We start from the raw sequence: 995,657 nt of genomic DNA on the forward strand, positions 1-995,657 counted from the left end.
GCCAAAGGCTCTTAAGCATAGTAAGCTGTCATGGGCTAAGACGAAAGGTCCTCTCATGGATTGGTAACTGGTTAAAAGATAGGAAACAAAGGGTAGGAATAAATGGTCAGTTTTCAGAATGGAGAGAGGTAAATAGTGGTGTCCCCTGGGGTCTGTACTGGGCCCAGTTCTATTCAACATATTCATAAATAATCTGGAAAAAGGGGTAAACAGTGAGGTGGCAAAATTTGCAGATGATACAAAACTACTCAAGATAGTTAAGTCCAAAGCAGAAGAGCTACAAAAGGATCTATCAAAATTAGGTCCCTAGGCAACAAAATGGCAGATGAAATTCAATGTTGATAAATGCAAATTGAAAAACATAACCCAAATATACATATAAAATGATGAGGTCTAAATTAGCTGTTACCACTCAAGAAAGAGATCTTTGAGTCACTGCGGATAGTTCTCTGAAAACATCCACTCAATGTGCAGCAGCAGTCAAAAAAGCAAACAGAATGTTGGGCATCATTAAGAAAGGGATAGATAATAAGACAGAAAATATTATATTGCCTCTATATAAATCCATGGTATGCTCACATCTTGAATACTGAGAGTGCGGATGTGGTCACCTCATCTCAAAAAAGATATACTGGAATTGGAAAAGAGTCAGAAAAGGGCAACAAAAATGATTAGGGGTATGGAACGGCTTCCATACGAAGAGAGATTAATAAGATTGGGACTTTTCATCTTGGAAAAGAGACGACTAAGGGGGGTTATGATTGAGGTCTATAAAATCATGACTGAGGTGGAGAAAGTAAATAAGGAAGTGTTATTTACTCCTTTTCATAACACAAGAACTAGGGGTCACCAAATGAAATGAATAGACAGCAGGTTTAAAACAAACAAAAGGAAGTATTTCTTCACACAACACAGTCAACCTGTGGAACTCTTTGCCAGAGGATGTTGTGAAGGCCAAGCCTATAACAGGATTAAAAAAGAACTAGATAAATTCATGGAGGATAGATCCATCAATGGCTATTAGCCAGGATGGGCAGGGATGGTGTCCCTAGCCTCTGTTTGCCAGAAGCTGGGAATGAGCGACAGGGAATGGATCACTTGATGATTACCTGTTCTGTTCATTCCCTCTGAAGCATCTGGCATTGGCCACTGTTGGAAGACAGGATACTGGGCTAGATGGATCTTTGGTCTGACCCAGTATGGCCATTTTTATGTTCTTATGTTTCTACATATGTATTTTATAAGTTCTGAGCCATTACAGACCATCAGCTAAATATATACCGGGAAGTAAAGAGTTTTCAAAAGTTCTGTTAAAGGGGCCTTTTATGCTTATGTTAAATACATAAATAAAAACTGAAATCAAAGACTTAAAAAAAAATGCAAGGAAAATTAATATTTCAAGTTAAATGCACCACAGCAAGATATTCAAAGTTAAGTGGCAGATTTTTAACAGCATAATTTTATATGTGCCCAACCATCTTTAGAAATTGCATGCATGGAAATTTGATGTGGATCCATTTTTGCCTTTAGAAATCTATTCCTAAATATTTCTGGCATCATTCATACATTTTTTCAAATAAGAATAATATTAGAAACATGTGAGGATTTCCAGGCTTTTGTAGAAGTCATATCCTCAGTGCTCCTTTACAACGTTTTTTTTTTCCTGCAGCTGAAGTCTGTGTATTGCATGAGGTTCAATTTTGCTATCCTTACTCACCTAGGGTAATACCTTTGTCCACAGATACATAAGGTAGCACTTATAAGAATGGCAGAATTGGGCGCAGCATCAAGAGGCCATACACAGGAAAAACTCACATTGATTTCAATGATAAATCATCCTCAACAAAATCATAATTATTGCAGGATCAGGCACACTGTGTGTGAAAACAGGATGTTATTTTTTCACAGCAGTAGGCATGCTATGTAAGGAATAACACACAAGAGGGTGTGTGGTTACTGGGAAATAACCACACCCATTAAATACAGAGTGAAGCACAAGACCAGAAAGTCTAGTTACTCTAACATCCCGGAAGGATTGTCCAAAACAACTCCTAGAGCCTTAGCTGTGACTGTGGAGCGTGCAGCAGGCAATGCAGTGGGATACACGTAGATATACAAAAGTGATTTTTCAGTCCCCATAATCCTAAAAGCCACTCTAATTTGTGTCAACTGCCAATGGTAGCCAGGGATTGTCAGGATACAGCTTTGCTGTTGGATTTGGGGAGTTTGGTGTATCAGAGAGAACTGTACAGTTAGGAATGACATTTGGGACTGACAGTTGAAATGGGGCAATTAGGAATGGCAGCTAGAACTGGACAGGTGGGAGTAGCCAGCTGGAATTGTCTAGATAGGTGCGAGAGTTGGAATTAGCCAGCTAGAAATGATAGCTGGCATGGGGCAGTTGGAGAAAGGAGACTTATAGAAACACTTTCCATTTGTAGAAGATAAGGAAAGAAGAGTCAATGAGTCAACGTTAATCAGAAGCAGGATAATGCGTGTGAGAAGAGCAGTATGAGGGACGTGAAGGTGAGGTAAAGAAATGAAAACTGATAGAGCATAACAAAAAAATCAAGAGAACCAGGGAAAAAGTGAGAGGAAAGAAAGGAAAGGAGAGGGAGAAATCCACCTGAAAAGAGAAGTGTGTAACTCCTGGTTAATAACGGTGTGTGAAGCTAACGGCTTGTCTACATGGGGACACTCAGCAAAATTAATTTGAATTAACTAATAATGTAAATTTAAAGTGGCTTAGTTAAACCACATTAAAATCACAGTAGACACTCTTATTCAGTATTAAAATAGTCATAATTCAGTTTAGTTTAGTTTAATTCACTTCCTAAACGAATTAAGATTAATGGAATTAAACTCAGTTTAAATAAGGGCTTGGCTATATGGGGACACAGGAAAATTAATCTGAATTAACTAAAGGTGTGAATTGAAAGTGGATTAGTTAAACTATATTAAACCTCTATGTGAGGCTGTCATATAGAATTAAAGTGGCCTTACTTCAGTTTAATTTTAATTTACTCCTTGGGCTGGAAATTCATTTTGAGTGGTCACTGAATTTTAAATTGTTTTAATAATTTTGTATTTGTAATCAACAAGAATGTGAAAATAAAAAATAGGTTTACAAACACAGACAATATGGCTGAGAATTTAACCACACAAAAATGAAAAAAAAATTAAGTTACAATTTCACCAGCAGTTGTTACTCAAACATTGCACATGGATTCATGGAATCAAAACATAAAACTCATCTTGGGCCTTTAAAATTCTGTTCATGGCAAGTGCCACAGGCATCAAGACAACAGGGGCTGGGAAGTGCACTCAAAATGGTGAATTCTTTGTTATGTTGGGAGGCACCAGATTTTTCAAGTAAACTCAAAACTATGTAAGTTTGCTTATTTATTTAGAAATTCTCCATTAGGTCCTCACCCAATGACATCTTTTTACTGACTTCAAAAGGAACTGGATTAGGCTCTTATTCTAAAAATAGCATGTTATGGGATTGTGCTTATCCTGAGTACAACATTATTCTGCAATCCTTATTCTTTGCTTATTACAAAGACATGGAAAAAACCCGTATTTTTCTGTTATGATCTTAATTTGAAAATGGATGAGGGGCCCAAAAATGTTTTAAAGTGATTTGTGTAAGGATGGCCTGGATCTTAGATCTGGTTGTCTAGCAAGAAAATACACCTTCACATTTTTATTTTTTGTTAACCACAACCAGCCACCTGTGTTCCTCCTGAATTGCAGTAGAGAGTGCAATTACTTGAGTGGAGCCAGAAGAGAAATTTACCAGAGTCCGTGGGCAGACAGGTAAATAATCATTTCGCTTTGCCAATTAGTAACATTTACAGAGAAATTTAGGTGGCAATTGTCATTTTCATCCTTAAATCAAATTAGGGCTTGAATAGGAAAAGTAAAAAAGGATGGTACTCTCTGAAGCTCTGCCCAAAAGCCAAGCTCCACCTTCATGAGATGCCAAAATGGGATACCAATGACAACAGAGTGTGCAGATGTTGAAAATATGATCACATGGGCTCTCTTGGACTTCTCAGGCTTGGTTTTTTGTCAGTGAGAGTCAGCTGCACTCTAGGGAGAGCCAGATTAAGGCATAGGCTCTAGGGCGCTAGCTCCCACGGTCACATGATAACATCAGAATCTAAGGTTCTATTTAGGAAAAATGTTTCTAGTCCTCCTGATTGCAAAAGCTGGAGGGTGAGAAACATAAATAATCGGGTTTAAACAGAAATAAGAATGTCCACACAGCATTTTGCTCCAGTTTAACTAAATCAATGCATGTAGACATACACACTAAAGCCATGTCTACACTAAAAGTGCTTTACCAGTATAGGTACTATACCGGAAAAGGGCTCCTAGTGTGAACGCAGCTTATATTGGCAAAACTGGACTTCTACTGGTATAGTTTTTACCTTGGAAGCAAAACCAGCTGTACCAATAAAAGCACAGTTTTGTGAGTATAACTGCATCTACACTAAGGGCTTTTGCTAGCACAGATATGTCAGTGTTCACACACCTGACCTACAAAGCTATGATGGCAGAAATTTGAGATGTAGATATAGCCTAAATCAGTGGGACTACTCAGATAGTCTGAATCTGTAAAAAGCAACAGAGGGTCCTGTGGCACCTTTAAGACTAACAGAAGTACTTCTGTTTGGGTACGTCTGTACCCAGCCGCTAGTTTGGCGGCTGGCAATCGAACTTCTGGGTTCGACTTATCGCGTCTTGTCTGGACGCGATAAGTCGAACCCGGAAGTGCTCGCCGTCGACTGTGGTACTCCAGCTAGACAAGAGGAGTACCGCGGAGTCGACGGGGGAGCCTGCCTGCCGCGTGTGGACCGAGGTAAGATCGAACTAAGGTACTTCGAACTTCAGCTACGTTATTCACGTAGCTGAAGTTGCGTACCTTAGTTCGATTTGGGGGGTTAGTGTAGACCAAGCCTTAGTCTTAAAGGTGCCACAGGACCCTCTGTTGCTTTTTACAGATTCAGACTAACATGGCTACCCCTCTGATACTTTACTTCTGTAAATTGGTGCAAGATTGGGCCCAAGTAATTAAAAGTCACTTGTCTCAAAGGGGTTTTGGTTGTACCAGGCTGAATGGAATAACCCTTCCATAGTGGTATTATTTGTAGTATGTCAATGATGCTAATGAGCAATAAAAGATCATTACATTGTAATGTGAGATCACATTAACTACATTCAGGATTGTATGTCCTGCAAGCTGCAGCCATTGCAGAATGTGGGGCAGACTTTTGACTAGCCTGAAAAATTGAGGATGGATGACAACCCTAGCAGGTTTCATACAAGACCAAGTCAGACTTTATAGTTTAAAATACAAGCGGCTTGGTAACTATGAAATTTACAAATTAACCCCCCCACTCTCCCAAAAAACCCTAGTAACAACCTAATTTTCTTTCTAAAAATAAACATGTTGAAGACAATATATGTTTTGTTAAGTGATGAGAAACTTTAACAGTAATTATCTCATAACACTGCTACCTACCTCCGTTTTTTTGGCTTTGTTTTTCTTCAAAATTAGAGAGAGGCATCTATGTTTATTTACACAGATAATATGAAGGCCTACCTGACAGAGCATTGGCCTGGGACTCAGAAAGGCTGGGTTCTAGTCCCAGCTCTGCCACGGGCCTGGAGCAAGGGGTAACCTTAGATAAGTCACTTTGCCTCAGGCCAGGTCTACATCTAAAATTTAGGCATAACTACAGCCCTCAGGGGGGTGAAAATTTTTTCACTCGGTGCAGAGTAGTTCGGTTGACTTAACCCCTAGTGTAGACACAGCTAGCTACTCCCTCTTGAAGAGGTGGATTATATCTATATCAGCGGAAAAACCCTTTCCACTGATGTAGGGAGCACCTATGCTACAGCAGCACAGGTGCAGCAGTGCCTGTGCGTTTGACTGAGGGGAGGCAAAGCTTCCAATCACAGACAAGTCACCAGCTTCAAGGGGTTGATCAAACCAATTCTCACCATCCCCCCTCCTTTAAACAGAGACCAATGGGGGAATTAGGGAGACCCCCCGCCGCCAAGAGGTGGGCAGGCTGGCCGCTCCCCGTCTGCTCAGAACGACCTCAGCACTCAGGCTGGGGAGGCTTCATTCCACACGCGGGCCAAGCCCGGGGAAGGGGAAGCGGCCCCGCTGGGTACCAGGCTCGGTCGCCCACCCAGCCGCTCCCTCCCTGCATCGCCTGTCGGCCTGACCCAGGCTCAGCCCCACTGTCCGCTCTGCTCGCTCCCAAACCCCCCCTGGGGCCAGCCCCACTCTTGGTCTGGAAGGAGCCAATGAGAGAGGCAAATCCGCCTGAGTGGCAAGCGAGGGCAGCCAATGAGCAGGCGCCTTGTTGCCGGGTGGCTCGAGCGCTCGCTCTCGCGCTATAAAGGCGGCCGCGCGCGGAAGGCTGCGGTGCGGGCTGGAGAGTGCGTGTCTCTCGCGGGGGAGGGGTGACGGCGGGGCCAGTCGAAGAGCAGCCGAGCGCCGCGCGAAGGGATCCCAGATCGAGCTCACGCGGGGATTTTAATCCGATTCCGGCCGGCCCGGATTTTATCGAGAGCGGGTTTTAAGGTGAGTCTCGCCGGGCGGGCCTGGACCGAGCCGCGGGGCGGGCGGCAGGACCGCGGCCTTTCTGACCGTGCGCTACGCTTGTGTCGCAGGCGGTTCTGTCTCCAGCCTCGGGAGACGGGCAGGATGTCCGAAGTGGAGCAGCAGGTGGCGGATCCCGCCGACGCCACCCAGAACGGGCACGAAGCGGCCGAAGGCGCCGGGGAGCAGCAGGCCGAGAGCGGCGGAGCGGCGGCGCCGGTGGCCGCCAGCCAGAACGGAGCCGAAGGCGACCAGATCAATGCCAGCAAGAACGAGGAGGATGCGGGGTAGGTGTCGCCCCTCGCCGCGGGCCCCGCTCTCCGCCGCCATGTGCCGCGCGGTCGCGGATCAGTAGGCCGCGCGCGCGGCTGCCTTTCGCGGTAACGGAAATGGCGGGGGAGGGTAGGAGGCCCGGCCGCTCAGACCGTCTCGGCCGCTCGGGGTAGGGCCGCGGAACGGCCCCGCCGTGGAGGGCCGGCTCGGCCCCGCCCGGCGGCCAATGAGCAGGCCGGGCGCTGCAGCAGCCGAGGCCTTTCCTTTGTTCGGGAGCTGCCTTTTGTTGGCGCCATGTGGAGGCTGGGGGAGGGGCGGGGATGCAGCCGGCTGGCTCCTCGCGCTCTGAAATGGCAGAGTTCGCCTCGCGCCCCTCTGGCTGCGGCGCCCGGGTTTTCAGAGCGGGGAAGCGTGGCAGGGCCTCGCTTTCCCCGCTGTACGGGCTGGAGAACTTCCTCTCTGCGGCATGGGGGCCGGGCCCCTCCACTAGTCATTCCAATCCCGCTACTGGCCGGGTTTGAATAACGTATCGGAAGAGCCCGTCTCCCTGAAAATGGTTGGTGGGAGTCTAGGAAAGTATCTGGGGGAGAGATGGCATCCTAGAGTAGAAAGGGAACGCGTACGTTACATGCCCAACACTACTTACTACAGTATATTCCTAGGTGCATTGTCCGCTAACTGGGCTTGGCTTCATTTGAAATGCTTCAATGGCATAGTTGCAGCTGCACTACTGTGGCACTTCAGCTTAGATGCAACTACCTATGTTGCTGGTAGGAGGTTTTGCCTGTTGGCATAAGTAAAGCCACCAGCCCAGGAGGTGGAAATTTTTTTTTGTCAATCTAGCACTGCCATGCTGGGGGCTAGGTTGGCTTAATTATGCAGTTGAGGTGTGAATTTTTCACCCCCTTGAGCGATGCAGTTAAGATGACTTAATTTTCTAGTGTACACAAGGCCTTACTCTCTCGTGACTTTGGGAGAGAGGGTGTAGTTTTTCCAGTGTTGGCTCTCATCCAACTGTCTCTTGAGACTTGCTACTATTACCACCCCCATATTGGTGCCTACTAGTGCACAATTATGCCTGATTTGAAAAATACACATGCGCTGTATTTTGGAGAGTTGTGGATTATGCCCTCTTTTCTATTCAAACTTAACTTCTGTCCTTAGTTTGAAGCCTTGTGATTAAGGTCCAAATACACTCACATGAGCCTCCAATCTTTGGATGCTTCACAATGGCGTGGTTCTGCTCCTTATGACAGTTTGCTTGTCCAGCAGGCCTGAGGAGTGTGGGAGCTAGACCACTGGATAACTTACTGTGCAAATCAAAAATTCTGCCCTACACATTGAATTCTCTGAAGTGCAGTGCCAACCTATGGTTGCAGCAGAGTAGGAGATGTGATTGTGCTACTGTACCTGCTTCCTCATGGGGGTTGATCTTTTTTCGGTGCCGGGACTAGAATTTGCCCCAAAATCTAGGGATGAAACTGTCAGATCCTTGTATTATAAATGATTTGAAAGCATTACAGGATATTGTAATAAACTGCCAGAATTCACCATACAATGCAATCTCTAAAGTGTAACTACAGAATTGCCTTGCCATTAAAGCAAAAGTGCCACTGTAGATTACTCAAGCCTATTTGTCAGTCAGTGCAGATTAAAGAAGCCTTGCAAAAATTCAGATTTACATGATTTTCACACCTCATGGTAAAGGGTGTATGCCTAGTTTGGTAAATGTAACCATTTTGCAAGGGTGGGGTTAGAGTGGCTGTCAGGATGAACTGTTCAAAAACACATTCTTACTTTCCAGTTGGACTAATGACACGTATACTCTTTAAAGCAGGTGCAAACTAGAATCTCTCCATCAGGAAATGGTCCACTTGCCTGATAATTACAGCTCTTTTTAGATAAAAAGATGGAGTAACATACATTTTTTAAGGCTTTTTCCTTGCTGGGAACACTTAAATTATCAACTAGATTGAATTGGAAGCCAAAAAGTAACATCAAATAACTTCAGTTCACTTTGCTGGAGTTCCTGTTGGATCTTGAATTGTTTTCTGAGCTCTAATCTGAATAGATGAGCTGGGGGAGCTGAATATCCTTTAAGTTCTAAATTTCTTGATTTAAATCTCTTCCCCATTGGTGGCTGTTTTCACTTCCTACCCTTGATGTCAATTTCACGAATACTCAAATTTTCTAAACTAGATAGTCTTAAATTTACTATGCAAGAGAGTAGGGAAACCCCTTTCTGGCTGCTTTTTCATAAACCTTTTTTAACAAAGAGCTTTCAGGGTTCTAGCTATAGAATTATAAGTTGGTTGTTCCCTGCCTCTGATACCATTTTGTAACCATTTGTCATGTAGATGTGACATTAACCATGTTGAGGAACTGGGCCAAAATCCTTGAATACAAAAGCACATGTTTCAGCTTTATGGATGTTAACTCTTATCCCAAAAACTAAATTGAGAATATTAAGTACTCCACATTTATTTTTTATAAGCTAGAAAGTTATAAGTGGCAGTCAGTAAAGTACTGTTAACAGAATATTGAGGCTTAAAGACTACAAACCTTTGTTTCTAACAGTAACTGAGTAATGTCTCTGTGCTCATCTTCTTGCACCAAGAACTCTTAGGAAACACTGCATAAATCCTTTTAATTTGGATAAAGGTCTTTAAAATGAAATACAAAAGATTGCCAAGTCCTTTAATAGAATACCTTTGAAATGGCATATATTAACAGGCCATTGAATCCACTTCTTGCCTTTGGCCTTGTTCCTCACAATGCACAGGAGGCATATAGATATTCATGTACATCATACTGTCTACTGCTATAACAATTCTTAATTTAATAACTTTACCCCTATGAAATTTCAGGAAAATGTTTGTTGGTGGCCTCAGCTGGGATACAAGCAAAAAAGACTTGAAAGACTACTTCACTAAATTTGGTGAAGTGGCTGACTGTACAATAAAGATGGACCCGAACACAGGAAGATCAAGAGGTTTTGGATTTATTTTGTTCAAAGAAGCTGGAAGTGTTGACAAGGTGAGTTTAAGATTATACCTCTGATCTTTCTAAATTCTAGTGAAAATCTCCTTTTACACGAATTAATCTTGCCATACCAAATTATTTGCAGGTATTGGAACAGAAAGAACACAGGTTAGATGGGCGACTTATTGACCCCAAGAAGGCCATGGCAATGAAAAAAGATCCAGTGAAGAAAATTTTTGTTGGTGGACTTAACCCTGAAGCCACAGAAGAGAAAATCCGGGAATACTTTGGAGAGTTTGGAGAGGTATGTAACTTTAATCCCGGTACGGGCTGAAATACAGCAGAATATGCTGTAATTATATTTTGTAAACTGAACATAGACTGGATCTTCAAGTTTACATAAGTTCTGTTCCAAAATACCTTGAACTATTCAAAACGCTAAGCATTTGTTATAATAGTAACTTAAAATTATAAGGGTTTGACTTTCAAAAAGTCATGCACGTAAAGAGATGACCATCACTACAGCTCAAGGCAGAAATTGCCAGATGTGCACTTGACATTTTTGTGGTCTAATCGAGTACTTGTTCTGTAATTTGGGAACATTTATCCCCATATTTAAATCCTATTTTGGAAGGCTGGAGCTCTAAACTTGTATGAATTGGCTTAAAGAAAGTTTATGCTATTCTGTTACATAAATACCATGATAATGCTAACATGTTCGGGCATGAAATACAGAACGTAACAATACAGTGAAAAGTAATGGTCCTGAAATTGTAATATTTAATGTTTTTCAGATTGAAGCAATTGAACTTCCAATGGATCCAAAGACCAACAAAAGGAGAGGCTTTGTGTTCATCACTTTCAAGGAAGAAGATCCAGTCAAGAAGATCTTGGAAAAAAAATTCCATAATGTTAGCGGAAGCAAGGTAGGAAATGATTCAACTTGAAGCAATTATTTCCCCAATTTCAGAGGTTGGTATCTAGTTTAAACTGAATCTCATGCTTTCTGAAATAATTGTTGTAGTGACTCATTTCTGGTCTTCAGGTACACTGATGCAGTAAGGACAACTTGTATTTCATTAATTAAGTTGGACTATTACTTGAAGGGCTCTGGCAGGCATGCATGCATACATACTCTTCTGGGATTTCTCAAAGAATAGACTTTCTGCTGATACTGCAGCAAGTTTTGTAAAGGATAGTGTTAACCTCAGAAAATGAGTTCAGCTGCTACACTTGTGCAAGTCCCCTTGTGGTTTTAAAATAACTTTAATATTTTAGGGTAGGTAACTTACTGTGAGACCTACACCAATAAATTAGCTGAAGTGCTGTTAAATGCACAAAATTTAAACTTAGATTTAATAGCTGTTGAAGTGATTTTAACATGATCATTTTGACTTCAGTCTGACTGTGCCCCTTTAATAGCACTCCCTGGTGACCTTGCAGCAGTAAACAGGAGCGGAATATCCACAAGCACTGTTGATTTAAAATCTCAAATCTGCAAAAGACTACCAATTTAAACTTCTGGGATCTCTTTATTTGGATCCTCTTGACCAGTGGCTCTCAAGGAGGAAGTAAGCAATTTTTCAGAAATAGTGTTTGTTTTTGTTTTTTGTAAGGTGAAACTTGAGGTACACAAGACAAATCAGACTACTGAAAGGGGTACAGTAGTCTGGAAAGGTTGAGAGCCACTGTAGACTACCAGTAAAATCACAGCTCTCCTACTTTACATTTTCAGTTACAAAGGCAGTGTTGTACTTAAGCACACTGCTCTCCTTGCTTTTTTTCAGTGTGAGATCAAGGTAGCGCAGCCAAAGGAAGTATACCAGCAGCAACAATTCAGTAGTGGTGGAGGAAGAGGCAGCTATGGAGGAAGAGGCAGAGGTGGAAGAGGTGGTAAGTGTTGCACACGCTACTTAAGTATGGACGCATTCAGAACTAAGATGCTTGTACTAAAATGGGATTTTGTGGATGGTTTTCCCTTCTGTAGCTCAAAGTCAAATTTGGAATCCAGGTTATGGCAATTACTGGACCCAGGGTTATGGGAATCAAGGATACGGCTATCAGCAAGGTTATGGTGGCTATGGAGGCTATGATTATTCAGGATGTGGGTATTATGAATATGGACCAGGCTATGATTACAGTAAGTAAAGAGAAATGTATTGGGTATGAGCACCATAAGTAATAGCAGCTTAATGCATTTGATCTCTTGTTTATAGGTCAAGGCAGTGCAAATTATGGGAAAAGTCCAAGACGTGGTGGTCATCAGAATAATTACAAGCCATATTGATCAAATTTATTCAGGTATGCAGTGGCATGGTCTCTTTTAGAAAATGACTGCATAGGTTTTGTACTCAATGCTGTAGATGGATATTACAATTATGTACCAAATTTAACTTTACAATAAATTTCTATGGCCTGTTAAATGTGCATCTTACTCAAGAGCTCCCTGGAAATGTCTTACATGTTTAATATTTACAGATAACTAGTTGTCTAGACAGTGTGGTGTGTAAACTTCAGTCTTGCTGAAGATATTAATTAATGATTTTATTAATAGGTTAAACTGAAACTGATTTTGAGGGTCTGCTTAAAGCTGCAGCTCTGCAACTAGGGACTGCCTCTTGGAGTTTACTATGGACTCTGCATTACTCCAGTTGTACAGAATGAGATGTATCTTAGGGAACCAGTGTCACTTTCCACCTTTTTATTTTGTATTGTTTTTGTGTCATACATTTCCTGTAATGGAAGTGTTAATTTTACTGTACTTTTTGGTACCTTTTTGGAATCTAATGTATTGTAAGGTATTTTACATGTGTTCTGATTCACCATGACATGGATATTGAAGCTATCCTAGCTTTTGAAATAAAAAAGGTGTAATCTAGTGTCTTGTGCTATTCTTCAGCTGTATCAGTACAACTCGGGTGTACTGCTTCCAGAACTGAAGTAAAATTAGTTGTTCATAGCAATCTCATCACAGTTAAAGGTTGGACTTTAAAACCAGACTGTGTTGGTCAGTGGTGTGCTCGCACTTGAAAATGAGCATCTGCTCCAACTCAATTGTGAGTTTACAGAACAGAAAACTCAGTAGAAATCCCTCACTGAAATTGAGCTGTCCAGGAGTGGTGGTGGCTTTTGAATATCTTGTCTTCCAGACAACTGTAATGATCAGTTACGCTTAACTGTGTACTAGTAGCTGACTTTGCCTTGGCTTTCTAGAAAGAAGCCAAACCCTGGGGGAGGAGGGTTCTCAACCTATTTACCATTGTTTTATGTGGGGTGCATCCAATACTACCTGTATGGCACTAAGGATGTCACATGGGCTGCAGCTCTGTGCTGATTGGGCTGCAGGTTGAGAACCACTGATCTAGGCAGAGACTGAGAATGGATGTTTGCAGGTAGCTTCATTGAAGGATCAGAACTGTGGAGGGGAGACTAAGGGGAAGAATCCCTCTTTTCTCCTGCTTCTAACCAGCATTGTTAAACGGTGTCTTAAATAGTGACTAAATTTCCTCCTCATTTGTGTGCAGGTCTCATGTCCTTGAACTTGTGACTTAATCTCTTTTACCCTCCCATTTTCCAGCCTTCCAGGAAAAGTGGGATAGACAGAACTTGAATTTCTAATATAAAGACAAACAACTTTTCTGGCTTTATATAAATTAAAGCAAACAAAACCTGCAGCGATGAAACTGGCATATTTAAAATGCCAGTCCAAAATTGTGCAGGCTACACTGTTTCTCCAGGGGTAGGAAAATCAATGCCTTAAGAACTTTTGTCCTGCATTGTACCTACTCACTGCAGTATCTCTTATTCTAGGTTTACTGACTACTCCAAATACCAGCTCAGAGTACTCTATTTAATGGCACCCACTGTTTGGGCTTTCTTGATGGAAACTGGAAGAACCATTTCAAAGTGACATTGCCACATATCTAGCATAGCTTTGATATTTCAATGTAGCAGAGACACCTAAATTTTAAGCAGTATGGCTGAAATTTTAGTTCTTAAAAGGATTAACCTAACAGAGCAACTGTGAAAACCAAGACTACAAGCTGACCGTACACAAGTAACTGACTCTCTTTAATGGTTCATTCTCTGTATGGTTAACTTCTGCTGCATTTCCTTTCCCACCTTACAATAACTGCATTCCCTAGTACAGAAGGTAAACTAAACTCCATTTGGAGTAAGTGTACCTAAAAGGGCAATAGTATTAATGGAGTAATGCCAGTGGGCTTGGTGGAAACCATCTACTGTAGAAGCATTTGTTAAATTGTCAGGACTAGCAGCAGATGTAGTTCTAGCACTCATCTACTACCTAAAGGTTTACAAATTAGGGCTTAATTTAACTTTTTTTTAAGGGTTTTTTCTTTTTGGTAGAATGGATTTAGAGATGTTAGTTTAAAGGACACGGAGCTTGACTTAATGAAAAATAACTTTAGCTCCTAAAGTTGTTCCCTGTCTCGGGCTTTACAGCTGCATTTTTTCCAAATGGCTTAATAGAGAGAACAACCCATCTAGGTGTTCTATTCTTCCCCCCCCCCCCCCTTTGCAATTTCCAGAGGCAGTCTAAAGCTGTAGCAGGGCATGTGCACCTCCAGACAACTCCCCCTCCACTGCTGCCTAGTCTCCTGCTTCTGCAGCAGCAGTCAAGCACCACTTTGCTCCCACCTGTTCCTTGGCAACTTAATTTTCTTCTTCCTCTGCATAATCAGCAGTGGGATAGCTTCAGCCACCTTGAACCAACAATCCACTACTTATTTCCAGACTCTGCCAGCTCCCCTCAGCCATGGCAAAATGCTGTTCTAGATTAATTCTGCAGTACTAGCTCATACAAAAGATATAGTAATCATACTGAATCTCTCTCCTAAACAACCACCTGCTAGAGAGAGAAAAGGGACTCAAGGTTTCAGTGGCCACCCTCAGACTATCCTGCCCTTTGGAAGAGCCACAGTAGCCTAGTTATAAAGGATAGGCCATCCCAGCAGCCTTGGTAGCAGATCACACTTGCTGCAATGAGATTTTGGGCAAGGGCCATAGCTTCCACCAGTCTACCCATCCCTGGACAAATTCCTCAAGACCCAGAACTTTATTGATGTTGGTAAAGTGCATAAGAAACCATAGTTAAATATTGACACAGATGCTGATCTTCTTGGTTTCATGCACAGAAATAAACCCATGGACAAGGTCACCTATACATTATCTCCAGTACTTCCTAATAAAAGCATAGATCCATTCACAAGAATGCATGCATCAGGTGCTGGTTCTGAGCCATGTGTTGAATACTCAGCTAATGCATTATCCCACACAAGAGTCTCCCTTATGCATTCCAGACTCTTGGATACTTGTGCCTAGATGGAATGGGAAGAACAGCTGGGGCACAGGACAGGGCCAGGCACCTGGAACCCTTGGGGAAGAAGCATCAACCTGTGGAGCTCAAATGTGTAAACTAGTGCAATGGAGACTTCAGAACTAAGAGGGCTTCTGATCCAGTCAGACAAGACTCCCATTCTGGTGTATATTAACCTATGAGGAATGTGGAGTAACGACTTGCAAAAGAGGGAGAGGAACAGGCAAAGAGGATTCTCCCTGCTAGAGGAGCAATAAATGTAAAAGGAGAGCTGAACCAAGACAGACTTGGCTCAGAACAGTGCCTGACTCAGGAAGTCCATTCTGATTTTGCACAAGTTCAGCTTTCTGGTGGTCAACCTATTCACCAATCACAAGAACAACAAACATTTGAAATAATCTACCAGAGGAAGCCCTGGGGATGGATGCTCTTTTGCACAGATGGCACTATAGCTTGTATATGCATTTCTGCCCTTTCTACTTCTAGAAAAGATGATACAGAGAGAAGCAGCAAAGCTGATACTAGGTCTTCAGTGGCCAAGGAGAGCATGGTTCTCCAATGAGATAGAACTGAACTTGGAGCCACTGTTGCAGCTACCTGTGCGATGAGACATCCTTTACCAAGGCATATTCCTCCATCCACACCCAATAGCCTGGCTCTTGAGATGGGAAGTATTAGGTGTGCTAGAGCTATCCTCCACTGGGAGTGGAATTGTCCTCTTTACTAGGTGAGCTTCAATACTAAAGGTCTACTTCTCCCTGTGGACTAGGTTTAGCTCATGGTGTCAAGAACAGTACAACAAATATCAACAATCCTGGACTTTATTCAGGAAGATGTAGACAAGAGACTTTAGCCCAGCACCATAACATGCCAGGTGTCTGCTTATAAGAAACATCCTATTTGCAGGATTCTCTGGTTCCTTGACAGAACCCTCAGCTATTCAGATTTCTCAGAGCAGTTCAAATGGTTCAGCCAATATTTGTGGAAGCCTACCAGTGGCATTAAAAGCCCATACCACACAACCAGTGGGGCCACTGACCTGTATCTCCATTCTGCCTATCTACGAAAACTGTCTTTTAGATACCATTATGTCTGCTAGGTGAGTTTCTGAAGTGGCACTTCTATACCATATAAGAACTCTATTGTAACATGACAACATGCTGCTAAGAATCCCATAATCATCATTCCATACCTCACAAGGAAATTATACTCCCTTCATTCTGTCCAAAGCCACACCACCCAACAGAAAAAAATGGTTAAAGAGCACTAAAGATTTATATCAGGTGTACTGAACTGACAAGAAGATTGGGCTTTATTGCCTGCCAAGGTGTCAGTGCTTCTGTTCCCGATGGCAGCCAGGGTCACTCCACAAGATCTATGATGACTTTGTGGGTGGAAAGAGCTTATGCTTCCACAATACAGATATATGCAAGGCAGCAACATAATAATCTGTTTAACACCTTTATTAGACTCTGTGGAAAGTAGGTTTTCTGTTCCCTGTAGCAGCTTCCATGGTCTAGTAGAGCAGCATTGCCATTTTGTGCAATTAACTCTCTCTCTTTCCCTTCCCTATTTCAGTTCACTGCTCACTACTTCTCATAAGCAATGGAAGTGTGGGAGATTTTGCCCCAGATCCCTAAGTGGCCCCCTCAAGGATTGAACTCTCAACCCTGGGTTTAGCAGGCCAATGCTCAAACCACTGAGCTAGCCCCCTCCCCCCTTTTAACAAGGTATAGATTGGACCTCCTCTTTCCTCACTAAACATGTCCTCAGAAGGCAATTCATAGGGAACTTTTGTACAGTTTGGGACCGAGAACCATCTGTTTGAAACCTATGGCTGAAAACCAGTCTAGCTCTTTAGACCTTATATTGGCACAAAATAAATCAGGTGGTGTACCTGGTGAGACACTGAAGTATGGCAAAATAAGGACAGATACACGTGATCGTTGGGTTCTATGGGATGGCAGAATGTTTGGCCAAGCTCAGATGGTTATAGTCACTGGAATAGCTCAAACCAGAAAAATGAAATGCTGCAAAGTGTGGGACATAAGAGCTAGAATAGGAAAATAACTCCTGGGTAGTCATTGTTTTCTGAAACTGGCTGCTAATTAAGTGAATCCCATACCACCTTTCCTACAGCTGAAGCAAACTATATCATAATGCCTATGTATTTTCTCTAAAGCTTTTCACCGCTACAGAAGCGTTACTAAACGTTGCAGATTCAAATGTAATTGTTTAGCCTAAATGTGCACTAGTTATGGGGATTTAATGATCCTTTGTAGTAGATTTTGTCAAATTAGTGTCTGGAACCTATAGATGAAAGATAAAACATTGGAGAGTATGTATCAGGTTTCATATTTTTCTTTACATAAAGGAAATTAACCAGGTCAATGCCTCTCCTCCTACGTTGTATTTAAAGCAAAGTTGCAGACTCTGCCATGTACTGTAGCAACTCTTCCTTCTATAATGATATAGGAAATAAGCAACTAAAAAGGAGAACTACCTTCATAAAGTTTTTGTGATCAGTTACATTGCATACACCTGAAAGCTGACATCCAGCCCCTACAGCAGTCAGCATCTCTAATCTTAATGACAATTAAATCAGGCCTTAAGATTTCTCTACCCGCTGTTTAATTTCACATATCTAGACTAAATACTAGTTAAGGTATGCTGCTTATATGTTAATTCAGAAGCAACTTTTTCATGCTTGAATAAAACAGGTAATGTGGGCATAACCTGCTGTAGCTGATAATACAGCCTTTGCTTGAACTAAAGTTAACTTCCAGTGCAATGCAGAAGCATCTTAGTGTTTCTCCTTAGTTCACCACATTGTGTTTTTGCTTCTGGTCTTATTGCCACTCCCTTTACTGGCAAAATTCCAAATGACATCAACAGAAATAGGGTAGGGTCTATGCCTTAGAGGAAGCTCAGAGTATTTGGTTTTTCTTCTTTGATTACTCCAGGAGAATAGAGTAGATTCCAGAATGGACCAAGTTGCGCTTGCCTTACTCAAGGGTTCAGTAGAGCAGTCACATAAGCAGCAACCAACACAATGAAATACATTGAAAATCAATTACCCTCTCTATCACCATAAACAGACAGCACAATGGGTGATATTCTTTTCATAGCAGCAGGTTCTGAAGGATCCAGCTGCTATTGGAGTAGTCAAATTTTGAAGTGCTTTAAGGATAAAGATTTAATTATATCAAAAAACAGGCATTTCACTTGAGGGAGAATAGATGGTTGTGGGGCCTGAGAAGCTGAAGTGATCCTACATAAATCAAAATAGTGATTAAAATATCAGAAGGGGTCATCTATTTTGAAAAAAATGTGACAAACATTTGATTGCTTAGATCTTTACACCAAATGCATTGTTATTACTAGTTTAGTGATTCTAATGAAACAAACTGCAAAAGATAAAATGCTTACCTGGCCAGATAGAGCTGAGGCCTGAAGTTAATGGTGATTTCCTACTAGCTCACATGTCTTTTCTCTTTCCATGTCTGAAATGCAAGCAAATTCATAACAATGTTCAGACATAAGACATTAATGACCCCACTGAGCTAACTGCAAACGTAAAAAAAGTTAATAGTTTAGAGATGCAAAGTATTGAACTCATTCTCAACATGTGCCTGGTCAGCAGATAAATATAATGAACCTGTGCAAGAGACCACCTTTACTAGGTATCCCTCTGTTCTAAGAGAGCCCCACACAGTTATCCCCCATTAAGTACAATTGTGTTCACCTCTTAAAGAGCTTCACTGGACAGGTTAAGGCCAAAATTTCTAAAATGGCCTTCAATTTTAGGTGCTTTACTATAGGTAATGATGGCCTAGCTTTCACAGGTGCAAAGCAGTTTTGAGAATTGGGCCCAACTGCCTCAAATTCATCACCTAAAGTTAGAAACCATCTTGAAAAAGTTGCCCTAAATGGCTTCCCCTTGGTCACACTACAATAGTGACAGAGCCAAGATTAGAACAGGAGAGTTCTTGCTCACCCTGCTAACCAAAACTGCTGAAAATTAATCTGACAGTCTTACCTGTTAATATTTCATCCATTTTGTCCACAACTAATTTGGCATTGTCCATAGTAAAGCACAGTGGAGGCTTGAACTTAAGCACATTTCTTCCTGGACCATCTGTACTTAACAGAATATATTCTCTCTTTAATCTAGAGAGGGAAGAAGATTTGTCTAAAAATCTAAACACTTTTTAGGTCAAATTATTAAATGTAATCTGTTTATTTTTCTTAATATTTAAAATATTAATTACTGCAGTGGCAGCATAATAGAGACTCCAGAAAAATTCTCTGTCCTCCAAGTGTTGTGGTCCAATCACCACAAATTGTCAAGTTGTAGATAATATTCAGGATATTTAAGTAGCTTAGATGAGAGGGGATTACTTCATGTTTTAACAGAAATTCACATTAAGAACTGCATGCAAGATACAATCCAAATTACATTCTCTGATGTATACACTGACATTTTATATACCAAGTGTCAGCACAGTGTAATTTGAAACTGTTGAAATCCTCAATGCTTCTTTTTATAGGTTAAAGAAACACCAGCCCACTGGCATACACTAAAGCCAAAATTTCAAAAAACAGGTGTTATTGGAGCCTCAGTACTTTTTGAAGAATTAGGTGTCTTTATTTAAAAGTTTGGTTACTACATAAGTCTTATTCTATCTATGAACTTTACGCAAACTTCCCAATGACATCAGTGAGTCTTCAAGGATAAGACATCACTTTGAGCCGTATTTGGAGATTGACAAGTTCAGTGTTAATACCCATTTTATCATCTTGGTGTCTGCATAATATTTTAGTCCCCGGTGGCTATGCACATAGTTATATATATGCTGTATAAGTGTTGAATGATTAGTACTTGCCTCTCACAACATTGTTTCATTAAGTGCTACAACATTTTGTTAAATCACATGGATTAATGTATAATCACATATGTATGTACTTAAAAAAAATACCTTGTTATTAAATACTCAGCTTCTTTAGTAGCTGGGGTCCTTTTCTCTTGATCTTTTATCAAATCCACTCCAATAAATAATCCAACACCCCTTTAAAAGAAAAAAACAGGTATTCAGTCTAAAATCAGCTAGAAGGAATTAGGAATAATTTACAAAGAAGTGGATCAGCACCAAACAAAAAGTGAGAACTCTGTTATTCTCTGACAAGCGACTGTCCTATGAGCATATACTGTTGTAATATTTTCATATTTCACTAATTCTATTCCTAATGTGATTAGTTTGTTAAAGGGATAGAAAAAGGGTACTACTAGTTGTCTTAACATAGACGAGGCGCTGTCATTAATGTAATTAATACAGCAAGACAAGATTTTAATTTTTTCCCCCTGCACACTCTAATTCCCCGATTGAGTTCAAGTTCTGTTTGTGAATTTAGTGATGGCAGAATCAATGCAAGTTTCCATATCTGTGTTTTAACTTGGATCTGGCAGTGCCATCATAAGGCACTAGGCCAATTCAAGTCTAGACATTTTAGTCAAGTGAAAGTCAGTCAATCTTTGTAGTAGCTTGTATGGGGGTGGGGGAGGGAAAGAGATACGCAAAAAGTATTTGTGATGCTGAATTGGTGAAGAATGCAGACCCACTATAGTTCCATATTAGAATGTTAGTTGATGCATTGCCTGTTAACACAAGATTTAAAAAGCTTGCCACAACCTTTGTTGCTCCGATTTGATAAATGCTGACCTAAATCAAACTATCTGAAAATGTGAATTGGTTGTTGATACCTGACATCACCAATGATAGGATGCTTGACCTTCTGCTGATTCAGTAATTCCATCAAGAAGTTGCCTACTTGTGTGGCATGTGCTCGAAGATGTTCCTTCTCAATCACATCTAAAACTGCTAAACCTATTGCACATGAAACAGGATTTCCTCCAAACTAAGCTCAAAGGGAAAAAAAGACAGTGTCAGGCTCATAGGGAGAAAAAAAAATTAAAGCACAGTTTTTACGTATCAATAAATATCAACGTTAACAGCCGAAAACTTTCCTCCATTGTTTGTGGACTATAACTGCTCAATGTTGCTTTCAGTTAACGTGTTACCTGTATCCTACAGGACTGTGACACTTAAATAGTGATGTCCTCTTTTACATTTAGTTGGTCATGTAATCAGAAAACAATGATTTGGTTAACTTTTCACTTACTGTATTAAAATACTCCACTCCAGTGTCTGCAAATGCTTCTGCAATTTCTTTAGTTGTTGCTACACAGGCGATGGGGTGCCCATTTCCCATTGGTTTGCCCATAGTGACAATATCAGGTACGAAATCCTCTCCCTGAAGCTGGAATGCCCAAAAACATTTGCCAACCCTGCCAAAGCCGACCTGAATTTCATCAGCAACAAAAACTCCTCCTGCCTTGTGTACGTGTCTGTAACATAATAGGGACATTTTAGACTTTTGACACTCAACTTCCATCTCTAAAATTTGTAGCATAAAATTGTGATACTTCAATTGATACATTAATTATACTGCACATTTATACAGAAAATATTTTAACCAGTTAAGAAATAAAAACCCAATATGCTTGTTCTACATTACATAAAAATAGTAATAATATTGCTGCCCTGAAGAGCTTACAATTCAATAGGACAAAAGCATACTAAATCTAAGCTATTTGCATGTTGTGATAAAGATGGTGGTGTTTAATCTCAGTTTAGATAAATAAGAACACAAAACATGTATAAAGGGTTCTGAAGGGATCTACTTACTCTGCTACCATCTGGAAATAACCTTCTGGTGGAATGATCTGACCACCAACACTTGGCAAAGATTCAATGAAAAATGCAGCAATCTGGAAGAGTAACGTGCAACATTTGAACTAAATAGTAAAGGTTACTGCAGTAACATAGGCAAGTTGCAAACTCTACATAGCTGGATGAATAGTTTTTAAACTATTACTTTGTTATATATATAGTCAAATCTTCAGAAATTATATCTGATGGATGTAATACGAAAGTATAATTGTCGTTTATGCAATCTACATGCTTCTTAATTCCCTGACATGGATGGTCCTGAAATGTCTATTGCTGCTGATAAACTCTACTACTCATTCCCACTGCTAAAGTCAGCAAATAGATTAGGAAAGATCTTTTCACCTTTCTGCCCTTTTTTTGTGCTTGCTCAATTATTTTTTTCACTTCGTTGGCATAGGCTAGGACTGAATCTTTATGGTCTTCTCTGTATATTCCACGGTATGTGTCTGGGAGAGGAGCCTGAACAAAGGAACAATGCCTTATGATTAGTATGCCACAGATGAGGTGGATAATAAATTAACTGAAATAGTCAAGGTATATAGGCTGCAATATGTACATACCACGTGGACCCATTCCTTTTGTCCTTCTAGATTTCTGAATTTATATGGACTTATGTCAATCAAGGATGTCAGATGTCCATGGTAAGCACTTAAAACAAAAACAATGTAGCAGCAGAGCTAAACAGTAATTTCCATATTATCACAGTTTTCTAGAATTCCAGCTGACCAAGATATAGTCACATAGCACAAAATAGCTGCACAGGAATTTATCAGCCAGGTCGACTGTATTTGGGATTTTGGCTCCTACTTTCCACCCCTGTTTACTTGGTAGAAGAAACTGACATCAATCCCCCACTTCTTTGGCTTTTCAATGGCTTGTTTCTACTATCACAGCAGTGTGTATCAGGATGATTATTACCTGCTGGTGGTGATCAGGAATCAAATCAGAATTAAGCTCCAAAACTCCAGATGCAGAATATTTGCTGTTTCTTATGTCTGCTTTGCTAGCTACTGTGTTTTAAAAGGCCTATTTGTTGTTATACATCTTTACCTCGATATAACACTGTCCTCGGGAGCCAAAAAAATCTTACTGCGTCATAGGTGAAACCGCGTTATATCGAACTTGCTTTGATCCGCCGTAGCACGCAGCAGCCGCCCCCCCCCCCCGAGCGCTGCTTTACCGTGTTATATCCAAATTCATGTTATATTGGGTCATGTTATATTGGGGTAGAGGTGTAGTCACTACTTCCATTCGGACCTCTACAGGGCAAAATTATGTCAAAGAAATTTGCAGATGGGGTAGTTTGAATAAAACTGTGCCCTTTCTTTAGAAATGGCAATTAAAATTACTAAACAAAAATAAAATACCATAGATATTATTAAACGTTGTTTGATATACTTACTGGTCCAGAACAATAACATCCTCATGTTTTGTATATTGTCGTGCCAATCTCAAGGCAAGATCATTGGCTTCTGATCTGCAATTGAAAATTCAAAAGCTATTTCACTGCACATACATGGACAGGATTTGAAACCTTGGCCTTCCTTGCTGTGCCATTTTGCATCCAAAATGACATCAGTTGTATAGGCAAATAATCACAGGTGCAAAACTGCAGGCCACTGGGCTGGAATAGGACTAGGATTATGATACTACATTGTACTTACTAGCTACAGGCGTGAAAGGATTTGAGTGTTTATGGGTAAATGTTCACTGTACATACACAACCAGATAGAAAAATATTTCCATCTAGGATAATCAAAATAAGAAAAATGCTGCTTGAGAACTTAGAGTTTGAATCAAGGATATGACTTTGTATATTCTGACGTGATATTGACAATTTGTGCTTTAGCATTTTTCTTAATGTTTGTCATTAAATAATTGTCTTCGCCCCCATTTTGCGTAACTGAAAATTTAAATAAATTAAAAGAAAATAAATAAAAATTGAATTCTGCCAAGCCTAGTTCTATAGCACTTTTCAGCAGAAGATCTGAAAGCATTTTACAACAATGGGTAAGTACATGATATAAATTACCAGAGAAGCAGGCCAAAACAATCATAGCCGTGATTAGTTTGAAAGAAAAATTATCATCTCTGAAAACAGAAATGAATACCCTTATACAGAAATCTGACTACCTGAAAAGAACTATATTTTAGGGTAGGAATTACAGAGAGGCCAAGTAAGGATAATAATAGCTAGAATGCTTCTTTGACCATAGGATGCTGTTCCAGGAAGATGATTTGCTGGGAAAAGATGGGGGTCCACCTGAACAAGAAGGGGAGAGCATCTGCATACAGTAACTTACCAACCTAGTGAGGAGAGCTTTAAACTAGGTTCAAAGAGGGCAGGTGACAAAAGTTAGCATAAAAAAAGGCAACTTGATCAGAGGGCTAGGTGTTGGGATGGACATGGAAAATTAAAATGTGGTCATAGGAGCAACAAGAGGGAAATCAGTGGGAGAGTCTGCTCAACAACTTTGATGCCTATACACAAATGCAAGGCATATGAGAATAAATGGGAAAAACTGGAAGTATTAGTACATAAGCTAAAATATGACTTAACTGGCATCAGGGAGATTTGGTAATACAAGTCTCATGACTGGAATATAGGGGTATAACTTATTTAGGAAGGAGAAGCAGGATAAAAAGGGAGGAGGTGTGGCATTATATCACAAGAATATATACACTTGTTCTAAGGTTCAGGAGGAGGTGAAAGACAAACCAGTTGAAGGTCTTTGATATAAGGGGGGTAAATTGGGATGATTCATGGTAGGGGGTCTACTAAAGACCATATCAGGAAGAGGAGGTGGATGACGCATTTTTTAGAACAAACAGAAATCTGAAACACAAGACCTGGTAAGCATGGGGGACTTTAACTACCCAGATATCTGCTGGAAACACAATATGACAAAAGACAAAATTTCCAGAAAGTTCTTGGAATGTATTGGGGACAATTTTTTGTTTCAGAAAATAGAAGTAACCAGGATGATGGCCAGCTTAGACTTGATTCTGACCAACAGTAATTAGGGTGAAAGTGACCATGAAATGATCCTTTTCTTAGAATCATGAAATCTAAGGGGGGGGGGGGGGAGAGAGAGCACAGCAGAATAAGGACAATGGACTTCCAAAAAGCAGGCTTTAACAGACTCAGAGAACTGGTAGGTAAAGTCCCATAAGAAGAAAATCAAGGGGAAAAGGGGTTCATGAGATCTGGCAGTTTCTCAAGGAGACAATATTAAAGGCAGAACTGCAAACTATCCCAGTATGGCTGCATCAAGAGCTCTTCAATAATCTGAAAAATCAAAAAGGAATCCTACAAAAAGTGGAAACATGGACAATTGCCAAGGAACAAGACAAAAGAACAGCACAAGCACATGGGGAAGGAATCAGAAAGGCTAAGGCACAAAATGAGTTACACCTAATGAGACATAAAATGTAGTAAGAAGTTCTTTAAATATATTAGGAGCAAGAGAAAGATGAAGTAAAGTGTAGATCCTCTACTTAGCAGGGAAGGAGAGCTAATAACTGATGACATCAAGAAGGCGGAGGTGTTTAATACCTATTTGGCTTCAGTCTTCACTAAAAAGGATGTAACCAGATACTCACCACAATTAATATTAACAACTGGGGGAAAGGAGTACAAACCAAATAGGGAAAGAACAGATTAAAGAATATTTAGATAAATTAGATATAGTCAGATTGGCAGGGCCTGATGAAGTTAACAATCCTAGGATTCTTAAGGAACTAGCTGAAGCAATCTTGGAACCCTTAGCAATTATCTTTCAGAACTTCTGAAGGACATGTGGAGCCCCAGAGGGCTGGAGAAGGGCAAACGTACCCATCTTTAAAAAGGGGAACAAAGAGGACCCAGGAAATTATAGTCCGGTTAGTCTAACTTCTACGCATGGAAAGATACTAGAATACATCTGTATGCATCCAGAGGATAATAAGGAATAACCAGCATGGATTTGTCAAGAATAAATCGTGCCTAACCAACCTAATTTCCTCCTTTGACCGGGTTACTGGCCTAGTGAATGAGGGGAGCAGTAAAAGTGATATAGCTTGATTTTAGTAATGCTTCTGATACAGTCTCACATGACATTCTCATAAGCTAAACAAGGGAAATGTAGTCTATATGAAATTAATATAAGGTGGGTGCACAACTGGTTGAAAGACCATACTCAAAAGAGTAGTTATCAATGGTTCATTATCATACTGAGAGAATGTATCTAGTGGGTGCCGCAAAGATCAGTCCTGGGTCTGTTACTATTCAATATTTTCATTAATGACTTGAATAATGGAGTTGGAGAGAATGCTTATAAAAATTGGAGATGACACCAAGCTGGAAGGGGGTTACAAGTACTTTTGAGGGCAGGATTAAAATTCAAAGTGGCCTTGACAAATTGGACAACAGGTCTGAATTCAACAAAATGAAATTCAATAAAGACAACTGCAAAGTACTTCACTTAGGAAGGAAAAATCAAATGCACAACTACAAAATGAGGAATAACTGGTTAGGTGGTAGTAGTGTGGAAAAGGATCCGGGGGTTATAGTGGATCACAAATTGATTATGAGTCAACAATGTGATGCAGTTGTAAAAAAGGTGTATTATGGGGTTTATTAATGGGAGTGTTGTATGTAAGATGGGGAGGCAGTTGTCCCACTTTACTCAGCACTGAGGCCTCAGCTGGACTACTGTGTTCAGTTACAAGCACCATACTTTAAAGATGTGGACAAACTGGAGAGAGTCCCAAGGAGAACAACAAACATTATAAAAGATTTAGAAAATCTTAGCGATGAGGAAAGGTTTAAAAAACGGGCCTTTTTGTCTTGAGTAAAGATGACTGAGGGGGAAGATTTTCAAATATGTGAAGGGCTGTTATAAAGAGGATAGGGATCAATTATTCTCTATCCACTTAAGGTAGGACAAGTAGTAATGGGCTTAAGCTGCAGCAAGGAAGATTTTGGTTAGCTATTAGGAAAAACTTCATAACTACCAGGATAGTTAAACTCAAATATGCTTCCAGAGAGGCTGTGGAATCCCCATCACTGGACGTTTTTAAGAACAAGTTGGACAAACACCTGTCAGGCATGGTCTAGGTTTACTTGGTTCTGCCTCAGTACTGGGGGCTGAACTTGATGACCTCTCAAGGTCCTTTCCAGCCCTTCCTTTCTATAATTCTATGATAAATCAGTTTAGACAAGAAGCTATCAAAGCTAATACTATGAAAATTAAATTTACGCTGACTGCTTTTATTGCAGTATAGATAGTACTGCCTTTAAAGATTTACAATTATTTGAAAAAAAAAAATATTGCCTGATAGAGCAGAGCCTTAGAAATAGAATAAAATGCTCTTCAAAACCAGAATACTTTTAATAGTTTTTTGTATCAAAAGTGTATTTTACTTCATATCCTAATGTATAGTATATTTTCTTGGCAAACGTAGTTAGCTGGAATTGTATGTGTTAGTTGATACAAACATTATGGAATTTAGTCTTGTTCTGTAATTCAATCCTGAGATAATATAGTATACATTTCTGTTTAGTGCATGGGGAACATTAATAAAAACATTTAAATGCATCATTAAATGTAATAATACATTTTCAAATTTCAGCATCCAGCGCTTGAATATCCCCATACCTCAAAAATAATTTAAAATAAGATTGGCAAGTCCCACGTAAGCCAGAGCAACCACAGACAGAGCAAGAAAAGGAAAAAACCCTTAGTATGACAGAGTGAGAACACATCTAAATAATATAAACTGTTCGTGTTTTCTTTTATAAGCTGCTTTTTAAAAGCTTTTCAAAACCATTGTGTCTGTGTTTGCCTAATAATTTGGTAATTTAAACCTTTAGAGCAGCAAAAGTTTAAAAAGGATAAAATCCAGCAGCTTTCTCAAAAAGTCTGAAATTATTGTCTCGTCTGCAAAACCAGACAATGCATGATCTACACCCCGACTTACAAGACCCTGCAGCTAGCTACTTACAATGAAGTGTATAGTCACTATACCTATACCTCAGGTATAGCTACGAGTTTATCACTAGTAATACCTCATACTTACCCTGAATTCAAAAAATAGAATTTGCAGAGCTTCTCAGGCAGTGTTTTAGAAAGTCTCTTTGCATAATCCACCAAATTGTCATGGAGATAGCGAGAATTTGTATTTAGCAACTGATTCTGTTCATGTGCTGCTTTTACTACATCCGGATGGCAGTGCCCAACTGAAAAAAAGGGGAGTTTTAATGTTCTCTCCATTCATACAAGTTCTTTCCCTAGGACATTTGTTGTTGACAAATAGATAAATACACACTGTCTTTGCCCACTGACACTACTGTTGATACACTACTGCTGCAATAAAGGGAACACACTGCGGGTATGCTTGGAGAGTCTACATTAGGGTGCATCATCTGGTTCACAAGTTGTTCTGTTTGTATTTGTTAAAAAATGGCTTTAGTTCATATTCTTAATCAGATTTCCGGAATCCTGTGTATCAGCTTGCTAAATCGGGTAGTATCCAGTTTGATCCACTGAACTGTGTGCGCACTCTGCCTTCTAAATCCTTCAAATGCATAGCTCTGCATAGGGCTATAAGCCTTGACCACTTTGATAGATTCCAAATACATGCAAGAGGAAACATGTTTTTCCACTGAAGCAGCAGTCAAGGAGTAAACAAATAAACAGTCTTAGGGGAGAATATACACAAAAACTCCTGCCTTACGGGAAAACATACACAAATGGAACAGACCATATAAAGTAATTCATTACTTACAGCTAAACAGTTGATCTACTTTTGGCTGCCTAAGCAGGAATCTTGTGAATTTCAGTTTACTGCGTTTTTACAAAGATTGGGCAGAAAGCAAATGGGGAAAATTTCATGTATCCACACCAAGAAATCAAATGTATTGCCCAAATTACAGACCCAAGAGATGTTTTCCACCCTTTTCCAATCAAATGACAAAAAAATTGGGCTTCTGCAATGCAACATAGTATTGCCATAAGAAAAACAAATGCTGTTTTTATTCTGTTTGGTTGAGTTCTCCCAGAATATTGTTGCCTTCATTTAGAACAACTTGATAATGAATAATGTTATTTTAAACTTACCATGAGACACATTGTTGATACAGTCAAGGTATTCTCTTCCATGTTCATCATATATATACTGGCCTTTTGCCCTAACAATCTTCACTGGATCTTCAGGAAAAAAGAGCTTGCAGGAAGAGCTGTACCAAACATCAAAACCACAAAACTTCTTGAACTATAAGATCCTGATAAAACATCTAAAAGTCACACACAATTAACTATTGCCAATCTTTTTGTAATTTTAACCAAAGGCAAAATGGAAGCAATATTTTCTCAAAATAAACTAAACATGAACTGCCTGCACTCTACTTCAGTCCCCTCAAACAAACCATGCACTAACAGTCAGCCAACTTAGGTTTTGGTGGACCAGCAGGGAAAACCAACTTCAGATTCACAAGCCCTTCACTGAGGATGTCTGACCACCAAACTCCAGCATTTAAATATAGGGACTTGTATCTAGTGTCTCGTCTGATTTGAAATGCTGTGGTCCCCTCATTACATTATTATTACGTTAAAATTTTATAGAGAGCTATATGTCTCCACTCCCTTTGTCTCCTTCAAGAGGCACATACACTAAATTCTGTTAAGATTTCCTCCCAAATCTGATCTTCTCAACTTTTCGTATTTTTTTCCCCACCTTCCCTGTACTCTCTATATGGTTCTGATCCTGCAAATTGGAACCACATGGAGAGACCTGTGCCCACATACAACCTCGGTGACTTCTGTAAGTCTCTGCATGGTTGCTGCAGTCTGCCCACATAGTTTTCTTTGCAAGATTGGGACCTAACCGATAAGTGTTCTTTTATAATGAGGTGCCCAAACAAGTAAAGCTCCTAAGTGCCTGCCCGAGGGAGCAGGAGAGATCATTCTTACCTGATGAAAATATGTAATTTCAAGTAGTTATTAAAAGAACAACATCAACTTGAAATCTAATCAGTGAAGTAGAATATGTTCTAGGTAAGACTAAGCTTTTGTCATGGTTATTTTTAATAAAAGACATGGACAGGTCATGGGCAATAAACAAAAATTCACAGAAGCCGTGACCTTTTGCTTCTGCAGCTCCATGGTTTCTCCCACCACCGCGGAGGCTGGTAGCTGTGGGGTTCCCCTCCGCTCACGGCGACTGGGAGCTGCAGAGTGACCATTTTTCCCAAAGAGAAAATGGGATACACCATCTTTGTGCCTGAGGCATCCCCCTCCTCCCACGCGAGGCTGTTGCCCATCACTGGAACCCTGAGGAGGGCCTCCTCAGGATTCTGTCGCCTGTCGCTGGAAATCTGCAGGGGGCCCCCTGTCGCCAGAACTTTGCCAGGGCCCCACTGGCTGTCAGCTCCAGAGTCTTGCAGCCCCTGGGGCTGAAGCAGAGAATGTCACAGAGGTCTCTGGAAGTGATGGATTCTGTGACTTCCATGACCTCCGTGACATAAATGTAGCCTTCGTTATAGTACCTGTGCCAGTTTGTGTGGGTTTATAACCATATATCTCTATTGTCAAAATCTATTTTTCTTGCCTCTATTGCTGTGTGAAAGACCTACACAAACCACAGGGGACACTGAAAATGCATGCACACAAAATGCTGTCAAATACACAAATACAATGAAAAATAGAGAAAAAAAGTTTTTCTCTACTGTAACTCAGTGACAGCAATCTTACTGGTAACAACAATATAACAATAGTAGGTAAAAAATACTCTGATTTTTCAGTTTACAGTGTTCCTTTTAGCACTTAGAAGATAGCACTTATTAAGAAATCTGGCTTCCAATGTCGATGACTGTGGACATATCAATTATGAGAAGATTAAATTCTGAAAGATTGTTCCTCATGTTGTGTGTACGACTGAACCCAGAACACATTTCTTCTAACACTTTCCACCCATATCCTTCTTGTCATAAAACCTTTACAGATTAAGCAAAGCCAATTGAGAGAAGTCTGTCCTTAGTCTGGTCTTTAATACACAACTTAATTTCAAAGGTCAACAGTCACGTAATCCGATTCCTTGCTATTGTCTTTGTTGCATTCAACAGCTCTATGGGGTTTTGTGATCTTTTTGAAGTGCAAAGAAATGTCCAATAGTTCATTTTCTTCTGTTGCCAATTAATTGAACTCTGCTGAGAAAATCTAGTACAATAAAGGTACTTCTGTTTTGTAAATGTCTCAACTACACTTCTGGTTTTGGGCTGTAGTATTATAAAATGAAGTGGAATATGTGAAATTAAATATATGAGAGACATTTTGCAATATAAACAAAAGTAGCCTCATAACACATAAGAATGGCCATACTGGGTCAGACCAAAGGTCCATCTAGCCCAGTATCCTGTCTTCCAACAGTGGTCAATGCCAGGTCCCCAAGGGAATGAACAGAACAGATAATCAAGTGATCCATCCCATTGCCCATACCCAGCTTCTGGCAAACACAGACTAGGGACACCATCCCTATCCATCCTGGCTAATAGCCATTGATGGACCTATCCTCCATGAATTTATTTAGTTATTTTTGAACCGTTATAGTCTTGGCCTTCACAACTGTGACGTTACACTTCATATTCTTAGGTTGACTGTACGTTGTGTGGAAAAATACTTCCTTTTGTTTGTTTTAAACCTGCTGCCTAGTAATTTCATTTGGTAACCGCTTGTTCTTATGTTATGAGGAGTAAATAACACTTTCTTATTTACTTTCTCCACACCAGTCATGATTCTACAGACCTCTATCTAAGAGCCTGATCACCATCTCAGCTCCACCAGCATAAATCCATATAAAGCATATCAACAGCACTGGCGTTGCTCCTAAATTATTCTAGCGTTAATCCAAAATAACATTCTGGATTTACAGCGATGTAACTGAGGCTACCTCTTCACTTATGGAAGTGTGTAGACTACAGACACAGCACACCCAGCTAGCCCAGGTATAAACAGCAGTATAGACTGTGAGACCTGGCTTTAGGCAGGGGTTCTGGAACAATTTTTATAGTGAGGGATGCTGATGACGAAAACCATCTATTTGGTGTTTGTTAATGCTATTTCAAGCCAGGTGGTGCAGAAGCAACCCCCGTTCCAGCAGTACTGGGCTTTGGTGAGTAGAGTGCCCTGAACCCACAGGCCATATACGCTACATAGCTCTTTATCTACCCAAGAGGTGCTGCTCCTGTTTAAACTGCTATTTTAGCAATGTCGTATCCCACTGCTTCCTGCTGCCAGAGTCTTTCCCCACTGCTGGAGCCTGTCTCTGCAGCGGTGTAGCTACACACCAGTGACAAGTGTGGATGCAGTCTGCCTTTCACTGCAGCCTGTAGTTACCCATGGAAGGCCTCTACTCTCCCCCCCACCCTGAGTGTGGACATAACCGGAGATCATCATCAAGACAGTGAAAGTGATTAAACGACAGTCCTTTCAAGAACAAGTGGATTCAAAATTATTTTCAACTGTTGAAAAAATTGAAAGAGGGAGGGAATTCTGAAACCCCCCAAATCGTCAGACCCGTGAATTAGGGAAAAAGAAACCTAACGATTTTGGGAGACGGAGCAAAGACCATGGGGGCGGAGGGTTATTATTCCTATTCGGTATAAAGCACCACAGCTGTAGACGTGAAAAAAGAAAGAAGCGATCCCGGAAGAGCGCCGCTTACAGTCCCCGCTCCTAGGAGGCGCAGCGGAGCCAATTTCTGCCGTGAAGTTTCAAACTAACGCAACCGCGGAGGGAGTTGCGTCAGGAAAGGGGCCGCCCGCCCGCCCTGCCCTGCCCTGCCCTGCCCAGGAGCGGGCAATGGGCGCCTCGGTGTGTCCCGAACAGTCTCGCAGCCCGCGGGCTCCGCTGAGAACCCGGCTCCTTCCAGGCCGGGGCAGCCCGAGCCGCGCCCGAAGGGAAGAGGGACCCGCTTATGCTCCGCGCCGTGCCCGAGCCCACCCCGCCGCACCTACCCGATGAGCTGCCGCCGCAGGGCTAGCGTCTCCTGCCGGGAACTCGGCCGGGCCTGCATGGCTCTTCTCTTGGGGAGAGGGGCGGCCCCGCCCCGCCGAGCTGCCTTCTCTCCGGGCGGGCTCGGCTCCAGCCCCGCCCCGCCCGGGAAGCGCCGCGCTCCTGAGGGAACCCGCCAGCGCAGCGGGCCCGGGCCCAGGGCGCTCCCCGCCAAGTCACACCCTCCCCCTTCCGTCTCCACGGGGCCTGCTGCTGCTGAAGGCGAGAGGAGCAAGCGTGGGGCGAGGAGCGCTGGCTGGAGAAGGGGGGGTTAGATTGGCCCCCTCAGGAGCATGTCTGCCCTGTGCCCGCCCTGCTGGCCTTGGCCCCACGGGCTCCCCCTGGACCAGTTCTCTTCCTGCCTCCCTCTCTTGCTGCCCCAAAGAGGGGATGGGCACGCTGGAGCCTCCTCATTCTCAGGCCGGGCCCTGCCCTTGCTTGTGTGTGTGTAATCCAGTGATGGAATCGCCCTCATTGGAGATTGTTAAGAGCAGGTTGGACAAACACCTGTCCGGGATGGTCTAGATAATACTGAGTCCTGCCATGAGTGCAGGGGACTGGACTAGATGACCTCTCGAGGTCCTTTCCAGTCCTATGATGCTGTGATCACTTTCAGACCTCTTGGCTGGACTCTGTGGAGATTTTACCAGTGAAGGAGGTGACTCTGCTTTAGAATTCACATGGCGTTAATAAAATTATTTTATGTCACTGGCCTGGGCCCTTCCAAATCCTCATTATCTGTGTTGTAAGGTTTTCGCTTTTGAATATTTGTATTTTAAGGCAGGTGTTTCTAGATCTAAAAATTAATTGTGGTGTGTGTTTTTGTGGGCTACCTTTCAGAACGTTGTCCAATATCACAAACTTATTGGCAGCACAATATATACCCCATAGTCTTAAGCAAAGAAAAGTTTGTATTCCCATATTCCTGTGTTTGCTCAGTGAAAGAGTAGCAGAGCTGACAATGCTGGAGAAAAATGGCTTATTCTCAAACTGGTAAAGAGGGAACATGAACAACGGGAAATACTATCATTAATTCAGATTGGTCACATTAACTTATTTGCACAGATTTGTTTCCACTGTGGAAGAACTATTGAAAGCCTGAGGGGAATTCTCCCACCCACTGCATAAAAAGTTTGCCCTGTTTTAAGCGTAAATGTTACAAAACAATGCCTGCACCCACTAATGAACTGGAGTAAGCAGTCTGCAGAAATTGCAGGCCTGAGCCCTTTGTGAACTGTTTGAAACAGCTTGATAGATTTTGTTACTGATTAGAAAATAGGGTCATCAATAAATTGCATCTTTAGTTGCAGCTGTGGACAGATTTACTTGATAAATACAAGAGGAATTTAATTTCTGTGTAAATGTGAATGATTTGGAAATGATCTATCATGGACTCCAAACTATGTTGATTTTAAAATCAAATTCATTTGTTTTATATTAGTGACTTGTTGAATAATTAAACATACATTAAAGGGGAAATTAATAAGGTTGTTAATTTTTATTTGAATTCTTGCCTCATTAAACATTTAGTAGTTATTTAAAACAAACATTTAGAATTTGGAAAGTTTATTCTTAGTTACAGATGCTGCAGTTTAATATACATATTGACACCATCATAAAAACAACTTGTAAAGGGAGGCAGTTTTATTTTTTTTAATCCAAATATTAACTTATTACAGATTAAAACACAATGAAGCAATGGTTTTGAGGGTTTCAAAATAATGCACTGTTCATTACAGTTATAAAATAGAAATAAAATGATGCAGTACTAGTTAATACCATTTTAACATAATAAACAATGGATAAACACTATTAATGCCTTTTTTAAAAAACAAACAAACAGTTGTTCCCCAAAATTATGACTAAATATAACACTTCTCTTGGCATGTACATTATAACAGTGTATAAAAGGGGTTAAAAATAAAACTTGCTAAATAGCTTTTTTGTATAAAGGTATCTATTTTTGTTTTAGAAAAGCAATACATTTTACTGAAACTTAGGAAAGCTTTGTATAAGATACTATGTAAATACATTCAAACAGAACTGTTATTCACAAGAAGCCCAATATGCAAACACTTACTCATGTGGGTAGATGAACAGATGCAGCTGAAGTGAATGTGATTACCCACATGAATAAGGAATGCATGCATAGCAGTTTATAGGATCAGGCCCTACTGACATACTGAAACCAGGTGAGCTAATACACTTATTTATATTCTTCTAAATACTGTATAAATAGGTCAGATTTTCATTTAGTACAAAATACTAACAGTTGTAGCTTCTTCAACTGCAGATAATTGCACTTAGATTATTAAATGAGTGCAGTTTAAAAAGACTTGTATATCCACCCAAAATAAAACTGTTTGGGGCAACAGATAGCAGGTGGTTTTGTTTGCACTTTGATTATTTGGATTGTAAACTGTGATTGTAGCCTTAACTTCCTGCTCAGTGGCATTTCCAGCTGTATGTTTTATCATACTGAATATATCTTTTTTTCCTGTGAAATGCAGAAAGTAAAACATCAAAGGTAAATGGAGAAAAAACAAACAGTGCAAGATAAAAATTATTGTATTCTGAGAATTTCTACAATATTGCACTCCACCACATTGAAGTTACCAACCAGAATGCACCCCGTAAGAGACTGATCCAGCTTTCATTTTAGCCAATGGGCCTAATGCTGAAACTCAGTGAGTAATTGGGTGCTAAGCACTTTGCAAAATCAGGTTCTAACTATATTTATGTTTAACTAAAGAAAACAAATCTGAAAATACAAACTCAATTTTACACACTCAAATAAAATAAATTGCAAAACCTAGGTTCTGTACATATCACTTTTTGAAGATGTGTACAAATCAGTGTTTATCATCCGAAAAAGCAGCAGGGCAGGTCTTAGTGAGTTACAGATTATGTATTTTAAATATATGCATGAGATTCCTCCATTTTTACTTCACTCTTTTTAATAAGTCTCTGTTGTATAATGGAGCCTCACAAAAATAGTTAGCTGACTGTTCACATTACATGAAGCTCAGCAACAATGAGGCAGCCTCTACCAACCAGCCTGTAGTACACCTCTACCCCGATATAACGTGACCCGATATAACACAGTAAAGCAGCGCTCCGGGGGGCCGGAGCTGCACGCTTCGGTGGATGAAAGCAAGTTCGAAATAACACGGTTTCACCTATAACACGGTAAGATTTTTTGGCTCCCAAGGACAGCGTTATATCGGGATAGAGGTGTACACAGGAATTCATTGGTTTTACAGCAGATGAAAGGAGAACTGTAAACTGCTGATATACTGTTCCCTACAGTCAGTGGTTTTGATAACTGCTAGTTCTAACATAAGAATGGCCTTACTGGGTCAGACCAAAGGTCCATCCAGCCCATTATGCTGTCTGCCAGGTGCCCCAGAGGGAGTGAACCTAATAAGGTAATCAAATGATCTCTCTCCTGCCAGCCATCTCCACCCTCTGACAAACAGAGGCTAGGGACACCATTCCTTACCCGTCCTGGCTAATAGCCATTAATAGACAACCTCCATTAATTTATCTAGTTCTCTTTTAAACCATGTTATATAGTCCTAGCCTTCGCATTTCTAAGGCATTGAAAGCTGATGCCTCAATATCTTTTTCTGGCTCCCCCTAAATTCTCTAGAATGCTATATAGTCTCTGCAGTATATTCTCATGTGCCTTGACCAGGTCAGTTTAAAATTATTTTCACCACTTACTGTGGGCTCATATTCCACAAAATCATACTAGAACATTTTTGCTCATGATGATTAAATGGAATACAAATTTGTGCAAGAATCACACAGAACTATGTATTAAATCATGAACCAACTATAAGCAAGAGAGACTGAGTGCAAATTAAGAAGAGTAACTGTACTCAGTGATTTACTTCGATGTTCAGTAGACTACCAAAGGAAGTAGATGAAACTACTAGTCACTAAAGTATTTAAAACTGGATTAAATTCATATATGGGATTTACAACAATCTTGGGTACAGCTGCCAAAGACTGGTTGATCCCCTAACAAAATGGAGTGGGGATGGACTAAAGTGATCAGTTGTTCTTCCTTCCTAATTTTCTGCGTTCCTAGCATAGTTATTCTTAGCAGTGAAACAGTTCAGCTCTGCATAAAGGTTGTCTTGTAGGGCTGCCAAGGTCAGTAACACCCAAGGTAATATGCCACATCTGTGCCAGTTGTGCAAATTAAAGTGACTTGGGCAGCTTGAAATCAGTGAAAATATTTCATTAAATAATTTAAAAAAGATTCTTGCTAACAGATAGGAAGCCCAGTTCTATTTATTAAGTGCACCAGCAAATATTTACCTATAAATCTGTTTTTATCATTGTCCGGTAAAAAATGCTTATGAAGTAAAAACAATCACATGCATAAAATGAGGGAAAGCAATCCTGAGGACACAGTGCATCCTAATTGAAACAAGTACCATTAAAAAAAAAAAGCTGGCCAAATTCTACTCTTAGCTACACTAGCGTAAATTCTGTTGAGCAGAATTGGGCCAAGAATATATAGTACTTGTCTAAGGATCATTTTTTTAAGAGCAGCTTTTATTGTTTACATTTTATAGTCAGATTTTTAATTCTCTTTATTTGTACATTTGGCTCATTGTTCAGATAAATCTGTTGACAATATGGAAAATATTTAAGAGTGTTCTCTCCTCTCAAAGAAGGTTGGCGGGTAATCTCAGGCAAATTTTTTTTGTCTATCTAAGAAGCACAGTGAATTAATTACTAGGACAACAATTAAATAAGAACAAATGAGAAGCTTATGGTGTTTCCCATTATGGTGACATGTCAGAAAATGTACAAACTAAAAAAAAATAAAATTTGAAAATATGAAACTGTATTTAAATAAATATTCTGTTGTTTTACAGAGATATCTCAACCATAAAAATACATAAGCGAGAGAGTTATCCATACGTTCCCCCCAAATTAACATGAGAAAAATCAGATTCCCCTTTCCCTGACATAAAGCTACTTATTTCTCTAGAAAACATATCCTCTAGGGGGCAGCATTAAACAACCATTCAGTTGCCATGCAATCTACCAAAAGATGGGTACTACTTTATACCTCTAGTTTTGTTTATTGAATTTTCATGCCAAAAGGATGCATAATTATACATTAGGAAAGGTTATTTATAGCAGAGGCTGGCTGTTTGTCATGGCAATAAATCTGGAAGTGTCATAGCGTAACAATACTTTAAGTTGTTTGCCATAGGAAGTGATGAGAATATTTAAATAAATACTATTTATTTTATTGTGAATTGCCTAACACAATTTAGTAGTGTTTAGCTAATAGTTGAAAACTCAAACTCCACTACATGGTATGTAGAGAACACCAAAGTCCTGATCCTGCAATTGGATCCTTGTGGGTGGAAGAGTCTGCCTGCACAGGTCTGACTGCAGGATTGGGGCCAAAATTTGTAAAAAATCATGAAGGATCCTTGCTCCATTGTGGACTGATGCCAGTTTTACACTATCTAGGAATTTGATCCTGTGACTAAATAAAACAAAAACATAAACAAAACAAACGAACAAAAAAAGCAACCCTAAGAACAGGGTTTCTGTCATGGAAGTCTTGGCCATAACAAACATACAACCTTTTTATAGTAGATAACCATGGTAATATATCTGACAGGCATAAAAAATATGGAATATGCTTAATAGATATTTTTGACATGGGTAGATTCCATCCTTTTCAGTTTTAGCATTAAAAAGAATGACCAGTTCAAAAAGCACATATCAATGATTTGTTTAGTTAAAGACCATCAGACACCAAACATATGAAACTATAAAACTGAAAAGCTGACTAAGAAACATTTTATCCTCTGGTTTTCTAGAAAACACACAAGAAATATTTCAGCTTTAGCATTAGGAGAAAACATTCATAGATAGAGGTTTTAAATATACAGGAGAAATAAGTTCATCATCATTATCTATACAGAAAATGTCAGCAATCTGTGAAAGAAAAAGTATGTGGCAACATCTTGATTTCTTAATCTAACTACCAAAAATAACTATCAAGGCTTGGAAAGAAATATTTTCAGTTTGGAGTCAGTTTGGGTTTTCTCCCAATCTCTTTCCTAACTAGGAGAAACATTCCTTGATTAACCTCTAAGTATGTAATTGCATCAACTGCAAACTACAGTTCCCCCCACAAGGGCAGGCTTAAATCATCAGGTTGTTTAAAATGCTGGCAGTGAGTCTACCTCAGGCTCCCAATGTCTATATGCTGGTGGCACTGAATTGAAGCTTGCAATGATGTGAAATATTTGGAAAATAGTCAAGGCCAGAGGATATCTTCCCACTGGGAATTACAGGAAGATTTCCCACTACTACTATAGGATTGGTGCAATCACACTGTTGCTTGCATCGACTGTGCTACACGTATGCTAGACCAACAACGAAAGATTTCCCTAAAATTCTGCATAGACTAGGCCAGACAGGGCAACTGTACTGGAACTGTTACCAAGAATCGGGCATTTAACATGACTGAAATGACAGGGTGCAGCATACGGCCAGGACTGCCCTGAACAACAGTGAATGAAATAAACCACTCTAGCTTTAGGGCTTGTTTACATTGGCTTGGCAAAATGCACTGGAGGAGTAGTGATTTGTAAAGCACTCCAGTATGCTGAACTCTAAATGCCCCATGTAGATCCTGTTGGCGTGCTCTAAAAGATATCTAAGTTCGTGTTAACATAGTCAAAACAGGACTATGTTAACACGAACTAGGGAACTGAATGTGTACTGCCCTTTGTGCCTTTCAGAATCTCCCTTTAAAGTGATAGCTAACCTCATGAATTAGAAATAATTAAAATGACCTATTTCTTGACCTATTAGTTTATCTGATTTTTAATCAATATAATTATAGAGAAAAGTAAAAAATACAATATACACCTTTATAGTCTTTAAACAAAAAAAGACAAGTAATACAAAATCAGAGTGGCTGACAAATATAAGAAATAAAGTTAACTGCATATTCCTGTGAATCTTTTATGTAGTCCACATCTTCTATCATGATGAGCTGTATGTCCATTTCAAACATTAATCAGTGTACAGGAAATGCTCTCTGTTGTCTAGGAGGCTTTCCTAAATAAATCCAGTAGAAATAATGCACCAAGGCATGGATGATAATTCATAGGCATCATTCTGAAAATTTCTACTATCTGTCTGGAGACATTAATGGAGAGCAGCATACAGTACTGAGCACATTACCCTTGTTCATATTACTAGAGCTGGAATTAACTCTGCACTAGGTTAACTTGTACAAGCAAAGCTCAGCAATTCTTGCCTTTATCCCAGTATCCTCACTTCATCACAAGCCTGCATGTGCCCAGTAGACTCAATGGAATAATGATCTAAACACAAGGCTTGGATCAACACAATAAGCACAACAGGCACAAAATTTTGATGTTTCCTCTCTCATTGTTCTTTAGTTACATTATGCTACTAAAGAAGTGCATTGGGAGGAGCACAGAGGTCAAAGGATTGCAATGCTTTGCCATGCAACTTTTTCCTTTTAGAGCCAACTCTCTTCAGTCAGTTCTAGAGCTCCTTCCAAGATGGGAACGCCATCCCTTCCCCCGTGGGTGGCACGCTGCTACTCCGCTCTATATGGCTAGGCATGCAGTTGCAGCTCCTATCCAAGACCAGTGTACTTGATGACTATGCAATCACTCTAGGTTTCTCCAATCTGCCTGGCTACCTTACTGCTCCTGTTCCCTCACCTACTAGTACATCACCTACAAAATCAGCATGTCCTAAATGCCTGGGACTTGAGCTTTTGGTTAATTAGGCTTTACCTGATGACCTGTTTACCGGTACGTCCAAGTTTTGTCTGTCCACTTTTCAATGTCATTGGCATCTAGTGTTAAGCCCTCTCCCCATCCTACAAAGAGAAGCCATTAGGCTTTCTGGATGTTCATTTCTTCAAGAATGGAATGGAACTGGTCAAGCTAATTTGCAGAATGAGATTTCTGTGTCACTGTCATCTCAGGTCACCCAGTATTTTTGAGTGGGTAAGTGGTCTAGACTGAGCCAGAGTTCAAACTCACTTACAGCAAAGAAAGAGAGAGACAGGGAGAAGGAGGTGGAGGAAAAGTCTGAGTCTGCGGATCAAATTGTATAATGTTCACAAAACAAGCCCCACCAACCAAGGGAATTGAATACCATATTTCATACTGTGACCTCTTCCAAGTTTTGGGATCCCCCCAGTGTAAGTGCTCTCTTGCTTTAGAAAAGATTAGCAGAGTTCTCACTATGCGCCAAGCCTAAGATAGCAATTTTTTTTAAAAGTGTGTTTGGCAGATGAGGTTCTCTGGATTCTGCAGTAACAAAGACGGAATCCCCAGCAAGACTCTTGCAACTCTTCAGCCACACACTCCAGAAGGTTAAAAGTACGTTTCTTCCCGAGATACAAGTTTTGTCATTAATAGTTGAAGCGTGCACAGATGGCCGAGTTCATCATATTGAGCCAAAACTTTACTATTTCCATCAGGGTGGGAGCATGTAGCAGCGAATGGGGTTGGCTTTGTTTTCTGTGCCAGCTGAAAGTCCTTTCACTCAGCCAGATGACAAATTAGTTTCTTTCATTTCTAGGGCTGCATTCTTCTTTTCTTTTTTGCTTTCAGCCATGTTTTTTCACCCTTTTAGTGAGTGTGCAACAGAAATGCAGAGTTGAAAGCCAAATTTAGAAGAGGGATCTTTCTCCTCCATGCTCTAAGGCACACTAGGCAACAAATTGTCTCAGTACTGTTAGTCCACACAGTAGCATTAGCAGCAAATACGATTATTCCCATCCACTGCAGCTTGTTTGTATATAAACTCCCAATAGTTCCATGCATGTCCTATGGGCTTGGGAAACTTTATAACATTTTAAAAGTCCTTAAATGACAGCATCCAGTATAAAAAAGTTCAATATATTACTGTTGATATTTTTTTACAAAAATTAAAAGATCAAAATATGTCACATTATTTACATACTTTATGCTTCATGGTTAGAGATCACTGAAAAAAAGCACACAGACAATGTTTTAATCACAAAGACAGGAATGTTTCTTTACACTCATTCACTGCAAAGTAGTTAATTATTGTTAATGCTGTAAGAATTGACTCCTTTTGACTTTTTAATATTAAACAACTAAATGAATCAACATAGAATTAAATATGTTCCTTTAAGGCCCTGCCCACATTCTGAGTTTGTAACCAGCTAGTGATGTGGTCGACTCTGAACTTGATTTATATCCCCATATCACATGGTTAAAATCTGATTAGTAACTGTCAGCTACCAATGTCCCAGCAGTGCCAGAGTGTTAGTCTGGCATATGCTTCTCTGCCTGTAACTAGTTTACAGTACTGTCCTTTAATGGTACGGAGAAAATGCCATAACCATATGCAGGCAATTGGTTTGGGCAGTCCTCCTTCCTAGTTGTCTGTGCACTAGGTATCCCACAATGCACTGTCCTGTGTGCATGTCATTTAGGTGCTTTATCCCCACTACTGAGGCACTATGGAATAGCTGCCCAGATTTTCCTAGAATGCACTGATACAAACACTTTCAGGCAGTGTGGTAGGTGTGGACACATTATTGTGATGGCAGAAATATTTCTGTATCGGGGTGCTGGAAGTAGAGGTGTTGGGGGTGCAGCAGCACCCCATGGCTTGAAGTTGTAATAATCAAATACATGATTTCTGTTTTCAGCACCAACACGATAAAAATTGTTCCAGCACCCCTATCCTGCATGGAACCGAATGATTTGTAACTTGGTTAAAGAGACCAACACTCTATCTGGTTTCAAAATCATGGCTAAAAGCTAGAGTATGGGCAGGGCTTAACAGAGAACTGTAAAGCTAGAATGGACATTAAGTTAAACCCAGATTTCTGAGCCAACCACCATCACTAATCAGGTGGCAGGGGACATTCAGCACAGGAACGAGCTTCCACCTTTCCCGATTCATTAAAGTTATCCCTGACAGTAATTTCACATGCACTATGGCATCCTTGAAAACCATGGTATCTGGGCTGTCATAAAATGATACACTCTCCAAAATTGCTATATTCTCAAATACTTTGTGGTTCGTTGATGGCATCAAGAAGATTTTACATTGGGAACAAATAATTTTAATATATTTATTTGAAACTTATTGCTGAGGAAGCATTTGGCACAATCCCCATTCTGAACTGCCTGGTTAGAGTGGGGAATATTTATCTCAAAAATCTGGGCTTAACTTAGTTTTCATTTGAGCGCAACAACTTCAACATTTAATTTTTTTTCCCATATCATTACATTTCCTAAATGGACTATATATACATGTTATACACATACCCCTACACTCTCTGGGCAAGATTAGCTGTTTGGCAGGTGCAAATATTTGTCAGTGTAATGTAGGCCACTTGGATGCATAAACATCTAAGGGCTGGTCCACACTAACCCCCCAGTTCGAACTAAGATACACAACTTCAGCTATGTGAATAACGTAGCTGAAGTTGAAGTATCTTAGTTCAAACTACAAGGTACTTACCACGGGTCCACACGCGGCAGGCAGGCTCCCCCGTCAACTCCGCGTACTCCTCTCGCGGAGCAGGAGTACCGGTGTCGATGGCGAGCACTTCCGGGATTGATTTATCGCGTCTAGACAAGATGCGATAAATCGATCCCAGAAGATCGATTGCTTACCGCCGAACCCGGAGGTAAGTATAGACGTACCCTAAGTGTGCCTACAAACCAGATACAAAGAGCTCTAAGTGACCCAGGGCTCAAACTTGCAAATTTTTGTACACTGAGTAGCTTTCTTTACATGAATGATCCCACTCCCCTAAATGTGAGCTACCCATATTAATCAAGTTACTAAACTAACTAACTATGCACATGACTGGGTCCCTAAACTGGAAGTGCAAAAATGGAGCCCTGGTAAAGCCAGGCCTGAAAAAAACTGGCTCTTTATGGACAAGGTTTATGAGTAAGGTATTCAGCAATTGTCAGCTGTGGCGTATCTTGCCCTTCCTCTGTAGCATCTGGTTCTACTATTGTAACAGGCAGGGATACATAAGTTCTGCTCTGATCTGGTAGGGCAATTTCTACGTCAGGTACCTTCTCCATTGCACCGTTTAAGTGAAGCTCAGAAATACAAAGAAAAACTCAAAATGCAACCAAATTCAAACCACTGACAAAGCAGGGAGGTTCACTGTACCTTGTGCCAACATCCCGGTACTGGCAGTCCATCTGGTCCCTGAAAAAATTAATTCACAGGTGTCATTTCTGCTGGAAGTTACCTAAGTGTCATGTTGAAAAAAACTCAGGCCATTCATCATGATGGTGTAAGATTCAGCAGAACAACCAACAAAGACTGACTAATTATCATGCAAAACCATATATTTGTATATAAACAAAAATACATATGCAAGAGAAACAATCAGTGTATCAGGAGTAATAAAAAAAATACTTGGAATCATAGTGAATTCATTTCACAATCTTATTTAAAAGGCTGTGGGGTTTATGCTGTCAGAAGCATGTATGAAGGGAATTCTGCAGGAACACACATCTTTTGGTGGTTTTCTTGTTTTAGTTTTTTTTTAAATGACATCTCAGTTTCTTTTAGTCTGATCCTGCAACACTTAATCCCTTTGAGAAGTCCAGAGTCGTTCCACTGATTTCAATAAGAGTTCACTTAGATTGTAAATGCTCTGGGGCAGGGCCCATCCTTTTGTTCTGTTTTTGTACACCACCCAACACAATGGAGTCCTGGTCCATGACCAGGGCTTCTAGGCATTACAGTAATACAAATAATAATGACTCATGGACTAACAGACTACTCAGTGGGAGCACAGGTGTAAAGATTGGGCCTTTTATGCTTAGTTACTGACACACAGACGTATCAGAGTCCTGTGAAGATCAGAAAGCTGATAAAGTTTGGCTATAGTGAGGGGGGAAAAATTAACCGTGTGCATGTGACACATGAATTAATTAACCTATCCTTAGAAGGGAAAGGGGCTAGACATGAATATGAACCAACTCTCCAGTTCAAAGCCACATTGGAAGAAATAGCACATTAAGACACCAGTTTTTGGTGCTGGATTTTTAAAGAGCATGAGGCCCATCTGTGTGCATTTCTGCACATGTAATTACTGTGTGTGCATGTGAAAATTGGGTGTTCACACATAAGTCGGTAGAAAGGTAACTAATTAGGTATTGTGTGTGAAAATACCAGGTCTGTGTGCAAATATAAGTGAAAAATGCACATGGACCTTGGGCCGATCCTTTTAAAAAAACAGGCCCCTACTGTCCATCATTTCACAGCCTATTACTTATATTTTGCATTAACTTTCATAAGATAAGTTAACCTAACCTACATGAAGCCCAGTGTGACAGATGTGGCAGGGGAATGACACTCTCTCAACATTACTCATGTCATGATACTCAGGTCATGCTATAGTAACACATCGATAGTAACACATTTGAACACTGTATTTGCTAGAGGTAAATTCCTGCCCTCTGCTGCCGGGGTATAGTAGGATGGGAGGAGCTTGGAGGACTGGAGTAGGAATTCAGACACCCATCAGTCAAAGCCAACCCTGAGCTCACTCTGTCTTGTCCTGCACTTTCTGCTGGCAAGATGACTCAGGGTTCAAGTATGACCTATTCTTCTCCTTTGGCTCTTGCTAAGTAGAGTAAAGTCAGCATCTTGCCCCAGACCGAAACTTTTCATTAAAAATACACAACTCATATATTTACTTTGGCAATAATAATAATCACCTGCATTTATATAGTACCTTTCCCTCCAGAGGATCCCAAAGCACTTTAACTTAAAAACTAGTTTGCAAACACTACACAGGGAGCATGCTATCTACTCCCAGACTGAAACCTGTTCAGTAGCACACAGCAACATTATGCAGCAGGTTAGGAAGTGCAGGATGACAACTACTCAAATGCAGGAACTTGAAACAATCAGGTATAGGTTAATCCTCATGCATAGTAATTAGGAAATGAAAATACTGTATCAGCAAGTGTATATACTGTCTACATACAGAAGAAACCAGATTCCATATACAGTGAATGCCATTAAAATCTTGATATTTACCACATCTCGGTATTTACCTGTACTGAAGTATTCCCTGCAATTTGAATGGGAAATACTTTGGTAGATAAAACTACTCTGAGGAGCAAAGGTCAAGAGTTCACTGGCGTCTCCTGCATATATTTGGTTTCCTTGATCCATGTGGGAACAGAATGACTGTGTAATGCCCTTTGGTTGCTTGGAAGAAGAATATAGACCAGCTAAACATGCATATTTTTTTATGTTTCTCACAGCAAGCTCCTTCAGTTGGCCATGCAGAGTCACTTTCCACAGCACAGCCAAGCACACACCTTTTCACATAATCTTTGCACTTTAACCTGTTGACTTGACAGCTAATATGTGCGGGCAACTGGGTTCTGACACAGCAAATGCTCTTTCAATGCATGGCCTGTCAGTGTAGTCCTATGACCACCATTCCATAGAAGTACAAACTGGCTCTGAATCTTAGGGTAGGTCCACACTACCCGCCCGATTCGGCGGGTAGAGATTGATCTTCTGGGATCAATTTATCGCGTCTCATCTGAATGCGATAAATTGATCCCAGAAGCGCTCCCCCGTCGACTGCGGAACTCCTGCTCGCCAAGAGGAGGAAGCGCTGTCGATGGGGGAGCTTGCCTGCGCCGCGTGGACCCGCAGTAAGTAAACTTAGTTCAATCTAGGAAACGTCGACTTCAGCTACGCTATTCTCGTAGCTGAAGTTGCGTTTCCTAGATCGATCCCCCGCCCCAGTGTGGACCAGCTCTTATGTGTGTTTCCTTCTCTCTTTAGGGAAATGCACTCATATATCCATCATGAAAGGGCTTTGCAGCTTCAGAAACAATTAGACACACGAGCCATGCAAGAAAGGAAAAGAGAGGAGATACTATACCAAAGGGCAGGGTATGCTCAACCCATGCAGGCCTGGTAAGCCTGGCTCCCCTTTATCGCCTTTAATATTACGATCTCCCTGTTTAAAAATGAACTGCTTGTTGAGATTGATGAAAGACACAGAAAAGTTACTTAAACAGGCATAATTTCATCAGCAACAGAAAGAAAATGGATTCAAATGACTGTCAATCTAATTTTGATGACAAGAATAGCAAGTTCATCTAGACACCATCAACTCTGTCATCAGACAAACGTCTTATAACTTTATAACAGCAAATTTAAAACCATGGAAGTAAAATAATTTGACACACAAAGAAAGCTGATTCACAGAAGCCAAAATGAGTTACAAATGCTGGTATAGCTTATGCCAGTTTCCTGAACAAAGTAAGATATGCCGACAAAAGCACTTCTTTGCTGGTATAGCTGTGTCTACACCAGAGCTTTTGCCAGCACAGCTCTGTTGGTCAGAGGTAGGGAGAAGGAAGAAAAAAAAATCACATCTCTGACTGACAAGCTATGTTGGCAAAAGTTTTAAGTGTAGACCAGGCCTAACAAAGAATCATCTACTGTACCTTGTTTAAAGCATGTACCTCACAGTAGATCACTATGGCTGGAATAAGTTATAACCACTGATTTTAACAATGTTACTTTAATAAATAAAAAAAGTAACTTTCATCCATAATTCTCAAAGCATTTTACCAAGATGGATAAGCACCAACACACCCATTCTACAGGTATAAGGAAAACAGTAGTTTAGAAAAGGAGGACTACCTTGACCTGGAGAGCTTTGTGTAGCTGAGAGCTTTCTCTTTCACCAGCAGAAGTTGGTCTAAGAAAAGCTATTAACTCACTCACCTGTCTACCTTGACATAAAACAGAATCTAACTGTGCTATCTACAGGGCCGGCTCTGGCTTTTTTGCTGCCCTAGGCAAAAAAGCCACCCGCCACCCCCACTCCCCGTGCGGCAGGGGAGGGCGTCGAGCCCGGCCGCGGGCCCGCAATCCCCGATCGGGCCGAAGCGCCGCCCCCCTCCAGGCGCCGCCCCAAGCACATGCTTGGTGGGCTGGTGCCTGGAGCCGGCCCTGGCTATCTAGGCCAGTGGTGGGCAACCAGCAGCCTGTCAGGGTAATCCGCTGGCGAGCCATGAGACTGTTTGTTTACATTGACCGTCCATAGGCCTGTCCGCCTTCAGCTCCCAGTGGCCGCGCCGCATTCTGCAGCTCCCATTGGCCGGGAAGGGCAAACTGCGGCCACTGGGAGCTGCGGGCATCCATGCCTGCGGACAGTCAATGTAAATGAATTTGACTCAATATCTAATCTTCTTCTCATAATCCTCCAAATCCCCAAGATCTGAACAGAAATGTGCTGGGCTAAAAACACTCACCACTCTTTTAAAAGGGTGAACTATCTACTGCACATCTATCTTTGATTTTTAAATATAATGAGAAGGTCCTTAACACAAGGGCCTTATCTTTATTACTGCAGCCAATTCTTATCTGGCAAGTAAAGGATCATTACATTGAGCTGATATGTCTTGAGCACTGATACCTTAGCAGTGCAGATTAAAAGAAACACTGAAAAAAAAAAAGTCAGAAAACAATAGCTATCTGCTCTGATCTAGTGCAAAATAACTGAGCTGTCAAACAGAGCCCTCCAACTGACAGCAGAGTGCCATGGGTACTCTTGGTGCCATGGAATGTAAGGTAAAGCTTTCCCCTTGTGCAAAATAATCACATACCACTGGACAAGGCTGATCCAACCCAGGCGGTCCTGGTTCTCCTTTTTGCCCCTTGGCGCCTTTTCTGCCAGGTATTCCTCTTTCTCCCTGTTGACGCCATAAAAAGATTAAACCACACTTGACATAGAAGGATGACAGTTCAATTTTAACGTGAGCAAGACTTCCAGTGTTACCATTTTCACGGAATGATTCACAATGGTGTAGATACACCGCGGGAGTTACAGTGATGCAAACCCATAATTAGAACCCGTCGGAAATTTTCCAATGGGATGGGTTTCTGTTGGAAAATGCCGATTCATCAAAATCTAAATGCTGGAATGTTGATTTTGATGAATTTCCATTTGAAATGAGGCAAATTTCTGGTTTTCTGCCAGCTCACTTGCCTTCCCGGCAACCTGCCTGGCGGATTGTCATGGAGCCAGGGCTCCCAGAACTTCCAGGCTCCCCAGCTCCCATGCTGGTTGGTTCCCTGGGCTGCCCAAGTCCCAGGCAGCCCAGGGAGCCATCTGGCTTGGGAGCACTGGTTCCTAAGTTCCAAGGCTCCTGGTTCAGCTGGGGCTCCCCAGGGCTTCCATGCTCCTATCTCCCCATCAGCCCACCTACACTGGCTCCAGAGCTCCACGGGTCCTGGCTCAGCTGGGGCTCCCAGTTCCCTGCCAGACAGAATTTAGTTTTGAAATTATTGAAACAAATTATTTTGATTTTTCAAAACAATTCTTTCCGCCTGGATTTCTGTGTCATGGAAAATTCAAAATTTGGGGGTTTTGCTCCAAATCAGAACAAAACCAAAATTTTAAAAACTTGAAATCCTCCATGAAATGGAATTACCATTCTTCACCCAGCTCTACCTCAATGTAGGTACACTGCTTTGACATAAAGAGGGACTCACACCAGTGTAGGCCTTGCTTAACATTGATGCAGTGCACATTTCTCTATTGTGGACATGGGCCCTGTAGTACTAACATGTTAGAAATGTTTAGTCAATTCCCATTCACCTTAGTCAGTGAAACCTGCAAGATAATATTTATACTTTTAATAACTGTCTTTACCTAGGTTACAAGTACACCTCTACCTCGATATAACACTGTCCTAAGGAGCCAAAAAAAATCTTACTGCGTTATAGGTGAAACCGCGTTATATCGAACTTGCTTTGATCTGCCGGAGTGCGCAGCCCCGCGCCCCCGGAGCACTGCTTTACCGCGTTATATCCAAATTCGTGTTATATCGGGGTAGAGGTGTACCTTGGATCTGTACATTAGAAAGAGCATTAAAGCATCTATGGACAGAACCTGAGACACTGACTCAATTTTCACTGGGTCTTTGCTTGTGCAAGATACCACTGAAGTCAGAACTTTAGGATCTGATCCCTAATTGACGTTTTTCACCACTGATGAGGTTTCATTTTTTTTTTTTTAAACACTTCTGGCAGTTTGGTCAGTAAAATAAAAATTGATTAGACTACGTCCTCTTCATTCTTTGGTTCTCATGCTCTAGGGCACAGGGCTGCAATGTTTGTGTCGCAGCGACTGCAGGAGAAATTATTATTGCGGTGAAAACGTTTCTATTAAATATTTTATATACAATGTACAGGTTTTTTGTGTGTATGTACATATAGATGCACACAAAAAATTTCATGGATAAACTTTGGGCAAACTTCTTCTCCTATTTACATTGTTTTAACCTTGTTGGCTTAAAAGGGTTGCCATGACTGTGTGGACAGAATCTGGCCCTTTGTGACCAGGAAAGACACAAAATATACTGACCTTCTCTCCCCTTTCACTTTTATCTCCTTTCTCACCTCGGAGACCTGGGAAACCCTATCAAGAGAATTTTAAATATGAGAAAGGTATTTGTAAGTTTAGTTCCAAACAACTCCATCGAATGCATGCTAGCTCACAAGGTCAATTAGAAAGAAACCACATATTTTGCACACATCAGTGGCTGATTTCTTTGGGGGAAAGCTAATGGTTAATATACCTTCATGGTACCATATCCCCTGGACAAGGATTTTGATTTTGTTAGTCTGATACATTCTTAATGAAGTTGAAATTCCTCATCCAGCCACTAGGTAGCATTCAATCAAGCTGTGGCACAGTTACATCTGTGGGGCATGAAGTGGAGTGGTCTAATGGCTGTACTGCAATAAGTGTGTTACAGTAAGTCCACTTCTCATCCACCAGATCACTCCTCTGGGCACAGCAGACTTAATTGAAAATGAGAGATAAAGTGTTTGCTATATTTCCTATATGGAAAATAAGTATTTGTAAAATTAAAACACCACCGATTTTAATGTTTGATGTTCGCAGATGCCACAATTAAAATACCGTATGAAATACTTACATCTAATCCTGGTTCCCCTGGCTTGCCCTGGGGTTATAAAAAAAATAAAGAAGAAGAAAAGATGCCATGTTAAGTGTTTCTTATGTTATATGTAAACTTGGAACTATTTGGCAAAATAACTAAGTGAACTCTGTGTCTTGTAGTTTTGTTGGGACTCAATCTAAATGTATATAACTAATGTTTAGGCAAACAACGGCTGGAGAGAGTTAAAGGGAAAGTATTTTTTGCAGCTCTCATATGCAAATGATTTTGTATTGCTGTTGACAATAATTCTCCTTAAGGCAGGTGTGTGGTACCTGGGAACATGGGAAATGTGGACAAGCTAAACTGTATCATTTAGAATCTTCTGTATGAGAAAAGTAGGTCAGAATTGTCCCTGGTGTAACTCTATTGACTTCCAATTGATAGGAAGTGATAGAGAGAGAGAACAGCAGCTAGATAGATCCAGGTAATAAGGGACGGGATCACAGAATGCAGTAGTACATGCATATTAGATTTCTGGAAAGCAAATTTGGGGGAATTAAGAAATCTAGTGAGAAAGGTATAATGGGAGAAAGCATTAATATCTATTCACATGGAAGGTGACTGGAGAATCTTAAAGACACTGTAATTACAGCACAGCTGACTACAGACTACTTTGAAAAAGAAGAAATCCAGTAAACTAACCTCTTTGGATTTATACCAGGGATGAATTTGGTTCAGTAAGTCTATGATTGTCTTTATCTTTTTAAATATATTAATGCCCTGGAGAACATGGCAATCTCAGAAGACTCAGGCCTTGGCTACACTTACCCGCTAGTTCGGCGGCTGGCAATCGAACTTCTGGGTTCGACTTATCGCGTCTAGTCTGGACGCGATAAGTCGAACCCGGAAGTGCTCGCCGTCGACTGCGGTACTCCAGCTCGGCGAGAGGAGTACCGCGGAATCGACGGGGGAGCCTGCCTGCCGAGTGTGGACCAAGGTAAGTTCGAACTAAGGTACTTCGACTTCAGCTACGTTATTCACGTAGCTGAAGTTGCGTACCTTAGTTCGAATTAGGGGGGTAGTGTAGACCAAGCCTTAGATGCTATCATTTGTGTCATACACATCTACGAGGAGAATAAAAAATGTGTGTGCAAAAGGAAAACTGGAGGGAGGTAAAGGGCCTTATGCTGCATTCTGCTGCTCAGAAATACATTTGGTTTTCTTTTCTGTCTTATGGATAAGCTCCGTAGATGCAGCCCTGCTTAGCCTATAAAGCTCTCTCATCAGATACCTATTCGCTAGTGATTTAAGTCCTCTCTGAATATATGTACTATGACATTTATTTAACAGGGCTAACAGGAACCCAGTGATTGCTGAGGACTCTATGGCTGATAGTCTACTTGCCAGCAAAAATGGATTTTTTTTTATAATTAAAATGACAAGATAGGTATATTTGGTTCAGCTTGAGAGTTAGATCTTTAGGAATTCTCTTCACTCCATTAGCTAATTGGCTTAGGAGATGGATGCCAAAGCAGACTGCAGAGTGGATTTCAAATTAATTTTCTATTTTTGCCTCAAAGTAAAAATGTCTCAAAGCAGGTGTATGCCCCTTAAGGACTGAATTCATTTGATTTTGAAGTACTCATAATCCAACAATTCCACGGGTACCTAGGACTTCCTCTGTGTCACCATGCTGTAGGCTGTGGCCACTCTGAACGTCAAAGAAATAGCAGGAATAGAACTCAGATCCTGCTGCTCCCAAAACACAGGCCTCTGCTACTGGAGCTAAAGGAGCACCTGTTAGCGGTTAACAGTATAGTGCCTTTGACCCACAGTTTTGCAATTCTGATTTTACCCAGTAGAGGGAAGGTTTGCATATACACTAGCCAGTTCATTATAATTACAATATATTTTCATCTTCTCTTTCCCTGCTGAATTATTACCTTCTCCCCTTTGGTGCCTGGTAAGCCAATAAGTCCCGGGGGACCAGCAGGACCCTAAAAAGAAAAGTGATCTATCAGAAGGATTTGGAAAATTGCTAGTAAATTTTTTTTGTAGCAAAAATGCAAGCTAGCAGATTTCCCACATACAAACCAAGCTACTCACAGGTGGCCCAGTGTCACCAGTTGCCCCTTTCTCACCATGGTCACCTTTTTCTCCCTTTACACCATCCAAGCCCTGCATGAAAAGATAGTGACAATTACCAAGGGGAGACAGTGTACATAAGAGCATTGGATTGGGTAGGTTATAAATACCCTGGGCTCAATTCTTCTCTCATATACTTTGGTGAAACTGCCATTGAAGGCCAGCGGAATTGTGCCAATGTGACTGAGGACAGGTGAGGACCAATGTAAAAGTGAACTGCATTATCTAGGATCAGAATTACAGTACTTGGAGAAGGAAAAGGCCAGTTAGTACATCAACTCCATTTCATGCAAAAGCAGAAATGTCAATACCTCTGATCTATCTGAAGTTTATCTCCCTGCCTCCCTGTAAACATATAATACTTTGCATTTATATATACAGTTGAACAGTAAGTTTTCTTGAATACATCACATGAGAAATGTTTTGAACTAAAAGTTTAAACTTATGGGTTAGGAAACAGTTTACATCACACGTTCTGTGCAAACAGAATCACAAAGAGGATTCAAGTTCAGAAGTCCATTTGGAGGAAATATTGCTGATACAATATGGGCCTAATTTTCAAAAATGTTGAGCCCCCACAACTACAACTGAAGTCAATGCATGCTTTTGATGCTCAGCAATTCTAAAATCCAGCCCCTATGTTGTGTTCTCTCTCAGTCATGCACCAGCAGCCTGGAAGTATGGTGTGAAGAACACTTAATGTGTTGACTCACCTTGGGACCTGGGATTCCTTGAGGACCCTGCAGGGAAGACAACAGTGTATTTGAAAAAAACAGATTTTTAAGTCAATTAAATACAATCAAATACAATTCCCCAATCATTTTTTGTGTTAGACCCACAGATCTGTCTTTGGCAGTGATGTATTATAATTATTTAATCTCAAACATTTCTTCTCAAGGTGGATGGTAGTTTTTTGTCTCTCCTAGTCCAACTCAATAGGAATGAAAAATCATTTCTTGCATAATGTACAAAATCCTTTGAAATTAACCTTGGATAACGAAGGCTACAGAAGGCTTTCTGAAGAGGGAAAATTATAAAGCATTCTGCTGCTTAACGTGCACCCCAACATTAATATCCTTTTGAATCCAAGTGAATTGGAAAAGACCTTCGGGATCCCTTCTCCTGAAGCTATAGGTGCGATCTTAATTAAACTGTCTATCAGAAGTCCTCCCTTATTCAGTGCCTCAGAATAGTTCCCAAGACATGCTGCCTCTTCCTCCCACCTACAAATGTGCTCAGTACGTTGACTAGTCTGTAATCTTCTGGCATATCTCAAGGCTCTGTTTTATCCTACGTTTGCCACCTCCCAGACATCTTAGAGGTCTCTGTTGCATAAGCTCAGGGGGTGTCAAATTCCCTTGACTTCAGTAGGACCAGAATCCAGCCTAATTTGTACAAGTGTATATGCTGATGGCAGTTCTTGCCATTTCTATTCCTGAAATGCCGGGGCATGCACTGTTATCAACTGCAAATACAGTTACACAAGTGCTCAAACACATTCCTGATTCAGGGCCTGAAACACAGCATTCAGACCTTTCTAGAGAAAACTTTACAGAACACAAGAAATAGTGCTCAAGCTAGTTTGGAAACCACATTATGGCCTGTTAGTCCCTAATTCTTCAGACTGCTCAATGAAGTCTAAGGTGCGTAGGATAGCAGACAATAAAGCACCTCCTTCTTTAATAAATTTAATGTGTTAATGAATTTTCAGACATTCTCTACTGTAAGTGCCATTCGTTATAAACTTACCATAGGGCCTGGCAATCCAGGGGGTCCTGGTTCTGGTATTATCTGAAAATAGGAATTTCATTATGTATTAAAGTGGGTTGGTAGCATGTACTGGATTGTGCCAAATTAACACCTGAATAGTGAGGTCACTGATTATTGTTTAACTAGTTTTAGTTAATAACACCTGGATTCACAAAGGGACTTGTCAAGGAGGAGAAGAATGACACCTGCTGGACCAAGATGACAGCTGAATTATGGGATATTCTGAGATGGGTGCCCCTCAAGCTCTCCTATTGAAGTTGTTCCACGTTAATTAAATATTGATTGGGCCAGAGAAAGTGAGAATGACTCTACGGCCTAGTGGTTAGGGCATTCACTTGCAAGGTGGCATTTCCCTACTCTAACCTCTTCTCCTCAATCAGGCAGGGATGGGAAACTTGAACTGGTGGTCTACCCTATCCACTGGGCTAAAGGAGATAAGGGATGTCCTCCCTCCCTCTCTCATTGTATGTAGAGCTAGGTGGCCTCTGAGCACGCCTACCTGACGGGGCCCAGCAGGCAAGTTAGGTGTAAAGTGCCTATCGTCCCCCTGTTTGGGGATCACGCTGGCGCCTAGAGGGAGGCAGTAGTGCATATGCCCAGAGGGAACTTTTACTGTAAAAGTTTAGGTGCTGAGTGAGTTTAGGTGCTTACAAGGTGAGGCAGCAGCCAAGCTGGATCATAGTGGTGTCTAAAAACAGGACTTGGGCATCTAAGTACCTTTGTGGATCCAGCCCTAAACATCTGAAGAACTTCACAAAATACAAGTGCCTGAATGTGATTTCTCTAATTTTCTTAGGAATCTATCCCCTTTCATGCAGACCTGAGAAGCATGGCTTCCTATTTCATTAAAACAAATAATCTCAGTTCTGGTGTCATTAATAAAAAAGCTTTAATTGAAACCAACTTTAAAAAAGAATTTAAAATGAGCAAACAAAATATATATGTAAATACTGTAAAATCGCAATAAAGTCACAAGGATGTTTTTTCAGAATAGGACATAATTACCACATCGCTGCTCAACACTTCCATGATCAATGTACAATCTAAGGCTAAAAAGGACATTAACTTTGCAGAGTTATCCACAGATGCATCGCAACGCTTCACTCTGCGAGGAAGAATTGTGCATCAGTTCTAGTTGAAAATGCAGTGTTTTGCTCGTCACCATTACTGCTACATGTACCTAAAGGACTAAAAATACAACTGCAGCCTATGTACACGCCAGCTTCTTTTAATATTGATAGCATCAACAACACTGTGCTAATGTCTTACATGATTGTTCTGCAAACACGGGGATCCGGTTTCTCCTTTCTCTCCTTTTGGCCCATCGATTCCCTAAATGGTAAAAACATAATGCTGAGTTTACACATCCAAGGCTTCCAAAAAGGCTATAAGAAGAGAGAAGAATATATTTTTCTCACCTTATCCTGAAGTCTTTATTCAAGCAAAATTCTTATTCGCTTCAGTGGGACCGTTACATGAGGGAAAGGGGTTTTGCCGAAATAAGGTTTTAACATGGGCTCCCTACTGGGACAGCTACTGTTTCCATTGTCTTGCTGAAGCTCAGGGATGGCACAGACTTGTCAGGCTCTGATCCTGCATGTTGTGTTCTGCCTGAGCAGACCCTCCCTGTCATCACTGAGCTGCACTGATTTTCACCCACACGGGGCAGCTTGCACCACTGGCTCCTTAATATTTATGGCTCTGATTCAGCAAAGCAGTTAAGCACATGCTTAACTCTAAGCCCCAAAAAGGGCTGGAAGGGTCTTCAAGAAGTCGTCGAATCCAGGTCCCTCGGCCGAGGCAGGACCAAATAAACTTAGACTATCCCTGACAGGTGTTTGTCTAACCTCTTCTTAAAATCCTCCAATGACGGGGATTTCACAAATTCCCTTGGAAGCTTCCAGAGCTTACCTACCTTTATAGCTAGAAAGTTTTTCCTAATATCTAACCAAAATCTCCCTTGCTGCAGATTAAGTCCATCACTTCTTGTCCTACCTTCAGTGGACACAGAGAACAATTGATCCCCATCTTCTTTATAACAGCCCTCAAAATATTTGAAGACTATCATGTCTCCCCTCAGACTTCTTTTCTCAAGACTAAACAGGCCCAGTTTTTTAAACCTTTTCTCATAGGCCAGGTTTTTTAAACCTTTTATCATTTTTGTTGCTCTCTTCTGGACTCTCTCTTTCCTAAAAAGTGTGGTACCCAGAACTTGACACGTGCCTAAGTCCCATTGACTTCAAATGGCAGTTAAGCACATAATTTTAAGTGCTTTGCCCGGGTCTATGAGAACTATGTTGTTTGGGGACCTGAGAATGTGTTTCTGCAACTTCCACCAAAAACCTCTCTAGACATCACAAATAGTTCCTTAATAAATCAACACAGTTCTGTCCCCTCACGTGAGTTTGCTTCACATTTTCCAAGACCTAGTACATTTTTCAACTTACATTACAGTACTGATGGAAAACAGATTGAAGAACAAGGTACCTTTCGTGACAGCGCTACTCAAGATACAAAACACATAGGTGGAGAAAGCCTAGCATAAGTTTGTACAATAATAATCATATCTTACTGTATGGATTGTGGTATTACTGCTGAAGAAACAACACTGGTGGTGAACATGCAGCTCACTCCTCATGCCCTTTGCTAAAAATGTACCTCTTCTTATTCAGTTAATCACCTTTGTTTTCCATCAGTGAATCATTTCATGTATTCTAAAAATGACTTTAGCTAAGCAATGCCATTTGCAAATATTTCTTCAGCTCCTTGAGAGTTCTGACATATCATACCATTAATATTACTGTTAACAAGGAGAACTAAGCTTATGAGTTAACAGTAATATTGGTTTGATAGGGATATAATTTAAACTAACAAAGCATCTAGATATATAACACACATGTATGGAAACAATATACTGGAGGCAATAAACCCCATGTATATATTGACAGACAGACATACCGGTAGGCCAGACAAGCCCATCTCTCCGATCTCTCCTTTTTGTCCCATTATCCCAGGATTTCCTGGGTCTCCTTTAGATCCCTGCAGGTCACAGAACAGAGCTTTATTAGGAGAAAGGTAGCTCTCTATCTATAGATACAGCTCTATCGATCTATCTAAATATAAAGGAGCAACAGATACCTCCCCCTTTTGCTCCCTCTTCTCCATATTACTTCTTCAGTACACATCAAAACATCCCTTAATATTAAACATTGTAAATACTGATTTTGCAGTGCAGTAGAATTTAATTTAGTGGCTGAAGAGAATGCAGAAATTTAAGATTTACTAAAGAATTTGAGAGAATGTTTCATGAGCTACACAAAACTAATTCAACTTGTGTGGGATCTGAACAGCATCCTGGAAACTGCTAACTGCCCTACCAGAACAGTTATAATGTTATAAAACCATACATCTGGTACCTTTTCTCCATCAACTCCAGGTGTACCAGGCAATCCAAGCTCCCCCTAAAGCAGTACAAACGAATAAAGGTATAACATCAGGTGAAACCAGAAAATAATTTCACAAAAGAACTGGATGTAAAAGTAAATTCTCTTTTTGTACTGAGTCTGACGGCCATCAACTCATGAGCAGCCTGAGGTAGAAAATGGCATCTTTTGATTTCAAGTGAAGTGCCAGGTTTCATTAGTCAAGTAGAATTTGGATTGAACTGGCGGGCAGAGATATACATTATTCTGAACCAATCTAAATATCATTTCCTAGTAAGATACTTTTGTGCATATTTGTTATAAGAAATTATAACTGATTGACTATTATTTATTGCCTATTGATCTTGACCCTGAATGCGGGTGACCATTTCACAAGGAGTGGCTGGTACTGGTGCTGGTACTGTACAATACTAAATATGTGTATGTGAAACACTAAGACACGCTAGGTGTGAGAACATGGCTTCTGATAGGAGAAAACAAGATAAAACCTAGAATTTAGGACTATCAATAGCCAAGCACAGTGCATGCTCACAAGCATTTTCTTTATCAATAGGTGTAATGCAGACTCCACTGAGTTCAGTGGCAAAACTCCCATTGACTTCAGTGGGGCCTGAATTTCACCCCAATGTATACAGGAATGTGTATGGGCTCACTTCCAAGTACAGTATAACACATTCATTCAGACAAGGCCGGCAGAAGAGTGTTGGCCCAGTGATGGAGTGAAAAAAACCAAAAAAACAAATATACTTTTGCATCTAGGTAAAAGGCTTCTGTTGTTCAGAGAGGAGGGGAATTTAGAATGCTCTCTTTCCTGCAGACAGACTCATGAGTTAAAATACCCAGGTTCAGTCCTTTCCTGCCTCCCACCCCTTTGTGATTTGGGAGACATTTCTCCAGTCTTGCTCTAAGATGTCATCACCAGGGGACACATCCCGCCATAGTTCCGCATGGAGAACTCCCATTGATTTCGATAGGAGGTTTGCATGAGGATCGATGTCAGGATGTGGTGAGGGGGTACTGTATACGCTGCATGCCACGAAATACTGTCTGTATAACAGAGGTCAATCCAACCTTTGGTCCTGGAGCTCCTTGAGGGCCTGGTGGCCCTTGGGGACCTGGTGGGCCCTGAAAACACAGCAAAGAAAGATGGCATAAATAGAACTGTCTTGAATATCATTACTAATCCAGCACACATTCACTTCACTCTGGAGATCAGCCATGAGCGCAGCTTCTCATATAGGCTACGTCTACACTTGGAGCCAGGGGTGTGATTCCCAGCTTGAGCTCATCATGCTGGCACGCTAAAAATGGTAGCATACTTGAGGTAGCATGGGCAGCAGCAAACAGTGGCACAGGCTAGCCTCCCTGAGTACGTACCCACAGTATACCCACACAAGCTGGGAATCAGCCCCCCACACACACTCCAAGTGTAGACGTAGCCATAGATTTATAGTAAATATTTTTCTAAATTATCATAGCACAAATGTCCATGACAAGATCAGCTAATATTAAACAGACAAGGCTGTTTCCCACAACACAGGAAATGTTAACTCAAAAAAGACTGTGTCCAATTTGGTGTAGAGGGCCGTGCTAGCACTGAAATACACGTGCTTAAAAGGCACACATTTCTAGATATAAGTAGTTCTGGTCCAAAATCTGCCTTGTTACCTGTGGGATCTTACTTTTTCCATCCCCTCATTACTGGCCAACCTTATGCTGGAAACACATCCAAGAGGAATGGTGCCTACCAATTCAGATGGACAGTAGACTAGATAGGCAAAATTCCCTTATCTATGGCTCAACGTGACCATGATGTTTGAAATCAACCAGCCAATTCAACTCAACTCTACTGGTAGGTGAAACACGAATTCCATTATGCCACATATGACATGATTAAAAAGAAGTAGAAACAGAAAAGTGTACATGAATACTAACAGCAGGAAAACCTGCTAAAAGTTTGCAAGCTCATGCAAACTATTCTTCTTACCAGAGACCCTTGCAAACCAGGAGTTTGAAAACCCTTTGATGGGGATCTATTTTGTCATTTATAAGGGATCCCTAAATGGCACCACATCAGACATCTACCCCTTCAGCTCGAAAACCAACCAGCAACATGTTGCTTTATTCTGAGCTCCTAGTCCCCATGGTTGTACTTCACAAACAAAACAGTTTTTAAGAGGCCTGTTCACTCAGAAGCCATGAGTGGGTAAATAGGAGAAATGGCTGAGATCCCAGCGAATAAGCAGAAGGACGGTAAAGGCCAGGTCAGTGACATTTTAATAATTTACCCCTGAGCATCTCAACATGCAGCACACACAAAACTCAACCGTCTCAGAGACTGTGGGTCATTTTGTTAGTAAACTGAAACTCCAAACGTTTGGTGAAAGCTTTCCAATGATCTCAGTCCACAAATTCCATTCACAATGCCACATGCTGTGCTATTCTGTCCAAGCAACCCATGCAGACATCTGGCATACAGTAATTACCATCAGTTTATGTTTCCCTGCAGCCTGTTATAAAACAATTAAAATGGTTTTCAAATGTGTCTGTAATTAAATATTTATTCTACTCAGCTTCTTTAATCTTTGCTAAATGGCAGCATTAAACATGGTCTCACTCCTTTTCTTGTATAGCAAGTACAGGCTACACAACGGGGGCATAATTTTCCTTTACACGAACTTCAGGAAATTTTCCTTCTGAATACATTGTCTTATTGTTTTCATTTTATAGAACTGACAGAGACAAAGGGGCAAATGGTGCCTTCCTTTACATGTAGATCTTACTATAGTCATGGGTACAGACCAATTTTGGCTCAAGCCACTTATGTGTCATTTACTGAACAAACTACTTCAATCGTCTCTAGCGGGGGGGCTATGCAAAATGTTTGCTGCAAATCCTAAGACTCACCTGATTCAAGGTTTTGTGGTGACTCAAACTTGATTTACATTTGCACATTTTTCAAGGCTTCTGGGTCATGTTTTGTCACTGCACCCAGTCCTTCCACTCCTAGTCAGCACCAGGCTGGGGCCTGCAATCCCTCTGTACTCTCAGCTCCAATATCTTCTGGGGCTGGATGACTACTCCGCCTACAGTCTCTGCTTGGCTGGGGTAAGAACACCTGATTGGGGACTAAGGGAAGCAAACCAAACAGGTCTTCTAGGGACAAACGTGCCCACTTCCCTCTGCATTTCCTCTCCACCCTGCTGCAGTTGAGCAGGAAACCTCTTGTTCCTACTGTTGTGGCTGCTTTAGCCTGGAGCCTTAGCTAATACTTAGTCTAATTGGTCTAGATAATACTTAGTCCTGCCATGAGTGCAAGGGACTGGACTAGATGACCTCTCGAGGTCCCGTCCAGTCCTAGGATTCTATGATACCACAGGCTACGCCTGCATGCTTGACAGGGAACAGAATGGCATCTGACCTCAAACCCGCTCACAGTGACTCAACGTGTTCATGCACCTTAGCCCATATTGTAAACATTAGCAAATCAGGCTGAGGTAGTCTGTGCTGCTTCTGTACATCCATCTAACCAAGCCCTCTCTAGTGCACACATCAGCATGGTGTCTGAACACTGCAAACTCCTAGGAACTCACCTGATGCCCTCTGTCCTCTCACTCAGCCCTCCTGCCAGGCCACCCTTGTTCCTTAACTGTCCTCCTGGGTCAGGAGGAAGCATTGGCCTATCGGCTCCCCATTTCTTCCTAGAGACTGGGTGACCTCTCCATCATTTCCACACATCTCTGGGGGCACTGTGTGGTCATTCCTAAAAAGCTGTGTCTTGGGTGTGGCTATATGGTTAGGGCAACTATGTCCACTGTTTAGGCCCCTGCTCCCCTCTTCTATCTTCTGGAGGGTGTGATGACTCCCCCACTTCCAGTAGAGCAATGAAAACAAGGAAAACACTTCTGCTCCCACTGCCAGCCAGCTCTACTCTGTTGGGATTCTACGAAGCCTCATAATCCTTAGCACAGGTGTTCCCTAGCAATAAACACTAGCAGTTATGGAGCATCTCGGCTTTTCGGTCTCTTTCCCAGCAGCCATGCTAATGATTATGGGGCTTCTCTCAGGCCCAGATCTATGGTGATCAGTGGGGAAGGAGTAGCTTGAGGAAAGAGAGGGTCCTGTGTGGACAATGTGAGGTTCAACCTTCCTAATTATCTTGCAATTCCTGCTCATCAATCTGGAAGCTCCCGATCACTGCATCAACCAAACTCTGCAGGGTGAACTAACTTCCCCAAGCTACTCTAGCATATGTTTCAAGATCAGCTCTCTCACAGATTCACTGGATTTCAATTGGTGCAGTAATCTCAGCTGGTTAATTCAATTCCAGTTAAGAACAGGAGCACACAACAAATTATCATCATCATCTTACCTTGAGTGCATCCAGGATTCTGCCATCATAGTCAATTATTACAGTATCTCCCTGTTCGCCCTTCAGGCCAGGTGGACCCTGGAGACAACGGCAAATTGCAAACTTTGTGATAACAACGGTGGTGTTAGCCCCTGAAAAGTGGGCAGCATGAAAACAACAGCTAGAACAGGGATAAGTACTATTTTGGACCCTAGACACTTTTGTATTTGTCTCCATATAAATATTACACATGCAATCGATACAAGAATGTAGCTATACAGAGCAAATTCTGAAAGGACCTGGAAGTATACATTGAGTGACAGGCAGAATGTAATAACCTAAGCTGGAATTTGACTGGTACAACCTCATTCTTATGAAAAAAAGTCATGGGATCTTTCGGTGACAGCAAGCGGTCAGCACCTCTCTGAGGTCAATAGTAAAACTGGATGCAACTTAACTGACTTCACGGGAGCTATCTGCATTAATTTGGCTCAATATCTATATGGTGATTTATTTTAATATGATCCATCTTCCTTATTATTCTTATACAGTACTGAACCCTTCAACTATACAGCAACAGATGACAGACAGAGTTGGATGGAGGAAACTGACCCATGTTAAGGAGAATACAAGAATCTAAATTAGTGAAGCAAAAACAAACACTCATATACCCTTGGTCCAATGGGTCCATCCCCTCCTCTCTCACCAGGATCACCCTGAAAATGAACATCACATTTATTAGTCAGAAATAATAAGGAAAGTCAGAAGTATTATGAAAAAAGTCATTTACTGCATGACAGTCAAATACTTATTTTAGGTAAAAGTATAGTCTCAATAAGAAACTCCAACTGGTCAAGGACAAATGGATTTTAGATATTTAGACGCATATGCCTTGCTAAAATAACCTTAAAATAATCTAGCTGGCAACAAAAGAACCCAGCCTGATCAGATATAAGACGGCAAAACCATTTATACAGATTTGACCTCCCACTGAATATATTTACAAGTCACAAAGTGATGCCGTTTCAATAGCTAAGCATTTAAACCCTGAAAGTAAAAGTTCCTAATAGAGTGATACCAGCTTGAAGCAGAAGCACCAGCAAGCACAAACCAGCACTGCTCCTATGGATTTAGAAGTAGAATGGCCAAGAGCGGTCTCCCGGTTTTGAATAGTTTCATGCATGACAGGAGCATGACTGCTCTGAGCATAAACATACTTGGATGCAGATTCCATTAAAGCAAAAGCAACTGTAGAGAAACAGCTGATCGTGAAGGGCGGACCTGTTCTGTTGTCACTGCTCAATACAGCTAGGTCATGTTGGTGCATTTCTTTTCAATTGTGAAGAAAAAGTAAAATTGTGAGACACACTAACACTAGCTATGTAGAATGGATATAGTATTAATCAACACACGCGATGTAGAGGACAGAACTTACAGATTTCTTGCAAGATAATGCAGCCAAAAATGTCAGAAAGTGGTGATTTGGGAACTCTATTCTCGGTCTCAACCCACCATGGAAAGGTAAAATGCTAGTGAAAATTTACAGGCTATGTTTTGTTTTTTGCCATTTTAATGCAATTTTTAGAAAAAAATGTTTGAAACTCTTGTCAAACTGAAACCCACTGCCTCAATGCTGTGTGACCATCTTCCAGCTTAATGAACCTGTCTTTTATTTACCTTTGATCCTGGCAATCCATCTAATCCTTTCTCTCCTTTGGGACCTGTGCTTCCTTGCTCTCCCTGAAAATAAGATAATTCACACTGAACCTTACCAGGTATGAACTTTGAAGCCAAAACATCTTAAGTCTAACTTGATAGGACAGAAAGCAATTTTCTTAAGGTTACAGTGCTTTTGCCTTATCTTAAACTTCTACACAGATGCCGGAATTATCAAAGCTTTGCTTTTATTCTAAAATGTCTTCAAGTGCTGCCCGTGCCCAAAAGGGAATTTGAAAACTAAAATGAAGCTTTCGGGCTTTCAAACGCAGGAGTGGAGGACACGTTCACCAGCAAACCTTGTCCCAAAGTGGCAGCCACCATGAACATTTAGGCCCTACAATGGGAGACTTCCATGGAACAGAGTCTGCTATACTTTTGAAGTGAAGTTATTATAAGGACCACACACATCCTGAATTTCCAGGTCCGGGCAATTCCCACTGGCTTTGCCTGATTCAGTTCTGCAAGATCAGGTTCTAAATGACAACTTGCAGCGTATGTCTGCACCACAATCACAAGTGTCATTTAATTAATGTAATAATGTGTGTTCTGACTTGCAGGGCTAGCCAGTGCTGAAGCTTGTGCAGCTGCAGCGTCACTGCTCAGGTACCCACGCTAGCTAGATACGCCCCTCGATGGCCGTGGAGACAAACCCTGTGTTATCATTTAGTTAGTGACTGTCAACACTTTCAAGTCAACAGATAACAAATGACAAGTGAAAATATTTGGTATTGGCATTAATACCCTAGGCGTATAGATTACACGTCTATTGTGCCTCTCTTTGTTCTTTTTAGTTTCAGATCAAAAGTGTCTGTTTATGGCTCTCTGCTTTAGGAGCAATCTGCATTGACTGTGATATCTGGCCAGCAACAGGTACCAGATGGTAAAAATAGCCACCAGGCAGACAGATATAGAGCTGAAATTTACCTTAGGCCCTTGAAGCCCTGGCTGTCCTGGGGTCCCATCATCACCCTGGTAAAATAAAAATATACATAGAGTGTCTATCAAACCGTGAAAATACACAGGGGTCAATAGGCCAGCCAATGTTACCATGGGGTAAGAGCTCAATTATACTTATCACCATAACTCTGATGCGCTCTTGGGATAGGGCCAGATTTACAGGGTTTTTAGGCGCCAATTGGGATTTACATAAGAACCTATGCAGGTTAAGTGCCTAACTCTGATTGGAAGTCAAGAGGCCTTTGCAAATCTGGCCCATAATATACATGAAGATTCTGCCTGCATTTCGGAAATCGAATGCATTATATTCACTAAGAATTCTAACTTGTCAAAAAGGAGATTCACAGGTTTAGCTAGTCACTTGCTTTCATTGTTACATTTAAATTAAAGATTGTTCATGAGAATGACAGAGTTTAACCCTTATATATTGAAGATTCGGAGCCAAATTCTGCCCAGAAACACACAAGCCCTTGATTGCCTTAAGGGAAGTAAGGATGGAATAAGGCATGAGCCTTTTGGAGTTTTGGTTTCAGTTCTCTGGGAGACATTGATATAGAACAGACTTGGGCACCAATATAAAAACTGGATAGGCAGGATTGCTCATGCAAGGCTCCCTGGTCTTCAGTGGGCTACTCAGAGCAACCGTTTGTCCTCCTCGATGAAAGGCCAGTCTCTTGTAGAAGAGCAGATGTGTGTTTGTGAGCTGCTCTCCTTCTTGCCAGAGAGTATACTTTCTCCAAACACAGAGATTATGTCCAGTGGGCTCCGCTCCTCAGAGTACGGTGATGTTTGTTTGGTCAGTCCTACGAGAGATTCAGATTGACCAGTGCTGGCCTGATGGAGAGCAGCAGTCTCAAAAATTCACCCATTTTATTTTCAATTAATTCAGCAAAAGGGCTCACACCTTCAGCCTTGTGTGGCATTTTGGCTGTTTTATTCTTTGTTAGGGTTACCATACGTTTGTATTTTCCCGGACATGTCCGGCTTTTTAGTTCTTAAATCGCCATCTGGGAGGAATTTTTAAATATCTAAAAATGTCCGGGAAAATACGGACATATGGTAACCCTAAGTCCAAAGTCCCGGGGCTAGCGGTGCTTCCTGGGGCAGCTCCCGGCGCCCGCCCGCCAGCGGGAGCCTGCAGTGTGGGCGGCCCCAGGCACAGAGGCGGAGGAGGTCTCTGTGTGCTGCACTGGCTCCTTCCTGCCCAATCAGAGCTGCGGGGGAAGGGCTTGCAGGGGCTGGCAGCGGGCAGAGAGCCCTCCGCTCCTCCCCCACAACCCGACCCAACCCTAGGAGCCAGAGGGACCTGCCGGATGCTTCCCGGGAGCCGCCCCAGGTAAGCATCACAGAGACTCCCAACCTCACCCCCTGGCAGGTCACTCTGGCTCTTAGGGTCAGGACAGGTCAGGTTGGGGGGGGGGGGGGGTGGAGGGCTCTCTGCGGCTCCGGCAGCTCCCATTGGTGCTTTCCCCAGCCAATGGGAGCCATGGAGCTCGCGCTTGTGACGGGCACAGCACATGGAGACCCCTCGGCTGCCCCTGATCCTAGGAGCCAGAGGGACCTGCGGCAGGAGGGGTGAGTAGATGAGCGGAGGGGTGTGTGAAAAGGCCAGTGGTGGGCAGCGGGGGTTGAGGAGATGAGCAGCAAGGGAGCCAGCAGCGGGTGGGTGGGCGGGGGTGAGGAGGCAAGAAGCAGCAAGCCAATGGCAGGCGGGGGTTCTCAGGGCAGGCATGGGGGTTTCTGACAGGGGAGCAAGGAGGTGAGTGGCAGGTGGTAGGTGAACGGTGGGTGGGGGACTGAGGAGGGACGCAGCAAGCCAGCGGTGGGCCAGGGGGTGAGGAGGGGTGTGGTGGCGGGGCAGAGCGGGGAGGGGTGGGGCAGAGTGGGGGCGGAGCATGGGAGGAGCGGGGGTGGACTCTGGGCGGGGCCGACACCCCCGTGGAGTGTCCTCTTTTTTGAATGTTCAAATATGGTAACCCTATTCGTTGTTGACGAGGCTAATGTAATTACTGCTTCTGGGCTGATCACCATAATGAAAAAGATGCTGATGGCACAACAATGTCTATTTCAAGGTCACAGAATTGCTATTGTTTAATTGAACATATGCTAGAAATCCTGAAGAATATAAAGTGTGAATCAGTGCAATCAACCATGACTAGAGCCTTGCTCAACCTTGTTTCTGCAAATGGCTCATTGTGTGTGATGAACATCTTTTTTTTTTTAAAGAAAGAAGAATCAGTATCTTACCTTTCTCCCTGGAAAACCAGGCTCACCCTTCAAAAACAAAACACAAAGGAAGGGAAATAAGAGCGAGATACCATGAAATATAGTAATGAGTCATATTCATTTTTAAAATTATCAGTTGAAGTGGAAATTTTGTTCTACTATTGATCTTCATTATCTTCTCCTGAAATGCCAAAAAATCCAGTGTGCCTACAGTATGCTAAAATTAAAAAAGCAAATTCCCCCTCCTCATTCTAAATTTCATTGTTTTACTTCTTTAACAATTAGCATACTTTCTGTCCAGAAGATGCAATAAAAAAATAACTTTTCGGTTTCCAGATAATGGCCAATTTGATTCCCTGGAATTCTTAGATGCAATTGATGAAGAGGAGATCACATCAAACTGAAAAAATGTGTGCAACCCTGCCCAGGCACATAGAGGCATTCTGAAGATTCTTGCCTTGTTAATATTAGAGGTATAATAAACTATTTACCACCTACCTTTAGTCCTGAAGGTCCCCTTACACCCTGTTAAAAGTAAAATTTATCAGTATATTTATTTGGAAATAAAAGCATAACAGGATTTAAAAATATACAGCTATAAATGTTTACAGCTCTGTAGAAAATGGCGAGGATGCCTCTGTCTGTTTTCGGTTCTGTATGAACATTACTACAGACAAACATTCTCAGTATCAATGCACTTTACCCCACAAATAATAAAGAAAATGCTCTCTAAAGATTTCTATTTTATGTATGAAAAATGTCCCATAAATTGTTTTGGAATCTGACTCAGTACCATAACTCCGGGCTAGACCGTCGCATAAAACAAATAATTGAAATGTTACAGGTGGACTTGTAGAGCTTGGTTATGTGGCTATTTTATATGTTCCATAGTGGGGCTCAAAAATATGCTCAACGGAGGATGTCCACAACATCAATGCTTTCCAAAAATCTGCGGGTGGGGAAGCAGGTGATTGGTTAGTAAAGCAGCATTAGAGTAGTTTGTAAATATAGCTGTTTATGAGATAATATAGACTAGATTCCAGGCGCTGGGGCGAATTCATCCCTGACATAAACAGGCACAACTCCCATGATCTATTTTCACATTGTGAGTCAGCAACACTAGTTATTTAGAGTGGGTTTCAGGATCTTAACAGACAGGTTTCCAAGAGGCTATCCTATGCGAGGAAGAGGAAAACAGTCCAAAGGGTGTTAGAACAACTGTACCTAGCTGGGAAGGAAGTCCCTTCACTCCATGGTTTGAGAAGATGAATTTAGAGCTGTTTGAGTCATTGTAACAGTTGGAAATGAACTACCATCACCACAGAATCATAGAAATGTCGGGCAGAAAAGGACCTCAGGAGGTTATCTAGTCCAGCCCTCTGCTCTGAGGCAGGACCAAGTAAACCTAGACCATCCTTGATGTTTGTCTAACCTGTTCTTAACCCCTCCCCCATGATAGGGATTCCACAACGTCCCTTGGAAGCCTATTCCAAAGATAAATTACTCTTATAGTTAGAAAGCTTTTCTGAATATCTAGACTAAATCTTCTTTGCTACAGATTAAGCCAGTTATTTCTTGTCCTACCTTCAGTGGACATGGAGAACAATTGATCCCCATCCTCTTTATAACAGCCCTTAACATATTTGAAGTGTTATCAGGTCCCCCCTCAGTCTTCTTTTCTCAAGACAAAACACACCCAGTTTAAAAAAAAAGAAGTCTTCAGGTTTTTTTAAACCTTTTATCAATTTTGTTGCTCTCCTCTTGACTATCTCCAATTTGTCCACATCTTTCCCAAAGTGTGGTGCCTAGAATTGGACACAGTGCTCCAACTGAGGTCTCACCAGTGCCAAGTAGAGCAGGACAATTACTTCCCATGTCTTACATACAACACTCCTGTTAACGTACCTCAGAATGATATTAGCCTTTTTCACAACTGCATTCCATTTTTGACTCAATTTGTGATTCACTAAACCCCCCAAGAGCCTTTTCCACAGTACTACCACCTAGCTAGTGTTTCCCCATTTTGTAGTTGCACACGACCTTACCCACTCCACTGTGGGTGATACCTATTCTAAACCAAACGTATCCAAGTAGATTCGGCAAAGATCTTGCAGCACTCTCTAGGATGGTCCTCTGGGGCCATCTTTTCCTGTATCTCCAGGGGGCCCTCTCTCTCTTCCATATCTTCTTTTGTCTGCTGACAATAAATTCTTCACAGTCTTCACTGTGATTTCTCTGCTTTTTCTCCTGCTTCTACTTGGGATACCCAGCATAATTTTTTTCTGTGGTTCTTTGCCCAACTTTCAGATGCTCCACTGCCTTGCTGAGTGATCTTGCTTGTTGTTGCATATGACAAAGTAGGTAATCCATAGATGTAAAATAAAATAAAAAATAAAAAACAAAAAACAAAACCTAATATTTTTTAATGCTACAAAGGTGTAATACTTCATGGCCTTCCACATGGTTCAATACTCAGAACTTTTTCTTCTCTCAACCTTCTTTTCTTGGTTTGAGAAAGGTGTAGGAAAACAAGTGAAAATAATCCACATTTACCAACGGTGTCCCTTAAGAATTAACCCTCCCCCTGAAAAATATAAACTTTGTCCTAGGGGAAGTGGGTGGCACCAATGAATCATCATCTGTCAGCCAGATTCTGTTCCCAAATTTTCACAATTCGATCCTTGTGAAACTCAGCTTGGCATCGTAGCTGCAATGACGCCAGTAAGTAGCATTAAGAACGTTTTCCCCAATTAAAAACAAAAGCTCAGCGGAAATAAAAACTACCCCAAAATTCACAAAAGGCTTCCTTGACTCATTAGAATCCAAATTTTGGAAGTGTGGGACATCACAGAGGAGGCAGGGGTGGGGAAAGTGGGGGCAAAGGAGCTTTATGGAAGAGCTATAAGAAGAGAGACTCACCTCTTTTCTTTATGGTGATGCAGGGTCTTATGGTGCATCTGAGAGGGCTGAAGTATCAAGGCAGTATCTGATTGCTTCAGTTTCCTGTACAACTTTCTAAGCTCAACAATTGTCCATCTCTGGTCATGTGTAGCTTAGCGTAATAGCGCTGTACTTTTTAATTAGCAAGCAATGGCACAAACAAAATAATTTGCTCTATGTGGTTATGGAGGGGAGTAAATAGGACACCCAAGCCAAAAACTACATGCACTTCTGAGCTAAGCAAACAGTCCACACTAGGGAAGCATAATTAATCTGTTAGTGCTGACACTAAACACGGCAGGAAGAATACTACTAACCATCACTCCAGCTTCCCCCGGCTCTCCTTTTAAGCCCTGGGGGAAAGAAGTTAATCAAGTCAGTGAAGTTGATTACAGATATTTGCACCAAAACCCTTCATCCTCCAAAAAGTTAAAAAATAATTACTGAGAGGTTCATTAATTTTACATTCTGATTTTTAAAAAAAATGAATTACCAATGAGTTGGAGATTTGCAATGGGATGGGTGAAGGTTACTCATCAGGGAGGAAATAAACTTTGCTTTTTTATAAATTTTAAAAAATATCCTGACTTCTGATTTTCTGCTCAGAATACTACACAACCTCCTTCTCCCCATACTTCCCATCTTTAGCCCACAACTTTTCCGGGATAATTACCATAATTTCACTGATTGTGAAGCTACCATTTCTCTAACAACCGGACAGTTATAGAGAATTAAAGACATTTGTCAGGTTGCATCCAGAGGAATCATTAGAAGCAGCTCTGAGGCCACCGATGGTGACTATTCTCCTCCAGTTGTGATAGGGAAAGAGAAACTCAAACTTTGTGGGCTAAATCCTGCCCTCTGCTAAAAGCCTAGCGGTGGTGAGCACTGCTAATAACCAGAGCCAGTGTGCTGGCACCATGCAGGATGGGCCCTGTGGGCAAGCAGCCATGCTGCAGGGTAGGGTACACACTTTTGACCTCTTTAACGAGAAACACACATCCCAGCTAGCAAGTGCTGGAGACCCTGGGGCCTGGTCAGACACCCCAGCTGCCAGACCTAGCCTCCTGGCAGCCACAGTTTATTGACCTATGTCATTGCTCCCTTTCCTAATGATCTCAAGTGCTAGGTGAGAATCCTATCCTGATGCAGCATCACAGGGCGGGGAAAGGCTCCTTATATCCCCTTCCCCTACTAGTACCTCCACATGGCCCAGACAGGCACGGCCCTGTGCCAGGTGGCTCCCAGATGAAGTACACTGTGGGCATTCTTAGAGAGCACCCATTCTGTTTTACAATGTGAATACTCTGTATTCTTCATTCCTTACAGGGAGGCCTTGTGGTCCCCTGGGGCCATCTTTTCCTGTATCTCCAGGGGGACCCCTTGCACCCGGTGGTCCTGGGGGACCCGGTGGGCCAGCAGCTCCATCTTGACCTTGATCACCCTGTAGGAAGTTCAGACAAACATTGTGATGTGGAAAAAAACCAACACAAGTGCTGACAGCAAACTAACTACACTGAGTAGGAGAGAAACCAGCAGGGGGCATGCCAGGGGGATAGGTCTTTCTGATAGCACCACCAAAACTGTTTGAATGGCTTGTCCCATAGTGATGGTTAAGATTTGAAGACAGCCAGTTATGGTGCTTGTGCGCACATGTGGGTGAGGAGAGCTCTTCCATGTGGATCATGGATCACAGCTCACCCTAGCTTTAATGCATGGTGACAATAAAGCAAATTTGACTGGATGATTTTTTAAGGTGAATGCCCTGGATACAGCCTTATAGTAAAGGATTACAGCATCCTGGAAGAATGGTCCCAAACACTGCATGGGGACACTGCATGATTTGGGTGAAATTACTGTAGGCTACTGAAAGGTTTTGTTTGGTTAAATAAGAGACAGCAGAGAGAACCTGTGAAAAGACTCAAATTCCTCCAAAGTCCGCAAGAGCACCATGGCATGCAGGGGTGTGTTTAATTAGAAGGCTACAGCTGTAGGTCAAAATTCTCTGTTCAGATCTGCCAAGCAGTTCTCATTTCTGCTATATGCACAAAGCTGATGGTTTCTGCACATATCCCAGAGAAGTTTGCCCCGTAGAGATTTATTGGCATGCAGGGTACCTTCTAGCTTTGCGGCTGACCAACTAAGTTAAATAATTGGGATCATGGCCAAGATTTTCAAAACTGGGTGTCTAATTTAGGCTCCATAGTTAGGCACCTGAATAACCTGATTTTCAGATGTGCCGAGTACTCAGTACTCCCTTTGATCTGACCCATATTTTTCCAAAGACGATCCCAATGGATTTTAACACTGAATGTCCCAATCATGCAGTACCTATTCAGACAAGACTCCCAATGGGCCATTAAGGTCTTTTTTTCCCAATTTTTATTGATCCCTTATTCAGGGTTTTGACCCACACCTTCCAGCAGGAGTTTTGTCTGAGTGAGTTGTGCAGGACTTAGCCTCATAGCAAATATGAACATAGAAAACACTAGTTAAACATTAACGCCTGAATATTAAATCACATACTTGATATCATGCCTACTTCAAGCATGGTTGTACTACCACCATTTAGTAGATAATAAAGGAATCAAAACATATTTAATGACATCCCTCTAGTACGGTGGTTCTCAACCTATTTGCCACTGTGGGCCGCATCCAATACTACCTCTATGGCCCTGAGGATGTCACATGGGCCACAGCTCTTTGCTGATTGGGCCGCAAGTGGCCACAGGTTGAGAACCACTGCTCTAGTACAACTGAAATGTAATGATATTAAAATGCTCCACTTGCACCATACTTTGCCAGTAGATCAAGAAAAGATGAGTCTACGTCTCTACTTGCAATTTTAACACTAAAGAATTTAGTAGTGTACACTTGTTTCAGTTAAACAGCCAGAAAAGCTTGGTCAGAAGGTGGAGCACTCCTGATCTCAGAATGAATTTCACTACTCAGATGACCAGCTACTGATCCCCTGGTGAACTCCAATAGCCCAGCCTTTAGGATGCAAGCTGGTTGTTCTGACATGTGGAGTTAACAGTAAAAATCCCCATGAAAAGACTGAATCATAACTCTTAACAGCATCCGGACAGAATACCAATCTGAACAACACAGGAACAGAATTGTGTTTAATATGGTCCACCCACAAATCAGGGACCAGGGTGGGATTTTCAGAAGTGTCTATGTGAATTGGGAGCACAAAGCCTATTGCCATTCAATGTGATTCATTCTCCTAAATCACTCAGAGACTTGAAAATTCCACTGCAAAGCCGGAAGACTCTACCCAATTTTGTCTCAGCCAGGAAATCTCCCAATGAATTTTGCCTAAGTAAAAATTCAAGTTAGGACTTGCGGATTTGGACTGATCTATTTCATTGTGCGATTACTACTATTATTCATATGGTACAAGTATAGCATATAGAACTATCCTTATCCCCGCCTCCCCCCATGACTCACACAAAGAGCCAGACCCTCAAGGCCTTGGTTTTCACTCCTTCCTTACATAGGCAGAACTCCCACTACGTTCACATGGAATTTTGGTTGAGTTAAAAACTGAGCAGGACTCTCAGGATTTGGTTCATCGTATTTATGACTTACAATGGCAATAAGGTGCTATTAGCTAATAAGGAAACATAATTCAGACAGAAGCACAGCAAGCCAGAAGATGTAGATTCAACACATCTACCTTAAGGATTCGTCGGCTAAAGACATGCTGGTCATTAGAGAGAAATCCATGATTGAGGCGAGGGAAAACCATCTAGCCAGGTGAGTGAAACGTAGAGCGTGAAAGATCAAGAAGTCAAGACAAAGGTTACAGCATGGGAGTGATTTTTAAAAGGTTCAGTTAATATTATCTAACAAAGTAACTTCACCAAGGAATAAAGAAATGACACTGGAGGAAATAACCAGGAAAGAGAAATAGTGAGAGCTTTAAGGTCATTGATTCAAGTGGAGGCTTTGTCAGTAGCAAACACACACATGAGAGCCAAGTCTTTTCATTAGCTTAATGCAGAGGAGGGAATTCAGAGCTGGCAGGGTACAGAAGGTTCCCACATGCCAGAGTTTCACTATACAATAAATACATTATTCCAACAAGACACAATGGAAGATATAGCCCACTGGAAGATATCCCCCCATCTCAAGATAGCAAATATATTATATTTCCTCAGTAGATATAATGAATATTAATTCAGTCATCTGCCCCCAACTCACTTATAAATCTCACAAAATTTAGTGGATGAAAAACAATCCAATCAAGCAAATGTCATCATTCATTGCTGCTTTTTTTAAAGCTGGCATCTGTAGAGAAGTGCGAGAGACATTTAATTTCCGAAGAGACAAGGTGCGTGAGGTAATATCTTTTATTGGACTAACTACTGTTGGTGAAAGAGCCAAGTTTTGATTTCCACAGAAGTTGGTCCAATAAAAGATATTGCCTCACCCACCTTCTCTCTGATATCCTGGGCCAAACACAGCTAAAATAATGCTGCAAACATTTCATTTCTTAAGAGCGCTCTTTTTTTTTTAGATTCATGTGCATGAAACTTTAACAAAATATCGTGAGCTGAACGTAGTTGTATATGACAGATTTGTGTTTTATCTTTCTATCGGCAATTTGAGTTTGGCGAGTACAGATCACCTAGTTTTCCCTTCTTGAGAGAAGAGCAAGGGATACTATTCCAACTTCCGTCTCAACTACAGACTGTGGGAACATTTTTGTCAGCTTAACCATGCAGCCTGTTGCTTGCCAGTGTCTGTTTCTATAATTTCCCAAGGTACCAGAGGGATATAACACACATTATCAATAACATCTTTCTTCAAGGAGCACTGACAATGCTGCGGACAAGTGCTGAACACTTAACTGAAGGTGGAAGTGCTCGGTTATTGGCAGCTGAGTGGTATGAGACGGAGTTGCACAGTTCTTGACACCTTCATGACATGTCCAGATGATAAGTCCTGTCTCCTAAACTGCTAAGCCAATATGATGTCAATTAAGTTATCATCAACTAGGCTGTTATCTCCTGACAGGGAAGCGGCTTAGTAATTTTTGGCAAAGCTTACAACTTTTCCTTTAACTTTCCCTTAACCTGACGTCCTCCGATGACTCCCACTGTAGTATCTTTTGCCCTGCTGCTAGGAAGTCTATTACTTGGGCCAGTCAGTAATGCATACACAAAAAGCATAACGTTTTTTCCTTCCCAAGAACAAAGCATGTCGCTCTGGCCACACAAAACAAATCTCTGCTGGCCTAAACATTCCCAAGTCCATCACTTGCTTAAGTGTAAGTCACTTGTCTACATATGTGTATTGTCAGAAAAAATGAGATCATATGATGTGAGACAATCTATAAATCTAGAGTGTATAAAATGGGGGCTTGAGTAGAGAGAATAACCATACCTTTGGGAAATAGAACTACATATTTAAGTGGTGGATAATAAATTCCCTATGGTAATATCCGGCTGAGGCCAGTTCATCTCTCACAATATAATGCTGGGGTCCAACATGAGATGAATATCTACTGTTCATCTCTCTCAGTAAATAAATGAAAGAAAAGTTCACAGCTAAAGTTATTGATCCTGAAAAGACTTATGCATACGAGTAGCACTACTAAGGATAGTTACTCGCACGTGTAAGTGTTTGCAGAATTGGCCACTCAGTTCTCAAAAATTAGCACATAATACCTGTATAAGGTAACTATGTGAGCAAGAGTTACATCCATTTATGCAATTGTGTGTTTTGGGCACACATTTTACATAGGTGCCAGTTATAGAAAATTAAGCCCTAATAAAGTTTATGACACCCAAGAACAGAAATAGAGTGCATAGCAATGAATTTTAGTAGTTATTCTTTATCTGCGTTGATCTCCTTTTCATTGTTTGTTTTCTCGAGAATATTCATGAGTATTTATTTTTTTCTAGTCTTTCCATACTCAACATAGTGATATTATGTTTGTATTAAGCTTTGCATTAAATAGGTCCTTTCCCCAGCCATGCTATTTTACAGATCAGGCTCTTATTGGATACATTACCAGTTATTTATCCTTTTTGATTATTATTACCAATTATTTATTCTATCTGATTCTTTATTCTTTTTGATTCTCATCACACAGAGCTGTGACACAGCTTCTTCTATCAGCTAGGAAACAACTTTAGGAAATAAAGCTACCACTGAGACAGCAGAGATAATACAGATTGAAAAGCGACAAAGAGTCCTGTGGTACCTTATAGACTAACAGACGTATTGGAGCATAAGCTTTCGTGGGTGAATACTCACTTTGTCAGATGCATGCAGTAGAAATTACTTGCCTCTGGAAATTCCACTACATGCATCTGACGAAGTGGGTATTCACCCACGAAAGCTTATGCTCCAATACGTCTGTTAGTCTATAAGGTACCACAGGACTCTGTCGCTTTTTACAGATCCAGACTAACACAGCTACCCCTCTGATACAATACAGACTAAGTTATGGAAACAGAACTACTCTAGGCCAGATGGTATCAAAGGACAGTATGTTTTAGGGACAGGAACAGAGATGCTGAGCAGTGAGTAAGTGCTTTAGAAACCCAGACACATCTGATTTATTTGTGAACCACAAACTTTTAGCACCAGAATCTGATTGCTTAACTGCTGAGGCCCCAGAGCCAGGGATTCCCCAGGGACACAACACATTGAGAAATTGGGGCACAAACATATTTCATAACATGGACGCTTCTGAATGCACATTGTTTTTACATGTAATTGACAACATCTGTGCATTGTTTTCAGCCTATTTTTCGTTATATAAGACAACTGCTGCACAATCACTCAGGAGGTTTTGTATTTAATCCACCACCGTGACACTCCAGGAAAAAGCAGAGCAACTCATTGTAGAGTCAAACCTCGTCAATCACTAGACTCCTTTGTGTTTTTCTCTTGTCAGACAGGATCTCCTTGTTTGTTTGTTTGTTTGTTTGGCACTTTTTTAATCTAGCAGAAAAAAGCATAATGAGATCCAATGATTGGAGGATGAAGGTAGACAAATTCAGACTAGCCAGAAGGTGCAATTTTTAACACTGCCGGTAACTAACCACTGGAACAAGTTACCCAGGTTTGTGGTGGATTCTTCATCACTTGAAGCCTTTAAGACAAGAGCGGCTATCTTCCTACAACATATACTATAGTGCAAAGAGAAGCTATGGGGTGGATGCCAACGTTACTAGGTAAGGTTCTCCAGCCTGTGTTCTGTAGGAGGTCAGACAATGGTCATAGTAGTCCCTTCTGGCCTTAATAATAATCTCTTCTGTAATTCACATAGGCCCTGATCTTGCATTGTGATCCGTGCAGGCCATTATGGGTCTCTATTTGGACAGACTGGTGTTTCTGTTCAGAGCCACAGAGTTCATAATCTGGAATCAGGGTCAAAGGGTAGAAACCACATCCAGCACAAGGCTCACACCCCATTTAGACCATATTTTGAGGACTTGGGTGGGAATTTAAATGGTGCCTAAGCCTGGTGCTGACCCTCTACACAGGGGTGAACTTCATCCAAAGAGAAAAGGGACAAATCTTGGAATCCAAATCTGCTCTAGGTGTTTTAAAGATGGCGGGTTAAGCATTTCAAAAGGACCGAAGTAACTTAGGAGCCTAAATCTCCATTTAAAAGTCAATGAAACTTCAACTTGGGCACTTAGGAGCCACTTTTGAAAAATGAGACAACCTCCCAACTGATTTAGGAGCCTTTGAAAATTTTACCCTGAATTGTCAGTTTACCTCAGTCACTGTGACACCAGGTAGGGTTATAAAATGACATCCAACCGTAGGAGACTGATTCTGCTGAATGCCGAGTGCCACAGCACCTTGTCAGAAGAAGCCCTAAACATTTTAGCTCTGATTCAGAACTTTCAGTAAACATTTAACAAGCGATTATCTCTGCACCACGTCAAATAAAGCAAAATATTCCTCCTGAGGATGAGAAAAAAACCCAAAGATCATTTCTACATCTCTTTCCTGTCACACATGGCCAGTAAGTGTATTCCTGGTAACCTGGTCTCACCTCTGAGTTATACAGGAGGAGTTTATATAATTTTTAGGGCTGTCAAGAGATTAAAAAAATTAACCGTGATTAATCGCACTGTTAAACAATAGTAGAATACCATTTATTTAAATATCTTTGGGTGTTTTCTACATTTTCAAATATATTGATTTCAATTACAACACAGAATACAAAGTGTACAATGCTCACTTTATATTTATTTTTGATTATAAGTATTTGCACTGTAAAAAAACAAAAGAAATAGTTTTTTTCAATTCACCTAATACAAGTACTGTAGTGCAATCTCTTTATCATGAAAGTTGAACTTACCAATGTAGAATTGTGTACAAGAAACCTGCATTCAAAAATAAAACAATGTAAAATTTGAGAGCCTGCAAGTCCACTCAGTCCTACTTCTCGTTCATCCAATGTTGCACGCTTCCTGTTTACAATGTCACCTGAAAGTGAGAACAGGTGTTCTCATGGCACTGTTGTAGCCGGTGTTGCAAGATATTTACGTGCCAGATGTGCTAAAGATTCATATGTCCCTTCATGATTCAACCACCATTCCAGGGGACATGCATCCATGCTGATGAAGGGTTCTGCTCGATAAGAATCAAAAGCAGTTGCATGTTGATTTTCATTATCTGAGTCAGATGCCACCAGCAGAAGGTTGATTTTCTTTTTTGGTGGTTCGGGTCTGTAGTTTCCGAATTGGAGTGTTGCTCTTTTAAGACATCTGAAAGCATGCGCCACACCTCGTCCCTCTCAGATTTTGGAAGGCACTTCAGATTCTTACACCTTGGGTTGAGTGCTGTAGCTATCTTTAGAAATCTCATATTGGTACCTTCTTTGTGTTTTGTGAAATCTGCAGCGAAAGTGTTCTTAAAATGAACAACATGTGTTGGGTCATCATCCGAGATTCTGTAACATGAAATATATGGCAGAATGCGGGTAAAACAGAGCAGGAGACATATAATTCTCCCCCAAGGAGTTCAGTCACAAATTTAATTAATGCATTATTTTTTTAATGAGCGTCATCAGCATGGAAGCATGTCCTCAGAATGGTGGCCGGAGCATGAAGGGGCATACGAATGTTTAGCATATCCAGCACATAAATACCTTGCAATGTTAGCTACAAAAGTGGCATGCAAATGCCTGTTCTCACTTTCTGGTAACATTGTAAATAAGAAGATGGCAGTATTATCTCCTGTAAATGTAAACAAACTTGTTTGTCTTAGAGATTGGCTGAACAAGAAGTAGGACTGAGCGGACTCCGTAGGCTCTAAAGTTTTACACTGTTTTGGTTTTGAGTGCAATTATGCATTTTCACAACAAAGGGATTGCACTACAGTACTTGTATGAGGTGAATTGAAAAATACTATTTCTTTTGTTTATCATTTTTTCAGGGCAAATATTTGTAATAAGAAATAATATACACTGATTTCAAATAACACAGAGAATTTAATATATTTGAAAATATAGAAAAACATCCAAAATATTTAATAAATTTAAATTGGTATCCGATTGTTTAACAGTGCGATTTAAACTGATTAATCATGATTAATTTTTTTAGTCGCGATTAATTTTGAGTTAATCACATGAGTTAACGGGGATTAATTGACAGCCCTAATAATTTTGTTTGTAAATAAAGAAAAAAGATCATTCTTCACGCCAGAGATGCGGAAAGACCCTATCACAAAATACCACAATCCACAACTGCATGGTGACAAGATCCACCAGAGCTTTAAACCCTCTTTTTAAGGTGCACCCACATTTAATTCTAATAGTCTGCTGGCTCAGTTTAACAGGGGTCTGTTCTCCCCCTCAGACACACCCCAAAACACTTCGCCTGCAGAACACAGTTCATTGCAGCAAGTTCCCAAGAATAAGCTTGTGAGGAAGCAACAGGGAACTCTGCAGATCAACCATCAATTTCCCTGGAAACTGTTGTGCTAGACAGACAATGATAGCGTATCCTCACAATACACTTCCCACAGACAGTGCTGTGCAGTAACAGAGTAATTACCACACAAGTGTTCATTTAATTGAGTAATATAGAAAAGCCACTTGGGGTGGTATAAAGTTCCCTCCCCTTTTCAGGCTGAAGGGGTCCCAAGAGACCCTTCATTTTATCCACTCTTCTCTCCTTCATGTCCCTACATTGTGATTGCTGCTTGTTCCTCTGGGGGATGGGCACCACTCCGTCTGGATGCCTACTCCCGAATCAGCAGAGAGGTGTCGGTACAGACTCTACCCTTCCTGCTGAGCACGCCGATCCTAGCAACTGCTAACCAAAGTTCATGTCTGAATCTCAAGGGCCCACCTACCACATTCTGCTGGGTAGTTGGGCAGCCCTCATTTTGTTGCGATTTTTTTCAAGGCCTACGCATCTTTGATTGTGATCTGACGATCGGCGGGAATTTGTTTCTCTGCTCCCCATGTGCAGACTGTGACCAGCTCACATGCTGCCCAGCCATCAGTAATTAATACTCTTTGTGAAAATGATAATATTAAGTATGTGGTACAATCAGAGTGGCGTGGGATATTCCGAGACAGATGGAGAGTCTGGAGGAAGCCTGGAGTCCTGGATCTTCTTAAAGTGACAGAACCACTAACAACAACCTCTTCCAGCCTCAAAGGAAAGCCGCCAGAATGTAAGAGAGACTCAAGTCTGAACACAGCGGTGCAAAGGAGAATGTTGTATATTTAATAATCAGGAAGGACCCATATGGGTTTTCTTAGCAAAATGCTTACCCTGCATTTAAACACAAAAAGAAGATTCCAAGAAGCCACACATCAAAGCAGCCGCTGAGCCATCTTCCAACAGCCAACTCCTAGGTTACTCTCTCTGTGTCAGCCTCTAGGCTTAGAGAGGTGCACACTAATTTAACAACGTTGAGCGTCCCCAGGCACATCCAGCAGACATAGGAACTCCAGCTCAGCCTGTCTCTATACATTGCAGGCTAATTAAACTTTTACTCACTTGAGTAAAACATAGACTCATAGACTTTAAGGTCAGAAGGGACCATTATGATCATCTAGTCTGACCTCCCGCATGATGCAGGCCACAAAGCCGTCCCTACCCTTTCCCTTGACTCTGCTGTTGAAGTCCCCAAATCCTGTGGTTTAGAGACTTCAATTAGCAGAGAATCCTCCAGCTAGCGATCCCTGCCCCATGCTGTGGAGGAAGGCGAAAAACCTCCAGGGCCTCTGCCAATCTACCCTGGAGGAAAATTCCTTCCCGACCCCAAATATGGCGATCAGTAAAACCCCGAGCACGTAGGCAAGATTCTCCAGCCTGACCCTCATTAGCCATTATACTATTTACCAGCGATGGCACGCTGTTCCTTTGATTAAAATCATGTTATCCCATTAGACCATTCCCTCCATAAACTTATCTAGCTTAATCTTAAAACCAGACAGGTCCTTCGCCCCCACCGTTTCCCTGGGAAGGCTGATCCAATATTTCACCCCCCTGACGGTCAGAAACCTTTGTCTAATTTCAAGCCTAAACTTCCCCACGGCCAGTTTATATCCATTCGTTCTCGTGTCCACATTAGTACTGAGCTGGAATAATTCCTCTCCCTCCCTGGTATTTATCCCTCTGATATATTTAAAGAGAGCAATCATACCCCCCTCCATAGTACTGTGGAAAGCACGTCTGATGGCACCCACACCACATCATGTCTTATTTCTTGACATATTGAGCCTTCACTTACCATACCTGTAACCAGCTGCTCCATTCTAGCTAGAGGATTGATCCCATATATTTGCTGAAGGAACCTACACTGTTGTTCTATTTTAAATGATTTACTTCACAGGTTAGAAAAACAGTGTCAGTCCCACAACAGGTCATTAATTTCCATAAGTTATGGCGGAAACTGTTCTCTCTCCTCACTTGGGTTGGTTACCTTTATCCTCAATCAGAGGCAGCCCAGAGCAATTATATATAATAATATATGGAGATATACCTATCTCCTAGAACTGGAAGGGACCCTGAAAGGTCATTGAGTCCAGCCCCCTGCTTTCACTAGCAGGACCAAGTACTGATTTTGCCCCAGATCCCCGAGTGGCTCCCTCAAGGATTGAACTCACAACCCTGGGTTTAGTAGGCCAATGCTCAAACCACTGAGCTATCCTTCCCCCCTACAAGTAAGTGAGAATAGATCATGGAAAGAATCCACAAGAATGGAAGAGACACCGAGAGGAGAGAAGATGAAACAAACTGATAACACCAATAACCTCACTGGTACCTCACACTCCCACATGTGTCTGTTGTATCTACTTGCTGTCTCTCATCAAATACTTACATTGTAAACTCTGTAGGGCAGGAATAGAGTCTTTTTCACTATACGTATGGGTACAGTGTCTAGCACAGAGGGGGCCCCGATCCCTGACTGATGACTCTATGTATGACCCCAATACAAATATAGAACAATAGTTGTCTCAAGTGAAACATGGAAGCTGACGGTATTTCTTTGTTCTCCTTTCTCAAACCAAAGAAGCTCTAGTAATGGGAAACCAACACAAAAATGACCTGGGCTCATAGGACTGAAGGTTCTTAACTAAAGCTTTCATGTCGCCAGACCATAATTATCTGGGGAAGAAAAACGATGCCCAAGAATCAATACTGAGGGTAGAATACAATGTTTTCTAAACCTTCACCGCATTACAGCTTGCACTGACAAATAGTACACATAGATTTGCTTTCCTTTATCATAGTGGGGTTTGGTTGTGTTTTAGAAAAATAAGTGAGTGCTTTTGGTACTTACCCTTGGGCCGACGTCCCCTTGTTCACCCTACGTCACACAAAACAGCAAGGTACAGCAATTAGAGTTCAAATCTCAGACATGTAAGACAGAGTGGAAGGCATGTAGACTATGGAATGGTACCCCTTGGGAAATGGCAAGAACCCCATAGCTTAACTCATTCAAAACCAGGCCGGACAAGGCCTTGAGACAATGTGACAGGGAACAATTCTGCATTGGCAAGAGATGAGCAGATACTCCAGGTATTTTCCATTTTTAAGGCTCCCACAGCCACTGCCTGTAACCTACATTGAAAAAAGGTGCCTGGGCTAAGATAGTTTTGTAACAGTAGCCACGTTTCAATGGCTTTTCTATCTCTCAGTGGGGGAGCTAGAGCATAACATGGAAAAAGGAGAGCACAACCACTAAGCTATCTGTGCTGCTGGAGACAAGGATGGCATGTGGATGTCTCAAGGTGTGTGGGGATGCTTGTATGCTTGGAAGAGTTAGCATCTGCTAATTCTTTCCCCCTCTAAAGAGAGTGCGACACTATTTCTACCCTGTCATTTCAGAGCATTTCCTGCTGTAGCTTTTTCCCTTCCATGGGTTTGGCCAAGGTAAAGGGAGAATTTAGCCTTATGGCTCCATGCTCCACTATGAAACAATTAGAAGACAAGACTCTACCATATTAGGTATTCTTAACTAAAAAAATCCCAGTGCCCAGGAAACAAGTATTTGTTAATGCAGCGTAGAGGGTTTTTAAAGATGCATTTTGGTGAGTTTAGTCATTACCTTTTCCCCTTTTGGTCCGGGAGGTCCCTGTAAATATAAGTGAGAGCAGAATAAAAAAGCAGCATATATAATCAGCATACACATCTCTGCTCCAGTGTCTTGACTAGAAAGGATAAAATTCTTTATTCATAATTTGATTCCCATTCAGCTCTATTTCTCTTTCTTTTTTATTAAGCTACATGTTGTTTTACATAAAAGATGCATGTCTAATGAAGCACCAATGAGACCACCATTCTGTTTCCCTCTCATCAGCAGGAAGAACAGAAAAAGAACATTTTAATCTGCATCTCAAGCACACATGATATTGAGATGTACTATAAGCAAGACATTGCTTGAGCTATTAAACCATTTCTAGAAGCACATGCTCAGTGTGTCATTACAGGTACGTTATTCCCAATTATCAGGGCCGGCTCCAGGAACCAGCCGAGCAAGCTGGTGCGTGGGGCGGCAGCTTGTAGGAGGCAGCATTCCGCCCAATCCTAGGGCGGCACGGCCACTTTTGTTGTTGTTGTTGTTCTGCTCCGGCTGCCCTGTAGGGGGCAGCGGCGTGGAAGATGGGAGCGCCCTGTAGCAAGCCCAGCAGAGCAGCCCGCATTCTTCCCTCCCAGCCGACCGGAGCAGCGCAGAGCCCTCCCGGGGGGGAAGGGGGCATGGCGGGAGGGGCCGCGTGGCAGCGCCCCGCTGAAGCCCTGGCCGCCCCCCTTCTCTTTCTCCCCCCGCTAGCCGGGGCACATCTGCAGTGCAGGGAGTCCCCCTGCACCCTGGCTCCAGCCGCGCCGCAGGTTTCTTTGTTTTTTTTTTTGCTTTGCTGTTCTGGCCACCGCGGTTGTTTTTTTTTTTTGCTTGGGGCGGCCAGAAAGCCAGAGCCGGCCCTGCCAATTATACAACTGTTTGAAATATATAAGGAGGGCGGGCTGCTTTCTTTGGCCTATTTGCTGTTCCCCCAAAATAGCTCTGTCTGAGATGGGCAGGAAGAGATGGGTTAGAGCCCCAAAAAGCCATGAAAAATGCTCTGATGTGTGTTTCACTCAAGGTTTAAGTCAAAAGAAGAGTTTCATTTCCATTCAGCACAATTAATGGCGTGAGCATTAGCTAAAGCAAGACCTCATGTGCCACAGGCTGGAGAGGAGGCAGTAAGTCAAAAGGGAGGCACAATGGCAGAAGCATTCGCCTACTTGCACAGCAGCCCATTCGCTGCAAGTCTGGCCTTAGGCAATAGTGCTGGCCCCTTACTTTCAAGGGCATCCCATGGACGAGCTCAGGAGCGGCCTGGTCTCAGTACAACCATTTGATGGGCTAGGTTTGCTTTTTCTTTCAGTTTGGTTTTTGCCTCCCCAGAGGAGTCTCTTCCAGCCTTGGGGCTTGCATTTAACTTCTGACCATCAACACACGCACAGAGAGGAGAATGGATCCTGTAGCGCATGTTGTATGTGTTTGTGGTTTCTGTTCCTTCTTTTAATTTATGGGTCTTCTTTTGCCTTAGGGTTTTGCTAATTTAAGGCCAGATCCCATTGGACAGCAGAATGCTCAGCGTGTTGCACAACCCGGGCCCCTAGTTTCTTGGGTTTAGGGGATTTAAAAAACAAACAAACAAACAAACAAAAAAAACACATTTGCCTTTTCTCTATTCCCATGTGTTCTCTGTAGGGATGGGCAATAGCCAGAGGAGGTTGGCTCTGCAAAACTAATTCAAGCTATTCATATCCAGTAACCATTCCCACCCTTCCCACTGCCACCAAAGCGTGAGGTGGGTTCGGAGTATTTAAAATGGCTCCAATGTAAGTCTATTGCTATGTTTTTCTTTCTCCCCCTCCCCCTCTCTTCCTTAAGGACCAAAAAAGTGAGGTTTCTTTCTTTCTTTTAAGATTTTAAACATTTGTTGAAATTAAAAGCATTACTGCTGAAGAAATTAATATCATTTGGAAAGAGAAAAAACCAGATTCACTTGTTCTCCTTTTAGGCCAAGCAAACCCTGTAATTTTATTTTATTTTATTTTTTAAAGAAAGAAAGAACCGTTAAATATTTCTGGTGGGGAAAAAACCTGAGAACAAGAAGTATGGGACATTAGCTCCAATTCTGCAGGAGAGTCCATGCTGATGGATGGAAAGAGCCACATTGCAGGGGATTTAGGGGTCTGCCTCTGGAGCCTGTTGCAAGATCAGGGTTATAGCCTATATTTGCTCTACACATGGACATCCTGCTTACAGACATTCATAGATTTTAAGGCCAGAAGCAGCCATTACGATGCTCTAGCTGGACAGACATCCTGCCTCTCTATATGTCGGTGGATGTTTACTACGTGGACCAAAGGAATTATTGGCCTGTAGAAAAGTAGATCACACTATAAAACACATGGGTTTCATGCCCCTCTCCTCACTCAGAGTCCTATCCTGCAAACATTTGATTCCATGTGTATACTGACAACAGAGGAGCCTAGGGAAAGCTATTCAAACTTCTTGGCTGAAATTTCCAAGGAGCCTAAGGAAATTAGGTATTTAGGGACAGATTTTTAAAAGGTATTGGGGTGCCTAAGTAGGTGCCGACTGTGATGTTCAAAAGCACCTAAATCCCATGGAAATCAATGGAAGTTAGGTGCCCGGATGCTTTTGACAATCCCACAAAGCACCTAGCTACCTTTATAATCTGGCCCTTAGGTCTCTCAGCCCCTTTGAAAAGCCCATCCTGTGTCCTGAAAACGGTGCTGGAAAACACACGAGACCTGGCTCTTTCACGAAACTTCGGCGATTTTTTTCTTTCCAGATAGACCAAAAAATACTGAGAACAGCACAGAAAATTAATTTTGTGTATATAGCTATAAAAACATACACCAACTTTTTCAAACCTCCAAAAAAGTTCAATTCCGGATTGGTTTGAATAATGGGCAAAGATTCTCGTACTGATCTAACTGGTTGGTCCGCCCCCAATTGTTTTCTACTAGTAGTCTTTTTTTTAATATAGCAACAGAAATAGAGCATATTTGCAGCTATAATGAAACATTCCCAAAGTGGCTAACAAAATATCTAGAACGACTTTGCAACTGAATGAATTGGCCTCTACGATCTTTCTCAATACAGTCACAATGATTTGTAGCTTGAAAAGATTTCAAATGCGGCCCTCTAGTGATCATGGAAGGAAATGCAGTTTGAAAACAAAATGCACACAAGTGACAGTTCTTAAATATCCTCTATGAAAAAAATCAGAACTGACCAAAGTTCAGTCAGCGTGTTATCAAAAGGCTCTGATTTTGTAAAGACAATAAGGAGACATGTACCTGGATTTCCAATAGGCTTCCAAGCAAAAGAAAGAAGTCAAGAGAACATTATGTAAAAATGAATTCCAGACTGTGCCCCATCCCACTAATTCACAAAATGCTACTTCAATAATCATGCACACTGAGACCAGTTCCAAACCACTCTGGAGAAATGTACACCCCTACTCAGCAGTGTGTGTATTCAGAGAGACTGGTCACTTTTTCAATTTAAATAATTTATTATGACTTTTTACTCCCATTAGCATCCAGCTAAGAGTGTGCACTTGATTTTGTTCCCTCCAGTGCATCAATGGAGTTGCTTTTTAAGTTCCAATTACAGGGACAATCTGTGCAAACACATGGAAAGCAATGGGGTTCATCAGATGTTACTGAGGGCATAATTTGTTTGATCAGAGATGAAGCTCAAGAAGGAAAGAACCCAGCTTCTCTTCCCAACCAGTCCCAAGTTGAGTTTATAGGGCTGGCACTTAGAAAGGTACATCTTTTTATTTATAAACTCAGCACACTGTATATAAAAATTACTGAGACTCAAAAACCACAGAACTCCAGAATGACAGTGTTATGTTACAGTTACCTTTCAGAGCAAAAGCTCACAGAGGCCCCGATCCTGAAAAGACTTACAAAAGTGCTGAACTTTATACACTGTGATTAGTCCCATTGAAGTCAACAGGGTTTCACCTGAGTGCTGCAATTTACCCAGATGCTACCATTTGCAGGATTAGGGCCTAATCTGGTAAATCCTAAAATCAATCTGTGTTACAAAGCATAGAGTGACCTTGCTGTACTGCACCTTGTAATAATTATAATGCAGAGCTCCATTATTACAATATTTGGGTCTGCATGTATGTGTTTCATGGAGTAACTAGAAATAAATAAATGGTATATTTGACACTTAACGCACTACTTACTGGCTTGCCATCCAAACCAAGGGGCCCCTGAAAAGGGAAGCAAAGATACCAGATTACAAAAGGAGATTAATTTGTGAATGCAGCTATTTCAGTCATGCTCTAAAACAGGCTCTAGATTAGATCTAGTGCATTGTGGATTATATTAATAGATCTTATCACTTTTTCAAGATTCAATAATATTTCTCAAGAGAACAATAAAATAAAGGATGTCAAGTAATATATAATAGAGAGTATGAAAGGGTGTGAAAAGAAACAAAGGCATGGTGGGAAGAATAAGATGATTCCCTTCAGGCACGGTGCTTAGATCGGTCAGGGATTTTTAAAGCACCTATCAGAGCAGCACAGAACCCAGGATGGATCCCACATGTGACTCAACTTCAGAACTGGGCCTTTATTTTTTTAAAACAATAGGGACAAGAACTTATCATTTACCCAGATTCTATGGGCCACCTCTTGCCCTGCATCATTCCCACTGACAGCAACGGGAATCCCGCTGTGCACAGAGGCAGCGTATAGCATGGGACTTTAGTCCCTGATCCCGCAACACATACACAGATGCTCAGCTTCACTCACCAGAGTAGTTGCATAAAGTCAGATGCATGAATAAGTGTTTGCAGGATTGGGGCCTTAGCAATCTTACCTATCCTTTAAATCTACCCTTCTAGGATTCCCAAAGGAAATGCACAGTAAGTACCCCGAGTAACGGTTGATTTATTATTTACAATCACGTCGTCCCTTACATGGCGGTTAAATGTCATTAAACATATGAGGCCAAATTGTGTCTGGCCCTTGAGTGAGTGTACATGAGGAGGGGAGTGTGTAGGTCCTGAGCACCAGGCTACTGCTGCTGTCTAGGAGAACCTGTGCAAAGGCTAGGGGTGGCTCCAGGCACCAGCGCACCAAGCGCGTGCCTGGGGCAGCAAGCCACAGGGGGCAGCCTGCCGGTCGCCGTGAGGGCGGCAGTCAGGCTGCCTTCGGCGGCATGCCTGTGGGAGGTCTGCCGGTCCCGCGGCTTTGGCAGCAATTCGGCGGCGGCTATGCCGAATCCGCGTGACCAGCGGACCTCCCGCAGGTGCACCGCCAAAAGCTGCCTGCCTGCCGTGCTTGGGGCAGCAAAAAACATAGAGCCGCCCCTGGCAAAGGCACTGACTTTAGTCCTGCTACTCCTCAACCAGAGCTGTTGAATAGTTGCAGTAAATCCCTGGAAGGACAGTGCTGTTACCGGCTGGTCTACTTGCCACCCAGATAACTTCATCTCTTCTGTAACTGGATTTATAACCATCTCCTAAACAGATAAGGGACCGAGGCCCCGATTCACTTTGGCACCTGCTTAAGTCTCACAGACGTCAAAGGGGGTTAAATATAGGCCTACCTTTAAGCACATGCTTTAAACACTTTGTGAGGTAGGGATGGACTTAAGCATGTGTGAAATACTTTGCTGAATCGGGGCCTTAATAGGTTAGTTTTAAACAACTGTGCCGTGGAGCATAGCAATTCTCCAGTGGCAAAGTCTAATCCAGTTCAGCAGCGTGGCTTGCCATTCTACAGTAATTTTAGATGCCATTTATGGTTCAACTTCTGTTGGTCCAATAAAAGATTAATATCACTCACCTGGTCTCTCTCATATCCCGGGACCAACACCACTACAACAACTTTATGGTTCAGCCTTTTCCCTATGCTGGTGAGCAGCTGTCACTTTGTCATGTGAAAAACCCAACTACAAGACTCCGACACAAGAACCATGCGACCCATATTCTCATGCAGCTGAATTGCTCATTTGTGTCCCCAAACATGCAATTTTGATCTACAGTATGTTCCTATCACTGAATGTGATGTTGCTTTCATCACTTCATGGTAAGATAAGGGCCATGGTCACTAAGTTATAGCTTGGAATCAATGCTCTTTTATATTTCCACATCACAGCTACACTGTATGACATATGTCTTGCGTCTCTCTCTCTAAGCAACACTGGACATGACAGTGATGTAAATTTGGAGTAAACCTTTTGAAGTAAACAGAGTTTGGATCACTCCTGTACAACAATATATGGTCAGGATTCTCCAGATTTCATAAAGTAAAAAATAGGGTAAAACAATTCAGTTCAGCTCAAAGTCTTGTGATGTTGTAGTTAATTAAAAAAAAAAAAATGGTGTAAGAGAATCCCAAGCAATACATTAAAAAGTCTTTTTCCACCTAACCACTTGTTAACTTCGGAAGTAATCTTGAAAAAGTGTGATTCTGTTTTCCTTTATGTGTACACACTCTACAGATTTTGTATGGTGTTTTAATCTTGTTAGAACAATGTTACCCAGTGAACTTTTTTCTGTTTTTGAACCAAATAAAAGGCAAACAGACATCAGAGAAGAATTCACAGGGCATGCGGAACTGGTTACATTTTGGTAGAGCCTGATATAAAGTAGCTCCGAAACCTGGAGCAAATTCTAGTTTTCAGAAGAAAGTTATAAAAAAAATAATGCAAGTATTTCAAGATGCAAACCATTTCATTTCAAATTCCAATCCAGCTGTTTTTAATTGCTACTTTGTACCAAACACACAAAGCAGTACCCAAAAGGGATCGGAAAGGGTGGTTCTCTTAAGGAAAAACATTGTGTTTGTGGGAAGGTGTTTAATTAGTGTTTGGTACAAAAGGCACCTTAGACCAGATTGCCAAAGGGTCCTCATCCCAGCTCTGACATCTGAGTGCCCCCAAACTGAAATTTGCATATGCATCTAGTCTAAGTCTTGAATTCTCAAAAGCATTCTTTTACTGAAATCACTGGTCCACGCAATTTGAATTTGGGGCTATTTATTCCAGACACAGTAGAGCTATTTTTATTAAGTTTTTAACAATGGCTAGTGTGGGCCAGGATAGCTAGAGTGTGTCTGCCTGTACAAAGTGCTAGTATAAGGCCTATGCAACACTCAAGTCCTTAAAACAGGGCTTACGTTGAATTTAAATGGTGCTTAGGCCCCATGTCATTCTGCGTAGGGATGAATTTCACAGAGGAAAGTATAGTTTTTACTTTTTAGATTAGAAATTAAAGAGTCTTGTGGCACCTTATAGACTAACAGATGTATAGGAGCATGAGCTTCCATGGGTGAATGCCCACTTCTTCGGATGCATGGAATAAATGGAAAGCCTTGAGGCAAATGTCCATTTCTGACTGGTACCAGAGAAACCCCACCCACCAACGCTCTTCATGAGGGCCTCCAGGCACAAGCAGGACATCATCAGAACAAATTCCCATTGGCTGAACATGCTGTGAGGACAGGACGCTTTCCCCTGGTAATTGAACCCCATTCTGTGACTGGTTCAGTACTGAACATTGCCTGTCTTGGGGCTGAGACCAGTGTAACTTTGTGGGAAATAATCCACCTTTGGAGGGAAAGGAAGACATATTTCTCTGTCAGTTTGATTTAAAAAACCCAACATTTGTTTGGAGCCACTCAGAGGTTTCGAACAATAGAAGTGGCCTGGAAGGAGGGACTGGAGATGCAGAGTGCAGGTGGTGGGGTGATAGGTGCATATATTCACCTTGATTCTATGATCTAAATGGTACATATGCACACAGAAAGACTTCTTTTCAGACTAACAATAAAAACCGGGGCCTATCTGTTCTGCCATGGCATGTATGCAATGGTTTGTTTATAGTTTAATTTAAAACGTAGAAAATAGTAAAGTAAGATGCGGGGTTTGGGCTGGGCCATCACCATGTGCTCCATGTCAGCACTTGGCATGCAACGTTTCAACCTCAGAGTAAACCGATTTATTCAGACATGTTTTGAAGCAAATAATTGTGGCTGTTTTATCGTTCAAGCTGGGGAGGGTGAGAGTGGAATGCCGAAACGTCATTTCAGATTTATCTTTTAATTCTCAGCGGGTGAACTTCACGCCTGTGCAGAGAGCCAGCTCAAGGCCTGTGAAACATTCATGCCTTTGGCCTGGTTTACACCTAAGCTATGCTGCTCAAGAGAGACCCAGAGAGAGACACAGTTAAGCCAACCTAAGCCCTGGGGTAGAGACTGCTAGGGTGACAGAAGAATTCTTCCGTCAACCTAGCCACTGCCTCTTTAGGATATGGATATACTACACCAACAGAAAACTCCTTCTGTCGCTGCAGCAAGTCTCTACGCTACAGCGCTGTAGCTGCAGCACTGCAGATGTGCCGCTGTAGCGCTTGTAGTGTAGACATACCCTTCCAAATAGGGCCTACGTGGGACTTGAAAGGTGCCTGAGTCTTCGACCTCTGGACAGGGATAATGTTACCACCGGTGGGTGGGTGGACGGACATGTATGTGTGGTTGCCAGTATAGCTATCCTGGCAAATCTTTTCTAGTGGAGATCTGGCCTAAATGAGCGGGCCTGCCACCTGTGGAGGAAGCAGTGGGAGGAGTCAGCTTAGCGAAATGAGGCTGCTGACGGCTGCTGCATGGAGGATTAGTTTGTGATTGCTGTTGGCAGTTACAGCCTTCTCCTCTGCTCAGTGCTTGCATGTGACTGAAGGGGGCTGGGAATAAGAGATGAATGGCCCTTCTTTTCCCCTCCCCACTTTTGCTTTATTCAATACCATTGACAGTACTGGGGCAGCGCCAACAGGGTTGTAGTTAAAAACTTGTTCTCATCTCGCTCTAGGTTATGTTCAATTGGTATGTGCAGCATAACTGTTAATCGCTTCAGTTCTGTACTTACACTCTGGTGAGAATTCAATAAAACAAAGCACATAAGGGAAAGGGAAAGTTAAATTACTTTGCTCCTTTGAACTTAACAATGGGGGAGAAAAGGGGAAGATCAGGAAATGAAGGGCCAAATTTTAATAACCTAGGCAGCAACACGAGGCCACTGGCACTAACACTGATTAAGCCTTGTAGCCGCAGACACAATTGTGGTCATGTACCCTTTGTAGTATGACTAGCACCTAGCCCTACACCAATACCAATTTACTTGGTACTTCCGCCTCTAACAAAAACAACAAGGAGTCTGGTGGCACCTTAAAGACTAACAGATTTATTTGGGCATAAGCTTTCATGGGTAAAAACCTCACTTCTTCGGTTGCATCCGAAGAAGTGAGGTTTTTACCCACGAAAGCTTATACCCAAATAAATCTGTTAGTCTTTAAGGTGCCACCAGACTCCTTGTTGTTTTTGTAGATACAGACTAACACGGCTACCCCCCGATACTTGACCTCCTCTAACAGTTTATAGTGTAGTTTGGATTGATAGCCATTTTAAAAGCATGTTTCCCTATTAGGTTTAACATCACCACTCTATAGTAATTGTCAGTCATTTTAAATGGTAGCAGAAAGGATTTTCAGACTTTTTCAGAAGTGGGTTTTACTTGCAAAATGAGTAAGATCTGGTCAGAAATTGGAAAAGGCCCTGCCCACACTATGACTCAGACTTTGTTTAAATGTGATTATTGATAGCATGGACTCCCCATCCATTGCAGAAGGATTCCCCTCCTCCGAGAATCCATATTATAAAATCAAGCTGCTGATTGCTAGCGGGTTCATCTGTAGCACGATACTGGGCAAAAACATCCAAATCTTTATTGTTCAGGGAAGCTTGTTAGGAACATGCTAACAGTAGCCATATTTAAGCTTTAAATATGGTTGCAGCTAGTTTGATTTTAACTTCCGTGCAGACCTAATGAGAACGGATTGCTGCAAAGCACAGGACAGTATAGGAAGAACCCTAAGACTTGGCTAATCTACTGTGCTTCCTGATTGTTACCAAACCGTTTTATTAGCCCTGGTAATTATATATAGACACCATGGTTTGGTCCCATCTGCAGAGGGATAGCCAAACTCAGTTGTCAGCACAGCTGGGGTGCTACCTTTTAGAATCCAATCTCCCAACAACAAATCCTGATGTTGGTACAAAAGCAACAGTGTCAGTTGGCAGCTCCAATGCCTGCACACCCCTACCCCCGAGTGCCAGTCCTCATCCTATACTGCCCTGTTCTCACATGGTGCTGTGGCAGGGGTTGGCAGACAGAGGGGTGGCACTTTCTCCCTGAATATAATAAAGACCCTCAGCTGCTCGCTTTAGGACTGTCCAGCAAGTATTGCTGGGCTGGCTGCAATGGATTAGGCAGTTCCTCCAGCAGATGCTGTAAGAGGGAGGTGTTCCAAAGAGTGCTACAATCCAGCTGTTGCAAGAAGCCAGAGACAACTTGGGAGAAGCAGGAAAGCCCTTTTGAGAGCCTCCAACCCTGGCAATACAAAGCCATCCTCCTTGTTTTACATTTAGAGACCCAGTTAAAGGAAGCCTATTGAACTCTTCCGGCCTGAGTCCCGTCCCACTTACGCTAACATAGCTCTGTCTTCATTGTAGTTACTCTCTATTAACAGAAACGTCAGCAGGGCCTGTCCCTTAGTTTACACACTTCACTGTGGGAACGTGATTTGTTTTGTTCTGACCAGGCTTGGTGTTTATTAGTCAGCAAGATTGCAGATCTCGGGGATACTGGTCCTGTACCCACCACCCACGGCTCGCCTGACCCATCATACAGCCCCACTATACTAAGGAGAAAAATCATGGAAGCAGCATATACAGCAGGGGTAGGCAACCTATGGCACGCGTGCCGAAGGTGGCACGCAAGCTGATTTTCAGTGGCACTCACACTGCCTGGGTCCTGGCCACCCATCCGGGTGGCTCTGCATTTAAAATTTAATTTTAAATGAAGCTTCTTAAACATTTTAAAAACCTTATTTACTTTACATACAACAATAGTTTAGTTATATATTATAGACTTATAGAAAGAGACCTGCTAAAAACATTAAAATGTATTACTGGCACGCGAAACCTTAAATTAGAGTGAATAAATGAAGACTCGGCACACCACTTCTGAAAGGTTGCCAACCCCGATATACAGTTATTAGCAGGACTAATGCTGGTTTCAGCCAGGTGAGCCTGTTGCAAACTCCTGGCTTCCCGCGAGGGTAGAGCAAGAATGCTGCAAACATTCTGAGGACTTGTCTTCACTACCCGCCCGGATCTGCGGGTAGAAATCGATCTCTCGGGGATCGATTTATCGCGTCTCATCGGGACGCAATAATCGATCCCCGAATCGACGCGCATACTCCACCAGCCCAGGTAGGAGTAAGCGCCATCGACGGGGGAGCCGCGGTGGTCGATTTGCCGCCATCCTCACAGCAGGGTAAGTTGGATCAGATACGTCGAATTCAGCTACGCTATTCCCGTAGCTGAATTTGCGTATCTGAAATCGATCCCTCCACCATAGTGTAGACATAGCCTGAGATGCCTTTCACACCCATAGGTCAGCAATGGGGAACTAAAGTAAAGTAGCAAGGTGATGTAACTTAAGTTTTCATTTGATCTTGATGCAACTTGTGTGTATGTAAAAGGCTACATTAGTGTCTCCAAACATTATGAATTAAGTCTCTAAAATATTATGCTGCTCTGAAAATGTATAAGCAAGCTCTCCAACTGGAAAGGGATTTACCACATTTTCTCCATCCCCACTCCCCTGCTTTTGTAGAACTTATGATTTACACCCCAAAAGCTAGATCGTTTATTTTTTAATGATTGCATAACTAACAAATACCTTCATTTACAAAAGAACCTGCATGCGTCATGTTTCATGTCAGTGTATTTGCATAAAAATACTTTCACAAAGCAAATTATATTTTAAATGATTGAAATTAACCAGCGTGGCATCCCCAAAAGGAACACTGTTCCCCTTCTTAATATTTTCTGTGTCAATCAATCACATGTTTTCCTTGTTAAAACTACCACAAAGAGCATCATTCCAAAGCCAGTCTTGGCGAATTCCTTATTGCCAGATTTAATAGGCAAAACCATTTGAATTCAATGGGGTGCCTGATATGCATGCGGCTCAAATTTAAATACATCGCAGATGTTCACAGCTAAGCAGAGATAATTTGCAAATATTAATATTTACACAACAAAGATGCCCCACAGGAAACACAACTGCCTTCTGAATGAAACTAAGCCACAGGATTTGCTTTATTCTCATGATTACTGTAATGCCCAGAGTATGAAGGGCACTTTATGGGCTCTGCTCCTAAAGGCCTGATTCCACAACCCAGTCTCGTCCCGCACAGATACCAACTCCTACAATGGAGTCCCACTCAAGCCAATGGGACTTGGCATGTGGACCTTTTTTCCAAGATCAGGCTTAATGCAGAGATGTGCAAGAACCGAGCAGCATAAGGGCTACTCTAACTTGTGGCAATTTGTAATAGCAGCCTAATGAACATTACAGTGTTAAGGATCCCTGGAGCACGGTGCATTCTGGCCCTGCTTCTACCCCCATCCGGCGTCCGAAATACCTGCTATCCCACGGACTGAGGGAGGACTTTGCACCAATTCAGGATCCTCATATAAGGTTTCTTTGTGCCACTCGAGCAATGCAAAATAACCGCAGCATGGGCCAAGGAATTACCCGGCAGGACTTACACAAAACGTAGCAGCACAAAACTTACTTCATCTAAAAAAATGCACCTGTGTATGGCCGTCAGAGAAACAGCAGCGATACCATCAGAGTTATGTGAAGACCTTTGGCTCTTTAAGTAGGCAAGGGAGATATTTAGTTTGAAAAATAACAGCAGGTGTGAGGGAAGAGAGAATTTTATCACAAAATGACAGAGGTTTTGAAGTTGGCTACAGTCCCAACATAACATAAAACAAGACTTGGGTGGACAAATGGCCACCCTCCAGCCAATGTACTGTGAGCATAATTCATTCCTCATTGCATGGACTCTCTCTGTCCTGATAGTAAATTAAGCAGAAAGATTTATGTCCCTAGCATTACTGCACCAGCGCTGAGAGAGAACAACACTTTGCATCTGCTGCACAGCTTTGAAAAGGCATTTACTACTCTCTAACCAACGATTACAGGGAGGGATTAGGCCAAGGTGTTGTGTACACAGTATCAGCTTGGAGGTGTATGGATTTCTCCGTTTGACAGGAAGGCAAGATATCATGGGAAGAAGGGATAAGTAAGAAGTGGTTATTTATTTAAACTGTCATATTATTGGAACGAAAGCTACTTCACGTCTTTGTTCAGAGGTCGCCAGCCCCATCACCATGAAAACAGAAGGAGACAGTAATTACAATGAATAGAGACTGCTCTCTCGCATTTGGAAGTGATGCTTGATTTAAGGGCCCCATGGGAAGTAAATGCATTTCACAGAGCCTGTGGCTTCTTAAGGAATTTGCACAGTATTCCACTTAACTTTATTCTTATGACAGCAACCTCTCTCCACAGCCTAAAACAAGGAAGGGCATTGAAAATGAGACATTTGCCTTCATTATCTATATGATCAGCAAGCCAACTTGTTAGCCTAAATTCTGGGGACATTTCAGTGTTGCTTTTGTTTTGTGATTATACTTCTATTTTGAGCCACCCAGAATAAAGGAAATAGTTACCAGATGATTGTTTGTTCTGACTAGGTGGCACAAATGTTTACTGAGGAGTTGCTTTCCTGACAATCTTTCACCTCAAGCACATGGTGCTCTTACGATCCCTTTTTGGTGCTGTTCTGGACAGAGTCACAGCCAGTCTCTCGCTGTTCAGCTGACATACTGCACATCATTTTAAAGTATAAGGGAATTATGGGTTCCATGAAATCCATCCCCCTGGAACTCATGAAGTCCTGCACACAGTACCATATATGACCCCAAACAACCACTTTAAGAGCTTCATTTTTTGGTTCCAAAGGGATTATTTGAGCAACGTTGCAAAAGGAAGCCCTTAGCCCTCCACACTAACGAGAGAGTTTCTAAAGCATTCCCTGGGGACTGGGCTGCTGCCACCATCTTGCATTTTCCCTGGGAAAGAGTAAAGCCTTGTATGGGTTTTTAAAAAGGCCACCTGTATTCACTCCACTCACAGAAGACACTAAAGATGGCTCTTGCCAGATCTGGTTGGGATCAAGGAAGTCTCCAAATCCCCTGAGCTTGCCTCACAGGATTACCACATTTTCCGGGATGGTGCTGTGTTCCATACCAGAAGTAAGAAGCAACAAACTCTCTCCACAGAGGTATCAGATGACACATAACCAAACAACCTCTGATAAGCCACAGTTCTGCTTTAAATGGAGGTTAAAATTCCTCACTCTGTTTCTAGGAAGATACACACCCAGACTGCAGAGCTCTGGGTATCAGGTCCCTGATGGAAAAAGAGCAGAAAGCAACAATAAGTTGCTAGCACCAATATCCATGATACAAAACAAACAGGAGAATTCTGCAATTAAACTCAGCCGTTGCAGAGGTTGTGTTATTTAATGGAGGGTGTATAGTCAAAGTGTTGTTAGAATCCAGTGTTGCAGCTTTACATACTACTCTGAAGGAAGCTTCACTCTGTTCTACCTAAGGAGCAGACAACTGGCATTGAGCAGTGGTTTTCAAACTGTGGGTCGCGACCCAGTAGTGGGTCGTGGAATGTAAGGCACTGGGTCGCCGCAGCTCTGGTCAGCACCGTTGATCAGGCCGTTAAAAGTCCCGTCGAAGGTGCTGCCCGGCTAAGGCAGGCTAGTGCCTACCTGTTCCGACCTTGCGCTGTGCCCTGAAAGCGGTCACCAGCAGGTCCAGCTCTTAGGTGGTTCCTGGCCAATGGGAGCTGGGGGGGGGGCGGTGCCTCTTGGTGAGTGTCACACAGAGCCGCTTGCGTGCCTCCACCTAGGAGCCAGACCTGCTGCTGGCCGCTTCCGGGGCGCAGTGCGGTCCACGGTGTCAGGAGAGGCAGGAAGCCTGCCTCTGCACCCCAGCTGCACCGCTGACTGGGAGCTGCCCAAGGTAAGCCCACGCCCCAACCCTGCGCCCAAACCCCGTGCCCCAATCCCCTGCCCCAGCCTTGAGCCCCCCCAAACTTGGAGCCCCTTCCTGCACCCCAATTCCCTCATCCCCAGGCCCACCCCAGAGCCTGCACCCCTAGCCTAGAGCCCTGACCCCCTCCTGCACCCTAACCCCTGCCCCAGCCGAGAGCCCCCTCCCACACCTCAAACCCCTCATCTCCAGCTCCGTTGGGTTGCGGGCATCAACAATTTTCTTCAACTGGGTCACCAGAAAAAAAGTTTGAAAGCCACTGTCATAGAGGACCAACAGACTTCACTAAAACACTGAGGACAGGATTCAGATGTTCATTTTACTGAGAACATGACTTTGATGCCCTCAGTGCCTGTCCTCTGACCTATGACAACTCCTACCTGGATGCCCCAAGTCTACTCTCAGATGTCTGTCTTAATGAGATTGTGGAGGACATGATTGAGACATAGGCACAGGACAATGACTTTTTTTTTATTATTATTGCTTGGGTGGGTGTGTTCTCCAAAACGTTAAGGAAAATACCTGGAAGCGTAATGCTAAATAGCAAAAAGGTAGTGATCTGAAAATGCAAAATTCTTGAAGACAGAAGCTAAAAGGGGTTTCTGGGTTTGTGAATGAGACAGTGATCTTGAGTAGTTCCAACAACAGAACAATTTATTTCTTCCACTCTCTCCAATGAAAATGGCAGCGTTTGAGGAGTAATAATAGCTTATGCCTAGCCCATAAACCAAGTCACTGTAAGCTCTGAAAGGAGAGCCCCACCCCCCGCCAAGATCTCCGACGTGCACATCTTCTCCTCAGCTGCTGAGCTTCATTTCAGAAGCCACCACTCGCTCATCTGTGCATCACATTGCACCAATTTTCCTCCAGAACAACAAAGTGCTTTTATGGGGGAACCAGTCCCAAGGCTCCCCTCAAATTTCTGAGACTTGAAATGACTTCCATATGTCCTGCACAGTTTTTTTCCCAGTGTTTAAACCTCGGTTGGTATTTCACCTACTGCCCAAACACAGGAGAGGACACAGATTCTATGCTGTTTTAATGCAGGTAAGCCACTGTTTTGGAGCAGTGTTTCATGTAGGCATTTCATCTCTTGATTCCTTTATATATATATTTTTTTCTCCCCAATCCTTCCTTGTTTTTCAATGCTGCTAGATTCCAGCTGGCTTTCCTCCACATTTACTGCATGGGAGTAAACCTTCAGCTTTCCTTGTGCAACAAGCAGAACCTCCAACACAATTTCCACTCACAAATGCACTGGAAGTAGGAAAGCAGACAACAGTGGAGTAGAACTGGCTGGGTAGCAATATTCCAAACAAATAGGGAATATCCAAGACTGGTGGAATGAGCAGCCTAGGAAAAAGGTACGATACTAGGATGGGGGTAGACACCCAAAGCTTAGCTGTGTATACATTTGTCTTTCGAGTATGTTGGATCCTGATGTAGTCAGTGCACTTTGTACTGGTGTGGAGGAGCAGGTTGGAGACAGGCTGTAAGTATCAGTGACCCCTGGCTGGGGACTGTGGCAGTACTGTGGTCTAAAGAGGTAAAATGAGAGATTTCATAGCAAGCTCAGGTTTGAACACAAAAAAACCTCATTAAGAGTGGGGTTTATTTCAGAAGTTCTGGTTTAAGCAGGAAAACACCCATTTGGCTGAGGACTTTGTATTCCGTCTATGCAGCATTATAGCAAGTAAACTCCAAAGCAAACGCACAAGTCAACAAAGAGAGCAGATCTAATATTTCTTCAGAACTCCCTCCTTTGGTGTCTGGTCTGTAAAACCACTTTATCCTCTTCCCATGGGCTGAAGCTAGCCCCCCACCCTCCCAACACACTTTTAAGATGCTGAGCTGAACCAGGCCCAGCTGCACCTAATTAGCTCCCAAGCTGAGAGCATCTCCTTGAACTGATTCTCTGAACACTTGCTGGAAAGGTTACTCAAAAAGCCCAAGGCCCCATCTGGCTTGACACTGTTTCCTCTGAGGGGCACCATCAAGATGGGGTACAGGAAGGTTGAGGAGTCCCCCTGGAAGGATCACTTAAAGACCTGGGTGTGATGCCACGGGGGAAAGAGAGAACCAAGATTTGGCAGAACACCATCGGCAAGCCTGAAGAGTGCCCAGCCAGACCACGCTTAGCCAGTGTCGTTAGAACTTTGGACACATGGGCACCACATTCAGAAAGAGAATGGCAACTCATTGGGCCAAATTCATCCCTGGTGTAATTAAATGGACTTGAATGGAGTTACTCCTTTGGTCTGATGATATATGAAACATATACACCTTCAGAACCAGAGAAAGCGTTTATGCCTATGTCAAAACCTGCTTCTGTAACCTGTACCGAACAATGCTCATCACCATAGAACACAAGTGGCTACTACAGTCATCGCTGCTAAGACCCTCACTGCCTTGTTATGCCCACTGGAAAAAAACAGGGATCAGAAAGACTAAATGAATGCAACTGCAATGTCCCAACAGGGTGGGATGGGGTGGGGTCGCTTTGTCTTGTATTTAGGGGAAGAACCACTCCTAAATACAAGCATAAACATCCTGCTTCCTCAGAGAGCTGGTCTTACAAAATTAAAGTTGTCCCCACTTGTATTATCGTTAAATGAACACGGCAGAGAAATTCACAGATATGTTCAAGGGTAACTTTCTGCTTAAAAAGAACAGGAGTACTTGTGGCACCTTAGAGACTAACAAATTTATTAGAGCATAAGCTTTCGTGGACTACAGCCCACTTCTTCGGATGCATAAAGAGTTTTTCTAAAGTCACATGTCACTGACCTGGGCACAGAGAAATAAAAGTTGCAGTGAAAGACAATAAAACTAAGAGAATTTTTCACTTGACCACAGCTCAAAGAGCCGGGAAGCGATATAGATTACCTCCATTCCCTTGTATAAATGCATGTTTATGCCACTATGTAGGTCAGGTTCTCATTGAGAGATCCTGAAAGCATGTGCATGTGTGACTTTACATAGGTAACCCCACTGAAGTAAATGGAACTTGTGTGAGTAAAGCTACTCAAATGGGTGTTTACGGGATCAGGCCCTAAATTATAGAGTTATAAACCATGGTGAAGCTACCTAGGAAAATTAAGTGTTTAACACAGTAGCCAAAATCCTCATTTAAAAGATGGACACAGATTACAGCACATAAAACACAAATGATGTCTTAAAATACTGAAGAGTTAAACAGCTGCTCGGTATGCTATTTCGTGCACAGAATGGTCTGTGGCTACGCAGTACCTGCAGCTCCGTTTCAGACATATTCCTGAATATGCATGGCTTAATACTCTAGGGGGGTATCTTGAATTATTAGGACTAAGTGATTATCACACACCTGTTGACAATTCATCAAATTATCAGACTGTCAAGTTGTGAGTAACTTCTAAATTCTCTCTGTAAAAGCAGCTTTTTATGGTGTCACTGCTGGCATTCATGTAGCCTTCTTTTTGAAAAGTCTAGCTACTCATGTGTCTTGGAGTGTGCGCTTTTCTGGTACACTAATAGACTGCCCTTCATTAGGAATGGGGGTTCTCTGAGGTTTTATTCCTTGGCATATGTTATTCATTTCTTGTAGATCAGCCTGTCTACAGTCTTAACACATTTACTGGGTCTTAGATAGGCTTTCCTGTGCTTAGTTATCTACACAAATTGAAATTCCTAATAGCTCAGGGAAAAAAAACAAACTTGATTGGTTACGGCCACGGTCTAAAGCTGCCCTCAATTCCATTATTCTGCTGTTCTACAGAGCTTCTGCATTAGGGAACTTACTAACAGGGATCAAGTTCCTTTTTTGCATTTACTCCTTTCCCTTCCAGACATAAGCTGCCCAACATTAGGCTTTAATTTTTGTCTTTAAAATTAAATTAAAAATGGAGTTTACCTCCCTTGCATATTGTGTTCCAGTTCTACCAGGTCTGTCTCATCGTACGCTGGGGTTACGTTCCGCAGTCAGCGTGTAAAGCGAAAACCGCGTATAGTCAAAATTAAATTGAGTGTAATGGCGGGCGGAATCGCCCGCACTACAGGAACAGTATTTAAATTGTTATTTTTCTCCTTTTTTTTGTTTTTGTTTTTGCCGACCGTGTAAAGCTGAATTCGCACATGTTAAATGCGCGTAAGATGCGACAGACCTGTATTTCTACACACACATAACTGACTTCGGTGAGACAACCAGAGTTACAGGAGTGGCTCTCAAAGAAGATTTTAGCCCACTGTATGTATCTTTAAAACCTATTTCATTTACTTACTTACTTTTAAGAGAGTCTCATCTGTTCAGCTACAGCACGTCATTACTGGGGCTAATCGTAACCTTACAAGTAATGTTCTTCCCAGTGAAGAAGTATTTAGAAAATTCATCTCGAACAACTCATTCTTCATTGGGCAGCTATTCGGAGAATGGAAGAAATGGCCCTATGGCCCTTTGTTCTGTCTCTACAACGCCACCCGTGGCCATGAGTAGGCTCCTAGGTGATTGCTGTTTATTATTTGTACTGCAGTGGCAACTTTCTCTCTCTTTTCTATTTTATTTGATTGAACAGTTTTGGGTAGGGTCAACCATCAACTGATTCTATTAGCACAAGTGTCCATCGTAAGGAAAGGTGGTTGTTAGTACAGAGATTTAGGCTATTGTATTAGGCTAGGTCTACACTACCCGCCTGAATCGGTGGGTAGAAATCGATCTTTTGGGGATCGAATTATCGCCTCTCATCGGGACGCGACAATCGATCCCCGAATCGACGCGCTTACTCCACCAGCAGAGGTAGGAGTAAGTGCCATCGACGGGGAGCCACGGAGGTCGATTTTGCCGCCATCCTCACAGCGGGGTAAGTCGGCTCCGATACATCGAATTCAGCTACGCTATTCACGTAGCTGAATTTGCGTATCTTAAATCGACCCCCCCCGTAGTGAAGACCTGCCCTTAGTTTGGGTAGGATCTCTGAATTTCCTTCATTAGGATTCCTTGAATTTCTTAAAATTCAGCCAAAAGCTGCAAAAGTTCCAACTGACCACAGGTCAGAACTTAATTCTAGTTTTCCTTTTCCTGCTCTGGTCATTCCCCAGGAGCTCTCATCACAGTAAGAAATGAGTTCGGTGCACATGCAGCACTCATGACAACTACGGTTTATAAAACTCTCTCATAATCAAAATTACAAACTAAGGAGCCAAATTAATAATTAACACCACTCGTGTCACTAATGCTGCAAGGAACATTTAGAAAAATAGGAGACAACTCTTTATTACACCACATATGTTCTGTAATTTGCTCCCTCTGTGCTTTCTATTAATAAGGCCATTTGCAAAAAGACAGACTCTTGGTTCCTGAGAGTACTTGATCCTGGTGCTTCTTTCTCAACTCAAAGACATAATCCTCTAATCTGCAACATCTCCATTAGCTGCTGTGAGATTGTGATGATGTTACAGAAGGATCATGACATCAGGTGGTGAATAAGCAGCAGAGGTACATGAAACTCCTGCAGAACAAAGATCCCAGCTTCAAAGATCTTCTGAAATGAGAAAAGGAAGAAAAACCCAGTCCAGAAATATAAGATCTATTGTGTGAAGAGAATCATTCCTTAACAGTAGTGATGGGTCTGAATCAAACCTCCAGACCCAGACTTGACCGTGAGCCTCTCTCTACATGCGGAATGCGAACACACTGTACCTTCCGAAAGTTCACATCCAGATCTCAACTCCCCCTGTTTGGATCCCACGGATTGGTCCTGCTCTTAATAGAGATGGGAAGTTCAGTTCAGAACCAGGATTTTGGATCAAAGCCAAAAGTTATTCAGTAGCAACAGGCTTTGTTGTTGTTGCTGTTGAAGTTTTCCACATGGCATCAGTGAGTCTTTAGTAAAGAAAACATCATCCTGGCTGCTGGTACCACAGTGCAGCCACCCGCCTGGAACTGCCTGAAGCCAGGCCCCCTGCAGGACCGAGCCCTGAAGTTCGGACATGCGGCTAGAATCTCAGAGTGTTTCCAGAATGGTGATCACCGCACCCTGATTGGGCTGAGCGGTGATGGTTCAAAGGCACCTTCTCTAGTAGCTGGGAAGCATATTAACCTCCTCTACTATTGAGGCACCGTAGTGGGACTTCAGGAGCCGTGCTGCATAGCATGATGTGGACAGTTAGCTGAGCTGTACAGAGAGAGCACCCTCAAAGACGAGACCCATTCACGTGGCAGCTTCTGTCTCTGGGAACTTAGTGGGGCGCCACAAGGAAGAAGGCGTCCCTGCGTCTAAACATTCCACGCCCCCAAATGTCTAGCAATGATGCCCCAGAAATTCCACAAGATTCACCTGACAGCTTTCCTGCCCCTCTCGCACGGGATGTGGGTTTCTCAGCAGGAGGGGGCCAAAGTTTGCATATTTTGCCCCAATCTATTCCCAAGTCCCAGAACACAGTGTAGTAAGGCACGAGTGTGAACGGCTAAAGGAATCAGGCTGCCCAGAAACTAGAGTGATGAGCATGCATAAGAAATTATATAAAATAGAATGGTGCTTATTTCTTCCCTACGTGACTTGAATTCATTAATTGGCTCCATAATGAGACGATCTCACTGCATTTAAGTGTTAGCGGGAAAGGTCTATGGTATTCTTCTTGCATCTGGTCTTCATTTTCTCTTTACTCACTGCAGATTCAGCTGTCTACACTGCTAACATAAGCAATGGAAGGCATCCCTGTCTTTGCTTCCTATAAAGTCAAGCTGTATACTGCTGTTTCAGCTTTATGAAGATAAATGCCCACCAACAAGCTAATACTGATGGGCTATCAAATCAACAGTAACTGTTCCAGCCCACATGAGGACCCGTCTAAGCCATTAAATCAAGGGTAAAGAGCTGAGCTGAGAGCTGGAAATGTTCTAGGCCAGATTTTGCCACCCTTCATTCCATGCAGTAATACCTTACTCCATGAATGCTCTCACTGATTTCAATGGACTACTCACAGAGCAAAGTCCTACTCAATGTGAATCCTTACGGAATCCAGCTCTGTGCCAACATTTTACCAAAGCAGCAATCCAGTTTTGTTTTCCTGTGTCCTTTTTGCATTGACTTGGCCCCGAGCCAAAAATGGACTTCGGGACTGAAGCTGAAATCAGTTTTGTGACTCAGTGAAATTTGTTTCGGTGGAAGTGGAAGCTGCAGGCTTCCTAATTTTCCTGCTCCATTTCATCCAAAGGCAGTTGCTGTATCCTTGCAATAAATGGCAAGACAGAATGCCAGAATGTGACCATGAAACCAGGCCCTTGTCTGTCTCCTTCTGGTGGACCCGCTGCTTCCTCAGCTCTCAATCATTGCGTGCATAACGACTACCAGTTGCAGCATCCATATTTACCAGAACAATGCGTTAGGGAGACAGGCTTGTTGGAATATTCCACGGCCCCCTGACTATGAGGATCTATTCACGTCTTCCCCCACTAGGACCGTGCATTGACATATGCACCTCAGTTATTACGTGTCAGAAACTGTGGTGAATGGTGATGGAAAACCAGAGAGCTGTAACCACAGAAAAAATTACTATATTATGTATGAAATGTCATACGTTGCACACTTCCTAACAACACAGTGCCACGGGAACTGTGCTACTCCCCAGATCTCTGGCCAGAAGGCTCCAGTGGGGAAGAGGGGAAGATATGGGGATCTAAACACACTTTTTGAAATAGGACTGTGCATGCACATCCATGGTGCAATCCACAATGATCATTATTTGTACTAGAGTACTGCCTCGGAGGCCCAGTCACAGACCAGGCCACCATTGTGCTACGTGTTGAACAAGTGCACTGGGCGGTTGGAGATGCCATAGCTGGGTGAGGTGTAACATCAAGCTCCTGACCAATCCTGGTTATTAAAATCCCATGGGACTTTTACAAGAATTGGCTCATTATTTCCAACTAGAGGAGAATGGGGCGTTAACTTTTCCCCTGGCCGAATTTGGTATTTTCTTCACTTTCTGACCTGAATGGTTCATTGGATAGCTTTGCTCTCAGCTGCTCCACAACAAAGCTGGTTGCATTCCCATGGTGGACCGAATGACCCCTGAATGTGCAATTGGTAACCGTTTTGTAGAATGTTTTGGGATCTTGGGATAAGGCCCCATTATGCTCGGACTATCAGTTATTAACAGATGTTGCATTTCCACACTGAGCAGCCATCCATTATCCAGATCTAGGCACAGTTAACTCAACAGGCAGCACAAACACTGGATGAAAATATGTAAAGAAAAAATATTTACCACATGTATGCAAAACTGGTCTTTGAATCTGTTTTTCTTTTGAGCTTAAGTCATTGTAGCGTTCTTACCAATGCACGTTTCTCAAATACTGTTCAGCATTTACAGTGAATATATTACAGCTGACAAAAAAAGTGGCAAAAAACCCTTCTGAAGCAATAGAAGCCATGCATGCATTCTGTGCTTTCTTCCCTCTCTAAACAAATCTGTTGTTCCTGTTTGCCTACAGTGCCAGCCCATCCCTCCTTTCCCTTAGGCACTTGCATGTTGGAGCCAGGGAAGACTTAGCAGAACCAGCCACGTAGTGGTCAGCTATGAAGCCCCTTGATAGTTTTCTCAGTTGGCCTGTTGCCAATGACGATCATTTTTTCCAGTTAACTCGATGGTCTTTGTGACTTGTGTCCTCTCCATCTGCATTTCATCTTCTCTGAGGATTAACTGCTTAACACCCATTTGCCAGATCTTGTGCTCTCTGGACACAGACTAGCACTGAGAATTTAGAAGTAGCTTAATGCACAGGGAATTGTTCATAGTGAGCACTAATCTGAGACAAGGAACACAGCAGAAGCAGCTTGCTGTCACTCAGCGGTCTGCGAAGCACAAGAGGGCGCTTTTAAACTTTAAAAAATGCAAACAGCTAAAAGAAAGCAAAGCAAGTCAGTTCTAAGTCTCTTAGCAAGGCAGTTCCGCTTTTCCGTGCACCTAAGTGTCACCCATTCCTGGAAAGCTAATTGTGAAAAATAAAGACTCTACTGATGACAACAGATTTTTTTCATATATAGCTGTCATATTCCTCCAGTAAAGAGCAGAGAGTCATCATCTGCTTAAAAGAAAAACTGCTGTATTTTCCTAGGAACATAGTTTTGTTTCAACCTCTATATTTTCATCTTACTGCCAGAAGGGATTCAGAAGACGACAGTCACATCCATGAGGACTGGTATGACTCTGATCTGTCCCCTTTCCCTGCCTCTTCAACCCCCGGCTCACAGATGAGACTACTTCCCCAGAGGGTACGTGTTGGGTCTCGTGCTGAAGGCAGGCAGGGCTAGATTGCAAGGTGGTTCTGAGGAGTGATGAGAACTCTGAGTAGTGGACTGAAGAAACTGGGAAGTGGAATGGAGATTGGCACTACCGTTTCTTATGTGGAAAAGGTACAATTTACTAATCGGCACGAGAAATTCCTGAACAGCAGGAACACACAGGAAGGACTGTACATTCAATCCAAACAAAACCATTGCTACCCAAAAAGGTTTTTTTAAAAAGCTGAAAAGAAAGCAAAATCAAGTTTAAAATTCAATGCTTTTTGCAGTGATATTAATGCAAAATGTGTCACTTTCTGCCGCAATCTCTCACTTTATCTCCCTTAGTAGGAACATGGCAGTTGTCTTTAATATAAAACTAGAGACAATGGGCGGCTTTTGCCATTGACATCAGTGGGAGCAGGATCAGTCCCCTAACTTATTCTGAAATATATATAAACATTAACTTACTGTAGCTGCAGTTCAGCTCTGCAACTCTCTCTTAAATCCTGGAAGTCCAGGTGGTGCTGAAATACACACTGTGGCAAGAGATACATATGCTTAACCGCTTTGCTGAATCAGGGGGTTTAACTGTAAGCATGTAAGTATTCCATCTCTATTTGCAAAGTACCTAAACACGTACTTAAGCCCCATTGACGCCTATATTGACCCAAAATATGGACTGGTTGACTACAAGCTCTTTGGGGCTCAAGCACTTTTAGTTCTGTGTTTGTGGGTCCTGCTCTGTGATTGGGGCTCTGAGGTGCTACATAGTACAAATAATAATAATATGTACAGTAGCTGATTTTCCAATAGAGGGCCCGATTTTAACACCCTTAGTTAATGTTGAGTAGTCTCTTACCACTTGAATTGTTCAGTTCAAATCAATCGGTCTACTTATGGAGTAAGGATATCAGAATCTGGCCCACAAGGATTTCTTCGTTAAAAATATTTGTTAAAAACTGCAAAGACTGGTTTGCCCCTTTCCTGGTTCACTTAAAGAATTTCTGTTTTTTGAATCAAAAGAAATAGTGTGAGCAACACAGTGCCACAAGGCATAAACTGCTGTATCTCAGCTCTTTCACACGTGGCTATTTCCATACAGTCTGGCTAGCATATTTAATTTTAAACAGCGACCAGAAAGACACCATTTTTATATCAAGTTTCGCCTCAGTGTAATGGCTCAAGGTTTTCCACTTGAAAATTGTAACTGCAGGAGGCTGATCCTGCATTTTCTAGTATATTCAATATTGACACTGAAGCCAATGGGAATTCAGGGACAGGCTCTAGATTGCTAATATTGACCCAACTTGAATTGCATCATATACAGCTCAGAGATTTGACTAGAACTAAGGACAGTCTATGTTAGGTATTCTATGGGCCCCCCCCACCATCATATCTGAGTGCCTCATGATCTTTATCCTCAACACCCTTGTGACATCAAGGAGAATTTTTTACTCCCATTTTACGGGTAAGGCACCGAGAGAATAAATGACTTGCCCAAGGTCACAAAGAAAGTTTGTCAAAGCAGGGAGTTGAACCCAGCTCTCTCAGGTCCCAGAATAGTGACCCAACCACTGGACAATCCTTTTTCTCTTCTAATCCTGCAAACACTCACTACAGAGCACAGTACTTAACACTGGAAACAGTCCCAGTGATGCATAGGTGCTGGAACGAGGGGCACTGAGGGTGCTGTCGCACCTCCTGGCTTGAAGTGGTTTCCATGATATACAGGGTTTACAGTTTGGTTCAATGGCTCTCAGCATCCCCCACTATACAAACTGTTCCAGCCCCCCTCCACTGATGCCAATAGGACCACTCCTTTAAAACCAGAAGGGACTATTATGAGAGTCATAATTCCAGCCAGAGAATGTCACCCAGAGACTCCTGCATTCAGCTAATACACTGTGGTTGAACTAGAGTGCATCTTTTAGAAATGTTCAGTCGTGAGTGTCTGCAGGATCAGGCCTTAAACAGGGACTCTGATGTGGATGTGCAGTCAGTTTATGAGTGGAAAAGAGTATTTTCTTCATTCAGATGAAACCTCTTATTATGGAGACTCCTCTGTGCTGTAGTTTAATTGGGTCAGGGAGGGGTAAGACAAGTTTTCATGGCCTTGCTATTACATTTTCCAGGGAAGACATATGTTTTACAACTTGCTAATTCTGGCTAAAGGGCTCCATGGAAATTACTTAGGATTTAGATAGTTATGGGTTTACTTCCTAGCCAGGGTTTAATCTCAATCTTGCTATATAACTAAAGTGGCTGTTAAGATATGAAACAACATATTAAATGTATACATAGTATATCATTTTCATTAAACAGGCCTCGTCTACACAGTACACAAATATAACTAGGTCCGTTGGAGATACGATTTTATTTTCCTTTCGCTGAAATAGTTACACTTGTACAACCCATAGCGTGGACACAATTATATCAGTATAAAAGGGTCTTACACCAGTATTGATTATTCCCTTTCTTATAAGGGAATATTGTACACACACACACACACACACACACACACACAGTATGTACACACACCATCTGCATACAAACAAGTGACAGACTGTCCAGGTGCAGGAACATAAGAACGGCCACACTGGATCAGACCAAAGGTCCATCTAGCCCAGTATCCTGCCTTCTGACAGTGGCCAATGCCAGGTACCCCAGAGAGAATGAACAGAACAGGTAATCAAGTGATCCATCCTGTCGCCCATTCCCAGCTTCTGGCAAACCGAGGCTAGGGACACCATCCCAGCCCATCCTGGCTTATAGCCATTGATGGACCTATCCTCCATGAACTTATCTAGTTTTTTTTTTAACCCTGTTTCAGTCTAGGCCTTCATAACATCCTCAGGCAAGGAGTTCCACAGGTTGACTGTGTGTTGTGTGAAAAAATAGTTCCTTTTGTTTGTTTTAAACCTGCTGCCTATTAATTTCATTTGGTGACCCCTAATACATGTGTTATGAGAAGGAGTAAATAACACTTCCTTATTTACCTTCTCCACACCAGTCATGATTTTATAGACCTCTATCATATCATTAGTCATCTCTTTTCCAAGGTGGAAAGTCCCTGTTTTATTAATCTCTCCTCATATGGAAGCCGTTCCATATTCCTAATAATTTTTGTTGCCCTTTTCTGAACCTTTTCCAATTCCAATACATCTTTTTTGAGATGAGGCGACCACATCTGCATGCAGTATTTAAGATGTGGGCGTACCATGGATTTATAGAGTCAATATGATATTTTCTGTCTTATTATCTATCCCTTTCTTGATGATTCCCAACATTCTGTTTGCTTTTTTGACTGCCACTGCACATTGAGTGGATGTTTTCAGAGAACTATCCGCAGTGACTCCAAGATCTCTTTCTTGAGTGGCAACAGCTAATTTAGATCCCATCATTTTATATGTATAATTGGAATTATGTTTTCCAATGTGCCTTACTTTGCATTTATCAACACTGAATTTCATCTGCCATCTTGTTTCCCAGTCACCCAGTTTTGTGAGATCCTTTTGTAACGCTTTCCAGTCCACTGGATTGGGCATTGGATTGGAAATCAAGTAATCTGAATTCTATTTCCAGCTGTGCCACTGACCTGCTGTGTGACCATAGGCCAATCACTTCTCTGTCTCGCTTTCCGTTCCCATGTTTTGTCTGTCTTATTTAGTTAGACTGAAAGCCCTGTGGGGCAGGAACTGTCTCCAGTGATGTGTTTGTACGGTGCCTAGCACACTGGGCCCTGATCTCATTTGGAACACGTAGGCACCTTTGTCATACACTGCTTTAGAAAAAGGAGAGAAGCTAGCCAAAATGATCAGAGTTAGTTTTACTGAATGGACTGGAACATTGCACGGCTCACTAGTATCTCGGGAGGATGTTAAACAAAGCCACTAAAGTTTGACATTTTTATATCAGCAGGTCCAGATAATTTGAATCCAAGTATTTTAAAAGAACTGGCTGTGGAGCTCGCTGGACTGCTATTGTTAATTTCCCAACACTGGAGAAGTTCCAGAAGACAGAAAAGAAAGCTAATATCGTGCCAATTTTTCATATGGTAAATGGAATGACCTGAATAACTATAGGCATGTCAGCCTGGCATCGATCTCGGGCAAGATAATGGAGCGGCTGATTGGGGACTCGATTAATAAAGAATTAAAGGAGTGTAATGTAATTAATGCAAATCAACATGGCTTTATGGAAAATAGATCCTGTCAAACTAACTTGATATCGTTTTTTTAATGAGATTCCTAGTTAGGTTGATAAAGGTAATAATGTTGAAGTAATATACTTAGACTTCTATAAGGCATTTGAGTTGGTAGCGCACATTTTGATTAAAAAACTAGAATGATATAAAATTAACATGGCACACATTAAATGGATTAAAAACCGGCTACCTCATAGGTGTCAAAATGTAACTGTAAATGGAGAATCACCATGCAGGTGTGTTTCCAATGGGGTCCCCCCAGGGATCAGTTCTTGGCCCTATGTTATTTAACATTTTTATTAATGACCTGGAAGAAAACAAAATCATCACTGATAAAAGTTTGCAGATGACATAAAAATTGGGGGAGTGGTAAATAATGAAGGGGACAGATCACAGATTCAGAGCAATCTAGATCACTTGGTAGACTGAGTAAAAGGAACCAATATGCATTTTAACATGGCTAATGTAAATACGTACATCTAGGAACAAAGAGTGCAGGCCATGCTTACAGGATGGGAGACTCTATCCTGGGAACCCGAGACTCTGAACAAGATTTGGGATCATCGTAGATAATCAGCTGAACAGGAGCTTCCAGTGTCATGCTATGGTCAAAACAGCTGGGAGGCACAAACAGGGGAATCTCAAGTAGGAGTAGAGAGGTTATTTTACCTCTATATTTGGCACTGGTGTGACCACTATTGGAATCCTGTGTTAATTTCTGATGCCCACAATTCAAGATGGATGATTATAAATTGGAGAGGGTTCAGAGAAGAGCCACGAGAATGATTAACAGATTCAAAAATATGCCTTACAGTGACAAACTCAAGGAGCTCAATATATGTAGCTTAACAAAGAGAAGTTTAAGCAGGGACTTGATTACAGTCTTTAAGTACCTACATGGGGAACAACTATTTAATAATGGACTCTTCAATCTGGCAGAGAAAGGTATAACATGATCCAATGGCTGGAAGTTGAAGCTAGACAAATTCGGAGTGGAATAACAATGAAAATAATTATTATTACATTGGAACAATTTACCAAGGGTCACAGTGGATTCTCCATCATCAACAATTTTTATGTCAAGACTGGATGTTTATCTAAAAGATCTGCTCTAGGACAGACATGATCACATAGTGATCTGGCCTTGGAACCTCTGAATCTACGAATGATGGAGAGAAAGAGAGAGCAAAATACAAATCATTTGTGGAGGGAAGCAATATCTCCGATTTGTCTTGTTTGTCCTGATTCTGGCATTCTCTCTTTAGTCCCAGCAACACTTCTGGGTATTTTAAGAACTATGATAGTCAGACTCGGCTATCAGTGGCCCTGGTAGTCTATACCGGGGTTTCATAACATTTCAGAAAATAAAAGAAACTACAGCTATATTGATAGCAAGAAATCTTACTATGGCCCTGATCTCACAAAATTTACGCATGTGCTTAACTTTACACATCTCAATGGGACCACTTGCTGCACGTCAAGTCTTTGTAGGATCAGGGCCTATAACTGTACTAGTTAAAAATGTCAGATGTTAACATGGTTCCATCCATTGTATGGACAGGGTTAACACTAGATAAAATATAAGAAGTCAAAGTTTTATAGTATTTGAATGAGGAGTTTTTCTAGGCAAAACTTTTTTGTGGACCTGTTCCACGTCTAATCTAATAGACTTTTAGAAACTGGGACTTCACCCTCACCCTCTGGTTTTCAGGCTACGTATGGGAGAAAACAGTAGATTAAAACTCAAATTGTTTTAATTCCCCAAGCAGAGGGGCGAAGTAACAGTACTCCAAGGAAGTCACTAACCGCCTACCCCAATCATTATAATTATAATCAGACTATTGGATTGAGTTAAAGTGCTTCACAATAATAACAGTGCATCTCTAGAGGATTCAGTGACACGAGGCATAATGAAAACACTTTCCTCTTCACCTCCCAGCAGTTATGAGAACGTTAAGAGACAATAACAGTTGATCACTTTGGCAATGGGTAGGATAGTTTAATAATCTGTATAAATAAAATTGTTTCCATAAAAATAGCTACAAAAAGAAAGGCTGTTTTCTGCTGTGTTCTTTGCCAAGAATGTTACAAAGTTTATTCCTTTCCAATTTTGAACCAAATATATAAATGCTAAAGTTAGTCTTCTGGCAATTTACTAACTTTACTATTTTGCCAGATGAAGTCTGCATTTAGAATAGCTCAGAAGCTATAATTAGTGATTACATCGTAGCCTAAAACTACCTAAGAAGTTTTGGGATTTTTTGTTTTTAATTGCAATCTACATAGATGAGCACAATAAAATATTTGTAGTTGTTTTAGAGCTAAAATGAAACATTTTACTCCTTCAGCTCTCCTTAGTCTTAGATTTTGATCCAATGAAGACTGTGCATAAAGCTTCGCATGTGCTTACGTCGTCACAGTATCTGGGCCTTATTTTATACATAGGCTTGGCAGAATGTGCTTTTTATTTTTTATAATTGCAATAGATAATATCAATGTTTATTTTTAAGCATTCTTTTTCAATTTTTATCAATTTAGATTTTCACAGTTGCAAGAAATTACAGGGGATGAGAAGTTATTTAATGACAATAGATGCTGAGATTCAAAGAGTTAAAGCTTTACAAACCATTAAAACAGAAATCATCAACATCATACATCAAAATATACAAATTAAATACCCTTAAACCAACAAATCATACCTGTTTTTATTACTCATTTGCTAGTCCATTTGTAACAAGCTTTACTGGAAAGTCTAAATCACTGGATAGTTACTCTATTAAATTCTTAATTTGCCTATTTATAAATTTCAGTTATCATCAATGGAAATATTTTGTTGTTGGCTTGTGTGTGTGTGTGTGTATGAAATTGACATTTATCGCCGTTTACTAATAAAAATCTAATCCTCCCAAGCCTATTTATAGTGTCTTTAAAACTGGTTTTCAGGATGCTTTAAAGCAGTGGTTTTCAACCTGTGGTCCATGGAATTTAATATAATATTCAGCCATGTGGTAGAATTTAATATAATATTACACCTCTGCTATACAATTTTACAGTATGGTGCAAAAAGCTTCCTGAGAGAAGGTAATTCACTATTAAATTCTATATTTTTTCTTATAACCCTATTACATTTCTATAGAACTCTAATTGGTTTCATTCCTTTCAAATTCTACAACAGTTATTTTATCTTCTTATAGAAATAACTTTATCAACTCAAGATTAAAATAGCCATATATGTAACAAAACACTCCAGTACATCTGCTGGATTCTACTGAGATCCCAGAAATTTAAGTGTCATGTGCATTTATGACACTGGATGAAGAACCATTTGACTTAGACTTGTTATTTCCTAATATGCCAAAGGTTACATGTAGTTATTTCATTGGCTGAGGGATATATAGATGAAAAGGAATTACTTTCAACTTTTTTTAAAAATACACTGTTCTTGGAAATTTAGAAGACGGTAGAAAGAGCATCCCTCTATCTGCTCAGAGGACTACATCCAGTTCTGCCCTATGTTACAGCCATGCAATCCTACTGACGTGTACAGTTGTAACTGAGGGTAGAATATGACCCTAAAATGTAAGCTACATCAATTGTCAAAAAGCCATGTGTGGAATAGACAGCAGACATCCCATCCATGCATCACAACAGATGGAGGACTTTTTATCCTCCTTTAAACTCACGCGACAGAAACAAAGCCAAAATTTCTTTCTTCCACAACAATGCCCGTTATTGAAAATATTAGGGCAGTTTTTGTATTTTATTTTACTGTCAAAACCTCAGGTAGTGTAAATATCCAGCCCCCCCCAAATGTCCTGCAGTGTACAGAGCTACACTTATCGTGAGGGCAAGCAGTTGAACTGACCTCACCGCCAAACGTTTCCCATCTGTATACCATAAATTCACAAAAGGGCATCCTGACACAGTGATGATCACTAAAGGGACTGCACATGAATTCAGGTTTCCATACGCAGTATGAGACAGCTAGAGGACAGAAAGCAAGCCCGCTAGCTAGCTAATCTCTTTTTTATAAACCACAAATGAGTAACAAAGTTAACCGCAGCAGCATGTGGAGCACAGACCACCTTCCAAGCATCTACCTGTTCAGGAGTGACTCAATCATTAGACCAGTTTGATTAAGCAATTGGATGCGATGGAGGCCAGGATGCGATGGAGGCCAGCACGTGCTACTACTGAATGTGAGACACGAATGCCTGCTTTTATTTAATCTAACCCCTTTCCTCTCCAAAAGGCACTGGACTCTTCAGAAAAGAGAAATACTTTTGCCTCCTTCTTAGATAAAGCTACTTATTGTGCTTACAGCTCTGTGGAAGCAGTGGTCTGGGGTTCGGATGAGTTCTGACAAGTCTCACTGGCAGGTTCAGCTCACTCAGTTTTGCAACTATTTTGACCAGGCTCTTAAAGCGAAACTGCATAAGCTACTTGGAGTGCAGGGCCCAGTGGGGTAGGAGGGAAACAGCAGCCACAGTGGGGCAGCTACAGGGCCCTGCCCTCCTGCAGGCAGACAGGCGGGGTGAGGAATAGGTGGAGCTTTGACTCTGTTTCCTTCCCATGCTCTGACCAGCCAAGCTGTGGTAATGGGGGCACCAGGAAGGGGATTGTGACTAGTGTGCTCCCTCAGGGCAGATTGTAAGGTTGCATCCGAGCCCCGTGTAACTGAATTATTTATTTCCTTCCACCATTTCTGGTTTTCAGGAGCCTGTGACTAAAACAGCACTCAGCAGTGCCAAAAATATCATTGGGATAAAAAAAACCACCACCCCAAACCCAACAAAACAATATTTCCCAAGGGCAGCACTAATTTATACATGGTTAGTCAGCATCCTGCTGAAGAAGAAAGTCATTCTAAAAGTGCTATTGAATGGTCCAATTAGAGCAAAACCTTCACGCTTAATCTTTAATAAATTAAATTCTTAACTTCCGATAAGCCACTTAAGCATTTCTATAAACTGCTGTTCGGTGGCGTTTGCTGTTCTTCAGAAGGATTTCTACTGGTGGTTCCCTGGCACGTCGCAGTTTGCAAAGAGTTGTCTGTGTTGCTATGAACATTCATTCTGGGGTTGGCATTTTCTCCCGGTCGTGACAACTGGGTCCTTTTGAGGGGAGAGGGAGGATGTGTAGGTACCTGAGGCCTTGCCAGCAGTGCTACTCTGGGCAGAAAGTGCAAGGAGCTTAAGAGAACTCACCACCCCGTTGCTGGATTGTTCCTAGAAACTTTTTCCACAGCTATGAAGAGGTTAACTCCCAAGCTGCTGCCATCTGCAAAGTGTTACCACGACCTTGGAATCACTGGCAATCAGGATTGGTTCAGGCAGTAACCCTGCCTGCAAACATCCTCTCAAGTCTTTAACCCTGAGTTCACACAGCCCTAGGAAGCTACTCTATAGTGGTGTGTGGGGTAGTCAAGCAACTCAGGAAAAGCCCATGGTGCTATGTGGGGGAGGGAGCAGGGGATGATATGGTCAAAGCAGGAGTTGCAGAGGCAGAACAGGTTTTAAAAGGGAGAGTCACTTAGTTTTATGTATAATTTTGACAAAAAAACACCAAGTGACTTTGGACACTTGTAAGAATCCTCACGCTGGATGTGGTGTAGTGAGTACTCAGTGGTCACCATTAAAAGGCCAAAAAACCCAGGAATTGCTAAACTCTGTCAGATACTATATTAGAAAACACTAACCCTTTAAACAGACACACGCTCCAAATACCACACCCTTGCATTGGCCGTCAGCAGGGGGCACTGAACCTGGGAATCTTAAAGCATGTGCCTCTACTTGCCTGAGCTAACAGACTTATGTCTATTAACCAAAGTTGTAGCAGGCTCATCAACCACTATATGCAACCAGCCACCACTAGAGGGGGACAGGGTACCACTCTGAGTGGGTGTAGGTTACATGAACAGTAGTTGTAATTTCCTCTGGAAATAAGCAGTCCGGTTGACTATAAAGTATTACAAAGAATCTTGCAGGTCTCCTACTGTTCCTTTCAGAACGGGTTTTTATACTGAGTTTAAGTTATTAAAACCAACTGGAAAGGCAACTACATACTTTCCTGCTATTGATGTAATGGAATAAAAGGCTTGTCTTAGAAATTCATTTACTATTACATTGCCCAATCTGGGAGGCCGGCGTCCCTGAAGAAATCTCTGATCTTTTCCCGGGGCGGCTCAAAAACAAGTCCCGGGGAAAATGAAAAGTGGAAAAGCTTTTCTTTTTCCCTGTAGTCGTTTTTACTTCAGCCATTCGTCCATCGCACACTGAAAATTTCTGCTGTTTGCTAGAGTCCAAAGTGGAATTAAGCCAGAGCACAAGGAGGAGGAAAACAAGAAAGTGCATTTTCCCAACAGCTTCTTTTAAAAAGATGTCTGTCATGGCAAGGAGAAGCCTAAATAGTTTTCTGTCTCTTAGAAGGGGAACATCAAGAAACCCTGACAGAGATTCAAGCTACATAGTGTGAATTGTACATTATTCACAAAAGCAGCTGCAAAACTGCGGTGCACTGTAACACCAAGGGATGTACACTGTGATTTCACTGACTGATTGCACACAGCATACGGAGCAATCACTTCGCTCACCACCAAAGTGCAGGCACTTGCTCCATTCTGGGGTGGAGCATGGCAGGTGTTTAAAAATGCACAGTAGCTACACAACAGGGTAGAGGGGCAGATGTAAATCCACAATTTGGGATTTGGCCAGAATCAGGTTAATACTCCTACTCTTCAGTAAGTGTCACAAAGTTGTTACAAAAAAAATAGCCAGGACCTTGGTTTAGTCTCTCCTCAGAAAGAAGACACCCTCTGGCTGAACAGCATCCCTCAGAACCAGTGCAAATGGGAACAGCACCACATACTGAATTACCAGTACTGCTCCATACCACTCCTGAGTCTTCCCCGAGTGAGCTAACTCCCAGCAGGGCTGTCCTTAGGGGTCCGGGGGGCCTGGGGCGGATGTGACAAATCCGTCACTTCCCGGACCGGACTGTCACTTCTGGGATGACTGCACTGGCCAATCGCACTGAACGCGGGGCCTGGAGCGGTCGCCCTGATTTGCCGTACCCGAGGGACGGCTCTGACTCCCAGGGACTGAGGTCAGCATTGCTTAGCTGTGAGATCACAGTTGGAGGTGCTAGGGTGTCACATGCTGTAACACACTTTTGAAGAGAACAGTTGGTATATTTTTAGATATGGATACATCAAGGCTTACTTTCAGGTATCTGTGCATTTCCTTCAGCAAGTCAACACCCAAACTAGGCCCCTCTACTGCTGAGCATTAACATGGGGACCTATCCAAAGGTCCTCACTCAGTTTATACTCTGGAAAGCTCTCAGTGGTTTGCTTGAGTGAGGCCTCCCTACAAATATGCAGGGAGTCAGGATTTAGCCAATAATCATTAGTATAAAATACACAATCTGCTCTAGAGCTGTAGGATTAAATCCCATAACCACTGAAGGGAGAGGAAAGGAAAAAAACCAAACTGAGACAGGCAAAGAAGCGATGGCTGATGGAAAAAGAGCGAAATGCGAGGAGTAGCTTAGAAGAGAGTAAAATACAAACGGCATGGCAGAGTTACCGGGTAGCCATCTCGTCCTGACTGCCCCTGTGCGGAGTGAATAAGCGAGACAAGAAGAAAAAGTCAGTCACAGTTGAACTCTCAGCAGCATGACAACACATTGCAATATGTAAAACTCTGAGCCTGACCCACGCAGAGGGCTTAGTCCCTGCTGCATCCTCGGCAGCCAGTGGGAGGCGCAAGAACTCAGCAACATTTAAGGTGCAGGCTCTTACAAGAGGAACTTTTCCTACTGGAGGGGAAACTGACACACGTGTGACTCAAATACAAATCTCTTCACCTTTCATTTGTTTTTGACTTTTTGTAAACATTTGCTACTTACCAAAGGCTTTGTTCCCACACACCCATCCCCTCCTCTCATGCAATCCTACAGTGGAGTCAGGGACATATTGCCAGGCCCTGCTGCAGGCCACCAGGCAGAGTTCCCCACAGAAGTAATGAGGAACATTACTCCGCTTTAAGCAAACTGATGGTAAGATATGGATGTGCTTTGGCATGGTGCCCCCTCTGGGTTGGGGACCCTTTCTTGAGAAAAGTAATGGGGAGAAGCAGGAGGAACCCTGGCACTGCGTCTCCGTTTGTGTGTATGGCTTTGTGTTTCCCGGTCTGTGAAGACCTCAGGGGAATCTACAGGATTAGGAGCCCAATCTGTGACCTGGGGCATTTCAGCAGTATGTGGGGACAAACCCCAAACTCCGCCCTCACTTGATGGAGGGATTTGGGTGAAGCACTCCTGTGAGGATTTCCCCTCTCCACATCCCCCTTCCATTGTTTTTTCCATGGGAGGGGGAGATTTCCCAACCTCACTCAAGGTTTTGCATCTGATTAGGGTGAAGCTAAAACAGAAGTTGGGCTCTACACAGAAAATATCTTATTTAATCATCCAGATCTGCAACATCAGCAAAGGGACACAAAACACAGCTGGCCAAGGACATTTCTCATTTTCTATTCTCCTTGTTTTTCAAAGTAGTGTTTGCAGCTAGATATAGGATTAAACATGTAGTTAGCTGCCCACTAGGATATACAAAAAAGTGTCCAAGTTATACAGATTCCAAGTACGGAGCTGTTAAATTTCAGGGTAGTATCTAGTACAGCAATGTCATGTGACACTGTATACATGGACTTTATTGGCATGGTGTTATTATACAATGGTAGCTGCATTCATACATTTCTTATTGCATCAACTTTCTATATTTTCTCCTCAAGTTTCCTCTAGTCTAAATACAGTAGCATCCACGTCTACTAAAGAGACACTGCAGTATTTAACACACACTCTACAGAAATGTAGGTTCTTCCAGGAACAAGACATTAATTACAATAACAACTCATTTAACAAATCATAGACTTCAGATAAAATATACAGTAAAATTTTTATGAAGGTTTATGAACACTGAAGCATAAAATATGTAAGTAGGAAACACTGTGTAAATCACAACCCTCATTTATTGGTAAGTTTCCATGGTCTGTACCTTAATGCATAAAGTGTTTGTTAATATCTGTTACAGTAAATGTTAAATTATAGTGTATGGTAAATCTATCCTTCAGATTGTAGAAATTTCCTACTCGGCATGTGATTTTAATATCCTCTGTAACTGAGTCTTTATAGAGTAGTTGACTAGCACACTCCTTATCCTACAGACAGAATGATCCATCATCTAACAGCCCTAAGTACTGTACCACAGATTCTAATACTTCATACATGCAACTAATTTATGACAGCTAAAAATAAAACACCAGAACAACTATTACTAGTGGCCAACATAATTGAGAATGCATTTTAGCATAATATGACGCTATATGTATAGAATGTAATCAGTTCCTTATGGCCAAAAATCAAGAAACATAAGAAAGCAATAGACTTAACTGCAATGCTGCTGACATAAAATAACATTGTGTTTCTGTGGGTTTTAGGACTTTTTTTTTTTTTTAAAGAAAGTCTTTGTCAAGAGTTGTAGTTTAAGCCACAGATTTAGGGCTTATTAAGAAAAGTTTTACAAAAGGTTTAAAAAAAATTTAAATGGGTGTAGGCAGAAAAGAGTCTTGTTTGTGAATAAAATGTTTGTAGTTGTGTAGCTGCAGGAGCTCCCCCTAGTCGACCTTCCTAGCTGCCTGACATGGCTGCGGGTCTCCCCAAGAGGAGGAAGTCTCTGTCTCCAGTGTCCACGGAAGTGGGCTCCAGCCCACCAGTTAATTGTTCCATCAGTCTTAACCCCTTCGGGGGCTACTGGAAGGGCTCAGCCCTGAAACATTTTGATGCAAAAAAGGAAAATCAACTCAGTACTGGACCACCCCCAAGCTTCCCGTGGGGTGTCCCTGCCCTTTCCTTAGGGTTTGGTTCCTAAGCAGTCTCTTAGTAGAGCATTGCTCTCTACTGGGGGCTAACTGCTCCTCCCCAGGGGCTGCTCCAGCTAACCTCTCCACCAGCAAAGCTCCATTTGTGCAAAGAGACAGTGTTCCATCCTTCTTCCTGGCCAGTCAGCCCTGGACTGGGCCAGGTTCTCTCCTTTTATTCCTTCAGGCATGGCAGGCAGGGCTAAACAGCACACGGTAACCAGCAAGTCAAAGTGACTGGAGACTAAAAGAAAATAGTTTCTAAATTATGTTGTTCAAGCTAAATCAGTGAACAGACAGCACATACAGTGACATTTCAGGCCTCGATCCTGAAATTGACAGGATGCAGGCAGACTGCAGACACCTTGTGCTATCAATTACAGGAGTGGAGCCTAAATTGTTAACATAATCGCTTTTAATAATTTAAGGTTCGGTAAGCAACAAATGCAAAGAAATGTGTCTTTTAAAATATATAGGGAGTTGGAAGCAGATCATCTTTTTAATGTTTACCTACAAATAAACTAAAAATAACAACAATAATAAAAAAATATTTTTCTGAATTCCAATCAAATTCAAATCATTTCATACATTGCAGAACACAAATTTAATCCAGAGGTAGGGTGACCATACGTCCCATTTTGGCCAGGACAGTCCCTTTTTTAAGCCCTGTCCCGGCCGTCCCAACTTTTTTGGCAAAAGTGGGCATTTGTCCCATTTGCTCTTGCCAACTTGATCACTTGACAAACGCACATGGGACAAATGCCCAGTTTTGTAAAAAAAGTGGGGCGCAGAGGAACGTGCGGGGAGGCGAGCAGCGATGCCAGCCCTGCACGGGGGGGAGGCGGGGCTCGCACAGGAGGCAGGCATGGCTCTGGCGAACAGCGACCCCAGTCCCATGAGGGGGGCAGGCAGGGCTTGGGTGAGCAGTGACGCCAGCCCAGGCCTTGTGTGGGGGGGCAGGCAGGACTCAGGCGAGCAGGGATGCCAGCCCTGTGTGGGCAGGGGGGAGGACTTGGGCTAGCCCCAAGCAGTGTCCCGTTTTCCCTTTGGGAAAAATGGCCACCCTATCCATAGGGTACTGTAGTCATTCTGGGGAAACTGCCCAAAATATACCATGAAAGCTCTCGGGGGTTAAATTCTGCTGGTGTAAATCCAGAGTAGAATGTCTCAAAGATGAGCCTTATGGCTTAGCGCTAGTAGGTCAGGGTGTATAATGATTTTGCTGAAGAAGCAAAAACATGCTCTGGATTTTGTGCATAACCGGGAAGTTCAGGAGCCAATACCCAGCTCACCTCAGTGCCAAGTAATCTGGAATCACTTGCCTCTAAATTGTCTTTCCCCCAATAAATGTTCCCTCGCTAATATTACAGAGACCCATATACTCATTGTAGTATGTGGATGAACAGACTATGCTGAACTTTTTAATTAGAAAATATTTACAGGAAAATGATTTCACTGACAGACTAAACTCCTAAATACCAGCAAGCTGGGACAAATTCATTTGCCGGGGCTTCTGCAGACAGATACCCACACTGACTGATTGCTAATACCGTGCACAACTTTTATAACAGAATGTGTGCCTGGGTAGAGTTTCAGACAAGCCCCATTTCCCTCCCCTCAGGGGGGTTATCGGTCAAAATCATCGTTAACTGCACATTCTTCTATGGTTCCCACTAAAATCCAAGCCAACGTAGCAGTTTTGCCCACATTTCTCCAAGTTTTCAGATTAAAAAATGAACCTGAAATAAAAATGAAACCTCAAGGGACATAAACGCACATTAACTGAAAGTATAAACACAAAATATTGTTCAAACCCACACGAACTAACACTGCTGAGTTTTACAACCCTAACATTTTACTTGTGTTTCATCATCGGTTCAAGGTTTTAAATGAAATATATAGAACTGGAGATTAACTAGATCAAAAAATGGTTTATCAATGAATTGCAAAGATTACAGGAATAACTCCCTCCCAGTCTCATTGGGCCTTGGCAGGAAGGGAATGGTATTTGAAGAAACAGACACTGACATTACATTGCTTATCAAGAAAAGCACGGCAGGTTTGAAATATAGAGTAGGACTTTCAAAAGCTGTTGAAGGTTTTAGATGCCTTTCATTGACTTTCAGAAATCAATGGAGGGTGGCAGGTGCCTAATTCCCTTAGGTCCATTTGAAAATCCCACCCATGACAGAATTTAACTGATGCCAGTAAGGCTAACTTCTCACCGTAAGAGCACTGGGAGAGTAACAGATTTGGGGATTTCATTGGAGGGGATAAAGACGGATGTGTCTGAAAGTTTTCTTAGGAGGAGGGATTAGCACATATTCAACTGCCATCCCTTCAAACAATGCATTCACCATAAAGGTTCCGGCCATGCAGCGAGAGATGTTTATTACTCACCAAACAGCCCCGAAGAGAGAAGAAAGCTATACATTTTTTTTGGCTGAATCACAGTGGTGTGGGGCTATCAACATCACTAACGACATGCAGTATCAACCAACTGAGACACAATAAATGGGAGAAGCGAGATGGACAGTTTTCAAATGTAAAACATCAAAACATTAAAATATTAATACAGTGTGCACATTTTTTGAGCATGGAGACTGACCAAAGAATTCTTTAAAAAAAAAAAGAGAACTATGTTTTTTACAGAATATTTGCTGGGTTTTAAATTGCCACAGGCTCCTTAGGGCAGCGAGTTAAGCATTTTTAAAGCTTTTTTTTTTTAAACTACTTGTCTACAATCAAGAGGGGGAGGGAGGGGGAAAAAAAGCAGCATCTGGTACCAATTTTCCTTCCATACACACCTCTACCAAAAAAGGCTGTTCTTGTGAAATGATACAGAAAGGGGAAAAAAAATTGCCTTAACTTTGTTGACCCAAGAGTAAAATCCACGGTACTTACTGCAGGTCCTGAAAAACAAAAGCAAAACCCCAAACACTTATTAACCACAAGAAAGCAAAGTATCATTCAATACAACACAGTATGTGGCAGGGAGGGTCAGGATGTCAGAGCAATATTTCTACTTTGCATCAAGTTTGGTGGCATTCCACATGTAGATAAAACACAGCATCTACGACCCGGTTCTGGAGTGAGTGTTACGCAGCTGTACATGAAGATTCAATTTTATCCTAATGTGGGAGTGCTCGTCTCTAGCATGTGGGCCTTGGATAAGGCACGGAGCTGGCAACAGCAAGTGGCAATGCTGTAGAGCTAAAAGTCTGTGGAACGTTCAGCTGCCATTGTGGAGTTCTCTGCTCTCATCTCTGGTGTCTGTAGTAGGAAGCCAGGTCTACACTACAGCCTTCCGCGGGCATAGCTATGTCAACTCACGGGGGTGAAGCGCTGTGTGGACCCCTGTCCGACACAGCTGTGCCGGCAAAAGCCCCTAGCGTAGATGCCGTTATGCTGGCACAGCTGCGCTTCTGATGGTATCGCTTATTTCAGTTGGGGGTAGGACTGCGCTGGTTTTGCTGGGATAAGCTGCGTCCCCACTAGGAGTGCGTTGTCGCTATAGTACATCAGTATACCTATTCCAGCCAAGCGCTCCTAACGTAGACCTGGCCGATGGAAGGGAGCTACTGATGCAACTTACGAGGCACAAATTCCACCACCTCTGACCATTTGTGCAGCATATTTCACCTACTGATCTCCATGCTTCACTGAACATTCTCCTGGCTCCCCCTCCTGCCCCTAACCACTGGGTCATGCTGCTGCTGCTGCTAACTTATGTTGCCATGAGAGGGGAACATGCCGTGAGCCAAGTACAGGGCAAGGTAACTGAAAACAAAAGAAAAAGACTCCTCTAGACTTCAATGGGCTTTAGATCAGACCCACAGAACTCAGGTCTCAAATGGTGATGGTGGCAGCGGGGAACACGGCATCTCCTGCTGCATAACCATCTCCACCATGCAGCTGCCTACTCCAGACCAATTTCTGCAGCATTCCCACACTCCCCTCCCCTCAGCACTGTGCAGCAGAGGTGAACATTTGGGCTGTGGACCAATGGCATCCATGTTCCACTCTTGTTTGAGAGGGTTTTTACACTGTGTGTTTTTGGGCCTCTTCATGCTCCATTTCCTACATGATCAAAACCAGAAATGGATTCAATGCAAAAAAATGTGGGAGAAATTAAAATAGAAAAAAAAAAAAAAAAAGAAGCTTACTGGAAACTCAATTGTAAATGAAAAGCATATTTCTGTTTCTTTTTATGAGTCTTTTCAAGCTCTCAATTTTTTTTAAAACTTACTTTAAAACATCTAAGTGTTTAAAAATGAAACAATAAAAACCAAGTAATTGTGCAGAATTAGGATCCAAACCAACTATTTATTACGGCACGGAGTACGTACTGCCAGGAACTGGCCTGTTAGCATCAATAGGCCAGCTCAATGTATCCAGCAGAAGACCTGGTAGCATCTGGGTCTGAACATGGGGAGTTCATTGTGAGTTGTGAATGCTGTAGGTTATATATTAGAAGGGCATACATCCAAAGTTTCATTTGTTACGGGGGCAACTTGGCCTGTCTCCGGATCACGACCATTGTCTTTACCTTAGGATACGTACATGGCTGTTATTGTACGTTCACAGGTTTAAATTCTTATGACCAGATCCTAAGCTGTTATACATTCGTAGCTACATTGAACTTACTGGACCTAAGCCAATTTACCAGCAGAGAATCCGGCTCTTAACGTAAACCTGATTTATTAACTAATTTCTACCAATTTTCCCATGCAAGGCCCCTTTTCATCTTAATGAACAACAACTTAAGTGACGTGGTCAAGACATTTTAATATGGGATTGCAATGACATACTTAATTTCCTTAGACTTTGTTGTCTTTTTGCCTTAATTCAGATACCGTGTCCCTCAAATATATGCAAACAACTATGACATCTGATGTGCCACATGCTCTTATAAAATGCCTCAACCTTGGTCACGAGGCTCAATCGAATTGAATGGATCGCTGTAGATCATCTTTTGCAACATGCAGCTCAGGGCAGTAGAACTTTGATGTCCTGATTGATATCAGAATTATGTTAAACTTTTACTGATAAAGAACAGAATTTGGCTAGGAATTTTCATTAATACTAAAAGTTATAGGAGTCCCTCAAGCGATCTATGAATAAATCAAATTTGATTTTAAAAAAAATATTGTCCAAGAACTACATCATTTCTGACTTGCTCAATGTTTTTCACAGACCCGGTCATGAGACACTTGTCTGCTACAGATGAAAGTCATTTTTTTTTTTAACAAGGCAATAAGCAAAGAAGTTAGTGATGTGCCAAGGGGCTCTCTATCCTTCCCTTAGATGTGGGCACACTGCATGAGGCATTCTCCCTTTTGAGAAATTTGTCAAAATTATGAATAATAAAGTTGACCAGTGAAAATTATTTTCAATGTTCTACAGACGGACTGAAATCAGTTGTAAATTATTATTATTATTATTATTATTACAAGTAAAAATTGGAAACAGCCTTTGTAAATTTGGGATTCCATAACAAATTACTTTGGAGGCATATTTCATAAAGGGAAATAGGAAGACAAAATAACCTACGGAACAAAATCTGAGCCATGTCTGACAGATACCCCATTAACAAACAGTGTTGACAGGATGGCATTCTTATTTATAACCTGCAGCATTTATTACTTCTAGATTTAAACAACTCCTATAATTACGACTTTACATTTAATAGCCAGAGCTCTAAATGCATATAACAGTATTTGAAAATGCTCACAGGCTCCCAAAGGTGGATGTGTTGGAGGAAAAAGAAGTCAGATTAGTTAGCTAACAATCCAGCTTTAGTTATTTAATATTAATACATATTTAGATTGTGGTAGTGCCCAAAGGCCTACCAGGATGGGGCTCTGTGGTGCCAGGCACGATACAAACATATGGTAAGTGACAGCCCCAGGCCCAAAGAACTTACAATCTTTTGCTTTCATTATTTTTGGAATATAGCTCATTCCAAACATGCTGTGCTTCTCTCGTCGACAGAGTTTCTGCCATTTGCGGAGGTCAGAACAGAGCATCTTCACCAGACGCACTGCAGCACTGTACATAAAGATGTGGCCGTAATCAGTTAGACCTTATCTACACTGGGAAAATGTTTAATGTTTGAAAACATATTAACATGATGTTAACAAGATTTTGCCCTTAGTGTGGAAAAGGACAGTTATATTTAAAAACTATATTAGCTAGCTATAGAGGATAACCATGAACAAGCGAACACATTTTTTAAATATCACTTTTCCTTGTCTATACCAGGGTGCCGAGTTGTGTTAGCTAAAAAATGTCAGCTAACACATTTTCTAACAGGATGCGTTTTCCCTCTGTAGAAATTGCTTTGATGGCAACACCTTGGATGAGTTCTTTAGCTTAGATCCCATTTAACTGGTGCTATCTACACTGGTTTCTTCCCAGTGCAGATGAGAAGCCACTCGTGTTGCAGATGAATCAGCTGAGTCAGCCCTCCTGCAATGCCTTGTATATAGAAAATTATCCTAAAGCCTCCTAGTCCCCAGTGCTGAGCACTGTGGGATAAATGCTTCAGAAAGCACTTGGACAGCCATGGACCTGTAGTACGCTCTACAGAAACATACTGTAGCCGTTCTGTCCAGAACAGTTGTGGCTGCCTGAACACGTCAAACGGTTGCAAAGATAAGCGAGACCCACAAGCCAGTTGATGCACTCAATGTTCATGTAGTGGCTTTCTTGCTTTCTGTAGACACACCTGAAAGGTGAGGGTAGGATGGTGCTTCCCAAGTGAGACTGATTAGTTGTTTAAAGTATCTTGGGTCCCATAGTTGCAACGTTAAGATACACTGATTTTTTTTAAAAAGCAGCCTCTTCCAGAAAGCTGTAACCTGAATGCCCATTACAAAGGTGATTCCTTCTTTGTATATAGCTTTGAGACATATCTGCAATTCATGGCATTGGCTGCTCCTCTGTCAGAGACATGGAAATAATTAAATAAGAGCCAGATGACTGCAGGAGTAAATAAAATGGGTCAGAGAGAGTCAATGACTCAATAAATCTGTGGACTGTTTAACTGTACTGACACTGACAAAAATGCTTTCCAAATCTATGCATTGTTCCTGTTTAAACCTGAAGGTCGGTGAAGACCGTTCGAAGAAATCTGGGCTGTAGCCAGGGGTATAAAGGCAAGAAGGGTTTGGGGGACTCAAGCAACCCCCAAATTCACATTTGCTTTGCATGTTCCATAGACATTTTCACAACACTCAGACCATGTACAAACGTGCCTGTGCATTTACTTTTGAAGTGTACAGTCCTGGCTCCGTCCTAACACACTTATGTCCTGACCAGGCCAAAGGACAAGAGCAGGCACATGCAATGGAACTCACAGGGAGAGAGTTTCAAACTGCCCCAGTGCAAGGAGAGAGTTTCAAACTGCCCCAGTGCAGGGCTTCAGATGGGTTTATGGGGAAGTTTCTTTCCACTAAAGGCTGCCTCTGCACTGAAAATTTACAGCACTTATCCCACTGATAGCCTAACATGGTACAGTACTGGCAGGCAGGCAGGCCTATGTATGTGGGGTGGGGAGGGGGCAGCTCTGGAAGGCTGTATCACTTCCAGAAGTGAGCAGCTGCAGCAAGACCAGGAGCCAGGAATTCCCCTCCTATTCCTCCCTTCATGGGTAGAAACAATTTATCTTTTTGTCCCCAATCAGTAAGAGCAGAGGCGGAGGGGAAGGTGATAATCCCTTTGGAACGTGGTATTTAGCACCTATCTGGTTTGGTAAGAATTGCTGAATTCCAAGCAGATTAGCAGAGTGAACCCATTTACGTTTGGCTGCACTAGCACTTTTACCCAGTGTTGGTCTAGCACTAGGCAATTTCACCATGAGTAGCAATAGTGGAATTGCTAACATGCCCAGAATATCAACAGTTTTACCACCTAACTTTGGTTTGCATTTGGCCCAATGGCGCCACAGTTCAGACATGTCCTTTAAGAACTTTAGTTTTTCTAAAGAAATTTTAAATTAATTTTGAAATAGTATTTTATCCACCCCATAAACAATGCCCATCATCAGTTGTCTTCAGTGTGCTTCAAGAGTGACAAACTCTCTGTAAATTCCTATTCATTTATAGCTGTCTAGTTAATTTTTATACTGTCCAAATCTAAACAGAAAAGAAATGGAATTCAGTTGTGTTTTAAATCAAGAAGTGGGTGTGGTTGGAGGAACCAGGCTGATCTCTCCAACATCACTGTGGAAAAGCTGCTCGATTTTAAAACAAATTTATTGAATGCCTCAGATGTATTAGAAAGCTTTAACATTATAATTTTAACAGCTGCCAGAGAAAGGCCTCCCCCAGGGCAAGCCTGAATCAGTGCTGAGCTTTCTGGCACTAAGACAGTATTTGTCTGGAGGCTGTGAAGTTGTAACCACATAGAGTCTCCAGGGAGGGATGCTATCATGCTAGGCAAACAAAATTTTATTCCCATTTATCAGCTGTGGTGAAAGAACAAGAACCTGGTTTATGTGTGGTAAGATTCTGAAACAAATATATAAATATATGTTCAAGCTATCTATGAAAACAAACTTTTGGCAGCTATGCCAAAACCAATACGCAGAGGGAAGTCTGCTCTTTGCCTTTCTTTATATCTGTAATACAGCATGACAATTCTCAAGGGCTTCATTACATAGGCTGCGTGTAACCACTTTGCTGTATCTAGTGTATTGCGTTGTGTGCTTTTGTTTCGTCTCAGAGTAAGGCATAGTTTAACCATCTACCACAAGTGTGTGCCCTAGGAGCCTCCCTGCCAAAAATAACTACAGTTTCTCCTTGGTTTCTCTCCTCAATTACAGAAAAATCTAAAGAGACATACTTGAGTCTCATTAATTCTTTATAATTCCTCTGCTGGTTGTCCGCTGATCCCAGGGCAGTTTTCTGTTCCTTAAGAGGAAGGATATTCTTGTGGTTAATGCACTGAACTGGAACTCAGGAAACCTCAGTTCAAGTCCCTGCTCTGCCACAGACTTCCTGTATCACCGTGGGCAAGTCACTTAATCTCTCTGTGCCTCTGTTCCCCATCTGTAAATTAGAGATAATAGCACTTCCTTTCTCTCACTCTTGGTGCTGTATATGTAAAATGTAAGCAGCTTTTTGGGGCAAGGTTGGTCTCTTACCGTGCCTGTACAGTGCCTAGCACAATGAGGCCCCGATCTCACATTGGGACCCTAGATGCTATTTTAATACTATTGCTACTAGCATCACAATAATCGTATTTTCAGGCAGTTCACGTGAAATATTAAAATGTAGTTTGAGTATGAATTCTCACAGGTTGTCATCCTGAGCCTCAGTGTTGTCTTTAAAATGTTTGATGACTAAATAGATGGACAATGTCGTAAGAGAAAATTCAATAAACTGATGTATTTAAATACTATTCATTGTTTGAATGTTGCAGTTAGCACTTGGTTGAATCTTATAGTCAACCAATAACTTTATGGAGCAGAGTGCAACATTAAGAAATCAAAACCACATGACAGGATACTCCACCTCAACAGTTGGGGTTAGTCAAGCAGAACAGGATTCACTGTAGCAGATTGGATCGCTGTCCCATGAAGTCCAATATCCTTTTGCTGGTTGCAACAATCCCTGATGTTTACCTGGCCCAATATGTGACGTCCTCTAGCCAACAAGCGAAGGAAATTATTTCCTGACCTCTATGGCAATCAGTTCTATGGCCTGAAGTGCATCATTTACCTCGCTCCACCTCCTCCTAACTGCAAATACTGATGGTCATAAAATTATCCAGCCCGTTCTGAAAATTCAGCTAAAGTATTTGATTATATGTTCTCCTGCCGCACTGAGTTCCACAGGCTGACACCATGCTGCACTTTTACGGATACAAAATTTACCTACCCTTAATTCCATCATGTGTGTTCTAGAAGTTCATAGCTGAGTATTTACATCGGTTTGGGATATGAATAGCTTGGGCTTATAGCAGGGGTGGGCAAACTGTTTTGGGCCGAGGGCCACATCTGGGTGGGGAAATTGTATGCAGGGCAGGGGATTGGGGTGTGGGAGGGAGTGCGGTGTGCAGGAAGGGACTCAGGGCGAGGGAGGGGTTATTGAGGGGGCTCAGGGAAGGGAGTTGGGGTGCAGGAGGGGTGCGGGATGCAGCAGAGGGCTGAGGGCAGGGGATTAGGATTCAGGACGGGTGTGGGGTGTACGAGGGGGCTCAGGGCAGGGGATTAGGGTGCAGGATGGGTGTGGGATGTACGAGGGGGCTCCGGGCAGGGGATTGGGGTGCAGAAGGGGTGCGAGGTGCAGGCAGGGGCCTTAGGGCAGGGAGTTGTGGGGTGGGGTGCAGGAAGGGTTCAGGTTCCGGCCTGGCGCCGCTTACCTAAAGCAGCTCCGGGGTGGCAGCGGTCCGTGCCGGGGCAGGCTCCCTGCATGCCTGCCCTGTCCCTGTCCCCGCACCGCTCCAGGAAGCGCTGTAGCCCCTTGGGGGGCGGAGGGGCCCACAGGGCTCCGCGCGCTACCCTTGCCGCGCCTCCAGGTACCTCCCCCCGAAGCTCCCATTGGCTGTAGTTCCCCGTTCCCGGCCAGTGGGAGCTGCGGAGGGCTGTGCCTGGAGGCAAGGGCAACGTACAAAGCCCTCTGCCCCTCCTCCGGGGGGGCCACAGGGATGTGGAGCTGGCCACTTCCGAGAGTGGCACGGGGCCTATGGTGCCATGGCTGGCGGTGCCACGGGTCGGATCCAAAGCCCTGACGGGCCGGATCTGGCCCGCAGTTTGCCCATCCCTGTCTTATAGCAACAGATGTTGCACCATCTGAGAATATTTTCGGCTTGCCCTTGAAATGAAACACAACAAGTTAGACTTAGAATTCACTCATTCCTGACTCCCAGTCTGTGAACATTTTAATAGACCACACAAGGTGTATAATGTATAAGTAATCCTAAAATAACAAGCCAGTGTATGGTTCCCGAGACACTGTACATGTGCCTTTTATATTTCTCTCTGTATTATTACCTGCTATGACTATTCACATGCCTACCTCCCTTCTCCCTGTCCTATCTTTCTTTGAAAAAGAATGGGGCACACATGGCAAAAGGAAAAAAAGCAGCAGACTAATAAATTACACACAGACACACACGTGTGTAATCAATGTGGCAGTGCCCCTTTAAGTCACTGCGGCTAGGTCAGACTAGAGCTGAAGGGTTTTAACATCAGTAGATAACCTATTGTGCATGGGAGATCATCGGACTTCTTCGTTTCACAGGTCAATTAGATAAAGGTGGCTAGTATCTTTATCAAGCAGTTCAAGTACTGTTCCAGTTATCATTTGGGTGCACCACACTCCACAGGAGGAAACATGAGGCTTACCAGGTTCTCCTCGTCGACCCGGCTTTCCCCGCCTTCCTGGAGGGCCTGTGGAAATGAGAGAAAAGAGCTATTTATTACATGGAAATCACTGTCAGAGGAAATGAACCTCACAGGCAACAGGACCAGGAGAGAATATGCAACAAGCCATTCCTTTTAAAGTCAAAGCTTCCTCACATCTGCGCCATCCTCCCCTATGAATCAACTGAAAAACAGTAGGCCCTAAAGACACATTTTAGTATGTCCAGTATCGCAAAAAACTGTTTTGGAGAAAATGCCTCTCTTTGCTGATCCATTGCTACAGCACATGAAGGGAATGCTCTCCCCTTTACCATTCCATTTGGAGGGGAGTTCTCTGTGACGTTACACCCCATATTCTTCATAAAAATATGGTTATGATATGAACATGGTATAACTAAGATATACTTTATGCAAGATGGGTCTTGTAAGAGGACAGTGCAGCCCTGAAACAATCTGTCCCCCTTACTCACCATTTTGAGGCTCCTGTGGGATGTGCGTGCTCTGTTTCGGACGGGAAAATTATGCTATTGTGTAGACCCTGTGTGTTTTCTACTCCTTAAGTGCGGGGGGAATCATTACTCTGTCTGGTATAAACAATGCTGCCTCTGTTAAATGTTGCATTTTGCCTATACAGCTGCATCAACCTTGAGACCCTCTTATCGCCTGCTCAGAGACTGCAAAGACTCAGGAAGAGACCGCGAAAAAGCAAAGAAGACATGCTGCAAGAAGTGATGCGGCAATCTATTAAAGAGAATGAGAAAGCACAGGACTGGAGGGAGAGAGAAAGCAGGATCCGCCAGGAAAACGCAGCACACCGGCGGCAAAGCACCGCGCACCGGCAGCAAAGCACTGATAGGCTCATAAGCATCCTGGAGCACCAAGTAGACGATATCCAGGAGCTGTAGCCCTCCCCGCCCCCCCTTGTCCCAAAACTCTGTCCGTTGTGCCCCACTGTCACCTCCACCCACTTTCCCCAACTTCCGTGTTCTTCACGCCACCCGCTGCCTCCAACACCAGTATCTTCACCACCCAGCCCTGAAAACCATGACCCTTACCCTCTGCACTCAACCCCCATCACCATGCAGTATAGCTGTCCTGAAGTGCAGCACTCACTGCACAGCACACCAGACAGGACATACGCGAATCTGTGATTGTGCTGTTCCCCACTCCACCCCCTTGTTTCTTTTCAATAATTACTTTTTTTTTCTTTTCAATAAATGGATTCTTTGGCTTTGAAAACATTCTTTATTATTGCATAAAGTAAAAGACTCCTTAGCCCAGGAAATAAACAGGCACTGCAAGTCTGCTTGTCTGCTAAGCAGACACTGATTCCTAAAGATTGGAACTACTGCATTTCACTCCCGTGCAGGGCACCAGATATCACTGCTGGTTTTCAGCCCCAAATTGCTCCCTCAAGGCATCCCTAATCCTTGCAGCCCCGTGCTGGGCCCCTGTAATAGCCCTGCTCTCTGGCTATGCAAATTCAGCCTCCAGGTGTTGAACCTCGGAGGTCCATGCCTGAGTGAAGCTTTCACCCTTCCCTTCACAAATATTATGGAGGGCACAACACGCGGATATAACCGTGAGGATGCTGTTTTCGGCCAAGTCCAGCTTCCCATACAGAGATCGCCAGCGGCCCTTTAAAGGGCCAAAGGCACACTCCACAGTCATTCGGCACCAGCTCAGCCTGTAGTTGAACTGTTCCTTGCTGCTGTCAAGGCTCCCTGTGTAGGGTTTCATGAGCCACGGCATTAACGGGTAAGCGGGATCTCCAAGGATCACAATGGGCATTTCAACTTCCCCTACCGTGATCTTCTGCTCAGGGAAAAAAGTCCCGGCCTGCATCTTCCTTAACAGCCAAGTGTTCCGAAAGATGCGTGCGTCATGCACCTTTCCGGGTCAGCCTGTGTTAATGTGATGAAACACCCACAGTGATCCACAAGCGCCTGGAGAACCATAGAGAAATACCCCTTCCGATTAACGTACTCGGATCCTAGGTGGGGTGGTGCCAGAATAGGAATGTGCGTCCCATCTATCGCCCCTCCACAGTTAGGGAACCCCATTTGTGCAAAGCCATCCACTATTTCCTGCACGTTACCCAGAGTCACGGTTCTTCTGAGTAGGATGCGATTAATGGCCTTGCAAACTTGCATCAACACAATTCCAACGGTCGACTTTCCCACTCCAAACTGGTTTGCGACCGACCGGTATCTGTTTGGAGTTGCCAGCTTCCAGATTGCAATAGCCACCCGCTTCTCCACTGGCAAAGCAGCTCTCAATCTCGTGTCCTTGCGCCGCAGGGTGAGGCGAGCTCCTCACACAGTCCCATGAAAGTGGCTTTTCTCATCCGAAAGTTCTGCAGCCACTGCTCATCATCCCAGACTTCCATGATGATGTGATCCCACCACTCGGTGCTTGTTTCCCGAGCCCAAAAGCGGCGTTCCACGGTGCTGAGCATGTCCGTGAATGCCACAAGCAATTTCGTGTTGTACGCGTTACACGGCTCGATAGCATCGTTGGACTCCTCACCCTCACTGTCACTTTGGATCTTAAGGAATAGTTCAACAGCCAAACATGACGTGCTGGCGAGACTCGTCAGCATACGCCTCAGCAGTTCGGACTCCATTTCCCGCAGACAGATCGTGCTGCACAGAAACCGTTGAAAGATGGCGCCAAAGGTGGACGGAAACAAAGGGATTTCTGGGATGCGAAGCGATGCATCATGGGGCATTGGGACAGGACCCAGAATCCCCCGCACCCACGCCCCCTTCCCACAACCCACGGCGCCAGAATGGGAAAAGGTGCTCTGTGGGATAGCTGCCCATAATGCACCGCTCCCAATAGCACTGCAATTGCCGCAAATGTGGCCACGACAGTGCGCTGGGCAGCTGTCAGTGTGGACAGACTGCAGCGCTTTCCCTACTCAGCTGCACGCAGTCAGGTTTAACTCCCAGCGCTGTACATCTGCAAGTGTAGCCAAGGCCTGTGTCTCCAGCGGGGTGTGGCCCTGCCTGTGTGTGTGCTGCAAGAGGCCAGAGAGCCTAATCCAGCAAAGCAGGGAGAGGGAACCCAGGCTGGTTGGACAGGAGAGGCTCAGTTAAACCCCAGCACATCAGGTGACATCCCGGATGGAGAGGTGGAGTGTCCAACCTGTCGCATTCTCATTATATAATATTTTGCAATCGCCCTGTTGGAATAAAGCAGCCATTTTTCTGAGCTGGCAATTCCCATGATCCTTGAGACATGTGAATTGCATGATGAGGTCAAAAGAAAACACATGTTTGCAGTTGGTTGTCGACCCTTAGCAGGCTGGTTCTGGAGGAGTTCTCACTGTCTGATATGGACAATGAAAAATAAAAATCAAGAAACGGCACTGCTCATTTTCATCAGGAAAACCCCAGTGTTTCCCAACTATGCGGCTATTCTATTTCCAGCCCTGCCTACTGTTGTTTGATGGGGAGAGAGAAAATGGAACAGAGTCATTAAATATTCCTGCCCCTTTTACAAAGAACTCACAATTTGCATGAACGATTCCTTTTCTTAATAAGTAATGGAGTCCCTAGCCAAGCTCTGGAGTTCCCCTTCTCAGTGCTAATACACTTTTAGGCATAGTCTCCAAACATTTTATTTGCAAGCCTCCCATTGACACAAACGTACATTCCAGAGGCAAACTGAAAGGAGGATATTACTCTTCAGTGTTGTTTAGTATCAAGAAATTGAATTCCATTTACAAAGAAAGGATTTTTAATTTCTACCCCTCATTCTTGTGATCTGCAAATCTTTTTGTTTTAGGTTCCAGAGGTTTGCTAGCAAAAAAAAAAAAAAAAATGCATTAGCTAAATGGTCATAGTTTTAATTCACTGCAGTATGTGGTCTCATAGTTTTTACTCCAAAAGATGACAAATTTCAAAATTTTCTAACATATTTTCTAACAAAATTTTACTGAACTTATACCCAAATACCCGCATTTAAAAGGGTGTGGGAAGTACAAGACAGTGGAGAACTTTAGACCTTTTTCTGTACTCTGAAAGAATCTGTCTCTGACATTGATCTAAAAGGAACTTTCCTTAGTAAACAGAAAACATTGCCCAGGTTTTCAGAAACGTTTCACGGCACCTAGTCCAAGTTTGAAGTGAACCTAGGCAGGGTCTTGGCTTAATTTGGAAACCATGGATGGATTATAGGTTCTGCTTGGTTTCAACCCATAGCGGACCTTTAGTTGCGTTTTGCTTTGAGTCTTTGGGTCTGATTGAATCCAAAACCAAGAAGGTTCACACAAAATGTTATGACCCAAAACTGCTCAGTTTTGCAGAGCTGTGGTCTCAAAAACTCTGTTGTATAACTTGAATAGCCAATAGATATCAGCTGAGCAAGCATCACAGATCCCTTCTACCCTGACTTCTGCCCATGAACCATGAACTTTCCCCCAAGGAATGAGAAGGTAAATTGGTCTTTATGCTGAAACAGCTTGCTAAAACTGCACTGCAGTTTTCTTATGCTGATTACCGGACAGTGGACTTATGTTGCAAAATTCTCCTTCCTTCTAAGTGAAGCCATATGAAACAATCCACTTTACTTGGCGTGCTGAACCAATCAGTTGGTTCAGGCTATCCTCTGAGATGACTCACTTTAACTTAAAAAGGACTGACTAATAAAGACAACTTGAAGAATGGCTAGAGACCCTGGGATGGTGGGCGGGAAGGGGGAATAAAAGGATTTAACTAGTTCAAGCTAAAAGAGACGAACAGAAGAGAATGGAAAGTCCTAAATCATCTCTCTAAGTGGAACTGGCATAGTGATATAAAATCCATTTCCAAAGTAGAATACAAACTATGTAATTGCATCTGCAAAGAAACAGGGTCCAAGGCAAGTTCACTAACTATACAATTATGATTATTTATTAAGTGGTAATGTACGCCACCCTTCCCCCCTCCCCCACCATGGTTTTGTGAATCTAGCCACTTGCTTTTGTGTAAAAAAAAAAAAAAATTGTTACAATGGCCTGGGAACTAATGTTTCAGTTTTGGTTTGAACAAAATGTTTTTGTTTGTTTGTTTATTTTAACAATTTTTTCTAGTCACAAAAAATTCTGAAAATTTTCATTTGCAGCATGATCTGACCCAGTTTTATTTTCGTGTTTTAGAAATTCCAGTGAACTGAAAAAAATCAGCTATTTGCCCAACTCTGCTCACAGAGCAATGAATAATGAATGTGCCTCAAGTGCAGGTCAGTACTTGGAATATGATTTTTTGCTTGGAAGACAGACAAAATGAATGCCTCTCCATCTAATTGTGCCCTATTCATTTTGAACCATACAGCAGCAAAAATTAAACTAAAGTTCAAGGGCCCCAGGGCTGAAAGTTCTCCCACAACTAAGACTACCATTCATGTCAAAGGGGAGTTTTGCCTGCATATGACGGCACTATCACACACTTGATCATGTAGTGATACATCCTGTTCACCTTACTTTTGCAGAACTCCAATTTACCTTTTTTTTTTTTTTTTTTACACAAGGATAAGGTGGGCAGAAGTTTACCCATAAAGTATCAGTGACAAATGCCAATTATACCTTATCACAAGAACAGGAATGTGCACAGGAGACAAAGGTCAAGGAACCAGATTTGATTTGATTACGAGGGGGAAAGAGTCAACCACATGTGGCACAATGGGACCTGCTTTCCTGGTATGGAGAGAATTATGGCAGTTCATTGAGCGGGTCTGGCACCGCATTGCCCTATTTGCAACTCCCTTGGGCAGACTAGCTCAACTAGCCATAATTTACTGAACTGCTGGAAAACGTATGGCTTGAAACTTTCCCAATATTTTACAGTTCATTATGAGTTTTAAAACAGTGTTGATTTCCATGTTTCATTTACTAGCCCACTGTTAGACAATATAAATGACCACTACACAATATAACAACTAGTCTGTTCTACACTGCAGTGTGAACTTTTTACCTTGTTACTGAATGGCATTATTTCATTGTGCATATCAGCTATTCCTTGTAATGTTTCCAGACAGCAATATTTTTCATGCTCTTTTCTTGTATTCCAGTTACTAAACTTGCAGTCTTACTAGAAAGCTACTAATGGTTCGTTATTGTCAGTGCTCACGTCTCATGTGCTGGAATAAGACTGTTTAGTTTGAATGTGACAAGATGTTTAGAAATAGACTGCTTTATGCTTTGTATTTATTCTCCTCTCCAAAAATATCTCGCATGAAAATGTAAATAAAGAACTCTCAGCACTGATATGGGATGGCCGATGAGGTTAGAAAAAAAGGCATAGTTATTACCCAAGTGACAGTAAGGCAACATAAATCTTAATTATATTGAACCAGCATCAAACTACATGAGGTTAAACAACAATTTATAATCCTTAACAATTATCTTCAAATGAATTATAAAACCTCAATTTTCTTTGTGTTCTTCTAACAAGGACTGAAGTAGGATAACTAGGAAAACCTTAATTCCACACTACACAGGAGTTGAAATTAAGCCTGGCTTTTTAAGTCTTTTCTACACTAGAGAGATTTTTTTTTTAAATGTTTCTTGCCATTGCTAGCATTCAGCTGAACTGGAGATAACAACATTGGGACACCAGCTGTAGAGACAGCCCTCTATGAGCTAGTGCTTAGGGTAGCACCACATCATTCTAACCTTGCATGCGAGCAAGTCTAATTGAAATGATGCTGACAATCTCAGCAGCAGCCCACAGTCCATATACACCAGATAGCCGATGTTGGCAACATTGGTTCATCTGATCACTTTTATCGACAGCGGGAAGTTTTTCGGAAATGTCTCTAGTTTAGCAAAGAATTAAAAGAAAGATAAGTTATTCCCAACTTCTGTGTATTGTGTGTGTTTTTATAGAGAACAAGGTTGACTACTAAATTTGTAGCTTCGGAGGACCATGGTATATCTTATAGTGAGGTTACTAGCCCGTATTTTATAAATGCTAGTGGGGTCAGGAACTCTGCTGCCTTTGGGTTCGGTCACTTAGCAACCCAATGACTCCGCTGGGCCCAATAAACCCTCACTAAGTCACTGTGCTCCCTGATTGGTCAGAAGAGCCAACTGACCACCATTTAAACCCTGTAGCAATACAATGGGTGCTCAATGTGTTGTTCTACTCCTGCAGCAGCACCAGACCTACTTCCTGCTTTCTGTCTGGCCCTTGCTCCAACCCCTTCTGCTCCACTCCTGCCCTAGTCCCTGCCTACCTCTGTACTTCTGATTCCTGACCCTGGCTTGTCTCCTGACCATGACTGCAACTCTGCCCTTTGGTTCTGTCCTGGCTCTAACTATTGGCTTGTCTCTTGACATATCAGTGGTTCTGCCCTCTGATTCTGCTCTGACCACTAGGCCAGACTCCTGCTCTGACCACTAGGTTGCACTGCTTACACCTCCATGTGTGACTGTGAGGTTTTTTTCCCTTCAGTTTGGCCATACATCAGTAATAATGGGATCATCAATAACTTGAAAATAGTGACTAAAGTTGTCTTGACCCTTTAATCGGTATCAAAACCCCCTCTCCTTTGAGTGCATCATCCATGTGGAAACGAAAGGCAGTACGACTGCTTATGACAAGTGCCAAAGTAAGTATTCAATACTTCAAAAATCTTTGCACCATGTAACCTTAGATAAAACCACTGAATAAAACAAATGAAATGCACATTTTCCTTCATTCAATTTGTTTCATGTCTTCCACAAGAGCACTGTTCTTGCAATTTCATGTGTTACACACATCCTGTAGCATTTGCTGGAGTGTTAACAAAAGAAAAACTGCATTAGCTGAAGACTGACATATTTTAAAAGATGTATCAGTTATTTTAATTGCAGGTTATCAAAATTCTTTCCCCCCCATATTATGGAATCCCTTTCCAATCAAGTAGTATTACACAAACTCTGGCTTTCCTGGTTTCACTCACAGGTCTCTGAGCAGAATTGGGATACATCAGCATAAAAAGCTTCAGTACAGGGAAATAGATTTCCATCTACCTAGTCACAGAACAAGTCACATGGGTTTTCCTGACCAAATTTCTGAAAAAAATTGACTTGAGGATAAATGTGACCAGCACCATAAAAAGAACACATTGCACTTACTACCTTTAGGCCAAGATTTTCTGAAGTGACTCCTGATGTGGGGTTCCCAACTTGAGACACCTGAAGCGGATGTGGTTTGCTGAAATTTTTGAGAACTCACCTTTTGAAAATTAGGCCTCTGTAAAGCATCTCACACTGGGCTCCCAAAAACGTAGACACCCAAGATCACTAATCACTTTTGAAAAACTTGACCTTAGCCTCCAATAGCTGCACTAGCAAACTTAATGAGAAACTTTTCATTTTCTAATTACTACTAGCAAAAGGGCTGAAGCAAGATGACACCACTATGTTAAGCACATCCAACAGGATTCAATCAAAACACACCAAAGGATTAAAGGAATGGGGATGTCTAAAATGAACCTTCCCACACCATTACAGAGCGGTCTGTGCACATCAAAATAGAAGCACATTTAGGAACCACTCTCCTCTCCCTTTACCCAGAGGTCAGAATGTATCAATTAAGAAGGTTTATGTAAACACCAAGGCAGACAATAGATTAGTTTTAATTGCTCAACGTTGTCTGGTCTGGAAAAACCGGTAAATTATAATCCCAATTTCCCATTCAAAACCCATTTATTCTCAGCCCTACAGAATAAGTCTTTACTCCCATATGTTGCACTGCCCAACTACTACTGGTTAAGAGACTGATTTAATCATCCTGGAAATACACATTTGAAATTTATTTTGATTTTTTCCTCCAAACATAACATAATATTGAAGAAAGGAAACAAGAAAATCCTCTCTCATTCACAGTCTCTGTTCCATTGATTTCAATGGGATCGCATGGAGGTCGGGGTGGACAACATGTGTCCCATGATCAGGAGAGATCACACGTTCTATGTTTCAGTAGCTTGTGAACACTGAGTGGCAAGGTGTCCCAGTCTATTCACATAGCCTGAAACTCACTCCTGTGCAGAGGACCAGCACAAAGAGAGGTGCGTATGTGGTGCATAGGCCAGGTGCTATCTCCTTGTCTGGGGAGTGAATTTCACCCTTTAAGGAAAACCAAATAACAGTCAATTGACATCAAATGTTCACTGAGACTGAGGAGAGCGATGCACTTTAACTAAAGACATTACAGCTCATCTAGAAGGCCAGAGGCATCTTTGGGGACATCCCATAATATAACTGATTTTCTTAATTCTGGTTAACTTCCATTCCTCTTACCTTAAGCAAACTCTTTTTGCAATGAACATTTGAAGAGTTAACTGAAGTGGAATCTTAGCATTTTACCACATGTTTAAACTACTGAAAAGCCCAACCCTGCTCCCTTTGGAAGTAATGGAGATTATGCCATTGCTTTTAATGGCAGCAAGTCTGAGCCTAAAACTGCAGAATTTAATGCTGTAATATATATTTTAGGAAACTGGTTCTCTTTTCTACCCTCACCAGGCAGCTTCTTCAGATTGTCAGTGGATTCAGCTCTTTTGTTTATTCATTAGCGTACAAGATAAAAATGAATTTTTATTTAAGATATACGTTAAGAAGTAACTGGAATAAAGCCACAATTGCACTTAGGTTGATTTTTCCCTTTCTTTTGTTATGACTGCTCTCTCTCTTGCTATTTTCAGATAACACCCTGGCATGGCTGCAGCACAAAACACATATGGTAAAGGGCAGGAATGGAATTATGGAATACATTTTTTTTTTTAAGACAAGAGGACGCTTATGTTTTGGCAGCTGTGCATCCTGCCATATGCGGTTGTACCGTTTAAATGATAGATTTCTATTTCTCACATTTGCTTCTAGACAGCTGCTTCAGTGCAAATCCAGGACGAGGCTGATCACTTTGAAAATCTTTGATAAATTAAACACACACACACACAGACCTTCATGTTTCTTTGTCAGCACAATGGCGCTCCCCATTCATCTGACCCACCAGGTAAAAACAGTGTATGCAATGACAGATTAATTTACTGCATTCCTAAAGGAAATCTACTTTCCATTAGTTACAAATGTGATTATTTAATTATTTAGAATTAAATAATAGTAAAGAAGATATCTATACAAAAGCTCTTTGTGTCCTGATGCTTAACTGATGTTTTAATGTCACCATGGCACCCAGCAGCATTAAAAAGCAACCGAACTGAAACAATTAACTCACTTTAACAAGCAAATCGACTACAAGAAACCACCTTTCCAACCCTCATCGTTCTCCAGGAACATACCACTGCTCTCTCCAAAAACCCTGTCCCAAACTAGCTTTTGCTGTGTGTCCTCAAGGTCCAAGGCCCCCAAATTCTACTTTTATCAGACCAAAATAAGAAGCAAGTTTTAGATTCCTAGATCCCTCACAGTTTGTTACTGAATTCATTAATTTAACACTGCTAAATGCAAATGATTGTCAGTAGCTTCCAATGCAACTGATTTGCATGGCAGTAACTTATTTAGAATCCAGGGCCATCTGTTCCTTTATTCAGAAGAAATGCATTAATTAACATTGCACTTGGGCAACTGACAACTCAGGATGATAAACTTAATCCAGCATTTCAGTCAAAGGATGGGAAAGCCTCAAGTTGTTAAAATAAACACTGAAAAGTTTAGATATTCCTGCAAACTATCAGATCCTTGCTAGGTCTGCAAAACTGGCCTGGAAAATTTGACTAGAACAGAGTCCCACTTACCATTGTAGCGGGAAATGAAAAATAGAAACATTCATCTGGGCATTTCAAAGCCTCTAAAAGGATTTGGATCAAAATTAAACGGACTAAAAGCCCTTTGTGGCAGAGGCCATTCTTCTGTTATGTGGATACAGAACCTAGCCCAGTTGGGGGTCCCTGTGTCATGACTAGGCCTCCTAGGTTCTACTGCTATAGGAACAATAAACAATAAGCATAAGGTCTTCTCGTTTTATCCCAAAAGGTCTATTACTATCCATAACTTGCCCAAACACCAAAGTAGAGCTATCTTCACATAAGAGCTCCTTATGATTTCAGATTGGTTCCAGTAGAGAGACAGGTCTGGTCTACACTACCGCAGTAAATTGATCTAACTTGCGCAACTTCAGTTCTGTGAATAACATAACTGAAGTCGACATAGTTAGATCCACTTTCCGCAGTGGCTACACTGCGCTGTGTCGACTGGAGAGTGTCTCCCGTTGACTTCCCTTACACTTCTCGGGGAGGTGGAGTATACAAATCTCCCATCGATTTAGCGTGTCTTCACCAGACCCACTAAATCAGCACTCACTGCATCAATTGCAGCAGTGCCAATCTACCGTTAAGTGTAGACATGCCCATAGTAAACAGATACCACAAAATAAACTTCAGCATGCACTAAGGAATACCATTCTGTACAATAATAGATATATGGTTCTGAGTTACATTTGTTAGGAGCCCATTGTATTGTGGAAGTAGTGGGTTGAAAATGTTTGGAACAAAGGCAAATCACCACAGGACTCAACATGTGCCTGGGAAGGTTCTGCCAATATAAGTCAGTGACCACAACCAGTTGGCAAACTCCTGTTATTTGAGAGCACAATATGAATCTTATGATATTATTCCATTGTCTCATGTGGCACTGTACTATGTCTCAAGGGTGGAGCAAATCAAACATCATAGCAGCAACTTGAGTCTGGAATGAAAGAGACTTGCACTTTCTGCCATACATCAAGGGGAAATGGTTTAACACTCATCAACAATGACAATAGTGAACAACCAGAAATCCTATAATGTACATAAGAAGGAGTTTGTTCTCCTTGCTTTGATAAGAATTAATCAATCATACATACACATCAACACTATGTCACTTGTAGTGCCAAGGGTACTGTGTGGGTGACTGATTCTCACAGTAACTTGAAATACCACCACATGGTCAACTACAACAAGGTCAAATTGATGCATTTGGTCAACACACAGAGATAGCATTTGTGGGTAGAGAATAGAATTTTAGGGGCAAAAACAACACAAGACCACACACTGGAAAGCCATTCTGGTTTGATGGACTTATTTAAGTATACAAAGCAAAGGATTGCTCTAGTTGAGTAAGCAGATTTGCACATACCAACTCTGAGCTTGTTTACAAACAGTCAACAGGCGTACGTGCATGTGGAGAACATTCCATATAGCTAGTGTGTTTCTAGTAAGTGGCAACAATGTAATTCATTTTCCTGATCGCTCCTAGAACTGCAAGACATTTCCATAAACATCTATAAGATGATACAGTTTGTTTATCACTTTACGGTATTAAGTTACTTAAGTCAATTTAGTTATATTTTTAAACTCTAATGGGGCACTTACAACTGACAAAGTTAGAGTCATCTTTGGTAAGAGATGCATTTTCGGACCATTTAAATAATTAAGGAAATTTATACCATGTGCATTAGCCTCATGTAATCTCACACCAAAGGAAATTTTCTTGTTCAATCTCCAGTATTATTCAATGTGACAGCCCATCAATCAGTGAGAAACTGACAACAGATTATGACGACAGATGGACTGTGCAATGGTTCATATATCCCAGGAATGATCCCCATAACGACACAGACAAGTGCGTATATGATAAAGGCTTAAACCAAAAAACATGTCCTTTGTATTTAAAAACATCGTTCCATCTACAGCAGGGGTCGGCAATGTTTGGCACGCGGCTCGCCAGGGTAAGCACCCTGGCGGGCCGGGCCAGTTTATTTACCTGCTGACGCGGCAGGTTCAGCCGATCGCGGCCCCCACTGGCCGCGGTTCGCCGTCCCGGGCTAATGGGGGCAGTGGGAAGCGGCGCGGGCGAGCGATGTGCTGGCCCTGGCTTCTCGCCACCCCCATTGGCCCGGGATGGCGAACCACGGCCAGTGGGGGCCGCGCTCGGCCGAACCTGCCGCGTCAGCAGGTAAACGAACTGGCCCGGCCCGCCAGGGTGCTTACCCTGGCGAGCCGCGTGCCAAACGTTGCCGACCCCTGATCTAGAGTGAACACATTCAAGGACACGATTAATGGGCAGTACGGAATTTTGACAAGATTTTCTATACTCTGTCTCTACGCACTCTAAAAGAGAAACCTGGCAAATGCAAACCATAAAGAGCTTGTGGAAAACAGACAGATTTATCTTAAATATAAGTCCATGATGGTTGCATGGGCAATACTAGCAGGCGCAGCTATCATTCATGTTACAAATGATGTGTAACAAAATTAGTTTTCCTGTTTCAAAATTCATCCAGTCTTGCACTATTTCATAGCACAGTTTCAACATCTTTTAAAAACTCGTTAAAAACATCACATTTCCTTTCTGTTCCAAAATCCCATCATAATGCCTTCAGCATGCAGAATATATTTATTTTGACCTTTAAAGGATTAACATGTTTTGCACGTGTTACCTCACAAAAGCATCATTAGTAAGAACCTGAACTCCTTTCGAATAAAGGGATCGAGAGTAATATAAGTTTCATGCAAAAATGTTTTAGACAGCTTCTGGAAATGCTAATTATGTCTATAAATATACCTTACGGAAGAAAAAAATCCTTCCATGTTCATAACATATGGAATGGAAGCACCATAGTTAGTAAGTTTATTCCGTATGTAGATTTAGCAACACCCACATGATGGTGCCAGGTTATGCTACCGCACGTATAAGTCAAGGGAAATTTGAGAATACTAGTCAGAGAAATTTTGCTCTAAAGTGACATGCTGTGATTTTACTAATACTGCCCTTTGACATTTCCATGCCCTCAATCCACAAGGTCAACGCAAACAGTAGCAATTCATCTTGAAGATTAATAATGTCAGTTTAGATTTCTGTAGGGGACTTGGAACTCTCTCTAATCAAGCCAAGAGATGAGCAGCAAGCTATTTCTGATGAGGCTTATGAAATTTAAGTAGAAGATAAACTTAATCTGTTATGATTTGTATATCAGTTTATTAATGAACACGGAAAGATAATACAAATAAATCTAAGACCTTGCTCTGGTTAAAATATGGGTAATGAAGGCTGTTTCTAAGTATGTTTACCCTATATAAAATATATAGTGAACCGTATAATGAAGTTACAGCACTATCTACTGAAGAATCCAACATCTTTCATCACTTAGTGGAGAACCAGACACAGATGATAGATATTTAGGAGAAAAAACGATAGCTATTTGGGATTAAAGAACACCAGACAAGAGATTCTGATGCGTGAAGCTACATAAGATATATCTAATCTGAAGAGTTTACTAAACAAATGTGCAATATTGGCAGTACTAGTCAAGGGAGATCTCGTAAAACAAATTTCAATTTCACAAAGAAATTATTTAAAAACAAAAATTCCGATATTCATGACATAGCAAGCATCTCATTTATAGAGCGACACCCAGCCTCTGTGACACTGCACCTTGCCAACTGCTTGGCAGCCGCACCAAATTTGCATGCACAAACTTACATACTGTTTTAAAATGAACATGAACACAGACACACTCAATATTTGCTTGTATTTGCATGTGTGGGGTGTGTGTGTGTGTGCGTTTTAAAGAGAATGTGGAATAAGAACTCAATTGTATTTTAAATTACAAAACACACACCAATTTCTGCCCTGCCTTCACATACCAATGTTCACATAAAGTTGCTGATGTTCTGGTACAGGCTTCTGTTCACTAGAGAACCAAGTGAATTCTGGGGAAAGAAAACCATATGTTCCAGAAGCATTATTACCATATTGGCAATGAGAAAGGGGTTCCCCTCAGAGCGTATCACAAATTGGGAGGAATACATCAGACCTATGGCAATCCCAAACCTTTACCTCAAAGCTGGATAGTTGTTGTATCGGTAGATACATTTTCAAACACCATTACTTGATAGTCACTATCTCCAAACTCTGATTTTGTAATTGCTTTCTAGTTCCAGGGATCAACTAACTTTTCTATACAGTGCAGGAAATTCCACAAACTCACTCTCATTCCAACACCCCCTCCCTCCCCAATACAAGGAGAAATTTCTGGGTACAAAAGGGCACTTTGACATAGCAAAGAAAGCCATAAAAACAGATGGCTGGAAGTTGAAACCAGACAAATTCAAATTAGAAATAAGGCATGATTTTTTTCATTGAGAGAGGGTGATTAACCATTGGAATAAGCTACTAAGGAAGTGGTAGATTCTCCATGTCTTGAAGTCTTCAAATCAAAACAGAAGGCCTTTCTGGAAGATCTGCTTTAGTCTACCACAAGTTATTGGGCTCATTACGGGAGTCACGATGAAATTCTGTGGTCTGTGTGATATAGGAGGTCAGATTAGATGATCTAGTGGTCGATTCTGGCCCTAAAAATCGATGAATTTACACTAAAAGTAGTAGACTATTTCATAGATTGTAAAAGCCAGAAAGCACCAGTAGAGCATGACAGTGCAAAAATATGACATGGAAATTGTGCATATTAAGAGAAAGAAAATATAGTGGCAGATGCCCTGTCCAGGAAAGAGGACTCTGACCTTGCTGCTGCATTGTAAAAGGGGGTGTGAGAGCCTGGGAGCCCCTCAATGCCAACTGGCAGAAGGCCCACAGCACTAACTCATATCAGACCTGGCATACTCATTACCCCCAAGACATAGTTGTCATCATATGTATGTAAAAGGTGTCATGTATCGTATGTAAACTGGTGACACACTGGTCCTGAAAAATCACTGAGTGATGTATGTATGGGTTGCGTACAAAGAGTTAGATATATGTGCTGGAAATAGGTTCTTAAAATGTGTTTGGGAGACAGCGCATGAACCCAGCCTGTCCTAGGCAAAGGAACACATATTTACCTGTCTGACTGGCTTCATTATTGGCAGAGAACAATGAAAGCATATTTACACACACAATGAACAAAGCTATCAAGCTGGGGCTTAGTGAGCACATCGGGGGACAGAATCTGCACCTCAGGAATCCTTCCTGGCTTTGGAGGCAGAGACAATAGACTCTGGGTAATATTCAGGGAGCCCAAAGGCATTTTAGTTATCCATCAGTTAGTGAACGTTGGGTCCCTTGGCAACTGGATGCGAGAAAGAAAACTGCTTAGGCACAGATTGTAACTTGCTAAATTTAATTTAGTCACTGGAAATCATGTTTATTTGTAACCATACCTGTCTCCTTTTCTCTTGCTTAGTATCACTGAAATCTCTGTTCTTTGTTAATAAACCTGTTCTTGTTTACTACAAAACCCACTCAGGGCTGTGTATTAAAGTGAAGTGAGAGTCTTCAGCTAACCCAACAGGCTGGCGTGTGCTCTGTCTCTTTGGAAGCAGCAAGAGGGACTGGGCACTGCAGAAAGACGTCTCTGGGGGAACTCGCGTTCACTGACTGTTATCTACAAGGCAAGGTTCAGACTGGCAGATTCCTAAAGAGCAGACAGGCTGGTGTGTCAGGGAGCTGACAGGCACCTTGGCAGCAGCAAAGCTCTCACTTGCTGAGGAAGCAGGGGTGACACAGTGGCTCATGATTCTGGGTGTCTTGAGCAAGATATCACAATCATTTAGTTTGACCTGCTGTTTGACCCCTGATTCCAGTCCAAGAGCAGTGCCTGAACTAGAGCATATATTGTTTTTTAAAATATCCTGTCATGGAAAATCCACCACAAACCTTGGTAAATTGTTCCAGCGGCAAACTACCCTCACTGTTAAAATAATGCATGATTCAATGCAAATTTATATCTGCAATTACAATGGTAACAGAGCTACATGAAGTATTTTTAGCTAGGGTTACCATATTTAACCAATTAAAAAAGAGGACCCTCCACGGGGCCCTGGCCCTGCCCATTTCCCAACCCCCCCAGCCCCGCCCCAAGTCCACCCCTTCCCCACCCCAACCCCACCCTAACTCCGCCCCCTCCTCCCTCCCAGCCACGCGGAAAGGGCTGCCCGAGCGCTACCGGCTTCACGGTTTGCGGGGCAGCCGCCAGACCCTGCGCCCCCGGCCAGCGCTTCCTCAGCGCAGCTGGAGCCCGGGAGGGGAAGCGCCCAGCCGGGGGCGCAGGCTCTGGAGGCTGCCCGGCAAACCGTGAAGCCGGTAGCGCTTGGGCTTCGGGCAGCCCCTATGCCTCCGGACCCTGCGCCCCCGGCCCGGCACTTCCCCTCCCGGGCTCCGGCGGCGCAGGGTCCGGAGGCATGGGGGCTGCCCAAAGCCCGTAGCGCTTGGCTCTTAAACAAAGCCGAAGAGTCGGGGAGGAGCAGAGCCGACGCGGCCGGAGGCTCTGCTCCTCCCCTGACTCTTCGGCTCTGTTTAAGAGCCGAGCTGCCCCAGCGCTACCGGCTTCGGGCAGCCCCCATGCCTCCGGACCCTGCGCCGCCGGAGCCCGGGAGGGGAAGTGCCCGGCCGGCGGCTGGGGTCCGGAGGCAAGGGGGCTGCCTGAAGCCCATAGTGCTCGGGCAGCTCAGCTCTTAAACAGAGCCGAAGAGTCCGGGGAGGAGCAGAGCCGCCGTGGGAGGGGACGTGCCCGGCCGGCATTTTCCCGGACATGTTCGGCTTTTTGGCAATTCCCCCCGGATGGGGGGTTGATTGCCGAAAAGCCGGACATGTCCGGGAAAAACCGGACGTATGGTAACCCTATTTTAGCAAATATTTGGTAATGAAACTGGATTGCTGCAAACTATGCCAGCAGAGCACACCTTCCTTCTGTTAACAATAACTTATTAAACCAAGGTGCAGATTTTGGCCACAATTTAAATTCCCCCCACCTTTTGCTACTTCATTTGTAATAAATCTTGCAGAAACTAAAAATATAGCTGTATTCCAGCGACACATTTCGTCTCAATGTGTATGCAATAATTTATTTTTAGATTCTGTGGAAATCAAAACCTTTTGTGCAAGGCGAGTATCAAACAGTGTATGCTGGAGATACACAGTGTGTGGCTGAGAAGGTTCATGGGGATATGCTGCCAATGGTGTAGCAAGACAGAGAGACTCGCTTCTTGGCAGTGTGACATCACATTCTTAAATGAGCTACCGTAGGTCTAAGTTCATATTCTGAGACAAACTGTTGAGCCAGAATACTTTATTTTTGTAATCTTCAAAAATAATGTTGTAATTGGAATAAAGGAATTCATCTATGTGGAAAAATTAGTCCTATTGCAAGGCCTTCTACCTCAGATATATCAACTCCTGGCTTTCTACTGCATGCAATAATTCTCATCAAAACACCTTTACAAAACCCATTTGCTAACATTAACATGGCTGCGCTGTTCCAAATTAAGCTCTTCCCTGAAGACTGTGGCGTCTCTAGGGACAGGTGGCTTAGCAAGTTAATGTACTAACCAACCTTTCAGCGCAACCTGGTTGCAAATTTGATTTGTGGTCTCATGCAAGTTCCTCATGGAAAAGTCATAAAAATCAGACATAATTTGTTACAATGCAGTGCAATTGGCAGTCTGTGCTCGGAAAACAGGCCCAGTGCTGCAGCCTGAAAGCAACTAAGACTGGCAATGACAAGCTCTCACAGCACCTGCCAGCGTTACATCTGGCTCAGATGCCTAAACCTTGCTTATCAGCGCTAAAATTCACTCACTAAAGGCTAGGAAAGTCAAAGGGCAGCCTGGGGAAAGTCTGAAGAGAGACAGATAAGAGGGAAGAAAACTAAAGAAGAACAAGGATAGAAAAAAGTTGAGAAAAGAGAATAACTAAGTAGAGAGAAAGTGAAAGTCAAGTACATCAATGGCTAAGATGGAATATTTCTTCATAGCATTTTAAAGAGGAAAGATGTGCATATGCAGACAGAATTTTGGGGGTGTGGGAAGGGTCTGCAAAGGTTTTATTTTCCTACTAATCCTCAGGATATTATGTGCATGGGGAAAAAGTCTCCGAACAGTTTTGGGTTCTCCCATTAAAGTTTAAATTACGTGAAAAATCAAACAAAAAGGTTTCACTTCCAGACCCGCAATAACAACGCGCTTTGTTCTAACAAATTGGGACCAGGAGATTGGCACAGAGACTCTGGCACAGAAATCGTTTAGCTTCACATTTGAGATCAGGGCAATAGCATTAGATCACTTCGTCAAACCCAAGTTGTGAGCAGCTGTTTGGCTTTCATTTCACACAAAAGTTTATCCTGTAAAAGAAATTCTGGCCCAAACCCAAATGCTATATTTGTTTGCAAGCAGTGTTCTTATATTTTAGTCCTGATAATGGAATGAAATCAGCGATGAAAAATTTTAACAGGAAAGATGAAAAAAACTGAGGTTTTTCTCTCAGCTTTGATTCTGTTGTGTTGAAATATATTAGTTCTTGAATTTCCAACAAATTAAATAGGATTTTTGTCACATGGACTTTACCTGAAAATATAGTTACAGTGCGCCCCCCACCCTCCTCCCAGGATTATGAATAAACACTAATTTCACTCTGTTTCTAACCAGTTTGACCAGCAGGGAGAGATGCTTTTAATAAAAATAAAAATCTGGAAATGAAGTATAGGTTTTATGGAAAATACAGCATCCATTATATAGAGAGACAAGGTGGGTGAGGTAATATCTTTTGTTGGATCAACTTCAGTTGGTCAGAGAGACAAGTTTTTGACCTTACCAGACATGAAGAAGAGCTCTGCGTAAGCTTGAAAGCTTGTCTGTCTCAGCAACTGAAGTTGGTCCAATAAAAGATAATTACCGCACCCACCCTGTCTCTCTAATATCCTGGGACCTACATGGCTACACCACCACAACATAGCCAATACATAATTATCTACACTTGCAAATAGATGTAGTCCTCTGAAGCATTAAGCAAGTATGAATGATCAGAACAATACAGTAATTATTTCTAATGCAGTGTGTTTGAACTGCATTGTGCAACTTCCATCAGAAACATAAGAGGAGGTCTCAGCTGAAGATGTCAGCTGAAGTGTAGTTCAGCCCTAGGTAGGTAAGAGAAAAATATGGTTGACATGATGGATCAAAAAACAGTGTTTCAGTGTATTAAGTTTTTTTGTTTGTTGGCTAGGAATTCCCGATACAGTACTACGATCAAGTTCAAATTTGAACCAATCATGCAGCAGAGGGATGACAGCTAATGCAGAGGATTTATGAAAAAAAAAAAAAAGCAAAAGGAAGGAAGAAAAGCATAATCATTTGCATTTGGAAGACATGCACCAACTGCACAAGCATCTGTGCATCTTTACAATTAACAAAAGTGATAAGCAGCAAGCAGACCCTCACCAGATTAACCGCAAATACCATAATAATGCAAGGGAATTAAGAGATGCTGCAACCAAGCAGTCATATAGATACAAGGTACCTCCTATCTAAATCTTTAGTTATGCATAGGCTTGAGTAAACAGACAGGCCCTGAAGGTTAACAAATCCCAACGTGATGTTCCAGAATCAAGGACCCAGTTGCAATGGATCTAAATTAATGTAAAATAAAGAAGGCCTGGAGAAATGAAAGGCACCTTAGCATGTATAAAAACATAGCAGAGGCACCAAAGGGTATGCTGAAGGCTTTCTGGCAGGCAGCATGCACAATAGGTGCTTGGCACTAGGTGGCAAACAAGAGAAATGAATGAAGTGCCATGACCCAGTATGTCCAAAAACAGTCACTGAGACCGTAAATGGTACTACATTCAGTGGCTCTCACTTTCTGGGCTCTCTGGTGACACAGAATTCGGAGTTGTGTTACAGTTTTTAATTCTAGTGTGAAAAGGAGATTGTGTGTTGTTTGCGAGCAGGGACGTGGGTAATGATACAACAATTACTGTATTTTAGACAGAAGACTTCTTAGGAGCCATCATACTGCACAAAACGAGAGAATTATATGATCACAATCAAGTACTGGAGCTGCACAGTTCCTCAGGCCTAAGAGATGCTCCATGGATCTTTGCAAGCTTATATTCAACTTGTGAATTAACAAATTACCACCGTGATTTGTTTAACCACGTTTGTTGTGCTTCCTCACTTATTTGATTAACAGTTTGATTTATGTGGCTGCTTTATGTCAACTACTCTCGAAAATAGCTTAGAATGGTATAAGAAAGCTATTATGAAGTGACTAGCATTGCTTGGCTGCTTCTTCCAGATGCATAATTTATTATCTACAACTGAAAACATCTTTCTGTGTGATACACTGGCCATTTCAGCTCCAAAGCTTCAGTCCTCTGTTGAGCAAAGGGGCTATAAATCCTTCTTTTATGGCAACCAAACACTTTCACTCTTAAATATTTCACAAGAAAAGACAGACCAGGATTGATACAACAACAGAGGAGATGTTTTCCTCCACAAAAAAGTAATGTACATCTCAAAGGAAAATTAAACTATTTATGACAATATTTGCAGGTAAAAAAATTGCACCTTCAGTACTTTACCTCACAACATCTGTACAGTTTACAGATCAACAGAATGAATGATAGATTGCTGGTTTGACTTACAATATAACATTCAGGAATGGCTCACAGTTTTAGTTGAGATGAAGTACTGCTGTTCTTTAAATGTTGAGAGCACGATGAAAAGAGAGGCAAGTATTCTGAGTGAAACTATACAAGATGTTACTAAATTTGTACATCACTGTCAGTTTCCACTTGCACTTGAAGTGTCAGAATTGGAGAAAAATGATACAAAATATTGTGGAAACATGAAACACAGCCAGAAAAATAAAGACAGGAAAACATTCACAATAGCCAAACTTTTCCCCTTTAGTGATGGAAACTGAATGGTAGAAGTTCATGGATGGAGGTAGTTTGACTGGGGAGAGAAAGGTCATGTAACACAGACAAGAATTACAAAAGTACAGAATCAACGAAATCAGCACAATTTTGGGATTCATTTCCAATTATACTAATTTGGGGCTGCTATTTGGCTTAATTAACAAGTTTATCACTTTATGGACAGCTTCTGATTTTGGACTGGCAACATATCTTATGAATATGATGTATGTATTGCATGCAAGGTTTTTGCTAAACATCTGTTCTACTGTGATATTATCTTTCAAGAACAACGCCAACGATACGCCTTTCTACAAACTGGGGCAGTGGAGATGGCCTTAATTTTTGTTTTATTGATTATTGTCTGGGACCCATCTCCACCTCTTGCCAATAAAGTCAAATTAGTTTTAAAGGTTAGTTTGCAAGACAATGGAAAGAATTCTGTTTCCAGTTAAATCCACACTGATGACACATGGACTGCAAATGACCCAATTTTAGGCTTGCCTATGGAGGTGAGCTGGTTCAGCCAATAACAAATCCAGTCACAAGATGGTAGACTTCATTACTATAATTAGCTAAGTCCAGACTGTTTGGACACAGTGAACTTCACTTTCTGGTTCTCAGGGCAGATTTATATAGCGTAGTTTATTTCATATGAGGATATCAGAGTGCTTCTCAACATTAATGAACCCTTAAAGCTCTGTGCAATGTTAGGAAGTGCTGTCATTTCACAGTAAGATGGATAAATGGAGGAACAGAGAGGATGAGTTACCTAAAGATATGTAACATTACTGGTGGAAATGGGAATAGAATCTAGGAAGATCCCTGGTTCCAGTTTCCCGCTCTGGACAATGCTTCTTTCCTGAGATGATAATTTGCCAGCATAACATGTTTAATTCCGTTGTCCCAGGTGTGGATACATGCTGCTTGATTATTAACAACTGTCAATTAGCCTTTAAACTTTTATCACATTCAGATTATAATGTACAACACAATCAGTTTGGGTGTTATGAGATAGGATTTATGTTCTTTTAGTGGGTTAAAAGATTATTCTGCAGCAACAGAAACCAAGTCTGAATAAAAAAAAAAGTTTTTCTACTCACAAAAATGTTTTGTGAAACCCTTATATAGAAAAAAGGCCCATAGAGCTGAATAGATATGAAATGAACAGGTTTCTACAGAAATTAAATGAGTTTCTAAAGAAGTTACTCTAAAAACAACGCAATATCATTCTCTATTAAATAGTCCTACAGAACTTAGCAGAGAATTATAACCCGGCATTAAAATTCTATAGGTTAATTAAAAAATTCTGTAGAAAGCTTGTAAGATTTTACCATAAGGGAATACACAATCTCAACTCACCCAAATTACTAGGCAGTCTCCCTTTAATTATATTACCTGTACATAATCTGAGTGGTTACTTTTCAGAGTAGAAGCTGTGTTAGTCTGTATCCACAAAAACAACAGGAGTACTTGTGGCACCTTAGAGACTTAGAGACTAACAAATTTATTTGAGCATAAGCTTTCGTGGGATAAAACCCATTTCATCAGATGCATGCAGTGGAAAATACAGTAGGAAGATATATATATACACACACGGAGAACATGAAACAATGGGTGTTACCATACACACTATAGCGAGAGTGATCAGTTAAGGTGAGCTATTACCAGCAGGAGAGAAAAAAAAAAACTTTTTGTAGCGGTAATCAAAATGGCCTATTTCCAGCAGTTGAGAAGAAGGCGTGAGGAACAGTAGGGGGGAAAAATAAACATGGGGAAATAGTTTTACTTTGTGTAATGACCCATCCACTCCCAGTCTTTATTCAAGCCTAATTTAACGGTGTCCAGTTTGCAAATTAATTCCAATTCAGCAGTCTCTCGTTGGAGTCTGTTTTTGAAGTTTTTTTGTTGTAATATTGCGACTTTTAGGTCTGTAATCGAGTGGCCAGGGAGATGAAGTGTTCTCCAACTAGTTTTTGAATGTTATAATTCTTGATGTCTGATTTGAGTCCATTTATTCTTTTATGTAGAGATCTCTATCAAGTGTTCTTACAACTACAATATCCACCTGCTGAAGTGAAGAAACAGATTGACAGAGCCAGAAGAGTACTCAGAAGTCACCTACTACAGGGCAGGCCCAGCAAAGAAAGTAACAGAACGCCACTAGCCGTCACCTTCAGCCCCCAACTAAAACGTCTCCAGCACATCATCAAGGATCTACAACCTATCCTGAAGGATGATCCATCACTCTCACAGATCTTGGGAAACAGGCCTGTCCTTGCTTACAGACAGCCCATGCTGTAGCAAATACTCACCAGCAACCACACCCCACATAACAAAAACACTAACCCAGGAACCTATCCTTGCAACAAAGCCCGTTGCCAACTCTGTCCACGTATCTATTCAGGGGACACCATCATAGGACCTAATCACATCAGCCACACTATCAGAGGCTCATTCACCTGCACATCTACCACTGTGATATATGCCATCATGTGCCAGCAATGCCCCTCTGCCATGTACATTGGCCAAACCGGACAGTCTCTACATAAAAGAATAAATGGACACAAATCAGACATCAAGAATTATAACATTCAAAAACTAGTTGGAGAACACTTCAATCTCCTTGGCCACTCGATTACAGACCTAAAAGTCGCAATATTACAACAAAAAAACTTCAAAAACAGACTCCAACGAGAGACTGCTGAATTGGAATTAATTTGCAAACTGGACACCATTAAATTAGGCTTGAATAAAGTCTGGGAGTGGATGGGTCATTACACAAAGTACAACTATTTCCCCATGTTTATTTCCCACTCCTGCTGTTCCTCACGCCTTCTTGTCAACTGCTGGAAATGGGCCATCTTGATTACCGCTACAAAAAGTTTTTTTCTCTCTCCTGCTGGTAATAGCTCACCTTAACTGATCACTCTCGTTATAGTGTGTATGGTAACACCCATTGTTTCATGTTCTCTGTGTGTGTATATATCTATATCTATATATATCGTCCTACTGTATTTTTCACTGCATGCATCCGATGAAGTGGGTTTTATCCCACGAAAGCTTATGCTCAAATTTGTTAGTCTAAGGTGCCACAAGTATTCCTCATTCTTTTTGAGTGGTTACTGTTCAACCAAATAAGCATGTATACTGCAATATTAATTTTTGACAGCAGCTTCTATTTTGGATCCAATATAGTATACTACATAATTAATAGCAGGTATTTCATCTGACTCATACATCTCTCTCTGATGTGTGAAACCAAAGCCAAGCCAATTTGACATGGAGTAATCCACTTTACTATATTCGGGAGTGAAAAACAATCTCTCTTTCATAAAGCAAGACTTCAGAATGACTATCTGCTAGATTGCTAGGAATAAAACTGACAAGAAGGATTATCCCATGAGAACCCTGATCCACCAATGATTATCTGCACCTGTGAAAGGAATACATTTAAGTGTCTTTTTACAGGATTATGTGAACAGAACAAATTCCCTTTCACTTTGGTGACAGCTATCACCCTTTTTTGGGATACTTACTGCTGTTCTGTTAGTAGCCAAGTTACCCCCTAAAACTGACTTTGTGCTATGAACACCTGACAATATAATTTTACTCCTGTGCCTCATCTTCATAATTCATTTCATTCTTGGAACGATCATCAGTGATTTCAACTATTCTTTTGAGGCACAGCTGCCTTTCACAACTGTAGTTGCCTGTAAGTACTTGTAATTTATACTCCACAATTGTTGCTCTACTTCCACCTAGCACTCTTTAAAATAGACTGAGGCTTGGTCTACACTACCCCCCTAATTCGAACTAAGGTACGCAACTTCAGCTACGTGAATAACGTAGCTGAAGTCGAAGTACCTTAGTTCGAACTTACCTTGGTCCACACTCGGCAGGCAGGCTCCCCCGTCGACTCCGCGGTACTCCTCTCGCCGAGCTGGAGTACCGCAGTCGACGGCAAGCACTTCCGGGTTCGATTTATCGCGTCCAGACTAGACGCGATAAGTCGAACCCAGAACTTCGATTTCCAGCCGTCGAACTAGCTGGTAAGTGTAGCCAAGGCCTTAGACACATGTTTTCAGCTCCAGGTGCCACGTCTAACAAACAACAGACGTGTACTTGTTGCGCCCACAAACCATTTAATTGCACACCCACACTCGTTAATCATGAGATTCCCCCAATCCAGGTTTGGTTCATTGTTGGTCTTATGAACCTTTTGTTGAACAAGGGATATTTCGAGCCACAAAGACACAGACGCAGTGATGCTCAGTGTCACCACACCTAACTTTTAGGCACCTAGAAAAATCTCTGGGATTCACACAGCCTGGGTTAGGTGCCTAGGCTCCCTGTACAATGAATGGGGAGAGCTAGATGCCTCAGAATGGGTTTCACAAAAGGCAGCATGCAGGAGGCACCTCACATAAGACAGCCAATGGGGGATGCCAAGCCGAGGGTTGTGTGCTAAGCCTCACTCCCTCTCTTGGAGATAGGTGCCTAAGTCTGGGCATCACTGGACCAGAGTGAGCAGGCAGGAGAATGACTCTGTAGTCTGCTGGTTAGAGCACCCCCATTTGTGAGGTGAGAGACCCAGGGTCCAATGCCCCTGCTCCAATGAATTTCTTATTGAGTTATCCACAGTGGAACAGCTTCAACAGGAGAGAGGGAGCCCTACCTCAGAATGCCCATAGCTTAAAGACTAGGGCGCTCACCTGAGAGGTGGCAGATCCCTGTTCAAATCTGTTCTCCCCCTCAGGTGGAAGGGGGGGAACTTGAAGCGGGGCTGAAATTTATAAGGAAGGTTCTCCTCCTCCACCTCCCTCCTCTTCTGGCCATTTTGTGTATAGGGCCCTGATCTGTATTCTGAGTAGGACCACCTACCTTCTGGTTTGGGCATCGCTCTGGGGCTCAGGCATCTGGCAGAGGTAGAAACACAGGTGCCCAGAGAACTTTTATTGCAAAAATTTAGGCGCCTACAGGCAGAAGCTGAGCCAGGGTTTTAGGAGTCCCAGTTGGGCCTGATTCTGGGTGGCAGTTAGGTGAAATCCCTTTTGTGAATCTAGCCCTTCATTATCAAAATGCTGATTGGCTGAGAATATGTCACCCACTGAGTAACACACAGTGCTGTAAGAAATGGAAAGAATATTATTCAGTTTGTACAGAATGTGATTATGAAACTTCTCTCTTGCATCCAGCCAGGAACTCAACCATATCTATTTATTTAACCCTTCTACTTGCATTTGAAGGTAAAATGAGTTCCATTTTAGCAGACAAGGCTGCAAATAGGCTGACAAGGCCACACCACAGGCCCCATTTTAATAGTCAGCACCATGGTGTCTGAGACATTCCAGTATTTCCCTATACTTAGCAGAGGAAATTACCAGGGCATCTTAGATAGCATGATGCGGTAGATGTTGGTCACTCTTTGTTCTATCATGGAATCATAGAAATGTAGGGCTGGAAGGGACCTTGATAGGTCATCTAATCCAGTCCCCTGCACTCATGGCAGGACAAAGCATTATCTAGAGCATCCTTGACAGGTATTTGTTTAACCTGTTCTTAAAAATTACCAATGATGGAGATTCCACCACCTCCCTAGCTAATTTGTTCCAGTGCTTAACCACCCTGACAGTTAGGAAGCTTTTCCTAGTGTCTAACCTAAATCTTTCTCACTGCAATTTAAGCCCATTACTTCTTGTCCTGTCTTCAGTGGTTAAGGAGAATAATTTATCACCATCCTCTTTATAACAACCCTTTATGTACTTGAAGACTTATGTTCCCCCTCAGTCTTCTCTTCTCCAGACTAAACAAACCAATTTTTTCAATCTTTCCTCGTACATCATGTTTTCTAGACCTTTAATCATTTTAGTTGCCCTCTTCTGGACTTTTTCCAATTTGTCCACATCTTTCCCAAAGTGCAGTGCCCAGAACTGGACACGAGATTCCAACTGAGGCCTTATCAGTGCTGAGTAGAGTGGAAGAATTACTTCTCATGTCTTGCTAGCTCCTGCTATTAGGTCCCAGAATGATGTTTGCTGTTTTTGCAACAGTATGACATTGTTCGCTCATATTTAACTTGTAATCCACTATAACTCCCAGATCCTTTTCTGCAGTACTCCTTCCTAGGCAGTCATTTCCCATTTTGTATTTGTGCAATTGGTTATTCCTTCCTCAGTGTGGACACAACCTCCAGACACATTATATAACACTGTTCTGGAGAAGTAATAACCACCACAGAACTTCTGAATCAGTGATGAAGCTGGTAAATAAAGCTGTTATATTAATTTCTCTTTAAAAAGTTCAGATTTCACAAGCTTCAGCTACTTTGTTCACTTGCAGCAGTGAGGCAAATACAGACTGCAGCTCAACGCGCTTGCCTCCTTTCCATGGTTCTCTTTTAAATCTACTAAACATCTTGCTGACAATGCCTGGATTCCATGCTCATTTTTTCCTGGCTATGGTGAGTTACACATGTTTACATTTTGCTGTAACAGTTTAAGGAGAGTAAATCTTACAAACACTTCTGCTGAAGCCATATAATGATAAATCAGAGGCTCAAAAAAAAAAAAAAAAAAAAAAAGAAGGAATCCAGACTTCAGATGGAATAAAGGACAAGATGGGGAGTTTTTAAAAAACACACACTTCAAAAGTTAACTTCTCTCCTTACACCAACTTCTCAGGACCTAGAGGTAAGTTGCCATTTGCCTTGACTGACACCTCTGCAATAAATATTCTATAACAATTGTGATGTTGATGAACAAGTCAGTTTCCTTCAGTTATCAGATTTTGCTTGATAAACCATGTAAAAGGAGATGAACAAATACTATATTCCAGCAGTTCTGTGAAACTCCTGCCAATTCCATTTCCCCCTGGAGAAGCTGATGACCTTATTTATAAGAGTTGGGGAACAAACTGCTGAATTTCCCTTCCATAATAATTTCATCATTGTCCTCACACTGAAAACTGGCTTTTACAAAGGAAGTAGGATCTAGTCACCAGTCTCATTTTCCAGCAAGAGACAAATTAATTTCACCCGCTTAGGAAGCCTATTAGAGTGCAAACCAGAAGGCTGTATCTAACGTCCATTACAATTCCTGTTCTTTATGGTTTAAAATTTGCTCTAGCACTTTTATGTATATTTCTCAGTTGGGGATAACATTTCTTGGAAAGTGTGCTAAAGTGCCATTTTACTGTAAAAAGGGAGTACATAAAAGTGAATTTCCAAATCAGGCCTTCTAAAGAAATGCAGGAATTCAGTGGCTCCCCAGAGTTTGGCATGCTAAGAACAAAGAGAATTGTTTAGGGAGAAGAATATCTTCACATTGAAAAAGGCAAAGGAAAATGAAGTCCCAGCCCACCTATATTCAGTATTGGTCAAATTCTGCAGTATTTATTATTTTTATAACCCCCAAAAGTATTCTAGGCACTTTGCAGAAGAAACAGAGAGACAAGGACACTATCTCAAAGAGATTCCAGTCTAATTTTATACATGACACAAAGTGAGGCTAGCAAGCAATAGAAGGAAGAGGTAAAGAAGGTACAATACCACCACTCCATGATTACTCAATTCCCGCCGGAGTGCCTCCCAATGGTTGCATTATATCTAGATAGAATTTTCTTTTTAATGAGGAAGAATTAACTCACTCTTTGTAGATGACATGGCTTCGCTTTTTCAGTCCTCACACTAGGAAAAACTCCCTTTGAAGTCAAGGGGAGGAGTGAGTTTTGCCTGAGCAAGCGCTGTGGGATGCTTACATGAAGCAATTCTCTTGAGAACCATTATTTGGGAAAATATTGACTGCAACAGGAAATTGCATAAAATGAAAATAAATTGGACACTTGACAGAATATAGAAAATATTTAGGCTAAAATAACTACCACTGCACAAAGCAAACAAATAGTTGCTGGAAACACAAATTAAGTTGCTGGAATCGGAGAAATAAACTGAAGAATAGTAGATGGAATCGGTAACAAAATCCTCAGTGTGCATAGAACTGACATGGTCTGCCTATTGCCGCTGAAAGAGCTGGCTTGGACGAGTCTGCTCTGCTCCTGACTGGACAGTCTCCCTTCCTCTTGAGTGCCAGATGCATTTCATAGAAGACATAACATTGGACATATTTTAAGGTTTGATTTAAAAAAACGACAACCTTAAAGTCTAAAGAAATAATTCATTCCTCCTGCCCTCTGCTCCCACTAATTACCATTGCTGTATTTGAAAGATAAAACTCCCGCATGAGACACTGGACAATTCATTCAATTAAGCAGCATGATTGGATTTATACCTGCCTCAAAATACCAACAGCTGCTGGAATTGAAGCAAATCTACTGTGTGGCTAACACAAGGATTCTTCTTAGCCACTATACCTTCCTTCAGCTTCTGATGAACGGTAATTCTGAAGTTTATCCTGGCACTGTGAGTGGGGTTAGTGTCATTGGATTGAGAGTCTTTACAGCCAAAAAAAGGATCGGGGAACTTTTTCTTCCTGTATAAGAGACTCTTTGGAGACATATTTTGAATTCATGGCTATCCTTCAACCATGCTGCTCAGAGTCCTTCATCCCCCAAACCCCTTCTCTTGTCACCAGGAGTGGGTAGGACACGAGGAACAAACAAGAAATACTTGTGTGACAGTAGGAGTGGGGCAGTCATGCCACCATGCTTCAGCACCCAAAACCACACAAAAATGCTGAAACCTGGAATTATTTGGAATCATGTAAGATTGAAAAACAAACAGGAATTTACTTCAATGGACATTTGATTGGAACCATTATGAGGGCTATATGGCTGAATGGGAAGAAAGCAGTTTTCTACAAGCAGCACTATAGCCGTGGCTGGACCTCAGTCAGGGCCGGTGCAACCCATTAGGCGACCTAGGTGGTCGCGTAGGGCGCTACAATTTGGGGGGCGACGACCGCAGCGGTATTTCAGCGGCGGGACCTTCCGCCGCCTAGGGCGGCAGAAAACCTGGCGGCGCTCCTGTCCTCAGTTAAGGCAGCTAACTACTGTGCATAATATAATTCTGACTAGTTGGCTGCAGTTCTCTTTCTTAATCACTAGCTGACACTGTTACAGATGAGTCCCAAGCTACAGATTAGGATGTGGAGCCAGAATTCTTCAAAATTCAGAGGTGTGTTTGGATCCTGTGTTTTGGTTTGAGCCCATCTCTTGTTAGAAAGTAATCACATGTAATAAGGGTTTGGCCCAATGGGTTTTTATTTCAGACTTCAGGCTGCTCTTTTTCTCCCTGCTCTGACATATTTTATGGCTAAAGCACACATAGAAGAATTCAAATATTCAGCTAAGACCAATTTTGTCTCACCCACTCTACTTTCACAGAACAGCTTTTGGACAACTTAACTTCTAACTCTTGCTACTTTACAAACTGTAGTTCATGTCAGATAAATATTTTTCAGTCACCCACTGTATATTTCTGAGTTATCCAGTGGGAAAATGAAATGTCCTTTCACCAAGCCAGTCAGATACCGCAGTGATGAGTGTAATATAAGAACTTATCTAGGAGAGTTTAGACAAGAACACATTGGGGAACAAGGGATATTACAATTGTTCAGAGGTATTAATCCCTTACCCAAATATCAATCAATTTGGTATTTGCTTACACATACCAGTATGCATGAAAAAGTTCCCTTCCTGAACAAATAATTTTTGACCATTTTCTCTGGTGCTTGAAGGATCTGTAATTCACATCAAATATTAGCTTTAAAATGTTTACCTCAATGGTGGCTGTTGGTTTACTTCTGGTTTTCCAATACAGTCTTTCCGAACAAACTCCATTGTAGATGGATTAAGGACAGGGTTCATGGCTGATTTCAGGATGCAAAAACTAGTAGTTTTCTGAATAGAAATGGGCTACAAAGCCCATTTGTCATTACAGCCAGCTTAAGAGCTCTGTCCATTTGTTTCTCCCTCACATCCATCTCCACCCCAATCCCAGGTGAAAATGTATATCAAATATCTGCTAATTATGCATTTACCTGCTACCCTCCCCTATACACAAATGATAGGATCTCAAAAATACCATATTTGATTATGGGATTTCTAGGGTGCATCGTTTTTTATTTTGATAGCCAGCCTAGTGGTGCTACAGATGACTGTCTCTGCACTTTTTTTATAATCCCCTATTTCAATATCAACATCTGGCTCTGCCAATTACCCCAACCCTGACCCAGAGAGTGGTGAGACTTAATCCTCTCCCTGAAACATTTCCAAGCTGTCCTCTGACTGCCAAAAAAAAAGTCCGCATTCGTCATTTTCTATCACCTTCAGCTGTATTGCTTGTCAGTTTGAATTGTCTAATCATAAATACAAAAATTTTTGAATACATCCCCTGGAGGGAACTTGTATTGCTTTACAGTGGTCCACAGTGATCACAAACTCTACCAAATCGGGCTTGCATATTAATTTCACTGAACCAGAAATCTTCTACATAGGGTTTGCAGTTGTGGTTGGATGTATTTCTGGAGATTTCATCACATGACATAATCTTTAACTAAAAAGATTAATCTTTAATTCCTGGAGACTCCAGGACAATCCTGCAGGATTGACAACCCTACTTCTACATGTGCCTGGCACACAGAGGCTTGACTTTCCTCACCAGTGTATTTAGATAAATAAGAAGAGACTCCAAAATTAGTCCATCCCTTATTTCAAGAATGAACTAAACTTCTGTGGAGGTTCAAAAAGTTTTGGTTAATGTTTGTGTAGGAGTGAAGACATCAGCTACTCTGGTATTTCTGACCTAATCAAACTAGGGAAAGACCAGGAATCTCAAGAGAAAACTCGGTTCTCACAAGATTTCCAGCCCAATTTTGCAAACAAAAGAGGTCTGGACAGTTTAGAAAATCATCCTGAAGTTTGGGTGTTTACCCAAAACTAACCTATTCTATAACATGAAGTTCACCCATTACTCACTATAGACCACACTCCTCTAACCTTATATAACCCACACACCTCCTGGGTGTGGTGTTCTGTCCCATCTAGTGGCACCGAGACCACTTAGAGAGAGTTAAATGAGCCTGCTCTGCAGCCTTAACTAACAGCCAGTTGGCTTTTAGTTCATGCGGTAGAGGCTCATGCACTAAGCTCTAGAGGTCACTGGTTCGATCCCTCCTGCCGACTACCAGGGTCTGGCAGTGTTACACTTGCCCCTTGAATAAGAACATAAGAACGGCCATACTGGGTGAGACCAAAGATCCATCTAGCCCAGTATCCTGTCTACCGACAGTGGCCAATGCCAGGTGCCCCAGAGGGAGTGAACCTAACAGGTAATGATCAAGTGATCTCTCTCCTGCCATCCATCTCCACCCTCTGACAAACAGAGTCTAGGGACACCATTCCTTACCCATCCTGGCTAATAGCCATTAATGGACTTAACCTCCACATCTGTACGCAGTATTCAAGATGTGGGCATACCATCGATTTATGTAAGGGCAATAATATATTCTCCGTCTTATTCTCTATCCCCTTTTTAATGATTCCTAACATCCTGTTTGCTTTTTTGACCGCCTCTGCACACTGTGTGGACGTCTTCAGAGAACTATCCATGATGACTCCAAGATCTTTTTCCTGATTCGTTGAAGCTAAATTAACCCCCATCATATTGTATGTATAGTTGGGGTTATTTTTTCCAATGTGCATTACTTTACATTTATCAACATTAGAATTTGCCATTTTGTTGCCCAATAACTTAGTTTTGTGAGATCTTTTTGAAGTTCTTCACAGTCTGCTTTGGTCTTAACTATCTTGAGCAGTTTAGTATCATCTGCAAACTTTGCCACCTCACTTTTTACCCCTTTCTCCACATCATTTATGAATAAGTTGAATAGGATTGGCCCTAGGACTGACCCTTGGGGAACACCATTAGTTACCCCTCTCCATTCTGAGAATTTACCATTAATTCATACCCTTTGTTCCCTGTCTTTTAACCAGTTCTCAATCCATGAAAGAACCTTCCCTTTTATCCCATGACAACTTAATTTACGTAAGAGCCTTTAGTGAGGGACCTTGTCAAAGGCTTTCTGGAAATCTAAATACACTATGTCTACTGGATCCTCCATGCCCACGTTTGTTGACCCCTTCAAAGAACTCTAATAGATTAGTAAGACATGATTTCCCTTTATAGAAACCATGTTGACTTTTGCCCAACAGTTTGTGTTCTTCTACGTGTCTGACAATTTTATTCTTTACTATTGTTTCGACTAATTTGGCCGGTACCGAAGTTAGACTTACCGGTCTGTAATTGCCGGGATCACCTCTAGAGCCCTTTTTAAATATTGGCATTACATTAGCTATCTTCCAGTTGTTGGGTATAGAAGACGATTTAAAGGACAGGTTACAAACCCTACTTAATAGTTCCGCAATTTCACATTTGAGTTCTTTCAGAACTCTTGGGTGAATGCCATCTGGTCCCGGTGACTTGTTTAATGTTAAGTTTATCAATTAATTCCAAAACCTCCTCTAGTGACACTTCAATCTGTGACAGTTCCTCAGATTTGTCACCTACAAAAGCTGGCTCAGGTTTGGGAATTCCCCTAACATCCGCAGCCATGAAGACTGAAGCAAAGAATTCGTTTAGTTTCTCCGCAATGATTTTATCATCTTTAAGCGCTCCTTTTCTATCTCAATCATCGAGGGGCCCCACTGGTTGTTTAGCAGGCTTCCTGCTTCTGATGTACTTAAACATTTTGTTATTACCTTTTGAGTTTTTGGCTAGCCGTTCTTCAAACTCCTCTTTGGCTTTTCTTATTACATTTTTACACTTAATTTGGCAGTCTTTATGCTCCTTTCTATTTACCTTGCTAGGATTTGACTTCCACTTTTTAAAGGAAATCTTTTTATCTCTCACTGCTTCTTTTACATGGTGGTTGAGCCACAGTAGCTCTTTTTTAGTTCTTTTACTGTGTTTCTTAATTCGGGGTATACATTTAAGTTGGGCCTCTATTTCTGGCGAAAGAGTCTGTTTTGCTGAAGGAAAACCCAAACAAAAACGAACACGCGGGGTTCCCAAGGGAAACTTAGCATATAGCACCTGGGAAACTACTGTAGATTCAGATTTACGTGCCAGCTTAAACACTTTATTGACTTTAACCCAAGAAACAAACATTCTTCTTGTACCCAGTTATTGGGTATGGGTACAGCAACACAACATCCTCTGTAAGTCTAAGAGGTCTATCCTCTCTGTGAGGAGAGCATGAGGGGGGACATACATTTATTTAAAAAAAAAAACCCACAACAAAAGATACTTCAGTCTGTTTCCTGCTTATGAGGAAATAGCTGCTTGCCCCCTGGGCTAAAATAAACTTTGGGCCAACTTGGACTGTCATTAACTATTTTCATAGACGCCTAGAGTTTAAGGGCAGAAGGCCCCATTACGACCATCTAGTCTGACTCTGTGGCCATGGAATTTCCACCAGCCAAATTCCACAGAGGCCATCGAATTTCTACCAGCCAAATTCTGAAAAAACAGGGGCCCCTTTAAGATCTCTGAAGTTGGGCACCGAAAATTTGAGACAACCCTAATCACGAATAGCTTTTTTAAAAAACTGTAGGACTGCAGGTTTATAAACTACTTAGTACAACTGGGCCCCAGGTTGGTTGAAGCCTCATAGCGCTATCCCAGTGTAAATAATAAATGTTTACCAGCCTAGAAAAAGGTTGTTACCAAGTTAACAGAATGTTTTACTTGACTCTCAGATATCCAGCAAGGTTCCTTATGATATAAAGGTACCTCTACAATATAGTTGAAATGTCTGCCCTAGTGTAGAGTCATCAGTTAGAGTTATTGTTTTTCTGGATGAAGTTCTAATTTGCATTTTTAAATTTTTATTTTTAATGGCTATTAACTATGATTACGACAATCATCCTCCAGGCCAAAGAGTTACTGCCACCTAAATGCCCAATTAATTCGCCAGTTCAGAGGGAAGTGATCTGAAAACATTTGGGAAGAATGTTCCGTTTCTATGGCTTTACTCATTTCTTTACTAACGTTACAAAAAGGTCTCGGGTGCACTACCAAGTAATCGATTTTTTTTTTTTGCTGATCTCCGCACATCCGTCAGTGGAGTTATTTTGGGAAGAGTCTTTGTTTTTCAGCGTAGGAGCACAAACATAAAGCTTATAGCAGAAGCCTCCTCACCAGGCTGGGAGTGCTCCTCTCCTGCATGGAAGGAAAGGCCCAACTACTTCCACTGCAACGTCTGCCCACTGCAGACATTGTTGAGTATGCTCGGTGGGATTAGCATCAGTGGAAGGATGGAACTGGAGAGGCTTCATGAGGATCCATGGGGTTAAAACCTGGGTCTGCTGGTCCCTGGACAACTGCCGCATCGATGCCAACACCCAACAGCTCTGGCAGAGCAGCAGTTGACAGGCTGTGAGCCTTGTGGACCCAAATACCACAGGAGACGCTGACCACAAAGGGGCTGATTGGCAATGCTCCCAAGGTCCCCCGATTGGTCCAGGCACACTACTTAAGTTTGGAGAGGACATCAGGAAGTTGTTTGTGCAACCGGGCAGATTCCCCAACAGGCTGCTTCCGGGTCCTGGCCTCCAACTCCAGCTTTGGCTCTGCTTCCTGGCTTCTGACTCTTGGCTCTGGTTACTGACTTCTGACTCTGACCCTTGGCCCCTGATGCCAGCTCCACCCATGTCCCAGCCATGACAGGCTGCAGGAAAAATGGGTAAGCCCAGGGACCCTGCTGGCAAGAGGAAGATTTCCTGGAAAAGTGAACATAGCCTGGGGTTGTGTTATTTTTTCCACTTAGACTCTTCTGTGGTGGGGAACCTTCTTCTACAGAGGTTCCTAGAACAGCTACGGTCAGCAGAGACGCTGGTAATGCACAATCGAAGTTATGCTGGCAAAAGCTGCGGGGGACAAACAGATGATGCAGAACCACAGGCTTCCAAAAGGCCAATGTTGCCTGACGCCAACACTTGGGTGGTGCACCTTCTTTCCTCTCCCCAGCAGAGCGTTGCCTCGTACAAGGCACAATTTAGCCCTTATTCTACAAGATGCATTTCTGAAATACAAGGCCAGGGGTGTAATTTAAATGGAGCTGCTCGTTTAATGACACTCTTCAGAAAAGACAATTAATAGCTGAAAGGCATACCCTGTTCTGGAGCAGCAAAATCTGTACTGCGTTACAAGCCAGCCTGCAGCAACAGGGACAAATGGGTCGCAGCATACAATGAACGCATGCGTGGCCCAGATGACCGCACCCCATGTGCCAGTCATCCAAAGCAGCACTTCATTCTAAAGGCTTGTCTACATAGTAGGTTAGTGCTCATCGGAGTGGTGCAAATTGTAGTGTGCCCCAAATGTGTTATGCACTAACTGGCCCACGTGGACCCCGCTGTCGCACACTACAAATTCCCTAGTGCACACGTTAACATAGTGCATGCTATCAAGTAGTAGGAAACTTTTGGTGTGCACCAGTGGGGTCCACGGAGGCCAGTTAATGCATGACATGCTGGTGCACACTAGAATTTATACCCCAGTTGATGTAAATAGCTAATATAGTTCTTAGCACTTTAGGTAACACTTTTTATTTGAGATTTTCGAAGCACTTTACACTTTTTTGTATCATTATCCACTTTTTATTGATCAAGAACCCGAAGCACAGAATAGTTAAGTGACTTGCTTAAGGTCACTGAAGAAGCCAGGGAGAGTTGGGAACAGAAGCCAACAGAAGGTCTTTTGGGTTCCAGTCCAGCGGGCCAGACTGCTTCTTTGGGTACGTCTTCACTTACCGGAGGGTCCGGCAGCAGGCAATCTATGTTCTGGGATCGATTTATCGCGTCTGGTTAAGACGCGATAAATCGATCCTGGATCGATCTCGGAAGTGCTCGCCGTCAACGCCGGTACTCCAGCTCGCCGAGAGGAGTACGCGGCATCGACGGGGGAGCCTTCCTGTCGCGTCTGGACCCGCGGTAAGTTCGGACTAAGGTACTTCGAATTCAGCTACGTTATTAACATAGCTGAATTTGCGTACCTTAGTCCGAAGTGGGGGCTTAGTGGGGACCAGTCCTTAGTGTCAACCAAACCTTCTGTACTACAACCTTCTGCCTTACTTACAGCCTCTCTTTCTTTAATCAATTGCAAGGACAGTTCAGGTTCTTCCTATGTTGCGGTAACTTTCAGATACCACCACATTCCAAAGACAGCCATTAACTCAAGGTAGTATTTCTGTAACTATGCTCACATGCAGGTTGATGTGTGCTAATTTAAATGCATTGAGTACTATTTGGAGCAGCAGTTTGAAGAAAACGGCTCCACCTTTTACATTTAATTCCACACTGGAATAATGACCACACTCCTCAGAACCAGCCAATAGATATGTCTGCAGGATTCATGCTGGTGAAGCCTCACAAAGTCTACATCAACCAGAAAGGAAGAGAAGAGGTCAAGGTCACACTTCCCAAGCAGCTGAAGGATGAGAACAACAACAACCTCCAAGTTTAAAATACTGAGGTCTAGCCAGCTCACCCGCCCACCCCCCACTGAAATTTTTGAAAAACAAACAAAATTATAATTTTCATTGAAATTTTCAGAAGAATTTTAACTTTTACTCAAAAAACTGAAAACACAAAAACTGAAATCTTTGGGTTTTGGCCAAAATTTTCATTCTCTGACCAAAAAAAATAAAAAATCCTTTTCTTTTTTTTAGGAGAGCACTTCCAATGAAAAAACGTGTCTTGTTGAAAACTAAATTTTCTGCTTTAAAAAAAAAAAAGAAAAAATTATTTTGTCAGCCCTTCTTCTCAAGTCCAATTACCTGGCTGTACATGGCTATCATGGACACAAGAAATGCTAGAGGTACAGTAACAAGGAGATGCACAAGACTAAGGATCATAGATCAACTGTCTATCAACAGAGATGTAGAATCAATATGAGCAGTAATATCCAATGTGCATCACATCAGAGATTACAAACACCTAATTCCAGTAACGCAAGTTCTCTCTCTTCCAGCAACTCTAAATTACTTCATTGAAAGTGGTAGTTTTCCTATCCCCACTCAATGCCTTTAGAAAAGCAGTGTTCCAAGAGAACAGAGAAAGCCTTTGTGTCCCATCTTATATTACTGCTTACTAAGGAATCCTTTTCAAATAAAAATAGGACACTGGCTGTGTAAAACAGTCTAACAAGAAGACCACATTGAAGTAATGTCTAAAGTCAAGGCCTTGGGCTGTTTTGAGAAGGAACATGCTTCTATGTCTTTGACCATAGTAACAAAGAAAGACAGTGACAAGCAGCAAGACTACATTAGGTGCATGTTTAAAAACATTTGGAGTTAATAGAGGCTTGTCTTCATACCAGTGCAGAATGACGCATTGAATTTTGAATATGATTCAGTATTATGAACATTTAAAAGAAATCTTAAAATTGGTTATGGAATTCCGAGCTGCCCCTCCCCCCCTTTCAAATACAAGCTTCAGGCCACAAGTCTCTCTCCCCATCAGCTTATCTGTTGCTTTCAACTTCTGTCAGCTCCTCATTTTACTCAAAGAAGAGAAAATCTTGTATGTTCCAGTTAAGGTCTTTTTTGTACTATAATATAGCTACACAAAGCCTTGCCATTTTCTGGTATCTCAAATGGATAAATTACAGAGTTCATTAGGAGGACAGTTTCTTGGAAATCGAATCATTTGTCACTGTGTCTATAAGAACCTACTCTGTTAATCTTGTAGATGATTCCAGAACCAAGTGCTTTGCCTTCTATACGAAGTCCCAACTCCTGCCATCAGCTCTACAGGTTGTATAATTGGGGAAGGGGAGCAAATCAAGCAACCAAAGGTGTGAAATCAGACTGAGTTCTGTTGTCCTCCAAAGTGGGTGGTTCTTCAATCTCACATTATCCCTGTCTGTTTTCTCAGACACCCCAAAGAGGGTTTTAGTTTGGTTTTTTTTTTTAACCCAAAGTAGGCAGAGTTAGTAAAACATGGACGTTTATAATGTTACCTTCTTTACTAAGTGCATTTGGATTCTATTTCAGAAAATTAAGTTGTAATTGACTTTTTATAGATACACACATTCTGGAGCTGCCTCAGATGTTCAGCCAATAAGCAATTGTCTGTGTTTTTATAGCAACGTGCGTTTTGACCGGTTTTTAACCTTTTCCTCCAAAAACATGCGGGTTTTCAGAACGGATTTTGTTGTGTAACAGTGTCTAGTGTATGGGTCTATCTTAGTATGGTTTTGGAAAGGCTAATGCAAAGCCAACTGTGAAAGAACATTGTATTGATGGTTTACCAAAGACAATGCCAGATGGTAAATTCTTCAGGGCAGGAACTCTCAGTGTGTGTTTGTACAGTACCCAGCAGGGACAGGACAAATAAAATTAGACCATCCCTGACAGATGTTTGTCCAACAGCAGTGAAGATTCCATAACCTCCCTTGGAATCCTGCTTGAATTAAACTACCTTATAGTTAGAAAGTTTTTCCTAATATCTAACCTAATTTTCTCTTGCTGCAGATTAAGCCGCCTTATTCCACCTTCAGTGCACATGGAGAACAATTGATCACTGTCCTCTTTATAACAGCCCTTAACATATTTGAAGACTTATCAGGTTTTCCCTCCACCTTCTTTTCACAAGACTAAACAGGCCCAGTTTTTTTTTAAAACTTTTCCCAATAAGTCAGGTTTTCTAAACCTTTTATCATTTTTGTTGCTCTCCTCTGAACTGTCTTCAATTTGTCCACATCTTTCCTAAAGTGTGGTGCCCAGAATTGGGTATGGTACTTCAGTTCAGGCCTCATTAGGGCTCAATAAAGCAGGATAATTACCCTACCTTGTCTTACATACAACACTCCTGTTAATACAATCCAGAACAATATTAGCTTTTTTTTTTGCAACTGCATCACATAGAATATCAGGGTTGGAAGGGACCTCAGGAGATCATCTAGTCCAACCCCCTAACAGATTTTTGCCCCAGACCCTTAAATGGCCCCCTCCGGGATTGAACTCACAACCCTGAGTTTAGCAGGCCAATGCTCAAACCACTGAGCTATCCCTCCCCCCACATTGTTGACTCATATTCAATTTGTGATCCACTATAGCCCCCAGATCCTTTCCAGCAGTCCCACTGCCTAGACAATTAATCCTCATATAGCAGTTGTGCATTTGATTTTTCCTTCTTAAGTGCAGTATTTTGCACTTGCCTTTATTTAATTTAATTTCATCTTATTGAATTCAGATCAGTTCTCCAATCTATAATGGCTACCCCCACTGCTCTGGACTGGATAAGAGATGAACTGTAGTCATGCCATTGCTTTCACTGTTCCACTGTCACCATACGAAAGAAGAAGTTCTTCAATTTGTCATGATCATTTTGAATTCTGTCTTCCAACCCCACCCTGCTTGGTATGATCTGCAAATTTTAATAGGCATTCAATCCTCTCCATTATCCAAGTCATTAATAAAAGTATTGAATAGTACCAGACCTAGGACTGATCTCTGTAGGACCCCACTAGATATGCCCTCCCAGTTTGACATACCCTTGAGTATGGTCTTTCAACTAGCTGTATCTTTCCAGGTATCAACATTAGGCTGATTGGTCTATAATTCCCCAAGTCCTCTTAGTTTCCCTTTTACAAAGATAGGTGTTACATTTGCCCTTCTCAAGTCCTCTGGGACCTTGCCCATCCTCCAGGAGCTCTCAAAAGAGAATTGCTAACGGTTCTGAGATTGCTTCAACTAGTTCCTTCAGACCTTAGAATTAATTTCGTCAGGCCCTGCTGACTTCAATACAGTAAAATGTCCTTTAACCTGTTCTTTCCCTATTTTGGCTTGCGTTCCTTCCCCTTTTATTATTGTTATTAATAAACAATATTAATGTTATTAATATTAATTGTGTTGAGTGTGTGGTCACCATTAACCTTTTTTAGTGAAGGCTGAAGCAAACTAGGCATTCAGCACCTCAGCCTTCTTGAAGTCATCAGTAATTAGCTCTCCTTCCCTGTCAAGTAGAGGACCTATACTTCCTTCATCTTTCTCTGGCTTCTAATGTATTTAAAGAACCTCTTCTTATTGCCTTTTCTGTCTCTTGTGAGGAGTAACTCACGTTATGCCTTAGCCTTGGCTGCTTATGCTATTGTTTTGTATTTGTGGAAGTTCTGATCTATTAAGCATGATTTGCATAATTCTGTTGACTTTAAGAACCCACTTGAAAATGGACCTGATAGAGAGGAAGGATGGTTCAGTGGTTAGGATACTAGCCTAGGATGTGGGAGATCTTCCCAGCAGAAACTTCCTGTAAAGTGGGGATACAATGGGGTTTAAACAGTCTACCAGTCAGTGAGGATAAATTCATTAAATAGTGTGCAGTGCTCAGGTACTATGGTAATAGCATCATGTAAGTACTCAAGACTGATCGTGTCTTTTATTGTTTGATGTCACAGATGGCCAAATGCTGAACTCCTGATCTTGTCTTCCAAACCTTCTCCACTGCCCACATTCCCTTTCAATGCTGACACCGTCCTTCTTATCACTCAGTTCAATTACCATTGGGTCATCAGACTCCTCTCTCTCCCTGCACGTTTAAATGGAGATGGTTCAGGGTGATGGGGTGATCTTGTTTTATATGACCTGATTCATCCACTCTCAGCCATAAACAAGTGTGAAATGAAATGGATACATTTAGTTTCTACGGACACACTTTAAGAACTGCAAGCATAATTGTATTAATGCCAGAGGTGGGTCTGTGCAGCACAGTTCAGATGTAAATCCAACCTGCCCCAAACTTAGGGAGAGTGTTTGGATCTGGGGTGCTGGCTCAGATCCAGTTCTCATACTGTTAATTACCATTTTAGACACTAAGGCATGCAATCTTTGGAAATAGGAATAAGCAGAACATCTATTATTTGGACAGCACCCACCTATTTTCCTTTTACAGCTATTTATCCTGATCTCGGTCTCTCAGTTATATGGGAGTGGGAGAGAAGACATCACTGCTACAAAAGCACCAGCTATTATTCTGCTTGCTTCAAGTTTCAGTTTTTCCTCAAGTCTGCCTGTGCTAATTCTTGCTTTCATGAGAGGACACAAAACAACCACATGATGGAAAAGCGGAATGGTGAGAGCCAAGCCTGCTCTCACGTCACAGTGCACATTCCTATCCCACTAGGGAACACAACACAACCCAACAACACAAACCTTGCCTTACTGTCAGCAATCAACAACCCTTTTCAGAGACATTAAATGGGGACTCTATTAGTACAGTAAAGAGAAGCAGCAGCAGCAAAACAAGGTCCTTCTACATGTTTGTTCAATGGAACGCGTGCAACATTTGCCAGAAGTGACTTCAAAGAGAAATTCTGGTCCCTGCCTGTGTGCTGTGCTAATCAATCAGCATGTCTGATGAGTCAGAAAACCCACAGGGTGACATATAGAACATTTTAAATTCTGCCAGGGTGCCTTGCCAGTCAACCACATTCTGCACGCTATGGGTCATAAAACCCAATGAGTAACATGAACCAAATTCCAGATTCTGCCCAGTGTGCTATGCCAATCACTCAGAATGTGCATGACAAATCATCACACGTTCACTGGGCGCCATGTGCAAGCATTCTTGGATTCTTCTATGACACCTCCCTCCCGCCAATCGTTACTGCGGGGGGAGGGGAGTTTATTGCTCTCTCCACAAATTGAAATTAATTCTACTCTTGTTTATAATCCTGTGTGATAGGTGCTCTTTATGAAAAGATCTCATAGAGGATTTGTGTGGGCTAACTAGATTACCCACTTTTCCCAACACATTTACAGACCACTACTCTGGTGAGTGGACTGCACAGTTTTCCTACACTTCAGAACCCAATTTTGCAAGGTCTTTCTTACGCAAGTATGACAGAGATGCCAATTTCCTGCACAAACCCTATTGAATTAAATAAAATCCTATTGAATTAAGTTCAAGTATCTTTGGCAAAGTGTATGTAGTATTCTGGGATTGTACATAACTCTCTCAACGGGAGTGTGGCCAATGTAAATCTTGGGAAGTGTTATGAGCATCAACTATTTTAAAAGTGTGCCAGACAAACAAAGTTAAGTGGGTCCTTAGGAAATACCAGGTGGGAGGTAAATGCAAATTAGCACCTCCAGTTATGCAAAGATCTGGCACCTTTTGAAGCTTCACCCTGAGGAGGGGACCATTGTCTGGCCAGTTACCTAGTCACTATCTCTGCAGATCAAAGACCCAAACTGTCTAAAGGAGTGACCCACAGATTCACAGGCGTACTTGTTCTGACCTAATGGCTGTTATCAACTTGTGATAAAAAATGACCCCTTGCTGGAGTTCAGGTGATCTCTGGTAAATCTACTGGAGAGCACATGGGCTATTGTTTTAAATGGGATCACCTGAAGAATAAATGTGATCACTGATATACCTATGGGCAATTATGTGGTTAATAGCTTCTGAGGAGAAGGCAGAGCAGGTTGCTTAGATAATCTGACTTCTGGGGAATTGACAGTATAGGCAGGGAACTAGGTAGCTTTGAAATACACCGGTCCGGAGGGAGAGAGTCCCAGGTCTTTGCCCAGGAGAGGAAACTGCTGGGGAGCCCAGAGCCTACAGTGGGTGCCCTTGGTGGACTACGGGGGGGAATATATGTACAACTTCCCTGAACTGTGACAGCAAATATCCTCAGTGACTTACTCTTGAAAGTAAGGGTTTGATGCGTGAAAGTCACACTGGCCTCTTTCCAGGCTCTTGTCCAAGGGCACTGGCAGTCTAGACTCTGCACTTTTGGCCCTGTAAATTTTGAAATGCAGTCTGAGCACCTGCGTCATTTTTAATCCCATGTTTTAATCATCAATCTACAGGAAGAGAATTCAATATATGCCTTCAAATTGGGCATCACTTTCCTTTGAAACATTATTGAAACAATAAAACATTTCAATAACCATACAGCTGCAGAACAGCAGTGCTAGAAACACATGCTGAGTTAAAGCCCCCAGCAGATTTTTATAACTCAGTTAAAAAAGAAAACAAAAAACCTTCTGTGGTTCAAACCCATAGATGTATACACTGGGCAATCACCAAATAATTGTTCTGTAAAGAGCCAGTTCAAAACACACACACACACACACACACACACACACCACATTGGTGGAAAAAATACCCAGTGCATTATAAATAGCCCAACTGAACATCCTTCCCACTGCAATTTACATAATGCTTTAAAGCACCGCAACTGAGCCCAGGGACAGTTGGAGTGCCAGTGCCCGTCGTTGGTTCAGTCTGAGAAGGTGCTTGGAACTGCAAGGCCTATCAGTCATGGCCAAACACACAAGGCCAAATCCTCATTGCTTACATTGCCTGGGGGAATGAGATGTTCAAAGGGCAGGGGGAAAAGGGTGATGGGGGTTGGAACTGAACTGACCACCACCCTCCTGTGACGCTTTTTTGGGGCATCCAGAACTATACACCACCTTGCTATACCTCTAGCCCGTCACTGGATGCCCACAGAAATATCAAGTCCACTGACTCCAAAGGGACAGAATAAACACCAGCCTGCAGGCTCATCTGAGGTTGCTCACCTCCCTGTAACGTAACAGCACTGAGATGGATTTATACTAAAACAAGAATAAATTTATTAATAAAGACTAGAGATTAACTGCTGCTAAACAGAGATAATAGATACAGAAATGCCTACAAATATAACGGAATTATAACATATGCTTCAAAACACTGAATATAACCGTAGCAGGCTCCTCGTTTGTCTAAGTTCTCTCACTTTCAGCTACTTTTGACAGGTTTCAGAATTGTAGCCATGTTAGTCTGCATCAGCATCAGCAAAAACAACAGGAGTCCTTGTGGCACCTAGAGACTAACATTTATTTGGGCATATGCTTTCGTGGGCTAAGGCCCACTTCATCAGATGCATGGAGTGAAAAATATTATGTATATATATCTTCCTACTGTATTTTCCACTCCATGCATCTGATGAAGTGGGCCTTAGCCCACTTTGGGAAAGCTTATGCCCAAATAAATTTGTTAGTCTCTAAGGTGCTACAAGGACTCCTCATTGTAGTTACTTTTGAGTGTCCCCCACCCCACACAGTTGGGGATCCACCATTCATGGATGCAAAGGTTACTGACCTCTTTGGTCCCTCAGTATCAGATAACAAGATGCCCTTATACTCTCCAAAGTGCATTGTCTTTGTCGCAAGAGTCAGATGATCCCCTTGGGTTCAGACTGCGGGGTGTTCGCTGGTGTGCTGATACCAGGCTGTTTCCTCATCCTCCTGCCACTTGCTGTTTATCTCAGATGCAAATGAACTGTCCCATTGTCTCTGGCATCCCTGTGATTCCAGACACAGGCAAATCAACCTTCCTTTGCCTAGGACAAATGTGTTTACCAAGTCTGCCCCCAAAACATATTTCAGGAACATATTTCCAGCACACATGCATAACTCTTTACACATCATCCATCCATACATCACTCAATGGTATTAATGACCAGCGTGTCACCAGCTTTCATTTGATAACTCACACGATGCTCTTTACATATAAATATGACGACAGCAATGTGTCAGGGGTAGAGAGGACATCGGTCAGGCCTCAGAGGAGTCAAAGAAGAGTGGGAGCCCTCTGCCAGTTGGCACCTTAGGTTACACCTCTGCCCTCATAGCCAAAGACTACGGAGTAGCTCAACCTGCCAACGGGCAAGAGTGGGACAAAAACCCCTGGGGTGGGCAGAGGGAGAGAGAAAAATCATTCATGTCAGAAACTTCAAATGCTCTGGGATGCCTTCCTTTATGACTCTTTCTCTACACCCAATATGGTGTTTTTTATTTCTAAAGGAATTCATTTTCAACACTAAAAGCCACTAGGCATTTGTGTGGCATAGCGGTAACTGGGTAGAAGAGGAGGAGTGCCGTGCCGCAGACTGGGGCGCAATTGTGCAGTGTTGAGCAGTAGCCCCTGCCCCTGGCTAGGACTGCATCAGCTTCTAAAGCGTCTGTGCCTCCCTTATGCAGGGAGAGTTTGGCTAGCGGATCTGAGGAGTTGCAGATTCTAGTTGCATTAATCCCGAAACGTGATCATTCTAAACCGAGGGGGAAAAGGCTGTCTCACCCCACTCCTCAGCAGGAATTAACTGTAGTAGGGAAGTCTCCTATTTCCCAGGCTTTTAAAGTCTAACAACAGGACATTTGCAAGCGTGCTATGAATTGTGATCAGAATAATTAAAACTGAACACTTGGAGGGAGCGCATGCTTGCCAAGTGCTCAGCTTTTGCTCTGTTTGAGGCAGAGAAGCCTCTGCCCAGGGCACAGAAACGTGCACGCTGCTGAGCGAGAGGGAAAAGCTTATGCCTACAATTAAATCAATGCTAGCGAGCAGGGGCTACTCCTGCTGCCACCCTAGAGAGCTGCTTTTCCTACTCGTGCAGAAAGGGTGCCTTTAGGAGAAAGTGTCTCATGACATGTGCTGGGCGCACCAGCCTGCGGCCTTACCCAGTCTGGTTACTTCATCTGACAGAAGTAGCCGCAGGTGTATTTAAAGAGTAATATGATTCTGCTTCTCTCTACATTTGCACAAGTGTCTTCTCACATGCATTGTTTTCATGTTAGAAACACCAGTGCATCTTTTGTATTAATTTTGGGCAGCTGAAACAGAGGAAAGAGGGCTGCAAAGGGGGGGGGTGTGCTGGAAAAAGGAAGGAAATGAAAGGGAACGAGACAATATAAGGTTGGCTTTTATCAAAAATAGTCTTTGTTGCAAAATATTCTTGTCCCTCACATTTTACTCTAATTTCTAGCTCACTATTTGGCACTTTTAGCCTCTCCATCCTCACTCCTGACTCTGGTTTAGAGAGCACGGATAAGAAAAACAAACTATACAACCAACAAACTGGCGGTCTGAAGTTTTCATTCAACTCACTATTCATATAGTAACTGACAAAGAGCTCTGATACCATCTCCTAGGCCTAGATAAAACCAGAATTTCACACAAGCACCAATGAAGTTCTTTAGGAGTTAATGATATAGGCCCCTATTCTGCAAATGCTGACACACATTAGTAGCTGTGTATACGTCTAAGTGAACTTAATGGAACTACTCACATAGCTAAGAGTTTATAGCCACAGGGGCCCACAGCTTACATCTCCAGGGCTGTGTGTGTTCATAACTATGCCCTCTTGGTCAAACTAATTCTTCATCCTCTAAACAACTGTGGGTAACTTATGAGCCCCTGCTACTCCTTTAGCACAAGTAGCAGAGCATGACCGGATGTGATACATGTATGTAGGGATTAGAAAAGGGACAAGACAGAGTCTATTTGAATCTGACCCTCTCAAAATCTGAGGGGGGAGGGGAGAGTGGATTTAAGTTTTCCAGTTTGGGCCCATCTCTAGAATGGACAATGTTATAACCATTTAAACCTTTTCAGAAACGCTCCAGCCATTGCTTCCAGGATGAAACTGAGGTACAACAAAATCACTTCTGACAATTTTTTTGGCAAATAATGGCACTCCTTTACACACAGTTTTATTGAATAGAGCTATTGCATTTAAACACAACAAATGTAAACCAAAAACATTCATGGCTCAGGAAAAAAGGGCCTAATTTCCATGCCTTTATTAGCACCGAAGCTATTTGTCTGCTTTGGCAGCAATATGTATTTATAAAAACACCCAAAGCTTTGCAGCCCCAAGGAACATTAAAGTTAAATCTGTAAGAATTTTGCATACATATCAAAGAGCAAGACAACGCAGTGAAACTTTTCAAATAGCTCATTTTTCTCTTAGCAAAGCAAATTTTCCTACTGTAAAAAGGTGCACACAGAGTCAGATGTACTCTTGCAAAACACAGTGTAAGCTACACGTAAGACTGACCACATGTTCAAAGAACCGATCTATCTCCTCCCATTTGGCAAGTCAGATACTGGAGTCCTAAACACACTGCTTTGAAAGTCTGAAAAAAAGACAGAGAGGCTGGTCATTTTCACCACCTTTCCTCGGTGAGGAGGAGGAGTGAGGGGATTGAATTTTATATTAAAGTAATATGTGCTCTAAAGTGACTCTCTGAAACCGAACACATTCTCTAATTCGATTAAACAAAACAAAACCTTTCCTGTAACTCAACATCTCTGAAACGCTATTGTTTGGAGCAATGGTGGGCAACCTGCGGCCCGTCAGGGTAATCCGCTGGCAGGCTATGAGACAGTTTGTTTACATTGACCGTCCGCAGGCACGGCCGCCCACAGCCCCCAGTGGCTGCGGTTCACCATTCCTGGCCAATGGGAGCTGCGGGAAGCTGCAGGGACGTGGTGGCTGCTGCTTCCCGCAGCTCCCATCGGCCGGGAACGGCGACTGCAGCCACTGGGAGCTGCAGGTGGCCTTCCCTGTGGACGGTCAATATAAACACTGTCTCGTGGCCCGCCAGTGGATTACCCTGACGGGCTGGGTGCAGCCCTCGGGCCGCAGGTTGCCCATCACTGGTTTGGAGTATATTAATCTCTCTACTAAAGAAGTTGCCATATTTCACAACTCCCGGCACTCCTGTTCCCCTTCTCTTCTTTGAAATCTTTCACATTCCCATTCCATTTCTGTAAGATTTCTCCTTATACTAGTGGCCTGGAATTTAGGTACAATTATTTCTTTCTCCAGATTTTTGTCTCAGTAAGCCATTAGCTCATTTTTAGAGCTAGCTCTTTAAAAAGTCATCATTCTCTTCTCCCACTGTGCCCCCAATCTATTTCAATTTCCAATGTCAATCAACTATTTCTAATACTTTTCAGCTGGTATATAAATGTTCCATCCATTTTAGTGTAATGGCTGTAAGAGACTTATATGTAACAAGCACAGTTCTGTTTTATATTAGTTAGCATTATGAAATATATAAACACATATTTGACTCCCCTCTCTTCCACTGATATTTTCTAAATGAATTTATTGCTCATGAAAGGTTCAGTATGACAATCCAACCCACAGGACAGATGAAACATGCACAACAGCAGTGAATGCTCTCTGTGTCCCGGTGTGCCTCAACTGACGCTGGTTGAAAACCATTTTTTGGTGAAATATGCATTCACTTCAACCCGAAACAGTTGGCAAATTTATGCCAATTTTGCTGAATTGTTTTGATGGGGGGGGGGGGGGGGGAGGAAAAACCTAAAAATACTCTGGAAAAAAAAACATTTCCAAGTTGGTGCTGTTTTGTGGCCCCCTGAATGCTGTGGCTCTCCGACATCGGATATCGGTCACTTTCAACCTCTCCCAGCAACCGTCAGGTCTGCCCGCAACCTCACTGAACATTTCTTCCCTTAAAAGCTTGAGACCCCTATGCTGCTCCCAGTGCGTAGGAGAAGACTGTGGATGGAAAAAACCATCTTGGCCATTGTGAAAGACGTAGTGCTCTGAGAACGCCAGAACAATTTGCTGGTTTTGACAGCGCCAAGCAAAGTTTTGACTATTTATTTATTTATTGTACAGCTTTAGTCCCTAAGGGCCTCATCAAGTTAAAGATATTACCAGTTTTTGCAATGCAGAAGACACTAAAAAAAGTCTAATTTCCTATATTATCCTTTATACAGCAGTTTTGGGGAATATAAGAAACAGACCTAGTACATATTGTGACAAAGTTCCTCCTCTATCTTGGTGGGTCCTGCGCTTATTGGCGGATTTTCTTGCCTCAGAGATTCACCATGTGGGTTGGGGAACAACCCAGAGACCTTCCCTTCTGGGAGAACCCACAGTCCAGGTCAATTGGGAGGTCTGGGGGGAACCCGGGCCCACCCTCTACTCCGGGTTCCAGCCCAGGGCCCTGTGGACTGCAGCTGTCTATAGTGCCTCCTGTAACAGCTGCATGACAGCTACAACTCCCTGGGCTACTTCCCCATGGCCTCCTCCAAACACCTTCCTTATTCTCACCACAGGACCTTCCTCCTGGTGTCTGATAATGCTTGTGCTCCTCAGTCCTCCAGCAGCACACCCTCTCCCTCTCCCTCTCAGCTCCTTGTGCCTCTTGCTCCTAGCTCCTCACACTCCCACCACAAACTGAAGTGATCTCCTTTTTAAAACCCAGGTGCCCTGATTAGCCTGCCTTAATTGATTCTAGCAGCTTCTTCTTAATTGGCTCCAGGTGTCCTAATTAGCCTGCCTGCGTTAACTGGTTCTAGCAGGTTCCTGATTACTCTAGTGCAGCCCCTGCTCTGGTCACTCAGGGAACAGAAAACTACTCATCCAGTGACCAGTATATTTGCCCTCTACCAGACTCCTGTACCCCACTGGTCTGGGTCTGTCACAATATATATTATAGCATCTGGAGAACAGAATCTTGGGCAAAATCAATCAACTACAGTAACAAGGCTCACTTTATTATAGCTTTTGAATAGGCTTTTGGGCACTGACTACACATCAGCTACCCAGGAGTAAACTAAACCATATCTGGAATGGATGATCCCTTGCACTTGACTTACCATGAGAGTGATCTAACACGCATCTAGCTTTCCAGCACTCTCCCCAAACGTAGCAGAAAAGCCGTCCCAAGTTCCCAACAGTTTTTTTTTTTTAGAATACAGTTTTGTAACAGACAGTTATAACTACATTGCACAAGTACAATTCCAGCAACCCTGTATAACTATACACTATGTTTCAGCCATTCTGTACAAGCAAAGTTCCAACCGCCCTTTCTCGGAGCGTGTTTTAGTCTCAGCAATGCCATCTGTTGGAGATCATGCTACAGCAGACCTCGTTTCAGACGAGGAAAAGGTTGTTGTTTTTTAAAAACACCATCAATAAGCAAACTGTATCAAGCAACATGGTTTATTACAGAAAAAGCCAGTTCTAGAAGACAACAGGCTTTTGTTTTGAGGTTGTTGGTATTTTTTGCCAAATTCTTTTATTCAAAAAATGATACAGTTTACTTCCTATTGTTCAGTGTTACATGTGCTAAATGGGGAAGTGAACATATGTTCCAAAAAGCAACAGAGGGTCCTGTGGCACCTTTAAGACTAACAGAAGTACTGGGAGCATAAGCTTTCGTGGGTAAGAACCTCACTTCTTCAGATGCAAGTCTGAAGAAGTGAGGTTCTTACCCACGAAAGCTTATGCTCCCAGTACTTCTGTTAGTCTCAAAGGTGCCACAGGACCCTCTGTTGCTTTTTACAGATTCAGACTAACACGGCTACCCCTCTGATATGTTCCAAAAGCAGCACTTACATTGGTGTTTGACAAAGAAATCTCCCAGAGACCTCAAAGTATGAATCTGGTAGGAGAATTTGATCCCTCTGGGGTAGAAGACCCTATCCACCCAGCAGGGCCAGCTCCAGGCACCAGCCCACCAACCATGTGCTTGGGGCGGTGCCTGGAGGGGGGCGGCGCGGCGGGGCACTCCGGCCCGAGAGCGGGGCTGCAACTGGGCTCGCCGCCCTCCCCGCGGCGCTCCGGCCACCGGGGAGAGCGGAGCCGCAGCGGGCTCGCCGCCCTCCCCCTGGCGCTCCGGACGGTCGGGGAGAGCAGGGCCCCGGCCGGGCTCACCGCCCTCCCCCGGCGCTCCGGCCGGTCAGGGAGAGCGGAGAGCCCCAGCCGGGCTCGCTGCCCTCCCCACGACGCTCTGGCCGCCGGGGGCTCTCCGCCCTGCTCCCGGCGCTCTGGCCGCCGCGGGCTCTCTGCTCTCCCCCCTGTGCTCTGGCTGCCGGGGGCTCTCCGCTCTCCCCCCTGGGGGGGGGGGTGGCTTTTTTGCCTAGGGCAGCAAAAAAGCCAGAGCCAGCCCTGCCACCCAGGCCATGCACATTTAGAAAGTATTTATTCTTCAGATAAATCCTTTGAAGAAGGTGCCACGCTCTATCACTGTCCCAACTGCTTCTTCAGTTGCAGCTGGAAAGAGACATAAAGAGAGCTTGGAAGTCACCTTGAGGGGACAAAAACCAATTCATGCTCTCCTGGGAAAAACGAAAGGTTGTCGTGTGAGGCTGTGTCCCTGGCATGTCACATGACTAATACATGAGATTTCTCAGCTCTGTTTCAAAGGATTTTTTTCTTTAGAACATTCCAGCTACACTTGACAGTGGAAGGAGGATACTGTGAGAATTGAGGCTGGATTTTAGCCAATTACATCAACTGTAATCAGAATATACAGTAGTGACTTCAGAAATCAGAAGCATGTTTATTATTTATTTATTTATTATAAAGCACTAACCAGATTGACATTACTTTGGCCTAGCTAAGATAAAATAGTCTTCGAGTCATTTTATGATCCAGATCAGTTACATACTAGGTACAATATGCATAATGAAATGACCACATTTGTTACAGTCTATTTGTAAGCAACACTTGCAAAAAGTTAAATTAACAATAGTCAGCCCTTTCTGTTCCTGAGAATCTCTCTATACCCCAAACAAATCAGTTTTATTAAGAGAAAAAGAAAAAAAAAAGGCTCATTAATCCTAAGCACAGTTTGCTAAGTTTGAATATAAATGCACACTTGTTGAACTCCTCTAAATTAGAATTGAAAGTAGTAAGCTAACAGGCCCTTAACTATACCCAACACCGAAATAATACCAAGCACAGTACTGATTTTTTGGTTTTCAGCCAAAAACTTTGTCAGTTGTTAGTTTTTTCTGATGAAAAATCAAAATTTTCCACAGAAAGCTTTTGGACGCGCCCTTCCCCCCGCCAAAAAACCCCATCTAATTGAAAGCTCAAATTTTCCATCAACTAACAGTTCGGATGAAAAATTTTCAACCAGCTCTAGTTAGTTCCACCTTTTAGCTTACTTGCCAGACCTGCTGCTTAGACAGAGATTCTTCTCTAGGTCTCATCTGTAGTAATGTACATGGTGCACAAATCCTGTCTCTGACACAAGCCTTATGGCTTGTCTGCTCTAGTGTCTGGCTGACAGATGCACTAATAGAAAGGGAAGAAAATGGAAAATATGGATTCTACAAATTCCAGATGAGATTTTTCTTGCACGTTTCTTACCAGCCTGGCCAGAGGAGATTCCCTCTTGGTTCATCTGAAAGAGCTGCCCAGAAGACCACAGGCATCCTAGGCTGAGTTCTGAAAAAGTTAATATTCAGGATATCCACCCAGTGCATCCTAGTTCCTGGTTAGAGAGACAGCCAGATGGTTAAGCCCATTCTAACGTCTGGTCATCCTTCAACAGACCAGGCTGCCATCATTTTAGCAAATTGCTACCATACTGCATCAGCTGCAGATTTTTCTCTTATGAATTTGTCATTATTCTGCCTTATTAAACCTGCCAGTTACATTTTTTTTTAATCACCACTACCACTGGTTTGATAATGAGTTTACAAAGTATCTTACGTATAACATAGGTGGGAGGGATCACATGTCTACCCTGTGATAGGAATTGGGATATGCTAAGGACAGATTTCAGCCCCAATCCTGTTAGAGTGTAAACTCTGACATGCCAGCCAAATTCCAGTTGTGTACTTTCATTTGGTTCAACTAACAATTCCCCCTGCAGTTTTGGCGGGACACACTTTTCACATTAAATTTCCTATGCTATGTTAATGTGGACTGTTAAACAGCTGTTATGTTTGTTCTCCTCAACCCATATTCCAAACTGCATTTCAACAATGGGCGAGTAATCTTTATACTGCATGTATCAAGTTTGTAAAATGCTTTAGGATGAAAGGCAGTATATAAATGTAATATATTATCAGCTCTAGTATTTCCAAGCCTTTCTCAATTCCACCAGCTGTGTCTGACTGATCATCTTCTTATGTCCTAGTTTGGACAGAGATTTAATGACAAGTACTTATGTCACCACTGAATCAGACAATGTTTTAACGTCATGTAGTACATTGTTATGCCAACATTCCCCCCTTCACAACCTCTAGGTGAAAATGAAAATGCACTGAAGAAAATACAGACTTTAAAATCTACATTTGTTACAGGAACTTTTTGTAAGCTCAAAGATTTTCTTCAACATAAGAACTCCTGAATCATCAGGTTATATAAGCAAAAAGAACAGGAGTACTTGTGGCACCTTAGAGACTAACAAATTTATTAGAGCATAAGCTTTCGTGGACTACAGCCCACTTCTTCGGATGCAGGTTATATAAGAAATCTAATAGGCAGAGCTCACACATCTAGCACAGTTTACGATATCTGTTACTGATTTTACATTTACAAGACTTTTGTTTGTTTGATTCCAGATTTAACAAAGCAAGTGGATTTGCAGGTAAAATATAGAACATGTATTTGGCTTCAATCTTTCTACAATTATTTCTATAGTTAATTCAAGAAAATCACGCTTCCTATATTAGTTCAGAAATGCAAACTGATTTAGGATATTACAGATTAAGAAGTTAGATGGATTCATCAATTTCTTTGTTGTTGTTTAGTGAAAAGAGTATAATTCCGTCATTAAGGTGGGGGTTTTCAATGGAGTCTAAGTGAGTTAAGTACCTAAAATCTCACTGAAGTTCTATGGGAACTGGGCACCTATGTCCCTGATGCTTATTTGGAAATCCCACCCTAATATACGAAGTCAAAAAGCAAAGTACACAGTAAATATGGTATACTGATAAATAGCGTTACAATAGTATTATAAGAGGACACTGAAAAAGTAAAGAAAGCAAACAAAATTCTTGGATAAATACTGCAATTCACTATAAAGTAAATGAGATCCTGCCACAATACAAGACCCATGTCAGGCCTAGTCAGATCTTGTGTACCAAACTTAAAGGCATTCAGATGTTAGAAACAGAGCGTAAGTGAACAATAAGGCTAATTTGTGGCACAGAGGGAATGAAATATGTTCAGTCCTGAAAAAAAATTCAAGTAGGGCTGACATATGCGATTGAGCACAAGGTCCTGGCCAGGAATCTGTTACCGCTACATTACTAACCTAGACTTAATAAATAAATCTTTGGCTCCAATGTTAGGCAGGGCTTTTTTTAATCCTGTAGATTAGATACATATGAATAAAAATAGCCAATCCAGATACACTGGCTAGTGTAAAAAAAGACAAATGTTATCAGTCCTCATGCTTCAGGGCATAAACGGATCACCAGCTGGGGGTTAAGCAGCAGTTTCCCTCATACTGAGCAATTGTTCTAGTATCCTATGGAGTGTCCTCCCACCTTCTCCAGAAGCATCAAGTCTATACCGCTGTACAGGCAGGATTCTGGGGCTATGTAAACCATTAGTTTATTCTGACACAGCAACTACTACATTTCTGAAGCACATTTCTTTATATACTTTGTTTTCTTGGTCCATTTCTATGATAACCAAAGTTGATAAATACTTAATGACTAAAGGACACGTCCAAAAACACTCGCTAAACAAACAATAGCCCTCACTGCAAAATAGGAAAACAAAGTTTAGAGATTCCCTCCCTTCAGGCTTATGTTTGTGTATATAAAACCATACTTGTCTTTAATACCTTACAATTTATTTCAGCAGTTTTAAAATAAGTACCTATACACTTAGTGCAAAAGAGACAAGTCATCTTAAACTAAACTTCGTAATCAGAAGATTTGAGTAAAGGATCCGGTTATCTTTGAAGTTGACAATAAAATTCCCACCTTTTTCAATAAGAGTAGGATTGAGGCCACAGGGGGTACAGATTGTCTCATGCTATTGGATTTTTCACAGTTTCATTGACTGTATACTAGACAGTGGAATATTCTTCCCAAAGGAAGCAGCATAAGCCTTATAACTGGGGATATTTAAACCAGACTGAACAAAGCACACACACAAAAAATCTGTCAGAGGCAACAATCGTGGTTCAGGAAATGGGATGGGGAGGGGACTTTTCCATCTCTACCCTTGCAATGTTGTTATTTTGCTCAGGGTGGGTATCTCAGTAAAAATGTGTTCAGTCTCTGCCAGCTACAGCCGTGTCAATGAAGTTAGGAGACTGCATGAAATGTCACTTGGACCTGGCTGCGAAAGCTTTGGGAGCAAAGCAGCATTTGCCCAGCCTGTTGAATTCTGGTCCTTGTGTGTGAAATATGGTTCTCTGGAGAGAAATACAGAGAATTGAGGCTACTTATGTTCAGCTCCCTTCTTTCAGCTTTATATCTTGACCTATGCAGTAGTGATTCCTCTACAAAAGGCTGCAGTGAGAACGCATTTACTAACAAGAAGTGAATAATCTGCTATAAGAAAGGGCGGGAAAGAATAATAATCAGAAGACAAAAATGCATTTAAATGTTTACACAGCTGGTTTCAAGACAGCATTTCTAAGGACGGCTGTTTGCACAGTTCAATAAATAATTTTACCACACAACCAGCAGTTTAGCTGTAGTGACAGAAAATGCACCGTACCCATGCTTCATTTGTCCCATTTCAAATCCAGGTGCATCTTCAGCATGGAATAAAGATATCCTCAATCTAGTAACATTTCTTAAAAGTATATCAGCTTCCTAGGATGACCATGGTGATTAGTAAATTGCTCCAAGTTTTGTTTCTTTTCCCTTTAAAAACAAATAAAGAAAGAAAGAACCCAAATGATTCCAATAAATAACTCTTAAAACCAACCTCTCTCCCTTTTGAAAAAGAATCATAGTTGGATTTGCTAAGGTTGAGGGTGTTTTTTTAAAAATATGTTTAAATGATTCAATTGCTTAACTGCAAGTCAAGGCTGCTTACGAATAACGTCAAAGAATACAACTGCATCTGACTTTACTTTAATTCTCCGTGATTTGATGCCAGCACAATCACTGCTTAGAACTAGGAAATAAAACGACAGCATGAGATTTTCACCAAAGTCTGTGCATCATCTATATACATGCACTCACACTTTGTTTTAAAAGAAAGCTCTTTTGATCCATACCAGAGTTCTGACACTTGCCCACCCCCAGCCCACATCTCTCACATATTTTTTAAATTGCCATCAGGAAATAGAGTAGAACTTTAAATAAATCAGACTCTGAAGAGATCCTTGGTTCACTGTTGCATTCTGAAGATGGCATTTAGTGGAAGTATTTAGTGACAGAATTTCATTGGCTTGGTTTTACATACACTTAAGAAATGGAGCTGGTCATTAAGCCCCTGAGTCGTCAGTTCATTCCTATACCGCAAAGCACTTAAGCATTTGCTTAAGTCTCATTGACTTCAAAGGGACTTAAACATGTGCATAAATGCTTTGATGGATTAAAGTCTGAGAACAGAATCCTGCAAGATGCTGAGTGCCCTCAATTCCCCCAGAAGGCAGCACTTCATTTCCTCACAGGGCATCAGAGCTGGTGGATTCTTTACAGCAATGACCTTTTCTCCCCTGAGTCACTAATTAATATTCATCTGTATTTTCTACATGCTCCAAGGACTCTACATCAGACATTGTGTCTCTTTGCACGGAGAGGTTTTCTTTCCCTTAAGCAAAACTTATGAGGGAGGATAAGTGCTTTGGCTGCATGGTATTCAGCTGAAACGTCACACAAAACCCCAGCATTGGGTTTGAAGTGGGAGGAGGGTGGCGTAAGTATATTGTTCTGTATGGGTTTCTAACACAGGAATAGTAACTCCTCTTTCTAATTGACCCAAGGCTGGTCTTGGTCCTAAGAAACAAATCTGCAGCCACACTCAGAAGAGGCTTAATACTGCACCAAACACAGACAAAGCAGATGGTTCAGGATCAGGACAGTCCACTCATGCCAATATCCCAGACGTTGCCACTTCTGATGTTCTAAAAGCTTTTGCCTTCAAAGCCAAGCGCAGAGGACGGAGCCGCTAAGAGCTGGTGATCAGCAAACCTCAAAATGGATCAGAGGCTGAGTTTAGAGTTTCTTCCCGTGCCCTACCAGCACTACAAGCTGGTCTGTTACATTACAAGCTAGCATACTTAGTTAAAATGCCATGGCGTTTAATGTGGGTGTATTCTAATTCAATTAATCAGGGAGCTACTCACATAAATATCTGTCACAAGAAGGTAACTCCATGGTCAAGAGCAGTTTGCAAGTTACTAGAATGAGCCTTGAAGTTACATTTTAAACAAAGCCCTTTGTTGTTCAAGTGTATTTTGTCTTTTGAAACTTTTGCTGCTTTTTAACTACCTCATCTTTTATACAGGGAAGCACACTGATTAAAACCGGGTTTTTTATTAATGCTATTTAATATTTATACTGAAGTAGCAACCTCAAGATTAGGGCCCCATTACACCAAACACTGTACAAACTTATATGAGAACAAGCAGGTCACTGCCACAAAGATGTCACAGTCTAACCTTTCCCTTCCACTTTCACCCCCACTTATGGAAAAACTTGGTCTTACCAGCAAGGGTTTTAAAATGTCTTGTGGGCAGGATAGACTCACAACAAGCCTCATGAGAAGTCAGAGTAAGAGGAGGCAAACATGTGACACACTCATGAAAGATGCTTTGGCCAAAGACCACCTCTTATAAATGTGTGTCAAGCACACAGACAATCATATTAGTAAATAATATTAATCAATAGCCTATAAATATTAATAAGAAAATAGTTTGATGCACTGTCTGAAGCTTGCAGTGGGATACAATTCCTTCTTAAATGCCTTCTTTATACTTCGAGTCCATTGGTCTTCCGGCCTAGTTTTTCCCCATTTTAAGTGATTTGAAACGTATCCGAACGAAATGTAGTTTTGTAAGTTGAACAAAAAGCTGCCTGCAGATAGTATGTTGGAACACACTCCGTATAATTACTCTCCAATCACCAAGTCTGACTTTCAATAAAAAACCTGAGTCTTCTTGGTAATTATATCTCACTTGTGTGATGGTTGCAACATAGGAACTGGTTGTCTGATCCACACAGACTTGAAATGATTGCTCTCATGAATATTACTTTAAATTTGTAGTTAACACCATCTATTCATTTCTCTTCCAAACATCAATTGCAACAGATTTCTAAAGGTAAATAGAACACATCAATCTGAAACAGTAAACTGGAACAGTACAGGAGACAGTACAGCCAGAAGTTGCTGGGAAAGAGGAAGTAATTACCGTACTTAATATATATTTTCTCATTAGCCAATATGTACTGATCAGTAATTTCTCTATTATATATGAAATTAGCCAGGTTTTTTGCACCGTCAGGCCGAGCACTAATTCGGGGTTTCTTAATACTCAGTGCCCTTTCTGGGATTGTTTCTTGATGACAAAGATGAATACTGACAGTGTCACTTTTTTGTAAAAAGTACATAAAATATCAGAGAGAGGGAGAGAGAGAGAAAGAGCAATCAGTCGCATAGTATTACAGTGGTTTGAAAAGACTGTCTTGAAACCAAACAGTGATCAAAAAAGTATATGAAACATCATACAATAGGATGACAATATTTTTTTACTACTAAAACATACTGTATTACAGATATCACTGTAAAGGGATAATACCATGCTGGAAAAATCACTTGAATAATTCTTATCTGTTTTAATAATAAAATCTAAACATGGTGAAGTTGAAAGAACTTTAATTTATACTATTTCTTTACTTATTGTCGTTTATACTACTTTGGCATTTAAAATGTTCTGTGTTTCTAGTCAGTTTCACACACTTTATACCTTTTCCAATAGACACAGAATTTAGGTTGCAAACATGGCACAAATGTTTTGAAAAACACTTTCTCCGATTTTTAAAAAAATATTAAAATATTAGTTAGTAATGTATTTATTTTTTAAACAGAACCAAAATTTGGAGCCAGACTATCTGGCAGTGACTTTTTAAACAATATAAGGGGGCAGCACAGATGAATGGACATTTTATTATATGCAGATACAGTACATCATTAATGCAAGAGGAATAGATTTTTAATAGAGAGTGTAATGTGATCATTTGTTAGTAGTTTAAACCCTGTTGAAAAGTTTATCAAAGCAGGTATGAAAAGTTCAAGTCCACACAAATGGAAGGAAGAGATTAAGATAACGTATCAGAGCTTTAGTAAGTCTTTCCACTAAAATGCTGATAAAGGCAGATAATTAATTGTTTCACAGTTGAAAATTTTCACTTTTGTATAGAAACTCTGATGCTGCAGCAAGGATAGAATGGAAAGTCTGGAAGAAAGACTAGGTCATTTTATTTGGTCCCTTTGAAGAGATCTAACTTAGCTTCCCCAGAACAAAACTGGAAAACAAACAGACTTCAGTAGCTTTCTAGAACTCCCCAAGTTTAGTTCAAGATCATACTTTTCTTCTGGGGTATGAAGAGGGAGATTTTACTTTTGACTTGAGGTATTTCTTGTGTTTGACTATCCTTCTCTTGCAACCAGATTACGCCCAACATTATCCTATCATGCCACATGGTGTGAGCAGCAAACATTTACACACATGAAAACCTTTACGCATGTGAATAGTCCAAGTGAAGTCATTGAAAATACTTGCATGGGGAAAGTTACTCATGTGTAAGTGTCTGCTGAACTGGATCCATAGTTAGTAATTTGGGAAACAACAGTTTAGGCAGGGGTGTGCAAAGGATATTGATTAAAAGCTTGTGGGAGACCTAAGAAACCAAATACAAACCAAAAGCTTATACCCTGTAGACTAACTGTTAAATGCTTTAACTGTATGGGTACAGTTAACTATACAGTTATGGTTAAAGCAATATAACCCACCACCCTCCATGTGGATGCAATTATACAAGCACAGCTTATATCCAGACCTTTCTATCATATAACTGTGTCCACCATTGCGGGTTGTGCCAGTAAAAAATATACTGTTAAAAATCACTCCAATCAACATAATTTTACCAATATATGAACTGTGTGTAGACCAGGCCTAAGTTTACTAGCTGAAGTCAATGGAGCTATGCTGTTCTAACCCAGCGAAGGATCTGGTTAGTCATGTCAGGTTATCCACAGAGCTATTCTCAGTCTGTAAAATGAAGAGAAGAAAGGAAAATGAACTAGTCTTCTGATCTCATTGAAGCACATGTAGTTGCTGGGAAGGAGGCGCATGATGACACCAGGATGGGAAACACCAAAGATGGGAAGGAGAGTCAAAACAGACCTGCTCCCCAAGCATTGACCAGAACACATATAAATCTAATAATGGCTTCATCCTAATTTTCATTCTTCCAAGGAAATAACCTTATTATTATTTTTCAGGAGTTCAAGCTTGAACTCTTCACACCCATGTCAAAGGAAAATGTTACTCCTCCACTTCTGGCTTCCAGTGCAATTGAACAGTGTGGAACACGAGGAAAGAGCTGTTTCTCTGCATTTGTTTTCTTAAACATGTTTTAGAACACGCAGTATGGTTAATTAGTTGGGCTGCATTCAAGTTTTACAAGCCAAGCAGCATATTGAGAACAGACACCACCATCTAGGGCAAGAGTGACTATGTAAATCATCTCCGAATGACACGGTCATCCGCGGATGAGGGCTGCTTTGATTTGGAATGTGCCAAATGCTGCTTTTTGCCCTGGTCTGCCAGCATCTATGCACCAGCCAGCTATTCCCTGGGGAATCATCATTCTTGCCATGGACAAATGCATAGCAGATGCTAAAATCGTCATAGAGATAGCAAAGCAGCCATTGCTCAGGTCAGGGGCGTAGCTGTAAACAGTCACGAGCCTCTATAATACATCCAGCTACCGACACCCAAAGTTGATCCAAGGAAAATTGGCTGAAGGAAGAAAAAAAAAAAATCAGTAAGTGAACCAAAACCGTAAGCGTTCAAAGCTCAACAGTCCTAGAATTCTAGAGACGTATAAAATAGTTCTAGATTTGAGAGAGCTACACGATCTACTAAATCCTCTCATCCGTTTCCTGGATATTATATTGTACGCTCAGGTGCTTTGCCTACTCTAGGATTAAATGCAGTGGCAGCTCTAAATCAGAAAGTCAGGTGCTTTGTTTCTGTGCGTACTAATTAAGGCCATTTCTGAAAATGCCTCAGCAAGCTGCTGTGGTGCCAAACTGTTCCCTGAAGTTCTCTTATTGCCTGGCAGTCCATGGCAAGGGGGCACACAACAGAGCCTAGGACTTGGAAATGAAGGATCCATGTGGGGTATCATCTGTCAATTTTACCAGCTGTGAGCGGTACACAGAACTGGGCTCATGGCCAACGTATTTCCCTTTGTCTGATGGGGAAAGTGCCCTAGGGTGTGCCAATAGGAGAAGCGTACTGACGGTTGGGATAAAATGATTGAAGGACTTCCAAACAGTGGTGCTTCCACCTTTTTCCTGGACAAACCATCCTTCTACCAGACCTCACCATTAAGAAAGTCATCTTGATATGTAATCTGGGGATATACTCTCTCCTATCATAATGAGAACATGAATCCTTTCCATCAAAGGTCTCATGACCACACTGAGATAAACGCCGCCGCTGCTGCTCTCAGTTACACTAGTGTCAACCCATCAGGGCCGGCTCCAGGGTTTTGGCCGCCCCAAGCAGCCAAACAAACAAACAAAAAAGTCGCGATTGCGATCTGCGGCAGCAATTCGGCGGGAGGTCCTTCGCTCCGAGCAGGAGTGAGGGACCGTCCGCCGAATTGCCGCCGAACAGCTGGACGTGCTGCCCCTCTCCGAAGTGGCCGCCCCAAGCACCTGCTTGGTAAGCTGGTGCCTGGAGCCGGCCCTGCAACCCATAGTGATTCTGCTGAGGTCAGGGGACTTTCATCTGGACTGACCTCAGTGCAACAGGCATAGAATTTGGCCATTCAATGTATGGTGTTGCATAATTTGAAAGACTTTTAGAAATGTTCTCGCTTTTCTCAGACTGCTACACATAGCAGATGACGTGATTAGGAGAGGAAAAGCTATTTGCTTTGACAATGCACCAACTCAGTCATTATAGAAAATTTGTACAACCATTTAAACCAGTCACTCTCTCTCTCTATCAGAAGAGAAACCACACAGCATGTCAAACTGCCTGGAACTACAGTAATTTAAGTTGCTCAATATTTATCAGATTTCAAAAATAAACTTAATTCTGAATTAGCATGGCCTGGGACGGCGGGGGAGAAACAGGAAACTGTTAATATCTCTGTACAAATGCATATTTCATACTAATACCTGTATCTATGCATTGAGAGAGATAGTGAAAGGCTAACATGCCACTCTAATGCATGCTACTGGCTGCCAGTAACTGGGATAATGTGCAGATCTTGAAAATCTGTGACTGACATGGTGGACCACAAACAAAATCCTCCTCACTCCTGGGGACATTAGGGTCCGAAGAAGTGGGCTGTAGTCCACGAAAGCTTATGCTCTAATAAATTTGTTAGTCTCTAAGGTGCCACAAGTACTCCTGTTCTTTTTAGGGTCATGGTAGGCACTCATCTCCTACATACCTTGCACAAGACTGTGACTAACCTCCGTGCATAGGCATGAGTAGGAAATACTTCTTGTGTCCTTCCCCATCCTGGCCTTGTGTGCAGCTAGCCACAATCTAGCCCTGAGCAACATTATGTCGATTATCCTAGCCAACATGGGATCACTGCATGGAAAATATGCTGCTGAAGATGAGCTTACTGAGGAGTGACTTTACCATAACAAAACTAGTCATTATCTTAGGAAAATTTACTCATACTGTGAATCACCAGAATGAACAGCTGGTTTCTAAAAGCTCCTGCAGTGCTGTCAAACTATCCTCTGGGGCTGGTTTTCATAAACTGTCACTCTGTTAGCACGTAACGCATAAATTTCAAGCTTGCCAGGAGGAGCACCGCTGCCAGATTACTGACCAAAGCAGAATGGGTGGTGCATAATGCTACCATTGGGGAACCAGTTTCTCAGATGCTAACTTGAATGGCTGTTCTGTAACAGGGCTGGGGAAGGATGGCGTTTTAGTTAAACAGAAAGAGGCCTCCCCACCCCTGCTACACACTTCTCCTACACAAGCAAACTTAAATAATTAGATGGGAACATCAGAAGTTAAAGATGGTACAAATAACTGTAGGCCTTCTCCTAACGTAGTGTAATGTGAGCTTCTTATCAAAAGTTCCTATAGCTCCTGCCTTCTAAGTATAATGCATATTTCTCATGAGAGATGGCTTGAGACCAAAATGCCCAACCTGCTTGGGGTGTTGTCATAATGCCCCAAGTTAATCTGGCCCTTTGAACGTTGCTAGTTGCATATCCGGTACCCAAAAGAAACCATCTGGGCATAACGGCCTGGGCTTAGACCACCTCCCATCTCATCAGCATGGAAGGCCAACTGGCACAGCATAGAGGCAGTCACCAAAATAGCAACAATAAAGCCACTTGAAGAACTAAAACTAAATTGTGCTTATGAATTTTCTAATAATTTATAATTGTATTCACAATAGATAAAGTAATGAACAAAAATAAGATCAATTCAAAAGCAATAGAGGATCTCAGATATACAAGAAAGTTATGGACAAGTTGATTATGGAAACATGTCCCATGAAGCTAAGTAAGAGATGAATAAAATATATTTCCTTGTGCTTAGAGGCCACTAAGTTAGAGAACAATGTCTACACAGGATTTCAAAGAGGAATGGAGGAAAAAGGATATCTAAGAACTCAGAAGACAAAACATTTTATTGCTTTTTCTTTGGCATTTTTTTTTCCTCAACAAAAAAGTTCAACAAATCATCCAACAATGCTCCATCACAGGCCTGCAATGGCATACAAGTGAGTTAGAACAGAGCTTCCTAACTGTGATGGACTCTTACTCTTTTTTCAACTGACTCTCCTTTCCTCCCCAGGTTAAACTGAAGGAAAACCGCAATTTATGGATTCGATTTTGGAATTGCTCCATCTAATTAAATAGAAGAGTAGATAATTTGTTTCCTTAGCTAAAAAAATAATATTAATTAAAGGAGGAAGTTGCCATTTTACCAGTCTAAGAACCATGTCAACTTCAGTCCACTCTCAACTCCTATTTGCATCAATGGTCCATTCACACAAGAAACGAGAGCAAGATTAAGCCCACAGATTACAATGTACATATGTTGCTAGACATATGAAGGAGTTAGAGAAGCTAGAGCAGTGGTTCTCAACCAGGGTTACCCATAAGTCTTCCAGTGGGTACATCAACTCATCTAGATCAGTGTTTCTCATCCTGGGGGTCGTGATCCCAGGGGCATCACAGGACAGGCTTAGGTTCGCAAGTGCAGAGCTGGTGTTAACGGGTGGCAAGCAAGGCAACTGCCCAGAGTCCCTTGCCACAGGGTCCCCGTGAAGCTAAATTACATGCTTCAGCTCCGGGCAGCGGGGCTCGGGCTTCAGGGGTACCGTCGTCTGAAAAGGTTGAGAACCACTGGGCTAGAGACTTCTCCGGTTGTTTTAAAGTAAGCTACAGTGATCCAAGAACTGACAATGTTGCACTCAGTGCTGCAATGGCACTCTGTGTTGAGCAGCGTGGTGAGTGTGGGCTCACTACACAGAAAACCCGCTGCTGCCAATGAGCTTTCTGACTGAGGAGTTCTTAAGCTTTGCTATTTCATGAGTTACCCAGGCAAGGAACATCTGATGCCACTGGACTTGTGGGGTGTGGGGGTTATGGTAGAGAGGGTTTAAAAATAGGAGTAATACGGCTATCCCAAACTCATGCCCATAGAACCCCTTATACTATCTCATACCATCCTGTGTTTTATTCTGTTGGTCAAACCCTGAAATCTTTTACTCATAAAACAGCACCCAGAGCCTTCAGTATCTCCTTTCCCCTCAGATATTCGGTTTTAGTTAATATTCCTTTAATGATATAAGGCGTTGGAACGAATTACTACAGGTTTCCTTGAAGTAACTGTACCTGGCATGTATTCTGTTCTGCAGCTGGAGTAGTAGTGGCATTCATACAAATGTATTTTTCTGGCATATAGATGAATCAGTTTGTATTTGAAAGCTGGCTACCCAGAAACCGAGCAGGGGGAAAGGTGGTGATTGCGGGTTGGGGTAAGGAAGAAAATCACCCACAGATGTTTCACAGAAAGACCAAAAGAGCATTCCGCTCTCTGAAAAAATGCAGCTGCCAACAAAGCCTCTCTGATCGGCTACATCATCCAAGGTGCAAATGTTTGCAGCAGATGTATAATCTGAGAAGATTCCCCTGTTCCTCCTGAAAGAGTGAGGTGCTTGGTACAGCTGAATGGCAGGGAGAAAACAACATTTGCCGGAGCTGTTCAGAGAATTTAAAACAAAGTAAAGTAACAATCCCATTAACACTAGCAGGTGCAACCTCAAAACCTGTTCGTGTTCGTGTTCTTGTGCTTATTTGGATGGTTATAGTAATTGCTAGCTTGGGTCTTGTCTCACCAACCAACCTGAAGTAGGGCTATGCAGGCAAAATCATTCCCTCCCACTCATTGGGAAAATTTTCCCGGTGAGGCTCTATAGTTGTCATAAAAGATCCTTTCAGTATATTCTGGGCTGAGATTCACTGGAGGACACTCCAGTGTGTGCTTCATTAGTGAGTCACCTTTGGGACCTGTGGTGGGGCAGCTGCCCCACCCCCATGAGAGAGGGGGCTAGAGTAGGCCAGAGCGGCTGCACAGGCCAGTAGACAATTAGGGAAGGGCCTACTGAGAGCCAATCAGGGCCGAGATTAGAGCCAGCCAATCAGGGGTAGGCTAGGCCCTATATAAAGGCGGCCCAGGAAGGGAGCAGGGAGTCCGTCCCAGACTTTCATGGGGGAAGGTCTGTCTGTCTCCAAAGCAGGAGACCAGCACCTCAGACTGGGCAGGCTCGGGCGGAGCATAGTAGGGCTCCGGCCCAATACCTGCCATACTGTGGGCCCAGATAGAAAGGGCCTAGAGGATGCGAGGGGCCAGAGGGGAAGTGGCCCAGGGGCAGTTGGACAAGGGGAGAGAAGGAGGGCAGGGAGGCTGCCACTAGAGGGTCCCTGGGTCCCCCCCCTTCCCCCTTGTACCGCATCTGGTGGTGGAGAAGCAATCAGAGCAGACTGCAACCAGCCCTTGAGCCAGGTGCTAGACTGTGAGGTTGCGGGTGGCCACTGCTATTAACCCCCTCCAGAAGGGGGTGAGGGTGGACTAAGGGGCACTGCTGGAGGGCAGTGTCCTGAAGAGGACGCCGCTGAGCAGGGAGCAACGCGGGGCCGGACACCGACGGAGGACAAGAGATGGATGGGACACCGCCAGCAGAGGACGCTCCAGGACTATTAAGAGCTAATTCCCAGACTGAACAGAAGGAGGCGCTGCGGTGGTGAGTCCCAGCACCATCACATGACCCCATAAATGGCAATCTCAGCTTTCATTTGGGGGAAAGAGCCCTTTTCTCTGTGAAGAGTCTTGAAGACGTAAATTGGTATAAGCATATTATTAGAGCTAAAAGGAACAAGGAGCTCACTTCCTCTTTGGAACATAGGAGTTGCCATGGCTCAGGAGACCAGTGGTCAATCTAACCCAGTATCCAGGCTCTGACAATGGCCAGTATCAGTTGCAGGAGGTTGGGAAAGACCTCAAGATCCATATAGTCTCCTCAGCCCTCACCACATATACATGCTAACCTTTCAAATGAAAATTGGCCCACTGAGTTTCATAGGAAACTTCTCTGCAGCCCTTCTCAAAATCCTTAGGCCTGCCCTGTGCACAGTGGTGGGATCATGGAGGACAAAAATCTGTAGGTTTTCGGGTAGCAAGGGCAGCAAAATATAGTTTCACAGCCCCCGTTTTCTCCCCCCCCCCAGTAATGCTAAGGCATGTTAAAATTTTCAGCCCTTTGAGGTTGGGACTGAGCCCCATTGCTGCTTTCTCAGTCAGGAAGCTCCTATACCACTTTTTTGACATCCGCTAGAATTTAAGCATCCTCATAGCTCAAACATCTCTATTGGTGGCTTTCCAATCTAATATGACCTATATAAGCCCCGTCTATGAACCACATCCTGAAGTCCTTACTCAGCCCCAGGGGAATTAGCCTGGAGGGAGAAACAAGCAAAGATTTACAACACTTGGTCATATTATTAGTAGTGAGCCTACACACTTGCACCCAACAGCTGTGCTTCCAGACTTGATATTTTTACAAGCCAAAATGCAGTGATGCTGTCCTAAATATTGGCACGGCTCTTGCTAGATGCTCAAAGCTCAGTGGGGGTATGAGTCAACTTACAAACCAATAAAAATCTCATTATTGTTGATTTTAATTCTTTTGTTTACACCCCATGTAAAAGGCTAACCAACTGCTTATGTGACTCACCGTAGGAGCCTGATTTACCAGCAATCTGGTAGTGATTTCTACCACACTAATATGATTTAAAAGGGTATCCTTAAGATGAAACAGAACCCACAAAGCATTCCTCCAAATTGTTAGCAAGTAAGGAAAAGACAACTGAATTCAATTTCTTACTCATGTGACTGTCGAAATGGTGCTTGGTCTGCAATGGTACTTGAGTTTTAAAAAAACAAAACAAAACAAAAACCCAAGCCTGGTTAGTGCCCATTAGAGGATATGTTTCATAATCAAATCTTAGAGTCAGACAGAAACAGACAAGTTTCCAATATCTTTTCCTAATTGATTAAAATCAGCTGGAAGGTGTCTATGCAGAGATGGTTTAAAAATAGAAAGAAAAACAACATAGTTATGTACCAATGGAAAGGAAAAGGATTTGGGGAAAATCCTAAAAAAACAGAATATAATTAAGTTCCAGCTTGAAGACAGCAGTAAGTGGCAGGATTTTCTCTCTGAGTACATGGCACTGAACTAACTCTGGCCACACATGGCATCAGTTTTCTGGTCTTCAATAGACCCGTCTAGTACAGCAATTCCTGCTGGAAAAGAGGTCTGATTTAAACACAGTGGGGTGCATTTGACAATGATCGCTCAACACAGGGCTAAATACTTAAAGCTGAAAACAGCCTTTTTGCCTGCTTTTTGACTCTTTAAATCCCTCTTTAAAACACTTCTTTGCCAGGATGCCTATAAAAAAAATTGACAAAGCTTAGGCTGCTAGTGCACTGATACGACTGATACAATCGTGCTAACTAATACTGTCTCATTGTTTCCTTGTATCCCCTGTTCAGTCTGTCTGTAAACTCTCTGGAGCAGGAACCAGTGTTTGCACAATACCTCGCACAATGGAATCCTGGTACTTGACTGGCGCTCCTAGGACCTTTGGTGACAAAAATGAATAATAGCATTGACTATGGCCTATAATCATTAGCAGAACAATTTTAAAGAGTCTTAAAAATCTTCTGATTTGTTTCTTCACCTATTTTTATGCCCCACCCATTGCCGTGGGATTCAGGTGCCATAACCAAATTGAAAACATACAAGCAAAAACAGAAAGTAAAAAAAAAAGTGCCCATAAAAGCCCTAAAGCAAGCCAGGGCATTGGGGTATCATGGCTAAAACATCGGAGACTGAGTCAGGGAATGGTTGAGAATAGGCAAAACAAACATAAAACTGCCATTTTCGTCAGCCATTTTAGTAGTCCATGCTGTTCCACACATGTAGACATCTCCATGCAAAGGAAAGAGTGCAAACGTTGCATAAGCAGCAAGAAGGGGAGCAGTAGGGGATGGGACTTGCCACTGCTTTGGGAGGCACATACTTTTCCCTTCCCCTTAGCTTGTCTTCCATTACTGCCCTTCTCTATGGATGTTCAAGGCTCCAGCCCCTGGAGCACCTCAGAAGAAAAGAGCAACAGGCCAATCGTTCCTTTAACCAGAGTGGCAGCCCTGGAAGCACAGCTCAAGATTTGTGAGCCCAGTTTGTCCCTTCAAGACGGTTTGTTTGCTGAAGGTCCAGGTGCTTCAGGGAGCTCTGGAACCACATGCCTGAAGCTCTGGGAGGCAGAACCACCTGGCAGGCTATTTACGGGCAGGGGCACTCTTCTTGTGCCAGCAACTGGCAGGATCTGTCCCCAAATCATGTCGGCTGGAGGGCCAGTGTAATCTTTGTATCTTAGGGCAGTATAGTAGAGAAAAGAATACCATCCCATTGGGAAGCAAAGTCTAGCTTTGAAGCTGAAAGACACTCCAACTAGAGCCCTAAGAATTGCAGACATGTCACATGTGGCATAACGTATGAGACTGGTTCAAAATGAGACTGCAGAGGGAGTTAATGTGGCTCACCACATAGCTTGTAAAATAAGGAGCATGGTGGTAGGCATATCCAGGGATTCTCAAGGTTAACAAGACCACCCCTTTCCCTAATAATGGTTTATTTCAAGGTGATTTTCAACATGTTTTATAGTAGGTGGAGCACAGATAACAGCAGGGAGATTAGCATGGACACTTCACATATAGATATGGAAGTTGGTATGGAATAAGTTTATACACTTTCAGCATTGCTCATGTAAGCAAGTAATGCCATGGAATCCCAGCTACTGAAATTACAATAACGACAAGCATCTAAGTGGGAGCAGAAAGGACAAAGGCAATTTACCCCCACACAACTGTTAGTCTAAAACAAGGATCCTCAACAAGGGATCCTGTTGTCTGCAGAACCATACCTTAAAGGCTGCACTAATCAACCTCCTGAACAAGTGGCTTAGTTTGGTTACTTGCAGCATGCACTGGTATTCCTAGTAAGAAATGATTCGGTATTATTTGCAGTTAGGTGGGGTACTCAAATAGCCCATTGCTGGTCACTCTACAGTGGATAACAGAGCAATGAAATACATATTCTGTCTGAGCAGTAACTGTGCCCGCAAGAGGGGACAGGTGGGATTGTGCCCAGCCCCAGGTGCTCAAAGCGCAAAGGGTGGAAGATGGTGCTTGAAGACTTCCTTCTCTTGTTCCCTTGTACAGGAGCTGGAGGTAATCTGAACTTTGAATTTCATTGCGAGCAAGGAATCCATGATGCCAGTACACACAGAGGCAGGTAGCCTCCTCAGGGGGGCTGGAAGGGGTCAGCCTGTGACCCCGTCTCAGCAGTCTGTTCATTCTGTTGGATCTCCAGAAAATCAGAACCAACACTGCAAAGGGTGGTGCCGCAATCACTCCCCGCACCACACACACACTTGTGTCTGCCTGGTGCACAAGGTCTCCCATAGCTCTTTCTGGGGCAGTGGATGTGTGCACTTGCCCCTATGTATGGCCTGCCTTAAAAAGCACAATATAGACCCATAATAGATGGGAACATCTTTAACTAAACGTAATGATCTCTCAACGCAGCTTGACAGAGGGACAAGATGGGAAACACTACCTGCTGACCAGCCAAAGATACCACTTGTGTTTAAACACAAGTGGACAACGTAATGAGCTACGAAAAATTAATTCTATAAATTTAAATTTGTAATTTGAGAATAAATATTGTAATGAGGCATGATACTGAAAAAAGAAATACATCCAGCATTATCTCTTCATGTAAGAGCAAGGACCTGCTAGTATTACTGGGGACCAGAGGATATATATATATATATATAGAAACCCTCCAAAACCTCCAAATCAACCTCTCTCTCCCCAACAGATTTCTAAAGTGAAAAATGACACTGTGTGTATTAAAATCCATCAACTAGGTCATTAATCTTTAAATCCTGGATTTCTCTAAACACTTTTCTGGCAAACTAAGTCTCCTACAGGAAGTGACCCAATGGCCTGAACACCCAGTTGTCTGTGCTTTGAAGTTGTGGAGACTTCTTAAAAATGTCTCTATGACACCTACTCTAATGTCCTTCCTCTGAACACCAGATTTTGACCTTTCAGCCTTGTGAAGACTTTTTGACTCTTGCCCTGTCTTACAAAAGAATGCCTTTTCTGTGCATTTATAAAATAGTTCCAATTTCTACAGCTTCAAAAGGCCAATGAAGCACTAATCCATATACATTTTACCAGCCTGATAGTGTTACTACAAGTTGATATCCGGTTGTATTTAAACTGAAAATAGGCCATGCTAGGTCAGACATTACATATCTGGGAGCCCTGGTGGGAATAATTCACAGTGGAAGTCTGTTTTCCTGTGGGGTTTTAACTGCCAGTTTTGCAAATTCTTTTAGCCCAAAAGGAAAATATATTTCGAAAGTTCAAATGACGCCATAAAGACAAACTGCTTTTACAAGATACTTTATTTAACCTGGTAACTAACCCCTGATTGCTGTTTCCCAAAGTAAAGAAACAAAAAGTGTAAGGATTTCAATTGTTTCTACATAAATGCAAGTAAGGAATTTGGTCATTCAGTTACCCTAACATTTTGAAACTGCCTAAATAATCAAGAGATAAAACATTCAGCTTTATCCAAGATAATGTCCATTCTTAAAGGAATAGACTCGTTAGTGATTAGTATTGCTTGCAAACTAGCTGGAAAGTCCTGAGAAAGAGGGCCCACATATAAGAATAAATGGATACAAATCTGACATCAGGAATCAGAACATTCAAAAACCAGTAGAAGAACACTTCAACCTTTCTGGTCAGACTTAAAGGTAGCAATTTTGCAACAGAAAAGCTTCAAAAACAGACTCCAACGAGAAACTGCTGAACTAGAATTAATTTGCAAACTAGATACCAGTAACTTGGGCTTGAATAGAGACTGGGAGTGGCTGGGTCATTACACAAATTGAATCTTTCCCCATGTTAAGTATCCTCACACCTTCTTGTCAACTGGCTGGAATGGGCCATCTTGATCATCACTACAAAAGTTTTTCTTCTCCTGCTGATAATCGCTCATCTTAATTAATTAGCCTCTTAGAGTTGGTATGGCAACTTCCACCTTTTCATGTTCTCTGTATGTGTATATATCTTCTTACTGTATGTTCCATTCTATGCATCCGATGAAGTGGGCTGTAGCCCACGAAAGCTTATGCTCAAATAAATTTAGTTTCTAAGGTGCCACAAGTACTCCTGTCCTTTTTGCACATATAAGCTGTATGTTACTAAATATTAACAGTGTATGTGTGTGTGCTAGGCACCTTGTAGACACATGGAAAAACAGACTCTGCACCCTAGAATTTACAAATCCAATTAGACAATTTGCAGAAGGGGTGGGAGGAAATGGTTATAATATAAGATCTTTAAAATATCTAATTGTTTTATATGTTGCGCCTAATTCACAGTTTTTATCATTACTTGACCCCATACCTAATTTCCCCCGTCGTGATCTGTAATTGATTTTGTTATTAATCTTAGTCTATTGTCCCATATTTGCTTGTTTCTATTTTAGGCCTTAGTGGAATTACACTATTCTACAAAACAAGGCAATCTCAGAGAGTGCTACTCACCAGCAACAATAGCAGGTAAACAGAGCTATGGAACTGCAGCAAGCTCCAACACACTTGTGATAAGTGGTGAATTTAAGAATGAGTTCCCATATGTAATCTAACTCAGGCTTGGCACTTATATAGCTTTTATTATCAGTGGAACCTGAAGCACTTTACAGATGTGGGATTTTACAAGTGAGGTAACTGACGTGCCCAAGGTCACACAGCAAGTCAATAGCAGAGCTGGGACTGGGACCCAGGTCATCTCACTCCCAGGTCAGTGTCTTAACCACTGGACCATGCCACCTCCCTCTAGCTCACTGCACAATCAAGCCCTCAATCCGTCTTAGACAAATATACACCTTCCCAAACCGATTTCCGAAGGAATGAGAGTTTGGCTAATTGCTGCTAAGGGGAAACCTAAGATGTTTGATTACATCAATGGGAGATAAATTGTGCCTGAAATGTCTGTCAAAACTAGTGTGCATGTGCATGAGTGACCTGTATGACTCTTCAAGCCAGACTATAATTGAACCTTTGTCCAAAGCAGAGAGCATTCAGAATCAACAAGTTACCAGAAATGAAGCCCTTATCAGTACATCTAATACAATCACTTCTCCTTCAGAAATTCCTATCGTCTCCCACTCAGGGGTTCAAGAAATGCCGTTTCCAAACCAGACAAAATTGCACAACAAGGGATGGTAAAAGAGTGAGTTTTATAAGGACAATAATTTGGAGGTTGTAACAACAGTTCTTGGTTTACTTTAAAAACGGCATTCAAGTGATAATAAAAGCCAGATAAAAAGTAATATGAAAGGGATAATTCTACTTTCAGTCAACACAACACTTCCACATCTTGATAAACTCCTGCCATGCAGACCGGGAGTTGCTGCAGTCTGACTTTTAGTGACTAATGTTTTGAAACCAATGTGGGATTATACTTCATATTGTCCTTGTAGCCCGAGCTCTTTTAAATACCTCACTTTAATATTTAGCACAGACACACAGAATCATACACTTTGCTTTCCAGAGTCCTGCACAGTACTTCAGCAGAGGATGCCACTTCCGTAGCTTCAACAACACTGAACTGTCCGTAGTTGCGACATGAATCCATAGTTGTCATTTAAAGTATATCTGTCATTTCACAAATCAGTATCTGAATTAAGTTTTTTGTTGAAGTTTCCATATTTTGGCAGTGACCGGAGCTCTGAGGCCATCAGGAAACATTTGCAGAGATACAAGGTTAATCATACTTCTTAGTGAATCAGTATTCCTTCGCTCTCTTTCTCCAACGTTTGGTTCATTTCCCCTTTTCCCAGCACCAGCAGAATTTCTCCATGTTCAAAGTTAAGAGAGATGAAAGCTTCCAAGGGCACAGAACTTAAGGCAGATAAAGCACTGTTCACTCATTGGCTGGATGTCAAACTGGAAGCTCCCAGCAAAAGATATTGGTCCCACTCCATGTTTTTTTAAAAATCTAGCTCATTAGAGAGCTGCTGGTGGTGAAATCACAAAGGATGAGCTTCCTTTCCACAGATCTGGGGATCTCACAAGAGACACAGGGGCAAGTCTGTAATGAGAATTTTACAACGACCATTGACAAACTATATGGTGGATGGTGTGGTGCAAAAGATGATGGTTTAAGTGGTCAGTTTGGTTGAGGAATTTTGACTGGTGAATCAGTCCCATGCAGGAGAGTCCTAAGGTAGAAGATGTGAGAAGTATATTGCAGACACAAAATAAAGCCAAAGAGAAGGAAAACGAAGAGGACCGGTCCAAAGTCAAAGAGAAAAGAAAGGACAACTCTGAAGCAAAAGGAAAGAAAAAGAACAAATCTAAAGTCAGAGGTGAAAGGATTCCAATAGGAAGCCAGCTGAGTAGCTGACAGGTCTTTCTGCCTCCAAGTTCTGGTACACAGTCCTGTCCTCCAGTTAAAGTTAGACGTTAGGCCTCATTGGGCTTTTCATTAGCAATAAGTGTTTCTGAAGTGGAGTGACCGGGGTGTGCTGGAAGAACGTGGGGATTTAAAACTCTAGTCTTACTACACTCAGAATAGTGGCTGATCCAAAGCCCAATGAAGTCAATAAGAGCCTTTCCATTGACTTTAACAAGCTTTCAATCAGGCCCTCTCTCTCTGATCTTGTGGCAGCCATGGGTGCATTTCTGGGCCCCTTACTTCTTCCTGCCCCACTACATGACAAACACCCATCATTGCTGCCTTTTGACAAAATGGAGGAAAAGGTAAACACAACTGAGAGAAAAGAAAAGGGAGTAGTGGAGTAGTGCCCCCTGAATCAAAGCAAGGATAAAAACATTGGAGAGTAGTACAATTGGTCAAACAGACCAAACAAATACATATCATCTCAATTATAAGGAAATGTATTATCTGGGAGATACCATGGGAGAGGTATGCAAAAGCAACTGAAAGTTAGGTGCCCAACTTCCATCAAAAGTTAATGGAAGTTGGGTACCTACCTGCCCTTTTGTGTCTTTGGAAAACTGCCTCCTCCATTTCCTCCAAGTTAAGCTCCTCTTGTGTTTTGGATGCCCATCTTTCAAGGGTTACCATTCCCAGCAAATCAATGTTCTAGTCCTCCATTCTCGGCATATAAGCTGACTTGCACTTTTGAAGGAACAGCCACTCAGCTGAGAGAAATCATGACTTAAATGTTTATTCAGGCTTCTTTTCAAACTCGAAAGGCCCAAAATAAATATTTCTGGTTCTGAGATTTGTCCACATGCTCACATCCCTCCAAAAAGTGATTACTTTAGGACATTTCCAAAGCACATGGATCAACAACCCTATGACTCTTCCAACACCACCATCAGTTCTCTGGGCCTTTGATCCCTGCTTTTAAAATCGAGGAGGGAGTCCAGTGCATCTGAAATAATCTTTGCTGTATCAGGCACAAGTAAGGATCTAGAGAAGATGGCCTCATAGCACATCCCATGCTAATATCATGCCCACAGGGCAGTTTTAATTTGCTCTTTGGCTCACATACCTTGCAATAGGCAGTAGGAAGTGAGATAATGAATAAATATGTTTTGAATATTTGCGTTGTAGAAGATTCACTCAAGCATTGAATCTACAGCTCAGAAAATTTTAGAACAACATGTATATGTATATGCTCCTTTTAAAAAATGCTGGACATTCAACTATGTATGACTGTTTTCTTAAGAGACTGGTTTTTTTTAATATGAATTAGCTACAAACGGCTAATAGTCACATTTTGAAATGAATGCATTATTCTTGCACCTAGAATAATTCAGCAATTTGGCTGGGAAGGGTCACTTTATAAATGATTATCTTTCTACTTAGTATTTAATGTATTTCAAATGCTTTGTCTTTGTCTTTGCATTTATAGCAAACGCTCTCCAAAAAACTAACAACTCCCTCCCTTTCAAAAAGCCTTTGAAGCTTCTAAATGGGTATAGACACACCACAGTGGAGTGCACAAATGTGGAAAAGGCTAAATTACTGACAGCATGACAATGTATGGTGTCAGAACAAAGACCTAAAATATGGAATTTATTAATATGTTTGTTTAGTGAATACAATACCACAGTGTCATCTTCAAAGAAGACTGGTTTTATTACTTGGAAGGAACAGTCATATTAACAACAACAGTGCTTAGATTGTGTTTTAAATCCCTTGTTTTTCTTTTCAGAGTTCAAGCCACAGATGAGGTGAGCTTCTTTGGTTTAAGTGAGTAGAAATTTTAATTCTCCTCTAGTGACAAGTACAGAGGCTTAAAAAGTGTGGTCGAAATTCAACTGCAACACATGCAACCCCTGCTACAAATCTGTTACTTCAGTGGAGCGAATCCATCCAGCCATTCCAGTGCTTTGTTCCTTTATGCTGGAAGTACCTGGCTGAAAGCGGACTGTGTTGGCTGGCTTGCTTGTCGACTATTTAGATTTAGGGAAGAGTTTTTCATTTTTAAAGCTGACATGAGCTAGAGCAGTGTTCCTCAGCCTGCACTCAAAACTTGAACCAAAACCTTTTTGTTGAAGTTTGGAAAAGTCTGGCTTTTCATGTTATTTTTCCATTTTCAGGCACCTCTAACAATTCCTGGTTCTGGCCAGGAATTTAGGACATTTCCATAACACTTGATGCTATGTTCATGTGAAAGGCCATTCCAGCCCAATATTGTAAACCCAGGGAGGGATGGTTTGAATAAAGTTTGCTTAGCGAAACATCACCTCTGAATCTTACAAGGCCCACCCAATGCTCAAAGCTACTGGGGGAAGTATAGGCCCAAAGGTTACTACTGATCCCAGTGTCTGTCCTGTCTCAGGGCTTTATACCTAGGCCATGGCCCACATGCTCCAAACCCAGCCAATTAATTTACAGCATAAACACCAGACAGTTTAACAAACACAAATGAAAGCAGTAAATTAATCAAGAAAAAGGAAAATGTACTAGACTTGTGTCTCCACACCACCCACCAATGTCACATGTCCCTCGCCCACCACTGTGTTCCTCCACCAAATAAACGACTCTGTGTTTGCCTTAGACAAGATTAACTTATTTAGATTCAACGGAGCAGCTGTCATAAATCAAAATGAAAGAAAAATATCTTAAACGTAATCTCTGTTTATCTAACTGTTTCTGGCAGTGTCTCTAATTTCTTATTAACTCCACACTGGAGCCTTCTCATGGTTTCCCAGAGGCTGCCACAACTCTATCTCATTAGACAGTTTGATCGACAGAGGGAATACTACCCACTAGTGGTTTGAGTGAGCGGGCTTTTAATCAGACTCACCTCAGAAGTCCACTGAGTACATTTCAACTGCCTTTTGCTATATGTTAGCACATCATTGACGGGCAACATGAATTCACCCAAAAGAGCTAGACTACACACATCCACACCCTGGTTCTTGTATAAACCTATCACATTTTTAATCAAGAAATCTAACCTAATCCTCATGAAAACATTGGCTGATGAAGTGTATTGGCAACTGCAAGATTTCTGTGGGTTGTTAAGCTGTTTAATTCTGCATAGTTGTCCTTCACATAGCATACAAGCAGTGCCAGCTTTAAGTCTCATTGGTGATTGTGTAGGCAAATAGAACAGTTGTTAGCAAAAGCTCGCATATAACTTTGGACCTCAGAACCATTTTTTTTTTAACCCAGAGGAAAGAATACAGGACCCTGGGGTTATCCGATACATCTTCTGAACATACCATGGAATCTTTAGTTTCTATCTGGACAGCCACCAAATACAGGTTTAAGAGACCTCTCAACATTTCATCTGAATGATGGCAAATCTCACAGTGCAACTTTCTACTAGCATTTGAGTGTGAACATTGTGTACAAGCCCGAGTCCCAGAGTAGGTTATGAACCCATTGCCTTTGCGCTAAGAGTTCACAGAGCTACTAAAAGAGCTACAGGGAAGCATTCATCATATATGCTATGCTTCACACTTTCAAATCTAGTTCACTTGTGAACATTATGCATTCATCTCACTTGATTTTTTTAGGAGGGGTTTTAACATTCTCTGAAGCACAATTTCTGGAGCTTGAAATGATTGTTCTGTGCAAGTTATAGTTTACACCATTCAACTGCTTCTGAATGATGATGTGATGACATTTCTATGTATATCGAATCAGGGAATATTCAGAGGTGTAGCAATTTAGGCTTATTTTCAACCCCTATTACATAAACAGTGGTTTGGCTTTTCAAAAACATATTTCTGAAATCAAACATAGGCTAACATTTGAACATACTCTTTGTTGTAGCGTGGTTATATTTTGCAGCACTGAAGCATTAATTCTGTCACATCAGCAAGGGGGACAGGGGAGGAGAAAACATACAGAATTTTTCCAAGATTTACTTTAAACATCTTCACTTAATACTGCCTAGCAAAGGAAAGGTCTAGTCCTGTAATGCTTTACTGATATGAGTAGCCCTACTGACTACACATGAGTATGGGTTTGCAAGAGCAAGTTCTAAGTTAGTATATGTTTTCACTCTGAAAGCATTGCCCTGCTTGGCAATCTGGCTTATAGTTCTTACTGTGGGCTCCTGGGCTGATTTTAGAACCCCCAGGCAAGGTCAACAAATCACACAGGTTAACTGGCAGGATAACAAAGCCCACTTGCTTGGCCCCTTGTTGGTCCCGGATGAATTCCAATAGCAGAAACAGCAATAGCACCAGCATGGAGGAGAATGCTGTTAGCCCAAAAGGTTTTCCCCCTGAACTCTGAAGAGCCAGTCCAAGGATAGAGGAAGGCCATAAATGAATCCCATCTTTGTAGCATGTGGATGGCCCACAATCATCAATGATTACCCAAACACAACCCTTGTGAGGTAGGGAAGCATGATAGATATATGGGGAACTGAGGCCCAGGGCAGACTAAGGGTATGCAAGCACTGCTGCTGGGACCAACCTGGGTACACAGGCTTGTGCTAGCAGTATGGATGTTGCAGCTCGGGCTCTCAAGCCTAGGGGATCGGGTGGGCTTGAAAGCCCAAACCACATTGTCCATGCTGCTATTTTTAGCAAGCTAGCTTGAGCTCTGCTAGTACGAGTCTGTCTGCCCAGGTTGGAGGCTCACTCCTGGCTGCAGTGTAGACATACCCTAAGTGACTTGCCCAAGATCATATGGGGAATCTGTCGTTGAACTGGAAATTGAACCCAGGTTTCCGGAGTCTCAGGCCAGTGTCCTATTTAACGGGACCCTCCCTCTTCCTGTGGATAAGTGGGCTTCACCATGCAGTCTCGTGTGTTTATATTTAAGGTTGGTGTCAGCATCAGAACATTATCAGAAATAGCTAAATTAAAGGGGTTACTGCAACACAATGAGTGCTGAAAGGAGAATACTAAATATGGCAGTCGGAGGGGGAACATGCAACAGTGAGATCTGGCTACGGAAACAAAGAATCACAATCTTTGGCATCTCCTGTGGAGGCCCCACTGGAAAATGAAAACACAACCTCTAATCTAGGGTGTATTTATTCCATGTTTGTTTGTTTATTTATTTATTTAACATACGCACATCCTTTAGGATTTTCCCAAGAATCTGAGGCAAATAATTGTTTTCAAAGCTTAGGAACCTTTGTTCTCCTGCAAACGGTTCTGCTTTTCTATTTCGTATGTGTGCGCAATAAAAACCAGACCCATCCTGGGTGGTACAGAATCTCCCCAAGTCCTGCACTCTGTACCATGCGACACACTGTTTTATTTGATTCCAAAGAGGAAAGAAAGGGGGTTAGGAGGAGGGAGCGTGTGTAGCACATTCTCTTCTTCCCTTCCTTGCCCTGGTGCAGTCACTTTCCTTAAACCCATCAGTGCAGCAGTTTCCACCCAAAGGGCACTCACATGGCCTCTTGGACACATGTTCTATATCTCAACAAAACATCACCAGAAACAATTTAAAACAAATGCAACAATCTGTTCTCCTGAGGTTACTATCAGGAACTACATCAAATGGGTCAAGAGCAGTTGTTACGGTTCTTATGAAACCATTCCCCAGTACTTTATTTGTTTTTTGTTTTTTGTTTAATCTGTATAAAAATTATGTATAGAACCTAAATGAAACAGCTACATTCATGTTCAGGAACTAAATTATTGAAGCCAATGGGTAGTAAAATGGGCAGTTTTGCTCACTGCATGCTTTCCTTTTACTATAATTTAAGGCCATTGAATTGACATTGAACTCAATGACACATCATTAATGGGGTTTTAGTTCCATTTTCAATCAGATGTTTTTCCTGTTTCAAATCTCTCCTTATAAATCTCAAATTAGGTTTCATTCAAGGCAATTTATCATTTAAAATATATGCATAGCGGATGCCTTCACTGATATACTGTAACAAATCATCAGCCACAGAATGCAGGCACAATGCTTTGTAGCATACACTGTGGTTTTTGTTGGAAAAGGCAATTTTCACACTTTTTCAGAGGGAATGAGATGCTGAAATAATGGTGAATGAGACCTAGTTGGTGAGAGTGGAAAGCAAATGAGACAGGAGTCTGCAATGCAATATGGTTGCCAAGAAGAAAAAAAAAATCCAACACAATTTTAGGCTGCATACACAAAAGGTATTATGTCAGAGAATAGGGAGATAACAGTCTAATAGTCCCACACTCTTCAGCTCTGGCATTAATGCAATATTGCTATTGATTCTATGCACCTAAAAATGTATTGAAAACCTGGAGTTCAGAGAAAAACAAAAGTGATCACGTGGCTGGAGGAAAAATTAACAAGGACTAAACAGCAACTGATTAAGCAGCACTTCAATGAGGTATAAACTGACAGGAGAGGAATTACCTAGTGTGGGTTAGAAATCATCATCAAAAGGGACTAAGTAAAAGGTGCTAAAATTTAGGCTGACAATCAGGAGAAATATCCCATCAACAAGAGCCATTATACTGTGCAATAATTCCCCAAGAGAAGTGGTGGAAGTCCCGTCTCTTGGTACTTTAAATACACGAGAGATGTGCTGGAAGGAACAATCCTGCGTTGGTGGAATGGGGGTGAAGGAGGACTAGAGGATCTAAGAGGTTTATCCTATCTCTAACTTCTGAGAAAGGCTATTGGCACATTTGTTGATGTTCTCAGCAGAGAGTACATTGACTAAATGGACACGGAGGCTGAATTCTCTCTGATCTCTTCCAAACCAAGATTGTGGCATGTTTCCTGGGCAGTACCAGGGGCATTTATACTGAAACAGACTGGTTCCGTGAAGAACAGCTGCTGCAGAGAACTGGTTCAGAGTCCTGGATAAAATCCTTACACATCATTAGGGTTTCAAATCAGAATGTACATTAACATGCAAGGATGACGAGAGAACAGTAAGGGGGAATGAATGGCTCAGGGGACTGGCAATGAGGTATAGTCTTTCACCTCCAGGTGGCCAGTTCAGTTCCAACCCAGACTGGAAATGACTACTAGTTTTTACTACCCAACAGGGGTCTAAAAACCTAGGTTAAATGAGTCTGTGGTCTCACTCCAGTTGCCTGGGAAGAGCTCTCTATCAGTACATCAATAACAGCATTGCCATCTCTCACAATTTTATCTGAAATCTTGTGACACTGGGGGGTTCTCATTAAGTTTCTGGACTCCCATGATTATGTGACAAACTGCTTTGTCTGAAAAGTACATTTCTAGCCCTCCCGATTGCAGAGAAAAGCTTGACAACATGAGCTGAGCATCTCCTAAAGGCTCAAAAGCCAGAAGGCCAAATATTTTTTATAAATATATATATATAAAAATATCTCACGATTTCTATCTAAGCCAATTTCTTCATTTTTGAGGGGTGGGGGGTGACTCGATCTTTCAAAGCTTGGAGTTGGCAACGTCAGAGTGTATATATAATTTATTAAAACCAAATACTCACCAAACCAAAAGTACGCCATTGCACGCACCATTCCCCCCCCCCCCCCCCCCGGGAGAGAACAGGAGAAAAGAATGAACCACAAGTGACCCAAGTTGGTCACATCACTTAATGCATTGCTGCAAGGCGCTCAGATGCTACGGTGATGAGGTTACTACAAAAACCCATTAGAAGAATAACATCAAGTCGAACTGATATTGCAGAGAAGAAAAGGACCGAATAAAATGGAGAATGAACTGGCTTCCCACAGGGAGGTGGACTTTTCAGGATAAGCCTGAGGCATGTTGGTGACGGGTGGGGGTGGGGGAAGCTTCCGTTGCACTGCCTATGCCTTACCTGTTCGGAGGAGATTTCAGTCTGCAGAACTTAATCTACTCTTTAAAGAGCAAAACTAGCTAGGAGAGCAATAGGAAGAAAACCACATTAAAAGCAGCAAGGCACTAACATCCCAGTACAGTAGGTACAGCCGCAAAGTAACTGCCTTTCCTTTCCCTGCTCATTGCATAGACCCACCATCTTTAAAAAAAACAAAAACCCCTTAATTGCAAACAAATGACAAACAAACACTGAGTCTCAAATGACTAATTTTTGCTCTGAATTTACTTCTCTTCTCCCCCCCCCTTTAAAAAAAAATAGCTGCTAAGGTTTAATGAAAGCAACATGTTAATGCAACGAGCCAACTGCAGAGCATTTAGCTGATCTGCATTATGTAAGGTTCGCTGAGATTTACAGCAAGGCTCTGCTTTGGCTGGGGTGGAGGGAGTCAAATAAGCAGCACTGCTTGAACTCAGGCACAAACACAACTGAAAACGCAGAGCATGCAATTTGGCTGGTCCTGCAGGAGAGATACAAGATTAAATTCTATGCAAAAATATAGATGTTTGTGGCTGTGTTTTTCCTTTTTTTAACATCCAAGATTAAACAGCAGCAGGAGGGCTTGTTTTCAGTACAAGATTTTACTCAACAACGTGACTTTAACTGTTCAGCTTCCACTGTTAAAAACCATGGGGCTGATTCTTTTCAGGCTAAGTGGTACTGTTCTCCCAAGTAGTTCCACTGAAATCAACAGAACTGCAAAATAAGACTCCTAGGGTGAAATTCTCCCCTGCACAGAGGCCAGTTCAAGACCAGTGCACCTACTGAAATCCCACTTAAACCCTATTTTGATGTAAATGGTGCATAGTCCTGTGCTGCCCTCCACATAGGGGTGAATTTCATCCCTAATGAGTAAGAGAGTGGCAGAATTGGGCCATGTATCTAGGGGCTAACCTAGCAGTCTAATGGCAGCTCAACACATGTGGGAGATGCAAGTTCAACTTCCTCTACGAGATCCGTCTCTCCTGGAGTAAACAGGGACTTGGGAGGAGCACGCTGAGCTCCAGCACAGGAAGAATGACTGTATTTGACCAACTGAGGAAGAGATGACAGACTCTGCGTTGAACTCTTGCCAATTCTCCTCACCAGAGAGTAAGCCAGTTGATATGTTGCAGGACCTATAGCAGGGGTTCTCAAACTGGGGATCACGACCCCCTGAGGGGGTTGCCAGTGGGTCACATGGGAGACGTGAGCTGTCAGCCCCAAACCTGGCTGTGTGCGGGGGCTGTCAGCCCCAAGCCCCAGTTAAATTAAAATTAAAAAAAAAAATTTTAATTTGTAAGGGCGGGTTGCACTCAGAGGGCTTGCTGTGGGAAAGAGGTCGCCAATACAAAAAGTTTGAGAATCACTGGCCTATAGGGTGGGGAGAGCATAAGAGTTGGGAGAAGGGTATTGTGGGTGGCACCCTTCCAAGAATATGCATTTAGAAAAACAATATAAACAGTTGCATCATAAAAACCAATGGACCTGACCATACTCCCACTGAAGACAATGAGGGTAAATGCAGGACAGAACCATAATGGGCTCTTCTATCTCACAGACATAGGTATAGCGTAACCTAATGGCTGGAAGTTGAAGCTAGACAAAGTCAGACTGGAAATAAGGTACAGACACCCCCCAGGTTACGCAAACCCGACTTACGCAAATCCGCACTTACGGAAAAAGTTTGGTTTTTGTTTGTTTTTTTGGCGTAATGGTCGGGTTTACGTTTCCGACTTACGAAAAATCGAGTTACGCAAGGCGTTCCAGAACGGAACACTTGCGTAAATCGGGGAGCGTCTGTATACCTTTTTTTAACAGTGAGAGTAATTACCCACTGGAACAGTTTACCAAGGGTCATGGTTGGTTCTCCATCACTGACAATTTTTAAATCAAGATTTGGATGTTTTTCCAGAAGTTCTGCTCTAGGGGTTATTTTGGGAAGTTCTCTGACCTGTGCAGTACAAGAGGTCAGACTAGATTATCACAATGGTCCTTTCTGGCCTTGGAATCTCTGAATCTATAGCCTCATTCCCTAACCATCCCCCCTTTGCAGAGCCACATGCCCCAGGAATTAGGGAACGAGCAGCCCCTGTGGTCTCAAGTACAGGGACTGGTACATTGCTTGGCCTTTGCGCACACTGTGCAAGGGATGGGGATTCTTCTAACAATCCTCTTCCTCTCCCACCCTGGGCACCAGGCAGTATCTGGCCCAAAATTACTCATCCAGTTAGTAAAAAAATCTCTATTGCCATTTCAAGTAATTAAGCCACTATATATATTTAATTTCTTATTTTTTATCCTTTCCCTTTATTTCACGTAGTTCCTGAACTTTCTCTCAGCCCCGTGCAGTTATCAAAGCAATTAACTTCCCACTTTAGATTATGGAAAGATGGCAGCTTTTCTCTGCATAAAAAAAAACTGTTAGCCCTTGGGATTATTTCAGACAAGATTAGAAGGCTGGAATCTAGACAAATCTCCTCCCCCCAACGTCCCATTTGAGCTGATGATAGGCAGATGTCTCAGCTGAACAATGACCTCAAACAAAAGCAAAGATGCTATGCACGCTTTGTTGGGCTTTTTTCAGATGCTGACCAAATGACACTGTCTCCAGAGCTGTGATGACATCATCCAAGGAGGCCGATGCACAAAGATGCTTTGGCATGGTTCTCTAGAAGCAGAACGGGCTGTTAAACAAAACCAGGCATGTCAATGTCATCCGCCTTCAAACGACATGGTAATATTTGCCAAATGGGAAAGGGCAAAAATCGGTAGTTCTTCACAGAAGGATCCTATGCCACAGAACCAAAAAGTGGAGTTTTATGTTAGAAAAAGGTGGCTTAACATTGTCCGAGTCTCTAGGCAATACATACTTGCTCCTTTACAGTCAATTAATAGGAAATTTGAATTAAAGCTCACTCTAACTAGAATAAAGAACAGTATTTCTATTTATTTAGTCTTCCTAATTTAGGAATTTTAAACAATATATCAAATATAGACATTCAATTTGGGGGGTTTTATTTTTCAAATTTAACTACAATTGACACACTCCAACCACCATTTAAAATTTCAGTAGGATTCATCTCTATACATTTGCAGAAGATCAAGGTTTTGCCTTACCATTATGTTTTAAAGATTGGAATAAAAAAAACCCATGTAACTTTAGTAATTACTACGAAAGACTAGGAGCTATGAGAGTTTTTTTTTTTTTAAATCTAAAATAAGCCATTGATTCACTGGGTGACCCAGGGCAGGTCACCATAGACTTCCTTTTGCCTTCGTCAACCCAGCTGGAAATTTGGGTAAAAAAGGCAGGACCGTGCTGAAAACCAGATGCTACATCTCAGCTGATTTTCCCTGGGTAAATAAATTAGAAAAAAAACCTCATGCACTTTGGAGTCGATCAGTGGAATTGCAAAATCCAGAACACCCTATGTTCATGAATAAGACTACCACATTATATAGGCAAGACGACTAGTGTAAGAGTCCAAACCAACAATCCCTGCACACACAGAACTCCAATCACCTTTAATGGAACTTGTGAGCAAAGGGACAGAGGGAGCAGGCCCCAAGTGTGCATTGAAATGGATTCTGCTGACAATTTTCCTAGAAGACTATGCTGCATGTCATCTGATTGCTATATTACTTTATGTGGCTAGTAAATCAAATCCTGCTCTCTGATACACCTGCATAATCTGAAGTAACTCCTGACTCTCGGCCATGTAATCAAGAGCAGACTTGGGCCCAGCCTCTCGAGTTACAAATCTTATCATGTATCAGAGGGGTAGCCGTGTTAGTCTGAATCTGTAAAAGCAACAGAGGGTCCTGTGGCACCTTTAAGACTAACAGAAGTATTGGGAGCATAAGCTTTCGTGGCTAAGAACCTTACTTCTTCAGATGCAAGTAATGGAAATTTCTTCTTATAGAGCTAGAGATATTTTCTATGCTTTTTCATTTCAATCTCAGAGTCTATTTGCCAAACCACAGACCAATACAAGCCATTGCCTGGCCATGGTATTTTGTGGCAGGGTATATAACAAGAAAGTTTGGAATGACCTCTTGGTAAACTATGCACATGAACTTATTTCAAAGCCACATAAAATTTCATTATGTCATAAATCAAAATGATTTCAGAGCTTATGCAGCACAACATTCCGTTGGAGAATTTTTAAAAAACTTTTGTCATTAGAGTTGTCTAAAACAGTAACATGGGCCTTGATCAAGCAAGTTGATTCACAAGCATGGACCCTATGCTCAAGAGGAGCATCAGTGGCTGCTGGGGGGCTCTGGATGGGTGCAAAGGTCCATTCACATGAATCAACTTGCAACACTGGAGCTTTGGTTTGTATTCCCCCATGTGCTATTGTTGTCTATCTTTCTCAGTTGTATGAAACCAACTAGCAACATTGTCAGTATAGAGCAGGTGAAGTACATGCCTTCAATTCCAGCAAAGATGGTGATATTTATTATGAAATGTGTATTTTCTTTACATGTCCTTTTTAAAAAAAAATGCTGGAAAATCATTCCCCACTGATTATACAGCCCCTGTTATAATGAAAGCACACTTGAAATCTGTATTCAACTTTTGGTTGAAAAATCAAGATAGTTGCTGAAATTAGCAGTTCATCCGTTAGTCCAATGTGACAGCAAAGGCCATACTATGCCCTCCTCTTTGTGGCAGAGAGGAGATAAAAGGAGAGATATTCATCTCTTATGTCCCACAAAATGACAGTGAGCAGAGGACCTCATCGCTAGCAGACCTTAGAAGATCTTGCGGGTGATCTCTAATTGTGTTGCTGGCTGCAGCTGCTCTACACAGCACCGTCCTCCCCCCCCCCCCACCCCAAGTTCCTATGGGAGTTAATGTTGACAGTCAGCATTAACTTGCACAGCATTCTGCACTATGTAGCCATCAACTGGAAGGCTTAGACATTCAGCGACCCAGAGAATAACATGAAGGTACTAGTCCTCCATGCACATGCCCACAGGTCTTGGGACATCCTTCTGTTGGGTGGCCAAATCCATTGGCCCTTCTGCTTCTTTACTGACTATAAGGGTCACCTCACAGAATTTCCCATGTAGTTTTGTGCCCTGGAGTTTTATTTCAGTGGGAGGATATAGTCTTAGGATGGATGATAGTTGAACACAACTTTGTTAGTCAATATTTTAACCTGACCATTAACATATTCCCCTTTTAAATCAGAATATTTTATCGAAGCTGTTGATAGTGTTACAAAAATCAATTTCTAGCACAGCCAAGGAATCTCAGTGCTACCATGTTTGTTGTTACTACTTCTCTTAGAGGAAGTGCCAAACATTTTCATGGAGTTCTGCCTCCTCAGCCCACACAAGCTGCTATCTTGAACGAACAGGTGCACAGACACAATTATCAAAGTTCAAAACAAAACAGCGAGATTAATGTGCTAAAATGGCCAGGATTTAAGATTGAAAACCATGTCCACATCCAGCCTTGCTGGGTCATTTAAACCCTGACCTTGGCCTGTTGAGACGCCTTAAAAGAAACAGGACCTTCAGAACCAATTCAGAATTATTCATTGGAATTCTGACAGAAACAACAGCATCACCAACTTCCATCTATTGACATAGTTTCTAACATCCCCATAATTCTCAAAACTGCACATTCTCCAAAGATAAAAAGGAAAACAAGTAGTAAACCAACACCCTTTCCTGAAGATGTCCTCCCTGGAAACCTATTGTGTTTGGCATTGAGCCACTCAAATTCATCAGAGACAAGGAACTGTTTATTAGTACACCAACTACATCTTATTGTTTCTGGAAGTAGTGTATGTAAATTGTCAAAGTACAAATTTATTTTTCCACTGGCTTCAGGTTTTTGTGCTCTATGCGGACTATATTCCACAATGCCTGTGTACACGCAATGTATGTTTAAAACCTCAAATTTTAGCATGTTGTTTGTGTCCATTAACACTTCCCTTACAAAAAGTCATGCTGGATTCAGGATATGATGTGTTCTCAGTGACACACACGGCCTCATCTTCAGGTGTGGTGAGCTCACGTACCTCCTACTGGCTTTGACTGGAGTTGTGGGTGTTCAGTGCTTAAAATCAGGCCCCTGATGTGGAAGACAAACTATTACTGGCAATCTGGCTCTACACGCTGGTCAAAAACATTACTTAGCAGTTTCTGCAAATATTTTGTGAACTTTACCACTCCAAAATTTGTAACAACCAGTTGCTACAAAATCAATAGTGTCCGAATGAGAAATCTTTGCTGATACAAAGCAAAATGAAGGAGCCATTCACTGGGGCTATTAAGAAAGCTAGGATTAAAGACACAGGCAGATCTCTCTGCTCCCAAAGTGAGGGGTGAATTCTGTGGCATCTTTAGACAGGGGAGCCACAAACTGGGCTGAAAGGCAGAGGCAGCAACAGAGAAGTGATGCAGAAGAAACCAAATGGATTATTTAGCAGTAGAGATGGTGTGCTGGGAAAACATAAGAAAGGTGGAGTTGAAGGGTATGTCTACACTGAGTCACATCAGGGCTGGGGAATGAGATAGGGGAAAACGTGGGGAATAACAGGATGATTTGGCATGAACAAAACAGGATTAGAGCAGGGCTTGAGACAGATTAAATGCACCATGGTCCTCTGGGTAGGACACTGGCCTGAGTCAGAGACCTTGGGTTCTACTCCTGGCTCTGCCCATTGCTATATTCTTGGGCAAGTTACTTCTCTGTTTCCCCTCCCACACTTTGTCTTGTCTATTGAGGTTATAAGATCTTCAGGCTATGGACCATCTTACTATAGCTTTGTAGTGTCTAATGCATTGGGGTCTAGGCGGTACCGATCTACAACAACCACAACAAGAAGGCAAAGGGATAAGTATGGATGGAGTTAATTGATGGGCTTTTCGAAGTTTATTGTAGCTACACAAATGCTCGGGTTTATACATAATGGAGAAAGCCAAATTTTATGTGCTCCAGTTTCTTTTGCAAGTTTCCATGGATTACTATAAAAACCAGTGAGTAATTATTTAAAAAAATTATAGAAAAGTCTCAGGCTCCTTGATGTGGTTTCTCATGTTCTCACAGTAGGAGAACACTGAAGAGCTTTATGACAATATTGTTGTTTAATATAGAAAGCAGATGAAAACAATAAATGAACTAGAAGTGGTGTTTTGGATTGGCACCTGTTTATCATTTAAAGCCCACATGGCATTTAGCATCCCTGGCCACGAAAGCTAGCACCAACGCTGGACTACTCGTTGGCATTTAAGTTTAGCATGGCCAAGTGTTACAAACCTGTCTGGCGGAGTTTGACCCCATTACTTTGGGCATGGTAGCAGTGTCTCCCTCTCAGAATCCTAATTTTAGTTTTCTTCCTAGTAGGAAAACATTCACTGCAAATAATAATAAACCCAAAGGTAAATGCCAAAAATAATCAAGAACACAAGTGTGTTGTTCTTTGTTTTTTTTTTTTTTAAATATATTATCAAAGAACCTCAAAAGAAGCACTATAGAGCTAACAAACCTCAATTCCCCTTTTTTGGCAATAAATAATAAAAAGAAACCCTCACAAAACTTGACCTTATGGTCTGAAAGGTGATCTTTCCTCTGATGGAATCCAACTTCCCTACTCATTGTGAGTCCTAGATCTCTCTGCAATCTAGTGTGATTGACAGAATAAGTAGGAACTAAACAACTTATGAGCCTGATGGGGACTAAGTAGATTCTTATTTCAGTGCAGGTTTTAGACTTATTTAAAACTGCAATCCATTAGCTAAACACTGCTGCTTTCAGCAGTCATCTATCACTTCACGACCTTACCACGGTTGTCTGCAGCCTTCTCTGACATACTTAGTTGTGTAAAAAAATCTCGGGTGTTTTTAGGCAAAATATTTTCACAGGAAACTATATGTTATCAAAGAACAGACATCCCATTTGACAGGACATTCACAGACAGGCCTAAATTCTGGTAGTGAGATGAACGTTTTAGCCCTTGATGAGCTTATCTGATAAAGACCACTATATGTTTTGGCACAGCTAATATTCTCTAGCCTGGAGAAACCCAGCACTGAGGTAATTTACAGGCTGAAGTGTCCTTTTTGTAACCAGGGTCCTTGAGTTTGAGATTATAAAGTTATGAAGTGTGACTATAGTACAACTCAGCTGATATCTAAACTAAACGAAAGAAAGTACCTCTACTATCTGAGGAAGAGCAAACAACGTTGTTTCCAGGCTCTCTCCATGGCTTGTACCACTGAAAGTATGATGTAATCCATGGATTCGTAGATCCCAAGGCAAGAACGGACCATTGCGATCTGATCATCTAGTCGGACCTCCTGTATAACACTGGCCATACAACTTCCCCAAAATTATTTGTAGGGCATATCTTTTTAGAAAAACATTCAATTGTGGTTTAAAATTTGTCAGTGATGGTGTGCAGACAGATAACTATCATATTTAAAATACAGGATAAACAACTCAGTCCATCCTAAAAAAGTAAATTGACAACAGCTGAGCCAAGGTGAAGATGAATTCTTGGTTCTTTCAGTATGACTGATGCCATTTGTTAAGAAAATTGTTGTAGTGGCAGAATTTCCGGCAAAAATTATAAATTTCCATCTTGTTATGACTCCAGTTCTACATGTACCAGATTTTGTGGTGTTTTCTGGAACTGAAGTGATACATTACGGTTTGGCAGTAGTGCTAATAGTTCCTTCTCATTTTCTGTTGTTCATTAAACTTGTTGGAAATAGGACATTAGTTGTTGATTTCTGTATTGCAGCATAACTTAGAGTAAATGGATATCAGAAGGGAGGGAAGCCAAAAGGAAATAAAAATAAATAAAAATCCCAGACACACAAGAACAAAAATCAAGTCAGAAAAGTTATGAAGAACTAAATCAAGAGACGGGTCAGGTGTACAAAAACAGGAGGCTAGAGTGTTCCTCGTAACACAGTACTCCTCTTAACACTCTTGTAAGCCTGACTGCTTGTCCAAAAGGAGGCAAAGAAGCAGATATGGTGCTAATTCTTGGGGAGTCCTTGGGGAGTCCTTGTCGACACCATCTGTGTTCACGTCAAGCTCTTGGATGATATCAAGATAAATCAAATTCCCTCACAAGAGGCAGTTTGTAAAAGCTAGAAGGCAAAACAAGGAACAGGGCTGAGAATTAGCCTTAGGGTTGCTTTGATTGTCTCAGTTACAAAACAATAACAACCCATTTATTTCATTGAAAGCTCATTCTTGTTGTCTCACAGTGCTGCAACCTGCTAAACACAGCACTCTGGGCTACCAATACTGTAATCTAGTTGTGCCTAAAGAAAAAATAAGACCACGGTGCCATAGAATGAACTTATCTCGTAAGCAACCTTGTACTATTTGCATTCAACTAGATATTCTATATGGAAGTTCCTAGCAATTTCATACCACACTGGTAGCAAATCCATGTCTTGGCTACAAATCACAGGGTGGTGAGGTAATCACAACTCACCACAGATAGGTACAAAAATGGCCACCACATTGCTTCCATGCAATCATATAACTGAGGGGCGGGATGGTCCCATGGTTAGAGAAACGGACTGGGGAGACCCAGGTTCAGTTCCCTGCTCCAACCACAGACTTCCTGTGGCCTTGGGCAAGGCACTTAGTCTCTATCCCATCTGTAAAATGGGAATAACAGCACATCTCTACCTTACAAGAGTGTTATGGAGATAAACAACAAGGAGTCTGGTGGCACCTTAAAGACTAACAGATTTATTTGGGCATAAGCTTTCGTGAGTTAAAACCTCACTTCTTCGGATGCATAGGATGCATGTATTTATGGAGATAAATACATTAAAGATGGTCAGGTGCTCAGATATTACAGTGATTGCCGGACATTGAAGTACCTTACATAGATAAATACAAAAATCAAATGCAGAACCAGCCTTTTGACAGACTTCCTATTTTCTAATGTTAAAGCTGACTTCAGATTACTTGGCATGGGTGAATAGAATTGTGAGAACACAATACATTCAGTTTACATAACTTTCCAACACTTTTTATACATGCATGTGTGTGCGCACACCACACAAAACCATGTGCATGATGCCCATTAGTGTGGTGTATACTATGCCCAACGTACATGTACTGGCTAACATATGAATCAACAGATGTGTGTGTGTGTGGGGGGGGGTTACGTAGCAATTGCTAAATGGGAAATACACTCACCCACCTACTCCAAAGGAAGGAGGAAAATGTCTTTAATGCGAAAGGTCAATTGTGCAATACTGCACCCTGGGGGAAATTTTTCTCTGTCAAAGCAGTAACTAAAATAAATAGATCGTTCTATCCACTGGTCACTTAGAAGTGCAACAGTCCAACATCTGTATATGAGTGAATTTTAAAATAGGGAGTTAGCTTTAGAAAAGGAACTCCAGCTCCTCAATTAATAAGTTATTTCCCATTTATCACAATAGGATAAGGAGAGTTGGACAAAAAGCAAGCACCATTAAGCTAATTAAAGGACTCATAAAATCCCAAAGTAGGAGAAATGTCAACAAACTGCATCACTAAAATAGTGGTTTAACATTTTCTGCTTTAACCTTTTTCCTATTTAAATATGTCAGCCAGCTAGAATATTTCTCTGCTTAGCAACTGTGAGCCATAACCTATTTAGGAGTATAAGGGAAAACTTCCACAGTAAAACAAAATTAGGCCAGAGTGCAGATCCAAGTCGCTTGTTACATTTTATAGCACTGGACAGGGATTCAAATGCTTGAGCCAAATGTTATTCGCTGAATAACAATGAATCTGCTTGAAATTTATGAATATATTTCAATTTATTCATAAGCGAACACATTGCTGAATGTCACTATGAAAAAGTTACATTAGAATAGGTTTGTTATTAATGCAATCTGAGAAGAAATACACTAATGGAATTAATATTTAGCCACACAGAGCTACATTGTTCTTTCCAGAGGCAGCTTTTGGTAGCATGAACACAATCTCCTAATCATCCTGAGCTTTAAATGTAAGTTCACAAGAAGCAGTCATTTTTGCATTTATCTCCAGCATCAAAGCCCTAGTACATTTCTTGTACCTATATTTTGACAGCCATCACGCTCAGCGCTGTCTTGAAGCATCAGAAACCTTGTTCCATTTTAGGGGAGATGGAGGAAAACCCCCACATACATCCTAGGTATAAATGAGCTGTAGCATGATCTCTTCAACCCAGTAATAAGCACCCCACCAATGGATTCCTTTAGCCCACAGGAGAGGAGTTAAGTGGATTCAACCTATACCCTCCTGAGAAGCCGGAAAGTCAGATTTAGCAAATTAGTAGGTAAAAGAAAGCGACAGGAGGAACTCTTTCAACACCATTCACTGAAAGGCACACTGGTTGGTTTTTTTTATTTATCATTAGACCAAGCTGCCAACAAATGTTTTAGCAAAACAAATACTCTTAGAAGCACACCACAGTTCTGAGGCTGAGGGGCCAGGAGTTGCTGAAAAGTGTCTGACATTTTCTGTCACTCTTGTTTCCTGAAGAGGCTTCTAGGAAATGTTTCCCCTTCTGCAGAAATAGAATAGACTATTTCTGTGGATCCTCACTACTTCAACTAAAACCGAAGAAATGTAGCAGAGGACTTACTACTGGCTTTTGTCATTTGCCCTTTTCTGAGAGTCATCCTCTTTTAGAAACCTCAATGTTAGCGGTTTCAATAAATAAAATAAATTAGTGCAATAAATATGACAGTTTAAATTTTTTTCAATAACCATTTATTGAGCTAACACTATAGGGCAGAGTTTTCTAACTCCGCTTCCCTAAAGTTAAGTATATAAAATCCATATTTAAACACCTAAATAAGTGGTCTGATTTTCAGAGGTGACTTCAAATGACAGTTGCAAGTATTCAGACCCTTTGAAAGTCTGAACACCTGAAGCAGACTTTCAGAAAATTAGGCCCTCACTAAATTTAGGTTTGTAAATAAAAAGCTCTAGAGGCAACATTTTCTAAAGTGCCTAAGCGATTTAGGAGCTTAAAATCTCATTTTCAAAAACAATTAAGCACTTAGGAGTCTATTGGGCACTTTTGAAAATCTTGGCTAAAGTTAGGCACAATGGCTAAATACATTTGAAAATTGTGCTCTTATGTGCACTTAAAGACGCATGGGGTGTGCAACTCAGCAAGCAAATTCTATCATGCGAGTTATAACAGAAAATACACATGGATCCATTTGGTTTATTGTGAAGTCAGGTATATGGTTATAGATACATATCTACCCCTACAAGTACTAGCAACTTCTATGACTGCTGTAATCACCCAAATTAGTATTTTCAAAGGAGACAAAGGAAACAGGGCATCCAAATCCCTCAGGGCTCCTTTGTAAATCCCAGGTTAAAAGACTCCCACACAATACCCTGATTGCTTAAAAGGGAAAAACAGTTTAATTTGTTCCTCCTATACACATCAGATCTGCATGTAGTTTATGCCATTTCATTTTAACAAATGAATAATTCTGAACATTTACATGGCATCACCAAGAATCCCCCCGCCCCCTTTTGTCCCTTGAGAATCAGCTTCGATAGCTTCAGAGAACACTTTTTAAAAACAGACTCCTTGTTTGGCATCCAGCGCCCAAAACTGAAAATAGAGCTCAGGACTGCGTGAACAAAACCAAAACCAAGAGAGGGCTTACGTTAGTCCCCTTCCATGTGGACAAAGGAGAATGTCACACAGCTTTGATCTCCTAGCCCTTTCCACTTAATTAACTGATTGAACAAATACGCAGTGTTAAATATGTCAATTCCAGGTTGTTAGAGAAATTCTAAAATTGTGCTTGCCCTGAGTACACACCATTAAAATCAATGGGAGTGCTACCATTGCAGGTCTTTTAAAATTCATCCTGATAGATGGACCTCTGCCTTAAAGCTAGCCATGTATTGTATACTCTCAAATGTGCACTGGGTTAGCTAAAGTTCTGTTTGAAAATTCACTTAGCTACATCAGTGCATGTTTGTGTGTAGACATTCTTATAAGAGTAGCTTTTTTTCTGTTAAGCTTTACAAAATGGATTAAACTCAATAGAAGTCACACTTTTATTCTGGTTCAAGTATCTACACACAAACGTGCACTGATTTGACTAAAATTGTTTAAAACCATACATTTAGTTACATTGGTGCAAATTTGTGTGTAGACAAACCCACACTTTTCCCACAAGTATTACCTGCACCTTGACAGCCTGTCTAAAATTATAGGATACCAAACTTTGATAGATTTCTCTTTGCTCTGTAAACAAAGAAGTACAGTAGCTGTTCATCAAACCTGCCAGTTCCTTATTCAACATCTCCACTTCCTTTTTCCCTTTTTTCTTGTGTCTATCAAGAACAGATTTGAAAAGCCCTTTAGAGACCATTTTTCAAGCCGTACTAATTTCTCTATGCTTCCCTTATTAAACTTTTAACTTACTTCTGGTTATTTTTATAGCTCTCCTGATGCTCCTCTTCTTTGGATTGTTTATATTTTTAGAGTAGAGTAGTCTTGCTTATTGCTTATGCTAATCTTTATAGCCTTGCTTAACCACATTGGCCTCTCTTGCCTTTTATCTTGTTTAGATTAAAAGGAGATAAGTTACAATTACAGCTATTCCAACTATTTTTAAAATATTTTTCACTTGCTCCAGGAGAATTCCCAGACATTAATGAATTCCCATCAGAATTCCTTGGGTATTTCACATCCCTTCAAAGTTGGCTTTTCTATAGTCAAAACCTTCTGCTGCTTCCTCTTACATTTGCCATGAATATTTTAAATGGAAGAATACTGTAACTGTTAGATCCTAGCTCTTCCCCTACTTCAACCTTATTTATCATACTAGGCTCACTTACTAAAATTAGGCCCAAACTACCTCTGACCCTGTAGACTGTTAAATCAATTGTTCAAGTATGCAATTCCAATCAAGAGTGGGCTACAGACAACAGTACCTCTAAAAACAGGTCCTTAGTTTTGCACACTTGTTATCCCACTTAATACCCTAAATTAAAAACTCTACTCAATCAAAATGTGGACCATTTTACACTTCTCAGATCTTAAAAGAAACATCTTAACTGCCTTGGAGGTCTACAGTAACTGCCAAGAATGACCCAGTAGCTATCTTTATTGTCTTTAGCTTCTGTCCAAATGGTCTATTCTGTCAGCCAAAATGCTTAGATCACATCTCTCTGCACACTCAGTGTTGACATCTTCTGGTTTATTTTTGCTTATATCGTCTATAATCTGTGACCCTGAAAAGCCAGTAATTTTTCTTGTTTCACTGTTATTCTAACACCATATTTATTCTTGAAATTTGCAACCTTCTCTCTCCTAGGATTGCCTACTCATTACATCCTACAGTTTAGCCAGATCACATATGACCCACAGGCAGGTGCCCTCCATATTCTTTACTTGCCTCACATTAATATACCACTCCTGTTTCCCTCTCCAAATTAGGGTGACCAGATGTCCTGATTTTATAGGGCAGTACCGATATTCGGGGTTTTTTCTTATATAGGTCCTGATTTTTCACACTTGCTATCTGGTCACCCTGCCCCAAAGAGACCTTAGTAAAATAAGAATCCACTGGAATGTCACACTTCAAGGTCAAAATTAGGCCCAAAGCATCTTATTTTGTTTAAGCACCAACTATATGCTCAGCCCCATTTTGACACAAAAGGAGACAGTCCTGGCCCCAAAGAATTCACCTCACAAAAGAAAAAAATGTACCCAATATACTATCTGATTGAGAGTCAGGTTGCTTCCTGCTCGCAACAGACCTTGTCTTCATTTGGAAGAATTTAAGTGTGTTCTTCTCTCAAGATAGCTAACACACGATAACTATCGGGGGAAAATCCTATCTGAGATTTTACTATGAATTAGGATGTCAAGGTAAACCCTAAGCTCCCACATAATCTTGATCTGCCAACTCCAATTAAAAACTGCAGACTGCCTTGTCCTCACTAGGATTTTTCCTCCTGATAGTTGTCACACATTAGCTAACATGAGATAAGTGAAGATTCCTAGTGAAGATGCATCCACAAAGGCTTTGTCTTCCCTGACACAAACGTAGAGTTTTTTACACCAAGATAATAAACCTGCAACAATTATTTTGCTGTAAAACCCTAAATGGAGACAAGGCACTTGTAATGTTTATTATGAGCTAGCTAGGTGAGGTCAGCATCATAATAATAAACCTGCAATAATTATTTTGCTGTAAAACCCTAAGTGGAGACAAGGCACTTGTAATGTTTATTATGAGCTAGCTAGGTGAGGTCAGCATCATATTCTCTGGCCTATATTTGACCTCATCTAGTTTACCTCACAGTAAAGCTAAAGTGCCTTGTCTCTACTACGTTTCTTCCAGTGGGATAAGCAACATGCATTGGTTATCTCATGGTTAAAACATACCTTTTTTCTATCAGTGAAGACAGCCAAAGACTATCATGAATTTCAACGAGAGGAGTGCTGGCCTATGGCATCCTCAAATCTGGAAAATGGAGGAGCAGCCACCTGGAAAACCCATGATGGAGTAACCAGGCTCACAAAAGGACCATGAGACCGGTCACTGGATCCCAGGAGGCAACGAAGAAAAGGGATGTGAGGGTGGGAGTGACTAGGGAAGGACTTGGGGTAACAGAATGTGTTCCCCCTTCTACAGAGCTCAAACCTCCATGTGAACCAGCGAGAGTTGTCCCAGTGCCAGCCCCTTCAGGATCTGATTCACCTAGCCCACAGTCAACTGAATATCCTGGGATTCATTTCCCACTAGTTCCAAGGCCATTTGGATTAGCATCAAATGGAAAGCAAGGGGAGCAAACTTTGTTGAAAGGACCAGACACTGATGGATTTTGGATGAGAACTCCAAACGCAGACGTGTTAACATACAGAATGAGCAGCAACACAACGGTGCTGGCAGTTGAATAAAGGACTGTGGGTGCCGCAGGATGTGATTCAGAGATTTGCACAACCTGAATTGACATAGCCACTTTTATGCTTTGAAGAGTATTACTGTAAGCGGTCTCTGTTGAAATATGCATCTCTCATCCATAATGAAGCATTTAAAAAGTTTACCACTCAGAGGAACAAGTTCAAAATGGAAGCCACAAGCTAATACAGTGAGATAATACATCTCCCTCAATGCAGGGACTTGTGGGATTGTTACACTTAATGTGGCAGCCCTGTAGCAGGGGTTTTAAAACAGGAGCTGGCCAGGCCCATAAAAGAACAGTATTTTGGGTTTAGATAAATAAATAAATAAATACACACACATTTATATTCCATTGCAGCACAGTTTAATTTCAAAACAATTTACAAACTCTCTCACAACAGCATTGTGGAGGCAGGATCAGAAGTATCACAATGTTGAAATGGGGAAACTGAGGCAGATATGCTGAATTACTGACCCTGGCTAAAACACAATCTTGTGAAACCTTGGCCAAAAGAACCCATGAGTCCTCAATTATGTTTATTATTCTAGGAGTACTATCTAATAAATTCCTCTCTGCAACAAAGCCTGCATGAGCAGAATGTACAAGTTTAGTTAGTATTCTCTCAACTGAGAAATAATACGATTTTTCAAGAAATTTGGATTCCTTGTTTAAATACAATGGCATAAGATAGCAGATGCCGTTCACTGCACTCTGTATAGCCCTGACCCTACAATCTGACTCAGGCAGGCAGATCCCAGTGGGGTTCCATATGGATAGAGGGGATCTGTCCACCCGGGTAAATCAGAATGCAGGACTAGGTTGTATGTTTGCAAAATTGAAGTCCTGATACGTGCAGCAGGAATTGCCTCAAAATTCCTTGGATTCTGTTTTTAAAAATAAACAAAACCCTAGTTCTCAAGTCAGACTCATGTTCCACTAACTACTAGACCTTGCATCTCCCTGCTGGGTACAACTGCTAATCCAGATATAGGGATAGATACACAGAGAGAGTTAACATCTTTATGCCAATCTACAGTTTCCTTATTTTCTAGACAAAGCAGGGTCAGGTTTTTTTGGTTCACAGTCAACAACTGCACGGCAAACAATGATCATTGCTTTCTGAATTAGTAAATTCTCTTGATTGTAAAACTGGCCACCTGCTGGTTTATAGATGGAATTTTAAGTTGTTGGTTTTAACCTATGAAGCCCTCAATGGCTTGGAACCTTGATGCCTGAGGGTACATCAATACTGTGGAAAAAAACATGGCCGTGAGCCTGGTCAACTCACTCAGGCTCATGGGTCTTGCACTCTGGAGCTCAAAATAGCAGTGTAGATGTCCCCACTCGGGCTAGAGCCTGTGCTCAGAGACCATCCCCACTAACTGTGTTTCAGAGCCAGGCTCCAGCCCAAGTGGAAATGTCTACACTGCTACTTTTAGACCCATAGCATGAGCCCAAGTCAGTTGATCCAGGCTATGACCCTCACTGCAGTGAGGGTTTTTTTGGTAATGTAGACTATCTTGAGAGATCACCTCCCTCCCTGTATGATATCGCTATAGCTGTGATCACTGAAGGTGCTTAAGCTAACAGTCCCTTTGGTTCAGAGAGACAATGCTGCAAAAAGGCACTCTTCATGAAGGACCACAGGCTCTGGAATTTCATTTTTCTTCCACACAGAGCCAGAATTTGCTAACCTTCAGAGCTTATTGTATGTCAAACTTATCTAAATTGGTGAAGGAAAGGGCTGATGGGAGGAAGGGGGTACTATTAATTTGTACAGCAATTTGGTGGGAAGAACTTGTGTGCGTTTCTGTTTTAAGTTTTTGTAAACAGCACAGGGAGCCATGGATAATTGCTATTACATTAAATATAAATAGGAATACATATCTAAATCAAACAACTTTAATCCTTTATCTGATTTGAAATACTTTCTAGGTTTTGGTTTTTGCTACTGGAAGAAACAGGATGCTCACAAGCAATTATGCCGGCCTTACTCACGTCAAGAAGTTGGATCCCATTAGCTCTAGATCAAGAGCTTATAACAATCTTCAGCCATTACCATCTACTAGAAAGAAACTTGTTTAAAAATGTACAAAAAGGTTACAAAAATCTGAAAAAGATGTGCTAATCATGGGCTCTATATTCCTCTTAAACGTGGAGACACCATGCATTACTGACCAAGGGAGCAGAATTTGGGACTACTGCTCCACTTCCCCTTTCTCTCATTGACTCGTGTTGGAAATTGTAAGCACTGAAGAAATAAGGCATTTCTTGCTCCTGTGAGTAAGGAAGGCCTCCCGTCACTATCTAGCCACCCATTCAGTTGACACAGTAGCAATTTATGAGTAATAGTTTATGGGCTCCAGAGAGCCACAACCAGATCTCCTCATCTTAAGGGAAAGTGAAACCAATGTGCAGTTGAGGGAAAGGGGAGACAATAGCAGACGCGTAAGGCTCCAAGGCCTAGAAGACAATCCAAGGTGACAAACATGGCAGCAGCTATATCTTGCCTCCTAAAAGAAAAGGGTACTTTATCTTTGGCCAAAGTGGTCTGAAAGCAGCTATTTCTCTAAGCACTGAATGGATGCACCAGGAAAGAGTTGCTGAAGGGCAAACTTCCCCTTCCCTTTCAAAGGCACATGAACTGAGGAGTATATCACTTCTGGGATTCATTCAGCATGCACTGGCTTTGGGCCCAGGAATATAAATTCTGGATTGAGTTTGTTTCAGTCTTTCAATTGGATGCAATCCAAAGTGCTGTCAATCCTTACATCAAGCTCTTTATATACCCGTACCTCTGTCCTTCGCACGGTTCAAACGCAAAGTGTGCTGCAAACCTATTAATGTTGTTTGTGGAAATATACATCTTGCCACAAATGGTTAGTCAATCTTACAAGATGTCTTCAAGAAAGGCCATGTCAGGTTCAGAAGACCCAGAATGCTCCCACATTTGTGGTACCTTTTCATTTGCTGGTAAGAAGGAAAACTCATTAGCACTTCAGACCATCTATCACAGTCAACAGCATGGCTGAAAAAAGATTTCTTGTGGGAATGTAGAGGGCAACCTGGAGGCTGAACTTGTATTTGTGGAGACAAGCTCAACAGATCCCTCCCCCCGCACCCTCCACATCCCTTTTTCCAGCTTTCTTGAGTTTCTTATTATAAGAGAAAATAGAAGCAAGACCCCGGAGGATCAAAAGACAAAGTGTCAATGTCATGATTCATGACCGCCTGGTTCCTCTTCATTTCAAGAGTGACAAAGTAAAATAAATGAAAGCCAGCTGACTAAAACAAGCCAAGCTAATTCATGGATGAACCTGGGAGAATCAAAAGCGTATGACAACATTAGCAAGAAAGGCTGCTTCTGCATGCAAACACCACTCACTGTGTAAATGGCCAATTAATTTATGGGAGCCAGATGTTCTTGTTTACTGGAGTTGTTTACCTTGCTGCTCCACTCTTTGGTGGATTGATAGATGTCACCATTTTTCAGCAGTGGGTGACCAGGAGACCTGGTGCCTCTTAAGCTGAAATTCCCCCACCCTTTCCAAGCTTTACAATGTTCTTCTCCCCATGCTTTGCCCTCTATTTCCAAATTGAAGGGTCGTAGGAAAACAACTTCTCTTAGTAACACAAAGATGTTTCTTCCCCCATTAAACAAATCCTTGCACAGGGCCAGAGCTAGTTCATGTTGCAATAGGCAAAGAGATAGATGAGGTTTCTACAATGCACAGGGTGGAACTACACTGCTGAAAATACACTTTGTATTAAATCAAAGCTGATCAAAATGCAACAACTTAATTTCTTTTAAACAAGACAATAAATATTGTAACAGAAAAGACCATCAGAAATAGCCACCTACAGCAATGAGAGATCAATAGAAAGAGCAACGATTTTTTGAAGACTTCCAAATGGTTTAGCACAATAAAAAGCCAACAATATATATAGACTACACATTAAAAGCAGGATGTCAGGCAAATTTTAAGCAGGTTGGCAATGTTAATTTAGCCATCTCATTGTGCTTGCCTGGAATGGCTACCTCCACAGACAACAAATTAAAGAAAAATATAGGAAAGGATAAAAGCAGTTTATCAATAGAAAACAACAAAATCCAATCAAGGTAAAAAGTAGAATGAACCGATAAATGAATAAAGAAGAATGGCAATATTCACTGGATCCATGTCTAAGCAATTACTAACCCAGCAATTTAATAGAGTATATATTCTATCACTTAACACAGTGTGTGTGAAAAGTTACCACAAATCAGTATTAATCATGCTTGTGATCGATGTATAATTGAGATCAACCCACATTGTGGGTAGAAAATGTGCCATTCATTCTGGGCATCATCTCTACAGGAGAGGTAATGTTGGGCATCAACAAAAAAAGCAATCCTTCAAAGTGAATGGAAAATGCATCATCACCGATTAATCAAAACAGGTTTAACACATGCTGATGTAACACCGAACTACTTCAGCAAGAGGTGCTAAAATGACACTGGTGCTAACAAGCAGGCTTTTTTTACTATTTGAATGACAATTATAACATATACTTATGTGGACAAGAACAATAACTATGCCCAATATCACATTTAATACTCATAGACTCATAGACTTTAAGGTCAGAAGGGACCATTATGATCATCTGGTCTGACCCCCTGCATGCTGCAGGCCACAAAGCCGTCCCTACCCTTTCCTTGATTCTGCTGATGAAGTCCCCAAATCCTGTGTCTTAGTGACTTCAATTGGCAGAGAACCCTCCTGCTAGAGATCCCTGCCCCATGCTGCGGAGGAAGGCGAAAAACCTCCAGGGCCTCAGCCAATCTACCCTGGAGGAAAATTCCTTCCCGACCCCAAATATGGCGATCAGTAAAACCCCGAGCATGTAGGCAAGAGTCTCCAGCCTAACCCTTGTTAGCCATTATACTGTTTGCCTACCATTGCTTGGTATTCCTCAGCTAATATGTTTTACCATTAAACCATTCCCTCCATAAACTTGTCTAACTTAATCTTAAAACCAGACAGGTCCCTCGCCCCCACCGTTTCCCTCGGAAGGCCATTCCAATATTTCACCCCTCTGACGGTCAGAAACCTTTGTCTAATTTCAAGCCTAAACTTCCCCACGGCCAGTTTATATCCATTTGTTCTTGTGTCCACATTAGTACTAAGCTGGAATAATTCCTCTCCCTCCCTTGTATTTATCCCTCTGATATATATTTAAAGAGAGCAATCATATCCCCCCTCAACCTTCGTTTTGTCAGACTAAACAATCCGAGCTCCTCCAGTCTCCTTTCATACGAGCTCGGATACCTTTGCATCTACAACTGTTAATCCACAACATTTTAGTCTAGCTGGTGACTCATTTACAAGGCAAATGATGAGTTTGAATTTAGCCTCTGTGGCCTAATCATGAAGCGAATGTTGGCATTTGAATCATCATCACTGGGCATCACTCTTCCCTGAGATTAACTGGGCAGTTCACACCTCTCAGAGCTATTGTTCCAGGCTCTGCGCTGACTCAGGAAAACATCTCTGCATGGGTTACAATCAGTTCACGTTTCTGAGGTTGTCTTTGCAATCGTAACAGCTAGCAACTTAAAAAGAATAAAATAACGAAAGCAGAGTTTGTGCTGTGATGCTGCATACCAGCGGAATCAGAGACCTGCCTTGTAGCTAAGAAAGAGTCCACAATATTATTGTTTGGAAACAGACTGTTTGAAGCATGCCTACGGCTACCAAGAGTGTCTGGTTTTGAGGTTCTCTCTTGCTTGGCGTACAAAACCTAGATGTCCACTGTCCCTTCTAATTCTTATTCTAGTCCTCAAGTCCCTTGCAATTGTTGGTAATGCTGAAACGGAGATATTGAAGTGGAAGATGAGGAGCAAGAGACAGCCATAACAAACATGTGCCTGTGAACAACGTGCACTGCACTAGGCAGCTCATTTGCCAGGGAAAGCATGTAGGGTATTTAGAACATATGCACATGAACAATAATTTCCTTTAACTTTATCCTTTGTACACCAAACCCCAGCCTTAATCACACAAACTTAAGCAGTACTTATCCCCTATCCCACAGACGGCAGGGCTACATACACACTGTAAACCAAGTCATTACAGAACAATTCATCCAGATGGCATTTTGCTATCGTTTGACAATTTGGATGCAACACTAGAAACTTAAAAAGAACAGGAGTACTTGTGGCACCTTAGGCTAGATCTACACTACCCGCCTGAATCGGCGGGTAGAAATCGACCTCTCGGGGATCGATTTATCGCGTCCCGTTGGGACGCGACAATCGATCCCCGAATCGACGCTCTTACTCCACCAGCGGAGGTGGGAGTAAGCGCCGTCGACAGAAAGCCGCAGAAGTCGATTTTGCCGCCGTCCTCACAGCGGGGTAAGTCGGCTGCGATACGTCGAATTCAGCTACGCTATTCACGTAGCTGAATTTGCGTATCTTAAATCGACTCCCCCCTGTAGTGTAGATGTACCCTAAGAGACTAACAAATCTAAGGTGCCACAAGTACTCCTGTTCTTTTTGCGGATACAGACTAACACGGCTGCTACTCTGAAACTAAAAACTTAATTACAGATCTAGAGCAGTTTGCATATAACCAGCTGGGAAGGTGAACTGGAATACGAGTGAAATTTTGCCTTTATGTAGGGTTCATCCTAATATGGCCTTGAGTGAGTAGCAATTTCTCCAGTCTCCCTAAAAATATCAAATGGTCAGGGAGAATTAAACAAGAACTTGACATTAAGTTCACTCCTGTGCAGACAGCTACAGCAAAGCCTGAGTACTTCTTAAACCCCATTTAAGCCCTATTTTGAGGACTTAGGCACAGGATGGAGAACAATGTTGGAGTAATATAATGTCAATCCCAATTTTACTCAGATAAGTAAATCTAATGGCATGGGGTAAATTAAAACAACCCCAATGAGACTACTTAAAATGACTTATTAAAATGACATTTGTCCCTCTCCTTAATTAACGAGCTTCCTCTGGTGTTTCCCAAGAAGTTCTTCAAAAGCATAAGTAATAGCATCAGACAATGAAGAAATACAGCTTATTCTATCACCACCCACAGCACCATTGCACATGGGAGCATTACAGCTTCCAAATACTGGATATTGTTATTTGTCACATGGCATCACATGTCGGTGGTGGTAAAATTAAATCCTGCCGTGAAACAATGGACGGTGCTCGAGGCAACCATAGTCCATCCACATCCTATTGTATCATTAGTAGTCCGGAAAAAAAACAGCCCAATAGTAATCCAGTATGAAAATATATTAAAATTGTTTGGGCCAGATGTCTTCATATTAGTAACACACATTTCTTTCCTATCTCTACTGTGGAATCATCTTTCCACATGGCTGTGGGTGGAGAGCAAAGCTGGGTTTTTGAATTGGTAATATTGTTATGGCTATTGCTGAAATAAAAAGCCATTAACTATTTCTGGGTAAGTGGCAGTGATTGAATTCTGCTCTTGATGACAGTGTGTATCCGGGGGAATGCTGCTTAGATTAATTTAGATTAACAGTTACTCTAGGTTTACACCAGCATCACAGAGCAGAATTTGGCCCACTGTGTGTATACTGAAGTAATTGCGATAATAATGTGAAGAAAGTTATGGTATACACAGCTAAGTAGTCACAGTCGGAAAATACCTGCTCCATCTTAACTCTGTTCCTTTGTGCTGATGTGCTGTGATACGGGGGAGAGTCTCAGCTGTACTCCGTAAAAACTTAGCGCAGCTGAGAAGAAGGGGTTGCCTGGGAGTCAGTTGTGGCTTCCTGATCCCAAGACCAGTACTACATTGGTCCTACACCTATGGGCTGCTCTAATTTACATTGGTTGGCTATGGCTCCCAAGGGGACATGCAGGGCTTTGCTTTGCTGCCTACGCCCACCATACAACGCCTGTGCCAATGGTTCTAGTCAGATACTGGCATAGAAGCCAAGTGCACAGATTCAGTTGCTGTCCAGCCGCCGTGTGCCAGCTGAGCCGCATTGGGAGCTGGATAGCAAAGAATCTGGTTCAGTGTCTTTAATTATATCAATCACATACAAGTCTCACATTACTAGAAACCGATCTGCCCAGCAAACCTGTATGGTTCCCATCCACTCCACGTCCCTTCCACAAACCTTTGTCCAACTATACAATATTTTAGGAAGAGTAGGAAATTTTATATACAGCTGTCAGCGTTGAAGGGGTTAAATCTTTTTCTGCCAAGACATAAGCATCTAAGAAAACATTAGATTTGGTACAACTATGTACAACTTTAGGGCCTGATCCAAAGCACACTGAAGTCAAGAGGAGCGTCTCAATGTGTAGCAGTTTATCCTTATGGGGGCCATAGAATCCAAAAATATTTTATATGAAATAATTCAATCTAGACAGTGGATATGGTTGAGTTCTTGAGTTAAATTGGAAAGACACCGTTAAACTACTTTATGAGAAGTTAATGTCTAATGGAATAGCTACCACGAAACAATGATCTTCATAATGTTCACTGAGAAGTTTCTGCTATTAAGATTCTGCTATTTACAGCTGCTACCCTGAAGTCCAGCCGCATGCACTGCTGACTTACCACTCGGACTGTTCATAAAGTTTTAGCTATATGCATCTAACTATTCAGCTTGCCACGCAGACTGCAGTACGAAGGTGAACGTTACATTTTTCAGTTATCCGCATTGCTGAACTTTAATTCCAAGCAAATCCTTGTTCTAGAATGTGTGGTCAAATTGTAGTATTTCCAGCCTGCAGCTCTGGTGACAATGCAGGAGAGATTAAATGGGGGATTCTCAATAAGCCCGAGGGTCCCTTTCTTGAGCACAGGCTACTAGCTTTGCTGACCTGTGAAGCAGGCACAAGAAGCCAGATTTACCAGGGTATTTAGGCTACTTACAGAAGTGCCTTGGGTAATTAGGGCTTAACTCCTATTGAAAGTCAGTGAGCACTAGACACCTACGAAGGCCATTTTAAGATCGTGACTCTGAGACCAACCTCTCTGATTCCAGTTTTCCCCACGACAGGACAGGGTTAGCTGTTATGGAGGCTAATGGGAATTTCTCACGACCATAGGATCAGAGTATCAGGCATCTGATCTCCAGAGACGAAAGGTTTCCGGCTGTGCCGCTTGGAGCACAGCAATTCTTAGGGAAGAGAGGACTTTGTCTTTCTTGCTTAACTGTTTACAGTTTTGCACAGAGAGCTGATGACACGGGCAAGGAGGTAAACCACCACATGCCCACAACAGTTGCAATTCCTGATTTATTCAAGAAGCTTAAGACTATAAATTAGAAGATTTTATCATCCTCGATTTAAAAAAACTACATTGTTCTTTAGAACACGTGTTTGGCTTTGACCTGGAAGAAAGCTCTCACTGGTAAGTTTTCAGCAGAGGTTTCCCCCAGGCTCATCCTGCTGTCATGGAAACAAAACGGCACAGCACAGGTTGCCACTCAGAGGACTGCTTTACCCTAGGAAGTCTGGAGTCAGGAAGGAGGTCCTATACTAAGAGCTTGTCTACACTGGCACTTTACAGCGCTGAAATTTTCTCGCTCAGGGGTGTGAAAAAACACCCCCGAGCGCGGCACGTTTCAGCGCTATAAAGTGCCAGTGTAGACAGTGCACCAGCGCTGGGAGCTACGCCCCTCATGGAGGTGGGTTTTTTAGAGTGCTCCCACCGCTATGCCGCGACTACACAGCCACGTTAAAGCGCTACCGCAGCAGCAGTGCTTTAACATTGCCAGTGTAGACTAGCCCTGAGTCTTGGGGTCTGAAGGTGGGGCTCAACTGAATGGCTCTGCCGAGAGCAGAATTGGTTGATCCAGCCTGGTCAGGAAAAGATACTTTAAATACTCCTCCTTGCCCCCCAAAAAAGTGCAAAGAAAAATAGGATTCCCCAGAGGTGCTGTCAGAGCTCCCTGTCCCACAATCAAAGTTACCACCCTGCTGCATATTCATAACACAGACCTTTTATTTTGCTTGTGGAACATTTCACAGTAATAATAAGAATTCATATGTTTCAGACTGGTCAGAAATGAAGAGACAATTATCAAAAAGAAAAAATCTATGCCAGTAGTCCACAAACTTTTCAGTGTCACGGCCCACCTTACCCGTCTGCGCCCCCTCCCCAAGCCGGGGCCATGGCTCAGGGGCGGAGGGTGCGGACGTGGGTAAGGGGGTCGAGGCTGGAGCCACAGCTGGGTGAGGGTCTGGGTCCAGGAGTGGAGCCACGGCCAGGAGCAGAGCTGGGGGCAAAGTGGGTCTGGATGACATTCCCTCCCCACTCCCTGGGGGTGGGGGGGCTGGCCCAGACCCTGCTGTGCACCTCCCAACATTCCTGTGTGCCCCCCTTGGGGGATGCACCCCACAGTTTGGGGACTTCTGATCTATGCACTGTTCTCTCTTCCGTATTCCCTATTCGCTGTTCTCTTCCATGTAAAAACTGTGCTGCAATGTGATCAACTGCATTCACTCTGCCTCACCTGCATGCTGGCTAGAATCCACCTCCAGTGGGATCATTTCTAATCATTACAAATTCTGAGCAGCTTCTGGGTCTCTCTTTTTTCTAACTGCCAGGGGAATGCTTCCATCTTCCCCCCAAAATGTGCAACTTCTCCATACCCTGAAGCATAATTACACTGGCCTGGCCACAGTCAGAGGTTTGAAAGGTCAATATCTTATGATCTATCAGGGCTAAACAGGAGAAATGGGAGATTCCCAGCTTTCCAATGGGGCCCATAGCCCTTGCTTCTACACCTGGAAGTGCTGGAACCAGCACATTTTAAAACCAAGACATTTCTATGCGTCCAAAAAAAAAAAAAAAAACCAAAAAACAAAACAAAACAACCCACCAACAACAACCCACCCAATATCTTAGGTTGTTTTGGGAAGATTTCAAATTATATAGTAGAATTTAGTTACCCCATCTGGATATATGGTACTAAGGGACTCTGGAGAAACTCAGAAAAATATAATCCAAACATAAATTTTGGAAATTCTCTAAAAAACTTTTCTAAAATAGCTTCTAATACACGTGCCACATTCAGAGTAACTAAAAATGATGTGGTCTGAAGGTTTCACTAATTCTCACTAGGGAAACATAACTCATCTGTAGCTTCACCTCTCAACAAAATCAGCATTAGTTTGCAATGGCTGCATTAAAGGGCCCAGTTGTTTTACTCAGGTACTTTCACTGACTTCCGTTATATGTATATACCTTCCATGCGACTAATCTTTAAGGAAGGGTAAACCCAAAATCTTTACGCTACACTATCAAATTCTCTCTTTCTTATACAAAGATGTATAAATGCATTGGTAAATATGTAGTACATATACACAATATATACCAAATCTTACCTGGAAGTAGTAATTTCATTTAAATGAGGGACCAAGAAGAGTCCGGGCAATCGAAGTGGGTAAACAAACATGCAAGGAAAAACGCATTAATAATGCATCCACTTTTTGCATACTAAGACCCTCCCTCAGAGACTACAGCCTGATAAAACTCGGTGTTTACATTGCTCATGAAATACTAGTGGAGAGAGAACAGGACAGTACAAATTTCTATAACATTTTTATTGTGCTCTGTTTGGGACAGCCCAGTTGAGTTAGGAAAACCTTCAGAAACAAGAGGCAATAAAATCTTTACAGCGTCTTGATCACACAGTGTGTTTGTTTTTGTCCTCTTTAAAGCCTCTCTTTGGTTTATCCCCTTTGAAGTGCATTAGGCTGGAAACGTGTTAGCATTTTGCAATGCTATATGTGCCAATGAACTTTTGTTTATAAGTGACAGTAAACTTTGTTGCCCATTTTTTTAAAATAGGCCCATTAAAACAGTGCACCTCACTCAGTGTTAAATCCAAAGAATGACCATTTGACAAGAGCCATCCATTTAATATCTCCCTGGTTTGGGTTTGTTTAAATTGATTGGCATAGCTACGGCAGAGGAATTATGCCATAAGGTAGCTTATTCCAGAAAAGAGGTCCATATAGGGGAGTTATACTGACACAGCTATAGCAGTATAATTATTCCACTATAGCTATACTGATCAATTTTCCCATGTAGACAAGCCCTTACATGATCATCAAAGAAGCCCAACAGCTGACCGTTAAGTTCCAGCCTACACAAACGTACAATGCAAGAGATTTAGAGTCCCAAATCTTATGTGACCACCTGTTTCTCAGACAGACACTTCCTGAGTGGCTGTCATGCCACAGCACTCGCACTGAGATACTGTTACACTGTCGTGCGCATCATGCCATAAATCCTGAGTGCAGCCTTTTAGTTATCTGCATTAATATTAGGTGTTATGTTCACTTCTGTAAACAGTGCCGTGTGTGACATCTCTACCTTCCTGGAGCTCCCGGTGGACAGCGAATTATTAGCAAGGGAAGTAAAGAAGACAGCCAAGTGATGATTCCTCCAAATATGCATCCTTTTTGATCTACCATTTGTATCTAAAGTGATCTTGGGTTGTGAAGCTGTCATGTCAAGATGCTGGAGAATGACAGCTGCAAAGTTGGAACTCTATGTTACTAGCAGTCTCTTTGCTGCATTCTGCCCTTGCGTAGAACCAAAGAGCCCTGGAAGGGAAAATATTTTAAATCTAAATAAAAATATTTTCATATTCAGATCTTAAAAATAATCCTCCCAACTGTTTCCGTCTCTAAATTTGTAATGGGCTCCTCTCTCAATCACAGGCACTCTTGTGTGCTAGCAAAGAGCCCATGCACAGCAAGGACTATATAGAAGGTATTGTACATGGCCTTAAAGCAAAATATTTTCTTCACTTAGTTTTTGAAGACAATATAGGAACTCTGATGTCAACCATAAGGAGGTTAGCTAAATACAAGGATGTTTCATTGTATCTGGACAAGACAAGTAGTGACATGAAAGAAATCTCTTCCCCCCCCGCCCCCCTCACTTCTTAGCTGTGAATTTCAATGCCAGCAGGCAAAGATATCAGCTTTAACAACTGAGGTAATGTTGCAGATCTGCTGCTGATACCATTAAGAAGCAATGACAGAGATTACACAGTTGTGCAAATGATTTTCTCCTTCGACTAAACAGCTGGCCCCATATTCTTTATCAGAAGCAGCAATCTGTACACTCTGCCCCCAACAGAAAATCACGAGGTTGCCATACTGAATTCCTTTAGCAAAGCACAGCCTTTTCAAAGAAGACAAAAACAACTGAGGTGTTTTGGCAAGAGAACATAGGCGAGCAGGCCACTGCTGCTATCGATCAGAACATTTATTCTCAATTTAACAGTTGACTATACACCAAAAAGAAAGAATCGCTAGACACATTTTCAGCACTGTCATTAATTTTGACGAAGCCCACTTGTTTTTCTTCTTATCTGGCAACCAACTGCAGCACGGACATATGCAGAGACCACGTTTGTAACTTTGTCTCTGAAAATGGAGCATGTGTAATTTTTGAAAAATGTGCACTGAAATGAGCCACGTAGGTGCTGACATTCAATTATATTCTAATCTGTGTCTCCTGCCTGGATCGCGAGGCCCATTGAACACAAAGTGATGTCATTGGAAAAAAGACTCCACATGCACAACTCTGGTAAACAAATGAGAAAGAGAGCTGGAAATAATGTAGTTTGGCAAAGAAAGTCACACAATTTAACTAGGAGATCAAAAGATAGGTTCCATAACCGAGTACTTCCTTTCGTCTCCAGATCATACCCAACCCATCATGGTAATGATTGCAAGGGGCCAACATTCCACGGCTATTCATTGGCCTCGTGTGCAAGTGGCATCAAACCAGTTCCCAGTGTACAGAGGGGCTACATAAAACAACCACTATAAAAACAGTGCTAATTGGCTCCATTATTATTACTACTTGTATTACGGTTGGTAATCTCAGCAGAAAGGCTAAGTACTGAAAAGACCACGGAGGCAAAGTTTTACACTCACCCCTAGAAATGGATTTACCATCTCACATCACTGGTTGGGAAACAAAGGGAAGTTTATACTGTCCACGATGGGTCTGTTTTGTGGCTAAACAGAAGACTTCCGTCTCCTGGGAGCTGGCAATTTTTACCCAGGTGGTATAGGATTGATCTTGACTTTGAAGTAACAACTACCTGGGTCTCGTCTTCACTGGGATTTTACATTGAAATAGCTATCTCACTAGAGCTACAAGACAAAAACAAACAACGCCTCTTCTGCAATGAAGACAAAGCAAAAGTGCTGAGCACCATCCGCTGCCCCACTGTCAATGCGCTGACTATTCTTGGTACTGAGGCGTACACAGGGCCGGCTCCAGGCACCAGCCCAGCAAGCAGGTGCTTGGGGCGGCCAACGGGAAGGGGCGGCACATCGGGCTGTTCGGCAGGAATTCGGGGGCGGGTCCCTGTCGGAGGGAAGCACCTGCCGCCGAATTCCCGCCGAAGAAGAAAGAGGCGCGGTGGAACTGCCGCCGGAGTGCTGCCGATCGCAATTGTGATCGCAGCTTTTTTTTTTTTTTTTCCCACACGCCGCTTGGGGCGGCAAAAACCCTGGAGCCGGGTCCTGGGTGTACACAGTTGTAAAAGTAGCATGCTGTGCTATAGCCTTTGATAACCAGGTAAATTGGTTACGTGACTGGTCATTTTATTGCACAGGAACACTTCTGTTATTCGTCTCGTTTTCGCTGCACTCAAAATGCAGATGGGAAATGCAATTCCTTGGGAACTGGAGGGCTTTTTTGCCAATTTTGCTTCCTGCTAGGTGGAGCCAGCGATCTTCCTAAGCGAGGGATTTCCTGTTTCAGGTAGAGGAAGAAACTATGCCGGACAAGATCCAGTACCAAACAAAAGGGGACATGACATAAGATACTAATCTGTGGGAAGTGATCGGAGATAAATATGAAAGGAAAAGAAAGCCACCATGAGACTAACAACTTGTTAGCTTTTCCTATGAGATAAATAACAATCACGTCAGTAGTGTATGTTATTACACAGGCCACTCATTCTCATTCTCCCCAGATCTGTGGCCTACAACAACTGTTCACATTTACTGCCAATCTTAAGACACAGACAAATGCGTACTACAAGGTAACAGGTCAAAGTATTTTTGAGCCATTGTGTTGATAACAAACAAACCCTCCAGATTTGTGGTAGCTAGGTTAAAAAACAAATATCAAAAGGTTCTCAAAAGTCAGCATAGTTTGGTATATTAGGAGAATATTGTCAAAGGCCCAATGCATCTAACTCCCACTAAAAATCCATGGGTATTAGGTGCCTACATGCCATTTGTGCCTTTGAAAATCTTCTCCTTTGGGTATTCTACTCTGCAATTAATAACCAACAGCTGGCCATGCTAGATGACTCAGGCTTGTGGGGCTCCTGCTAACAAGCTGTTTACCTGCAATGTAGATATTTCCCTCCACCCTCACAGGGTCCTAGAGCCTGGGATCCAGACTGAGCTTCAGTGTCTACACTGCAATTAAACAGCCCCTTAGCCCAAGTCGGGCTGGCCCGGACCAGCCCTGGGTTTTGAACTGCAGAGTAGACATACCTTTAGAGGAAAAAAAAGAGTCTTGAGATCTAATGGAATGGCCAAAGTTGTTCCTAGTAATTCTGACACTGATGCTTTACAAATGTGTGCTTAACATTTCAGCACTCTTTCTATTTAGACCAAGGCCATAACCAGGGTGGGGCGAGCGGGGCAGCCGTCAAGGGAGCAAAGCTGTGGGGGTGGAGAAATGATGGGACCCAACAGCAGGGAACACAAGTATGCTTGCTCTCCCCAGGTGCTGAAGAGCCTAGTTACGGCTCCGATTTAGACAAATGCTCTGAGAATCTGCACTGTCTTTTTAAAAACACACGGTATGAAGCAATGAAAGGAAAGGAAGAAAAGAACAAATGTTCTTTTAACAAAAGAGTTTGAGAGATTTCAGGAGAAAAATACATTCATTCAACCGAAGTGATTACTTCAAACCACCACAGAGTAGCAGGCAGCAAACATATGTTCAATTTCTCATGCATGAAGCAGCAAGAGTATCAAAAAGATTTTCCAATAAAAAGCCACAAAAATATTTTCCTCCTGTTAAAACTTCTGGAAAAAGAAGAACTTATTTTAAATAAAAAAAAGTCTCCATGAAGTTGGCTTCAACAGGGGGTTCTTCTCTCCAGGAAGCCATTTTGACAGTGAGTAATAAGACTTTGTACAGCATTTGGGGTCAGGCAAGATAATGAACCATATGGTAATGTAGTTTTATCATCACTTAGAGAAAACACCCTTGCAAAGAGAAAACACTCCAGGAACCCGAGTCTACCAGCTTTACCCGTGATAAATAGAGCTCACCAAGAAAGAAACTGCTCTCCATGGGTCAGAGTGGCAAAAATCAGGCTCTTAGTGATTAGTTACAACTAATCTCCACAGCACTTAAAAAAAAACAAAAAAAACAAAAAAACACAATCCCACTGCAACTCAAGACTAGTGGACACTAGCTATCCTCTGCAAACTGAACCCCAAACAATCAACTAGAGCATGTGAACAAGGCAATCCACATCTGTGTTATGTAGCAAGTCTGTTCTTCCAGGTCCATAATTACAATGAACGTAACTAGCTGTCTGGCATCTGCCTAACACCCAATTATAAGAACTTTTCTTCTGGGAGCTTCATCAAGCATGTTATATGATATGCCTGGATATTTCAGCTGTGATTGCACAGTGATACCAATTCATGCTGACAGTGAAGAGGCAGACAGCAACCCAGGCCACCAGGTTGAGCTGTAAATATCATGCTCCTAATTAGTTTAAGGCTTTTAAAAGCTACAGGCTCTTTCCCCTCCATGGGCACACTTCACATTTTGTACATGATCACCTTATCAATTGTGTTAATTCACAGTAGTTTCACCTGCTCATCCACACCTAGGTACTTGTTAACACATCCACTTCACATTGGGTTAGGGTGGCCAGCAGATAAGACATGATCCCATCCCAAAATATCTTGATGTGCCATTAGACCACAGCCTTACATACCACCTGCACCTAAAAATGATTCACAATGAAATAAAGATGCATGCAAATCTCATCCAGAAACTGGCAGAACAACCTGCGGAGCCGATGCAACAACTCCATGAACCTCTTAATTGGACCTTGTCTACTCTAGTGCACAATACTGCTCACCCATCTGAACACAGCTTCCACACACCGCTTGTCAATTCTCAACTTAACACTGGTATGCAGAATATTATGGGCCTAGAAAAAAAAAATCAATGCTACAACCATGGCTTCCCACACTGGCATATATCCAACCACCCCAAATTCATCGCAACATGAGAATTGTTCAGGAGTCCCATCATATTCGAAGGAACAAGGATCTTCCAAATACAGTAAGACCTAAATACCACGATTCCAACTCAAAATCGAGAAAACTCTTTTGGCTTGCAAACGCAAGAGCTCAAAGATTCAAAGGTTTTCCCTGAAGATCAATAGTGAGCAAAGAGGAAGGACACAACATCCCAAATAAATACCTCATCAAGGATCCAACCAAAGAACCCAGTGGCTTTTCACTCCCCACGGAAAATATAGTCCACTATGAATCGCATCCGCACATCACATAGCACATGAGCCTAACTTCACCATAAATGAGGACTGAGACACAATCCTATTTGTAACTGGGGAAACAGACTTAGAAGTATGGAACACCTCATAAATCAATGCCCCAAATGATCTTATCTTGGTGATATCTCTGCCATCCACTCTGCATCACATGAAGCAATCAACTGAATAACCACAAAGACATCCAACATTGATATTTTTAAGTCCTGTGGAAGAAGACGACAACGCCACATGAAAACACACAGGATGCCATGACATCGTCGTTGGCGGCTCATGCATTTTGCACTAAACATTCCTGCGTTCATGCCCTGCTATCAACCCAAATGGAGTTGTTTACACATGCAGGGAGGGGCTGCATAGACATGCATACTCTAACGCAAGTCTGCAGAAGCTGCCCACAGCAGAGGTGGTAGATTCCGATCTGCAGATCCACCAAGTACGGCCCATTTCAGAGGCAAGGTGAAATAGTGGCAGCTGAGCAGACTTGCTGCTACCCAACAGACTATGATGGAGGTTTCCTACCTCCTGCTCCATGCAGAATCCCGTGGCCAAGCCCAGCTACCTAGACAGGAGAAAGAAGATTTACACTTCATTCACCTAGAAACCAAATAACTTATTATTTGGAGAGTTGATCTTGCCCTGTATGACTCTGCACAACATCTCATTCCAGTCTAGCCTTAATTTAAAATAAGGCTGAAACAGAGAAATGCCTCACAAGATTCAGTGAAAAGCTTCTCTTTAGAGCATTTCCCCATGAATGGTAAATCTTTTGGAGTGTACAAACTCCATCAAGTGCTGCTGTGGATCTAGTTCGTTACCTAACTCCTTCCCCGTATCAGTCCGATACCATAAATTTCCCCGGAATTGTTTCTAGCAGATCAGTGCTACAGATAAGTCAGAACAGGGCTTCTGCCCAGTTTTAGACTCCATTTCTGGTACTTCTCTTGCATTTTTTACCAATGCAAATGGACTGAAAGTTTATGGCACTGACAGGGACACACAGCTATATAAGCAAAAAGAAGAACAGGAGTACTTGTGGCACCTTAGAGACTAACAAATTTATTAGAGCATAAGCTTTCGTGGACTACAGCCCGCATCCGAAGAAGTGGGCTGTAGTCCACGAAAGCTTATGCTCTAATAAATTTGTTAGTCTCTAAGGTGCCACAAGTACTCCTGTTCTTCTTTTTGCGGATACAGACTAACACGGCTGTTACTCTGACAGCTATATAAGTAAACCTTGTGCCCCCCAACTTTGATTATTGGCCATTAAAGTATCTTTTCCTTTCCATCTTGTTCCCCATTGCTACTCTAAATATACACACGTTATTGCACTTTGACCTACGACACAATGAACATTACATGGTATTCTCTCCCAGGAGACCTCCATTTATTTATTTGTTTGGTTTTTAATTTTTGGCCTGGCCAGCAGCAAAACTCTGCATTTGTGGGATAGCCGAGAAGACTGCAGTGTGTTTTTCAGCAGGCTATCCTTAGCGCTCTCCATATGCTCCTGATCTTTCAACCCTGCTTCATTTCCTGCTCTGATCTTGGAGATAGCTGGGGGGGAAAATATTTCCCAAGCAGAGCCTTCTCAGGCAGGGAGGGGAGACGGGCAGGGAACTCCTTGAAATCCCCTAGTGAGCTTACCATGCAGATTTACATTTCTGGGAAGTGCTTGGATGCGACAGTGATGGGTCATACAGGAAACCCTTAAGTTAGGTTAGATCAGATAAAAATACTTTGCATCTACTCACCAAAGTGCAACACTAAGTTATTCAGAAAAGGAGTGGGATAAAGGACAATCCCCCCCTTGAGGGCTTCTGCATTAGAGCTGAACTGGCAAACCCAGCAGGCATTGCAGAGGTGAAATAAGCAATCACTTATGGCAGCAGGTCAATTGACACCCTGGCAACACAAGGAATGGGTCTGGCAACTGGCTCCATTTACAAAGAAGGCAGTTCACTTGTCTGTATCTCTGCAAGAAGAGCACCAGGCAACAGCAGTAATGAGAGACGGTATTGGGGGCGGGGAGGGAAAGAGTTATGCTAACCCTTCCAAAAATCAGCTTGGAACAGATTTGCCAAGGTTGGATTTTTTTTTTTTTAAATACATTATGAGACAGGTCCTTAAATCGCTACCCTCTTCACTAAAATTATACCATTGCAAATGTAAATCCCATCAACAGAATCCCACGTGGACTCTCTCTCTCTATATATATATATATATAGACTCAGACTCACACACACCCCAACTGGCCTCAACAATTCTGATTATTCTCCACAGTGAAGGGCAAGGCACGTTAGTGAGCACTAAGTAAGAGAGAGGTGGGGGGTCTTATCTTGTAGTATCAATAATATTCTATACACCTACGGCCCAGCTAAGGAACCACCCAGCTGCTCAAGAGCACACACACACACCCCGGAATGTAAACCCAAAATGATACTGTCTTGTGCTGCACAGAGATCTGTACAGTGTAAGCTCATGAAATTCAACCCCTCCCTCAATGTGGAGAAAGAATATAAAACAGCTTTTTGCCCCAAGTTACAACTCCCACACACTGGTTTGTGATAAAGCAAAAACAAATTTATTAACTACAAAAGATAGATTTTAAGTGATAAGAGTGTGACAAAGCGGTTCTGGCGGAACCCAACTGAGAGTGCCAACTCAGGACAAATTGCTCAAATAGGGCAGTTACAGCCCAAGGCTGGGGTTTTTTCCACCTCTAAGGCAAACCAAACCAGCCAGACTAGGAGGACTCTGGTCTCACCCCACTGGCTAACCGCAAGTCTCACAAGCAATCTCCTTAGACACTCCAGTTTCCCAATACTACCACCAGTGCCACTCGTTATGGGGACAAATGGTTATGAAAACCAATACCCCAGTAAAAGAAAAAGGTTCTCCTGATCCCAAAGGACCAAGCCCCAGACCCAGGTCAATATACAAATCAGATCTTACCCACGAATCACGCTGTTGCCAATCCTTTAGAATCTAAAATCTAAAGGTTTATTCATAAAAGGAAAAGGACAGAGATGAGAGTTAGAATTGGTTAAATGGAATCAATTACATACAGTAATGGCAAAGTTCTTGGTTCAGGCTTGCAGCAGGGATGGAATAAACTGCAGGTTCAAATCAAGTCTCTGGGATACATCCCCCGCTGGGATGGGTCCTCAGTCCTTTGTTCAAAGCTTCAGCTTGTAGCAAAGTTCCTCCAGAGGTATGAAGCAGGATTGAAGACCCGATGGAGATGAGGCATCAGCCTTATATAGTCTTTTCCAGGTGTAAGAAAACCTCTTTGTTCTTACTGTGGAAGATTACAGCAAAATGGAGTCTGGAGTCACATGGGCCAGTCCCTGCATACTTTGCTGAGTTACAAGGCGTATCTGCCTTCTCTTAATGGGTCCATTGTATAGCTGATGGTCCTTAATGGGCCATCAAGCAGGCTAGGCAGAGCTAACACCAGTTTGTCTGGGATGTCACCCAGAAGCATAGCATAAGTTTGAAATACAGACAGTATAGAGCCAATATTCATAACTTCAACTACAAAAGTGATACACACATATAGACAGCATAATCATAACCAGCCAACCATAACCTTGTTTTAGACACCCCATTTGACCGCCTTTATACAAGAGTTGCGTGCCACTACAGGACCTTGGTTGCAACAATGATCTATATGGTCCCAGATTATATCAATAACGTCACAAAGAGATCGCAAACTGATCAAAGCAGATTACCTAGCAAATACACAAAAATGCAATCTAAGCTTAATATACTAAAGAGATTGGATATGAGTAGCAAATTCTCACCCTAAACGATGATTTAAGCTGTCTGCAGGCTCTTAAGGGCAAGCTGCACTTGCTTGCAGCTTAAAACCCCAGGTATTCCTTTCACAGACTAGAAATCCCTCTAGCCTGGGTCCAGCACTTCCCCCACAGCTTAGTCCTGGTTCCTCAGGTGTTTTCAAGAGTCTCCTTTGGGCAGGGAAGCAGTGAAGAAACACGATGATGTCACTCCCCTGCCTTAAATAGCTTTTGCATATGGTGGGAACCCTTTGTCTCCAAGCTTGGTTCCCACGCCTGGTCAGTGGAAAAATACTGGTAATTCCAAGATGGAGTTCAGTACCAGGTGATCTGGTCACATGCCCATGTAGTGTCATAGCAGCCATGACTCAGAGGCTGTTTGTAGCATCCTCAGGAAGGCTCCCCAGTGGGAGATTAGTTTCTTCTAAGATCTGTTCTCCCTAATGGCCCATTGACTTGAATGGGCCGTTCCCAGCCAGCCATCTAGACTGACAGCCTTTGCCTAGTGGACATTCCCTGGGTGTAAGCCATTTGTAATAGATATATAGAGAATATTCTTAACTTCAGATACCAAAATGATACGTGCATACGAATAGGATAATCATATTCAGTAAATCATAACCTTTCCAATGATATCTCACAGGACCTATTTTGTATAAAATACATCATAGTTATGCAATAATCATATCACCATAATACTACTATGAATAATATTGGGCGTAATGACACGGACATATTCAAATGATAGAACAGAATTCTCCCTATCTTTTGACCCAATACACAACTGAGGTGGAAAACATTTCCCAAGCTCAACCCAAACTGGGCAGAGCAGATGGGAAAGGAAATGAACCTGCCTGAAAAAACTAAATTGTTTAGGTTTCAGATTAATTTGTATATTAACTTACTGAGTTTACAAACCAGAAAAAAAGGCAGAAAGGCAGAAATGTGCTGCGTCAAGGGAAAGATCCAACTTAATCCGAATTTCACTTTCTGAACATTTTTTTTAAACCTGAACTGGAGGCAGGTGGCACGATTCTTATAGCTTACAGTTTACTGAGCACTTTAAAAACACCTGCATTTTTAAATATACTTGTGCGGCACCCAGCCAAGTCATTGGATGCTACAAATGCCTTTGCTGCTGCCTGCTGCAGTGATTAAGGAGTACTGGTTTATCATGGGCTGCGGTATGGCAGCTGCTTTCAGTTTTGTGACACATCACCTACTTTATCATCATGTCTAATCCTTTCCAAATTGGAGTATTTGTTTTACCTTGCAATTGATTTCTTGATTAACCAATTACCAAAACCAGGGTCAACAAAGAACAGTTGACAAATCCAACAGAGTTGATAGCATGCTAAAATCATTACCTTGCATCTGGCAGGACTACAGATTATTTTCCTTGAGCGCCCAGCTGCTTGCCCTGCTGTTTACATCAGTGAAACGTCAACAAGAATGGAAGTGATCAGACCAGAGATGGCAACACTATCTTTTAATTATTCAACTGTAAATACAGGTTCTCTACAGAATCGTCACCTGCTGTGCTTAGTTCAACCCCCTTCTGTGACAAGTTACAACCCACCCTCGGTCTAATTTTAATTCAACATTATATACTTGTAGGAACAGGTTATTTGTAGTTGCAGCATCCTGTATTCTACTTTTGTTTCCTGTAATAAAAAAAACGATTATTTTTCCAGACTACAGCAGAGCAATTCATTTGCAGAGAATAATTTACTTGATCAATGTAGCCTCTTTCTGCTTGTGGAATGTCTGGGAGCAGAGAAAAAACTTCTTTAAAAAAAATGATCCACTGTGGTGATGTTTGTTTTTAACTGAAGTGCCCACTCCTGCAATGAACTCTCCATGGGCAGACCATTTCTACCACTGAGTGCAGCAGTCTGTCCATGCATGGCTTATTGCAAGATCGGGGCCTTTATCACTAACCATCCCTTCAAAATTTGATCTGTGTCACTGAGCTCTGATTGGTCACACAAGTCTCCTGATATTATTTCTGTTCCCTGGTTAGAGAAGCACTATTAGCAGCATTATAAGGATAACTTGAAGAGGCCACTGGGGCTTTGACTCTCTCAGAGCTGGGAAGCAGTTTAAGGAAAGATCACAAATATTCCAGATTAGGGGATTTCAATTTTCATCTTTTCATAGCAAATATGCCAGTGGGTGAATCAAAAAGTAAGCAAAAATGACAAAAGAAATTACTTTTAGACACAATGGACTGTCATCAGATGGAAAGACCAACAAAATCCTAAATATTCTCTTAAGGAGTATGAGGTTTTAATTTTACACAAAAGTAAAGTAACAATAATGAGACCTGAACTCATTCCATATAGTAGAAAGGCAGAGATGTCACTTAAAGGAGTTTCATGGAAACATGAACAACAAAAGAAAACTAAGCCCAAATTTAGCTCATAGCGACTGAAATACTTTGAAAAGAAAAGTCCTTTTGTGAACCACATAACGGAAAAGATTTCTGCTTCACTAAGCCCCTTTCCCTTGCCTTTCACCATTCAGGAAGCACCTCATTAACAGTTAACATCTACATAATGGGTCACATTTTACCACCACATGATTTTAAGTTCACCCAGTCAACCTTGTCAGGAGAAATTGTAACTTAGACCGCAATACTAATTATATAACCTGCCCATCAGTTATCTCCGCTTTGCTTTCATCTTTCAAATCCAATTCAAGACTACTTGCCAGGAGGGAGGACAGTAACAGTCCCACTTAGCACTGGTTAAAGTTTTTCCCAGTCCTTCCCTTACAATTGGATACATTTCCAAGCCCATATAGAAACATATTCTTAATGTTAAAAGCTGCAGATGACTCCTATACATACTTTGATAATAAACGAATCATCATTCTTACCGTCCCCTCCTATTTCTCCCCTGTAGACAAAAAGAAGAACAGGAGTACTTGTGGCACCTTAGAGACTAACAAATTTGTTAGTCTCTAAGGTGCCACAAGTACTCCTGTTCTTCTTTTTGCGGATACAGACTAACACGGCTGCTACTCTGAAACCTGTAGACAAAGTGACAGGCAGTTATGTCACTGCAGTTTCTCACTTTCCCTAAGAGAACTTCAAAAGCAGCTGCTAACTCACTAACTCAGGAGCACATACACTCAATTCAAGTATAAACTACTCCGATTTCTTCCCTATAAATCCCCCATCTCTTGTGCGAGGGAACCAAGTGAAAAAACCACCAAAACCAAAAAAACAAAGCCTGTGTGCCTCTAGCATGTCCAAAGAGAATGGAAATCCACTGATAACAGATCCTATATGGTTTTCACCTACATTTTGTTTATTGCTAAACTTAAGTGTCTAATGTTAGTATAGGGGAGAGAGGAACTAGTTCAAATGAAAGTCACAAAAGCACCCTTGAACTATGGCTTAGAACAGCAGCTCTTCATCTGAACCTTAACATTTTTGAAAGCTTAGGTACATGGGTTCTTTCAATTCCAGTTTCTGTTTAAACACTTTTGGTTCCAGTGCCAAATACAGCAAGAATGGCTGCTACTGTATTATCTGCAGCCATTCATGGCTGCAGAAGTGCAAGGAAAATCATGTCAAAGCCTGTTCCTGTTAGTTTTCCATCCCCGTTTTGCAGACTCAAAAGGTCTGAACAGTTCAGATAAACTTTGAGTACAAATGCAAAACTGTGTGTGCTAATCTGAACCTAAATTTTAAGCCTTTGCCACTTACCCGTAACTATTTAATATAATCAGTGATGGATGAACCTGGAGAGATGTCAGACAGTTACTATCAGAGCCAAGATTAGAACTCAAGAGCTCCTGGCTTCCAGTTCTGTATGAGACCTTGCAAGATTTATTTATCCAGTTGAAACTACAAGAGGAATTTAAGCAGATTAATACTTACTGGCTTCTTGCTCTACAGGTGTCCACTGCAGGCCAGAGTGTGTTTATAGCACTTTTCATCTTCAAGAACCATGCAAATATTAACTAATTAGTCACAATAACCCTTAGCCTTGGGCTCAGTTTTCCTTCAAAAGGTGTCTGGGGGGAAACTGCATGAATCTCTAGACTGCCTTCCATCTTCCATGCCATTTTCTCTGTTGAATTTTATATATACATACATACATACATACATACACACACACAGACACACACACCCCATGTGGGCTAAGCCCAACGTCAGATATCACATTGAAACTAAACAAGCCTGGGAACCAGGAATTCCTAAATTCTAACCCTTTCTCAGAGACAGACTCTTCCTATGGTCCTGGGCAAGCCACTTGCCACACAGTGTCACTCTCCACCATCATTTCTCCACCCATCTCTTAAGGGTGTTTGTCAGAATCAGTTTGCAAGCCACTTTGAAAATGACAAGCCCTCTTTTAGTGGTAGGTATTAATTTATCCCTTTCTCCCTCTCAAACACCAGGGTGTATGTTGCTGACTCAAAATAGCTGCATTTTAGAGGTGAATGAATGATGCCTATGCACAGAGACTGTTAAAAGAGCATGCAAGTGACTGCTAGAATCAGAAGGTTCTAACAGCAGGAGGCTATTTTTGCTTGCCGTGAAGAAGCTGTTTGTTAGTCTTAAGGTTGTACCGCTAGCTCGGTAGAAGCCTCTCCTATCTCGCCATTGTACAGATGGAAAATGAGACAGTTTGTAAAAACCAGGCGATCTTCACAGTTATGATACACTCTGGGATAATCGCCAAGTATTGTGCAGTGTTTTTTCTGCGTTCTCCAGGTATTATTCAAACCAAACAGAGCACTTCCTACCAAAATTGTATGATGCACTGAGATGCATCAGTTTGGATACGTTTACTGTGCCTCACACATGGTCCTGGTAGGGCTCCCCGGTTTGACACCATGCCTTCCTGAATCCTACCTGTCTCCTGCCTGTGTTGAGTTTTTATTATAGTGATTTTTGCCCCTCTGCAGTCAGCCTTGTACCATGATACTGACTGTTCACTTGATTTGCTTATCCTGCGTGACTGTGGGGTTGAGTTGTATCTCAATGTAGTTAGCAAGGCTTCACTGTTATGTTATAGCTGGTTGGTTGAAATTTTCTGATGGAAAACAAACATTTTTTTCCATCAGCAAATGTGTTTTTTTCAAAACCGAAAATGTCAATTTTGACAGTCTTTTGATTTTCTGAAGCAACATCGGAACAGCGATTTGAAACGAAACTTTTAGCTGCAAATTGACATTTTGTCATGTTACGTCAAAATGGGAATTCAATATAAAAGGTTCACTTCAAATCAATGTTACAAGTCAAAATCTTGAAATGGTTCATTTTCAACAGAAATGAAGTTTTTCTGTTCAACAGTTCCAAATCAAACTTTGTTACTTTTCACTCCAGGACAGGTTTCATTATTTGAAACTTTTCCTCCTAACTCAGAACAAAAAAAAGGAAATGCCAGCATTTTCCACAGCATGGATATTCCATTTTCCAATCAGGCCCAGGTACCCCAAGTACCTGATCATCAAATAGATATCACAAGAAACAGAACATCAGCTTCACTGGGATTTACACAAATGATTGAATTTTTTCTGGATAATCACATTTTCTAGTGGGAATGAAATGAAACAAAGCATGAAGTTCATGGTATGTGCAGTGCTGAATAAATATGAAGGGTGCTTTAACATTCTGTCTGACCATTTTTCCACTAAAATTTCCCAAAATTCCCAGTGAACCAAGAAGCAAGGTATAATACCATCAGAAATGTATCCAGTTCTGCCACAAGGCCTCTCTCCTTGGGCCACTAAGAAAACAGCTGCGGTCAGCAGGGGTGCTGATGGCAGATCTCCACAGTGATACAAAAGAGGGGGGTGGCTGGCCAGGTGGTCTCTGAGGGCTCCGAACTTGTTCCTCCCCCTTGATCCAAAATAGCCCAAATTTGGTGACTGTCCAGGCATGCCATGTCAGATATCTGTTTGAGAGTTTTGTAGAGAGCCGAGGGTAATTGAGATCCTTCTTCTTGACAGAATCAATGCATTCATCACATTTGCTCAGTCCTCTAGTTTTGTGGACAGGGTGCTCTAGAGACTGAATTCTGGGCATTGTATTCAGGGACATGGACTGATGAGAACTAGAGAGACATCTGAAGAGACCACCAAACCCAGGATCATTTGATAAAGTAGTTCAACTTCTGTGCTCAGCAAGTGGATAGAGGTATGAAATGAACAGCCTCACTCATTTCGCTCCTCTCTTATTAGCCCAAGTGTCCAAATGACATAAAAACACCCTGACCCGGGGGGCAAGAACAGTTTGTGTAGTGGGGGTGCTCAGAGCCATTGAACTAAACTGTAAATCCAATATATATAATGGAAACCACTTCAAACCAGGGGGTGCGGCAGCACCCCACTCCCCAGTTCCAGCACTTATGCCTGGACCTGAAGAAGAGCCCTGTGTAAACTTGAAAGCTTGTCTCTCTCACCAACAGAAGTTGGTCCGATAAGAGATATTGCCACATCCACCTTGTCTCTCCAATATCCTGTGACTGATAAAGCTACAACACCACTGCAGGCAACAAATTAAAAAACACCCATCAGGGCTCAACAATATTAACAGATATCTTGATTTCTCAAGATCTTGAGAGCCTAGAGCTCCTATTGACTTCAGTGGGAGCGTGTGCTGCTCAATGCCCGGAGCAAGGTGGGGGGAGAGAATGACACCAAGTGACTTTTTTTTTTTTAAATGAGTACCAAACATGGGATTTTCTCCTGAGAGCTGTACGACAATCTCTCTGTTATAAAGGACATAAGCAGTGCACAGCAAGTCTTCTAAAGATGGGCCTTTGATTTATTTCCCACTGATCTACTGAGATTCTCCCTAGTCCCCTTAGAGCAGGGGTGGCCAACCTGTGGCTCTGGAACCACATGCGGCTCTGCGGCTCCTTGAACAGGCACCGACTCCAGGGCTGGAGCTACAGGTGCCAACTTTCCAGTGTGCCAGGGGGTGCTCACTGCTCAACCCCTGGCTCTGCCAAAGGCCCTGCCCCTACTCCACCCCTTCCCGCCCCCTGCCCTCAGCCTGCCATGCCCTCGCTCCTCCCCCTCCGAGCCTCCTGCACGCCATGAAACAGCTGCTGGTGGGTTGGACGTGCTGGAGGGGGGAGCTGATGGAGGGCTGCTGACTTATTACTGTGGCTCTTTGGCAATGTACATTGGTAAATTCTGGCTCCTTCTCAGGCTCAGGTTGGCGACCCTGGCTTAGAGACTAGTAAGAGTGTAGAAACCAGTGGGAGAAGACAGATTTTACATTTTACCGAGTTTAACAACACAGGGGAAATTACCTGCATTTTGACCATGACAGTACGTGCCAACTCCATTTAAAGTTACAATATAATCTTGGCTACATTTAATCACTTCTGAGCACAAGCTCCCAAGGGCTCCGCTAGATTTGAAGGCAAAACACGTGTGCATAAGCAATGTATCTCCGAGTCACTGAGAATTTGCTCAAACAATGCCACCATGGAAGCAGTGTTTTCACAGGCTAGACAGGTCTAAACAGGGTATTACTTTCCCACTTATATTCAACTCTAATTTAACACGTCACGCAAATGGCACAGGAGGGAAAATGAGATGGAAAAATCCCCTCCATACCCCAAAACTAAGAGACCATCTGCCGTTTCAAAAGAAATTCTAGAGAGCACAGACAGCATCTGCACCCAATTAGGATTTAATTTGAAACTTTTGTTATTTGCTATCTCTCTTGTTTTTCTGGGGACAACTGCTTTGATGTATGCCAATTGACAAAATATGTAAGAAATTTGTATTTAAAAAACCCCTGCTGATGGAAGATAGAGGGGTGAACCTCAACTGGCTTACCAACAGGTAACAAGGCTAAACAAACAGAAAACAAGACCCCCAACTTCTCACGTGCCTTCCTTCTAATTTACAGCTATGAGGACAGGACTGGCCAGATGGCTAACTTGTTCTTTATTCAGCACTGTGCTCACTAATCAGAATTCTCTGATCAAAGGGTGCTCATCTCACAGCAGCAGATTCTGGAGAAGAGGATAGGGCCTTGCCAAGTCAGAGCAAGTTATATAGTTTCTCAGTAGCATGCCAGCTCTCGCTCTCTATCTCTATCTCTATCAGTGGTTCTCAAACTCTTGTACTGGTGACCCCTTTCACATAGCAAGCCTCTGAGTGTGACACCCCCCCCCCCCCTTATAAAATAAAAACACTTTTTAAATATATTTAACACCATTATAAATGCTGGAGGTGAACTGGGGTTTGGGGTGGAGGCTGGCAGTTCGTGACCCCCCCATGTAATAACCTCATGACCCCCTGAGGGGTCCCGACCCCCAGTTTGAGAACCCCTGATATATCTATAAATGGCAAACATTCTATGCTTGGAGTATTTACGTATTGCATACTACGCATGCACATTGCTTGCTCAGTCACGTATATTGGTGCAGATCACACATTTCTTCCCAATCTCTAAGTGCCTATCAAAATATGAAATTTTATTATTAAAAAACAGCGTGTATGCAGAATTTGTCAGTCAGAAGACAGCAAAGCAACTAAACAGCATTAATGCATTCTCACAGCATTCCCGGAAGGAAGTCTCATTATGCATTTGTAAAATGCATAAACTGAGGCCCAAGAGGTTAAGCGGCCTTGCTTAAACCAAGGTGGGACAGAGGAGGGATGTGAAGGAATCCTATTCCCATCAGATACACATTTTGAACCTTCATTTTTTGTTCTCCATACAAATGTCAAAGCCAACAAGCGGACTATTACCTCAAATATCACATTACCAGATTATAAACGGTGTATGAAAAGTTAATTAAATCTGTGTAAAGAAATGAATCAAGTCAAACAATTAATTTTGAACTTGGTAAAACAGATGTCCTGCTATTTATGGGTACAACTTTTCATCTCTTTACTCCACAGCAGACCACAAAGGTATCATAAAAACATGTTTGCTTCTAAATAAGCCATGCATCTAAAAGGTGATGTCCCCTCATGTGTTTACTCCTACTACGTGACTCGTTTTACTGTTTTCCTTATAATGAAATTCTTGTCCATTGAAAAAAACGTCTCTACCTACGTAGGTAATACCCATCGGCTGAAAGCTTGTGAGAATGTCAAAGGAGGCTTTGGTTTTTCAACGCAATCAGCTGGTGTCCAAATGGAGATTTTTTTTGAAGGAAGTAATTACTTTGCACAACTTCCTTAGCAAAGCTGGAGATGAAGCAAATGGGAGATTCCCATTTAGTCCATCATCTTCTGATGAAAACAGAAGGAATTTGGTTCTCTTGCAATTGCTAAGAAGTGGAGTAATGCTTCAACCAGCACTAACATGGCTGAGTGTTACAACAAACTAGCCACCTGGGGAGAACTACAATTAAATACATAAAACCTCAACTTGCACTTTTTACTAAATGTATTATCATAGGATGGGCCCTCCAGTAGCACGGTATTTAAAACAAAACAAAACAACCCATAGCTTTCTGCCCTTGTCCTCAATACCAGGGTTGTTCTTTCACATCTCTGTCTGCAACTGTGAAGGGTCATTTCAGACACTGATTTATACCCTTCTAGGTGGTCAGAATATGCTTCATAGAGCATGCTAAAATGTGGCTTGTGGTCCCAGTGTTCAGTGCTCCACTAGACTCTGTGGGCTGCAGCTCCACATTAAAGGTGGTGATGGCAGCTGCGCAGGGCCACCCGGGGGGGGGGGGGCAGGGGCAAGTGGGGAAATTTGCCCCAGGCCCCGGGCTCCGCAGGGGCCCCCAAGAGAATGGTTGAGGCTCCCCTCCCCGGCCCCGCCTCCGCTCCTCTCCTGGAGCCTCAACGCATCCAGGAGCGTCCCTGGCTCCGGCGGGGCCTGAGCTCCTCCCCGCTCAGAGTCATGTGGTAAGGGGGCGGGGCTGTGAGCTCCGGGCTGAACGGCGGGAGCTCAGGCCCCGCTGGAGCTCGCAGCCCCGCCCCCTTACCACGCGGCTCTGAGCGGGGAGGAGCTCAGGCCCCACCGGAGCCACGCTGCAACGCTGTGCAGGGACGCTCCTGGATGCGGCACGCTGAGGCTCTGGGTGAGGGGGGAGCCGGGGGTAAGGGGCCGGGGGGGTTGGATAAGGGGCAGGGAGGGGGCAGAGGTTGGGGGGGCGGTCAGGGGACAGGGAGCAGGGGGGGTTGATGAGGGTGGGGTCCCGGGGGAGCAGTTGGGGGGGGTCTGTGGGGGACAGTGAAGGGACAAGGAGCAGGATGGGTCGGGGATTCTGAGGGGGGCGGGCAGTCAGGGGGCAGGAAGTGGGTGGGGGTCGGATAGGGGGCAGGGCCAGGCTGTTTGGGAGGCACAGCCTTCCCTACCCTAAAGCTCATTCAGCAGTTTGAGGCTTGCAGAAGAGCCAAGCTGTTAGCTTTCCCATTAGGGCTGCCGTCCCTTTCACTTCTCAAATGCCAAATGATAGTCTATATTTAATGTCAGTGCCATAGGGAGATTCATGTCAGGGGAGGGTAGCTTCATTTAAAATTAGCCACTGGGGGAGGGATCACATGAGAAGAGCAATATCCTACACCACCTACCTCCTTCCCAACCCTACCAAGGGAGACACTCCCCCGCCCCCCGCATTCCCTGAGGCTCCAGAGGGGTTAATTCAGTGGTTCTCAAACTTTTGTACTGGTGACCCCTTTCACATAGCAAACCTCTGAGTGAGACCCCCCCTTATAAATTAAAAACACTTTTTTATATATTTAACACTATTATAAATGCTGGAGGCAAAGCGGGGTTTGAGGTGGAGGCTGGCAGCTCGCGACCCCCAGTAATAACCTTGTGACACCCTGAGGGGTCCTGACCCCCAGTTTGAGAACCCCTGGGTTAATTTAGTTTTAGCACCATGTGTCCATTCACATGTATGTGCTATTTTGAACATTTCAGTTTTCACAACATAGGCTCATCCCAGATTCTGGAACAAGCTCAAATGCTCAGTTCGTGGAGTATGTACATAAGCTATACTAAAGACAAACCCACAGTAACCGTCTCCAGTTTGTGAGGGACCCCATGGAGCCAGTCTCTAGGAAACAGATAAATGCATGGAGGTTAAGTCCATTAATGGCTATTAGCCAGGATGGGTAAGAAATGGTGTCCCTAGCCTCTGTCTGTCAGAGGATGGAGATGGATGGCAGGAGAGAGATCACTTGATCATTACCTGTTAGGTTCACTCCCTCTGGGGCACTTGGCATTTGCCATTGTCGGTAGACAGGATAACTGGGCTGGATGGACCTTTGGTCTGACCCAGTATGGCTGTTCTTATGTTCTAACCTAAATGAACCCAAAGTTATGGAGACAGATGTGAGTCAAGGATGCCAGCAGAGTATCAGAAACCTGGAAAAATCTCTGACTGGATGGGCTCAGGCGTTTGGTCACAAGCTGAGGTGGTTCAAAAGTTTTGGATTTTTTTTAAGCAGAATTTTTTTATTGTTTCTTTAAACAATCAAGCAAATATTTGGCCACACACTTCTGAAACCCCAAACCATATTCAGGTTTTGGCAGACTAATTTCAGCTTTTCAATTAAAAAAAACCACAACAAATTTTGAAGGAAAGCAGACATTGTCCGTGATTTTTTCTGCTTTTTAAAAACCCCTAGTTTTTGATCCAAAAAAAGTTTTGATGGAAAAATATTTGTCCAACCCTTTTAATGAGCTTTAGTGCCTTTTAGCACTAGCTGATGCTGAGAACCAGTGATACCTTGTAAAGAAGTTTTCTCAAAACTGGGTTTGTGCTGAGATGCGGAAGGTTTATTTTTCCCAGGGCCGACTGTGGGGGGGGGGCGGGGGGGCAGCAAGTGGGGCAATCTGCCCCGGGCCCCACAGGGGCCCCCACGAGAATATAGTATTGTATAGTATTGCAATTTTTTTTTTATGGAAGGGGTCCCCAAAATTGCTTTGCCCCAGGCCCCCTGAATCCTCTGGGCGGCCCTGCAGCTGCGAGTTAGGAGCAGAACTTTAGATCCCAGTAAGCCACGGTGTAATCCTCAGGTCGGGCAAAGTTTGGGTGAGGGTAGGAGCATGGATGCAAGTGCCTTGCTCTGTGCTAGATGCATAGAGCTCCCCATTAGAATTATTCATGCTCACCTGAAACTACAGAGCCCTATTTTTCCACAGACCAAATTAGTAATATATTAAGGGTAGATCATCTGTGCTCAGAGAAGCGCTGGGACGATTTCTTCTGTGTGAACGCTGCCCCAACAGAGAGAGAGATACCCAAGCCTTTCCCCCATGCCCAAGGTTGCTCAGGAAAAGACCATGGCCTGGGATGCCCCCACTCAGAGCAATGCTGATAAACAGTCTACTCTACTGCCAAGCATGGAGCAACACAAAGGAAGTAACCACAGTTAATCGGTGATTCAAAAAGCGTTCCATGTCCTGTGCACGGCCCTGACTGGCCTGGAACGGTCTCAAAATTAATTCAGAGGAACACTTCTTACTGGAGGAATGGCAGCTTAAAAAAAAAAAAAGGATGGAATTTAGTATGAGCCTGATCCAAAGCCCATCAGATGCAGTGGATTTGTTTAATTGGTTTCCATCACCGGTGGGTCAGGCCCTACGTATACATTATTTGCTAGTATTCTGCTATCATCATGTCACCCTCTTGTAGTACAAGTTGCTGGGAAATAGCAACTTGGTACAAACATGCACAAACTTGAGAAAAAAATCTTGGCTACATCCTATCTTAATCAGAGAGTCAGAAAGTTTCAAGTTGCACATTGTGCTGGTAAACAAGTTTTCCCAAGCCCTGGGTTATAAATATTTACAAGATATGTAGTAACAATTGGTGCAGAAGAATTATAACCTACAACACACCAAGAGGCACACTGAGAACCAGCTACAAATGCTTAGAGTGACAGTATTATTGGATTTTCTGTCCCATAGATTAGATGATACATAGAAACAAAGTGTTTCTGTTGTGCTCATCACCATGGTGTTATATTTTAGACAGAAACAAACATGCATGCACAGAAGTGAAAGTGAAAGACTGTCCGTGTTTGGCGGGGGGTGGGGGGGGAGTGTGAAACTGGAATCTGGCAGCCATTTAGAGATGGGCTTAAAGTAAATTTACAATAACCCTTCTACTCCTTATGTCTATGGGGCATTTCACATGTCTTCCAATCCTACCTTGTCTCTACATACCCCTGACATTCTACAGTCAGCAAGGAGATCTCTAGGGACTGGGTCTACATTAGGGGTTGTAGTTTGATGTAACTAAGTCAGTACAAAACCATATTATAGATATACTGCCAATAATGTAGGCTAGGACTTACACAAATGCAACTTATCCTAGCCTGAAACCGGTGCAATGCAAGTACACTGGAAGTATACACAGGTATAGATACATCAGAAATCACACCAGTGCAAAACTCCAATGTAGACAAGTCCCAGGGCTCCCAACCCACCTGCTACATCCTTGGCTTGCGGAAAAAGTAGATTCAAATGCTTGGGGGGAGCGGAGGGGGGAGAGAAGCCAATTCTATGGTGTAGTCTGGCATCTCCAAATTGTCCTATCTTGAGCTCCTGGAAATTTCCTGTAAAACCTGGGGTTTCAAAGTGGAAATATTTAAAATTTATACAAATAAAGCTGAAATTGACTGGATCCACTTCTGAAATCCCCCTGTAAACTAAAACAACGCAAGAAACATTTCAATAGCAGGAGTTTGTTAAAGCAATGCTCACACACAGACATACTACTAGACCATGGGGAAATGACAGCAGCAGCTGCATAGTAGAAAAATTGGGACTACATCTGCAGATAAAAATTAAATGTGCTAGATTTTTGTTTATTTTACTTAAAAAAAAAAAACCAACAACAAAATAATGAACACCTAATGGTCAGAACAATGATACCAATGGAAAACAAAGTACAACAGAAATTATGTTTATCTGAACACCTATACAGTATGTGTATGTGGTATGGTGTAAAATCCTAACCACTAAGGGCTATATTTTCAAAAATGTTACAGAACAGATACCAAGGGTATATCTACACTGCAGCGGGGAGTGAGCGTCCCAGCCCGGGTAGACAGATTTGCACTAGTGTACTAGAAATTGCAGCGAGGACATTGCGGCTCAGGGCTGCAGCTCAGGATCTCAAAGCTAGGGGGTTGGGTGGCCTTGAAACCCTGAGCTGCAGCCCGAGCCGCAATATCAGAGCTGTTTTTAGCTAACACAAGTCTGTCCACGTGGCTGGAGGGTTGCTCCCAGGTACAGTGTCGGCATAACCTTAGTGACTTTTTTATAGAACAATTACATCAATGGGTACTTTCAAAAATATCCAACTAATCACCAGTCTCTAGGCACCCATATGCCTTAGAAAATATGGGTTTAAGTTCATGGACTAAATTCCTAAAGTCTGAAGAAATACTCATATTTCTTCATGGTATATAAAGCAAAACACGCTCACCTAGTCACCAGTTTCCCCTTCCATGGGTCACCTGTAACATGATTCAACATCTGCAGTGATGGATTCTTACACTGCCCTCATCACTGTAGCATCCAAACACCATCTAGTCGTGCAGTAAGTGATGTGACTAGCATGTGTCACATGTGTCTCTCCCCTCTATCAACAACTTTGTGTGCAGTGAAATGTTTTGATTTGGAATGGTTTTGTCTTTAAAATGCACATGCCACCATGTATTTATGACAGAGAGTGGAAGTTGAAGAAGGGCACCATGCACTTGGAGTGGAAGGTGGTGAGGTTTGCAGTGGTCTTTAGTTCTTATGGGAGTTTATTCCACACTTTCAGACCGGCCTGAGAAAGCCCCATCTCCCGCACAGACATGCTTGACGCTTATAGTAGAGCGTTCCACTGTGCCTGAGGAACAGAGTTGTCAATCGCAGTCTTCATCCTGGAACTTTAGGCAATCTTTTCGATATCCTGGGCCCAGGCCATTGAGCACCTTGAAGATAAGGACCAAGACCTTGAACTTGACTCTATATTCTATAGGGAGCCAATGAAGAGAGCAGAGGAGAGGTGTGATGTGCTCATGGTAGCTAACACTACTAAGGAGACATGTTATAGCATTCTGAAGTTTCCCCAAGGGCTGATAGCTTCTCGCCCAGGTATATTGTACTCCAGACAGGAGGTGATGAAGGCATGTATAATTCAGGCCAGGTCTTAAACTATCAGGCTGGAAAAGAGTCTCCTAGCTAAGCTGTCATGACAGATGCTTGCAGATGCTGCTATGTGAGAGTTTAGGGTCAGCAAGGAGTCCAGGAGCTATGGTCTCAATTGACCAATCATAGGCATGGGCCTTAAACCAAAGGAGACCACACTGTGGCTGCAAACTCTAAAGTGCTTCCCTCTGCCCACCAGCATGATCTCTGTCTTCTCCAGCTAAATTCATCCTCCTTGGCTGTGAGAAACGGAAGTTATTCCCCAGTGCTTTCACAGGGCTCAGTACATAGAGGCGTTCTCTGTTGAAGAGCACTTACAAAAGGTACAACATGTTACTGCTACGCATCTTTTATGAAAGCAATCGCAGTGGAGACTTTTCCAAGAGATGTCTGAATTGTGCCCAATGACACTGCAGGGAGCTGAGAATTCATAGAGAAAAGGACATTTTCTGCCACGCTTTTGGCACTGAATATTGACATATGTTTTATGAAGAACAAGGCCCTTATCTGGGTGCAATCAATGTTAGATAATGAAGAATCTCTTTATGCTCAAGCCCGATCTAAAATTACTATCCCTTCTGGGTGAGTGCACAATCTGAACCCTTCAGGGCCCATTCTGAGGGATTAATAGTGGGCCCCAAGTAGAGGGAATTTCAGGTCCTGGAGTTGCTGTTTTCAGGTACAATTTGGGATGTTCTGGAGAAAGGGGAAATTAGGGATATTATGAAGAGCATCTACTGAGGTTCAAACTCTTGCAGTCCTGAACTGATTTAAATAGAACCTGAACGCATCCTACAAAATGGGAATAATAATATGTATTTCTCTTAGTAGAAAGAAGAACAGGAGTACTTGTGGCACCTTAGAGACTAACAAATTTATTAGAGCATAAGCTTTCGTGGACTACAGCCCACTTCTTCGGATGAAGTGGGCTGAAGAAGTGGGCTGGAAGAAGTGGGCTGTAGTCCACGAAAGCTTATGCTCTAATAAATTTGTTAGTCTCTAAGGTGCCACAAGTACTCCTGTTCTTCTTTTTGCGGATACAGACTAACACGGCTGTTACTCTGAAACCTCTTAGTAGAGAGTCCTTTGAAATCCTTGGATGACAGGTACTATTCACATAAAGGGCAGAACATTATTATTATGTCCTCCGTACCCTGTAGCGTTTGGAACTGAAACACCTTGATGGCTTTCCTGTGTCAGTCGGGCTGTCTCTCACACATTCCCAGCCTGGTGATGGATTCAACATACCATACAGCTCAGGATTTTGAAATTCTACTAACTTAGATGGTTCTAATTATCGGTTTTGAACAGCAACAAAGCAGCTGAATATGATCATATAGTTAACAATATAACAGTCGTGCCTGCACAGAAACGGTGTAGTGTATGTAAACCAAGCTGCTAGCTCGAGTGATTTGTTTCCAAGGTCCTAAAAATATGGACACTATAATGGAAACATTTATGAAACCTTAATTACAGCACTGCAAATGCACCATATCAGTGCAAAGTTTAAAGCAGGAGCTAAACTTTATAGAAGCATATTACATTACGTTCATTGGGTACATTGCATGCCATGGAAATCATTCCACTTTTTATTTCTTGTAAGAGCTACTAACTTAGACTGGCAATTCCCCATTTGTTCTTTTTCCTGAAATAGCCACTCTTTCATATATTCTATTGTCCTAAACCTCAGTCTTTGCGAGAAAGTTGGGAACAGCATGAAGACTGCACTACGGGGGGTGACCAAGTGTTTCATATTTCCCAGATGTGGTCCATCTCCTAGCTGCCTAGATCCCATAATTAGGTCCAAATGCCCCTTTATCTGACTCTGCGTGTCCTCAGGCCTGAAACGTGATGCCAGCAATGGGCAGAGTCTTCCTCTGACCTTTTAAGCAGCGTCTGACTCAATTTTAAGTTTTAAACCACTGCAGTTTACAATAAATATGTGACCACTTGTTCTTTCCTTCTCCTTTTCTCTGAGCACATCTCCCAGCTTCTTGAATCTCTGCACTGCTTCTCATTTTCATCAGTATTTCTTCCATCCTACACCACAACCCATTTCCCCCCCGACCCGCACCCCCCTGCCGCCCCAGCTCTGGGCTCCACCCTATCCCCCCCACCATTGCCCCACACACACACCTCCTGCCATCCTAGCCCTGGGCTCCCCCCCCACCAACCTGCACCTCCTTCCGCCGCAGCCCTGGGTCACTGGTAACTCGCTCCCAGGGCAGGTCATTCAGCAGGAATTTTAGGTGTGCACAGAACACAGACAGGATTGGTTCCCATATGGTTACAGAACTGCAGTAAAGTGGAACAATTTTCAGCTTGTGTGATTGGAGGATATCTGGATGCATATTATTAGACTGTCCTACATAAATGAGGAAAAGTTGAGGTGCCTTTATTATTCTTTTGTTCCTCTCTTTCTTTCTAAATTTGCCAATGCAATATCATGGTCTTCCTTTTAAACAAACAAACAAACAAACAAACAAACAAACAAACAAACAAACAAACAAACAAACAAAGGCAATGGCTGCTGAAAATAGCAATTCCAGTCCTAATAATCACTGGGAAGCATTTCTTGCTCAATTTTATCCTACTTTTTCTACAGCAAGTTACAGTGGATCAGTATATTTGATTTGGGAGAAATGAAGTAACAGCTGCCCAAACTGAGCTTGAGCACTCCTTAATTCTGAGGTGTTCAAATCTGGAAGGCAGGTGCTGGGGGGGTGGGGGGGGCTGTGGCTCCACAGGGGAGCACGGCAGCATGTATGCAGCATGGTCTGAGTGGCAAGGTAAGGGGGCTGGAGAAGGGGTAGGGGGTTCTGGGGAGGCAGTCAAGGGACAGGGAGCACGGGGGGTTGGATGGGGCGGAGGTTCGGGGGGGCAGTCAGGGGCAGGAAGAAGGGGGGGTTAGATGGGTCAGGGTTCGGGGGGGGCAGTCAGGAGACAGGCAGCCGGTGGATAGGCATGGGAGTCCCAGGGGGTTGTCAGGGGACAGGTAGGGAGTGAGGTCCTAGGGGGGGAGTTGGGGGGGGGTCTCAGGAGGGGGCAGTTGGGGACAAGGAGAAGGGAGGCTTAGATAGGGGGTGGGGTCCTGGGGGGCAGTTGGGGCAGGGGTCCCGGTAGGGGGTGATCAGGGGACAGGGAGCAGCAGGGTTGGATGGGTTGGTGTTTCTGTGGGGGGCAGTCAAAGGGAGTGGATGGTGGCAGGGTGGGGCTACCCTCCCTCCCCATGGAGTGTCCTATTTTTTGAATGTTAAAATATGGTATCCCTGCCCTTCCCAGTGCAGCTCTCCATTCACAGCAGGCTGCAACATGAGGTCTCAGCTTCCTCCCTCCCTCCCCCTCTTTCCTGTTGGTAGTGGCCAAGGGAATGCTGGGAAATGTAGTTCTTTCCCTGCTCCAGGGCTGGCTCTATAGGCAGGGAGCTAACCAAGGAACTACAGCCTCTAGGGCCCCCCATTGGTTCTGAGATCCCATGCTGGATCCCTGCCGCCCCTGCAAATGGGCTGCCCCAAGCACGTGCTTGCTTTGCTGGTGCCTAGAGCCGCCCCTGCTCCCTTGGTCTTCTATGCAGACTCCCGCCTCAGTACTTTCTTCTGTATATTCATCTAGCTTCCCAAGCAGCACACACCCAGCTCTACCCATCTGTTCAAAGCTTTTAAGAATCCATCAGCTCAGAGACGCATCTCAACTATTGCCATGTAGCATTTTATTTCCCGCTAGTCGTATTCTATACACTCATTACTTTATATCGTAACTTCAAGACAAGCATTCTATTCTTTATCTTTTATTTTACCTACTATAAAAACCACAGTATTATATAACAACTTCCCCCTCCAAACACACAGTTCCTTCCCTTCAAGTGGCTGTTTGCCACACTTCCTCCTCATCAGCAAGGAAATCCCACTTATCTGTCCTGCATTCCATGATGATAGCTACACATATGCTTAAGCTTTTTCCATCACCAAAAATGCAGTGGTATTAGTGGTTTAATGCTTATTTATTAGCCCTACTCCAAAATGCTCCAATACATTCCTCCACTATCATAACTTGCAGATTTGCATTTTCAGTATGGTTTGCATATTTCATCTGGTGCTTTTACAAGCTAAGTGATTCAGCTACTATGATGTAACACAGATCCACAGCATCGTACAAAAGCACTAACCTCTGAAGTACTATACTGCACACGCCACACAAAATACTGTCAAACGAACATTAAAGTTGCAAAGTGAAGCTTTTAAACATCAGGATATGCAAACTATAAAACTGACCATGGAACCTTAAACTCACATAATACATTATTGATGGAAACTTTAATTAACAATACCACATCCTATTAATTCCACAAGACCCATGTCTTATTCCATATGCATGATTCCTTCTAGGAAATTCCACTCAACTTATGCACATGTGGCATATCAACAAACTCTTTGAAAATCATTTATTTAAAATAAAACATTATTAGTATCACAGTTACAGGGCTCACTGCACCTCTGTCCCCTTCCTGGTCTCTCAGAGTGCACACCCTCAGATGTCAGGGCTCCTGCCTTTACCTATCCTGGAGAGGATTTTTGCAGTTCTCCTACTCTTAGACCAGGCCCTGGCCTACACCATTCTGTTAATCACTATGATTACCCAGAAGGTCTGGTTCAGCACCTGCCGTTCTTTCCTTTGGGAGTCTTTTGCCAGTGGTGAATACAGAGATCAAAAAGCCTTCTACCAAAGTACTGTTTAATTTTAATAGTTGGAGTAAAGCTTTTAGAAGAAAAGGATTTTAGAACACTCTACATGAATGCCAGTCTTACCTGATGGTACTCTAGACCGGCCTGGCTTCTCCAGTCACCCTAGATTGACACAGGCTCCCTGGTTTCCTTCAACAGTTCCCCCCCAACAACTACCTTCCCTCTTGAGACAGAAAGTCCCCTATAATCCAGCTGGAGTTCCTTTGTTCCTGTCAGTTCAGGGTTTTTGCCCTACTTGTCCAAACCAGTTTGGTAGGCTCAGTACAGTGGTTCTCCCATTGTCCTGTAACAACCCCCAAGTGGTTACCCTGACGTGGCTTATCTTGATCCATTGTTTCCTTCCTGATTCTTTTTCTTACAGCATCCAATTATACAAACCAGTATAGGCATACAAGTAAACATCCCGATAACAAGGTCACCACACGGTATTCATGCGTTATTACAGAATAGTTCAAAATCTGTCATCTATTTTTTAAAGAAAAAAATAGCCCTTATAATTTTGCAAAGTCAAAAAGAATGTTCGGTGCACCACAAAAAGCTCCATGCAGTAACAGGCCACACTTGTCAGAGGTGGAAGCCTGAACAAACAGGTATCCTTCAGTCCAGGTATAGCCTCAAAAACATTGACACCAAGAAATGCTACCTCATGATTACCAGGCATAACAGCTAATATTTGTGTCAAACCACACCACTACCACATGCTTATAATTATTTTTTTTTAAAGGAAAAACTGAGGATTGCAACATTAAATTTATTGTAGATTAGTTAAAGCTATTAAAAGTTGGATGGAAAGAATGACAAATACTAAAAATAGAATCAAGTGTTGGGAAATTTGACATTGGCATAAGTAAACTGTCAAGGAATAAAATGGTTTCAAGCTCATTATCTGCACAAGTGGCTGCCATGAACTGCACAGGAGTTTTGAAACCTATACGCTGCTACATTTCATTCCAGTTAAACATTTGCCTCCACTGAAATATTCTCCCAGATTCTGGACAAAAGCAGCAAAACTACCTAGGTTTAGCAATTCTCTAAGTGTCCTGAAACGGATGTTAACTTTAGGAGCCTACAAGACTCCTCCATGGGAGCACTTATCAATGTCTAAATAAATAAATAAAAAAAAATAATATCACCATTACCTAGGTGTTACATAGCTCTTTTCATCAGTAGATCTCAAAGCGGTTTACAAGGGAGGCAAAGCGGTTTACAAGGGAGGCAAGTATCATGATCCCTGTTTTACAGAAAAGGAAACGGAGCCTGAGGCGCTCACAGAAAGAGCTCACTAGCCAGCCAGATCCTTACATACAAATTAAACTGTTCAAGCTTTCATTTCTCTACACACACACACTCACACATACACACACACTTTACTGCATTTGACACTTCCAAAACTATGGGCCTGATTCTGATCTCACATATGCCAGTGTGAAATGAGTTTCGGGTCCCTCTATTGGAAACTTTTATGATCTTCAACACAGAGAGATTTTTGGAAGATCTGTTAACAGTGCCTCTTGCACTCACTTATAAATAAACGTAGGAAAGAGAAAATCTGAATACAGCAGTTTGGTCATCCTCTAGTCCTTTTACATCCACTGAAAGCTATCAATCAGTCTGGTAACTAATGACGGCTAAGAGGTTAACCTAAGATAGAACAGCCTTGCCCTGTTATCCTGTAATTGCGCAGCTCTGTCCTTGAAATCTGCAGAAACTTTTTATTAGAATAAAGCTTGTAGAGATTTTATTTGTTTGCCTGAAATTTTATGGTCAGTTGTCGCAAACATCTAGTAAATATGGGTTTATAAAATATTCCACAACAATCCAAGATAGGAACAAAAGTCTCAATTTAACGTGCTCCTAAATTACTCAGATGCTTTTGATCATATTCTTACCGGGTGAGATTTTCAAATTTTAAATAGTTTATCTGAAATGTAAGAAATTTACTAGTTTCTCCTTATTTTCTGGCTATTGGACTCTGTTCCCTCAGTTATGTTCAAGAGAAAATAAGAAGATGAGGGGTACCACCTATCATGTGTGCTGCCATATCTGGGCACAATGAAGTTAGTTAACATGCATCACTTTCAACCAGGAGTCAAATATACTCCATTTAACTCAGAAGTTGCAATGAGCTAGACATTACAGATTCAGTAATGTCTTAAGATGCCTCTATTTTCAAAATTATTCTAACAAAATACAGGGGCAGAATATTTAAATGCATGTCTTTTGTGATCCAGATGAATGTAATTGCTTGGGCATTGAGTGTGCTTCAATGCTATATAACCGGATGATTGATTTCTTATGGCTGAAACTGTCATGTTCAAGCAACATTAAATTTGAACTCATGGCATTTAATCTGCAATGTGTTACGGGATCTAAATTAAAAAAGACAATTGTATATTCATTTCCAACTTGAGAAGCAAAGAAAATTTAACAAAAACATACTGATTACAGGGAATTAAGAAGCCTTCTCTATTTCCTTCCCTCCACTTGGCTAGGAAATGTCATCAAACAAGTAACTTCATCCCATCTGACTCTCCAAATGGAACAAATGTATAAGTCACTATGGGAATTTATTACATAACAGCAACAAACAAAGAGCAACATTTTCGTCTCAGAGCCACACCGCAGATCTGGATTCTGATATTCGGCTCTCCCTACGTGCTCAGAACTCCCAGGGAGAGCAGACTATCTGAGTCGAGATCAGCCAAGTGGGTCTCCGAAAGCAAATTCTGCCTTCAGTCATTAAAATGAGCTCACCAGCGATCATGCTCCTCCACACACTGGAGGAAGTTCATTTTCACCTCACTTTAGTATATTGAAGTCAGAAGAGTGCTGCCTTATGCTGAATTTCTAGGACAGGTTTTATTCCACCATGTACATGGTATCACAGTATATAGGCTTTCTTTGAGGGGAACTATAAAAAACAACAACTTTTCTTAGGTTATCCTACAGGCTGAAAACCAAAGGGATTAAATTACATGGCCACTGACTCAACAGAAATGCTCCCACTGACTTCAACTAGTATTTGAAAACTAGTTATTCCATTTATTACCTGAGAAGCTAGAGTTCAAAATTCCAAGTCTCCCTTATTTCACAGAATCATAGAAATGTAGGGCAGGAATGAACCTTCAGATGCCATCTAGGCCATCCCCCTGTGCTGAGGCAAGATTAAGTGTACCTAGCCCATCCCTGACAGGTGTTTGTCTAATACATTTGCCTGAATTGTTGAGGCCAACCCAAAACACAAAATACAATGAAAAGGCAAGGAAGCAATATTCCATTGGGTAATCATCTTCCCTTCTCTCTCCCTACCCACATCCCTGTAATCCCTGCTCCACGGCCCACTTCCCCTTTAGCAAATCAGCATAATAGGAAATCTGTTACCTGTCCAATCTGTTCAAACCAGATAGTTTATTACAATGATCATAAACTAATATTTATATTGCAGTAGTTTACAACTAACTTTAAATAAACAGGAAGAGGAGGTCAACAAGCAATCAGATGCCAGGCAACAGTATGTGATGGGGACACATGATCAGAGAAAAACCTAGATGGCTTTCAGACATTTTAGAAGTGGTTTTAGAGTAAGCTGGGCTCTTTTCTTCTGATCTACTGTCACCAGCAATAAAAGTTCTATAGGCCAAGTTAAGCCCTCAGTGACACCTGCAGCAACACAGATTTCAAATGACTGCCTCAGTGACTTCTGTGAAATTCCATTGTCTTCAATGGGTTTGTACAGGTTGGCATAGCTCCGTAGAACTCAGCAAACTGGTCTGTCCCCAGTGCACAAGGCGAAATACAATCCTGCTCTCAGTAGCACTTCAGTGGATAAAATTATATCGTTCTCTCATAGCTGAAGTGAGATGATCTGATTCTTGGTACACACAGAGGGCTGACCTGCTGAGCACAGCACAGTCCCTTAGGGTATGTCTACCGGGGGGGGGAGGGAAGGGGGAGAAAAAAAGGCAAAACTAAACTAAACCAGTGAGTCTCAGAGCCTGGGTCAACTAGCCCGGGCTCTGAAACCTGGCAAGGGGAAGAGGGGGTCTCAGAGCCCGAGGTCCAGCCCGAGCAGGAACCTCTACACTGCTATTTTTAGCCCCATAGCTTGTGAGTCCGAGTCAGTTGACCAGGCTCACTGCTGCGGTGTTTCGAGGTGTTTTGTTTTTGTTTTTTTGTTTTTCCAGTGTAGATGTACCCTTAAGAGACCCTGTTCTGAGTCTAGGCCAGTGGTTCCCAAACAAAATGTTACAGGGGGTTCTTGGGAAAAAAATCCCTAATGGTGGACAGAGCTGTCCCTAAGGACCCCCAGGCAACACGGGACCAGCAGCCCGGAGCCCCTGGACTTCCAAGAGCTAAGCAGATCAAAGCAAGCATATCTATCACACTGAGGAGATTTAAACTTCAAGACTCCTTATAAGACACGGAAAGGGAGGTGGATATTTTTTGCTGTTTTTAAAATTAAATAGGCAGCTAGTATTGTTTTTAAAATGATTATGAAGAACAAGTTTAAGCTTTGTTGTAACGTGCATTGTTTGCCTGGACTACTCAAGACCTGAATGCTTGTGTAGGAGGAACTCTTTGAGTTAGTTTCTTAAATACCTTCATGCTGTTTCACAACTGATACTCCTTGATGAAACATAGGAGCCTTGTCTTCTAACAGGCTTATTCAAAGTGATACAAGCTACGAAAGTGAGATCTTGGAAGAGTGTTGCCATTTTCATAATGTAATAAAAATATTGTAATGATAAATAATAATTAATAATAAATAGTGTGTAATAAGCATGTCATAAAAACAAATGTTATATTTCTAAGATCACTGCTTTTATAATTTATACTCAAGTAAAGGAGAAAATCCCTGGAAATATTCATTCTGAGGAGGGGGTTTGCAAGACTTGACATTTTAGTGAAAGGGGTTCACAGGTTGTTAAAGTTTGGGAACCACTGATCTAGGCTGTAGTAATGACACCTACACAGAGCAAATCCAGCCACTGGATGGGGGATTCAGATCTAGCCCACTAGCTGGCCATGCACTGCAGCCACAACGCTCCCATGTTATTCAGTACAGAGCATTTGCTCTCAGATGTATATCTGTCAGTCATCATTCTGACCAACAAATTACAGACCTAAAGCACAAACAATAATTAGAGACCCAATTAGGGAGGTGATTATTTTAAAACCTGATTCCACTTAAAACAAAACATATACCAGCCTTCTCCTCAGATTTCCAATTTAAAATCATACAAAGCATTTTAATTTCATACTTTGAATTTTGCAAGTGCCAAATAATACAAGAGATTGGGGAAAAGTAATTGTCCACCAGCTTATTTAACTTGTTAACTGAAAATATTTGAGCAGGAGTTTCATGCTGGGATAAGCCACCCAGAACAGCAAGAGGTTATGGTAAAGATATAAGCTATTATATGTGTGCGGGAATATGTTACTGAGAATGTTACTGTTAGGATTGAGATGGTATTTCCAAATTAACTCCCCTTTTTCAGCTGCAAATAATTTTCACAAACAACTTCTTTTAGGGGCTAAAGTTTTCCATCCTTGGTCTCAGCCCAAAGGCGAATCTCTTTGTAAGAGCCTGAGCAAAATAAGTTATGTTTGAGTTATGAGAGCAAGAAAACTAAAACAAGATTATCAAATTGTTTTTTCCCTGTGGGACTTAAAAGTTGAAGAAGTTGGAAACTTCAGACTTATCTTGTTTTAAAGACCTTACTGGTGGAAGGAAAAAAATCAAACAAAAAGAACGGTTTCAGAATTTTTCACATTAAAAAGTCAGGAATTTTTTTTTTAGCACACACATACATATCCTCTTATAACCTGCCCAGCTGCCTTCCCTCAAGCCCCACTTTTTTCCTCCCTATGATTAGGGTGACCAGGTGTCCCATTTTCGACCAGAACACCCGTTAAAAGTCCAGTCAGCAGTGCTAAGGCAGGCTAGTCCTGTGGACATGAGGCGGGCGGCGTATGGAGCCTCCTGGCCCCCCCCCCAGCTTAGGACCCGGACCTGCTGGGGAGATAAGGTAGCCTGCCTTATCCCCCCCTTCCCCCTCCCAACTACGCCGCTGACCAGGAGCCGCCTGAGGTAAACCCACGCCCCAACCCTGAGCTCCAACCCCCTGCCCCAGCCCAAGTCCGGGGCCCCCTCCTGCACCCCAAAACCCTCATCCCAATCCCAGAGCCCCCTCCCACACCCTGAACCCCTCATCCCTGGTCCCAACCCAGAGCCAGCATCTCCAGCCCAGAGTCCTCATCCCCTCCTGCACCCCAACCCCCTGCCTCAACCTGCAGCCCCCTCCCGCACTCCGAATCCCTCAGCCCCAACCCCCATCCTGGAGCCCCCTCCTGCACCTCAAGCCCCTGATTCCCAGCCCCACCCCAGAGTCCGCACCCCCAGACAGAGCCCTCATCCCCTCCTGCATCCCAACTCCCTGCCCCAGCCTGGAGCCCCCTCCCGCACTCTGAACACCCTTCATTTCTCTCCCCACCCCGGAGCCCTCATCCCCAGTTAGAGCCCTCACCCCCTCCTGCACCCCAGCCCCCTGCCCTATGAAAGTGAGTGAGAGTGGGAGAGAGCGAGTCACTGAGGGAGGGGGGATGTAGTGAGCGGGGGGGGCCCTCTGGGAAGGGCGGGCCTCAGGTGTTCAGTTTTGTGCGACTAGAAAGTTGGCAACCCTACCTATGACTGGAGAAGTGTTAACTTGAAAGGTCCCTTGAAATGTGTTAACTACTTGTGCTAAACAATCTGTTCCACCTTGTATTTAGCTGTGGCACTCTGTGTACATTTCCCAGACGCAAAGAAAAGGGCTGTGTAGCTCAAAAGCTTGTTCCTCTCATCGGAAGTTGGTCCAATAAAAGGTATCACCTCACACACTTCGTCTCTCATTTTAGCACACAGGCATTTCGTGAGTATTGACAACTGATGGCAAATATAGGGCCTGCATTAGTAAATAAAGGAAACGCTGAGTCTGGAACAGAAGTTTATCGACTTTATTAGAAGTGGGGGAAGAAAGTCATGGTACAAAACTACTCCTTAAAGCAGATTTGACTGCTATTATTTGTTTCAACTTTACTCCCCATCCCAAATGAAAATAGTTGTCTACACCCCCTGCATTAGAATTTCCCAATCAGGAAATGGGACCCTTCCATGCTAGGCGCTCTGCACACATATTGACAAGATGGTCTCTCCCTTCAAGGGCCTATGATCTAAGGCCTTGATCCTGCAGTTCATTGATTTCAAATGGAGCTCAGCATAGGCACAGCAGTGAATTGCCACGTTGGGGCCTAAATATATTAGATGGATACTTTAAAACGGGAGGGAGGAAGCAAAAGGTAACAGTGAGATAATTATGATCACACAATAAGCAGTGGTCACACTGGGTTTTCTCCTCCTAGAAGATCTCCAAACAGGTTAGAAATAGTAGTCCAAAAGTTAGCTTGAACCCAAATTTTGAATTTCCTTGCTTGTATGAACTTTAAAGCCCAGGCCAAGATGATTTTCTAGAGCAAATAAATAGCACCACATTGGTCACATCAATTAACAGTGCATGAAAAATCATCAACTCTGTGTATAGTTCAGAAATCCTCATCAGAGAAGGCCAAGCCCCAGCAATACAATGTCCCATTGTCTTAGAAAGTTTGTTTCCTTCTACCATTATTACTAGATTAATTTCTCATAAAAATATAATTTTTACTTTAGTAATTGGTGTTTCACATTTGCCTATTGAAAGGAAAAAACAAAATAAAAAACAAAAACACTCTTTTAATGATCTAATGAGAAAATGCTCTGGGAAGAGTTTCTAAGAAAAGCAAACTCAAAGCTTTCACACGCATGTCTCAGTTATTCCTTTGCTCTCAACATTACAATGTAATTTCCTCTCAAAGGTATTCTTTATCACTGGAGATTAAAGACACATTCTGGTGCTGTTTGATTTGGCCTCTGCTCAGATAAACAAGTAAACTGCAGGAACGCAGAAGTCAACAATCAAGAGCGGTTGAATTGACAGCAGCCAGATAAAAATAAGCAGGTCAGAGTCTGCTTTACTTCATTTCCTTACACATCCTGGTGCAGTGCTACAAAGACTTTCAGAAGAACTATTACTCATTTAAACAGAGCTACTTTATTCAAAACTAGTACACCTATTTAAGAGATTTCCCACAGTTAAATACATCATCCAAATATCTTGGTATACTTTACTTTCTTGACTGAGTGGATTTCTCTACCAAAAATAGAACCAATGCCTTTTCTTTCCTCCCAAATTCCCTTAAAAAGACATACCAAAGGATACAATATCTTTTATCCCCTAGAATGTCCAAAACTAGGGATGGAAAAAGATATACGAGGTCATCTAGTCCCAGAGTTGTCCTTAGCGTCTTTGAATGGTCCTGCAGAACAATTACTCACTTCTTCCTCCCAAATGTTACTGACTTCCATCCACCACGAGCACATTACTATCTAGACTGCCAGCCTTAAGATTAGCACAAGGGTCAGCAAAACAATCTTTATGCCACCCCCAAACTTAAGACTCATCTTCCATAATGGGGGTGGCGGATTTGTGGCTCAATACCAGGACCATACTCTTAGAGTATTACGTTTATAAAGGAAAGGAAAAGAAAACCTGACTTACTTGAAAGAGGGGACACTATGAGAGAGTTGCTAGTCAGGGGTCACAAGATTGTTTTATATCCATGTGCCTATTGTTAGTTGCCCCATAGTCAAATTTCAGATTTTACATAGATATGTTTACTACTAACAAGTTTCACACTTTTAAATGTTCACCTCTGCTGAAAAAGACAAGACATTAACATTCTCACCACGAGAAGAACTCAAAACACACAAACAAAATTGATCAGCAAACAGCCTGGACTTCATTTACAACCACCACCACCTTCCCATATACAGTATTTAACTTCCCCATGTTAAGAAAGTTGAAATGCTTAGAGCAGGCTGTACTCCTTCAGATACTGCAGTTTGAAGTCAGTGGCACTCATGCTCTTAAGTCACATAAATGTTTTTAGGCACCTCATCTGAGAGTGGAATTTTTAAAGACGTGTGAAAATGTTGGTCTGTGCGTATAAAACAGTCACAACAACCTTGTTAATGTATTGACAGTCTTGAGTAATTTTTTACTGCTAACACTGCAGCTTTAAGTAACAGATTTCATAACAATAAGCTTTTAATAACACAACTTGAGACCCTGATGCTGCAAACACTTGTACCCACGGCTAACTTTAAACACATGAGCAGTCTTATGGAAGTCAATGAGAATGTCTACTCTGCAAAGAAAAACCCTCGGCACCAAGTCTCAGAGCCAGGGTCAACTGACTTGGGCCCAGGTTGAAGGGCTAAAAATAGCGGTGTAGACATTCCCACCAGGGCTCTTCCCTTCTCCCAGAGTTTAGATCCTGGGCTCCAGCCCAAGCAAGAACATCTACACTGCTATTTTCAGTCCCACAGCATAAATCCCATGAGCCCAAATCGATTGACCTGGACTCAAACTCGCTACCACGGATTTTTCTTTGCAGTGTAGACATACCCACTGGGACTACTGGTGTGACTAAAATTATGTACTTGCAGGATCATGGTCTTAATTCTCGATGTTTTGAAAAATTCAGATATGATACCAGAGTGTTATATAAAGTAAAAAGCATTTATAGTTAGAGTCATTATAAATTGTAATCTAAAGTTGTAATACCACAAGTTTTCAAATTTTGTTGTACAACGCCTTAGCTTGATTTAAAAAAAAAAAACAAACAGGTTATTTAAAATTGCCACCTAGTTTTAAAAAAATTGAAATATTTTATTGTGCTCTGGTAACTTAAAATGGGTTAGATTTCAAACTTGTTATGAACGTCCTCGATATGGAAAGTTGTCAGTGGAGTTCAATGCATTTAAAGACATTTATTTCATAAAAGTTGTAAGTGCTCACAGATTTATTAGTGAGCCCAACTTATGTCAAAGGCAGACTTCTGTACAGAGGAGTGAATCCATGTTCATTTTACATTCATACATCTTCAGTAAGCAGTTTAATCTATGTGCCTGTGTTATAGTGCTGCACCAAATTCTCAGTCCCAGCTACACAAAGTTGTAAGACCGATATAACTTTTAGGTAAGTTGGATCTTTAATTGTAGTAAATAATTGTCTGCCTACTATGCAAAGAGTTGGGATAGCTGGGAACACCAGTGAATGGCACTACATTTTTCTGCATATGATGCATCTCCCTCTCCCAGGCAGCAGTAAGATGAAATGGTGTTCATTTAAACTCAGCTATTTACCATGAAACCTATAATTCTCCAAATGTTTCACGCTGTGCAAAACGTTGTCAGCTGCAGGGGGTTAAACTTTCAGTGACGGCTGAAAACTATTATGGCAGTTTGCCCACTCACTATAGCCATTTACCAAAGGTTTTCCAAGGACATATTTCTTAACAACACGGTTAAGGGTTTCATTTATTTCTTCTTTCTATATCTGAATGATTATTATAATTTTAGGGGGCTGCTGGTGAAGAGGTTCATTCACTGAGAGGAGTATAATGCTGCCAGATCTCAGATGCTCCCTTCGAGGCGAACCGGAGTAAGGTGCCCAGAGAGGATAGTGATGGGTGCTCTTAAGGAAGTTCAGCAGAGATAGATGGCTATACAGTGCTAACTCGTGTCTGGGCCTATCCCTCATTAGGGTCCTGATTCAACCACGCACATAAGCATGTGCTTAAGTGCTTGGCTGAACCAAAATCATTAAAGATCCCAAATGATGTCTCATAACATGGGCAATGCGTTGCACTCTTAGGTCATTCCTATGAAGCACTCTGTTGTGTCTGAAATCAGGTGTCAAACACAACAGCCACTGCAGTTTGTGAGAAGGCAGTGGGGGCTTCTACACTGACAGACGATATTAAACAGCAGTTCCCCAGGTGTAAACACAGACTTACATAAGAGCACAGGATCACAAGAAGGCCCATGGAGCTTTAAGGTCAGTCATGATTTGATGACTGCTCTCTTCACCCAGTACTGACTTTTCTTTCGTACTTCTCATGGGAATTATGCAGAAATCCAAGACCTCTCAGTGTAAGAATGGAAACGTGCTATGTTCTCACCACATCGCTTGAGAAGAAATGTTTGATGTAGCAAGTAAGGAAAATAGTCAGAGGCTCCAGACTTTGCACACTGCAGCGGGTATGTCTGTCAGGCATCCTTTTTCTAACAGTTAGTAGATTTGTATTTTTGTTCGCACAATTACCAAAGTTGCCTGTGTAACGTGACTTTTCAAAATAAAAATCCACCAAAATTTTGTGGCAACGTTTTTTCAGGTCACTAAATACCCATGCACAACGTCAGAATACACCTTTTTGTTTCAAATGTGTGTGGATTTTTTCTGGATTCTTAGGGAATTTACCACAAATCCCTCACTTCTGACATCATATCACAAGCATAAGATTAGGACTTCAAGTCAGGAATAAATAAGTAGAAAGATGACAGGTTTCAGAGTGGTAGCCATGTTAGTCTGTATCAGCAAAAACAACGAGGAGTCCTTGTGGCACCTTAGAGACTAACACATTTATTTATATTTATATTTATTTATTTATATATGTTCCATTCTATATGCATCCGAAGAAGTGGGCTGTAGTCCACGAAAGCTTATGCTCTAATCAATTTGTTAGTCTCTAAGGTGCCACAAGTCCTCCTGTTCTTCTTTTTACATTTATTTAAATTTATTATGCTCAAATAAATGTGTTAGTCTCTAAGGTGCCACAAGGACTCCTCGTTGTTTAAGCAGAAAGAAGAGATTATATTTTAAGGGACAAAGATTCTGTCTCTCATGCAAATGTCCTCTACTAATAAAACAGGCCAATAGAAACAGATGTGTGATACGGAAGCAGATTTCTTTGAGAATAGAATTATTTGATAATGCAGAGTCATCTGGTCTGTGTACACTGTTCGCAAGGTGCTTCTGCTATTGGTTGAATATAAACTTAAATGCTCCCTTTTGATTTGATAAAAATTCAAGTACACTTTAACTAAAGGTTGGGCCATGTTACATTTTAGCTAATTTATTAATTGTCTGCTACTGACAATTAGAGCCCATACACGGTCCGGAGCCCGGGTATGTCCATACGAAATGATCATCCACCATGTGCCACCTGGCTGTAGCATAAATGCTATCTCAATTTCAGCTAATGATAAAAATGAACCCTAGACTTCTGTTTTAGAAGGAATCCAATGGGAAATTCTAAGATACAAACACAAAAAGACCCCCCTTCTCCCCATGATTCTCAGTTCTGCTTTCTTTAATATGTCCATATGTAAAGTTGTTGGACCAGAGTTTTGGATAATAGCAGCTTATCCCTTTAAGAAATTATTTTCCTACATAAATCAGCACATAGTGCGTCAGGACAGGAATGCTTCAGCCACAAGGCTTTAAGGTGCCATAGTGAAGATCACAGCAGCTTTTCAGGTTATTCTCATCACATATTTTGCAAGGAAAGAAGATGGAGAAACATCTCTCATTTCTAGAGCAGCTGCCCCCCTTCTGTGATTCTATTCTCTTCCTCCCCATCACCATGACTTCATGCAGTTGATTGTAACAAATCTTTCCATAGCCTGTGGCACATTTGAAGGAGAAATAAAATAAAGTCTAAAATTTCATCTGTAAACTGCTTCAAAATCTGTGGATGAAAAGTGCTATATAGATCGAAGCATTATAGTCCCAGCTTCCATCACAGAGCTCAATACGTACAAAAATGACGTTTCCGAGCAAGATGACCAGAAACATTCTAGGGAGCCTAACACACACATGAAATATTACAGATTAGCAAAAACAGAACAGGCTACCAGAATATTTGTAATTATTAGCGGGAAAAATATTTTAAAACAAAGTTACTCCATCAGCCACTAAACGGAAAGGGCTATATACCATGTCTTTTAGATCTTGTCATAGGCACGAAAACCCAAATCCCACCGGCCTCACCGCTGTCAGCCTAGGAACATGTGTTAAGAAGATATCCGATACTTCAGGTTAACAGCTTTGTAAGTAGCTCACTGACAGCCACTCTGTAGGAGGCCTATTCTTAACAGACGCTATATTCAATTCGGATTCACTTGATTCTACAATCCATTCACTTCAAGAGTATTTATGACTGATAATGCAATAATGCTCCAAGGTCCCAATTGGGATTCTCATTGTGTTAGGTGACATACAAACGCACAGGAAGAGCTTGCAACCTAATTTTAAACAAAGGCTCGTTCACCTGCACATCTACCAATGTGATATATGCCATCATGTGCCAGCAATGCCCCTCTGCCATGTACATTGGCCAAACTGAACAGTCTCTACGTAAAAGAATAAATGGACACAAATCAGATGTCAAGAATTAGAACATTCAAAAATCAGTCGGAGAACACTTCAATCTCCCTGGCCACTCGATTACAGATCTAAAAGTTGCAATATTACAACAACAAAAACTTCAAAAACAGACTCCAATGAGAGACTGCTGAATTGGAATTAATTTGCAAATTGGACATCATTAAATTAGGCTTGAATAAAGACTGGGAGTGGATGGGCCATTACACAAAGTAAAACTATTTCCCCGTACTTATTTTTCTCCCCATACAGTTCCTCACATCTCCTTGTCAATTGCTGGAAATGGGCCATTTTCATTACTACTACAAACAGTTCTTTTTCTCTCCTGCTGATAATAGCTCACCTTAACTGATCACTCTCCTTATAGTGTGTATGGTAACACCCATTGTTTCATGTTCTCTGTGTGTATGTGTGTATATATATCTATCTATCTTCCTACTATATTTTCCACTACATGCATCAGATGAAATGAGCTGTAGCCCACGAAAGCTTATGCTCAAATAAATTTGTTAGTCTCTAAAGTGCCACAAGTACTCCTGTTCTTTCTGCAAATAAAACAGACTCCCCCTAATGGCCACACCGCCTAGCCACCGTTGGCTGGCTGAATTCCTGTAAACCTCACAGCCTATGCAGATTTAAAGGAGGAGGAAAAGATATCAGATTAATTCAAGGAGGGAATGCCTGGCACATAACATTTGTACAAGCAGGCAGACAGACAGACACGCAGGAGCTGTTGTCACCCTTCTGGGTATGGTGTTCTGTCCCATCTAGTGGCACCGAGACCACTTAGAGAGAGAGAGAGAGAGAAAGCAATTAATGAGTTTGCTCTACAGCCTTAGCTAAGAGCCAGCTGGGTTTACAGCTTGGTTCAATGGCTCTCAGCACCCCCACTGTACAAATTGTTCCAGCACCCCTGGGACATGGTGGTGTTGTCAACAGTGAGGGAAAGTGGGGGGAACAAGGAGAGTTCAGGTTGCAAGTCACTGGCACAAATATGGCTGTTGAAGTTGTGTGACTGGATGAGATCATCCAAGGAAAGGGGTGGGGGGGAACCAAGGACAGAGCCCTGGGAAAAATTTTTCTTCCCTCATCTGACCCTGGAGAGTGAAAAATGGGAGGAGAACCACAGTCTAAAAAAGTTTTCTAAAGGAAAAGACAAGAGGTGGGAGAACCCGGAGAGGACAGCCTCACAGAAGCCATTTGAGAAACAGAACATAATCCACACTGTGAAAACCAGCAGGGGTGCTGGAAGGATGAGGATGGAGCAGAGGGCCTAAGAATTGGCCACCAGGTGAGAGTAGTGTTAGTGGAGCAGAGAGGACAGAAGCAAGACTGGATCGGATCCAGGAGAGAACAGTGTTAATAAGAGTTTGAGGGAAAGGTAGGGAGAGATTAGGGAGGTGCTCATCCAACCTGTTAGCAAGGTTCCAGTTTGTCTGGAAATCAAGGCTGGGGATTACGCTAGGTCAGGTTCTCTTTGGGTATGTCCATCCTGGGGAAAAAAAACGTTTGTTCTTAACTCTGATTACCTAATCTTCATTACAAACTCGGGTTAAAATAGCAGTGAAGACATGGCAGCTCTGATTTTAACTAAGTTTAGCAGCTCCAGTTAAAACTTTTAAGGGAGGCTAGTTAAAGCAGAGTTACCATGTCTTCATTGCTATTTTAACCCAAATTAGCTAATGCGGGTTAGCTAACCCGAGTTAAGAACATACCTTTCTTGCAGCAGACACACAGCCTTTGGAAGACCTTGCCCAGTAGTTGTGTAGCAAACCCAGATCTGCAGGAGTTTATAATTCAGACACAAACATTCACTACATGTGAAAATCTTGGTATGGGCAGTTTTAGCATAAAACCACATTTCATTGCACAAATTAAAAACAAAAATATAACATCCATTATTTTTAGAGCTAGAATACAATAAAGTGAAAAAATGCACAAGCAATTTGAGATGCACATTTCTTTCTTATCGCTCTAAAGGAATGTAGTTTAAGAAGTGAAGTTTGGCAGTTCATCATATCGTCCATTAGCCTTCAATATTTTCAGAGAGGAAACAAAAATGACCAAGATGTTTAACATTGAGAAGTGCCTACCGCATAAACACAGGAACTATAATGCATAAGGATATCTGTTAAACATGCTAAGCTAAACTCATCCCTGGTGCATCTTCCTTGATGGAATTGGAATTTAACCAGCAATCAATTTGGTCCACATGTCAGAGTACCTCTGCCAAAATACATATTTACACCAGCAGATCACAAACTCCAAATGGCCAGTTACAATCTAGACTGAATCGATTGGAAGGTTTTTTAAATTCTAAATATTTATTTACTGCAAATGATAGATAGGGCCATTATAACTGCCTGTCAAATAATACATGCTTAAATAAAAAAAATCACTTCATATATTTACATGAAGACAAGGAGATCTATGGATTAGTCATTGATCTTGATCGGGTAAATACTGTCAAATATTTTTTTCTTAATGGTCTAAACATATTAATTACTATGACACTGAATTGTTTGCATGGATGTTTTTTCAAGTGTGTAGAAAGTCCAGGGTTTTGCAACAGTGAGATGTCAGCAGTCACACTCTTGTCCACACTGCAACATTAATTGTACACATTAATCCCATTATTTGTTTTGAATATACCACTCTTATTATTATTTGTATTATGGTGGTGGTTAGGTAGCCTTATGGAGCAGGACCCCATGGTGCTAGGCACTGTACAGACACAACAAGGTAGCCCCTGTGCCAAGGAGTTTATAATCTAAGTATAAAACAAAAGACATACAGGTATCCATAGACAGACAGGAAAGCACAAGGAAGCAATGAGAAACTATTAGTCAGCATAGATCATGATAGGCAGCGGGCATTGCACTCCGGCTGCCGGGGCATGAGTCCTATTTTGTGAGAGAACAATACTAGCCAAATCCTCCTTCATAGATTGGAAGGCCAGAAGGGACCATCTAGTCTGATGTCCTATAGAACACAGGCCACAGAACTTCCCCGAAATAATTCCTGTTTCAACTAAAGCAGATCTTTTAGAAAAACATCCAACCTTGATTTTAAAATTGCCAGCGATGGAGAATCCACCACGACACTTGGTAAATTGTTCTAACAATTAGTTACCCTCACTGTCAAAAATGGACACATTATTTTCATCCTGGATTAGTCTAGCATCCACTTCCAGCCATCAGCTCTTGTTATACCACTTACTTTACTCACTGAGTAGCCTCTTTCAACCAATGGGATTATTTGCACAAGTAAGGCAATGGGGATTGGGCCCTATTTGTACAACATTTAAATAGACTACCACCTCTCCATAGAAATGTTCTCTACTTCCATCAGCTGCACCCCAGACTGCTTCATTTCTAAAGCCATCACGCAAACTGTCTAGACAACAAAGGCTCTGATTCTGTAACAAAACTGTAATCTCTCAAACAACAGCACATTTTAAAGATAGACCACCATTTTATTAGGCTAACAATTTGTTCTTTTTAACATCAAGAGCCACCTCAAATGCGTTGGGGGTCATTGTGTGGGGGCGATGGTGCTTTAACTCAAATTATCATAGGCCAACTCTTAAGTGCCACCCTGCAGCCATCCTCGACTTCAGGAGAGCTGCAGCTGCCGAGGAAGTCTGGGACCTGGATTCATATTATGACTATAAGGAGCAAAACTGCTAACCGTTCAGAACAAATTTAGCATTGAGTGAGGATGCTTTGTAGGCCCATGCCTCTTCTCCCATCATCAGTGAGCCCAATCCCTGGCTTTAATTAAAAAAAAAAAAAAAGCCAACCTCACCCTCCCCTTTATATGCCGCTGCTCACTGCCAAGTGGATGCAGAAAAGGAATGCCAAATTTCTGCCCTACGCCCCTCCCTCATTGTGAACATGGCCCAATTCACATTATCTGGGATCTCACACTCTAAAATGTAAGCAGCACAGATATTCTTACACTCTGCTCAACTTAAACAATTTCCTATAGTATTTGACAATGTGACTGCAGCCTGCTGGCAGACACAATGGAGTCATAGCCCCTTACTGAACTAGTTTGACCCCTAAGAGACGCTATGGGGATATTCCATTGCTGTGAAAGCTCAACCAAATTTCCTCTGTTTCATAGTGAAATCTAACAGGACAGCTATGGTAAACACTTGTGAAAAAAGAGGATTGAAAAAGGTTCTCGTAAACCCTTTAATCACCAGATGCATGGCATCTCACATTTCAGCTCCCCATGCCACATGATAATGATGAACATAAATTTGAGCCCTCATTCTGCAAGGTACTTAAGCACATGCCTAACTTTAAACATGAGTTCTTTCACTGAAGTCAAAGAACCAGATTTTTAAAGGTACTTAGGGTGCACAGAATGATTTACAGAAGCGTCACTTTTGAAAGACCCAATAGGTGCCTGAAGTACCTTTAAAAATCTGGCCCAAAGAGACTACTCACATGCTGAAACTTAGGTACATGCTTAAGTATCGTGCTGAATCAGGGCCACAGTCCTGAAAGAGTAAGGTGCTCTCACAAGAACTAAAATGTAATAAATAAAATAAAATTGAGGCCAGTGCTATGCTGACAGCAGAGTTTCTCCCACTGACATAGCTAGCACCTCTCAGGGAAGCAGATTACGCCGACAGGAGAAGCTCTCCCATCACCATAGGAGCATCTTCTCTAAAATGCTACAGCATTGTCAGTATAGACCTCACCTAAATGTTTTCTTTGTGCATGTCTGTGGAATTTGTAAATGGATAATTACATTCTAATTCTTCTGGCGCAACATGGCTGTGCTTCCAATTCACGGATCACACCCCACAGACAGATTTCAATCGCAAAACCATCTTCCAATTGGGTGAAAAGTGTTATGCATGATCATCAGTAACACAGCTCGGAAACTGCTAAACCCAACGAAAGAATACTGGGAAACTTCTAGAAAAAAAAATATATAAATAAAAATTTGGTCATAAAAGAAACTCCAGGTTCCAAATTTCTTTTGAGCTTCTTCTGCAACTTGCCAAATATCCCACTCCCAGCCATTTCAGGGACTCCTGCCAGTTAAACTCCCCCATCCCCACCCACTGAGTCCCATGTGCTTCCTATTCACTGCCAATAACCATGCTGTTTTCTTGACATCTGCAGTATTCCCAACCCCAAGCATTCATAAATCGTGAGCGAGGCTCCTAAAATCATGAGATTGGCTTCAAGTTCATGGGATTATTAAATGATAATGCATTCTGAGATCTCTTTGTTTCCCTTTTGACCCTTTAGGGTGTGTGTTTTCAACTTCTACAACTATGAGGGTGAGAAAATTACCTTTTTTTTTTTAAATGAAAGCTGAAAGTCTCACAATCACATGACTCTGGAAGCTGGGTCTTTAAAAATATCACCAAATATCACATGCTTTGTGATAAAAATCACAAAAGTTGGCAGCAGCGCCATCTGTCAGATTAATTTTTAAAAAGTTTAAAAATGAAACAGGGACCTTTTTCACAGTGAACTAATCAATACAGGGAAGGATCAAAAAAGCATCACTGAAAAATCACAGGCCAAATTCCACCCTGACGTAACCTCCCATCCAGCCTGTATAAAGGGACTTGTTAAATGCCTCCTGGAACAATAGGATTTGAGCATACCAGTGCACATGCAGGAACAGGCCCTATGTGATGGTTATATATAGCCCCATTTTTCAAGCATTATGAATGCCCATGGTTTTATAACTCTTTCATAGTTTGCAAAAATGTTTTTCCTCAAGGCATTTATCATTTTTATTTTACATGTCCAGCAATGAATCTCCAGACAAATTATACAGCAGTGAGAGTTGCAGGGTTAAGGCGCACACCTTCTAAAATGGCACAGAGGGCTTGCAGGATGGTATCGCCTTAGAGATGAGAGCTATTTGTACATTTTTTTAAAACACAGCAGCATAGTTGAGTGTTAAACGGCTTTCTAATGTCATCAGAAGTGTTCTAGAAGCATTTAAATAATTGCATTATAATTTGCCTCATTTGTGTTTGTGGTCCCTTGCTTACTGTTCAGCGCGCAAATCAGGCACTTTGTAAAATTCAGTTACAAGTAAACCCAGCAATCTTACCTCATATTAGGTTTCATAAACAACTGCTGTTAGTAGAAACTCTCCACAGTTGGCAAGGGGGCGAAAGCCCTATGTGAAATCTAACCGACAATTATTTATTGGCTTCTTAACTAAGATATAATTAAACAACGTGCAGGAAAATTATGCTAGAAATTAAGGGCCAAATCCTCATATGGTGTAAATAAGCACAGTACCATTTAAGTGAATGGAACTGCACTGACTTTTGGCAGCTGAGGATCTGGCCCCAAGATTAATTTCGGTTTCATCGTGAGAAATATCTGGGTTATTGAATTGCAATCCAAAATGCAAAGCCTGAGCATTTCCACCTGGAGACTCTTGCTCTCAGACAGAAGAGAAATGAAAAGAAAAGACTCCTTAACAGGATCTTTAGGGACTGGAAAGCTACTCCCTAGCAATGTGTCTTACAACTCTCCCCTAAACAGAAAGAAAAATCTCCTGTTTTATGGTAGAACAGTTCCCTTCACCACACAGATAGTGTTTGGTTTAGAGCTACACAATCCTTGAACAAGAAACCCAGATATTACTGTTTCAGATTTACCATAACTAATGGCCAAACATCAGTTTGCAGGGGAAAAAAAATCCCTAGAATTCAACTAACTCCCACGATGGTCCCATTGCAGGTAAGTGTTGTCCAACAATACCACATGGAAAACAGTTCAGCAATATTTCCACACTAGCTGGGAATATTCAATTTTTCACCAAAGTCTGTTTCTATAAGAAACAAACCTGAGATTACAGGTAAAGCGATCAACAAAATTTCTAAATGAGATTTGGTGAAAAGAGGCTTTTTTTTAAAAAATGAAACTTTTTGTGAAAAATTGTCATAGAATCATAGAATATCAGGGTTGGAAGGGACCTCAGGAGGTCATCTAGTCCAACCCCCTGCTCAAAGCAGGACCAATCCCCAACTAAATCATCCCAGCCAGGGCTTTGTCAAGCCGGGCCTTAAAAACCTTTAAGGAAGGTTTGTCATCAAGATTTTTCACATTTCTTGCTAAAATGTTCCATGATATTTACGAAATAGATTTAAAATTCTTACTGAAAGCTGGGTATTTGGAAAACAAAAACTGTCAGTGAAAAAGTTTCAATAAAAATGGAAAGCGTGTCCATTTCAGACCCTGATATATAGAAACAATTTGGAAATGTCAGCTTTTTTTTTTTTCCCCAAAACATTTTCCTGTTTTTCAAATAGCAACAACTATAAAGATGTTGCATCAAATTCGTCTGCCAGTTACACCAGTGTAAATCCACAGTAACTCCAGAGGAGTTACTCTAGATGTGCCCTACTATCAATCAGAGCTGTATCTGGTCTGTTTTAAAACAATAGACATGATGGACCAAATACTCAGGTGGAGATATGCAAGTCACTAGGACTGTCAGAAGTCAATTATAATGTACATGACAGTCACATATGCATAAACACATTTGTGTGGGTTTTCAAAATAAAAGGTGTCACAGTGAAAGGGCTAGCTGCTCTTCGGTCCCCTTCCTGGTCTCAGAAGGTATGTTTGCACTGCATGGTTAGTAGAACCTATTCTGCTAACCACGTTAATAGAACTCAAGTTAGTAGACCCTGAGTTTGTCTACACTCATTTTTAACCCCGGGTCCCAATCTGGGGCTACAGCATCTACACTGCATTATGCAGCATGAGTCCAACCACCCATATCGCAGACTTTCTAGCACTCTCCCAAAATGTGTCTGCTCCAGCCCTTTGGTGGTGCAGTGTGGGAAAACTCGACCATCCACCAAACTTGACCGTCCAGAGGACAAAGAAAATCAGCCCATGGGACTGTGGGATACTTCTGGTGGACTCTCAGAGCACGAGTCCAGTGGGGCTGCGTCTACACTGCAAAGCAATAGGGATTGAACCCTGGGTCCCGGCTTGACTCAGGCTCAGATCCTCCACCCGCCCCTGTGGAGTACTTGGACCCTGGGTCTGAGCCCTGGGGTAGGAATCATAACATTCAAAAACCAGTAGGAGAAAACTTCAATCTCTTTGGTCACTCAATAACAGACTTAAAAGTGGTAATTTTTCAACAACAAAAACTTCAAAAAAGGACTCCAACGTGAAGCTGCAGAATTAATTTGCAAACTAGATACCATCAGATTAGGCCTGAATAAAGACTGGGAGTGGTTGGGTCATTACAAAACCTAAACTTAAATTTCCCCAATACTAATTTCTCCCTACTGTTACTCACACCTTCTTGTCAACTGTCTGTAATGGGCCACTCGCTTACCACTTCAAAAGTTATTTCTCCTCCTTTGGTATCCTGGTGTTAATTGATTTATCTCGTTAGACTGACCTCACACTTGGTAAAGCAACCCCCATCCTTTCATGTATTTATATCTGCTCCTGTATTTTTCATGCATCTGATGAAGTGGGTTCTAGCCCACGAAAGCTTATGCCCAAATAAATTTTTTAGTCTCTAATGTGCCACAAGGACTCCTCATTCTTTTTGCTGATACAGACTAACACAGCTACCACTCTGAAATGATTGTCGATAGTTTCAACACATGATATCCATAGTTAAACCACATCAAACAGTTGTAAATGCTCTTCAGCCTAAACACACTTAAGCAGCAATTCTAGGAACAGAATTCAAATGCCGTGGCTTATCACACGAACATACAGTAGCTCTGAGCATTTAATGGAGCAGCAACAGATTTCTCAATGCGAAAGAAAATACAGATCTCAAGCAATTAGTTGGGATACTTGAGCAGAAGCACCAAGCAAGAGGCACTGTACAAGTTCACCCTTCCTTGTTATTTTTCTCCTGACATTTGAGGCTGTCCAAATGTAGATAATGGATTTTACAACACAGACAGTTGTTAAATGTCATCTCCTCCCTTAGCCAGGCTATGCATTAGAAACCAATATAATGCATGATGCGTGAAGTGGGCACTGGGCCTTGGGGAATCCCGAGTTTTCATTCCTTGCAGGGTGTGTGTTATTCAGCAGGCTGAAGTGTTTCACTTTGGAGAGAACTACAGAAACTCTGAAGCTGGGGCTTTGCTAAGACTTTCAGAAGGGACTAGTGATTTTGCAGCTCTCTGGGCAAGTCTACACTCCACAATTAAGTCGGCCTGAATTACGTAGACGTACAGCCACCACAGTAATTGAATCACTTTTGCACGTCCACACTATGCTCTTTGAGTCGGCAACGCACATCCTGTTGGTGTGGCGGCACTGAGGGCAGCTTCTGAAAGACAGCAACAGTCAATGTAAGCAACACAGTGTCTGCACTGACACTGCATCTACCTAACTACATCAACTTAAGCACTGTGCCTCTCACAGACAGAGTTATTAGGTTATGTAGTTATTAGGTTATGTAGTGGGCGCTACATTTCAGTGTAGACACAGAGTTAAGCACTTACATCGACCTAACTCTGTAGTGTAGATCAGGCCTCTGTTCCTAGGTGCCCAACGTAGCATGTCTTACAGGGTCCGGATTTCCAGAAAGTTCTGAATACCTACTCTGAAAAACTAGGCCCCTTTAAAGAGTGTTTGGGCACTAAAAAAAAAATGGAGGTGTATCATAGAATCATAGAAGATTAGGGACCAACCCCAACTAAATCATCCCAGCCAGGGCTGTGTCAAGCCAGGTTTAAAATAATCACTAAGGATGGAGATTCCACCACTTCCCTAGGTAACCCATTCCAGTGCTTCATCACCTTCCTAGTGAAATAGTTTTTTCTTAGAAGCCAACCTAGACCTCCCCCACTGCAACTTGAGACCATTGCTCATTGTTCTGTCATCTGCCACTGAGAACAGCCTAGCTCCATCCTCTTTGGAACTTCCCTTCAGGTAGTTGAAGGCTGCTATCAAATCCTAAAAACAAAGATGACATTTTCACATAGTAATTTTCACATAGCCCTTTGTTATACTATATGTGGCACACTTACAGCCACGAATGATGCGTTGAGAACTCTAAACTAATATATGATTAGTAGTACAGAGAGAAGGGAATGTATGTTGCATTAAAAAACTTAACATTAAGTATAGTAGCAAGCAACAAGTGAAACTGCAAGTACATCCAACTTTAAACCATTATACCAGGGGTCTCAAAGTCCCATCCCATGGGCCATTCCTCTCTGCAGCCCATGGAGGAGAGATGCAGGCCAGACAGGAGGCCGGCAATGTCTGCTGCAGGCCCCACCCCCCACAGCTCCCATTGGCTGGGGGAGAGGGACAGAGATACCATCATTAGTCACCGGGCAGACTCAGCCATGGAGGCAGCATCATTAGTTTCTGGGCAGAGTCAGCCATGGAGATAGCATCACTTTTTTCCCACAATGAATATAAACAAGTCAAAATACTGAACACAACTCTCCGAAGCACACTTGGCTGCAATCCTGAAGATTTCAACTGCTCAGTCACTGAGGCCAAACATCAAGAAACTGAGATAACTGAAGCGTTGCCAGGTGTCTGGCAAACACTAAAAACTCTCTGGCAGGCGAAGAATTGTATAAAGTTGTATGACAGTTTTATTATTTCTAAGAAATTTGAAATAAAAAAAATACAATATAAGTGTTGGGGGTTTTTTCTGAACACCATCTTCAGTGACATGATTGGCCCCCTGGGAGGATTTGAGGACTGGCCCTCAGGTAAATTGGAGACCCCTGCATTACACTAACGGGGTAACTTTCCTGCTATAGTAAGAGGTGCGTTTGAATGACAGAAATAGCATAATTCCCAGACACGAGCCATATGACTCTGTTCTACTTTTGTTTCAAGCCGTGTTCCGTGTCAGCATGACATTAAGGAAGACTGGCACATGTTGCCAGCTGATCCTGTGGAACAATATCCACTTTGTCAGTGCATCCAGGGGTTCAGACTAAACGATAAGCAAGAACAAAACAGGCATCGATATGGATTCCAATGGGCTTTTATTAAAAATAATTAATAATAAAAATAATTTATTTATATATATAAAAAGCACATGGCAAGAAAACAGATACACTTTGCAAGATTTCACCTGCACAAGGCTTTGAATTAAAACCGTTAGCAGAAGTTCCATGCAAGAAAGGAAGAAAGGAGTGGTAAAAGAATTATCAACTGTGAACGTGGCATTAGCGTAGAAAGAAATATTTGCAAAAGGGAAACCATATTGTTGCCTTTCTGAGCACTGCAGCTGTATGCGCACAACAGTATCCAAGTATCAGAGGGGTAGCTGTGTTAGTCTGAATCTCTAAAAAGCAACAGAGGGTCCTGTGGCACCTTTAAGACTAACAGAAGTATTGGAGCATAAGCTTTCGTGGGTGAATGCCTTGCATCTGATGAAGTGGGCATTCACCCACAAAAGTTTATGCTCCAATACTTCTGTTAGTCTTAAAGGTGCCACAGGACCCTCTGTAACAATATCCAAGAGACAGACCGCTTTTTCTTTGTACTTAGACATTCAATAGTATCCTCACAGACCCAAGACCAGTAGAATTTCTTTACACAATCTAAGTAAATTGATATTGAGTATTACTCTTAAGTGCAGCCAAGATTCTGTTTTCAAGGATACAGGTCTCTTAAGGTTCAAGGACACTCAAGAAAACAGACACCTCAGGAGACCTCCAGGCATAATACTTCAGAATCTACAGGAAGGAAGAAGCAGCAGGCTCACTAATCTGGTTTAATAATTAAAATACATGCATCCAATTTTTTTTTAAACCACCTGGAATTAGAGCAGCCATGGTACAGAATCTCTCTAAGGACCCCAATCCGTCATCAGCTTGTAATGAAAACATCTCAGGAGCAGTACACACAGATTTCTGAAACCTAACATATATTCCAGGTGCCAATCCCCAAACCTCCATACCTACCCAAAAGAGACTGCATGGTGTTGCCACCTCTCCTGATTTTTAAATAAGGAGTCTCAGTTATTTGGCATCTTTAAGTTTCTTGTAGCCCCAACTCATGGAGTCAAGTGATTATACGAGAATCTCAGCTTTCATTCTGAAAACACAGTTGTGGAGAAGAGAAAAAAACGTGACCTGAAAACCAGAAAGACTCAGCAACCAGAAGACAATGAAGAGAACCCTAAATCTCATGATTGCTTTAGTGACTTGAGGATAGCAAGACTGCAATGACCTCCCATAGGTTTGCCATCTGGTTGGTTTTCAACAAGCCTTTAACCAGCCTGGCCAGTCTTTGTATTGCCTTGCTGATTAAGTTTTAGTGTGCCTAGTTTCTCCCCTCTCCTCGCCACTTGGGACAGAGTGTACTAGAATTCACTTCCCCAGAGCCTGGACTGCAGCACTGTGTTAGTATAAGGTAAGAAAAATAACGGTTTTTATTTGTGTACATTGTTCTCCAAAACATTTTTTATAATAATTAGCTATAGTCAGTCCTGGGCCCCTTTTTGTTGGTGGTGGGGAGGGGCAGCCAGTGGCCATCTTTGAGGCGTCTCAGAGATGGCAACCCTAATCTCCCATAACAGTCTAGGCTCTACCAGGGATACTAGCCCATGTCTCATGAATACAGGAAACAGAATTTTCTCTACAGCTGACTCACTGCTGTGGAACTTGTGTCTGGGACAGGGCTTTAGAGCCCTAGTTTTCCCACAGTAAAACAATCCCCACTGTACTGGAGATGGACACAGCTTTGTGTGCTCACTTCGAAATTTGAACGGCACTTGGATACCACAGAGGTGTAAAGGGCATAAACACTGAGATGGTTGCAATGCATGCATCTAGCATTTTGTCCATTGATCAGGCACATGCCCAAGGAGTAACAGTTCAAGCCACAAAGTCTTTGGTTCTAAGTGAATAATCAAATTCTCTCTCCCTTCCAGACAAAGACTATGCCTTCTCTGGTTTCCCTGTGGCTTCAGGAAGAAGGATCAAGAAACTGAAGCTACACAGAGATGCATGTTGTCCTACCACTCCCCTCACGTATTTGATATTAACCCCCAACAACCACTGAGTTTATTACAGATGTCAGGGAGTTGGGTGAACTAGAAACTGCCTTTAACTGATGAATCATGTCACTCACATGGGCAAAGATATCTGAATGGTTGTCAGCCCGCAAATTAAAATAAACCAGAGGAATGCGTGTGAAACGGTCTTATGTCAGTGCCTTCAAAAAGGACATTAGAGTCAAGTGTCAAAATAGTACCTTGCTATTGCACAGTGCTTTTCATCAGCATATTTCCAAGCACTTTACAGAGGAGATCAGTATCATTATCCCCGTTTTACATGTGGGGAAACTGAGGCACAGAGCAGGGAGATGATATGCCCAATGTCATCCCACAGGCCAGTGGCAGAGGTGGGAATAGAACTCAGGTTTCCCGAGTGCCAATATGGTGCTCTTGCCACTAGATCACACTGTTGACTGTATTTGCTTCATAACTGTGTCAGTACAGCTGAGACACTAAAAAAAGAACAACCCTCACACAGGTTGCAATAGTAATCCCCTGGATGCACATTCCTTTAATTAGTCAGTGATCAAGCATTTTCCATTTGACACAGCATCACCAACAGTCCATTTGACAGGGGGTGGGGGTGTAAGAGTAGTTGCTGTGGGTGAGACAGGGATACTAAGGGGAGTGGTATCGAGGTACAGTCTCTCGGGTATAAGTCAGTGATTCAGATTAATGCCTGGTCAGTATTGACTTAACAGTCATGGATGGCTGTCTGGTGACACCTATAAAAAGCAATTTGTAATCTCAGCTAGTTCCTTTATGGGCACCATGGTTAGCACAGAGACCGATAACTGAATAGGCATGGTGATCGAGTCACCTTGCTACCTATGACCTAGGTACTGCCAGAACAGAGCCAAGTCATATTGGGTTGGCGTGAAGGAGAAATGTTTGGAACCCGGCGCTGTCACCACCTTTAGAAGTCAGTGCAGAAAATGTACTGATTGATGAAAGAAGAGATTCCTCCCTGCCAAAAAGGAGGGATGCCCATGGACAATGATTTTACGGGGCCCATATGTTGCCTCTGGTCAAAACACCAGACACCCTAGACATTGCTTTATGTCAATAAATGAATTAAAAATGACAAAGCCAAATGGAAAGTCTGCTGTGCTAGCAGTGATTGTAAAGGAGCAGAAGTTCCTGATGTCTGATCCCTACTTGCCTGCTGTCAAAGTCTGGAAACAATGCTCATGGGCTGTGAAGCCTGCAGTAGTCAAGAAAGAACTGGATGCCACTACAAAGTACTGGGGTTGTGTGATCAGGCACACGCAATAGAAAAGGGGCTGATGTTAGGGGTTCAGCCTTTTGATTACCCAACTAAGCTTTTAAACAAAAGCAGCTGATACATTAACATAAACTGGAATGGAAAGCGAGCACTCTGGTATAATTTACAATAAACATTCATTTATTTCAGCTTAAAAAAAAAGGGGATGTGTAGCTATTTAATTCGTTTCAGTCATTCAACTTTATTATTATTATTTTTTTTTAGGCAGAAGAGTACTCAGGTCTCCATTAAATCATATAAACTGGCAGACATTTACTAGATTTATAAGTATATGTTATGCAAAAATACCCATAACCCTCTTTATGGTTTCAAATGAAAACAGAAATGAAGCATCCACTATAAAACATCTGAGCTTTACAGATGCATTTTTCATTCAATCCCCTCTGAGACACCGCTGTTCCAGACAACCTAAATGTGAGCTTTGTAACTTTGATTTCTGCGTCATAAAGTTGTAATGTATATCTGGAGTCAAAGCAAGTAAAAAAGCAAGGAAACCAAAAGATCATAATCCCTAAAACAGTAGAAATTAATACACAGCTCACATTCATTTGAGAGGACGAGGGAAGAACAGCATATAGCTTCCAAACGAGAGCCAGATGGACTTGTTCTCGTCACTGCTGCTTTACCTAGCCCGAAGAGCAATGGTTGAGGCCAGTTTTTCATCGTAAGTGTGCAATTGGGCGCTGAAATAAAATTATGCTCTAAAGGGTCATTTACCAACTGGGGAAAACCAGAAATGAGACGTTTTGTGTGTCTCCAGTGGAGGAGTTAGTTATTTCCTTGACCAGGGACTCATTATAAATCAAACTTCTCATGTCAAACTACCTGCTATACTGTATTTTCATTATCAGATACTGAAATTAACGGCCAAGATACATTTCCGGTTCAAGTCTTTAGCCTATCTTCACTACCCCCATCCCAACCCTAACAATAATTATTTAGGCTGCAAGCTTCTTGGGACAGGGACCGTCTTTGTTCTACACTCGCACAGTGCTTAGCCCAACAGGGCCTGGTCTATGACTGAGGCTCCAAGATGCTACCCCAATATAAGTTGTAATAATAATATCACGTGCAAAACAGTTCCTAAAAGGGAACACTGATGTATTATACAAATCTCAAGACTGAATTTTACAACATTTTAGTTCAATTGATTTCATGGGTTTACACCAGTGATTAATGTGGCCCATTGCGTTGTTTTTTAATTCAATACAGCAAAGTCTTTTTGTTTATGGGTGTTATTGTTTCTGAAATTCATCTTTATTCATTTACGTGAGCAGCTGATGCCAGTCAAGCAAATATTTTCAGAAATTTCAGAAAAGCTTGTCTTAAAAAGACGTTTTGCCCCATATGAGATTTAAAAATCTGTGTGACAGTGGGATAACACCTTGATCTTTTTTACTTTGTGGAGGAGATGTCTGGTCCCATAAAGTGCTCCCATGTTAACATATTAAACAGCAGAGATAAGGCATCTGGCACTTTTCCCTCAGGTACGGACGCTCTCAGTATATGTGATCCAGTTGTATCCTTTCATCAATACCAGTCTTCATCCTAAACCTGGGTCATTCCTTTTGCTATTTCAGCCTTATTTTATAGTCCATCTGGATATTTTCCTCAAAGGAGGAGAAAATGCAGAATGAGACGCACCTTCTTCAGTCAGAAATTCAGAGTGATTTTTATTGGACAATATATTCCATTATAAGTAGGAGAGCAGAGATCAGTGGCAAGCAACTCCTTTCTGTAATAAAGATTTATTTACCCTAATAGCAAATGTTATTTTAAAGAGCGCACATTGTGGAACAATATTTGAAATTGTATAGCTTGTCAAGGAAACTTGCTGTCACTGTTTTGACACTGAAAACTAATAGAAGGAGGGACCAGCTGGTGCCGAGGAATTATAATGAAACCTGGAGCCTTTCATGCCTAACTCTATCGTTTGAAACAAGCCTATGTGGGGAGCAACCAAGAGTCACTACACTTGGATGGCTGTTCAATGACCTCTGAGAGAGGACTGTCATTATTCATATTGCAGTTGCACCTAGAGGCCCCAGACAAAGATCAGGCTCCTTGGTGGTAGGCACTGTACACAGCTGTAACAGAGATAGTCCACATCCCCAAAAGTTACTGGAGTTGGTTGCTTCGGCCCAGTCCCTAGAACGTAAGCTCTTGTCTTGTCTGTTCTACAAATGCGGTAAAAGCAGAACTCCCTAGTGTAGATGCACTTTATGCCGACAGAAGGAGTTTTTCCTCTCAGTGTAACACCACCACCTCTCCAAACAATGTTAGCTAACAGAAGCACTCTTCTATCGGCAGAGCTTCTCCACTCTGGGGGTTTGCTGGCATAGGTTTGTTGGCTAGGGGATGTGGTTTTTTTCCACAACCCTGACTGACATAGCTATGCCGAGAAAACTTGGTAGTGTAGGCCTGACCTAAGCCACCTGACAACTAGTGAGAATCAGCAGAGAAGCCAAAGACAATTACTCCCCCAGGGTGACTATCCAGATCGAGGCAAGTTTTGCAGGGAAGTTTAGGGAAACTGGCATTGCTGCTGCTCATGCTAGATTTTTGCTTTGGATAAAGAGAGGACCTCATTTTCCAGAACTGTCAAGCTGGCATAATTTTTCAAGAGCACTACATTAAATAAGCTCGAGTCAAACATTTGACAAGGAACTTTTTTTTTTTTTTGATCTAAAGGACTATTTGACCTGTGTATTCATAATCACAGACTGCCACCTGAGCTGCCAAACAAAAGCTATATAAAACCACATATTAATATAAGATCACCTGTCTGAAGCAAAATTGATCCAGAAATAAAGTCTTCACAGGTGAATTTGCTGAATGGCTACTAGTTGGGAAAGTGACCAGTACACAGGATAACTTCTAGTGTATTCTTTCTGTACTCAGCCTAGTGGAAGAGAAGTTGGTTTCATATTGCGTTAGTTCTTAGATGAATATGAAAACCTGTGTTAAAACATGGTGCAAGAGTGCCTGCAATAGACTGCAAGTGTCTGAGATGTAATTACCACATAGATAAATTGTAAGCTGTTTTGGGGCAGAGGCCTGACATCATATTTGCTCTATGAACACAACACAAAACGGCAGCAGTGTAATCGGGTAACAAGAAATTTAAAATGCATTTTGTTTACCTAAAAAGGTACCAAGAAGAAGAGACAACCTAGCATGGAAACACATACTGTATATACACGATTACAAAGATGACTTTGAAACACATCTGTTGCTGATTGGACCTGAAAATCCCTAATTAGATACTATAAACAGTTACGTAAACAATCCTTTTTCCTAGTAAAAATCCTTAGAAAGAGTAGTCAGTTCTCATGCACAAAGTCTATTTCTCAAATATAAAGAAACATTCAACCATGAGGATTTAGGAGAAAAGACAAAAAACCAAGCCAGTGAAACTCCTCAGCGGGTGTTAATGGTCATAGCGCTATTGGTTTCAATAGAGCTATGTCAACATACACCATCTGAGGACGGTCCCTTAGGCACTAGTTAAACGGCATTGTTTGAACCGATGCAAATTTTTGAGCTATACCAAAATCTCTCTTTCTTTCTAACTCACTACATTTGTTTCTTCTCTGGAAATCTTCCTCTCAGGCTGAAACCATATTTGCCAGACTTTGATCTCTGAAATTTTGCAGTCTAATTATAAACCCTTGAAAAGTTAGACATATATTGGAAACACAGAGGCAAACTAACCTGTAACAGATGCAAGGGACAACTTTAGAGTAAGAGTCTCTAAAACACTAGAGTAAGTTAAGATTGGTTGCTTTTAAACATTTTCCTGCATCCTTCTACCCCAGCACGAGACCCACAATTAGTTCTCCACATAGGTCAAGAGCCTTCCATTAGAAGGTTTAAAATCATTCCATTTGTAGCTATAGATAACCTTGATGACACCCACCACCAACCTACTCTGCTAGAGGTTCTTGAGGTTTATGCTTACATCTGGGCTATCATTTGCTGCTTCTGGAAAACCTATCAAGATTCACTTAGCAAGGAAAGTAGTTTAGAAGTTACCTCCCTCACTTTGAGAGTCACCATCTGCTTGGTAAACCCAAGCGGAATCAGAAAGGTACGGTCAAAGACTACACCATCTTCTCTGCTTTGCAGAGAAACAAGTGCAATGCAGTGCTCAATAAAGAAAAGATAACCGGATGAAGCGTGTGACAGAAATGGTGAGTTGTCCCCAGATTCGGTGGGTGATGCTTATCTTCATCAAAACATGAAGGCTGGTTCCTCTTTTACACACTAGGCTAAGTATATTCAGTCTAGAATGCCGAGGCTCAGACTCTTTAACCTAATGGCTCACTAGCAACGTTAGAAATGGTCATTATTTATTATCTATATCGGGGTTGTGTCAAGAGCCTCCAGTCAGGATGGGGGCCCTATTGTGCAAATATGCTGTACAAACACATAGGTAGACATGGTCCCGCTCTAAAGCACTGCCTTTTGAGCCAAGCACTCCAGTGTCCAACCCATGGTAATATTTCATGCGCACAAAAAAGCCAAGCTAGAAAGAAAGCAGTTCAGCCACGCCAAGATGGGGTAGCTCGGGCTTCCCCACGTGCTTGAGCCTGAACAAAAGGTAATGCTAGCACCCTTCTAGTGGAGTAGAAATTGAGAGTCACTTCCATGCAGCTCAGATCTTAGCAAGCACCCCTTCCTTGCCACCACTGGGAGTGCTGTGAGGGGAATTCAAGCCTGTGGATCCCTTGGGTGTGTCAGACTCTTGGAGCCTGAACAAAGTCCAGCCACTCTCCCAATCTTCGGATTCCTTGGTGCACACTCAGGGCACAGACCTTCTGTCTGGCAACCCACTCCGAGTGCTGGGATCTGCTGTCCCACTGCCTAGCCCCTCAGGGGGCACTACTGTCCTTTCAGACTCTAAAAATTCCACCCCGAAGGTGTGAAGCTTCTGGCTTACAGTTTAACCTCTCAGGGACATGCAGTAGTTGTGAAGCATACACACATATGTACACTTTGCTCAGTTCAACATCTTTATGCTTCTTAATCATGTAAAACACCGGAGAGTACAGATCATACAAAGTAATTAAGCATCCGAAACGCGATGTCCCTCACTAGCTCACACTTCCCTTGGGAGATCATCTATGTTCCAGCAAGCAGACAGGCAGGGTCCTCCGCCCCTAGCCTACCCTACCCCTGCAGCAGCCTCCCTCATCTTAATCTGGTATAAAAATTCTCTCTCTCTTCCTCAGCCCCCCTCCCCCGAATCCATTTATATGTGCCTGCTAGGGGCATCTGCTTGGTTTGTTCTACTCCTGGTAACTTTCCATTACACCAACACGCACCCCGTCTCCCCCACAATCCCTTCAGACAAGAAGAGGAAGTGTGCTTCTCACGGCTAGAGCAAAACCCATCATCTCAAGATGTTTTACTTTCAATAGATCACATCTGAATGCTGACCACTCACCATTGTCTCTGGCCTAGCAAAGACATGACATAACCCTGCTAACTCATGGTGGAGCCATATTTTTTATTATATTATTATATTTTATATTATTCCCAGGAGACAGAGAGACAAGGTGGGTGAGGTAATATCTTTTATTGGATCAACGTCCATTGGTGAAAGAGACAAGCTTTCGAGCTACACAGAGCTCTCCTTCAGGTCTGGGAAACGTACTCAGTGTCACAGCTAAATAATTTAATGATAATTTCATAAAATCATCCACAATTCAGAACTGGTACAGACGAGAACCTCAAATTGTCACACATGACATCTCCAAGTATGCCCATGTCACGGTGCTCATGTCAGGGTCCTGCACTGAAGTCTTTAGAAGGCAAAGGTTGAGGATTTGGGCTGAATTTTAGAACTTACTGTAAAAACTGACTTGGCAAAGCCAATACAATTAAGAGGAGTCCTAAATATAGAATGGACAAACTGCTACTTCTTGTTTTTAAGTAATTAGATGACATTATCCTATCCGGAATACCAAAAGAACAATGTCTTCAACCAACTTTTAAAGTGCCTTAAATCTGTCAATGGGAATCAGGCACCAGTTGTTCCAGTAACGAACTGAAAACAGCGACTAGGGACAAGAGAGGAAGGGAATTTCCAGAGAGAGTTCCTCTCAGAGTCATCACTCCAGGAATAGAAATATTCTCATGCTGCGGCCTGTAATAGCTCTACAGAGATCCTCATATAGGGTTAGGCCGAGACTTACACCTGGCAAGTCATAAGGGGCAGTGCATAGCTGCATCACTCCAGGAGAAGCCTAGAGAGGGAACTGAGATGCTGTCATGATTCCTTCCCCGGCTCCCCCTTGCTCCGTGGGGGAAATAAGGCAGTATCTGCCTCCTGCAGGGTGCAGCTTACTTCCCCCTTAAGCCAACTCAATGTGCTGATCGATGTGTTCCGGAGTGAAGATAAGCCTACACTTTATCCCTACCCACCTACATGTGGGAAGGGCGAGTAAATAGCTCTATCAGGTCCGTCTCTCTCTCTCTCTCTGCCATGTTCAGAGACACACCACTACTTTCCTTTTCCTCAAAATACTTTCAGAGGAGGTTTTCCTTCAGAATTAATGGGATTTTAAATTTATGAAAGTTGCTTATTACATCAACTTTGCAATATCTCACTGTGACACTCTGTATCTCGGGGGAACACCCTGCACCCCCATGTTCATCCTTATAATAGGATTGTGTGGTATCCAATGCAAAGTTTCTCATGTTGGGTGTCTTTGGAAGACTCCTGATGCACTGAGCATTATTGTTATAGTGATATTATAGGTTGTAATTTCATGTATATAGTTATGAGGCTGAAAATGTGTCCTCATGGCTTAAAACAAGCCCAGGCAAAACTCTCCAGGAGCAGAGGGGCAGTTCACACCTCATCAGGGCATGTATGGGACAAACCCAGCCCAGCCTCACAGGAACAAAGGACACTGGCCTAGGCAGTTGGACTCTCAAGTGAGTCACCCCCCCATTCCCTCAGTCAGTCAGGGACTACGATGAGGTAATGCTCACCTGACCCTGAAGTGGGGGGGGGGGGCAAAGCCAAGAGGGAAGAAAGAACATGATAAAAGGGAAAGACGTTTGCTCTTCCTTTCTCTTCCACCTCCATCTACAGACACTACACCAAGCGACTGAAGCACTGATCAAAGGGGAGAGCCTGGCTGAAGAGCATCCAGCCAGCCTGCAGTGAGAAGCATCTAAGTTTGTAAGGGCACTGAAAGTGTTAAGATCAGCTTAGAATGCATTTTGCTTTTATTTCAATTGACCAAATTTGACTTGTTGTGCTTTGACTTAAAATCTATCTTTTGTAGTTATTATAAGTGAATAAATTTGTTTGTTTATTCTATCTGAAGCAGTGCGTTTGGTCTGAAGCATGTCAGAGACTCCCCTTGGGATAACAAGCCTGCTACATACGGTATCAATTCTTTGTTAAATTGACAAACTCATATAAGCTTGCAGCGTCCAGCGGGCATAACTGGACGCTGCAAGACAGAGGTTCCTAGGGTTGTGTCTGGGATTGGAGATATTGGCTAGTGTCATTCAGTTGCACAATCCAAGGAGCAGCTTACATGCCAGAGGCTGTGTGTGAACAGCCCAGGAGTGAGGGTTCTCACAGCAGAGCAGGGTAAGGCTGGCTCCCAGAGTCGAGGACTGGAATGACCTAGCACAGGGGTGAGCAAACTACGGCCCGTGGGCCAGATCTAGCCCCTCAGGGCTTTGGATCCGGCCCACAGGATTGCCCCCCGTGGCACTGTGGGCCCCACACTGCTATCAGAAGCAGCCGGCACCACGTCCCTGCGACCCCCGGGTGGGGGGGTAGAGAGCTCCGTGTGTTGCCCTTGCCTCCAGGCACCACCCCCGGCAGCTCCCATTGGCCAGGAATGGGGAACTGTGGTCAATGGGAGCTTTCAGGGAGGTACCTGGAGGCGCGGCAAGGGCAGAGCACATGGAGCCCTCCTCTCCCCCCCCCCGGGGCCTTTAGGTAAGCGGCACCGGGCCAGAGCCCGAACCCCTCCTGCACCCCGCCCCCCAACTCCCTGCCCTGGGCCCCCTCACACAGTCCGCACCCCTCCTGCAGCCCAACCCCCTTCCTTGAGCCCCCTCATACATCCCGTACCCCTCCTCTGTCCCAATCCCCTTCCTGCACACCACACCCCCTCCCACAGCCCAACCCCCTGCCCCGACCCTGCATACAATTTCCCCACCCAGATGTGGCCCTCGGCCCAAAAGGTTTGCCCACCCCTGACCTAGCAGATTACCGGTCCAGATAACACCAGGGGAATGTCACACTCACTTTGATCACTATAAAGTTTACACTGCAGCAAGTATCCTTTTTTAAAGTCCATCGTTTCAAAGGCATTTCCACGGGCCTAAACCTACTCTGAACTGCTAACTACAAAGGGTGCACAATGGAAAAACAAACAAAGGATAGCGTGATTTTAAAGAGAGGACAGTACTAGCTCTTAATTTGTTAGAAGCTACCCAGGTGCATTTATATCAGCTCGCAAAAATACTAGTAAACCCCAAACACAATTTAGAGAAGAGCAGAAAGTCAGGGCTATGTTTTGTACTGAGGAGATTTCAGACTGAGAGGGAATTCATTTGGATATTTGCCCATCACATTTATAAAGGACTGCATTTCCTCTTTAATTCTCTATTCACTTTGAAAGCTGGGAAGGGGTGAATAAGAGATACGTGTTAATATAAACATGCATGTTTTCAGTTTAAAACTATTCAAGCCATTTAGAGCTTTCCAAACAAACATTAAATTTTCTTTCAAGTGCTTTTTCCTCATGGATTAAGCAACACATACGTTGATTAAAATATTCGTCTAACTGATAAGTCAGAACTGGTCAAAGACCTACTGAAACCTGGTGGGAAAAGTAGGAAAACATTCTATTTAGAGAGAGAAAAAAAAAAAGAAGGAGTCCTTGTGGCACCGTAGAGAGTAACAAATTTATTTGGGCATAAGCTTATAAATAAAATTGGTTAGTCTCTAATGCCCAAATAAATTTGTTAGTCTCTAAGGTGCCACAAGGACTCCCCGTTGTTTTTGCTGATACAGACTAACACGGCTACCACTCTGAATTCTATTTAGAGACCATTCTGTTTACCCTATATATTGCTCGCTGCCTGGTTTTATTGGAGTCACTTGCCTGTAAAACCTATCTATTTAAGGCTTAGTCTTCTGTATGACAAAATCATAATGTTATATTCATGAAGTGTTTCAGGAACGTTTCTCAAGAGAATTCGGGACTAAAGCTTTGTGTTTAGCCTCACTGTTCCAACAGATATTGCAAAGTGCATGTAAAACCCCATCTAGTAAACCCTTTGTGTTCACGTTTACAAACCTACAGTCCACTTTGCAAGTAGAGGGTGTGCTGAATCAAGCCCATTATCTATAGCCAAGATCCTGCAGACACTTAAGCATATGCTTAATTTTACTCATATCAGTAGTCCCATCGATTACAATGAGGCTGGTGTGAGTGAAGTTAAGCACATACTTCAGTGTTTGTAGGATCAAGGCCCAAATCTAGACGCACACTGAGATTTGTAAGAGGTGCTATCTAGTTCAATTAACAGTTAACTGGGAAGGAGTCATTATCTAGGTGTTTCACATCAGTATGATAAAAAGAGATCTGCAAGATAAACTCATTATTGAGAGGACAGTGAGGCAACATCCTCGTGTGACCTATACGTGTCACCGCATTAGGAAACATGGTGAGATAGCATCTTACCAGCCAGTCATTTGCGGGATGGTGAAACGGTCCTGCAAGATATAGGGCTGCCCCCCACTTAAGCGGGAATTAAACCCATACAATGCTGGATAGTTGGCAACTATACATCCCCAGCTGTGCCTCTTCACTGCCAAGCGATAGGATGGGAGGGATTGTGGTGAAGGCATTGCACTGGAACGCAGAGGATGTACAATCAGACAACTTTCCATGTGATGCTGGCTAAATCACTTAATCTCGGACACTGGCAAATTGGATATAATAATATTTCCCCTCTCTTGCCCTTTGTCTCGTTTGTTTAGATTGCAAGCTTTACAGATAAGGATCCGACTTGCAATGTGTTTGCACAGCACTTAGCACAATGGAGCTCCAATCTCATTTTGGGACCTCTAAGCACTACTGCAATATGAACATTAATTATAATAATGTGTGTGCCTGGAGGACTGCTGCAGAAGGGATAACAGCCCCTCCCCCAACTTTTTTGGAAATAATATTTGTACAGAACACCATTGGGATATATGGTGCTTTACAAAGAGCAGATGGGACAGCATGTTGTCCCGGAATTTCTCCCATTATTAAATGAACAAAATCTGACTTTAGCAATAATAGAATTTGGTAATGAACATTCTTCCATCAACAACAACAAGAAGTCTATCTCAAAAGGCTCCTGCATTAAATAAATATATAAAATTTTGGACTGCAAATAAACCAGCCACTCTCTGTGTTCAAAAGCCAATGACCTCAGTGTCTCTGCTAAGTAGCTAAAGTAACAGAGAAGGTAATTTACTGCAGAAACACTTATGGTAAATAATACAGGCATCAACGGTGAACGCTATCTGGTACAATTAATTTATGGTTAACTGCTCAATAAACATTTAACTATTTTGTTTTTTAAAAAAGTTTAGGTATGTGAAACCACATGAATACGCCTGTCAGAAGGGTTCTAGGAACAGCCATAAACATTGTGGACACCATAAACAAATCTAAATTAGTTCACTAAACAAACAGGTCATTGATATACCCATTCAGGGAATGTTTAGACTTGCAAATCATCAGGTTTGAGTCATGCATCCTAAATTAACAAACAAAAAGACACTTTCGCATGTAAAGCTACATATTTTCCTCTTTAAAACTAGAACTTTCTGGAATTGCTGTGTAGCTTGTTCCATGTGATTTAGTAAAAACAATGATCTCTTGTCCAAACAATAGTTACGCTGTAGAGAAAGGGGCCTGAAGTCAGAATGGGTTCTGGATGCAAGCTCACTGCTCTGAACCCCATGAGTCAGCCTGGCAGAATTCGATGGTTTGTTTTTTTATACAATATCAACGGACACCATGGATATTTATTTAAGCATTTCTTTTCAGGTTTTTGTCTATTTAAATTTTCATGGTTGCAGGAAAATTTAGACAATTATTTAATGACAGTAGATTTTGAGATTCAAAAAGTGAAAGCTTTAGACCGTTAAAAAACAAACAACATCACATGCCACCATATACTGAGTAAATATCCATAAATCAATTTCTAATAAGTTCTCAGGCAATGCAAGAAAAACGCTACTGATCTGTACATTTCAGTCATCATTGATGGAATGACTTTTTGGTCAGTTTGTCCACATACAATGAAATCAACATTTACCGATAAAAATCTAACCCCTCCAGACCCCTACCCACGAGTTGAATCTGACAATTGCAAATTATCCCAGGGAAGTGTGGGCAAATTCTTATTTTGATTCCCCCTCCTCAATTCAACATGCTTCAGATCTAAGCTCTGGGCTCCATCTGTCCATTACAGGGAAGTAGGGACTGATTCTTCCCTGACTTCTAGATTATTTTTAAAGAAGGTGGAAAAAAATCTCAGTTAAAATACCATGAATATTAAATAATAGTAATATTGATTATTTGTACTATACTAGCACCACAGAGCCCCAGTCATGGACCACGACCCCACTGTGCTAGGCACTGTACGGACAGAACTAAAAGATACTTCCTGACCCAAAATGGCTTACAATCTAAAAATACTTCCTCATCTGTGCAGTATATGTAGCCTACCTAGTATTAGAATGAGGGAAAGGCTGGCACAGCAAGCTCAAAATGCCAGAAATATAATCAGGAAAGAACAACAGTTATAAGACATCATGTTTTGAAGTTTTAAAACTGTCACTGCTACTTTTGCTAGTAGGAGGAGACAGAGCTGTATCAGTTTTCCTTATGGGATTATAAGAATGTTTTTTGGCAATGAACGGGTTGGTATGTTCATGCATGACTGCCCTTTCTCCAGAGCAGCTCAACTGTTTTCCATATGCCCTGTATAGCTAACAGAGAATCTCCTTTAATCAAAGCCATGGAGGAGGGGAGAGCTGTGCTTCCCAAGAGGAACCAGTGTATTCTAGCCCTAGGGCTACTATGAAGTTCTGAATTACAAGAGTACGTGGCACCAGTGATGACTGTAAAATACTAAGAGGCCATGGATTTGATACAGTCTCCCTTGTGAGAAGTGTTTAAGATTCGTTGTTTCTCTCCCCTTCTGACAGATTCTGTCCGGCTAGTCAGCTATTGTAGAAGGCTCATATCTGGGGGAGATCGTAGCCTGATACCTTTCAACACTGAAGTGATGCGCTAAGGGCTGATTGCCAGACCTTACTGTACAAAAAACATCAAGCTTTGCTATTTCGACTTGCCCTCTTCAGCAGCCTAACCCAAGGCACCACTGCCCTAACGGAAGACAAAACAAAATCACCATCAATCATATTTCAACAAAAGAGACACTTGTGTATTAGCAAGAAGGCTTTGATAAACCTGTGCTCCACCCAGTTCCATTGAATTTTCAGTCCTAAAAGTAGAGACTTTGAGGGGGGAAAATGCTGCTGGTGCATTCCATCAAAGTGTCTTCTCTGAAGTCAAATGCTGGAACCACAAAAAGTGTTCGAATTAAACCAAAACCCAGAGACTGAAGCCACACGTCAGTGCCAATATAAAATCTATTTCTTTTGCAAACTCCAGAATGGAGTTTTATTGGGTATAAACTGCCTGTGTGAAATGTAACCACCACTACTTTAGGAAACAGCATTTAATTCTCTTTTCCCATCCAGTGAAATAGTTTGTGTTTTCTTTGGCATTCAGGTCTGTTTCTACTACACCTACTAGAAAAACCACATCTGGGCAGATATGAAAAGATGCACTTCAATGTAGATAGTATTTGGTATATGTAGCAAGTACGAAATTAATTTCAGCAATGCAAATATCCCAGGCACTGTGCCAGCTCTCGAGAAATTAAAAGGCATGTACAGCAACTTGTTTTCCCATTGCTTTCCCCAAGATAATGTAATCCTGCCCCCTCTAAAGGATATTTCTTTAAAATTATACAGGTGTGCAACTTGACTCTATGCTGAAGTGACAAATTATTAATGTAAAACCATTTTTCTGTAACACTGTACACCAGGTCATCTGGTTGAAGCAGAATGAAATCCGAGAGGTAAGGTATGTTGAAAATACTCTTAGCCCACATATTTGTGTAATGGTTTGTAGTGCTTAGCTCTAAGAGCAAGACATCATAGGGTACAAGTGTCTTCTGTTGCTTCATCAAGGAAACTAAATGCAGAACAAAGCAGATCGCTTGCTCTCTAACTACAGAAAATTGTGAACCATGTAATAGCTGACTGGGCAGGATAGAAGTGACAGGTTCAGAACATGGGCTATTCAATCAGTTTGGGCAGGGACTAGGGTTACCTGGCCGGTATTTGACCGGGCTGGCCAGTTTCTTTATGGATTTGCCAGTTGCCAGAAAAATTAATTAAATCTGCTGGGGTTTTTTTAAATGTGGGTTTAAAGATTGGCATTACCACCACAATACGCTGGGATATCCAATGTTAAAAGTTTCTGTGCCCTGCTAAAGATGCTGCAGTGTTCCCACTTTCAGAGTTTAAGTGATAACAGATCAAAACTGTTGCAAATACAGCACGCCTACCAACATGCAAATGCAGCACGCATGTGTGTGAGAGAGGGTTTGAGTCATCGGAGAGTGAGAAGACTGCAGTGTTACCCATCTTATTTATATGTGTTCTCTCTCTAGATACTATGAGTGGCTGTTGAAGAGGGCTGCGGGGAGGGTTGCAGAGTTGCTTTGTGGTTGGGTTTGCAATGAGCTTGCCTTGTGGAGGTGGGTGAGTGGGTTTTTTTGCATGCCAAAGGTGGTAACCCTAGCAGGGATCCAAATCTAAAGTCATCGGAATCAGCCTGTTGACACTAGCTCAAACTCCGCAAGTCCAAGGTGGGCAGACATGAAGTCACAATATTGTGATGACGGACACAAGAGGTAGTTTGTGTCACCTGTCGTCATGCACAGTGCCAGCACAGGAAAGGCTGGGCTCTGGAAGCTCATTCTCTGAGCACAGGTGACGGGACGGCCTGCTGCTTCCCTATGCGCTTGGCACCGCTTTCTCCTGCTCCCACCACAAGCTCCTGAAGCACAGGTATCCCAATGCGATCACCTCCCCGCATCACAGGTTGGGCTCAGGTCCAAACTTTGTGGTTATAACCTGCACCCAACCTCACTGCATGCAAACAGCTGGCGTTAGTGCAACATTGACATTGAGAATCTGAGCTCTCAAAAGCCAGGAAACGCAGCGTTACGGCTGAAAGTTGAACCTGGGTTCTGTTCCCATGTGCCCATGCTTTAAAATAGGGACTCTTCACTTCATTGGGAATGGTTTGTCAATTTTTATATATAACCCACACCTCACACACGCGCACACATGCACAAGACCAAAGTGCCTCTGGGGTAAGTCATTTAAGTTCATTGTCTGCACTGCTACATTAACCTCGTTGCGTAAGGCCGTGGAGAAGCCCAGCTGCCACTCAGCTATCACTTCCCTGGCCTCGCACGGCACATTAAAGGCAATTTCTGAACACTGGACACACACCATGTGGTGTCCAGCTGGGATTTGCTCCTTCTCTCTGGGCCAAACACCCCCCTCCAAAGCTGACCTACTTGGCGCTCCTGCACGCAGGACCCGAGTCCCAGTTATACTAAGAGCTCTTGCCACCACTCCAGCATGTAAAAGTGGCATGGGTGAAAACAGCCCCCTGGTGCAGGGAGCCTTCCCAGCTGGTGAAGGGCTGTACACCAGCCCTGCTCCAAACCACCCGGTGTAGGAGGTGCAGATCTGCAGCAGGTCACGAGCATGGCCAGAGCGCATTGGGCTACAGCTATTCACTGCTGCCTAGGGCCTATAGGAGGCTATGGGAAGCAGAGTGTAAATTAGAACAGCCACACCAGAGGCCAGGCCAGGCCTTGCACAACCCCAAAATACAGGATGTTCAAAGGTGACTTCAAGCTAACTCCCTGCTGCCTCACCACTGTCCTTTTCTCAAGTGCAGGAACACAGGATCTAAGAATCTGGCCCACAGCATCAGTGGCCTGACAGCTGGTCCAGACCCTGCTTGCAAGATGAGTTGCCTTTCCTACATGCCTTCCAAGTCAAGAAAAGAAAATGGCAGTAGATCAAATGCCAGTTTCATTGAGAGGCACCTCACGTGCCATCCAACACTACATCCTCTGCCACATTTTGTACATAGAATTTCTACTCGTGATTGCTAGTGCAAATTCTACCTTTGGACGTGTGCATGTAACTGCCACTTACTTCAAAGCTGCTACGGTGCTGCAAATCCAGGAAACAGAAACCATGCCTCATTTTTCTCAGACTCAAATTAGGTTTCAAATTTTTTATTTTTTCATACTTGAAATTATTCCCCCTGGGAGTCACATCTTTGGCGTTTCCGAAGCACTGGTTCGCAAGAAAAACTGGCCTTGTTTTCCTTTCACAAACATGAAAAGCGTAGCATCTGTCACAGATTAAAGTACTGTATTTATGTCTCCGGCTATGCCTGCACCTACGGCAGCATGCAGAGTACAGGCACTCCATATGTAGCTACACGCTGCAGCGAAAGGCTCCAGCAGGAGGGAGGCAGCGAGACACTATACTACTAAACATAGCAGCGCAGACAAGGGAGGACCTACTTGGGTGCAGAGAGAGTCATGAAGGATATATATCCTAAGGGTTCAAGTGTGTAGGGCACTCTACTCTTCCCACCTAAGCTGTTCCTCCCCATCTACACTCTTACTTGTATCTGTGCTGGCTGGGTGTGTAGTGTTCTCTACACGCTTCCATAAGTGTAAATGTATGTCCTCCAGGAAGGATCACAAATCCCCAGGATGCCCTTGAGTGAAGGATTTTGCATTTGGAGATCTGATTTGACTGAGAGATAAGCTGCCAAACAGCTCGCTCTTGACTACACATCAGAAGAAGATAAAGAATGCATGTTATTCCAGCTAAGGTCCGCATTAATTTACAATCAAATGATTCCCTCTAAGTCTCCGCTTTAGACCATATCATGCAAGGGTGCTCCCCTTTTCTACATCACATATTTCAGTCCACAATGCACCCCCAACAGAAACATGGAACTGAAGCACTCCCCTGTAGGATGCTTATCAGCACACCAACTAATGAATAAATGAATAAGTTAATACAGAACTGGAGATTCAAAGTGAATTTTGCGCTAAGGGTTTCACTATCTATTTCTAAAATCTTCTTCACCACATAAGCTCTAAAACCCTCTGAGAATGTCAGGGAGACATTCCAACCAGAACTAAGGAACATTGCTTCGGTCAATAAAGAAAGAGCATCAAACACACACTCAGAAGAGCTGTGTTCAATTCCCAGCTTTGCCTTAGATTTCCTGTGCGACTCTGGATAAGTCACTTACTCTCTGTGCCCCATCTGTAAAATGGAGATACTACTATTACTACTAACTTCCTCTAGCCCTTTAGTTCTCTTGAGTATTGAGATTGTAAATTCTCTGGGATAGGGATAGTCACTTATCTGCATGGAGGGCCCCTACCACAATGGGCCCCTGCTTATGGTCAGCTCAGTTCATTAAACTGCCAGGCCCAACAAAAAGAATTTTTTTTGATGTTGGGGAATTCTGACTGGCTGATTGTAGAGAATGGAACCAGTGGTACCACAGTCATAGGCAGTGAGTTATATGGGCCCATGGTGCCTGTGCTCCACCAATATTCAGAAATGTGGGCCCAGCTCCACTTACATTTTCATAGCAACTGCCCCGGGCCCCACAGGGTCCCGGGTGGCCTGAGGAGTTAGCAGGGGGCCTGGGCCGGCAGCAACAAGTGACCCAGGCCCAGCCTGCTCTGCTCTGCCCCTTCCCACCCCTGCTCTGCCACACCCCTTTCCCCAAACCTCTGCTCCGCCTCTTCCTGCCCCTGTTCTGCTCCCAGCCCGCCCCTTCCTGCCCCATCTCCCAAGCCCCTGCCCCTTTCCGGCTTCTGCCCACTCCCCTGAGCGGCGCCGGGAGCCAGCAAGGCAGAGCGGAGCAGGGCAGGCTGGGGTCAGGTCACTTGCTGCTGCTGCCGCCATGTCCCCCAGTAATCCCCCAGGATGCCCTGGACCCTGCGTCCCCCTGAAGCGCAGGGCCCACGGCAGTTGCTCCAGTCCGTCTTAAGGACGGGACAGTTCTGCTTGGACCTGTTTTGGCACCACCAAAAATTATACAAACCTGGTGCCCATGGCCACAGAGCAACTTAAGAAATTGCTGTCCCTGTGAAAAAATTAGTAAACTAGTAACCTATTCTCTCTCATACACATGTATTAAAACATACATATTTCACAGCAGAAAGAGAAAGGGCTTCAATGTACTTCTGTTTATAGCCCCTTCTCTAGCGCCTCTGATCCGTGGTTTCTAGGCACTTCACATAAAAGCGTAGGATCTGTCCAGAAAGAAAAAGCAAGTTTCCCTCTTCCTCTTTAGTTTAGATAGTGGCTGCTATTACTCTTGTGTTTGTATGTGTTGGTTTGGCGCATGGAAAGTTTCTGCTTTTAAACCGATTAATTCCTTTAACACAGATTGTATTAATTAGGCTTTGCTGCGAAACAGTTCTCAATATTAGAAAAACACCACTTATTGAATTTTAATCATGATTGTGGCATTGTTGTTTAATAAGCTTTGAAAGTGTCATGTCACAATCTATTTCATCTTAAATCTTACTTTCCAGCTAGGCACACTTCCATCCACTCCAAAGAAAAGCCATCCCCTCTCCTGTGTATGTCATACTGCAGGATCCTACTTACAGTGAAAGTTCTCTGCAAATTACTCTTCAGGAGGACTGAATCTTTCCAGTCATTTTGTGAGGACAGCTCTAAAACACACCACCATTTGCTGAAAGCCATAAATTTTCTTGTAGGCAAGAAACATCTTTCATATGACAGCAGCAATGCCAAGCTAATGGAAATGCAAGATGTTAGCAAAGCTCTGCAGACTCCTCAGGTCAACTGCAGACTTGAAATCAATGCACTGGAGATAGAACTTATTGAATACCCAACAATCCACAAAGAATGGGGGTCATTTTCAAGCATATACTTTTGTCTTGATCAAGATGTAATTAGCACCAATGCAGAAGAAAAGCAGATTTTAGCAGGCACAAAAGCAGAGATATTCAGACTCAACTTCTTTATTAACATAGGAATGAAGCTTGATAAGATGCCCTCATTCCCATTATCCCCCCCAACAAGGGGACATGGCCAGCTCTCAGGTCCTGCCCAAGCATGTCAAAGCCATAGTGGCTGGGGCACTCAATAAGCCAGGTAGATGATACAGCATATAGAGGGCCTAGCTCAGTGGGCTCCTGGTCCATGACTCCCTGTGCTACAGTGATACAAATAAATAGTTACAAATACTATCACTAGAGAGTCACACACTTTGTTGCCCCCCAATTCCTCCCTCCCTCATACTAGGGCTCCCTATTCTCCATCCCCATAACGCCAGGGTCTGCGTGTGCCCTCCTCTTTCCCCTTACAATTATTGTTTCTTTTTCTTAAGCTGGCAGATCAGTTATTTAGGGTTTCAACAATTTAAACTCCATGGTAGCAAAAGGCAGATCTGAGATGAGGGTGTTGTACTAGGAGAAGTTAAAGGTTGCTATCAACTGGTTCTTTGATCTATAGACAATTAATTATCCATGATGAGTCCGCTAACCAGATGCCTTGTGCCTTCCCTCTTTTCCACTTCCGCTGTTCCAATTTTCACCAAAATCAATAGGATTCTGCCAAGTGGTGCCTAGAACATTCCCTGAAATTTTGGAATTGATCAGAGGCAGTATTCAAAGTTATCATGTTACTGACAGAAGGACACCAAATTGAGTGTAGGCCTTGCTTTGCTCGGCCACATAAAAGTGTCCTGACCATATGTCATACTGAGAGATAAGGCTGCCCTATCCCAGGCCAGTCCTTAATGGTCAGCTTAGTTCTAGTTCATGTCATGTCACAAGTGATCCCCTTTCCTCCCAGTTATATAAAGGCCTATTCCAGCTCCCATTCAAGGCAATGGGCAGTTTTCCATTGATTCCAACAGGAGGCAGAGCAGGTCCTAGAATTGGAAACTCTTTCTCACCTAGTCGGACTGATTCTGACCTCTTTCGAGGGCTACCAGCCACAGAGAGTTCCTCTAAAATGGTGTGAGCTGGGCAAATAATGGATTGTTTTTGTTTGCTGGCAATTTTGAAAGGTCAACAAAAAATTATTTTGGCACAAACAAAACATTTTGATTTCAGCTGGAATCAAATGATTTTGTTTCAATTGAGCATTTTTAAACAACATTTTTGAATTTAAAATAAAATTGCAGGAAATGGCTAAACAAAAAGTTGTTTAGAACAGAAAAATATCAAAACGTTTCATTTGAAGGTGTCAAAGCAAAACTTTTCAACTTTTCAGGAGGGGTTTTTGTTCTGCGAAATCGACACAACTTCCCGAAACATTCCAGCATCACCGAGTCTGCATTTTTTGCTGAAGAAAATTTTAGTGGAAGAATTTCACCCTGCTCTACTGTGAGCTCACATGGGTAGAGTAAGGATGAACTGTACTAATTACACACAAAAAAAGCATAGCCGTCCAACTGTGGAGCAGCAGCCATCTGCTACCCATTCAGAAGGGGAAAATGTAATGCTATTAACAACTGAACTCAAAACCTTTAAACACAGGCAGGAGCTTTAAACTCTGGCCTGTTTTATACGAGTCATCAGATCAGATGATCACAATGGCCTTGGAATCTATGAATCAACCAAGTATGGCGCAAGCAAGGGGCTGAGGGCCAGACCCCTGGGCTAGCTCTTATGCCCATTAGGAAGACTGGGCAGCCGTTAGGACATAAAGCTGAAAATAACAGACCCAGCTACTAGATAAGTCAGTACATATTTGGGGAGAGGGGTTTAGAACACTGCTTTTAGCTTTACAGGCCTCTACCGCTTGATTCCCTAGCTAACAGTAGATCCCTCATCCTCTCTGGACCAGCCACTAGAGGGCATCATCACCCACATAAAGTCAGTATATCACAAATGGGGGAAAGACATATTTAGCCCTTCCGCCACCTGTCAGCGATCAGGGAGCGAGCACTTCTTGGGCCCTGCCTCCTTCCCTGCAAGGAACCAGTGGAGCAGCAGCAAGGGAACTGCCCGGAGCCACCGCTCAGTGCGCCTTCGTTCCCATCACACCCCAAATAAACACAAGGTGGCTATAGGGCTAGGCTGACCCAGCTCAGGCAGCTAGTCATTAAGAACAGACACAAGGCTGGTCTACACTGAGAACTTACAACAGCACAGCTATGTCTCTCAGGGGCATGAAAAATCCACACACACCGCAAAGAGACACTGCGATAGTGACCTAACCTCCGGTGTAGACAGTGCTAGGTCGACTGAAGAAGTCTTCCATTGACCTAGCTACAGCCTCTTGGGCAGGTGGATTACCTACAGCGATGGGACCCGGGAGAAGTCCCGTTGGTGTAGGTAGCATCTACTCTGAATCTCTGTAGCAGCACAGCTGTACCATGTTAAGTGTAGCCATACCCAGACTCTGGAAATCTTGAAACAGCTACATAATCTGCATATTCAATAGATTTTATGCATATTTCCTATCTTTTCTGGCAGGAGAATGGCTCCCCAGCTGGAAAAAAAAAATACAATACTGCTTGCTGAATAGGCAGATGGAAAAGCGACTTTTCTACAACATAAGGTACTAATGAATAATATTCAAACCAGCAGTTTTAAAACTATAATACCTATGTCCCTTTCAGTTGTTGGTTACTGGGCTCCAGTGTTTTTTAAAAGGTGCGATAGATTTATAATATTTATTTAGCTTTCACAATGTTGGATAAGTTTTCATCAACTCAAACGTACATCTAAATAGATGCCCCTACAGTATTAGTCCTTGCCACAATAAAGACACAACATTCTGTTTACAGACGGCTATAAAGCCCAGGCTCTTTAAAACAGACTCATGGGGATGCAGGGGGGGTGGTAGAGTTTATTAGTGGCCCACACACAAAACCCAAGTCTTCCCCATTTGAAACAGCATTTTGGGATTTCTGCCAGGGCCTGGTGGAAAGTTTTCACATCTGTGCTTTACCATTAAAATGTCAGAGTCACAGCTCAGACAGTACATTAGAGATGAACCTACAAAGCAACACAGATTTTTTAAAAAGTCATAGTCTTCAGTGAGTTATGCCAAGATCTCCCAATTCAGCGTGAACCAAGATTTCATTTGCTGATTTTCAAAAAAATTGTCACAGGACCCAGCCACTTTTAAACTTGGGGAGGGGAGTTTTTTTTCTTTTTTCCCTTTTCAGAGCATATCAATTCCCCTCCCCCCATTTAGTGAGAACTTAAATCATCATAACACTGCGATTGTGAGCATCCCCCACCATGACAATTACATTGGCACATATACTATGGCTAATTCAACGCGTTTGGTCAATTAGATTAGTGAGCAAGGAATAGGAATAGCTGAAAAATCTAATTTAAAATGGCCATATGTTACGGAACAAAATATTTCTGTGTAGTACAATCATACAGATGTATGGATCCGGAGAATTATGTTTCTATCTGGATAACAAATGCAAACCCTGAGTATCAACATGCAAGAGAAACAAATAAGAGCCCCTCAACACAAAATAAAACAGATTTCAACTAGTATCTATCATTGCACAGATTTCACAAAACAGAGACAGATTTTATTAATATACACAACTAAGGAGCTTGAAAAGTCACCCCCATCCTGATTGTGCCCATAACGAGGGGACATGCCCAACTCTGGGGTCCTGTCCAAGCATGCCAGAGTCACATATTACAGCTATTTTAATGGATACTTGACAGAATTCTACTAAAGTCAATGGTGCCCCAATTTAGAGTTGGAGGGTCTGCACACTGTAGATTCCAGTCAGGGACATTCAAATCAGGATACAAGCTTGATGAGGAATTCAAACAAAAATCCAGCAACTCCCAGGGGGTCTGTTTACACCCTTTGATGGTGCATCCGTTAAGCGTGGATCCAGTTCTGCAGACTCAAGCCCCTCGGTAAGAGACAGGAAGGCAACACAGGGATTCAAGGAGGGAATGTGAGCAGAGCAGTAGAAGAAGGTTCTAGCAGCTGTATATTGGACAAATATGCACCCACGTGTGCATGTTTTGGAGAGGTAAGAGGAAAGTTAAAAATATGGAGGCCAGAAAGGTTACAACAGTCCTGGTGAATATGCAAACACACAAGTAAATCACTTCATTCGTTACCGTAAGGCAAACTCCCCAGGTGGAAAACCAGCAAAGGGTGATTATTTAAACCAGGGGTCGGCAACCTTTGAGAAGTGGTGTGCCAACTCTTCATTTATTTACTGTAATTTAAGGTTTCGCGTGCCAGTAATACATTTTACATTTACAGGGGCCAGCGGACAGAACCCCAGACTGGCAGCAGGCTTAGCAGGGCTGGCGGACAGGACCCCGGCTGGCAGGGGCTGGCGGACGGAACCCCAGACCGGCAGCAGGGGCAGCAGGTGGAACCCCAGACCGGCAGTGGGCTGAGCTGCTCAGCCCGCTGCCGGTCTGGGGTTCCATTTGCCAGCCCTTGCCAGCCGGGGTCCCGGCTTCCGGCCCTTCTCAGCCCGCTGCTGGCCCAGGGTTCCGTCCATCCAGGCCGACAGTGGGCTGAGCGGGGCCGGCGTCCGGGACCCCGGCTGGCAGCAGAGTGCCACTAAAAATCAGCTCACGTGCCGCCTTTGGCACACGTGCCGCTGGTTGCCGACCCCTGATTTAAACCCTTCTCTTACAGTAGTGTCTAGGGGCCAGGACCCCATTGTGCTAGATGCTAAACAAACATATAAAGACAACCTAGTCCCTGTCCCAAGGAGCTTGCAATGTATGTATCTGCTAACATGTGAACAATAGGACAGGAAATTAACAATACTGAATGCAGAACAGATACTACACTTGGACCACAGCTCAAAGAGTACTAAATACAGGGAATTCCCCGACTGGAATCTACACCCTTACTCTTGCAAAGGATGCTGGGAGATCTTCTATGATCACAAGGTGTCAGGACCAAACCTCAGTTTTATCTCACTCCACAAGAGTGCACTAGCAGCAGGGTGCCCCCGAAGGCAATACAAGAAGACTGGATCAATCAGGGTATATGTCTGCAGCGTAAGCCTGGACTCAGACTCTTGTTCGAACCCAAACCCCCATTCTGTCCACACCCAAATCTGTTTGACTCAAGTCAGTAAGCCCTCAGGACCTGCAACTGGAGGGGGGGAGGCAAGCCCAAGTTCCACTGGGACTCTGATTCATACTATCATTTTGCAGCGTGGATGCAGTTTAAATAAAAGAACAGGAGTACTTGTGGCACCTTAGAGATTAACAAATTTATTTATGCTCTAATAAATTTGTTAGTCTCTAAGGTGCCACAAGTACTCCTGTTCTTTTTGCGGATACAGACTAACACGGCTGCTACTCTGAAACCTGCAGTTTAAATGATTCACTGTGTTATCATTAGCTGACTCACCGTCCTGATTGCTGGACTCTGTGTGGACTCACACTCTCGAATGGACGTGCCTTGTTCAGAATGGGAGTTCTTGACTTGATCACAGCTCAGTGGCGTTGCCTGCAGGGCCAGTCCTTTTTAGAGCTGGGTAAGCACTGTGGTACACTAACCTGTCACACTTTTGCTGCCTCTACCCACTGTATCATCGAAAATGCTTCTCAAATTAGTCTTTTCTTAGTTTGCTAGTTTGGCTGCAGCTTTCTGATTATGAATTATAGCAGCATTCTCTAGCTTACAAATGACAAAAAGTGAATAAGATACTATTATAATTATTTCAAACACTTGAGGTAAAAATACTGACTCTCTTTTTTCCTTTATTTTTAGTTACTAGGGTAATTATTCAAAGTATTTTTCTGTGCAATACAGACCATCAAGAAACGTAATGATTCTCTGGGGAAGGTGAGTTGCGCTACAAGGTCTTCTCCAACCACAAATCCCTATGAACAAACCACCCCAGAGTGGTACTGAGCTGTTAAAACTGGTTATTTGTAACTGAGAATTCTCAAGAAAAAAAAAATGACAAGACATTAATGTTACCCGTTTAAATCTTTTAGGAAGCAGTGGTATAACTGAGCTGCGCTAAGTATGTCCTAATTAGATTGAGTCATCTCACTGGGCATTCATCCTCCAAATATATTTTACAGAATGAACTGAAAGTACAAGATTTGGACACAGCTCTCCAACCCAGCACCAACGTTAGGAAAACAGGTTTTGGTTTTTAATCTTTTATACGGTTCAATCTAGCTAGTCAGACTGTGCTGCTACAACACAAGAGGAACCACACTACAAGCAAAGGGAGGAGTTGGAAAAAGTAAACCCAGATTTATTTTTTTGGTGTGTGTGGAGGAGGGGGTGGAGTTTTAGAAGTCCTCTTGTTAAGAGAGTAAAGGATTCCTTGGTCTCCATTCCCTGCATTAATCACATAGGTACTCTAAACAGGGGCCTTTCTTTTCCTCTAAACATGACAGCCCTGATTACGGTTTGGCTGCATAAAGCTGGTAAAGCAAAACAAAAACATTTCATGGTCCACAACATTCCTGGCTCCCCTTCAAGGTATTGGCAGCCCTTCCATTCTAGGGCTGTTTCTTTGAGCTGCTCTGTCTGTTAATCTGGTTTCTCTCAGCTTTTACACTTACACAAGTCAAACTAGTCAAGTACAAATTGCCTTTCATGTTAATTATTTAAAATAACTTCAGGTGATAGTGGCTGGTATCATCTAAAGATCAGGTCAGTTCATCACAACAAACCTGAGTGGGATCCGCCTGATTACATGGCCTAGATCAGAGGGCTTTCTGAACAGTTTTCAGCTGAAAGCCCTCTCTCAGATGGACTCATTCATTAGCTGCTCATTAGTCTTTTGCATTGTACAACTCCTAAATACAAGAGGGGTCCATCATACTAAACAATGTGCACAGTGTGATGTTCGTAGCAGACAGAGATGTTAGATACAAACATAAAATACTACTTCTGCAAGGGTGCGACACAACACTACTTCCTCACTTGTCACTTCAAATCCAGAAGCCTAACCAGAGGCAAATTCTAATTGCACCTAAGGAGAGGGCCCAGACTAGCTCTCCCTCCCCTGGCCTGCACCCAGCCCCACATACTCCCCCCCCCCCCCCTGTTCCCTCACACCCAGCCCTGAGCTCCCCTCCCCTGCTGCTCCCCCATACCCAGCCCTGAGTTGTCTCATGCTGCCCATGCCCAGTCCCTCATTCTTCCCCCACGTTGCCCTCCATCCAGCTCCAAGCTCCGCCTCCTGCACTCAGACCCAACGTCTCAATGCCCCACACCCAGTCCTGTGCTCTTCCCCGCCCCCGACACACATTGCCCTGTACCTGCTTTGAGCTCTGCCCCCCGCACCCAACCCTGTGGTCTGCCCACCCCACACCAGTTTAAGGGTAAGATTCTTAGGCACCTCATATGAGCAGCTCTTTGCAAACGCATTAAAAACAAAAACCACAACATTGGTATTTTCCCTCTGGGTTCCCCCTCTCCTTTTACTTACTTACTTACACACACACACAGTCTGTGGCACAAGTTAATTAATAAGACCTAAACTACTTTATTTGCAAAACAAATATCTTTGAGTTCAGCAACTTACTGCTACAATACCTTTAAGAGGTTTAGACTAAAACAAGTTCATTGATAAAAAATTTAAAGGCGCAAATTTGGACCTTAATAGCCTACAAGTATGGTGGTTTTACACTTCAAAGATATGATCCACACCAATCTATCACACACAATGGAACATATCTCTCCATTATCTTTATAATAGGGATGCGTATGGCTCTTTATCGGTACAGATTAGCACAAGTTTCCTGACCAAAGGAGTTTGTAATCTAATTTGTAAAGATAATTCAAGAAGTCAAGACATAAGTGGAGGGAGGGTTAGTGCGGGTGACAAGGACTGAGGGAGAAGAGGGGCTTGTAGAGGCATGTTAGATTTAATTTTAGCAGTCTTGTGCAGGAAATTTGTGTTGTACTTATCTATCAGGTGCCCCATTCACAGCTCTGACCCTATGTGCAACATGTATTACCCAACACATACAAAATACAAATGTGACCAATGTACATAATTAAAACCCTCCCTAGCTTAACAAAACAGATGCTGTCATCAGCCACTCAGTGCCCCTATCCAGCACAAGTCTGGGAAAATAGATAAGCTTTGTAACTAGACCCCCAACAGGGGCTCTGGGAAACCAAGAGGGGAAGTGACTCCCTGAATTGAGGTCCCTTCACTGAAATTGCCCTGCAGACTATGGGGATGTGTCCTATGTTCTCTGCATGTAGGCTGTTAAATTCTGCACTTTCCAAACCTCCTAACCATTCCTCGTCCAGCAGAGCTCTACCAGAAAGAGGCTCCCATCTGTGATATACACGGATTTGTGAGGGTTCCTAAGACGACGTGTATAGAGTGTGTCCTTCAACCAGATAAAAATCATCTGTTCTTTCCTTCCCTTCCCATCTCAAGAGATTTCTCTCAGCCAAGCAGAACTGCTCATTGGAGGAGCTGCACTCACAGTACAGTAATCTAGTGAGGTGCAGCATCGTGATCCGAGACCTGTCTTGAGGCAAAGAAAATAGAATTAGGAACATCCAAGTATATCAAGAAGCCTCAAAAACTCCTGCTGAGCCACCATCTTTCTAGAGGAGATTGTATAACTGGATTCAGAGAGTCAAATTGACCCTGATCCTGGAACCCTCATTGACCTAAGCCCTCTCACTGAAGCCAATGGGATTAGGATCACGAATAGGGACTCTCACATAAGGATCAGAAGATCAGTCTGACTGGAAGCAGAAAGGGGTCTTGTAAAAAAATATTTTCACGTTTTGTCTCAGAGACCAGTTGTGGTTTCTTGGTTCATGGTGTTAAATTTCTGACGTTACCCAGAACCCAGCTCTGGAATCCCCTTGTAAGCAAACACCCTGGTATTATGAGTGAGATAAGAACAAAAGAGAAATCAGCTTTGTGACTGCTGTTAAAGAGAGACAGGGTTCTTCTCCCTCAAACACATGATAGCTCAATGGGCCAAGTGTCAGCAAGAGAAAGCTGCAGATGACTAACTGCGTCATTTCCAGCAGAATGCATTTCATACAGAGTACTCACATTAGAGAATTTGTAAGAGAAGAAAAATTATATGCAGTATAGATATTAAAATCAGGGGTGAAATGTATTACTTGGAAGCCACAGCTTTAAGGAACCAAATTAAGTCTTAAAGTGAGTCTCACACACGTGTTATTTATCTTTCTGTATTTTACACATGCAAAAACTGTTCATAGAACATTATTTCACTTGCAAAGTTAAGCACTCAAAAGTTCAGAAATGGCAAAATTAAGTTTTCCTGTGCAACCTTAATTCGGCCCCTTTGTGCCCCTGTATTAATTACCAGCGAGCCCCACATCAGCCCTGGGAAGGAGGAGAGGGTGTAACACATTCTTGGAGCTGCCCCACCCCAATCTAGAGCTGCGGGGACGGGGAGAAGAACCCCAGGAGCTGCAAGAAGTGAAGAGGTGGGGCTGGGGACAGAACTGATGTGGAGGTAGGAAGAGCATAATTAATTGCTAGGCTGGGCTGGAAGGTGGAAGTTCTGGACTATCAGACAGCCAGGAGACTGCAATAAATTTGGGATAGTTGGTAACACTAATTGTCCCTCTTCCCCACCAAATACACAGAGTGGGCAGGGACAGTTAAAAGTAAAATAGAAAGACGAAACCAGGAAGGCACAAAAATAATTGGGGGGGAAAAAGTGTCATGATTTTTTGGGTTCTGACTCATGATTTTTGAGCTTTTGGGGTTGCCAAGACTTGTCACTGTTCACTAATGACCAACAGTCTTTAACCACTAGACAATGCTTCCTTCCATACCATGCACCTCTATCAGCGAGCAATGCTCAGCAGATCCAGATATTGCATTGAAGAGTGCCCCTGTGCCCAAATTCAGGTGTATAGCTCTTCTTGTAATTCAAGTCTCCATAGGTTTAAGTTTTTCCTCAATAGACAATTCCCAACCATGCTCAACTGCCCTCATTATTTCATAATAAAAAAATGTTGTGAATTATAAAACTAACCCAAGAAGTCTTGTTTCGCTGGTTTCTCAAACTGTAGACAACTATTTTTCAATTAGTTTGTTTGTCTTAAGTGCACCCAGTTTAAGACCTTAACAACTACTTTTCAGACTAAGGATTAAATTTTTGGCCAAGATCATAAATCCCTAATGAAAATGCTGACAGACCTTTCATTATAAGTGCAACTCACTCACATCAGAGACCAATGACCTGTTGGATGTCAGCACGGTATTTGAAGAGAATGAAATAGTCATGTGTACAAAGTTGCTACACTAGGATGATGTAATAGACTCAAAATGGCCTGGCTTCAAGAGTACGCTATATATAACCAGCTTTACTGTTTCAGCAGTGTTGCCTTAAAGTGACACTGCTGACATCCCTGTAAAAATGAGCCAATTATTAGAACAAGAGGGAGCCCATGATGTGTGAGAGATGGCGGTGTGGGGAAGCTGACTGAATGGATTTTAGTTGCAAAACTGAATGTGCTACATACATAGGTCAGACAATAATGTCAATATTGTGAAGATGAGGTAAAACTATTGTAATATGGCAAAGCATATGGGCAGGTGGTGGAGTGGGGGTAACATATTGCAGGAAGATGTACGACATCCAAAACAGATACTGGGACTTTGCTATATTTATGCATCAAATCAGCTATAATGCAGAGCAGGGAACTGGACAGCTTTGGCTGGAAACACACAACTTGTTTTATTGTTGAACAGCTCGAACCAAGAGAGGAGTTTGGAGTTGTTTAGTTACATGTAATATTATAAAATATCATCCTTATAATATAATTGTTTATATGTTTAAAAGGTGGTTAATGTAACTGTATCCTTCTGGGGGAAAGAACGGAAACTAAAAACAAATGAGCTAAAAAACAAACCAAGAGCCTTGCAATGCACACAGTTATGAGCTGCTGGGCCCACAGTGGTGGCTTCCAGAACACAAAATAGTCCTTCCAAAATCCATTGAGAGAAGATAAAAGGAAACTGTCAACAATAATTGGACTAAATCAAAGCCCAGAATAAGACCCAATAAAAAAAAGCAATGAAAACATGTTCAGCGAGGTAAAGGAATTTGGTTCTCGCTCTCTCTGTAGCTTTGTTTTCATTTCATTTTCCTTCACTCACTTTACTCTAATAAGCCCTAATGAGTGCCTCTGTCCAGAGTTTCTGCATTGCTGTGGAAAGCTTTGAACTTCCCTCACAAGTAGATAGAAGCTGCCCTTAAAATGTGCTCTGTAGTCCTCAATGATGCTATTTGCAAAGCAATGAGCGGACAACAGGCCACTTCAAACCCATTAGACACTTGAGAATCACAGCCCCACAGGGAGATAGAGGTTTAGCTTCAGTTCATGTCCTGCTGGTCTTGACAAAGGGAGCCTCTTACTGACTGTTGTAGCAAGGGCTATTACCAGAGAAAGACAGCTAACTGTTTGCATGGAAGGGCAATAAAAATACTCAAGCTAAATGCAATCCACACTTGATCAAGCAAACCAGATTGGCTCTTCCCCAAGGACAAAACAAAGGAGTGATTTTTAAAAAGCAGTGTATTCAAATCACAGGATTAAATCATCAGGTTATCGCTGTAATAATAATATTGCGCTGAACGGGGAGAAAGTTGCTCATTGAGGCTTAAGTAGGGGCTGAAAGTTCTCAAAAGCTAAAGGTTTTATTAAACAAGAGAGGGCTATTTATGAAAACCCAAAATCAGTCTCATTCCTCAAGTTTAAAAAGAAGTTCCAATTAAACCAGAGAATTTAAGTCCCATTCTGTGGACCTTTAGAAAGCCCTTAGGAAGAAAACCACGATACAGGATGGACATCAGGAATCAAACGCCCTACCTCAAAAGAAACCACAGAATACAAAATCTGTCTGTAATTATCTGTGGTCTGTCCAATATATCACCCACCAGGACTGCATGCACTTTTGCCAGGATACAAGCCCCTACTGGATGTCTGTCCCACATTACACTATTAGGACAGTGCCTCTTGTTTGAGTCTACATAAGAATGTCCCAAATTTGTTAATTACCTGAATAAAGCATAGATATAGCTACTGGATTGGTCTGAATTCCATCACAGCAGCACAGCTGGAAAGGCAGTTTCTCAAACCACACATCTTAGAACGGGGGGGACGGGGAGCGGGGAGTTGATCACCTTCTGTACAGGTACCCTGCACTATTCACCACACCACTCCTTCCAAAAGCACACACTACACCTAGTTCCACCTGATGAGGCAGCTCATCTAATGGCTGTTTTCATACAAGTTGACAGTAACTGCCATTAGCCAACAGGACAGACTTCAGTCTCTTCAGAAGAGATGTTCAACTCCCATTCATTACATTTCCTCATCAAGGCCCAACATGTGCACTCATGCACATGCTAATCTTTAAGAGTATGTTTTGTTCCATTGACTTCCGTGGATCTGGGACTATGCAGGTGCTAAGGTTAAACATGCATGTAACTGTCTGCAGGATAGGGACCCAAGAGTGTCCCTGTGTGCAGCACAAGTACTACACAACCAATTCAAGATGAATGGGATGCAGAGCATATCAAAGTCACCGTACCAATTACTCAGAGAGAGTGTCTGACTCCAAGAGAATCTGTTCAACATCTCCGGGGGCAGCAAACTCACCCAGGCTCTTCAATCATTCTTATCAGCCAAGCCACACAAACCGGCTAGATCCTTCCCTACGCAGCATGTGGGCAATCCATCTCGACTGCCCTGGAGTGCTGCTAGGGAGCGCTTGTAGTCACTGTGCACAAACAGGGCAGTACAGAGAGAAAAAATACACACCCAAATAAAGTTTGTCTGGAAATAACCATTTCCGGACGAATATGCTTTGCTGGTAGACATGTTCTAGTTATTTTTTTAAAGCCTGCCCACAGATATACAGATGGTTGGGAATTCTTTATTATAATTATTACAGTATAATTATTATTCATTTTTTTTAAATGATTGACTCTAAGGTATATTTTAGAAATGAAGTAGCCTGAGAGGGTGGGAAAGGATGCTATTTTATGGCAGTTAGGAGAACTGATGGTATGAACCTGAGAACTCCCCACTTCCAATTATCTGTGGGGCACACCTGGACCTTCATTACATAGCTGAAAACAATACAAACTGGTGATAAAAAACAACAAACAAACAAAAAAACCTCATACAGATCGCAATCCTGAAGGGACTATTTCCAATTGTGCTGTGCCTATAGTTTGAAACAATGGAAAGGTGTCTGTCAGACGGATGCGATCAGATCGAAGTCAGGCTATGCGTAGACTTTAGATTCCCCACTCCGTCCCCACATCACAAAGCACATTTTCCCCTCTCAAGAACTCATGTCTGGGTAGTTATGTGTCAGATGGGCCAGATCCCACATTTGTTGTGCATCCTGAAATCCCAGAGAAGTAAGTGGGAGTTTGGGGTGTGAAAGGAACAAAGTCCCTACAAGCATCTCTACCTGTTGTTTCTTATTAGCATGGAAAATATGTCATTTTGTTTTCAAATACTACTTTACTGAAATGTATCTACCAAGGAATAGCACACAAATTTCACCTACATTTAGCAGAGCTTCTACCTGACAAACATGGGTTGATAAACTTTACTCCCTACAGTTTCACTGACTCAAGAAAGCTACCTATGTGAGTAAGAACTACAGAACTGGGAGCAAAGGAAGAACAATGAAAGGAGTAGCCTATATTATTCAATTTCATCTAGCCAATGATTTGGCTTGTAGGGTTTTGTTTTTTTTTAAAATCCATGTCACTATTTCAGCCTATTTTTGTAATATTTTAACATAAGAGCCAGCTGCTGCTCAGCAAAAGCCAAGCTTTTTTTAGTGTCTTCAGAATAAAATTATTAAAATGTTGTGCACAAAGGGGAAGCACATGAATATTAGCAAAGCATTAAAAAACCCACCACCCACCATCTAGCCAACCCACAAGATTTACCCAAAATTTAGCATGGCCAATGTGCCTTGGGAAGCCTTCAGAAAAAGATTTTATTCCGCCAATTAACCGCTATGTCTACAACTCTGACACTTGTATCAAGAGGAGGATTATTGACTTTTTTAAACAGCAACATACCGCCACTGCTTCTGAGAAACAATCCCACAACTTCAATCCCTCACCTTGCAGAGAGAAAACCACCATCAAACATAAATATCAGAGCAAGAACCAAAAATTTTTGCTACTGTTTCCAGAAACTTTTGGCTTAATATTTAGACCAAAAAAAATTATTGACAGCAAGATATATGAGACTGAGGAACAGGATCCCCCAAAGGATGGGAGGGAGGGAGCAGCAGCAGGTCCATTAATTGAGTCTTCTAATACTACATTGGACAGGACAATACAGCAGTGTAGCATGGGAGATAATCCCTCCACTGCCAGGGAAATGGTCTGAATGATTTACTGCTGTGTGTATTACTTGTGTAAAACCAACAGCGTGCTTGGTGTGCTCTCCTCAGTTCTTTACATCTGGCTTCCAAGGGTTTGATCCAGCAAGATGCTGAGTCCTCTGGCCCTGATCCAGCATAGCACTTAAGCATCCAGGTAGTCCCATTGACTTCAGTGGGACTATACTCAAGTGCTTGAAGTAAAATCCATGCTTTGCTGGAACGGGGCTGGGGCACTTGGCATTTTGCAGGATCTCGCCCTAAGCATCTAGATGGCAATGAATATTGCATGCATCCAACGAATTGGGTATTCACCCACGAAAGCTCAGGCTCCAATACGTCTGTTAGACTATAAGGTGCCACAGGACTCTTTGCTGCTTTTACAGATCCAGACTAACACGGCCACCCCTTTGATAAATGAATATTTGTGATCATCAGGCAAATACGAGCCCACGATCTCCAGGAATTAAGCTTCTAAAGAAAACTTTAGTTCCGTCAACTTCAAACCAAACAAACAGTTGTGCCTGAAAATGTTTTCCCTCTTAATATTTATTATTTGAGGTAGCATCTAGAGGGCCCAATAAGGGATCAAGGTCCCACTGTGCTACACACTAGGCACACAAATAATAAGACAGACCCTTCCCGTAAGGGCTTAAAATCTAATTAGTTGGTACAAGTAACTCCTAAAAGTGATTGCAACGGTAAGTGACCAGGAGAGAATATTTCTTTCCCTCTCTCCCTCTCAGTTTGATTAGTCCATGCATATGTCAGCAGAGTGAGCCAGGTTTTCCAGTGTGCTCTGACCACTTTCCACCATGCCATGATGCAAAGAAGCCCTAATGTTGGCACTGTGGGTCCTGGGAGGATCTCCCAGTACAGAGGAATCCTCCAGTTGTGTAAAGCCACTGTAGTGGCACTTACGGTACCTTCTTCCATGCTGCCAGCATAGGGAGCCTTGCCTGGGTCTCTATACACGTCACTAATCTCTGACTGACCCATTGTTCCCTTACCTGCTGCACGGCTGGCCCAAGATCAAGAGCAAAGGTGGCTGGATGGTACTTTGTCCCCCTTCTCCTGGATTGTGCTGTGCACTCTTTGGCCACAACCCAGGTTGCAAGCCAATACGGTCAGCTTCACCAGTCACTTTCCCTTTTTTTTATGTGGGTTTTCACAAAGGAACAGTGAAGAGGAAAAGATTTAAAGTTAGGAAAATAATACCACATTTGATAGGGCAATTCAGCACCTGAGACCTCCTTCAACTCATTTTTCAAAACTGATGAGACTTCAAAAGTGAGCCTTGAATTTCCAAAAGCCCGTTTAAACAGTCATACGCAGGGACTTCTGGAGCTAAACTCATCTACTGCAGGGATGAAATTAAAGAAGCACATTGTATTTCTGTATGCTGCCAAATGCGAATGCTGAGGGATAGCTTCTATCTCATGCAGGGAAAAGCCTGACTATGACAAACATGTAAGAACAGGTGGACGTTTAATTAGGTCATTGTAACTTGCAAGGAGGTAGTAATGCGAGTTATTGTGCTCGCTGAATTCCTCCAGGCTGGAGTGGATGGCAGATATAAATAGGTTATAGTAACATATATGAGACGTGCCCCTGGTTGAAAGGTTCTGTGATTTTTTTGTAGTCACATTTAGTGGGGGTGGAAGATGACTGCATCTTGCAGGAAAACCATGAGTTTTTAGAAAATAAATTCTGACATGTCCACGTTTCATTTGTCACACTGGGTCTGATCCAATTTTTTTAAAACCCTCCATAGTTAAGATTGATTGATTGATTAATGGAGATATCCCATCTCCTAGAACTGGAAGGGACCTTGAAAGGTCATCGAGTCCAGCCCCCTGCCTTCACTAGCAGGACCAAGTACTGATTTTGCCCCAGATCCCCAAGTGGCCCCCTCAAGGATTGAACTCACAACCCTGGGTTTAGCGGGCCAATGCTCAAACCACTGAGCTATCCCTCCCCCCCAAGCCCTGGAAGAGGTTAGCAAGAAAGGCTCTGGAATTCCCAGACACCTGTCAAGGATGCTCTAGTGTACTTGGCCCTACCTCAGTGCCATGGCTGGGGGAGGCGGGGACTGGACCACATGATCTCTCAAGGCCCCCTCCAGACCTACATTTCTATCATTCTATGATCTTCATGACAGCTTCATAGGTCGGTAGAGGCAGCAGTAGCAACTCACCTACTTTCTGAGCTCGTACATTGTTGCTACATTTTAGCCCCTCTTGAAGAATTAGCAACTGGAGAGTCACCAAAATATTTAGTTAGGACATCAGCAATCAAGGAAGCGAGGGACCCATCCTCTTCTCCTACTTTTCCATGCACTGTATTGCCAGCAGGACCTGTCACTCAAAGAACAGCTTACCTTAACGTACACACATGGAAAGGTCACTTCAATTGTATGCCGTCTCAGGGCACAACATGAGACCCAGCACGCAGCCTACGACAGGCTCCTTTTCCACTGCCAGGTTGAAATACCAGGCTCCTCTGCAGCCATTTCTGGCATCCTGGTGCCAGGCAGAAAGCCTCGGGGGAGGGAGGGTACCAGGGCCGACTCTAGCTTTTTTGCCGCCCCAAGCAAAAAGGAAAAAAAAAAAAAACCCGGTAGCTGCAGGGAACGCGTGGAAGGCGGCTCGCAGGGGGGGTGAAGGGCGGCACCCGCCTGCTACCTCCGCCCGTGTGCAGCCAGGCGCTGCAGCCTGCTCGCAGCCGGGTGAGAGGGGCTCCCCCCTCCAGCCTTGGGGTGTCTCTTCTGGCCGGGCAGGCGGAGCCCCCGGGGGCTGCAGGAGGTGCAGCTCTGCCGCTCCTTTAAAGGCGGCTCGGCTGGGCTGGGCTCAGAGCGGAGCGGGAGGCGGAGGCCAGTGCAGGCGGCGGGGAGTGGCACGTCCCGGGGAGCCCGGCGACACAGTGAGCGTCGGGGATCACTAGTTCCTGCCTCCCAGACCGGGGTCCGTGCCCCTGCAGGGCTGGGCTGGGACTGATGGAGTGCGGGGAGCCGGCCGGGGGCTCCGGAGCTGCGGACCAGGCTGCCAAAGCAAAAAAAAGAACCACAGCAGGGCAGCCGGAATGTGCTGCCCCAAGATTGGCCGGAATGCTGCCCCTTACAATGTGCTGCCCCAGGCACCTGCTTTCTCATCTAGTGCCTGGAACCGGCCCTGGGCGGTACACAATACTGCTGAACTTGCCTCTCTGAACACTTCAGAATCACTTTAACTAACAACCCCTCCAGATAATGCCTCAACACTTTTGAATTAGCTTTCTGATGTTGAAAATATTGTCCTCCCTAGCCAGATTGGCTTCACATGAACTAGTAAGGAAGAATGCTCATGCAAGCCACAAGATGAAAGAGGTGGTGGGGGGAGGGTGCTTATCAGGGGCAAATGCATTCTCTTCCCAAAGGCCTTCTGGCAGAGTTAAGTTGGCAATTGCTTGGTGTATCAGACACAAACAGCCATTTTAGATAATTTCATCACTCCTGAAATGACCACTGCTTGCTTGGGTAAGGGTAGCTTGATGGCTCTATTTATAGACTGTCAGAGAGCACATTTCTGTCTGTTTTAGACTTCAAATTAAACAGTGGGAGGGGTTAAAAAGCCCTGGCCACTGCAGACCCTCAAAGGAGCAGGGTTTCCAGACAGGCTATGAAGATTCTCAGCGTAAACTGAGCAATTATGGCTTCAGCTCAGACCATTCAAGCCTTTGGTAAAGGAGAGTCTTGCATCGTGGCTTTTAGGGATAAGTCCTGACCACCCAGATAAACTTCTCCAACTCCCTGAAGGAATTCAAGTGCCCGCTCTTGTGGATCTTCCACTAGTTTTGCTCATAAAACAAAAATCAGGGCAGTCACAAACAAATGAAAGTTGGCTTACACAATACAGACCCCCCCAGAGCTTGGTCTCCAATGCTCAGGAGATGTTAGGGGCCACACTTCTCACACCAAAAGAATCTGGGGAAAGAATGTTTCAGTGGAAAACTTCCATCAGGAAGTAAGTGGCACAGGAACATTTTTTCTGCTCGTTGCCAAACTGTATAGCTGTAGAGAGAGCATAATGAAGGGAACTAAGCATGGGACCAAAAGCCAGGAACTCCCAGTCTCCATCTCTGCAACAGACTCACTGTATGATTCTGGACAAATCATTGTGCGGCTCCATCTATGCTGAGAATTTAACTACACTAGCTGAGCTGCTTTCAAGTTCTAAGAACGAGTCTGGCAGAACTATCTATGCTTGATTTGGCTGGCCAGCCAGGGGTGGCGAAACACTGTGATAAATCCATATTTGAGCCATTTCATGTTTCTAAAATGGTTTATCACAGCACATCCCTATCCACACTGGTCAGCCAAAGAACACCTAACCCAGACCTGAAGAACAGCGCTGTGTAAGCTCGAAAGCTTCTCCACTCCACCAACAGAAGTTGATCCAATAAGGGATATTACTTCACGCACCTTGTCTCTCGAACAACACTTAAGTCCTTTTAGCTGGAATCATCTTTAACCAGTTACATAACTCAGTTAAAATCCTATTATGGCACAGTTTATTCCCAACAGCGAGTCTTAGACTATGTCGACTCTACCGCGGCAAGTCAACCTACGTTATTCACGTAGCTGGAGTTGACATACCTTATGTCGAGTTACCGCGGGGTAGTACATCGCAGGGGGCCAACGGGAGAAACTCTCCCATTGACTTACCTTACTCTTCTCGTTGGGGGTAGAGTACAGGGGTTGACTGAAGAGCAATCTGCTGTCGATTTGGCTGGTCTTCACTAGACCCGCTAAATCGACCACCGTAGGATCAACCTCAGAGCGTCAATCCCGGCTGTAGTGTAGATGTAGCCTTAGGCTATGTCTACACTACACACCTTACAGTGGCACAGCTCTACTGCTGCAGCTGCGGCACGGTAAGGTCTCCTGTGTAGCTCCTCTATGCCGACGGGAGAAAGCTCTCCTGATGGCATAATTAAACCACCCCCAATAAGTGGCGGTAGCTATGTCGGCAGTAGAGCGTCCGCTGCCAACATAGCACTGTCCACACCAGTGCTTTTGTCAGTGCAACCTATATTGATCAGGGGTGTGTTTTTTACACACCCCTGACTGACAAAAGTTTGACTGACAAAAGTGCTAGTGTAGACAAAGCCACACTGTCAGGATTACTCCGAAAAGTGAAATGGTGATTGTAATGCTTACCTACCTCTCGGGGGGAGGGAGTGTTATGGAGATTAGCAAGTTAGAGGTTTGAAGATGTAAAGTATTAGGTGGTAAGTGTTCATATTCCTAGACCTTAGAAGGATCTTTTCCTTTACCGAAAATGCTCAGTAGCAAGAACCAACTCTGATTCTCTAGCACAAAATTGTTCTGGAAAACAAACCAACAGCAAACCCGGCATCTACCTGGCACCATTGTACCTGTAGCTCTGGCAAGATCCGAGCTTAATTCTCCAGCACAAGGCAAGCCTCTATGTCTTTGATAAGAGCAATGAAGATATTTCTGGATTCTTTAAAACTTAGACTGCTCTAAACCCAGTAACCTTACAGTCCTTACAAGAAAGATATGGCCTTATTATCTTAAAGCAACAGAAACAAACAAACCAACCAATACAAGATGTATTGGTCCGGGTGCAGCAACACAACTGGGCAAGAGATGAGAATTTATTAATGGCCCAGGATTTCTTGCATCCTAAACTGAAGGCAAATTGAACAGTTTAACCCACTGGATTCTAGAAACAATCAATCCTCACTGTGCAACTCCTGCTGCTGAATAATCCATAGGTTGGTAGTGGCAGCAACAGCTTTTCTCACCTATTTTCTGAGCTGGTACCTTTTTGCCGCGCTGGAAAGGAGTTAGTGGCATGAGTCACTGGGGGTCCCCAGAATGTCCGTTAGGAAAACGGCTATCAAAGAAAGCAGATTCCTCCGTCTGACGGGGGTTGGGGGTGCAGAATGTAATTCATATAAATCTAATCACGCTTCAGCTCACATTTGGTTTTGACATGACTCAGGTCACCTCCTCACCCCTTCGTACGGCACAGCAAACACAAGGGGATGATGCTCATTACGCGGTGCAGGTCTAAAACCCAAATAGGTCACTAGCAGCCTGCCGTTTCGTGGTGGCGCAGCGATCGCTGCAGGAATGCTGCCAAGAGTAGTTGACAGGCCAAAATCATTTTCACACAGGGCTTGTGCTAAAACCTGCTTCTCTCAACACTGCATGCATGATCAGATCAATCTAAAGTCCATTTCAACGCAGTCTAATCCCATTATACACACAGGGCTGATCAGAAACGATAGCATGATTGACTCACTGAAATGGCATAAAGATACAGTAGTTGCCAAGCCAGACGTAATCTACTTTCAATAATTCCCACTCATTCAGGGGAGCATTCAGACAGAATTCAAATAAGAGGGGGAAGGACACTGAGGGGAAGCCAGTGGGAAATTCCTAGACAAATCAACACACTCAAAAAAACAACCATCAGTCTAGTGTCATGAGTCTAATCTTTGGAAACCCAGAACCGATGAGGTCTACATCAAGAGTATCTGGGTGTAGTTAACTAATTTCACGCATCAAGACAAAGATAAAGTTACATACAGATTCTTACAGAGGCCATGGGTTTCATTACTCACAAAACAGCTTTGGGAGCCTTAAGAAAAATGTTAGAAGTCTTCTCCCATTGATGTCATTGTTTTTAAAATAGTTCATGTTTGTTAAAGTGCTCTGGAGATGAATAGCACTATGAAAGGGCCCGCTATTACTCTACTGTTCTGGACCTTCGTATTTGGTAAACTCTGGAACTGTGTCCTGCTCCCAATTCACATCAACAGGAGTTTTGCCCTGGGACTTCAACTGGACCAGGTTCAGGCCCATTGTTTTATTTTGGTGTGTTAAAGCGAGCTGGAAACTAAGGCGACATGACTTTCTGATTCTTTCCTTGGTCACGCACCGGTGTCATTGCGGTCAGTACCACTCTGGAACTAGTATTTGTAGCCCGCTCACAGCTGCTGAGCAACCAGAAGAGAGCACCCACCCATAATATATTCAAAGGCCCACAAGAGATTAACATCATTACTAGAAGACAGTGACAGATTTTTTTAGAATCCAGAGGACATGCCTCACTGAACTAACAATTGCAGGAATTTTGGGAAACTCCTATCTGAGAGCAGCCATTTCAGTTCTCAATCAGTCACTATCCCATTCGATGGAAGCTGCATTTCTTTCCTTCTGCCAGCCAAAAATCATCTATCTCCCTCTGCATGCCCCTTTAATGTGGTTCTCTCTCACTCTCCCCACCAGATCCCCCAGAACAGGAGTGAAGCAGCAGTAAAAACGAACAGCAGGCACTGCCAAAGATACCCCTTGGGGTAGAAGAATCACATTAGTGCAGTGAGGGAAACCTCAGCAGGCAGCATTGAGACCCCTGGGGCTGCAGTAATGGTGAGACCACTCTGTGGGGCACAGATCAAGCACATCACTGATACAGAGCAAACATCATTAACTAATTCACTTGCTTCTGTGGGGAAAGCTTCCATGATTAGTGGATTCCTGTTAGCGGCAAGGGTCACAGATGCTACAGTGATGGAGGCCACTTACAAACATTACAGAGAGCAATAGCAGTTGCTCCATAGCAGAGGTTGCAACCGTTTATGGTACCTACCTAACTCAGACAATTTGGCACTGAATGAGTTAACAGCCCAGCCCTCTGTGTATATCTTCAAATGCAACACTAGAGTGACCCTGTTTCATCTGAGGGAGTGGATCATGGCCTTGGAGATTAGAATCTTTTTAAGGAGTTTTAGGGTATCACTAACTACTACAGGTAGGTCATGAGAAAGCCAAGTCAGACATTGCAGTACACATGTGGTGCACAGATACCACTCCAGATGCCCTTTGAGGTCTTTCATCACCACCCAAAGGGAGTTAGGGAGAGCAGTGGGGTCACTGTCTGGACACAGCCATCAGAGGGACACCACTGGCAATACTGTTAGCAGCATTTTTGAGCTGTAAATGTTGCTTTGTTACATGAAGTTGCTAACAGATCTGTGATGGGGTTATATTAACCAGGCCCAAGGTTATCAAATCAAAGATAGATTGCCTGAGAGTAGGCTTCTAAACAGATGGCCTGATTTTTCAAACATGTCACACGCCCAGCAGCTCCTATATACGAGCTTAACGTTAGGCCCCCATTTGTGAAAATCTTGGCCTAAGTGCTACTGTGCAGGAAAAAAACTGATTTAATAAAACCTGCTAGTTAATATGACTATGATTTGCCTAACGCTCCAGTGGGCAAAGGAGGAAAGGGAAGATGAACCTTGCTGAAACGGAGGGTGAGGTACAGGGAGATGCCAAGACACAGATGAAATTGCTGTAGAGAGGAATAATACAAAAAAAGTGGAGTTTTAAAAAACAAGATTTATTGGGGGATAATCTGTGTGGTTTTTTCTAACTGGGGAATTAATAAAAACAAACACTGTGTTTAGTTAGGGATCATTACTCTGCTCTAGAGAAATCAATCTCACAGAATGGAAAAAAAATCTTAGTGTCTTAGACATTCAAGTTTACCAATACTGAAAAAGACAACAAAGGAGCATAGGACCCCATGAATTTTAAGGGTAAATGAAAGATTTTTCTTCCATTTGATGCACCATTCATTATTTTTACTATGTCCATTTAAGTGATCAAAAATGAGGATTTTGAAACCCACAAGGATACATCTTTCATATACACAGCCCAGGAAAGATATTAGAAGCCTGGTGTTGCAGAACATAGATAAACAGAGACCCTGCGAGTTAAAATTCAATTCAATCTGCAAACTCAGCAGTAATCATCTTGCCCCCTGTTGGGTAAAGTCTGTCAGTGGTCAACACTAAAAAATGAGAGGAGCCCCATTACCTTCGAACTCTGCTAATTAGGGAAATTCCATTTCAATATTGACATGGGGAAGACAACCCAGAGGGCTCAGATAGCAAGAGACGTTTGAAGACCCCACTCACAATAAAAATGATGATTTTACTGGCCAGGTATTTCAACGAGCTGGGAGCCATAAGATCTACTGGTACACTTAACTGTTTTACAACCTGAAATATGTTCTGTACAGCCAAATCCTAGCCCTTAAGGGTATATCAACACTGCAGTAGAAGACCCATGGCTGGCCCATGGCAGCAGACTCAGGCTGTGGGGCTATAAAACTGCAATGTAGATGTTCGGGCTCAAGCCTCAATGCCTACACTGCAATTTATAGCCCTGCAGCCCAAGCTCCCTGAGCCCAAGTCTGCTGACATGGGACAGCCGTGGGTCTTCTATTGCACTGTTGACATACCCTAACAGGCTTAGGGATGATAGCTGGGATTTTTGAAGTTGCCTGAGAGAACTGAGCACCCAAATCCCACTGAATTCAGTGAGAGTTAAGTGCCAGGCTTCCTTTGGCTCCTAGAAAAATCCCAGAAATGTTTGAAGGGAAAGTACAGGCTATTAAGTTGCTCTGCAACAGGGAAAAATAGTATGGGGCCACTGAGCCTGCAGAGGTGTATTAAAATTCACCTAATCTCCTTTCCCAGGCACACACGGTTCCATTTCTAGACAATTAAAACCATCTGCTCTCCTGCTGGTACAAAGCACCATTCCGCTATTTTTGTGGCTAAGACATTATTAGGAAATACTTGTCATGTATTAATTTGATGTTCCAATCACTTACACTGAACGTTTTATGCAGTTTGTTATACACACACAAAAATCCAACATTAATTCAAGGTGAAGACTAGAAAATTTTATCATACAGAAATCAGGAAATTCTGAGGTAAGGTTTTTTCTCTCGCCTTAGCTACACTTGCGGATTCGCAAGTGTAGTTGCGCCGCCAGCGCTACGAGAGCCCTCTCGCAGCGCTGCAAGTACTCCACCTCTCCGAGGGGAATAGCGTGCAGCGCTGCAGGCACTAATTACACTGGCGCTTTACAGCGCTGCACTCGCTGCGCTCAGGGGGGGTGTTTTTTCACACCCCTGAGCGCAGCAAGTGCAGCGCTGTGAATTGCCAGCGTAGCCAAGGCCTTTGTATTTCGGCCTGTTTGAATGTAGCGATGACAGAACTGTTGTGTGACTGTGGAACGAACAATAGATAGGCTCTTCTTACACTGCATAGAGGCATGAGTGAATCAAAACAAAGCTGATACATATCAGTCACCAAAACTCATCATTGTTTGATGGCTGTTGGGCATGAGTTGGAGATCTCAATCCAGTGTCTAATGGAGCAGCATCAACACCAAAAGAAACCAGTGAAACAGGCACCTTCGTCTCAGAGGTCAAAGAATGATAGGCTTTGAGGTGGTGGGGACAACTCTCTTACACCTACGGCTGCCCATTCACAACAGCTTGGAGCACGCCAACAGGGAGAAACTTGCACAGAGATTCTGGGTAAGTGTGGGAGAGAAGGTGGTTCAGGGGAAGTGTGCTGAGAGACATAGCAAATGAGGTGGTGTACAAAAGCCACTTCATGGATGGCCCTGACCTTCAATGGATCTCAGAGGATCTGCCAGATTTGGGAGCAGACCTAGTCCATGGAAGGCACCCTCCTCCCCGTCTCCAAGAGAGCAGTCAGAGGGGAATTTGTTGAGGGGGATGCTTGCAGGAATTTCCTCCATCACGGCCCAACTTTCATTTCTTTTACTGACAGTAACCGGAAACAACATATAGATGTCTGCTTTGTACTTCTGCCAGCAAAGCAGCTGTCGTCTTCTACACCTGCTGCACTCAAGGCCCTGTCTAAACTATATACGAGGTGACCATTTGGCGGTTTCTTAAATCCACACATTTAAAAGGAAGTACTCGCTTGCTTCTAAGATGATCTAACATCTCAAGCTCGTAGGGCTCCTTTACCACCGATTGGAAGCCTGCAGAAAAATTTCTCATAAGGCAAATATTACATTTATAAGGGGTCTTTCAGGCAAAATATTTCAAAGCACTGTGGATGAAAATACAATAAAAAGCCTCTTTAATAATAAAAAAAAAAATCAGCGACAGGTTTCACAACTGTTAGTGAGCAAAGCAGAGGATTTTCATTTTGCTTTTATCTGTCTCCAAAGGCCCATCTATTGAAAAGCTATTAGGAGTTCCACCACTTGAGTGCCTTTTAAGCAAGTGTTCTTGCACCTGCTGAAGTTTATCTAATAGAGGCCACATGAGGATCAAGCCAGAAAAAGAAAAACTGGTACAGAGGAGTTAAAGGCCTCTGCAAATTATAACGGGCATGAGTCAGAGAATGCCAGTAAATCTTCAAACTGAGGTGGTGCTTCACAGGGAGTTGACGTAAGGAGGTGGTTGTTACTAGTTCTGGTCTGAATACAAACAGCTGTATCCAAAGCCACAGAGTAGTTGGAGACATTGAAAAATGAAAGGTCATAGTAGCGACACAAAGCCAAGATAGAAAACAAGCACTACCATTACTATTCACACCGCACTGAACTTGGCCAGTGAGGGGTACCGCCCCGAGGGTACCAAACACTGGAACTTGTGCAACCACCTTCTCACACTAAGGTCATGGAGCTGAACAAGTTATGGAGAAACTTCTAGCCCAAACATTTAGGCAATTTTTGTTGTTGTTGTTGTAGAAATGAAAACACAATGTATATTAAGTTGGATTTTCATGAAGTTCTGCAAACACGCAGACCTTGCAGGGAGCTAGGGAATGCACCTGATTTTAGCATCATAGACTTGAGCCAAGGTTTTTCATGAGCTACTTTTCCTTGTCATTCTCATTTTGTTTCTATGGCATTCATGAAATAATATGGGCTCCCTCTGGTGGCCAATGATACCTCTATGGACAATAACAAAAGAGTCTCTCAGTGGATCAACTGTCTACTTTCTATTTCAGAACAGAGTCAACTGAAATCCTGCTGGGGTTCTTCTATTTATTAAGAATTCTATTGACCCCCACCCCGAAAACAATATAATTAGAGTCACTCATTCCTACCATTTTTAAAAGTTTTTTTTAAATCAGTACTGAGAGCTGATCACATAAAACAAGCCAAGTTATTAAAAAAACAAAAGCAATTAAGCCATATGAAAATATCTAGAAAAATATCAGCCATTTGGTCAACAAAGCACAATTAGTGCTTACCTGGTGTCCTATCCCACCATTCAACCCTTATTTGGGGCTCCTGCATGTGACTTTATGATATCTAGGACAAGGGTCAAATTAGCTTGGAGTCTCATTTAACTTGATGGTTTATCATGGTTAACCCCTTTCTTCAGGAGATTGTTTTTCCAGCTCTCACATCTTTATATGTGGCTGAACTGTTCTTTTTCCCTAGCCTGCCCGGTTTCCCTTAGGAAGTGTTTTGAATCAAGCAATCGCGTCCCAGCCTGATAATGAAGGCATGCAGGACAGCAAGAAAAGCTCTCTTTGTATAGAAGATGCAAAGAAGAAGAGAGTTACGTGAAACACAAACGTATACCAAACATAGCAAATAAAGTTACAAAAGCTAGCACAAGTATTGCTTTAAAACCAAATACGGATCCAAATAAAAGGAAGGATCACCTTACGTTAGCTTATGTTCTGGAGAGGGTGAAATTAAGCCTATGAACTTGGATCTCTCCTGTGACTGAGTTCCATTCAGTTCTGGCTTGTTGGCCCCAACGAGAGTTGGAGCAGCTTCCCGCCAACTTTAACTTGCACCACTGACCAAGGGTCCTTAATTGACCCTGTAGAAGTGGAGGATTGCCCTAGTTCAGTCCCCCAACTCCAATCACCTGTGCCAGACCCAGCACACCCGCACCAGCTCCCCTCCTACAGGGGAATCCTCTACTGGCCAGTGGTAGTCAGTTTCTGGCCCCTTTGCACCTCCTGACCGGTGCAGAAAGGCCAGATCTGAGTACAGATTTTGTCCTTAGCTTTCTAACTATGTGACATATCCCTGCAGTTCTAGATGACTTCAATGACAGTTGCAGGTGATCAGCACTGTTGGGATCAGAGTATTTAACTAGGGGTCAGAGGGGAATTCAATGTTCCTCAGCAAAAAATATTGGAGGAAAGGCTGCTACGACAAATAAAAAAACCTGTCAGCTGAATTTTGGAGAAACTGAAACATCTTCAGTTTTATGTAAGGGGAAGCGTGGTCACCCCCACCGACTTAATGAAGCACTCATCTCTCTGGAGGAAGAGTACTACACAGGTACAAATATTATTACTGATTGATGGGAGTCAGGATTGGTAGTATGTTCAAAGTAACTGTGTATCACCAGTCACCTCATAAAAGCTTTTCTTCTTCCTTTGTCCTTACAAATTACTCTACTCTGATTGCAACAAGTATTTCACCAACAAATCCATAGGCCCTTTAAAAGAGTGGTGGCTCACCCATGCAACAAAAGAGACTCTTGGATCTCAGTTGCCTTTTGTACTTAAAATGCTTTTTCAGTGCTTAGCACTTAAATGAGCAGGCATCCGTACCCTCCTGATTGCAAGTACTCTGGTTAACAAATTTTGTGGCTCAAGACCTCGATCCCGTAGTGAGCAGTGTGCACTCAGAGCCCCACTGACTCGGCCAGCTTCGGCCCCAAAGCAATAATTTGCCTTGTCAGGAGTAGGAATGCACAGAACAGAGATGAAGAGCATCAGGTCAGCTATTGTTAGTTGGGAACACCAAGGGAATAAAGTTAATTTTCCCTCCTCTGAGCCAAAATGTGCATGAGAAAAATAAAAGGCCTTTCTTCCAGACCTTCCCTGACCTTCTGATATGGGATGAAATAACCCTGATTTATTTCTCAACTAATCTAGTCTGGTTGCAAGACAATCAGCCCAGACACGGAGCATAAAGGCCATTCACGTTAGCTAACCACTAGCAAATAAATTAAATAAAATTACTACAATTGCATTAATGCATTTAAAAGAGCCATGAGTCAAATATTTTATAGGCTATTATGCATAATTTTAAGGCTTAACATCAAAAGGAAAAAACACCACCATTTTTGTCTCATGAGTAAGGAATAATGCTGGGAGCCAGACTGTGATAGTTTTCATGTCCAGTATGTTGGGAAAATCCCAGAATACATTTTTTATCTATTGTGTTTCCAAATGCTGGAACTTTCAGCTTTTTATACAAAAGTAATTTCATCTTAATCAGTGCTGTTTAGGTAGACTTTGATTTCTGTACAAGATTAAAATACTCTCATATGGAAGCTTTTGACCTCAAATGTTAAAATTAGCCCTCCGTGCACAATGTACAGACAGCTCTGCATACTGTACGCTTTCCATATTGTTCTAAAGAGGTTACAGTCAATTTTGATTATAGTCAATAATGATTGAATAAACGTTTTAAAGAAAATTTAGCACTTCCGTGCATTTTCCATCATCAAACATTGTGCAATCTAGCTCATCTTCACAACAAATCTGTGCAAAAAAAAAAAAAAAAAAAAAAATTATGATTCGCCCTCTGGAGCATTTCTAACTATTTACTATAACAGCTGAATATTTTGAGTGTATTTGTGTAAATGTGATTCCCACGCAGACTAATTGAAGATGTTTATTGTTTCTAAAGAGGGTGCTCTTTCAAAACAAAACAGGAAGATCTTGATTGTCGAGGAAGTTCATTAAACTGTGTGAGGGAATTTAAACAGTCAATGAGAGTTTTCATATGCCGAGCAATAATGGAGAAGCCACTCTAGCATCTTAAAAGGAAGTGGTGATACAGCTTTTAATTATCACACTGATGTTTAAACTGCAGAGGTTTTTATATGTCTTTTTCTGAATGCCTTTCAGTGGACTGTGTAGGGCACACAGGTCAGTAGATATGTTAGAGTAAAACAGTTATTTAATAGAGCATACGGCTTCCCCACTCAAGCCCCAAACACCAAACGCACAAATGCAAGCCAGGGAAAGTTAATCCAGTTGATCAGAAGGGGGCACTTCATCTTTGGAGGTATTTAAACTCGTTAGCATATTCCATTTAATACAAAGGAGCAGCTAAAAGAAAGAGGAGGAATGTAGGTAGTATTAATGCAGTAAGACTGTCAACAATTTACCAACTGTCAAACTTTGGTGGGAATGGTATAAGTAAGATGTCACTGTTCCACATACCTGGTGGGCAGACACATTCAGATGGAGCCTCTCGCACTGTCCGCAGCTTGGCTAATCCTTCGCCCAGTTTCTGTCCAGAGGGAGGGGGAGGGGAAAAAAAAAAGATATTTAGAGAATAAATGTATACTCACTGCATACGTACAAAGGGCCAAATTACAAAACAAATCCTCTTCATGCTATGGACAAATAACTCCACCCCATTTTCGTCAGTCCAGTTTAACAATAGCTTCTTCTAAAATAACACACAAGATGTTTAAAATTGGTCAGTCTGCCACCCTTACTAATGGAGAGTAAAACCTTTCCCCTTAGAAAGCAAAGAAGTTACTTGCCAAATAAGATACTACTCAAGCATGGCAGAATCTGACCCAGAGATATTACAATTACTTTATCTAAGACAGTTTCCCCCTCCCCCCCCCCCCCCGCCCCCAGCAGATCCAATGCAGGGTGATAACAGTGCAGCGAGGTTTAAGTTGTAAAGGTGATGCTCTCAGCCTCCAAAGGGAGCCTTACTGTGCTACTCAATCTCTAGCACCTCTTGTAGGATGACTGGAAGAGTGACTTATTTGCCCCAAGAGGGGCACCTTTGCAAGGCAAGCACAAAACTGCTTCAAGGGATTGGGTTTCATAGGAGTTAAGGGCCAAGAATGCCACACGGAATTATCCCCACATCTTTCCATAGGCTTAAAAAAAAATAAAAGGGTGAACAATATATCATAGAATAATAGAAATGTACGGCTGGAAGCAACCTCAAGAAGTCATCAAGTCCAGCCCCCTGCACTGTGGCAGGACCAAGGAAACCTAGGCCATGCCTTTCAGGCATTTGTCCAACTTGTTTGTAGACGCTACCAATGATGGGAACTCCATGATCTCCCCTGGAAGCTTATTCCAGAGCTTAACTACCCTTATAGTTAGAAAGCTTTTCCTAATATCTAACTTAAATCTCCCTTGCTGCAGAGTAAGCCCATTACTTCTTATCCCACCTTCAGTGGACATGGAAAACAATCGATCACCGTTCTCTTTATACGAGCCCTTTCTGGGGCATGTGCAAGAATTTAAATTTGACCACTTTTGGAGGGACATGTTCCGTGCTCTCACTGCAGCCCCGGGGCCAGAGGAGCTCTGTGCCCGGCTGCAGCCCTGGAGGAGTTATGCCCCCGCCAATCACTGGGGTGGGACCATGCCCCTGCTTGCCCCCGTCCCCTTGTGCACGCCCCTAAGCCCTTAACATATTAGGAGACTGTTATCAAGTCTCCTGAGTCGTCTTCTCACGACTAAACAGGCCCAGTTTTTTCAACCTTTCCATATAGGTCAGGTTTTCTAAACAACAAAAATGATTAAATGCTCTCCCCTGGACTCTTTCCAATTCGTCCACATCCTTCCTAAAATGTGGTGCCCAGAACTGGACACAATACTCCAGCTGGGGCCTCATCAGTGCCATGTAGAGTGGGACAATTACCTCCCGTGTCTTACATACAAGAGTCCTGTTAATATACCCCAGAATCACATTAGCCTTTTTTGCAGCTGCATCACATTGACAAATCATGTTCAGTTTATGGTCCACTATAACCTCCAAAGCCTTTTCAGCAGTACTACCACCTAGCCAGTTATTCCCCATGGTGTAGTTGTGCACTTGATTCTTCCTTCCTAAGTGATGCACTTTGCACTTGTCTTTATTCAATTCCATCTTGTTGAATTGAGACCAATTCTCCAATTTGTCAAGGTCATTTTGAATTTTAAACCTGTCCTCCAAAATGCTTACAACCCCTCCCAGCTTGGTGTTATCTGCAAATTTTATAAGCATACTCTCTACTCCATTATCCAAGCCATGAAGGAAAATATTGACTAATTGTGGACCCAGGAATGAGCCCTGCAGACCACCACTAAACACACCCTCCCAATTTGATAGCAAACCATTCAGAACTACTCTTTGAGTTTGGTCTTTCAACCCGCTGTGCACCCACCTTTTAGTAATTTCATCTGGATGACATTTTCCAAGTTTACTTATAAGCTATATTGCTTTCTACAAATTTATGGGATATAGAAAACATTAGACACTATTTATTCACCCCCTTCAGCAGACATCAGCACAGTACTGATACTTATTTTTTCACTGGAAATATTTGGACCAAAAGTTTTCCTCCAGTTTGTCACAAACCGTGGGAAACAACGTATTGACAGAGATGTAAAAATGTCCCCTAGAAGTCACCATAATAAATCCATGGTGGTAGCACTGATAGTATATTATGTGACTGTATATTTTTAAGCCCATGTTAACTGCATATATATTTTAGAATATACACCTCTACCCCGATATAACGCTGTCCTCGGGAGCCAAAAAATCTTACCACGTTATAGGTGAAACCGTGTTATATCGAATTTGCTTTGATCCACCGGAGTGCGCAGCCCCACCCCCCCAGAGCGCTGCTTTACCGTGTTATATCTGAATTTGTGTTATATCGGGTCGCGTTATATCTACATACACCTCTACCTCGATATTTCTTTTGGTTTCAGGCACACAGTAGAACAAGTCCAACTACAGGAAGGGTTAATGGAAGGGTGAAAACTGCTTGAGTTTTAAAATTGTTTTCTCCAAACACTATATTATATATATATAAAAATAAAAAAGAGAGAGAGAGAGAGGTCATACATTAAAAGCTTTTTTGAGTGGGGGGGTCACAGAGCATGGATGCTGCTGCTTCATTTTCAAATATTCTGTAATACTACAACAGCATTACAACATCCATTAGAGAAAATAAGGGCACACATGCAGTACACCTATCACAACGTAGGTTTGTAAATATTATCCAGTAGGAGCCCAATCCAAAGTCCCTTGAAGTAAATAGAGAGGTTCCCACTGATCTGAATGGGTTTTGAATTAGACCCCCAATGTGGCTATCACTGATTTTGGTGGGGAGCGGGGAGAGAGGAACATATCTATTTAAATGCTTTGTTCAAGTTAAGGAACTAAGGCAAAGGGTTATCTGTCATCTGAAAATGCCCAGAAAACTGTGTTTAAAACTTTCGTCAATCTTGACTGGCTAGGAGAAATCCCGTTGTCCAGAAGTCTCGGATAGCCACATAACTCAGTCCAGACACAGGACACCTAATTATTCACTGCTCTCAAGACAAGCTGCTGACTTGCACTTAAGACTGACAAGCCAGCACTCCTGACCCAAGGCTGAAAGTGTCCCTAGTGTCCTATAGGTGAAAAAGTCTTTTTATTGACACAGTGCAGTGCTTGCAATTGTACATACATTTGTATCGGTTTGGATTACAGAGTTTTATAGCCACATATTATAAAACTGCACAGATCCCTAAAAGAATACAGAGAGTTCAGGCAACTGTTAGTTTTGGGAACAAGAATGGTCTAAACTATCATGCATTTCTCTAACAACCACATACTGCAGTTTGAGCATTACAGGTGAGTCATTTATGCCTTTTACAGTCATCCCGATTATAAAATTGATGAAACTGCCCAGGGCAAGAATGTAAATTATCCCATCTTTAATCCATTCATTAGATTTAGATATTTTGGGGAGTAAGGAAAATATTTGCATCTCTTTCATTCTGAAATGAGTGTTGCGTTCTTCCACTGAATTTTCTTAAGCATTAAATGGATTAATCTGAACACTATATGGCTAATAAGGAACCATAAATCCATTGTGAACTAAACTGTCCTGCTCGGTTTACAACTAAGTATTTCTTTAATCCTCACATTAAAACTTTTATGCATGAGAACTATGCCTTTTGAATTCAAGCTTTTGTTAAGGAGCAAATGGAGATATTACTACACCTGGACCACATGGTGAATTACATATTGTATTAGAGCAGTGGCTCTCAATCTTTCAGATTACTGTACCCTCTTCAGGAGTCTGATTTGTCTTGCGTACCCCCAAGTTTCACCTCACTTGAAAACGACTTGCTTACAAAATCAGACAAAACACAAAAAAGTGTCACAGCAAACGATTACTGAAAAATTGCTGACTTTCTCATTTTTACCATATAATTATAAAATAAATTGATTGGTATATAAATATTATACTTGCATGTCAGTGTATAGTATATAGAGCAGCATAAACAAGTAATTGCCTGTATGAAATAGTTTGTACTGACTTTACTAATGCTTTTTATGTAGCCTGTTGTAAAACTAGGCAAATATGTAGATGAGCTAATGTACCGCCGAAAGACCTCTGTGTACCCCAGAGTTACAGGTACACCTGGTTGAGAACCACTGAGTACACAGTATTGTGAATCTATAGAAGGTTTTCATTAAAGAACAACAGACTCTCAGTGAGGTTCTATGTAAACAAAACTTCACAGAACACCAGTGTAGCTATGTGTATATATAGGGTCAAATTTACAAAAGCATGTATGAAATCCCTGAGGGTTTACTTGGGTCTACAACTAAATGGGAGCATAAACCCCAGTTTGGGCACCAAGATATTTGTTTTGCACATAAACTTCATGAGGTTGAGTTTTTTATTTACCCATTGTTTGAATCTCCTCTCAGAGAAGTGGGGGGGGGGGGGGAGGGGGGGGAAGGAGAGGAAATCCTATCAACAGGCCCCAACTAAGATCAGGGCCTCATTGTGCTAGACCCTGACAAACACATAGTAGGGGACAGCCCTTGCCTCAAAGAAAGTCTTTCCATCTAGATAGACAAGACAGATAAAAGGCAGGAGAAAGCGATACAATACACAAGCAGAAGATAGGGAACTGAAGCACAGAGAGAATAAGCAACTTGTCCAAGCTTAGGCCTTGTCTACACTGGCAAGTTTCTGCGCAGTAAAGCAGCTTTCTGCGTTGTAACTCCCAAGATGTACACACTGCCAAGCCACTTAGTGCGCAGAAACTGTACAGTTGCAGCACTGTAACCAAAACACCCCGATGAGAGGTGTACAGCTTTCTGCGCTGGTACTACAGCGTCGCGGTGCCAGTGTAGACACCCTGATCAATTACAGCGCTGCAATTGGCCTCTGGGAGGTGTCCCACAATGCCTGTTCTCGTCTCTCTGGTGATCGGTTTTAACTCTACTGCCCTGCCCTCAGGTGACCAACCATGAGCCCCACCCCTTAAATTCCTTGAGAATTTTGAAAGTCCCCTTCCTGTTTGCTCGGTGACGCGTGCAGTGGTCTCAGCGCATCTTTCCAGGTGACCATGCCTGCTCCATGCACCAGGCAATCCCCCACTTGGAGCAATGCCGAGCTGCTGGACCTCATCAGCATTTGGGGAGAGGAGGCTGTCCAGTCCCAGCTGCACTCCAGCCATAGGAATTATGATACCTACGGACAGATTTCACGATGCATGACAGAAAGGGGCCATGACCGGGACACACTGAAGTGCAGGGTCAAAGTGAAGGAGCTGCGGAACGCCTAACACAAGGTGTGGGAGGCAAACCGCCACTCCGGTGCAGTGCCCACAAGCTGCCGGTTCTACAAAGAGCTGGACACAATACTCGATTGCAATCCCGCCTCCACTGTGAGGGTCACTGTGGATACTTTGGTGGCTCACATACCAGTCGAGAGTGGACCGAGCCAGGAGGAGGAAATCTTGGACGAGGATGTGGGGGGAGAGGGGGACCCAGAGGCAGAGGACGACTTGGAAGTCAGAGATGCATGCAGCCAGGAGCTCTTCTCTACCCCGGAGGAGGCTAGCCAGTCACAGCTGTCGGAGCTTGGTGAAGTGCAAACAGGAGAGGAGGCCACTGGCAAGTGGGTTTGATTTTGGGAATTGCTGAAGCAAGTTGTTGGGGGCAGGAGGATTACAGAAAGTAGGCTTGTGTCTGTATGATGCACGTACCACCACATGCTTAGTCTGAGCGGTGGAACAGGGTGTTGATTGACTCCCTCACTTCATGGGAATCTGCCTCAGAGATCTCCATAAGGGCCAGGGTGGAAGGTACAGTCTTGGAGAAGACCCTCCCTTGATTCCCTGCTCATCCTCAGGAGCGAGATATCTTCCATAATGAATACAGCCTGTGGAAAATGTGGGGACAGTAATGATTATAAGGCCCCCCCTACAGTGCTGGCTCTCCCCAAGAGCCACGTGCCCAGTGTACAGTACAGTCCTGGAACACTGATTTCCCCTGCCCCTGCAGTTACTCACCATTTTGGGGGTCTTGTGGCTCATGTGTGCTTGCCTGGGGTCAGCCAGTTAGTGATAGGTATGTGAATAGTGGCTGTTTTAAATCACTGAATCAGTGGTCTGTGTGTTGCAAACAATACTGCTTCTGAAAAATGTTGCATTTTGGTTTCACAGAGATGACCTTGAGAGCCCAGCCTCCCTCTGTTATCCACTTGAACAGCTGCACAGAATTAGAAAACGGCCACGAAGAACTAAAGAGGACTTTCTGTGTGATGTCATGATGCACGCCGCAGCCGAAAAACAAGAATTGAAGGAGTGACGGGACAGTGAGAAGAGGGACCGAAAGGAGAATGCGGCGTGCCAGAATGAAGCCACAGAGCGGCTCTTAAACGTTATGGAGCACCAAGCAGACATGCTCCAGGTGCTATCAGCACTGCAAACCGAGCAGCTCCGTGCCCACCCTCCCCTGCAGCCGCTGTCGCAAAACTCTTTCCCATACGCCCCCCCCCCAGACACCACCAACACACTCTTATTAACCTCCTGGCTCCAGTCTGTACCCGCTGCTTTCCACTCCTCCCCCATCACAGTCCAGCACTGTGGACTCCCAGTACCCACTGCACTCAACACCTGTCCTGCTTCAGTTTAGCCCTGCTGAAGTACAGTACTCCACTGCACTGTACTCCAAGGGAGAAGGCTGGATAGGACACCTGGACATACACAAATCTTTAACCATCCCAGGACCCCACCTCCTCCTGGGACCCTACCTTCCCCTATCCACCTCAGTTCTGATGTGTTTTTATTGTTTGTCTCTCTCCTCTGGTTGTTGCTTTTTAATAAAAGAATTGTTTGGGTTTGAAAGCAACCTTTATTCCATTAATTGAAAGCAAACAGAGCCCTGCAAAGCAACAAGCAATTTTCTTAAACCTTCATAGTGCATCGTCTGCAATCACAATCACCTCCTAGCATTACAGGCCCTGCAATCCTGACCATAGCAACAAATATTAGTGGCTTTCAGCTTCAAATTGCTGCCTCAAGGCATCCCTGATCCTTATGGCCCCATGCTAAGCTCTTCTAATAGCCCTGGTCTCTGCCTGTTCAAATTCAGCCTCCAGGCACTGAGCCTCTGCAGTCCAGCCCTGAGTGAAGCTTTCACCCTTCCCTTCACAAATATTATGGAGCATACAGCACGCGGCTATAAGCATAGGAATATTGTCATCGGCCAGGTCCAGCCTCTCATATAGGCAGCGCCAGCGGGCCTTTAAATGGCCAAAAGCACACTCAACAGTCATTCTGCACTTGCATAGCCTGTTGTTGAACCACTCCTTGATGCTGTCAAGGTGCCCCATGTATGGCTTCATAAGCCACAGCATTAAGGGGTAGGCATGGTCTCCAAGGATTACAATGGGCATTTTGACTTCCCCTATGGTGATCTTCTGGTACGAGAAGAAAGTCCCTGTTTGCAGCTTCCTGAACAGGCCAGCATTCCGAAAGGTGTGTGCGTCATGCACCTTTCCAGACCACCCTGAATTAATGTTCGTGAAATGCCCACGGTGATCCACAAGCACCTAGAGAACCATTGAGAAATACCCCTTCCAATTAACGTATTCAGTGGCAAGGTGGTCTGGTGCCAGAATTGGAATATGCATGCCATCTATCGCCCCTTCGCAGTTAGGGAAGCCCATTTGTGCAAAGTCATGCACAACGTCACGCACATTGCCCAGAGTCACGGTCTTTCAGAGCAGGATGCGATTAATACTTTGCCTCGGTCTTTAATGAGGCTAATGAGGAGCTTAGGGATAATGGTAGGATGACAAATGGGAATGAGGATATGGAGGTAGATATTACCACATCCGAGGTAGAAGCCAAATTCGAACATCTTAATGGGACTAAATCGCGGGGCCCAGATAATCTTCATCCAAGAATATTAAAGGAACTGGCACATGAAATTGCAAGCCCATTAGCAAGAATTTTTAATTAATCTGTAAACTCAGGGGTTGTACTGTATGACTGGAGAATTGCCAACATAGTTCCTATTTTTAAGAAAGGGAAAAAGGGGATCCGGGTATAACTATAAGCCTGTTAGTTTGACATCTGTAGCATGCAAGGTCTTGGAAAAAATTTTGAAGGAGAAAGTAGTTAAGGACTTTGAGGTCAATGGTAATTGGGATAAAATACAACATGGTTTTACAAAAGGTAGATCGTGCCAAACCAACCTGATCTTCTTTGAGAAGGTAACAGATTTTTTAGACAAAGGAAACGCAGTGGATCTAATTTACCTCGATTTCAGTAAGGCATTTGATATGGTTCCACATTGGGAATTATTAGCTAAATTGGAAAAGATGGGGATCAATATGAAAATTGAAAAACGGATAAGGAACTGGTTAAAGGGGAGACTACAATGGGTCATACTGAAAGATGAACTGTCAGGCTGGAAGGAGGTTACTTGTGGAGTTCCTCAGGGATCGGTTTTGGGACCAATCTTATTTAATCTTTTTATTACTGACCTTGGCACAAAAAGTAGGAATGTGCTAATAAAGTTTGTGGATGACAAGAAGCTAGGAGGTATTGCCAATACAGAGAGGGACCAGGATATCCTACAGGAAGATCTGGATGACCTTGTAAACTGGAGTAATAGTAATAGGATGAAATTTAATAGTGAAAAGTGCAAGGTCATGCATTTAGGGATTAATAACAAGATTTTTTGTTATAAACTGGGGACACATCACTTGAAAGTAACAGAGGAGAAGGACCTCAGAGTATTGGTTGATCACAGGATGACTATGAGCCGCCAATGTGATATGGCTGTGAAAAAAGCTAATGCGGTCTTGGGATGCATCAGGCGAGATATTTCCAGTAGAGATAAGGAGGTGTTAGTACCGATATACAAGGCACTGGTGAGACCTCATCTGGAATATTGTGTGCAGTTCTGGTCTTCCATGTTTAAGAAGGATGAATTCAAACTGGAACAGGTACAGAGAAGAGCTACTAGGATGATCCGAGGAATGGAAAACCTGTCTTATGAAATGAGACTCAAAGAGCTTTGGCTTGTTTAGCCTAACCAAAAGAAGGCTGAGGGGCGATATGATTGCTCTCTATAAATATATCAGAGGGATAAATACCAGGGAGGGAGAGGAAATATTTAAGCTCAGTACCAATGTGGACACAAGAACAAATGGATATAAACTGGCCATCAGGAAGTTTAGATTTGAAATTAGGCAAAGGTTTCTAACCATCAGAGGAGTGAAGCTCTGGAATAGCCTTCTAAGGGGAGCAGTGGAGGCAAAAGACATATCTGGCTTCAAGACTAAGCTTGATAAGTTTATGGAAGGGATGGTATGATGGGATAGCCTAATTTTGGCAATTGATCTTTGACTATTAGCGGTAAATATGCCCAATGGCTTGTGATGGGACACTAGACAGGGTGGGATCTGAGTTACTACGGAGAATTCTTTCCTGGGTGTCTGGCTGGTGAGTCTTGCCCACATGCTCAGGGTTTAGCTGATCGCCATATTTGGGGTTGGGAAAGAATTTTCCTCCAGGGCAGATTGGCAGAGGCCCTGGGGGGTTTTCTCCTTCCTCTGCAGCATGGGGCATGGGTCACTTGCTGGAGGATTCTCTGCACCCTGAAGTCTTTAAACCACAAGTTGAGGACTTCAATAGCTCAGACATAGGTCAGGGGTTGTTACAGGAGTGGGTGGGTGAGATTCTATGGCCTTCGTTGTGCAAGAAGTCAGACTAGAACATCATAATGGTCCCTTCTGACCTTAAAGTCTATGAGTCTATAATGGCCCTGCACACTTCCTTCAACACGAGTCCAATGATCGACTTTCCCACTCCAAACTGGTTAGCGACCGATTGGTAGCAGTCTGGAGTAACCAACTTCCACAGTGCAATCACCACGCGCTTCTCCGACGACAGAGCAGCTCTCATTCTCGTGTCCTTGCGCTCATCACACAGTCCCATGCATGGGGCTTTCCTCATCCGAAAGTTCTGCAGCCACTGCTCGTCATCCCAGATGTGCATGACGACGTGATCCCACCACTAAGTGCTTGTTTCCTGAGCCCGGAAGCGGTATTCAACTGTGGTCAGCACCTCCGTGAATGCCACAAGCAATCTCATGTCATATCTAGTATGTGTGGCGAGATCAATGTTGCACTCCTCTTGCCTTTGTAGTTTAAGGAATAACTCCTCTGCCACTCATGATGTGGTAATGAGAGTGAGCAGCATATTGGTCAACAGTGCGGGATCCATTCCTGCAGCCCGAAGAGGCAGAGCAGAGCGTGCAGTACACAAACCGTTGAAAGATGGCACCAAATGCGGACAGAAGCACAGGGATTGCTGGGATGTGAAGCAATGCATCATGGGGCATTAGGACAGGACCCAGGATGTCCCGCAACCCCCTCTGCCTTCCCACAACTCTTAGTGGCAGAGGAAGAGATGCTCTGTGGGATAGCTGCCCAGAGCGCACCGCTCCAAATACAGCTACAAGTGTGAACACACTATTGTGCAGGCAGCTGACAGTGTGAACACACAACAGTGGTTTCCCTTCACCGCTCTCTGAGCGGCGCTGTCTCTGTCGCAGAGCCAGGCATTGAAAACTAGTCACCCAAATTCCAATCCAGTGTCTTAACCACAAGACCATCCTTCTTCCCTACTCTGCCGACTTTCTATCCTGTTCTACTTGTCAAACATTTCCCCCTGTATTTTTATGGAACGCATCCCAGCACGGCTGTATTGTATTTATGCCCTTGTACGTGCCTCACCTTAAAGGATATGTCAGCAGAACCCTAGTAGCAGGGTACATTAATGGTCTGCAGTAACAGAGGACACAATATTATATCTAGTTTTAGTTTTGTTTCTTCTGTGATTTTGTGGTAGCATTTGAAGGGGAAAAAAAACTTTAAATATCAATTTATGGTCAGGAAATAGACTGGCAAAACAGTCTTACCTCTGGTGAAATTCTCAAGTGCAAAGGAAAGTTACTTTGCTAGTCATATGTTTTATATAATTAACAAGAAGTTAATCAAAGAGCGTTTTTGTTACTTAAAATGAACATAAATGAACAGATGTAGTTTAGCAGGACTGACACGCCTACCTACTGTACATATTAAAAAGATAGCAGAATGACTAATTAGCATTCATTCCTTGAATCTGTTACTCATTTAAAAATTTGTGCTCTCATTATTGACAGATGTTTGGTCACACTAAATGTTTCAACATATTTATTCTTGCATTAGGAATTCAATTATGTGGTTTCACTTTAGTTTCCCTCTACAATCCCCATCTGAGCATTCACAATACAAAGCAAGCTTTCCACACTTTACTAAATCTCAGTGAGAAACTGCATTGCCTGAGATCAAGTATAATTCCCACCTACAAACATATTTACTGACTGAAATAACAGATAGAGCCAGAACTGCTGTCATGAATGACATGCGAATTCTTAGCCAGAACACAAATTAGTTAGAGTTGTTCAATCAGCTTCCATCAAGAAATGAAATCTAACACATTTGAAAGTGTCTCATTTGCAAGCACCCTCTCTGCACTGATATTCTGGATTATCCCTTAAATCATACCTAGATGACTGATTGATAGATAGATAGGTCAGAAGGCATATGGCCCCCCCACCTGTATTAACACTACCCTCTGTGCCTGGAATAGTCTCCATCTTTCTGAATGCCAAGCAACTATGAGTTCGTTCTTCCTTCACATCTCTCAGCTTTCTATTAGCTTCACATCACAGACATCCATGTGGTTTCACCAATTCCCTTCTTTGACACCTACCCATAATTTAAAATGTAACAAACAAGCAACATATACATTCTGCTTTCCTTGCTAAATCAGTGCTCTCTCAACAGTCCCTTCCCACCGTTTATTGTTGTCTCCTTTCCACCATCAAGTACATGTGTAACTTTACTCCCATGAGTAATCCCATTTAATTCCATGGAACTACTCAAGTAGGTAAAGTTATATGTAAGCTTTCTACAGCTTTCAGATTGCAAACTTCTTGGGGCAGAGAATTGCTTATATGCCAGTCACAATACAACACAATCTCTTATATGCCAATGGTGCAATACAAGAATAAAAATACGTCAAGCTTACATTACCCACTAATATCCGTTGGAATCTTGCTGTAACCTGCTTAAGTTTTATGAACAATTGTTATATTCTAAACTAGCAAATCAGTTCTAGTATCCCAAAACTCTTTACTACTGGACAAAAGCCGCACAAACAAAATCCACCTGAACTAAGTACTACAGTTGGCACCAAAAAGCATAACAATCTCCTGAGTACTGTTAGTTTTTGTATTAGAAGATAGAAACAAATATAGAAACTCAGTCTGGAAGCAGAACAATTCATTCAGCACAAGAAACTATGGGATCATAGCAAAAGACTCAGTAAATACAAGAACAGTAGCTGTTGGTGTTCCTATCATCCATAAATCAACACAGCACCATTGTACTATATGATGCATTATGATACTCTGTAAGATAATGGGGGACCATGTTAAAGCACATGTAACATAAAAATAGTTGTCCATTACAGCCAAAGATAAAAGTTTTTTTTAAAATACAGGGATTCTCTTTTCCCACAGGAATAAAATTTGCTGTATTCACAAAACATGTAACTAGATGTAATATCACCTGGGATTTTTTCCTCCTTATAAATTGCTAATGAAAGGCCAAACTCTTCCATATCTTACTCCACAAGTTAGTCACTTTGAAATCAACAGGGCTACTCACAAAGTAAGGTACTCAGTGTGAATAAAGGTGGCAGAATCTGACCCGCAGTATTTAGATGTTTCCTTTCATTTTTATCAACAGTATTCTTCTCAAAGTCCAGATGTGCTTATACAGTTTAATCGATTACTTTAGCTGCAAGGTAAGTAATCAATAATCCCATCTTTCATGGTCTGCTATTGAAACTTGTACTCAACAACTACTGCACTTTAGGGGGTTTATTGTGCACCCTGGCACCAGGTACCATGTAACCTTAAGCAGTTCATTTAACCTCTCTGTGGCCGGGTTTAATTCTGCACCCTGCCACCCATTAGCAGGTAACACTGACTGCACACATGTAACCTCGGGCAGTCATGGAACCTCTCCTGTCTCCCTTTGGGATAATGATACTGGCCCGCATCAGAGTCACAGCTGGGCCCGATCCTCCCTAGTACTCGTACCTCCCGCTCACTTCACTGGGAACTGAACCCCGGGCATAGTCATTACCCAAGCTGGGGAGGCTTAATGTGAAGGATGGCCAAGCCCGTCCCCTTAGGCTCTATCGGGGTCAGGTATTGATCGGAACGCCAAGGCCACTCTGGCCCCAGCCCCCTGGCACAGGGGGAGCTGGGGCTCGTCCTGGGACCCTCGCACGCCCCTCATTGCCCTATGCCAGGCAGCCTCCAAGCCAGGGCTGTGCCATACACCCCCAAGAGACTTGCAAAGCCCCCAGGCACCGGCCTGCTCGCTGCAGCGCTCCCTCCGCCCCACGCAGGGGCTCGGGACTCAGCCCCATCCCTGGGGGGCCCAGGTGGGGCCGGAGCCCAGCGCCGGCGGCGAGGAGGCAGAACCCCCAGCCCGTGCCCGCCCCCCGCAGCACTCACCTCCTGGAAGAGCTGCTCCATGTGGGGCTGCAGCAGGGCGAGCAGCGGTCCGGGGCTCAGGGGGGCTCCCGCTGCCCAGCCGGGGCTGCCCCGCTCCTCCAGCGCCGCCACCCTGCCCTGCAGCTCGCAGGTCTTGGCGCTCAGCAGCAGGCAGGCGCCCAGCGAGGTGAGCGAGAGCAGCAGGCACAGGGCTGCGGAGCCGCCGCCCCCCGCGCACCGGGCGCCGGCTGGAGGCAGCCCGGTAGCGGCCGCCGCCGCTTGCAGCCTCCTCTCGCCCGGGTTCATGGTCCGGCGGCTCGGCGCGCGGCAGAGGGAGCGGTTCTGCGGCGGCCCCGATCCGCCCTCAGGCTGCAGCGAGCGGGCGCCCGTGCGGCTCCTACCCGGGGCGCGCAGCAGAGGAGGCGGCGGCGCTTGGGAGCCGGCTGCGGGGGAAGTGGGGCGGGAAGCGGCGGAGGAGCTGGTTTTCTCCTTCGGTGTGTCTTAAACTGGGGGGGAGGGGTGCCCATCCCCCGCTATTCTGGGGAGGGGGAGAGCCTCTGTAATCCCCAGTGCGGGGGGGGGGAGATGAACTCAGTAATAATCCCACCCACTCCCTCTCCCAGCGCACGCGGGGGCTATGCAAATAGCCCCGGCCAGAAAAGGAGATGGGCGCCTCCTGCGCTGCCCAGGGGTGGAGCAGGCTGGCGGGACAGACACTCAGCCGCGGGGCTGCGCCCCCCGTCATCCCCACCCCCGGGCTTCGGTGTCCGGGGCCTTGCCGAGCGCCCCTCTGCCTGAGGGAGGAGGACCCCCCCCACCTGGATCACACCCAGCCACGCCCCTTTATGTTCCCCACCTGTGGGGTGGGCTCTGTGGGCCGCGCTCACCCCCAAAGGTTGGGGGTTCCCAGCTAAACTTCCCCTCTCCCCGGTCTGGAGTGGGGATTCCCGGGGGGTCTCGCTGCGCTTGGCCTGGGTCTCCCCTCACCCACCGGGGCTGGGGTCTCTAGTCAGCGGCCGTTGCCCTCCCCGCGCCACCTGATTACACAGGACAGGGGTGCTCGGCGCGGGGGCGGCGGGGCCTGGCTGCGGGACGCACCTCCTGCTGTCAGCATCCCCTGCCTGGAGACTCCAGCCACAGGGCAATTGAATGGACCGGCTATTCAAGGGGCTGACAAAAATCACTTGCCTCAGGGGTGGCCTTCAATGCATCGAGGATACGCTTTGCAGTGGGCTCTAGCCAGCCCGTTGCATATAGGGTGACCGGACAGCAAGTGTGAAAAATCGGGTCGGGGTGGAGGGTAATAGGAGCCTATATAAGGAAAAGACCCAAAAATTGGGACTGTCTCTATAAAATCGGGACATCTGGTCACCCTCATAGTAAGAGTTGGTATCCAATCCTCTCCTCCAAATTCCCCAGGTCCAGGTATTGACATTTGTCCCTGCGCAGGCTAACGCACAGGGGCAAACCGAGCCAACCCCAACCTCTTTACAGGGCGCTGTGCCACATCATGACAGACAAGCAGCAATACAACTTTATCTTGTCTCGCCTGGTTCGCACACATTGCATCCCACAGTCCTCGAGAGGGTTAAATACAGCATGGGAGAGGAGAAAAACTAAAATGCGTAAGGCAAAAGAAAACAGGAGACTGAAATGAGGCAGTCTGTTGTACCGCATCAGAGAAGTGGTGCTGTTGGAGGGGGTACATCTAACCCTTTAGTTCTGTTCAGGAAAGTTTCCTCAACCAAGTTTGCAATAGATTTTAGTTTAAGCTCTTGGATCAGAGCTTTCTGCGTTGAACTGTCGCTGTTTTGCCCGTAGAGTTTAGCGCCCTCCAGCGGCAGAAGACTGGCCAAACCAATAATACTGAATTTCCCTGGTTACTTCAAGGAAAGGAAGATTGAAAATAAACGTCAGAAATTCTTATCATGCGGACTGAGTGACAAGATATCTATAAGAAAAGAATCCTATTATCTCCTTCTAGCTACCTTTCATGCTGACTGATATCTACAAGACAAAATGTCTGGCTAATACAAAAGCTACTGTTTAAAGTTTAGATTGTCAACAACGACTGCCTGCCAAACACCGTGCACTTTTGTGGTGGCACTAAAGTAATAATGATGATGCCATGCACGTGTAATAGTTTAATCAGGTTAAAGTGCCTGATCTTGTTTGGAAACGTTTGTTTGCAGGAAACTGGTATTGGACAAAGTCATTCAATAAACTCATATTATGATTATCAAAAACACTTTCTGCAGTTTGTTTATATGAATAAATCCCTGGTCTCTGTTATAATATACAGAAATCAATTCCTAACACACCATATGCCAACAGATATACATTTAAATAATACTTTCCTCTTCTGTAAACCACCTCATCCCACTTGTTCATTCTGTTGCCATGGAAATTAATATAATTTGCTGATAAGCACCAGAGCAGAGGATTTTTTTGGAATTCTAACAACTGAGAAGAAACATGCTAGGAAGGAAACCCCACGTAAATTGTTTTGAGCAAGCCTGCCCTTTGCTGAACTTTCTTTTAATCTCTAGGGGGTGGGATCCACCAAGGGATTTGAGGATCACAACACTGATATCATGGCACCTAGAATATCAGAGGAACAACACTGTGATCCACAAAGCTGAGTTCCCTATACAATGAATGGGGAAAACTAGATGACTGCAAGTGCAATCCCCCAAAACAGCATGCAAGGTGGGGGTGCTGCCTAAACTAGCCAATGGGAGATGCCCACGGGAGGGGGCTATGTTAGGCCCCGCCCCTTTCTCCTAGTAAGTCGCTTAAGTACAAGCTTCAGGGAGGCATGGGAACCCACTGCCTGCAGTCAGGGGGCTTAGGCACCTAAGCACTTTTTGAGAGAATGAGGTAGGTGCCTCCACAGAAAATGACTGGAGGAGAAGCTCCTTGGTTAGGACACACACCTGTGACCCAGGTTCAATTCCCCCCACTCTCTGCTAGTAGGGGAAAAGGATTTGAACAGGGGTCTCCCACTCTCTGGAGAATGCTGTAAGCCTACAGGCCACTCTGATGTTGAGCTCCCTCAATCTCTCCTGGTGAAGCTGTTGTCCTTTACATAAATAATGAAAGAGTGATTGAAAAGTAGGGGAACTGGACCCAGGCCCTCCCATGTGGGTGCTCCAACCACTGGTCTAAAAGCTATAAGGTGGGCATGGGCTGTAGTGGTTTCTCCTCTGCCAGCCAGATTTTGAAGGGGACCCAATGTGGTAGGCAGCCTCTGAGCATGTCTACCAGATTAGGCCTTGCACATGATTTAGGCAGCTGAACACTACCTATCTTCCTCTGGTTTTTGCATCATTCTGGGGCTTAGGTGAAGGATAGGCAGCAGCATGCTTGCTCAGAGGTAGGAACATAGGCACCGAGGGAATTTACAGCTGATCTACAGTGGGAATATCAGCATAGCTACTGCTCTCAGGGGTGTGAAGAATCTGCACCCTCCCAGAGACATAGCTGTAGCAACCTAACCCCCAGGTGTAGACAGTGCTAGGTCAATGGAAGAATTCCTCTGTTGACCTAACTACCACCTGTCAGAGCGGTGGATTACCTACCCTGACAGGAGAATCCCTCCTGTCCACATTGGAGCACTACAGCGGTGCTGCTGTAGAGTTGCAAGTGTAGGTAGGCCCTCATACTCTGAAAAATGTAGGGGGCTGAGTTTAGGTACCTACAGGGATCATCAGGAGTTTTGTGGATTGCAGTGGAACTGCAATTGAAATTGGCATTTAGGTGCCTAAGTCCTTTTGTGGATCCCTCCTTTGCTCCTGAGTACATGTATTGTAGGAGTGGCCAATCATAGGTTCTGAGAGGATGCACATGCAGGAATTAATCCCACTTTGCCAGAGACTATTCATTTACAAGTAGTCCATTTTACTAGGAACAATACAATACTGCAACATACAGATCCAGTAGAGTGATGGATCCTATAAGCTTAGTTGATGGTGAGAAAAATGGAATTGCAATGTTGGCATAAGCAGCTCCATGCACAGAGGAGCAGTGCAGTAAAGTATCTAGGCTTGTGAGAGTGGTTTATAAATAACTCAATAAGCTGGAGGACTTTGAGAAAATACAGACTAGATCACGCCGGAGAATAACAATAATGTTCTAATGCTGAGGAGGCATCAATGTCTTCTTGCATTTCTGTACCATCACCATTATGGCATGGACTGTTCTTCTTTCCAGGTAAGCCTTTTCTTCCTGGCTTGCTGTGAATCTTCATTCTTTCTCCATGGTTTCAACCTTTTGGGATGGGAGACATGCCTTGCTCCATACCTGTGATGACTATGGGTCTGTCTCTTGCACCTGGTGCCTACAGGTCAACCTTGATGTGGATCCCACCTCTTCCCTTTCCATCAGTTCCTTTCCCTTCTTGTCTTTATTTTTGTTCCTATTTTTCTCTCCATCTCAGTTCCCTCACTTTTCTCCTTTCCTCTGAACTTTCTTCCAGTTCACTCCTAGTTCTCTTCTTCCTATTCTTAATTCCCTTTCCATCTCTCCTCTTATTTTCCCCATCCTCTTTTCCAGTTTGTCCCTCCCTCCCCCCTTAACTGTAGGATTTCCACCTTGTTTCTACCACTATTCACCAGAGGGCTGCATTCTGGAAGGAAGGGAAGCTATTGGTGGCTGTATGCTGCACATGGAAGCAAAACCACACAGGTACATCAGTACTAGGAAAAAAGGTGGGTTTATTGCCACATTAGCCAACATGCAATAAAATTCTAGTGCAGTCAGGGCAGCTCTAGCTTTCATATAGGCTAGCAGGTTGAGATAAACACATAGGGGGAAGTCTACAAACTGCCTTGTCCCCACTCACATTTTAAGATGTGTTAGCGAACAATGGTTAACCCTCCCTCCCTCCCTCCCCCACCCTGATTTTTTCCAAGTGAAGATAATACCACTGTGGGAAGTCAAGGAAGAGAGCAAGACAAGTTGGACAGACATCTTAGAAGAGGATTCTGGAAGTTTTCTGGTCCCCAGCTGCAGCCACAGCTTCATAGTACTTCTATAACATCTGTGGAACCTCTTGCACTCAGCCAGGAAAGGTCTTATTCCACACCTGTATCATCATTTGGGACCCCCAACAGAGCTGCTATATATCTTGATTTTACTTTTTTTAAAGTTGAAAAAAATATTGCATTTCCATCTCCGAGCAAACACGCTAGTGCTTGTGACGGTTTCCTTTTCAAATCTATCTCTATAGGAGCCTATGTAGCATCTTTTAGGAGCTGTGTTATTGAAAGCTACAATACTCACTTTTGAGCTAAGCAGGACAGAGCAGGGACACTGATCTTCTCCCGCTCTAATTTCTGGACTTTCCTGAGCCTGGTACAACTCTGGAGTTTGATGGGATAATTATAACAATGCATTTATTTAGACTAGGTGGTCATTGGAAGGACTGCTACCTAGGCAGAAGCCCACCGTCTCCTTCTGATTTGCATAGCATTGCCAATGTGAGCTTACTTTCTCCCACTTTACCTCAGCGATAGCCGTGGTAAATACATTTGAGAGGAGGACTGAAATTAAGAACAAAGGGAAATTACTCATTTGGGAGAGGCCTGTATTTCACAGCAGTAGGTGTTGCAGATAGGAAAGAGGAATGCATCACCTGTCTCCCCTTCTATAGGGTCAGCTAGGCAAAGTGAAAAAAAGTACTAGAGAGGTGGAGCTTGCAAGGGAGTGGAGGGGGAAGACTATATTAAAGGGGTGAGTGTTATGAAAAATTATCATGCATGGTGAGTTGGTATGTCCACAGAGAAGAATGGGCTGTGAAAGATCTTCCCCAGCACAATTCTACTGTTTCAAAAGAGTGGTTAGAAGATCAGATGAGACAGAACCAGACACACACAGCTTTGCCCCAAGACCTAGTGTCCACCCCTACCCAAAAACAGTCTAATGGAACGTGACCACTAATCTGAATCTTATTCTGATTTATGGATCACTTAAAGAAACAGACTCGGAGCCTGGTGTCTACGCTGCAATCAGCCTTCTGAAAAGCTGAACCATTTTTCTGTTTTTTGGTTTTAAGGAAGGCTGGGTTGAACAACATTTCAGCTGTAAAGAATTCTAAATGGTGCATACGTCACCTCCACACACATGCACCTTTCCTGTTTTAACTTGGCTTTACTACATAGTCTGTAGGACTGCACTGCAGCAAGGTATGAAAATTAAGTAAAGACCTGGATAAATAGCTATATCTTGCACATCGCCAAACCCAGACTCTTATGGGGACCACCAGATAAATGACGTTCCAGAAGCACAGACCCTCCCACCCAACAAGCCAATCATGCTGTGTCAAGTGAGTTAAGTAGCACTGAGTAATACAACAAAATCATGATGCAGGTAGGAGATGGGCTGGCAATCTGCCAATTTTTTCTTGAAAATATGTCTGAAAATGACTTGGTTTCCACACTCAGCAATTATGACTAAGAATCGATCTCTTCCCCCTTTTGCACCAGTTGAAAAGGCCTGCCAATCTTATGTTCATTAACAAGAGTTATGAGTTCCTGAGGCTAAAGCAGAACTATTAGTTCTTAAGTAAATACAGCCCAACTTCATGAGAATATTTGCAACATGAAGACTTAATACTTGGGGAGGAGATCATGCAAGTGTCTGTTCCATTAATGAGCATGATTTTGCTACAACTGGGACAGAAAAGTGTAACATTCAATACACAAATTTCCAATGATGCAGATGGAAATTTGTATCCACCTTTTAGGCCCCTGATCCTACAAAGAGAACTGCATATGTGAACTGATGTGCCCATGTGCAGCACCCATTTCTGTGACTCTGCATGAATACAGGTTTTCCTTGCAGGACCAGGGTTTCAGTGATTAACCTTTGTTCCACTTTTGACAGCCACTGATACTTTGAGATGTCACATTGCAATTCATAGAAAAAAAGCATGACTTTTACAGCCATATTCCTGCTGTATTTATCCACAGCTGGCCAACCTAAAATTATTTAACAGAACTACAAATTTGCAAAGAGAGTCTCTCTTCTGGTAGTCAGAAGTTTAGTGATTCCCTCACCCTGAAATTCATGGGTAGACAATATTTCCTCCACCCTCTTTTTCATTAGGAGTAAAGGGACAGGTTTTTATGTTTGTAAAATATTTGAAATATGTAAAGGATACTAGTTTATAATGTTACATGTCTCCATACAGAAATGTATGGGTACATACCTAATGTTAGGTATATATGCAACGTTTTTTCCAGCATCGTTTAAACTTTAACTAATGATTAAACACATGGACTCTTGTTTCAAACTAAAGAAAAAGGTGATATTTGTTAGACCTATCTGTGAAAGAGTATTAGTATGCCAACAAGTTTAAAAAACTGCAACCTATTTCAAAAAAATGAAAATTACTTTTAATTTTTACATTTTGGTATCCATGATTAAGACCATAACTGACCAACAAGATAAACATGGCAGTGATTCAAAACATGTGGAAATATTTAAACTTAACTGTACAAAATAAATTAAAGTTTACAAAAATCTCACACTAGCTCTGTTGACTGACACAGTCTATGTAGTCTCCTCGGAGAGACACATAAGATCTCTGAATTATTTATTTTTTAACAAGTCAAAGAAAGGATGCTGCAAGGCTTCATCAAGGGTAATTCTTTTGGCTGGATCATACTCCAACATTCTGCGAACAAGGTCAAATAGATTCTGATGATCTGAGTCATGACAATGCATTAATTCCTGAAAGAAAGAAGAAAAATTCATTTACATAGATCCTTCACAAATATGAATCCAGCTGAGAAAGAAATTGATGGCTTTGGGTTTTACCTTTAATGGTTTACAACGTCTCCTAACATATCGACCTGCAGAACTATGTTCATCCCAGTCCAATTGGTCATGCTGAAAATAGCGTTTTCTGCATAGAAAGAGTTTTATTAAATAATATTTTGCAAGTTTGATCCTGGAAATATCTACATCTTTCTAAGTAATTTTGAAACACCATAAAAATGATGTATACTCTATATCCCTCTATACTTGGATTCAAAAAACCTTTATTTTCCAGCTAACATATATACATGAGAAAACCTATCATCTATTGCTATATCAGAATACTGACAAACCAGGTTAATTACTTTGTTTTCCTTGGCATTCAAACCACTAAAAGCAAACATTTAAACTATATTTACACTACTGACAAGTTAGAGAGCCAGAAGCTTCAAAGAAGAGTGACTTGTCTTCAGCTTAGACTGGTACACGTAACGGAGAGGATGTCAGCCTTATTGATTTTTATAACTTTTGTTAGTCTTGTATCATAATTTTGATTTCTTACATTTAATCTTTCTAGTTTTTGAAAAAAGTTGTCAAAATCAAATTCTTAGTACAACTGGATATTATCAAAGTCTTCAGGGACTATATTCCCCAAACACCTAAAAGCTACTGGGTCCAAATAAATGCTTGACAAATGCACTTGTCGACAGCAAGTAGGATGATTCGGGGGGAGAGGGGAGGAGGAGGATGCAGGAGTCTTATCCAGTTTCTGCCAAATGTAAGCATTCATTCCAAAAAATAACTTTTGAAACTTATTTGTAAAAGCAACCAAGCAAGTAAGCAATTAATGTAACTAACAGTGCTATCTTCCTGAATCTGCAGAGAGGCTGTCTAAAGCTTAAATCCTGGCACAACTCATAGCCCAACCATCCAAGCCTGTCTTCTGGAGGTGCTTGTTGTGTTGTGGGGAAGAAATCTTTCCTTCCCAGACCAGACAACTCCAAAGTACTGGTATTACTCCATGTCTGTTTCTTTAGTCTCACAAATGGAGTAACCTTTGTGCTATTTGTAAAAAGCAACAGAGGGTCCTGTGGCACCTTTGAGACTAACAGAAGTATAGGGAGCATAAGCTTTCGTGGGTAAGAACCTCACTTCTTCAGATGCAAGTAATGGAAATCTGGAGACCCACTATTCAGCAGACCCACACCACTTCCACACCTCACCAGTTACAAGAGTGTCCTCAGACCCAGACGACTTGCCCCAATAGACATAAGAACAGATTTCTTTCATCTCAAAGACTTAACTGTGAAGTCTTTTTCACTAAATCCATCCATCTCTATTTATGCTCTCAACGATGCTAGGTGTTGGAAAATTTTGGGATGTTACAGCTATCTCCCTCCCAGTTCTGCTACCCAAATTTTGCATGCACTTTAAATACTGTTGGAAAGTACAATAAATCTTCTGACCAGTGAGTTACTGATGAACTTAAGAATTGGTCTTCTGGATAATCACTTGCACAATTTAGATTTTCAGGGCTGTTTTGGATGGTCCAGAATTCCTCAGCACAAATTAGACAAACATCTCACTGCTTAAGCACAGTTTAGAATTTATAGCACTTCTTTGGCTCTAGGACTTTCACTCTGCTGAATTTCAAAGTACTGCAGCAAGAGAAACATTAGGTTCTCTCTAAAAAGGTCACAAGAATCAAAAGTGTTACACAACCTAAATACAGGAGTTGCTATTAGCTCCCCCAATACCATATTTACCTTGATTTCTTAATCATGTGAGTTGGTAGAGGCCCTAACATTCTCTCCATCATTGCCAAGTGTTCTTTACTATCATGTGTCTGTAGAAAAAAAAAAAGTCATTACAATTTATACACTATTTCTTCCCTTCCACTTAAGTATACTTATTCTACACATCAAATGTCAGCCACTGCTTTATCACAGAATCATTACACATTACCAAAAAATCAGGTATGCAGTGCTGTAAGTAGACACTATACTTTCCAATCAGAGTAAAGTGTTCCCTGAACAAAAGTTTATAATCTAAACAAGATCATACATACACATTTAATTAGTCCTATCTTATCAGCTTTTTTATAGTCTAGACAGTGTTTAGGAAATTAATATGTACCCAATTTAGCAGCAAAATTTGGTTTAAGATACTGTAGACAGAATTTTCTGAGTAGATCTGTATTATAACAATTTAAATTTATAGTGACTTTCATCCTTCATGAACATTAAGCTTAAATACCTGTTTTTATTATAACCATTTTACTGATATATAGTCTGAGAGACAGACAGAATGAGTGATGTGCCTGAGATCACTCAGTAAGTCAGTGACAGAGTTCTGATTAGAATCTAGAGGTACTCACTCCATCCATGCTCTAACCTATTAAGACATGCAACTGCCACGTCAAAGGTTCTTGAAAGCACAGGAAGCCTTTTAATATCATATCTCCTCCTACTCATCTATATAATTGCCCCTATACTCTCCTGATCATATGCAGTATAAGAACACCACAAAGTCTATGGACTTGTGGCATATCTAGCAATTCACCATGTTCATCTGAATTAATTTTTTGAAACTTTAACATCAGCCAAAAGACTACTGGAACCTAGTTCTATCTACTTCATTCCTCCCTGTAAATCACCATATCTCCAATAAATTATGTAAAACTTTTGGTGTTTTGCTTGAGAAAGTTATAAAAGCTAAGGGGATTTAAAAAAAAAAGTATGACTACACCTCTACCCCGATATAACGCTGTCCTCAGGAGCCAAAAAAAAAAAAAAAAAAATCGTACCGTGTTATAGGTAAAACCGCGTTATATCGAACTAGCTTTGAACCGCCAGAGTGCGCAGCTTTGGCCCCCCGGAGCACTGCTTTACCACGTTATATTCAAATTCGTGTTATATCGGGTTGCATTATATTGGGGCAGAGGTGTACTTTATATTTTGTAAGACATTGTATGTAACATCATGTTATCTTTATATAAATGTATCACTATTTACACTTTCTATTATAATACTTAAATTTGCAAACATATTTTATGCCTCTTATATTTACATTCTTTTAAGTAGATGGCATTAGAAAATCAAGTCAAGAGCCCGTAATAAAATGGTACATAACTGTTTAACATACATACCTGAAATACTGTAAGACCAAGGTAATATTCAATTAGAATACAACCTATACTCCAAACATCACAGGGCTGTGACCACCCCAGTGCTACAAAAGACAAACAAAAAATCCAAAGCATGTTTAATTTTTAGCTTAGGCTGAAACTGTATAAGTTACCAATCAACCTCCACCTATTGTTTTCCTAATTCCTAAGCCATTTGTCCTTACAATTTTTCTCTCCCTGAAGTCATTTTGACAGTACAGAAAACAGAATTTGGCTGGAAAAAAATGAGAACTGTCCGTTTTTTTTAACGTGTAGAGTTGTTGTAGCCATGCTGGTCCCAGGAGAGAGAAGTTGGGTGAGGTAATATCTTTTATTGGAACAACTTCTGTTGGCAAGAGAAACAAGCTTTCAAGCCATACAGAGCTCTTCTTCAGGTCTGGAAAATGTACTCAGCAGCTATGTTTACACTGCAACTAAATGCTTGTGGGCTGGCCTACGACAGCTTGCAGCGTTCGGGCCACGGGACTACAAAACTGAGGTGTGGATGTACGGGCAGGGGCATGTACGGGGACCCAGAGCTCAAGCTCCAGCCTGAGCACGAACATCTACACTACAATTTTACAGCATCATAGCCTGAGCCTGCTGACACAGGTCTTTAATTGTAGTGTAGTCATACCCAGAGTGTCACAGCCAAATATAAGGCAGAACAGATGGTTTAGCACAAGTAGTTAACATATATTTCAAGGGGCTGTTCAAGGTGAAATGGCCTGTTAACACCTCTCTGGTCATAGGTGGGGAAAGGAAGAGTTAAGAATAAGAAAGCGGCTTTTTGTTGAGCTATTAATAGGGTAAGCCATCATTACCTACTAGATCAGGGGTCGGCAACCTACGGCGCGTGTGCCAAACATGGCACGTGAGCCGATTTTGAGTGGCACGCTGCCTGCCTGGTGAGAGGAGGAGGAGGAGGGGCCGGAAAGCGCCACACTGGGGGAAGAAGCGGGGATGGGGGGAAGCTTGGCTGCCACAGGACCAAGCTTCTGCCTCCTGCCCCCATAGTGGAGAGCGGTGGGGGGGGTTCCCAGCCCCCCGCCACACTCTGCTCCCCCGCCCACCGCTCTCCCCTCCGGGGGCAGGAGGCAGAAGCTTGGTCTTGCGGCAGCCAAGCTTCCCCTCTCCCCCATCTCTTCCCATAACGTGGTGCATTCTGGCCCCGCCTCCTCCCAGAGGAGCAGAGCCGAGCGCAGCGTGCTCACTGCTCCATAGAGCAGGCAGAGAGAGGTAGGGATGGGCCTTGGGGAAGGGGGTGGAACAGGGCATATCCCTCCCAGCCCCCTGCCGTGAGCACCCAGCCTTGTGCCCTGCACCCCCCCCACCCCACACACCCCTCCCTCTGCCCTGAACCCTCATCCCCCCAGCCTTGTGCCCTGCACCTCCACACACCCCAGCCCTCTGCCCTGACCTCGAGTGCCCCCCAAACCCAGCCCTCTGCCCTGAACCCCCCCACACCCAGCCTTGTGCCCTGCACCTCCACTCCCCCCCCCCCCCAACACCCAGCCCTCTGCCCTGAACCCCCCCCCACACACACCCAGCCTTGTGCCCGGCACCCCAGTCCTCTGCCCTGACCTTGAGTCTTCCCCCCCCCCCCCCCAACACCCAGCCCTCTGCCCTGAAACCCCCCCACACCCAGCGGGCTGAGCAGGCTGGCGGCGTAAGATCAGCATTTTAATTTAATTTTAAATGAAGCTTCTTAAACATTTTGAAAACCTTGTTTACTTTACATTCAACAATAGTTTAGTTATATAATATAGACTTAGAGAGAGACACCTTCTAAAAAAACGTTAAAATGTATTACCAGCATGCAAAACCTTAAATTAAAGTGAATAAATGAAGACTCGGCACACCACTTCTGAAAGGTTGCCTACCCCTGTACTACATGGTAATAGCAGAAAGGACCATATATTAAATAATTAGGACTGTCAACAACTAGTTAAAGCAGTTTATGGAAAATGATGATGCTCTGGAGTGAATAGTAGTTAAGGAACAAGATCCCATACATGAGAAGGCCTGAAAGTCTCTACTAACCTAAAATAACTTCAGGAGCTCTGTAATGTCTTGTAGACACTAAAGTACTGTGATGTTCATTATCAAAAGTTGCGCTTCCAAAATCTACAACTTTGATGTCTGTGTTTTTTAGTGTGCGTTCATCCCGCTTCTGTAACAATCAAAATACAAACGTGTTACATTTTCTTAATAGACATGCTTATTTAAAGTTCTAGGTTCATACACATATAATTTTAAAATACCTACAGGTTTCCAGTTGACCTAATGACATGATAAACTTCCAGCCCAGCCCTATAAACAGCACTTCCTCCCATAATACACAAAGCAAGAGGAACAAGCTTTGCAACTTGTCCTGAAAGTCAGCAAATATGGGCTCTGTTGCACTGAAGTTCAGTGCATGTGCACATATGCACAAATGGAAATTCCAAAATCAACATCCACTGCTGAAAATGCTTTGCCTCCGCTGAACATATCTTAATATTTTATGCTAGAATGTCCCAATACACTCAACCAACCAACAAGACATGAGGCTGAAAATGTCCACGCAGTGTGCAGAGGCGGTCAAAAAAGCAAACAGGAGGTTAGGAATCATTAAAAAGGGGCTAGAGAATAAGACTGAATATATTATTGCCCTTATATAAATCAATGGTTCGCCCTCATCTCGAATACTGCGTACAGATGTGGTCTCCTCATCTCAAAAAAGATATACTGGCACTAGAAAAGGTTCAGAAAAGGGCAACTAAAATGATTAAGGGTTTGGAACGGGTCCCATATGAGGAGAGATTAAAGAGGCTAGGACTCTTCAGCTTGGAAAAGAGGAGACTAAGGGGGGATATGATAGAGGTATATAAAATCATGAGTGATGTGGAGAAAGTGGATAAGGAAAAGTTATTTACTTATTCCCATAATATAAGAACTAGGGGCCACCAAATGAAATTAATCGGCAGCAGGTTTAAAACAAATGCAAGGAAGTTCTTCTTCACGCAGCGCACAGTCAACTTGTGGAACTCCTTGCCTGAGAAGGTTGTGAAGGCTAGGACTATGACAGAGTTTAAGAGAGAACTGGATAAATTCATGGTGGTTAAGTCCATTAGTGGCTATTAGCCAGGACAGGTAAGGAATGGTGTCCCTAGCCTCTGTCTGTCAGAGGATGGAGATGGATGGCAGGGGAGAGATCACTTGATCATTGCCTGTTAGGTTCACTCCCTCTGGGGCACCTGGCATTGACCACTGTCGGTAGACAGGATACTGGGCTAGATGGACCTTTGGTCTGACCCGGTACGGCCTTTCTTATGTTATGTTCTTATGAGGCATAAAGTGGTTTCTAAAGAATGTATGACCCAAACCACAGAGGGTTTTATAGATCAACAACTTGAGATTAACTCTAACTTAACTGGAAGCCAGTGCAATCTTTGAATCACAGATAATATGCTTTCTGGGAGAAGCTCTGCTGACTAAGTGGGCAGCCACATTCTGTATAGTGCATAACAGCAAGTCAATCTGGATATAACACAAGGCATGGATAGCTGTGGCAAAATCTACATCCAAAATAAAATTACAAAACCTTCTTGCTAAAATGCAAGTAAAAAAGCCCTCTTACTCATTACGTTATCTGAACATTCAAATATAGAGGATCCAAAAATTGCAAAATTGCCAGAAATTGCAAACCTTAGTGACAAAATGCAAACTCAATAGAGAAGGCACATATTACTGTACTTCTGCCCTTTCTTCTGTTTGTTATCCTTAATGTTACACCTCTCTTATCCAGGAAGATCCTTATCCATGCCCAAAATCTTTGGTACAAGCTGATAGAGATAGTAACTTAACCCACTGTAGATCTAAAGAAACTGAAACAGAACTGGATCTCATCCACAAACCGAGGGCAGCAAAGCCCAAATTACCTCACTATTTCCACAAGCAGCTTGTGCACATTAAAAAAGGAGGGGCAACATAACAGAACACTGTTATATTACATGGCAAAACTATTAGGCAGACAAGCAGTTACCCTAATGCTACGCTCTGGGTCTCTCTCAGAAAAGAATGGAAAGCAACCCTTTCCATTCCTGGTCAGGGCCCATTGGCATACCACCACGTGACAGATACAGAAAAAACAGCATGGACGCTTGTCCTTGTCAACTGCCAGAATACTGACCGACATCACCAAACTGTTCTCCACATCATAACCAAATTGATAGAGGTCAAGTAAATCTGAGGCATCATCACTAGTGACTCTACAACTTTCTAAAAAGATTCCCTGAAAATGGGAGATTAGATGCAGGGCAAAACTGGCACAATACTCAATATTAAGTTTTCTTGAGCAAGGACCTAACAACTACTTCTTAAAAAGACAGTGAAACCGTATCTCCATGCTGGACTTCTGTTGCCAGGAAAAACATAAGTTCAACTCACAATTCTTAGCTCAAAAGTTCTCTATGAACCCCCAGAACCTCAATAAGCAACACTGCCATGTGTGAACTATCAGAGGATACTGTTCTGCCATTTTAGAGATTGTTTGATTAAAATCTTGTCTGTTAAGAGGAAAGACCGCACATCTCAGTGAGCATATGGAAGCTAGGAAAGACAACCTTATTTATCACTATAACTTTTACACATGGCAAGTTAATTTTTAAAAGACCAAAATAAAAGGTGGTGGTAAGGACAGTCCAATGGGAATTGAAATAAAAGATGTAAATTTACCATTTTAGAGTTGTACTTTACTACATAGTCAGACTCCACAAACAAAATATTTTCAGGCTTCAGATCTGTATGAGTCAACTTATTGTGATGTAAAACTACAAGAGAAGGAGAAAATGGAAATCAATATATATATATATATACACACACAATATATTTCTTAAATTTTTTTAGATATGCATGCAGATATTAATGAAAACACTAAGTTTACTTACAATTTATAGACTGGCAAATCTGATATGCCATCTGTCTAATGTCACCAATATGAAATGGCAAAAAGCTGTTTTCTTTAATAAAGTCATAGGTACTAAGTCCCAGCAGCTCAAACACAATGCAAACATGACCATGATGATCAAACCATTCCAGCATCTGGACACAGCGGCTTTAAAAAAGAAAAGAAAGTAAAGTGAATACTCAACTCATATGTGGCTCATTTTGCAAATCCTTAACTCTTTGGCTTATATTCCATGTTTATACTTACAACGTGCTGCTGGGATCCATGGTGTTTAAATACTCCAATACCTGTATTTCTGAACGGGCTGCTTCACGGTATCTACTAACATTTTTCACAATTTTAACTGCTACATGCATTCCTCTCCTTCGAAAAAAAGATCAACTATATTAGTTCTCAAACAAACATCTAAAATTCAAATACACCCTGACCACCAGGGACACTGGAAGATTGTGGACACCCGAGAATTGCAGATTCGTTTTTGGGCATTTAATTTTAGCACTTGAAGGCAGGACAAGCATTATATGGTTTTTAACAGGAGCTCTGGTTAATCAGCAAGAAGCTAGGTTTTACACTAGCCTCAGTTTCCAGATGGCCTCAAGATCTCCCCTCAAGCAGCACGTGTTACAGTAGTCTAGTCTCACGGTGACAAAAATATTGAACAAGGGTCTTCATTTCCAAAGAGGGGAGAGTACTGCAAAAAAGTTTCTCTGCAATATACACCACATTGTTCTTGCTGTTTTCGAATGTCCCAGCTGGCAGCAGTGAAAATTAACTTTGATAAGGTATAAGAATTAGCTTACTTTTAGATTAAAGGCATGTTTCCCACTATTATAATTTGATAAATCTGCATGTTTTTTGTTTTATAATGTTAACACTAATTAGGGCTGTCAAGCGATGAAAAAAATTAATTGTGATTAATTGCACTATTAAACGATAATTGAATATCATTTATTAAAATATTTTGGATGTTTTCTACCTTTTAAAATATATTGATTTCAAATACAACACAGAACACAGTGTAACATGCTCACTTTATTTTTTATTACAAATATTTGTGCTGTAAAAAACAAAGATAGTATTTTTCAATTCACCTCATACAAGTACTGTAATGCAGTCTCTATCATGAAACTGCAACTTACAAATGTAGATTTTTTTGTTACATAACTGCATTCAAAAATAAAAATGTAAAACTTCAGAGCCTACAAGCCAGTCCTACTTCAGCCAAGCACCCAGACAAACAAGTTTGGTTACATTTGCAGGAGATAATGCTGCCCTCTTGTTGGTTTACATCACCTAAAAGTGAGAACAGACGTTTGCATGGCACCATTGTAGCCGGCGTCGCAAAATATTTATGTGCCAGATGTGCTAAAGATTCATATGTCCCTTCATCTTCAACCGCCATTCCAAAGGACACGTTTCCATGCTGAGAACGGGTTCTGCTCGGTAACAATCCAAAGCAATGCATATCGACGCATGTTCACTTTCACCATCTGAGTCAAATGCCCCCAGCAGAAGGTTGATTTTCTTTTTTGGTGGTTCGGGTTCTGTAGTTTCCGCATCAGAGTGTTGCTCTTTTAAGATTTCTGAAAGCATGCTCCACACCTCATCCCTCTCAGATTTTGGAAGGCACTTCAGATTCTTAAACCTTGGGTTGAGTGCTGTAGCTATCTTTAGAAATCTCATATTGGTACCTTCTTTGCTTTTTGTCAAATCTGCAGTGAAAGTGTTCTTAACATGAACAACATGTGCTGGGTTATCATCCGAGACTGCTATAACATGAAATATATGGCACAACGCAGGTAAAACAGAGCAGAATACATACTATTCTCCCCCAAAAAGTTCAGTCAAAATTTGATTTTTTTTAAAACAAGCGTCATCAGAATGGAAGCATGTACTCTGGAATGGTGGCCAAAGCATGAAGGGGCATACGAATATTTAGCATATCTGGCACATAAATACCTTGCAATGCCGGCTACAAAAATGCTATGCGAATGCCTGTTCTCACTTTCAGATGACGTAAACAACAAACGGACAGCAGTATTTCCTGCAAATGTAACCAAACTTGTTTGTCTGAGTGATTGGCTGAATAAGAAGTAGGACTGAGTGGACTTGTGGGCACTAAAGTTTTACACTGTTTTGTGTTTGAGTGCAACTATGTAACAAAACAAAAAAAAAATCTACATTTTTAAGTTGCACTTTCATGATAAAGAGATTGCATTATGGTACTTGTCTGAGGTGAACTGAAAAATACTATTTCTTTTGTTTATCATTTTTACAGTGCAAATCTTTGTAATAAAAATAAACGAGCACTGCATTTGTATTCTGCGTTGTAATTTAAACCAATATATTTGAAAATGTAGAAAAACATCCAAAAATATTTAATAAATTTCAATTAGTATTCTATTTAACATTGCAATTAAAACTGTGATTGTGATTAATTTTTAAATCACAATTAATCGCGTGAGTTAACTGCAATTAATCGACAGCCCTAATTGTAATGTTGTCTTTCTTAAAACTGACCACGGATCCAAGCAATTCACCCTCTCTCTCTCATTCAGATAATATGGTCTCTCCAATTGATTAGTTGAATGGTAATGATTTAAAAATCATTCAGGATGTGACACCAAGATCCTGAAAAGGACTAGTCAAATGACAGCATGAACTAACCATCAAAAGGAGATGAAGAAATCAACAATAACAATGTTAGTGGAACGGGAGATACGAAACACATGGTTAATTACTTTAATCTGCAGCGTTAAGTACATTGTTGAAATGATCCAATACACACAGAAGGAAGGAGGGGAATGTTTTGATCAAAAAAATATGCCATTTCCTTGATAAACATCATAATATTCTATGAGGAAGAAGGACATTGTCTTATTGTGTGTTCATAAGAGGTTTGATGGATATGTTGAAAAACCACTGTGAGCTAGTGGACTGAATAAATTGCTATGAGCTAGAAACTCCGGTCTCAAACTCTTGAATAGTAACTTCAACAATAATAATGCTGGCTCACTCACTGTGTGGCCTTATCTACAGCAATTTCTCTGAGTTTAATTCTGCATCCCCTTGCATACCCAACACCCCCAAAAGTCAACAAGAGTTGTGGGAGCACAAGAAATGAAGGACTGTGCTACCTATATTTCAGTTTCCCCATCTGTGATGTAGAGATAATAATACTTATCTATGCCTGGCAATTAATGAGGAGTTGCTGTTTAGTTGAGGTTTGTACTGTACTTTTTTAAAAGTAGTGTTAAATATTATAAACTGGCCCCTTTTGAAGGAAACACTCTGCTAGCAGACATTTTCCAAGGGAAATGTGATCACAGAACAAGCTTATGCTGTCTAAGAAACAGAAAAACAAAGATATATTCCATAACCAGGAATATTTTTTCATATATTTTTCAGTTTGCTTACTTTGTGCACCGGCCAGCATTTTGTGTATAACCACAATTTCACTGTTTCCCAAATGTTTTAAGTGCTGTGTGCGTCTTTTGCATAGCAACGGGATAGAGAAAACAGTTAAAAGATAGTAAAATATAATTGAAAAACCACACAAAAATTGACGGGCAAACTCAGCAGCAGGTGCACCAGTATGTGAAACTACATTTATTTTTAAAGTGTGACTAGATTTCAGGTTTGTGATGTCCCTTCAATACTGGTAAGCCCAAAGACTCCTTCTCAGAATATATGACATGTTACATTTTATCTGAATCTATATTTTCTGTCAAAGCAATATAACATTTGGACTATCATTTCTGATCCCAACCAAGGGGTTTTGTTGAGACAGTGCCCTTAAGAAGATGACTAACATACTTACATATTGTGATCAATGCATTCCACTACTTTTCCAAATGCCCCTTCCCCTAATGTGGCAATAATTTCATCTAAAAAGAACACACACAAGTAAGAACAATTACTGACCAACTCAACCAATGATTAATGTTATTAATGTAAGATTTTAAAATGTGCCATTATAAAAGCATAATTAAACTTAAATCTCAGCATTTGAATATGTTACGTTATTGGACAAGTGTCATGGAAACAATTAGCTAAGAACTATCTCTTGTTCTAATCTCAAGCTTCAGATTCTACTTTGGAACTTTTGAATAACAGTATTTAAATTCTACAGAAAAGATATGCAAAAGAACAAAAAAGCACAAAAGAAAAAAACAAAGAACAATGAAGATTTCTTTAGCCCCCCTTCTCTGACATACTATTCTAAACAGAGTTTTTGCTGAAAAGCTTTTTTTTAAAAAAGTGTTGAAAAATGTTCTATACATCTTGCTCTTAGTACGTCTCCACTTTCACAGACCAGGTGACCCTCCTCATCATCCTCTACACTCCTGGATCCTTTCCTTCGGTGACTCTTCTGGAAACGGCACCAAGATCGTCCAGCCAATCAATATATCACAGTGAATTCAGGGCAGAATACGCAATTCATTCAGCAGGGAGATATTCAGGCATTCAGTTACGCACCAGGCCACGAACAGTTGGCAGGAGCAATTTCAAATTCAGTCCCCAGAAATTCACAGGGCACAGTTTGTTACAGAAGAAAAACATGGCAAGGAACAGATTTTCAGATAAATACTTCAAGTGATAAAGCAACAGAAAACAAAAACACAATTGTCTCTCAAACACTGGTTTAAGTGAAGACTAAGATTAAGACTGCAATGTCATTATTTAGTAATAGCTTGCTATTAAACAGGAAAAAATAATCTTTATTGTATTGTATATATACGGACTTTTAACCGGGGGAGAGTTCTTTGACTGACCAGTAAAGGTTTTAAAACATAATGGTTTTAGAAATTAAAAAATTTATCAAGCGATATTACTTTTTTCATATTCCGAGAAACAAAAGAGAAAAATTTACTCAAAAAGCCCTTGAACTGCAGTGTATAATCTAACACATCTTTTTGCTTCTACTAAAGAGTGGGGAAGTATGAATACTTAGAATCATAAAACTTAGAGCTGAAGATATTCAAATGGGCACAGTAAAAAAAAAAAATTCAGATAGCATGCTTATCCAATCTTCAATAAAACATTCAACAGCCATCAGTCAGACATATGAATGATCAAAATTATGCGAGGAGCAAGGTATGGAAGTGAAGTGTCTCTCTTTTAACACGTTACAGGCATCAGTTGCATGTCATGTTTATCAATTAAATTTAAATACAAGGGTACATATTTCAATTCTTTTTAATATTGGAGTTCAGTGGGGTCTCAAATTTGCTGTAAAATAGCTGTTTGACCACACTGTGACAGTTGCATTGGGAAGCAGGAAAGGAGCCTGCATTCATTTCCAGAACAGAATTTAGAGGATGTCAGTAACCTAACTATTGGCCAAAGGATATTTCCAATGGAACCAAGTCTTAGATAAAATAGTACTAATGATAGTACTAGAGGAAAAATTATCTGTTTACTATGTACCAAAATTCTCATCTAATAAGTATATATACACACTTATATTTTATATATAAAGGGTTCATAGCTGAATCTCTTCGCGTGTGTGTGTGTGCGCGCGCACACACACAGAGATTCAGCTATGTACCATTTATATATAAAATATATCTGTCCAAAGTACCTATGGCTTAGGAATTGAAGTTTTAACATTCAGTTAAGAAGTCTATAACTAATCTATTAATAATAAAGTTAAAAATTACTCATACCGAATGTGAATGGTGACTGGAGCAATGATGTCTCTTATGCTTCCTTTTATGACTACTTTTCCTGCTCCGACCAGAGGATTTGCTATAGTGGTGATGGTGACTCTTTTCATCGTCTCTGTGATAATGCCTGTGGTCATATACTTCACAGAAGTCATTTCTGTATTCCTCAACATATCTCCGGTCATGATGATCTCTCTCATTTATGGATCTATCATCCAAATAATAACAGAAAATACATTTAAAGTGAATTTTCTCCACTTTAAAAATACTTGTGTTCTGACAAGAAAAATTACTTGAGTTGCTAATGCTTAACTGAACATTTATGGCATTTTTATTTACAGCAAAATTCTGCTTTACAACATCTCCCCCTCTAGCAAACATCTAGAGATTTTCAGGCTAGTTTATATGAGGGCGCTGGTTAAGTCATCTGTCTAACATATTACCTTACTTTGGAATTGTGTAAGCAGAATAACCTGTACAACAAGAAATCCAGATCCAAATAGGAAATATTTGTCTCAATAGCTGGCATAACTCCACTCCAACAACTCAATCTCTCTTTAAAACATACAAAAATCAAAGATAAAGTGCAAGCCCACCCTTTCTTTGGCATACACCAATGATCCTCTTCCATGTCCTTAAAACATACAAGCATAAAAGACAAAAACTTAAAACCAATTTGCCACCCTGAAAAATCTAAAAGGGAACTACTCCTGTTATTAGTACTCTGCATTAATACACTAAGAACCAGAGAGATTTTTGAGGTTAAGACTCTCCCCTCAGAAAGCAGTGGGCCATGAAAGCTGCAGAGCAAGGAAAAGAGCATCTCACGTTGCTGCACATCCACCCCTACTATTTTAGAAGCAAATTGATGAGCTCTTTAAAATATGGTCTTCCTCTCTCAAAGGAAGGACACAGAACACCTATATCCCCTCTTAAAGGAAAAAAAAAAAAGCGAGAAAAGACACCGGAACAATGAATGAAAGCAATCTAACCCACACTTACCCTCTTATGAAATGTTCTAAGACAGCAAACCTTCACCTCCTTCCCCTATCCTCATATACATGAGGAACATTTTATTTGAAATTGAATACGTATTGTATTTCAATATAATCCTTGCTATGTGGGTATTCACAGAAACAGATTACATGTTAATATTTTGTATCAGAGATTCACAATTAAATAATTTAGATCATTGTATCAGTAAAACAAATTCTCTCTTAAACCTGGCAAATAATGAGCCAAATCCTAAAGGAATTACCAGTCTTGTCTGCTCAAAACATTTTTTGGTTTAAATTAATTTTAGTTACAATTAGAGATATCAGTATTGGTAATCCAAAGAGTCTTTTACCTGTCTGAAACTTCAAGATGATGTGATTTATAGGGTTTGCTTTCTTGTACACTGCTGTGGGACCTCTTTTTGCGTTTATGGGGAGCACTGTGCTTTCCTTGATCCCAGCTCTTTCTATCATCCCACTCAGAGCAATGACTTCGTTTTGAATGTCGCATCTGTCACAAAAATATTTAAAGGGAAAGAAGGGTTATATTTTCGTATACACAGAAATGATACAGTCAACTAATCCAGATTCAACAGGCTAGTTGATACAGAAATCACAGTTTACCGCCGCTCATTGGGGGTGGCTTAATTATACCAGTGGGAGAGCTCTCATCTGCCGGCATTGAGCAGCTATATAGGAAACCTTACAGCAGCGCAGACATAGCCTAAGAGTTGTATATACACCTCTATCCCGATAGAACGCTGTCCTTGGGAGCCAAAAAATCTTACCGCGTTATAGGTGAAATCGCGTTATATCGAACTTGCTTTGATCCACCAGAGTGCGCAGCCCCGCCCCCCTGGAGCGCTGCTTTACCGCGTTATATCTGAATTCGTGTTATATCAGGTCACGTTATATCGGGGTAGCGGTGTAGTTAGGACTCTGTGTTGTCATGACACAAAAATGGTTACAGACTAAGTCCTCAATCCTACACTGAGGGCTTGTCTTCACGTACAGCGCTGCAGCTGTGCTGCTATAGTGTTTTAGTGAAGATGCTACTACGCTGACTGGAAAGCTCTGCTGGCCTAGTTAATCCACTTCAAAAACTCAAGAATGTTTTTCATCACTATACAAATTAAGGAAGGTCTATGGAACACAAACCACTAAGGACTTTTAAAAAGTGTTATTTACAAAATTACAGGTAATATCAAACTGCTAAGGGAACACTGAGTAAGTAAGAGGTGGGCTGTTAGTTGTGACACAAAGAAACACTACATTATATAGCAGGGGGGCCTCGCTTGCAGGATATTTGATTAAGCGTAACAATTTCAAGTTAATTTAGTGTCTAGTCCAGGGATCAGCAAACTTACAGAAGTGGTGTGCTGAGTCTTCATTTATTCACTCTAATTGAAGGTTTCGCGTACCAGTAATACATTTTAACGTTTTTAGAAGGTCTCTTTCTATAAGTCTATAATATATAACTAAACTACTGTTGTATGTAAGGTACATAAGGTTTTAAAAATGTTTAAGCAGCTTCATTTAAAATTAAATTACAATGCAGAGCCCCCCGGACCGGTGTGAGTGCCACTAAAAATCAGCTTGTGTGCTGCCTTTGGCACATGTGCCATAGGTTACCTACCCCTGGTCTAGTCTTTTTTGAAGACAGAGTGTGGATGAATGAAGATTTAAAAACCTATCAGTCACGTCAAAGTAACCCACAAGGACAAGTCTGATATTCCATTGGGGTTTAAACTTCCAAAGAGAAAGTAGTCAGTGACAAAACAGAAAAAAAAAAAAAAATGTGTTTGCCGACAATTCAAGAGGTTGTGATGGGATTTTATTTTGGAGAATTAGAATCTAGAGAGAATAATTCTTGGAAGGCAGCACAAAGTGCAAGTGTTCATTGCTTTTTCAAGACAGACAGAATACTCTCCTGAATGTAAAATGAGGAAAGGTGTGGTAAGGGCTGGAAAAACAGGTTATCCTAAAAAACTCAGGGTTGAGTAAATGTGGAAGAAGTGAGTAAATGTTTCCACAAATAACTTACTTGTTTTATATAAATGCTCTGTGTTTTTTCTTTTTCCTGACTTCTTAAGACTTGGATATGTACAAAAATCTTTTTTCGCCCTAAACTTGTTACATTTAGTTACAAGGAAAAATAAAACAGGGATAAGTTGTCTATCTTCCCTCAGTAGCTTACATTTTATGATTACACTGACATTTGTCTTAAGTGACGACTCAAGTGACTGAAAAAAATAATTTGCTTAATAAAAGCAGTCTTCAAATAAAGATGGAACAAAACTATTCCAATGAGGACATTTTGGGAAAATCTCTTAGAACAAGAACTGCATAAGGGACCAATCTACATGAGAAGGATCAGGGAATTTTTGCTTTGCCAATGAACAGAGGTATGGCTAAAAAATGGATAGCAGCAGCACAAATTATATCTTTTTAGGAACAGATTATGGATTAAATATGCAGATTCTTTTATTAGAGGCCTTGGAGCTGCCGGATTCTCTAGAAGCAGTAATTACATTGCACAGAGTCAGGAAGCTCAATTCATTTTTTCCTCTAATACAGACAATTATCCTGCCTTTGTCACTTCTAAACTTGACTACTATAACAATCTATCCAGAACTATCTTAGAAAGGCCATCCAGAAGCTCCAGCTGCTTCAAAATACAGCTATTATTTACAACAATTTAATTGGGTGTGCCACTAGAAGCAAATTATACCCTTGTTCAAGTCTTTGCAAGTCTTGTTCCAGTCTTCCTGTTCATTTCCAGATGCATATCAAGACACTGATAATCTTTAAAGTCCTGAACCTATGAGACTCAATTACCTTGAAAACTCATTTTCATTTTACATCTTTTCCTCAGTTGAGAATATTGTTAGTTTCTTTAGCTCCCACATCCATAAAAAGAAAAGTATCTATGACACAACCACTCAGATGTCATGCACACCTGTGACATCACCAAGGGCAACATGGCCAATCAAAATGCAGCCTTGAATCATCAGTGTCCTATACAGAATTTCTTCACTGCCCAGATTTATCCCTCATGCCTCCATAAAAGCCAACAGCAGTACACCTCCTCCCTCCTCTCCTCCAGGTTTTTTATGGAATATGGTTTCCTAGTCATTGACCAGTAGGGGTTCATAGGAGCACTCTAGGTGGAGATGCTAGCTTCGGGCCTCACATCCATATCAGTATGCTTTGTGGAGAGGAAGAAAAGAAAACCACCTCCTCACTTGAGAAAATAAAGTGAAAGAATCCATTTTTCATTGTTCCAGGCTCCAATTCACTAATACAAGGAAGGTGAGAGAACCCTTAGGTCAGTCCTTTTGAGGAGAGTGAGGAATAGACAGGAATGAGAATAGACAATGGTATGGTGCAAAGGAAAAGACTGAGATAATGTACATTTTCTTTAAAATATTTATTTACACAGAACTGAAGTTTATACAAGTTATGTTTATTTTCAAACTTTATGCCATAAACTAGTGTATGCTTGTAACTGCTGTTTTTGGTGCTGTATATTAACATGGGTACTCAAAAGTAAACAGTCTTCAAACATTTTTTCCAATAAAATCCACATTATAACAAAGCTTATACAATTAGCTCTTTATACATTATTTTATATGTAACTACTATATAAACCAGTGACTGTATATATATTAATTCAGAACATAAGTTTTAAGATGTTGCACAGATTTATTTCGCCAATCTAATTGTAACACGGAGTCAGATTTTAGAATTATCTATAGAATCACATTCTGAACCCAAAAAGAACAGGAGTACTTGTGGCACCTGAACCCAGTGCCTAGGTAAATATGCAGCACCGCAATACTATAATCCATACCAACCACAGTTCATAAACTCCATTAGCACAGAACTATGCAGGTGTTTTTTAAGTTGGCTGCTCTACCAGAAAGAAGTGCAGGAGCAGATACAGAGTTTCTGCTGTCAAGTGTTCCATGTAGCGACTGTTGAGACAGGCACATGGCACTACTGACAAGCAGAAAAAAATTAGGGAATAGCTATACAATCAGGAAATCAACGTCCATTTGTACATCCAAAGGAGTCTTCAGAATACATATTTTAAAATGTGGAACACACACACACACACACATATATATTTATATATATATAAAGCGTGCTAGTAACTCACACCGTATATTAAGAGATTCTAAAACTGAAGTATAAATCTAGAATCATCATACTTGAATAAGATTGCAATGAGAAGGCAAGTGAACGACCTTTCATTTCAGAAACTGATCATTGACAGTTATATCAGCAATTCTGACTTGTCTCTCTTCACACCTGGAAGCATTTCTTAACTCTGAAGTTTATACAAAGAATATTACTAAGTAACAGCATCAGAATGTTGTTAATTAGATCAATTCGCTTTTTTTGACTTCTGACAATGGTAAAAAATCCTTCCTACCAAATTTTTTTCAAATAGATTTTAAAAAAATCACTTCTATCACCAGTTTTTAACAGAATAGGAAGCACGGTGTTACAAGAGAGGATGAATCAAAAGGTATAAAAAGTACGGACTAAATCCTGCAAACGTGGTTAACTTTACTACTGTGAGTAGTCCCAGTGAATTTAATGAAGTTACTCAGGGTAGTAAAGTTAAGCACATGCATAAGCATTTGCAGAATCAGCGCATAGCTGACTATATTTTCAGGGAGAAGCCATTCCCCCATATATCCCTCCATCCCTCACCTTTTGCCTCCACTCCCTACTCCAAAGTCATTCCTCTTTATATCCACGCCTCATAATCAAGGACTTCAATTTCTCTCTTTTGGGCATGAGGAATTTTCCTCTTCCCTTCATTCAGCTGCAAATTAATGAGGATTCCAGTTTTTATCATCACATCCTAACCAATTCAGTCTTGCAAGAGTGAGGCAGCTGTTAGGCCTGGAGTGCACCAGAAAATTAAGTCAGCTTAATGACTTCACTCAGGGGTGTGAAAAATCCACACCCCGTGAGTTGTCGGGAAACTGAACTAAATCCCCATGTAGACAGCGCTAAATCAACAGAAGAACTCTTCTATCAACCTTGCTACTGCCTCTTAGGGAGGTGGATTACCCACAGCCATCAAAAACCCCTCCCATTAGTTTAGGCAGCATCTACGCTAAAGTACTGCAATGGTTCAGCTGTGCCATCGTAGCATATCAAGTGTACACAAATTAAACGCAAAAAGGGACCCAGTCAGTACTAACCAGTGACCAATCATGCAAGGAAAGGGAAGACCCAACACCCCACTAATTCCAAGGGTCCCACACCATCACTGGGGGAGACCAGGTATTACTACACCCTGAAGAGATGAGTGGGATGAAACTGAAGACCCTTGCTGCTTAGTTTGCTGAACTCACAACCTCTCTGCTGTGGAACGTAGATTCCCAAGTTCCTCCTCCCAAATCATGGAGTAGCCAACTGGAAAAACAGCTGAGCGGGAGCCCATTGTGCAAGGGCTCAGCCAGGCCCTGCCCTACTGTAAAGCACACTGCAGCTGTTCACCACCAGGCTGCACTCCAGGATAAAGTCCTGCGACCTCCACCCTCCGAACTCATCCCCGCTCATCACGTTTGTGCTGCCCAGACACCACAGGGTCACCACGGCAGCATTTCTCCAACGCCCCCCGGCTTCCTAGGGCAATCTCAGCTACTGACACTAATCTAGTCACCCCCTAAACTGCCTGTGCCCCAGGTCCATCATAGGCCATCCTCCTCCCCGGGAGCTACCATGACCGCCAAGGAGACCTGGGACGCTGCTGCTAAGGGCCGCTAGATGGAGAGCGGTGAGGGCCGATGGCCCAGCGTGCGCAGGGAAAGCTCCTCCACGGCCATCTGCTTCCTTGGCCGGCCCCGATCCATAGTCAGGGTACGAGGCGCGTGTCTCCCTGGCAGTTCCGCGCGCGCCGTGGGTATGTCTGGGCTGTTCTACCAGCAGGTGCCTCACAGGGGGGTTACCTGCAACCTGGGCAGGTGCCAGGGCCACCCGCGTGAGGGCCCAGCGAAGCCTGTCCAGAAAGGACTCACCCCCCACGAGCCCTCCTCCTTCACCCCCCATTACTCCCCTCAGAATCATCCCCTCCCTTCTGAAATCCCCCTCCGGCCCCTTCCCGCCACCATGACCCCACCTCGGGCAGCCCCCGGCCCTGGCTGAGGCGATAAGTGACCAGCGTCGAGCTCCGCCGGCTCGAGTCCACCACGACGTCGGCCTCCCCCAGCCCCTGACAAGGGATCGGGATGGGGGGGGAAGGTCACCTTCGTCACTTACGGCAGGCGAGGAGCTGAGCGAAACCCGTCTCCGCCCTCCGCACAGAAACAAAATGGCGGCAGCCCCGAGCACTAGATACCTGCGGGTCGCTTCCCCCCTCCCCCCGGTGCGGGATGACGTCACACGCACTCAGCAAGGGATGGGCTGAGAAAGAAACAACGGGACTCCGCCCCTTAGCGGGAGCGGCGATGGGGAAGCATTGAGGCTCCGAGACTCCGCCCCCTGTTGGGGGGGAAGGGGAGATACAGACTCCGCCCCTGTTGTGGGGAAGGAGGAAGTACAGAGGCTTATCCCCTATTTGTGGGGCACTGTAAAGCGAGGCACAAGGATTCGGGCCTGCTGGAGTTAAAGGGAGACTGTGCATTGGGAGCTGTGGAAAGTACTCAGCTGCCCATAGGCCACTGCGCGCTGTGGGTCAGAACCTCAAAGATATTTTACACACCTAACTCCCATTGAAATCAGTGGGATTTAGGCACCCAAATAACTCTGAGGATCTGGCCTTGGGGGCCGAACCCACCCCACTGCTAGGGTGACCGGATGTCCCGATTTTATAGGGACAGTCCCGATTTTTGGATCTTTTTCTTATATAGGTTCCTATTACCCCCCCCCCCCACGCCCCCTCCCGATTTTTCACATTTGCTGTCTGGTCACCCTACCCACTGCACTCATTCAGTTACTCACCGACCCGCACCACCAGTCCTTCTCCTTGCCCGTTGGCAGCTGGACCCGTGGGGGAGTCCGATTTCTAGTGGGAAACAACCCCACAGGAAGGTTGTGAGAGAATGAATACTGTGATAGCTGCACCCAGGGCAGCTGCTACTAACCACACCGGTGAATAATGTAGTAATATGTCCTTATTGCACCTGACCCTTATTGCACCTGAGCTCCTATGCCCTTGGTTGTGCAGGAGATGAAGGAGATGTTAGTACTTCCACCATCTCCCTCAGCAGATCTACCTGCATAGCACATAGCCCACTCTGTCTAGGCTGCTTTCCTCTGGGGACTCATTTTTGCATTTCCCTCTGGGAGGAAACAGCTTTTGATATTTTGCAGAGAATTGTGCTCAGGCTCCGTACTGAGCTGTCTGTATCTGTGACAGCAGAGCAGGACCCTGCTAGGTCAATGGTAGAACCTGTGCTGGTGCTGCTCTGTGAAGTTCTTGACATGCTGGACTCTATTCCACAACCCATGCTTTGGACTCATGCCCTACCTGTCTGGTGAAGGCTAGTGAGGAAACACTGAGTCCTTTTCTAATGGAGAATGTCATGACCTCCTTTAAGGAAGGTCATCCTGATCTTCCATTTCTGGCTAGGATTGTGGAGCAGGTTACATAGATGCCTCTGAGCTTCTCAATCCTTGTCAGTCTGGCTTCAGAACAGGCTACAGCACCTGAAGCTGCACTGGTCAATGATTTTCTGGCAAGAGTTGAAGATAAGATGTCCATACTGATATTACTTGATCTATCACACATTGATCATGGACTACTGCCAGCTAACTTGGGGACCCGGCTGCCTTGTGATGGCTTCATTCTCTCCATATGAGCGATCCCAGAGAGTAGTTTCAGGTAATTATTTTTCTCTCCTGAGGGTGCCACACAAGGCCTCGTCATATCATCCCTCCTCTCCAGTATATAGGGCCATTGCAGGGTGAGGGAAATAGGGAGGAGACATGGGATGAAATCTCATATTTTCTATATGCTGATAATACTCAGCTCCATCTATCCATTTTGCCTGACCCAGAGAGTGTGGTTTAGTTTCATTCTCAATATATGAGCATGGATGAATGTGAGCTAGCTGAGGTTACATCCTTGAGAAGACTGAGGAGATGATGGTAAGCAAAGGGAAGCAACCAGAAGATAAGGTAAAGATATCAGCCCCACTAACTGAGGTTGTGTGACCCTTAAAGCATCCCAGTGCCAGAGGGCAAGGGCTCACTGGTATCAGGTAATGGGTTTCAGCTGTCCTGACCAACTCACTCTGGTTATAATCTGTATCTAAAAGGTGTCATGTAATATGTCATTGGAAAACTAATAAACTCGCTGATCATTAATGCTCTTGCATGATGTATGTGTGAGTTATGGATATATGCTGGAATGATGACTAAAATGTGTTTAAACCAGGCATGTCAGGGGAAATTGGTAAACAGATCTGCCCTAGATAAAGGAAAGTGTATTTGCTTCTCTGACCAGTCTGGTCATCAGGCAGAGACAGTGAAGGTCCATTTACATATTGGGTGAACAAGGCTATCTTGCTAACAAGTCAGGGTGGAGACAGCTTCCATCAGGAAAGAGAAACTTTATCTGGGCTATAAAGACAAGGGGTTTGAACCTCAAGTGATAAGAAATGGAATCAACTGATTGCATACAATATTACTGTATTATAAAAATTTATCAAATGAAGTGTTTTATAAAAGTTTATGACACACTGGTGATTAATGTCATTGTAAAATGTATGTATTAGCACTATATAAAGAATTTATGGATACTTACTGATATTAGGCTTTACAGTCTATGTCCAAACAAAGGGAGAAACAAGGCGAGGTTGAAGTCTCTAGAAACTGAATATAGGTGAGAAACCTGCTTAGGCAAAGATCTTTTGCCTAGGAAGACAAGGGTGACTAGCTCCTTGTGCTTCTGTGGCAGGTCCTGACTGAGAGAAAATCAGCCATGGCTGGGAAAAAGGAAAATTGGTGAAAGAACTCATCTTGAACGAAGCCTAGCCTGTATCTTGCAAGATTAAATTTTAGACTTTAGATGTATGTTTTCAATTTTATTTGCTTTAACCCTGTCTAACTTTGTTCCTTTTACTTGACATCACTTAACCTATGTCCTATTGTTAATACATTTGTTTTATTGATACTATAAACTAACTCAGTGCTATGTTTGAAGGGAAGGGTGTGTTTACTCCAGTTAAGTGTGTAAGCTGTAGTGTGCTTTTTTCTTTTTATAGGCGCAACAAACCTTATTATTTCTCTGAGTGGCCCAGGAGAGGGCTGGACATTGCAGAGCACATGGTTTAGGGGAAATTCAGGACTGGGAGTATGTTGGGGTCACCTTGCTGCTTGTAACCAAGGCTGGTGGAAGCCAGAGTGAGGCTATAGCCATAGATTAAGGGTTATCTTTAGATTTGGGGAACTAAGAAGAGCTTGCTCAATGGTAGGCGTTAGAATGTTCCCGTACGTGCTACCACAAGGAACATGGAAGTAATAACCGTGAATCTGCTTCAGCAAGGGGTGACAAGTATGATGATGAGCTGAAATGGTAGTTACATCTATTAATATACTAACTTATAAAAGAAGGACACCTCAACATTAGTAGGATGAAGAAATGCAAATGAGGAAAAGGAAAACCCCTACTGAATATGCATTAGATATCAGGGCATCAGCATCACATATTATAAATGTTGCATCCCAGCGTGTGGGCAGTAGGAGAGAGATCCCTTGGGAGGTGCCAGAATAATGCCCACTGGTGATGTTGAAGAAGATGATGAAGAAGCCAACTGGTAACTTTTCAGGTTGTTCTGCAAGGAATGGTTTGAGTAGATGGATGTTCAGATGTACATTGCTGTAGTCTCTCTATCTCCCTTACTGAGTCTGACTGTAACTTTGCTAAAAATATTAATAAACTATTCGTAAATATAGAAGAGTTCCTATAGTGTGAGTGTTGCAACTGTGCACATCGGGGTTCCCAACTACCGGTATATAGTAATTTTAATAATACTGGGCCTGAGCTTGGGACAAGAATCTGTCTACCCTCAAAGTGCTAACTGGGAATTCTTCAGTAATCAATATAATGAATACATTATCTATAGATCAGGCTATATGACACAACTCCTTAGTGATCTGAATCGCACCCCGAAGTATGACAGTGGTGTAGTCAGCATGATTTACACACAGTTTGGTCATTTAATTGAGGTTTATGCTTCAAGCACCAGCGAAATAATACTTCAGGAGCTCTTGAGTGCATCTTCTGATCTCGTATGGCAGTGTTGTACAGGGAAAGAGGAGGCCTCTGAGGTAGGCAGTTCCTAAACCATTCAAAGTATTTTAGCTCAGAATTAACACCTTAAACCAAGGGTCGGCAACCTTTCAGAAGTGGTGTGCCAAGTCTTCATTTATTCACTCTAATTTAAGGTTTCGCGTGCCAGTAATACATTTTAACGTTTTTAGAAGGTCTCTATAAGTCTATATTATATAACTAAACTATTGTTGTATGTAAAGTAAATAAGGTTTTTAAACGTTTAAGAAGCTTCATTTAAAATTAAATTAAAATGTAGAGCCCCCCGGAGTGGTGGCCAGGACCCGGGCTGTGTGAGTGCCACTGAAAATCAGCTCGTGTGCTGCCTTTGGCGCGCATGCCATAGGTTGCCTACCCCTGCCTTAAACTATACCCATAAAGCAACAGGCATCCAGTGCAGATCTCAAAGCACTAGTGCCATGCCGAGAGTGAGATACATGCTTAACAAACAGTATCTCATGCGCTGCATCAGCTCTAGATTCTGAAATGATCCCTTTTTAAAGGCTAAAAGGGACTATATATCTCTACCTCTTTATCCCTCACCTAGCATCAGTAGCCAATTTATTACTGTCTTTGTCAGGTTTTATAATGAATTGTACAGTCTAAAAATTGTTTCTCTCTGTTTATGAATACAGCCTCAATTCCTCATAACAAATTGACCAAACATTACATTCTCTCACTTTGTTCGCTAGGTGATTCATATTCTCTGTGAGAGCCAGAGAAAGTTTTCTCCTGTTTCTAAACTTTTGTGGCAATTTGGTGTCTAGGTTGACTAATTATATTATCATGGACAGACTTAAACAAATGGCTCACAGATTGTCCTCAGGGTTTCTCTCCTACATAATACCAGAAGGCCTTGCACAGGACCAGCTCTAGGCACCAGCAAACCAAGCACAATTCCAAGGGCGGCATTCCGGGAGGTTGTGGTGGTTGTTGTTGCTTCGGCAGCTGCGCTCTCAGAGTTTTTTTTTTTTCCCCCTTGGGAAACCCTAGAGCCAGCCAGTAATATCTAATACAATTGATTTCCTATCTAAGCCAGAAAGCTGCAACCAGTCATCCTCCATGCCATTATTAGCCATTGGAGAATTGATTGGAACCCTAAATAGAGAGAATGAATGCATCACTCAGCAAAAGTGAATCAATGAGACCATCTATTTCTTATTCTTGATGGGGCCCAAAATTGGTAGATCCAGTTGATTGATTTCAGTGGAACTACTTGCAAAATCAGAGAGGAAGAGTGGCAGAGTCTGGTTCCTTAGAACTTGTTATATGGCACTTGATATCTGTGGGAACATGGAATTTTCTATAATAAATAACGTTTGGTATCCTGCTTCAGCACCGATGCTGCAGAGGTAAGCAAACCCTTGGTATAGTGCATCTGACCACATGTACAATTCTGTACACTGGAAAATTTTCTTCCTGATTCCTGTGGCACTCAGCATACACATGGAGCAGTGTGATTTGATGAACCCCAACCAACCCAGTGTTGAGAGAAGCAAGTCCAAATAATAGGAAACTGGACCTGAACTATCATTGAAATACATCAGTACTCAGATTCATTTATTTACAGTAGCCTTTCGGAGGGGAAATTTAAATCTCTGAAGATAAAGTGGATATATTTGGGATTCTCCTTCCTAATGACTCAGCCACAGAGCACTCTGTGGAAATGTCATCCTTGGCATAGCAGGGCTGGCAAGACTCTGGCGCACACTCTGGGATTTGTTTTCCTGGAGCAACGCCTTCCCAAACTAGTACTGAACAGCTAAGGTGTACCATGGCTTTTACTATAACTGACTGTATACCTAAAGTGAAACATGACTTTAGTGTACGTGCACAATTGGTTTTTCACTTTTACTCCTGCTAAGTACTAGCGACTAGTCATGCACGTATTGTGGACAAGCATGGCATTTTAGCTTTGTGTGAACTGTTTCATTAAGATTTCCTTGGAGAAAGAGTTCTTGGAGGTAAGGTTTTAAACACGGATTCCATCAAACTGAAAATCCCATTTCTCCGCTTGTTCTTCAGTATGAAGAGGAACTAAGATCTAGAGGGTTGGAGGATTAATTATTAGCATTTATTACCATTACAACAGCATCTACAATATGCTAAGAGCTTTCCAAACATATGATAATAGTCCCTGTCCCCAGAAGCTCACAAACTCAGAAAACAAGCACTAGAAGAAGGGCAAGGAAGAAGGATAAATCACAATAATGGGTTTTTTCGGTTGCAATTGGCCTGCTATCTAGCCAATGCCAGTGACAATTTCTCATGAACATCTTTTTTAAGTGGGTCTCGAGGAGAGCTTGGGAAGAGGAGAGCGTAGTGGCGTTACAGACTAGTTCACGTGGATGGATGCTGCAGAAGACAATGGACAGGTAGCTGCATTCTCTTCCTGGCTCTGCCAGTGCTTCGTCTGCACTTGTGCTGCCTGGTAAGTGGGTTCCCTTGTGCTGCCTGGTAAGTGGGTTCCCTTGTGCTGCCTGGTAAGTGGGTTTCTATACATGAGTGTTAATAACAAAAATGTAGCCAATCATTTAATTGGCTAGAGCTACATATTTGAGAGCAGCGCTTCAAACCTTGCACCTGTGTGTGGGGTGTGCAGAACAAAATGCTTGCACACAAACTGTTACATTAGTTAAAAAAGGAACATAATATTAACACGAAGGGGAACAAACATTCCATTTGTTTTGATGATTACTATTTAGTTTTCCTTTCTGTTCAGCAGATGGCAGTGGTGGCCCAGCAGCAGTGGGAATCAGGCTGCTGATATTCTAGGAGTGTCCTGTAGATCAGTGGTTCTCAAACTTTTTTTTCCGCGGACCACTTAAAAATTATTGAGGGTCTCGGTGGACCACTTAAATGATATTTCCAAATGTTGTTTGTACCGTTAGCTAACTATTGTAAAGCGCTTTGGATAAAAGTGCTATATAAAAAAACCTGAATAATAATTAATGTTTTTTGTTCTACAAATAAAAGCACACAACTCATATTTTAATATCAGTAGTCTTACCTTTCTAATGCAATGGATGTGCCCTCTCTCCCCTGCCATGGCAGCCCCCAAGCTGGGGCTGGGAAGAAGGGGGGGGGGGGGCTCCCCCGCCACAGCAGCCACTGAGCTGGGCTGGGAAGAAGGGCTGTCTCTCCCTCTCTCCCTTACCACAGTAGCCCCCAAACTGGAGTTGGGAAGGAGGAGGGGTATCTCCCCCGCCACAGAGCTGAGGCTGGGAAGGAGGAACGTCTCTCCCCGGCAGCCGCAGCCCTGGAGCTGGGCAAAGTCTCCTTTCTCTGGCCGTCGCAGCCTGCACATCCCAAATTCCCCCTCTTCTTACCCCACTGCCCCCTCCCACCTGCCCCATATTCCCCTCAAGGCCACCACCTCACCTTCCATGTGCGTCTTCTCCAGGGTCCAGGCAACTATTTAGTGGAGCCACGCCTGCACAGCTTCACTAATTAGGTGGGTGGCCCTTCATTCTCTCATGTGCAGCCGCCCAGGCGCGCACCTTAGAGGGAACTATCTGTGGACCACCTGATTGGAGCTCGTCCGTGGACCATAGTTTGAGAACCTCTGCTATAGAGAATACAATCTGTGAGCATATTTTCACCCAATGTGACAGGTTTACGCAGGCAGAATTATGTATCAAAGGTGGAAATAGCCCATCTATAAATGGCCTTTTTTGAGGGCGTTGTTAGCTAACCATGAGGAAATAAGAGCAGAGGAGTTCTAATCTTGGCAGCTTGGGGAAGGGAACGTGGTTTCACGTGCTGTGGAGTTACTGAGACTGACAGGAGTTTGAGAAGATATTTTTGATACAAACCTACTTGAAAATAATTGAAGTTTTTATTGTGAGTCAGTGTGGTGGGCGCTTTTTGTGTGTGTGTGTGTGTCTCTCTCTCTATAAATATACAGTATCTATAAAATCAGGTGAGACTGTGTTGGCAGTATTTGCTTCACAATACAAATTTCTGAATTTATTCCTTTTATTTAATCTTTGGGGTTAACAATACATAGCCTTCATATAGCACTTGTCATCTTCAGGGTGCTTTAGAACATGAACTGAGCCATCCTCAGGCAGTTATGTGATAGAGCTAAATATGATTTAATCTCCCATTTTACAGCTGGGAAAATGAAAGCTGAGGTTAAGTGCCTTGTCCAAAGCCACAGACAGTGTCAGTTCCTAGCTTCCTGTACTGTGCTCAGGCCACCTGGCCTCTCTTAATTAAGGATTTGTTGATTTCATATTTCTGCTCTCTGGTCAATGCTAGAGGTTGGTTAGTAGTTATGTTTTGCATTAGTTGTCTTTGTAACAGATTTCCAATGTGTGTACTGCAGTTTGGTTTATGTGCTGCTGGCACTAGTGTTGTAGATCCACTGGGTTGGTCAGTACTGGAAGTGAGCTTTGTCTGGATGCTCTAGGACATGGTAATGACAGCAACTCATGTCACATTTAAGAAGAGGGCTGGGGTGGATGGTTTTGGAAAAACACAGGGCGCATTTCTAAGATGTGTAGAGAAAGCCAACATTCACTCCCTGAAGCCTTCTGCGAGGGGGGAATGTCCTAGGTTATCATGGCATGTGTAAATTCAGGGAGATAACAGCAGTGATAAAGAGATAACATAGAACAGTTCAGCAAAGGGCTCAGAAGGATATCATTGATTGTAATGGTCTCATGAATTATACCGATCACATTTCTGAAGGGGTAAAATTGTTTACAGAATTTCCAGCTGTAATACTATGGGACAGACTGTGGAAGGGGGAGAGAGATGGTGGCAGTGTTATCCAGCATCCCCAAAAGGGGCAGGTTGGAGGGGACGGGGTAGTGGGACTGCTACCCCTTTTCTATTCTATATAGGTTCTTATACAGCTCATCAGTGTTCTATCTTCCAGTAGCAACATGACTACACAATTCTCGTGTTATTTGTTCTCTCATCCTGCTCTGCACTCACTAGTTCTTTTGCTACTGTCTATGTCCCAGAGCCTTCAAAACCTTACTCACTAGAGAAGACAGTGGGACTTTTCACGAGTCAGAACTACTCAATAGAAAAAAAAATGGCACTGTTCACACAAGCAAGGGTCACTTGTGTGAATAAAGAACAGGAGTACTTGTGGCACCTTAGAGACTAACAAATTTATTAGGTGCCACAAGTACTCCTGTTCTTTTTGCGGCTACAGACTAACACGGCTGCTACTCTGAAACCTGTCATTGTGTGAATAAGGATTTGCAAGATTTGGAGTCAGTGATATGACTCCAATGGGTAAGGACTACTCACATGAGTAAAAGCAATGCAGGATCAGCCTGCATGTTCAGTAGAAGTAGTACAATTAGAGAGGCAGTGTGATTCAGTGGACAGGACACAGGATGGGACAGGCGACCGGACTTCTATGCCACTCACCTCCTGTGTGACTGGGCATGTCACTTTGCTTCTTCAGGGTTGACTCTTACTATAAATGCTTACCACATAGTAAGCATTTCAATTGGTACTACTGCAATGCAAATAACAATCATAATATAATGAAACATGGTCATATGAGGGAATTGTATATTACATGACTGTGAAATCTTCAACCTTCATAGCACCCGTGAGTCAGAAGATGTTATGAGTCTGGGATTCATGTTTGTAGCAACATTTTCTTAAGCTCTGATAACTAGTAATCAAGACAATCAGTGTTTTGCTTTTATTGTGATGTACTGTGCAGTGCAATGGGGGGAAGGATAGCTCAGTGGTTTGAGCATTAGCCTGCTAAACCCAGGGTTGTGAGTTCAATCCTTGAAGGGCCCACTTGGGGATCTGGGGCAAAATAAGTACTTGGTCCTGCTAGTGAAGGCAGGGGGCTGGACTCAATGACCTTTCACAGTCCCTTCCAGTTCTAGGAGATGGGATATCTCATACCTACACAGGAAAAAAATAAAACAGCAAAGTGGAAACCCCAGAAAAACTGCAGAAATTATGAGGCGTTTCTCAATTTACCTGTTTATTTGAAAACTGCCTGGTGCAATCAGGTTTGTCTGTCTTTTTTTAGAGGGACTTTAGAAGCAGAAAGAATTTGCTGTCTGTTCTGATGATCCAATTATCAAAGTCTCCTCCAAGAATAAAATTCCACATGCATAAAAAAACTGAACCAACACCACCAACATTTCATTGATTTTTTTTATTTGACACTCACATTACAAAATTTAGAAACCAGAGACAGTTCAGGCAAACTGTTAAAACACAGTATAAATTAGGTTTGTAATATATAAATTCTATACATAAGTAAATTAGCTTGAACATGACTGACAAAAGGGGTCCATAACAATCTCACCACAGCTGTATAAAAAGGCATTGGAGTGGGGTGGATACTATAATCATGAATGTAGGTTAAGACATTTTCCACAAACAGCTATAAAGCGTACTGATGACCATGCTATTTTTGCAGTGTTTATGCAGGGTATAGTATGCACATTACCATGAAAATTATGTAAGGTCTATGTACAGTCACAAAATCATAATTCCTATTTAACAAAAGGTGTTGCTGGGATACCTATTTGACCTGAATATGAAGGAACTTGGGTTTAAAACAACAACAACAAACAAAGAAATAAATTGCAGGAAAAAACACAGCTACTCAGTACCCGTGCTCAGGTGATCAGGAGACACTTGCATCTTTAATACCATATTTCTTTCAATGCCCAGTTTGGTTCTTGCTTTATAAAAAAAAAATATCTATCACAACATAGTGCCCAGTTTTCCAAGCACAGTTGTGCAGGGAGTTGTATAGCAGACGGATAAAAACCAGAGTTTTGATAACACCACTGGTAAAATTTGGTAGACATTTGGAATGTACAGTAATGCTTTTGAGTCCATGTAGGAGCCAGCAGTAGCAGATGCTTTCACATTTCATAAAACTTGCTAAAAGTGCAACAACTCTTAAATCGGATGTCTGTCCTATGCAGATTGAATGCTCATACTTTTTAAGATTCATGGCATAGATCCCAGCGTTCTGAACCCTGGACACTGATTTATTTTCCATAATTGTGACACCAGCAGTTTCACTCTTTTTTACAGACTACCTCCTAGGGGAAGTTACTCATTGCACATGTCTGTGTAAGAATCATCTCTTTAAAAGCTTCCTTTAATTTAATAGCACTGAGCTTGTCCCTTTCACTGAATGTGAAGAGTTAATGAGATAAGCAAAGAAATACTGAACTGTAACAAGTCATCCCAGTACAAGATCCAATACATCCTATTGCCAGATACAGGCCGTAGAAATCTGAGAGAAAAGCATACTGTAAACTTTAAGCAGGCTTGGTCTGCTATGAAAACACATAGGAGCCCGTATTCCTCAACTACCCAGGCTACACCCCCAAACTCAGACTTGTCCACGGGTGCGTCAAACTCCAGAGAGCCATTATACGGTTAGTCATTCCAGGAAGACAGGAACATTAAAAGGTGCTCATTATAGGATTGACACAGTATTGGTCAGATACAGCTAGCTGATAGGGTTACAGTAATCTGGAAAGTACCAGTGCTCCAGTACTTTTTGTAGTGAACTGGGTTTAGATGGCAGGCCACGATGCCTTGAAGCGAGGTTGGCTAGGTCAAATATTTGACTTACAGGATGTTTGAGCTTGTGAATCCAGAGTCTTCCCCCCTTCAGCAAGGCCTGGGAGCTTCACAGAAGTAGGAAGGTTTCCTGCTGCTGCAACAGTAGCCTATGCTGGCTGTTTGATATAGCAGGCAATGCTCTGAAGGGAGACCTAACCCTGGTCTTTTGGGCTGAGGGCACTAGGGTATGATTACAGAGCCTGCTTATGCCACAGGAGGATACGAAACGTCTACTGAAGTTTTGGAAGAGCTGCTTGTTAGTCATAAGCCCTCCTCAACAGAGGCAAAGGCATCCAGGAGGAAGTTAGCAGCTTTTCTAGGCTCACCCAGATTTCTTCCATTTGCAGGGCAACAATCTGAGTCTGTCCACAACGGCAGAAGGGGAGCACAGATGGGAGTAAGACTGACTCAAACGGAATTCATGGTTGAGAGGAGCAGCCAGACAACAAGAAAAGTCCCGGCAGTTTTTAATTGGTCTGGCTATTTGCTTAGGGTGACCGTACGTCCCCTTTTGGCCGTGACAGTCCCTTTTTTAAGCCCTGTTCCAGCCGTCCTGACATTTTTTGACAAAAGTGGGCATTTGTCCCGTTTGCTCTTGCCAACTGATCAAGTTGGCAAGAGCAAACAGCCCTGTGCGGGGGGAAGGCAGGGCTCCGGTGGGGAGCAGGCAGGGCTTGAGCGAGCAGCGATGCCAGCCTCAGACTTTTGGGGGGGTAAAAGGGGGCAGGCATGGCTCGGGTGAGCAGCAACGCTAGCCCCAGCCTCGCGGGGAGAGGGGGGGAGGAGAGGGATGGGCAGGCAGGGCTCGGGCAAGCAGTGACCCCAGCCCCGTGCGGGGAGGGGGTCAGTGTTCGGGCGAGCAGCTCGGGCCAGCCCTGTGTAGGGGGAGGGTGGGCTTGGGCTAGCCCCACGCAGTGTTCCGTTTTCCCTTTGGGAAACATGGTCACCCTACTATTGCTTCACATTTAATCGAAAAGGTCCCCTTCCCAAAATATCTGTGTTTTATTGGAGACTAATACTCCTGAGATACTGGTCAGTAAAGTTATTGAGGATTATTGTTAAAGGCCAGATTGCGCAGTGAGTAACACTCAAGTATTTATCTCATACGTGAATACTAATTCTCTCTGCTCCTGGGGAGATGAGATACTTGAAAGTTCTGTTACATTTGTCCTACTTCAGCTGCCTAGAAAATGAAATCTATGAATCTATGTTTCACCAAAGCCTAATGCCATGTGCTCTCTGGTTTGCCCACCTCCAATGGTTCTATAAACTGGTTGTATGATGGCTTTTGGTGTATCCTTTTTTCATCCTCATGTTGGATGAAATCCATCCCGGTGCAGAGGACCACCCCAAGGCTTATGCACCACTTGAATCCCATTCTAGCCCTCGTGCCGAGGATGCCAGGGAGAATTTCACCCACTGTCTGTTGGAAACTTACAAGAAAGTAACTGCTAAGAACCAGAGTGAGAGCCACTCGGCAGACTCACTTCTACTGCAAAATCCACCTTCTTTGCTGTAGCTATTCTTAAATATTAGTTATTTAATTAAATTAACTAAAAAGAAACAACAAAGCAGGAGTAGATTCATAGATTCTAGGACTGGAAGGGACCTCGAGAGGTCATCGAGTCCAGTCCCCTGCCCGCATGGCAGGACCAAATACTGTCTAGACCATCCTGGATAGACATTTATCTAACGTACTCTTAAATATCTCCAGAGATGGAGATTCCACAACCTCCCTAGGCAATTTATTCCAGTGTTTAACCACCCTGACAGTTAGGAACTTTTTCCTAATGTCCAACCTAGACCTCCCTTACTGCAGTTTAAGTCCATTTCTTCTTGTTCTATCCTTAGAGCCTAAGTTGAACAAGTTTTCTCCCTCCTCCTTATGACACCCTTTTAGATACCTGAAAACTGCTCTCATGTCCCCTCTCAATCTTCTCTTTTCCAAACTAAACAAACCCAATTCTTTCAGCCTTCCTTCATAGGTCATGTTCTCAAGACCTTTAATCATTCTTGTTGCTCTTCTCTGGACCCTTTCCAATTTCTCCACATCTTTCTTGAAATGCGGTGCCCAGAACTGGACACAATACTCCAGCTGAGGCCTAACCAGAGCAGAGTAGAGCGGAAGAATGACTTCTCGTGTCTTGCTCACAACACACCTGTTAATACATCCCAGAATCATGTTTTCTTTTTTTGCAACAGCATCACACTGTTGACTCATATATCAGCCCTTTTCAGTACCTGTAGGCCTACAGCCTGTCTCTCTGATGCCTTACACCTTGGGTAGTCATTTTCGCCTCTGCACACAGTGCATGCAAATCATTCCCCATCTGATCTGGTAGCCTCTGACATCCCTGTCACACAAGTGTAAATGACAATACAAGGGGCAATGCAGTGCAGACTCACACTCTTAAGTGTATTCAGTCCGTCGCTAACATTTTGAAATGCACATGAAGATGCTGGAGGAAGACACATTAGAAAAAAAAAAGAATTAGTAGCTGGATGAGTGCTTTGTTTTTCATACAACAGTGAAATAAATAAATGCACAATTGAATATCAGCCTGCAAGAACGTTGCCATAAAAAAGGATAACTTGATTCCTGCTCCTTTCGCTCAGCTCGTGGCTTGGCTCTGTACAACGATGTTAACACCAGTATGGGAAAGAACTAGAAATATTGGGATACCACTTAAGGTGGTATAATTTCATCACAAAATACCCAAGTCTGACACAAAAGGCTTGGTACAGCTTTCACGTTTTGCTGCATACTCGTCTCTCTGTGTGTGCTTAGCTGACACTGACATTAATGGGAGCTGTGTATGCTCAGATTTAAATAACCCCTTAGCGAGGGTTGACATTTCCATTCTGCAGCAACACAATGAAGTATGAAAGTTGGCAACACGACACCATCGAGGCATTTCTCGATTTTTAAAGTAGTTGTTTTGGCTTGCTGTTTAGAAGACATCACGGAAACTTGGATTAAAAATCTGTCTCCTAGACAAGCACAAAATTCTCCTCCATAGATTAAAATCCCCTCTACAACTTCCAAGTTCACAGAGTTTCCTCAGAATTATTCTACTGGGAGAGGAAATGTGATCTGTCTCCATGCAAAACTGCCAGGAGGATCATCCCCTAAACCAGGGTATGTCCCAAGAACCAAATGGATCTCAGGAAACCTAGAGAAACCAGGTTCAGCTACATGGAGACCTATAGGGTCTGCACTGCTTCCTGGTCAGGATCCGGGATCCTGGTTTTTCGTGATAAACTCCTCCAAATTCTCCAATAAAAAACCCATAAAAATCCGTATTTTCCCATTAAAATGAAACGCTGCACTTTAGTTTCCCTAGCGACAATATATATGTATCAGTTGAACACAATGTTTTATTGAAATATAGTAGACCCCTCTTTAGCCGGGCCTCCATTATCTGGCTTTCTGTATTAACCGAACCACCAGCTACCCAGGGCTAACCACTTGAGCCCTGCTGCTGTCAGCCCTGGGTGGTTGGTGGATCAACTAACACAGAGAGCCAGATAATGAAGGTTCAGATAAATGGGATTCTACTGTATGTACATTTAAGATGCATTCAAAAATCAAGCAAAATGAGGGGGAGGCTGCACACACTGAGTAAGTGACAGTGGTACGTTCAGTAAAATGTCATTAGTAGTTAATATACATATTTTCCCCATAAAATGTAAAAACTAATGATTCTCTATAAAAATGCAAATTCGGTGTTTTTCTGGGGCAAACGGATTTCTAGGATCCCTGGTCATGATTCCATGCTTCCTTGCCAGCCATTGCCCTCACCACTGAGGGAGCAGGGAATTCCACTCAGCAGAGAATCCTCACATGGTTAAAGAAGGTTACTGACAAAGAGAGGGGTTGCTCCTGCACACTGGGTTACTTCCAGCCCATCCCTTCCTGACCTTGGAAGCCCAAATCCTCATACACACATGAAGGAACTTGAACAGGTACTATTGCAGGGGAGCAAGTCTGCACTCTTTCCTCACCCTTCTTCCCAGACCCATGATCTGAGGCCCTAGTGCTCACAGAAGGAGGAGGGGATGACTAGACTCCAAGTTATGAAGATCAGTGTGCAGAGTTGTGATTGTAGGGTCACGGTTGCTCATGAGTGTTGGGCTTTAATTGCCTCTTTATAAGAAACAGCTCTCTGAAGCACTTTGCTTTCAAACCCCAAAACACTTAGGACCAAATTCTGCCTTTAGATGCATGTGGGAGGCATCATCTGATGTCAATGGAAGCTGCATGTCCACAACCAAAGGCAGAATTAAAAAAAGCCATAAAAAGCACAAAAACGGGAGGAGCTTTTGGTCCAGTTTTAAACCAATGAGCATCGACCAATTGTCTTTTACCTTTTTCCTTCTTATTTCCTAAACCTGTCATGAGAAAAGATTCAGATCCAAAATCAAAGGGTTTTTGTCTTCCAATTAAAGATACTCCTTAGACAGTATTGATAGCTTCTGCCAGTTTGAATAGAGAAAAAAGTTTGTAAAGCACAAAGGCCAAATTCTGATCTCAGATGTATAAATGAACTCAAGCCAATTTCAGCCCTAGTCTAAGCTGCTGTAACTCCAATGAAGTCAATGAAAGGTCACACGAAGGCCAAATTTTGACCTCTGGTAAGTACAACTGTGTATCCAAGGGCCAGGAGCGCTGCCAGCTTTTTTGCCGCACTAGGCGGCGGAAGGTCCCGCCCCCGAAATGCCACCCCCGACAGAGACGGCGGAAGGTCCCGCCCCCGAAATACCGCCGACGACCGGGACAGCCGAAGATCCGGCCGCCGCGGTCGCAGCCCCCCAAATGTTAGTGCCCTAGGCGACCGCCTAGGTCGCCTAATGGGTTACGCCGGCCCTGCCGAGGGCAGCATCTGGTCCCAAGATAAGGGCCAATAACTACAACCATTCACCATTATAATTTCTTCTCTATCAATGATTTTCAACAGCAAAATGTCAAGTAATTGTAGGTCTGATCTAAAGTCTTTGATATGAATAGGAATTTTTCCATTGGCACGTCATTGTGCTTTGGATCAGGCCCTACGTGAATTTAAAACAAAGTCATTCTAAGGCTAGATTGCATTATCTTTGTACTCCTTTTACAGTGATATGAATAGCAATAATATCACAATCACTGCTGACAAGTAACCTAGATATTCAATAATCTGAGCTCCATTCCAAATGGTTTACAATCATGAGCAAAACAGTGCCCATGTTTTAAAAAAGTATACAATATATTTACAATAAAAACATGATAAAAGGTACCAGGGGATGCGTAAGGGATTGGACTGATTTTAAGTGTGTGATTATCTTATCAGCAGATATTTTCAACTTGATAAACAAAATTTCTGCATTTTAAATTGCTTCTCAATTTGAAGTGCATCTTTAGTGCTGCTCTGAACCAACTGTCCATTTTTAGCTAGGTAACATGATTGAAGCTGGTTTGGAATTTAGGGCATGATTTTGTGACATGCTAAGCGTCTTTTGCAAGATACTAAGCATTCTTATCACACTGACTTTGACACAAGCAAAAGCCTCTCAGTATGCCCTTTTGTTTTTCCTGGGCTCTACATAAGGCCGCAAAGTTGCGGGCCTGAGACCTTAGGAAGTAAAAGTATGACTTCTCCTACCACTATAATTCATAGAATCATAGATTATTAGGGTTGGAAGGGACCTCAGGAGACAGGGCCGGCTCTAGGATTTTTGCCACCCCAAGCAGAAACAATTTTGGCCGCCCCCTTCCCCCCCGCTTTTTTCTTACCCCACCCCTGGCCCCGCCTCAGCTCCGCCCCTTCTCCAAATCCCCAGCCCTGCCTCCTCCCCCCAGGCTCTCAAGCCTAGGAGGGAGGGAGAGAGGGAGGGGGAGAAGCGGCGCGTGCGCCGCGGCCACTCGGAGTCTCACCCCTCCCTCCCAGGCTCTCAAACCTGGGAGGGAGGGGGAGCAGCGGCGCGCGAGCAGCAGCAGCGGAGGTGAGTTAGGGAGGCTGGGGCACATTTTTAGGGGCGGCATGGCCGGCGCCAGAATGCCGCCCCTAAAAATATGCTGCCCCAAGCACCAGCTTGTTTTGTTGGTGCCTAGAGCCGGCCCTGTCAGGAGATCATCCAGTGCAATCCCCTGCTCAAAGCAGGATCAATCCCCAACTAAATCCCCAAATGGTCCCCTCAAGGATTGAACTCACAATCCTGGGTTTAGCAAGTCAATGCTCAAACCACTGAGCTATCCCTCCACCCAGAGAGACCCAGATGAACTATTGTTGTTCGTTTACTTTTTTAGACTACTGCAGTCACAGTAGAGAAGTTATACTAATGTTTAATATTTCCACATTTTACTAGATTGGGAGTTTTCTACACTACAAGTAACGCTACTGAAGTACAGGTCTAGTCTGGCTTTATTCTTCAATGTAGAATCTCGATAAGGAGTTTTCCTAAATGCAAATCCATTGAAAATAATGGAATTAGAATGCCATCAGAGTGACTATAAGTGAATTAGTCTAGAAATCTCTATGCTTTATAACACCTCAATGCCTGGTGCTCACTTTCTTGCAGTTCTGAAGAGTTCTTCACCTGTCAGTAATGGGAAACTATTGGAAATTATTTTTTATTATTTTATTGCTGATATAAAATTATTAGAAAACTTTAGTGAGAGGTCCACCCCCAAACTGTTAATGGAATCTTCTGTTGCTATTGTCCCGTTACTTGTTAAACCGGTGAATGAAGCAAGGCCATAATGCTCTCATCTATTATGGGAATTTATTCCTTGGTTGAGCCATGCATAAATCACAGATGTAATTGACAAATTTAGGGCCTTCCCCTGCTCCGGCTGAATCCTGTGAGAGTTTTGCCATTCATGTCAATGAGGGCAGGGTAGGATTTTTAAAGCCTGCAGGCTGCTGAGTGCCTTCATCTCCCACTGAAGTGACCTTGCAGGAAGCAGTCAGCCTCTCTCAGCCGCCAACCTTGAGGGCCAACTTTTACAAAGTGCTCTGTGCCTCATGTGAAGCACGGCTTGTCCTCAATGTTCACTGAAGTCAATGGGCGCTCTGGACGCTCAGCATCTCTACAAAACAGACCACTTAAACAGGCGCCTGCATATGGATTTAGGGGCCAGATTTTTAAAGGTATTTAGATGCCTAAAGATACAAATAGGCACCTAATGGGATTTTCAAAAGCACCTGGGGACCTAACTCCAATTAATTTAAATGGGATTTAGACAGCTCAGTTCTTTTGAAAATACCACTAGCTGTCCAAATGCATCTTTAGGTGCCTAAATACCTTTGTAGATTTGGCCCTTAGGTGCCTAACTTTAATCACCAGGTTTGAAAGTTTTGACCAAACTATTGATCCCAACAAGGATCTCCTGAGGCTTAATTCAATAGATTTTGGAAAGTTCTTTGAGTTCTTGGAATGTGTCGTGGGAGTGAAAAGTATTATTAATTATTATGATTAGAAAAATAATGGTTTTAGTTCATATCTTTGGAGGGCTAGAATCTCCGCTATCCTAGTATCAGAGGGGTAGCCGTGTTAGTCTGTATCCACACAAAAACCTCCTCGTTGTTTCAGCCTCCTTCTGACTGTTCAAGAACGAATAATAATTTCCACTTTAAAAAGCAGATCCAACGATGCTGCAGTTCCAGACAATAAAAGGAGACCATTAGCACAATGAAGTCATAATATGCCTGTTATGAAGATATATACAGTAAGGAAAATGACCATTCAGAGAGTACACATAAGCCTTAGAATTGTTATTAATATGTATATGACGATTGCCCTGGATTTGGTTGGAATTTAACAGGTTTCTAATGTCATCATTTTTGGAAATGGTTCCATTTCAGTAGCTGTCATTTCTAAATTTTGGTTTGTAAAATACACTTCTCTGACTACTTTTGCACTTGTATACAAAAAACCTATTAACAGCATCAAAACAACACTGGTTCCCAGGCTGAAATAATTCTGCATCCTCCCTGCAGTTAGCCGCTTTGGGCAAAAGCTTGAGTAAACAGAGGAACACTACAGCAAACTCAATCTCTGACAGACAAAAGGAAAGGGAGAACCCTGGTCCCTCCACTGAGAATGCCCTGCCTCTAGCCCATACGTATTCAGATCCAGGAACTATTGGAAAAGTAGCCCAGCCGATGTCAAACCTCATGACAGAGCACAGGGAGAGCGGTGATCTCTCAGGTGGCCATGACCAATACCCTACAGGCCTTTAATAGATCAAAATCAACACCCTGAATTGCACCCCAGAAGCCAGTGTAGCATTATGGGAATAAGCGCAGTATATACCCTACGGATAACAATTGAAACAGACAGTTGCATCCTATACCAGATGAAGCTTCTGAGTGGTTCAAGGGTAGCCCAATGAGGGAGCACCTTGCAACACCACACTCAGGTACAGGTTACTATGGTGAGGACTGCAGTGCGAAGCAATGGCTATAACTCTCCGGCTAAAGCCAGACACAGACGAGTTTCTAATGAGCCTTGTTTTTTGTTTTTTTTAAACCCAGCAGTAGTTCTGATAAGTTATGCACATGATTCTTCGCTCTTTACTGAAGGAATGTTACCATTGACTTCAATGTAGAACCGAGCTCTTTATGTTGGTCAGGAAAAAAAAAAAAAAGACTGGGACAGCTAAAGTGCCAACACTGAGCCTGTAATTAAAGGAGCAGTTCAGTCTAATGTGGCATTTTTTATTTCTGTTATGCTTTAGCATGGGTCTTTTTTCAAACCTGACCCCTGCTCACAAACAGTACCATGGGTCTGCTCATGGGAGTGAAATAGGGACAGTCTTCTAGTTTGCTTTGCTCTAGTTTTAGAGTTCTGTTTTGCACCCGGTATAAGCCCAATTCATTTTTAGTCATTTAATGTTTATATTACTGTAGCACCCTGATTTCTGCAAACACAAAGGTAGATGCGGTCCCCACTCCAAACAGCACATCATCTCCAAGGAAGGAAAGTGGGGAGCACGGTTCAGCACATAAAAAGTCAGAATAAAAATGGGGTGTTGCTAAGTCTTTACTCTAGTGCAGTGGTTCTCAAACTAGGGCCGCCGCTTGTTCAGGGAAAGCCCCTGGCGGGCCGGGCCGGTTTGTTTACCTGCCGCATCCACAGGTTCGACCGATCGCGGCTCCCACTGGCCGCGGTTCGCCGCTCCAGGCCAATGCGGGAAGCAGCGCGGGCCGAGGGATGTGCTGGCCGTCCTTCCTGCAGCTCCCATTGGCCTGGAGCGGCGAACCGCAGCCAGTGAGAGTCGCGATTGGCCGAACCTGCGGACGCAACAGGTAAACAAACTGGCCCGGCCCGCCAGGGGCTTTCCCTGAACAAGCGGCGGCCCTAGTTTGAGAACCACTGCTCTAGTGCATTGGTACATAGAGTGAAAACTCTTCATCTCTCAAATGCACTCTTGAGTCCACAAATCTAGGCTGCTCTTCCTCTCCCGCCCTGCTCCCAATATCGTGTTGCACTGGAACCAAAGCTGAAGTGAGGAGACAAAACAAACCCAATGAGTTTCCTCACACAATCACCTTCTATCACCAGGGCCGGCTCCAGGCACCAGCTTACCAAACAGGTGCTTGGGGCGGCCACTTCGGAGAGGGGCGGCACGTCCAGCTGTTTGGCGGCAATTCGGCGGACGGTCCCTCACTCCCGCTCGGAGCGAAGGACCTCCCGCCGAATTGCCGCCGCAGATCGTGATCGCGGCTTTTTGTTTTGTTTTGTTTGGCTGCTTGGGGCGGCCAAAACCCTGGAGCCGGCCCTGTCTATCACTTGTCAATAAGGTAAGGCGCCTTAAAAACACCTCTCTCAGCATCAACAGAATTAGGGAATAGATTACATACTTTAAACAGCGGTAAGTAGGACTCGGAGCCATTTGCTTCCCACAGCTTTCAGTGAAAGCAGGACATCTGTATTTTGTCTCATCTTCAGCTCACGCCCCAGAGAAGTCTGCCAAGATTCACAGTAAGAAAGGCAAGAACAATTGGAGAAAGAAGAAATAACCAGTGTTCACAGTTCAAATCATTCTATGTAAAAATTCTTGGGAGTTTGCATGACTTTTCATGCCGATGTGGTTTACATGAGTTTTTATCCACGGGCAGCTTATCTCTGCTGAAGTCAGTGCATTGTTCAACAAGGCAGGAGGCTGCTGATGTAAAATAAAATCCTTCTTTCCTTCCTCAGCAATTAACCAGATTGCTGCTGCATTTGACAGAATTTGATTTAACAATACTCAAAGGATTTGGCGAGCTGCTGTTTGAAGCACCTGCTTCTGAAATGTGCACACTGCGTCTTTAGTTTTCCAGTAAAGACCATTCTCTGTTGCAGCACCATGACTCTCCTTGCTCTTGTTTTGTTTCCCTCTGAGACAAGGTTACAGTGATACTGACATAGTTTTGGTATGGCCACAAATAAGCTGTTGTCCTTCCTCTCTTGAGTAATTAGAAAAGCATAATTGTGCATACTGTAAGTCAATTCTGTTAATTTCAATGGATGAATCCAGTTCATCACATTAAGCAGTCCAAAAATAAAAAGGAAGAAAAAGGAAAACTAAATCCCAAATAGGCATCTTTGGAATCAGTAGTGCAAAATATTTTTGCTGATTTTTTTTCTTGTCGTACTGCAATAATCTGAGTCTTCAAGTCTTTCCCAAAATAGTAGACCTGCAAATTTGAAACATTATAATGATGAAGATGGAACAAAGAAGCATGCATAATCAGTGCTTTTGGGTTTTGGCTCATTCAGTATTATTTGTGAGGCTTTATTTTCATTTACACTAAAGCCCGTTTACATTGGTCCGGCAGTATAAAAGAGCCTTAAAGTGGATATAAATGACCCTCTGGCAGTGTTTTACATCTACTCCCAGGCACCTTTACACAGCCAGAGCGGTGTAAATAAAAACTGGGCACTTTTTATTTACAATGTATAATTTATATTAGGACCATTGTTTTATCAGTCCAGTTACAGCTTTGCAGACTAGAGCCTTAAGCTGAGAACACCTTCAGCACAATCAACAAGACAACATTTTTGATGCCAGTTCCATTAAGAAATTTTCAAACTTCAGTCAAGTTTAATTCTTGACTATCAATGTAGTGCATGTATTGTAATTATGGTTTTATAAACTGAACTCTTACCTCAAGGATTTCCATCTCTCTTTTTCAATTTGGTTCTCCGGACTTTCACTTTCATAGGAAGCCAGATACAAACCTAATAAAAATTGTTAGTCAAATATCATTACGAACCCCAAATCCCTTTGCCTCCCCAAACTACAGTCATTCCCTGTGAGTTTTGCTGGTACATGTTATCTTCCTCATCTGTTGTCACTACTGTCCCACACAATAAACAGAATGTTTTTAAAAATCCAAGGACGGTGAAGTGCCTAACTCTCACCAAAAGCCCGGGGTGCCAAAATCCCATTTGTGCCTTTGAAAACCTGCCCCCAATGCGTTATCAAAAAGTAAAAAATCAAGGATTGACAGCTGAAGAGACAAATCTCCAGTCTTCTACATTAAATTAAGTTCACATCATTTAACACTGAATTTAATCCCCCCGCCATCCCCCATTTTCATCTGCAACCTCTTCAAATTCCTTAAGAGACAAGGCATGTTAAACAAATAGCACACTAGGTAAGAATGAAAGTCCAGCAGCCAGAGTGAGAAAACGCCATGCAGAAATGACACCCTCATGACATACATAATCGTATAAACTGATCTAAGTTAATAATGCTTTTTTTGAAGAACCCTGAACTACAGGATGCATTTTATAGTGCAAAAATAAGGGTACGCATTAAAGATTCCATCTGTGTAAGCTGTTAGTGCATTACCATCTAGCTTACTTTATGGACTTTTATAAGTCGGTCATAATTTGTATTCATGGGCATTTTCGCATTATACCCATTAGTTATGCTTTATTCTATAATGCCACAGTCACCTTTGTATTTTATTCTGTGATATAATTCAGTAACGTTTTAATATTCAAGAGTTAGCCCACTATTACTCTGTATTGTGGCACGGAGAGCTTATTTGTTTTATTTGACCGGTCAGCGCTGTCTCTCTTTTACTCATGGCGGGTCTTTCTGCACTGCACTTTACCTTTGGCAGTAGGGGAGGCCAGCTGTAGCCTGCCTTCTACTGAGGGCATCTCATGAAGCCAGCATGAATATGACCCTTTATGTGGGGGAGAGGGTCTGCAAGCAATTAGGGAGTTGAGGTCACCATACAGCCTGAAAACAGCCCTTTTGAGATATCTACAACCCCCACTCCCCTACACATAGTACCCTAAGCACCACCTGAAGCCCCCATTCCCTCTCCTTTCCATACATATTGCTTTAATCACTTTAATTATTCCTTTTTGGCAGTCATTCCTCTTGGGATTGGAGCTTAATTTTCCTAGCTGTATTTTGACTTCTGATGTGGCCTATGAAGTAACAACTGTCTGGTGTGATTAACTTGGATGGCTGTAGAAAACTGCCCATAGAATCAAAAGGAAAAATAAACCCAAATGCAGCCTAGCTTATGGGAATGTAGCTGCTGTCACTTGATATGTCTGACATGATGTAACAGGATGCGACTGAAATAATCCCGTACGAAATGAAACTGTGTGACAAGCTAGACCCCAAATAGGAGGGGGGAAGAGAGGAGATGGGGAACACAGATGGGACAGGGACTAATTTCAGAACAGGAATCGGATCATATTTTAAAGTAATTACTATGGAAGATTTGTCTTAAAATACTTAAAAAAAAATAAAATAAAGTGTTTCCTCATTGGAGTGAGGGACGTGAGTTGGACTCCCATAGCCTGGGGCTTTGGAGAACTTCTGATTGGAGAGCTGAAATTGTTGACTGGTAGGGAAAGGTAGCCCTGACCTCAGTCCCAGAACTGCTTTTGGCTAGAGGGTGACTGACATTCATGATCGTCCCTGTTGTGGTTGCATAGCCTCATTCCTTGGTTAGAGATGCAGTACCATCGCGGCGACTTACTACAGGATGCCTGGCGGAGACGTGGTGGAAAAGTGGCACAACAATGACTTAATGGGCCAGAAGGTCATTTTCACAGTAGCACGCTGGATAGAGTGGTGATGAGCAAGTTAAGAGGCAGGAAGGCTAGAAAGGAGCAGTTTACAGTGGTCAAAGTGAGAGATCACCAGAGCACGAATAAGGGTTTTATCAGTGGTGATGGAGAAACAGTCACATTTATATTATTTTGAATGGTTAAATATTTAGGGATTTCTTACCATCCTCAGTAAAGATGGGGGCTGTATGCAAGTAGTGGATGATGTTATGGTCTTGTTCAAATGGGCATTCCACTTGCTTCCATGTTATAAACTCGCCTACTTGTTTAGCCAGTTCCAGGAATTTCTGCAAATATTATAAAGTCCATTTAGTACAAGAACATCACATCACTGAAAGGATCACATCTGGGCAGAGGCTGCAGATATCCTAATGCAAACTGCACGGATATGCATTTGCAAAGGAACCCCATGAAATTCAGAAGGGAGCATTTTCTCAATAAGACTTCCCCTTGGTTTCCATACTGTGCTGAAAGGGGAAGAAGCAGGGCTGGGGTATCCTACATTCCATCTCCACATGAAATCCTGCTCTACTCAAGTAGAAATAAACAGTTTACCGTTTCCATGCATAGGGTTTGCTCAAGAACGGATGGCATAAAACTCAGTGCCATTCTGGGATGTGTCCCAAGTTTATTACATCTCAGCGTTTAGAATACAGCTTTGTACAAAATGCTTTACAGGAATATATCATATAATATTCATGCAATATATGATAGACATGACAAATGCATTGTATCAAAAGTGGCATGTGTGAGATGATGTAAAGTAGACCTCCCACCCCTTACACCTGTTCCACCAAGCCACAAGGATGCCTACGGTGTTCTGAGTTAAGCTGTGTCTACATTGCAAGCTAGGAGTGTAATCCCCCTGCGTGCATTCACATCCTCACAGACGCTCGAGGAGCCTAGTGTAGCTGCGAAGGCATGGGCAGTGGTCAAGTACAAACACTTCTGAAAACGGTGGGTATGTACTCAGCACAGCTTAGCCACGCTACCATGGCTACGCTACTCTCTATACTTGTGCTAGCCCTCACAAGCTACTGTATGTGTTTGCGAGCAGGGGGGTCACCTCACTACCTTGTAGTGAAGAGAGAGGCCCTCTTACAATCAGGCTCTAACTTACAACACCTTAAGCACCACTCGACACTCACAAGCAACAGGCTTGGCTCACTGTGTGGTGAAAGCCTTCTGCCACAATGCCTCTAAGGAAGGCAGAAACTTAGAGTAGCAAGCAAAAGAGAAAAGATGTTTTCAGATGAGATTCAGAGAGCACTGGAGAGTTGATGGAGCAAATTTTCTTCTTATTTATACAAGGGCAATTGTACAGAAGCTGCTTCATCTCTGCATTTTCACAGAAGTTCATGAATACAGCAGGGGTGATGCATAAGGCAATATTAAAAAGTGGAATGCATGCACATTGCATTCAGCATCCTGTCACATAAGTGCAACACCACCCTCTAGTGTATGGACTCAGAATTACTCAACTATTTATCTGCAGTGTAGTTGTAGCTGTGTTGGTCCCATGATAGAGAGTGAGGTAATATCTTTTACTGGACCAACTTCTGTTGGTGGGAAAGACAAGCTTTCAAGCCAAACAGAGCACTTCAAGTCTGGGAAAGGAACTCTGTGTCATAGCAAAATGGACTGAACAGAGACACTGGATTTATGCCTTACTACAACTAAACCTCTCTTCTTGTTTTATGACTGCAGAGGTGTTATGGGGATATTCTATCTTAAATGGTCTCTTACAATATGTGCTAACTACTTATGCTGAACAATCTGGTCCACCTTGTATTTAGCTGTGATCCTGGGAGTTCCTTATTACCTCACCCACCTTGGCTCTCAAGTTAACTATTTGTGACTATTACCATCTGGTGTCTGGCCTACAGAGAGGACATGTCTTTCTACTGTGTATAATGGTGGTTAATGCAAATTCTCCTGTTGTGTAATCAGTAAAGGCTTCCAAGCAGAAGATCATGAGTTTTACTCCCAGGCCAAATGTGTGTGATTTACCTGATTAACATGGTGACTATAGATGACGCCTTATAGAGTTCAAGCTGTATTCTTACATTTACATAATGTTTTCAAGTGGTTGACAGCATTGTAACAGGGTATGCCACCTCCCAAGCTCCCCTTGTGGCCTGAGGTTGTGGTGCAGGCCCCTGCCTCAGTTTCCCCCTCTTCAAAGGGCTCCTTAAATACACTCCACACAGGCTTTTTGTGGCAAAGCCACTCCTCCTTGGGTCTGGGTTTATTAACATAAAATAACCTCAAAATAAAACTCCAAGTCCCAAGTTAAAGTCTAACAAAAGAGCACACACACGAAAGTTTAATCCTGGGGCGATTCGGCACTGATGCGGGGGCGCAGAATTCATATGGCCTGCAGTTTTCTGTGCCCCCACAGGCAAAAAAAAATCTGCCGGGAGATACGTGCCTCTTCCCCGATAGCCCAGGCAGCACGTCAATTCCAGCATGTCTGGAGCAGCCTCAGAGACGGGGGAGGGGAGTGGGGCTGGGCGTGCGTGCCTGTGTGGTCATCGTTGGGGAGGCGGGGCTGAGTATACGTGTGCGCCAACAAGTGAGAGAGAGAGAGAGAGAGACTCTCTGTCCCCCTGGCTACTGTAGCTCATTGGCTTGTCAGGGTAGGGCTTTTTATTATGCACGAGGCAGGCTAGAGGCACAAATAAAGTTTCTCTTCCGACTCCCAGGCCTTCCTACCAGGGGTAGGGTTGCCGATTTTGGTTGGATGTATTCCTGGAGGTTTCATCACATGATATAATCTTTAATTAAAGATTCATCTTTAATTCCTGGAGACTCCAGGACAATCCTAGAGGGTTGGCAACCTGAACCAGGAGCCTCTCCTGCTTTGGCAGGCCACTCCCGGGCCCTACCTGGCTGGAGTCTTCTCCTTCTTACACCCATGGAGTCTGTTCTCTCTGGCTCTCAGCCTTCTTCAGCCCTCTGGCTCTGACTTCCAAGTCCAAACCCTGCTCCCTGGTCCAGGGTGTCCTGCGGGAGATTCCTGCTCACAGCAGCTCCTGTGCACTCTTGGCCCCAGCTTCCTCGGATTGTCTCTTAAACACCCACTGATCCCTGCCCAGGTGTGCCTACTTCATAACTATGGGCGTCTGGCCCCAGGCCTCTATCCCTTAAGGGGGCAAGCCACCCTGTTAAAACCTGCTTTGGCAAATCTCCCTCTTTTTAACCTATCAAATGAGAAAACGCTACAGTACTTGTACACAAAAGTATCAGGCACTGTACACGGCCTTGCTTATCTATGAATATATGATAAATATACTTCTCCTTTGTCTTTGAAAAATTCCCCTTTCCTTCCAGGCTGTTTGTATAATCAATTATGCTGCTGATACCAGCTAAGCCACAGGACACAAGTTAGGATCTGCCACTCATTTGGCATTAGAAACTCCTTGGTTTTTTGATCTCTGAATGGAATGTTTTTCTCTCTCTATATGAATTCTTTTTAAGGGAATCCTGGGATTGGTTTGACCTTCAAGGAGGGTCACACAAGGTCATCCCTTTTGTAGGATCTAGTCTTTGTCGGACTGCACTGAAACGTGTGCAAATGGTCTCAGATAGTGCTATCAGGATGGAGTAGATAAAGACATTTGCAGATCTTACTTCAAAGTTGACGTGCCCATTCGGAAGGCGATTAGCACATCCTTCATTCAAAAAGTAAATGTCTTTGATCAATAGGCTGAAGAAAGGGATCACAATCTGTGAAGGGAATGACACAACGATTATCTTTGTGGCTCCGTATTTTCACTGCAGGAAAGAAAAGTTCAGTCAGAAGGGGGGGAAAAAAGATTAACTTCCCAATGTACTGTTCTATTATAAAGCAATACAATGATAGAGAAGCACCAGGGAAGGAGGGTACAAAGGTATTTTCAATGATTTGGGGGATGGTTGCACCATTGAAATGAACAATCTGTGGGCACTATGGGCAAAAAATGAAGCATTAATTACAACTAGTCTCCGATTCCTTCTTAATATTTCAGTGGCATCACTTTCCTGAGCAAAGATGAGACTCTTTTGTCTACAGAGTTGTTTTATATGCCAAAGGATTCACGGACAACAATTTAAAGATAGCCAGGAGCCAAAGAATACAATGAGGATGGAGAACTCTTGCTACAGATGCAGTTATGCTAACAATCACACCAAAATAAACAAACATGGAATAATAAAATCTTGTGACTCAGGGTGTGTCTCTGCATGGAGTTATTCTCCTGAATAATTCCAGGTGCGGACACTCTTATTTCAGAGTAAGAGTGCCACGTTCCTGTGTAGATAAGCCCAAAAGGGGCCAAAACTCTAATCTGAAAAGCAGACGTTCTAATGACTCAGACGAAACAGGGTGATTTACACTGAACCTTTGGTAAAATGCTTTGCGACTAATGACACAGGGCCAGGTCTTCAGATGGCCTAGATCAGTATCGCTCCACTGACTTCCAATGGAGTAATGTGGATTTACACTGGCTGAAGATGTGATCCACAACCAGCAAAATTAGGGCCTCCACTTTACTTCTCCTGATTGGAGAAAAGTAGTGTTTAGACCAGTGGTTCTCAACCGGGGGTACGTGTACCCTGGGGCTACACAGAGGTCTTCCAGACGATACATCAACTCATCTAGATATTTGCCTAGTTTTACAACAGGCTACATAAAAAGCATTAGTGAAGTCAGTACAAACTAAATTTTCATACCGACAATGACTTGTTTATACTGCTCTATATACTATACACTGAAATGTAAGTACAATATTTATATTCTGTGGTAAAAATGAGAAAGTCAGCAATTTTTCAGTAATATTGTGCTGTGACACATTTGTATTTTTATGTCAGATTTTGTAAGCAAGTCGTTTTCAAGTGAGGTGAAACTTGGGTGTACACAAGAAAAAAAATCAGACTCCTGCACAGTAGTCTGGAAAGGTTGAGAGCCACTGGTTTAGCCCATAATCTGTCAGCATCACAAAATGTCATGGACTCTGGGTGCAACACTAATTCATCCTAAAGACGCTGGTATGGAAAGCTATAGACTACAAGGCCAAAGGACTGGTCTGGCACCAATTTTATCAAGGCCATGTGGAAAAAGGAGGCAGTGAAGAGAGTTGGAGAAAGAAAGGGGTTTATTTTATTCCTGGTTTGGTGGAAATGAAGATGAAAAGTCAGAGACACTCCTGCGAAGGTTCAGTAAGGGCTATCCTAGGGAATACTGAAATTAAACGCTTGGTACACCAAGAAATGTTGGTAGTAATCAGAGGGGCCTTTGAGCACTCAAAACAAGCACTGGGGATCATCTGGGGCACACTGGAAGACACACTCAAATCCAAAGCCTTCCCTCTAACCAATATGATACACTATCATCTAGCTTTATTTTGTATAGTAGGGGCCTAATTCCATTTTAGTGTAAATCTTCTGAACTCAGTGGAGTTAGGTTACGGAAGAATTTGGCCTTACAAATTCTAAAGTTGGATTTAGGAATAGGGGCCTGAAGCCTTGAGCATCCTGGTATGGTTATAGACTACAGTGGGCCTATCTCAAGGTGGGGTAAGGAGCTCTCATGACACCAGGGCCAAACCCAAATGCTGAGAGCTATGAGGCAGAACAGCCAGTGACGGAGCATCTTTTCAGCAAGGACATCAGTACCAGAGACCAAGATGTGTCTTCACTCTTGTTGTGCGGGTGGACCATACTAGGGAAAGGCCACTCAAAGGGCTTGATCCAGTGAGTCACTACTAACCTTGTGAGCATCTTTGTAGCTGCCACATCTGCAATTTAAGTAGCTGAGTATGGGCTTGATCCCCGTGAATGGACATAAGAACGCGCCATGTGGGTTTCAGTATCCAAGTGGATCTACTGGCCAATTAGTAAATGAGCTGAACTATATCTTAAGTGAAAGTATAATAGCTTTGAGGAAATGCAAGGCTATGGGAATTGATGACAATGAAGCAATCATTTAGCTAAGTATTATTCAGTCTCATGCTGAACAGCAGCTGAAGTGGTATCTGAAGTGGAACTAGGGTAGAATGTCACCAGTGATTTTCCAGTCTACAGCCTTCACAATGTACCAATAGGGAGTGCGAGCACTTGATAGATACTAAAAAGGAAATGTAAGCAAGGACTCCCAAAACCAGAATGCTGCTCTTGTTATAAAAACAGAAACCACTTTCTGGTCCAACTGAGGTATTGCATCGAGTGAGGTGATGAAGGGATGCGTTCCCGCGAGTTTCTTTCTGTGAAGGTTATTGAGGATTTCTTGCATGTAAATGTAGTGCTCCCAAAAGAAGGCCAGATTGGTCTCCCTGGAGACTCCAGTACTATATCGAATCATAGAATGGATACAGTATGGGAAAGGGCACACTGAAAACTCCAACACATTGGACCTGATCCTACGAAGTGCCAATCAATTGCGAGTTGACAGTGCTTTTAGGATTGGTCCCATGGCTGGCTAATGAACCTGAAGCCTTCCCTACAGGGAGCAGTCCTGAGGGAAAGAGAGTTATTCAGTCTAGGGCAAGTCTGCTGAGGCTACCACTTCATGACAGTTGTGACAGTTTTTTTGTGATGTGGAAACGTGTCCACTAGAAATTGAAGTGAGTCACCATCCAGAAGTGACCGAGATCACTAGTTCTCTTCACATAGGATTTTAATGGCTGCTCAAAGACCGAAACCCCCCAATAAATGTCCCCAATAAGAGTATATCACCCTGTGTGTTTTAGTTTCAGAATCTCTGTACTGAAAGCAGATACACTAGAGAGTTATATTTGTAAAGCGGGCTATTATCCAGCCACTTAACTAGCACAGACCTTGGGCTAGAGCCAGAAATTCACATTTCATTCCCTTTTGATTCCCCCCAAACCATCCAATCCACCCACACGCCCACAGACAGAGAGAAAGACAATCGCTTCCTTCAGAAGGAACCAAGTTAATGAAATCAGACAAGCACTTCTCCGTGGTATCAGATAGCAACAACGTACACAGCATTACGCTGTACCGAGTCCAACATTTCAAAGCAATTTAGACAAACATCATTAACGCAAAATGGTGATTCCCTGTGGAATGACTTAACTCTGCGGAGGACACAGGTCAGCTGACTGCATACATGAAAGCGGAGTTAATTTCGCACAAACATGCTCCTTTGAACTCTGCACAGAATACAAACCCGTTATTGTCACGTGATCTGTCCCTCTGCCCTGTGGGGAGCTTATTTCTATTAACTCTGAAATTAGCCACTGTCTCGTGTCACGGCTTGAAGGGCCGCATTAGCATACATTTATTTAAAGCCTACTCATTCCTAAGCAAATACAAAATACTCTAAATAAACCATTTATGCAGGGAGAAGATAGCTGGGTCAATGTAACAAGAGACTCTGGGCTAACTTCCAGGTTGAGCCTCCATGGGTGCGCTGAGAGGATGGAAGCAATAGGGAGCAGGAAGCACCTTTCCCTCACTACACACATACGAGAGCCAGGCAGAATGCTGACACTAGCACGTCCTGAAAGCAAGGTAAGGGGCGATGCCAGCACGCCGGATGGTGCTAGCACCAAAGGGCCCTGGTTAGTTGGGCTGGAGGCTGGGCAGCGTCCATGCCTTCAGCAGTAGAGTACCTCCCCCAACCATGGCCAAGCTGCATTCCATCTCACTCCCACCTCACTCCATTGGGCCCCTAGCGTCACTTCTGTCTAACTACGTGGAGGAGACAAGAGAAGAAAAATACAGCGCTAAAAAAAAGAAAAAGCACGGTACCGATGGAGTCTGGGGAGCCGCACGTTCAGTTTTTGGCCCCGCCACAAGCTTCCGGTGCGACCTTGGGCAAGTCACTTTGCCTTTGTGTGCCTCCATTCCCCACCCATAAAATGAGGATAATAGCATTGCCCCGCCTCCCCGGGGTGTTGTGAGGAGAAATACATTAAAGGCTGTGAGGTGCTCAGATACTCTGGTTCTGGGGGCCAAAGACATACCTAAGACAGACAGAACAGCCAAAGATATACCATACACCTAGGTAAAGTCACAGGGAGACGCTAGAGAGCCATCCCATGCACTGATCGCAAAGCAGAAACAAGTGAAAATGCCAGACAATTGGAAACCACTCCAAACAAGGCAGAATCCATGGTAGCCTATCCCAGCAGGCAGTTGGTCACTATCCCTTTCACAGTGGTTTTATTTATCTTTGGCACCAATGACACGGAGAACACAATGACCTGGAAAAACAGTAAGCACGGCCCAGATCCTGCCTCATCTTGCAAACTTGTGCTTCTGTATTACAAGGGTGCAGGAGGCAGCCACACGCATACCATAGCTGGGCAGTGCTCCTATCTACCATTCCCTAGCAAGCTAGCTGGAGGACTGGCTAACATGGGGTATGGTCTGAATGTGCCCTGGACCTCCTGCTCAGCTGCTATTGCTGTTTCCACAGGGCAGGTTAGCAAGGACAGGATTTTGCCTCACATTTTCAAAGCTGCAACAGAAAAAAATTAGTGGCCAGGCCCGTCAATAGGAGCTGCTGCCCCACGTCATGTTCTTTGCGGCTCATTTCTGCTTTTTGCCAGCGCTCTTTTGGAATACACGGCACATCAAGTATGCACTTGATCGTGAGCAGCCCACGTGGCTGCTCAGACATCCTGAGTATCTGCAAGTCAAATCAGGCATTCAATTAAGGTTCTAAGTTATTCATCTCAAATGCTCAGCTCTGAAAATCTACCCTCTGACTTAGTGTCAACCTTTCATTCATCACTTGACATTCAGCAAAGAATGAGGCTACAAACTAAATCCCAAACTCAACAGATCATGTAACTCAAAGTCCAGATTGTAGAGATTTTATTATTTCTTAAATCATTCCCAGAATTAATGTTTTTTAGACAACTAATCCAATGCAAAGGTGTCTAGGTAGGACCACATCCTGGATAAGGCAATGAGACCATTTGTATAAAGAAGGCAAATAAGATACAGTGGATAATGTAGGAATCGGTGACAATAAAAGGGAGAAAAGAGGATTATTGATGATTGGCTTGTATATGGACTCAGCTCATCCTGTCCAACCCCAGGTGACGTGGTCAGAGCAGACATCGCTCTTCTCTCTGAATACCTCCACTGGCTTCTCCTCCAATGCATCAATCTCTGTTGCTTTGCCTTTAAGACCCTTCCCCAGCGAGCCCCACGTTGTCTATCAAACCTACTAACATATCAAACTGTCAACTCCCCGTCTTCTCTCTCCCAGTGATGCCACTTTCTTGTCCACTTGTCCCTCCGTCTCCTCTGCGCTTTCTCCCATGCCATCTGCTATTCATCGGACAAACTGTCCATCAAAATTCATAAACCTTTCCTTCTTAAACCCTCCTCAAAACCTCTCTGCACCCTGATGCCTGGACCTATTTATCTAGGAACACTTTGGCTATTGACGTTGTTTATCATTTTTTGCCCACTGCTCCTGAACAGAGGTTCTATACACAGCCTAGAGCAGTAAACATACTTATTCTGCAAGTGATTGGGGGAAAAACATTATAAACATAGTCCAATTTGAAAACAAATTGGTTTCTGAGGTTCCAAGAGGTGAGCTTTGCTAAAAGACTGACAGAAAACCCTATAACACTTTCCATGGGCTGCGATCACATTCTGCTGAATTTTATCCAATGACAATACAACAAAATACCTTGACCAGGTACCTCGCTTATAACAAGCAATGAAATTAGGAAGATCTGGGGTCTAAATTTGTGCTGTGACATATCTGGGATTTTAATGTACCCAGCAATGATAAGCCACTGAGCCTTATGCATGAACATTTTCTTAGGCTAATATGTTATGTGCACAAAGAAAATAGAAGGTGGGTTTTTTCCTCAAGTAATATAGATTCCTATCAATCTACTAACCTCGTGGTGCTTGGTCTTAACTAGGCATAGATAGGGATGTGGCGGAGAATTTCCACAGGAATTAAGGTAAAGTAATAAAACAGCAGGCTTGAATATATATGATTGTTACCAGAGGAATAGATTGCATAAGCATCTCAAAATGTCAGGTTCTAGATGAAGCATGTGTGAGCTTGTTCAAGGAATTTCTCTACTCTTCATTAATATCCAATTCATCAGCTCATCCCACAGCAGGGTATTGCTTTTCAGAACAACTCTGCATATTTCCCTTACAACAATGGCAGCCTGTGGACCAGATTCCGACCTCATTTCAGGGTAAACCTTGTGCGACTCCACTGGCTTCAGTGCAGTTACATCAGATTTGCACAGATGTGAGATCGGAATGTAACCCAGCTCCTCTAGCAATGAATATTCAATTTCACATTATGCTTATGAATGCAGCATCTGCTTCGCTGCACCCAGAGAGTTTCTCTCTATTTATAACAATGTGCGATCACAACATTTTTTAAAAACGGTTTTAACAAAATAAAAATTAGAGTGAATGGGGAAAAACAAAGAAAACCAGAAGAAATGCAATGGAGCTCATAACACTCATAACAGATATAATCATAGCTGAAAAGAGGTGATAAGAAGAAAATAATTCTGAAATCACAATGCACTCATATTTAATTATCTTCAAGTTTCATTCACTCACAAACAAGGAATGTGTTATTCAAATGCATCTTCCTCTGGCAAATGCACATTGAGCATTAAAAACTTGGCGGGATTCTCTTTGATTCAGTTTGATTTAAAATTTGGGAAACCTTCCATCCTTTTTTTTTCAGCACAGGAAATCTGGTCTTCGATACCAGGGGGCAGCTCTCACTTAGTGCAGTGGGAGCCACAAGTGCTCCTGTTCTTTTTGAGTTAAATCTGGGTATCTGAGGGTAGAATTAGGCCCCAGGTTTGCTGTAAGTGTCAGACTTGCCAACAGTGCTTTGGGCAAGTCAGGGTCACCTACTGTTAACTAAGTGCCATTCAGTCATCTCGGAGTAGCAGCACCTTTTGCTCACCGTCTCAAGTCAGCCACTACACAAGACGGGCTTGTCTACACAGGGAAACTGACTGGTATAGCTAGAACAGAATAACTATTGCACTGTAGCTGCACAGGTATAACTCCCCCACGTGGACCCTTTATTCTGGAATAGTTAATGCCACTTCAAAGCTGGTCAGTTTCCCTCTGCAGACAAGCCCTAAGTGAATTTTCAAGGGATGTGGAGATGTATGTAATGATCAGGCAGGAGGGGCAGCAAAAGACCTGTGGACCACTGCAGATTCACTTAAGTACTATTTTGAGGTTTGAAGTGGGATTTAAGTGGTACATAAGACTTGTGCTGGTGGTGATGGTGGGGTTCACCCGAAGTGCATACTGCAAATTCCAGTGATTCACCACCAGCTTTAATCATCCCCCATCCATTGAGAAATAAACAAGACCACAAGACGGGGACAGACCTACCTTCTCCCTGTTGCTGTGTGCAGTGAGGGATCGGTGGGCAGCCCCTCGCAACGCAGTTCTGTAGTTATAAAAATTACCAGTAGGGTCCATCTGATGCTAGGTGCAAAATGAGACAATTTCCGTGTATTTGATCAGAAAGGACTTGGATTCTTTTTTCTCATCAGAATTTAAAACCAAGCTGCAGTAATGGAGATCTGAATATGTACGGATGAGGGATGAACAACTCGTCATCATTTTCTTGTCACATTTATCTGGCTTAATGTTTATTTACTAAGGCATCCAGACATGATTTTAGATTAATAGAGATCATCATAATGTGGCAGTGTGGGAGAGCTCAGCTAGCAGTGAATGAACTCCCCAAATCCAGTCAGTCCGTTTGGTAGGGGCTCAGCGTAAAACCTGAGATGGATTCTCTAAGGACAGTCTTTCCTTGGTTGTTCCAAAGTCCTGGGCAGAGGCCACACCTATATCCTCAGGAGATACATAATTCTACCTAATTCCCTATAAGTGCTGGCCATGGAAACAGCTAAAAACCTACATGTATAGATTGTGGTTGTTTGTATCTTTGATTTTTATATTAAAATCAGCACAATTTTATTTGAACAAGGTGGCATATATGTGGTAGATATCACAGCATCATTGTACATATTATATAGCTATCAGGCCAAATTCTTGCTTCCCAATGGAAAAAAAATGATGAATGCCTGAATAGATGGTGCAAAATTATGCACCGTTGATCTTAGGCTAAATCTGGCTGGATCAGGGTGAATCCCCTGCAGTAATGCGCTGGCACGTCTCCATAGAACACTGTAACAGCCCCCCAACAAAAGCTACGTGTCCCTATGGGCCTTGCTTTCGCCACCTCTGAGGTGGAGTGATTCGCTTGGGTGCCGTACACAGAGCACTACGGCACTATCGTGCAGTGGGAGTTTTGCCACTGACTTCACTGAGCGCAAGAGCAGGCTCATGAATGATCCTTTATAGAGGAGTTCATGCCGATTACACCCACTTTTTGGCACATTCCATTCACGTCACCCTACTCTGCCCTGGTGAGTGGAGGCAGAATTCAGATGCTCCAGCTGCTCTCTGCATGATAGTTGTTTTACACCTTCTGTTGGTACATTTCTGCTCGCACGTGCCTCTCCAGAGAGATTTTGAACCCTAGTCTATGAAGATCCTCTCCTTCAGAGGTTCTCAACCTTTTTCTTCCGGAGGCCTCCGCAAACTCCACGGCCCACCTGTGCCACAATAACTGGTTTTCTGCATATAAAAGCCAGGGCCAGCATTAAGGGGTAGCAAGCAGGCCAATTGCCCTGGGCCCCATGCCACAGGGGGCCCTGTGAAGCTAAGTTGCTCATGGACCACGCTTCAGCCTCAGGCAGTGAGGCTCAGGGCTCAGGCTTCAGCCCCATGCAAGTCTAACACTGGTTCTGCTTGGCGGATCCCCTGAAACCTGCTCGCGGCCTCCCAGGGGGCCTCGGACCACTGGTTGAGAACCACTGCTCTACTTAGTATTGTGCACCTGAATACATTTGATTAATACAAATAACGAAGCTTCTTTTTTTACCTCGAGAATAAAAAATTTGGCTGTTTTCACTTTTGACCAGGTCTTCTTTAATCTGGAGACGGGACTCATGTTCATTCCAGCTAGGAGGAAAGAAGAAGAGGGGGAAAACACTTAGAGGTCAGATGTGCTTTTTACAGCCATTATACCAAACAGAAAAATTCTATTTTGAAGCATCTACCATACTTACATATGATTGCCATCAGCGAATTAAAATTCCCTATGTTAAAGCACTCTCGGGCAACATCAATGAAGAACTCTATGACTTGTGCTCGCTGTTTCTTTTTCGCAGGCTGCAGATTAAATAAATAAATAGTCGCGACAAGCACATGCAAAACAGGCTTTGGTGCCCTACCCAGGAAAATCCTAACTTTACAGCTCTATCAGCTGCGTTTTTAAAAAAAAGCCCAGCTATTGCCTAATTTTGTACAGCAGTTTGATTGACTGATTGGGGGGAGGGATAGCTCAGTGGTTTGAGCATTGGCCTGCTAAACCCAGGGTTGTGAGTTCAATCCCCGAGGGGGCCATTTAGAGATCTGGGGCAAATATCTGTCTGGGGATTGGACCTGCTTTGAGCAGGGGGTTGGACTAGATGACCTCCTGAGGTCCCTTCCAACCCTGGTATTCTATGACTAATGACATTTGTGACTGGCAGTCTCCTGAATGGGGCCAAAACCCTTCAACGGCTCATTCAACCATTGACCTGGCAGTGAAGCAGAAAGCCAGCCTCTAGAGACTACTGACTGCAGAGATAAACTGTCCAAATAGCTCTAAAGCTACCAGGTAAAAAAATTAATAGACACCTGGCCCCACTGAAATCTCTGGGAGTTTCGCCATTGACTTCAGTGAGGCCAGGATTTCACCACTAGACAACAACCGCACCTTCATTCTATGGAGGCTTTGTCTCATAATGTATTTAAAAACCCTTTCTCCTGTCCTGAAGGTAAATTTACTGCTGATGAAAAAGTGGGGAGTGATCCACAGATGAAATAGTGCTGACATGAACAGTGCAAGCTACCCCAAAATCTGCCTGCTAATTTCTTTCTGTCTGTTTTCCCTCTCGTCTGTCTCGGTTTCATATCACACTCATCACCACCGTATCTGAGCACTTGCCTCAGCCCTGACTTGGAAGAACTACATCCAAGGAGGAGACAAGAGTCCACAGGTCATTCAGTTTGGCCTTTCTATTGAGACTTTTCATGAGCATGCCCAATCCGAGTTAATTTGGATGGTGGTTGTGGGGTTAGAGACCCATGTCTACTGGTAACTAGATTGAGATCACCATATTCTTTTCAACTAGGTCACCAAACTGTCAACAGATGGTAACAATGTTCAGTCACCAACAACTCAATCTGTCAACCCTGGGGTGAGAGGTTCCGCATTCCCTTCCCCTTCCCTCCACAACGCATCCTCCACATTTTTAAAACAGGTAAAACATTTGTGTCATTTACAGAATCCAAATTAAATAATATTGATAATAAAAATACTTTAAATGGGCATTAAATATAGATTACATGTGCAATCATAGGCAGTGCATGAAAGAACCAAGTGAAAGGCCCAAACAATGACACAATGATAACTTTGAGCCATGGCGCTGATGGTCATTGTCATTCAGTTCCTCTTCAGTTTTGCACTGGGATGAGATTGCCCAGAGACAGGGCACTGAGACGGAAGAGGACAGGTCCTAGGAGAGATTCTGGTGAGATTTTCATGGAGAATGAGGTGGTGAGCCACCTACCAAAAGAGATGCAGCAGGAACAGCCAGAGAGGGAGGAGGGGAACCAAGACAGGATCACAAAAGCCAAGGCAGGCCAAGATTGCAGGAAGGGAAGTCTGATTTACAGATTCAAAGGCAGAAAAGAGGTCAAAGAAGATGCAGATGGAGTAAAAGACATATGAGATCTGTCCAGGAGGAGGACATTGGAGACCATGGTAAGAGCAGATGCAGGAGAGTGGAGAGGGCAGAGTCAGATCAGCAGAGATCCAGGATGCAGCCAGAGGAGAGGACTCAAGGCGACAGATGTAGACAGCATGTTCAAAGAGTGTAGAGATGAAAGGGTGAAGGGAGATGGGGCAGTAGTTTGAGTGACAGGAGTGAGTCAAGGGGGCATTTTTTGAGCCTGGGGGACACCAGGGCATGCTTGGATTGTGCAGGGAATAAGCCAGAAAAGACAGAGGGGTTAAGGTGAAGGGGTCAGAGTGGAGGCGAGAGAGGTCAAGTGACAGGGAGAAGGAGAAAAGGAATTTTGAGGGGGAGAAGACCAGAAGAGGAGCGGGTAATGGAGAAAGAAGGTTACGGCAGTTCTTGTCTCTTCTAGATGAATGGAAGATTGGAGCAGGCTCATTTGGGATTTAGACACATTCAGCATTCAGAAGAGCATTCAGAAGACAGAAGACAAAGATTTTTCTGCTTTTCATTCTCCACTGGAATCTTTTCGAGTAAAAAAAATAGACTCTCATGGCATCATTCAGGTTATTTCTCTTGCAGAGTTCATTATTCTACAACTCCACATCTGCTACACACTCACAGCTTCAACAGAATGGGGTTTTTTTATTCACTGCATCAACAGACTCCCTCCTTTCCCACCTCCCTCTCTCCCGCCCCAGCTCTGTTTTGCTATATGTTTGTAATTTACGCGGGTGCTTCTGTGAGCACGTTATTAAAACGTATGTGAACAACTTAGCTGGGTCATGAAAAATATATCCCTGGGATTGCTTATTAATGTACCATCTCAGACTGGCACATCACGCATGTGATAAAACACTGCCACACATTTTCACTTACCATGCAAATTTCTGTTGCCACAAGATAGCAGAGTCTATTGAACCACTTCACATAGGCCTCAAGGTTACTAGTCTTTTTTTGCTCATTGAAACAAGACTGGGGGAAAAAAGAAAGGCATTGAATGACATAACTGTATTTTACTTAGATTTCTTGTTTGTTAAGATATATGCTACACAAAGGGAATGATTGTTGCCCCTGTTTTGAAACAAATCTCTCTCACACACACATGCACACGTTGGTTTATGCATTAAGGATGGAGTTCAGAAAGTCAGTGGGTGGGTGGGTATTGACAGATGTGTGGGGTTTAGCTGAGATTGTTGCTTTATGCAAATCAAATAAATGTATGAAGAACAGTCCCATTTTGCTTGCAACAAATGCTCCCCAATGCAATTTATGTTGATCCTTGTTCACTGGAATATTAACAGCCACGGTACTGCAGTATTTAAAGAGCAACATCAATATAAATAAGACAAGCACAACATTCCAGAACACATTCAGTTTGTTCCTTTGACTCCATGACTTCCCACAGCTCAGCAAATGCAATTGCCCACAGCATTTTCCTGGACAAGAAGACTCTCTAATTTGTTTAAGAGAAAGAAGGGTGTGCAAAAGAAAAGACAGTTATAGCTCACCTCTTTTTGGAAAAAAATCATTTACTTATTTCTCTTATTCTCTTGTCTGTTTGGAATGTCTTCTCAGCTGACCTGGTTCTGTTTTGTAGGTTGCCTTGAAACAGGCCACTTGGATCCAAGGGAAACAATCAGCAAAAGGTATTACAAGAGGTATAATTCCCTATTTTTCAGAGTACAGTCTCTTTAGGCATGGGGACAGATCCTTAGCTAGAGTAAGCCGTCCTAGCTCCACTGACTTCCATGGATTTGTTGTCTTCAGTGGAACGAAGACAGTTTACACCAGCTGAGGATCTGTCCCTGAGATTTTGAAAATTCAAGTCTTAGAAATCCCAGCCATAATAAATCTGGGAATTTCCTTTCTAGGCCTCACAGCTCTCTATACATCTCTGATTTATCTGTACATCTATTAGCAGCCACTAGAGGGTAGCAGTGGATACTGATTTTTTATTTTATTAAAGAGGATCATTTCCCACCCCAATGCAGTCTTAAGCAAATGAGTAAGAAAGTCAACAGACAGTGCTTATCTATGGGAAGCAAATCTTGATGCATGCAGAGGGATCCGTTGAAGGCACTGGGACTACTCGCAGTATGTGAAGCTAAGCAAATGTCTAAGTTGAGCAATGAGTCTTCACAGGAAGAGGGGCTAATATAATGCCCAAGGAACAGAGGGTCCTGTGGCACCTTTGAGACTAACAGAAGTCTTGCATCTGAAGAAGTGAGGTTCTTACCCACGAAAGCTTATGCTCCCAATACTTCTGTTAGTCTCAAAGGTGCCACAGGACCCTCTGTTGCTTTTTACAGATTCAGACTAACACGGCTACCCCTCTGATAATGCCCAAGGTGATTCAAAAATAGAAAATCCTGGTCTATGATTTTGGCTGTAGAAGAGTTTAGAAATAGAAATCACTTTACTATACTTCAGGGAAATTCTTTGCAGGGCTGACATTTTATTTGTTTTAAAAGTAGAATATAAATACCAACGAATAAAAGAAATGAAACAAACAGAATCTATTAAAGGTGCCCCAAGAGTAAGCAGCTTTTTTGCTTTTACAAAATTGTTTACAGTCATTGCTTTTGTTATTCCTGGGGGCAATTCTTTTCCCATATATTAATAATTCTCTTTAGGTCCTTCTGGAAAATTGGGCCTTTCGTTAAGAAGCCCCGTGAGCACTGTCACTTTGGGGATTACAGGTACGATATCAGGTAGTTTAGGGAGCTAAGTTTTGCACATTTTCACTTACCGTGCAAGTTGAAGTTTTTGTTTAAAGCCCACTTTTGCAAACCTTTACCATTAATAAAAATGTTTTCATTCATTCATTTATTCATTCAATAAAGATGTAAACAAAACCAGTGTTTGGTGTAGATGAAGGCGTCCCCCTTTAGAGATTGCAGCACAAGACAGCTTGGTGCCAGTGCATAAGAACCAGTGGGTAGAAATTTACCAGACACAAAGATTTTAGTAGAAGCTTTTCTTTATCTAAGCTTTTTAAATAATATTTAGCACTTCTAGAACCTCTTCTAGCTGCAGAGATCAAAGCACTTAATAAACATTCATTAATTAAGCCTCACAAAGCCCCTGTGAGATAAGTACATTAAATATTATCCCCAATTGCCAGATAGGAAACAGAGGCAGAGAAAGGTTTTAGGGCTCCAACCAAAGCTCCTTTCAGGGAAGGTCTCCAATCAGGGCCCTATAACCTGCTTTGCTCTCACTCCATGTAGGAGACAGAAAAGGGCAGGACACAATGCACGGGGCACTGCCAGATCCTACGCAGCTAGTGTAACATATAGCAGCCTTTAGGCCAGGGAAGGGCAAACTTTTTGGCCTGAGGGCCACATCGGGTTTCATCAATTATATGGAGGGCTGGTTAGGGGAGGGGGTTGTGGCTCGGCCCCCACCTCCTATCTGCCCCTCTGGGACTCCTGCCCCATCCAACCCCCCCTGTTCCCTGACGGCCCCTCTGGGACCCCTGCCCCATCAACACACCTCCGCTCCCTGTCCCCTGACCGCCCCATCCACCCCCTCCTCTCATTCCTGACGGCCCTGCCGGGACCCCTGCCCCATCCAACCACCCCTTCTCCCTGTCCCCTGACTGCCCCCAGACCCCTGCCCCTGACTGCCCCCTGCCGCCCCATCCAACCCCTCCTCCTTCCTGACTGCCCCCTGGGACCCCTCCCCCATTTAACCCCCTGTTTCCCCCCTGACCACCCCGATTCCTATCCACACATCTGCCCCCTGACCACCACCCTGATCAGGCCGGGCTCTGTAGCTGCGCTGCCCCAGGAGCTCACAGTCCTGCCGCCCAGAGCATTGCATTGTGCCGGCGGCAGAGCGGGCAAGCTGAGGCTGCAGGGGAGGGGGGACAGCAGGGGAGGGGCTGGGGGCAAACCTTCCGGGCCAGGAGCTCGGGAGCCGGGCAGGACGGTCCTGCGGGCTGGATGTGGCCTCTGCTTTAGGCTGTTCTAAATTTCACCTAGGGCCTCAGCTCAACCCAAGCTCAAGAGAGAGAAGCAAAGTGGCTTAGAGCCATCTTTTCCATCCCACCTCCTCTCCTCAGCCAGGCTGAGTGTAAGCTCAGCACTGCTGAGGGCTGAGCCCATAATTTGGTAGTGTCACGTTACATGTGAAAATTTTCAGGCCGTTGTCGCCTTATTCTCTAGAGCTTTATCCAGTGGGTGAAGACATTTCCTTCAACTCAGTCAATACTTCAGTGCAAGGTAAGGCTGTATTCATGCTTTTCTCACTCTGGTATTAAGCACTGCAGCAAAGACTGGGGCTGTTATACAACAATACCTCAATGAGCGGATCAACGTTTAAAGAATATGTATAACCAATAGCTGTTTATTCCCTTTGTATTTATCTTGAAAAAAATCTCTTGAAAATTATCTTGGCCTATTGATACAATTCATTTGGATTCTCCACCAGGCCATTATCTGCACTTTTTTCACACTCTCTGGCCTTCATTCTGTAATCTGTCCCCTGTACCTGATGTTTCTTTGCATTTGCTTCTTATCCTTAATTACTCTTTGCATTTCATTGTTCCTCCACATTGGCTTTTTGTTTTAAACGCCAGCTATATTTAATGCTAGATGACATGCAAAGCCTTTGGGCATACATTAATTTATCGCTGAACCTTTCCTCTTTCCCCTCGGTCTTCTTTCCCTCTGTTGCTTCATCCAATTCAATTTCACTCATCGCCACGTTTCCCCCCCTTCTTCCAAAACTCACTCTGCTGAAATTCAGTGTCCTCATTTCATCCCTTTCTCTTTTTAATTTTACTTAGTAACCTGAATTTTTACTTGCACCTGTCCATTTTCAGTCATGTCCCTCTAGGTCAAGTTCTTATCCGGTAGTTGAAATCTCATCACAATTAGTTTCTTTACATCATAGACCCTTTTTATTTTTTGCCTATCCCACCATATTGAACACAACAGAAATGCCAATCACAGTGCGTTGGTGTGGGGTGGTGCTGAACTTAGGCGGGGATTTTCAATGATGCCTTCAGGAGTTTGGAAAGATTGAGAACCTCTTCCCTGACTACTGTACCTCTTTCAGGAGTCTGGTTTGTCTTGCGTACCCCAAATTTCATCTCACTTAAAAGCTACTTGCTTACAAAATCAGACATAAAAATACAAAAGTGTCACAGCACACTACTACTGAAAAATTGCTGACTTTCTCATTTTTATCATGTAATTATAAAATAAATCAGTTGGAATATAAATATTGTACTTGCATTTCAGTGTATAGTATATAGAGCAGTTTAAACAAGTCGTTGTTTGTATGACATTTTAGTTTGTACTGACTTTGCTAGTGGTTTTTATGTAGCCTGTTGTAAAACTAGGCAAATATCTAGATGTGTTGATTTACCTTCTCGAAGACCTCTGTGTACCCCCTGTGTACACGTACCCCTGGTTGAGAACCTCTGAATTAAGGGTACGTCTACACCATGGAGACTCTACCGACATAGTTACCTCGCCATTGCTATGCCAACAGAACCCCATAATGCAGATGACATTCCACCGATGGTAGGGTTTTCTGTAGGTGCAGGAACACACCTCCGCACACAAGGGTAGCTACATCAATGGAAGCATTCTTCTATTGACATAGCTGCATCTATAGTAGGGGTTAGGTCAGCACAGCTATGTTGGTCTGGGGGTTTTCATGCCCCTGACTGACGTCACTATGTCGACCTAACTTTTAATTGTAGAGCAGGCCTTAGGTGCCTTAATTGCATCGCCTTTCAATGGAACTTGCACCTAACTCCTTTAGCCATCTTTGAAAAACCCCAGCTAAAACTATACCAATAGGAAAAACTTTAGTGAGGGTCAAATACGGCAACTGATCTACTGTCAAAGCTCCCATTGATTCAATGGGAGTACGGCACGCAGAATGGCCACAGGATAGAGTTAGTCAACAGTAGCCACTGGCTCCAAGATTGAAAAGCTCTGCTCTAGCTCCGAGAGCGATACTTGGAGAGATATCAGGCCAAATTCAGTTCTGATCTAAGTGGGAACAACTCTTCCCCCATTCTTCTAAGTATACACTGGTCCCTCCACTCCATAAAGGGATGACAAGGGGCTGCCACAGCTCAGCTGGGTAGGGCAAAGGCCATTGCCACTGGAACAGAAAACACAGAAACAAGCTGCAGTCTTTAAAATAAAAGATCTGGGCTTTAGCCAAGCCCAGTGCTAAGAGCCTGAGCCCCCTCAACTCTCACTGAAGTCAATGGAAGTTGAGGGCCTCGTGAAACCGACTTTGTCATTTTTTTGGTGTTGATATTCTCTTCTTCAGGTTGGGAGATGCATAGGCAGTGGCGGATTAGCCAATGGGCCAACGGGGCCTGTGCCCAGGGGCCCCAGCCAATTGGGGCGGCCCCACGCCCTGACCCGCTCTGCTCGCCCAGCGCTCCAGCCAGGGTGCGGGTTCGGGGTGCAGGGGCTTGTGTTGCTCTGCCCGCCCTACACTCCAGCAAGGGAGCAGGGTCGGGGTATGGGGGATTGCCCCGTTCCACCTGCCTTCCTGGCACTCCTGCCAGTGAGCAGGGCTAGCCTCCATGCCCCCACCTTGTTCTCTGGCAGGAGTGCTGGGCAGAGGGGGCGGGGCAAGCCCCTGCGACCCGACCCCATTTCCCTGGCAGGAGCACCAGGGGGACTGCAGGTGGAAGGGCTGGGGAGGGGCCCCAACTTGCTCTGGCCCAGGGCCCCACAAAACCCTAATCTGCCCTTGTGCATAGGAACACAGGACATAGCACTGGAAGGGACCTCCTGGGTCACTGAGTGCAGACCTCTGCTATTGCAAGCAACCTGCCCTATAACCCCAACTATTACAGGCAATCCCTATAATATAATACCCAGAGTGCGAGAAGACGGACAGGCAGATAGACAGACTCATGGGTGCACACCACATAGGTTTATCCTTTTAAATTTTCTTCTGGCCAGCACGGGACTACAACTATACCCAAGTAAGGGGCAGTTTAGTGTTTAGTGTCAGATCCCATCGATGCTCCAACTTTTCACTGTGTTGTAGTTGCTTTGGGAAAAGCAATGCACTACGCAGGTTCCCTGACTCAGTTCCAGTTGTAGATTAAAATGGGGCTTTAGCATTTTGCTGTCATTATATCCTGGCAGAGACTTGTCGACAGAAGCTGCTAAATATCCTGCATAAAATGTGATAATTTTTAGTCTATCTTCCCTGCATTGGCAAAACTTCCTTGGAGACAGGAGAGTTATGAGAGTTACCAAGGCCAGAAGAGAACTTCCAAATAATTCTGAATCTGGTTTAACTAGCTCAATTTTTGCCTATGCTGGTAACAGATGTCATTTCCCCAGTAATCAAAAGCCCTGCCAGTAATTTTTCCATTAAGAAAGTCTCCTTAAGTCACTTCTAAGTACAATCGGGCACTTTTGTGATCACATATTTTTGCAGAATCTTTTACGTTGATTACTTTTACTGTTCGTGGAGTTCTGACACCAAAGCTCCTTTATGACTATGAAGGATGCTATTCGTTCTTATAGTACCAAGGCAGTAATTTCACCCAGTTCCACTCCCTCTGAAACCAAGGGTAAAATTCCTCTTGACTTCAATGAGAGCAGGATTGGGCCCACTACTACACCTATTACCTGGCCAGCATGGAGATGTTATCTCTCCACTGGAGCTGCATTACAAGTTATTTGAATGCCCATTATCTGGCCAACATTAAAAACAGATTATCTCCTGCTATTTCCAGCAATTAAGGGTGAAATTCTGCCAGTGTGTGTGGGGGGGAGGGGAAAGGGGGGGACAATGAACTCAACAGGAGCCCTCATGGGATGTTGACAGCAGGATTTGGACTTATCTTGACGTGGGGTTTTTTTGGTAGTAGTAGTACGGAAACATTTCAAAACGATCACTCTGTGGCAGTGAAGTCATTTTCCTTATTGATGAAGCATCAGCAGCTCTGTCAATGAACTCACTCTGATCCAAACCCCACCGGAGTTAGTGGGAAGACTCCCATTGACAGCAGTGGACTTTGGATCAGGCCCTAACGTCCCAATACTGCATGCCATTCCCTACTGTCCCTTGGGCTCCAAGCTGTTATGTAACAAGAAGATGATGATGATGATTACACTCACTCATAACAGACCAATTCATTAATATGGTACCTGGACACATTCTACAAGTGTTACAGATATGTTACAGACACGAGAACACACAGCTAGTGGCCTGAACACCACAGGGCTACATATCTAGTGATCTCTAAAGGTGGCCAGTCTGAGGCTCGGACATATTTCCAGCAGGAGGGAATTTCAAAGGCAATGATCCACCAGTGAGAATCTTGACCATGAGCTCCATCCTCACTGCATCATTAGACTAAGGGCTTGTCTACACTACCACTTACATTGATGTAAGTTATGTCCCTCAGGGTGTGAAAAAGCCACCCCCCAAGTGATGTAAGTTACATCGACTTAAAGGGGTGTCTACACCATGCTTGTCGAGGATGTAGTGCAGTAGTGAAGACAAACCCTAAGTGTGTGCATTGCCTGTAGCGTGGCCCTAATCCACATATTCCTCAATCACGGTTAGTTTTACACTCTCACTCAAACCAGTTCATTTAGAACAAACCAAATAATTGCAGGAGAGACACTTTCCATGGTGACCCATCCTACCTTGGTGCTGTCCAAAGAGTCTTTGTGTACAAACGCCTGCACAAATTCTTCAGGCCCAATGTGACTCAACCTTTCCTTTTGGGAGACGGAGAAAAAGAGAGAGAGCAAGAGTAATCCCCAGAATCTCTTATTATTGTCTTTGCAAGACTTCAACTTTACTAGCTAAGTTTTGGCATCAAGTTGAAATGGGGCTTTAATGAAGTGCTATGCGGCCAGCAAGTTCCCCACTTTAACTTTCACAAAAACAATCAATATTATTGCAACAGAAACGGGAGTGATAAACAGGGGAGAATAAAATCATCTCACTACCTCCAGCCAACAGAATATAAATAGCTTGTGGTGGTGATAAACCAAACTGAAGACCTGTCTGTATTGTTCATAAAATGGCGAGCTCATGACCTAGTGGAGAAGGCACTGGGCTGGAAGCCATTAGATCTGGGTTCTGTTCCTGGCTTTGCTGCTGACCTGCTGTGTAACTTTGGGCGAATCACTGCCGCTCTCAGTATCTCCATTTCCCTGCCCATAAAAGGGGGATAACCAATGCTTTGTGATCTCCAGTGACAAGTAAAAGCTAAGTACATATTGCTTTGGCCCTTACTACTACTGCGCTCGCTGAAGGGGACCAAAGGTCTGACTGTATGCAAATGGAGGAAATATGGCAATGAAGATGCATGCACCTAGATCCCCGGAGAGCATCATTCCAGTGTTAAAAATAAAAGTAAATAATGTATCGAACTGACAGTTAAAGGACGAGGGATGTCCAACAGCTATAAAACTCTGGCATAGTTGCGGTCTCCCCCCCGCCATCATGAGTAAGTGGCACTAAAATGGCAAGAGGCATTACAGGTTAAAAAATAAGCTAGTGTTTGCGATCCTGCCTGCACAGGATATCAGTTTAGCTCCCCAAAGAATCAGGCTCCCCGACACAAGCTCAAAGGGAGCATGGAGTAACATCTCCTGAAAGGTTTGCTTGGCATTAGCGCTCCACGTTTGGTTGAAATGAGACGTGTCACAGGGTTTCGGAAAGGAATGATCATCGCAAAAGATGAGTGCGCCTGTCTTACAGCTAACAAAGCTTCTCCTTCTATGCTGGAGAGAGCTACTTCCTACTGCCCCGTAGCTTTGTCTCTGGGCTTGGACGTCTGTCAATACATTTCAAATGGACTGAGAAAACAAAGTAAGAGGTGCTATTTTACAGGGGTTGACATCAGCATCACAATGGATTATACCAAGGCTGACTGCTACTAAGGCCTGGTCCCCACTTAGTCCGGACTTCAGACTAAGGTACGCAAATTCAGCTACGTTAATAACGTAGCTGAATTCGAAGTACCTTAGTCCGGACTTACCGCGGTCCAGACGCGGCAGGAAGTCTCCCCCCGTCGACGCCGCGTACTCCTCTCGGCGAGCTGGAGTACCGGCGCCGACTGTGAGCACTTCCGGGATCGATCCGGGATCGATTTATCGCGTCTTAACCAGACGCGATAAATCGATCCCAGAACATCGATGGCGTGCCGCCAGACCAGCCGGTAAGTGAAGACTAGGCCTAAGTTCTTAATGAACTGAGCCCTACGGGCCAAGTTCGGATCTTGGTTACACTCGTGCTGCTCCCTTTGACTTGCACATGTACCCAAGGTCACACTTCATCCAATATAGGGAAGTAGGATAGAACATTAGTTACATTAGCTACCTCTTGTTATTATCATGCCAATGTGGCCTAGTGGGTAGAGCACCAGACTGGGTCTCCGGAGACCTGGGTTCTAGTCCGAGCTCTTCTGTTAGCCTGTTGGGTGACCTTGGGCAAGTCACTTCCTCTCTCTGTGCCTGTTTCCTCATCTGTAAAATGGAAATAATGATACTGACCTCCTTTGTAAAGCTCATGAGATCTACTGATAAAAAGCTCTACAGAAGAGTGTGGCAGCCAGGCTGGAACAGAACAGCCCTTGCCACGAGCTCAGCGTCTGCCTTTAAATGGTTAAACAATAAACTCAAAATCTGACTGTAGGTGCCTTTAATTATCGAACAAAAATAAATGGTAACTGCTTAGTCACAGTGTGTTATGCAAAGGCCCTGACCTGGCCCCAAGCTTGTGGACTAGTACAGTGATTCTCAACCAGGGGTCCAGGGCTCCCTGGGGAGCTGCGAGCTGGTTTCAGGGGGTCCGCCAAACATGGCTGGAGTTAGACTCCAGGGCAGAAAGCGGAAGCCCCACCATGCAGGACTGCAGCCCAGGGCCCTGAGCTCCAGCACCTGGGGTGAAGCCTTGAGCAACTTAGCTTCGCAGTGCCCCTTGTGGCATGGCCCCCCCCAGGCAATTGCCCTACCCCTTAATGCTGGCTGTAGCATTTATATAGAGAAAAACAATAGTTGTGGTACAGGTGGGCCGTGAAGTTTCTGTAGCATGTTGTGGAGTGGGGGGAGGCTCAGAAAGAAAAAGGTTGAGAACCCCTGGACTAGTACACAGGCACCTCACTCTGTCTCAGCCTCAGCAAGCACTGCCCGTCAGAGAAACCAGGCAAACCTCCTTAACTGGCCTGCTGGCTCCTGATTGGTCGGTGTCTCTCCTGGCCCTTCTAGGCCTCTAGAAGATAAATCTTGTTGGTAGTCTGGCCTGAGCAGGTTTTCCTGAAGCAGGGTGTATCAGGGAGCCGAAACCTCCAGCAGAAGGCAGAGAAGATCTACTAGACCCTGTCATAAAAAGCTAGTTATTAATTGTTATTTTTATTCCATCAGGTTACGATATATTATGTGTGTAATTTTAAATTTTCAACAGGGCATTAATTAGGCACCGAAGAACCACTGACTTTCAATGGGAGTTCAGTTCCTGGAGCCCTCAGGCATTTTTGAAAATCCCACCTGATCTCAGTAACGAATTATTGGTAGGTAACTGAGCACCAAAGTGAACTCACTCAGCTCAATCTTGAGACCCTCACCTCAGGCACCTGCAAAGTCAATGGGCATCTTGCCCGAGTAAAGACTTCAGGGCTGGTCCTATAAGCAAATCCCATGGCATTTCTCTGCTGCTCATAAGGAAATGTAGGTGACAGGGTAGCTCAGATTGCTGAAGAATAATCACCATCCTAACAGACTGCAAAGTAATTACTACACCTGGTGCAAGGACGTAGGAGCAGACACAGTGGACCTCTGTTTATAGTGAAGCAGAACAAAAGCTGCAGATTGTTTCAATGCATCGTTCTTTGTTCACTGCAGTCCCATCACAGGGGATCTCATCTTAGAATCAAGCTGTTCCGTGGGGGAAAAAAAAACAAACCCTGCCTCAAAAGGCTTCCGCAGTCTCTGGTGCTGTTTAGTTAGAGCTACAGAAAGCTAGGAGGGCCAAAGTCACATATGCTGAAAACCAACCTTTTGATTGGTGGATCCTATAGATGGATCCTATAATTCATGGGTTTTCTTCCAAGAGATTCCTCTTTGAGGAATAGAATATGGCCGGCTGTGGGATTAGAAAGCTTTCGAGTTTCATAATATTCCCTCCAACCCTTCATCCCCACATAGTTTCATTTTTTTTTTAAGTTAGTTTCCATTCAGATGAACAGAGAAAAATACGCTTGGGGCTTCAGAAGTGAACAGTGCCCTCCCAGGCACCAGCAATGGGGAATCTTAAGGGTATCAAGAGGTTTGAGGACAGATGCAACAATGTGGAGCAGCAGTGAGATTATGATGCACCATCACATAATCTGATACCCAAATAAATCTGTTAGTCTTTAAGGTGCCACCAGACTCCTCGTTTTTTTCCCCACATAATCTTTGCCTGGGGAGGTAGGAGACCCATGCAGTGGACCTGAAACTGCATGGGAGAGAAGGCTTTGTGTCACCCCACCACCTTGAAGAAACTGCCCCCGCCTCGCCAGAAGAGAGAGCAACAATCATCAAAAGCCTGCTGCGGAGCGGATTGGGTGGGGAGGAGGGGGATGGTAGGACTGGGTGGGCGCATAGGTACCTGAAGTCTCATAAATTCAGGTCTATGAAACTGAGAAAGGAAAAACACCAACAAACGAAGATGCTTGTGTAGCAGAGAACTGGGTTTGAGCAACGTGAAAGCTTGACTATCGAACAAAATTGGGATGATAGAGGTCAGCCATTCCACAGCATCTTCCATTCAAGGGGCTCAAAGCACTTTGCAAATGGAACTGAACTAAATTTACCATGAAGCGGGGGAATATTATCATCCTCATTTCACAGATGAGCAAACTGAGGGAAAGGAAGAGGCTAAGTGACCTGCGCATAGTCACAGGACAAAGCAGCGGCACATATCCTGCTTCTCAGTCCTCTGCTCTAATCCACTAACCATGCTTCCTCCTGCAGTATTAATACTGTGCTAACTATGCTGCAGCAGCAGATGCATTTCACTTGGGTTTTGACGACACAGCTGCTGCTGGGCTTTAAAATGCCACCCTTGAATGCAAAGTTAGGAATTCCACAGGTGCTGCACTTACCAATTCCACGTGTGTTAGCTGCTGAGCCAGAGTGTAGGGGTCACTACAGACGGTCAGGATTTCTCTCTGAATTGACGGCGGTTTACTTTTAAAGGCGACCAGCTTGTCGGAGACAGCAGCATTGATCTTGACGATTCCTTCCTGCCCATGGCTCAGGGTTGCAAGCTTCTGGTTCAGGGCTTGCAAAAGCTGATTCATCCTTTTCCAGTAGGCCTGGAGAGGAAACAAAACACAAACGAAGGAGGAGATAAACATACAAAAGCCACAGGTCTCGACAATGGTGTATTTTAAATTCAATTTTCCTACCCCAAAATATCCATAAACTAGCACTAGGCTACCATCTGACTTTCACCAAGACGATTTCAGAAGGCCAGTCAACTTAATTATAGTTCTGCCCGCCAGCTCTGCACCACAGAATCAGCCTCCAGTCAGGTGTGCAGGCTAGCTGTGCTCCTTCATGACAGCCCAACCCACTGACCAGCGCCACCGCAGACTGGCCAGCAAGGATGATAAAAGGATCAGGAAAGAGAGGTGGAGCCACTAAAGTGAGCTGCTCTGGATTTCGACCAATTGCAACAGACAGCAGAAGCTGGCCCTTAATTTCCATTTAGTAGTTGCCATGCCAAGGACTATACTTCTTAGCGACGGCTTGTCATAATGAACTTGGCTAATGCTATTCATAGTTCTCTCCATCCCTCTGCTTTGCACAGCATCCCAGCACAGCGGGGCTTGCTGCTTGCGACGGATGGCCGTGTCCGGAAGAACGGAGCACTGCATAGCTGTGAGCAATTAATACACAAATGGCTCGTTTCTTTAAGCAAAGCCTATATTACTGTATTCCTATCGCAGCAACACACTCAGGAGGTGGAGTCATTCCTGGGAAGCCTATGCTCATGTCGGATGTGGCGCTACACATCATAGAGGAGCTGGGGGTCACGAAAGAGGGGCTGGAATTCTCTTGGAACGCACCCGTGACTGACAGATGCAAATGCTGTAAAACTGAAACACCTGGGAAATGGTTTGACGGATTCTCTAGATAGAGATTTTCATTTAATAAGGCCAGACCAGAATCAATGGGTGAAACTCCCTGGGAGCCGCTCAGCTTAACTACGTGTGGCAAAGCTCTCGCGTCCCCTGCATCATGAAGTACGGCAGAGCAGGGCAATTCTCCATGGGCTCACCTTGCTGTTGTTTTAAGCATAAGTTATATGTGCACTCACTGTTTGTTGATGGCAGCACATCCCCCCAGCTGGGGTGGGCAGGTCCCTACTCAACTGCACACACCATGGGCACTTGGGGCACGGTTTGCAGGCTGGCTTATTAGCAACTATACCTCACAGCACATTCTAATGTGCTACAGTGAGATACTTAGCTGGTTACTTTTAAGGAGAACTCCCTACTCCTCATCCAAACGGAGAGAATTTAGCCTACATATATTTTATATGTAACTGAGCTAACACAATGCAGCTCTCTTTGTCCCCCTCTCTGGCAAAGCTAGGTATAGCAGTTTGAGTCTGCAATTGCCTCTGAGCTTTGATCCTTTAGTTTAAGCAGTAAAACCGTGAGTTTCTAGATAAAGAGGCCCTGGGTTCAATCCTGCAGCTGATTCATCCAAGGCGGTCATTACATAAACATGAACTGGGATCATGAGCACCGCTTTGCAGGTCACTAGCAACTTCCTTATAGCACTACACTGTAACCACCAGCAAACCTCTCACACACATTGTGAGAACACCTGACATAGCAGTTTCCCCTTGGAAGAGACACAATCCATGTTTTGTACTGCTGGCGCTCAATACCTCAGGGGCCAGGCTCAGTGGGTGTGGTCCATGTGCGCGTTACTTCCAGGAATAAAACAAGGTGCTTACATCCACTCTGCTTTCACTACAGTCAAGGTGAGAGGCTGCAAATCCCTAGTACATCTACAGCGCCTCAACACCCGCCATAAGACTCATCATTTTTCTGGCAGTTAACGGCTTTTCTAATAGAAGGAATGAGATACTGAGTTTGCTCATTCTGCTCATGTGAGTAGCCTGCATCGTTCAATGGACTGCAGCAAGTCAGGTAAACAGGATTTGGCTTTATTATTCCTTAATCAGTAGCTGGGGAACATGGATCAGTGTTCACATCACACTCCCCATCAGTACCCAGCCCAGTCCGGGGAAGCTAATGATCCAACCAGCAGACCAAATTCGGTGATGACTCCTGGTCACGTGCCACCTGAGGGCTCTTGCGCATACGCTAAGAAAAATCAGTAGCTGATGAGCCCAGTATACTGTGAAGACCTTGACAGGTGGGTAGATAACTCTTGGAAATCGCTGGACACACATTCTATTTTGAAATAACCTGCTTAGGTATCACTGGATTTTTTGCCTCTCTCTTCATTCTTTGGCCTTGTTTATGCTACAAAGTTTCATCTGCAAAAGTGATACTGCTTTAGGCTATGTCTATACTGGCAATTGAGCGACAAAACTTTCGTCATTCAGAGGTGCTAGCCTCCCCCGGCCCCTGAAAGACAAAAGTTTTGCTGCAGCAAGCGTCAGTGTGAACACCGTAAACACCGCTCATTGGGGGTGGAAGTATTTTGTCGGCACAAGCAGCGGCTACACTGCCTGACTTTTAGCGACATGGCTGTGTCGAATCAGCTGTGTCGCTAAAAACTGTGTAGCGTAGACATAGCCTTAATTAAAGTGCTTTAATTAAAATCACTGTTGCAAGTCCACACTAGCTCCTTGCGTCAGCAGAGAGCATCCACACTAGCAGCTCTTGCATCGACACAGAGAGCAGAGCACTGTGGTAGCTATCCCACTATGCAACTGGCCGCAGGGTGCTTTGGGAAGGGTTTGCAATGCCTCATGGGGCAGGTACAGCGTCACATGATGCAGGTTTCTCAATCCCATCATTCCTGGGAGCATCCTAGTATATTGTCAGCTGCTTTTTCAACTGAAGTGTGTAGGGGGAGGGAAAGGAGAGTGGTGTGTCTGGGGTGGGGGAGACAGCAGGCTGACTGACCTATCCTGCGGCAGGGAGAGGGGAACACCCCCTCTCCCCCATCTCAGCTCCCAGCTCTGCTTGGTCCATCAGTCTCTCCAGAAGCAGTCCGTTCTGCCTGCCTATGGTTCTGTGATTCCCGGGAGCAGCTCTCTGAGCTCTCCATGCTGACAAATGTCAAAGCAAAAGAGTCAGCCCCTCTGTTCCTAGTGCGGGGCAGAACAGGAGCATTCCACATTAATGATTTGCTCTTTGTTCCCCAAAGGGAGCAACACACTCAACTTTCACATACTTCCTGGAACTTTGAAAGGGGAGGGGTGCATGCCTGCAGGGCAGCAGAGATCAAAACTGAGCAGAGCGGTCACGGCAGGCATTGTGGGATACTGGTGGAAGCCAGTTCTGTCGACAGAACGAACAGCGGTGTCCTCACTGACACGTTGTCGCTTTAACTTTTTGGCAAAAAGCTTTATTTTGTCAGCAAAACAGCAGAGTTTTGCCGCCAATAGTCACTTGGTAGTGTGGACACCACCCCTGTTTTGTCGGCAAAAGCTGCCTTTTGCCGACAAAACTTTGTAGTGTAGACAAGGCCTTTGTTACTAAGGCTACTTCTATGAAAACAAGAACCTTTGTTTCTTCAGATAATTATGAAGATTCTTCCAGTATGCTGCTGCCTGGCTCTGATGCAAGAGAGCTCACCCAAACTTCTTTCTTATATGTCACCAAGTGCCCAGAAGGCAGAGCTTTTGGTTACCGCAGACTGGGCTGACTCTGAAGCAGTGAAGAGTGTCTGAACACTTTCTGTGGTTTATGCTCATATGGGCTTGCACACGTCTCCGCTGGTTTTGAATCTCAGTGAATAGAGATGGTTGAAAAATGGGTTTTTCTCTCCCCGCAGAAAATGTTGATTTTTCAGTAGAAATTCGAATATCAAGACATTTTGGCTGGAAATCAAAATATTTCCATTTTTGACTGAAGTATTTTGGTTTTCAGGCATTTGTTTTTCAGAAAAAAAAAATATATACAGAAAGCAATTTTTGGAATTTTGTTTCACTCAGTTGAAAATCCAATTTTCCATCAAAAAATGTTTTGACACAAAATATTTATGTATCCTACCTCTAGGATAGCAAATTCCTGACTGTTTTTATGCAAAGCAATAAATCAACCCAGCATTGCTTGAACGATTCAGGAACATTAAAAAACCTTTTCACAAACCTTGGTCTACATTTCTAGTTTCCCCTGCTTTTGTAGTGAACATTTCACACAGATCTAGAAATAGGCCACAGAAAACAAAGATTCATATAAATGCCCCAGATAATATATAGAGAAAGAAGAGGGTGACACTGAATATACATAAGCAGGAATATTTCTAAATAAAATGTTTCCAAGAAACTCATTGAAAAAAGAGTTACACTCATTTTGCTCAGTGTAGTCTTCTCCAAGAAGCATTTCCCTATATTTGTAAACAGCCTTATAGCTTTTGCCATCACAGAAGGATTTCCAGCCTTGTTTAAACTGTAATCAGCAACTGAAAATAACGTTTTAAATTAGATTCAACACTATATTTTGGAATACTCCTGCTGGTAAACATCTTGCCACAAAAATAGGTTTCAGAGTAGCAGCCGTGTTAGTCTGTATCCGCAAAAAGAACAGGAGTACTTGTGGCACCGTAGAGACTAACAAATGTATTTGAGCATAAGCTTTCATGGGCTACAGCCCACTTCTTCGGATCCTCCGAAAGCTTATGCTCAAATAAATTTGTTAGTCTCTACGGTGCCACAAGTACTCCTGTTCATCTTGCCACAAAGTGACACTTGATGATATGGGAGCGAAGTGCTTGGGAGCTAAGTGCTAGAGAGCACACCATTCTACTCTGCTTCGCTGCTAGCTTAACAATTAAAAGAAGAGTCCTATTGTTTAATATTTAAACAAAATGTTTAATTCTTAACCAGGAAAGTCCTTCAGAAGATAGCAGAGCCCCGCAGGTGGCTCAGGAGCTCAAAATTGTAATTAAAACTTCTCGCTCTAAATGCAAATCACAACACTTGGCAAGCCGCCATTCTCAGCATGTGTACTTTTATAAACACTGCACAGGCTTTAGAAACCAGCCTGTACAAAGGACAGGGGAATATCCTGTAGGGGAAAATATCCTAAGGGAATGGACTAGATGACCTAATGGCTCCTTTCCATCTCTGATTTCTAAGATTCATAGTACTGGCCGCTTTCTTTCAAACAAGCACAACCAACGGCACCGTGCCTCTTTCATGCTGTTTCTCCAAAAGGAAATTTGCATTTGTAGGGTGGGAGTTCTTCCTTAAGTTAATTACAGCGTTTGTTCAGGCGTAATCTCTTGTAATTACAGCTCATATTAATATTTGAAACAACAATGATTTGGGCCTGATTCGGAGATGCACCGAGCTCCCCCGGGACACTGCCCAACTCCCAGAAAAGGGAACGGGAGCTGCGGGGGCTCAGACCTTACCGGCATACAGCAACTGTTCAGGGCTGGGCCCTTCATTTACGTGGCAAAGAAGCAAAAGCGTATACGCAGAAGGCTAATCTCTCTAGTGTTTTTAGCTCTTTTTCAGCACTGCTGCTTAAAATAAAGTATCAATTTTTAATTAGATGTCTTGCAGCAGAAAACCCGCCTGTTCCTAGCCTCCTTCCTGTTCCTTCCTTTCCAAAGATCGGTGGTTACAAATCCCCTTCTTAGTCAACTGGCAGGAGAGTGGCGTAAACTGTTTAAGTATCTGCATAGAAAGCCCTCCTCTCCCCTTAGTCAGAGAGGAACTACTCCAATGCTCGGAAAGAGGAGCTGCGCAGGTACAACACAGGAATCAAAGTGCTCCCAAGTCACTGTTAGTCCTCAGGGTCTCTTTTCTGCCACATGCGAAATCAGCAAGAGTTGCACAGCTAATATTCCATGTAATTAGGGTGACCAGACAGCATGTGTGAAAAATCAGGCCAGGGGATGGGGGGTAATAGGAACCTATATAAGAAAAAGACCCAAAAATCGGGACTGTCCCTATAAAATCGGGACATCTGGTCACCCTACATGTAATACCTGCAACAATTTAACAGGAAGAGCTGAGAGTCCACCCTAGATCATAATTAAGGCTACGTTTATGTCAGGGAGGTCACGGATCCAGAGACCTACATGACATTCTCTGCTTCAGCCCCAGGGGCTGCAGGTCTCTGGATCTGGCCGCCAGCGGGGCCCTAGCAGGGTTCCAATGACAGGCGACAGCAGCGACAGGGGGCCCCCTGCAAGGTTCCAGTGACAGACTCCTGAGGGGGCCCTGCTCAGGGCTCCAGTGACGGGCAACCGTCTCGCGTGGGTGGACAGGGGAAGCCTCCAGGGCAAAAGGCTGGGGGTGTCCCATTTTCTCTTTGGGAAATATGGTGACCCTGCAGCTCCCAGCCACCATGGGCGGAAAGTCCCTGCAGCTTCCACCTGCTGCAGGCGGAGGGGGAACCCCACAGCTCCCAGCCACCACAGTGGTGGGGGAAACCATTGGAGCCCTAGCAGCAAAAGTCACAGACAGGTCACGGCGTCCTTAAATTTTTGTTTATTGCCCGTGACCTGTCCGTGACTTTTACTAAAAATAACCATGACAAAATCTTAGCCTTAATTGTAATCTAGCATGTTATTTCAGAAAAAGTTGAGCTGTAAATTGGTGGCGTCTCTTGACTACGTAACACAGTTTAGCAGTAGGATTACATTAAAGGGACCCTGCCATACCAAGAACTTTTTGTAAAATATCATTGTTTTTCTCTTCAATGCTTGTCACACCTTCTCAGGGCCTACGTCCAGGGACATGCATAGCTACTCCGTCTCCTGCAGGCTGCTGGTACATTGCCTTTGATGTTCACAGTTTTGTTGTGTCCACCTGTCTTGTAGTTAAGTTGTAAGCTCTTTGGGGAAGGAACTATCTTTTTGTTATATGTTTGTACAACACCTAGCTCAATGGGAGTGGGGCCTGTGGGTGCTATCGAAATACATAACAACAGAAGAGTGGCCATACTAGATCAGACCAATGATCCATATAGTCCAGTCGCCTGTCTTCCAGCAATGGCCATTGCCAGATGCTTCAGAAAGAACAAACAAAACAGGGTAATTATCGAGTGAGCCATCCCCTCATCCAGTCCCAGCTACTGGCAGTCAGAGATTTAGGGACACTGAGCATGGGGTTGCATCCCCAATCATCCTGGCTAATAGCTGTTGATGGACCTATCCTCCATGAACTCACCTAATTCTTTTTTGAACCCTGTTATAGTTTTACCCTTCACAACATCCCCTGGCAACAAATTCCACAGGTTGACTGTGTGAGGTCCTTAGCACCTCGATCATCATCAGGGGCCGCACTGATTGTTTGGCAGGCTTCCTGTTTCTGATGTACTATAAAAAATTGCTGTTAGTTTTTGTCTCTTTTGCCTGTTGCTCTTCTAATTCTTTTTTTGGCCTGCCTAATTATAGTTTTATACTTGAGTTGCCAGACTTTCTGCTCCCTTCTGTTTTCCTCAATAGGATTTGACTTCCATAAATAATAATACAAAGCAACATAGTGTAGCAGTGGCTATTCCACGTGCTTTGCTGCAAAGCTCATGGCCTATTCAACTACTCCTACTGACCTTCAACACAGACCTTTCACTGCTGGTGCCTGTAGAGCAGGGGTCGGCAACGTTCGGCACGCGGCTCGCCAGGGTAAGCACCCTGGCGGGCTGGGCCAGTTTTATTTACCTGCTGACACGGCAGGTTCGGCCGGTCGCGGCCCCCACTGGCCACGGTTCCCCGTCCCAGGCCAATGGGGGCGGCGGGAAGCAGTGCGGGCGAGCGATGTGCTGGCCATGGCTTCTCGCCGCCCCCATTGGCCCGGGACGGTGAACTGCAGCCACTGGGGGCCGCGGTCGTCCAAACCTGCCGTGTCAGCAGGTAAATAAAACTGGCCCGGCCCGCTAGGGTGCTTACCCTGGCGAGCCACGTGCCGAACGTTGCCGACCTCTGCTGCTGTAGAGCAAGAGACGGGGGGGCAGGGAGGGGAGGGAGGTGCACGGTGGAGTGTGGGGGGGTGTCAGGGCCAGAGAGGAAATATGCTGCATGTTGGACTCCAAAACTGGTTGTTATGTAGCAATTTGGGAGTCTACCATTAACTTCACTCCTGGACCAAGCGTCTACCTGGGCCGTGAGGCATGCTCCCAACTGCAGTACAGACATAGCCAATGTGGCCTGCAATGACCAAGCAGTGATAAAATCTGGAAATCCCACTTGAGTGACCAGAGAAGAGGGTGCACTAGAGTAATCAGGAACCTGCTAGAACCAGTTAAGGCAGGCAGGCTAATTAGGACACCTGGAGCCAATTAAGAAGAAGCTGCTAGAATCAATTAAGGCAGGCTAATCAGGGCACCTTGGTTTTAAAAGGAGCTCACTTCAGTTTGTGGTGTGAGGAGCTGGGAGCAAGAGGCGCAAGGAGCTGAGAGTGAGTGCTGCTGGAGCACAAGCGTTATCAGACACCAGGAGGAAGGTCCTGTGGTGAGAATAAGGAAGGTGTTTGGAGGAGGCCATGGGGAAGTAGCCCAGGGAGTTGTAGCTGTCATGCAGCTGTTACAGGAGGCACTATAGACAGCTGCAGTCCACAGGGCCCTGGGCTGGAACCTGGAGTAGAGGGCGGGCCTGGGTTCCCCCCAAACCTCCCAGTTGACCTGGACTGTAGGTTCTTCCAGAGGTGAAGGTCTCTGGGCTGTTCCCCAACCCTCTGAGACAAGAAAATCCGCCAATAAGCACAGGACCCACCAAGATAGAGGAGGAACTTTGTCACACTGCCCAGAACATTCATGAACATCTGACTCTGATTTAAGATGTGACAATTCTCTCCATAACATGGCTCTTCATTTGCCATTCAGAATCAGTCTCTTCCACTGATGTGTTTCAGATGTAGGGTCTGATTCTCCTCTCCCCGATGACTTGCACAGGGATAATTCCAGGATGTAAGTGACAGCGGACTCTGTGCCTCAGAAGGATATGCCCCGGCTCCATTCAGAATAAGCTTATCACTCAGTATTGTAAGTGCAGATTTCAAAATACAGTCACAATTTACTGCTGCCCGAGCTTTAAATGTTATTTTCTTGTAATGATCTGTTCCTAGGACATTTTCCTGCATGCGAGTGCTGAACAAACTGATACCGAAGTACAAGAGTCCAGAACACCTAATGAGCCAGATCCCCAGCTACCGTAAATGGGCATAGCTTCATGCGAGTCAATGAGCCCGTTTGCACTAGGTGAGGATCTGGTGCAGATGGTGTATTTCTGTCTGCATCCCCCAGGTTGCAGGAGATGGTCTCTATTCGCTAAGGAAGAATTTCCAGTAGCTTTAAGGGAAGGAGGGGTCCTTATCCTGTCTGTAGTCTGCAGTCAACAACAACAGACTGACGCCAAGACCTGTCTCCACTCTGCTCCTGACCAGGCACCATTACATGACGTCTCACACCTTCTGATGCAGGTAAGCTGAATGCTATGCAGGTTATTCTGTGGGGATCTTTGTCCTCTCCAATGTCCTCTTCAGTCGCCTGGGTATTAAAGACCCCAAAGCAATTTTTCTAAGAGTCAGGGGGTTTCCCCCAGTGTTCTTGGCCAAAATTTCCCTGCACGCTATGTACCCAGGCTGGGGTACACACTCCACCCCAGAGATGGCTGCATTTCAATAGAGCTGCATAATTTATGAGACACACTGCCAGTTTTGGGCTGTTAACATGTACAGTGCAATTTGTAAGTAGCAGTAAAAAAAGGTCAATCTGGCTAGAGATTTATCTGTGGGAGCAGAGACAAAGGAGGAAGAAATCGGGGTGAGACTCCCCTCCCAAACTGTCATTGGGCTGAGTGAGGTTCCAGCATAACTGGCCACAGGACCAGTCCAGATACCCAGTGCAGCCTAGGGTGTCTCCTCCATGGGGGCGTGGCAGCGGGCCCCAGCCATGCATGGGGAGGCCGTTCTGGGAGCAGTGTGTCCCTGGCACTCTCCTTGTGCTCCCTTGCAGTCAGGCTCCATTCAACAATCATGCAGTCCTCCACCCCCACTCTCTTCTCCTGGCATTTTATTTAGGGTGGCCTCCTGGCCAGCCAAACCAGGGTAGCAATGCCAGCGTACAGCCAGCCAGTGCATTGCCAGTGGCTATGCCAGCCCAGCCCAACAGCAGCTGCTTCCATTTCGCTCCCGTTTCATGTGGATGGGAGGGGCACATTTCCTTTCCCTTCTCTTTCAATCATGACGTCTTGTTTTGTTTTTTTAACTAGGTTGCCCACATCTGTGGCCTAAAAGCCTAGAATGAGCCTGGAGGCAGCCAATGGACACTGAACTTTTCCACATCCCATGGTTAACCGAGCAGTAATTAAAGACTCTCAATGCACTATTAGCCCTTTTCCTTATCATCTGCATGGGCTTTGTGCTATTTTTAATATCACTCGGCTTCTGTATGGATTTGAATGCCAGGCCCCTGAATCTGAATTCAAGTCCCACAGGCATCCCCTCTCTCCACTGCTCTGTTCCACTCTGCTATGGATAGAGTTAATGGGGTTTAAAGGCCAGAGGGGACCACTATGATCATCGAGTCTGGCTTCCAACATAACAGACCACAAGTTGTTGTGTTCAGTTAAGAAGTACCACTTTCTGCCCCACAAAGGGGCTGCATTTCACTAAACAGTTGTAAAGCATCTGGGAGATACTTCAGGTTGTATTACCTGTCACATACCGGCTTTTATATTGCAGGTCACGTAATGCAACACTCAGAAAAGACGTTGTTTGGTTTTAGGCTTTAATTCCTGCCCCAGAAGCATATGCATTTGCAAGTGACTTAGGCTACATCTTCACTACGGGGGGGAGATTTAAGATGTGCAAATTCAGCTACGCGAATAGCGTAGCTGAATTCAACGTATTGCAGCTGACTTACCCCGCTGTAGGGACGGCGGCAAAATCGACCTCTGCGGCTTCCCGTCGACGGCGCTTACTCCCACCTCCGCTGGTGGAGTAAGAGCGTCAATTCTGGGATTGATTGTCGCGTCCTTACGGGACGCGATAAATCGATCCCCGAGAGGTCGATTTCTACCTGCCGATTCAGGCGGGTAGTGTAGACCCAGCCTCAGAAACAGCAGGTTCACTGTTTATTGCAACTAATTCCTGTTACCAGATAATATCCAGAGGTTAATGCTACCTCCGTTTCCAGTCAGCATTTTATGCCACAGGAATCTCTGTATTTCACATCTCAGATTAATATTCAGTCCAATGCAGTCCATTTAGCACATGATCACCATTTGCAGCCAAGCACAAGTGGATTTAGGAGCATGACTCCCATTAATAGCAACAGGCTATATCTACGGCATCATGATGAATATTTATGGTCTTGCAATTAGCATCTTGTCCAGCCAGTGTATCTAGTGTGATGTGGTGCAACTACAATGGCCAGGGTCAAGCTCAGAAGAAGTGGTTTGTAATTACATCCCACACGATTTGTAATTACATCCAAGTACTGTTGTTAATCAGCATAAGGAATAAAGGTTGGTAGGCAAACTAAGGACCTGCTCCTGCAGTTCTTATGCAAAACTCCCATGGAGATCAGTGGGGAAGCTGATGGGAGTAGCGTCTACAGAATCAGATCCCCAATGAAAAGAGATGCCCTTATCCAGACATTTTTTGAAGACGTGTCTATGGGGAGGAAGGTGTGTGCTGATTATCCCAAGTGCGGTATCTGTGGCTTCTTCTTTCCTGAGGAATTAAATTTTAAAGTGTACAGGGCATTTTAATTGCTATAATCCCAGAGTTATCCTCCTATCCCTGGAGTGACAACGCTAATTAGCATTACGGACAGCAGTGGCCGTGCTGGAGTATTTTCCATCCTGGCACACACAGATATGTTGCGTGCCCTTTGTGAAGGTACAACCGGAATTTCTCAAACCACATTTGCATTTTCAGTCCCTTATGCAAGGGGATCTTCAGAGGGGAGCTCCCACTGCCTGTGACAGGCATTCAGATGTTTGGGCTACTCTCTGGGGGGATTTTTAAACAGAAAAATGGTCTCTGATTGTGAGAGGCAGCCTGGGCTAGAGGACTGAGCACAGGATTGGGAGCCAGTTCCGGCTTCCGTTAGGACACTGCCACATTGTCCCTTCCCCCCCCTCACTGTCACTGTAAAGTGACTCACTTGCCAGAGGTGCTGGAAGGATTCCCCGGTCAATCCCTGAAGCATGGCGTGAAGATGCAGAGAACTGTCTGGGCCAGTTTAATTCAGGCTACAGCCAATCAAGGTGCCAGCAAGGCACTTTCCTCTGGGCATCTAGCTTCAGGGGAGGGGAGCTGTTTCCACCACTACCTTCCCTTGGGGCAGCTTCCATCTCCACCAAAGGCCCCCTACAGGGTGTGCTCATCTAACCCATTCGCAAGTTTGGGTTATAGGATCCCATACTGGGCCATTCTGCAAAAGGATACGAGTCTCTTACTGTCTCAGCTCTAGAGAGCTTTGGCTCTTTCACTTATTGGCACATAGAGTTAGAGTTTAAAGCAAGAAGGTACCACCAGGTACCACTAGGCTGAGGTCCTGAATATCACACCACCCACTCACTAAACCCAACCACCAAAATTAGACTGACATATTACAGCCCACAGGAGACTAGACTATTATATGCCACAGGCAGAGACTAGGAGGGACCAAGGTGCACCAGTACCCGAGGTCCCCACAATGGCAGGGGAATGATTAAGTGAGATACACCCAGATAATCTTGGCAAGTGACTCCCGCACATACACACACTGTGGAGGAAGGCAACTCCACCCTCCCCCAAGGTCACCGCCAATCTCACCTGGGGGAAAATTCCATCACAGAATTTTTACAGAAAACCCCCCACAGAATACACCGGGAGAAAAAATTCCTTCCCGATCCCTGCCAATGGCCAGCTGAAATCCTGAAGTATAAGCTGTAGGAACACACAACATAAACCGGAAGTGAGCTGCAGGGCTGTTGAGCCTTGTCCCCTACCATCACAAGCATCCCCGTCATACAATCGCCATCATAAGTTTGTCACTAGGTCATGCCCTCTCCCTGGCCAGCAGTGCTCAGGTTTCAGGTGGCATTGGTCCCTTACCAGCTCACTCCTAGAAAAAGGGAACTGTAGGCTCTGTGCCCCAGTTAGGCTGACCAGATAGCAAGTGTCAAAAATCAGGACAGGTGGTGGTGGTGGTGGTGGGGGTAACAGGTGCTTATGTGAGAAAAATACCCGAAAATTGGGACTCTGTCTATAAAATCGGGACATCTGGTCACCCTAGCCCCAGTTCACACCAGCTTCTGCCAGCATAACGCAGATGTGAATCTGGCCTAGTAAGTGCTAGGTATCATTCAGATTTTGTCACTTTCAGAGGAGACCCTTTCAGCTCATTTTTCAGTGTTTAAAATCTCCCCCAAGCCACTCTATCAAGCCAATAAGAGAGATCCCTAAAGCACTGTCCAATCCTTGATGGTTTTATACTGAGCCTTAATTTTTATGGCCTAAAGTGAACAAGATACAAAATGAGCTAACGTTCTGGCCCATTGACCATTTTGGTCTTTATTGTGAATCCCAGTGACATTGGTCAGGCCATGATCTGAATCTGATGTTCTGTATCTGTTCCATTTCTGGATCCCGGCTCCACAATATTAATCAGCTCAGTGATAAAATCTCTGAACCAAAACCCCTCTGGGTTAGCTAGTGAAAGAAGGTGACAAAAAGGCAAAGTTCGCAGCCTACAGGGGCGGACATGGAGGGGATAGAAGAGAGATGGAAAATGAGGAATATGAATGGGAGAGGGTACAAGGAAATAAGACTGGAGAGGAACAAGGAAAAAAGGGAAGGGGAGACAGAAAGAGAATCAGGAGGCAGAGTTTGACTGTAAATGACTCCAGGTGACTCTATGAAGACTCATCTTCTCTGGGATAATGAGCTTTACTTCAGTGTCCTCAATCACGCAAGGATTTTATTTAGCCATGTAAAATCACTTGAGAAGATCTATCCCACATATGTTGCATTAAACACATCTGCATGTTCCATTAGTCACTGCTTGGGTAGCAAGGACGGTCTAGTTAGGGCAATGGACTTCTCCACTAGCGGCAGACTCAAGAGACCCAGGTTCCCAATCGGCACCTCAGTTCCCAATCTGTAAAATGGGGATAATGCTTCTCTACTTCAAAGAGAAGTGGTCAGGACAAAAGCCATTAGTGACTGTGAGGTGCCTATGCTATGGCTATCTGAGTACCTAGATCGGGGTAGGCAACCTTTCAGAAGTGGTGTGCCGAGTCTTCATTTATTCACTTTAATTTAAGGTTTCGCGGGCCAGTAATACATTTTAACGCTTTTTAGAAGGTCTCTCTCTATAAGTCTATATTATATAACTAAACTACTGTTGTATGTAAAGTAAACAAGGTTTTCAAAATGTTTAAGAAGCTTCATTTAAAATTAAATTAAAATGCTGATCATACGCCGCTAGCCTGCTCAGCCCGCTGCCAGCCTGGGGTTCTGTTCACCTAGACTGGCAGCGGGCTGAGCGGGGCCTGCGGGCGGATGCCAGCTGGCAAGGGGCCGGCAGCAGGGACCCCAGACCTGGGGGGGAGGGTTCAGGGGTCAGGGCAGAGGGCTGGGTGTGTGTGGGGGGATGCAGGGCAGAAGGCTGGGTGTGTGTGGGGGTTCAGGGGTCAGGGCAGAGGGCTGGAGGTGTGTGGGGGTGCAGGGCAGAAGGCTGGGTGTGTGTGGGGGGGGTTCAGAGGTCAGGTCAGAGGGCTAAGGGGTGTGGGGGTGCAGGGCAGAAGGCTGGGGTGTGTGGGGGGGTCAGGGGTCAGGATAGAGGGCAGTGGAGGTCTGGGGGGTTCAGGGGTCAGGGCAGAGGACTGGGGGGCGTGGGGGGTGCAGGGCAGAAGGCTGGGTGTATGGGGGGTTCAGGGGTCAGGGCAGAAGGCTGGGTGTGTGTGGGGGGGCAGGGCAGAGGGCTGGGGTGCTTGGCTCATGGGGGTGCTCCAACACCCTGCCCTGAGCGGCTCATTGCAAGGGGCTGGGAGGGATATGCCCTGTTCCACCCCCTTCCCCAAGCCCCGACCCTACCTCTTCTCTCCCTCCTCTATGGAAAGGGAGCATGCTGCCACTCGTCCCCCTACCCCGCACAAGGGCGATCAGCTGATCGGTGCAGGGAGGGGGAGGAGGAGGGGCAGGAAAGCACCACGCTGGGAGAAGAAGCGGGGGAGGGGGGAAGCTTGGCTGCTGCAGAACCAAGCTTCTGTCTCCTGCCCCCGCAGGGGAGAGCAGTGGGCGGGGGGGCTGAGTGGGGCTGGGAGCCGGGACCTCGGCAGCGTGCCACTCAAAATCGGCTTGCGTGCCGTGTTTGGCATACATGCCATAGGTTGCCGACCCCTGACCTAGATAGACAGACATTGATTTAACTAGATCTACTATGGATTTTTACCAGCAAAACAGAGCAGAATCTGGGTTCCCTTGTAAAAGTCTTCAGCAATAGGAACGGATCAGAATGTGTAAAACAGCAGCAAAAAAATAAAGGGGAAACCGGGCAGAGGGGTGAATTTAGTATCCCCTGGGGATGCAAGTTCCTGAGAGATCTCATCCTCACCTCGTCACACGGGGCTATCCTGTCAATCATGTCTTTCAAATGGCCAATCATCCGCTCTTCCTGAAAATCATAGGGGAACGTTTCTGTCCATTCTGTCAACAACTGTAGGAGTTTAGGCCCAAATTTTCTGATCCGCGCCTGGAACAGAGACAAGAGTAATAGATACTGATTGAAAACACATTCAAAGTAGTTCTTACAAATGCCCGCCGAACTGCGTTTGGGGCCAGATTTTCAAGGAAGGCACTTACGGCTGTACCAGCAAAATCTGCTCACATGCAAACAAGTAAACTGGTGCACAAATGACACATTTCTGCCTGCAAAATAGACAAGTGCCTCTCTGCATGCACAACTGTCTGTTCTACATGCAGATTTATATATTTTGCACATGCAATTGCCTGTTTGTGATTGGATGGACATATTTTGTTGGTGCAACTGATATACCTTATTTTAAAAGATCTGGCCTTTTTAAAAAATCTGAAACATACATTCCTCCCCTTCCTCCCGCTCTCATACTGCAATCACTTGGCTGAAAAAAAATGGTTGCAAAGAGTTTCTTGAGTCAACAAACAGATGATTCTTTTGCTTCTTTGCTTTCTGTTAAGATATACCACGGAGCGGACACTGTTTGGTAGATGTAGCATAGAGGAAGAAGAGATGTACAACACAGCCAATTTGGTAGCTTCACTGCATCTCTGATTATTGGTAATGCTGTCCACTTCTCATGGAATAAGCCATCAGGACGGGGGGTTGGGCAAGACAAAGAGAACACGAACCAGGGCCGGCTCCAGCTTTTTTGCCGCCCCAAGCAGCGAAGCGGGGGGGGGGGGGCAAAAAAAGATAAAGCTGATTGGCAGCACTTCAGCGGAAGCTCAATCGCGCCACTTCATTCTTCTGCAGCAATTCAGCGGTGGGTCCTTCGCTCCCTCTCTTCCTCTTCGGTGGCAGCTCAAAGAGGAAGAGAGGGACTGAGGGACCCGCCGCCAAATTGCCGCCGAATACCCGGACGTGCCGCCCCTTTCCATTGGCCGCCCCAGGCACCTGCTTCCTTCGCTGGTGCCTGGAGCCGACCCTGACACGAACTCATATAATATAGACCTGCAGCCAATTTTGAGCGGGTCTAAATGTATCCGATTATGCAACTGTCAGACAAGTTTGGGGATGTAGGTGGGGGAGCATTATCTAAATATATTTTAATGCATGTTGCTTCCAAAGTTTTATTTTTCCATAATCCAAGACAACAGGCAGAGCAAATTGCTCTAAACCAGTGATTCTCAACCAGGGGTACGCTTACCCTGGGGGTACATCAACTCATCTAGATATCTGCCTAGTTTTACAACAGGCTACGTAAATAGCACTAGCGAAGTCAGTACAAACTAAAATTTCATACAGACAATGTTTATACTGCTCTATATAATATACACTGAAATATGTATATTCCAATTGATTTATTTTATAATTACATGATAAAAATGAGAAAGTCAGCAATTTTTCAGTAATCGTTTGCTGTGGCACTTTTGTATTTTGATGTCTGATGTTGTAAGCAAGTCGTTTTTAACGGAGGTGGAACTTGGGGATATGCAAGACAAATCAGACTCTTGAAGGGGGTAGAGTAGTCTGGAAAGGTGGAGAGCCACTGCTCTAAACAACAATTGCATTTTTATTCACAGAAAACATGGACCAAAACAAACAGCTTGCATATGGAGCATGCCGTGGGGAAACGAACGTGCACCCTGTAATCAGGAAAAATTATACAGTTATGCTCCACAGCCTTCTGCTTTCTGAAGAAGTTGGTTAAAATGCACATTACAGCTTCCCGCCAACGACAGGTTTCAATGTACCACAGCTCTATAAATAGCCACTGCCAGCTAGCATTAGAAGACACATGCTCAAGTACCAGCAAGTGGCTATTACGGAGAAGGCTCTGGTGGAAACGGCAAGGATTTGGGAGTATTTTTTGGTCCAGTTGGGTAAACTGATGCTTACTAAGCTTATGGATTGACGGAGAGACATTTGTGCTGGTCACAGGACATGACTCAAGAGAGTGTTTGCTACTGAGGCTGTGTGGGAAGGATGCTCATAAGCAGGTCTTCCCAAAATTTTAAAGCTTAACCCCACCTTAAGGAAATCAAATCAACCGTGCCTCCCTTTCCCTGCACCAGGCCTACCTGGCAGACTGGGTAGATCTCCATAATAGGATACTTCCTCTCTTTTCTTACAAGCTCCGGTGAGCTGTGGAATACTTAACAATGCTCACACTGAAATGACCGTAAGTGGCACCTGGGTTAGCACCCATGTAAATGAGTAGCGCATTTCACATCTCAGAGCCATTGTTTCAGACTTGGCAAACACAAGCAGATATTTCTATTGCACAAACAAGCAGCAATTTTCATGTGCAAGTCAGGCACTTGGAGAGGTGACTGCTTTTACACATGCAATCAGCTGCCGATGCAAAAGTGGGTGCACAAATGTGGATGGTGGGGATGAATATTGGGGCCAGAACGTAGCAAAGTGTTCTCAGGTTAATGGTTTCATGCAGTTGCATAAAGCTTGAGCTGATGCTGAGATTCCCAGTTTGAAAGCAAGAGACAATGATACTGCCAATAATTTTGATCGTTCTGGTATTTCAGTAACAATAGTATCAAATGACTGATGCACAGTCTTCTCTGCTCCATCATGCCGGACATCAACCAAAGTGCCATCTAGGACAAAAAACACCTTCAGCATACTGGGTAAGTCCTCACTGATACGCTCATGAAAGTTGTGATGGAATCTGGCACTGGATGAGTTAATCTTCTCAATTCCAACCTCCTCATAGGCACTGCCAGAGGACGAGTGTGTATGGTTACATACCATATCAGAATCTGCTACAGTTCTCTGGCACAACAGGATGAGCTAAGACGCAAGAACAGCTTGGATTTTCTCATTCTGTTAGCTTGTCACAATCTTACTATTACTTAAACATGGTTCCTTGTGTGCGAGATATAGCGGAGCTCCCCCAGCCCAGCTGTATGAACGATCTGTCAGAACAGAGACCGGAAGGTTAATGGGTAGTTGCGCGCTATTATGTGGACATCACAGTGACAGGTAAGCCCGAAAGGAATTGTTACGTGCTGTACCAGAAGCAAGAAAGCAAAAGGCCAGACGTATTAAGTAAAAATGGGAAAGACAGTAGTTTGCTGACATGTGCAATTGACAGCGTGCTGTTTAAATCCTACCTCCTTGCAGCCTGCAGGCTGGATCAGAGCCTTAAAGAAGTAAGAAGGGAGATCACCTGGGAAGTCTGAGACAGTGGGGGGCAGGAGAGAAAGGGAGGTTAGAAGAAGATTCGGAGGGACTAGCACCTGGAGCTCTGCTCTTGGTTATTGATGGTATTAGTAGGATGCCACTATGTCAGGTTCTCAGGAACAACAATAACTCATATGGGACCGGTAACATTCAAACAGGGAGGAGAGAGAGAAGGACAGATGCATTAAGGACAAAATCAGCAGCGTTTTCCATCAGCCCTAGAGCTCTCTGCTCTTTGCAAATGCCATGAACCTTCCCATGGTAGAACTGAACTAACCTTATCCAGCACCGGGTCATCCAGTCGCTGCTGCTCAACGCACTTGTGACAAACTCGAGACAAAAGTTCATGAGGTTCAATGAAGAGTCTTGAACTCAGCAGGAATGTAAAGATATAGGCCTTCTGGGGAAATGAAACAGTCAGTTCTACTTTAAGAGGGCGGTACAGTGTGTAACGTTTACCAGAAAATATCTTGAAATCCATATTTAGATTTTCTCCTTGTCACAAGACAGAGTTACAAGTATGCAGTCACTAGAGTCCACTCTCTGCCTTGAATTTACATATATTTGCATACATAAATACATATATAGATACAGGCTTTACTTATGGTTGCCCATGGAACACATGTAGTCTCCCCATTGGCTAAAGTGCAGAAGTTTAAACTGTACTTATTAAACATCTGAACATGCACCTTTCTTTCTAAACAGTTACACTCATGAGGGCAAAATTGTCTTCCGTTACACTGAAGCCAGTGGGATTGCACTGGTGCAAATGAGAAGGGTGTATGTCTAAAAGATGCATGGATTTCTGACCTTGACAACAGAATTTATTACATCTCTCATAGCCCCATTATCATATATCTGAGCACCTCACAATCTTGAGTGCCTTTATCCTCACGTCACCCCTGTGAGGTAGGGCAGTGCAACTATCCCCATTTTACAGATGGGAAACTGAGGGACAGAGATTAAGTGACTAATCCAGGGTCAGATAAGAAGTCTGTAGTAGAGCAGGGAACTGAACTCAGCTCTCCCAAGTCCCACGCTAGCACCATAACCACTGGACTATCCTTCCTCCCTTATGTCGGTCTTTATTCCCTGTGGTTTAAACCCTTCTCCCAACAGCAGCGTCTGCGACCTCCATAACCCTCACTTCCAGCTCTTGCCAGCCCAGACTCATGGCAATGATCTGTCACTCGATTGCAGGGCTCGCCCTGCCAGCATTTGGTAAGATTTACTCTAGCAACTTTCCAGATTTGGTTTTCGAGGCCAAGCTGTAGGAATGTCATCAGCAGCCCTACGAGTCACTGTTGTTGTGGAGGGGCAGGTCTGTGAAATAAACGGTTCCATTATTTACAAATACATTTGTACAGTGAGTTTAAAGCACATGCATGAATCTCAAATGAGAATCCTTGAAATATTGTGCAAAGTTGCTTTGGCGGCTTGGGTTACCATCCGGCAGCACCACCGATGCTCCTGAACAGCTCATGAAATATTTCACTTTGTATTGGGACTGCTAAAAGCCCAACCCCAAAACCCTAGTTTAATTGCTTTTCTCATTTTTCAATTAATCTGTTCATGTTCAGGTGATCAGAAACAGAGCAACTGCTAATGTAAGACACTGTCTGTACTGCACTGAGAACTTTATAACTGCGACACTCTATGATTCTTCATAAGAAGAAGGGAAGGGATAGCTCAGTGGTTTGAGCATTGGCCTGCTAAACCCAGGGTTGTGAGCTCAATCCTTGAGGGGGCCACTTAGGGATCTGGGGAAAAAATCTGTCTGGGGATTGGTCCCCCTTTGAGCAAGGGGTTGGACTAGATGACCTGAGGTCCCTTCCAACCCTGATATTCTATAATACAAGTCATCCCACTGGGACACATTAGCACTGAAAAGTCTTCCAGTCAAATTCTGCCCTCAATTATGCAAATCCACCAAAGTCAATGGGCTGCATTAGTGCAAAAGAGGAGGATTTAGCTTCTTGGATTAGATTCTCAATGCATCAGTGGAGTTACTCTGGATTTACATTGGTGGAACCAAGATCAGGATAGTCAGATGGGCCCTTGGACCCAGAGACTGTAAGAATGTTGTGCACAATACATCCTAGGTGGCTATTATGAGTTGTCACGAACCGGGCTCTATTTTCAATAGGGGACTGCCTCTCACACACAGAAGCCTGGGCAATTTTAGCAACTGCTGAAGTTCTGCAAATTTACTGCCTGTTCAGGCTTAGAGCTATTTTTTACCTCAGTCTAGCACTGAACCTCTCCGGGCTGCTGTTATTTTTGAGGTGCCCCCCGCTCGACAGCTCACTAATTCATCAACACCAGAGCTTTACTTCTTGGTGTCTTATTTAAAGCAACAGATTCCCCCACCTGAAGCTCTCTCATGGAAACTTAATCACAGGGCAGTGCAACGGCATTTAAAGCAAAGCATCAATTTGCCAAGCTTTAATTGTAGGCAGCTTTAAATATGCTCTCTTGATTCAAAACCCATGCATTTACATTTCTGCATAAAGCGCTGCCCCGAGTTATCAACATTAAACTGTTTACTATACTATGAATTGCTTACTTCAGGGTAGTAATCAGTTGTAGGTATAAGATGTTGGATTAAAGCATCAAGAGATGCTGAGGCAAGGTTTCCATCCTGGAAGATCAGTCCCCCTTGATCATCTTCTTTTGCTGAGTGTAGATGAGGACTGAAGCCACAGGGAGTAAACATACTGGCAGAGCTCAGCGTTTGGGGCATGCCTCCCTGAAACAGAGAGAGATTCATATCAGAGACAAGAGCTACCTGATCTGCTCCCGTAAACTCAAACGTCTTCCTGTTTCAAATTAAAACACCCCCAGCAGTTAGTGAGACTAAGGAGGGTTTCTGTTTACACAACCAACATGATTTCGCGGCTGTGTGACGGCCTTATTTACATGCAGCATTGCTTCTTGACCACATCTGCTTTAGGAAAGTTACTGCTTGAGCACAGAAAACTCAGCTCCAGTTTTAGGAATAGAAGAGGACGGCACCTGCCTAGGGGATATGACCGAAGAGTGGTCCCAAACTACCTCGAGCCCACCCCAGCAGACAGTAGTGGAGAACGTTTGCAGGAATTTGGTACACCCTAGGCCCTTTAAGAAGATCCTGTTCCCTGCTTTAGGCCCTGAAGATTCCCATGTAGGAAAGGGGACGCTTGGGCTTGAAACCCAGGACCTCCCAGGAGACAGCTGGAGGCTGGAATTTCCATGCCCCGTGGAGGGGGTGCTGGTCCTTCATGCCCTGTGGAGCTATTGCTAACATGTGGAGCAGGAGAAAGGGGAGAAGTTTCACCTGTGGCTTGCTGGATAAGGGTCTTGGGGGAAAGGCTGACGATTCTGTGGCTCTCAGGAGATGAGTGAGTGGATGCAGGGTGAGAGCGAACAGTGAGGAAGAAGCAGCACGTCAGGTGGAGAGAAGTACGGTAGGGATACTCAGGGGAAGAGGTGAGAAGGGAGATGGAGACAGTGTTGGGAGGGGAGGCAGAGGAACAGAGTGTGGGAACCATAGAAGAAAAGAAGGCAGGAGTACAAAGAAAATAAAAGAAGAAAACAGGGAGATAGAAGGAATAATAGGAACGTGGGAAAGGACCAGAAAAGGCATCAGCATTATTTAGGCCAAGATTTTCCAAACTGGATGCCGGAAATTATGTTCCTAGGTCCACACTTAGCCACCTAAGTGTCTTAATTTCAAGAGGTGCTCAGCACCCACGGACTTTAACAACAGCTGCTGGGTGCTCAGCACATTTGAAAACCAGACAATTTATTTCGGGGTCTCAATGTGGACCTGAGAGCATAACCTCAGGCTCCCATTGTTGAAAATCCTGTTCCATTCCTATTCTCTGTGCCGGCTGGCGCTCCAGGGGCATCTCTCCCATTGAGATTTATGGGCTCATTTGATTGTTTATGCTGTTGACCAACTGTTTAGTTTTTGAGTTGGTGCAAGTGATACGGTAGATTTTTCCACGTAGGCCTCCAACACACCTCCAAGCAGCCCGGATGACACCGCCCAAGGTGTCACTCTAGCCAGAATGGAAGCAGTAGCATCTAATTTTAAAAAGAGTGCAGGTGTCCTTGTTAGTAAGTCTGCAATAGCCCTCCCATAGCAAATAATTGCTACTTTTTGTACACTCTTCAGACACTGTGTATTAAATGGGAAAAGACAACCAAATCCCATCTGTTATTTCTAACACTCTCAATGTTACGTCTTGTTTCTATGGCAATAATCCCAAGAAAGATTACATGTGCGTATAGATCAAGAAATAAATCTCATGGATATGGGCTGTCTGGGCCAGAAATAAAAAAAAAAGTTAAAAAGCTATAAATTTATATGACACATTCTTGCATCAATGCAAAATACAGAATTCAGGGTTATAATTAATGCAAAGCAATTCCTCACTGTCAGCACCATTTTTATTACCGAATAGAAATGTATTTGAACAGGATACTGCCTGAACTGTTGCATCGTTCTAAAGCTAAATAAAAGTGGCATGTACAGTTGTTTTACTTCCTTCTTAAATGTTGGTAAAGAATTAAGCTCCCCTCCCTGTCCTGTTTTGGTGCTCCAATTAATTTTGTGTCTCATTCTGAAACACACTGGCATCCCCCTTTAGGAGCTAGAAGATAACAGCATACCAACTGCTACTGCCTAATGCACTTCCTTTAGCTCAAGCGGCAGAGGTCTGTGTTGCAGTGCTGAAGTCCCAGGGTTCAAATCCTGCTTATGATTCATGGGAGATGTTGCTACAATTGCTGCAGAGTTTGCATGTGATGAAGGATGACTGTACAAAAGACTACCAACTCTAGTGACAAACAAAGTTGTCGCATAAAACTTCCTTATTCATGCTTGAGAAGGTCACTGTCAAGTCAACTTGAGGTTAGGGCACTGACAGAGCTGGTTTCAATGTTTTACAAAACTATACTGCTCTTTCCTTCCTTTTTTAACGTGAGCTTGAAGTATCACTTCGTTCGCAATATGGAAAAATGAGAACTTTCTTTACAATGAATCTCAGGCAGCATGTGTTTGTGCATTCTATCTAGTTTACGAGCGATGCTTTGGGTGACCTATGCTGTCAGTCACAGTAATGAAGGAAACAAAGAGGAAAATGTTGACTGCAGTAAAAAAAAAAAAAACATAAAAGACATTTGTCTCATTCTGCCTGCCATGATTTATATAAAGGGGCACATGTCTTGTCTCGAGGTGTTGCAATATTATCCCCTTCCTGGAACGTGAAAGTGCAGCAAGCGGATATCAATGTGATCAGATTAGGGCTGTCAAACGATTAAAAAAATTAATGGCGATTAATCGCACTGTTAAACAACTATAGAACACCATGTATTTAAATATGTTTTCTACATTTTCAAATATATTGATTTCAATTACAACATGGAATACAGTGTACAGTGCTCACTTTATTTTTATTACAAATAAAAACAAAAAACAAAAACAAAAGAAATCGTATTTTTCAATTCACCTCATACAAGTACTTGTAGACTCTAAAGTCTTACATGGTTTTGTTTTAGAGTGCAGTTATGTAACAAACAAAAAAATCTACATTTGTAAATTGCATTTTCATGATAAAGAGATTGCACTACAGTACTTGTATGAGGTGAACTGAAAAACACTTTCTTTTGTTTATCATTTTTATAGTGAAAATATTTATAATAATAAATAATAATATAAAGTAAGCAGCGTACACTTTGTATTCTGTGTTGTAATAGAAATCAATATATTTGAAAATGTAGAAAAACAACCACAAATATTTAATAAATTTCAATTGGTATTCTATAGTTTAAAAGTGTGATTGATTAAAACTGTGATTAATCACGATTAATTTTTTTTAGTTGATCACGTGAGTTAACTGCGATGAATTGACAGCCCTAGATAAGATCAATGCTTCCTTTTTAATTGAAACAACTGCTAGTATCACAACAACCCAACCAACAATGTCTTTCCACAAAAGTGCACGTTAGTCCACACAGCCCTAGACAGCCAGCCCTCTCCTTGTTTAATTTTATACACTTTACCACTAGGTATCTCAGTAACCCCTTGACACCTGGTAAACAACAGCATAGGCTGTGTTGTGCATGCTTCTTTAGCTTTCTACAATGTTAGGGATAGGATGTATTCCGAGTATGTATTCGAGGCTTCTCCAATAATGAGATACAACAGTTCAGGCAATCTCCTGTTCCAATACACTAATATTAGCGAATAAAATGGAGCTTGCCGGAAGTAAAGAATTACACGGCATATAACGTAACACTGAATCCCGTATTTCCATTGTGGAAAAAATGTGGGACCATTTCTGTCTTATATTAATAAATAAAACATGGATTTTTAAATCACATACCTACTCTTCTCCTCTTTTTCCTGTTTCTCTCTATTCTTTTGACCTTCCTTTCATTAACTTCTTTAGTCTTGTACTGAATATTACATTATAATTCTTCTGTAAATTCATTTCACTGTATTACATATATTTAAAAAAATTAAGCTACCTCAACAGAAATAAGAGAATGATGTCAATATATTGAGTTTTATCTTTCCTCCCCCCCATCCCAATCAAGACCACTCCATATTCCAAATCAGAGATTTTTATCTTGTGATCCTTTAAAAATGGCACCCGATGATATAAAGTTACATATAAAATTTTTGCAATTTTTACATAAAAATGTGTACCAATGAGTTGTGCCTGATTAAGGGTTGAGCATAAGCCAAGAAAGGCTTTAAGGATTTGAACCACTGAGCTAAAAGAACAGGAGTACTTGTGGCACCTTAGAGACTAACAAATTTATTAGAGCATAAGCTTTCGTGGGCTACAGCCCACTTCTTCGGATGAAGCTTATGCTCTGATAAATTTGTTAGTCTCTAAGGTGCCACAAGTACTCCTGTTCTTTTTGCGGATACAGACTAACACGGCTGCTACTCTGAAACCTGAGCTAAAAGAGTAGAACCAAATTCCAACTGGTGCTGTGCAAAGAAGCCTGCTACAAATTCTGCATATGGCAGAAATGGGAACAGGAATTTTCCACTCCAGTCCCAACTTCCCCAAAAGTCCAAGCAGAAGCCATGCAGCAAGCCTTCTGGGAGAGCAGTGGCAGTTTCAGACCAGCAACGTCTCTTGCACAGATTATTCCTGCTCGTCTATGGGCATTTTGTGTGCCAAGCCACTGCAGACTGGAATGGTGGTCCCTATTAACCAGAGGGATCAAACAGCTTGCCCCGGGTAAGTCTTTGGCAGAGCAGACAGTGGAGAACAGACTTTCTTGCTCGTAGGCCTGTGCGTCAACTTGTTACACTACCTAACCTCAGAAACAAGAGAAAGACAGTGGGCCGAATCTGACTTTGTGTCTGTATTTTGTGCTTGCAGTCCAGGTAGCTATCTGGCCTCTATCCCTGCAGGTTCTTAGCACCTCCCCAAAACATTATGGCTGGGAAGTATTTACAGGATTTCCCCCTCTTTACAGGCAGAGCACTAAGACACTGAAAATTCTGATGCTCTCAGCACCGTCACATAACTACCCTCATGCTAATCCCGTAACCAATGCACATACAGACCGTCTGTACTAAACGCAGGTTAACCTTGCCGAGATCATCATTAAAGGCTTTGTGTTAGAGCAGGAGAGTGAGAGGAACTTCACGCGTGCATCTGTTTTCTTACCAACCCTGCTAACAAGGGTACTAATGGTTATGAGCTTTTTGTATTACATGGACGCAAAGGGCCAGATTTTCAACAGACTTTAGGCAGTGTTTAAGCCGGTTAGGCGCCTAACTCCTATTGATTTCAAATCAAACCTGATTGGGTGCCTTTGAAAATCTCGGCACCTCGCGGTGCCTAAACACGTTTAAAAAATCCGGCCCCGAAAGCCCCAACCTAGAGAGCGGAGCAGAGCTCAGATTAACGAAGAGGTTGCCAAACCTTTTCATAGCTTGAGCCACTGTAAACAGCAAAAATGCCTCCCCTGCCATTGCCATTCTACACACAGTCCCAGAGCATTGTTATAAGGGTAGGACACACTACTGTGCGGGCCAGAAACGGCCACTTGATTTCCTGGCATCAGTCAAAGGCCAAATTCCAAAGGCAAATAAATACCCTGCCCATGTCCACTGACTCCAGTAGCTGCTGTTACAGCAGTCCCAGTGGCAATGACAGCTATTGCTTACCTGGGAAGGTAACATGAGGGAAGCAGTTAATGTATTTCCAGCTGGCTTTGACATGTTAAGTGTTTTATCCTTTTATCAACAGTTAATCAGCACCATTAACTTTTGATCTTCATTTCATCTCCCCTTCTCAGCTGTCTCTCTCTCTCTCTCTCTCTCTCTCAGAGAGAAAACTAGGAGAGCCAGCCACATGTGAGCAGCCATCTCTTACCCTGGACTGCACTTTGGGAAGAACTGAGTTAAAGGGTTTGCTCTCTTGTAAGAGCGCCAGGGGCTGAAAGATGGAATCTTCCACGCCAGCTGGCCAGGCTGGCTATGCTGTTGGGCTATGAATAACTACTGAGCCTGAGTGGAGCAGCAAACATAGGCTGCTGCTTCTCTGTACATGGGGTTTAGCCCCGTGGATTCATGAAGCGCATAGATCTGCTACGGAGATCTCTGGGCACTGCAGAGACCCCTGTGTAGGGTCACCATAAATCTTTTTCCCTCTATTTTATTATTATTTGTATTACACTAACACCTAGATCGGGTGCTAGGTGATGTACAGACACACTGTAAGGGACCATACCTGCCCCAAATTGCTCACAGTCGAAACAGACAAGACAAAGAGTGGGATAGGAAACAGGCATGAAGCAACTGTGCCACAGATAGAAAAAGACCCCAAGTCTTCTGATTGCCAGTCCAGGGCTCTATTTATGAGGCCACAGTGTCTCTCTAGGGACCGAGTTACATTTGAGATCAGTGCATGAGTGGCTTGGAGAAGACTCTCTCCATCATTGCTTTTGTCTACATGAGTTGTGGTTTGGCATTCTACATCTGAACCAGGTGGAAACAATTTCGATGCAGAATATGGCATGTCACTTAGGCATATGGTGTCAAAAACTTCCATTACTTTTAACTCTGCAGACAGTTTCAAGGCAAAAACCTGTGCCAGGATTTTTACGCCGTTGGTAAATGTATTCCTTGGCATGAAGATTCCTCCTCACCCCTGGCTGAAGGAGAAACATCTTTAAAAAGCAGCCCAAGCTGGTTTTGATTGGAGGAGAAGCCACGTTGGGGGCCTGTAGGTATCAGATGAATACACTGGTATTTTCATCCTGGATTTATAGTCACTTTCTCTCCAATGCCTCACAACTGTTTGGGATTAGCTTGGTGTTTATTGTGAAGGCCTATCACAAACATTAGAAAAATCTGCTACACTACTAATCTATTTCCCCCCGTTTCACGGAGAAGCAGCAGGGGAGTCCGTGGGGCTGGTATTTGCCTATACAGGAGGGTTGGAATAACGCTGCTTTTGCTTTTCCCACTGATAGCTAAGCTAAAATTTGTTAAAGCTTTATCTCATCTTGACAGCATTCACCCTTCTGTATCTTCCTGTACCTTGTATTTCCTTCTTGCCACTTCTTTCCTTGCTGCCCTCCTTCCATAAAAATACAATGTACTCTTCTCCAGCAGTAGCTTTCTGTCTACCATTGCTTCTCTCCGTAAAACATGCTCTTGTCCAAAGCCCTATATATGAGTTACTGCAGAGTGCAAAACAGCCGCTGTTTACGAGTGTGGTCACTGCCCTGACACCATCAATTTGTTATGTATTTTTGGACTACGAAAAGCCTTGTGTGAAAACCACATGCTAGCTGATCTCTTTTGGACCAATGCGCATTTATTTACCTCTCGTTGAGTCAGGGTATACTTCTGCATTGTCTCGGCAAAGCTAAAATAAAGCACGTCTCGGTGCCACAAAGTCGAAGATGAGCTGTGGGAGTCAAATATTTTTGTTTTTAATAAAGCAATGGTTTTAGAACGTGGTGGTACATTTAGATTTTCTAACACAGTCTTTCCTCGGGTAAATTCTCTATTGGAACAGGGGTTTGTTTGCATAAGGACCGAGTAAAAGCTAAGAAAGGACCTCGGGATTTGGCCAAAGTTACTGCGTCATATCATATAGTTGCATGTAGTAGATATCCATACTAGGAGGGTCTTTCTTATTAAAGAGATGAGAAAAACTGGAAAAATTCTGCTTCAGGTCTTGATGTCAATGACAAAGTCCAGCAAACTCCAGGCCTCAGATGGAAACTATCCAATTCCTCATCCTCAGAGCCTGCTTCTCCAGCGGCCAGAGCTTTGCACTGGTGCCATGCTGTGATCATGTTTGCTTCTCAATGCATACTTCATCATGTCACTTGCAATGCACCTGACATTTTAATATAGCGTGTCTGCCAGATAAGACTTAGGCCTGGTCTATAGCTAAAATTAGATTGACCTAGCTACATCACTCAGTGCTGTAAAAAATTTCACATCCTGTGCAAAGCCCACTAACCCCCACTGTAGCTAGGTTGATGGCAAGGTGAATTAACTACATTGACAGAAAACCCCTTCCATTTATGCTATGGCATACAGCAGCATAGCTGTGCCAATGTAGTGTAGACATACTCTTGGTATCGGGTTGGGCACAGTAGACTAATGGGGCGGTTTCAGGCGGGATCAGGTCTCCGTGTTAACACAGATCCATATAATGGAAGTGGAAGGATGCAGCAGCATGCGTGTTCTGGAGAAATTCATCATCTGGCAAAACACTGAATGTGAAATAAAGGAATCACAGAATCATAGAAGATTAGGGTTGGAAGAGACCTCAGGAGGTCATCTAGTCCAACCCCCTGCTCAAAGCAGGACCAACACCTGTTAAATCATCCCAGCCAGGGCTTTGTCAAGCCAGGCCTTAAAAACCTCTACGGATGGAGATCCCACCACCTCCCTAGGTAACCCATTCCAGTGCTTCAGCACCCTCCTAGTGAAATGTTTCCTAATATCCAACCTAGACCTCCCACACTGCAACTTGAGACCATTGCTCCTTGTTCTGTCATCTGCCACTACTGAGAACAGCCGAGCTCCATCCTCTTTGGAACCCCCCTTCAGGTAATTGAAGGCTGCTATCAAATCCCCCCTCACTCTTCTCTTCTGCAGACTAAACAATCCCAGTTCCCACAGCCTTTCCTCCTAAGTCATGTGCCCCAGACCCCTAATCATTTCCGTTGCCCTCCGCTGGACTCTCTCCAATTTTCCACATCCTTTCTGTAGTGGGGGGCCCAAAACTGGATGCAATACTCCAGATGTGGCCTCACCAGTGCCGAATAGAAGGGAATAATCACTTCCCTCGATCTACCAGCAATGCTCCTACTAATGCAGCCCAATATGCCGTTAGCCTTCTTGGCAACAAGGGCACACTGCTGACTCATATCCAGCTTCTCATCCACTGTAATCCCCAGATCCTTTTCTGCAGAACTGCCGCTTAGGCAGTTGGTCTCCAGCCTGTAGCGGTTCATGGGATTCTTCCATCCTAAGTGCAGGACTCTGCACTTGTTCTTGTTGAACCTCATCAGATTTCTTTTGGCCCAATCCTCTAATTTGTCTAGGTCACTCTGGACCCTATCCCTACCCTCCAGCATATCTACCTTTCCCCCCAGCTTAGTGTCATCCACGAACTTGCTGAGGGTGCAATCAGAGAATTAATAAATTTATTGAACAAAACCAGCCACAGGACTGATCCCTGGAGCACTCCAATTGATACCGGCTGCCAACTAGAGATTGAGCCGTTGATCACTACCCGTTGTGCCTGACAATCTAGCCAGTTTTCTATCCACCTTATAGTCCATTCATCCAATCCATACTTTTTTAATTTGCTAGCAAGAATACTGTGGGAGACCGTATCAAAAGCTGTGCTAAAGTCAAGATATATCACGTCCACCACTTTCCCCATATCCACAGCGCCAGTTATCTCATCATAGAAGGCAATCAGGTTGGTCAGCCATGACTTGCCCTTAGTGAATCCATGTTGACTGTTCCTGACCATCTTCTTCTCCTCCAAGTGCTTCAAATTGGTTTCCTTGAGGTCCTGCTTCATGGATTATTCCAGGGACTGAGGTGAGGCTGACCAGTCTGTAGTTCCCCGAGTTCTCCTTCTTCCCTTTTTAAAAGGTGGGCACTATATTTGCCTTTTTCCAATTGTCCGGGACCTCCCCTGATCCCCACGAGTTTTCAAAGATAATGGCCAATGGCTCTGCAATCACATCAGCCTGTTAAGGAACAGATTAAGAGAGAGGAATGGAAGAATAATGAACTTGAGGTTGACACACTGGGCTGTGATTCCGAAGATTTGGGCTCCACTTCCAAGGTCTCCCACAGATTTCCTTTGTGACCTTGAGCAAGTCACTTAGGGTATGTCTTCACTACCTGCTTGATTGGAAGACAGTGATCGAGCCAGCGGGGATCGATTTATCGTGTTTAGACTAGATGCGATAAATCTACCCCCGAGCGCTCTCCAGTCGACTCCTGTACTCCAGCTCGGCGAGAGGTGCAGGGAGAGTCGATGGGGAAGTGGCAATAGTTGACTCATCGCGGTGAAGACAACACGGTAAGTCGATCTAAGTACGTCAACTTCAGCTACGTTATTCACATAGCTGAAGTTGCGTAACTTAGATCGATTCCCCCCCAGTGCAGACCAGGGCTTAAACGCTCCATGCTTCAGCTCCCCATCTGCAAAGTGAGGATAACAACACTACCTTTCTCCTACTTTCTTTGTCTATTGTAAACTCTTCAGGACAAGGACTGTTTCTCGCTCTGGGTTTCAACACCACCTAGCATAACGGCGCCTGATCTTAGCTGAGGTCGCTAGTCGCTACCATAGTACAAGTAATGAATAACAGCAGTAGATTCACTGGGATCCTTAATAATAATTATAATAATTAATAATTAATGGAGATATCCCATCTCCTAGAACTGGAAGGGACCTTGAAAGGTCATCGAGTCCAGCCCCCTGCCTTCACTAGCAGGACCAAGTACTGATTTTGCCCCAGATCCCCAAGTGGCCCCCTCAAGGATTGAACTCACAACCCTGGGTTTAGTAGGCCAATGCTCAAACCCACTGAGCTATCCCTCCTACGCGAGGCTGGTTTCTTGTACATGCATTTTTCACACTAGTTTCATGCATTCTTAAGCTATTCATTTTAGCAGAGAAAGACCGTTTAGAAAGATAATTCCAATCCCTCTTCTTTTTTGCCAGGAGGGGAGCTGAAGAAGGGGGAAAACGATCAGCAGTGTTTCAGAAAAGTGAAGGAAAAAGAGTCATATCGTACTAACTGTTTCAGCTTGCCTGGGCCGTGGTTATAAATGGCTTCTCAGCAAGTGTGGGTGGTGTTAAGAACATTATTATGTATTTGATGCTGATGTAATTAGGGAACTGGTGGCAGATGTTGCTTCCTTTTCACCTTTTCAATAAGCTATAAAACAATCAATTTACAGACCGTGATGCAGTAAAATGGCACAAAATTCAACCTGTCAATCCCAAGAATGCCGGGAATGATTAAGTGAGCAATATACGGAAACTATACAAATGCACAGGAATCGCAAGGGATGAGTGTGGGGCAAACCACCAACATTCTGGTCTATTTCTCCCTTACTGTGACCTCCTAATTAATAATCATACACCATAAAGGACAGCAGCTGTATATCAGTCTCCCAGCCCAGCTTCAATATAAAGGAGTCAGGGTTTGACCCAAGGTCCACAAACTCCCACAGACTTCATTCTAATAACTTCATTGGGTTGGATCTGGCCCTCTGGACAGTGCTAATGTAAAATACAGAGGGGTTTTGCTCCCTGACATGTGCACATCACTGCATCTGAAGTCAGTCAGTCATATCTTCCAGCAGTATGTGTTCCATCATTGCAGTAAAATGACAATGATCATAGTTGTCACTGTGTTACAGGTTTATGAGAAATATTTTGCCATCAAAATATTACACTGAAAAACCAACGACTCCCACCACTTATCTACAAATCTGCTGATAAGTGTGCTACTGAAAGAGGGCCAATTTATAGATGACGGCGAGGCAGTAAATCAATTACCAGTACATTGCTTACAGGAGCAAGGTCACCTTGCCAGGGGAATGTTCCTGTTTATGCTCATATCTGTAACATTTGTTTGATAGGGAAAAACGAAACACTGATTAGCATGAATTTGGTAGCCAGTCTGAAGCAGAATGTAAATCAGAAATGGGAAGATTTACGGCCTATTAAATTGAACTCCAATCAAAATCCCATCCAGGCAACAGTTCCCCAAGGGCTTCCATTTGTTAACGTCACTTTTTTTTTTTAAAATAACTTTCTTTTTCATGTAACATCAGCAGTAATAAAAGCCCTTCGGTATCAAGCAGCACAGAAAACACATTATTTACCTTAAAATACCATCACTGCTTGGAACTATAATGAACTAGAGTCCTGAAGTACAACACTGAGAAAACTCAGGTATGAATCCATAGATGCAAAACTTCTTCCTTAATCTGTAAAGAAATTCTGTTCTCATTAACCTGGTGTAAGTCTGGAGTATTTCCATTGACTGCAGTGACGTTACTTGAGATCAACACTGGTGTGAGATCAGACTCTAACCCCTGATGTCTATACAGTTTAGTTCCTATGCTACCCATGCCGGCTAGACGTTCTCAACAATAACTTTGTCTGTGTAAGGAATACAGGATAGGACCACTGTATATTTGTAGCCAATTATTATTAGAATGATAGAAATACCAAAAAGGGTGCATAAACTCCAGGTGCTCTTGACATAGCTTTAAAATACATTCTAAGTGCAGCTGTACACTTCAAGATAATCCACCACCGGTAGCGAGCGGGGCAACTAAAAACGTTAATTCACCATTCTTTACCCTTATAATCTCTTTCCCCCACCCATTTTCAAAAGCCTGGCAAATAATTATAGTCAATAAATGAACTGTTCTGGGTGTGTATATGAAACAATGGCATTTTTTTGTTTTAGGACATTGAAAATTAAAGCATAAAAATGGGGGAAATGAGAGAGACCCTTTTAAAAAATGGAAGAATTTTTACTTATGATTTGGCAAGCACTGACCGTGCACTCAGAACTCTACAAAACACAAAAATATGGGCCCTGGTCCAAGGCATTTACAAACTACGCACCTGATCCGAAGCCCACTGCAGTCAGTGGCAGTCATTTGCTTGACTTCAACAGGCTAGAAAAGACTGCACTGAGAAAGGGGATAACTTAGGCCAGATCTACACTATAAACTTACACCCACACCCCTGGGTGATACAGTTATACTAACCTAACCCTCAGTGTAGACATCACTATGTTGACCAGAGAGCTTCTCCCGTCGACATAGCTACCGCCTCTCGCAGAGGTGGATTAATGGGAGAAGCTCTCCTGCCACTGTAGTAGCGTCTTCACTGAAGCGCTAGAGTGACGGAAGTGCAGCTATTTTAAGTGTAGATATGCCTTTAGGTTCCTTTATGTAGGCAGGAGTGATGGTGATGTTATATCAACATAAAGTCATAGAATATCAGGGTTGGAAGGGACCTCAGGAGGTCATCTAGTCCAACCCCCTGCTCAAAGCAGGACCAATCCCCAGACAGATTTTTACCCCAGTTCCCTAAATGGCCCCCTCAAGGACTGAACTCTCAACCCTGGGTTTAGCAGACCAATGTTCAATGGGGAGGCCATTATATGAATCATGGAAGAGAGGGTTTTTAAGAAGGATTTAAAGAGATTTTGTGATGACTTAAAAGCTCTAAATTAAAATTGTATTGGGACTGGTACAACAGTATCTGCTTGGTGTGCAACACTCTCCTAATTGTACTTAAATTAAGAAATCCAACTTTAGAATTTTAATATACTAAATAAATGTATATGATGCACCTACCTTCTGCAGCTTCCTTCCCACATAGGAAGCCACTGAATTAGTTTTTGTGCTTACGTTTCACCATTACATACCCTGCAACCACTATTACATGAGTCAAAAGGAATTACAAAGACATAAGAGGAACTGATTTACTGATTGTTTTAAAGGCAGTGTCTTTTAGCTTTATTATTTTAACATTTGAAGTTTGAGTCTGCATTACTGCACTGTTAATCCACAGTTACATTTTCAATCTTTTGGCTGTCTCCGAATCTTAAGAACACCATCTATTTACAAAGACAGAAATGTTTCAGATCATGTCTGAGGACATATCCCGGACCACAGCTAGAAAAGTGATAATTTAACAACCCATTTTCTCCTTGAAATGGATATTACTTTGATAGTGGGAGCTGTCTCTCCCGGCCCCCCAGTCCCTCCCTTCCATTCAAAGCCTGGTTTCGACCTCTGCAGTAAGTTTCTTCTGTTCTTGTTTGGGTTGCTTTTGACACCTTGGTGTTTGCCTTTGATAACTGGGGCCTGATTCTCTACTGCCTTCCATCTTGCCTGGAGTGTAAAATGGCACCAAATCAGAGTGGCTACCAAATCAGCAATTTGCACAGTGTGAAAATTGCACCTCCAAGCAGTGTACAGTCAGAATGTGTCTACATAATAGCTGCACACAGGGATTTGGGCCTAGCACACGCTTTGGCTTGGGGGTATATGTCCAGCGTGGATCCAGAGTACATACTGGGCTTGGTAGCCTGCACTGAAGCCCACACTTCACTGTGCTAGCTGGATTCAAGCTAACCTGTGCACAGCTTTCGACATACCCCCGATTTACATTGGTGTAACTGAGACTAGGAGCCAGAGGATAACTTTACTGAAATCGATGGAAAGTCACACTGGTATAACAGTGCTGTGGCTGAAATCAGAATCAGGCCCCTTGACGCTACAATGCTGTCCAGGGCCGGCTTTAGGCCAATTCCACCAATTCCCCCGAATCGGGCCCCGCGCTTAAGAGGGCCCCGCGCCCTGTGGCAGGGCTGCCCAGAGTGGGGGGCAAGTGGCAGAGAATCCCTTCCCTGGCTAGAGGCACCTTTTTAATTTTTACTCACCCGGCAGCGCTCCAGGTCTTTGGCAGCAGGTCCTTCACTCGCTCCGGATCTTTGGGGGCACTTTGGCGGCGGGTCCTTCAGTGCCGCCGAAGACCCGGAGTGAGTGAAGGACCCGCCGCCAAAGACTAGGAGCGCGGCCTGGTGAGTACAAGCCCCACGTGGTTTTTTTACGTGGGTTTTTTTTTTTTAGTCATCCCTGTCGGGGCCCCGTCTAAACTGTTCGAATCGGGCCCCGCACTTCCTAAAGCCGGCCCTGATGCTGTCAGCTTTGTAGCCACGCGGATGCCTCTCTTTCCGTCTGAACCAAGGGCAGCTCAACTTGAAGCTTAAAGAATTACAGCTGAAAACCCATAAATTAAACAAAAACGCAGAGCTAGGTCCACTCTCACCTCATCTCAGATAAACAGGCCCCAACAAGTATAAAAGCCTCCTGCACCAAGCAAAGCAATTCCACTATTTATGCAGAGCGGAAAAAAGAAAGCTGTATATCAAACAGATAATTACAAGCACAGCTTTATCTGTCCCTGCTGATTACTTTCAGCTAGGTTTGATGATTCTGTCATCACGCAGCAGGTTGCTCCGAAAGCTGCATGTCACAACACTTCAATCACAGTTCTTTCATTTATTAGCACCTACTGTTACCTGTCTCCTAGTCGAAAATCTTAACATGCATTTGTAAATTGGTCTCTGGAGTCTGTCAGAGAGGTTTAAAAAACAATAAATCATATTTTATATATATATATACACACACACACACAGACACACGGACCCATGCAAAATATATACATAAATAACTGACTGTAAAGATTATTTATTACTAAATTATCCACGGAAGAGAGCCAAATCCTACAGCCCACATACATCAATAATCACTGAACTGCAGCACAAGCACTGCTCGGTACAGTATGTCAATTTTTCACTATTGTTAATTATACCATATTGCAATTCATAATCTGAGCAGTTACCTGATTAGCACAGAAATCCTATCGATTTTGATTTTTTTAAGAATCCCTGGCCTCGATACATCCCTTAGATTTATGGTCCCTGGAAAACAAGCTGTCCCCACTGCCCTTGCATGTGCAGATGCAGATTCTCTATGGTGGATGGAATACTATAAACAATAGCACTTAGCATTCATCATTGATTTTCATCTGTGGCTCTCCAAGAGCTTTACAAAGTATTTTAGAGCTGGAAGAACAGAGCGGCTGAGAGATTTGCTCAAGTTCACATGAGCAAGTCAGTAGAACAGAACCCAAATATGCTGACTCTGGAACCAAGGCCCTAGCTCCAGGAACACACTGGGCATGTCTGTACTGCAACAAAAGACCCGCAGCAGGTCCAGGTCAGCTGACTCGGGCTTGTGGCGGCTCAGGCTGTGGGGCTACAAAGCGGCAGTGTTGACCATCTGGCTCTGGCTGGATCCTGGGCTCTGAGACCTCGTGATGGGGGAGGGTCCCAGAGCCTGGGCTCCAGCTTCAGCCCAAACGTCTACACTGCAATTTCATATACCTGCTGTCTGAACCTCGTGAGCCTGAGTCAGCTGACCCAGGCCGTGCCGTGGGTCTTTAATCACAGTGTAGACGTACCCTACGGGCCAAATTCTGACCTACACCAATGCAAGAGCGACAGTGCAAAGGGGCTGTGCCAGCGTAACCAACACCAGAATTTGGCCTTAAATACAGATTTCTGTTATTGAGGGTAAGAACTTATTTTCTCTTCTCATTCCCCAGAGCATTCCAAATCAGAGAGAAGGTTCCTCTGCTATATGGATGACATGGGCATAGCCTGTAACAAAAGCTAGCACCCGAACGTCTGGTCTTACATATCTTTCCAGAGCACCATCTGCACCTGCTCCCAGTGCAGCCACCTGTTGCTATGGCACGCTTCCATCCAGCAGGGTAGGAATGCAGGCTCTTAATGAGCTAGCTAACCCATTGCTATTCTAAGGGACAGCTAGCAAGAGATGATAAAGCAGCAACGTAGTCAGTAATCAGCCTGGAGTTTAAATGTATTAACTCTGTAATATGCTCAGCCCATGCAAGTTCAATGGTCTTTCGGTCAGCCAAGCAGTCTTCTATTTTCACAGGCTGGATTAAGTATACAGAAAGACTTGTCTGGCATTTAAAATAATGCAGCAAGTTTACAGCTGAATAATAAACCTCCTCTCATTCCCGGAAGTCTCTATTGTAGCCGCAAGCAATGACTCCTTTCTCTACTGCAGCTCCATAATTAAGGATCTGTGACACACTGGAAATGAGCCCAGTGTCAAAGCAACGTAAGCCCGACTTCTTTCAGCATTGGAGATGTTCAGATCTGCATTCGGGGCAGATTTTCCCCATTGGGTGCAGCAGGATGGGGGTGCAGTGAGGAAGTCTGCTATGGCTCCCTGAGTTTTTGCACCAGTGCTGATGCAGGTTAGACCGCTAACTCGTGGTCGGTGCTGGTGATCCCCATGGAGTTCACTTTTAAAAAGTGACAGGTATAGAGTCCCCTAATTGCTCTTTAGTGCAAACAAACTAGATGAGCCACTTTTCTGTGACCATCACGACAAGTCTGTCGTCAAAAGGGACTGTCAATATCAGTTCTTTGCTTATTATCAGACACAATCTACATGAAATTATGATTTTGCTATTAGCAATTTGGGTGTCTTAGGAACATAGGCATTGCCAGACTGGATCAGAACTATGGTCCATCTAGGCCAGAATCTCATCTCTGATAGTGCCAGTACCAGATGCTTCAAAGGAAGATGTAAGAACACCACAGTAGGCAGATGAGAGATGAATCTGCCTCCCACACAGGTCTCTAATAGTTTGAGACTTGCTTATGAAGCATGAGGTTTAATAGCCCTTCCAAAATGCTTATCGTCATCAGGTCTGATAGAAAATTCTGGATATTCTTCACGTCCATATAAAAATCAAAATCTTTGTAATCTGACCAGCACCAGCCCTTCTAGACAGAATCCAGTGAGCCTAGTGAAAAGGAAGTGATAGGAGGAGCCGAGTTCAAAAAGAAGGGGACAAATCCCTCGTTGGCATAACTCCACTGACTTCAGTGGCATTAAAATCTGGGATGAATTTGGCCCAAGATATGCACAGGGTGAACTAAATCTTGAGCTGCAATTGCTGACCTAACTCTTCAGTGGTCAAGATGTGGTTTACAAAGCCAATTTCCGGAGGATCAGGCCGCATGAGAATACTGCAAAGCTTTTCCCCACACAATCCACATGAATTCCATTCTCTTTTGAAGTGCTCTTTAAATGACCCCGTCAAGTCAAGTATGGCCCCAAAATTCTATAGATCATACTAGGAAATGTGATCCAGAAAACACTGTGGTAATTTTTCAACTGACCATTCCAGCAATTGATTTATCTACCTAGATACAGTACTAACATGGTCTCCTTCACCGTAATATCTGAGTAAATGCCAATTATTAATCTCTCACTTTCTCCTTCTTCCTTCCCATTCTATAGGAGAAATGGCTTGATTAGCTCATAGGGATTGTGTGTATATGTGCATGAAGAATGAATTATTAATCTCCAATCTCAGATATCCCAACACATCCAAAAATATAGCACAAGTGCAAAGCTTAGTTTATATACAGGACCTACATGAAATGCTGCATTGTTCATTTGAGTTATTTCTTGCACAACTGATTTAAAAAAAAAAAACCAACAAGCATTACTGCTTGATACTATCTTAGTAGCAAATTTTGCCTGGGGCCTAAAGCAGCTTGATATGAAACTCAAATGAACAGCAAAGTTATTACCTCATAGTTAAAACAACTACACTCAAAATTGTAGAGTATAAACCACAGCCTGTTGATGCTCCAGTCCTGCAGTGCGCACACACACGCTTAATTTTAAGCCTGTGAGTAGTTCCGTTCAATGGACATGCTTGCAAACCTGAAGATGATGCATGTCAGTAAATATTTGTAGTATTTGCAGAACCAGGAATCCAAGCCTGCCCGCAAAATATTGGCACCTACAGCATTTCAAGCACCTGAATTTTCTGATAGTATGTACTGTACTTGCAAAAACTTGGATTTGTGCATCTGCGCATGCAAATCAAGTAATTAGATATGTGGGTCACATGCACAAATTAGCCTGGTACATACATACACACAATCTTACTCTTGTTGAACAGTAACCTTACTCCACAGGCATTTCTGACTGAAATCAATGTGACTATCTGTAGAGTAAGGTGCTACGCAATGCGAGTGAGGATATCAGAATCTGGCCCTCAAATATGTAAGACCGCTTACAAAAATATCTGCAATGGCAAATTAGAAGCTGCTATTGAAAATTTGGTCCAGGGCATCACTAAACTCTTGCAAAAGCACTAATGCCAGAGGCTGAGTCCCCGCCTGCGCAACCCTTGATAGCCTACTGCACGGCCACACAGCTTAGGGGGAACTTGGACCAGAAAGGGTGTAAATTTTAGTCTGTGCTGGTGTGTTTCATACTAACTGGCCCACGTGGAACGTGCTGGCATGCATTAAAAGTTTCCTAGTGCGTGTTAATGTAGTCCGGTTTCAAACACACGACATGAATGCACACTACAGAACTTTTAGTGTGCACCAGCAGGGTCCACACAGACCACTTAATGCATGACACCCTAATGCGGAATAAAATTTATACCCCTCTGGTGCGGACTAAAGCACCGTGTAGAAAAGCCCATAGGAACTTATGAGCCTAAGTCCTATTGAAAGTCAATGGGACTTATGTTTTTAAGTGTCCAAGTCACTTCTAAAACTAGGACAGGCACTTTTGAAAATGTCATCCTTCATCTCTATAAAGTATGCCAACAAAAGACCAGATTCTCAGCTAGTGTAAACTGGCATTGCTCCCTCAGCAATGAATTTTCCTACATTGAAGAGCAATGCCATTATATTTTGGGTTTGGTTCTAGTCTTTGGGAGGGCACTTGAAGATCTGGGATGCTTCTCATACATTCTTTTAAATTCCAAGACTCCTTTTCAAAGTGTCAGCTATATTTTTAAATAGTGATGATGTTTCCTTGATGACACTCAAATATCAAGGGACCCTATTTAAAAGGGAACTAGTGCGCTAACCATCCAGAAACCCCCGGAGAAAAGAATACTTGCTATATCCACGGATGGGAGGGGAGGGGAAGGAAAGAAAAAGAAAGTGAAAGCTAATGACAGGATAATCAACAGCTCTCCAGAGATATCAGCTTATAGGGCATAACCATAGTATATCTATTAGAACTTGTTTGCATATCAAGAGAATTCAGTAGGAGGTCTGACAGCAAAGTGCAGCCTATGAAAATATGGTTCTCTGTAAAGCTGATAATTTGTTCAAATGTAAAAACATAATCTTCCTAACATTTAACTTGGCAACCAACTGCTAAATAACATCAATATGTCTATTTGGGGCAGCTTGTGCAGTGAAATCACTTCCTGTAGCTGCTCTTTTCTATATTCTGCAGTCTCCCGAGACTCAGAGAAACGACCTGTTCTTCTGCTCCTCTAAGGGAGTACACTGATAGGAATCCCCACTCTGAATATCAGAGAATGGTGAATACTCATATTTTCATGCAGCATGGTTGAGTTGGGAAGATTTGAAACGTTTAATGGAAAGAAACTGAAGCTGCCAGGGAGAAATGCTGCCACTGTATGTTATGGGAATAAGAAGGTGGACTGGAATTTGGTTTTAGACATCAAAATCTCATCCACAGCCTTGTTGGATAGGCCTGCAGCCATATCATCTTAAATGGTGATCTCATCAGATCTCGGAACTGTGCAGGGTCAGCCAGTTCCAGTCAGCGCTTGGATGGGAGACCTTGCAGGAAAACTCAGGAAGCCATGTTGTTGTTTCATGGCAACACTCCTTCTCTGGAGTCAGTACTTAACCCGTTTCCGTCCTGGAAGTAATGAGCCCTGTGCTGCTGGAAGTTCTGTCTATCTGAATGAGACATAAACCAAAGGGAAAATCCTGGTCCCAATGAAGCCAGTTGCAAAACTCCCATTGATTTCAACAGAGCCAGGTTGTCACCCAATTTGTGATCATTGAAGAACCCACAGCAATTTTTGAAAGAGCACGGGTGTAGATCCCAGTGCCTTGGCCAGATTCCAGTATTGACCCCCCACCGATTGATTCATTTTGATACAGATTTCTTCTCTTCCTGTCCTAAGCGATTTTACAATGTTGCCATAGATTATTAAACAGCTGCCGTTTCCCACTTCAAAGGGTGGCTGCCATGCAGTCGTCATTCTTGTTTACAAAGAGCTTCAGGATTGACGCTTAAATATAAGATATGACTATTATCATCTGTCCTACTGAAAATGAGAACCACCCACGACACCAGGATTATCTCATACTGTTTTGACAAGCTCCATGGAATCTTTCACCTTCACCATAACAAGAAATGGGTAGGCGATAAGGCATTCAGCTACTGTAAATTATCTAAACCTGGCATCTCTGACAATACTAATGATCAATGTTATGTACTTTTCCCACTGTGGTGGGAAATTTTAGAGTTGCATCGCCGTTAATTATAAAAATGCCATAACTTTCATTTCTGCACATTACAATTTTTTATTTCAATATACTGAATACCCACAAATATACTGCATAATTAATTGGCCGGGGGGGAAAAATCTTTCCCTTCTATACATGGCCCAAGCTACCAATAGTGTGGAGCCCTACACAGCACACTGCGCTTCAGAAGCGGAGTCATTTCTGAGTGGGGATTCATCGACCAAATCCTCCACTTTTTAAATGTTCCTTTTTATGTTAAACTGGCTCTTCATTCCACTCCAGTGATGAATGACAAACCACGAAAGGCTCAAGTCAAAAGGCTCTCCTGGAACTTGCTCAGTCGTTATTCAATGACCACCTTCTACAAAAGCACCGAGGAGCAGGGCTAACGAGAGGGGGGGAAGCTGGTACAAATTACCGGGGCCCAGCGGTCCGGAAGGGGGCCCGGCTTCCCCCCCCCCCCCGTCGGCCCTGTTTAGCCGGTCCGCCCTGGCTGAGGGGCCCCCAAAATTTTTTTCACTGGGGCCTGAACCCGCTCTTGGTGGCCCCGCCAAGGAGCGCTTGGTTACAATACTATACTAGATAATGCAATGGTTGTGATGTATTGCCATATTTCCATATTCTCGGAAATCTGGACTTTTCTCTCTTTCACATCTGAGACTCTTGGATAATTTTCACTGTCTCCAGTTCAAATTGCACTTTTCATTTGCAAGCAAGTTAAGGCAGGAGTCTTCGTGGATGAGTAGTTTCACTATCTGCATTTCACTAACACCTTAGAGTTGGCCTCCTTCCAGCCAGCAAGCTTTTAAGAATGCAAAGGTTTCTTTAGAATTCAAGACCCTGCCTCTTGCCCAACTGTGGATATTATCTGAAGAGTGATGCTATGAAAATGACATACCGGCGTGGCATGCTTGTTCTCCCTCAGTGACTTCTGTGTTTGATTTGTTTAGCTTAGGAGTCAAAACTAAGGTTTTCCTAAGTGTCAGCATCACAAGCCCAGCCTCACAGAGCATAACATGGCATTCAGCTTTTTACTTCAGACATCAAACACATCAGCAACAATAAGGATTAAGCAGCCAAATCTGAGCTGGCGATTTTTTATTTTAAATGATTCATGAGACTAATTAAAATACATCTTGTTCTTCCATAGCTACATTGGCTCTGCACTACTGCAGGAGTATGATCTAGTTTCCTCCTGACAGTAACCTAAATACATATAGGAGGAGACAGATGCAGTAATAAGGAGTCCATTTTACAGACACTTGTCTGATTCTGTAAAAAGCAACAGAGGGTCCTGTGGCACCTTTAAGACTGAGGCTAGGTCTATACTACCCGCCTGAATCGGCGGGTAGAAATCGACCTCTCGGGGATCGATTTATCGCGTCCCAACGGGACGCAACAATCGATCCCCGAATCGGCGCTCTTACTCCACCAGCAGAGGTGGTAGTAAGCGCCGCCGACAGAAAGCCGCAGAAGTCGATTTTGCCGCCGTCCTCACAACGGGGTAAGTCGGCTGCGATACGTCGAATTCAGCTACGCTATTCACGTAGCTGAATTTGCGTATCTTAAATCGACTCCCCCCTGTAGTGTAGATGTACCCTTAGTCTTAAAGGTGCCACAGGACCCTCTGTTGCTTTTTACAGGTTCAGACTAACACGGCTACCCCTCTGATACTTGTCTGATTCTAATGACTCCTTCACTAACTGGGTTTAATGTGATTATTTATTATGACCCAACTGCATGTCCTTACTTAGGCCGGGCAGTTTACTCCATGAGTGATTACAATGAAGTGAATGAGACAACTCCTAGAGTAAAGTATTGTTCAACATGAGAAAATGATGGCAGAATCAGGCCCTATACATTAAAAATTACGTTTAATAGTATGATAGACACACTGGGAGTCACATTACTGTTGAGGTTAACCTGGCTTTTCCAGTCTTACCCCGATGGGAAATGCAGTTTTTCATTATAAACCACAAGATACTGCAATTTATTACATAGCTTGTTTATTTCTAGTGATACATGATTGTCAACGGTGACAAGGAATCTGTTACTCCTAAGAGAATGGTGACATAATAAAGAGAAATCTTCAATCTCTCAGAGGCCAAAAAAATGTTTTAAAACCCCTTTAGGTCTTGGCACCCAGGAGAAGATTGGTGAAGAATCACAGCAGGGATTGTAATTGCATTGACAATCGCCATCAGCCCAGAACAAGAAAAGCAGACAGGGAAATCAAAGTAGTGAAGAGGCGTTGCATAAATCCAAAATGACTGCAACCCTTCCATTGTGAGATTTTGCTACTGTGCGGCTGCAACTTTTTTATTTTTTTTAAGTGCCCACAAGCCACTGGATTATCTATCCGTCATCCAAAGGACAGCACTGGTTCTTCCATATGAAACCTGGTATGTTATACCCCATGAAAACACATCTTTAAATATAAATTTTAAAAGAGATTCCTCAAAATTTACCATGACAAACATGTAGCCCTATTTATTTCTAATCACTTAAGCCCAAATTTTAATGTACCGGGGTGAACTTTATTGTTGTTACTTATTTAATAGTGTATGCTCAGAGGTGGTTTTGCCAAGTCATAGTGAAACACAATTTAATTTTTAAATACCGTTTTGCAAGCCGGTCCTTAGAGTTAATTATCTCCTGATAATTGGGGAAACTGTCTTGAAACGCATGTTTTTGAAAGAGAACTACCGAGAATGAGAAATTACCATTGCACAAACTCCTTTAAAGGTGCCAATTCTCTATTAGTTTAAATGGGTCTTAAGACATCAAAACATTCTCTCCGTGACAAAATTAATGCAAATCCATGGGGATCATTTTGCAATGTTGAATTACAATATCAATACAAGCCTGTAGAGACCACATTATAATGTCAAAATAGTGGCAATGCAAGTCTGTGGAGACCATGTTATAATGTCAGATTAAAATGTCAAAGTAAATATATGTAGACCACAGGACGATATCAAATAATGACTAATCCCCATTACTTCAGTCTTTTAAACCTGGACTGGATTAAACACTAGAAAAAGTAGTACTGGGATTGGGCTCACTAGAGAACATAGTGTAGCTCATCCAATTGAAGCTACTATCCTAGACCTGGCATACCCTGGATTCAGGCCAGGACATGCAACTGAACCCAGTTTAGTGGCACGGATGAATGATCTCCCGCTGTCAGTGGATCCAGGGCAGACATCCACTCTTGTCTTCCTGGACCTCTCTGCAGCATGTGACGCTGTGAACAATAAGATATGGCTGTCTTGCCTGAGAGAAGTGACCAAGTTAGAGTCAGATGAAATTTTTCACCTGAAACATTTGTGGTGAAAAATGCATATTCAGGTTAACCAAAACATTTTGTTAGTTTGTGTCAATTTCAGCAAAATTGTTTCAGTCAAAAAAATCCTAATAAAGTTAAAATGCTTCATTCTGACATTTTCAAAATGAAAAAGTTTGGTTTTTTTCAGGTTGAAACAACATTTAGAAATTTCCTTCCATTTTATTTAAAATGTTTTTTTTTAAAAGTACCCAATATCAAATCAAAACATTTTGTCTGACCTAAAATCAATATTTTTTTTTCTCCACTGCCAGTGAATCAAAAAAAATCCGTCATACACACTGTTCTAGCCCAGGAAAATGCATTACAATGGTGTGACTCAATCCTGAGGGATGTACTCGGTGACTAGTGATGGGAAACTTCACCTTCACTTCTGGACCCTCACCTGTGGAGTCCTACAAGTATCAATTTCCTTGTAGGTCTCCAGTCCTATTCATATCTACATGCAGCCACTTGAGGAACTGGTCAGACGACACAGACTCAAGTATCAGCAATATGCAGATGATACACAGCTCTACCTATCCTTCCCCACATATCACCATACCACTACCAAGTTGGCCCAGTGCTTGGCTGAAGAAGAATCCAAGCAAGACAGAGGTGAAAAGTTTGCAGTCACATTGCAATCTCCTTTGGTTCAAGTTGCACATCCACAATCAGTCAACTCAGTCTGTAGTTCGGGAGTACTCCTGGATGCTGAGCTCTCACATAGCAGCAACTGCAAGGGTAACACTTTCTACAATGTCTAGCTGGCTAAGACTCTGTCCCATCCTGGCAAATGACAACCTAGCCTCAGTTATTCACTCCTTTGTCACCTTTGTGCTGGACTACAGCAACGCAATATACCTGGGCACAAAACATTCACTGCTTCGGAAACTCCAACTGGTACAGAACCCTACAGCATGTCGCCTCAGCAACACTGACTACCATGAGCACATCGGACTTGTCCTCCGCTGTCTACACTGGTTTCCCATAGAATATAGAATCAAATTCAAGGTTTTGGTGCTTCTGTCCAAGTTGCTCAATGATCGGGATTCAGGGTATCTAGAAGATTGCCTAAAGCTCTGAGATGAAAACCATGGTCCACAACTTTGCTCCTCTGGCACACTGGAACTTTCTACTATTAAGGTAAAAGTCCCCTGTGCAGGATACAGAACTTTGGGGACAGGGTAATTAAGGACCATCACAAATTTCACCACCTTCCACTGTAAATGCAAGGTCCATTTCTTTGACCTTGCCTTTTCTACCAAACACACCGAAATGTGTGTGTATAACCACAAAAACACACTCCACTGGGGAGAGCATGAGAGAACAGACACGTGACAGATGTTAGGCATACTGCTGAACACACTACTGGAAGGCACTCAGATACTATGGTGATGAGAATAGTATAACAACCTATTTAGAACCGAAGAGAGTTCATCCTGCATTGGCCAGGGGATGGCACAGAGCAACACACAGCTCTCTTCTATCTCCTTTTCCTGTATTTAAACAGAATATAGACCGTGTTATGATTTCACTTCACAATAGCAACACAATTTCCAAGCAGGTTTGCTGAGATTTTGCTATGACATATGCTAATCATGTGCAATAATATCTAGCTTTAGTTCATCCCTTCTACTAGAAGACAGTTGTAGAATGTATTTGGACAAAAATCACCAGGATACAGTACACTGTCCAATGTGCTGTGATCTTTTAGAAAAGAACCAGGGCTGGCTGTATGCCAGTCCAGTCCCTTGGCATAACTGAAGGCCACAATCACACTATCTGGGCCTAGAAGTCTTTAAAATAGCTCCTCTTCAGATTTTTATGCAAACTGGCTCATGTTTCTGCAACACCCCAGGCCTATTACACCACTATATTTCCACAAGGAGGCAGATTTACCATTAGCTCCTGAAGGAGGTAGTTTTTCAAGGGCAGGAGTAGTCAAATACTTAAGAAATCTATGTTTGAGAGTGAGGGACAGACAGGAACAATACAAGATGGGTTGAGAGGCTGGTTTTGTCATAAGCAGGAGAGGAACATTTCTGTGAAAAGCTGTTGTTAAAAGAATGTTGGGAATTTGAGATCTGCTCATTGGTTTGTAACATTAAAGTAGTCCCTGCAGAGATGGATTAGCAGGCAGAACGCAGGGGAGCTGTGGTTCAAAGGTTCATGATAAATTGATCACAGAGCTTTGCAAGTTATCACAGGGATATTACCATTACCAGATATCTGATACAAACTATATGTTAGGCCATTCTCTATGGGTTCATGGATGCAGGGCCCAAGCAAGAAGACAGCAGCTTTCTCATTTTAAGGCTGATTATGTGTCTTAATCCTAAAGAAGAATAGTTTTAATGTTTTGCTTTTGTCCTGGTTGTCCTCTAGTACTAAGGATTCTCCCTTACAGGGCCTGATCCAAACCCCACTGAAGTCAATGGGAATATTCACTGGGCTTTGGCTCAAGCACTGTCGTCCAGCTCATGCACAAAAGTAATGTTTTCAAAACATGCTGTACCTGTCAATCAAAACTCTGGCCTCTGCCATATGTGGATCACCGAGTGCCGATCCGATAGAGCCATTGTGTTCTGTGTCTGAGCCCACAGATAACGAGAACAAAGACAGTGCAAAGTTCAGGCTTCATTCCTTCCTCCACCTATATTGAGCTCTCTCCTCAAGCACTTCCTGAAAGTGGAGTTCTCTAAAGGTAGGTCTACACTACAATAAAAGATGCCCAGCCCAGCCACGTCAGCTGACTCAAGCTTGCAGGGCTCAGGCTGTGGGGCTATAAAACTGAAGCGTAGGCATTTGGGCTCAGGCTGGACCCACAAGTGGCCGCGGGTCTCAGAGCCTGGGCTCCAGCCCAAGCCCAAACCCCTCTACTGATATTTTTAGCCCCGCAGCCCCAGCCCCACAAGCTCAAGTCAATTGAGCCAGGCTCTGAGACCAGTGTAGATGCTCTCTAAGTTCCTATGCAGAATCATACTATAGCACCCCGTTATTGTGAAGCTATCTATCATAACACCTGATATTTATTGTGTGGTTGTGAACTTACACTTACATTTGACCTAACAGTAATGTTTGTAATGTTACAACTGAACCATTCCAGCCTATTGGGCAATGCCTAGAGACTCTTTGCTAAGCAGAAGGTTTTCATGCCAGACTTCAACGGCTCTGAAGGATCAGATCTCTTCTGTAAACGTGGCTATAACAGTTCTAATACCTGGTTAATTGACATGGTGCCCCTCAGCTATTCTAGAGATCTGTCACAACAGTGTAACAACTATGTATGTAGAGAAAATCACAGGAGGTGTCCATTCTCCTCTTGATGTGCATGCTTAAATCCATTAACGTTAACAGGTATCATGCAGTTTGCTAGGAGAATATCTAAAAATCCTAATTAGAAATAATATTTTCTTCCATTACTTTAAACATTAAGATACTGGATACTCATTCTCTTGTTAGACCGTGACAGTTCATTACACTCCACCTACACCGTACTTTATACACAGGATGCTTTCCTAACAGGAAACGCTGAGCAATATGAACTATGCTTTCCTCCTGCCTGCCTCATATCATCTTTCCATTATGTGCCCCTCAAAAGAAGCAAAAAGGGCGTCCCTCCTAAGCACTTTGCATATGCAGGTGTGAATGACGATGCAAGGGGCAGGGCAGCAGCACCAAATGCCTGAAAGCTTGTTCCTCCATGAAGTCACACCCATCCTTGATCAATCTCTAGACTGAGTATGCTGGGTACACCAGCAATTAGTTTGCCCATTATTTATGTTCATCACTACTGTTTTGCCCCTGCCTTTCATTATTAAAAGTAAAAATATTATTTTATTATTAAAAAGTGAATGTCATATTCAGGACAGGTGCTCAGTTCACAGCCTAGGATACTGAAGCCCTACGTTTAACCACACAAACAGGTGCAACATGGCCGTTGTGACTTCCTCTCTCTGGGAGGTAATATGGAGCAGCGGTCACTGTGCCTCAACCCTGCCCTGGAAGCACCATCTCTCAAGGACAGAGGATTCCAGACTCCGATCCACCAGCCAGTTAGTGAGGGTAGTGGTTGGTTTTGTGAGGCAGATGCTTATTCACTAGGAACTAGAGAGACACCACAAACTAATTGCACAGAGGTGACTGAACGGTTGTCACAAGACACTGGCTCTGGTTTCTGGAAACCCAGGCTGAGGCTGGATTTGACCTCTCAGCTTTGAACTAAAAGTTTCCTAAGTCCATTAATAACAGCTTGAACCACCTCGCCCCATAATCAAGACCAGAGTTAGACATCAAAGCCCTCATTTCTAATAGCAATTGGAATCCACAGACCTGAATTTCTTGTGGTGCCTGCATTTTAGCCAGTTAACATTGTTACTAACATGCTTTATGCTTAAAACCATTACCATGACTTGGGAAGCCTTTCATCAGAACAATATGTTCTGCTGAAGCTCCATTGTTTAACAGGATTATTCATGTCTCTCCCATTGACAAGCTACAAAGCAGGGGAAGGCCAAACTAGCATTAGAGGGGAATATGTGTAACTTCAGTGAAACAAACAGAAAATAAAAATCGTACTTTATGGACTGAGCTTTTCCTCAATTGCCTTGTTATATACACCTGAGGCAGATAATCACCTGTGGATGAATTTGTTTGTTGATAATACTGAAATCAGTAGGCAAAAGTATTTTACTGTGAGACCCCTTGTCATAACTATAAAGGGAAGGGTAATAGCTGTCCTGTGTACAGTACTATAAATCCCTCCTGGCCAGAGACTCCAAAATCCTTTTCCCTGTAAAGGGTTAAGAAGCTCAGGTAACCTGGCTGGCATCTGACCTAAAGGACCAATAAGGGGACAAGATACTTTCAAATCTTGGGGGGGGGAAGGCTTTTGTTTGTGTTCTTTGTTTGGGAGAGTGTTCGTTCTCGGGGACTGAGAGGGACCAGACATCAATCCAGGTTCTCCACATCTTTCTAAGCAAGTCTCTCCTATCTCAAACTTGTAAGTAAATAGCCAGGCAAGGCGTGTTAGTTTTCCTTTGTTTTCTCAACTTGTAAATGTACCTTTTACTAGAGTGTTTCTCTTTGTTTGCTGTACTTTGAACCTGAGACTAGAGGGGAGTCCTCTGAGCTCTTTAAGTTTGATTACCCTGTAAGGTTGATTTCCATACTGATTTTACAGAGATGATTTTTACCTTTTTCTTTAATTAAAAACCTTCTTTTTAAGAACCTGATTGATTTTTTCCTTGTTTTAGATCCAAAGGGGTTTTGGATCTTGATTCACCAGGAGTTGGTGGGAGGAAGGAGGGGAATGGTTAATTTCCCCTTGTTTTAAATCCAAGGGGTTGGATTTGTTTTCACCAGGGATTTGGTGAAGGTTTTTCAAGGTTTCCCAGGGAGGGAATCCATTGAAAATGGTGGCAGCCGAACCAGAGCTAAGCTGGTAATTAAGCTTAGAAGTTTTTATGCAGGCCCCTACATTTGTACCCTAAAGTTCAAAGTGGGGATCTCAGTCCTGACATGGTGAATAGCGGTGGGATCATTTTAAACCCAAAAGCCAGTGAGATTTTTTTTTCCTTCTAGCTGCTTGGAAAGCCGAGCTGGAAGTAGATAGATGCATATCTTATCTCTCCTTGCCTGAAGGCAGAGGTGTTAAGTTTTTTTTTTTACAGGTCCTTTGTTAAGAGAAGGGTTCAATTAGCAAATGACTGGTAAAAGGTATTTACAAGCTGAATTGTTTTTTTTTCTTTTTACATCCTCGGGAGTAGCTAGTTAGAAAGTTACTGTTAACTCTGCAGCAGCCAGAGCTGAGAGCTTCCCAGTTTCAGCCCACTGCAGAGGGGGTTACCCAGCACAAGAAAACAGGAAAATGACTACCAAAGAAGTAGCTAACAAAATAGAACTGGCCAAACTAGAAGCAGAAGAAAATGAAAGAAAACATCAGAGACTGCTTCAATTAGCAAAACTCGAGACAGAGCAGAGAGAAAGAGAAGAAAAAGCCAAAAAGGAGGCCCATGAAAGAGAGATGGAGCTGGAAAAAGCCAAAGAGGAGGCTCACAAGAGAACTATGGAGCTGAAAGAAAAAGAGATGGAGGAGAGAGAAAAAGAAAGGAAGCATGAACTGGAAGTGGCAAAAGCTAAGCAGGATGCACCAGCCAATGCTAACAACCCCCCTCCCGGTACCACTTCCCATCCCAGAAAATTCCCCATCTACAAGGCAGGCGATGATACTGAGGCCTTCTTAGAAAATTTTGAAAGGGCCTGCCTTGGATACAGCATCACTGCAGACCAGTACATGGTAGAGCTGAGGCCGCAGCTCAGTGGACCCTTAGCAGAGGTGGCGGCTGAAATGCCTAAGGAACACATGAACAGTTATGAACTTTTTAAAAACAAGGCCAGACTCCGAATGGGGCTAACACCCGAGCATGCCCGTCGGCGGTTCAGAGCCCTAAAGTGGAAACCGGATGTGTCATTTACCCGTCATGCCTACCACATTGACAAAAATTGTGATGCCTGGGTATCAGGAGCAAATGTTAAATCTCTGGAAGATCTGCTTTGCCTAGTAAAAATGGAGCAGTTTTTAGAGGGTGTTCCTGAGGAAATAGAAAGGTACATCCTAGATAGGAAGCCCAAAACTGTAACTGAGGCGGGGGAGATTGGAGCCCAATGGGTGGAGGTGGCAGAAAAGAAAAAAACTAGTAGCAGTTGGAGCGAATATCAGAAGGGGCAAGCCGAAACAAAACCTTACCACCGGGGACAACCCAAGGCCCCACCCACATCCCAAGGGAAACCCCAGACGCCTTCTCACCCCACCACAGCAGTATCCACCAACCAACATCGTCCCAGTGATACCTTAGCAGGGCGATGTTTTAAATGTAATGAACTGGGACATATAAAGGCTCACTGCCCCAAGAACCCCAACCGATTACAGTTCATTACACCCCAATCACACCAAAGATCCCCAAACCCAGATGCCTCTCTCATACCCTCGGAGCGAAGGGAAACCTTGAGAGTGGGCGGAAAGAAGGTTACCGCTTGGAGGGACACTGGGGCTCAAGTGTCAACTATCCACCAATCCCTAGTGGACCCCAAACTCATCAACCCAGAGGCTACAGTGACAATTCAACCCTTCGTGTCACAATCTGTAACCTTGCCTACAGCCACGTTGCATGTCCAGTACAAGGGCTGGTCAGGAATGTGGACTTTTGCAGTCTATGACAATTATCCCATTCCCATGCTGCTGGGAGAAGACTTGGCCAACCATGTGAAGGTAGCCAAGAGGGTGGGAATAGTCACCCGCAGCCAGGCTAAGCAAGCTTTCACCCCCATCCCTGTTCCTGAGCCGTCCACCAGGGCCCCGTCTGTGTTACCGGAGACCCAGACAAAGGTGGTGGAACTGGATCCCCTGCCAACGACTGCAACAGCCGTAGTGGATCCAATCCCAGAGACCCAGCCAAAGCCAGTCCCAGAACCGGAACTGGCAACGCAACCAGCACCAGAACCATTGCCAGCCCTGAGTCCAGCGCTTGCAAACCCGTCTACAACTCCAACGCCAGAGGGCACCAGCGAGCCTGAATTGGCAGAAGCAGCAGATAACCCTACCCAAGAGGCTCAGCCAGAGCCTGAGTTACCACATAGTGCTCCAGCGGACAGCGGTTCACAGTCAATGGAAACAGCCCCAGCACCTGCATCGCTTCCAGAGGGACCAAGCCCCAGTCCACAGTCCAAGGAGGAACTGATGTCTCCAGCATCAAGGGAACAGTTCCAGGCCGAGCAGGAAGCAGATGACAACCTTCAGAAAGCTTTGGCGGCGGCGCGGAGCACCCCACCGCCTCTCAGCTCTTCTAACCGATCCCGGTTTGTTGTAGAACAAGGACTTTTATACAAGGAGACTCTTTCGGGTGGGCACCAGGAAGACTGGCATCCTCAAAGGCAGTTGGTAGTTCCCACTAAGTATCGGGTAAAGCTCTTGAGCTTAGCCCATGATCATCCCAGTGGCCATTCTGGGGTGAACAGAACCAAAGACCGGTTGGGGAAGTCCTTCCACTGGGAGGGAATGGGCAAGGACGTTGCTAATTATGTCCGGTCTTGTGAGGTGTGCCAACGAGTGGGAAAACCCCAAGACCAGGTTAAAGCCCCTCTCCAGCCACTACCCATAATTGAGGTCCCATTTCAGCGCGTAGCTGTGGATATTCTGGGTCCTTTCCCAAAGAAGACACCCAGAGGAAAGCAGTACGTACTGACTTTCATGGATTTTGCTACCCGATGGCCGGAAGCAGTACCCTTAAGCAACACCAGGGCTAAAAGTGTGTGCCAGGCATTAACAGACATTTTTGCCAGGGTAGGTTGGCCCTCCGACATCCTTACAGATTCGGGAACTAACTTCCTGGCAGGAACCATGGAAAGCCTGTGGGAAGCTCATGGGGTGAATCACTTGGTTGCCACCCCTTACCACCATGAAACCAATGGCCTGGTGGAGAGGTTTAATGGAACTTTGGGGGCCATGATACGTAAATTTGTAAATGAACACTCCAATGATTGGGACCTCGTGTTGCAGCAGTTGCTTTTTGCCTACAGGGCTGTACCACATCCCAGTTTAGGGTTTTCACCATTTGAACTTGTGTATGGCCGTGAGGTTAAGGGGCCATTACAGTTGGTGAAGCAGCAATGGGAGGGGTTTACGCCTTCTCCAGGAACAAACATTCTAGACTTTGTAAGCAACCTACAAAACACCCTCCGACATTCTTTGGCCCTTGCTAAAGAAAACCTAAAGGATGCTCAGGAAGAGCAAAAGGCCTGGTATGATAAACATTCCAGAGAACGGTCCTTCAAGGTAGGAGACCAAGTCATGGTCTTAAAGGCGCTCCAGGCCCATAAAATGGAAGCGTCGTGGGAAGGACCATTCACGGTCCAGGAGCGCCTAGGAGCTGTTAACTATCTCATAGCCTCCCCCACCTCCAACATAAAGCCTAAGGTATACCATGTTAATTCTCTTAAGCCCTTTTATTCCAGAGAATTAAACGTTTGCCAGTTTACAGCCCAGGAAACAGATGATGCGGAGTGGCCTGAAGGTGTCTACTACGAAGGAAAAAAGGATGGTGGCGTGGAAGAGGTGAACCTCTCCACGACCCTTGGACGTCTGCAGCGACAGCAGATCAAGGAGCTGTGCACAAGTTTTGCACCAATTTTCTCAGCCACTCCAGGATGGACCGAACGGGCATACCACTCCATTGACACAGGTAATGCTCACCCTATTAGAACCCCACCCTACCGGGAGTCACCTCATGCCAAAACGGCTATACAAAGGGAGATCCAGGACATGCTACAGATGGGTATAATCCGCCCCTCTAAGAGTGCATGGGCATCTCCAGTGGTTCTAGTTCCCAAACCAGATGGGGAAATACGCTTTTGCGTGGACTACCGTAAGCTAAATGCTGTAACTCGTCCTGACAACTATCCAATGCCACGCACAGATGAGCTATTGGAGAAATTGGGACATGCCCAATTCATCTCTACTTTGGACTTAACCAAGGGGTACTGGCAAGTACCACTAGATGAACCCGCTAAGGAAAGGTCAGCCTTCGTCACCCAGGCAGGGGTGTATGAATTCAATGTACTTCCTTTCGGGTTGCGAAATGCACCCGCCACCTTCCAAAGACTTGTAGATGGTCTCCTAGCGGGATTGGGAGAATCTGCAGTTGCCTACCTCGATGATGTGGCCATTTTTTCTGATTCATGGGCAGAGCACATGGAGCACCTGGAAAAAGTTTTCGAGCGCATCCAGCAGGCAGGACTAACTGTTAAGGCTAAAAAGTGTCAAATAGGCCAAAACAGAGTGACTTACCTGGGGCACCAGGTGGGTCAAGGAACTATAAATCCCCTACAGGCCAAAGTGGATGCTATCCAAAAGTGGCCGGTTCCAAAGTCTAAGAAACAGGTCCAATCCTTCTTAGGGTTGGCTGGATATTATAGGCGATTTGTACCCCACTACAGCCAAATCGCCGCCCCGCTGACAGACCTAACCAGAAAGAAACAGCCAAATGCAGTTCAGTGGACTGATAAGTGTCAAAAGGCCTTTAACCAGCTTAAGGCAACACTCATGTCTGACCCTGTGCTAAGGGCCCCAGACTTTGACAAACCGTTCCTAGTAACCACAGATGCGTCCGAGCGAGGCGTGGGAGCAGTTTTAATGCAGGAAGGACCGGATCAAGAATTCCATCCTGTCGTGTTTCTCAGTAAGAAACTGTCTGAGAGGGAAAGCCATTGGTCAATCAGTGAAAAGGAATGCTACGCCATTGTGTACGCGCTGGAAAAGCTACGCCCATATGTTTGGGGACGGCGTTTCCAACTACAAACAGACCATGCTGCGCTACAGTGGCTTCATACCGCCAAGGGAAATAACAAAAAACTTCTTCGGTGGAGTTTAGCTCTCCAAGATTTTGATTTTGAAATACAACACATTTCGGGAGCTTCTAACAAAGTGGCTGATGCACTTTCCCGGGAAAGTTTCCCAGAGTTAACTGGTTAACAATTGTTCTTGGAATGAAACATATTGTTAGTTTTTATATAATCAGTAGTATGTCTAAAGGTACATGTGTCTTATTAACTCTGTTTTCTCCTAGAACTCCAGGAAGAAATCACAGCCAGTGTGGAACCGAACATCCAACACTATCTGTGATTTGGGGGGCGTGTCATAACTATAAAGGGAAGGGTAATAGCTGTCCTGTGTACAGTACTATAAATCCCTCCTGGCCAGAGACTCCAAAATCCTTTTCCCTGTAAAGGGTTAAGAAGCTCAGGTAACCTGGCTGGCATCTGACCTAAAGGACCAATAAGGGGACAAGATACTTTCAAATCTTGGGGGGGGGAAGGCTTTTGTTTGTGTTCTTTGTTTGGGAGAGTGTTCGTTCTCGGGGACTGAGAGGGACCAGACATCAATCCAGGTTCTCCACATCTTTCTAAGCAAGTCTCTCCTATCTCAAACTTGTAAGTAAATAGCCAGGCAAGGCGTGTTAGTTTTCCTTTGTTTTCTCAACTTGTAAATGTACCTTTTACTAGAGTGTTTCTCTTTGTTTGCTGTACTTTGAACCTGAGACTAGAGGGGAGTCCTCTGAGCTCTTTAAGTTTGATTACCCTGTAAGGTTGATTTCCATACTGATTTTACAGAGATGATTTTTACCTTTTTCTTTAATTAAAAACCTTCTTTTTAAGAACCTGATTGATTTTTTCCTTGTTTTAGATCCAAAGGGGTTTTGGATCTTGATTCACCAGGAGTTGGTGGGAGGAAGGAGGGGAATGGTTAATTTCCCCTTGTTTTAAATCCAAGGGGTTGGATTTGTTTTCACCAGGGATTTGGTGAAGGTTTTTCAAGGTTTCCCAGGGAGGGAATCCATTGAAAATGGTGGCAGCCGAACCAGAGCTAAGCTGGTAATTAAGCTTAGAAGTTTTTATGCAGGCCCCTACATTTGTACCCTAAAGTTCAAAGTGGGGATCTCAGTCCTGACACCCCTCTATGTACCTTCTGGGATTTTATTTCAAAGTTCTTTTTTCTTTATCTTCTTGAAGTTTATCCTATTACGACATTGGAGGGCTTTCCATGCCTCTTAAAGGAAAAATATAGTACTTCAGACAGCTTGATAAACCTTTACTAAATAAGCCTAACTAACCATATATAGTGATATGCATGTATGAATAAAACCGATTTTTCAGAACTGTTTCTAGAAACGCCTTCTCTATCACCATCTCCATAATTATGAACAGGGCTATTGTCTCCAATCACCAAAATACTACTGATGCTTATTACTATTTGCATTTCTCAAAGTGCCTATCAGAATATCTCCAATTTCCAATCGCAGGGTACTGTTATGACCCAGATGGTCAGAATTTGCTTGGTGTTAATCTGAAATAACTCCACTGAATTTACTGGAATTACTTTGTATTGCAAAATACTTAACCCGGAGATGCATCTGACCACCATTGTCACACATGAAAGTCACAGGACGTTTTCAAAGTAGTTGTAAATCGTGCTATAGGTTTTAATTCAACAGTCTGCTCTCTTTTCAATGTGGGACTATCTTCGGGTGTCTCTGGACGAAAACAGAAAGACAGTTGCTCTATTAGGCCTATACATTGCCATTAAGAGTGAGATGTTGGTAGAATTGGTGGAGATCAAGCAAGCTGTCCGGAGATCTCTAGCTTAACACTGAGACTAACACTGGTCAACCGGACAGACAACTAATCAGCCAAGAAGTTATGATGTTGATATCATAAAGTTCAGTAATGAAACAGAAATAAGCCCCACTAAAGCAAAACCACAACTAGACCCAGAAGCCAGGTTCCATAACCCACTCCATGCCACACAAGCCAAGATTGGTTAGATATCGGTCTCATCTTCTCAAGGCGGCTTTCCTTAAGATAGAAGAGTCTGCTGCGTAGCAGCACCACCTACCCAGTCTGCCACCAGAGGTACTGCTGCCTCAGTTTTCCTTCATACATTTTGGTCCTCTGAGTCTTCAGTGCAATCAGGTTGCTGAGGTAACGTGGCTCTATGGCTAAATGACTGAAGTCCAACCCCTCCCAGGTGCCAGCATCCACAAGTACATACAAACAAATCTTTCACTCCGGTCTCACCAGGCAGAGTCCTTCCTACCCGAGGGTCTATGTCACACCCACACATTTCCACTCTTCTCCTAGGCTCCCCTCTAGCCCTTCAGGGCTCTGGTCAGTTCTCACTCCTCCCCTTAATATCAGGGGGCCACACTACTTCACCTCATTAGGTGGGGGTATAGGGGAACCCAAACCCACCCTCTTCTATGGGTGACTGGACCTGTGGCCCCTAAAGAGTTGGGCTGTCTGCTCCCAAAACCTCATTCTCTTTCCCAGGACTTCTTACTACATTACCAACCTTCTGGGCTGGCCTCCTGCTCTTTATGGAGCACCAGCTCCGAGGGCTCCACACCCTGGAATCCCTCTCAGGAGTCTCTCTCGGTATGCTCTTTCCTCTCCCAGCAGTCCCTGCTGCGAGTCACCAAACCCTTTGTCAAATGACATCATTCATTACCTCCACCTGGGGGGGGCAAGCTAGGTCTGTTACAGGTGCAGCTGAGCCCCCTAATGTCGTGAAGGGCCAGCTCATGCTATGACATGGTTACACTACAGTATGCTTCATTTTTCTTAAGGCCTTCCTTCTCACTCCATAAGCAGAGATATTCTGTCAGAGGACAATCCACAGTCCGTTACAGTCATTTGAAAGAGTCCATTGCAATGGACCATGGATCCGGCCCAAGTTCACAATACAGAATGAAAAGCTAGAGGAACTTCCTTATCCTATTGCTATAAACTCTAGCTTTTTCTTACAAGTCCTCTGATGTTTTTGGATTCAGCTTTGCCTCCCTCAAATTCACCTCTGAATTTGGCCTTGGGTCTATGAATGATTAAAAAGTCTATGTTAGCATTGTACCTAGTGTAAAAATATCTGGGAATGTAAAATCTACTGGGACCTGTGGGAATGAAATAGAATAATATGATTTTTATTTGACTTCCAATTAAATGTTAATTGTCTAAGGGAAAATGTCTGTTACCCACGGTGTTTATTTACTTAATTTTAATAAGAAGTCCTCTGGCATTAACCCAAAGCAAGTGGGGCATTAAATTGTGCTGACTTGTGTGGAAAGTACTCAACATTTCTCTGTCTCATTGCCTCAATGCAGCATCATAAATAAGTTTGATAAAGTGTGGCTTACTGGCTCAGGCCAATTTGGAGCCATACCTGAGAGATTTATCTCTAGTATCCTCTGACGCTGCTGGAAAGTACCAACTTATCACTGCCATATTGTTAGTGTTGGGCCCTGGATTGTTTGTAGCATCTATCAGTGGTTTACCCTGCCTATTATATAGTCACTATAAACAGCTGGAAGCTGATTGTTGCCTGCATTCAAGACTTAGCCGTTCTTAGCCTTCCTACACCACATTTTCTATCAAAGGCAATTGGCTGAAGAAGATTTTTCTTTATTGCTCTGAAGAGATAGATTTAGATTTTTCTGTATCCTAGGCCAAGGGTTAGATAAACCGTGTGTGACTAAAGAGAGATTTTTCTCTTAGGATTCTATTCTTGTCAAGATCTCTTTTCTGTGGCTTTGATAATAGCATCAAAATGGCCTTCCCCTGCTTCGGCCCATAGCCTGAACAAGTCATCATCTTGGCTTTGACAGTGCCTCTGGAAAGGACAGAGCAAGAAGTCAGCTAAGTCACCTGTTCCTGGCATTTTCAGGGCAGTTAAAGGGATACAGGTTTTGACTTTGCCAATGTGTGCTCTGCTAAGAGGTATTTGCAAATCCTAGATGATGATAGTCACAGTCTGCTCCATTCATTCACTGTTGAAAGAGAAGAGAGCAAGACAAATACAGTCATGAGATTCTAGGCTTCTACCGCAAACAATACGATTAGGGTTTGTTTGTTTTTTTCAGGCAGATTCAAACTGATACAGATAAATTACTAACGGTTTTCCTTTACTCCCATAAAACATGTCATTTCAGACTGTAATGAACTACTTGAGGTTATGACCCTTTGGCTTGCTGCTCACTTTATCACTTGACCTCTATCATGCTCACTCCTCTGTGATTCAATTAGCTCCCTACAGCCAGTGTGTGCACAGAGTGTTTCAAGAACAAGGTTCCCTTATTATACATGTGTAATGCAGCACTTGACCCTATAGTGCCTGGTGGAGTGCTGCAGCTGGGCAGAGAGAGTTATCCCAACCAGGTTTCCATGTTATTTTGGTTCTCCATGAATGGTTTCAATGGAGCCAGACAGAATCTAGCTAGAATAGGTCAATTCAAATGGTAATAAGTGCATCGCCAACTAGGACTTCATGGTTATCCCATTGCTTTTACTACATGGTTGCAGGAACTTCATGCAAGAGCAGTGATAGAATTCAGAACCTTCTACTCCAAAAGCACAGGCCGGCCCCTACCACTGCATCTGAAGGAGAATCTCCATTGACTATTAGAACTATATAGGCTATGGCACAAAGTTCAACAACTCTGACTCTATCCAGTAGGAAGCACTGGTATAGAACAGAGAGTAAACCACCACCATTATCTCAGTTAATCAATATTCAAATCTTATCCTCTTTCAGGATCAAGCACTATAGCAAATTAGTTTTACTAACTAGTTTAAATAATATATGATTTATATATTTACATTAATCCAAGAAACAGTTCCTTGTCACCTGTGATAGCTCCATATTCATACAAGTAGCTCAGTGATAAATTAAACAATATGTATGAACGATGGCAAGCACAAAATAACTGTGCACAGAAGCTTAGTGTGCCAACCCTAATGATCAGAAACATCACTTGCAAATCAGAGAATGCAAACATGGTCCCTTCAGGTCACAGCAGAAACACAACATTGTCCTTGTGTAGTGGAAGCTTGCTGTAGTATTGCATGTGGTTTACCAGTTGTGTTGTCTGTCTTGCTTTCTGCCAACACCTTTCATGGGCATCCTCCGTTGTGAGCAGCAAACACACTCTTCTGAAAAAGTATGTTAGGATTAATATGAGCAATTAATTAATGGACAGGGAAGCTCCAAGTCCATTAAACCTCTAATTTACCACTCAGTCAGTGGAGGTTCCTCAGGCTTTGTACAACTTATTTTGAATAAGATACAATATGATTTTTACCTAATTGTATACTGGATGAGAGTGCAAGTTTACAGGTCAGTTCTTCCCACCAACTTCCTCACTGGACCAAAGCCTCCACTGCTCTCAAATGCTGTACATGAATTTTCATGTGCTCAGCCCACATTCAGGGATTTACATATGTTTCCACAGTTGATAAGTAGCTACATGGATTCCCAAACCAGGAGCCTTCTATAAAAAGCACCAGAGAGAAAACAGAGACAGAAAAAGGTAATATTCCTAACATTGTTTATTATAATGGTTTAAGGAGTGGTGGCAGTCTTCAGACTAGGAGACACAGGTGGCTGGACTTGATGTTCACTTCTCACTGATGCTGGTTCAAAAAGGAATAAGAGCTGAAAGGCTAGATAGGGGAGCAAAACTATTCCTTTTGTTTTCCCCCAGTTAGTGCACTCTGCTCTAGACAGGTAACCATAATCCCAGGACCCAAAGCCAACACTGCGTGCATTAAAGTACTATACAGAGTTCCTCTTTAGTATGGCTGGGCCATCAGGGAGTCTTCATATTTCTGAGGATAGTAATTTGTTGTCAACGTTTTTTCATGTCTTGTAAGATGAAATGTGAATGAACTCAGCGGTTATGTGCCAAGGAAAAGGGCGGCGTAAGCTTCATTCTCCTAGATGAAACCTTGGGCTGTGCCAACCTGCGCTGCCTTGTGCAAGTCGAACAAAACCCTTTAGCTCCACTTTGCATTAGCATGCTGAAGCCACAACTTTTACTTCCTGCCTCAGAGAGCAGCCCCTGCTTTACATAAATCTTTAATGAAATGCTCTGCCTCCAGCACTAATGCCAGAGCACAAACGACAGGGCTGAAGGAAAACACAGTTTTGCCTCCAAAACCAGAGCAGTTGTACAGATAGTAAATGTGATTTTTATGTGCTATGGATTGGTGGGGTCCCTGGGGCTCCATTAGACAGGCTCTAGCACTAAGGGATGTGAGACGCTGGGAGAAGAATTGTAAGTACTTTCCAGAAAGAAAGAAAAAATAAGAAGGCAGTTTAACTGCAGTGCCTGGTAAAAACACAGCAGGCTCAATCCAGTTGTCTGATATGTGCATTCAGTCTAAGCATGTGCAGAAGACGACATTCTAGGGTGAACAGTCTGTATGGCCAATCTCAAGTGCTCAGAACCCAGGAGTCAGCCCCCTTCCCCCTCCCATCGTGAGATTTTTTTTTTTTAAATCTCATTTTTAAGACAAACAAAATAATCCATTGGGCAGTGCTTAATTTGTAATGAAAGAGATGCCAGGGCTCAAGTAATTTGTTACATTCATAACGGATGCAGCACGCCCAGAGGTGCTGGGGCTATGAACTGCCAAGCCTAGAGGTTCCAGCACTCAGTCCTGGCAAGCCCTGGCACAAATCAAGCGCTGCATTTGGGGCTCTTCGTATTTGCCCTTTGGGGTTTTGGAGCCTTTATGGTTCACATTTCCAAGCTTTTCTCCACAACTACGAGGGCTAAAATGTACTTTAAAAAAAAACGGAAAGCTGAGCGTCTCACATCGTGATCCAACTCCAGCTGTCGGGATTCAAGATAAAATCCCCAAATATAACGAAGCCTGTGCTAAAATTGTGAGAGTTGGCAACAAACGAGCCTGCTATGGTGCGGATTGTAAGGCAGGAGCAAGAGGAGATGTGTCAGAGATCAAGAAAGCTGCAAATGTAGACAGGAATGTATTTAAGACTTCATGCTACCAGACTTGATTCATGTATTCAAAGACGTCTACGGGAATTAAGATACACATTGTCCATTGATCATGCTATTATTATTTTAATCACTACAGCACCTAGGAACCCTAGTCCTAGACCCCATTGTGTAAGGCACTGAACAAAGACAGAACAAAAAGATGACCCCTCTCCACAAATCTAAGTATAAGACAAGAGACCACAGATGGATACAGACAGACAGAGACGGGGGAGTACACAGAAAGAATGAGACAATATTAGTCACCGTGATTGGCAGTGGTATTAGCAAGCCAGTGACCTAATCGTTGTCAATTTTTTCGTAGGAGGATGTTTGTTTAAACCCCTGAGACTGCTTTGAAAAATCTCAACTCTGAAGTCTAAATTGGCTGCCCAACGCCTCATTTAAGATAACTGCTCCTAGGCCCCAATTCCGCAAGTCATGCAAGTACGTGCCTCAGCATGCAACAATCAATGGGGCTACTTATGTCATCAAATTTAAAATCCATGAATGCTCTGCTGAATAGGGATGGGATTATCCACGGATTTAAGGGCCTGCCTGAACAGAGGCCTTAAAGATTTACAGTGATCACCATTAGGAAGTTAACACTTGCCAAGGGCGAACACACAATTACAGCACTTTTAATTATTCTAACTATAGGTAAAAACTGTGGTCTCGGAGATGCACTGTGTGGTAGCTGCTGGCAAATAGCAGCTTATGAATGGGCATTTGGGCTCCCAAATGAGGGATTTGAGAACCCAGGCCAGAGCCTCAAACCTGAAAGTTACTGAAAGTTATTCTCCTTCAACTAGTTCATCATTTAATTATATATATAATATATAATTATATATATATAATCTGTACAGTACGGGTCCTGAACATTTGATATTTAAACAATATATAGCTTCAAAATAATCCCTCTCTGAATTTCTTGTTTTTTTCTACTAGACAGTACAGGGTTGTTGAAACAGAAAAATAAATTCCAGAAAATGGGCAATCGTTTAAAAATATCAACAACAATGAGTAGTGGATACCATTCCCACACACAAAATAGAGATGCAGAACTGAGTTTCATATACCCCAAAGCACAGGGGCTCGAGTCAGCCATTTTTGAAAAAGGACCAACTGCAAAATTTGCATTTAGTCTTGGGTTTCGGTTCCAAGGTCTCCCAGAGTTTGGAAATGTTCAGAACCAGTCCTCTGATTCAGGTCCTCCCTAATTAATGCAGGAACTTGTCAATACACCAATGATTGCAAACGTACAGAGGTTTTTTTCCACAGCTGTTGCTAAATTTTACAACACACAAAATCCATGAATAACACTAAGCTCCTGCTGTCGTAGCAGTTTTAATTCTGCCATCACCTCTGGGGTAGAGAGTGGTAACTTGTATCCGACCCGCGAGCCGCACTTCACCTTTTATATGTATCTGCATCTGCACCAGCACTATCTCACTGCTAGAGCCCTGCGTGGATACAAATATTTGGATCTGCATCCAATCCGTGATCCACAAAGATGGTAAACAGTACAACAGCATCCACATGCCCGGATAGACAGCAGATATCCACGGATTTGCAGGGCTCTAGACATATCTTACTACAACTGTACATGTGGTTGCACTAAATGAGCATGCAAATCAGGTGTGCAATTGCACACGCTTTTCTGTAAAATCTGGCCCCAGTCCACGCCGAGCAGAGAGGAGCTCTGTTTCAAAGATCAAATCCAAAAGATATTCAATACTCAATATATTTCCCTTAGACAGAAGGAAGGACAACTCAAACCGGACAGGATTTGAATGCATCGATTCAGGGAATCTAGGTTGTGGAAGGGCTCATCTTACTGTAACTGGGGCTGTGTACAAAATTCACTGAACAGACCCGAAATCAGGGAGGGTTTGTATCCAGCCAAATCTCTACAAGATCACCCTCTCCAAGGCTGGCAGAACACCCAGCACAGGACTGGTGGTTCAATGGCTCCCTGAAGACGGCAATGGTCCCTGGGCCCTAGAGGGAAGCTGGGAGGAATGGGATTCTGAGACAAGATTAATATCAGTGGTGCACACGCAGTACGATCCAAACCTCCAAGCAAACCAGCAGGCGTTCACCCACTCCCGTCTCCTGTGAACAGACACTCTAGGGTCTGGATTGTGAAAAATCAAATCTCCCATTGACTTCACTGGACAGAGGATTTGGCCCTTAGGGAGCTAATGGGAAGTGCTACAGGAATGTTTGAAACATGTCTAAGCTAGTGACACTCTTACTGGGAAAGACAATCATCTCCAGCTCTCCACGCTAGTATTTCAGCGAACAGAGGTCGGGAAAGCTTCCATATTTACAGCACCCCTGAGCTGTTATGTTCCAGGCAGTATCATCTATCAGCACGCCGCCGCAAGCAAACTTCAATCAGCGTAACAAACTCTCTTCAGGTCTCTCCCTTGCCATGTGTAAGGTGGACGGTGCCTATGACCCTGTGGGCACGACCAGCCTGTTGTTACTACTACTGCCAGTCTACGCACCAGCAAAGACAGATGGGAAGCAGGCTGTGATAGCAAGGGAAGCACATCTGCCTGGACAAGGACTTGTAAAAGCACCTTGACTTGAGTGGAAATAAGAGGTTTAGAGAACTGACATCAGGAAAATTGGTAGCTTTGCGTTTCGCCTATTCAGCACTATGGTCAAATTCTGCTTTTGAATGGGCCACTATGTAACGCGGTCCTAGAGCTGTCTTTGGTATGCACGGTGGTGTTCCTGAGGGTGGTGGTATAATTATGCCAATGTGAAGCAATGCTAAACATGCTGACAAAGAGAAGGGAAGTGACCTGGAAATGACAAACTGAAGCAAGGCAAGGAGTGACGATGGAGCTGCACAGGACAAAGATTCGCACGGTTATATTGATAATGCTCTCTGAGGAAAGATGATTGGTTTTGTCTGATATATTCTGTGCGGCGCAGCCTTTGCTAGGAGTCTCTCTGGTTTGGGCAGCAGCTTTGTAGATTGGCAGCTGGAAGATTAATCTCACATCTCTCCAGAAGTGGTGGGGGCAACGCAGCGAAACCAGCTACTTTAGTTTTTTATCACGTAGGATATTACATCAAACCGACAGAAATGCAGAGGCCGGAGTGCAGCAGAAGCTTCCCAGCAGAACACACAGATCTCCTGCACGTAGCTCTTGACAGCTCGAACTGCAATTCTTAGGGCTGCACACCATTGTTTTATACTGGGAAGAGACAGAAAGTCAACGCAATGGTAAAGGGCTCCTCATATGAGTACACAATGTCAGCAGTCGTATCAAAGAGCAATTCTAAGTCCATGGAGCTATATTTCATTGATGGAAGTTGTTTAATAGTGAAGACAGTAAACAAGTATCTGTTAATTCATGAGGTAAGGTAAATGACTGCACTTCCTGCCCAGTAGCCTAGGTACAAAACCTTTGGCTATACCAGTATGTAGTAATAGAATTAACATGGTAAAAGAAAAAAACCAAAGTACCCAAAAGAAAAATACAGAAGAAGATGGGGCTGTTGGGTTATATAGAGACAGCTCTGGAGCCAACACTCTGAACTGTCTTAGGTGGGTTTAAGACCCTCACATGTGAATGAACAGAGGCTGAGTTGACCTCCTTAGCACCCATGGGAAGAAGGGTGCAGGATGCACTGTGCACAGGCCAGTTTAGAGCAGTGCTGTTAACTCCTGGATAAATGCCTCCAGACTGTCACAGCTTGCATGCTGGGTGGAGATGGGGAAGATAGTAGAATGCATCACCCTTTGGAGGGACAGGTGAGCATGGTAAACCCAAAATAAACAGAACAATAAAAGAAAATAGAAAATGGACCTGTTATAAGACTAGACCAGTTAAAAAGGGCAGATTTGGTTAATGGGAGGAGCTCCTCGTTAAAATCCACAATGCTTCTCCACTGTCCTCCTCCTTCAAACCCCTCCTTAGGGTTCACCTTTGCTGTGATGCCGACAAAACATTTGACAATGGCAAGACAGTTGGTGTGTGGAGATGGCTGCATATTAGACCAGACGTGTTTCACTGTTATCGCCTCTCTCCATTTGTCGGTCTTCTCTGCCTCTTGTCTTTTGTCACAACCTAAGCTGGTAAGCTGTTTAGAGCAGAGACTGTCTTTATATTACGTGTGTGTAATGCCAATACTCCTGAGGGATCATCAGCTGCAGGGATCAAACCCAAGAGCTTCTGGGTCATAATGCATGAGCCTCTACTGCCTGCACTAAAAGATCCAGCTCTCTTAGGACATGCCTACACTTACAGTGCTGCAGCGCATTTGTACAAGTACCACCACCATGAGCGGCAGAAGCTATATCAGCAGGAGGAGCTCTCCCGCCGACAGAGTGCTGTACACACTAGCGCTTATGCTGGCATAATTTATGCCACTTGGGGGGGGTGGCATATTCACACCGCTGAGTGACATACGTTTTGCTCACATAAGTGGCAGAGCAGACATAGCCTAAGTCAAGGTGTAGCATTCTCATCAATTGCTATATGGCTTTACAACCACTAGAGAGGGACAGAGCACCAAACCAAATACACATGTACTCTACCTAATCTCATGGGAGCTTGATCTTTGATTGGGGTTTTTTTGTACTATGGAAATGCAAATATCATCAACTATTACAATTATCATCATCCAAGCGCAGTATGGAACATGCCACTCCACTCAGTATAAAGGCCACAGCCTGCATTCAACGCCATCTCTTACTGTAAAAAGCAACAGAGGGTCCTGTGGCACCTTTAAGACTAACAGAAGTATTGGGAGCATAAGCTTTCGTGGGTAAGAACCTCACTTCTTCAGACTTGCATCTGAAGAAGTGAGGTTCTTACCCACGAAAGCTTATGCTCCCAATACTTCTGTTAGTCTCAAAGGTGCCACAGGACCCTCTGTTGCTTTTTACAGATTCAGACTGACACGGCTACCCCTCTGATCTCTTACTGTGACGCCGCACTCTTATTTTTATTGAGGGAAATCATGCACAAGAGAAATGTGAGCTTTTGCATGTATGATCCTTCCTCATTTTAAGGTTCTGAAATTGCTAGTTTTCTTCTCTCACTCCTTTTGGGTCTTTGTCCCACATCCATCTCCTCACCTTTAGTCATTAGGATGCTGAAAGCTAAGGGATGGAATAATGGACCCATCTTCCTGGAACAAAATGTAATAGTCATCAGAACCTTCATTTCTACAATTTCAGAAAGAAAAGTCAATATTTATCCTTTGGAATATTTTCCTTAGATTTTCCCCCTTACGTATTCCCTGTTGTTACCAGAAGGCCCAAACTTTGCAAATACATTATCCACCGGATAATCAATATATCAGTGCATAAATGAATGACCTTCAATGCATCTTCCTCTTACTGCACCAATTCCCTGACTTTTTTGTAACTGTTTTAACTAAATCCATTCTGTGCTTTAACTGTACTTTTGTATTAGGTATTCTCAGTTCAAGAGCTTTGCATTTCTAATACACATACATAGCTTATTCTAATGGCGTAAAAAGGAGATATTGGAGTTGCTGAAGATTCTCTCTTTCCACAGCTTTCTTCCTTTTGCCTATGATCCCATCTATTCCCAGCCACGCTTAAACATGGCTACAGTCTAACAGTGTTATAACAGCTTTTTTCTGTAGGCAGGAAAAACATGATACAGCTGCATTAAAGAACCATGCTTTAAACTATGATTCTGCCTCTATTAAAATAGGGTTCTCTAAAATGATTATACAGTAGTAACAGGGTTTTTTCTATCTATACAAGCAAGAAAAACTTGACAGAATTTGTTCACAACTGTGTTTAGACATGGCCAAATAAATAATAACAATAATGTAGATGGGGTCCTTAGGCATGCTGATAGAATAATTGTATCTCTCATTGGCTTATTTGACAGGGCCATTATGATGTTACACCACTTTTGTTAGGGTTGCCAACTTTCTAATCACACAAAACCGAACACCGTAGTCCTGCCCCTTCCCTGAGTCCCCAAGCCCCCGCTCACTACATTCATCCACCCCCCTTGGTGGCTCGCTCTCTCCCACCATCACTTACTTTCACTGGGCTGGGGCAGGGGGTTGCGGTGTGTGAGGGGGTGAGGGCTCTGGGGTGGGGCTGGGGATGAGGGATTTTGGATGCAGGAGGGGGCTCCAGGCTGGGGGGTGGGGCCGAAAGATTCGGAGTGCAGGAGGGGGCTGTTGGTTGAGGCAGGAGGTGCTGTTGGGGTGCAGGAGGGGGTACGGGCTCTGGGCTGGAGCTGGGGATGAGGGGTTTGGGGTGAAGGAGGGGGCTCTGGAAATCTCCTACCATCTCTCCTCCAGCTGATGGAGATGTTTGGAAAGACATTCTTTTCAAAGCCTGTCTTTGTTATACAGTGGGGAAAATGAGTGTTTCTACTATCCCTTCAGAAATTAAGACTTTTTTTTTCTGAATATTGTTAAAATAGTATGAAACATCCATGTTTCACAATACACCATTTAAACAAAAACACATTTCTCCAATTGAATAGAAAAAAATAGTGAATCCTTTCTATTTAAACACCATAGTGAATGGACATTTTAAAGACACATACAGAGCGTTTTACGGTGGTTTGTAGGAGACAAGAAATGTAAAATTCAGAGTTACTATTCCTCATGGAAATGAGATGGGGTGTATTTATTTTATACCGTAGCTGACACATCAGAATACATTTTAATCTATACCAATATAAATAAATCAGAAGCTGATTGTCTCTCTGCATTAGAATTACCATTTCTTGCAGAAGTCAGGACGTAGCTGAGAAGTGCATACCCTTTGGAATCCATGCAAAAAATAAAGCTGAATCTAAGGACTGAACCATGCATGAATTCATTACATCAATTCGTTTCATAGCAGGCTGTTGTCATGTAAGAAATACAATGTGGCCGGTCAGAGCAAAGCTCTGACTAAGGTGTTTTTTAAAATCGGAACACAGCTGGGGGGAAAGTAATCACACTGAGTGACGCTATCTGTTGAATGACAAGCAGAGAGCAGTTCTGAGAACACTGTGCGTGTGAATGTGAATAAATGCATTAGCAAGCTGTCCTGTCATCTGCAGCTCCGCCAGTCACAAAGTTGCTCATTTGCAGAGCAGGATATAACTTGCCATCAGACAGGAGGAGTTCAATATCCATTAACAACAAGCCCTCCCCCTCATGCTGCTACCAGCAGCAGTGACCACTGTGCTGCATGGGCTTTGTCGGTTTCACCACCTGCTGCGTATGAGCACTGCATTTGGAGACACCCTGGAATACTTCAGGGCTAGTCCTGAAGAGGAGGGATTTTCATGCCCTAGGGTACCTCCACACTACCCGCCGGATAGGCGGGTAGCAATCGATCTATCTGGGATCGATTTATCGCGTCTCGTCTAGATGCAACAAACCAATCCCTGAACGAGCTCCCCGTTCTGGAACTCCACCAGAGTGAGACCACGTCTATACTTACCTCTGGGTCCGGCGGTAAGCAATCGATCTTCTGGGATCGATTTATCGCGCCTCGTCTAGACACGATAAATCGATCCCAGATCGATCCCGGAAGTGCTCGCCGTCGACACCAGTACTCCTGCTTCGCTAGAGGAGTACGCGGAGTCGACGGGGGAGCCTGCCTGCCGCATGTGGAACCGCGGTAAGTTCGAACTAAGATACTTTGACTTCAGCTACGTTATTCACGTAGCTGAAGTTGCGTATCTTAGTTCGAAGTGGGGGGTTAGTGTGGACCAGCCCCAAGAGGCAGAAGTGGAGTCGATGGGGAGCCGCGGCCGTTGATCCCGTGCCGTGAGGACGGGAGCTAAGTCGATCTAAGATACGTCTATTCTCGTAACTGAAGTTGCGTATCTTAGATCGATCCCCTTCCCCCCAGTGTAGACCAGCTGGGAAACTGAAACAGCTTTTGGGAAATGAAAGTCTAAATTTGGGGTTTGTAGGCCATTGCCAGAAAAATAGAGGTTTCATCTCCTAAACTTACAGGAAGCAATCCCTCCACATTCTCACTCTATGGCGTGTCTTCTTCAAAAAAGAGCTAAGACTGCTAAGTGAAAGGACAGCATTTGGAGAAGCAGGATTCAGACTAGTGAGAATGTACCGTAACGACGAGACTTACTCAAAACCCTCCCGGCCGGGCAATTCTCTGGTGGCCCCTGGGCACGAAACTCTTTTGTTGCCAGGTGCTGAGGCTAATGTGATTGATTTTGCTACAGCAGAATTGCTGGACACAGATTTAAGGAGAAAATACAGTGAGAGGTTTGGGACTAGCTGGAAACACGAAAGGGGAAGCAGATGGGTCGACGCTGTTTACTGCAGTGCTCTTTAATGTCACATGCTCCCCTTTTTATTTTGAACCAGAACAGCATGGCATATCTGGGGGAGAGGATGGCATGGACACCCTTTTCTCTCTTCCCCAGCTACCAAAACCACCTTAGGTCCACTCCCATTAGCCCCAACAAAAATAACCTCTGACATCCCCAGCCATGCAGCCATCACTAGTAACTAGATTCACACGTGTAGGGGGTTAAACTTGAAAGATGTTGACTCTGCTTCCGGCATGCAGTGTGTTGTGGAGGACTTTGGCCCTGTAGACTCTCTATTGGGAGCTCCTGTGTCTGTTCCTGAAGGCTGAGCTCACCTTTCCGCACTCAGGATCAAATCCTGGTACTATTCAAACATCCTGAGCAGCCAAGCCATGCGTAGGAGAAGGGGAGCTGGAGAAAGGATTCTTTCCCTCAAAGGCAAAGCCCTAAGAATTCATTAGCACAAACACCTGCTCCCAGTGCCATGGGGGAAAAAAAACAGCTGGTCTATCTACATAGCTGTCCATAGGGTCAATCTAAGCAGTCAGTCCTAACAGAGGTATAGTAAGCACTGAAACCCAAAACATGGACCTGAAGCTTCTAGTCCAGTGCCAGCAAACACTTGGGAATGTTTATTTGTCTCTAGCGTTTGCCTGATCACATGTGGTATTATTGCTGTTTTCATATCATTCCTATGAAAGTGCCACATTTTTCAGGTGGGGTCATAAAATGTGAGGCAGTCTGAACAGCAAATGTTGAAATATTTCCCCACAGCAATATGCAATACTGGGACATAGGGAATATTTACAGCTTTTCATTATTTTATTTTTATAAGCAGTAAACAATCTTCACACTGAAATGATGTCTTACGCTGACAGTCTCTGTTTTTGCTTTTCAGAAAAGGAATACTGATGAGTGGTCGGAGAACTGGCAAACGTAACTTGTGAGCACCGACTTCTCTGATCTTTCCAAGGAAAAAAGGTGAGATTTGTTTCTTTCTTAATGAATTTCTGTCTATTCCTCTTTTAAATTGATGTTTCTAAACCAGTTCTTTGATACAACATTTAATTTTCTGAATGGTACATATCATACACACATTGATTAGAGAGAGACTCTGAGCCTTGGAATACAACTTTTCTGTAGTTCCGATGACTCGAAAGGTAATTTCTTGCAATACTTTTGCAAGAAATTGCACTAAGTCAGGCACTTCTAAATCAGAAAGCAAATTTTTCTGCTTACTGGTGCAGGCCTAATGTTTGAAGAAGTTTAGCTAGGGTTACCATACGTCCGGATTTTCCCGGACATGTCCGGCTTTTGGGGGCTCAAATCCCCGTCCGGGGGGAAATCCCCAAAAGCCGGGCATGTCCGGGAAAATCGGGAGGGCTCGGCCGGGGCCGGTGCGGGGCCGGGGCCGGGGCCGGGGCCAGGCCGGGGTCGCGGGGCCGGGAGCCAGGGGGTCCGCTGGGCCGGGAGCCAGGGGGGGGGTCCGCTGGGCCGCGGGGCCGGGGGGTCCGCGGGGCCGGGAGCCGGGCCGGGCCCGCGGGGCCGGGGGGTCCGCTGGGCCGGGAGCCGGGCTGGGCCCGCGGGGCCGGGAGCTGGGGGGTGCGCCGGGCCGCCGGGGGCCGGCAGTGCTGGGTGGGCCGGGGGTGGTCGGCCGGGGCCGGCACCCCAGGGCCCGAGCCGACCCAGGCTGGAGCCGCCGGGGGGGCCAGCCTGGGCCGCGCCTCCTCCCCCCCACACTCCCCCTTACCTGCTACAGGCTTCCCGCGAATTAAATATTCGCGGGAAGCAGGGGAGGGGGCGGAGACTTTGGGGAAGGGGCGGAGTTGGGGCGTGGGCGGGGCTGGGGGCGGGGCCGGGGCACGTGGAGTGTCCTCCATTTGGAGGCACAAAATATGGTAACCCTAGTTTAGCAGCCCTGAAAACATCTATACTCAGATGGCAAAGAGCCTTTAGCGGCAGCCTTCTAAGGTAGTGAGATTTCATACCTTAGAGTCACACCTTTCTGATTACCATTTTGCTATTTTTTCTGCATCAGTTTTGTTATGAACCACTACAATTAGAGACTAATGGTACTTAGTGTTAATTTCTAGATGATTAGTTCAGAATGTTCAACACATGATCAAATTCAAGTGGGAAAGAGCAAGTCTACAAATCAGTGTAGGGTGACCTGATGTCCCGATTTTATAGGGACAGTCCCAATTTTGGGGACTTTTTCTTATATAGGCTCCTATTACCCCCCCACCCCCATCCCGATTTTTCACATTTGCTGTCTGGTCACCCTAAATCAGTGTAATGGGATACTAAAAGCACGAAATCTCATGACCTGGAAGGGCAAGAAACCAATACTCCAACATTGGATTCCCAGCAATTCCACTTAAGTATTTCACTTTTTCTAGCCCCAGCAGGTCATAAAATACTGGAACCTCAACATTTTCAATATTCCTTTGATCTAGTCACACACTTTTTATGCTGGTCCATTATCAACAGTTAACATCCTGAGCTTGCTGAGTCAAGGTGAAACGCACAATTCAGCCTTTTCTTTACCCCGTTGCAGATATAGTGTGTCCTTAAATGGTCTCTACTGACAATCACACATGCTTTACCTTTTCTTTATAATAGTTCTGGTTAAGACAGTATGTGTGTTTCTAAATAATATTGAGCTAGTTGATATCTTTGAAAAAATTAAACAGTTCCCTCCCCCCCAAAATACACACAGACAAGAATAAAATAGTCTAATAAAGGAGAAAGAAGATGGGTAATATCCACCAGACTGAGCCCCTTGTTGTAATGGTGGAACAGCTCTTGTTTTCTGGCTCAGGATATAAACAAGTTCCAGAGAGTTCTATCGTTCATTGCTAATATTTAACGTAGGGCTCTTCTACTATATTAACAATTTTTTTTATCTTCAGTATAGCACCTAAGAACCCACTTACAGCTACTCAAAGTCTAGTATGAAACAGTATTGTTAAAAAACTAAATGTCACTTGTAAAAGTGTTGCTTTGATTTTTCTGTGATTAAAGTTACTGGCCAATTCAATACAATGCATAGGTTTCATGGGTGTCAACATGTCTGTATTGTATCCGTGCACAGTTGGATAACTAGTGCACAGTCTCTTTAAAAGAGGCACAAGAAGTGACACTGGTACATGAGTTCTCTGTGAATATATATGTGCTGAGCTGTGCTGCTGAGAGTAGTGTGTGTATTTTAATGAAAGCCTGGTTAGTTTACCCTGTCCAATGTGGATCTCTAGTCCTGTGAGCAGTCTACACCAAGACAGTACAATGTCTTCACTGCAGAGTTAACCTGGGGCTGGGCATCTGGGCTAGCCTAGCCCAGGTGAGAGTATCCACACTGCAAATCCACCCCTGAGCCAGAACAAGTAGTTGTGTCCACACTGATGCTGCACTCATCCATGGAGGGGGGTGCTAAGACTTCTGGGGCACATCCCATGGTTCTTAGTGCTGCACTAAGTGGCACCGTTCTATTCATTGTTTTGCAGCATATTGTCCAAGGCAGGGAGCTGTGACCTTTGGTCGTCTGGTATGTTGCCTTGAGAGCTTTGATTTTCTCCCTGCACCGAGGTCGTGTCTGCCAGCTAACTGAAGACGTCCTCACAGAACTGCAAATTCCTCTAATTTGGGCTCTTACTGACTTCACACCAGAGGTCCACCCGAACCTTGGCGTCAGTATCTGGCCAGCTGGCAGCACTCCAGGAGGATTTTTCCCATCTCTGTTTAAGTGCTGTGGAAGTGCAGCAGAAATGTGGCAGACAAACATGCTGAACCGGTGTGCATAAAGTGATAGGTGACATCGACGGCAGAAGAAGGGAGTAGCCAGAGAGCAAGAAAATATGACCCTGGTGGAGTTTGGGGAAGGCACTGAAGGACTTTCAGCACCTGAGTTAATTCGCCTGCATCCACACTGCAAATTGGTCCTGTTTCCAGCCTGAGTGAAAGTGGAGCCCGGATTCTAGCCTATATCTCTAGCCAGGCCAGCTAACCCAGATTTAAAGCATGGGTCAGAGGTTTGTGTGTATGGACAGTAGCTGGGCAAGGGGCCACACCTGAATAAGAACCTGGGTTAACTCTGCAGTGAAGACCGACCCTCAGAGAATGGGAAGACCTCCTTGGCCTAGTTCAGCAATCCTAAATCCTGCAGCATCAACTGTACCAAAGGTCCATCCCTATCCCCAGTACAGACCCTGTAATTACTCCGAGACCTGATGCCACAAGACCACATGACAAGCTAACAAAGGGACAAATCCTCAGCCTGTTGATGTGTGGAACTGGGAGGTTCAGCAGCCCAGGCGGAGTTATAAACAGGCGACAGCATGGAAATTAAATAAATCCACGCGACAAACCCAAACATGAATCTCTCTGTGTGGATTTACATCAAGCCCATCTTCCCCTCTCTGTCAGGATAACTAGACTGCTCTTGGCTGTTTTAAGAACTTGCTTGGAAAATAGCACATCACCCCCGGAGCCATGGTCACACAGAGGACATTAAACCACAAACCACTGGATGACGTATACCCTAGCCTGGCACAATTCACTTCACATTCATGGAAAGCGAATAAACCGTCTGTGGTTTTGTGATGTGTTAAAGCCAATTGTTCAAACCCATCCCCTGCTGGCCCTGAATTTGGGCCGGCGCTCTAACAAAGTGCTCGTTTCCCCAGTGACACACACAGGCCGGTGCAGTGACAGTTTTCACACCTCCTGCACTATCTGGAGGACTCGTGAAGGGGACAGTTCTAGTCGACTCCCCTCAGCCAGTGTATTAGAATGTTGGGGGCTTCACCCAGAGCACACATGTGATGAGGCTGCCGCCCACCTTTCCCCTGGGAGGCTAAACAGGTCTCACCATTAGACAGTTTTTCCTGCTATGCCATCTACACATTTCCCTTTACTTAATTTCATCCCTTCTTGGCCACAAAGTGCAAATAGGTTTCTATTACTACGGACATCAAGATGCTCAATGGGACTTTCACTATCAAAAATAGTTGGCATACCGCAGCTGTACCGACACTGATGCATTTGTCATCTCAAGTATAACATTTGCTCCTTAGCATGCATATTATTTTACAGGGTGCAGTTGTCATGCATTTCCTCAATCCCAACAATTTAAAATCCTTTACACTTTCCTCCCTCCATGTGCTCATAAAAGTCACTTGCCGCGTGGATTTTTTTTTAAATTGACCCTTTCAAAACATCAAAATCAAAGTTTTTCTAGTGACAGAACCTTAGATTTCTCATTTTAGCCCCTTAAATGCCTATGAATGTGGCAGTATACGATGGGTTGTTTTTCCTTTAACATACAATTAAAAACCATGGGTGTATCTGTACAGTTGAGTGTGAGATGTGATATATGCAAAATGGAATGAACAGAATTGTCGAGCAATCCATGTGCACAATTAGGCCTATAAAAATGAACCCAGGTATCTTATTAACAGATATTAGAAAGTAGGTACAATTACTTGGCCAGTGATGCCGGCAGAACTGTCTCTTTTAAAATACAAACATTCAAAGGGGTATTTACGCTTTGTGGGGGAAACATTCCTACTTTCATTTTCCAAAGCTCAAAAGGCCAGATCAGTTACACCAGTATAAATTCAGAATAACTCCAATGGATAAATAAATCGCTGGACTGATTCTGGATTTACATCAATTTAACTAACACTTTGCAAGAGAAATACTCCTGACGACATGCTCTTCCTCACTATGGCATTTAAACTCCTACTCCAGCCCCTGCTAGACCTGTTGTGTAGATATTTACTGACTTATTGACTCCAAAGCGCTTTAGATCAGGATAGTGCTTGCCTCAATATCTCTGCTGAATTTCACTTTTAATGACCTGATCCCATTAATGTCAATGGAAAGACTCGAGAGATGGATGAAGTTGTAGGTGCTTAGGAGTAAACCTTACCATCTGGCCATGAAAATTAGAAAATCCAAACTGTTTACCCTACCAATTGTATTTTTTCTAGTACAAAAACGCCAGATCTAGGGCTACAACAGAAAGTTTCCAAGATGTATTTGAATTCTAAAACAAAAACAATATACAGGGCTTGATTCTCCTCTCGTTCACGCTGGTGTAATTCAGGAATAACTCTCAATGGAGCTCCCTCAGTGCAAAATGGATGAGAGGGGAAGTTAGGTCTATCCTACACCTCACCTAATTTATGCTTTATTTCTATTTTATAATAATAGCCTGGGTTAGACTGTTAGTTAGATGTGCACACTCCCCTAATGGCGGCTAGATTTGTATTTTATGTTTACAGTTGAATTTTATGACTATACTTTGTCATATCACTGTTGTCATTTGTGGTTCCATTTACAGAATGTACCTTACGACTTATGATAATACACAAAACTGTTAGCTCCTAAGAGAGAGTTCCCACATTTATATCTCAAGAGAAAGTTCCCTCTGACAGATGCAATCAGTGACATTTTGTCAAAACTGTCTCTTTGAAACATGTATCTTTTTTACAATAGATTCTGTACTCCTGAATATTCATGTTGTGTGGTAATGACAGTGTGGTAAACTCTCCAAAGCATATCAATTTGAAATCAATGACCTTTAAATTACCTAACAACAATAGCAGCATCACACAACATCTTCCATGTGAAAAGAATCCAAGTTATTTTCATTAGCAAGGCTCACTCTTGGATGTGTGCTTTCCATGTGATCAATCCACTTTTGGAAGGTACTTATTAAATAGGGCTTTACTATTAAAAACAAATACAAACTATTTAGTAATACACAGTTGTACTGCAGTGTACAAACTAAACATAGTGTAGATGATTACATAGGTTAGTGATTTACTATGCAGTATTGATAAATAATAAGATTAAAAGCAGAAGACGATAACTTCCTAACTGTATACATCTATTATGTAATCATATCTTATAACCAGTTACTTATTCAAGATATGAAAAGTAAGGAACCTACATTGTATTCGATATTATAAAGAATGTATTTAGGATAGTAAAGTTAATGTGATTTATGCACATGCTTAACTTTGCTGAACGGGTGGGACCTGAACAAATGCTTAACGTTAAGCAGGTGCTTAAGTGCTTTGCTGAATCAGGGCTTTAAATCACTCAGTCATCTGGTCACAGAATAGTTTTTCCAACAGATGCATTTCAATCTTCACATATGCCTGATCTTTAGTAACCAGGGGATTCAGTATTTGCAGCTGTCTGTGTAGCTTTGATACATTATTTAATACAATATTAATTTAATATTCCAACCATAAATGATCCATATGACTGAAACTTCGGCCCCCATGCTCCCATCTGTACACATGGATAAGAAGGTTCTACCGAGTTCCTGGTCCACAGATTGGGAGGGAGAGAGTTGAGAGAGCCAGGAGGCATCTGCAGATTCTTCCCCACTTCTCTCAAATCCATGGAGCATAGTAATTTATACTTATTTCCCCTTATCGTGTGAAACTTCCCTAAGAGTGGTCCCAGGGGCAGCTATGGGATAGCAGAGTCCCAGTAGCATGACTCCTGTAGGAAGCCAGCATGCTGTCCAGCGATAGCAGGGAACAAAGAAGGGAAGGGCGCAGTCAACAGTCCACTGAGCAGATGCCATTTGCCTCTGGTGGATCCCTCATCCAATAGAAGAATTAGAGGGAAACTCCATATGTGCATACTCATCATTCCGACAATCTGTATTCGGGTATCTCAACATAAAGAAGCATCAGACCTTCAGTTTATAACAATGTAGAACATTGTATCTTCCTGTATATGTGGATTTCTCTTAAACCTGATTTGATTCATATAAGATAAATTGCTATTAATGTTTAACATGGAACATGCTGTCAATACCACACATGCTGTATGAGGTTTATATGACTGCAGATGCAGCACCTACGAACTGGAGTGAGGCAGGAGAGCAGGAACAGATGGGGGTCTGGGATAAGGAGGACAGGAACCAGGAGCAAGCAGGAATGCAGGGCTCAGGTAAGCAGGAAAGGTCCATAGTGGCTGGCAGGCAGGGATTCCTCTCCTTGCTCAGATAACTTCTTTCCTGTGCCTCTTCCCAGCCAATCAGGATATTTTCCCCAGTCAGGAGCTTAAGGAGAAGAGCCATTTGTGAGCTAGCAAATCACTGGTTTCCTTCTCCGGTTGCTCAGGTGAGCTGTGGGATGGTCATTATGGCCTAAGCATCGCCTGGGGACCCATGGGCCCAAGTTTGAGGTCATATGCCTAACTGCAAACATCTTCTTAAGTTCAGTTGAATTCAGTAGGACTTTAAACACATCCCTGAACAGAGATCCTTTCTTGGATCAGGACCATGGTAAGACTCTCAATTCAGTATTTAGAGTTCCTCCTGGAACGTACTGTACAACACCAGTTAGCTGATAAATACTGTTCTCACTGCTGACATCCTTGAGTTGCTGGGGCAGAACCAAGATTATAAACAGAAAGAAATAGTTACATTTCACGTGCGTTAAGGAGAAACACGATCAATGTTTGCCAAATGGGAAAGGACAAAATCAGCTGGGGAAACTATGGTGAAGCTTTTAAAATCATGATAGAGGTAGAAGGGAAGTCTCTCTTCAGCCAAATAACCTGGCATGTACTTCTAACAGGAGATAAAAGATTAAAGGACTTTTTTCCCCTTGAAGCAACAGATGAAAAATAAGATGAATAATAATTACTAATGTGTCTATTCATAAATGCCAGGTGCAGAACTGCAGTAAAGAGCACAAGAACTAGAAGTGCTATTCACTGATGGAGTTTATGATCTAGGAGGCACCACCGAAAGCCCATTGGGTCATTCATAGAACTGGTGGGTTAATTTAGATGAGAAAATGCTCTAAAAAGGTAGAGGTGTGTCCACAGTATTTATAATACCAGTGAACATCAGAGTGCACTGAGCAAGTCAATCTGAAAGTTCATAACTATAGTATGGGCATAATTAGAGCAGGGTGAAAAACAGAATTTCCATCCTGTGGAAAATTCTGAGATTTCAAAATGTGGTTTTGTACCAAACTGGGATGGAAAAGTAGAAATTTTGGAATTTATCATGAAACTAAGTATTCCTACATACTTCATTTCAGAAAAGTCTAAACGTTTCATGTTGCCTTTGTTTCAACTTTTATGTTATATAAATTTACAACATTATAAATATCTGTATATTATATAATGTTACTATGATAAAGTCAAAATGAAATGTTTCAATGATATCTCATAAAAATGTCAGTGAAATCAGTATATTCCCACAAAACATTTTGACATAATCAAATCCATATTTTCAGCAGAAAATTGTTCAGTCGGAAAATCTTTGACCAGCTCTAGACAAAAATCTTCATATCAAACACAAAAGGAAAAAGGCACTTCTGGGCATCACAGCTTCCTGGGATTCCAGCAGTTGAAGATCCTGAAGTATCTAAGGATTGTGAACCTTATTGACAGAGTGGGTACAACTCTTTGGTGATGGAGGCAGACCACATGCCTGCCATGCACTCTCTCTAAATGTCAGGTATGCGCATTAGAAAGTGTGAGCAAGGCAAAGCAAATTCTTCTGTGTTTAAAGTTCAGCCATTCTCTTGGTATATATTCCTGGAATGTGCTGAAATAAAGCAAAGGAAAACCATGCAGAGAGGCAGCTCAGAGCCACAAGTGACTTTAGTTAAATGTCAGAACTGGAAACAACCATGGTTTGCTTACCAACCTTTAACACACACACGCCTATTATATATATTTATATGTATATACTGTATACACTGGTCCATATTCTCCAGTATGCTAAGGCCACTTTGCAAGCAGTATAAAGTGGCCTTACGCCAGCCTGAGATCCCAGCTGAGAATTTCCCTTGTACAGAGGAAATCTACGCCGGTGCCAGATATCTCCCCCTTCCCTGCGTAAAGGGGGATAAAGGGACATATCGGGGGCTTGGCTAAGCTGAGCTCTGCTATACCTGATCTTCTCCTGACCTTAGGAACTTTACACCTGTGGCTAGGGTGACCAGATGTCCCGATTTTATAGGGACAGTCACAATTTTTGGGTCTTTTTCTTATATAGGCTCCTATTACCCCCACCCCCGTCCCGATTTTTCACATTTGCTGTCTGGTCACCCTACCTGTGGCAGAATACAAAAGCAAAACCCTTCCCTCTCTAAGGTGTCCCAGGACCAGGGAGCCCGGAATCAGAGATCACAACCACTCCTTGCCTACTACACCTGAGCAAGATTCAGCATGGATAGAAGGTGATCATTTGATAGTATTTTAACATGCTTGTTGATTACCGTTGCAGGCAGAGAGTATTTTGGTTTGGGGCCTGATCCAACCAACGCTGAAGTCAATGGGAGCCTTTTCATTGATTCCAATGGCTGATGGGTCAGGCCCTTTGAGAGCATTTCAGAAATATCAAGGAATTTGCTGTTTTAACTGAATGTCACCCCTGATTTCAGGACAGTTGTGGCGTAGTATTCATAGCACAGGTTTGGGGATAACAACGTCCACGCGTCTCATTAGGAGACTAATTAGTGTTCGTTAAGCACTTTGAAGATGAAAAGCACTAAGCATTAATCAGGAGAGATTTCTGGTCCATACTGACATTATTTGAAATATTCATATTAATTACTCTTTTCATTCAAGGCAGAAGGAGATCCGTTCCCAACATTTAGGGAGAGCAGACTCGACACTGCCAAGGTGCTGAGCACTTGGGCCAGGATGCAACAAAGCACTTTAGTGCGACTGCTCACATGCGTGAAGTTAATGACAGGGTTAAGTGCCTTGCTGGATCAAGGCCAGAGTGCTTAGCACTTGGCAGGATCAAGCCCTGAAAGCAAAGAATAGCGTTTCTCTGTTCTGAAACACAAAGGAAGACCAACGTCAGGACATAAACAAATACGGTACCATCCCAACGAAGCATCAAGTTGGCCGATTTCTGCATTCCTAAAGAAGCCCATCTGCATGAGGGATGCACAGGAGTAAGTTTACTTAGACAAAATATTTCCACCATAACCAGCCTACCTATAATTTGTCAAGTACAGGGTCCTTATGCAAGGACAGGAGAAGAGCAGAAAGCAGACTGATCTCACCATGCAAATTTAATTTACCCAGGGAAGACTTAGATACTGTGGAGCTGGGCTAGTTTTAAAAGACCCTCTTGGAACATAGGAATTGCCACACTGGATCAAACTAACACAGGTCACCTACTCCAGGATCCCGGCACCAACAGTGGTGATGGGACATTCCAGATGCCTCAGAGGAGGTGCTGTAGACAGTTATGAGATAATACGCTTGAAAGGAGCTCCTCCTAAACATCCACAAAACGGACACATTATCCTCCTGAAAACTCTCCTTTGCTGTGAAGTCTACAAAAACCTTGCCATTGGCTAGGTTGCTGGTATGCGGAAACCACAGCCTCTCATGCCAACCAATGTGGTCTTATTGTTTTCCTTGTACTCTCCCCCATTGATCTGTCTGTATCCATCTGCTAGTCTTTAAGGTGCCACCAGACTCCTTGTTGTTTTTGGTAGATACAGACTAACACGGCTACCCCCTGATACTTGTATCCATCTGTTGTCTCTTGTCTTAGACTCTTTGGGGCGAGGACCATCTTTACGTTCTGTGTTTGTACAGCAGAGATATTCTAGAGCTCCTAGAGTAATACAATTAAATAATAATAATAACCTGCCCCCCCGAAGGAAAGTCTCCTCTTAACCCACAGGAGTTAGACGCTGGCTTAAACCCTGAAGCAGGAGGTTTATATCCCTTTCAAAACTCTTGTTTATTTTCGTATTTACTATTCTAACCCGGGATATGCCTGTGATCCATATAAATGTCTAGTCCCTTTTGAATCCTGCTAAACTCTTGGCCTCGATGATATATTGTGGCAATATGTTCCATGCACTAATTGCGCATTGCATGAAGAAGTATTTCCTGTTGCATCACACCAGCCTGCTGATTGGTCGATTAGTGTCCTGTGTCCTTTAGTATAAACAAATAGTCGGCCTCCAGGTATAATTTTGAAAACTGTCTGCTAAAGAAGTATATAAAGCAAAAGCCTTAGGCAATTCAAGGACCACTGCAGAGAGCCTGGTTGCGGAAAGATCTGTAAACATTATCCAGATTACACACAACAGTACCACACGCAGCCAGTGATGTGAAAAGCATGAATCACATTCTTACCCAGCTAAACTAACCAAAACTCTAAAGAAGCCTGCTAATTATTTCTAAGGACTTTGAATAGTACTGTCCCTAAATTTGATTAAATACCACTCTAAATCCTTTCAACTGAACATCATTAGAGAAAGCTGGCTTGATGGGGCAATAAAAATGTTTTCTGTTTCCCATCGACTAATGGCTCTTCTTCAGTAAAACATGCTATGTTTTAACATCACATAGCGCTCTTCCTCTGCTAAACTGGGGGAGCTGTGATATAGGGTTCAATAAGCATATGATCCTCCTCTTTGCTGATCAAATTAAGACTATTTAAAACTCTGTGCTTTAGAAGCACAGCAGGTTCCAATGGAGAAGTGTTAAGATCTCCAACTGTTCTAAACTGACAAGCAGGAAGGGGTGGAATTACATCATTTAAAACCACTGCAAAATGGGAAAGACAGGTTAATGCAGCAGCAAAGGAGAACGTTAAATTTCCCCATCTTCTTTGCAAGGAATGTGTCGGTCCCAGGGCAGAGAATTTTTCCAGTATAAAACTAATACCCTCTAGTGCAGAGGTTCTCAAACTGGTCCGTGGACCACCAGAGGTACACGAGCTCCATTCAGGTGGTCCATGGATAGTTCTCTATAAGATGCGCGCCTGGGCGGCCGCACATGAAAGAATGAAGGGCCACCCACCTAATTAGTAGAGTTGCACAGGCGTGGCTCCACTAATTAGGTGCCTGGACCCTGGATAAGACGCACACGTAAGGTGAGATGGTGGCCTTGAGTGGAATAGAGAGTAGGTGGGAGGGGGCAGTGGGGTGAGAAGAGGAGGTAGGGGGGATTTGGGGTGTGCAGGGCTGCAGTGGCCAGAGAAAGAGGCAGCCAGAGACCCCCCCCTCTTTCCCAGCCCCAGCTTGGGGGCTGCTGCGGTGGAGGAGAGAGGGAGAGATCCCCCTCCTTCCCAGCCCCAGCTCAGGGGCTGCCGTGGCGGGGGAGAGAGGGCACATCCATCACATTAAAAAGGTAAGACTACTGATATTAAAATATGAGTTGTGTGCTTTTATTTGTAGAACAAATTAAGGTTCTTTTTATATTTACCCAAAGCGCTTTACAATAGTTAGCTAGCGGTACAAACAACATTAGGAAAGATCATTAAGTGGTCCGCTGAGACCCTCGGCAATTTTCAATTGGTCCGCAAAAAAAAAAAAAGTTTGAGAACCATTGCTCTTGTGCAATTTTATATTGAGTGCTCACTATTTTGAGCTTGATCACTGCCTGCGATGGTAATTCCCTTAGGAGGGGGCTCAGAGAGGAAGTTTCCAAGAGGATACAGTCACGGTATTCCTCCCAATTATGCCACAGGGAAACGGGGTTTGATTCCATGCAATAAGCGGTGTGTAAGGCTCTGTTCCAAACCTGTCTGAGCCCCAGGCATCTCTGCACATCCCAGGGGAGCAGCAGAAGGCCAAGGCAATCTGTATGGAGTCCCCATGTCTTCCCAAGGATAACAGGCCCTTAGCTCCTTCCCACCATGCAGCACATCTCCCTGGCAGTACGGCTCTAATGGACCTGCACTACCAGGCACTCCCCCTGGCATGACTGCTCCCAGCCTTTCCCCAACCCGGCCCTTTGCTGTATTATTTCTTCCAGATAACCTCTGTGAAGTCAGCGGGCAAACAATGTGTGTGTCTACAACACATCCCACCCCACTCTGGCCTGTCCCCATCCCAGACAGCAAATCCAATCCTCACTCCCCCTTCCACGGTCAGATCTCAACCAAAATGAGCTCCTTCCAAGGGGTCTTGGGAAGCGGGAAGAAGGAGGAGGGAGAACAGTACCACGCAGGCTCAAAACACCTCTTCCTGAGCAGGAGAGGGGAGAGCCAGGTGCAGTGAATTTTCTTTGTGTGTGGATCTAGACAGCATGAACTGTCCCACTGTTAGGACCTGGCAGTGCAGGTCCTAGTCAGTGGGAGTTTCGTTTGAGTAAGGATTGCAGGATTGGGCCTTTTGTGTCATGCTGGGGTAGGATGGAGTAAGATTATATGATTTAACATAATCAAAAAATGGATCAAATTTTCCTCTCGCTTACACCAGTGTAAATCCAGAGCAATTCCATTTAAATCAATGACTACAGAGTCACTCTGGATTTCCACCAGTGTAACAGAATTTGGCCCAAAACGTGTATCCCATGAAGCTATTGCAGTGAAGAAAGTTATAAATATACAAACCTCCTGAGCAGCAGTTTTCTTCACTCCAATGTAGATTTTTCTACTTTAGAATCAATTAAAAAACCCCACACACACTGCAGAGAAAATTTAAGTGTTAGTGTTGTCTTTCCTTGACTACAGACAGCTACGCCACAAAACCTGTATTAAATAACATGGAGTGGCTTAAACCAACAAAGACTTAAAAAGGGTTCAGAAAATATAGTCCAGGAACAAATCGTTCCTGTGCATCTCTCTTTCCTCTCATGCCTTGAACTTCACACTATGCCACTACCTCTTTGAAGCACGGCTGCACGGACTGGATCTTTCACACCATGCATCATAACATCACTGGCTATATCGTTTCAATCTCCAGCACGTAGTATTAAACTGATTACTGGCAGGGTCCACTGCAGCTGCTCCTGTGGGGTGTTAATTAGTACTAGGGACGCGTTCATAGCGTAAATGGATCTTTGAGAGCCACAAAGATATTCAACGAAAAGGTAAACCCAGAGACTGAATTAATAGGAATGTGCATATTACAGCTGTTCTAAACCATGGGTTACTGCATGTGCCTAGCTGGTGATTTTCAGAATCTAACTTGTCCATTTTGAGGGTTTGTTTTAAATAACAGGAGCAAGTCCACCACATTCCATATAGATTAATCTCCTGAAAAAATAGCAATGGTAAATATATAAACCGAGCTGTCTTTCAAACAGCTCCTGAAATGACATTTCCCCAGTGTTTTTCTACAACAGCTGCGTCAATTGAAATCAAATTTGGTTTAAAGAAAATTACTCTCCAGTTGAGATTGTATATGTCAAGATTGAGCCTGAAACAAATGTTTAGAGGTAGGATCCTGGTAGCCCAGGATTCTTAATGGAAATAAAGATTAGCATCAGAGCAAGACTACTGGCTGCTCTGCCAAATCCTCAATACAGGACGTGTGTGCACAGGAGCAAAGAGATAACTGTCTATAAATAAAAGAATATTGCACTGTCAAGTTTTTGGAACTGGAGTTAGAGCAGCAGAGATAAATAAAAACTTTGCTGAAATGCCAACTACTTCCTCGTTAGAAGGCAACACGAGCACCTACAAGCTAGAGCCACACATCACTTCGAAACAGGTGTTTGGGACCCACGGAAAGAAGAAACCATTTCTAAACACACACACCTCCAGCCTAATTCAACAACTTCAGTGCTACCGGGACGGATCGCCCCCCACTTTGATTTCACTACATCCAATCAGCCCCTAACCATTGGAGATCCTCCAGTCCCACACAGGTCTCCGGGATGTCTCACAACCGTTCAACTCGGAGGGCAGTTTCATTCCCCTCCAATCTCCCCATCTTTCTCCGGCAACAAATGAACATCCATCGCATCCCTTTGCTAATCAGCTTCGGGCTGCATCATCAATCGATGGAGGAGTGCGCCAGTAAACACAAAAAGTTTACCTTCCCCACAGGAGTAACGCCAGAAAGCTACTGAAAGCAGATCTGCCCACACCATGCTGTGAAATGCCCGGCCCGAATGCACGCCTCCCCTCCTGACGGGTTTGCAATCACACATTTAGAAACATGCCCCCAACCAGGCTAGGAGAACACTACAAGGTGCATTACAACGTATTTTGGTCACGTTCACAGAGGTGCCGTTTTCTAAGCCGACAAGCCATCTTTGCAGCCCTGCCAACGTGCCTTTAAAGCCGAGGACGGGGCAGCTCTCTCCTGCCACGTCTGCAGATGTTTTTGTATTTTTTAAAAAAAACCCAAAGAACCAGTGACCGGCTCCAATGAGCCCTGCACCGGGGAGGGCGCTGAGGTGCCGGTGTCAGGGCGAGCCGCAGATGCTCACCGCGCCTCCAGGCAGCGGGACCATCCAGCGGAGAGAGGCGAACACCGGCGCGCCCGGACGCGGCTTGTACTCACCGGAGCTCCGCCCGCGTTATCCCCCGGCTCCAGCCCATCGGAGAGAGCCCCGCGCTGGCTAAATCCCGGGAGCTCGGCCGGCCGCGCTCCCCAGCCCCCTGCGCAGCTCCCCTCCGCAGCCCCGAGAGCCGACGAGGGACCCGCCCGCCCGGTGCCAAGCCGCTGCCGAGTGGCTGCTGCCGGCTCCGCGCCGCGCCTCCCAGCCCAGCGCGCCTGGGGCGCAGCAGCGAGGGCGGAGAGCGCCGCCTGGCCGCCGCGCTGGGGAACGGGGGCGGAGAGGCCGGCGGCGGAGCGGCTTAGCCCCCTCCTCACGCGGCTTCCAAGGGGGGCGCAGAGCGCCGCTTGCTCAGCCCCCAGGCAGCGGGGGGACCCGCCCCGCCGGCCCCAGCCCTGCCCAGCACCGGGGAGGGGGGCACTAGGCGCTGGGCAGGAGACAGGTGCAAGCCCTGATTGCACCCCTTGAGCCCTAGTTGCCTGTCAGTCAGCCCCTGCCTGGGGGGCACAGGGTGCCTGTCCCACACGGGTGGGAGAAGGGGAGCCCTTGTGCTGGGGGCCTGTGGCTGGGGTAGGAAGCAGCTGCCGGTTTCTTTGGGGAGCAGGGAGTCTCTTCCCTCCCCCCCCCCCCGCAGCCGGGGCCCCCACTCCAGTCCAGAGGATTAAAGAGGCAGGAAGCATCTCGTGTGCCAGGGCAGGGAGCAGCCCGGGAAGAGGCTAGGGCAGTACAGCTGGTCCCTAATAGAATCATCCGCTCTCTCTTTGGTAATTGGGGCTGGCAGTTGAGCTAATCAACATGGGAGTTTGGCTACTGTGCAGAGTTAGTGGCACAGGCCCCGGGGCCTTCTTCACAATGCAGAATCCCTTCTTGGAGGGGAGGTGCAGGTGTAGGGCATGACAGGCAGGGGAGCGAGACACACACTACACTGAAGGTTACAGCTCCTTCTGTGAGCCGCTCCTTGCGGGGATGGGTAATAGAGTTGAAAACCCTGCCCCCTGGCTGGGACTTAGCCCACAAGGCGGTAGAATAATGAGCAGTTGTTGTTTTTTTAAAGTTCACATTCTTTTAAAAATATATGGAGGGACAAGAGCCGCCGCCTTCACTTTCCTAAGCATTTGCAATAGCTTGAACCATTCTGGGTAAGGCTAATTTAGTGCTGGGGAAAAGGTTCAGCCCTGAAACTACCTGTATCTAGAGAACAGAGGGGGCCAGTGCAAGGGGCCCCTATACTCTCCGTCACCTCTGAGCAGGAGGGACTAGCTCAAGGGCTGCACAGATCAGTTCAGTCCCTATTTCCATTCAGGCCTGGATCCCTCTTTAGAGACTGCCAACAAGAGCAGGCCACATATAGGGTGGAAATGTTAGCAAATGGGCCAGGCCCACTAATTAATTTCAGGTAGGCCAAGCAGCCAACGGAGGGTAATGACTTCTGGGCAGTACTGATCTGGAGCAGATTTATTTCACGTGGTGACAGGGTAAAGTGCTCCAGGTTCACATTTTCTGAGCCCTGGAGGACCTGCTAAATAATAAAAATTCTCTAGCCACGGGAGAATTCCCCAGCACAGGGCCTGTGCAAACACCAGCGTGTATGGGACAGGGCAGGAGTTCTCATACTGCACATGACTACTGAGAGTCAGGGTCAATGCAGGTTGCAGAGCTACCATGTGGTAGCCCTGGGAGGTGGGGCTGCCTTAAGCAGGGCAATTCCTGGCTGCACTACTCTGGGATAGTGGCCCCTAAGCTACATCTCCTGGAGAAGCCCAGAACTTGAACTTTTACTTAAAAAGTCAGCACTATGTATTGAAGACAGAAGGGAGCCCAATGTCCTCTAATCTCAACCTCACTTATAGTAAGTCACTCTCCCACGGTGTTTACTGGATTTAATGAGAAGATGTACATTGTGATAATTATTCCACACATACACCAGAGGGACAGAAGAAATAACTGGCCTGGGGAGGGTTTGAGTGATCTACACTAATGTGCAATCCTCTGCTTACAGTTCTTGCTGCAGGAAGGAGATGAAATGCTGCTACTGGCCCTGGTGCTGTGCACCTGCCCCTCCATGGCTGTGGGCTTCAGGCTGTGCTCTGTAGGTGGTGGAGGGAAGAGGACTGTACAAGTGAGGGTCTGCTCTCTCCAGCCCATTCCTCTCTGAATCCCATCATAATGGATGATCCCAGGGAAGCTAACTTTCCACTAGAGCCCGATCCTGTCTTTTTTTTTCTTCCTTCCATTGGAGGATCTTGTCCTTCATTTTTTAATATACCCACTAGAACGAGGTTCCTGGAAGCAGGCAGGGTAGAGACAAGGGACCTATAAGTTCCATAAATAGGTTTCTCTGGTTTCTGTTCTACCTTGGCTGAACATTATACCACACTATCAAAGATGTTCTATTCTAGCTGTCCCTTAATAGGTCCTATCACGTATTGGAAGTGAAAGGCACTATCCCTTGGAAGTGAAAGGCAGGAGAACCTCCCATACAGACACAGTATCAATGATATTGGTCTAGCACCTGATTGTTATTTCCATTTTGCTATGTTTTTAAATTTTGCTTTCTGAAAACACAAAAGCACACAGCCAGTTGATCCTATACTATTTAAAAAAGAACACTAAGTTCCTTTTAGTGCATAATGGAGGGTTTTATGATCATTTGTCAGTTGCAACAAGCATCACACCAGGCTGAAAGGTCCTCAGCTACTTGAACTTTAATTCCTTGTTGCTAGAAGAAAAATGGTAATTTTGACTATTACAGTCATCCAAAAAAGTGATCACGCAGTTCTGAACTCTGAGCAGTTCATAACAGCTATTGTATTTTATGAACTGCTAAAGAAAAACCTGTTAAAAGTCACATCATAAATGTGGCATGCTTCCCGGTAGTGAATTATAGATCTTATGCACTCTCCCTGACATACACACAGTTTATACATACAGGAAACATGTTACATGTCATCCCATTACTTAACTATTTTATGTAATGCCTCTATTTTTCTATTAATTTGTATCTGCTCTTTTGTCTGTTACCTGCAATATTAACTGAATGTAATCTGAATTACAAAAATTACAGTAAAAGTGTAGAGCCTGCCTTAAATTGACAAATACAGGAAAGTAATTAATGGTTGGCAATGCTAAACAGTCGTAGCACAGTGAAATGACAGTTAACACAGACGAGAGGAGAGATGAGTGCCTGAGGGCTAAGCAAATATATGGAGATATACCTAGCTCAGAACTGGAAGAGACTCTGAAAGGTCATTGAGTCCAGGCCCCTGCCTTCACTAGCAGGACCAAGTACTGATTTTGCCCCAGGTTCCTAAGTGGCCCTCTCAAGGATTGAACTCACAACCCTTGGTTTAGCAGGCCAATGCACATCGCTCGCCCGCGCTGCTTCTCGCCGCCCCCATTGGCCCGGGACGGCGAACCGCGGCCAGTGGGGGCCGCAATCGGCTGAACCTGCCGCGTCAGCAGGTAAATAAAACTGGCCCGGCCCGCCAGGGTGCTTACCCTGGCGAGCCGCGTGCCTAATGTTGCCGACCCCAGCTGTATAGAATCAGAATTAAAATGGAGTACATTCTTTTCAGATGACATTCTCCATAAGCAACATTGCTGTAAAAAAGGGAATTGTTACATTGTTTGAAAATGTAGATTTTCTGTTCCACAATTTTTTTATTTTTAAATCTGTTGGGAATGTTAGAAAGTTCTCTCAGCCTCAGATCCCCTTCCTCCCTCCTTCCTTTTCCTCCCCCCCAAAGGCAAAGAGCCTGGGATGAAGCGGCAGCAATGCAGTTCTGCTCCATGGTTGGGTGATGAAGCAAGAGGGTAGGATTGGTGGAACCTACAGAGTTCATAAGTGCTGTCTATAGAACACTACTCTATGTATGCAGCTAAAAGGGGAATGGGGGGTAGGATAAAGGATTCTTGGCAATGTGAATCCACTGTCCATTCTTCTTTGCAGAGTGGAAATGCAATGGCTGCAGGCCTGGATTTAGTTTTCCCCTAGACCTTTCCCAACACACATCCAGGTTACTTGAGCTGTCTGCTGGGAATAGGGTTTAGCCCTCAGTTGTTGAGCTGCTACGAAGAGGTGGAGGGGAAAGAAGAAAGTGGGTACATGCTGGATTTCATGGGAAGGGTACAGCTCTCTCATAGCTATGTTCCTCAGCTTTGTGGCACCCTGTGTGTTCTAAACTGCAATGCAGACATCAAACTGTGAAGCCAAGTCTTAATAGCATGCTTTTCCATCAGGGATTCGACAGCATACCTCCCATTGAGTGAGTTTTGGCATTGTACACCTATGCCTATGTGGAATTACCATTACTTTCATCCTGTCCTATTTGATCATCCGGAAATTCATTTTATGCCCTTCCTAGCAGAGTGTCTTGCACAAAACTACATTGAGGAAGCAGCAAAAAGAATGCAAATCAACAGCTCATAGGAAGTTGCAGTCTTGCTTATGATTACGTTATTTAAACATTGATTTCCTCTTCTGTCAGGAACCTGATTTTTTTAAAAATGCTTGCACTGCCCATTGTCTCTGTGACAGACACCAGAGATGTGTATCAATTACACAATTGTCATCCAGTAAGTACTGCGGAGTAATTTGATTCAACATAATTAGACATTTTAAGTTGCAGCAAAACATTTTTATTCCTTTTTAACAAGACACCTGTGAGACAGAAGGGAAAAAAAATGAACCACAAACTAGATATGAAATAAACCAAGTGATAACATTGAGATGTTCAGCAAAGTTACACCACATACATATATTAACTGGCCAAAAATATACAAAACATTGTAAAAAAAAGTATTTTCAGAAGTAGTCAGAAATATCCTAGAGCCAATATTTTAGTCCCTTCTTAGTTCTGCATTTTAAAAGCAGCACTTGTTGGTATTAGCATTAAAAGGGATAATCCCCTGGCTTCACACAGCTTTGTGACAATGATGTTCTAGCATCCCTCCTCCCCACGAAAGGAAGGAGAGAGAATACATGTGGCAATAGAGCAGGGGTCAGCAACCTTTCAGAAGCAGTGTGCTGAGTCTTCATTTATTCACTCTGATTTAAGGTTTCGCGTGCCAGTAATACATTTTAACGTTTTTAGAAGGTCTCTTTCTATAAGTCTATAGTAGATAACTAAACTATTGTATGTAAAGTAAATAAGGTTTTTAAAATGTTTAAGAAGCTTCATTTAAAATTAAATTAAAATGCAGAGCCCCCTGGACCGGTGGCCAGAACCCGGGCTGTGTGAGTGCCACTGAAAATCAGCTCACGTCCCGCCTTCGGCATGCGTGCCACAGGTTGCCTACCCTTGCAATAGAGTATGTTTCCCTGCCTCCGTTCTGTCTCCGCCTCCCTTCCCCCCCGACCCACCCCCTCAAATGAGCTGCCATGGAGGGAGCTCATGCAGAGACTACCCTTTTGGCTGCCCCGTATCCAGCCCTCCCCCCTTACTCAGCACAGCCACATCTGTTTGGCTGCTCCCAAAACGTGGATTTGTCCCTTTGCCATTATCTAAAAGCTAAACACAGTTCTTTTGATGAAGGAAAGAAAGCAAGCTGGCAAAAGGGGATATTTTCATCCTCAGTCTCCGAATATATTCTGTGACATAGCTGCTACACACACACACACACACACACACACACACACACACACTTACTTACTTACTTACTTCTTGGTTGTAAAGTCAAGTTTGCAGCAGTTAACAGTATTCTCCCTGGGAGAACTCCACCTGCTGGTTTTGGGTTAATATTAAAACCAATGGGCAATTATCCAATCAGATTGACTTTGTGCACATCAGTTTATTTTATTTGCTTTGTAAATTGGGCCCATCACTGAGGGTACGTCTTCACTACCCGCCGTATCGGTGGGTAGCAATCGATTTATCCGGGATTGATATATCGCGTCTCGTTAAGATGCGATATATCGATCCCTGAACGCGCTCACCGTCGACTCCGGAACTCCACCAGAGTGAGCAGCGGTAGCGCAGTTGGCAGGGGAGCCGCGGTCGTCGATCCCGTGCCGTGTGGACCCCAGGTAATTCGATCCAAGATACTTCGACTTCAGCTACGCTATTCGCGTAGCTGAAGTTGCGTATCTTGGATCGATCCCTCCCTCCCCCCAGTGTAGACCAGCCCTAAATCTCTAGCCCTGCGCATAAACATAAACAGAGAAAGACCATATTGACCAGTGCCAATTCAATGCATCCTCCTCCTCAGGCAAAAGCCTGAGGAAGTTGATGAGGTTTACACTGGGCCCTGAAGGCCATAAACTCATGCTTTGTTAGACCAGCAGGAGGAGTGAATTTCAGTCAAGGGCTCTTCCCCAAGAACTCTCAGCCAGCCACTATCAGAGTCCAGGTCCAAGACTTCAACGCAAAAACAGTCCATTTGATTTCCACTGCTGTGATGGTAGAAAGGACGAGAGCAAGCTCTAAGGCAGCCATTAACCGCAAGCCACATAGGGAATCCATAGATCAAAACACAACACCTTGAACTGCACCCAGAGCAAGAACATTGGATGTTGATGAATGAGTGTGACGTATTCTCTGCTAATTATATAGGTAGCTATGGTGATATGCTGCCCAATTTTTAACAAAGGAATCCATCAAAAAATTTTAAGCCATAGTCAGTGAGAGAAGCAATGTTCCCTGGGTAATATACGCTCTGCCTACAGAACATCTGACTCCATACTCATTCCTTCTTCAACAACAACAAACCCCTATTAATTTCATACCCAATTCCATCAGTCCTACAACCCTGACCCCGTCAATATCTCTTGCCCTACTGTGCTTCCCCCTCCTTAGCATCTCATGGAGGATTCCCTCCCTGCTTGGTAGCTATTCCACATAGTGGCAGCAGCAGTGGTGGTAGTCGAGTGGGTTGGTCTGCTGCCTCTGGTGATTTTGGGGTGCATGTAAGGGGGATGACTCACCTGCAGGAGAATGGGATACAAAAGGAGTTTCTCTGTGTAAACGCTTGTCCCCCCCCCCCATATTTGTTTCTCTCAATGCACAGTATCTATATGGCAAACACTGGATAGCTTAACACCACAATATTATAATGCTTGCTGGACTGAGGAAATAGGTCTATGGAGGAAAGGGAGGAGTTGGACTGCTTGACAAGTGAAGGATCTTTAGACCTTTGAATCAGAAAAGAGAGCACTTATTGATCCAAGCAGGACAGCTTCTGAGAAATGTGGCATTAGTGAGATAGACACAGAGCAGGATAAGGCCCTTGCTGTTTGCACAGATTCAGTTCAATGGCAAAATTCCTATTGACCTCCACGGTGCTAGAAAATGCCCTGAATGAGGTGGCAGGGCTATATTTTGGGGGGAGCCGAGAACTAGTGTGTTCATTTGGGACAAGACAGGGACATAGTTTTGTTGTGACCAGTGAGGGTCACAGGCACATTAGTATTTGACCTGGTAGCTTGGAGAAACCACAGCACCGTGACACTCAAGCTACATCTACATTTGGAGCCGTCTGTGTCATTCCCAGCACAAGCAGACATACTTTTGTTAGCTCTCATTGAGCTAGCGTAACGCCGACAGACTCCAGTCATCTTGGGCCGGGATCAAACCTGGGACCTCTGGAGTTTAATACATGAGCCTCCCTACTATAGGAGCTAAAAGACACATCCCTTAGCCAAGGCTGTAGCAGACTCACTCACTAGCTCGTGTAGCTGCCACTAGAGGGAGACAGAGTGCCACACCAAGCAGGCCTGAGTTCCGCTAGCACTAAAAACAGTAGTGTAGCCACAACACCATGGGCAGTGGTGAGCTGCGAGAGGGGCTAGCTTCCCTGAATACAAACCTGTCCAGACCCTGCAGGTACATGCTTGGGGCAACTACCCCATGCTGGTTGTGCTACCACAGCTACTATTTTTAGTGCACTAGCTCCAGGAGAGTTAGTATATGTCTAGTCAAGCTGTAACTCTCACTCCCAGCGCCAAGTGTAGATGTAGCCGAAATGGCTCCTTGCGGCTGACAGTTATTTTGACAAAGCCCCTAGATCGTCTGTAATGGAAGAACTATTTTCATCTCACGCTGGATCTTTTCTTCACAGATCAGATCCTAATGACTCTCCGGGCTCGGACAATGGTGCGGTTGAGAAGGGTAGAAATGACAAGCTTCAGCTCAGACCACCGAACAAAAGCCTTCAGTCAGGGTATTTATTGTAAATACAAGTATCAAGTGAGAGGGCTTCCATTTCCTGACAGTATTACTCTCCAGAGAGTGTTTTCTGTGGAAAGAATCTATTACATCACTGACCACTGGAATTTGTGTTGAGATGGGTTAATCCAAGTTAAAAACCACAATAAATAAGGGGGCTTCAGTTCTTCTCGCTGGACAGAATGTACCGAGTTTGGGAGCTATTGAGAAACTCTACTGACAAACAGAACTAAACATCGGGGCAGTCTCATGTAATAATCGCAGTGGTCACTACTCTCAAGAAATTCATCTCGGTCCAGGATTAAAGCGGTTGGCTGGAGCATTATGGCCCCAATTCAGCAAAGCGCTTAAACCCCTGCTTAAAGTTAAGCACATGCTTAAGTCCTATGGAAGTCATTAAAGATAGGCAAGTGCTGTAATGCCTACAGAAAACTCAGTGATGGTTAGACAGCTAGTTAGTGATGACCAACCTTTTTCCAGTACTGACCATGATTGCTTCATTGTGCTTCCCCTGTTCATTTGTTGTATCCACCTGTTGCCTATGAGCTTACATTGCGAGTTCTCTGGGGCAGGGGCTGTCTCGGTTATTTATTTGTACAGTGCCTACCAGAATGGAGCCCTAGCTTCTAGGAACTATCAAAATACAAATTCATAGCAGCAGTAATGGATTTAAGCAGGTGCTTAACTGTTTTGCTGAATCGAGACCTCTATTCTGAGTCTCAGTTACTGGTGTTTTCTTCTGTGTATGGAATGGGTCATTACTCAGCCTAACCCGATTTCAGACTGTATGTGCCTCTGTTCGTGTTGCCTTACTGGACTTTAATAGGGTTACAGCAGAAGAGAATAGGGTCTTTAAGAGATTTAAAAAATTGCAAAATCTTTAAGATTTCAGCTGATCTATTGAATAGGCAAGTCTCTGCTCTCGCCAGGATTCCAGCGAGGTGACAGTAACAGATCACTGTACAAGTCAAGAGCCAGTGAAAGTGCAGAAAGTTTATACAATAGCCTAATTTGCTGATAAGGCTCAAATTAGCTATTAATCAGAAACATGTTGAAGAGGACATCAGCAATCATTCAATGTTCCATTGGAGCACATCCTGTGTGCAGATCAAATGCTGAACTTAGTGCTTCTATAGTAGAGAATGAGGTTTGGTGAAGTACTGTACCAAGGAAGGTAATTGAGATACATTTGCAAGAGCTTGACCTCAAGGCTGCTCTGTTTCACTGGCCTAATGGCTTTGAAATAACCTGAGTCACAATAGGGTCAGGCTGGCAGTCGTTAGCTCGTTGGGAAGATAAACTTGGTGAAATTTGGAATCTGCTGCTTCACCATGTGAGAGACAATGAACTGGATACACCTTGTATAGTTTTATCAGGTTGTGACGGATTGGATCACAGAAACCCCCTTGGGAGCTGCCACCCGATGTGCAAAGACTACCCCTGCTTCTGTTTTCCCTGCCCACTCAGGACTCCAGCACCCTGTCTTGCTGAGCCAGACACTCCTGTCTGCTCCAACACAGACCCAAGGTCTGAATCACTTGCCCCAAAGCTGCAAGTTTACCTGAAAACAGCTCACAGAAGTGTGCTTGTCTTTAGCACTCAGATACCCAACTCCCAATGGGGTCTAAACCCAAATAAACCCGTTTTACCCTGTATAAAGCTTATACAGGGCAAACTCATAAATTGTTCACCCTCTAACACTGATAGAGAGATATGCACAGTTGTTTGCTCCCCCCAAGTATTAATACATACTGAGTAAATTACTAAATAAAAAGTGATTTTATTAAATTCAGAAAATAGGATTGAAGTGGTTCCAAGTGGTAACAGACAGAAGTAAGTCGCCAAGTAAAATAAAATAAAATGCGCAAATCTATGTCTAATCAAACTAAATACAGATAAGATTCTCACCAGTTCCAGAATGCTCCCTTTTACAGGCTAATCTCCTTTTAGCCTGGGTCCAGCAATCACTCTCACTACCTGTAGTTACTGTCCTTTGTTCCGGTTTCCTTCGAGTATCCTGAGGGGGGTGGGGGTGTGTGTGGAGAGGCTCCTTCTTTAGCCAGCTGAAGACAAAATGGAGGGGTCTCCCACAGATTTAAATAGACTCTCTCTTGTGGGTGGAGACCCCCCCCTCCCTCCTATGCAAAGTCCAGTTCCAAGATGGAGTTTTGGAGTCACCTGGGCAAGTCACATGTCTCTGCATGACTCAGTCTTTACAGGCCGAAGCCATTGTCCACATGGTATCTTGTATGTCTCCAGGAAGACTTCTTACGTGGATTGGAGTATTCCAAGATGCATTGTTCCCCAAGTGCTTCCTGATCAGGTACTTAACCTTGCAAATTCCTTCCTAAAGAAACTGACCAAATGCCTCACAAAGCTTACTTAGAAACCAAGCAAGTATACAGCCCATATTCTTAACCTCAAGTAGAAAATGATATATGTGTACAGATAGGATGAATAGGTATAGTAGACCATAACCTTTACGGAGATATATTACATGGCACAGGCAGCACAAAACATATTCCAGTTATGTCATACATACATTTATAAGCACCCCCCCATAAAGCCTTATGGGGTACACTGTCACGCAGGTAGTAAATTCTAACACTGCATGATAAACATTCCATTACTGAGGGACCTTCCTAGCGGTATTAAGTAAAGGCCTGACCAACCTCCCAGGGGCTTCCATAGGAGTTGGATGAGGGCCTAGGAGAGGAACACCTTTAGATGCAACCTCTGCCTGAAGGGAAGAGAAGAGATATCACTGACTGAGGTCATGTGCTATATTACAACTTTAAAAAAAATTTTGTATCGGTTTGCGGGGAGGGGGTGTATTTTTGCTGGGTTCAAGACAAAAGGGCCACATCCTCGGTTGATGTAAAGCAGTGTAGCTCCCTTGACTTCAATGCTGGTTGTCAGCAGCTAACAAGCTGCTCCAAAAATAGACCATCCATAAAATCAGAAGCATATGCCTGCCTGCTTGCCCAATCACAAAATAAAGCATGAATCATGGCTCAAGGACAAGGTAAGGGAAATCGGAAAGTAAATAGCATAAATAGTGAAAAGTAAATTAACTAATAGATTTAAAATTTTATAACAGGTTTGAAAATATTTTACTTGATTTGTCCCTTTAAACATTCATTGATCACACAAGGAAATGGTGTAAAAATCTTGTTTTTAAGAGGAAAATAAGTATTTGAGTAAGAATCACAGGATACTTTCAATTAGAACCCTTAAAGCAGAAATGTATTGACAATGTAATTATTAATCTGAGCTGAAACAAATCCCATTTGAACCAAAGAGAGGTGAATAATCCATTGCCCTTATAAGATTTTCATTGGCAGGAAAGGTAATAAATATAAAATAATGGTGGGCTGATGAGCCAGTCACGAAAGCTGTGGCTGGTATCACTGGGGGAAAGAGATCACTCAAGAGTATTTGGTAGTAAGAAAGAAGCCAAGTTTGAAAGTGCAAAATCTATTTTATAATCCACAGTTTCAGATGCATATTGAGTTCAAACTGAATGACCAAGATGCCGGTAAGAGGGAATCCCTTGTTAGTTAAGTTTCAGATAAATCAAAACATCAAGTTATTTATTCCTGCAATGCGACAGACCGTGTGCTGTTACATGTACAGTACTATTCTCGATTCCAGCCAAGACTGGAAGGTGACAGTTCACTTTAATTTACTTTAACTAGTTCAGATTATGTAAACATTAATTTCACACTTATGAGTTTAGATAATAGATACTGTCAAAATTATAATTAAAAGAAAAATGCATGCACAAGAAGAGAATGGACTGCTGAGCAGCAGGTCTAAGAAAGAGAAAGCTTTTCTGCAGAGCTTTGCTAGGGATAAAGAGAAGTCTGTGTTGGCAGGGGATCACCTCATATGGCTCCTGCAGGAAGAGGAGCACCGGGATGGCAGTTGTTTGTGTATTCAAGTCCAACTTTGAAAAGAATTTCTTTGCCATGTTCCATCAGAATATGTTCTCTTCCTGTGGGGGTCAATTTTTAAACTCGACTCTCATGCAGTCTCTGAAATCCTGCTTTGAAGAAAAAAGTCCACTAGTTTAAACACAAAATCATGTCGCGCCCCATTCAGGCCCATCTCTGCCTCTTCCTGTCTGGGAGTTTATAGCAAGCTCATTATGGCAATAACTGAATACCTTTCTAAAAGATTTTAGAAAGCCAACACACACAAAACATTTTTGTGCTTAGGGTTAGGAAGGAGGGAGCAGAACAATCTTTTCAGTCCTATTTCTTCCATTATTGCCTCTTTCCTTCCACTCACTCCTGGGGGTTGGTTACTATTGTGGGAAAGAGATGGGTCTTACATTGCATACTGAAGGTGTCAGGATTCGATGCCACTAATCCTCAGTGGTAGGATTTCCCATAGACAAAGTGTGCCTGCCTAGAAAGTTCTGTTCCCTGAGTCCAGGGGCGTCACTCTTCAGGGTGCATCGTGCCTCATGTTCAGAATTGTTGCAGTTGGTCCTGACTGTGGAGAGAAAGTCCCTGAGACATCACCATATGTCATCTTGTTACCATGTACATGTAAGAGTTCCACCCAAATTGGCAATCACTGCAGTTCTCTAGATTCTGATTTTAGTGCCTGGTCTTCACATTAATATAAAATAAAAAATAATATATGGAGATATACCTATCTCATAGAACTGGAAGGGACCAGTTGACAGGTCATCGAGTCCAGTCCCCTGCCTTCACTAACAGGACCAATTTTTTGCCCCAGATACCTAAATGGCCCCCCCTCAAGGATTGAGCTCACAAGCCCTGGGTTTAGCAGGCCAATGCTCAAACCACTGAGCTATCCCTGCCTTCTGATACATACTTCTTCTGTTAACTGCAAGAGTTCTCAGGCTGTCCAGCAGGGAGCTCACTGAAACAGACCAGAGCTGCTGACAAAGAATAAAAAAACCCTTCACTACTGGCCAGAACATTCAACCATTCAGAGCAATAGTTTTCCCTATATAATGTGGCACTTTAACCCATTACAGATGGGCAATTAATCTATAAAGATGGGTCTGAACTGGAACACCAAAAGCAAACCCTCTCAAACTTTCCAAGCTTGAATCTAATTCAGCACTTCATGGCCTAGGTCCAACTCGACAGACAATACAATCTAAGGTCGTTATGAAGGAAGCATCGACACAGTACAAAGACATGCTACAATGGCATCTGGGTAGCATGGTTACTTTCTATACTTCTAAGAAGAAAACAGTGGGTAAAAGATGAAGTTTTTTTCCTGGTTATTACAGTGCATTCATGCTGGGGCCATCCCTATCAAATCCACCCCATTCACAGAGATGGGTAACAGTGAAAGCACTTCAGCAAGCAGATCCTTATTCACTTCAGCTTATGCTGAATGAGGATTTCTATCTAGGTATTTATACTCAGTAAAGTCTATTGGCTTCTTTGTTTCATCTCTCATGGTCCTCTCCCCTAATCATAAGTATGTGGTTAGTTATAACTTTTCCCTTCTTTTAACTATTGTGGAAAACCATAGTGGAAGAGCAGGATTCACTTTTTGACCAGATAGGTACTCTTTTCCAAAGCTAAGAGTCTCAACTAAATCATAAGTTGATGAGAAGAACCTTTTCTCCAGCTCCTACAAGAAAAGCCACCAAGGACCCAGTAGGGAACCAGTTAAGATTTTGGCAGCTCATCACTGACTATACCCACTCCAAAATAGCTACCAAGGGCACAACACCTGGCCCTGTCAGTTTAGTGTGGCCAAGTTCTTAGGTTCACTTCCTGTCTAGGTACTTTGCTAAACAGCCTGGTGGCAGAAATCTTGGTCCTTGTTAATTAGAGCTGGCTGAAATGTTTAAAATTTCAAAATGATTTGTTGCATCCCAATGTTCCTAGGAGGAGAAACCACTTATCAGGAGTAGATAAACGAGGGATATGCGAGTTGTATGGGAAATGAATGGCTGTGTTTTACATGGAGACTCATTCTATCTGAATTAGAGACAATTAACTGCCCACCCCACCCCCAAAACCGAGGAAGATGACTCCAGATCAAGAACTCTAGATCTCTTCCCAGCAGAATACCTGTGCCTTGCCCAGCACTGAAATAGGACATGACACTTTAGCACAATGAATACATTGCTTGAGATGTGATGGCAACTGTTACTTTTACCAGACACTAGCAATCAGTTGTGGGATGATGAAGTCAATACAAATAATCTGTTTACATACAACTAGAGCTTCTGTTTTTCAGGGTCAATTTCTTTTTTTATCCATGGTGTATTCTGAGCAACTAAAGTTTTTTGTAGATGTCAAAAAAATGGGGGTTTGGGGGCTCTGTATACACTAATGAGTAATCTTTGTAATGTTCCCTAGTGCGATTCTGTAGTACTCTTGCAAACAGCACGATGTTAAAGTGCACTGGGGAGTGTACCAGCAAGATCTACATCAGTAGTTCCCAAACTGGGGGGCGGAAGGGGAGGCAGGGAGGGACCATCACCCTGCTCTACCCTGACCCTGGCCCCAGCTCCCACTCTAGGAGAGAGGGGGTACAGACACATTCTATTACTGGTAAGGGGGGGCAGGGAGGAGAAGGAGAGGAAAAGTTTGATTGGGGCCACTGGTCTATATGGACCAATGTGCAACAAGTTAGTGGGCTTTTGAAATCTATACTGAGCAGTGATGTAGACTGTGTGAACAAGCCCTTAGATACAAGCAACCATTTCTAGTTTTATCCAATAAGCACTGACTTTTTTGTTATTGTGGGCGTTTTATAGGTTAAAACCAAAAATCAGAAGCCCTACATATAAACCATGCAGAGGACTTGTAATCTTGACAAACCAATAGACCATCTCAGGGGCAAAATAACAGATATGATTTTAAAAGGGGGCATACAGAACAGGATAGAAATAAATTGGGGGAAGGAAGCATCCCTTGCACCCCACCCTCTGGACATGATCATCTATCTAAAAGATGCATTTGAAGATTTAGGGGCACTTGTATATGGAAAAGCAAGCTCAGCAAGAGAAGGTTATAATGGTTGCATACAAATGCATGAAATGGAGAGGTCTAAAAAGAGCTATTTACAGGAATATGTTATAGGCCAGCTAGGCAAAGAGTAACTGGACTGTGAAATAACAGTCGATAAAAATGGCTACAAAGCAGCCAAATATCTTGGTAATGGAAGATTCTCTCTCTTCAGATGAATGCAAAAACACCATTTGTGAAAATAAGGTTGGGAATATATTTGCAGATTTTGCATAGGATTGCATTTTTAAAATTCAATAAGTGTAACAGACTAGGAACCAATTGATACAATGCTTGATTAATAAATAAAGAGGTTAAAATTGAAGCCATAGACGCAGGGGAGAATCTGGACAAGACTAAGCACAACCTAGTTAGGTTTTAAATGAAAAGGAGCACCAAGGATGGAAGGCAAACTACACTGAACTGCAGCCAAACCTTTATTCTGCAATGAGATGGTAAATCAGAACATCAGATTATTATTTATTCCCAGTAGTGTTCACAGTGTGGTAGATTTTTGCAAACAGGAAAGAAGGCAGAGTGTATGCCCTGTGGAACTCAGTCTAAAGACAAAACAGTAGAGGTAATATATTAGCTGAGCAATCAAAGGAGTGATTGGCCACATCTTGGTAATATATGGTTACACTAAGTTTTATATCCCACCAGGAGGATGTATGCCTATTTAAATTATTCCCAATTACTTCTCAAAACTCATAAGTCAGCTAGTTTCTCCATAGCATCATGGATAAAGTGGCTCCTTAAGAATGACCAGACTACGGAGAGGTTGTAGCCTTGCAGATACCTCTCATCCCTCAGGGTTGTTTCATGCAGATGGGGTGGGGTTGTGCAAGATGCTGACAAACAGGCAGATGAAGATCAACACAGGCATCATTGACAGGGTGGACGTGACACAGAACAAGGGCAGTTAAGGGAGGGGTAGAATTACACAGGGTGCTGATGGTGATGACAGGAATAGGAACTCAGTTGGGGGCAGCAAAGAGTCAGTGGGTGACAGTATTGTCCAGTGGACAGAGCACACAATTAGGAATCCAGAGACCTGGATTCTAGATCCAGTTCTGCCACTTGCCTTCTTTGGCAAGTCACTTTATCTCTCTGCCTCAGTTTCCACTTCTGTAAAATGGGGATAATGATACTGAGCTTTTGTGAGTTGCTTTGAGATCTGATAAAAGCGCCACACAAGAGCTACATATTATTAAATAAGAAGGTGAACTGGTCAGAATGGTGGGCAAGGAAGATTGTTTTAGCGGCAGTGTTTAGTAGAGGCCGGGGGGGGGGGGGGGGAGGAGCATTGCTTTTGGGGAGGGAAGCACGGAGGATGGTGTAGTAGGAATCTAAGTCTGGAGAAGAGGGCCTGAAAGAACATTTAGGGTAGGGATCGAAAGAACAGAATGCAACTTAGGCATGTTATTTAGGATGAAGCAGCGGGATTTGGACAAAGATGAGTGGGGCAAGGGGGAGAAGAGGCAGAGATAATCCCATGGTTATAGGCTTGAGTGATGGGGAGGATGGTGGTGCTGATAGTGTGCTGGAAAGTTTGGAGGATAGATAAGGACATTGGTTTTTGCCATATTAAATTATGATAACGATACCTTGGCAACACTAGCATTTTTCTATAAATTTTCCCACCATCGCACCACCACCAGGGTAGCTGGTAAGAGTGACCAGCACCTGCTGCTGGCATTATAACCACAGTGTCATCTAGATCTACTGTGATGAATATGCAGAAAACCAAGTGGATGGCAAAAAATTATCAAATGTCACACTGGGCACAAACAAGGCCCTGCCATCCCTGTTAATTATACAGAGAGTCAATTGGCTGGCAAAGTTAATTACGCAGAGTCAAATGAGCAGCAAAACAAGTGATTTGGGCAGAATAATAGACCATTAGGCAGTGACAAATGGCAAAAGAAGTTACAGGGGAGGGCGGGGTGGTGGTGCGGCGCTGGGTCACGCGGGACAGACACTGGATTTTCCAGTAGCAGAGGCTGGCAGAATGTTAGCCCACACTTGATGAGGTATATGTCCCATAGCAGCTTCTAATGCCTGTTCTCAGCTGATTGTCGGGGGCAGAAAGATGGCAGCTCTGCACTGGCTTTGGGGAATGCAGACTAGATTCTCAAATTGCTTCGGCCACTTAATTATGGTGTGACCTCACACGAGACACTTATTGCTCTCATTGCACAGAGAGGCTAAGCAAATAGTGAATTCTCTTCAGATGGCTGTTAAACAGATATATTGATTTATGAGGTAAATGTTGATTGAGGTAGAAGTTAAATATATATTTATATTTATCATTACATACATTCAAAATGCCTTTATCAGGCATAACCTGGAAATCAGTCCATCATGCTTACAAATTGTTATTCCTGTGAAATTAAACCCTAAAGTAGTGAGGAAGGTGGAGGATCAGACAAAAATATTTGCTACGGTAGTAAATAGTTTTCACAGAACTCACTACAGTCTGAGTGCACATCCTTATAAGAAAACAGAAATTTACTAATATTTGACAGTTTTAAGCCAGTCAAGACTCCTCCCCCCACCCCAGCCCCACAGTATGCAGGCTTGGAACCATTAGTTTTATTGGAAAAATGTTGGTAAATATTGATTTCAGCATCCACACAGACAAAATATTTCTATTGATCCTAATTGAAATGTACAGATAAGCAAAGTAACAAAAATGCTGCTTGAGAACTTAGAGTTTGATTTAAGGATATTTTATACATTTTGACATGTGATGTTGACAACTTGTGCTTTAACAATTATAACGCTAACTTTGACTCTCAAGGTCTATCATCATTAATAATTATAGTCTGACCCCCTCATGATTTTCCAGAAACTGAATATTTAAATCACTAAATATGCTTAAAAGCCATCATTTTGCACAACTGAAAATTTAGATAATATCAATGTTAAAGCATTTTATTTTTATCAAAATAAACAAATAAGATTAGAATTCTGACAAGTTTAGAAATGAGACACAGAGGGTTTAATGAATAGTTTGTAAAGGACTTAGATATCCTGGGATCAACAGTTATATTACCTTGAAATTATTCACATATTACAAGAACAACAACAGCTATCAAGTGGCCTGAAAAGGAGATGGGGGTGGAAAAAGGAGAAGAGAAGAGAAGAGAAGAGAAGAGAAGAGGAAGAGGGTCTTTTTTTTTTGGGCACAATGAATAAAGAAAGCCAGAAAAATCTGACTGGGGTTTTGTGTTTGTCCCCCGCACCCCTCTTGTTTTTAATAATAAAAAATTAGATCCTGTCAATCCAGTGATAACTGGAGAACTATGAAATGGAATCTCATGACCCAAGGAGAGTGAAATTTGAGCAGTTCAGAGGAGAAGGAATATTTAGTCCCTCTGTCTAAAATTGTTTTTGCTTGTTAATGCACAACTCCAATGGCTAATTAACATGTTGAAAAAAGCAAGCCTTTGTTAAAAATTCATCAACATCTTCAATTAGTGTGTGAGAACTAACAATACGTAACCTGTGAGACACCACCCACAGGTTCTTCAGGAAAAAAAAAACAAACCAATGGAGCCCACAGTTAATATTTCTCATATTTCCATGGCCTTGTCTACACAGGAAAATGTTTGCAGTGTAAACTGCTTTATGTCTACTTACAAATAATCTTTGCTATATTATCCTACAATAAGGTTGCTTCTGAGGCTGAATAATTATTTTGGAATGAGTTTTATCTTAACCTTATAGCAGTAAAAAAAACAAGGGAAAAATGACAGCCCTAAACCACTAAAGGTCTTATACAAATCATAATGGAGCAGCAGCAACCAATCCAACTTTAAAAAAAAAATTGCTTCTAGATCACCTTGGATTCATGTAATGTTCTTCTTGTCAAGCCATCTTACAAGAAACTTCAAAATGATATGTAACAAAGGTTTAGAAAACTAATTAACAGTAACATTTGGCTTATTTCCAAGGCCATTTCCCCCAACATAGGCTAAATATCAAAGTTTTGATCAATGCTACTTTCAGTCCTTTGTAATGGGAAAAATCTAACAAACTGGGAGTAGCTCAGCATAATTAGCAGCTAGTCAAATATATATTTCCCCTTTTATTTACTCAGTGCATACTTTAATCATGAAAAAAAAAACATTAAAACAACCCTAATCAACTGTTTCTACATTCTGGCTGAGAAACTTATTTGTTCTATACTTGGATCAACTCTTAAGAAAACAAATCCTACAAAGTGCACTTAGGTAAGCTTAGTTTTTTGATGACTGCATCTGAAAACCGTTAATAAAACTGTTGAAGGGAAAAAAGGGAGACAAACATTTTGTTTGTCTGGTAGGTGGGATGAAGCCATTTAAAGGTTTGTGTGTTGTTCTGGAGGGGAAGAATGGAGTTTTAACAAGTTCGTAGATTGAGTCAGAATCTGAACTTTCTTTAGGCCCTTTGTACTAGCTTGAGTAATTTAATATTAGCTGGTTTGTCTGGGTTTATGAGATTTTCACCCACATCAATATTTTGTGGATTGCATTCTATCTCTAAGGGCAGGTCTACACTAACCCCCCAATTCGAACTGAGGTACGCAACTTCAGCTACGTGAATAACGTAGCTGAAGTTCGAAGTACCTTAGTTCGAACCTACCTTGGTCCAGATGCAGCAGGCAGGCTCCCCCATCGACTTTGCGGTACTCTTCTTGCCGAGCTGGAGTACCGCAGTCGACGGCGAGCACTTCCGGGTTTGACTTCTCTTGTCCAGACAAGACGCGATAAGTCGAACCCAGAAGTTCGATTTGCTTGCTGCCGAACTACCGGGTAGTGTAGACCTACCCTAAGACATTAGCTCTCTGACCCTAATCTTATCACACTATCATGCCGTTGTTGTTGAACTTTTGTCGTGAAGATGCCCCAGGTTTCAGATGTCCATAGGAGGAAAGCTCTGAAGGCTACTTTTTACTCTCGTATGTCCCTCCTGGCAGGTCATGGTACTACCAGCCAATTGAGTTTTTATTTTGGAAAAAAAAAATCTATTAACATAACTGACTTAACATTTGCTCTAAGGGAGTCTGAGATAACAAGCATGACTCAAAAATAGAACACTGCCTGATTGAGAAAGGAAAGGTTGAGAACAGTGATAAAAATGGTGTTTTCTTGCAAAGGGGATTTCCCTGCATGTTTACCACATCACATTACCTTACAGGAATAAGAGCTGCAGCAGGGAAGTAGTCTCCCCTGTGCAAAAAAAACCCTGTCCATCTTTACCCACAAGAACCCCCCCTTCTCCCCTCAGCTGTAGGGACATCCCATGTTGTAAAGGGACTTAAATGCTAAGGAACTTAAAATGGATGTCTTTGAATTAATGAAGTCATCTTTGAATGTACACAAGCATTGCAAAGCTCTTGGACTTTGATGAGGCTGCTGAAAATATTAGAACTGGTCTGAAATTGGAATTTCCATTCCATGGGAAATTCCAACATTTTGAAATTTCCTTTTGTCTCAAACCCAACCTGAAATTTCAAATTTCAACATTTCCACTGCAACAAAAATTTTGAAGTGCCACAACAACTTTATCAAAATGCTTCATTTTGAAAAGCAAAAAGCCCTTTGTTTCAACTTTATTGTTTTGGCCATGATAGTACAGAATATAAATTGAAATGAAACACCCAACCGGATCTAAATAAAGCACTTCAATTTCTCATCACAAAATTCAACAAAGTGATAAGTTCCCACAAAAATGTTTTGATTTTGTGGAATCAGCATTTTCCAATAGAAAACTGTTTTGCTAGAAAATTTGAGCCGCTCTAATTAACGTGTGTAGTTTGATAAAGTAGATCTAGTTCTACAACCCCTGCTCACAAAAGTGTGGGGATACAGCTAGAACATCATTCACAAAATGAGAGTGCTGAAGTGAGGACCTCAGTATTATAGTCTCTTATTGGCCAAGCAAAAGAAGTCTGTACACTCAATTGATAGCATTTTCCTGTTTGTCTATATGTAACACAACAACTTTGGAATATTGCAGCTGATCACAGCCAAGATTTCAGGAAATTCTAGGCAACAATGAATAGCCCTATTAATTTCAATGAAAATCAGAAAACATAAACAAATCTGATTGTAGAAGTACTCCTGTTCTTTTTGTGGATTGTAGAAGTGTAGACTCACCTCTAGGGGGCACCTGGGGGCTAGGTGTTGCCTAGCCTAGTTGCTCTTGTCCAGAGGTGGGTCACCTCTTCTTGCAACTCAGCCCTCTGGTTCCACACCCCTTTCAGGTACTCTAGTCCCAAGTCCTTGGATGGCTTTTGGCGGGAGCAGTGAGGAAAGGGTAGGGGTGGGGGGCAAGCAGCAGGGACCAGAGGGATCAGGCAGTGGCAATGGGGGAAGCAGATATGAGGGGAGGGGAGACAGGAAGGAAAAAGCAAGGACTGTTTATAATAAATCCTGGGTTTAATCAGCTCATCTGCCACAAATATTGGTTCTGGAAGAAGGGCCCTGAAGATTGAGGGGTAGGGGAACCCCACCATAGCTTGGGGGTGTAAAGGAGGGTTCTGGTGGGGGAGATGTCTGAACTTCTGGGGTCAGGTGGGGAGGAATGGGGGAAGGTAAATGAGTAACTGGAGGGTAAGTGTAAGGGCTGGGGTGAGGGTATCTGTACCCCCCCTCCACGAACTCAATCTCCTCCCCACTCACTGCATGCAGAGGAATCTGTCTGGCACCCTGTGCTGCTGACTACACATCACAGGCAGCTGCTCTCTCTCCCTGGGTGTACAGCTTAGCCTACAGAATCACCGATGGGTGCCACCCTCTAGTTTTTAAGGGTTAATAATTTCTCCACATTCCATCACCCTAGGGCCTGACCGTGGGTCTGATTCTTCCTTGTCTTGAACTTTGAGGACTCCTGAAGCACAAGAATAAACGACTGTGAAGGAGGTCTGAGTGGAGAACTCTGATTGGGTCACCTCTTTCACCCGCTTTGCCGAGGTGTAAATAGCTCCACAAGGCGGTGGAGAATCAGGAATTCAGCACCTTACAGGATCAGGCCCAAGGACAGCTGCTGAAAACTTGTTTTTAAGGATAAAATATTGTCTAGGCCAACATTTTAATTGGCACCTAAACTGCACAGACAATTACCTCCCAGACTGCTGACACCTCTCAGGTGCTGCTGTTTGGAAGTTTAGTCTCATAAATGAATCTATTTTGATCAGCAGTTACACTTCTTTGCTCAGCTATAGCTACGTTTATTATCTGCAGTCCAGCTGTCCTACTGGTATGTTCGGCTCTTTTACAGTTTTGGTTGTGTCTGATTTCACACACACCAGGTTACACTAAGAGCTCTGTAACCGCAAAGGCCATACAGATCCTGAAAAATCAGTTGTGTTGTCTTGTGGTTGGGACAGATTTTTGTTTCTTTTTGTTATTAAAACCAACCCTGGAAACACACAGAGGGTCCACGAGCCAGTGCAAATCAGCACCTCTCCATGGCAGTCAATGAAGTTCTGCCAGTTTACGCAAGCTGAGGATCTGACCCAAAATGTATATTTATGTTCCAGTAGGAATCCAGTAATATTTCCTCCTTATTAGTTGACAGTGATTTCTCTACACAAGGAATTAGGAAAAGGGGATGGGGGGGAGGGATTCAGCCTTTCTTATGGCTTCTAGTTTAATTAAAAGCTTTACAGATCGCTGAATGCTCAGAATTCAACCTTTGGGATTATAGTGAAGAGCAATGAAAGTAGTAAGATAAATGTACCGTTTTCCATGTAAATATGTACTTCTAATTCTCAGACATTTCATTTTCTTTGGCAGGAACTTAACCAACCAGAGGTAGCTCACTGTTTTGTCAGAGTGCTGCAAGAATAGTTTATTAATCCAAAATCAGATTAGACTCATAGAATATCAGGGTTGGAAGGGACCTCAGGAGGTCATCTAGTCCAACCTCTTGCTCAAAGCAGGACCAATCCCCAGACAGATTTTTGCCCCAGATCCCTAAATGGCTCCCTCAAGGATTAAACTCACAACCACCGTGGGTTTAGCAAGGCAATGCTCAAACCACTGAGTTACCGCTACCCCTCCCCCCAAATGAATAACCCTTTGTTAGAGTTAATGACATAAAGAAGGCTAGCCTCCCATTGACCTGCCAAAATGTTGAGTATCTTTATTTTTAATCATTGCACTATTTTAAATTAACTGTTTAGGCAACTTAATTAGAGGCAGGTGGTGCTGTTCCCATAATTATATAGAAGTCCTCATATTTTGACATTATGCCTAATTTGAGCTGTTAATTCAGCGTGAATGGGATGCTTCTTGGATTAGTTTGGATACCACTGCAGTTTTTATGGAAGATGAGCATGTACCTTCAGATGGGAGCTGATGGTGCCGAGCACCTTTTAGAAGACACTCAACACCTCTTTCAGGTTTGGGGACCTTATTGCCTTCGCCAATAGCAAATGGTTGAATTAAATCTAGAGCACAGAAGTAGGAGCTCCCCTTGACTTGAATGGGGTCAGGACTTCAACCCTGGGAGTCTATTGTTAGCTTTGCCACACTGGGTCAGATTCTGATCTCTTACACTCAGTGTAAATTTGGGACAACTACCATTAATATAAAAATGGAACTGCGCCCATGTAACTGAGATCAGAATCTGGTCCATCAAGTTCAAAGGGGTTGGTCCAGCTTCAGATCCATGTAAGAGAGAGCAGAATTTGACTCCAGTTAATTGACTCTCTCGGGGTTCCACACTCTCTCTTTGCTTCTACTACCTCAGCTCTAAAAAGGGAATACCAATGTATTTCACAAGAGAGTAGTGAGGCTTACTTAAGGGTTGTAAAGTGAGTGGGGAACTTTGGATAAAGGTTTACTGCAAGAAGCCTATTTTAAAGAACCTGCAAACCTTCTCCCATGCTGCCACTCATATGAGGAAAACTGTCTGGAAAATTAGTAAAGCTACAACTACCCGTATCCTCCTTCAAATACCTCCCTTCTTCAATGATACCTTCAGAAGCCTGCCAGCTTATAACAGCAACATGTCCATGGATATTGGCAAGCTACTCTGTGCACATAGCTGCCTGTTTTTAATCACCTTCTCCCTCTCTCCCAGCCTCAGCTGATGGTCATCTTGTCACTGACCTAGATTGTAAGCTCTGTGGGACAGGTACAGCCTCTTGCCTACATATTTGTATAGCACCAACCACAATGGGGTCCCGATCTGTAACTGGAGCCCCTAGCTAGTGTAATATAAATACTAATGGCATTAAAAGAACCAAGTCAATTTTTAAAAATCAATACGAGATAGACAAAGAAGATTCTTTAAGTACCATATGTCCACTGAAGGTTCTCATTTTCTCCCAGAGACTGTCACTGGTTGTTGGGAGTTAGTGACAGGATTCAGCATCCAACTTTTTCCGGCTATTTTCTGGCCAGCTTTGGAGCACTTTTTGGGCATTTCTAGCCAGCTAGTTTAACCACACTGGAGCCAGCAGAGTTAGTGCGTATCTAAAGTGTGGAGCAGCAAAGTTTCCTTCTGATAATCTTGAGGAAGAAAGTGAAAAATCCATGATGTTGCATGAATGCTCAGTCATTTGGGAGGGATGTTGAAGTTTAAGGAGACCAATTTTATGCCTCTTTCTATTTTCCTGTGTTTAGAGTGCAGTTCTCCTGCTGTGCATTGATGTGGGTTGGGAAGAAACACTTTCTAAGCAAAGGCAGATTAGGTGCTAAACAGAAGGTATTTTTATTTTTCTACCCTATTATGCTTTTTGAGGGCCAGATTCTGCTCCCACTGAATTCAACGAGAACTTTGATTTCACTGGGAGCAGGATCAGCTTCTGTATATCTTGTCCTAGTTCACGTGGAGACAGGGCAATAACGAACTTTAGTGAGATTTAGTTTCATCACAACTTTGTCATACTTTTAAAGCCAATTTCCAACATATAGTATGTAACAACCCAAAATCATGTGGCCATTACAGCATACAATGCCAGTCCCCTAATGGTGATCTCATTACAGCTGCTGTTGCAACCGAGTACTTAAAATGTCACAAAGCCTCTTAGAGTGCAATCAGCGCACAACATTGCATGTAAAGATATTTCAGATGAGCACATTTTAGGCCATTTTTTCCCATAAAATTACTAATAAATCCCAAAGGGGCATTTCAAAAAAAGCAACGAAAAGTTGATTAAACCATGAAGGATCCTATTTATTGAAGATATTTTCATAAGCAAAAAAGTTCAGTGTGTGCTGGCTTCTTGGGTAAAGCTGTGAAGATTTAAATGAGACATTAGCTCGTAATACTAATGTGTGAGTAATCCTCAAAGGCCTTAAATATTCAGGAAATAGAACACAAGCTCATAGGATGTTTTTCACTTGAAAACAGCAGAGAGGCTTGTGTAATGCCGAGGTTGCAGGAGTCCTGGTCCATGGCTGAGGCTCTAGATCAGTGGTTCCCAAACTTGTTCCGCCGCTTGTTCAGGGAAAGCCCCTGCCGGGCCAGGCCGGTTTGTTTACCTGCGCCGTCCGCAGGTCTGGCCGATCGCGGCTCCCAGCGGCCGCAGTTCGCTGCTCCAGGCCAATGGGAGCTGCGGCGCGGGCCGAGGGACGTACTAGCTGTCGCTTCCAGCAGCTCCCATTGGCCTGGAGCAGCGAACTGTGGCCACTGAGAGCCGCGATCGGCCGAACCTGCGGACGCGGCAGGTAAACAAACTGGCCCAGCCCGCCAGGGGCTTTCCCTGAACAAGCGGCGGAACAAGTTTGGGAACCACTGCTCTAGATGTTACAGTAATACAAATAAATGATTATAAACAGAATCAGATTTCAGATCTGGAGCGAAAATGACCAGGCTGAGCAGTGTTTAGAATTTCAGCCTGGATCCAGATCTGAATTTTGCAGATGGTCTCCATCTCTGCAATAGACCAGATCCAAACTCCAGATCCAAATACCACTAGCATGTTGGGATCCTGGAACTCATTTCCTTCTCTTCAGGCAGGGCTCAACATAGAAAACCTGAACAGTATTTTTTTTAATTATTATTAATGAAATGACTGGGAAGTGTCCCAAGGAAAATCCTTTTAAACTCATTCTTGCACACTGTTTACTGTCATATGTAGCTCAATAGTGCTAAAAACTCAGTCCAAAATATTGCCCAAGTGTCAAACATCAGAGCTAGAAGAAAGACTTTAAGGATCAAATTCTGCTGTTGGTTATGCGGGTGTCATATTTAGCTCAGTTTCATTGCTCTGGGTATAGACTGGTCTAAGAGAAAGCAAATGGTCCTCCAGAAAGGAAGCAAAACACAGTAGTTTTCAGAGTAATAGCTGGGATGGTAAGCCCACTCTGTTCAGTATATCATATCACTGTATTTAACTATACAGTCTCTTTCTATTTAATTCAGGAATAGCTTCAGATAGCAATAGGCCACACCCAGGTGCAATGACACAGATTTCAATAACATAGATTTTAAGGCCTGAAGGGACCATTGCTATCTTCTACTCTGACCTCCTGGCTAGCACAGGCCAAAAAACGTACCCAATAATTTCTGCATCAAGCCCTTTACTGCTGTTTGAGCTGTAGCATATATTTTAGAAAGACATCCAGGCCTTGACTTAAAGACTGTGAACAATGGAGACTCCACCATGTCCAGAGTTAATATTTTATAGCACACCAGTAATCGCACCCTTCTGAATTTCCACATGAGAAACTTCTACACATCATTTGCAAGCAAGGGAAAGTAATGTAGATAAATGCAAGGCAGGCTAATATACCACCCAAAATTTCATTGGCAAGGTTAATGTAATTTATAGTTGGCCGGGACATGAAAGCCCTGTTTTCAATGAGGCTGATGACTGAAATTGACTTTCTTTATAGACGAGTAAGACAGATCCAAAAAGAAGATTTCTCCTAACAGGTAAAGAACCAAAGCTGTAACAAAGGGCTAGATCCTCAAAGATATTTAGGCCCCCAACTCCCATTGATTTCCTTTGAGGATGTGGGCCAAGCTTACTAGTCTGGTCGATAGTTTAAAGGATGGATTAAAGTAATTAATTCTTTTGTAATTTGCCTTGTTAAGTATAGCGACTCCTAAAAGTAGTCTATAAACTAGCTGCTTTTTCAAAATTATTACAATACCTATACTATTTAAGCATGTATGGAAAGCGGTTTTATTGGACAACCACTTAAAGCACAATGACCCTTGTAAGCATTAGTCCTTGCCTGTTTTATGGGACGTGAGTGTAAAAAGCATGTGTCGTCGGCTTTGCAATTTTCATATTTCCTCCCACATCGTTCCACAAAAATCGACCACGGCCATTATCCAAAGAGGACGTGGGTAGCAGGAAAGGATCACTCCACTGCTGGCATGGAAAAGACATCCGACAGCTTACTGTTCTTATCATTAGCATTTACTCTTTGATCCTGGACAATTTCATTTTTATGCCAGTTGAATCATCTGCTATTTAGATAACATAGTAAATGTCTCAGCTCACCCACTTCCTCCGGGGGTGTGTTGTGTGTAATTACATATATAAGTAAGTGTACTCCAGTTGTTCAGGTCTATAAGCCCTCTTGTTATCACTGGAAATAGCGAGGGGGATACTGCCATAGTAGCAGTCCCATCCCCTTGCCTTGCTCATGATGGCACAACTCCATCACTGCCTTCAGGAAATGATGCCAGCCAGAGGAGTCACATGGTGCACTGCTCGAATTGTAAATGAAGGGAGTGGGGTCATGGGACCAGGCTCTCAGCTGTTGCTGAGTAGAGCTTGGCACAAATATAGAGATAGTCCTAGTACTGAGGTTGCTCTGCAGTGGTCCAGCCCACTGACACAAATTAGAGCAGCCCCTGTAGGGTCACTAGGTTAGCTGGGGATTGCTGGGATGCAATGGCCCCTCCTCTTAGCCATTCCGTAATGCCATCAGCTATGAGGGCTCTATGCCACCTGAAAATCCCCCTACTCAACAGGGGATCCATTGGTTTAGGGTTTCATGACTGTGGCAAGAGGTTTTGCATCCCATAAAAGCAGCGTGGACAGGATGCAAGAGTAGAGCTGCAATCAGTGGGTGTGCATGAGTCCCCTGAGGTTCTGCTGAATGTTCTTAAAGTGCCTCTGTGCTAATGATGTTTTTGCTCTGGTAGGTTTTTTTTTTGTTACCAGACTTGGTCCAAACTAACCGGTGAACCAATTCTCCTCAGGTAGATGGAATTTGCAAAGCCAAATGGTTTCTGAATTAATCAGGCCCAAAAGCAGTAGAAAACGTTCTTTACAGTCTGTGAACTTTTCAGAGCTGTCTAATTCTAGCACGGCTTGGATGATTTGCTTCAGACCTTTGAAGACAAAACTTCATCGCTGGTGTAAGGAAAAGCAGGAGACTCATCAAATGTAAATAATATTTTTAAACAAAATTAGGAAAGGGCTCGAATACGGATATTAGAATAGAATGGGTATTTCAAGCATTGTTTTGGAAACATAGCTCAAGGCAGGGGTACCATACTGGATCCAGAGCCATGATGTAATCACTACTCCTTTGAAATGCTGCATGTGTCTTCTCTCTCTCTCTCTCACCCCCATCCCCCAACTTCATTCCCAGTACTGTTTGGTCACTCACCCTAAAACAATCCTAGCATCATGGCCTGCACCTTTGTCCTGTCTTGTCCTGCCTCGAACCAAAGTCAGGATTTTCTCAAACTAAATACAGGCTTCTTCTTCTACACTCCAAGGCCTTTCCTGATAAAAACACTGATGAGAATATACAAGTCTTCCACTAGTATGTACAACCATTGCATATCCTTCTCCAAAATCTATAGTTCACCCTGCTTCCCAGCAGTTCCTACAGTGTCGGCAATGCCTAGGGTTATTGTCCCAATGGCTGCTTCTCCTAGCAGTTTCCAAAGTGTCAAGACTGAGAATGATGCTCGAACTGCACAATCGGAGAAGCAGCCAAGCAAAACCCACGTGTGAATTTAAATTCTATTCATCCACACAAAAGGGACAGCACAGCCAGTGGCCGAGCTGCAAGCCCTGATCTGGAGGGACCAACTCCAACGATGAACGTGTAGTTCGATGTCCGTGTCATTCACTTCCCAACCACTGTGCTGAACAAGGCTGCCAATCAGAACCAGCTGTAATGGTCTCCTTTCGAGCTGTGGACATCTGCCCAGTAGAAAGTGGGTTGGAGATCATTTAAATCACTTCTGACCTGGACTGGAGACATAAGGCCCCGTGTCCCATTACAGCCCCCTGGACCTTCCAGTCTCCACTCCTTTGTCCTTCGATGCTTTAGACTATACTTCAAAGGCTTTGACCCTGCAGTCCTTAAACAAATCTCCCACTGAAGTCAAAAGAAGTTTTACCAGTTAAGGGTTACTATAACATCAGGAATTTATGATGAAATGAGAGAGTCAGGAATGCTCAAAACGTGGCATAGAAATATAGGGTGTAGTTATTTTGACTCCAATTTTTTAATGGGTTTATAGGAAGTAGGTGCCCAAATCCCATTGAAATTCACTGGGTGATTGGCACCTAACTCCTTTAGGCTCCTTTGAAAAACTCAGCCTTATTTGTTAATTGACTGTGCTAAGGTTTAAGTGATATCATTGCCCCTCTGTTTTACAAGGCAATAACCCAATTAGTGTGTGAACAAACTAGGAGGCCAAAGGGAATTAGATTATGTCTGAGGAAGACAGAGAAGCAATTAAAGTGTTGCTATTGTAGGACAAATGTAATCAACACAGAATGTTTTCGTTTGCTCTCACATCTTAAAAACAAGGTGAGGGAGTCCTCGATTTTGTGTCTGGAGATAGTGGGTAGTGGAAACCACTTGTATCATTCAAGCAGTTGAGGTCACATGAGTATTTTTACTGTGGATAAAGTTGCCTTGGGAGCATGGTGAGAAACTTTCAGCACACTTGCTTTGGGAACAAGAAAGACTAAGTATCATGCACCTCTCCATGCCCCCACTGGTTCACTCCTCTTCCCTGCCCCATAGCTCTTGGTCTACACTAGCATCCCAATCCCAGAAGAGGCTGCTCCCTAGACTGAGAAATGGGGCTTTAGTTTTGACTTCAGATGAATTTTTTGGTTGACAAAGAGCAATTCTTACCCACAGAAGATTCATTAAATAAATTAATCCAATAGGGATGATGATTTGCCGTCAAAATTAAAATGATGCATCCCGGCGAACATAATATCCCACGAACTCGCATTTTGTTTTGAACGTGTACGACATTACAATCATGGTAGACTGCATTAAAAAAAACAACCCACATTTGAAAGTGACAGACTAAGCTCTTATTTGCCAGGCTTCCAACATTACTCCGGGACTATAATTCATGCTCACGAGTTTGTTTGGCTCTACTAAGCATAAAAAGCCTCAAATGAAAAATATACACACAATGGTTATTACTAGTTTATGGACTTCTCTCTATGTGCGAGTGACAGGATGTAGTTTATAGTTCATACAATTTGAGATCAATGTGCATGATGATGGAAAATGAATTATTACTCAGGCTAAGAGAACGGCATCTGAAATCATGATGATAATGCTTAATCATGTGCTCTGCAGACTACGGTCCCCAGAGCCGTAAGGATGCAACACAGGATTGGAAAAATGAGAGAGACTTATGACTCTACAGCATTTTCATTAAAACTCTGTATGGTTTGCATTGTCCTTGGGGACTAGGTGAACTCAGGGCTGAGAATATTTAACTAACAGGAGAGTTTTGCAGTTGTGGAGGTTTTAAAAACAGCTTTTTCTTTTTTTTACTCAAAACTTAGAGGGTAGTGACACTATGTACATTTCATTTACATTCTCAAATGCTCTCTTACACCGACTGGCTTTGTTTCAGTGCATGACTGTTACACCAGTAGCTACTAAGCTATACCTCGTCAACACTACAGCGACTATCTATATCAGAAAATGCATGCGCAAACTGGGAAGGCAAATCTTATTTGTTGAGGTGAAAAGAATATGGTGCAGTCAGTTTTCAAACATAGGTGCCTACCTGGGAAATCCAAATCCTGAATTTGGGTGCTCACAATGATATTTAGGCATATGCCAGACTCTTTTATGCACCTAAATGATATTTTTCAGAAGTGCCTAAATGATTTAGGAGCATATGTCCCATCATGCATTTTAAGAGTAAGGTTAATTAACCATTAGAACAATGTCCTTAGTGATGTGGTAGATCCTCTGTCACTTGAAGTCTTTAAACCAAAAGTGGAAGTGTGTCTTTCTAAAAGATGTGCTCTAACTCATCCAGAAGTTGTGGGCTTATTGCAGGAATCAAGCTATCAAATTATATGGCCTGTGTTTATACAAGTCACACTGGAAGAGCCAGATGGACCCTTTTGCACTTAAACATGTGAGTCTATAACTTTCAATGCCAGCTCGAATCCCCAAATGCAGGATTTCAACGTTTAGTTAATTAGATGTTTGAAAATTCAGCCATGATTGTGTGTCTTAAGCAAATGACCAGGGTTTTCTAGATGTTTGTTCAAGTTCCGTATTTCCACCCTTCAGAGCTAATTTCAAAATCATGCAGTGACCCCAAAAAGCCTTTTGACTAACCTTCCGGACACGGAGCTATCTTGATGCTACAGGCTACCATACAGCCGTTTGGGATATTTTAAAAGCCTGGCGTTGGCATTAAGGAGGACTGCAAAGTTCCAATACCCTCTTCATTGTCACTGCTGGACGGTAGATCTGGGGGAGTTGGCTGGAGACCTAAGATATGTGGATGCTTTGTAGAATTATATGGCTGGGCACTTGCAGAATTGACTCTCCTCCCAAACAAGGATTCAGGAACATTTAAACCCCACTACTACCTAATATGAGAATTGTTCCCTAGTGCGCTATCTTGCCTTTCTTTAATACCATGCCCTTTAACAGTGCTTGTGCCATGAGAAAGCTGTTCCTCGGGGGGTTGCTCTTCTCGGGTTAAGCACAATCTAAAACTTTCATTGTTATTGCATTGCTTATCATTCCTCGGACGTATCAGGTTATTAAATGGATGCCAGTATCCTTTGATAGGTCTTGAATTCTCTAGTTGTGCGTCTCTTTCAGAATAACTAAGAATTTTAAACGCTGTAAGTAAATGTCATTGAAGATTTTCTTCGCGATTCCTCAATCAAAGGCGATCCTCTAGGGCAGTGGTTCTCAAATTTTTGTACTGATGACCCCTTTCACATAGCAAACCTCTGAGTGCAACCCCCCTTATAAATTAAAAACACTTTTTAATATATTTAACACCATTATAAATGCTGGATGCAAAGTGGGGTTTGGGGTGGAGACTGGCAGCTCGCAACCCCCCCATGTAATAACCTTGCGACCCCCTGAGGGGTCCCGACCCCAGTTTGAGAACCCCTGCTCCAGGGTTCCCCCCTTTGAGGCTGGATGTCTTGCAGTTAAGGCAGTGGACTGTAACTCAGAAGAACTGGGTTCAATTCCTGGCTCAGCCAGTGACTTTCTGTGTGATCTTGAGCAAGTCATTTCACTCTGTGCCTCTGTTCTCTATCTGTAAAATGGGGATAGCACTCCCCTACTTTACAAGGGTGTTGTGGGGCTAAATCCATTGATGATTTTCAGATGCTCAGATACGATGGTGATGTATATAGGAGATTTTACATCAATTTCAATGGAGAGTAGAATTGGCAAACGTCTACTTAAAAAAAAAAAAAACAACAACAACCCACAAGCCGAAGTAAATCTGAATCAAACTGAAGGCCAAAGACAAGTTTTCCTGTTAAATGCCTTCCTCAGAACACACAGTGTGTTTGTAAACAGATTTGCCCATCCCTCTTCCACAATATAATTTTGGCTTGTTAGAGCCCAAAAGGTGTGCATTTTAATGATTAAGTACATATTTCACAATTATTTTCATCCTAATGTTATCAGACTGTTGTAATAAGCCTGCCTGTCATTACCAATAGTAAATTTAATTGCATTTAATTTCATTTAAAACAATTTATTAACTCCCCCACTCCAGCAGATGTAACATTCAACACCATGTGACATGCAACCCGTCTTTGCTACATGGATGGCCACATTAGCCCAAGGGCTACACCGGGGGCTGGTGTAGGATACCAGTGCTCACGAACTGCCCATTGGACTTCAGTGGGACCTCACACAGAGTAAGGAAATACTTGGGGTGGGTAAAGATAGTCCAGTCTGATTCCCAATTATCAGCAGCAAACCCCTTCCTGTGGGAGGGGGGTGGAGTGGGACAAGTTTTAAAAAAAAGGGATATGCCAGAGAAGAAGGGGTTATGACTAGGGCAGCAGGGGAAGGTCTGACTCAGCACCTCTCTGCATTGGAACACACCGACTGAGTTCCCACCCAGCTGCTCTGGAAATTAAAGCTGCAGGAATCCCAAGGTGAGCCGGTAGCAGAAGCAGTGTGTGCTTTCCCTCCCATGGTGCAAGTCAGCGGCGTCATTTACAGCTCTGTGCCCGTTGCAGTGAATTTGGCCCTGTCATTTCTAAAAGCAAACCCACAAGGCCATACCAATTGCTTGTGCTTGTATCTTGATAGACAAACAGAAATTGCTTGTTGTTTTGAGACGACCAGCAGTGAAAACCTGCAGCTGGTCTTTGTCCTCATGCTGCAGTTAAAATGAAACCCTAGCCACAGGCTACATGCTTATGACTCAAGTGACTGCATTTTGCCCAGGGCCAGGGCCGGCTCCAGGCACCACCGAAGGAAGCAGGTGCCTGGGGCGGCCAATGGAAAGGGGCGGCAGTGCGTCCATTGTCGGGGCGGCAGGTCTGGAGCGGCAGCGGCGGCACTTAGGCGGCAGCTCAATCAGCCCGGTCCACAGCGGCGGCAATTCAGCAGCGGGTCCTTCACTCGCTGTCTTGCTCCTTGGCGGCACTTCGGCAGCAGCTCGATCGTTTTTTTGTTTGTTTGTTTTTCCGCTGCTTGGGGCAGCAAAAAAGCTGGAGCCGGCACTGCCCCGAGCTGTGATGATTGTTCTCTGTTGTATATTTATAAAGGGTCATCCTTCCCCCAAAGCAGGCAAGCAGAAATATGAAAATACAACATTACTGAATGAGATTCTAGGAATAATGTCTGAAGACCATCAGTCTTTTCCTCATACTGCTCCTAGCACTGAGCCAGCAAAGGAAATACCTGCTGCCATCTCCGACCCATTTTCTTGGCCAAAGACCTGTCCTCTCTGTAGGTATATTGTGTATGACTTCATTTTTCAGTAACCTCCTTTTTCATTATTATTATCATTTCCTGATTCAGATGCACAATTGAAAGATGTCAAGTCTGGTTATGTCCACATGTCAGGTTACGCAATGTAATGTGACATACTGATCTGAAGTGTTATGAGGCTTCATCCTAACTCTGAACAAAGCCTGGAAAATTTAAGGGCGTGCGGTTTGCTATGATCCACTTCTAAGTAGATTGACACTACACCCTGGGATCTAGTTTAAATATTTGAAATGTTAATAATAAAAATGTCTTGTAACCTAAACAGAAAGCTGGTTAGGCACTTCCAGGAGGACGTGTTTCCTGGACGGCAGTGGGTATGAAAATACTAGACCAGGTGTAGACCAGTTGATGCAGAAAAGGATAGCTCCCTGTGCTACAGTGGAGGATTTGGCCTACAGCTGATAGTGCTATGAAAAAGATCCATATGTTAAAATCTTCTTGACTTAATTTACTGACTTGTGGACTTCCATAGAATTGGAAAAAGAGATGGCTGGATGCAATCTCCTGATTCATCTAGCCATTCTCACCTCTAGTGCAAGCTTGTCGATTGTACTAAGGCCATAATTTTCTACAGGGCCGGCTCTAACTTTTTTGCCACCCCAAGCAGCAAAAAAAAGCACCACACCGCCGTAACACCCCCTCCCAGTGCTGCCTCGCCCTGCCGAAACACCCCCCCACCTAGTGCTGCGCCACCGAACATCCCCGAGCACTGCGCTGCCGAGTGCCGCGCTGCCGAACACCCCCCCCGCCCCGCTGCGGAGCGCCGCCGAACCCCCCCCCCACGCGAAGCACCGCCAAACACCCCCCACCGAGCGCCGCGCCGCCAAACCCCTCCCCGTGGAGCGCCGCGCCGCCGAACACCCCCCGCCGAGCGCTGTGTCGCCGGAACCCCCCCCAGCCGAGCGCCGCGCCGCGCCACGCTGCCCCCCGCCACCCCAAGATTAGCCACCCCTTACCAGGTGCCGCCCCAAGCACGTGCTTGGTTGGCTGGTGCCTGGAGCCGGCCCTGATTTTCTAGCTAGATTCCTGTGATTACAACTCGACTGGTTCATGTGATTGTAAAGGTGTTAAAACCATGGCTACACTAGCTACTAAGTGGTGTTACTCAGGTTGCCTGACATTTTAAAACCATCTTTTTTTCTATTCAAGACAGTACCTAACCTTTGTCCGTTGCTGGGGATCATCAGCCAACAAAACCAATGCAGTCTTCCTGCCACGGCCAGGATGAAATGGATCAAGGAAATCTCAAGACTCCAAATGACACTAAAATTGCTTTACCACCATCTCCCCAATTGTCTTCCCCAAGCGAGGAAGACATATGTTCACTGGTGATATTGCCAGCGTCAGTGCCTAGTTTCCTAAGCAGTGGATTGCTGGCACCCGAGTGTTCTGGGTCCTTCATTTGAACAAACCACTGTTCACAGATTTTTTTCCTCTATTACCTCATTCTTTCACTGCCTAGGTTCAGCTTCTAACAGTGCACTCAGCTTTCATCCCTTCTGCTCCACACACATAGATGCAGATGATAGCAAGATGCAGCCAAACATGAATTTTCCCAGCCCATTTGATTTCAAAGCATGCAACAAAAAGAACTGAACAGCGGATTTATTTTTTTCACGTCGAAATGCTTTTCATCTGCCTCAGAAAGGAAGTTTCTTCAGATTCCTGCCTCACTTTCTTCTTTGCCTGGCTCCTCAAACGGCAGCCTCTGGTCTCTTAACAAGCTTTCAGCCTCACAACACTTCACTACCTTCAAAAGCTTTTAAACAAGTGCCTAGAGATGGAACAGGAAGAAGAAAAATCATGACTTTCAATCCACTCCCCAGTGAAAGTCTTACATTTTAACTGCACTTGAGTTGAAATTCATTAGCAAATTATAGGTGAGGGACGGAGTAAGAGTCAAAGTAGCGTTAATGGAAAATTATTCCCTGAAGTCTGATTATTGAATAGCGGAGAAGATCAACATCGACAGAAAGCATCTGCCTTTGAGAAGTACTTTTTTGTCCAGTTTTCTAAAGCAGCCAGGTTTAAAATCAAATAAAAAAACAAACCCAACCAATAATTAATACCTTACTCTACTGGTATTGATGTCATTTCACTTCTGACAAGAGCTTTGCTTTGAATCTATAAATAGGCCCGAGCTCAACTGAGACTGTATTGAATCGCATAGGGAATGTCTACACAGCATTTAAACACCCGGGGCTGGCTTGTGCCAGCTAACTCGGGCTAGGGCTGCAAGGCTATAAAATTGCAGTGGAGATGTTCGGGGGACTCTTGCCCATCGTGGGGTCCCACAGCACAGGCTCCAGCCTTGTAATTTTACAGCCCGGTAGCCTGAGCTCCGTGAGCCCAAGTCAGCTGACATGAGCCAGCCGTGGGTGTTTAATTGCTGGTAAACATACCCCTAGAAACAAAGTTAATACACTAGCCTGGGGTTCAGGAAAACCAAGTTCAATTCCAGCCTCTGCCAAAGACTTCCTACAGGACCACTGACGGGGAGCTCCCATTCCTGGCTCTCCTTCAACCCACTTTGCAGGCTCAGGGGAGCCTAGAAGCCCTGGAGGGCTGCCAGGGAGCTGCAGCTCCCACGGCTCCCAGAGCAGCAGCTCCCCAGGCTGCCTGACTCAAGCACCCTAGGGAGCCGGCTGTCCCTGGAGTCAAGGAGCCCTGACTCCAAAGTAGTTTGCATAGTCGGCTGCCCTGGAAGTCCTAGGGTCCTCCACTCTGGAGGAGTCTGCCAGCCTACCCCAGAGCTGCAGACCCTGGAAGCTCTGGGATCCCTAGCCCTAGGGAAGTCTGCCTGATCAGCTGCCCCAGAGCCTTGGACCTGCGAAACCCAGGCAGTGGAGGAGCTGGGCAGGTGAACTGACAGGAAACCAGGCAGGTTTCCAGGGGACCCTTGCCTGGATTCCGTCTCAAGTTTGTCGAAATCTAAACATTTCACAGAAACGTTTCAGTTCTGATGACTCAACAAACTGATGAAAAATGTTTCATTGGGATTTTTCTGACTAGCTTAACGATAAACTCTTCAGGGCAGGGATTGTCTCTTTTTCTGGGTATGCACATGGGGGCCCCTGATTTCAGCTGGGACCTCTAGCTACTAAATAATAGTGTATGCCTCTAATAAGCAATAATGTTCTTTTACTATGAAAGAATGATATTATGAAATTAGAAAGGCCCCTTTGCCAACAGCTGCTTTTTAAATGTCGTTTATACTGTAAGGGCTTCTATTTCCTATAATAAATACTGAAAAAACCCCAAAGACCAAATTCTCCCCTCAGGTGAATGCGCACACAGCTCCTGTCAGAACAAAGAGGAGCCATGCATGTAGTCGGAGGGGAGAATTTGGCCGTTGGCATTTTACAGAGAAATTTGCCAGTGCATGCCCTGTATTTCCTCTCATCCCGCGAGTATCTTTGATGTACGACAAGAGCAAGGCAGGTAAAACATGAGGGGATGCCTGACAAGTTATGGCTTAGCTGGAAAATGCACTTCCAGGCCCAAAGTAAGTGTAATGAAATAATGTTTGTGCTTTTTCCATTAAAGCGCCGACACATATCTTAAACCATAAAATGATCCGAAAAAGGGCATAAAACACAAGATCTAGAAATCTGCGGATGATTAATAAACGTGGCGGGAAGGTGAATCATCACACGGTCCAATGCAACTACCATAGATGCAGAGGTTTAGATTGTTTAGTCGGTTGGACCAGGAGATAGTAAATACAGTTCAGTGCACACAAATAAATCATCCTTATCTAAATCCTCTCCCCCAGAGTAATGGGGCCAAACTCATCCTTGGTGTAATTCCATTGTTATATTTTGTAGACTTCAGACTTCTGTAGACTTCAGCTATGAATATGTCCCCACTTCCACTGACCTTTGCAATAATGAGACTGAATTTAAGCTGTACATATGCTACGAGCTCCATGGATCTTTAGTAATGTTTAGCTTGTTCTCTAATGAAATCAGATGGCCATCTCAGATTTGGGATGGGGGGATTATATACAGGGTGGGGAGTACTAGTTCGGACAACCCAAGGCCTAGCCCAAACTTCCAGCAACATTGCAAAGAAAGCCTGACCTTCTGAGGTTTCCTGTAGTCCAGTGACCTTTGGCTTACTGCCCCCCCGCATTATTGTCACATGCCTCAGCATGTCTTAAGAAATGCAAATACAGCGGTAAAAGGTAGCCCTTTATTAATCTTTAACGTTTGGTTTGAGGAAGAGGTCGAGCTTCCTCTACTGGCAAGGGAAAAGGCAAAGGGAAGGAAAAGGGATTTGACGTTAAGTCCCACAGTGTGAACGCCCAGGCCATGAAATCTTTCAGAGGAAGATGAAATTACCACGTAAATGGCAAGCCAAGGAAATTCTCTTGTTCAGCATTTTCTTTTTAAAATTCTGGTCAGTTTTTAAATAAGGGTTAATCCACTACAGGACAGTTGTCAGTGCAATCCTGTTTGTGAATGCGGCACACATGCTTGAATGGCAGAAATAAGTTACAGTGTAGCAAGTGTAATATCGTTATACACCTGACAGAAAGCCAACAAAATAATAACTTGGCATGATTTGACTGGTTTTGCTTTTGTATGTTGCCTTCAGCAAGCAACGTAAAATATGTCTTCAGCAAGCTTTTGTTCCTCTCTGACTTTACAAGCAAGCAAATGTGAAGGGATTGAAACAAATTCCTTTTAAGGGGAGGACAGAATTTTTATTTCTTAAAATATAGAAGGAATTGTTTAGGCTGCATTAGAAAAAAAAATTTCTTCTAAATAAATCATTCCTCCCCCTCACATTATTTAAGATGTGATTGATTTGCTAGTCAGATTAAATATGATTATTGGATTAACTATCCAGGAGTCAGTGTCTGCCAGCTATGAATCATCAACATTCAGAAGGCAACCAAACATCAGGGTTAACCTTCCTAATCCCATAACGAGATCAGTGAGTCTGATAATTGTGGTGATCAGTGTTAGAACAGGGGAGTGGTTTGTTTTGAAAGTGACATCAGACTGCTGTAATGGTAAAGACGGATAACTGTGTGTCTCTTTGCCTGGAATATTCCACAACAGAGAAAAAATAAATCAATGGGCACGGAAAAGCTCTGTGCAAACTTGAAAGCTCGTGTCTCTCACCAACCAAAGTTGGTCCAATAAATATTACCCCACCCACCTTGTCTCTCTAATGTCCCAATTGGTCCCTTGCAGTAGTGTTAATTTTTAAGATACTGTAGTTTTGATCTCGTGACAACCTCTACATTTGGGCTCCTGGTTCTTTTAAAAAGCTACTATGTGTAACCTTAAATCTCACCAGATTCTTGGCCTTTCAGCATCCCTCAATCCCCCAAGTCTGTTCACTGTTGCAGTTGATGCTGCAGATGAGAAAAAAACATGAATGCTGAAGGTGAGATTATGTTACACATAGACTAGATGGGGAAAGTCTGAACAGTGGCATGATTGTGATGGAGAGAGAGAGATTTCAAATGTTTGAATGAGCTTCAAATGCATAGCTGACCTTCTGGAACTTATTCCAGGATTTTTCTTGCTGCATTTGCCAACTATAAAAAGGTACTGTAATGTCTTTGCTAATTTGTACCATCCGCTGCCTTTTACTGGATGGACCATCAGACCTATTCAAGTGTATTTGACAGTGTCACCCTCTAAAGTGGACATACCCCTATTACTTCTACAGTTAATGGAACTGAGATCAAATGGAGAAGTCAAGTGGGAGGAGCCTAAGATTTAAGTCTTGAGTTTTATCCCTGCTCTTGACCATGAAGTTCCATGGCACCAGAACCATTATATTATAACGTGGCCCACTCTCTCTCAGTCCCTCTTATTTTTTTGTATTTAAATCTGCAATAAGTCCAGTGCTAAAGTGCAGACTTCAGTCATTTTTGTGGAAACAGACTGATGTTCCTTATAAGCAAGATTCGGACTTCACAGCAGGACCAAACAAGAGGAGAAACTAAACTGTGATGAGAACTCTCCAGTTTTAACACACACATACACACTATTCAAGAATAGCACAGAGCTCACAGATAATATAGCAAAGCAAATCATTATTATATTTTTTGGAGAAATTAAGGCCAGTCTCTAGTTACTTCTATTGTGAAAGTCCATCTCTAATGTATATTATTATTATTTTTAAGCTAAAAATGGCAACCGGAAGAGATTTGTTTGGAGGGAAAGGGGACTTTTCCATAATAAAATGTCCATTATACTATATGACCAATCTGCTCGAGTTGCAAGCTAATGCTTTTCCAAGTCATTCATAGCTTCATGATGCGATTCAAAACCCTGCATGTCTCATGCAGGAATTACTGAGTGAAGTTGTTTAATTATATTATGAACCGAACCAGACAAATATTGAGTGATTCATTTCCTTTCATCATTAGGAGCAGTTTATCATGCTTCCAGGTAAAATTAAAGTTCATGCAATTATATCAAAAAAATCAATTTTTAAGAGTGAAAATAGACAGATTACATGTAATAATATGTCTCCTCAGTTCAGCTAGGTGGTTGTAGTTAACTAAGAAATTCAAGGTCTTCAGGGCAGGGATCATCTTTTTGTTGTGTGTTTGTACAGTGCCTAGCACAATAGGGCTACAGTAACACAGAATAATAATTCTCCTTCTATAGGTTCACTCTTTTTGGGTCCAGTCCTGCAAGGTGCTGAGTGCCCTCCATGTTCATTGGACCTTTTGTGGCTTTCAGCAACTAGGAGGTTGGAGTCCAGTGTTTACTCACACAGACAGAGGTCTTATAAGAAAAAAATCTTATTACTTCTCTTCCCTCTTCTTTCCCCCTCATCAGAAGAACGTACTGAGATGGCCAATAATATGACATTCATACACGGTCAAATGAGAGCCATAATCCAGGTGGTTTGGGCAGCTCAGCTATTTTATCTCTCTGGAATTCCCCAAACATCACTCCCGCCTTCTTCTGGCAGAAGAAGTTTGAGAAGTTTGTTTGTAGAGATGGTGACGTTTAGCACTCAGTGTCCTTAACATCATTCCAGCCATTAAAATACATGAAAAGCATCACAAACTGCCAAAACAATGTTTTCTTTTCCCAATTCATCATCTGGGCTTCTCTTTCTGGGCTTCGTTCAGTTCAGCTCGTGTGCTGAACACCCATCATGCGGTCAGGTCACGCCGTGCTGCTAGAGGTACCACCTTTCCAATAAAAAGTGGTCATCAAAGATATCGTAGCACTTTTCATAAGACAAAAGCGATAAAACCCACGCCCCGATCAATGGGTCCTATTATGTCAGAGGTCAGGGGCTCATTTGTAAAGTTCTGAGTCTGCAGAGAGCCCTCCTTTCCCAATTTCCAACTTCCACCTCTGGAAGTAACATGCTTGTCACCTACTCTGAATTCCCCTCAGGGCTATGATACACTTCATTCTCAGTCCTAAGCTGTAGCATACCAGTCAATTTCCATAGAGCTAATCAGACTTAAGGCTGGGATTAGTCCTGTACTCTCTAGTTCTGTGTATGGGAGATATGGTCTAATGCTCCGAGCATAGGACTGGGAAGAAGGGTCTAATTCCAGCCATTTAACCAATTCCTGCTGTGGTGATGGACAAGTCACAATTTATTATTTGTATTAGAGCAGTGTCTAGAGGCTCCAATCTCTAGGAGTAGCACAAACGTAGGTTGGGCAAACTGCTGCACCCACATACTGATAATTACAGGGAGAGACAGTCCCTGCCCCAAAGAACCTACAATCTAAATAGACAAGATAGAAAAAGGAAGTATTATCAGTTCCAATTTACAGGTGAGAAACAAGCACAGACACATTAAGTGATTTCCCCAAGGTCACACAAGAAATCTGTAGAAGAGCCAGGGCATAAACCTAGATCTTCTGCGCCCCGCTCCAGTCCCTCAACCACAAGACCATTCTGCTTCCCTCCTGCATTTTGCCACTTCGGCCAACTGCATCTCCAGCTGCAAAACGGCAATATCATCATAATCTACTTTTTTACAGATGTCGCAAGTATTAATGTTCTTGAATTCTATTGAAATACTAAGTATTACTCATATATAATGGGTGCCCCAATGGAAAGTTTACACTTGCTCTCTTGAACTGGTAAAATCAGACTGATTTGTTTATTCTAATGGATTTGCCATGACAGTAGCATCTTTCATCTAAAAAAGAATCACAATTTTTATCAAAGCCAAGTAAAATGCAAATCATTGAGGCTCTCCTATTTTGGAGAATGATCGTTCGGAGTTGACAAACTATCCGCTCCATATCTGAGAGAGCTTGTCACAACAGACATTACCCCCACACACAGCATGTTAAGATTTTCTTTTCTCCCCCGTACAGCCCATGGAAAATTTTCATCTTTGCAGTGTTTCTTGGGATGTATTGCTGCTCAATCATGCATGCACCTTTGAAACGGCATCACACGTTCTTCCTGGAGTTCTTCACTCCAACGTTGCCTTTGTTCAAAATATACAATAGAAAATAGATGCTAATGAGAAAATAAATGCATGGCACAACCTTTAGAAGTGGGATTGCTAAAGCTATCGCTCTGCCTCAGGCAATAAATTCCAAGCAGAAATAGACCATACTTGAAAAACATATTGCCTTGTGCAGATCACCAAACACTGATTGTGTGTTTTTCTCTGGATTACCTCCAATACCATAAATATGTTTTTTTTATAAAGTTTGTTTTTAAAGTGAATCATTTTCCTTTTAGACAACAGAAACAATCGTCTGAAGTGCAGGAAATAAAGTGTCCATTGTAGTCAAGGTAGCTTCCCATCGAGCAACCCATTTAAGTGGGTTGGGACTGGTTAAGCATGCTGGTCACCAAGGGCCAGAGCTTGCCAACACTTACACACATGCTTAACTTCATGCATAGCAGCAGGTTCACTGAAGTCAGCGGGACAACTCACGTGTGAAGTTAAGCATATGTGTAAGCATTTTGGATCGGGGCCTATCTGGTGGGTATCTACGTATGGTCATAGTCCAGTAACGCTAGCTGTTTTGTCACTTCCTCGTGTGGGCAAAACTGTCATTGATTTAATCAATTGCACTAAGTGCCTAACTTCCTTATGTGCTCCTAGTAACAGTGTGATACAGTGACCCTACTTCTGAGCAATCCAACTTCAGTGGGAGGTTGCCTGTGCAGGGACTGCAGATTAGACCTGCATCACGCAGAGGACGATAGGTAAAGGCGTATCTCAATGGCACAATTCGGCAGTCTTTAATCTGGTACCTGAACGAAAGCAAAGTTCTCTGCAGTCTTTACTCAGGCAGAGGTACCCTTGAAAGAACACAGGAGTGCGATCCATGGAGGAATTTTAGAGATTTGAAAAAAATGTCCAACCCCCCATCTCTCATGTGATCTTCTCTCTCTGGGGTGTGGCAGGTTGTTGTTGTTTTTGTAAATAACCTAATCCAGGTCAAGTTAATGTAGCTCAAGATTATTTTGGATTTTCTCTTCCACTCACTGCAACCAACCCACCCACCCACCCCTTTCAAAAGTAGTAGCTGCTAGATACAACTAATCCGAGATCATTGGTAATCAACTAGGCAACACATGGCAGAACAGAACTCATTAGAGGACTTTGTCTAGGAGTTCAATAAAAAAGAAGCCGCAGGCAGTACGTATAAATGCCTCCGTTCCTGGTGATTGCTATCAACATTAGTGATAAAAGGTCCAGTGAGAAGAGGAGGTGCCTCATTTTCTCAGTGGGGCTCAATGCAGGAGTAAAGGGATGAAATTCTAGGGCCTTTGTTATACAGGAGGTCAGGCTAGATGAACTAATGGTTCCTTCTGGCCTTAAAAATCTATGAATTTGGAATCAATGTGGGAGAAACAGGTGACCAAATTGGTCCCATTCATCTGTGGTGGGATTGGACTCAATGGCGTTTCACTGGGGATGTGTTTGGCCTCTTTACAACTTTTCCAGCACTAGCTCTTAAACAGAGACTCGGGATAGAGAGGTTTGCCCAAGTCCATACAGGAAGTTTGTAAGCAGTCCCGATGTCCTGGCTCCCGTTCCTGTGCTTTAATCAAAAAACCATCCTCATTCCTCCCCCTCCAGGCTAAATAAACGAACCAAAAGAGGCGTCAGTAAATGTTTGGAGGACGTTGTTTGGCCATGTGCAATGCAACATTTCTGACCTTGCTGTAGTACATTTCAGATGCAAAGCTGAAAACCTAACTAGGAACGGTGAGCTGAAACCTTTTAGAAGTGAGTTCTCACCGAGGAACCCTAGGTAAGGAACCCTATATCTTTCCCTACCCCAACATTCTAGGTAACTGTGCGACTTATTTTTGGATTGCCACAGTTCTATTAATGCTAAAATGCTTTATTCCCTGCGTATCATCCTTAAATATGCCCTGAACAATTAACTGTTCTAAAATATCCAGAACCTAGAACAGACAAAATATATATTTGTGGAAGAAGAGCTTTAAGAAATCCAAGGAACATTAGATACACATCATGCACATTTTTAAATTTAAGATTGAGGATAATTGCTTTAATGTGCAACTTTCAATCACTGTTCCCCCTACTGAGTTTTCCCATGGATTTCTGTTTGAGTAATGGAGTAATGACAGCATTACAGCTTGTAGTAGACTGCATCATTACAGAATCATTATCAAGGAATTACTCTTGCAATTAGTAATAAGTCCCACATTTATAGTCAAACAAGTCATGCTTTCCCTATTAATTTAATTTCCCCCTCTATGGGTACAGAAGAAGAGAATACCCTTGTCTCTCTGTTTGAATATACCTCTCTGCCTCTCACTTTAAATAGTTCCTAATTCTCTGCTCTCAAAGAACAAATTGTCTAGTCAGATAATTCACAAGAATTGAACTATATGATCTGTCAGGTTACCAGTCAGGTAAAAAGTGAATATCTCATGTTTGACCTGGTTCTACCATGTATTCTAAATGGAAATCATGTCCTTCAGATGAATTTACAACAGGAGAGGAATGACAACTGAGAACAGTACAGAGATTATTCTGACTAGTATTTTGCCAGTTGTTTGCTATCGGCCCCTTACTCACATTGGTGAGCAAATACTCACTGGAGGATTCCCCTGGACATCAATGGGATTCTCCTACAAATAACTACTGAGCAACATGACTTGATCCAAAGCCCATGTAAGTAGTACGGGGTCATGATTTGGCCCTGTGTATTCGGTGGATGGTTTCTCTTGTTCTTTGGAATACTTTATTCATCATCATGCTCCTGGAGCCAGAGCAGAGATGCTTCCAATACTCTGCAATACATGCATTCTAGGGATGTTCTCCTTTTCTCAAGGTAGTTCCAGGTAATAAGACTTCCTGTCTGCAGCGTGCCTCTATTGCATTTACCATTGTGTCACAAAGGATCTCACTATGGAAGTGATATCAGGGACATTTATTTCCACGGCCACTGGGAGCTGCGAGCGGCGTACCTGCGGATGCTCAGGTAAACAAAACATCTTGTGGCCCATCAGGGGCTTACTCTGAACAAACTGCGAACCAAATTTGGGAAGCCCTGCATTAAATAATTTGTAACTGAATGATTTATATAAACTTAAGGGTTGGAAGACTTTGCCCACCAAGACGAGTGTAAAAATTTAGTATCCAATTAAAAGCCATGCCTCCACCACACTACTTCTCTGTCTTTCTTTGAGCCAAAAAACCGTACCAATCAACTACCTCCCCCAAATGTTCACACACACACACACACACAATTTTCATAAATGCAGTTAGCCCAAAATGAGCTACCTGGCACAGGAAAGAGTGTTTTTAGGTAGACATGAGATCAAATGTTTTGAAAAGCCATTTTTTGCTTCCATTTGTACAGTCTCCCAAAAGAGGCATGACATGAAATTTTTACATTAGTAATTCCAACACGCCAGAAAGAGAAAAATCTTGTTTGAGACCAAGGGATGATTTTCATTGTTTGGTATATAATTTAGTCCCAGTCTTCTTGCTTGCTGTCCTTAATATTATTCATAATTACAGACAAGCCTCTTGCCCTTCCTTTGAGCAAACAAAGTTCTCCAGCCCAAAGGTGTTGATATAACGCAATGGTGAAGGGCATACCCCAAAAACGATTAATGCCACAAGTAGAAATTTTGTCCCTGAATTACATGTACAAATGCATGTGTAGCTTGCTTGCTAGGAACGTCTCATTCTTGGATGATTCTAACTCATTGTGCTTTGTGCAGCCCTGAGGTCGGGTGCGTTTGCGGCTATGAGTTAGGGAAAGCGCTTGGCATCCATCCAGTCATAGTAAAACAAAACACACCCAGAGCCTGCAGTGAAGATTTGTTCTCAGAGAATGTTCCTGCAGATCATAGCAAACCAAGGGTCTGATCCTGAAATCAGACTCCTGCAAAGAGACCCCAGGTCTAGATACTTCTGTGGAGTCTCTGCTCACAGAGATGCGAATGCAGGATTGGGGCCCAAATCAGCAGGGAGATACCACTATTATCTCTCTGAAAGAAAAGCAATATTCATATGGGTTACATACACTCTGCTCAGAGCCCACTGGAGTCAGTGGAAAGACTGGGAGTTGATGTCAGTGTGCTTTGGAGCAGGGTGTCTCTCTCCTTAAAAATCTCTTAAATGATTACTAACGCCCCAGTCCTGCAAAAACTTACATACAGACCTTACACATTGGCTCCAGTAGGACTATTCATAGTGAATACAGTTAAGCATGCATGTAAGTCTTTGCAGGATTGGGGCCTTGGGTTGTAAGCCCCTGGAGGCAGGGAGCATCTCTGTTATATGTTTGTGTGGCACTTAACTCAGCAGGGCTGGGTGGGTTGAGCTCTATTGCAATACAAATAATAAATAAAATCACATTTCACTATTCTTCCCCTAATGTGTGGCATAGCAAGATAACTTGTCAAAGAAAGGTGCATCAGTTTTGACATTTTAATAAGAATACAGAGACTGATCTGCAGCATTCAAGTAGGTCAGGTGTCAGTTAGGATGCAATGTGAAACACCAGTATTCAGGGGGCAGGTAATTCCCCCCTTAGCCCTCTATCTCTAGAATGAGTTCAGAAGTTAATTTTTTCTTGCCCCACTAAATGGACTAAATTATCCCCACAGAGGTGTCCCTAGCCTCTGTTTGCCAGAAGGTGGGAATGGGCGACGGGATAAATCACTTGATGATTACTTGTTCTGTTCATTCCCTCTGGGCAGGGCCGGCTCTAACTTTTTTGCCACCCCAAGCAGCAAAAAAAAGCGCTGCCCCGCCGTAACACCCCCCCCAGCGCCACCCCACCCCGCCGAACCCCCCCCGCCAAGTGCCACGCCACCGAACAGCCCCCGCCTCCCGCCGCGCTGCCGAACACCCCCGCCCCCTGCCGAGCGCCGCGCTGCTGAACCCCCCCACGTGGAGCGCCGCCAAACACCCCCCGCTGAGCGCCGCCAAACAGCCCCTGCCGCGCTGCCAAACAGCCTCCGCCCCTCGCCGAGTGACACGCTGCTGAACCCCCCGCGTGAGCGCCGCCAAACACCCCCCGCGGAGCACCGTGCCGCCGAAACCCCCGCCCCCCGCGGAGTGCCGCGCCGCCAAAACCGCCGCCGAACATCCACCCCCGTGCGGAGTGCTGTCCAAACCCCAACGGAGCGCTGCGCCGCTGAACATCCCCGCCGAGCGCCCCGCCGCTGAACATCCCTGCGGAGCACCGCGCTGCTGACAATCCCCCCGCGTGGAGCGCCGCTGAACCCCTCCTCGCGGAGCGCCGCGCCGCCGAACACCCCCCGCCGAGCGCTGCGCTGCCGGAACCCCCCCGCCCAGCGCCGAGCGCCGCGCCGCACTGCCCCCCGCCACCCCAAGATTGGCCGCCCCTTACCAGGAGCCGCCCCAAGCACGTGCTTGGTTGGCTGGTGCCTGGAGCCGGCCCTGGCTCTGGGGCACCTGGCATTGGCCACTGTTGGAAGACAGGGTACTGGGCTAGATGGACCTTTGGTCTGACCCAGTATCTTCTTATATTAAGAGACTAAGATCAAAGTGTTCTGAAATGAAGCCAATTTGTTAGAAAGTTGAGAGATCCTATAAACTGGAAGTCTGGACTCCTGGAATAACTCGGGGTGGGGTGTCACAGCATAACTAGGTAGTTGTACCCCCAACACTGCACCCTGCATCAACATTGGGAATAAAAATAATCTTACATCTTCTGTCTCTCTTCTGCTGTCAAAGTCTACGCCTGTCCGTTAGCATCGGAGCATTTCAGAGAATCACCTCCGAGTCAAATGTCCAACATTGTCAGCGATTCCCTTCTCTCTCTCACTCGCTCCTGTTTTATCTTCCTGACATTCTCGGAAGTCAAAGGGCCACGTCCTTGGCTTCGTGACAGCTATTCTGCATCATGAAGGCAGCAGACAGGAATCATAATGCCAGCTGGACTGGACAGGGAAGCATCCCCACAGTGAGGGGTTCTTTAAATGGCCTAGAGCCCCCGTAGGGGCTTCTGTTTGCCACCTCCAGCATTTGCGGATGGTCTGGTGGGTAGCACGCTGGACTAGCAACCAGGGTTTGAGTCCCTGCACTGTCAGAGACTTTGTTCAGTAACTTTGGGCAAGTCACTTGACTGCATCTGTAAAACAGGGGACAGCACTTTCTTATTCACAGGGGTACTGGGTGAGGATTAAATCCACAACTGATTGGATCAAGTTACTACGGTGATGAAGACCATACGTAGTTAGGTAGGCCTAGGCATGTGGTCAGGGCATCTGTTGCCAGCAAAAATCAATTAAAACCTATCTTCAGTCAGCATAACTAGAAATTAAATAAATCTGAAAGGCAAATATAGAGGGAGATTTCCTCATTCAGTACATAAAAAAAATATCCTTCTCCAAATGGGTTCCAGTGGACTGAGAGAACTTGACTGTATGTAACTTATTTTCTTGAATCTACCTCATGATAGAAAGATCCTGTGTAGCTGAGGTGTTTGTGAGCAGAAAAACCTTCTTGGCATTTCACTTCACTTATCTGTGCCAGCCTCATGCCCTCAGACATGTCCAGACCGGGGGTAGCCTATAAAAATAATTGGTGTGGATTGATGCACACACAACAGTGCTATTTTAAGTCTTACGTTTTCACTGGAGCTGTGAGGCAAGCTTCAGGACACAAGCGCAGGAACGTCTCGTGTCAAACCTGGAAGACGAAGGCAGCTGCAGAGCATAATTCATGGTGAAGCCGTAGAAAATTCCATGTCTTTTCAGTACTGAAAATGAGACTATGGCTAGAATGTTCACTTCTTGCACCAAAATAAGCATTTTAATGATAGGGGAATTTAAGGATCGAGGAAGGTACGTGCAGCTTCAGTCTTCTTCCACATGCCTAGGGAGGCACCTTTTTAAAGTGTTGTGTTGCCATGGTAGTTTGTGGATAATTTGGCTCTATGGTATATGGGTGAGAGAGCCCTTGGACAAGAGGTTATATGGGACCAAGATACTAAGGTGTTCGTTGTATCCCAAGTAAAGACAGGTTAGCTACCTGCGCAGCAGATCAGATCAGGCAGCACACACACAACGTACATGTAGCTGAGCTACTTAAACAACATTCTTTACTACAGGAGCAATTGCTCTTTACTTTGAGCCAAGTCGTTATAACAACTGCGCATTGTAAATAAAAATAAAGGCCCTGATCCTGTGAGGTGCTGAGTACCGTCCATTCACTTCAGCTGTGGTTTAAGTCCCATTTATCCTAAGAGAGGGCTTAGAACCTTGCAGGATCTCTTCCCAGTTAGCATCTGGAGATTGGTTTAAACCAAGATCTTAAATCTGATAAAGCCACAAACTTTAGGGAAGTTCAGGTCGGGAGCCAGACTTTGTGACTCAGGCCCATTTTCGGTTTTTGGCTTCAAGGAAACGATGACAATTTACACCAGCTGAGGAGAGGGGAGGGATAGCTCAGTGGTTTCAGCATTGGCATACTAAACCCAGGGTTGTGAGTTCAATCCTTGAGGGGGCCACTTAGGGATCTGGGGCAAAAATCAGTACTTGGTCCTGCTAGTCAAGGCAGGGGGCTGGACTCGATGACCTTTCAGGGTCCCTTCCAGTTCTAGGAGATAGGTATATCTCCATATATTTTATTTATTTTATCTGACCCTATGGGCCTAATTCTGATCTCCTACCAGTTGCAGTCAGAGGTACCTCCATTATATCAATGGAATTACATCAGTGCGAGAGACACAAGACTCAGACCCTGTATGAGACCTCCTGCCAAGCTTTTAACAACAGAGTTTGGAAGATTTATTATTTGTATGATGGTAGCACCCAGGGGCCCCAAACGGGATGTGGGCCTGTCACTGGGGTTCCAGTGCCAGGGCACTCCCTAAGCGTGGGCCAGGCCCTGGCAGTCACCCAGGAGTCTGCTCTGCGGTGTCCGGATGTTTCAGGACACCAGTCCAGGCTTAAGAGGCTCGGCCTTCTGGCTGAGCTCTGACTAGTCTGTCCCCGCCAGGAGTGGTCTATAAACAAACACAAGCAAATCATCCCAGAGATGGACCAGGCTTCCAAGGGAGATGTGGAATCTCCATCACTGGAGGGTTTTTGAGACCAGGTTGGACAAACACCTGTCGGCGATGGGCTAGGTTTATTTGGTCCGGCCTCAGCGCAGGGGGCTGGGTTGATGACTCCCCACCCCTATAGTTCTATGAAGTAAAGTTCTCTTCCCTCAGCAGGCTTCTGCAAAGCTGTGAGCCCAGCCAGGCTCACTGGCTAGTGTAAAGGTAGTCCCACCACCAAGGGATCCACAAGCCATCTTCTCTCCCTTCAGGGAGGAGTCGCTGAGCAGTACTCAGCCGAGGCGTTCCCGCCTCTAGCCAGTCCTTTCTCCAGGAGCTGAGGAGTGGAGCGGTCCTCTCCTCGCTGCTCGGAGCTGGACGTCTCCCTTTTAAGCTCCTCTCTCCAATTCTGACCTCTCTCACCTGTGTGGCAGGGCACGTGAGACCATATTAGCTCGTTAACCCTATGTTGCCCAGCGTGGGGGTTGTATACCCCATCAAAAGGCTCCATTGAGCTAGGTTCTGTGTAAAGATATAGCAAGACAAGGTCCCCCTCCCAGACAGCTTGCACGTCAACCCAAGACGTGAAGCAACCAAGGTTTGCACCCTTCAGGTGCAACCAGCTACCCCATGCTGGGAGGTACGATTGCCAGTGCAGGCAGACATGTGTGTGCTAGCCCTGCTCGAGCTAATGCCTGAAAATAGCAGCATGGCTGCGACGGCTACCCACCTATCTACGTACTCAGAGGGGCAGGGTGGATCGTACTCAGGCAGCTAGACCCAGTCACTGCCCGGGCCATGGCGGCCACTCTACTAATCTTAGGAGCTAGTTCTAGCAGAGCTCATGTGTGTATGCCTACCTGAGCTGGGAATCACACCTCACAGTTGCTGCATAGACAAACCCAAAGAGGGGATGCGGGAGGGCAACAGAAACAGGAACATGTTTGCAGGGGTTAGCTACAGAACATGCCTAACCTGATGGCTCTGAAACATTTACAATTGTAAATATATCTACCTAGATAGCAGCAGCAGCAATCTCTTATAAACTATGAACCCTCATAAATGCATCTTAAACAAACCGGTTTGATTTGACCTGTATAAAGTTCAGAAAGCCTTTTACCGGCTCCCATTACAGGTTGTTTTACAGTACAAGTAATGGAGCAGAAAAGTACAGGATAGACGGAGGACTTAACTCAAAGCAGTTATTCAAATACATGTACCGATCAGTTTCACCCGCATTAAGGTGGAAGTTCCTTTTTGGGGGGGGGGGGCATTCACCCCCTTTGAGATTCACACTACCAGTACTTCTGTGGCTTCCGGTTCTCTCTGCTTTTCTGGCCTATCCTTCACAGACCTATAAACCTTCACAAAACAATACCCAGTGAAACCCCTCCCCCTATATGTGCCTGTGTTTGGGGTAGAAGCGGCTACCTGGTTCTATAACGGAACTTAATTGTTTCTTACAATTATCCCCAACTAAATGGCAGTTGTTGCACCCACTGGATTCAGTGAGGTTTAATCACCCCATGACAATATTTTTTCTGATTCAGGTCTTGACAAGCAGTGCCTTTCCTACACAGACAATCCAAAGCAGTAGCAAGGCCTCACAACCCTGCTGACATCTTGATTATTAAAGTGCTTTTGTACATGGCCCAGGGTCAAACTTATTACCCCGACACTAATGCAGTGTTTCCATAGTCTGTTAAAACCAGTCTGCCTATCCCCAGCCTTTTCCTCGATTATTTTTACCTGCATATCCGTTCCCAGCCAGCAGACTCACGGCATCTTGAGCCTTGGCTTGTGCCTCCTTCAGCAAGAAGCCGGGTGGTTCACTTTCAGTTGACAGGCTGGTATTTTGTTGTTGCAAGTAATTGATTGAGGCTTTATAGATAGGCACAGATTTAAGAAACCCAGCTGCCTGGCAATGTGCACCGATACACAGGCATGCTCAGAGAAGCACGGCATGTCCTGTGCCACTTCTTTGCCTTTAACAATACTGCTCCCTTTCAACACCATTTCTAAAGAATGCTTCAAGGTTGAAACCTTGAAACCTCGTTGCTAACTTTGCTTTCTATTGTCACTTTGTATTGATGATACATCTTTGGCTCCATTGTTAGCCTACATGCTGAGGCAGCATCCCACTGTTTGTTTTTTGTTCACAGGCTATGAACTGCATCTCTAAAGCTCACACACACCAACCAATGTCAGTGGAGCATGAATCTACATTTCCCTTCATCCTTGGTGCTGAATTTTATTTTTAAACTCTTTCCCCTCTTCGCACTATTGTGTTTTCAAACGGGTAAGGTCTGCAACCAGACAAAACTCTTTAAACAACCCTTTTCATTGGTTACTGGGACCTGCATTGGAAACTTGGTGTAAATCAATGCAGTAAGGGGAACAATTATTGATTTCTCTCCGAGGTTTATTTGCAGTATGGTTGAAAGGCCTAATATGAAGAGATAACAAACTGAGTAATGTTACAGCTCAGTGCCAATTAGGATCTAGCATTGCCCTGCTGAAGGCAGGTACCACCACATGCACAGCGGCTCTCTCTGCAGTTAGAACCAGCGGGTAAAGACAGTGCTACTGTTCTACCACTAGCGAAGGCGTTGCTGTAATGCCAACTGCGAAGAGGAATGGGCGAGGTTCCGTCTTGTACCTCTTAGGATGTGAAGCACATGGGATGAAGCCTAGACAAAGGGACGACTACAACTTACCGCCTTGCATAACTGCCTACACTTCCATGCACAATGCAACACTGCTTTAATCATCCAACCTTCCCAGTCTGCCGGCAACTCTGCAGGAAGGTGGTGCAGGTCTGTCATGTTGACCTGACACCCCATTTCCCCCAGGCTGGGGGAGTTCACCCAGGGCCCTTCCATGCCCTACTCTAGTCCACTAGTGAGGCACAATAGGGGCTGCAGCATGGGCCAGAATCTGCCCCAGATCTTCAGTAGAAAGGAGGAGGGTTCAGGAAGCTAATAAGGCAGAGCAGAACACTGTATTTAAAATGAAACAAGAGGTATTTTGTAGTTCCACAATATTAAGATTATTTTTTTGGGGGGGGGAGTGAGGGAGGGTGAGAAGAGGCAGCAACATTGCTAATGGTTAGAGCAAGATACAGGGAGCGTGGAGCGCTGGGTTCTGAGCCTGTCTCCTCTATTGACTTGCTACGTGACCTGGGGCAAGTCCCATCACCTCCTCCACACCCAGTTGATCCAACTGTAAAATGGGGCTAATAAAGTAATGCACCATAAAGGAGAGGGGCAGGGAAGGTCTGGGGAAAGCATGCAAAGGAATCAGCCCAGACTGCTATCCTGTTATAGCCCATCCCTTCTCTGAGGTTTACTGTGAAACTGAGGGTGTGACACAGGAGACTGCATGCACACTCTGCAGAGCTGGTCTCCTGCCCATGGTGCTACAACAAAAATACCAGTTGGCCACTCCTTTACCGTAGCAAAGCATTCCCTTCAACAGAGCGGCACTTCCAAGCGTCCCGTCTCTTCTAGCCCGAGAAGCTGGAAGATGCCATTTTGAGTTGAAGGAGTAGGGAAGGGTTTCTCATTTATAGTTTCACACAGCACCCATTAGTGGCAATAATGCAGTACTGCAACCACGCGTTGACGTGAAGGGGAACTTGCTCTTCCAGCCGGTGTTGATTCTCTTTCTCTATGTTTCCTTCCCATATTTTCTGCTTAGTCTTTTTCAGCAGAGGACGTCGATGTCCCCTGCCAGAAGACACTTGAGGGCCACGTTGGGCCTGATTGTACTCTTGTGCTGGTGTGGACCAGGAGTAACGGAATGGAGTACCCGCATGGAAAGCTGCGGGGGGTGAGATCTAAGTCAAGCCCACTGGCTTTAATGGGACTACAGCAATCTTTTAAAAAATGAAAAGTGCAGGAAGGTTTAATTGGCTGAATCCAAAGGGAGGCAGATCCACAGTCTGTTGATTGGGGCTGCTTGGAAGTGGCACAGAGGTGCTCCATGCTAGAAGAGGGGGGTGCCTTTGGAGCCCTTTACGCTGGTGCACAGGGACTGCAGGGCAACACCACCTGGGGCCCTTAGCAGCTGGAGTTGGTTTCCCACCCTGAGAATTCTCTAGCAGAAAATGTTCCTGAGGGGTACTTTTCCCAGGGATCACAGACCCTTGCAAGTATGGCCCCAAACCCGTAACGTCAGCCTTGACGTTTAGCAGCTCAGCCCCATCGGTCACTAATTCATGACCAGCAGACAAGCAAAGGAGATGGGAGGAGATGTGAGAGAACCAAGGTCCCGCAGCAGCTCAGGAGCAGAACCAGGAACAGAATCCGGATCTGCTGGTGCCCAGGCTAGAGCACTAGACACGGGACTGTGCTGCTTCATTTCTAAGCCTTTGCTTTAAAGGAGGTGGGATGCTGACACTGATGGCTCAACCTCAAAGCCGCACAGAGAGTCTGGGGCAAAATCTGAAACTGAGGCCCTGCTCATCCTTCCAAAAAAAATTACCACTGACAATGATGGGGGGAGGGGTTGGCGAGTGAACCCACACCGCACTCCCTAGCAGAGGTGGCTCTATGCCTGTCCCACAGAATTGGGGCTGGACCCCTGCTCCAGGCATTGCAACCTGGCCAGGCCAGATTTCAGTGAGTGGCACTGCAACCTGGCGTGAGGGGTCCCAGTGCCACTCAGGTTTGGCTCATGACGGAGGGGGAAGCTGGGTCGAACAAGGGCTGCCAAGCCAAACTTGAGTAGTACTGGGACCTCTCATGCCAGGTCGCAATGCCACCCAGTTTGGTGGTCTTCTCAAGCCTGAGGCAAACGGCCCCCGCTGTCTCCCCCCTCTCTGGGCAGCCCTGCTCAATCCTGGGGGAGAGGATTAAGGTGAATGTTTTACAGTTAGCTGGGTTGGATTGCCATGCAATTTCAACGAGCTACACAAGTAAAGAACAGTGGCTTTAGGTTCGGTACGGGAGGAACGCGCTTGAGCAATGCACGATTTACGAGTGAAGCGGCACAGAAATACTGACACTGACTGAAATGTATTAAGCCACCTGGGTGGTAGTTTTATTAGTTATTTCAGCAAATTAATTTCCATTAAGTTTTGCAGCTTCCCCTCCTGCGGCATGGGCCCTATCGTCATCCATCAGTGCCATACAGGCAAAATGTGATTTTTAGGAGCCCAATGAGGCATTTAACAAGCTTTCCAGTTAAGCGTAAAACATCATCGTCTGTCACACAGCGGCACTGTAAGCAGATACACCTCTCAGACTAGTTAGGTGCTTATAGAGCTACAACTCTGCGCACTGATGAAATCTCGCCGTTTGTTAGACTAAAGAGAACGTTCGTAGAGGGGACAGCCCCGAAAGAGGAAAAGCGTTAACAAACGGGAAGTGATTTGAAATTCAATCATGCTAAGTTGATGCAAATAAATTGGGAGCAAAATGGAGTGAACCAATATCTGAAGTCCTTATGCAGGCAAATGGCCCACTGAGGATTTTGCCCCAGGTCACTAACTGGTATTTATGATTTACTTCCTCTTACAGTAACATCTAGGAAATCCAGCTGAGATCAGGACTCCACTATGCCAGGTGCTGTGCAAACATAGTAAGAAACAATCCCTGCCTCCAAGATCGTGTTTAAATAGACAAGGCAGACAAAAAGTGTGAAGAGAAACTGAGGCACAGAGAAGGGAAGTGACTTGTCCAAGGTTACACAGCAGGTCAGTGGGGGAGCCAAGTCTCTTGACTCCCAGTCCTCTTCCCTATCCACTAGATTATGCTGCCTCCTTAGTAACTCTGGATGGGATTTCCAAATGAGCCTAAGGGAGTTAGGCACCCAATGAATTTCAATATAGGCATTTTAGAAATATTCAGCCTTTGTGACTTACTCTGAATGGTTCAGATTCCCTTCCAAAATGGGTCTAAAAATAGAGACATCTACCCATAGACATACAGGTCTACTTGAACTTATAGCCAAATCCTGCTATTCAGATGCATTTGTAATTTTAACAAACTGTACATTTGATTAGCCTTTTTTCCAGCAACCCTGCCCCAAACCCCCAAAACTACGTAGCATTTCCCTGCACAGGGAGTAAATATTGTCTGTCACACCCTGCTGATGCATTGTTCAATGCAGAAAACAATGCAGGAGACAGAACTCTCTTGGAGGCTGGTCTGAGACTGTGAAATGAACTCCAACAGGAATGAGGGGCCATCACAAACCACACTACCTTCTGCTCCATATGCCTTCAACCTACTTCCTCTAGCACAGAGCAGCATGTACATTTAAAAACAAAGCCTAAACAAATTTCTGCCAAATCAAGTCCATGCCACTGCACACACAATTCTCCTCCTGGGGAGAGGTTGAGAGACAGAACAAGCATCCGAAGAAGTGGGCTGTAGTCCACGAAAGCTTATGCTCTAATAAATTTGTTAGTCTCTAAGGTGCCACAAGTCCTCCTGTTCTTCTTTTTGCGGATACAGACTAACACGGCTGCTACTCTGAAACCTTTCTGAATGATAAGAATCTCTGGCTAGACAAGGAAAGGGGATGGGTCCTGGGCTTTCAGAATGGAGATCTTCTGTGAGTGACTAGCCAGTTGTGTAGGAAAAAATGTTCAGAAGCATTTCAAGGGGAAAGTATCTGCCTTGACCTAAAACTATGAATCAGTCAGGGTTAGTCCATCGTTTCCCAAATTTCCACTGAATCAATACAATGTTGGATATGCAAGAGATACAGGAGTGGCCCTCAGGTACTGGAGCTTGGAGATGTTATCGGCTATGAGGAATGGGCAAACAACCAGCGACATCAGTTGTGTGAAAAAGGATAAACAATAATTCTCAAAAATGTGCTGGAAGCCGTAGAATGCTGTGTGTTGATTGTATGTTTTGTTTTAATTTTGTGTGTCCCCTCCAGGCTGCACATTCGACATGTTCGATTTTTTTGTTCTGAGGCCCTGAAATGAAAGAAAATTTTAAAATATTCAAAGGGCCAGCTTCTGCTCTCACTTAAACCAGTGTAAGGGCCGCATCGAACTCCCATGAAGTCAATGACAATGCTCCTATTGATTTCAATGAAAGTTGGATCAGGTTCATAAAGAATCCCTATTCAGGACAGAACCTTAGCATATGCTTAAAATTAACCCTGTGTATTAGTGCTGTCCTGAATGGGAATGGACTTCAGCACATGCTTACGTGCTATCTTCAGTTGGGGTCAAAGCCAGCAGTAATGCCCCTGTAATTAACCAGTGTCAGTGAGAGGAGAACCAGGCCTGTTAATTACTGATACAATGGTGTATCTTTTCCAGAGCCAAATTCTGTCTAGATAATTCAGCTTCATTTTTATTTCTATTTTTCACTCCATGGGTGAGGTGTGTCAGAGCCTTGCTTCTCACACACAAAGTGCCACAAAATACAGACGACAGTGTTTGGAATAAAACAAAGCAGTCACTTAGCAAATCACTCGTCTCAGACCAGAATGCCAGGGTAATAACTGGGATTAAAGATGAGGCTGTCAAGATAAAATGAAGATAAATCAATCACTATATTAGGGTATCTGAAGAATCATTTGTATGCACTTAAAAAGTATCATATTAAACCCAGCTTCATCTAGGAGTCCCAAAATCATAAATATTCATCAACTAACCTTTTAGAGAAACTCAGCAGCTGTGATGGCAGTCAGCTACCAAATTCAATCTAATAGAAAACCTGAAGAATAATGAAACTATTGCGTGTCTGTTTCTTCATTAAAATCAGTGTGCAAATTTGCATAGTTTAATTTGTGTCAGATGAATAATTTCTCTTCATTTATATCCAATAGAACGCATGATCAATATTTAGTTTTAATTCCAGTCTGGCATTTGCTCTCCCACGTTGTCAGGTGTCTGCAGTTATTTTAGGTTCAGACTCCTGAGACAATGCAGCGGCAGTCAAAAAAGTGAACAGAATGTTGGGAATGATTAAGAAAGGGATAGATAATAAGACAGAAAATATCATATTCTCTCTATATAAATCCATGGTACGCCCACGTCTTGAATACTGCCTGCAGATGTGGTCGCCCCATCTCAAAAAAGATATATTTGAATTGGAAAAGGTTCAGAAAAGGACAACAAAAATGATTAGGGGTATGGAACGGCTTCCATATGAGGAGAGATTAATAAAACACCGACTTTGCAGCTTGGAAAAGAGACGACTAAGGGGAGATATGATAGAGGTCTATAAAATCATGTCTGGTGTGGAAAAAGTAAATAAGGAAGTGTTATTTACTCCTTCTCATAACACAAGAACTAGGGGTCACCCAATGAAATAGGCAGCAGGATTAAAACAAACAAAAAGGAAGTATTTCTTCACACAACACAGTCAACCTATGGAACTCCTTGCCAGAGGATGTTGTGAAGGCCAAGACTATAACAGGGTTAAAAAAAGAACTAGATAAATTCATGGAGAATAGGTCCATCAATGGCTATTAGCCAGGATGGGCGTGGATGGTGTCCCTAGCCTCTGTTTGCCAGAAGCTGGGAACGGGCAATGGGATGGATCACTTGATGATTACCTGTTCTGTTCATTCCCCCTGGGGCAACTGGCACTGGCTACTGTCGGAAGACAGGATACTGGGCTAGATGGACCTTTGGTCTGACCCAGTGTGGCCATTCTTATAGATACATAAGAAATTGGAATATGCAAAAATTGTAATAAGAATTTTTGCATGAGATTAAAAGAAAAAAAAATCTCAAACCCAGGGGCCAGAAGCCTGATTTACATCAGTAGAGGTGAAATCCCATCCTGCGGTCCGAATCATCAGTTGTACCAAGCAGCTGAAGGGTGGGGTATGTGACTGCACCACCTTCGCACCTCCTGGGGCTGAAATGACCTTACAGCTGATCTAAGTTCTTCTAGCTGCAGTAGACTTTGAGGGACCAGTCTACTAGCCAGAGATTGGGTGAAGCTCAGCACATTCTGGCCCTGCCTTCAGCCATGCCCTGAGCCTACCTTGCTGGGCCCAACATATCCTTTCATGTAGGATACATGTCAGGGAGGGGAGCTGGCTACACCACCTTTATGCCATGATAGGGGGAATTCTCATCTGCTCCTTTCAGACAGCTTTCTGGCCACTTTGTGCAGCCCGAGTTGCCACACCAGAAGCTGAGGCTTTAGCCCTGAGTCTACTGGTCTGTTCTTGTGAAGGTGCATAATAAGCCAGACTCTGAGCTGAGTTGCACTGGTGCAAACCCAGGATCACTCCACAGAAAATCCATACGGAGAGACTGGAATTATGCCAGACAGAACTGCAATCAACCTCATCTCTGACATATCTAATTTTGGCAGCATTATACAAAATTAAACCAAGTGATCCAAATTCTCCACTCAGTTACATCCGTGGTATCCCATCGACTTCCCAGAGGATGCACAGGTGCAGCAGAGGAAAATTTGACCCCAGGGGTGTTTAGAAATAGCAAAAAGATTCCATGGCAAAGGAGTAAAATGTTCTAAGTGCCAGTTCAAGCCCTCCCAAGAGCCCCGACAGCTGGCAGCAAGTAAGTCTCCCAACTTTGGTGATTTTTAAATTAATAAAGGAGAAGGACAGCAAGAGCATTTAAGTTTTCAACCTGCTTTTCTTTAGTTTAACCTGCATTTTTACATTTAGACGATAATTCAGGGCATTTGATGAATCAAACAAAGACCATCTGCTGCAGTTCTGTCTCCTGCTGGTCGGCATTGCCTGCAATCAGGAACAGGCTTCTGGGCTAGTCTCACACTGTCTTTTCCTCTGTTAGCTGATTTAGTGAAAGTCTGTTCACTTTACCCAATGTACAGTAGCTGGCTATTATTTAACTGTGACCACGCATGATAGATGTCCCACTGGAAACCTCTAATCAAAATACAGGGCAGATGTACAATCGTAGGGTTACCATACGTCCGGATTTTCCCGGACATGTCCGGCTTTTGGGGGCTCAAATCCCCATCCGGGGGGAAATCCCCAAAAGCCGGGCATGTCCGGGAAAATCGGGAGGTCAGCCGGGCCCGCGGGGAGCCAGTCAGCCGGGCCGGCGGGGAGCCGGGGGAGCCGGGCCCGCGGGGAGCCGGGTCAGCCGGGCCCGCGGGGAGCCGGGCCCGCGGGGAGCCGGGTCAGCCGGGCCCGCGGGGAGCCGGGCCGGCGGGGAGCCGGTCAGCTGGGCCGGCGGGGAGCCGGGCCCGCGGGGCCGGCGGGGAGCCGGTCAGCCGGGGAGCCGGTCAGCCGGGAGCTGGGCCGGCGGGGAGCCGGGCCGGCGGGGAGCCGGTCAGCCGGGCCGGCGGGGAGCCGGGCCCGCGGGGCCGGGAGCCGGGGGGTGCGCCGGGCCGCCGGGGGCCGGCAGTGCTGGGCGGGCCGGGGGTGGTCGGCCGGGGCCGGCACCCCAGGGCCCGAGCCGACCCAGGCTGGAAACGCCGGGGGGCCAGCCTGGGCCGCGCCTCCTCCCCCCACACCCCCCTTACCTGCTTCAGGCTTCCCGCGAATCAAATATTCGCGGGAAGCAGGGGAGGGGGCGGAGACTTTGGGGAGGGGGCGGGGTTGGGCGGGGGTGTGGGCGGGGCTGGGGGCGGGGCCGGGGGCCGTGGAGTGTCCTCCATTTGGAGGCACAAAATATGGTAACCCTATACAATCGTCAATTACACAACAAGCTATTCGCATAAAAATACCATACGGGGGGTGGGGGGAGAGCTAACTCTTCATTGAGGCAATTTAAATATTTCCAGTTGTGAAAAGCAATTTTAGCTTCTTTACTCATAACTTACACTTGGTAGTGACAATGGGGAAGCTGCAGTTATGTCCTCCTGGAATTGCATTTTAATCTTTACGTTCAGCAATTGCTACAAAAATAAAAGAGGACTCAAGGTGAGGGGGTCAAATTCCCTGGTAGAGTAAATTGGGGCAGCTCCCTTAACTCCCGTTTACACCTGCAGAGCATTTATCCCACAAATAGAACATACAGAGTTAGCTGAGGACAGGGGCTTTCTCGTTTACGCAGTATTAGATGAGTCAAATGGCTTGTGATCACTAAGGCTAAGATTCAGCCTTGTGCAAAGGGCCAGCACAAAGTCCAATGTCATTTAACTCCATCTTGAGTCCTATTTTTAGGTGCTATATAGGCCATTGTGACAAGTCCTCTGCCCCGCCCCTCTTCCTGGGCCCGCTGGCTGTCCCAATAAAGTGCAGAGAGACTTCCAGTTATGCAGCACCCGTGGCTTTATTTACACACACAAAGTTCTCCCACCACCACTGTTGAGCTATATACAAGGCTTGCAGGGTTCGTTCCCTCTTTTCTAAGCAGTCAGCCCGCAGCCAGGAGACTGACCTTTCCCTCGCTGGCTTTTCCGCTGGCTCACAGCCCTTATAACTGCTGGCTTGTCAGGCCCACAGGTGGATCCAATCCGCAGGCCAGGTATCAGGTCTGTTTCACCAGCCCCAATCTATTTCTCTTGATTGGAGCTGGCTGAGCAGGGGTAATTAAGTGCTTTTGCACCAGCACCCTGCTACAGCCATAAATGGGCCCTCTGCAGAGGGGTGAATTTCACCCTACAAAGACTACATGTTGGGTCTGATCTTGGTCCCACTGAAGTTGAGAAGGAGAAGGTCTGACGGCCAGAACTTTCAAGAGCTCAGCTCCCGTGTATGCACCTAAATAAATGGCCAGTTTTTCAGAAGAGCTCAGAGCATTGGAGGTTGACCTCTTTTGAAAAGTTGGGTCTATGTGCCCCAGTGGGAGGTGCTGGATGTTGAGCATTATTGCAAGCCAGAATGTTTTGTCTAAAACACGTTGAAACATTTCATTTCAACAAGTGGGAAACTTTTTTTTCAAAGAACTTTTCAAGTCAAAAAAATTTGTCAAAACTGACCCTTTCTCACAAACAATTTCAGTTTCAAAATTCCTGACCACATCTAATTCTTGCCTTTGCTACTGTTATTGTTCATTCAGAGATGGTCCTCCTGCCCCCCACCTAGTTATGAACACCTGGAAAGAGGGTGTTATAATGGAAACCATTCTGCAACCTCAGCTATAACATTTGCTATCAGTGGAACCTATAATACTAGGATTGTGGAATGGCTCAATAGCTGGTAATTTGGCATATGCCTTATTGTCCATGACAAAAAAGGTATAGTAATAACAAGAACTGCAAACCAACTCTAATAGAGTGAAACAGGAATTACTTTACTATGCTTGGCACTTACTATAGGTTATATGGTTCATTTCTACAGTGCAAGATACAGCTGTGAAATAATTGGAAAGGTAATATGGAAGACTGTGGTTCGGCTAGCTGTAGATAGATAGTCGTCTATGAAAACTAGCTGTCAGAAACAAAGAGCCTGATTCTCCTATTAGTTACTCTGGGGTACAGGGGCGGCTCTATGTATTTTGGCACCCCAAGCACTGCAGTCAGGCAGCCTTCGGCGGCATGCCTGCGGGAGGTCCGCCGGTCCTGCGGCTTCGGCGTAACCGCCGCCGAATTGCCGCCGAAGCCGTGGGACCAGCGGACCTCCCGCAGGCATGCCACCAAAGGCCGCCTGACTGCCGCCCTCACAGCGACCGGCAGGCCGCTCCGCGCGGCTTGCCGCCCCAGGCACTCGCTTGGTGCGCTGGTGCCTGGAGCTGCCCCTACTGGGGTAAATCAGGACTAAGGCCTTAGAAATCAGTGGTCTTACACTGGTATAAGTGAGATCAGAATTGGGCCCTGAATGTTTACAAGTGAAGAGGTTTAAGCCACAATGTGAAGCTAGAGTGAATGCCTCAAAAATGTATCTTTTGGGATTTTCCTGTAACAAAGAACTTTTTGGTCATTGCTGATCTACTAACATTTATAACATTCCAGTATTTAATGAGATCTAAATGGCTGCATAGAGGTAAGACATTTATTATTCATGGTACCGTACCAGTGCTATTATTACTAATGCCAAGTTAATTTGTTACTGAGAGACAGACATGAACAGCTCCAAATAGCAGAATCAGCACTGAACTCTGTGCATTAGCCCCATTCCTACTATCCGAATGTGACGTTTTAAGGGTCCGGGTCGTGGCCTCTAATTTTTCCTTTCACACCATTGCAGTGGAACCAGAATGTTAATTAGATAATTGTTAGTTCTTCAATCCCAGGTTATCATTTTGGGGCAAATGGTTCAAATGCAGAATCCCCAATCTAAAGACCTGCAAAAAAAAAAAAAGGAGGGGGGTGTAGGGGAAATAGATGGTATGTTGGCTTTGGTATCTGGCTAGCAGTTATGTTGCTGCAGCTTCTGAATGCGGAACAGCAAAGAAGAAAAAATCTCTATCCCATTAGCTGTAGAAATCTGCACTAGAGGCTCCGGTTCCCAGTGAGAAACCTTTCAGAAATGTTGCATGTGCCTTGATGTACTATGAAGAGATTAGAATGGCTAAAATGGAGACGGAGCAGACAACCAACTTTCCCACGTCATACTGATCCTCGGTATTTTATTAATAGTGATGAGCTAGGCTGAGCTGCAAGACAGCAGACACATGCAGGAATAAAACACAGCTACTGCAGCAGCCACATCCCTTTTCGTTAGGAGATTTCTTTTTTACCCCAATCATAGTAAGGAAAACGAGACACGAAAAAGTCTCCCTTCAATAACACCTGCCTGATAGTGAATGCAGGATTCCCGGAAATATAAACCAAATCTCTCCATCGGGGATTTCCTGACAGTAGCTACATAATATTAATGACTGAATTTGCACAGTTCCTCCCACCAACAAGCTCAGTGAACTTTACAAATCAGAAGGGTGGAATTTTCAGACGAGCCTACAGGAGTTGGGAGCGTAAGTCCCACCGCAAGTCCTTTATGTTTTTGAAAGATCTCACCCTAAGTTCATTTACCCTCACTGCACCCTTGCAAGGAAAGTGTTGTCCCCATTTTACACACCGCAAAACAGATGCCCACAGTATTTGCCTTACAGCACCCAGGGGCGGCTCTAGGCGCCAGCAAAGCAAGCACATGCTTGGGGCAGCCCATTTGCAGGGGCGGCAGGGATCCAGCAGGGGAGCTGAGAACCAACAGGGGGCCCTGGGAGCTGTAGTTCCTTGGTTAGCTCCCTGCCTATAGAGCCAGCCCTGGAGCAGGGAAAGAACTACATTTCCCAGCATTCCCTTGGTCACTACCAACAGGAAAGAGGGGGAGGGAGGGAGGAAGCTGAGACCTCATGCTGCAGCCTGCTGTGAATGGAGAGCTGCACTGGGAAGGGAAGGGATACCATATTTTAACATTCAAAAAATAGGACACTCCACAGGGAGGGAGGGTGGCCCCACCCTGCCACCAACCACTCCCTCCGACTGCCCCCCACAGAAACTCCAACCCGTCCAACCCCCTATCCCTTCTCCAACCCCCCAGCCCCCTTACCATGCCACTCAGACCATGCTGCATACATGCTGCCGTGTTCCCCTGCGGAGCCACAGTCCCCCCCCCCCCCCCCGCACAGATTTGAACACCTCAAAATTCAGGAGTGCTCAAGCTCAGTTTGGGCAGCTGTTACTTCATTTCTCCCAAATCAAATATGCTGATCCACTGTAACTTGCTGTAGAAAAAGTAGGATAAAATTGAGCAAGAAATGCTTCCCAGTGGTTATTAGGACTGGAATTGCTATTTTCAACCGCCATTGCCCTTTTCTTTTTTTTGGTTTGTTTAAAAGGAAGACAGTGATATGGCATTGGCAAATTTAGAAAGAAAGAGTGGAACAAAAGAATAATAAAGGCACCTCAACTTTTCCTCATTTATGTTGGACAGTCTTATAATATGCATCCAGATATCCTCCAATCACACAAGCTGAAAATTGTTCCACTTTACTGCAGTTCTGTAACCATATGGGAACCAATCCTGTCTGTGTTCTGTGCAAACCTAAAATTCCTGCTGAATGACCTGCCCTGGGAGCGAGTTACCAGTGACCCAGGGCTGCGGCGGAAGGAGGGTGCAGGTGGGGGAGAGCCCCGGGCTAGGGCGGCAGGAGGTGAGTGTGTGGGGCAATGGTGGGGGGGTAGGGAGGAGCCCAGAGATGGGGCGGCACGGGGTGCGGGGGGGGGGGGGGAAAACAGGGCTGAGGCAGCACGGGGGTGTGGGTTGGGGGGAGGGAAGAGCCCAGGGCTGGGGCAGCAGGGGTGTGTGGGTGGTGGGGGAGGGCCCAGGGCTGGGGTGGCAGGGGGTGCGGCGAGGAGCCCAGGGCTGGGACGGGGGGCAGCTAAGTTTTTTTTGCTTGGGGCGGCAAAAAACCTAGAGCTGGCCCTGACAGCACCCACTTCCCTCCTCCCCCGGGGGGCAATTCATCCCTGCACAATGGCTCCTTTGCACCAGTTGCAATGGCACAGACGGGTTGCACCGCAGGCATAAGAGATAGCCCCTGCACAAGACCCCTTCTTTGCACAGGGAATATCTTCACTTCTCTTTTGGGGGGTTATTCATTTCATTTTGGGGCTTTATTTTTAGCAATTTTTGAGTTTTATGTAGATGTCCAAAAACATTTCAGGGCTTTGTATATACTGTAAAGAGTAATGTACATATGACATACATTATGCATGACAGCAGTGTATACACACAACGAACACAGTTACTATATTTGCTGGAGGAATAAATAATGCTTTGCCATTCTTAAAGAAGGGTGCTCCGGTAACTTTCTTAGGCAAATCAGAGAGCTGTGAGCACCGGGCTGTGCCTTGGCAGGCTAATTTATAGATTTTGGCAGAATGCTAGAAAGAAGCCTCAGAATCTATTTTCAGCTCATGTGTAAAAACAGCACACGTGTTATTCTGATCCTAAAACATTTTGTTAATCTGCTTTCATATTTTATATATTAAAATATGGATGTGTTTACATGCAAATTACCAGAAGAAAACTACAGATGATGGGAAAAAACATTGGTACATTGAACCCACTTTCGAATACATATATCATTAACATGTATAAATTAATCAAGGGGAAGAAAATGAATGTCCTGCAAGTTGGTAACCATTTGGATCAATAACAGAATATATCATTATGATAAGTACATTTTCAAGAGTCCTTATCGATTTTTCAAGTCTCTGCCCAATTCATCGCCATTGGTCTGATGCTGAACCCTAGAGAATATGGATCTTTCTTCCTCCAATGCTTGTTGAAGCTGAAAAATAGCTGTTGGTTTATTAGTACCTACGAGAATCCTTCAGCTTCTTGATCACAGGTAAGAAGACCTGAACTAAAGTTGATTGAAGTCAATGGGAGTCTTTTCACTAACTTTAGTGGGCTTTGGATCAGGCCCTCAGAGTTTACAAGCGTGTTTTCACTACTCCCGGATAGCTCTGTGGGGAGGCTGTATAATATGGACCCTTTTCCCCAGGTTCTCTCTCCAAACAGGTGATACCGGCCTGATCCAAGGCCATTTGAAATCAATGGAAAGAGTTCACCTCCATTGTCCTCAATGGGCTTTGTGTAGACCCTATTTGAGGTGGAAGCAGCAATTGTTGTAGGGAGCCCACCTTTGTGCCCTTGGGTCCTTCTAACTGAGTTCGGTTTAAATGAATACAGCATTCTAATAATAGATGATATACAATGAAAGGTGTCCATCCTTCACGGAAGGAGTGAAATGGGCGTGACATAAGAATACACTATCCTGAGACTGCAGGGCTAGGCTCCAACTCAACCTCTCAAAATGCCATCCCCCTTAAAAAAAAATTAAGTTTGGGATTTTCACAGAAGCTTATGTGAGTTAGGTGCACAGTTGTTGAAAATGAATGGGAATTGGATGCCCACATTCCTACATTTGTTGGAAAATCATAGCCTAAAGTATTATAACACACTAATAACTTTTCCTCAATAGTAGGAGCAATATACTAGATTAGGAGGAGCGGCAAAAGAGAGTTGGCCACAAAAAACCCCCCATCCCAACATCAACTAAGCAGCCGTGGAACGGAAGGTGACTACGGAATGCAGTTCCTTCCATTCTGGGAATGAGCTCAGGTCACACACCAGAGGGGAGCAGCTAAACAGGGGATTTGCAGGCCTATACAAAAATGAGTTAATGTCAAATATGCCTCTGATTTCATCCTTGTCCAGATACAGAGATTCTTTAAAAACAGATTATTTCCTTAGATTGTGCGTTCTTTAAGGCAGCATCAGGGTGTGGTCCCCTGAGAGTCCTTTCAGGCCCTGAGTACACATCCACACCACTTCAGGTCTCCTTCACCACCTCCGGGATTTATTTTGTTGCTCTAGCAGGCCTCCGCCTGTAGCGCTATTTAACCAAGCCCCAGCCAGCTCACTTACTTGCTTCTGGGGAAATGCACAGAGCAGTTGGCTTCTTTCAAGACCTCAGCTGCCCCTTTCCAAGACGTTTGTCCTCTCCATTTATATGCTCCCAGCTGCTGGGGTTGTGTCGCCCTCTAATTAGCCTTTAAGCTGTAGCTGTAGTCTGTTGATTTACCTTCCAAGTAGGTCCCAATTAACCTATATTGGTGGGAAGGTGAGTGACAAGACGCTGAGTCAGGATGGACTCAACGCACTCTGTCGCAGGCAGGCACAGTCTTTTTGATCTGTTTTTGTACAGCACCTAGCACTATGGGGTCTTGATCCATCACTGGGGCGTCTAGCCACTACAGCAATAAATAAAACAACATTTTCATTTTCAAATACAGAAATTCACAAAGCATAAATTAAATACCCCTGACATTTCAGTCACCAAAGACAAATGGATCCTCCCAGTCCGAATAACCTTTATTTTAGATGAAAACAACAAAAGAAAGTCTCCATGACAGAGAGAGAGAGCACCACTTCCCCATGACATTCTCTACACAGCGCTGAGAACAAAATGACTGCACCCAGAAGCAGTGCTTAAAAACGTAAAGGCCCAGTACAGAAAATAGAAGGCATCACAGTTTCCTAGATGTACATACCACAGTGCTGCAATCAGCAGTTCTCCCACTCCTGGGGTCTTAAATATAGAAGTTATCATTCCAGAGAACTCTAAAAAGTTGCGGCTGTCACATCTGTATCAGTCTCCTGCCTAAAAACAACATTGTTTGACATATTGGGATAATATTACAAGGTAGCTGCCGCTGGAGTTTCATGCTTGGATGTGTTCAAAAGGAAGCTTCTCTTTATTCCCCAACCACAAATACTTTTTGATGGATTCTTGTCAGCTGCTTGAAGTCCTCAAAACTCTGCTCTCCTCCCTCCACTGGCTTCTATTCGTAGGTTGTGTTCTTCATTAACCCCCATTCCTTCCCAACGGCATTGTTCAGTGACTGAAGAATTTCAGGCATTACTATTTCTTTCTCTACGCATTTGTATGCGTATGGGGGGAGAGAGAGCCACCAGCAGGGCAGGAGAAACCAGAAAAAGCTCTCTCGGGTTCTAATATTTTGCAAAATTAAAGACCAGGAATTATTCTGACTACAAAGTGAATTAATGTCCCAGCCCTCACTAATTAACTGATAGGGTGAGATCCTCCCCTCTGCTCCAGCCCCTTTGCACAAGGTAAAAGGGACAAACGGTCATAAAGGGGCCCTAAAAGCCCCATATGCACTACAGGCGGGGGGGAGTATTCTTCGATTCAGGCATTTCAGGAGACAGCTGCAAGGTTGCTGCTGCCTGAGGATTCCTGAACAAGCCCTGGCCTAGGGAGCACTGGGAGGGACATGTCAGAGACAGGGCTTGTGGAGATTCCAGGTGGCGATGTGGCCAAGAAAGCTGCCATAACTTAGACAGGCCCTCAAGGCTGTCCAAGTTATACCCAGGGCATCTCAGATCTGGATAGTGAGGGTACAAAGGTGGCTCAAATTCACCACAGCCCTTTCTCCCCTTCAGTTACCAGTTCTGTGCTGCACCGCTCCGAGATGCGGCACAGAAACTCACTCTTAATACTTGTGGCATCAACCCCGCAAAGTGAGCTTGAAAGAACTGTGTTTTCTCTCCCTCCTTCCCTCCACAGGCTCTCTCGTCTTCTCCCTCTCTTCCCAGCCAGGACCCAACAGTTCAGTCTCTAAACTCTTACCTTTATTCGTTTTTTAAAACCCCGCTTTCCCCTCTCTCTCTCCCACAAAGTTTCTCTCCTTTGGGGCCCAAAAGCCACTGATATCAGCATTAAAACATCCACTTGGGACCTGGTCAGAGCCCCTGGAAGTCAATGGACGGACTCCCCCTGACTTCAGTGAGCTTCGGATCAGATCCTATATGCATTTTCTGCCAAACATGGACGCTTACCTAAGCTACACTCTCATGCAAACAATACTCTGCCGCCAATGGGGTGGAATTCCTGGCTCACTCACTGTGGACCAATCATGGGTTGGCTTGCATGGCAGCACGAGGGGGCATAAAGAGTTCATGTGTCTGTTGCTCCTTTGCTCTGACTATCCGCATCATAGATAGCAACATGGGAGAAGAAAGAGGCTGCAGAGGCACTATATTCTCACCCTCCCGCCCCGTTCGGGAGTGGGGTATAGCCGTACTGGTGCATTGGGGAGTATATGCTGTGCTGGGTATAGATCCAGTGGCATTTACATCTAGGGTAACCATATGTCCCGATTTTATAGGGACAGTCCCGATATTTGGGGCTTTATCTTATATAGGCGCCTATTACCCCCCACCCCCATCTCGATTTTTCACACTTTGTCTGGTCAACCTATTTACATCCTAGCTGGAACTGTAAAAAGAGACTAGAATTGAGATCGTAGCTTCCCACGTCACAGTCTCCTTTCTGCACTGCCTCTACTTGCTGGCAGATCATGGTCAGAATCTAGCCTCGGGCTCTTAGCATGATCTAACCTTTCAAAAGATCCCATCCTGTCAATAGTGGGTCTTTACATTAAGAGGAACGTGAAGTACTGGAAACAGCGTGGCTTTATGGCAACAGGCCCGACTGCTACTTTTCGGCCTTGGCTGATCCCTGCAAGCACAGCTGGCAATAAAATTCTAATGAACACTACTCTTGTCATACTTTGGTCTCTGCTGTTGCTAACAAACAATAGAAAGTCTTTGCCTCCTCCAGGAACCTCAGATTGGTTATCAGCTGAAGTTTCATACAAACCAGCCATTTTCTGGTAGATATTGGAAGAAGGTTCCTTATCCTTTGGTTTCTCTTCATTTCGATATTTTTCAGAATCAAGGATTTTTTAAATGCTGAGGTTTTAATAAGAACACATTTATTTCTGTGGCAGCCTCCAGAAAAGGCTGAGAAGCATTATTTTTATTTTACATCTCATGCAGGCTAACATAAGTTATTATGTTAGGTACCTGAATACACCTCTACCCCACTATAACGCAACCCGATATAACACAAATTCGGATATAACGCGGTAAAGCAGCGCTCCGGGGGGGGGGGGGGGGGGGCTGCACACTCCAGCGGATCAAAGCAAGTTCAATATACCGCGGTTTCACCTATAACACGGTAAGATTTTTTGGCTCCTGAGGACAGTGACGTAGAGGTGTACCACATTATTGTGGCAAGCAATATACCCAATAATACACACAGGGAGCGAGGAAAGAAAGGTGTTCACAACATCTGCTTACCTCCTGGGGATCTATCTACCCACAAACATCTTGGAGTGTAGAGAGGTATTGCCAAGTCTCTCAATGAATGTGGCAGTAATTTAATAGGAAGTGGACATCACTAGGTATTAGACTCAGACTCATAGACTTTAAGGTCAGAAGGGACCATTATGATCATCTGGTCTGACCTCCCGCATGATGCAGGCCACAAAGCCTTACCCTTACCCTTGACTCTGCTGTTGAATTCCACAAATCCTGTGGTTTAGAGACTTCAATTAGCAGAGAATCCTCCAGCTAGCGATCCCTGCCCCATGCTGCGGAGGAAGGCGAAAAACCTCCAGGGCCTCTGCCAATTTACCCTGGAGGAAAATTCCTTCCCGACCCCAAATATGGCGATCAGTAAAACCCCGAGCATGTAGGCAAGAGTCTCCAGCCTTACCCTTATTAGCCATTATGCCTTACCCTTATTAGCCATTGAATCCTCCATTCACAGCTTTCAACAATTCTTTGAGAATCAACATACGTGTACAATTCAATCATGTTTGGCACTACCTCAGTGCACTGATGATGTATCTGTTTGCCAGGTGAAACATTTTATTAGACCGCCGGTGATGACAGCTTCATTGTAGTTAGTCTGGTGCACATACTATTTTGCGGTTCTGTTCCTTTGCAAATCTTATTTTGCTATAATAGATTTTTCTAAGCAAATGTACTCTGTCCACATTCACGTATGGAGTCTCTTATTCCATTAATTTTGTTTCAGCAATGAGAAAAATATTTGCTTCTGCGTTCTTACACAACAGCTGCTCCACACAGAAGCTGAACTTTGGCCAGCCGAGAGCCATGCTGGTAACTTGCCAGGAGCGTGACAGCTGTCCAAATTTTCATAAAAAGTGGACCAGATTGTAGTAATGACTCGCTTGCCTGTCAAGGTTTAACACACACGGGCTAATGGCCCCAGATCCAATCCTCTATTTTGGTTCAAGAAGATCAAGATGATGCTTTGCATGTTGGGAATTGTAGTCTCCATAGAGATTTGTTTTTGAGAAGAAGACACAAGTAGACTGCATTATAGGATCCCATGGGTCACATTTGACTAGTATTTTGCATAGAGCTGGGCAAACTTTTTGACTACGAATATTTTTAGTAACAAACACAGATTTGGTGACACAGAAACATGTCATGAATTTGTGTTCATGTAGAAACCCTCCACTCCAAAATTAAAGAAAAATCAAAACATTTTGTTTTGACGTTTTTTAAATGAAAATGTTTTGATTTTTCAATTAAAAATGATCTTTTTGTTTGGAAATTTCCTTTAATTTTGGGGTGGGTTTTAAATTAAATTAAAACACATTGAAAATGGTCCAAATCAAAATGATTTTTTTCAACTTTTCCATTTGTCAAACATTTCAAACATTTTTCATTTTGACCTGAAATTATTTTTTTCCCCAATGTTTTGGAATTGCCAGGGAACTGAGAAATCCTTTACTCACCCAGCTCTAATTTGGGATGCCAGCATCTTGTCTCAGAAGATAGGAGTCTAGATGGGCTTGACTGTAGTGCAAATATAAATCTTCCTTACGTGTTTTACTGAAACACATACAAGGTGTGTGATAAACAGGAAGTGCCTCAAAATAAACTTGACTCTTCTGTTTACAGCAGCTCCTGAAATTTCCGAAGAGGAATAATTAAAAATAGAGTGTGTTACTTAATCATAGCAAGATCTGGAAACTTGATTGATTTTTGGATTTAAAGATGTTAATTTTGTTTGGGACGCTGCCCAACAGAGTGCTGGTGAAAGCCAAATAAATGATTCCAATATTTACAGTAGATTATTTGGAGAGGCATAGAAAGCTATTGGGCCTGATTCTCCACTGTCTTCTACCATTTGCCCTGCGCAACATTTTACACCCACTTTGTAGGTGGTGCCTGGTTCTATGCCCAATGGGCAAACAGTTGGGAGAGTTGTTTTCTTTTTTTTAAAATGACTTATTTGCTATGAAAGGTGCAGAGCTCCGAATGCCTAGTTTTTAGGGTGACGAGAGGAGATATGACAGCTGAGGCTTTCCAGTGTTGGAAATGGTCCTTCCAGTCTTCCCGAGACAAGAAAACAAACAATGAAAGACAAACGCTATTGACAGAATAATAGATTGGAGCTTTCTTGGACATGCTTGAAATGAGCTTCTCTTGACATTCTCTACGCTTGTCTCATAATGTCTTTTTTTTTTTTTTAAAGCTCTCAAATATTTGGATAGAACTGAAGCATCAACTGAGACCTTGAAGTCTAGTTCAACTGGTCTTGAAAATTAGTAGGATGGTTGCATAAACCATGCCACTGACTGAAACGAGAGCCAAACATTTCAGACAAAATGCTGCTTGTCATGGCATGAATAGAAACATATTTCACTAGCTGAAACAGTCTTTGAGAACTGGTTAGCAAGGCTGCCTGCTTATTTTCTACATCAGTGGAGGAACATGAGTCCAGAACTTCGTATGCACCCAGTAATACTTGTGTTTGTCCAACCACGGGCATTTGATGCCCTTTGCTGAAGTATTTTAAATGGAGAACTTAGTAGTAGGATAGAAAGTGCCAGTGCTCTGATACTGTAGCTTTGTGACCCGGGTGCTTTTCCACTACTGGAGAAATAGTCTCCCAGGGTACTCTTACTAACATTTCTGGTGGCAGCCTTAGAGGAGAGGGTGGGTCTTGTGTCAAGCAATGACAACTCTTCCAGTTGATTAAGTATTAGCACTGTCAAGCTCTACTCCAGAGAGTCTCTTCAAGTCCTCATCAGCTAGAGAGATGAGGACTGTGACGCTGTATGGAATATGTGGGACACTTTAGGATATTGTTGATACCGGTATTATAAAATTGCAAGGAATCCAACCAGATATGCCGTGTGAGGTGTCTGCGAAAATGTTATAAATTGCCAAGTATGATAATCTTGTTTGTATCTCCTTTGTATTATGAGTTATAGATATGTATGGTATAGCTGTATTTCCAAACTTCTTGTGTTTCTGGATGACCTCCTCAGCACTGCCTAGCTGGTTTGATGGCCCATCAAGGGTCATCAGCTGTACAATGAACCCATTGAAAGGAGCCAGGGGATACACCTTATGACTCAGCAGGCATTGTAGAGGCATGCCTATATGCAGAGAACTGTAAGGTTTTTCCATGCCATGTGCTGTGAAGCTTGTGTTTGGGACACAGGAAGTACAAGCCACATGGAAAAAGGAATATAAAGGGCAACTGCATCATCTCCATTTTGTCTACATTACCGCGTCTTACCTCTGAAGTACCTTTTCTACAAAAGGAAGCTCTGAACAAAGGACTGAATGACCCATCCAAGCTATGGATGTGTTCCAGAGGGACTTTCAAGCCAGCAAACTCACCAATACTGCTAAGAACCTGATATATTGACTTTGAAGGCATGTGATTGCTTTACCATTTAACAACTCTCTTCTTGTTCTTTTTTCTTTATTATAAACCTTTAGTTTTAGACACTAAGGGATTGGCTGGCAGCGTGATATTTTGGGTAAGGTCCAACCTAATATTGACCTGGCAAGGTGGCTGGTCCTTTGGGATCAGAAGAACATTTTGTATAGTGAGAAGAGTTTGTAAATAACTACTCACCTTACTGCACCTAGGTGCTGATTGGGAGCAAGAGAAATGGAATACAATAAAGGGGGCTGTGTGATTTCTTTTTTAGCTTCTTGATAACCAGTGTGGGGAATCAGAAGCCCAGTTTGTGACTGGCTGGGGAGTTTAACTTCAGTGTTACCTACCAGTCCTGGGAGTATCTACTCTCCTTTTTGCAGCCTTGGCATGTCCAGTGAGGTCTGCCCTAGGCACACTGGGTCACAAGGACTTAGGGCCTCAATGGTAGGAACTGAAAAGAGGGGTTTGGATGTTCAAGAAGCTGCCAGTAAACAACAGAACTGAAATATTTTAAAATCATTCATAAAGGCTGACAGATAGCTTTTCGTCACTGGTAAGAATAAAGAAAAAATGACAATTTTGTATTCAATGAGAGAGTCACAGAATCAGCATACTGCTCGCAATATAGATAATATTTAGAATTGCTTGGTTACAGAAAGACACTTGACAATCTGTCGCAGTTTGAAATGTTTGCAGTTTGGGGAGATTGTTACTAACTGGGGACTGAGTTGTACATTCGATGGCAGTGGAAAAGAAGGATTTAATACCCATTGCATTTGCACTATGTTTTCCTGCAACATGATCTTTTCTTCCTCTCCATTGAACGTCCCTGCCTGGCATTAGCCTATGTCATGCTGTTTTGTATTTACACTAACAATGGAACCCAGGAGCTGCCAGCCCTTTATAATGCACAGAATATTCTGTTTTCTTTGGCTGCGTTTGTCTCTTTGTTACATCTCTTTGAGCACATCATTATCCTTCTATGACTTTTAAACAGCCCATATGTTTTCTGAACATGTTCTCTTTACACATTGACCCATCATTTATCTACTTTCGCAAATATACCATAACCGTAATCAGCTGCATGGGCATTTAAATGTCTTCTTTTCTTTAGGCTGCAATTTCCTTCTCAGTTTCTTCTCTTTCCAGTAATGATGTATCCAGTTTTAACAGCCTAACTCTCAGATTCAGATATTGACTTTATGATTATTATTTTAGATGAATATTTTAATTTATTCTAACGGATCTAAAATTCAGCTGAGCTGAGCGCCCAGTCTTTAAAGAAATTCCTTACCCGCTGTGCTCTCTGCAAGTGATAGAGCGTTTAAATTCCCATATCACTATGCAAAGCTTTGCAATAAAACTAGTGTCATTTTTGTACACATTTAGAAAGTTGCGTGGGTAGGAAAAAAAAACCCATCAGAATGACTGCTAAACAAATGATTACACAAATAAAACAGCTCGAGCGTACAATACTTGATAGATGGTTTCCCATTTTTGTTTGCTTATACACCATCTGATTTCCAAAAGTGACAAGTGATTTTGCGTGCCTCAGTTTGAGTGCTCAACTTGACATCTGATTTTCAGAGGATGCCATTTTTTTTTTTAATCCTCCAAACAGGGCCGGTGCAAGGAAGTTTCACGCCCTAGGCGAAACTTCCACCTTGTGACACCTCCCCACCCAGCTAACCCCGCCCCCCCAGTGGCAGCTAACCACGCCCACCTGCCCCCCCACCATAGCAGCTAACCCCGCCCACCACGGCAGCTAACCCAGCCCGCCCCCACCCAGGGAGCCCGCCGCCCCGCAACAGCTACCCCCACTCTGCAACTAACCCAGCCCAGGGAGCCCGCCCCAGCTCACCTCCGCTCCGCCTCCTCTGCTGAGCACGCTGGCCTCGCTCTAATTCTCCTCCCTTCCCAGGCTTGCGGCGCCGATTGGAGGAGAATTAGAGCGGGGGCTGTGTGCTCAGTGGAGGAGGCAAAACGGAGGTGATCTGGGGCGGGGAGCGGTTCCCCTGTGGGCACACCCCGCCCCCGTTACTGCAGGCAGCCCTCCCCGCACCCCCCCGCCCCAGCTCACCTCCACTCCACCTCCTTGCCCGAGTGGGCTTTTAGGCACCCTCAACCACTAGGCGCCCTAGGCGGCCGCCTAGTTTGCCTAGTGGTTGCACCGGCCCTGACTCCAAAGACTTATGCATGTACTTAGCTTTAGGCACGGAGTCGTCTCCTTGGCTTCAAGTGCATCTCTGCAGCATCAAGGCCTAAATATTTTGAGCCAGTCTTATAATTTTTATTATTTGTATTGCCGTAGTGCGTAGGAGTCCTACTCATAGACCTGAACCCTATTGTGCTAGGGGCTGTACAAACAGAACAAAAAGTCCCATAGTGTCCCAAGGGGCTTACAATCTAAGTATAAGACAAGTGACAACCGATAGATATAAACAGACCAGGGAGTACAAGGAAACAATTAGACGATATTGGTCCGTATGACCATTAGGGTTTCTGCACTCTGGCAGCCTAACCATTGTCAAGTTTTTTGTAGGCATCACAGCAGAAGAGTTTGGAGGAGGGATTTGAAGGTTGTTAACGAGGTAGCTTTGCAGATGTGAATGGGGAGCAATTCCCAAGTGTGTGGGGCAGCATAGAGGCAAGCACAAAAGTGTTGGTTTGAAAATTTAACCCGTGGGGAGAGGACGCTGACTAGCTGGTAAAGCAAATGAAACTGAAAATGCTTAAGAAGGAAAAGGTCCACAGTGGATGATATGTCCTTGGAGGTTTGTTTTTCCTTTGCAGCTATGATTGGGAATGCAGACATTCATTAGTCTGAACATGTCAAATCACAACGTCAGTCAACGCAATCCAGTGCTGTTCTCCCGCACCGGATCTTAATCATTTTAATTATTTCTCTGAACTTAAGCAATGCAAATGCAGCATTTCTATCAGCACTGATCACAGTTACAGCAAGCTCTTTTCAACCTTTCATTAAACTATGTTAATCCAGGACAGCATTTACAATAAAAAGGGACAAATTAAGAAAAGGAAAAAATATCTTCGTGACAGTTAAAAACAAACAAACCATCCCTTCCATATTTTCCTTAGAATCCTGCTGTTGTTCTGCTATCAATACACAGGAGGATTTATTTGCTCTTGAAGGAAGGACAGCTGAACTGTTTGAGAGTCATCTTAGCTTTCCCATTCACTAGGGTTTACAGTAGATTTGTAATTCTTTTCTCGGATCAAACACTTGAATCTGGTGATGTAATTTGCAGCAGAAGAGAAGAATGCGGTGGATAAATATGGTGGATTCCTAAATGATCACTCATCTACTCATGATGTTTACATACTGATCACTTCCACTTTTAAGGAACTATTTGAAATGTTAAGTTTATTGCATTGCAAGTATACGTCACCACACAGTGTGATGTGAACTATAGGACAAGGCTTTATCGTTATTGCACTGTCGCCAGGCCAAGGATGGTGGGACAGGTCCAAAATCTGCCAAAGTTTCTAAGGGCTAAATCTGGAATAGTCCCCACTCCAAGGAAACATGCCACAGGTCTGAGAGAGAGAGAGAGAGAGAGAGAGAGAGAGCGCCTCCAGCCCCAACCACCCTTGGAATCCGCACAGCTGAACCATCTCTCTTACTCTTTATGGCAGTGGTTCCCACACGTTAACAATCTGTGAATCCCTTTCACCAAAATGTCAAGTCTCATGAGCCCCCTCCTAAAAATGAATATTTCCAGAGATTTTCTCCTTTACCAGAGTATAAATTATAAAAGCAGTGATCTTGGAAATATAAAATTTGTTTTTATGACATGCTTATTACACATTAATTATTATTTATCATTACAGTATTTTTATTACATTATGAAAATGGCAACACTCTTCCAAGATCTCACTTTCATAGCTTGTATCACTTTGAATAAGCCTGTTATAAGATAAGGCTCCTATGTTTCATCAAGGAGTGTCAGATGTGAAACAGCATGAAGGTATTTAAGAAGCCAACTCAAAGAGTTCCTCCTACACAAGCATTCAGGTCTTGAGCAGTCCAGCAAACAATGTACGTTACAACAAAGCTTAAACTTCTTCTTCATAATAATTTTAAAAACAATACTAGCTGCCTATTTCATTTTAAAAACAGCAAAAAATATCCACCTCCCTTTCCATTTCTTATAAGGAGTCTTGAAGTTTAAATCTCCTCAGTGTGATAGATATGCTTGCTTTGATCTGCTTAGCTCTTGGAAGTCCACGGGCTCCGGGCTGCTGGCCTAGTGCTGCCCGAGGTTCCTAGGGACAGCTCTGTCCGCCATTAGGGAATTTTTTTCCCCCAAGAACATTTTGTAACATTTTGTGAACCCCCAGGGGTTCACAAACCCCAGTTTGGGAACCACTGCTCTATGGGGAGTAACAGTACTATATGGGGAACAGCATCCATCACATATTGTATTCCCTGTCCAGAGCTGGTTTGGCCCAGCGGAACTGCACTATGACTTCACATTCTAACACAGAGGTACCTCCGTTCATTGCTCTGTGTGAACTGTATACTTAACTCCTTACCCACCCCGGTCAGGCAACAGGGACTTAGCAGTTCTGCCATGGTAGGAGCCCAATGTGCCTATGTAGGAGGTTACAGGACTGGTACCTATACTAAGGAATCTGAGAATTATAATGTACTTCCAGTGCACGAGCATACAGGTTGGTCACTTTGCAGTTGAGCCATAGCAATACTTCTATTCGATTCTGTTCTCTGTAGGTTCTTACGCTGCCCTCATCACCACAGCGTCTGAGCGCCTTCCAATAGTGCAGTCATGTCGCTTAGTAACATCTATCCTGCTTGGTTCGTTCTCTCTGGCATCCTCTCTCCGCAGTGAGAATTTTGTTTGCTTTTGTAGTGGTACGGTGTTGGGGTTTTTCTAAATGTCCACACTGCTCTGTGTTAGACAGGTCAGAGTAGCGCACCTGGCGCTTAGAGCGGAGGAGGGTGGTGAGGTCCGTGATAGTCCTTCATTCCTATGGGAGTTCATTCCATAGTCTGGGACTAGCTCCCGAGAAGGTTCTGTCTCCTCCAGAGATACGCATTATCTTGTGGTATAAGGTTCCATTGTGTTTGAGAAGCAGAGCTGTGGACCAGTCTCCATGCTGGAGTTTTAAGTGATCTATTTTATATAATATACCAAGAAAGGGAAGGTTAATGGAATTGAGTGTGCTAATATTTTAAGATTTGCAGACCTGCAGCCTTACCAGTACAACCAAAGCTTGAAAATTGCTTGTATACTGTCTTATTTAAACAGCTATTTATTTCTCGCATACCTTCTCCTATCCAGGGTTTTCAATAATGGCAAATGAAAACTAATAGATAGTAAGTGCATCAGCTAAGCACTGTTGTGCTGGACAGGTTTACATATTGACATACTAAATAATACAGTAAATTACTTTCCATAACATGTTTCCTGAATGTATTATTTATTCAGCCGATGGACTCCATTTATAAAAGCTTGCTGTGCCACAGTGGGTGGCTGTGACTGGAATTGTCTAAATGGGTTAACTGTAAATCACAAATGAAGGCAGCAAAGCATTAATTAAGGAATGAAAGAGTTTGTATTTGGGGCTAAATGCCACAAACATAGCATCATGTACTGTCTTGTACCCAAGCCTACCACCTGCGCTGCTGTCAATCTTTGTACTAAATCTGGCTGAATTAGCGTGTGCTGTAGTGGTTAGAGCACAGGACTTGGCGGCAGGAGACCCAGTTTCTGTTCTCAGCTCTGTCACGGACTAGTTGTGTGACATTACCCAAGTCACTTTGCTGAGCCTCAGTTTTTCCCACATCTGTAAAATGGGGCTAATACTTATCGGTCTCACATGTGTGCTGTGAAAATTAATTAATATTGTAAAGCGTCCTGAGATCTGTACAAGCACAAAGTATTCGCTTTCTGGTCTTCGCCTGACACTGTCTGTAAAATGTTCTGTGTCTATTTACTAACTCAAGTCTGCATCTCCAACAGTACCTATCACCACCCAGCCTTACAACTGAAGTTGTGTGAATAGCAGTGTTGGGGCAGAGACTGGGGGCCGTAGATGACACAGCAGTCAGATTTTAGAAAACAAAAAGTTCAGCTGCCCTGCATTTGATTTCATCATGTTTCTTTTCCAGATTCTCTAAAAAGGAGCCTAGGTCCCAAGTAATGTAGTCAACAGGATTTCGGAGTATGGCTGGAATGTAGGAACAGACCTTTGTTTTCTAGTTCTGTGATTGTAAGGCTGATGATAGCACCATCAAAGCATGGCACTTCGCAGCATCTCACTGTTAATCCGAGTATGCATTTTGAGTACATTTAAACATCATCGGGAGTATTTACAGCAAATGATAAGATATAAAAGTCACTGGAGTTCAGCAGCTGCTCCAACAAATGAAAAGCATTTGTTTTCTTTTATTTATGCAGGAACCCTAAGCTTTGATGCAGTGTCTGGTTTTCCAGTAAGGGACTGCTTTTAAACCAGCTTCAAGCTGGAATGACTGAGGTTCACTGAAATCTAGCGACCTTCCACCAAGGTTCCCCAGGGCCTGCATCCAGAAAAGAACGAAGCATCCTGGTTGGATGTCTTTCACTCTAATTGCTGTATCACTCAGCTTCTGAGGTCATTATTGGAACTTTAATTTGCTGCCCAAAGAGTCTGTTCAAGAGAGTCTCTCGCTCCACGAACTATTTACATGTTAAGTTGTCTAAATTGTAGGTCTTGTAAACCTTCAGTTCATGTTGTGCTTCCATTGTGTAATTATGAGCAACACCAGGAGCCATTTCTTTGCTTAATCAGAAATTGGAAAGGTTTTAAGCCAACAATAATGGGGAAAGACTGAAAGTTCAAGCTGCAACTGAACTTCTCACTTCTGGAAATGCAGGAAGTAGGGTGGGAAACACAATGACCTCTCATATTGCAGTATGCCCATCTGGAAGCAGCTAGAATGGGCTTGTTGCATGACAACATGAGCTGGCTGGGGACTCCGTAAAGCTAGAATAATTATTTTGCAGTAGGGAAAAAAAATTATACAATATTTCAACTTAAATATAATATACATATATGTGGCAAGGCTTTATCTAGTTAGACTGCAGTATAAACTGACCCACAGAGGGCTAGAATTCCATCATCAGAGCTGACCATTGCACTTTCCAGCACATTAAAGTGTTTGGTTCTTGCATGGGGCTCTGTGCGCAGGACGGAATACAATCATATCGTATCACCCAATAGTTATTGGAAAACGAGCCACTCAGATCAAATGAGAACAAAACAGGCACATAGGAGGTACAGCATGCTGCTCTAATTAATTAACATTCTAATTAACAACAACAACTGAAAGCCCTTTAGGGCCAGGACTCTCTCTTACCATGGACTTGTATACTGCCTGGCACAATGTGGTCATAGATTCTCAGAATCATAGATTCCAAGGTCAGAAGGGAACCATTGTAATTATCTTGTTTGATCTTCTTTATAACATGGCCAGAGAACTTCCCCAAAATAATTCCTGGAGCAGATCTTTTAGGAAGACATCCAATCTTGTTTTCAAAAATAGTCAGTGATGGAGAATCCACTCCAACCCTTGGTAAATTGTTCCAATGGTTAATTACCCTCAAGGTCAAAAACTCATGTCTTATTTTCAGTCTGAATTTGTCTAGCTTCACCTTCCAGCCATTGGATCATATTATACCTTTCTCAGCTAGATTGAAAAAGCCCATTATTAAGTATTTGTTTCCCATGTAGACACTTAGTCTATAATCAAGTCACCCCTTAACCTAAGCTAAATAGACTGAGCTCTTTGAGTCTATCACTATAAGGCAGGTTTTCTAATCTCTTAATCATTCTTGTGGCTCTTCTCTAAACCCTCTCCAATTTGTCAACATCCTTCTTGAATTGTAGACACCAACGCTGGATATAGTGTTGCAGCAGCAGTTGCACCAGTGCCAAACACAGAAGTAAAATAACCTCTCTACTCCTACTTGGGATTTTCCTCTTTCTGGCCCCCATAATTGCATTAGCTCTCTGGCCACAGCGTCGCATTGGGGGCCCATGTTCAACTGATCATCCACCACAATCCCCCGCCAAAATTATTCAGAGTCCCCCGTTCTGTAAGTGTGACCTACATTCTTAGTTCCTAAAGGTATCTATTTACATTTAGCCATATTAATATGCATAGTTTTGCTTGCACTCAGTTTACCACGTGATCCAGATTGCTCTGAATCAGTGATGGGTCCTGTTCATTATTTACCACTCCCCCAATTTTTATGTCACCTGCAAATTTTATTAGTGATGATCTTATGTTTTCATCCAGGTCATTGATAAAATGTTAAATAGCATAGGGTCCCTATCCCTACAGGACCCCATTGGATACACACCCGCTTGATGACAATTCCCCATTTACAATTACATTTTGAGACTTATCAGTTAGCCAGTTTTAATCCATTTAATGTGTGCCATGTTAATTTAATATTGTTATAGTTTTTAATCAAAACGTCATGTAGTACCTAGTCAAATGCCTTACAGAAGTCTAGGTGTATTATGCCAACACTATTACCTTTATCAACCAAACTTGTAATCTTATAAAAAAAAAGAATTCAAGTTAGTTTGATAGGCTCGGTTTTCCATAAAACCATGTTGATTTGCATTAATCACATTTTCCTCCTTTAATTCTTTATTGACTCTCATATCAGCCACTCCACTATCTTGCCAGGGATCGGTCAGGTTGACAGGCCTATAATTAGCCTGGTCCTGACCCGGATTGTGGCATCCGGATGTTACTGCAATATAAATAATACAAGAAGTGAAACAAACTACGTGAGACTGGTGCCACCATGAAAAAAAACTTCACCATTTTAGTTACGAATTCTGAATAATAAAACCCGACAGAGCTTCTTACCAGCCTCTTTAAGGTGTCTCTTCCTGCTTTTTTTTAATCCAGTAATATCCTCCAATAGGTATAAATAAATAGTCAATTGTTGCACCAGAACATGCAATGCACAATATCCACTCAAGTGCAGAATGATTCCAGGCTGCCCTTATATACTATCTGTTCAAGGATGCTCAGTAAGTCTGCTTTCTTAAGACCCAACCTCACATTTTCTCTTCCAGTGACAGCAAAGGGTTACCCTCTTACTCTCTTCTCCAGGAATGACTTTTAAAAAGTATTGATTCTACACATGGTTTTGTACATTATCTGGCCAGGGAGGATTGCAATGGACAGGGAAAGCAGTTGTGTAGCAAACTATGATATGGGCTGCACCGGTGATCACGGCCAGTACTGCAAAGGTCTGGGCTCAGAGCCATCTTTCTGGCTTTGTTTTGATGTTCCTATTGATCTTAGGCATAATGAGATGATCACAGGAGACAGTGCTTACATTATTTATCTTTTTTCGGTTCCTTTTTCCCTTCCTTCCTTCCCCTTCAGCTTTCTTCTTTGTTTGTGGTTATTATCGCTACAACTTACTGTTAACTAGGTTTGGAGGCAAGTGACTCTCACCTCCAGTGACATGATATCGATCAGCAAAAGGAGGCTCTGAGATTGGCAGTACTGATAAAGAACACTGCAGTTGTAATATCTTCAAGCTACATGATTGACTCTAGGCCTGTGACTATGCTAAGAACAATAGTGTAAAGTGCTCAAGCTAACTGCTTTGAAGACAGGATAGTGGTGATATTACTAGGCAGAATAAACATGGACTCAAACACTCAGTGCCAATTGCTTTTTATGAGCAGTTCCTTGGAAAAGTATTATTAAAATCCTGTGTGTTAAATTCCATCTGCATGTCAGAAAGGGAGAGGCTCTTTTAAAAAAATTTGAAACAGAACCTCAATGTTAATCAGTGGAGTTCCCCCAGAGGGACAGGAAAATCCATGTGGCACTATTGGGATTTTAAGACATCCGGGGGAAATCCTGACCCTACTGATGTTAAATGGGAGTTTTGCCATTGACGTGAAGGGTGCCAGAATTTCACCCCAGGAATGCAGCTTTCTGTAAGTACAGCCGCCTTTGAAGAAGTCCTTAGGGCTATGTCTCCATTAGGGAATTTTGTGGTAGCACCAGTGGGAATTTTTAATTAATATTTCCTAATACAGATGTGGTCTAAATGATCCAGCGCTAGGACATCTCCACTAACTCTTGCTGTTACCACTTCAGGTGGCTGTCAGCTATGAACCACCATGTCACGGTCAATGCATTCCTACGTGACTGGGTTTTTTCTTTGTGGAGAATTTCACACTCATGAAAGGTGCCAGTCTAATAACCCCAGAGATTGAGATACCAAGCAGAGACCTGTGCAGCAGCACAGCAAGCTTCCACACACAGCCCTGCCAATGAGCCCCTCTCCCACCACGCCCTGATGTCTCCGCAGCTTGGTTTCCATGCTGTTCAACCCCTGCTGAGACTTTCAGCAAAGGAATGATGTCATGCGGATTGTGAGTTGTGATGGGGACACTTATCTAGTAGGAACGGGACCACCAACTAATTTCTCTTAGGCCTTCCAGCTAAGAGATGAGAACTTTTACAACACACTGCACCATCAGTTATCTACCTATCTTCCTAAAATGTAATCCAGCTGGGAGAATTTCAGAGCTGTTTTCATGCTCCTGAGAACTACAGTTCAAGAATTTTTAATGTATTTGGATTCTTCGCCTATAAAAATTAGGCCAGTTCTAATGGTTGGTATTGTTTTTGATCACTACCATTTTCTATTGGGTATTCTGCATAAAAACTCTGTCCGAGAAACATACTACCATGCCCTGTGTTAACATGTTCATTGAATGCTTCAGAAACTATTCACAAAGAATCCACTTCATACCATATGTACGTTATCTCTTTCTGTGTATTACAGTTTGCAATCTCTAAGAGCTTTGTGATCCGACGAGAAGAGCAGTCATTTGAGAGGCTGAGTTGTTGCTGCCTGTTAGATTGTAAGCTCTTTGGGGCACGGGCTGTCTTATTGTCAGGTGTGTACAGTGCCTAATGCAACAGCACCCTGCTCCTCTAGCTGCTCCTGCAATACAACCCACAATACAGAGGGAACACATGTGGTGACTTTACATTAGTTCTTTCTTATTTTAGATTAAAGGAAATAAAACAAGTTAATCAGAACTTTGTGCTTTGTCCATGTAAGAACATAACACATCCCTGCACTCTGGTATAACCTCTCTCACACGTGACACCAAAAAAAAAGTCAAATACATCTGCAGAGACTGTCAGAGCTAGTTATCACGTGAGCCTGAGCTCTTGAGATTGTGAATGGTAATGCTCAGTGATCCATTCAGGAGATGTCAGTCTGTCACCTTGAATGATAGACTAGGATGGCTCTATTTTAGATGCCTGTAATTAATAATGTTCCTTTCTAACTTTGACATGAACATCAAGAAAATCAAGGAGATGGGGAAATATTTCTGAAGCTCTGGCTTTCTTTACTTCTTGCTGCTTTTCTCTTTAGTTCTTTAAATACATTAAACAAATCACCAAAACCGATCCTGAAAGAACATTTCAGATGAGGCTTAAATTCACAGCAGCAAAAATACAATCAAAGCAAAGGTTGAAATCCAGTCTTTAGTCCATCCCATTTCTCATCTTTCCCAATTTATGCATCAATAATCTGTGCATTCCTTTTCTCAGGCACTGTTCTCTACACCTCCATTCCAGAGGTTCTCACTGCCACATGGTTAGTACAACACAACCCCCGAATACACCTACCAAATATCGGGTGATAGGTGCACAAAATCCCATTGCTATTCCTGGACTAGTGTTAGGCAGTTTGCCAGTGACATAAAAGCCTAATTTTGGCGGTCTTAAAACTCACCACGGATTTTTTTTCAAACCCTCTTTGTGATTCTCTCATTCTTAGGCAAACTATTACTACCATTCCAAAATGCAAACACATAATTGCACCTACAGTACAGAGGAAGATTTTGATCTGGTGCCTATAAGGAAGAATTGGGCCCCAAATTTTAATTCTACATTCATGTGCAATAAAATACAAATCCTGTATATATTATTTCAGCAGTGGACTCACATCTTCACGGGGTGCGGTTACGAATAATAAATACCTGCTATGGCATGTGTCATTGCTTAACTATCTGAAGTTCAAAGTCAGTTAAAGAAAGATTCAATCTTTGCTATAAGTAGATAGACAGCAAAATGAGCACTGTCGTCTATCTTTTCCAGACAAAATCATGTACAGTATTTTACTGGGTAGAAATTTAAGGACAGAGACGCAGACTGGGAAAAAAGCAAAGCAGAGACTATTTAAAGCTGATGTTTGAACTGTTTGAGCCCAAATATTTACTGATGACAGCGAAAAGAAATGATCCTAGGCTTTTTCGATGAATAGCTTAAATTGCATGGGAATCAGTAGTGGGAAAATCAAAAGAGAAAACAAACATGTATATTGCAGAGTCCACTTAAAAGCTTTATGTTTATTTACATCTCCATTTCTCTTTAACCTACATTTCCCTAGACAACGGGATTGTGCCGTGTAATAATCCTTTTCATACAGGCCATGTCCACAAGGGAGTATTTGCAATTTATTTAAAATATGGATTTTGGACTTGACTGTAAATCCTTTTTTTGCTGAGATTAAAAAAAAAAAAAACACAGAAGACATAACATGCAGTTTAATCTTTTGGCTCAAAGTCCTCCAAGATTATTTTAACAGTTAATTTAATGCATTTAACTTAGCTTCCAGCCCAAACTGTTCAAAGAAAGCCCTTGCTTATGCTCTACCGTTCCCTAGGAACAGCCTAGCGAGCTGCTGTATCTTTGCAAGCAATATTCAAGTTAAAAAAACACAAACAAAAATGGCTATTATGGTTTTATTGTTGCTTGAGTGCAATTACTCCAAAGAAGCCATCAAGTCGTCTTGCTTTCCTCCTCCCCCTTCTTTCTCTTTCCTCTTCCTCCTTGGGAGGAAGGTGATTGCAGCAATGCTGTTTACATTGGAGCTGGTGACAGCTAAAGGTCTGGCAATGCTGCAAAGTACATTCCAACAATGGGCCCACGGCCATCTACGGCACTGGCAGAGATCACTGATGTAATGGCATCTCTGCACTCTTGCTTTATGGCCAAACTCTTTCTCCTTATGGAAAACCCAAATAAACGAGTTTTCCACACATCACCTGTTAATATTAATTATGTTTATTAGGATAGTGGCTGGAGACCAACTAAAACCCATGTCCCTACTGTGCTAGGCACCGCTCAAACACAGCAGTGGACAGTCCCGGCCTCAAAGAGCTTACAATCTAAACAGACAACAGAGTAGGGGAAAGGAGGATAATGCAGCTCGGTAGCACCTGCAGCCCTGTCCTCAAAATAACTCTGTGCACTGGACAGAGGCCCACATCCTCAAGGTATTATCTAAATCATTGATTTAGATAATGGCATATAGAGTATTTTCAGCTCTCTCGGACTCCCCTTAACACATCATTCCTTTCCTGCTGCCACCCCTGGGCTTGTCACCTGGGCAGCCTCCTATGCTTGCCTTACCCTTCCATGGTCTCGAAAGATGTCTGGGCATTAACCTTCCTTTTGTGCTACTGCTCTGACTGACCATCACACAAAGAGATTTAACCATTGCCCAGGTGTGGTCACTGACTCTGTGAAGAGTTTCATACTGGGTGCTTATACATCCGTGATTCAGAACACGCACAATGTTAGCACCTTTCACCATGACAGCTGCCTTTCAGGTCTTTCATACCTGAGGCCTACACTACACGTGTGATAAATGAAGTGGGGGGAGGTGTAGCTCCCTTTTATGGACACCCAGCCAGCCAGTTAGCTATAAAATCCCTCTTGCTAGCTGTTCTCTACTTGCTTTACCTGTAAAGGTTTAAAAAGTCTGACTGCATGCATAGGTAAAAAGGAAGTGAGTGGACACCTGGCCAAAAGAGCCAATGGGAAGGCTAGAACTTTTTAAAATTGAAACAAGACTCCCCTTCTGTTTGTGTGTTTCTGTTCTCCCAGAGAGCAGGGGCAGGACTGAACTATGCTGTAAGAGCTTGCGCCAGGTCTGAAAAATCATTATACTATATCTAGAAACTACTCATTTGAAACCCCAGATATGTAAGTAGATCAGGAAGTGTCTAGGAAGATGCGATTAGGTTTATTTCTTTATGGCTTGTGGACTTCTCTGTGCTAACCCCAGGTGCTTTGGTTTTGCTTGTAACCATTAAGCTGGACTTCGAGAAAACCATTCTTGATGCTTAATTATTATATTGGCTCTTTTTACATCTAGTAATAGCCTAAGTTCCAGATGTATTTTCTTTACCCTTTTTAAGAATAGGATTGGGTTTGTGTGTCCTAAGAGGTTTGTGCATATGTTGTTTAATTAGCTGGTGGCAACAGCTGATTTCCTTTGTTTTTCTTTCTCAGCTCTTCCCAGGAAGGGGGTGAAAGGGCTTGAGGGTATCCCACAGGAAGGAATTCCCAAGTGCACCTTTCTGGGTTCTCAAAAGGGAGTTTTTGCACTTGGATGGTGGCAGCATCTACCCTCCAAGGTCAAAGAAAAGTTGTAACCTTGGGAGTTTAATACAAGCTTGGAGTGGCCAGTATTAACTTTTAGAATTATTGCGGGTCCCTACTTGCTGCACTCGAAGTGCCAGAGTGGGGAATCAGCCTTGACAACACTAGAAAAGGAAGAGTGCTGTTTCCAGTATAGATTATGCCAGTTTGGCAAGCAAAATAAACTCTACCGGCAAAAGCACTGTTATGCTGGTATAACTGCATCTATATTAGAGCTTTTGCCAGAATAAAAAAGGTCATAAAAAAAATCACCCCAACTGACATTTCTATACAGGCAAGTGTCTAGTATGGACCAGACCTACCAGAGATGTGCATTGCATCAGGGCAGCAGGATTTGGGCCATAATGAATACCCTAATCTCCCAAGGTGCAGACATTTTTGCAGTTTGTCATAGTTTGCTGGGCATAAGCAGTGAAGCTATTTTGCCTCTTATCCCCTCAAAGGAGGAGTCTGGGATCCAGGCCATGCTCCTTCTGACCACCAATGCAACTGGTGCATGAAAGTTCCCATGGCCTGCTGCACCAATGTATGATTAAAGCATTTCTTCCGCAAGCCCGAGCTCTGAGAAAGGCATTGCCGGTGAGACCACGGCTGTGGAACTGGGAGCATTTTTTTAAGAGGTGAAGTTCAGGCTGGTGAAAAGAGCCAGGTTGACTGCATTGGATTCTAGAGTCCACTAGAGCTTCTAGTTATTAAAATGCTTTAAAAGTAGTTTTCCTATGTCAGAATCCATGGTGGGTTTTCATGTTATAAACAGTCAAAAGTAGGTCAGCGCCCACAAATGCAAACTGACAAGAGAGAAGAAATCAGCTGTTTGAAGCAATGGCCTCGGTAGCAGCTCCCTAATGAGGGACCAAAAGCCTTTTCAAGACTGCAGCAGAGAAAAGCTTCTTGGTGTGACTAGCTGAGTCTCTGCCTGGGTTATTCTCTTCTGGACGTTTCCATCTATTGTAACCAAAACAACTTCCTCGCATGCAGAGGCTGCCGTTGAGTGGCAAGCGTCCTGGGACACTGGCATGAAAGCCTCTGTTAAAAATAAACTGCCCTGGCCTTTGCGAATTGAGGTCAGCCCCTTCACTTGGTTTTAGCCAAGATAGACAGTTGATGCAGCTTGACACGGTGAGTTTGAGGCCGTGCCATTATAGTCTATTAGACACGCCTGCCAAAGGGAAATGGGAGGCGTTGCTGGAAGTACACAACTCGGCACGTGACTCATTAACATTTTTTAAATGGAGCTGATGAGGTTTAGTGCTGCCCTCACTCACTCGGTCTCAGATTTGAGGTCAAGAGGGAACTAACTGCCATCTGATTGGATGTGTGTCAGGGCTGGGTGGTGCCTTTATGGGACGCAATGGCACCACCCTAGGAAAAGCCTTGTGACGCCAAGTCACAATTCCCCCCCGCCCCTTATCTTGCTTCACAGGGGAGTCGCGAGTAGTCGTCTGCTATAGGCCTTTCCCAGCCGCAGGTTTCCTACTCCCTCTGTGCTGGCTCCACTCAGCTGTCCAATGTGTTAGAACAGAACCAAGGATCCAGCTGCCCCATCCTGCCCACCCTGCTCAGGGAGAATGCCCAGGTTTGCTCTCCCCCGCTACTCAAACCCCAGGCCTAAGGAAGCTGCAGAAGGTGTATGCATGTCTTCTGTTCTTAGCGCCAGCCTCGTTCTGGCCCATAGTATTTTTAACTGCACGGTGTTGTCCTCGCTCATGTGAAATTGTTAGTACAAACCACATGGATACATAAAGCCCAGCTGATGCAAAGTAGAGGCCTGGTCCTGTGAAACCTTCAGCAGAACTCGTAGCCGCAGTAGGAATTATGTTTGTACGGATCAGCAGGACCGGATCCTAAATCCAAACAGTTTTTAATACACCCCAGTGAAATAATAATGACACCTAGCTCTTCACGTCCATAGATCTCAAAGAAATTTACAAGATGGTCAGCACCAGCATCCCCATTTTACATACAAAGAAACTGAGGCGACGAGGGGAAGTGACTTGCCCCGGGTCTCCCAGAAGACCAGTGGCAGAGTTGGGAATAGAACCCAGCTCTCCTAAGGCCCCGTCCAGTGCTCTGTTCACTAGACTGCGCTGCCTAGGTCACGGTTGCTTAGTTTCGCTGCTGTTCACTTTTGGCCAGCAGCCGGCCTTTCAGAAAGCCTGACCTAGAGCCACTAAGCCAAGAATTTCCTAGGCAAAATTAAAGTTGTAGCACAGTTTAATTAAGCTGTTAATTAAAGTATGCTCTGGTGTTCGACAGCCTCTTGGAGACTTAAGAGCTGATAAATACTTGTCTGCAGCCTTATTTTATATTCCTACCCTATATTCTAAATTACCATCCCTTATTCCGTTTGCAGCTGAACTCTCATATAGCTTCAGTCCTGTTTACAAATGCTCTTCTGTGCTGTATAGCAATGTTAGGGCTGGTCCACACTAACCCCCCACTTCGAACTAAGATACGCAACTTCAGCTACGTTATTCACGTAGCTGAATTCGAAGTACCTTAGTTCGAACTTACCGCGGGTCCACGCGCAGCAGGCAGGCTCCCCCGTCGACTCCGCGTACTCCTCTCGCGGAGCAGGAGTACCGGCGTCAACGGCAAGCACTTCCGGGATCAATTTATCGCATCTAGACAAGACGCGATAAATCGATCCCAGAAGATTGATTGCTTACCGCCGGACCCGGAGGTAAGTATAGACGTACCCTTATTCTTGTTTGCCCTACAGATGATACCAGTCATTGCCTAGGATGCAGACCCAAACTAAGAATTTTCTGTGACGCAAATAATATGGACCCCAAACAGTTTGCAAGACAGCCTCCTGAGGCAGTCAGTTCATGAGAGGAGTACATTCAGGAATGGGCCAGACCCTCAGCTGCTCTAAAATGGCATAGCTGCATTAGGCTATGAGACTTACAGGAGCTGAGGACCTAGGGTGTTTAATCCACCATTTCACACCACTGAGTTTCATCTGCAGTGTGACTATTCACCCTACCACTCTGAATGTGTGTATAACATACATTGTAGCTAGCGTTGTGATAGCCATGTCGGTCCCAGGATATTAAAGGGACAAGGTGAATGAGGCAATTTCTTTGGACCAACTTCTGTTGGTGAGAGAGACAAGTCAGAAGTTGGTCCAATCAAAGATATCATTTCATCCACCTTGTCTCTCTTCCCCCTATGAAGTGCTGTGAACACCTGGGGAAATAGGGCTAGACTAGTCTCTGTGCTCCCTTAAGTGCAAGGGCTGCCAATCTGCCTTGCCCTTGTAAGTGGGGTGTGTGTGTTTTCCCTTGTGCTCTCCCCCACAACCATGTGCTTCTGTGATGGTCAAACAGAATCTATGTAACCTTAAGGAGATAAGGAACCAGACTTTCTAGCTCAGAGCTGTGACAGACTCACATGTTCTGCAGATCGAGCACAGACCGGAACCAGTGGGTTACACTACGATTTAGTGGCCTGATGGAATCCACTTTGGAAATTTGGCCACAGGGGCCTGATTCTGAACTCAGCTCATTTCAGTGGAGTGACATCAGATTTACAGTGATGTGAGGGAGATCAGAATCAGGCCTCATGCACCAGATTCACTGGTACTGCTAATCACTTTAGGATGCTCCAGAGATGTAAAGCAGTTGTAAAGCAGTTGTAAAGCTGATTTAATTTACCTACTGATCCAGTTTTGTCTGCTTTGCATCAGAATGGAGCACAATGACGAATCTGGACCATTTTTAGATAATTTTTAATCTAACACATGCTGCTTCCCGATACTCATCTGTGATTTTAGTGATAGGAAATTGCATTAAAGGACAGTTGGTTTGTTACCACGGGCTGATATTGAGCCCCCATCTAAAGAGCTTTGAAATCAATGGGCGTCGTTCTATTGTCTTCCATGTATTTTGGATCAGGATCATTTAGTTCTAGCCACTCTTGGAGCTAGGATTTGTCTCCCAAAATGCATTATACTGAATCTGCGCATCCTGGGCCAGATTCCTGCCTGGTGTCATTCCATTCACTGCGTTAGAGCAACAGTAGGCACGAATTGGGCCTGTTACAATTGAATCATCATTTTTTTGTATGCTTATGGTCTTTGATATATTTAATCCCAGAAGTAACAAGGGGAAAAGCAGTAAAAATAGTCACATGACCCCATACAGTCAGATAGAAACGCTGCAGAAATGAAGCAAAATAAGTACTAAGGGAAGACAACAGACAGCTGAGCAACATTTCACCTACATTTCCCATCCCTGGGTGAGATTTGCCACCTATTGAAATAACTGCATCCGATGAAGTGGGTTTTAGCCCACAAAAGCTTATGCTCAAATAAATTCGTTAGTCTCTAAGGTGCCACAAGTCCTCCTGTTCTTTTTGCACTTACATTAAAGCCCAAACGTCTGTACTGACCAATCCTGCTCCCGTTGAATCAGAGGTGAAACACCCATTGACTTCAGTGGAACCAGATGCCGGCTCATTCTGAGTTTTACTCAGCTAGGCAGGGAGGAATACCCCACCTGTCAGATGGTGGCTGCAGCTGCAGGTTGGGGGGAGCGCGGGGGATACTCCCTCACCAGTGAGCATGTGGAGGAGGCAGGGAGTGGAAGGACCCCTGGCTCCCTACTCCACAGCCATGGTAGCTGGCTATACACACAGTGGAAGTTAGCAGCTCCATGACCTGGGTGAAGTAATTTACTCCTACTAAAGCAACTGGAGTGCAGGGGAGGGAATGTGACTCATTCATCATTCGTTCCTCCATCTGCCCGGATGGTGATGCAGCTATGCACAGCCCCTCACGCAGGGCCGTTTGCAAAGTTACCATCCAGCTCTAAGCGTGCACAGCGCAGGCAGCCATTGACTTCAGTGGGAAGTCAGGAACGAGCGTTTCGATGTGGCTCCCTGAGATTTGAACACGGTCCCTAATACTGCAAACAGTACTCAGGCAAGTAGCTCTACTCACCTGAGTAATGGCTACTTGGACAAGCACAGGTTTGCAGCCCTGGCACAGACAACATAACCTTCTTATTTACTTGAATTTTAGACCCCCAAATACTCTTTTCAGGCTAAAATGCCATTTAACAATAAATGTGCTTTTTAGCGCTGCTGACGGCTGAGAACACCAGCTCATAGCTGGTATGTGCCCAAAGATCTCGCTCTCCAATATCAAAAGCTATTCTATGACCAACAGTTAAGCCGCCACATTTGCTGCAAAGAGGACAAGCTAAATAGGAGAAAAAATTAATGCTTTCCTTACCTGCCTGTGGTTAATTTCTCATTCACAATTGCCTTCCTCTCTTCAGTCAGGAGTTCAGGTAGAGGCATTAAAAATTCCCTCTGCCCTCCACTTTGCCTCGTTAAAATTGATAACGCTCATTTTGAATGCCAAACATAATTACCTCATCCCCCACCCCAACTAGATAGCGTCGACTCTTTATTGATAATTTATGAGCATCAGCTAAGATGAACAACAAAGCCCCAGCTCTGGAAAAACCTCTCATTTCGGTCCTTTGAAGTTTCAAACGTGTGAACAGAAGATGAACCTTGTCTGAGGATATGAAGAGTGGCCCTGCTTTAAAGGCGCGCTGCCTTGCATCTCAACGGAGAGGATGACATGCACACGCCTTACATTTTTATACCTTCTTTAAGCTCAAGCATGTTTTTTAAAAAGGATTTTCTGAAGCATTGGGCCAGATCCTCCTTGGCAGCTGCTTTGCGTTGCCTTAGCAGCACACAACAGCAGCAGAAAAACTGCTGTAGGAGATAGCCAAGCGTTCACCTTGAGAAAGGGAACCCCTCTGCAGTCACCTGCTTCACTTCCCACCAGGTAGCAGGGCTGGGTGGGAGAGGATAGCTGTAGTGTAGGAATCAGGTAGTATCCCTTTAAATTGTTTGTGAGCCCTCTAGTGGCCTCCCGGTCTTCTAGTGCAGAAGCCACCGGAACCTAACCGAGCATCAGTGTATTAGGTAATGAGGATTTAGATAAAGTTAGTAGCCATGATTATTTGGTGGTTTCCTCATTATTCTTTACACACATTCATGTGTGTAAAGACCACAAACATAACACTAGCCAAGGCTGCCCAGTGCTCCATCTCACTTTGCTTAGCACAGCTCCCCACTGCTGCATGTGGAACTTAGAGCAGCCTTTATGCCAGCTGTTGTTTTGGCCCCCAAACCTTCCAGTAGCACAGCGCAGACTCACCCATGTGGTGCCTCCTGCTGGTCGTCCTCGGGAATTAGCTCTTCAACCCAGGAGTGCCCTCTGCAGGCTGGTGATCCACTTGCTGTTGGCCCCCGTGTTCCTCCCAGGACCCCGGTGCCCTTATCTCAGGGTTCTGCCTCCTGCAGTACCCCACAGTCTTACTGGGTTTCCCCACATCGCCTCAGTTGCGGCTACTGCCAGTCTCTGTTTAGCCCCCGCGCCCTGGGGCGGACTGCAGTCTATCAGCCAATCATCACAGGCAACAAGGGGTTTGGACTGGCTGCCTTTACCCACCCTCCGGCTGCCCCTCTGCAAGCCCAATCCCTAGGAGTTCTAGAACTAGGCCCTGCAGCCTGGGGAGTTACTGGCCTAGGGCTTCCCAGCTCCTAAGGCCTTTCGCCAGCCCTGCCTCCCTCTAGGTCCCCTAGGTGAGTTCCCCAGCAGCCAGGCCTGTCTCCCTCTCAGGTCAGAGTGAGACTGCTCACTCTGGCTTCCCTGGCCTTCTTATAAGGCCCAGTTGCTTAGTTTGGGGCGTGGCCCCAGCTGCAGCCACTTCCCCCAATCAGCTGGGGTTTTACTCCCTTGCCCAGCCCCAGCCCTCTGCAGGGCTTTTCCAACCCCTTTCGGGCTGGAGCGGGTGTTCACCCGGCTGCACTTCCCTTTGCTCTCTTCAGCTGTGTCGAATGTAAAATGGTTATAGCTCAGGATCTGTCCCATTACCTTGAGGAAAAATAATTCCACCCTTTAAGCGCCACATTCTGTCCCTCCCTGAAATTGGATGGTAGTTCACTCTCTAACAATCTTGTAGAATATGTTAAAAAGCTACACGAGTAGACCCTCCGCTGGTGTAAACTGTCATACGCTATTGAGGTTAACAGAGCTACACTGATTTACAACACCTGAGGATCTGGCCCATCTTGTAGAAAACTATAATGCAGAGTGTGAAAGTCCTGTAGGTAACCTATTGTATAGGGAAGTAATATGAGCACGCAAGTCATTGCTGCTATATCATGTGCAGTAAACAGAAGGTAGCAGAGGTGATCATCTCTGGATTCGATATGACAACAGTCTATAAATGCACTGGACACTAGAGGCAGACAGACAGTTTAAAGACGGGAGAAGTAGAGTGAGCTCTTAGAAGGCCTCAAAACAGACACATTAAAACAAATTATTCTTTAGAGAAGGTGCTACAGATACATGAGATATGGGGTAAAAATTTTCATAAGTGCTTGAGTGACTTAGGAACCTAAGGCCCATTTTCCAAAGTGACCTGGACACTTAGAAACCTATGGCCTGGTCTACACCAGAAAATCAGCTTGGTTTCTCTATGTCGGTCATGGGCGTGAAAAATCCACGCCCCTGAATGGCATCGTTAAGCTGATCTAAATCCCTGCGTAGACAACTCTAGGTCGATAGAAGAATTCTTCCATCAACCTAGCTACCACCTCCGAGGGAGGGGGATGACCTATGCCGACAGGAGAACCTACAGAGGTAGTTTCTACACTGAAGTGCTACAGAGGTTCAGCTGTGCCGTTGTAACATTTCAAGTATAGACAAACCCTGAGTCTTATAGAAAATCACTGGGATTTTGGCTCCTAAATCACTTTGGAAAATAGGATTTAGGAACCAGATCACTTAGGCGTTGCTGAAAATTTAATCCATAGCCCATAAAGCAGTTAAATAAAGCCATTTATTTTGCTGAAACAGATTTTGTTCCCACATATTCAAGGGAATTATTTTTTTACCATTTGCAAAAAGTTGTGTTCTCTCAATTGTGTTGTAGCTAGGGTGACCAGACATCTTGATTTTATCGGCACTGTCCCGATATTTACTTGTTTGTCCCGCATCCTGACCGATGTTTGGTTGGGACACTGGACAAAGAAGCAATTTTTGCCCTCAGCTCTAGCTCGCGCCCCCCACCCCGCCCCGACTCCGCCCCCTCCTTCCCCCATTGGATAGCTCCCCTGGTCCCCGCCTTGGTCCCCGCCTCTTCCCCACGCATGCCGCTTGCGCGCTGATCAGCTGTATGGCGGTGGTGCAAGCGCTGGAGGGAGGCCGGACACCAGCATGTGTGGCGCAGCCGCCATGAAGATTAAGAAGGTAGTGCGGTGCAGCAGCTGCGCCTGGAGGCCAGCGGAGGAGGGATGGAGGGAGGAGGGTCGGGCAGTTGCTCCAAGCCCGCGCCTCTCTTGGCGCGGCGGCTGTGGGGGGTCCGGGGTGCGGGCACTGTAACCCGAAACCTCCCACCTGTGAGCGGAGCGGAGGCGGTGGGGGAAGAAGGAAGCGGCTCGGCTCGGCAGTCCCACACACACCAAGGGGGGAACGCTCTGGTTTGTTCACTGGAGCTTATGGCAGCTACAGGGGGGGAAGGGGGGGTCTGTGCCTCCTTTGCAGGGCGGTGGGTTCTCGCTGCCCCCTGCTCCTGCGGCCTTCCCGGCCCCACCCCCTGGACTTTGCCTCCTGCACCAGCCTTTGTGTGCGGAGGCGGGACAAGCCTGTGCCGGGAGGGAGGCTGGCTTTTAGGGCAGAGGAACAGCCGAGCGCTGCACCTCTGATTCATAGAATATCAGGGTTGGAAGGGACTTCAGGAGGTCATCTAGTCCAACCCCCTGGTCAAAGCAGGACCAATCCCCAACTAAATCATCACAGCCAGGGCTTTGTCAAGCCTGACCTTAAAAACCTCTAAGGAAGGAGATTCCACCACCTCCCTAGGTAACCCATTCCAGTGCTTCACCACCCTCCAAGGGAAAAAGTTTTTCCTAATATCCAACCTAAACTTCCCCTACTGCAACTTGAGACCATTACTCCTTGTTCTGTCATCTGCCACCACTGAGAACAGTCTAGATCCATCCTCTTTGGAACCCCCTTTGCAGAGCCGGGGGCCCAACCAGCGGCTGCAGAGGGTTGCGGCGGGGTGGGGGACGCGCTCTGGCGGCTTTTTTTTTTTTTTGCTCCGCCCCCCGGCGTCCTGATATTTCATCTTTGGCATCTGGTCACCCTAGTTGTAGCAGAAAGTATACAATACCCATTGTAAGGAAATAATACTGCACACTTGGTATCTTTCATCCAAAGATCTCCATGTGCTTTACCAACACTGACTAAGATTCACAGTATCCCTGTGAGGCAGTGTTATGATAACCGCTTTACAGATGGACAAATTGAGAGAATTTAGCAAGTAAGAGTTTTGTCCCAAGATCACATAGCCAATGACGGCGAATAGAGCCCAGAATCCCCATCTCCCAGTTTCCAAATATGGTTGACCAGTATTTTAAAAACAATCAAGATGGTTTCCTTCAACATCAGAGGGCTGTAAAAGGAAATCATGGAGCTGTTGGCAGAGGGAAGAGGCTAGGGAAATACAAAGGGCCAGAAGAGCCAACGTTTCTCACTCATCATGGTATTTTTAGCTTGCACATCTGCTGGTTAAACTGAGCAGCTGTTACTGCGATTCCCAAACATTTGTACAGACTGTTGCCAGTAATGAAGGCTCAGTCTCTCTGGCTATGATATAGCAGTTGTAATCCTTTCCTCCCTCAATGAAAACCAATGTGGAGGAGTGGTGAGGGAAGGGAACGTAATATGTGGAATATCAAAAGCAGGGGCGGCTCCAGGCACCAGCACATCAAGCGCGTGCCTGGGGCGGCAAGCCGCAGGGGGCGGCCTGCCGGTCGCCCTGAGGGCGGCAGTCAGGCTGCCTTTGGCGGCATGCCTGTGGGAGGTCTGCCGGTCCGTGGCTTTGGCGGTAGGTACGCGGAAGGCGCGGGACCAGCGGACCTCCCGCAGGCATGCCGCCAAATCCGCGTTACCAGCGGACCTCCCGCAGGCATGCCACCGAAGGCTGCCTCACTGCCGTGCTTGGGGGGCAAAATACTTAGAGCCACCCCTGATCAAAAGCTATTGTTGATATTAACAATTGTATTTGGAAAACATGCAGATGAGCAAAGTGCATGCGCTAGCTCCAGAAGAATTGGGATTTTAAGAACATCTCCTGTACAGTATCTTGATCTTGTATATTATTATTTATATGACAGTGATGTCTAGAGGCTCAACCAAGATTGGGGCCTCATTGTGCCAGTGTTGTACAAACATGCGGTAAGAAAAACTGTCCTTATTCCAAAGAGTTCACAAGCTGGCAACAGAGGAAGAGGTGAGGTGAGGTGACTTACCCAAGGCCACAGTGGGTCAGTGGCAGAGCCCAGGCTAGAACTCAGGCCTCCTGACCCCCAATCCAGTGCCCCACCTACTGGATCATGTTGTCACTCTAATAATAATATATTTTGCTCCTCCTATGGCACTTTCCAGCCAAGGAACACACGGCACTTGACAATGGACATTGGTTAAAGGTGCCTCACTAACTAATTAAGGAGGTACATAAAATTTGGTGCTTAATGAAGAAATTTGCTCAGGCTCCTCATTAAGCACCCAATCTGGTGGGTTACAATGCAGAAGCTGTGTTGCAAAATACTAAATTTCTTCGCTTTCAGTCTGCACTGAACATTGGAGAGAGACTCTGGATGAGCTACTGTTGCCGTGCCTGACTTGAGCAAGGCAGTGATGGCATCAAACTTCTTCTTATGTGGCACCTCCACAACTGGAGGTTGCAGCCAATGTAGCCTATTCTGTATGATCTTCTGCTAATCTCTGTGGATGAATAGTCTTTTTGCGTCACTCAGGATACCACGTCACCCATCCAGGATCTTCTCTTTCTGCCTCATTCTTCTGCCATAAGCTTCCCCTTCCAGTGCCGTAAACATGCGTTGCCTGCTGAACCTCTTAAAACATGCCCTGCAGATGGAATCTCTCTTTTCAGAAGATCTCTGACTAGCATTTGCAGAGTTCCAATCAAATTTAGGAAGCAAATTTAGAAACAAAAGTACGAAGCATTAAAAAGAATCATGCTGCATTGAAGAGAACTTCTCCTTTTTGAACTGAGCCAAAACATTCAATTTTGAATTAATTCAACAAAACATTAAACTGCTTTTCCCGATCAGCACATTGCCTGATAGGAGAGAATAGGGACTAACTACCATGCCTATTAGCTAGGCTCCCTGGAGGACAACATCTCCCAAAAGGCAATATGCCAATTTCTCTCAGACCAAGCTGCATGGTGCATTATGGGAGATGTAGACTGACCAGGAAGCCTGGCCCATAAGGGAAAATGGTATGGTGGCAGTTTAATATTGAAAAGACTTAAACAAACTTAAAAAAAAAGACAAAGTTGTTTGGATCATTTCAATAAGCCAAAGTGAAACATTTCAATTATGGGACTATCAAAATATTTCATTTTGACTGAAAGCGTCAAAACTAAACATTTTGACATTTCTGAATTGAAATTTTTTGGAACTTCCATTCTGTGCAACCTTTAAAAATTTCAACTTTTCATCCCAATTTGGGACAAAAAACCAAATGTTGAAATCTTGGCAATTCCCACAGGACAGAAATTCCAAATTTTACTTAACTCTAGCATTGAACAAACTTAAAAAAATCTCCCCAAACAAACAAACAAGGGATGAACATACAGTCCAAGCTCTGAGATATGAAGGTCTGATACTGTTAAGCCCAGGGGTGGCTCTAGGCACCAGCAAAGCAAGCACGTGCTTGGGGCAGCCCATTTGCAGGGGCGGCAGGGATCCAGCAGGGGAGCTGAGAACCAAGAGGGGGCCCTGGGAGCTGTAGTTCCTTGGTTCGCTCCCTGCCTATAGAGCCAGCCCTGGAGCAGGGAAAGAACTACATTTCCCAGCATTCCCTTGGCCACTACCAACAGGAAAGAGGGGGAGGGAGGGAGGTAGCTGAGACCTCATGCTGCTGTGAATGGAGAGCTGCACTGGGAAGGCAGGGATACCATATTTTAACATTCAAAAAATAGGACACTCCACGGGGGGAGGGGGGGAAGGGAGGGTAGCCCCACCCTGCCCCCATCCACTCCCTCCGACTGCCCCCCACAGGGATGAGGCCTTCACAACAGTTCCTCATGGACATGAATCTTCATGATCCGAAGCACCATCACAATTAGCACTAGATACCAGCCTGGCTCTCAATCTCGACAGAGAGGACAAGGATCAAACAGGCCATGGAGACCAAGTGAACTCTGAAGAACAATGATGAGGCACATTGGTAGGGACTGTATGTCGAACCTTGTACTGCTGGTGCCTGTGTTATAGCTGTGCTGAGGATGGACAGAGAACTTCAGTGTCCAGAGCTCTTTGTCTGGAACTCTTTGGCAGCACCAAATTCAGATGTACAAGTAAAATATAGTATCAGAGGGGTAGCCTCTGATCTCTGTTAGTCTGGATCTGTAAAAAGCAACAGAGAGTCCTGTGGCACCTTTAAGACTAACAGATGTATTGGAGCATAAGCTTTCATGGGTGAATGCCCACTTCGTCGGATGCATGCATGTAAAATAGAGTCAGCCTTTGGACAGGGTCTCTTACCAAATTCCTTTCATTAGTATGTTTGTGTTCCAATGCTAGCAACATTACGCTAGCAGCAGTGATCACTTGTCTATAGGCAGCACAATTTGATGGGTGTTTGTTTTATAAGGAAGACTACTGACAAATGAAAACCATTTGTAATTTTGCCATTCATTAAAAAAAAATACAGGGGAAGTATCCTATAATGCATATTATGGGTCAGATCCTGGCCCTTATTCCATCCAGTGAGCTAGGGATTTCTCTAGCCTAGCGAAATCCTCAGGAGGTCATCAGCATGGTTCTAAATCACCATCTCCAGGAGCAGGAAACATGGGGATAGGAAGGGCTGTGAGCGGGAAGGGATGTGGCTGGCATGTGCTTCATCCTGACAGTCCAGGAGGCCACAACTCTAACTTGTGCTGGGAGTTGAAATTTTCCTGACTGCCTCCAGCATTGCCAGGGCAGAGATGTCGCAGAAAACTTCTCCTTAGGTGCACCTAAGGTCTGGCCTTATCTCTATAATCTGAGCTATTTCTTTAGCCATCACAATAACAACACTGTGGGCTTAAGAATGAAAGCACCTAAATACTGTGAAAGCGTGTGTGATTTATCTCAGATCACATTTTATTTGGGTTGGCGCTAGCCTCAAACCATTTTGATGTTTTAAAAACCAGTGCCTGATTTTCATGACTTTGTCCCATGCACTAGCTGGGGTAAGAACACAAACCTCTTGAGGTTATTACTCAAACATGCTTCATTGTTTCATTAGGCTTTAATTAAGTTGTTCTCTCTCTGCCTCCTTCTTTGATAGAAACCCTGTCTGAGAATCCTCAGAACCTCATAACTGCAGGAGGCCTTAAGTCCAGTTCTCAGTGGGCAGGTGCCCATAGCCAAGTGAACAACAAGAATAGTGGAGGAACAGAGCAATAGCTTCTGTGAAGACAAGCTACAGAAAAGAATATTAGGACTTCTAGAGCCTCACTCTAGTTCAGACACTTTTTGGCCTGGTCCCCACTAAGCCCCCACTTCGGACTAAGGTACGCAAATTCAGCTACGTTATTAACGTATTACGAAGTACCTTAGTCCGAACTTACCGAACAGACTCGGCAGGGAGGCTCCCCCGTCGATGCCGCGTACTCCTCTCGGCGAGCTGGAGTACCGGCGTCGACGGCGAGCACTTCCGGGATCGATCCGGGATCGATTTATCGCATCTTAACCAGATGCGATAAATCGATCCCAGAACATCGATTGCCTGCTGCCGGACCCTCCGGTAAGTGAAGACGTACCCAGTGAAAGAAAGGGATATGACATTATTTTCCTGATGAAAAAAAATGAGCTATTTGATGCCTGTTTTTTTTCCTTTCAAGTGGCAGAGGAAAAACTAGATAAAAGGTTTGAAGAAGTCAGCTGAGAGGAAAATCTGAGGGTTTATTTACATGGGGACAATAGACAAATTAACGACAGATGCGAATGTAAAGTGCATTAAACCTTTGTGTGGATGCTGTCTTCAGCCGTAAACTGGCTTTAGGCTGAGGATGTTTAGTTCTCCTCCAAGGATTTTGGATTTCTAATTACTAAAATTAAAGGGAATTTTGAAACAAAGTTGTTTCAAACCAAAAAAATTGAAATGTTTCATTTATAAAATGTCAAAAACAAAAGGTTTTGAATACTTTTTTAAACAAAACAATTTGGTGCCATGAATCTGCGCAATGTTTTAGGGTCACCAAATCTGCATTTTTTGCTGAAAAAAAATTTCGACCAAAAAAATTTCACTCAGCTCTCGGGTTAATGGGTTCGGTCAGTGCCTGGAATTTTATCCCCCCAAGTGATATAGATGATCAGCATCAGGTGTCAGGCCTAATTCTTATTTACATCTGGGTAGTGAGAGGGGAGGAGAAAGGTAAAAAGTAGTCTATTGCAATGAATATTTGCTGGTAAGTTTTCAAGCTATTTACAGAATGCTTTTACCACTATCGCTTTCAATGAGACGTCTCTGCATTCCTAGAGAGTGAATGGTAAATGCTACCTACAGTGGAGCAACAAACTATTTCTCCTGGAAAAAAACCATCTTTCCTCTGGATAAAGATAGCTGAGAGGTTTATTACAATTAATATTTCTATTGGCTTTTAGAGAGATTGTCTTGTTGCTACTGCCAGGAATATATAGGTCTGGAGGAGAGAGAAAACGTAAATGACTCTGAAGCAGAGAGAGACGCGTGATTGCTGGAAGTGCATACATAAATGGAACAGTATGGCTGAGAGCTAGAAACATCACTGAGCAATGCAAAGTGCAGAGAGCGCGAAGCTGTAATATTCCTTTCATTAAGGTCAAAGCTTTCTATAAATTGACAGCAAAAGCAATTCCACTGTGCTCTATTCGCAGCTGGACATCATCCTCTATAAAGGCTGTTGTGCGTCTGCAATCTAGAAGCAGGGACATTACACATGTGGGAGTCCTGCATTATCTGTAAAGGGCAAAAGAACACTGAACAACCTTAGAAGCAGCAATGCAAGCTAGTCACCCCCAACCCTCTGGCTTCTAAAACAAGACCATCTCCTTATTGTTCTTTTCAGCTGATAAGTTACTTGCTAATATTTCAGTTGGATAATTCAGTGAGCTCTCAGAGGCAGGAACTATGTCCCTGTATGTGTCAGCACAGCACCGAACACAATGGGGCCCTCCACATACTTCTGTAACGAAAATATTGTACAAAGGAATACTGAGGAAACAAGCCGGCCTGAGAGTATAAGGGTAGAACCTGGAACTTCCACACAGGCCACCCTGTTACTGGATCGAGCTAGGACCTTTAGGCACGTGAGGAATCGGAGTGTGCCATGGAGGTGAAAGGCTTGGTGTTAGAGTGCCCACTGCTCATGGAGGAGTCACCATAGTAACCACTATGCTCACTAATAAATATTCTTTTTTTGCAGGTTTGGCCTCAAACGGTCATAATGGGGTTTGGCAGGAGGGAGCACAGGTCAAAGCTTCCCCATTGAGTCCCATAACCTCAGCCCACATTCGAATGTCTGTCAACCCCAGTGTCAATAAGAAAAGAAAAGAAATTCTCTCACTCCAACCCATGGTGCAAGGAAAATTCATCCCAGCCCCCCTGACACATCCGAAGGCTCTCATATAATCACTGGTCCATCCACAACCACTCTTCCATTCTCCTGCTATTTTACATTATTACTTTTTCAACAGAAATTGAGACCTGACAAGCCTCTAAAGAGCAATTAATCTCTATCCCTTTCCTTTCACATAAGCAAAGTGTTCAGTTTACAAACCAGCTGTGCGTGGTGGAGTCTGGATACAGCCAGTGATGGCTCCAATTTGTCACCCAGACTGATCAAATAATTACTCAGAGAGAGGACAATATAAGGTGCTGAACTGCATACCCAGCATGGAGCACAGCACCACATCAGGCCTCCGGGGGCCTGGGCCTGGAACATGCCAGGACTCTCAACTCCCTTAGAAGTCAATAAAAAAAGGAATAAAATGGGAGATGAGGGTGCTCAGTCCCTCCCAAGATAAGGATCAGATAAACCAAGTGCTCTGATTTGCTCCCTGGTAACAGACCTCTTTCCCTCCCAGAAGATGCTGCTTCCTGCCTCTCTCTTTGGAACATTTCAGCCTTAGGCCTCGTCTACACTGGAAAATTAGGTTGGTTTAACGACGTCGGTCAGGGGTGTGAAAAATCCCCACCTCTGAGACACGTAGTTAAGCCGACCCAAGTCCCCCTGTAGACAGCACGAGGTCAATGGAAGAGTTACCTCCCATCGGCATAGGTAGTGTCTACACTGATGCCCTCCAGTGGCACAGCTACAGTGGCTGGGGGTGGGGAGGCGCTGTAGTATTTTAAGTGTAGACAAGCCTTTAGATTAAGTTTTCAAGCACATTTTTCAGCTGCTGGCCGCCTCCTCTTCAAAGAGCTGTTACTTCCCATACAAAGCTTTTCAGACTGAACGTCAGCGGGATCAGGCTTTCACCCTTTATCTTTTACATTAGCCTCCCTCCCACATAGATATTTTCATTCATTTCTGCGATCGTGTTGGTACTCAAATCTCTGAATGGGTGAAAGCATCATTGAATTTAAAAAACAAAATAGAGTTAAGTGGATACCTAAACAGCTCAGATTCCTTTCATGATGTGTCCCTACAAATTAACAGTGCCCTTTCTGCGGATAAGTGCATTGTTACTTAGAGTTTGGATAATGTACTGCACTCTGTCATATTACGGGACTTGTGCTGAGAGAAGAAGTTCTATTTATCAGCATGTAGTAATTACTCAAAATTGAATCACTGGTTTGACTATCAGATTTCTCTTCTTCTATTTGCACTGTTCAGCCCCTTAGATAGGCAAGAGCTAATCTATTGCCCTTCTTATTCAATAGTTCTTGCAAGCGTAAACCCTATAGCTAGTAAAGCAGATGGTCCTCAGGGTTATGAAACTTCTTGGCTTCAGATGCTTGTGAATGGTGAATGACTTTTGTTTGTTTGTTTGAATTACCGTATTTTCCGGCGTATAAGACGACTGGGCGTATAAGACGACCCCCAACTTTTCCAGTTAAAATATAGAGTTTGGGATATACTCGCCGTATAAGACTACCCCTCTTCCAACGCACACCAAAAAAAAATTAAAAAAACATCAGATTTGATTTCAATATGGTAATTTTGCAAGATCTGAGAGGCAGAGAAGGAGGTACGGTAATAGGATACAAGGGCGGGCCAGACGGGTGAAAGAGGCGTGTTTTTCTGGGCACAGCGCCGCTCTCTCTCTTTTTTCCATACCCCGGGCGTCCCGGACGCCTGCAGCTTGCTCCGCCCTTCACTTACACCTTCCCGGTGAGGCGCCCCCTCACCTCGTCATCGGGCGGGGATGCGGCCGCGGCCGTTTTTGAGCTCCCCCCACCATATGCGGCGACCGCAGATTCTCCAGTCCGGCTCGGAAGTTTCAGCACCCGCCCTATAAGACGACACCCGGCGTATAAGACGACCCCCGACTTTTGAGAAGATTTTCCTGGGTTAAAAAGTAGTCTTATACGCCAGAAAATACAGTAAATACATGTCCTTTACTTTGTTCTAGATGGTTCGCAATCAGTGATTTTAAAATATGTCCTTATCTCAAATCAATTTTCTGAAGCTATGTCTTATCTATTGTAAGGGCTTCCTGCCAATTCAATGGAAGGAAAATGAACGTTAGTCTTTCTATCTGTTGATCTAAATATTTATATTGCCCTTATCACTTAGTATCTGAGCACCTCACAGTTTTAATTATTATTACCCTCACAATATCGCTGGGCCAATCCCATTTTACAGATGGGTGTCTGAGGCACAGGACAGTTTTAAATGATTTGCCCAGAGTCACACTGGGAGACTGTAGTTGAGCCAGGAACTCTCCTGAATCCCAGGTAAGTGCACTGTCCACGAGACTGTCCTTCCTAACCCCTGTCCTTATGTTAGTGACATCCAGGGGAATAAAAGTAGAGTAGAATTAGGTCTTACTTTGTCTGCCTTGACCAAAAAAAAGCCTCAGTTGTGGTTGAAGCTTCTGTGGTGAAGGTTGCTGTCCATTAGGCCGGGCATGTGCCATATATGGGACAATTACGGCCTTCTAGCTTTGGCGGGGGGTGTAGGAAGTTACTTTGCTCCTTTATACATAGCACAGGTTTAGCCAGAAAAAGATTTAAAGGGACCATTCTTCGACTCCCTACCCCCAAATACTCCATTTCCCTGCTTAAATCACAGGAGTAGATCTGTGAACTTGAACTAGCCTCATGAACCCAAAAGACAGTTTGAGATGGTCGATTGTCTCTTCTCATTATGGAATTGACTGGGATTTGAACCAGTGACCAGGAAATAAAAGAATCCATACCCCAGACTCCTGTTCGCTTATATCGCTGAGTTGGGGGTGTTCTCTACGATGGTAATATATTCTAGCCCAGCATTAACTCCAAAATAAATGTACACACAAACTTACATCATCCAACAAAACATCCCAATAGTGAACAGAGGCAAGGCAGACACCTTCAAATGTATATGTTGCATTGTGCCTACATGTCACCCTGATTTCTGGGATTTCTAGAATATCTAGAATTAATGCGTCACTTTAGTAGAACATTTTTCTGGCTGTCTAAATGTGGGCTAAGAATTATGGGAGACACGAGCCAAAGGCACAAAGGGCAGGTAAGTCAAAGGGATTTTGGTGCCTTTCAGCCATGTGCACCTCTGAAAATATACCCCCATAGTCGTAACCCCAGTAAAACCAGAAACGGGCCAAGCAAGGTTGGGTTTTGGTTCTGACGGTTCAGTTCCAGCTTTGCCCAACATATCAGATGTTGAGGACAGTTTCAGATAACATGGTCTAATTAAAGCTAGTTCAACCCTAACTGACAGCAATATCATAAACAGGACTGAACTGCATGCAAGCTATTGCTTTGATTAATTCCAGTTAAGGAATTTTACACAGGGTTGTTGTTTTTTTTCTTTTATAAGTGCAGACGTACTCAGACTGTCACACATTGAAGAAAATCATTTTAATGGCTATGTTAGTTGCAAAAAAAAAAAAAAAAAGGCAGTTTCTTCTTGAACTCTCTGTCATAGTTAAGTTGGATTTTTAATGACATATTGCAAGCTTGCAGAGTTCAGTATGATGCACATCACCTGCTTTGTTAGAACTCTGTAGCCACTCGGTGCGATTTGACATCACTTAACTAGGTACGTTTCAGTATGTTTCTATTGCATTTATTGGGCCTTCTGCTGGAAAACCTCTTGCAATTTTTAACCAAAATGTATGCAGTCGGGTGTATAGATTTGGCCAGGCAGAGAGCTGGCAAAAGGGGGTATAATCTCATTGACTTCAATGGTGCTTCACCCACTTATATTAGCTCTAAATTTTGCCCAGTGCCACTGTGACATTCAGTTTTCATTCTGCTCCTTAGGGCAGAGACTTATCTTTATTTGATCCTGTACTGCACCAAGAAGAAAAAATAATGAACAAGTAAATAATAATCAGACAGAATCTGCTGTTATTTAGCTCCCCGCATTTCAAGGTGCTTTCCAGTCTATTCATAGATAAACAGCTGGTATGAATTCTACCAGTTGGTTATGGGTCCCATTTCTCCCTACACAGGAATAGCCATGTAGGGCAATGCAAATACTGAATTGAAACTTGTAGAGACTCCTTGGAATTATCCATTTTAAAGAGAGGTATTGTCCCTTCCATGGAAGAAGTGGGGCTTCCACTCCCCAAATTGTAGATCCCTGAAGTCTGCACAGATCCTGGAGGTCTGCAGGAGAACAGGTTATCGAAGTAACCATCCTTCCTCTCTGTGGTGCCTGGCTACAAGCTCTCCTCCATGGAAGAAAGCCAAAGGTAGGGCAGGGCAGGTACCTATTTTTCCTACCTAAATTCTTCCAGGTTGGTGTGCTCCTATTTGACACGTACTATACGTCTCAGGCACAATAGACAGAAGGGATCAAGCCCAGAAATCTCCTTTCAATGGAAAAGAAAAATACACTTTGGTGTAACTTAGCATTTGCCAAACTAATATCGCAGTTGTAACAACTTCCCTTTGCCCTGCTACTTAACCACTGTGATTTGCAGATATATAGTGTCTTTCACCCAAGGATTTGGACACGCCTTCATTTACCTTAGCTAAGTCTCACAACACTTCTGAATGGTTTTCCCCATTTTACTGATGGGGAAACCGAGGCCCCGAATGATGCAGGTAATGGCTCACGGTCGTACAGGGATCCAGTGTGAGAGGTGGCAATAGAACCATTTATTGACCATTGGAACAATTTACAAGGGTCATGGTGGATTTTCCATCATTGACACCATTTTTAAATCAAGATTGGATGTTTGTCTAAAAGATCTGCTCTAGGAATTACTTTGTAGAAGTTCTGTGGCCCATATTCTGGTCAATATGATCAAAGATCAAACAAAAATGATCACAATGGTCCCTTCTGGCCTTGGAATCTATGAACCGCACTGTCCCGACTGTCAGCTGCCTGCTGTAGTCTACATTACCTCTCCCATTTCATTGTTTCTTGTGGAGCTCAGCCACGTACAAAGATAATGGAAGACATGGCTCCTACTTCCAGGAGCGGTAACCACAGAGCACAAGGGACAGCACAGAAGGCAATATGGAAAAGAAGAGGCTTGAGAGGGTCCAGGCAATTGAAGGGAGAGTCATGAATCAGAGTTACTAACTACAATGCAAATGAGTCAGCATCTCATGAGAAGCAAATGCCAAAAATCACTGGCCAGGCTCCAGGTTTAGGATTAGACATGCCTAGCATGCAATCTTTAGTCCGTCTCTTTCTAGCTGTGCCAATTAGATAGTCTTTTGTAGAGGATAGAGTTTTTGCGAGTAGCATTTGTCCTTAAACACATGCTGGGCGATGTTATAAAACATAAATCTGTGTAGCAGTTGGCTCAGTAGAATAAATCACTTGCAATCCTGTGAAATAGTTTGACGCTTATTCTTAAATGTTACAACGAACACCAACAAGCTTCCAAACAATGCAGATGGGCTCCGAAAACCAAAACAGGTTCTCCAAATGGATGACAACATTACAATACATTCCAAAGCATCCTTGCATTGGAAGTTCAGATTTTTAGCAATTGGATCTCTGGTTGCACTGGCATAGGTCACTTCAGCTGACACGTTCACAAGCAAATGTAAACTGACCTCCATTTTTACAAGCCCTCTCTTCTTTTGAGCCGCAGAGCACATGACTTGTTGACCCATGAATACCTGGCACAACACTAGCAGAGCTACCTCCAAAGTCTCCTGGCATAGGCAGAGGACACAACAGGAAGTGCCGTGGAAGGGAGGCTCCAAAAGGTTAATAGGTTCACCTCTGCATCTCTGACCATTCTCAGATTCCCCCGGAAGTGGTGTAAATGTCCTGGGCGTTGAATTTTAACAAATAAAGGTTGTTCCAATTAGTTACAAATGTGAAAGTGCTGAAGAGCTCTAACAATGCCTTGCTGACTGGCCATCTCCACAGAGAAATGGTACATACCCCATGCCTCCATCAGCAGCTGAAAGCCTCCCCGCACTCAGCAGAGGACACCAACCACAGGCGCAGATTCATTCCCCTTTCTGGCTCTTACTTTTCTTAGGGAACAAAGCCCTGAAGAAGCAAAAACCTTCGCCTGACTTTCCTCCTGAGTTGACTGTACCTTGGAGCTCTTTCTGCAGAATTTCCTTTTCCTCCTTCTCTCTCCCTTTTGCCTCAGAGGGACTGAAAGCTTTTTATACTCCAGAGTTGGAACTAATGCTACCCACCTGGTCTGGATGCCAGGTAAGTTAGCAGGACAGTGCTATACCTAAGAACATAAGAACGGCCACACTGGATCAGACCAGTGGTCCATCTAGCACAGTATCCTGTCTTCTGACAGTGGCCAATGGGGGAATGAACAAAACAGGACACTTGAGTGACTCATCCCTTGTTGCACACACCTCGAGTTTCTAACGTGCTGGGGGTGGGGTTGCTTCCCCCGGCTCCGCCTCAGGCCCTGCTCCCACTCCACCCCCTCCCCCAAAGCCCCAACCCACCCTGCCTCTTCCCACCCCCAATCTGCCCGTCCCGCCTCTTCCCACCCTGTTCCGCCCCTTCCCCCGAGTGCGCCCCACCCTGCTTCTCCCCCTCCCTCCCAGCGCCTCCTGCACACCACAGAACAGCTGATCATGGTGGGTGGGAGGTGTACGGGGAGAGGCGGAGGCGCTGATTGGCAGGGCCACCGGTGGGCAAGAGGCACTGGGGGGACGAGGAGGTGCTGATAGTGGGGCTGCTGGTGAAGCACCCACGGAGTCGGCTCCTATGCCCCGTCATCCAATCCGAGCTTCTGGCAGCTGCAGATCTAGGGACACCCAGAGCGTGGGATTGTGTCTGTGACCATCTTGGCTAATAGCCATTGATGGACCTCCATTAACTTATCTAATGCTTTTTTGAACCCAGTTATACTTTTCGTGCACTCAGAATCCTAAAACCTGACAACCTGTTACCAGCATGAGCCAATAATACTTATAGTACAACTATCTGATAAGTATCAATTTTCAGTAATTACAGCCACTAGAATTGTTCATCATTCATCAACTTTGGAATGTTTACAAACCGGGCTAACCTAAAACCCCCACAACTACGAATACCATTTTTCATTAAAGCTTGTAAATCAAACAAAAGAGAAAACTCCAATCTCTATCCTGTGACATTTGGATGTACAAACCACACTTCTCAAAATGGAAGGTAAATTTAGCTGGAAAGCAAATGCAAAGGATATTCGTGCAATTTGAATCTGCATTTTTGATGTGTGGCATTTTCCTTTGGAGTCACAAGCCTCTGTTGCAAGGCAAAATAAAATAAAATAAATCTTGGCTTTTAAGTAAATGCAGAGAGGATTTCCTCAAGATGGTGGGATTTATTGGATTACAGAAATCTCATCGGAGATCTCATCTGCCAAACGTGTAAATGTAGATCTCAGGTAGAAGGGGGAAAATTTCTTTAAATTGCTGATCGCTTTTGGCTAAGTGGGCAGCACTGTAATCAACAGACAAATTCTTTATGGGATGACCCATAGTTGGTGGCTTTATTAGAACTAAAAGAAGTCAGGGCCCTACCAAATTCACTGTCCCTTTTGGTCAATTTCACAACCATTGGATTTTTAAAATCATAAATTTCAAGATTTCAGCTATTTAAATCTGAAATTTCACAGTGTAATTGTAGGGGTCCCAACTCAAAAAGGAGTTGTGTGTGTGTGTGTGTGGGGGGGGGGGGGACGGGACACAAGATTATTGTAAGGCGGAGTTGCGGTAATGCTACCCTTACTTCTACAGTGCTGCTGGTGACGGCACTGCCTTCAGGGCTGGGCAGCTGGAAAGCGGCGGCTGCTGGCTGGGATCCCAGCTCTGAAGGCAGAGCTGCCACCAGCAGCAGCACAGGAGTAAGGACGGCCTAGTATGGTATTGCCACCCTTATTTCTGCACTGCTGCCTGCAGCAGTTGGCCCTTAGTCAGCAGCCACCGCTCTCCAACTGCCCAGCTCTGAAGGCAGCACAGAAGTAAGAGTGGCAATACCGCGACCTAAAATAACCTTGTGGCCCCCTTAGGGTTACCATATTTTGTGCCTCCAAATGGAGGACACTCCACGGCCCACGGCCCCGCCCCCATCCCCGCCCCCAGCCCCGCCCACACCCCCGCCCCCTCCCCAAAGTCTCCGCCCCCTCCCCTGCTTCCCGCGAATCAGGTAAGGGGGGTGTGGGGGGAGGAGGCGCGGCCCAGGCCGGCCCCCCGGCGTTTCCAGCCTGGGTCGGCTCGGGCCCTGGGGTGCCGGCCCCAGCCGACCACCCCCGGCCCGCCCAGCACTGCCGGCCCCCGGCGGCCCGGCGCACCCCCCGGCTCCCGGCCCCGCGGGCCCGGCGGCCCGGCTCCCCGCCGGCCCGGCTCCCCGCCGGCCCGGCTGACCGGCTCCCCGCCGGCCCGGCTCCCCGCCGGCCCGGCTGACCGGCTCCCCGCCGGCCCGGCTGACCGGCTCCCCGCCGGCCCGGCTCCCCGCCGGCCCGGCTGACCGGCTCCCCGCCGGCCCGGCTGACCGGCTCCCGGCCCGGCACCGCGCCCCCGGCTCCCCGTCCGGCCCGCGCCCGGCCCGGCACTGTGACCCTGGCCCGGCACTGCGCCCCTGGTTCCCGGCCCGGCACCATGCCCCCGGCCCCGCACCGCCCGCCCCGGCCGAGCACCACCGAGCCCTCCCGATTTTCCCGGACATGCCCGGCTTTTGGGGATTTCCCCCCGGACGGGGATTTGAGCCCCCAAAAGCCAGACATGTCCGGGAAAATCCGGACGTATGGTAACCCTAGGCCCCCTGCAACTCCCTTTTGGTCAGGAGCCCCAATTTGAGAAACGCTGGTTTCCCCCTGTGAAATCTGTATAGTATAGGGTAAAAGCACACAAAAGACCAGATTTCACAGGGGGAAGACCAGCTTTCACGGTCTGTGACATGTTTTTCATGGTCGTGAATTTCATGGCTGTGGTAGGGCCATATTAATATACCCAGGGCATATTAAGTTACAATACAATGTAATCTTTACTATATTATAATTTCCGTTAAAATCCACTGGCTGTTTGGCATTATATATGATTATATAGAGATTTCCTTCAAATGCTTACCTTGCATTTCCTTGAGCTCCGATGAAAAGCGTGTTGTGCACAATGACAAGATTTATTGCACCTAACACTCCATATTATAGCTGCTCTGCTAACCACAGCAAACAAGATATGAAAAGCAATCATACAGATAAAGCCACAAAGGAAGAAGAATTGGTCTCATCTTTAACCCTTCTACCTGCCTTTATCCTGACAAAATTCCTCGTACATCAGCTCTGTATCAAATGCAGACCTACCATGTTAAAGGTTTTGTTCCTATACGAACAGAATCTGCACTTGGATCTCTAACCCCATCATTTCCAAAACGAATATTTAAAATATTTTCTTTGCTTTGATCATGGTGCTGCTGGGAAGAGGATGTTGTCAAGCCATGACACTGTCATCATGTTAGCAATGTTTTGCATCAAAAAAGCCACGATTTGACCCTGGAGACCTACAAACATTAAATAAAGAGTGAATTTCCATATCAAGGTCAAGTAGAGAAATATAAACTCCGGTAACTCACTGCTCGCAAATGAAACAGAAGTCTGCACTTCAGTCAATCTTAACCTCTTATCCTTCACAAACACGCACTGCAGAATATACGCTCTATTCCACATTTTTGGTGGTCCTAGCTATGACCTAGGAAAAGACCATCCACAGACAATATCAGCAGAATAACGACCAATTTATGTATTACTTTCAGTAATTCAGGAAACAATATATATTAGAGAGAGAGAGAGAGAGAAAGAGAGAGAGAAAGAGAGAGAGATTGCATGTGGGCAAGACAAGCAAGGCAAGGTTTAGAAAAGAACAAAACAGAACTGCTAAATGGTCTTGAGCCAGTCAATGGCCTCTGTGCAGTGTTCAACTTGGGAAGACCTATAGGTTGCTCACCAAGAAACAAGCAGCCATTCCGCATCTGTGCGGCATCCTCCCCAGTGCCCCAGGCATGGTTGGTCATGGTACAACAAAGCCCACCACCCTTGAACCTGTTAAGACAGCTCCAGAGGCAACATGGGAGCCCAACACCAGGGAGCTGTTCATCCAGCCTAGTAATGATGTGGGAGTTTTTGGTAGCGGCAGAAGTTCTCTCCTGTTTTGACCGCTACAGTCAACTGAAGGTGTTATCCCTGGATGGAAAGTGTGCAGTGCCGGCCATATAGGTTTTGTTGCAGCCAGCTGTCACCAGAAGTATCTCTTCTGAGTTGTAGCTACAAACTCGTGCAGTGGATGATCTTACGGAGAATTATGCCCATGAGAGAACAACTTTTGAACAATGGCGAAGCAGGTTTTCGACAAAAATCGAAGCACCAGTGGCCAAGTACTCCCTACTTATTTTGAGAATGCATTTCGAGACAAGAAGAAATTGGAGCTCTCTTTTATGACCCTACGGCAGCCTATAACACCATCCGGCACACTAGTCTGCTATGCCACATGTCAAGAGCTCATCCTAGATGGGATGTCATGGTGACTGAGCTGGTGTCCTGAGAAAGACGTTTTCAGGTGGATCTCAGCCACAAAACCGTCACCTGGAGAATCCAGAAGAACTGATTTCTGAAAGGCTCAGTGCTGGCATCAATTTTATTTAATGTATTCACCAAGGAACCTACTGTATGCCATTTCCAGGCGGTTCGTGGAATGGCTGCACACATGCTGGATGGTTGCTGACAATATTAGCTTGGTTTCACGGGACCATGACTCCCAAAAGATTGAAGAGAACCTGAATAATGATATGGCTGCCATAGCCATATTGTAAGAAATGGAGACTGAAACCAAGTACATCAATGACCATGTCAACGTGCGTCTACTTATGCCATGCTCAGAGCCAACTGGAGCTTAACGTTTTTTTGAATGGTCAGCAGGTGGCATCTGATCCAGAGCCAGTGTATCTAGGGACCGCCTACAAATACCATCTCACTAAAGTAGCTCTAAAGATCAAGAAATTGTTTCCTGAACAAACTAACTGGTAGGGTCCCTTTGGGGCACCAGTGAACAAACACTGCCTAGTTCAGGGCTCACTCTCTGCTACTCAGTTGGCCAAAACTATGCCCCAGTTTGGTTAAACTCTGCCCACACTAGACTCGTGGATACATTGCTTAATCATACCATAAGAATGAGCACAGGCATACTGAAGCCAGCAAAACTTGTATGGTTCCCAGTCCTAGCCAACATTCCTCCACCTAACAGCCGGCATCTGAATACAGCCAACAAACTGATCCCTACAATATAGCAAAATGCCACACTTGCCACTGTTTAAGGATATATGGGATGCACCCTGCCACTGACTGTGCAACAATAACAAACAATTAGTAATTAATAATAATGTCTTTAAATTTTCATTATAGGAATCTAAACAATCAACACATGTTCTCCCTGTTTTGATTAGATGCAAGGAACAATAAATGGAGATCTGCTAAACACTGGCACACAAGCCGAGGAAAACTAAGAATCCATAACCTCCTACCTTGCTATATGAAAGTACCATGTACCCCCTTTAAGATCTAAGGAGCTAGAAGTCCTTTGTAAACATTGCTTCATACTCTTATAAGTATTATTAGTCCCACAAGCAGGTAAACTGAGGCAGAGATTAGCAAATTGAGAAAGGTCTCACAGCACACCAGTGGCAGAGCCAAGAATAGAACTCAGGATTGCCGATTCCCTGCTTCCCCTCCCTAAGCTAACAGATATCGGCTTTATTAGTCATTTAAAAAAAAAAAAAAAAAAAAAGAAGCGTAGAGCCAGAGGGGAGATACTTTATTGATCATTTGTAAGAGGATTAATGGCCTGTTTTCCCCTCAGAAGTTTCGCTCTCCTGGCAGTTTTAACTCACTGTGGGCTGTTAGCCCCAGGCTAGCACAGAGCACGCTCACTGCCTCTGGGTACATCTACACTGCTATTCAACACCCGCGGCTGGCAGGAGTCAGCTGACTTGGGCCTGCAGGGTTAAAAATTGCTGGGAAGACATTCAGGCTCAGGTTGGAGCCTGAGCTCAAGCACCCTGCGAGGGGGGAGGCTCCCAGAGCCCAGGCTCCAGCCCGAGCCCAAATGTCTACACCACAATTTTACAGCCCCGCGAGCCTGAGTCAGGTGACACGGGCCAGCTGCAGGTGTTGAACTGCAGTGCAGATATACCCCTAGAGGCTGTCCAGAAGACAGACGCCTCTGTAGAGGATCCTGACGCTGCTCCAAGAGGAGAAAAGGCAGCTAGTAAGGAGTATAAATCACGACGTGTCCTTCTGGGAAAAAAAAGTCACCGGTACTGAAAACAACATTAAAAATAAACTGGGGTCTACAGGCCAAACCTGGAGTATATTTAGCAATCCTGGAGTGGGAACGAAAGCAGAACATTCCCGGAAAATATTCAAAAAGCATTCAAGGCAAGATGAAAAGATTTCCCAAGCACAGATTCTGAGTCAGGTTGCTATGGATTTTGGAAAGGGGCGTTAACCTCTGACCTCTTATAACAAAATGCATCCCCTGACCACCACTTCGTTTGGAGTTGTAAGCCGGACCCCAGCTCTGCCAAGGCATAAACTAGTGAGTAACTTTATACACAGGACTAGTCCCAGTGAAATCAACAGGACTGTTCATGTGCTTAAATATAAGAGTAAGTGTTTGAGAGCTTGGGCTTTTCTGTGTAATAGAGAAGCTGCAGGTCTGTAGTCATGTGTGACAATGACACTAACAAGCGCAATGACTTCCAAGTACAATTTTGCCTTGCTGCACTTCCCAAGGAAACAAACCTTTCTGCTGTCTGGTGCTTTTACAAATCAGCAGCATCACGGATCAGCTAGAGACAGAAACGGGAAAAGAGTAACAGGCACAATTCTGCACCTACTTCGCCACTCTAAAACCGCGCTGCAGTCCACAGAGCTGCAGGGAGCTTGGAGCAGCACAAAATATTTGGCTTTATGAGGCAGATTGTCAGCTGATGTAAATCAGCAGAGGCCCATTGACTGCAGTGGAGCTACATTGATTTACACTAGCTTAGGATCTGCCCTTGTGTCTATATACAATAGGAGTGAATATTCTATTTTGCTACCAAGACCCTCCTTCATCCTGTGCTTCTGGGACAGCAAGAGATCAGCTTCCCCCAGGGCGGTATCTTGGTTACCAGGTTCCACTGAGCTGGAGGCTGGGAATAGTTTCAGGATAAACCAATGGAAGGAGCTGGGTTTACAGCCCCAGTGCAGAAGGGTGAAAATTGCACATCTCTGTTCCAACACGGGCCTGTGTGCCACGGAGAAGCATCCCCACCGCCAGAGAGGTCAGAGGCATTTCCACCACCCGCCTCCCGCGGGGGTTTTGCCACTCAAGGGCAATGAGACATTTGCAGAAGCCCTGCTGGTGCCGGGTGCAGAATCAGCACCCTCCTTTGCCAGCGCTGCCCACTTTCCAGGCTGGGCGGGTTCCCTTGAGCCCTCGCTTGCAGGAGGTTAGGCATTTCCGCTGCTAGGGGCCCTGAATGTGCCACTCGCTCTTCACATCGGTAATTCTCTGCCAGTGAAGTAAGAGAGGGACTCCTTCATCCATTCACGCAGTAGCCCAACACCCGTCCTCTTAGTCTTTCAGTCTGACACGTGCGCCATACATATTTCCTATCCTCATGGCGTCATTTCTGCAGGTCTCGTGTTGACACGATTTGTCAGGGTATTGCTATGTGTTCCCTATGGAAAAGTATTATTCATAAAAAAGATCTGTCGTGTCGATAGCTCCAAATCCCAAATTTTCCGTGAAGGCCTTTAGCTACGACGGGGACAGATTCCAACACCCTTCCCCACGGGAGAGTACATTACTGCACAAGTAGTCCCATTGATTTCATTAGGGCTAGGTGTGTAGTGAGTACAACATGACATGAGCAAGGGCGGTAGAAGGTGTCCCAAAGTCATGAATATTCATTTGCCGAGGAGGAGTCAAACTTTTCTGGTGCATTAGAACAAACTGCATAGACGAGAACAGGGAAAAAAACAGAAGTTCCGGTCCCATGATTTAGGAAATCCGATGAACAAGGGCCAAACACTTGGTCAGGCTTCAATGAGTCCCAGGGTGACTGGCCCCTTTTAGAGAGAAAATGCTAAAGGATTAATTTATCTTCTATTGATTTGGATTAGCCACATGAACGGTGCTGGCTTTAGTCTTGGTTAGTGTCAGATTATTGATGAAACTCTTTCTAGTTGTCTTGAGTCTGCAGCTGTAACCCCAGCTGCTAGCTCTTCAGGGAATGAGCTTCTAGGAGAACACTTATTGGATGCAAATGGCTGCAAAACTGGATCAAGGAGGAAACTTTGCGTGTGAGAGACAGAGCACATGTTACACCGTGGCAGCAAATGAAAAACCCGAGGTACTGTTTTGGGGGTTAGAGGCTGTACTTAATCAGAACAAGAAAATTATTTGGTATAGGGCTACAACTGATTTGTAGTTTATTTGTGCTATTCTAAACATTGCAGAAAGTAGCTCACTTCTTAGGTACTTATACAAGTAGAACAGGTATGTGTGAAAAATGAGAATTCATTACTACAGGCAAAGGAATGAAAATTAGCGGCTATCACAACTTTACTGATAAAGATAAAGACAGTGAATTACAAAACAAGTGCTTCTACTGTATTTACTACAGTGTCCCCATGAGCATCCACCATGGACACTGAAACAACACTCATTCACACCAGGTACAATACTGTGTTTTTAGTCTATTTGCAATATGATAGAGTTTCATGGAGATTTCTGCCTTATTGATTTTGCCAAATGGAACATGTTTATTTCCTAGGGGCATTATGTATTTGAAGCTGTCTAACATATATAAAGGGCAGGAAAGATATTCTCCTCTTCTGCTTTAGCTGACTGTCAGTATTTAATTAATCTGAGCGCTGCAGGGCAGATTTTTAGTGCAACCAAAAAAAAAAAATCGAGAGACAAAACATCAACTTGTGCTCTGAATGCCCCAGCGCATTATCATCAGACCATTAAATGTATAAACTGGAGGCTACAGAGCTGAAGAGAGACCACTGAATGCATGTCACATTTCTCCCTGGTAGGACTCTGTTCCAGAAACCCTTTATCCTTCACATGAGTTATTTTAGTGGGAGCTTTCCTTGATACTCAGTTTTCTAGGCTTTGGGTCTTTGGACCCAGGCAAATCAAGGTTTCATCTATAACGGATGTGTAATGATGGTTATAAGTAAGGAGGTATTATGCATCCTTTACGGCATGTGGGAGCTTTGCCAGCTCATTGCAAGTACCCTGGGCTGTTATTTAACATTTACATTGTCACAACCAGGTTGGCTCCCATTGTGTGAGGTGCTGTACAAACATATACTAAGTGGAAGTCTGCCCCCGTAGGGCTCACACGTTGGGAATGACAAGGGTTGTACAGTATGAAGTTTTTATTTCTTGTTTTGCTCCCCACACATCCCCGGTGACTTTGAGGCTACGCAGCCTATCAGTCGACCTACTAAAAAAAAAAGTCACCAATCTTCTTTAGCAGCTTTGGAGCTAAATTTAGAAAGTTCACCTTTAAAAAGAAACCATTTTTTTTCTATAGGTTTCTCTCCCTGTCAACACTATGGACTGCACAGAGCCCCTCCCCTAATGCCCTGACTCTCACTTCCAGACTGATGTCTCTGCAGAAAGTCTCTCTGGTTTGCAGCAGCTCACCCCGCTAAAAGCCAATACAGAAGAGGCAGAATTTTTATGAGGAGTGACAGCCTCTGCAGGCCAGAGAAGGGCAAGTGCAGCAGAACGCCGTAAGGGGTCCAAGCGTGCACCTTGTGACGTTATGAGTGCAATATAATATTTCATTGGAAGGTGACAGGGCCAGAAAGAGTTAATTAACTCACAGACTGACCTGACCCATGGGTGAACCTTAAGGGCTGGTTAGGAAGATCTATAAATCAATAGAGCTTTAAAATGCAAGTCTGCATTGTTAGAGATCTCAAGGGTAGATGTTTGCTCAGGTCTTGTGATGTAAGCAAACAAGTCTTGTCTATTGCTATAACTTTAATTCAAAGATGAAAGAAGGAATATTAACATTTATGATGATACTTGAGTGAAATAGTATTATTGTCTATATGTCTCTTTGAAGGTTGTGGTAACCTGTATCTGAACTGTTTAATGGATAAATTACCCTGTGCTAATTGCCAGGATGTTTGGCAGGAGAATTAAGCCTATTGTTTTCTCAGGCCGAAAGGCTGCTGGAAAGGTATAAGAACCCTGGGACATGATCCTACTTCGTCTCAGATCTGCTTTGGGTTTCAAGAGGGGGAAACCTTAAGCCACAAGGATTGAGATCCCCAGTCATTGACTGGAGCCACCCTGAATATGGACATTGGACTATAACCTATGGACTATATCTAAAAGAACTTTTGGCAACTACAAGCTCACCTCTGCTATGTATCTGAACCTCAAGAATTGAATTCAAGTCTGTCTGTATATTGATCTTTTAACCAACGCTCTCTCTCTTTTCTTGTTTAATAAATTTTAGCTTAGTTAATAAGAATTGACTATAGCGTGTATTTTGGGTAAGATCTAAGTTATAATAGGGTTTGGAACAACCTTTGGGATTGGAACAACCTTTTCTTTTATATGAGGAGATAAGATTTTCAGTAATCATCATCATCATATCTGACAGGTGTATCTGGATGGAGGCCTGAGGCTGGGTACTTTAAGGGAACTGCGTTGTTTGGACTTCTGAGTAACCAGTGAGGTACTACAGAAGCTGTTTGTACTGGCTTGGTAAATCTAAGTATTGGAATATCCACCAGCTTTTGGGGTTTGTCTGCCCCGTTTTGTTTGCAGTTCACCCTGACTGAGTGACCTCAGCTGGCTCCCACAGGCAGCACCATCACACACCTACACCAACATTTTTTTTAAAAGTGTGCACTAATTGGGGGGGGGGGGAAATCTGGGGCCTCATCTTCAGAAGCACTGGGCACCTGCAGATCCAGCAGGAGTCAATGGGAGCTGTGGGTGCTCAACATTGTGAAAAATCTATCCCAACATGTCTCAAGATGCTCCAAATGTTTACACTCTAGCTGATAGGTCTCCTGCTAGGAATCGTGAAGGCAGAAGAGCAGAACAATGGGTGGGTCTTCTGGGGAGAAAAAAAGCAAAAAAAGACAGAGCCACAGTTCTTATCTTAATTCACCAAGAGATTGGGGTATGTGGATTCCTCCCCACCTTTTCTCTAGCATCCTCCCTGGTGTTCCAAAACAAACATCCGCAGTTCTAATGCCTTATGATGGATACATGTTCTCCAGTGCTTGTGAAGGTGGAATAGAATCCATGGATACTGTCTTGTGTCATATGACTCTGACCCATATCGTGGAGCCAGGAAATAAGAAAGATTTTCAGAGCCACCTAACAGGAATCAGTTATCCAAATCCCTTGTAATTAATTGGAATTGGGTATCCGCATCCCCTAGTGGTTTTGACAATCTCAGATCCTGCTCTTAGCAGCAGCTTGGCATGTCATACCTTTATTGCATGGGGTTAGAAGCATAGGCGCCAACTTTCTCAGCGCTGGTGGGTGCCCACACCCTCCTCCCGCCCCTTTCCCTGCCCTGGCCCCACCCCCATTCCAACCCCATCCCCAAAGTCCCCGCCCTCTCCCTGCCCCTATTGGATCCCTTCCCCAAATCCTCTCCCAGGCCCCGCCTCTTCCCCCAGCGCACCGCATTCCCCCTTGTCCCCGCTCCCTCCCTGCCCCGCGAATCAGCTGTGTCGTGGCGCAAGAGCTGGGAGGCAGAGGGGCATGGCAGCGGGCTTGCAGAGGAGATGGAGGCGGAGGCAAGCTGGAGCAGAGGGGTGGGGTGGGGCCACGGGGAGCTGCCGGTGGGTGCTGAGCACCCACCAATTTTTTTCCATGGGTGCTCCAGCCCCGGAGCACCCAAAGAGTCGATGCCTATGGTTAGAAGGAAACGGAAGCTTTGTCTACACCCAAATTTCAATTGGTTTAGTTAAACCATTTTAGTTAAACCGGTGAGCCCATATGTGGACATTCTTATTTCAGTTTTGGGGCAGACTTAAAGCAAACCAGGCTTATTATGGTTTGGATTGAATTTGCCCACTCTCACAATTCTGTTGCAAGATTTGGGGTTTTCCTACAAGCCCCAACTCCTGGAATGAAGTGATTATGCGAGAATCTCAGCTTTCATTCTCAAACTTTCTAGCCCTCCTGGCTGCCAGGAAAAGCTTGACCATATGCTGTGAGTGCACCCAAAAGGCTTAGAAATCAAATGGCAAGGGGAAAAGAACCCCAAATGTACCACTGGTGTTTAAAAAAAAAAAATCTCACCATTTTTAGGCCAGTTGTTTAGGGCTGGCCATACTGTGAAATAAGGGCATCCACACAGCCATGGGCACAGGTTTAACTAAAGTGGTTTTAAATCAGATCTGAAGTTACACCAGTGCAACTGTGCATGTAGACAGGCCCTAAATGTCTGGCCAAAGTGGAACAAACCAAACCACCTGTGTCCCTCCTTGCTGGCTGCAGAGGCCCCATTCCAGAGCAGTGCGGTGACAAAAAGCTGACCCGTCCCCTGGAGTCCTGATAGGCTGGAGAGGGGCAGAGAGAAGGAACTGGCTTCTTCCCCGTGGTTGGCTTGAGAGCGGCCCCTGCTGCCAGCTCTCCTCCAGTTGGAGTATGGAATTGCCATTGGAGAAGCAGCTACAGGAGCAACCAGAGGGCATGTGCTGGTGCCACTGAGGCTGCCCTGACATGCTAGGCCGAGAATCAGCTCTGGGATGGGGGACAGGGACAGGCCCAGGGCGCAGCCTGAGCATGTGGCCCCTCTGGGTACATCTACATTGCAATCAAGCACCTATGGCTGGCCCGTGGCAGTTGCCTCAGGCTCACAGGGCTCCGGCTATGGGGTTATACAATTGCAGAGTAGATGCCGGTTTCCAGACCCTGGGCTCCAGCCCTAGCCCGGACATCTACACTGCAATTTTTATAACCTTACGACCCGAGCACCATGAGCCCGGATCAGCTGGCACGGGCCAGCCGCGGGTGTTTTATTAGGGTGCCAGAGCCCAAAGGGAGGTCCCTACTCGCTGACATGCGTCTGACGAAGTGGGTATTCACCCATGAAAACTTATGCTCCAATACATCTGTTAGTCTATAAGGTGCCACAGGACTCTTACTCGCTGACTGCAGCTGCGGGGTGCAGGCGCCGTGGCGCTTGCTCATTAAAGTGACCGTGGTTGATAAAGCTGCGCATGTTACCAACAGCAGTGCTGCAGGGATGGCTGGGTGGTTCCTCCCTCCCCAGAGACTGTCGATGGGGTCTCTACCACCAGGTAAGGGACAGGGCGAGGAAGCAAATATCAGCAAGGAGAGGTGCCACCACAAATTACTTGTGTAGCGTGTGTGGACATTTTGATGCCAAAATCCTCTAGGGTAGGCCAGGCTTGAGGACTGCCAAGGGTGCAGAATCACCCAAATCTGTCTCTCAGCCACCACGCCAGTCTGAGCTGGGTGATTACAAAAACAGCAGGCAATCTAGCCTTGGCAAGGGTATGTTAACAAGCAATTAACTACATGAAAAAAAGTGTCACCACCAGACTGCTTTGTTTTTAATCTTCCAAACTTGTCAGGGAATAGATCAGTCAGGGCGACAGCGCAGGAAATGAAGCCTTGCGCTGCCTGATAGGCACACACTCATTTTAAGTGGCAACGCATCTCTCTTTCTGGCATCAGAAGCAGACGGGAATCTGACACCAGTCGTTGATCCATCGTGAAAGGCGGGTGTTGATTGATTGGGCTTCCTTCAAACATGTTACTTCACAGAGATTAAAAAGCACACTGCAATGATTTGTAAGAATGTGCTGAATTTGGGGGGGAAGCATGGCTCAGCTACCAAACCACAAAGAGAGAAGGAAGCCACCTTTCTTGGGCTTCAAACTGCTTGGCTGTTTCATGCATTTCTAGGTTTACAGTTTTGAAAAGCCATAACAGAAACCTACCCCCATCCTGCTGCATGGAAGCTGGATCAGGTTACAGACAGGGGATTCCACAAATGGTTGAGTTTGAAATCTGTAGGCCTGATTTTCCATTGCACTGCACTTTGTGTCGTTATTATACCCGTGTCATATGCTACCAAAGTGGAAGGGTCTACACCCACCTTGCACTGGTGTCAACAGTTATACAAGATGCAGAGCAATGGAAGATCTGGCCCAGATGCATATAAAGAGGAAGGTCTTAAGTAAATATGGCCTGTGCCATGCTCAGAGTTTGTCTGGCACACTAGCATCAAGTTACTCCCAATTTTAGCAAACGGTTGATCGGACAGTAATTACACACCTTGCAGCTATGTAGCAGGAAGCAGCATGCTCCTCACACACTAGGGTGGTGGGCACCATAAGCACCTAAACTGTTCCATCTTGTTTCTTGGCATGGGACAAGAACATATTCATTTTACCTTCCTTTATGATTATAGCAATGATCACCACAAGCAGCACGGCAGGGCAGCACAGACATGTGGGCTGGAGAGCAGCTGCCACTCCAAAGCAGAGTTCCACCCCCACCCCCAGCTAAGAGAGCATGAAACATCCAAGAGGTCTTCAGCTGACAGCAGGAAGAGAACCCACTGCACATGCTGGAAACGTGTTCATCTACCACCAATACTGACAGAATAATTAAGGGGGTAAAAATTGCATAATCTTGAGTGCTTAAAATTAAATAAAAATGGATGCGGTGAGTAGGGAAGTGCCTAGGAAGTTGCCCTACCACATTAATAAATTCTTTGCCATCCCATCTGCCTTCCCAAATGTTGAGTCCTGCAGACGGCCCTGGAGCCTAGATAACTGGAAGCTGGACTGCAGCCAACTCTGCACATGTAAAGGCACATTCAGCCTAAAATGTTTTCTGGCATTGGATTTGAGCGTCTTTCAAACAAATAAAGACGCTGAAGGGGCATTATAATGACTCTTTGAATATTAGTCACACTCCCATTAGCGTTTGATTTTTTCCTGTCGTAGAGTGAAGCCAAACTCATGAGAGATCTGGAAGGGATCAGATCTGCTCAAGGCTAGAGAAGAGACAGCTGGGAACACCACTGGAAAAATGTGAAAAACACAGCATGTGTTGGGACCAGCGTCGCTCCCTCATTATTCCATGAAAACACAAGCTCTCTGACCCCTCCAAAGAGATTTCACATCTCTGAGACAATGACCATCTGTCGTGCAGCTCATTATTTAAATTGAGACTCTATTCCCTGCTGCCATTTTCCTCTCACATTCTGCTGTAATAGAATGCCTCCCGTATCCCATCATCCCTGGCTAAACGGTGTGATATGGTGCCTTGCCTTAGCTCATAAGGTTTTTTTAAATTTTCTTTTCCTAGAAGGTGCCATTGCTTAAGACTTGATTATAATACGACAATTTCCGATCATTCTAATAACCTATCAAGTGCAAGGTGGAAACCAGTGTCATAGCAGGACCGGTGCCCTAATTTGTGTACCTGTAAAGGTGACTGCTGTGTCCCTTAGACTGAGACCCAAGTGTTTCCAAGCAGGGCCAGTGGGGAGCATGAGGCCATATGAAGACTCACCTTCAGTTCCTGACACCTGGGCTTAGCAGGGGCTCAGCGTGCATTACCACGTGTATGTCCTAAATGCATGAGTTACTCTGCTTGTATTTTTATAGCTTCCGAATGCCTCCAAACAGATTGCTCTTCGCTACCATAGAGTAGCCACCAGAAAGCGTCCTCATCAGAACATTCCAATCCCATATCCCCATTTCTGTAGTGTCATCTTCTCCAGCAGGGAGCTGCCAGCTGAGATTAATCAAATGCCGGGTAGCCCCCCTAGTCACTGGTGACTTCCTGCCACGCTGGCAGGCTTGTGACATTTTTGAAACAAGCCAAAACTCATTACTAACTGCATGGATAAATCCACTGCTCAAAACAACAGGATGTTTTTAAGGTCATTCAGTGAATTAGTTGGGGGAGGGGAGACTGGATGGGAGAGCACCCACCTGGGAACACGGACCCAGTCCCCCTGCTCCAATCACTCTTGTACTGTTAGTCCACCCAGAGGATTGGTAATGAGAAACGGGGTCTGTAACCAGAGGAGGGGTTAGATTCTAATGGTTAGAGTGTTCAGCTGGGACTCAGGAGAACTGGGGTTCAGTCTCTGATCTCCCCCAAACTCTCCGTATGACTTTGGGCAAGTCACTTAAGCCCCGATCCACAAAGGTACTAAGGCATCTAAGCCCGGGGTTTTGGTGCTTAAGTCCTAGGTTTAGGCTCCGCTGCAATTCACAAAACTCCTGCTGAACGCTGCCGGCACCTAAGTTTTCAGGGTAAACTTTCCCATGATGCCTAAGTTTCTGCTTCTGCGCACGCACACTGCTGCTCTGCTCTAGGGGTCCAGAGACCTAATCTCCTGCCTAAGCCCCAGACCGAGCCATGAACTGGGGAAAAGATAAGCAGACAAATGCCTACCTGGTAGGCATGTTCACAAGCTGCCTACCAGATTGGGTCCCAGGCAAAAGTTGGCAAGTGGTGACACCACCTAGTTTATAACTTTCAGCCCAGAGGTTAGAGCGTTCAGCTGGGATTTGGGTGGGGGTGGCTGATTATGAAAACCACGGAAACCAGGTATTTGTTATTACTACTTCAACCCCTGCTTCTAGCACCACTGGATGTGGGAGCGCTAGGTTCACTTCCCTCCTCTTCTGGAGAAAGATTTGAATAAGAGTCTCCCACCTCTGAGGAGAGTGCCCTAACCACTAGGCTATGGGATATTCTGATGTGGTGCTCTCTCAGTATCCCCTATTGAAGCTGTTCTACTGTGGATAAATAACGAGAGAGTGATTGGACCAGGGTGACCGAGCCCTGGGTCTCCCACTTCCTGGCGTGACTATACCACTGTGGATAAATACTGACAGTCATTGGGCGAGAGAGAGAGAACAACTCTGTAATCCAGTGGTTAGGACACCTCCCTGGGAAGTGGGAGGTTCTGGGTCCAGTCCCTTTGTGGATCCAGGCCTTAGTCTCTCTGTTCCAGATCCAGAAAAATATTTAGGCTTCTAACTTCCATTGATACCTTTCTGGATCTGGGCCTCAGTTCCCCATCTGTAAAATAGGGAACCTAGTACGTCCCTGCTTTCTAGGGGTGTTGTGAGGATAAATACAGGGAAAACTGTGCAACACTCAGATACTACAGTAATGTGTGTGGGGGGGGGTGATACAAACACCTGACGATACGTCTACACAGAAAAAAAAAATCCACAGCATTTCGTAATGGACTACAGTCTACACAAAATGCCCAGCTGAGAGAATCAAGGATGTCACGGGCATGAAAACACCTCTGCCCTCCCTGCAGGCTGGCAGTGTGGGAGATGCTTGTGCCCATTAGGGCCAGAAAACATGGGGCAGTAGGGCTGGCAATCCCACACTTTTCCTAAGCTATAAATTAATTTAAAACTCACTTTGTTAGAGGTATGTTCTGAAGCCATGCCACTCCGCAACCTTTAGGAGGCAACATTTGTAAAGTGCTCAGAGATCTTTGCCCTCCTGCAGTTCCTTCCTGCCAAAGTATTATTTTAGAAAAAAAGTGTAAAAATTTCAAAATGTTGTTTAGTATTTTATATCAATTGCTTCTTATTGTTTTCAGTACAAGGCCCATGTAATATAAACACAGTTAATGGTAAGAATAGGAAGATACTTCATCAAAAGATTATTTTATATTCTACAGAAGAAGTGCCAGCTTGTGTTCATTATGGATATTGTCACTAGCTGTTTTCGCATCTTGTGATGAGACAACACCACCACAGCCTGCTGTGTCCGATTGCGTCAACCCTATTTATGTTTTTAAGAAGGGAGTGGGAACCCTTGGAATGTTGAAATGGCATCAACTATTCTCCCACTCCAAAACAAGACTGAACAAGCTGAAGAAGTATGTGATCACTCAAGCGCTGAATCCAAGCGACCCCAAGGCAGGAAATTCTGAGAACAATGCTGCTCCAGTAACGATCGTGCCTGACATCTATCAAGCAGAAGCGAAGAAATGTTTGATGAACACAGTAAGGGACTGGACCAACGTTGGTAATAAGTGGTAGGGAAGAAGCTTGGCCAAATGTAAAAAGCCGGTAGATCTGTGACACTTGAGAATTCATGAAAGAATTCTATTAAATGCCCCTAATCAAGGTGGCTTGGTGGGGGGAATATTCCAATTATGCCTGGAGTTCACTTTCTATACAGAGTTTTTCCACACTGCTGACCATTATAGACTGAGATGTCAAAGGAGCCTAAGGGATTTAGGCAGGCAAGAGCAGTCAGCAGCGTGTGCTGTGAATGGTCAATGAGGAACACTGTTTGGGCTAAGTCCCGCAGTCCTCAATCTGGCAAGAATTTCATTGGCGCAAAGGCAGGAGACCTGACATTTATTTGACTGTTGTTCTGTAAGGGCTAAAATAATGGGTCAAAATGACTTGAGCAGGGATTTCCTCCTTGAAACCAAGAGTGGAATCCAGGCGGTCAGACTGTACCCCCCCTCCATCTGCATGGAAAGTGGTGGGGGTGGATGAGCATCCAACTTCACTGTAGTGTTCTGTCCTTCCCTCAGATCCAGTGGTGGGCACTCGGTGGGCCTGGCGATGGCCATGCAGGGAGGACTGTGGAGTAGGCACATTGGGGGAAGAAAGCACTAGTGCCCTGAAGATCAGGGCACCAAGGTAATTCCACCCTGTGCTGTTACCTTCCCTTAGGGCCCCTTCTGGGGAGAGTGGACTTCCAGAAGCTGCTGCTGTAAGGGCTGGGCATTGGACTGGAGGGAGGACAACAAGAACCCACAGCTGGCATGGAAGCACAAGGCCTCCTGGCCAAATCCACTGCTCACCCTCAGAAGGGCAAACCACATCTCCGTCCCCCACGGGAATGATTTGGTAGGAACTCCACAATGGGACCCTCACAGAGTTTTCTGACCCCTCCCACAGGTTTTCCCATGGGGCAAAAGGATTTGAAGCCCCAGCCAATGGGAGTTTCCCACAAACTTTCAGTGGGCTTTCTCTCGGGCCCCTGCCCTGTGCCTTTAAAGCAGGCTAGGGAAGGATAGGAAATGTGGCTACCCTCGGAGATTGATGAAATCTGGCTGTTGGCAGGGTCTGTTTCACCTGTTGCTAGTGAAAAGGAAGCCACACACAGTTCATTACCATGAACCGCTGGGAAAATGACAATGTTTGATTAATTTGCCATGCATCCGAATATTCATTTGATCTCTCTGACATGAAACGGTTCAAAAAACAGACCCTTCCTGCCTTAGTCTTAAAGGAAAATGCAAAATCCTGTTTGTAAGGGAGGGAAAAAAGATAATTGTCAAGCTGCCACCAGCATTTCACAAGGAATATATTAAATAATTGCATTTGCATAATTCATCTCTGGAGCGGATTTATAAGCCTCTGTTTCTGTGCACAACTGTTTATGCATTACAAAAGGGGCATAACTCAGTCAGCTGAGATATCAGCATTGCAAAGGAAAAGTTGTATCCCAGCCAAGCTGGCAGAAAGCAATCAGTACAATCTATCTGTGGAACTTCTAAGGCACCCTGTGACCTTAGTATATCCCAATCTTTAATGTACTCCCCTCCACAACACCACTCAGAGGCAGGACAGTGCTCTTGTCCCCATTGCACAGAGGAGGAACTGAGGCACAGCGAGGCTAAGGGACTTACCAAGTTCATACCAGAAGTTTGGGGCAGAGCAGGGAATTGAACATGGGTTTCTCAGTTTCTAGGCTAGTACCCTAACTACTGGAGCATCCTTCCCATATGACTGAGAGTTAGCCGTTTTCAGAGTAAAATACAGGCCAGCCTGCACTAACTACCTTCCCCCTATGGGGCTGCTTGTAGACACAGTGCTACCCAAGGTAAGTAAGGGTATCGCAATCTGATCCTAAAATATGCAGACATACTAGAATTGAGTCTCAATGGCCCAAATTTCTCCACGTAAGAAATTCTCACACAGGGTCCAGCTGAAACTCCGTGGCCTCCTGCAGATTGTGCGATGAGGGGCATGACTTGCATCACCATAGAGCATGCAGAGGGATAGAGTCAGCTAACATGAGACTGTCCCAATAGCCACAGTGGAATCCAATGGTTCTTAGGACAGCTGCAGAGACTAGGCCAGTCGCATGGAAACTCGCTGGGCAGGGCAGACATCTTGTGCCCCAGGGTTTTGCAGCTGCTTTCCCCCACACCCCTCCCTCAGCACCCTGGCCCTCTTGCCCGCATCCGCTCTGAAATCTACCCTCAAATGGGGATACATAGTATGGAGAGGGAACTTCCAGCAGTTAATGCTGACTAGACAGCTTAGATAGGTGCTCTATACAAGTCTCTTTGGTATCTAAACATGGACACCATCTCCTGCAAAGGAAAGTCTAGTGGGAGATAGAATGTGGGGAAAGGCACCAGTTCTTCTGGCTCCACCCTCAGAGGGCGGAGTCCAGAGAGTGAAGGCAGCTGGACTTCCAAGAGATCCGAGAACTGCATGGCATGGAACCAGAGCTGAGGAGAGCACATGGGCCATTGTTTCCATTCAGCTCCCATTAGTTCTCGCTTTCTCCCACTTGACGTTTGCTGGGGTTACATTTGTAGACATAGTGGATGCTGGCTGTGAGACTGAAACCAAGATGCCAAATTGCTAGTTAAATGAGAATTCGAAAGAAGATTTAAAAACACCATGAATACCACTTGGATATATGCCTACAGGCTGTTTATTTTTAAATGAGATGTCACATGTAATTTAGAGGCTAGACCATGTATTGTTTTTCACTTTTATTTGCACTGCTGTAGACAGCTCTGTATCAGCTCACGCCTTCATTCTTCATTAGAGGAGAGAAATGAAAAGGGCACCATTTTTCTGAATTAAAGTCCAAATATTTGACATGTCAATACCACCTACCTGAACAAAGTTCCACAGATTCCTAGAGCAGGTGTCTAATTTGCATGTTATTACCAACAAGAAAGATTAATGCTTTACTAAATAAATCAATCCTTTACTATGCTGAAATAGTGACAAAAAACAGGGCTTTGTATACTCCCAAAATTGCAAAGAAGAACAAAATGCCATGAGTTCATTTTGTCCATTCTTGTATTGTTATTTTTCAACTGATCTGTCTTCATAAAATAAGAATCTATAGGTTTTTGGTTGTTTTTCTGGAGGGGGGGGAGGGAAGTGTCTTTAAAAGTGGCAAATAACTTTTGGTGTAAATGAACCAAATGTGCATCCTATGGGATAAATATGCTGGAGTTGGGTAAATCTCAGTTTGGATACAATGAAAAACAGATTCAACGCTTTCGCCAGAAGTTGAAATAAGGCTGCTTAACTTTTTAATGGCAGGATTTTAATGAGACCTTTCAGATTTTGGCTGGAACAGAAAGTGCGAGTACTGGAAAATTCTGCAATGAATTCTGCTTTCATTCGTAACAGAGTAAGTCCAAAATAACTATATCGACTTTGCTGGAGTGCTACCGGATTCACCCTAGCATAAATGAAAGTTTGACCCATCGAGTTCTCAAAAAACAGCCCAATTGTGCAGCCCCAAGAGAGTCAGATAGTTTGGGTGAGTTTCAAATAAGCAGCAGTTTTCTTTCTTTCTTTGTTTACTAAACTGGATTTCTGAACCTTTTGAAGTTCATAGATCTCAAGGCCAGAAGACTCCATTATGATAATCTAGTCTGACCTTCTACCTACAGGCCATAGAATTTCACCCATTGATTCCTGAAGTTGAAGGAGATGGCCCTCTTTTGAGCTTCCCTGCAGCTCTCTCTGGCCCTGATTCAGCAAAGCACTGAAGCATGTGCTCCACATCCATCAACAGACATATGACATAGGCACGTACTTAAGTGCTCTGCTGAATTGGGGCCTATATCCCAATAGTGTTCTCTAAAGAAGACACAGAGAGCAAAGCCCCCAATTCAGTAAGGAACTTAAGCATGTGCCTAAGTGCTTTGCTAAATCTGGGCCTAAATGAGGACCAGGGCCGGCTCTGGCTTTTTTGCCGCCCTAGGCAGAAAAGCCACGCGCCCCCCTCCCCCCCCAATGCGGCAGGGGAGAGCAGAGAGCCCGGCTGGGGCTCTCTGCTCTCCCTGGCGGCCAGAGTGCCGGGAGCAGGGCGGAGAGCCCAGCCGCGGCTCTCCGCTCTCCCCGGCGGCCAGAGCTCTCCGCTCTCCCCAGCGGCCAGAGCGCCGTGAGCAGGGCGGAGAGCCCCGGCTGGGCTCTCCGCTCTCCCCGGCGGCCAGAGCGCTGGGGGGAGGGCGGCGAGTCCGCCGCGGCTTTCCGCTCTCCCCGACTGGCTGGCGCGCCCAGCCGGGGCCCCACTCTCCCCGACCAGCCGGAGCGCTGTGGGGAGGGCGGCAACCTGGCCGGGGCCCGCTCTCCCCGACCGGCCGGAGCGCCAGCGGGGAGGGCGGCGAGCCCAGTCACGGCCCCACTCTCGGGCCGGAGCGCCCCGCCCCGCCGCCCCCCTCCAGGTGCCGCCCCAAGCACATGTTTGGTGGGCTGGTGCCTGGAGCCAGCCCTGATGAGGACGGTTGCCCAGCCTGGTCCAGCTGGCTGCTGAATAGGTTCTCTGGGTGGAGAAGCCAGACAGACAGACATCCTTTTGCTGGTGTATTGCTGCAGAAGACAGGGAGTGCTTCTTGCTTACTCCAGAGCTAGTCAGATTAATATGCCCTAGTGCCAATACGTTTCCTTGACACTGTAGCATAAACTTTTAACCATCCAAGAATCATATTTTGACGTAACTTGTCTCAGGACAACAGCATGAGTTCTGTTATAAGTAAAGCATAAAGTGGTTTATAATAGAGGATATCCTACAATAGAAAAGCTGTTTTCATACATTCAATATGTTTAAATCAATTATTGCTTTGAACAAACAATGATTGGGTTTTTTAAATGTGCTCCCTCTACTGTTTCAAATTTCTTTAAATTACCTAGTTCTAAGCATTGAAAGAGAAACGATCAAATTAGTCCAAGTATGTGTTTCTCCCATTTTCTAATACACTAACATACCTCACAGACAACTCTACGGAAGAACTGTGGTTATGTGAACTAAGGGGGTTATTTCAAATGATTACATATGAATCAGAGGATTAATCTTGGTTTTCAAAATTGATTAGTATGTTTAGACTGTGGCATTTTGATCCATCTATTGATCAGCATTTTTTGAAAAATGTGCTGCAAACTGCTGTGCTATTCAAGGCACTATCATTTGTCATCTTCACCAGCCCAATTAATAAGGTAGCAAGATTCCTTTGGGCATTAGCAACTTCCTGAGTGTTAATATCATATTAACTACCAAATCAGCACCACTTTAACTTGAATCAGTGCAATTAAAGCAATGCTGGGTGAAAAATTCCTAGCAAATAATTTGAGAAATGCTGCCTCTTTTTGTTCGTGATCATAAAAGCTTATGATTTCCTCAAAAGTCTTCATTATTCACAATGATTCACTAAATAATTTCTACAAACAATTTGTGGTCTATGAGTTTAGACTTTGCTTTCAGAAAATAGTCTTCAATAGCCACTGCAAATTCACTGGTCCCAGACCCTCAGCTAGTGTAAATCAGAATAGTTTTATTGAAGTTATTAGATTCCACTGGCTGCCTGGGCCCCAAAGGGCCATTTTGTCAGCTGGGGAGTAGCCCCAACCACGTCTGCTTTCCTCCAGCCTTGCTCCCTCCACAAGGAGCTGGGATGGGGTGTAGGAGCCACTACATTGCTAATGGAATCCTCACGCCAGGGTTAAGACTGCTTTGCTCTGGTGGAGTGGCCCAGAGCACCCTTAGCAAAGCCCAGGAAATGGTCTAACAGTTTATATTCATTACCAGTGCGATTGCTCCCATATAAGGCTTTGGCAAGGCACAAACTCTTCACCACTACCAGAAGGATGCACCCTTCACAGGGTCAGATTTTAGCCTTAAGGTATTGGGACAAATGACACAATCCCTGAACTCTCTGAAAGGGATCACGAACAGTTTGGGCCACAGTGCTGAATATTTTTGCCCCGATTTCTTTATTGTATCAAGACAGCCCTGGCAGTCCAAACAATTTCCCCATGTAATGGGAAATGGCAACCAAATGGGTGCAAGAATCCTAAGGGTATGTCTACACTACCTGCCGGATCAGCGGGTAGCAATCGATCTATCGGGGATCAATTTATCACGTGTAGTGTAGACGCAATAAATCAATCCCCGATTGCTCTCCCGTCGACTGCTGAACTCCAGCAGTGCGAGAGGCGGAAGCAAAGTCGACGGGGGAGCCGTGGCCATCGATCCCGCTCCCGAGGACGTGAAGTAAGTAATATTAATTCGATCTAAGATATGTCGACTTCAGCTACTCTATTCTCGTAGCTGAAGTTGCGTATCTTAGATTGAGCCCTTCCCTCCCCCTCCCCCAGTGTAGACCAGGCCTAAGAGAGCAGTACAGCAAACTTAACTCCATACAGATTCTCAATCTTTTGCCCCAGTTCCTTTCAGTCGTATGCTAGAAACTCCCTGCACCTTACTTAACAAAGGAGAACACCCGATTTCATACTATAGATTTGCCATGCTTTAATTAACTGTGGTGCATCTGCTGCTGTAATTAACTAGTGATCAATAACCAGAAAGCTATTTTAAGATCAAGTAAACGTGAAATGAAATATCTAATGCATATTTAATCAGACTAGCAATTACTCTGTTATTAGCACTTGTGTTCCAATGGCTCTGGTAGTCCGTGTTACAGGTCATCGATAGATTAGTGATGAGATGAGTTAACATGTATTCTCTGGGGCAAGGACTTCTCTTTATTATGCATTTGTTCAGTCCAAAGCACAATGGGACCTGATCTTGGATTAAGCCCCATCACTCCTCTGCAATAAGTAATAATAATTGAAGAGTGATTCAATTATCGAGAACTCTATTGCACCTGACAGGTACTTGTCCACCCATCAGAGACGTACCGACAAAAGCACATTGGGAAAGATTCTGATCTCAACTGCACCAGTATAAATTCAGAATATTTCCACTGACTTCAGCAGAGTTGCTTTGCATTTGCGTTGGTAACTGAGATAAGATAAGATCTGGCTCCAGGGTGACCAGACAGCAAGTATGAAAAATCGGGACAAGGAGTGGGAGGTAATAGATGCCTATATAAGAAAAAGCCCTGAATATCGGGACTGTCCCTATAAAATCGGGACATTTGTTCACCCTATCTGGCGCCGTTTGAATAAGAGTATTCAAAAAGACCCTTGCTCTCAATCTGCAAAGCAGTATACACTTATAAATGCAGAAATCATTAGAACCAGGCCTCTGTTCCTCACTTTTGATGAAACTAAAGAACACAGTGTGTTCCCCAGACACATGAAAAGCTGAATGTTTAGTATGCTTGCTTTTGTCCTACAGTATGTCTGCTATATTGAAAATCTACCTCTTTACAGCAAATGCACCATATACAATCTGAACCATTGCATTACCATTCATTTGTGTTGGCTGAAGGAGCTCTGGTGAAAATGAAAGCGACGTGAAATCCCCACTTAACAATAGGAGATTACCCTGGATCTTGGCAGAATGGCCGTACATATGAATGGATTTCACAGCAACCCTGACGTACCAGTTTGGGGTGAAGTTTCATGCCAAGGGAACAGTTTGTAAAGTGAAATTAGGAGTTTTGGGGGAGCAGGAAGACCTGCTTCATTTGGGATTTAATGCCAAACTCTTTTTTGGATTTTATAGGCAGGGCATATCCACTTCATTTCTTCAAGTCTCTGTGTCCCACACTTCCTCATATCCACTCATGAATGCTGCTTAAAACAGCTCACCAGTGCCAATTGAAATCTCTGGGCCAGACCCTCAAATCGGCAAAGTTCCACTGACTCCTGCTTAATAGAGCCAAGCCCGTTTACACCAGCTGATGTGTAATGGTGCTACACTCGCTGCTCAAATTATGATGGGAAAAAAGTAGAGAAGAGGCCCTGAATGTCAAGTGGCTTGCTTTAATTTACAAGTAGTGGGACGTAAGGGGTCCATCAGATAGAAGTTAGGTAGCTCCTAAAAGTAGTCAGGGGCCCTGCCCTCTCCAAGACCCCCTGTAATTTGGGTGTAGCCCAAGGCCCTGTGTGCTTCAGCAGCCGTGGTGGGAACTACACATTGTAGGGTGGGGACTACAAACACGTTGCATGTTGGGAGAACTGCTCCCCAGTAGGAAGTTCTAGCATGGAATCTGGGAGTCTGAGGCAAGCAGAAAGGAGGCTGCTGGACTGCAATCCTGGTCTATGTTTCCTCACAGAAACAAACTTTGTCCCTGGTGGTTTCTCTGTGTGGGCCTGGTCTGAGGTGAATACACACAGCACCCAATGCAGAGTGCATTAAGGAAGCTCAGGTCTAGTCCCCCAAAGCTGTGGGAAAAGCCACCAGGCAGACTTACCCGATCCCAGACAGCTCCAGACTGGGATGGTGAACAGGAGGGGGCATTACACATGCACTGGTTACACTGGGGTAAAACCAGTTTAAGTGGTTTCAGAATCAAGCCCACAAATCCCCTTTCCAGCTACGTAACAACCGTTTCTGGTTTCCAAAAACATGCAGCATTTTAATAAATCAAAATTCAGCTGCAATCGTAGTGTGAAAAGGAAACTGACATTTCTGCTGCCTACTGGCAAAGTCTTCTCTGACTTGGAATTTAACACATGAACTTCCCCATACAAAACTCTCTTTCTGCCTCAGTGAACTATTTATAGGGGGAAGCCAAGGAGATTCCAGACCTGAATTATCAGTTCCCTGGTTCTAGACATTCGGTAACTCACCACCTCCAGGGACTGTATTTCCCCCTCTCTCTATTTTCTGTGATTGTATTATAATATGTTAACTATATCATTAAATGCTATTTACCTTGATCTGCAGCTCTGGGAATTTGGAAGTCTCCTCCAGTATTTTCCCTGAGGTAATAAATCAGAATCAAGTCCAACAGGAGAAGGATCGGTCCCAGTGGGTGGCTAACCACAATCACCCTCTTCTCAGGCAGCTCACAAATTATCCATGCTTTTCTCACATGCACCTTCCTGGTAAGGACTTGTACTGTTTCAGAGACCGCAAACCAAAGGCCGCTATTCCTGGCCTGACTAGCTAATTATTCAGAATGCACCTGTGTGCATGAAGGAACAACCAGCCCAAGGAGTAAGAACAGCACTAATTACAAAGAACATGAAAACAATTTTCATGTTTGGTAAGTCTATAAAAGTAATTAACTCATTAACCTCACTCCTAGCTACTTGCTTGTGCTAGGAGGATCAGCTTGCATTTCAGTGTCACTGAAGGACACTCTAACAACATCATCAGGAGATCAATGAGCTGTAACCAAATTAATTAACCCCAGAATGCCAGTGGAATGATAAAAGAATGTGCATCAAGAGAATTCCTGAAGCGAAACTCAAGAGTTCACTACAGCAGCCTTCCTCCAACATAGCATATACACCAGCACCAAATTTTCTTGACACTGAGGATTTGCCCTGATTACAGCCAGCAACGCCAGTGCAAACGGATAGCAGCTTTGCTCATCTACACTATTTGCATTGATGGAAACAAGCTGCACTGGTGCAAATCATGGCTTATGGTGCTTTTGCCCTGGCTGCACTGGAGGTTATACCAATGCAGCTGTACCTATGGCCGCCCGGGTCATAAATTGAGGCTAATTCCCCAGCTTACACATGGCCTAAATTTATTAGAACTAAAAAGTCATGTGGATCAATAAATGCCGACCAAGCAAGACTATGAGAGATGGAAGAGAAGAGTTTGTACAAAACAAAACAAGGAGTTAAAGGGACTCCAAATCAATGTGAAATAGGAAATGCTTGTCTATATATATCATTACCACCACCAATAGGATAGAGAGAACATGGGATGTATCTCCAGGGTTACAAGCTCAAAGGTGGCCTCTATATATTTATGTCTGACTGCACACTGTGCTTAGGTTTTACCCTCTTCTCAACCTAGGATATCTGAAATCTCCTTCCGAGTCTCCACTCCTTTGCACATGTGGGGAGGAGACCGTGACAAAGACTAGTCTTCCAAATGCAGTAGCAGGAGAGTGAAGAATGCATTTTAACTAGAGCTGGATCCAAGCTGCGATCCGAGCTTTGGACACTTAGTGCTGTTCAGATCCAAGGTTCTGGTTCAGGGCCCATCTCTAAACCGAATTCTCATTTAATCTAGGTAAGGCCAAGCCAATCACTAAAGATCCCTTATGTGAGTCCTCACCCAACTTCTCCCTGGCTATTGAGCAGGGAACCCAAAGCTAGGGCAAGCTTGGGATGGATTTTGTGCTACCACCTATAGCAGTTTTCTTTTAATATTTTTGGAAGCATTCTCCTTTCACTGGTTTGCCCATTGAAAGCAGCTGCTCATTTGTCTGCTTCCACCCCTTGGTGTGCCAAACCACGACAAAAACTAAAATACAACTTTAAAGAGAATTGGTTTTGGTGAGCACCACTGGGTGCCCTGGGATCCCTGCATTTGTGTCTCAAATCCCTGGCACATCCCTCTTGGCACCATCCCAGGACATTGGCCACACTCAGCTGGCTGATTCTTGGCACCATCCACCTTCACCGCTCCAGTCCCATCACAATAGTCATTAGCAGCACTTTGTGCTGCTTCACACCATCTGTTGTGGATTAACCTTTTTTAAAGGCTCTGCCTTAGTTGGAATGGGGGGATTATGGTACCACTTCAGAGGATGGGCTCTCTTATTTCCTGGCACCACAGTATTTCAGAGAAGCAGCCAGCTCCCATGCTCGCTGGATCCAGCTCCAAGAGAAGCAGATACCTATGCCCGCTTGTTAGAACTGTGCAAAGAAACAAAACTCATGGCTAGCAAAATAGTGAGATGTTGGTGACTTCACTTAATAGGCAGCAGGTTAGGCTGGTGGATAGCGAAAGGGAATTCAGACCGATTAATAAACCTCACAATGCCCCTTGTGATGGAGGTATTGCACCAATGTTCCAGTGAGGCCAGGGGGGCAAAGGGCTACACTGGGGCTGGGAATGCCATGTTTGGGGGAGGACTTCCTGTGCCCTAGTGGTAATAGAGGGCAACATCCTGACTGTGGAATAATTTGTGCTCCCGGAGGTACCTAGGGAGCGCACAGAGCAGCAGTCCAAGGTCGTCTGCTCCCCACTATGCCCTCCCATGCCAGTCCTTGCTGTGCATACTGAGTTAAGGTCATTACCCAGTCACTCTACTACTCACTTACAGTCAAGCGCCTCCCGGGCACTCTCCAGCCCTAGAAACCAAATTATGAGGCATTGGAGGGGAAGAACCTTCGGACACACTCTCCGCTGTAGGGCACCTGCACAAGGCCAGCCATGATTTAGCCCTGCGTGATCTGCCCCAAGGTAACACAGCAAATAGGGGCAGAACTGAGTACAGAATCAGGAATTCTGACTCTGAGTTCCATGCTCCAGTCCCAAGAAAATGCTCACTCTTGACTAATCTAAGCAGAGTGATCACGGAGGGCAGTATGGTTCTACATCCGGGGCCAGATTGCCAAGTGCCGAGCACCAGAGCCGGAGCTAGATTTTCAAAAGACCACGGTGCCCATATAGCCACTTAGATAAAAGAGCCAGATTGTCAAGGAGTGCTTGGCCCGAAGTCACTCCCATCCCAACCCCCAGGGACAGCATTTCAGAGGAGTGCAGGAGCCAATGTAGCGGACTCTTTTGAAAATCTGGCCCCAAAACAACATTGTCATCAGTTCCTGCCTTTTCTTCATACAAAAAGAAAATGGAAAGTTTCGGTATAATTAGTTCACATGAATGTGCTCTCACTCCAGCTTCACTCAGTTGACGTCAGTGGGGAGTTATTCCTGATTTACACCACTGTAACTGAGCACAGAGTCAAACCCATTGCCTGAGTTAGCTCTGCAGTGAAGACACAATCAGCACTTAGGCTGGCCAAGCCTGGGTCTGAGTAGCCAGGCTCCAAAGTCCTACCTGAGTTACTGTGTCCTCACTGATGTGGCACTCACCTGTGTCGCTAGGACTACTGGGGGCACATCTCATGGTTCTCTGTGCTACAGTAAGCTGAGCTGCTCTGTGATTCTTTCTCAGAACTTGTCTGTTCTTCTGGACACATGAGGGGAACTGTAGGAAGACACTGGAGAGCTATCAGCACTCGGCGTTAGCCAGCATCTTCATTGCAAAGTGAGTGAGTTACCAGCCCGAGTGAAAGTAGCATCTGAGCTCTAGCCTATTCCCTCAGCTGGGCCAGGTAGCGTGACTTGAAAGTACCACTAAACTCTTGTGAAAGACTTGAGTGTGTGGGCAGTAGCCAGGTGAGGAGCAATATCCATGGAAGAGCCCGGTTAACTCTGCCGTGAAGACAGACCCTTATATTTCGTGAAGAGTCAGTATTAAGTTTCTTTGGAAAGAGAGTTCAAGCATGCCCTTTCCACGGATGTGGTTGTGTGGTTTTAATCCAAAAACTGCCCTGTGTGTTCCACTCTTCATAAAATAACTGCAAACACCACTGAGAGCATGGTGCCACTTTTTTCCTTCCTGCGCATTGTGCTCTGTAGTCTCCCATGGACTCTAATGCCAGATGCCATAGAAGGACACAAACTTGACACTTATCCCTGAATAGAGCCAACCCTCCCCTATCATTAACGTTGCTCTCACTCTCTCGCTAAAGAGCTAACCTCATTTGCCTGGTAAGAAAATCCAAGTTAATCCTAGTGTACACAGGTCATTCAGCTCCCCTTTTTGTGACAGCTGGTGTATTACAATTAACTGTTGCATTCAGAGCCATTCAATACAATAAAATCCTTATCCATTTTCTTGCTGTACTCCAGCTGAGTTGTATCTAATAGACAAAAGGAAGAAGAGAAGAACATTAATTACTATTGATTTAAACAAATGTGCTCACGTTATCAGATGGCAGCTATAGATGGCTCCCTACACAGACACCGCTGTCCTCGCATGGAGTAAATGGCTGCCTACAAGTCAGAAGGCTTAACTGGAGGCTAAGCAGAAATGCTGATACATGGGAATTTTTCACTCTCGTAGTCATAATAAAAATGTGGCTCATCAACATGACCAAGAATTGACTCTTTCTGGCCAATGTCTATCTTGAGTGTGTGTTTTCAGAGGCTGCCAGATATTTAAGAATGAAAGGGACAGATTGTTTTCCCCAGGTCCATGTGCACAGAAGACCGCCCCCCATGGCTGGAATTGGGTAGGAGTCACCTGGATCTATGGTATCAACTCACTCTAGACCCTGTGGAGCTCCACAGTGGGTGCGGGGTCAGGAAGGACATACATCATCCCTCCCAACTCCCAGGGAACCTGCTCAGAAGCTGCACCCTGCAGCCCCTTTGTGCTGTGGAAGCCTCTTTTAGAGGACAGATTGCCTGCATCAGAAGCATACAAAGCACAGCTCCACCGAAAGAAGGAACGCAGACCCGGACCACAACTGGAGAGTGTCTCCCTAAGAGGAGGGTAAAAGAGAAGAGGGTTATGGAGACGTATTAGTTGTAATGTGGAGAGCGCTCTCCTATGTGTATTATGTATGGGGAGGGAAAAGTTGGGAGAGTGTCAGGGAGATGCACCAGTTAAAAGGGGAGAAAAGCTCCCAGGCAAAGTTCCCTTTATGAGAGAACAAAAGTTCTCAGAGGTCATGGAGAAAGGTTCTTGAAGGCTTGAAGTACACTTTCAGCTTGGATAGTCTAACATAACTTGTTACTGCAGAGAGCTGAGACAGATTCCTTCTCCCTCCCAATGCCCAGCCTCCAAAATGTGCTCCCCGCCTCCTCAAACCAATGGTCAATACATTTTTAGTTACAGCTCCTTTATTAAGTCCAGTAACAGAAAACATCATTCTTTTTTATACAGTTAACATCATGACATAGAACGGGTATAGTAAATAACCTCAACCCCAGGGCATTATTAGGGGTAGAAGAAACAATGTTATTGGAGGAAAGGGGTTCTCCAAAACTTAATTGTTGGTGAAACTGTGGGATCAGGAGGTGACGGTAAGTCCTGGTGTGAATATTGGTTTAAAGTGGGGAACTGCAGTAAAAATATTATTTGCAGATAATAACTATTTCCCCAACCACCTCCACTTCTATAAATTGAGAGCTACCAGAATGGCTTTGTTAGTCATTCCTGTGCTCAACCTGTCAAAGAGAGGGAGTGGGTTGTAGATTGCCAATGACTATGCAGGGCACCCAAGCGGGCACGGCCATCTGCCAGGGAAGCATTTTTTTAAAAGTTAATATTGGCTTTCCCAGCTAAAAATAGGCACGTGCAGTGATATTCTGTGCAGTGCTTTTGGCAGAGAATGTTGCGTTTCACAGGGAACAGGGTGAATCAGCGTGTTGGCAACAGCGCCATAGCTGGTTCTAAATAATTAATGAAATGGCTCACCTGAAAATGCAAAGCTTGTGACACCTTGGAAATGGGTGTTTTATGAGCTGGGTTTTTTCCCCCTCTCACTTTGTTTGGTATGTAATCTCATAAATCACTTCATCAGCCAGCAGCTACCATATTTTGGCTGATTTCCTGTAGCTAGCACCCGTACCATTCATCAGCATATACTTTTGCCTGAACCGAGCCCTGTGTGTGCAATTCATTTCCTCGAGGAGCAATGACTGGGGACGAATTTAAGACCTTGTCTACACACAAAAGTTGTACCACTTCAGCTATATTTAAATTGTAAGCTCCTTGGGGCAGGGTCTATATTTTTGTTCTATGGTTGTACAGCACCTAGTTCTGGTCCATGACTAGGTGTTAGAACAATACAGATAATAAGTAAATAATAATAGCAGTTGCAGTGGTACAACCTCTCTAGTGGAGACAGTTATACTGGTATACATGTGCTTATATTGATATAAGCATTCTTCTATTGGAATATAACTAATTTTTCTACATCTTTATATCAGTCTAACTGTGTCCACACTAGGGCAAATCACACAAGGAAGATGCATAGCACTATATATCCTGCCACCGCTGTTGCCACAGATTTTCTACCCTATTGCTATTTACTGTGCAGTTTTCTTCACCTTTGCACGTGCAGACCCATGGCGCAGTGAATAGATCATTTACAGTAAAATGAAAAGGAGACTCCCTGGCTTTCTGATGGGGGTGGACAGCAGTACTGGGAGTCTGTGAAAAATGCTATTATAAAGAGAGTAGCACACTGTGCGCTCTCTCTCTTAGGGTGACTCTGATCTGTTGTTTCTTTGCTTGTTTAACTTGATTAAATAACTTCTTCAGCACTATCTCCCCTTGTTTTCCACCCAGATCAAGTTCCGTCCTCAGCTATGCACATGGTATATAAATCCTACCACAGCCCTTTGGGCTTTGCAAACCTATCTTATCTGTCCAGCATTCAGGGTAAGTTAGAGCAGCCTCAGGTTCATGGCTGCTCTATAACCTTTGCTCTGCTTCTCATGGCCCCCACAGGGTCTGGGGAAAAGGCAGCGTAGAGCCCTTACATCAGATATAATCCAGCTGGGGAGAAGGCTCCTTGCACAAGGTGGTGTTCTCAGGGATCCCTTTCCTCCTATGTGAATGCATAAAGGAGCAGTCCCTGGGTCCTGGCCTTAGTCTAACTGAGAATCAGGCCCTCAGTGTGGAGCAGCTTTTCAGCTACAAAAGGGCAGGAATTAGCAATGGAAACTACCTTCAGTTAGTTAACTATGCATGGTCACCTCCTCATCCCTGTACTCCAGAGAAGTTCAAACCCAAATCTGAACTTTGCAGACTGGATCCCTCTCTAGCAGAAAATTCAAAGCGAGTGAACCCAGAAATTATTTCATGTTTTTATAGAAATGTGTTTTTCCATCAGTGATGAGATTTTACTTCTGTTTGTTTTGCAATTCCTAATCTAAATCCCCTCTCATCAGGGATGGCTCAGTACAGTAGAGTGGCAATCACTGAGAGCTCCATAGCGTATCTAAGCCCCTCCAAGTCAGGCCTTGCCCTGAGCATTTAAAATCCATAGTTTACAGGGACTAGGGAAGTTACAGAAGTATTTACTAAAACAGAATTTAGAAGGGGACGGCTCAAATTGCCCTTAGCCATGAGCATGATTAATATCACTTAGCCAGTTACTTGTTATTTCATAATTCAGTTCATTTCTGCTTTGGCTCACTGAGTGGTTTTGAAAGAAAGACAATGAATTATTGTTTTTATGGGAACCATCTCTCTGGCGTCACACAGCTCCTACAGCAATAGCTGCCAATTTGTCGTCCTGTTGTCTAGGGGCCTGGAAAAGGTTCAGCATTTTATTCCTGCATCAAATAAATAAAAAAGATCAACGCCCTGGAAATTTAAATTCCAGGGAGAGCTTTGATGCATCCCTGGCATAATTCTGTGAAAGTCAAAGGGGGTAAATCAATGATGAATCTGGCCCATTATGTTTAAGAACATAAGAACGGCCATATTGGGTCAGACCAAAGGTCCATCAAGCCCAGTATCCTGTTCTGTGACAGTGGCCAATGGCAGGTGCCCCAAAGGGAATGAACAGACAGGTTATCATCAAGTGATCCATCCCCTGTCACCCAATCCCAGCTTCTGGCAAACAGAGGCTAGGGACACCATTCCTGCCCATCCTGGCTAATAGCCATTGATGGAATATTTATAGTAAGGTCACACCACAGCTAAAGATGTGCACAACTTTCATAATAAACCCCGTACCAAGGCCAGGTTCTGTCTTGGGTTTGCTACAAATTCCAAAACTTGGCCCAGTTTTGCCCAAAGATCAGTAAACCCGGTCCACGTTTTAGGTGGGAGCCTTCACTTGCCATGCGTGCCAGGGGCAGAATGTATAGTCTGAGTTGTGCCAGCTGCAGTGGCCGTGCCTGGGTTCAGTGTGAAAACTAACAAAACTCAACAGCTTGGGCTTAGCAGTCCTTTGAGTTGTTGGTCCATTTCAGAGTTGTAGAACCACTTTGTTTGTAGAGTAACTTGCTCACTAGTCAACACTGAGGAGCAATCACATGGGCTGCTGAATTTCTCTTTAAACATTTAAAAACAAGATACAGAAATATGAAAAACACCTTCAAATCCTTCACTTTTAGTTTTGTAACTTTAAAAAAAAGGGTGTATATACTCTTTCTATATACAAACTACTTTGATCGTAAGCTGGGACCTCATAACTAGATTTCAGCCTGGAGTGAATTTTTATAGCTGCCAAATTATTCCCCTCCTCCCCCCGCCAATAGATTATTAGAATAGAAATCCTGAAATATTCATAACTGTAGCAATGTTAAAAGGCCCTCTAAAAACCCTGGCCATGGTAAGCACACATATTTTAAAGATAAGGTCAGGCTTCAATAGTTCTGGCCCACACACTTGATTTATGTAGCTGCCCTGGATACTTATTTCTATTGTGGTGCTGAGATATGAGCCACACATCTTTAAATACCCTGGTTAGAGTGCGATTCAGGCACAATTTATGTTGCCCAAGCATTGAAGCGCCTTCCAGATAAAGCTTGGGTCCTTCTAAAAGCAAAATCCTGCTCCCTGATCACAATGAGGTGATTTACAGGGAAGCAGTGATTGGCAAGACTTTCAAAGCCGCTCTCCTGTCAGGGTGGAAGTGGCTAAATTAAGCATTTTAGAGGCTGAGGCATCAATTATTTTGTATTTTAAGAGAAAAAAAAAAAAGGAAAATAATTAACTCTACAGCTGCACTTGTGGGTTTTTTAAGTTATTAATTCAAATGCGGGTGGGGGAATATTTAAAATGGATCATTGGCAAATAAATCATTCTATCACTCACCGCTGCATGCGGCACCACCCTCAAAAGCCTCTTTACAGTCTTCAGTGTATACTCTTCAAAGATTTAATAAATTAAATGAATCCTACAGCCTTACCATTACCCGCCCAGCTGTCATTCAAGAGCAGCTTAGCTCCCCATTTCCAAGAGCCCCGTTTTTGCAGAGTACAATTTTAAATGAAAATGTCCTTCTAGACGATGATAGGAAGGATTTGTTCCAAAAGTAGTTTACACGAAGGCACTAACCACATATAAATGGAGGAGCATTTAAATTCCATGCCAGGCCATCAAATTCTGCTCCCAGGCATGTGGGCTAGCCATTAGGACAGGTTGCGAAGAGTTGGGATTCTAAAATTCTGTTCCCAACTCCGTCACTGACTCGCACCTGGGGTAAGTCATTTCCCACTCTCTGCCATTTAGCCAGCTGTAAAATGACTATAATCACTTTTACCTACCTCAAAGGGATATAATGAGGGTTGTTTTTTTATGAAACACTTGGAGTCCCTCAGAAAAGAGGCAGCACTGGGAGAATAACGCATTTATCGGTTTGCTGGCTCTTCCAAAAAATTTTTTTTTTAAATTCATTATGGGTTGAACGGAAACTGAAATTTTTGAAAACATTTTTTAAAAAAATCATTTCAGTTTGGCCCAGCGCAAAACATTTTGTCTCGATTCGGAGCCTTTTTTAACAGGTGTTTTTAATTTTTAAAAAATAAAGAAAATGTTGACGGCTGCTCTGTGGTGCCACTTGCGTCAGCTCCAAAGGGTCACAGACCAACCATGAATTGGACCCAGGAAGGTTCGTCAGTGTCTTGGAGGGAAAGGAGGTCTTGGATAAGGCAGTAGTGGGAGAGGCAAGTAGAAGCAAGAGGATTTTTTTTCAGTATAAGGACATAGGGCCAAATCCACAACTCGTGTATTACTGGCATAGCTCTGCTGAGTTCAGTGGAGCTCCACTGATCCCCACCAGCTCAGGATCTGGCTTGCAGAGACCAGGAAGAGATTTTTGTAACCATTTCAATGGTTCTTGTAAGTGAGCTTCACAAAACACTAAACTAGTGCCATCCCATGGCACACGACAGCAGATTTAAGAGGGTTGTTATACAATAACAACATGAATGGGAATTGAGTATCCCACTCACCTTGGTGGCTTTGAAAGTCGCAGCCGTGCTGTGTTTATATGCCAGCTAAATGAATACATACGGTGACAAGTCTCCATAGGATTAATTAGTACGTACAATGGTGAAAGTCCCATTGACTCCAATGGGAGCAGAGTAAGCAAGACATTTTGTAATTGGGATACCCCTTGCTGATACTATACTGTATGGTGTTATAGATGTAAAATAATGAAATGAACAGTATACAAGACTGCTAAAGCCCTCCAAAGGTTAATATTTTAATAGGGAATGATCCTCACACGTCATTAACTGATTTACTAGCCGCTTCCTTTGAAACATATGTGCTCCTAAAAACTGCAAAAACTAATCAAGCTCTTAATCGTTAACTGAAGCAACCTTGATATTTGATGTACAAAATGCCCTTTAAATATGAACCTTGGCTCTATTACTATTTTACCCAGATTTCTTGAATCTGCTATGCAAAAAGATGCTAATACATGCTAATAAGCTCGAGTCACTAAGAAAGGGCTTTAAAATAGAATGTTTTAATTTTGAAAAATCATGCACCTTCCCCAGGCTAACAATTCAGCACAATAGATTTACATTAAGCTGAAGAGGTTTTCAGCATTTTAATTATATTGTTTTAGCAGTGGTTGGAGTTCAAAAATGTGATGGGTCCCACAAGACTTAAGAAAACAATATCAACCACAAAGAAAAAAACCCACTGGCGAGCGAGAGATTGGGATTGTCCCCTAGTGTCTCAGCATGTTAAAGAAATGTCTGGAGGTGGGCAGGAAATAGTTCTCCCCACCTCTAAACTGAGAAGATCCCTCCCGATTCCTACACGAGATTTTAGAAAAGCTTAAGAAAAGACTAACCCAAGGAATCCATTGCAGGTTTTACACTGGCAAATCCAAAGAGCAAATGGAAACTTGCAACCCTTGTTGACATGAATGAGTTGTGAGTCATCTGCGGCTTTTGGGAGTTGGCCTTTAGCGCTGTCCTCACACTTGAATAGTTAGTTCCTTTAATGCCGAGTCTCGGTAAATTAATTCACAGAGGGGCCAGCCACTTGCATTCACTACCTTCTTAGAAGACTAGCTGTGAGGTCCAGCTGCCCCCTGTGCTGGGCCCCAGGTGTGGTGGCTGTTAAATCTTGCCAGTGGTGGAGCATTCTAGGGTTTCTCAGTTGGCATGTGATCCAGACTGCATTGAGTGTCAGGCACATGAGATTCAAGGTTCACTGAAACCAGTTCAGAGGAAACTGAACCCTGAAACAGCTCGTCTGAGGAAGGGGAGATGGTTGGGAGAAGAGGGGGCAGTGAACTGGTACCAGGACCCAGGGAGAGTGTGCTAGACAGATCTGTGCAAGTGGAAGGAGTCGGCAGGAGGGGGAATTTGCAAAGGCGTAAGCAATAGAATGAGGAAGAGAGCAGTGGTGAGAACGGAGCCATATTAATGAAGAGAAGGGAAAATGGGGCTTTTGGCTGTGATGAAAATATGACAGCAGTGAAAGTGTTTAATGCTTCAGCATTTACTTGTATCAAGAAGAACCCGCAGAGACAACTGCTTCCAACACACTAGGTTCTGCAAACTCGGGCTGTATCAGGGTCAGGGCCGGCACAACCCATTAGGTGACCTAGGCGGTTGCCTAGGGCACTAACATTTGGGGGGCAGCGAACGCATCTTCAGCCACCCCGGTTGTTGGTGGTATTTCGGGGGCGGGACCTTCCACCGCCTAGGGCGGCAAAAAAGCTGGCGGCGCTCCTGATCAGGGTTGCTGGTGGTGCTCGAGTACTGGAATGGATCATCTACAGTGGTGCATCGGACTGGAGTCATGACCTCATCTCTACGCCACCCGCATGACCACTGCAAAGTAACTCTTAGCCTCAGCTACTTACACCCCACAGAACAGAAGGTTCTTTTCTACAGAGCTGGAATTGTAAAACCCTGCTGAGTTGCAGCTCCACTCCAAAACACAATGGGAAATGCGTGAGAGCAGGAGAAATTACACCTCTGTGTTCCCCATTTGCAAAATTCTCACAATATTGGGTGGAAATAGTTTGAACAAAATTGTTTCATTGCACAACAAAACCTAGCAGCTTCCCTTGGCTTTGTTGAGAAGCAGCACTTGATTAATGCTGACTACAGAGGAGTTTACGTTCAGCTACGCAGAGTCCTCCTAAGGGTCTGGCAGTTTCCATGCTCTGAAACAGTTCTTAACTCTTAACAAAACAATACAGTCAGGCCGTTTATCACGCTAATGTGAGCCCCAGTTTCATTTTTTGCTTAACAAGATCTATTCCGTTCCCCACATTTGGCTTGGTTCTGAGCTCTGCAGCTGGAGGGACAAAGGGACCATGAAGCCAACTTAGGCAGCTCCCGGAGAATAGCAGATGCCTGATTTCGGTGGCTCTGCACTGCCTCCTTACCCCCCTTGCACAGGCCCAGCATAGGAACATGCCAGGGAAGTGGTCCCACTGGTGGGAGCGTAGAGCAGCCGTAGGGGCTGCTCTAACATATGCTGGAGGCTGCACTAGCTCCAAGCCTGACCATTGACTGCCCCGTCTGCACTGCTCCTAAAGAGTGCAGCCCAGAATCCAGCCCAGTGAGCTGTTATAAAGAAATCAAAGATCTGAATGACTCCAGGGTTTACCCACTTCTGGCAAAGGCAGCCCCCGTCGAGAACAAAACCGAGTTAGAAACAAACATACAACTGAGGTGAGCAGGGAAACGATGAAAAAACAACTTCACGCAGCAAAGATGGAAAATCTGTCACAGAACATTTAGCGCAGCACGCTGATTGCCATGATTTATTTCAGCCCGCAGAAGTAAAAATAGGCTGATGGAGAAGCAAGTTTAACGGAGACATTGCTATGTTTCGATCGATTGCTCTGTTGATTGTATATTCAAAGGTAACTTCCACCATGCTCTTAAGTTTCGGTGGCTACTGTCCCGTGAATATTACAATGATGTGGCATTTCACTATTGCAAATATAGACGGTGATACTTTCCCAGCTAGGTTCTGCAGAACATTGACAGGAATGGGAAAGCAGTCCAGGGTCATTAATCTGACAGCTAATTAGACGGTTTAAGTAAAATATAGCCATACTTAAGCAACACAATATCATACACCCCTTCTATGAAGAGTCATTGCTTATGGACACAAAAATGCAAACATAAAAGCACATACAACCAAACTGAACTCTGAGTTCTTAAGACACAAACCTGCAAACACTCACAGAGTCAGTGCAACTACTCACAAGAGTTAAGTTACTCAGATATTCAAATAAGAACGGCCATACTGGGTCAGACCAAAGTTCCATCAAGCCCAGTATCCTGTCCTCTGACAGTGGCCAATCGCAGGTGCCCCAAAGGGAATGAACAGACAGGTTATCATCAAGTGATACATGCCCTGTCACCCAATCCCAGCCTCTGGCAAACAGAGGCACCATTCCTGCCCATCCTGGCTAATAGGAATTGATGGAATATTTATATTAAGGTCACATCACAGTTAAAGATGTGCACAACTTTCATAATAAACCCCGTACCAAGGCCAGGTTCTGTCCTGGGTTTACTACAAATTCCAAAACTTGGCCCAGAGGCTAGGGACACCATTCCTGCCCATCCTGGCTAATAGCCATTGATGGACCTATCTTCCATGAATCTATCTAGCTCCCTTTTGAACCCCGTTATAGTATTGGCCTTCACAATACCCTCTGTCAAGGAGTTCCACAGGTTGACAGTGCGTTGCGTGAAAAAATACTTTCTTGTGTTTGTTTTAAACCTGCTACCTATTAATTTCATTTGGTGGCCCCTTGTTCTTGTATTATGAGAAGGAGTAAATAACACTTCCTTATTTACTTTCTCTATATCACTCATCATTTTATAGACCTCTATCATATCCCCCCTTAGTCGCCTCTTTTCCAAGTTGAAAAGTCTTTCCAGTCTTATTAATCTCTCCTCATACGGAAGCGGTTCTATACCCCTAATAATTTTTGTTGCCCTTTTCTGAACCTTTGTTCAGAAATATTTGTAGGATTGGGCTCCTTACTTCTGGAAACGTGCAGACATGGTAAATAGTCTGGAAAGTCACTGGAAAGTTGGAGTCACTGGTTTAGATAAAACAATAAAACAAGTTAATTAACTAGAGAAAGATAGGCTTTAAGTGATTACAAGTAATAAGGCATAAAAGTCAGAATTACTTACAAAAGAAATAAAAGGATAAAACCGCAAGCTAATACCTAAATGAACTAAAAAGCAAAGTGTCTCTCTCATCATAAGCTGTATCAATTCACAGGCTGGATTCAATGTTCTTCAGGTAGTCGTTGGTGTCGTGAGCAGAGAGATGGGAGGAGAAGAGAGGGGTCCTGTGAAGGTCACTGTATCTTATTCTTATATCCTCTTCCTCTCTTTGAAGATAAACCCCCACAGGGATATAGACAACAGTCCCGTGTATGTGAGATTTGAACGGTAGCTGGGATGAAACGTACATTTCTTGTTTACACTTCCTGTTGCTGAAGAATGGTTGCTTAAGTAAGTGATAGCCCCCTTGACTTGTTGATCCCTGTCTGGAATTATTTGTGTGTCTTTGTCTCTGCAAACTTGTTTGTGGGTGTTACTCAGAACTACAACATATTTCAGTAACAATCACATAGCAAAATCTAATAATTTTACATAAAGTGATATTACACACATTTCAACAGGATAATAATATTCAGCAGGTTATGAGTTTTCAAATGATGCCTCACAATGCATACTTTGTACAAAATATATCAGAACCATATAAGAGTGGTGAACATGGGGTACAGGATGTTATAAACACTAATCACCCTTCCCTAGTGTAAGGACTTTGGTCCACATCCTCAAAGGTTCTGCCTAAATATCTTACACACACCCGAGAGTCCTGCATGTTTCAAAAGCTTCCTGATGCCTCAAAGTCATTTTCAGTAGCAACTTTCTTGGCAATTTTTGAGTTTGTGTAGCATATCCAGTATCATTAAACTAAACTTGGCTTGGAACCAGATGCTCTCAGAAGAATTTACAAAACAAACAGCTAAAAGGCATTTAACAGCATGCAGTAGCCAATTAAGTGCTGCATTATTTAGAATATTTTACTAAGAAGAATTGCATTTTTTTTAAAGAGATGGTGTATTGTACTCTCCTTTGAGTCTGTGAACTATTTTAGGTTTTGTCTACTGAGAGAGTAAAAACATCGCAACCTTTGTAATAACAAAATATTGCCTGTTATCAACTATATCATGATTCACGGGGAAAACTGCATAACTCAAATGTTATTTCAATTAATGTTTATTAATTAAAATAAACATGCATTAGCTGAAAATAAGAAACATACAGTCAGGAAATCAGCTTAATAGCCTAGCCAGCAGAGGCAGCAAAATATACAGTAGGTTACATTTTTTAAGAGATGGCAACTAAAAAAGATGCTTAAAAAAATAAAATAAATACCCCTTTAAGGCCCTGATCCTGCAATTGATAGTGCATAAGTGCAGCAGTCCATCCATGAATGTGTCATAGACCATTCTGTGCTCCAAACAGAACAAAGACAGTTCCTGCCCCAAAGAGCTTGCAATCCACATAGTACTGAATGCAATTTGGGGGCTTAGTGCCTGACTAGAGCATTGTGGGACAAACATTAGGCAACCAGAGCTTTTCTCCTAACCACATGTCCTTCACTAGCTTGTGAGGAGAGTTGGGCAAATAATTTATAAGGTAGTCAATGAATTTTTGCCTCCCTTTCTGTTCACACCAGTTGGAAATGGATTCATTCTTTTAAATTAGGTGTGCAATTCCTGGTCAGAAAAATATTCACCTGCAGATTGTTGCAGCTACTTCAAATTTGCACTTGGGGTTGTGTAACTAGCCAGTGCAAGTTGCTTGGCCTGGCTTCTGACTAATGGATTTGTGCAGGTTATCGACCAGCATCACGAATTTGGGAGAACCTTGCTGAGTGTCAGCTCTGCAGTCTGCGGTGTTGGCTAGTTGTGAGGTTAGAAGCTGGCTTTCAGGAAATATTCGTTTTCCAGACATCGTGCTAGTGGAGCACATTCACTAGAATGTTCTCAGAAGCAACCACAAGCAAAGCGATGATTGGAACAAGATTGAGAGGGATGAGTGATACATGCTGTCCCTGCAGTTTATAGGCCAAGAGCACGGACACGTTGAAGGACAGTCCCATGTTCAATTACATTTATATCAATACTCCACTCATGGACCCAGATTAAAAGTCCATTGAAATCAGTGGATTTCACTTTCCCTTGATGTCACTGGGCTTTGGATCAGGCCCCGGGTCTTCCAAAAAGGTGCACAACCCGCTAAGAGCAGCGAATCCCAAGGGCAGCTCATGTTTTAAATTGGAAGCAAGAGAGCCAAGTGCCTATTATCGGTAATGCTAAAAGTCTTTCCACCCATTACCACGGTAGCTGAGAGCCTTTTTCAGCAACAGGCCAGCCCAACCCCTCCCCCTGGTATGATGGGCTGCAGCGGGTCCCCACCAGGATGCAGAGAGCTCAGTGCCTCATGCTCACTGCTCCTGAAAACACCCTGAGATGAGCCTGGTGCCGGAGGAGTCAAAGGCCAAGCTGTTGGAACTGCCTGACCTGAGAACCCCCCTGGGGGGACGTTGTCGGCGGAAGTGGTGAGGGGAAAGAGAGAGCTGGCCTTGGGGTACAGGAGTGTATGTGCTAGGGAGGTTTAGAATCCTGTTCTCCCCATGTCCCTGTTGTTTTTACCTCCTTGCTGCTGGGACCTTTGTCCAAGGCCTGCCTCCTCAGCTGCTCTTGTTGCCGGTTTCTAGGGGGCCGGGGCTTCATCTGAAGCATCTGAAGGGGCAGTTCCTCCCACCCCTGGCAAGGGGCTTCATCTGCCCCCCACCCCCACCCACTCCTGCAGTGTTCGTCATAACCCTGGGAGGGGGGGTGAATTAACAATCCCAACTGGGGCCCCTCTACATATAGGGCTGCAGGCGGCTCTAGATATGCTTAACCCAGCGTGCCAAGGAGGAAGAGGATTTGCTAACACAACAGGCCGCGCGGATTTGAGTTAACTGTTCCCCCTCCCTCTCTTGCTGCGGGACCTGAGATGGCCTGGGGAGCCTTCGTGCTGAGATAAAAGGCAGGGCTTTGAAAAGCACTAACCTATCCGTGAAATTTCCCTCTACAGACATGGCCGCAGGCACCTGCCTTAGTGACCTTTACTTCTTGTGCTAAACAGCTTCATTTAATGCACAAGCACGAGACCAGAGAAGGGAAACCAACCAGACGAAAGGGGCAGAAGGGCGTCACTTATGCTGAGCGGCTCCATAAACGTGGAATAACCTGGGCAGGAGAAGAGTATGGGGAGGTTTAATGAGAAACAAAGTATCGAAGGGCACTGGCAAACGATTGGGCACCCTTTTTACCCTGTTACCTAACGTGAGGACAAAGGGGCACTTCAAAGCAGTAAATTACAGACACGTTTACCATGCGGAAGGATGGTCCCTTGCGGTTAAGGCTCTAGCCTGGCACCCAACAGAACTGCATTCAGTTCCCAGCTCTGCCCCAGACTCCCGCTGCTATCCCGGCCAGTGAGCAGGGGTTACACTTTCAAAAGTGCCTAAGCCATTTAGGAACTTAGATGATGTGTAAATTGGTGATAAGAAGCTTTCCTCTCTCCCACCCTTTGTCTGCCTTCTTCATTTACACGGCATTTACCGGATAGGTTTACAGTGCTTAGCACCACGGGGCCCTGGTCTTGACGCTACTGAAAGACAAATAAAGAAACAATAATAAAAGGAAAGCTCTTTACACAGCATGGAATCCACATATGGAAGTCCCCAGCCTGGGAGTTCAGGGGGACAGATGCTATGGCTGAGTTTTAAGAGGGCTGGATAGTTTTACCAGCCATTAGTAAGCCTGCAAGAATTGCCCAGGAAGGCAATGGGAATCCAATCACCCGTTCAGGCCCTCAGCAAATTGTTTGAGGTGGGCAGGAAGGGAATTTCTCCTCTTTGGGCAATACCATTGCAGCGCTGTGCATCTGCATGGAGCAGGGGGTACAAGGATGTACCATCTCTTAGGGAAGGGCAAAAAAAAGAAGGAAACAATGCAGGATGGAGGTATTGCTTTATCAGCTGATAAAGGACCACATGAGGGCAGCAGCAGCTACTTGTCCCTCCCAAATTTAAAAGGCCAGCTGCTAGGAAAACAAGCTGGGAAAGAGTCCTGTGAGAGGGTGATCCCCTGGGAGAATTCACTGATGACTAAGCCAGCACAGAGAGCTGGATTGGGATGTTAGCACAAAACTAAGCAAGCAGTGGGGAGGCATTGTGACTCTCATACACTATTCTGTTCCTCCTTGCAGGTTAGAGACTTATTCCTGGCTGACATTAGCAGCAAATTGCTAACCCCCAACCGGCTCAGCTATTCTGGTCAGCAGCTAAAGGGGTGAGTGGTTGGAGCCAAACTGCAGCCCCTCCTTGCCCACCTGCTCCAGGGAGGAATTAAGCAGGCAAGTAGCCCTATTTACTCCCATGTGCCTGGACCAAAGGTCTGGGTAACCCATAGTCTCCTCCTGGGCAATCACCTCATCTGAGTCAGACTCCAGCCAAAAGGAAGTACTCTTAAAGGCGTAGACTGAGTCCTACCTTTTGGAGGACTCTGAGAAGCTATTTCATGTTTGTCAGAGCCAGCTTCTGTTGCATTTGAAACTGTGACGGCCATTTGTTTTCCTTTTCTTATCCCTAACGGATAAAAGTCAAGAGCGTTCTGGACATCTGCTATATCTTGTTCAGAATGTTCACGCCCACTATACTCCATTCTGATGTGCTGGCTATGGGTATTGCTGGAGGCAGGACACCACACTAGATGTGGTGATCTGGCAATTCTTATGTCCCCCCTTCCCCACCTTTTAACTCTTCTAGATCCTGTTTTATTACTAGCCCCAGCATTTTGCAAATTAGTTCTTCTGAAGAATTTCAGATTAGAAGGGAACTTCTCTCTTCCTTCAAAGCACAAATCTCAGGCTGTTTCACTGAAGACATTGCATAAGTCCAGGGAACAAAAATAAAATAAATGTGATATGAAAGATTCTTTGCCTCTGTCAACTCACGCAGTTAACAAGAAAGTCTGGGTCTCTCTCCAACTGCCAATCATTTCCCCTGAAAAGCAGATGTGTCCTCTCATTAATTGTGCTCTACTCCTTTAGCTGCCTGCTACTGAAACTCTGAGCAGAAGACCTGAAGCTATGAACACTACTGATTTCGCTACTGATTTTTCTCTTTTTCACTGCCACTATGTACATGCAAATGGATGGTAATGACTCAGTATTATGACTGCTCCGTTCAAGTGACTTTTAGCAAAAGGCAATTCAATCAAGTGATTGGGACTTATCAGTGTCTCTTATTATTTTTAAGCAGCAGAGGGGGGGAAAAAAAGACTTTTCTTTAGAACTGCAGTTTTATCACGTGGCAAAATGCCAGCAAGATTACCCTATTTCACAATCGGCTCAGTGGTAACTTTGTTAATATGACTGACAAGCGGCAGAATAAAATTCTGATCGTTTCAAACACACATCACATTGTACCGTATCCTTTTCCGCGTGCAACCAGTACTGGGGTAGTCAGGGCATATAGTGAATATAAAAGTGCATTTCTCAGAGGTGATACTTTCTTGCTAGCTAAAGCCCCACTCTACCAAAGCACAGGTGTAGCTTTAGTCAGTAATCAGTAACGCTAGCTTTCTGTTACTGCAATTGTGATCATGGATAAAAATAGAGCAGGTCAAAAAAATTTGCAAAGTGTAATTTTTCCCCCTATACATTTTCAAAAATGTGCATGGTTTCCCAACCTGCTTGAAAGAGCATGTGTTTATGACTTCCACTAATTATATCAATATGAATCTGATCTTGGCCAGAGGAAATAACTAATTACACAGCATCAGTGATCAAGTGCAATCTGCTACTAGCATAGAAAACATATTAATAGATGGGAGGGAGATACACATATGGAACATTTGCTTTAAGAAATCAGTTAACAGTTGACCATGCATGGAGGATATATCTACACAGTGTGATCAAAATTAATTAGGAGTGACATTCAAAAGCAGAGCTGTGTGAGGCCCATCAGTTTCAGTTCACACTGAGTCTTGGGGACTGAAGTTTGGTGCACATGTATCATCCTGAAACTCAAAACAAAAAAGGGGGCATTGTAACTGGACACAACCAGCAATTTAATGCAGCGTTCAGACAAAGTCAATCAAGAGTTGATAAATAAATTACAAAACACTATTTCAACATTTTTGTTACGGGACTGGTGGATCTGGCTGATTTAAAAAAAAAAACCACTAGTTTTAGTCAAGGCTTTCAACGTATCCCTTCTGATTGCTGTTTATGGATTGTAGGGGCAGGAAATAAAAAAGACAATGACAGATTAACGTGAGCCTCCATTGTGGTTTTGCTAGCAGGGCCAAAACGAAAGAACCAAATACGTTTTGCCTGGTTATGGGGCAGAAGTTTTGCACAGCCCTATTCAAAATCTTCAGCATTGGACCTTGTCTGGGAGAAGCACCTACAAGTCTAGATACTTACCCAACGTTTATCACAACTATCCACACTTCTTGGGTCTGCACAATAGGATTGGAAAATGAAAGTACAGGCTCTCTCTGGAGATTCCTGGTATTTTCTGCTTCTGGTTGGACCATCAGATTCTATGAGAACAGCCTTTCCCATGGCATTTTGGTGGCACAAGGAAATGAAACACCACAACCCAGCAATACAGAGATAGCTTGTCCCTTGTGCTCTTCCAAATAATCTTTGGTTCAGATGCAGTCTGTCTTCCAGGGACAGCAGACCCAGCCCAACTCAGCAGGTCTCATGGATAGTTTACCATCTTAAGAAGATTTATTTTATTTATGAGGTACAGTTGTAGATGTCGCCTCTTTGATCCCTAGTCTTGCAAATCGTAGCAAGCAAAATCACTTGCTGGATGCCAGGGATAATTTTTTTCTTTTGCCAGTTTTTGTAACATCTTGGCATTTTATTACTGAAGTTTGGAGCGTCGTTTCATTTTCCCCTGAAGAATTGCTCAAACGATCAGGTCAGCTTGAGGGAAAGTTTTAGTGACATTTGTCTTAAAGAAAAGCCTTCTCTTTAAAATAAATCCTCACAGCCAGTGGTATTATTTTTTCTTGTGTTTACTATCAAGTTACGCACGAGCTGACCATACAGAACAGCGAGTACTGTTTATATTTCTAGAGTGCATTAATGCATTACATCAACAGGAGTTACACCCTGAGTAGCAATTACAGTCTATAATTCAGAGTCCTCTAGCTTTGTGCAGAGGAAAGGAACTTTGGACTAGATCTCATTGCTGGCTCGTGAACAAGTTCATGATGTGGAACCGTGCACAGTGCCATGGTCTGATTTTACCACTGAACAGGATTTTACCTGTCTTTTATTAAGTTAGTGGCTATTTACCAATTTGCAAGTTCACCACTGCATGTCAGAATTATTGACGGCTTCCTTTTGCTGTGCCAAGCGGTTTCCATTGACTTCAATGGGAGGAGTTGGATTCGACCCTTTGGGTATGTCCACAGTGCAATAAAAAAACCTGCAGCACCAAGTCTCAGAGCCCAGGTCCGCTGACTTGGGCTTGCAGGGCTCAGTCTGTGGAGCTAAGAACAGCAGGGTCCAGCAGTGGAACAGTTCGGGGTCAGGCTGGAGCCCAGGCTTTCAGATCCACCCCCCTCAAGTGGTCTCCGAGCCCAGGCTCCAGCCCAACCCCAAAGTCTGTGTTGCAATTTTATAGCCCCGCAGCCCGAGCCGGCTGACCCTGGCCAGCCACAGCCATGCTGTGGGTCTTTTATTGCAGTGAAGACATGCCCTGTGTCTCTGGACAATATCAAGGAGATGCAAACCTGTCTCACACTAGTCGTTGCCTCCATCTGACAGCTGGTTGGGAAACTGCATTTCAGTTCCATGAAAATGGGAGTTTTTGCAGAAAAAAATTCATCAGGGCAAAAAGCTAAAAATTCAAATAATTTTTGTGGTACTGAATTCCTGCAATATTTCATTCTGGAGGAACCAGATGAGTGATTTGCCAGGAAACATAGAGCTCCTCTGGGAGTTCTTTGAATTCCACAAAATGTTTCGATTTCAGCAAATCAGCCAAATCCAAACAGAAAAATGTTTAAATCAGATTTAGCTGAGCTGGTCGGAAAAAAACTCATGTTTCTGAGCTGCTTGCAGAACAATATGTTTGAGCTGCACCAGTACTTCATTTCCAGAACATTTAGTGAGAGAGGAAGTAGATTTTTCTTTAACTTCTGCCAAAGGTATAACCCAGGACTAGAAAAAACCCTTGGCCAAATTTCTTACGGTAACTAACTTCTCTGTTCACGAGTCTTACTTAGATAAATTAAAGGTGAGCATTAGGTCATGACTTAGAAGACTCAGGAAAATCTTTGCTCAGGACCACTGAAAAAAATCTCCACCTTTGTTTCCACTCTTTTCTTCTACAGGAATACATTCCCTTAGTAGTCTTCAACTCCAAACTTGACAGCAGGGTCCAGTGGACAGGATACAGAACGGGGACTCGGGAAACTTGAGTTCTGTTCCATGCTCTCCCATTGGCCCTGACTTTAGGCCAATCACTGTATCTCTTTGCCTCTGTTTCCTCTCCCATCCCATTCGTCTGTGTTGCCTGTTTAGATTGCAAGTTCTTGTGGGGAGGGACTGTCTCTCATGATGTGTTTGTGTAGCACCTAGCACAATGAGGTCCTGATTGTGGTTGGAGCCTGTAGCTGCTGCAAGTAATACACAAAATTATCTAGACTATTTTACATGAATAACAAACTAGAGAAGAGCCTCTCCCCTGAACACCTCTGCCCTGGATAGAAATAAAACATACTTCCCTCTACACTAAGCACTGCAGAGAAATACAGCACTCAGTACCTAATGGTCTACATCCAGGGGGCACCATAAAGTTAGCCAATCTGCTAAACGAATCTGGCCCGGCTCTAATGGCCCCCCAGAACATTCCTTCGTGTCATTTATTATGCTGTCCTCAAATTAATCTGTGCTCTTAGACTGAACAGAGTGACCATAGTTCTGCCACACCAGTCATCCGTTTTTAACAATTTATGTTAATTACAGGCCCACTAGGCTTTCAAAACAGCCCTCACTTGGTTTGCTTCTTCTCTCTTCAGCTGCTCCTTCAGCAGCTCTTTGTGTGAATGTTTCTCTCCTCTCCTGCTGTACATGGGGGCAGGGCCGGCTTTAGGCCAATTCCACCAATTCCCCCGAATCGGGCCCCACGCCTAAGAGGGCCCCGCGCCCAGTGGCAGGGCCGCCGGAGGGGAGGGGAGAAAGAAGTGGCCGAGAATCCCTTCCCTGGCTAGAGGCTCCTTTTTAATTTTTACTCACCTGGTGGCGCTCCGGGTCTTCGGCGGCACTTTGGCAGCGGGTCCTTCACTCGCTCCGGGTCTTCGGCAGCACTTCGGCAGCAGGTCCTTCAGTGCCGCCGAAGACTCGGAGCGAGTGAAGGACCCGAAGACTAGGAGCGCCGCCCGGTGAGTACAAGCCCCACGTGTTTTTTTTACGTGGTTTTTTTTTTGAGTCATCCCTGCCGGGGCCCCGTCAAAACTGTTCGAATCGGGCCCCGCACTTCCTAAAGCGGGCCCTGCATGGGGGTACCGCAGGGCTCTGTCTTTGGCTCTTTACTCATCACTTTACACCCTGGCTGTGAGCAACTTCCGCCACACTCACAGTATCAGTTAGCATCTGTACGTGTCTGACTTACAGAACTCTTGTGGTGTTCAGCGATCACATATGGTGTGAGGTAGCTGCAGGAGCTCTGCTTTATTCAGTGTCCGATTCCAACCAGCTGTGCCTAACAAGTAACAAGCGCTTCACAGTGCCCATCCAAGCTCTGCGAGTCTGTCATTTTTACACAATGCAGAAATAATTGGTGGTGGAACTCATTCTGAGGCCAGGAGCTTAGTAGGATTTTTAAGAGAATCGGGTGTTTATTTGGATAAAGAGAATATTCAAAATTACATTAGGATGAAAAAGAGGTGGGTATCAACCTTCATGCAGTAGGGCCTGGGTGATCACCAGCTGACAGAGATTTGGAAGACAATTCCTCTATGGGCAAATTATTCTATTCCAGGGATTCCTGGATCTTCCTCTGAAGCATCTGGTGCTGACCTCTATCACAAACAGGATACTGGACTAGATGGGCCTGATCTCATGTAACAAAATTCTTTATTCTTGACTGACGAGAGCTGGTTGAAATAATCCAAATTGTGATTTTTCGACATTAACATGATACTATACATTGTTTGCAAAAAAAACCACCCTTTTCCCCACCGCAGCTATAGAGGTGGTCAAAACATTTCAAGATAAACGACAAAACAGAAAGGAACTACATTTTCTGCCAAAAAATTTCACAAACAAATCTCCTGCTTTTCCAACCAGCTCTGCTTATGATTGATAGTATTTTGCCTCCAAAGTGCTTTCTGTCAAGCAGCACATTAGCCATTATCCTCTGCACCAGCAAACACCTGATAGCAGTTTTTAGGAAATAGTAATAAGATTAATGGCATTAACATAGGATCTTTTTAAATGTGCTTTTCATTGTTCTTCACTCAAGAGGTCACCCACAGCACAGAAAAGTGAAAAATGGTCAGAGAAAGGAAACAACTGAAATCAGCAAAAAAGGGACAAGAGAAAAGGCTTCTCCTTTCTCTAGATTACAGTTTTGCAGAATCAGATGCAGGAGGGAAAAAATATGAACAGAACACTTCAAGGTTATACATACTGGGAAAAGCGAGATCTAAATAAAAATGGACTTAAACTGCTAGCTGGAAATGCAGAAATAATGTCACATCATTCTGATGACTACTTCAGATGTCTAGATTGGATTTAAAGCTGGCATCATCACTCAAGTGACAGGAGTCTGGTTTTTTTTAAACGGGCACTAAGATTCTTTTCATCGTTTCTTTTCATTCAGTAGCTCCCATCAACAGGAATGCCAAACCTGAGTAAAGAGAGTGGCCTTTTGAAGCAGACAGGGTGGGATTTTCAGAAGTACTTAACATTGGCTTAACTCTCCACATTGACTTTGACTTCTCACCTTCAATGTTTGCATCATTAATACAAAAATTAAATGGCAGTGATAGTAAAACTGTTTCCAATAAAATAAACACAGGAGAGGCAATTTTGCATTTCTGGGTTGTGCTCCCCAGTTCTAATGCAGTAGGAGTTATTTTATAAATGACTCAACTAAGAATAAGACACAATTTTATGCCAGTTACACATTTAAAAGACGGTGGGTCCCAAAAAGTTGCAAACCCAGAACTTGAACCTCCTTTAAAGCAATCAAGTAACCACTGTTTAAGTCAAAAGCAGTGAAGGGAAGAACAGAGGCTAACACCAAGCCATATTTCTGTAAATTTTGTAAGGATCCTTTTGTTAAAACATTAAAATGTGCAAGCTGCATGTGTTGCCACTCTGTCTCTCTCACCTGTTAGCTGGATGGGACCAAGATGGCTTTCCATTCGCCAATAAACACACACCAACACCAGACGTTGCAGTTTATAGAACGCGTCTAATTTATGAATCATCCATTGACAGCTCAGACATTGAAACCGACAATGTCCTTCTCTCCCTCTCATGCAAAATTGGAGCTGGAAAATTACATTGAGACATTTATTGTCTTGCAGATATAGGCACTCTCTTATACAACAGCTCAATAGCTTGGTACTGCAGCAAATGCCAATAGCTCTGCAGAGCAAGGATGAGTGTCTGGGTACCCATTTCGCTATAGTTTAGCTGCAGTGATCATGGCTGGCTAAGTACAGAAATGAAATGGCTACCATGCAGATCCCATTGGAAAATAAGACACCTCCCCGCCCCCAAAAGGCATCCTGAACAAAAAGAACAGAGTTCTGCCATTTTGATGTCTGTAAAATCAGGAGAGGGAAAAAGGTTTTCTATTGTTTTAATGGTAGATTTAGGTTTCACAGAGGTTTAAGACCCAAATCCTCCTCCTCTTGCATCCAATGACAAGGATTCAGCGGGGGGCAGGAGCAGGCCTAGGTGATGTTTTGAAGAAGGTGCTTAGGCACTAGGAGAGCAATAAACTAGTAATTGCAGGAGCCTAAGTGTAGGAGAGTAAATAAATTTGGGGAAACAGCACATTTAACAATAAAAGCAGAAACCACAACAGGAACTAGATGTAGGGAATGCTACACTCTTGTTCTGGTGGGTGGGCTCTGATCAGAGGTGCTGGAAGTAGGGGTACTGCCGCACCCCCTGGCTTGAAGTGGTTTCCATGATATCCAGGGTTTAAAGTTTGGTTCAATGTCTCTCAGCACCCCCACTATACAAACTGTTCCAGCCCCCTTGGCTGTGATGGGAAATTATACATTTACCTGTGTCTTGGATTGTACCTGCTGCAATTTGGGTTGACTTTTGGTTATGAATTTGTGGCTGCATATTTATTGCAAAGGACGGTAGACCAGTAGCTCTCAACCTTTCCAGACTAGTATACCCCTTTCAGAAGTCTGATTTGTCTTGTGTATCCCAAGTTTCACCTCACTTTTAAACTACAAAATCAGAAATATACCAAAGTGTCACAGCACACTATTACTGAAAAAGTGCTTGCTTTCTCATTTTTACCATATAATTATAAAATAAATCAATTGGAATATAAATATTGTACTTTTATTTCAGTGTATATAGAATACAGAACAGTATAAACAAGTCATTGCTTGTATGAAATTTTAATTTGTACTGACTTCGCTGGTGCTTTTTATGTAGCCTGTTGTAACACTAGGCAAATACCTAGATGAGTTGATGTACCCCCTGGAAGACCTCTGCATAACCCTGGTTGCAAACCACTGCCCTAGAATACTGGAGGCCTGGTATAAATAAATACTTCATTATAAGCTTGAAGAATTACCCATTATACCTTCATATCTCCTTTTCCATCTTAAAACCAGATTTTGGAACACTAATATAGTGAACTTAATAGCCTCACACCCAACCTGCCCAGAAGAAACACTATGTCTCATCATCAGGGCCGGATCCAGGCACCAGATAAGGAAGCAGGTGCTTGGGGTGGCCAATACAAAGGGGTGGTACTCCGTCCTCTGTTGGGGCAGCCCGTCCGGGTCTTCGTCGGGAATTCGGCGGCGGGTCCCTCAGCCCATCTCTTTGAGCTGCTGCCGAAGAGGAAGAGAGGGAATGAAGGACCCACCACCGAACTGCCGCCAAAGAATGGATCGGTGTAATTGAGCTGCCGCCGAAGTGCTGCCAATGGGCTTTCCCCCCCCCACACCCTTCGCCGCTTGGGGCAGCAGAAAACCTGGAGCCGGCCCTGCTCATCATGGAAAAGATATTCTAGAGACAGGGTACCTGTGGGTTGGATAAGGGCAAGTACAGTCCCACCTCAGCTATGCCCTGAGTTGCAGAGCTATTGAAAGATGATACACCTGTTTGGCATAGACAGATTGCAGCAAAAGAGGAAAGTGAGCTAAGGAGCAAATAAAGATGACAATCTGGACGCAAAATAAAGGTAGAAAGAGTCAGATTTACAGATCTTGGGACTCCTTTTTAATTATTTGGTGGGCTACACAGAGAAGTAGATGCCAGCAGAAATTTTGGACATTATCCAGCTACATTGTAAAGAAACGTTCCTGCAATTATTCGCCTGAGTAAATCTGCAAGTGATGCAAATATTTGCTTCACTTTCTTCTACATCTGATCATCTGATGGAGGTGACTTGGACAACTACCACGCTGCCCCTTAAATTTGTTTTAAATGTTTTAGAATTAAATAGGAGTCATGAAAGGCCAGCAGGTAAATGGGCAACTACCGAGCAACAAACCCATTTGTTTGGGCTCATTGCTCACCAGAATCTCTATATTGTGAACTTCCTTTAATTGCGTGGCATGCATTGTTAGGCTGGATGAAATAACAGAGAGAGAGAGAGGATAACAGCACTTCCTGGAGACTCCTTTTATATCTACAGCCAAGCCCTTACTCCTAGCTAGTTTTTATTTAGTATGGCACTTGTACACAAGTGTCCCTTTCATAGCTCTGCAAAGCCACCTGTTTGAAACAGTCTCACATCTAAGTCCATCTTTTCTGTTGAGTGAAGCACACAGCGCTCTCTCTTGCAAGGAGTCTGTAGGTCTTTTTAATAAAGATTCCACACAAACACACACATACACCATGTCCACCTTCAGTTCCTGTACAGGTTGAGTGGCAATATATCCCCCAACTTTGCTTTACAAAAGGCTTGTCAAAAATGACTACTGAACTTGGAGAAATGCCCCAATTTTTTCTCACTGAAAATTTCCACTCTATGCATTTTCATCTATAGGAACTTAAAATTTAAAAAGCAACTGTGACATCTAGTGGTCAATAGGTTAAACACACCTGTGCTCTGCTAGTCAGGGGGGGAAAAAATGTCAGGTTTCTTTCCAGTCCTGAAGTGGAGCTCTGTGTAGCTTCAAAGCTTGTCTCTTTCACCAACAGAAGTTGGTCCAATAAAAGATATTACCTCACCCACCTTGTCTCTCTATATCCTGGGGCCAATGCAGCTACAACATCAGTGCAAACAACATGTTTCTTTCACACACAATGGCCCAGATCCCCAAAGATACTTCAGCACCTAACTCCCAATGAAATTAATGGCAGATAGCTGCCTAAATACCTTTGAGGATCTGGGAAATAACTGTACATTTGGTGATGCTTTTCATCTGGAAGGATTCTGAAGTGCTTAACTAACTTTAACAAAGGGAGGACTGACTCCCCCTGCCTCCCCCCCCGGTGAAATGCAGCTACAGCGGTTTAAAAGCAGTGATAGTACAGGGGTGTTTAGGATTGGAACTGAGGAATATTTTATTCAGCTGCAACTCCAGGAGGAGTGAAAATTAAAGGAGGATATTCAGGAGGTTCTGGGCTCTCTAGTAGGGCTGAATTTGGGGTTACAATAATTAATAATAAAAATGCCGAACTCTTCTAGAGTGCTTGTTCTCACTAGCTCTCCAAGTGCATTATAAAAGAGGTCGTAACACTATCCCCACCTACAGATAGGGAAATGGAGGCACAGGGAGGGAAAGTGACTTGCCAAGGTCCCCCAGCAGCAGATCCAGGAACTGAAGCCAGGTCTCGAGTCCCAGGCCATTGCCTTACCCACCCATCCTAGACCACACTGCCTCTTAAAAGCACCCTCGTTTCTGACTCTCTCCCATGCTGTTGAATGAGAAGAGTCTTGAGCTCTTGGTGATACCATTCAGTTGGGACACTCCATATCAATATGCAAAAACACTATGTTGTTGTGTCAGTTAAGGTTGGACTGAACATAATATATCTAACCCAAAAGCAGGAAAATGAAAAATTAATGCATGTAACAGCACGTACCTATACCCTTCCACCCAGAGACACATCTCACCCCTAAAACAAGTATCATGCAACACATACAACACACCCACAACCAAAGCCTGCCTGCACCCCCAGATCACATTTCCCTCTACTGTATTCTGTGCACAGCTCTGGAAAAAACACTCTTGCTTGTGTTGGGGTAGGAACACTGGAAGGGGACATACTGCAATAATTTCTGCTCTCAGTAACACCATACTTCCACACAAGGGCAGAACATGGGCCTTTGAGGGTCTGTCAATACTAGGCAAGTTAGCAGTAGGTGACAATGGATGTTAGGAATTACTCCCCCCCACCCCATCCCTTTGTATACCCATAACAGATGTTGAAAGTGATTTGGCTGCTGGTGTAGGCCAGACAAACCCCCATTTTCAACACTGTTACAGAAACGGATTGACCCTGGTGGGAAGTGGCGTCTATCCCACTTTCTGTAAATTGTGTTGAAAATGGTTGTGGTCTCGTCTTTGAAAATAGTTCAACTGTTTTCAACACCAGGTGAGGAAGAATCCATTTTTGACAATCATGGTCAACAACATGTTAATATTTCTTGTAGATGGAACCAAATTGTCATTAGATTTTGAGATACACATACACTGCCCCACTCCCCCCACATCCTTTAATCAGAGCAGAAGTGTCAGGTACGTGTATGTGTACACACACACACACACACACACACTTAAGTCTTCACTTACACCAGGGGTGGGTAAAATACGGCCCGCCAGGCTCTTAGGCTGCTCCCTCACAATCTCCGGGCTGTTAAGAGTCCTGCTGTGCAGCGGGGCACTCACGTAGGCTGCCTGCCTGCTGTGGCCCCACACCGCTCCCGGAACTGGCCAGCTGCTGCTGGCATGTCTCCGTGCGCCCCCCACTCCTGCTCCCAAACTCCCTCCCAGACCCCGCACCTCCTCCGTTAATATGCGGCCTGTGACAACTTACCAAAATTCGTGGAGTGCCCCACCCTGTGAAAATTACTGCCCACCCCTGACTTCCATCCCAGTAAGTTACAGTTAGCCTGCTGATGACCTTTCAGGGAAGTTCATACTTCAGTCAGCCCACAGTATAATTCATGTCTGATAAAATGTGAATGGACTATATTGTTCTTTCTCTCTTCTTTTTTAGAGATCAGGAGAGATACACAAGAGCAAGAAACTGGCATCAGACCAGAATCGGGAGAAAATCCCATAACTTTCCTACAAAAACTATTTCAAGCATGTTTCATTTTAACCACACATGGCAGCATCTCTAAATTCCAGGAAGAGGTCATTCGGACAAGGAATCCTGCATTCCATCCAATGGATCTACAATTAGTCCAAAAGAAAAACTTTTTTTCAAAACATCCCAGGCCTATGCAAGCTGAAGGTTTGGATCCAAGTTCTTCCTCTGCATCAGGGTACAAAAAAAAAAAAAAAAAAAAAACCAAAAATACAACTTGTATTTCTGTCATCAACCTTTCATTTGGAAGGAAACTAGTGCAAACAACCTATTCCATTTACTCTCTCAGGAAGGCCATTTTGGGGGTTTGTATTGCAGTGTTCCTCTAGACTGGGTGTTTAAACTTGAGGATAGGGGCAACAACAACGCTGGGTACTACCGTAAATGATCCATCTCTTTCACTAGACAGCATGGAGAGTTTGTGCTCCGTCTCCTAGATGTACTCTTCCAGCTCCTATTGCATTCCTCAAGGCCTCGGTATTGCCAACGTTTGCAATGTTATCACGAGTGCAGTGCTGCCAAACCTCCATGTTCAAAAATCTTGAGACAAGCCCTGAAACATCATGAAATTGGCTCAGAAATCCCAAGATTTTATTCTCGGTAGTGAATCCTATTTTGGGGTCTGATTTCTGAGCTCCCAAGGAGAATGGCTTGTGTGTGTGTGTGTGTATCCATGCACCTTCACACATGCATAGGGTTACCATATTTCAACAATCAAAAAAGAGGACACGGGGTGCCGCCCTAGCCCCACCCCCTCCCACAATCCCCCTACCTGTCCCCTGCCTGCCTTCTCCTGAGACCCCCCCCATCCCCTAAGTCTCCCTGCTCCCTGTCCCCTGACTGCCCCAACTGCTCTCTACACCCCCTTCTCCTGACAGCCCCCCCCCAGAACCCCCGACCAATCTAACCCCCCCATTCCCTGTCCCTTGTCTGCCCGCCGCCAGGCCGAGGGAGAGCTGCGAGCTCCACGTGCAGCCAAACACTGTGACACTGCTCTGCGGGGGAGGGGGAGGGACTCTGGCTGCTAGAGGCCCCAGTGGCTGCGAGCGGCTTTCAATCAGGCTCAGCCGTCCAATCAGCCACGCCACACTCTGCATGAGGGGAAGGGGAAATCACGGACATTTCTACTTTATTAGAAATCCCCCCCGGACGGCCATTTAAATCTGTAAAAGCCGGACATGTCCGGGGAAACCCGGACGGATGGTAACCCTGCACATGCATTTCAGGGCACTTAATCTGAAATGGACAAAGTCTACACACACTGGTGAGAGGGGGAGAAGAGAACATTTCCCTTTTTCTACTGACTGATTGGAGGGACTCTTTCCCCTACTTGCCGCAGCTTTTTCCTCCAGGCAAGGCTCCTGCCCTGCTCTCTTGCCCTCCAAATAATGCCTTCTAGCAGCTCCCTCCCCATCAGGCTACTGACCCCCTGCCCAGTTCCCTTCCTCCTCTCTTGGGACACTGCCTGGCCCACTCTCCTTCGCCCATTATGAGGAGCCCAGCAGCAGTGAAGGAAGGGAGAGCCATAGTTGGGCTGGAGGGAAGGGTGCACATACAGTCTCTTCTCTTACCCTTCCCTGCTCCCCTTTGCTGCCAGCCTCCTCCCCAGGGCAACCCATAGCTGTAGCCACTGCCTGCAGTACAGGGCATCCTGTGTGCCCTGCATGGGTCACAGCTCCAGAGATGGAGCAGCACAGCACAGCTGCTCCCCATCCCTTTCAAACTCAACAGCAGAAACTTCATTCCCCCAACACACTGCAGGATGGGGGCGCTAACGGAGGTAGACACCCCGAGGGAATCCTCCCTCTTCTGAAGGTTGAAGATGGGGGCAGGGGCTGGGAGACTGGGGGAACCTGGCAGTGGGGAGGAACGTGTGGAATAGGTGCACCAGGGAGATAGGGCCTGCATGTTTGCATATGTTTTTGAGGTTGAATTTTCATCCTGTGGTTGTCACACACACACACTGGGGGTTGGCCAAGGAGATTCAAACACCAGAAGATTGACCAAAAATGTGATATTTTCTTTGCTTAAAAAAAACAACCAAACTTATGATTTTTAGTCCAGTCTCATGAGCTTTTGGGTTCTGACGTGATTTTTTAACCCCATGGACCTGGCAATATTGAGATCCTCATGACGACTAATTTCCATCAACCAGAGTTAGATTGTCAGAGTTAGATCAAAAAGTTGTTAATATTAGGGATGAATTTAACACTGACACAAGGAGACAGCTCTGACACCCTCTCTTCATCCACAGCGTAGGTCCAGCACAACAAACTTCCCCACCAACCCTGAGCCAGGTGGGCTGCCTCTCAAGGTGAAAAAGGGGTAATTAACTCTCAATGCCTATTCAATCCTTGGCTGCTTTGCAGAGTGCCAAAGGCACCAATTAGTGCCACTTATGATGGTGATTTTTATGATGGCGACACTGGGTCTGAGGAACTCAAATGGTCAGTCATTGTATATGCTTTACCGAAACCCCATCAGCTAGAATTTACAACCTTACATTAAATAAAAAAAATCCACTGACCACATGAAACCCATCCGTTAGCCTAATATATGTATGTATGCAGTGTACATACAAGAATGCTCAAGCTCTCTATATATAATTTAGATGGTAAGCTTGCTGGGGCAAAGACTGCATCCTGCTCCTGTTTTCTAGCACACTGAACAGAATGTCAGAACTCAAATAATATTCAGGATCACTAAACAGGTCACAGAAGTGGCCCTATCAAACTGATTTGTTAGTGGCTTTTAGTTCTATCTTTCTGCAAAAGTATAGAGGCATAGATAACATAAAGGTGAGCACATCTGTATTCTCACGCTGAGAATTTGAAGCTCTTGATATTACTTTTCTTAAAGCATTGGGATTAGGAATGAGTGTGTGCACGTGTGAGAGAGGAGAAAGGCGGCTCATTTGTATAAATCCTTTTTTCACAGGATACAATTAGCATATGGAACTCACTGCCCCAAGACAGAGGCAAACAATTTAGCAGGATTCAACAGAAGGATTGAATACCTAGGTGATAAATAAGAGTATCCTCAACAATGACACTGGCTGAAGTATATGTGGATGTCCACTCTGATGCTTCTGGGCAAGCAGACAGATCACTAAATGCTTGAGGTTAGGAAGATACTTCCATGATAGTCATATTATCACATAATTGACAACTATGGTTGTTTTACACCTTCCTCTGAAGCATCCAAAATGAGCAACTGCTAGAGATAAGATACCGTATTAGATCAGCCATTTTTGCCACTGGGCTAATGCAGTAGAGCAGTTCCTGTATTAAGGTGCACTGTTCTCAGATTTGTTGTCACCCCCCCCCCCCCTTACTACAGAGATGTTCTTGTGGACTGCCCACCAGAGGCATTTGACAGAGCAATTGCAAAAGCATACTAACTCGGTCAACGAACCAGAGTACACTCGGTGACTTGTGAAAAGGGAAATAAGAAGGAACCGGCCAACTTTTTTCTTTTCCAATTTATCCTTTATCATTATATTAGGCATTTGTGAGAACTAGCTTTTTAATAGGTTAGCTGTTGGTAACAGACAGATAGGGAGAGATTTCACTGAGATACTGAGCATACATACAATTTTAAAAAGTGAATGAAATGTTGTGAAGTGATGCTTGAGTCACTTGTACTTCTTTGGTTGAGTTAGTACATTGTCAGGCAAAATGTGCATCTAATGCACATGGGCAGCGACTTAGATTGCAAACTCTTCAGGACACAAACCATTTCTGTTTTATGAATGTACAGTGCCTAGCACACCAGGGCTGCAGCCTCTCGGTGCTACCACAATACAAATAAACAACAGTTCAGATAGTGCTAAAATGCTACATAAAACACAGGAACATAACTTTGTGAAACCAATAAGAGACCCATCCAGAAAGACCAAATCCATCCAATATCTGTATTCTCCAAAGCAATCCTCAAGAAGCCGCTCGCTGAAGTCTTGGCAGATTATTTTTGCATAGATTTAAACCTGAGTCTGAAATAGCCATTGAAAAAGTCCTGAAGATAGTAAATACCTTCAGAAAGATTTAGCATTATAAAATGTTTAGGAACTATTTATTTTTGTTTATTTTCCATCTACCACCACAGACAATGTCATTTGCAGAAAATAAAAACAGTGATAGAAGTGTAAGACAGTCAAAGGATGTGATAGGAAGTCACTTCTAAAGGCAGAAAGTGTCCTCTATATAATTCTTTCAGAGCCAGTTTGAACATGTAGTTTGCCCTACTTCAGGGGTTCTCAAACTTCATTGCTCCATGACCTCCTTCTGATAACAAAACTTACTACACGACCCCAGGAGGGGGAACTGAAGCCTGAGCCCACCCGAGTCCAGTCGCCCCAGGCGGGGGGGCTGGGACCTGAGCCCTGACACCCAGGGCTGAAGCCCTTGGCCTTCAGCTTCAGCCCTTGGTGGTGGGGCTCGGGATTCAGTTTTGGCCCTTGGCAGCGGGGCTTAGGCTTTGGCTTCAGCCCTGGGCCCCAGCAAGTGTAATGCCAGCCCTGGCAACCCCATTAAAACAGGGTCACGCGTGACCCACTTTGGGGTCCTGACCCACAGTCTGAGAACCTAGAGTTACCATATTTAAAAAAAAAAAAAAAAAAAACAGGACACTCTTTCCCACCCCCGGCCCCACCCTAACTCCGCCCATTCCCCGCCCCTTCACCAAAGTCCCCTCCTCCCTCCCAGCCACGTGAAAAGGGCTGCCCGAGCGCTACCAGCTTCACGGTTTGCCGGGCAGCCCCCAGACCCTGCGCCCCCGGCCAGCGCTTCCTCAGCACAGCTGGAGCCTAGGAGGGAAAGCGCCCAGCCAGGAGCGCAGGGTCTGGAGGCTGTCCGGCAAACCGTGAAGCCGGTAGTGCTCGGGCTTCGGACAGCCCCCATGCCTCCGGACCCTGCACCCCCGGCCGGGCACTTCCCCTCCCGGGCTCTGGCTGCTGTGCTCCTCCCCTGACTCTTCGGCTCTGTTTAAGAACCGAGCTGCCCGAGCGCTCCGGCTTCGGGCAGCCCCTTTGCCTCCGGCCCCTGCGCCGCCAGAGCAGAGCAGCTGGAGCCCGGGAGGGGAAGTGCCTGGCCGGCGGCTCGGGGTCCAGAGGCAAGGGGGCTGCCCAAAGCCGGAGCACTCGGGCAGCTCGGCTCTTAAATAGAGCCGAAAAGTCAGGGGAGGAGCAGAGCAGCTGGAGCCTGGGAGGGGAAGTGCCCGGCTGGTATTTTTCCCTGGCCACGTTCGGCTTTTTGGCAATTTCCCCCGGCCGGGGGTTTGATTACCAAAAAGCCGGACATATCCGGGAAAAAACGGACGTATGGTAACCCTAGAGAACCACTCTACTTGAACCATATTTGACAAAGCAGGTGGTGCACTAGTAAAATAACCTTCTAGTTTCCATGCCGTCAAACCCCTTAATACATTAGTAACAACTTCACTATAATGCTATTCAGAGCTCAGTTCCCAAGGAGCTTAAGTTGTTCACTTCCCATTACATCCACCACACTTCAGCATAGAAGCATCATCTCTGCAACTCTTCCAGTCACAATTTACTCAAGACACAAGAGATTGGAGGAGGCATTCACACTTCAGTCTCAATTGACAGCCCATTCTGGAACCATTTCCTCACAGATATGGAGAACGTTACAGTTTTACCAAGGCTCCTGTTAAAAGAATGTCTGACAAGAAATTCTACATTTGAATGAAAAGAGGAAGAAGGTCTTTCACATTTGGTGTAACTAGCAGCTGCTGCTCTTCACAGTTGTCTGCCTCTCTCCCACACACCCCTGCTTTTTTGTCAGAAAGTAATTTATCGTAAAAGATAGAGAATCTAATTCTTCAGAGACTTCAGCCATCTGTTATTTATGAAACATAAAATTGGTGTAAAGCAATGACATTATTCCAAGAAAAAAATGTCTCTGGAGTATTAAAGGTTTTTGTTTGGTAGCAATCAGGACCGACAAAGGGGGGGGAAGCCGGTACAAATTACTGGGGCCCGGTGGTCCGGAAGGGGGCTTGAGGCCCGGCTTCCCCCCCCCCCCCCCTCGTTGGCCCTGTTTAGCCCATCTGCCCTTGCTGGGGGGCCCGAAAAATTTTTTCACCAGGGCCCGAACCCGCTCTCAGCAGCCCTGGTAGCAATTGCCGTTCTTGATTTTTTTTAATCTACTCACTCCTTTACTTCTGCAAAACAGAATCTGTGGATCCCACTCCTTCAGTCAGCAGTTTTCTTGCCCTCAGTATGTATGTAGTTCTTATCTCTCTTGATTCTTCTTATGACAATAATCTCAAGTCTTCTTCAGATTTACAGAATATTTAATCTGCTTGTTCAAGTTTAAGGACTGTTTTCTACTGAGGAGGCTTAGAGTAAAAATGTCACAAGTCCCATTTCCTTTCTATGATCTGCAAGGCACCTAGCAGAGCTCTGGGCACAGTGGGATGAATAAGAGCATGTTATTCATGTGAGAGGAGGGAGATACCTTAAAACTCACGTAAAAGCATAGCTAGTGGATGCTGAAGTCTGCCTTGGTGGCGGTTGGGAATTGTAGTCAAATTCCACTAAGCCAGCCCAAATCAATCAAAACAGTATTCCCAGCTGACTAAAAGCTGTATGCGCCTTGTCCAGCAGGCTTTACAGGTCTGAGGAAAGAAAAATTCCCTGAAGGATGCTGAGCTCCCCTACAAAGGGTTATAAACATTTGGCAGTTTCACTCAAGCTATCAAAGTTTTCCAGTAGACTAGGGAGTCTAATGGAAAGGTGACTACCAGTTTTTCTCTAGCAAAAGGGACCAAACTTTCAATTTTGTATCTTCCTGTGGCACTAATCCACCATTTTTAATCCAACACATGCAAATCTAGGATATAGCAAATTTATAACACTGCCTTTTAAAATAGAACAGATAATATAGCAGCCTACTACTCTTAGAAAGAGGCTCATGAATAGGATTACCATATTTTAGTTTAAAAAAAGGAGGACACTCCACGGGGCCCCGGCCCCGCCCCAACTCCGCCCCTTCCCCAAAGTCCCCACCCCAACTCTGCACCCTCCCCTGAATGCTCCGCCCCCCTGCTCCTCCCCCTCTTCCCGCGAATCAAATGTTCGTGGGAAGCCTGAAACAGGGAGGCAGCAGGTAAGCTAGGGCTGGGGCGGGGCACGGCCCAGTCCGGCCCCCCCCCCCCCCCCCGGCCGAGCGGCTCCCTGTGGCGGCCGGCTGGCCCAGGCCAAGAGGCTCTGGCCCCGACATCTCCCGCCCAGCTCAGCTCGGGCCCTGGCCCTGGCTCCGGCCGAGCGGCTCCGGCCCGCCCTGGCCCCGGCGGCCCCAGCGGCGCACCGCTGACCCCAGCAGCTCTGGCCCCCGGCCGAGCACCGCTGGCCTCCCCGGCTCCGGCCCGGACCCAAACCCCACAACCCCTCCCTCCCTATTTTCCTGGACATGTCCAGCTTTTTGGGATTTCCTCCCGGACAGGGATTTGAGGCCCAAAAAGCCGGACATGTCCGGGAAAATCCGGACATATGGTAACCCTACTCATGAAAGCACCGGGCTCAAGAGATACTTTTAAAGCATATGTGGAGTAGCTTTTATTTTGTGTAAATCATTTTCAGAGGATTTTTTGTTTGTTATTTTAAATACAGGTTAACAGAAAAGATAGTAAGTACAACAGAAAGAGGGACTCAGCATGGATATGTGATAACCCTGGAAGAAAACATACAAAAAATAAATAATATGGTAGCTGGGCCAGCTAAATTTTCTGCCAATTTCTTATAGTTTATTTGTATTGGTATTTACATTGCTAATTTTGCCCTCTATTCAAACCTCACCTTGTTCCTTGCACCAAATGGCTGAGGGAAAGGCTCTCCAAATTATTATTAAATTGCTTTAGTTTTAAAGTTAAGTGTATTTTAACTGTAATTACAAGCTTTTTTTTTTTTTTTTTTTCCCTATTTAGGTTTCCTGTACTGGAGTTATTTCTGGTTATCCGTAAACTGAAGCTGTACTTTACTTACTTGAGTATCCTCTGAAAAGAGGCAGTTAAAAAAATAAATGTCTATTTAAAATGTATTCGTTAGTTTTCCAACTGGAGCTGAAGTGTAAGTAGATAAAAAGAGCCCTCAGCTTCCTTGACCTCAGAGTTCTTGTCCTTGATACAACAGCGCTGAAGAGAGACTGAATAGCTTTACTTTAACCATTACCCTCTGCTTCCTTTAAAATGTGCAACAGTTGATGTCAGTGATAAAACACAGCAAGCTGTTTTCCATTCATGCAATTTTTCTCACGCCAGGCTGGCTAGACACAGTGCACCCAAAACAGATTTAACATGCCTCTTCCATAATCTGTGAAACATGGAACATAGGGAGCCTTGTATTTGTAGAATACTGAGCAGATATCCCCTTCCGCCCCAGGTTACTGACAGCCAAGATTACCACGGCAGAAAATGTATCAGAGAAGAATGCAACTAGTAATTCAGACAACTATGAAATGTGCCACCCACAGATGTCATTCAAACTACATAGAAAAGATGGCGGGTACACAAAAGAGGCGGTGTCTCCTGGGGATAAGAACAAGCCAGCGCAATGAGGCCATGCGCACAGTGGACTGGCACATCAACTTGAGGCGTCACCCATTCCGTATCAAAAACAAAATCTGAAACAAGATCCAGGCTCCAACAAAATGGACAATTTCCAAGTATTTGAAAAGCTTCAAACAGCTGTGGCGAGGAAGAAAAGTTTCACAGTTCAGGGTGAGGCAAATGCATGAAAACAAGCTCTTCTATAACAAAACGGAACGGATACTTTTGCAAAGCCAGCAGGGAACGAGCAATACTGGTCAGGGATCCAGGACTGGCTCCCTGTGTGAAATTATGTTTGAAGAACACCCGACTTCAAGATATTTAACCAGGTCTACCTGCCCAGAAGAGTCCCAAGAAACTAACACAGTCACTTCCAATGTTTTGGGGCTACAGGAAAACTTGGGATGTGGCCCAGGAGACAACAGCAGTGAAGCATCTCCTACTGCCAATGACTTCTCAGCAAATTCAACTTCAGTGCAACACCATCTTGTCAGCCTAAAGAAGCAGACGTCCAGGCAGAAGGCAGAGTATGAAGCTAAAATTACAAGGTAAGGAATCTTAGACTATGAGCTTTCTGGGGCAGGGACTTTGTGATGTTTGTGTGTACTGTGCTTACTGCCAAGAGGCAGAGGTCCCCAACTGGGGTCCTTGGACACTATTGCAATGACAGGTTTCAGAGTAGCAGCCATGTTAGTCTGTATCCGCAAAAAGAACAGGAGTACTTGTGGCACCTTAGAGACAAACATCCGAAGAAGTGGGCTGTAGTCCGAGAAAGCTTATGCTCTAATAAATTTGTTAGTCTCTAAGGTGCCAGAAGTACTCCTGTTCTTATTGCAATAATGTCTTTTCACATTTCAAAGTGAATGTTTCTCACTGTCCAGTATTTACAAGAGACCAGTTTTGACTCATGTTACAGGGTTTAGGCTAGTGTCATTTATTTAAAATTAATAGAAGCCAGTATCATTTGAGCTGGCTGGAAAATGTCAAAGCATTTAAAATTTCTTGGGAGAACGAAGATTTAAAAAATAAATAAATAACAATCTGTAGTCTACTGTGGAATTTCCTCCCTGACCCCCACTCCCCCCACACACACACTTTCAGTCAGCATGAAGAGCAGTACTTTGGGGGGTCGGTTTGGGGTTGGGGGGAAATAAACCAGAATATGAACAATCATAATACTAAGCACTGACACAGCGGTTTACAAAGTTTAAAGGAAAATTCTTTGCAACAGGGAAAGTAACCTACCTTAGGCCGCTTAGTGAGTCAAAGGTAGACCTAGAACAAGAATGCAGCAGCTCCTAAGTCTGTGCTCAGTCAGTTGAACAATGCCACCTGTTTATTATACAAAAAATACCCAGATCTTCTAAACAGATGCAATCACTAATTAGTTAGCTATACAATTTCAGATAAATTATCCAAATGGAATATTTAGTTAAATGATGATATACCTTGAAATAATTATTTTAGTGACTTTTAAATGGGGATATTTAAATTTGCCCTCAAAATAAAGGCGAGGAAGTGCAACCTGCCTGATATTGAAGATTTGTTGGAAGTTTCTGAGTTTCATAGGATAGTCCCACTTTCAAAGGGGTTAATGATTTTGATAGCTGTTCATGTTTTCAGCATTAGATACAGAGGGTGTGCAAGGATCCTGAACACTTGTGATATTCCACTGAAATATGATGTAAAATCCAACTGTTTGTTTGTGGGAGTGGGTCCGCATATAGGTTCTAAGAGAAGACTATACACTGACTTATAGCCCTCCTCTTCCATAACTCTTAATATTAGAGGAATTGCACACAACCTAAGTCAAAGCATTTGGGTATTTGTGCAGGAAATGTACAAAATTGCTTTTTACACTGCAATACAAGGTATACCAGCATGAGTATAAAATGGAGAATTGCCTTTACCTTTGAAAAGGAAAGACAATTTTGTAAGCAGGTTTGGTACATTAACTCACTGAGCTGCAGAAACTGGACAAATCATGAAGATGATGGGAGAGAAATGCATCAGCAACATGTTGAAGGGGGACCTAACATAGTTTGCTTTGGGGATAACAAGTGCCTCTCTACACACTTCTATTTATAGTATCACATGCTTAAAACCAAATGGTTTTTAAAAATCTAGGTTTCTCATGAAACAGAGACAGGAAAAAGAGCCCTATAAATTGTAACGTCTATCTTTCAAACAGCCTGGAGCAGCGGAACAAAGAGCTGCAATCGGAGATTAAGGATCTGCATTCAAAACTGGGTCAGCAACGGAAGTGGTACAGTCTGGTGGAGATTAAAATGCGAAATGCAGAGAGGGCACGGGAAGATGCAGAAAGAAGAAATGAAATGCTCCAGAGGGAAATGGAAGAGTTTTTTGATACCTTTGGGGAATTAACAAATGATGTGAAGAAGACAGAGCGAAAACTGTTCAAAGTTTTTAAATCAATTAACTAAACCAGTTTGCAAAAAAGAGTTGATATTTGATTAAATGGTTACTGTCATTTCAATGCAGAAATTAGATTCCTAACCGCAAAATAAGCTTAATAGTACAAACTAATCTTTGTTAAACTTTTAATACAAATAGGGAATAAAACTGCAGTATTTAATAAACCAAGTTAGCAATGCCTACTATTCATTTTCAACAATGTAAGTCACATTTTGAAAGTTATATGTTAAACAATATCATTTTTTTGCCTGCTCACATAAAAATCTTGTATTTGTTCAAGACAATCCAAAAACTGCAATGAGAACAGTACACTAATAAAAGTCACCTCAGCACTCAGTGGAAGAAAAAAAAATCTTTATTTGAACCTGTGCGAAGCAGAAATGATTATATTTCATTCTGTCCATTTCCCCATCCACAAAGTAACTAACCAAATAGCCTTATTACAGTTGTACTTCTAAATTACCAATATAGTTTCTCCAGTCACTAGAATCAACACCAATTAATGAGCAACCAAGGTCAATTCAAATGCATGTCACAGGAGAGTTTAAAAACTTGCATTTTCCTCAAGCAAAACCAGAACAATAAACAACATAATTTATATGCTGAACACTGGGATAACTGATGGCCTGTGTTATGATTGGATACAATCAATAAATTATGTAATTATGGTCACTGTTTGCCAGTTCATAATAAAAGGCATGAAGAATACAAAATGGAGTGACTTTTTTTTATAAAACCCGGGGGACATATCTCCAAGTCACATTTCAGTGCCTACGGCTAGTTGCATTTTTCCTCCTCCTCCTCAGTACCAGTATGACAATTGTTTTTCTCTGTTCAGAATGAAAGAAAGTAAAATTCCAGCTGGTTTTTGCCAAAAAAATAAGGAGTATACAGAAAGAAAATTCCCCTTTTTGAACATCACTTACCACTGACAATATTTTTAAAGGAAACTTACCCATATGAATTATGTAAAATAAACCTCCCTGATTTAAAAAAAAAAAAAAATCTATTTAGTTCCCAGCTACCCTATTTGGAAAGAAACTAAGGCTACTTTGATATTTTTCAGATAATGAGTTCTCAAGTGATATATGCCATGTTCAGATCAAATCAATGGGAAAAAGATTTTTGATGGACAAATAAGTATTTTAAGACGACCAAATCCCCAATTGCTCATTATGGTCTGTATTCAACAAAGCACTTAATTTTAATCACACTTCAGTGTTTTGCTGAATAGAATTAGGATTATTCATGTGCTAAATTTACAGCATGTACCTACCTGCTTTGCTGAATTGGGTATGGTGATGTCTGTAGTTAAAGGCCACAATAATTTCCATTATATAGTGTCTTAGTTTCTAACTTTCTCAAAAACTTACTTCTCAAGCTGAAATTTTCTGTGTGTTCAGTCCAAGGGCACATATTTCTGAAAGCCTGAGCATACACAGTGCATCAGTTTGGGAGTGAAAAGGTACACTTCTCCCATGTGAAGAGGAAGAAAACCAGAAGTGGTATATCTTAGGGGTATATCTTAGGGGTATATCTCTACACTTACTGGGGATAGATGCTGCAGTGATTGATCCACTGGGGGTCGATTTAGCGGGTCTAGTGAAGACCCGCTAAATCGACCGCAGATCATTTCCACCGGAAAGAGAAGCGAAAGGTAAGTCAATGGGAGTTTCTCCCGTCGACCCAGCATGGTGTAGACACTGCAATAAATCGACCTAAGCTAGTGACGTAGCTGGAATTGCGTAACTTAGGGCAACTTAGCCCCAAAGTGTAGACCAGGCCTTAGTTAAAAGCTTCTCTTGTACTTCATCTAGAGGCAGTAGAAGCTTGAGATCTGACAGGGACATTAGCCCCATGTGTGTATATTTGGTGGTACAGTGGGGGAAAAAAAATCAGGTTTGACTTGACCATGTCATAAGGGCAAAAAACAAACAAATCTTGGAGTCTTACTTTGTGTATGTGTACATTGGATCACATTTTATTTTAATGTATAGGTGCACATGCCGGATGATTTGTGAAGGCACAGATGGAATGAGTCAGCACTCCATAGAAGTGCTGCCTCATGTTATATGATTTGATAATATGTGCAATGAATAAGGAAGTCTGTGTTGTCATCACGCTTCATAAAGGCATAAGGGAGAGACTGTGCCAGTAAAAATATTCTTAATAAAAGAAAGGTTGTGGAACATTTTTCATTGGAGACAGGGAGCATGAGCTATCATCTGGGCAGTCTTTGAACCTGGGCCTGTTCATGAAGCCTCAGTCCTGTAAATAAACCTTAGTTCTCTGAAAAGGAAAGAACAAGTTTGAGATCAGGAATGAGGTGCCAATGCACATCATCGGATTGTAACACTGCCTCATTCTATATGATCCATTGATATGTACACCGAGTGAAGCAGACTGTTTCACTCAGTGCTCAAAACTGTTAAATCACTGAAGCAAGGTTTTACAGACCCTTACTTGTGAGTAAGGTGTATGCGATCCAGTCCACTCCACACACTCTCTAGTCTCTCCAACCACATCACCCAATATCCTTCTTAAATACACGGTTTCTAGTCTTTTACCATCGCAAATTAAGTTATTTCACACTCATTTCAAGGCTTTATAGAATAGCACAACTGGCTGAATTTTTGAACTGGGCTCTACTCCAACCAGTTTACTCTTCCTCTCCTCCCACCCTCAGTTTTGCACCTTCCAACATGCAGCTCCTTTGGTTGGCTCATTTGTGTAACAAATGCCTCATTACCTCCTGAAGTCCCACTTTCCTCAAGAATCCTTCCTATCTTGTTTTCACCTCTCGCCACGCTCTTCTATACCTGAACCGCTGTCTCCAAAGAACTTGAGGGGAACAGACAAGGCAAGACGTAAGACAAGGAACGTATTTCAGTATACTTTGTAAAATGCCCCCATGCAAACACAGCCAGGCTGCTCTATCTTCTTCTATTCTGTTCTGGTTCATGCAACAAGATGTCTTTCTGCAGCTGAACAAGCAACCTGAAAAATATCCTGCCATCAAATATCAGGTGGTCTAAGGATCTGGCTCTCCCAACTCTTCAGCCAGATAGTTGCAAGCAGTACCCTGTAGAGAGGAGAAAAAACTAATTTTTTTTTCCAATCAAGAGAGTTTGACACACAATCTGGTAAGGCATTTCAGTTCTTTATATAAAACTCAAACTCTAGTTTGTACAAGACAACCAACTACAACCATCCATCCAGAGAAGTGGCTACGTTAATCCTTCATTTAATATCAGGAAACTCAAGAAAAAGTAGCAAGACTTTCAGTAGCATGAAAGTAGCAGCAATTCTGGATTTTAACCTTCCTTCTTATACTGCACTGTATAACAGCTTTGCAAAATGATCACAAAAACTTACCAGGTCATGCACAAAATCTTTTCCCCTACCTTTTACAAGGTTGACAGTGCAAAACAATTACATGTGCAGATAATTGTGGTTGAGTAAAGTGTTTGAAAGCAGTTGTATGGCTCTCTCATGCAATTAAACAGACCAAAACAGGAGCTCACTTTTTAGTCAGATGGTCAAAAGAGAATCATCTGAAATTTTTTGTAAGTAAGCAACATTTTTTTAAATCTATAAACTGTGAGGGGAGTTAAACAGAATAGTACCAAGGTTTTGAGTTTTCTAAGTACAGGACTGTGCAGACAATGCTGTCAATTTCAGAGTAGCAGCCGTGTTAGTCTGTATCCGCAAAAAGAAGAACAGGAGTACTTGTGGCACCTTAGAGACTAACAAATTTATTAGAGCATAAGCTTTCGTGGACTACAGCCCACTTCATATGCATCCGAAGAAGTGGGCTGTAGTCCACGAAAGCTTATGCTCTAATAAATTTGTTAGTCTCTAAGGTGCCACAAGTACTCCTGTTCTTCTTAATGCTGTCAATAGTACCTGATTACTCAGCACAATAATACTCCTGGAGGAATTCTGCGGGGGCGCAGAATCCATACCTTCTGCAGATTTCTTGGCTCCCCCACAAAAAAAAAATGGGGAAGCAAAGAAATCTGTTTGGAACACACACCCCTTCCCCCGCAGCCGGAGAACGTCTGCTGGGAGCAGCCGGCAGCAGAGTGCAGATCATCGGGGGGGGGGGGGGGGGGGGGGGAGGGGGGGGGGCGGGCGTGTATGCATCCCTGGAGAGATGTTAAAGGGGTGGGGCTGGGCACATGCCTGTGTATGAGCAAGTGAGAGACATGACCCCTGGGCTTGGAGGCATAAGGCTGTATAAAACGGGCTCTGTCCCTGAGGCAGAGCAGAAATCTAACAACAAAGCTGGCAGGCTGCTAATGCTCCCATTGTTAATTAACTGTTCTCATTCTTAGTCAATTAAGGCTCCTTTACCTTGCCAGAGTGGTGCAAAGGAGCCAAATGACAGTAACAGAATCCTCAGCTAGGAAGGTCTATGTGCTTTCTCGCCTTTTTTCCTATGCCAGAGAGGCACAATGGGGTTAGATTACAGCTCAGGATTTATTTTACTTATCCATTAAAAAAAAAAATGCAGGACAATGATTAGCAAAACTTTATGACTTTCATGTGTGAAAGTCTGAGCAATTTAAAATGACATTCAACTTTACAGAACACCAAACACCAAAATAAAAGTAATGTAATTTAAATGAAAATCCAGGATTGTAACTGGAATTCAAGGTTTTGGTAACTTAACTTTAATGTGTTTAGGAAATGCTGAACAATTCTTGTGATTTTTTTTTCCCTGTATGGTAGGTTAAATAAATTACCAAAATTATATTGCATTCTTCTGACAAATAAAATATGCAGAATTTTGCATTTTTGGCACAGAATTTTGCATTTTTTTTGGCGCAGAATTCCCCCAGGAGTAACTACAATCTGTCTCTCACTGTATATTTTCCATCTGGTAATTATATTCTTACTACGTCAGGCTGTTCTAGCGAATCATGAGAAAACAGTTATAAGCAGTTTTTTAAAAAATCTCATGCACTGGAAAAAAGCAACAGAGGGTCCTGTGGCACCTTTGAGACTAACAGAAGTATTGGGAGCATAAGCTTTCGTGGGTAAGAACCTCACTTCTTCAGATGCAAGTCTATGCTCCCAATACTTCTGTTAGTCTCAAAGGTGCCACAGGACCCTCTGTTGCTTTTTACAGATTCAGACTAACACGGCTACCCCTCTGATACTCATGCACTGGAGTTTCACACTATTAATTTTTGCATTTTAAGAACCACTGGTTAACTGAAATTTACAATAACTGAATTTTTATCTTACAAAATGACTGGAAGTGTATATTTTTCTAGTGCAACATCCTAGAGTAAATGTAAAAAGAACAGGAGTACTTGTGGCACCTTAGAGACTAACAAATTTATTAGAGCATAAGCTTTCGTGGACTACAGCCCACTTCTTCGGATGCATACCAAATGTAGAGTAAATGTATAACTTCGAAGCAAGAAAACTGAAGACAAAAAGATAACACTGCTGCAGTAAATGAAACAGGCTTCTCACAGACTTTAAGTTCACATATTTATTTGAAATTTTACAGTGGTTTTAATATTGATGTTCTAAAATAAGACTTTTGGAGAAAAAAACCGCAGGAAACTAAATTTTAGATGAGGCTATAGCTAGCACGTCAGAGTTAGCTATTGACAACATTCCTTATGAAAATTCTAGCTTCCTTGAAATCAGTCTGAAAACAAGGAATGACTGCTGTCCGTAAAAAATCTTTTAATCTTCTTGAAATCAAAATCCAGCATAAGACAAAATAGCCACTGCCATTACACAGAACATTTCCCTATTGCACAAGCATCAAGAATGAAATATGGCAATCAAAGCCAAGTTTATTAGGCAGAATAGGCCACTTTATATATCTATACAGTTAGACTTAAAAGCACATCTCTTCTGAAATCACATACCATACTGTAACTAAAATAAAGGCCATAAACTCTGAACAAGATATGTATTAGGGCTTGATGCTATTTTTTGTGATAATTGGTTAACCCATAGAAAAAACCTATAACATACACATTTTGGTGGGAGTGAACACAAATGAAGACTTTTGAAAAAATTCTTAGAGAACAGACGTTTCAAAATGTGATTAGGCAAATGTTAAACATCCATATCATAGATACCTTATATAGAACATTCTCATAAAAATTACACCTGCTAAAACTAAGCAAACACAAACCATTTCATAAATATAAACACATTATGCTTGTGACTGAAATCAGGAAAATCCAGGAAATTCTGTTTAGGCTGATATTTCATCTTCAACTCATTCAGTCACACTGTTGACTGAATTTCCTGGACTTGACAGTTTGTATTAAAAACTGTTAAATCACTGTAATGTATTTGCATTTGAAATACATCTCTTTTTTGCTCAAAATTTCAGATGGAAACTAGTAAAATCCTTGTAATTTAATCTAGAGACCAGAAAGGCATCATTGTACTGGACAAAGCATATTATAGTAACCTTGCATTTATTTGTCTCTATTTAAACACATCTCTTACATGAAAGACTAGAACAGCACTTTTGGCTCTATCAATATGTAATATAATTTTGGCCTTTTGAAAAAGAGTTATGTATTGATAGAGTTTTGTTTTTAGAAGTTTTTTATTCAGACAATAAACCAATGGCTCCTAAGAGGCATTAACCTATAATGGAAATGTAAACTACTGTAAGAATTTTTCTGAATTTTATTTCAAAAAGCTGAACATGCACATTAGTCAGTTTAAAGTTTAAGCTGCCAGCCGTTTGAAAAAATATATATATCAAAAGTGACAACAACATTGCTAATCTGCCAATTTCATTGAAAAAATTAGCACCCATCAAACATCTGACATTTACAAAAATATTGCACACATTTGACCTTTAAGTTACCAATTTTTTCCTTAGAAGATAGCAGTGAGCACATGCAGTGTGCTATTATAAAGCTCTAAAATTTTAGCTTCATTTTCATAAACATGGAGAGCGATAAATATTACCATCAATGTTTCAGCTATTAGGCCTTTAGCAGGGCACGTGAGAACAAAAAATAAGGCTCTAGCTGATTACTGTTCCTGGCTGATGATACTCTAAGCCCCGTTCCCCACTGGAAGGATCAGTGCCACCGAATAATTTCTTTGGAGCAGGGACTATGCCTGCGTGTGTGTTTGTGCAGCACCTAGTGCAATAAAGCCTCAATCCTGATTAGGGTGTATGGACATTACCATAAAACAACAGCTCTCCTCTGAAGCATAGCATGCATTAATAGACTCTGGTTTCAATAAAGGACCTAATGTTCTTAGCTGATCCTGCTATTATAACCAAGAAACTATAATATCTATATAACTAGTGGCCAGGCAACCATGCTGCTAATCAAACCATTTTAGATATGGGGAAATGATGCTTCTAACTGACATTTTAGAGTGCATTAAATTTTAGCCTATTAAAAAAAAAGTAAACCCAAATTTTTAAATCTCTGAAAATAGGTTTATGTTTAAAGTATGATGCTGATTCAACCTTAACTACAGGATCACAAAGAGGAACATCAAGATTTGCAACACAAACAGTTTTAACATGCAAAACAATATAAAAACAGGTGAAGATGGTGTTTAGAAGAATCCTAAAGTGCTTCAACACTGCAATCAAAACAGTTTTTTGTTGTGCAAAACTGCAAGCACCTTTTCAAAAATTAAGCAGCAGCACAACAAAGTAAAAACTTAAATATTAAATACATCTTCAATATTCTGCTTTTTAATTTTGGGACCAAACTAATTTACCATATATTCAGTAACAGAGCCCAAAAGAGAATCTTCTGTTTTGATTTTGTATTTGACTTTTTTCAATATATTTGCTCTGATTCTACATCAACACAGCAAGTTTGTGGGATTGAAATCCACAAGCAGAATTATAGTTACAAAAATAAATATTGTCATTTTAGAGAACACAAATACCAAGGTTAGTTGCCTGCCTCTCCACTTACCTCTAATACAAATATTAAGAGAAAAGATTGCTTACTTAAAACATTAACATAATTTAGCTCAAGAGATTTGCAGCATGCATAAGTGGGCATAAGAATAAGTTTGATTTGATAGATTTGTGTAATATTGCATATTTAGAACATCACTATAACTTACATGATGGACAATTTAAAATAATATATATAAGATAATGAACCAGAATATATTTACTTCTGCCATACCCCCAATATCAAATGAACTCAAGGACATTCATGGAGAAGTAATGAAACTAACCAACATCAGGGAATCAGCCATAGGAACATAATTTAAGTCCAAATTCTGCATTTGGATGCAAGTGCACACACAACACATTAACTTAAAATGGGAGCCACACAGTGCATATCCCAGGAAGGAATCTGGATCCAAGTACCCAGTATCACTAAGTTTAGCATCAAGCCCTGATAGAATCAATTTTATATATAAGTAGCATTTACAAACAAAGGCTGCTCAGTGTTTCTTCACTTAAAAGTACTTCCACTCTAAGTTTCACAATTCAAATGAAACACCCCATACAAACTATATTGCTGCGAGACTGAACCTATCTGCCAACTTGGGTATTAAGTTCAGTAAAGATTTGTCTGCACTTGAGCACCTGAGGAATTTTCCAGGAATTTACAATGCATGCCAAACCAGTACAGTGCACTTCTGCCGTATTGAAATGGGTCACTCACTCCACTCTTGGACAATGGACATACAAGTTGTATTTTGAAGTTCTAAACCCCATCCTATTTCTAAAATCATAAGTTTATGAGAAGAGTCAAGTAAAACCAGATCCAAAAAGGAAACTGACTTAGTATTAGGTAGAGGTCCATCTAAAAGCTTTCCTTCAGAAAATATTAATAAATTGAAGGAGGAATCATATTTTCTACATAATTTTGAATACCCACCCACATGCTCTTACGATTTAAAACACCCCCGCCCCCCCAAAAGCAATCTGGTCCCTAACAGGTTTTCACATCTTCACAACCAACTAGTCAACAATTTCTAGTTGAGTCTGAGCTTATCTAGCTTGTACTCTTTGATAAAGAAGTTTAAATCCTTACCAGAAATAAGATACAACAAACTTCAAAGGCTTGCATTTCCAGTGGTTAGACTGGTATATTTTATGTGATCTGTGCAGACAAACCTTATTTTGACATAGTGGTTTTTTTTAAGCCTAACAAAATGAAAATCTTTCATATCAAAGTATTTCCTCAAAGCACATTGTATAGACTTCTCACTCAGCTTTCAAAATGGTTGATTTCTTCGTTTAGTCATGTTTTTGAGGAAAAGTGATATGAGCACAAATAAAATTAAATCAACTTTTTAAAACACACTCCATTTCTGCAATGCCATTCAGTTACTCAGTGTTTACATAATTAAAGTGATGTTTAAATATAATTATCTGAATATTAACCATTATCCCCTTCTCCTTTCAAGTGAGCAGTTAAGTATAAGAACTGTAACTAAGTTTAATCACTTATTTTTAAACATTTTGTAAGTCTGTGTGCGTGAAGCAGTGTTAACCTATGTAGAGTTTGTCATACAAAAAGTCAACATTCATGTTTATAGAATCAATTGGGTTGTTTTTACACACACACACACACACACACACACACACACACACACACACACACACACAAAACAAATATTTATAAATGCTAAACACAAAGTGCAGAAAACTGGTCAACTGTATCACTTCATATATATCAGGAATCGGCAACCTTTGGCACGCGGCCCGTCAGGGAAATCTGCTGGCAGGCTAGGACGGTTTGTTTACAGGCAGTATCCACAAGTTCGGCTGATCGCAGCTCCCACTGGCCGTGGTTCGCCATTCCAGGCCAATGGGGGCTGCGGGAAGCAGTGGCCAGCACATCCCTCGGCCCATGCCGCTTCCCTCAGCCCCAATTGGCCTTGAACGGCAGACCACGGCCTGCAGACCCTGCAGGTAAACAAACCATCCTGGCCCGCCAGCGCATTTCCCTAATGGGCCACGTGCCAAAGGTGATCTACACCTGAAAGAAAGATTATCCTATTGCAATGACTGAATAGTTCATTTCTAAACTTTTAAACTATTGTCAAGATTACACATGTGAGTGTCAGTTTTCACATCAGAGATGGGGTTCTTGTGTGTCAGCAAAATCAATTTTGTACATTGGACACAGCTTAATTTGCAAATAATCAGGACTGCAACTGTATGCTCAAAATCTGCATGAAGTGCATGCCTATTTTCTACATGTAAATATCCAATTTGTGTGTGCAAGTATACATAGAAGTAGGCATACTGTTCTGCATCCATTTTTGCGAACACAGCTGCACATCCAACTTCTTGAAAGTCGAGACAACTGTTTCTTTTCATACTGAAATCCAACTTATAATATGCAGACTTTATATTTTTCATGCACGTTAACAAGAAAGTTATAGTTCTGCAGTCACAACTGAAGTTTCAAGAAGCTGCTTCTGTTAAAAACAAATGTTAAAAATCCGATCAATCTTTTACTATAATAAAGACTATGGGAAAACATGGTCACTTAAAAAACTCAACTGCTTTTTATTCCAGGAGTACATTTTTAAGACTAGGCTATAAATTAGAAAAACTTCCCTTACTAGTTCAAATGATTCTTTTTATAATAATGTAAAAAATTATGACAATTATGAGTAGAATACAGGATGACCACTATACACATGCAGTTGAGGCATGCCAAACAGACTAAACCTAGTGGGGTAAGTTGCTCCTGAATGACAACAGTTACAACAGAGAAGACTTTAGCTTATTTACTTAAAGCTAAACAAAGATTTTGTATAATCTTGAAAAATGACAAGTCCAGGAGGTCATTCCCAGAAGTTAATCATGGATCTCGAAATATCCAGCAAGAACTTTTACGAACAGGATCAGACCAAGACTGGCAGACAAAATCTTACTAATAAATCATTTATTTTATTACTAAAGATAGCTTAACTGTATTTGCTCTGCAGCAGTATTGTGACATGCAATAAATTGCTATAGAGATTTCAGCCCTTTATGCCTCAGGTACAGTGGGAAACTCTTAGGGAACCTTAATGGTAGGTTGCATCATTTTGCACATTTCATCCTATTATTTCAAAGTTCTTTGAAAACATTAAAGCCAAGATTTTCAAAAATAACTAGTGATTCTGGGTATTTAACTTGAGATACCTTAAAGTGGCCTGATTCTCAAAGTCCTGAGCCCCCATCCTTTGAAAATAAGGCTCCTTAAAAGGTACCTCATGTTAGACACCCAAAAATCACTAGTCACTTTCGAAAGTCTTGGCCTACATCAGTGATTGCATATAGGCTTAGTTAAGTGAAGCTATCTCTAGGCAGTTTTTGGATCAACACACCAGAAGAGAGAGAGAGAGAGATTCATTTCAATTTTTTTCCCTCCTTAAGTGAATAGGGCAGAAGCTAATCACAAGATAGTTTAAGATCACCAGAGCTTATTCTATATGCTAGGTGTGTCTGAACATTAACACCTCCAAACACCCAGAGATAAAGAGTATGCACAATTCTATTGTGTAAGAACACAATAAGCATTTTTATCAAAGGTTTGCTCTGACGACAAAATAAGCCAGACAAATTTTGCACATATCACCAGAAACACATGATAAAGAATATATCTGTATTTTTGAATTAAAAAAAACAAAAATGCAAAACTCAAAAACAGTACTCGTGTTAAAAAAAAAATATCAAAACGAAGATGCTAGATGTGAACTCTAAAGATTTACTTCCTACAGCTTATATCAGGTAAGATACTTCTGTCCAATTTTCTTGTCAAATTTTTCTGTTCTGATAAATTCAAAGCTACAGCAAATTAACCTATTTTAAAACATTTATGGGTACACACTGCATTAACAGAAAAACGTCTACCTTTCAGATCATAACCAAGAGCATGCAAAATCATGGGCAATTATTTTTCCTTTCCCAAACAGCATACTTGAACAATTCAGGTCAGTAACATAATTGCTGGTTCAGTGAGAAAGTTGTACAAGTTCTCTTTAAATGTTCAAGACTTCAGTATCTAAATCAACAGCTAAATATAGTGCCACTATGAAAGCAAAATGTTTTGCCTCATCTTTGACATTTTTCATTACTATTTTAGTTATATAGTTTAACCATACACACGTGCACACAAGAAGATCTTTTAGCAAAGCATTGCTTACACTTGTGCGTTCCAAAGCAAACATGCTTTTCTGTTTGCAAATGCACAACTGTATAACATTTGATAACTTAAGCACTATTCTACTGCACACACATTTTCTAATAATTCAAAATACTGTGCAATGTAAGAGGCAATGTCTGTATTATTTAAATCTGAAAACTGCATTGATAAGCTTCTATTAAAACTGAAGAAGAGCTTCACTGCAAACAGCCTCCCTCTCCTGTGGTACCTTGTTAAAAAATGTAGACAGATCGCTTTTTTAATAAAGAAAGAGTTTTGTCTAATTTGGATGTAGAGCTGAGCTCTATGGATATAAGAAATACTTAAGAATATAATTTGTCAAATCAGTCAAAAGGCCTATCAAAATTTAGAAGTGTTCACATTGTAGAATGGTTTCATAAACAAGACTAGAAAAAAAATTGTGCAACTATTCCAGGGGTCACTTAGGTTTCAAGTCTCCCCATCGCCTCTGCACTTTATCAGATTTTTGCATTGAGACACAAGAAGTGACGAAGGGAGAAGCTCCACAGGACTAATTTTTGTTCTTGAAAGAAAAAGTAGGGAAAGGGTCGTTTCTAAAAGTTTTTATTGATAAAAAAAGGACCAAAACAATGTATTAGCCAGAAAATAAGGAAATAATTTAGCACTTCACCTCGTTTAAAGAGACATTTTGCTTCACCAAGCTAACCCATTCTACCTCCCACTAAAACAACTGAAAGAAGACATTCAGAGAAGCATAGTCGCATTCCTGGGTAAAATATGAAATGATGGCTATGCTATATGAAGTTCACAAGTTTGTTTCTTCTACAAGAAGATATACAAAATTATTGGGAGGTGAGGAAAGAAAGGGCTCAATAGGAAAAAAAAAGTGCTATGTGGAAGAACAATTGCCCCTTGAATACAGTACTGATAATTTCCAATATGTAAGGTAACACTCACATACAACATATTGGAGTTAAATAGCACAAACTTCTGTAGTCATATTTAAGCAAATTATACGGACGCTATACATTCAAAACACCCACTACAGGGTAATTCTATGCAAAAATGTAATGACCATATGTGTGTTACAGAAGTCTACTGAATGAGACAGAAGATCCATAAACTCACTCAGGAGGAGTTATCTGGTACACATCTACTGTAACTGCTCACCTGAAATAGGCTGAAACAAAAAAAGCCCATAGTAATGTCTAAACTGAAATTTTTTCTTCTTTAGACATTGATTTGCTTTCATTCTATAACATTAAGCAGGGAGTCTTATTACAACTGAGTAAAAACACAGGCATTACTTTAGAAGAACATGCAGAACATGGAGTTTCTCTACTTGGTTCCATTAACTTACAAGCAATTCAGGCCAATGGAAACGAGTTTTTTTCCCAAAGTGAAGTCTGCAATCCTGGCTGATCATCGGCATCCTTCAAGGGGTCCTGTCAAGGCATCAAGGCTGCTGTCTGTATCTGAAGCCAATGTTTGCTCAGTTGACATGGATGAAATGTCATTGATCGATGATGACTGGGAAGGACTGGTGTTGCTATTCACTGCTGCATCTGTGCTAAGTAAACCAAGCATAATAAAATCTGAGGCAAGACATTATTGCAAATATAGATAATAATGCTTTAGGATTCTTAGTATCTCCTTTTCCAGAGTACACAATGCTTTACTATTGTATTTATTAAGGGACTATCAAAGTTAACTTAAAATTTGAGCTCACGTATCTGTGCAAAATACATGCAACACTCTGTGCCTTTTTCCTCCAAAAAGAATACTGTACCTGTTTTAAAAAGAAAAGAAAGATACCAGCAGCTCATCACTGAACAAAATTAGAAGAGCAAACAAGTCTGATAAGCAGATTTCAGTTTTACATTTCCACATTAGTGTTGTAAAAAGCAGGAAACATTGTTCCATGCCCTTCTGACATCTCATTTTGTCGTTTTTATGTTTGAATAATTTGTAACTTTATTCCTTGAGAAGATGGGAAGATCTCCATTTCACTCTTAACAGTAATGCTTTTTGCATTACCTATTCACATCAGAAAATTTAACACTAGTCAGAACAGTCAAAGCATACAACAGGTATCCAACACCTCCCAGAATAGATTGGATTACTAATTTTTACAGCCACATAACAGAAGACATGGCAAGCTCTTTAAGGGGAAGTGCTGCTATGCTGGTTACTAAGGCTTGGTAGTTTAAAGAGAATGCATTCTGCGATATTTAGTACTCAAGAGAGACGGATGGGGCTTGCAGGCAGAAAGGGGGGATGTCATGTGGCTATGCCAGGACTATATAAGAAGCAGCATGCGCTCAGAGTAGAGAGCCTTGTGTGGTAAAGTATCAGGGGAGACTCCAGAGTTAGTTAGGAGGCATCGAAGAAAATGGCCAACAGTAACTTGTAGGGAGCAGGAGGCACTGGGAGGCTCCAGCAGTAGAGCCAGACTTAGGACTGTGAGGTCCATAGAGAGAGCACCTGAGATCCTCTACACACTACCCACTCCTTAGAGGAAGGAAAGCTGATATCTCTTGTTGGAAGGGACTACGTTAGAAGCCACTGTCTGAGATTTCTAAACTGCAGTAAAAATGTGCATAAGATGCCTAAAATATGATTGTGACGTTGCACTCTATATGAATTTATGAAAATATGCTAATGAGCGTGAATATAATGTAACTGGAATATGCTTCATGCAAAAGGTCGCTTGTAAGGTATCATTACAAAGCTTATACTCTACTGAATGTGTTCATCCTATTTGTATGAATGTATCATTCTTGTATCTGAAACTAGAAATAGGAAATATAACTCTGAGGGCCTATTGTAATTATGCAAAGTGAGGGCCATTAATGGTGGTTTGGAATCTTGATGGCTCCCATTAACCAGGACAATTGACTGTAGATGGCTCTGTTTTACTTGTAAGTCTTCCTGTATACGTGTGTGCTGGCAAGTGGGTAATGAAGTCTTTCAGTGACATGTGATCATGTCACCTGAACTGGAATCCATCTTTAACCTGGTGCTTTTCCATTGAAAAGGAGGGGTGGGAACCCAGGAGGACGACAAAGGATTCCTGCCTTATGCAAAAGATATACAAGTGGGTGGAACAGAACAAAGGGGGCTGCAGTCACGAGAAATCCCCTAGCTACCATCTGAGCTGGAACAAGGATTGTGCCCAGACTAGGAAGGCATCCAGTCTGCGAAAGAAACTTACTGAAACATCTCTGAGGGTGAGATTTTATCTGTATTCAGTTTTATTACTGTATTAGGCTTAGACTTGTGTGTTTTATTTTATTTTTCTTGGTAATTCACTTTGTTCTGTATGCTATTACTTGGAACCATTAAATCCTACTTTCTGTATTTAATAAAATCACTTTTTACTTATTAATTAACCCAGAGTATGTATTAATATCGGGGGGGAGGGGCAAACAGCTGTGGATATCTCTCTATCAGCGTTATAGAGAGCAAACAATTTATGTATAAGCTTTATACAGGGTAAAACGGATTTATTTGGGGTTTGGACCCCATTGAGCATCTGAGTGTTAAAGACAGGAACACTTCTTAAATTGCTTTCTGTTACGTCTACAGCTTTGGGACATGTGGTTCAGACCCTGGGTCTGTGTTGGAGCAGACTGGCGTGTCTGGCTCAACAAGACAGGGTGCTGGAGTCCCAAGCTGGCAGGGAAAGCAGGGGCAGAAGCAGTCTTGGCACATCAGTTGGCAGTTCCCCAGGGGGGTTCTGTGATCCAACCCGTCACAATGATATACTTAAACTGATGACAGATAAAAAACTAGACAAAAATAGTCAAGAAGTTAAAGTCTATTTCAGGGCTTTTAACCTATACAGCTCCTCATGATTATGTCTGAGAGTTTTACAGTCAAGAAATGTTATACTGAATCAGGTTGGACTCATCTAAAAATTGGGCTGGAAAAAAGAAAAGTAAGAATCACTGGAATACCAGCGAACACTAAAAGTTGGGGGGGGGGGGAGGTTACTTTCAATATGATTGACACATTCTCAGAGCATGGCACTTCATAAAGGCATATCAAATGCTAACCAAAAACCCACAAAGAAAGGTGCATCCACCTCAAATTCCAAAACAGAACTGGTGACAAGTATGACAATAGCAACGAGGAATTCAATTTTAGAGCAGCACATCAGATACAAGCTTGAATTTAACAGACTGAACTCTTTCCAGATTACACTAATTTTAATTCAAATGTAAGACTCGGTTTTGGGAAATAGTAAATATTTAACTTGCTAGGATTATGTTGGTTATGATAATTTTTGAGACACAGGAAGAAGTTAAAGTTTTATGTCAGCCAAAATAGAAGCTACAGAAGATATACTATTTCCATAGGCTTATATGTGGAATAAGGTAGTATTCAAGGTAAGCAAGCACACAAATGTGTGAACTAAAATCTGTGTGAACTAAATTTTTTTTTGGATGAAAAAACAACTCAGAGTATAGAAATACTTAGATAAAGTGTTACTAGAATTTTACCTCAAAAGTGACTTTGGTTTTTCATTTTTTAATTCTAGGTATTCAGTATCCAATATGCATCCTGGAGTAAGGTTTGGGTATTTCAGGGGATACTGGCTCTAACTCTCCAGGAGGGATAGTTGTACAGCCTGTTCTGTTTTCTGAATGTGTTAGAATTAACATTAAGGGTAACCTAACTTTATTCTTGACAGAAGATTATTGTTAAATTACCTGGAGATTTTAGCTTCAAGTTTTTCTTAATGTTACTCTGTCTGACCATGGAAATTCTAAAAATATCACTGTATTTACATTGTATGGTAAAAGATAGGTGGATGTGGAGAGGTTTCTCTTAGCATCCTCCAGAAAACTGTATGAGTAAGTACCTGAAGACAAGATTACTAAATATCTGTATTCTTATTTATACTAAATTACACTTTTATACTTTGAGGTACCAGTTTCTGTAATTTTGTCAGTATTTTGAACCTAAAATATTCCTTTCCCCAATGTTCATTCTATCAGAGTTCTACAAACAATTACATAACTGCTGTACTTGTATTATACAGTTATTAAAATGTTACACACAGAGAGGAATAATCCCAATGTCATTGAATTACGAGACAACTAGTACTACAAATAAAGAAGTTGTGACAAACTATAAAACTAAAGACAAATTAAATCTAAACATTGCAGCAGGACATCTTGAGTTACAGTGCCATCAGCTGAAGAGTACTGGATCCCTGCAAAACAGTTTGCAAGTTTCTAAAGAATAACATTTTGTAGAGCCTGCAGAGTTGTTTTCCACAACATACTTTATTTCACTTTTCAGTTCACAGCACATTTTTCATGTGGTCTGGCAGTTTCTTTCAGGTACTAGATGAGATAAAAACTGGTTCATACCTTTGGAACTCCTTAAATATAAAACCTCCAATAATGTGGGTCTTTACAGAAGATAACAGGGGCATTCCCCTGAACATATTTACTGTAACATGTAAGGTACCTCACTGGAGTTCTCTGTGTAGAATATGACTATTTTAGCCTTTTGAGCAGGCCATATTACTAGCTTCTGAATTTACATGTAAATTTAAATCTATATAATGTATCCAGCTGAGAAACAGGGGTAAGATAAAGCAAACTCTTTCTAACCCAGAATGGAAGAGCAAAGTAAGCTGTTTCCCAGCAAAAACACAGCGACGACACAATGGGTTTACATCAAGAATACAGTCAAATTTGAAGTCTACCTGCTTTTCACATATGCTGTTTCTAGTATCAATTATTAAGGCAAGGGGTAAGGACAATAAATTACTATTTTAATATTTATAAATATGGGAAACTACGTAAAAAGGATTTACCTGCACTTGCTTTGGCTTGGGATTCAGGATCTGACAAATCATTACCCCAATTAAACAAATTAGTTCCTCAGAACAATACAAGGATAACAGTGAGAAAAAACTGATATAGAAAGGAAACAGGGCAAAGGTTCTTCTGCAATTTTTATACTCTGCTAACAAAATCACTACTACCCACCTAAGTTACAAGGCCAAGACAAGAACCACCCTCTTTCCCCCCACCCCCCAAACATCTGAATAAAGGGACTGAAACACTGCTGCAAGTTTCTTCAGTGCATTAGACATTTTTTCATTACAAAACCATTGCAGATGCTAGCCACTGTACTAAAACCTTTGAGAAGTACAGATGCGCTAAACTGTGTTCTATAATACTGCTATCAGTTTAGGAGAGGCCACGAGCACCCTGGATTTTCACTTTTAAACGTTTTTAATACAGCCAATGCAAGGTAATATACATCTCACAGAATCATAGAATCATAGAATATCAGGGTTGGAAGGGACCTCAGGAAGTCATCTAGTCCAACCCTCTGCTCAAAGCAGGACCAATCCCCAACTAAATCATCCCAGCCAGGGCTTTGTCAAGCCGGGCCTTAAAAACCTCTAAGGAAGGAGATTCCACCACCTCCCTAGGGAACGCATTCGAATGCTTCACCACCCTCCTAGTGAAATAGTGTTTCCTAATATCCAACCTAGACCTCCCCCACTGCAACTTGAGACCATTGCTCCTTGTTCTGTCATCTGGGCACCAAGGACACAGGTTATACCTACAGGACAGGAGAATGTCTTAGAAAGAAGTGGTTTATAAACAATTAAACCCAAAACAATTATTTTTATCTCTTCCAGTCAGGGAGGAAGAAGAGCAGCACATGCTTCCGCAGCTCACTTCATAGCAAGGCAAATTGACTATGAATCTGGGAGACTGATCAGGATCAAGATCACCAAAACTTTCTGGCATAACTGGATTGTTGATTCTGATTCATGTAATATGAGCATCTCACCAAACATGTATCAGAGCTACAGAAAAAATTAAACTATTAAAACCAATGACTAACCTGAGGGCTGATCTTTTACCACACCATTCTTGCTTCTTTCTTCCCAATCCATTACTTCTTTGTATATTAATTCTTAAGTAAAAGAAAAAGGGTTGGTAGGGAAAGATAATATTACAAAAAACAGTGCTTTCAGCCATTTCCTTTTACACTTTTAAAGGTGTAGCTGTAAACTGTTTAGAGGTACACTTTCCCAATGGAACAAACAACAGTTATGACGAATGGACTTTGCAAATTTACTTGAAGAGTTAAAAACAGTTTCAATATTTACCAAAAAGTTAATAGACATACTCTAAACTCATTAAAGGAAATATAATAGTTAACCCATTGTAATAACTTACTGTATGGCTGAACTACATTGAAATTAAACTTTTACAAAGGTCAGAAAAAAGTATGTCAGCTAAAAACATAATAGTCAGACCACCTGTATTGGAAAAACCTTAGCACTTTTTTCTTACCAATAGGAATATTTTCATTCATAACCATGATGGAAATTACTTATCTATAAGGTCTTCTCTCTAAAGGTAATATTATGGGCCTGATCCTGTAGCCCTAACTTGTAAAACTAATTCTGCTAATGTGATCGAGACTACTTGAGTGAGTAAGGGCTACCTCATATCTTGGTTTCACCACAAGGTGATGTACACAATGCTATAAATAAGGCATAATTGTTACCAGAACACACAATGCCTTTAATCTTTTAAACAAATTACCAACATAGAAGCTACTCAATAAAGAAAATGGTGTCTTACTATAAATACACAACTCTGATAGGCAGGACTCCTGTACTAGAACAGATCTGAGACTAAGTATTGTGGTTTGGAGAGTGGATGGTGTATCTGTTTTGAAGAACTCTTGATTAAGAAAAATGTATTAGAGATCCATTATAAACAAACACTTACCTTAGAAGGCTGGTTTCATAAAACAAACAAAAAACCACACCACCCACCCACAAAGAGAACTAACAAAATACCAGAAAAGCAAATAAAACTTGTATTTAGCAAAATATACTACTTTCTTCACTTTCCAAATGTATTGTATACTAATCTATAATTAACTTCATAATATGACATTTTATGATTTGTTGGGTCTTTAATCTTCACATTGTTGCATGCAGTATTGTATAATGAATCTGGTGTGTTCTGATCAGCCATGCAGTGTAGGAGTTACACTACTTTAGTAGTGATGGTCGATAAATTACCACCATCACTGGAATCAGTCATTTTTGGCTATTACCTTTCCATTCTTCAATGGCATGTTCTCTTTCTTCCAGCTGTGCATCATAGATTTTAGGAGGAGGCTACAAAGAAAATAAAATCTGAAATATAACTGCAGCATTTCATTAGTATAATTAACCATGGTGTCAACAACAACAAAAAAGAGCTAGGTGAAATGTTATGTTATTTTTAGTTGCTAATCTCTGGCTGGGTCCCTTGCCAATATCTCCATCTTATCTGTTTTATAGAAGTGCCTCAGAATTATATGGTCTCAATTGCAAAACTAATCAAGCTACTGGAATGATGTACCAAGATTAGATTTGTCAGCTGAAAACTGGATATTAGGTTTAAAGAAATCATGAGGCCTGAAGGATTCTCAACAAAATTAAATGGTTTTATCCTAAAGCTGGTAGGATTAAAAACCTGCCTAAATTACTGTTGCACTGGCAACTATATATCTATGGAGAGGAAATCAGCTATAGGGGATGTTTTCAAACCAACCCTAATGCCACTTCTTGGGCTGTTTTGGAGGTGGTACTTCAATCACTTCAAGCTATTATATTCTCAAGATTACATATGTAATCTTTGCTAGCCTGAAAAGTGAGAATTCAACATCTACTCTTGACCTGACACAAGCCACAAACTACTGTCTCAAATATGAAGATTAAAGTGATACTTTGAGTAGAATTTTTTATGTACACTTACTGCTTCCGCTTCAGCTGGATCATACCAGACCGTGATATATGGATGTCGTAAGGCTTCATCTACAGAAATTCGTTTGTCTGGGTCTACTACCAGCATTTTTGATAATAAATCTCTAGCTTGACTTGCTAGAAGAGGGTGGGAAAGAACAAACAACGTTTCAGAAGCTAAAATGCTAAAATGTAACAAAACAACATATGGTAGAATATATCCTAACAAAAAAGTTTCACAACAAAAATTCCTAAGCAAGTTAATAATTCAAGTACTTCTATTAGTTACCTGTAGACTCTTGGCCTTCAAGCTTGTCTCACAATGCACCAAGATTAAACAGGTCTCTTATAAAACTTGTGTGAGAGTCTTTGAACATTATGCACCAAGATGAAATAAGTGTCTAGTACAACTACACATCTGGCTGTACGTATGAAAGTATTAACTCTACTGAGAAAAACTAGTATCTTCAAAAGCCAAATGAAACAAAGTTTCTTTTTATTATATTGCTACATATATTTAAAATTAAGGTTAGATTGTTTGAAATTAAACATTATTTAATACCATCCAAGTCATGGTCCCACTCTTGCAAATACACCCAAATAACTTTGCTTAAGCACCCAGTCTCACTGCGGTACAAGGCCATGGTTTGTATGGCACTAAAATAATATTTCAAGTAGAACAGCATAACCTGACATTTTAAAAATAGGTATTAATATAGTAAAAAGAAAGCTTTAGCTCTTGTGACTTACGAAGTCACCAATTCCTTTTGATAGAGTTATTGCTTATGGTGCATTTTATATATTTCTCTTTTGGTGGTTTAGCGAGACTACTCACACAAGTGAAGTTAATAATAGGTATTTGCGGGATTGAGCCCCATACCAATATCAATGTGGTATCACATTGTTATAACGAATTTAAGCTGCCTGCTGCTGTGGCTTTTTAAATATAATTACGGTTGCAGGTGGCCAAGAGGCAGATTCAACAGGCATATCTAATATACCAGTAATTAAGAAAAAATAATCTATTTAATCAATACGCAGTTAAAATGAGCATGAGAACTACACATGCATATCAATATCAACTAGAGAAAGAAAGATCAATTTTCATTATAAAATGGCTTTCATAAAAATGTTTTTTTAGTAAACATTCAAGCCATCGACTGGATCTTAATAGACTGGAATTCTGAGAATAGAAAGTATCTATTTAATCAAACTATTTTAATGGCAGCCGTAGGACATTTCATGGTGTGCTACCAATGCAGGAAAAAGCAAGGCTGCTGCTTTCAACCTCCTGCTTCCTAATGCAATGTAGTGTGATGATATCAGACTGTATCACACCAGCATAGTGTCATGTTTGCATTGTCTGCGCATACTGTATAAACTTCAACTGAAGCAATTTAGAAAGACCCTTCTTATATCTAAATATCTTACTTTTTAATTTGTCACGGTCAGATTCCGATGGAAATATCCAGTCTGGGAAGAGCTCTTCAAATTTGATACCCGGATATTTCGGTCTGTTTTCTACATAATTCCTCACAGTAGGCTGTAGTTTCTTCATAAAATCTGCTGATGGAGTTCCTAACTGTTCAATAACTTTATTCCATTGATCAATATCTGGATGCTATCTTTAGGAAAAGTAGCTGAAAAATTTCAAATCTGCATTGTGTAAGATACTGCTTATAGAAATGTGCCACAAAGCATTTGTGTGCACTGAAAGTAATGAAAACCTGGACTGTAAGAGCCAAATCTGGATTGTAACATTGTTCTAGCAGCACAGCATTCTGAGCGGTCATGCAAAGAACAAATTTAATTTCCAAAAATCAGACTTCCAATCCCAATAGTAGGAAGGACTAAAAGTACTACACAAACAGAATTCTTTTTGAACAGAATCTACTGGCCATTTTAAAAAGTGGCATTGACAGGATCCAAAAGGATTGGAGATTGGTGTCCATAATGAAGCACTTTGTTCATGGAGACGGGGACGAGAGAAAGGAAAGACTGGTGTTGAATCTTCTGGACCTAAGATGTACAAAATACCTCACAAATAAAGTTAATAAAGGGCAGGAAAAAGATCAGGACAAACCTGACCAAATAATAACTGCATCACATTCAGACTGAAGAATTTTGTACCACTTTTCTACTTAAGAAAGTCTGCATCATAGTGATTTTTCATCTAAAAATGGTTTCCTGAGAAGATGGAATGAAAATCCAACTCTAATGAATCATAATGGCTTCTAAAATGGCAACTCTGAATTTTCTATGTTAAGTGTTTTGTTTTTAACTATCAATTATGGTAATACTTAACGAGAACAGTGACTGTTCTTCGATCATAAGCTATGGCTACACCAGAGAGTTTACAGCAGCGCAGCTTGTAGCCACTCTAAGCCAGCTGGAGAGAGCTCTCTCATCAATTTAATTAATCCACCCCCAACAAGTGGCCGCAGCTATGTCGGCAGGAGAAGCTCTCCCGCAGACACAGTGCTGTTCACACCAGTGCTTAAGTCAGCATAAGTTATGTCCTTCAGGGGGGTGGCTAATTTACACCCCGGGTGACATAACTTATGTCGATGTAAGCTATAGTATAACCATAGCTTATTAAGAGTTCAAATGTAACTTCACAGGAGGTCACACACTTAGGAAGATGCATCTTCCCAACTCTCCCCCTGCCCTCCTTACTATCTAAATGACAACTGTGCACCTCATCTGCCAAGCTGTCTCATTTATCTGGCTTTTAAAACAGCATTTTGGTTAAGAATGTGAATCTCAATTTGTCACTGTATAAAGAGGATGCTTAGGGAGTAGTTAGGAAAACAACACACAATTACTGTGTTTTATTGGGATTACGCTAGAAATTCCATGATTTTTCTACTTGTTTACATTGAAAAAAGTAGGAGGAGAGGAACTGAAGCATCTAGTCTTCTCCATACAGTCTGGGGGTCAGATAATATTCAGCAATGTGGCTCTATTAAGTGTTTTATTACATGCTATGTAATAGAAAGCATAGCAATGTCTGAAGAGAACTGTACAGATAAATTATTCTTGTATTATTTCTATCATCACTGACTGTGAAGCAGTTCTTGAGAATTCAGTCCAATCTATTAAAAAGGTACATATGGCTGAAGATGCTTGGACAGCAAGTAAATTAATTTATGCAAGGCAGTTTATCTCAAAGATCTGACATTGGAGGAGACCTTCTTATTGACAGAATCCCTAATCATTTTCTGAATCAGAGGAATTTGGAATTCTAATGCAGTACTACATATTGCTGAACACCAATTCTGTCAACATTCACAAGTTAGACATTTAGTTATGTCACATCTAAAGTTTTCTAGAATACCTATTTATGTAGTGAGAAAGTATAACAAAATGGCATGCCTTTGCACAAAAAAAAATTCTATTTAGAAATTTTTGTTGGAAGTGCTTAAATTTCAGTTGGTCTGCCAAAAATACAGCCACTACTGAGAACTTTTCATACCTGTGATATGCACTGATGCATATTAAAAATATAGACATCTAGTGCAAAGATTATTCTAATATAATGTATTTGTTTGTTCCATGCATTCAAATGGAAAACTGACATCAAAAGCATGGTAAATAAAAAATTATAAAAGTTAACTCTCATGCTAAAACAATGTGCATACACAAAAAGTTGTTGAACACACACAAAAAATATTGTTCCCACCTGGAAGACTGATTTCTGGTAGGGGCTCCACCAAACTACATTCAAAGGGTTGTTTCTCCTCAAAAGTATCACCAGTTAGGGCTTGTCTACACTGACACTTTACAGAGCTGCAACTTTCTCGCTCAGGGGTGTGAAAAAACACACCCCGAACGCTGCAAGTTTCAGCGCTGTAAAGTACCAGTGTAGACAGAGCACCAGTGTTAGGAACCGTGCTCCCAGCGCTGGTAGCTAGTCCCCTCATGGAGATGATTTTTTATAGAGCTGGGAGAGCTCTCTCCCAGCGCTGGTGCCGCGACTACACAGCCACATTAAAGCGCTGTCATGGCAGCACTTTAACGTTGCTAGTGAAGACATACCCTTAGGGTTAATCAGTTAACTGAATAAAACTTCACACTCAGCCCCATCTTTCATAATCCCTACTTCTCTTTCTTTAGTCAATAACAGTATTAGGAAAATTTAATGACCAACAGTAACCTAACAAAGAACTGAACAGGACCAATGAGTGTTTAATTGGATTTCTCCAAAGGACCACACCAATGTTGAAAGTAGAAACAAACATTTGCTATGCTCTAGGACAGGGGCCACTTCAAACCTGGGTTTAAGAAGTTATGCCTTGTAGCATTTGAAACACAGACTAGGCGGAAACTTGATTTGTAACGTAAGGTGTGTACAGGATGGTATGTAACAGCCTGGCAGATTTCATCCACAGAAGCAGATGGCAGCCTCTGGAGCAGAGGCGGTCCTTATCTTACTGATATGAGACTTCACTCCTAGCAGATTCTAACACATGGTGAGTTTACCTAGCTATAGTGGATCTATAAGCTCTGGAGGAAGATAAACAGAGAATTGAGTTTTCCTAAGTCCTAACATCTAGAGAAATATTCCAGTCCTCCAAAGTCATAATTACTTCCAGGAAGATATTGGGTGGACTCTGCTCCCCGCTATTCTGTGTTTGAATTAAGTTGCTTCCTCCTCCCCCCGCCTCATTACCTGGGAACTGGGAGCATTGACAGCATAGGAGAGAGAGGGGGGGGGTACCTTTTTGGTACCTGGCACCATAACAACTAGGAAGAGCAACTGCAAGGAAAGTCCTGCTCAACCTCTGCAATGCTAGAATAGAGCATGCTGTCTGGCCAGCACCTAGCTATGTAGAGGTAGCGCATGCTCAGCACAAGCAGAATCTTTGGAGAATAATGCCACCAGCCTCTAACAAACACCTACTGTGCATATGTTAACCATGATTTTCTGAGGCCAAATGTGGGTGATTTTTATGCAGACAATCAAAGGCATATCCCTGGCAGAGTAACCCTCTCTGCCAGAGTTCAAGTGCCTGCACCAAAGGATGGAGGTGCTAGGGATTCTCAGTGAAACAGCTGTAAGAATCTAATATTAGCAAAAACAATGTATTTTTCTCCAACCTCATTCTATGAAACTGCTGAACCATTTTAGCTGAAACTTAAAAATATACCTGAGGCAGACGCCTGAAATAGAAAATTTCAGCCCAAATGGTTAAAGTTTGACAAAGTTATAAGCAACTACAAACAGAGTCTTAGAATGGAAAATGTTAGGCAACATTAACTATCAGCATAGCTACCAGCAACACCTACAATATAGATATGCTACATTATACAGTATATGCTACATTAAATCTAGATTGGTGGAGCTTTATTTACCCTTCCAGAAGGGAAACTGATTCATTATATATACATATTTGACAAGTATGAAAAAAATTCCCTTGATTTATTTATGAATAAATTTATGAATAAATCAAGACAGCAATCAGGATAACCAACGTTAACATGCAAGTGAGAAGATATACAACATACATGAAGAATTGTGTTAGGTTGGTCTGAAGGCGTTGAAGGATAAAACAATAAATATATAAGGGAAGAAGAGGTGAAAAAAATTGTGTATTAATTATTTTGTGCTGTTAAATTAATGCATGTTAATCAACTGCTGAAGATTAGTGTCATGAATTTAGCATTCAGATTTAAATTCCTTTATTGTTACATGTTTATGTTTTTATAGAGGTTATACCTTCACAGAATCTACTTTATATAGATAAAAAAGCTGGGAAAATAACATTTTATTTATTGATGCAGAACTAGATGTTCCACAAAACCTTTCACTTTTCAGTGTTTCATTTTCAGAATAATTAAAATGGAGAGAAATGTAGTTTCCTTTCCAATTTTTATATTATAAACTCGAAACAAGTAATTAAGTTATGTTTTATACTTTGCCTGTAGGAAAAGGCTTTGAAATATACTAAATTAATAATTTTTTGTACAATATATCTATTGGCAAAGATAGTTTAAGCCATCTTAACCAGATGTATTTAATGAGTTAAGAGACCAAAATGTCAAGTTTGTAAAAACAAACTTAGAAAAATCCAAGACCAACAGAAATGTTTCCATAAAATTAAAAAAAAAAAAATCTAAAAGAAAAGGTCTTTACTTTTAAATGTACATTCCCCTTCTGCAGCATTTCCAACTGAGAGACTGCAGCACTGCTGTGTGCTATTATACAAATACAAAAAAACTGAAAAAAAACCCTAAAAACTAAAAACAAACTATTGAGAGTAGGATTATTTTCATTGTGCAAATACAGAAATGCTAGAAGCAAACAGCATAAATTGTGAAAAGTAAATTTTTCAAAATTTCAGTTTTAATGATTTAATTACTAGAAACACTGCCAAGGAAATTTGCTTTTTGACCTAGCAATATCCTTTTAAAGCTGCAAAATGTGAAGTTGTTAATATGAATAATAAGCGTTCAAGCAGTAAGAACTATGTTAAATGTTGTCAAGTAAGTAGGAGAAAAAAATGAAGTTCAGCTATTTGGTTAATGACACTAATTTCAAACATTACAATAGATCCATTAAAATATAGTAGTGAAATATTTTGTTTTCTTTTTTATGCTTTTATATACATAAATAGATAAAAATAATTGTGCATCTTTGGTGGATGTGAAAAAGGATTCAAGGATGACTAGGGAAGGATACGATCAGTGCCTTGGAATATCACACAACCTTTCACCAATTCTCCCATGATGCACCCAACTGACCAGATATCAACTGAAAGTAAAAATGAAATGATCAAATTATGAAGTGTCATGAACAAAAGTGGAAAACTTAAAAAAATCTAAACAAATAAACCTACTATCTACAATAAAAACCACAAGAATGCAGAAAACCAAACTGCTAACAGATGAGTTTCTCAACAGTACAGAACACTGACTTTGCTTTTTCCTAAGTTTTGCTATTAGACAGTAATTCAGTTTTTGTGAGGTAGGCCTTGCGCTTTTTTTTTTTTTTTTTAACTCTATAAAATGCTTTTCTGATCAGTTCTTAAATCCTTCAATTACTTTTAAATTTTTAATCATACTTTACAATCCCTGAAACCACTGTGAAGAAGGATACAATCTCTTCCTGGGAACAGGACCTTATGGAGGACCATTTCTGCCATTATGCACCCAACAGACCAGATATCCACTATCATATGTTAGGTGCAACAAGGACAAAAGATTAAAGAATTTTTTTAAATTACGACAAACAGTTTTTTTATTTGTAAATTTAAACTGCATATTTACAGTTTTACAGATTAGTTTATTATTCTTCATGTTATTTAGAATATTCTTGTCCAATTCAGGACACATGCTACTACACGCATATTAAACATTTTTGATCCACACCAATTAATGTATTGTCAAGGGCCCTGTGTATCAGACAGAACCATCATAACAGCTGACTCAGGAAAATTCTGTGGAACTCTCAGGTTAGAAAGCCACAATGAAGCTTTACACCTCAAAAAAAGGTATGCTCCCAGGCCATATAATGCTAATCCAGGCTAAGGAATATGAAGTGAAGGGATGCACTGAGCTGAAGGTCTAGAGTAGAATGCAGGGTATCATCTGCCTCACAAGCAATCATCTGAAAACTTTTTTTGACGAGGGAATGAAATTCAAGGACATTATCCTTGCTGAAAGCTTTGTTTAAGATATTTAAGATGTATTATTATTAAAAATACAGTGTCCAAAGCGTCTTAGGTGCTACATAGACCTAGGATTGTATAAAGACACTCCCTGGCCCAGAGAGCTTAAATAGACATGACGAAAATGAAGCAACAAATGTGGGCGTGGTAAACAGGGGGAAAGAGAAGACACCTTACAACAAGTTAATTATTTCCTATAGTGGTTCTGCTAGATTTTTAAAATCTATAAGTATAATTGTCTTATAAACAATGCATTCTTTTTTGAGGATGGAACAACGGTAATAGGAATGAAGAACTATGGAGTGAAGCAAGTGAGAATGGCAGGGAAGGAGGATAAAGAGAGCAGTGGTAGAGAGAAAGGCACAAGAAACAGGACAACAGCTATTCCTCAAATGTTTAACTCTGTAAATCTCAGTATTCCCAATACCATGTTATAAATTACATTAGTACTAGAGATAGAAAACTCAAAAGGTGTCCTGCCAGTGAGATTCTTCTGAGAGAATTGCACTTTAGAGAAAAGGTTTAATACTTCATTGCTGCAACTTACCATTCTCTTTGTATCCCATGCCTAGGATAACCTCCGGTGCTCTGTAATACCGTGTTACTACGTACGGCGTCATCATAAAATTAGTACATGCTGTTCTTGCCAGTCCAAAATCAAGGATTTTGAGTGTACAATCTGATTTTACTACTATATTGCTGGGTTTCAAATCCTAAAGAAAAATTATTTTAGTTAACAGAAAGGCTCAACATACTGAAAGATACCATATAACCTTCCATAAAATCAATATAAGCTACCACACTGTATTGAACATTAGCAGCTTAATATACATTTCTTGCGTGCATTCTTTTAGTTAAGTTGTGTACAAATTACATGCACACAAAAATACTTTGAAAGAGTATTAAGACTGCAAAGTCAAGCACTCAAAAGTCAGGAAATGACATAATTAAGGTTGCCCACACAACCTTAATTAGGACCTCTTGTGTATATGCACTTTGAATCATTCTTTAATTACATGATCACATACTATATTTTCCCCAGGACCTGCCTCATTCAGTGCACGGAACGGACCTACTCTGAGGATGAATCAGGATTGTGTAGCCAAATTAAGGTTGCACGGGCAATCTTAGTTCAACCATTTCCTAACATCTGAGTGCTTGACTTTGTAAACTTAAACTATGCTAAAAAACATTATAGCGTGTGTATAATTTCTTAGGTTTTGAAGTCAAATTGAAAAGACAGAAAGTCCAGCATGTGATATCATACCGTCACCCACATGGGTCATCAGCAGGGTTGGAGCCTTTAGATCTCTACTGCTGAGACCTCTACCAATGGGGGTAATGGAGTAATCAATACCACCAGTAAGTTGTCATTCTCTATGTGGACCAGCACGAGAGAGGGATGGGATACTTTGCTAGTGGGTTTCACAGATATTTGTTGACAGCAGAGAAACAGTGAGATTAGGGAATTTTGTGTTCCATTCTAGAGTTTATAAACTTTCTTTATTGTGTTTTAACAAGGAACTTGAAGGAGGAAAGGGTGAAGGCAAGAAGTTCCAGGCACATGATTGCATGGAAGAAATTAAAAGGCAAGAATAAAAGGAACTGGAACCCACAAAGGAGCAGGATCAGTCATGCAGATTGGGACAGCAAATAGGCCCAACAGAGCTGCAGGATGTCAGCTGTGCAGGGCTTTGAAATTTTGAGCAACCACTTAACGATTTTACCTTGAGTATTAATATTATTGTCGTACATAATTGTTTAAAAGACTTCATTTTAATACAAATTATTCCCTTGCTTTAACCATAAGGTTCTTGGAGCATCCTTACTCACATTCCATCACCTATTAATACTAATATCTTGTATTTTATATTTTTCCCTAATTTGTGTTTATATTTAGTCTCATTTAACACAAAAAACTGCAGAAAATGCCCTTTTACCATCTTCAGAACTAGTTTGTTTTTTGGAGTTTCATTTATCACTTATATCTGTCTGTCTGTCCGTGAACCAGATATGGTTTTCACATTACTATTAACAATATGAATATGAAATGGAATACTGATTTACAAGATAACCAGCAAAAACAAATTTCATATAAATGCCACCTTAAAGATGCTTGTTGTCAATGTCACTATCAAAACACTACCTACTCTGTGGATAATACCAGCTGAATGGAGATGTTTGATACCACACAACATCTGGTAGAGAAGGTAGGACATTCTTTCATGATCCAACTCCATATGAATAACCTGGCACAAGTTAGCATCCATCAGTTCCATAACCAAATACCTACAGTATAAGGAATAAAAACAAACAAACATTTTTTTTCATCTCAGGTATTTTATAACTAACATCAGAACATATTTTTAAATAGGATCCCATGCAAGTCACTGAAAAATGAGTGTTGGAATGTCAGTAAAAGGCAAAAATACTGAATGTCATAATTTAACTTATTTAAAACAATGATCTAAAAACAGTAAAAGTTTGAATAAAAATGAACATATACTCTCACAAGAGAGTGGAAATCCATTAAAACCATCAATTCTACCAAACAAAATTTAAGAGCAGGACTGGTAGTTGATGTTGTGTCTCTTAATGTAACCTAGGTACAGATGAAATTTACACAGAAGTTACAGATAGGATGAAGAAATAAACATGTCACATTGAGATTTCCTTTCACTGTGTACTGACTTAACATCAACAAAATTAGGGAAAGCGTTTTGTGAAATAAAGAGCAGTGATTAATTTCCAAGTTAATATGCGACCCCTTTTTTATGCCATTCATCAAATAAATCCATTCCAAAGCTGCAACAACACACACATTAGCACCTATATAACACAGTGATTGGAGCCTCATGAATACTTCGACAGATCTCTTACCACCACATACAAGATCTAGGTTAAGAAATATAGTCAGCTTGTAATTAAGGATGGAGGTATTGTGATTCTGATGGGCTCAATCTCAGAAAAGCATGTCAGGTTATCCACATTGAGTTATTGTCTTGAATTGACTTATTTGACTGTCATTCTATCTAAAGGAAAACAGCTGTGATAATTACAGATCCATGTGTAGTCAGTAAAGGTAGCGGAGGGCTGATGAAAAGTAAAAGGAATACTTACCTTTTCCCATTATTTTCTATTACTACACACATACCACAACAACTTTAGTTATAGATTTTCTCAAGGAGCTCACTGTAACATTTAAAGATTAATTACAGGCCAGAGATTCTATCCTCAGTACCATATTTTTTTCATGGCCAGAAAAGTTGTAAGAAAGCATAGAATATGCCTCTAAATTCAGGACAATGTTTACCAAGAAAAATTTAAGAACTACAGTACTTACACATCTTGAAATTCTTCCAGTGACTTCTGTGGTGTGAATACATTTAACAAACTAATTATCTATAAAGAAAAATAAAACATGAAGAAACCTTAAATATATGAATTTTTACACACTAAATGAAGAGCAAGACAATGTGGTTATTAAAACAAATACAAAAACTCAGTTTCTCTCTCTTTACACTGCTGATTTACTTTGCCACTCAACTTCGACAGCGAAACTAGACTGGTTTGTTACTAACATATTTCACATGGACAAGTACAATACTGCAGCATCTGTGTTGAAGTATATCACCAGAGATCCTGTACATTTTTTTAAAAGGTCACATTTAAGTTACATGAAACCACTTCCCCTCCCACCCACACACCAAATAAAACCTAAAATGTTGTGCCTAGAATAATAGCTTGGTGATCACTCAAAAATTCTGATATTTGAGAGGAAAAAGTGGTGAGCAAGTATTTTCTATCCTTAGAAAAATGGCTTCCAAATAGTACACAGACAGAGATGCCCCATCAACCTGTTTGCTCTATGGATATATCTACACAGCAAAGAAAATCCCAGAGCTGGCCCATGCCAGCTGACTTGGACTTTCAGGGCTTGGGGTGCAGAGATGTTTCATTGCTGTGTAGTCCCTGCAAGGGTCCCAGAGCTTGGGCTGCAGCCTAAACTCGGAAGTCTACACAGCAATTAAACAGCCCTGCAGCAGGAGCTCCATGAGCCTAAGTCAGCTGGCATGGACCAACCACATGTGTCTAGTTGCTGTGTAGACATGCCTTATGTTTCTGGAAATAGTTCTCAAAATCCTTTAAAAGTTTCATGATCCTGGTATTCATATCCTGGTATTCTTGTAATTAGGATACTTAGTACTTGCACCAGTATGATGCTTTATGTTTTCAAAGCATTGTCAAGTTCAATCAAGTAAAACGTAACATATCTTCCATATTATTCAGATAAGCTAGCAGCAGCAGCATAATACCATCTCACTATTGCTAATAGGCAAGTACTGTCAAACTATGATTCTGTCTCAAAGTTTACCCTTGAGCACAGGTTGTTTTTTTTGTTTAGGTTTGTTTTTCTGTTTGTTTGTTTTTTTGAACCAACAGACTGAAAGATGGGGGCCAGTAAAAGCCTTCTTGCTTACACCAGGGAAACTTACAATGGTGTACTACACTGATGTGCAATCCCACACCGAAACACTGTAAGATAGCGTTGGTGCTAGTATGACTTACTGGGATAAACTGCATTGCAGCAACCCAGTTTTACACTGGTGCCGTACCTAAACTGGGAGGTTCTACTAATGCAGCTGCATTGATTCAAAACCCTCATTCCCCTCCCCACCTCAAAGGAAACAAAGCACCCACTCCACCCATAAACCCAAATATAGATTGGGTCTAACTAAAAAATGTTCTTGTTTAATATTAGACACATTAATATATGTTACCAAAGTTCCAGCACTCTTTCATTGTTTTACATTTCAAATACTTGAGAAGAGTCAAAACTTTCATAATAGTCTTTGCTATCTACAATAATTTACCAATTCTGACCCACACTTAACCAGTTTTGACCTTTCCATAATTAAGGCTTACTTTTATGCACTCTTGTTTACTATTAGTAGGAGCACTATTTGAAAATAAATTAAATTCTTAAGAAAAATACACTTACGTTTTTGTGATTGACACATTTTAAAAGAACAAGCTCCCTGTAAGCTCTTTTTGCATGAGTTTGGTTCTGAAAAGGACGACTCAGCTTCTTTACTGCAACATTTATCCCAAGGACTGTATCAAATGCAGCACTGAAATTTTGAAAGAAACATCGTAAGTGCAAATCTTTTGGGGGAACAAGAAGAAATCAAGGCTTGAAACCATGCATATCCACAAACCTGGTCATATTCATTTCTTCTCGGCTCTGTTCACACACAAACAAAACGGAACCTGCATATCCTTTACCAGTGATGACTGAAGTATAAAACAGAAGCCCTCTGCATTTACTGAAAATTTCAATAGTACCTTCTCCAAGATAGGGGGCACTAATACCAGCGTTTTGGGTAAAATCCAACTTTAAGTTGTATTAACCATACTTGAAATAAAAAGTTTCTCTGATGGTTAATTTGGGTTAAATGAGTTTTTCACACAGTGCTGCTGGCACTACTTTTAGGGTAGATGCACTTCTGTTCCAAATATTAACTATGCACTACTAAAGTCTTCACTTTAAATCCAAATACCTTAGTGCATCACTTCCCAAGCTAACACCAGGGCTCTGGACACTGAGAACCTTATAGGTATGCAGTTTAAGACATATTTGAAGCTTGCAGAATATGACAAATAAGTTAATTAATATTACTAATTGAGTCCTTCAGTATTCTCTAGTTTTATGATTTATTGGGAGAAGGGCACTCCAACCCACAGACCCAATAACAGGATTCACCGATTTTAGGAAGAAAGTTTCCAGTTAAAAGATAGGCAACTAGATTTGCTTTTATCTCAAGAGCTTTAATTTTTCTTAGCGACCTTCTGCCTCCATTTATATGAACAAGTTTTGCAGGGGAGTTTCAAATTTGTTTTCAATAGCCACAAGTATCTAATTCTGAGCGTATATGATCCAAGCTCTATTTTGGCTGCTCAGTTAGTGCCAATGGATGTTCTGCTCTGCCACATATTTTTCAAATATTTTTGAAGTTATTTGTGAGCAGCTTCTCTTTACTTCTTCCTCTTTAGGGCACACATAGCAGTAGACTGAAGAACACCAGAATATCACTGTACTCCCGCACAATAGTCTTCCCTTTGGTAGCTTCAATATTGAAATAAAATAGAACATACTCTGTCAACATTAAATCACTGCAGGGATCCTACATTAAATCCTACAGGGAAAGCAGTACTGTTCAAGAGTAGAGGTGACATGATTATGTGCCCAGATTCTAATTAACACACATTTCTAACCTAAACTTAGAGTCTACTAGCAGTTACCTATTTTACATAACTGCTTTGTTTAAAGAAGTCACCATTATCAGGTAATTTTCAATTGTTCACTGAGCCAAAGCTTGAATATGTAAAATAGAATACATAAGGGGAGGAAGGCAACTGAACAGATGTTTTTAAAATAGTATTTTTCGCCCAGCCAGCATGAATAAGTGGACATTTTTCAATATTTACCCAATCAAGATAACACTGTATTAGTATGTAGAAAGTGCTATACATATTAACTCTGTGAATCAGTACAAAATATCAAATTCTCTTAGTAAACAAGTAGGAGTCCGGTGGCACTTTAAAGACTAACAGATTTATTTGGGCATAAGTTTTCGTGGGTAAAAAAAATCCACTTCTTCAGATGCATAAAGTGAAAATTACAGATACAGGCATAAATATACTGGCACATGAAAAGAAGGGAGTTACCTTACAAGTGGAGAACCAGTGTTGACAAGGCCAATTCAGTCAGGGTGGATGTGGTCCACTCCCAATAACTGATGAGGAGACGTCAATACCAAGAGAGGGAAAATTGCTTTTGAAGTGAGCCAGCCACTCCCAGCCCCTATTCAAGCCCAAATTAATGGTGCTAAGTTTGAAAATGAATTGTAGCTCTGCGGTTTCTCTTTGAAGTCTGTTTTTGACTTTTTTTTGTTGAAGGATGGCTACTTTAAAATTGAATGTCCAGGGAGCTTGAAGTGTTCTCCTACTGGCTTTTGTATGTTACCATTACTGATGTCTGATTTGTGTCCATTTATTCTTTTACATAGAGACTGTCCGGTTTGGCAAATGTCCATGGCAGAGGGGCATTGCTGGCACATGATGGCATATATCACATTATTAGACGTGCAGGTGAATGAACCCCTGATGGTATGGCTGATGTGGTTGGGTCCTATGATGATGTCGCTAGAGTAGATATGGGGACAGAGTAGGCAATGGGGTCTGTTACGGGGATTGGCTCCTGGGTTAGTGTTTCTGTGGTGTGGTGTATAGTTGCTGTTGAGTACAACTCTACCCAGATATAATGCGGTCCTCGGGAGCCAAAAAAAATCTCACCACCTTATAGATGAGACCACGTTATATTGGGTATGATCCAGTACGGCATACCGGCCGTGCTGGACTGGATCGGCTTCCCCGGCGGTGATTTAAAGGGCCTGGTGCTCCAGCCACTGCGGAGAGCCCCAGGCCCTTTAAATCGCCTCCAGCAGCAGAATCCACTGGTGAGGCCACACCTGGAGTATTGCGTCCAGTTTTGGCCCCCCAACTACAGAAGGTATATGGACAAATTGGAGAGAGTCCAGCAGAGGACAACGAAAATGATTATGGGGCTGGGGCACATGACTTACGAGGAGCACCAGGCCCTTTAAATTTCCGGCAGCTGGGCTCGGGCAGTGATTTAAAGGGCCAAAGGCTCCAGCCCGGGGCTCCACACGAATTTGGATATAACGCGGTAAAGCAGCGGGGCTCGGATGGTGCTTTAAAGGGCCCAGGGCTCCCCGCTGCTTTACCGTGTTATATCCGAATTCACGTTATATCGGGGTAGAGGTGTATTTGCTTCAGGTTTGGGGGGCTGTCTGTAAGCGAGGACTGGCCTGCCTCCCAAAGTCTGTGAGAGTGAGGGATCGTTTTCCAGGATAAGCTGTAGATCGTTGATGATGTGCTAGAGAGGTTTTAGGTGGGGGGGCTGTACAGGATGGCCAGTGGTGTTATTTTCCTTGTTGGGCCAATCCTGTAGTAGGTGACTTCTAGGACCTGTCTCACTCTGTCAATCTGTTTCCTCACTTCCCCAGGTGGGTATTGTAGTTTTAAGAATGCTTGATAAAGATCTTGTAGGTATTTGTCTCTGTCTGAGGGATTGGAGCAAATGCAATTGTATCTAAGGGCTTGGCTGTAGATAGTGGATCCTTGATGTATCCTGGATGGAAGCTGGAGGCATGTAGGTAAGTATAGCGGTCAGTAGGTTTTGCGTTACTGGGAGTGGACCACATCCACCCTGACTGAATTGGCCTTGTCAACACTGGTTCTCCACTTGTAAGGTAACTCTCTTCATGTGCCAGTATAGTTATGCCTGTATCTGTAATTTTCACTCCATTTATTTGAAGAAGTGGGTTTTTTATCCACGAAACCTTATGCCCAAATAAATCTGTTAGTCTTTAAGGTGCCACTGGACTTCTCATTGTTTTTGTGGATACAGATTAACATGGATACCCCTCTGATACTTAATAAACAAGTGTGCTTGGATGAAACAGTGGTTGATGATTCTCAAATTACTCTTGGGGGAATTCTGCACCACTGTGCAATGCAGAATTTAAGAATTAATGATCTGCACACAATTTCCTTTTTCACTGCAGAATTTGCACTGCAGAGCTGCTGGCCACTGCTAGAGGCCACTGGACCCAGCGGAGTGCAGCTTCCCAGCTTGCAATTAGAAGAAGCTGCGGAGGGAGGAGGGGGAACTGGAGAGTTCCAGACAGCTGTGGTTCCCAGCCAACCTCGCAGAAAAGAGGCGGTGTGCAGGAAACTCCGTACAAGCCCAGGACCCAACAACAGACAGTTTCTCCCTCTGGATTCCTGGGCTCTGAGGGGGAGGGGATGCAGATGTCTGGTCTGGGGGCCGCCCCACAGCAGGGTTCCACGGGGCAAGGGGTGTGGGTAGGGCAGACAAACAGGAACTGGGTTATTGTAGGGGTTTCTTTAACTTTACTCCGGGTGGAAATTTTTGTTGTCTGTATTGTTACAGATATAGCTGCTGACAGGTATTTTTAAATAAACTACCAAAATAATTGAAACTGGCATGATTATAGTGTGTTATTTTGACAAAATATACAGAATTTTGCAGATTTTTAATTTTTTGGCACCGAATTCCCCCAGGAGTATCAAGTTCAGTCACAAGTAGATATACTGCCCCAACAGCAATGCATACATGCATGATTTTAAGGGGAATAAAGTCCTCATTTTTATTCCAGAAGTCAGAGATCAGGTGACAAATCTGACAAACTCTCTCGGTAGGGATACAAGCAAGTCAGTAGCCACAACTTTCACTCATTCCATGTTCGCTGATCTACAGGAGGGGCCTTGACAACATTTCAAATTAAGTTGTGTATGCTGTACATACAGGCTAAGGAAAGAAACCTGGTCGGCTGCTACAAACAGAAAGAAATTAATTTAAAGGTTTTATGATTGTTTAACCAGTATGAAAGCAAGTTTGAAACTGTAATATGATAAGGGAAACCAAGAACTCTAATACTTAGTAGTATTACAAAAGGACACTTTTAAAAAAAGCCAAAAGGCCTATACCATAATCAAGTACTCATTTTCAAATGCTCTATAATTCATTATTTGTTTATGGTGAGAAGCATCATATAACCTTTCAGACCATTGAGCAAGAAGTCTCTTTATTTTAGAAGAACAGGAGTACTTGTGGCACCTTAGAGACTAACAAATTTATTAGAGCATCCGAAGAAGTGGGCTGTAGTCCACGAAAGCTTATGCTCTAATAAATTTATTAGTCTCTAAGGTGCCACAAGTACTCCTGTTCTTCTTTTTGCGGATACAGACTAACACAGCTGCTACTCTGAAACTAGTTTTAGAAGGAGTCATTGGAAGGGAAAAAAGACAGACATCTAGATGAAAACTGCTACAGGTACAACATTTTATAGAAGTTGGTTTATTTTGCCAAAATCTGCTTAATTTTCCTTATCACCTGGGCTAATAATGGGAAGTCTATTAAATAAGTTTCCTTCCATCTGAACGAGATATTCTTTCAACATCCTATATCACACAGTGATTCTCTTACAGGTGTTTGAGATTAAAAACATCCACCTGTGTGAATTCTTCACAATTCTAATTCAGATGAAAGATCGTTTAGGGCATTCACCACTAGCAATAGTGGTTTTCTATAGCATTCTGCTTGAACAGTAAACCATAACGTAGACTAAGAATGCACTTACAATACCATGTGACAGACAATACATCACTAATAATTATGATCAGAGTTGCATCAGGAAATACAATAATTTTAAGAAGTGACATTTGGCAGATTGAACAAAATGTACCCTGACTTTTATTAATTTACATCCCTGTACACAAGAAATTCAAAATACCAGTTTCTGCCCTTATATAAAATACATACATATCTGAAAGAGCCAAGGATTTAACTTCCTCCCCGCCCCTACTCTTACCTATCTCTCTGTCTAGGCATTTATACAATGCTCATTGCTGTGGTAACCAAGTTATTTCTTTTTTAGTAGACAGAGTATATCTATTTGAACTACAGTGGGCTATAAGTAATTCGTACACTGCCAATTTCACCCCTTTGACTCTTTTCTCTCCTTTCCAAAAAAGTTTACAAGCAGCAACACAAACCCTTAGGTCAAGTGCTATTTGTTATTGTGTTGCTCTGATTATTACTGGGCAAGAATAGTTCTTGTCTATATTTGTAAAGGACAGATAGTTGACTTTTCATCTTCACCATTAATTAGGCACTGTGCCTTTGCTCTCAACTAGTCTGTGAAGGGTACTGGAAAGAAAGAAACTATATACAGTAAGCTATTGCATTACATTCCTTGCGATTACTCTCAGTAAAGCATCTCTTCAAGAATAAATCACTTGGCTCCCATAGTAGTTTAATCTTAGGAACCTATATGTTTAAATCTTAAGATATCTATGCCATCTCTTTTTGTAATACTGTTTCAAAACATTCAATGTGTCATTTTGAAATGTTTCCTCTAGTACAGACATTGGCACAGCCTACATCTCAGAAATGAAAAAAAGCAGGATCCTCAAGATCATGGCTTGGCTGCTTGAAGGAGCCTGATATAGGAATATTTTTGGAATAGGGAAGAAACTATACAGGGAAAATTAGGGAGTCCATGGGGGAGGTGGGAGCTTGAAGACAGAAGAGAGCCAGGAAAGAAATCAAAGTCTATAGGAAACAGGGTGGAAAAAATCAATTAAAAAAAATTAAATTAAAAAAACAACAACAGATTTTTTATTTAAATTAGATTTTTTTGATAAAATGCTTTTTGAGGAAAAAACCTATCTAAAGATAGTTTTAATTAAGATACATTATAGCTCATATCTCATCATGGAATAGGGATTATAAATTCTAATTTTATAGTACGAGACAATATATTCATGTAATGTTTAAGAAAAGTTTTGTAAATGAGTTCCAACAGTTCATGGATTAGGGACCCAATCTTATGGGGTTCCACAGGCTTGTGTATAGATTATTTAAGTTAATCTTTCTATCTACCCAATGGGACTCAGTGCTCAATCTAGAAGATACCATCAAAGATGCTTAGTTTTGCAGTTCTCAAACTGTGGATTTGTGTCTCCAGAGGTAACATGCTTGTTAACAGCAAAAAGGTTTTTAAATAAATATTTAATATATGGAGGAGAGAAATAACAGACCTCAACCCTACTGTCCCTCTGCAAAATTGTGTACACAGGGTCAATCCCCTACCTCTCTCTAAAAGTGCAAAGTTTCAAAAAGTTCAATGAATAGAAGATTGTTAGGGGCGGAATAGATATGGACAAGAAGAAGTCTTGAGATAAATGTGAGAAGGGAGGGATATACACTAGAAACAAAAGTGAAACTGTTTGAGCAGCATATTCCAGAAGTCTTCAGGTCTTTCAGAGTGTAGCCTTAATTGATTTGAGATCTACCATACAATTCTCTCACTAGAAGGGAAAACCTATAATGGCAGCAGGCCATAAAAGAGACCCAGTTTGGGAATATTTTAATGAAGTTCCTCTATCTGGGGGTAAGACAGCCATGCATGCAAAATGCAAACAATGCAACAAAGAAATGCAAGGCCTGGTTGCCCGAATGAAACAACATCATGAGAAGTGTTCCTTCTTAGGAGGAAGCTGCGTTGAAGATGATGAAAGGAACATGTCTGAACATGCAGGATCTTCAGGTTGGTAAACTTTTTTATTTCATACTTCTTTCTTAAGGACTGCCTGTCTTCCTTCTGGATTCTTGAATTCTTGAATTCTCTTGTTTGAGCAAAAAATATAGTTGTTACTCTATGGTACTATTATTTTAGATGCAGTTGTGATAAAAAATAAATAGCTGAAATGGGCAGATTCTCCTTTTACAATTTCACCTTTAAAGAAGTACTGAGTGTCAGTGAATGCAATGAGTAATACTAAATGAGCAGTATGATAATAATAATTAAATAACTGCATTGACTTATTTTGTTAGGAGAATCCATCCTCAACATTCAGGATTCTGAAGACTATCCACCTTCAAGATCACCATCATTTTCTATAGTTTCAGAGTTATCTGCCAATGATAGTGTTTCAGTCACATCATGTATGTCACATAGCCACAGTATATCACCTGTAGCAAAAAGAAAAAAAAAAAAAAATCTCCATCATCCAGAAACAACCATAGATAAGTTTGCGATAAGAACCAGCAGATTACAAAAAGAGGTAATTGATGAAAAATTGCTTGGTTTGTTAATGCAACAAACTCTCCTTTTCGTATGATTGAGAACCCACACTTCATTAACATGGCTCAGTCATTAAGACCAGGATACAGTCCACCCAACAGAGCAGACGTCGCAGGCAAATTGCTGGATAAAGTGTATGAAAGAGAAATTGAGCAGTATGTAAAAGGTCTAGAGGGTGAAATTGTTAACCTGAGTCTTGATGGGTGGAGCAATGTCCACAATGATCCTGTTGTATGTGCTTGTATGACAACAGAAGAAGGGAATGTCTTCCTTATAGAAACAATTGATACACCAGGAAATGCGCACACAGCAGAATACTTACAAGAAGTAGGAGTAAAAGCTGTGTAGCGGGGTGGTTACCCGCTCCTGCCCTGAGGGGTTTAAAACAGCCCTAGAGGAGGGCTGTGGAAGGGCAAGACGCCTGGGCTGATTGGGAGGAAGCAGCCGCAGCTGGGCCACGCCCTAATCAGGGCCCAGCTGGCCCTATAAAGGCTGGCAGCCAGGAGCAAGGACACAGTCTCTCTCTGCGCTCAGAGAGAGAAGGGCCTGGTTGCAAGAAGCTAGAAACTGGGTACATGAGTGGAGCAGGGCTGGGGAAAGGCAGAGGAGCTGGGGAGCTCCAGCCTGGAAAGCCCCAGGCTGCGGCCTAGCATTGGGCTAAAAGGTACTGGGGGTTGCAGAGGGCAACCCAGGGTTAGGCAAAGGCAGCAGGTCCAAACCAGCCTTGCCAGTGATGAGTAGGCTGATACTGCAGTCTGCCCCAGGGCCTGGGGCTAGACGATGACTGGTAGTAGGCTTATACTGAGGCAAGGTCGGGAATAGTGGGTGGGGGTTCCCCAGGAAGGGGAGACCCTAAGACTGAGGGGTTACTGCTAGGGAGCAACACCCCAGGTACAAGGGCACAAGGTCCGGGAGGGACATGGGGGCCAGAGGACAGGCGGATCACCGGCCTGCAGAGGGCACTCCGGAGCTGGAATGAGCTAATTCCCAGAAGTCACCAGCAGGAGGTGCCGCAGGGGTGGGTCCACTCCTCTACAAGCTATAACAAACTGGGGGGGTGGGTGGGGGGGGGGGAAAAGAGAGAGAATTCAAGAGTTTAGTATGCAACTTGGTCACAGACAATGTATCCAAGATTAGAAGAAATTTAGAAGAGAGCGAAGAGAATCCCAAGCTAATAACATACGGTTGCAGTGGTCATTTGATGCACCTCTTAGCCAAAGACTTCAGACTTCCAGAAATAAAAGCTAATGTTGCTGTAATTGCAAAATACTTCCATAACAACCACTATGCAGAAGCTGCTCTGAAAAAAAAGTGGGAGGAACCAAGCTAACTCTCTCTGCGATGGAACTCATTAGTGGACTGTTTTGAGCACTATATCAAGAACGGGCCTAATCTGATGACTGTGAACAAAACTGAAAAAAAAATAGATGGCACTGTCACAGCCAAAGTTCTTAACATTGGGCTTACGAGAAATGTTGAACACATGCTGAGTACCGTGAAGCCTATTTCTGTAGCCTTGAACAAAATGCAGGAAAAGAGCTGTTTTATTGCTAACGCCGTTGAAATTTGGAAGGAACTGAGTGAGAGCATAAAAAGATAAATATACAATGAGAGAGTTAAATTACAAGCATTAAAAAAAAAAAAAAAAAAAAAAAAAAAAAAGGGACAAGCACTATCTCCAGCTGATTTTCTTGCAAATATTCTCAATACTCAGTACCCAGGGTCAAACCTTAACTGCTGAAGAAGAGGAGTTGGCTATGACATGGACATCCAGCAATCATCCCTCCATAATGCCAACTATAATAAACTTCAGAGCTAAGGGTGAACCATTCAAGAAATATATCTTTGCTGATGATTTTTTTAAGGAAAAAGTCACACCAGTGAACTGGTGGAAGTCACTTAAGCACTTTGATTCAGAGACTGTTGAAGTGATAACAGGGCCGGCTCTAGGCACCAGGCACCCAAGCACATGCTTGGGGCGGCACCTGGTAAGGGGCGGCGGGGGGAGCGCGGCGCGGCATTCCGCGGGGGGAGGGCGGTGCTCCGGCGGCGCGGTGCTGGGGGGGCGGGCTCCGGTTGCGCAGGGCTCGGCGAGGGGGGCGGCGTGGGCGCGGCGCCGGAAGGGGGTTCCGGCGGCGCTCGGCGGCGGCCTCTGGCAGCGTGGGGCTCGGCGCTGGGGGGCAGCGCGGGGCTTGGCGCTCGGGGAGGGGTGCGGCGTGGGTACGGCGCTGGAGGGAGGTTCCGGCGGCACTTGGCAGGGGCGGGCTCCGGCGGCGGGGGGCGTCGCAGGGCTCGGCGCTGGGGGGGGGGGGGGGTCCAGCGGCACTCGGCGCAGGGGGGGATGGGCTCCGGCGCGCGGCGGGGGGGGGGTCCGGCGGCGCTCGGCTGGGGGGGGCGGCGCAGCCCGGCGCTCGGTGGGAGGCCTGGGGGGGCGGCGCTTTTTGCTTGGGGCAGCAAAAAAGCTAGAGCCGGCCCTGAGTGATAATCACTTAACAGCAGTAGCTTCTTCTGCCGGTGTAGAAAGAATATTTTCTTCCTTTGGACTAATTCATTCCAAATTGAGAAATCGTTTGGGACCCGAAAAAGCAGGAAAGCTTGTTTTTCTTTTCCAGATTATGAACAAACAGGAAAATGAAGGTGAAGACGACTGAGTTATTTTAAGTTTTTCATGTTGACCTGGCTGACAGTCAATTTAACTTTTGGGTTTTTTTTTTTGTTTTTTTTTTTTAAATCATTTAACTATCTTAGTTAAAAACAATTAACATAAACAATCCTGATTTTAAAAAACTTGAATGCTTAACTAAATTCAAAAATTCATATGCTTGTTTTGTTAAAATATTATGTTTGCTGTTGAAGAAAAAAATCCAGAATACATCACGTTGTTGATTTAGTTAAATAAAACAATTTAAATGTCTGTCTGGTGATGTTCTCCTCCTAATACAGCATGGCAAGAAAATCCTCCAAATATTTACGATTAACCTGTTGAACTGGAGATAGTTCACCTGCCAATGACTTCATAATATCTCTTTCAATTATCTTTGATAAATGAAATAACCGAACAATCATTCATTTTTTGATATAGCTGTAAAACTAATCTGAAAAATTTTCAAAATAAATCACTTTAAAAAATATATAGCGTGTACCTTCTAAAAATGAAAATGAAACCTACATCTAACTGAGTTGTTAGAAATCCCTGCAAGCTGCATGGGGGCTTTTTAAAAACACCATACTAGAGGCCCAACTTAAATGCATACCCCAAATTAAGAAACACGGTAAAAAAACTAAAAAAGAGCCACCGTGGCTTAACCACCATGTAAAAGAAACAGTAAGAGATAAAAAGACTTCCTTTAAAAAAAGTGGAAGTCAAATCCTAGCGAGGTAAATAGAAAGGAGCATAAAAACTGCCAAATTAAGTATAAAAATGTAAAAAGAAAAGCCAAAGAAGAGTTTGAAGAACGGCTAGCCAAAAACTCAAAAAGGTAATAACAAAATGTTTTTTAAGTACATCAGAAGCAGGAAGCCTGCTAAACAACCAGTAGGGCCCCTCGATGATAGAGATACAAAAGGAGCGCTTAAAGAGGATAAAGTCATTGCGGAGAAACTAAACGAATTCTTTGCTTCAGTCTTCATGGCTGAGGATGTTAGGGAGATTCCCAAACCTGAACCAGCTTTTGTAGGTGACAAATCTGAGGAACTGTCACAGATTGAAGTGTCACGAGAGGAGGTTTTGGAATTAATTGATAAACTTAACATTAAACAAGTCACTGGGACCAGATGGCATTCACCCAAGAGTTCTGAAAGAACTCAAATGTGAAATTACCGAACTATTAACTAGGGTTTGTAACCTGTTCTTTAAATCTGCTTCTGTACCCAACGACTGGAAGATAGCTAAATGTAACACCAATATTTAAAAAGGGCTCTAGAGGTGATCCCGGCAATTACAGACTGGTAAGTCTAACATCGGTACCGGGCAAATTAGTTGAAACAATAGTAAAGAATAAAATTGTCAGACACATAGAAGAACATAAGTTGTTGGGCAAAAGTCAACATGGTTTCTCTAAAGGGAAATCGTGTCTCACTAATCTATTAGAGTTCTTTGAAGGGGTCAACAAAGATGTGGACAAGGGGGGATCCAGTGGACTTGGTGTACTTAGATTTCCAGAAAGCCTTTGACAAGGTCCCTCTCCAAAGGCTCTTATGTAAATTAAGTTGTCATGGGATAAAAGGGAAGGTCCTTTCATGGACTAAGAACTGGTTAAAAGACAGGGAACAAAGGGTAGGAATTAATGGTAAATTCTCAGAATGGAGAGGGGTAACTAGTGGTGTTCCCCAAGGGTCAGTCCTAGGACCAATCCTATTCAACTTATTCATAAATGATCTGGAGAAAGTGGTAAAAAGTAAGGTGGCAAAGTTTGCAGATGATACTAAACTGCTCAAGATCGTTAAGACCAAAGCAGACTGTGAAGAACTTCAAAAAGATCTCACAAAACTAAGTGATTGGGCAACAAAATGGCAAATGAAATTTAATGTGGATAAATGTAAAGTAATGCACATTGGAAAAAATAACCCCAACTATACATACAATATGATGGGGGCTAATTTAGCTACAACAAATCAGGAAAAAGATCTTGGAGTCATCGTGGATAGTTCTCTGAAGATGTCCACGCAGTGTGCAGAGGCGGTCAAAAAAGCAAACCGGATGTTAGGAATCATTAAAAAGGGGATAGAGAATAAGACGGAGAATATATTATTGCCCTTATATAAATAGATGGTACGCCCACATCTTGAATACTGCATACAGATGTGGTCTCCTCATCTCAAAAAAGATATACTGGCACTAGAAAAGGTTCACAGAAGGGCAACTAAAATGATTAGCAGTTTGGAGAGGGTCCCATACGAGGAGCGATTAAAGAGGCTAGGACTTTTCAGCTTGGAAAAGAGGAGACTAAGGGGGGATATGATAGAGGTATATAAAATAATGAGTTATGGGGAGAAAGTAGATAAGGAAAAGTTACTTATTCCCATAATACAAGAACTAGGGGTCACCAAATGAAATTAATAGGCAGCAGGTTTAAAACAAATAAAAGGAAGTTCTTCTTCACACAGCGCACAGTCAACTTATGGAACTCCTTACCTGAGGAGGTTGTGAAGGCTAGGACTGTAACAGCATTTAAAAGAGAACTGGATAAATTCATGGAGGTTAAGTCCATTAATGGCTATTAGCCACGATGGGTAAGGAATGGTGTCCCTAGCCTCTGTTTGTCAGAGAGTGGAGATGGACGGCAGGAGAGAGATCACTTGATCGTTACCTGTTAGGTTCACTCCCTCTGGGGCACCTGGCATTGGCCACTGTCGATAGACAGGATATTGGGCTAGATGGACCTTTGGTCTGACCCAGTACAGCCATTCTTATGTTCTTATGCACATATTAAGATCAACCAAAAGGAAAAGTGGAACAGTATTAACACTGGTTCTTAGTAAAACCTGGGCAACTCTCATTGCGCCTATTCTCATATTGTTAAAGAAATAACTAACTCCAAATCTCCTGTAGTTAAAATGATGAACTGAGTAATGGGGATCCCCCCCACCAATGATTCAGAGCTCAACTGGATTTTGACAGACTAATAAGTCTTTTTAAAATTAACCTTATGATTAACTAAAAAACCCTTTTTAAAAAAGCAAAAAAACCCTACTTCCTGGAAGCTACAACTTTCCAGCTAGCAAACTGGAAGTACAACAGTTAGGGGAGCATAGTCTTTGTACTGAAAGCACTGGATTATTAATGCTGATTTTTGGCAAGTTTTCATACATATTTTACAAGATGTAGTTTTAGGGGCTGCTTCTTTAATTTGAAGACAGTTTTCAGAAGAAAATGAGAAATTCTGTACCTCTGATTTGTATTCCTCCCCTTCCTCTTCAATCTAGAATTCTCAAACCAAACCATTAAATCAGATCATCCCTCCTCCCACCCTACAGCCCGACCTCAGCAATGGACTTCACCTTGAGGGAGCACTCTGGTTTGTAGCAGCAGGGAAGTGGGACAGATCAGAAATGCACCATATTTAGAAAAAAAAAAGGGTGGTCATTTCCATCTTAAATTCCTCATGCCATCTGGTACTAATATAAAGAAATTAAAGTTAACAAAAAGATACATTAATCTGAAAAAATTTAAATGTTATACTGAAGTTTACTTAATCACTGTTTTAGAGACAGTGCATTATGTCAATGTGGGCAGCCACAAACTATGACACATTGTTGAGGATTGCTAAATGACAATTTCCTGAAGGTCTTCATGCCTTAAACATCATCGATAAGAACTTGGCTTGGCTCGACAGGATTGCATACACCAAACAAACAAACATAATCACTAATATCTAACATGTAGTGACTACACATGCTTCACTCAAACACACACATTTCAAAGAAGAATAAAAGTTTCCATTTTAATTTTTTTTTTTAAACTTCTTGCCTACCAGCATAACAATGGCATTTCAGATACATCCACAACAATTGAAAATGGGAGAGATTAAATAAATTTGTTTCACATACATATATAACGGTAGAAAAATATAAAAAAAAATGTGTACGTTTAAAGTGTAACAGGCTGTTATTCTAACTCAATACCAGGGTATTCTTGGTGATGCCTTTCTGCCCCCTTGACCACTAATATCCTTTTACAGTTACCTACACATTCCTGCTAGTACCAAGTAAGTTTTGCCCAATAAAATATGGGCCTGACAGGTAATCTGGGTAGAGCTGATAGCTGCAGTCTAAAAAACATTTGAAAAGTTTTACCTTTAAGCTGGCCCAGTGCTGTGGTGCCATACAAGAGACTAAGGTTCAGGATCAGACTAACGATTCGCACATCCTGGGGCAGTGGAGGCTGGACACATAGTTGAGGAAGGAAGAGACGGCCAGCCCAACCCCTCACACAGCATCCCTTTCTGGTTAATCCATGGAGTGACAATGACATTGATTTGCCTCATCCTGCCAGTTAATGGCAAGGCACTGCATTGATGGCTCCTAGAAATGGATAGGAGTGATTGGGAATAAAAGGGGGGGGAAAAAGGGGGCCAGGATGAAGAAACGAGTAAAACCCAGAATCTCTCACCATCTCATTGTCATACCTTACACTGTATGTACACTGTAATATCATAACTACATGGGGAATGTAAGAACTAGAAATAAAAATAAAATGGTTAATGAGAAGGAAATTTGCTACCCATTTTAACAACTTATGCAGATATCTAAGAATTTAAATTTTGTTTCCTAAAACAAAAATTCAATACTAGAAACTACAGCAAGCAGGTATTGTAGAACCTGCTTAGTTCATAACCCTGTAGCAAGAGATAAATGTATTAATTACAATCAACATTTTATATTCTGGCACATGTAGAGTTCACCTTTTCATTATACCAAGAGTATGTTCACAGTTTGCTTTGTATTTAAAATTGTTTGTGTTTAAATAAAGTTTGCATTACTCACCAAACAATGCCCTGAGCCCCAGATCCTATGGGCTTCAATTGTTGGTACCGTTTTAGTACAGTGAATGTGGAATCTGCGACTTGAACACCGTAAAACTGACTATCACATTTACTGTCACTCATGTTGCAGTGTCATGTAGTTTTTTCCCCCAAGGACCTGGCAGTTTTCAAGATCTTTAAACACAAAAAGAGATATTGAACAATTGTTTATTCTAAACAGGAAAATTCATTAAAATCTTTTCAATATTTTCTGTATAACAATTTTTCAATACATATACCATTTATTACATGATTTTTTTCATCAGGAATTATTATTAGTGCTTTGGTTTATTATTAATACATAATGTACACATATGCAAGATGGCAAAAATAAATGGACTCTTCACAGATTTAAACAAATTAGGCATTCTTTATCCAGTTACCAGTTCTTGTAAAATAAGATACACAGAAATCTTTATGGATGAAATCACTGCTAAATAGAGCAACTGTTTCCTTCATAACCCCAAGAAGCAACTTTCTTTTACTGATTCAAACGGCAGAATTTAACATTCCATGGGACTGTGATTTAACCAGCAACCTTTAAGGGGGAGAATGTAAAACCTACTGTATTTTCTGGCGTATAAGACTACTTTTTAACCCAGGAAAATCTTCTCAAAAGTCGGGGGTCGTCTTATACGCCGGGTGTCGTCTTATAGGGCGGGTGCTGAAACTTCCGAGCCGGACTGGAGAATCTGCGGTCGCCGCATATGGTGGGGGGAGCTCAAAAACGGCCGCGGCCGCATCCCCGCCCGATGACGAGGTGAGGGGGCGCCTCACCGGGAAGGTGTAAGTGAAGGGCGGAGCAAGCTGCAGGCGTCCGGGACGCCCGGGGTATGGAAAAAAGAGAGAGAGCGGCGCTGTGCCCAGAAAAACACGCCTCTTTCACCCGTCTGGCCCGCCCTTGTATCCTATTACCGTACCTCCTTCTCTGCCTCTCAGATCTTGCAAAATTACCATATTGAAATCAAATCTGATGTTTTTTTAATTTTTTTTTGGTGTGCGTTGGAAGAGGGGTAGTCTTATACGGCGAGTATATCCCAAACTCTATATTTTAACTGGAAAAGTTGGGGGTCGTCTTATACGCCCAGTCGTCTTATACGCCGGAAAATACGGTATATCTGGAGTTGTTATGCTATTACTATTGTATGTGACTGCAATCTCATGGCAATATTCAACATTTCTTTGTGCATTTCAAGAGCAGATAACAGGCATGGAGGTCAGTAGCACAAAAGGGAAGAGCACAGTGAGTGGCCTGGCAAGCAATGGGAAAAGCCATGATAACAGGCAGAAACAGAATTGCAAAAAGACATAAAAGTGTGTTCAAGGAGTTTGAAATTTATGCAGAAAGACGCACAGAGCCAATAAAGGGACTCAAGAGAAGGGATGAGATGATCAGAGCAATAATGGTAGATGTATATCTTAACTTTAGTAAAGTTTTTGATACTGTCTCGCATGACCTTCTCATAAGCAAACTAGGAAAATACAACCTAGATGGAGCTGCTATAGGGTGGGTGCATAACTGGTTGGAAAAGTGTTCCCAGAGAGTAGTTATCAGTGGTTCACAGTCATGTTGGAAGGGCATAACGAGTGGGGTCCCACGGGGATCAGTTCTGGGTCCGGTTCTGGTCAATATCTTCATTAATGATTTAGATAATGGCATAGAGAGTACACTTATAAAGTTTGCAGACAGTACCAAGCTGAGAGGGGTTGCAAGTGATTTGGAGGACAGGATTTCCTTTAAGATAAAATTTGAAGGGGGGAAAAAAAGCAACAACTTTTGGCTTTTCAGGTTTGGTTCTTTGACTGTGATCAATACCACAAGGCCCTACTTTTTGCAAGATTCAAGACTGCAGATACTTAATGTTCTAATAAAAACTTTACCATGGTCAATGAGCTATTAAAAAAATCACATTATGTAGATCTACAAATCCTGGAGTTTCCTTCAAAAAAGATTAAGATCTCCTACTCCTTTCACCCATCTTTCTACAAAAGAGAAATTCCATGCATGTTCAGTTGTGAATAAAATATTGAGAAATTCCAAGAGCTAAACTAGAAATAAATCTATAACCATATAAATCATGGAAAGAAGCCCCACATGTGAAATACAACTAATTTCAAGTACCAATACTAAATTAATCAAGTTACAAGGGAAGACAGCCAAAACATACCACTTTAAAAATAAAGAGAAGATTTTCACAATAAAAAAAACATTTACCAGACAGTACCTCACCAGCCATTTCAAATTTGGTTCATACAGCATCCATGAGAGTCTATAATAAGATGTAAATACACTATACAGACTATTTCTACACTATGTAGACTATGCTGGCATAGCTACATTGACATAGCATAATGGTGTATGTAGATGCAGCCTACACAGTGTAGGAACACCACCTCCCTGAGCAATGGCAGCTGTGTTGACAGAAGCGTTCTTCCATCAACCCTACCTGCATCTACACTGGAAGTTAGCGTCAGCATAGGTATGTCAGTCAGGCATGTGAAAACACACACTCCTGACCAACGTAGTTATGTTGACCCAACTTTTAAGAATAGGACAGGCCTGTGCAATGTTGACTACTTCAAAGTAGCAGTCCCAAGGACTGCTTTCTGTGCTTGCTAACTAACAACATTCTAAAGATAACTGTAGTTTGTCAAAAAACGTTCTCTAAACTCGCATGTTGTTACCTATTGTCTCGGCTGTTTCATTTACTAAACTGATGAGTTAAAGATTGATGTGATACATTCAGAAGGCTATTTTCTTTTGGACATTTTAAGAAATTCTGTTCAGTGGCACAGGTATATAGTTAAAGAATTACCAGTTGGGTTTGAACGATTGTTTTTCTAAGAAATGTGATAAATACATTGAAACCCAGGGTATATAATTTTTGCTGGTTTTGATATTTTCATTTGTCTGTCTGTGATGTGATAACTTTTGAACGCAGCATCTGATCAATTCCACTAGAGGATACACTGAGACCAATTAGCTTCAGCTACTGTCTACAGATTAAAGAACCCAGCAGATGACAGCCATAAAAATCTTCCAGCATAACATCATTCATTTTAGCTCTGTCCCAATAGATTTTAAAATGTTGGCCGCCTGAATGACTTATCCCCCAGATGGAAAGAAACAATACTGGTGGTGGAGAAGGTGCAAACAGGGTGAGCACACAGAGCTCCTTACATGGAAGAGGAGAATGAAGGACCTGGCATGGAGGGGAAGGGGGAAATAGAGGGCATACAAAGCCCCTGGCATATGGTGGAGAGGGAAATGGGAGACAATGGGCAGGGACACAGGGATCATACAGAGTACTGGCAAGGGAGGGGGAGGGAAGAAGGGAGGCACGCTGAGGTCTTGGTAGGCAGACCCAAGTATGGGAGTAGGAGGAATATGGGGCACAATAACCCCTGGTGTAGGGGGGAGCGGTGGGGGGGGGGGCAAAATGTCCCTGAAATGAGGAAGAGGATAGAAGGGGTGCAGGGAGTCCCTGAAATAGAGGGGGACAGGACGGGAACACACAAAGAGCTTGTGTAGGGAATGGAGTGATGCAAAGAACCCCTAGTGTGTCAGTGAGCTTAGCCCACCAAAGCAACAAAGTGTGCGACCCTGTAGAACAGGCCTAATAGGATTTAAAGAGTTGTTCAAGAGAGTACCTGATTACATCCAGGTACTGCAAGAATACTAAACTTTATTTAAATAAAGAGGAGAAATAGCCTAACTTTACAAAAAAGTTATAAAGAGAGACTCATAATGAGCCATAAAGAGAATTATTGATAAATTCAGAATTTTTGAACAATCCTCCCTCTTCCAAAGCTCTTTCAGACATCCGAGTCACCCCAGTGAGTTCTGAGAACTCTGTAAAGCAGAGTTCCAATTTTTCCTATATTTTAATTTTCAGAGCATTCGTTTTATATTTTGTTTTATGGGATAGGATTAAGACAATCTTCGTCACACTTTCAAATTGAGGAGGCATAGCTGAAAGAATACAAACTATGAAGTGGGAATTTTTTTAAACTACATAATGGGGAGCATTAGATTAGTAGTCAAAACTTTAAAATATCATCACCATAGTATCCAAGCATATAACATAATTGCTGCCCTAACATTAAGCAGTTTATTGCTGTTCTCTCCATCATTCCTTCCCCTATTATGTCCTCAGCCCCCCACCCCTTGAGGAGTCCCCTCTCTTTCTTATTCTCTCTGAGCAAGGGTCGCCACATGGGTAGTTAGTGTGCAGCAAGCAGGTTTGCTGTAGATGTACACTCCATTTTGCCATGCCCTGAATCTCTGCATAGACAAGTCCTGCAGACCAGAGGAAAGGCAAGCTTTTAAATATCACCCACCCCATCCCCGATCTTCAGCATTTGAGCTTAATGGGTGGCAGAACTGTGGTCAGCAACTGAGTAGAACTGAGGTGAGCAAAGTGATCACTGGACAAGGAGAAGGTTAAACCCCAAAGTAAAGTAAAGATCACAGCTACTTGTCCTAATTGCAGCAACTGTCTGGGTAACTGGGATGGGACCATTTCCCAGCACACTATAAGAAGGCTATGACAGGGGGAAAAGGGTCCACAGTTTGCAGCTATTAGGAGCCAGACTCTCCTTAGGCCTTATCTTCACTAGGAAAAAAAAAGGTCCTTACTCCTGGGGGCATTCTGCACCAAAAAGTTAAAAATTCTGCACACAATATTTTAAAATTCTGCAAATTTATTTCAAAATACCTGGCAACAAGTTTGTCTGTAACTATACAGATACACACAAAAAATTCCCCCAGGAGTAGAGAGTTAAAGAAACCCCTATGACAACCCAGTTCCTGTTTCTCTGCCCCCACTCCCCCCCCGAGCCCAGCCAGGTGGCCAGACACCCACAACTCCTACCCCTCAGAGCCCAGCCATGGCCCTCCAACCAATACACCCAAATCCCCTCCCCCCCAAAGCCCAGCCACAGGGTTCCCCTTGCCCAGATACCCGCATCCCCTCCCCCCCCAGAGCCCAGCCACAGGGCCCCTCCAGCCCAGATATCTGCACACCCTCCCCCACAGATCCCAGCCGCGGGGCTCCCCGGCTCAGATAACCGCACCCTCTCCCCCCCAGAGCCCAGCCATGGCCCCCCACAGCCCAGACACCTGCCTTCCCCTTCCCCAAGAGCCCAGGGATCCAGAAAGAGAAACAGCCTGATGCACCACCCTCTCCTGCCCTAAGGGCATGCTGGGAACTGCAGCTGCCAGGAACCCTCTAACTCCCTCTCCCTCCCCCCAGAAGTGACTTCTATGTGGAGTTGAGCTCTGCTGGGTCCAGTGGCCCCTAGTGGCAGCTAGCAGCACTGCAGCCCATTTCTGTGGAGGGGGGGGGGGGGGGGGGGAGGAAATTCTGCACACATGTTAATTTCTGCAAAATTCTGCATTCCACAGTGGCACAGAATTCCCCCAGGAGTAAAAGGTGTATTGATAACTAGAGGTAAATTTCTAGTAGAGAAAAGGCAGTTTGTAGTTTTCATACAAATCAGTAGGTGAAGTTAGAGTCTAGGCTTGCCCACAGGCTTCAACTCAACATGCTAACTCATGTGAAGAATACAAACTGCCTTGTCTTTACCAGGGTTTTACCTTGAGCTAGCTAACTTGAGTTAAGAACACTTTTTTCTGATAGCATTAAAGATGAAGCATTAAAGGAAGGAGGAAGCTACACGCTCAAAAAGCATTTTGACAGAATTTGACTGTATAAAACTATCCTAAAATTAAGCTGATTTAGAAGCCAGGATAAACGTTCTCTGAACTCCAGACTGTTGGAAACTGGTTTGATTAGGGTTCAAGACCACCAACTTTGTCAGTCAACTCGATTTCTTGACTCTCAGGTACCAGTCTCTTAACTGACAATAGTTTATTTGACCTATCATATACGTCATGGGTATACAAAGCATATTCCGTACATCCTGACAGTAGACCAGTATCAGTAGGCCCAACACTGGTATGGAAAGTAAAGGACTCCACTGGAATTTAGCATCACATTCAATTTCAAAAACAGAAGTTTTCAGTTACTGGTGTCCTCATTTTATTTAGTGAAACCATTATGATCAATATAGAAACAGAAAACTAAGGTATTCATACTATGAAAGATGGACAGTGATGACAATCTCACCAACATCTTCATAAACTGACATCTCTTGAATCAATATTATGTACTACTAATTTAAAAGGATTATACAAAAGTGAGAAATATGCACATGGTGCATAAAAAAGCAGCTTACATACACTGGGTGGTCCAATCTGAAAGTTATTTTGTTTTCCAACTAGTTGCAACCACGAGAAAAGTTCCAGATCCACAAGGCTAATATTGCATGTCAGATGCAGTAAACTTGTGAATACATTTTAGCTTACATGCACTATTTAAAGTGTAATTACAGTCAGGAGAGTGACTATTCAAAAGTGGCATGTTCTTACTAAACAGACCCATTCTCTGTATATCTTCAAGTCACATCTGCTTATTTCAGAGACATACCAAGTTACTACTGTTAGTATTTCACTCTAAATACAGGTCTGGAGAAAGGGACTTCAACAAAAATATAAACATCAATTTTGTAGAAGAATCTTTATTGCTGGCAATGAAGGGCAAAGAATCTCAAGGAGCATAACTTGATTTTTAAATCCCAGGTTGAGATTCTAATACTGGTAGTTAGGATAAAATTTGTAAGTTTATAAAATGAAAAGATGAAGTCACAGAAACAAGATATGGAAAGTTTCAGTGTCACTTTTTTGTTTTTAACTATCATTTTTTGTACCATAAATGCACTTAAACCTAGCGTGTACCTTACTGGTAGGTCAGTGGTCCCCAACCTGCTCTGCCCCTAGCTCTACTCCAGCCCAGGCCCAGATACCAGCTCCCGGCCATGGCTCCGGCTCCATTCCCAACCGCAGCCCCCCCAGTTCCAGCCCTGCCCGTGGCTCTGCTCCCGGCTGCTGTCCCAGCTTCAGCCCCCGCTCCCCCGCAGCCCCTCTCCCACCCTGCTCCTGGCTGCAGTTCCAGCCCCACTCATAGCCGCAGTTCCGCTCGTGGCACACCAGCCGCAGGCCCGCTCCCAGACTGGCTGCAGACCCGCTCCTGGCCCCAATCATGACTCTGAACACTCTGGAATGTTAGACTTTTTAGGATAATCAGTTTTTAACCTAATAACCTTGATAGTGAATTTAGATCTTGAAAAGATCTCAGTAAGTTGAGACAGCATCTTAGTTCTGAAGGTAAAGTTCTGTCACAGCTGGTATATATTGTATAGCAATAGATCAGACCACACTAGATGATTATAATGATCCCTTCTATAGTGTTGAAATCTATTCAGCTGAACTACTATTGAAATGTAGTAGTTAAGACAGTTACTAACAAAACAGACATAATGTACATAAAATACAAGAAACCAATAATTGTCAAGCAGTTAGAATGAAATGGTATACACTCCTAGAGATTAAAAGTGTCTTCAGATTAGACGTTTGGCAACTAAAGCTTCTAGACCGGGGTCGGCAAACTTTTTGGCCTGAGGGCCACATTGGGTTTCCAAAACTGCATGGAGGGCCAGTTAGCAGAGGCTGTGCCTCCCCAAACAGTCAGGAATGGCCTGCCCCCGCCCCCTATCCGATCCTTCCTGCTTCTCGCCCCCTGACGGCCCACCCGGGACTCCTGCCCCATCCACCTCCCCCCCTGTTCCCTGTCCCTTGACAGCCCCTGGAATCCCCACCACCCCATCTAACCCCTTCTCTCATTCCTGACTGCCCCCAGGGGACTCCTGCCCCATTCAACCCCCGTTCCCCACCCTCTGACCACCCCAACCCCTATCCACACCCCCGCCCCGAGCACCACCCTGAACTCCTCTGCCCTCTATCCAACCCCCCCTGCTCCCTGCCCCATTACTGCGCTGCCTGGAGCACCAGTGGCTGGCGGTGCTACAGCTGCGCCACCCAGAGCACCAGGATAGGCAGCTGCACCGCCCGGCAGGAGCCAGCCACACCACCGTGCGGCTCATAGCACCAGATCAGGCTGCAGCTGCACTGTCCCAGGAGCTCGCAGCCCCGCTGTACAGAGCATTGCACCGGCAGTAGAGTGAGCTGAGGCTGTGGGGGAGGCGGAACAGTGGGAGTGGGGCCGAGGGCTAGCCTCCTGGGGCAGGAGCTCAGGGGCCAGAAAGGAAGGTCCCGCGGGCCAGATGTGGACCATGGGCCATAGTTTACCCACCTCTGTTCTAGACTGCTGCAGTGATTGTACTCATTCTCCAAGCAAAAGGCTAGTCAACAGCTACCTCTAAAGCACATTTTAGCAGTACAACCAGTGACAAGCTTCCCAGGGCTGTTTTTCAATACCACAGATTATGCTGCCACATAGTGATTTAACAGATTTAAAGAGAGTATCTTTAAAAAAAAAAAAAAACCATCTTTTTAGGTTGTGAAATTATTCTGGTTCAGCAAACAGAAAGCTAAAGTCATGTTGCTAGGTCAATTTTTAATCACATTTTTACACTTTGAGCAACACTGCCCATTGATGTGGGATGACACCTTTTTCCAGATCAGTCATACTCAATATATGCTGCTCATCAAGGGGCTTTTATACCGATTTAATATTCCAGAAACGCAGACTGGCGCCCAGACACTAGTATACCAGTTGCCCCGAGAAGACGGGCTCCTTTTAGAACAGGGGGCCCATGCACATAAGCAAGACAACGAGACCAACATCTCAGTGCCGGGAACAGTCCTTAAGTGCCCGACCTGTCACTGAGCAATAAGCGCTGCTCGGGTTCTCCGGGGAAGCCTATTGACAATGAATTTCCCATAGAGTTTATTACACCCGGGGGGTGGGGGGTGGGAATTCCTTCCCCGCACGCTGCAGTCCAGCTACTAACGCCCCCCCGGCGGCACGAGGCTGAGCGCCCCCGAGGCGGGCGGGCGGGCATCCACCTGAGACGGTTTCTGCTGCAGCAGGACGGAGGATGCGAACCGAGGGCAGGAGCTCGCGACCGGCGGGGCTGGGCTCTGACAGACTGCGGCACCGGGGGGGGGGGGGCGTTTGGCGAAAACACAGCCCCGGCCCTCTGCGGGGCAGCTCCAGGGGCACCGCCTCGGGCCGAGCCCCAGCGACAGCCCGCCGGGCAAAGCGGGGGAGGAGGGGCAACCGGGAAAGTTTCCGGCGACAGCTTCGCGCTCAGGGGAGCGGCTCGGCCAGCCGGACCCGCACGGGGTGGCGGGCTCAAGTCCCCACACCACTGGCCCCCGGGCCTGGAGACTCGCCCCTCCCCCCCCATTCCGCCCGGCTACAGAAACCGCCCGGCCGCAGTTTCCCCTTTTCCCGCCTCCCGCTGCCCTCTCCTCCTCCCTTCCCTCCCTCACCGTCTGCTCCTGCGGCTCGGCGCTTGGGTCCCGCGGTAGCGGCTTCACTCCTCCACCTCCCAAGGCCTCCCTCGCCACAATGGCCTCTCGTCGCGGCCCCCTCACGGGCCGCGCCAGGTCCGGACCCGCTGACGAGCAGCCACACTGCCCAATCAGCGCTCAGTGCCTGCCGGCCACAGCCAATCAGCGTGTGGAGGCGGGACCCGCTAGCCACTACATAAGGAAGAAGAGGCGTAGGGGGCTGCTGCAGTAGAGGCGGGGAGGTTGTGGGGTTGGTTAGCCTCAGTTATCTCGCTGCCGCCCCGTGCTGATGTCATCAATCCATGTTATACTGTCATCCTCATTGTGATGTAATCAGTGTGATACCACCTCACCCCACACTGCCATCATGAGAGGCTGGACCCCCTCACTTCAGGGTAAAGCACCATTGTCAGGGCAGTGATGTCAACCCTTTGCCACAAACTGCCATGGTGCCATGACGTGAAGTCATGGCAGACCCTTCTATTCCCACACGATGATGCCATCCCCTCCTGTCAGGATGTCACTTGGTGCTCATTGCATCACAACATGCTGTGGTCACTTTCCATCCATGTTTTTAGGAGATAGTGGTGGGATGTGATCACTCTGCCACTGTAGAGCCTCTCCAGTTAATTCTGTAACCAGGGCCAGCTCCAGGCACCAGCGAAGGAAGCAGGTGCTTGGGGCGGCCAATGGAAAGGGGCGGCACGTCCGGGTACTCGGCGGCGGGTTCCTCAGTACCTCTCTTCCTCTTTGAGCTGCCGCCAAAGTGCCACCAAAAGGAAGGGGGGGGCGAAGGATCCGCCACCGAATTGCTACTGAAGAATGAAGCGGCATGATTAAGTTACCGCCGAAGTGCTGCCAATCGGCTTTATTTTTTTTATTGCTTCATCACTTGGGGCAGCAAAAAAGCTGGAGCCGGCCCTGTTTGTAACACATGGCAGCCATATTTAGTTACCACAGAAAAAGGGGAGGAGGTCAGCCCTGCCCCTATTAAAAGAATTATGAATAGATGTTGTAAGTTGTATCATTGGTGTAGAATGCCACATTATGTATTTATTGTAAGCAATGACTGAGCATTGAAAGCAAAGTAAGTGAGGGGAATATTTAGGCCTCTCTTCCCTCCCCCCCAACAAAAATCTACATCACAAGCCTGCTCTTCCCTCCCCACCTCACCTTTAAGATTGCTTGCTTTTTAGAACAGCTACTGACCAAAAGGAAAAAAATTCTTGACACAATCTACCCTTAATGGGTGGTGTCTCCTTAGTGATCATTTCCACCTCTGCCTAGTCTCCCCTTACTGTAATTTGAAAAACCATTTTAAACACCTGAATTAATGTGACTAGTTGTCAACTTGCCTTAATACTGCACCTTTTTGCAATATAAGAAAGCTAGCTGCTCAATAAACATAAGAGGTCCTTTCCACCACCTGCCAAAAAAATTCTGTTCTCAACAGATGCCATTGGCATCCATGCCTTTAAAAAAAAAAAAAAAAAAAAAAAAAGGTACAGTGAAAGTCAAAGAGTTTTGAAAAGTAAAACAAACCCTGCTTAAGAACAATTTATAAGAAACTACTACAAGAAGTAGAGGGGTAGCCGTGTTTGTCGCTTTTAAGTCTGGATCTGTAAAAAGTGACAAAACAGTCCTATGGCACCTTATAGACTAACAGATGTATTGGAGCATAAGCTTTCATGGGTAAATACCCACTTCATCAGACATCAGACTACAACAAGCTATTGTACCACTATCAAGCCATTAAAATGTGTAAGTATTAAAACATCTCTATTTAAAAGCAACCCTACAGGGAGATGTCTTGTATGATATACAAAAATATTTTCTTGACAAGAATGTACATGAGCCATTAAAATCCCAATCAAGAACTTGAATTAAGGTAATTCTTGAATGTTCTGATGTGACAACCCATTTGATAGAGTACTTCACTCTTACAATTACCACATTCCCTTGAGATTTAGAATAGCTCAATAGCGCTACTCCACAACTATGTTTACATAATGTTAAAAGGTGAAATGCAAAATTTTTTGCAAATATGTATAGTTTAAGACAGGGTGGATTCGATTTAAGTCACTAGTCAGGAAGACTTGATTTAATCATGGTTTTCTACATAAAAGTGCATTCTTGTTGGTTGTTATAACCTTAATACATATTTTTTGCAACTCAGATAGATGTAGGTCTCATTTTTAGAAGGTACACACTATACATTTTAAACTGATTTATTTTGAAAACTTTTCAGATTAGTTTTACAGCTATATCAGAAAATGAATGATTGTTTGGTTATTTCAATTACCAAAGGTAACTGAAGTAGATATTTATGAAGTCATTGGGAGGTGAACTCTCTCTAATTCGAAAGGTTAATCATCAATAGATAGAGGAGTTTTTTGCTGTATTAGGAGGCAAACATCACCAGACAGACATTTAAATTGTTTTATTTAACTAAAACAATAATGTTAAGTATTCTGGATTTTTTCCCCCTCCCCAACAGCAAACGTATACTATTTTAACAAAACAAGCCTATGTCCCTCGCTTCTCATATTTATCTCCAGACTTCTTCTCCTTATCCAAATCTATTCCGCCCCCAACAATCTTCTATTCACTGAACTTTTTGAAACTTTGCAGTTTTAGAGAGTTAAGAGATTGACTGTCTGTACCCAAATTTGCAGAAGGACAATAGAGTTGAGGGCTGTTATTTCTCATCTCTATAATTTTTTTTTTTTTTTAAACCTGTTACCTCTGGAGACACAAAACCAGTTTGAGAACTGAAAAACTAAGCATCTCTGATGGTATCTTCTATACTGAGCACTGAGTCCCATTGGGTAGATAGAAAGATTAACCTAAATAATCTATACAGAAGCCTGTGGAACCCCCTAAAATTGGGTCCCTAATCCATGATCTATTGGAAATCATTTACAAAGCTTTTCTTAAACATTACATGAATATATTGTCTCATACTGTAGAATTAGAATTTATAATCCCTATTCCATGATGAGATATCTTTGAGCTATAATAGATCTTAGTTTTTTCCTCAAAAAGCATTTTATTAAAAAAAAAAAAAAAAAAAAAGATGATAGATTTTTACCACCCTGGTTTAAGATTAGAAATGATTAAAAGATTAGGTACAACTTTCTATATTACCAAAAAAAAAATCTCAATTTTTCATATTTGCTATAAGAAAGTTTAACTACAGATATAGTGCACTATAAATGGATTCTACTGTACACTGCCTATTTTAAAGAGATATTTCACAATATCTGAAAATTAGGTCATCCTTCAAAGCTGGATTTCTGGATTCTATCAATGAGACTACATGGGATAGGATTTGTCGTAGATATTAACATGCTTCAGTGTAGAAGCTGATCAGCAGCTGGGCTTGACTTCCCATGATATAGTATTGCAGTTATCCAACTGTACAGAACAAAGGGGAGTATTTGATAACAGGACATTTGAGGAGACACTGAGAATTTCTGTACCAAAACAGAACAGTGTTCCTGTGTGATATGATACCCAAACATCAAGGAGGATTTTCTTGCACCCTGTGTAGTTTTCAGGATCTGTGATGCCTGCTCAAGAAAAAAAAAGTATTCCAAGATTCTTGCCAATAGGGAAAGCTGGAAACCAACTCTTACACCAAGGTTTGGTTGATCCTAGCTTAAAGATGTACATAACAGTTTGTTGGCACTGGAAATTTTTGAAAGGTTTTAAGCTACAAATGCAAGTGAGATTTTTTTCTTCACATGAAAGGCATAAATGTTATGACCATAAATAGTAAAAATGGCTTCCTGTTTAAAATTGTGGGAAATGTCTAACTCAGCCATATCAAAGGAGGACAATACAAACAGCTGGTAGTTCAAATGAGAATATAATATTTAGTTTCCTTTGAGGGCTACAACATATCTGCACCCAAAGATTGATAAGCACTTTAGAAAAGCTCATAGATTCCAAGACCAGAAGAGACCATTGTGATGATCTAGTCTGGCCTGTATAACATGGGCCATAGAATGTCCCTCACATAATTCCTGGAGCTTCTCTTTAAAATCAAGATTGGATGTTTTTCTAACATTGTCAGCAATGGAGAATCCACCATGACCCATGGTAAATTGTTCCAATGGTTAATTACCTTCACTGTCAAAAACATATGCCAGTATTTCCAGTATGAATTTGTGTAGCTTCAACTTTGAGCCATTGGATCATTTGAGCCAGTGCCAAATAGAGGTAAAAATAACCTCTCTACTCCTACTCTACTTATCAGAGGACACAGAGCTGGACCGTATTTTTGTACAAGTTAATTACTGCAAATAGTTACACAGCTAAAGTAAGCGTATGTACATCCAAGGAAATAATTCAACTTGGATTGAAGCCTCTATTGTGCTAAGTATTGTACATACATACAGTAAGAGTCTGCAGTCTAACTAGGCAAGACACACAAAGGGTAAAATGGGCATAATTTTTCCTAACAAGGCACTGAAGCAGAGAGAGATTAGGTGACTTGTCCCATGCCACACAAAGCCTGGAGTGTAGTTTAACCCAGATTTTGAAATCCTGTCCATGGTCTTAAGCACAAGACTATTCTCTAAAAATGAAGCCTTGGACAACACTTTATTCATTTTTCATTCTTGCAAAAAAAGTAGTGATTGTTTTAATATTCTGATTTTTCAAAGATTGCAGATAAAATTTTCTTAAAGCTGGAAAAGCAGATATTGTACTGAAGAGTAGTTACTGTATATTCATTTGTTTCTTTCATCACCAGTTTGGAAGGGGAAAGAATCAGGTAAAAAGACTTCACACACACGAGAAGAGTTTACATTCTCTATTTTCTTTAATTGCATAGGAATTTGATTGTACAATCTTTTAACAGAAGCATTGTAACCCACTTGAAAATATCCAGTTCCCTTATTTTGTTGCACAGTACATTCCATGCATATGAAGGTGGAACTGCACATGAATCAAACTGTTGATCTGATTTAGGTAAACTTTTAGTTAAATAAATCTGAAGGAGTCTTTGGGAATTTTCAGCCACAGAAGAGGGGTGGGGAAAAAGATGATTAACAAAGAAATATTAGGTGCAGTGGAAAGCATCCAGAAAAGCTAGGAGAAAAAAGGGTGAGGAAGGGAAACCCTCAAAGGCCACAGATTTCCAGTTCAAAGATAAAAATTTTAAAAAGTGACTCTGTACACAAATAAATGTTACATGCTCAGAATTTATATTCTGGGCATTACCAATGCTACAGATAAGCAACATACTAAAAACAAATAATTTAAAAAGCTATACAATTGTACTTATAAATACTTTGTCTTTAAAACTAGTTAAGTAGTGTTGGCCAAAAATGTTCACAGTTACTCTGACCAGAGCTGTATATATTATATATATTGCACAGTAGTAAAAAAAGTTCATTCATTATACCTGTGTAAACAATGATTTCTCTTCTTTGGCAATTTTTAGGATTTAGCGGAACAACATTTGCCATAAGCAAAAGCACTTGGGTACAAGGCACATCAAAAGCTTTTAAAACAAGTTAAAAACGGTCCCCAAAACTTTCCAGTTAATGGTATCATTCCACTTAACGTCATATAACCATCAATTAAAAACAGGAGTAAAATTTAGAACTTTGGTGGGGGGAAAAATACATATATCACATTGTGGGTTGTTTATTCCACAGTCACAGATTTGGCCAGATTTCTTGGAAAGTCCACCTGGAATGAACAACAGATTTTCAGAATATGGTAGTTAAAGCAAATCTTCTACATTTGTTGAATTAATTCAATTTGCGTGCACACATGCATGTATCAATGAATTCTGCTGCCCATCTGTCCCAACACCAGTGAATGCCCAAGAATATGGATTCAAAAAAGTTTGAGATTTTAAATCCACAAAGAAGTCAAAAGCTGCCTTACAATCCATCCCTCCTTGAATATATACATTACTATGATAAAACACCCTATCATATGATAAAATTTAAGACAGGCATTGGAACAGACTCTCCAAGAATGGCACCATTCCAAGGTCAATGTTCTTAGTAATTTTTATGAAAAAGGTATCACACATGCTCCTTGAATAAACTTCACTTACCCTGGAAATATTTCCTGAAAATAGACAGAGAAGTCTGCACTCTAATGACTGATCATTTGCTCAATTTCACTCTTGAAAATGGAATTTTTATACTCCAGTTAAAAGTAGCTTAAGTTAGGGGATTTGTACTGAAATTCTATCTTGACTAACTAGAGCACAGCTATTCCCTTGTTAACATACATTAACTATTCCCCTCTCTTTAGGCTGGTAGGAGGAAGTTCACAAGCATGTTTCTCTCACTGCAGTACCAAAATACAGAAGACACTTACATCATATCCTCTAAGAACAGCCAGGTGGAATGAAAGCAGCTGTAGGGGAATAACACTCAAGACGCCTTGGAGACAGTCAACTGTGTGGGGCAGCTCAATAGTTTTGTATGCAAATTTTGAACTTTCAGTATCTTCTCTAGAAGACAGAATAATTGGGCGACCCTATAAATAAAAATGTAATAATGAAGAGTGGTGACATACAACTTTTTGGGGGGTGTATGTTGCTGGTTTCTGAAATACCTATAGTATATTTTGAAAGCATTACTCAAACATATAGAAAGAAAAATGTCAATGCAGGTTTATTTTATAGGAAACTAGGTGCTTGTTTACATGATGGTATTTTTAATTTAAATCGAGATTTTGACTTTAGCACCATATACAGCTTTATTATTATTCCAACTGCATTTTTACAAGTCACTCTTCACCACTGGTGTCAACTTTTAATGTTATATTATAATCAGATGGCAAATGCATCTGATTTGATGATTAGACAAAATCACCATCACATTCTGTTTCTGAAGTGTGATCAGTAGTGTCATATTTCAACATGCAGAACATCTCTCCATATGATACAGTGCTCACTAGACGGCTTACCTGTCGAGCAATGACCTGTTGCAGTGCATTCTGGCACTTGGTGAAGCAGGGATCCTTCATAATTACCATGATAACAGGCATATGTTTATCTACAAGGGCCAGTGGTCCATGCTTTAATTCACCAGCCAGGATACCTTCGGAGTGCATGTACGTGATCTCCTTGATTTTCTAGAAAGCAAATGCCAGAGCATTAAGGGCAAAACAGGTAAGAACCTCAGAGGGCAAAAACAGATACAAACCTGAATGTCAGCTGTTTAAACATGGAAATAAGGTAACAGGTTAATTTTAATGTGCTCTTTTCAGAAATTGATTTATTTCCTCTTAAGACAAACCAATTCCCAAACTTATTTTTGGCAAAATTACCTTAATTTCCACTTCTATAAAAGTGGTGTACTCATTTCATGAGTTATGTCTGACAGAAGTCAATGGGAATCTTTGACTGGGGCAAAAAAAAATAGCCAGATGGGGTAGGAGTGACTAGGGTTAGTCAAAGAAATTTGCAACACAGATTAAGAGGTGTTAAAAGTGGCCAGAGTTAGAGACAGGTTTATATTTTAGAATCAGTCAAATCTTTGGCGAATGGTGATAGTTTCTGACCAGACATACTGCATCATGTGATAGTCCTAGTGCGAGAGGTTTACTGCAAAGATGGTGCAGCATAAAAGGTTCACACATTTTTTCCTTAGCCATATACATGTTTTGGGAGTTTAAATAGCTAGAAATGATGTTTGCCTGTATACAGTTACATTTGCAGATGGAACAAAAAGCAACGGGAAGGGGAGTGAAAGAATTAACTGCACCAGTTATTTTGTCTAATTCAAAAATGTAATTACAGGAAAAAGAAGCAAGCTGCTTTTTTTTTTTTTTTAAATATAAACCACCAAAATAGGTAAATAGGACCTTAAGTTTTCAAAAGCATACCCACCAATGCTCCTTCCAGGCAAGTGGCATAGTTATAGCCACGCCCCATAACCAAGAGCGATCTCTGTTTGTACAGTTCAAGGGCCAAGTCATGTATCTTCTCATCCAAGGACAAGACTTCTTTAATCATCTCTATCAGATCATATAATAAAAGAGAATGTAGCATAAATGCCATTATTCCATGTTTACTAGCTTGACAGTATTTCAATCTGTTTCAATGAAGCAGTAACAGATGGACTCAATTGTATGAATTTAAACTTATTTACAAAACTGCGAAGTTATGAAGGCTAGACAGACGACTGGATTCTAAAATGTCTTATTTGATCTAGTTTCCACATAATCCATTTAGTATTTTTAAATATACTTTTATAATTCTTTCTGGAACCTGTTTTGTATAGGCTTGATTTAAACAAAATAGTAAATACTCTAAAAGTTACTTTAAAAGGAACCTGTATCCAAAAAAAGTTATTCACTACAATTTACATTTTAGAGTAAGACATTTCTTGGTTTTCCAATTTCTTTACTTGGTGTCCATTTATATGGCAGCTCTGAGTATACGTCAACTTCACAACCATCAGTTTTCTTTATTATCCATACCTTTCGTGAAGCCATAGGAAAAGAGAAACTAAGTTGGAATGGGATTTTAAGGGTCAGGTAGCAGGAGAAAGGATTATACAGAGACAGATGTACTACTTGAAATCAAGTTAATATCATCACTTTACTTCGAAGGATTATATTCCAGAATGAGGGAAAAATCTCAGTGCACTAATGAGCTCTAATGCACCAATACGTGGAATAGTAAAAAAGTATGAACTTCAAATATACCAGGTAACGTTTGCAGCCCACTGATTATCTCCTGTCTCCTAGTCTGCAAAGAAATTCTGTCTTCGGACATCATGAGGCCAAACATTACAAGAGAGATGAACTGGCTGGTGTAAGCCTGCCGACAAAAACAGAACGTTAACTCTTACGGACTTGACTGCTTAATGCAACCTAAATCTTAACTACCAATATATTAACATTTTGATTGGCTTTCACAGAGGAAAGGTATAAAAAGCCACAGTGAACAGAGTTACCTTTGTGCTTGCCACTCCTATTTCAGGGCCTGCATTGATATGCACACCACAGTCAGTCTCCCTGGATATTGAGCTTCCCACGGTGTTTGTAATGCCAACCGTCAGAGCCCCACGATCCTTACAATACCGCAAGGCCATAAGCGTATCTGCAGTTTCTCCTACAGAACAAGCAGTTTGACATTTAAATTTAAACACAGAACAGCAAGAGCACTGGGAAACTTTAAATCTGTCATATTCAAGCTTACTTCAGGCTCTAACCAATTGAATCCAGTTATGCACAACAACAACAAAAGTTTGTAATCATGAGTGAAAACATTTACACTGAAACCTCATTTAAGCATTATTCACAAGCAGTTTCTACTTTTGATTCATGCCACTGATTTGAAAAGCAAGATTTGCATCCAATATAGAGCTCTGGTACCTTTAATCATTATCCTCCCTTGTTTTACTTCAAATTAAGACATTCAGACAGAAATAAGTTTTATTTATTGGATTTTTTTTTTTAAATAACTTTGCTACATGCCTCTATTCAGACAGGGATGAGCAGTCAAGGCAACTCACCTGACTGACTTATAAAAAAGCACACATCATCCCTGAATACAGGAGTGTTTCTATCCAGAAAGTCACTAGCAAGTTCCACCATCACAGGCAACTCTGTCAACTCTTCCAACATCTGTCGGGTCTATATTCAATAAGCACAAGACACTTGTTAATACTGCCATCCATATCAATACTTTATAGTTTTGTGTTTTTTGGGGGGGGGGGCAGGAGAGAGAGAAAAAACAAGGATGAATATATTTACAAAACTTAGTAAGAAAGATTTTATTTATTCCTGTTCTAGAAGATTGGGCAGCTGTAATTACTGATCAGTTTTAGTAAGTAACATCAAGGAGCAGAAGTTTAATTTCTGGCATGGTAGATCATAGTAAATCTGCATTAAAACAAAAAAAGTGTTTAACACTATGTGTCAGATGCAGAGGAAAGGGGAAAGAAAGATACATCTATTTTCAGACTCATACCAAGGGCTTAAATCACAAAGCTAAGTAATCCATATATTTTAGAGCAGGTTGAACGTACAGCTATTGCAGCATGATAGCTGGTCCCACAGCCAATAATGATCAGTCGTCGGCATCTTCTGATTTCTTTCAAGTGGTCCTTCAGACCACCCAACAGAACTGTAGTAAAAAAAAGTATACTTCAGCCAGGGATTTTATTATTAAGCCAATGTGTAAAATGTTCGTTATAAGCCAACAAAACTTCAATAATTAAATATTCCAAGCTACCTGTTTTGGTCTCAAAATTCATCCTGCCTCTCATGGTATTGACAACAGATTCTGGTTGTTCAAAGATTTCCTTCTGCATGAATGCACTGAAGTTACCTGTTTAGACAAACACGAAGGTTTCAGTTGTTTTTGTTATTTCAATTACAGAGTCAACTTTCAGAATGACCTGTAGAAGCATGCTGGTTTAGACAAAGCGTTAATGTAACATCTCATCTCAGTTGTGCCTGGATGGATGTTTAGGGATAGGGGAAGGAAGAAGAGTAGGCCATTTGCTCCATTTAACGGGATTAGTTTTCCCTAAAAAGGACAATCTAATAAATGTGTTTTGGAGGAAGTTGAACAGAAATAAGTAGTTTCTTTGTAATCAAAGTTCTGAGGTGTTGTATTATAGCTTTGTCAGATCAGTCCAGGCTTACGAGTACTGAACACATTAAAAACTAAAAACTACCTAGGGCACAAATCTGATGTTGTCATCTACAGGGGCAGGTAGTACAATGCACTCCCTATCCTCCCTTTGGTCAGATGCCCTGGGATTGCCAGCTTCCAGGAAGGACTTTCAAGTGCTAGAAACAGGTGCAAATCATGACATGATCAGATGGTAGTTTTCTTGGGGTATAAATCCCCCACACTCCAATATCAGGAAGACTGTCCACCTTTGAATAGACTATATTTGTAGATGTTCCAACTTACCTTTCATGATTTGCTGCAATTCCATCTGCAAGGTCTGGATGGCTCGAGAGGGGTCATCACTAGCTGAACGTTTTAGCCGATGGATAGAAAGTTTCCCATCAGCCACTGCTGCAATGTCATCATCTTCTAGGAAAATTACTCTGTTGGTGTGTTCAATGATAGCACTACAGAAAGACAGAAATAGAGGAGGAGACAGATTTATATTTGGAACAATGTTTCAGTGGGAAGCAGAAGTAGGATTAAAAAAAACAAAGCTACCCTCCATTCCAGCTACACATACTTTGCTGGTAGTTGCTACTTTATTTAATAATATATATGGAGATATCCCATCTCCTAGAACTGGAAGGGACCTTGAAAGGTCATCGAGTCCAGCCCCCTGCCTTCACTAGCAGGACCAAGTACTGATTTTGCCCCAGATCCCTAAATGGCCCCCTCAAGGATTGAATTCACAACCCTGGGTTTAGCAGACCAATGCTCAAACCACTGAGCTATCCCTCCCCCCTTTAACTTGCTTTGACTACTTGCATTAGATATATTTTACATCAGAGGCAGAAAGGCTAGAGATTGGCAAGTATCACTAGCATACAGCTCAAAAACTGGTGGTGTGCTATTAAAGGCTCTTTCCCACCTCTGGTATAAGTTTTCCCATCCTTATCAAATAAGTAGACTAATTACCAGTTGGGCTTCCTAAATCTCCATGATAAAACAGCCTACCTCCAATTCACAAAAGAACAGCAGAGAACCAACAGATAAGGTGTCAAAAACTGACTTTGTCACTGCTACAGAGCAAACCAAAAAATACAAGTGCTCATTACCTGGCATCAGAAGCAAAGAAAAATTCTACTGCTTTATCTCCAATAGCATGAAGGCAGGTAGAACTATCCAGTCTTTTCATTCGGGTCTTGCATATGTTCTTCACATTCTCAATGTTGCCTAGTGATTAAATAAAATGAGACAAGTCCAATATATAGACCAATCTGAAATGCAGAACCCAAGTCGTTTCAAATAGGTTGTGAACTACACAGCTCAAGATATCACAAAAAAAGTGATGATCACCATTTCTAAGAGGAAACCTGCATTTCTTAGAATTTTGAGTTGAATACTCTGTGTAATGTAGGACCGTGTATTTTGTTCAGACTATCTGGTAGCAAGGAGAGACACTGCATTTAAGTAACCCCTCTCAAATGGACATTAAATAACAAATACAAAATTGGATATTTTCAGATAAGAACTCACTTTGAGCATCTGTTGATGGTTTTAAGGTACAGAAGTTAACCTCTTCTCTTCTAAAGGACTTAATGTGACTTGAAATTAATTTATGTTTAAAAGAAAATCCTGCTCTGTATTTGTTATGTATCTTGAAAAACCAACAGATAAGCTAGTTATAACTTACATGTCCTATACAAGATAGGAATCTGTTCAGTGGAAAGCTTGTATTTGCTGCGAACTCCAATGAGTAGAGGACTCCCTCGCCTGTGAATGCAATGATGAGCAAGTTAGCTAGAAAGTCCTTTATACAGGGTAGGTTCTCTGATTAACTAGACATCTGCAGAGTTGAAAGGCCACACCCCTTCCTATTCCATAGGGAGGCAGATGCTCCAACCACACCCTTGTGGCATGATATATTGGGAATGATGCAACTGTAACTCAGTTTCCCCACCTACAACCACCCCCCTTATGGGAAGGCATGCCATGATCTTAGATGGTTACATCCCCAGGCTGCCAGTGCAGCAGCTATGGCTGCTGCTGGTGCAGTATCTGGTGCCTAGGGCTTCTCCTGCCCTAGAGGTCCCATCCCCGCCTCCTTCCTGCAGCTGCTGAGGTCCAAGTGCCGCTGGGAGATCGCCCTCACTGTATCATCTAGGCTGCTCTCCTCCATAGCACATATGGAAATATATATGAGCAAATCTTTAAAGCAGTAGTTGGATCCCTTTATACTGCATACTCAAGAAGCTGCTCTTTTCTACAGATAGATACTTTTCTCTGCCTCTGAAATGAGACAGCAGTAAGCCCAATAATCATTGTATAATTAGGGATTTGTTTTGCCTTTCTTCCTCTCAAACTCAGGACCCTAATTACTGTGCCTATGGACTTGTGTGAGGTTAGGAGGCAAGGCAGAATTCTATCACTTTTCTGACCCAGATGGATCATACCCCACATTAAGTCACTAGATTACACTTTAAACCAGTCCATTTTTTGTAACCTCAATTAAAAAGAGTCAACATACATGTTCTACAGCATACCTAGGAAATTCCACACCTATAGCCCGTCCAATGTGGCGTGTCTGACTCTAAGTTCTTCTCTTGATACAATATATAGCAATTCCTTCTAAAATAACTGAGTTACATGCATCAAGAATAAGTCTTGTTTGTCAAGTTCTGACGGCTTTTCAGTTGTGTTTATAAAATGCTAATTCATGTTTTACAAAATTATTACCTCAACAACCGAGGCTGCATTTATAACAGACTTTCAAAACGAAACTCGTGAAACAATTTAATCCTTTAGAATTCTGTAGTTTTAGAAAGTAAGACTAGTTAATGATCTCAATTAAAGAAGCATTGAGAGGGAATGGAGTTGCAGTTTGCAACCATTATCTACCTGAGCTCAAGAACCATACAGGATGTTATGCACAGGTGCAATATTTTCATCATCATATTAGTCAAATTTCCTTATATTTCATTTTTTTCTAACAGTTTTCAAATTGTATTTGATTGAATCTTGATAGTTACTTAGAAAATAAAATGGTTAAATACTGAAGTGATTTTTCCCATATTTTACTGATCAGACTTTATATTACAGACCACCACGAATGAAGAAAATTTATTTTTAAAAAATGGATTTTCACTAACCTGGTGGCAACAGCTTCACCTGGGTAATGGATGCTCTTGAAAACCAATGCGAAAGCACCTTCCTGGAAGCCATACAAATATTAAAAAGGGAAAATCCCAAATAAGTTACATGAATGAGTCACATCTTGCATTAATCTGGGCCCTCCTCTTCTTGAGGAGCCTCTTGGGTCTAGCTCTTAAGGTTATCTGGAGTCTTTTCCTGAAGTCAAATTGCCCCCTTTAAGGGGTCAGCCAGGAAGTAGTGGAATAAATGCAAGGCAGACAAACATGCACTCTACAAACAGCCAGAAAGATTAGAGGAAGAGAACTCCCCCTCTCCCTCCGCCCCATACACACAAAAGGCTGTCAATTCTCATCATGAACAACTTTAAGAGTCAATAAAAATGACAGCTACAGATTTTCAGTAACATTTAGAAATGTAATACAAATTTGTTATGCATTACAGGATATACATGGAATGACTTCCAGGTTTGTAGGCCAAAGTTCTGGTCCTACTACTTCTTAGTTTGCTTACTATCAAGTTCAAGTATGGGGCTCCATTTTTTTATTTGTTTTTTTATGACACCACACTCAGAAGCAGTCTTGTATAAAAATGTTTGTTAGCTTTGAAGTTGAAAAGTACCATACTGTGCAAGAGCAAACTCCTGCCCCATGTTACCAAGATTAAGACCATCTCCTGACACACATTCAGGGACAATATGAAATAGGCAGGGTGTGGAACTGCTCAAAAGCAAAATCCACAGAGCTACAGAAGTGGGTAGGCAGTCTATGCAGATGGATTCACCAGTCCCCTAACTAGCTCTCTGTGAATCCTATCCTTCTCTCCTGTTTATTGCTGCCCTAGTGTTGCAGAAAATCTTAGGGAGTTGCTGCAAGGAGGAGAACGGGGGACTCAATGGTGAGGGGGGTAGGGCACAGTCAATTTCAGTATTTATGGTGCAAGTTTGCAATTCCTAGGTCTATAGTAGAATATTTAGCTCACCAAAACACAGTAATAGGCTCCCATTTCTAAACCAACAGTTAAAGCATACATACATAAGACTGAACTCCAAATAAGGAACCAAGATTTTTTACTAGACTAAGTTACTCAGCATTGCTGTGATTCAAGTCTACCTGTATTTAAATTAATCACAGTAGCACTTGAGATCACTGCTCTCTGCAAAAGAGGCCCGTTAAAAAGGATGGCTACTATTTGACACCTGCAGAATGTCACATTAAGCAAAAGCGTTTTATTTTTAAAACAGTCTAGCAAAAAGCAGCAACATTCCCCTTGCTGCTTTAAAATACTAACAAAGTTTGAGATTTACCAAGTTTTTCAAGCTTCCAATGTTTTAATCTAATTTCTTGCTCTATAAAAACCACTAAAACAAGTTATTTGCAGCATCTTTTAGTTAATTCTGTGGTGGATTCAATAAATTCATGAAGATATTCGAATAGCAGTATGAACAGTCCCCCTTCGCACAGAAAGATGGAATTCCCACACTTACCAGTTGTTGAATAACTCTCTCTACCAAGGCTGAAAAGCTGATATCTTCAGTCTCTCTGTTATCATACATGTATTTGACCAGCTTTGGGATGGTTTCAGTGTCAGTTTCTGATTCAAACTCATAGCCTTTGGTTTCCTGCAATGTTATAGATTGAAGGCAAGATAAGTGTTTTCTTCCTCAGGCAGGAACTCAACAAGTGCCTTTAACTGGTGTGTCTCATCAGAAAGATACGTATCTCAAACAGAGGATCATATTGGACTGGTATATCTTTTTTAATCACTGAACAAAGTGTAAAGATGTAACAAAACATAATAGCATTATTTTCAAAGGAATATTTAGATAAGAGACTTTAACTATAACAGAGCAGGGTAGAACATGAGCAACAATGTGCAAAGAGGTTTGCAGATAACACCAGTCATCCCATGTAAAGTGCTAGAAATGCAGTGCATTGTATCAGTTCCTGGGTATTATCCTTATTAGGCAGCTTCCATTACAATACAGTTTTTAAATGAAATGCTGCACATTTTAATTCACACTATGCAAATGCCATGAGAAATCTGTACATGTTTGCTTGTATTTCCTAGTTTTGGAATTATTCAAGCTGCCATAAACTTACCAGAAATTTCCTCAGGTCCTTATAGTTTGTGATGATTCCATTATGGATAACTACAAACTCTAAAGAGAAGATTAAAATAATTAAACTCCACACACACAAAATTAAAAAGTGAGACGCTTAAAGCCACAAAATACATTAGTTACTTCCAGAGCTTTAAGATCAAGATTTATCACAGTACCCCCAGAGTGAACTACAAAATCCTAGGAGTTTTGTTTTTTAAAAATACAACCTTATAGGACTTAAGTATTGAGATAGTTATACAGCCGTCGCTACTCTAGTGGTATTGGAGCACTTCCCAAAATAGAAACTGTAAACTGGGGGGAGGGATAGCTCAGTGGTTTGAGCATTAGCCTGCTAAACCTAGGGTTGTAAGTTCAATCCTTAAAGGGGCCACTTAGGGATCTGGGGCAAAATCAGTACTTGGTCCTGCTAGTGAAGGCAGGGGGCTACGCGCAATAACCTTTCAGGGTCCCTTCCAGCTCTGGAGATAGGTGTATCACCATATATTATTAAATCTCTTTTCTCCTCTTCCCAGCCAGCCAGTGGGAGAAATACCTTGATTGGCTTGGGGGACGGGATGGAAGAGAGTGGTCTTTTTGGGGGGGGGGGGGGGGGAAGAGTCTGTTGCCCTTTCTAAAGAGTTCACACTTAATTTCAGAGATTAAATATTGTAACCAGGGCCGGCTCCAGGCACCAGCCTGGCAAGCAGGTGCTTGGGGCGGCCACTCCAGAGAGGGGCGGCCACTCCGGAGAGGGGCGGCACGTCCAGCTATTTGGCGGACGGTCCCTCACTCCCGCTTGGAGCGAAGGACCTCCCGCCGAATTGCTGCCGCAGATCGCGATCGCGGCTTTTTTTTGGCTACCAAAACCCTGGAGCCGGCTCTGATTGCAGCTAGATATTAATATTAACAGTAATCTTTATTAACTAGTTTATTAAGGACAGTGTTTTGTTTAATATAATTGTTAATAAATATCTAATAGAATATATGCAATTTAGCCAGACTGAGCAATGATTAAACCCCTTGTACACCAATTAAAAATTCACCACCCAAAAATCATTACATTTGTAAGAGACAATAGGCCATTCGTATACTGTAGTATTTAAAAATAAAGTAACTTCTTTAAAAATAAAAACCATTACCCACCAGATTTGCAAAAGAATTCAGTTCCCATTTAGGCACCATAATAAGTAGCGAGATTTTTAAACAGAGGTTAGTATGCTGGGGGCTGTGTACTTTTGAACATTTGGTCCTTATTTGTTTAGAACTGTTAGGATGTCAGGCCACACTATGTAGGTGCTCCTGGTATAATTTAAATTGCTACACCTATGATGTGTACTTAAGATGTCTACCCCACCCACTTCAAACAATTCTCCTCCCATTTTTAGGTGCCTAAATGGGTGTTGAGCTCTTTTGAAAATCTGACCCCAAGTCCAGAAAAATCCAGTAGGCCAAGACAGGGACAATTTCCACCTCTCTCTCTGCAGACTCATGTACAACAATAGTCAGGAGAATATTCAGTTTGGGCTGATCAAAATTTTTGGCACCACACAAGAATCTGTTTAGTAGCAGCTAAACTATTCTAGTATTCTCATATCAGCAAAGAGATGATTTTTTTCCTGGAGTACTAGCTGCTTCTAATGTAAGTTACTTAGGCTGGGTCTACACTATAAACTTAGTGACAGGCTTCAGAGTAGCAGCCGTGTTAGTCTGTATCCGTAAAAAGAACAGGAGTACTTGTGGCACCTTAGAGACTAACACATTTATTTTTACTATAAACTTAGATTGGCATCACTGCATTGCTCAGGGGTGTGGATTTTTCACTGAACGACAGAGTTATACGGATGGTGTAGACAGCGCTATGTGGATGGGAGGGCTTCTCCCATCAACACAGCTACCACTTCTTGCAAAGGTGGACTAACTATGTGAAGGGAAGATGCTCTCCTGCTGGTGTAGTAGTGTCTCCACTGAAGCGCTAGAGAAGTGCAGCTGTGCTGGTGGAGCATTTTAAGTGTAGATCTACCCTTAGAATTTTTCTAGCCAATCAGAATTCAGACATACTAATAGATTGCTCAAACTTCTTTATGAAAGTTATTTTTAAGCATTTTACAGTCCCCAACAGGCTAAATTCATCCTCAATCTAATCCCTTTGAAATGTAGTTACACTGAGGATGACTGACCCAATAAGATGTATTTCTATATTAGGTCTGAGTAGATGCCTAGTAGTATTGAAATTTTGATACAAGCAAATATTTATCATTAGTGATTCTATTGCACTTGTGTTTAAGTGAAATTTGTGTCATGACTGAGACTCTTAGATGCAGGGATGTTTTATTTAAGCAATTACTGCTTTGCCAAGTTCAGAAAAATCCACAAAATTGTTCGTTGAAATTTCTGTTTGAGAAGGTAACGGAGTTCAGACTATTTGAAATTTACACACAAGTCAGTTTTATAGTAATCCACTGTACAGTAACTCCTCACTTAACATTGTAGTTATGTTCCTGAAAAATGCGACTTTATGCGAAACGATGTTAAGAGAATCCAATTTCCCCATAAGAATTAATGGAAATGGGGGGGAGGGGGTTAGGTTCCAGGGAAAAAATTTTTGCCAGACAAAAAGAATTGTATACATATACAGTATAAATTGTAAACAAACAGTTTAATACTGTACACAGCAATGAATGACTGTGAAGCTTGGTTGAGGTGGTGGAGTAAGAGGTGGATATTTCCCAGGGAATGCCTTGCTGCTAAATGGTGAACTAGCACTCGGCTGAGCCCTCAAGGGTTAATAGAGCCTCACACTCTACAGACAGCATGGACGGAGGCAGGAGGGAGGAAACAATAGATGCAGGGCAGTAGCTGCAAACACTTCCCTGCAAAAACTGAACATGATGATGAGCCCACACTATCCAGCTGGAGTGCACCACTCCCTCCTCCTGACAGGACACGCACAGCTGCTGACTTTCCAAAGTGCTGCGGGGTGCGTGGATGAGTGAGAGAGACATGCATTGCCCCTTTAAGTACGCTGATCCCACTTCAAGCACATTGCCCTTTTAAGCAGATCAGCCAGTTCTGACAGGAAGCAACCGTTTCCTGCAAGCTCCCTCCTTTCTGTCCCTGAGCCCAGGGCCATCCTTATCCATACACAAAGTACGCAGCTGCGTAGGGCACCAGGAAATTTGGTGCCCCAAATTTCCTGGTGTCCTGTGCAGCTGCGTGCTGCTCCAGCCCTTGCATGCTGCTCCAGACCCTGCTACGGCTCTTCCCCAGGGCCCCCACCCCTGCTCCGCCCCTTCCCCACCCCCCCAAGCCAGCCTTCTCCCCCCGTCCCACCGAGGCCTGGGGCCCCACACACATCCCCCATGGGCAGGGGCTGCGTAGGGCCCCAGAATAGCTAGGGACAGCCCTGCCTCAGCCCTGTCCCCTCCTCCGCTCTGTGGAGCGGAGGTGCGGGGGGGAAGGGGGGGGCATGCAGGAGCAGGGAGACATCCTGATATCAGCACCCTCCCTCCCCCAGAAAGCACCGGGGAGCAGCTCCAAGGCAGAGGGCAGGTCAGGAACAGCACAGCAGTGGGGGGAGGGACACCTGAACTGCTGCTGGGCAGCTGCTGAGTCACATCCCTAAATTCCCTGTAAGGTGAGCTGATGGGGGGTGGGGGGGAGGGCTGCTGGCCCCCACGGTTCTAATCCCCACAAGGAGGGGCTGCTCTTCCAGAGAATCCTGCAAACAGTGGACAAAGCAGGCAGCTGCCAAATGACGTTATAAGAGAGCAGTGCGCAACTTTAAAGGAGCTTGTTCCCTAATAGGTCTGCAAGGTAACAACGAAACAACCTTAACCGGGACAACGTTAAGTGAGGAGTTAATGTATTCTGAAGCCTTTGGTGACATTTCAAATTCAAATAGGATTCCACACTGGTACAGAGAATACCTACCATTCCTTTTATCCGACCTCTGAGGGTGACTATTCACTGCATTGGGCACGCCATGGGTTGCCCAGCGAGTGTGAGCAATTCCAAAATGTGTTTCAAAATCTGCCTTTAAGTCCATGCCATCTTGTTCTATAGAGAGGGAAATCAGTTTAAATTAAATTAATCAAATTAAAGTGATCAGCTTTAAATTGAATCTTAATCACACAAATGCAAGATTAATAGAATTTGGTCCCTCAACATTTTTAGATTTCAGTAGATTAAAAAGCAGTTGGAAGATGGCAAAAAAACCCATAAATATTTACTTTCATGACACTCAACTTTGGATGGTTCAAGTTATTGTGATTAAAACCTTCATTTGCTAATGTTGAACCATTTTCAACTAATCCTACCAGTTATGAACTAAGCCAAAAAGTTCACATTACTAGAAGATACAATTCAGACATATTGAAATGCAACTTCTGCTTTTCATAGATGGAAGTGGAACCCTGACAGAACCTGGTTGTCAGCGGGCAGGATTGAACCGGGACCCCTGGAGCTTAGTGCATGACCCTCTACCACAGGAGCTAAAAGCCAGCTGGCTGTTAGCTAAGACTGTAGAGCAGACTCATTTGATCTCTTCTCTCTAAGTGGTCTCAATGCCTCTGGATGGGACAGAACACCACACCCAGGAGGCGTGTGGGTTACGGAAGTGTTATATAAAACTGATGCTGTGAAGACAACCAGTTGCTTTAGTGCGAATAAGAGCTTCCGTTGTACAACAATACGAGCTCTGCCATGCCGGCTGCAGAATGTACATGAAGTGTATGACTGCTTGCAAGAGGAAGCTCATATTTCAAGAAGCATGTTAGCCACCCAAAAATGAAGAGTGGATTGAGGCCTCCAGCAGCTTTACTTTAACAAGAAGACTGCGGCTTTACCCTTGGAGCATGAAGATTGATTTACTTTGTGACAGCAAGTGTCGTTGATCACAGACCACTCACTCCAATCTAATGCCTGTTATACAACGCAGCAATCAGCAGTAGTGTTTTGTGATGTCTAAGGTGATATCATACCAGCAATACATACAAAGCCAACATAAGGATTCTTAAACTTACTGTGTAACTCCTCATCTAGTGCCTTCACTTTTCCTCTTTTCTTGATTAGTCTGATGTACCTTTCTTTATCTTCATTATTATTTCCATCAATGGCAACACCTAGAATTCAGAAGACATTCGTGTCAGCTACTTAAGAATGCATTTAACTAGATGATCATGATGTTCCCATCTAGCCTTAAAGTCTAAGAGTCTAGAAGAAATGTCCAACCTGAGATGAGACTGACAAGCACATGCAAAGGCATGGCTCTACTTCAAAATTAGCCTCCGAAGAGAAACTCATGAAGTCTAGTACTGGACTCCTGTAGATTAGGGCAAATCCTGTATCCCCAATTCAGACAAAATTCCCACTGACGTCAACAGGAGTTTTGCCTAAGTAAGGACCCGCAGCTAGATTTTGCCTAGTGACATTAACAAGTTAAAATTAAAATGACATAAATAAGCCTCCTTGATTTCCCCCCTCTGCCACTTCAACAAGATACATTCCATCCCCACCCAAAAAACTCCAAAACCCAACCCTATATATAGTGTGTAGACAATGCTCCCTTATCCTGTTTGCTTTGATTACATGATCTACACCTCAATTATAGATGAACACCTGATTAAATCAAGTTTTCAGCCCTTGAAGGAAAGTCGAAGATCAGATTAATAGTCAAGATAAATTTTGATCCTCTCCTGGCAATGGTATAAAACCAGGTTGAGAGAATACTGTGCAAATCAAGATGCTAAATTTTGATTAGAAGCATTAGCCATATTATCTTAAATTTAAAGATAAGCAGTTAGCATAATCCTGTTTACAACTGCTCATTTGTACAAGCAGCAAGTTTAGATACCTGCAGAGTCATAGCCTCTGTATTCTAATCTCTGTAGCCCTTTTATCAGAGTCTCAAATATCTCCTTCCGGGTCCGAGGTACTCTGTAGTTCAGATAAGCAAAGATTCCTGTAAAGCAAGGAGAGAGGAAGGGAGACAGAACAGAAAGATCAAATATTTAGTTTGGATCCCTTCACAAACTGATTTAAAATCCTTTATGGAATTCAAAAATATTAATATTACCAAAAAAAACCCCACATTTCCCAATAAAGTCTCCTATATTTGGTACAGTCATTCCCAATGGGCTTTAAAATGGGAAGAGAAATTTATCCAACCATTTTAAATGCTGCAAACCAAATACAGTGTTCACATTCATTAAGCAAGTGCACCAGTTCTAAGCAATGTTTAGCCTTTCATTCTCCTCACAGGCATATCCAATTAGGAGCAGCAGTGAACATCGAGCTGAAAAGAGTGTCTTCCCAACACTTCTTGATGATTACAGCTGAAAATGAGAGTATTGTGATCAACTTCATATCTAAAACTAAGACATCTGAATACTAGGGTACAACGAAAGGTGACATTGATAATCAAAGTCAGGGCCCAAAATGCTTATTAAATAGGATAGGTATTTTGAGCAGTCATCTATTTTGGAAAAGTTCCTACTTTATATGGTATGCAACAGTCATTTTAGCAGGGAGAGAGAAAACTAGGGAAGCAAATACAAAAGGAAAGAAAAGACATTAAAAAGGAAGGACAAAAAAAGTGAGGGGACAAAGGAGACACCCCCGAAGTTCTCCTTCTGTGCTACCTCAACATAACCTGCTTGCCAACCCCGACTCTACAAAGAGTCAATAGACCCATTTGTCATCCCACATGCTTCAGGGTGTTGAGTTACTACAGTGAATTCTTTCCTAGGTGTCTGGCTGGTAGGTCTTGATGACATGCTCAGGGTCTAACTGATCACCATATTTGGTGTCAGGAAGAAATTTCCCCCCAGGTCAGATTGGCAGAGACCCTGGGGAATTTTCACCTTCCTCTACAGCATGGGTCACTTGCTGCTTTAAACTAGAGTCAATGGTGGATTTTCTGTAACTTGAAGTCTTTAAATCACGATTGGAGGACATCAGTAACTCAGCCAGAGGTTAGGGGTCTATTACAGGAGTGGATGGGTGAGGTGCTGTGGCCTGCGATGTGCAGGAAGTCAGACTAGATTATCATGATGGTCCCTTCTGACCTTAAAGTCTATGAGGTCATCTTGTGCAGAGAGCAATCTGCTGTAGAAAAGAACTGAACTCTCTGCTCCATAAACAGAAAGACAGAATGAGAAGAGAGTGCACAAGCGGGAATCTCTTTTCTTGAATGGAAGGGAAAGAAGAACAGGGGAATGGGACACCACTAAGACAGTAAGGAATTCTTGATGCGTCGGGTCATTTTCTGAAGGCTGGGGTGTAGAAGAGTAAGTGCAGCAGAGCAATAGCATAATGTTCCTAATGAGACTGAAAGGTAACTGCTGATCACTTTAGGGGATGCAACTATATTCAGGTTTTGGTGTGTGGTAGTTTTGGGGTTGGTTTTTTTTGGTTTTGTTATTTTTAAGGTGACCTGCAAGACACAAGTATTCTCGTGACTATTTTTGTTATAATGGTAGCCTGGAAGGTTTTGATGTTAAAAAAATGCCTTAACTAACATTATAAATTAGCTCCGGACTACTCCAGAAAACCATATCCAGGCTACAGAACTAGTGAAACTGACACCACAGAGCTAAAGGAGTGAAAGTTGAGCTATTAAGAGACCGTTAAACTTGAAAGTATTGTTTTTATTAACAAATACAGAGCTGCAATGACTAATTAACATTTTGAATACAAGAAGCATTTGTTAAAGTTTCAATACCTTCACTCCATCAATTAAAGGTATTAAGAACTCAACAACATAATTTACATATCCCAGTGGTCTCCCAAAAGCAAGGAAGTTGTAGTGAAGATATTATAGTTGAACATCTAGGGACAAATTCATTGTTAGTGTAAATCCAGTAACTTCAAAGAGTTTCTACCACAGATATTATAATTAGCCGGATAGCTTTTTAGTCTCATATAAACTATTGCGCTCATTAGACTGATCCAGAATAGCATATCCTCAGAAGAACAGTTCTGTGCTACAGAAGAGAAATCCCTATTTAGTCTCTCTCACCAACAGAAGTTGGTCTAATAAAGGTTATAACCTCACCCATCTTCTCTCGAATATCCTGGGACCAACACAGCAACAACAGCACTGCATACATCTATTTAGCGTGGGCATTTCCAATATGCCCATCCTATTAATATCCAGGTGGCAGTACGTGCCGAGAACATTGACACAGTTAAAAATTTTTAAAAAGGCATCTAAACACATCGCAAGTGTTATTCTTAAATGGATTTCTTGGAAGTAATGTCTACAGTTTATTACATACAAAGCCTCCTTAAACGGAGGATTTTTGGACAGCTTTTCCAGACACCCATTTCCAGTTGTTTGATGTATCCCAACAGCCTCAAGAGCAGAATTCTTAAATACAAATTTCTTAATATCATTCCAAAACATTGCTACATGCTTCCCTTTTCAGATCCAACCCTGCTTTCTATGCCAGATTTCGCAACGTATTTAAAGACACCTCAGGCTTGTATGTTCAGTGTGGCGTCTTTGTGACTATGCAGAGCTCCAGGAAAAGCTTCCTTTGGGACTGCCTTTACAATGCTACCAGTGTGCTGTAATTGTTAAAGGCTCCTTGTTTCTAGGGAACTCATAGCTATATTTCTACATATGTCAACTAAGAGGTTCAGAAGCCACTAGAGGCCATTACACTGAAAGTGATAGCTGCACCTGGATTGCCAAGGAATATATTACAAATTCTTTGGGTACAGGGAAATAATTCCTTCTCAAAACCAAACCTCTACAGTATTTCCTTGTGTTTCACAATTTATTCACTCCTTGTGTACTTTCTCCCCTGAACAGATCATCCTTTTGGCTGGATTTAAAGAGGAATTGAGCAACATGCAATTAGAAATAACAAGCATTTTAGTATAGTGTTTTCTGAATAGCTAGCAGCCACTGGAAGCTGAACCAAATTACAGGTTTGACAAATATTTTTACTCAATATAAAGGAGACCTGTGAAACGGATCCTCTGAATACCATTAAAAAGTGTTAGATAGATGCAGTTTCCAACGGAACTTGTAATGAAAAAGCTAAAACATTTTAGCTTAAGTATTATACCCCCCCAAAAAATCAAGTAAAGCCATTGAAAGAGATGGTCTCACCTCACTAGCACAACTTAAAAAATGAAATGTTGTCCTTGAATATAAATATGAGGTACAAGATAGAGTCGGATATATTATAGCTAACTGTTAATGTTCAAAGTCATTCTTTTGTCTTTTGCTAGAGTATTGTTCCTTTGACCTCAATACCATGTTGTAACTGCATCACACAGAAGATGAAGCCAGTTATAAACTGTAGTAATGACTGTAATTATCTGATTTGATCAAGTTACTTGTAGCTGATTGTAAAGAAGCCATTTTGCACTGGAATAGACAAACAAAACACCAAAATACCACTCAGAAGTTTAAGTAAGAGCAGAGTTAATCTTGCTCTCCTTAAACCCCGACCAAGAGTCTGCAATTCTGGCTTTCCCTGACAGACTGCATGTCATGTGTTAGAAAAAGGATTCGGAGGGTTTTCTATGTAATTGCAAGACTTCACCAAGATGGGGGCAGCCTATGCTTTGAATTTGACCAAAAGTAAAGGCACTTCTCCCCACCCCCACCCCAGACTAAAGTCTATTCAATAGTTGGAGCGAGTGTGTTATTGGTGCCAAAATCTTAGCTCTGAGAAAAGAAAATGAAGTTCACTTTTAAATGGACGAGAGCTTATTATTTTACATTTAAATAGCCAAATCATCTGCTTAAAATAGAGTCAACACTTTTTACACTGCATCCTCATAGGGTCGAAACATCACTTTTAAAGGTGACCGATGTGGCAGAGATTCTCTCTCTCAAGAGAGTCTCTTCAGCCACGTTCGCAGCTGCCAGAAAAACCAACTGAGTAAATTCTTTACCTCTCAGGGGCACCTACCCATGGTCTCTTGAGACTGACAGATGCCTACTACTACTATTACTACACTCTTTTCATGCAACAACATTTCCATTTACACAAACACCAATGCTGGCCAAAATTTTCCAAATTAATCACCCGAAAAGGGTGCCTAGGTTTCTATGTAGCTCAATTTAGGTACTTACATTTTAGGAACCCACATTGCAAACCTTTGGCCTGTAGGTGTCTGACACCCACCCACCCCAGAGATTAGACAAGAAGGTACCACAGTGAACATTTCCAGATTTAAATCACTGGAGGAGAGAATAAACCTTAAAAAAGGGACTATTCATACTTTTAAAATATCTGCTGACTGTAGAGAGAATGTTGAAAGTGTCCAGGTTTCACAGAATAGCTTCCACATGCCATGTATGTGTTAAGGGACATGTGACAGTTAATGGGGTCATACATGTTATCCTGGGCATTTTACAGATGTCTCACATCCAGAACAAGGATTCCCTGTCCTTTCCCCACCCACAATGGCATTTTGGGACTGAAGTTCCATTATAACATTTTTTAATTTTTACGTCACTGAAGACATCTGGTCCCCAAATGCTGGTGATAGCAGAAGGCTCAGTGCAATTAAAATCACATCACTCTCACTATACATGACTGGTTACTCCCCTTGCCATTTCATACGGAGTCAGTTACCCCACCCCTAAATTAGAAGTTTTACTAAACTGCTTTAGCAGGATTAACTCCCTTATTTCCTCAACCAATAAAGCCTGCATACCTTGGGATTAAGTCATTTCCAGTCTCTCAGCTGAATGTTTCTAACTGACATGTTTGTTTACCTAGGGTTGTCTCTCACCTAGGTTGCTTTGTTTTTTTGTTTTAATTAAGGTAGCTTTTAGGTTTGTTTTGATGAAAGCAACTTAAAAAAGTAATTAGATGTTTGAACATCTCTTTGGACATTTCAAAAATACAAAGCATTGATTTCTGATTCAGAGCATAAAAGTAAGGGAGACTCAGTAAAACTCAACTTCAGCCCAAATCTCACACCAAGAACCTTTTTAAAGTTTCAAACAAGTACAGGTAAGTAGCACACTTTTCCTTGTCCCCCAAAGGGACTCCTTACCTTTACCAATTTCCTCTCAAGTTTTGAGGGGCCTCACCAATCTAAAAAAAAAAAGTTAAAACAAAATTCCCTCTGTTGCTAAACTGCACTGCATTAGCAGCATTAAGAGCCCTAGTGTAGACAGGCTGCTGTCACTGTTTGAAGCATCACAGAATCTAGTCACATTCAAAGCCGGTCTAATCAATGGTCTCTAAGATGATAGCCAACCCAACAAAGGCCTTGCCTTCAGTAGGAAAGCAAAGGTGTGTTAACTTGTAATGTAGACATGGCCGTGGCTAATTCAATGGCTACAACAGCACAGTAGCTCTGTGGAGTTAACACTTCTTACATTGATGGAAGAGATTTTTCTGTTGATGTAGTTATCCACCTTTCTGAGAAGTGGCACCTAGGCTGAGGGAAGAACTCTACTGAGTCATGTGAAAACTACTACAAACTGCCTTATCACTAGAATTTTAACTAGGGCTGTCGATTAATCACAGTTAATTCACGTGATTAACTAAAAAAAATTAATCACGATTCATCACACTGTATATAAAATACCAACTTAAATTTATTAAATATTTTTGAATTTTTTTCTACATTGTCAAATATATTGATTTCTATTACAACACAGAATACAAAGTTTACACTGCTCACTTTATATTGTTTTTATTACGAATATTTGCACTGCAAAAATTATAAACAATAGTATTTAATTCATCTCTTACAAGTACTGTAGTGAAATCTCTTTATTGTGAAAGTGTAACTTAAAAAAAACCCTACCTTTGTGTTACATAACTGCACTCAAAAAGAAAACAATGTAATACTGCTGAGCCTACAAGTCCACTCAGTCCTACTTGTTCAATCACTAAGACGAACAATTTGTTTACATTTATGGGAGATACTGCTGCCTGCTTCTTATTTACAATGTCACCTGAAAATGAGAACAGGCGTTCACATGGCACTTTTGTAGGCAGCATTGCAAGGTATTTACTTGCCAGATATGCTAAACATTCATATGCCCCTTCATGCTTTGGCCGCCATTTCAGAGGCCATGCTTCCATGCGGATGATGCCCGTTTAAAAAAAAAGTGTTAATTAAATTTGTGACTGAACTCCTTGTGGGAGAATTGTATGTCTCATGTTCTGTTTTACCTGCATTTCACGTTATAGCAGTCTTGGATGATGACCCAGCACATGTTCTTTTTAAGTACACTTTCATATAGATTTGACAAAACGCAAAGAAGGTACCAATGTGAGATTTCTAATAATAGCTACAGCACTCGACCCAAGGTTTAAGAATCTGAAGTGCCTTCCAAATCCAAGAGAGAACGTGTGGAGCATGCTTTCAGAAGTCTTAAAAGCGCAACACCACGATGTGCAAATTATAGAACCCAAGCCACCAAAAAAGAAAAACAGGCATCTGCTGGTGGCATCCAACGCCAATAACGAAAATCAACATGCGTTGGTCCACATTGCTTTGGGTTGTTATCGAGCAGAACTCATCAGCATGGACGCATGTCCTCTGGAATGGTGGTTGAAGCATGAAGGGACATGTGGATCTTTACCACATCTGGCACATAAATATCTTGCGACGCCTGCTACAACAGTGCCACGTGAATGCTTGTTCTCACTTTCAGGTGATATTGTAAACAAGAAGTGGGCAGCATTATCTCCTGCAAATTGTAACCAAACTTGTTTGTCTGAGCGATTGGCTTAAGTAAACTGAGTGGTCTTGTAAGCTCTAAAGTTTTACATTGTTTTATTTGTGAATGCAGGGGGTTTTTTGTTTTTTTGTTTTTTACATAATTCTACATTTCTAAATTCAACTTTCATGATAAAGAGATTGCAATACTTGTATTAGGTGAAGTGAAAAATATTATTTCTTTTGGTTTTTTTACAGTGCAAATATTTGTAATCAAAAATAAAGTGAGCACTGTACACTTAGTAGTCTGTTGTAATTGAAATCAATATATTTGAAAAGGTGGTCATTTGGACCTAGAGTAGTGGTTTTCAAATGTTCATTTGTGGACCCCTAAAAAATTTCAAATGGAGATTAAGACCCCTTTGGAAATCTTAGACATAGCCTGCAGATCCCCAGAGTTTGCGGGCCAAAGGCTGAAAACCACTGATCTAGAGCAAAGATTAATAGTGGAGCCACCCAGTAACCCAAAAACAGAGAACCACGGAAGTGTACCACCTGAAGCCTGTTGTGACAAAAGATGTTTGGAGGCAAGCCAACAAGATGGAGTCTGGGGGAGGACAAACAGAAAGATCTGATTGGGTCAGAAAGGGAGTTAAGGATGGGAAGCTGGTGAGGGAGGCATTACCTATGACAAGCACAAATGGTTTAAAGCAGGGGTGGGCAAATTACAGCCCGCAAGCCACATCCGGCCCGCGGGACGGTTCTGCCTGGCCCCTAAGCTCCTGGCCCGGGGGGCGCACCCCCGGCCCCTCCCCCGCTGTCCCCCCTTCTCCACAGCCTCAGCTCGCTCCGCCACCAGCACAAGGCTCTGGGCCGCAGGGCTGTGAGCTCCGGGGGCAGCGCAGCTGCAGAGCCCGGCTTGACCCCGGTCTCTGTACTGCGTGGGGGTGGCATGGCCCAGCTCTAGCACTGCCAGCCACCAGTGCTCCAGGCAGCACCCTAAGGGGGCACGGAGCAGGGGGGGTTGGATAGAGGGCAGGGGAGTTTGGGGTGATGAGCAAGGGATGGGGTGTGGATAGGGGTTGGGGCAGAATAGGGGGTTGAATGGGGGCAGGGGTCCCGGAGGGGCAGTCAGGAAGAAGGGGGGGTTGGATGGGGTGGCGGGGGGGGGCAGTCAGGGGACAAGGAGAAGGGGTGGTTGGATGGGGCAGGGGTGCTGGGGGGAGTCAGTCAGGAATGAGAGGAGGGGTTGGATGGGATGGCGGGGGTCCAGGGACAGGGGGATGTGTGGATGGGGTAGGGGTCCACAGCCCCCCCCCCCCCCATCAGGGAACAGGGGTGTTGGATGGGGCAGGAGTCTGGGCTCCCCCAACCCGCCCGCCATACAATTTCCAAAACCCGATGCAGCCCTCAGGTCAAAAAGTTTGCCTGCCCCTGGTTTAAAACCAGTCACACCCTCCCAGATCTATGGTTTACCATCCCCACAAAACAGATGCATCAAGACCAGAATTCTGCAAAATAAAGAAGCCCAGAAAGAACAGTTGTGGATCAAGTCTGGATTTTCTGTATTTTTAAATAGCTAGAATTCCTGTTCACGCTGCAGCAGGGGTTCTGGCTAATTGTAATGCTATTAAAAAATAAGAGAGACAAGGTGGGTGAGGAAATATCTTCTATGGGACCAGCTTCTGTTGGTGAAAGAGACAAGCTGTTGAGCTCCACAGCTTGTCTCTTCCACCACCAGGAGCTGGTCCAATAACAGATATTCCCTCACCCACCTGGTCTCTGGGGCCAACACAACAACCCTGCACATTAACAATAGAGTCACTCCTGTCCCAGCAGTTGCTCCCCGGCTGTCTCCCAGGAGGAGGAGATGCAATTACCAACCCCCCCCCACCACCACCACCACCCCCAAACACACACACAGTTTGTAACAGGATTACAGATAAGCTTTGTCCTCACTCCCATTCGCGGTGGCCACCAAGGACCTTGTAGCCCCCCGCCTCTCCCCCCGGCAGAGGGGCAAGAACAGCCACCTAGCCGCCCCTCCCCCCGCATCCTCCATGAGAGCGGCAAGCTCTGGGGGTCGTGGGGCGAACCCCTGGGAGTGGTGCCACCTCTGGCCCCAGCTCAGCTGGAGGGCGAAGGGGCGGTGCCAGGCTCGATGCGAAGGGGCGGGTGCCAGGGGCAGAGAAAAGCATCCGCTCGTCTCCTTGCTGGGGTGCGGGCTGGAACGGAGGTGCCCCCTCCCCCCGTTTCAGGGGCTTCCCCCTTCTGGGGGCCGTGAGGCCAGGAGAGGGGGCGCCTGCAAACGCCAGGACCCCGGGCAGGATGGAAGGAGACGCCCCCCCCCCCCTCGCCGTGTTTTCCGGCTTCTGAAGAAAGGCGGGGGGGGGTCCTCCCGCCAAAGGGGGCGAGGGCTCCCTCGGGGCTCGGCCCCCCTAGACTCCGCTTCGGGGGGGTCCCCACGCCAGGCCAGGGGCGGGATGGGCGCAGGCGAGCCCGTCACTCACCGCACATGGTCGCAGCGTAACCCTGGTCCCGAGGAGGCGAGTCCGGCTGGAGCCGCGGCCCCGGCTCTTATAGCGCCGCCGGGCCGGCTCCCGCCCCGCTCATTGGCTGGGGGCAGGGCAGGGGGCCGGTCCCGGGGCCAGCGCGGCCCGCACCCCCCCCCCCCCGCGGGCTGGGAGGGGGGGGGTCAGTGTCAGGGGCACGGCGGAGCTTGCCCTGCGAGGGGGCACTCCCCGCTTTGAGAGATGGGCACGTTGCATGAGACCTACGTGCACAGACAGACCCACACCCCCAGAGAGAGAGAGAGAGTGTGTGTGTGATTAAACTGGGTACATTGTAGTAAGGGCACGTGGCTCTTTCCAGAACAGCCAGCTAGAAGAGAGCTTCCCCAGGGCAGCAAAATAGTTATTTTAATAATTCATTCAATGAGTGGTCCCCTGCAGATCACTTCGCAGGAAAGAAATTCTGAACCACGGCTCAGACTCAGTTCTTTTCCTTATCTTAACCAGTACTGTATTGTACTCTCTTTGGGGGGATTTTGAACCACCAGAAAAAGACAGGTTTCAGAGGAGCAGCCGTGTTCGTCTGTATCTGCAAAAAGAACAGGAGTACTTGTGGCATCTTAGAGACTAACAAATTTATTTGAGCCTTAGCTTTTGTGGGCTACAGCATCCGAAGAAGTGGGCTGTAGCCCACGAAAGCTTAAGCTCAAATAAATTTGTTAGTCTCTAAGGTGCCACAAGTACTCCTGTTCTTTTTGCAGAAAAAGAAAGAGGTCCAGAGACCTGCCTCTGAGAGCCACTGACCTAAAATGACGGTGGTTGTTTTTGTGGCAGATCATGTCCTTAGCCAGTACGTCATTCATAGTACAAATCTGGAGTAGCTTGACTGGCATTGGGATAGGCACACCAGCATTAACTGGCTTTTACGAAACTTTTGATCTCTTATCTTAAGAAGCCTTGTCAATAGGAAGAGAACAGAACTGTGACTGCTCAGTTTTGCAGTGAGTGCCCTGCTTTATATAATTGTACTGAGGTATTTTGAGAATGATTATACGATTGCTGTGTCCCTTGGACATCACAAAAATCTCTCATAAGGATATTCAAGTGAGCAAAATTCTTAATACAGAGTAAGAAGATCACACTCTGTCAGTCAACATATATTTCTGCTGTCTAGCAGAATACAAACAGGAACACAAGTGAACTTTTTTATTAACCCCCTCCCCCAACATTTTCTATAGTAAAAGTCCAAAACACAACTACTTACCGGACCTAAAATTTAGGATCAGGAATATTTTAGAAAATTTTGGTAAGGATTAGGCATCTCTTTTATTATACTCTAGTTCAGCGTTAAGTATTAATTTTCCAGTGCTTATTTTTGTAAAGCATGATTGCACTTTTTAAATTTTAAGTTTAGGTACTAGGAATAAGTGCCTCAAAGGCTCTCAATTTCAACTCCAGTGCGGATGGTGATGTTGATTTTTTTTTTTAAGTTGGAAATTGTTATTTCCAGAGTTTAAAAATGTCAAACACTCAAAGCAGCTTTGCAAAGTCTCACTAAAGGGGGACACTGACAGTTTGAGGACAAAATTTAGGCTTTGAAAATGATTTTAAAGTCATGAAATAAAAAGAAAAACAGTTTATGGAGCATATAGCTGATCCATGAGAATCAGGAAGTAAAACAGTCTATCTTCATTGTCCATGCTCAGAGAAATGCAATAAGTAAATAGGTGACACTTGGGGAAAATAAAGAGATGTTCTTTTTCTGAGGCAGAATGGTCCATTGGGTTTAAATCCAAACTGTCACTGAGCTACTTCATGACCTGGGCAACTTCACCTCTCTGTGCCTATCTTCCCCTCCCACACTGCCCAAGGGGGCCCTGATCGCAGTTGGAGTCATTAGGCCATATTGTAATGTAAATAGTGATAATGTTGATGGTAGATCTTTTCCATCTCTGAGTACCATGAACAGGCAACGTAAGTTTGTCAAAAAAGTCTGGTTGTGCCAAACTAACTGATTTCAATAGGTGACAAGCTTAGAGGATAAGAAAAGTGGGCTGAACAAAGTATTTCACTTTAGCATGGTAGTCAATATGACGCCATATGACATTCCCAAGAGGAAATTAGAGAAATGAAAATGAGCTGGAACTGTTATAAACTAGATGCACTGGGGCTTTAAAAAAAAATGGAGGTAGAGTAATTAATGGTTAAGCATTATGTTGGGAAGAGGTGTTGAGTGAGATGCGGTCAGTCTGCCCTGTGTCTAATACCATTTGGAAATTTCATTACTAACTTGGAAGACTGTATAGAGACTGCACTAGTTGTACCTACAGTTGGGCCGGCTTGGCTTGGCTATACAGATTTTAAGGAGGTCAGACTAGATGATTATAATGGTCCCTTCTGGCCTTAAAATCTATGAATGGTCCAAACCTGAGCTAGATGACAACTAGTTTAATGTACCTTGAACTCAACAAGCCAGGTATAGCAATTCAGGGTGCTGTTCTGGATATCACCTTTTAAAAAAAGAAAAGTTTGGAGAATTTCAGAGTACTGTACAGAACAAAAGTGCTAAGGGGGTTGTGTAGAGCCCCCATGCTGACAAGGAAGGTGCCAGAGAGGCACTGTGTGTGGGGCTAGACCCAACCCTGCTGGCCCTGTTAATCATGTATGGTAGGGAGGAGGCCTTTGAAAAGTAGGAAACTGCAGTCAGGGGAGAGATCACCCCAAGCAGGAAACTGCTGAAGCAATTGCTGATGCCACAGGGAGAAAGGCCCATCAGATCTCCACCCAGACCATTCGGGGAGTGCAGTGAACGCCCAGGGTAAGCCTGACAGAGTGAGTGTGATTCAGAGCCCAGCCAGAGAGACATCTCAAAAACCACTGCACAGATGCTGTACTGTTGGTCTTTATCCCCTTTGAGGGACCCCAGCAAGAAGTTATTCTTGGGTGTGCTGGGGCATTTATCTTTCCTTTTGATCCCCCAGCAGAAGGGACTTAAGAAGACCTGCAAAGGACAAGGCCCCTTTGCAAGAAGTAAAACTGAGGCCTGTCCATGAACCACCCAGAGCAAACAACTTGGTGTGGCCAGGGTCTCCCACCATCTGGAAGAAAAACCTAAGGAGGCTCTTGTGTCAGTTTAGGCTTATGAGGCATTTTTACTCTAAAAGGAAAAGAAAAGACAACCGAGAAGAGACCCAGGGCCAAATTCAGACCAGAGTTAAATGAGTTCAATGCCACCAGGTCTAAAGTAGACACAATAGTGAATAGGTTTGGACAGAATAACTGTTGCCAACCATCAAACTGAAACCAAATTTGAACTAGAACTCTGAGGGTCAAGAAAGTTTGCTTATTTCATTGCTTCAGGTCCTTATACTCCCTGGTTCAAGCTGTGACCAGAAGTGCCTGGATACTATGAAAAAAAGCTGTTCTTGGAGTATTTATGGTCTGACCAGGAAAGCAGCAGAAGCATTTTGAGAAAACCAAGATTTCTGACTCCATTTTTCAGATTGAAGAGATTCAGATATTGACCCACATACTTGGTTATGATACAGTTCAAACTCCAAAGGAGACTTGTATTTAGGGTGACTAGATAGCAAGCAGGGAGAGAGGGGGTAATATAGGCACCTATATCAGACAAAGCCACAAATATTGGGACTGTCCCTATAAAATTGGGACATTCAGTCATCCTACTTGTATGTCTCTATGAACAACTGTCTATAAATACAAAAAAGGATGATCTAGAGAAGACAGGGACAAAACATTCCCCTTAGTTAACATGGGCAGAGCAAGTACTAATGGGTGTAAACTACAGAAGGGAAAATTTAGGCTAAATATTAGGAAACATTTAAGAGGAGCGGTTAGGTAATAGAACAAACTGCTAAGGGTGGTTTTATAGTCACTGTCACGGGTGATACTCAAGGCTAGACTTGACACACTTATCTGGGATCACTTAGGGATAATGAAAGTGCTCTTTCTCTGATACAAGGGTGGATTAGATTACTAAACAGGGGTCCCTTCCAACTCAAATACTCCTGTGATTTTAGCTGGGTTATGAAGTAATAAAACTCTGTTAATTACAGATTTTAGACTGTTAGTCATTTATCCCCATAAATTATTTACACATTTCCAAGAATTCACATTCTGTAACCAGATTTGTCCTCATATGTGGCATACATTTCTGTATTTTCTGATTTAATAACAATTCAGCTAAATATCACTGCCAGATTTAAAGGGCATGAAGCATCCTCAATCATCATGCTCCACTCCCCTTGGCTTTAGTGGGATCTCTGCCACTATAGAACAATATACATGAAGAAAGGAAGGACAGATTGGAGAAGAGGATAGAAATAGTGGGGAAGTCAGGAGGAACACAAAGAAAGCATCTTTTACCTCAAAATGCAAACATTGAGAGACCAAAATGGCCATCATAGATTTATGTACCATATTATTTAGCCTGGGCTTGACTCATAGTAGCCTGCCTCTCTCCCCTATTCTTCAACTCATTCCTCCTATCAAAAGCCTAAGGGTGTTAATTCTTTCTAATATATATGAATATTGTTAGAGCCCATATGTAGGCAGTCTGACCTTACAGTTAGAGCCCAAAGTAGCACTGGGATCAGCATAGCCAGAGTCAGAAGCCAACCCAAGAGTCAAATCAGACTCAGAGTCACACCAAGGGTCAAGCTGGAGTCAATAACCAGAACTAGAGCAAGGCAGTAGGCACCTGATCTCCAAGATCTGGTCAGTAGTGAGTCTAAACAACTAATGAATTTCTAACCAAGGGGAACAGGGGGAACAGGAAGCTTTATGCTAAGAGGTGACCAATCAGCAGTCTCCTGCTAGTCAGCTGACCCTGCTAAGTCAAACAGGGTGTAGCCCTGTTTGCTGGCTATTAGCTGTAGTTTCCCTGTATGGCCTTGCAGCATGGGAACGCAGCAGGAGAGGCTCTCACTTTGTGGGTTTGGCTTTGAGACCAGTGGCACTGACAAATATTTACAAATGAATGTGGGTGCTCAGCTCATCTGAGGAAAAACCAACCCTCAGGTATCTCCTGCTTAAGCCTTCAGAAACAGATGCACCCAAAATCAAAGGTTACACTTTTGAGCTAGTTGGCCAAAGGGTCTGATTCCAATTTCACTTACAGCAGGTATAAATCAGGAGTCATTCCAGTGAGATCAATGAAGTTATGCTAATACAAAACCAGTGTAAGTAATATGCTCCCTGGGACTTGCTCCCTGCCCCTATAAGGGTAAGAAGGAAGGCCACATTCTGAATTCCTAACTCAAGCATGATTCCCATTGACTTCATTGCAAGTCATGCCTGAGGAAGCAGCTCCGAAATGGCCTCAACATTTTCCCCTAGCACCATGTTGGAGTTCTGCAGAAAATGAGCAGCTAACTTAGCACTCTTAACAGTACAACTTTTCTCAGGGTCTGGATGCACTGGGCCAACAAGCTCAAAGAAGGAAAAGCACGTTTGTGGCTGGTGTTTCTCTTGGGCCAGTAATGCATGCGTTAAATGGTACTTTCCTGGGACTTGTTTTAGGGGATAATACGTATTTAATGATACATAATGCCACTTTATAGCAGAACCAATAATAATTTACAAGGAAAAGTTAGCCAGCATTCATCACCCCTTCATTAAACAGCTGTTTTTGAAAAACTAAAGGCTGTGTGCGTTATGAAAAAGTGCATAGTATTAAGTCTGTTTTCATAACCAATAGTTGTCTGGGAACAAGAATATAGTAACTAGACTTTTAATCAATGGCAGCTTTGTAACAGAAGCTTCATAATGAGAATTCCATGCACTCTGCTATAATGATGGTGGGGGAACCAATTTGCTAACCTATACATTCAATTTTTAGCATTTTTTTCAAACACTAAGATTTTTAAGTTCTTATTGAAAGCATTTACTCTTTGGGTCTAATTTCTATGGAGCATCATAAGGTAATACACTGTGCTTCTAATAGTAATAGCAGCTGCAAATAAGTTAGTGGGGAAGGGCAGAAAAAAAAATACAATGGGTGAAACTTTTGGGAAGTTTGAGTGGAACTTGGTAGAATATCTTTTACTTTGATTGGATTTTCTCAGCTGTGGTCCTTCCCAGTTAGGGTTGAGGTGTGTTGACACAGCAACATGGATATTTGTATCCCTGCTCCCCATGCTATATACGTTCTGAAATAAATCGAGTTCCCAGGGCTGTCTACTGAGTACATTTCATGAGTATGAATTCACAGGAAAATAAATAAAAGACAGGAGCTGTAGAGGTAAAAATCCTAAGGCCATCTTGGGCCTGGGCTACACTGGGGGAAGGGCGGATTTCGATTTTTTGTGATGAAAGATGTTTGGAGGCAAGCCAACAAGATGGAGTCTGGGGGAGGACAAACAAACAGAAAGATCTGATTGGGTCAGAAAGGGAGTTAAGGATGGGAAGCTGGTGAGGGAGGCATTACCTATGACAAGCACAAATGGTTTAAAGCGGGGTGGGCAAATTACAGCCCGCGAGCCACATCCGGCACACGGGATCGTTCTGCCTGGCCCCTAAGCTCCTGGCCCGGGGGGTGCACCCCTGGCCCCTCCCTCGCTGTCCCCCCCTCCTCCACAGCCTCAGCTCGCTCCGCGGCCAGCACAATGCTCTGGGCCGCAGGGCTGTGAGCTCCGGGGGCAGCGCAGCTGCAGAGCCCAGCCTGACCCGGTCTCTGTGCTGCGTGGTGGTGGCATGGCCCAGCTCTAGCACTGCCAGCCACCAGTGCTCCAGGCAGCACGGTAAGGGGGCACGGAGCAGGGGGGGTTGGATAGAGCGCAGGGGAGTTCAGGGTGATGAGCAGGGGACGGGGTGTGGATAGGGGTTGGGGCAGAATAGGGGGTTGAATGGGGGCAGGGGTCCCGGAGGGGCAGTCAGGAAGAAGGGGGGGTTTGGATGGGGTGGTGGGGGGGCAGTCAGGGGACAAGGAGAAGGGGTGGTTGGATGGGGCAGGGGTGCTGGGGGGGCAGTCAGGAATGAGAGGAGGGGTTGGATGGGATGGCAGGAGGAGTAAGCGGAGTCGATGGGGGAGCCATGGCGGTCGACTCGCCGCCTTGAGGACGGCCAGGTAAGTTGAACTAAGATACTTCAACTTCAGCTACGCCAATAGCATAGCTGAAGTTGCATATAAATTAAATTAATGGAGATATCCCATCTCCTAGAACTGGAAGGGACCTTGAAAGGTCATCGAGTCGAGTCCAGCCCCCTGCCTTCACTAGCAGGACCAAGTACTGTTTTTGCCCCAGATCCCTAAGTGGCCCCCTCAAGGATTGAACTCACAACCCTGGGTTTAGCAGGCCAATGCTCAAACCACTGAGCTATCCCCCCAGTTATTTGGAGCAAAACTCTGGACTCACAGAAGCTACATCTATGGGTTTTTCTTTTAATTATTGCTCATAAATTTCTAGTGACCTTCAATATCAAGTTGCAACTTGTTCCATATTATATACGCAAATATCATGGCTCCATTATCTCCCCTTCTACATTCAAGGCAGACATCCATGATGCCTAAGTGATATGTTCCAAATTTAAAGAAAATCAGACTCAGAACAGAGCAGTAGTCCTTGAAGCTGGTACATTCTACATTGTAGCTACTGTGCCATGATTTTTGTAAAATAGAGACTGGAAATGAAATACCTCATCCACACATACCACCAAAAAGCCACAAGTGATCAGAGAACTGAACTCAACCAGTACCTGAAAGCTGTCACAGGAAATATTAGATACATGAAGATGTTACTGGACAGACTGCTTATATAGACTGGCACTAAGGGCAATTAAAAACCTACACTTGGCCGGTGCCAGCTGATTTGGGCTCGCAGGGCTCGGGCTAAGAAGCTGTTTAATTGTGGTGTAGATGGTCAGGCTTGAGCTGCAGCCTGAGTTTTGGGACCATAACCTCCCAGGGTCCTAGAGTCTGGGCTCCAGACCAAGCCCAAATGTCTACACCACATTTAAACAGGCCCTTGGCCTTAGCCCCCTGAATCCAAGTCAGCTGGCATGGGCCAGCCATGGGTTTTTAATTGCAGGACAGACAGATCCTAAGTGTCCAATCAGCCAGTCTTTGAGGGGTGTTAAGCAGTGTACCTTATGGGCAAGTTATTTCATTTCCCAGTTTCTTGCACTTTCCTCTGAAGCTTGCGCTGGTATGGAAAGTCCTATGTTCCTATCAACTTTCAGCACAAGTGTCACAGCATGAAGGGGAAAACATACAGAAACATGAGGAGAGAGATAATAAGAAAACATATTGATTCAATGCACTGGTGCCATGTGCCTTAACATTTTTACTGCTCTTACTGTACAGAAAGATAGGGATGAATACGTTCCGGCAGCATGTGAGCATGTCTGGCATGTGCATGATAAGATCTAATTGTAGTATTCATCTAAATGCCAATTAATTGTGAAAATGAGAGAAATACCATCATCTTCTTGGGTGTTTCCCTGATTCTGCTATCTTCTGACATGGGCTGCTCCCTGGAGGCACAGCAAATTGGATAGTGGGAATAAGTGGCTCCCTAGTAGATCCAGGAGACCTTTTTCTCATTTGCTATCCAACTTTGTGCTCTTCAGAGCTGTTCCTGCACCTGCCACCTTCCCCCCATGGCCTGCCACCTGATAGGGGACATGTCAAAGGAGGGTGGGGGAGGAGCAGAGTGTTACTATGCTGATTCTCCATTGGCATACTTTAGAGCAGCCTAAGGGCTGCTCTCACTTGATATCAGAGCCAGGCAGGGCCAGCTCCAGGCACCAGCCGACCAAGCATGTGCTTGGGGCGGCGCCTGGAGGGGGGCGGCGCGGCGGGGCGCTCTGGCCCGAGAGCGGGGCTGCGACTGGGCTCGCCGCCCTCCCCGTGGCGCTCCGGCCGCCGGGGAGAGCGGAGCCGCAGCGGGCTCGCCGCCCTCCCCCAGCGCTCCAGTCGGGGAGAGCGGGGCCCCAGCCGGGCTCGCCGCTCTCCCCCCGGCGCTCAGGTGGGGGGGCGGCGGGGGGCTTTTTTGCCTAGGGTGGCAAAAAAGCCAGAGCCGGCCCTGGAGCCAGGGCTGGCACAAACTGGCTCTCAGATTCAGGGAGCCATAACTGGCTCCATAATTGGCTCCCCACTCTCCACGAAGCAGGCCTCGATCACACAAGGAAATCTATCTGGCCCACAGTCTCTGCTTCCTAGGTAACTTTAACTGCCCTTCCCCTTTCCTTAACTTCTCAATGCCACCCTAATGCTGGGACCTGCTAGGACGGCCAGGGTGAGTGGTTGTTTCACGGCAGAAATTCAAAAGGAAAGCAGAGATTGTAGCTCCACTGGAAACCCATTGTCTGGCACACCTCACAGCCTTGTTCCTCAGCTCACTAGCACTGGCTCACTGGCTAGAGGCCCTTTCTACCCCCTCATTCTAGCTTGCTGCTTGTTCTGCTAGTCTTCTGAATTTTCCTGCCCTAGAATTCCCCATTGTGTGCTGTGTGTTCACCCAGTCTCCTGACCCCCTTCATCATTTAAACATCTGTAAATTAACCAAGCCCTCAAACACACATGAGCGTGTGCCCATTCTGCACTTCCACTTACTCCGATCAACTCCTCATCTAAGACCTCAAAATATTCTGACTTCTAGGAAACAGACGACTTTCAAAAATATCTGTTTTGAACTACTGATAATGCCTTTAATGCCCATATATAAATTAATGGTGTAGCCTCATCTGGATACTATGTGTAGTACTGGGGTCACCTGCATCTCAAAATTATGCAGACCTAAGAGGAGGTTCAGAGAAGAGTGACAGGAATGATCAAGGTCTGAAAAGATTCTCATATGAAGAGAGATTGAAAAGATTGGTATTGTTCCCCTTAGAAAAGAGTTGAAGAAGAAGGGACATGTTAAATGTATATAAAGTGGTCTAAAGAAGGTAGATTGTCGTCTCATAACATAAATGGGGACTTTCAATGAGATTACAAAAAGTAGAAAATTCAAAACTGATGAAAGGGAACACTTTTTCACACACCATGTAATTCGACTATGGCACTCATTGCTACAGGATGTCACTGAGGCCAAGAACTTAGCAAGATTCAAAGCGGGACTGGACATTGATATGGTTATCAAGAATATCCAGAATGATAGTAAACAACACATTTTTGGAAGGGATAATAAACCTTGTGCTTCAGGGCTAAAAGCAGCTATGGCTCTAAGAGATCAGGAGAAGGCCTAATGTGAGGGACAGATTATTCCACATCTGCTTACTGTCAGGCTCTTACACCTTCCTCTGAAGCTCCTGGCCAGTGTGGGAGACAGGATACTGGGCTAAGTAGCTTTTGGATCTGATCCAGTGTTGCAATTCCTATGTGTCTGTGATAGGACATAAGAATAGTAGGAGAAAATATTTTGAGTAGGAAACAAATAGTAAATTCAATTCATGGCAAAGTGAAGTTGAAAGGTGTTGGCAATGCCTGGATTAGATGAGAAGTGTAGTAAAAACTGTTTGAAGAAGATATTTCAAAGATTGCCAAAATAGTAGATTCTTGAAGAAAAAATTCTAAGGTCAGAGATAAGGGTGCGTTTTATTTTGGGCAGTAAGTGGGATCGTGGATGGGCACAGTTTTGCCTTGGGAGGGAATGTGGATGTGTTGTGTTAGATGCTACTATTTCCTTAACTAAAGAATTCCTAGCTTTGTAATAGTTGTGCTGATGGAAAGTGCTTTACTGTTAGTTAACAAAGTTTTGAATATGTGAAGCCATTTATCTAGTCCTGTACTGATTTTACTGGCACTGTTGTTTGGTAACTTCTAAGGGCTCATCTACACTACAAGTGCTACAGCAGCACAGACACAGCGCTGCAGCTATGCTGAATAGCACCTGCTTCCTACATGGATGGAAGGGTTTTTTCCACTGATGTAGGTAATCCACCTCTCCAAGAGGTGGTAGCTAGCTCAACGGAAGAATTCTTCTGTCAACCTAGCACTGTGGGTTAGGTCGACCTAACTACATTTCACAGTCGTGAGGAAAATAGGTAGGTCAATCTAATTTAAGTGTAGACAAGGCCTTAATTATACTAAGGATTCTCTTTCTCACTAACAGACCCTTCATCCAACTTGCCCTGCATAACAAAACAGACAGCTGGAAATTAGGGCCTGATCCAGAGCCCACTGAAGTCAGTGGGTGTCTTTCCATTGAGTTCAATGTGATTTGGACCATGCCTTTACCAATCGTAACAGGAGGTTACCTACAGCAGTGTAAGCCTACCTCAGGTGTTTTAATATGGTTGTTTCAGTGGAAGAAAAATCTGTCTGCTGGTACTAATTGTAACAATCCTCTAGAATACACATTTCAGTCAGAGTCCTTGTTCTCATGCTCCCACCTAAATCTAGTCAGATCCTGTCTCTGTCAAATATTTACTGGGATTTTCTTAAGGTTTGGCATTAGATATGCTCAACTGTACCATCTGCTGCCGTTTCTTTAGGTTTTGTTTCCCCTACAACAGCTTGTGATCTTGTTCTTTTATCAGCTCATTCAGCAGAGAAGGGAAAATGAATCACTGATGTTATTTAACAGAACCATTAGTTTTCTCAGACTGGCAACCCCGGGTGTTGCCAAGCCCACTAACAACAGTAAGCATGTTTTGGCTTCTTTGTGTCTGTAATTGCCTATTTGGATCTATATATTGCATGTTGCTTTTTTTTGGTGCTTTTCCGGGGTATGGCTTTTTTGTTTGTTTGTTTGTTTGGGGGGGTTAATTTCCTGCCAGAGAGTGAGATTGGCGCTCGGTTGCGCAATCTATCTTCTCTGTGCATTATTACACTGCTAAAAAAAGCTTAAAAGGCTGCTTGCAGTTGATTTTTTTCCTTTCGCTTTCGGTTTACATCTTCTGCGTGTGCGTGTTTGCTGGGCTGCTGGCTGCCTGCCCCCAGCACATTTCCCAGACCTGAAGAAGAGCACTGTGTAAGCACCAAAGCATGTCTCTCTCATCAACAAAATTTAGTCCACTAAAACCAACTTACTTAAACTGACTGAAAGCTGGAAATCCCATGCTGGCCTGAGAGGATGTTTTTAACTCACCCCCTCATGTCCAAGTAACGCAGGTCATATGGGACCATCTTCTTTCCTAGAGCCTTTTCTCAGACCATTGCATCAATTGAAGTAGTTTCAACTTTTACTCTGTTTCCTTGATTTGTAGGTTCACACTAAACCAGGGGTAGGCAACCTATGGCACATGTGCCAAAGGCGGCACGCGAGCTGATTTTCAGTGGCACTCACACTGTCCGGGTCCTGGCCACCGGTCTGGGGGGTTCTGCATTTTAATTTAATTTTAAATGAAGCTTCTTAAACATTTTAAAAACCTTATTTACTTTGCATACAACAATAGTTTAGTTGTATATTATAGACTTATAGAAAGAGACCTTCTAAAAACATTAAAATGTATTACTGGCACGCAAAATCTTAAATTAGAGTGAATAAATCAAGACTCGGCACACCACTTCTGAAAGGTTGCCAGCCCCTGCACTAAACCATTAACATTACATTAACACAGTTTTAATGACAAGGGTTTCTTGTGTTCTTTTTAATTGTGTCTGTAGCTTGAATAAAACCAAACCACTAAAAGTGTGCAGGACCAGAGATTTAAAAAAAAAAGTTTAAAGTATAATATTTACTTTGCAGAACAAAATTATGTTGTCTGGTACATTTCTGTCTAAGTGTGATTATGGGCAGACATTTAAGGCAGATCAGATAAATCCATATTTATGGACTGTTACAAAAGCGAGATTGGATTTGATGGTTTGCAATCAGTAACCTGTACCTTAGTGGTCAGTGCATAGTAGGGCCTGATCCTGAACACTCTCAGTTCCCTTTGACTTTAGCAGGACCCGAGGCCTGGGTTCTTAGAGACGTTTATCAATTGAGAATACAGGTGCTGCACATGTTCAGGTCTCCTGCTGCCACTAATGTGGTTAGCTGCAAGTCTAGTCTCAGCTACTTACAGAGTAGAAAGGGCCCTGTCCAGATGAAGGTGAAAATCATGCTAGCCTCGATCATCTTTTAATGCATTTGTTGGTAATTTGGTTTGCATGAGTAGTGACTTTGTCCGGGGAGCCTGTGCTAGGTGATATGTTGTATCAGGGCTCCAACTCTGTTCTCAAGGGAAAAAATCTCCATCCATGCTCATTAGGGAAAAGGTATCCAACGCAGGAACCTATCTCAGGCTCCAGTTATATCATTGGAACAGGGCTGGATCACATCACGTTTACACAGATGAAGGTGTGTATTGAACATAAGGATGGAAATGGCCAATATGAGCAACTTCAACTTATTTTCCTGCTCCAAAATGTGATGAAATGTAAACTCTTCTAGCATGTAAAATCAAGTAAAATGAATGCATGCCATTTTCACTGTAAAGTATTATAAATGCCACATGTTCCTGGTAGATGTTGGGAAACATTCTAATTAGGAACAAAGCTGCTTCTCCCTCGTGTATTTTCTGTTGGGTTGTTGTTGTTGTTGTGTGTTGCTCATTGTTAATAAAGGACAAAAAGGATAGCTTCGGAATCAAGATGAGATCTGCTCCCAAAGCCATCGTCCTGTCTGCGACACTGGTAACCAAATGAGAAGGTTATATGAATGCAAGAGAGGGATGAGCGACAGGAGCCCAAGAACAGTTAAGAAACAAAGATCTGCTTGTCCTGCCAATACTCCTACTAAGAAAAAATGAAGGGAGTGGAAAAGCAGACCAGAGATGATGTAGAGGCTGGCCTGTCTCTTAACAGAATGTTTTGCAGAGTTTTCCACAAGGCGTTGTTCGTTTTATAAACTGAGTCAAAGTAGAGGAAATCCCAGCTAGGAGTATGACTTAGTGGGCTCTGAGAAAAGAAGGGGCTACCATCTACTATGATGCCACGTTTTGTTTTTTAAAAAACGTTGAGTTGTGTATCAGTCATGTTGCTTACAGGTTGCCTCAAAGACGGGTACACAAACTAGGGAAACAGGAGGTGAGGCCTTGTCTACACTACAGACTAAAACCTGTTGCTGGCAAGGGGTTAGAGCAGTGTTTCTCAAACTGGGGTCGCCGCTTGTGTAGGGAAAGCCCCTGGCAGGCCGGGCCGGTTTGTTTACCTGCCCTGTCCGAAAGTCTGGCCGATCGCGGCTCCCACTGGCCGCGGTTCGCTGCTCCAGGCCAATGCTCAGGTGGCCACCGCTTCCAGCAGCTCCCATTGGCCTGCAGCGGCAAACCGCAGCCAGTGGGAGCCGCGATCGGCTGGTCCTGAGGATGGAGCAGGTAAGCAAACCGGCCTGGCCCGCCAGGGGCTTTCCCTACACAAGCGGCAACCCCAATTTGAGAAACACTGGGTTAAAGCTTAGCGGGAACTGTGCTGAATGTGGCAGGTCTTTGTCTGCACTCAGAGCAGAACGGTGTTCAGCACTAGTTCAGTTGCAACCACTGTGAACCGTCCTCAGCAATGGTTCTGTTCTGTAGCATAGACCAGTGGTCTCCAAACTTTTTTGATCGTGCACCCCTATCAGTAAAAAATTTTGAGCACGCACCCCCGCCATGCTGGCTCTACCAGCCCGCCCGAACCGCTGAAGAAAAAGAAAAAAATGCTCCTCCTGCCATGCACCCCCAAGGTTCTTCTTGCGCACCCCCTGGGGTGCGCACACCCCACTTTGGAGATCACTGGCATAGACAAGCCTTTATCGAGGGACATGGAGAAGCCACTTCACCTCTTCATGGCTCAGTTACCGCCTCTGTTAAAGAATGGGGATCATGAGGCTTACTCACCCTTGATCAGGGCCGGCTCTAGGTTTTTTTGCTGCCCCAAGCAAAAAAAATTGTGGCTGCCTCCCCCACCCCCGCACCCTCCTGCCGCCCCAGCCCTGGATTACTGGTAACTCACTCCCACGGCAGGTCATTCAGCAGGAATTTTAGGTGTGCACAGAACACAGATAGGATTGGTTCCAATATGGTTACAGAACTGCAGTAAAGTGGAACAATTTTCAGCTTGTGTGATTGGAGGATATCTGGATGCATATTATAAGACTGTCCTACATAAATGAGGAAAAGTTGAGGTGCCTTTATTATTCTTTTGTTCCATTCTTTGTTTCTATGGGGAATTTGCCAATGCGATATCACTGTCTTCCTTTTAAACAAATAAAACTAAAACTTAAAAATAATAATAATAATAATAATAAAGCAATGACTGTTGAAAATAGCAATTCCAGTCCTAATAACCACTGGGAAGCATTTCTTGCTCAATTTATTCTACCTTTTCCTACAGCAAGTTACAGTGGATCAGTATATTTGATTTGGGAGAAATGAAGTAACAGCCGCCCAAATTGAGCTTGAGCACTCCTGAATTTTGAGGGTGTTCAAATCTGGAAGGCAGGTGCTAGATTCCCTTTCTGAATATTAGCTAAATCTGGAAAGGAAAAGTCAATTTCTGCTTCCATGGCTCAGAAGTGTAAATCTTCCTATGTGCCTGGTACTGTATCTAAAGCTGCCCAGTCTAGTAGAGCCTCCCCTCCCTTACTTTTCATTTTAAATTCTAGTGGGATCCACGTACCTGCCTTGCTAGGCTTCAGATAGAGAGGTGCAATGTCCATTTAGTCCCCCCAATTCTTTCTTTGGGGGAGAGCCCAGGGCTGGGGCAGCAGGAGGTGCGGGTGGGGGCCAGAGCTGGGGCAGCAGGGAGTGCGGGAGCAGGGGGGGCGGGAGAAGAGCCCAGGGCTGGGGCGGCAGGAGGTACGGGTGGGGGCCAGAGCTGGGGTGGCAGGGAGTGCGGGTGCAGGGCGGGGGGAACAAGAGCCCAGGGCTGGGGTGGCAGGAGATGCGGGTGGGGGGGAGAGCCCAGGGCTGGGGCGGCAGGAGGTGCAGGGGCGGGAGAAGAGCCCAGGGCTGGGGCGGCAGGAGGTGCAGGGGCGGGAGAAGAGCCCAGGGCTGGGGCGGCAGGAGGTGCAGGGGCGGGAGAAGAGCCCAGGGCTGGGGTGGCAGGAGGTGCGGGGCGGGAGAAGAGCCCAGGGCTGGGGCGGCAGGAGGTGCGGGGGGGGGGGGGGGAAGAGCCCAGGGCTGGGGTGGCAGGAGGTGCGGGGCAGGAGAAGAGCCCAGGGCTCGGGTGGCAGGAGGTGCGGGGGGGGGGGCGAAGAGCCCAGGGCTGGGGTGGCAGGAGATGCGGGTGGGGGGACAGCCCAGGGCTGGGGTGGCAGGAGGTGCAGGCGGGGGAGAAGAGCCCAGGGCTGGGGTGGCAGGAGGTGCGGGTTGGGGGACAGCCCAGGGCTGGGGCGGCAGGAGGTGCAGGTGGGGGGGTGGCAAAGAGCCCAGGGCTGGGGCAGCAGGAGATGCGGGTTGGGGGAGAACCCAGGGCTGGGGCAGCAGGGGGGTGCAGGTGGGGGCCAGAGCTGGGGCAGCAGGGAGTGTGGACGGGGCAGAGTCCAGGGGTGCAGGGGGAGCCCAGGGCTGAGGTGGGGGAGGCGGCAAAAAGCTAGAGCTGGCTCTGTTCCTACCATTTCCAGCAAGCTGTAGCATGAGGTTTCAGTTCTACACTCCTTCCCCCTATCTTTCCTGTTAATTGTGGCCGAGTGAATGCTGGGAAATGTAGTTCTTTCCCTGCTCCAGGGCTGGCTCTATAAGCAGGGAGCTAACCAAGGAACTACAACTCCCAGGGCTCCCAGTTGGTTCTCAGCTCTCATGCTGGATTCTTGCGCCCCTGCAAATTTGCCACCCCAAGCACCTGCTTGCTTTGCTGGTGCCTAGAGCCGGCCCTGCCCTTGATCTTTGGTTGAAGAGTGCTAAGTATTACTACTCAGTGGTGGTGGGGAGCCTAAGGAAGTTGGGTGCCCCAAATCCAGGGAAATTCCCTGAACTCTCTCAAGCTCCTTTGAAAATGCCAAAGTAACTTGTAAGGAAACTAGTTCTGGGAATGTTAATCCTGGATTTGCCAGAGACTTAAAGGATTCGGGGGATTCCGGATATGTGTGAATCACTTCACCACTCATGAGCAATGCAACCCATCCTGATAAAACCTTTATAACAAAACCACACCATGTATTGCATCATTAAAAATATGTGTTGCCCACTTATTTTTTTTACCCCCTGTTACTTGAGAGACCCGTCCCCTTCCAATTTTGTACTACCCTGTTGATGGCTGGCACAGAGTGGCTGGCACTCTGAGGGGTGTTGGGCCTGTGTCTTATTAGCTACCTCCTAGCTAAAACTTATCAGCGAGGGATCAGGTGGTTATAAATCAGCAGTTCGCTTAGGTGGACAGAGAGCTACAGGAAGGATTGTGCAGGAGACCCAGGGACAGAGGTGGGAGCTACAGGAAGTGGGTTGATTCCTGTGGCCGACCCTGGAGCAGGGAGACTCCCAGGCAAATGTCCTGTAGGAGGACTGGAAAAGAGCTGTCAGGAGTAGGCTCTGGCAGGAAGACCTCTTCTGGTGGGTGGGGTATAGAGAGCACAACTTGTAGATGGCTCTGAGGCCAGTGCCCTGTAGAGTGAGACCGTGTAGGGAATAGCTAGCCCTGCAGAAGACCCAAGGTTAGGGGGAAGAAACAAGTGATGTGGAATTTGTGCAACCAGTTTTTATGTGGAAGAAATAAAGCTGAAGCCCTGAGAGAAAAAGCGTCCTGACCCAAGCTCTGGGTGTGGGGTCAATCCTTCCTGAATCATAGAATATCAGGGTTGGAAGGGACCTCAGGAGGTCATCTAGTCCAACCCCCTGCTCAAAGTAGGACCTATCTCCAGACAGATTTTTGCCCCAGATCCCTAAATGGCCCCCTCAAGGATTGAACTCACAACCCTGGGTTTAACAGGCCAATGCTCACTGGGCTGGGCAATAGAGTTGCTACCCCAAGGTACAAAACTCAGGACATCTGGGCTGATCCTGAGCCCATAAAACTGGACAGCTGGCAGCCTGTACTGAGCACCCGTCCAGATTCCCTGGACAACTACCTCAAAGGGACAATTGTGAGAAAACCGACATGTGGCAACCCTACTGGTCTGGGGAGAGAGGCCTGGAGCTTACAATGCCCCTCAAAATGGCTACAGGTCATTCCTTTTCAGTCCAGCTGCCAAGCAGTTGCATCCCAGTCCTTCTTTGCGGTCCCCCTCCCTCACACACTCCTCCCATAATCGCACCATTGGGTTACTACAGTCTATTCTCAGTCAGGGCCCATTCCCTAAGGAGCCCAAGTACAAAAAAAAAAATGTTTAATTTATTCAAAGCTACGAACCAGGATGCCACGACTGACTAATAAAGCATCATGCTTCAGACTGGAGCCTGAACAGCACAGGTTAAAGTTTTCCACAGAGGTTACATTTTTGTAGGGAGTTTAAAGACATACAATTTACCAGACCAAGAACATTGTAGGGAAAACTGACCTAGTTCCAACTCTTCAGAGAATAAATTAACACCCCGTCTCCCTCTCCCAGTTGAATGTGTTAGAATGAACTGTAAAATCTAATCAAAAGGAGCCAGCCTGTTGTTAGTTGTTGATATGTACAGCTCAACAGCTTATTTGTGTCTCTTACATTTGGAAAGCGCTATAGTGAAAATCCGACGAGAAGATATTTTATTTTGAGAGCGTGTTTGACTTTTCTGTCCATTCCCTGTTTCAGTGGAGTAGGGCTAGGAAGCTCTTTCACACGCCTCACTTTGAGATTTCAGCTCCATTTGCTTCGAGTTCTTGTAGCTGAGCCAAAGGATTAAAAAAAAAAAAAAGGCTGAACATTTCCACAAATGAATTCCAGATTTCTGGACTGTAAATCCACCTGCATTTTCTCAAGGGTTGTCAACAACTGAGCACATCTGCATGGAGGGCAAAAAATCTGAATACGGTCTTGTTTGTGTTTCTACACCCCATACTCCGGGGATTTATATAACAATATGCTAGAGAAATTAAGGAGCATCTCAAGTGAACTAGATTCGTGGCAAAGTTTTATAGCTACCTTTACAACAACTGACACTGCTACTATGCTTCCACTGTGCACATAGACCCTTCCATGTGACATATCTTTATTGATTTTACAAATTTCAAATAAATTAAAAAGCTAGTGGATGACAAAGCATACTTAGTAGGGTTTGTATCATCTAGTCAAATGGGATATAAACTAGACAGCATCCTATAAAGATGTTAATAGGTCAGATTCCTCATAGGGCTTGTCTAGGCAGCAAGTTCCGGTATGGAAAGCCAGGGTGTGAACCTAGAGTGCACCAAATTGCTGCAGGGTAACTGTAGCACAGCACAAGTCCTGGAGTGTGGCTTGATGTACTACTGGAACTTGCTGCATAGACAAGATATTAGTTACACCTGTGCACCAGTATCGGTGTTGAGGGGGTTGCACAGGTGCAACTGAGACATTGGCCCAGTGACTTTATATTTTGATGGTGCCTTTCAACCCAAAGGACCCAGAAGCACTCCAGAAATATTTCAAATTATAAATAGAGTTATAAGTGGCAACCGATTAACAGCACACACACCCTGCCATTATTGAACTGTTTAGAGGCCACATGTACACAAGTATTCCCGAAGGTGTCAGTAGGACTATTTGTGTGAATAAGGCAAACAGGGTATGGCCCCAGGACAAGACATGAAGAATGCTATGTTCACTTGAAGCTTATTTGATCAGAGAACCTGGATTAAAACCCTTATTCTTTTGAAAAATGCTATGGGCTCTTTAATAACCGCAAGAGGATCAGGACCTCTGTTTTATGTCTCCTCAGAAAGGCACCAGCTCCTCCTGCGGGACAGTGTTCCTGACAGCCTACTGGGTCATTAGTTCAAATACTGACTCAGAGGGAAGAATGCCATCCTTATGATGTGATAGAACAGACCTGGGCTTGTAACAGCCTTCAGAGTCCCTCCACTCCACTATTCTATACCTAGCTACTAATCACCAAATTTTTCAGCCTGACATTCTTAGTCAGAATGGGGCAAGGTGTTTACTGTTTTTGCCTCTGCTATTGTTCCTGTAAAATGACTTCCGAATAAAACTTCATTGTGTGTATAGGAAGCTTTACTGGCAAGGAAAAGAGCTAGAGCAAGAGTTTCTTCTTAAATGGAAAAATATTTAGGGGAAAAAGTTGCAAAGTATCTACATTTCCTGGGTTCCAGACAGTTCCCCACTAACTTCCCTGGAAGTGATAGATTTAAGGGCTTACAAATGTTTTCTTTAAACAGCATATGGGAAATACTGAGGCTTTTTCAGAAATATGGCTTTGTACTCACCAGCATCTCTCTTCTGAATGAACTGGAGCTGCCTTAAAGTCAGACTTGCACTCATTGATAGTTGTTCCCAAACAAATCTTTCTTGCCCACACAAAGACATACTCACATGTATATAGTCCTCATTTAGCTGTATGAAAATGCATGTTGTTCAAGTGAGTCCACCTACCATGCAATCCAGATTGAACCTATCCTTATTTACCAGTCCAGTCTTTTGGTCATTTGCAAACTTCATCAGCAGTGATTTTATATTTTCTTCCAGATTATTGATAAAAATGGGCAGAAAACTGGTCCCTGTGGCATAGGTAAGCTATAGTGTTTTAGAGCTTTCCACTGGTGGTACATTTTGGGTAGAGAATCTGCTGGGAATGAAATCCTATTCGTATGTAGTCTAATGTGCTCTTCCAATGGTCAGTACTAATGTATCTCTACTCCATATGGAATAAGGAACACAGTACAATTACTACATTTCTCAGCTTGACACAGCTCTGATCCCAAGAATATAAACCATCATTTTCCAGTTTGCTATTTGAATTGGTTTTAGAGAATTTGGCACAAATTAAGTATATGATGCTATACATGTACTGCATGATCCAGGTTTCCATCTGTCTGTAATACATGCGTCATATGCATCACACTCCTATGGAATTCTACATTTAAGGCTTTTGGAATGGGTCAAGCTGAATTTAGCTGGAGTGAAGAATTCATGTGCATTTTTAGTTCTTGAGCCTATTTTAGTATTCAAGAATATATTGAGGACCATACTGGCAAACTACTTCTATAAAATATTGAAAATATTACTTTTGAATTCATGTCCAATAATGCACCTTATCCTCAGTGAGTAAGGTGACATAGAGGAGTACCTACAGCTTAATTTCTAGACAGATACCCTTATACTGAATGTGGGCTGTCAGAGTCAGACTACTGTTTACAAGTAGTGAGTAGCTAACCCAGTTTCATTAGTTTTTACTCCACTTCACTTTCTAGGTCTCATGCAGTAGCACAATGCTGTGATGTTTGGTTACTTACAAACAAACTGTTTTCACAATTTTTTTTAATTTCGTGAAAACATGTTAATAATGCACATGTTAATAATAATGCACGTTAATAATTTTTGTAAAGCTTTTCCCCTAAATTTTGGGCCTCAACTAGAGCACCCGTCTTTCTCTGTCACAGAGTTTGATAAACTACGATGGCTGTACATTTGGTCTATTATATTATTATTATTAGGTATCTTTTTATATTTTCTACAAATCTAAATAAATTAAAACACTTTCTAGGTACTTATATGGCCTTCATCGCCAGAGCATCTGAGCACATCACAGCAATGAATTAGTTATATTCTCACAACACCCCAATGACATACAGAAGCATTATTCCCATTTTACCGATAGGGAAACCGAGGCACAAGGTAGCTTAAGTGACTTGCCCAAGGCCACCCAGAAAGTCAGTGACTGAGCTGAGAAATGAACTTGGATCTCTCAAGTCCCCATCCAATGCCCTATCCACTATATCATTCTTTCTCAAGAAGTTCTAATGTTTAACACTTTAAAAATACAAATTAACTTAAGCAACCAAAAACGAATGTGTCCCAAGCCACAAACCAGAAAAGGGAGAAAAACCTCAACATACACACTCCAGAAAAGGCCACATAACATCCGCTAGTCTTCAGCTTCTCCTTCTTCTCACGCACCCAGCCGCTCTTTCCTCTATAGAAGCTTGGGAAGAGAGAGAGAAGCTTTGTCAAACACTTTGTACACAAAATCTATTCTAAACATATTCGTTTAATGCCAAGAGCCAGCCCCGTATTTCAAGTGAAGAGAAGTTCTGAGAACACCTCACTAATAACTGGATTATTATAGGCTACCTGAATGTATGTTTTTCAGACAGGTTGGGAAAACCAGAGCCGTTCCAAGAGACAAATGTGATACAGAAGGAAGAGTGCTGCTCCTTCAAATGAATAAAGCTTTTACAACCTTCCATGAAAGATTAAAAACATTATTCAGGTTATTTTACAAATCAAAAAAAAACTAGGAAAATCAAAGTCAGTTATTCCTCCTCCTCCTCTCAATGATATGAAATGAAGCTATAGTTTTACTCTGAACCTTCACGTTGTTCATCCTTGACTTGACCATTAAAGCTGTGAAACAAAATAAGATTTCACCACTGCCTTTTACCTTGTGTAGTCAATACACCTGTGCAAAGTGAACAGTTCCCCAGTCACAGAGATAAGTGACCACACCACTTGCAAGGCTGTGGAGAATATGGCTCTTTGAATACAATTAAGCTTTGCCCAAATAGTAACAGAACATTAGCCAAATAAACTGGAATCTACATGGTCTCTAGAGACCAAGAGCAACTGAGGTAATTTATAGTCTGAGCTTACTCTTAGGGTAACCTTTTAAAAATAGGGCGTAAATGACTTAGGAGCCTACGTTCCATTTTTAAAAATGACTTAGGCCTGACCTACACTAGAAAATTAAGTCAATTTAACTATGTCACTCAGGGGTGTGAAAATTCCTCTACCCCTGAGTGGCGTAGTTAAGCCTACCTACCCCCCAGTGTAGACAGTACTAGGTTACCAGAAGAATTCTTCTGTCGACCTAGCTACTGCCTCTCAGAGAGATGGATAACCTGCACTGATGGGAGAACCCCTCCGGTCGGCATAGGTAGTCTACCCTGAAGTGCTGCAGCAGCGCTACAGTAGTATTTTAAGTGTAGACAAACCCTTAGACTCTTAGCATGAGACTTTAGGCCCCTAGGAGTTTAAGGCACACTGTCAAAAGTGACTTAGGCACTTAAGTCAAGTCAAATTTGTTAGTCTCTAAGGTGCCACAAGTACTCCTGTTCTTTTTGTGGATACAGACTAACATGGCTGCTACTCTGAAACCTGACTTTTTGCATTATTCATCCAACACTAGTCTTATATCTGTATGTGTGTGTCACTTGTTAGGCTTTTCTGGTCTAGATAGAATTTATTTTGATAAGGAAAAGAAACAACTTGGTCAATTTTATCCAGCAGCTGTTCACTCTTGAAAGTGAGATAAATCCTCAGAACTTTTGCCAAATCATTTTGCAATGACGTATACTCATTTACTTTAAAATCCCTTTCTAGTTTTCCCACAAAATGGTACATCAGAAGTAACATACACTATAAAGGGAGCCTAAACAGGTAAAGTGCATTCAGGGAAAGATTTAAATTGTTAACCCCATAGATCAGGTTTTCTCAAACAGGGGTCGCCGCTTGTGTAGGGAAAGCCCCTGGCGGGCCGGTGTGAGCCCCGTCCGCGGGTCCGGCCGATCGCGGCTCCCACTGGCTGTGGATCGCTGCTCCGGGCCAGTGAGAGCCGCGATCGGCCGGACCTGCGGACGGGGCTCACACCAGCCCACCAGGGGCTTTCCCTACACAAGCGGCGACCCCTGTTTGAGAAACCCTGCCATAGATTTTAGTCATCCAAGTATAAAACTTTCCAAGAGAATGTCACAGCATGTGCATTACGTTCACCAGTGCCCCCAGTGGTTAGCAGCAGGATGACTACTGTACTTCTAGGGAATATAAGAAAAGTTGTTCACGATAGGGATCAATAAATATCCATGGAAGTGCAAAGATTAACCTGATTTTATAATATTAAAAGCCCCCAAAACTCTGTTCTGAAACACAAGCCCACAAACGTTTCTAGCTTCTCTTGAAGCTTCTTCTCTGCAAACTATTCTGAACAAGCTTTGAGTGGCCTGTCCAATGCACCCTAAAACAGTGACATTAAAACAATCAAATCAAGCTAATTTATCAAGGGGCATGCCTTAATTAATATATCAAGCCTGCTCTCTGCTTAGGAATTCCTAAGGCAGCGCCATCTCACAGGGTTGTTGTGTGGATAAATACACTAAAGATAACGAGGTGCTCAGATACTCGGGTGCTGGAGGCCATATAAGAACGTAGATTCTTAGAACTTAGATTCATATAAGAACTCCTGATTCTGACATACTATGTAATCTTGGGTAAATCATAGGCCATCATCATACAATGAGCTCCGTGCCCAATTAATGGAAGCCTGCCCACATGGCACTTATTGTAGGATTGGGGCCTTAGCCTCTGTTTGCAATCAGTATATCCAGCTATAAAATGGAGGTAACACTCATCTCACCCATAGGGGTGTTGTAAAAATTCATTTTTGTTTATAAAGTTCTTTGAGGCCCTTGAATAAAAGTTGTCACTTCGCATGATCAGTCTAGGGCAGTGGTTCCCAAAGTGGGGTTCGCAAACCCCTGGGGGTTCGCAGAACGTTTCAGGGGGTTCGCAAGAAAAATTTCATTAATGGCGGCCAGAGGACTCTGCTGGGACCCAGTTGCAGGGCAGACAGCCCGAGCCCCAGGGAGAGCGGGGCCGGGCAGTTTGAGCTGGCAGCCCGAGCCCCCTCCACCCCCCCTGTCAGCCAGGGAGCCGGCAGCCCGAGCCTTGGGGAGAGCGGGCAGTTTGAGCCGGCAGCCCCAGCCCTCCCCTGTCAGCGGGGGAGCCAGCAGCCCCGAACCCCAGCACTCCATGCGGGGTGCAGGTGGCAGCTTGGATCCCTGTCCTTGTCAGGCAGGGGAAGTTTGCATCCAGGGCAGTCAGCAGGGGGCCATGCTGAACATGGGGGGGGGGATCCAAGCTAATCTGTTCCTCCCAGGGCACCTTCCTCGGCAGAAGAAAAGCTGTTTGCGAGCCAAACCAGCCAGAAGCATGTTGTAGCCAGTGTAGGAGTGTTAAGGTGTCTCAGTAATTGTCCTTCTCTCTGGAGTGCTGATTTGCTTCAGTGAGTGAATCTTCTCAGTTTCTAGTTCGTTGGTTGTTAGCAGTCTCTCTCTCTGTTATTTTTATTAGAACTTTTGTACACAAGTTCAGTGGATAAGTGGCTGAAAAAGGAAAGTGTAAAGACGCTGGAATCAGCTGGTGTTTCCTCAAGTCCACACTGTGGAAAATCTACGTCTAATGATCGTGATGGTCCTGGAAAGTCACTTACAAAGAAAAGAAAATATGACGATGATTATATAAAATATGGCTTTACATGCATTGGTGATCAAGAATGTCCAAAGCCACTGTGTGTGATTTGTGGTGATGTTCTAGCAAACAGCAGCCTCAAACCTTCTCTACTTTGGCACCATTTAGAAACTAGGCATCCTGCACAACTCAACAAGCCTGTTGATTTTTTCAAGCGAAAATTAGCTGAGAAGAAAAGTGACATTACCAGTTTTATATCCAAAGCAAGTACTGATCATGAAAATGCACTTGAAGCGTCATACCGCATGAGCTACCGAATAGCAAAAGCATCAGAACCCCATACCATAGCAGAGAGCTTGATTGGTCCATGTATAAAAGACGTAGTTCATTGCATGCTCGGAGAAAAGGCTGCAGAAAGGATTGACATGGTACCTTTGTCCAATAATACGTTGTCACGAAGAATTAATGACATGTCAAATAATGTAGAGACCACAATTGTACATAGAGTGAAAAATAGTCCATATTATGCTACACAGTTGGATGAATCAACTGATGTAGCTAATCTAGCTATTTTGCTACTGTTTGTACGTTATGTGAATGAAGGTCTGGTTGAAGACTTGTTGTTTTGCCGACCACTGGAAGAATGTACAACTGGAGAAGATATCTTCGATCTGATTAATGCATATTTTCAAGAAAAGGAAATAGATTGGTCTCGTTGCCTAGGCATTTGCACTGATGGGGCCACATCAATGATGGGGAAGTATACTGGATTTGTAGCTTGAACAAAAAAGGTTGCATCAAAAGTCTCTTGGACTCATTGCAGCATCCATAGACAAGCCCTTGCAACAAAACGCATGCCAGAGGGACTGAAGGAAGTGCTGGACAATGCAGTGAAAATGGTGAATTTCATAAAATCATGGCCAACAAATTCCAGAATATTTCACGTACTCTGTGAAGAAATGGGTATTATACACGACTGTGTGTTGATCCATACTGAAGTTAGATGGCTCTCAAGGGGTAAAATCCTTGTGCGCTTGTTTGAGATTAGAACGGAAATCCTAGTTTTTTTTCAACAGCCACCCTTTCCACCTTGCCAGCTGTATGGAAAATAATGTCTGGCTCCAGAGCCTAGCTTATTTAGCAGATATTTTCTCAAGAATTAATGACCTAAATTTATCTCTTCAAGGCCTCCATATAACAGTTTTCAATGTGCAAGAGTGAGTTGAATCCCTGATAAAGAAGTTGCAGTTCTGGGGAAGTTGTTTGGAAAACAATCAAACTGAGTGTTTCAGTAATCTTCATGACTTCCTGGCAGAACATAAACTTCAGTTGGATCAGTGCACTAAAACCAATATAATTGCACACCTAAAAGGACTTTGCACAACTTTCAGGGAATACTTTCCAGCTATGTCAGGCGATAATGACTGAATTCGCAACCCTTTTGATGATACCACTTTCTCAACACAGATATTAAACACCAAGGAAAAAGAGAAATTGATTGAGATCTCCTGTGATTACGAACTGAAAAGGAGTTTCAGAAATCTATCATTGATCAACTTTTGGCTGAGTTTAAGAAACGAGTACCCCTTTCTGGCAGAAAAAGCTGCTGCAGTTTTGTTACCATTTTCAACAACATACTTATGCGAGAAAGCATTTTCCTCGTATGCACATCTGAAAACCAAATACAGAAACAGACTTGATGCCGAACCAGACCTGAAACTTTATCTTTCTCCAGTGGTTCCAGACTTCCAAGAGCTATGCAGAGCAAAGCAAGTGAATCCATCACACTGAGGAAATTTAAACTTAAATCCCTGGAAATATTCATTTTTAGGAGGGGGTTCACGAGATGTCACAATTTAGTGAAAGGGGTTCACGGGCTGTTAAAGTTTGGGAACCACTGGTCTAGGGGTATTTCCTTAAACATTCTTTTTACAGAAAGGACTGAAAGCAAGAAGTAAAACAGTCTAATAATTTTCTAGCTACTCACTCCCCAGGCACACAGACATCTGACTCAGAGATTGCCTGTGAGATGGGATCACATAAGTCTCAGTAACAGATAGAACTGAGCTAACACAGATGGAAGTAACAGTGAGGAGGGAAGTAATATTTGGAAATGATAGCTGTGAAACCCCATACCAGAGATAATTACAACTGATCTGTCTTGCATAATATTGGAGGTCTCTGTGCAAAAGTCAGCTCAGCAATAACCAGAAAGAGACAAAACGCCTACAGAAATATGGAAGACCAGCCCTTGACTATTAACCAATCAGTTTCCATTGCAGATTCAGCAAATCTGGACTGATGAGTATGTTTCACAAGACTGGAGAGAATCCATCCAGCTACGGGAAGAAGGCAATAAAACTGTCTAAGAACCACAAAATCATACAATCTCTCACCTCGGTATTTCCTGGTAAATACTTGCAGTAGTGCTGTTAAATTGTTTCTGGATTCTGAACGCAAGAAGACTGCATCAGAATCAATCTGGCTGCCCCAAGAGAATGGGGTGCACAGATTACATTTTCCTGACTGTTAGGGAGCATTTACTTGGTGTTATGCTTTCTGGATCTAGGGTTTGGCATAGGGATGCATGGCTTATCTTTCGAGTCCTTCTATCATCAGGTACTTGAACTTTGCATGAAGGTGGAGTGTAATTCTTGCTGCATCTTGCTGGCAGGTGGATTCACTTAGCTCAAACCAGGATATAAAATAGGCTCGATCCCCTCTCAGGGCAGGGAAGGACCTGCAGTGAAACCCAGCTTAGGAAGAAATTTAAGGCTAAAGTTTATGTTTTGTTATTGGTGTTACCGAGCTGCACAGCAGAATGGAGTAGGCATGTGTATGTTCTGTATGGAGTGGAGTGAGAACTCCACCTACCAGCATTGTCCTTATGACTCTAGAGCAGGGACAGACATCCTGGCCTGAGCTTACCAAAGTGACTAGTAATTTTTGGGTGTCTCCATTTTTAGGTGCTCAACTTAAATTGCCTTAATGGTGCCTGAGTCTCAGAAGCGCTGGACACTCACCCTCTGAAAATCAGGTCCCTTTAACATGTCTAAAGTAGGACATCAAAGATCGCTAGATGTCATCACTGATTTTGCAGCAGGTCTTTATGGTATTATCTTGAGCATCCCATTTATTACATGGAGTAGGATAGGACATCGCCCAGACTTAAAGGCTTGTTACATAAATGTAGGCACCAGATGGACAGCTCGTAATGAATTGTGGAGGAAGCTGTGGTGTCTACATCACTGTCTCACTCAGCAGAGCTAGATTTTATGGAGGAACCGTCAGACTGTGCATACTGATTGGTTGAGAGCCTCCCCTTGCAGCGTAAAGGATGTCAGCACTGTTATTTAAACTGACAACCGATTTGACAGCAGTTTTGATTCCCATAAAAATGGCTTCTGCCGGATCTTCAGCCTTTCCTTTAAGTTTTCCTTAACCTTTTCGTAGCAGAACATGCTGGTGAAAGCAGGCTGTAATAGTGGAGCTCTGCTTTCCATATAAATCCAGGCTCAAACACACACACTGAATCACAATTGCTGCAGTTGGGGGTCATTTTCTCCCCTTCCAGCTAGTTTTTCCTCTTTTCAGGGCCAGGGCCGGCTCCAGGCACCAGCTTAACAAGCAGGTGCTTGGGACGGCCAAGGGAGAGGGGCGGCACCTGCGGCAATTTGGGGGCGGCAGGTCCCTCACTCCCTCTAGGAGCGAAGGACCAGCCGCTGAACTGCCATCGCCGATCGCGGGTTTTTGGTTTTTTTTCCAATTGCCGCCGCCGATCGAGATCGCGGCTTTTTTGTTTGTTTGTTTTGCTTGGGGCGGCAGAAATGCTGGAGCCGGCCCTGTTCAGGGCATCCTCCCTAAGAAACTATTCCTAACACCCTCAGCAACAATATAGTTGCAATGTGTGACGCAGCCAGTGGGGTAGTCCCGGAGTGAAGTTACTTCACTGGCCATGTTAACAGATATGCTCCTCAGTGATTTTTCTGGTAACCAGAGACTGTGCGGTGTTTTTTTCATCTGCTTCTTTCTTAAGTAGCAGCAGAAATGTTTTGAATAAAGCAGAGGAGACTTCTAATCCTTTTGATTATATTCAAGAAAGACAGATTTTAATTTACCTTTAAAATGACTTATTGAAGTCAGACCTGACCTGACCAGACCTGCCAACAAGCCCTCCGTCCCAACCCAACCCCAGGACTCTGCTACAAAATGGCCTTAATGATAAGCAAGAACAGCAGAATTCTTAGCTCTTTGATGCAGTATTTTTCATTACTTATACAGGGATAGCACTAGAAAAACATTATCTGTTAAGAAATTAGTTGATTAAAACTGATTGGGGAATAAGAGCGCTTTCAGATTGGTACCAATGTCCAGGCAGCTATGTTCAGGAAAGCATCAGAGGGCAGGGAGTGAGTTCGCTAACCTCTGTACCGCAGCCGCTTGATGTAATGAGGATTACCTCGTTGTCGATGGATTTCAAATGGCAGTTTGCTTATCTAGGGTATATTTACACTAAAGGATTACCTTTAATTTTTTTCTTTTTATATGGCTTATACCGCTGGGTGAACCCATCAAGGGGTGCTTTGGGATACCAACTCATCACTCCACTGCTGCCATCAACCACTTTTAGAAAGTGGAAGAAATTAAGGAATTTCTGCTTCAGAAGTGGCTTTCCTTAGTCATCTCTACACACATCTGGAGCATGAGGTTCAATCAAGCCTGAGCTATTTCACACAGTGTACTACTATGCTAAGGAGAAATATAGAATGTAAATATTGTCCATATGGGCTTGGAAGTAACAATATTAATATTGCTCCATGACTGAACTGTGCAAAGATGGTGCATGTACTTTTCTCTCTACCTGCAGAATGGCCAAGGACAACCCAGATTAAAGGGGAGGTGACAGGAAAAAGACATCAGATATTCACCTGTACAGCACCCCCTTAATGAAATTAGGTCTCTCTCAAACACAGTAGGGTTGTAAATTAACCCAAAGGGTCAATTCTGCTCCATGTGTCTGAGTAATTCTCATCGCCAGTAATAGAAGTTTTGCCCCTGGAGATAAAGTGAAGGTCACACTGTGGGCTACAGACAACTTAAGGATTTCTTCAACTGTTTGTTGATTTTTTTTCCAATTTGGCTAACTCGGGTGAAGCTCTGCTGTGTGTTGTCCTGCTTTATATGCTATTCGTATTAGAATCACTAGATACTGTATCTTAGCAACACATAAATGTAGTTGAGCTTTGGTTGCTGTGCATTGGAAATCATGGTGAAAGTACTCCTCCCAGAGTAGTCAGTCATGAGGTAGTGTCTGTGACGCACCAGACATGGCCCAGTCACTGTGTCACAAAGGGGACAGTCCAGAATTAACTTTTACTCTCTCAGTGTTGCAATTTTCCGCATGCTTAGCTTTGCTTAAGACAATAGCGTCTACTCCAATTCTGTCGGCTTTTAGAAAGAGACTGATTAGGGCTGGCTAGAAACCAAGAAATACATTTTGATTATTTATTTCCATTCCAGTGCGGAACCCCTTTGAGGGGGTGGGGGGGAAATAGCCCAGTAATAAGAGCCCTGACCTGGGATGTAGGAGGCACAATTTCAAAAGCCCACTCAGGCAAAGCAGGGATTGAACCTAGGTTTACCTCTCCCAACCCAGCTGAGTGCCATAACTGACCAGGCTCCTGGCTAGTTTGGGGTAGTCTCTCTCCCTCCTCTCCCCAAAATCCATCCTGAGAAACATTTCCAATTAAAGTCTCATCCAAAGAGCTGTGTTCCTGTGGAAAAGTCCGCTTTCAACAAATCAGTATGTTCAGATGAAAAGGACATTCAGTCCAGAAGTTCCTGACTAGCTCACACAGAGAGAGCACAAACAGTAGCCATTTTTATTTAATGTGGTCTGTAAAGAACCGTTCACACCTATCACTAATCACATCCTCAGCATTGTTGAAAATAGTGACAAAAACATACCTGGTATGTCAGTGAGACAAAGGCAGATTAAGGTTTCCTGGGGCCCTGGGCCAGAACAAGTGGGGGGCCCCTCCTCACCCCTTCTGCCTGTGGCCACACCCCCATTCTTCCCCTTCTGCCTGTGGCACCGCCCACAGTCCCAGATCTTTCTGCCCCTTCCCCAGGGCCCACCCCTGTTCCACCCAGGGTCCCTCCCATTCTGCCCCCCCCCACTGCAGCCCCACAACCCCTTTTTTCATAGATTCATAGATTCTAGGACTAGAAGGGACCTTGAGAGGTCATCGAGTCCAGTCCCCTGCCCTCATGGCAGGACCAAATACTGTCTAGACCATCCCTGATAGATATTTATCTAACCTACTCTTAAATATCTCCAGAGATGCTTTTGCTCCTTTCTGCCCCTCCCCGCCCCCTCCTCCCCCCCGCAGCCCCAAGACTGGAAAAGCTGCATCCCTGCCCCACAGCTCCAGGGTGCACTGGGGAGTGAGAGCTCCTTCAGTCCCAGGGCCACAGCGGGGGTCTGGATGCTGGGGCTTCCCCCGCCATCCCCTGCGCTTCTGTGGGGGACCAGGGTTGGGATGCTGGGGCTTCTCCCACCCGTCCGGCGTTTCTGCCAGAGAATGGGGTTGGGCACACAAGCTTCCCCTGCCACCCTGCGGCTTCTGCCAGGGATGGGTGGGGGCGCTGAATGGCAGCGAATTTTTTCCAGGGTCCCCCAGTTGGCCAGGGCCCCTCAGCATGGGCCCCGTTGTCCCAGTGGCTAATCCGCCATTGCAAGACTACACTGAGGTGGAGAGGACCAGGTAAGAAGACATTGTTATCTGATAGAAGCAGAGCGACAGTGGCACTGCCAGAGATGGTTTTAGAGTAATAATACAGCTTAGCGTAATGTGACATTTCTGTGCTGGGTGGGGTGTATGGTGCTTCATTAATCATTTCTCTCTCTGGAGCTACATAATTCATTATAAAATTGAAAACTGTTGCACATTGCGTAGTTTTAAAGAGCTTTGCTGCCAAATGGCACCAATGCTCTGTCATATGGGAGCAGCCTAAACTATCCGTGTGGCTACAGCTGGCAAAGGGTGTGTTTGTGTTGCTTTTCTTTCATTGCGGGATGTCTTTTTCAGCTGAAAATGGATGTGTCCTGATCACTCTGAAAACCTCCCATTTCCTGCTTTAGTCACCTCATGCTGTTAACGACTGTCTGTACCAACTCTCCTTGGTGTAGATACAGTCTGTCCTGGCAGAGAGAGTTTTCTCTTTCACAAAGTGATCATCAGAGACGGAGAGCTCTTATAATCATTATTGTTCAACGTTTGCCAATTTTGTCTTAAATAAATAGCGAAGGTGACCTTAGTATTTGCAGTATTTCCTGGTGCATATCGGGGGGTGGGGAGAGGTAACTTAGAGAGAGAGACTCTGAAAATAGTGAGATCATTTTGTAGAGATATAAGGCAAAACTACCAATTTGTTTTAAAGGTGACCATTGTACACGCTTGGACTTTGCACACGCAGATTTTTACATTGTAAAAGTTATGGCTCGGTGATGAGTTAATTTTTTTTAAGGGAGCAGCCAGGGTCACTGGCATTTCCTCTCCCCTGCAGAAGGTACTTGTATGCAAACCACATGGGCTACTGCAGATTGAGGGGTTAAGTACATGCCGTAGCAGTGGGAATCCTTCCTCCAGATTCCGTGGCTATCCCCAGCACATAGTCCATTGTGGCAGGCTGTGCGGTGGTGGGGAGTGGCCAATTTCCTGCTCCCACTGAAGTTAATGGAATTTGGCCTGGATCTCAATGGCAGCCGCCAGCCTTTGGTTTTCCCTCCACACCACAAGTGTGACTGTCCGCGTACAAGCTCCCTAGTCAGTTTTGCAGCTGACATTTCTGTAACTGAATTAAAAAGGGGAGTCTTTGGTTTATAAACATGCAAAATAAACACAGATTCCCTTTGTTAAACTGAACACAATAAACTTGAGTTACATCAGTTTTCTTCATTATGCAATAACATAGCTCAGAAAATTCAGTAGTGTGTGGTTTAGCATATTCTGCCTCTAATGCTTGGATGAAAAGGTCCCATTGCTGCTATCAAAAGAAGCCAGTCTCTGCCCAATCGCTATGTACATATCTGCTTGAATGAATGTAAACATAGATGATATGTGCCCAGGCCCTAAAAATACTAGGAATTATAAGGAAAGAAATTATATAGAACTATAATCTCTCCTGTCGACAATATGCAGCTCCATCTGTGTTGGATCAGAGGTTGGCTCCTGAGGTTGGACTTTCAGAATATTTTGTTCCTGTTTTCACTGCCTTGGGGAATTGGAGAACACTTCTCTGACTTTTCACAAGCTCTTCTCTTTCTATTGCCAGGCTCTCAGCCCTTAGCTTGTTAGCACTACTTATAAGTAACTAAGAGGGTATTCTGCATGGTTTCTTCCTTTTTACTGAGGGGCTATCATCTCTTCTCTCTCCCCCATAAACTCAAAGTTTAGCGTGGGTATTCAGGCTGCTCTTCCACCACTCCAGAGCCCAGCATATTATTATTATTTATATTATCATAGCCTAGGAACCTCAGTTGTCGACCAGGAGCCCATTGTGCTAGGAACTGAACGAACAGAGAACAAAACAACAGTTCCTGCCCCAAAGAGTTTACAATGTTTAAAAGTTGAATGGAAGAAGTAATACTAAAAAGAGGGTCTAACTTGGCAAAATGAACCACTTAGGCATATGGTCCTCTTACCTTAGGGGTTATGATGGGGTGGTCTGCCAGCAAGGGCAGTTGCACCCAATGGTCAGCCCACCCTGCCACCTGGCGTGGCCCTTATGGATTTGGAAGCATCCAACAGATATTGAGGGAGATGTAAGAGGCCCCAAGCCTTGCAGAGGGGGTGGGCCGAGGTCCTCTCACTCAGCCAGCTGGGAAGGAGTTTTAGGAGAAGGGCACCAGCATAAAGGCTGCCTCCCCATTCATTGCAGGCAGACATTGGTGAGAGAAGGCTCACCTGCTGAACTCTCCTGCATGCAGGGGGGCTGGAACAATTTCTACAGTGGGGGTGCTGAGAGCCATTGAACCAACTGTAAACCCATATGATGGAAACCACTTCAAACCAGGGGGTGCAGCAACCCTCCCTACACCCCTAGTTCCAGCACCTGTGCCTTCATGGAAGGCTAACTTGAAAGGGAGCTCAGCTGAAGGGAGTTGGCAAAAGCCTTGCAGCTGTCTTAAGTGTCACAACCGCAGCTCCAGAGAGAGGGCAGGAGGGAGGGAACCCCTGTCTGGAGGAGGGTAAGACTGATTAGCGCAAAGAGACCCAAGGCATAACCCTGGCTGCAGAGAAAGGGCTGAGGGGGAACTCCCGCTTGGAGGAGGGAAGGACTGACTAGTCCCAGGCAAATGATAGGGAAGTTACTTGTCATAGCCATGCTGCTGTGAGAGAGGCTGGGAGCAGCTTTGAGGGGCTACCAAGGTAGCTGGGAAAGAAGAAGTAGTGAGGACCTGTAGATCCCAGGTGATATAGTAGAATCTAGAGACAAAAAAGGTGGAGGGACTGAAAGAACAATCCTTAGCTGCCTAAACAGGTATCTAGCCTAGAACCCAGGGGAGAGGGCAGGCCTGGGTTCCCCTACTCTTCCCCAGACCAACAGGGAAGGTACAGGCATCAGGAGGAGAAGAGGCCAAGTCTCACGGGTCCCCGATGGACACTGATGGCTGGAGTCAAAAGCCATTAGACTTTGAGGTTTCCTATTTGGGACTCTTCTATTAACCTTGGAAGGGGAATAGACTGGGCTGTGACCTGGCCAGAGGGCGAGGCCATATATAACAATAGGCCATTGTGGCACCAGAACAACTAAAGGGGGCGCTAGAGAACCCCTGCAACACTGCAACTGGCCAGGTGAAGGGGCTCTGGCAGTGGTGAGAGGCATGATTACAGGGGTGCATGTTTGTTTGTCAAATACAGTCTGTAATCTTTAGGAGGCTTGGGGCAGCTTTGCTCCCTCCCATCCGTCAAGTGGCAGAAGGCTGGATTAATTTTCCTTTACAACCCGACGTGGCTCATGGCAGCTGAGAAAACAGTTTATTAGAGCGTAATCTGAGAAACTCCCCAAGATCGACGTAGACACAGTGCTAGACGGAATGCTCATTCCAGTAAACGAATGGGTATTCCCTGCAGAACTCTTCCGGCACAAGTGTTTATCAGGCACTTGAGTAGTTACAAAAGAATGTGTAGGAGTCAAACGTACAAGCATTTGGCAAAAATTTATACTTTTAAGACTGAGAAACAGTAGAATACTCTATAAGGAAATTGTATTTCCTATAGAGGTCCAGTGGTTACATTACTTTGAACTATCATATATACCAGACAATAGTGCAAGAGAGCTTGTCTGATGACATTTGTTTTCCATTTTCTTTACCTTCTGGCTGTCACCAGTAGTTGAATATGTGAATTCCTGCATTTTAAGGAATAATCATATAACAGAACTATATACCATGTTAGACATGCAAATGTTTCTCACGTGCACTCCAATGTTAGCTGTAGTAATTGCATTGGGAACAGGTAATTGATGTAAATTCTTGGTGTGATCGGTTGTATTTTTTGATACAATGTTACAGGTCTACAGTAAGTGATGACTGATGAGGACATGGGAACTGTCACACAACACTGTAACAGTATATACCTGTACACAGTGCTAGAATTTCAACTGTTTAACTGTAAATTGTATCACTGTAATATTATGATGGATTCTAAATATCTTGTGCTCTGATAATGCAAGTTTGAGGGTTTTTTCCTCATCTTATTTTTTCGGTTCCCTTGTCAGTTGGAGAACTCTGTTCTTGCAAGGGTGTGTTCCTGATTTAGAGATTGTTCTGTGCGTCATTTCCCTATAGAGTAGATTCTGTCTTCTTCTTCTTTTTTTTTTTTTTTTTGTGTGTGTGTGTGGGGTAGTGAGACATTGTGGTGGTTAATGTTTGTTTGGATTTGTAGATTTTATAACTTCCTACACATCTTCTGTTTTTAAACTTTGTTTACTCCATGACTTGCAAATGCAGCATGTTTCTAAACCTGATAGCAGATTTATTGCTGAGTTGCAGACCTGATATATCACTTGTCAAGATGCCCTTTATACGAAGGAAAATCCCTCACCCTTTGAAGACCACATGGATTTATTTGCCTTTCTGAAAGAGGAAGACACACAGAGTAATGTTGCAACCTACAGAATCTGCCTCACTCAATAATTGACCTACAGTTTAAGCATCCACAATTCATCATTATACCAATATAAACTTCTGAGTTTGGTCCTGATCTTAGTGCAGAATTGGAGTCTTTGATAGTGCAGAAAAACTGAATCACTTCCTGGATCACTTTATTCATTGTGGGCCATTACATTCCTAAAACTTGTCTTCTTGGAAGATAGTAATTCTGAAAATTAGATCAGGCTGGTGTTCAGATTCTTGAGCTATTTACAATGTTTAATCTTGGCAGATGGCAGCATATTTTACCCATAAAAATCTCAGGGTGGGGGGCATACCTCTATATACTGCAAAGCTACAGAATAACACAGTAGAGATAGACCTCAGCTCAGAATTGCTTTCCCTTTCTTGTGTCTCTGAATAGGAATCAAGTTCTACTATGAGACCAGCGGTAAATTAATTGAAATAGCATTGGGTTATAAATCAGAGCAGATTTTGGCTCTCTGTCTACAATGAGAAATATTTTGCTTGTTCAAATGGGCTTCCCTAGGGTATACTGCATTTCAGGTGATGTACTAGAATTATACAACCTGAATAAGATCTAGGACAGTAGGTAGAGTCTATGAAAGACGGGGAGCTTCCCATCTGATTTATTTCACTTTAACAGATTATAATTTAGGAATGGAGGAGCCAAATTTAGCAAAAAATACCAAATGAGACTCTTAGCACAAATCTCACACTGAATTCAAGTCAGTTTGCAGAGGTCTGACTGAATTCTGTACCTGCATCCCTCTTCTTTGGCTCAACGCAGCAGTACACTAGGGGAAGTGCAATAAGAATCCCCTTGGCCCCAAACCTTCACCCAAGGATTGTGGTGGATTTTCCATCACTGACAAGGTTTTATTTGAGGGAAGTTCTCTGGCCTGTGTTATGTAGGAGGGCAGGTGAGATGATCACAATGGTCTCTTCTGGCCTTGGAATCTATGAATACGGTGACTGTCCAGTTGGAACGGGGGCTGGATGCTCCAGGGAGATGCTAACCTGTAGAGAGAGCGGGGCCGATGTAGGCCTCGAGGGGACTGCTTGTGTTGCCCGTGGCCAGTGGAGAGGGGGAGCAGGCACAGATAAGGCTTCCTCACACAAAGCACAGGTGGTAGCGAGATGCCTTACAACCCTGGGTACCTCGGGAAGTGCCACAATGACAGTATCCACGTCCCTTAAGTCTCTCCTTTGTTAAGCTACCTCAAAAAATGCTGCTAAATGCACCTGGGGTGAAAACATTATGCATATGGCATGGCCATCACAAAAAAATCTGGCTCCAAGGGGCTCCGCACACTCCAACAGGTACTCGTTTATGCAGGCTCAAACACTTTTTATTTATTACTAATTTTTCCCTTTCATGTCTCAGGCAGCAGAAGACAGGTAGCAGGTCTCAGAGTGGTAGCCGTGTTAGTCTGTATCAGCAGAAAGAACGAGGAGTCCTTGTGACACCTTAGGGCATAGCTACACTTGCAGATGGAGAGTGCTATGAGTTAAACCCACCTTCGGAGAGCGCTCTACGTGCCTTGCCAGTGTGGACGGGGAGTGAGCTAGTGCACCCGGGCTCCTTTATTGTGCTGTAACTCGCAAGTGTAGCCAAGCCCTTAGAGACTAACAAATTTATTTGGGCATAAGCTTTTGTGGGCTAAAGCCCACTTCATCAGATGCATCCAGTGGAAAATACAGTAGGAAGATATATATATATATATATATACACAAAACTTTTGTAGTGATAATCTGGATGGCCCATTTCAAACAGTTGACAAGAAGGTGTGAGTAACAGTAGGGGAAAAAATAGCATGGGGAAATAGTTTTTACTTTGTGTAATGACCCATCCACTCCCAGTCTTTATTCAAACCTAATTTAATGGTGTCCAGTTTGCAAATTAATTTTTTGTTGAAGAATTGCAACTTTTAGGTCTGTAATTGAGTGACCAGGGAGGTTGAAGTGTTCTCCGACTGGTTTTTGAATGTTATAATTCTTGACGTCTGATTTATGTCTATTTATTCTTTTGCGTAGAGACTGTCTGGTTTGGCGAATGTACATGGCAGAGGGGCATTGCTGGCACATGATGGCATACATTACATTGGTAGTTTTGCAGGTGAACGAGTCTCGGATGGTGTGGCTGATGTGATTAGGTCCTATGATGGTGTCCCTTGAATAAATATGTGGACAGAGTTGGCATCGGGCTTTGTTGCAAGGATAGATTCCTGGGTTAGTGTTTTATTGTGTGGTTGCTGGTGAGTATTTGCTTCAGGTTGGGGGGCTGTCTGTAAGTGAGGACTGGTCTGTCTCCCAAAATCTGTGAAAGTGAGGGATCGTCCTTCAGGATAGTTTGTAGATCCTTGATGATGCGCTGGAGAGGTTTTAGTTGGGGGCTGAAGGTGACGGCTAGTGGCGCTCTGTTACTTTCTTTGTTGGGCCTGTCCTGTAGTGGGTGACTTCTGGATACTCTTCTGACTCTGTCAATCTGTTTCTTCACTTCAGCAGGTGGGTATTGTAGTTTTAAGAATGTTTGATAGAGATCTTGTAGGTGTTTGTCTCTGTCTGAGGGATTGGAGCAAATGCGGTTGTATCTTAGAGCTTGGCTGTAGATAATGGATCGTGTGATGTGGTCTGGATGAAGGCTGGAGGCATGTAGGTAAGTATAGCGGTCAGTAGGTTTCCGGTACAGGTCTGTCGCATCTTACGCGCATTTAACATGCGCGAATTCAGCTTTACGCGGTCGGCAAAAAACAAACAAAAACCAAAAAAAAAGAGAAAAATAACAATTTAAATACTGTTCCTGTAGTGCAGGCAATTCCGCCCGCCATTACACTCAATGTAATTTTGACTACATGTTGTTTTCGCTTTATGTGCTGACTGCGGAACGTAACCCCAGCGTAAGATGAGACAGATCTGTATAGGGTGGCGTTTATGTGACCATCGTTTATTAGCACCAGGAAGTGGATCTCTTGTGTGGACTGGTCCAGGCTGAGGTTGATGGTGGGATGGAAACTGTTGAAATCATGGTGGAATTCCTCAAGGGCTTCTTTTCCATGGGTCCAGATGATGAAGATGTCATCAATGCAAGTAGAGTAGGGGCATTAGGGGACGAGAGCTGAGGAAGCGTTGTTCTAAGTCATCCATAAAAATGTTGGCATATTGTGGGGCCATGCGAGTACCCACAGCAGTGCCGCTGACTTGAAGATATACATTGTCCCCAAATGTGAAATAGTTGTCGGTGAGGACAAAGTCACAAAGTTCAGCCACCAGGTTTGCCGTGACATTATCGGGGATACTGTTCCTGATGGCTTGTAGTCCATTTTTGTGTGGAATGTTGGTGCAGAGGGCTTCTACATCCATAGTGGCCAGGATGGATTTTCTGGAAGATCACCATGGAATGGATTGTAGTTTCCTCAGGAAGTCAGTGGTGTCTCAAAGATAGCTGGGAGTGCTGGTAGCGTAGGGCTGAGGAGAGAGTCTACATAGCCAGACAATCCTGCTGTCAGGGCGCCAATGCCTGAGATGATGGGGCGTCCAGGATTTCCAGGTTTATGGATCTTGGGTAGCAGATAAATCTCTACGGTGCCACAAGGACTCCTCATTGTTTTTTTTTTAGAAGACAGGTAGGTGTATTTCCAGTCTGAATTTGCCATGCTCCAGGTGAAAAGGGTGGTATGTGTGTGTAATGCATCAAAGTAGAGTGGAGTTTGATTTGTTTATGCTTTAGGCCTGAGTAGTTTGTGGAATCTATCTATATTAACATTAATTGCCCTATGGTTAGTCAACAATGGGTTTGGAATTTAGACTCACTGCAGTGAGGACTCTACCACAGACAGGGATGTGTATCTCCCTTAACTGATGCTCACCACTGACAATGGTCAATTCAACTGAAATCACTTCCCAGCTTAGAGCAAGTAGAGACTTGCACAACAGTGTCAACATTTCATTCCCCAATGACAGTCTAATTAAATCATTCATCAGCTGGCCTATAGACTGATATTGTGAAACATGCTGCTAGGTGGTGACTTGTGGTCAGCCTCTTATTAACTGGTTGTCAGCAGATGCAGCCTGCATATCCTTTGAGGTTAAAGCCTTGGTGTATTCGCTTGACAGTGTCTTATGCACAGTCTGTATTCTTTGATATGAAGTTACTAGGTAGAGCACATGCTTTCAACATCTAAATCCAGCTTCATTGTAAAAATACTTCCTTAATGTTTGTTGAACCTCTCAAGTCTCCTGTAGATGAACATTGCACCGAGCTTTGTGACCAGTAAGCCCTAGAGACTTATCTGCAAGCTCCACTGAAGTTTCATGCTGCTGTAGGCCTCTGAGCGTACATAAGAGAAAAAAGGCTAGGGAAAGCTTCAAAAAGGAGCAGAATTGCTTGTTACTGAACCAGCCACTGATTAGTTGTGTACTCTGCTCCTCACATGTTGCAGAGCAATGCGCCATTGCTGCTCCCTTGATCCTACTGTCCAAGGGGCTTAAGAACATGGTCAGTGAATTAGTTGCTCTGACATATGCTCTCCCCACACAGGGAAGGCGTGGTGTCTGCAGACATTACAAACAAATGTACAGCCCTGAGGAGGCCTGTAGCAACCAGGGGATAGTTCTACTGTTGCTCTACTTCCAGTGGAGGAAGGATATCAGAATACCATAGGGCTGTGATTCAGGGCTGATGCAAAACTGATTTCAGAGGGATTTGGGGGAGCCAAGGGGGCTGCACGCCAACTGTATTCCAGAGTCAGCCAGGGACTTGAATGATCCCCAGAGCAGAGCAATCCTGAGGCTGTTTTAACTGACACTGGCTCTGATGGAGCCACTTCAGCCACACCTCTGTCCCTTTCCCTTCCCTGTCCAATTAACCACTTCCACTCCTGTCCCCAGCCACTCCCTGGCATGCCCCTGCAGAAGGGCCTGCGAGGGAGTCAGCACAGTCACCATGACGTGGGCAGAGAACTCTTTTGCAATAGGGGGATTCAACCCACTTTGTGGCCCCTTTCCCCAGAGTGGTGTAAAGGGACCACGGAGTAGTGCAGACTCTGGCCCCATCTCTTACAACAGCCACAGTGTAGCGCTTGGGGGTGATTACTCTGTCGTCGATACGTAAGTAACATGCCTGACCTTCCGAGGCTGTGCAACCGGCAGCTGCTACTGATTTCAGCGAGTGAAGTGTTCCTAGTACAGAACTTCAGCAATGCAGGCAGAGAGAGATTGCCATGCACAGCCTCGTTACCCAGGATTTGCACCAGGGCACAATGGAGTCTTTTTAAAATAATCTCATAAACGTTGAGAAAAATGTCCCACTGCGTTCTGAAGCTCTTTCAGCCCGCAGCCCAGCGAAGGATGACCACATAATGACGGCCCAATCGGTTCCAGATGCTGTATTTCCTGCAGTGGCTGACACACACAGACATCAATGAAATTGCTCAGTCCCAAGGGTCAGGCCATAACCAGATTATTACCAACTCCAGAGATTGATGTGGAGGAAGAGGGACCATTACCAAATCCATGGCCCCATGGAGCTTTCAGAGATTCACAGTAGAACATTAAGTTCTGTGTATCTACACACTGTAGCATAATAGCTTCCACTGTGTAGCACATGAAGGGGACGCTACAGTGTGAAGCAGGGGGGACCATGCTGCCCAACTCCCAGTACTAAGAATGTTAGAACTTTCTAGCCACATGTCGTTGCAACAGTCTCCTCGCCCCAGGTTTCACTAATGCTGCTGAAGTGTAATTTACTAATAAAAAAAGCTGGAAATCTATTGCTGGCTTTGGGTACAGAAATATTGGTCTGACTCTATATATTATGGTTCCATTTATAAATTTCATAAAAGGTTAATAAATGATTAATATATTTGAATAAATGTTTGTTTGAGTCCAACAGATGAATCGGTTTCTTATAACCATCAGTAGCAACGTCTTCTGATATGCTTATATCCATCTACAACACATACTCCTCATGTCTGTAATGTGCTGGTAATATCTGTTAATCATTTATTAACCCTTTATAAATGGAACCTTAATATAAAACTATCACATTACACTGGCATCTTCAGCCAGACCTGCAAAATCAATACTGTACAACACGAGCGGAAATCTGTCATGCAGGGGGTAGATTCTAACCAATCCCATTGGTATTTGCCATGTGAAAGAGCTCTAGCCGGACTCGACACGAGGTCAATGGAAAGGTCATTTTATTATATCCCTTATATTTTCACTACGGAAGGGTCTCCTACACTTGCAATAAAATGTTAACTGCTTTAGGCTGGGATTTTCAAAACCCCTAAGCCATTAGGTACCGATCCAATGGGATTTGAGTGCCTAATTCATCCAGGCTCCTTCCAAAATCCCAGCCTGAAATTGACATCTAAAGGGTTAAGAATTAGCCATATTTTCTACATTGTTTCAACTGAACCAAATGTTAAGTACATTTTAGTTTAATCTTTCTTCACATTACTGGTCATTGGCTTAAATCAGTAGACAATCAATGCAATCTTTAAGCAATTGGACCTTGACCAACTCTGTAGACAAAGGGTAAAACTGAGTCCTGGTATAGGGTGCAACTCCAATGAACTCAATAAAGCTATACTGATTTATACTGTGGCCCAGTTTGGTCCCAGGCATGGAAACACAGAAAACAGACTTAGACACTATACAGTATGACTAAGGCATACTGGTAGCCAAATCCCTGACTAAAAGCTGCATCACCCACATGGTCATTATTACAGTTTAGTAGCTTAGTAGGTGTAAAATAAATCTGGGCTGGCAGGAGCCAGAACACTTGTAGGAGAAGCCCAGGGACACAGCGCTAAATTACGACATCAATATTTGCTTATTACATGAGTACATCTCTGGGCGTCTTTATTACAGAGTATTTCTGTTTACAGTTAGGTACCTGGAGTGTACGGGGGTGTGGGGGGAATCACAAGAGGTGTGAAGCATCTAGCCTGCCAGAAAAAAATCTAATTGAAAAGGAATTGAAATATTCCCCACCCACCCCTCTCAAACCTACATTCTTCAGCCATTACTAAAAAGCAGGATCAACCGCAAGCCTGCCCCGAATAAACAAACATGGCTCCATTGCATTTCCCTGACTCGCCATCACAGGTACTCATTCAGTCTGGACTTACAGAAAGTGACGGGATTTGTAACCGGAAATGGTGGGCGTTACTGTTCTATACCCACAATGCTTCACAGACATTGGGCCAGATCCTTAGCTGAGTTCCCTTCAAATCCTGAGACCCACCACTCCCATTCCTGCTCCCCAGAGTATAACTTACAGCAGTGAACCAACTGAAACTATTTTTTAAAAGGATCAGATCTCAGTAAGCACAGCTCTGGGCCACTGCCCAATTTAGTCCATCTCTAGCTGAAACATTTTTGTGGACAGGGAGGATTTATTCCTTATTATTTGGGCAACATTCTTCCATGATTTATGCCCTGTCCAACCACAGCGATTTAAGTCACAGCAGAATTTGGCCCTTGGACTTCTGTTTCTGTTGCAAGAATCCGGCATCCAAATGTTTGGGGGGTTGGGGGAGGGAGGGGAAGAGGCGAAGTGGTGGGGATAGATGAAACTAAGAGAGGTTAATTCTCCAGTGGATCGTATGTGCAGTCCACATTCATTCTTGTAACCCCTTGTCCAGTCATACAAACCTTTAAACATGCAAAGTTAGGAATGGTGTCCAGTAAAATTCAATTCTTTTGATTTTGGTGCAAAAATCTAGACTGTCTTGATCAAGGGCTTGATCCAAAGTGTATTGAAGTCAATGGATCAGGCTTTGGATTCGGCCCCAGGAAATGCAGCAGAGCCGTGGCTCCATGTGCTTTCTAAATACCATCGGTGAACGCAATGTTTTCTGAAGGAATCTGATTCCTTGGACACAGAACAATTCTTAGTGCTCTGGCCTGTTGCTCCATTCAATGTTCCAGCTGGTAATAGTCACTCTAGGTACATAAATGATTACACAACTGTGAAGAGCTCCAAATTTTGAAGACATTAGTTACTATATCTCTGCCAGGGTTCCCTAACCTACTCTCTGATGTCGAACACTCTGACATTCAGACCTTTTGTAAGCGCCGTGTGTAAATGAAAGACCAGTTCCAGGCAGTTGACAAGGAAATCAGGGGACAGAGTTAAATCAAGTATTCAAGCAAAGCGTTTTTTTGATAGAAAACACACAGTATTACATGAAGTTTAAATCCTTTCCCAGACACTGTAGTTAAAGAGGTTTAGTCCTGACATCTTTACTGATGACTGTGGATCAATTTATGAAGTTGATACATTGTTCCAAACCCTCACTGTTTATATTCACAAAGGAGCCATTTGTCTTTAGAACCAATTATCATCTGAGACCACTAGTATAACTGACTGTTTTGGGGGGAAAGTTCAAATGGCTTTTGGGTGACTGCTGTGTTTGTATTTCCGCCTGCATTAAGAAACACCTTGAGATGCATTGTCTCTTGAATTCTGGGAGGGGAATAGGTAGGTACCTTCTCATCTCCCATCAGGTGATAAATACAGCTTTTGTGGAAGGTTATAGGTGAACCTTAGTAGGACAGTTAGATATAGCACATAGATTTGTATTTATTTTAACTACAGAAGAAGGAGGTGGAATGGAGATTGTTTGGTCTCCAAGATATCTCCATCACTATAGTAATGGGGGGGGGGGGGAGATGTATATCGTTGGTTTCAGTTCAGTGAATCTGATGAAGCTTTGGATGGACAGGAATAGATGTATACCGACATCCCCACTGACTTAGGAGACCAGTCTTGCACCTTCGATGGAAATGGGGCAGGATTGGGGCCTCAATGCCTTTTGCTTTGCAGTTGTGTTTGGACAAAGGAAAGAGTTGATGAAGACCCAGAATGAAATCTTGTCCCCATTAAAATCAATGGCAAAACTCCTATCAGGATTTCACCCTATGACTATTAAAATCCAGTTAGTTGGTCTTGAGTGGATGTGGCAAATATTTAAATTAGTGTAATTTGCTGCACTCTCGATATTAAATAAAACCTCAATCGTAAAATGGGGGCATCCTAGGCCAATAAAATCCCTAAAGCAAGTTCAGTTAATACAGGACAGATGTTTCTCCTCATTCTGACTGCTAATATTTTATAATGATGGAATTTGTTCCTTCTTTTAATTAAAGGAGGGCTAGTGCTTGTGGAAATGTGAATAAGATCTTGAGTTGGCAAAGGATCTTGGAGCACATTTTGAAATCAGTCTTTTTAATTTCTCCACTCAGTGCTCCTCAGACCCCTAAACCAACTTTGGTGTTTTCGTAATTAAATATAATGCCCCCAGTTACCAGCTCCATTGAAAGTCACTCGGCTTTGCATACTCTGTGATTTGATTGCTTTATGGGTGGGTAGAACTCGGGTAATACAGGATTGGGTTTTGGTTGGATTCGTTTCACTTGCTTGAGAGCAACTGGAAATAATTTTCTATAAGTGTTACACTTTGTCATTTTACATCAGGCAGGACTATGAAACTTTCACTTAGTGCCATCAGTGCAGTAAACGAAGCTAACATGCTCAGAAGGATAAACAGTACACAGGAGCCAGTCCAGTGTTTCAGTTCTGTACGGTTTTAACTTCATGAAGGGCAGTTTAAAAAAAAAGGGGGCGGGGGCAATCACAGTGTTCCAGTGAGCATCCTTAATAGGATGTATACGACTCTTCCCCAGTGCAAGAGAATGCAGGTAGAAACTCTTTCAGCAGTGTTCTGATAGCATTTGGGGGTGGGCGGGGGAGGGGCAAGTTCAAACAAGCTACAATTTCTGCTAAGTTTCGATAACTTTCTTTTTTGCATCTTTTATGCACCTTCTCCACTGGCAGCTGATGCCTCCTGACTTCAGGCAGGTTGGAAGGAGTGAAAGAGCCTATTCAGCATTGCCCCCTGTCCCTCCTGCCCCGCAAGGAAGGCTGCCTCTGAGGGAAAAGAGACAGATGGAGGATGTTTATAATAATAATAAAAAATAATTAATGGAGATATCCTATCTCCTAGAACTGGAAGGGACCTTGCAAGGTCATTGAGTCAAGCCCCCTGCCTTCACCAGCAGGACCAAGTACTGATTTTGCCCCAGATCCCTAAGTGGCCCCCTCAAGGATTGAACTCACAACCCTGGGTTTAGCAGGCCAATGTTCAAACCACTGAGCTATCCCTCCCCCCTTTCTTTATATGTGGTCACATTTTTCATTATAGCAGCAGGAGTATGTTGCTGGTCTGAAAGAGAGGAGAGGCAGGCCTAGGAGAGTGAGGGAAGAGAAAGGGAGGAGAGACTAATAAGAGTTATTAAGCCAAATGCCGGAGCAAATAAATACTCCCTTCCCCCCGCCAATGCAGAGGCGGTTGTGGTCAACTGTCAGGGAACAGATAAAGCCTTGGTTTGGTCATGATGGGTAGGGGAAGTGCTTGAGGGATGAGGAGTGTGTGCTGCACGTGGGTCTATGTCTCTCCTAAGGCTGTAATGGGCTACTTTGGGGAGGGAAGGGCCTGGAAGCTGATTGGTTCCTGGGTCAGCCCTCTCTGGGGATGGACGGCCCCTTTTGGGATTGGGCAGACCATACTGTCTCTGCAGTTGAACCTCCGCATCCCACCCCTGGCCGTGTGTGGTTGTCTGAGTGGATCCCTGGGTATGCTATGAGTCTAGCCAGATCACAGGTTGAGGGGGTGGAGAAGAGATTTTCCCACCAGACAAGACTGGTTCAAGTCAGGTTAGATTTGTTCTCTCTCCTACAGCCTGTTGGGGCTGGCCAGTCAGTTTGGCTAGTTAAAAGGAAAAGGACAAATACATTTTACACACCCCACCCCACCCCACCCCGAAATCCCTTTATCACAATTTGTTACCCATGTCCTATGCAGACAGACTGAGCAAGAGGGGTAACCAGCTCCTGTGTAAACCTAGACAGGGCACCCAGGAGGCTAGTGAAACCAACTCAGATTGTTTTGAGGTGAGGTTTGTCTTAAATCTCGGACAGACTAAATCAGTTCTTATGGATACCTGCCCACCTACCTAAGAGGAGTATGTAAGGGATTCCAGCATAGGCTAACTCCATGACAGAGGAGTTGGGGGTTATGGGCGTAGTATCACCTTTCCTCACTGTTAAATTGAGTAGCCTGACTGCCCTGGACCCAAATTACTGCCTCGTAGTTGAAGGGCTGGGGGAGAAAAGGGAGATTTCACCCTAATCTTTTGAGATTCGTTTCAATGGTGGCCTGGTGCATTGTCTCCTTCCTTGTCTGTGACATATTTCCTGAGTGTCCAGAGCAAAAGGAGCTGCTGTGTAAGCAGGTAGATAACACAGTGACCCAGGTGACTGATACAGCCCTGAGAGAAGGTGCCGTGATGGAGACAGATTCATCCAGATGCCGCAGAACCTTCAGAGATGGCACAAGCAGCTCATGGACACACAATCCCTGCATCATTGAGACAGGGCCTAGGGACTTGATTTTCAGAAGTGCTGTGCAGCCCCCTCTCCAGCTGAAGTCAAGGGGCGCTGCTGGTGCTCTGCACCTCTGAAAAATCTGGCTCAAGCTGCTGTCTCTCAATTTCATTTTAGAGCAAGAAGCCAAAGCAATGGAATGACCCACCAAGAACAAGGTGCAGCAAAAAGCAGGACGGAGGATTAAACTGGAACATCCTGAATTGTTTAATAAAGGTTGGCAGCTTGAGACAGATCTCATTCCTGAGCCTGCCTGAAAGATTAAAGGGGGGGGGGTAGTGAAAACTCCCCAGAGAGTTTGAGATGCTTGAGGATGTTTCCAAGGTGATCTAAACTTGAGAGGCTGTTGATAAGACTTGAGAAATAGACCTAGATAACAAAAAATGATCACTAGATGTATCTCTGAACGTACAAAGTGTTCTTCCCTTATTTTTATGGCAGGGAGGGGAAGAGCAGCATCTGCTGTGCAGTTCCCTGTGGTTCTTAATCTTCTCCATACCTATCCTATGGGTTTGGGGATAAAGTTAAGAAGTTCAATTTAACCTTCTTCCTCACTTAGTGGCTGTTTTCAGGAAGGCCAGCGTTAGGAGCGATAGTAGCAGTCTACGGTGACTGCCCTTGAAACATGCTACTAAAACATCACAGATCAAGGAGGTCACCCTTAACCAATGAAAATAGAAGTTAGCCAGTGACAGCATAATTTATTTTTAATTTCCCTCTGAAAAAATGACATTTTCTCTAGTTTCAATCAGTTTTCAGAGCTGAAGGAACCAGCTGCAACTGTAGTTATAGAAAATAAATGCCACTGACGGATGATGCGTACATATGCCAACCACCCTGTATACAGCCAGTTTACCCACCTTTGCAAAGGCCTTTGAGATCCTCAGATGAAAGGTCATATATTAAATGCAAAGTATTATTATTGCTCCCCTGCCTTTTTTTTTCTTTTTTAGGAAAATAGTTTTCCATCCTTCTTTCTTCACTAATAAATGTGGAGCAGAAATAATTTAGTCACTTACTCAGAATGAGAAAATTAAATTAAGTGCAGTTTCATCCAGTTTCTAAGGGAAAAACTTTGGGTACTTTAATAGCTTTTAAATTAGCTCCATATGCATGAACTAACTGCTCAATAAGTAGATTTCTGGCTTTGAATTAGCTAGAATGTCCTGCAGGCTAATAAACTAATTTGATCCAATTATATTATTAGATGCAAAAAAATCTTTACATGCTATCTAAAGCACCTGAACTCAAAGGCTAGGTTAAGAGTTAAACTGAGTCACATTGGAAAAGCAGTGACTATGAGGTGATCTAATACATTTCCAGAACGAGAAAAGGTGACAGCGATAAAGGCTTGCACGCATACGGACTTAAAAAATAACAGGACATACAATTGTAATGGCATCCCATATGTGAAAATGTTATTAGCAATGGTTGAAACTTTTTGATCAAATCATTTTTAATTAAAAAAAAGCACGTATTAAAAGAAAAATTTCACCAAAAATCCCACAGGTTTTTTTGAATAACCTATTTTTTAATGGAAACTGAAAATGAAAAGAAGGAGTAGAGGAAAAAAGGAAACAGAAAGGGGCGAGAGGAGGAACAAAACCCAGTAATTTTTCAAAACATAAAGATCATAAATTTCAAATATATAAAAAAATCTGTTCCTCTTTGAAAACTGTGGCATGAAAACAAATTCAACATTTTTGTAATTTTTTGTGTGTGGCCAGCTCCAAATATTACTTTTTCAAGCACCATCTGGATTTTATGTTTGGTTTCATAAGGACAAGTTAATTCAAGGACAGAGGGGCCTGACCCAGTACCTCAAACCTGCTGTCTAGGTTTTGAGGCCAGTTACCATAGATTTCCCTCTACTGCTTCTGTGTGCCATTGGGCAAATCACTTAATTTCTATGCCTCTGTTTCCCCACTCACTCTTTGTTTAGATTGTAAAGGCTTTGGGGAGGGAACTGTGTTGGACGACGTGTACAGCATCTAAAACAATGGGGATCTACGCTCAAGAGTTTTCAAGCTTTACTGAAATATAAATAATTGGCTAGAACAGCAGCACTCTTTTGTCTCACCCAACACCACCACATTTAATCACCGATCACATGACCAAAGCCCTTTACAATGCCCACAGTGCTTTCCATTTCAGAAAACCCACCATCAACTGTCTCACAGTCAACAAGTTTGAACGCTCCTTCAATAGAAGATTCAACTTTACTTGAAGGTATTTGTAGCTCCCTCTTATTCTCACAAACACTCATAGGAGCTCATTTTTGTTCACAAAAGCATGTGGCAAGGATGTGTGATGAGCATATATGGTAGGGGAGGTTAGTATTTAGCATAAATGTTCTTTTTCACAAGGTTTCCACACTGTAGCCTGCAGGGAATACCAATGGCACCAGGAGACTGAAATAGAGAATGAAGGAATTTAAGAGATACCTAGACTTGTTTCTGGAAGAGGAGGGGATTAAAATGAAAGCAGCAGATGAGATTAAAGTACTTGAAAGGAAAGTGCAGACATGTTGAGTCAGATGCCTTATTCCTAAAACTTCTCATCTCCTCCAATATTTAAAAAAACAAACAAAAACATTAATTAAAATCTACCCAGCTTTAAACCTCTTCAGATCTGTATTTGCTCCTCTCACTGCTGTTTGCCTAATGGGCACATTTATTATTTTTGAAAAGCTAGAGTTTTGCAATCTTCCTAACATCTGTCTGTTTTACCATGTCCAATTACCATGGAAATATGAAACACAACTCTGTGTTATTCACAGCAAGATGACATAGCTATTCTTCTCAAACCCAGATTGGATGTTAAATATTTCTAATCATACATCAGCCTGACAGCCAGACACCCAACAAATCTGTGTTCCACCCATGGCCCAAGCTGCTGCACCCAGTTTGTCCATTTGAAAATAAAGTCCTAGCCAAGCTTTAGTTTTATTTGGGGTTATATGTTTCACTGCAACTATTACAATTGTGCCTGGATCTTAGAGCTGGGTAGATCCCAGAAAAGTTTTCCCTAACATTCACTTGATTAATGAAAACATTGGCACTAGCAATCTGATTCTTAGTGTTAATCAGGGAACAGAAACAGAGCTTCATGTCCACTCAACACCACATGAATTTCAGATACTGAGTTTTCATAATGAGCACTAACTGCTCACTAACTACCTGCAAGATCTCACATTATTTGTAGGACCTGCCAAACAATGAATCAATTCCAGAAAACAGTATGCTACTCATGAACACTTGTCCTGCAGAAAGTGACTAAAATGTATCAAATAAATCATTCAGCTGAACTATTCACTCAGCTCTAGTCCACATGGGATTTTTCAGATCTTGCTTTCAGGTGAATGGGTTACTTTGAAAATAGCATGATATTCAGGAGCAAAAGCCTAGGATTTTTAGACCAAGTGTGTGGGTGAGCAACATTAAAGGGTGTGTCTTCACAGCACAGTTATCTTGAGTCATAACTCCATCATAACCCCTAACTCAACTTCTATCCACACCCAAAAATCTCTAGCCCAAATGAAGAAGTGCTTTCAGCACAGGCTAGCTGACCCCTTGGGACTGGGTAGATGAGTCAGTTTCTGCTCAAATGCTGCTGATTCTTGAGTTTGTAAAGCAGTGGGGAGGTAACAAGCAACAAGCCAGAGTTACCGCTCATCAGCAGTTAATCCAATCACCCTGCTAATCCAGTCAATCTGTGTTGCTGCAGTATTGTTTTGCAGTGTGGTTGCTCCCACTTAAACTAGGCTAGCTCAAGTGCAGTGACATGCTAATTTTTGCAGTGTAGACAAGCACCAGACAGTCCTCTGTTCTTCTTTCCCTCTCCCATACATCCACCTATCACTAAATCCTCTCTATTGTATTTTCCCCTCCCCACCTGGCATAAATAGCCCAGCTATAGACACCAGAGAGTCTAACACCTGTATTTACTCCCAGGGGCAACATGCCTAGAGGCATTGCATACAGCTGTCCTCTGACTTCACTCCTGACCTGGACAATTTCCTACTCTCAGGAGAAGTATGAGAAGAGCACAGAGAAATGAGGTGCTACCCACAAGCCAGAGCTATAGGTGCAAATAGCAAACTATCTGGTCCCTCAATTGTGAAGCATTTGACTCTAACCTGTTCAAAATGCACAGAAACACATTGAAAAGTTTGAAAGAGATGTCATAGAACCTCATGTGTCAGGACTCCTCTTAGCCCCAGACCCCTGTGGTCTAGAATTGGCTTATGTGCATCTTATATGCAGACTGCAGTGTAGACCTACCCTAAATATTTGTGGCTATGGGGGAGCTCCACCCTCCGACTCATTCAGGCTACTTGGAGATTAGCAAGGAGGAATTGAATTAAAGGAGACTATTGGCTGTCAGCAGGGCAGAATCCTGGATTCCAGGGGTCCTGCTGATGTGAAGTGAAGCTAGGTCTTATAAATGTGGAACGGTGTGTATGTAACATAAACCACTATGTTACCTAATCCCCCTGCTCGCACTCTCAGCCGAGAGGCCGAAGATGGAATGGGTGAGGAGACTGAGCTAATCTCTCATTCGTAGTGGAGACCCATCCAGGTTAAGGCTGAGTCAACATGGGCATGCAGTATGAGAGACCATTCCAAAATCTGTGGGAGAACTAGTTTGTCTTTCTTGGCAAGTAGGGGAAATTATGGAAAGGCATTGGAGGACTATCAGCACTTGAATGACTTAGCCTGCATCCTCACTGCAAAATGGATGGGTTACCAGCCTCAGAGAAAGTGAAACCTGAGTTTGAACTCCCTCCACCCCCTTCTGGGTCAGTTCCCCTGGGCTGAAAGCACCACTTAACTCAGGTGAGAGGTTTTTGTATGTAGACAGTGGTGTTGAGGGAGGACTAGGTTATGGGAAACACCCAAATAAGAGCCAGGTTAACTCTGCAGTGAAGATCCTAATCAGCCTCCAGGCTGGGCATCCTTCCCCAGCACCAAATTCACACATTAATTCTGCAAACAAACCTTTCAGAATCCCTTTGAACACTTATTCATTGGATATTTTGGTGCAAATAAAGGGGGGAAATGAAAGATTTGGAGGAAGACCCAAATACCAGAGCTTAACCTTTGAAGGTGCATCAGAAATAATCCACAAGAGAGAAGACAGGTACCTACTGTATAGGGGATTCCATTGTTCACATGGGTTGTACCCATTGCATTCACCTGGTGATGATAAGGCTTTTCAGATAGCTAAGATTCACAGCAGCCTCTAGTGGTGGCATTTTGTCACTGCAGGATTTTGATTGGGTTAATTCAGCATTTAGCAGAGCAAAACCTGGCCTTTTCGTTCCTAGGGGTTTGTGTATTAATAGGTTTGTTTGGATTCTTGTGACTTTCCATCCTCTAGAGTTCTCTCATCTCACATGTGAAACACAGAGGGGACAAAAGATGAAGAAGGACAGGGGGTAACAGCTATAAGATCATGCGGTTACTGAGTTTGGGCATGCGCACACTTGAATGGTGTGTGTGTGTGTGTATGTTAGTTAATGTGTATTTCAGTAGCACCCAGAGGTCTCAATCAGGATCAGTTCAAAACCCCATTGTGCCAAGAATATATCATCTAAAATGACAAACGACATGAAAGGTGGGGGGAGAGGGATGCAGTCAAATGTATACAATATATTTATACATATACATTTGCTTTGTTGTTAAATAGATACATTCAACTCTCCGCCTCTCAGCTCATCATCATTAACTGGGCATCTGAAGGAGAAGAAGCCTGGTAAGTGATTGGTGCCTAAGGGACAACACAGGAGGCATGGAGACATTTGACTGAGAAGCTGACAAAGGTGCAGACAAGAAGATATCCCTGGTGAAGATGAGGAGGTATCGGGGAGTGGGGAATGTGGTATATGGAAAACTATTACAATTGTATTGCTATGACTTTAAATGCTCAGGGATTTCCTGGTTCTGCTTGTAGGCTAGAGCAGTGCGTCTCAAAGCCGGGCCGCCGCTTGTTCAGGGAAAGCCCCTGGCGGGCCGGGCCGGTTTGTTTACCTGCCGCGTCCGCAGGTTCAGCCGATCGCGGCTCCCACTAGCTGCAGTTCACTGCTCCAGGCCAATGGGGCCGCCCTTCCCGCAGCCCCCATTAGCCTGGAACGGCGAACCGCGGCCAGGGGGAGCCGCGATCGGCCGAACCTGCGGACACGGCAGGTAAACAAACCGGCCCGCCAGGGGCTTTCCCTGAACAAGCGGTGGCCCGGCTTGAGAAGCACTGGGCTAGGGAGCTCTGTAGGGAAGCATGTGATAGGACAAACAAGAGTCAGTTAGCAAGCAGCCAGCTTGTAGTAAAGTGGGGTGAGTTGTGCCTCTCTGTTTTAGTGAGCAGACTGCATTGTGTCTCTCTGTGGTTTTGGTTAGTGTGTGTTACCATTCTGGATTCTAAGAATAAAAGTAGCATTGGTTTGCACTCTTCCAGCAAGGGACAACACAATAAGGCTACGTCTACACCACACAGCACTGGCAGCAGTGTGCGGTGTACATGTAGCTACACGCTGCAGTGAAAAGCAGGCTGTGTCCACACTGCAGAGTGTAGCTGCCCGTGTCAGTGAAAGGCTCTGGCAGAGGGGAGGCAGTGGGGAAAGGTTGCAGCAGCTGCCTGAGTCTTTCCCTGTGGAGGGGAGTCAGAGGGACACTACACTACCAAAAATAGCAGTGTAGGGGGGGGAGGGTCGGGTGAGTCAGTTCTAGCATACATACCCGGACCCCTCCGGCCTGGTTTTACTCCACTTGCCTAAGCCAGCTACATTGCTATTTATGCCCATGCTAGGGGGCTATACAGATACGTACTCCACATGCCATTGAAAGCAGTGTGCAGTGTAGACATCCCCTAACACAAGAAGGGAGGGGCAGTGTTGTGAAGGGCACGGAAGCGTCTGTATGTCTATAACTCCTTTTCCAAGCACTTAATAAGGTCTGAAGCAAAGTTTGTCATTTCTTTAAGAATTAATGTTTTCCAAGCTGGTCTTCCTTCCGAATGAGATCCCTTCTTGGTTTCAAATAACCTACTATTGAACAAGCAGTAGCATGTAAAATGGGAGCTATGGACAGCACCTACATGGTTTCCCTTGAAGGCTGTAGTGATAACAAAGGGTTACTTTAGCTTTCCCTTTGTTATAAGTTAAATGATGGAAATAACTGCATTAAACCAAGAGACCAGCAATGATCCATTTTCTGGCTGGCATTTGCAGTCTCTGAATCTAATAAGGGGTGTAATGTTCTTTCTGCTGTACTGATTGTGCAGTTATAGTTATCTTAGTTATAAGAAGTGTTTAGCAATTCATATGTAGCATTGGTGATATTCATGTGTGGGAACTGCTGTTACGTTGTTTATACGTGTATTCTTGTTTCTTACCATTGACACTGATTGTCTGCTCATCACAACTGAAAAATAAAATGAATGGGGCTATGGGAAGCCAGACTTTCAGATAGGAGGAGTCTGACAGGCTCACTTTTCTCATAAAGCCAGTCTCCCATTCTCTCAGTACTCCTTATGAGTATTGTAGCTAAACTTAGGGCAGGCTGCCCAGGTGCAGTGATGGAACTAAAAAAGCCGCAATCACCCCAGGTTATGCCATTACCTCTGATTGCCTTAGTCTCAGAGTCAGTTAATGTGTTACCAACTAGTGCGACTAGGCGGATTTAAATTAGTGATGACAAAACCACTGGAGGTTCAGTTTGGATAATCATCCAAAATAGACTGCTTTGCCAGGAAGTGCACAAGCTCCCTCATTTCTTCTGAGTGCAATTCAAGCAAATCAAGATCAGTGTCTCTGTGTGATATGCTCTAGCTCAGCCACGCGTTATGGGCTTGATTCAGGAGCCACTTGGTAAAATTCGATGGCCTGTGTTCTGCAGGAGGTCAGACTAGATGATCAGACTGGTGCCTTCTGGCCTTAAAAATCTATCAGTCTGTAAGTTCTTAATTGAACCATAAAGCCAGTCAGCTAGTCTGGGTCCTGGCCATACAGAAAATAGTTTTCCCCACCACAGCAGCTGAAATCTACTCGGGCACAGATATAACAGGCTCTAGCTGTGGGCATCTGAGCGTGGTAGCCAGGTGTTCTCCATGCACAGCCCTGACACTGGAATTAGCTCCCTGCACTGATCTGACAGAGCCTAATTGCTGGCTATTAGAGCACGGGGCTCGGCCCATTTCTTTTCTCATGCTTTCATCATGGAAAGGGAGGGTGCTGGTATTTATATTTTGGATGGAATGTTTCTTGGGCTCACTAATAAAATAGTGTTTTGTTTCTTTTAAAATTAAATGACATACATGTGAGCCAAGATTGGGTAACTGGTGCATTTTATAAGATAAGTAAAACATTTTCTGGTTTTGGTCACAACATTAAACTTAGCCACTAATATACGAATAAAATACTCCACTTCCTCTTAGGGATTCCTTAAGACCTAATTCTCCAACCATCAACTGGCTCAAAATCCAGTGGTTTATCTTCTCCCACATCCACAGAAATCCTAACTGGGTTCTTGTCTATTTCAGACTTCCTCCTAATACTCAAAAACCTCACTCCACTGTTCCCATCTTTTGTCTATTTTCCAGCTCACTCCCTATAAATACATTGGGAGGAGGAAGGGCAGGAGGTAAACATGAGGGAAGGAGAAGAGCTATTTAAGCAAAAGGATAATGTTGGCATAAGAACAAAGAGGAATAAACTGGCCATGAATGAATTAAGGCTGGAAATTAGAAGAAGGTTTCTAACCATCAGAGGAGTGAGGTTCTGGAACAGCCTCTCAGTAGAAGGAGTGGGGGCAAATAACACTGCTCTACAGCCAAAATGCTTCAGAAATAAATGTAGTCAAACTTTACTAATTCTGAGAACGAAAATGATGCTTAAAATTGTTGATTGGCTCTAGTTTTCAAGATATGCTATTGGGTCAGTCTATACGACCCTTGACTTGGGAATGGCGGAGGATAAGTGAGTTATAAAGGGAAGGGATCTCAATTTAAACCAGAAATGACTAAAATACATCTTTGACTGGATCTATGAATAAATCTATGACTGGGTTTGGACAGTACTTGCTTTTTAGGCAAAACAATGAATGATGCAATCTGAAGCTGGTATTGCGTCATACATGATATGAATTGCATCAGTTATTCCTAGAAGTCATGGATGATGCAATCATAATGAAGCTTACATCACTCTGCTGAACAAATTGCCCTATATCCGCTCTAGAAATCAAATAGTGTTGTGCTCTCTTATTTGTCAGTGTTTGATTTTGTAAAAAGGGACACATTTCTGTTTAGCCAAAGTGAGCAGAGATGCCTCGTACTTGTGCGAACAGTGCAGATAACTTCTGCTATGTTTGTGGTGAAGTGACTTTTGCATTGGCCACTCCGACAGTCATTGGAGCCTGGGAGGAAAAGTGTTCACCATCCACCACTTGTTGAATCAAGGAAGATTTTGTTACCACCCTTACACATCAAGCTGGGTCTGATGAAGAACTTTGTCAAGGCCATTGACAAAACACAAGCAGCTTTCAAGTACCTCCGTGGAAAATTTCCAAGGTTAAGTGAAGCTAAGATAAAGGAAGGTGTCTTTTTTGGTCCTCAGATTCATGAACTTCTTTGAGATGATGCATTTGACCATGCACTGCGTGGCAAGGAAAAGATGGTATAGAAAGCCTTCCAGTTAGTGTCAATAAATTTTCTCGGAAACAACAAGGCAGACAACTACAGGTTGTTGGTGGAAAACCTCCTCAAGGCATACAAAAGCCTTGGTTGCAACATGTCACTAAAGATACCTTTTTTGCACTCTCATCTAGATTTTTTTCCACCGAACTGCGGAGCAGTGAGCGACAAGCACGGCGAGCGATTTCACCAGGACATTGCAATAATGGAAAAACGCTATCAGGGCAAATGGAGCCCATCAATGCTTGCAGACTATTGCTGGACAGTGACAAGAGATGCTCCATTTAATGAATACAAGAGACAAGACAAGAAGCGCCGAGGAGATACTGAATAGGACTAAACTATGTACAGAATAGTTTTTTGCCTTTTGTTTCATAATAAATTTTATTTATATAACTCTTTTGCTGATTTTTAAAGTGTTACATAAACAGGACAGGTGAAATATTATCATGTAAAGCAACCATAAACACATGAAAAGACCTAGGTTTACAATTTATGATTAAAACTCTACTATCTACACAATATACATAGACATAAAATGTAAAAACTTAAATATCTTAGAAACAGTAGCCAATCAGTTGTTTTAATGGTCATATTTGAATTCAGCACATCAAAATACATAATAAATAGCACATTTTATCTCTGAAGCAGACGACTTCTCAAAAATTGTAGACCAGTGTAACTTAACTAGTTTTTAGATAGAACTTGACAAATGTATGAACTGGAAATGCCTGTGATAGCAGGGGACTGGAGTTGATGACCCAGGAGCTCCCTTCCAGTCCTATGTCCATATGATTGACATATATCACTCACTTCTCTTGGCAAGAAAAACTGTGGTTTCGTAGAAATTTTGAGAGCCCATAATCCAGCAAAGCACTCACACATACATAATGTTAAATAGGTGAGTAGTCTAATTGAAATCAATGGGACTGCTCAGGTGCTAAAGTTATGCATGTGCTTAAATGCTTTCCTGGAGCTGGGCCACAATTAGTAGAGTGAGCCTGAACCCAATGCTTTGATCTGAACCTCAGTCCCTACAAACTTGAGGAAGTTTGGATCAAGGCTAATCTGTGGTTTTCAGTGGGGATAACTGACATAAGAATTGCAATCCCTGGCCAGATAAGGATACTTTTCCATCTTGTTTTTATTACTATGTTCTCCTGGGGGCAGATCATCTCCACTCCTACCTGATGTTAACAATCTGGGTTGCTTCTGGGCTACTTCCAACACTTGTTTGGTATTGGGCCAGGCTGTTACTTCACTTGCTGCATTATATGAGGATTTTGTTCACTCCATTCCACTCTGGTGAGATATAGTTTGTGATAAGGCAAGTATACTCCTCAGACACAGTTGTTAAAAGTGACAGGAGATGTAAACTCGAGTAAGGTCTGCATAGAGAAAATCCTTCTGGATCATTCTGACCCCTCCCGCAGCATCCAGAGGCTGAAATGAAAACCTCTTTAATATGGGCAAAATAAAGAGGACCTGAACCTGCAGTCGTTATTCAGGCAAAACTCAATAGAACAAAACTGCAGGATCTGGCCACTTGAATGTAACTCTGGCACTAGAATTCACTCATGGAAAGAAAACCCTTCCCACTAGTTCTGGCTGGACTGCACTAACCTATTGCATTGTGGAAGATGTTCCAGATTTTTAGCTTATACTTAGTTTCAGTTAGTCATGTAGGTTTTAGAACTGAACAACAGATCTAGTGTTGCCTAAGGCTTCTAGTTCTGCAGCTGAAACCGCCAGAAACCCAGGCAAATCAAAGCCCAACTGAAGGATTTGAATGAAGTCTACTGGAATTTTCACTAGGGAGTTCAGGCAGCGTCTGCAAATTCCAGTGCTTGGTGCTGTCTGCTATCTGGTGGCTCAGCTGTAGGGTGGACTTGTCTAATTAGGAATGATCTCCCCTATACCTAGTCGTTATACTTTGTATGTGTGACATCTGCTACCTTGGTTAAGATACCAGGGACTGAACAAGGGATCTCCAAAGATAAAAGCATCGGCTTCTACAGCTTGATCTAAAGAGCTGGGGCTGTAACAGTCTCGTATTCTCTGCAGATCAAACACAGAGGGGACCTGTAACACACATGCACCAGTGGATTACACATACCCTGTGCACTGCTGAAACTAATTGGAGCTCTCACTCTCTAGTCATCAGCATTTCTAGGTGAGCTATGAGAGTGTCTCTGGCGCGAGACAGAGGATGTTGATTGGTGGTAGAGTTCTACAGTATGCAAACTATAACTATTCAATTCGGTTCAATCAGCAGAGTTGGCAAACTCTGTGAGCCTTGTGGATATTAGTACCCCTGTTGCTGAATATGGGTTGATGTTTATTTGGCAAGGTTTTTACAGTTTTTCTGCATGGTTAGAAAGGGTGCACATGTTAAATGCAGTGCTTAGGTTCAAATTCATTTATACCACCAGTTCTAAGGACAGGATTGCTCCAGTCCTCTCCTTCTGCTGATGTTTAATCATATTTCAGAGGTGATTTGTTGTAAGCCATGCATCTCTCACATCCATCCAGCACAGAATCTTCACAGGAAAAAAGTTTGCTCTGTGGAGGCTGGGCCCACCCTGAATACAAACACCCTAAAACTTTGGGAAAAATTAGAGCCAGATTCAGATTTTAGATCTTGACCCATCCCTAGTGTTTTTTGTATAGAAATCTGGAGAGCATTCTGTCCTTTCAATAACATTAAGTCCAGCCTAAAAGGAACTCCATATTTTCTACTTTATTGATATTACGCAACCAAGAACTGATAGATGATTCATGCTGAGTAGTCTGATGACGGACCTGTGTACATGGATGGGTGGTTCTTCCTAGGTCATCACAGTGAAGGTAATTGGCAAGACACTGGAGAGAATACTGCACTGCAGCTGGTCAAAAGCACACCCGTCTGTCAAACATCCTCAAAGGACTTTCAGAACCAGCACTGATATTTCTAAAAGCGCAGCCCTTCCAAGAACAGAATGCTGTAAGTAACCATGTATCAGAATCTGGCTAATCTGCAGTAATGACTCCGTGAGCCCTTGTGGATTACGGCATTGTTTTTAATTGCAAGCAAACCATATACTACAGGGGAAAAAGGGCATTTCATCACAAAATGGACCTTTTTCGTTTAGTTTAACAAATGTCATCTAGTTGGTAATTTTTATAATTTCACAGTGTCAGATACTGGTACATATACTGGGTTTTCATAGGACTTCTTAGATATATGCAATCTAACTACAGGATTGTCCCTGCCATTGAAGTTTTATTGAGTAATAGATTTACCCTGTGACTGGAACACAATGTTCATATCCAGTCCCTGCCTACTGGGAAATGGGATGAGATTTCAGGGAGAAATAATAATTTTTAGATTAGCAAAGAGGGAGTCAATGAGGTTTACTGGTAAAAGTATTAATGTATGGCAGGGGCAGCCAACCTGAGCCTGAGAAGGAGCTAGAATTTACCAATGTACATTGCCAAAGAGCCACAGTAATACGTCAGCAGCCCCCCCATCAGCTCCCCCACTCCAACCTGCAGCACCTCCTGCCCGCTGGCAGCCCCACCAATCAGTGCTTCCCGCTCCCTCCCCACGCTGCGATCAGCTGTTATATGGTGCGCAGGAGGCTCTGGTAGGAAGGGGGGGAAGTAAGGGCATGGTAGGCTCGGAGGAAGGGTTGGAGTGGGGGCAGGGCCTGGGGCAGAGCAGGGGGTTGAGCACTGAGCACTTCCCAACATATTGGAAAGTTCGCATCTATAGCTCCAGCCCCGGAGTCAGTGCCTATGCAAGGAGCCGCATATTAACTCATGAAGAGCCGCATGCAGCTCGGGAGCCACAGGTTGGCCACCCCTGATGTATGGGAAACTTTTGGACATATAATAAACACCAGTCTTTGGCAAGCTATTTTATTGTCAGGCCTATTTAAAAGCATAGGGACTTTGGCCCAGATTTTTAAAGGTATTTTGGCATTGCTGTGCTCAGCATTGCAATACCTAAGCCTCATGTTCAAAAGTGATTTAGGCACTTTGGCATTCAATGGGATTTAGGCTCCTAAGTTCCTAACTCACTTCTGAAAATGAGACTCAGGTGTTGCAACCCTGAATGTAGCAACGCCTAAATCTCTTTGAAAATCTGGGCTTTTGCTCTTAATGACTAGTTGATTAGCAAACTGGTTCAAATGTAGTGAGAACTGATCTAAGCTAACACCCAAAACCGGGCACTGGGAGATTTAAAAAAGTTAGGTTAATTCTTAAAAAAAACAAAAACAAAGAAAAAAGAGTCCCAAAATGCTGCAGAAGAAAAGCTGTCGGTATTACCTGACAGATCAAAAGCAGGAAGTACTGGAAACCTCCTAGACAATCTAATGAAAGCAGACTTCCAGCTCAACTGTGCAGAGTCAGAAGGTTTAAACAGTCAAAATAAGCATAGCTGAACCACAATTCTGAACCTTTGCAGCTCAATCAGTTTCCACGTTCATACACTGAGGGCATTGCAATTCTTTTAATATTTAGTTAACTGGCTGTATCTGAGGGCACTCATCAGCCTGTAAAAGCAGGAAAGGTAGGAGAGGGCTCAGACCTCCAGTATGCAATAACCATGTCCTAGTGCAGCTCTGACCCAGGCAGAAGCATAGTTGGCTCCTGTTCACAATGGTCAAACTATGTCAGACCCTAGTTTGGCATCTCTGAGCACCTCTAATGGCCATTTGAAAGCCAGCATATAGAGGCTGGACGAGACACCAGTCCTTTCATTTTCTTGGCTGATGCGAAAGATAAAAATCAGGAGGTAGATTCTATCCTCAATCCTATCAATGCACAACATCCTTGGAAAAAGCAACAGAGGGTCCTGTGGCACCTTTGAGACTAACAGAAGTACTGGGAGCATAAGCTTTCGTGGGTAAGAACCTCACTTCTTCAGATGCAAGTCTTGCATCTGAAGAAGTGAGGTTCTTACCCACGAAAGCTTATGCTCCCATTACTTCTGTTAGTCTCAAAGGTGCCACAGGACCCTCTGTTGCTTTTTACAGATTCAGACTAACACGGCTACCCCTCTGATACTTAACATCCTTGGAGTTGTTTTGAGTCCTGTAACCTAAGCTCTATACTGCAGTCAATCAGCCCTGGCCTCTCCTTGAAAAGAGTTGTAATTGCCCAGGACAGCCATGTTAAGAAGAGCAACACAAAGTCTAGGAGACAACTTGACTTTTATCCATGTAAGTTATGTTACATCAGTGCTCTACTGCAGAACTTCCCTGCGGCAGCTTTCAACTGTTGTTGGAATTAAGGAACTACAGTACTAACTCCCGGGGGTTAGGCTGCCCTGCTATTTAGCACAATAAATGTCCAGCTGTTGCACCAAACAAGCTGATTTTTCAGGGCTCCTGCATCCCAGCACTTATGTCCCATGCAGCTTTGTCATATCTGAGCTCTAATTGCTTGTAAATAAAATCCTTGCTATCTCTCTTTAGATCTCAGCATGCACACAGGTGGCATTGGAGAGAGTGAATATTAGTTCAATAGATGGGGTCCGGACACAATGCTTTGGCAAGAAGGTAGTTACTGGAGGGGACGATGCCTCAGTCCTTCCTGTTCTGTCTGTGGCATGCAATAATTTACTCTCCTACAGGCTGTCATACTATAGGCTAATTCTGATTGTGGGCTTGGAGTAGGGGTGGCTGGGTGGTGATATGCAGGAGATCAGACTAGATGGTCGGGTGGTCCCTTCTGGCCTTAAACTCTGACCCTCTCACTTCAGTAACAAAATAGAGATGCTGTGGGTGGAAACTGACATAAGCCATTCATTTCCCCCGTGTGTCAAGGGCCAAAGGAAAGATAGGTTAGATTACCCTAATTTCATTTAAGAACATCTGAAATATTTTTCAGAGTATGCTGGAACTCACAGTGTTAGTGATAACCCTAGCTGTGAAAGAGAGATCCACACACCTTTATCAGAGCTGAGATGTTTCTAAAGACATCAGTATACAAGTATCTCCACTCAAAGTACCTTGGAATAGATGTATTTTGGAGCCACAAGTTAATTTTGCTGAGCGCTTTAAGATACTTACATGTAACTATTTTTCCACAAGGGAAAAGAGGCACCTTATTGCTAAGCCTATCTGGCTACTTGCCAAAGAGTTTACAGTGCTTGTGCTCATTTCCATCTTGCATGGGGCAAGGGAGAGGGAGTTCCTTATGTTTAATCTGCCAACAGGTGGCTAGACACTACAGCAGACTCAACTAATTAGCAGAATACTCCCATCTGCCCCACTAGATTTGCTGGGTGTGCATCCTATGCACTATCACAGCTCAAACTGGGACTCTGTTTAGCTACACACAGCCACTTTTTCACATGGGCAAAAAAAGACTATTCCCCTTCAGCAGAGCTACCAGGAGAGCTGCACCTAATTTGACTCAGCTAGACGCTGCAGTCTCTTATGCTGATCTATAATCTTTTTGTTCAGACTTGCTGTCTTTCCTCATCATGAGGCCCTGTGGGTTCTGCTTACTCAGCGCTAGTTGTATACTTCCTAAGGCAGGATCACTTCTTATATATATATGCAAGCCAGGACTTGCTCTTTCAGCAACGCTGGATGGGACGCCTTTTGGTGGAAGGAAACGGTGACTTGTAGGAACATCGGAGTTAACAAAGGAAAACTTGGAGGCCCCAGCCATGTACTTATTCTACAAAGAAATGCCCTGAGTTTTTTCTTTCCCTGTTTTAAAGGACGTCTGGCTGGGTCTTTGGGAAGCCTCTACAAAACAAAATGAAGTGAATATATGCTACCACCTGCTGGCCAGTTTTGGAAAGAGACGTCTCCCTAGGACACCTTTTGCATGGCATGGTAATTGTTGTTCCAAACCCAGGAGAGAGATGCTATCTGGAATTCAAACAAAAGTTATGGACAAAAGGATTAGATCATTCCATGGGAAACTCCCCCACTACATTAAGAGAACGCTTAGGCTGCACAGCTACACATTCAAGAGTCAGGAAATGCCAGAGTTAGACAGACTACAAGAGTGTTTTTAAATAATTGAGCTCAAGCCCCAGAAAGGTCCCTAGCGTGGAGTCACTTAGCACATATTCCAGAGCATGGAGCAAAGTATACGGATTGCAGACAAACTGAAATGGGGAAGGGAATTAGTACCTGGCAACAACTGCCTCTGAAGGCTACATCCAGTGCACTGTCCTTTGCACACTGGCATAATATCGAAGGGCTGCTGCTGTTTTAGACTGGCAGCCCGTATAGTGAATGGTGGCAGAAAATGCATTGTTGTACAAGGCACTTAGTATCCTCACATGCATACTCCTTTCCTCACACCAGCCCAGAGCCTTGGCCCTGACAAAATTAATCATGCAAGATGGACAAGGACAGCTGAACCTACTAGAGCTGGATGGAAAACGGATTTGAAAAATCCTCCCCTTCCACACTAGAACAAAACAGAGACTTTTTGAAAAGGGTCATTAAAAATGAGGGGGAGAGAGACAGACCAACCCAGCCCAGAAAAGCCAACAGCCCAGTGGTCAGGGCAATCACCTGGGATGTAGGAGGCACCAGTCAACTCCTGCTCTGCATGATTCAGAGCAGCAACATGAACCTGGGTCTCCCTGTTCCCACCTAACTATGCTGTAGTGGGACTCTCTCAATGTCTCCTGGTAGAGCTGTTTCACTTTGTATAAATAATTACCTATCCATTAGGCCAGAGAGATGGACTGAATAGGGCCCTAAGGTGGGATGTGGGAGACCCGAGTTCAAGTCCTTGTGCCTCCCGCATTCCACCAAGTGCCCAAACCACTGGGCTAGAGTCAGTCTCTAGCCTAAATAATATTTAATTATATCTGTAAAGTGGAACAGCTCCAACAGGAGAGAGAGACTGACTCACTTCATATCTTGGTGGTTAGTGAACTGGGTGGAGCAGGGACTTGAACCTTATCCCCAATGAGCATCCTTACCACTGGGCTATTCCCTCCCCACACTTGTACGTGTTGACATCACTTCTGTCAAAACCATCCCTTTCACATGAAAAGTTTTGGTTTCCATGAATTACCATTTTCCAATGGAAAACCATGGTTGAAAAATTCCCAACCAGCTGCAGACCATACTCCTCCAAAACAGCACTGTGCATCTGCATCTCTTTCACGGCTGTGGTGAATGGGTGTGCAGTGCCCAGCACAATGCAGCTCCAACGCTTACTGGGGCCTCAGAGCACTATAATACATAATAAATATGATGTAAAATCAAATGGAAAGTGGTGGATTCAGTCTGTGCCCTTGGTCAATATATAAAAGAGTATTCTCGGTGAGATGATAGCAGTTCCTCACATTTCTTTGGCCACAGTCCTGGCAATCAGACAACTGGGTGAATCAACCAAAGATCTAGCTTCAACTTTTCGAACCATGCATTTTCTGCACATGCAGTCACTGTATGACCGTAACAAGAGAAAACCGCATGGTAAGTCTGTAGACAGCTGATAATCCTGATATAGCTTTGTCCCTCAGCCATATTTAAGTCTGGCGTCCTAGCTAAATATTTTACTCTTGTGCATAAAAGGACATAGGTTCAAAATATTCCAAATCTGTTTATCTCCCACTATGTGTCTGTCCGTAAGTGCCCTCCCTTCATCCAAACACTGGGAGATTCAACACTCCCATGTCTTAGTCAGGCACTGGTTTTTTATAAAGGTTAAGCCAGCCAGCGAACAGAAGTCATGCCATGTAACATAGCATGAATAGCAAATTCCAAATACCAGCTACTCAAAGCAGTACTAGCTATGAGCAGTTCCTGAACAATCCCATAAGCTCAATTATGTTCATAAAAGTCATTTGCTGTTGAACAGTTATAAATAATAAGGAGATTGGGAAAGACTTGATTTGTTCCTGGGAAATTTGTAAAGAGAAAATATGGCCAAATCCATTTAATAAGTTATTCACATCAAACAGTTTGATCAGTTCCAATAATAGATTTGATTTCAGCATGGGATGGACTTTTTGTTTAGAACTAATAACTCCCTTGTTTTTCCCAAGCCTGCACACAGTCTACATTGAAACTGAACTTCCACTACCTTTATTTTTTCAGTCTTTGGAAATGAATTGACATTTTTAAATGCACATGTGAAAATTTGTCTCAGTTTAGTGTGATAAAATCTTTCATGTAGCCAAGGTACCGGTGCAGTGACTACTGACATGTAAGAAAGCCCCCCCCCCAACATTCACATAGACAAGCAAATAAAAAAGGTCACAAATGCTCACAGACAAGCAAAAAAGGGTACACACATATTCAGATCAATCCGCAATTCAGATTTTACAAATATGTTCTCTTTAATCATGAAAGGTATCTTCCCCCTTTTCAGCCACCTTTACCGGCTATAATGAAAAGAGCAAAGCAACCTAAGCCGAAATACAAATGAACAGCATGTGCAGATCCTCTTTTTAAAAATAGCTTAAAAACATGACATTGGGATTCTACAAAGCACTCCACACCTATCTGTAGAATTAATGCAGGGAGAGGATGGCTGTTCAGTGCACTCATAGCTTGAACTCTTACTCCTTGCTATTCTCAATCTGTCACATTCAACAATCACAAGCAAAAATAACTCCCCCTGCCAGCTGTCTCCATGCTGCACTTGCCAGCTCACCAGGACCATGACTTAAATTGTAAGTCAGAAGAAATACCCTTTGAAATATGTGCATAGCGTAGTTGTTAAAATAGACTCAATTGCTTTAGATTAATTCTTCACCTACTTTTTATTTTATCTTGTAGCCCAAGAATACAGGACACTCAGACAAAGGCCACATCTACACTACAAAATTATGTCAACCTAACTTACATAGGCATACAGCCACCGCAGTTATTAAAGCGCGCATGTGTGTGCACACTTGGCCCCTTGTGTTGGTGGTGCACATCCTCACGGTGAGCGATTGTATCAATTGTATTGTCAATGTGGGACGGCTCTTGAAGGCCATTAACAGTTGACATAAGCAACCCAGTGTCTCCAGTGAGTCAGTGCGTTGACCTAATTACATCAACTGTCTGTGCCACTCGGGAAGGTGGTGCTACTAAATCAGTGTAGACAGGCATATCAGCGGGAGACAAATTTAAGTGAAGATTTTTCCACAGCGAGGTTGAAGCAAGGCAGCTTACATTGACCTAACTGTGTAGAGTAGATCAGCCAAAAGAAACAAAGACCTTCCCACAGCAGATCAGACTTGTGGTTCATCCTGTCAGGCATCTGGCCTCTAGTGGTGATAAGTGCTTAATAATTCAGAAGGCAAAAAAATAAAAAATGTTAATGCATTGAGATAATTATGTATTCCTGTAAATGTGGAATAAAATTCTTTCCTGACTTCTGTAGTGATCAACCCCCCTGAAGCATGACATTAATTTGATTTTTAAGCAAGCATAGTTACTAAAGTATCAGGGGGTAGCCGTGTTAGTCTGTATCTACAAAAACAACAAGGAGTCTGGTGGCACCTTAAAGACTAACAGATTTATTTGGGCATAAGCTTTCGTGAGTAAAAACCTCACTTCTTCGGATGCTAAAGTTATTGGTCATAAAGTTATGCAGTCTTTTAAAGTTCTGCTACAATAACTGATGCTATGCGCTTCTGCAGCAATAAATACCCTTACCTGTCCCCTTTTCGTCCCACTGCAACCACTCAACATTTCACACTGAGCCCCTTCCAGCTTTGTACTTTCATCTGAAGCATGTCTACTATGCTGCACTTCAGAATGGTCACTTCCAGGAGGCATCTAGACACTGGTGGTATAAAGAATTCTTACTGGCATCATGGAAATGAGGGCAGGACCTCAGGCAGAGGAAAAGGAAAAGAAGACAAGGAAACAGTGTAACGGTGGAAGGATTGATCTTATTTTCTTATTCATGGAGATGCCCATCTCCTAGAACTGGAAGGGACCTTGAAAGGTCATTGCGTCCAGCCCCCTGCCTTCACTAGCAGGACCAAGTACTGATTTTGCCCCAGATCCCCAAGTGGCCCCCTCAAGGATTGAACTCACAACCCTGGGTTTAGCAGGCTAATGCTCAAACCACTGAGCCATCCCTCCCCCTCTGGGGGAAGGGAGAGAAAGCAGTTTGAGAAATCCAATGTGAGGGCAAATGGAATCTCAAGATAAGGAACTCATCTAGGCAGTAGGGAAGTATCTCAATGTCACCTTTGTCTGGCTTGTCCTCGTCCGTTCCTCCACGAACGCAAGTTGACACCACAACATTCTATTTTGTTGCGAGCACGTTCTTTCCATTTCTAGCCAAAAAGTTTTGTCATGGGATCGGCCCAGCGGTCGCTTGTAGTCTCTGGGGATCCAGTCACTGATGCGGGTTGTCCACCTATTAACGCATAGGTGGACAACCCGCCTCATCTCAATGTGCACTCTAACGAAGGTACAAGATTGCAAGTCTTAGTACATATTTTAGTTATTCTGGCCTCGTTAGACAAGTACGTGCCAAAGTACGTTGCCCTCCCTGGTCTCCCAGAAAAGGCTCATGTCAACTCAGAGAAAGAGAGAAGGAAAAGTTTGGGCAAAGCAAATATTTGAATTTAACAATCAACTACAAAGCACTCAGATTTGCTGAGTTACCCCCAAAACCCCCCATAAAAACAAAACATCCAAAACCCACACACAACACAACTCAGCAAGAAAGCGTAAACTGCCAATAGGCTCTGTCTACATTGCAGGTGAAAGTGTGATTTTCATCACAGGTAGGTATACCTGTGTTAGCTTTAATCTAGCTAGTACAGATAATAATAGAAGTGTAGATATGGCTACCTGGCCTAACTACCCCAAGTATGTATCTAGGCTCCCTAGGTTTGTACTCAGGCAGCTAGCCTGTGCTGAAGCCCATGCTGACACATCTACACAGCTATTGTTACCTGTGCTAGCTAAAGCTAGTAAGGGATGTCTATCCATTCTACAATTACATCTTCACTTGCAGCATAGACATATCTTTAGTGTTCTCAAGATTATAGTGCACTTTCCAAATATTATTTTCTCCCCACTAATGGCTATTTGTGCCCCAACACCCCATTTGATAATGATATTATATATATAAAACTCAACGAGCTAGCACTAAGCAAAATGTAATATATTTTGAAAATGCCATTTCTAATGTGTAATAGGTACTAACAGTGCTACAGAAACTGTATATACAAATAATTCTGGCCTTATGCACCATACTAATTTGTTGAATTTCCGTAAAATTAATTGTAAAAAGAAACAAAAGGAAACTATAGAGATTAACTACAAAAGAAGACAAAAAGGCTCATTTGGTGTAACAGATCTTTATGTAAACAGGTTTTATTTTTAGTCACAAGATTAAACTTGAGTTATGAAGTTACGAGCAGTCAGAACATTTAATTAATTCTACATGTTGCATAATGTATAAGGGTCAAGTCATACTAGTGTAAACTAAGTTCAGAGTCCTATAACAGCAGTTGAGGGCAGTGAAAAATATTGGAATGCAGGGGGAATTTAAGTAGCTAGAATCTACCTTGACTTGAATGGAAACGGGATCTGGCCCCAATTTATAACTTGTGCAGGACACCTGGGTTGACATACTTATGTTTCCTCAAAAACAGCATCTCTATCAGCACAGCATTACAGAGTGTTACGCTGGAGCAGTTGTTCAGTGCTCCTTGAAGAAAAAGTACCACCTTCTAAATCACCACCATCATTTCCTCTAGCTCTTCACAGGTCTTTTATCCAAGTACTGACCTGACCCAACCCTGCTTAATTTACAATAGCTAATGAGATCATAGCCTGCAACAGTTTTACACGTTTGAGTTAGATTATAGTCCCAAGCACTTTAGATTTACGAGGAGAATGCTGTAACAGTTTAAGGGGCTCAATTAGATTAAGAGTTGGAAAGGCTTTTATGAAAGAGAATTATTGGGTGGAGGGGACAAAGGTGTTAGATCAAAATATCATGGGGGCGTTTTTTTAGAGAGCAAAACCATGTTTTGTTTCATTTCTTTTTCCATGCCCAAGTGGAAGAAACCTGTCCATTTGATAAGCTGTTTGAGATCTTGGCACTCCTGAATATTGTTCTGGCAGTCATATGAAACTGACTAAGATCATACCTGAGGAGCCACTGCAGGGGGGAAGCTCTACAGTGCAGGAGCACAGATGGGATCAGGTTTCCAGTAAGTATTTTTCTGCTACTAGAGAAAAGGGTGGAGAGAGCAAAAGAATAAAGATTAGAAATAAAGAGAGGGAGACAGAAGAGTGCAAAAAATGGGTACCAAAAAAAGAAAAAGAAAAAAGAGGGAGGACTAAGAAACAGGACTAACTATGTGGCTGGTTGCTAAAAGGTCTAAATAAAGCCTCCTTTATAATGTTAGTCTCCTCATCCCCAAATATGATTTGGGAAATTATCACTGTCAGGCAAAACTACTAATACTTAGTACTTATATAGCTGCCTCCAAGTATATGTAGATTCAGAAACACTGTGACAGATTGGTATCATTATCCCTGTTTTATATGTGGTGTAACTGAGATTAGGAGTGGTTAGGTGTCTTGCCCAAGATTGCATAACTAAGAAACTGACAAAGCAAAGAACTTGATATGGATTTTTAGAAGTGCACCCATCCATTGCTCAGCACATCACATTAAAAATAAATCCTACCCCAAAAAAAAAAAAAAAATGAAGAACTCTCTCTGTAACTGTTAAAAGCACCATGCAAGCTCAAAGGTTTAAAGCAGGGATCTCAAACGCAAATGACCACGAGGGCCACATGAGGACAAGTACATTGGCCTGAGGGCTGCATCACTGACACCCCCCACATGCTGACCTCAGTCCCGCCCCCAGTCCACCCCTTCCATGAGGCCCCACCCCCATTCCAACCCTTTCCCCAACATCCCCACCCCAACTCCGCCCCCTCCTTGCCCCTATTGCAACCCCTTCCCCAAATCCCCACTCCTGCCCTGCCTCTTCTCCGCCTCCTCCCCTGAGCGCGCGGCTCCCCGCTCCTCCCCCCTCCCTCTTGGAAAGCGCTAAGCACCGCCAAACAGCTGTTTGGCGGCAAGAAGTACCTGGAGGTAGGCAGAGGAGCAGGAATGTGGTGCGCTGAGTGTGGGGGGGGAGGCGTGTGAGGGGAGCTTGGTGGCCACAGGAAATAACTCAGGGGGCGGGAGTGCGCGGGGAGCTTGGCGGGCCGCAGCAAATAACTCCACAGGCCGCATGTTTGACACCTGGTTTAAAGGGACTTGCTGTACATTGCAAATTCATGGAGGTTAAGTCCATTCATGGCTATTAGCCAGAATGGGTGAGGAATGGTGTCCCTAGCCTCTGTTTGTCAGAGGGTGGAGATGGACAGCAAGAGAGAGATCACTTGATCGTTACCTGTTAGGTTCACTCCCTCAGGGGCACCTGACATTGGCCACTGTGGGCAGACAGAATACTGGGCTGGATGGACCTTTAGTCTGATCCCATATGGCCATTCTTATGTTCTTAAATGAATGAAAAGTAAACAAACTTTAAATTGTTTTGATCTACAATATAAAAGCAACAGTTGGAATGCATGCAGAGCTGAACAAGTGATTTGGTAATTATTTAATAAGTGTAAGGACAAATAATATGAACCATTACAAGATTTTTAGAGTTTTTCCACATTCTGATGTGAACATATTGAGCCAAACAGAATTGTGGAGGGTGTGACTAAAGGTAGAATTTTGTCTGCTAAACTGCAGAAATATGTAGCAAGGTTTTATTTATAGGAAAACTCAGAGAAACTCACAAGCTTAATCCATTACAGTACAACTTGATTCCTAAAGTGACAGTCTGAATCTCAGACTCTTCTCCTTCCTTGCCCAATGTTTGAAAAGGTTTTTACCCTATAGCCACAGCTTCCCACTGAATGGTGCTTTTGAGAGACTGTGCCTGAAGTTAAGTATTTCTGCAGTTCTGCTCTCCTACACTGGAAGAGTCAGCTTAGATTACTATAAATTCAGCACCGCACATTAAGACCACTGATGAAATACTTACCAGAGATAGTCCTTGGAAAACTCCATTAACTTCAGTGGAGAGTCAATGGAATAGAAAAAAAAGCCTATGGAGCAGCAGAGGAAGGAGGATAGGGGGTGGTGGGGAGAGTGCGCCCCCCCCCCCCCGGTCAAATTTAGCCCTGGCATAAGCAAATGCAATACTGACTTCACTGGGAGTTTCATTTACTGACCTCAAGGTTGAATTTGGTTATTATTGTCTAAGGGCCCATGGCACTCAGCCTAGCCTTAGAGGTGCTCACTACTTTGCAGAATGAAATCCTAAGGATGCAAATTATTTTTTTAGGGTTGTCAATTATACGCAGTTAACGCACACGATTAACTAAAAAAAATTAATCACAGTTTTAATCGCACTGTTAAACAATAGAATACCAACTGAAATTTATTAAATATTTTGGATGTTTTTCTACATTTTCATATATATCTTGTATTCTGTGTTGCAATTGAAATCAAAGTGAATGTTATTTTTTATTACAAATATTTGCACTGTAAAAATGATAAACAAAAGAAACAGTATTTTTCAATTCACCTCATACAAGTACTGAAGTGAAATCTCTTTTGCGTGAAAGTGCAACTTACAAATGTAGATTTTTTTTGTTACATAACTGCACTCAAAAACAAAACAATGTAAAACTTCAGAGCCTACAAGTCCACTCAGTTCTACTTCTTGTTAAGCCAGTCACTAAGACAAACAAGTTTGTTTATATTTACAGAAGATAATGCTGCCCTCTTCTTATTTACAGTGTCACCAGAAAGTGAGAACAGGCATTTGCATGGCACTTTTGTAGCCAGCATTGCAAGGTATTTATATGCCAGATATGCTAAACATTCGTATGTCCCTTCATGCTTCGGCCACCATTCCAGAGTTGATGATGCTTGTTAAAAAAATAAAGCGTTAATTAAATTTGTGACTGAACTCCTTGGAGGAGAATTGTAAGTCCCCTGCTCTGTTTTACCCACATTCTGCCATATATTTCATGTTATAGCAGTCTCGGATGATGACCCAGCACATGTTGTTCAGTTTAAAAACACTTTCACTGCAGATCTGGCAAAACGCAAAGAAGGTACCAATATGAGATTTCTAAGGATAGCTACAGCACTCGACCCAAGGTTTAAGAATCTGAAGTGCCTTCCAAAATCTGAGAGGGACGAGGAATGCAGCATGCTTTCAGATGTCTTAAAAGAGCAACACTCTGACGTTGAAACTATAGAACCCGAGTCACCAAAAAAGAAAATCAACCTTCTGCTGGTGGCATCTGACTCGGATAATAAAAATGAACATGCGTCGGTCCGCACTGCTCTGGACTGTTATCGAGCAGAACCCGTCATCAGCATGGATGCATGTTCCCTGGAATGGTGGCTGAAGCATGAACGGACATATAAATCTTTAGTGCATCTGGCACGTAAATATCGTGCAACACCAGGTGACATTGTAAACAAGAAGCAAGCACCATTATCTCCTGCAAATGTAAACAAACTTGTATGTCTGAGCAATTGGCTGAACAAGAAATAGGACTGAGTGGACTTGTAGGCTCTAAAATTTTATATTGTTTTATTTTTGAGTACATAATTCTACATCTGTAAGTTCAACTTTCATGACAGAGATTGCACTACAGTACTAGTATTAGGTGAATTGAAAAATACTATTTCTTTTGTTTTTTTACAGTGCAAATACTGTAATCAAAATTAAATATAAGTGAGCACTGTACACTTTGTGTCCTGTATTGTAATTGAAATCGATATATTTGAAAATGTAGAAAACATCCAAAAATATTTAAATAAATATGGCATTCTATTATTAACATTGCAATTAATCGCAATTAATTTTTCTAATTGTGCGATTAATCACAATTAATTTTTTAATCGCTTGACAGCCCCAATTTTTTTTTTAAACAAAGAACGTACACATCTAGAACCAGTCATAGTCAACTCCTGAATAAATGTCTATTTAGAGTTATACGCAGTGTTGTTGTAGCAGTGTTGGTCCCAGGATAGCAGCGAGACAATGTGGGTGAGATATCTTTTACTGGATCAAATTCTGTTGGAGAGAGAGAAGCTTTCGAGCTACACAGAGCTCTTCCTCAGGTCTGGGAAAAGCGTCACAGCTAAATACAAGATGGAACAGATAGTTTAGCCTAAGTCATTAGCACAAATTTTAAGGGACCATTCAAGGCAAAGAGGCCTGTTAACACCCCTGTAGTCATAGGACAAAAAGGGGGATTAGTGGGTTACAGATTGTTGTAATAAGCCATAAATCCAGTGTCTTTAAGACTATGATTTTTAGTCTAGCAAAGTTATGAATTTAAGTTCCCAGGCTCATCTTTTGAAAGTGTTGTGGAGATTTCCTTTGAGAATGAGGACTGATAGGTCATATAGAGTGATTGCTCACAGGGACCCAGAGATCAGACTCTAACCCAAGCCCAAATGTCTACACAGCAATTTTTCAGCCCCTCAGCCCGAGCCCCACCAGCCCGGGTCACCTGACTTGGGCTAGCCGGAGGGTTTTTAGCCCCATGTAGACATTCCCTCAAAAACAAATCAATCAGGAAAGAGGTTCAAGAGGTGCAACCACATGATTTGACTGTAGTCCCATTTTTGTGGAGCCATTTAACAGTTTGAAAATAATGTCTAACATTATATCTCAGAAATTTTAAGTAACTGAAAACCAAGATTGTGTATTCAAATATTTCTGATTCACTAAAGAATTAGACAGTACGTTTCTTTCCCGAATTTCAGACTATCATAAACAACAGGGGACAAGGTGTGCAAAAGCTTAATGACCACTTTTCACCCACTTAGCTCACAAGCTCTCACCAAAGCAACCAGTCTTGCATTCCTTTCTAAACCCATTGAATTCAGTAAGGAGTTCTGGTGGAGGAACAAATGACCGGTGAGTGTTTCAGCCTAAGGGAATGGTCACCTGTTTGGAAAAGAGTAAGGAAGAACTGGGGATGGAAACCTCAAGACAAAATCTGTAAAACTGGAGTGATAATTTGTAGTTAGAAAATGGAAAGCAAACCAACAGCAGTACATTTAATATGACTAAGACAACTCCTTGAAGGTATTCAGATGTGACTCTGCAGGTGGGACGGATGAGTAAAAAGCACAATGTTTTTATTTCTAATGTTTTGTTACTATAGTATGGCAGAAACAGATATACTAGAAAGCATTAGCAAGTAAACGCTTCTTAGCCCTGCAAGCTTTCAGGAGGAAAATAAGATTTACTACATGTTTCTAAGCTGTTACAGCTCCAGTAATGGCTGCAACATCCAAGTAATTATAACAGTGATCTAAGCACAATACATGTACACATCTAGGATGGTGGTAGAAGTCAGCATTGGTATCTGTAACTGATGAAAAGGAGTTAGAAATTCCTGTCTCTTTATGGAACTTTTCATACTTATAGCACAGTGATTTATGGAAAGAAATAGCTGGTGGCTCTTATGCTTTTGAGACTTTTCCATGTTAAACTTGTTGATGTATTTATCTTATATTTATATACTCCCCCTCCCCCCCAAAAAAAAACCTATGTTAAAAGAACATTAATGTTGCAAAATTAAGCACTCAAAGGTTAGGAAATGCCAGAATTAAGATTCTTTAATTCAGCCCTCTTGCAGATATGCATTATGATAATTCTAAATTACTGATCACAGTAATTGATCACATACTATTTTTTCCATCAGGACCCATGCTTCATTCACTGCACAGAATGGATGATGCTCACTGAATAGGCAGCTATTCAATATTTCTGCTTATCATCATCATCATCCAATGAGTGGCCCCATGCATTATTTACTACACACACTTAGTGCTCTCAGGGTAGTTTTTTAGTGCTTTGCCACCATTAACTGACTTATCTTCACAAGATCCCTGTGAGGTGAAATAGTCTTGCTATCCCCATTTTACATATAGGGAACAGGACATAGAAATTAGGGCCAAAATTGTCAAATGTCAACTGATTTTGGGTGCCCACTTGGAGTAGACTAAGACCCGATTTTTCAGAATACTTAGCATTTATTAGCTCTTTATATTTACAGAGCAGCACTTCCACTGAACTCAGTTGCCATTGTCAGTGCTCAGCTTTTCCACAAATCAGACCCTTGGTGTCTCCAGTTGGGTGCCCAGAAAATGAGAAACACAGTGACCACTTGTGACATGTTGTCTATGTGACCTGCCCAGCATCCCATAAGAAGTCACTGTGGCACAGGCAGGGATAGAGTCCAGTTTTCCAGGGTGGCAATCAACAGTCTTAACCATGAGACTTTCTTTTCTCTCCTGGCCTCATTCACTATATGCTTTCCAACTTCTGCACCAAATGAAGGAGTTGTACAGATAACAGTCTCTATCATTATGCAACCTGGATTCATTCTCAGAGCACAGTCCATCCTGTGCACTACATGAGGCAGGGTTACTGTGGAAATAGTAGTATATGATCTCGTAATTAAAGCCTGCCTTAATTCTGACATTTACTGACTTCTGAATGCTTGACTTTGCAACTTGATTTTTTTTTAACGTAGTTTTTTGGTATGTAATTTCCTAAGTCTTTAAAAAGCAAACTGAAAGAACAACTTCTATCATGTGGAGCCATACAGACCCCCAATTTGTCTCCTCAACAATGTTGGGATGCTTAGATCCACAGCACAGTCCTCTGCTACTTGAGTTCATCCTGCTCATTCCCTCTTGCCCATCTCCCCAGCCTGCTTCTCTTTCCCCTCTCTTCCTCATTAATCACCCCGCTGCATTCCAGACAAGAAGCTCTTCTTTCTGCTCTGCACTGCAGGGGTACAAGCAGGTGGAGCCACTGAGACCTAGCAGTTTTCCTGCTCCCAGTTCCTGTGTTCAGCATCACAGCAACTCTCAGGAGCCAGGAGGCACGAGCGCTGATCAGTCCTATCCTGGAGCGTGCTCAGTCTCTCTCTGGGGATGGTGCGTGTAGTCTAGTCTACATTCAGAGCTCTGAGGGGACTCAGCATACTTAGGGCAGATAAACTCTACAGAGAATTATTTTGGGGAAGTTCTATGGATGGTGTCATACAGATTATAATAGATGATCACAACTGTCCCTTCTGGCCTTGGAATCTAAGAATGTAATGGCCAAGCAAGTCTATACTTAGCACATGCAAATTGAGATTTTTCAAAGGCTTGTAATTTTGGCCAAATCTGGGAGTTTATTCAGGGGAAAGCAAAGCTACACATTCCAGCCACAAAAGCAACCCCCTGCCAAATTTCATACCCCCCCTCCCCCAAAGCACGGAGGTGCGAGAGCTTCTCACAAAACAGTTGTAAGAATTTTCAACATGAGCAAAACAATGTATTTTTCCCTGACCTCGTTCTTGGAAACATCTGAAGCATTTTTTTCTGAACTTTCAGAAAATATTCAGCCTGAAGCAGACACAGCATGGGAAATTTCAGCCCCAACGGTTACAATTTGTTAATGTTATAAGCAATTGAAAACAGAGACTTACAATGGGAAGTGTTGGGCAACCTTAAGTATAGGTGGTGCTACCAGGTCTGCCTATGATGTAGAACATGGGAACCAATTAGCAGTTTTCCTTCTGAAGCACTAGACATAATGAATGGGAACAAAACCTCAGTGGGGGACAAATGTAACTTGTCTAAACAACACACTCAACTCTTGCATTAATTTGACTCGTTTAAGCTTCAGGATACTGCTGGCCTGAATTCAGGAAGACTGTACTCCCTGTAACAACATTGCTCCTGAAACATATGAAAAGATTTCTGAGCAGGTAAAAGATTAATGGGAAGGCCTGTCTTTTGATTGATGAATCTATAACCTTGAGCAACAAGCACACTCTGATATACTGTATCTGCCATGTGAGACAGACAAAATGAAAGAACCTCATGTTACAATCTCAGTTCTCATTAAACATCCAGACCAGAAAGTTAATACTGTCACTAACCATCTGTTCAGATGTTTGCCTGCTACAGTTCTGATGATACTTATATGGAGCAAAAATTAATCACATATACAAATGAGCAAGAGTACTCTTGGGCAGGACATTTAGTATACCATAACAGTTTCTGGAAAAGTATGTAGCTGTCTTTGCTCTACTCTGCAATTCAACCACATAATCAAATTGACTGTTAAAAAATTGCATTGAGGTCAATGGTGTAAACCACTTTAGAATCTCTGAACAAATGTTTTTGTTTGTTTGCTTTACAGCCTATTAAAAATATCACCAGAGAATCAATGTGAATTAGATCAAAGTTTGGAATATGCTAATTTGCTGCATCTTGAACCGCAAGTTTGAGATCACTTTCTAGCATTCAGCAGTAGTACAGCACAGTGAATTGTGCAAGCATTTTGTAATTACTTCTTCTGATGGTCAAAGGCCGCAATCATCTAAAATTCATTTATTTTTGCCAATTGGTCTCTATTTGAAATGATCAGGGCAACAGTCAATGGATTCTTTCCCTATCTATTTTTAAATGTGTGAGAAAATAGTGTCTATATGCATCTGAAGAAGTGGGCTGTAGTCCACGAAAGCTTATGCTCTAATAAATTTGTTAGTCTCTAAGGTGCCACAAGTACTCCTGTTTTTTTTTTAAAATAGTGTCTGTAACTCAGGAGACTGTATAATCTACAAACAGGTACAAGGATGATAGAAGTACCAGCTTCCCCCTTTGCCCCAACTACGTGCCTAATCTGGAGGTGGCAACTCCAGAGGTGAAAGGAGGGTCCAGGTTCCATTGCCCATTCATGGTCTTTGAGTTCAGGACACCAAGTGACATAGGTTTTGGCAATGTGGACATTTTTCACTAAGGCCTGGTCCACACTAACCCCCCATTTCAAACTAAAGTAAGCAAATTCAGCTACGTTAGTAACGTAGCTGAATTCGAAGTACCTTAGTTCGAACTTACCGCGGGTCCAGAGGCAGCAGGCAGGCTCCCCCGTCGATGCCGCGTACTCCTCTCGCTGAGCTGGAGTACTGGCGTCGACAGCGAGCACTTCCAGGATCGATTTATCGTGTCTAGACAAGACGCGATAAATCGATCCCAGAAGATCGATTGCTTACCGCCGGACCAGGAGGTAAGTGTAGACCTACCCTTAGAAATGGAATTGGAAAAAACAAGGCAGACATTAGATGACAATGGACTTTTGGTCACTACTTAATTTGTGCATGATTTCAAACACACAACCTAAAGATGAAAAACTCTACACATTATATCCTAGTATCAGTCCTCAGGTATGCAGTCCCCCACAGCTATCCATAGCTCTCTAGCCTAACGCCTCCCAGATAAGTAACAATTCTTGGAAAAATCTGTTATGTATTTGAAGATTTACTACTACTTTTGGAGACTGAGCTCCAGACAGACAGATACATTCTATTAAGGCTACATTTTCCCTAGAAAATATTAACAACTTGAGTATGTATGACTATTAATGTCTGAAGGGGCAGCTGGTTATCAGAAAACATTTTGAGAAGTGATGTTACATGACCTTGAGCAATAAAGCAGCTTTCCTATGCGGAATCCTAAATATATACTGTGACTAGGTCCGAAATAGAGAGCCAAAGAAGGAAATCATTTATTTGGATCTATTACTAATGTGATGATTGTGAAGTCTGTCACCAAGATTTATGTATGTAATAAGATTATGGTCATTGTTTTCAAAGCATATCATGTGCATTGCTCAGAAGCAAGCTGGTGAATGGTCCCTTTCTAGTTCTTTTTACACGTTATATTACATGAGAACAGTCTTGTTCCACATCCACGGAACTACAGTTTGCTTTATTTTTTGTTACATGCCTCTACTTATATCTAGACATCCTGCCTGTCACTCAGACCCGTAACCTCTAGGTCCTCATACCCAAGCTATATCTAATTCTTGCAGATTTTTTCTGCATAGCATCTCTAAGATACAGCCTTTCCTATCCATCTAACTAAAACTCCTGTCTAGGGTGACCAGATATCCCGATTTTATAGAGACGGGTCCCGAAATTTGGGGCTTTTTTTAATATGGGCTCCTATTGCCCCCAACCACCGTTCCGATTTTTCACACTTGCTATCTGGTCACCCTACTCCTGTCCAGGCTCTCCTCATCTGGTGTTTTAATCACTGAAACATTCTTGTCTCTGAACTTGACTATTGCAACCTTGTTTTACTCATATCAATTCAATAATGATAGAAAGATCATTTTCCTAGCCCATTACTTTGACATAACCCCTTTTGGATCGCTCCACTGGACCCACTTTTCTATTGCACCAATCATAAGCTACTTATCTTCATTCTCAAGGCCCTTCATGGCCTATCCCTATCTTGTCATGTTATTCACTATTGAGATGTCAACTTCCACCTTCAATCGCCAATGATGCTAGCCTTAATCACACGTGTGTTAAATTTTCACACAGGCACCTTCATGCTTTCTATCATGCTGCCCTCAGTCTTGAGAGGAGCTCCCCCTAAACATTAGCAAAAGGATTATCCTGCTTCAAAGCCTTACTTAAAACTTTATTTTCCATGTCTACAAGAAACTTGACAACTACCAGGCTGCTGGTGTGCTGTTTCCTTGTACTACTGTCTGTCAGTCTGTATCCATCTGTTGTCTCTTGTTGTTATATGTAGGCCATGTCTACACTAGCACTTATGTCGCTGAAGGGTGTGAAAAACACACCCGAGCAACATAAGTTTTGCCAGCATAAGTGCTTGTGTGTACAGAGCTATGTTGGCGTGAGATACTCTCCCACCGACACAGCTATCACTGCTCGTAGAGCAGTTTTATTATGTTGATGGAGAGCTCTCTCCCATCAGCATAACGTGGCTACATTAGTGCTCTCACAGCGGCACAGCTGTATCGGTACAGCTGTGCCACTGTAAGCTTATAAGTGTAGACATGGGCTTAGCCTGTAAGCTCTTTGGGACAGAGACAGCCTTTTTGTTCTGTGTTTATACACCACTTAGTACAATGGGGTCCTACTCCATGACTAGAACTCCTAGGCACTACACTAATAGCAAACAACATACGGTACACTATTCTTCCCCATACCTGAATACATATGTCTCTGCTAAACAGTTCCTCCTATTGCTTCCTAAATCAAAAATTTCAGATAAATTGCTAATGTTATACTTTTAGTTGCAGATAATTTACTATTGTTTTAGCTGGCCTAGAGGCCATCAGTCAAGGATCTAGCAAATGTATATGCATAGAGCAAAAAGATGGTTTTCCTTATGTTTGATTTCTTGTTCATACTTCTCATGCTTGTTTATAAGAACTTAAACTTCTTTTAAGGGATGTCATTACTTTTTGTTAAAATACTTGGTTTCTCATGCTATTTACGTTAATAGTCTTTCTAGCCCCCATATCGTGAACTTTTTTTTTTAACAGCCAAATACCATTTCCCTTATTGTATTAGCTTTCTATTGAAAATGTAGATCAGAATGCTAAAGCCTATTAATATTTTTGTATCTGCTCTTCTGTCCCTTCTATCAATTATCACCACTCTCATGCACGGTACCCTCCAACCTTCTACTCCATTCACACCCTCACTCCATCTGCTCCTCCAGCTCCGCAAAGATCCTCCATCTTCCTGCATGTACCCCAAAGTACTCCTCCAAACTCACACTATGTCAAAGTTCTCCTCCAACCTTATACACCCACCAATGCCCTCTGTCCCACTGCCTTTGAGGATCAGTGGACACTGTCTGGGTTTCTCTGCTAGGTGTCCCCCTCTGGATCCCTGCTTTTCAACCTGTGACCCTCACTCCCATCCATTTTTTCATTTGTTGTCCCTCATAATCTTTTGATGCCTGGATTCAGTGCTCCTCCCCGTAGGCTGGGGATGGGGGAGAGGCTATAGATGTGGGGGCCTGCTCACCCCCCCAGAGCCTCAATAGGTGCAGTCATCCCTCACTAATCTATTCCATTCACCCCACCCATCTCTTCTGCTACCACCATACCAGTTTGCTGTTCTGCAACTATTTGTGCCCCCTACCCAATCTGCTCAATTGCCCTGTCAACATGTAATCCCCATGTAACCCCCTAAACTGCTCCCCAAACAGACCCCCCCCCCAAATCCACACTACCAGACCCCATTCTCTTCTCCTATCAACCTCCCCCTACAGATTCTGATCCAGTCCCTCTGGCAGACACACACCTCCAAACCCCACCTCGAACATCTAGATCCTCTCCCCAACCTAGTCACCCCCTTATCCCTTCACACCCAATTGTCTGCAATCCCCCACATTCAGACCCCCACTCCCACCGACCAGCACCTCCTTTCAGCCCCCCACCTGACACCTCCAGATGCCCTCCCCAATGCACAGATCCCTGCCTCCAGACCCTCTCCCCCCCATAATTCCCCCAAACCTTGCAGCCCCTCCCACGAGCCCCACAGCCCCCTCCGACCCCCACCTCTAATCCCCCTCCAGACCCTCCCAGCAGCCCTCCCCTTCGGACCCCACAGGCCCCCCGACCCCACCTCTGATCCCCCTCCAGAGCCTCCCAGCAGCCCTCCCCTTCGGACCCCACAGGCCCCCCGACCCCACCTCTGATCCCCCTCCAGAGCCTCCCAGCAGCCCTCCCCTTCAGACCCCACAGGCCCCCCGACCCCACCTCTGATCCCCTTCCAGACCCTCCCAGCAGTCCTCCTCTTCGGACCCCACAGCCCCCTCCGACCCCCACCTCTAATCCCCCTTCAGACCCTCCCAGCAGCCCTCCCCTTCAGACCCCACAGGCCCCCCGACCCCACCTCTGATCCCCCTCCAGAGCCTCCCATCAGCCCGCCCCTTCGGACCCCACAGCCCCCTCCGACCCCCACCTCTAATCCCCCTTCAGACCCTCCCAGCAGCCCTCCCCTTCGGACCCCACAGGCCCCGCCGCGCCCCCCACTTCCCTCCCTCGGAATCTGCCGCGGTCCGGCCCATTTCGCTCCGGGGGAAGCTCCGAGCGCGGCGCAGGGCCTCAGCGGTCTCCCCCCCTTCGCGGCGGCCGCGGGGCTGGAGGCGGGACGCTGCGCTCGGGCAGGCCCAGCAACGCCGCGCGACTCGGCGCGAGGCTTCTTTCGCGCAGCCAATGGCGCGTGGTGTGCGGTGAGTGTGGGCGGCCTCAGCGGGCGGAGATGCTGGGGGGAGGCGGCGGCCTGCCCGCTGCCGCCATGATGCTTGTTTGCTTTCAATGCGTGTGAGGGGAAGGGGGAGGAGGCGGGGGGGAAGCTGCTCTCCCGTCCGGCCCGCGGCAGGAAACAAAGAGCCAGGCAGGCAGCGGAGAGAGGGCGGCGGGGAGACGGGGATGCTGCAGCCACAGGTACGGGGAGGAGCGGGGTAGCGACTCCCGCCTCTGGGGGTACCCCCGGGCCTCACCTCGAGGGGGGGCTCTTGTTCTGGGAGTCGGGCAGAGTATTACCGGGGGGGGGGAGGGAAGGAGCGAGTATTATTACTCCGGAGAGGGTATTATTGCGCTTGTGGGGGAGGGGAGGGAGAGAGTACTGCTGCTTTGAGGGGGCAAGGGGCGGGTGTTATCGCTCTGGGAGAAGGGAGGTGGGGAGAAGCATTACTGCTCCAGGGGGCGGAGTGACGGGCGCCCCTGTGTTGGGGGTAAAAGGGATGGGAGTACCCCGGGTGGGTGTAGTATTGGCCTGGGAGGGGTGGGCAGAGCCTGGCTCATTGGTTTGGAGGTGCGCTTGGGTTGGGGGGTATTGTTAGGGAAGTTGTGGGGGGTACTATTGCTCTGGGGGGGAGGGGAAGGGGGAACTATTGCTCTGGGGGAGGGTGGATGGTAGTATTGCTCGGGGGCCTGGGAAGTAGTAGTGATCTGAGTTGGGGGTGTTACTCCCTCAGAGGAAGTATTAACGCTTTGTGGGTGCTAGCTGGAAAAAATGGGGAATGTGTTTGCTCTGAGGAGCAGGGGGCTGTATGGATACTCTTAAGTGGTGGGGAGTTTTGGCTGGGAAGGGGTATTCCTCTCACAGGGCTGAGTGAGGGGATGTCATTATAGGGGGAAGAAAGGGTGGAGAAGCATTAGAGTATTGCTTGAAGCTGGGGGGAGGCTCTCAAGGAACGGGGCTTGAGTGGGTTGTTGCTTTGAGAAACTCTGGTAGGAAATGGGGCTTTTTCAAGAGGAATTAGATTGAAGATTTATCCACATAATAAGGGAGAGGAGAGGAAAGGGGCTGCCTTACCTCAGTAGCTTATTGTGCTCCATATTTATTTGCATTTAGAAAGCAATTATACTACTTTAGGGTGGATTTGCAGTGAGAGGAAAGAGGGGGGCTTCTTTCAGAGGCGGTAGGCTTATTATTCTCTTTTCAAAGGCTTATATGCATTGAGAAAGCAATTAAGAGGCTGTGACAATGGACTTGAAATTAGTATAATGGCATCTGGAAGTTTAAGCGTTTTTCCTGTGTAATTGAGTTTAAAATAATTAAACATACAGAGGGAAATGACATCAGTCTGATAATTGTCCATCTACAGTCAGACCACAATTTTCCATCAGTCTCCCCCTCTGCATTGAGAGACTTTAATTCATTTAAGCTGATGTATTCTTTTTGTAAGTCTTGTTTTATGAACAAACAAAACTGGCTTGTAAACAGAATCTGTTTTCTGCTATGAGAGAAGCTTACACTTGCATTTGCTGCTGATGGTCTAAAACTGAGGCCTAGTTGGCAGGGAGGCCACAGCAGCAACTGCTTAGATCTGTCTGAAATAGAAAGGAAAATGTGTTAGAGGATGATTGACAACCTTGCTGTCCAATGCAATGAGTGGGGAGGGCAGGACTTGTGGTGACATGCAGGTAAGTGGCTGGGCCAAGGAGACTGTGGGACACACACACATGTTGGGGGTAAACAGAGAGGAATTTGGATACTTATCTCTCAGGGTTACTCCAAAGACAAGTTTATGCAATATGTTTACATGAAGAGATGTGTGCATATCTTTAATAATGGAAATTATAATAATATCCAACTGATTGGGTTACTAAGCTCTTGAGCAAGCAATTACTTCTGTAATTGGTGGTTTGGGGGGAGGGATTGCTATTACATTTGTCAGACTCTGGGACAAACATGCAGGGAGTAAGCAGTTGTGAACTAGATGCAAGACCTATTTTGTCTGCTCTACATGCTCTTAAATGTGAAAAATTTTAAGTTGCTATGTGTCCAACTGGCGAGGTTAGCACAACTTTTACAGGGCAACTCCTCATATTTTGCCCCAAATTTAGATTTTAGAAACAAACTTTTACATAACCTGACCAATAATGTCTCTACAAATTTAAAAAAAAAAAAACCTTCCTTATGAAACTGGCTTCATTGTCTCATCCACACTTCATATAGGGGAAAAAAACAGAAAAATGGCTTAAGTTTTCTTTTGATCTAAACTATTAGTATTGCTTGAATATGACTCTCTAGAGAAACAGCTGATTTATAACTAGTTATGGCTCTTCAGTTGTCCTTTGTTTAGTTTCAGGGGGTTATTTTATTTATCTGGATTTCACTGTTATGGGTAACAGATTCAAAATTCAAAGGATTAAGGAATACCTGTGATAATTGTCTGGTTTTAAGTGTGAAGGTTTGCAAGTGTTGACTGGTAATTTTATTGTATCTTGCATTTTTTTTCATCCTAGAGCAGGTCTCGTAATTGGGAATTTATCAACATTTCCACTGGGGTAATTTTACAGGATTATCTGCCCTGTGTTCTTCCTGCTGGTTCATCTGGACTCTGTGGAGTTTTCTGCTAGCAATGAAGCCTTCTGTGGGGGTTTATTCACGCTATTACTGAAATGGAGCCATTCGCATTTGGATTAACGCTTTATTCACTTTCCACTTGAATCGCTTGGATCAGTCCATTTATAAAAAGGAGACTACTATGCATCTTTTTTCTGTTTGCATATTGAAGTTGAACTCGGTGCATCCTTGATGTGTTCAGGCTGTTTACTTTGCTTGAATGTTAGAGGAAGAACTGAAATATAAAGATAGATGAGACTATAATACTGCATGGGCAGGTAACTACTTTTGGTATTTTATATTTTCAGATCTTTTCTTTAAAAAAAAAATAATAATAATAATGTAGTGTCCCCAAGTTTGAAGAAGTCTTGTTAAACTGGGTTCACAGTGGTAAATGTTGGAAATAAAAATATTGAGATCAGGTTATTCTAGAAGTGAGCAAGAAGAGAACTATTAGTAAACCTGGTGTATTGTTTATAATGGAGAAAGCTGCTTTGAAAACTAGAAGAAATGCTTCCAGGGTTACAAGATTTACAAAAAATTGTGCACCTCACCACAAAAAAGTTTAACATCCCTCTAAGGCTATGTCTATGCAGCACTTTCATGGTAAAACTTTTATTGCTCAGGGGTGTGGGGAAAAAAAACCGCATGCCTGACCGACAAAAGTTTTACAGACAAAAAGTGCCGGTGTGGACAGTGCTTTGTTGGTGGGAGACACTCTCCTGCCGACAAAGCTACCGCCCCTCATTTCGGGTGGTTTTGTTTTGTTGGCAAGCACTGCTATCACTTTATAAGACACTACCATATATATAAAACTCCACCCGCACAACCTTCTACTTCCAAACCCAAGAAGGTGAGGATTTTTGTTCATAGTGCAACATGCATTATCATCATAATGCCTAGGATTCCCGCTCATGAAGCAGAACCCCATTGTTCTAGGTTCTGTAAAAACACAAGCCAAAGATAGTCCCTGCCCCCAAAATGTTGTGTGCTGTTTGCTCTGTTTTTTCTGCCAGCAAAATATTGTAATTTACAAGAACTCTGTTCATCTTGTCATGTAATTTTGGTGATACAAGTGAATCATGGGTAACGACATTCCTGGTCCAGACAGCACACTAATTAACTGTGGGTTACGTGTGGATCACATATTTGTGAAGGAAGACTCCATTTTTTCTTTAGAGTCTAGGATTGTATACACAATACCCATTACAGAAGTCATTGCTATCCCCATAGATTTCCTTTGCTCCTTACAATTTTTTGTTGTTGACAAATGTTATGTTAATACTCAAAGGTAACAATTTGTAATGAAAATACTTTAAGCCTTAAAACCTGATGAGAATAGCCGTGTAGTTAAGGCAGCAGACTGACTCCCAAGATCTGGGTTTCATTCATAGTTCTGCCCTAGACAGAGGTTATACCTTGCCTGGGTCACATAGTGTTTTTTTTATTTTTAACTTGAGAATAAATTACACATTCCACAAGGGAGTTCTTAGGCTAGATTCAATAATGCCTGTAAAGTCTTTTGACATGGAACCTGCTATGTAATTTTGAAAGTTTAATAGTAAAGTACACAGAGTAGACTCAGATTGAACCTCTGCAGTGTTTAGTCTGGCTCTACCTGACATACTGTTTTGCATTCTTTCCCCTAATCCAGTTTTGGTGCATCAGACTTGGAGGTGTGATCATTGTATAGATATCATAAGTCATAGCATTTATTGTAAGGTCCCATATTTTAATTAGGCTATAAAAGTCCACTTATTCTGGAAAGTTGGCATGTATTTGTGTGTACACACACACAGTTTCCATGTTAAGTGAATTTCTGCAATTGAGTTAAAGCCTTGAAAATGTATGAAATGCATAGACAGAGGTCGCTCATCAAAAGCTGTTAAGATGCTTTAAGCTTACAATTATTAATCCCTTAAAAACTGCAACTCCAAAATAGCTTTGCTTTTTTTTTTTTTTTTTTAATTTGGCAACTGCCAGAGAGAGGTCTGCAGGATAGCCTTTTTTTTTTTTTTTAATTACTCATAGCTCAACTCTCCCTTTTGTAAAACTGCTGCATAAATGGCTGTCCAAGAGCGTGGGATTTGGTGGAGCTGTCAAGAAGGGACCAGGCAGTGGCCAAGAAAGATTAAAAAAAAAATGTAAACAGCAGTGAGAGGCGTTGGAGAAGAAATGCTTGCCCTGTTGGAACGGAGCTTATGCTGTAAGAGAGATTAGGAGCTCTGCAGAATAGGTTCCTTCTCTGGCTGTGGAGATCCTAAGGTTTGGGTGAGAGAGGTTCCCCAATAGGCACCCTAGGAGCTCCACTTGAGAGGAGCTAGGCCAGCATGGCACTTCTATGCATCTTTGTTTTAGCAGCTAGCGAAGTTCCTGACTTGCAGAGTTTCCAAGCTCAGTATGAGAGAGTTCTTCAGGACAACAGGAACCTTCCTACTTCAAGCTTGCTCCAGTGGGTTTTGACTTCTAATAGCCCTCTTACTGCAGCATCTCAAATTCCCTCCCTCCCTCAACTCCTTCCTCTGCTGTCACTAGGAGAAAGAGGGGATTTGACAGCAGAGGGGTTTATAGAATGCGCTAAGTTAGTCTGAAGTAGGGTTTATGGCATCAGGTTGCTGATGTGGAAGGGGTTATTTACTGTGCTGCACCATGCCACAATACCAGGACCTTGCTGCATATCATAATTTAGATTTAATGTGTAGTATATTAAAAAATCTTTTAGTCTTACTACTTTGGATACTTTGAGATAAACGAATGACTAAGGCGCTGATCTTGCAAGTTGATCTGACTTCAGTGGAACTCTACAAATGGAAGGATCTGCATAAGCAGATCAGCTTGCAGAATCAGGGCTAATGCACTACATTTTAAGAACTGACTGGTATTCATGAACAGACTTTCTTCCATACGTTTGAGACATCTACAAAGATTGGAAGGCCTGAAGCTAAACCAAAACAAAACTAGGTCTGACTGTATACAACATTATCTGCATTGTCGGCCAGGGTAAGTGGGTAACTACAGTAGCAGCTCCATAGCTAAGATTAAGACATTGTTTGTGCCCAACTTTGACCATTAATGTCCATTTAACTGTCGTTAGAAAGTTTTGCAAATGTTGTATTATGCTAGGAAAGGCTATTTTAGGAAAGTTTGAGATTACTCAAACTTTTAAAAATTTTGGGTTGTTTACCGTTTGAAAGTTTTTCTAACATTTTGCCTACTCAAACAGGTTGGCTTAAAGACAAATTATGGCACAGTCTTATTCATATAGAAAACTTGCTCACAGACCTAATTTTTTTCATTTTGAGAGTTCATGAAACCTGCAATGGTTTAATTTTTGTTTATTCAGTAATTCTGCATGAGAAAACTGTAATCTATTAGTTACTGTGCAGGAGGAAGCTCTGACTTGACCTAAGAGAAGGTTCATGTGGACTCAAAGTAAGATCTAATAAGATAGCACTGCCTGGATTTCTAGTGCTGTAGTTTGGAACGTAATGAAATCCATAAATAAGACAATACTTTTAGGGATGTTTAACTGGGTGTGGAACTTAATGTTTAAAGTAAGGAAGTAAAAATAATCACAATATACCACGGTGCTAGCTTCATGGTCTTAGCCTGTTGTGCGCCAGCTTCAAGCAGTGATACTATGGTTAGAATGTTACCTATTTCATTACCGCTAATGCATTTTAATAACGAAGTGGGTATTCACCCACGAAAGCTCATGCTCCAATATGTCTGTTAGCCTATAAGGTGCCACAGGACACTCTGTCACTATTTAAAAATGAAGAACATCTAATATCTAGCATGGCTTATAATGGAATGTTATGACCAGCCTCAGCCAGGGGAACACGTGACCCTTTTCACACCAGTGAGGGGGCAGATAAGAGCTAGGCTTTGTTCATGCTTAAAACTTGTATCAGCATATCTATGTCGGTCAGGGATGTGAAAAAAACCACACCCGTAACCGACATAGCTATGCCAGCAAAACTGTCAGTGTAGATGCAGCTATGCCAAGAGAAAAATGCTTTTCTTGACACACAGCTCACGTCATTGGGGGAGGTGGTATTCCTACATTGACAGAAAAAGTCAGCTGTGTCAACATAGCTGTGCCGCCAGAGTCTCTGGATTGTAGACAGCCATAGAAGCTTGGTGCTTCTAAGTCATGTTTTGAAATTTTGTGTGGCTTTTCCATGTATCTTAGTTCAGTGGTTCTCAAACTAGGGCTGCCACTTGTTCAGGGAAAGCCCCTGGTGGGCCGGGCTGGTTTGTTTACCAGCTGATTTGTCCACAGGTTCGGCCTATCGCGGCTCCCACTGTCCGCTCCAGGCCAATGCGGGCTGCAGGAAGCAGCGCGGGCCGAGGGACATGCTGGCCGCCCTTCCTGCAGCCCCTGTTGGCCTGGAGCAGCGAAGTGCAGCCAGTGGGAGCCGCGATCAGCCGAACCTGTGGATGCGGCAGGTAAACAAACCGGCCCGGCCCGCCCGGGGCTTTCCCTGAATAAGCGGTGGCCTTAGTTTGAGAACCACTGTCTTAGTTGGTAAACCCTGGCTGACTGAAAGGGAAGTCTCACTGTTTACTGGGGAAGATGGCACAGTATTTGCTCCCTATTTCAAGAAATCATGTTTTCATTGAATTTTGCAATTTGCAGCTCAGATGCTATACTTTACCTTATAAATGTGTAATAATTTTCTGTATTCTTGAGGTGTTTTGAAAACATTACATATTTAGTTTGATATATGGCAAATACACCAGCTTTTCAGTAATTTTTATAGTAAAGTATTCTTAGTACATAAGATAAATATATATTTACATGAGGTTTTAATGCCTCCCAAGAAGCTGTTCTGGTTCAGTGGCTGTATTATAGGCCTGTACATAGTATTAAACTCGGTATAAGCCACTGATTTAAGAAATGAAATTACAGCAAAGTAGACTTAAGCATCTTGGTAGGGCCAGCCCAGCAGTCTAGTTGCATTGCACTGCATACCCTTTTGTTGGAATATCCTGAACGCGCGAGAGAGCTTGGTTTCACAGTTCTTGAAAGTATGGGAAGTGGAGTGGCCCCTCTTTCTCCAGGTAGTTGAGCAGTGGTGTCTAGTTCAGGAAGGAGCATGTTCACCCCAAGTAGGATTATTACAACACAAGGCTTTAGGGTAGGGTTGTGAAAGTTGGGGTATTCCAGGGATTCTCTACCTCGCCTTGCCTCAACCATAGAAAATCAAAAATAATGCAATGAAGCCTTTTAAACTTCCAGTTTTTGGCTTATTTTCTAGAATATTTGTGTGCATTTTGTGGCAGAATAAAAGGATTAGTATAATATTGATATTTTTTTATCTGTTTTCCAGCACTCCTAGTGTTCAGCCATAAGTGGCTTCTAATCTGGACTTGACTGGGAGCATTGCAAAGTTGATGACAGGGGGTGCAAATCCAGAGCAGTGTGAAATTTCCTTACTTTTTTCTGGCAAGTTTTTACTGGTAAATATTTTGTATACTGGAAGCCTTACTACTGTAAGCTAACTTTTTAAAGGATTAGATGTGAATGGGTACAATTTCTTCATTCAGGTGATGCACTGGACAGATCGTTAATGTAGTTAAGTGCACATTGGCCACTAAAGAGTCAGTTTGTACATTTACAGAATTCATTAGATGCACAACCATCAAGAGACATCCTTTTCCATGTTCAGATCATACGCAAAACATATGTAAAGTATTTGCAAGGTTCATGTTTTCAAGGAATGAGTTAGAGGCTTATTGATCTACTTTGAGATCTGGATCATCTGTGACCACCCTAATTCCTTGTATCAGTATATGGCTGTTTTTCTCAAATAGCAGTTGGTGGCTAGGCAGACAGGATATCAGCCTCTTGACTATTTCTATAATTTGAAATGCCCTCCCTGCAGGGCTGAAGCCCCAAGCCCTGGCAGGTTTTCCCCAGCTCTCGAACTTCTGAAGACTGTCATATGCGGCTCGGAGGGTCAGTAAGTTTGGCCACCCCGATATAGGCCTTTATGTAGGTATCTATTTATAACTATTTAGGGATTTGTACTTAGGAAGATGAGCTGCTTTATGGCCAAATTCTGAACTCCTTACTCAGGCAAATTTCCATTGAACCTATTGGCAATTTAGCTGAGTAATAACTGAGTGCCTATTTTTGCCATCCTTAATCCGAAGTTGTACCTTACTCCAAAGGTGATCCCAGTGAAATGCAATGTTAGCAGAGTCAGGCTGTGTGCGACAATCTCAGACTTTGGTTGTTAATAGGAATAATTTAGTTTTATAGATGCATAAAGGGTACATACAATAAGGGGTCTTGGCATTTAAATACCAAATATAGTGTATGTATACTAACTATGATTAACTTGATTGGGTAGGGATAGAGTTATTCAATACTTAGCCCGAATATAAAATGGAATATATGGAGATAGCCTATTGATTTTTATATGGACTAATTGATTTCTACTCAGGCCATCTCATTTGACAGTCTAAAGAATAAGAACTGGTATTGCAGTCAAGTTGTGGAATTGCCATTATGATCAACCTTTTTCACACAGCTTTTTCAAATGATTTCCAGCTTTTAATTCTCATGTTTAGTCTCAAATATGCATTTTTTTCTTCTTCTTTTTTTTTTCAAGTTTCAGAAAAATCTGTTCAGCTGTTTGAATTATTGTAAGAAAAAAATATTTTGCACACTTAAGACTATGAATTTTATGCAGGGACTGTATCTTCCTATATTTTTCTACAATACCTACCACAAGTGGGGGCTCTGATCATGACTGGGGCTTACTTGCACTCCACAATACAAATATTAAAATAATAAATCAATACAACTTTAAAACTTCAGGTATTTTTCATATACAACAGCTTTAACTATCAGCATCATTATATATACCGTTGCTGAAAATTAAGACCCGTATAGCTACTCTAATCATCTAGGCTATACCTACGCTGAGCTGAGAATATTTGGAAATAGTATTGAAACTCATTAAATGTTGTCCAGGGTAAATAGGAGGAAAATTGTATGAGAATCATGGTTAAGGACTCAAGGCTAGAATATTGTGTTGGAAACATGTTTAAAAACAATGCGGTTTTCTAGGGGCTCCAAATGTGGTTTAATGTTGGCTGACCAGATCCTAATAGAAACCTGGTTGCTTCCATACTCTTCCTGGCCGAGCGCAAATAGGTCCTTAGAATACATTGAAACTTGCTGCGTAACACTAAGAATCCGGAGTATCTTAGACTTTTTGGGTCAAACAGCTTTGTATAAGCAAATGCATCTGGCAGCTCACAGGGAGATGGGCACAAATGGCTCCTTGGCTATGTCTACACTGAAGACCTAACCTTAGAGCCCTGTTAATTATTACCCTGAATCCTCTTTACACCAGGTGGGCTGTACCGGGCAGGCATGTGGTATGCCAGGAGAATACCTCCAGCATAGTAATGTTCTATGCCCAGCTGCAGAGCTGGCTTCTTCAGCTATGTGCTACTTCTGCAACAGCCCCAGGTGAAGGGGATATTCTGAGGTGGAGCAGAGGGAGGACTGATCAAGACGGGAAGTGGAATGGGTGAAGCTTTTCTTCACCCTGCAGAACCCCACTGGGACTATTTAAGCTGGGGCACAACTTGGCTGCTGTAGTCCAATTTGGGGGCAAAACTGGCTCACAGACATTGAATAGGAAAGGTGAAAACTGGCCTGTCCTGGCACCAGTAAAACCATATTGAATAAATTAGGAGTTTTTCAGGACTTCCAGGCTTCAGAGATTTTATCTTTTAGTTTGTGAAACTCTAAAATGCTTCTTGTTCCTTTTTAAAGGAAAATGATGGCTCTAGAGCCTTTTTGGGGAAAAAGGCAAGACTTTTTTTTCCAATTGTAGAGTTTGCATTCTGGATTTTTGTATTGAAGGAAACTACTCAAATTTAAAATGGAAAATTGGTAGGGTGTTCCCTGCAGGCTTGATTTTATTAAGAATAGGCTCTGTATTTGCCTTCCCACAGAAGGCCTTTAAAGATAAAGGTGACTCAAAGGCACCAGGGAGATATACAAACCTAATAGGGAACAAAGCATTTTCTGGAAGAATGAATTGTGGACTAGAGGCGATTTTTAATATGGATCTGATTGGATTCTGAGTGTATCAGACTTTATGAAACCTGCTGAATAAGGCTTAAAGTTGTGCTGAGTAAGCAGAACTCGTCCCCCATTGAAAACAGCCTAGGCTTATGCTAAGAAAAGGGTTTTTGGGGCCTTTCAACATAGAGCTGGACTCTGTGGCTTTCAGTTGGTGCTGAAGGCTCATTGCAGCTGACTTCAGTTAGATTTTAAGTACTTTACAGAATTTGTTACAAATCTTTAAGAATCTTTACTTTGGAAAGAAATTAGCAACATAACCTATTTGTATGTAATTGTAAGGAAGTATGTAAATTTTAGAGTAGAAAAATCAAATCACTAGTTTTACATAACTAATCATATTCTAAACTTGTTTGCAAGAAACAAGGATGATAGATTCCTTTAGGATTTTGCATTTGTATGTCATTATTAACATGCAGTGATGTATGTGAATATAAATTATTGCACTGGGGTATGGCTACACTACAAGTGCTACAGCGGCAGTGCTGTAATGTAGATACCTGCTACAGCGAGAAAAGGGTTTTCTCCATTGCTGTAGTGAATCCACCCCTTCAGGAGAGAGTAGCTAGGTCAACAGAAGAATTCTTCCGTCAACCTTGCGGTGTGTATCCTGAAACTTAACTACATCTCTCAATGGTGTGAATTTTTCATGTTCCCTAACTGACACAGTTAGTTTGACCAAAGTTTTAGGTGTAGACCAGGCCTTGGTCAGCAAGAGGAGGAAGTACAGCTTGTTGTTTTGTATTGGTGGCCGTGTACAGTTCTAGTTTTGATACCATCCAGTAGGGAGAAGGAGGAAGCATTACTGATGAAGTTATTAAATCTTAAGAGACCTTTAGCAATGTGACATCTAGATAACAGAAAAATCTGTTTAAAAATTATCAGAAGGAATAACCTTGGACCACTGACCAGGTTTGTGCCAGATATACTTGACAGAAGATTCTTGAATAGTTTATTCTGAGGTTTAAATTCCAAGTGGGATCAAAGGAATCTTGCATTTTCTCATACTTTGTGGTGGTTAAAAAATTCCTTATGGAAAAATCCTATGGAGGCATCACACTTGTGCTGCTTCCATATGCTGCTCCAGTAGGGTCTATAGGAACAGCCTTTGAGGTATAGAACATCCCTTATCAGGTCCTCTGACACATCCTCCAGCTTTAAAATTCAATTCCCCTTTCTTAAAACTTCCATCACAGCCCATAACAAATCCCACTTGTGTTCCTCTTTCACCCTGTTATTTCATAAGTGAATGTTCGCTAGCATGGGATTGAGCCTGCCTTTGTCTTCTGGCAGGCTTAGTTTATTTGGTGAAGAACTCTTGGTCTTAAATGTGCCCCAACTTTGTGTCAGCTTCTGCACAACTACTTTTAGGACAGGGACTTTGCCTCTATCCATGATTCTGCCGCAATATGATCCTGTGCTTCTGTATTGGGCATGTAATAATTCTTTTCTTCAATTGGCCGACTTGCCTCACAGCACAGGCCCTCTTCTGAATTAACCCAGTGCCTATATTTTTTTCCCTTAAGGCAGCTATTTCAGCCTCCAGGGTATCCAATTTAGGAGGGTTCCAGTATGAAGCTTAGTCAGCTCCTTCTCGTGCCGAAACCACTACTACTCACCATTCTCTTCCTTTACTCTGAGATGGACCAGTGGCTTCTCCCTTGACACGGCTTGTGTCAAAACTTTATCACTCGAGGAACATGTTTCTTTGAGCTCCTGCAAGCCCACAAAACCAACTGGAACGTGAGTCAGTTTACCAGCCTTCTCAGTTTTCTTTCTGTACTCTGTGCAACAGAACCAGTCGTTAAGTCACGGGTAACAAGAGGGCAAACCTACCTATGTGCTCCATATGTCTACAGTCATAATACCAACAGCTGAGCCCCAGGTCTTGTTGCACTGAATACCTGTGTCTCTTTTTGCAAGACCCCCCATAAGATGTCACTGCTGCTTCTTGAGCACTGCCAATCACCTCTGCAGATCTCTCAACTCAGGAATTGGTATTCCAGGAACAATGGTTGGCTCTGCCTGGTACTAAATTCTCCGGAATACCCTCTCCATAGCTCCCCTCTGTTCCAGAGGTAATGTCGTCTTGTTTTCCACACCTGACACTAAATGTGAACCAAACCGGTGGACTCTCATTGGCTTAGAAAGGTTTGGCAGGTGATTGCTCAAGCTCTTCGGCAGACGATTGCTATGCATAGCCAGGTCACAAAACTGACATGGCCCTCCAGCTACGCCCCCAGGGTCCACCCCTTCTGGGTTATTGTCTCTTCTCCCTGCACTGGACTCTTTCAGCAACAGCACTTTTTTTTTGTCCTATCACACCCTTCTTTGGCCTCTTTAGCAGTGGCATTGTTTCCTTCTACAACCCTCTTTCAGTAGGGCTGCATACACTCAGCAGGCAGCTGCCAGCAATAGCCTCTTTCCTCTCCCATGACTCCTTTTTATCCCCCAGCATGCCCCACTTCTGATCACTTGACTCCTTGTCAGGTGACTTTACTCATTGCCTTGACTTGGAAGCAAGCCAAAACTAGCATAGGTGCAGCTGAGCTCTTAACAAGACAACTCACCCTGTGACAACGCCACTGAAACTAGTCACCAAAAAGTATCTAATGGCCTCTTCCTGGCCTTAGCTCAGAACCAGTACTTTCCATCATCATCCTTCTCGACCTGTCAGCCACCTTTGACAGAATCTACCACACGCTTATTTATGATAACTTGTTCTTGCTTGGCTACTGTGACTCAGTCCTCACCTGGTTCTATTACCTCTCTAATGGTTCCTTCAATGTATCTTTTGGAGGATCCTTTCCAACCCCCTAAAATTCAGTGGGAATTTTGTCCAAAGAGCATCATTTTTGGTCACCTGTTCTTCTCCCCCTGCACCTTACTCTGCGCAATATGATCTGCAAACACAAGATCAACTATAATCTCCTTGCTGATGACTCACAGATCTACCTCTCTACTCCAGACCTCTCGCCTTCTGTCTAAACTAAAATCTCAGCCTGTTTCCCTGGCATGTCCTTGTGGATGTCCAGCCATCAGCTTAATCACAATATGGGCAAAACGGAACTCCTATTCTTTCCCCCAAAGTCCTCTGCTTCTTTCCCTCTTCTCTCAATCACTCTGGATAATACCACCATGCTCCCTGTCACTCAGGTCCATAATCCAAGTGTCATCTTCAACTCAGCCTTCTCTAGATCCTTATCCAAGCTTCGTCTAAATCTTTCCAATTCTTTCTGCATAACATCTCTAAAATATGGCCTTTCCTATCCATCTGCACAGCTGAAACTCTTGTACAGATTGTCATCATCTCGTGTCTCAATTATGATAATAGCCTCTATTCGATCCTTGACGAATGCAGTTTTGTTCTGCTCAAATCCATTCAAAATACTGCTGCACAGATAACTTTCCTAGCTTATTGCTTTGATCATGTCACCGCTCTCTTTGCATTCCCCACTGGCTTCCCTTTCTACCTTGCATCAAATATAAGCTACTTCTCTTCACTTTTAAGGCCCATTACCCAATCCCCAGGCTACTTATCATAACTCACATGCTACTGAGATGTCAACTTCCTCCTCCAATCAGCCAGTGATGCCAGCTGTCATCCCCCACTTCTTCAATTTTCAGAAGAGACCATTACGCTTTCTCCCATGCTGTCCACCATGCTTGGGAGGAGCTCCCTTTAAACATCCACAGAACTACCCCGTTGTCCTTTAAATCTGTCCTTAAAACTCTCCTTTGCTGTGATGCCTACAAAATACTTGACAATGATTAGCTAATTTGCTGTGACCACTGCCTAGCATGCTGGCCAGTACTGTTTCATTATTTCCTTGTGCTGGTCTGCATTGAACTGTTGTATCTTGTCATTCCTTAAATTGCAAGCCATCTGGTGAAGGGCTGTCTTTTTGTTCTTTGTTTATACAGTGTCTGTCATGGGGATCCTGGTTCATGACCAGGGGTCTTGGATGCTACCATAATAGCCATAAATATAACATTCTGCACATTTTAGGCATCTGTAACATTTAATTCTCATGTTTACATTTTTTGGATTGCATTATCTGTTTTCTGCTTTTAATATATTAGTGTATTGTAAATTTGGGGTGATGTCTGTTAATATTGTTTAAACCATCCCAATCCTATCGTATCCTCAATTTGTCTCTGAGCGTACTTACTAGCAGAATCCCTCTTGAGACGGGTTTTTAGTACAGAACTTGGCAGAATCATTTTAACTATTACATTCCTGTGAAGTGATTCCATGGTGGGATCAGATATTACAAGCAAACAGTAGTTGGCTGCTTTAGAATACATGGATGGGGAAGACTCAGCTGCATCTAAAATTGAATTTTATTGATAAATTATAAACTGAAAATTTGATTTCACTGGACTTTTGTATACAAACTTATCATAGGAAATTATGCTTTTGTTGACTGATTCATTGGGTTAAAACTATGCTGCTTAGAGTTCCAGTATTGACAACTCTTCTACAGTTAATTTACTGATGAAAAATCACCAGTTCTTAGCTATTTAATACTGTGGGGTTGGATTCCTAAAGGGTTGTGCCCCTACAAATGCACTAGTGATGCAGAGAGCTTCTGCAGGGAATGAAAAAAGAAAAGAACAAGACAGTGGAGATTAACTGGCAAGAAATTTTTACTTTTTCATGTCATCTGTCCATTTCTCCCTAATAACTGTCCATTGCTTTTCAGTAGCAGACTCGTCTACAAATGCTTACTATCAATATGTAATCACAAAAAATGTTGGTATATTAAGAGCAATTTACAGGAGCTGCTGCTGTCTTGGGAAACTTTTGAAAAACATATTACTAGCAATATATACTTGAGCTGTTTCCAATAGGAATTTTTGTTCTTGTATTTGAAGCTACAAGCCTTTGACATCACAGTTGATTGTAGAAAAGATTGCTTTGTTGCAAATAGAGACTTCTGACTTAACTGCTTTACATTTTTTTCTTTATCCCTAAGAATAAGACACAAGGATAAAATATACACATTTTCAGTAATAAGTGTTAATGGGTCTTTATGGACTTGCTATAGCCATACGGTATGTGGTTCACCACAGAAAATCAGCTACTTGTAGAGTACTGCAAATAAAAAAAAAATTGAACTGCTAATATTAAACAACAACATTTTGATTACTAATATAATATGCAACAGAGAGTTGCAGAGGATTTTTATAACAAATATTTGTCCCTTTTTGAATCTTTATAGTTGAGGCCTGGGAGATTTGTTTGGTTTTCAAAAGTTTTTTTGTTTGTTTTGTATCTTGGAAATACCAGTAGTAATCAGATCTGTTCCTCCCTGGTTTTGCTGGAGCACTTTTTTCTAGCGGTCTTGGGTATTTTGAAATCACACCTTGGTGGAAGGAATGGTCACATTGAATCTTTAAGTGCTAATCAGCCATTAGGCTTACAGCTATTGACAAAAACAAAATTGAGTTGTCTGATTAAACTTCTCCATCTCTTAACTGCTCAACTTTCATCCTCTTGTAGTGTTTCACTAGTTTTCCAGTAACCAGAATCTTCCAGAGTAGAAAAGACCAGGATTTATAATGTGTGATGGGACAGATAGGCCCTACACTGGCAAGGAGAGGGTTAAGGAGAGCTTATGAACGAAGTTGGCCTCACCCTGCTACACCTGCATCAAATGTCAGGCATGGAGAGGGGAGTTAAAAGTAGGAGACCTAGCCCAGTTGCAGACCAGAGACTGAGCTAGCTTGCTGGCCAGATAAGCCCCTGCTAGAACCGATGACCAGACCGTGGGGGATTGGCAGAAGCTCAGACTGTTTGAAGATAAACCCTGAATAGAAGGGTGAGGTCCCTTGGATGACTGTCTTGAGTTGTGGTTCTTGAATTCCTTTGGAACTTAACACCCTGGAAGGGATGGGACTGAAGTGTGAGTTGTCCAGAGGGCCAAAGCACTGCTATCTTGGACTGCATGGACACAGTCACATACCTACAGAGACCCACAGCTGGGTGAGTTGTGCCCTGACAGGCCACAAGGGGATGCCGCAGTTGCAACTCGTCACAAATGTAAACGACCAGCAGAAACTTGACAAAAACCTTTCAGGTCTTTATACCATCATAAAGCAGCTCAAACGAAAAAAAAAAAAAACCAAAGCACATTTTCCTTTTTGCAAGTCATCTTTAAGGGTGTTCTGTCTTTAGCTTCTGTTGTTACATATGTGGAGTTTCTAAAAGTGAGTTCAGTCAGCCAAGCTTCTTTCTACTTACTTTCTGTTAGACATCTTTTCAGTAAAAGCAATGAATATTGGCAAATCTTCACCTTCGAAGCAGGTCGATAGCCTTTTTATTCAAAAATACATCTATTTTTATACCTCAGACATACTTTACAACCTATTACAATACAATTGAAATGTTCCACTGACTACATAGTAACATGTCAGCAGAATATTCTAACTCAGTGTAATCTCTATTGAATATTTTTTTCCCAATGGAAATGTCTTTCATTTGCTTTAAAGAACCTTATCCCAATATAGGCAGCAAAACATGAGATGCTAGCATTAAAACTAAAAGGGAATATTGTCACACTTTTTTTTTACTCAAATCAGACTTGTAAAATGGTTAAGCTGGTATGGAAAGTCATTCAGGTACATTGCCCAATTTTTTAAAAAAGCTATAAAATAAAACCACATTATTGATTAGAAATTTTAAAATAGCCATTTTTATTAAGACCCATAAACTCTTACTAGATCTGCTGCTGATAATTAAAATACTATTTCTGATGCTGTGCTGACATTAGAGATGCTGGTAAACAAAGGCAAGTTTAACTTATGACTGTTTTTAACACTTCTTCTCAGAACAAAGGGGGAAAGTAATTCTTGGCAAATGGAATATTACAAAATTGGGTTTGGAAACAAGTTGTTTTCAGACTTCTAAGAGAATATTGCAATTAAGAGTATGAAAGAGCCCTAGGTGACAGGTGGGATTGGTAACAAGATATACAGGCTCTGTTTCTATGCTGCACCTGCAGAAGGAGCTGCTCAAAAAGAAGGGGGCAAAGAAGGATTTCGGCCATCTTTGTATCGTCCTAGATTCTGGACTGTTTCAGATGCTGAAATAGCCCCCCAGGCATAAGTTACAGCAACTTCCAGCAGCTCTAATTCACAGCAGCCCATGCTGAGCTGCCTGTGGGCTGTGGTACAGCCTAGAGTTCCTATAATACAATGTCAGATTGGGTTTGGCCAATAGTACATTCTTCCTGTGCTGGTGCTTGAGAGATGGGCTGCTTAGGATAGCCGTATGCTTTGACTGCACAGGGAGAATTCTCCCTGGCTTCTTATAGTGTACTAATGGCCCTTGTACACTGCTAGACATAGGGCTGGAATTGGGGACAGACCCTTTCCTGCAGCTTTCCTTCCTTAAGTCACTGGTTTCAATTTAGCATAGTTTAGTTGTAAGCGAAAGCTGCCACGTGAGCTTTTTGTAGCTCCTATGAAATGAGTTTCTGATCCCTTATTCTAGCACTTCATGGCTAGCCATTTACACTACAAACACAGTCCCTCAATAATTATTTGTTACACCCTTTTTGACCATCTCAACGGAAACAATTGAATGGATATGGAGAGTGTCAACCCTATGGGGAAGGGTTTGAGACGTTGCGGGGCAGCAGAGTCTGTAGTGCAACTGTTCTGTGAATGGAATACACCTGTACCTCAATCTAACATGACTCGATATAACATGAATTCGGATATAACGCGGTAAAGCAGTGCTCCAGGGGGGCGGGGCTGCGTACTCCGGTGGATCAAAGCAAGTTCAATATAACGCGGTTTCACCTATAACGCGATACGATTTTTTGGCTCCCGAGGACAGCGTTATATCGAGGTAGAGGTGTACATTAAGAATTTCAATCTCCAATACAGTCTAGCACCTTCCACAAACATTAATGGTCTAATTTTCAGAGGTGTTAAGAACCTGAGATTCTGAATTGACTTCAGTGAGAATTGCTAGAGTGAGCACTTTTGAAAAATTATGCCATAGATTCTGTCCAAGTAGATTAAACATTATATTATAGGAGGTGCAGGTAGTAATGCCTATAGTTCAAGTTGCCTGACACTTATCTTTATAAGACCTTCTTTTCAGTTGCTTAAGGTTTTGTTAAACATTAACCATTCAGGCAGAAATGTTTAATGCTGGGTGTCTGCATTTGAAAAAAAAACAAAACAAACTTAAGTATCAGCTGGTGCAGGGCCACCCGACTGGCTGACTGTAGAGATGCTCCTGTAGTGGGCCAGCTCCAGGCGCCAGCTGAGCAAGCTCGTGCTTGGGGCGGCATTCCGCCCAATCCTAGGGCGGCCTGGCCGCTTTTTTTTTTCCCCACTGATCCAGCCGCCCTGTAGGGGGTGGCAGCGTGCAGGAGGGGAGTGCCCCGCTAGGAGCGGGCTGTGCACTCCGTCTGCCCCAGCCGGTGCCAGGTCTGTAGCAAGCCCGGCAGGGCAGCCCGCGTCCTTCCCTCCCCACCAACCGGAGTAGCACGGAGCCCTCCCGGCAGGCGGCACGGCGGTCGGGGCTGTGTGGCAAGCGCCCCGCTGAAGCCCTGGCCACCCCTGTTCTCTCTCTCCCCCCCGCTCCTTCCCCCTCCTCCCCCCCCCCCCCCGCTAGCTGGGGCACGTCTGCAGCGCAGGGAGTCCCCCTGGCTCCGGCCGCCCTGCAGGGGTTCCCCCCCTCCTCCTTTTGCTTGGGGCGGCAAAAAAGCCAGAGCCGGCCCTGCCAGTGTGGCTGTCCCCAGGGCTGCCTGAGCAGCTGGCTCTGGGGCCAGCTGCTTGGGCCACCCTGGAGTCAGCCACACTGGTGGTGGCAGAAGTCATGGAGGTCTCATGGAATCCGTGACTTCCATGACAAATACTGAGCCCTAAGCATGATCCTATTTGCCACCATACTGTACAGCTTCTCTGGAATGGAAAGGAGTGAGAGAGTGGGTAGGGAAAGTTGCACAATCCAGAAGGGATAGGAACTGGATAGGAGCAGAAGATGGGGAGACAGGAGCTGGGGGTTGGATAGGTGCAGTGGGAGATGGTATCCTTGTGTTCCAAGCCTGTCCCCAGTAGAGCATGGTCTCCTCCTGAACCCAGAAGTCTTGTCTCTGATCTTGTTCCATCAGGAAATATTTGTAAAACCCACTGGCAAAGTGTGTCTCATTCTCTTCTAGTGGCTGGTCCTCAGAACATAACAGCCTGATACCAGATAGTCCATTAGTCAGTGCACATGATGGAGCATGCTTTGGGGATGAATCAAGGTTTTGTAGTGAATGATGCTGTTTTCTGTAGTACCCCTGGCTCATTTGTTTACGGAAATTGGAAGATACATAGTGAATGAGGCAGGATTACAGATAGAGAAAGGATGGGCTCATGATTAAGGAAGATGAGTGCTTTTCTGGAGAACTGGATTCTATTCCTGTCTCTGCCGTGGAGTTCCTACGTGATGTTGGGCAAGTCACTTAAACCTGACTTTTCACAGATGGCCACTAAATGTCTGATTTTCATTTTCTGCATGCCCAGTATGGTACAGCTGGTACCAAATTTGCAGATGTGCCAAGTGCTCACAGTTGTGTGTTGAATAGATTATTTTACCTTTAAAAATGCTGAGCACTCTGAAAAATCAGGCCCTAGGCATCTCAAGTTGAGCACCCAACATGACTAGACACTGACAATTTTGGCTTTAATCTCCATGACTCAGGTCCACAGCTGTAAAATGGGAATAAATAATATCACCCAGTTTCACCAGGGTGGTGTGAAGAAAAATGGATTAATACCTGTGAAGCGCCCAGATACTACAGTCAACACATTAGGAAATTAGTAAAGTTGTATTCAGCAGAAGGTTTGGGTGGGATCTGTTTAGTAAAACTTGGGGCCACGCACTGAAGGATGATTTAAAAAAATATTAAAAATTGAACTGCCCCTTCACAGATTGAGGCAGGGTGCGATGGTTCTTGGGGTACTCAGGAGGATTCACTGTAAATCACCCCTGCTTCCAGCAAGGAGTCTGTGTGGTTGCTGGATGTCAGCTACCTGACACCACCAGCATTTCAGCCACTCAACTCTCCTCTGGATAATGTCTGTCCTAACTTCACCTTGTAGGTTAACAATAACTGCACTCTAATCCCTTTGAATTGCATCCCTGTGATATCCAGCCCCTGACAGTGGCTACTCAGAAATTTCAGATGCTCTGCATCCAAAGGTGCTGTACCCAGTTTTACCTTAAACCACACAGCAATTGTGAGCACGTAAATAAACCTGTTCTTTAGTATAAGAGCGAATAAAGATTTAACTAGAAGTGAAAGAAAATGAATGGAAAAGCTTTCAGTACAAAACCATAGGATGCAAACCTGGGTCTACACTTATCAATAGTTACCTTTCCTATATAATAAAGTAGGTTTCCCCCAAAAAGTTTAGTCTTTTGCAGAGCTAGCTGGTTTCACAAGAACCAAGACCCAAATGTTCATAAAAGCAGCCAGGTTCCCCTAAATGTTTCCTTAGTGACAGGATCTAGAGTGCTTCTCTTCCTTCTGTGTTATACTGCAAATAGCCTTTTGTTTCTACTCACAGCCAGGGTTAAGTTCAGTCTGTAATGTTCCCTTTTCACCTCCAAGAGGTTTCAATTGTTTGGTTGTGCTTCTGATGGTTTTCCATGGATAGTTTTGGGAGGGAGCAATGCTAGTCAATTGAGCCTGGCATTACCTGACCTGCTAATTAGGGGCCAGTGACAACTCCCTCCTGCTTGAGTGGGCCATCACTGTGGCACATCACCTCTTGGTGATTAATTTCTAATCCAAGTCCATAAAGCGTACTTTGAATATAAAAACCGTATTCCTTAAATATTACCCATACATGCAGATCACCAGGATTGAGTCTTGACAAGTTATGAGCTTTCTGTAGATAACTCACATAATATCCCTTATGAATAAATACCCTCGAAGATACATGTTCGGTGTAGTGACTTTGTTGGGTTTGAGGAGAGAGTTGTTTACAAAGAAGAGGGGACCCTCTGCCAAGGGGGTGTCTCTGTATAAATAGGAGAACCACTGTAAATTACCGAGTGAAACAAAAGGCAAAGAATGCAGCATAGAACAGTTTGTCAATGTATTTTGATAATTGTAAATTAGTTTTACTGAGATTCTTAAAGTACTAGTAACTGTACTGTGATGTATATTTACTAAAATACTGTAAAGAACAAGATCTCACTACAGTGAGCCCTATTAAATCCCTTTTAGTGCTAATAAGTAAGGCTAAGATTTTGTCTCAGATATTTTTGCCAGGTCATGGCAAAAAAGAAAAATTCACGGAAGCTGTGACCTGTCCATGATTTTACTAAAAATATCCGGGACAAAATGGGGATCTGCGAGTCCCCCACCATCTGAAGTGGGGCAGCTGCAGGGTACCCCTGCAACAAATATAGTTAGGATGGTGTCCAAGAAGCCCCCTCTCTATCAGATCCCCTTAGAATGTGGCTCCCTTGAAATGGAATGGATGCATCCACCCTTCATTGTTTTTCAGTGACTATTTTAAAACTAAAAGGGGGGGGGACTCTAAAGGGGGTCCTAAACTACTTGCAAACCCTCTCTGGGGAGGTTTCACAGCTGTTTCCCCTGCCTAATCTCTGCAGTGCTTTAAAAGTATTCTGCATTATGGAGACTCTACTGGCACAGCTACATTGCCATAGCAAACCTGTAGTTTAGGTGTAGCCTGCGCTGATGGAAAGGGTTTTTCTGTTCGTGTAGGACCACCACTTGCCTGAACAATGGTAGCTGCATTAACAGAAGTATTCTTTCATTGACATATCTGTGTCTGCACTAGGGGTTAGGTTAAATCTAAATCTTCCCATAACTCTTATTTTTAAAGCACTGTTGTTCCTGTTCTGTGGGCCTTCCTGTACTTATGGTTTAGACGATGGGCTTCTTGATGCAGAAACTACTGTATTTTTGTATTGTAAAAGAGCAGACAGTACTATTGGCACTTGACATAGTTAATAATGATATTGCATGGGATGGCTCTGTGCACATTGTGAGAAGTGGTACATAAATTTTCTGGTAAACTACTTGACCTGATTTACGCAGTGTGCTATGGAAAATTTTGCAGCACCTTAGAACTTCTGCATAATCTTCAAATAACTTCAGAAAGTGTCTTTTTAATTGAAATCAGTTCAGTATTCTTGTAGCTTGTTTTGGTAATAAAATAAGCTAGGATTGTTTTGAGTGTATGCTAACAAAAAATAGTAATGTGCACCTTTCTGGGGATGGGGGTTGGGGTGAAGCTAGATAAGCCTTGGACAGTGGTTCTCAATTTATTTACCATTGTGGGCTGCATCTAATACTACCTGTATGGCTCTGAGGATGTCACATGGGCCACAGCTCTTTGCTGATTGGGCTGCAGGTTGAGAACCACTGGGCTAGGATATAGTGTGGGATTTTGAAACCAAAGAGGATGTGCTTCTCTTTCCTTCTTCCTCGGGGAAGGGGTGGTGAAGGGGGCATTAGCAGTTGAACATTTTTTTTGAGGAGTGTTCCTTGACACAGCAATTCTTGCCAGCAAACAGCTGATCTACAGTTTCCCATCCCTAAATACACACCAATGGATGTCATAAAAATGGATACGCACCTTAGTCATGTTTGTGTTAAAATTAATAAGCAGTGAAATAGTAAAGTTTTTGTTTATTTATTTTATTTTTTAATTTCCATTGAAAGATTTCAGTGTTAACACCTGTTGAGATGGATGGAAGAACCCCTGCATCACTTTTAATTATCTTTTCATATTCAGGCAGGCAATATGTAGTGGTTCAGATTTGAAAAGATACTTTTGCAAACATAAATGAATTAAACAGAAAAAAGCTTAATCCTTCTCTGGCATGGTGGATACTGTGGTCATTCGTGAATTGTAGAAAAAACAGGGTTCTGGTAACTTGTGTATTTAATGTTTTTCTTTCCATTTCACTTAATAGTTACTATGAGAAACTATTGTTGCTAAAAATTCTTGAAAATACATTATGAATAAGTGCAAACATCTTCATTATTCTAAACAGTATCAGCCAGTTCAGAAAACTGCATAACATAACGCTGTTTGAAATGTAGGCCTGCCCTTTTCTTTGAACCACTTAATACTTTAACACTTAGTAAAGTAGACTGCTTATCAGTGGATTCAGGATTTTTAACATAATAAAAAATAACATAAAAAAATGGCAGGGATGTTGGTGTCAGCACAGCTGTATGTGCTGAGTAGTTGTTAAACCTGAGAGAACAAGATGACAACTTTTGAGTTGTCTTATTTAAACATATTCCTATTGATACAAGCCAAAATACTGAAGAACTCTCTATTCCTGCATTCTGTAACAAGAGAGTTTCACTGCATTCTAGCAAGACCCTGGCTCTGGCAGGCTTTGTAGGTTTGATGAGAGGGTTTGCATGTGGTGCAAGGATTCATGAACATTGGTTCATCTTTGTGAACCCACCCATCCTCAGGATGATGTCTTCCTAATTCTTTTACCTTGTGCCTGCAGGTCATCTTAGGCCTGATCTAAACTCACAGTTTTCACCAATTTAACTAAATATAATCAGTTTTGTTAGCAAATTAAGTTAAATCAGTATTGGAAATTCTTAAACTGATTTCCGAGCATCCACACAAGGGGTTTGCACCAATTTTATTAAATTGACTTGCATACAATTGGTGCAATTTTTATATGTAGGCTGGGCCACCTTCTGCTATTGTTAGAAGTTGCAGTAGCATGTGTTCTTTTAGGCCAGACTGTCTATATATATAAGCAGTTTTTTAAAAGAGGAATCTCTATCTAGAGTAAAGGTAAGATGTTTGTTAAATAGAATAATATAGCAAAGTGGTATTTTTCTGTTCATTTCAACAGGAATGCCCAAAGAAAAGTACGATCCACCTGATCCACGGAGGATGTACACAATTATGTCCTCAGAGGAAGCAGCCAATGGAAAGAAATCAAATTGGGCGGAGCTGGAAATAAGTGGTAAGAAATGGAGGAATAATGGTTATGTGGTGAAATGAGGATTTGATTTCAAATTTGAATACTCATACTAGCCATCAGATAAACTTTTATCCTGTAGATATTCCTTCACAAGTAAGCAGGGTTGGGCTGTATAGGCTTGGTATTTGAATCGGAAACCTAAGGAACACCACGGAGTTACCGGAAGTCATGGTGTTTATTTCATAGGCTGCCTTCTTCCCTCTAGTAAATTGATGTCCCACACAGCACTGGGAAATGCTGTGCAGCAGTAGATCTCCTCTACAAATAGGAGATAAAATGAAGGTTGTGACCACTTTGGGTCATTAAATATCCCTGGGCACTTTACATACGTGTTAAGGGTGTTTAAATCTGGTGCCTTGACCAAAATTTGACAATCAGTCAATTCAAGGTTTTATTTATATATAGATATAGATGCACATAAAATATACTTGGAGACAAGCCCTGTGTGTGTGAGACACTATCCCCCAATCCCTTGTTGCCTAAGGGAAAATTCTGATCAAGAGGAGACCAGGAGTTGAAATCTCACCTGTACTGGCTGTGGTTTATATTCCATGCACTGTTCTATACTGAATATGTATTTTCCTTTTAACTTGTATTTCTCTATGTACCTCCATGTAGCCAGGATTTTTATTCCTGGCAGGAAAAAAGTTCAAATTAAGCTGAATAACTTGACCCTTCTTTCCCTCCACTCACCCAATGCCAGTGGTGAAAATTCTGGACACACTTGAGTAAAATAAAGAAATAAAAGTTAAAGGAGGGAAAAAGACCAATTTATCTCAGTGCAGCTTTTCGTAGGAGGAAAAGAGTTGGGGGGGAAAAAAAGTAGTCAGCAAATACATTTGGAGTATAATGACTTAATTGGAAAGAGTGTTTAACATTGGTGGCTCATAGATGACTAAATAAGCTATAAAAAGTCTGTTAAATGGTAGTGAGCCTATTTTGCCTCCAAGGAAATGATATTCTGATTTTCCTGCAGTGCTCTTGATACAGTCTAGATCAGGGGTGGCCAACCTGAGCCTGGGAAGGAGCCAGAATTTACCAATGTACATTGCCAAAGAGTCAAAGTAATATGTCAACAGCCCCACCATCAGCTCCCCCGCCTGCCGGCAGCCCCACCGATCAGCGCCTCCCCCTCTCTCCCCGTGCCTCCTGCCCACCACAATCAGCTGTTTCACCGTGTGCAGGAGGCTCTGGGGGGGAAGTGGTGAGGAGAGAGGGCACGGCAGGCTCGGGGGAAGGGGCAGGAGCTTTGGGGGAAGGGGTGGAGTGGGTCAGGATCTGGGTCAGAGCCAGGGGTTGATCAGTGAGCACCCCTGACACATTGAAAAGTTTGCGCCTGTAGCCCCAGCCCCAGAGTCGGCACCTATGCAAGGAGCCGCATATTGACTTCCGAAGAGCCACAGGTTGGCCACCCCTGGTCTAGATAGTCTTTCTGATTGAAGGGTGGGAAGTCAGCCTTGCACGAGAAATGTCTCTAATGATGTCCCTTATGATACTTCAAGTTCCTGCCATATGGAGGTGTAGATCTCTTGACTTTTTAAAATGAATCAACGTTAATATCCTCCATTTTATACAAAATAGGTGTGGTTCTTGAGCCCCTGGCCATAGCCAGCACAGCTTTTAGTAGCGTGCGGTTTGGGGACCCCTGTTCTAAAGTTACCATTATAGTTACAGCAGGAATAACACTGTTGAACTCCGGAAGAAGCTGCTTCCTCTTATTTGTTGAACTAATGGCATGAAAGAAAGCCTTTTTATTTAGAAGATGGTGTGTGAATAAGGGCAGAACCCAGAGAACCATCTTCCACTCCAAAGCAAGAGCACTAAAACTTAAAATGTCAATGATAAGTGCACAGTGTTTTACTTTAAAAACATATTAAAATACTGAATGCATGATCAGTTCATAAATCTGTAAGTTGCTTTATGTAGTACTTTCAGAAAGGAAGAGGATGACCAAGGCTTAAAGCATGAGCTCAAAAATGGCTAAAGAGCCCAGGCAAGAAAATTTAAAGGAACATTTATTTGTACCATCAAAATGTCATGAAATTAGAGGGGAGTACCTTCTATGTAATCTTTCATTTTTAACCATATTGCAGAAAACTCTAAACACTGTTCAAACAAGATGTCATACTCATTTAATGCTAAAACTAGATGTTTAAAATGTCCAAAGTTATTTTTATTTTACTCCTGTTTCTCTCTCTCTCTCTCACAGGGAAAGTAAGAAGCTTAAGTTCATCTTTATGGTCACTGACCCATTTGACAGCTTTGCATCTCAGTGACAATTCCTTATCCCGTATTCCTTCAGACATTGCCAAGCTTCACAATCTGGTCTATCTGGACCTGTCCTCTAATAAAATCCGTAGTTTACCAGCAGAACTCGGAAACATGGTGTCACTCAGGTATGCAAATTCATCTGCGACCCCGGCAGACATCAGTTTTTATGTTTTGGCAAGATTCTGTTCTGTAACTAACCAAAGCCAATATAAACAGTTTTTCCTAGTGGTTGGAGTTGTAACTACAGCCCTAGCACTCTATATTTGCCCTGATCTCCAGTTGCCCCATGCAACAGTGTACAATGAGCTCCTACAGAGCTGAGCATGCTGGCATGCACCTTGCATGACATTGCTAAATCAGGTTTACATACACACACACACCCCTCCAAACACATCCCCAAATCCTTATGCGGGGTGCTACTCTTGAAGAACTGTTGACACCCATAGAGTTCGTGCAAGAGTTGCCCCTTAATTCATGGCAAGAGAAAAGAGTATTTTATAGCACCTAGCACAAAGGGCCATAGGCACTATAGTAATACAAATATTACATAATAATAATAAGAGCAGACTAAACATTTATAAATAAAGGTAATCAAAGAAAGTTAGTGGTTGTTTTCTTCATCTTAAATTACTACTCTAAGAATTTAATTTTATGACCATTTTATTACACCTGAGAGCTTTGCATAGCAACAGGTATCTTGAGGGGGGGGGTTCTCCCCCTCCCCCCCTTCTTTTTCTTGTGGTGGCTATGTATTTATACTTCCACACCAATAAAAGAACATAATCTTTAGCTAGCCAGGTAGTTACTAAAGTGAATTCTACACCTTTCAACTTGAAAGCATAAAAGAGTCACAAGGCTAGGGATAGAATAAGTTAATTAATTAACAAATTATTTTTGGAAGTAAAACATATTAATGTTATAGCTAGTTGGATTTAATTGGGGCCACAGTATCTAATTTTGTTAATGGAGTCCTCTTCTTCGATGGTGATGGGGAAGGGCAAATATTATGGGCAAATTTCTCTTGCCCTTAAAGAGTATTATTGACAATGTATAAACGACCTCCGTGAAGTACTGAATGTGGGATTATCATACAGTACCAATGTTTGATTCCCAGACTTACACCTGCGTTGGAATGATAAGCTAGGTGGCACCTTGAGATACTAATAATTGTATTTTCTTCATCTTTGGAAAAATTGCACCCTACTGAAAAAATTAAACTACTTGATTAAAATTGAGAGTAAGCTATCAATAAATTCTAGAGTAGTTAAGCCCTTAAAACTATTATTTATTGTGAGCCCTATTTAACAGTGGGAATTCAGCCTGTAGTAAGAAATACTGATAGTGCCTTACATCATTTTTCCCCAAACTCTGAGATATTCTATTTTATTTTTTTGTTTTACCCTTATCACCTTTGCTCTAATTACAGTTACTACTAATAATTTCCCCCTACTCTGCTGTCGTTCAGTATCATCACCTACCCATTTTAAACTTACTGAAACATTGAGATTCACCTGGTGAACTAATTAGTGTTCCTTTCTCTTTATAAAGCCCTTTGCCTTTTAAAATATTGATGCAGGTTATGTTCTTGTGCAAATGATGTTAGTATAGCACTCTGCAGAATAGTGCGTGCAGATATTGTGCAAACATTCCTAAAATTTTCCCAATTTACTCCAATCCTGATTCTACAAAATTCCAGCTATCCCTGTCTTGAGCCTCTTTTGAGCAGAGAATATAAAATCTTGTTCTGGCTACAAAATGTGCACTAACAAACTCTGATCAGACCACCAATCTAGTTTCCATTTGTGACAAACATAATATTTGAATCCTGGTCTATGGACACGAAGGGCATTAAAAGCACATTAACCCACTGCACACACACTGTCCTCAGTAATTGTAGCTGATCCATGATTTCTTTTCACTGGGGTTAAAGTGAAGAACAGTCTGTAAGTGCTTCTTATGTGGTAGCGCTCTGCAGATCTCAATCCCATAATAGTTTTGTGTTTCCTGCTGACTGCTACTGCACTCTCCTCGTAGTTTGTGGTATAATTTCCAGATTAACAGAGTAATTTCAGCTTTGAATATCACCAGTATTATGGACCAGAGAAACAGTGTGAACTGACACTACCTAGAATCTTTTAGAGTCAATAAATAACTCCTTCAACCTCCATGTCTGGGAACTCTTTTTATAAAGGGCTTAGCTTGTCTAAGATCCATTGTGTCTCCCTGTCACATGCAGATAAAATTTGTTCCAATGACTTTGGGAGACAGTGAACCAGCTAATGGAGAATGATCAAGTTGCCAATCTTCGGAGAGAGCTTAAAAAAACTATGACAAATTTTTCTTCAACACAACTGGGGAAAGATTTCAGAGAGCTCAGATTCTTTTGATTTGTTTGGAAGGACTAGTATGACTTGCTGTGATCCTCTGTGCTGCCTAAAGGAAGCTCTTTGACGCCAAAGAGCATTAACCAAGATGAGATTAAACTAGACAACTATCCTTATCATTTTTCTTTAACAATTTATGAAAACTGTACTTTATTTGTTAGTGGAACTGTAATCTATACCTAGAATGAACCCAGGTGAGCACCTTGAACCAAAAGCTCACCTTAAGAGTTCTGCAAAGTTCTCAAAAGTTCTTGGACAAAAAGGTACTTTCATAAAGAATAATGTATTAGTTGCCCTTTAGGGTCATGCAGAATATTATTCCCAACCATGTGATAGTCCAGTGGTTTTCAACCTCTGGTCTGTGAACCCCTGGAGGCCCGCAGATTGTCAAAGGTGTCCGTGAAAGGTGACTGTGAAAATGAAGTTTCAGACCCCAGAAAAGGCATTCAATTTTTCTGATCAATCAAAAGGATGTGAATACCTCTCCCTACAGATCAAAACCTGGAAGTGTTGTCGTTATCATAAAAGCCCACAGTTTAGTGTTCTTTCTCATGCCGTGTCAAATGCCTGCTGAGCCGAGCACATGCAACACTTACAGTTGAATTCTGTTTGGTCAGTTTTCAGTCTAAGGATTCTATAGTAGGGGTCCCCAGACTACAGGTTGAATTTCCAAAGCGGTTTGCACCTCCATTTGAAACTTTTTAGGGGTCCGCAGATGAAAAAGGTTGACGAACACTGTGGTAGTCAAATAAAACTTGAATGACTTAGGCCGGTGGTGGGAAGTTGGTAGGGTTTTTGTTTTTAAATCTCTCTCCCTCCCCTAAGCAGTATATGTTACTGCCTGGAAATCTAGGAATGGCGTAGGTGGGCCCTTGGTCTTTTCCTCCTAAAATGTCTGCTTTTATCTATGCTCTTTTTACATCTTGCAAGGAATGGCTAGGGAACTCTAGTCTGGCAGAATCATATGGGTAACTCTTATGTAAGTCTTACGCAGTCTTATCTAATGATTGTGACTATATCACAGATTTTAACATTATACCTAAATTGGACCATTTTAGGGCTGGTCACAATGAAAAATTATTGGCATAGCTATGTCTCTAAGGGGTGTGAAAAATCTATATCCCTGAGAAACATAGTTAAGCTGACCTGACCCCCGATGTAGACTGCGCTAGGCTGATAGAAGTCTTTTGTTGACCTAACTCAGGGCAGGCAAGGTGGCAGGCAAGCTGATTTTCAGTGGCACTCACACTGCCCGGGTCCTGGCCACTGGTCCGTGGGGCTCTGCATTTTAATATAATTTTAAACAAAGCTTCTTAAAAATTTTAAACAAAGCTTCTTTACTTTACATACAACAATAGTTTTATTATATATTATAGACTTCTAGAAAGAGACCTTCTAAAATGTATTACTGGTACGCTGAACCTTAAATCAGAGTGAATAAATGAAGATTCGGCACACCACTTCTGAAAGGTTGCCGACCCCTGACCTAACTACTGCCTCTCAGGGAGGTGTATTATCCACAGCGATGGGAGAACCCCTCTCATTGCTGTAGTAAGTGTTTACGCTGAAGCACTGCAGCACTAAACTGTACCATTTTAAGTGTAGACATAGCCTGAGAGTAAGCAAAAGGCATGTTATCAAGTTCAATTTCTCTTCCCCTGTTGGCTGGACTTTTGGGACCTGCCAACTTCTATTTCTCCCAAGTAAAAAGGAATACACAATATCTCAACAGTAACACTGTAAAAATAAACAATAGAATATTACTTTTTATAGGCCAGAAGCACAGTTAATTTAATGGATTTTTGTGTGTGCCTGATAGCCTTCACACAATATATCAACAGATATCTAACTTCTGTTGACGAAGCAGTGAAATTATTTTGACAAACAAAAGTTAATTGGAAAATTATAGTTTGCTGTGATGTGTTAAATGAGAGAGAGAGAGGGTTAACAGCATGGTAATATAATAGCAATAATAGTACTGGAACCATTTTTTGTTCTTGGTTTTATTTTAATGGCTATAATCTTATTTTCTTAATTGTCCTTTAAACTTAACTCAGCCATTTGTGGTCCAGCGTGTCAGAACTGTAATTGCTTCATTTCTTGTAATTCCTTAATATTTTAATCATTGTTAACTTTTACAAAAGCTTATGACCATATAGGTGGACTCTCCACCCCCACTAACTTCTGTGCTGTATTTCAGACTTAATGAGCTTTTTTTTAGTGTGTACAGCAAGATGTCTCTAATCCTTGCTGACTGTTTAGTCTTCCAATTTTTCCAAGGAGTGGTGTGTTAGTACAGTTTCTTTCTTATAGTGAAACTGTTGCAGCAATAAATAGTTGATCACAAATACTGTGTTACTTCCCACTTCATATTATTCTGATTTTTGCCTACAGGGAACTCCATTTAAATAACAACCTGTTACGGGTTCTACCATTTGAGCTGGGAAAACTATTTCAGTTACAGACATTAGGTCTGAAAGGTATGACTTTTTTACCTACATTTTGTGTGTTGATCTCATTCTTGAGCCACAGCTGTTCTAAGCTACACGTTTTATAAAATGTTACCAAATGGCAGCTGTTGGTTTAGGAATTTATTCTTCTCTTTTATCAATATATTGAGATTTAATGAATCTGGCCCAAAAAAGAATGAAAAGTCAAGTTCATTTTCTGGTTGCCTACATGGAAGTTAGATATAGCCTTTTGATTAAATCTGCCCTAATTGAACTTACACTGCAGTTATGGAACTCTTTCTCCCCCCAAAGGGGGATCAACTGCATAACTTTTTTGAGGATTTTGTACAGCTGGTAATCACCATAGTATCTGACTGCAAATAGCAATTTAAAATTGATTTTCAAAATTTTGGAGCCAATACTGTAAGAGTTTGGCATGTAGATCTACTGGCTTCAGTGGAAGTTGTGTGAATGAAAGGCTTGCAAGATCAGGCTCTTTCTGTTGAGTATGATGCCTATAAACTGCATTACATCTCAAAGGTCTAATATTTATTATGATTGGACAATTATTGTCTCCTATTTGTGTGAACTTTTAGCGTCTGACTCTGTAGAGTAGCCCCCTTAATTAATCAGGCCAGATTCTCTGAGATCTGGCAGAAAGATATCATATTCTAGTGGTAGATGTCCAGCAGGGAATGCTTTTGGCCTAGGGGAGGTCACTCTCTTATGCAATAAAACTGGCGGAGATTGCTCCTGCATCAGACATACTCCCCACCACCATTATAAGTGTGTTTGGAGAGGGGCAGGATGTGAGAGAGCAAAACTTCACTATGACCGTCCTCCATTAGATCCGGTGATGAAAGTTAGAACTCAGATACAGAAGAGAACGTAAGTGTTTGCAGGAATGGAAAATTGACATACTTTTTAAAAAGGGAAACCGTTCTCACTGTTCTGCAGTCATATATCCAAGACTTTAAACACCAGCACACACACACACTCGACATTTTTCTGGTTTAATTTTACTTTTTGTAAACATGTTTGCAGGAAATCCACTTACGCAGGATATACTGAACCTCTACCAGGAACCGGATGGAACACGAAGGCTCCTGAATTATTTGCTTGATAATTTGGCAGGTACTGCAAAAAGAAGTAAGTGATCATTCCTAAAATATTTATTTATGCCATTTTAAAATAAATATGATTACTTCACTTTGTGTGGTTTTTTTTTTTTTTTTTTTTTTAATATTCTAATAGTTTCAACAGAACAACCACCTCCAAGATCTTGGATTATGTTGCAAGAACCAGACCGAACAAGACCAACAGGTAGCATTGCAATGACTCTTTATAGATTTTCTCCCCCATGTACCCCCATCTTTATAGATTTTTCTCCCCCATGTACCCCCACTTCACCATTACCGTCTGCTGAAGTATTTCTTTTTGATACTTAAACTAAAACATCTCATACTCACTGATGGTAGCCAGCATAGGCATTCCTACATCAAACAGCACATTTGTCTGTGGAATTAGCTACTTTTTTCTTAAAGGTAATGCCTTTATCTTTAATTGGACTACTCACCACTAGAGTTAAACTAGTTATTCAAGTATTTTAAAAGTAGCTGATCAATTGTAAAATATTAATTGAATGATTGTTGAAGAATCCAGGAACAGCAGAAAAGTTCCCCCTGATTTTCAACAAATGTAGAATAAAAAAAAATTCCTGGGCAATCAGAGAATATTTATATTTAAAACTTGTAGCCCAAGGAAAATCTGAGGAATTGCTCTTTACTAGTTACTGTATTAAAGAAACATTAGGTTTTTATTGTACAATACCGAGGCTTGTTGTTACTGAAGTTGGGAACTGTGCCAATTTATTTGGTATATTTAATCTTTTAGTTCCAAACGTTACAAGTCTAACTTATTCTTCAACTAATCAGTAGAGAAATTTTAAATAACTTGAAAGAAACTACAGGGGTTAGTCACTGAAATTTTAAAATGGATCATGCATTTTAATTATGCTTTTGCCCCTTTCCCCTTTTCTGATATATAGTGGTTGTCATAATATGCTGCCTAGAACCTGGCATATATCAAAATGCTACTGTTGTGAAAGTCTTTTGATTCCTTAAATTTTTCCCCTCCAGTCTTAATTTTGCTATGATCACTCTAACATTGGTCATGTTACTGGTGCGGATATTCAGCTGGCCTTACTAAAAGTAACACATTATTTTTGTCAGTGTACTGCTCACTCATAAGATACTGGTCAATCGTCCAAGCCACTTTCCTTGGTTAAGGGGGAAGCCCTCAGGAGGCACTTTTCTAGGGAGAAAGAACCAGGTGAGAACCCAGGAATAAGCCTGTCTTTATGAACGTAGCGCCCTCCTGGCTGGGAACGCCTTTGCCTCACATCTCCATACTGCCGAATTCTGTGCCCCCCCCCCCTCATTTGAGGACATGGTAGTGGGTAGGTTGGTAGCATGGAAAATGCTCATTGTTTGGTGGGTGAGCAGTCCTGGATGGAGGGAGTTGAGAAGCTAAGAATCTCTTAATTTGAAGAGTAAGGAAGGGAGTAGGGGGCTGATGGGAATGAAGACAGATGGAAGCCAAACTAGGTCAGCTCCTATCCCCCCACTGCAGAATTGGGTGCAATGATAGGGTTACACATGTTAAACTAAAGACCTATTGGAAAGCATTGCGCTTAAAACAAGCGTTACGTTCAAACAAGAATTTCACATTTTTAGTGTATAAATACAGCTTTGTGAACATTTCAAAAGGGAAAAAGTGTCTTTCTGCCTCCCCCATTCCTTCCTGTTTGCTTCTAGGTCCTTTCTGCCTTTGCCTGGAGAACATTGGCAAGATATTTGAATATATCAGATGGATAAATATCAGAGAGAGAGAGGAATTATTTAAGCTCAGTACCAATGTGGACACATGAACAAATGGATATAAACTGGCTATCAGGAAGTTTAGACTTGAAATTAGACGAAGGTTTCTAACCCTCAGAGGAGTTATCATAAGTTCTGGAACAGCCTTCCAAGGGGAGTAGTGGGGGCAAAAGACATATCTGGCTTCAAGACTAAGCTTGATAAGTTTATGGAGGGGATGGTATAATGGGATAGCCTAATTTTAGCAATTAATTGGTCTTTGACTATTAGTGGTAAATATGCCCAGTGGCTTGTGACGGGATGTTAGATGGGGTGGGATCTGAGTTACTCCGGAGAATTCTTTCCTGGGTGTCTGGCTGGTGAGTCTTGCCCACATGCTCAGGGTTTAGCTGATCCCCATATTTGGGGTCAGGAAGGAATTTTCCGCCAGGGCAGATTGGCAGAAGCCCTGGGGGTTTTTCACAAATATATATATAAAAAAATCCTCTGCAGCATGGGGCATGGGTCACTTGCTGGAAGATTCTCTGCACCTTGAAGTCTTTAAATCATGATTTGAGGACTTCAGTGGCTCAGACACAGGTTTGATACAGGAATGGGTGGGTGAGATTCTGTGGCCTGCATTGTGCAGGAGGTCAGACTAGATGATCATCATGGTCCCTTCTGATCTTAAAGTCTATGATTCTAGGACATGAATAATAAGATTGTCACAGCATCTCCACCGCATTCAGACAGTAGAGCTGCAGCTAAGGTTATGACTTCTTTGTACAGGTCCTTCTGAGATCTTGATAAGACTCTCCAGCAAAGAGCCAAGTGAGAGCATGATATGTTTTTGTTTTTATTTAAGCCTTCTTTAATTTTGTTTTTCTTAGAATAGTTTTTCAGAGATTCTCCCTACATAATACAGAAGCTGTAGTTGGCAAAAGAAATCTGATTTTTTTGCTCTGCATTTTACCTTTTAGAATTAAGCCCTTTCACTGCAGACTTCTTTCCCTTTATTTTTTAAATCTTAGTTCAGACCTGGGCCACCCATTGCATGATTGTAAGCTCAATCTTACTGAGTGTTCTTTGAGAGCCTGTTCCTACAACAGGCTTTGCACAGGCTCAGGGTCCACCATTCAGTGCCAGTTATAGGATTGGGGCCTACATCAAAATTTAATTCCTTCATTAAGTGTATTTAAATACATCCCAATCGGGTTCGGGGTCCCCCTTTACTTATTAACATGCAAGGACAGTGTAACAGTCAAAAAGATCAACATCTACTGTTAAAGTTTTTAAGCAAGCATGTTAAGAAACAAAGCTATAATGGGGTTAATTCTCAGTGTAACCTGCCTTTGTCTGCTATTCACCATTTATATCAGCAACATGTGGAGGTTTTTTTTAGTAACCTGTTAACAATGAATGCTGTATGCCCAGACAAAAGGAGTGGCTGGTTATTTTAGAGAGAACATGTGATGCATTTTTCTGTAGGGTCAGCTGTTAAACTATATATTTGAGTTAAAGCACTTGAAGCATAAAATTGCTAAAATTACTGAAGGGTAAAAATGAAGAATGTAATTGTGCTTTTTAGTAAAATATATCAGTAATTTAAATTATTGTTCTGCAGCCTTGTTTTCTGTCATGTGTTACAACGTACTTTGTGATAAATATGCCACCCGGCAGTTATATGGCTATTGTCCATCGTGGGCACTGAACTGGGAGTACAGAAAAAAAGCCATTATGCAGGAAATCTTGACCTGCAATGCTGACATCATAAGTCTTCAGGTAAATGATACATTTATTTTTCCTTTTGTGTTCACTTGTATTGATTCTTGTACATTACATTCATTAAAGTAAACTTTCTTTTAAAGCAGTATGTCGTAATTTAGAACTCTTATTCATTGCTTGACATCAAAAGAATGCTTTTCCATCCTACACAGTTGGAACACTAACCAGCAGCTGCTGATCAGAGAAACGTGTTGAAGTGTGTGTATATATAACCTGACGCATGTTCAGATAAAAGGCATGAGATAATCATATCTCTGGGGATTACAGAAATTTATTTATATCTTCTGCCTTAAAATAGCAGTATGGCTGTCTTATGCTTATGTTCCTTGATTCATCTAATTTTTTGAGTTTCCTAAAGCCAGTTTGGAGGTCTTCTGTACTCTGGTGGTGCTAAGCAAATACAGTGTGCTGTCTTATAACTTTACAGGAGGTTGAAACTGAACAGTACTACAGTTTTTTCCTGACAGAACTGAAGGAACGTGGCTATAATGGGTTCTTCAGTCCAAAATCTAGAGCTCGGACAATGTCAGAACAGGAAAGAAAACACGTTGATGGCTGTGCAATATTTTTCAAGACCGAAAAGTAAGTGTGTTTCATAAAACTTTCTGTTGTGCCGGTTCCCTTTCGCACAATTCTTCTGGGTCAAATTTAGGCCCCAAGTTGCTGTGACGAAGAAGTGTGTCTTTGTGTGGAACTTCTATTCTAACATTGTTGGGGAGAAGAGGAGAAGTTCACACTCCTTGGGGCCTCTTTAGCCAGAGCTAAACACTTTTTTTGCATATCTCCATATTTTGTACAAAGTATTCCTACCTCTAGAAGGAATACTCTGCACAAGAGGCACCATGCTGGGCACGACTAGTCTGAAAAAAGCCCATATTACCAATTCTCTTTTAATCTTTTATGCTTTGTTGTATGAAAGTGGAAAAAAAGCTAACAAATAAAATGAAATATAAGGGCAAGTACAATAAAAGTATCATGAAATATTTTGTATTTATTCACTGCTGATGGTGTAAAAAAGCTCAGAAAAAAACCCAAAGCATAGGAAAAAAGAAACAAACAATAGGAAACATGGGAAATGTGACCTGTAGAACACGCACTTCAGGCAAAAGAAATTCCATCGTAAAACAGTGACACCTGTCTGGCTCTTCAGCTGCTTTTGCAATGCTAATCTGAGAGATCTTCATGCTGAAGGTAAAATTTGCTCCACTGCAGAGGCCTCCAACCAAGATCCACTAGAAAACTGATTTGAATCGGTTGGAAGCGGCATATCACTCTGAATTGGGGAGACCTTCACAATGAAAACTCAAGCAAGAATTTCACCCCTGAACTCTTTCAAATCCAAATGCACTCAGTCTGAGACAGTAGGAAAAGACTACAGTCTTTAATTTATTTCTTGAGTGAAATTGGACTGAGTCATTTAGCTTTTTATGAACAGTGAGACACCTGTCCTTGTTACCCAAACCATTCCTAAAATATAAGCCTAAACTTCAAAAAAAAAAAAAAAAGACTTGTGATTTTTGGGTGCCCAAATTGAGAGACCTTAAAGGGACTTGATTTTCAAAAGGTGGGAGAACTCAGGACTTTCTGAAAATCTGGAGCTATTTTAAGGTGTCTAAAGTCAGGTACCAAAAAAATTGAGGCACCCAAAATCATTAATCACTTGTGAAAATATAAGGAATATATAGACAATTAAATTTGCCATCTCTGAAACAGTGATTGCCCTAGATATCGAAGTCTTTAAGAATTTTTCTGTATTCTGCTGTGTCCACAAAACAATGCAGATGTCTGCCTCACTACACTCTGGTTCAGAAACAAGTGCTGAGTCACTCTCTCTTAAGCCTTCTAGTTCAAATCAGTAAATATGATAGATCAGGAGAAGCAAAATATCTTCTTGTATTTAACATTTTTCTAAATGAAAGAATATGGGAAGTGTTGATTTTGAGAAGGCGGAGTTAATTTAAATCTGTTTAAGATGGCGTGCAGATAAAAATTGCTAATGAAATTATATCTTCCAACTTCAAATCAGCATTTTTATAAAGCAGTAATGTGACTGGCTGAGATTCTTGTAACTTAGTTTACTTCTAACATCTAACAAGTTTTAATTAAAATGAGGAAGAAGCTATAGTATTTCCTTTGTCATTTGACAAGTTAAGAAACCACACAATGTTGTTTTTTCAGATTCATCTTAGTTCAGAAACATACTGTTGAGTTCAATCAATTAGCTATGGCAAACTCAGAAGGGTCTGAAGCGATGCTGAACAGAGTTATGACAAAAGATAACATTGGAGTTGCAGTGTTGCTAGAGCTGCGAAAGGAATTAATAGAAATGTCATGTAAGTAATTGAATCCAATTTTTTGACTGGATTGTGATACAGCATGTTGCAGTCTCCAATACAAATGAAAATTTTGTTTCAGTGGAATAGAGAATGGAAAACAATATTCACAAATAAACATCTACAATTGTGTGCTGAAATTTTTTGGGCAAACTTCACTTAAAATAGAATTTGGGGAAAATTTTTGAAATAGCAAATGCTAACTAGAATGTTTGGATGATGCAAGGTTTTTAAAAAATTGATTCTCCCTCACCCATTTTTTATAAAGAGAAAGTTGAAGAATTGAGGACAAGAGGGGAAATTAACTTGGTGTATCTGGCTGGAAGAATATACAAGTGCCATTGAACTAACCAGAGGTGGTTGTAAATTTCTTGATCATCTGCTTGGTAGCTCTCTGTCATGTAGTGCTTATAAATTCCACATGTTCTTGCCCTGGAGTTCTCAAAAAAGTTGAGACTTCAATTGACCTTGGAAGTGTCTTGGTGTGGCCCTATTTAGCCTATAGTGCTTTGTTATTTTCCCTATTATAGTAAGATTTTATTAACAAAGGCATTAAACAAACATGCCTTTAATGTGCGCTTGCGGGGGGATAGAAGATTTGTAATGTGCATATGTGAAACTGCTGAGCTAAAAAGCATAATTATTAAAATACTAGACTGATTTTGCTACTCAGGGTGTGGGGATTACTTGGAGAGTATTGCAAATAATGGAGAAAAAACTGTAATTTAAAAAATAATATACTGTGCATTGGTTTTCAGCATGATGATATATTAATAGTAATGGCATTTTCAAACTCAGAGAACTTAATTGTACCATCTCGTTTTTGTTTTTGGTCCTTCTTCATCGGGTGTTAGCTCGGTGTTGGAAGTAGCTGTAACCAGTTAAATTGCGACTGCACAGCCAATAATTTCTTGGCAATAAAGAAATAGGGTTAGTGTAAAACTTTAAAAATCCCTTCCAGTGACATTACCCCCGCCCCACGCTTCTATTTTAAGGTTGGCCAAACTTAGCATCAATCCTGTTTCAAATCTGTGACTTCTTAAAAATCATTTTTGGGTTATAATACAAGCCATCTAGTAGTCATTAGCTGTATCTGTTACAGACACAGCAACTGTAAATATTTCACTTCCAATTTTAGCTGGAAAGCCACAACTTGGGATGGAGAAGCAGCTAGTTCTTGTAGCTAATGCACATATGCACTGGGACCCTGAGTATTCTGATGTGAAGCTGGTTCAGACTATGATGTTCCTCTCTGAAGTAAAGAACATTATTGATAAAGCCTCTCGTAACCTCAAACCTGGACTTTCGGGAGAACTTGGAACCATTCCACTTGTACTGTGTGCAGATCTCAATTCTCTGCCAGATTCTGGTAAGAACAGCAAGTTTACTTTTTTAGAACAAAATGTAAGAGGTGTATGAATTGAAATTCAAAGGACTTCCTTTTTAAAAGAAAATATTTTCAGTGTAAAAACATAAGATGCTTGAGATTTTAAGATAAAAAAGTATTGTTGCTATTAGGAAGTCAAGAGACGATAAAATTACTCCATTATAGTCCTGGAGGGATTCTGCTCCACTGCATGTGTGCAGAATTCATGTCCCCCTGCAGATTTCTTTGCATCCCCACAGAAAATAATGGGAAAGCAAAGGGAAGCCGCAAAAGCGGTCACATGCCCCTCCCCAGCAGCACAGGTGTGTGGTTTCTGGCGCCCTGAGCAGACGGCAGAGGGGTAAATCACTGTGTGCGAGGAGGGGGTTTGAGACACCCTGACTGGTGCCGGGTCAGACCCACCCCTTGTCTGTCCAACTCCCGTGCATCCAGACCTCCCCATACCCAGACAGTCCCCCCCCCCCCCCCCCAATCCCCATTCTATTGAGCCTCACCACACCCTCCCCCCCCGTGCTCCACCACCCCTACATCTGGTTCTCCCCAGCCCCACCTGCTTACCTGGGGCTGGGGATGCCCTAGCTGGTGGCTCCTCCCCTGTGCTGGGGGTGGGGGAAGAGTGCACATACCCTGTACGGCGTAGCCAGGGCCAGGGCTGGGTCAGATCCACCCCCAGAAACCTTCCCCAGCTTTCCCCACCCCTCCTGCCTCCATCATCTTCAGCTATGGAGAGAGGGGTCACTGTATGGGGAGCTGCTCCCCTGTTCGCCCAACCCCTGTGCATCCAGACCCCCCCATACCAAGCCTCCCCACATCAAACCCCCTGGACCCACTAAGCTCCACCATTTTAAAATATTGTATGCAGAATTTTTAATTTTTTGGCACAGAATTCCCTCAGGAGTAATTTGATCTGTGACCTCATTGACTGTAGGTACTAAATATCTCTTCCCTCTAATTGGAAGCTTTATTATGTTGCCCATAGCAATATAACGCTTTAAAAGTGCAAGATTGTAAATTCTCCTGCTTAAAATAATCTCCACAGAACCCTACTTTCTGCTGTTTAAGCAGTCCAGAATCATTGAAATATAAACCTTCAGATACTTCATGTAAAATGCACATGCTAGCAAATGCATGATAATATTGGACCTTTCCTTTCCTTTCTGCTACTTGCTAATGTATAGGGTTTTCCCAACCTTAAGGACACCCTCTGATCCTTGCACTCTTTTTAGTTAAAGTTTTATGGGTGAGATTCTGTCTGACCCATGGGGGAGAGAGAAAGGGACGCACACGCCCAAGGAACCTTTCTTCCCTCCAGTTGTTTCCTTAGGCAGGGACCAGTCATTAATAAGCCGGACTTTCTCTGAAGGTGCTCACCATCCACAACTCCAGCGGAAGTCGGTGGGAGCTTTAGGTGCTGAGCAACTCTGTGAACCTGGCCCAGCGTGGCTAGGGAAGGCAAGGAGGGTATCATTGCCAATGGCTAGTGCAACAAGTAGTGCTTACCTCGAGCAGGAACAAGGATGGGACCAAATATCTGCCTTGGAGCAGAGTCCTAAATCTCCAGATGTAATCTGTCAATTGGCATCAAGTTTTCAGACCTATTTTCAATCTGTCTTCAGAAAAAAGTCATTCCCCTCGCTTTGAGGATAACCTAGCTGTGTCATCAGTCTGTTGATCAGTGAGTGCTATGGGGCAGGCTGAGAAGCTGCAACAGGGCTAGTTTCAGTGGTGAAGCAGGGGTGGAGTTTGAACAGAAAGTGGGGGTGAGAGGAAGCTGCTCATAGCCTTTGCTATGTTTTTACTTTTTACCATCACCTTGGATCTTGTTTAATCTTGTAGATAATTCTATCGAAGGGTGTGCCTTGACTTGGCCAATGCTTGCTCTTAGTGTATGGCATGGCACTAAAATAGAAAGCCTTTGCATATGTTATAAAAGTCATATTGACTGTATGTATTTAACTTGTTGCTTGTTTAAGGTCCAGACACATTCAATGAATGAAAGTAGCAGTTTGTTTGCATAAACCTATTAACTAAATGCATAAGTTGGTAACCTTTTTTTTTCCCCCCATGCTCCTCTTAATAGGTGTTGTTGAATATTTGAGCACTGGTGGGGTGGAAACAAACCATAAAGATTTTAAGGAACTGAGATACAATGAAAGTCTTACCAACTTCAGTTGTAATGGAAAAAATGGAACAACGAATGGAAGGATTACGCATGGTTTCAAGTTGAAGAGTGCCTATGAGAATGGCCTAATGCCTTACACAAATTACACATTTGACTTCAAGGTGAGAATTTTGCTATGTTCTAGCAGGGTTCCCAAACCTTTTTTCCCTGAGGCCCACCTGTGCAGGCGCAATAGGCACTGCGGCCTACTATTCACACAAGTCCGTCAGGGAGAGGGGCCCTAGGGGGAGTGCGCAGTCCCTCGCCTTAGCAGGAACCAGGGCCAGCAATAGGACGAAGGGACCAGGAAGGGCCACAGCCAGCCCTCCCGACACCCTCTGCCTTAGTAGCCTGTTGAGTGCCATGAGCTGGGGTTGCCGCCTCAGATGGTTAGTTTTACAAACTTACATTTAAAAATACAAGGAACCAGAAAACACTAATTCTTTCATCATAATAGAAATCACGATTAGGGTTTCCTATTTGCAAGGTAATAATGGTGTCTTGGGTCTTGGATGTTTATTCTTTTTTATAAACAGGAAGCACCCTTAGGGTATTATTTGACATATTTTTAATTATCCCAACTAACTAAAAGTAGAACATGGGGTGTTAAGCTTCTAAATGAAACAATGTTATTAAATAACTGCCCACTTCTCTGCATTGTTCCCCTGCTTCGTTGCAATATGGAAAATTATCAACACTTCCTTACTCAGGGAAAGCAAAGATGGTTCTCTTCCTCTCTCTTCAACTCTGATGTGGCTTGAAGGCCCTCTAGTTGAGCATTATTGAGTGTTTTACATACAGTCCTTTTAAGTTTCTCCATTCTTGGAGTAGAGGCAACAGCAATACCTTATCCCTAATAAAATGAAAAATGTGTGGTTGAGTATTGGGGCCTTCTGGTAACTTCCTTGCCTTGCTCCTAACAATTCATGGAGAAATGGTGACAATAATTAGTAAGTATCATTTTAACTAATATCATTCCCTTATGTAGTTTAAGGGATGTGTTTCTTTGGTGATAAGAAACATAAGAATGGCCATACTGGGTCAGACCAATGGACCATCTAGCCCAGTGTCCTGTCTTCCAACAGTGGCCAATGCCAGGTGCTTTAGAGCGAATTAACAGAACAGGTATTCATCAAGTATCCCCTGTCACCCATTCCCAGATTCTGGCAAACAGAGGCTAGGGATACTTCAGAGCATGGTTTTGCATTCCTGCCCATCCTGGCTAATAGCCATTGATGGACCTATCCTCCAGGAATTTCTTTCTTTCTTTTTTGAATCCTATTATAGTCTTGGCCTTCACAACATCCTCTGGCAAAGAGTTCCACAGGTTGACTGTGTGTTGTGTGAAGAAATACTTCCTTTTGTTTGTTTTAAACCTGCTGCCTATTAATTTCATTTGGTGACCCCTAGTTCTTGTGTTATGAGGAGTAAATAACACTTCCTTATTTACTTTCTCCACCCAGTCATGATTTTATAGACCTCTATCATACTCCCCCACTTAGTCATCTCTTTTCCAAGCTGAAAAGTCCCAGTCTTAATAATCTCTCCTCCTATGGAAGCTGTTCCATACCCCCAATCATTTTTGTCCTTTTCTGCACCTTTTCCAATTCCAATATATCTTTTTTGAGATGGGGCGACCAGATCTGCATGCAGTATTGGAGACGTGGGCATACCATGGATTTATATAGCGACAATATGATATTTTTTGTCTTATTATCTGTCCCTTTCCTAATGATTCCCAGCATTAGACTGCATTGTTTCCCTGCTTTGAATTTGACTGCAGTTTTACCTAGAGACAATAGGAACAATTGTCTTTAAGAACAAAATTCTTGTTATAGAAAATAGCTTGACACCAGTGTATTACCTCTAATCAAAAGATATTTGATAATATTCTAGAGAGAGATTAGAAGCCCTTGATGCTATAGGGAAGTATCAAGTGTCTAATTGTAATATTTGGCTAATGCTGGATAACTGGAAACATTATTCTGAATTTGAATTGGAATAGCAGAGCAATGACTAATAATTGTGTTCTATCTTTAATTTAGTTATCACTAAATTCTGGTCCCACTAACGTCAAAAGGAGTTTTGTCATTGATGTTAATGAGACCTGTATTTAGCTCTTAATGCCAAATGAAAGCAATGAAGAGCCAGTAGCAATAGTCATTCTCAATGTCTTAAACAAAACATTAATAAGAGGTAGCTAACCTCTTTCTCTCCAACATACTGATTGTCACAACACAGTATGGCAAAACGGCAATGAAGACTGCACAGTATCAATTTCAAGACCCTCATCATAAGGTGACGGTTCCAATTTTAGTGTTTTAAAATGCAGTCTGCAAGAGCAAGGAAGGAGAAGAGTAGTCTCCCCAGAGATTAGTCATCTCCAGATCTGTAATGGTTCTGAAGTCCCTCTTAAACAAGTGGGTGGGAGATGTCTGAAATGAATTACCACAAAGAGGAGAGGAGAAGTGACCGAGGTCCCAGTAGACACTAGTTTTCCCTGACCCATAGTGGGCAACCCTTAGAACAGACCATAAAGGGGAGACAGAAGTAGTGGAGCAAACTGTACCACAGGGAGGAAATAGTGCTACTTCCTAGCTATTTGGCTTCAAATAAGTATCTGAAAAGGTATCTGTAATACTATACTTAAATGTTGTCTTTGAAAAGGCATTTGGCCAAAGGATGGTGCATTAAAACACTTCTTTTCCCCTCCTATTTCAGGGTATTATTGACTACATCTTCTACTCTAAACCTCAGTTAAATATACTTGGCATTCTTGGACCTTTGGATCATCATTGGTTAATAGAGAACAATATAAGTGGCTGTCCACACCCACTCATCCCTTCGGACCACTTCTCACTTTTTGCACAACTGGAGCTTTTGCTGCCTTTCCTGCCTCCGGTAAATGGAATCCATCTCCCTGGCAGGAGGTAGTCAAGTACAACTTAGAGGGTAACCTCAATTTAACTTGTAAAATTGTAAAATCTGAATATAGAGGAGTGAGGTATGGCCAACAGGGATTTTTTCTTAATGATCTTAATTTTAAATCTAATTATTTGATAAAGACATAGTAAAAGCCAGGTGCTATCAACAGACACAATTCTGAGCCCAATATACTTTATATACTGTTAAACAGGAATTGGTGCATATGCACTTTTCTTTAATTTGTTACAATTAATCATCCTGTTTCTTCTCTATCCAACATAACACATTCATGCCTTGAAATAGAGAATTGTTATACAGTATATTCTCTTTGCACAGATATCTGTAGCACTACTTTTTTGAGGCCAGTAGTAACATCGAGAATATTCTTCCGTACTTCACTCCCTCCTTTTTCAGACTTGCTTGTAAAATATAGAATTTGAATTTAGCCTTTATTGATTGTATATGAACAACAGAAGACCTGATTTATGAGATTTTGTACTTTAAAAAAATCAGATTTGGAAAATGATTGATTGTATTGTAAACTAAGGCTAAATTTTTATCTGTTTTCATGTGTTATAAAGGCCAGCTTGTAAAAGAAGTTGCAACAGGTTTTCTCTGCTAATGATTTGCACTTGTTAGGGTTTTGTTAGCCCTTTTGTACTACTTTTATTTTCAGTTGAGAACATTGCTTTTTAAATCTAAATCTGTAAAATATTGGCAAATATCTTAATTAAATATATGCATTTGTCTTTTTGATTTAAAAAGAAAAACCATAAAGTTCTCACAGAACAGACAAGCTAAGCAGTGAATGATGAGTAGGTCTGTATGGACTGAAAGTTATTGTTGATGTGTGTGCATTCTAATATTTTTATCTCTGATTTTTGAAGTAAAATTAGGGATGCTTGTGTACAGCTTCTTAATTTTTATTTTAAATGCTATTTGTCCTATCTGCACTGTGCCTGCTTAAATTTGTTCTCAACTAGCACTGCCTGTGCATGCAAAGAAAATCTGTGCATCCTCTTTTATATTTTTTAAATAATGTTAACACTTGTGAAAATTTTATGAAGATACTTTTGTATAAGCTGTGGCATCTTTATTTCCTCTTGAAGCATTGAATACACACTTTTTGAACATGTTCAGATGATGGGTACACAGTTCCTAGCTTCTAATACCGAAGCACTGCTTCTTTCAGTGTCATCGCACAGTGCTATTTTTTCACAAAGAAATACTATCATGTGAATCCTTTTCAGTTTAAGTGTGTTCCTCAGTCTCAGAGACCGTATCATTCCTTGAAGAAAAAAAATTACATTTTCTGTTTATGAAGCAGTGTAAATTAGATGCATTTTCAGTACAGGTCCCTAAGATAATTCTTCAGATCATTTTTAAAGTGACCAAGTCATATTTTAAAGTGTCAAGCAAGACTAAATTTAAATAGTGTACCTTCATAGTGCCATTAGTGTCATAAAGCCAAGTATAAAACAGCTAATAAATTTAACTTGGACTTATAAAAGGGAGAATTTATCCACTCCTCCTTAACTAATACACTTTCAAAAATCAATGTAATTAATTGAGAGAGAGAGAGAGGAAGCTTGGTCTAACTGCTTTTGTTTCAACTGCAGGCAGGGAAGCAAAAGGACACTGAGCATTACTAGAAATTTCTGAATATTATAAATTTTTGTATAGAGAATGAGTTAGGTAATAATGATTCAAAATTTTATGAAGAGAAAATTGTCAGCACGTAAATGTGCTAAAACCATTCTGTTTTAAAATAGAAGTAAAATTACAAATAGTTCTGATCTACAAAATGTGTGTTTTAAATTTCAGTAGGAAAAGTCTTGATCTTGAATCCTTGTCTGGGACCTGATTTTGTTTTGTTTTTTAGTTGTGCAAACACCAAACATGTCCAATTTATAATCAGTACATTGAAATGCTGGTAGTATTGATGTAGTAGATTTAATGCTTAGTGTTATTTTTTTCCTGTTTGTTTTTTTTTATTTTGTTTTTTGTAAAGTGTGAATAAAAGGTGTTTTACTCATGTTTCCTTAACAATGTGTTGGTAATGCGCATCATGACAATTTCCAGTGACGATGAGCCTATTTAGCTTGTCAAACTGAGCAAACCTATTTTTTTTTCCTGATCTGGATTATATAATAGGTCCAGAAAGCTTTACGGAAGGGGAAGGGAAGCACTTACTCATTTTGTATTTCTGGGAAATAATTTACTTTCATACATGCTGGAGCTTGAGTGCACTTGTTAGATTCAAAAGGTTTGAGCTTTACACAATACCTTTTCACCTGTATTTGGTAGTCTTTTAAATATATTTGAATTTATGGCAGCCTATTAAAACATTATGGCCCTTTGTGTGTTGAAGACGCAATTGCTCTTCCCTGGACACACTGCAATCTATGGGTCAGTTTGAACGACTTTTCTCCTTCTTTTAGACTAATCCTGTAGGGTCTGATCTAAAGCCCACTGAATGTAGTGAAGAGATTCCTATTGACTTCAGTGGGTTTTGAGTCAGATGCTAAGGCTACGTCTACATTACTGCATACTTTGGCATACCTTATGTCGCTCAGGGGTGGGAATAATCCACCCCCCGAGTAAGTTACACCGACATAAGCGCTCGTGTGCACGGCACTATGTCATTAGCTTCTGCCATTCATGGAGGTGGTTTTATTATACTGATGAGAGAGCTCTCTCCCATTGGTTAGAGCGTCTTCCCCAGACACACTGCAGCGGCGCAGCTGCATTGGTACAGCTGTGCCATTGCAGCATTGAACATGTAGACATCCCTAATAACCGTGACTCTGAAGCCTACTGAAGGAGAAATTTTTTAACATATGGGAAAAGATCAGATGCGCCAATACTGGACTGATGTAAACTTCGTTAAACAAATTTAAAATAAATATTTTCCTGTGTTAAACAAATCTCACTCAACGTCTCAGTTTTCAATTGCAACATAAACAAAATAATGCAATAAACCATCTTTATTTACAAAATGCAACATCTTTGCATCAGAAACTCTGACATAAAATGGTTACTTGCAATACTTTTATTTAAGGTGGCTTTAGATGTTGCCATAATGTACCTTCAGTGTTGTTGTTGTAAAAGCACATAACATAAAAATCATAGAACATTGGGTTGAGGTGTTTCATTCAAGTTAGACCAGAAATTTTGGGCCCATTGTTTTTTACCATTTGGTGAAAACCTCAAGTATGGTCTGCCACAACTTTGGTAATTATTTACATGTACAAAAGAATTCTGTGCATCTAAATTTAATTTGGGGGTATACTTTAAAGAAGTGGAAACAAATAGAAAACATTGATATACAGATTGCAACTTTAACATATATCAGAAGTAGGCAAAGAAAAACCACTAGGAGATGTTTGTAATTATTTTGTCCCTTCAGTGGCTTCAACAAATTAAATATGGCTAGCATTTTGACAATAAAACTGATTTGAGTTCAGAATACATTGGCATACATTTCTGGTCTAATTCTAACAAAAGAGATTGTAAGTTCATCTAGGATGTAAGCTTAGAAAAGTAGTTTAAGGTGTCAAATTTGCATTTTAGCCATGCAGCAAAAAAAAAAAAAACAACCAAAAACTCCACATTAAAGACAAAATAATTACAACCCCATTTAAAAGAAACAAATCACACTGTAAAACTTATGACTATTTCAATTTACTGCTTAATTAGTCTTTTTTCATCCAGCCTTACACCGTTTTTTAGTATATGTTAACTGCTATTCTTTTTTGTTTGCATAAATTTTGACACTTAAATGTCTTGGTATGTTTAAGTAGTGTCTAAAATAGAATATCTTTAGTCTTTATTCACAGTACTTCTGTATAAAGTGTAATGCACTGGACTAACTCTTGTTTACCATTCATTTAACAAAAACCAGCACATTATCTGCACTAAGCTCAAAGAATGTTGCATTTGTCAAAAGGCAGCTCTTCACTAAGATAAAGGGGGAAACTGAATATGGTCTGATGGTAAACAAGGGCTTTTACTGTTCTCTTCAGTGGAACTTTCTTCTTGGTCAAATTTTAACTAGCTAGTATTATATTTATATACAGGGTCTTCTTTTTTTCTTTACCAATGTATTTTCCTACTCATAGCTGACCAATAAATTCAATATCTGTTTCAAACTTTTTTGTAGTGTAATTTATATTTAACATTTTTATTTCTAAATGCTTCATAAAGTTGTATGGATAGTTAAAGGAAATTTAAAATAGTTCAAACACACAACTGACAAATACAGGAAACTTTACAATCCTGTAGAGACTTTTGTATTGTAACTCGACAAGCTAGACACTGATTCACATCTTTTACATTGGAAATTCACAAATCAAAGCCATGAATACCAACTCCTCCAGACTTTGTGGAAATTCATCTCCAGATCTGAACTCGGAAGTTTGCCCCTGTCTTTGAGAGGCTGCATCACAACCCCATATCTGAACACCAGGCCATCTTAAGACAGTTCAGATTTAAACAAGATAGATTAGGCCAGTAATGTTGTAAGCTGTAGCATACAAAAGAACTACAGGGATGTGTCTGTCAGCCAAGTGCAGTAGGAATAAAGAATTTGTGTAAACATTGAGTTGTGTCTCTACTGCTACAGTCACCACAGACCCATTTCTGCTTTGACTTCCTCTCTCTATCCCTTTGGCATAGCCTGGGGGCAAAAGTGTTCACCAGCAGAAAAGTTGTGTGTTTGGGTTGGGGTTTTGTTTTGTTTGTTTTTGGTTTGTGCCTTGGGAGGCCTCAAGCAGCAACAGCACCAACCGTATCTATTTTAAGCCTGCAACGTGAGTGATAGTGTCGTCGGAAAGAGCAGCAAATTGCCCAAAATATAACACTATGCTCACACCACTGATACCGTACAGTTTGCAAGATTTTGGTGCTATGAATGAGAACTTTAACCAGGCAATTTCCCTTAGACCTTCATGTACAAACAGATCCCATATGCAGGTTCCAGGGCAGAATCAGATGAAGGGCAGAGATTCATGCAACAGCTCTGCAAGCAGTCTTGGTACTGTCCTGGTGTATACTCAGATGCAGGAGAGGTACAGTGCATGCAAGTCATAAGTATGCAACTGATAAGGGGTACTCTTTCCCCCGTTGGTATCTCATGAGCTCCCTCACGCTGGAGTGGGTGGGTAGCCTCATAAGTCCACTGCCAGGGAGACCATTAACTAGACAGCAGGTTCCATTTCTCAAAATTTAGGGCTGATGATCAAAGGGGGAAGGTTTCTTAGCACTGCAGCATTGACTGTATTAGATCTGTGCTAAGATTAGCCTAGGAGTAAGATTACAGCTACAAAAAGGCACAAAACTAGTGCATCTGGATTGAATTTGTATCCCATCTGAAGGCAGCCTAGGGTTGAATAGGCCAGTAACTGGGACATGCTTACAAACCAGATGAGGGCTGTGAGGAGAGCACTGTGTAAGTTTAAAGGGGCAGGCCTAAGGGAAGAGATCCTGATGAAGCTGAACAAAATTAAAGATACAGAACTAGAATTGAAGCTAATGAAAATCAGTGATGTTCCATTGACCTAGATGAAGCTATGACCACTTAAACTGGGTGAGTTGCAGTAAGCCAGATGCTCTCAAAAGGTACCCTACTGAAAGCCAGATTCTGAGCTTCCACCTAATGTCTTTTCATAAAATGTCAGTAAGAAATCTTTGACCTAGGCCTGGGGATGAAAGAAACTTCTTCATCTTCTTCATCTTCTTTTGGTAGAATCCTAGACTTCAGAAGGATACAAAATTAGCATGGGGGGGGGGGAGGGGAAGTGGGCAGAGCAAGCAGACACCAGCATCTAATTTTTAAATCACTTATTGGATCTGCTGCCTGCTATGTTGGCCAATAAAAAAAGGAACCCAAACATAAACTGGTGTCTGGACTACTGAAATCAAATTAACAGGTGAAACTTTATATCTGGTCAGGACTAGTACAAAACTGCTACTAAACATCACTTGGAAGTTTAATTTGTATGAATTTCTTAATGCAACTTTAATAGTTATTTTCAAGTTATTTTTTTGGCTTGTTACAGTTCTGCTAATAAAACAGGTTCTTTATTTCTAGGGTAATTATTTTTCAAAGTGTAAAATATGTTTTTGAATTAGTGAAATTGAGTTTTAATACAACAGCTTAAATGTAGTGACATCAGATTTCCAGACTTCAAAACTAAAAAGAGACAAATGACAAATAAGATACAATCACATTGATGAAAACACTTGCAGCCCCCTCTCTGTGTGGTTTAGAGAAAATGGAAAGTGAAAACCTTTATTCCAGAATAAGTGAGCCAGGTTCCTAAAGCATTATGTGTATTTTGTAATCAAATCGGTAAGAGAAGTTGCTGTCTGCATGGCTCATCAAATCCTAAATTTACATGACTGATACTTTAATGTTGAACAAAATCCTGGAATTTTTGTGCATACACAATTCAAAATTAAGGTTATGTGATTTTTATTTGTTCAGGCCCCAGTCTTGCAATCGACACCGTGGGGGTTACATCCACACACAGTCTGGATGAGCACAATGCGGGCCTCCCAACACAACTTTACTAATACATGTCTCTTCTGGCCTGCAACACCTCTGTTCTATTACTAGGCTCTGCAAAGCAGAGGTTTTTCAATTGTCCCAAACGGTCTACAGCAGTGGTCTCCAAACTTTTCAGGGTTAGAACTCCCCCCTCCCCCAGCTGGGGCTTGGGTTTTGGGGGAGGGGGAGATATGCAGACAGGAGTAAGAGGTCCCAGTGTGGGGCTGCAGCTGGGGATTGGGAGTGGGGCCAGGACTGGAGCTGCAGCCAGAAGCTGAGGTTGGGGGTGGGGCAGGGCCCAGTGTGGGGCCAGGAGCCAGGGCTGTGGCCGGGGGTGGGGCCAGAGTAGAGCCGGGAGCAGAGTGGGGCTGCATGGTGCTCCCTCCCTGCCCTGCATGGTGGCAGGCCAGGGACCCAGCTGTGCCCTCCCAAACATTCCTCTGTGCTCTGCTAGGGGGGGGGTGTGCCCTACAGTTTGGCAACCTCTGATCTACTGGGTTTTTGTTTGATGAGTGAAAAACATGAGAAGTGATCTCTTGGGGGATATCACAGGCTGGCTGGCCCTGGAGGGGAGTCAGGCTCAGCCTTGCCCCTCAGACCTAGCAGTTAACCCCCAGCTGCTCCTGATCTGGTGACTCCGTTACAATTATTAATCCCAGCTGTGAAAAGGTCAGGGTGGACTAGAGAGCTCACTGAGGGAGGAGACCTAGTCATGAGAGGAACATGGGGAGTTCTCTTTCTCAGGAAAGGGTAAGGCCTGGTGAAGCGAGGCTGGGGAGAACTAGAGGGGATAGGTTAGGCTACTGTTGGGGGCCCTGAAGAGAGGGCCTGTGACAAACAGGGAGGTCCCTGGGAGATGCTGAGGGAATCCCTGAGGAGGGAAGACATTGGGGAAGCCTGCTAGGAAGAAAGGCCTCCAAGGAGAAAGCCCTGGGAGGCAGCCCTCAGCCAGAGGGGCAATGAAAGAAAGCTGTAGTCCCCAGGAGTTGAGGTGAACAGGGAAGTTTACTGGAGCCTCAGAGGGGCAGAAGGATCTTCTGTTTGGATGGGGGGGAATGTTTAGTTTGAATTTTAGTGGTTTCTGAAGGGGTCTGAACTACATGCTTCTCAGCTAGAGGGCAAATTGTGTGTGGTGGCAGTCTACAAGGGTTCGGGGAGACAAATCCCTGCAACTCCATGCCTATCTGACACTAGGCTCTGATTTGGTGAGTAGAAAAGCTTTCCAGGGGAATATACTGCTTGTTTGTTTAACTAATTGGCTTCTCTACAATTTTTTGCATCTGTTATAATGGCGAAGATGCTAAAATTTGTATATCAGACCTGCTGTACTACTTATTTTTCTACCAAAATACCTATATTTGTTATAATCAAAACTTACTTTTCTTCCGGTGCTATTCTCCACAAGAAACTTGGCTATTTGGTTTCTGAGGTACCCTCATGAATAATTAAGCAATTGTGAATTTATTAATGACCAGAGATCCTGAGGAATCTAATGAAAGAAAATTTGCAGCTCTTATGGAAGTCCTTGTGTAAAACAGAGTAAATTTTTTTAAATTAAGTTAAAAATTGTTACTAGTGCAGCTCTCAGAGCTTTCAAAATGACACCCTTATGTACTGTTTATCCAGCCCCGCAGAAATTTCTAGATGGCAGCAACGTGTTTCATTCCATCCTATTTACCCCCCCCCCCCCCCCCCCGTCATGTTTAAAGCCTGGAATCTCTAAATGTCAACACTTTATTCAGTCAAGACTGTGTGAGAAACTTAAATCCAATGTAATGTTTGCTTCAGTTCTCCAAGATGGATCTGTTACCTTCCTATTCTCTGAGGGCCAAATCTGGTCACGTTAAGTTCCCATTAATAACACACACTTAATTCCTTCAAAGGCCCTGGGTTTGTAGAAGTGTAACTGAGGACCCACTTTGACGTGCAGCACCACTTTTTTTTTTTTTTTAAACTGGTGATGGTGTGTGAGAAGGAAAACCCTAGCCTTTCTCTGGTTCCCAGGGTGAAATTTGTTCGGCTGCCAATTAAAATAAACATCTTGTAAACCAAGGGTAGGTCTGGGAAACTTACCTGAAGAAGACCTTTGTGTAAGCTCGAAAGCTTGTCTCTCACCAACAGAAGTTGGTCCAATAAAAGAGATTACCTCACCCACCTTGTCTCTCCAATATCCTGGGACCAACGCAGCTACAACAACACTGCATATAACCTCACATTGCAGTGTACACATACCCTAAAAATGGCATTTGGAGGTGTGATTACAGTTCAGGTACAATAACTCCTCACTTAACATTGTAGTTATGTTCCTGAAAAATGTGACTTTAAGCGAATCCACTTTCCCCATAAGAATTAATACAAATAGGGAGGGTTAGGTTCTAGGGAATCTTTTTTTTTTTTTTTTTTTGCCAGACAGAAGGCATTATATACATTTTAAACAAGCAATTTAATACAGGTATAAGTTTTAAACAATAGAATACTACAATCATCATTGCTGAGTATGAAGCAATGGGAACATCATTGCTGAGTATGAAGCACTTGCATCTGAAGAAGTGAGGTTCTTACCCACGAAAGCTTATGCTCCCAATACTTCTGTTAGTCTTAAAGGTGCCACAGGACCCTCTGTTGCTTTCTCCCTGGCCAGGTTCACTGAAGCCCCTGCAGTCAGGTTCCCTGGGCCCTGGTGCACAATGCATCCAATGCGGCTTAACCCCTTCCTGCCCACGCTGTAGCCGGGGGACAAGCGGTGGCTGGGTTATGTCGGTGGCCAGCAGCAGCCTGGAGGTGTTAGCTGTCTTTTGACACTGTGTGGGCTGCTTCCAGCCACAGGGGAGTGGGGAGGGGGAGGAAAGAGATGAGATCTGCAAAGACATGGGCCAGGTCATCCCTTCTCTTCTCCCCCTCCCCCCCGAGCAGTCGGTCGGTCATACACAGCCCCTGTGTGAGAGAGGTGTACGGGAGTGTGTGTGTGTGTGTGTGTGACCTCTCCCTGTTTGAGCCCTAAAGCCTTAAAGATAAGAAGGTAAATAAAAAGAATCCAACTACGCAGTATTTCTTTTTTTACAGGGGCTCAGACAACTTGATGTTAATTGGAACATTTGTACTGCATAGTTCTGATTGCCTTTGAACTCGCTTGAATACGAGTAATTTTACCGGGTGCCCCTATTCTGCATAGGGAAATATAGTCACCCTAGCCATGATTTCGTTGCTCTTTTAGGCTGTGCTAGATTAAAGCGAGTGTGGGTATGCCTTCCCGGGCTGCAGTCACACCTCTGATTGCAGGATAGACATCCTCAGTCACTTTTCAGAGTTTCCCCTTATGACTGTCCTGTTTTTCTGCTTTTAGATAACTATCCTAACCAAATGATTTCAACAAAATAGTCAATACCACCTGGTCCATGGTATTTCCATTGTGTTCAACTTGTTGGCTGTGAAATAGTTACAAGCTCCTGGAAAAAGTTATGAGTTTAGTCACTGCCTAAAAAATGACACACAAAGTTGGATAATACATTTTAGATGTGGAATAAGAGAGCTGGGAGGACATTAATTGCAACCAACACAAATGCAGTCCTGCCACTAGATGGTGTACATAATACAAGCCAAATGAGTATGCAGAGTGTTATGTGTACACAAAGTATTGTCTAGTCTTGTCTAGAGCAGGTGTCGGCAACCTTTCAGAAGTGGTGTGCCGAGTCTTCATTTATTCACTCTAATTTAAGGTTTAGTGTGCCAGTTATACATTTTAATTCTTTTAGAAGGTCTCTTTCTATAAGTCTATAATATATAACTAAACTATTGTTGTATGTAAAGTAAGGTTGTTGAAAATGTGTAAGAAGCTTCATTTAAAATTAAATTAAAATGCAGAGCCCTCCGGAGTGGTGGCCAGAACCCGGGCAGTGTGAGTTCCACTGAAAATCGGCTCGCATGCTGCCTTTGGCATGCGTGCCACATGTTGCCTACCCCAGTCTCTAGAGAGTGAAGTTGGAGGAGGTGCCCTTAAAGATATTGGCAGGAACTTGAGAAAAATACCAGGCTAGTGAAACCTTGAATCTTAGCTCCCCATTAGTAACTGATGAATTGCCAGAATAGACCTTATCCAGTGTGCCATCAGGTAAATGTAACTGATGTGGGAGGAGAACAAAAAAGACACACTCTAGGCACTGGCAGAATCACTTTAATAATGCCTTTCTTTCTTTGGCTTAAGTCTGCTTCTTAATTCTGTTTTAATGTCTAGGACAGCTACACAGTTGTAAATCTGAGCAGTTGGACTCAACCCCTGCCAGCTTGACACTGAAACTCTGGAGCTCAGTACAGTTGCAAAGGGTGGATTCTATGCCAGACACCTTGGCATCCTGAAAAATGTGGTCCCACGTCGCGGGGGTGGGAGAGGGAGGAAAAAGACAATTGTATGTATGCCTGTATCTGTGCACAATCTGCTAAAAGACTTGGGGGTGGGGCTTATACCTCGCAATCCTGGGAGTCGTGGGGGTGTGTGTGTGTGTCAACTTGGGCTATCTTAATTTGCACTAAAATAGCCTAGACTGCTTATAATAAACTGAGTGCAGTGCCCCTCTGGCCAAACTTCCAGCCCACCCCCAATGTGTGCCTCCACATTTACTGTGCCAGTGGCTCTCCACCTGGGAGGGAGGGCCTTCTCTGCTGCGCAGAGAGAGATCCTTAGTCTCTTGCATCTCACCCAATCTTCCTAATAGTTACTAATTACTTTCTATTGGGATATGCAGCCTTCTTGTTTGACTTGGAAACAACAAGGTAAATGAAGGGACAGGGGCCCTCCATTGCATTCTGAATGACTTCTTATTCCAGAAAAAGTCTTATCTTCCCCCAAATTCTACGAATATTTTTGAAAGTTCCAGCATGGTTTAATTCCTTCCTCATCTCATCAGCAGAAAACATCTACTACTTTTTATTTTTAACATTCTCTACAACAATAGAAAACCAAGACAGAAAGTTGCTTTGGTATTTATTGTATAAAACATAATGTACAGTATATTACAGAAATTAAGAAAATACAATCTGTTCTCTAATGAATGTATCTTCTTGAACTTCAAAAGCTCACTTGCAGCACAATATATTAACTAAATATATATATATATATATACTTTGTCAGCCAACGGCTCAAATGATACATTTTTGTGAGTCACAACACTAAGTCAAGTAAAGTTCCTAGGCTCCTGCTCCACAAATCAGATAATTTTCTTGACAAATATTCAGATTCTGGGTTTATCGTTTTTCTTTCCCTTCTTCCTGTAAAAGAAAAGAGTAACACTTAGTAGTCTTGTCTAATGTCTTTCATCCAGGATGATCACAGACCTTCCTGTGCAAAAATCCTAGAGGTAAATTGAAAATCTATGCATTGCCTTTTCCCATCCCAGTACAGAGAGAGAGAGTCTCAATGAGGATGCAGCCTAAATGGGCCAGAGTCTTAAAGAGCAGTGAGGACTTCCTTTTAATGGTCTTTGGCCCCATCTGCCCTCACTCACGCAGCAATGTGACTGAGTCTCGGGCGTGTCCTATGACCATCCAAATCTGAGAATCTGCTTTAAGCTGCATTGACGCTGCACGCCTTTTACTGATAATATTCCACAGCTCTTAGGTGAAGCCCCTCATCATGTCTCCTACTCTATGGCCATCTACTTTCTGTACCACTTCCTTTGCCCGCATGGATTTTTTTTTTTTTTTTTTTTTCAAAATGGAGAAGGGTAGCGCCACTGAAAGGTGAGCCCATATAGAGCCTCTTCACCCTCTGACGTTCTGCTGGCTCTTTAACAGAAGACAGCAACGCTGTGCAGGCTTGAGAGGAAGCGTAGTAAAATAAACTGCTCCTTCAGTGTCAGTTGGATGTTTCAAGTGGGCTGCTAGAATTACCTAAATTAGAATTAAGCCAGTGCAGTGGGGTCAACACCCCCAGCTCTTGAGGCAAATGCTACTGCACGGCGCAAGAACAGAAGTAGTTAGAGCTTCCTGTTTTGTACCAGCTCTCGGGTGCTAGCAGTGGATTCCTTTAACACAATGGTAGAAGACTGGCTCCCTGCTGCATGAGTTCCTCACTCTGAGTCACTGATGCATGCTGGCCCCTGCTATTTTTGTGAAATTTTGGTCCAAAACTGAGGAATATTCAATAACAATCAATGATTAAAAAATGGAGTAGTTCTTACTTGATGAGCTGCTGGAAAATATTTCTCATCTGGCTTGCATTGGGATCCAAGCATATTTGTCTGCCACTTTTCAAGTTTACTCTGGAAAAAAATAAATTAAAGACCCATGAGAGAAGTGTTTGGAAATGATCCCCTTAAATTTATTTTTTGATACTAGATTTGAATCTTACATTATTTTCACACGAGGCAGATGCAGGGAGAATTTCTATCGTCTTCAACTGGTTAGGACCAAACACAATCTTATCTGTAGTTCGAAGGCATGAGCATCTCCCACCGTTCATTGTTAATTCTGCAAATACAGAAAAATAGCTCCATCCGTTAAAATGACGGTAAGTAAATGAGGCACATTTGGTAAGCACATCAATTCAACGTACAGATGTAACTTTAAATTCTTCCTAGTTCAAGTTTCAAACGTTCTCTTAGGAGCAGCTATCTGTGCCGTTAAAACAGCAGCTCTGCAGCAGTCAAAATAGACTATGAAAACAAGTCAAAGGGACCTACCGTGTGAAGAAGTTAGAGCAACGACTGCAAGTGCGACAACGAGCTTGTACACCATCCTTCTGCAAGATCTTCCTTCCTCTTCTGGTCAAGTTTCTTTGCGTTGTCAAACCTAAAGCTCATACTGGTGTACCACAGAGCCCAGCAGCTTAAATATGCTATGATAGTAGTTGGGCTGTGACATCAGATGCTAAATTTGAACTGTAATGGAGAAATTTTGAACATGTTCATGTGGAATGTTTATTTTTTTTATCAACCAGTGATTCATGGATGGAAAAAATCTTAAAAATACATTTCATACCACAGGTACGATTTGGCATAGGCGGTTGAGGATTAGGCAGGTGGTTTCCAAACTGTCTATGGATTGTCATTGGTCTGTGATGCATTTGCTGTTTGCATGAAGTGGGCTCATGCTCATTAACTGTAAAATTGAATTAAAGGCAGCTAAAAATATATTAAACATGTTTCTACTGTTGTTCCATGTAATTGATTTTTATAGCTGCTGTACAGATGTTATGAAGACACATAGTTTATTGGGGGTACAGAGGCTTTCATTAAGAACATGAAACTGGCTGATCTGGAAGTCATTCCGCTTTTGCGTGAGCGTCCAAAAAGAACGATGTCCCAGGTGTAAAACACCATTATCTGAGCTCCATCCCAGAGTCACTGGACTCTGGAACAAGCTGGGCGTGCACTTCGCCAAACCCAGCTCTCAAACAAGGAGACTCAAAGGATGGTGGCATCAATTTTATTGTAGGGAACCAGATGGGATGCTTCTCTCAATGCTAATAGTGTATATTTTCTGAATCCTGCTTTCAGTGCTTTAAATAGATTTTGTCCAACCCTCTAACGGCCCAGCCCTATCATGTTTCTGCAGTAAGGTACACTAGAAGATGTACTCCGGAGAGAAGCCTGTAGGTTAGGCTTGCTAGGGATGCTGGGGTAGAGAGCCAGAGGACGTAAGCCAGCACCGCTACCTTCCCTCCAAAGGGTGGGGGAGAGCAGAGGAAGCAAGATCTGCCGTAGGGTCCTGCTGAGGGTATGTCTACACAACAACTAGATATCTGCAGCTGGCCTGTGCCAGGTAGCTTGGGCTGTGGGGCTGTTTCATTGCTGTATAGTCTTCTGGGCTTGGAGCCTGAGTTCTGGGACCCTCCCACCCTGTGGGCTCCTTGAGCGCAGGCTCCAGCCCGAGCCCAGAAGTCTACACCAGGAGGAGACAACACCAAGGCCCAAGTTGGGTGGCCAACCGGAACCCCCCTCCAGCGCCGCGCCCACGCCGCACCCCCACCGTGCGCCGGAACCCCCTGAGCGCCGAGCCCCACGCTGCCCCCCCTCCTGAGCGCCGCGCCGCCAGAGCCCGCCCCCGCCGAGCGCCGCCGGAACCCCACTCCAGCGCCGCGCCCGCGCTGCCCCCTCGCCGAGCCCCGCGCAACCAGAGCCCGCTGCGCCTGGCCGCCGGAGCGCACGCGCCCCCCCCACGGAATGCCGCGCCACGCTCCCCCCCCGGTGCCCCTTGCCAGGTGCCGCCCCAAGCATGTGCTTGGATGCCTGGTGCCTGGAGCCGTCCCTGCATAAAACTCAGCACTGTCTTGAAAAAGGAACTTCCCTTTTTCCATTGTCCAGAACTTGGCATCAAGTTTTGTGGGCTTAGTGTTATGGCAGACGTGAACATTAAGGAGTACCAGTCTTCATCTCATTCCTCTTTGACCCTTTTGAAATTTCAGACATCATTACCATAGCCTCAACAGAAAATCTGAAATGAATGCATTGCCAGAATTTGTAAATCGCACCACTGAAACCTAGTTACAATTCTACTAAATACTGTGATTTGGCTGATCATTTAAACTTTCATCCTGTGACTTATGTTGTCTAAATTTCAGGCAGAACGTGCCTTCAGATTTCTGTAATCTAAAGGCTCCTTTATTGAAATACATGATGCACCTTCCTAGCAGACAATTGCACCGAAGATATGCAGATTTTGCACTGTTGGAGCAGTAGTTATGCTGTATTAGTCACATTATTTTCATCTGCCTTCTAAACAGGAGTGGTTTTCAATTGTGGGGGCAACTGATGAGGGACCTTGAATTCCTCAGCTGGGGGAGATCTTCTGAAATTGAGTCTTACTTCCCACTGCACTAAGAGATCAGTTTTCCCTTTGTGAACATCCATGTGCAAAGCTAGAGGTTCTCAGAAGTGACCAGGAATTTTCAACTTCGCTAGTTCCTGTATCTGTTCATTACCATGGGGCTAGCTACATGATTCTGAAAGGATGCTGACCCACTGTTATCCTATGTTGGCAAGTATTTTGCCTTATCTGCTGTAGCCATTTTAATTTTAGGCTCTCTGCATCTAAACCAAAAGTTTGTTGGGAGACGGAAGAGCCCTTGCTAGCCTTTATTTTAATATGAGCCTGTAACGGAGCACGTGACCCTTTAAGGGCCAGCTGTGAGCTGCAATCAGAATCCCCTGCATATAATCAAGGAAGCTCCCTGCTCCACCCGACAGGCTACTCTATTTAAGGTGAGGAAACTGACTGGGGAGACCAGAAGCTGCACAACTGGCAAGGAAGGGTGAGCCTAGCTACCTGGAGAGTGATCTGACCAGACCCAGAGCCTTTTTCTTTTGAACTTCTGGTTTACCCAGAACATAAGACCTGGGCTCGGAGGTAAGGACTTTAAATTGTTGTTCAAGTGCTTCTTTATGGGACTTTGTTAAAAGGGAAACTGACTTCTTCTGTTAATTAAGGTGTTTGGTTTCTCCTTTCCCTGATTAAAGTAAGCTGCCATATGGGGCACAGTAAGGCAAGGCGTACTTGCATGGTGCATCTTTTTACAGAGTCCCCTCCATCGAAGTCTTTTTCTCCCTGCAGGATCCCACCATGCTTTACCTCTGCAGCCGACTGATGTACAAATTCGGCCTTGGGGGGTCACTTTGCCCAACGCTAAGATGAAGGCATCATTTCTGGGGTGAAATTTGGCAGCTGTATAACTGCACAGAAATATCATATGCCATGGTTTAGAGCGGGGATTTAGGAACGCCGTATGCGCACAACTGATACAACAGGGCCGGGGCGTTTATGTGAGCAGAACTTGAATGAGCATTTGGACAAGGCACTGTAATTAACAGCCCCAGTCCTTACCTAAAAAGGGCAACTGGAGCATTAATGACAACAAGTGAGCAGAACTTCTTTCTTCTGGAAAACAGCACCTGCTCGGCACAGTGTCTGCTGATACCACAGTGGAGCATCTCTTTTAAAAAATTATCAACCACTTCCTGGTTTCTTTACTTGTTCCCTGCAGTTCTCCCATCCAGCCAGAGCTATGGCTATGGAGCAAGAGTTCTGCTTGGTAACAAGACCTGTTGCACAAGTCAACAGAGTTGCAGGTCATTTCGATGCTTCTTTCAAAGTTTCCTCTTTCCTCCTAGAAGGAGGACTAAGGTCTCGTTAACCTTGTGCCGTCAGGCAGATTGCTGGTAGCCTATGCCTTTATGAATGGAATTTCTGCTGAAATCTCTCATATGAATTCTAGTTACACAGTGGAGGAGGCTGGAGGTTATTCTGGATATGAATGTGGTTTTTTATGCAATCTCTTAAGTACAATTGTTTTAAGCGTCATCCTTTAGTGGTTAACACTTCTGAAGATTAAACTTCCTCTACTACTGCTAGTTCATGGGTTTTCCAGTAGATCATGTCAACTATAATTAGTGAAAATGTACATGCAGTGCTTCGTTACAGACAAGGCAAACGTGCCCCTCTCTCAATTTCCATTTCCTCTTCCGGTTCCCCGATCCTCAAATCGTAAATGTCTGTTTAATTCCCTTTGCAAGATTTTTAACACCCCCTAAAACACCTGGAAGCTTGCCTCGCCGTCCCATGATAGTCGAAATGGCCAGGCTCCTACAAATCATTAGGCATGTGCTTAGCTCTAAGCATTTCCATTTTCAGCTTGGGAGATGTGCAGAAATCTGGGAGAACAGATATTAATGTGTGGTGTTCTCCTCTTGAGTAAGTGGAATATTTTATTTTGGGAGATATAGGGAGAACATAAGGCTAAAGGGTGAGATTCTGGCTCCACTGAAGTCCATTGAAAATCTCCCATTGAATTCAAATGTCTCAAAGATTTCACCCAAATTTTTTTTGGGGGGGAAAGAGCAATCCGAGGAGTGTAAAAACACTGACTGGTGACCTTGGTAAGAGACTGGTGCGGTATCCCAGTCCTGAGGGGAGGAAATCGGCAACAACTTGAACCTGGAGCAACTTAGGATGGGGAAAGCCAATGGTGGTTTGGAAAAGGAATGTGGGGAACAGGACATTTGAGTTGAGACAGCTATGAGGAGATGAGGGGAAGCTTTTGTCTCCTTTTCAGAGCTCACAGGGATCGCTTGAAAAGCTGTTGATGAGAGCTGGAGAACAGAAGCACTTCTGGGCAGAATTCTGTCAAACTGAGAATAAAACCAGAGCAAGAATTAGCCCGTTCTAGTGTGGAGGCAGAGCATGAGGAACAGCAGTGCTCAATGTGTGAGCAGGAGTTGGCCATGCAGAGAAGGGTGCCAGGGAGCAGAAACTCCTGTTAGAGACGGAACAGTGTATTATTGGGACCCAGACAGTATCTCATGTAGAAACAAGAGCTGTCTGGGTGACTGCAGCCCCTCCTCAGTGCGTCAAGGCCTTGATGTCAGGCCAGGGGGAAAAGCAGTATTCCCTGGAGGCAAGGCAGTTGGAGGACACCGCAATGATGCAAAGAGACCAAGTTCTCCGTTCTATTTACAGTCTTCGAGTTAGTTAAGAATCTTTGTCCTTTTCTTAGGATTCAGACAGTATTTGAGTCCTCCTTTCTGGTAAACACTATAATATAATAAGATATTTCAAAGGGAATGCAACTTTGATTATGCTTTGAAGTGTTGAAAGAGGGGCCCAAAGAGACTTGCATCATTTCTGTAGTTTCACAAGAACTGCTAGTAGGAAATATTTCTATAATTTTTTTTTTTTTTAAATCCTTCAGTCCAGTTTTTTTTTTTTTTTTTGTTCTGCTGTTCAGTGCACAAACACTGCCCTCCATCCCTGAACACACCTATGCATAAAGAATTTAAACAGTATTTTAAAAAGATAACCATTACTGTTTCAACATTCAAAGAGAGGCATTTCGAATTAAGCCTTTCTAAGCTATTGTGTTTGCTGATGGTAAAGTTTATCCTCTTGGCTATTTATGATTTTTATCAGCCATATTTTGATGTGCAGGTTTGTAAAGAGATGGAAATACAATGTTTGCAATTTTACTTGTAAATGAGGAATAGGTAGTGAATGACAATATTTTTAATTCAAGCAAGAAAATGAAATTTGTAGATGGAAAGAAGTTAAATCCTTTCTAGTCCATCCCTCAGCAAATGTGGGGTGATGCATTTATTTAGTCCCATAATACATCTCACATTCAGAGTCTCTAACTCCAACAGAAATGTATTTTATATACAAATTTTTAAGGTGGTGGTAGAATTATGTTTGTTTAATGACTAATACTCAGAACAAACCATTTGAGGTGGAACCTGTGCGCCGAGTCCTTGTCCCATATTTTCTGTCTTCCCTGTCGCACTGCTGGCCATATCCCTGCTCGCTAGCTGCCCGCCCACCAGCCATGAGTGTGTTGTGAGCGCAAGGCTGGTAGCGGGGCAAAGCTGCAGTGCGTTGGGCTGACCGCTTCCTCAGCTGGTCCATCAGCGCAGCCCCTGCTGGGTGCCAGCTCTTGGCCAGCAGCCACCCTGGTCCGGTTTCCAGCCGGCACTGACTGCAAGCTGCGGTGGCTGGTGAGTGTGGGCAGGTACCAGGCAGCGGCCAGTTACGCATCGCCTCTGCTGCCCACCCATTGGCCCTTTATGTGCTCCCCCCTCTTGCTGTCCTCTCCCTGCTTTGCTCCTGCTGCACCTCCATATGCCCCTGGCGGGGTGCAACCCACTCCCAGCGCGGTGCAGAGAACCAGCCCTTGGTCGGAGTGCTCAGCTCTCCAACAGCCTGGCCGGCAGGCTCCTTCCTTCCCCCACTGCCTCTGGCTGGGCCGGCGCCCCAGGAAAGCCCAAGACCCTCTGGTCGGGGCGTTGGCCAGGAGGAGCCGAGCCCTGCGTGTGCCAAAGCCCCGCACAATGCTCGTATGTGGAAGCCTCTCCACCCCTCAGCTAAGTTCTGGAGAGTGTGTGTGTGTGTGTGTGTGTGTGTGAGAAAGCAATTTCCAGCCTGTTTGTGCCCCAACTCTGCAGGTTCCACAGCAGCCCCCCAGGCAGGGACTTAGCACCGTCTTCACCTGCCTGCCCCCCCCTCCCGGGTCCTGCTCCCAGGGAGAGTGGGGTTGCTCCGTCCTCTAGACACCCTCCCCTGCTGAGCCACCTCCCTGGCCAGGTTCACTGAAGCCCCTGCAGTCAGGTTCCCTGGGCCCTGGTGCACAATGCATCCAATGCGGCTTAACCCTTCCTGCCCACGCTGTAGCCGGGGGACAAGCGGTGGCTGGGTTATGTCGGTGGCCAGCAGCAGCCTGGAGGTGTTAGCTGTCTTTTGACACTGTGTGGGCTGCTTCCAGCCACAGGGGAGTGGGGAGGGGGAGGAAAGAGATGAGGTCTGCAAAGACATGGGCCAGGTCATCCCTTCTCTCCCTGCTCGGTGGGGGGGGGGGGGGGGGGGGGGGAGGGGGAAGAGGAGTGTCGGTCGGTCATACACAGCCCCTGTGTGAGAGAGGTGTACGGGTGTGTGTGTGTGTGTGTGTGTGTGACCTCTCCCTGTTTGAGCCCTAAAGCCTTAAAGATAAGAAGGTAAATAAAAAGAATCAACTATGCAGTATTTCTTTTTTTACAGGGGCTCAGTCAACTTGCTGTTAATTGGAACATTTGCACTGCATAGTTCTGATTGCCTTTGAACTCGCTTGAATATGAGTAATTTTACCGGGTGCCCTTATTCCGCATAGGGAAATATAGTCACCCTAGCCATGATTTCGTTGCTCTTTTAGGCTGTGCTAGATTAAAGCGAGTGTGGGTATGCCTACCCGGGCTGCAGTCACACCTCTGATTGCAGGATAGACATCCTCAGTCACTTTTCAGAGTTTCCCCTTATGACTGTCCTGTTTTTCTGCTTTTAGATAACTATCCTAACCAACTGATTTCAACAAAATAGTCAATACCACCTGATCCATGGTATTTCCATTGTGTTTATTGTTCAACTTGTTGGCTGTGAAATGGTTACAAGCTCCTGGAAAAAGCTATGAGTTTAGTCACTGCCTAAAAAATGACACACACAGTTGGATAATACATTTTAGATGTGGAATAAGAGAGCTGGGAGGACATTAATTGCAACCAACACAAATGCAGTCCTGCCACTAGATGGTGTACATAATACAAGCAAAATGAGTACGCAGAGTGTTATGTGTACACAAAGTATTGTCTAGTCTTGTCTAGAGCAGGTGTCGGCAACCTTTCAGAAGTGGTGTGCCGAGTCTTCAGTTATTCACTCTAATTTAAAGTTTCGCGTGTCAGTAATACATTTTAATGCTTTTAGAAGGTCTCTTTCTATAAGTCTATAATATATAACTAAACTATTGTTGTATGTAAAGTAAATAAGGTTTTTAAAATGTTTAAGAAGCTTCATTTAAAATTAAATTAAAATGCAGAGCCCCCCGGAGTGGTGGCCAGGACCCAGGCAGTGTGAGTGCCACTGAAAATCGGCTCGCGTGCTGCCTTTGGCATGCGTGCCACATGTTGCCTACCCCGGTCTAGAGAGTGAAGTTGGAAGAGGTGCCCTTAAAGATATTGGCAGGAACTTGAGAAAAATACCAGGCTAGTGAAACCTTGAATCTTAGCTCCCCATTAGTAACTGATGAATTGCCAGAATACCTGATGACACACTGGATAAGGTCTAAATGTAACTGATGTGGGAGGAGAACAAAAAAGACACACTTTAGGCACTGGCAGAATCACTTTAATAATGCCTTTCTTTCTTTGGCTTAAGTCTGCTTCTTAATTCTGTTTTAATGTCTAGGACAGCTACACAGTTGTAAATCTGAGCAGTTGGACTCAACCCCTGCCAGCTTGACACTGAAACTCTGGAGCTCAGTACAGTTGCAAAGGGTGGATTCTATGCCAGACACCTTGGCATCCTGAAAAATGTGGTCCCACGTCGCGGGGGTGGGGGAGGGAGGAAAAAGACAATTGTATGTATGCCTGTATCTGTGCACAATCTGCTAAAAGACTTGGGGGTGGGGCTTATACCTCGCAATCCTTGGACTCGTGGATGGGGGTGTGTGTGAGTGTGTCAATTTGGGCTTTCTAAATTTGCACTAAAATAGCCTAGACCACTTATAATAAACTGAGTGCAGTGCCCCTCGGGCCAAATTTCCAGCTCACCCCCAATGTGTGCCTCCACATTTACTATGCCAGTGGCTCTCCACCTGGGAGGGAGGGCCTTCTCTGCTGGGCAGAGAGAGATCGTTAGTCTCTTGCATCTCACCCAATCTTCCTAATAGTTACTAATTACTTTCTATTGGGATATGCAGCCTTCTTGGTTGACTTGGAAGCAACAAGGTAAATGAAGCGACAGGGACCCTCCATTGCATTCCGAATGACTTCTTATTCCAGAAAAAGGCTTATCTTCCCCCAAATTCCATGAATATTTTTGAAAGTTCCAGCATGGTTTAATTCCTTCCTCATCTCATCAGCAGAAAACATCTATTACTTTTTATTTTTAACATTCTCTACAACAATAGAAAACCAAGACAGAAAGTTGCTTTGGTATTTATTGTATAAAACATAAAGTACAGTATATTACAGAAATTAAGAAAATACAATCTGTTCTCTAATGAATGTATCTTCTTGAACTTCAAAAGCTCACTTGCAGCACAATATATTAAATAAAAATATATATATACTTTGTCAGCCAATGGCTCAAACATTACATTTTGTGAGTCACAACACTAAGTCAAGTAAAGTTCCTAGGCTCCTGCTCCACAAATCAGATAATTTTCTTGACAAATATTCAGATTCTGGGTTTATCGTTTTTCTTTCCCTTCTTCCTGTAAAAGAAAAGAGTAACACTTAGTAGTCTTGTCTAATGTCTTTCATCCAGGATGATCACAGTCCTTCCTGTGCAAAAATCCTAGAGGTAAATTGAAAATCTAGGCATTGCCTTTTCCCATCCCAGTACAGAGAGAGTCTCAATGAGGATGCAGCCTAAATGGGCCAGAGTCTTAGAGAGCAGTGAGGACTTCCTTTTAATGGTCTCTGGCCCCGTCTGCCCTCACTCACGCAGCAATGTGACTGAGTCTCGGGAGTGTTCTATGACCATCCAAATCTGAGAATCTGCTTTAAGCTGCATTGATGCTGCACGCCTTTTTGCTGATAATATTCCACAGTTCTTAGGTGAAGCCCCTCATCATGTCTCCTACTCTATGGCCATCTACTTTCTGTACCACTTCCTTTGCCCGCATGGATTTTTTTGCCAAATGGAGAAGGGTAGCGCCACTGAAAGGTGAGCCCATATAGAGCCTCTTCACCCTCTGACGTTCTGCTGGCTCTTTAACAGAACACAGCAACGCTGTGCAGGTTTGAGAGGAAGTGTAGTAAAATAAACTGCTCCTTCAGTGTCAGTTGGATGTTTCAAGTGGGCTGCTAGAATTACCTAAATTAGAATTAAGCCAGTGCAGTGGGGTCAACACCCCCAGCTCTTGAGGCAAATGCTACTGCACGGCGCAAGAACAGAAGTAGTTAGAGCTTCCTGTTTTGTACCAGCTCTCGGGTGCTAGCAGTGGATTCCTTTAACACAATGGAAGGAGACTGGCTCCCTGCTGCATGAGTTCCTCACTCTGAGTCACTGATGCATGCTGGCCCCTGTGATTTTTGTGAAATTTTGGTCCAAAACTGAGGAATATTCAATACCAATCAATGATTAAAAAATGGAGTAGTTCTTACTTGATGAGCTGCTGGAAAATATTTCTTATCTGGCTTGCATTGGGATCCAAGCATATTTGTCTGCCACTTTTCAAGTTTACTCTGGAAAAAAATAAATTAAAAACCCATGAGAGAAGTGTTTGGAAATGATCCCCTTAAATTTATTTTTTGATACTAGATTTGAATCTCACATTATTTCCACATTTTCACACGAGGCAGATGCAGGGAGAATTTCTATCGTCTTCAACTGGTTAGGACCAAACACAATCTTATCTGTCGTTCGAAGGCATGAGCATCTCCCACCGTTCATTGTTAATTCTGCAAATACAGAAAAATAGCTCCATCCGTTAAAATGACGGTAAGTAAACGAGGCACACTTGGTAAGCACATCAATTCAACGTACAAATGTCATTTAAAATTCTTCCTAGTTCAAGTTTCAAACGTTCTCTTAGGACCAGCTGTCTGTGCCGTTAAAACAGCAGCTCTGCAGCAGTCAAAATAGAATATGAAAACAAGTCAAAGGGACCTACCGTGTGAAGAAGTTAGAGCAACGACTGCAAGTGTGACAATGAGCTTGTACACCATCCTTCTGCAAGATCTTCCTTCCTCTTCTGGTCAAGTTTCTTTGCGTTGTCAAACCTAAAGCTCATACTGGTGTACCACAGAGCCCAGCAGCTTAAATATGCTATGATAGTAGTTGGGCTGTGACATCAGATGCTAAATTTGAACTGTAATGGAGAAATTTTGAACATGTTCATGTGGAATATTTGTTTTTTTTTATCAACCAGTGATTCATGGATGGAAAAAATCTTAAAAATACATTTAATACCACAGGTACGATTTGGCATAGGCGGTTGAGGATTAGGCAGGTGGTTTCCAAACTGTCTATGGATTGTCATTGGTCTGTGATGCATTTGCTGTTTGCATGAAGTGGGCTCATGCTCATTAACTGTAAAATTGAATTAAAGGCAGCTAAAAATATATTAAACATGTTTCTACTGTTGTTCCATGTAATTGATTTTTATAGCTGCTGTACAGATGTTATGAAGACACATAGTTTATTGGGGGTACAGAGGCTTTCATTAAGAACATGAAACTGGCTGATCTGGAAGTCATTCCGCTTCTGCGTGAGCGTCCAAAAAGAACGATGTCCCAGGTGTAAAACACCATTATCTGAGCTCCATCCCAGAGTCACTGGACTCTGGAACAAGCTGGGCGTGCACTTCGCTAAACCCAGCTCTCAAACAAGGAGGCTCAAAGGATGGTGATATCAATTTTATTGTAGGCAACCAGATGGGATGCTTCTCTCAATGCTAATAGTGTATATTTTCTGAATCCTGCTTTCAGTGCTTTAAATAGATTTTGTCCAACCCTCTAACGGCCCAGCACTATCCTCTTTCTGCAGTAAGGTAGACTAGAACATGTACTCCGGAGAGAAGCCTGTAGGTTAGGCTTGCTTGGGATGCTGGGGTAGATAGCTAGAGGACGTAAGCCAGCACCGCTACCTTCCCTCCAAAGGGGGGGGGGGGGGGGGGAGAGCAGAGGAAGCAAGATCTGCCGTAGGGTCCTGCTGAGGGTATGTCTACACAACAACTAGATATCTGCAGCTGGCCTGTGCCAGGTAGCTTGGGCTGTGGGGCTGTTTCATTGCTGTATAGTCTTCTGGGCTTGGAGCCTGAGTTCTGGGACCCTCCCACCCTGTGGGCTCCTTGAGCGCAGGCTCCAGCCCGAGCCCAGAAGCCTACACCAGGAGGAGACAACACCAAGGCCCAAGTTGGGTGGCCCAAGGTGCCGTGGGTTTTTCTTTGCTGTGTAGACACTCCATGAGAGGCTAGGAAAGGGGTAGGCTCTCCAAAGAAGCTGGGAGAGAGCTTAGGGTGCGCTGTGGAAGAAGCCAGTCATAGAACTTGGCAGCGTTATCTCCTTATACTGCTTTCTATCTGGTTTAGTAAGTAAATGGAGGTGTCATTTGGTTAGAAATGAGACCCTACCTAATACCAAGGGTTGTAGCAGGATGAGGAAAGAAGCCTGTGGGGAGAGAAGCAAGGAGAGTTCAGGATCCGTACCGGGTTTGCAATGGCACTGGGACCACACACATAAGGGGCCCCAGCACCCGGACTGTGGCTCTACAGCCCCCCTTCACCTGTGCTCTACCCCAAGGCCCCACCCATGCAAGTGGCGGGTGGGGTCTGAGGAAGAGGTAAAGCAGAGGTAGGAGATTGTGGGGGGCGGAGAGACTGTGGGCGGTGCCTGGGGGGGGAGAGAGGCTGAGTGGGGGTGGGCCCATGGCCCTGGCGCTAGGGCCCACAAAAGATTAATCTGGCCGTGTTCAGGATCAGACCTGATCTAGTGCTTAAGGATGGAACTCTTGGAGGCTGGAGGGCATAAGCTTCCCTTTGGTCCTGAGGACCTGTCGGGATATTGCTGTTCTCCCTAGGGAGACCGGGCGCACACTTCCTGTAGAAAACCAAATTCTCCTGAAAGTTCTAAATCATCAGTGTGACTAACGAGTGTGGAGGTTTGGCTTGTGATTATAACTGACACCTAATACCATGGTGGTGGGACTCCTCTGTGTTTGGGAAACTGAGGGCTGCAGCCTTCTTGCATATGAAAATCGAAACACATGTGAAAAAGCAATAGGCCATTGTCCTGGGGCATAAAGGAATATTGCCTGTTGACACTGACTGAAGTTTCATTTTTTCCGCATAAAATCCTTGCATAGGGGTCGCCTGCCAAGCATTGCTAGAGGCTGTGTTCCTGATGTGAGTATCATTGTAAAATCTTAGAAACATCCAAACAGAAAGCCCCTGCCCAAACCTTTAATCTGCTGGATGGTTGCTACCCACTTCACAGCCTGTACGAGGGGGAAAGGTCATGTCTCTGGGCCGATTCGTGTTTATTTTCTATTAAACCTACTTGTTGGATCGATCTGGTCTGTTTTTGGTTTAATGAATGACTGGGGGAAATATTAAAGTTGTCAGGGGAAAGAGCTTTTCTTGGCAACTGTTAGCTGCAGATTCATTCTGTGAATCCTGGAAAAGTTGCTTAGTAGGATTCTGATCTAAAGTCCACTGAAATAAATAGATTTCCCCTCTTCCCCCTCACCCCCCATAGACTTGGCTCAAGCTGTAGAACACCGGACTAGATGTTGGCTTTCCAATTTGATAAGCAAAAATCCTTCTATTGCTGACTGGTTGTCCAGTACAAGTTCAGAGGACCAGGTCAAATATCAGATCGCTCCCTTGTGGGAGATTACGTCTGACTGCTGCTCAGCCCTTCCACTACTTTTCGTCTGATTCACAGCGCTGAAGGCTTCTCCTTTACCTCCAAACAAACGCAGCAAAATATGTATCTTCCCAAGTACAGGGAGTATAGGGTGTGAGACTGGTAGTAATGCAAGCAGAATCGGGCATGTTTCATATGTTGACAAATCACATAAAACCAGGGCCGGCTCTAGCTTTTTTGCTGCCCCAAGCAGCAAAAAAAAAAGCGCCGACCCCCCCGCCAAGCGCCGGAGCCCACCCCCCCCGAAGCGCAGAGCCCCGCGCCGCCACCCCCCCAGCGCCGCGCCGCCGGAGCCCGCCCCCCGCCGGAACCCTACTCCAGCGCCGCGCCCATGCTGCCCCCTCGCTGAGCCCCGCGCAACCGGAGCCCGCCCCCCAGCGCCGCGCCGCCGGAGCGCCCCCCCCTCCCCCGCGGAATGCCGCGCGTGCTCCCCCCTCCCCCCTCCCCCCCTCCCCCCGCCGCCCCTTACCAGGTGCCGCCCCAAGCATGTGCTTGGGTGCCTGGAGCCGGCCCTGCATAAAACTCAGCACTGTCTTGAAAAAGGAACTTCCCTTTTTCCATTGCCCAGAATTTGGCATCAAGTTTTGTGGGCTTAGTGTTATGGCAGAGGTGAACGTTAAGAAGTACCAGTCTTCATCTCATTTCTCTTTGACCCTTTTGAAATTTCAGCCATCATTACCATAGCCTCAACAGAAAATCCGAAATGAATGCATTGCCAGAATTTGTAAATCGCACCACTGAAACCTAGTTACAATTCTACTAAATACTGTGATTTGGCTGATCATTTAAACCTTCATCCTGTGACTTATGTTGTCTAAATTTCAGGCAGAACGTGCCTTCAGATTTCTGTAATCTAAAGGCTCCTTTATTGAAATACATGATGCACCTTCCTAGCAGACAATTGCACCGAAGATATGCAGATTTTGCACTGTTGGAGCAGTAGTTATGCTGTATTAGTCACATTAGTTTCATCTGCCTTCTAAACAGGAGTGGTTTTCAATTGTGGGGGCAACTGATGAGGGACCTTGAATTCCTCAGCTGGGGGAGATCTTCTGAAATTGAGTCCTGCTCCGAACTCTTACTTCCCACTGCACTAAGAGATCAGTTTTCCCTTTGTGAACATCCATGTGCAAAGCTAGAGGTTCTCAGAAGTGACCAGGAATTTTCAACTTCGCTAGTTCCTGTATCTGTTCATTACCATGGGGCTAGCTACATGATTCTGAAAGGATGCTGACCCACTGTTATCCTATGTTGGCAAGTATTTTGCCTTATCTGCTGTAGTCACTTTAATTTTAGGCTCTCTGCGTCTAAACCAAAAGCTTGTTGGGAGACGGAAGAGCCCTTGCTAGCCTTTATTTTAATATGAGCCTGTAACGGAGCACGTGACCCTTTAAGGGCCAGCCGTGAGCTGCAATCAGAATCCCCTGCATATAATCAAGGAAGCTCCCTGCTCCACCCGACAGGCTACTCTATTTAAGGTGAGGAAACTGACTGGGGAGACCAGAAGCTGCACAACTGGCAAGGAAAGGTGAGCCTAGCTACCTGGAGATTGATCTGACCAGACCCAGAGCCTTTCTTTTGAACTTCTGGTTTACCCAGAACATAAGACCTGGGCTTGGAGGTAAGGACTTTAAATTGTTGTTCAAGTGCTTCTTTATGGGACTTTGTTAAAAGGGAAACTGACTTCTTCTGTTAATTAAGGTGTTTGGTTTCTTCTTGTCCTGATCAAAGCAAGCTGCCATATGGGGCACAGTAAGGCAAGGCGTACTTGCATGGTGCATCTTTTTACAGAGTCCCCTCCATCGAAGTCTTTTTCTCCCTGCAGGATCCCACCATGCTTTACCTCTGCAGCCGACTGATGTACAAATTCGGCCTTGGGGGGGTCACTTTGCCCAACGCTAAGATGAAGGCATCATTTCTGGGGTGAAATTTGGCAGCTGTATAACTGCACAGAAACATCATATGCCATGGTTTAGAGCGGGGATTTAGGAACGCCGTATGCGCACAACTGATACAATAGGGCCGGGGCGTTTATGTGAGCAGAACTTGAATGAGCATTTGGACAAGGCACTGTAATTAACAGCCCCAGTCCTTACCTAAAAAGGGCAACTGGAGCATTAATGACAACAAGTGAGCAGAACTTCTTTCTTCTGGAAAACAGCACCTCCTCGGCACAGTGTCTGCTGATACCACAGTGGAGCATCTCTTTTAAAAAATAAAAAAAATTATCAACCACTTCCCAGTTTCCTTACTTGTTCCCTGCAGTTCTCCCATCCAGCCAGAGCTATGGCTATGGAGCAAGAGTTCTGCTTGGTAACAAGACCTGTTGCACAAGTCAACAGAGTTGCAGGTCATTTCGATGCTTCTTTCAAAGTTTCCTCTTTCCTCCTAGGAGGACTAAGGTCTTGTTAACTTTGTGCCGTCAGGCAGATTGCTGGTAGCCTATGCCTTTATGAATGGAATTTCTGCTGAAATCTCAAATATGAATTCTAGTTACACAGTGGAGGAGGCTGGAGATTATTCTGGATATGAATGTGGTTTTTTTTTTTATGCAATCTCTGAAGTACAATTGTTTTTAAGCGTCATCCTTTAGTGGTTAACACTTCTGAAGGTTAAACTTCCTCTGCTAGTTCATGGGTTTTCCAGTAGATCATGTCAACTATAATTAGTGAAAATGTACATGCAGTGCTTCATGACAGACAAGGCAAATGTGCCCCTCTCTCAATTTCCATTTCCTCTTCCGGTTCCCCGATCCTCAAATCGTAAATGTCTGTTCAATTCCCTTTGCAAGATTTTTAACACCCCCTAAAACACCTGGAAGCTTGCCTCGCCGGCCCATGATAGTCGAAATGGCCAGGCTCCTACAAATCATTAGGCATGTGCTTAGCTCTAAGCATTTCCATTTTCAGTTTGGGAGATGTGCAGAAATCTGGGAGAACAGATATTAATGTGTGTTTGTGTTTTCCTCTTCAGTAAGTGGAATGTTTTATTTTGGGAGATATAGGGAGAACATAAGGCTAAAGGGTGAGATTCTGGCTCCACTGAAGTCAATTGAAAATCTCCCATTGAATTCAAATGGCTCCCAGATTTCACCCAATTTTTTGGGGGGCGGAAAAGAGCAATCCGAGTTGTGTAAAAACCAGGAGGACAGATTTGTTCTCTCCATAAGGATGTATGGAAGAGTCTGTGTTTTGGGTGGATGTCTCCTTGCTCATGAAAAGGGGTGGGCAGCCATACTTCCATGTCACTAATTGCACCTCTGTATTCTGTAGATTCCTGTCTCTAATGGAGCACATGCAGCCCACATTGAAACACCTGGAACAGCAGCCAGGCAACCAGGGAAGAGCTTAAAAAGAAGACTCCTACTCAGTGGGGAGGGGGATGGGGGGAGGGGGGGAGGGAGCAGATGTGCTCACTGCAATCAAAACAACTAGCCAGGGACTGGGGAAAAACTGGTGCCTAGCAGATCTCCTAGAGGAAATGGAAGAGTTTATATTTATGCTGTTTCATTTGTCTGGGAGTTTGAGTGCCCTGGAAGGGGTAGAACTGTAAGCGACGTAGCTGGAGGGCTAAGATTCTGCAACCTAGAAGGGTTGGAGGCTAACCAGCTGAGAAACCGAGGCCAGGTGGCTGTTTCATCCCCCAGTGCTGCAAGGAAGTGCTAGAACATGTAGTGGCGCATGCAGGCAGCTGATAGGCTCCTTGCATGGAGGGGAAATTGAAACCTGTGAGTACTAACTGACACCCCACCCACTTTGGTTAATCAGGAAAGATGGAGCAACAGACCCAGATCTTGCTCCTGCAATTGAAGGAGGGAGCCTGCAGAAATAGCAAGAGGCACAATTTGCTGCTCAGTAGTAGTTGCAGAAGGCCTACTTCCAGCAACAGGACTGGTTGCGGAAGCAGCTGGGTCGATGGCTCCTGGGATTTTGGCTTGTGTTGGGGAGGTTTGCTTGGGGCAGCTGGTCCCTAGCCTGGTGTTCCCTGCAACTTTTGCCAGGCTGAACCCTTCCTGCAGGGAGTAGAGCACAAACCTGGTTAGTGTCTTAGAGGTTTTGGGACCTTGCTCTCCAGTGGTTATGCCCAGAGACTAATTTCCTAGAGAAAACCTAGGATCACTTGGTCCATGAGCACTTCTTGAAGGGGATTCCAGCCAGCCTCCGTGGGTGAGGTGATCAAGAGAGTACAAGCCTTTTTGGAGGCTGAAGGAGCCGGGTGGCATGGTGGAGTAGGAGGGGAAGACTGGAAGAGAGGATCCCCCAAGCTCGGGAGTTGCAGGGAAGCTCTTCAGGAGAGAGTACTGAGTAGCCCAAAATGGGAATGCACAGTAGCTGCCAGGGCTTTGGTCAGTCCTACGATTTCACAGAATCACTTTTGGGGACAGCTGAGGAAGTCCACTGGTGCACTTCAGGGTTCAGCAGGCCTGGGCAGATCAAGTACGAATGCCCAATAATGAAGCGCAATTAGCGGGGCTACTAGTCTAGCCAGGTTTGTAGCCTAGGGTCCTCTCTGAACGGCACCAGGACTCTGCCATATGTGGTACCAGTGAGGCTGGAAGGAGTGTCAGTGGAAGGCCTTGTGGACTTTGGATTTTGGCAAAGAAGATGGACGGGCAGCTCCCTGAACACATCTCGTGTGCATGGGGAAATGCTGCGGGTCTACCCCCCATAGAGGAGGAGGAGGGGGATACAAGGATGGAGAGTTCAGCTATGTGCTGGGGTAGTAAGAGATGTTCTGTGACTGGTGACCTTGGTAAGAGACTGGTGTGGTATCCCAGTCCTGAGTGGGAGGAGATCGGCAACAACCTGAACCTGGAGCAACTTAGGATGGGGAAAGCCAATGGTGGTTCGGAAAAGGAATGTGGGGAACAGGACATTTGTGTTGAGACAGCTATGAGGAGATGAGGGGAAGCTTTCGTCTCCTTTTCAGAGCTCACAGGGATAGCTTGAAAAGCTGTTGACGAGAGCTGGAGAACAGAAGCACTTCTGGGCAGAATTCTGTCAAACTGAGAATAAAACCAGAGCAAGAATTAGCCCGTTCTAGTGTGGAGGCAGAGCATGAGGAACAGCAGTGCTCAATGCGCGAGCAGGAGTTGGCCATGCAGAGAAGGGTGCCAGGGAGCAGAAACTCCTGTTAGAGACTGAACAGTGTATAATTGGGACCCAGACAGTATCTCATGTAGAAACAAGAGCTGTCTGGGTGACTGCAGCCCCTCCTCAGCGTGTCAAGGCTTTGGTGTCAGGCCAGGGGAAAAAGCCGTGTTCCCTGGAGGCAGGGCAGTCGGAGGACACCCCAATGATGCAAAGAGAGAGTTCTCCGTTCTATTTACAGTCTTTGAGTTAGTTAAGAATCTTTGTCCTTTTTTTAGGATTCAGACAGTATTTGAGTCCTCCATGCTGGTAAACACTATAATATAATAAGATATTTCAAAGGGAATGCAACTTTGATTATGCTTTGAAGTGTTGAAAGAGGGGCCCAAAGAGACTTGCATCATTTCTGTAGTTTCACAAGAACTGCTAGTAGGAAGTATTTCTATCATTTTTTTTTTTAAATCCTTCAGTCCAGTCGTTTTGTTGTTGTTGTTGTTGTTCTGCTGTTCAGTGCACAGACACTGCCCTCCATCCCTGAACATACCTATGCATAAAGAATTTAAACAGTATTTTAAAAAGATAACCATTACTGTTTCAACATTCGAAGAGAGGCATTTAGAATTAAGCCTTTCTAAGCTATTGTGTTTGCTGATGGTAAAGTTTATCCTCTTGGCTATTTATGATTTTATCAGTCATATTTTGATGTGCAGGTTTGTAAAGAGATGGAAATAAAATGTTTCCAATTTTACTTGTAAATGAGGAATATGTAGTGAATGACAATATTTTTAATTCAAGCAAGAAAATGAAATTTGTAGATGGAAAGAACTTAAATCCTTTCTAGTCCATCCCTCAGCAAATGTGGGGTGATGCATTTATTTAGTCCCATAATACATCTCACATTCAGAGTCTCTAACTCCAACAGAAAAGTATTTTATATACAAATTTTTAAGGTGGTGGTAGAATTTTTTGTTTGTTTGTTTAATGACTAATACTCAGAAAGAACAAACCCATTTGAGAGCCCCAAACATGCCCCACACCACAGTGACACAAGTACCCCAGTGACATTACCACCTTGCTAGCCATTCTGAGAGCAGATCTCTGACGTTTCCTCTCTCAGGTTGAAACCTGCCACTCAGCGGTTGCGACGCTGCATAACTCAGGCTTCGTTAGCTACAGAAAAGCGGGGAAGAGTGAGCGTCGGTGGTGGAAAGTCTGGTGCCAAATTTAAACTTCAGTGGAAACGGGGAAATTCTGGACCAGGTGAGTGGCTGCTTAATGAATGTTGCAGAGGCTGTCATGTGGCCTCTCTTTCCCCAGAGGTTTTGATTTTGTATTTGAAAATAACACTTTAGCTGAGACAAGTTTTTTGTTCTTTCACCCCACCCCCACTTTCATTTTAGTGGGATGCAATGTGGTTCAATGGGTAAAGCACTGGCTTGGGACTCAGAAGCCCTGGATTCTCTTCATGGCTCTGCAACTGCTCTGCTGTGTGCCCTTGGGGAAGTCACCTTGCCCCATGCCTCAGTTTTCCCATCTGTAAATTGTGTGTGTGGGCGGGGAGGTAATGAGACTTATTAACACTTTGTGGTAGCACTTAAGATGTATGTCTACACTGCGTACTAAGCCCAGGTTGTCACAGGTTTGAGCCCAAGACCCCCTCCCATCCACACATTTCAGCCTGATTCAGGTCAGCAAGCACTCATGCCCTGGGTTCTAGCATCCTGCTAGTGGGGTGGGTCACAGCCCGAGTGCTGCTGTGACTTGGGTTCAAGCCCTGTCATTTTGCAGTGTGGACACAGCTCAGATCACAGACTTGAGTCACAAGGTCTGTGTCATGCAGTATGGGCGCATTAGCATGGCTGTGAGACCGGGTCCAGCAACTGAAAGCCCAGATTTACAGTGCACTGTTCATACAGGCCGATACAATATTCATACAGGCCGAAGTCCCATTGTGGTAGGCACTGTACACACAGATAGAAAATGACGGTCCTTTACAAAGGAAAGTTCTCTTTGGGTCAAGTGCTTTGAGATCTGTGGTCAGAGACACATAACTGTTGATAGTGGTGGTCGGGTACTGGACAAATTTCCCTGTGCTCCTTGTTCAAATCTGTCCTGATCTAAAGCACCCTGCCAAGCTAATTCAAGGACTCATGGATTGTAAACTCTTTGAGACCGGGACTAGCATTTTCTATGTGTTTGTACAGCACCTTGCACGATGAGGCCACAATCTGATTGGCTTGTCAGCATTATTGCAATGCAGATATTAATTAACACTAAATGTGGGCTCTAAGCTGTCTTCCATGTGCTTGTGACAAGGGGGAAAATTATTAAAATATTAACTTTAATCCATTCAAGGAGATGTTGGTGTCTCTCAATGCTGTTTATCAATTTTACGTAACAGTACTAATGGTCTTTGCACAATGTAGACTTACTGCTAGCCAGGGGAGTGCTTATAAGTGTTTTTTGTAAATCATTTGGCTCGCCTGAGCTGTGGTTAACACCCCCATCTTGGTGACATTTCCTGTGGCGCTTGTTGCAGGTTGATGGGCTTTCCACCAGCTCCTGAAGCTTCATTTAGACTCCGAATGCAGGAAATGGTTGACAAGATACTAATAAAAATAAATAAAGGAGCCGATAGTTTGATTTGCCTTGCCAAATACAAACCAATATTTCAAATGCTATACCCATTATGGGCCAGTAATTTCAAAGGGCTTTGGATCAGACCCTATGTATCTACTGGACAGTCGTCCAAAAAAACCACCCAAATCCTATCTTCACCTCTCGAGATACTGCTCCATGCCAGTGTCCTGGAAGGTATCCATTCTGGGGAGGGCATCATTGCCAGCGATGTTTATGTGCATTTGCATCCTAGCCATTAACCTCCGCCCTGTCACATACCTGAATGGAGGAAGCCAGACTTCATGGTCTGGGGCTGGAAATCTGGCAAAAAGTGCTGGCCCACCAGAAGACCACTGCTACTGATAATACAGAGCATATAGGCATCACATACCCAGCAATGTCTGTATTTCACAATAGGAGGTGCAGGCTGGCCATTTCTGTTATCTAGTGCACATGTTCATGCCACTTTTCCTTGGCTCTCCGTTCCCTACACAATTACTGGTACAAGGCCATTGGTTAATGGCACACTTGAGGTTTTCATACACTAAAGACAAATCAATCCTGCCTAGTCACTAACTCCTCTTTTCCTGTCTTAATTAGTTCAGGGCCAGTGCACCTTGCGCCCGCGTGCCCCCGCCCCCATAGCAACTTGAGCTAACCCCACCCGCCGCGGCAGCTAACCCACCCTCCCCCCACCCAGGGAGCCCCCCCCTCGCAGCTACCCCTCCCTTGCAAGGCCCCCCTCCATGGCAGCTAACCCTGCCCGGGGAGCCCCCCCGCGGCAGCTAACCCCATCCGCCCCTGCGGCAGCTAACCTCGCCCGGGGAGCCCGCCCCAGCTCTCCTCTGCTAAGCACGCCGGCGCTGCTCTAATTCTCCTCCCCTCCCAGGCTTGCGGCACCGATTGGAAGAGACTTAGAGTGGGGGCTGTGTGCTCAGCAGAGGAGGCCCTGAATTAGTTCACCTTTTTTGAACACCACTTATCATACCTCGCTAATAGTTTATCAAAAATATGTCCCCCCAGAAGCTATCAGGGCAGCAATTAGGCACAATTCCACAGATTTACTTCACAACCTTTTATACCTTTATCTGGATTTGAAGAGTTTGTGTGTGTTCAGTTTTTCTGCTCATAACTAATTCATCTTGGGTATCATCCATCCAGCTTCCTTCTGCTCTACTTTCTGATCTTAGAGATCTTAAGCCTTAGTACTCCATTGCATCACAAGCAGTTCCCCTTAATCTACTGAGCAGTGATCTTTCCAGTCACCTATGGGCTCCTCTGCAGGCCAGAGTAGCTGGAGCAGGGAGAGTTCTAGCCATATCCTCATCTCAAACACACCCATCAAACCCTGGGCAGAGGTCCTGGAACAATTTTTCTAGTGTAGGTGCTGAGAGCCATTGAACCAAACTGCAAACCCGGTATATAATGGAAACCACTTCAAGCCAGGGGGTGTGCAGCACCCCTACTTCCAGCACCTCTGACCCTGGGGCCTGTGTCTGCATGCTCTGTCCTGGGGCCTGGTAAGCCAACCCTATACTACTATGATATCCCCTTTGCAGTAACAGAATTCTTGGCTGGGAGGGATCTGGCCAAGTTTTCCATCACTTGGAATGGCGTTGCGGGGCTAGAACACGGCCAAGTCGTGGACTAGGTGTTTGAAGGAGTTGGGAGTGCACTGACCTGAAGTTTCAGGGGTGAGAGATGAAAGGGAGCAACCACGAAGACTTGTGACAACCATCAACTTACTTCTGGCTTGTTGGGTCTGAAAACTTGTGGGGTTCATTTATCAGGGCATTTCCAATTTCAGGGCAGGAAAGACAGGAGACTTGGGGTCCACACCATCACCGTTTGGGTTCACAATGAATAAACCTTGGCAAACAAACCAGACTGATTCCAAAGAGCTCCATTCTGCAGGAGGGAAGGGACTTTAAAGGTACAATATCCACGTACAATGACACAGATTTGTTCTGAACCAGCCTCCAAATCCAAAAGGAATATGACTCTATTCACAGCCCAGGCTCCAATTCCTTGAGCCTGGAAGCTTCCTGTTGATTAAAATTAATGCGAACAGCTAGATTTCCCTTAAAGCAGTGGCTCTTAACCTTTCCAGACTACTGTACCCCTTTCAGGAGTCTGATTTGTCTTGCGAACCCCCAAATTTCTCCTCACTTAAACTACTTGCTTACAAACTCCGACAGAAATATACAAAAGTGTCACAGCAAACTATTACTGAAAAATGGCCTACTTTCTCATTTTTACCATCTATTCATAAAATCAATTGGAATATAAATATTGTACTTGTATTTCAGTACATATTATATGGAGCAGTATAAACAAGTCATTGTCTGTATGAAATTTTAGTTTGTACTGACTTCCCTACTGCTTTTTATGTAGTCTGTAGTAAAACTTGGCAAATACCTAGATGAGTTGATGTACCTCCCTGGAAGACTGAGTACCCCCAGGGGTACACATACCCCTGGCTGAGAACTGTTGCCTTAAAGTAGTCTGAAACTGTTGCTTTCATCCTATATCCAGAATTCTCATTAGAATACCTCTTTTAAAGCTTTTTTTTTTGCTAATTTAATTAATGTGCCTCTTTCTCTTAATTATGTGCTTGTTAATTTTAAATCTACAATAGAACCTCAGAGTTATGAACGGGAATGGAGGTTGGCCGTAACTCTGAAATGTTCATAACTCTGAACAAAATGTTGTGGTGGTTCTTTCACAAGTTTTTACAACTGAACATTGACTTAATACAGCTTGACACTTTACTATGCAGAAGAAAAATGCTGTTTTCCCTTTTTTTAAAATAGTTTAACACAGTACTGTATTGTGTTTGGTGGGGGATAGAGGTTCGGTCTCTGCTGCTGCCTGAGTGTGTACTTCTGGTTCCAAATGAGGGATGTGGTTGACTGGTCAGTTCATAACTCTGGTGTTTGTATCTCTCTGAGGTTCTACTGTACCGTCATTAGTCTCTTGTGCTATATACTGATTATACCCCAGACCTACCCTGAATGGCCTATTTGTCCTTAACATCTGAGCCAATGTCACATGGTCATCCTCTGATCAATAGCTGTCTGAGCACAGAAATGTACCTCCTGTGGTGCAAATGGCCTCTTGCTACATTCTGAATGGGGTAAGACTTCCTGGGTTTTTTCTTCACCCAACAACTCTGATCATGTGGGTCTATCACCTTCTCCTCTCTCTAAATGATTAGTAACTTTGCCATTTAAAAACTCTGATAGTTTATTCTACACTTGCTGCTGGTTCTCAGTCATTGCATTCTTTCTGTGTGACTCACCATTAGAGCTGAGTGCATTATGGGGGGGGGGGGGGGGAATTGTGAGTTCAGAAGGGTTTTTCCCCCGTTTGCAAATTCTGAATGAGCAAGGCTTGATTCTTTCTGTTTGAGTGTGTTCTTATTTGTAACTGAGTGGTTGCGTAAAAAAGTGTTAATCTATGGATTGCTGGCAGGTTGGTCACTATGGCTGAGAGTGTCAGAGCTGTCTAAGGGATTTGATGCATTTGAATGGAAACTGGCATCCAAATCCCGTTGGCAGCTTTCACAGTCTCAGAAAGTGGGTATTTGCTCTTTGTGATTTGCTAGAGACCCCATGGGATTATTTACCCAAGTCACATGGCTTTGATTTTATTCTAATCTTATTGGCTGAGCTAAACTTTATCACTTGGTATTCCTTTATTCTGTTTGAACTATCCACAAACAGGTTGGGATTGTTGCTGGTTTGTTCCCGATTAGCAGTTGCTTGACTAATCTTTCCTATGAATAAAAAAGAGAGAGCGCTTTTCATAATGGCCATGACAGTCCTTCCGGGGCACCTACTCCTGGGAGTCTGCATTTGTGCTGGTATTTATACGGCTGGTTTGCTTTCTGCAAATATGCTGACAAATAAAGTTGCACAAATGAATCTCTGTGTCCAAATGAATAAACAAGTAGCAAATACTGCGGAGTTGTTGGTGTTTAAAACAGGGAGAGCTTGTCTCTGACAACTAAATTATTTTTATGTAAACGTAATATATCCTCGTAAGCTGCAGCCTGCCTCTACAGGCCAGAGCTCTGTCTTCTGGGACAGACAGGCCTAGGGTTGTGCATTTCCCCCATCCTTCCATAGCTGTAGCACAGGGGTGGGCGAACTTTTTGGTCCGAGGGCCGCATCTGGGAATAGAAATCGTATGGCGAGCCATGAATGCTCACACAGGCTCCAGTGTGGGGCCAGAAATGAGGAGTTCAGGGTGCGGGAGGGGGGCTGAGGGCTCTGGGGTGGGGCTGGGCATGAGGGGTTTGAGGTGCAGGAGGAGGCTCCGGGCTGGGATCAAGGGGTTTGGAGTGCAGGAGGGGGATCAGGGCTGGGGCGCTGGCAGGGGTGCAGGCTCTGGCCTGCGCTTACCTCAAGCGGCTTCCGGAAGCAGCGGCGTATTTCCCCCTCTGGCTCCTACGTGGCGTGATGGCCAGGCAGCTCGGCACGTTGCCCCATCTGTGTTCGCCGCCCCTGCAGCTCTCATTGGCCCTTCCCAGCCAATAGGAGCTGTGGGGGCAGCGCTTGGTGGGGGCACCGTGCAGAGTGGAGCCCCCTGGCTGCCCCTACACGTAGGAGCCGGAGCTGGTCCATGCTGCTGCTTCCAGAAGCAGCGTGGAGCAGCCCCCGACCCTGCTCCCCGGCTGGAGTGCTGGAGCGGGGCAAGCCCCAGACCCCACTCCCCAGCAGGAGCTCGAGGGCTGGCTGAAAACGGCCGGTGGGGCAGATCTGGCCCACGGGCCCTAGTTTGCCCACCCCTGCTCTAGCAGCTGTTCCACGGATACCAGCAACGTCATTCTGCTGGGTCTAATCACAAGACTGTTCATAAATACTTTGTTGTATTTTTGCTAAAATGTTTGTTTTGCAACAAATCTAGCCCACAGCACAAGGCAAAATGGAAAGTTCTGCCCAGGTTTTTAGTGGTCATAGATCAAACACCAGAGTATAGCTGCTGGTGTTGTATTGTGATTGTGAGGAGTCCTGGATTGCTGGAAAGGTCAGGAAGTTTGATGCATCTGCTGAACTAGGAAATCACCAGGCCAAAATCTTCATATCAGGATTTTGACCCTGTTATCCATAAATTGGGTTTCATTAATAGCTTCTTAGATTTTAAAGCCAGCAGGGATTGTTCGGAACATGTAGCCTGACCACCTAGACAACATAGGCAAGAGAATCTCCCCTCCCAATTCTGGCATTAAGCCACTCACTGCTCTCTGAGCCAGAGCCCATCTCTTAAGGGCATTCGGTCTTGATTTAGAGACTGCAAAGGATGGAGAATCCACCCCCAGGTCCCTAGGTAAATTGTTCCGATGGTTAATTACCCTCTCTGTAATCCCATAGTCACAGCGAGGCATGCTGGTTTAACACAGACACGGGGTGATAAAGAAGGCAAAGTACTTTGCTTTGTAAAAACAATTTCTCTAAAGCTGAAGGGGGGGAAGTTTTTTGAGGTTGGCTGAAACCAATAAAAATAAAATCCCTTCACCCTCGCTTTCTCTTTTGGTGAACGCTGCTTCAGTGTCTTTCCATTTCACACTTTCCGTCATGTCTGCTCTCCCTCCCTCCCTTTTCCGCCTTCCGATAGGTTCTGGTTTTGTCAGTCCTCACCTGAGTTCTCTCCTCTTCTGCCCCTCCCCTTTACCTTCAGTATTGCAGTTCCCCCTACTTTTTCCATTTCTGCTGCAACTCCCCCTCCCTTGCCCCTTTCAGTGTTGCTTCTGCTGCCCTACTCCCTTCCTACCTGTGCTGCTCCTGCCTTCTGTGAGCACGTAGCAGCTTTGGCAACTTATTGTGAGGCTCATGATGTGTGTTTCTGAAAGCCTCAACCCCTGCAGTCAAATTATTTCAAGAGAGTCTCGGTTTTACTGGGCCTCACTCAGGCCTCCTGCCTAGCAGGACAGTGCACAACGTGGCTGTCAAGGTGCTCTCAGCCGTCTGAAAATGGATGTGCTTGCCGTGGAGTCAGTTTGCACATACACGTCATACAAACGGTCGCGTGGCCTAAATGTCATACAGGTAACAGCTGCATTGAAAAGAGCAGGTACTGCAACAATCTTATTGAATGTTTTTATTTACTTACTCTCTCACACATAAACACGTTTCTGTTTATTGGTGGTACATACAATAGGCACAGATTTGCTAGGCATTGCAGCCTCATAAATATTTACTTGGAGAGTAATTATTGAGGGGAAGAGGGGGACACAGCATCCTTTCACTCCAGATGGTGCCTCAAGAGAACAGTTAATACATACAGAAGGGAGCAAAGCACAAAGAGAAAACAAGGCAGGCTGGCAGGCAGCCTTCCAGTTATTCACCATTGTTCTGTGAGTTGTAAAAGCTAGAGATGATATCTTTTACTCCCCTAAAACCTCTCTCCCCTGGGCCGTTGTAGATTTTCCATCTGGCCAAGTCATACATTAAGAAAATTAAATGAAAAGCTTCTCAGCTCAACAGCTTATCATGCTGTAGTGGAATGCAAAAAAAATATTCAGGGTCTACACGGGTCAGAAAGGTGAGGTGTCTACAGCTTCAAACTTACCTACTAGCCAGTAGGTGCTGATGAGAATCTGCGCCCAGGCTTTAATCCCACCAGGGTTTTTCAGAAATAGCTTCTGAGCATCTTTCATGATTACACTTTGTAATCATAAACGTTTCTCTTTTAAGCTTCAGCACCACACACAGGTTTCTCTCCTTGTTCTTCTGTCTGCAAACTGATTCGCTACTGGTAATATTTTGCAGACATTTTCCCCTGCATTTCTCCACTGGTTATGGAGTGAGATGTGCATCCTTCTGTGAGTAATGAAATGTGTGTTTTAAGTCTGTTCACAACCTTTTAAATGGTGGAGCTATAATCAATTTGGTTGTTGTGGAGGCTTTCTCACCTCTAAGTCGCTAAGTACTCCTGCAATCCTCTCAAGTAGTCATTGGCGTCCCCTTATATCCATTTAGACGCTCATCTGTACAAAGTAACTAATAAATCTAAATTGCACCGCAATAAATAGCTGTAATTAAAGGAGGATTAAAATAGAAAGGAGTTTATTTTAAACTGTCTCTACATTTGTTTTTAAAATGTTGACTGAGCCATAGACATCCCTGACCACTTTTGTGGTTAAAATGCACATGCATTGCACATTCACGGAATCAGTCATTTTTCATATGCCTCTTTCATGCGTCCAACATGGTGACCTGCTGGTTTGTGCTCTGTCTTAGGGGAAATCCAGATTCATGACTCAGTATCTCTCTCTCACTGGTATCACTACAGATGTAACGTTAACAAACGATGGCTTGCTTTGTATATACTGTAGGGTTCAGTGTACCTGGAGAGAGAGACTACTCTTACAGGCCACATACAAAGAGCTTCTCCTCCTTGGCTCTCACAGCACTTCACACAAAGGTAAGTCAGTATTATTAGCCCCTCAGTATAGGTGAGGAGACAGGCACAGAAATTAACTTGCCCAAGGCAACACACTAAGGCCACATTTACCCTTTGAGCAGGGAATTACACACCCAGCTCCATGAGACATACTCATGCTAGCTCTTCTCAAGCTAGCATGCTAAAAATAGTGATGTACCCTCAGTAGCACGGGCAGGGGCTAGCGACCCTGAGTAGTGACCCAGGGGTCTGGGCGGGTTTGTATGCAGAGTGGCTAGCCCATGCTGCTACGCTAGCAGAGTTGGGCCTCAAACAGGATCCTCTGACTTCCAATCGTCTGCCTTAATCACTAGACTATGCTGCCTCTGTACAACACTACTCATTCTAGAGTGCAATAGGGTTGCAGAATCTGTTTGCAATCTATTTGTTCTCTACATCTTAAAAGCTATCACACACACAGTCCCACTGTTTAAGTATCGGTGCATAAGCATAATCAAAAACTTAGTATGCACAGGCAGAGAAGAGCATAACTCTGAAGAGAATGCCAGTACCTGGGCTCAGGGCCGGCTCTAACTTTTTTGCCGCCCCAAGCAACCTCCCCCCCCCCCCCCCAAAAGCACCCCCATAACAACCCCCCGAGCACCGCGCAGCGCCATCCCACTGCACTGTAACAATCCCCCCCCCAAGCGCCGCCCTGCTGTAACAACCCCCCCCGAGTGCCACCCTCCCCTGCCAAAACACAACACCCCCCAGCTCTGCCCCGCCGAAACAAACAACCCCCGAGGACTGCCTGGCTGAAACAAACAAACAAAATCTTGAGCGCTGCCCCGCTGAACCAAAAACCCCCCCCCCAGAGTGCCGCCCCAGCACCCGAAGATTGGCCGCCCCTTACAAGGTGCCGCCCCAAGCACGTGCTTGGTCGGCTGGTGCCTGGAGCCGGCCCTGCCTGGGCTGCTGGAAATTCACTTGAGTCTGTAATAGCAGTGAAAAAGCAGACAGTTTTCACTAAACTACAATAATAGCATCACAAGACAAGCACTGGCATGTTACTGTACAAGCTGCTACACACAGAGTGTCTGATTCTCCTCCCTTGCCAGCCTAAATCAAACATGCTTCTAGTGAAGTTAACAGAGCCACACTGGGGTACGCACGAGGAGAATTCTGCCCAAGGAGGTTTTTGTATTTTCCACCTCGCATGCTAATGGATTGAGTTTATCAATGAGACCGCATCATTTTTAGAGCATTTACATGTTGAAATGTTTAACCCGCCAGCTGTCAAATGAGAAGTTAGCAGTGAGGCTGACAAGCCTCTTCCCGAACCTGCACTTGTGTCAAAAAGCACATATAGTGCTGTCTAAGCATCCTGCAGGACTTTCCTTGCAGAGTGAATCCATCCAGGGGTGGGACGTGTGCCAATTTTGGCATGTGCTGTAAACCACCATTGGCTTGATGCTCCTACAGATTACACATCCCACTTCTAAACAGCTGTTTCCCCTGTTTAATGTACCTGACTGATGTCTCCATCTCTGATGTAGAGACACGTATTATTACAAAAAGTACAGGAGTACTTGTGGCACCTTAGAGACTAACAGATACAGACAGACATCATCTTCCTTTCCAAATGCAAGCAGATGGACATCATACCAAAAATTTGTTAGTCTCTGAGGTGCCACAAGTACTCCTGTTCTTTTTGAGGATACAGACTAACACGGCTGCTACCCTGAAACCCGTATTATTACAGCCGTTCTCAGAGCACAAGACAGGCATGTGCAAAAGGAGTTGCTGAGCCAAGGAGAGACGCTGTTACAAATGCCTGCGTATCTGAGAGCCGACTCAGTAGTTCGGTCTTTAGAGCTCTCCTTTTTTTAAAGCATAGCCACGTTAGAGAGATGTAATGGATCACAAATGTATCTGCTTCATTGTAACCATGTATACTGCACCCCTCTTCTCTGCACAACGCATGCAGGTAGCAGGGAGGAATTTAAGACAGCCGTGGCCACAATGTCTTGCAAAAGATGCAGCTACTCAGCATCACGTTTTCATATTTCTGCGATGGCAGGAAGTAGGCAACCTTTAACCTTTGCTCCTTTCCAGGCACACTTGCACTCAGAGATCCAGCTATGGATCATGGCTTTTTTATCTACCTGAAAGCATTGTGGGTAACGTTGCTTATTAAGAACCTCTCCCTTCACAGTTTTGTTATCGCTAGAAGATTTCAGCTCTTCTTCTTTTTCAGTGCCACCTGCTGTTCTGAACACAGCACATTGTCTTCGTAGGGGGCAGCTCAAACCCTTGTTTCCTTGCTGTTTCTCTCTGGGTGGGTGTGGCCATATCCGTTTACCATCAATAAATATGGTGCAGTTTTCTTTCTGAGTTTGATCATTTTCAGAAACAGCCATTATCTTATTGCTTTTCAGACACTTCTGCTCTGGGCAGCTATTTTCTCTCTCTGTTGGTCTTGGAGAGGGAAGCCTTGGAAAACGGAATACCCCAGCTAGATCTTGTTTTTCTGTTTTTTCTTGAGGGGTGGATGGATGAATTTCATCCCCCCTACGCTGTGAGTCATCAGTGCTAGAGCTTTCACCATAAACAGAACCCCTGTAGTGTCGTGTCTTCTCCGCTTGTGCGTACAACTGTTCTAGTGGATCAGCCCTGGTACAGGGGTATAGCTTTGCATTGTCAAGTACTAAACTAACTTTTTCTAAAGACATCATGTCTGAGAAGATGTTGGTCAGTTTGCACTTTGGAATGACTTGCTGTGCCACTGCCAGCTTTGGGAACCAGGACACTCTTTGGAGGGTTTCTAATACCTTCTTGTCTTGAAACACACCGTTGTTTTCAGGAAGCACTGGGAAGGTGGGTCTTGCTAAATGACAGATAGATTGAAGGTAGTCGTCACTGGAACAAGAATCTGAGTCGATAGAGAAGCTCCCAAAGCCTTTTGCATTGCTGGTTACATCTTCTAAAACTTCCTCCTGGGTTTCACAGATGGTTGGGAGAGGCTTTGATATAGTCAGTCGTATGCGGGGTGCCATTGCTGCAAAGAATATACACGATGTTATTAGTATATGAAAATGATCCGCTATGTTACAGGAACTCTGGCATTTCTGTAAATTTCATATGACCTCTCTCTCCCCCACCCCCGCTGTAGTCAAGAAGTAAGCAGTAGTGTACCTGGGAACTTTAGAGCAATACCGTTACTAAATCTTTATTTCAAGGGTTTCAGAAAACAAAATATACCACATGATTGATTACTCAGACCTGGTCAAGGAAAAACAATTCAATAAAGAAGCTTACGCAGCTGAAATCCCTGGCAGTAACTTTGTTCCTTTCTAAAACAATGCAAGGGAAAAACACCTAAACAATCCACAGATTTGCACAATATCATTCTAGTACAGTGAGTTTTGGAGGAGCACGATTATCAGCAGAGGCCTAATGGGGGCTCCTGCCTGCTGTCCTTACTCATTCGCTCCCCTGTTGTGTGTAGTGCAGTATAACTGGGTGGCTTGCCTGAGAAAAGTGTGGGATTGGGCCCTAGTTAGTAGGGGAAATATCTGATATTCAATGGACATTATGTTTGAGCTTTTCCATAAGGCTCAGAAATAAGGTACATGATGGTGCAAAAATGTCCTCACATTCATCTGTTCCGGTGGTTGTATAAATAAATGTAATTCTGCTCTGCTTATGCAGATGCAAGGGGAATAAAATGTAGGCCCATCACAATATGAGTATTACATGCAGTTCTTGATGTTCGGGGCTCCTGCACTGCTCCCACCCACGTCAGTGGGAATTGTTTATCAACTAGCATAAAATCTTAAGGATTGTTTCAATTCTCAGAGTGCTGTTTCCAGTTTGTTTATTGGTTTAAAGTATTTTCTGGCAGAAATGATCATATTATGCCCTTTATCCAGTGCTTGACTGTCTTCTAAATTGTTTGCAGTGTTATATCCTGGGGAAAACACAGTTACAAGAGAGACAAGGTGGGTGAGATAATGTCTTTTATTGGACCAACTTCTGTTGGTGGAAGGTACAAGTTTTCAAGCTTCATAGAGCTCTTCTTCGGATCTGGGGAAGTAACCAGAGTGTCTTAGCTAAATACAAGTTGGAACAGCTCGTTCAGCCTAAGGGGCTCTCACATGCTGTAGGAGCCCACTTAAAATGAAGTGGGTAGTTAAAGGTTAGCAGGCAGTGAGGTGTATTACAAATTGTTGTAATGAGCCATAAAATCAGTGTCTCTGAGTCCATGGTTTTCAGTGTCTAGTAGAGTTATGAATTTAAGTTTCCCAGGCTCCCTTCATCAGTCTTGTATGAGAATACTCAGTCAGAATGGTACAAACTCCACTGTATGCTTATGTGCATAATTAGGTATTTATATGCATATATCATTTTCTTGATTGCCGGAAATAAATCTGGGCTTTGTTGAACCTCTACAGCAAGTTGACAACGTATAAAATGCAAACAATCTGTTCATACTCAGCACCCAGTGTAGAAATTGCTGTGTACTCTCCCTTCTGCTCTGCTCTGTTCCTGGTTTTTATCTTAGAGCAGGTCTACACTAGTAGTGCTACATAGGCACCGCTGTAGCGCATCTGGTGAAGACGCTCTATGCTGATGAGAGAGCGTCTCCCGCTGACATAGCGCAGGTGTGGACAGCGCTTAGGTCGCTGTAACTTGCATTGCTCAGGGTGTGTCTTCACACCCCTGAGCGATGCAAGTTAGATCGACTTAAGCAGTAGTGTAGACCTGCCCTTAGATACAACCAGAAAAGTAAACCAAGCCCAGAAATTGTTGAATTTAAAATAAATCCCATCTGTTTAAAGCAGGTGTTAGGTTTGCTTTTTACTTCCCTTCTTTTCCATCTACTCTTCCTCTTTTTTTAAAGCCTCTAGGCAAGAAAATTAGGTCCTGATTTTTGCTCCCGTCGGTGTGTTGCCATCAGTGTCCGTGATAGCAGGATCAGGGCCCAGCTGTCCAAAAGTGGGTGTTTTCGAGTTAAATATCCCAATGTGTACTTGGGCACCTAGAGGAATGGCCTGGTGTTCAAAGGGGCTGGGTACCTGCAACTCCCATTAACTTCCTTTCTTGCTCACATGGCCCCTTCTCCCAGAGCAAACAACAATCCAATTATGTATTTCCAATGAAACCTTCAAATGGCAGTGGGTTGATTTCAGACTTGCGGTACATCTACACAGCAGTTGAGAGGTGCACTTCCCAGCTCAGGTAGACAGATGCACTAGCTCTGCTCCAGCTACCCCCTAAAAATAGCAGGGTGGGGTGGCACGGGCAGCAGCTTGGGCTAGCCACCCATGTACTTACCCAGGGAATCGTGCGGGATACTCAGGGCTGGCCCAAGCCAATGCAGCCACTTTACTGTTTTTAGGGGCTTCCCCTCCTCTGCACACTCTCACAGATCTGTCTGACCTGGCTGAACTCAGACAGAATTCAGCTGAGATCACATCAGCACCGCGGTGCTAGAAAGCCACGCAGAGGCCATGTGACAGGGCTAGGCCCTGTGACCCACCTAGTCCCCTGGCTAGGTGCAGGGTGGGAATAGCAATACCTACTGAACCTACAGATATGTGGGCTCCCCTGTGTTTGAGATCCCTGAAGATTCACAAGCTCTAATGGCTGTGATCCCATTTAAGCAGCACTCCAGACAAAGGATCTATTTCAATTCCAGCTTTTGAGGCACCCTCCTTTTTCCTTACCTGGATATTTTTTCTCTTTTATAGCTGGCTGTATTTCTAATCTTCAGTTTTCAGCACCTTTCTCTCCTTGTTTCCAAGACGGAAGATTATGCTGTCTAAAACTGGACTGTGCATCAGGCTAACAGCTTCCAGTCAGCTGATTGTGCTGTTCTTTTGTTGTTGTTGCTAAATATAGACTGCTGGATCCCTTGCATTTCCTGAGAATCCTAATTTGATAAATGCCTTGTATTACTGGAAAGGCAGAATGGAATCAGCAAGGCAGGACCAGGGTATTGGCAGCAAAACGGCCTCGGCAGCAAATCCTCTTTGCTTTGGGAATGTGGTGGTGATCAGTTATAATTTTCAGAGAGTAAAAGGTAAATGTATTGTTACGTACGTGTCCTGGAGCCACAGGAAGAGAGCAGCTGTTTGTGCGTTGCACGGAGTCGGTGTGAAAATACTAGCAATATATTCGTCTTGATTCTCAGTTGCTAGCTTCAGGTAGGGGTGAGGGAGAAAGACAAGGGAGCTGGTTACAGTTCCTTGATCCTGGAGCCGTCTGAAGTTTTAGAAGAGCCTGTTGGCTGCACTAATTTATGCCAGCTAGCGAAGGATCCCAAGAGACAGTCTGCCAAATGGGGATAGCCAGAGTACAGCATGCCCCGGTCTGCTCCTCTCCACACTGCCCACGACAAGCTTGCTGTGCTAGAGGTGGCAGGAAGAGAGGTGCTTAGGGTTGTTATGTTGCCTCTATCCCCACTGAGAAGGAGATCCAGATGGCTTCTGTGTCTCTCGCACCACAGTGGCACAAAGTGAACAGCACAGTTTGGACTAGTGGATAGAGCACTGGACTGGGAGTTGGCAAATCTAGTTCTCTTCCTGGATCTGCCACTGACCTGCTGTGTGACCATGGGCAAATCACTTCCCCTCTCTTTGCCCTCCTACCTGTTTCTTCGTCTGGTTAGATTGTAAGTCTTCGGGTTCGGAGGGGGGGGAGAGAGAGAGAGAGAGAGAGAGAGAGAGTGTGTGTGTGTGTGTACACAATCCCTAGCACGATGGGGTCCTGATCAGGGTTGTGGACTTAGTAGTTGTTTTGTATTATAGAATAGTGCCTAAAGAGGGATGTGGCACATCTGGTCCATTCTATGTATACAGGAAGGATATATATAGTAAAGATGTTTTCATTATATATGCTATGACATGGAGCTCTCATGCCATGTGCCAACCATCATCTTGACTACTTTGTAGGTTTCATGCTTTGCCCTACGCTGCCTCTGTAGATCTCTTTAGTTTGCAAGTTCTTTGGAGCAGGGACAGTCTTCCTATCTTTATTTACAATACCTTGCCTATTTGGGACACCACTACTGTCCTACAAATAAACCAGAAAGAAAGGATGAGGAAAGGCTCCAGATTACGGGGAATGACCATTTTATTACTAGCTCGTCAGCATCACTTTAGCTATAGATCTATTGGCCAGTGTGTTTTGCTGCACCAAAAATGAATCTTCAATGCTGCTGCTTAGCAATACCAGGACCGGCTCCAGGGGTTTTGCCGCCCCAAGCAGCCAAAAAACAAAACAAAACTGCGACCTGTGGCACTTCCGCCGCGACTCTACCGCTGCCGCTTCTTCAGCGGCAATTCGGTGGTCGGTCCTTCCCGCCGAGAGGGACTGAGGGACCCACCGCCGAAGAGCCAGATGTGCCGCCCCCTTCCATGTGCCGCCCCAAGCACCAGCTTGCTGGGCTGGTGCCTGGAGCTGGCCCTGAGCATTACCATAGCATTCCTTAATCCACACACCTCCGTGTTAGACAAAGGTGGGTCAGCACCATTATCCCGTCTTCTGCAGGGATGCAAGAACTCGGTCAGTTGTTTAAAAGTTACCTTCATTGTAAGCCCTTAATGTGAGCTTCTAAAGTCCGCTTCATTTCCATGTGATCCAGGGGTGAACGTAAGGTGGTACGGGTAAAAAGTAACAGCCAGTACTGGCCCCTACCGCTGACTTTAAAGTGCTGCTGTGGCTGATGCTTTAACGTTGCTGTCCCTTTTGTGCCCCCCCCCAATTGGTTGCCCTGCCGGGTCCATACCGCCAGGGCAACTGATGGCACGCGGGTGGGGGGGGGGGAGAGGAAGAGTGCAAAAGGGGCAGCGACAACCCAGCAGGGCCACAGATGGGGAGCGTAAAAGGGGCAGTGATGTTACAGCACTGCTGTGGCAAAGGACCCTGCTGCTGACGGGGGTGGAGGGGCAAACTAAGTAGCTGCCCTGGGGCCGCGATTTAAAAGGGCCCAGGACTCCAGCCCCGGGCTCTTTAAGTCGCCGCTGGAACCCCAGGTGGTGCAGGCCAAGCAGTGCAGATGGGCGGGCTGGTTGGCTGGGGGACGCTGACCCCAGCCCTGCCCCTTCTGCCTGAGGCCCTGCCTCTTCTGGGGTGGGAGGGGATTCCCAGAGCTGGCCCCATACCGGTAAGAGCTCAATTTTACTTTCACCCCTGATGTGATCACTCATGGAGTAAGATACTATGCACCGTGAATAAGGGTGGCAAAATGGATGTTAATGAGGTGGCCGCCATTTTGGCCAATACAATGGGCAGGAGACTCATAGACTCTAAGGTCAGAAGGGACCATTATGATCATCTAGTCTGACCTCCCGCATGATGCAGGCCACAAAAGCTGACCCACCCACTCCTGGAATAATTCTCTCCCTTGACTTAGCTGTTGAAGTCCCCAAATCATGATTTAAAGACTTCAAATCGCTGAGAATCCTCCAGCAAGCGACCCCTGCCCCATGCTGCGGAGGAAGGCGAAAAACCTCCAGGGCCTCTGCCAATCTACCCTGGAGGAAAATTCCTTCCCGACCCCAAATATGGTGATCAGCTGAACCCCGAGCATGCGGGCAAAGCACAAACTGCTGCAGCTTGAGCTAAAGAGCCCAAACTTTGTCTGGGGCTGTATCAGACTCCGATTCTTTGTGGATCAGCACTGCAGGGGGGAGGGGGAGGACCTGTAAAACACACTTACTGGGGGTTTTACTAACACAGCACCTCCCCGTTGCTACTAACTACTTAATATGATGCTCAGCCTTAGAATCAAAGACCAGAGGAAACAACCATGCTGTCACTCATGGCCAACTCCTGAGTCTGTGAGGTGCTGGTCACCCTCAACTTCTACTGACGTATGTCCTAGATAGAAGTACGTATGTTGGTGGGGAAATGAACCTCAGCACTTTAGAGGCAACACTTGGTAGGATCAGGCCTCGCTGTATAGTTTCCAAAACCATCTTGAATCGTAAAGTGTCTTCCCTCGATTTTGTGTGGTGAGAGGGAAAATGTGAGGACAAAAAATTAAAATGCAATTCAGAAATACCCAATACACCGCGGCTAAGAAAAAATCCAGAGTGGAAATGCCAGAATTTGTGTGAACAACACCATGCTCATGGACTTAACATAGTCAAGTTTATCATTATTAAGTTGATGGACAAGGAGATATTCATCCAATGTCTCCAATAGGAGAATCCTCCAACTCCCGTCTCAATTGCTGTATCTTGATGTACAGCAAAGAGGAGCTGTTGTGCACATTTAACGGGGCTACGTGATAATTTTCCCCCTGTAAATGAACCCTTACCCACCCGACCGGCTAAGCAGCAAACCTCATTCTGCTCTTGTTTACACTGGAATAAATCTGGAGTAGCTCCACAGATGTCAGTGGAGTTAGTCCAGATTTACCCCAGATGGAGCTCAGAGTAGAACTCAGGAGTTTGTTCTTCAGAACTTTTTTACATTGCAATTCAGGGAGGACAGAATTCCAACCAGATGGCCCTAAACCCATCTAATTTATCACTACGGCTCTAAATGATCTTTTAAAAACAGGCAACATCTGCCATCGAGATGCACTAGATTTGTGAATCAAAGGCTCCTTCTGCATCCTTGTAGTCAGTCCCCTGACATGTAAATGAATGAAATAGCACTGATTGAATTTGCCCTTCAGCCCGAACCATTGCAATTATCTCAATATAATTATGTAGAACTGGGGGAGGAGGGGGATGGGAAAAGACTACCTGTCTTAATTCAGGACCTCTTGTCTACCACTCAATCTACGATACAGTTTTAAACTGGGTTGCCATGAGATTTCTTTGGTTTAAGAGGGTTTCAAGCGCTGACTTCCCCATACCACTAACCATAGTCCGGATTAATTTGAGCTTCCCTGTGAAATGGTGAGCCATAAGTCATACGGGCCCCAATTCAGGAAAGCACTTAAGCACGTCAGTAAGACTTTCCTGACTAAGGATGGATTTAGGCATGTTCTTAAGTGCTTTCCTGAATTCGGATCATGCAGCGTTAAACGGCATCAGTCTGGCTTTTCTAGCTGACTCCTGCTGTTTCCACCTTATGTCAACACGCTACACGTCTATGAAGACTGGGTCTGATTTTGATCCTATTTTTTTACATACGATTTATTAAATAAAGCAACGGTGTTTTGTGTGGAAAATACAGCATGTGAAAGCTGGGCCTTGAATGTGCTTTGTCTAGCTCCTCAATAGCAAGAGAGAATGTATTCCTTACTTCAGTATTTCTCAACCTTATCAGATTGGCAACCTTCAATCAAAAATGTTCACAACTCCCTTAGCTTTTTTTTTTTTTTTTACTCTGCTTATATTATTTTTGTATATTCTGAGAGCTTGACAGAGAACATTTGACCTTGAAGGATAAGGGAGTGTGAGGAATGAGATTGTCTTTACTTTGGGCCTTTTCTACGTGGGTGAAATTGACTGTCCTAGCTATTCCAGTATAATTTAGCTATTTTGAAATAACTCCCCTGTGTGGACACTCTGATCTGGAATACAAATGCTTTTATTCCAGAATAATTACTTTGCTTTGTGAGCAGAGTAATTATTCTAGAGGAAGGTATTCCAGAATAGCTCCCTCTAGGGATAACTACTCTGATCAATTTCCCTGGAGTAGACAAGCCTTTGGATTGTTATAGAACTTTCCGTATCTTGTGATCACCCTGATTCTCTTTGTGACCCTCCTGTGGGTTGCAACCCACTGGGTTGAGGAAACACTGCCTTAGTTTATTACAAATGCACTGAATACTATGGGACAATGTGTTGTCTTCAAAGGGCAAGAATAGGTATAGAAAGCTACCAGCAACTACTTGGGGCTTAAATTTCCCCTCCTTGCCTTGCAAGGATAGTAATTACTGTAGAATGGAAAACTCCGATTACATTTACATAAGCAGATGGGTTACAAATACCTGGGATAGCCTCAATGGAGAAAATGACTAGTCTGAATGGGGGTGGGGAATAACAACACATGCTTGTGCATGTTGTTCCTTTTTATAGAGTACTCCTGAGATGCATTTGTTTGAGCAGACATCACTCTGTTCTGCTGTAGCCTTACCCCTTCTTGACAGAGCCATGGCCTGATCCAGAAAACCGGTAACCAGGGGAATCTCCATGTGACTCTCTTGTGAGTAGGGACTGACTTGTGTGAATAAGGTTGCAGGTCAAGTCTTGGTGTGACCTGAGTGTTGCACAATATTTGGGAGGCACTACAATAAAGTTCACCTTTGCCACTCTGACCTACAGTAAAAATATAATTTTTCAGATCAAATGTTTTGGTCAAATATCAAAGCACAATGCTTTGTTTATTCCAGCTCTCTGAGGACCGTGTAGTAAAATTGCATTTGCTTGAATCTAAGAATATTGGAATAGTTATTTAAATCCTTTTAAACTACTCTGTTCTTCGCAATCGTTTTCCTACTTTTATTTAATTAAATGTTTTAAGTGTAAATGGTTTCTTTTGCAAATACCAACTATATATACACACACACACACACTCACACACAAACATTTAATATTGCCCTCAGCTTGTGCAGAGCACTACTTTATTTTTCTTTACCTTACCTTCACCGCAGCCCTTCTCTTGCGTTTCTTCAAAAGGATTGTCCAAAACGTGACCACGCTGAGGCTCTTAAAGGCTCTCTGTCTCTTCTGGAAGTGGCTGATGTTTCTCTCGTGCCCTTTTGAAGAAAGCTTTGGCGTGGACACCTCCCCTCCCCAGTAATTCTGTATTTATACCCTCCAGAGTGAATGCAATAAATCAGCATTCCTGTGTGCATGAAAACCATAACGGACTGGGATTAACAATAAAGGAAAACAGCAAAGGGAGCAGTGCTCATGCCACTGAGTGTGTAACTAGCTATTGGTCATCCAGAGCTTAGTCGGAGCTTTTCGGGCTAAACTTTCAAAGTGATCATTGATTTTTATTTTGGGGGGAAGGGGGGGAGGATCTCCATATTTTTTTAGAAGCCCAATTTAAACCACTACAGGGGCCTGATTTGCAGAAATGTGGAGACCAGATAGCTCTAGTTATAATAAATGGGATCTGCAGGTACTCGGCACCTTTTTTAAAAGAAGCCTTCAGTGTCTTGTGTTGGGCACGCAAAAGAAGTCGTCACTTCTATGTACACTGACCATATTTCATCCAAACTGACGGTCTTAGAGCTGGGATAGCTGCCTCTGATTGTCGTAAAAATACAGTTGAGTTGGGTGATTTCTTACCCTCTCTCTTCTCTCCCCGGCTTCCTCCCTCCCGCATTAGTTTTACCACTGGTGAGAATTTTGGTTTGCTTGAATGTAGTAGGTAGTAAATCACACAACAGACCAAACACCAAATTCAGGCAGCTGCTGTGTGATTATTATTATTATAGGGTTACCATATTTAACAAATAAAAAAAGAGGACCCTCCATGGGGCCCTGGCCCTGCCCATTTCCCATCCCCGCCCCTGCCCCAACTCCGCCCCGGCCCCGCCCCAACTCCGCCCCCTCCTTCCTCCCATTCCCAGCCACGCGAAAAGGGCTGCCCGAGCGCTACTGGCTCCACGGTTTGCCGGGCAGCCCCCAGCCCCTGCGCCCCCGGCCGGTGCTTCCCCAGCGCAGCTGGAGCCCGGGAGGGGAAGCGCCCAGCCGGGGGCCCAGGGTCTGGAGGCTGCCCGGCAAACCGTGAAGCCGGTAGCGCGAGGGCTTTGGGCAGCCCCCATGACTCTGGACCCTGCGCCCCCGGCCGGGCACTTCCCCTCCCGGGCTCTGGCGGCGCAGGGTCCGGAGGCGTGGGGGCTGCCCGAAGCCCGTAGCGCTCGGCTCTTAAACAGAGCCAAAGAGTCAGGGGAGGAGCAGAGCCGCCGCGGGAGGGGAAGTGCCCGGCCGGCATTTTCCCGGACATGTTCGGACGGGGGTTTGATTACCAAAAAGCCGGACATGTCCGGGAAAAAGCGGACGTATGGTAACCCTAATTATTAGGCTCATTGGAAAACCTGTGCTCTGCTACAGGCACATGAGTTGAAAGCTGGCTCTTCTATTTAGGTGTCTGCAAACCCCTAGATATGAAATTCTTCCTCTTTTCCTTTCCTAGGGCTTCATCCAATGGCCACTGAAGCCAACTGGACTCTTCTCGTTGACTTCAGTAGGTATTGCATCAGGCCACAAAACTGTTGTCGTGGAATTTTGCTGTTAAATGTTTTTAATTCAGTGGTGCTTTTAAGTGGCCCCTCGTTATAGGACCTGGCTCCCGAAACTTTACACACACAAGTAACTTTACTCGCAGGAGTAATTCCTTTGGCACTCAAAGGATTATTTCCATGAAGTAGCTTAATCAGCTACAGGGGGGTTGTACAGGATCAGGCCCATAGATTGTAAATGTCCCCGCATACCTGTGAATGGGACTGCTTGCGTGTGTAATGATCACAGCTGGGACTGCCTAATGGGTTTAAAGAATTAGGTGCCTAACTCTCTTAGGCTCCTAAATTCCAACCTCCAGCATCAGGCTCTGAGTTTACAAAGGCATTGGAGACCATTTTAGGTGAATGATGCTCTATCACTGTAATTTAGTATTAAGTAAAGTAATTGTTTCTAATCAGACTTCGCCTTTGAACTGATTTCTCGGGCATTCTGAGGGGGGTGGGGAGGTTGTCCCCACCCCCTAAAATCTGCTTTTGTTCTGACAAAATCCAATGGAAAGGAATCACTTCTCTTGTTTGGTATTTTATAGGCAATATGTTTTTGTGACATTTTTACTGTAGCTTTCCAAAATATGAATCTCTATGACGCATAAGAAAGACAATGACCTATTTGGCCTGATCTGGCACACAGATGCACCGGGGTGGGTCCTAAGGGACACATTGCAGGCATACGGGGCCATACCAACACAGCTGCTGGCAGGATCTGAGCCAGAGACAGCAGCCTGTGATTATGTAAGTCTTTCCAAAGTGGGAGTGTTGCCCAGACCCCGATTGAATTACCCACTGTACTTATGCATGTCAAGGCATGTCTAATGACCAGACAAGTCAAATGGAGCATTAATTGGGAGTTCCAGAGCACCAGGGGGCCTGCATCACTGACCCTCCTCAAAGTTTGTCAGAGCTCAGAACGTGTCTCTTATCAACTTGAGTACTGCCAGCCTCAAACGGCCTAGAATCATGAGGCAGGACCTCAAAAATCAGAGAGAGAGTGAGAGTTTCTTTGCCTTCTAGGTTCTGAGCCTTTCGAGCACACACAGGTCATAATTTCAAGATTTTCTCTGTAAACATGAGCATTAAAAACATACTTGTGTTAATACTGGGGGGAGGTCACACACGTGGTTGCTTCTGTGGGCCTAGCTCACACCTGGGGCTCCTGGCATCCCTCAATTCCCCCCAAAAGCCCTCTATATGCAACCCTCCTGCCCCCTCTGTTTGAGGAACTCCCTGATGCCCCCCATACCAGGGGCTCTGTGTTCCCCTTTTTCCTGCTATTCTCCACTCTGTGCCAGGGTGCGCGCGCTCTCTCTCACTCTCTCTCTCTCCTTTTTCTACTCTTCCAAAGCCTCTTTCTTCCCTCTGGATTGGAAGGGATGGACAGACAGCTGCTGTCCCCCCCCCACCCCCAACCCCCAGAATGGAGCAGGCTTTGGGGTCACAACGAGGTAGGAGGGGAAAAAGGAATGACACTTCCTTCACTCTCCCTCCTGCTGGCTGAAGCTCTGGCCCACAATTGTTGTTCCTAACTGCTCATGGCTTTTAGCCATGCAAGGGGCTCTGTGTGCCCCCATACTCAGGGTCTGTGGGCTCCCTCATTCCCCTCTCCCCACCGTTCTGATTCCTTTTCTTTCTGTCTGCAGGAGCAGTCATTTGAGGTGTTGGGACGAAGGGTAGAGCTGCAGTGGAGGCTGGTGGTGTTATACTAGTAGGTGTTAATGGTGCTATCAACCAGTTCATTGATCTGTACGCAACCGCAGACCTGCTAGCACACCTGTCAGCTGTAAAGCAGATGCCATGAGCTCCATATTTCTCCACTTCTGTTTTTTCCATTCGTCACCAAAATCAATAAGGTTCTGCCTGGTGATGCCTAGAATAATGGTTTTCAACCCTTTTTCATTTGCAAATCCCTAAAATACTTCAAATGGAAGTGCGGACCCCTTTGGAAATCTTAGACATAGTCTGCGGACTCCCAGAGGTCCACGGCCCACAGGTGAAAAAACACTGGCCTAGAACATTCCCTGACATTTTTGGAATTGATCAGCTGCCATGTTCAAAAGTTGCCGAGTTACATCCAACCAGAGAAATGCCATCACGCTGAGTGGAGGCCTCACAAGTCTGGCCACTGAAAGCTGAGATTCTGGCATAATCACCCACCGCCAGGAGCTGGGGCTTTCAATAAAATATCAACTCTCGTGAGATTCTTGATCAGCCATGAGAGTTGGCAACACTGGAATCGTCTCCACTTAAAATGCTGCATTGGCACAGCTGTGCCGCCACAGCACTTTAATGAAGACGCTCTAAGCCGACGGGAGAGAACTCTCCCATCAGCTTAGGACGTGTCTACACTAGAGAGCTTACAGTGGCACAGCTGTACTGATGCATTTGCACCGCTGTAAGATCTCTCGTATAGTCGCTCTACGCCAACGAGAGAGAGCTCTCCCATCAGCATAATTAAACCACCCCCAACAAGTGGCAGCAGCTATGTTGGCAGGAGAAGCTCTCCCACTGATGTAGCACTCTCTACACAAGGGGTTAGGCTGATATAACTATGTCGCTCAGGGGTGTGGATTTTTCACACCCCTGAGCAACGTAGTAAATAGAGGTCGGAGTGTTGACAAGACCTAAGTTGTTCCAAAGAGTGTCAGAGAGAAACAGCCATTGTTGCTTGACTAGTTTTAGTACTTAATTTCCTCTTAGTTACTGAATGAGAGAGATGAGGTACTGGACCTTTTATAGGGGTAACTATACAGTTATAGTAGATACTTAAAGAGTTTCAGGAGGGATATTATACCTCAATCTTCAGGATTTAAGCCAATCTGTAATTATTAAGGGTTAAGAGGATACACTCCGACTATCCCATGTGAGGCTACTGTGGGGTTCTTGCACCTTCTTTGAAGCATCTCATACTGCCCACTGTCAGACAAGTTACTGGGCTAGGTAACCCGCAGGTCTGATCCTGGCGTGGCAATGCCTATGTTCTTAAAAGCCTTGGAGCATGAAGCTGCCTCTCTCTCACATACTTTCTTTTTCTTTAACATAAAATTTTAATGACAGTTTGACCTGATTTATGTCAGATTCCAGACTTTTATTAATTATATTAACACAGACCATTAACCTCTTGTGCATTACAGATGGCAGATACAGTGGTATGTACTAAAGACATTGCTGTGAAACATTAATGAACAGTTTGATATTAACTCAATGGAATTGGATGAATTTCACCAGCAATTGTAGCACGGACCGCAGATTTCACAATAACTATTGAAAGAAAGCTGTTCAAATACCATAATCCATTCACAGAGGGAGTGGGGAAATAAAATGGTGGTTACAGCTTAAACTTCTGGGGGGGGGGGTGGGAAAGGAAATTGATAGTTAAGGATAAAATTCTTTGTCTCTACTTGGTTATTGCAACATGGTATAAAAGGTCTTTCGCTGTTCTGGGGTGAGCTGTCAGCAACACCTGAACTTAACCTGGTGCCCAGGATGGGATCCTGGAAGGATTTCAGAAGTACCTAAATACTTTTGAGGATCTGGGCTGTAGGTACCTAAGGGTACGTCTTCACTACCCACCGGATCGGTGGGTAGTAATCGATTTATCGGGGATTGATTTATTGAGTCTCGTCTAGACGCGATAAATCGATTCCTGAACCCGCTCTCCGTCCACTCCGGAACTCCACCAGGGCGAGCGGCAGTAGCGGAGTCGACGGGGGAGCCGTGGCTGTCGAATCTCCCGTCCTCACGGTGCAGGAAAGTCGATCTAAGATACGTCGACTTCAGCTACGCTATTCTCGTAGCTGAAGTTGCGTATCTTAGATCGATTTCCCCCCCCCCCCCCCAGTGTAGACCAGCCCTAACTGACTCCTATTGAAGTCACTGCATGTGAGGAGTTTAAATGCCAGCTGGGTTTAGGAACACCAATATATGGGGTTTCAATGAAAGTTTGAAAATCTTCCGCTTGGACCTTAACTTTGAATTTCCAGGTGGTGAGAGCTTAAACCCAAACCCTTAACGTTATCGTAGGGCCAGACTTTGGCCATGTCTGCATGATACCATAGAAGTTGTGCTGCTGTAGTGCCATAGTGTAGATGCTTCCCACAGCAAGAGAAGGAGTTTTTCCATCTCTGTAGGTAATCCACCTCTCTGAGTGGCAGTAGCAAAGTTGAATGAAGAATTCTTCTGCCTTTATACCAGGAGTTAGGTCAGCTTAACTACGGTGCTCAGGAGTGCATTTTTCACACTCCTGAGTGACATAGCTAGGTCAGTGTAAATTTTAAGTGTAGACCAGGCCTTCTGTAAGTGCTCAGCCCCCATATTTGGGGCTGGAGTTTGAAAAGAATTCAGCACCTAAATATAGTGGCCAGATTTGAAAAGTGCTTAGGACCCAGCAGCTGCCAGTGGGAATGTGAGAACAAGGAGAGTTGCTGGGTGATGGGCCAAAAATCTGGGCCGTAATATTCTTTACTTGTGCGCTTTTTTTTTTTTTTTTTTAAAGAACACACAGTCTTAGTTTTATCAGAGAACCAACCTCCATCTCAGCTCTAAAGAAACCCTGCTTATGATCGTGTGTAAACTTTCTAAAGAGCCTAACAGAACTATATAGACCATGCCACTGGGAAACGACTGGAATTCGGTGATGCTCCAGTTCCAATTTCTGTAGCAAAGGGAAAAGAATGGAGCAGCAGCACCAAGTAGGTGCCATTTTAGTGGTGTGCCTTCTCAGAAATGGTAGAATTCCTGGGATTCTGCCAAAGGGGACACAGATCACATGCATAAAGAAGAAGGTACGTGAAGTGCTACCTCGGCAGAAGCTGCACTTGTTAGAATGCATTGGTAGCACTTAGTTTTCCTCCTCTCCGCAAAAAAAAATTCTTCGATGTAAAGCATGATTTCAGTACAACTCCACTCATTCTGTGACAGAGAAATGCAGGCTAGTAGTGGGGCTTCGTACATTGTACTCTTAAATGAAAGATGTTTTCGTTACAATAAACATCTTCATTAGGAAATAGGACTAAGCCCCTTTGATCTTCTTTGTTCTCATCATCTCTTTATTTTCGTAAGCATTTTAGGATGGTTGAGATTTGAAATGTATGTGGAACTATGAATTGAAGTGATTCGGACTGTACATAACTAGTAAATGAATACCATAGTTAAAGGGTTGACTTAACTTATTGAAACACAAAGGAAAATCCCATAAAATATCCCTATACAATATATAATGTGTGAAGCTGTAGACTGTGCAAAAATGTTAGGCCTTGCAACAAAGAGGTCATCTCCTGAAATTCAGGCTTTCAAAAGGCTGGGGCTTTAGTTGCAGTACTCCCTGGGCTCTGTATTATTTATGACTTTGTTGGAAACAAATGGTCCTTATTTTACACGGATATTACACATCAGGATACTAGTTCTGAAAAACCATTCAGCCACGGTTAGCATCTTTACGCTTCATGAAAAGGGATGGATGACCACTCAGGTTCCCCAGGAATGGATTTGCATTCATCTGAAGCAGCAACCCCTTTTGCCCCAGAAAAGTTTGGCAGCCATCCTGAAAGCTCTGAGATTTCCCTCCCTTTTTATACAATTTCAGTCATCGGTGGATGAGCAGAAACAGAACCTTGTAACTTAGGTGACCAATCACACTGCATAAATCATGAGTACTCACAGAGGGAACCGTTCTCACACTGTCCAAAACAATCACATCTAATGTCTTTTTGGTCCATAAATGATTTGTTAAACAATCGGGAACAGTAAACAAATTCCAGAATATCATCTCCTCTTCACAGACCACTCAGAGCCAGAAAAATGGGCGTAATTTGCTGAATGAGTCCTTGGGAATTGTTTGCCCAGCTTTTATTTTAGTGGTTCCGATTGCTGACTTAATTGATACCTTTTCATTTCTCTAGATTTGTTGGAGTCTTGATAATGGCATTTTGCTTGGTAAAACGGGAGGGTCAGTAGATACCAAACACTTGCTGCAAACCTTGCAGTGTTAATATCCCTTAATCCTCCCTTCTGCTAAAGGCTTTTACTTGGTTTTATTTAATGCCCCATAAAAGTAGAGTTCCACCAAGGTAATTTATTTTCTGAAGACTTCACGCAGTTCAGATGTGAGGGTAGTGAAGAGGGAGGGGGTGTTCTGCCTTTCTTTAAAGTAGGCTTGGCATGGGCTATCTTCAGGGTTGAGTATGATGGGCAGCATTTCATTTGTGCAGAATTCTCCTCAACTGGGACTACAGGAGCGATCCTATTTCAAAACTCTACTTGCTGTCCTATGCCACCATCTAGTGGCAGAGTGCTTGTAGCACTTGCATTCCAAAAGCATTGCATCTGAAAAGGGAAGGGATAAATGTGACACCCCCCGCTGCTGTCCTGCCTAGAACTGAAGCCTTGGTGAGCTACCACATGGATCCGCCCCAGCCCAATAGGGCTATTGGGGGGGGTGGGGGTCTGCTGGTGATACATGAGGATTAGCAGATTAAATGTTGTGAGTTATAGATGTATATCCTGCTGTCCTCACTCCTGAAACGAGCTTAAAAATTGCACACTCACAGTTGTTGCCGTTCATTATTCTTTTGTTATAGTATTTTGCCTTTCTATAGCATCTTCCCTAAGAAGATTTTAAAATGCTAATGAATTGAGGCTCCCAACACTGCGGTAAGATAGGTAAATATTGCTCTACTCATTTTCTAGATAAGGAAACTAAAGCAGAGAGACTATGGGTCAGATTTTCAAAAGGGCTCCGGGAGTCCAGATTGCCAAGGGCTCAGCACCCACAGTTAGCACCTGATTTTCAAAAGAGCTTCATTCCCGTTTAGACACCTGAGGGCCAGCTGGCCACCCAACGTGCAGAGCACTTTCAGAAATGTGGCTACCAGTTATTTCGCTACCTCAATAGGTACGGAGCTCTCTTGAAAGCCTAGCCAAGGCTGCACAGCATCACTGTAGCAGGGCCAGGACTTGAACCTAAAGCGCCTGAAGACCCTTGTCCCTTTCTATGGCGCTGATCCTGCAAAGCACTTGCTTAAGTATGGGCTTAACTTCAAGCATGTGCGTAATCCCATTGACTTCGATCTGATTAAGTGCTTTGCTGGACTGGGCGCCAGAACAATAATGAGATCACTGCTCGCTGCAGCTATAAATTAGTTGCATGTGGCTGTGACTGACTCAAACAGAGAAGTGCCGCAGCTCTGCCGCTAGCTAAGCGGCTGTGGGGTGGTTGGGTGGGCTGGGTCACTGAGAGATGATGGGTTTAAGCCTCCCCCCACATCAGCAGAGGGGTCACTCGTATTTATAAACCACGTTGGATAGGTTAAGGGCTGACTATTGCAATAACTTGCTGAACTGCTATTTTCCCCTTGCCTTTGAGAGCGTCATTATGTTATCAGAGCAGTGCATGAGGGGAGGTAGCCGTGTGACTTCTCCAATGGTGTATTTTACACTGTGAAAAGTGGAAAGGCTAAAGTGTAACCTGGTTCCAAGACACAAATATTTGCTCAGTGTAACCCTGCTCCTGCAGTGCAATCCACTCACACAGACCCCTGTATCCCTGCAGCCTCCTCCCTGACATCCCTGGAAATACACACCCGGGCAGGGGTCTGTGCTAGCAGCTCAGGGACCTTAATAGGCTCTGTGCTTCCTCTTCCCTCCCCCCCCCTTCCTAGTATTTGGCATTGGCTAGAATACAGAGGGAGGGTGTGTGTGTGTGTATCTTTATATATATATATATATAAAGATAAAAGACAAAGAGCATGTATGCGAAAAGCTGGGCTCACAAACTAGCCAGGAGCTCTGCATTGTGTTACAAGAAGTTAAGCCCCAAATAGGGTTGCCAACTTTCGAATCACACAGGACTGAACACCCTCGCCCTTCCCTAAGTCACAGCCCCCTGCTCACTACGTTCCCCCTCCCTTGGTGGCTCGCTTGCCCCCATCCTCTTTCACTGGGCTGGGGGTTGAGGTGTGGGCTCTAATGGGGTGCAGGCTCTGGGGTGGGGCCAGAAATGAGGGGGCTCTGGGCAGGGACTTGAGGTGTGGGAGGGGGTGAGGGCTCCAGCTGGGGGTGTGAGCTCTGGAAGGGGTTTGGGGTGCAGGAGGGGGCTCCAGGATGGGGCCGAGGGAATCAGAGTACGGGAGGGGGCTGCAGGTTGAGGCAGGGGGTTGGGGTGTAGGTGGGGCTGGGGATGAGGGGTTTGCAGTGTGGTGGGGGCTCTGGGCTGGGGTAGGAGGTTGGGGCATAGACTTACCTCGGGCGGCTCCTGGTCAGTGGGGCAGACTCCTTGCCTGCCCTGGCTCTGTGCTGCACCCCGGAAGCAGCCACCAGGTCCTTGCAGCCCCTCTGCGCGCTGACCCCACCTCTAGTGCTGGCGCTGCAGCTCCCATTGACGGAAACCACAACCAATGGGAGCTGCAGGGGCGGCACCTGCAGGGGCGGCACCTGCAGGTGCGAGGGCAGCACATGGAGCCTCCCTGGCCACCCAGGCGCCTAGGGTCTGCACTTCATGGACCTGGTGGCTGCTTCCTGGGAGCCACGGTAAGTGCCATCTGGACCCCAACCCCCTACCCCAGCCTGGAGTCCCCTCCCACATCCAAACCTCCTCCCGGACAGGGCCGGCTCCAGGATTTTGGCTGCCCCCAGCAGCCAAAAAAAAAGCCGCGATCGCGATCTGCGGCAGCAATTCGGCGGGAGGTCCTTTGCTCCGGGCGGGAGTGAGGGACCGTCCGCCGAATAGCTGGACGTGCCGCCCCTCTCCAGAGCGGCCGCCCCAAGCACCTGCTTGCCAGGCTGGTGCCTGGAGCCGGCCCTGCTCCCGGAGCCTGCACCTTCCTAACTCCCTGCCCCAGCTTTGAGCCCCCTCCTCCACCCCAAACCCCACACCCCCAGCCCCACCCTAGCCCCCACACCCCCAGTCAGAGCCCTCACCCCCTACCTGCCCCCCCAGTTCCCTGCCCCAGCCCGGTTAAAGGGGGGGAGGATGGAGTGAGCATGGGCAGGAGAGGGGGTGTTCGGTTTTGTATGATTAGAAAGTTGGCAACCCTACCTGTAGGCCAGTAACCATGTACAGCTTAGTAACTAAAACCCAAGTTGACCCTGCAGTGCAACTGTTGTTTTTGACATTTCATGTATCGCTTTCACTGGCTTTAGCACCTTTGTAAAACATTTCACAGGGAGTGGGTTTGTTTTTTGTGGATTTATGGAGCCAGGTCTAACTTTACATGCAGAAACAGCCAATACAATTGTTTGCTATTTGTGGTTACAGTCTGAATGCAGAATATGCAAACAAGCTGGAGAATTCTGTCTTCAGCAATAATCTCTTATGCTAATATTTCCTTTTCCTGCAGTGCCAAATAGCATTTCTGCTTTAATGCATGTAGGGTAAAGAGCTGAATGGATAAATCACAGCGAGTGAGTTAGTCAGTGAATTTGATCCACAGTTCTGTTGTTTCTTGAAGGTATTTGTTGTTTGAAATTTATTTTAAGAACAATTCTTAGGCTGGTGGTGGGCTGTGAGCCATTCCTGGGTAAGGATTAATGGTTTGAAATGAGAGCAGCCGTGCTTAATTTTTAATGCCAGAGGTGCCGGGGCACAAGCTTTTTACGTTCAGAACTGATGGAGCAAGCCCAGAGGTGCGGGGCAGTGAGCTGCCAAGGCTAGCGGTGCACAGCCCTAGCACAAATCAAGCACTGGAGCGCAGTGTTGGTTTCATTTCATTTTGGGGGGAGCTTAACTCTTACAATCAGATTTCCAGGGCAAATACTTACATTTGAGGTTTTTCTATATTTGCAGATTGCATGAACATTGCTGGCAGTAACCGGATATGTTGTTATCTATATTTGCATTCCGCTGGCACCTAGCAGTCACAACTGATATCAGGGCCCCATTGTGCATAGTGCTGTACAGACATGTAACAAGAACTGGACTGTAAACTCTTTGAGGAAGGGACTGAATAGAAAGCCAGAGAAAAGGTGGGAGAAAGGAAGTTGTATTAGGCCCATGTTACAGATGGAAAGCAGAGGCCCAGATCCGCAAAGGTATTTAGGTGCCTAACTCCCTACCATTGATTTCAATGGCAATAAGGTGCCTAAATACTTTTGAGGATCTGGGCCTAAATGACCTGCCCAAGATCACATGGGAAATCTTGGCGGAGCTGGCAACTGACCCTGGCGTCCCCGTTCAGTACCTTAACCACAAGACCATCCTTCTCATGCTTGCTTTCCAGGAATATACTAGCTAACTCAAAAAGGGTTTGGGGGAGAGGCTATTGCTCTTGCCTTTGAACAAGTATCTGCAGAAACATGGGGGTGGGGATGTGTACTGGCTCAGCGCTAATACTCGGCAGTTAGCACACCCTTCCTAGTGAACATCTGGGGTCCGCCTCTTTTTGGCTAGCTATAGAACGGATGAGGAGGCCCAGATCCTCAAAGGTATTGAGGTGCCCAATCCCACAGGCTTCCCTTCATCTCCAAATAAACGTGCACATGATGCATCATTTCTTTTTGAGTCCGACATAGCATGAGTTGATGTGGTTCTCCCTCTGAAGCACCTGGCATTGGCCACTGTCGGAGGACAGGATACTGGGCTAGATGGACCTTTGCTCTGACCCAGAATGGCCGTTCTTATGTTAAAAGTTAAAAGTCTGCACCCAGCTTAAACCCTCTTATACTATACTGGAATGTTTTAGGAAGAACCACAGTCTTTTACTAGTCAATAATATACCTGGGTTTGATTCAGACCTGTAGCCTGCAAGAGACCGTTTCTGTAG

General features: G+C 43.2%; 13 protein-coding genes and 1 long non-coding RNA gene across 49 annotated transcripts; 3 read left to right on the forward strand and 11 right to left on the reverse strand.

The window, feature by feature from the left end:
* The first annotated feature begins 6,382 nt into the window (after positions 1–6,382).
* HNRNPAB (heterogeneous nuclear ribonucleoprotein A/B) lies at positions 6,383–21,422 on the forward strand. 7 transcript variants are annotated; one of them, XM_042850926.2, is made up of 9 exons: positions 6,383–6,604; positions 6,694–6,909; positions 9,763–9,931; positions 10,023–10,181; positions 10,672–10,803; positions 11,665–11,770; positions 11,865–12,017; positions 12,094–12,178; positions 13,688–13,834. In XM_042850926.2, the coding sequence occupies exons 2-8, from the start codon at positions 6,728–6,730 to the stop codon at positions 12,162–12,164; spliced, it is 972 nt and encodes a 323-aa protein (XP_042706860.1). In that variant the 5' UTR covers positions 6,383–6,604; positions 6,694–6,727; the 3' UTR covers positions 12,165–12,178; positions 13,688–13,834. The 7 variants fall into 7 exon arrangements, with proteins under 7 accessions (XP_042706860.1, XP_008164657.1, XP_042706863.1 ...); XM_008166435.4 differs by lacking the exon at positions 13,688–13,834 and adding an exon at positions 12,432–12,755; XM_042850929.2 differs by lacking the exons at positions 11,865–12,017; positions 13,688–13,834 and adding an exon at positions 19,766–21,422.
* PHYKPL (5-phosphohydroxy-L-lysine phospho-lyase) lies at positions 18,547–33,267 on the reverse strand. Its single transcript, XM_005295871.5, has 12 exons — positions 33,000–33,267; positions 29,107–29,225; positions 28,067–28,226; positions 23,409–23,483; positions 22,567–22,654; positions 22,349–22,465; positions 21,962–22,044; positions 21,396–21,621; positions 20,977–21,131; positions 20,195–20,284; positions 19,255–19,385; positions 18,547–18,718 (listed from the first exon to the last, which is right to left on the reverse strand). Exons 1-12 carry the CDS (start codon positions 33,056–33,058, stop codon positions 18,672–18,674), a joined length of 1,350 nt encoding a protein of 449 aa, XP_005295928.1. The 5' UTR covers positions 33,059–33,267; the 3' UTR covers positions 18,547–18,671.
* A 1,598-nt stretch (positions 33,268–34,865) lies between these two features.
* Positions 34,866–120,251, reverse strand: LOC101938293 (collagen alpha-1(XXIII) chain; the record flags this gene model as incomplete). The annotated part of the gene is made up of 26 exons (XM_065553647.1): positions 34,866–35,533; positions 42,043–42,066; positions 44,251–44,289; positions 48,741–48,827; positions 50,504–50,557; positions 51,081–51,107; positions 52,988–53,041; positions 53,151–53,222; positions 53,903–53,929; positions 54,939–54,980; positions 56,229–56,291; positions 57,918–57,998; positions 58,376–58,420; positions 59,474–59,527; positions 62,775–62,852; positions 63,425–63,469; positions 64,431–64,493; positions 65,397–65,441; positions 67,677–67,703; positions 68,154–68,180; positions 70,913–70,948; positions 71,923–72,039; positions 83,379–83,405; positions 84,147–84,173; positions 88,327–88,353; positions 120,189–120,251. Coding segments are annotated over 25 exons (1,230 nt in total), but the record flags the coding sequence as incomplete, so codon positions are not given.
* Positions 120,252–125,173: 4,922 nt separating this feature from the next.
* Positions 125,174–363,876, reverse strand: LOC135973198 (collagen alpha-1(XXIII) chain-like). The gene is made up of 4 exons (XM_065555075.1): positions 363,402–363,876; positions 349,715–349,784; positions 133,873–133,917; positions 125,174–125,431 (listed from the first exon to the last, which is right to left on the reverse strand). The coding sequence occupies exons 1-4, from the start codon at positions 363,684–363,686 to the stop codon at positions 125,250–125,252; spliced, it is 582 nt and encodes a 193-aa protein (XP_065411147.1). The 5' UTR covers positions 363,687–363,876; the 3' UTR covers positions 125,174–125,249.
* A 6,878-nt stretch (positions 363,877–370,754) lies between these two features.
* On the reverse strand, positions 370,755–392,341 carry CLK4 (CDC like kinase 4). 5 transcript variants are annotated; one of them, XM_065555079.1, is made up of 14 exons: positions 392,065–392,277; positions 387,967–388,046; positions 386,276–386,433; positions 384,928–385,135; positions 383,540–383,630; positions 383,079–383,145; positions 379,505–379,621; positions 379,239–379,405; positions 379,027–379,121; positions 376,351–376,480; positions 374,290–374,372; positions 372,908–372,987; positions 371,202–371,289; positions 370,755–371,114 (listed from the first exon to the last, which is right to left on the reverse strand). In XM_065555079.1, the coding sequence occupies exons 3-14, from the start codon at positions 386,431–386,433 to the stop codon at positions 370,974–370,976; spliced, it is 1,425 nt and encodes a 474-aa protein (XP_065411151.1). In that variant the 5' UTR covers positions 387,967–388,046; positions 392,065–392,277; the 3' UTR covers positions 370,755–370,973. The 5 variants fall into 5 exon arrangements, with proteins under 5 accessions (XP_065411151.1, XP_065411150.1, XP_065411152.1 ...); XM_065555078.1 differs by lacking the exon at positions 387,967–388,046 and having other exon boundaries at positions 392,205–392,341; XM_065555080.1 differs by lacking the exon at positions 387,967–388,046 and having other exon boundaries at positions 392,192–392,304.
* Positions 392,342–402,348: 10,007 nt separating this feature from the next.
* LOC135973199 (uncharacterized) lies at positions 402,349–413,784 on the reverse strand. Its single transcript, XR_010589924.1, has 2 exons — positions 413,646–413,784; positions 402,349–406,262 (listed from the first exon to the last, which is right to left on the reverse strand). It is a non-coding gene; the product is annotated as an uncharacterized LOC135973199 (long non-coding RNA).
* A 315-nt stretch (positions 413,785–414,099) lies between these two features.
* Positions 414,100–532,645, reverse strand: RASGEF1C (RasGEF domain family member 1C). Of its 3 annotated transcripts, XM_005295869.5 has the most exons (14): positions 532,481–532,645; positions 466,283–466,465; positions 463,994–464,116; positions 460,432–460,569; positions 444,817–445,029; positions 440,366–440,440; positions 432,588–432,683; positions 429,993–430,095; positions 429,806–429,885; positions 428,239–428,334; positions 420,505–420,600; positions 417,035–417,158; positions 414,936–415,008; positions 414,100–414,464 (listed from the first exon to the last, which is right to left on the reverse strand). In XM_005295869.5, exons 2-14 carry the CDS (start codon positions 466,457–466,459, stop codon positions 414,440–414,442), a joined length of 1,419 nt encoding a protein of 472 aa, XP_005295926.3. In that variant the 5' UTR covers positions 466,460–466,465; positions 532,481–532,645; the 3' UTR covers positions 414,100–414,439. The 3 variants fall into 3 exon arrangements, with proteins under 3 accessions (XP_005295926.3, XP_065411154.1, XP_065411155.1); XM_065555082.1 differs by lacking the exon at positions 440,366–440,440; XM_065555083.1 differs by lacking the exon at positions 428,239–428,334.
* Positions 532,646–708,960: 176,315 nt separating this feature from the next.
* On the forward strand, positions 708,961–712,753 carry LOC101953618 (rho GTPase-activating protein 24-like). The gene is made up of 2 exons (XM_005295868.5): positions 708,961–710,152; positions 711,796–712,753. Exons 1-2 carry the CDS (start codon positions 709,785–709,787, stop codon positions 712,046–712,048), a joined length of 621 nt encoding a protein of 206 aa, XP_005295925.2. The 5' UTR covers positions 708,961–709,784; the 3' UTR covers positions 712,049–712,753.
* MAPK9 (mitogen-activated protein kinase 9) lies at positions 712,378–770,410 on the reverse strand. Of its 8 annotated transcripts, none has more exons than XR_508523.4 (14): positions 770,257–770,399; positions 760,861–761,033; positions 745,620–745,749; positions 743,961–744,019; positions 742,768–742,906; positions 741,165–741,330; positions 739,630–739,701; positions 734,379–734,561; positions 732,961–733,085; positions 732,275–732,338; positions 731,042–731,113; positions 725,520–725,724; positions 714,790–714,881; positions 712,378–714,329 (listed from the first exon to the last, which is right to left on the reverse strand). XR_508523.4 is itself a non-coding variant. In XM_065555085.1 (12 exons), the coding sequence occupies exons 2-12, from the start codon at positions 760,980–760,982 to the stop codon at positions 725,713–725,715; spliced, it is 1,149 nt and encodes a 382-aa protein (XP_065411157.1). In that variant the 5' UTR covers positions 760,983–761,033; positions 770,257–770,410; the 3' UTR covers positions 723,624–725,712. The 8 variants fall into 8 exon arrangements, 4 of the variants coding, with proteins under 4 accessions (XP_065411157.1, XP_005295922.1, XP_023959463.1 ...); XR_010589926.1 differs by having other exon boundaries at positions 725,520–725,729; XR_010589925.1 differs by having other exon boundaries at positions 712,378–715,122; positions 725,520–725,729.
* A 4,676-nt stretch (positions 770,411–775,086) lies between these two features.
* On the reverse strand, positions 775,087–817,822 carry GFPT2 (glutamine-fructose-6-phosphate transaminase 2). 4 transcript variants are annotated; one of them, XM_065555088.1, is made up of 20 exons: positions 801,302–801,340; positions 797,169–797,209; positions 791,995–792,102; positions 791,165–791,263; positions 790,074–790,199; positions 786,142–786,200; positions 785,526–785,660; positions 784,039–784,100; positions 782,583–782,662; positions 782,005–782,122; positions 781,190–781,353; positions 780,500–780,595; positions 780,294–780,391; positions 779,778–779,898; positions 779,217–779,374; positions 778,966–779,080; positions 778,145–778,272; positions 777,220–777,387; positions 776,626–776,787; positions 775,087–775,980 (listed from the first exon to the last, which is right to left on the reverse strand). In XM_065555088.1, exons 5-20 carry the CDS (start codon positions 790,186–790,188, stop codon positions 775,936–775,938), a joined length of 1,824 nt encoding a protein of 607 aa, XP_065411160.1. In that variant the 5' UTR covers positions 790,189–790,199; positions 791,165–791,263; positions 791,995–792,102; positions 797,169–797,209; positions 801,302–801,340; the 3' UTR covers positions 775,087–775,935. The 4 variants fall into 4 exon arrangements, with proteins under 4 accessions (XP_065411160.1, XP_065411158.1, XP_065411159.1 ...); XM_065555086.1 differs by lacking the exons at positions 797,169–797,209; positions 801,302–801,340 and adding an exon at positions 817,786–817,822; XM_065555087.1 differs by lacking the exons at positions 797,169–797,209; positions 801,302–801,340 and adding an exon at positions 805,883–806,076.
* Positions 817,823–884,679: 66,857 nt separating this feature from the next.
* Positions 884,680–932,200, forward strand: CNOT6 (CCR4-NOT transcription complex subunit 6). 12 transcript variants are annotated; one of them, XM_065555091.1, is made up of 14 exons: positions 884,844–884,860; positions 887,390–887,762; positions 892,821–892,950; positions 909,480–909,593; positions 911,821–912,007; positions 916,661–916,746; positions 917,761–917,865; positions 917,971–918,039; positions 921,199–921,356; positions 921,787–921,941; positions 923,538–923,692; positions 924,831–925,061; positions 927,160–927,362; positions 929,962–932,200. In XM_065555091.1, exons 4-14 carry the CDS (start codon positions 909,482–909,484, stop codon positions 930,172–930,174), a joined length of 1,674 nt encoding a protein of 557 aa, XP_065411163.1. In that variant the 5' UTR covers positions 884,844–884,860; positions 887,390–887,762; positions 892,821–892,950; positions 909,480–909,481; the 3' UTR covers positions 930,175–932,200. The 12 variants fall into 12 exon arrangements, with proteins under 12 accessions (XP_042706869.1, XP_065411163.1, XP_065411161.1 ...); XM_005295861.4 differs by lacking the exon at positions 884,844–884,860 and adding an exon at positions 884,896–885,074 and having other exon boundaries at positions 887,385–887,762; XM_065555090.1 differs by lacking the exon at positions 884,844–884,860 and adding an exon at positions 884,917–885,074.
* Positions 932,201–941,798: 9,598 nt separating this feature from the next.
* Positions 941,799–943,601, reverse strand: LOC135973309 (C-X-C motif chemokine 6-like). The gene is made up of 4 exons (XM_065556046.1): positions 943,390–943,601; positions 943,043–943,177; positions 942,889–942,967; positions 941,799–941,977 (listed from the first exon to the last, which is right to left on the reverse strand). Exons 1-4 carry the CDS (start codon positions 943,442–943,444, stop codon positions 941,941–941,943), a joined length of 306 nt encoding a protein of 101 aa, XP_065412118.1. The 5' UTR covers positions 943,445–943,601; the 3' UTR covers positions 941,799–941,940.
* An 8,616-nt stretch (positions 943,602–952,217) lies between these two features.
* LOC135973310 (interleukin-8-like) lies at positions 952,218–953,940 on the reverse strand. Its single transcript, XM_065556047.1, has 4 exons — positions 953,835–953,940; positions 953,496–953,622; positions 953,326–953,406; positions 952,218–952,430 (listed from the first exon to the last, which is right to left on the reverse strand). The coding sequence occupies exons 1-4, from the start codon at positions 953,887–953,889 to the stop codon at positions 952,394–952,396; spliced, it is 300 nt and encodes a 99-aa protein (XP_065412119.1). The 5' UTR covers positions 953,890–953,940; the 3' UTR covers positions 952,218–952,393.
* An 18,519-nt stretch (positions 953,941–972,459) lies between these two features.
* Positions 972,460–983,449, reverse strand: LOC101937742 (uncharacterized). Of its 3 annotated transcripts, XM_008166443.4 has the most exons (3): positions 983,294–983,446; positions 977,790–978,097; positions 972,460–974,742 (listed from the first exon to the last, which is right to left on the reverse strand). In XM_008166443.4, the coding sequence occupies exon 3, from the start codon at positions 974,738–974,740 to the stop codon at positions 973,745–973,747; it is 996 nt and encodes a 331-aa protein (XP_008164665.2). In that variant the 5' UTR covers positions 974,741–974,742; positions 977,790–978,097; positions 983,294–983,446; the 3' UTR covers positions 972,460–973,744. The 3 variants fall into 3 exon arrangements, with proteins under 3 accessions (XP_008164665.2, XP_023959467.2, XP_008164664.2); XM_024103699.3 differs by lacking the exon at positions 977,790–978,097 and having other exon boundaries at positions 983,294–983,449; XM_008166442.4 differs by lacking the exons at positions 977,790–978,097; positions 983,294–983,446 and adding an exon at positions 977,414–977,775.
* Between the last annotated feature and the right edge of the window lie 12,208 nt (positions 983,450–995,657).

Source organism: Chrysemys picta, chromosome 8 (genome assembly GCF_011386835.1).
Source record: "Chrysemys picta bellii isolate R12L10 chromosome 8, ASM1138683v2, whole genome shotgun sequence".
In the NCBI taxonomy this organism is placed as follows: Eukaryota; Metazoa; Chordata; order Testudines; family Emydidae; genus Chrysemys; species Chrysemys picta.

Bases quoted from the DNA above. Each gene is read 5' to 3' on its own strand.
- HNRNPAB (XM_042850926.2), top strand. From the start codon at position 6,728: ATGTCCGAAGTGGAGCAGCAGGTGGCGGATCCCGCCGACGCCACCCAG. The intron at 9,932-10,022 runs GTGAGTTTAAGA...AATTATTTGCAG, and splicing joins AAGCTGGAAGTGTTGACAAG to GTATTGGAACAGAAAGAACA. The intron at 11,771-11,864 runs GTAAGTGTTGCA...TCCCTTCTGTAG, and splicing joins AGGCAGAGGTGGAAGAGGTG to CTCAAAGTCAAATTTGGAAT.
- PHYKPL (XM_005295871.5), bottom strand. From the start codon at position 33,058: ATGCAGGCCCGGCCGAGTTCCCGGCAGGAGACGCTAGCCCTGCGGCGG. The intron at 28,227-29,106 runs GTAAGTTTAAAA...CCTTTTTTTCAG, and splicing joins TATCAACAATGTGTCTCATG to TTGGGCACTGCCATCCGGAT. The intron at 22,655-23,408 runs GTAAGTATATCA...TTTTGTTTTAAG, and splicing joins GATGTTATTGTTCTGGACCA to TGCTTACCATGGACATCTGA.
- LOC135973198 (XM_065555075.1), bottom strand. From the start codon at position 363,686: ATGAACCCGGGCGAGAGGAGGCTGCAAGCGGCGGCGGCCGCTACCGGG. The intron at 349,785-363,401 runs GTGAGTGCTGCG...CCCTCTGGACAG, and splicing joins TGGAGCAGCTCTTCCAGGAG to AAACTGGGCGAAGGATTAGC. The intron at 133,918-349,714 runs GTATGTGGAACA...TCATTTCCACAG, and splicing joins TGAATGTGTCTGCCCACCAG to GCCCTCCAGGAAGGCGGGGA.
- CLK4 (XM_065555078.1), bottom strand. From the start codon at position 386,433: ATGCGACATTCAAAACGAAGTCATTGCTCTGAGTGGGATGATAGAAAG. The intron at 383,631-384,927 runs GTATGAGTAATT...TGCCGTTTCCAG, and splicing joins CCAGTCACCATTCACATTCG to AAGAGTCACCGAAGGAAAGG. The intron at 379,406-379,504 runs GTAAGTATAAAC...TCTTTTTTAAAG, and splicing joins ATGGATCCCAGCAGCACGTT to CCGCTGTGTCCAGATGCTGG.
- RASGEF1C (XM_005295869.5), bottom strand. From the start codon at position 466,459: ATGCCCCAAACGCTGAGCTCTGCCAGTATGTTTACTCCCTGTGGCTTC. The intron at 430,096-432,587 runs GTAAGTGAAAAT...TTTAATCTGCAG, and splicing joins TGGCAACAGAAATTTGCATG to CCTGCGAAAAAGAAACAGCG. The intron at 417,159-420,504 runs GTAAGATCTGCA...TAATATTTGCAG, and splicing joins ATGGGCACGTCAACTTTGAA to AAATTCCTGGAACTGGCTAA.
- LOC101953618 (XM_005295868.5), top strand. From the start codon at position 709,785: ATGCATGAAAACAAGCTCTTCTATAACAAAACGGAACGGATACTTTTG. The intron at 710,153-711,795 runs GTAAGGAATCTT...TCTTTCAAACAG, and splicing joins TATGAAGCTAAAATTACAAG to CCTGGAGCAGCGGAACAAAG.
- MAPK9 (XM_005295865.5), bottom strand. From the start codon at position 760,982: ATGAGTGACAGTAAATGTGATAGTCAGTTTTACGGTGTTCAAGTCGCA. The intron at 741,331-742,767 runs GTAGGTAGTGTT...ATTTTTCTTTAG, and splicing joins CAGCTGGTATTATCCACAGA to GATTTGAAACCCAGCAATAT. The intron at 739,702-741,164 runs GTAAGTTGCAGC...TTTTACTTTCAG, and splicing joins CATGGGATACAAAGAGAATG to TTGATATCTGGTCAGTTGGG.
- GFPT2 (XM_065555086.1), bottom strand. From the start codon at position 817,807: ATGCTACAGCTTGCTGGAAATG. The intron at 785,661-786,141 runs GTAAGTTTATGG...ATAACATTGCAG, and splicing joins AGGACCTGAGGAAATTTCTG to GAAACCAAAGGCTATGAGTT. The intron at 779,375-779,777 runs GTGAGTTGCCTT...CTTGTTCTGTAG, and splicing joins CTTTTTTATAAGTCAGTCAG to GAGAAACTGCAGATACGCTT.
- CNOT6 (XM_042850935.2), top strand. From the start codon at position 909,482: ATGCCCAAAGAAAAGTACGATCCACCTGATCCACGGAGGATGTACACA. The intron at 923,693-924,830 runs GTAAGTAATTGA...TTCCAATTTTAG, and splicing joins GGAATTAATAGAAATGTCAT to CTGGAAAGCCACAACTTGGG. The intron at 925,062-927,159 runs GTAAGAACAGCA...TCCTCTTAATAG, and splicing joins CAATTCTCTGCCAGATTCTG to GTGTTGTTGAATATTTGAGC.
- LOC135973309 (XM_065556046.1), bottom strand. From the start codon at position 943,444: ATGGTGTACAAGCTCGTTGTCGCACTTGCAGTCGTTGCTCTAACTTCT. The intron at 942,968-943,042 runs GTATCAAAAAAT...TTTTTTCCAGAG, and splicing joins TAATGTAAGATTCAAATCTA to TAAACTTGAAAAGTGGCAGA. The intron at 941,978-942,888 runs GTAAGAACTACT...TTTCTTTTACAG, and splicing joins ATTTTCCAGCAGCTCATCAA to GAAGAAGGGAAAGAAAAACG.
- LOC135973310 (XM_065556047.1), bottom strand. From the start codon at position 953,889: ATGGTGTACAAGCTCATTGTCACACTTGCAGTCGTTGCTCTAACTTCT. The intron at 953,407-953,495 runs GTGAGATTCAAA...ATTTTTTTCCAG, and splicing joins TGTGAAAATGTGGAAATAAT to AGTAAACTTGAAAAGTGGCA. The intron at 952,431-953,325 runs GTAAGAACTACT...TTTCTTTTACAG, and splicing joins ATTTTCCAGCAGCTCATCAA to GAAGAAGGGAAAGAAAAACG.
- LOC101937742 (XM_024103699.3), bottom strand. From the start codon at position 974,740: ATGGCACCCCGCATACGACTGACTATATCAAAGCCTCTCCCAACCATC.